The 1,153,433-nt window shown below is 38.2% G+C and overlaps 4 protein-coding genes and 1 long non-coding RNA gene across 23 annotated transcripts; 2 read left to right on the top strand and 3 right to left on the bottom strand.

The window, feature by feature from the left end:
- Positions 1-223,001: 223,001 nt before the first annotated feature.
- LOC23687629 (canalicular multispecific organic anion transporter 2) lies at positions 223,002-227,841 on the bottom strand. Its single transcript, XM_021850907.1, is given in 5 exon segments — positions 223,002-223,159; positions 223,162-224,969; positions 225,028-225,677; positions 225,736-226,029; positions 227,794-227,841. Coding segments are annotated over 5 exon segments (2,958 nt in total).
- A 1,158-nt stretch (positions 227,842-228,999) lies between these two features.
- Positions 229,000-687,130, top strand: LOC5564119 (POU domain, class 6, transcription factor 2). 4 transcript variants are annotated; one of them, XM_021855443.1, is made up of 12 exons: positions 229,000-230,347; positions 288,293-288,722; positions 655,858-656,068; positions 656,149-656,442; positions 656,603-657,431; positions 668,123-668,700; positions 683,094-683,274; positions 683,981-684,037; positions 684,905-684,988; positions 685,157-685,305; positions 685,490-685,584; positions 686,031-687,130. In XM_021855443.1, exons 2-12 carry the CDS (start codon positions 288,414-288,416, stop codon positions 686,046-686,048), a joined length of 2,805 nt encoding a protein of 934 aa, XP_021711135.1. In that variant the 5' UTR covers positions 229,000-230,347; positions 288,293-288,413; the 3' UTR covers positions 686,049-687,130. The 4 variants fall into 4 exon arrangements, with proteins under 4 accessions (XP_021711135.1, XP_021711136.1, XP_021711134.1 ...); XM_021855442.1 differs by having other exon boundaries at positions 229,001-230,347; positions 685,490-687,130; XM_021855444.1 differs by lacking the exon at positions 683,981-684,037 and having other exon boundaries at positions 685,490-687,130.
- An 11,784-nt stretch (positions 687,131-698,914) lies between these two features.
- On the bottom strand, positions 698,915-702,794 carry LOC5564134 (UNC93-like protein). Its single transcript, XM_001648394.2, has 6 exons — positions 702,256-702,794; positions 701,775-702,067; positions 701,274-701,674; positions 700,869-701,133; positions 699,201-699,363; positions 698,915-699,118 (listed from the first exon to the last, which is right to left on the bottom strand). Exons 1-6 carry the CDS (start codon positions 702,540-702,542, stop codon positions 699,034-699,036), a joined length of 1,494 nt encoding a protein of 497 aa, XP_001648444.1. The 5' UTR covers positions 702,543-702,794; the 3' UTR covers positions 698,915-699,033.
- Positions 702,795-712,435: 9,641 nt separating this feature from the next.
- Positions 712,436-713,712, top strand: LOC110678919. The gene is made up of 3 exons (XR_002502048.1): positions 712,436-712,502; positions 712,570-712,846; positions 712,918-713,712. It is a non-coding gene; the product is annotated as an uncharacterized LOC110678919 (long non-coding RNA).
- Positions 713,713-735,476: 21,764 nt separating this feature from the next.
- LOC5564135 (hemicentin-1) lies at positions 735,477-1,145,307 on the bottom strand. Of its 16 annotated transcripts, XM_021855431.1 has the most exons (21): positions 1,144,822-1,145,307; positions 1,142,217-1,142,218; positions 983,775-983,979; positions 864,469-864,798; positions 854,224-854,391; positions 853,957-854,115; positions 853,389-853,465; positions 852,999-853,097; positions 832,656-832,815; positions 831,612-831,902; positions 817,003-817,829; positions 816,804-816,933; positions 816,474-816,728; positions 793,759-794,019; positions 793,555-793,695; positions 791,848-791,905; positions 769,176-769,306; positions 768,895-769,032; positions 768,663-768,757; positions 767,783-768,550; positions 766,687-767,703 (listed from the first exon to the last, which is right to left on the bottom strand). In XM_021855431.1, the coding sequence occupies exons 3-21, from the start codon at positions 983,836-983,838 to the stop codon at positions 766,795-766,797; spliced, it is 5,061 nt and encodes a 1,686-aa protein (XP_021711123.1). In that variant the 5' UTR covers positions 983,839-983,979; positions 1,142,217-1,142,218; positions 1,144,822-1,145,307; the 3' UTR covers positions 766,687-766,794. The 16 variants fall into 16 exon arrangements, with proteins under 16 accessions (XP_021711130.1, XP_021711131.1, XP_021711132.1 ...); XM_021855438.1 differs by lacking the exons at positions 766,687-767,703; positions 1,142,217-1,142,218 and adding an exon at positions 735,477-735,767 and having other exon boundaries at positions 1,144,621-1,145,306; XM_021855423.1 differs by lacking the exon at positions 1,142,217-1,142,218 and having other exon boundaries at positions 1,144,621-1,145,307.
- Between the last annotated feature and the right edge of the window lie 8,126 nt (positions 1,145,308-1,153,433).

Genomic DNA, 1,153,433 nt, shown 5'->3' with positions numbered 1-1,153,433 from the left:
TCTCCGTATGTTCATTAAGTAGATGTTCCGAAGGTGATTCCGGTTGGTGATAAACCATTATGGAGGCCAACTACGTTGATCCGAAATATTCTGCAACAATAGATTTTAGTCGGTTTTCCGTTTGCGCTCAGAAACCAGAACAAGCAAAAACACGTACCTTTATAGTTAGTTTATGTTTATCTGCTGTAAAACTTTATATAATTATCCTGCATTTTAAATCGAGCAAAATCGATGTTCGGAACAGAAATTTGCGGATTCTGTTTTATTAAGCAAACTCGAAGTGGTTTGTTAAGTTCTGCTCTGGGAACATTTCGAATAATAGATGGACAACACGTTTTGAAGTGACAATCTTTGGGAAAATTGGCCTTGCAGTCTTGATAGAACTTTTTCGAGGTTTCGATTTTGTATTGCTTTTTCACCAAGATGTTTTGCATAACGTAATAATATGTCACATGAAAGGCTATTTTTCGATATGGTCTGCCCAGTGTGATATTTTGTGCGTCGGACATATTGCTATAATTTAGGCGATTTAATTTTGGGCATTTTGGTTTGCTATTTTCCTCCATTACTTTTTATATGGAAAGCTCGATGAATAAGGACCTTTCAGCGAGCCACTTTTCCATGGTTTCCATGCTTGGGAAGCAGTGTTCTAATGGGTTTGAACCGTATAGTACTAAAATCCTTTTTTTGAAAATTTTCTGGCACGTATTCTACTAAACAGCTCGAAGATTATTATGATTTTTTCCCAGTTATACCACTTGGAAAGTTAAGGGATTCTTTTCGAATGTATTGCACAAAATCTTACGGGAATTCCACCTCTATTTATTTGTTTATTTGTTTATTTGGTTTCTAGCTTCATCTGCTTTTGCTTAATGAAGCGTTTGATGAGGAAAAGCCGATTTGAGTAGACCAACAACACGCGACTTGCTCAAAAAGGCGTAAAAACCTCATTTCTTTTCTACATAAACATTACAACCACTGTCAGTAACAATTATAAACAAAGTCAATAAATACAATACAATCACAATTACTTTTCTACAAACATTGTCAATCATCATAAAACCTAAAAACTATTCGTGCATCATCCATCCATCCAAACATCGTGGTCTACAGGAAACATTACGATGATCTCTGGTCCAGACTCGGCGACAATAGTAATCGAGAATGAGAAAAAAAAAACATCTGGTAGCACCATTTACAACCTTTAGAGTTGTTGGTTAGGAACTCACTTGTTCAAAGTCGGTAATGAGCCTTGTAATTGGCGTTTAAACGCGGTTGTAGAGACGTTAAAGTCGAATACGTGAAATACTTCGTTAAATCTGGCAGATATGAAACGGATTGGGTCATGAAAGCCATATACTGCACGGCGTGGCTCAAGCTGTAGAAAGGTGCGCTGGCGTAGAATTCTTTCAGGAGCATAGATGTTCAATCGTCCTAAAATTTCGGTAGAGTCGACTTCTCCCTGCAATGTTTTTCCAACAAACACTGCTTGGCTAATACATCTCCTTTCTTCTAATGTCTGCAGTCCAAGTAGTCCGCAACGATCTTCGTACGACGGCAAGTTCAGCGGGTCACGCCATGGAAGGCTTCGAAGCGCTTGCCTGACAAACTTTCTTTGTATGGCCTCTATTCTGGAGATCCAGTTCGCCTGATATGGGCACCATACAACAGCATTAGATTCCAAAATTGAGCGAACTAGTGCACAATATAATGCCCGCAAACATAGAGGATCATGGAACTCGCTGGTTAGTTTAAAGATGAAGCCAAGTTGTTTGTTGGCCTTAGATATGATGTGTTCGTAATGTAGACGGAAAGAAAATGCCTGATCGAGTATAACTCCCAGATCTCGGATATGGTCGACGCGCTCCAGATGTTGATTCAGTATTGTATAGTGGTGAACAATTGGTTGCAATTTTCTGTGAAATGTTATCACGCTGCATTTAGCTAGGCTTATTGTCAGCTTATTATTGTAGCACCATGCTACGAATGAGTTTAAAATCCGTTGGAGTGTGTAACAATCTTGAATGCTGTTAACTACAATGAAAATCTTAACGTCGTCCGCATAAAACAATCGACATCCCGGTGGCAGCAATCTTGAAAGCTCATTCACGTAGATTGAAAACAGCAGAGGTCCCAAATTACTTCCTTGAGGAACGCCAGTTGGATTAGTGAAGAATTTCGACGACTCATCGCCTATTTTAACTAGCAGCTTGCGATTTGTGAGATAGGAATTGAACCAATCAATAAGGTCTGATTATTCAACATAATCGTCGGGGTCACATCTACAGTGCCTTCCCGATTTTGGCAACACCCGCTTTTGTCTACCCCTGATTTTAGCAACACCCGTTTTTGACAACATTTTCTTTCCGATTAATATTTTCAATTGAATATTAAGTATTAACATTTCGAGTTTCAGCAATGTGAAAATTTATCATAAGAAGATAGTGAGCTAAGAAACGTAATATGGAACGTACTTATGAATAGAACTTTTATATTTTAAAGTTATTGTTTAACGTATAGGACAAGGTATCTAGAAGGGAGGTAGCCCAATGTGTCAGATTTCCCATTCCGCCATTTTGAAATGCCAAATGACAGCTGGCGAGTTTGTTTTTGTTGTTTGGATATCAGATGCATGGCGTGACAAAGTAGGTATAGAATGTTTCTTTTACACCCACATCTGTGTGGTATACGCGGCAAAGTATCTGAATTTACTTCACTGTGTAATGCACTGATAGTAGAATGACTTAACTGACGAGATAAAGTTACAAGAATACAACCGTCATCGTCAGACGGCGACACCGTGGCGCATCCTCTCTTTCATCGGTAGACCATCGGTGGTGGGTGGCTCTCACCCGCTGCACTATTCGAAATTTCCACATTTACATGCATTACATGCAATTGTAAACCAATTTTCCAAATAATCTGCTTTTCTTCGACACAAAACACCGGAATACTACATTAAAGACGAAAATTTGATTCGCGACAAAATGCTGGAGAAAATTTTCACTTCACTGTTTATGTTTGTTGAAATAAACATTCCCTAACAACCCCATAGAAACGGTTGAGTACACAAATCCGCCAGCTAGCCAACTCGCCAGCTGTTACTTCCGCCTTCCCCGCAGCTAATCACACCGCGCACCCACTGACTGCTAAGATCGGTAAACCTGTCATTATAATAATCTTGGTATAGGAGACGTCTTAGAAAGCAGGCAAGCTGTGTAAATTATTGCTAAAAGTATCCTGTATTCGAAAACTGCTTTTTCCAATATGATTTTGCATTTGCATTTGTGTGTTGCATTTTGCACTCTAGAACAGTCGCAAATGGCCACTTAAAGTAGTACCACGCTTGTACTGTACACAAGGTCTGAAAAGTTGTACGCAATCAGTGCATGAGTCTATGCTTTTGGGTCAAATGCTGACCTGAAGAAGGCTCCCAGATATTGTTTACATCAGCATTTCAAAATTCCCGATTTTGGCAACATTCCCATTTTGACAACATAACAATCATGCCTTGTTGCCTAAATCAGTAAGGAACTGTATAACATTTTCAGGGAAGATTTCTCTTTGTTCCAGAAAATCCTTCGTTGAATTATAAATGGATTAAAAATGAGTTCACCAAAAGAATGTCATTTGAGATTCCGCCAGATTTTTTTTGGTTATTGCGATACCATCAAAAATCAGAATACTATCATAATTTATTTTATTTTATTATTATTATCTTTATTATCGACACTCTCAGCCCTTTTATTTTATTTATTTCATCAGAATACAAGGATACATTAAGCTTCGCATGATTTTTTAAAATGATTTTGTTTGATTTCTTGAATTAGACATAAGCTCGTGGAAAAACTTTAAACATATTTTCTGAAGAAGAACTTGCCGGGCTAGCAACAAAGTGCCTGTTGTAATCCAACGCAACGATGTGAAAATAGGCTTTTGCCAAATCGACACATGAGAAGTGGAATTTTTTGAGGTGTAATTAGTTTCGTTTTTTTTTTTACTTTGATCTGACAAGTCTTGTTTTAGAAAACAAGTTGTTTAATTAAGGTTAATATGCTGTTTCGCCCAAGATAAGTAAATAAATTCCTTGACAGAATTGCTAAAGAAATTTCCTACAGAGAGCCCCATTTGAAATGACAATTCTTGTCATCTGCATACTGACATTAAGAAATGTGATTTTCTTTACAATTTCTCGGAAAGTATGCACTTCAACAGAAAAGTAAACGCTTAGAAATGCTCAAGAAAAGCATTTTTCTTTGATCACAGTACGCAGTTGAAAAGAAATGTCAATTCAAATGGAGCTCACTGTAGAAAATTTCTTGACAATTTCTTTCGCAGAAATTTTTACTTTTTTTGAGCGGAACAGCATACCTAGCTTCAGGGAAGAAAATTTTTCACGCATCGTGATAGGCGATTACTTTTCTTGTGAACAGCAAACCAGTCTTCATACATGATGTATCACACCCAAGATTACACCCTCACTAGATGGTAGATGAAATTGTTTGAATGAGTGTCCTCGCATAAGACGCAACTTTTTGAGTTCATTCGTACATTTCTGTTCGTTTCGTATGCACGAAAAAATAAGTCGAATCAATCCGTAGCAGCTGTTAAATCTTATTTGTTATCATCAGTTAAGTCGCATAAGGGAACAGTTAAGTTCGCAATAAAATTAGATACAAATGTCTTATTTTTGTTGTTTCAAAATAACATTCCGTCCGTCTAGTCCGTTGTCTAGTGTGGTGCTTCCTTCAAAGGGCAAATCGTCCACTGGAAGCATTAACGTGTCGGTGTCTTTTAAAAAAAAATATTGCTGTTTGCGTTTGAAATGCAAATATCAAATGCGGGAGCACCAAACGTGGTAAGATTTTTTACAAGAAATGCGGTGTCAAAGATAGACTTTTCTTGTTAGGGTGGCGGTGATTTAAATAATCGTTGCTAGGTGTCCTTTGATTGATTTGTGTTATCGCAGTTAGAGGACGTTTTGTCAGGATTTGCATCTCAAATGCAAACAGCAATACAATGCCTTTGAATGGCTTGAAATTAGAATTGTTGACTTTTTATTTATGCTGACATATGACTTTTTGGATTGATTTTGCATTATTATCATCAGGCAAAATTTTTGAATAGTTCGTAATCATAGGTGTTGACATATTGTGCGTTCGATCATTTTATTTTCAAACTCTTCCAATTGAGGCATTGTTATTGATTTCATTATGTTTTGGGTTTGTGTAACCAGTAAAAAATTATGCGTCCAGGATTGTTAACGTTAATCAAAGATAAACGCCGTTAACGTTGATTTTGATGGATCAACGTCGTTGCGTTGATTGCCATGCTTGTTATCGTCAACGTTAATGAGTTTGCGTTGAATCAACGTCAACGATAACCACTAACCAAAGCGTTGATCTTATATTTCGTACAGGTTCCTCGAGAATGTTTTGAAACGTAAATAAACAACATTTTTACTTGTTGACTCCACTATATTAAGAAAGTGATATGGCAGCCGATGGTGCTGGAAATGCTTCGGATAGCATAAGCTTTGAAAACCATGTAGTTTAATGCCCATATTGATATGGTTCCAGATATGTTCCTAATTGACCACTTTCCCCAGGGTACCTGGAACCTTCTGTCGAGTGGTCTACGTATCTAATGGTTTTGAATATGCTGCTGGAAACATTATTTTTAAGGTTGATGGCCACTTGGATATAGTTCTGGTTAATATTTACATAATTGGAAATACACACATGACTGACCATGTTTTCCGGAACCATTTTACGGAAATGGTCATATTTCTGAAGATTTCCTACCAATCTTGATGCGTCCGACGGCATTCGACTTCCTATTAGTTCTAGTTTCTAGGAAAATAGTAAACATCTAGCCAACTTTACACCGCACAAAAATACAAGTGACAGAAAAAATGACATTTAGACATGACCTCGGAAAATCCGGAACATCTCCGGTGTCCAGTGGCCAATTTGCATGGCCAAGCATGTTCCTGAAAGTAGACCAAATTTGCCGTCGACTGCTTCCAGATGCATCCAATTTTATCAATTTTTCATAAAGTTATGAGCATTTGAATTTAGGCAAAATTTTGCCTATCTCAATCATTTTGCCTATCCCCTGTAAGTCTAGAACCAGGTTTAAGGCTTAACGCGGATAAGTAAAAATAATTATTCGCAAAATTACAGGTAATCTATGCGCTTGGAAGATATTGGTCGCAAGCAGTTATTTGCTACGTTCTACTGCAGTGCGCTGTTGGCAATTTAATCAGCAAATTCTGAAAAATTCCCATAATGGATAATTTTGAGAAAATTGATTACGCCTTAATCATTGTTTGATCGTAATTTTGTATGGTTGTTTACTTTTTAGAACCAGCGACACGTTGGGTGTTACCTATGTGATAGGTCACAATCTTCTATTTGCTTTTTTTCCGTTTTTGTATATATATATTTTTTTGTAAACATTTATACTTTGTTTATATTTTCATCGTTTTACAAATATCTGTAAAATTGTAAATAATTATTCCCTAACACTAAGATTTCTTAAAATAAAATTGTAAATATGTAAATTAAAATTTCTGAATTTCCTTTCCTTCGATAACAAGTTCTTTTAATTATAATGTAAATAAATAACAAAATATATTCATCATAAATTATAAATTCAAATTTAAATCCTATTCTAATGTCAAAAAATCCCCTTGGTATCATAGCAAATCCATTCCTTTTATCCTTTGCCCGTCAGCACCTTTCTGCGGTATGACAACTGCGCAGAGAAAAATATAGGATGACGTCATGCTGGCAAGGATTCTGCTTGGTCATGAAACCAAATAAAAAAAGAAAGGAAAAAGGATCTTTAGGTAACAGAAATTCACAAGTAATAGTGTTCCGTGATTAGCAAATTAGAATCTATTACTCAGGAACAGAAATTTCTAGTTCGCGCCGTGTGATCTTGGTGAAGTTACCCGTTTTCCGATTAGTGGTTTCCTGGTTACCTACAGGACGAAGGGATCGATGCAGCCCTGTGCAAGAGACGCCCCTCTCGTGGTAACAGAGTGTAGGTACTCCTCATCAGCATCCGCTCGATACCATCCTGGGCCAGAACCCTAATATCGACAGGATTGACGTGCCAGAAATTCACTACAAGGCAAAAGGTCGAAAGCCGAAAAGTCGATACGCCATCCCGACTGAATGTCACCTTCAGGTGAAGTTAAGCTTCTTATACCCTTTCCTTAATCCCTTGAATTCCCCATGTAAAATGAAATAAACCTAACCAGTGTAATGAGTTTAAATTTTAGTGTTAGAGTATCATTATTTAACGAGCATTTCCTTTTCTACCATCTCTTAGTTGTGTAAATTAAAGTCGCGATACAAGTGTGGGAGGTGATTATAGAACAGAGCCAAACTTTGAATTTTCAAGTGCACAAGACGAGATAATCTGACAACAGTTTACCGTTTTGTCTCAAATTCCGAACAGACTCAAATTCCGAACAGACTCAAATTCCGAACACCTTGTCGTAATTGTTATATATATAATGGATATAGTATAATAATATTAAGATATTTTGCATTGGGGTTATTTCCATATAGTAAGAATGATTGTAACGAGATTTTTATGCATTTACAGCGCCTACTTTTAAAATAGTAAGCATTTGTAAAAAAGTGACAGCGCACAAGTTATGGAAAAGTGCACCTGCTAGCAATTTATGCTCAAACCGGCTTCGTTACTATTTCAGTTATTTCAGTGTTGTTTCGCGATTTTGTTTGATTTGTTACGTACTACAAGATAACTAAAGGTAAGAATAATTGATTGTTGAATAACTTAATGCCAATTTTGGGCAAAAATCCTACAAAAATCAATAAAATATGTAGTGTTCGTAATATGAATCATGTTCTGAAGCTTGATTCAAATGTCGAACATAGTGTAAGAATCTTTATTTCAGGTGCTTGCATCGTGTGAAATGGAAGCTAAAAAAGAAAACATTCAACGAGCGTTGGAATCTGTAGCTGGCGGTACGTCTCTCCGAGCGGCAGCTAAGATGTTCAACATCCGTGTAACAACGCTGTATGATCGGAAAAAAGCAGTCAATCGTAGAGATGCCGCTGAAAAACCCACTGTATTATCACCAAGTGAGGAGTTGGAGATTGTTGGCTGGTTGGAGGACATGGCCGCAGCAGGTCATCCGATATGCGAAGAGATCCTCAAAATCAATGTGGCCCAGTACGCTAAGCAGGCTGGGTTTTGCGCTTTCTAAAAAGGCATCTAACGATTTTGAAGCGAACTGCAAATCCCATTTCGAAAAGGCGGATTGTCACGCCGGATGAAGTTCGTTTATGGTTCCAGGAAGTTGAGCGGTATCTCGCAAAGCACGATTACCTGGACATTCTGAACCATCCTGACCGCATTTTCAATATGGATGAAAGTGCTTTCGAAATGGCCCCAAATCCTCGCAAGAAGAAAGTTTTTGCTAAGCGAGGTATACGTATTGTTATATATGTAATATATTATTCACCGGCTATTTAACATCTCTTTCTCTTTGTTGCAGGTACGAAAAACGTACAGTCCATTCAAGGAAATTCCAATCGTGAGTCATACACGGTACTGATGACTGGATCTGCTTCTGGAGTACTTGTAGCCCCTTTAGTTCTATTTCCGTACAAAGAAAGGCTGCCGCGAGATGTTGCCCAGAGTATCCCAAAAGGATGGGGTGTCGGGCGCACTGAGAGTGGTTGGATGAAGTCGGAAGCGTTTTTAGACTGCTTGAGGAACGTTTTCCATCCTTGGTTGCTCAAAAATAATGTGAAGCTTCCCGTCATTGTATTTGTCGATGGTCACCGTTCACATGCGACCTACGATACAGTTAATTTTTGTAAAAGTCATGGTATCATTTTGATCTGTTTGCCTCCGAATTCTACCCATTTCATCCAACCACTTGACGTTTCATTTTTTAAACCAATGAAAGCTGCTTGGGACACTGCACTGGTCAAGTGGCGATTCGACAACGGAGGAGCAATGATTTCAAAGCCAGACTTTGCTCCTCTTTTGAAACAAGCTATTGATTCGATGAACGGCATTGAACAAACATTGATCAATGGATTCAGAAAATGTGGCCTGCATCCGTGGAACTCCGAGGCCATTGATTATGCATCTTTTCCTGATCCATCTGCAGTTCATCAAAGCAAACAGCCAAACAATATTGTATTTACTACCTCTACGGAACCATTAAACCAGAGCATACCTTCAACAATTTTCCTTCGTGAACTAAATCGTCGGCTTTCACCTGAAGTTTTGGAAACTTTCGAAGACCAGCGGCGTAATCTCATGTGGACTGGGGAGCTTGAAGCATCGCATCTCTTTAATTTATGGAGAACCATCAAAGATGAAGTAGACGGGCCACCGGAGTACTTTGAAATAGATCCAGCATTAGTTGGCCTCGATATTACCCTTGATGGAGAAGGAAACGCTGTTTTGAATGAATGTGCTTCTAATGATGTTGATTGTAGGAAAGACGGGAGTGGTTATCTGTTCATTTTTGTAGTAAGGAAATCAAATTGATATTTTCAGATCAAAATGAAGATGCGAACTTTTTTGAGCATGAACGCCAGACCTGTGAAGTTATACAATTGGAAAATGACGAACATATGTTTGAAGAGTTAGCGTAATTGAGATAAATTAAAATTAAATGTTTTTGTTTTTAATGTAAACAATACTTTAGTTGAAGGTGATCGGTCTGATACGGTAGAGAACATTTCTCTATTACTGGGCTGTTCCGCAGAAAAAGACAGGGCTGAAGAGCGTATCTCAGAAGCTCAATCTTCTACCAAGAAAAGGAAACGATGCGCACCAGCAGTTGCGACAAGTGAGGTTTGGGAAGAGTTTTATAAAGAAGAACAAGAAATAAAAAAACAAATTCAACTTGCAAAACAAAAACGACAAGAAGAACGGAAACAAAAATCATTGGAAAAGGAAGAACAGAAGAAAATAAAAGCCGCGTTGAGGGTACTGAAGCAGCATGAAAGAGATGAACTGAAAGAACAGAAGAAGAAAGAAAGAGATGCAGTAAGAATTAAAAAAGCTAAATAACGCCTGGAGAAAATGAAGAATAAAATGAAGAAACAAGCAAAAACTATAAATTAAGACAATACAAAAACTATAGACAATTTAAACTTTACTGTAATTTCATCTCCACGATAACTGTTTCATTATTATTTCATTTACTATTGTAGTTATAATCCGACCTTATAAATATATGTATGATACACTGAGCACAAAATCAACATATTTTTCTTTAATGCACTCTCCATGTTAAACATTTTTAAAACCATTTTTGAGTGAAGGGTTTGATTTCAATTATTGTATTGCTGGTCACCTCGATAGTTGAGCAAAAAAAAAAAATTGTCAGTGATTGTAGCACAGTCCTTTGCTACATATTTTAGCATCATCTTATTGGGTCTCCAAATAGTCGAGCCAATTTTGCTGAATAATGGTGCGTCTGGTTGTTGGAATCCCGGCATAATCAAATTCAGTCTGTAACATAATTAAAAATTAAATCTTATTTATTTCCTGTTCATCAACCTGGAACACTCAAACAAACTTTTCCTTTTTCATTTAAAAATATGTGAGTGAGAAACAGCCATATTGAAAGAAGCAAAAGGATTTTTCCAAGAACAAGCCTATAATATTCGATTGATTTTCAACGACTCGTTTAAATAAGGTATTTTTCAAATGTTAATCGCATCAATGATTTAAAATGTACAATTGTACAAATTATTATATTATTTCATATATTCTGTAGTTTGTAGCTCAAATGAGCAAAATTATGCTTTATTCGATCACAATTAAAACAAAAATAATGAAACAAATTTATTCAATTCACCATGTTCGGAATTTGAGACAAAAGTGTTCGGAATTTGAGTCAGTAGCATAATTGGTGTTCGGAATTTGAATCAAAACTGACTGATATAGTTTTCAATTTTGAGCCTTAATTGTTTGTTTTTAAATATTTTTTCGATGGTAACGTGAAAAATACACAAAAAGTCATCAATGAAGTGAATAACAGCCACACGAAATTGTGAAATTAATGAATACAGTAACAATTAATATGCAAAAGTGCTTAAGTGTTCGGAATTTGAGACAAAATGGTACTTTGAAAACCAATCAAATTGCTTGCTTGCTGGGATAGATTTTCAACGCGGAGCACTGTTTGGTTCTCAAGTCTTGTGCTCTTGAAAATTTGAGGTGTGGCTTCGTTCTATAATCACCTTAAATCAACGCTGTACGTCAGCGTTATAGTTAAATCATTTTTTGAAAAAATCAACGCAAGCTTCATTAACCATTACAAGTAAACGTCAACGAATTAACGCAACGGCGTTCAGGATCTAGCAGCATATATCCACAGAAAAACAGACGTAACACTTAGAACAAATCGGACCAAAAACATAGTCGCGAGAACATGTATGTCCAATGCTAAAATCACGGTGTTTGGCCGATGGGCCAACAGGTGACGGTAGTGTGTAAACGTCAAACACGAACTAAAACGATGCGAGCGCTGCAGGTGGTGGATTGGCCACCTACCATATATTTGAATCGACCGTTAAAAAGGTGGTCGATGGACATCGATGAGAGTGTGACGTCTTTTTGTCTGTGATATATCTATCTATGAGACATTTTTGCGGAGACTTTTGCTAGGCTACTGGAGAACTGCGGAGAAACAGCGATCGTTGCAATCCTGCCACAATTTATTACTATAGTTCATTTGAAGATCATTTGCAAGCTATCTTTTACTCACCTCAATCGTATTTCCATGTTTGTAGAATTTTTAGAACACATATCTATATCGAAATAACATGGAAATGCCAAAATTCTCACTACGTCGACGAAAAAAAACATTAGTAGTTTGACACTTTAACTTTGAAAAATTACTGATTTCGGTGATCAAGTTTACCGACACTAGGTTTCGGTAATACTGGTGATTCACGAAAAGTTCGGTGACAGCTCAGCAATATATCACCGGAGATCGGTAATTTCACTTCTGACACACTGTCGAAAACCCTCCGATTATCGAAACTTCGGTATTTGTGTGAATTACAGATCTGTTTCGGTAAATTTATTTACCGACTGTTCACAATCTGTTTGAGTGTGTATAGATAATGCAGATTACTGAATGGATTATATTACAGGTCTCAAAGTTAGGATCATCAGCTGTAGCAATACTTAAGTCTAACAAAACCTAAAGTTGTTCTGCACACTAGGGGTCATTTAATATTTTTGTTTTCACAGAAATGAAGTTTTCCACAAAAACATAAAGATTGTCAAAACTAAGGTTTCAAAGCTCTGGTAAGTATCAGTGAGATAAATTTTGAAATAAGTCGCAAAAGACCCAAAGTCTTTACTAAGGCAAAAAATACCGTCGGTATTTTTCACTGCGCATCACATACCGTCACTGGAAAGTTTTGGCTATGAATTTTGCTTTGTGCGAACTTCAACACTCTTTTATATATGTATAAAAATAAAATAACAAAAATGCAACAAGTGGTCCCTCTCAATTAATCCCCAACCGCCCCTCATTGGAGTGACAGAAACTTCTCTACTTTGCGATGAGTTTCGTCATCGCAAAAATGGAAAGCGTTCATTTTTTTTTTTTTGTGCCAGACGAAAAAACGCCAAAGAAAACCCATTTCCTCGACATCCAGCAACCGCAACCGGTCGGAAAAAGAAATTTTCGGAAAGAACGCCAACCGTCGGATTCGCGTTTGTTGCCTCTTGGGGCGGCTTTTGGCGGAAAATTCATAAATTGCCAGCTTGTTTGTTCTTTATATTGTGTCAATCAACGAGTGATGCGATTTTGGTCACTCGATAGCAAAAAAAAAAGAAGTAGAAAGAAGAGGGAGGGGTCGAAATAACGCAACCGTTTCAAAGAGCACCAGCCGTGGTTTTTGTGTGTTCATTTCCTCCAGAATTTGAAATCCAAAGCCTATACACGTTGGTTGGCATTGTTTTTGCTGACCGGTGGCCATTGCGCGCGGATCAAAGGAAAAAATCCGCTGAAAAATTGCACTCACTTTATCTAAGGCCTGCGTCGGACCCCGGTTATCCCGGGCTACTGTGATCATGGCCTAGCTCGATTGAGATGGTGATGTAGTGGTGTGGTGATGAGGTCGGTTGTAGAGCAGTGGCAAAAACAACGGCGAAATCAACAATTCTCAGAGGGAGGCGAGGCCAACCAACGCCAAATGCGAATTGGCGAAAATGTGTGGTCTCCGATATAGAGGAACGAACGGGTGCGAGACTGGCCACTGGCGTGGACAAAAAACTAGATGAAAAATTCATGTTTTTATTTCTTATTCTGTGTAAAATATCGTCAAGGCGAGGACCGAGCTGTTCATCGCCGTCGTCGGATTGGTAGCAGTGTAGGCCGAATGTGATTATAGGATCCGAACGCGGCAGCAACGGCAGCCTGGAAAAAGGACATGCACTAATTCAGTGGTTTCCAACTTTGTATTGGTGTCTTCACAATTGATAAATCTTCAACTTTCAGTTTTTTTTTTGAAAATTATATGCAGTCGGACTCCACGGTCTACGGTGGGCCCTTTCCCTCATTGGCTCAAGCTCAAGTTCTAGTAGAGATAGAATTAAAACCCATAACTTGACCCAATTCTCACATGGGAAGATGATCTGTTTTCCATTCCATTGTATCTTTTTGTGTTCATAGTTTTACGTTCAATACAAACATTCTACAAAACTGTACTAAACGCTGTTGTAATGATATATTTGGATTATAAAAAAGTTTTTGAAGGTTTCCAATAAACTATTAAACATGAATCGAAATGCAAATCAATAAGAGTCAACTCCAGTAACAACAAAAAACTGACAGAAAACACATTGGAAACCACTGCGCAAAACGAACAGGACACCCTCAGCTAGCGTCTAAAAAAAGCAAGAAAACACAACGTGTTGGAAATAAGAAAAACAAACGTGACATCACAATTGACCACCGCTTCTGCCACCGTGTACCACCAAATGCTGTTCCATTCCGACCAAACAGTCAACTCCATCTCTCGTCGTCTGATCTGAATTCGCCGTAAACGAAAGGGGCAATTGCATACATTCGGGCGTTGAAGCATTCTCGCACTCTCTTTTTCTTCGCGTTGGTTCGACTTCGGATTGATGCGTGTGTGTTTGCCCCCCAAACCTGCCCCCCCCCCTACGTTGACGAGGATGACGATGATGACTGTTTTGATGACTGCAAAAAAGGGGGTTCATTTTTATCGCGCTCTATTTTTCTCCTGATTTTTCTCTCATCATCATCGTGTCGCCATCCACCAGCCGGTCATATCATAATCGACTGCCGGAAAATCCATTCACTAACACAGCCTCACTACAAAACAACCACGCGGTTTTCCCAAACCGTGCCATCCTTTTGGGTTGGGTGGTTGAGAGTTTGTGAGAAGCGGCATCCCCAATGCAGTCCTGATACTGGTGAGTGAGCAGAGGGCGACTTTGCCTATGTGTGGCGCGCGATAACAGAATCAAGAAGAAAAAAGTGAATAAATAACTCGTAGCATAAATATTATATCTGATGCTGATCAACATGCTAAACTCATGCTCTCGATGTTTTCTCTCGCGCGAATCGTGGCAATAGAAGTGTGGGGCTGTACATAGGTTGACTTCTAACCAGAATTATTGGAAGCTTTGCTGGGTGCAAGATGCGTAAAACAACGCGATTTTCGGAGCTTATCAGCAGTTAGAGTGAAAAAAAAACATCAGTAAAATTAGATGCAAACATTGGATACTCCCTCGAAGTACTGATAAAATAGCCCTGATTCGTTTTGGTATCTAATGCAAAAAACCATGGCATTACTGAAATTTTACTTCCTTCTATGCGCATAAATGAGACACGCATGATATTAAAACGTTCAGAAAAACTTATTTCATACAAAACAACAAGTTTGTCAGTGAAATTATATATTTATGGCTATATTAATATTTCAATAATAAAAATGCAGTAATACCTCAATTTAACGTTATTTCTACCTCGATAAAACGCAACTTTATTTAGGTTTTCATTTATTTTTCCAGTTTAAATTATAAACGCGATAAATAAACTAAAAACATTACTAAATATTCAACCACCAATTAAAACCAAGCCTGTATGTATTGACTGAAGCTGAATACAGTTATAAATCGATATCAAGTGAGATAATCAATTAATATAACAATACTGCCGTGAATCGCAAGTCAGTCCCATCTGCATTTTCGTCAAAATTGGATTCGAGTAATTGACTCTGAAGAAGACTGCAAGTGGTAGTCGAAATCCGCGTATATGTCAAAAACAGCAAGTCAAATTGTCCCATAATGATAAGTAATCGCATATCAGTCCCACTACGGATTTCCGCACCGTGTTACACATAAATGAACTGTTTTTCTATCACCTTTATATTTTTTTCTTTATCGTAGTGAAAATTGTGAAATTTTCATTGAGATTTGAACAAGTTTCAATCTTCTAGAATTTTTTAATATTCGTATGGAAAACGAGTTTGAAATCTTCAGAAACCATTTTCTCAAGGCCTACTTTTTACTGATGGGACTGACTTGCGATTCACGGCAGTATACACGGGAACAAATTCATTCTCAAAATCTGGAATCTGAGTCATGATTTTGGTAATAATGTTATGTTATGATTATTGACGAAATCATGAATTATATCTTCGTAACACACACCGTGCGTTACGATTTTTCCGTAGACAGCAAATCATGACTATGATCTCCAAAATCAAGAATAAGCGAACTAGGAATCACGAACTGAATTCCGGAAAACGAAAATATTATTCATGAATATGGGTGCAAATTGTTTATGGTTCCATGGCTCAGGTGAATCAAATCTTTTATAACCCGGCTATATCGTTTTAATTTTGTGTTTCGAGACAAAGCAGGAAGAAAGGTAGGGGAAGACGGGGTAAGACCGCCCGCCTAAGCAATTTAATTCATATGGCAAAATCAAGAATCAATAAATCCTTTTTCGACGCAGCATGTCGTTTTTTGAAGCCTTAGGCATGATCAAAAAATATCACAGGTGTTGTATTTCTAAAAAATATTTATTTCTTGAAGCTTTTCAAAAGGGATGTCTTATCACGATTATTTTTAGCGACGGGGTAAAACCGCCCACCTACGGGGTAAAAGCGACCACCACGATTTTCGTACACAATTTTGCGAAAAAATATATCAGTTCCCTGTGATTCATAAAAGTATAATGTTTTATGAATTCTACATTGATTAACGTAAATATTGAATAATTTTTAGGGTGAATTATTTCCAAAAACTGAAATGTATACTTATTATTACCTTGAACACTCATATTTTGGAAAAACAATGCGGATTTGGCTTGTATTTTTTACAAAATTGATTTCATTTCACCTGAACAGTAATGTACAACGTAGTTAAAACTTTGAAAATGGTTTACACAGTTATTTGTTATAAATTAGGGGTGGCGGTCTTACCCCGTCAACAGTGGTCGGTTTTACCCCGCTTGCGCAATTTTCACAACTATGGCCTTATTTCAGAGCTTAATATTTACAATTCATATTTCACTTCACCGAAGCATATTTCACATTTCTGTTAAAGCATGGACGAGTAATTTGTTATGTTTTTCAAAAAAATCCCTTCCGAAATCCTTAAGTAAGCATCTGTTAAATTTAGATCAAATTCAATATCGACGAGCAGAAACTTTGTTTTTGACATTTGTTATGAAAAATTTGATTTGAATATCAAACTTAATACTCCGGAATGTCAAAAATCTTGTGTTTATGGAAAGTGCTTGATGAACTTTTAAGAAAATTGCCATTTTAATGCCAAACTGAAGGTGGTCCGTCTTACCCCGTCTTCCCCTAATCCAAAAAACAGGCTGCCTTTCAAATTACTCGCATTTTCTCGGGCACAAGCCAACTGATCCATGCGGCGAGTAGCATTTACAACTCGATCCATGGGATGGATTGGCTGGCTTGAGCTCGAAAAATTGCGAGTAGGTTGGAAGTCGGCCATTTTTTGGATTCCTTCTAGTTTTACCACTTACCGTATGTTTGGTCGAAATCCGGTCCGCTGAATTAAATTCGCAAACACTGCCTAGTACACAACACTAGTACTTCGCGAAATTTATTTAAAAAAAATCAATATATAGTTTAAATTTAAATCAATAATTTAGAAATTTCACATTTTTTAATTCTTACGAGCAACACTGATACGTCCAGTCGCCACCGACGCAGAAAATTTTCAAACCGATTCTAACTGACAAAAATGACAGATGCGCGTAACGCCCAGAGTGATCATCACCCATATTTATTCATGGAAACGATTGTTTTTGTTCATGATAGTTTGTGTTTCCATCATGATGTGATGAATTGGATTCATGGTTTCATGAAATATTTGTTTTCTTTTCATGATTTTTTCCGTATATGATCATTCTTAAAACCAATATTTTCTCACTGCTGTATATTTGTATGAAAGGCATCAATCTCTCTATCTTTTTAAGAACAATCCAGTAATTTATCATGTAATAATCTAGGAGTTATTAAAAAAATCGTTCAAAAATATGGAAAACTTGTTGAATTTTGATGAAATTGAAGTTCACCTAAAGTGAACTTTTGGTCAAATATCATAAAAGTCAAACCGTGCATTACATCACGCAACAGTAGCATTTCGGTTATATGTCTGTCAAATGATATTTCAACAAACCATTTCAAAATATGCTTTCGATAAAATATATGTTCGATTAAACGTCATTCGACCAAATGTCATTCGATGTTCTAAAAAATTTCTACCCAGTGTCCATCCGACCAAAAATCCCTTCGACTAAATATACTTTCGACCAAATATGATTAACCTAAACGTCATTCGGCCAAATGCCTTAAAACCCTTGAAATAGATAGAACCTGGTTGGAAAATGCAAAAGTTCAGTCGGGATTTAAACCTTGGTCACGTTCAATACCTCTCGGTCAACTTACTACGTTGAGGAAAGTGAATTCAATCTGCTAAATGCGTCCGAAATGGGTTTATTGGCATTTAGTACGACTCTTGACGCATAGCCAAAAATTACGTCGGCTAATATTAATTTACGTTTTAGTGTGTACGTCTTGAACAATAGTATCAGCATCGCTTTTTTTTCAAACTTTGACTCTAAAGAACTAACATAGACCCGAATAAGGAAAAATTGAGTGAAATGCATTATTCCAGAACTGTTTATATCTCAAGTTCAGTATCATAAGGGCGTTACCAGACTCGGATTTGTGGGTGCCAAGGGGGCAAATGCTATGGCTATGTTATTTTATAATTAATAGTACATTTCATACGAATTTATCTAAATTTTTCAGTTTCAATAAAAATTTAAACTGGTGTTCTACTTCCTGGAATGATCTTGAAAATAAGGAGATACTCGGTAATTCATGCATTTTTTATATTTTACTATCAGGGTACTTTTCTTTTTTCTTCCATTTGTGCAAGATTTTTATACTTTTGCATAAATATTTCCATGATTTGGTTTAAATATTCCAATTTTAAATAAGAGCTTAGAATTTACTATAATTTCGACACAAATACACAGAAAGATCGCAGCAAGCTGTGCTCGCGGGCGGCTGCGTTTTGAATTCACTGTCACGTTTTGTTTCGTTTCCGTGATTTAAAATTCGGCTGCTGAAATATGGAAACGGCTGGGGGTGCTAAGCCACCTAGCCAAAATTGTGAAGAGAAAAATAGCTTTGTGAAGTGATAATCGTGGATATAATTAAAACATATAAGCCTCAAAATATGTAACGTTTATCAGCGTGTCACGATCGATTGTATAATATGTTGTGCATTAGGCTACTGAAGCCTACGCTTTTTGAAATTTTCGAAAATTTCTTAAACCAACAAACGCCACCAGTAGGAAGTGCGTTACTTGCTCCTGCTGTAGGAGCCAAACAAGTCAGATGTGTTAAATTAATAGTGTTCATAGTGAGATGAACATAATATGGCGATGGAATTAACTACAATACAAAATGGTGAGATCGTTCTGAACTATAAAACTTTTGAAACCACTAGATACGTGCCAGGGTAGAAAATCTAATTTTTGATTCGGGAAGTGCGAACTCATTTTACATATCCATTTGATATCTTGGTGTTTTCATGCGGGGCTTTCTGTGATGAAAATGACCTCAGAATGTGTGTTTATGAACAGCCATTCTTGAAATGGGTCGTTGGAATTGCAGTAGAGCTATCACCTTTCATCTCCAGGGCTAAAATTGTCTGCATCTATAGAGACATCAATGTGTGTCAATAAATAGCTGCAAACAAATTTCTTCCATAAACGCACTGCCGGTCAGTGGGAGGTGGATTGTACAAACACACACACACGCACACACACACAATTTTTTTATTAGTAACTTTTCCATAGTCAGGCTCCATGAATTCCCCAAAAAATTCTTCCAGAATACCGCAAATGACTATGTTTTCATCCAGGAAATTTTCCAAAGCAAATCCTACAATGATATTTTTTGTTTGGCAATATAGTTGTCCAATGATATCTTTCTGAATTCTCGTATACATTGTTTAAATTCTCGGGAAATTCAGTCTATCATTTTTCTAAGAAATTTCAGAAGAATTTGCTTTAAGGTTTAACTATGAATTCTTATAATAGTACAATTCTTGTATTGCCCTAATTGCCTCCTTCATATTTGTTTGGTCGAAAGTTTCTCTCAGGATTCCCCCAAGGATTTTTTTTTCCGAAGTACTTCAAAACATTTCTTCAAGGATTATGCCAGTAATCACGCTGTGAAATAGGCTCTGTTTCAATAGAGATGAAAAAAAACAAAAGAAAATATAAGAAAAAAATAAAAACCTTCTAGGTGGTGATTTAAAGGGTGCCCAAAGACAATGTAGGTTTATACGGGAATTACTATGGAGAAATTTTGTGATATGTTCCAAAAACGCTAGTAATGTAATGTAAGTACAAACTTATTATCCCATAGTAAAAACTCATTCTTCAAACCAGAATAAAGAAATCTACTGAAGAGAGAAATTCAATCCGCCGGACAGTAGAAAAGATATTCATGAGTTTGTTTGCTATTATTTTGCTTCATATGGAATTATAGCACTGCAAACATCTACAAAAATTCCAAACTAAATTACCTCCAAAGGAATTTGTTTCTTCAGCATCATCCTTCATTAAGGTTTGAAGAATAAGTTTTTATTATAGGGTTGATAACTTTCTACTAATATTACAGTACTAGCGAATTTGGAACATTTCTCAAAATTTCTCCATAGTAATTTCTATAATTTTCATTGTCTTTGAACCACCTTTAAATTAAGTAGATGAAAAAACCGAATTTAGTACTATACTATTTAGTCAAGTACACGACACTGAAGACGGCCTTATAGTTGAGGTCGAAATACGCGTATCTGTCAAAGCTTAGCTTAGCTTAGCTTAGACTGACTACACATATCAATGGTTGCTATTCCGTGATTGACCGAAGTCAGTGAAAATGCACAAAGAATCAACTAGAAGTTCAGCTGGGATTGGCCATAATCTTCTTCAGTGTGCATAATTCAGTGCCTCTATTTATACAAGGTCAATAACGGCGCCGGCCACGTCCTTGCAGTCAGGTGGGATTGAGGGAAGGAATGTTAGTGTGTAACCTTTGCTATTTGGAGACCGTGTTTGCCTCTGCATCTCCACAAAGGTTACTGGGAGGGATGTTTGTTAATGGGAAGGATCGTTGGGTCAAAGGATTCACTTTGATAAGCGATTAGACCATGATAAACAATGATTTGTGAGATATATACATGCTTATACGTAAATATAATTGTTCATATAATTTCTATGTAGAGGAAAATTATGCCGACACTTGAGGTGACGAACCATTCAAAGTTTGTTGAACAAATACCTAAATGTAACATTCCTACAGCTGTCAGTACGAAAGCATGTGTTATTATATTTTACTCATTTGAAAAGAAACAAAAGACTCAATTGGTTGGGACATCATAGAACACTCTTATTCTTATGCCGACACTTACAGTGGCGAACCATCCAAAGTTTGTTGAATAAAGTGAACCTTTCGCAAGTCTACTCTTGTAGTGTCGAACCATTCAAAGTTTTTTTAATTACAAAAATAAAGGTATATAAGGGGTGTTCTGAAAAAAAATGTTAAACATAAATAAATCATGAATCAGAGTTTGTGTCGACACTCACAGTGACGAACCATCCATAGTTTGTTGAAACATCATATTTACATCCCACCATTGTAACGATTAAATGTGCAGTCATACATATTTTATAGATTAGAAATAGTAGCATGAAACGAGCTCACCAATTGATCCGTTATCCTTGACTGAGCAGCCACAATCCACTTTCAGCTTCACTCGTTTGCTCGGCTAGCACCCAGAAAAAAAAAAAAAATAGGCGCGCGACCCGAAAAAAAACACGGACGACAGCTCAGGAGCAAGCGTCAAGGTCGTCGAAAGATCAAAAAGAACGAACCGATCGCGGCACTTTTTAACTTACTCCAACCGAACTCCCCGATCACGCCACTTTTTCACTTACGAGATCAACGCGCGACATGTTTGACCCTGCCCTCGTCGCTCGCTCCGGCAAAAGCAAGCATCAAGGTCGAAAGATCAAACAGAACTCTCGAAATACGCGTATCTGTCAAAGGATACAAACTCTAGTGGAATTAAATGGTATAGTACTAAATTCGGTTTTTTCATCTACTTATAGGCATTCTACACCTAGGAAGCTGAAAATTTCACAGAACACTATTTTTATGGTAAGGATGGTAAGAAGCATATGGGAGATTGGATTCTCAAACATTTTTAAAATTTTAGTCGCCCATACATACATTTTAGATTCATTTTCTCAACAAAAACTTCTCGGTTAACAAAATAAAGATACTCTTAAATCTTAAATACCCGAGACGATCCTCGACCCAATTCGGAGACCATTGGATCAATTCATTTGAAATTAATTTTGAAGTAATTGCGAGAAATTCTCAATCAGACTCTTTACCACTAGATAGTTCTTGATCTGTTGAACATCTTTGCCGAAGACACCAATGATCTAGCTGATAGGGGTTTTGAGATATGGAGGATTAAATAAAACTTGTCAATTGCGCCACCAAGTGGATGATTAGATTTTTCAACTCCAGATGGCTCTTGATCTCTAGAATAACTTTGCCGAAGACACTGAAGAAAATTTGTCACTAGCGCCACCGGAAGCATTCTCAATCAGATTTTCCATCGCCAGATAGCCCTTGAACTGCTGAATAACTTTGCCGAAGACAAGCAACCTTCTAGCTGATCAAGATCTTGAAGTAGATAAGATTGAAGATTTCTTTCACTAGTGCCACCTAGCGGATGATTTTTTAATCAGCAGCGCAAGTGTCCTATAACACTTCCCCGAAAACCATCTCCCTGAAAACCAGTACCCCGAAAACCATTACCCCGAATTCAACGTTATCCCGAATGACACATTACCCCGAAAACCAATTCCTCAAATGGGGCACTTCCTCGAAAGTCAGTAATGCACTTTGAATATTCTTTCCAGGACGTTTGATAATTCGAGCCTAGAAACCCATCTTATTCGTGATATGTACGACACGCGAGGGGTTTCTAGTAGTGTTAAACTACAAACTAAAAAAAACATCTTTTTAATAGCTGACCCAATAGGGTGGGGCTTATTTCCAAAAATCTTCCGTAGTCAGGATTTACAAAGTGGAAAATGATCATCGGTCCCAAAATAACATCCTGTGAAAAAATGAGAATTTTCGGTGAAGGTTTAGAGGTGGCGCAAAGGGCGTAAGTGCAATTTTACCATTTTAGTGAACTCTGAAAAAATTTGGTATGCTTTTCGGCTTGTTTTGGTACGAAATATATTTTATACATGCGATTTTTGACCCTTGTATAGGTTACGCTGACTGATTACTATGAACCCGAATAAGCATATGAATAGCTGGGGAGGATTCCTATGAAAGTAGAATGGAACAAAGAGCGAAGAAGAACGAGAGAAAGAACAAAGGACACAGAAGAATGTAAGGTGGGGTGAGTTAAACAAAAAAGGTGTAACTGATGATATTATATTAGAATGAACTCCGGAACCGTGAAAATATCTCGGTTGGATGTATGAGATGTGATTATATGCAAGTTTAACACTAAATTTGTGTTTTAGAATGCCCGTTTGATATAACTTCAGCAATTGCTTTTATAATCTGAAAGAAAGTACAGAGGGGCCTAAACCCATACAGGCTCAAAATCCGTACACTTCATACAAATAGAAGGAGTTTTATATGAAGTGGAAGGGTTTAGATTCATTTCATAAGTGTTCGGATTTTGATCCCGCACGATATATCCTTCCTGCTTTCTAGCAGTAACACTTCCTTTTAGAATTTCCACAGGAATTTCTGGATTATGATGCCATTTCAACAATTAATTGCGTTTGGGCTTCCAATACTTCACTTTTGCCACAACACCTTCAACATAACTTCGGACAAACGAAAATGCAGTTGAAGTTCAATACATCGTTCTACATCGGTATATGAAATCGATGTATATAAACAACAACAGAAGGAAAAAATCGGTAGTAAAAATTCAAATTACTGCACGAGCTTCTATAGGGTGCAAGAGATAAGGCACTTCAGGTTGAAAACCTCTAGAATTAAAACAAAATTAAAGCTTCCTAGTTCTGAAACATATTTTGTTTTAGGAATTGCGACAGAGCTCAATGAAGGAATTTTCACAGGATATCCTATGTATATATAAATGCTTATATTAATTTTGTTATGAATTTAATTAATACTGTGTGAGGCTGAATTTCCAGGATGTATATTTTGCAACGGTCCATATCGATAAATTGCTATCAACATCCAGGGAAAAAAAACCGAACTTAAGCAGTGAAGTGGACATGAATTTATATATACCTACCAGGAGAATAATGATGAAACTTCGCATGGAGTTGAGGACATTTTAGCCGTTACTATTTTTCTATTAAGAGTAATCTATAATCGTATGCATGGGTCGAAAACTAGAGATGGGTCAAAAATTGGTGCTCTTTCCCTACTTGAAGAAACATTGCTCGAAATATTTCTGAAGTAGGTAATATTAAATAGAAGCCAATATAATCATCGTTTTCTACTGGAACTTTTCTCCATTGCGTAAAATCGAGATTTTACAAGATTCCTCAGTTACACTCAACTCATCACTAGTTTCACCCTCCCAACTGTTTAACCCAGCCCACCTTACATTCTTCTGTGTTCTTTGTTTTTTCTCTCATTCTTCTTTGCACTTCGCTCCATTTTACTAGCATAGGAATTCTCCCCAGCTAATCATATGCTTATTCGGGTTCATAGTGATCAGTCACGTAACCTAAACAAGACCCAAAAATCGCATGCATAAATATATTTCGTCAAATATCATCTAAAGGAGTAGAGATATCGCAATTTTGAGGTGATTTTTTGCCCCTAAGGGTCCTAAAATCACCAAAACAAGCCGAAAAGCATACCAAATTTTTTCAGAGTTCACTAAAATGGTAAAATTGCACTTACGCCCTTTGCGCCACCTCTAAACCTTCACCGAAAATTCTCATTTTTTCACAGGATGTTATTTTGGGACCGATGATCATTTTCCACTTTGTAAATCCTGACTACGGAAGATTTTTGGAAATAAGCCCCACCCTACTGACCCAATCGTTAAAGTGGACGTAATTAATCGTACCATAGATCAAAATATTTTTGAATTATCGATGATGTAAGCACGAACGTTAACCAATAATTTCAACATTCGATCATCTGACTTGATTTTAAATTACAAGTAACAGAAAATTACAAGAACGATAACTAAATCATACATCTCGTCGCGGGAATGTTAAACGCCAACGGAGCAAAGTTGAAAGTGTTGTTTTGAACCAGTTGTTTAGTTTTGCAAAGACAATAACCTCTTATGAACAGTAAAAGACGTGCTTAACCTCAACTTGTTCCGTAAAATATATGGCTATAGGGTTAGGTCCATTCGGAGAAATGGTAATCGGGATAACAGACTATTCTGGGTCTTGGTTTTCGGGGTACTTGACCATTCGTGGTATTGACTGATTGGGTAATGGTTCTTCTTCTTCTTTCTGGCGTTACGTCCCCACTGGGACAGAGCCTGCTTCTCAGCTTAGTGTTCTTATGAGCGGTTGTGCTACTTTTCCCCGAATGTCAGTTCCCCGAATGTCGTTTCCCCGAACGCCAGTTCCCCGAATACCAGTTCCCCGAATATCCCGTTTCCCCGAATAGCCCACTTCCCCGAAAAGTTTTTGGCACTCATTTTTGTCATAAGATTTATACATTTTAGGGTGGTGAACGCACTGGTCATCTGATATGCACCCTGCTTTATTTGATTGGCGGTTCTTACGAATTTTACCGTCCTCAGAATTTAAGGCAATATGTGTATAGTCAAGAATGACCAAATACCTCCTTCTTGTGATTGCTTGCGTTCTTTCTAATTCACCATCCTGCCACTGAAAAATAGTATAACAGCTATTTGAACTGCTCCGCTTTTCGGGGAAACGGGTCATTCGGGGAAATGGCATTCGGGGAAACGGGTCATTCGGGGAACTGGCATTCGGGGAACCGACATTCGGGCAAACGACATTCGGGGAAAAGTGGCACAATCCTTATGAGCACTTCCACAGTTATTAACTGAGAGCTTACTATGCCAATGACTATTTTTGCATGCGTATATCGTGTGGCAGGTACGAAGATACTCTATGCCCTGGGAAGTCGAGAAAATTTCCAACCCGAAAAGACCCTCGACCGGTGGGATTCGAACCCACGACCCTCAGCTTGGTCTTGCTGAATAGCTGCGCGTTTACCGCTACGGCTATCTGGGCCCCTATGGGGTAATGGTATTCGGGGAAATATAATAAGATCACCGCCAGATAGCCCATGATCTGCTGAACAGCTTTGCCGAAAACACCAACCTTCTAGCTGATAAGGAACTTACCAAAGAGAAAATCGACGAATAGAAATCGATCACTGCAATTACACCCTTATGATACTGAAAGCGTGAATTTTATAAGACGTTGGACTTGCAATAATTGGCAATCTACCCAAGTAATAAACCTTTTATCACAAACCTTCCAACAATTTGCAATTTATTTAATTTAATGGCGGCCATCTTGGATTTCGACGCCATTTTGATTTTAAGTAGTAGAATAAGTTTTTTTCACAGGACTCAACATGTTGAATTTCGAGGGCACCACAAAAAAATAGGTTACGTATACTCTTCTTCTTATTCTTCTTTTTTCTGATGTTACGTTCCTACTGGAACCAAGCCTACCAATCAGCTTAATTGATTATAAAAACAGGTTATAATATATTTAATAAGAATTTTCTTTGGAATGCGTTTTAGATAACAGAACGATTCTTCGTCATATCATTGAATTAAAAAATAATAAATAAATTAATTCAATTAATGAAAACCATCTTAAACCATTGATTGAAATAAACATTTTTTTATTAATATGCACTGATGTTCATTTAGTGAAGTTTGTAGATTGTGCGTTGGGACATTGCCAAAAGTGCATTTATTTATAGAAAAAATCAAAAATTTTTGAAATAAAAAATATCTTTGTTTTCTGAGCTATAAAGTATGGATTTTACCAAGATTTATTGAAGGAAGGTTCAGCAATCTAAGCAGTCAGTGGGTGCGTGGTGAAGTCAGCTACAGGGGAGATGGAAGTGACAGCTGGTGAGCTGGCAAGCTGGTTAGTTGGAATATGTTTGCATGTATCGTTTCTATGGGATTATTAGGAATTGTTTACCAGAGAAAACAAATCCTACCGGTGATGTGATAATTTTCTCCCGCATTCCTGAGTAACGTTTTTCTTCTTCATGTGTTTTAGTTCGCTGAAAATAGTTATGCAATTAATGTTACACACAAACCGCCAAATTTTCAAGAAAAGTTGTACATGGTCCAAATTGTGCATAGATCTTGTACAACTGTTCTAAAATATTGTTTAACTTACATACGGTCAAAAACTTTCTGATTAAGTCTATTTATTGGGTTATCGACTACATTGAACTGATGAATTTTTGTGTGCACTTTGAACGCGGTTTCCTGCGAGACAAGCAAACAAACAACGGTTGGCACTCGTGGAAAAGATTGTGTTCAATTTGAACGATCTAAATGTTCCTTAGCTCAGGAGTATAATTTTGAGGCTGGAAAATCTGAGGGCCATCAAGGATCTTGACGCCATTTCTGTTTTAAACAATTGGATGAATATTTTCCATACAAGTGCTCATCATGTAGAATAATGAGGCCTGCTTTGAAAAACAATCAGATTCTTCCATTCTTACCTCAGCGATTTTATTGATTGTTCATTTCAATCAAAAGTTTCACACAAACAAAATATTAAAATGAAAGATTAAATGCTATTCCTGAACTCGAATATATGCCGAAGAATTGTTATGAATTATAAAAGATAATTCCTATGTAATTACCTGTTTAATAACAAACGAAACTGAGAAGTAGGCTTTGTTACAGTAGGGACGTAACGAAGAAAAATAAGCGTTAAAATCAAGATGGCGTCAAAATCCAAGATGGCCACCAGATTTTTTCACTTTAATTAATATTTTTATTCTTCACTCGACTCGAACAAAAGATTAACGATTGAAAACTAGTTTCTTTTTTTGTACAAAAATTATAGTTTCATTGATTGCACTCGCCATATACTTCAAAATCGTTGAACTTGATTTAGAAAAATGTTCATATCTAGGGTAAATACCATGGCACACCTAGTTTTTGTAGCCTATCTTACCAAGTATTTTCTCAAATTCAATTCAAGCGGCACGCTAAAAGTAAAAAAATAAAACGTTTTTCTGAAAAAAAAAAAATCAAGATTTAGATTTAACACGGCCGCCACAATTTATTTAGCTCCAAATGAAAGCTATATCCTTCCTCTATAAGATGCCACTAAGTTTGCTATGTGTTCCAGGCAACATAGGGGGCATATCACGCGAAGAAATTCCAAATATTATTAAAAAATCGGCTTCTCGCAAACTGTTTAGCTAGCTGGCGTACGAGGGGTCCACCAATATGAGAAAACCGAAAGGACCACCCTTTAGTTGCAGTATACTAGCGATCAGTGACATAAAATTTACATTTTAACGATATGTGCCAATGACGGACTGCAGTGTTTGGATTTTGATCCGAATAAGCCGTTAGAACCATATAACATGAAGAGTGTAACAGTTCGCAAACCATTACAGTTCGTGGCACATCGTATTCGGGGAGCCCTATGAATGTAAACATTCACTCTCTCGTGTGGTACATGGCACGAGAGCGTTCAAGAGCAGCAACTCTCACAGACTGCAACAGTATCGAGCCATTCGGGTGATTTATGTTTTGCATAAAATTGATAATAACTTTCATATTTTCTAATAATGAAGTCTTTAACAACCTAATTTTAATTTATTGGACCAAGCATAGCACAGAAAAAAACGCTTCTGTTACTTGATCAGAATTACAGTGCACTATGGTCCAGGAATCAGTTTTACGCGGAAAGATGAATTTTGAGCTTTAGAACAAGGTGAAGGTTTAGAGTTACAAAAATAACACATTTGTAATTTTTTGATATAATATACAATTTTATTTTGTCTTTTGAATGCCGTCAAAAGATATTTTTTATGTTTGCCCCAATCAAAAATATTCACAATCAAAGTAGGCATGTTTTTGAGAGAAAAACAACAATAACTCCCAAACGGAAAGAGATAACGAGTTTCTTCACTCACCAAACTACGCATTTTTCAAAGTTCTAAAAGTGTTTCATAGACTACTTTGATGAGAAATTTGAATTGAAAACTCTAGAGCCAGAAAACCAATTTTGTTCGGACCACCCTATGTCACCGTAGGAAAATAGCTCTAAATCGGTCAATTTAAGAGATATAAATTTTTTTTTTTTGGAAAAGTTGCTTAAAATTGAATGGTCTACAACTTTGCTGAAGCATGTATAGTATAATTTCTACAAATAAGAAAGTTAGTTACACAACTGACTGGTAAGGTAAGTAAAGTAGTTACACAATTTCTTTGAAAATGTGGTCCACCCTAATTTTCAATAACACCAAACAAAGGACCTTACTAATACAAACAACTTTGTAGAAGACCGTTTTTGTCTAATATTTCATTCTAAAGCTCAAAATTCATCTTTCCGCGTAAAACTGATTCCTGGACCACTGTGCAGTGGGTCAGCGAATGTTACAAGTGTTGACACACAGTGATCGGCGCCAAACAGTGTGTGGTGTGTGTCTGTCTTGTTTTCATTCATGGCTCGTTATCTTCCACAAACGATAAATGCCATGCGTGTTGTATGAATGCAGGCGGATTAATGCGTTGAAATTATGGCTCGTGTATCAATGATCGTTAAATTTTCCGAAGCCTGGCGGACTGGTTCAGCGACAATTCCTTATATGCTGAACAAATATTTTAAAATCGTTTGTTTTCATTGAATGGAAATCTTATGGAAAATGGTCCATTCACACCCCTTCGAGGAGATGTCATTGAATTAAACGAACTAAAATTTTTTCGCAACAAGAACAAAGCGAGAAAATCGTCTTCCGGTCACGTTTCAGAGAGCTTTCCAATAACAATTTATATGATGGCCATGATTGTGAGATTTGAAAATAGTGTTCATCCGCCTAAAAATGAAATTTATCATAACACTTTGAAAATGACAATTTATATAGGATTAATTAAAAACTTCCAGGACAGTTCAATATCTTTTGAATATTGAAAATTTCTTCGATTTTCTAAGTATTGAGGATTTTGCCCTCTAATAGACTCACACCTAAATAATTCTGTCACACCAAAATATTCTCCAACTATGTTTGCCATATATTGAATGGCGTCGTAGCTAACAAAACCAACATGTAACGCACATGAAACGTTTTATGTTGGATCGTACATTGAATGCAAGGTGCGTGCTTCTATGAAAGTGCCATATAAACTGACGTGTGAGTATTTATATTTCCTCGTTGGAATACACGAGAATCTATTCGTCAACTAAACGAACAATATAAAGTATCATAGTCCATGCCACTCAATATACGATTGCAAAAATGCCAACTATTACAAAGAATGCTTTCATTTGAAATCTGTGAAAGCGCTCTTAGAACAGTATGTAAGTTTAGAAGCAATCTCTGCCCCAGTAGGAACATAATACTAAGAATAAGAAAATGATTTTACCATATGTTCTTACATATACCACATTTCTAGCAATAATATGACTAATATAAATAAAGTTATTTCCTCGAAGCATCGTTATTGATTTCCTGGCAATTTTGCAATCGTTGGAAATCATTTATTTAACCAATTCATCCGTTAGTCGCAACCATAGTCAAAACACTCCTTTCGGTTTTGATTTGTCCCGCGGTCCATGATAGCCAATAGCAGTCCCTGGGTGTGAGTGTGTGGCTATGCCCGTTAAAAGCCAAAAAGTATGCAACACTTACTTTTCACTTCTGGTAGAATAGCAGGTAATATTTTTAGCAGCTGACGAAAAAAACTATTTGATGAAAAAAAGTCAACAAGGAAAATATGTTCCTCTATGTACAAATGGCTCTTCAAAGGACACCTCACGTACACAAGCGCAGTATTTTGTTTTTGTTAATGCAATCTCCATCGAACAATGCATGAAATATAATAATATCAAACAAAACTACTGCTGTGGGATTTTCGCGGTTTTCTTTTTGCAGCATCTCTGCCTGTTTCTCCGAGAGCGCCACACCGTCATCATCATCATTGTCATCGTCAGCAATTCCCCCTCATCATCGATCAAAGAAGGCGCGAGCCACGTGCTTGATTCCCCAACCGCCCCAGCTGCGATGAGAGAAAAAGAAAGGCAAAGGAAAAATGCAACGCTTGCTGCGCTGGGTAGGTTTGTTGTGTGTGACGAAATCCGAGAAATAACACAACAGCAACGCGCGTTATGACAACCGCGACGACGCACTCAGGAGTTGTTTGGATCAATCATGGCCAAAATTATGTTCTGCCCTTAATGGTCTTCTTGTGCTTTAGATCTAGATTAAAAGACGATTTTAGCTTAGCTAGGATTTGTTTCGAACGTTTTAACTTAGTTTTTCAAACGAGTTTTGATAATATGAAAGTTGAAGGATTGTTTTCGTGAGGATATTGCACAATAAAAATAATGTTTCTAGTATTAATTTTGCTAGTAAAGATTTTTGCACATCGTTTCAAAATTCTAACTCATGTTAACAATCGCGCTGAGCTGTCAAATAGTGTGGAATTATATCCACGAATTTCAGTTCTGGTTACTCTTCTGTGCGACGACGACAACGACTACTGAGACTTGATCCTGGCCTCGTCCTCGTCGCCACCCTCACCACCACATGTGTGTTTCCACCCCTGCACTGCACTCGAAGGCACACGAAGGAGGAGGATTTCATCTTTCGTCGCTCTGGACGGACCGTGGTGACCACCTTTATACACATTATACAAATATAAGAGTGCATTTTTTTCCGACGTCGATTGGTCAATATAATATGGCAAAACAGTTTTTTTGCGCCATCACGCCGCCAGAATGGGAAGAAAAAAGCTGCAGCCTCGCGAACGTCGATTGGTTCGGTTCCAACGACAACGACAATGACGACTAGCAGCATAGACATTTTCAGGTTTTCTTTTTTCGGCTGAGCCTCGTCGAGGACGTCGCCATGCCGGATTGTGGGAGGACTGAAAAATGAGAATGGGGACGATTCTTTTTTCTGATGGTTTTCGATCGGTTTGGGGGGCCATTATAATTTCGGCGACGGTGCATTCAAAGGGGTGTTCTGTTGGGTGGCTTATTTTTTTCGCGTTCGAAATATTTTCGGACGATTCGCTTGGTCACTTGCTCTTTGGGATTCGTACCACGCAGACACCGGGAGAAATGATGAAAGTTGAGTTGTGGTTAAGAAAAACGATTAAAACGAATGGTTAGTTGGTTGGGTTTCCTAGGCCTGGATATCGGTTTTTTACTTCGGTCGACAAGTGGCTGGTCACTGGGATCTTTTCTCTCGTTTTGACGCAGTTCTGCTGTGCTTATATAATGTGATGTTCTCTGATGGTCATCATAGTGAGCTGTGCTTTTTTGCGTCCTCACGTGCGTACAGTTTATACGCATGCACTTGTGAGCAACACTTTCTGCTGGAGAAAAAGGATTCTAGAGAAGTTTTTTTGCATCTGGATCTTGTTCAACACTCATGAAACATCTATAGGTAACCAAATACTCCTCTATGTCGCGCATTTGGTGATTATTTTTAAAGGGTTATGTTTCTGCGGGTTTTGAGATTAACATAGACAATAAAGTTGTCATTAGTGTTGGACGTTTGTCAACTCAAAAAATACAATTATTTTCGTTGTTTTTCTGTTAGTAGTGATGTTGAGAGCTATTGTAACCAGAGAATTCAATGTTAAGGTTTAAGGTGAAGATGAATCGAAGCCAACCCTCAAATTTTCAAGAGCACAAATCTGGTGAACCAAACACCCGTTTGAGCTGAAAACTTTATCGATTGGTCCTCACCAGCTAGTGACCAATCGATTAGGTTTACAGTTTAATCGGATGTTTAGTTCTCCAGATTTGTGCTCTTGAAAATTTGAAGTTTGGCTTCGATTCATCTTCACCTTAAGGCAGGCGAGGGTTTGCCTGTACCCTTAAGCCTTAAGATTGATACGTTTCTATAAGATCTAAGCAATTTTAATAAATAAATAATAATACATAAAATTCTGTGCACCTAGAACAGAATATTATGAAATTATAGTTGGGTTAAATTTTTGGTCACCTCCGCTATTGATTTGCTCCATTTTATCCAATTGCCACATTTTTAACAACATTTATAAACCTTTTGAATTTTGTATTATTTTTTGTAAATATTTTGATTAATACCATCATGACTTCGGAATCGCTTGAATAGGAACTCTTGATGTTGTTCCCTTTTGCTCCTGGATATCTTCGAAGCATTGCTTGTGACCCCAGTGCACCCTAGACAATATGATTGATACTTCTGTAAATTGAAAAAAGAGTGTTTCCATTGACGAAGCTTTGATTTCTTTCTGTTGGTGGCCTAGTGAATTCTTGGTTCACAAAAGTAATATCGGTCGCAATAATTACAATTTTAATTTATCTCATAGTTTGTCTTATATCGCTGCACATCAATGATATTTCAAAATTTCAATTTTCATACTTTGTGTAATCCCGTAAAAAAGATATTCAAGAATTCTTCCAAAGAACTCACGAGGAATATCCTTTGTGATTCATTCACGAACTACACAGGTATTCAGCCATGAGCTTTTAAGAGGTTGTTCTGAGAATTACCACGAAAATTGCTTCATGAATTTTGTCCGTACTTTTTAACAATTTTCTCCAAGAACTCCTTTACTGTTTTCACTGCAAGATTTTGTTTAATATTTTTTTTTTCATTTTTATGGGTATTATGGCTATATTTTTTTCTCAGAAAATTTGTGAAGATTTTCTCCAAAATCTTAACATTTCGTAACACATACATTCCTTAATTAAAATCTTAAAATCAGTGACAATCACGCCTATCGCTGCTGTATAAAAAATGCATTGAATCCAGACAACCCAGAACTACCGCAGAAAAATAATCAGTTTCCCGCATTTAGCGCATGTCTAGGAACTATTAATTCTTAAAACTAATGTATCCAACATAGACTACTTGATAAGATAAACGCATTCAAACTACTGTAGTGAAAATGTCCTGTCAAGAAATGAAAACAAATTATCAAGTATTATCCATCCGGAAGCACATCCTTCATTAAGGTTTGGTGAATTCAATATAGGATTATAAGTTTCTACTAACATTACAGTACTAGCATGTTTGGAAAATTTATCAAAACTTCTCCATAGTAATTTCCATATAAATTTACATTGTCTTTGGGCCACCTTTAAATCATCACCTAGAAAGCTGAAAATTTTACAGAATCGCCCTAGTGTTGATACAACTAGGAAATTTGGATTGAAGTCATGAAGAGCGTTAGCATACTCATGACCTCGCAAAAATCTTCTCTAGGGCGCTGACACAGCTTAAAAAAATTGTGGATGTCCTACAGAACGTTAACATGCTTATTTCGCAAAACTCTACTTGAGATAAGGCTGAAATTCACCAGGGCGTTGATATAGCTAGAAAATGTCTTCGAAAGTCATAGAGGGTTTTATCAAGAGCATGTTAGAACCCTCTAAAATCTACGTATGATAAAGTCCGCAAAAATCTTCGTATGATATGGCCATAAACACTCGACGCTGCGTTAACATGACCTCGCAAAGATTTTTGTGAAATAAGGTCCAAACACTCCAGGGTGCTGAACAGCTGGAAAATTTCTATTGATGTCCTTACCATGGCGTTACCATGCTCAGGACTTGGCAAAAATCTACGTAAGAAAAGGTCAAAATTCACAAAGCCGTAGATACAACTAGGAAATTTTGATTGACATACAGGACGTTAACATGCTCATGATCTCCCTCACAAAGATCTGCGTGGGAAAAAGTCACATCACTTCAGGGCACTGATACAGCTCGAAAATTTCATTTGATGCTCTACTGGGCGTTAAAATGCTCTTGACCTCGCTAAGATTTACGTTGGATAAGGTTCAACACTCCTGGGCGCTGGTACAGCAAGAAATTTTGATTAATGTCCAGGATGCTGATACAGTTAACAAATTAAAATTGATGTATTAGAAGTCATGACCTCGTAAAAATCTGGTAGAAATGAACAAGTTTAGTTATTTTTTAAGAACATTCCTAAAAATTTCTTATGATACAATTCGTGATTTTTTACATGGACTTTTAGAAATAACGTATAGGACATCTGCCATTTTTTTAAACTTCCAGAAGGTAACATTTTTTTTAAAGTGTCTACATTAGAGTGATGCAAATTTTGAAATTTTAGCTCCCCTATGCTTAAACGATTTTAATTATGGTAAATAGCATCCTCCCAAAGTTTGAAATGATTCGGAAAAAAATTGGTTGTGCACACGCCATTTGAAGTTTATATGGAGATTTTCATGGAAAACGCCAATCTTTTGTGTTCAGCCCTCTATCTCTTCGTCATAATATTGTGTGGAAAAGTGAACACACTCATTTCATGTGAAAACTTCCCAGCTACAACTTTGCCGAAGACCACTTTTTGATTGGACGTCAGGATAAATTGTTATTCATCATCATAAAGTTGGTTAGCAAGTAACATGCTTCACCAACTATTCGGCAGGCAACAGTGGTGCTCCTGGCGGGAAGAATAGATCAAAGTAATCCAGGCTACTATGTTCTACAGCAAAAAAGCAGTGTTGCTCTGAAAGTAATTAAATGATCATCTCAGCATGATATAGACTTTGGTATCAATAATAACAAATTATCCTTACGTCCAATCAAAATGTGGTCTTCGGCAAAGTTGTAGCTGGAAAGTTTCCACACGAGATGAGTATGTTCACTTTTCCATAGATTATTATGACGAGCTGTTAGAGGATTGAACACAAAAGGTTTGCCTTTTCCATAGTAATTTCCATATAAACTTCAAATAGCGTGTGCACAACCAAATTTATACCGAATCACTTCAAATTTTGGGAGGATCATTTTCATCATAATTGACATCGTTTAAGCATAGGGGAGCAAATACTTCAAAATTTGCATCAGTCTAGTCTACATAGTGTTGGTTTTTGGAGTATAAAGAGGTTTATGTACAAAGTTCCTCAAGAAAGTGTTATGCAAAGGAAGGAGGAATAACAAAATGTTGGAGTGTTTATTTACAATCTTTTCTTTTGAGGTGAATGGTTACATGATAACCTCTCTAATACAGTTTCAAAAAAGAAAAAAAAAACAAGTATCAAGGAGGTTCGTCAGAATCAAAAAATCATGATGTCGAATTCCGCAGAATTTTTCCAAAAAGCCTCTAGGAATTCCACCCTGGAGCTGCAAAAAAATTCAATCTCAGATTATAAATTTTCACAATTATTGATAAAATCATTTCTAAAGAAATGTTTTAAGGGAGATCCTTACATATTCCTTTATAAATATCTTAATTAATCTATTCCCCCTTCCCAGTTATTTAACTAAATTTTTCTCCACATATTCCTTTACAGCGGAAACATAAGTATTTTTGGGACTTTTGAACAAATTTGGATGGGATGGGATGGCACCCCCCGCCCTCGTTTGTCACGTTTTTTTGTATAAGTCCTCCGATTTTTTTTAATGCTTGTCATACTGGGTTCGACCCCCTCCTCCTTGGAGCGTGACATAATCCGAGACAAGCTTTGAATTTTTGAAAGATTAAATAATTTAGTTTTAGTTTTGGATTGGATCCAGCAACATATTCCAGATTCAATTTGTGGGTAAAAAGTAGATATAAAAGGAATTGTTGCGACAGGTGATGGATTTTCGGACAATCCAAAGAGCGAACTCGTATTTTGGGTTGTGGAGTTGCTTTTAGCTGCAAAATTTATTAATTTCATTAGTTTTAAGCATAAAAATAGTTCATAAGTTCAATTTTGCATAAATAGGAAATTTTACAATTTAGTTCATAGTTTGCATGATTTAGATATAAGTAGAATAACAAATTTAATGTTTAGCTTACATTTTTAGTCCCTTTTTTGTGTGAATCCTGTCCAACAATCTGTAATTAATTTCACTGTTATTCACTGACCGTCTCAAACTGTGTTTCTCGTGTGTGTCTAGTAGGCTATCTGTTTCTTACTGTTTTGTGTTTTTCGAACGATCGGCTGCGAAGTCATCGGTGGAGTTTTTTCTTCGTTTCTCACAGTTGGCAGCAGGTACACGGTGAGAAATTGTTCGGACGATAGGGCGCCGTCCTGAACATTCCCCGACCCGTATTGCTCCGTGTCCTCTCGAGCATTACCACCAACATCTAGGACGGCTAGTTTTGCCACCGGTCGCCGTAGTACATCAGTTGCTGTCTGTACGTTTGCACTGCGACATCTGCCATCTCGTCCAGGGAACACGCGTAGAACTTGTCCCCTTATCCATCCGTTGCGGACTCTATCGTCCACGATGACCACCAGATCACCGGCAGAGACCGGTCTGGTGTCTACGAACCATTTGGTTCGTCTGGTGATGGTGGGCAGATACTCCTTCACCCAGCGCGTCCAGAATTGGTCCAGCAAGCGCTGGCACAGGAACCAGCTGGTGTGTAGAGCCTGTCTATCGTCCACAAGTTGGGTTGAAGGCTGGTTCACCCCGCTAGTACTCAGCATGAGGAAGCAGTTCGGAGTAAGTGCCGGGTGCTCCGAAGTCTGGAGCGGCATGTAGGTCAACGGCCTCGAATTCACCATCGACTCAGCTTCTACCAGCAACGTGACCAAGACTTCCTCGCTAGGTTTGCGCTCGATCGATAGCGAAGCCAATGCACACTTCACCGACCGAACCATGCGCTCCCAAGACCCCCCCATATGTGGTGCAGCTGGAGGATTGAAGCGCCATTGAGTGACCGTATTAGTGAATGTCGATGCCAGCTCTTGGTTGATTGCTCTTACTTGCTTACTTAATTCGCCGCTGACTCCAACAAAGTTTGTCCCCCGATCACTGTAGATCTCCGAAGGTGCCCCCCTCCGTGCTATGAATCGTCGTAATGCCATCTTGCAGCACTCCGTCGACAAACTGGTTACGACTTCGAGATGGATCACCCTGATTGTCAGACAGGTAAAGAGTGCGATCCATCGCTTCACTTCACGACGACCTTGGACGACCAACAGCGGGCCGAAGTAATCCACTCCAACGAAGCTGAACGGCCTGATGCGGGGAGTGACTCTTGCCTCCGGTAGTGGTGCCATTCTGGGAACTGCGGGTGTCGCCTTGTAGATCTTGCACCACATGCAAGATTTGCCGATTTTCCGAAATGCTGCTCTCATCTCCGACAAGTGGTATTTCTGCCGCATTTCATTCACTGCTGTTTCTCCGTTGGAATGTTTGTACCGTCGATGGTACGAGTCAATGATGAGCTGGGTAACGTAGTGGTCCTTCGGTAGCACAGTGGGGTACTTGAAGTCGAAGGTAGCATCAGAGAACCCATCGATTCGTCCTTCCATTCGAACTACGCCTTGGTTGTCCAAAAAAGGAGACAGTTTATACAGTTTGCTTGAACTTTCGAGGCGCTGCTGTTGATCCACTGGTAGAGACTGGTTGTTCTGCATCGTCATCACCTCATCTCCAAAAACTTCAAACTGTGCCAGCTTGATGATCGTCTGCTCCGCTCGCTGAAGTTCTTCTCGAGTAAGGATGGCAGTTACATCGGATTCTTCTTTATTCCGCTTCCGCTTCAGCTGGTCAATGAATCGGTGAACATAGGCGACTGATCGTAGACAACGCTCCCACTTAGAAAAGCGACAGAACTGTACCACTTGTTCTTTCCGGACTTCACGATGTACGTGGATTGGTCTCAGTTCCTCCGTAGTTGAGGTAGATTGCGCCTCCTGTTTTGGCCAAAGGTTCTGAGGCTCGTATAGGAAGTCTGGTCCACAGAACCAGCAATGACTGTTGCTGATCTGGAGTCGTTCTTTCCACTTAGTGGCGTCATCTGCCACGTTTAGGTGTGAGGGAACGTAGTGCCATTCGTCGACCTTCGAAGTGTCCAAGATCTCCGATACGCGGTACGCTACAAACTGTCGATATCTTCGATGGTCCGAGCGTAGCCAAGAAAGGACAGTGGAGGAATCACCCCAGAAGAAGCGTTGTTTGATTCGCAGTGTGTGGTTTTCCGCCACGGACTTCGCCAATCTGGCTCCTAGTAACGCAGCCTGGAGCTCAAGACGGGGAATCGATAGTAATTTCAGTGGGGCAACTTTGGTCTTTGAAGCTACCAGAGCGCAGCGAACTTGGGACTGGTCAACGATCCTGAAGAAGGCGGTTGCCACGTACGCCTCTTCGCTCGCATCTACAAAAATATGTAGCTGCAAAGATTCGTAGCTTTCCGGAAGGTACCCTGGGAAGTAGCACCGTGGTATGCGAACTGTGTCGAGCTGCCCCAGTAGTTCTGTCCACCGACGCCACAGTTTGAGTAGATCTTCGTCGATTTTATCGTCCCACCCGATGTTTGCTCGCCACGATTTTTGAACGAGGATTTTTCCGTGAACCACGATAAGCGACACCAGACCTAGTGGATCAAAAATACTCATGACCATTTGGAGAAGCTGGCGTTTTGTTGGGACAACATCTCCGTGAAGCAGGGGTATTATTTGTTCGCGGAAAAACCCACGGAATCCAAACTCGTCTGATTCTGGAAACCAGCTCATCCCGAGTACACGTTCCGAAACTGTAGCTGCATGCGTTTTGAAGTTCTTCGCAGATCCTTCAGCTGAATCCCCGACCCGTAAAAGCACCTCTCTGGAGTTGGACATCCAGTTCCGAATGTGAAATCCGGCCTTAGCATGGACCGTTCTCACTTGCAGCGCCATGTCTGCTGCTTCATCAACGGTATCCCGACTATCCAAATAGTCGTCCACATAGTGATTGTGGACGATTGCTGCGGCGGCCTCGGGAAATTCGGACTCAAACTCCTTGGCATTTTTATTTTTGATGAACTGCGCAGCAGAGGGAGAACAAGTTACACCAAAAGTGGCCACGTCCATCACGTAGATGTCAGGTGCTTTTGAAGGGTCACTTCTAAACAGGAACCGTTGTGCCTGTCGATCCTCGGGTCTGATCTGGAACTGGTGAAATATCTCCCTTATATCGCCACAGATCGCCACCTGGCGTTGACGGTATTTGGAGAGCACCGACGGGAGGGAGGACAACAGATCTGGTCCCGGAAGCAAGGCGGAATTAAGGGATTGGCCTTGGACGGTCGCTGCTGCATCCCAAACTATGCGAACTTTCCCAGGCTTTTTGGGATGAACAACTACTCCCAATGGAAGATACCACACTTTCTGGGGATCCGAGCTGACAATCTCCTCCTGTGTAATTTTGTGCGCGTACCCTTTTTCCACGTACTCGATTATCTGCTGCTTCAGGTTCTCGAACAGTTCAGGTTTGCGCCACAAACGACCCTCCAGCGATTTGAGCCGACTCTCTGCCATCGGCTTACTGTCTGGAAAGTTGATGCGATCATATCTCCAAAGCAGCCCTGTCTGGAATCGTCCGGATGGCAGCCGTGAAGTCGTTTCTTCGAGAATCTTTCTGGATCGCATTTCGTCGGAACCTTCCAGCAAAGGTGCTACAGCGACGCCAACATGCTCCATCGAGAAAAACTCCTTCACTAGGTCGTGCAACACATCATCAGGGTTTCGAGCTTCTTTGTACAGATAAAACTGACGCTTCTGAGTAGAGGAACTTTCACCAGGAATGGGGCCGTATACCGTCCAACCCAGCCTTGTTTTCGCCGCTGCTGGTTGACCGACTTTGCCTTCCTGGACCTTGAGGGGAATCTTCAGGCGCGTGTTGTCCAAACCTATCAGGATTGTTGGAGTGGCATTGCAGTATCCTCGAATGGGTAGACCACGGAGGTGCGGAAACTGTTGAGCGAGTTGATCGAACGGCAAACTTTGTTGAGGAAGAGACAGTTTTTCCACGGTGTGAGCTGCTGCAACGACGTACCGTTTCTTGGCTCCACGACCCGAGATTTCGAGTCGAATTAGCTGAGAATTGTCCTCACAACGTTCAACATCACTGGTCCATTGCAAGTAAAGCGGGTGGACTTCACCTTTCAACCCCAACTCCCTGGCGATACGGACGTCGAGCAATGTAGACGAGGACCCTTCATCCAAAAACGCAAACGTGTGGACGGATCTATCGGTACCGTACAGCGTCACTGGTACTATACGAAAGAGCGTGGATACCTTCAGAGCGGTGTGAACGTTAACAGTTTCGGTCGCTGTGGGCTGTATTGCTGGAACTATCGACTGTGGCTTGCCAGGATGCAATAGCTTGTGGTGTCGCTCTTCACATCCTTCCATTCCGCACGATGTTGCTTTGCACGGGAACTTTCCGTGTGCTATCAGGCACCGTCTACACAGGTAATGCTCTTGAATACGCTTCCAACGTTCCTCCAGATTGCACTTTTTGAAATCGTCGCAGTCTCGCACCTTATGTCCTTGTGTTCCACAAATTGGGCACGGTTTTGGTTGGCTCTGCTTACCTCCAGGATTGCTTGGAGGATTCCGTCTACCAACGTTGTCCACCGTATTGCCAGATGCGTGGGTGTTCACATACAGCTTCTCCTTTCCCTTTACTTTTCCCGAACTAGAACGAGCTTCTTCAGTCGGTTGATAGGGAGCGACATCACTTGCAGCTACTACCAGTTGCGCCATGTAATCACCAAATGTGCCGAGGTCAACCGCTGGACACTTTTGTTTGAAAAGCGCCCAATCCAGTTTGATGTTCGCTGGTAATTTGCTGACTAGCTCCTGCAGCAATGCCGGATTCGAGAAGTGAGCCTGTTGTCCAGCTGCGCGCAGATGACCGCAAAGGTTTTGGCAGGCTAGCCCGAACGATATCAGAGACTCCAACTTGTCCGGTTTTGGGGCTGGAGTAGAACGTACCTTCTGCAGTAGAGAGTTCTGGTCATCAAATCGGGACGCCCGTACAGCGTCTGAAGTGTTGAGAGGATCATAGGAACCGATGATGGCTCCAGAAGTAAACTTCTCACTGCTTCCAGGGCGTTTCCTTTGAGGCTCCGTTGCAGACGCATCAAGTTCTCTCCATGGGAAAACCCACATAATTGGGTGGTGTTCTGGAAACAACTCAGGAACAGCGGCCATTCAACGGGATCGCCCGAAAAGAAAGGAAGCTCCTTGGGAACGATGTGCCTAGCAGCGAGCTGTTGAGATGTCGGAGAACTTATCCATGGTTGATGGACTGGCGCAGGTGCAGAGGTAGAGTCGAAAGGAAGAAACGCTTGTGGAAACACGTTGGGCACCACTGGATCACTGTTGGCAGCAACCGACGATGCTATAGGCACCGTATTGCTTTGAACTGTTTGCACTACAGTAGACAATGGCAAACTGGACGACGAAACGGGCGGAAAGTCAGCAAATCGCACGGAGGGGGCAGTCGCGGGGCGGACATGAGGAGTGCTTCTATGTGCTGGATTGAAGGTAAACGCATTGTTTTGGCTGATTTGGGGGGGTTTACATGGTTCGGTCAAGGGGAAGGGAGTGTGAGAAATAAATGACGACAATTTTGGTACGTCAAATGTCACATTGCTTTGTAATGGTCTAATTTGTATCGGATTAATATTAGAGCACGTTTGACTCACCAAAGTAATCGTCGCCGACGACTCCTGTCCAGTTGGTGCTGATTCGAGGCCGGATGTCTGCTGGTACCGGGTTGTGATGGGCTGCAACACCGCTTGGACTTGTCCGGCGCCACTGGCCGACACTGGGCTTGTGGTCGGCGTTTCATGCTGCTGTGTGGGAATCCCGTGGATGATATTATGCTGGGCTTCACGTAGTACCGGATCACTGACCAGTGGCGGACGACTTGCAGGATGCTGGCTTGAATTGGGTGGACGTAACTGTACTCCACAGAACTTTCGCTGGATCTCCTCCAAGTCCACGGCGATTCGTCGCTTTGGAATGGGCATCGGTTCCTCAGGGAATTCCCAAGTCAAACTCCAGTCCAACGGGTTTTGCGTTTGATTTTCTGGTGGAGCGTGGGCGACTTGTTGCTCACCCATCGTGCCCGAGAACTGACACTGAGACGCATCTTGGCTGAGTGGCTGGCTCGGATTGAGCCCAAAAGAGAGCGCATGCTGCCCTGACTTAGGAGTTGAAACTGCAGCGACTGTCGTTGGTACTGTCGGGATCGGCTTGTAGACCGTGCCTGTCCGAGACGATACACCGGCGGGGATTTCACTTTGCCCGATGCCGGACTCTACGTTGTCGGTGGGCTTGTCCAGAAGCCAATGCTGAACCTTCTCGATGCTGGACACCGATCGACGACTGCTTGCTGTACTTTGCTCTAGCAGCTCAGCCTGCATGAGCTCATATTTCTTCGCGAGATATTCCCTTTCACGTCTCACTTTTTCTTCGGCAGCCTTTTCCTGCAAGCACTTTTCTTCTTCGAGCCGTTGTAAATCGAGCAACAGCTTGGCTCGAGTAGAAGAACTTGTCGACCGCCTTGTAGTCGAAGGGGGAGGTGGAGGGTCTCGCCGATAACAACGCGCACACACGACGCGATCGCCACCGATAGATCGACCGATCATTGCACACGCGGAATGAATGGGACGTACGCACTCACTACACTGAGCCATCTTCTCTTCACCGACGATCGGTTCGCCGCACGTGCAATTGTATCTGGCCGCCGCCATCGCACTTTGTAACTCCTCGTGGCGTCGTTGAAAGCGGTCGCGGTTAAAAATCTAAAAGATTTGTTGCGACAGGTGATGGATTTTCGGACAATCCAAATAGCGAACTCGTATTTTGGGTTGTGGAGTTGCTTTTAGCTGCAAAATTTATTAATTTCATTAGTTTTAAGCATAAACATAGTTCATAAGTTCAATTTTGCATGAATAGGAAATTTTACAATTTAGTTCATAGTTTGCATGATTTAGATATAAGTAGAATAACAAATTTAATGTTTAGCTTACATTTTTAGTCCCTTTTTTGTGTGAATCCTGTCCAACAATCTGTAATTAATTTCACTGTTATTCACTGACCGTCTCAAACTGTGTTTCTCGTGTGTGTCTAGTAGGCTATCTGTTTCTTACTGTTTTGTGTTTTTCGAACGATCGGCTGCGAAGTCATCGGTGGAGTTTTTTCTTCGTTTCTCACAGTTGGCAGCAGGTACACGGTGAGAAATTATTCGGACGATAGGGCGCCGTCCTGAACAGGAATGTTTGTCCTCCATCAGGAATTCACGTTGGAAATGTGAACAAATGTCATAATATTGTTTGACTAATTTCCAAGAAATTTGTAGCATAAGTTCTGAAGCCACCCTTCAATACTCCTCGATGAATTTGATTATACAACATTTTTTCAAGGAATATCGAAGGATGGCCTAAATATATATGCTACTCATTTGTTGGAAATTAGTCAAATTATTGTTGGAATTACTTTAAAAATTTGAACATTATAAATTACTGTAAAATTTGAAACAAATTCAAATTATGCCATCCATTTGAAGAAAATTTTGCTTGTTTCAATGTATATTTAGCTTTATGTTTTGCTATATATTGTCTAAGAAATTCTTTTAGTATATATTTTAGTGCTTATATTCAAATTAATTTTGTCGGACATTATACGAGTTGTTATTAACTTATAAATTTCTCTTAAAACATGGGAGATCCTAATGTAGTTAATATGCTGCTTTATGCTAAATAATTTTAAATATTGTTTGCAATATTCAGAAAATATGAATTTTGAGAACCGAATTTTCTTGTTGTATCATGGCATTTTTTGTAACGGAGATGTAGAAAAATTGCGCTTGTAGCACAAAACAGTTCTAGCGGTATTCAATCGAGCGACAAGCGAGATTTTCTCACTTTTGTTGTACAAAATAAAAGGACGATACTACTGAAGAGTGTTTTGTAGATCACTAGAGTCATGTATATTGATTTTGAAGATTTTTTCACGTCATAGATTTTTTTTTGTAATTTTATTTGTATTATCAATAAACATTCTGGAGGAGGCTGGGTGATTCTGGGAGGGAGGATGGCCCCGTGGCCGTTTCCTACGTCAATGTTAGTTTCAGGTCGACAATGGAAACAATAAAAATTTTTGGGATCATATCGACCAAGCATGCAAAATAAGACTTAAACTTTCAAATCAGATATAATTTGGTTGAAATTGCATGGTTAAATTTAGATTAAATCGTTTTTATCAACATGCCTTCTTACAAAATTCGTTTCTCTTATATGACAAAATACAATACTTTTCTAAACCAACAAAAAATAACTACTGAGTATCGGAAGTATTATGAAGTTTGCTTATAAGTATTGTTATACTCATGAAGTTTGAGTTCTGAGGCAAATTAAGCAAATAAATTGCCATACAAACTGGCAAACTTGCATACAAGTTGGATGAAATAGTCGAATTTAGCATTCTCAACAGCCAATATCTTAAAAACTAGACGTGCTATGATATTTCTGGAAATGGCAATGGATTCAGCAATCCTTAATCAAGTAAATAGCGGTATTTTGGTGCTTGAGACAAAACCGTATTTCGCAGTGTAATGAATCTGAATCAAAAGTGTAATGAATCTCGAATCCAAATGCAATTGGTCTCATTTAAAACTTCAAAAACATCGATTCAAAAAACTCAATTATAAAGGTGAATCGATTCGAGAGCTCCAGTGTGAATCGATTCAGTAACATCTATGTAATAGAAAAAAATCCCAACGCTAGTTCATGAACAGTATATTTCTGCTGAAGAATTTCTCAAGACGTTTCTCTTGATGATTTTTGAAGTGTTCTTCCAATCACTTTTCAAAGAATATCAGGAATCAGAGCTGGGGAATTTATCAAGAAACTCTTCTAGCATTTTTCTTAGGAATTCCTTTTTGGGTACTGGGTAGGATCCCGCCGGGAACTACGACAAAGTGAAGGACTCTCGTGTCTGTTGTTCAATATTGCGCTAGAAGGTGTTATGCGGAGAGCCGGCTCAACAGCCAGGGTACGATTTTCACGAGATCCAGTCAATTTGTTTGCTTCGCGGATGATATGGACATTGTCGGTCGAACATTTGAAAAGATGACAGACCTGTAGGTACACCCGCCGGAAACGCGAGGCAGCAACAGTTGAACTGGTGATGAATGCGACCAAGACAAAGTTCATGCTAGCTGGTGGGGCCGAGCGCAACAGGGCTCGCCTAGGTAACAGTGTTACGATGGACCGAGATACGTTCGAGGTGGTCGACGAGTTCGTCTACCTTGGATCCTTGCTGACGGCTGACAATAACGTTGACCGTGAAATACGGACGAGCATCATCAGAGGAAGTCGGTGTGTGGCGGCGAAGGATGAACCACGAGCTCGCCCAACTCTACGGTGAATCCAGTATCCAGAAGGTTGCCAAAGCTGGAAGTATACGATGAGCAGGGCAAGTTGCAAGAATGCTGGACAGTAACCCTGCAAAGATGGTGTTCGCTTCGGATTCGGTTGGTACAAGAAGGGGTGGAGCGCAGCGAGATAGGTGGGCGGATCAAGGGCGTATCGATTTGGCGATTGTGGGGTAGAACCGAGGATGGAGAGATGCGGCCACGAACCGAGTATTGTGGCGTGAAATTGTTGATTCAGTGTTTTCCGTTTAGATGTTAACTAAATAAATGAATGAAAATGAGGAATTCCAATATTGATTCTTCTATAAATAACTTCACAGATACTTCTGGCTACTTGAGGCCTTCATCAGCTGAGTGGTTAGAGTCCGCGGCTACAAAGCAAAGCCATGCTGAAGGTGTCTGGGTTCGATTCCCGGTTGGTCCAGGGTCTTTTCGTAAAGGAAATTTCCTTGACTTCCCTGCGCATAGAGTATCATCGTACCTGCCACACGATATACGAATGGGAAAATGGCAACTTAGGCAAATAAAGCTCTCACTTAATAAATGTTAGAACACTACGCTGAGTAGCCGGCACTGTCCCAGTGGAGACGTTAATGTCAAGAAGAAGTTATTTAATAATTGGTTGGTCATTGGTGTTTATTGAGATTTAGTGGTTTTCATTAAATTTTACGATTATTTAGGATTTCACGGATTCCTGGAATGTCAAAACATGAATTCCGGAAAACGGGAAATCCCAAAATTTGTCAAATGCCGGGATTCTATTCTGAACCATAGCAAAATTTGATGCTTTCAGATCTTATGAATAACTCGCTAATGTTCATTAGATCTTACAAAACGCCAAATAAGATATGATAATTTCATATCGCTCTCTAATGATGATGATGATATGGTACTACCATCTATTGTAGCAAGGCATCTGCCTATAGCACTGGAATAATCTGCAAAGCGATTCGATCAAGATGGTACTGTTGTTTATGAGCAGTCAGTCTCCTGTATGAAGGGCCAAAAATGGATGTGCGGACCCGCAAGCAGAGACACTTGCACGAAACCCGCTGCAGGGGTCGAAGAGAACGCCCTCAATCTGTGGAAACTGCAAAGAGAGTTGGCAAATCACCCGGCATGCTAAAGCACAACCGACAACCTTGCGTTCCTGTGTAGGACTGATGCGGGGAGCAAATGCCGTCGCCCGTCAATGCGGACTCGTATATTGAGTATCATTCTAGACTGGTCCATTCTCTAGGCTGGCACATGCCACACACAATCCACGAAATGTTAACAACGGGGAGGAGGCAGTCCCAGGCTTCCTATCCAAATCGCTTCAATCGGGTGCCCTGTTGGTCCCTCCCTTGCCCCATTATATATAATAATATGTTCATGAAATATGCAATGGATTATAATTCATCTTACCTTTATACCTTATGTATACTATCAAGAAAATTAGAGAATTCGCAAAGTTGAAGATCTTTATAATATGTCACTAGCAAAAAAATAAATTGAATCAAGAGCTTATAAAAAACTAGGTGACTCCTCCTATGTAACAATATCGTTGACATTTCGTTAGCGGCTTCACCTTACTTGATCTCACTCGATTTACACAACCTGGGAGGGAGAAACCGATACGAAATTTATGTACGTCAAGGTGAGCCGAGATTCTGCTGTCACGAACTGTCACTGTGAGCCCAGATCTAAAACAATGGACAAACATGATAAAAGCGCGTATTCGGTTAAAACATATTTTTCCATTTTATCAAATGTGACAAAAAATCGATTGAAAAGCTATTCATGCTTACTCAAAAGTAATGTCACAACAGCACCTTTTATTCTGATTGAATATAAAGTATTCAAATACGCATCATTTTACTTTTTCCAATAAAAACAAAAATGAAATGCATAGAAAACTTTGGCCCTTTTTCATGTTTGTCCAGAACGATCGAAGGAACACAACAAAAGAAAACTAGCGATTTTCATCGAGTCTGCCTTGATTGTCGTTGGCAAGCTGGAGTTTTCTTGCAGTTCGAAATAACTTTGTGTCATATTTCGTGTGTAGTATCGGTACCTCCCTCCCAGTACACAACCAGTTGCGCTGCAACCACAATTCACAACTCAGAACTAGCTTATCCTCCTTCCTCTATCCAAATTGTACGTTTTTTTTTGTTTCAAATCAAATTGCTTTGAATCACCTGCCTTTACCTCGACGCTATCAGCTCCTATTCGTTCAAGATTTCAAAGATGCTACCGGAATTCCCGAAAATAAATAAAATAAAATGAAACTTGACGCACACTTTTGTTTATATTTGCTACTTCCTATGAACCACGGTGTACGTCTTACTCAGTTAGCAACCAAACGAAAAAATATTATTTATCCGATGTTTGGAGTTGATGCACAAATTTTATAATACATTGTCATTAGAGATACTGCTTGTGTGTTTATGATGTCCATTCATACATTCAACGTGCATACTCACACACTAGTGCAACTGGAACCTCAAACCTTTTCTTTTCATTGACTAACTTGAACACTGAATGATTGAGCAATGAATAAAGGGAGTCTAAATAGAGAAAAAAGGAAAACGAGAGGGAGAGGAGGAAAATTGTTCTTCTTCTTTTTCTAACCCGTCGAGTATAGGCCTCTGCACTGTTTTGATTTTGTATGGTGTTTTGACGTTTACTGGCCTTGTTGTTTACTAATTTTATGTAAGTGTGAAAGAGAGAGAATGATTTTTGTGCAGAGCCCCATAACCCAATGTTATGGATTCACTCAGGTGGCGCAGATCACTAATGCGTGCCACCAGCTCTCTCCCTCATCCACCCGAAGCTCCCCTGCAGAGCAAATAGTGACGTCATCATTTGCTCTGCACAAGAACTTCGGAAGAATGAAAGAGTGAACTAGTGGCACGCAACAATGATCCGCACCACCTGAGTAAATCCAGAACCTTGAGTGTTACCTATCCATCATCATTGGCGTGATGATCACGATGACACATGCGCGCAGTGCTACTAGTTTCCTTATTGAGTTCCAAACAGTACCATTGATTCCTCACCTATTTAGTTGATTGAACTAGCACGTAACTCGATTCAAAGGAAAATATATACTTGCAGTTAATTCATTTTTTTTTATATTTTTGAAAGGAACTATTAATTTATATTACTTTACATTAATCTTGAGAAATTATTACAAATTTGTTTAAAAAGACAACAGCATATTTATAGGCATGTTTGGTAACACTGTATTTTTCTGTTCCCTCAGCTGCTTCTGCCACCCAGAAACCGAGCGCTGCAATGTTTTTTTATTGCCTTCCCATTTACGTGGGATACATTACAATTATTTTCACTGCCGTTTTTCGCTTCCCTGCTTGTACAGTGCTAGCGCAAACCAATAATAAAATCTGCCGAACATAATTTGGAAATCTCTCACCATAATAAAGCCTTCCAGTCATCCGCATAACGCTGATACTTCTCTGCAACCAACTGCTTCGTTACTCAATGACGCCTGCCACACAAACTGCACTTGTACTCAAAAAACTAAAATGCTCAAAAATGCCTCTTAAAACACCTCTACTGCAAAAACTTCACAAAATTTCAATGCACTACGTGAAAATTAGTAACTGAATCACCTTTGACACAATTTAATTGCTAAAAATCACTAAAAATATCCAAATTATTGTTGTCCGATAAAATTTCACGACCGGCATTTGTCAGTGCTGCCAGAACTCAATTTCATATCGCTCTCTAATACACTCAAAATTGTACCATAGACATTATCAATAAAGATGTTTGGTCAAGTGGATGCTTGCCTGAATGAATGCTTGGCCAAATTTTCCCTTCTTAAATTAATGTTATATTGTGTTTGTGTTGCTTGCAGCAAACAAAAGTGCGCCCAACGGCCCATTTGTTTTAGATGGGTAATGATTTGAAACGAAAATACGTTACAAACGTTTCCCAGCAAAATCAAAGGGACCCTTGGGCACACTAAACAAAGGCTGCAAGTGCTCTATATTGTTCCAATAATAATAAGCACTAAACCGATAACATTTCAGTAAGTCCCACAATAAGGAATCTTATAAATGAACAGTCAATGATGTTCAAATATTCAACTAAGATCTAGAAATCGATGGTTTGGAATAGGGTCCTAAAGCCCTGTCCCAATTTTAGTGCTATACGCTTAAGTTTAGGCCAAAAACACATGTTTACTCAATTTTTTAATGTTCTCCGTTAGTTTAAGCTCGAAAACCATTTTTTATGTTTCTTTAGATTTTGTCACACCCCTTGGCTTAAACTCAAATTTTTGAGTATATTTTGTTTTCCGTGTCCCTTCTGAAATGTCAGATAGGAACAACCCCAGTGTTAAAACAAAAAGCCCTGTGGTGTTTTTGACGACTAAGCGAACGTCAAACATGATCAAAAGTGTCAAGGTTCGTTCATGAACCAAATTTTTAAATAAAAGGTTAAACATGATATAGTCCTTATTTGAGCGGGAAAAATTGCTAAAGGAGTTGCAGTAACATGCTCTTTCGTGTTATCAAATAAAAACAAGAATTCATTAAACATTTTAGGACCCAATTTGAGATAAAACGCACGTACATGCTAGAAACTGTTTGGTTGCAGAGAACAATGAATGATTTGGTTTGTTATGTATTCGTTTTTTCGTATCGATCTGTTTACATTATTAATGACGAATCTTCCTAATTCATTTTAACTTATGAACACATAATTTGTACCAAATAAGTAATCTCTTAGGCAAGGGGAATCAAAAACTGCAATAGGGAAATCGGGACAATGCGCTCCAATCGGGCAATACGCCCCACTTCGTTTTCAAGGGATTGAGTCTTTTTTAACACGTAAATATGATAACATATCTTCAAAATCCGCGAAAAAGTGATGTTGCGTATATTAGATCCTTGAGAAGTATAAACAACAAATACCAAAAATATCGAAAATCAGCTTTTTGGCGTAAAATTTTGAGTCCGATAAGCAAGCTTCGTTGTAAATGAAGCCCAACTTTACTATTGTACTTATTACAATTTTTTTACCGGAAAAAGACTTCTAATAGACCCTTTTGAGCTTAGCAAGTGGTGGATGTCTGTGGAAACATTTCTACAACGCTGTGGAACTTTTTCTATGGGAGGGGCATATTACCCGGTTTGTTTTGAACGTCAAAATTTGGACCGTTTACAGAAAACGTCTTGTACTTTTTTTAGAAGCTACCTGACAAGAAAAGTTGTATGCAGAGCATGACCCACTAAGTGAATAACACTTTGACACCAAAAACTATAGAAGTAATGCATTTTCTACTTCTATAGAGCAGTTTTCCCTTAAGGGGGGCGTACTATATTTGTTAACCCTACCCGAGGAGGAAAGAATAACTCGCAATAACTTATGCATACCATATTTTGGTATCATACCATAATTAGGTATTGTTCAGTTGTCACTACCTCATTTCTGTATTATAATGGTATTTGAAAAAAATGTTTATAACAATTAAAAAAACTTCATTTTAGTATTCGATAGGTATTGAGGACTGCTGGAGGTATTGAACATGAATCCTTCATGTCTTATTTAGGTATTGCAATAACTGATCTAATTATCAGCTTGGTGTATGTAGAATATGCAGAAGGTATTATTTGAGGTATTTTACCTCTTATGCAGTAGGCCGTCCCTTATTTTTCGAAAATGCGAAATGTTATAAGTTCGTCATTGTAAACTTCTCGTTTTGGTGAGAAAAAAATCAGGTAAACATTTTGCGTACACTAGAGCAGCGAGCTCGACTTGGCGCATGGGGGTCATCTACACCTAATACCCTTAGGGTCGTTGGGGGACCACTTAGCGTCCACGTACGGACTTCGAATTTTTACCTGATTTTTTTCTTACCAAAACAAGCACTTTACAACTACGAACTTATAACATTTCGCTTTTTCCAAAAATAAGGGACGGCCTATTATGCAGGGCTCATTCATATCTCATTCAGGTTGTAAGTATTGGAAATTATCTGGTATGGAATAGCTCAATTTGGTATTTAGTAGTTATTTTCTTCTGCTCGGGTACTTGAACTAGTCATTGATGTTTTTGAGCTCGTTCTGAAGTTAGTTGATTTGATTTTTTCTCTAAAATTTCGTTTATTTTAATACATTAATGATTTGCAAATTACGATCTCTGGATAAATGTTGTCTTTTTCTACTCCCGCTTGTCAGCCTAGTGTTCTTATGAACACTTCCACAGTTATTTACTAAAGGATTTCTTTGCCTTTTGACTATTTTTGCTATTTTATATTGTTTGACACGGATGAAAGGTCTTGGAAAGCCGAAAAGAATTACTTTACCGAAAAATCCTCGACTAGCGAGATTCGAACCAAACGTCAGAATGGTTATACTCAATAGATCTTCAAATCAAGTAAATTTGTGTTGCACATTCTATAGTTCAATAAAAAATGCTTCAGAAATCACCATTGTTGTTGATATTTTCAGGAGTAAAAATTTACATATCAAATAGCGCAAGATAAAACAAAAGTTGCTCAGGCAAAACAAATAATACATCTAATCAAACTTTCCACATCCAATAAATCGAAATTATTCAAGTCATTCCACGGAAAAATCATCTACAAACTCCATAACAACCGCACAACTTCAGCACAAAAAGGCAATTTATCTTGAAGATACCCCACCAGAGCAGGCCTCGGGTATGACCAACGCAGCTTTTCTCAAAAAAAAAAAGCACGCAAAAACACTTCCCGGGGGGTGCAGCAACACCACAAAAGCTGTACCGCATACATTTACTGTTATTTTCTGCTCGCTTCCCCCACCGATGATCGTTGGCAGAGTTGGTCTTCAGCGAAAAGTCGCATCCGGGATCGAAAAGAATCCAAAAAGAGCATGCGGTTCAAAATGAGAAAAAATGGCTCGTCTGTTTATCGCAACACTTTCCGAAAGCCGAAGCGCAACCATTGCTGTTTCGCATCTCCGGCACAGGGTTGGTAGCGACTGAGTGTATCGAAAATAGGAACTTTAGAGACGTCATGCAGACATAGACCCAACATGATCCAGAAAGATATCATATCTTCTTCATCTTCTTCTTGGCATTAACGTCCTCACTAGGACAGAGCCTGCTTCTCAGCTTAGTGTTCTTGTGAGCACTCTCATAGTTATTAATTGAGAGCTTTCTTGGCCAAATTTGCCATTTCCGTATTCGTATATCGTGTGGCAGGTATGATGATACTCTATGCCCAGGGAAGTCAAGGAAATTTCCTTTACGAAAAGTTCCTGGACCGACCGGGAATCGAACTCAGACACCTTCATCATGGCTTTGCTTTTTAGCCGCGGACTCTAACCACTCGGCTAAGGAAGGCCCCCTTATCATATAGGAATTACAGAATCAAATATTATCCAAACAGGAAACATTAGAAACGAGTTTAAATTAGATATTACAAGACAAGGCAGCTACACAGTTTTTTATTGTTATTTCCAAAGATATAAAGAAAACATCGAATTGATTGATTGATTGATTTGACTTTATTAACGAGATTTTTAGCCCTGGGCTAGTTCATCTCGGGACCAACGGCTTTACTTCCCTTCCGAAGGAAGTCGTCACTATAACTTTTTACGTCATAAGCGACTATGTCGGGGATGGGATTCGATCCCAGGTCCTCGGCGTGAGAGGCGAGTGTTCTAACCACTACACCAGGTCCGTCCCCAAAACATCGAAATTTTTGGGAACTACGATAATTATTATATGACATGACAAGTTAAGTCTCTAGAAGGCGACCTGCTACTAGCCCTGCCACCGTAAAAAAATACCCCCTTTCCAATCTTTCAATTGCCGCCCGCCAACAACGACGACGACGACGAGGTTGCGGCATTTCCATCCAAAATCAGCGTAGGGTGTGGGGTGCCCAAAAAATGAAGAAAAAAGCCTCCCCTCGTGTCGAACTGCCGGACTTGGGTGTCCACTGCACTGAAATAAAAAATCGCTGCACATTAAGGTGACCATCGTTTCGGTGGACGTCGTCATCATCGTAGTAGGCCTTGTTACTCGCACGAAGCCAGCAGATCCAGTAGTGGAAACCGTTGCTTGCTGCGTGTGTGTGATGATAGAAAGAAAACAAATGGAAAACAGGTTGCTTTGGTGGGGGGCTCCCACTATAGTTGAGCATAGAGGAGCAAATTTATGCTTGTGTGTGAGAGAGAAAGCACACAATAGGAGCAAGAAAAAGAGTTCAATCGAGGGTGGTGGTCCTCCCTCCCGAAAGTTGCCGGAGCCGCCTCCTTACAGTCAGAGTCTCGCGGATGGCCACCGTTCACATTCGATAAAAAGAGTCCCCCCTTTCCGAGTAGAGGCAACGCGGCAAGTGGACATGGACATGCATATGGAGGACTTATGGCCAAAGCAGGCAACAATAACGAATAAACATCATTCATTATACATATATTGCATGTTGTGTGTGCGATAAAGCACTCTCCTCTTCTGTTCGGAATCGCACAAACTCGAGTGCTCTTAGTTCTGGCGAAAGCGAACCATTTCGAGACGAGGCGCTAGTTTTTATTTCGGAAATTGCAATTTATTAAAAAGAAAAATTAAATCCGACTGAAAACAGTGTGGCCGCGGCTCTGGCTGGCACTCGAACGCCAAAGTGGATGATTTTTTCAGCGGAAGCGAATATGAATCAAGTTTGTGGGATATGATTTGCTCGATGCAGTGTGCGGGATGAAAACCGAATTTTCGCCAGCGGATATTTCTATTTCTATCTCTGATTGATGAACGCGGGCAAAAAATTGACGTATTGATATTTCGAATCAATGGACATTAATATTAGATTCGTCATTCAGAACCCAACAGCTAGAATGCCACGAAGATTAAATTAACACTGTTTTTATGTTTTGTTTGGTTTGTAAAACGTTTATTCAAGTGCTATTGCTAACACTGCGGAACACGTTTTTGTCTCAAGCATCAAAATACCACTATTCACTCAATTAAGGGTCGCTGAATCCATTTCCGTTTTCAAAAATATCATAGCACGTCAAGTTTTTGAGATATTGGCTGTTGAAAATGCAAAAATTGACTATTTCAGCCAACTTGCATGCAAGTTTTCCAGCTTGTAAGGCAATATATTTGCCTAACTTGCCACAGAATTCAAACTTCATGTGTATAACAATACTTATAGGCATAGTTTATAATACTTTCGATGCGGAAAATTTATTTTTTAAGGATTTGAAAAAGTATTGTATTTTCCCATATAAGATAAATGAAGAATTTTGTATTGAGACAGCAAACATGTCGAAAAAATCGGTTTAATCTAAATTTAATCGCACAATTTCAACCAAATTCAATCCAAAATAAAAGTTTAAATGCAAAATAGCATGCTTAGTGGATTAGATCACAAAAAAGTTTGATAAATTATACTTGAAATTTTATGTAAATATCAATACAATCAGTGTTTTATACAACTTTGGCGACCTGTAGCTAAGAATTGTGACGTGCTGGAATATTTTTGAAAATGTCATCAGATTCAGCAACCCCAAATCTACTCGAGACACATAATTTAATCCTTGAGACACGCAAAAATGTCATTTTTGTTAAGCTGTGTAATGCAAGTCGTAGACGACGAACAAGAAATTATTCCCATACCTACAATACCTCCAAGTCATGTTTCTTCTTCTTCTTCTTCTTCTTCTTCTTCTTCTTCTTAGCATAACGTCCCCATTTCATAACGAAAAGATCCGACCGGGAATCGAACCCAGACATCTTCAGTATGGCTTTGCTTAGTAGCCGCGAACTCTAACCACTAGGCTAAAGAAGGTCCCCGTAGTCCTCATTGGAATTTTAGCCAATACATTACTTTTAAAGGATTAAGACTCCTGAAAAATCATTTGGTTACTATGTTTCTATTATTCTGTGGAACATCTTAATTCTAAACAATATGATTATTGTCGATTTGCCTGGGTTCAAGTAAACGATACTTGAATCTTGTCGAATTGATAAATATCATACAATTTCAGTGGAGTGAGGCAGAAAGAGAGGAGCAAAAATACATATTTTAGAATACTAACATTCAGTAATTCTATGACTTAGCTTAGCTAGTGCACTAAGCAAATAGAAATCGCACTGTCGTTTGATATTTTTTTGCGAAATTTGTGCCTTTAAAGCGTAGGTACCTTATTGAATTTAGATTCCAAGCTGTTTCATCTGAAAACCAAATCAATTGTAAAAGGGTTTCTAGAAGAGTAAAAGCAAGAAGAGTTATTGGGGTACATTAAGTTCAGAAATATCCGGAAATAAACTCTTCAAATAAAATCATACCATTGGGATTTCTTTGGAAATTGGGTCAGTTTTTGGTAGGTGCACACTTTATTCCAGTGCATTGAAAAAGCAAAATGGCTGTTCCCGATCGTCAGAAGAAACACCGTTCTTATAGTTGCCGAATTAGCAGCTACAAAGCTGTAATTTATTAAACTTAGTATTAGAGCGTATACAAACGGGTAAGTATAAATTTCTCTTACAATTTCAGTGTTTTTGTATTCTTTTCAGGACTTCGCCAACCATCGAAAACGTGGAATGTATTATCTACTGGTAAGTTACATGGTTATTTTAATTTTCAGGTTATAAACTCTCTAATGTGATGCAACTTCATCTATACGGTAAGTACATTTTATTTCAGAACAAACGTACCTCGACTGACAAGCTTTTCGCCAACGACACGCTGCTGACTATCCGAAAACTGTGTTTATATATCTAAACTCAACGGAATAAATTCAATAATATGATCCAACAACTGATTATAAACTTACTTCGAAGAAAACTTCTGAATTTTCACTGCGGATTGAATGCTAACTGTCTTGTGTACAACGTGTGATCTGATTGAATCTATCTTTCCCATTCTGTCTGTTTCAACCGCGAACTGTCATTCCACTTGGCGACAACCGCTCAGTTGCGAGGGAACCGACAGTGGTTTCACCGCCGTTTCGCCGTCGACAGTGTTGCCGGCCACATTCCCCGACCCGTGAACCACTTCCGTTTCCGAAGCGACCTTATCTGACCCTATATCGCCACCTGCAACGTCCAGAACTGCCAGCTTAACAGCAGGTCTGGCAAAGACTCCCCTAGCTGTCTGCACAACAGCACGTCGCACTTGGCCTGATTTGTCCGGAAATACTTCCAGAATCCGTCCTCTTTCCCAGCTATTCCTTGTCTTCTCATCGATGATTACGACTAGATCGCCAGGCTCCAACGGCTTCACTTTCTCGAACCACTTCGACCTTCTAGTCAACATCGGCAAGTACTCCAACACCCATCTGCGCCAAAAATCGTCCACAATGTTCTTAGTGACTGTCCAACTGTCTCGGAGGCTGACTGACTGATCTGTTGGCTGTTTGACTCCGCTTGAACCGTACAACAAGAAGTGATTCGGAGTGAGTGCTTCCTGATCTGCTGCTTCCAAAGGTACATAGGTCAGCGGACGAGAGTTTACGATTCCTTCAGCTTCCAGCATTATTGTTTCGAATATCTCGTCGCTGGTGTGGTGTGGACTGTCCGATATTGCTGCCATTGCCACTTTTACTGATTTCACCATCCGCTCCCATGGTCCTCCCATGTGTGGAGCTGCAGGAACGTTGAAATGCCACTGTGTGCGAGCGTTGGTAAATGTAGATGCACAGTCTTCGTTGATTGCCAGGATTTTCTGCATTTCTTCTGACAACTGGCGACTGGCTCCTACAAAATTGGTACCATTGTCTGAGAAGACCTCTAGCGGAGCCCCTCGTCGGTTGACGAATCGCCTGAAGGCCATAAGGCGGCATCCACAAATTACGTAACACTCTAGGGGGAGGGGGGGAGTAGGCTCAAGCGTTACGACTCATACAAAAAATTGAAATTTTTCATACAAAAAGCGTTACGGAGGGGGGGGGAGGGGGTTAAAAAATTTAAATTTTAGCGTTACGTAATAAATGGATGCTGCCTAATGCATGACTTGGTTGACAGACTGTGTGCCAACTCTAGGTGAACTGCTCGTACTGTGAGGCAGGTAAACAAACATATCCACCGTTTGACAATACTGCGACCGACTTTCACTTCGAAGTGACCCATGTAGTCAACGCCAACATACGTGAATGGACGAATAAAGGGAGTCAATCGAACTTTTGGAAGTGGCCCCATCAACGGTGGTGTCGGAGCTGCTTTCTTAATCTTACAGTACTGACAACTGCGACAAACGCTTCGAACTACGCTGCGCAATCTCGGAATGTAGAACTGCTGTCGCAATTCGTTGCAAACTGTTTCACTGTTGGCGTGAAGGAACCGCTGATGGAAGCTGAGCACTATGAGGTACGTAATTCGGTGGTTTTTCGGCAACACGATTGGGTGCTTCGCTTCGTAGGAAATGCCTGGAGCGTTCTGTATTCGGCCCCCGACCCGTAAAACTCCTTTATCATCCAAGAATGGAAGCAGTGCCACGGTGCTCCCCTGACCGTTATTATCAGAAAAAAATCTCCATCAAATCTGTACTCACCAGTCGATTTCTATAGCTAAGCTGCATGTCTGGGCAAAATTTCAAAAAAATCGTAGGGCCCGTTTTGAAGTTACGCCCTTTTGATTGTAGAAATCCACAATTCCATAGGAAATCTGAGATATTTAAACGGATTTTTATTCGCCATGATTAACAGAAGAAATATACTAGCAAAATTTGGTTCAAAGTAGGTGTTCTTAGTTATTTATAGCTTCTAGGTGGAGTTTTGAATGGTAAGATTAACAAAATATGGAGTTACGCCCTTTTGGAAGCATAACAATTAAATTCACTATTTTTCAATCTACTAATTAGGCATTATAATACCGTTAAGCGTGTTCAAATGTTATCAATCACACATTGCTCTTACATGCCGTCAAAAATCTTTCACAATTATCTTTTTTTTTTCATAGGCTCAAGTGGTATAAGGCATTACGGAGCCAAATTAGTGTTTAAACAACAAAATATCTGGATAGTTTGGTGAAACAACGAACTCACGATTCAGATTATTCATTATTATTTTGTTAAATGGAATATAAAATCGTAACACTTACAGAGCTTAATTTTAAATATTTGTCTTTTTGTCACTTATGAAAATTTTGTTTAGCAAAGTATGATTTATTTTCGTGTGTTTTGATTGATAAGAGCTGCGGGTGGGTCTCAACTTCACATGCACAGTTTGCGATCGGAAAAAATGAAAGTGTTCAGATAAATCATCAATTTGTGTAGGATTCATACCTCAATGAACACTTCGACAGTTATTTACTGAGAGTTTTCTTTGCCAAATTTGCCATTTTCGCATTCGTATATCTTGTGGCAGGTATGATGATACGCTATGCCCAGGAAAGTCAAGGAAATTTCCATTACGAAAAAATCCTGGACCGACCGGTTATCGAACCCAGACACCTTCAGCATGGCTTTGCTTTGTGGACTCTAACCACTCGGCAAAGGAAGGCCCCAGGACGTCATGCCAAGAAGAAGAAGGATTCAAACCTGTTATGGTAGATAGATAAGCAGGCAAACAACTCGGCCACAGAATTTAAGATTTTAGATTTTTCAGTACCAAAAACTGGAAGCTAAGTATTTATTTTTAAGTAGATGAAAAAACCGAATTTAGTACTATACCATTTAATTCCACTAGAGTTTGTATCCTTTGACAGATACGCGTATTTCGACCTCAACTGTAAGGCCGTCTTCAGTGTCGTGTACTAGACTCGACTGAAGTCGACACTGAAGACGGCCTTACAGTTGAGGTCGAAATACGCGTATCTGTCAAAGGATACAAACTCTAGTGGAATTAAATGGTATAGTACTAAATTCGGTTTTTTCATCTACTTATAGGTATTCTACTAAACAGCTCGAAGATTTATTATCATATTTATTTTTAATTTTACCCTTAACTCTGAGCTCCATTGCCCCGAATGCCATGAATCTGGAGACCAGAACTTTGAGTTCCAGTTCCTAGAATGGCATTACTTCAAATGCCATTATCACGGGCAGTGTCATTGAATGTTGTTATAAATTCAGGACAATAGAATTCAGCATAATGTTGCGTTCAGCGTGATGACTCTCGAATTAGTGACATTCGGGGAAATGAATTTCTGGGTTTTCAGGCAGAATCTTTTCAAGAGAAGTTTGATTTAAGTTTTATTTAATTATTTTTTTAGATAGACATGTCAAATTTAGCTCTGCAAGTGTTATGAATTTAAAATCAGTGAATCCAAACAATACCGAATATTTCTTACGTCGCGTAATTTGCCACTGTCAAAACCAGCGCACTGCTGTTGTGAAAGAAAAGCGAGGTTTTTCAGCGGTGTTGTACAAAATATAACAGCGCGACGACTGAAGTGTTAATGTATTTCAAGTATTGAGGCTTACTCTTCACGAGTTAGCTTGAGAATGAGTTGATTGATTTACACAATTCTTTCAATATTGTATTTATCAAGGAGTCTTACGTGTTTATGAGGTCGAGAATACCGGGAAAGCCACAGTTAAAATTAAAGAAATGACCACAAAAGTATTAATAGTGGTCTAGAGTACCATATTTTGACAAATAGTGCAACTCAGGTTTAAGTTCTGGTGCAGTATAAAGTTAGCCATAACAGCCGGACAGCTATTTGTGTTAAAAAAATATTTTATGACTATAATAACAATTCAAAATTGGCTCCGTAATGCCTTCTGCCACTTGAGCCTATGAAAATTCAGTCAATCGTGAAAGAATTTGACGGCATGTAAGTGCAATGTGTCATTCATGAAAATTGAACATGCTTATCGGTATTAGAATGCCTAATTAATCTATTTTAAATTTGTGATTTTAATAATTAAACTTCAAAAAGGGCGTAACTCAAAATTTCGACAATCTTCTTATTCAAAACTCCACCCAGAGGTCACAAGTAACTGAAAACACCTATTGTGAACTAAATATTGTTGGTTTATTGCTTCTGATAATCATGGCGAATAGAAATCCGTTTAAATATCTCAGATGTCCTATGAAATTGTGGATTTATACAATCAAAAGGGCGTAACTTCAAAACGGGCCCTACGATTTTTTTAAAATTTTGTCCAGACATGCACCTTAGCTATAGAACACGACTGGTGAGCACAGATTTGATGGAGATTTTTTTCTGATAATAACGGTCAGGGGAGCACCGTGAGTGCGCGAATTGAACTGCTTTTCGCCACACCATGTCCTTTACTCAACAGATGAATTTCTTCTGCATACTCCTGAGCCTGAGCCTGACGCCACAGTGTCTCCTCCGCCTTGGTAAACTCACATTGGTTCAATATTCTGAGCGGTGTTGTTCGACTTGGTGAATGCCTCCATGCTGATACAGCTCGGTGAACATAAGCTGTCGCGCGTAGTAGCCGGTTCCAGTTGGAGAAACGCGTTACGTCTACTACTTCCTCTACTGTTCGATGTACGGCAACAATGCGAATTTCTTCGCACATCATGTTTGCTCCCCCGAAATCTTCTACTCTTTCCATGGGCCACTGACTCTCTGGATCCTGTAGAAATGCTGGACCTTGGTACCAACGGCAGTGCGGATCGAATGAGGGTCCTGCATTCCACTTAGTGGCGTCGTCCGCTACGTTCTCTCGAGATGGTACGTAGCGCCATTCATCTACACTGGTGAAGGACAAGATTTCGCCAACACGAAATGAAACGAACTGATGAAATCGTCGACTGTCGGAGCGAAGCCATGAAAGTACTGTTGCTGAATCTGTCCACAGGAAGCGCCTTTGAATGCTGATAGTCAGAGCCGAACATATGTTTTGTAGCAGACGAGACCCCATCATGGCAGCTTGTAATTCCAGACGCGGAATAGAAAGCGATCGAAGAGGTGCAACTTTTGTTTTCGCAGCTATTAACGAGCATTGGCTCTCTCCGTGAACTGTCATCCTAACATAGGCCACACACGCACAGGCTGACACACTAGCGTCCGTGAAGACATGGATCTGAATATTGCTGACTTGCTGCGGCCAGAAGTTTTTGAAGAAACAGCGCGGAACGTTCACTTCGTTGATGTTTCGGTACTGTTCGATCCATCTAGTCCACAGCTCGTGTAACTGCTCTGCAATTGGTTCGTCCCAGTTTTTCCCTGTGCGCCAAATCTCCTGCATCAGAATTTTGCCGTGTACAACGAAGTGTGCGACAAATCCTAATGGGTCATACAGTTTCATGACAATCCGCAGAATTTGTCGTTTTGTCGGAACTGCACAACTGATATTCAGAACCTCTTCAACTGCTTGCTGGCTGAACGTAAAGATGTCTTCTGAAGGACTCCACATCACGCCCAGGACGCGTTCGTATGTTCGGTCTTTGTCCAAGGGCAGTGGCTTACTGGTCGATGAACTCGATTCTCCTAGTCGGTCTAGTACTTCCTGCTCGTTGGACACTATTTTCCCGAATTGGAAACCAGCAGCTGAATGGATTTGTTGCACTTGTTCCACTAGTGCTACTGCCTCTTCCACGGAGTCAACGCTGTCGAGGAAATCATCTACGTAGTGGTTCTTGGTTACTGCTTCTACTGCCCTAGGATACTGCTCACTGAATACTGACGCATTCCAGTTTTTCACGAACTGCGCTGTGCATGGAGAGCTTGTAGCACCAAACATCGCAACGTTGATCACGTAAACTTGTACTTCTTCATCAGGACTTGTCCTCCACAGAAAGCATTGCGACCATTTGTCTTCATCGCGGATGAGAATCCGCAGAAACATTTCCCGGATATCAGAGCATACGGCGACTTTGCCCTGTCGGAACCGTAGCAGAACATCCAATAGCGGTACGAGCAGATCAGGCCCCTTAAGCAGCATATCGTTGAAGCAGACTCCTCCAGCCTTTGCAGCCGCATCCCAAACCATACGGGTTTTATTTGGTTTCTTGGGATTGATCACTACACCCAGAGGTAAATACCAAACTCGGTGGGGGTTCAGACTGCCAACTTCTTCCTGCGATGCTTTACTGATATACTGCTTTTGCTCATAACTGTCGATCTGTTCATTCACCCTTCTCCGAAGCTCCGGGTCTCTGGACAAACGCTTCTCCAATCCCAAGAGTCTGTTCATTGCCATCTTATAGCTTTCCGGAAACTGGACGTCATTATTGCGCCATAGCAAACCTGTCTCGATTCTTGATCCACGACGTACTGTTGCTTCCATGATACTGCGAGCTCGTTTGTCTTTTTCGGATTCGATTGTCGATGTCACTACAGCTTCCTCGACGGCGAAAAACTTTTTCATGGAATCGTACAAGTCACTGTTGCTCATTTCTTGTCCGACGTGTAGGTTTAACTGTTCCACGGATGCTTCGGTTCCGGAATTCCTTCCGTAGATGCACCAGCCGAGGCGAGTCTTCGTAGCCACTGGATCACTTCTGCCACCTTCACGAATCTTCAGACTGGTTATGAGATGCACGTGCTCGATACCGATGATCATTCCAGGTTTTGCATCGATATAACCGCTCACTGGAAGACCCTGTAGATGTGGATAAACTCTCGACAGATCGGTGTAGTTTAAGGTTTGACTGGGAAGCCCAAGCTCACGCACCGTTCGTACGTTGCTCAAGTGGAAAGTATTTTGCTTGCCAACACCAGAAATTTCCAGACAGACTCTTCTAGAACTCTTCTCATGCCTGCCAATCTTTCCGGTCCATCCTAGCCAAAGGTTGTCCAGCTCTCCTTCAATTCCCAGCTGAGCCGCGATCGCCTCCTCCAACAGTGTCGACGACGATCCATCATCCAGGAATGCGTATGTTTCTATACTTTTTCCGTCACCATGAAGTGTGACCGGTAAATATCGAAACAGCGAGAAAGATTTCGTATGGTGGTAGTTGTGATGCACTGCTTCGGTTGGCTTTGTTGTCTCCACCGGTTCGTTTCGGCTGGGCTGACTGCTGTGTAGAAGCTTGTGATGTCGAATACGACAACCATCCACGCCGCACTCTTTCTTTGAATGACAAGGCCACTTCCGATGGGGAACTAAGCACAAACGACACAAATTCTTCTGACGCATCGCTTTCCATCTCGCTCCGATATCCAATGACTTGAAACTGGAACAGTTTAGAATCTGATGATTTTCGTTTCCACAATACGAACAGGCTTTCGCTGTTGTTCGTTCAACTGAGGTCTCTTTCTTGGAAGCATCAGAAGACTCGTTGGCGTGAGTGAACAACTTCTCCTTTTGTTTTGGCTTTTCTACCCGAACTTGTTTGTAGTGATTTTGGACGGAATCAACATCGACTGTGAGCTCTGACGCTAGATTCACGAGTCCAGCCATGAAACTGTTGAACGTCGCCAGGTTGACGTATCCAACTGCTTGCTTGTACGTTCTCCACTGCATCTTCAGCGAGGTTGGCAGCTTATCGATCAATTCTTGAAGCAGCATTGGATTCGATAAATGTGCTTGTTGGTCAGCCAGTACGATGTGATCGACCAAATTCTGAATCGCAAGGCCGTAAGCAACAATCGAACTGAGATTCTCTGCTTTAGGTGGAGGCACGTTGCGTACTTTCTTCAGAAGCGAACTGATCAGTATCTCCTTTCTTCCGTATAGCTTATGAAGCGTATCCATGACGTATGGCACGGAAGCCGGTAGCAGCAGACGACTTCGTACTGCTTCTAATGCAGAGCCACCCAAACTTCGCTGCAGTCGAGCCAAATTTTCTGCATCTGTATATCCGCAAACCTCCGTCGTGTTCTTGAATGAACTGTAGAAGATTGGCCACTCCTGAGGATCGCCATTGAACTTTGGCAGCTCACGGGGCATTACCTGCCTAGCGGCCAGTTGAGCGCTTGATGGTCCTACTACAGAACTAGTTCGTACTCCATACAAACCAGGATCTGGCAATCCAACTGAAGCTAATGGTGGTCGAAACATATTTGTCACTACTGGCGCCGCTGGATTTGGAAATGACTGATGACCAACTGTTGAACTGACTGCAAATTCTGGAGGTGGAACACAACCCAAACTACTTTGCGACTGACTAACTTGAACAACTCCTCCTGGTAGTGCCGCATTTGTTGGTGCTCGAAGTCCCATTGGAGCGGCTGTGTAGTGCGGATGACTTCCATAAACTGCTGGCATCAAACCACTCGAATAAACAGAAACATGCGCTGTTGCATTCAATTCCGAATGAGCTTCTGCAACTCTGGCCGGGAATGTGACAGCGGGTTGAACTGCTGCAGTCGGTTCATTGCAAATTCGAAGATCTTGCATTCCCGAAAGTAGCGCTGTAGGATCTGCTGGCCCAAACGGAGTCGATGATGGAACAGTTGACACCGAGGAAACTACTTGTCCTGATAAAAACTGTTCATAGGATTTCGCCAACGTTGGGACATTCCCCAATGCAGGAAGACACAAGTGATTCACGTTAGACGAAGCGAAAATCTGCGACGAACTATTTGGCACCGTTACAGCTGGTAGTTGCAACTCGTTAGTCGCAGCAGGAGGTTGAACCGATTCACTAACTGTAGGAACCAGTGGAGCAGCTTGATATCCCGACGATGATGGTTTCGACTGACCAACTTCGTCTACAGCAGTTCCCTTCAACCATTTCTCCAACTGGTCACGCTTACTTTTCACACTCACTCCGGTCCGTCTACTTTTCTGGCTTATTCCGCTTCGTCGACTTGATGGTTTCTTTTCATCCTCGATCTGCATCAACAGGTTGTACTTCTGCTTCAAATATTCCTGCTCTTCATCCAGCTGCTTCAATTTGGCTGCTTCTTCTACTTGTTTCAGCTTCAATTCTTCCGCTGCGCGCAGTTTGCTCAGCTTCCGTTGCTCCTCCAGGTGCTGTAGACTAAGTTGCAATCTTTGAGACGCACGACTACTGCTCTTACTCACTGAAGATTCATTAAATGACACTCCCGATTTCGACGTAATATCAGTGCCGTCCCAATCGGCAAGACAGTCACTACATTTCCAACTTTTTTCCGCGATTGACTTATTGACACCCGCGCATCGAAAGTGTTCCCACGATTCACACCCATCGCAACAGACCCAATTATCATCACCCTCTTTCTGATTGCATTTTTTGCATGGCTTATCTATCCCTTCCGTATTAGTAACGTTTTTGCCCTTTTTTGGCATAATTAAATCTAATAATTCGCCTACTAAGCTGTCTGCAGGACTAGCTTACTCAATTGCCGTACTGCAGCAACCACAACTGTGGTAAAGGCACGAAATAGAAAAGCTGACTACTGACTTGTATTCCGATGCAATCAAACCTCCGGGATCCGGCACTGGCTGGGATGATGATGATCAGTCTTCAACTGTGGGTCGTTCGGTTGGCGGACGTCTTCCCGGTTACAGCACTACTTGGCAGCGACACCCGACGGGCAACAATCATCCAACTTCGGATGAAATTCTTTGTAGTAATGTTCCCGATCGTCAGAAGAAACACCGTTCTTATAGTTGCCGAATTAGCAGCTACAAAGCTGTAATTTATTAAACTTAGTATTAGAGCGTATACAAACGGGTAAGTATAAATTTCTCTTACAATTTCAGTGTTTTTGTATTCTTTTCAGGACTTCGCCAACCATCGAAAACGTGGAATGTATTATCTACTGGTAAGTTACATGGTTATTTTAATTTTCAGGTTATAAACTCTCTAATGTGATGCAACTTCATCTATACGGTAAGTACATTTTATTTCAGAACAAACGTACCTCGACTGACAAGCTTTTCGCCAACGACACGCTGCTGACTATCCGAAAACTGTGTTTATATATCTAAACTCAACGGAATAAATTCAATAATATGATCCAACAACTGATTATAAACTTACTTCGAAGAAAACTTCTGAATTTTCACTGCGGATTGAATGCTAACTGTCTTGTGTACAACGTGTGATCTGATTGAATCTATCTTTCCCATTCTGTCTGTTTCAACCGCGAACTGTCATTCCACTTGGCGACAACCGCTCAGTTGCGAGGGAACCGACAGTGGTTTCACCGCCGTTTCGCCGTCGACAGTGTTGCCGGCCACAATGGCTGTTATGAAAGTAAATTAGCCAATATGTGTTTCCATCAGTGCTGTATAGTGTCAGTGTTAATAGAGGGCTACGCGTGGTTCACAGAGATTTTCTTCAAATTATCTTTCATTTTTCCGTCGTTACAACATGGGACGGAATCGTATACCTACTAGACAATGTCCAATTCATTACATGGTATGATTGTTATCTGTAGCGGGTATTCTCACTTAACTGAAACATATTTACTCCCGAGATCTATCTTCTAAATCAGGCCTGCTCAACCTTTTTGAACAGCGCAAGTCAAATCTTAGAAACAGTATTTGGTTGTAGTGCACAAACAAATACATTTTCGTAATACGATAAATTCCCGCTAATTTCAACGAACCATCGGGATTCATTTTTAATTTTATCATTATATCACTTTACGGCCATGTTTCTTTTGGCTATTTTGGCCCCTGAGAGTCCTCCCAGAATACTGAGAGAATTATGCCCTGGATTCTTTAGTATTTAAAATGAATCTTGCTTAGTTTTCTGCCAGCATTTTACTTCGGATTATGTGAATGCTCTGCCCAAAATTTTGTGAGAATTATGTCCCAGATGGAAGCCTTGTGGAAAACTCTCACTGAATCTGAATGAATATGGATTCAGATTCTGTGAGAGTTTTCCACAAGGCTTCCATGAAAATCATATCATTGCCCATGATTTTCGACAAATCTCCATATTTTTCAGATAATCATTGACATTGGCATAGGTCCTGGAGTGCCTATTTTTTTAGATTAGATTAGAACCGTGTGCTCCTTATGCCTAGGATTTAAAAAAAAATCAGTCATTTATCATTGGCGTAGCTAGGATTTTTTTTCTGGAGGGGGCCTAGGGGGGGCCTGGCAAACTCTTTTTTTTTCTATCTTCATTAACGAGATTTTTAGCCCTGGGCTAGTTCATCTCGGGACCAACGGCTTTACTTCCCTTCCGTAGGAAGTCGTCACTGATTTTTTTAGTGACTATTTCGGGGATGGGATTCGATCCTAGGTCCTCGGCGTGAGAGGCGTGTGTTCTAACCACTACAGCAGGTCCGTCCCCGCAATCTCTTGGTTTACAGAAGTAATGTCGGTCACAATAATCACGATTTTCAAAAACTTCTTTCACTGATTTGTATTGATTTTATTTCTTTGTGATTTTGTCTCATATTGCTGCACAATGATACTTGTAAATTTAAATTTTTACTACGGAAAATATTCATTTCTTGTCTAGTCCAATAAACAAACCGTCAAGAATTCTTCCAGAGAACACATGAGGAATATCCCTTTGTTATTCTTCCATAAATTCTTCAAGTATCGAAGATTTCTTCATGAATGTTTTCCGTACTTTTCCAATGCATTTTCCAAGAACTCCTTTACCTATTTTCAATGATTTATTCCTGGGATTCCCACTGGAAATCTGGGATTAGTAGTTATTATTGGACAGATTTTTTTTCTTGAAGTTTCTTTATGCTTTCTGATTTTAGCACAAAATTTCTCGAAGCATATGTATGAAATTGCTTAAAATAATCTCTTGAAGAATTCAGAATTTAAATCATTTTCTATGAAGGTCCATGGTCCAATTCGGACCTAGTAGCAGTTTTTTGGTCATATCTTTTCAGCACGATGAAAGGCATGGATAGTTTTATGTTTTCGCGAAAGCCTGATTAAGCGCGCACACTTTTTGCTCAGAGAGTTTTGTGATATCTCCTACCAGGACATGACGAGACATGTTTCAACAAAATTCTCTAGAAGGTCCGAATTGGACCAACACTGTTCCAGTTCGGCCCCCCTTGTTCTAATTCGGACCACCCAATAATTTATCGTTTTTTTATTGCACGACTTATTGCACATACATTCTAATTGTTAGTTTAAAACCTCATTCAGTTGTTCATTAATAATTAAATAATCATTAAAACCGTCTTCAAGGTCATCAAGCAAGGATTCTTTCCACGAATTCTTCACCAAACTTCTTCCAACTTTGCCATTGAGATTCTTCCTAAAGTTTCTCTTCATATTCCTTAAACATATCTCTTAAAAATTCTTCAAGGATTGCTTGAAGAGATCATAGCAAAAATTGTCCAGGGTTGATTTATCCAGGTTACTCTAAGGATTCCTCCTAATATTTCACAAGATTTTCTTAAACAATTAAATAAGATTCAATTGGGAAAATATTTTTCGAGATTTCTTAGAGAAGTTCTCTACAGATCTATTTGCATTTTTTCACAGAAAATTTTCTAAGTGTTTCATTAAAGTCATCCAAAAATCAATTCAAACTCCTCGCATGCCTTCAAAGTTCTCTTTGGAAAATTTCTTCAAAAAAAACTAATAAAAATTTTCAAAATTAAAACATTCGTATAAAGTCTCTAGGGAAATGTAGGTAATCTATCATAAATTTTTCCACGAAAACTTAAAAAAATCACGAGTGATTTGTATAGGGATTATGTCGGAGAATTATATTATTGTTTCTCTGGAATGTCGTCCTACGATTCCTCTAAAAACATCCCCAGAGCTCCATCCAAGTATTTTCTAGAGATTTTGTTACTTTAAACTGCATTAGCGAATCTTCTGGGGATTTTTAGAAGAAATTTTTCAACACATTTACTAAAGAAGTTTGCAAATTCATTCTCGAACTTCTCGAAAAATATCTTTAGTAATTTCACAAAGTATTCTTCCAGGTTTAACAAATCACTCCATATTTTTTCCGAATGTTAAATCAGGGATTCATCCAAAAATAATATCAAGGAATCTATCCACTCCCCATGTTTGGTTTAAAAACTACTCCAGCAGTACCTATTTTTTTATGGATTTCTTCACAAATTACTCTACGAATCACTTGATGACAATATTCGATTTGGAATGGCACTTTTTGTTTGATGATTTCTGCTTAAATTAAATCTGGGAAACAACATACTAAATTATTGTCGGAAAATCAAGGGTCAACGTAGAATTTCTGAATTTTTTTGACGAAATTCTTGACGGTGTATTTCATAGAAAAGCTTAGTTGGTTTTTATAAGGTTTTCGAATTTTTTTTTGCTTATATTTATCCGTCTTTTTTAAATCCAAATCAATTTACGTTAAAAAGAATGGAATTTTTACTGAAAGTATTTGTACCTATTTCATGATACTGTGGCGAACAAATTGATGTAAAAACCAATTTCTTCCTACTTGCAGAAATTCCAAACAAACTTTTTGGAGGGACTAACTATTGTGCAACAACTGCAGAAGTTCAACGTTAGTATATTGCCAAAGATGTCTTATGGAAAAATTCGTAATGTAAGATTACGAAGATTTTTTTTTAAATTTGGAAGGAGAAACTCAAACAGATCGTATCGAGTTAGAGAACATCGAGTAAGAGGGGTATCGACTTACAGAGGGATCAAAGTATACTAAATTGAAGGGACCGCACATTCCATCGAGTTTGGGGGAATATCGAGATACAGAATATCGAGTGAGGGAGAGTTGACTGTACTTTGAAAATTTGTTGAGGAATTCCTGATGGACTTTCAGAAATCGGTAACCATACGTATAAAAATTCTGCAATTTCGAACGATTCCTAGATTTTTCTCTTTAGATTCTTTAAAAATTTCGTCGAAGTTGTTCAAGAAATTCCTCTATAATCCGGGGATTTGAAGTAGAATTTACAGAAAAAAAACATAGTACAAAGTGTGAACATTTCTGAAGGACTTTTGATAAACTTCGCGATATAATTTTTAATGCATGGTTTTGTGAAAGTATATGAAAATGACAAAATTAATTAATTTTTGAAGGAATTGTGAAGAAAAAGTTTGAACTTTTAAGGCCACAATTGTTTTTAGTCATATCCGGGAACATATTCTGGAATCAATTTGTGGATAAAAAGTAGACATAGGAGGAATGGTTGTCCTCCAGGAGGAATTTACGTTAAAAGTATGAACTAATCGCACATTTTTATTTGACTTATTTCCAAAAGATTTGTAATAAAAGCTATGAATCCAATCTTCGGTATTCTATGAGAAATTTGATTATATCAAAGTTTTTGAGCATATAAAACTTTTTATTTGAAAAACGTAGCCAAGAGTTTATGCAATAAGTTTATTCATGAGAAATTATTTAAAAAAATGATGCGAAATCAAAGAAAGAATTCAATGCTAGATAAAAAAGTATGGCTGATATTGTTGGACTTTTCTTGAAAGTCTTAGCTAGGTTGAAATTTCTGGAAAAGATCTGTAACAAATTCGCCAAAAATCCCAAATATCTTTTGACTAAGAAGCTCCTGTAGTAATTTTGCTTATTTTTCAATTAATTTTATCGAACATTATACGAGTTGTATACGAATTTCCAGGATACTGACGCATTTTAGTATAACAATATTTTTTGCAATGGAGGTATCGAAAACTGCGCTTATCGCACATAACATTAAGCTGGTTCTATCGGTAACCAATTGAGCGACAACCGGATGGTTAATATTTCAGTTGTTGCGCGATTCGTCGAAGTCTAACCGAACCGCTACACTGATGCTGTGTACGACAAGCGAGGTTCTCCCACTATTGATGTACAAAATAAAATAACTAGGGGAACATGGTCCAATTCGGACCTAGTAACAGTTTTTTGGTCATATCTTTTCAGTATGATGAACTATATGAAAAATATGATGTTAACGTAAACGCCTGATTCAGCGCGCACACTTTTCTCTCAGAGAGTTTTGGGATATCTCCTACCGGGACATGACTAGACATGTTTGAACAAAATGCTCCAGAAGGTCCGAATTGGACCAACCCTGTTCCAATTCGGACCCGCCATGTTCTAATTCGGACCACCCTAAGCTTTATCGTTTTTGCTATGGTAGTTATAAAATATAACTCCGATTTGTTTGGTATCAAAGCTTATTGAACTTCTTCTGTAAGCTCAAGCATAAAAAATAAACCCGATTTGTGAAAAAAAAAAATGATTTAATTCGAGAAATTTACATTTTACTTGAGCTAAATCTGATAGCTCAAGTAAAATGCGAATTTCTCAAAGAAAATAAATAAATAAAATAAACGAGGGTGAAATCCAAAACTGGTTCAAATCTAAGTACAGTTTACTCTCCCTAACTTGATTTCAAACGGACCAGATATCGAGATAAAGAAAACAAACATTTTTTTTATATTGGAGCTTTTTGTTATTTTGACAAAATGCATTCAAAAAAGTCTTGAATATAGTAAAATTTCAACACATTTAAACTTTGCATGAAAATATCGGGTTAAAAAGGTGAACTATAAAGGTTCTCAGCAATCGTAAACGTCTTTTTGTGTCGTATTGTCAAACTATTTTGGGAAGCCGTATCCAAAATAGGCTGGAGATGCTTTTCAAGTAGCTGGATTATTGATTCCTTTATTTTTTGGTGGTCTACCGTATTTCTTAGATTTTTTCGAAGACTTTTTCTTGACCGCACCAGAAACAAAGACATCATCGATCAATATTACAACTTTTGTGATTTTCTATCAAGCCGAGAAGACTTTCACGGGGTGGAGCTCTTAGAATAGACTGAGTGCTCATTGAAAACCAAGAGGTCCCTTTTGGACCATATCAAAAGGTCCGGATTGGACCAACACACATTTTGTGATTTTCTAACTAGTTGAACACAAACAGTGCATAGATATATCAAAGCCATATGATCAGATGAAAATTTAGGCTTGGAGGATTCGATTATAAAATAACACAGAACCATTGGAGATTTATTGTCACTTACAGTAGCTTGGGAAAAATGCTAACCGACAGCACACCAGAGCATCTCAAAACAACAAACTATTATAAAAGTCAAACGAATTAACTGAAAGGCGTCAAATTTATTGTGTTAGATCCAAGCCAGACGATGGGTAGAACAACGGTACTCACGATCTCTACAGTTACGCTAGCATTGAGAAATGCTTGATGGTCCGAATTAGAACAGGGTCCGAATTGGACCAGGTTCCCCTACTGAAAAAATTTAATTATTTAATTATTAAGGTTTTTCTTCACGATAGAATCATGTTATATATTTATTTTTGATGTTCATATTATCATCCAAAATTTCTGGGGGGGCCTGGCCCCCCTGCCCCCCCCTGTTCCTACGCCAATGTCATTTATACAATGGGATTTTGTTTGCCTAATTCGTCCTATCAAGTAGCTGAAAACATGGCAAGGTGAATTGCACTTGAAATCTTAATAAAAGGAAATGGAATAATTGAACTTGTTATGTTCGAACTCCAAGTTAATAGAGCAATCAACGGAAACGAGTCAGTTTCGTTATCCGCACAAAATGGAGCTGCAGGCCGGATGCGGCCCGTAGCCCGTACGTTGGGCAGCCCTGTTCTGAATTCTAATCTTAAAAATCTTTTAAACTTTTCATCTTACTGAGTTAAAAAAATAAGAAGAAGGCAGCATTAAAATTGTTCTCGTAGGAGCTCCGTCATTGCGACATGACAAAGTGAGCTCATGAATGTCTTGCAAATGATTCCCTGATATCGATTCGTGGGGCATTGATGTGGGACCGAAATGTGAGCAGCACAAACCATATCATGCAACACATCAATCTTCAATATTTTACCACTGGAGTATCATACAATGTATGTCAAGCTGAGACGAGACTCGCGAAGACGGTCTTCTTTTTCTGTGATTGCTGAGTTTTTTTCTTATTCCACTTTGTGCATACCAATTATGCGCATGCGCATACCAATTATGCGCATGCTGTTCAAATCCTCACATGAACCTCTCAGCAAAAAATGATTAAGTTTGCATCACATCGAATCATAAATAGCCATTTGAGTGAAATTTCATGCCAGCAAACGTAGCAGACATTAGAAATAATTAATCTTCTGCTTAGATTTATCAGCAACTTTGGAAAAACTGCTCCGCCGACTGAGGTTTTTAATAACAGTTTACTTTGAACACAATACTTTTCACTTATTCAGCCATAAAAACGGTGGGCTGCATTTGACGTTTCGTGAGAGGGGAATCTGGGCTGCATATGACGTTGATATTTTTCCTCTTCGCGAGTCTCTCTCAGATGTCAAGTAAATGATGCAATAAACGGTCTTCTATAAGTACTTCCGGATTATCCCAAAACCAATTCCGGGACCTTAGAAAAGGACGACAATTCGTCGATTGCAATCCATATCATACGACATATCATTCTTCGATATTTTTCACCGGGTATAATATGATACATATGGAGCAATGTCTTGCATTATAGGGTAACTTACAAGTACTTCCTGGATGTTCGAAAGCCAATTCTGAGACCCTGAAAGAGGACATCCAATGATTGCAACCCCTATCAAGCGACAAATCAATCATCAAGATTTTTCACTAATAGTATAGTACGATGCAAACTTAATATTTTGCAAAAGGGTCAACAAGTGCATGTAGAATGTTCTGGAGCCAATTTCTGACACTGGACATTCCGGAAGAACTTGTAGATGAACCTATGTTGCCAGAAATCATTCAGCATATATTGTATTATACTCCTGGTAAAGAAAATGGAAAATAATCGCCTCTGTTTCTTGATCATAATGAGAGTGGGTCAGCGAATGTTACAAGTGTTGACACACAGTGATCGGCGCCATACAGTTGGTGGTGTGTGTCTGACTTTCGTTCATAGTTCGTTATTTTCTACAAACGATAAATGTCATGCGTGTTCTATGAATGCAGGCCGATAAATGGAATGAAATTATGGCTCGTGTGTGGCAATGATCGTTAATTTTTCCAAAATCCTGTCCCTCCTGTTCGTATAAATCTAGTTTGGATTACAAGTAAAGGTCATGAAACATGAATAGTGTCGGAGTGTTGTATCAAAACTTCATTGAAATAGACTTATAAATGTAGAAATTAGAGCAAAAGTATCACGAAAGGTTGTGAAAAATAGGTCAGGAACGCAAAGGCTTGGACGACTTTTTTTGCACTTTTTTGGTTATATTGCTGTGTGCATTTGAAACGCAAATATCAAATGCGGGAACACCAAATGCGGTTAGATTTTCTACAAGAAATGCGATGTCATAGATAGATTTTTCTTGCTAGGTTGGCGATGATTTTGAAAAACGTTGCTAGGTGTCCTTTGATTGTTTTGTTTTACCGCATTTGGAGGACGTTTAGTCAAAATTTGCATCTCAAATGCAAACAGCAATATCTTTTGAGAGTGTGGGAATGCGTTCTTTCTCTGAAGCAATGGATCGGAGTAGGCCATGCGCGCGGACGGACGTTTATTTTTTTGCTGTCACGGTTTTGATCGTTCTCAAGAATTTTCAAATTGGTCGGCCAATTTAAAGTTTGGATGATGCTAAGGGTTAAGCAAAATCCAAGAAGTGAAAAAAATGTTCGGTTAACACATGGTGTTCGCAATATAAAAATCTGAAGTTCATTGTGGTCCAGAGATTTTGAATTTCTTCGCTGAAAATTTGGTCGCTGCGATTTTTTCGTCGTTTAACCGGATGATGATTAGAGATTTGTAAAGCAAACCTTCTGTGCTGTGCAAGAAAAACGAGATTACAAAATACAACGAAGTGACGGCTGTAGTGTTGTGATTGTAATAATTCTAGACAGAATCAGTGTGCGCTTGAGCGCTTGATATAACCCAAGCAAGTGGGTTCGTTTTTTTTTCTGCGTCGCCGAAGTTGAAGTTTTTTTTTTTTTCACGGCTCCACATTTTGCTCGGCAGTGCTGTGCGAAGGCCTAAGCTTATTAATTCGTTTTCGTCGTCGGAGTGATTTTATATTCCTCTTGGTGGTATTTTTTTTCCACGATTCCGCTGGTGGTTCGATTGGTACAACGTCACCCGGATAGTTTTCTAGTTTGTAGTTAAAGTGCAATTATTGAAATTGAAAGAAGATAAAAAAATGCCAGTGTGTTTTTCATTTTCTGTGCAAAATTTACTCTATCTTTAGTACGGGCGACTGCCCCCTAAAGAGTTCATTTCGAGGTGCGTAGCAGACTTTGTATTGTAGTTCGACATTTTTTTCCCGTTCATTTTTCAGTTCGGTTTACGCGTTTCTGTCGGTCTTTTTCGTGCGTCTTTTTTTTCTTATTTTTTTTATTGTTTTTTTTTTGTTCGATAAATGCATTACGAGCGGCCGGTTTTTAGTTTTTCTTTTGTATTCAATGTAAAACGTTTCCTTTTTTTATTTTATTTGGACCAATCCGATGACCCTGGAGGGATCGGTTCTGCTTTTTACTGTTTACTGAGCAGAAAAACACAACCGGACAAAATGTAATCAACAAAACTGTATATAAAAGATATTTTCGTTATTTGATTGCCGGCATTCAAATGATTAAAATATCAAAACTTACCCACAAATTCTCTGTGTCTATCACTAGCTTTTCAGGCGAATCCTGACCTCACACCTCTCCCAACCTCCACTTCCGTAGCACTTATGAGGGTGTCGCTGAGTCGGTGGCCTCTCATTAAGTAAGTGCTACATCAACATTTCCTTCCCTTATCCCAAGTTACGGTAAAGATGGGAGTGGCCAGGAATAGCTATATTCATGCTTTTGGTAACATTGTTCATGATTGGGCCAAGGTTTACTCCCCAGCCTTGTTTCTGAAAGCAGTCTGAATGAGATTATCAAATGACACATGAATGTTGCTAGTATCCAATCAACGAAGTATACCGTAACTACGCTAACGCTAACTCTTTTGGTTATATCTTTTGACTCAATTGAACAATTCTCAAAATTTAAACAGCATTGTGTAGAGGATTAGTTGCTGCAAATGCATTCACTCGCGGGGTTCTCATTAGAATATATCCATGATTGTTATCAGAGTTTATCAACATCATCGCAAGATTAATCAGATTAATCACAGGGTTCTCTTTAAAATTCTCTCACGATTTTGTTCAGAATTATCTCAGGGCTCTCATCAGAGTTCTTTTGAGAATACTCTCAGGATTCTTATCAGAGGTCAGGATTTTATCAACATCGATGCTTAATTTCTCAAGTAGACTTTGAACCGCCGTAATCCGCCTTTTTACGCTAGCCATTCTATACAATGTTTGACAGAAGCTGACTACCACCACTGAACTGAAAGTCGAAAATAAATCCTTAGAAACCATCACTCACTGAAACTGAAATAATCTTATTGCTTCTCTGTCACTCAAACTAAAATCTAATTCCGATTTGCATAGATAATGCTTTAATCGCTGAATAATCATTCCATTTTTTAGGTTTTATTTAGATCATGACCGCAATAGCTTTATGAGCTGCAAATCATTGAAACAGTATAGTGTGGTATACCACTTGCGTAAATCGAATGAAAATCAGTCAAAGGATTGTTGTCTGGGAAATTCAATTAAATTTATCGTGATAATTGAGATCTCTGCTACTGTGCAATTTGAACAAGATTTTGTGAGAACATCTCCCAGGATTTTATGATAATATTATCCAGAGTTAAAAACGTGCTCAATTCACGCCAGACTCCAGCTCTGGAATCTAAGAAAATTTTTGCCATGAATAGTGTCCAGGGTTTTGCAATATTCATAGGATCTCGCCACTCGTTAAAATACAGTTCCTAATTTTGTTGAATCTTCAATAAACGTGATAAGAGTTTCATTAGAATCTTGTCTAAAATTCTAAACTACATTCTGGCATAGAATCTGTATGGATATTGTCCAAGTTGTTTATTATAATTCAACCCAGAAATATATGAAAACCATGATTTGAAGTTTGTGAGAATTACGGCAGACAACACACTGCTTAAATTTCTTTCAGGATTGTGTAAATCTGACAAAACTCATAACATGATTCTATGAGACTGCATCCTATTATTTATTGAGGATGTTATTGAACTGTTTGATTTTTTTTTGCAAATTTCAAAAATCTAAGCCGGGTCTTTTGAATATTTCTCCTTCAAGTTGTTGGGAGGTACGGTCAACCAACTTACTTAAGCCTTAAATATAATAATAACAAATTAAAAATCATTTTATTGACAGAAAAAAAAACAATGGTATTTGATAGTTCGTCAAGGCAGGCTGATGATTTAATTCCAAGTTTCAGTTCAGTGGAGGTAGTCCGTATCTGTCAAATATTTTATGGCATATTGTTTTTATGGCGAGCATTAACAGCTGAATTAAATTAACTCATTACGCGTTGTAAAAATGGATAAATTATGAATGAAATTATGAGAAAAATCCACCAGCAGGTGACCAATCGATTAATTTTTCAGCTTAAACAGATGTTTGGTTCTCCAGATTTATGCTCTTGAAAATTTGAGGTTTGGCTTCGATTCATCTTCACCTTAAAAAGTTTAGTCACATTAAATACAAACCCTTCAAATTTGTCCCAAAATCAATTGAAAATGTCTTTCTCAACTTATTTGGCACCGGTTAGCCGGTGTCCGGCCATTTGGCCGAACGCCGTTTGCCGAATGCCGTTTGGCCGAACGCTGTTTGGCCGAATGCCATTTGGCCGAACAGGTCATTTGGCCGAATTCCGTTTGGCCGAATCACGAAAAAAATTTGCTTAAACGCTGGTAAGTACGAGTCATAAGTGTGGCCCAATAACTAATCAGGTAATTCATTCGTTGATTTTGATGATGTGGCCGAACGTCATATTTGTCGCTATATTAGTGCTCCAAGAGAATAATTAAAACGATTCGTTAATTTAGGACGGCAGTTCTTTGTAGTTATACTGATATAACAATTATTTGCATTACACTTGTTTTAATTTTTATAAGAGATTTTTCCTTCTTTTGATCATAGGCTGTTCTTTCATATTTGAATATTTTTCATAGTTTATTGGAGTTATGGCTTATAACACGCTCATAAAGAGTCTTATTAAAACATATTTTTTTTTTGCAAAAGAGTTAACTTAAATAGGTAAGATTTCATTCTCCTCCAAGATTAACTCTGTATCGTTGCTTTGGTATATCAATATATCGAACCTCAAATAGGCTCACTGTTTCTCCATCGAGAAAAGAAGAAACCAAAACTCGTTTTTGCTAGAACTATGAATAGAATCGCTTAATACGATTCGAAGCATTGAAGCGAACCGATGCTACAGAAGGACGAATAAGTCTTAAACTGTCTTTTTGTTACAGTCAAACGCAAACGCAATGCGAAAAACTCTGCTGGCTACTATTACCGCTAGCAGAGAAGTTAATAATTGCTTTCATTTAGGATGTTCTTCTTTCAGCATTGACTATTTCTTGAACTAATACTAAAGAGCTGTACATACATGATGATTTATCCATCTTTAAAAATATTTTTTTCTTTGAAATTTAGCTTTGACATTTATTAAAAATTCATGCTAACTATTAACTAACATCTATTGTTTTCAATTTCGGCCAAACGGCATTCGACCAAATGGCGTTCGGCCAAATGACCCGGAACCGTTTAGCCATAGTAGATATAATTAGCCATAGTAAAGCCGAGTCACATAAAATCAGTCTTTGTAAAGAATTCGCCTAAACTGTGATGCCGTGAAACGGGCCAAGCACTAATTCGTTCTCCACTAATGACAGGTTTATTAACTGCCATCAAAGCGCACAGTAAATTGCCACCGAAATTGACAGCAACTAATAGACCGATCGAACATGGCACTTTGCTCGTAGAAAAAGAACCAGTTATTAGAAATTTGATTCTGAACGTTTCACTCACTCCCACAGACCTTCCATTCACTGCAGCCATTCACTAATGAAACGACGAACAATTAATATGCAGCTTTTCTCACCTGACTGGCGGCGGTGGTTTCCCATCATACAGCCCAGGCAAACCGGAAGAAAACAAAAACCCCACTCAAAAAGTGCCATGGAAGTGTGAAAAAGGTATACGGGTTTACGGGCACCAGTTTGGGTCAGAGGCGCAAAAAAAAACCGGTAACATATTTTCGGACAAAAGGGCTGAGAATGAAAATTTTATGATTTCCTCACATCCTTGAGCAACGCCATCCACGAGGTACCTACTTACTGCTCCGATGTTGTCACCCAAATGTCGGAGAAGTGAAAATGATTAGAGGTTTTTTTTTCGTTGTTGGCTCGAAAAAAAGTGGTGACTTCCCAAGCGAGAACAATAAAGGAATTTAATGCCGGTGAATTCGAAAAGCCAAGAGTCACCACTTCGAGTGTTTCAGGGGGGTTGAGGGGGAGTTGGGTGTTTTTTTTTCTTCTCTCGAGAGCCTCCTCCACCCATGCAAGCTTCATATTTATCCTCGAAAAGTGAAGTACGCTTTGTGCAAGGGATTCTGTTTTATCCCAGGTGGTGGGCGCTCGTGTGAGGAGATCTTCACTCGCCTGGGTCCCTTTTCCATTATTTAAACACAATTAGAACAATATGAGGGAAAAGAGCCGCAAGAAATAAAATTAACAAAAGCAATTGCACTTCAATCGAGGCTTTTATGAGTCCATATGCTGCTTCTTTTTTGTGTTGTTATCAGCACCCAGGACATATCTTCACGGTGTTCCTTCCAGATCATTGTTATCAGAAAAAATCTTCAACGTAGCTGTGACGACCAGTTGATTTTGATAGCTCAACTAGCAGCTCCATGCCTCCATACAAGTGCTTTTAGAGGTTTTCAAGATCGTTGTCGCGATAGTTAATCGCCCAATGCACAGTAAGTTCCAAGAAAAAACAGTGATATTTACACGGTTTTACATTTACTGTCATTATCAGGAAAAACATACCATTGACACTTAATTCAAAGTAGGTTTTTAAGTGTTTTTTATTTCTGTAAAGATTTTCGAAAAGATAGTGTTGTGGATTGCGTTAGAAGTATTTGATCCTTTGAGAGCGTTGCTCGCGTAGCACGATGGAATAGTGTCATGACTCCCAGATGTTTACATTATCCCACTAAATCAATATCCTTCCCATGATTGTGGAGATGCAAAGGTATATTCGGTCTATAGTAACAATGATTGTTTCTCTTCCCTGATCATTGAGGTCAGCCGAGGAATCCCCTCGATGTGACATTCTTGATGCCGGCAAGAACATCATAGAGTGTGGAATGTCTGCACAACAGACTGTGAGAGATTCATACCGATCAGCGAGAGGATCGGTACCGTCGAAGCTTTCTACTGGAAACGAGGCGCACAGTAGATCCGCTTACTCTGGTCATCGAGGCGACCAGACGAACAAACCCCAGCCGCTGAGTGAGTCGATTGGTGCTAACGGTGGCGTCCTTGCCGCCAGCGAGGAGAGAGATGCTCAGTAGAAGCATCAGTTCCTGGTCTACGAGCCTTACCAGTCGACGAAATCCCGCCAAACATCGGAAGGATCGATACAGTCGCCTTCTACTGCACGCTCAAAAAAGAGTTCTGGAAAACGTAAACTGTCAAAAATACACCATGAACTACCATCATGTTTACATGAACGTTCTCGGAACTAGGCAACGCGTTCACATAAACATGATCAAGTTCACGGTGTATTTTTGCTCGTTGACGAGTTCATGTGTGCTGTTCACAGATATGAGAACGGATTGTTTTCTGTGTGGTCATTCGAGGTGACTAGTCCAGAAATGCCCGCCGATCTACGAGAGATCGGTACTGAGTGTGACATTCTTGCCTCCGCAAGAATACCAAAGGAGTGAGAGGCATCTACCGGTCTGTGAGGCGATCGGTAACAGCGAAGTCTTCTGCTGATTAGTAGAAGCAGATTTCCCTAAATATCAAGGCATGCACTCGATACGGCATCTTTGTCCCGTGGTCAACAAGGTGACCATTCGAGGAAGTCCAACTACAGTGAGGAATCCTGGTAGATCTACCCCATGAGCTACTACTCGTCAAAAGCTGTGACACCCCATGGATGAGATATAGAAACTTATCCATCTACGCGATCAAGTCACCCACAAGGTCATGCACATCATCCGCAACCTGGAGGAGGCGAAGGATGACTTATCCAGCTACGAGCATATGAGAAGAAGCTGGATATGTACTATCGAGAGCACAAAAACCTTCATCAGGAGATTCTGGAACGGATTCCAACGACGGAGTTCAAGGATCAAGATGAATTACAAATACGGTTCGACTAGCTTCAAACCGATGCACTGCTCAGGATTGAGCAGCTATCAGCGAGCCTGGCTGGTAAGTTGTTAATGGGTGAAGGTGACGCTCAGAGCTCTCTGACTCACCAAAAGCAAAGACACCGCCAGCGATGTTCGGTTTTTTGATAGGACCCGGAGTAATTACCGGTCGGAGTCTGCTCAAATAGAATACTCCATACCGTGTTGCGCAGATGTGCTGAGTAAAGCAGTGGCACATGCTCGAGCAGCCAAGTCGCGTGCTAGTGAAGTGACTTCCAAAAGCATCCCGGATTCATCGTCTGCCAGAGCTCACCGATGAGAAAATGTGCAAGTTGAGGCTCAAAGGCCGGTTCTTCAACTTCAGCATAATAAACGTGCACAGCCCTTACTCCGGAAGCATTGATGATGATAAAGCCGTTTTTTATGCGCAGCTCGAACGCGAGTACGACAGCTGTCCAAGCCATGACGTCAAAATCATCATAGGAGATCTAAACGCTCAGGTTGGCCAGGTGGAAGAATTCAGACCGACTATTGGAAAGTTCAGCGCCCACCGGCTGACGAACGAAAACGGCTTACGACTAATTGATTTCGCCGCCTCCAAGAATATGGCCATTCGTAGCACCTACTTCCAGCACAGCCTTCCATACCGATACACCTGGAGATCATCACAGCAGACAGAATCACAAATCGACCACGTTCTGATCGATGGACGACACTTCTCCGACATCGACGTCAGGACCTATCGTGGCGCTAACATCGACTCTGACCACTATCTGGTGATGGTTAAACTGCGCCCAAAACTCTCCGTCGTTAACAACGTACGGTACCGACGGCAGCTCCGGTACGACTAAGAGCGGCTCAAGCAACAGGATGTCGCAGCGGCATAAGCGCAGCACCTCGAGGCTGCATTACCGAAAGAGGGTGAGCTGGATGAAGTCCCTCTTGAGGACTGTTGGAGAACAGTGAAGGCAGTTATCAACAATGCAGCTGAGAAAAACGTCGGGTACGTGGGACGGAGTCTGCTTCTGCTGATAGGCACAATCTGGGAAACAGAACAGCTACCGGAGGAGTGGAAGGAAGGGGTAATATGCCCCATTTTCAAGAAAGGCGACAAGTTAGATTGTGAGAACTTTCGAGCGATCACCATTCTAAGTGCGGCCTACAAAGTATTATCCCAGATCATCTTCCGTCGTGTGTCACCTATAGTAAGCGAGTTCGTGGTAAGTTATCAAGCCGATATCGTTGACGGCCGCTCGACAACGGATCAGATCTTTACTGTACGGCAAATCCTCCAAAAATGTCGTGAATACCAGGTCCCAACGCATCACCTTTTCGTCGATTTCAAGGTGGCATACGATAGTATCGACCGCCTAGAGCTATGGAAAATCATGGACGAGAACAGCTTTCCCGGGAAGCTCACGAGACTGATAAGAGCAACGATGGAAGGTGTGCAAAATTGTGTGAAGGTTTCAGGCGAACATTCCAGTTCGTTTGGATCCCGCCGGGAACTACGACAAGGTGATGGACTTTCCTGCCTGTTGTTCAATATTGCGCTAGAAGGTGTTTGCGGAGGCTCAACAGCCGGGGTACGATTTTTTCGAGATCCAATCAATTTATTTGCTTCGCGGATGATATGGACATTGTCGGCCGAAAATTTGAAAAGGTGGCAGACCTGTACACCCGCCAGAAACGTGAGGCAGCAAAAGTTGGACTGGAGGTGAATGCGTCTAAGACAAAGTACATGCTAGCTGGTGGAGCCGAGCACAACAGGGCTCGCCTAGGTAGCAGTATTACGATAGACGAGGATACATTCGAGGTGGTCTACCTTGAATCCTTGCTGACGGCTGATAATAACGGTGAAATACGAAGGCGTATCATCAGTAGAAGTTGGGCCTACTACGGCCTCCACAAGAAGCTGCAATCAAAAAAGATTCACACTCGCACCAAATGTACCATGTACAATACGCTCATAACCCAGACAACCAGAAATCGCATGAAAGTTCACGTTATAACTCGTTTATTCATACTAATTACATCAAACCCGCACAACATCGTGGATAAACTCGTCACATTGATGAGTTTCCTCGCATAAAACACTGTTTTTCTGAGTTGATTTGTACATTTTGTTTCGTCCCGTACACTCGTACAAAGTAAATCGAATCAATCCGTAGCAGCTGTCAAATCAACATTTGGTATCATAAGTTAAGTCGCATAAGATCACAGGTTAGTTCTGTTGAATATTTTTGCACTCGCATTGTATATTATTATTCATCACATAATATATGCACGCATATCGCCTCCACTTTTGTACGTAGAAGGCCCTTTCGCGACATCTTATAATTAAAATTTTGCACATACAAAGCCTCAGGTGATTTCGTTATACGTACATTTTGGTTGTCTGGGAAGGCCGATCGTCCTCTATGGGCATGAAACGTGGACGATGCTCGAGGAGGACTTGCATGCACTTGGAGTCTTTGAACGTCGGGTTGTTAGGACGATCTTTGGCGGTGTGCAGGAAAACCCAGTATCCAGAAGGTGACCAAAGCTGGAAGGATACGATGGGCAGGGCATGTTGCAAAAATGACGGACAGCAACCCTGCAGAGATGGTGTTCGCTTCGGATCCGGTTGATAAAACAAGGCGTGGAGCGCAGCAAGCTAGGTAGGCGGATCAAGTGCGTATCGATTTGGCGAGCGTAGAGCAGAAACGAGGATGGAGAGATGCGGCCACGAACCGAGTATTGTGGCGTGCAATTGTTGATTCAGTGTTATCTGTTTAGATGTAAACTAAATAAAAGAAAGAATGAATTTCATCCTTAAGCGATACATTTTTTCTGGTCAATCCCTACATCAAATATGTAATCAAAATAAAAAATCTATGATTCATCAATCCTATCATTGCAATGGTTGACTTACTAACGTTGATTGACGCATGAAACTGGGTGGGTCCCAGTTGCTCAGCGAGGTAAATGCGTCGAATGGCGCATTGTACTACTATCTTCTAAGGTTTTCACAATTTCGACATTATTTGAAAATGTTTTGAGAATGTAACCGTGTTGATGAATTTAAAAAAATACTGGCATTTGAAAATTTTATTGAGCAATCTGTTTAAACTATCGCTTTTTTAAGTTCCAATAGCCTCGGGGTACACTGGGGCAGATCGCTGTTTTCGACGGCCAAATCCTCTAGTACTCTGGATATGCACCCTAGAGGTTTGGTGTCTTCGACGAAGTATTTTGGAATAACTTGTACTACAATTTGACACATTCAGATTTGATCTAGATAAGTGGAAACCGATCTAGATCAGTTTTATCTTTTGATAGGAGCGTCCTAGCAAAAAACTTTCTTCTACAAAGTTGTTCATTGAGGCATTTTTGACATTTCTTCGGAAGACACTTACACTCTATAACTGACGTGGATTACGATATATGACAATTCAGTAAAAACAGTCAAAAAATCGATTTCAACCATTTTTCATACAAAAAAATTGTTGAAAAATATTTTGTCATCAAGTATTAGAAGCTTAACTATAACAAAGTAAATTTACATCATTTACTATTAAAATTTCCAGATTTAATTTTATTAATAGTAAAAGCAGTCTAAAAATACTGTTTTACAAAACCCAGGATAACTCATGAAGCGGCAGATGGCGGCAGCTAATTTTTTGTATACGACTAGTCAAGAACATAAGTTTCATCGTCGCGAAGAAAGAAAAGTGGGGCCACGTGGGGATTTTTTTGTTGTGGTGGTTTGTAAATTTGATGAAAATATGTATGTCAAAAAATGCTTAAATTTGAGAAACTTATCATGAATTTATATTTTTTCAAATGTATTTCTGAAACATATTGCATGTTGACGAAGTGTTTTGAAGAAGTCGAAGTGTTTTGAAGATGCTCCTATCAAAAGATAAAACTGATCTACATCAGTTTCCACTTATCTAGATCAAATCTGAATGTGTCAAAATGTAGTACAAGTTATTCCAAAATACTTCGTCGAAGACACCAAACCTCTAGGGTGCATATCCAGAGTACTAGAGGTTTTGGCCGTCGAAAACAGCGATCTGCCCCAGTTGAAGGAAGTGTTGCGTGCCTTTTAGTCGGCCAAATCATAAATGTTCATGTGGCTGGCAACACTGTTCAAGAAGAATAAAAAAAAGATCAAAGCCATAAAATTTGAGCGGAACAGAAAAACAGAATGTTTAGCAACATAGCAATACTCTTCAACTGTGATCCAGTTTTTCATGAAGGGTTCAAAATTTTGTCGTAGCTGGCAACACTGCTTAAGTGAAATTGAGCCACCAGGCAGTACAAGTGCGCATGCAACTGTTGTTTTGCGGATATCTCAGGATCCTGACCACTTAGAAAGATGGCGTCTTCGGCAAAGTTGTTCAGTAGCTCAAGGACCATCATTATTCTAGTCAAGAGATTCGAGATTTTGCCATCAGGCGCGCTAGTGAGCATAGAACTTTTTTTTGTGGATAGCTCGGGATCCTGACCACTTAGCAGTGTCGTAAAAATTCAGCCGAATGATACCCGATCAGTGCGAAAACGAACAAAAACAAACTCCGCTAGCAAGAAGCCAATCTGACTTCGAGTGCGAATGCGACGAGAAAGAGAGTGGGTGCAACACACGCACACATTAAGTTTCACCCACTATTGGTGTCATTTCAAAATTCAGTTTCACCTAGAGGCACTAAAATTGAAAATTAAATATAAAAAATTGCAAATGAATTTTATATTACTGGTGTAAGAAAACGACAATGTGATGCCTCCAGTTGATGAATCATGATTGTCTTTTGATAAAAAATACAACTTTTGCAATTTGCGGATGTTTTGTGGGGTATTCTGACGGAAATGATTTTTTTCACTAGTGAAATTGAATTTGAATGTCAGTAGTGGATGAGAATTAGTGTAGCAAAAGTAATTGAAAAACTGAATGCACGTTCTACCAGATTCGTGCATGTATTGTCAAACAAACATTCACACAAAGAAGAATTCAACGATGACGGAGCCTACTGAGGATCGGCGTTGTTGACTGTATATTGAAATATGCAGACACTGCCACTTAGAAAGATGAGTTACTGAACAACTTTGCCGAAGACGCCATCTTTCTAAGTGGTCAGGATCCTGAGCTATCCGGAAAACAAAAGTTCTATGCTCACTAGCGCCGCTTGGTGGCAAAATCTCGAATCTCTTGGCTAGAATAATGATGGTCCTTTAACTACTGAACAACTTTGCCCAAGACGCCACCTTTCTATGTGGCCAGGATCCTAAGATAACCACAAAACAAAGTTTCATGCTCACTAGCGCCGCATGGTGGCAAAATCTCGAAACTCATAGCTGGAGCTACTAAACAACTTTGCCGGAGACGCCATCTTTCTACGTGGTCAGAATCCTGAGATAACCACAAAACAAAATTTCGACGCTCACTTGCGCCGCCTGATGGCAAAATCTAGAATCTCTTGGCTAGAATAATGATAGTCCTTGAACTACTGAACAACTTTGCCGAAGGCGCCATCTCTCTGAGTCACCAGGATCCTAAGATAACTACAAAACAAAAGTTCTATGCTCACTAGCACCGCTTGGTGGCAACATTTTGAATCTTTAGCTTTTATAATGATAGCGCTTGAGCTACTGAACAACTTTGCCGAAGGCGCCATCTTTCTAAGTGGTCAGGATCCTGAGATAACCGCAAAACATAATTTCGATGCTCACTAGCGCCGCCTGGTGGCAAGATTTTGAATCTCATAGCTTTTATAATGATAGTCCTTGAGCTACTGTACATCTTTGCCGAAGGCGCCAACTTTCTAAGTGGTCAGGATCCTAAGATAACAGCAAAACAAAAGTTTCATGCTCACTAGCGCCGCCTGGTGGCAAAATTATGAATCTAATAGCTTTTATAATGATAGTCCTTGAGCTACTGAGCAACTTTGCCGAAGACGCCATGTTTCTAAGTGGTTAGGATCCTGAGATAATCGCAAAAACAAATTTCGATGCTCACTAGCGCCGCCTAGTGGCAAAATATTGAATCTCATAGCTTTCATAATGATAGTCCTTGAGCTACTGAACAACTCTGCCGAAGACGCCATCTTTCTATGTGGCCAGGATCCCAAGATAATCGTAAAACAAAGTTTCATGCTCACTAGCGCCGCCTGGTGGCAAAATTATGAATCTCATAGCTTTTATAATGATGGTCCTTGAGCTACTGAGCAAATTTGCCGAAGACGTTATCTCTCTAAGTGGTCAGGGTCCTGAGATATCCACAAAACAAAATTTCGATGCTCACTACCGCCACCTAATGGCAGAATTCCGCAATTCAATGACCACCAGATGTTAGCCCTTGAACTACTGAACAATTTTGCTGAACATCATGATCCTCGATTTTGAATACTTTTTAAGATATTGTTCATTTATAAAAACGGTCGTTAATCTGAATTTCGGTCGTAAAAAAGTGGTCGTAAAACGAACCGTCGGTGAAAAAACGGTCGTAAAAGAAGGTTGAAGTGTAGTAAATATGATTTACGTCAACGCTTATGTTTTAAGCGAGTTATCCGATGTTGAACGCCAAAGTGATCCGTAACTGTGTGGGCATGGTACATTTATTTCGTTTGATAATGACGGATAATGAAACTGCTCGAAAATATCCCTATTTTCCTCAAAATGTGTGGACCTTCACTATCAAAAGAACTTAACCTCAAAATGCAGTCCATAACGAAATTTGGAGAACACAGATATGATTAAGATTTTTTCCTGATAATAACGGTTTGTGGTGCATCGTGATCTTGCCTTCCCGTCCAAGTCACAGGAGTAGGAGACCTACTCTAGAGGCGAGCATCCGTTTGTGTGCTGGAACTTATTTGTTCTACAATTCCCTTATATCCCCAGCGCCCGTGGCTTGTTAACACGTGTAGAATCCTATCTCCATGAGGTGAATCGTGTGTATGTGTGATAAGTTGTTCTATTCCGCCCTGTGGCCTATTTGAGTATACATCATCTATGGAAGTGTTGCATCAGCGCACTTAGGGTATCCGTCCTATTATGGAGGACTTAAGCACGGTGTTGAAATTAAAATCGTATTGCAGTGTCCAAAATCTAAATATTATAGTATTTTGCAATGTTAAGTGTTAAAACTATCCTTTGTCTGGAGTATAGTGAAGTAAAAAAGTAATATTTGGAATCATACATACATTTTTTTGACATAAATTTGAAGCTCTTCCTCTGTCCTATTATTGCGGTATCATAAACTTTATTACACTCAATATACATTCAATACCACACAATGTTCGAGCATTGAAATTATGCTCCCTTCATGTTAATGACACTGCACGGTACTGTCAGTTTGTGTGACTTTGGACATATATATGAGGAAAACTAATGCATTACTTTATGTCACGATTCGAAAACAAATCAACAGAATCGAATGATTTTCTGTCGGTTTCGTCTCCTCTTTCGTCAAAGGTGGACAATGTTAAAGTGAATAGACAACGTTCTTCCATCTGAAACCACTAGTCGCTATATAAGAAATGAATTTGTTGACTTACGTATAACCTACAATTTTGATGTTTTTAGAAATATTTACCACTAGCAACACAAGTTTAAATGATTGCTTCCTTGCGATCATCTTATATCTTAGTTTTTCAACGTATTTTTGGTATGTGTTCCGATTTTCAGTCAGTTTACGTGATGTTTTGGTAATACATTGTGTTTATTTGCAAAATATTTGTAAATAAGAGGAATCACAGGGTAAAAATAAACATAAACCTTTTGTTTGACTAAATAAATGTATGAATAACTCAAAATTATGTCCCTAATTAGAATTCTAATAATATAATTAATGTTTCCAGCAATTACGTTTAAAATTACTATTGAAATATCTAATTTTTTAATGAGATTTGCAGATACCGCAATAATAGGCAAGAAGCTATTTTTATTGTCCTATTATTGCGGTATATGCTTTTTCTCAAAAATATAGAATTTTTATTCAAAATTCAATATCTATCATGTAACTACATCCATACAGAACTGATATTGGTGCTACATATAATTGTTTTGGTTATAAACTTAAAAATTTAAGCTTATGAAAACTCTCCCGTAGATAGAGAGGCTGGTTAAAAATATAGGCTTTTCTTGAGGCATCATTTGAAACTGTTCTTTCAACGATCAAAATCGTTAAATTTTTAAAGCATTCATCTGGTACAGCTTGGGAATACTATAAGCTTTCATAATCATCAATAATATCCATAGAAAATAGAGTTTTCGATTAATAATGAGGGTTTAATTCTTATACCGCAATAATAGGGAATACCGCAATAATGGGCAAATTACCCTACATATTCTTCTTTGAATTCACCCCCTGCCAGACGGTTTCTTCCAATTGCAGCATGGGAGACAACATCCTTCTTCACAGCAGCAGCCGGACCTTGTCACATATGAGAAAATACCTTCAGGTGAAGTAACACTGTGAAAAGCTTCCCACTGCTGTGACATCTCCCGAGCCAAAAACCCCCACGTCTTTTGTCTTGATGCCTTCCGCTCTATGGGGGTGGTTGAGATGCACACAGGGCAGCATGAAAAAAAAAGTGTTGGAGGAAAACAGCAGCAAAGTCCCGGTCATAATAAGATTTCTGAGTTCATATACGTAATTCCATAAACAAAAGGAAGTCCACTCCACGTACGTGTTTGGCGGAATCCGGTGTCAGGGTGAGTCCTATTGTTGTGCCATTGTTCACCGTGAGCCATGCCGTGGAAAAATCTTCTCCTTTATGTGGAAAAATAATAGCTTTCGCGAAATTGAGTTGCTGGTGGCGCATCGGGAGGATGCCTTTGATCAATTTTATCTAAAAGAGGAAGGTATAGGGTTTTCCTCTATTGTTCGCTGTGTTGATCACTTTTACTGCAAAGATGACTTTTCAACTACTTCGATCGGAGGAAATACGGAAATCCTGGAGGAGAGATTCGCTAATTAACTGTCTCGATAGATGTATGCATTTCAATTAAAAACCTTAAAAGTAATGCGAATGATGATTGAGCCCCTCAATCAAATTTTTTTTCTCAATAAAAATTCGAGTCTAGTACACGACACTGAAGACAGCCTTACAAATGAGGTCGAAATACGATTAAAGGCAAAAAAAACTCTAGTGGAATTAAATGGGATAGTACTAAATTCGGTTTTTCATCTACTCAAAAATTCTTCGATGCTTATTTTCTATGAACATGTCTGAAAGTTGCAGTTCTGTATTATTTTGATGGGTCCCGATTATTTTGGATCTTACCCCAAAGCCTTCGTTATATTTAGAATTTCATACCAAACTAAGTATTCATTAATGAAGTGAACTCTTTAGGGAAACATATGGTTTCGGATCAAATTCTACGTAGTATTCAACATAATCAGATAAGAATCACGCAAAGATTGATTACCCCATGAATAAATTTCAATCGGAATTGCATTGGAAGACATAAAATTTCAATATATACAGTCATCTCTCCCTTACTCGATATTGAAGGGACCATCGACTTAGGGAGGTATCGAGTTACAGAACACAAAACCAATGCAACTGCGATCCAAGGGACCATCGAGTTAGCCATGAAAACCAACTTTTACTATGGTTCTCTAACTCGATATCGAGATACAGAATATCGAGTAAGGGAGAGTTAACTGTATATAAAAAGAATGAAAATTGCGGCTTCATCGGAAATTAAGACCAACGATAAAAAAAGGTTATGGGACCTTTCTTAGCCGAGTGGTTAGAGTCCGCGGCTACAAAGCAAAGCCATGCTGAAGGAGTATACCCCATTAGGCATAAAGACGTTAGGCATAAGGACGTTAGGCATAAGGATGCTAGGCATAATGGACGTTTGGCATAAAGACATTAGGCATAATGGATGTTAGGCATAATATACGATAGGCATAATGGACGTTTGGCATAAAATAACTTGCGCGTGTATCATTTGAAACTCGTCTTATATCGAAACATTTTAGGGCCCATTTACAAATTCAATTACGCTGATGGAGGTGGGTGTGCGTCCTTAAGGTGTAAGAGCACATAAAAAAGTGCAATATTAATAAAAAAAAAAAAAAAAAACGTTAGGAGGTGGTGGATTGATTGGCTGGTATTAAATGACTTTTTTCGATGCTATGAAATGTGACCTTTGTCATTGTTATCATTACAAAATCCAGTATTTTTGTAAGTATCAATTTAAAATTGCGATGTGCAATCATAGTGTTATTGGCTTCTAAAGATGTTTATTTTAATGAGTTTATGACTTATTTTTTGTTATATATCTCTTACATAATTTCGTTAATTCTAAAGAAGGGAAACCTTCCATATAAATATTAATACTTATAATGCAAACGAGACAATAATCGAGAGGTAAGTCAAGAAATTATATTATGATAGGTGACATTATCTTCAGCAATAATTTTCTGGTAGAATGCCGACTATTTTTTTTCTATCTTTATTAACGAGATTTTTAGCCCTGGGCTAGTTCATCTCGGGAATGCCAACTATCTACTTGGCGTTACATTCCTACTTCGAGTCTGCTAATCAATATAATGTAGTGAGAGCGGTTCCTTTGCTTCTTATGCAAACAATTTCCAATCAATTTATACGAAATTGGTCGGGTTTTATAAATTAAAATTTGATTAAATATTTATTTTAGTTACAAAAGTCAAGTTCAAATTCAACATAGCACAGTATCCAGCTTTAAACATGGCATACATTCAGGATCAAAACGATATTCCCAATTTTGTTGCATAGAGCTCTTACAACTTATCTGATTACCCAGTGTTCCTCATAACCAATCAACAACAAGTCGAAACGAAAATTTCGGATGGAAATATTTACACCTACAATTACAATAACTATTGGAACAACAAGAATACAAATAACAACATATTATTGGAAGAAGATGAATTCTTTAGCAGTCTTTTCCTCCAGCCATTAAATTAATCGTATAAGTATAAAGAAAAGTTTATGATTCAAAGAAGGGAAAATGTATGATGAAAATATTAAGAACAATAATGACATTAATGTCTCGAATGAACAGCTTATTTATAGAAAAAAGGAAGTTTTCTGATTAAGACATTAGCAGCAATAATTCTAATAATTTTGTTGGCATCAAAACTATAAAGAACAGCCTTCAATTTAAAGAAGGGATAATCTCTGATGAAAAATTTGCCAGTAATATGTGTAGAATCAAACCCAAAAGATGAGCAACAGGTCATGTACAGCTTCGTTCTTATTCTTGGCATTACTCCCCAGCGAATTTTTGTTCTAGGAGCACTTCCACAGCTATTAACCACAAGATTGCTTTGCCAAACTAGCCATTTTGCTTTCTCATTTGTGGACGATAAACGATTATGCTTCATGGCCAAGAAATCGAATCGAACAAAGATACCTTCAGCATGGCTTTGCTCTATGGTCGCAGAAGTTGCCAAAAAGCTAATGAAGGCCCTTTACAGCATTATAATGCTGATCGTTTAATCAATTTTGTCCTAGAAATTAACCTCAAAGGATTCAAAACTATGAATTGACTGCATGCAAGGCAATCGTATTTGAACGGACACGCTTTAGATCGTTAAAGCTTTTCACAATTATCAAAAAAGTCAGTACAGTTTTCCAGTAAACGATTTCTATTTTCATTTTGATAACTATGCCTATCGTCCATTATGCCTAACGTCCATTATGCCAAACATCTATTGAGCCAAACGTCTATTATGCCTATCGTATTTATGCCTATCGTACTTATGCCTAACGTCTATATGCCTAACGTATTTATGCCTAACGTCGTGCACCCATGCTGAAGGTGTCTGGGTTCGATTTTCGGTAGGTCCAGGATCTTTTCGTAATGGCGATTTCCTTGACCTCCCTGGGCATAGAGTACCATCGTACCTGCCATAAGATTATACAAATGCGAAAATGGCAAATTTGGCAAAGAAAGCTCTCAGTTAATAACTGTGGAAGTGCTCATAAGAACACTAAGCTGAGTAGCCGGCTCTGTCCCAGTGGGGACGTTAATGTGAAGAAAACGGTAAAAAAGGTTATTTGATTTTTTTTCTGGGAAAATAAAAAAGGCCTTCGTCGAGATTTGAATCTACGTCTCAATCCCACTTCGAAAACACTGTATCTTCGTGCATGCCACACGATATACACATGCAAAAATGGTCAATCGACAAAGAAAGGTGTCAGTTAATATAACTGTGGAAGTACTTAGCTGCGAAGCAGGCTCTGTCGCGGTTAGGACGTATCGCCAGAAAGTAGAAAGAAGAAAAAGATCATTTCTGAAGACACCTGATTTGAACTCAAGTTTGACATATCACTTTACTAAGAATTGTAAATTTTGCTCTATTATCTCACGTGCCACAAACATTTGGGCAACTGCGGGGTGCATGAATGTCTTTATTCCGTCTTTGCTCACATTACCACAAATGTCAGCGTCCATTCAAGTTTGCAAACCGCACAGATGGATCCGCCATTTGAATAATTTCATTCCTTCCCGGAATTAATTAATTTCATCAGATAATGAACCTCGAAAACAAGAAGTCAATTTGAGCGGGCAGCATATTTAACATATAATTGGCTACCCCAAAGCACAACAATGCTTGCCCACACATAATTTGAATCCCGGGTCGACTGCCATCCAGTTTCCATCCAGCGCAGTAGCTTCTGCTCTCATCATTTGCCTCGACCGGTAAGATCTCGTGTACATTTTCCTTTCGTTTCATTATTCTATATCCAGTAGATAGGTAGGTACGGTTGTAGAGTTCAGAGCTTAGCTCAGCATGTGGATTGTGCCGGACGGACGACGACGGAGCGATGACGGTGTTGGTTGACTTACCTTTCCGGAGCGCCAGCCAGTGCGACAATGTACACTCCAGTGCAAAAGTTTAGGGTCACTCCCTAAATACATACACAAGTGTTTTGTCCATATTTCTGTGATAACACGTCTAATTGATCGGCGTTAAGTAAGAGTGGACCAAGCGACATTAAAATGGGTTTAAAGTCTAACGCTCTGTAATTTTTGAACTCGTTTAAATTTTGGTTCAATATTTCCACACATCTTTGTGTCACTTCCAAACAATATAATGTGCAGTGATAATCATTAAAAATCATAATCTAAACCTCTGACAGAACAATTTTTAATGGGCTAGGGTAGATTTACCAATAGTGGAGGCACTAAGCATGATTAAAATTCATTTAACCGCCTGAATTCAAGAAGCGCAATTAATGTACAAGTTAATGTTGTACCGGGAAGTAACGACCATTGACTCAATGAGAAAAATGATTTCATCACAGTAACCCACAACATGTACTTGGTCCACTCTGATTGAACTAAAGACCACCGTTCAGTGAGTTGGTTCACTCTGATTGAACAATTTCTAGGAAAATAACAATAATTTAATACTTGCATGGTCAAACTGGGTGTATATCTCCAAGATTAACAGATTATCAGGACCCTTCTACACCATTATCGTAAATTCTTCAATAATCCATTTGTCAATACCGAAATCAGTGACATTACGTTAACTTGAATATTAAGGTTTTGCAGGGTCAGGGCATTGAAGACCAGAAATATTGAAATATGTGTTCAGTCAGAACGGACCAAGTGAAAATATTAAGTACCGTCCAAAATACACTGGTTCAATGAGCGGGTTCTAGTACATTTCATACATATACCATAGACCTACCATAAACTTCTATCGGACTCTGAAATTGATTAAAAATGCAATAATTGATCAGTTTATTGCTTTCCAACACTTGGTCCACTCTGTCTGCTCAGTAATTGTTGCAATTTCTAACCACCCATCCAAATATGGTAAATGGTCAAATATCAAAATCAAATGCATCGAATTAAGTAATATTTATAAATTTATATTGATATTTAAGTAGAAGAATCATCCGATGTCAAAAATTCTGACAAATCTCTTGAAATGTTTTTCATTTTCTCGCATTCATCAGTGCGCTGATCATTTTCGTTATTATGGTAATAAGCACTTGGTCCACTCTGACTGCACACTTTTATCGATTATTATTGATCATCCAAAGTAAATTTGTTACATATCTCTCGCAATTTTCAGCATTCATCAAATCTGGTCAAAGTGAAACGGAGATAATGTAATTTCACATCTAATGAGAGAATAATCCAATTTTCCCAAGTTTTGTACTTGGTCCCTTCTGACTTAACGCCGACCAATTGAAATTTGGGAAGGAGGCACAGATATAACACACGAAATATGAAACTAATTGCAAGATACCTCCAGCTTGCCAACGACAAACAAGGTAGGCTTGTTGAAATTCGCTAAAGTTTACCATGCAAGTAATTTCTATTTCTAATGGAAAGAGTAAAAACATATGTATTTCAATATTTCATATCCAATCGAAATAAAAGGTGCTCTCATTATATTACTATCAAATTTGTATGAAACGATTTATATTTAATTTGTGTCACCTTTGATGATATGCAAAAATATGTTGTTATCAATTACGCACTTTTATCATTCTTGTTCATTGCTCTAGATCAGTGATTCCCAAAGTGGGCGAATCCACCCCCTTGGGGGCGATTTTCATATCCAGGGGGGCGAAAACTTGGAAAATGCAATTTGGGGGGCGAAAAAACTAGAAAGGGGGTGAAAGTGTGAGAAACTGAAAACAATTATTCATAGCAATTAGGGAAGACATTAACTTTAATAAAGGATTATATTCTAAAAATCTGAAGACTAGTTGATTACACATCAAAAAAATCCCCTCTGTTTTTTATACATCTTCCATTTTATAATCACATATTGGACAAACAATGTCAATGACGAACTGTAATTAATAAACATTTAATGTTTTAAAGTTTTTTTTTTATTTTTAACGAAATTTTAGAATTGGACAGCTAATGTTACGATAACTGACATCTGAGTCACCAAAGGCAAAATTTTATTGGAAAACTTGTATTGAAATTTGTTACGCTCATTTTAATCACTACTTAGGCTGATACAAATATTAATTTTTTTTATGTCCGAGACCACTTGGAAGGCACGAGGGGGGGATAAAAATAAATAAGAAACAAACAAATAAAAATGAAAAAAAAATATTTTTTTCGAATTTTATTTTTGACGATAGTTGTTAAACTTTTTTCAATCGTCATCTGGATCATTATTTTAACCGTTTTCTACTTTAAAAATTAAAAAAAAACCTAACTGATGTCAAAAAAATGATGAATCTTGTTTTTTTTTTCTCCCCTTCAAAATTTTCGGATTTTTGAAGGGGGGGGGGGGTGACATAAAAGAAAATTAATATTTGTATCAGCCTTATAGTACACATTATTTGAGGAATCAATTTCAGAAAAATTTACCAACAAAACCATCGTTATAGCCACTTATTACCGAAGACGTTAATCAGGCAACAAAAAGTAGATTTGAAGAAATATCAGATTGCAACCTCCAAAGCTAAAAACCTGTCTTTTTTCATTAAAAAACTTTTTCACGTTACAGTGAAAAAGATGAAGAACTTTTTTTTTATTTTCCAATGTTTTTTCTAAGTTTTGGCATTTCAAAATTGTCAGACAATTGTTACTCAGAATTTGAACTTATATTAGCAATCATAAACATAGCAGATATTTCAACAGAAAAACACTTTCAACTTATCAAATTAATAAACTTCAAAATACAGAAAGTGAGCCAAACTGGAGCCCAGATAGCCGTAGCGGTAAACGCGCAGCTATTCAGCATGACCAAGCTGAGGGTCGTGGGTTCGAATCCCACCGGTCGAGGATCTTTTCGGGTTGGAAATTTTCTCGACTTCCCAGGGCAAAGAGTATCTTCGTACCTGCCACACGATATACACATGCAAAAATGGTCATTGGCATAGTAAGCTCTCAGTTAATAACTGTGGAAGTGCTCATAAGCATAAGCATAAGCATAAGCATAAGCATAGATGACTGTACAATTCGTAGTTGCTACTCCGTGATTGACCAGAACAATCGAAGTTGCACAGGGAATTAATGAATGGGGCTTGGGATTAGCTTACCATTCTTCAATGTGCACAAATCGAGAGCTCAAATTTAAAAGTCAATAACGGCGCCGGCCACGTCCTTACGGTCATCGGGGAAGGGAAGGAATGTTAGTGTGACTACCGTTGTTACTAGAGACCGAGATCACCTCTGCATCTCCACGGTTGTCATGGAGAGGATATTGGGTTAGTGGGATAAGGTAAAGATCTGGGAGTCACCAATGTTTGGTGATGCGAGCCATGATATAATCACGCCTAACCGGATTCGCGAAATAATTCGATAATCGCATTAAACGCCGAACAAGTGTTCGTCACTCGCCCACGCAAGAGCAAGCGACGCGATCAAAAGATCAAACACTACTAGCGATCCGCGGCGCTTTTTCATTTCTCTGAGCGAACGACGCGCGACAAGTTTGATCCTGCCCCCATCGCCCGCCCCCGCAGGAGCAAGCGTCAAGGTCGAAGGATCAAACACTACTTACGAACCGATCACTTTTTCACCGCTTCACTACCGACGCGCGACATATTTGATCCTGCCCTCATCACCCGCTCCCGCAGGAGCCAGCGTCAAGGTGGAAGGATCAAACACTACTAACGAACCGATCACTTTTTCACCGCTTCACTACCGACGCGCGACATTTTTGATCCTGCCCTCATCACCCGCCCCAGCAGGAGCAAGTGTCAAGGTCGAAGGATCAAACACTACTCAATTCAAAAGATGTTTTTATTAATGACGAAAACTGAAAATTACATGTATATATTTTAAATTATATGAAACAGGAATAATGCCGACACTTGTAGTGACGAACTATACATAGTTTGTTTGAAAATTACATATGAGTATTACGTTGCATTTTGTCTCGATATGGTACAAGTTTTAAAAAATACGTCAACATTCACAATGTCGAACAATTCAAAAGATAATTTTTAATAACGTATAAAAGAGACAAATATATGTATATTGAAATTGTATAAGAAAAAAGCATAATGCCGACACTTATAGTGACGAACCATACAAAGTTTGTTTTAAAATTACTTAAAAGTTACGCTTTCAAGAAAATATGTATTATCACAAGAATGAAACGAACTCACCAGTTGGTAATCCATCCTCGACTGAACACAAAACTGATACTGACAGCAAAACTTCTTGGCGTCCCGAAAAGAAACCGTCTTGCTTGTGCCTTCCAAATACCTACCCAGCAAGACGCTCCAAAACAGAAAAAAAAAATCTTAGGAGCCGAAAACACGCGCGAAACCGTGAGCCAAATCAATCGGACGACGCAAAACCGAACTGTCCTGCTTGGGCTTCACGAAGCACTACCCAGCAAGACGCTTGAAAACAGGAAAAAAAAAAAAATCTCCGGCGACGAAAACATGCGCGAAACCGTGAGCCAAATTTATCGGACGACGCAAAACTGAACTGTCCTGCTTGGGCTTTACGAAGCACTACCCAGCAAGACGCTTGAAAACAGGAAAAAAAAATCTCCGGCGACGAAAACATGCGCGAAACCGTGAGCCAAATCTATCGGACGACGCAAAACCGAACTGTCCTGCTTGGGCTTCACGAAGCACTACCCAGCAAGACGCTTGAAAACAGGAAAAAAAAAATCTCCGGCGACGAAAACATGCGCGAAACCGTGAGCCAAATTTATCGGACGACGCAAAACCGAACTGTCCTGCTTGGGCTTCACGAAGCACTACCCAGCAAGACGCTTGAAAACAGGAAAAAAAAAAAAAAAAAAAATCTCCGGCGACGAAAACATGCGCGAAACCGTGAGCCAAATTTAGCGGACGACGCAAAACTGAACTGTCCTGCTTGGGCTTCACGAAGCACTACCCAGCAAGACGCTTGAAAACAGGAAAAAAAAAAAAAATCTCCGGCGACGAAAACATGCGCGAAACCGTGAGCCAAATTTATCGGACGACGCAAAACTGAACTGTCCTGCTTGGGCTTTACGAAGCACTACCCAGCAAGACGCTTGAAAACAGGAAAAAAAAATCTCCGGCGACGAAAACATGCGCGAAACCGTGAGCCAAATCTATCGGACGACGCAAAACCGAACTGTCCTGCTTGGGCTTCACGAAGCACTACCCAGCAAGACGCTTGAAAACAGGAAAAAAAAAATCTCCGGCGACGAAAACATGCGCGAAACCGTGAGCCAAATTTATCGGACGACGCAAAACCGAACTGTCCTGCTTGGGCTTCACGAAGCACTACCCAGCAAGACGCTTGAAAACAGGAAAAAAAAAAAAAAAAAAAATCTCCGGCGACGAAAACATGCGCGAAACCGTGAGCCAAATTTAGCGGACGACGCAAAACTGAACTGTCCTGCTTGGGCTTCACGAAGCACTACCCAGCAAGACGCTTGAAAACAGGAAAAAAAAAAAAAATCTCCGGCGACGAAAACATGCGCGAAACCGTGAGCCAAATTTATCGGACGACGCAAAACCGAACTGTCCTGCTTGGGCTTCACGAAGCACTACCCAGCAAGACGCTTGAAAACAGGAAAAAAAAAAAAAAATCTCCGGCGACGAAAACATGCGCGAAACCGTGAGCCAAATTTAGCGGACGACGCAAAACTGAACTGTCCTGCTTGGGCTTCACGAAGCACTACCCAGCAAGACGCTTGAAAACAGGAAAAAAAAAAATCTCCGGCGACGAAAACATGCGCGAAACCGTGAGCCAAATTTATCGGACGACGCAAAACTGAACTGTCCTGCTTGGGCTTCACGAAGCACTACCCAGCAAGACGCTTGAAAACAGGAAAAAAAAAATCTCCGGCGACGAAAACATGCGCGAAACCGTGAGCCAAATTTATCGGACGACGCAAAACTGAACTGTCCTGCTTGGGCTTTACGAAGCACTACCTTAATAACTGTGGAAGTGCTCATAAGAACACTAAGCTGAGAAGCAGGCTCTGTCCCAGTGGGGACGTAACGCCAGAAAGAAGAAGAGCCAAACATATTTAGTGCAGCCATATCTGGGCCAGTAAGCCTGTGATGCACATAGGCTAGTTATATTTGCTATTATAAATTACTGACAAGTTCATCATTATAGTAATTGTCATTTGCTGAAATTTAAGAAAAAACATCGCACAGATTTGTTAATACAATAAAATTAATGAAGATGATAGATACATGGCTTTGCCATGGATATACGAGACAAGATGGTTTTTGTGTGTAAAATGCTTCAAAACTTAACCAATCTTCAATACACTTATGGTTATATATCGATCAAAACTTTAGCAAAGTAAAGTGTCCAATGCAAATTTTTCGAAAACATATCAGGGGGGCGATTTCAAAAATCAAATGGCTTCAAGGGAGCGAAAGTCAAAAAAGTTTGGGAATCACTGCTCTAGATCCCGGCTTACAGTGGTGTGAGGAAGTGATGAACAGTATTCAAGCAGGCTTAGAGAAATTTGATATGGAAACCGAATAACAAACATACTGTCAGTTATAGGTTTAATCTTGGCTTGGAAAGACGCTTCCAATTAACTACAACTGGCAGTTTGTGACAGCAGAATCTTGGCTCACTTTGACGTACAGTAATTTCGTATCGGTTTTTGGGCCCTACGTGCAGAGGATCATGGTGTTTTCGAACGGAAGGTGTTGCGGACCATCTACGGCGGAGTGCAGATGGAAAACGGAATGTGGAGAAGGCGAATGAACCATGAATTGCACTAGCTGCTGCACGGTGTACTGGAACATAGATATTATCGAACTTGCATGAGCCTTCGATATTTTTTCAGTAAAAGTTCGCCATGGTGGATAATAAAAGCTTGCGGCATATTAAAAAATCTTTCATCGGCAAAAATTTGAAAAAAGCCGATTTTTGTGTTTTTGTCCTCTCTCCATTTATGGAATTCATAGGAGAATAATGAGTTGCACTAATTTAGATGAATTTCAACCGCTCACATCATGAACCCGAATAAATTATAAGCCGTTCCAAATTTAGCAAAATTTCATAAATATCTACACAATATAACCAGTATGCCGTATTTTACCAACTTCGCATCTACTGACCACACATAAATATTATCTAAGTTCCCGATTTCTCTAAATAATTGGAATCAATAGGATTCGTGATTCTAAAAGGTTAGGATTATTCTTAAGATAATTGATATATTATACAAATATATAATTGCATACAGTCATTAGAACATTATTAACCACTGCACTGTTTTAATTTTGTCTGGATTTAAATTGAATGGCCTTGTTGTTTGCAGATTTTATGGAAGTCTGTTAGATAGAGGAAGATTTTTGGTGTACTTCCTAGAAAATCATAGCATTAATGCATTCTCATAAACAATTCATCCACCTTAAACTCAAAACTAAAATATATATGTTTATATTAGTTATTATGCATACCGTAATCCGGGGTAACATTGATCATTTTTTTTAGTTTTTCTTAAATTTTTCATTTCACAATACAAATGTTACAAGTTTCATGTTTTTAAAACAAGTACTGGCACCCACCGCTCCTAGCTATGTACTTTATTTTGTTTTTTGAAAGATTTAAACATGTTTAAATAAATGTTTTAAGTGATTTTTTGATTCAGCTGATATGGGGTAACATTGATCACCCAAGTAAACAACGTTCGCTAATATTGGAAATGTCGTTACTTACTAAAATCAGGGCCCCTGAAGCCGAATATGAAGACCAAACTCTTACAAGTCATTTACTTTTCGAGTTATTTCAAAATTAAAAACACCTTGAACCGCGTAATACGCCTAAAAGTATGCAATTTCCTCCTGAAATTCTACATTCGTAATAGTATTTAGTTAATGTTGCCTAAATGAATAAACTTATGAAAGATTTGACAACGGAATCGTTTTCGGCGATGCCATTTTTAGTAACACTCGCATTTTCCTTGATCACATCGTCTGCAGAACTCATGTGAGACATGAATCTTCGGTAGTGTCAGTGAAAATGATAGAAATCATTGTTTGAAAAAGTTGACAAATTTGCGCATGAACTAAACGCAATTTTGGCAAAAACCTTAATTATCATTAGCTTATGAATATACGAAAGAGAGGCACCATTCATGGTCCGCAAATGCTTCATCAATAAATCTTCATTTGAACGTTTAACAAGATGAGTCATCCCGATCAATGTTACCCCGCTGATCAATGTTACCCCGGATTACGGTAGTTTTGTATTTTCTTTGTCGGAAGTAGTGCGCTTTATACACAATATACGAGAACAACGTGCTACATCCGACAATAAAAATATGTTGCTGGTCGAAATATCACTATCCGATTTGGCGCCAGTAATATTAAAACTTTTATTTCTTTTCTAAACTGGTAGAGAATGATATAGAAGGATTTTTGCTGAATAAATTAAATCAGATTACTTTGGCTTCCATCGTTGACTGTAGCTGTAAATTGTTTTTCTTCTGGGTTTTCAGAATATTAAAAAAACAATAAAGAATGAAACCCTTGAAAAAGACCCCAAATGGGTTGAAACCCCGGGAAAGATTGAAGAAACCTTGTTTTCAATTCCTACTAAGACTACTAGGGCAATTTTTCCCAAAGATTAAATTCGCGGTCTTCAGCAATGTTTTTCATCGTAAAAATATCATTCGAGATCTGCGTATATATTTTTATAGATGTCAATGCGATTTTTCATTGCGTTAGCAAGTTCTTCCATACAAAATTCAATTGCTATAAACGTTGAACGGCTGGCGCAAAATTAAATTTTCACCAATTGAGCTGAAAACTTGAACAGTTCCAAAGAGTGAACTGGTGCGAGTATTTGAATATGATGTTCCAGTGGTGGTAGTCGTTTTACAGATGGAAGCCATACATCAATTATATGTGTTAAGGTAAAGATACAACGAAGCCACACCTCACATTTTCAAGAGCACAAATCTAGAGAACGAATCTGGGGTTTGAATTGAAAACTTGATGGATTGATCATTTGCTGGTGGTGATCAATCGATCAAATTTTCAGATGGAACGGTTTTCTGTTTCTCTAGATTTGTGCTCTTGAAAATTTGAGGTGTGGCTTCGTTGCATCTCTCCAAATGAAGTAAAGTTCTAGACATAGATTATTTGTACGCAACATTTAAATGATTTAAAATGCTGCTATTACACAAAATGCTTAACTTATGTGCAAATTCATGACTTTATTTGAAACTTTTTGCACCATTTCCGAAAATCTTATGCTCGAGCACTATCTAAACTATCTAAACGAAAAACGTTTGCCAGTAGTAACTAATTTTGGTACCGGTATCCTAGCTGCTGCAATGTGGGTAGTGAATTTTTTATTACATAAAATGCGGCATACTGCCATGGGCTGGTCATATTCTGTGGGTGTATGTAAAAATTATGCTAAATTTAAAACTTCTTATAAATTATTTGGGTTCATGATGTGTCAAATTGGTCGTTAAGCGTAGAAATTCAAATTGGTGTAATTCTATTATCGAAATTGGTGTAATTCTATTATTGTTCTATGAGCCCCATATATGGGAAGAAGGCAAAAACACAAAAATGGACTTTTTTCAAATTTTTGCCGATGAAACATTTTTTAATATGCCGCATGCTTTTCTTGTCTACCGAGGCGAACTTTTAGTGAAAAAAGATCGGAGGTTCATGCAAGTTTGATAATATCTGTGTTCCAGCACACCGTGTGCTGGTAGAACCAACCATCGTCTACCTTGCAAAAATTGGGAGGCTGCGGTGGACCGGGCATGTCACAAGAATGTCGAATAACAACCCGGTGAAAATTGTCATTGAAAACAATCCGACCGGCACAAGATGTGGTGCGCAGCGAGCAAGATGGGTCGATCAAGTTAAGGACGATCTGCGGACCCTTCACAGAATGCGTGGCTGGCGACGGGCAGCCATGGACCGAGTAGAATGGAGACGTCTCCTACGTACAGCAGAGGCCTTAGCCTGACTGGTAAGGTAAGTTGTACATTTTGTATCGTTTCGTATTCACGTGTAACATTGGTTTAATAAATCAGTCGTATGAGTTTTGTTACATATATTAAGTAACATAAGGTTACAGATTACTTCCTAATAAAGCCTGTCCACGATAAATTTCGGACACGGATGGCGGGTGTACCACAGAAAGTTCGAGAATTTTACAGAAAGAAGGATTAACATCCTTGTCAACTGTTTATTTTGTAGATATAACTCTTTTATTCTGAAATAAACAATTGTTTTTGTTGAATTATGAGTAACTTTTTTTTGCTGCCATTATTTGGGTGTCCGAAATTTAACGTGGACAGGCTTTAGAATCCTTAAACTCGCAATGTATGCTACTATTCATCGTTTAAAATAGGCACGCGTATCGCCTCCACTTTTGTACGTATAAAATCGATTTACTCCCCACTTCGGCACATTTAAAGCTGTCAAATGTATCTCACAGTATCAACGTAGCTCTGTACCCCAAGAGTACATAAGAAAACGCTATGACCGATTGAATGATTTGCATGCTTTTTCCATAGGTATTCCCATATACACTTTGAAGGGCTTGTGCAGTCTCAATTTTTATCCAAATGAGCTCAAATTTTGGGAGGACACCAAGAATTTGATCTTGAATCGAATGATCGGTGTGAAGCAAAAACGATGTTTTGAACCACTCTAATAAACATTGTATAGCGCAAATGCCGTTTTTTATGTGTGGTTTTTGGTTGTCTGGGTTAATCTTACTTCTTATGTATTCATGTATTTTGATCAAACATATTTCCAAATTTTGTCATAGCATCACTGCGAATGCTGTAACACCTGTGTGTAATGCTAGAACTTCAACAGTTACGTCGATTTATACGCAACATAGGTGATCTTATTAGCATTAAGAAGAGTCTTTTGCCTGGCTTATAAACATCTATACTAAGAAACGTTACACCAGCCTGGGGCACGGCGCTACAGACCAAGCGGAATCGAGAGAAGGTAAACAGCGTGTTTCGACTCATTACCATGTGAGTGGTGAGCGCGTACAGGACTTTACCGTCAGATGCGGCATGTGTCACTGGGATCAGATGCGGCATGAATCACTGGGATAATCCCGATTCGTATCATCCTGTCCAAAGACATTGACTGATATCAGTGAAGAGAAACCAGGCAGGCCAGGAAGTTGGCGAGAATTCGTTCGCTAGCTAAGTGGCAGCAATAATGGGATTCTTCCGAGGAAGAAAGGTGGACCCACAGGCTCATCCAGAATCTATCGGACTGGGTAAACAGGGAACACGGAGAAGTGAATTTACGCCTTACACAGTTTCTAACAGGTCACGACTGCTTCGAGCAGTATTTGTTGTATCGATTGGGCCATACGTCTTCACCATTTTGTCCTGAGTGTATGGAGATTGAAGAAACGTCAGAACATGTTATATTTGACTGTCCGAGGTTCAACATAGTACGAAACAAATTTGTGGCTGCTTTTGGTAAGTACTTCAGCGTAGAAGGAGTAGTACATCTTTTTTTATGATTCCGTTAAAATAAAGTGACCAGATTTATTTTGCTCCAAAGCGGGGCAAAATTTCACATATTGGGAAAACTAACAACAATCTTTCCATGTACGTACAGATCACTCATCTACAGTTGAAAAATGTCGTAGCAGGCATAGTTTTTGAAGCAGAAGCACAAAAACTGTTTTCAAGTGGTTGGTAGTTCCAATATTTTCCATAAAGCTACAAACTTAACTAATTAATAAAATAATTTTTACATGAGTAAGACTATCACAAGTTGTAAAACGGATGCTGACATAATCATGTGCAGCATTCCAAGAGAGTTTTTTAGCAGAAAAATAAGAACATGAATGAGATACTTCAAATTTATTGTTCAAAATATAAAAATTCTATAATAGTTTTTTTTCCAATAGATTAATTTTGGTAATGGTAATAATCACTAGTAAATTTGAAGAAATCTAATGCTAGATAATTACACAAAATTTATTATGCTTCAAATGAATAATTTTTTTGGTTCTACATCTTCAACACTTATGGTTGCACAGATTGTGACTTAATCTAGATTCCTTATCCTACTAGCAAAAACATTTTTAGAGATATTCAGGTCAAATTTATCGGAAACATCATTAAATAATCTACAACTATCGTCAAAAGGGTCAAAAAAAGCGTATTGAGTGCGTCTAGTAGGAATCCACAAAATAGAACGATTACGAAGAGTGCGTACAGGAGCATAAAAACAAATATTACCTAACAAATAATTACAGTCAATACGATTCATAATCAGGTCAAACACGAATAATCTGCGCAATTTTTTCCTACGGTTCGCTAGCGTTTCTATGTCAATTAGTTGGCAACGGTCTTCATAGGCCGGTAATTCGATGGGATTGGACCACGGTAGACGACGTAACGCGTATCTAAGAAACGATTTCTGGACGCTCTCTATTCGATGGCACTGTTCGTTATGATACGGTGCCCAGACTTGGACAGCATATTCCAAAGTGCTACGCACTAAGGAGTAAAAAAGAGTTTTTAAAGCATACACGTCGTCGAAGGCAGCTGTGTTGCGCCGGATGAAACCCAATAGTGCATACGATTTGGCTGTGACGGTAGAGATATGCTCGTTAAACCTAACTTTAGAATCAATAACGACGCCAAGATCCCGAATTTTGTCAACACGTTCCAATTGTTCACTGTCGAGTCTGTACGGGAAGAAAAATGGAGAGCGCTGACGACTGTAGGATATCACCTTGCATTTCGAGATGTTCACTTGCATTCCATTCCTTCCGCACCAGTCCAAAACAATGTTCAGATCTTCCTGAAGAGCACAGCAGTCCAACGGTGACAATACGGTGCGGTAGATTTTTAAGTCATCCGCGAACATCAAACAATCACAGCGAAGAAGACTACAGATGTCGTTGACGAAAATTATAAAAATTAACGGGCCAAGGTGGCTGCCTTGTGGGACTCCGGAGGGAACGGAGAAGGTATCGGAAAATGCGTCGCTAATTTTTACGTAACTCTTACGATTAGTTAAGTACGATGACGTCCAGTTGATGATCCAGTCGGGCAAACCAATGTGCCGCATTTTCTCCACAGCTAACGTGTGGGGCACTTTATCGAAAGCTTTGGAGAAATCAATATAAACTGCGTCAACTTGCTGCCTCTTTTCGATCCTCTTCGTTAATTTGTTTGCAAATGTCATGAGATTTGTGGTCGTCGAACGGTTTTTCATGAATCCATGTTGACTATCAGATATCACATGTCGGACGGAGCGGTAAAGAACTTCATGAACCATTTTCTCAAGTACCTTACCCAAGCAGTTTAGTATTGAGATCGGCCGATAATTCTCGACATCGTGTATACTGCCACTTTTGTGAATTGGCGTAATACATGCAATCTTCCACGCTTCAGGAAAGATGCCGTCCAATAACGACTTGTTGAAAATAATCGATACTGGTAACGAGAGCGAGGACGCACACTTTTTGAAGAAAACGGGAGGAAGGCGATCCGGCCCAGCACCTTTCGTCGGGTCAACATCTGACAGCGCTGTATGGACATCGTTTGTTGATACTTCCAGGCGAGGTAGATGTACGGAACTGTTAGAAGCAGTTTGAACGGCGTTGAATTGTTGGTTGCTATAAACGGTTTTGAATAATCAAAAGGAAATGAATTCATTATTTTCATAATTTAAATTTATTACATTCAATCCTCCATGAGTCGATATCTGAAGGGACCATCGACTCATGGAAATATCGAGTCATTGAACAGAAATGCTTTGGAATGCTGATTGAGGGGACCATCATAGTAACCATGAAATTTTGTTTTTAGTATGATTCCATGAGTCGATATCGAGTCATGAAAAATCGACTCATGGAGGGTTTACTGTAGCTTTACTCTATCGCTTAAGCATTTCTGTTTCGGCCGTATAGAGTTCAAAATTTTCAATTTATACCGTTAAAAAATGCATGTCGGGTAAGCAAATAGATAGTGGTCCAGAAGTGCGGGACACTTCTCAGCGTGGGACAAAATACCTAAACGTGGTTCGTCTGGTCTTTTTACGTTAAAAACATGTTTTGGAACATTAAAAAACCTAAACGGAAATGATTCAGCAGATCCTATGGTTACCAAAGAAATTTTCTAATTATCGAACATCGAATACAAATGAAGCTGCTGATGGAGAATAACAAGCTTTTTATTATTCAATTATGGTACAAACATCGATAGAAATTGTTTGGAATTATTCGTGTATTACGAGTGTTCCAAGTTCAACACTAAATATTTGTTGACACTTCACGATGCATGGGGAACGATTCAAGCAACATCCGGCTGGATCCCGAAAGAGCTTTCTTCATGTCTAAAAGATATATTACAAAAATACCCAGACGGATGGCATTTAAACATTGAGCTTTGAACATGTTTGGTATTTTCAAATCCTGCTCTATGAATGAAAAGCGATATGATAACATGAAAATAGTCCATTCATGTTGAACGATTTTCCGCACAACATACAGTATTACACAAAACATCTGCAAATTTTTCAAACTGAGAGTCACATTAGAGTGGCATTAACGTCCTCACTGGGACAGAGCCTGCTTCTCAGCTTAGTGTTCTTATGAGCACTTCCACAGTTATTAACCGAGAGCTTTCTTTGCCAAACCTGCCATTTTCGCATTCGTATATCGTGTAGCAGGTACGATGATACTCTATGCACTGGGAAGTCAAGGAAATTTTCATTATGAAAAGATTCTGGACCGACCGGGATTCGAACCCAGACACCTTCAGCTTGGCTTTGCTTTGTAGCCACGGACTCTAATCGCTCGGCTAAAGAAGGCCCTGGTAGATGGTATGTTTACCTCTAAACGTTCGCACCATTGATCCCTTCCAGCACACTTCCTGCAACGCTACGATGCCATCAACGCTACGCTACGAAGGCAGCCATCAACGCTACGCTACGAAGGCAGCCATCAACAATGCAGCTGAGAGCAACGTCGGGTACGTGGGAAGGAGTCGACGGAACTATTGGTACGACGAGGAATGTTGGGAGATTCTGTAGGAGAAGAACGCAGCGCGGGCGGTCATGCTGCAGCAAGGGACCCGGCAGAACGTGGAGCGTTATAGACGGAAACGGCAACAGCAGACGCCTGGAGGAGACGGAGTGCGAGGAGATAGAACAGCTGTGCCGGTCTCAAGAAACACGTAAGTTCTATCAGAAGCTCAACGCATCCCGCAACGTCTTCGTGCCGTGAGCCAAGATGTGCAGGGATAAGGATGGGAGCATTTTGACGGACGAGCGTGAGGTGATCGAAAGGTGGAAGCAGCACTTCGATGAACACCTGAATGGTGCAGAGAGCACATGCAATGAAGGACGGGACAACGGAGGAAAGGACGATGGAAACCAACCAGTCCCCACTTTGAGGGAGGTTAAGGATGCTATTCACTAGCTCAAGAACAACAAAGCCGCTGGTAAGGATGGTGTCGGAGTTGAACTCATAAAGATGGACCCGGAGAGGCTGGCCATTTGTCTGCATCGGCTGATAGGCACAATCTGGGAAACAGAACAGTAACCGGAGGAGTGGAAGGAAGGGGTAATATGCCCCATCTACAAGAAAGGCGACAAGCTAGATTGTGAGAACTTTCGAGCGATCACCATTCTAAATGCGGCCTATAAAGTATTATCCCAGATCATCTTCCATCGTCTGTCACCTGTAGTAAACGAGTTCGTGGGAAGTTCAAGCCATATCGGCCCATTTTTATTCTTGCTGTACATGAACGATGTTAATTTCGTGCTAAATTGCTTAAAACTCTCGTATGCCGATGACCTGAAGCTTTATTATACGATCAAGAAGGCCGAAGATGCCCTTTTCCTACAACAAGAACTGGAAGTTTTTGCTGAGTGGTGCCGCATTAATCGTATGGTACTCAATGTAACTAAATGCTCAGTAATCTCGTTCGGCCGCAAACATGCACTCCATCATTTTGGCTATAATTTGAATGGTGTACAGCTACAGCGTGAAACAACAATCAAGGATTTGGGTATCCTGATTGATTCCAAATTAACATTTAAGGATCATGACGCATATGTCGTTAGTAAAGCTTCTTCGCAACTGGGATTCTTGTTCCGATTTGCAAAAAAATTTAAATGCATATACTGCCTCAAAGCTCTTTACTGCTCCATTGTGCGACCCATTCTGGAGTATTCCTCTGCTGTTTGGTCGCCTTATTACCAGAACGAAATTCAACGGATCGAGGCTATCCAGCGCAAATTCATCCGCTTTGCGTTGCGTCATCTCAGATGGAACAATCCGCTCAACTTACCCAGCTACAGGAGCCGTTGCAAGCTGATAAATTTGGATTTACTGAAAGATAGACGCAACGTTGCAAAGTGCTGCTTTATTGGAGACCTCCTGCAAGGCAACATTGATTGTCCATCGCTGCTTAGTCTGGTGAATATCAACATACCCAGCCGCAACCTACGCTCGCACTCGTTTTTGACCATTTCTCCAGCCAGGACGAACTACGGATTGCATGAACCTATGCGTAGCATGTGCCGTGTTTTCAATCAATGTTATCGTGTCTTTGACTTCAATATGTCCCGTGTAGCAAATAAGTGTAACTTCCGTAGAATTTTGTGTTAATTTTTTTTTCTCCTGTTCGTAATTTTATTATTTTACTTTTAATGTCGTACTAAACTAGTCACTGGGGTAAATATTTTACCTGTTGGCATAAATAAATACTGTTTAAGCCTCAATTGACGGCCGATCGACAACGGACCAGATCTTTACTGTACGGCAAATCCTCCGAAAATGTCGTGAATACCAGGTCCCAGCGCATCAACTTTTCGTCGATTTCAAGGCAGCATACGATAGTATCGACCGCGTAGAGCTATGAAAAAACATGGACAAAAACAGCTTTCCCTGGAAGCTCACGAGACTGACGATGGAAGGTGTGCAGAATTGTGCAGAAGGTGATGGACTTTCGTGCCTGTTGTTCAATATTGTGCTAGAAGGTGTTATGCGGAGAGCCGGGCTCAACAGCCGGGGTACGATTCTTTTGAGATCCTGTCAACTTGTTTGCTTCGCGGATGATATGGAAATTGTCGGCCAAACATTTGAAAAGGTGGCAGACCTGTACACCCGTCTGAAACGCGAGGCAGCGAAAGTTGGTATGGTGGTGAATGCGACCAAGAAAAAGTACATACTAGTTGGTGCGACAGGGCTCGCCTAGGTAGCAGTGTTACGATTGACGGAAATTCGTTCGAGGTGGTCGACGAGTTCGTCTACCTTGGATCCTTGCTAACGGCTGACAATAACGTTAGCCGAGAAAAACGGAGGCGCATCAGTGGAAGTCGGGCCTACTCTGGCCTCCACAAGCAGCTGCGGTCAAAAAGGATTCACACAAATGTAACATGTACAATACGCTCATGAGGCCGGTAGTCCTCTACGGGCATGAAACGTGGACGATGCTCGAGGAGGACTTGCAAGCACTTGGAGTATTTGGCGGTGTGCAGGAGAACGGTGTGTGGCGGCGAAGGATGAACACAAGCTCGCCCAACTCAACGGCGAACCCAGTATCCAAAAGGTGGCCAAAGCTGGAAGGATACGATGGGCAGGGCATGTTGCAAGAATGCCGGACAACAACCCTGCAAAGATGGTGTTCGCTTCGATTTGGCAAGCGTTGGGCAGAACCGAGGATGGAGAGATGCGGCCACGAACCGAGTATTGTGGCGTGAGTGACGTTGAAGAGAAAATTTGAAGCCAAAGTGAATTGAGCAAGAGGTGACGAGAAGGCGTGTAGGCATCAACATGCCCTCGGCTCTCTGTAGTAATACCATGAGTTAGTTGCAGGAGGACATCGGGCATGTAGCCCATGCCAAATAAAGGTGGCGTGGTACACAGTTATTTCCCCTCTTTTCTCTGTTACCACTCTCGAGACGTGCATTCGCAATGGACCATAATGTAGTATCTAGATAACTATTATAGCAATAGATAAATATTATACAAATAGTGCTCAAGTGAAATTCCAAGTGGCTATGAATTAGTGTTAGGAAAAAATACTACTATATTTGATTACTAATGTCAATTTTCATACAAATTGGTCATGTAGTTCTGTGTGTAATGATCCGGATGACATAAACAACACCATTGTGAAATAATTACTGTGCAATGCAGAAAAAACTAGTCATGTTTTTTTTATGTACAATTTTTGAAATATGTCACGATTCCTAATTAAAATTGCGTGAACAAAATTCGATAATATTTTTGATCAAAATACTAACGAATTAATATTAAATACCAGCCTTTCGAATAAGCTATAGAGTATCAATAAATGTGTAATCACAGAGATATAAACAAAACACTTTTGTGTTATGGGTGACCCCAAACTTTTGCGCGGGAGTGTACGTCCAAATCCAGCGAGGGAAAGTGCGCGCGGATCCGTCTCGCAAAACATCATGCAAATTTGTCGCTTTTGACCGTGTCGTTTCCATTTATTATGTGCCGCGGCGTGGAGTCTTCTTGAGCCACCTCTCATCGGTTCAGATCCCTTCCTCGAAACGTGACTAATGTTTATCCACGTCCTGCGAATTCCTGCGTCCTTCGCCGTCGTATGAATGAGACCGAAAATGGGAGCTCTCCGTTAGATATCTACATGCCAGATACAGAAATTAGATGGGGGTGAACTCATCCCCCTTCCTGCTTTCCAAAAACTGCGTCGTGGACAGCAGAAATGACACTGATGATGGCGATGACGAGACGACGACAGCTTCTTCCGTCCAGCTCACAGCTCAGGCTTAGCATTAAAAATCATAAAATATGGAAATGATTTGCATACAAACTTAATTGAGGTTTAATTATAAAATTACATTTTATTTTTCGCTCAAGTATTTACAGCTTTTACTCCTTTAAATATAATTAAAACGAGTTTTAATCATATTCAAATTTATGCCGCACAACAACAGCGGCAAGGACGATGACAAAACTCACAGAGTGGACCACAGAGCGAGTATAAGTATATAGTTATCGTCGTTTCTGCCGGTGGTGTCGTCGACGATGTAATGAGGAAGGATTGTGGATTCCGGGAAATCGTTGCGCATCTGGAAAGGTGAGGAGGCGGATGGTTACACAATTAAGAAGCGAAGAAGAGATCGTTGCGACAGCTTTTCGACGATGTTCTGGCCGTTTTAGTTAATAGAAATCTGTGCTAGGGTAGGAGTACATAGCACGAAATCAAAAGTGTGTACCTTATATTCCGCCAGTTATTCTTGGTAAAATTTCATTATATACATATTATATGTATCTTTAAATCTGCGCAATTTCGATTGTTCTGGACAATCACTTAGTAGAAAATGCCAATTTTATGCTCATCTGTACTCATGCTTATGCTCACTACATTTTTAGCCATGTATCCTCGTCATCCACCGATATCAAAATCTTTGTAAATGCAACTTCCTTAAGTAGTTCATAGAAATATGTGTTAGGGTATGAATACAAGCAAGCAATCGATTGGTGTTCCAATCAGTATGATGGCGAACCTCTTGACTTGAGCATAACTGCACCAAAGCCGTCAAAACTCCCACATACGTTCCATACTTCCTTTCATAGGCAATTATAATGCAAAAAGGCTGACTACTTGCCGCAAATGAGCTTCCAATTTCATTCATTTGCAAGCGATAAAAACAATACGATCCGACCCTTCATTATGCGGCAGGCACGAATGGTTGAGAGGATTTTTTTCCTGCCGAATGCCAATAAAACTCCATCGTATTTTCCCATTCCACCCGCGTGTGCAAGCCCATATTGTGCCGGTCTTGATCTTGAGCCACGGGCATGTGTGTAAATGAAGCCCATTTTAACCCAATTGGCTTTTATTTGCTTTTCACCTCCAATCAAACCGTGGCCGTGGCGAATGGGGCTCGGGAATCGCGGGGGAGGGGAAGTACACAAATTTTTGTGAGACTAATTATCCCATCACTTCGTCAAGCGCCGTTTGGACGTCGGAGGAGCAATGGGTGGAGGCGACCGGATGTAGTCGAAACCACTGATCCAGAAAATTGTGGGCAATCAGGGTGGTGTTGTGTGTGTCGACCTTTTTATTACCAAACGAAACGATTCGAAACGAACGATTTTCCCTAACCTTGGTGACGATGTCGGGTGCTAGAGACTTCAAGGTGTAGATCTCCAGGAGCAGTGGTTCCCAAGCTGGAACACGACATTGAATGATTTGTACTACCATGTCTTTCTTTTAAATTATATAGTCTATTGGGCAAAAGCAGCCTCGAAAATCCTAGCTTCCTATAATAGTATTTGTTGTTCAAAAAAAAAAAACAGCTACAGTATTGGACAAAACATTTGTCCTCGTTTTTGATGGAGATAAAACTAAATATTTATACCACAAACTTATAAATTTTTCAATGGAGAATATTGATTCGATCTAATAAGCGAAAATCATACTTAAGCTTGGTTACACTTTTTATTGCCAACTTTTTGATTTTTAGCGCCTATATTTATTTAGTAATTGGCGTTTTTCGATATTTTAAGTGCTTAGTCTCATTTTTCACTGTATTTTTTTTTGGTTTTCAATGCAAACATTTATTTTTCCTGATGATATTTAACTTTCTATTACAATTATTGGTTACGTAACCAATTTATAAGAATAAAAATATAATCGTTCATATCAAAAACGCAATTTCTGAACGAAAGAAGAAGATTTTTGCCTTCGGAAACATGGACTCGTTTTTGACGGAGTGTAGTCTAAGGGGCGATATCTTCAGGGGGTAGTCATCAGTGAGCATTACGCTGTTAAAATTGCTGGTGGATATATGAAGGGGGGAAGTGATTAAAAATATTGAATTGTAGCCCTTGCTGAAAATGATTCGTACATATTTCTGTCGTAAGTTATGGACATTGGCCCACTGTATTGAACTTATCTTACTGTATTGAAACCAGAACAAGACAGCAGATTTGAATGTTCAGTAATGACGAAGTGTGTGACAAGTACTGAACAAAACCGAATTAAGTACTGAAATGCCAACAACACTGTTAAATAAGCATAAGTTTACCTCAAATAGATCTGACATTACTGAAATTATCTTCTTTAGTTTCAAATCAAATTTGAGAAAAACGTTTTTCAAAACCCAGTGATGGTGTTTAGTGTAATTCATTAATATACTGCCATTTCATGAAAAACCGATCTAGTGAGTCACTGAATTCCGTGAAAATTTGCTATTTTGTACCTTATCCGAAATATGGAAACTGTGCTGCTTTGGTTATACAATTAACGTTGTGAAAACCATCATAAATAATAAAACTTATATAATAATGTTGAAATGAATCGTTTAGCGGTTTTCAATTATCCCCTGAAATTATCTGTAGCTACCGGCAGCTTCATTTTTTACCGCTAAAAAAATATTCAAATCGCGATAACTTTTTTGTTTCTTGTTATTTTTGCACCATTTTTTCACAAGATCTCAAAAAACTCTTCTAGTTTTCGAATATGTGTCGATATTGATAATTGGTCATCTGGATCCGAAGATATTCCAAAATTCCTTGGGGGACCGACGCGTAGCCATAACCCACGTAAATATATCACGCTACAGAATTTTTATAGCATTCGAATATTCACTCCTCAAAATGATACCTTAATGCAAGTATGTTGTGAAAAAATGAACCAATTTGGTGCAGCCGTCTTTGAGTAATGAGCATTTATGTTTCTGGTACCACTATGGACAAATAAAGATCTTGAAAACTCTAAAAAACCTCATATCGTAATTTTCAGATTTCTGCAAGAATACTGAACCGATTTGTATGATTTTTTCAGAGTAGCTCCTTATTACCTGGTATTGTATAGTATACATGTTATTTTTTTGATAAATTGACCAAAAACATAATGGCCGTCAAATACATTTTATATGGAAAATGTCGGTCCCCCAAGGAACATCGGAATATTTTCAAAACCAGATCATCAATGATTAATATCGACACGGCTTCTTAAACTAGAAGAGTTTTTTTAGATCTTGTGAAAAAATGGTACAAAAATATTGAGAAACAAAACAATTAGTGCGTTTTGAATATTTTTTTAGCGGTAAAAAATGAAGCTGCCGCTAGAGGGGTTCAAGAAGAAAGGGCTAAAATATTGAAAAAAGTCATTGAGCCCTAATTGGAAAAAGTGCAAATATGTGCCTTCTAAATTTTTCACGATCCTTCAGTTTACATCTTTGATTTTAGCCTGGGACAACTTGGGACATTGGTTTCGGTAAAATATCGAATATATTTTTTTTCAGTGTAGTCCCCACATTTTCTTGAAATAAAGTTCGGATTTTTATTTCATTTTATTTCTCTAAGATACGTTTTTAAGTAAGCTTTCGAACAGTGTATGAAGATATGTACGAAATATTACGATTCTGCAGTATATTCCATCAAACATATACCTTGTATTTGTTCTGAATTCTTAGTTTTTCTTAAAAACTCTAACTTTGGCATACTGTATCAAAAACATACTGTATACAAAAGATTTTGCTCTAGTATTCCAGGAATATCTTAATATAAGTATTTACTATGTATTGATGTACCAGAAGAACCTATCAGAACAAGTCATTTTTTGGGCCACCTGATCGCCCATAGTGCGACCTCCAGTAGGATCCGTCATCGCTGATTTCTTCGTTGTGTGGATGTTGCTTTTATACATTTAAATTTTCGATTACTTTTTCTACACTGATTCTCATCCACCTACTGAAATTCGGTGGCAGCAAATTCAATTTAGCCTGTGGAAAACTTTATTTTCATCGAAATTGTGGGGTGTACACAGAGCTGAACACGTTTAATGTCCTTCCCCTCACATACAACTCCTGTAAGTCCTTCCCCTCACATGCAACTCTGTAAGAATCCCCGAAGGGTTCTGTAAGAATCCCCGAAGGGTTCTGTAAAAATCCCCGAAGGATTCTGTAAGAATCCTAGAAGGATTCTGTAAGAATCCCCGAAGGATTCTGTAAGAATCCCCGAAGGATTCTGTAAGAATCCCCGAAGGATTCTGTAAGAATCCCCGAAGGATTCTGTAAAAATCCCCGAAGGATTCTGTAAGAATCCCCGAAGGATTCTGTAAGAATCCCCGAAGGATTCTGTAAAAATCCCCGAAGGATTCTGTAAAAATCCCCGAAGGATTCTGTAAGAATCCCCGAAGGATTCTGTAAGAATCCCCGAAGGATTCTGTAAGAATCCCCGAAGGATCCTGTAAGAATCCCCGAAGGATTCTGTAAGAATCCCCGAAGGATTCTGTAAGAATCCCCGAAGGATTCTGTAAGAATCCCCGAAGGATTCTGTAAGAATCCCCGAAGGATTCTGTAAGAATCCCCGAAGGATTCTGTAAGAATCCCCGAAGGATTCTGTAAGAATCCCCGAAGGATTCTGTAAGAATCCCCGAAGGATTCTGTAAAAATCCCCGAAGGATTCTGTAAGAATCCTAGAAGGATTCTGTAAGAATCCTAGAATGGATTCTGTAAGAATCCTAGAATGGATTCTGTAAGAATTCCGGAAGGATTCTGTAAGAATTCCCGAAGGATTCTGTAAGAATTCCCGAAGAATTCTGTGAGAATCCCCGAAGGATTCTGTAAGGATCCCCGAAGGATTCTATAAGAATCCCCGAAGGATTCTGGAAGAATCCCCGAAGGATTCTGGAAGAATCCCCGAAGGATTCTGGAAGAATCCCCGAAGGATTCTGGAAGAATCCCCGAAGGATTGTGGAAGAATCCCCGAAGGATTCTGGAAGAATCCCCGAAGGATTCTGTAAGAATCCCCGAAGGATTCTGTAAGAGTCCCCGAAGGATTCTGTAAGAATCCCCGAAGGATTCTGTAAGAATCCCCGAAGGATTCTGTAAGAGTCCCCGAAGGATTCTGTAAGAATCCCCGAAGGATTCTGTAAGAATCCCCGAAGGATTCTGGAAGAATCCCAGAAGTATTCTGGAAGAATCCCAGAAGTATTCTGGAAGATTCTAGAAGAATTCCAGAAGGATTCTAGAATAATCCCAGAAGGGTTCTGTAAGAATCCCAGAAGGATTCTGGAAGAATCCTAGTAAGATTCTGGAAAAATCCTAGAAGGATTCTTGAAGAATTCTCGAAGGATTATGGAAGAATCCCCGAAGGATTCTGTAAGAATCCCCGAAAGATTCAGCAAGGGTCCCCGAAGGATTCTGAAATTTTCAAAGGATTCTGAAAGAATCCCTGAAGAATTCAGGAAGAATCCTTGAAGGATTCCGCAAGTATCCTGAAAGAGTTCTGCAAGCATCTTGAAGGTATTCCGCAAGTCTCCAGAATGGACTAGGAAAGCAATTCGAAAGGCTAAAAGAATTCGACAAGCATCCAGAAAGATTCCGCAAGCATCCAGCAAGGGTTCCACAAGTAACCTAAAAGGATTCCACAAACATACTGAAAGAAATTGTCAAGCATCTTGAAACGATTTGGCAAGTTATATTTTTTCCTGAGAGAATTCGGCAAGTATACTGAAAAAATCGGCAGGCTTTCAGAATTGATCCCACAAATATCTGGAAAAGATTTGCAAGCATCCTGTGGGCATTTGGCAAGTATCCTGAGAGAATTCGACAAGCATCCTGAAAAAGATTCTGCAAGCATACAGAAATGATTCGGAAACCATTCAGAAAGGATTCGGCAAGCTTACAGAAAATATTCTGAAACAATACTGGAAATATCTTGGAATCATCTCAGAATAATTTTAGAATCAACCTGAAATGATTAAGAAAGCTTCACTGAATTGATTGATTGATTTGTTTATCATCGACACTTTACACCAGTGTGGTGCATTCGTGTCCGATTGATTTCACTGAAGAATCCTGGAATTATTCTGGAAGATTTTTAGAAGGATCTCGAATGGATCGAACTCTACACTCAGAAACACGGGTAGTCACAGAATGACTAAATTTTAGTAATTTATTATTATTTTCTATCTGCCTCTCTTTCATCCTGCAGGGAATTTTATGTCCTATTTGTGTCGCTAAGCTTCAACCCAGTCGAAATGACAGTTAGTATGAAAATCCACAGCAGAATGAAAGAGAAGCAGATAGAAAATAGTCATTAATGCATAAACTTTAGTAATTCTGTGACTATTTTTATTTCTGAGTAAACATGGAACTCAAAAAAAAAAAAAGAAAAGAAAAAGGCAAAGTAATTGAGATAGGTAATATTTTTTCTAAGTTCAAATGCTTATAACTTTGTGAAAAATGGTTGCAATTGGATGCATTTGGAATCAGTCGACGGCAAATTTGGTCTAGTTGCTGTAAACATTCGAAACTTTCCGCGACGTTCGTTTCGTTGCTATGGTCAGCAGTCACAGCACGAGCAAACACATAACACAGCAGTCGACAAACACAAAAAAGTGTCAATTGATTGTCGTCTGGCACAATAACATTTGCATAAATCATAAGTTTTGCATAGAACTCAGACATCAGATCATAAACAACATTAATAGTTTGATCTTGCCTGTTGTGTCGAATATGTGACACACATACAGTGAAAGCAGAACAAAAACAAACAAAACCTTAATGTTTCCTAGCAAAGCTGTCGTGGTCAGTGGCATTCAATTGACATTTTTCTTCTCGAAATTCGTTTGATCGCTCGTGTTGTGCATGTTTAAGAGAAGCGGTGCCGAATATCAAAGAAAACGTGTGGACTACCGTGATTGCTTACAACACTGCCCCTAGGGCACATAGAACTGTAAAGTTGTCAGTGCATCTAGTGGTCCAGAATATTCTTTGGAAAGCATTATTTTGAAGTTTGATGCCCACTTGGATATAGCTCCGAAATGATTGGAAATACGAGGTACAAACATGACACATATTTTCCGGAACCAGTTTCAAGAAATTGGTAAAATTTTCAAGATTTCCAACAAATCTTCGTGCGTTCACCGCCATTGAACTTCCTATAAGTTCTAGTTTATAGGAAAATAGTAAATATCTATACAACTTCACACCACACAAAAATACAAGTGACAGAATAATGCCATTTTGGCATGACCTCAGAAGAACATCTTCGGTGTCCGGTGACCAATATGCATGGCCAAACATGTTCCTGAAACTAGACCAAATTTGCCGTCAACTGCTATCGGATGCATTCCATTTCATCCATTTTTCACAAAGTTATAAGCATTTGAATTTAGGCAAACTTTCAACTATCTCACTCATTTTGTTAATCCCCCGGAGATCATTATATCTTTTTTCAACACTTGAATTAGCCTGCTATATATTCGAGATATTTGGCTTTTCTTAATTTTATTTGAGCAATGTTGTCAACTAAATGAAGAATTCATTATCATTATATGGAACGCAGGATGACACATTACGCCTATTAAAACTTATCTGCGTCAGATTCAAAATTTTCATTTTTCTTTGATTTGAACAGGTTTGTCAAATACCAATAACAGTAATTGGATCGATCACGATTAACTTTGCCATGGATTTTTTTACTCCATGAAAATGTCCGAAACTCGGCAGTAATATGCATCTGTACAGATCGTATTATTGCCTTTGAAACTTTTTTCAAACAAATGCTAGAGAGGTCCTAAACTTTTGACGTGAACAGAATTTGGAGTGTAAACTTAGTTGTTTAGTTTTTACCAATAAACTGAATAATGAGCCTACCCACACTTTGACAACCTCTGTCCTAGACGCCCAGTGAAGGTACATACCACAGGTAACGTATGCATATAATTTCCTTTCGGTTCGTGGCCTCACATTTCAGGTGAGAAAAGGTATACCTGGTTCCAACCAGGGATGTCCCTTTGCCACAGATGGTACGGAAAATCGCCACCGAACCTGAGCACCCCCAGGCGACAATCTAATTTCCAATGAACCGACTCCACCGAAGAACATTATTACCGAAAGAGCGCCACCAAGTGGGTATTGAGTTATTCGCACTGGTACTCCACTCACTCACTTTTCCTGACACCGAACTTGGGGCCGTCTAATAACACCCAACGGCTTCGAAGCATCGTTTTCAGCCTCAGTCCTCCAGTACAGAGGCATACAGCGACCTAGAGAACGCTCCGAGTGGGAATTGGCGCAGCACTCATTTGGCCACAGAAACGGCGAAGGAAAACCGCACGCCATCCTTCCTCGACGGGGCTCAGCTTTGGGTAGCAGTGTCAAACCGAACGGTGGACAATCCGAGCATAAATGAAGCACCCCTTCCCCCTTCGCTCTCTCGCTCATGCTGACTGCCCTGTATTAATTAGGGAAAAAGTATCATGTAATTAAGAAAAATGCCACGTTTAATTGCTAATTGAGTTTCTGCCTTCTGTTTTAATCACCTAATTACGTGACTATAACATTCGAAAGAAATCGAAATAGAGGAAGTATATTGTGCATGTCCCTGATCGATCGTATAGACCGGTTCGTAGCTACGGCCAGAGTTGTAGTTTTTATTTCAAACCATGACATAAACAAAGGTCAGGACCCACTTGTCTTGAGCAAGATATTGACTTGTCATCAAATGATTAGTAATTTGCGCGGATTCGGTGTTGTGATGGTGTTTACCTAATTTTTATAGCTATGTCTTGATAAAACCTTGTTAGACTGGTTGTATTAGAACGAACTTATTTTAAAAGCAATTTTATTGACACCTAGTTATGATTTCATACATTTCAAGAAAGCTCTGCTCAATTCATCCCTGTTATGTTGCTGTCACATGCTAATATACTCTGAATTTATTCTCCTGACTGCTCATCGTGTCCTATTTTGTAGGCCTACAACCAGCGCGTCGTTGGACGAGCCTACGTGCCACATACTTAGTTATTATTAGTCTAGTATCCACTTGGCTCCAGTTCCAGAACAGTACGAGATGAGTAAGAACCATCATTGCACCTTTCTTCCAGAGCGAAAGCCACGTTCCTCGGTTGGGCCTTTGGTTGGATTGGGTCATAGTCACAGCCTAAGCGCGAGGCTCTCGGTTGGAAATGAAACCGTAGTACGAGGATTGGCCATGGCCCTGCTAACGGAGTGACGCGGACTCGGTCCTCCCATACACTGCCTCATTTCCGATGCAAGCGGTTGATTTCGAAGCAGTACACTGAAACCTTTATTTACGTGAATTCCATACGTAACACTAATAAACAGAAATGTATGCATTTGAGCCAATGCAGCTTCGATATGGCATATGCTTATGAATGTTTTGTATGCTCGAAACATGGAAACTTGTGTTAATCCAAGGGAATCATATTTGCATGGTTGTTGTCCGGCATTCTTTCAGTATTCCCTGCCCAAAGTATCCTTCCAGCTTTGGCCACCTTCTGGATACTGGGTTCGTCGTACAGTTGGACGAGTTCGTGATTCATTATCCTCCGCCATACACCGTTTTCCTGCACATCGCTAAAGATCGTCCTAAGCACCCAACGTTCGAAGACTCCAAGTGCTTGCAAGTCCTCCCGAGCATCGTCCACGTTTCATGCCCGTAGAGGACTACCGGTTTTGTAAATGGTACAATTGGTGAGGGTGTGAATATTTTTTGACCGCAGTTTCTTGTGGAGGCCATAGTAGGCCCAACTTCCACTGATGATGCGCCTCCGAATTTCACGTAAATTGTCAGCCGTCAGCAAGGATCTAAGGTAGACGAACTCGTCGATCACCTCGAACGTATCTCCGTCTATCGTAACACTGCTTCCTAGGCGAGCTATGTTTCAATCTCATGATCCATACTGAAATCACAAGATCCATATTGGAATTCCAAAAACCATAGTGGAATCCCAAGATTGACACTGAAACTTCAAAATCCTCACTGAAATCTCAGGTTCCACACTGGAATTTCAAGATCCATATTGACATACTACGATCCACTCTTAAATCCCAGGATTCACACTAAAATACATTTAACCATAATGGAAACCCAATATCCCATTCCTAATGTCTACACTGGAAACCTTGGATCCCCAAGTAAATACCGAAATCCACAAAGGAATCCCAGAATCATAGGAATCTCAGAATCAAAACTGGAATCCCAGGATCCAGCTTGGAATCCTATTCACTATACTGTAATACTGGGACTCACACTGAAAACCGAGGATTCACACTGGAATTCCACGATCAACACTACAATCAAAGGAGCCATATTAAAGTATCAGGATCCATAATGTAACACCAGCATTCACAATAGAACCTCATGATCCTAACTGGAATCACACTGGAATCCCAGAATCTACACTGAATTCTCAGGATCCATACTGGAATCCTAGATTCCCCACTAGAATATCGATATCTACACTGGATCCAAGTATCTACACTGACACCCCTGCAATCACTCTGGGATCCTAGGGTCCACATTAAAATCCCAGGATCCACACTGGAATACCAGATTTACCACTGGAACACGAGTATTCACACTACAATTCCATAGTCCACACTGAAATAGCAAGAATCAAAGGATCAACACTGGAAACCTAGGATTCCTGCCGATATCCATTGAAATTCTGCGTTTCATATTTCAATCCTAGGATCTCTATCGAAATTTCACAGTCCACGCTACACAGCAATCTCTGGAAAACACTGGGAATTCAATCTCTACACTGTAATCCCAGAATTCATACACTGTAATCAATGGATCCACATTGAAATACTATAAACCAGGCAGGAATTCCAGGATCTACACAGGTAAATTCAGGATCCAATCTGGAATCTCGTAATTACTCGAGGGTCTAAAAACCCACGCTGGAAGACTGGGACTCATTCTGGAACCCCAATACCCACACTGGCACACAAGAATCCACACTGGAATGCATCTTGGTACACTTTCACCCTACGATCCACATCACGGTCCCGGGATCCACTCTGACATCCTTCGATCTGCACCGCAATCCTAGAATTCTCGCTGGAATAAAGGGATCCACACTGAAATACTAGAATTCACACTGAAATATCACACGTGAAAAAATCTGATTCCCAAATCATGATTTACAAGCCATGAAATTCATAATTTGGTTAGGTCATGATATCAGGACCACAAATCATGGTTCCTGGAGCCATAATCATGATTCCTCATAAGCGTAACATCCAGACTGACAACATTAAACGGGGTCATCATGAGTCCAAATCATGGTGTATTTTCATAAGCTGAAAACACTCTTAAATCATGATATCATGAGTCATAATCTTGTTTTTGGATTCTGATTTCTACCCGTGCAGCATCCCCACTGGAGTTCTGGGATCCATACTGTGTGGTACTGAATGAATATTGCCATAGATCTTGTCTTCCAACCCTGTTATGATGACTAACAATCAAAAGCCTGTTGAAAAAACTCCGATCCGGACATCAAACGATCTAGTAGGCATGGCACAACTTCGACGCCTCACTCCTATAGTAACGTCAGAAAGGAATGAAAGGTTCTCCGCGGGGCTTCCGCTTGCCAACAATGATGCTGAGCTCCACATTTGGTGAACCTGTCAGAATTTTGAAGAAATTTTCGTGTTCCTGGAGAGCCTGGATTCGTTAGCGAGCGGGAGTGTCCACTAGAAAATGTGTTTCTGTCGAGTGTTTTTTTTTTTCTTAAACTAACCGCGTGTATGTTTTGTGTTCAAAGTGATTGTGAAGTGAAGTTTGATTCTGAAAACAAAAATGAAGGCGGTTATCTGTAAGTAAACAGCAATGTGGTATTTTCTATGAATAAGTGAAAACTGATTAAGATATAACATGAATATGTGTTAGCCGCTTCACTACTCATGGAAGCAGCAATGTTTCTCTCTGTTCTTGTTGTTGCTCTTATTGGAAACCAGCATTACCCCAACTATTTGAGTTGCGCGATACAGGTTTCGAAGTTAATATTTTGTTTTACTTGGATTGCTTCGATGGAAATATTCGGATGTAAATATAAATGGCAAAAGTGTTTCATTTCGATTCAAAGATTATGTTCATTTCGAGCTGATTCGTCTTATGAGGTTAGTTATGAAGTGCGCATTCTGCTTTTATCAAGGACCTATTTTTCTACATAAGTTGAACGAAGAAAGGATAAGGTTAAGAACTGAACTATTTTTTTTGCAGAAGTCAATTGAACATTTCGGTGCAAAATTTTATTCATAAATTTCGTATAATATTATAATATAAAGTATAATTTGTATAATAAGTTGATCGCGCACGGGAGGGACATTTCTTCCTACGTTGTGTTTACTTAATAGGTTTTAGATATTTTTGCACGAACGTCCGGCCATGGTGGAGGCTTAGTGTCAACTGATCTTTATCAGAACATATTCAATACATTTACATTTCATACTGGGGCAATACATTTACACAAACATAAGTATAATTTGTATCATAAAGTGATTTTGCAAAAGTGAAGTGAAGTGTTATAATTCTAATAGTGATTTGAATAATAATCAATGTATGTATAATTAGTAATTTCAATCGTACAAAGAAAAAAACAACTCTCGTAACATTTATCAACTTTGCAAGTTTCTATAAAAATAATATTAAATTTTCGCTCCGGTTGTATGTGATCATTTTATCGAGCCTTCTGTAATAATACACACATTTATATATCTTATCTGTCCTGCGTTTCAATAAAAAATAGTTCTAAAAAAGTAAGATAGAGTGAAAAATGAATGTTAGTGTGTGCAAATTTTCCTAGCAATGGGCGATTTTGAATTTCAATTGAACGTTTTTTTGATGTTGAAACAATATGAAATCCGAATGCAAGAGATTTGGTCTTATTTTGAGCATATGTTCTTGTAAATTAGCTACGAGTGGGAAAATCGAATAGATTAAAAAAAAAACATCGATACGAAGGATTCGATGAAATCAACGAATCAATGATGTGATGTGGACAATGCTGCTTTGATTCTTGCTCACATTCTCGGGCACGTGATCGAAAAGCAAGTTCTCAAAAAACTTTTGCCAGCAATGGTTTGTCATGGCAGACCAGGGAGCTTCGCACGATGAAAACCACCAAGAGAACCACATTAAGACGCTACATCAAGAACCCTACTTTGCGGTTGCGCGAGCAATATGTTAGGTTGAATACCGCCTATAAGAGAGCAAGTTGGCATTGATTCAATCGCTATCAACAACAAGTCCAACGAGACTTTACAGCAAAACTGAAATCTTTTTGGTGGTATCTGAATAAGCAGAGATTGGGTTTAAATTGAGATGTTGCTTCAGAGCAGGGATGGGGTGCGACTCAAATCTCTTTCGGTGCTACAAGCGCCGCTGCGAGATAGCACCCTAAATTCGAAGGAACCGTGCAGGAGTATTTTTTTCTGGACTGCACCCTGGCAATGCTGATTCGCAATGTGCTTTAAGCTGCATGGTATTGAGATGTCTAATTTTCACTCTTTCCGTTTCGTTCACGCGTAAAAAAAATCACTTGAATTCATTTCATTAATATATGACTGTCAAAACTCTCAAACACGATGAACATAATTCATCAACAGCTTGTGTTTCTGACTTTACCAAATATATTAAGATTTATAACTATTAGTTTTGGCAAAGCACTTTATTAAGCTTGTCCGCTTTCAAAGCATACGTTGTTGAAAATATTCTAGAGTGAATTTTTGAAGATTCAAGAAAGAGACTGAAAGAGTAGAGATTGTGCTCTGCTTTGTCTCGCACAAAAACAAATTGTCTCTTGCACTTTGCTTTGAGTTTACTCGCAAAGAATGGGAAACGCACAATTAATTTCTGAATGGCACGCATGTTTTTGGCACAGCACTGAATTTTCAGACATTCTCTGGCTTCAGAGCCTCAAAGCGTTTGTCAACTCTTTGCTCAAAAGTTTTCTAGTACCTTTTGTGATGAACACCTGAGGTACTCATTACTCAAGCCGCCACCAACGTTCCGTTGGTCAACTCTCTCATCGTCGACGATGACATGATTTCCCGAGCCACTTCTCAATTGAAATCGAAGATGAAACCTGGTCCCGATGGCATTCCATCTGCTTTCCTGAAGAGGCATATTGATAGCATGCTCGTTCCTGTTTGATATGTATTTAATTTATCCCTTATTTGCGGAGTCTTTCCGTCATCATGGAATAATGCTTTCATGTTTCCCGTGCATAAAAAAGGCGAACGCGAAGATGTCAACAACTACCGAGGGATCTCGTCTTTGTATGTACAGATAAAAGTATTTAAAATGAGGTGTAAGCTGAAGACCATAGTAAACATAAACCAAATTAATCTATTGTTACAGTATCTCGTTTAATTTTCAACGATGTATGCTTGAATGTTACATGATCGTGTAAGTTTTAAAGGCATTTGATCGTTTACTCCAAATAATGAACAAAAATTTACAACATTTTTTAGCTGTTGGCGATCTCTAAACTGTTCGAGCTCGTGGTAATAAACACATTGATGATATATTGTAAGAATAATATAAGTGACGATCAACACGGATTCATCGCGGATAGACCGACCGTCACCAACCTAATACGCCTAACGACGCACATTGCTGACAGTTTCGCAGAGAGAGAGCGCAAATGGACGCTATCCATTGACCAATGCACGAGTTCACTATTTGACGTTTTAGCGGTGCCTGGTTATTTATGCGACCATGGAAATAAGATTATCTACGCCATGGTAACGGCTGAATTTGAAAGGTCTGGCGTTGGCGGCAAGATGCTAAGCGTCGTACCTCATCGGACGTAGACTGACGGCTATCTACGGCTACCATTAAAGGTTTTCAATCTAATGAATTTCTAGCCACATACGGAATTTCTCAAGGCAGCCACTTGAGACCGTTAATATTTTTAATATATTTCAACGATGTTCACTACATTCTCAAGGGGCCCCGGTTATCCTTCGCAGATGATTTAAAGATCTAACGACGAAATCATTCGGACTACGACTCAATGTGCTTCAGCAGGATCCTCATGCATTTGCCAACTGGTGTACCCTGAACCTAATGACGTAGTTGCGAAGGCATCGAGAACATTGGGCTTCATATTTCGCTTCTGCTTTCGACTTTCACCTTTCCCGACCAACGATGCGGGAAAAGTTTAGAACCACCATTTTTTGACGAATAATGTTATTGTATTTTCATCGTGGATTGTGATTTTGTTGTAACCGCTTTATACTTGTTAAACTAGAATAAGATATACATAAGTTATACATCATTGGGACCTGTTTTGTCTGTTGATGTCATCCAATAAAATAAATAAATAAATAAATCTGAATTAAAAACCATTCCTTAGACTGCCCTTGAGCTCTTTTACAACAATGCTCAAGATACCATCCATCAATTTTGTTTAAAAACTTAACTGTATTCATAAAAGTAATTTATTCCAAAATAAATTACTGGTCGTTTGTAGGTTAAACTGCTGTAACTCAGAAATTACTTCTACAATCCCTTCCCAACCCCTTCAATGCCTTCCTAAGTTGAGTGGTTAGAGTCCTGAACCGTCCGATCCCGATGCCCACAAAAGTATCAACCTTATTCATCATCTTTCAAAAATCATTGATTACCCCTGTTGATCTGAAAACTTGTACTGAAAGAAGCTTTTAGACAACCTTCAATAGTCGTTGAACTCAGAGCTGGACTAAATTTAACTATTTAATCCTGTGTGGGTATTATCCTGAATTGCAATTTTCTGGAAGGCCACTCGTTACGCTTGCAGATCTGTTGATCTGTACTCCAAGTAGTTCTGGGATAATTCTAATCTTGGTGAAGTATAATTAAAATACCTGAAGGTATCACCCTTGCTCATAATCCTCCGAATGATCACTGAGTCTGCTTGTAGATCTGAGATTATGTACTGTACTGTACTGTAAATGTTGTTCATTAACCTACGAGAGATCATTGATTACGTTTGTGAACACTTATACTTGAATGAGGTTGTACGATTAGCGGACTGTAACGCAATGCCACGACGACGATTTCACGGGAATTTCGGAGGAATTCAGTCACATAATTGAAAATCACTTCCTTAAATTTGGTATTAATATACTGCACTTATTTCACATGGTTTTTAATGAACTAATATTATTAAAAGGAAAAAAAGCGAAATTTGTAACCGCTCGCGACGGACGCCGATAAACTTATGAAAAAGCTCTGCTGCGCGCATTGGGCGCGCTAACTCCTCTCGTCTAAAGCTCGTCTTTGAAGCGTTGCCAAATCAATCGCAGCAATCGGGTACACTGAAAATTTTCGAGCTGTCAGTATGCAGCGCGAACATCCTCCCCCCGGCAGTAACTCAATCAAGCAGAAGAATTATCCAGGATTGGAAGCGGGGCCAGCTTGTGTATTGGCCGCCTTTGTATCCCAGATCGAGTCCGAAGATCGACGACGCGGGTGAATCCATCTGCTCCGGGGAAAACCTTATCGACGACTCCAAACTTCCAAACTTGCGGTGGTAAGTTATCCTCCTTTATCATCACCACCATTTCAGGGTGTATGTTGGCAGTCTTCTTGGTCCACTTACTACGTACCTGAAGCTCCACCAGGTACTCTCGATACCAACGATTCCAAAAATTACCTCGAAGAAGCTGGACATATTGCCACCGGGACAACCTGTTGACTGGTATCTCCTCATACGTTGGTTCCGGTATGGCTGTCAACGGTCGATCCACCATAAAATGCCCTGGAGTTAGCGGTTCTGGATCCAACGCATCTTCCGAGTGAGCATAAAGCGGCCGCGAATTCAGGAGGGCCTCAATTTGACACAGAAGCGTCGAAAACTCCATCATTGTCAATGAAGCGGTATTGCAGGTTTTCTTCAGTACAGATTTTGTGCTCTTTACACCGGCCTCCCATAACCCACCCATGTGGGGGGAGCCTGGCGGAATCATTTTCCAACGAATCTCTCGTGGTTGGCAGAACTCAAAAATTTTTCTTTCAGTTGCTTGCTCCTTAAACAGGTTGAACAGCTCGTGCAACTCCTTTTTGGCGCCCACAAAATTGGTACCGTTGTCAGAGAACAGCTCTTCCGGGACACCACGACGGGACACGAATCTTTGCAAGGCACCGATGAAAGCGTCCGACGTCAAATTTTCAACCGCCTCAAGGTGGATCCCCTTCGTCACCATGCAGATGAAAATACAAACGTATCCCTTCACCGGCGCTGCCTTCCTACCAGTTTGCTTGATAAGGAAAGGACCGGCGAAATCCAATCCTACCCTTTGGAATGCTGGAGCTCGATCACAGCGACTTGATGGAAGATCCCCCATGAACTGATCAGCTGTCCTGGGATTTACCTTGAAGCAGCGAACACAACTTCGTGTAATCTTGCGCACCGCTGAGCGACCGTGCAGGATCCAAAATTGTCTTCGCAAGGTGGCTAGCAATGCTGCTGGGCCGATGTGCAGATTTTCGCCGTGGACACACCTGATAAGACTATCCACCACCACATTTCGGTTGGGGAGAATCCATGGATGTTTGCTCGTGTACGATAGATTTGAGTGGCGCAGGCGGCCACCCACACGCAGGACGTCGTCATCGAAATATGGATTCAAATTTTTAAGCTTCTTAGGGGACTCACCTGACTTCAACTTGAAGATTTCTTCAGCAAATTCGTGACGCTGCACGACACGTACTATTACCTTCAAAGCTGCTTTCATCTCGGGTATAGTAGGGAAAGTTGATACTTCACGATTCTCCTTCTTCTTCTTGCAGTTCCCGTAGAAGCGCAGCACATAGGCCACTACTCGCTGCAGCTTCCGAAAACTCTCGTACTTCTCGAAGACAGGCGGCATTTCAAGCTCCACCATCATGCTTGTGACGACGGTAGCCTTGAGCTCAGGAACTTCGTCATCCAGCAACGGTGCCGGATTGTCCATTTGGTAGTTTTCGGCTCGTAAAAACGTAGGACCGTTCCACCAAAGATCACTAACAGTCAATTCTTCAGCGGAACATCCGCGGGACACTATATCGGCCGGATTGTCTGCGGTGTTCACATATCGCCACTCAAAGTTTTTATCGTTAGAGGTAATCTCACACACTCTATTTCTTACAAAAACGTCCAACTGTTCCGGTTTCTTCTTTAGCCACGCAAGCACAATTTGGTTGTCTGACCATAGGACCACTTGCCGGAATGACATCTTTAATGTGGCTATCACTTTTATCACTAGTCGATGGAGCAGTAACGCTGCCAGAAGCTCCTTACGCGGAATTGTTAGCACTGATTTCGGCACTATCTTCGACTTTGCAGTCAAAATCTTTACCACTGGTAGGCTTCCCGGAACGATGGATCTAATATATACGCAGGCTTCATACGCTTCCAGAGAAGCATCTCCGAACCCATGTATTTCGAAAGCGGTAGCTCCAGGTGCCACCACTTGACGAGGAATCTTGATCTTCTTCACATCACTTAAGCACTTTAGGAAGTAGTTCCAACACTTTTTCAATTCTTCAGTTAATTGTTCATCCCAGTCAATTTTCTCACTCCATATATTCTTCATCAGCATCTTCCCGACGACAATCACTGGCGCAGCCAACCCCAGCGGATCGAACATACTTGCCACCAACGACAGCACTTGACGCTTTGTCGGGTTATCGCCGACAGGAGACGGCTTCGCAACGAAGACTAATTCATCGGTAGACGGATTCCACAGAAGACCAAGGGTTTTGATCACGTCGTTCACTCCCATATCTGCTATGCTGACCAACTCCTCACGTTGTGCCTCCGGTATGGAAGCCATCAGCTCCGAACAGTTTGAGGCCCATTTGTGCAAATAGAATCCCCCTCCTTCCAAGAGTTGAATCAGTTGTGACTGGGCTTCAAGCGCTTTACCAATATCATCGAATCCAAAAAGTGCATTATCCACATAGAAGCAGGTTTTGACGATTTCTGCTGCCAGTGGAAACTTATGCCCATCTTCATTTGCCAACTGCAATAACGCCCTCGTTGCCAAGAAAGGCGCCGAAGCCGTACCGTATGTCACAGTCTTCAATTCTAATACTCTGAGTGGACTCGACGGATCCAACCGGAAGAATATTCTTTGCAGGCGGCGATGGTTCTTGTCAACTAGTACCTGACGGTACATTTTTGCCACGTCCGTCGTCAGGACATAGCAAGGAATTCTGAAACGAAGGGAAATCTCGTCCAGAGCACACTGATTTAACGATCCGATCATCATCACATCGTTTAATGATAGTCCCTTCACCTTCGCCGATGCATCAAATACCACTCGGCATTTTGTGGCAGTATTCGACGGACGCAAGACGGCGTGGTGTGGTAGGTACCACTTAACACCTTCAGGATCTTCACTTTCCTTAACTTCTTCGCAGTGCCCAAGACGCTCGTACTCAGTCAAAAACTCCGAATACTGTTGTTTCAAATCTGGATCTTGAGCGAACCTTCTTTCCAGTATATAGAACCGCTTGAGGGCCATCGTCCTGGAATCACTCAATTCGGAAACGTTCATTTTCAAGGGTAACTGAACAACATATCGTCCCGTTTCATCACGGCGATGGGTCACTTGGAAATGCAGCTCGCATTCATCAGCCTCCGTGGGCACATTGACGCTTGAAACATCCTCAACTTCCCAAAACTTTTGTACGGTGCGATTCAACTCCTCCAGTGTGAGTGAATGCGAATGAACCACGGAACCATACATTGCGTCGCCGCAAACACCACCTACGACCCAGCCCAGTTGGGTCTCGCGCAGACACGGAAGGTTATCAGCTAATTGCACCTCTCCTGGCATCAGTAGCTTCAAGAATAACTGGTTGCCCAATAACAAATCCACTTTTCCAGATTGGTAGAACTTCGGGTCAGCAAGATGGACACCAGCTGGAATATCCCATTCCCGTACACTAACCGTTGAAGAAGGCAAATCCGATGTGACTTTATCAGCCACCAAGCACTTCACGTTGGCGCTGAATCCTGAATACCTTGACCGGATGTGAACCAAACTGCTGCTTGATGCGTGGCTCTTGGTGTCATTAACTCCAGCCACGACGACGTTAGACGGGCTCGTGTTCAATCCAAGGGACTCAACCATTTGCTTAGAGATAAGATTGACTTGCGAGGCACTGTCTAATAAAACTCGACAGGGGTGGGTTTTTTGGTTTTTGTCGATAATATCCACCACCGCTGTGAGCAGAAACACTTGGTGAGATGGCACCCTTTCATTGCAGCAGCTAGCGGATGTCGCTTCTTCTGTCGGAGTTGCTGGTGGTTCTTCATTCTTCGGCGATTGGAGGGCAGACGGCTTCGATTGCGGATCTTCAACGACACTTGGCTTCGGTTTTTCCTCTGCGTGCAGCAAACTATGGTGACGGCGCTTGCATCGGCCACAAGTCTTTTCAGACGGGCAACTGCTACCACGATGTCCGCGCTTTAAACAATTGAAGCACGCATTGCACTCCTTGACCTTGACCAATCGCTGCTGAACGGAAAGCGCCTTGAACTCAGGACACGCGAAGTTGAGGTGACCCTTTCCACAAAAATCACATTTTGGATCCGAAGCTGTCGTGACTGCTGCAATGGACTTCTGGCTAAACTTGGTGGCAGCAGCGGAAGGTTTTGCTTGACTTGATGCAGACTTCGTCCCAGGACCATCACACCTCTCCATAGTGAAGCACTCCTCCTTCAAGAACTCCAGCATTTCATTGTACGTGGGCAGCTCACCGTGCCTGTATGTTCCCATCGTCGACGAACCTCCTTATCCAATGCCCCTGCCAGGACATGCACCAAAATCAGCTCCGAAACTCCTAGGAACTCCTGTTCCAAGAACTTCAAACTTTCGACGTGCTTCGAGCATTCATCCAACAAATTCCTCAACTCGTCGTAGGTTCCCTTGGACATCTTTTTGAGATGCAACAAACCATGGATGTGCTTATCGATGGAATGGCGTTTGTTCTCATACCTTTCCTCAAGAATTTCCCAAGCATGAATGTAGTTTCCCTCACTTATGGTCTTGGCATCGATTATACCAGATGCGCTCCCCGTTAAGGCTTTATCAAGATGGTATAGTTTTACAGCTGGGGGATCGGGAGTATTATCCACAAGGTCCTTGAACATTACTTTAAATTTAGGCCAGCTTTCATAGCGGCCGTCAAAAGTGGGGATTGGGATCTTGAGAGGCTGATGAACAAGAATGGGGGCTTGAGCTTGGGTATTGGCAAAAGTAGCTCTTGACGTGGCAGGGTTCAATGAAACTTTAGCCAACTGCTCTTCGAGGTTGACGGATATTCGTGCTTATTCTGCGCGGCGTGTGAGTCGAGACGACTTGTTCTCACCGCGAGTGACGTGAGACGACTAATGTTAATCAAATGGGAGCGAGTCGACAATTGTCACCTCATTCGACTCGTCTCACCTCACGCGCCGCGCAGAATAAGCACGATTACGGGGCCTATTTTGTAAATCGAATAGATTCATGTGACTCATCTGTATTCATTGTCGATCAAAGCATGCATGCATATTTCAGATGTCACCCGTCGACTCTCATAGTAATCCAGTCACATAGAGTGACAACTGTCGAAAAACTCGAGTGACAGAGCTGAGTCGAGCGAATTTTTCGGTCGACAGTGACTCCTGTCGAGTCATTTTGATCGACTCGACTTTTAAAATAGACCCCTACATCCTGGAGATCATCAAACTGCACATTAGACCTGTTCATATTTAAAAAAATGTCTGGAAATCTACCGGTCAAGCAGTATTCGGAATTCTCATGCTAAGAACAATGTCTGGTCAAATTTTCAGCACATTTGATAAAGATTTCAGTATGCTTAAAGTTGAAAATATGTTTTTGGGCTTATTTCAAGGTTTGAAAAATCATAACTAGCATGTGGAAAATCAAAACCACTTGCTTTAACCACTATTTGAAAGCTAGGGGCCTATTTTGTAAATCGAGCAGATTCATGTGACTCGTCTGTATTCATTGTCGATCAAAGTAAGCATGCATATTTCAGATGTCACCCGTCAACTCCTATAGTAATCCAGTCACATAGAGTGACAACTGTCGAAAAACTCGAGTGACAGAGCTGAGTCGAGCGAACTTTTCGGTCGACAGTGACACCAGTCGAGTCATTTTGATCGACTCGACTTATAAAATAGACCCCCTAATTCTATTCTGTTAAAGTTTGTCGAAAAGGCTAACAAGATTAAAGTGAGTTTTAACATTGTTTGATCCAAATTTGTACTCCGCTGTACCCAGAAATTACAGTTTTCTCAATATACATGGTATATAAAACAAGCATTGGTATTATTTTTTCAGGCCCTAGTCAACGGGAATCAAACATAATACATTTATGAATTCATTGACCATCAACAGATTACATGTTGCTAAAGGCAATAAATTATAATAAATGCCCAAAGATCGAGCACCGCATCGTAACCTGATGATAGTTAAATCATGCATGACACATGTACCGGAAACGAATGAATTGAACAAGTTAGCATTGCTTTTTCTTTCCGAGTGATGATTGTTTTGATCGCATTTCACTGATCATTTAGAACGATTTGAAAACAATCATCATCATCGACTGAGAAAAGGCAGTGCTAACGTGTTCATTTTTTGTATTCATTGAAGCTCACGGTGGTGCTCTTGGCTCACCCACAGTGAATTTACAAATGTGCTTCATAATTACCTATTTTTTACAATTTATTTTCGTAAGACAAATGGTTACTTTGAACGGGATTGACTTTTAGATATGCATTGTCATCATGTCTGGAAATTAAAAATCCGAAATTTTCATGCAGGCATGCTGTTTAGTGAAAACAATTCCCGAAAAAGAGATTATCAAGAACCTCGAGATACAAACCTCAACCAAACTATGTTAAAACTTGCTCCAATCATAAAATTGTGTTCGGCAAAAGTTCGTAGAATTGGATAAACTACTATGTAGAAGTATTTCTGATAAATTTTGATGTTTCGTTGGGTAGCTGTGATTTTTGAAAGCTTGAAAATAGCCCAAAAACACATAATTGATTTGAAGCACAACTAAATTTACTCTAAATTGAGTGAAATTTTGGCCAGAAGTTCATTTCGTAATGAAAAATCAAAGTATTGGTTGACTGGGGAGCTTCCAGACATTTTTGAAAATATGAATAGGTCTACTGCACATAGTGCGAATCATGGTCCTCTCTGTTATCTTCAGGGACCAACGCGAGGATTCGCTCATGGACCTCGGTGTACTCCCTTTGCACTGCCTCCACTTTCTTAACATAGTGGCGAACCTGTGCCTCACTTAACTGGGGCGCTTCTTCTTCATCAGGGAATAAGTAATTGAATAGTCTTGTGAGCTTACCTTTTGCCAAACCACGACGGTGAACGAGAACACTAAGCTGCTCTGCCTGCGCCATCGTTTCCTCCAAGTTGGTTTGCTTCTTATCCTTCTTCACGCTAGGAGTTTGCTGGTTAGCTGCTGTAGTTTGCAAAACTTTCTTCTTCGGCATGGCCAGAGAATCACCGGAACATTTCGAGCCTTATGCCCGAACCAAGCACGGAAAACAGCCAAGTCTATCGTGTCAATTCTGCGCGGCGTGTGAGGTGACACGAGTCGAATGAGGTGACAATTGTCGACTCGCTCCCATTTGATTAACATTAGTCGTCTCACGTCACTCGCGGTGAGAGCGAGTCGTCTCGACTCACACGCCGCGCAGAATAAGCACATATAATCACGGTGCTTGGGGCGGAAAGGTGTTCTCCTGGTCCAAATTCACTTCACAACCACTTCACTTTTTCGCTTTTCAAGATGGCGTCTTTTACGCTCATCCAACACTTGATTGCAATGGCGACTTGTTCGCTCCTGCACACTTGCCAAGATGGCATCCTTTTTTCACTTTTTAGGGCCCTATTTTATAAGTCGAGTCGATCAAAGTGACTCGACTGGAGTCACTTGTGCTTATTCTGCGCGGCGTGTGAGTCGAGACGAGTCGCTCTCACCTCGGGTGACGTGAGACGACTAATGTTAATCAAATGGGAGCGAGTCGACAATTGTCACCTCATTCGACTCGTGTCACCTCACACGCCGCGCAGAATAGGCACGACTGTCGACCGAAAAATTTGCTCGACACGGCTCTGTCACTCGAGTTTTTCGACAGTTGTCACTCTATGTGACTGGATTACTATGCGAGCCGACGGGTGACATCTGAAATATGCATGCTTGCTTTGGGGGTCTATTTTATAACGAGTCTATTTTATAAGTTGAGTCGATCAAAATGACTCGACTGGAGTCACTGTCGACCGAAAAAATCGCTCGACTCAGCTCTGTCACTCGAGTTTTTCGACAGTTGTCACTATATGTGACTGGATTACTATGGTAGTCGACGGGTGACATCTGAAATATGCATGCTTGCTTTGATCGACAATGAATACAGACGAGTCACATGAATCTGCTCGATTTACAAAATAGGCCCCTAAATCGAGCAGTTTCGTGTGACTCGTCTGCAGTTACTGTCGATCAAAGCAAGCATGCCTATTTTAGATGTCACTCGTCGACTCCCATAGTAATCCAATCACATAGAGTGACAACTGTCGATAATCTCGAGTGACAGAGCCGAGTCGAGCGAAATTTTGGTCGACGGTGACTCCAGTCGAGTCTTTTTTGATCGACTCGACTTATAAAATAGGGCCCTTGATCGACAGTGGCTAAAGACGAGTCACATGAATCTGGTCGATTTACAAAATAGACCCCTTAGTTTTCGGTGGCCGATCACCAATTTTCGCATTCGGCCGGATCACATTTTCACATCCGGCCGGACCACATTTTTTCCACTTTATCGGCCGTTTGTATTCAGTGGTCAATTCTTCCGAAATTCCACTTCACTTAACATCCATCGAACATCCGGTTCGGTAGGACCAATTCATGTACGATTAGCGGACTGTAACGCAATGCCACGACGACGATTTCACGGGAATTTCGGAGGAATTCAGTCACATAATTGAAAATCACTTCCTTAAATTTGGTATTAATATACTGCACTTATTTCACATGGTTTTTAATGAACTAATATTATTAAAAGGAAAAAAAGCGAAATTTGTAACCGCTCGCGACGGACGCCGATAAACTTATGAAAAAGCTCTGCTGCGCGCATTGGGCGCGCTAACTCCTCTCGTCTAAAGCTCGTCTTTGAAGCGTTGCCAAATCAATCGCAGCAATCGGGTACACTGAAAATTTTCGAGCTGTCAGTATGCAGCGCGAACAGAGGTTTTGTATTACTTTTAATAGTCGTTGAGCTCAAAACTTGGTAAAACCTCACTATGTGAGTCTATATGGATATTATCCAAGTTTGCAAGATGCTAAAAGGTCACTCATTACACTTGTAGATCTGAAGACCTTATTCCAAGTAGTTCTTGGATAACCATTAAAAGTCGTTTAAATCAAATCTTGGGAGAGTATAAATATATAAGCCCGCAAAGTATCAACCACTTTTATAGTAATTTATCACTTTAACAACGTACATTCAAATGGGTTGTGTATCACACAAAATCTATCATTGGTCGCCGTGATAATATACCCATTTAAAAAGGAATCAACCATGTACGTAATCCTCAAAAAGATCACTGGTTACGCTTTGAAGATCTAAAGGCCTGTACTGAAACATTTTTTTGTATAACCTCAAACGATCTTTGAAATCAAACCTTGGTGGAATATATTTTTATAAATATATACAATTTTATATGTTTTTCAATAACGGCTTCGACGGCTTCCCACAGAGATCTCAGCTGACCTTGAACACCAAGGAAAATAGCATATGGCTGACATAGCTTTACCCAAGCTTTTATCTAACATGTCTTGAATATAGTCTATGTGATATTTAGGGGCCTATTTTGTAAATCGAGCAGATTCATGTGACTCGTCTGTATTCATTGTCGATCAAAGCAAACATGCATATTTCAGATGTCACCCATCGACTCCCATATTAATCCAGTCACATAGAGTGACAACTGTCGAAAAACTCGAGTGACAGAGCTGAGTCGAGCGAATTTTCCGGTCGACAGTGACTCAAGTCGAGTCGTTTTGATCGACTCAACTTATAAAATAGACCCCTTATTTAAGAAATTTCATTCAAACTTAATTTAGAGGGCATTCGTGACAAAAAATCCATGTACGTTATGATTATATTTGGTGGCCGTCCATAAACCCCGTGGTTATGCTTTTTTAACATCTCCAGACCATCCTCCTCCTCGTGATCTTTTGTCCACATAAAACTTTTAAAATTTGTATGGATCGAAATCCCTTCGTCCTATAAATAACCCCTTACGTAAAATTCTATTTACGTACCCCCGACCCATTACGTGAATAGAGGTTTTGGTGTAGTTGGTAGGAGGTGCCTTGGACGGGTTGGTGGCCAACAAACACAACATCCACCTCCACCGACGTCGTGTTTAGTTGTTGGAATTGAGTACTTGGGGGCACGTCATCATCACCACCGTTGTCGTTGCCGTTGTCGTCGTCTGGAAGCACACTTCATGCTGTAGGCCACACGGAGAACACGCGCGAAACCGACGGAAGAGGACACACCGACCGGAGGAGACAGACGAGCTTAAGCGAGAATTATTATTAATGAGAAATGAGAAATGGAAGAAGAAATTATAATTATTATTGAATTATAGCGAGGGTACAGTGCGCGAACAACTAAATTATATTATACCTCTCTGCCTGATTACTAATACACCAGTCGAACGGGGCTCATGAAGAGTTTTCGGGGTGTGGACCAGGCCTTGGTCGTTCGGTTGGTTCTTCCTTCGTGCAAAGGCAAAAAAGGGTAGGGGAACATGACCCGAAACGCACCGGTGGGGTAAAATGTTTCGACTCGATGAATCATTCCTAGAACGATTCAATTTGAATTCTTTGAAAAACGATTTTCAAATATTTTTAGCGAACAAGCTTTGGAGATAAACAGATAGATTTTTTTTAAATTTCTCGCTGAAGTTCAACATTTTTGCACTTTTTGTCTGAGTTGTAAGTTTTCCCACAATTTTATTGAAGAAAAACGGTTTCCATGCAACAAAGCAAACTCATGGAGGAGCATGGTTGCTGACTCTATGTTCTTTATACTAAATGACATTCTATCCCACCCATTGAGACCAACCTGATTTTTCAATTTAAAAGCTTAAAATTGGGAAGTGTTTTCACGGATGTAGTTAGCTATTATTGTATAGTTACTGTTAGCACCTTAACTTGTGGATCTTATTACGACAAACCAACAAAATCCCTAAAGTTGTATTTTGGACCATTTTACCCTATTGTATAATGACAAGTCGCTGCAGAGAGTCAACCTATAACAACAACGGCGATGATGAGCTTCCTGCTTCCTCCTTCGTGGTGACCGTGGAGAAGTGCTTGCTAGGGGGTTATGGGGAGTGGAAAGGAAGAGCTGCAGCATGATATAGTTAATGATGATTCGCACGCTCTTACTTCATTGTAGGTACCTATGCTGCTGCTTGCGGAGCTTCCTTGGTCGCATCTCAGTGCGGTTGTACGACAATTGCAATCGCGCACAATTCATGATGATTTGTAGGACGAGTTTTTTGGTTTAAATACACTTCGTAATCATGCTACGGAGGAGCGAACATCTCCGAACATAACAACTTGCTCATTGATTGTGGACTAAGCAGATGGGTGTATGATTCTTCTTCCGGGTTATTCTATTAAACTTTGAATAAAAATTTAATAATCCTTAATATTCACGAATCAAATCCAATTCTGTCAATTTCTTAATAACGCTATAAATTTCTTAAATGCCAACCGGCACATCAGGATGGATGCCAATAAAATCCTGATTATGGTATACTGGGCACAGCGCAGAACAACGGACAGGACACGGATTACGGATGGGATACGTCCACTAACAGTCGTAGGCTGGCAGTGTACTCTACTGTTCCCTGAATAAGGAAGAGTTACCTGAGTAAGGAACTTGAAACGGCGAATAAAACTATTAGGAAACTGCCTCCGTCCTGATAACATCTTGGCAGGCCTTCGTGTACGTTTGAAGCTCGTTACCAATCCCGGTAAGTAGTAGTCTCAAATGTAACATTCCTGACTTGCGCAGATCCGGCTTTAAATACAACACTCATGAAAGACCCCCCAATCGAATGTAGCAAATAATTGATTTCGATAATCTTACTTTACTTTACTTTCTTACTTACTTTTGCTGGCTCTACGTCCTTCAAGACATGACCTCCGCCATAATGTTACGCCAATTAACTCGGTCCATAGCTGCTAACCTCCAATTTCTCGATCGCCCCACACTTCCAAGATCCTGCTCCACTTGGTCAAACCACCTAGCTCGTTGCGCTCCCTTCGTCTTGCACCGGCCGGATTTGAGGTGAACACCATTTTTGCGGGATTGTTTTCCGGCATTGTCACAACGTGTCCCGCCAATCGTACCCTTCCAACTTTGGCGACTTTCTGGATACTGGGTTCACCGTAGAGTTTCGCAAGCTCGTGGTTCATCTTTCTCCTCCATACGCCGTTCTCACATACTCCGCTGAAGATCGTCCTAAGCACACGTCGTTCAAAAGCTCTTAACGCTTGCAGGTCCTCTTCGATCATTGTCCACGTCTCATGCCCGTAGAAGACTACATGTCTTATCAGCGTCTTGTACATGGTACACTTAGTACGGAAGTGAAGTTTACCAGACCGCAAGGTCTTGTGGAGTCCGTAGTAAGCACGACTTCCAGCAATGATACATCTTCGAATTTCTCTGCTGCAGTTGTTATCCGACGTTATCAATGATCCGAGGTAGACAAATTCGTCCACCACCTCGAACTCATCCCCGTCAATCATCACGCCTCTGCAAATGCGAGCTCTATCGCGCTCGGTTCCTCCAACCAGCAGATATTTCGTCTTCGACGTATTTACCTTCAATCCGACCCGATCTGCTTCACGCTTCAGCCTGGTATACTGTTCAGAAACCACCTGGAACGTTCTTCCGACAATGTCCATGTCGTCAGCAAAGCAGATAAACTGGCTGGATTTATTGAAGATCATGCCCCGCATGTGGAAGCCCGCCCGTTTCATTACACATTCTAGCGCAATCTTGAACAGGAGGCAGGAAAAACCATCACCTTGTCGAAGTCCTTTGCGTGTTTCAATAATGCACCCGATATCTTCACACAGCACTGTACATTATCCATCGTTGCTTTGATCAGTATAGTCAGTTTCCCGGGAAAACCATTCTCGTCCATAATCTTCCATAGCTCTTCGCGGACGATGGTATCATAGGCCGCTTTGAAATCGATGAATAGGTGGTGCGTAGGGACTTGATATTCGCGACACTTTTGGAGGATCTGCCGCAACATAAAGATTTGGTCTGTCGTCGATCGCCCGTCCACAAAACCGGCTTGATAACTTCCCACAAATCTGCTTGCCAGTGGCGATAGACGGCGGAAGATGATCTGGGAAAGCACTTTATAGGCTGCGTTAAGAATGGTGATCGCTCGATAGTTCTAACATTCTAACTTGTCACCCTTTTTGTATATTGGGTATGTTATTCCCTCCTTCCACTCCTCCGGTAGCTGTTCTGTATCCCAGATCCTGGCTATCAATCGGTGCAGACAAGTGGCCAAGCTATCCGAGCCCATTTTGATAAGTTCCGCTCCAATACCATCCTTTCCAGCTGCTTTGATGTTCTTGAGCTGTTTGATAGCATCCTTAACTTCACCTATTGTGGGAGTTAGCACGTCTCTCTCATCCGCCATACTGATGAAGCCATCCCTCCTGCTATCTTGATCTTCCTCCTCTGCGCCGTTTAGGTGTTCATCGTAGTGCTGCTTGCACCTTTCAATCACCTCACGTTCGGACGAACCTACCTAAGATACCTCCATCCTTATCCCGGCACATTTCGGCTCGCGGCACAAAGCCTTTGCGGGATGCATTGAGTTTCTTGTAGAACTTACGCGTGTCTTGAGAACGATACAGCTGCTCCAAATCTTCCAGGCGGCGCTTTTTATCCCAAAATAGATGGGTTTGCTGTCTTCGCTTCTGTTTGTATTGTGCCATGTTTTGACGGGTGCCTTGCTGCAGCATCATCGCCCGCGCTGCATTCTTCTCGTCCAAAACCGTCTGACACTCCTCGTCGAACCAACCGTTCCGTCGATTTCCTTCCACGAACCCAACGGCACCTTCCGCTGCGTTGTTAAGGGCTGCTTTGAGACTACTCCAGCAGTCCTCAAGAGGGGCTTCGGTGAGCTCTCCCTCTTCCGGCAACGCTGCGTCAAGGCTTTGCGCGTAATCAGTTGCGACTTCGGGTAGCTTGAGTCGTTCCTGGTAAGGGTATGCGATATGAGTATTTTCCTAGGCGATACGAAACGAAACGATACGCGGAATTTTCAAAGCTGTTCGAAGCGAAACGAAACGAGTTATTGAAATATTCCGTTAACACCGATACGAAATTCAAATCCTTACGAAATGTTTCGAAACGAAACGGAATTTTTCTGAGTATTCCGCGAAATTTTTGTGTAGTGAAAATTTTGGTTTACGTACATGTAGAATGACCTCATATATTTTTGACACCATTCAATTTGTCAGGAAAGGAGGGTCTTTTTATAACCCATCGGGATCAAAATATTTGTATTATATTACGTGCATTTTACTAGCAAAATTCAGTCGATTTTGGTGACATGAAGAAAATACACAAGTTCCCTATCTTTAATAAAAATCCAGCTTTTCTCTCAATTACCCTGTACGCATCATACGTTGCGTCCTTAGGGCGTAATCTTGCGCATTTATTAAAAATGTTATAAAAATTGTAATTGTTTTCAATTCAATTTCAGATTCATAAAACTATTGAAAAAATAAATCAAGAAAATATTGCAACATGATATTAACTGCTCCAGCCAAACACGCATTGTTTACCGCTGCGCAAAATCGATAACGTAAACGTTATTCAGCCAAACTATGCTGAGGATAACAGGTTTGGATCACAGTGCGGTTTGGGATATTTTCGTGTTGGAAAGTTTTCTGACATTCTAGGACAAACCTGTAGAAGTGAGCAGTGTTTGCCCTATGCAATCTTCTCTACATGAATAACTCACACTAGCAGTAAGCACACCTCGAACAAACGAGCCGACTTTGTTTACTATTTTTAAGTCACTAACAAATCAGTGTTTTCGATAAAGAATGTAATCTTTTTACTATCAATTCAATATACGTTTGTGAATTCGTAATTTCGCGATTGTAGTTATTTTCTTCGACTGTTCCCAACAGGTTATGGGCCCAGGGACGCGGTGCGCGAGAAGAAAGTTAATTACGGATCGGAAAGAAAGCGAAAAAGTTTGTTATTTTTGTCGTTCGCGTTCTGAGTGATTTGCGAGAAAAATATCAGAATGGCGGAATCGAAAGTTGTTATTGAACGTCTGAATAACTTCAACTGGTCCAGTTGGAAGTTTAGGATGGAGCTACTTCTTCTCAAGGAGCAACTGTATGATATGGTTATTCAACCGAAACCAGAAGCCCCACCAGGAGATTGGGATAAAAAGGACGGAGCAGCCAGAGCAACAATCGGTCTTGCGCTCGATAACGACCAACTGTGCCATGTTATGGCCGCCCGCACAGCGAAAGATATGTGGGATGCATTAAGAAACTACCACGAGAGAGATTCATTGACCAATAAAATTCATGTTATGCGAAAACTGTTTACGATGCATCTTGCGGAAAACGGAAACATGGCGGAACATTTAGTACAGATATCGGAGCTTGTCCAACGATTGGTTGCTATGGGAGAGGATTTAAAGGAGCACTGGATTATAGCAGTATTATTATCGAGTTTGCCCAGAAGCTATGACGCACTAATCACAGCATTGGAGACACGTCCGGAAGAGCAATTGAAGCAGGAGTATGTTAAGGGAAGACTTTTAGATGAATGGAAGCGACGATGCGATCATAACGATTCAGACTCGGAGAAAGCGTTGACTGTTTCAACGAGATCTGGAGTGCGGAAGAAGAAGACTTGCTACTGCTGTAAGAACGAGGGTCATTTTTGGCGTGCGTGTCCAAAACTTGAAATGAGAGATCAGCATGATGAGAGTGAAGAGCAGTCAGGACATAGTGCAAGGCTAACAAAGGCACTTGCGCAGAATCACGGAGGAGGCGATGTCTGTTTTGCAGTTTCAGGAGGAGATAATGTTGGTGTCAAAGCTGAAGTGATACATAAAACAAGCTGGTGTTTGGATTCAGGTTGCGCCACCCATCTGACTGGAGATTCAGGACTGTTAGAAGGCGTAGTTACGTGCAACAGAATAGTCTATTTAGCGGATGGACGTAAAGTGCTAGCAAAAGGTGTAGGGACTGGAAAACTACAAACCAAAGGAATCACAATCGCAGTGAAGAATGTGTTGTTTGTGCCAGGGCTTGTTGGAAGTTTCTTATCCGTACCAAAAATTGTTGGGCTTGGATACAATGTACATTTTGACGCAACAGGTGCTAACATTATGAAGCATGGCAGAGTAATTACTAATTTCGGCAAAAAGAATGGTCTTTATTTTGTCTAAATTTAGTTTGGTATGCGTGAACATATAGTACGACTATTTTTATGGGGCTCACACTGAGGAGGAGTGTAGAAGTGAGCAGTGTTTGCCCTATGCAATCTTCTCTACATGAATAACTCACACTAGCAGTAAGCACACCTCGAACAAACGAGCCGACTTTGTTTACTATTTTTAAGTCACTAACAAATCAGTGTTTTCGATAAAGAATGTAATCTTTTTACTATCAATTCAATATACGTTTGTGAATTCGTAATTTCGCGATTGTAGTTATTTTCTTCGACTGTTCCCAACAAAACCTACATGTCTTATGTCTTGTTTGATAAAAGCTCATTCACAAATTTCATACGGCTCAAGTGAATGATTCAAGTTCTTAAATTGTTACAAGTAAGAAGTAGATCGAAAACTAGATTCAAAAATGTTGAGTTGAGTCCACAAGCAATTCAGTTTTTAGAAATGCCATTTGAAGTACTGCCAGAGTAATAAATTCCAAAAGATATTGCTGGAGGGATATAACAAGGAGGCCGAGTTTGATTAGGAGCATATACATTTCCTAGATAAAATCTCTGATGAAAATGTGAATTAATTCTTGGAGGAATCACTCTTCAAATGGCTGAGATAATAAAAGGAAAAATCAGAAGGAATAAAAATGGTTAAAATAATCCATGAAGGAATTACTGGAAGTATTTTCGGTAGTTTCCTTGAGCAAATAATGGAGAATTGATCGTATTTAAAAATCTGTGAAGGAATTTCTGGACCGTTACCTTGAGAATGGAGTGTTTGAGGAGTTATGAAATTATTTCATTTTAAGATTCTTGGTCTAAAAAAAACAAAACCAAATGCCTGTGTTGGTAGCAAAGCTCAAAGCTTTGAGCCAACCCTTTTCGAGTAGAGAAGCTAGGCAAAATACAGGACGCTTCGATGCTTACTGACTTTAAAGTGGCTTGCTCAATTTTCACCACCTAATTAAATTTCAATCTTGTCGCTCCCTTGCGACGCCTATGCACCTATTCGTTTCCATCATTTGCTTCTATAGACTCCCTTTACCTTTGAGTCGCATGACCGATATAGCCATAAAACAAAAATAATTTAAAAACAATCACGGTCGAAACCTTCTCCTATAAAACCAAATTATGCATCATTAAATTTTGAGTCTCGAAATAAAATGCTGTTTGAAAATTATGCAACAAGTTCTTAGCCTGAACAATATATCAATTGAGAAACTGTAAATTACCATTTCGAAATACCTTAGTTACCCCAATCAATTTGGACTTTAATCTGTAACCATCATCAAATTCAAAATAATGAATGCATTAATCAGAAATATAACTCATTTGTGATTTTTCCTCACACAAATTAATCAAAATTGATCGAAACTAGAGTAGGTGTACCAATTATGGATGCAATATGTCAACAGTACGGATAAAAATCAGATCAGCGTTTCTAAAACAAGAGCATGACTTGTTGACGTTACTAGTTTGTAGCCATGCAGTTTGTAGCCATGCAAAACAGTTGAATTAAAACGTTTTAGTTCGAAATAAATTGAAAGCTTCTAAAAATTGATTTAAAGAAAACTTGTCTTTGTACCAATTATGGCAATAGTGTTCTTAGCATTCAACATAAAAGCTTACCAATTATGGACTATTGAATATTTGCAATAAAGGAACTTATGTGGCATCTAGAGAGAATGATAATGCAACACTAATAAAAAAGTGATTGCTTATAATAATTTTCCAGAAATTTTGTGTAGAATAAGTAATAAATCAATTTATCGCAATGGGTTCATGGGAGCGAAAAAAAATCGAAAATGAATTTAAATGCAGTGAAAATCCAAAATATGATACAAAACAGCATCAATGAACTCATAATGACTTTCAAGCGCCTACATTTTGGGAAAAAAATGGAAAATTGTGATTGAAAAATCCTAGAATTTGAGCACAAAACTTAATGACAATGCCTTACCGAACTATCCCGTCGTGGAAATCACCCGTAAAATAGATTAACTTCTTTTATTTTACTAATCAAAAAATGTAAACAAAGCGCCTCCAGAGTATCGCCATAATTGGGTCTCACACATTCTTTATACCTGTTATCGCCATAGTGAAAATAATACGATTTAAAACTTGAAGCGGTTAATTTAATTGCTCACCAGCTGCATTTGTTAGTTTATTCTCACTAGGCAACATACACTTATCGTTTGAAGCACTTTTACAGGATGAAAACATAAATTTCGTGACGGGTGTCCTTTAGCAAACTGCTAAGAAGGTGGCATATGTGTGAGGCAAGAGTTTCAAATGTTCTTTTTTCGTAGATTTTTGTACGAATGAGCTAGTCAAGGTTTAATTATCATAAAAAACAAATAGGTTTATCATTCCTGTGAATACTAGCGGTTATATTATATTGAAACAAAGCGAAAAAAAAATTTTTGTTCCCTCTATTATCATAAATGGTACTACTACCCTATAGAGTTTCGAAACTTTGATGTTGCCCAGTATTGTTAAGGCAAAGACCAATAACTTGCCATATTTTGCATTCGATACATGTAATAATAAGTGATCAATATTGAACAATACGGAAAAAAGCATTATTTTAAATGGGAGGCCGTGCAGATTCGTGCACTGCAGAAATTATGTCACGCTATAAAAGGGTAAGGGAGCCGTGAATAAACCTTAGCTTGACGTTTTTTGATATAAAATAATGAACACATCCTACAAAATTAATAAATATAAATATAGTTTCACTAATCGAGATAAAATTTTGCACTGTAGTTATGTGACCTAAATGCAATCCAAAAAGTGGATTGATGCGAGAATCTAAATTTTGTAAGACACAAATGTGCACATTGATAATGGTAAGCTAATATCAAGCCCCATTCATTAATTTTTGCAATTCCGATTGTTCTGGTCAATCACGGAGTAGCAACTACGAATTGTACGGTCATCTGTGCTCATGCTCATACTCATGCTAAACATTGAGAACTCTTGCCCCGCGAGAATTGCAAAAAGGCTTTTTTTTTACAAATGTGTGGGCGATATACTACATAGGACTAGAAGTGTGTGCTATGTAATTTTTGCTCGAAATTTAACTCGAAATTTCGCGAAATTCCGTTTTATTCCGTTTGTTTTCAATTTTCCGCGGAAATATTTTTACAATTTGGCGAAACGAAACGAAATCGTGAAATAAAAATTCCGCTTGTATGAGTTCCGTGGAATTCCGCGGAATTTCGTTTCGAAGCGTGTTTGACGGAATCATTCGGTATTTCGCATACCCTTAGTTCCTGGGCGGGTGTCAAATTCCGAACAGACTCTTATTCCGAACACTCGGTTTTTGTATGGCGATTTGGTTGAAATGTTTTGTTGAAATATGTCACCAAATATCAAGGAAACGGTAGTCAATTGCAATTCAATTATAACGTCTCCAATATCATTTATACCGCGGGAGTAGTGATGATTCTCAAGTTTGAGACTAGTAGAACTAGCTCAGATACATTTATTTGCGAAATTATTCATTTGAATACGATTTATTCGTGTTGTTTGGAATTTGAATCAAGCTGTTCGGAATATGAAACAAATGTTCGGCATTTGAATCAAAATGTTGTTCCATACTTTAACGTAAAAACACTACTAAAACTAATTAAATTAACATTATTATCGGTACACCCAACAGTTAACAATTAGACTTTGCGAAGAAATGAATATTTACATAAATATCCGCCAATTTATGTCAATCTGATGCATTTGAAGTCACTGTTGGCCTTAAGTGTTCGGAATATGAGTCAAAACGGTACACGGAAGGCAAGACGAGTTGTCGCTTGTAATGTGCGTTACATTGCGTGGTAACGGAGTAATTCGTAGCTTGCATAGTGAAAGCTGTCACGTGGGTTACTTTACCACTATTATTCCAATTGCTTATAGAAAAATATTTCGGAAAGAATAGCAATCCAATCGGAAGTCAGAGATGAAAAGACATGACAATTTCCATTGCCGGATAATGATGATATGACACCTACTTAAAGAGAGGCCAGCGACTCACCGACGCCCTCATAGATGTCAAGGAGTTGGATATAGGGTAGGGTAATAGTCTAGGATTCACTATAAGCGAGTGATGCGACCGGATTCAAATCAAGTGTATGTGTAGTTGAGTATATGTTTTGTAATTGGGTGATTGTGAATGAAATGTTTTTATCAACGTTGGGAGTGACGTAGCTAAAAAAGTTAATGTCACTCCACGCGCGCTTGTTTTCCAGGGATGGGGTCACAGGTATTTCCACCTTATGTTCTAGCCAATGAGCTTTGGTGTGAGCGTCGTTGCTCGCTTTCTGAAATGAGAAGATTAATTAACCCAATCCTATGATACAGAAGTAGCCCATATTACATTGAAAATAAGTTGTTTAATCGGAACGAACTCACCAAAGCCAGTTTGTCCTAACGCCGAATTTTGTTGAAAAATGATCCGGTTTCTCTGGATGGTCCCACATTTTCATTAACGAAATTTGTGCGACATGATAAAGCACACAAAACGAAAATAGCAAAACTTGACATTTCCTTTTGGTTTTGAATATTCTTTAATTTTTGCGTAACACAATGATCGTAATCGAATGAGGTTTTATAACTTCTTTCAATTTTTTTTAAGAAAGCACTGACCGTCACCATCAGATTTCATAACCGGAAATAATATGCTTTCTCATTACAATTTATCAGAACCACACTTTTCACTATCGAAAAACCTCTCCGGGTGGCAGCCGAAGCACCAGCGGAACTACGTAAAATCTAATACACTGAACGCCACAAGTCATCCATGAATACAATTTTCGCAAAAATAAAACTATTATATCACTTTACGAAACTTTTGCTAGAATATTTGGAATGACACCATTAGCCGATTATATTTTGCACCAGCCGGATCGAAAATTCGCGAAACCGAAATTAACGTGACAGAAAATTCCGAGACAGATTGTCGCTTGTAATGTGGTGAACAAAGGGATATCATTCCTTGTCGTTCGCTTGAAACAATCGGTTGTGTTTCTGTGTCGTAGGCTTTAGCTTCGTAGCCGGTGGAGTTTTTTTTCCCAAGTGGTTTTTATATCGATAGTTCATCCCACTGTGGACGCAGTTTAAGTGCCTAACGAACCGCGAGCAACTTAGGAAGTAGACACGTGTGACGAGATCACACGTGTACTATCCACCTATACCCAAACCGGCGTGATTCAATTGTCGGTAATCCAGAATATCATCGCCATCGTCATCATCGCGGCGCAATCTAACCCGAGTGCACGCGCACCCGCAGTACCTACGGTCGAAACGGACAAAGCTTCAACTCGTTTCGCCGGCGTGCAAACGCATCGATCATCAGTGCGAAAACAACAACCATCCAGTCAGACGTAGCTTTGTATGCATACACAATAGCACGCAGCAACAAGGTCTTCGCATCGCACTTATTGGTGCTGGTAAATATATCGATTGCAAGGTTGTTTTTCGCTTCTCCTCTGTCTCTCTCCCATTGAAATTTTGCCTGTATAGGGGAGTTGGGTACAAAATAGCCCACTAATTGCTTAAGTTTTTTTTTTTTTTCTTCTCGATATTTTTTTTTTTGTTTTTTTTGTGAATTTGTTTTACCTATTTAGGGGAGGCGTGTACAAAACAGTCCACTGATTAATAATTTTTACGCATATATTTTTTGTTTATTTTTTTTTTTTTTCATTATTATTCTTATTATAATTATTTTTTTTCTTTTCTTCATTGGTTGCGGTTGAACTTTGTTCCGCATGGATGAATCGGAAGGAGGCGATACGCCTCCTAGAGATCTCGTTGCTCGAACGCGGTTCTATCAACCGTCTTCGGCTGGGCCTTGGGTTGTCTATTTCCGGCGCAAAAAGAAGATTTTGAACGTGCTCTCGATTTCTCGGGAGCTGACGCGTAAATATCCTGGGACCGTCATTCACCAAGTGAAAGAATCCAAGCTGCGTGTAACTGCACCTAGTTACAAAGCAGCGAATGAAATTGCTCAGCATGAGGCTTTTACTGTGGAATATTTCGTCTATGTACCGGCACGAGAAGTCTAGGTGGAAGGGAAAATTATCGACGCGAGTCTGACATGCGAAGACATTAAGACTGGCAAAGGCGTCTTTGAGAATCGGTCCATTCCTGATGTGGCTATACTGGATTGTAAACAATTACAATCAGTTTCCATGGAAGGAAATAAGAAAGTGTTTTCGCCGTCAGCCTCGTTTCGAGTGACTTTCCCCGGTTCCGTCCTCCCGAAATTTGTTTGTATTGACAGTGCTTTTTACCCAGTGCGTCTTTACGTGCCGAAGGTATTCAATTGTACCAACTGCAAGCAGCTTGGTCACAGTGCTAGCTATTGCGACAACAAGCCCCGTTGTGGCAAATGCAACCAAGCTCACTTGGAAGATGCTTGCACACAGGAAGCCGAAAAATGTAGCTACTGTCGCGAGGAACTTCATGACCTGCAGAAATGCCCGGCTTACAAAAGACGCATTCGAAATGAGAGTCGCTCAATTGTGAAGCGCTCCAAGAAGACATACGCGGAAATGGTAAAATCTTTGATTCCGTCCGCAAAAGAATCTTCATCAGCCATCCCAGTTGGTAACTCTTTTCAAGAGTTGTCTTCCGATGAAGCGAACGACGACGAAACCGATGGGGGAGATTCTTCGGAGGTACACGCACCCGGTAAACGAAAGTCTCACTCTTCTCCGGGACTGCGCCGAAAGGTAATGAAATCTTCCCTCAAAAGTTTGCCTAATTCCAAAGGAGGTGGGGCAAATTTGAAATTGCCGAAGAAACAGGTCTTTGATGCTTCCGTTCCGTGTTGCAGCAAAGATCTGCCGCCCCCGCCTCCACCGATTAAATATACTTCAAAAAGAAGCTCTAGACAAGATAGCAAGAAAAAAGCTACTGATGTTCCTCGCTCTTCCTCGAAAACCCCCCGGGCCAAGCGAGGTCTGATAACTTTTACGGCTCTTGTGGATCGCATATGTAATGCTCTCGGAGTTTCAGACTCATTCAGAGGCATACTCGACCTTTTTCTCCCCGCAATAGAAGAGTATCTCAAAGAATTGACTATTTCATGGCCCCTCCTTGCTTCGATCATATCTTTCGATGGCTAATTCATCAAGTGAGGTACAAGATATGATCACTGTGCTACAGTGGAACTGTCATAGTCTAAAACCTAAATTAGACACATTTAAGTTTTTGCTTCACAACTCCGATTGTGATATATTTGCACTCTGTGAAACATGGCTTTCTTCTGAAGATGATCTTAACTTCTACGATTTTAACATTATACGCCAGGATCGAGATGATAATTACGGGGGTGTGCTTTTAGGGATCAAAAAGTGTCACTCATTCTACAGAATCCCCATCCCGACTCACCCAGGCATAGAAATCGTTGCTTGCCAAATAAGCGTAAAGGGTAAAGACCTTTGCGTAGCTTCTGTTTATATTCCTCCAAGAGTTTCAATAAACCGCCGTCATCTTTGGAATGCAGTCTCCATGCTCTCATCTCCAGTTTTAATACTGGGTGATATGAACTCACATGGTACTGGATGGGGCGAATCTTATGACGATTATAGAGCGGCTATTTTCTATGACTTATGCGACGATTTCAACTTGAACATTTTGAACACAGGTGAAGTGACACGTATTTCATCCGACGGCAAAGAAAGCCGCCTTGACCTGTCTTTAGGATCAAGTTCACTATCATTCGATTGCATGTGGAAGGTGATCGATGACCCCCATGGTAGTGATCACTTGCCCATAATAACTTCTATCAGAAATAATTTTGAAAGGTCAGAACAGTCAATTCAGGTTCCTTTTGACCTCACTAGGAATATCGATTGGCAAAAATTTGCATCAGCGGTAACTTTTGGTATCGAATCATTCAACATTCTCCCACCGTTGGATGAGTATCGATTCCTAACAGAATTGATTTATAAAAGTGCATTAGAATCCCAAAAGCAACGAGTTCCAAGTGCATCCTTCAAAAGACGACCAGCCACACCTGGTTGGGATGATGAATGCACTCAGTTGTATCGAGAAAAATCTAATGCCTTTAAAGCTTTTCGTAGATATGGTACCTCAGAACTTTATTTAGAGTACTCGAAGCTCGAAAAAAGACTGAAGAATCTTATTAAAGCGAAGAAGCGTAGCTATTGGCGACGTTTCATCGATGGCCTCTCACGAGAAACTTCAATGACGACGCTTTGGAGAGTGGCTCGCAACATGCGAAACCGCTCATCCTCAAATGAGAGTGACGAATACTCCAATCGTTGGATATTCAACTTCGCAAAAAAGGTCTGTCCAGACTCAGTTCCAGCTCAACCGCCATTCTGGGAAACCCAGAGAGACGATGCGTTGGACAGACCATTCACTATGCTGGAATTTTCTATGGCTCTTCTTTCATCAAACAACTCCTCTCCGGGACGCGATATGATTAAGTTCAATCTTCTTAAAAATCTCCCTGATATCGCTAAAAGACGGTTGCTTGACCTGTTTAACTTATTCATGGAGCACAACATTGTTCCACCTGAATGGAGACAGGTCAAAGTAATAGCTATTCAAAAGCCTGGGAAACCAGCGTCTGATCATAATTCGTACCGCCCGATCGCTATGTTATCATGTTTAAGGAAATTGTTAGAAAAAATGATCCTATCCCGACTCGATCACTGGGTCGAATCAAACAACATGCTTTCCAGTACACAATTTGGCTTTCGCAAGGGCAAAGGAACAAACGATTGTCTAGCGTTGCTTTCATCAGATATTCAACTAGCCTTTGCTGACAAGGAGCAATTGGCTTCGGTTTTCCTGGATATTAAGGGCGCTTTTGATTCAGTTTCCATAGAAATATTGTCAGCAAACTTGCACAATAGTGGACTACCTGGAATATTGAATAATTTCTTGTACAATCTGTTGTCAGAAAAACACATGAGCTTCACTCTCGGTCAACTGACAACTTCCAGAATTAGCTATATGGGCCTTCCCCAAGGCTCATGTTTAAGTCCCTTGCTTTATAATTTTTATGTTAAAGATATTGACAACTGTTTGGAAGAACCATGCACGCTTAGACAACTTGCAGATGATGCTGTGGTCTCTATTAAGGGCCCACGAGCCGACATCTTGCAAAGACCATTGCAAAATTCCCTTGATAATCTATCCACTTGGGCTAGAAATTTAGGAATCGAGTTTGCACCGCAAAAAACTCAACTGGTCGTATTTTCTAGAAAGCGGAATCCAGCCCAACTAAAGCTTAAGCTTTTGGGAACAGACATCGATCAGTCTTTGACTTCAAAATATCTTGGGGTCTGGTTTGATTCAAAATGCACTTGGCGAATCCATACTAAGTATTTGGTAGAAAAATGCCAACAAAGGATCAATTTTCTACGAACAATTACCGGAACATGGTGGGGTGCTCACCCGGAAGACCTCATAAAACTCTATAAAACAACAATTCTCTCTGTTCTAGAGTATGGCTCTTTCTGTTTTCTCTCAGCAGCAAACTGCCACCTGATTAAATTGGAACGAATTCAATATCGTTGTTTGCGTATCGCCTTAGGGTGTATGCACTCAACACATAATGCGAGCCTAGAGGTTCTGGCAGGGGTCTTACCGCTACAGAACCGATTCTGGGAGCTCTCGCTAAGAATACTTATTAAGTGTGGAGTGAGCAACACACTCGTCATCGAAAACTTCGAAGAATTGCTTAAACTGAATACTCAGTCAAAATTCATGAGAGTTTATCTCTACTACATGTCATCTGACATTAGCCTTCCATGTTATAACCCTCCACGTGTACGCTTCACCAATGACAGTTCCTCTGTTGAATATGATCTGTCCATGAAACAAGCTATTCATGGAATTCCAGATCAACTTCGATGTATAACTATTCCACGTATTTTCAACGGAAAGTTCCAGAATGTCGATTCCTACAGGAGATATTTCACTGACGGGTCACGTATAAATGGATCCACTGGCTTCGGTGTCTTCAATGAAAACTCTTCCGCCTTCCGAAAACTTCAGGAACCTTGCACGGTTTATGTTGCTGAGCTGGCAGCAATCAACTTCGCTTTGGGGATGATCTCTAACATGCCCGCAGACCACTTCTTCATCTTCTCGGATAGTCTCAGTTCTATTGAGGCACTCCGATCGATGAAACCTGTAAAGCATGCATCTTACTTTCTTACAAAAATAAGAGAGCAGATGTGTGCACTGGTCGAAAGATTATATAAGATTACCTTTGTATGGGTCCCCTCACATTGCTTAATTTATGGCAATGAGAAGGCGGACTCTCTCGCAAAGGTGGGCACTGAGGAAGGTGAGATATATGATAGAAGAATTTCACACGATGAATTGTTTCATTTAGTACGTCAAAGTTCTCTTCACGGTTGGCAAAGCGACTGGCTAAATGACCAACTGGGACGGTGGTTACATTCCATAATCCCTAGAGTATCCTTGCGAGCGTGGTGGAAAGGTTGGGATGTAAGTCGAGATTTCATTCGCGTGATGTCAAGACTTATGTCCAACCATTACTCGCTAGACGCACATTTGCACAGGATTAACCTCGCGCTGAGCAAGATATGTAATAGGTGTGGTTCCGGTTATGATGACATCGATCACGTAGTTTGGCAGTGCTCGGATATGGACGCCTCCAGAGCACAACTTTTGGATACCCTTGCGGCCCGAGGTAGACAACCCTATGTTTCAGTTAGAGATGTGTTGGGCTCCCGCGATCTCGTCTACATGTTGTCGATTTACGATTATCTTCGCTTGTGTTGTATAAAAGTTTAATTCTCTTGTGTTCTCTTCCCCAGTTTTTTTTTTTTTTCTCTCTGTGTTATGTCCCATTTGTGTTGGATTGATGTTCCTGGCCATCCGGCAATCGAAAACCCACATGAAGTTGGTATACGCCATGATACGACAAACGAGCAACCATGAAATACCACCCGGATGAGCTGCAAAGAACCCTGTAACCCAATCCCAACCTAGCCCTTCCTAAAAATATTTGTGACCACTAACCTCGAGTTGCCACGAGTACCCTGGCTCCAACCCGAACTAAACTTGGTACTTAAGAAGTTAAACAATTGTAAAAAAGTACAAAAATGAATCTCGGCTCCGTAAAGCGTTAAACGCGATTGAGCCTTAAATAAATGAATTGGTAAAAAAAAAAAAAAAACAAAGGGATAACGCAGATTATGTTGTCGCTTCAAAGGAGGTGACGTGAAGGCCAGAGAACGAGCTTGTGAAGCAGAGAGCTCCGGGCTGCGATCAAAGTAGGCTAGATCCTCCTTTGGGGACTAGACCGAGTGAGGCAGGCATAGCGTAGTATCGGTAATAAGTCGTCGGGGCGCCTGTAAACCGGAAGTCATCCTCCAACCGGCATTTCAGAACCGATCCTGAACCGAAACGACCAACATCGAGTCGGAGTCGGCTGAGTCCACCGCTGGGGTCTAGCTGAGTAAGTCGCGAAACAGCACCGGTGAATGGTCGTGGGGGGCAGCATCGTAGGGAACTACGTCGACTGTCGGGGACTAGTTGAGTACATTCAGGGTTGGGAAAAATCTTGAAATTCACTCTACAGTAGCCAAGCAAAGCAAATCACAGTCAACGAAGCCAGTGAAATACACGCCCATCGCTGCTGTAGGCAAAGAACCTTGAAAATAGCAAAACACCCGCTGCTAAGGGCAACCCAAAATTACTGTAGAAAAATGTTCTATTTTCCTTTGCATTTCCCGCATTCAATGACACTACTGATTTAGAAAATTCATGCACCCAACATAGGCTACTTGATGAGATTCACGTTTTTGAAGTACTGTACTGGGAAGAGCCACGTGATTTTTGCGAAATTCAAGCCTACTACTATTACCATTCCCAGCACTGAGTACATTTCGCTTGGGAACTGTGATCACAATTTGCCACAGTTCATCGATTCTGCCAGCCAACCTAAACACAAAGCAGCAGCAGCATCAATACCATCAAGTGTTGCGCTGCCAACGGTTCACACACTGCTTGACTGTTTTTGCCTCTCCACTATGATTGTTTTCGGGCAGCAATCTCGAGGTGAATGATTGGAAAAAATGTTAAATCATTCAATCGCTAATATTTCGCTTGTGTTTTCAACTAATTGAAATCTATTAGCGCTAACAGCAAGAGCATAATCGTTCCGTTGCGACACATATAAACAAGTTCAATTTCATGCTGCCTTTATCGAGCAAAAATGCAAAACCCTGAAAACCGGAAAAATCGTGTCACCACTGTGCTCGAGTCATTTCGCATTCGGGTTTGAAAAAACGTTGCGAAGAAGAAGATTACAGTTTTGAAGAGCCGTGACATTTTTTTGCTTTGAACGGTCATGGGTTGCTTTGGATTTTGATGGTCGTGTAGAAAAATGTGAATGTCGAGGTGGTAAATGTTTGCTACATTTCCCATCCCTGGCATAGGTACATAGTCGTGCGCATGTGAACCGCAAGCATCCTTCGACCGGAATCGCAGGACAGACTTCGGCATCTGCCCGGATAGCATCGGTTCAGGAGATCATCCGCCACCGGAGAAAACTTCGTCGGAGTAGGATAGATCCACCGTCGGGGAATAATCTGAGCAGTGCGTAACGTATCAACGGCTTGAGACGTCGGAACGTCAGTGAACTGGATTCGCTGGACCGACTTCGGCATCCAACTGGTCAACCAGGAGTCAAGCAGTAATTTGTGCAGATTAGCGGAAAATGAGTCGTCGTAGAGACGCGAAATGCACATTAGCGTCCACTAGTAGTTGTACAGAGTTCTGAAGTGAGGCCAGCCCAAGAGTAGAATGCGTCATCGCACTGAAAGCTGTGCAAATCCCCGGCGAGATTCAATCACCAATTAGTCAAAACGAGTAGTCGCAGAGATACCGTAGAAATGACGTAGTGAGCAGTTTTTGACGACATTAAGCTCCAACGACTCTATGACACTACCGCGAACGCCACTACCCCGAATGCCGTTACCCCGAACGCCATTACCCCGAAAGCCATTACCCCGAATGGGTCATTACCCCGAACGCCACTACCCCGAATGGGTCACTACCCCGAACGCCATTACCCCGAGTGCATAACATTTGGTGACTAATTCTAATTAGAAGGTCAGGAGATAATTGTACGATTCTTTATGAGTATTGAGCAACTTAGGCTTAACAATGTAAGTTTTAAATATTAAAAGATAAAAAAGGGGCTAGATTTTCAGCGCTTAATTTTTAATAAGTTTTGTTTGGATTTGTCCTCAAATTTAAATGAGATTTACACTGCAACACTCCAATGCTCTAAAGAACAGCCTATATCGAAAAGAAGGGTGAATTTATTATGAAAAGGATAGCTATAATATGCAATAAAGTCTCGTTTTGAACGCTGCTACCTACTTCCTTCTCCACTGCAAGTGATCTTCTATGGAACCCACTTAAAGACCAATTTGATAGACAATCGTTCCACTGTAGCAAAGAAACACTAATACACTTGTACATGTTAGAAAAACGGCGCCCTCCAATCGCCGCTACAGTAAATACTTTCGTTGGTTTGTAGGATCATTCTGCTAAATTTCTTTAAGGTAAAGATATGTTTGTATGTAATGTATGTAGGGACTGTAATTAGTGTGAAACTAATAGCCTTCGAATGTAAGCAAGCGGCTGGAAGATTGTGAGTTTTTATATTTGATGAGTTTCATGTGTTTTTTAAATTAAAATATATTTTAGAGTCCGCAGAAGATGGTCGAAAGCCAGTAAATCGACCGAAACGTCCGGACAGTCTGGCAAATAAAATTTGCGTTTATTTCTCCCCGAAAACCAATAGATGAACCAATGGAAAATCAAGTTCGCGGCGATTGAACCATAGAAACCATTTTAAGATTACCCACAAACATAGTTGTGTTTGATTAAAGACAATGAAGAAATGATGATGACTGAAAAGTCATGAGCAGTTCCATGAGAGACCTTACTTCTTTAATGCTAGAAGATAAAAGAAGGGATTTTTTTTATTAGAATTATAGCAGGATTAATTTCGATGAATACCTTTAGGATATCCTGCTTTCAAAAAATCAAAAGCTGTTCCATATAAAATATTAGTGACTAGTCCATCCAACGAAAGAAGGGCAAATTTCTGGTGAAATGCTTGCAGCTTTGACGTGACGTGAATAATCATTGTACCAACGTGATGCTATCACACAACCTATATTCATAACAAAGTAAAATTTTTGTTAAAAACAAAATTGAAATATGAATACCACTAAGAAGTCCAAATACCGGTGAGCACGCAGCTGTTCAGCAAGACAATATTAAGGGTAAGGGTTCGAAATCCTCCGATGGTGATGGAGGATCTTATTTCCTTGACATCCCTGGGCATAGAGGCACATATACAAGAATGGTGAATTGACAAGGAAAGTTCTCAGTCAATAAAAGGCTTGTTTTATTGAAAGCACATTCGCAAATTTCATACCCCTAAAACAAATTTTATGCTTGTCACCTCATACAAAATTAGCACAATTTCCATACAAAAAGTGTCACTACAGGGTGGGTGGGTGTCAAAAATAGCAATTTTTGACGCTATGAAATTCGTGAATGATCCCTTGAACTGTGAAAGTGCACATTGAGCTGAGAAACAGGCACTGCCCCAGAAAGAAAAAGAAGAAGATATTTTCTTACATGATATATCGTAAAAATAACCGACATATAAAAGAAGGGAAAATATATTTTGAACATTTTACCGAAGAATTTTACGCACCACTTATTACTAGGTAATAGACACGCATACATCATTGGTCAATTTATTTTTATGGTATGGTCCACGTTTTTGCCCGCGAAACAAGATACTGGCCTGTATCTCATACTATTCGGGGTAATGGCTCATTCGGGGTAGTGGCGTTCGGGGTAATGACCCATTCGGGGTAGTGGCTTTCGGGGTAGTGACCCATTCGGGGTAGTGGCGTTCGGGGTAATGGGATGGAGCCGCTCCAGACTCTATGACATTACCCCGAACGCCACTACCCCGAATGTCATTACCCTGAACGCCATTACCCCGAACGCCATTACCCCGAATGGGTCATTACCCCGAACGCCACTACCTCGAATGGGTCACTACCCCGAACGCCATTACCCGAATGCATAACCTATTGAGACTAATTTTGATTTGAAGGTGGGACGATAACTGTACGGAGTATTAAACGATTTTAGCTTTACAATGTATTTTTCAAATATTACACTATTCGACAAAAAAAATTTTTTGGCTGGATCAGGGATGCGTTTATATGGGTCTTAAAGTGCAAGAAAAGTGTAGAAAGAGGCCGTTTTTAAATGATTTGCAGCACCCTTGGATTATTTTTTGACAAAGTTTTTTATCAAAAAAAGCGTAATAAGCAAAATATCAATATATTTTCAAATTCAATTATTCAAGCATTGAATTATTCAAATCAATATTTTTAGCACTTGATCGCTTCAGGGAAACGTGCACCATTTCAGAAGAATTTTGGCAACATTTTTACATACGAGTTTGGAATGTTGACGATCATTAAGCAAGTATGTGAGGATGTGCACCATATAAATACTACTTATTTTTCTATTTCACACATCTGGTTAATTATATAATAGTTATAGGTTCAAGTAGACGCTTGATTAGGATTTGATTCTTTGCTCCATTAGATAAAGTAATGAGCAATGCAATCCAGTAACATTTGATTTCAACAAGGATTCGACTACGGAAAATTGATGTGTCTGTTATGTTTATATGGGCTGGTTGGTTTAATAAACTCTCAGCAGAAATACAAAATTTATAAAGGTTGGACACTGACATGTAAGTGGTCTTACATGCGCTAGTCGGTTTATCAGGAGACGATGTCTGTAAGAAATGTGATAACATTGTTATTTGCGATTTCTAAATATTTCGATAGGTACTCATTAAGAATTGTTTACTTATCGTGACATTCATTTTCCTCGGAATATCCCTAAAAAAATTACAGAATAACATAAAATAGCAACAAATAATTTAGTAATCATCATTATCACATTTTTTGCGAAAGCCGCTCAGGCAGGCATGAGCTCTTTTTGATTCAGTCTGTGCACAATACTAATTATTTGTGAAAACTGATTTAGTGGTAACATGCCTGCTTCTTACTTGTAAGATGAAACATTTATTTTTATTTTTCGGTTCTGAATTTCACATGTTTTTCGGCAATTTTAATCAAACTTCCAGTTTTGAGATTTGGAATGAATTTCACAAATAATTGCGATTTATTAAAATGAGTAAAACACTTGTTTTTCTATGTCTTCTTGTTTAAAGAAAGAAAAATAGAAATTACGTGAAGTTTCGCAAAATTCTTTATCATAAATGTATTGATAAATTGTTTCTTCACTTAATTGAAAAGCATTTTTACTCGTTTCGAGAATATGGGAATGGGGGCTCATAAATGGACACGTTTGTCCTTATATGGGAGACGAGTTTGAACTTCACCTTAATGGTCGACTTCTTTATGTTTCCAATGTGCTTACAACTAAACCCATTTGAAGAAAACATCCCTGTTCGCACCAGGCTCACATCAGACACCTCAACCCTAGCAATGCAGAACTATCGCCGTTGTGCTGCTTTCACTTTCATCGACGGATATCAACAAACCACCAACACCATGTTTGAGCTACAGATATCGATCGGGGTACACAGCTACCTATCATCTATCTAGATGATTGCCCTTATCGCCGTCGTCTCGGCGATGGCTTACCATGTGTGGGAATATTGGAGGATCGCTGCTGTCGGAGTTCACCCGAACGATATACAACCATAGGTCGATGAGGAACGAACCGTCGTTTGAGGTCTGCTGTGCGTCTAGACAGAGAATCTTCGTTAGAGTCGAAAGGGTCGTCGTCCAGAACAGGAGCTACTCCTGCGCGCGCGAATTGCGTTTTAATGTGTTTAGATTAAGTTGAATTAGTTAAGAATAAAGTAGATGTTGTGCCCGTTTCAATAAAGTTGAGTTTGTCCGCGAATAAATGTTTTAAGTCCAAAATGTGTGTTTAGTGTAAGAACGAAGGAAAGGAGAAATACGCCTGGAAAGTGCTGCTAAAAGGAGATGATCCATTGTCTGCTGGAAGTGCCCTACCCGCTCTCACCCCTCGTCGATGTTCGGCTGGCTGTCCTCCATCGCATAGTGGTTATCGAAGCAGAATTAAGGTATTTGGACAGATCCGTTCATTATGGTCCTTCGAGCCGGATCCTGGACCCACTAAGGAAACCAGCATTTCTCGCTTACACTGGATCAAAACGCTCGTTTCGGACAAGGTTCTATTTCGCCATCGTGATTCTGTACTGGATGGAGTCACTACTAAGGTCATTGAATGCACAACTGCCATTGCACTTTGGACAAGGCTTTATCGCTCGCCAACCGGCGCAGTGAAGGACTAGAACGCCATAGCAGTTTCACCGGCTTGGCAAGGATAGCCATTTTAGGAACTGGACATCAACTGTAATATTGCAAGCACAACATCAGTGAGACCTTATCAAGCTATTCAAGATCAGTCAAGGCTGTTTTGGAACCAGGATACGACCTTCATTGGAAACACGGAAGGAAATCTGGACGTTTTTCTGGTGCACGGATTGCTTCTTCAAACGCTGGACTAGCGCAACGCTTTCTTTCCCAGGTAAATTAAGTTAGAATAGTGTATGTCCAGCCGAAGCAAGGATTTCAATTTACTAATGCAACCATTTCGACCTGTTTCTTCGGACCTACGACCTTCGGATCAACGGCAAGGGGAGCCGTTCCATTGACGAGCCTTTGACATCCCACCCAGATTGATATCCAACGAAACTCATCAACGGAAACCAATGCGAAACGAGCGCTGAAGGGAGTTTCGCCAGCTTCATTGCATTTGTGGAGTGGATACAACCATCTTGTGGAACATCGGGACGAGTTTCTTACGTTGTTGCTGCCCACCAGGTTACTCAGGATTATCAGCACGAAGAGGTGGCGCCATCACAAGTTTTTCTCGGGTGAGTGAGCTTTAGTATACTGCCGAAGCTAGACGCAGAAAATACACCATTTTAAATCAAATTTTATCCTCTTCGGCTTTGATATTTTCCTGCTGAGCCCTGAATGCTCGTTTGAGCTACTTAATAGTGAAAATTTGGATCCTCTTCGTATATCGGACTTCTCCGGGATTTGCACTGCTGCTGGTTTCTCCAGGTGAGTTGCAGCAGTATATGCCCGGCCGAAGCCGACATACTCTCGATATTACACCTCAATTCCTCCTCTTCGTCGACCTCTGTTCTTGAGCCATTGCTGAATCAACCGATTGATGTGACGTCACTAGACTTGCGTATGCTTGGAATATCATTATCGTTTTCTACTGGGGCATCGTAATCCATTCTATCGGGTAAATTTGCACAGTATATGCCTAGCCGAAGCCAGGCCCACACTCTGCCTACTACACCGATTTCTCCCCTCTTCAAATCCACACCATTTTGCTGAGCCATTACTAATCGTGAGATGAACTGACGTTGCATATGCGGGTATTTCGTTGGAGTATCACTGCTTGGAGTATCACTGCTCGTTTCTCCGGGTAATTTAATGCAGTATATGCCTAGCCGAGGCTAGGTCTACCCTTTGCATACTACACCACGTCTCTTTATCTTCCTGCTCCGGTTTGTACGGCACGAGGGAATGACAACCATGAAACCTGACGTCAAGAAATCTCCAACTATGAGGGCGTTGACTGCCAGGTTAAAGGAAATCCAGTTATCCTTCAGCGACATCGACCGGTTCGTACAACTGTTTAAAGAAACTACCTCTTCTACCGAAGTTGAGATCCGCCTTACTAAGTTGGATGAACTGTGGGAGAGTTTCAGCGAGGCCTTGGTCGACATCTTTTCCCACGATGACTACAACCCGGACAGTGCGTCACTGGAGAAGGAACGTATGGAGTTCAGTGATCGTTATTACCAGCTGAAGACGTTTTTGGCGGACAAGCTCAAGGAAATGCAGAAGCCACAGGAGCTCGAGGCTTCGTTTCGAGGCAGTGATGGGTCGACCCATGGAGGCATGGATCACGTGCGTCTGCCGCAGATAACGCTACAATCGTTCAATGGGAACATCGACGAATGGTTGAGCTTTCGGGACCTCTTCACGTCGCTCATCCATTGGAAGACGGAACTACCCGAAGTGGAAAAGTTCCACTATCTGAAGGGTTGCCTGCAAGGAGAACCGAGAGCATTGATAGATCCTCTTCCAATAACGAAGGCCAACTATCAGGTGGCCTGGGATCTGCTGTTGAAGCGGTACAACAACAGCAGACAGCTGAAGAAGCGGCAGGTGCAAGCCCTCTTCGAGCTGCCTTCCTTATCCAAGGAATCCGGAACCGAGTTACACGTTCTTCTCGAAAGCTTTGAGAGAATTGTGAAGACTCTCGATCAAGTTATCCAACCGATCGACTACAAGGATCTGCTCTTGGTACACATCCTCACGGCTCGTTTGGATCCAGTTACTCGGAGGGGGTGGGAAGAGGTCTCATCCACCAAGCAGCAGGATACACTCGAGGATTTACGGGAATTTTTGCAGCGTAGGATCCAGGTTTTGGACTGCTTACCATCGAAGTCGTCCAATATAAAGGGGATTGTATCGGTGCAGCAACAGACAAGACCAAAAACGCAACAGTTGAAAAGCAGCTATAGCTCCACGCAATCTTCGCGAGCGACCTGTATTGTCTGTTCATCGGATCATTTCCTCTATCATTGCAAGGAGTTTCAACGGTTGACAGTCGCCGATAGAGACAACGTTTTGAAATCGAATGGACTCTGTCGTAACTGTTTCAGATCGGGGCATCTGGCCAGGGATTGCCCGTCCAAGTACAGCTGCAAAAATTGTAAAGGGCGTCACCACACACTAGTGTGTTTCAAGTTGGAAAGAGAGAAGGAGAGCAAGGTTGCGGCAGTTGCTGGGGGTAATAAGCCGTCGACTACTCAGGATCAACGGGATTCATCCAATTCATCTTCCATCCAAGTGGCTAATGTGGCATCCTCGGAGTCTGTAGTGTCCGCTACGACTCACCAGCCTTCGGTTCAGGTTTTGTTGGCTACAGCAGTCGTTGTTATCGAGGACGATAATGGTAACCGTCTTCCTGCTCGTGCTCTTTTGGATTCTGGGTCGGAGTCCAATTTCATCACGGAGAGATTGAGTCAGCAAATGAAGGTTATCCGGAATCGAGTTGATATTTCTGTTCTTGGGATCGGCCAAACAGGAACTAAGGTAAAACATAGGACACGTGCAATGGTTCGATCAAGGTTGTCCTCGTTTGCACGCGAAATGGATTTTCTCATCCTCCCGAAGGTAACGGTGAACCTTCCAACCACCACTACAAGAACGGAAAATTGGTCGTTTCCAAGTGGAGTTCAACTAGCCGACCCAGCATTCTTCGAACGTAACGGTGTGGACCTGGTACTCGGAATAGAACACTTTTTTGATTTCTTCCAAACCGGTCAGAGGATTTCCTTGGGCGTAGGGAATCCAACTCTCAACGAGTCTGTTTTCGGATGGATAGTGAGTGGCGGTATTTCGGCATCGAATCATTCACTACAGATCAGCTGCAATGCATCAACACTGGACGATTTGGATGCACTGATCTCACGGTTTTGGCTTTGCGAGGAAATCGAATCAGGAAAGGCGCTATCTTTGGAAGAAAAGCGTTGCGAAGACAATTTTCGCTCGACAGTTCAACGGGAAACCGACGGTCGGTATACCGTCTCACTACCGAAGCAAGAAGAGGCCATTAGTCGGTTGGGCGAATCAAGGGATATCGCATATCGGCGTCTACAAGGAACGGAACGACGGCTGGCTCAAAATCAGGTGCTACGGAAACAATATCACGACTTCATGGAGGAATACGTCAACCTTGGGCACATGCGATTGGTGGAAGGAACAGAAACGGAGGCGGTCAAACGGTGCTACCTGCCGCACCATCCGGTGATAAAAGAGGCAAGCACCACTACCAAGGTACGGGTGGTGTTTGATGCGTCATGTAAAACGGCGACCGGTGTTTCCCTCAACGATGTACTGCTAGCAGGGCCAACAGTTCAGGAAGACCTCCGATCAATCATTCTACGTAGCCGAACGAAGCAGATCATGCTCGTCTCAGACGTAGAAAAAATGTTTCGACAAATTTATGTTGACCCAAAGGATCGTCCTCTGCAGTGCATTTTGTGGCGGTTTTCACCAAGTGACGTTGCTCACACTTACGAGCTTAATACGGTAACGTATGGCACCAAACCAGCACCATATCTGGCCACCAAAACGCTGCAACAACTGGCTTTAGATGAGGAGAAGACGTTTCCGCTCGCAGCTAAGGCCGTTATAGATGACACATACATGGATGACGTCATCACTGGCGCCGACGAGGTAGAGACAGCAATCGAAATGCAAAGGCAATTGTCTGCGATGTCATCAGGTGGTGGATTTCGATTACGTAAATGGGCGTCAAATTGTCCTACCGTATTGGAAGGTGTGCCAGAAGAAGATCGCGCCATTCGGACACCGGAGGGGATCGAATTGGACCCAGATCCCTCAATCAAAACATTGGGATTGACCTGGATGCCTGGTACGGACACTTTGAGATTCCAGTTCACAATTCCAACTTTAGATCCTGGCAAACCACTCACCAAACGTTGCGTCCTTTCTGTGATCGCGACTTTGTTCGACCCCTTGGGGCTCCTGGGAGCAGCTATAACGTCGGCAAAAATCTTCATGCAGCTACTGTGGACTCTCCATGACGGCGAAAATAGACGGCTTGGCTGGGATCAACCACTACCTTCGACGGTGGGTGAGTCTTGGAAGAGGCTTTACGAGCAACTTCCGTTGCTCAATCAAATTCGGATTGATCGTTGTGTCATCATTCCGAAGGCCGTTTCATTGGAACTCCATTGCTTCTCAGACGCTTCCGAAAAGGCCTACGGAGCTTGCCTGTACGCGAGGAGCCTGAATGCTGCAGGGGAAGTGAAGATACGCTTATTAACTTCCAGATCAAGAGTTGCACCGTTGAAATGTCAAACAATCCCAAGGTTGGAGCTTTGTGGAGCTGTTTTAGCTGCGCTACTCTTTGAAAAGGTCAAGCAATCGATTCGATTCACGGGAAAATCGTTTTTCTGGACGGATTCAACTTGCGTCCTACGTTGGATCGAGGCAGTTCCAACTACATGGACCACTTTCGTTGCCAATCGAGTGGCTAAAATACAGTCCATTACCGAATATTCTCGGTGGAATCACGTTCCAGGGGTAGAAAATCCGGCAGATCTTATCTCTAGAGGAATCACCCCGGAAGACATCGTAGAGAACCAATTTTGGTGGAGAGGACCACCTTGGTTGGAGGAAGAGGAAGAAAAATGGCCATGCTTATCGGAAGTATTACCACCTGGTCCAGAAGAGGATCGAAAACGGCGTACAGTTGTCGCCGCTGCATCTTCGAGCATCTCCGAGTTCAACCAATCGTATTTCAGCAAGTTCTCGTCGTACACCGATCTTGTTCGCCGCACTGCATATTGGCTTCGCTTTATGAAGATTCTACGAACTCCGAAGAAGGAAAGGAAGAGTTTCACGTTCTTATCGACGGCCGAACTAAGGGAAGCTGAAAATACATTAGTCCGTTTGGTGCAAAAGGAGGTTTTCGTTACGGAATGGAAGCAATTAGCTAGCAGAAATCCGATTCTAAAGGGTTCCCCACTGCGGTGGTTCAATCCTTTTATAGCCGACGATCAACTAATTCGGTTGGGCGGCCGACTTCAGCATTCATTGGAGTCCGAGGAAACCAAACATCCAGCGGTGCTTCCAGCTAGGCACCAGTTCACTCGCTTGTTACTCCGTCACTATCACGAACGTTTGATCCATGCGGGCCCACAATTGTTGTTGAGTGTTATTCGCCTGCGATTTTGGCCCTTAGGAGGAAGAAGTGTAGTAAAACAAATCGTCCACCAATGCCTGAAATGCTATCGGTCGAATCCTAGAACCGTTCAGCAACTGATGGGAAATCTACCTGCGTCTCGAGTAACCGTTTCACGACCGTTTCTTCGAACAGGCGTAGATTACTTTGGACCATTGTACGTACGACCTGGTCCAAGACGTCCGGTGGTTAAGGCGTATGTAGCGATTTTTATATGCATGACCACGAAAGCAGTACATATGGAGCTCGTCTCCGATCTGTCAACTGACCGGTTCCTTCAAGCTCTGCGACGTTTTATCTCTAGGAGAGGTCGGTGTACGGATATATTCTCCGATAACGGTACAAATTTTGTCGGCGCCCGAAATAAGTTGCAAGAACTTCTGAGAATCCTCAAGGATAGTAGTCATCACGAAACTGTATCGAGTGAGTTGGCAAAGGAAGGAATTCAATGGCACTTCAATCCACCAAGCGCGCCACACTTCGGCGGATTGTGGGAAGCCGCTGTACGGTCTGCCAAGAATCACCTCATCAAGGTTTTAGGAGAGACTCCAGCAACCCCAGAAGATCTCTGCACGCTGCTAGTACAAGTTGAAGCTTGCCTTAACAGCCGCCCACTCACTCCCCTCTCCAATGATCCAAATGATCTTCAGCCGTTAACCCCAGCCCATTTCCTAATCGGAGAATCCTTGCATGCACTTCCTGAGACCGATTTGACCATCGTTCCAACTAATCGGCTCAATATGCTGCAGCTGATGCAACGAAGATTGCAAGACTTTTGGAAGCGGTGGAAAAGGGAATATTTATGTCAGCTTCAAGGCCGAGCAAAGCGGTGGAAACCTGCTATTTCCATTGAGGTTGGAACACTTGTCGTGATTCACGATGATAATTTGCCTCCTTTAAAATGGAAATTAGGACGAATTGTCAAGGTGCATCCTGGAGACGATGGAACCGTTAGAGTGGTCACCCTAAAAACCGCCACAGGCCTACTCACTCGCCCAGTCGAGAAAATTTGCATACTGCCAGTTCCAGCAGATGATAGCATCGAGGAACCGTCTGATTCAGCAACCCAAAACTAGTGATCACCTTCCCTTCCCTATTCCCCGAAGAGGATTTTTTCTTATTTACAGAAACTTAGTACTTTCTGGGTGGGTGAGAATGTTCGCACCAGGCTCACATCAGACACCTCAACCCTAGCAATGCAGAACTATCGCCGTTGTGCTGCTTTCACTTTCATCGACGGATATCAACAAACCACCAACACCATGTTTGAGCTACAGATATCGATCGGGGTACACAGCTACCTATCATCTATCTAGATGATTGCCCTTATCGCCGTCGTCTCGGCGATGGCTTACCATGTGTGGGAATATTGGAGGATCGCTGCTGTCGGAGTTCACCCGAACGATATACAACCATAGGTCGATGAGGAACGAACCGTCGTTTGAGGTCTGCTGTGCGTCTAGACAGAGAATCTTCGTTAGAGTCGAAAGGGTCGTCGTCCAGAACAGGAGCTACTCCTGCGCGCGCGAATTGCGTTTTAATGTGTTTAGATTAAGTTGAATTAGTTAAGAATAAAGTAGATGTTGTGCCCGTTTCAATAAAGTTGAGTTTGTCCGCGAATAAATGTTTTAAGTCCAAAATGTGTGTTTAGTGTAAGAACGAAGGAAAGGAGAAATACGCCTGGAAAGTGCTGCTAAAAGGAGATGATCCATTGTCTGCTGGAAGTGCCCTACCCGCTCTCACCCCTCGTCGATGTTCGGCTGGCTGTCCTCCATCGCATAGTGGTTATCGAAGCAGAATTAAGGTATTTGGACAGATCCGTTCAATCCCATTGAACAAGAAACTAACGCTCCATTTGAAAGTTTGATTAAAATTACCGAAAATATGTGAAATGTAGAGCGAACAAAAAAAAACGGAAATAGTTTAATCAGAAATTGAATCATCTTACAAGCAAGAAGCAGGCATGTTGCCACTAAATCAGTTTTCACAAATGATTAGTATTGTGTACAAACCGAATCAAAAAGATCTCATGCCTGCCTGAGTGCTGTCAAATGGTGTCACAATAAATGTGGAAATGTTGATTACTGAATTATTGGTTGCTATTTTATGTTAGTCTGTAATTTCTAGGGATATTCTTATAACAAATGGACCTCACGATAGGTAATCTATTCTTAATGAGTTCCTATCAAAATCTTTGGAAATCGCAAATAACAATATAATCACATTTTTCACAGACTTCGCCATCGGCTCCTGATAAACCGGCTAGCTCATGTAAGACCACTTACATGACAGTGTCCAACCTAATTTTGCATTACTGCCAAGAGTTTATTAGACCAACCAGCCCATATAAACATAACAGATACATCAATTTTCCGTTACTGGATGGCATTGCTCATTGCTTTATCAAATGGAGCAAAAAATTAAATCCTGATCAAGCGTCTTCTTGAACCTATAATAATTATTATATAATGAACCTGATGTGTGGAATAGAAAAATAAGTAGTATTTATATGGTGCACATCCTCATATGCTTGTTTAATGATCGTTAACATTCCAAATTCATATATAAAAATAATGCCAATATTCTTCTGAAATGGTGCACGTTTCCTTGAAGCAATCTAGCGCTAAAAAATATTGATTTGACTAATTCAATGGTTGAATAATTGAATTCGAAAATATATTGATATTTTGCTTATTACGCTTTTTTTGATGAAAAATGCAAAATTTTCAAACTTTGTCAAAAAATAATCCAAGGGTGCTGCAAATCATTTGAAAGCGGCCTCTTTCTAGACTTTTCTTGCACTTCAAGACCCATATAAACGCGTCCCTGATCCAGCCAAAAAAAAATTTTGTCGAAGAGTGTTATTAGATAAAAAAATGGAGCTAGCTTCAGCAAATAATTTTCACTTACAAAATTTCGTTTGGATTTGTCCTCTATTTTTGGTGAGATTAACAAAACCACACTGCAATGCTCTGAAGAACAGCCTACTTTAAAAAGAAGGATGAATTTATTATGAAAAGGATAGTTATAATATGCAAACAATTAGGATGTAGTAAAGTCTCCTTTTGGACGCTGCTACCCACTTCCTTCACTAATATTATTTTAGATGTCAGTCTACTAGCATTGGAATCTTCCAACATATTTTGTGGCAATTGAAGATCACCCTGATATTATTGCTACAAGTGTTGTTCTATGGAATCCGCTTAAAGACCAACCTGATAGACAAATGTTCCGCTGTGACATAGAAACGCTCATATACTTGTACATATTAAAAAAACGGTGGCCTCTGATGGTGCTACAGTAAAAACTTTTGTTCGGGGTAATGGGATGAAGCCGCCAACACACAACAGGCCAGGCCCTTGAAGCTTTTGAAAACGCTACTATAAATAAAAAAGAAGAGTAGAATAGAGTAGAAGGGACTTCCTTGGCTGAGTAGTTAGAGTCCGCGGCTACAAAGCAAAGCCATGTTGAAGGTGTCTGGGTTCGATTCCTGGTCAATCCCGGTTCTTTTTTTAATGGAATGTACGATGCCACAAGAATACGAAAAAGACAATTCTGACAAAGAAATCTGAGGAATTGCTCATTGAACACTAAGCTGAGAAGCAGGCTCTGTCCCAGTGATGACATAATGCCAAGGAGGAGAAGAAGAAGAAGAAGAAGAAGAAGAAGAAGAAGAAGAAGAAAGAAGAAGAGTAGCACCCTGTACTAGATGTTTATCTCAATATATTTCGCAGTATCAGAATAATGACTAGGCGGCCTACACAAATTACGTAACGCTCGGAGGAGGGGGACGTGGTAGGCTCAAGTGTTACGACTCATACAAAATTTTAAACATTTTTATACAAAAAGCGTTAGAAGGGGGGGGGGTCGAAAGTTTCCAATGTTAGCGTTACGTAATAAATGGATGCCACCCTATTGAAATATTTTTAAACTGCTCACGCTCTTCCATTTTTCATTATTTTTACTTATTACAGATTGAAGGTTTTAACTTAGGACACTTATCTTTCAAACGAATAATATGCAGGTCATTTGGATTGCTTCTATTCAATTATCTGAGAATATTTTAAAATTGTTGGTCAAGTAATAAGTTGCATGGAAGTTCTTCAATATTACATATCGCCGAACTCTAATGAAGATTTTTAATACTACGTATCTTGCTCTATCTAGAACACAGAACATTTTCAATCTCAACCTGCTTATTTGCCACGTTTGAAGGGGTGGCAGATCTAAACCACCCTATCGTCCAAGTCCTGAAAGCAAACTAAGAAAAGGACCACACTCTCTTCCCGGTTGACGATGCAATCACTTGTGTATGTGAGCCGAACGGCTCTTCCCTGCGAGCGTCCGTAGGCACAGGCACATAGCAAGTTCTCAGCCTCACAGACCACAGAATTGTAAATCTATTTTAATTAATTAATTATATTCAAATTCAGAGAGTACAAAATTAGAATATGCTAATGTGGTGTACAGTTTAATAGAATTTTGAGGGTGTTTGTGGGAGGATTGCCGGGCGCGCTGGGCTGCTTGCTACTCTGCCGGATGAGATAGATGGATCCATGTACTGGGAGTCAGGGAAAACTATCCGGACTACACCTATATTGACGGTTGGGTTCTGGACTTGGGCCAGAAGCTGCAGCAGCAGAGACACATGTACCTACTCGAAACGAATGCTGAAATGATGCCACTGGCAGATGTAGGAACGGTTCGGAGACTCTTATAAGACTACGACCCTAACCTTGCTACGCTGGTGCACCTAAGCAGGCAGGAAGAAGTCGAAACGCAAGAGCCATTGGGATTAACTCCGGCTTCTCATCCCGCCTCCTGCTCCAGAATCAGGCAACGGACGAAGGTATGGTTTGAGCAACTACCAAAGATGATGATCAGTAGCGAGGGCAAGCAGAAGTTGGACAACCGAAGCGTTGTGAAACGAGATATAGTGTGCGTCGGTCATTGGTACCTTCCTACCTTCCCCAAATGGAAAGGCGATGGCATGGGGTAGCTTCTCCGGCCAGATTGGAGATGTTAGAGATTTTCATTTCGTATAATTCAAATTCAGTTATTATAATAGTCGTTCCTCTGCGTTGCAGTGCTGCAGTTTTAGTCCGAGCCTAGTTTCGTTTTTCTAAGAGGCCCAGGAAAAAAGGGAGAGATAACGAAATTGCACAAACTAGCACATTGGACAGGATGATGATGGTAGAGCATGGGATACAATGAGTATCAACCTGTTAAGGAAAGGGGCAAAGGGGAAATTTATCCTTAAGTTGATGCGTAAAATCTTGATTGGTGAAAATGCATTGCCTTTCTGAGGTAACGTTGGAATAAAAATTGGAAGTTTATTTTATTATTCATGGAAATGTACAGAGTATGGAGATGATTTAATTTGACTCGAGTAACATATGTGTCTTATTTTGGTTTAATCTGCAAACAAGCACGCTACTCTTATGTAGGAACAACTAGCAACATCTTGCTAATGCATTCCCCTCTATGAGCTTCGACACTTTTGCAGCTCATTTGATGTGCCTTCTGCATGACTGATTTGAATTAAGGTTTTTCAGCATTGATCCACTGCTGAAGTATAATCAGGCGCCTGCAAACCTGCATAGATAAGTAAAACACGGGATCCATCGTACAGAGACATTGTACATACCCAACGTTCTTCATAGTATGCTTTCCTTGACGAAATGAGCTTGGGTGCTCTATCAGCTGACTGCTAAAGCTGGATACATTCTAAATCTGTACGAACCCAACAACCATGCCATGTTCTATGTTGATTACACGAACATAATCTGAGCATATTTAAACCATCATCCTTTTGCCTCGAAAGCAATGCAAAATTATAAACACCAACAACCAATTTCAGAAGTCTGTTGGATACGCTGTCGCTCCTATCTCGTTTAGTTCTGGTCCGTCGGTCGGAAGGTTGAATTCTGCATCGGAGTGGGAAGATTGCTCCCTCACAGCAAGTATGCTGCTCAGCTTGGACAGTCAAACACCATCACTTCAACCAACCGTCGTCGTCGTCGTCGTCGCCTTCGCCTAGGTACATGAGTCGGTATTTCACTCATAATGATAATAACACCAGAAGGAGTCCAGCATCGTGCTTTCAAATTGAGCGTACCGGATGGACGGTGGAAGGTGTTGAATATGCTGGTATGTACTTTGGGTAATCCTTCCAAGATGAAGAGCATTGTCTCAGATATCGGGGGTGGTTGCCAAATTTTATGAATGTAATTCAATTTGTATGAAATGTATAAAAGATAATCACTTGTTTTTAATTCATTATTAGCCTCATTTCAAACATTACAATCATTTCTTTTATCTAGGTGTTTTGTGTTAGGCAACATTATCATCTTAATTTGGTAGAACTAAATGAGGCTTCTAGTAATATTTTGTTAACAACATTTTACATTTATTCTGCCGTAGGAGTTTAGAATTTTTACAAGCTTATAAGACAAAAAATGTTTTTAATAAATAAAATCCAAAATATGAAACGCATTCATCGTGGCAATAGACGATTGCAACGATTTTTGTCTAAAATTATTAATAATTTGTTTCGTTATTTGTTTCAATGCTTCGAGATTGGATATTTTATGCAATTCACTAGTACTATACCAGGGAGGGGACTTTAGAATCATTTTCAAAATTTCAATAAGATTCCTCTGCAGAACTTTATTTTAGGTATCACAACAGCTAGTCCATATTGGCACAGCCTACAACATGGAAGAATTAGAAGAAATCGTGAAAAGCACTCAGGAAATGTTGTCGGAAAAATCTGAAATCTATTTAAAATTAATAAAAAAAAATTCAAGACATCTTGCAAAAGTTTGAGTTTGTATAATGTATCGTGTACAGAGTTGGGAATGGTAATAGTAGAAGGCTTGAGTTTTTGCGAAAATCACGTGGCTCTTCGTAGTTCAAAATTGTGAATCTCATCAAGTAGCCTTTGTTGGGTACATGAGTTTTCTAAATCAGTAGTTTCATTGAAGGCTGTAAATGCGGGAAATGCAGCGGGAAATAGAACATTTTTCTGCAGTAGTTTTGGGTTGCCCTTAGCAACAGGCGTTTTGCTATGTTCAAGGCATTTTGCCTACAGCAGCAATAGGCGTGAGTTTCACTGGCTCCGCTGACTGTGATTTGCTGCGCTTGCCTACTGTAGTGTGAATTTCAGAACTTTTCCCTGGGATCAGAGTCTGATCGTGTAAAAGTTTGGGTTCACCTGAACTTACTTAAATCACGAAAATTATGTGAAATCCCAAACCAATCATGTACGCGCCAATATTTGCGTTTGAAAAAGCTATGAATTATTAAATCGATTGAAATTTGGCAGAGATATTGACTAAAATGATGTGCGCGCGGCTTAGGTGATCCCAAACTTTTGCACGATGACTTGAATGACTGTTCCATTGATTTTTTATAGTTTTCAGATTTTTCCGACAAAATTTCGTGAGTGCTCTTCAAGATTACTTTTCTAATGGTTATTCAACGGAACAAAATAAGCTAGTGAATGAGTCTGATTATGAATTACCTGATGGATAAAGTTATTGGACGAGCGATAGTCTACTGAAAAAAAAAAAAAAATAGAACTTGGAGATTCTGCTTGGGGAATTCCGGCTACGAAAAACGTCGTTGTTCATCTTCCTGGTACGATCCTCAACGGTAGTGCGAAGGGCAAAAATTAAGCCGTGATTACACAGTGCTTGCAATGCACGAACATTTGTGTAAATTACACGACTGTTCGTGCGAACATTTTGTAGAAACATATTCGTGCAATCAATCATGTTGGTTCGCCGAACTTGCGTTACAAAGCAACCATATTTAATTGTGTAGTACGAGAGAAAACCAAATCATTCATTCGCCGGGGTCAGATTAACAAATAAAAACATTGATGTTGGAAAAGAATTTCTCCAGGATTTGTTTAGAAGGTTTCTTCAGGGATTCTACCAGAAATTCCTCCAAGATAATCTCAACACACATACAGCGATTTTTTCAGGGATTCCACTAGGAGTTTTGGCATAGATTCTTGCGAGAATAACTTCCAATCGCAACCAGATTCTTTCAGACCGGCTCAAATAGGGCTCCAGATGTACCTTCAGCAATTCCTCTAGGAATTCGACTTGGAGTACATACAGGATTGCACCAAGGATTATTCCAAAGAGTTCTCAAGGAAAATCTATAGAGAGAAGGTGTTTTGTAGGAATGCCTCCAGTGATTCCTCCATAGATTGCTCCGGAAATATTTTTACGGCAATTATCCAAGAATTCCTCCAGCAGCTAGTACAGGGATTCCTCAATAGATTTTTCCATGGATTTTTCAGATTACTCTTAAAATCCTTCCGAAGACTGCTCGAAAGATTCCTCAAGAAAAATCCAAAGGTTTCTCCATGAATTCCCACAATTTCTCTAGAATTGTTGAAGAATATTGCTTCAGCAATTCCTCCAGAGATTCTTGCAAGGTTTTCTTTAGGCATTAATCTCAAAATTGCTCCAGGAATAATTCCGGAAATTTCATCAGGAATTCCCCCATGGATTGCACCAGGCATTATTCCAGGAATTCCTGCAGGATTTTTTCCAAATAATTACACCAAAAATTTCTGAATAGTTTCTTCCATGAATTCTCCACAGAGGAAGAAAGAATCTAATCTGGGTAATCGTCCAAGGATGTACCCAGATTTTTTTCTATAGAATTGTTCTGAATTCCTCTAAAAATTCCTCCGGAGATTTTCCCATGAATTACTCCAGTATTCACATCAGAAATAACCTAAAGAATTCATCCAGGGATTCTTCCGAATTTTTTCCAGACAATCTTTTACTGAAGATATTTTTGGGAACATGCCTGGATGATTTCTTGATAAAAATACATGGATGGACTCCTGAGGTGTTATGAAGTTTTATGAATGTTTATTTCTATGAAAATAATTTAAAATTCAAAAATAATGTACGGTGTAGTATTGACAAACATCCATAAACTTCTAGTTCTAAACAAGGATTTGATCATGGTATCAACCTGAAAATTTGTAAGGATACTAAAATATATTCCCGAGCCCGATTTCATCTTCTAAAATCATACCAATTAGCTCATACAGTTGAAATAATTAAATTTCTGTTAGATATCAGGGATTTTATCAGGGAATTGCCAAGGAAATTGCCTACATTTAAGCGTTTTCATTGCAATTGTAGCCCCTCGGCTGCTCAGTGGGAGAATTGTGGGTGGGAAATTATGTCGAGCACGGGGTCGTTTATTCTTATTAGCAACGTCACAAATACTTACAACACTCCTTCGGCACTCACCTAAGCGGGAGCTGGATTCTGAATACCAAATGTCAATTCCAAACTTCCAATGATCAAAGTGGATCCGAGTGCAAGGTAAAGATCTTACAGCGGACTAGTTAGATCGAGGCCTGGATACCCCTTTCTGGGCACGGAAAACGATCAGAAATCAAAAGGGTGTATAATGTAGGGCTTGCGTTCTTAAAAAAGGCCAACTACCAAAATTTCATCTTATCATACTATCATTTTATTCGCCCACGCAGGGGCATATCATTTAGTGAGGGTTTTTCGACATTTTGGTGTACTTGCGGTTTTTCGGGGATGGCAGGCGATGCGGGGGATGCTGGTTGGCTGGTTCTCTAACCGGTCGATGGGCGGTGACCTGGAGAACCACTGACAGGTCGCTGGACTCGAGCTTTGGCACGGATGGGCCGGTTCATGTAGACGGATACCCAACAGAATGCAGGGTTTGGTGGGTTTGCGACGGAGTGGCCAGTCGATGCTGACGGATACCCAGCAGATTGCAGGGTTTGGTGGGTTTTCGACGGAATGGTAGATTGATGCTGACGGATACCCGGCGGGGTACTGGGTTAGGTGGGCCTTCGACGGCCGGCCAGATGATTTGGGCTTCGTGGGTACTGGTAGATGGATCAAGGCGACCGTAATTAGGCCACGCGGTTGTAATCGCCAGCTTCCACAATGGCGTTGAAAGATGGCCGTTGTATAGCGCCTATTGTCCTCGCTGAGGTTCAAGATGGCGTTCGGCTTCGCGGACGGCGCGCAAATATCGCTTGCACGAATGGCCCTGGGATGTCCTGCGGAGAATCAAAAATCTCCGGAAAATGCTTCCGGATGTCCCAAAAGAAAAGAAAAGGCCCGGTAACGGACCTACACCGGAATCATTAGTACACCAACAAAAATGTCATTTTTCTCTCACTATTCCCATCCAATTTCGCACAAGTACACCTTATTTACAAAAGATTTGTTACCTTTTCTTTGATTTTTACAGGTTTTCTTCACTGGTAGTGGCAGATTTCGATCACTTCCTATCGTTTAGCTAGTTAACAAAATTAGAATTTAACACACTTTTAACAATTTTACTCTAAATAACACTAACCGTACTATTAGCATTTAGGAATTTAGAATTAAGCACTTTTAATCTGTTTGTAACGTCCTTTTTGACTTCATGGACTTTAAACTATAAAGAAAACGCAAGAACATTAGACACACTATAGAACTTTTAATCAACTTTTACCTAACCCTACTTTTTACTTTTATACGGCGCGCACTTCACTATCTGAACTAGTCTTCGACAGAATGAGAGATTCTCATCGTCGTTCGGACCCTTTTATCTTTGATAGGTATTTTTTTTGAAAACCCGAAGTTTGACATTTGGTATTTTGATCCCTTCGACCTAAAGGTTGGCTACCCTATCACACATCGAAGCGTTTAGGTCAACTCTTTTAACTCGTAGGGTTTTGATCTTCGCTTAAACCGCTGTCAATGAGTGTGAGTGCGAGTGCCTGGAACGAGTGCTAATAAAATAATCAAATGGCTCTGCACATTTTGACTGACAACTAAGGATGCAGCCGCCAGCAAGGCTGTCAGCACATTGTTTACAGGGTCGGATTTAGGTTTTAGGTGCTCACTGGCAGGTGGGTTGAATGAGAAGGACGCTTGTGGAGGAGCCAACAAGCCACAAATATGGAACCAGCGGTTACAAATACCCCGTCCTCCCAGTTCAAAATGAATGAAAACATTCATTTTGACTGCGCAAGGGGTTGGGAGCAAACATTAAAATCAACTTCATATTTGTTTTGTGTTGCAAAAACATTTTGAGTTGTACAAATATATCTGGCAACACTGTGCCACACGAGTAACTCTTTCACTCATTGGAAAGACAACATACATGAGTCACTCACCAACACAAAAACACTTAAACGTCAAATGTTCTATTGTACGGAATGCACACCAAAAGCATAATGGAGCAGCTAAAGTTTTTATTACGATCAAAACTTGGCAAAATTAGGTGGAAAATTGTAAACTGGACTTCTGGTAAGTAAAAACAAGTGATCATGGAGCAATGGAAATAGGTCTCTTCATTGTATGTCCCCGGAAGATAGTGCGCACATTAACAGGAGCTGCTAATTGTCTGCCGTTCAGGTACCAAATTCATTCATGTTTTCAACAGCCTGTTAGAGGGGAAACATGCAAGAAAGGGAGCTATTTTCTTGGTTTTGGAACGAATTAGAAACAGTGCAAGCGTTTTACGGTTTTTGATTGAATGACTAGTGCTTTGTTTTCGTTTCGTTACAGGTGTAACTACACGATGTACAGCTTCGGCCGCAGCTGCATTGAGGAAGTTTTGATTTGATACGTATCAATGAGAGTTAAGTTGAAGAATTTTCTTTTGTTTACGTTTATTTTCAGGATTCTCTTGGCTTCAAGTCAGCAGCGGAAAAGACTCCTATGCATTTACCGCTTTCATCCGCCAGTTCATAGGAAGAGGTTCCAATACGGGCGACCACAGTGCATGGAAGATAGCAGGGGCCCAATTTTGCGTTGTAGCTGTTCGGAGCTGAGGATTGACGGAAATTCCGTTTGTACACCTTTTGACCAGCAGAATAAGTAGGTGCAAAAGTTTTGTGTCGTAGATTGTACGATTGTGAATTTTTGTTGAATTGTTTTTGCAGATTTTTATGTACCAGCTCGTAAACAGACCGATCTATCTGGAGTTTTCTTTCCACTCGTTCCCCATCCGAAAGGTCTTCTGTGTCCCTATCTATACGATGCTCATCACCAAGGCCCACGATTTCGTGACCAAACAGAATACGATATGGACTGTAACCGGTTGCTCCATGGGGAGAGGTGTTAAGTGCACACTCAATGTCGGGAACCTTGGTGTCCCACAGCTTTTGATCAGACCTGGCATAAGTTCTGATGCATGCGTTGATGGTTCTGTTAAGGCGCTCCACCGGGTTCGACTGACTGTGGTGCCTAGGGTTCGTCCAATGTTGGACATGAAACCTTTGTAGGAGATCTTGGAAATGGGTCGACAAAAATGTCGACGCATTGTCTGAAATAAGGAACTCCGGTGTGGAATATCGCAGAAACCAATGGTTTTCGAGGATTTCACAGACTTTTGGAGCAGTTATTTGTCTTACTGGGACCAGTAAACAAAATTTGGAGAATACGTCCATCACTACAAACAAGTGAGCGTTTCCGGCTTTGCTCCGCGGTAGCGATTGAATAAAATCCACCGCGATTATTTGAAATGGCTTCGAGGCCAGTCTGGGCGAGCCTACAGTCGGATGTTGTGAATGATTTGCAGGCTTGCTCTCATGACATACCGAACATTTTCGGATATGCGATCGAACATCATTTGCTAGATTTGGCCAGTAGTACTTCTTCTTGATTTTGGCTATCGTTTTGTCTGTTCCAAGGTGCAGAGCATCGTCATGCTCTTCTACCAGCACATTCTCGCGCATTTCTTTGGGCACACAGGTCTTCCACTCAAAGTGGTAGTCCAAGGTGTCACCCTGAGTAGATACGAGCTTTCTTAAGACTCCATTCTCAAGACGGAAGTCTTTATATTTCTCAGGTTCTTCTTGAACATTTTTCATTAGTTTCGAGTACCAGTCAGTCCCCTGTCGATCTAGTGCGAGAACTTCAACAGCTCTTGATAGGGTATCAGGCACCACATTGTCGATCCCTCGACGGTGTTTGATGACCATATCATGCCGTTGAAGTTCTATACTCCATCGACAAAGACGAGACGAGGTCCGCCAACTACTTCGTAAGATATACGTGAGGGCCGAGGCGTCGGTTATTACCGTAAACTTTGAACCCTCCACGTAGCACCGAAACTTCTCAATGGATTTGAGTACGGCTAGCGCCTCCTTCTCCGTAGCAAAGTACCGTTGTTCTGGGCCAGTCAGCTTTTGTGAATAATAAGCTATGGGTTGTTCGGCTCCATCTCTTTCTTGGGTTAAAACCCCGGCTATGGCCGTATCGCTGGCATCACAATGAATGCAAAATGGCTTACTGAAGTCGGGACTGGCAAGTAGAGGGGAGCTTATGAGCAACTCTTTGATCCTGACGAATGAGGCTTCTGCGGATTCATTCCACCGGATGGATTTAGGCTTGTCCTTCAATAAATCAGTTAACGGACGTACAACATCACTATAACTGGCAATAAAGCGCCTATAATAGTTGCACATTCCAAGGAAGCGCCTCAGTGCACGAATACTGTTGGGGCGTTCAATGTTTATAATTGCTTCTACTCGGTCAGGGTTGGGTTTGAGGCCTTGATTGGTGAGAATGTATCCGAGGTAAGGGAGCTCCGAGAGACAAAATTTCGACTTCTGAATGTTAATAGACAAATTAGCCCTATTCAATCGAGAAGCGACTTCTCGTAGAAGTTGGACGTGTTGTTCAAACGTCTCACTTACGACGATTATGTCGTCCAAGTAGACAAAAACGTGCGGTTCAAGTTCACCCGCCCCCAGCACTCGGTCCATGAGCCGCGACAAGGTCGCTGGACTATTGACCAGCCCGAATGGCATGCGAGTGAACTGAAACAGCCCACGGCCTAGCACGGAAAATGTCGTAAATTTCCTCGACTTTGGGTGGAGTGGAATTTGTAGAAATGCTTTTGACAGATCAATCGTGGAGATATATCTACACGGTCCCACACGGCTGAGGATTCTGTCTGCATGTGGTAAAGGGTATGAATCCCTAACCGTACGCTCATTCAATTTGCGAGCATCTAAGCATAAGCGTACCGTCTCGTCTGGTTTATCCACTGGGACTAACCTCAGAGCCCAATTGCTGTACGATCGCTCGATGATACCTGCTTCCAGCATGCTGTCTAACTCTTTGTTAATTTGTTCTTGACGTTTTGGAGAATTAGGAAACGGATTAATGCGCACTGGAGCTAACTGTTTTGCCTCATCAGTGAGTTCGATTCGATGCGAAATCAGTGGTGTCGTGTCCAATTGACCGTCAACAGCCACTTTGAAAAGCTTTTTAATGGAATCTAAATCTTGAAGCTGTTCTTCCGTCAATGGGCGTACGTCTGGGGAATAATGTAATTCTTCTACTGCTACTGATTGAACCGTTGGAACTATTCCGAACGCCTTCCAAAAATCTGTTCCTAACAGAAGACGTCTTTTCAATTCAGGAACAACCAAGGTTGCGATTAACTTGGTTTGCCCATTGAAGGAAATGGGGAGGTTAACATAGCCTGTTACATCAAGCTTCTGTCCACTGGCCGTAACCAAGTCGACTTCGGCCGGAAACAGTCTCAATTTACATGACTTGATCAATTTAAGAGATCCTACTCCCAAAATACTACGATGGGCCCCACTATCGAGTAGCCCGATAATCGGAGTGTTGAAAACGGTTATTTTTACAAACGGACGGTCATCGTCCTCTAGACGAACGAACAATTCTTCAAGATGGGTTTTACCAATAGGTACATAGTCAGAAGTTTGGGTACGGCTGTAGCCGGATTGAATCAGACAGTCTGATAAGGCTCTTGATGAGGGATTTTGGCGTACTACAGGACTGACCTGCCCTCGCAGGCAGTCTACTTGTAGTTTTTTTCGCAGTATGGGCAATTCTTTGTTTCAACCCGGTGTAACCCACACCTGAGGCAAAATTTGTTTCTCGGTCCGTTACACTCCTTATGATGGTGACCGGGACGCCGGCAATTGAAACATGTTCCATCCGGGGGTGGGACATAAATGTCAACCCATGACTGAACTACTTTATTTTCTTCGGGTTTGGTGTTTTGTTGGTTTCCCTTTTGATTCGCGTTTTTTGGAGTTTCGCGCCGCGATTGGTTCGTTAACTGTTCATCGTCAGACACATATTTTTGCGACCGATAAAAACTCTTCGATTTAAAGGTTTGTTTCGGGTTTCCAGTTTGAGGCTTTGATTTGTTGGGAGGCTCACGGGTTACTTCATTAGCTTGGACTTTCATTCGCGGCGTGGATTGATCTTGAGCGTTTTGTGCGTACTTATACCAATAAGTGGAATCTAGTTTCCTCCCGAATCTCTTAAGGTCGGCTAAGTTGTCTATGTTAGACGCGACGGCGTGACCCTTATAGTCTGAACGTAGATTACGCATTATAATCTCGAATTTCTTTCCTTCCGAGATGGGTTTGGTAAGAGAGTTGAATATTTTCTGCATCTCTGATAGATAATCAGAAAATCTTTCCTTTGGACCCTGTTTACGTGAGATTGCTTTAATTTCATTCATGTGGTCATGATCTGGGCTGAGGAATTCGCGTTTAAGTTCCGTGATAAGCTCGTCCCAATTACCGAAATCTTCATTTTCGACGCCTGACATGAACCAAGATTTAGCTTGATCCTTGAAAAGGTATATCGCGGACCGGAAAAGTTCCCTTTTCGATACGTTCTCAGATTTCGCGTAGAACTCGATTTCTTTGATGAATTTCATCAAATTTTGGCCGTTGTCTCTCCCATCATATTTGATGTTCCATTCGGAGATTGGCCGACGTTTGTGGTGCTCGCGACGACGATGTCCTTTACGCGATCTAACTACTGGACGATCTGAAGACGATGTCGAACTAACGGATTCAGAATCTGTTACCGACTCTGATGTCACCACCGGTTGAATCGGTTTGGACTTCAACTTATCCCGAAGTGAGAATTTTCGCAGAACTTTTTCTGATTGATTTGTATCTGGACTGGCAACCGGATACGGCCATCCCGAAGGATATGGCGGGAAACCGAACGGATACCACGCGGCGAGACTCTCCAAGTTTCTCTTGGCAGGTTCTCTGATCGATTTTAATACGCGATTTGAAGACGTAGCGGGACCAACTGCACCCCAGTCCTCTCCATCCATTTCGGACGTCTCGGAACCCCGATTTTCATTGTCTCTCGAGTGCCTCTGCGACTCCTCAGTTCTTTGCTTAGACTGATTCGTCTTGGCAAGGGTTGCCATTTTCATGTTCGAGACTGAACGTGTAATTTCTTTCATCACTTCATCTCTCACAGACTGTAGAGGCGAGAATATTGAAAAGTGTGTGTTCATAAGCATGCGAATTGTTCTAAGAAGCTTGTCAAAGTCGGTCAAGTCTTCGTCGGCTTCTGCAAACTCTTGTGCACGGCGCACACGCGCAAAATAATGGACCAACCGTGACTTTAGGCTGTCCTTTAATCCTTCAAAACGTAATTCATTCTCCAAGTAAGCTCTAATTTGATCTACATTGGTATCAATGACTTTAATTTCATTATCTATAGACACATTGCATCTCAAAAAATCCAAATCAAGTTTATCCTTGTCTTTTTCCTCCTTTAACCGATCCCTGAGCCGTCTCTGAATTGCAGATCGGGTCTCAGTAGGATCAAATTGAACAGCTCTAATGGCCAGTTCATGCTCTATTTCATGCTTCTCTAGATGGTGTACCATTAAACGCTTGTATTGAACCTCGAATTCCAAATCCATTTTTCTCGATCACTTAATTCCGTTTGAAGAACGAAATGCTTAAAACATGAAATGTTTTCTTCCCCTCCGGTAAGGGTCAAATTGTGAAGAAAATTTGAACGAATGCTAATTTAATTTTGCTGGGCGCCAATTTGTAGCCCCTCGGCTGCTCAGTGGGAGAATTGTGGGTGGGAAATTATGTCGAGCACGGGGTCGTTTATTCTTATTAGCAACGTCACAAATACTTACAACACTCCTTCGGCACTCACCTAAGCGGGAGCTGGATTCTGAATACCAAATGTCAATTCCAAACTTCCAATGATCAAAGTGGATCCGAGTGCAAGGTAAAGATCTTACAGCGGACTAGTTAGATCGAGGCCTGGATACCCCTTTCTGGGCACGGAAAACGATCAGAAATCAAAAGGGTGTATAATGTAGGGCTTGCGTTCTTAAAAAAGGCCAACTACCAAAATTTCATCTTATCATACTATCATTTTATTCGCCCACGCAGGGGCATATCATTTAGTGAGGGTTTTTCGACATTTTGGTGTACTTGCGGTTTTTCGGGGATGGCAGGCGATGCGGGGGATGCTGGTTGGCTGGTTCTCTAACCGGTCGATGGGCGGTGACCTGGAGAACCACTGACAGGTCGCTGGACTCGAGCTTTGGCACGGATGGGCCGGTTCATGTAGACGGATACCCAACAGAATGCAGGGTTTGGTGGGTTTGCGACGGAGTGGCCAGTCGATGCTGACGGATACCCAGCAGATTGCAGGGTTTGGTGGGTTTTCGACGGAATGGTAGATTGATGCTGACGGATACCCGGCGGGGTACTGGGTTAGGTGGGCCTTCGACGGCCGGCCAGATGATTTGGGCTTCGTGGGTACTGGTAGATGGATCAAGGCGACCGTAATTAGGCCACGCGGTTGTAATCGCCAGCTTCCACAATGGCGTTGAAAGATGGCCGTTGTATAGCGCCTATTGTCCTCGCTGAGGTTCAAGATGGCGTTCGGCTTCGCGGACGGCGCGCAAATATCGCTTGCACGAATGGCCCTGGGATGTCCTGCGGAGAATCAAAAATCTCCGGAAAATGCTTCCGGATGTCCCAAAAGAAAAGAAAAGGCCCGGTAACGGACCTACACCGGAATCATTAGTACACCAACAAAAATGTCATTTTTCTCTCACTATTCCCATCCAATTTCGCACAAGTACACCTTATTTACAAAAGATTTGTTACCTTTTCTTTGATTTTTACAGGTTTTCTTCACTGGTAGTGGCAGATTTCGATCACTTCCTATCGTTTAGCTAGTTAACAAAATTAGAATTTAACACACTTTTAACAATTTTACTCTAAATAACACTAACCGTACTATTAGCATTTAGGAATTTAGAATTAAGCACTTTTAATCTGTTTGTAACGTCCTTTTTGACTTCATGGACTTTAAACTATAAAGAAAACGCAAGAACATTAGACACACTATAGAACTTTTAATCAACTTTTACCTAACCCTACTTTTTACTTTTATACGGCGCGCACTTCACTATCTGAACTAGTCTTCGACAGAATGAGAGATTCTCATCGTCGTTCGGACCCTTTTATCTTTGATAGGTATTTTTTTTGAAAACCCGAAGTTTGACATTTGGTATTTTGATCCCTTCGACCTAAAGGTTGGCTACCCTATCACACATCGAAGCGTTTAGGTCAACTCTTTTAACTCGTAGGGTTTTGATCTTCGCTTAAACCGCTGTCAATGAGTGTGAGTGCGAGTGCCTGGAACGAGTGCTAATAAAATAATCAAATGGCTCTGCACATTTTGACTGACAACTAAGGATGCAGCCGCCAGCAAGGCTGTCAGCACATTGTTAACAGGGTCGGATTTAGGTTTTAGGTGCTCACTGGCAGGTGGGTTGAATGAGAAGGACGCTTGTGGAGGAGCCAACAAGCCACAAATATGGAACCAGCGGTTACACAATTCTTGATTATTTCTTTAAATATTGCATTATTCAGAATTTTGCAAGCATGTTCGGATTAAGCGAACTCATATTCATTATGTAGAGTCGTTTCAAAAAAAATAACAATAATCGCATTGACAAGTGATCAATTTCACCCCGACATGGGATTCCCCGATTTTTTATATAAGGGTTGATTCTTATCACAAAAACACATTAGAAAATTCTGGCACATGAACCAAAGAGGCTGACCGTCGTACTTGTTTTCCTGCATTAAGTTGTTTGACATTTTCAACATTATCGAAAACAGTCAAGAAAAACTATGAAAAATGATCAATTCCACCTGAAATTACGGTAGGTAGGGTAAATTATGTATTTTGGACAGGCCAAGGATATGTCTGGAAACGACGGTCGATGAGCTGCATTAAATACTAATGTTTTATTACGTAATGTTAGTTATATGCTTAATGTCACATTGTCCTTTGAGTTTCTGGGAAGAAAAAGCTTACAAACTGTGGTATCAGTTTCCAAAATAGCGTTTTTTGGTGGCGTGTCTGTTATACATTTCGGACACCAAATATACATTTTGGACACCCTCATGTGAACATAATTTGGACAGGGGCGTTATCTCAATATCCATACAATGGTTTCTTAAAGAGACGATCGTATCATAAAACTTTAAGAGTTTGCATGTGCCTTATGCATTTTTTCTCTTATTGGATGTGTATATTAGTGATAATTAATAATTTCATTGAATGCAAGCAAATATCATCAGATCCACGAAAAACGCCTGCAAGTATGCATGCATGCGACATTCCAGTGTGTTTCATCAGATGGCCAAATTATATCAACTGAACAAAAACCATGATCTATTTTGGACATCATCTGATTTATGCCTAATATACTCTTGTTAAGATTTTAAATGAACTTAGCTTAAATTTTAGACATATTTTATCGTGTTGGCACTTTTATACTTTTTATCAATATCAATTCTGAGCGCTATTATTGCATTTAATGTATATATGTTCTTGAAATTCACATCCTCTTGCATTCATAGGTTTTACAGATGTTCTGTTGATACAATTTACAATTTTGATATTTTTGAAGCCAATTCGTAATTGTTATGAAATTGGTCATCAGTAATAAATAGCTTAGTGTATTATTGATGCAATACATAATTCCCCGTACATATATTCCTCACCATCTCATTGGAAATGAGCATATAACTACCAGCCTGTCCAAATTATATGCATGTCCAAATTATATGCATGTCTAAATTATATACGTTACCCTACATGAGCAATTCCACCGAACATGACGAATTTTTTGTTCAAATTTAATTTTAGTATATTTTGAATCGCCTGAAAATTTGCATGCAGATTCTTTATGACCAAAAATGCCATTTTGCACCTTCAGACCGCCATTTTGTAACTCGCCTTATTTTTGAGAAGGGCGTATCGGAAAATGCTTAGCAAATCTTTAAAAAACTGCGCAGTACGAACGAAACCTGTAAAATTATAGCGAGTCGAATGTAACAAAAGGACTCCATCATATGTGATAGATAATTATGTGCGATCTTAAAATTACATTGCTGCTGGTTTGAAAATAAGCTATAAATAGCTACCAAACAAGAATATATATATAAAAAAGATCTAGACGGGATTTGAACACGCGACCTCTGGAGCAGTAGCTCCACGACCGAGCTCTCTCGGCTGTCTCACCATCTTGGCTAGCGGCTGACGAAAGTTGAACACATTCTGCGTCAAATGAGTGTATCATAGAATCGCTTCGATGGTTGGCGGTTTCATCGAGAAGTGATTGAAGGAGCAGTCAACAATGCGGAGCATTCTCTCGGTCGCGTGATTGTTGAGCGTGGTTGGGTTTGTTTTGTGGCAGATTCATGTAAATTTCTAGCGGATTTAACTGAAATATAGTCGGAAGGGCCCTGATTGATTGACAGATGGTCAAATTTGCTTCAGCTGTTGACTAACGCTTGTAATTTTCAAATGCCCGCCACAATTTTCCGTCGAAGTCCAAATTGCGTGTTGTTTAATATTCACAAATTTTTGCTGTGTGTAACTCGAAAACGGTTTGTCCGATCGATTTGAGATCTTCTACAAAGTTGTAGGTATTGCTTAGGACTATATGGAGAAAAATATGCACGGTAAAAAATAGGTACAGATTATTTTTATTACAAAAACAAAGTTTTAAAATCGATTTTGTCCAGAAACGCAGTTTCGATTTTTTTTTTATTTTTGGATATGTTTTAGGGGACAACTTATGTGATTTATTGCACAATGTTTTAAAATGGAAGAATTATGGACAAAAAAGTTATGATTTATTAAAAAATTACAGATTTTGAAAAAAAAATCTAAATAGAGGAAAACAACATTTTTTATGTGATTATTTGAAAGTTCAGAAAAATTTCAATCGAAAAGTACTTAAGTAAATTTTTTCTAGGTTGCATCAATTTCGAGATATACTCATATTTATATAAAATTTTCAAATAAAAAAAGTAAAATAGGTTCTTTTCAAACATATTTCGTGTTTCTCCATTCCAGAAATATTTTATTTTGATTGAGTGAATCGTAGCTGAATTATTTATTGTTTGATCAAAACCTATATACTAAAGTATTTAAAAAAGTATGCACGGTAAAAAATATAAACGATATTTTCAAATGAGAATTTGAAGCTTATAATTTTTAAAAACCGCAACATTGATGTTTTTAATTTTTGGATATGTTTTGCAGCATATTGTTTGTAATGTCTTGCACAATGCCTCAAATGGATAAAAAATAAATTATTTAAATAAATAAATAAAACGAATTTATGTAAAACGATATTTTTGGTGCGTTTTTATGAGTACATAAAAATAACTATATATTTTTAAATATGAAAAATTTCTATCGAAAAATACTCAACTAAAATTTAGCTGAGATGCATCACTTCCGAGATATACACGGTAAATCTAAACGTGGCATTAAAAATGTGATTCTATCACAACGGTGTACCTTTGGTCTCCAGGGCTAAGCCCGGCTAATGGGTAAAGCCCTCTCATCGCGGCAAGATCGTACAACCATGGAGAAGGAGTTTGTTTTTTTTTGTTTTTATTTTGTTTGTTGTTTGTGTTGTTGAAATCAAAATAAAATTTTCCGGAATGGAGAAACACGAAATATGTTTGAAAAGGGCTTATTTATTTGAAAATTTTATATAAGTACAGTCATCTCTCCCTTACTCGATATTGAAGGGACCATCGAGTTAGGGAGGTATCGAGTTACAGAACACAAAACCAATGCAACTGCGATCCAAGGGACCATCGAGTTAGCCATGGTTCTCTAACTCGATATCGAGATACGGAATATCGAGTAAGGGAGAGTTAACTGTATGAGTATATCTCGAAATTGATGCAACCCAGAAAAATTTTACTTAAGTACTCTTCCAATGCATTTTCTGTACTATCAAATAAACACATACATATTGTTTTCCTCTATTTTGATTTTTTTCAAAATTTGTAATATTTTATAAAATTATAACTTTTTTGTCCATAATTCTTCCATTATTAAACATTGTGCAATAAATCACATAAGTTGTCCCCTAAAACATATCCAAAAATAATAAAAATCACAGATGCATTTTCATAGAAAATCGATATTAATTTTATTTATTAAAAAAATCTGTCATTATTTTTTACCGTGCATATTATTTTCCAAGTAGTCCTAAACAATACCTACAACAACCGCAAAATATATTCAAAAATTAAAAACATCAATGTTGCGGTTTTTGAAAACTATTAGCTTCAAATTTTCATTTGAAAATATCGTTTATATATTTTACCGTGCATACTTTTTTAAATACTTTAGTATATAGATTTTGATCAAACAATAAACAATTCAGCTACGATTCACTCAATCAAAATAAAATATTTCTGGAATGGAGAAACACGAAATATGTTTGAAAAGGGCCTATTTTACTTTTTTTATTTGAAAATTTTATATAAATATGAGTATATCTCGAAATTGATGCAACCTAGAAAAAATTTACTTAAGTACTTTTCGATTGCAATTTTTCTGTACTTTCAAATAATCGATTTCGATTTTTTTTTCAAAATCTGTAATTTTTTAATAAATCATAACTTGTTTGTCCATAATTCTTCCATTTTGAAACAATATGCAATAAATCACATAAGTTGTCCCCTAAAACATATCCAAAAATAAAAAAAAAATCGAAACTGCGTTTCTGGAGAAAATCGATTCTAAAATTTGGTTTTTGAAATAAAAAATAATCTGTAACTTTTTTTACCGTGCATATTTTTCTCCATATAGTCCTAAGCAATACCTACAACTTTGTAGAAGATCTCAAATCGATCGAACAAACCGTTTTCGAGTTACAGTTTTTTAAAGATTTGCCATGCATTTTCCGATACGCCCTTCTCAAAAATAAGGCGAGGTTCAAAATGGCGATCTGAAAGTGCATAATGGCATTTTTGGTCATAAAGAATCTGTATGCAAATTTTCAGGTGATTCAAAAAATACAAAAATAATCGGGTTTGCGAAACGGCGTGGAACCGCTCACATGTAAACTGTAAACAGCAAGGAAAATGTGCTTTACTATGGAAAATAGGGTCCTAAAGCCCTGTCCCAATTTTAGTGCCAAACGCTTAAGTTTAGGCCAAAAACACATGTTTACTCAATTTTATAATGTTTTCCGTTGGTTTAAGCCCAAAAACATTTTTTTTTAGATTTTGTCACATCCTTTGGCTTGAACGCAAATTTTGGGTGTATTTTGTTTTCCGTGCCCCTTACGAAATGTCAGATAGCAACAACCCCAGTGGTCGAACTAAAACCCCTGTGGTGTTTTTGTCGACTAAGCGAACGTCAAACATGATCTTGAGTGTCAAGGTTCATTTATGGACCAAATTTTTAAATTAAAGTTTAAACATGATATAGCCATTATTTGAGCGGGAAAAATTGCTAAAGTAGTTACAGTAACATGCTTTTTCGTGTTATTAAATAAAAACAAGATTTTATTAAAAATTTTAGTACCCAAATAAGACATGCCTCGATATTTACCCATTTATCAAAAGTCTAGTTATGAAAATCAATAGTTTTCTTTATTGGAGTCGATTCGTAGAAAGAGTTCCAATCGATTGGTGCAAGAATCTCGAATATCTATCCGGGCGTTAGTATGTTATCAACAGTCAAAATCTAACCACTTTTCGTGACGCGAGCGATTTTCGTTTTTTTCGAAATTTTACCCCAGTATGTTGCCGTAAGACGTCATCCAACGTCAAAAAAAACTGTAGGAATCTCTGCAAGATTACCTGGGTAAATTGTTGAGAAATCCTCGGTGGCACCTGTGGAGGCATCTTCGGAGCAATTCCTGAAGAAATTCTTCACTGTAAAGACTATGCTGGAGGCATCTTCAGAGAAATTCCTGAAATAATCGTTGGAGAAACACCAACCCCTCGTAGAGAGAATTCTGAAGGAATCTCTGAAGGAGAGTCTGGAAGAATCTCTGGAGAACTCGTTGAAGAAATCCCTTTAGTTTTTTCTAGAAAAAATCTTGAACTTATGGAATGGAGTTCTATCGAAACTGCATTAAAAATACGGTTGTGATCAAAGTTTCTTCCTAAAGAAATTCTTGGATTACTAGAAAAATTATTTGAGGAATCCCTGAGATATCGCTACTGTAAAGATTTTGAGGAATTTATGGAAAAATCTCCTTAAGGAATCTTTGCAAATTTCCCTTGAAAATTCCTAGATGAATTAATCGAGAAATACCTGAGGTAAACCAGAATAAATCCCTGAAGGATTTCTTGAAGGAATCTTTGGAGTAATTTATGAAGCAATCTTTGGTAATTTTTTAAAAGATATTACTCTTTCAAAACATTAGATTAAAAGAAGTTTTAATGCATTCGGTGGAATGCAATATATTAGAGCCCAACTATAGCTAGCGAACCTACCTCAATCTTCACAAATGTTGGGATACTCATTCTCTGCCTTGTTGTACAAAGCAGAGAAGAGTCGTACAGGCAGAACCATCTCCATATTGAACAATAGGTCATTGTTAGATAGCATCTCGAACCGTGCACATCGCTCTATTGCTTCAAATAAAGTTTCGAGTACCAACGGTCAAGTACACCACGTTTTTGTTCACTGAGAATTGCCGCGTTTTAGCTGGTGTTAAACCCACGTCCGAAGGATAGATCCGCCGCGAGTGCCCCCACCAGTCCGGAGAACCAGCTCCGAAACATTTATGGTCCTTCGAGGAGCCGGATTCGTGCGGTTTAGTGGCCCAAGGTCGGCGAAGAAATTTATCTATTGTGTGTGGTGATAATACCACAATTAGCGTGGTGTCTTTTATGCTGCCTTTTGTCGGTGGCGTCGGCTTCGTATGCTGTATCGGTGTTGGCGGATCCGTTAGCAGTATTGGAGTGATTCTACGAACCTGATTCCAAGCCACGGATCATCCCAGAAACACGGAGCTTTTTGGCGTTTCCACGGCGCATTCCGACCCCTTCCTCCTGTAGTGGAGGTAGTGAAATTTCTGCGGGACAACCTTGCAACGCTGCAACCTCTGTCGTTCTCGAAGCTGCGAGGGTTGGAATCTCGTCAAGACCCTGGGAAAAATGAGAGCAAATCTAAAATTGGGTCCACGCTCACAACAACCACGACTCCCAAAAAAGTTTGTCCACACTGTCAACAATTCTCACACTCTCCTTTCAAGTGCGAATTCTTCAACCACATGATTCCTTTCCAAAGACTTGAATCAGTCAAAAAAGCTGGTTTATGTCTTAACTGCCTTTCCTCTTCCCATTTGGTACGGGCCTGCCCTAGCTCAGCTTGTCGTGTTTGTGGCCAAAAGCACCATACGATGTTGCACTTGCGCCCAACAAGCAACAGTTCCAGCCAAGGACAAGAGCCATCGCAATCGCAACCCACTAAGCCCACTATTCCTCAAAGCAAACCTGCAATCGCACCTTCGAACAATTCCGCATCTTCGCAATCGCAAACTCTCGCCACCGCGCCCATGGCCGGTCCCTCAACGTCCCAGCCAGTAGCTCTCCGTGCTAGTGCAACCGCCGATAGTAGCGTGGTGCTCCTCTCAACGGCTGTTGTGAAGATAGCTGACTACAACGGGAATGGTCCAGTTCGCCAGAGCGCTTTTGGATTGTTGCTCCGAAAGAAATCTAAATACGTCGGCAGAACGATCCGCTTTCCCTCCAAGGTGTGGGACCTAGTGCAGCCGTATCGAAGCAATCGACGATGGCTAACATCCGTTCACGCTGTACGGAGTATGCTGTTAATCTCAAATTCCATATTCTGCCGGAGTTCAAGCCAATCTTACCGTCAAATCAGTTGTTGATAGCATCTTGGAATATTCCTCCCTTCGTTGAGCTTGCGGACCATGCTTTTTCGAACCCAATCGCATCGATGCCATCATCGGAGCAGAAGTGTATTACCGTCTACTACTAGATGGTTTTATTGACCTCGGGCCAGAGCTACCCCACTTGAAGGAAACAGTTTTTGGGTGGATAGTTTCCGGAAACATCAACCAAATGGATGTGAACAGATCTGCCTTTACGCTTGTGAGCAGCAACGCCGATTTGGATGAACAGCTAACTCGTTTCTGGGAGATTGAATCGTGTCATTCGAAAGAGACCCTCTCACCGCAAGAACGGAAATGCGAAACTGATTTCGCTGCCACCACAACCCGGAATTCCTCCGGAAGATTTGTTGTTGCATTGCCGAAGAATCTTGATGCTCTTGATAAGTTGGGAGATTCACGAACTGTAGCTGTTCGTCGTTTTCTGTCCCTGGAGCGACGACTTCATGCGAATCCTTCGCTTTTGGATGCATATGCTGCTTTCATTCAGGAATATGTTAAGCTGGGTCATATGGAACCGATCGACGCCAGTAAAGAAGTCTTGAATCCTGGACTTATTACATGCCTCACCATTACATCGTTCGTCCGGAGAATTTCACTACTAAACTTCGTGTCGTTTTTGAAGTCTCTTGCGCTTCTGACACAGGTATCTCGTTGAACGACGCGCTAATAGTGGGTCCAGTTGTGCAAGACGAGTTGTATAGCATCATCCTCCGCTTTAGAATGCCTCGTTTTGTCATTGTCGCCGATTTGGAAAAAATGTACCGGCAAGTGCTAGTATCTCCCGCCGATCGACCTTTGCAACGCATAGTGTTTCGTTCTTCTTCATCGGAACCGCTCCAAACCTACGAATTGCTGACAGTCACATATGGTACTGCGTCGGCTCCGTACCTTGCAACCCGCTGTCTCCAGCAACTTGCCTCGGACGGCGAATCGACTCACCCCAAAGCAGCAGAGGTGCTGTCCAAGGACTTCTACATTGATGATTTGCTTGGTGGAGTGGCATCCGAAGAAGAAGGAATCACGCTGTGCCGGGAACTGATCGATCTTTTGAGTTCAGCTGGATTCAAGTAGCATAAATGGGCATCCAATAGTCCGAGAATTCTACAGAACATTCCCCCAGAACTTCGGGAAGATCGGAGTCTATTGGAACTAGATTCTTCGACATCGCCGGTGAAAACATTGGGACTGCCTTGGCAGCCAGTTGACGACGCTTTTCGCTTTAAAATACCTACGTCGACTGAGGATGCCGCTATAACCAAACGATTGGTATTGTCTGAGGCAGCACGCTTTTTCGATCCCCTAGGTCTGTTGGGACCAGTCGTGTTGCGCTCCAAACTTTTCATGCAAGAGTTATGGACATCCAAGGTTTCCTGGGATATTCCACTGAATGACCGCCAACAACAATTCTGGAAGTCCTTCCGAAGGGATCTTGAAATTCTCGATACTTTCACTGTGCAACGGTGGGCGGCACCGCACCTAGATGCAGCCAACCTTGAGCTGCATGGGTTTAGCGACGCTTCCGGAAGTGCATACGGTGCATGCATCTATATCCGCACGACTTCGCCCAACGGAATCGTCTCGGTTAACCTTCTGACAGCAAAGTCAAAGGTTGCACCGAAAGGAACCGAAAACTTTGATCCAAGTAATCGACTACCACGTTTAGAACTTTGTGGAGCGTTACTTCTGAGCCATCTATTCGAGAAGGTGGAAAGCAGTCTTTAAAACCAAGTTCGTCCGTACTTCTGGACAGATTCAACAATTGTCGTACATTGGCTGTCCACTTCACCATCTCGCTGGAAAAAAATTGTTGGAAACAGAGTAGCTGAAATCCAGCAACTTACTGCGTCTGGAAGTTGGAGACACGTTCCAGGCATCGACAATCCAGCAGATGTAATATCGCGTGGCATGTCAGCAATGGAGCTTGTCGATCACATGCTGTGGTGGCAAGGACCCCAGTGGTTGCAGCAACCTAACCGCTTTTGGCCCGATTTAGTTCTGACTTCCGATGACCTCTTTCGTTTCGCACAACTCCAGGATAGACCTACGATTTCGCAGCCAACAGTCGTCCAAAGCACAATTTTCACGTTGAAATCGTCCCTCTTCAGTCTTGTCAGACTGATAGCCTACATGCGAAGATTCTGCAACAATGCAAAGGATCCTAACAAAGAAACCAGAAAAACAGGACCGTTGTCAACAGCAGAATTGGAAGAAGCTTTGATCGCTTTGGTCACACTGGCCCAGCAAGAATCTTTTACGGAAGATCTGCATTGTATCCGCACCACTGGTCAAGTGAAGTCAACATCGAGGTTGAAGACCTTATCTCCAGTGCTCGTGAATGGTGTGCTACGTACGAGAGGACGTTTTAATTACGCAGCTGTCCCATTTCTGTGCGTGCAACCAATTATACTAGATAACAAGCATCCGTTCACTCTACTAGTAGTTCAATATTACCACTATAATAATCTTCACGCTGGACCAACTCTTTTGATGGCAACCGTTCACGCCAAGTACTGGCCTCTTCGGTTGCGCGATATTGTGTGAAAGGTTACACACGAATGCGTCACCTGTTTCCGCAGTCGACCCAGCGTCGCTGAACAGATCATGGTCGATTTGCCTCCTGTTAGAGTAACGCCAACTTTACCGTTTCTGAACACCGGAGTGGATTTCTGTGGACCATTCTACCTGCGGCCACCAACACGAAGAGCTGCGCCGTTAAAATCGTTTGTTGCTGTATTCGTGTGTCTATCAACCAAGGCAATACATCTAGAGTTGGTTTCCAACTTATCTGCGGATTCGTTAATCACGTTAATCACGCAAATTGAGGCACTTCTAAACTCCCGGCCTCTAACCCAACTAAGCAATTCCCCTGAAGACTTGGACGTCCTAACGCCAGGTCACTTCTTGGTGCATCGACCATTCACAGCCATCCCGGAGCCATCCTACGAAGAGGTGCCGTGCAATCATCTTTCGCAATGGCAGATAATCCAGGAGTATCTTCGTCGCCTTTGGAAGCGATGGTTGTCCGAATATCTTTCGGGCCTACAGCAGCGTACCCGATGGACTCACGAGCGCGATAACATTCGCGTCGGAACGATGGTATTAGTCCGCGAAGATAATCTACCACTGCAGAAGTGGCGTTTCGGTCGGGTGACCGAAGTTTTTCCTGGAAATGACGGACTCATCCGAGTCGTCAACATCCGTACCAAGGACGGTATCTATAAGAGGGCAATCACGCGCATTTGTGTCCTTCCTATTCCCGACAATTATCCAGAGAACCAAGAAGCTCCATAGTTCCGGCTAATCGTTCGAAGTTCCAGCAACACAACACGGAGAAAAAAAATTGGTAGATACAACTAAACTTCACTTCATTTCAACCAAAATCTTAGGTTGAAAATTGCACAAACATATTCTTAGTTTGATTTAACTATGTACGTTGGTTGCAACAAACTAAAATTCAATGTAATTTTTTAAATAGAAATGTAGTTTGATTCAACCAAGTTTAGTTTGAAACAAACTAGAAATTTGTTGTTTGATTTGACAGCTGCTAAAAACAACCAATATATTAGATTGTTTTAAACTAAGAAAAGTGGGTTGAAACAACAAAAGTTCATTTTGGATCAAACAAGTTGATTGTTTGTTTTTAACAAAATTTCGGTAGGAAATCTTGCTTTGCATTCAATGAAAAATTGAAAAAAAAAATAATAATACGTTAACGGAAAACATTATTTTATTTATTCGCTCTTCCAATACATAGCAATTGGAGCAACTGCAATAAGCTAATAATTCATGTCGTTCGCTTGATCACTCCATTGACCCATGGCATGATGGCAGTCCGTAGCTTTTTTCATATAATCCCCGAGGGAGAACACAAAGGTTTCCGGAAATCAGTATCTGCGAAATACATACATCGTTGGAGTTACATTACAATGTGTATGTTTAAAATTTTACCTTTGAGTTTTACTTTAGAATATACCGACGAACGGAGCTTATTCCCAGGGAACTTCAGCAAAAGGATCCTGAAATATAATTGAGTTACATGAATATCTGTACACCCGGAAAGGGTTGTGGTATACCACTTCTTATAAGAAGTGTTTAAACACTGCTTGGATAAATAAGTTATGCTTACCAGTAAAGACATGTGGAATACTTTAATGCACTTTACGACTAGTTTTAAGGCTGGGTCTTGCAGCAGATCGCTCCAAAATCTATAACAAAACAAACTGAATATTTGGTTTATTTCAAATCATGAAAATCGTTGGTTACTGTTTCAAACAAAATCTTAGTTTGTTTTAATCTTATATTTCTGTTTGATTTTACGAAATCACTGGAAACATAAACAACCCAGCTTATGGCAAAAGTAAACTATGCTTTGGTTGCAATAAACTAAAATATTGATTCGATACAACCAAAACCAATGTCGAATTAAAATGAAAAACCTAGTTTGAAACATCATAATTTGTAAGGTTGATTCAAACAAAATCATGACTTTGTAACAACAAATTCATGGTTAGGAACAAACAAATTTCTAGTTTGAAAAACAACCAAATTTTTGGTTGTTTCAAACTAGCCTGATTTTTCTCCGTGAAGCAATGTCGGACTGGAGGGGACCTTAAGGTCTCCTCCCAAGTTAAGTATCTGTTTTTCTTTGCTCTTTTTTGTCTTCTCCGCCCTAAAGTCAACTGTATTGGCAGCAGTGAATGCAATTATCGCGGAAATGAGACGAAAATAGGCATTTTTCAAGCAACCCGACAATTATTTGCCGCCTTTATCTGCGAGAAACAGATTTCACGAACTGCTATAATTGTTGATCATTGTGCTGACGAAAAGCCAAGATCGACCCGATCATATGCACTGATCCAACTTTATCGGCTCTAAACTTATCGCGATAATTATCATAAGAGAAATGACAAAAATGTTTGCCGCCGACGGGGTTCGAACCAATGTCCATAAGCAAAAACGTTTCCGAAACGCGCGTGCTCCATAACCACTCGGCCACGCCAGCTGAACGAAGGGGGAGAGACATTTGGTACATAAAAGCTACATGCGGAAGCGAAGAACACTCAAATCGACAACAAAAGTAGAAAAGAAGGAAGCCAACTTCTCGTTTCTGGTGATAATATAAATTCGCTGTTGCAGATCTCGTGAGAGCACACTCTTGCAGTGCTGGACGGGTAGGATATTATCGCATGTCTCTTTGCTCCGGAAAATCGGCTTGAGTGATAGGCTTACGATTATCGCCGTGAGCGATAATTTCACTCCCTGATTGGCAGGAACCCTGAACTTCGGCTACCCTACGATCGAGATGTGCAATCCCAACTGCATCACCCTTCCCAGTTGGTCAAGCTACACTGAGTTCAACCCGACAACCGTCCAGGAGACTGAGTTACCGAAAGCTGAAGTGTTGAATTGATGGAAAAATTTGAATTTGTTATATTCTAAGTAGATTTTAAAACGAATCACGATAGATAGTAGTTAGGATTGGAATTAGGATTTCAATGGTGGGCGGGATGTTAGAGCCCGACTATAGCTAGCGAATCTACCCTAATCTTCACAAATGTTGGGATAGGGGGACTGGGGGTAATTTGCCCACGTTAAGGAAAACAGCGATTTTAGATGTGAAAAACATTATTTTGTGCTATTTTCAAATTATGGTCGGATAAACAAACATGTTTTCTTTCAAATAGTAGAAACAACTATCCATTTTAGCTTTTCTGGGGTTTATAAACTAATTTTTAAAAACTACTTGCTTAAATGCATATGTATTGTTATGCAGGGTAAAACGCCCCGCTTCAGTTCGGCGTTAGCCATGCTGTAAACGTACGCACACAATCATGCTTGTTTATAGGTTGCATACATCCGGGCGTTTGTTTAGATGTTATTGTTCAATAATAGTATACATGCTGATGCGAAAAATGTACATTTGTAAGGTTTCAAATTGTGCGTAACTTCAATATGGCATTACATTTGGTAGAATTTGAATTCCAACGGCTGTTTTGGTGTTATGAAATAGGGGTGGGCGTTTTGCCCCCAGAGTTGATTAAAGTTTAGGTCCTTCGATAAGCTTTTTTAAGACAAATTTAACATATTTTTTGCATGTAATGCAAACTATGACAGTGCACAAGTTGGCTCTCGGCGATAGTTTTAAAATTTTGGTTATTTATCGACCTAAAAAATGACCTTGAAAATCGCACAAAATTGCAACGAAAACAGCGAAAAACGTTTTTATACGTTTTTATCGATTTTCTTGAGAAAAACACATAAAAATTTATCAATAGAAGCATTTTTATCCATTTTCTATTACCTAGGGTGAAAAAAAGTATTCTAAACCACACCGTTCGTCCAAATCGAGGGTGGTGCGTTTTCCCCCCTGTGGGCATATTACCCCCAGTTCCCCTACTCATTCTCTGCTTTGTTGTACAAAGCAGAGAAGAGTCGCACAGGCAGAACCATCTCCATATTGAACAATAGGTCATTGTTAGATAGCATCTCGAACCGTGCGCATCACTCTATTGCTTCAAATAAAGTTTCGAGTACCAACGGTCAAGTGTACAACGTTTTGGTTCACCGAGAAGTGCCGCGTTTTAGCTGGTGTTAAACCCACGTCCGAAGGATAGATTTGCCGCGAGTGCCCCCCACCAGTCCGGAGAACCAGCTCCGAAACACAATACTTGGGAGTGTTTCAGAAAGAGTTTCCGCAATAATCGGAACTGAAATCCCTAGCGAAATTTTCCATTCTTCCAAAGTTTAAGACAATTCGTCCGAGAAAAACTCTTTGTCATGGGGAATCTTGGAAGTGCTCAAGTGGTGTTGCACTCCATCATTACTTATTACTCATAGAAACATCGTGTAATTATGTCAATTGAAACTATCTTAAGTTTCTAGGCCACGATTTTGAACCTCTATCAAGTATCAGTTTGCGTGACATTTTCGAGAGTTATGTTTGATCTGTAAAAATAACTACAATAACAACTCTAAATGTATCCACTACTTGAATTGTGGGTCACGAGTATTGTAGGACCGATTTATGGCAAATTTTCTTTTGATATTTGCATTCTATAGTGAAATATGATGATAAATCATCATGTGATGCAAGTCACCCCGCCGTTGTAAGTCATTTAATTTCATAGTACATTCAAAATATATTTCAAATGTTTTTTTCCTAAATAAGCCCAATAATTTTAACGGAACGTTTTTAAATTTGCCTTCAGGAATTCTCCAAGGCTTTCATCCAGCATTCCTTCCAGAATTGCACTATGAATCAAACCATGGTTTTTTTCTTCAATTCCATTAGTTATTCATGCAAATATTGTTCAAGAGTTCAACCAGAATTTCTCCCCGATTTTCCTCAAACAATTTCTACTAGAATAACTCCAGAAATACATTAGGGGTCTTTTCAGGTATTCATCCATTTCCGATTTCGTTTGGAAATTGTTTTAGCAATTCTTAACAATCATTACATTCCAGCTGAGGTAGAGCCCGCTTCTTAGATTAAGTTTGTGTAATATATCATCGAACATTTCTCCTAGAACTAATTCAGAAGTACGAACACCTCATTTGTAAAATAATCTGATAAATATATGTAGAAATTCTTGAGATAATCCAGTATAAATGTCTTTGGGCAATTCATTACAAATTCACTACAGGCAAATGTCGCGATTATAAATTTAAATAATTCATAAATAAATCATTGGCAAAATCTTTTGAAAAATCAATAGTTGTTATTTCATGGGTAATTCCAAGAAACAGTAGGGAAGTTATCCGTGGAAATATGTGGAAATATGATATTCAACCTCAAACGAAAATTTACCAAAACCAGCTCTCAAAACAAGACCAAATAATTTAAATGATTTCTAAATACCTTCATATTATTCAGATATTTTTAATTAAACTGAACTAAACAATATTCTTGAGAAAGCCCTTTCCAGAGGATGCCAGTTTGGATTCTATTTTTTATAATGATTGCTTGGACTAGGGAAAATCCAAGCAAATCACTTATTCCATTTTTGATCTCTTCTGGTGATTTATGATCACTTGAGAGACCTTCCAAGACGACCTTGAACAAACGTTCAGTTTTGCCGTAATTATTCGGAATATGTTTGAGAAGAAGTTTGTGATCGAGAACAGGGTTGAGAAAAAATCTGAAATTCACTCTACAGTAGCCAAGCAAAGCCAATCACAGTCAGCGAAGCCAGTGAAACTCACTCCCATCGCTGCTGTAGGCAAAATGCCTTGAAAATAGCAAAACACCCGTTGCTAAGGGCAACCCAAAACTACTGTAAAAAATGTTCTATTTCCCGCTGCATTTCCCGCATTTAGAGCCTTCAATGACACTCATGATTTAGAAAATTCGTGCACCCAACATAGGCTACTTGATGAGATTCACGTTTTTGAACTACTATACTGGGAGAGCCACGTGATTTTCGCAAAAAATTCAAGCCTACTACTATTACCATTCCCAGCACTGATCGAGAGTCTCTTTTTTGTGATTTGGAGGAAACCCTGATTCCTCTAATAGAGTTCAAGTTACCCTGCCTAAACCCTACAAATTCGAAACAACTGATCACGATTGGCGGAACCCTTTGTTTCCGTACTTGAATCAAAAAGCCTTGGCTAGAGGTTGCTTCGATTTTATGCTCGGAGTTTTTTTTTTCTGAAACGTCGAACTGGTTGCTCATTTCGATACAATTATTAATATTAATCGTGGGCTTCGTGGCCGTGCTGTTAGTATTACCAAGCATATGGCCGCATCGAGGAAGGTGTGTGGGTTCGATTCCCGCTTCAGTCCGGAAAACTTTTCGTCAGGATCGTAATTCGATTGTGTCACTGGACGTTGCCTGCTAGTCCGTTGTCAAGTGGGGTGCTTCCTTCAAAGGACATAATCGTCCACTGAAAGCATTAACGTGTCGGTGTCTTAAAAAAATCATTTCACCCTTGACAGAGAGTGCCTATTTCGGAGAAACGTCATTTCTTCCATTTTTCCCATGTGACAGTTTAAAAACCCAGTTTTTTAGAAGGAAGTTGCCTAACGAAAAATCGAAGGCACGGTTCAAACATGAATTAAAAAGTGATCAAAAGATAGTAAAAAAGTAGCACTGGAAAGTACTGTTTTATAGCGTCAAAAACTTCTAAGACAGAAAGAATTTGTGTACATAGTGTTAAACTATTACCTAGTGAAAAGTCAACGCAGGTAGGCTCCGGCTCGGGAGTGCATTGATATTAGCAGGTTAGCAGATTTCCAGAACTATTTTGTAATTCAAAATTAAATAGTCGGCTAATCACAACCAAACTGGCAACTCTTGCAGGCAAATAATAGCCTAGCTCATCTTGTGCTCATTGTGACCACAACTATCCTGAATCCTTGACTGCCACGAAATCGTACATAAAATCAGGAACCCGACCTCCTGAGAAACCGGTAGACATGGCAATGGGAAAGATATTCAGAATAATTATAATTAATTTTTGAATACCGGCCATGTAAATTCTTGGCCCAAAGTATATAACATTTATCATATTGTGGAGGAATAAATTTCGAGACGCTCGTTCCACTTCTTGTACAAATAAAACAAATCATTACAATTTATAAATGCAAAACAGTCCCGTACTCCGTCTCCGTCCTATCCGCTTCTGAGGCTGTTTCGATGAGTGTGGTCGAGTCGAGGTACGTGTGCACACGGGAGGATCAGAGAGAGAATCAGAGCATTGTCCAAGGGGCGTAAAGTATGCAAATAACTGTTGGATAGTTGTTCCTTGCAGATACCATCATCCAGCTCCCGTCCGCTCGAAGGAAACACTCTAAGCTACCGGATAACACTTTCCTGCTTGAGAGCTGCTTAGATATGTACATATCACCACACCACACAGCCGAAACATTATCACATCAGACATTTGAATTCAAATCGATTTCGGTTGACAATTGGTAGGTATCGTTACCCGAAAAAAAAGAGATATCGCAGAGTTAAAATCAACCTATCTATTACCATTAATAACGATAATGATTCCCTCCGCTCATTGCAGCAGATAGCACTCGGACTCATATTCATTTTTTATGATTATTTAATTAAATGATTAAGCTACCAATGAAAATGAGCAAATTTAAATTGTTGCGCAATCAAGTACTGCTGTCACGGTGTTCCTCAGATCGTTATTATCAAAAACAAAAAAAAAATCACCATTAAATCCGTTCCCATCAGTCGTTTTCCACCACGATAAAAAAAAAATCTTCATGAAGCTTAGTCATACATAAAGGCTGTGTGCTTGTTGCTCATAAGAACACTAAGCTGAGAAGCAGGCTCTGTCCCAGTGAGGACGTTGATGCCAAGAAGAAGAGAAGAAGAGAACAGATTTGATCGAGATTTTTTTAAAACAACGATCTGTGGCAGCACCGTGGCTGTGGCTTGCTGCAAAATGAGTAGGCCACTGAGCAGAGTGAGAGTGTGGGGAGAAATAAAAAGGTAGCAGTCAATACTCATCAACTGTTCGTCATTATTGACCGCACACTCTTCGGTTCATGAATGGCCCGGCCCCATCGTCGAGCCTCAGCACTTTGAATGGGAGAAATTGTTTCAATAACAATTTTAAAAACGCTGCTGCTTTATTGCGATTATTAAAATCGGAATATATGTTTATCGATAATAGGATGACCATTTGTGATGTTTAATGTGTTTCAATTATTATTCCTCCGGAGGTGGTATTTGTTCACTAGTTCTATGGTGTCAGCCTATGGTGCTACGTGAGTTAGTTGATTTCTATTTGTCACCCGGCGATTACCTACCGTTGTGTTCTTTCAATGTGGCGCCATCAGTGAAGCTACCAGTGGTGCGCTATGATATTGCCAGCGAAAATGATGATGATGGTTTTCTGCAATTAATTACTGCTTACTTGAGTTAAGAGGTGGAAGTGTCAGTGACTGGGAAGGGAGTCGGTAATTAGCCCTTGCCTATTATGGAGGAGGGAGTTTTGAAATTTGTGTCATTCTGTTTGTGTGGGTTTGCAATTTTGTTATCGTACTGTTAGATCTTGCTTCCATTCGGAGAGTTCCTGCCGATAATTTAATGACAAAGTGTGTACATTCAGGTGTAATTATAAGTAAGACGATATGATTATGATTGTGACTTTTCATTGCACATTATGTTTGAAAATTCTCTTTTGTCTTCTTATTATTATTCTGACGTAAACAGTAAGTTGATTTGTCTTAAAACATTCAGAAAGTCTAAAATTTTGTTTTTACATATTTTTACATAAACGTTACCATTACGTATAGATGTTTTTTTTTTTTAAATTATGCTATGCCTAAACAACTCAAATTTTGGTGAAAACCATCATCTTAAAATTTGAAATAGTTGATACTGTTTACGTACGTTCAGATGGAATCAATGAATACAGATTAGAGAAGTCAGACTGTAGTGTAACCGTAACTAAATCTCATGGAATTGTTATGCACTCAGTCACTCAGTACTGTTACCGCCAAAACACGCCAAAAGTATTATGTGCAACAAACTTCCAGTAGAAGGTGATTGACCGCTCTATAATTGCCTTCAGAATGCTTCCGAACAATTAGTCTATACAGCAAGATCATATAAAAGACTAAAGTTGAGTACATTACAGTTAATAACCGATCAACAGTTAATGTAGTTAGTCCGTACGTGTCCAGTTTGTAATAGTACAGAAATACAGTGATAGTTTAAAGTTTATGTGAACAGTTTACAGTACAGAACAGTGGTTAAATTCAAATCCAGACAGAATAAACCGTAGTTGAAGCTAAGTTTTCAATAAATAGCCGTATGAATACAGAAGACTTTGTGTACCAGTTCTCCGTCAAATAAATGTTGTGTCGTAGTTCAATTTCGTGTGCCAATTCTGCTACACTTCCGATTATCACCCCGACCATGAATGAAAGGTGTCTGACAAGATTCCGACTACCACACAGACACTCTTATGTGCGCAAACAGATACTAAATAGCAAAGTACACGCCAATTAAAGTATGTAGGGGAAGACGGGGTAAGACCGCTCGCTTAACCAATTTAATCATATGTCAAAATCAAGAATCAATAAATCCTTCTTAGATGCAGCATATCGTTTTAAGAAGCTTTAGGCATGATACAAAAATATCACAGGTGTTGTATTTGTAAAAAAAATATTTATTTCTTTAAGCTTGAAAAAATGATGTTTAATCACGATTATTTGAGATTTGTGCCATCGCCATAATTAGCCTATTTCATAATCTATCCGATGGAAAAAATGGGAAGGGAAAGATGGGATAAGGCGCCCTAAGAAGGGCACTGCAAAAAGCATGAGCGAGAGCCTATTCAAGCAATCAAAAGTTCGGATCTTACTTCTTAACTGAAATCATTTAGTTCACATTTGATTCCATGAAACTTGATTGCTGAGTAATAAGAAACTATGCATGTTAACGTTACTACCCGCGTAGAGGAAAATAGCAAAAGACTAACAAAATTTATCATTAAAATAGAATGTTTGAATAGCAAAATTTGTTCTTTGTTTGTTTGAAATAAGAGATAAAATAACAAAAATAATAACTGAGTTTGTATGTCACAAAAACTAAATCATAACATATTTTGCCGTTGTAATAACAAAATAATAGCAAAAATATAGGTAACCGTAAATAACAAAATATGTTATAATTTTAATATTGATAACAAAATAATAACTAAATAAGCTATTCACGAGTAGATCAAAATAACGGTAATTTTAGTTCTTTGACTTTAATATCTAAATTTAGTATGATTAAAAAATAAACTTAGTAGCATGTCCGAAAGAACTTGAAACTATTGAGAACCAGAGCTACAGGTCCAAAGCCCTGATAAAGGTGGATGGTTGTGATGGCTATGACCGAGGTCATCATGTAAAGAACAAGCGGACGATGCTGTATCGTGTCAGCACCGAGGAGACAGCCCCTCTAGCACGATGTAGGAGGTAGCGCAACCCTGGTTAGGTGGCCTATCGAAGACTCTTCACCAACCAAGAAAGGCAAAAGTAGAGCAAACGGATTGATTTTACGGCAACAGACCTGGCAACGAATAAAGGACAACGATTGGAAAGTTGGATCTTGGAACTTTGAATGAACTCGCGCGTGTTGGGCTCCTGGCTCATGAACTGCGGAATGTCGGCGTGAACGTGGCAGCTATCCAGGAAATACGCTGGCCGAGAACCGGAGAACGCGAATTCCGAGCGGTGGACCCCATCGCCAACACTTCATTCAAGCATCACATCTACTACAGCGGTGGCGACAGAGCAGAACGTGGAGTTGGCTTCATAGTGATTGGGAAGCAGATGAAGCAAATTATTCGGTGGAAACCGGTAAGCGACCAAATCTGTGTGTTGAGAATGAAGGGCAAGTTCTTCAACTACAGCCGATAAGCCCGATGACATGAAGGATGAGTTCTATGAGAGCCTGGATAAGGCCTACGGAGAGTGCCCAAAACAAGACGTCAAGATAGTCATCGGCGACGCAAATGCGCAGATCGGGAAAGAAGATTTCTTCCGACCCGTCATTGGAACGGAAAGCCTACATTCCGTTACCAATGATAATGGCCTGCGGATAGTAACCTTCGCTGCTGCTAGAGGGATGGCAATCAGCAGTACATACTTCGCGCGAAAGAATATCCGCAAACACACCTGGTGACACCCGAGTGGCGATGCCTGCTCCCAAATAGACCACGTGCTGGTTGATGGGCGACATTTCTCAGATGTCATTGATGTCAGGACCTTCCGAAGCCCTAATATCGACTCGGATCATTATCTCGTTGTAGCCAAAATTCGAGCGCGGTTATCCCAGTGTTTTCTTCTGGAAATGCAGAGGACTCCTCGGCTTCTGTAAAGCAAGTAACACGTCAACATTTCCCTCCCATTCCCAAATAGACCTGCATTCGGACGCAGCCGGCGCCGGTATTGTTTATTATAATAATAAGAGCACCAGTATTTACACATTGAGGATGATACTGATCCCGAGTAGCATCTGTTGGTTCCCTGTGTAAGTACAGCTGTTCTTGCAATAACGGAGTAGTAACTGTAGTTATCAGATGGATAGAATTCAACAACAAATTAACCGGTAATTATCACTCCTCAACATCGCCAGAGTTCGGTAGCATGCTCTTAAGCAGCGTGCTGTCGTTGCGTCTTTGTTACGGAGCGGAAAAATACTAAGCAGAAAGACAACCAAAGCTGAGCAAGGAAGATGTGACACAAAACACAACGGAGGATAATACCATCAACAAACAGTGCCATCACAACTCCGCGAGGCCTGTTTTGCTCAGACGGTTCACTCTAGAGTTCTTGTAAAAAGTGAGTAAGAGCAAGTAAAGCAGCATAGCCCGCTTACTCGAATCGTGTTGTGATTTTTTAGTTTAATTTTAAATTCTCAGAATAACCTTAAAATCGCTTCATTTTTGCATTATCGAGGAATTTTTGTTAATTGTAGGCTTAATGATAAAAAAGAACAAATTTTGTAATCATATCTAGTGTAGTCATTATTATGTTATAGAGGAGACTGGGGAGATTTGAACTCCTTTTGAAGATTTTAACACATTTATACCTCGTATTTACTAGGTTTGTGATAAATTTAAATGAAATCGCTGCAATAGTATAACGAATAGCGCGTCCATTGGAATCAAGAGCTCATATCATGGGAAAATTGTAAACATTGCTACGTAATTCAATTCAATTCATCATGTGAGATAATGAGAAAATCAATGAGGTAGAGAGTGGAAGAAGAGTTCATAAGATGTAATAAACGTGATCAATGGCTTTATCGATTATTCCAACTGTAGGCTTGACAGATATTATCTGTGATTTGAAGCTTAAGTTCAAGTTTCAAGTTCTGCGGTATAAACATTTAATCACACAAATCATCACACTCTCTTCCTTTGATTTTTTTTTTCGCAAAATCATGATCCACCAATTTATTTGTCACTTGCACAGTGATTCGAAATAACCACGCATGTGGCTAGGTCATCCAAAACCGAATTATTCTTCTTAAGACTTTTGCAAATTCATGAATTTGTATACGTCGTATTGGTTCCAGAACTGCCAATATAATTGCCACGTCTCAGGGTAGCAAAACAAGAAGTTATAAAGTTTGATATGTCGCAAGTCAGGTTTCAGAATCGCCAACATAACCACTTCCACCAGGAAACCGGGTATTCGGAGCAACCCAGCATGTGGCCAAGTCTCTGAATAGAACTATTCTATGATAGAACTATTCTTGTTTAGACTTGGTTTACTGAATAATAAAGTTTGATGTGCCGCACACTGGGGCAGATCGCTGTTTTCGACGGCCAAAACCTGTAGTACTCTGGATATGTATCCTAGAGATTTGGCGTCTGCGACAAAGTATTTTGGAATAACTTGTGCTATATTTTGACTCATTCAGATTTGATCTAGATAAGTGAAAAGTGATCTAGATCAGTTTTATCTTTTGATAGGAGCGTCCTAGCAAAAAACTTTCTTCTGCAAAGTTGTTCATTGAGGTATTTTTGACATTTCTTCCGAAGACACTTACACTCTATCACTGACGAAAGTGGCGCTGTATGATCAGTTTTCACTTATCTGGATCAAATCTGAATGAGTCAAAAAGTAGTACAAATTATTCCAAAATACTTTGTCGAAAACATCATACCTCTAGGATGCATATCCCGAGTACTAGAGGTTTTGGCCTTCGAAAACAGCGATCTGCCCCAGTGTGTGCCGTAAGCCACGGACTCGAAATTACTGATTCTTTAACAGTGGTAAGCTCCATCGAAGTTAATACGCCAATCGCGTATTAATTTCGATGGAGCTTACCACCATAAGTGAGGTTATCTCAGCACTTCCCGTGATAAATCTGGAATCACCATAATTTTCAAATCGAGGGGCCCAGATAGCCGTAGCGGTAAACGCGCAACTATTCAGCGTGACCATGCTGAGGGTCGTGGGTTCGAATCCCGCTGGTCGATGATCTTTTCGTAAATGAAATTTTCTCGATTACCAGGGCATAGAGTATCTTCGTACCTGCCACACGATATACATATGCAAAAATGATCAATCGGCAAAGAAAGCTCTCAGTTAATAATTGTGGAAGTGCTCATAAGAACACTAATCTGAGAAGCAGGCTTTGTCACAGTGTGGACGTTACGCCAGATAGAAGTAGAAGAAGAATAATTTTCAAATCGGCCAAACTATCAAATTTTCAGCGTGAACAGCTGTCTGGTTCTATAGATTCATGGTCTCGAAAATTTGAGGTTTGGCGTCTATGCATTTTTACTTTAATATGCAGAATTTGTCGATTTCAGTCAGCTTACATGCAAGATCAGCACCTTGTACGATTTATTTGCTTTAATTACAACAGATTTCAAACTTCATGCTTTAATTCTTATCAATAAAATTTATAATTCTTTTGATGTTTAAAAGTTATTTTTTTGTCTACAGTATTGTAACTTGCCATATGAAAAATAAAGAATTTGGTATGGAAAATGCAAGAATGATGAAAAATTTGATTAAATGAAATTCTTATCGTGCAATTTCCACCAAGCTATACTCTACCTACATGAAAGCGGAAGTCTTATTCTGCATGGTAGATTGGATCACTGAAAATTTTGTAAAATAATTAATTTTGATAAATTTTAAATTACATGTAACTTGTGGCGACCTATTATAGTTCAAAGTTCTGAAACATTTCTGGAAGCGGTTTAAAATTCAGCTACTTCAAATTTACTAGAGACAATTAAAAATGTTAATTTTGTTTCGCTGTGATATTTTTTAACACAACAAATTCTTGACAAAGAATATATCTGCAAATATCACACAGAATCAACATGCATCACACAGAAATCTAAGCCATTCGTTAAAAAAAATCTCAAATAACATCACTCTCCATTCATCAACCGAAAAGTGCAGAGAAAAGAGCTTCAATTCGATCCAGTAAAAATTTCCAGAAATTATAGGCCATTATCGGAATACAAAGTAATTAAAACTTGCCACATACACTTATTCGATGCACTCTTCGACTGCCTTTCTTATGGGATGCCCCTGTCTATGTAGCACCCAATCCGAACGACTATACGGAACGATAGAGTAAAAGTTGCAAATAAAAGAGCGAGAGCGAGACAGAGCTGCTCCGGATCGGACACTGCATTCTTGAAAGTAATAATTAATTGATACTTTCCTAATATCGTTCATCGGAGATGGGAAGCAACAGCAACAACAACACCAACTTCGGCCACCCAACCCTTCTCTGGAAGCATAGGTTCTGAGCGGCAGTAGAATCGGACACCGTTTTTGTTGCGAGTTCATGCAAGGGTAAAACGGTAGGGTAGTTTGGTACAAATGCAAAAAAGACGTAAAAGTTTGGTAATTTGAATTTATATTTTTGTGCAGTTCAATTTCCGTGTGTGGTTGTTGTTTACAATCGCAGTAGGCATGCGCCACCCGAAGCATGCCATGCAATATAACCCCTTCAACGTGACTCTCCATCCATGCTTCATAATTGGGCTCACATGTGTTGGTGCATGAGTATATTTAACCATCCACATTACTGGCGAGGCTCGCCTCATATGTGGGCTCAGTAGAGCCGTGAAAAAAGCGCACCCACTCAGTGTGACATGCATTTCTTTTTCTCTCATTTTCCACACTCAGACAGGGCAGCAGGGGTGTGAGTCCGTCGTCATTACTGTCGTGTGATTGTGTCGTCGTCGCGGAAATCATCATCATCGGCGAGACGCGGCATCTGTGAGTGAGTGGGTGGGTGAGCATTTCAATGAGAGCATTAACGTGATGAGAGGGTTAAACAGGGCATACACTAGGTGGGTGCCTGTCTGTGTGAGTGCGGGCGCGAAATGATTCTGCGAGAGCAATGCGACACGATGAGAGATGGATGATTTGAAATCGTTGGAACACGCGCCCGACCAGCTCGAAACGGGTGTTGGATGTTGTTTTGGTTTGTTTTTCTCAATGAAACCGGACGAACACGCGCGCGATATCAGATGGTTGGAGCTGATGGGACCGGCAGAGTGGAGTGGCGCAGTGGTGCCAGTGATGTGATGATGTCGATGGATGATGTGCATACTGACTGAAAAATAATTAAAATTATGTTTTGGGACCTTCCTCAGCCCCGCGGGTACAAAGCAAAGCCATAGTGAAGGCAGTGTCGTAGCGTGCGATTGGCTCGCTCCAAGAGTGCCAGCTTTCAGGGTGCGCCAAATTTAATAAAACTTTTGATATAATCTCTACAGACAAATTAAGAATGGGAGCCTCTGAAGTCACTACAGTCGACTCTCCACAACTAACTAACTCCATAACTAATGTTCTATAACTCGATGGATTTTGCGGTCCTTTCTAATTCTCATACATTATGCTCTCCATAACTCGATGTTTCCAATAGTCGATGCCACGTGAGAGGTAATTTTCCCTCCATAACTCGATGCCCATCTAAAAACCATTTTTTATACAGGGAGACATGGACCATTTCTAGTTTGGCAGTGAATAAAGGACTTGCAAGTTGTAATAAAAGTTTAAAAACATAAAATTTTAAAAATGATTTTTTTTTCTTTAAGGCACTCCGTGCTTGTGGCCACTACTGTGCCGGAATCAGCGCGTAACATTACTAAAGGACCTATCTAACATTTAGAGGCTCTCTTTGTTTACTTTCTCTTTCATTAATAACTGAGTCACATTAATCTCTTCTGTTGCTTTTTTTGTATGAAACGCTAGTCAAGGAAATTGACTTTCGATCTATAGTGAAAAACTTCCCAAAATCTTTAGTATTCCACTGTTATAATCAAAAGAGAACGAGAGAGGAGAGAATCTCTCATTTGTACATAGGTCCTTTAGTAATGTTCCGCGAGAGTTTTATCTGAATCTTCCTTACAGATACAGTTCTATTTTTAACTAATCTATATTTACATCTGCTTTCACTCTCTTCTGCTCTTTTGCTCTCACACCGAGCAGGTAGGAGAGTGCTCTGCTGTTGGTCCAATCGATTTCCATAAGCCATAGTCCATTGCTCTTGCGGTGGTTCGTTTTGTCGTTTGAGGCTAGCTGCCTGCGAAGTGGGTCAATTTGTCTCAGTCACCATCTGATACTGACGGAGGATGGATGTGCTCCCCTATGCACGGTCCTCCTTGCGGCGTCTTCTGGTGGCTGGACGGGTTATTTTTTGGAGGGGCTGGGAATTGAATCCATGACCTTCCGCTTATGAAGCGAAAGCGTAACCTCAAGGCTACGGACCCCCCCCCTAAAAATGATTTTTTGTAAAAAATAAGGGATTTTTCGAACATTTTGAAAAAAGTGTCCAAAGATATTTTTTCAAAATGCTTTCAACAAAATGTTGCAGAAATGATCATAAAAGTATTGGAAGTATAGAAATTTAAACCTTTGATTTTAAATTTTTTGGTATCGGTATGTTCTATAACTCGATAATTCTATAAGTCGATGGTCCCTTGAATATCGAGTTATGGATAGTCGACTGTATTTCTAAAATAATCTTAGACAGAAGTATGATAGATTGACTTTGAATTTGAGGCAGGATTATAACTGTTAACTGTTTAAATGTAAGAAAATAATATTGTTTAGTCATAGAAAAATCCTTAAATTCCATACCAAACTCTTCGTAAAATTTCAAAAGAATTTTTATTTGCTATAACAAAATCATTTGTTCTGTCATTTTTAACTAAGCATCTAAAGTACAACTTAGCAAAATGTCGTTTGAAATACTCTTTTGAAATCTTTGAGTATATCCTGAAAATTAAACTTACACAAAATAATTGCACTACGCTGACAAATATTCTTAAATTATTGTATAATTCAAGGTAAAAATATTTGCCAAATTCTTGATTATTTAGGAGTTTATCAATAAATTTACTTAACGCATTCTACTGTTGCCCTTTGTTTTTTTTCAGTCAACGAGCTTTAAATTATAAATAGTTTTGGAGATATTAACTGCTAATTCATTTTTGAATATAGGACACATGTGTTTAAAAACTTGTGCAGAAATAAATGTACAAGCAATGTTCAAAATTGTCACCTTATGAGTATGCTTTACACTGAAATTTTGACAGAAGTTCTGGGCAGTTTAATCAGTGCTTTGTTCGAATTTATCTTTGGTCATATAAACAACAATTTAATGATCTTTTTTTAACATCTTCAGCACTTGAATCTTGCAATCATCCGGGCTATCCGACAGTTTTCCTTCGAAAGAGATTCGAAACATTTTATATGCTTTATTGGTAAAACTTCTATTAATAATTCAACGAGTTCTTATTTTGAAGTATTATTTGAGCTCTATCATGAAACTTTTTCCCACTCGACTTTCAAAACGAGCCCTAAAGTTTTTCTGAAATGTTTTACGTAAACTTGTACAATGCTTAAAAAATAAGTCTTGAACAAGTGGCACTCAAATGGCGGTTCACCAAGGACAGCATGAGGCCACGCTACGGCTCTGCCGAAAGATGTCTCGATTACTTTGTGATTACTATAAGATCATGAACGGGCCCATGATCTTTTTGTAATGGATGTATTTTTGATTTTATTGGACATATTATACCATTGTACAGCAACACGATGTACAGTACAATGCATTTTCGTCTTCTTTGATTTTCTATACATATTGTGTTTTTGTTTTGTATGTATGGACCGATTTGGAGCTTTCCTAAGCCAAGATCTATTCGTATAATGGAAATTTCCTTAACTTCCCTGGGCATAGTGTATAATCGTACCTGCCACACGATAAATGGCAAAATAAACTCTTAGTTAACAACTGTGGAAGTGCTCATAAGAACACTAAGCTGAGGAGCAGGCTCTGTCCCAGCGTGGATGTAATGACAAGAAGAAGAAAAACAAAAAGAAGAAGTATGGACAGATTTCAATGAAGTTTTTACTGCACATCAGCCATTATTTGTATTTTAACATATATTTTCAGGTGATTTTTGTAATTCACGAGTTAAACGGTTTGACGAAATTGAAATTGTAAAATTGTGAACAGTAAAAAATTGTTTCTAGCAAATTTGGATATCTCGTCCATACCTTAAACTTTGCTGAAAACACCATAAAGCTATTCATTCTATTTTTAGAGTTATGTCAATCATTAATATTTGTCAAAAAAAAATCACCGTTATTGCTCTTGAACTTGTGATTGGAAAAACCATTCAAAAATATATGTTGAAATTCCAGTTATGCTTGATGTGCCTTAACATTTTTATACAATTCTACCCTGTAACCCAATTCTACTTCAATCTAAACCTCCAAAATTGATAATTTTGTATGGAAAATTAAAAAAAGTTGCAAAATGTCCAATACTGTCGAATGGAAAAATGGCAACCTTGGCAAATGAAGCCTTCATTTAATTAGAGAAATGTTTTTTGTTTCCAGCAAATTCAGTATTCAAAGGCCGAAATCTCTTTTTTTTTTCTAAATTTTTCCAAGATGTGCACAGGGGATCGTAGCAAGCCGTGCGCACGGGCGACTGCGTTTCAAATTTTCTGTCAGGCTGATTTTGGTTTTGCTTATTTTTTATTCGGCTGGTGAAAAACATAATCGGCTAATGGTGCATTCCAATTGCAAATGTTCTTGCAAAAGTTTTAAAAAATGATATTAGTAGTTTACGTAACAAGTTACAGAATGATGATTTTTACAGCACGAGTCGTACATTTGTACAACGAAGCTGGCCGAATTAGATAATTATGGCGAGTGCTGTAAAAATCGAGCTCTGCAACGAGCTGCGTACAATTTTTTTTTGTAATTTCGTAGAACACCACTTGTGGGTATCAGAAATCTAATCGGGATGCACTATTTTGCAATTTCTGAAAATTGTTGAGTTATGAATAATTATGGATCTCAATAAAGTTGCGCAATTAAAAGTGTTGCGTAACTGTGGGGTGCGAACTAGATATCAACAAGCAGCAAGGCTGCTGTCAAGTCAAAATTTTCAATAAAATGATCCGAGTATGCCTTAAATGAGCGGTCATTACTTCATCACGCTAAAAAATGTTACACATTTTATGTGACACAAAAACTATCAACTATTGTAGAAAAGTTTTACTTTGTCTTATTTATGTGTATATTATGATACATATTTTTAATTAAAATACAACCAGAAACTATCTGATTCAATTGATTTATTGGATTTATTGCCTGCATCAAACTGTAGAAGCTTTGTGTGAAGTATTTTAATTGTGTACCTTGAAAATGGTTTCCTGCGAGACAAGCAAACAAACAGCACTGATGGAAAAAAATGTGTTCAAATTGAATGACCAAAATGCTCGAGACCGGACCCCTTATTTGCGTAATAGTCATGACGCGATTAATTTCAGTTGGGTAATGACTATAACGAACTGCATATACCAGTGCAGGAAAGTAGGCTGTTTCATGACAGATACGCGTGATGAAAAACAGCCTATAACGATGAGAAATTGCAAGAAATCATGACGTTCATAACATTTGTTTTGAATTGAGCTAGAAATCACCAAAAGAATCTCTTGCCCCACTCGAACTTTTGTCCCATCTTTACTCTATCATCATGCATTTGCTGGAGTACTAGTAACTTTCACAATTCTTACTGAAACTAAGAATCAGTTTTAAAATATATTTATGTGTGTACAGTGGTACTGTACTCAATATATTTCAAAGAACTCCAGAAGATTTTTAAGCCGCATAGTTCCAACGTAAAGTTTTTGAACACGGTGTATGGCCAAATATACCCCATTGTTGTTGACTATCATCTAGCCAACCTTCACATGCTGGAAATCGCACAAAAATGTGCATAACTTTTTTATTTCTTGATGGATTCTGTTGAATATTTCAGAACTTTTCTAGACTATTGTCCGATGAACTTTGTAGTATCAGAGACGAATAGTGGTTGGGTTCAGATTGGGTACCATTTCTAGTACTGCATTCGGTCGCTTGGAACTGCAAATAGTACCCAAGTTTGACATATCGCAGTACACTAGATTTTTCTCAATTATCAACCGGTTCTGAATTCTTTTCAATCTCGTGTAAAATTTCTTCAGATAAAAAAGAAAAAAAATATCAAGATTTCAGTCGTAAACCTACCAGTACAGGTGCATGATTAGCACCAGATTTGAACCACCATATTCTCTGGTCAATGACTGGTAGGTGCATATGAAATAGAGCGACCAAAATTATTATATGCTAATGGAAATACACTCCAACCCCTTTTTACGACCGTTCTTGGACGACCGAAATCCAAATTAATGACCGTTTTTATAAATAATCAATATCATAAAAAGAAATGAAAATAGAGGGTCATAATGTTCAGCAAAATTGTTCAGTAGATCAAGGGCTAGCATTAAAATGCGGAATTCTGCACCAGGTGGCGCTAAGGCCATCGAAATTTTTTGTTTCTTTTATCTCAAGATCCCGTCTTTGGCAAAGTGGCTCAGTAGATCAAGCGTTATCATAATAAAAGCCATGAGATCCGAAATTTAGCCACCAGGCGACGCTAGTGAGCATGAAACTTTTGTTTTGCGGATATCTCAGAATCATGACCAAAGATGGCGTCTTCGGCAAAGCTGTTTAGTAGCTCAAGATCTATGTTTGTTCTACCGGAGGGATTCAAGATTAGCGCCTCCTGGTGGAAAAACTCGAATCTTTTGACTAAAATACTGAAAGCTACTGAACAACTTAGCTGAAGACGTCTTCTTCTTCTTTCTGGCGTTACGTCCCAACTGGGACAGAGCCTGCTTCTCAGCTTAGTGTTCTTATGGGCACTTCCACAGTTATTAACTGAGAGCTTACTATGCCAATGACCATTTTTGCATGCGTATATCGTGTGGCAGGTGTGATGATACTTTATGCCCTGGGAAGTCGAGAAAATTTCCAACCCGAAAAGATCCTCGACCGGTGGGATTCAAACCCACGACCCTCAGCTTGGTCTTGCTGAATAGCTGCGCGTTTACCGCTACGGCTATCTGGGCCACAGAAGACGTCATCTTTCTAATGAGTCAGGATCCTATCCGCAAAACAAAATTTGCATGCACACTAGCTCTGCCTGGTGGTGGAATTCCACTTGAGCAGTGTTGCCAGCTACGACAAAAATTCGAGCCCTTTTGAAAAACTGGATTACAGATGAAGAGCATTCCTATGCTGAAAAGCATTCTATATTTCTATTCTGCTCAAGTTTTATGGTTATGATTTTTTCTTTATTCTCCTTAAAAAGTATTGCCAGCCACAAGAACATTTGTTTTTCTAGGCCGACTGTATGGCATGCAACAACTTTGGTGAACATTTGGTATCGTTATCTTTAAAACTTATTGGTATCTGCATATAACACCCCCATATAATTGGCTCTTTTTGAAACAATCGAGACGGTTGTTATCTATTACCAGAATATGAAAACTTGAATAGCCATTTTGGAAAGTTTTCATTCCATGCTTCAACTTTGCCGGTTATCTTGGATCAGTATTTCCACATCTAGACGTTGCATTTTTCAAAAACATAATGATAACCCTTATTTTTTACGACCGATTCTCTTTACGATCCCCCGATGACGGTCGTACAAAGAGGTTGGGGTGTATTACAATAGAAGATGTGTTGAAACAATATTATAATAGAGATGAAATCCCGGATTGAATACCTATAAAGCGATATGATAAAAACTATATCAATTATCGTTAACTTAACGCATGGGATTTTGGCTCGCGGAGCACTTTTTGATATAAAATTGTTACGCTAAGCACCTGTGATTCATCACCACTTCGTTGGAAATCTGGACTTTTAACAAAAATCGTGCGGAAAGTTTTATGTTGTTTATTAACATACAAAGGTATCGACCGTGATGATTTTATTTTGAAATTGTTTATCGGCATATCGGTCTATTTTGCTCGAAGTAAGAGGGAGCATGGAGAAGAAAGCAATGAATACTAGATGGATAGGTACCGTAAGGGAACGGCGAGAGAAATTGGATTAGATGTTGAAGAGGGCATACCATATGAAACAGTATTACTTGAAACGTCACTTCCTTGTGGCTAACGTCCCCTATGGGAACGGCTTGGGTGTGTTTTGAGAATGACACTACCAAGACAGCCAAAAGGAAGGAGGTCTCAAGCGCTCTAATACTGTTTGGCGATCAAGCAGGTTCTATCGATCGATGGCTTATATTATTGGGGAATCATTACACAATCATGGATGGTTTGTCCATATTATGTGTATTTCTCCCCGATAAGCCACACACATGATCATTATTTATGAACTGCGTTTTTTGTTTATTAAGGTGAAGATGATGAGACGGGATTGGTGGTCTAATGGCTACTGCTTCTGCTTCATATGCAGAAGGTCATGGGTTCAATCCCAAGCCTCATTTATTATTATTATTATCGTCAATCAAAGTAGACTACATGTTAACACTTAAATCTATATACTGCTATATCTTACAGAGTTAAAGTATATTCTTAGGTTACTACGCGACATTGTTAAGTCTATTGTTTCGCAATGTTGATTATATAAACTCATCATTCGGTTTAGAGGAGAAAATTTTGCATAATTAGTACGACGGTGATTAATAAAAAACAAGTTACGATTCCTCAATTGCCGGGAAGGAGTATAAAAATTTAAACTGTTTAATAGGTTGCGTCCCTTTCCTCGAACTTTATAGTTGTATCTTTCACTTGCTTTCTATCTTCCACTCTCAATCTACCACACTCACACCCTATCCGTTCATAGCAAACGCTAGAACAAGAAACGGGTAAGAAACCGTTTCCCTACGCTTCCACTCTGTCTCATTATTATAGCATGCCTTTCCTTACACCTGCTACATAGGCAGTTGAAAATCACCAGCACTTATACACTGAGGGTGTCTATTAGTCCCAAGCAGTCATCTGGTTGGTTCTTTGTGTAAGTGCAGCTGATCTGGCTATACTGGAGTAGCAACCACGGGCGGCCAATCAAGCTCAAGCTCAAGCTCAAGCTTAATTAAGGTGAAGATGAATCGAAGCCAAACCTAAAAAATGCAACCGAAAATTCGTTTAAGCTGAAAACTTGATCGATTGTTCACTTGCTGTTGTTTCTAATCAATCATATTTTCAACTCAAACCTAAACTGATCAGGTTTTTCTTCGATTCATCTTCACCTTAACTATGATTTTAGGTAAAACTTTTAATTCTTATCTTGAAAGATTTGTTTTGTTTGAATGAACATCAAAGTTTCATGTTTCCCAGATTTTTTACGTCGATAAGTATTCCAAGACAATTGGATGAAAGATTAGGGGGGTCTGTAGTCTTGAGGTTACGCTCTCGCTTCATAAGCGGAAGGTCATGGATTCGATTCCCAGCCCCTCCACAAAAAACCCGTCCAGAAGACGCTTCACGGAGGACTGTGCTTTGGGAAGCACATCCATCCTCCGTCAGTATCAGATGGTGACTGAGACAAACTGACCCTCTTCGCAGGCGCTAGCCTCACTGGGTGTGAGAGTAAAAGAGTAGGAGAGAGTGAAAGAAGATGTAAATATAGATAAGTTAAAAATAGATCTGTATCGGTAAAGAAGATACAGATCAACTGATCCCGGCACAATAGTGGCCACGAAAACAAAGTGCCTTAAAAAAAAAATTAACATTCAAACTATTCTGTCGAGGAATATTGGATTTTTTCAACTTTCAAAGTTTTTTCCCACACTGATCTTTAAAAAAATGCAGCCAAAACTGTTTCATACAAACTAGAGAAAAAACAGTGATCTTAAATGAAAATGCGATCGATTGCTCGCAACTAGCGAATTTAAAATCGATCATATTTTCAGCGCGGTCTGTTACTTTGTTCCATGAATTTGAACCCTCAAAAATCTATGGTATGGTTCTAGGTATGGTTTGCTTTTGTTAATTTAAGCCGTTGAAGTTGTTATATTTCAAGGCATTGGTGAAGAATTTCGAAACTGCTGCGGTGCACCTGCCAAGACTGGCACTGTCTGTGCTCCGCGGAGCACGATTTGAAAACCACTGTCTTGGCTTTTAATACCATAAGGTTTTCCAATAAATTCATTATATGGTTCGATTTGTTCTAAATCTTTGTCGTAAGTCAGAAAAAGCTCAATCATAATGTGTATATGAATGCAATAAATTCATAAGGGGAAACTGTTACTGTGAAATAGTGGTAACAATAACAGTCTAATAAGCAGAGTGGTTTACTCAGAAACCGACTGTTTGACAAAGTGTTGAAAATTGTTGTCCCCTACCATCACAATTAGGAAAAAATTTCGGAAGACAATGCATTAAAATTTCAATTAGAATCAAATTTCATGATTTATGATTCATATGGAATATTTATTTTTGGCCTATTTATATTGGCCTTATTCAAAATTTTATGAAATTGATTGTAGAATAAAAAGAGATACAGAAAGTCTACTCCTCATGATTTCAGATCAATGTAAATTAATCTAACGATTCACGAAACACACGAGCAAATTCGTAAAAAAATAATAAACTGAAAGTTCTTATGGAACACATGCATTGTCTAAATATATTTATCTTATCGTGATGCTACCATATTTCGCGCACGCTCCTAATTTCGCTCACTGCCATTTTATCCATATTTGTTGATACATATTGGACTATCTAATTGCATGTTATGTAACCATGGCTGAAGTAGATATGTTCAAAATACTAGCCAACAAAAATGTCTTTCGCAAAACATGTTTAAAATGTCAGTGAGCGAAATTAGGAGCGCGCGCGAAATATCGGTACTTTACCGTAGTTCTCTAATTGTGTTTTTCATTATTAATATGTAGTGCTATCAGATACTGTTTGCATGTTATGAAAAAACTGTATAATTACTTTAGGCTGAATGTTTGCTAGAAACTGTTATTTTTTATAGGTTTCAAAGAGTTCTGTGAAACACAAATATTAAATATTTTCAAAAACTTACATACACTCCAAGGTACATGTCTCTTACGGAGGTGTTAGTAGCTGCCTCCGGGTCTTCGGACCAATCCGTGAGCCAAATGTTGCCGTAGCTGGCAGAAGCTTGATTAACGACACTTGAACCTATTGCCCAGAAAGCCATGTTCAACTGACGGCACCCGTTGCAGATTCTTCCTTTTCGATCAAAGTCGTACCCTTGGCAGGGGCAGCTGGAGCTTCCACTGGCTTGTTGCTGTTTCGAGACTCTTGTCGACTCATCGTTTTCCGGCAAACACTACCAGCACTTCCACCACTACCGGAAGACCTCTGAGATCGAGTTGACATTGCTCGTTTTACGATGTTCCTAGAGACTTCATCCTTCAGAATCTCCTGAATAATCTGAATTTCCTCGTCTTCTTCGTCAAGTTCTTGGAAGTGTTGCATGAGGAATTCGGCAAAAGCGCCCTTCTGATCAAGTAACTGTTGGTAAGATCCGCTTTCCGATATTTCACCGTCCTTCACCACGAAAATTTCTTCCACACTTGGTAGGAACGAAATACCATGGGTTACCAGAAGTCGCGATCGTCCCACCAATATACCCTCAGGTCCAATAACCTTTTCGAAGATGTGCTTGCCAACGTGAGCATCTACGGCGCTAAGCGGATCGTCGAACAGGTAGATTTCTGCATCTGCGTAGACGGCCTGAGCTAAGGCTACTCGCTGTTTCTGTCCACCGGACAAGTTAATACCCTTCTCACCGATCTCCGTCTTATCTCTACCTGGAAGCATCTCCAAATCCGGTTTCAGCGCACAGCATTCCAGGACACGATCATATTTCTGCGCATTATACGCTTTTCCGAACAGAATATTCTCCCGCAAGGTGGCGTTCTGAATCCAGGCCTGCTGTGGAACGAAGGCAATCGATCCATCGGTGTTGACCGTACCCTTGATCTTCTCCATTTCTCCAAGCAGCGCAGATATAAGAGAACTCTTACCCGTGCCGACACTACCGACCACCGCAGACAGCTTGCCTTTCTTCACCGCTAGATTTATATTCTTTAAGATTGGCGTCTCGTCACCCCACGAGAATGTTCCGTCTTTGATCGAGAGGGCATCCTCGCTGCGGTTGTGTGTCACATTGGTCGGGTCCAGTTCTTCACTGTTCATGAACTTGTTGATACGCTGAACCGATACCCACGCCTGCATGGCAAACGTGATCATCATGGGGAACATAGCCAACGGGAAGCGTAGGATGTTGAACAGTGCTAGGGAAACGAAGGCTGTTTGCGGATCGAGTACGTTGTTCTCATCGATCATGACGTACACTGCGAATAAAGCCAGCGTCACCAGGAACGGTGCCATACTCCACACTAAGAAAGTCGCTGCCCCATAGTAGGCCATGGTTCGCAAAATGTCGATTTCTCCGTGCCGGACGCCTACTATGTCATCCTGGAAACTGGGCCCCCAAGCGTAAAGCTTCAACACCTTCATGCCGCTCAAGATTTCGTTCATTTTCTTCACACGCTCGTCCTTGATGTTAATCTGTTTCACCTGGAGATCACGTAGCCGAGTAGCGATGACTCCGGTGATCGGAATCATAAAGACCATCACTCCGAGTCCAGCGAACACTGCCGGGCCGAGGATCTCGTACAGAAAAAAGATGCAAACTCCGATAATGATGGGAGCTGACCACAGAACGTACAAGTAGGACGTCAATTCGAAGAACCGCTGCGCGTCGACTGCCATAAGGTTCACGATTTCTCCCACGGTGGTGTCCTTCTTAGCGAAGCTCGATATGCGGAGGGCTTTCCGATAGATGGCACTGATCAAACCCGTTCGGATGCGGAAACCGACAAGGAACGTCTTGCGGAAGTACTGACCGTTGAACAGTGCGATCAACAGCGAGTTTAAGAACAGAGCAAACGTTATCGTCATTCCGATCCAGAAAGGTCCATTCATGGCGATGTTACCCATCAGCTCCCTGAAAAAGAAATCAGTGTTAGACCTCCACAATCACACTCAAACACAGTCAAACTTACTGCATAAGATATGGCAGTCCGGAGATTCCGATCTGGAGCAACCCCGCGAACCAGAACGGCCCACCGTACGCCTTGACCATCGCCGGAAGGATCGACCTATTCGAGGCGGCATTCGGTTTGTAGACGGGGTTCACCTTGCCGGCCTTCTTATCCGTAGCCATCTGTTTCCGACGTCCACTTTCGACACTCTCATACCAGTACTTATCGAACGGAGGCACCAGCTCCCGGGACATGTCCTGCGGGTTCAGATCGTACATGTCGTCGTCGGTCAGTGGCTTGCGGAAACCGGTCCACGTGAACCGATCGAAGTACAAATACAGCAGCTTGATGAAGAAGCTGGACCGCAACTCGGGGCTTTAGTTCTTCTGCTTGGGGTAGTCAGTATAGCGTGGGGCTTGATCAGGGAAGATCTCCAACAGCGTTATCAAGCAAATCAGCGAGTATTGCAGTGTGTAACTGACAAATTGGTACTCATCAAAGATGACCGTTTTGCCGGATCCGATCGGGTTTTCTCGTTTGGCGTGCTTCATAGCTTCCGTTCGCATCTGGATGATGTCGAGGAAGGCTTTCAGGAACCAGAAGATGAAGATCGTTCCCGCGCTTCGGATACCGTACTTCCGGAAAAAGTAGTATAGGGCGATGGTCGTTATCTGTCGTAAAAATAGCAAGGTTATTAATAGCTAATTGATGACAATCCAAAATACTTACATAAGCCAGAGCGTTGAAAACGGCCACCAATATCTGCACGTCGAACACATCCTGCTGGTTGTGGTAGTTAACGATCATGGTCAATCCACGGAGCGTCATCAGCATGAAGGTGATGACAATTTTTGAGATGTTCAGCCAATTCCACGGGATGTCCCGGTATCTGCTGGTTACAATACCGTACACCTCGTAGAATGTGAAGAGAAACAGTAAGAAACAGGGCACCCATTGTAGAATGATGCGCTGGAACCAGAAGGTCAAGTCCGGGTCCTCCGGTCGCCATGTGAGACTTGCGTCCTGTTCAGGGGGAAATTGTAAGATGTGTTAGAATGTTGTTATATGCCTTTTCGAAACAAGTAGATAGATAGATCCTGATGGTCTGGGGTTCGAAGTCTTAACTGAGATCTCGCATCGAACCGATCACACCAAATGTCTGACCATACAAATATTACAACATTCGCAAAGCAAGAAAAAAATCGTTTGAAAAATAGTAGACTTTGAAAACATCCGCCCAAAACGTCATCATATGCCGATTTGCGATAGATATATTAATTTTCCATAATTCGACCTGCCGAATTTCTTTTTTTAGATTTAATCTCTAAATGATTTTTGAGAAAATTGATTTGTTCTACTTATAAGCACAAGCGTATCTTTTTTTCTGTGGTAGTGCTCTATGACTTTTCGAACATTGATATTTTTCTCGGACACCATTGGCTTTATACAAATACGCATTGTGCCCAGGGTTACCACATGGAAATCTGTATTTTTCCTTGAACCATTTGTATTTCTGTATCATGGAGCACAATATATGTACCCCTAAATGTGAGATAGCAATGACAATTAGGCAAGAAATTCAAGTAAATACCACTTATTTGTGGCTAAAATTTAGAACTGAAATTTATCAGTTTCAATATTAATGTTTTCAAAACCATAAATTTTATTTTTGCTCGAAAATTTATATAAATCTGTATGGTTTTGGAAGAATCCTGTATGCAGAATCTTTATACACTATAACCTCAATTTACGAACTAGATCGGTGGTGCGTAAATTGAGTTGGTGCGTAAATTGAATCAGTGCGTAAAACGAGGGAGCTCAGTTCGTAAAACGAGGTTTTGCCGTTTAATATATATTGTTTAGAAAAAATATGCTCTTTCAGCACCATTAAAATATTATTAGAACATTGGGTTCTTAATCAGGCTAGAATGTGTGCAAGTTAAGGTCTTCCAAGAACTCTTTGGCGTTTGGGCATATGATTCTACATGAGTTAACGGAGATCAATTTATCATTTCTATGTAAAAGAATGTCTCACAATACTGAACCCTAGAAGATTGTTTTATTTTTAAGAAGCGTTTGTATTGTCAGATCCAAGTATTGGTACTTAAGTGAGTACAATAGGTTGTCTAGTTCATCCAAAAACTTCCTCGAATATATACCTGCAATGTACTGGCATATTTAGCGATCCTTTGATGTTTTTATGTGGCACAGGCCCTTATCTATTCATAGTAGTAAAATGAGTATGTTTATAATTTGTGCCGATGTCCTAGGTCCTCCAACGACTCCATTGAATATAGGCCTTGGGATCTACGACCGTAATAAGTGATTAGAGGTTAATTTCCAATAACTCCACAGGTCGCTAACCATTCATGTGAGTAAACGGTGTATTGTAATAATATGTGTGGATGTCCTAGGTCCTTCAAGGACTCCATTGAATATAGGCCTTGGGATCTACGACCGTAATAAGAGATTAGAGGTTAGTTTTCAATTACTCCACAGGCCCCTAACCATTCATGTGAGTAAACGGTATAATGTAATAATTTGTGCGGATGTGCAAACAATGTGTTGTATTGAATTGTGTCGATGTTTTTGTACTTCCGAGGACCACGATATATGGGCCTGAGTATCTACAAACTTAAGTAGTTGTACATTGATTTATAGCATAAAATCTAAACTCTTAAGGCTAAGTAGCCCGTCATACGTTTTGGTAGCCTTGTTGATTCAATTCCAAAATGGCGTCGGACATCGATTTTTGTCATCCCCTCGTCGTGCCCGTTCCGAAAATACCCATGTTGTACGGGTTTCCAACGGTGTTCCCAAACCAGAGGTCGCCATCTTGGATTCCAAAATGGCGTCGAACTTCGATTTTCGTCATCCCCTCGTCGTGCCCGTTCCGAAAATACCCATATTGTATGGGTTTCCAACGGTTTTCCCCAACCAGATGTCGCCATCTTGGATTCCAAAATGGCGTCGGACATCGATTTTTGTCATCCCCTCGTCGTGCCCGTTCCGAAAATACCCATATTGTATGAGTTTCCATCGGTTTTTCCAAACCAGAGGTCGCCATCTTGGATTCCAAAATGGCGTCGAACATCGATTTTCATCATCCTTTCGTGACTTAAATATAGGTAGCGTAAAAAAAGACTTCGTAAATTGAGGTTTTAGTGTATCTGTATTTTGCCAAACAAATCTGTAATCTGCCTAAACAGATTCTTGAACACAAAACATTCGATAAAATCTATAAAATACAGATAAATCTGTACATGTGGCAATCCTGATTATGCTACAGTCAACAATTCACTAATTATCAGAAATTGAAGCAACCTGTAAACTAAGGTACTCAACATTAGCGACTCCATCCAACTGGCAACGCTTCCGTTAGATGCAAATGCGCGCAATTTTCGTCCTCTACCTATAGTCGGACACACATGATCTTAGCAGGCCACCACCGCAACGACACCGAAGCGCGCCTTCGCCTTAAGCCCCACGCACAATGTAAGCGGCAGCGCGGCACAGCGGCATGACGGCGGGCCCATCTTGAGGTACACTCTGCTTGTCAAGTCAATGTTGAGAAGGATTTAGTCAACATGGGATTGATAAGTGGAGTGTGGATCAAGATGGGCGTGCCGTCATGCCGCTGTACCGCGCTGCCGCTCACATTGTGCGTGGGGCTTTACTCAGCAAGCTTTGGATGGAAGTGTTTTCGATTTCCATCTAGCAATCCCCACGATTTGGGGTGGTTACTCTGACTCCACTCCACTGACTGTTTTCTCCAGTTAATTTATATAAAAAGCCTACCCGTCTCCGCAAGCTCCCGAATCGACCATCCGACCGAGGACTGCTGAGGACATTAAATTGTGCATCGAATCAGAGAATGAATGAGTAAGCAGGGTGCATTAACGCATACACGCAGCATCGCAGCTCGTCGGCAGTGGTGCATATGTGCATTTAGTCGAACTGGAACCCGATGGGAGAGTGAGTGCGCGCGGCCGGTCTTTGGGTACGGTATCTACGAGAGCGTCCACTTTGGTTTGATGCACATTATTTTACAACTACACCCTTGCATATCGGGAGCAGCAAGAGCAGTGTTGCTTGTTTGCCGATGGACCGAACGGAGCGAAGGAGTGCCAATCAGGCAATGAATGAGGGTATCGCTGCTTATTGCTTTGTGGTGTTGTTGTGTGTAGAAGCGTGGAGAGCCGAGCCCTGAGTATTTTATTCGCATTTTATTATGTATTATTATTATAAAATGACTAATACAAGAAGAGAGTGCGGAGAGTGGCATATTATTAGCGGGCGCACATACACCGAAAATGACGTCGATGAGATCGAGAATAATAAAGCTCACGGCACGCGGAGACGAAGACACATGTGGAGTGTTGTGCTGAACGGGGTTTTTCGGAACGTGCTGGAGAAGCATAATAACACTTAGCAGTTCAGTTAACGACGCTAGGTCAACGCTAACGGATGTGTCCCTGCTTGTAAGACACAGGAGGTGGCGTTAGAAGAAAAAAAGAGTACTCATTTGTGTGGCTTGACCAATAGCAGGCGTTGCGTTTGTTTTGTGCGGAGCAACGGCTCATCGAGATCTAGTTAGCCAATCCAATCGGTACCATATCGTAGACCGTATTGCTTCGAGGAAGGATACTCGTCTAGCTGCTGAACTCCGTGTCCTTCGTGCGGTGCGTGTGACCAACCATAATCATATGTGCGGCGAATGAGGACACGCACCTTGTCGAGGAATGGCACACATTATTATTACTGTTTGAATGGTCTCCGAAATAGTGCACGTCGCTTTCGGGATGCTTTTGGACTAAACGTACGACTCGGAAAGACACCACCACCGTTCCCGCGCGTTAATTACCGATAATGAGATAAAACCGTACGCTAGGAGTATCAGGTTGTACCCACAAGTGTGCAGTCAGACGATGACAAATGGTTCTTCCCGAACAATGTCTCTTGTGTGTGAAATGCGAATTTATGGTGCATTCGAACGTGATTCGATTCGCTAATGAGTGTTGATTTTTAAGGTGTGTACACTGAAGTGAGCATTGATCGTCCTGGTAGCTTAGCATGCCATGCCAATCGAATCCACATATTCGGAGCGGACGTTTCATGGCCTACTGATCCGCGCTTATGAGAAGAGCAGGTCAATAGTGAAACTAATCAACTGTTGATGAAAAAGTGACGAAATTTTGAAAACGATCAGCTGAGAGTAAGTGTTTTGTGCAAGTGTGGAACCGCTAAACTGAAAGCATAACAGTACCCATACAGAAGAACGAAGAACAAAAGTGTTGTGTCAGGTGTCATTTGAGCCGCACATTCCAGAACGAAAGACAAGGTGAGTTATGCTCGTCCGGCAGTAAATGTCTTATGCCAAGCGTAAAGTGATACATTTCGTACCTATTATCAAAACAACAAAAAGCTGACGATCCAGATTGGCCCTGCTCGAAATCATACAGTTTAAAAATCATTTTACAGTGAAATCTCTATGAGTCGATGTTTCAATGTCGACTCAAGGGACCATACTAAAAACAATGGTTGATGGTCCCTTAAATGTTCCCTTAATGGAGGTTTGACTCTAGTTAGATTCCCTTTGATCAAAACCTTTACATACATCAAAACAACATTTTTGACATTTGTCCGGTAAATATATACTTTCCTAAGTCAGTCACAAAATTCACGTGCTGCTTCAAACTGTCAAATAAAAACTTTACACAGTGAGCGAAGGGGGGGGGGACTGTTGAGAGATATAGGTAGAACCTCTAGTGGCGCTGGCAGTCCCACTATCATTGCTCGACGTCCGGAGAGCGAGTGAGCCAAAAGAAGAGCGAGCGCGAAAAGAACCCACCGGTACATAAAACATCAAATTTCCGCGTATTTATACATTTCCCCGTTTTGCCCCCGCCCGGTGCCGAAGTGCTAGCGGGTACAGAGGGATTGTCCTTTTTCGATCCCCTTCCACGCTCCATCTCAAGGCTCCCCCGACTGTTGGTTATGTGGGTGGACATGAAGAAGTTGGGAATATGACGACGATTTGGCGATTCGGTTGTCTCAGCCAAGCTGACAAGCCAAGGGAAAGTCAAGGAAATCAACAGATTAGACAGAAGTCAGACGGGATAACAGAATCGAAAGTTTGTTTAGAGTAAATGTGTGAAAGCAAACAACACCGTGGAAGCACTCGCTATGGAAGTACTCAATGATCCGACGGTATTAAGTGATTTTTTTTCCAATGCAATTCAAAGCTAAAAAATGTAATTTTTTTCCGTCGGATAAATTGTTTCAAGTTCGCTCCATGTGGACCGCAATCACATCCAAGTTATATAATTCAAAGTGAGCAAAATATTCCTCCTTCAGTATACTTTTTAGATTACTATACTACCCATACTCGCATTACAGTCCCATTTCAATTTTCGACACATTTGAGTTAGCTCCATGAATAGTGTTTATTTTTAGTGTACTTTTCGGTACCATTCTTAAAATTGTGTTCTTGTATGGACAAAATGCGATAAAAATACCAAACCATGTGTGTCCCATATTGAATATACCCGCATAACAGTCCCATTAGTAAATTACGATGAAATTCAACCAAAAGTATTACTATAATTACTGTAAGGATCTCTGTAATCTTACATCCTAGTTTTGATCACATTAAAAGTAGATATAATACAAATTACAGAGGTTCAAATCAGTTTTATTCAAGAAAGATGGTTGTTTTTGTTTGACTTGAAAATATTCCCAGTAAGCCTTTTTACGGGATAAGTTATAGAACCACATCTTGCCGTGTACCCTGGAGAAGAAAGCTTCCCGTAGAGTCCATGTCGGTCATTACTATCATGATCCGGTTATAACAACGAAATCTCTTGTAGATTTATCATCCGAAGTCATGAAGGGGAAAGCTTTTGATACCAGCGTAGAAATGCGCACATAGCCATTGGCACATGCAGTCGACAAGATAGGTCAAACTGAGTGTGACATCAAATGCCGGAAAATAAGAAGGTCCTGGACACTTAGTATGATTATCTATATCTATTGAATTTCCAACTGCTTCGCTGACATCAGGCCTCTAGAACTCGATTTTACATCTTGATCCGTTTCAAATCCAACATCAACAGCAAGTGGATCCAGAAAATTGTTCGTGTTGATCGGTCGCACCGGCCCAACCAATCTAGGGTAATCTTCAGCACTACAATTACGTTTACGATTAAAAAATGCGAGTCCTAAAAGTTTCAAAAGGAACGGTGTCTTGGAATGTCTTGTAAAATTGAAAATAAATATGTCATCGTCCGCGATAACAAAGTAAGCGAGTCCCAAGTAATGGGACTGGTATGCGGGTATACTTGCATTTTGCGAGAAAAATACTCGGATAACGAGTCCCATTTGCTCTTTTCTTGGATTTGCACGTAAAAAACAATCGCATTTACTAAATTTTAGTTATTGAACAAATTCTTATACATCAATGATAATGTGTTGAGTAATGCCACCAGAATTTTCGACTGCCAGCAGCGGCGTAACGAAAACTTCAACATTTATGTTTAGATGTGTTTTTCTCGATATGATGGTTTTCCTAATGGGACTGTATTGCGAGTATGGGCAGTATATCTGATAGTGATAACATTTTTTTGTATCTGATAACGTCTACAATTATTTAAAATTTACATGTTATTTCAATAACCAAAAATATTGTATGTTTATTATTGATATTAAATTAATTTGAATTCTTTTCTGTAGTATACATTATTTTCTGGTTGTGTTTTAAAATTAGTAAGATAGGTACCTGGCACCTTTTAGGATACTCTTTGTGTTTATCCTAAATGTTGTTATTTTATTTTCCTAATAGTGGTAAGCATTACGTACTCGGTGTTATTTATTTGTTTTATTTTGAGTAATTTTCTACCTCAAATTGACACTTTTTTCATTTTTTGTATGTCCATAGTTTGACATGTAAGGGATATTCCTTTGCTGAAGTTGGTTGGGTACAAATTTCAAAATAAAATGTCATGATGTTGCTGTGTGCGTATGAAATGAACATATCAAATACGGGAACACCAAACGCGGTACGATTTTTCACAAGGCATGCGATGTCAAAGATCGTTTTTCTTTGCTAGGTTGGCGGTGATATTGATCATGGTTGCTTTCCTTTAATGACTTTGTGCTACCGCATTTGAAGCTAAGTTAGACAAGATTTGTTGACATGCAAAGCAGCAATACTGCACCATGCACGACTTCACGACTAAATGTCAACTTGGCTAAAAGAAGCTATCAGTTACGTACATGCGAAACTGTTGATATACCACTATCATGATAAGCAAGTTCATCATTGGTGAGGATGTAATGACATGTAATGTAAAGCGAAACACGTGTCTGTTACAAACAGCAAAATAACGCAATTTACTAAATCTGAGGTCGCTGAATCTATTTCCGTTTTCGAGAATACCATACCAGGTCTGTTGTTTTGCATATTGACTCTGGAAATGCTTTATTTATCGATTTCAGTCGACTTGTATGCAAGTTCACCAGCCTGTATGCAGATTTATGAGCTTATCGATCTGAATTATCTGGTTGAAAAATGCTAATCTTGACGCCTTGACCAAATAAATATTTTTTTTGCAATTTCTCATCGTAATAGGCTGTTTTTCATCACGCCAATCTGTCATGAAACAGCCTATTTTCTTGCACTGAAGTTGGCAGTGCAAGAATTGCCATTACGCAACTGAAACCAGTGTTGAAATGATTCATTACGTAACGCTTTCTCATAACGCAACTGTTTTGAGTTGCGTTATGAATCATAACACAACAATGTTTCAGAAATTGTAAAATGATGGCGAATGCATTCCGATATAACTGCCGATACCCTCAAGTGGTCTTCCACAAAATTGCAAAAAATGTTGTACGTAGCTCGTTGCAGAACTCGATTTTTACAGCACTCGTCGTAATTATCCTACTCGGTAAATTCTGCAACTTGTTCCGTAAACTACTATTGCGGCACTTATCGTGGTAGGTTGTGTTTTCGTCACTAGACCTGTGCGCCGCCGTGCCACGCCGCCGCTGCCGAACCATTACGTCACGCCGACGCCGAACGAGCTATCGGCGGCACGCTATACGCCGATCAGCACAACGCCGCCGATTTTGTATTTTCACACCGATAGATAATTTGACTCGTTAAATTTGAATCTTTTATAACAAAAAAAAGCTCTATAAATAATTCATTATTGCTTGAGGAATTCCTATAGAGATTCTTACAATATTTCATCAAGGAATTAATCCAACAATTCCTCTATGTATTTCTCTAGTGACTACAAGAATTTCTCTATCAACTCCATCTTGATACATTCCAGAGATTTTTCAAGTATTTATCCTGGGATACCTACACGGATTTCTCCTTGAACTCTTTTAGTGTGTCCTGTTGGAATTCATTCAGATATTACTTTAGAATGACTATAAGACCAGCAATTACTCTAATAATGCTTACAGAGATTCCTTCACTAACCATTCTACGGATCTCAAAAGATTCCTCGATAAAAATCAATTGAAATTTCTCCAGTAGTTCCTTCAAGACACTACCCTAGAATATTTATAGGAGTTCCATCATATATTTTTAGATAAATTGAAGCAAGTGTATGCCCAGGAATTATGAATAAAGAAGTTTTTTGCAAAGTTTTCTCTCATATGTCTGTATAACTACACTTTTTTATATTAAATTTAGGGGAGGGATTATTATGAATGTGTTTGTATAAAGGAATTCTCCAGTGATTTCATCATGAATGATTTCACGGATATTTCTAGGATTCCTCTGGCGGTTTTTAGTATTTTCCAGGGAATCTGTTCAATTTATTTTATTCAAAATATTATTTCATAAATTATTTAAGAGATTCTCCCTGCAGTCTGCTTTGAAGTCAATCGCGTTATAAGAGATAAACCAGGGATTTTTTCAACATAATCCTGAATTAATTCTTCTATAAACTTCAACCCTTTCGGGTTTTCAGTACTTATTCCTCCAATCATTCATCTAAGAAACGCTTAAAAATATTTTTTAGCAATTACTCCGAACGTTGTTATAGGGATTTATAGACAAATTTATGTCAGGATTCCTTGAAGAATCATAAAACCGGTTTTATTCTGGAATTTTTTAAATTATTACGTAGATATAGGATACCTACGGGGCCTTCCTTAGCTGAGTGGTTAGAGTCCGCGGCTACAAATCAAAGTCATGCTGAAGGTGTCTGGGTTCGATTCCCGGTCGGTCCAGGATCTTTTCGTAATGGAAATTTCCTTGACTTCCCTGGGCCTAGAGTATCATCGTACCTGCCACACGATATACGAATGCGAAAATGGCAACATTGGCAAAGAAAGCTCTCAGTTAATAACTGTGGAAGTGCTCATAAGAACACTAAGCTGAGAAGTAGGCTCTGTCCCAGTGAGGACGTCAATGCTCAGAAGAAGGATACTGTTTTGATTCATATTGCGGACAGCTTCAAATTCCGGACACTCTACTTTGTATGGGAAACATTTCACACGAAATGTTTCAATTTTTGCCGTTCGAAAGTTATTACTTTCAAGGCTCGTTTTAATGAGCATTTTCCATAGATATCTATTAAATTGTATAATGTTCAACTTCATTAGGCGTTTCTCTAGTGGTTTAACGATTTCATTTGATGATTTGACTTTTCTATTTATGATTTGTTTGACCTGTCCGGAATTCGAATCGAAGTGTCCGGAATATGGGGCAAAAGTGAGGAAGCGTCCGGAATAAGAATCATGTAAAGTCCACACATTTCTATTTATTTAAAATTATTCATGTTTCGGAATCGAAATCTTCACTCACTACTCGAGAGTTAAGGGGTTTGAAGGTTTGATAACGTGGAGGAATCATACGGAGTGATTTATTTTACATGCTTTTTCGTGAGTTATACTTCACTGAGGCTTTAAGTGTCCGTAATATGAATCAAAACGGTACCTACATTTCTTCATCGAATTTATGAGTAGGTAGGGGAAAAGCACCAATTTTCGACCCAGCACTAATTTTCGACTCATTCATACGATTTTGGCATACTTTGTATGGAAATCCGAAAATTGGCACAGAATACTTGTAGGTCGAAAATTAGTGCTTTTCCCCTAGTCCTCTAAGGGTTACTCTTGAAATTTATTCAAAGCATTGTCAATCAAACCTCGAAGAGATTCTTCAGCAATTTTTACATGGATTTCCAAAATCGACTTCTCTCGGAATTCTAGTATTCTACCAAAGATACTTCTTCGACTTCCGTCAATTGTACATCTAAATTTGTGCTCAGGATTCTCTAATAAATTCTTCACGATTTTTCATACTGTACTTTCAATATTCCTTTGGAAATTTGAAAACAAAATTCAAGACTCTCAAGAAATCTCTTAATGATTTTTGAAAAAAAAAAAAAACACTATTCATTTTTGTCTGGTTGCTATTTCTCTGAGGGCACCTGTATTTTCAATGGTAATTTAAACAGAACTGATAAACAAAATAAGGGACCACTGCTAAAGAAAGTCATTCACTAAACACACCACATGTTTTCTCATCAGAAGAATGTAACAATTTTTTGTGGTTTAACAATTAAAATTTATCACATTTTATACCCAAAAGTTACTTTTTGTACATTTTGATCGCTCTTCCGAGGAATTGTATTCACAGAAATTAATAGCAACAATTTTCTTATAAAATGACATGCTAACCAAGTCAATAATTGGTTCAGCTATTTTTCCCCGCTCGAGTTTTGATTATTTATATGCATTATTATAGTATTAATATTGTAGTTCCTCTTGGTATTATTATCTTAAGTTTTAATCGACGAAAATGTGTTGAGTATGCTGGAAAAAATGTGAATTAATTGGTGATCTAACGCAAAGCTAAAATGCGTAGATGGCGCTATTCAAGAATATTCCACAATTTCTAGTAATAACTTTGGTAAAAAAATCACCTCAATCAATTAACACACAAGATTTTTACAACTCAAAGCACATGAAACTGTAAATATTCATTTCAATTGGAAAAACTTTTGCAACCTAACCTCACTTTTGATTGCCAATAGGAGTTCCGCCCACTGTAGATATTCCTATTAGAGCTCTTTCAGAATTGATTCCAGCATTTCTTCAGCAAATTCACAGGTCTCTTCTGCTTTCACATGCATAAGAAAGTATCGCTTATGATACCGCATGTAAATTTGTTCAAAAATGATCATGATGCACTAGTTCATGAATTACTAAACATTAATTCTTCGAAAAAAAAAAAAGTAAAATTTTGTCCATGTATTCTTCATTTTTTTTTTCAACAGGATTTTTTTTAAGAATCTTGTTTGTGTTTTTTTCTAAACTAAACCAGAGTTGCGTTAAAGAGCCACTTTGAGAACTCCTCAAACATTTTTTTAGGGATACTTCAATATACTTCTTCAGGTTATACTCCAGCAGTTTTTCCAGAAAAGCCCAATGCAACTGGGCTCCGCAACGATTTCTTACAATATATTCTCGTAGGATTCATCCCAGAACTTCTTAAGTAATACTTACAATGATACTGACAAGATTGGGGCCCAGATAGCCGTAGCGGTAAACGCGCAGCTGTTCAGCAAGACCATGCTGAGGGTCGTGGGTTCAAATCCCGCTGGTCAAGAATCTTTTCGTAGAGGAAATTTTATCGATTCCCAGGGCGTACCTGTCACACGATATACACATGCAAAAATGGTCAATCAGCAAAGAAAGCTCTCAGTTAATAACTGTGGAAGTGCTCATAAGAACACTAATCTGAGAAACAGGCTCTGTCCCAGTTGGGACGTAATGCCAGAAAGAAGAAGAAGAAGAAGATACTGACAAGATTTTCCTTGTATTTCTGAAGTGATTTCTCCAAAATTTTCTTCAGAACATCTTTTAAGCAAATCTTTATTATAGCACATACATTGCTTCCTAAATTTTGATTTTTTTTCAGGATTGCTTTGAGAATTTCTTCAATAGCTCATGCAAGAATTTTTCGAAGACTTCTCCTCCAAGGATTTGCCCAGAAACTTAAGGAAGATTTGCCCAGAAAGATTTTTCAAGGTTTTCAAGACCCTTTAAAGATTATTCCAGATAATCGAAAACGGGGGAACAATATAGATCGCTGTAGTATTTGAATTATTGTGATGGTGCATTAGCTGTTATTTCGTTTTAAATGTAGTTTATCTTTATGCACCTGAATTTTCCTAGCACTAAACGCGAAAATATTCAGCATGATCATGAGTGTTCGGTTGTGAGTTCGAATCCCACCACTCCACTGTGTTTTATTTTCTCGATTTCATGCGCTTTTTGAATGGCGCCTAAACCGTTGATTTTAGCGATATAGTTTGTTCGGAGAAGTTTTTTGGTGTACTAAAGCGCATCTTTTGATGCAAAAAGTTTTGTGATCAATCCACCTAGCAGTGAGATATAAAAACTATTTTTCAAAACATTTAGATAGACATATGGTGTCTTGGGCAAAGTTGTAGAATTGGCAATTTGAAACAACTTTGTCGAAGACACAATTTTTCTATCTCTTATACTTTTTGAGATATATGCCGTTGTATGTGAATGGCCCCTATAATTCGTATTTTTTTTATCATAACTTTTTTCCAAGATTTTTAACATTTTTTCTGTTTTCTACAAAGTTGTCATGAAAAACCCGTGTTTTTGCTGAACATATCATCACCCTATCTTTTGAAGTAACCAAGTTATTCATGAATTACTCTTTTTTCGAGGGGTAGTTTAGGCCTCTACAACTGGTTTCGGCGCAAAATGGCGCAGACAACTCTTACAAATCATGAAAGAACAATATCTTTTACTATCAAACAAAAAAGCCTTATTAAAACGAATTCGACTGATAATTCTTTTACTTTTAGAGATAGAGAGGTACGGTGTTCAGCAAAAACACGCGTTTTAAGATGTTTAACAACTTTGTAGAAGACATGAAAAATGTTAAAAATTTAAGTAAAAGTTATGAACAAAAATGATTTTAAACGAGTTTTTCTTACAAATTTGTGTACTTTATGTTAAAAAATTCGTATCTCTTTCGTATTCGCGCCTCCGTATTTCACGGCTAACGTTATTGTCAGCCGTCAGCAAGGATCCAAGGTAGACGAACTCGTCGACCACCTCGAACATTTCCCCGTCTATCGTAACACTGCTGCCTAGGCGAGTCCTGTCGCGCTAGGCCCCACCAAGTAGCATGTATTTTGTTCTGGTCCAACTTTTGCTGCCACGCGTTTCAGGCGGGTGTACAGATCTGCTACCTTTTCAAATGTTCGGCTGACAATGTCTGTATTAGCGTTGGGCGATTTTGAATCGATGTTCCGAAAATCGATGTTTGCTTTCCGATTATTCGATTTTTTGAATCGATGTTTGGAGCACCTTAAATCGGGTGAATCGATTCTCTTCATTCGATTCTTTGATTCGATTCATTTAGTTGAAATCGTCAAATATTTCACAATGAATTTGTGGAAAAGAAACCATATTTTGAACTAATCTTGAAGTAAAATATCTGTTTGATTAATTTTCGAAACTTATTTGATTTAAAGATGTTGAAGACGAATGCAAATACATTTGGTTTCATTTCAATCTTTATAAATTCAAATTTTCATCCGATTCGAATCGATTCGAAAACATCGATTCAAAGGATTCGATTAAATCGGCGAATCGATTCGGCAGCTCAAATGTGAATCGATTCAGTAACATCGATTTTCTGGCCAAATTTGCCCAACGCTAGTCTGTATCAACCGCGAAGCAAACAAATTGACTGGATGTCGTAAAAATCGTACCCCGGCTGTTAAGCCTGGCTCTCCGCATAACACCTTCTAGTGCAATATTGAACAACAGGCACAAAAGTCCATCACCTTGTCGAAGCCCCCGGCGGGATCCAAACGAACTGGAGTGTTCGCCTGAAACCTTCACACAATTTTGCACACCTTCCATGATCGCTCTTATAGTCTCGTGAGCTTCCCGGGAAAGCTGTTCTCGTCCATAACTAAACATAACTAAACAATTTAATTAATATTATGTAACAATTTTGGAATCAATTAGTGAAAACTTATGCTAATGCTTCAAGATTTCCATTACACAAGAGCGCTTTTCTAGGTTATCTAGCATGTTTTTAAAAATGATTGTATAAGAATATTTAGAAATGTACTCTCAATCAATAGTCATTAGCATGAATATTAGCCTGTTCACTGAGCATTAGCAAAACGTTATTTTCATAAATCCTTTTATAAATCATAAATCAATAAAAAAACATCTGAACATCTGTAATATTTCTAAGATTTGAGCGAAATTTGTTCTTATATGTTAACTATGAGCCTACCTTTTTTGCGATCAACTCAATGCTCTTCTTTTCAGCTTCTTTTCGTTATCAAAACTTCTTGATAAGAAAGTTGAATTGAAGTGTTTTATCCGAAATGTGCCTATGATTATCGGAGCGAATTAAAAAAAAAACATAAGTTGTTTTGAATTGAAACTTCCGAATCCTACTTTGATTTATTGCTGTGTCTTAACATTTGTTCAAGATTAATGTTTCCCAATTTTGAAACCAATATTTTTTGAATGGCCTCCTGAAAAGAGTTTCATTTGAAGCGTTTTGGACATGTGACATGTGTTGAGGCCACCAGCAAACTACCGGTGTGTTTTACCATCATACCGCGTCAGTTAATGAGCATGCCGAGGCCTCAAATAGCTCAAACAGTATAAAACTTCACAACAGACGAATTACATCCAGAATGAGTCGAAATTATTAGAAATCAGGTCCGGACATCTTCATTTTTGAATAAATTTTACATATATTTTCAGTATGGAATAAATGTTTTCCATGGAAAAATCGATCATTTTGACTAAAAAATAATTTTGAAAAATGGCCTACGTGTTTTGAATGCAATTTATTCGAAAATTTTAGCTCCGAAGCTGTTGATTTAAGGGCATTATATGGAGGAGTTGTAGTTTACCGTTTTAACTACAAGAAAAAATATACACCAAAATAGAATTATTATTTACCATGAAAATTCCACAATGAAACTTAAATTTTAAATTAAAGCATACGCATAGATGACTGTACAATTCGTAGTTGCTACTCCGTGAATGACTACAACAATTGAGGTTGCACAGAGATTTAATGAATGGGGCTTGGGATTAGCTTATCATTCTCAATGTGCACAAATCGAGAGCTCAAATTTTATAAGACAATAACGGCGCCGGCCACGTCCTTACGGTCATCGGGGGAAGAGAAGGAATGTTAGTTCGACAATCATTGTTACTAGATACCGAGATCACCTCTGCATCTCCACAGTTGTTATGGAAAGAATTTTGGGCTAGTGGGATAAGGTAGAGATCTGGTAGTCACCAATGTTTGGTGATGCGATCCATGATAGAATCACGCTTAACCGGATTCGCGATATAATTCAATAATCGCATTGTACGCCGAACAAGTGTTCGTCACTCGCCCACGCAGGAGCAAGCGACACGATCAATAAATCAAACACTACTAACGAACCGCGCACATTTTCACTACTGTACTTCCGACGCGCGATATGTTTGATCCTGCCCTCATCGCCCACCCGCGCAGGAGCAAGCGTACAGGTCAAATGATCAAACACTTCTCTGAAACTTGAATTGTAAATTACACAAAAACTCCAATTTGAACACTTTTTATATTTGTATTCTTAATAGGAAATGGAAGTTGAAAAAATTTCATGATGAAGACTTCTTCATATTTTTTTAAAGAAGAGCTATTTTTCGATTTTACATTTTTGGCAGTATAAACAATTTTGAAAATGAAATATGAATCTTGAAATTATTCTGAATCATAATGGTTATTAAAATCACTTTTCTAGAAGTTGTAATTTTAATGCAAAAAATAACTAATTGTAGAATAAAATAAGCCGTTCAATAGTTATTCACGATTCTTTATCATAAACAATTAATCAGTACTGTACTGTACACAGTCAGTGACAGAAATTAGTAACCAAATGATGTTTTTCCATACAAAATGCACAAGTTTGAGGCTGTGTATTCCAGCTTTTCATAGTTCGATTCGTCTGAAATTTGAATAACGAACTGCTAACAACTTGAAGTTTTGTTTGTAATTAATTTATTACATTACAGTCATTTTTAAAACAGCTTCAGAATGTTGTTCAATTAAAAAGAATAAGTGACTGTTCAATTTAATTAAAAAACGGTGAGTTGTGGTTGGTTACTTCTGAAATCAAACAACTTTGCCGAAAAAACAAGTAACACAAAACTTACCGTTTTTCAATTAAATTTTAAATTTTCTTGATTACTGAATTTTCTTTTTGAACAACCCTCTGAAACGCTGTGTAAAATGACTGCAATGCAATGTAATTCACCAGAGTCAAAACTTCAAGTTATTTGTAGTTCGTTATTCACATTTCAGCCAAATCGGACTACCAGAAGCTGAGATGCAGAGCCTCAAAATTGAGCATTTTGTACGTGCAAACAGCATTTAATTACTAACTTTTGTCACTGACTGTACTGTACTCCCAAAAACTAATTGTTTTATTTATAACAGTTCAAATATTTTCCACTGTATATTCCTCACCGATGTGTGTGTGTTGTGTTCTCATGCTGTGGTCGTTAGGTGAAGAAAAGAATGTTTGTGATATTCTATATTATTATAGACCGAGTATACCTCTGCATCTCCAAGAATATCACAGGAAGAGGCTTGTTTTAGTGGAGAGGGTTTACAAGCTACATCATATAGTTTTAATAAATAGCTTTTTATCAGTATCTTAAGAAACATCGATATTCCTAGTATCAACAGTTTCAAAGTTTTTATTATTACAAAAACAAAAGTATTGGTTACGTAAAACACGAATAAAAATATGTCAACACTCGTAGTGACGAACTTACTAGTGCTTTTTTAAATAAATGCATAAACGTTACATTGAAATCCTTTTCACAAATAGATCTGTGTTTACATAGGGTAGAAGTACCAATTATGGCTATAGCACCAATTATGGCAATAGTGGGAACAAAAACAGATTTTTCTTATTGTTTCACTAGAATATAACGGCTAATATTCACAAGAATGATAAACCTATTTGTATTTAATGGTAACTAAACCTTAATGAGACCATTCGTGCAATAAGCTTGAGCTTGAGCTTGATTGGCCGCCCGTGGATGCTACTCCAGTATTCGTCATCAAACGTCAACATCCTACCGCAAAATCGCTAGTGTTTGGAGGGGATTTTAACCTCCAAATTGCCAAATAACCTTCAAATGATCACCTCCAAGTTAGTTCTAATACCCTTCGTTATATGAAATATGGTGGCGCGTCGATCGTCGCAAGTTTATCGTTAAACAGTCAATAGCCAGAACAGCTGCACTTACACAAGGAACCAAACGAATGACTGTTTGGGACTAACAGACATCCTCAGTGTATAAGTGCTGGTGATCTTCTATTTTTAGGCTATAATGGCGCCTACCACGTCAGAATGCAGACCAATGTGGGGAAGGGGGAGGAAATGATGTTGCACTTATACTAGCCCACTGTAGACCGTGGAGTCCGACTGCATCTACGCCAGTTCATGCGGAGTGTAGGGGGACTGGGGGTAGTTTGCCCACGTTAAGGAAAACAGCGATTTTATATGTTAAAACATTATTTTATGCTCTTCTTTTAATGATGGTCAGATAAACAAACATTTTTTCTACCAAATAGTAGAAACAGCTATCCATTTTAGCTTTTCTGAGTTTTATAAATCATTTTTTAAAAAATGCTTGCTTAACTGCATATGTATTGTTTTGCGGGGTAAAACGCCCCGCATCAGTTCGGCGTTAGCCATGCTGTGAACGTACGCACACAATCATGCTTGTTTATAGGTTGCATACATCCGGGCGTTTGTTCAGATGTTATTGTTCAATAAAAGTATACATGCTGATGCGAAAAATGTACATTTGTAAGGTTCCAAATTACGCGTAACTTCAATATGGCATTACGTTTGGTAGAATTTGAATTCAAACGGCTGTTTGGGTGTTATGAAATAGGGGTGGGCGTTTTGCCCCCAGAGTTGATTAAAGTTTAGGTCCTTCAATAAGCTTTTTAAGGACAAATTCAACATATTTTTTGCATGTTGTACAAACTATGACAGTGCACAAGTTGGCTCCCGGCGATAGTTTCAGAAATTTGGTTATTTATCGACCTAAAATTTGACCTTGAAGATCGCACAAAATTGCAACGAAAATAGCGAAAAACGTTTTTATACGTTTTTTACGATTTTCTTGAGAAAAACACATAAAAATATATTAGGAGAAGCATTTTTATCAATTTTCTATAACCTAGGGTGAAAAAAAGTATTCTAAACCACACCGTTCGCCCAAATCGAGGGTGGCGCGTTTTGCCCCCTATGGGCATATTACCCCCAGTTCCCCTATGGATTCGGGGAAAGGCATGGTAGAGAGGTTTGCTTTTGTGGTTAGCAGACTACAGTCAGGTCTCCTATTAGACACATGGTTGGGGGGCGTAATAGGAATCTACGTTATAGGAGACCCAGGGCTTATGGGATTTCATCACTTTGGGGGTGTCGTTGAATATCTCGTATGCCAAAAGAGATAGCACAGTACTGTCTTCGGCGAAGTTTCAGTGCTAAGTACGATCTACCTTTAGGAGTTGAGGATCATCCTTTTAGTTGAGAACTTGGCCGGTAGGGGCGCTTTTTCTGATTTGCACTATATGAACCATGAGGGATAAGAATGCAAAATTTTGTATCATGTGATATCTCTAGATCCTGATGTTTTGGAAGGTTGGTGTCTTCGGAAGAGTTGTTCAGTAGCTCAAGGGCTGACATGCAGTGGTCATTCTGATACGGAATTACGCCACCAGGCGGCGCTAGTGGACATGGAATTTTTGTTTTGCGCATTGCTCAGTAGCCTGACCACTTAGAAAGATGGCGTCTTCGGCAAAGTTGCTCTGTATCACAAGGGCTAACATTATTTGAGCCGAAAGTTTCGAAGTTTTGCCACTAGGCGGCGCTAGTGAGCAAAGAATTTTTGTTTTGCGCATAGCTCAGTAGCCTGACCACTTAGAAAGATGGCATCTTCAGCAAAGTTGCTTAGTATCACAAGGATTAACATTATTTGAGCCGAAAGTTTCGAATTTTTGCCACTAGGCGGCGCTAGTGAGCAAAGAATTTTTGTTTCGTGGATAGCTCAGTAGCCTGATCACTTAGAAAGATGGCGTCTTCGGCAAAGTTTCTCAGTATCACAAGGGTTAACATTATTTGAGCCGAAAGTTTGGAAATTTTGCCACTAGGCGGCGCTAGTGAGCAAAGAATTTTTGTTTTGCGCATAGCTCAGTAGCCTGACCACTTAGAAAGATGGCATCTTCAGCAAAGTTGCTTAGTATCACAAGGGCTAACATTATTTGAGCCGAAAGTTTCGAAGTTTTTCCACTAGGCGGCGCTAGTGAGCAAAGATTTTTTGATTCGCGGATAGCTCAGTAGCCTGACCACTTAAAAAGTTGGCGTCTTCGGCAAAGTTGCTCAGTATCACAAGCACTAACATTATTTAAGCCGAAAGTTTCGAAGTTTTGCCACTAGGCGGCGCTGGTGAGCAAAGAATTTTTGTTTCGCGGACAGCTGAGTAGCCTGACCACTTAGAAAGATGGCGTCTTAGGCAAAGTTGCTCAGTATCACAAGGACTAACATTATTTGAGCCGAAAGTTTCGAAATTTTGCCACTAGGCGGCGCTAGTGAGCAAATAATTTTTGTTTTGCGGATTGCTCAGTAGCCTGATCATTTAGAAAAAAAAGTTTTCAGAAAAGTTGTCTAGTACCACAAGCACTAACATTATTTGAGCCGAGAGTTTCTAGATACAGTAATGTCCCGATTTTGTCAGCCCCATGTTGCATTTAGGGTTGACTAAAACGGGAAAAAGCTAAAATCGGGAAAAAAAATTCGACTTCTTTTATATTTATTCTCATCCATAGACTTCGTTTAATGTTTTTGTTGATGTTTACAGCGTTTTTTATATTTTTGTATGAACCGTAATAATATACAAGATCCCTAACGTAACTGCATTCTGTGACAACTGTGATACAAAGTGAATTCATACTTTGGATGATCGTATAGACGTGGCCAATGTCACACCTGACTTTTTACAATATGGTTGTACCTAATATTTCCACATTAAAAAATGTATTTTTTGAAGGTTGACAAAATCGGGTCTAAAAAGGTGTTAAAATCGGGGGTAGATAAAATCGGGGGCAGACAAAATCGGGTCATTACTGTATTATATAAACGAAGAAATCTGGAGAAAAAGTTTTTTTTTATAGAATTGATTTATTGTTTATTGTTTGTTGTTTATTGTTGAAAAAGAAGGTTTATATTATAAAAAAAATTCAAACAAGAGTGTTGTGTAACTGAAGAGATAAGGCCAGTCCTAGTTATTTCATTGAGAATATAAGCGAATTGATTTCCCAATTTGTAAGTAATGACTGACATTCCAATCTAACTTCATTTCTATCCAATCCATATCTTGGAAAATGTGGAGTTCATACAATGACGAAATAAAAATAATAATACATATATTTTCTTTGGTTCATATAAATAGCTAACGATCACACATTTAAGTAGTAAACGGATCCTCGCTCTTTCTCATATCAAAAAATTGATCAAAAATTCTCCCAATCCGTCGAAAATACTAGGAAACAAGCCACATTTTTATCCAAATGTAAAATATAATGTATGTATTTTTCTCTAGGCACTTTTGCTTAAACATGATAATGCCAGAAAAATCGATAGCCCTTGTCATACTGAACAACTTTGGTCAGGCTACTCAGCTATGCGCAAAACAAAAAATCATTGCTCACTAGCGCCACCTAGTGGCAAAATTTCGAAACTTTCGGCTCAAATAATGTTAGTCCTTGTGATACTGAGCAACTTTGCTGAAGACGCCATTTTTCTGAGTGGTGAGGCTACTCAGCTATGCGCAAAACAAAAAATCATTGCTCACTAGCGCCACCTAGTGGCAAAACTTCGAAACTTTGGGTTCAAATAATGTTAGTCCTTGTGATAATGAGCAACTTTGCCGAAGACGCCATCTTTCTAAGTGGTCAGGCTACTGAGCTATGCGCAAAACAAAAATTCTTTGCTCACTAGCGCCGCCTAGTGGCAAAACTTCGAAACTTTGGGCTCAAATAATGTTAGTCCTTGTGATACTGAGCAACTTTGCCTAAGACGCCATATTTCTAAGTGGTCAGGCTACTCAGCTATGCGCAAAACAAAAAATCATTGCTCACTAGCGCCACCTAGTGGCAAAACTTCGAAACTTTGGGTTCAAATAATGTTAGCCCTTGTGATAATGAGCAACTTTGCCGAAGACGCCATCTTTCTAAGTGGTCAGGCTACTCAGCTATGCGCAAAACAAAAAATCATTGCTCACTAGCGCCGCCTAGTGGCAAAATTTCGAAACTTTCGGCTCAAATAATGTTAGTCCTTGTGATAATGAGCAACTTTGCCGAAGACGCCATCTTTTTAAGTGGTCAGGCTACTCAGCTATGCGCAAAACAAAAATTCTTTGCTCATTAGCGCCGCCTAGTGGCAACATTTCTAAACTTTCGGCTCAAATAATGTTAGTCCTTGTGATAATGAGCAACTTTGCCGAAGACGCCATCTTTTTAAGTGGTCAGGCTACTCAGCTATGCGCAAAACAAAAATTCTTTGCTCATTAGCGCCGCCTAGTGGCAACATTTCTAAACTTTAGGCCCAAATAATGTTAGTCCCTGTGATAATGAGCAACTTTGCCGAAGACGCCATCTTTCTAAGTGGTCAGGCTACTCAGCTATGCACAAAACAAAAAATCATTGCTCGCTAGCGCCGCCTAGTGGCAAAATTTTGAAACTTTCGGCTCAAATAGTGTTAGTCCCTGTGATAATGAGCAACTTTGCTGAAGACGCCATCTTTCTAAGTGGTCAGGCTACTCAGCTATGCGCAAAACAAAAATTCTTTGCTCACTAGCGCCGCCTAGTGGCAAAATTTCGAAACTTTGCGCTCAAATAATGTTAATCCTTGTGATACAGAGCAACTTTGCCGAAGACGCCATCTTTCTAAGTGGTCAGGCTACTGAGCTATGCGCAAAACAAAAATTCCATGTCCACTAGCGCCGCCTAGTGGCGTAATTCCGTATCAGAATGACCACCGCATGTCAGCCCTTGAGCTACTGAATAACTCTTCCGAAGACACCAACCTTCCAAAACATCAGGATCTAGAGATATCATATGTTACAAAATTTTGCATTCTTATCCCTCATGGTTCGTAGTGCAAATCAGAAAAAGCGCCCCTACCGGCCAAGTTCTCAACTAAAAGGATGATCCTCAACTCCTAAAGGTAGATCGTACTTAGCACTGAAACTTCGCCGAAGACAGTACTGTGCTATCTCTTTTGGCATACGAGATATTCAACGACACCCCCAAAGTGATGAAATCCCATAAGCCCTGGGTCTCCTATAACGTTCTGGTGTGTCTTATAGGAGTGAGCGTAATAGGAGTGCACGTTATAGGAATGCGTTTAATAGGAGACCCGACTGTACCTATGTATCAGGCGTAAGGAAAGGCATGCGCGTGGAAGAATGGAAGCGTTAGGGAAACGGTTTCTTGTCCGTCTCTGGTTCTAGCGTTTGCTATGAACGAATAGTTTGAGTGTGATAGATTTAGAATGGAAGATCGTAGCAAGTGAGATATACAACTACAATGTACGATGAAAGGGACGGGCCTGGGATTGAACCCATAACCTTCTGCTTGTGAAGCAGAAGCGGTAGCCATCAGACCACCAACCCCGTTAGAGACCATTCGTGCAATAAGCTTCGAAAAATGAACATTTGATAATTTTGCCTCACACATTTGTCACCTTCTTAGCATTTTGCTAAAGAACACCCGTTACGAAATGTATGTCTTCATCCCGAAAAACAGCTTCACCCGATAAATGTATGTTGCCTAGTGAGAACAAATGAATAAATTTCAAATCTACTGGTATAAGGTGGAAATCGTGTTATTTCCACTATGTCGATAACAGGTGCAAAGAGTGTATGAAAGCCCAATTATGGTAATACTCTGGAGGCGGTTTGTTTGTTTTTGATCAGTGAAATGAAAAAAGTAAAGCTATTTTTCGGGTGACTTCCACGACGGGACGGTTCGGTAAGGCATTACCTTCATGTTTTGTACACAATTACTAAAATTTTTCAATCACATGTTCGAAAACGTTCGCAAGCGGAAGATGCTAATTTCATTGTAGGGAGGGGTTTCCAGCGACACTCGATTTTTGAATTTTCCCTTTTTTTTCGTTAAAATAATGCACTGGAAAGGTAATGTGAGTTCATTAATGCTGTTTTGTATCAAAATTTGCTTTTTTACTACATTTCGACTCCTTTTCGAAAATTAATTTGCTCCCATGAACCCATTGCAATAAATTGATTTAAAATCTATTTAACTCATTTTCTTTTGGATAAATTTATGAGCAATCACTTTATTACATATTAGTGTTGCATTATCATTCGCTCCGGATGGCGTTTGAGTCCATTTCGTGCAAATATTCGATAGTCCATAATTGTTACACTTTTATGTCGAATGCTAGGAACGCTATTGCCATAATTGGTACAAAGACAACACTTACTAAAACAAGTTTTCAGAAGCTTAAAGGCGCAAGGCTTCAAACTAGTAATGAACACCAACAAGTCATGCTTACGTTTTCGAAACGCAGTTAAAACTTGATTTTTATCCATCCTGTTGACATATTGCATCCATAATTGGTACACCTACCCTATATAATTTATTTGAAATAGAAGCATGAAACGAGCTCACCAATTGATAATCTATCGTTGATAGGTCTGTTGGCAACACAGATAAAAATATTTAAATTTGGATTCCGAGATGTTTCACCTTAAAATTATATTTCCCGTGAGCGCATTTTGATCCTAAGTTTGTAGGAACCATTATATTTTGAGTGATTTGAAGTGATCTAAATAAAAAGTATAGAATTCTGAATAATCAACTTGAATACTTTTTGTGAGAATCTTCAAATTAAAATCGTATTCTTGTACATATGTAGGTCGAAACTTAATACATTTCCCTTATGGTACTGAGAACGTTCGGTCACCTTAAATGAAAACTGATGAATGTTTGCAGGAGTAGGTATCAGTGCAACAAAAGTTGTCAAAAACATTAGCACCAGCTTCCGATTGCTCTATTCCGTGGCATGGTCGATCGTTTCATAGAACTATCACTAAATATTACCCTTCGGAACAAACGCAATTCGACCCATAACCTTGTTGTCTCGTATCCGTTAGTATTTTGTTTTCTTCCTATCATCCCCCCCTAACACCTCACAAACACTGAGCGACGACCCATCGGAGAAGGACAGTCAGCGAGGACAAAAACGCAGAGATTTATTGGCGATAATATTATACGGCGTCGCATTGCAATCTCCGGAACGTCTGTGTTTTGAGAGCATGTAGCGAGGTATTATTACAACCGAGCGCCACCACAATGCAAGAGGGCACGATGCAATTTGCCTTTCGAGGGCGCCAAAATTGTTTATTTTTAACCCATTATAACGCGCGGTAACAGTGTTCGCATCGCATCGCACCGTGTCATATGTGGGTGGCGAAAAGGGCGAATATGCGACGCGTTTTCAGCTTTTGGAATGCGAATGCTATGCTCTGCTTTGGCCTTTTACCGACTTGCTCGCGCGAAAGGTGGCCTACTATTGGCTTCTCCGAGGCATTTTCAGCTGGACCGAAAAGCACAGAAGCATTGGAATGTCCGAATGCCGGTGGTCGGGTTTTAATAAATTTCCTCCTATTGAATGTAATTATCAATTAAACAGCAAACAGATACACGGGACAATACCAAAAACGGACTCGCGGCGTACGTTTTCGATAAAAGACGGCATAAGTTGAAATGGAAACAGAAGCGAGCCGATTGTTGTAATTATAATTTCTCGCACAATAATGCGCTCTGATCTGATTAAACGATTCGCGCAACGTATGGGTTGCCTCGGTGGAAATTACCATACGCAAGCGGAATTCATTGTTTGCTGCAACATAACCCAAGTGGCCTCTCGATTAACGGCTTCTTCCAGTTCTGCCGGAGTGCGAGTTAACATAATAAAAGTCCAAATCTTATCATTCACTGCCAGGGGAAACATTCTCTCTGTCGGACATCCTTCGGCAATCTTTCGTGGGCCACCAAACGCCGAACTACCTACAGCACTCTAAATTGGCAACCACAGCTGCTGCTGCTACTAAGGGTATGCGATATGTAATTTGTTCATGTTGATACGAAACGAAATGGGCGAAACGAAACGAAATATCGAAATAATTCGTAATAAAATATAAAACCGGATAATGGCTCAGAATTTTTCGGTGCTAAATTTTGACTTTGTTAGCATCATTTGATCTGATTTCTTTTTGCGAAAAGCTTGTTTGTATCACGAAGTTTTGGATACTGTTCATATGAAAGTAGTGGTTATAAGCAACTATAAACATCTCGTAGGTGACTAGTGTGTGGTCTTTCAATACATAACAAATATTGCGATCTCGGCTAGGCATTGTATGTACAATAGAAAGTGTTTTGTTTTGATGGGCATCTAAAGCGTTGATTGCAATGCGCGAACATTTGTGCAAGTTGGAATGTTTGCGCAAACTTCTAGCAAACATTTTGCAGGAACATATTCGTGTTGGTTCGTCGAACGTGCGTTGCATAGCAACCGTAGAATGTTGTGTTGTAGGAAAGAAAACCAAATTAAAACTCCCCCAAATCAACGCCATTTTTTTCAGCGACAGCGACGCGATTCCGTCGTTGTGTCGCTCCAAGCACTCTTGTATGATACTATCCAGACAGACCAACATGACGGAAACCGCAGCGAAATCGCGCCTCCGTGGCTTGGGCACGCTCATAAAACTGTGTATGCAGCGAAACATCAGCGAATCGTGGCGAGATTTCTTCAGGGATTTTACCAAAGAAATCCTCATAGATAATCTCTCCCGTAATCTCTACAAGGATTCCACCAGGGCTTATGCCAGAGATTTCTCCATGAGACATTTTAGACCGTTTCTGATAGGGCTCCATGATTATTTTTAGCAATTCCTCCAGGAATTTCTACGAATTTTTGCATGGGTATTTCTACAGGGATTACTTTATTTAATGCTTTTGCAAGGAGTTTTTGCAGCAATGTCTCCAGTGATTCCTTTAAAGATTCCTCCAGTAAAATCTTTGCTGTAATTCTTCCAGGAATTTCTCCATGGATTCCCTTAGGTTTTATGTCAGAAATACTCTGTAATTTTTACGGGGATTTTTCCTGGGATTTTTCAAGCGATTTACGATAGAGAAATATAGGTTTCTCTAGAAAATCTCTACAAATATTCTTGCAAAAATATCTTCAAGGCATTCTTCAGGAATTGCTTCAGTTGTTACACTAGGGTAATTTTTCTCTAGTGATTTCTCCGAGAATTTCTCCACGGATACATATAAAGATGTCCCCAAGTAATCATCTTGAGATTCGTCCAGGAATTATTCCGAAGTTTTTTTCCGGGATTCTTCCACGACTTCCTTCCGATATTTTACCAGGAATTCCAGGGTTTTCATCAGGAATTCCTCCAGGTGTTCTACAACTCACAAATTCCTCAATGGATTTCTCAGAAATTTCATCCAGAAGTTCTACCAGAAAATTCGCTGCATGACATGAAGATCTCTCCAAATAATCCTACAGGGATTCTTGAGAGATTCGTTCTGGGTCTCCTAAAAGCATCCAAGGATTCCTCTGAGAGTTCCTCTTGGAATCTTTCCAAAGATTCTCCGATGAATTCCTCCAGGAATTCCATCAGAACTTATTCTAATAATTCCTCCAGGAATTAAATTGGGAAAATGTATACAAAAAATCTTTCAGTTAAATCTCTTTATCAATTCCTTTCCTTCCTCTTTCAGGGTTTTCCTCAGAAAAATCTCAACATGAGGTTTTCACGGGATTTCTCTAGGGATGCTACCAGCAAAATCTCTACAGAGATGCTTCCTAGGATACTTCCAAGGATTCTTCAGGGATTCTTTCAAAGATGTCTCCAGGAGTCCTCAAGTAATTAAATTAGATAATCCTTCCTACGCGAGTTTCTCCAGTTACTCCTCCAGGGATTACTCTAGGAAAATCACTCCATAGACTCTTGCAAGGATTTCTCCAGGATTTTTCTAAAAAAATTACCGAGGATTCCTCTAGAGATAACTCTAGATTTTTTCGAGAGGTTCCTCCAGATACTGCTCCTGGAATCCCTTCTGAATCTTATTCATGGATTTTTTAAAAAACTTCTTCATGAAAGGAGTACTAGGAAATTTGGAACCATGAATCTTTAAAAAAAAATCGGGGTGGAAACCTGGAGGACTTCTTACTTAATTTGATAAAATACCTGGAGGAATTCTAGGGTGAATCTATGTAGGAATTTGTAGAGGAATTCTAAGAGGAATCCCCGGAGGATTTTTGGAGACCCAGAACGATTCTCTGATGAAATTTCAAAGGGAATAACTGAAAGATCAGCTGGAAAAATCATAACAATAATCATGTATTGAATTTCTTGGGAGAATTTCTGAAGGAAACACTCAAGGAAATCTAATTCATGTAGTGAATTTCCTGGGAGAATTCCTGAAGGAAACTCTTGAGGAATCTCTATAAGAATTTATAGAGTTATTTCTTGTAGAACCCTTAGATGATTTTTTGGTGGAATCCCCGAAAGAGTTCCCTGAGCGAATCCTGGAAAAAATCTCAAAAATCAGTCCTAGAAAAATTTCTGAAGTAATCCTTTAAGAAATTGTCATAGTGAAACATGGATAGAGCGTTGAGAACATCTCTGCAAAAATTCCTATAGAGATTTTCCCAGAGGAATTCTTCGGTGTCCCAGGAAGAAAAAAATAATTTTAGGAGAAATCGCTTTAAGAATCTTTGGAAGAATCTCTGAAGGAGTAATAATTCCTGGAAAAGTTTCCTGATGAATCCTGGAGGCATTTCGGCAGGCACTCCTGGCAAAAAATGTTATAGATTTACAATCTGCTATATCGCCCTGTAGATATATCTTCACAAAAAAAAAATCAGGAACAATCCTTGGAGGAATCCTAGGAGAAACTCCTGGCGGAATTCCTGAACGAGTTGCTGACGGTATTTATGATGCCTCATTGGAACCGGTCTAGAAAATATGGTACCAAAACAGTTGCGCAATGAGAAAGCGTTGCGTAATGAATCATTACAGCACTGGTTTCAGTTGCGTAATAAGTATTTACGCACTGCATAGCTCCGTGTAGGAAAGCAGGCCGTTTCATGACAGATTGACGTGATGAAAAACAGCCTATTACGATGAGAAATTGCAAAATAGTAGTTTACGTAACAAAGTGCAGAATGAAGATTTTTACAGCACGAGCCGTACGGCAAGCCTCGTTGGATAATTACGACGAGTGCTGTAAAAATATAGTTCTGCACCGAGGTGTGTACAACATTTTTTTTTCGCAATTTCATAAAAGGTTACTTGAGGAGAAGTTTGAAAATTTTTATTCATCAACTTGAACATGGCCGCCCGTAGCCATATTTGAAAAATTCTGATCATAGTAGGTTGTACTGAGCAATTGTTACAATTTTTCAAACCATCTTCCGGAAAGCATAATTATTTAAAACAATTAGCGATTCCGATTGATTGATATTGAGTCGGCAGCAAAAAAGACTTGAGCTGGTCTCCTACCGAAGAAAGCTAAGGTAAGATACTAAGACGCTTTCAAGCATTTCAATGAGCATTGATAGACATAAAAAACAAGAGCGGCTAGATTATGAAAAATTACATTACAGCGTTGATGTTCCAACATTTGCGCCCAGTACCTCGCTCGTCATCTGTTCCGAGTTTAGTGCAAATGACGGTAGAAGTCATTGAATTTCCAGCTGAAGATTCCAGAGCCACAGTAGGAAATACAACTTACTGAACTCTCTTGAAGTCTCCTTTTTGTCCTAATAAGAATAATTTCGTAAATCTTAAGAGCACCTCTCCGTTTTTTTTTTCAAGAATAATAATTACATAAATTACATGTGCTTCATAACGTAACTGTAAAGCGTTGCGCAATGAAACATTACGCAATTAAAATGCGTCGTGTAATGAACCATTACGCAACTAAAATGCGTAATGCTTTTCAGTTAGGTAATAAACTCATATGACAATGCCGGAAAATAGGCCATTCCATGACGGGTTGGCGTGATAAAAACAGCCTATTACGATGAGAAATAACAAAAAGATAAATATAAATGGCAAAAGCTGTTGATCAATAAAAGCGAGAAGGATCCAAAACTCAATTTTTGCAATTTATCATCGTAATAGGCTGTTTTTCATCACGCCAATCTGTCATGAAACGGCCTACTTTCCTGCACTGAAGTATGCAGTGCGGGAATAGTCATTACGCAGCTGAAACCAGCGCTGTAATGATTCATTACGCAACGCTTTCTCATTACGCAACTCTTTTGAGCTGCGTAATGAATCATTACACAACATTTTTTCAGAAATTGTAAAATAATGGTGAATGCATTCCGATAATTTCTGATACCCTCAAGTGGTCTTCCACGAAATTGCAAAGAAATGTTGAACGTAACTCATTACAGAATTCGATTTTTACAGCACTTGTTCTGCAACTTGTTCCGTAAACTACTATTATAATATTCCCACATAAACCAACAGGTTTTTATTTGAAATCTTCAAGTGGACATGTTGTCACGATAAGATGGGTTCCGATCAGAGGCGCGTCTACATTCAAAACCATGGGTAGGACAAACGTTGGCGAAATTTTTAGGTCTAAGGAAGTCCAGAATTTGGCTGATATCTGGAATTTTTGACAGCAAATTGAAAGTGACTGTTTTCATGTTCATTAACACATGACTTAGAATGCTCCAAAATCATTAATTTAATCAACTTCATTAGGGATTTTTTTTTATCAAAATATAAAACCTTTTTCGGACCTAAACTGGACAGATTTTACAAAAAATAGAACAAACTGCGAAATTTATCATCCAGTAATATTGTTCTATAATTTCTTTATTAAAATTCTGTGAATCTATAGCAGGGCTGGTAGCAAATCTCTTTTCAGAGACTTGATCCCTTATATAATGCAAGTCTCTGTTTTGACGGCAGATTTACAAAGTCTGTATTTAAAAAAGGTATCTAAACTCACTTCTTTTCTTATTCTGCTCGTAGTGAATTATGCTGCCAAATTTTGAAGGTTCCAAAGAAAACTTCAAAGACTGTTACGCGTCTATTTCACAGGTTCTTCCGAAGCTTCTCTTCATATTCCTCGTTTCCTGTTTTCCTTAGAGATTTTGTCTTGCATACTTTCATGGACTCTCTCAGAGATCCCTCCAGAAATTCTTCTTCAGATTTCTCCAAGGAAATCTTCCAGCGGTATTTCAAGAAAATGTTCAATCCGACGCTCCATTTATTTTCTCAAGGAAAATGATGAAAGTAATTATTAGAAATTCCTTCAGATATTTTTTGACCAACTAACATAGATTGTCCCAGTCGTCACTTCAGGAGAATTTTCAAAGGTTTCTACAGGAATATTTTCAAGAAAATCCAGATAGTTTCATTTCAGAGTTTTTGAAAAATTTTGTTCAGGTTTGTTTTTCCAGGAACATTTACAAAAATTTCTACGCCAGTTTCTGCAGTTATTTTTGCTGGCATTTTCGTATGAATTCCAACGAAAATTCATAACCATTTACTTAGAAAACCCTATACTACATACAGGGTTTAATGCTAAAGTGCTTTCAAACAATTTTTCAAGTAAAATCTTACTGTATATTTCGAAAATTTATTTAAGATTTCACACCAGATAATACTTCTTCATTCCAAAAATTCCTAACTTTCTTCAGGGAATCCGTCTGATAGTTTTCAAGGAATTTCTGCAGGATAGTTTGCGGAAATAATGAAGTGTAATTGAATTGATAAGCAGGCTTAGAGGAATTCTGTCAGTTTTTGGTCTAATCTTGACTCGCACAGACGCAATTTCATATTACTACAATGGCACAGCTGGTTGAGAAAATATTAAGGTAAGGTAAGGCTTCTGTAAGATACAAATCTAATTTCTTAACAAATTATCAATTTGTTTAGGAAATCTCAAACAATATTTTCTCGAGAGTCTTGAAGTTCTTACTCAGAACCTTATGAGAGTTAGTCAAAGGTCGTTCTAAAACTCAATCAAGTTTCATTAGACGTTACTTAAAATTTTTTTTAGAAATTCTTCACGAATTATATAAACGAACAAAATCCATGTCATTTTCCTGCAGACATCCCTGAAAAAAAATACAAGAAAAAGGATGTAAAGATTTGGGGAATCTCTTGAAAATTTTATGGAAGAATGCCTGATGGAATCTTAAAGAAATCTTAAATGACAATTTTGTGGAAATCCTAGAAAATTCCTGGATGAAATGTTGGTTGAATTCTAGCAAATGTTCTGTACCAGATGTTTGCAGGAAGTTCTAGAGAAAAGGATGGTAGAACCATTGCATAAATTCTTATTCTTAATTTTTTTGAAAAAAATCTGAGAAAATTTTTGGTTGAAATCCTGATGAAACCTTTCATACAGAAATACGAGCAGTAATACTTGTTGTGATTTCATGAGGTATTCCCAGAAATGTCTTTTAAATATTGAAAAAATGTCTGCCAAGATTCTCTGAGGAATTACAATCTTATCTCTTTATTCATGTTAGGGTTCTTTTTGTTATTGTGAGTCATTATTGGTCCCTTTTCGATCTCATTTTGGTTCTTGTACAGTCTGTTTTGGTGCCTTTTTTAAGGCAAGAGGTCTCTCAAGCTTTTAGTTTCAAAAAATTTAGTCGCTACCAGCCCTATTAAGAAAGAAACTGAAAATTTCCGTGTGTAAAAAGTAGGCATTGATGAAATATACTGAGCAGCTTTTGCGCGTTTTTACCTTATTTAACAGAAAAAGTCATGCTATATTTTAAATGAAATGTAATTGGAAAATATGTTGTATACTGATATCAACTCAATTAGACTTGCGATTCATAACAATTGCAGCATTGCTATATTGATATGCTACTGGATATCACCGAATCTAAAAATTTCTGGGCTAATTGTAAAACTACTCAACAAGCTAAAGTTTCTTTGTAAATAGTCCAACGTGCAGTAACTTCTTAAAATATTTCGCTAGGTTTTCTTCAACAATTCTGCTAGCATTTATAATGTTTCCAACAAGATTCTTTCCGAAATTCTCCATAATATACTCTATTTTTAGGGGCCCAAATAGCCGTAGCGGTAAACGCTTTTTCATTCATTCAATTCACCTATAAAAAAACTGAACTGCTACGGCAAATGAAATGTTCTTATTGTCATCGGAGAAGGGAAGGAATGTTAATATAATGTCCATTGCTACTAGAGACCGAGATCGCCTCTGCATCTCCATGGTTGTCATGGGAAGGAGTTTTGTTTATGGAGAGGGATCATAGCTGCATGATCAGGATTCACGTTTGAAAGTGATGCGATTTATGCTTCCTCAGTTCAAAAAACCACCTATCAGTACTATAAAGACAACGTGAAGGGGATTTTAATATTAATGTACAAGAGTCTATGTCGACACTTCATATGTTTCTTAAATCAATTATTTTAAGTAGCATTCCCACCGTGATAAAAATGGAACGAGCTCACCAAATTGATCATCCATCCTTGATTGAGCAGCTGTAACTGCTTTTATCAGCATGCTTAATTCACAAAAGTAAAATATCACTCCGGTGACTCTTGAACTTGAACTCGATTGCAGAATACGTGCAAACTGAAACGAGAAAAAAACTTCGGCGGCGCGACGACGCAGAAAAAAAAAACGATCTTTCTGGTGAAGATGGAACGAAACTAAAACTCGAACTCACGGTTCGGTTCAAGCCGAAAACCTGATCGATTGGTCACCACCAGTGAGTGAGCATTCGATTAAGCCCTCTGCCAGATCCACTGTCCGGCTCTTCAGATCCGTGCTCCTGAAAATTTGAGGTTTGGCTTCGATGCCTCTTCACCTTCTGCTTGGACTTTAACGAAGTACTGCCCAGCAGAACACGTTCGGAATAAACCGTTTTATTTCCGCTATAGACACTTTTTTCAAAAACTGCACCAGCTGTTTCACCAGCCGAATCAAATAATTTGTGGAGACGATAAAAACGTGACAGATCAATTTGCAATACATCCGTTCGCGCGCACTGCCTACTGCGATCTCATAAGAAAAATACGAAATCTACAGTGTAAAAAACTAGAAAAATGGGAGGAGTACGATACAATTCGCTGTCAAAAGCGTATCGAAAAATATAAATGGGAAGATATCGATCAATAAACGAGGGTTGCATAACAGGTAATAGGTTCGTTTGGCATCTCGAAACAATTAAATCTGTGAAATTTATAAGATTCAAAAAATTACCTAGAAAATTGGTGTCCAGAGATACGGGTTTTTCGAGGAAATAGCATTCGGAGAAAGTATCACTATTCCGTCTTGAGGTGAAGTTGTTACAGTTGTGAATTTGATGATAATCTTATGATATAATCCAGCTTTTTTCCCTTCGTCTACAAATTGAGTAATAAAAATTTAACTTTTTACTCCTGTCCTTACTTAATCGCAGACATTCCAGCCTTGAAAAGAATAATGTTTTGGTTCTATTCTTATTGATTATTCAGTCCGATAATTTTCGACATTCCGTAATATATTGTTAGTTACCGATCACCTACCTAATATCGTTGAATTATTCTAATTTTGACGAAACAAAACATTGAATTCCGTGGATTTTTGCGGAATTTTTTGTTCGATAACTCCTTCAAAATATCGAAATCCTTCGAAATATCGCATACCCTTAGCTGCTGATGGTCTGCCTTCCGTTGCCATGTGGCGTTTGATGACCGGTGCGATAGAACAATACACGCTCCGCTCGCAGAATCAGAAGCAACTGCATGCAGCAGCAGCAAAAGGTGCAGAAAGGGTATCTCGCTTTCGTAGGTACTCGGCAAGCGAAGTGTGCAAAATTCCTCTAAAAGGAGCACTTTTTACGTCCAAACAACTGCAACCGAAGTGGTATCGTGTCGAAAATGCGATATCCAGTGCACACATTTCTCGCCCTACTTCTTCCGCCTACGAGAACCCGACGACCAAACGCCTGCTTGGATCCCGACCTCGGTGCAATGGTGGATGATCGGCGGCCGGGCGGAAGGACTCCCGAAACCAAAGCATGCCATGCTACCGAGAGCGTGCGAGAAATGCGCCTCACGGGCACACTGACTGTCGATACTACTCCGGCCATGCCAATCCCTATCTAATCGCAACTACAACCGAACCTTTTACATTTATATGTATCAAAATTATAAAATGCATCAGCATTAATTTCAATTTCATGTTACGGTAGACAAAGCGGTCACAGGGTTATCCAAATCTTGGAATTATATACCGACAATACATAAAATTGGCAGAGCAAGTTAATGAAAGCCCTTACAAATGAATCATTTTATTTACACTCCGATCGGACACGGAGTTTTGGAGCGGCATGAAGGGCGAAAGGAGGAGAACCGGTAGGTCAGGGCCACAAAACAGAATGAGCAAAGAAGCCATCTTTCCGGGATGTGTTTGGGATAGCTCACTTCACTCCCCAACCACTGACTGATGTTGCTGCTATTGTTTCTCTGGAAGGGAAAGGGTGCACGTTGTGTGCACTTATTCCTGGGATCAGAATAATGAAGTCCGGATAAGTTGTTTGGTGGCGATAGATTTCAATGTCTAGATGGATCAATGTATTCTTTGTGGGGCTGACTGAAAGTGATAAGCTATCGATATGGATGTTGGTAGATTGATTTAGGCACTTTTATTATATATCTATTTCTGCTATCCGCTATATCATTCAGTTCCACTAGAGTTTATATTCTTTGGCAGCTACGCGTATTTCGTCCTGAGTCTAGTACACGACACTGAAGACGACCTTACAGTTGAGGTCGAAATACGCCTATCTGTCAAAGGATACAATCTCTAGTGGAATTAAAAGGTATAGTGCTAAATTCGATTTTTCATCTACTTACTCCAATCTACATTTTTGATACTCTATTGAGATTCACCTCAGAGGGTTCGAACACATTAAATAGAAACACTCATTTAGCTGCCGTATGGATTTTGATTAAATTTGGTTATACTTGTCAATTTTTTTTCTATGAAAAGTTGGATAAAGTTCTATTATTGGATAACTTACTAATTAAATGGTCCCAATAATATCGAGTTTGGCAGAGTTGATTTTAAATGCATTTGGCAGGTTAGAAAACGTAAAAAAACAGAAATTCCAAAAACTGTTGCCTCAGCAATAATTACCTCGGAACCTTCCAAAAGTAACAACCCAACGCCCACCCACAAAATTCCGGTCCGCAATTTGCGGGGGAATGGAATGTCCCCCGGATCAGTTTTGATCCATTGCCGTCGCCAGCGTCTTGTCCCGGCCATCCAAATACGTCGCGCCAAGAGTGCAGTAATTTTCATTTTAATATATTTATAAATCATTATAAGCGAGCTGATTAATAAATCACCCCGGTTAATCGTTGACTACACGCGTCCGCCTCTGAGAGGAGTTGCGCGCACTCGGAAACAATGTTGAAAATGGTGAGGTACCGTAAAACGGAGTAACTTGAATTTAGTACTATACCATTTAATTCCACTAGAGTTTGCATCCTTTGAAAGATACGCGTATTTCGACCTTAACTGTAAGGCCGTCTTCAGTGTCGTGTATTAGACTCGACTTTGGGTAACTTTGATAGTTTGATTTTTATGAACCGCATACTGTTTTGACTCATATTCCGAACACTTAAGGCCAATCAGTAACTTCATATGCATCTGATAGGTACAAATTAGCTGGTATTTGTGTTATCAGTTGTGTAATGACTATTCCCGCACTGCATACTTCAGTGCAGGAAAGTAGGCCATTTTAGGACAGATTGGCGTGATGAAAAAAACAGCCTATTACGATGAGAAATTTCAAAAAGGTTTATTTAGACTTAATTTTACTTAAAAATAAAAGGTTTGGACCAAAATTTTGATTCAAATGCCGAATACTGGATTTATTCTGTCTCATATACGAATACATTGTTTTAACTGATTAACAACAATTATGTTACTGTCAACTCTCCATAACTCGATATTGAGTTAGGGAGGTATCGAGTTATAGAACACGAAACCAGTGCAATTGCGTTCCAAGGGACCATCAAGTTAGCCATGAAAACCTACATTTTCTATGGTTCTCTAACCCAATATCGAGATACCGAATATCGAGTAAGGGAGAGTTGACTGTATTTCGTTTAGTATGTTGTGGGTGCCGTAAAATCAAAGTTACCAAAAATACCCAATTTTACGGTACTGCGTGTTAACGTCAGCATTTAGTTAGTTGCCCTGCTTGAGTGTAGTGCCAGGAGTCTGGGGGGACAAGTAAATACATCAAAGTGTACGATATGAAAATGAAACTTATTGTCACCCTGCTGCGCTAAGAGGGGCCCCAAACTACCAACGTTTTCTGTTCCATCTCATCGGCCGCCGCCGGCTGGTCCTTCTTATCGCTTAGTTACCCTTCGGTGGTCGCCTGCCCGTACGACGTGTCTAGATAATTAGCTGGACTTTTAATGAATTCAGCTAATATGGGTAGGGTAATTCAGCTAATTACGTTTTACTGCTGTGTGCTGCTCCTACCGGGCCAGTTGTCACGATCACATACAATTATTAGAAGCCCGGGGAACCAGTTTCGATTAAGCTTCGACGGAGAATTTTTATACCCCATCCAGTTCTGCTGCTGCTGTTGCATGGTGGTAGCTGGTTAAAGCTGTTATGTACTTATCAGTTATTAATGAATACAATATCGAGTATCACACACGCGCGTTCTAAGTTAATTCTTCTAGATTTTGGTCGTTTCACACCCACATGTTTCAGTTGGCATCCAATATCTACATGTGGACATTGACGTAGCTAGGATTTTTTTTCTGGAGAAAATTATTAGTTCTATACTTTACTCTAGACCATCTGTAGTAATTACAGTCAACTCTCCCTTACTTGATATTCGGTATCGAGTTAGAAAACCATACTGCCCATAAGGGCATAACTGTCCCTTATGGAAAAAGAAGGCATTGTGAAAATAGCGCTCAAAGTTTGAAGATTGTCTTCTCCTACAAAGGTTCATAATTTTCTAGTTCATTTCTACATGTCAGATTCATTCAACACAACTGCACAGATGACTCATTTTGATTCTATTGATCAGCAAAAAATATAAAATTGAACATAATTGACGTTTTGCACTTGCTATTTGGATTGAAATGTCATATAGAGACTGTTATGCCTTTATTTTTCAATATGGGACTGCATATTTTTCCACAACATTTTCAAACAAAGTGTGTTAATTTTTATATGTATAGTAAAATATATACTCAAACATGGATGTTTCGATTGAAAAAGGTGTTGGCTCGAAAATCAATATGAGATAGTTAAGCTTTTATGGGCAGCATAGTAAAATATGTTTTTCATGGCTACATCAATGGTCCCTTAGATCCTATTTGCACTGATTTTGTGATCTGTAACTCAATCCTTACTAGTACGATGGTCCTTCCAATATCGAGTTATGGAGAGTTGACTGTATAAATTTTAAGCTCTAGTAATTTCTTTGTCTTGCTATCAAGGAGGCTGTTGGAAGTCGCTGTCAAAACTCCTATACAAATTATTAGGTACAGATTAGTACATATTACGGAGACTAATCCAAAACTTTTTCTTCATACAAACACGTCTGAACCCTTGACGAATGCTGCAGTAAAAGAATCAGTTAAATCCGTTAACTCATTCTGAAGCCATTTCGTGACATACAAACCCTATTCCATTTTTATTTATAAGAGAAGATACAGAATAGTAGTTTACGGAACAAGTTGCAGAATGATGATTTTTACAGCATGAGTCGTAAATTTATCCTACGAGGCTTGCCGAGTAGGATAATTACGACGAGTGCTGTAAAAATCGAGTTCTGCAACGAGTTACGTACAACATTTTTTGCAATTTCGTAGAAGACCACTTGAGGGTATCAGAAATTGTATCAGAATGCCTTCACCTTTATTTTACAATTTCTGAAAAAATGTTGGGTAATGATTCATTACGCAACTCAAAACAGTTGCGTAATGAGAAAGCGTTGCGTAATGAATCATTACAGCACTGGTATCAGTTAGGTAATGACTATTCCCGCACTCCATACTTCAGTGCAGGAAAGTAGGCCGTTTCATGACAGATTGGCGTGATGAAAAACAGCCTATTACGATGAGAAATTGCAAAAAGAGATATTATAATTATTAATATTATTATTATGTTTTATTTAAGACACTTAACCATTTGTCATGGCATTCGTGTCTGAAGAAAGAGATAGAGATAGAGAAAAATATAAAAAAAAGATAGAGATAGAGATAGAGATGGAGATAGAAAATTGAGGCCCGGATTTGGGGGGGGGGGTTTTGCCAAGGGGGCAAATGCCCCGGGCCCTCCGATGAAGGGGGCCCCCCGAAGAATCAAAATTAAGAGCAAAAAACATTTTGAAACACCTTACAATATTTTCTCTTTAGACATTTGGACATATAATTCTAACGTAAAGTTAACTTTCCAATACCGTAATCCAGGGTATCATTGATCAGCGGGGTAACATTGATCGGAATGACTCATTTCGTAAAAAGTTCGTTTTATCATTTATTGATGGAACATTTCCAAATCATGAATGGTGCTTCTATATCTTATATTCATGAGCTAATAAAAATACATATTTTTACGAAAATTGTGTTTACCTTATACGTAAATTTGGCAACTTTTCGACAAAATGATTTCAATGGTTAAGGATGACACTACCGAAGATTCATGTCTCACATAAGCTCCGCAAACAATATAAGCAAGAAAAATTCGGTTCTTACTAAAATGGCATCGCCGAAAACGATTCCGTTGTCAAAACTTTCATAAGTATGCTCAGTTAGGCACCATTACCGAATTACTGTTAAGAATGTGAAATTATCTAAGGAAATTGCCTATTTTTAGGCGTATTCCGTGGTTTGAGCTGTTTTTAATTTTAAAATAACTCAAAAAGTAAATGACTTGTAGGCGTTTGGCCTTCATATTCGGCTTCAGGGGCCATGATTTAAGTAAGTAGCGACATTTTCAATATTACCGAACGTTGTTTACATAGGTGATCAATGTTACCCCATATCAGCTATATCAAAAAATCGTTTGAAACATTTTTTTTAACATGTTTAAAACCCTCAATAAACAAAATACAGTGTATAGTTACGAGCTATGGGTGGCAGTACTTGTTTTAAAAATATAAAATTTGCAACATTTGCATTTTCATACGAAATATTAATGAAATATTCAGAAAAATCATCGATGTTACCCCGGATTACGGTATTTGAATACTTTTTTTACTTTGCCTTATCTCTCAGTATGGTTTGGTCAATTGTCATGCTTCAATATACCTGTTTTTGCACGGGGGATGCGTACCGTGCAAAAAAAGTTTTCAGCTCAAAATTTCAAAAACCGTGCAAAAAAAGTAACACCATTTCTCGACGTTTCATGCAAAAATAAGGTTTCGGCGGAAAAAAATGTATGGCTACTTTTTTAGCACGGCCGTGTAAAAAAAATCCGTGCAAAAACAGAATCGGGTGTATTACAAAAGATATGAATATCAAGCCAAAATATTCTAAATTCTACTCTGATTAGTTTTCAAAAAGTATTTGAATTAAAAATGCGCTTAAAGTTTTTGCAGGATCTGAAGAAATACGGCTAAACCTGTAAAGCACTGCTCAATTCAAAGAGTTTAGCTGGTTCCTATCAGAATTTTGAAATTTGAACATATTTGTAATTCTATCAGAAACTTGAAGCGTAAGGAAAATTCTTATTTTTAAACACTTTCTTTTTGTATTACGTAGTTAATGAAGCTGTCTTTGAATTCAGTAAAGGCTTAGAGTAAAATTTGAATATAATTCATAGAATATACAGTACTGTAATGAATAAAAATAAAGTACATGAAGATCGATTTTCATACAAAAATGGTCAATTTTAGTGAACTGTTTAACAGCTTCTAACGTGAACTACGTCTCATAAATAACTTGAAATTTGATTTATAGAAAATTGATAAAATTATATTCAAGAGTTTGGAAGCTAATAAAAAAAATATTTTGAGATAAATGACAAAATTTTCAAATTGGAATATTTTTGAACAATTAGCAATTAGGCACAAAATATCTAAGTATCAATATGTTGACATTTTTGTCAAAATGGATGGAGTTTAAGTACTTAGACATATTTGCATAGAATTCGATGATATGTTTACAAATTTAATTTGAAGCTATGTATTTCCAACATGCAGTTCAAATTTCAGGTTTATCGACCTTGGTGCTTTTCCCCTACTGTAAATAGCTTAGACTGATTACACATATCATTGCACAATGGTCCAGATAGCAAGTTTAGGCAGACATGAACTTTTCGACGTCATTTTGTAGTTTTAGAGTAAAGGTTACTTCCCAGAAGTGTCTCGAAATTAGTTGTACTACAATTCGTACGAAAGGGATTTTTTTCTCTGCAATAATCGCAATAGTGTCCTATACGCCAACTTTTTTATGTTAATAGATAGCAAGTTGGTATATTCAGCAAAGTTGTAGCATATTTCAATACAAAAAACTTTGTAGAACAAACTTTATCTCTATCTCTTATACTTTCTGAGATAATTGACTTTTTATATGAAAAAAATGAAGAAAATCATTTTTTCACTCATAAGTCTTTTATTTACAAATTTTAGCAGCCTACTATGTTCTACAAAGTTTTTGGTACTGTTATATTCTACAACTTTGGTGAATATACCATTTCTTCTCGTTTTTTTTATTGTCTTCTTCTTCTTCCTGACGTAACGTCCCAAAGAAGATTTTAATTTAAAATCATGCCGTATTAAAAGTCATAAATGGTAATATGTTGCAAGAGTTGAGAGGCATTCAATTTATTTATCTTGAGTCTTTGATTTATGTATAGCAGTAATTATTACAGTAGTTAAAGTCGTTTTGAAATCAGTCATAGTAACCATGTCAAAAAAATACAATTGCGATTGCTACTCACATCAGATCCAGTGATCTCACTGACAAATCGTCGAATCGCACAGAAGCATTCGGAATTGCACGAAGAAGCGCAAGAATTATTGAAAAAGTTTTGAAAATTATGCTTTTTAGCTAATATAGTACACTCTACAAAATCAAACAGGTGTTGATTATTTCATGCTGAGTCGTAGCGGCCATGACTTTTGTGTGTTTTAAAAAAAAGATGACTAATGTGTTTTAATTGCAAATTGTCTTAAAAATATACATAAACATAATATATTCACCAAATTTCACTCAAATACTCTTTAAGGGGTGTGCCACGGTGTGACAGGTAGGTTCATTTTCAAGTGCATCTTTGTGAGTTATTTGGCCTGTAATACGGTATGATTTTAAATTAATATTTCCTACAATAAAAAAAAAACAGAAGAAACACAACTGTGGTATATTCACCAAAGTTGTAGAATATAATAGTACCAAAAACTTTGTAGAACATAGTAGGCTGCTTAAATTTGGAAAAAAATGACTTGTGAGTGAAAAAATGATTTTCTTCATTTTTTCTATATAAAAATGTCAATTATCTCAGAAAGTATAAGATATAGAGAAAAAGTTTGTTCTACAAAGTTTTTAGTATTGAAATATGCTACAACTTCTACTAACATGAAAAAGTTGGCGTATAGTACACTATTGCGATTAGTGCAGAGAAAAATCCCTTTCGTACGAATTGTAGTACATCTAATTTCGAGACACTTCTGGGAACCAACCTATACTCTAAAACCACAAAATGACGTCGAAATGTTCATGTCCGCGTAAACTTGCTATTTGGACCACTGTGCATTGGTTGCTATTCCGTGATTGACCGAAGTCAGTGAAAATACACAAAGAATCAACTAGAAGTTCGGCTGGGATTGGCCTTAATCTTCTTCAGTGTGCATAATTCAGTGCCTCTATTTATACATGGTCAATAACGGCGCCGGCCACGTCCTTGCAGTCAGGTGGGATTGGAGGAAGGAATGTTAGTTTGTAACCTTTGCTATTTGGAGACCGTGTTTGCCTCTGCATCTCCACAAAGGTTACTGGGAGGGATGTTTGTTAATGGGGAGGATCGTTGGGTCACAGGATTCACTTTGATAAGTGATTAGACCATGATAAATAATTATGTGTGAGATATAAACATGCTTATATGTAAATATAATATTTTCATTTGATATGAACAATATCTATGTAGAGAAAAATTATGTCGACACTTGAGGTGACGAACCTTTCAAAGTTTGTTGAGTAAAGTGAACATTTCGCAAGTCTACACTTGTAGTGTCGAACCATTCAAAGTTTTTTTTAATTACAAAAATAAAGGTAAAACGGAAGAAGGAGCCTTCAAAAAAAAAAAAAAAATTGGACATAGGGAGACTTACGGCTTCGGCACCATTCGACTATTATCGGCAACCAAACTTCAAACGCCAAATACACAGTATTTTTCAATCAAAACACATCAGTGGAAACATTCAGATGATTCTTTGTTCTGCCCGCTTCCCGCTGGCGAGATTTCCGAGACTAAACAAACGATATCGCCAGAGATGTCATCAATTCAAATGAGCACGCCTCAAAATGCGACTGATTTGGGCTGCCGAAGAGATTCACCAGCAGTTGTTATGGGAAAGTTGCCGAAGAGAGTGAGGCTGCCGACAATAGTCACACTGACAAGGGATGTTCGCAGAGTTGTAAAAACGTTTCCAAAAGCATTTTGATAAGTCTGTCGGTGTGAATCGATAGAGGATTGAGCAACGCATAAATGTAAATAGACAAACACGGAACTTGTCTGCTGATGTCCGAGAAAATTACAAAAGAAGCACGGCATCGGCTTAAGCTGCCGAGAATACGTAAGTTCCCCTACATAATTTATGAATCAGAGTTTATTTCGACACTCACAGTGACGAACCTTTCAAAGTTTGTTGAAAAATCATATTTACGTCTCACCGTTGTAACGATTAAAGGTGCAGTCATACATATTTTATAAATTAGAAATAGTAGCATGAAACGAGCTCACCAAGTGATCCGTCATCCTTGAGCAGCAACAATCAACTTTCAGCCTCACTCGTTTGCTCGGCTATATAACGCTATATAGCTCTCAGAGAAAATAGGCACGCGCCCCGAGAGGGAAAACAACTGACGACTGCTCAGGCTTTCTTGACGCACTGCCCAGGAGCAAGCGTCAACGTCGAAAGATCGAAAAGAACTAATCGAACGCGGCACTTTTTACTTTACTCGTCCGATGCGCGACATGTTTGATCTTGCCCTCATCACCGGCCCCCGCAGGAGCAAGCGTTAAGGTCGAATGATCAAACACAACTCTGCTGTAAATACTTTATTTTTTTTTCTCTTCAGAAAATGCAGCAACCAGAGAAAAACTGGAAACTTGTTATAAATAGAATCAAAAGGAGCTTTGAAAAAAAAAACGGCTTTGAAGATTTTAAGAGTTTTTTAACTTCATACATATTATAGAGAAGCCAATTTTCTACAAATTATTATATTTTTCCCTTTGGACGCAAAAATCACACCAAAACATTATTGGAAAGCTTAAAAACAGCTAACAAACGAAAATGTCACTTACACTACCTTGAATCTGGGCCCCTCATATGTTTGGACCGACCATCTCGTTCAAAACTCAAATTCATTGCGTTAGTTTGTGGAATCCCAAAACGTGCTGAATTTTGTATAAAGGGACCCCCTTCATGAGATCTGACCCCGAAGCCAAAATCCGGCACTGGGTGTTTGAAAGAGATATTCTTAAGAAATCTTCTCCAGTTTTTTTTTTAAGAAATCTTATTCAGTTTTCTGATGAAATCTTCTTCAGTTTTGTAGAGAAATGTTTTTCAGTTTTCTTAAGGAATCTCTTTCGGTTTTCTCCAAAATCAACCTTCAGATTTCGGAAGAAACGTTTTCGTGAAACCCTATAGCAATTTACATGACTTGAATAGATATCCTCATAAACTCTCAGAAAGCATTTCGAAGGCATATCGTACCATACATTTGAAAAATATCTTACCAAGAATTCTTTCATACAATTGTTTTTATAAGGAAAGTTCAATTTATCAAATAATTTCACTAAAATGAAATTCTTCGAGGAAAATGTTTGATTTCTCTCCTATAAATTTGATTTTTTTTCCACATTTTCAGCTCCAGGAATTCAGTTGATTGATTCTGCGTTAGAAAGTGAAAACCCTTGAATAGAGTTATGATTTGATTTCTACTAACAATGATTCACTAAAACTAAAATCATTTTTAGATTCTGAAATTTTGTCAAAATTTTCTATGGAGGTTTCTTTGGAATACTATTTTTTACCTAAACTGAGAGTCTAGCCTTACTAGTTGTCTTGCAAAACATTCTTACACTATTATAAACTTCTACCATCATTTTTGTAAGCAGAATGAATGTAAGATGAATGTGAATCAGAGTTTCTCTATCGTTTTAAATTTATCGTTTTAAAAATCGAAGAGAAACTTCAGCAAGACTTACTTTCAAAATAGAAAATTCGTAAAGAAAACCAAGGCATTATTATTAGGTTAAATTCCGTGATGAACTTTTTGAAAACTAAACACAAAGTTGATTTTGTCGAAGTCGGGAACATTTCTTGCAAAATTATAAAACACATTTGTGAATAGAATGTGAATGTAGGAGAAATTGTTGACCTATTGAAAGAATTTCTTATCGAAGTTTCAATTAATTCACAAAATGCTTGGATGAATTTCCTAAATATTTTATTCATGTTAGAGTTCTAGAGTGATTTGATTACAATTTCTGAAAGAATAAATTCAATATATATTTGTTTTTCGGTTAAAATGTAGAGCTTCGTAATTCCCGTCGTAGCAAACTTAAAGTGTTCTACTACGGCGGATGTTCGAACAAACTTGTAATATAGATTCATTTTCCAAGTATAATTTTGTGAAAGCTGTTATGGTTCGTTTACCAAAAATGCAATAAAACTACTTTATTTCGATGAATAACTTCAGTTCAATGATCCATTTTGCACTTTTCCGTCGAAATTGCGGGGACGAAGACGTACTTAGAGATATCTGATTGCGGATCGAATGAGCCATGAGACATTACAATTCCCGCCTTCATGTGTAACTTACTTAACCGGGCACTTATTTACACTATGGAAAATCCTCGTACTTCTTCACTGAAGGATTAAATTCCAATCACATGCCGTCGAACTTTCATAATTCACGAGGTTCGACGACGGCACATAATTGAGAACGTAAAAAAAGTTTTCCTTCGTCCGGACCGAGAAAAAAAAAACTCGTACGTATGAATTTGTGTGTGATGTTTGGCTTAGAAAACGGTTCCTTTGATTGTGAAATTAAAGATTGTTTTTGCTGCACTGTGAGCAGCTGTCATTTTGACCGAACAAAATGAAATGTGCTTATATGTTTGGGTTGTATTTTGACGGCGCCAATGAATTTTTAGAGAAATCCACATTTGTCATAATACTGTAGGAAAGATGGGAGATGCCCGTAGATCTAAATATTCTAGTAAAACATTTTATTATAATGTTGAAGTGTTCTATTTGTATTTATTATTTTGACCACTCACTACGTATATAATAGTGAATCATAAGTTGTGAGACGAATTAAAACTGAGTGTGATCAAAATAAAAATGGATATTGACGGATATAGGCAACGGTCTATAATAATTTCATAGCAGTATTTTCAAAAAACGATCAAGATTTGTTAAAATTAAAGTTCACAATACGAAAGCCGTCTTGGAAAAGAATTGTTTGTCACAGTTTTGTATCTGCAAAACTAGACAAACTGCAGGTTCTCACAGGTTGTCAGTGATCAAAACGTAATACGATGGAAAATAAAACATCACCCTACTGGAATCGCGCAAACAAGTATATTTTTTAATTTAATTTTCAAAATCATGAACATTCTCTGAAGAGAAGCTGAAGAATTATAAAGGGGCTTTGCCCCTACCCCACTATTCTTACACCAATGCATATGGATCACATGATCGAAACTTTACTGTTCTCCTTAATCGCTGCAATCGTCGCTCGTGGAGGAGGGCTTGGCCGGCGATCAATACTAGTGTAATAATAATGCTCATTTAATATGTACCGGTCGTCGCATAAGACACGCACTTAATATCACTAACTCACTCAACCTTCCCATCAAGATTCGAATCGAGAAAGGCGCACCAACAACTGAGGGCATAAGTATGTGACAATGTTGCGACAAGGTGTGTGCGCTTAAATACACATGTGCGTGAAGCATTACCGAGCGGAGGTTCGTTCCGAGCAGAAAGGGTTTTTAATTCATTCCCGATCACGGTGCGGCGGAGACCCAGGGACCGGTGGTAGCAGCTTAATTGAACCGGTTTCTAATGGTTAGTAAGTGCCACTATGCGCCTATTATACACACGTTCTTTGGTATGTGGAAAAATTGCAACGATATTAGCGAGCGAATTAAACCCGTTGTAACCTATATTTGTCTGGGCCGGTGGTGGCGGTGGCGATGGTTGAGGACGGGGCCTCGAGGTGGTCGTTGAGACATGGAGAGAATTATGATTATGTCTCAATTTGTCCACAACAACGCTTTCTTGGGTGGGAATCGGGAGTGACTCATCAAGCAAATGAATGCAGAACTTGACTGTCTTTTCAATCTTGAATGGTGTACCACTTTTCGACGATTAGATTAACCATATTGAGATCCAGTGCTAGAAGGTAGAGATAATCAAGATTGTCTTTTCTTAGAATTCATTGCATTTCATTTAGAATTAAGTTCTCATCAAGAGGATAAAACTCAACGGCCTTCTTTTCCTAATGCTTTGATCAGATTACGGAGTTGTATCATGATACAAATGATTTTCGTGATATTGGGCCAATACCTATAATGTTTTTGGACTGTGATATTCCCATTCATTTTAAACAGCTTCAATGTCACTTTTTGAACGTGGTATTTTAAGCATGATGATACAAACTATCGAAAGCAAATTTTGCAGCAACTATGCGGATATTTGACAGAAATTTTCTACCCTGAACACCCTAAACAGTTAATCCAGTTGAGAGATGAATCTGGAGTTCTGGAGATAAGAACAGGGAGTTCGACTGGAGGTGGAACGAAGAAACCAATATCTACCGTTACCCCAGATAAAAGAGATATGTATTATGATGGAATTTATCGTTGTTCGGTGGCTTGAGAATGGATAGTTTCGGAAAATTGTACCTTTATTTGGTAATTATCCATCCAGTATTCTATGATCACTTCCCAATAATCTTATAAAGTCAGGGATTTCTACTTTCGTTGTGACGTTATTCCTTCAGCATATTATTCCATAGTTAAATTCCTTCATCCGTAAAGTCTTCTGGTAATTCAGGGATAAATTACAAAAAATATCGGAAGAACTCAAAGAGGAATTTTCAAACGAATTCCTAGAGCAACTTCAGTAGCAACTCCTAGAGGAGGTTCCGTAGGAGTCCAAGTCTAGTATACGACACTGAACACGACCTTACAGATGAGATCGAAATACGCTAATCTGTCAAACGATGCAAACTCTTGTGAAATTTAATGGTATTATACTAAATCCGGTTTTCATTTATTTACCTTAAAGAAACTTCTAAAGGAACTTCCGGATGAACTGCTAGCGAAACTGGCAAAGATACTCATGGGTTAACTTCCGGATGGGTTGCGGAACTCGGAGGAATTTCTAAAGGAACTCTTAAGATAACTTGCAGCTTCCTAGAGATACTTTCAGAAAAAAAACCCTAAGGAAACTTCCGGAGGAACTCCACAATTGATGAAACTCTGGAAAAACTCTTTGGCAAAGTTTTGCACTCCTAGCGAAACTTCAGGAAGAGCTTTTAAGGTATCTTCTGGAGAAATTCTTAGAGTAACTTCTGAAGTAAATCCGAAGGAAACTTGCGGCGGTACTCTGAAGGAAATTTCAGAAGAAATAGTAAAAAAAACTTCTTGAGGAACTCCTTGGAACTGTGGATACTTTTGGAAGAACTTCTTGGTGAACTTCCAAAGTAACTCATAGAAGAACTTCCAGAGAAATTCTTTGCGGAACCCGAAAGAATTTCCGAAGGAACTCCTACAAGAATTTCTGGAGGATTTCCTAGTGGAACTTCCATAGAAAATCTTTGGGAAGCTTCTGGGGAAATTCCCAAAGGAGCATCCAAATGAAGTCTCTAAAGCTTCCGGAGGAACTAGCGAAGGAATTCCTAGAGAAACTTTGAGATATTTGCAGAAGAAATCTCAGAGGAACTTCCTAGGAGAACGTCTGGAAAAATCTTAGATGAATTTTGGAAAAACTTCCTACAGGAAACCCATAACGTGGGTAGCTCGCCTTATTGTGGTGTGTTATGGAGTAAAGATCCACCAATGAATCATTGTTCTGAGTGCTTCAAACGAAGAGAACAGGATGTTATAGTAATCAAAGGAACACTTACTGATCATTGTTACATTTTATACCTAGTTAGAAGTGAAAAGTCTCGGTTTACCCAGCTCCCGAGAATGATCTTGACATGGAAAAAAATGGAGTCGAATTCAACAATTTGTTTTCTAATCTTTTTTTTTATTTAGTTCTCTAGCATTAAGAAGTAAGGATTAGAATTCTGATGCGTGGAAAATATCAGTGTAATTTCATGGCTTCATCAAGGGATTTGATATTGACTGATATTCTAAATTTTGCACCTTATCGAACGCGGCGATTTGTAATCTTAGAATCTTCATAAAGAACATCTACTGGAACTTCATGAGAAACATCTACTGGAACTTCCGAAATAACTCCTACAGGAACTTCCAAATAAACTCGTACAGGAATTTCCGAAGGAACTCATATGGAAACCTCCAGAAGAACTCCGACAGGAAGACAGGAACATCCGGAGAAATACGTTCAGGAACATTCACAGGAACTCGTACGAGAAGGAATTCTTAAGGAATTCTAACAGGAACTTCCGCAGGTACTCTTTCAGGAACTTTCGGAGGAACTACTGGTGGAACTCCTATAGGAACTTCCATTGAAACTTCAGATAGGTTAGATTAGGATGTTCCCAAAGTTCTCACGAACGCAGCCAACATTGCTCCACCCTACCTCAGGACAACGGTAGTGTCGTAGTGTCACCATGGCTGCGCTAAACCACACGAATGGACGGCCATGGGGGTGGCCATGATGATGCGGATTACGTCGGATTACGAGGATGGGTCAACGGCCAAAGGTTCGGGGTCAACGATCACCAACAAAACATTTCATAAGCCTGGTGATCTTTGAAGACAGCAGTCGTGCTCTAGTAGTGTAAAATGTTCGAAGAAGTTTTGATAAAGTTCTCGTAGTGAAAAATGAAACTAATTGGAAAGAAGTACAAAAAGAAAGGAGAAAGGAACTAAAGTTCGAGCGGTCGTTGAAGGAGTAGCGGATATGGTGCTGCAGTGAAAGAGTAACATAAGAGTAGTCGTAGGAAAGTAGGAGGCTTCGTCTGGTGTTGACGACGAACGTAAGGAAAGGTCAGAAGTCAGGAGCACGGTGTACTATATTTGAGAAGGTGATATATTCCGAAAACTGACAACTACTTCACGACGTCATTCCTATCCATCTCGAACAAAATTTTGAAAAAAAAAAAAAAAAATGATCTAGTGATCCAGATGGTATAGAGGTCCCCAAGCAAACTGCTACGAATACCAACGCACAATCAATCTTACACAAGTCGATTTCCTCAGAATGAAAACGTATCGATGTTTGTTTGACGTCATTGAGCTTTCGGTCAACGGCAGTCCAACAAGGAAGTGGTTGTTTTGCAGCAATTCTGTTTATATTTGGATTCTCACAGCAAACAAAAGCAATGTTGTGACAGTTCTCACAGCAAACAAAGAAAATTTTGTCAACATTGCACTACTACGCAGGCAACTGGATTGGTCTATATGGTACGATAGGAGTGACGTCACATGTTTACAACCAAATTTGATGTTTACGCCAGTAAAGAGCCTACCTTGTCAATTTTTATGCCGTGGTCAGGAGTAGAGGAAGTATGACGTCAAGAAAGTGAGAGTAAAAGTGTACACGAGACCAGGAAATAGCAGGAGTGACAATCTCAAGTGACAATCTATAAGTAATTTCTTTCGGGGAGTGCCACGAGCGTAGTGCCGTCCCAGAGACTTGGAGACAGGGTCTCATCTAGGCTGGAAGTAACACGGTCTGCAAGTTGCAAACTCCCACAGAAACTTCCGTTGTAACTCTTACAGGAATTTCCGGACGAACTCAAACAGGAGGCCCAACTGGAACTGCCGGAGGATTTCCAATACTAACTACCAAAGTAATTCCTACAGGAACTAACGAAGTTACTCCTACATGAACTTCAGAACGATCTTCTACAGGAGCTTCTAAAGGATTTTCCAGTGAAACTGTCTCAGCTCCTTCCAAAGAAACTCATACGGGAACTTCCAGAGTAACCACTACAGGAGCTTATGGTTGAATTTATACATTAACTTCCGACTGAACTTCTACAGGAATTTACGTAGAAACTCCTACATGAACTTCCGGATGACTGCTACAGGAACTCCTAAGGCAAACTTTGGAAGAAATTCTTGAGGAACTTCTAAAAGACATCTTATAGGAACTTACGGAAGCACTCCCAGAGGAAGTTCTGGACGAACTCCTAGAGTACCGTCTGGATGAACTTTCAGAGGAACCCCTAGCGGAACTGTCAGAAAAGCTGCTATGCTAATTTCCACGGGAATTTCTAGAAGAGCTTCCGGAAAAACTCGTAGAAGAGTTCCGAAAGAATTGTAGAATTAGCTTTCGAATAAATTCCAGGAGAGACTTCCGCAGACAAACTTAAATGAACAATTTGCCGGAGGAGTTTTTGCAGATACCACCGGCAGCAGCTGTAGGATTTAGGCAAATCTGTAATAATAGATAAAAAAGGAAGAAGTAAAACCAACAGCTTCAGTACGTACCATAAATTCTTTTGTTCTTTTGACTTTTACTGTGCGCTGTGTGTTGGTGCTGTCTCGTTTTCTCTCACGGGTAAGACAGCGCGCACAGTAAAAGTAAAAAGTTTTATAGCATACATTCCGCTCATTATATCAGCTGTCAAACAATATCATCATAATTAGGCTCTGTGCGTTTGACTTTTACTGCGAACCTTGTTTTCAAAACTCTCGTGAGCGGGAAAGAGACAGCACCAACACAAGGTTCGCAGTAAAAGATAAGCGAAAACAAAAAATAAAGCGGAGTACACAGTCTAATATGCGATGTGAACAGATTCCATGATACAGTTATATCACGTTGCTTGTATCATGATACAACTCCGTAGTCTGAACAAGGCAACAAATGATTAACCCCTCTACCGGCAGCTTCATTTTTTACCATCAAAAAAATATTCGAATTGCGATAACTTTTTTGTTTCTCGATATTTTTTCACCATTTTTTCACAAGTTCTCAAAAATCTCTTCTAGTTTTAGAATTTGTGTCGAAATTGATCATTGGTCATCTAAATCCGGAGATATTCAAAAATTCCTTGGGGGACCGACGCGTTAACCATAACCCACGTTATTTTCTCAGGCTACAGATTTTTTATCGTATTCGGATAATCACTCCTCGGTAAGATACATTAATACAAGTTTGTTATGAAAAAAATAAGCAATTTGGTGAAGCCGTCTTTGAGTAATGAGCATTTATGTTTCTGGTACTACGCTGGACAAATAAAGATCTTGAAAACTCTAAAAAACCTGATATAGTAATTTTCAGATTTCTCCAAGAATACTGAATCGATTTGTATGATTTATCCAGAATAGCTCTTTATTACCTGGCATTGTATAGTACACATTTTATTTTTTTGATAAATTGACAAAAAACAAAATGGCCGCCATTTAGACATTTTTTTATATGGACACCAAAGACATTTTATATGGAGAAAGTCGGTCCCCCAAGGAACATCGGAATATCTTCAAAACTAGATCACCAATGATAAATATCGACACGGATTCTTAAACTAGAAGAGTTTTTTGAGATCTTGTGAAAAAATGGTGCAAAAATATGGAGAAACAAAAAAGTTATCGCGATTTGAATTTTTTTTTAGTGGTAAAAAATGAAGCTGCCGGTAGAGGGGTTAAGAGGCTTTTCAGGCATTCATAGAATGAATTATCCAAATCATCCGATTTACCTTTCGTCATTGCATAGATGTTGATTAGGCTCAGGCTTGATAATTCTCCTCAACATCATCAGAGTTCGATGACACACTATAGAGCAGCGTGCTGCACGAGGACTGTCTTGTTCGGGTGGGACCCTCAAGAGTGGCTTTGAAGCGTGAGTAAAGGTGAGCATCGCACCAAGAGAGAGAGAGTACCAGCAAAAATTCTCGCATTTTTTTGCACTCTCACTCGAATCGCTTGGCGATCTGTGTTGAAAATTCTGAGTTCAGCTTTTACTCCTCATAAAAACGACAAAATCGCCTCCTCTTTGCATCGCAGAAGAGTTTCTATTAAGCATGATTAGGGTATTATTGAAGTATTAACGCAGATCCGCTAGCTGATCGGTTTGCACTTCATAACGCATTTAATTTGTTGTAGATCAACATGATACCGACTCCATGAGTCGAGCGTACTTTACAATAGATTGGACTATAGAATAGATCGTTTATTTTGTTGGGAGATATGAATTGCAAGAACGTTTTTTTCTTTATTATTGAGATTTTCAACCGCAGGCTGGTTCATCTCATTGCAAGAACGTTATTAGATGCGAATATATAGTAGGCGTAGAAATTTTGTTTTGTCCATCTGTCATTCGGTTTAGTGTATTCGGTCAATAAATATTCTTTTCCATTTTCAACAAAATCTGGTTTTTCACTGGAGAATTCAACAGGTTTTGGGTATAGACGACAGCGTTTTGTTGAGCTATGTTAACCGGTTGAGCAATAGCGATTCGTTTTCTGGCCTAATTAATAGTTGAAATGGATTTCTCGAGGCTGGGAACCAAGTATTTATCGTACGACAACTATGAAACCTGGACGATTCCTGCTCGTCAGGTATTGATTCGAGCTGTCTCTGGGGATACCTTTGCGCTGAAGCGAAAGATAAAGAAAGAACGATTGAGTGGAAGACGAAAGATGAGTTAGTGCTGCAAACTATTGGATTCTTGATTGGAGACGCTCAACTGAGGATCACCAAAGATGCAGGCACAGCAAGAGAGGGCTGTGGCTGCTCAAGGAGTGTTAAGTGAAGGACTCATCGGTGGGAAAGTTTGCTTTTTCCCAATCATATGAAAGTATCGTGGCAGGATAGACGTTTTTATAATGATTTCCGTGAAAACAAATCTATTAGAAGATTTTTAAAGGCGTCGTGAAAGAGATGATGAAAGACCAAAGGCAGACCAAGGAATCTGAGGTTAAACATTGGTGCTATTTTTTTACTTAATCATTTATTTACTAGGCTCATGCCTCATTAGGCATTACGAAGCCGACTTCTTTTGATTGTTTTAACAATTTCATGATGTCTTCTTAGGGGTCTATTTTGTAAATCGAGCGGTTTCATGTGACTCATCTGGAGTCATTGTCGATCAAAGTAAGCATGCATATTTCAGATGTCACCCGTCGACTCCCATAGTAATCTAGTCACATAGAGTGACAACTGTCGATAAACTCGAGTGACAGAGCCGAGTCGAGCGGAATTTTTGGTCGACAGTGACTCCAGTCTAGTCGTTTTTGATCGACTCGACTTATAAAATAGGGCCCTTAATATACTATGCTAACTTTGAGGAACCGTAAAACTCGCGGTTTGGTCGAGGTTAGGGGTTACAATAATTTCAAGGAAGGACGTATTTGCTTTGCTGCTGGTCGAACGAGGAGTGGACAATGACAACCTGTAACGATACAACAAGACGAATTTCGAGGGAACACAAGGTGGAAAAGTAGACCGACGAGATGGGGGAATCAAACACAGATGTTAACTTGTTTCAAACAATCGTACAAAAGCTTCATGTACACAAAGTCAAGTTTACCCAACACATTTCTAATGTCTTCCTTTTTTGGTTTCTCTTGGGCTCAACATTGGTGCTATGCTTGCGGCAGTGCTGATCACATTGGTTGCTGAAGAAGGTTCGGATCAACGACGAGGCTAGGGGTAGGGCTGCTATAATTTTATGGCAAAAAGGTTTGCTGTTTGGTTAGCAGACTGCCTATGTATCAGGCGTAAGAAAAGGCGTGATATAGTGATGGAAGAATGGAAGCGTTGGGAAACGGTTGTTTTGTCCGTTCTGGCAAATCGAGACTACGAAGGTAATTACCACAGTTGACCCTTTGCGTGAAGCTCCGAATATTTTTCATGGCAAAGAATAGGAAGCTAATTTCTTAATGCTTCTGAAAATTAAAAACACAATTTAATTAAAAGCTGTTAAGTGTACGAGGCAAGACTTATCATAAGTTATACAATCGACACGATTTTGAAAAAAAAAAATTATAAAAATCAAAATAATATGTCTATAATGTAGTCCATTGGAAGTCTACCAATATGTACTGAAAAGATTTAAAATAGCTATTGTGGTTAATTTTATATAAGCATTTGAAATTATACTTCCTATACCTTGCCGGGTCAAAATTTTCGTCACATCACGCATAGAGTAAACTTTTTCCATATGGCAGCATTGTATCTTCGGAGACCATCAACCCCGTCAAAGAGATCATTGAGTTTAGTTCCATAACTATTTTTTTTCTTATTCCCAATTAAGTCCTAAAGATTGTGGTAAAAAGCTGTTTTAATCGTAGGAAGTTTTTAGTGGAGCTTGTAATTTGGTTTGGTGCCAGCTTTGAAACTTTTGGACCAACACATGTGGCTAAAAATTAAGATTATTTAGGAAAACTTCAATCACAGCTGGGTTCAATCCACAGCCAGATTATGCGAATTCGCTCCTGACAAGGAATTTGAAGAAGTTGTAGGAACAGTGGCAGAGCATGCACAGAATAGAGATGTACGCACCACGGCCCTTAAACTGTTGAGTCGAAAGGGCACGTTTACCGACCTAGTCGACGAGGTTCGGGAAATCGAAGCAATTCGACTAAATGAAGAATACTTCATCAAGAAGCATGGAGGTCGAATTCCGACATCAATAGCACGGGTAGTAGATGGAGATAATCGTCAGCGGTTCGGTGGAAGACAAGAAGATTTTGGTCGGGGTAGATTCAGCACCCCACAAAACTCACGAGGCGGAGCAATGCGGGCTAGAAACCAGGTGAATTGGAGAGGATCGAACAGTTCAATTCCGGAGCGTTGCTTTAGATGCAATAGTCTGTTCCACAAACCCGTCAACTGTTTTGCCGTGGATAAAGTCTGCCGGAACTGTGGCGTGAAAGGACACCTACAACGGGCGTGCCGAACCTTCGTTCGAGGAAAATCGATGCAGCAACCAAGTGATCGCGTTCGAGATAGGGCACTATCGGAGATTTCCGCAGTAAGTGCTAAGGAGGAGACTAAATCGGAAAACCAGATGCTTCAGGATTCTGTAAGTAATATGCCTTAATCATCACGAATGATAATTTGAAATAATGTAGAGAAAATAATTATCACTTCTCACCAACGACAATGAATTTTTGTGAGATGAACTGAATTTCAATAAAGAACAGTGAAAAGAATGATAAATATTATTTCATACAATATTTCAAAAAGAAGAAAATTACTCCATAGGTGTTAATTTAACTAAGATTATTCGATTCGACAGGTCTCAGCACTCCCAGCGCAGGGCAACGTCATTTTGCGGGTAGCGAACATCAGAGATGACGGAATAATAAAGGTTCTAGTGTCGGGGTTTCCCTGTGACTTCCTTATTGATTCTGGGGCGCAGGTTAACACATTGACCGAGTATTCGTTTAGCAAGATTGTCGAGAACGAAAACTGCAAGAGAGGTTTGCATAATATCCTATACGGGAGCGACCGAACTCTCAAAGCTTATGCTGTGTCGGGCAACATTCCGGTGGTAGGAACATTCGAAGCATTCATGTTCATATCGGAGGATCGGCCAATGCTCCTAGAAAAATTTTATATCGTCAAGGAATCGCAGTCATTACTTGGCAGACCTACGGCGACGTGTTACAGCGTGCTATTGTTAGGTCTTCAGGTTCCGGTGTCCATGGCACGAGATTCTCAGCTCCAATGTTTTGACATCGCGGCTATAAACTCCCAAAAAGCATTTCCCAAATTTAACATACCGCCGGTAGTCATTCGGTATGATACGACCAAGCCTCCATGCCGGAATATATTTTTCAATATACCGATAGCTGTCAAACCACGGGTCGAAGAAAGGTTGCAACAGTTGGTTACCGCCAACATTATCGAAAGGGTAACAGACGAGATGGACCCTTCATTTTGCTCGTCCATGCTGGTTATCCCAAAAGGGGCTCTACCCCATTTGGCATAAAGCCATTTGGCATAATGCCAATTGGCATAAAGCCATTAGGCATAATGGCCATTTGGCATAATAGCCATTTGGCATAACGGCCATCTGGCATAATTTGAAAAAAAAAATCACATTTCAAAACGTTTATTTAAGTGCTCGTTCATTTAAGTGGACAAGTGAAATTTACTGGAAGAATGGGAAAATATTGATAATGATTTTTAGCCCAAAGAAATTAATGTGAAGTAAGTACAAGGAAATACTTTAAGACGAAGTAGGCCGTCATTGAAGTTTGTATGCGGCGTTGGTGATTAATGCAGATTCTACTTACGATTTCTAACTAATACAAATCTGTTGGTTTCGAGATGGCAAAACTGAAGAATACTTCCTGCTTGTAACCGCATATAGTGACACTTTTTCAAATCAATGTCAATTATAAGGACTAAGTGTTATTAATTTATAAAATTCAAAATATGTAGAGCTATTCTCGCACTGAAAAAAGTCACAAAGTGTGCGTTTGAGGCTGATGATAATAACATCACCAACGTAAAGCCATTACTTGTCACATCTGAGGTTGAGCATATTGCTGAAAAAGTATCGAGTAGATGAAGATCCATAGCATGTGGGATAATTAATTTAGATTTTGTGCTCGTCCATGAACCACGTGGTCATTTATGGGGGGAAGGAAAGGGTCTGCTCAAAGACCACGGTACGGTCCATATAAATTTTAAAAATTTTGTATGTACAAATAACCCCGAGGGGGAGGGGCTGGGTCAGAAATTCCGAAAAATGACCACATGGTTAATGGACAGCGCCTTAGTAATATTCACCTTCTTTCAAACATGAGCTGTTCTTTTGAGTTTGCAGTTTAGCGAATCATTACTTTCATATCGTGCTGTTTTGAATTGTTTAATGCCTTGAAAGCCAGACGATGGTATTTTTCACTTTTGGGTGAATAAAGGGCATTGTCCGGGATTGAGTAGTGTCTCAATGTTTTCTTGTGGAAGTTTTCCGGTTTCCCTAAAGCTAGAAACACGTAATCATTTCCCTCCCATCTCCAGATTGACCTACATTCGGAATCAACATGGTACCAGGGCAATCCGATGTAATACAACATCGATCATGGCGAGCCTATCATTCGCCACGCTGAAAACTAAAAGAACAGCTATTGTTTAAAAGAAGGCAAATTTTCTAATTGGGTGGTAATTCGCCAATTATTGAATGCATTTAAATGCTCGCTAATTGTTGAACACTTCATTAGGAACACACATATTATTCAACAATAGGCGAATTATTAATCGTGTATCAACTGAATGTTGTAGCACTTAATGCAAAGCGTCTCTCTTGAGATCTTCCTTCTTTGGAACATTGGATGTTCTTCATACTTAACTTCTGTACCCTCATTATTAAAAAAAAAATCGATTTATTTTTGAGGCTAGGCTAGATGGCTGCAGTTGCAGTTACGACAAAATCGTGGCACCCAACCCACGGTCAAAAATTGAGCTAATGCTTTACAAAAAAGTAAAGACAGGCGTTCAAAAAGCATTATAAGACTGATAAAAGTGAGCTCACAGCTACAAGCGTGACTTGGAGGGCGTTGGTCGGAAGTTGAAAACCATTCTATTATATTGTTTAGAATCGAAGATGACATAGGGAAAGTGTACCAGTTATGGCTATAGTGGTTCCCTATTTGGCCATATATGTTTTCTGGAAAACTTTTACATGTTGAATAATTTTGAATGTTTTAACATCGAGATTCATTCGATATCAAATTACTAGAACACATAGAATGATTAAACATTTGAAAGTAATCAAATTATCACGTATGGCGAAATGGGGAACCATTATGTCCATAACTGGTATACCTACCCTACATTTCATATAGTCAGATCATTATCAGGCCAAAAGAGAACAATAATTTGAGGAAATGTTTTCTTCAAATTATGCCAAATGGCCGTTATGCCAAATGACCATTATGCCAAATGGCAATTATGCCAAATGGCATTATGCCAAACGTCATTATGCGAAATGGTATTATGCCAAATGGGGTAGATCCCCAAAAGGCAAGGATGACTTCAGATTGGTGATTGATCTACGTGGTCCAAATCAATATATCCTTCGCACTCCCTTTGCAATGCCAACACTTGAAAATATATTGGTAGAATTGAAAGAAGCCAAATGGTTCTCGACCATCGATTTAAGCAATGCCTTTTTTCATATTGAGCTCCATGAAGACAGCCGTCATCTGATAAATTTTATGACAGAGTTTGGAATGTTCCGCTCGGTCAGACTACCATTCGGACGTGTTTCGCGGACGATGGCATCGAAGCGGAAATCAGACCGGTTAATGCCGGCGGAACGGCACGACACATAACTCAATTTCCTCTACACTAAACAAAATTGTAACAGAATATGTTATCATCAAGGATGGAAAAAAATCAGCTCTAACGACAAACAACACGGTATTTGAACGGTCCAAGAGGGCCATCGCTCTTGCAGCAACATGATTTCAACACCTCACCACGCGCGCTAATCATAGATGTATCGAGCATCCGATAAACTGTTTGTCGTAGGACAAAGGGTTTGTCGGATATTGTAACAAGTTGCGATTAATGCGAATCAATTTGAAACTCACGGATAAACTTTCTCACATTCCATGCACGATTGACTTTAGGATCAAAAATGGTATGCTAGAAGTCATATCGCAGAGTTAAAGCGTGAAAATCCTTCAAAATTTATGAATTCGGTTTGCGAACAATTGATCGTTAGCACACATGCCGAGCGATTCATTTTTCGCGGAGCGAAGTTTGTTGTGATGGCTTGACGACTAAGGGTTTATCGTTGTTGCTATGATCGCATGACAAAGAACAACCACGATGCATCATTTGTTTTATCATAATCACTAGATTTCCATCCTTGGTTATTATTATTATTTATAAAGCAGGTTTTAAATACAAAGTCATTCGTCTCGAAAGAAAAAATATGTTATAATCTAAACCAAAATGTCACTATATTCCAAAAAAAAAAAAAAAACATAACTCATTTTGATATTTTTTTTAACATGATTATAACATAATTTGTTATAAGCAATTGCTTTTAATTTTTATAACAAATTGTTTTATGAATATGTTTTGAATTGAAACAAATTTGAAAAAGCCTTTGTTATTTTAACTGATTTTGTTTTAATTATGTTACAATTTCCTGCATCAACTCAAAGTGCTTCTAAAAAAAAAATAATATTTGTTATATGTCATAAATCTTGAAATAATTGTGCTAGAATTTTGTTGTAACCCACAGGTAGGAATGCCAAGACAAATTCTATAGATGTACAAAACTGATTATACACTTGATACTAAAATTCATACGATCATATGTTTTATATGATCATTTACATTAATTGAAAGGAATATTAATCAACCTGTATATGAAAGTCATTGACCTACAAATCCATCGTTGGTATTAGAACGAGCTTATCCCAAAGAAAATGCGATCATCGTCGCTTGATTAACCATCCTTGGTCAAAACGTGAAAAGAAATGCACAAAACTGCAAGCTTGTGTTCCATTTGGCAATCTCGATTGAACGAACGCGCGGCGCTCGCTTAATTCGAAACCAGCACGATCTCAACGCTCATCGGGCCCATTCGTTTGACACTTTCATCCTCTCGACCCAGCCACATTAAAATCTCTTAATTATTTCCATTGTAAAATTTCTTTCTTCTTAATTTAATTTGCGTTTTATGGAGGACCCCTTCGGCTGTTCCTCCTCCGCGCGAAACCGTTCGTTCTTTCTCTCTAGCGCTAAGTGAGACCACGTTGCCACACGCAGGCTGACACCTTGGAGGACCGCTTCGCCGTCGCATGCTGCGATGAACCGAACCTTTTCTCGGCCGTAGAACATCGAGGCCTCATATGAGCCGGCTGTGCGTGAATGTTGGTTGTAAAAATTGTTGCATGAATGGGGCAAGTTTTGTGCAGCGTCGTCGTCGTCGTCATTGGCAATCTCGATGCACTGTGGCTGTACTCCGAACAAAAGTTGGCCAAAAAGCATAAATCTTGCTGGAATCGTTTGGAATACCAGTAGATAATGGAAATTTCCTTGACTTCCATGGGTATAGAGTATCATCGTACCTGCCACACGGTATACGAATGCAAAAATGGCAACTTTTGCAAAAAAAAAGCTTTCAGTTAAAAACTGTGGAACTCACTAATGCCAAGAAGAAAAACCTTAGCTTCTACATAAATTTTATAAAATTTTGGACTTAAAAATAAGTTTTGGATGAAGGTTTTATAATTTGATTGAGATTTATTACAGCCTTTTGTTCTTCCACTATCGATGGGCATTTTGGCTCTTCTTCTTCTTCTTCTTCTTCTTCTTCTTCTTGGAATTTACCTCCTCACTGGGACAGAGCCTGCTTCTCAGCGTAGTGTTCTTATGAGCACTTTCACAGTTATTAACTGAGAGCTTCCTTTGCCAAAGTTGCCATTTTCACATTCGTATATCGTGTGGCAGGTACGATGATACTCTTTGCCCAGGGAAGTCAAGGAAATTTCCTTTACGAAAAGATCCTGGACCGACCGGGATTCGAACCCAAACATGGCTTTGCTTTGTAGCCGCGGACTCTAACCGCTCGGCTAAGGAAGGCATTTTGGCTCTGTTATTCGAGTTTTATGACAGTTTCCATCCTATGTGACAAGATTTCTATGGAATCAACGGGCTTCTGAAATTTGTATGCTTACTTTGATCGACAGTGACTACCGATGAGTCACTTGAACCTGCTCGATTTGTAACATAGGCTCCTAAGTATATTGAATGTCAATGTTCGAGAAGTAAAAATCCAAGAGGTTTGTTGAACTGTCAGCAAAACATAACCAACTTTTTATTAATTTTTCATCAGCTTTGGTCCACTGTGCGAATGGGTGGCTGCGGCGAGGGGAGATTCGGCGAAAAATTCTCAATTCATTTCACTGCCCACGCAATTCGCAGCGCCGCCGCCACCGAAGGTTCCTTCGCTGCTATAATGTTATAATGTGATTTAATTTTAAAAACACTGGAGTTATATATCACTTCATGTTTTGCTCCGCTCGTTCTCCTCCGCGTGTCGTAATGTTACTTGGGTGTCCATTAGCAGACTGCACTGTGCGAGTGGTCGGTCGTAGAGAAAGAGAGTGAGATGCGACGTGTGTGAGCGCCTGACGTTTGCAGAAGGGTTGAGTGTTTGTTTTTATTTTTTTTCGGCTCAGTTGTTTTAATTTCACGCGACCGGCTTTTCTGAGCTGTCACTTTCGCTATGGATTGTAAGCAAGCCATGAATATCAGAAGATAATATTGTCGTTGCTGAAGTAATATGAATCAATTTGACAATCCAAGCAATCTGGCGAAAAATAATTTTAAGGCGCCCACGTTGGTTTGGTTTTTTGCTTTTGATGTCTCAATTTGATTTTAAAATCATAATCTTCTAAAGAGTTAGAGATGCTTTATAAAAATTTTTATCATGGCTACTTCGATGGTCCCTTCAATATCAAGGTACGGAGGGTTGACTGCACCCCTTAAACTTTTTTTTTATTGTTATAAAAATACTCGAATCTGTTAGCTTGTCTTCAGCAAAGTCTTATATTTTTATATCACCTTTCTAAAACAACGTTTTTCGGATCCTTAACCAGTTTGCCACTGCTCATTCAGTGCGTTGGAATTTAGTCATAACATTTTGTCTTAATTAAATTGTTTCTATAGCATGCGCGCAAAGGACCGGCAACAAGTTTAATTTATCTTTTCATTTCTCTTCGCTAGTTTTAAACCGCTCAAGTCGACACCCACTCGAGTCCACAATAATTCAGCAAAATTCCTCGACCTTAAACGAACGCACCATGCTTGGTAGTTGTTTTCGTTACTGAGTGTCCGATGTTGGAATATGGCGGAAGGAGCACAACCACCACCATCAACAGGGACATCACTACTGGAGAACAATAACGTCCACAATCCAGGCGTCGGTACCGTCACCATCAACAACAACAATAAACTTTGTGGAATGCTCGGTATCAACATGCCCTGTGAAGCGGCAGGCCATGATTTTAGCACCGTCCGGAAAGAACTAGAATTCGCCAACTCGATCGCGTCCCATTACAGTGCGAGTCTGTCGTCAGCGGCCGAGAAGAACGATCGCGATCACCACCAACAGCAGCAGCAGCATCATCATCGTCTGGGGAGCTATAAGATTGAGGTGAGTGGAAATGGGATTTTATTTGCAGTAAGGTGGGGATTTTCGTATGACACATTGCTAATTCAAACAAAAATGTTGATATGAGTTTGCATAGTTTCTGAAGATATGATCATCAAGATGATTAGCAGAAACGAAAACATAGTAAGCATGCAATTTTATCGAATTTATTGCACCTCAAACGAAAGCAAAGTATCTCAGTTGAAAAAAAAAATACTTCAGGTATGTTCCGTTTTTATCAACCTGTATATTGATGATTAGGGTCTGAGAGAAGAATTTAGGTTGTTCTTTCGTATAAGGTCGTGATGGTAGTTGATTGCACTGCTCATACTAGCATAACAGTTCCATCTGTTTTACAGTGTTTGAATGATTGTGGTGATTTTTCTTCTAAAGTTATCACTAGTAACTCCGACTGCATTCTAAAACGAAGCCACCAACGCTTTTCAGCATTGTGTTAGAATAGGCTAGCACTAAACTAAGCAAAAGTTCTAGTTTTTTGTTTAGTAAAACTGATATTAAATAGGTCATCAAAAACACAATTTAGAGGTTTGAAACACTTCTGTTAAAAGTTTCATTAATTAGCGTACGGCAGTTTGTGTTAGATTCCTCATTAACTTTTTAGGGTCCAAGTGGAGAAGGGGTTTGTGTCTGCTCAAAGATAAGCATTTCAGCGAATTTGGGATGGAAACGTGCGTGGCATAGAAACGTCCTGTATTAACCGTTTCCCAAATTCAGTAATTTTAACCCTTTTCCCTCTTTCTCTATGTTTATTTTTTGTATGAAGATATCGAAATTTTCAATAGATTGCGAAATATTGCTGGAGCTATTCCTTTGATATTTGTTATAATTTGTAAAATACTTTTGAGCTCAAAAGATAGGGAAAATGTCCAACATGTGACGGGGTCGACAGTCTCACGAAAAAGATTCATTTGAACTTCTTCTTCTAAACTTGTTAATGTTTCTTCCGTTGTCCAAACATTCATGGCTCCTAAGGAACTTGAGCAAAAAGCAAAAGTTCTGAGAAATGTGTATTGTAATTTATCAAACTTCTTTAACGAATTCAGTTGCAGAACAGGTACCCAGTTTGAGCTTCACTCACTACAACATATTTATTTCATTTTTGGTCTAAGGTTACCGCTTTTGCTACTCTATTAAGAGGAAAATTACCATTATTGCTCTACACATTTTCAACACCAGTTTTTTTGCTCAAAACCGAAGCAATGTTAAAGACTGCATTGCACTTGCTATCTTCAATGCAGTGATAGATTTTCATGAAGATTTCTTTAAATTTGATCGATGAAATAGATTTTAAATTTTTTATGATTGCCGATGATTGAATGATGGATTCTTGAGCCTTAAGCACACATTCAACTGATTAAGATTTGATTAGAACAATATGTTTCTAATTAACCACTTCCCCCAGGGCACCTGGAACCTACTATATAGTGATCATATAAATAAATTGCTCTGTAAATGCTTCCAGAAGCACAACCTTATAAAATCTTGATATTTGATACCCATGTTTATGACATTGCGGACATGTTATGAATTGGCGACATCCCCCGGATCACCTAGAACCTACTATAGAGTAGTCATGACAGTCGGTGGTTTTGGAAATGCTTCCGAAGCTTTCAACTTCAAAAATCTTAAATAATATATAGAATGTATAATATTGATATGGTTCCGAACATGTTCCTAATTGGCCACTTCCGTCAGGGCACCTGGAACCTACTATAGAGAGGTCAGTGCGTTTAATTTTTTTGAATATACTGCCGGAAGCATCATCTTGAAGTTTGATGCTCGCTTAGATATAGCTGCGAATATTAAATACATGATTGGAAATACAAACATAATTGACCATATTCCGGAACCAGTTTCACGGAAATGGTCATATTTCTGAAGATATTCAACGAATCTTAATGCATCCGCCGGCATTCATACCTCGAAAATCCGGAACATCTCCATTGTCCGGTGGCCAATTTGCATGGTCGAGGAAGTTCCCAAAACTAGATCAAGTTTGCCGTCGATGGCTTCCGGATACATCCAATTTCATCAGTTTACATCAAAGTTATAAGTATTTGAAATTAGGCAAAATTTTGCCTATCTCAATCATTTTGCCTATTCCATGTATGACAAATGTATACTTCTTATTACAATATTATCAAGATCAAGGCATAAAAATTAACAAAGCAGGCTCTTTACTGGTGTAAATATCGAATTTATTTGTAAACATGTGACGTCACTCCTATCGTACCGTAAATCATCTGGATTACTAGATCATATTCACAAATTTGTTCGAGATGGATAGGACCAGCCCGTGCTAGGCAGCCATGTTTTCGAGGTCAGCATCAAACTCAAGAGCAACAACGTACATTGGCGTTACCATATTAGGGAAATTTTTCTCCGATATTTTAATGTGTTCAACGCTAACCATATCAACTCATATTAACTTGCTGTACTGCAAACGAATAGTTTGCAACCGTTTATATGTGTTAATATACCGTCAAACGGGGTGACTTGCAACACATTGCAATTTACAATCTATTGGTACTATAAAATACAAATATCAAAAGAAAACTTCTTATAAATCGGTGGTACAATAAATGTGACTCACAATTCAAGTAGTGGCCACAATTAAAGCAGTTATTAAAAATATTTTTACACATTAAACATAATTCTTTTAAATGTCTCAAAAACTGATACTTGATGAAGATTCAAAATCGTGGTCTAAAAACATGAGGTACAATTAATTTACACAATTAATACTCTACATGGTGTTTCTATAACTAATTAGTGATAATACGACGCATTTTATTTAACAAAATTGTAGCAACAACTTTTCAATAAAAGTACTTTTTATAAAAATGTACCTATGCGGGGTGACTTGCAACACTTGATTTTCAAGCAATTTAGGGTTAAATAAAAGTGAAAAACTTTTTTGTTATGTCTACTTCATAATCAAAAGAGTAATAATTAATCAATCAACTACAAAAACTCGTTTAAAATATGGTTCAGTTAAAATATTGGACCTTGGATGAATCAACGCCTCATTTTCCCATACAAAAATATCTCATTTACTTTCTTACAAATAGGTAATCAAAAAGCTCTTGTACTGGTTCGAATGCTTTAAATACACGAGTAACAATACTTAACGAGTGCGACTAATAAAAAATATCAACATTGTGTTGGCAAAAACTAAATTAGCATTGAGCACAAGGACTTTTAAAAAAATTAATTTTATGATTCTTAATATGATAAAATATTGCAATACAGTTTCTGTCATCTCATTCTGTAGGAGGGTCGGCCATTAAAAGTTCAAATAGGAATTTAGATTTTTAGATGACGTTTAGATCATGGTTTCGCCTGGTTGAAGTTGAAAAGTGTTGCAAGTCACCCCGTTTGACGGTAACTGTTGTTGTAAGAAAATATTTTTTCGGCAAAAAAGATTTCGCCCTCCTCGATTGTTAGTCCTTAAACGACTTTTTGTTTACAAACATTGAGTTGTCAGTGGGAACCACTTCCCAGTGGGAACCAGAGATGTTTGCTCGTTATTTTCCAATGGGGTTGTATGGGCGGTGTCTGCAGGCTGGATAGGACTGACGTCGTCAAGTAGCTGTCAGTTTTCGGAATATATCACGTTCTCAATATAGTACACCGTGATCACGGTGTATCATTGAGAATGGTTCTCTGTAATAATTCGTCATTATAGTTTATTTCTGTTTTTAAGCGACAACTACAAGATTGTTTTCGTCTATTTGACCAGAAAAACTTGCGATAATTCCATTGGAACTTTTTCTAACTGTCTGGTAAAATACATCTGTGGCAATTTCAATGATTTTTTTTTCTAACTTGACAAGGAGATTATATGGGAATTTAATATGACATTCCATTGAAAATTTTGCTAGAAAAACTCGAAAAAAATCTACATACCGCTCATCTACATTGACTCATATTCCGCACACTTAAGGCCAACAGTGACTTCAAATGCATCTGGTTCGCATAAATTGGATGATATTTGGGTAAATTTTAATTTCTTCGCAAAGTCTAACTGCTAGCTGTTGGGTGTACCAATAAAAATGTTGATGTTATATTGTTTTAATATTGTTTTTACGTAAAAATATTGAACAACATTTTGATTCAAATGCCGAACACTGTGTGCAATCTGTCTCATATTCCGAAACCTTGATTCAAATTCCGAACAGCACGAACAAATCGTATTCAAATGAATAACTTCACAAATAAATGTATCTGAGCTTGTTCTATTGGTCTCAAACTAGAGAATCATCACTATTCCCGCGGTAAAAATTATATTGGAGACGGTAAAATTGAATCACAATTGACTGCCATTTCCTTGCTATTTGGTGACATATTTCAGCGAAACATTTCAACCAGATCGCCATACAAAAACCGAGTGTACGGAACATGAGTCTGTTCGGAATTTGAGACAAAACGGTATACTTTCACAGTGGCACATATAAAACCCCAACACTGGCTCATCAAGATAGTGAAAAGAGATAAATTTTTGTATGGATATCTTGAAATATCTTGAAATATTCCATGGGCAATCTCTGATAAAACTCATAGAATTTTTCTTAAATACAGCAGTAATTCTTGACGTGTTCTTTGTTAACGTATGTGAATGAACCTTGAAGTAATTTGAGAAATTTATAGTTATGTCACAAAGTCTCCCTGAAAAATATCGTTAAGATTTTTCCAGAAATAAATCGTGGAAGAAATTCTTCATGAAGTTTTTGCACAAACTCTTCGATTGCACCTTTAAAGGAAGTTTTAGAAGATTCTCGTGAAATTACAAGATGACTTCGTCAGAGAACCAATGGGGTGATCAGAAATACATAAAAAAATCGTGAGAAATGTCTAGGGATATTTTTCTTTTGAATCATTTTGAATGAATCCCACATGAATTTCAGAAAAAAAAAACTTCAGAGATATTTCGTAACACTCTAGATCAAAATTCTACGGTTATCGCGCAAGAGAACTTTCATTAAAGCCGATGCATTGCTAGGCCAATATTGAAGACCTTTCCCTCATCGTAGCCTATTTCTTCATACCTAATACATGTTTCGTCACAAATTCAGAAACTTCACTCGCTACCCTAAAATGGTCCCTCGTTTTGTTCAGATTAAATTGAGATCATCATCAAAATTCTTGAAGAAATCCTGAAGGAAAAAGACAGACCTTTGAGATTGGATTTGGAGCAGGAAAGATATTATAGGCCAATTTTGATGAAATGAGCGATGGTGTGCTAAAAAAAATCATTGAATTCCATGAAACATAGTGAAACTCTCCTAGTTAATGCAAATCCTGACCTGACTGCAATTTCTGGAAAAAACTTGTCTGTCTTGATATCTTCTCTTATTAGTTGATCTCTACATTATCCAGTTAAAAAAGTTTCACTGTATTTCATGAATTCTACTCATAGTTAACACTCTATGATTCGATACTGAAAATAACATCGACTCATGTTAGTATAGTGTATTTCAGCAGAATTGCTTCGGAAGGCTCCATGAATTAACCCTTTGGGGCCTGATTTTTTCCAAGAACTATTATACAGTTTTTTGAACGCCTTTCAATAGTTTTGGTGCTCGAAATACTAAACATAACAAGAAATGATGACAAATATTTTTTTGGGAGGTGCTAGGTCTTCCAAACTGCTCTTGAGTTCATAACTTGAAGTCTATGCTTGTAATAACAACCTTGTTCATCATACAAGGTGATGAACTGTAATCTACCGTATATTCTGAACCTTCTGAGTGTTCAGAAAATATTATCAGATCATTTCGAATGTTCTAGATTTTCTAACTTGTCGGGATGTTCAGTACATAAGATCTACAACGTGATGAGAGTCAGGATTTAGTGGTAATAAATTAATAACCACGAAACGAAGCACTTCCGAAACATGGTGTATTCGACAAAGTTTCCAGTCATAATTAGCGACATCTATTGAGAAGCATCCATAAATTATGTCACGTAAAAATATACTATTTTCAACCCCCCTGCTTTTCACCATTTGTTTGAGAACAATTTGTGAAAACGTCAGTAGAGTCTAAATGCGTAAACGAGTAGAAACACGTTTTGAATATATGTGTTTGTCGACGAATCTTCTTCTTTTTTCTTGGCATATCGTTCCCACTGGGAAGAAGCTGGCTTCTCAGCTTAGTGTTCATTTAGCACTTCCACATTTATTACCTGAGATCTTTCTCAGCTAATGACCTTTTTGCATGGATATATCGTGTGGCAGGCATGCGCCCATACTCTGTGCCCAAGGAAGTCAAGACTCTTTCCTTTACGAAAAGATCCGGTAATCGTCATACAAATCTCGAGCTCTACTTTTTTTTGCAATCGTGCAACACGACTATCCGTGTAGAGGCGTCACTGTACTGTCACAGACAAACAGACGTAACACTCTTGAGAAGCTCATGGTACATGCGTTTAACGATGAATTTGAATTTCATTTGACCGACGCGATCGTTCCACCAGAGGCGCTAGTGTTCGACCGCTTTGACTTTTGATGGTGTACACGTTGCTGAATGATGCGAACAAAACTTACAGGCAATTCGTGTAGTAGCGTGCGTGTTAGGCAAACGTCAACTAAAAATCCATCATGGCAGACAGTGCTGATGAACTGAAGAAAGTAGTTTACATGCAAAAAACGGTTGATTCACAGTTTGTACAGAATCTCACGGCCGGTGTTGAGGCCAAGGTGCGGGCATTTACGTATGGACTGTAAATAAAATACGAGTAAAATGGTAAAATGAAGTTTAATATTTATTTCTCAATTCCTGAAGTTTTGATGGCAATCGGATGAAAACTCGAATTTTGCGAATCAATTTTGTGTGTGGCAATTTCATCGTGGACAACCTTTACTCTATGCCCAAGACAGTCAAGAATATTTTCATTACGAAAAGATCCTGGACCGACTGGGAATCGAACCCGGAACCCTCAGCATGGTCATGATGAATACCCGCGTCTTTACAGCTTCGGCTATGGAGGCCCTATATAACCTGGTAGATTATATAACTGAACTCTATTTAGCGAAAAAAAAACTGCCACAAGGGCAGATTTGAAGTTCTGAGCTCCAGGATAGTTTGGACAAGCTTTTGAGATTCTCAGAGGTCAATAGATTCCGTTTGAGTTGAAAATATTATTATTTGCAGCGTTGCCAGATCTACGGAAATTTCCATCTACGGAAAATGTATATTTTCTACTGGAAGCTACGGAAATTCTCATTATTCTACGGTAATTTACGGATTTTTCCAACGGAAATCTACGGAATTGCAATGCCGGGGATCTCTCCCCCCGCTTATCACTTTTCGTCTACGGAATGATTTCCAAAGAAATCTGGCATCGCTGATTATTTCTAGCGCAAGCAACTACTGCTGTTAATTTCGAGAATTGAGCTTCGGGATAGTTTGAACGTCGTAGAATATCCCAGGTCAGACTTCTGCATGTTCAGGATGTTCTAGGTTGCCAAGTAGGACATTATGGCATATACCTAAAATTTTTCCCTGACAGGGAAGTATATTTGCAAGGACTTTTCCGAAGACAGTAAATTTTATTCATTGGTTCTTTTTATACAGCCATTTTTCGACTACGGTCATAAATACGGCCCCAAAGGGAAAACTTTGATCATTTTAGCGAGAAAAGTTACTGGAACAAGGGTAGACCTGAAGTTCTGAACTCCAGGGTAAATTGGAGGGCCTGGAATATCACCAACGTTCCCTGAAATAGCCAATTGGTCTGTGAGAAGGTTCAGTGAACATGGTAGATTATATAACTTCACATAGTTTAGAAGGAAATATTGCTGGAAAAATAGTAGACCTGAAGTTCTGAAGTCCTGGGGAAATTTCGAAGGATCTGCAATACCTCAATCGTTCCTTGAAACAGCATTTTGATCCATGAGAAGGTTCAGTCAACATAGTAGATTATATAAATTCACTCATTTTAGAAAGAAAAATTACTGGAACAAGGGAAGACCTGTAGTTCTGAACTCCAGGGTAATTTGGAGGGCCTGGAATACTCCAAACGTTCCTTGAAATATATTTTTGATTCGTGAGAAAGCTCAGTGAACATTAAATAACTTCATCGTTTAGTAAGAAAAATTACTAGAACAATTGTAGATCTAAATTTATGAACTCCGGGCTAATCTGGGTGGCTCTGAATACCCCAAACGTTCCTTGAAACAGCTAATTGATCCGTGAGAAAATTCAGTGAACATGTTAGATTTTATAACTTCACTCAGTTTAGCGAGATAAATTACTTGAACAAGTGCAGACCTGAAGTTCTGAACTTAATAATAATTTGGAGGGCCTGGAATATCCCAAACGTTCCTTGAAAGAGCTTATTGATCCATGAGATGGTTTAGTGAGCATGTTAGATTATATAACTTCACTCAGTTTAGTGAGATAAATTACTGAAGCAAATGTAAACCTGAAGTTACGAACACTAGGGTAATTTTGAGGGCCTAGAATACCCCAAACGTTCCTTGAATTAGCCTATTGATCCGTGACAAGGTTCAGTAAACTTGGTAAGTTATATATCTTTACTCAGTTTAGCAAGAAAAAATACTGGAATTAGTGTAGACCTGAAGTTCTGAACTCCAAGGTAATTTGGAGGGTCCGGAATACTCCAAACGTTCTGTAAAACATCCTATTGATACGTGCGAAAGTTCAGTGAACATGGTAGATTATATAACTTCGCCCAGTTTAGCAAGAAATACTACTGGAATAAATGTAGACATGAAATTCAGATTTCCAGGGTAATTTGGAGGGCCTGGAATACCTCAAATGTTTCTTGAAGTAGCCTTTTGATCCGTGACAAGGTTCAGTAAACATTGTAGATTATATAACTTCACTCAGTTTAGCGACAATAACTACTGGAACAAGTGTAGACCTGAAGTTCTGAACTCCAGAGTAATTTGGAGCACCTATAATATCCCAAACGTTCCTTGAAATAGCTCTTGAGATTCTCAGAGGTGGGTAGATTCTATTTGAATTTGTAATGTTATTGTTTTTAACCCAAACAATTACTGTTACGGTTGTGTATTTCAAAGAGTGTGCTTCAGGACAGTTTGGACGTCCTAGAACATCCCAGGATATAGCAAAGCAAGTGAAATAGTGTTTTCGTTAAAAGAGTAATTCTGTATTATCTAGCCTGAACATCATTTATGTTCACAAACAGCATTTCACGCTTCGTATGTACTTATAGTTCAATTTTCCAAACTTCAGGATGTTCAGGATGTTCTAGATTGTCAATTAGGTCATAAAGGCATACACTTCATATTTTTCTCTGATAAAAGAGTATATTTGGGACAACTTTGCCGAAGACAGTATATACCTTTGTTCATTGGTTCTTTTTTACAGCCTTTTTTGTACTGCGGTCATATATGACCGCGCCGGCCCCAAAGGGTTAAGGCAGTTCATTCAACAACACCGTCGAAAAAACGGAAAAAGAACCTTTCAACCGCCAATCCTTTCAACCCAAATCCTATCCAACATAAAGCTTCTCGGGAATTTTCCAAAGAATTCACCATCAACCAAACAAGAGAATCTTCTAGAAATCTCATCAAATTTTGTTGAAAAAACGGCTAAAGTTTATAGTGGCGAACTCACCTTGGACGAAAAGCCACTTTAATAAAGACAAATAATTGTAATAATGGCTTAGTATAAGTTCAGTAATCTGTTCAATCAGCTTTTTTTGCAGGTATAAAACTTTTATTAGAATGTGCGCTTGACGGTTAGTATTTTGCTGATTCTATTAGATACATTTTTCAGCTAGAGCATTCCAAATCTGACGTTATTACAAAGTACGTGCAATGGAAATCGTTTAAATATCTAAAATTTCATTTGAATTAGTTGACTTGATGAGCGAAGACTATTCAATTTTACAAGAAAGGAAACGGGGACAACCGTACCAACCGTTTCATTGATGTTTCAATAGGTAATCGTTGGAAGTGGCGTAGCTAAGATAATTAATGCAAACTCCATTGCTGTTTGTTCTTCTCGCCTTGGAATAGGAAATAAATATTTGTTTCGTATGCCCTGGCTCGAAAGCCTTGGCTTAAGCGCCATTACTCGCTCTCTGAAACGAAAAGAAAACTATATCTGATCCCTCACCCATTATTCAACTATTCAAGATGAGTGTATGTTTAATCCCAAAAATATACTACAATGTTGAAAAGATAAGGATAAATTGGAAATCTTTCACCAAAGTTACAACTCAGCTTTAATCCGTATCCCACAGCAGTAGCGTAATTCATCAGCAAATTCACATCAGAATGTTGACAAATTCTTACTTGAATGGGTATTCTAGCAAACACGCTTTAAGTTTTTTCACATAATAAACCTAATCACTTCAAACTTATTTGTATTCTGCTACAGTTCAAAATTGTTTCGCAAATACCCCTTCAATTTCAAGGCTTCTTGCCACACATAATGTTAAGTATCGTATACTCATAATTAGCTCAAAACCGTAAACTTATCCTAGTAGCCCATCGCATTTAAATATAAGGTGCAATCCTTCTTATGTCAACCAACAAACCATCACCTTGGTAACACGTCATCTGCATAATTTTTTTTCTCCTTCTGGCTGGCAGCGGGAAACCTTTTCGGCTTCATCAATCTTAAGATGCTTTCTAGTTCCCTAGGCTCTAGGAGATTTCCCTTGAGATACTGTCGGAGGATTCCTATAGAAAAAACTCTAAGAGATTTGTGCATTTTTGTATTATAGGAAAAGGGATCAGCCAGGACCAATGATTGATTTAAAGCAGTAATGTTACTTGTTCTTGTGCACACTGTTAAGTCCTAAGACAGAGAGGAACTGTTTCTATGGTGCGATGCTGGTCGCAGCCTACTTATGCGATATTTGAATATCTGTTGGTCAAGGTTACCTCGTGTATTGACCACGCTCGATAAAGTGCTACACAGGATTCTTGCAGAGTTACCTCCAAGGATTTGTCCAGGAATTCCTACAACTTATTTAGATTTCTTAAATATATTTCTCCAGGAATTTCTTCAGGGATATTTGCAGGGTTTTCCCAGGAATAATTCCGGAGATTATTTCCGACGATTTTTTGCAGGGATTTCTCCACGGATCATACAAACAATTATTTCACGAATTCTTCAATAGCTTTCTCCATGAATTCTTTTAGGAGAATAACTCCAAGGATTTTCGAGCTAATTACAGGGTTTCACCCTGGAATATTTCTGGAGAATTGTTTTGAATATCCTTTTATTATCCGAGGATTACTCCAAGAATTTCTATAGAATTCCTCCAGAGATTTCCCCATGAATTCCTCCAGTAATCGCATCAAAACAATCTTCAAGGCCAGGGATTTCTCCAATATTGTTAGGAAATACTCCTATTCTGAAGATTCCTTTGGAGACATACCTGGATGAAAAAATAACTGGATGAATTCTGCAAAAATACCTGGATGGACTCCTGGAAAATCCCTGTCTAGAAGAACTTCTAGAAAAAATGAAAATATGGAGAACTCTGTAGGATTTCATAGAGGAATGTCTCGAAAAATCCTTAGAGAAACATCTGGGAGTTAAATATCTGAAACAAGCACTGGAAAAAAATGAAGTCTTTGGAAGAATACCCGGGAAAATTTCTGTAAGAATTCCCGAAAAAAATGACTATTTTTGGAAGAACCCATAGAGAGAGTTTTGTGGAGTTATCCCTGAAAAAATCCTGAAAATTTAAGGCATTTTGCCATAGAAATATCAGGAGGAATCATTGTAGAGATTCCGTCGATGGATGGGGGTGACAATGGGTCTAGGGGGTGAGATTGGGTCAAAACGGAAAAATATGTTTTGTGAAATATTTTAGCTAATAACGCTGATATTACTAAAATTTATAATTCATATGTTAGGGAACATATTATTACACATAATTCATAACAATATACATTTTTAGAAATAGTAGTTTTTGTGTACTACATCAATAAACTTGCATGTTAAAACTAGATAAAATTTACAACATAAAATTTCTCCTGTACAAAGTATCACGCATGTACTCTAGCCTCTATCTTCGTATTAGTAGAATGTTGAAAGTCTTTTCATTACACTTTATAGTTATTTTCCGGAATCTGTTTGATTTTCCCACAAAAAAATCTTTTTTTCGGTACGATGTCTAAAACATTGAAAATGGGGGTGAGATTGGGTCAAGCAAGAACAATAGTAAATGAAATTCCAAGTCCACTTTTTTGACATTTTACGGTGCCAGGTGTTCTCTTTTTTCATTAAGATGTGTTTATTCTTTCTAAATACAGCATCTCTGAATCATCAAACAAGTCTTCTTGAGTATTCCGTGCATTGAATAACAATACAACGCATTTTGACAACTTCTCAAACCAGCAACTGTGTTTCGTGCGCAGCAACATCGTAAATTTTTATCAAAAGGGTGTTTTTTTCTAAATTTGATTATTTATCAGAGTTTTCATATTAAAGAAACATCTCACGGAAGTACAAATGAGTTGGATCGCTGAAATACTGGGATTATGACGTCAACTTCTGTCTGAAATTTATTGATCGTGGAATGTCGCACCGAAATTTAACTATTTGCGAACGTTTAAACTAATCACTGTTTCAGTACACCTTTGGGGAAACTGAATGGGCTTCATAGCAATGGGGATGAGACTTTGAAGACAATTTGGGGGAAAATTTATGTAAACTTGACGATAAATGTTGGGTTTACAGATTTTTTCTCATAGCTCTTCAATTTTCAGTATAATCTTTCTTTTAAGTGGGTTTATCATACTTGTGAAACATCTTAGATATCTTTTTGTCTTGTTTGCATCGTTTTTTGTCAATATTTTTCAGTTGTGAATGGTTTTGAAATCATATTCTCAAAAACAAGTTATTTCAATTATAGTGACCCAATGTCACCCCCTCTATGGGGTGAGATTGGGTCATTTTTCATTCACTTGTGGTGCCGCTGTGAATAAATATTGGTCTTTAATTTTTTGAATAGTTGTTAATGTACCATCAAAGTACATACACACCAAATTTGAAGTTTATTGGAGTTAAATTGCGATAGTTATTCAAAAAATAAATCGCACATATCCCTTTTTGACCCATTGTCACCCCCAACGACGGTTTTATAAGATGAATACCTAGAGGAGTCTCTTAAAAAAATCTGTAGGAATTTCTTAAGGATTACCTGGGTAAATTGTTGAAGGAATCTTTGATGGCATCTGTGGCGGCATCTTCGGAGAAATTTCTGGAGATTTTTTTCATTGTAGAGACTAAATTTTTGATGTTCTGTAACTATAATGTAAAATTTTCTATCTCAAAAACATTTAGAAAGAAATTAATTATAAAATATCTACAAGCACCTCAATACACTTCCAAAAATTCTACTAATGATTCTTTAAGGAATTCCCGTAATTTTAATTAATAAAAAATAACATAAAACATGTAATTTAAAACGTTCTGCCGTTGCATCTGGTCCTTGTTTAGATTGTAGAGTATCTCTTTCTGATGTTCATTGATTTTGAATCGTCCAAACTTTTTAATAGAAAAAATAGTGTCAATGTCGTTTCGAACATTTAAAACGTAAATCAATCACATCAATTCCCACATATTTATAATAATTGCATAAATGCCACCAACACAGTCACCAACCCGGCCTCAGATCGCAGCACTATAATTCCAAAACGCATACTTCAACTGGAGCGGGAGGAACCGCAGTAGAAACCGGAGGAAAGGGAACGCCTTTAGCATATCTATCGATACACACTCCGTTCTCATTGATTGACGACAATTGCCTTTAATTGAACGCCAGAAATCATATTAATGTTCTCAATCATGTCCCTCGCGCTCGCATGTCTCGCTGTAAAGCCCCCTCCTCTCGATCGCCAGCCTCGATCGACTTCCAGAAACTGGTTCGGTCCCTTTACACGCAGTTAAATTCCTTCGAATGGGCCTCATTTAAGATATCGCGGGCTCGCTCGGCTGGATGTGTGTATAATTCAGCACATGGACAGTTTCTTCTACACCGAACACAATCATTAATATAAATCAAGCATTGATTTATAATTATACCCTTATTTCGTTCCTCTCTCTCTTTCAAAATCACAGCACTCGGGTGAGCAATTGCATACACGTCGTCATCATCGAGGCACACTTGGATCCATAACAACAGCCATAAAATCGCTCGACTGTGTAACCAGGGAGAGAACTTATAATCTCTTAACAAATTGAAATTATTGTGCATAAATTATATCAGCCGATGCACAGTGGGAAAAAATAGTAACAAACCGACGAAGAATTCTGTATCTTCTGAACGCAACGAGTAATCCTCGAGAAAATACCTGTATCTTATGTAAAAATGTCTAAGGAATCGAATGAAACTGGTTCTGATGGCCGCACGGATCGTTATCATGCCCATTTTACCCGAATTCCCCATTTTTATTAGGTATTTGATAGGATTTCTCACATTATATGCAGGGAAACTGTGTATGAGCTATTGAAATGACGATTTTCAAACGATAGGAATATGAAGATGTGGATGCAGAAGTTTGACCTGACCGCACGGATAGTTATCATGCCCATTTCACCCAATTTCCCCATTTTATCAGCTTTTTCATATAATTTATCATATTATACGCAGGTAAACCGTTTATTAGCTATTGACATAACGTTTTCTAAGCGGTAATAGCCTAGAAAAGCGAGTGCATGAATTAAAACTGACCGCACGTATCGGTACCAAGCTCATTTTACCCGAATTCCCCCATTAATCAGGTTTTTTATAGGATTTCTCATACTATATGGGGGGAAACTGTTAATGAGCTATTGAAATAACATTTTTAAGCGATAACAGTCTGATTAGGTAAGTGCATGAGTCTATGCTGACCGCACGGATCGTTATCATGCTCATTTCACCCAAATTCCCCATTTTATCATCACTTTTTCCATGCGATTTATCACATTATACGCAGGAAAACCGTTTATTAGCTATTGACATAACGTTTTCTAAGCGGTAATAGCCTAGAGACGAAAGTGCATGAATTAAAACTGACCGCACGGATCAGTGTCAAGCTCGCTTTACCCGAATTCCCCAATTTATCAGGTTTTTGACAGGCTTTTTCATATCATAAGCAGAAAACTGTTTGTGAGCTATTGGAACAATATTTTCTAAGCGATAGCAGTCTGAGCATGTAAGAGCAGGTGTTGAAACTGACCGCACGGATCGTCAATATGCCCATTTTACCCAAATTCGCCATTTGAATGAGTTTTTTTTTTCATAAAATTTACCTTACTATAGGCAGGGAAACAGCTCTCGGCATAATGTTTACGTAGCGATAATAGTCTAGACAAGGGAGTGCAAGAATTTAAACTGACCTCTAGGATAGGTACTATGCTCGTTTTACCCAAATTCCCCAATTTATCAGGTTTTGATAGGATTTCTTATATTATATGTATGGAAACTGTTTATGAGCTGTTCAAATTACGTTTGTTAGATGAAAGGAATGTAAAGATGTGACTGCATGAGTTGGACCTGACCACACGGATAGTTGTCATGCTCATTTTACCCAAATTCTTCATTATATCAGGTTTTTCATGGGTGTTATCATATTATATGCAGGGAAACCATTTTGTATTTATTTACATAATGTTTTTTAAGTGATAATAGTCTAGAGGAGGAAGTGCATGAATTAAATTTGACCACACGGATCGGTAGCATTTTCATTTTACCCAAATTCCCCAAATTATCAGACTTTCGTTCTGATTTCTGAAATAATAGTTACTCATATTGATATATGCATGGAAATTGTTCGTGAACTATAGACGTAATGTTTTCGAAGCTATAAAAGTCAGCGAAAAGGAATGCAATAATTACTATTAATCAAACGGATGATGGATCGTTATCATTCTCATTTTACCCAAAATCCCCATTGTCGCTAGATTTCTTCAGTGAACTTGAAGCATGACCCTGATATTGATCTTGATATATCCTCTAATAATTCTGATATTCTGGTTATTCTGATTCTGAATCCTGAATTTTGAATTCAGAAATTCTGATAATTCTAATAATAAATCTGATACCCTGATATATCTTGACTCATATATTCAGGGAAGCTGATAATGAACTATGAAACGATAACAGTATAAAGAAGTGAATTTAGGAATTAAAATTGATCACACGGATCGATATCATGCTCTTTTTATTCAAATTCCCCATTTTATCAGGCTTTGATAAGATTTCTCATATCATAAGCACACAAATTTATTATGAACGTCTTATAGGCAATTATAGTCGAAGGAAATGAATGCTGGAATTGTTGTAAGTTCAGCCAATCTTTAGAAAATGCAGTTCGCTGAAAATGGATTTTTATCGGTATCCATGCAAGATAGCTCACTTCGGAAGCAGGACGCATTAGAGCGCATGCGGATGCGAATCGAATACCGTTAAGTCACCAGTCACCGTGCGGCCTCCATTCACCGTGCACATATACAAATTCCTACAGAATATTCATACAATTTTCACATATTATTCTTTTGTCAGCAAAATAAGATAAAACTGATGAAATGAAGTAGTTTTTGTCACAAAGCATTTTGAAAAACCTAGTTTATGTAGTCAAAATCATCTGAATTCTGTTTGATAATGAGATTTTTCAACACCCTTAGTAGAAACGCCAAAAAATCACATTTTTCATTTTAACGTTAGAATATGATTTTTTTTCAAAATTTCAACAAGTTTTAATTGTGGATACCATTAGTAAGATGTATTTCATCGTATGAGCAATGAGATTTTATGCAAATTAGAATTTTCTATTGTGTCTCAGTCGAAACCCAAATGCACGGTGAATGGACCCGTTTCAATATATATGGTTCCTATTACCGTGCATTTGTGTAAAAGTCATTAAATTATTCGGTAATATAAGATTTATTGTTATGCCGTGATTAAACTACATCATATTTAGTTTTTGAGCGAATATGGAATGGCTTGGACAATACAGTCAAACCTCCTATGACGATTTTTGTGAAAAAATAAATATTTAGCCAATTTTTAAACTTTTAATAGTTTTTTTTTATTGTGAATGAAGATTTGAATACCCTTGAAAATGAGTGCGCACACTACTAGCAACATAGTTGCTCCATCAACAACGTTATTTTAAGATACGAAATAAAATCATGACGAAAACTATACGCACGGTGAATGGTGCACTAGTGTACACGGTAAATAGTGACATAGAACTGTACAAGGCGACCTTAACATGACATATTCAAACATTATTTTTGAGTAATTTTTTGTTATGCACCACTAATTTTATATTTTTCCCTGAATTATGATATAATTGCACGCTATGTAGTGGTATTCTAGTACGCTCCAAATTATTTGGAAAAGTTATATAATTTTTTGAAGTACAAATTGTTCTTAAATGCACGGTGAATGGTAGCTTGACGGTACACCACTTCCGAAGTTAGGTATCTCGCATAGATTCTGAGAAAAATCCAATTTCGGCGAGAAATCGGTTCTAACTTTTTACCGCGCCGACAATAACAGTTATCAGAAGGGTTGTGATCATGCTCATTTCGCCCAAATTTTCCATATTTTTCTGATTCTTGATTGGACTTATTTTATTGTATGCAAAGAAACCTCTAATGAGTTATTTAGGGTAACATTTTCCGAGAAACAACAGTCTAAAAAGTATGTGCAGTAATTTAAACTGAGCGAAAGAATTGTTGAAATGCTCATTTTACCCACATTTTCTATTTTTATCACAATTGTAAGAGGCCGTCCATTAATGACGTAGCATTTTTCACTGATTTTTTAAACCCCCCTCCCCCCTCGTAGCATTTCGTCACAAATGCTGATACCTCCCTTGGAAAATACGTAGCATATCAAAACACAGTTTGATATTATTTACTGACTGAAACGTAAGGATAGTCTAACGAATAATGATTTGCGAACGTTTGATATACAGTAGCGTTAAAAAGTTACTTGGAAAACAGTTTTAAATAAACTTTTTCCTGTTTACGTTGTTGGCTAAATTGTATAAATTTTGCTGTTGTTACCATGAAAAACAAGTTTACAGCTGAAAATGTAGAAAAAAAAGGAAAAAGCTTCAATTGGATTGCTGAAGCTAACAGTAACGAGTACAATAGATTTTGTGATATGTTGAAAACAAATTTCGTTATATTAGAGGATTTTTTTTTAAATTGTTGTTAGGAAATAGATTTCAATGAAAATGGTCAACGATATATCTTAATTTAAAATGGATATAAATTATTATACAAACTATTCATCTTTTTTAATATTTCAGTTAAATGAAACTGTTAAATAATAAAAATAATCTTTCTTCAAATTACCGAGTTCTTAAGAAAATTGAATGATAGAACAATTACGATAACATCAAGAGCATTGATATATCAAAACAAATCGATGATTTGATTGGGTGAAAATCTCCTGCAACATTGAAAGCATAATTCACGGAATAGATATCTTGTTTTAATGTAATATTCACCATAAAGATTTTTTTCTAAATAATGCTCTAACAGAAAATATGAATAAAACTAAAACAAAGTTTCTCAAGCCGTTAAAGCATCGATTTTTTATTTATTTATTTAACTTTCAATTCGTTTATTTTTGAATTTATTTATTTAGACATGAATACAATATAATGTTTACATAATTATTTTAGACTGTTGGATTGCATTTATCAATAAAATCTAAAATTTCAAGCAAAGAAAAACAATTTTGATAAAAAAATAATTGTGAGTCATTTACCGAAGTGATTCTAAATGCTACTTCCAATAGCTAGGACCCCTCCCTCCCCCTTGTCACACATCGTCACAAATTCGTGAAGCCCCCCTCCCCCCTAAAAAGCTACGTCATTTATGGACGACCCCTAGAGTATTATTCGTGCTATGTCCAAGAAAACTTATTATGTGCTATTGAAATAATGATTCCTAAGTGTCAAGAGTCTAAGCAAATGAGTGCTGATTTTAGAACTGATCGCACGGATCATTGTCATACTCATTTTACGCAAATTCCTTTTTTAAGGACTTCTGTTATTACATGTTGGGAAGCTTATAATGAACTGCTGAAATAACGTTTTATACGTGACAACAGTCTAAGAAAGTGAGTGCAGGAATTTAAACTGTGTGGTCAGGATGGGCATCATGCTCATTTTACCCAAATTCCCCATATGATCAGGCTTCTGCGATCAATTTTTTTATGGAAAATGGAGATATATGGATAATGTTGCGATAGATTTTTGGTGAAACTGGCAACACTTACCTTGTTGCATGTAGGTATATAAAACTGTATTGAAGTGGATTAGTTGTGAATTTGATTAGAGTAAGAAAGGGTAACGAGTTTGTTCCTCAGGGAAATTTGAAGTAAAACTAGAATGTAAGTTATTTTAAATGTATTCTAAAGTGAAAGAATTATGTAATATTTCCAATAAATTTTAGCTTTGAAGCTATGTACTATGAACACTGCTGTCGATAGGTTTTTATTCGAATCTGAAGAAACGGCTCCCAATAGATAAATTGAGCATAATAACGAACCTTGCGATCAGTTTCAATTCCTACACTCATTTGCTTAGGCTCTTGACACTTACAAATCGTTATTTCAATAGCTTTACAATTGCGATCAAAATAGAAAATGTGGGTATAATAAGCATTTCAGCAATCCGTTCGCTCAGTTTGAATTACTGCACTATTTTTTTTTACTGTTGTTGCTTGAATTACGTTACCGGTTTAAAGTTTTTTTGCATATCTTAAAAGAAGTCCAATCAAGGATCAGATATATATGGAGAATTTGTGATACTTGTGATACCTTTTAATTCCAGCACTCATTTCCTTCGACTATAATTGCCTATAAGACGTTTACAATAAATTTTCTTGCTCATAATATGAGAAATATTACCAAAACCTGATAAAAATGGGGGATTTGGATACAAATATAGGCATGTTACCAATCGTTCTTTAGACTGTCTGGTAATTTGGGGAATTTGGGTAAAATGTAAATGCTACCGATCCGTGTGGTCAGTTTTAATTCATGCACTTCCTCCTCTAGACTATTATCACTTGGAAAACATTATGTAAATAGACAATAAACGGTTTCCCTGCATATAATAATATAAAACACATGAAAAACCTGATGTATCGAGAAATTTGGGTAAAATGAGCATGACAACTATCCGTGTGGTCAGGTCCAACTCATGTACTCACATGTTTACATTCCTTTCATCTAACAAACGTAATTTGAACAGCTCATAAACAGTTTCCATACATATAATATAAGAAATCCTATCAAAACCTGATAAATGGGGGAAATTGGGTAAAACGAGCATAATACCTATCCGAGAGGTCAGTTTGAATTCTTGCACTCCCTTGTCTAGACTATTATCGCTAAGTAAACATTATGCCGAGAGCTGTTTCACTGCCTATAGTAAGGTAAATTTTATGAAAAAAAACCTCATAAAAATGGCGAATTTGGGTAAAATGGGCATGTTGACGATCCGTGCGGTCAGTTTCAACACCTGCTCTTACATGTTCAGACTGTTATCGCTTAAAAAATATTGTTCCAATAGCTCACACAGCTTATAATATGAAAAATCCTATCAAAAACCTGATTTATTGGGGAATTCGGGTAAAACGAGCTTGACACTGATCCGTGCAGTCAGTTTTAATTCATGCACTTTCGTCTCTAGGCTATTACCGCTTAGAAAACGTTATGTCAATAGCTAATAAACGGTTTTCCTGCGTATAATGTGATAAATCGCATGGAAAAAGTGATGATAGAATGGGGAATTTGGGTGAAATGAGCATGATAACGATCCGTGCAGTCAGCATAGACTCATGCACTCACCTAATCAGACTGTTATCGCTTAAAAATGTTATTTCAATAGCTCATTAACAGTTTCCCCCCATATAGTATGAGAAATCTTATAAAAAACCTGATTAATGGGGGAATTCGGGTAAAATGAGCTTGGTACCGATCCGTGCGATCAGTTTTAATTCATGCACTTGCTTTTCTAGGCTATTACCGTCTAGAAAACCTTATGTCAATAGCTAATAAACGGTTTACCTGCGTATAATATGATAAATTATAGGAAAAAGTTGATAAAATGGGGAAATTGGGTGAAATGGGCATGATAACTATCCGTGCGGTCAGGTCAAACTTCTGCATCCACATCTTCATATTCCTATCGTTTGAAAATCGTCATTTCAATAGCTCATACACAGTATCCCTGCATATAATGTGAGAAATCCTATCAAATACCTAATAAAAAATGGGGATATCGGGTAAAATGGGCATGATAACGATCCGTGCGGCCATCAGAACCAGTTTCATTCGATTCCTTAGACATTTTTACATAAGATACAGGTATTTTCTCAAGGATTACTCGTTGCGTTCAGAAGATACAGAATTCTTCGTCGGTTTGTTACCATTTTTTCCCACTGTGCGATGCTGGCAGTAGATCATAAAGTCGCCAAAGCGAATTGAACTACCAGTCGGAACGAACAACGAATGAAAAAAACTTAAATAGTTCCATCTCAAAAGAAGCTGTAACTTTGCATACAGGCTACTTTGCTCGCCTTCTGCGATCAAATGTCATTTATGCGTATGAATTCGAATAGTGTGAAATGCGCAATACCAGTTTCTTGCGCGCTCCGGTAGTGTGCGCACTGGGACTGTTCTGCATACTGGTCGCGGTTTTTAATTAAGTCCCATATTCAGCCCCGGCGAGTTGTTTAAGTCGCCAGCGCTGACGACAAAACGGCGATGGGGTCGCGTATCGTAACTGCTTAACAGCTTGCTGCGATGAATGTAGGGCTTCAATTAATTATTCAAATATTTGCTATGATTCCTGGACAATTGCGAACCGCAGCCAGCCAGAGGCATTATTGGTCCGAGCTATCTTCGGGTTCGTGGAACGTCGTGTGGGAAGTTTTGCTGACGTCATCCAGTGGTTTACTCGGTTTACTGGAAGGTGTGAGTGTGGTACGACAAAGTTAATTCATATTTTCAGCCACAATAAGCAGAAGTTTAAGTGGCAATAGCGTCGTCAGGTTTTTATCTAAAAGAAGGACGGCCTCAATATGTTTTTGAAGTATGCAAAGATAGTTATTGAGATGGTACAAGACTCCAACAAGTTTGTGTAAGAGTAAAGTTAATACATTTCTCTGGGAAAGTCAGAAAAACGGGAGATAATTCAATTGTTACTCTATATGGGAGTGTTTCATAATGTTTTTGAGCAGCATACTGCGTGGCAATGAAACTTTGCTGAAGCAAATATTTCAATATAAAACTGTTGATGAACAAATGACTGGTCTTGAGAACATAAGAGTGCGCTAGCCCAACGATTCAAAAATAAATATCATCATACCTTATCTTTGGAACAAAAATGTTATTATTTCATTGCACCACATCACATCAAAATTTCCGCTTAAACATGTATTATTACTAGCAAAGAAAAAATATCTGCCAAAATTTCCTTCCATAAGCATGATCTCAGAAAGCAAAGTCAGACACAAAAAAAATCATTCCAAACAACCCAACTTGGATACCTGAAAGCAGGAAAATGAAACCAATCTTCAAAAACCACATCCTCCTTCAAATACACTCCAACTATGTTGTGATAGCAATAATAGCACACAGTTATTCCACCTATCTGCACACACAGATGGAGAGAAAGTCTTCCCATGTCCAGTCGAGCAACTCGGACGTAAAGTTTATAATAAACCCTTTCCCAGCGCTTACTTCATGCACCGAAAAACCAGAACGTCTTAATACGTAATGGTCAAAATTTATAATTTAAACATAATAGAAAATTCATATTTAAATTAAGTTTCCCATCTTCCAATCGTGCACACACTCACAAACGCCTACATGTCCAACTAGGACGGCAAGGACTTTTACACACCGCACATTCTACACTCGATCCAACAAACAACAAGACTTTGTGCATTATTAGTACCATCTGCACCTTCCACCTAACCACTCTTGATAGGAAAGGCAGGAAAGTTGCACAAGAGGTGGTGGAGTTTTTCCACTGCTCCGAATCGACAGCGGAGGAGGCTGGGGTTTTGCGCTTTCTTCGGTGCGCCTATAAATAAGAGTAAATATTTTTCATTTATGCAATAATAAGAGCAAGAATGAAACTAATATAAGGAAATTTTCCACCATGCAGCAGAGGGATGCTCCTCTTCCTCTTCGCCTGCATGTAGGCAAAGACGTACGACGACGGTTCGATGAAACTTGAACTTTCTCTCCGCCCGAACGCTTTGGGTTGCTGCAGAGAAACACATGCATTGCATTACCCCCCCACTCCTCACTAACTCACATGCACTGCTGCACACACACCGATCCGAATGAGCGGCAGAACAAAAAGCAATTGATTTATAATTAAAACGGCAAATGTTATTCTATGCTTCAAAATTGTGAAAGATAAACTTTATGTATATCACAAAGTTTCGAATCAATAATAACAATAATACAAAGTGGGGGGAGGGAGCAATGTGTGGTTGGAGGCAGGGTTGGTTGAGTTCGTTAAGAGTGTGAGCCGGAGTGGGGATTCTTCGATGAGGAAAAACTGGACTTGGATGGCATCTAGCAAAATTGACTGGCAGGCGGGGGCTAGTCAATCTAAGGAGTATTAGGTGTGAGTGGCTTGTGTTTTTTTTCAATGATGATGCTCATAAAAGAACTTGTCGGTGGGATAACTCCTAAGTGGTATTCGATTACTTTCCAAAGTTTTGAACTCATTCTATACAAATTCTTGTCAAGCCGTTAACAATTATATGTCCGTTATTTTTTAGATTATTCAAGGAAATTCTTTCTATTATTTTTCCAGTTGTCATTTTTGGAAATGCTTTGGATTTATAGAGAAGTTTATTTTAGCAATTCACCCAGTAAGTTTTTCAGGTCTTGCTCAAGAATATTATTTAGTTTACATTAAATAAAGGTATCTAAAACTAAGTAATGTAAATGCTCTAGGAAAAGAAAAACTCAGTTATTTTTGTTCATGTTACATGGGAACATTTTCAAGAGCCTGAAGGTAACTATCGGAATTGAAACACGTTTATTAATCGTTCAATAATCATGACATAGGTACTACAATTGGTTGATTTCATCGTAATTTACTTTGATCTCAATACTCCACCCTAATCCTCGCTGCCTATTTGTAGCTTCATCGCCAGCGTTGAAGGTTTGGTAAAACCGTCGGAAGCTTGTTGTTTGGTGTTGACGTTTTTAGGCTCGACCACACCATTCTCCAGCGAATCGTGCCCCAAGCATTATCTACCTTGTAGCGGTTAAAGTGCGCCAAATAATTTCCATTGTGAACAACATTCGGTACCGACGCCCGCCACGGTACAATCTGGAACGACTCAAGCTATCCGAAGTCGCATCTGATTACGCGCAAAGCCTTGAAGCAGCGTTGCAGGAAGGGGGAGAGCGCACCGAAGCCCCTCTTGAGGACTGCTGGACTAGTGTGACGACGTGGACATTGTCGGAATTACGTTCCAGGTGGTTTTTGATCAGGCTAAAACGTGAAGCAGATCGGGTTGGATTGAAGGTTAATACGTCGAAGACGAAATATCTGCTGGCTGGAGGGACCGATCGCGATAGAGCTCGCAATGGCAGACGCGTGATGATCGACGGAGAATCGACCTCGCACGACAGTAGGCAAGGATGTTTTCTCTCGCCTCAATGCACACTCAATCCGAAATTATTGCCGAATCGATTGTTGCACTTGGAGAGGGCAACCGAGTTCATCCTCTCAGGCGAAAGGCGACATGGCAAAGAGAACGTTGAAATGAACATTGCGCGAGAGTGAGCATCGTTCGATTGGCACGTATGTTCATTGCAGTCCTTTGTGTTGACTGGTGATGCATTCTTCATTGCCAGCAGGCTGTTCATTATCGTTTCGTGATCCGATCCTGCGCGTCAATTTGCATCGCTCGATCGGATCACTATTCGATTGTTGAAGATATTATCGGTACCTGCATCAATGCGTCGGTCGCTCGGGCGCTTTTAGGAATATTTGCGACCATATTATAGACGGTGCGTGTCAGCAAACTGGCAATGTTTTGAAAACTCGACCCGTTCATCACGTGTTTTTAAACTTTGTAACAGAATGCATAAGAGACTCCTACGGTATACACCCGATTCTGTTTTTGCACGGGGGATGCGAACCGTGCAAAAAAAGTTTTCAGTTCAAAATTTCAAAAACCGTGCAAAAAAAGTAACACCATTTCTCGACGTTTCATGCAAAAATAAGATTTTGGTGTAAAAACATGTATGGAAACTTTTTTTTGCACGGCCGTGTAAAAAAAATCCGTGCAAAAACAGAATCGGGTGTATCAGAAGATACCTATTGGTGTGGTAGAGAATTAGAAATTGTCTGCCGAATCTTGGATATGATTCTTATGATTAGAATTCAAATGTGTACTCGTATATGCGCTGGTATTCAGTACGGCATCTTGCACGGATTTCAAGATTTTTTTCCTTTAATTACTATGCGAATAAATATTTCAACAATGTCAATGTTCATAATTGTTTTCAATTTTTAAACAAAAAATCTTACACTAGCAATGGGGAAGAAGGGTTCGAGAAACCGACGAAAATTCTAACGTGAACAGTCCTTTAGTATAATGTTTTCACAAACGTCTGTGATATATGAAGTATCGTCTTCATCTTCTTGTAAATTTGAACTTCCAATCTTGTGAAATGATTTAGCGAGCTAAACATTCCTTTTTCCATTGGTAATGAGCATTTGAACGAATTTTGATGCATAGTTAGTCATATTGATGACGATAACCAATTTATAGCAATTGAAATGATTCTGTAGGTAGGAGTATGACATATTCTTTGAAATTTTTACATTTTATTTTTATAGCATTATTGATTATAACGTGATAGAAGTTTTCTGGATGAATAATGTTCGAATGTTTCATTATCCAGTGCTTTAGCCAGTGCTAAGTAGCCAGTCATTCGTTTTGGCAGCCATGTTGGCATAGCAGCTCGCAATTTCAAAGTGATAAATCTCAGTCCTCATGGATCATATTAATCCGGAAAAGTATCGCTACATGCGCCGACATGCAGAAAGTATACTGATATTTTTTCAGATGCATCAGTGCAATAACGACTGATTTTCTGTAATTCGAAATTATGACATGATTTAGCAACAATCATCAACGACACGTTCAAATTTCAATGACGCCCTACTTCGCCTTAAAAAAGCTATGCATTAAGTATATGACAATTTATCCATGTAATTCATAATATTGTTGTATTGTCATAGTTGTCACTTTTTGCTTGAAATAGAATAGTGTGACTGGTGGTGGTAAAAATAAATTTTATTTATTTTCAGTTATTAAACTTTCAAACCATGTGATTTTATGTAATGAAGACAAATCCAATTTCTGCAACATTTAATTCCCTTCAGCATTTTTCATTATGATTTACTAATTCCAAAGTTTAGTCACCGTGCGTTTGTCATGATAATTAATTTCTCAATCAACTCTCCCTAACTCTATATTTAATGGACAATCACGTTAGGTTGGTATCGAGATACAGAACACATATGTTCCAAATCTTTCTAATATTCTTTAACTTTTAATTATATTGACAAAATACATTAAAAAAAGAAATTTTAACGTGAATAATAGTAACATTTTTATCTACGTGACAGTTTTTAAGCAGCATCCAAAAATTTCAAATTTTGGTGATCTGAAATGAGTTATAAACCTTTATATAACTATTAAAATAATTTCAATTTTAAGAAATTTATTATTATTTGGAGAATATTTGTAAATTTTCTTGAAAATATCGATTAATCTTTATAGGAACAGATCCCATCGAATTGGGTAACATCGACTTAGAGAGATATTTGACTTAGAGAGGGAAAATTGCACGTTTTTAAGGGTAAGTAGCCCATCATTCGTTCTGGCAGACTTTGCAGCTCGCCAATTCAAACTAATAACTCTCAGTGTTTATATTGAATATTGATTCAGAAAACGATCACTATGTGCGCTCACATGCAGAAAGTATGCTGATACTTTTTCAGTTAGGTCAGTGAAAAACCAACTGATTTTCAATAATTTGTCAAGAGATGAACTAGCCACAATCATCGATGACGCATACAAATTTCAATGACGGCCTACTTCGCCTTAACCATTATCTTTTTGCTAAGCTACATGAAGTTGATACTAGTGAAATTTCACTCCATCATTGCCCCTGCGATAGGTCTGGACGCAATCCTTCCGACTGCACTACCGTTCGACAATTTATGAAAAAAAAACAAATGGGTTGATCGAACTGCATGGTCATTAATGTTTATGATTAATCTAAGTTATTCTCTGAGTTTAACAGCAATTCGAATTCAACAAATGTCTTCCCTCGCTGTGTAATTCTTGCCGCATGGAGTGTGCGTTACCTTAGTGTAACTATAGGCACTGGATTTTTACGGCCGTTTTGCTAAAAACAGATTGCAAAATATATATTCCGAATATCCCGAGATTCGGGATTTCGGGAATTCCCAGGATTCTGAGATTAAACCAAATTGAGCATGAGCATAGATGACCGAACAGTTGCTACTCCGTGATTGACCAGAGCAATCGAAGCAATTGCACAGAGATTCAATGAATGGAGCTTGGGATTAGCTTACCATTCTCAATGTGCACGAATCGAGAGCTCAAAATTTAAAAGTCAATGATGACGCTGGCCAGATCCTTATAGTCATCGGGGAAAGAAAGGAATGTTAGTTACATGACGATTGTTACCAGAGACCGAAGAATCTTCTGCATCTCCACAGTTGTTATGGGGAGGATATTATGTTAGTGGGATGAGGGGACCTATCTTTGGTTGATGATGTAATTCATGATATATTTACGCCTGAGCGGATTCGCGATATTATTCGATAAACACATTGCACGCCGAACAAGTGTTCGCTCGCCCTCGCAAGAGTAAGCGACACGGCCAAAGGATCAAACCCACTGATATTAAACCAAATTCTCTTAAAACTAGTGTTTTAATGAATTTATGATAATAAAGATGAATATATGCGATGAAGTTCAAAATAAATATTCAAATTTGACAATGTGAATGTTGAAATTGAAATTTATTTATAAGATTTATTATTAATGAGATTTATTATAAAAAAACATTTCTGATATTATAAATGAAAAATTATATTATGCCTTTTCGACAATTGCTATATTTTACTAATTTTGGTTTACTGAAATAGTGTTGTACAGTGAACTCAGTTTAAATGTAGTCAAACCAATGGGAGTATCCGGCAGATTTTATTATTTGTTTATTTCTAGATGCTCTCTTTTCAATTTAGATAAAACTCTTCTCAACTAGTCAAGTTACTGTGAACGAGATCGTCCAAATAAACTACACACGAACGCAATTCGTCTTTCCATTATTCTTATCAAAGTATTCAAAAGTATCTACAGTCGAAGCTTGTTATAACGACATCGCAAGGGACCATCGTTATAAAGAAAAGTAGCTATAGAGAATAGTTATTACAATAAAATATTTTTCATGGTGCCGAAAAATGTCGCTATAGAGAGTTTTTGTCACTATAAAAGTTGTAGTTATAACGAGCTTCGAATGTACAAGACTTTGAGAAAACCTTCCAACTAATCAATCAAGATTAGTCAATGCTTAATGCTCAATGAGCGACCTCCGGTGGTTTTTATTTGCCAAAATAAATTTCCCTATAGTAAATCGCATACAAATTTTGATCGGCTGGCGCTAAAGTGGAATTAAGCGAAAATCTGATTTTTGTCCCACATCGATGTATAAAGCTAATAGGATCAATTTGAGCAATGGTTAAAAAAGCTTCCCTTGGTTTGAATTAAACATAGTGTTTTAATTTGTGGTGTTGTTACTTATACAGGATGCATAAAATATTATGGATCCGACAGAAATAAGGACAAACATTTTGTTTTAAATGCATTTTTTCTCAATCTCCAAGCGTCGCGACTAATATTTGAATATTAGCCTCTGTACGTGCCATAAATTCTTTTGTTCTTTTGACTTTTACTGTGCGCCATGTGTTGGTGCAGTCTCGCTCTCTCTCTCACGGGAGACTTGAAAACAGCGCGCACAGTAAAAGTCAAACGTTTTATAGCATGCATAGGCTCATTGCGCTGTGTTCATAAACATCGTAAGAATGCAGCGCCACACATGTCATTATGACAGTTATGTCGGGAACGAGTCACACGTCGCGTGTTAGACACGCGCGTTCCGATTTGGTGGGCGCGCGACAATATACTTACCCGACTCTAGACTTGACAACAACACAACATTTTGAGTGTAATTGAATTTAAAAAGTGTTAACACCAAGAAATCAAAAACATATATTAAAAAGGTATATACCTATCCGTTTCATAGACACCAAATAAACATATTGGGAAAAGAGCCTGATTATTATATAGAATGGTCCTTAATGGTGACTTTGGGCCAATATTTTACAGCAAATTAAAACCAGAATAATGAAAACAATGTGATATATATGAATAATACATTATAAATAGTCACTGGATGGTCATGGATTAGTTTTTCGACGCCCACACGACAATACGCACGTCAGTATTCATATTAGATGTTTTATTTTCTGAGTTATGAATATAATCATTGAATCCAAATTATAATTCGCTCAAATGTTCGAAACTTATTTTAAAATGTACACTATTCCAAAAGTTTTATGATGTAGGTCGTTCTAAATTTGGCTTTCATTACAAACGAAAATTGTGAAAATAATACGAAATAAATTGTTGAAAACATTTGAACTCCTGTTTTTAATGAACAATTCGAAAAAATGATATTTAACAAATAAAATAAAATTAAAACTGTTTTTTTAGCGTTTCAATAATAAGCAGAACGCTTTGTTGAATGCGAAATAGGGCGATTAAGTATGAAAATAATTTAACTGCATTTATGCTCAACGCTGAAGGAAGCGGCAAAATGATTGTCCTCATGATATTGCGCATTTCTTTCGCCACTGGCCTATTGCCGCAGTTTTTACAAGTGCGGAAACGTTGATAAAAGTGCGCGATTGCATCAAATCGAGTCGGTGTCTTTAGCGGGCTTATTCTTTGCAATTCAAAGCATAAGCGCTCTGAAGACACCAGCATGATTCGATGCATCCCCGCACTTTTATTTGCATTTTCGCACTTATGAAGCCGCACTTCGCAGTCCAGTAGTGAAAGAAATTGACAATATTAAAGTTCATACAAAACTGTCAAATTAACATACAAAAATTATTATAAAAGGGTGAGAATTGCAGCGTTGTTGAATTTGCGTTGTAAGAAAGTCAATTATACGCACGCACAAGCTGTCGGACTTGCAAAAGCATTGCAAACGACCAGATTGATCTTCGTAGGTGCGAGCCGTGTCCAAAACGAACAACACAGCAAACAAAAAAAGTATCGCAATAGGGCACTTGCAGCCTTTGTTTAGTGTGCCCAACGGACCCCTTTGATTTTGCTGGGAAACGTTTCGTAACGTGTTTTCCGTTTCAAACCGTTACCCAGCAAAATCAAAGGGAGCCGTTGGGCACACTTTTGTTTGCTGCAAGCGCCCTATACGTACGAATAATGCGAAAATCGCCATGGAATGATTGCGATCAAATGAGTGGAAATCCCTCTCTTTTTTTTTTTTTTTAAATTATCGGGTGGCGATTCTCCTGTATGCGATCTGTATGTAGCCGCTATCATTGCATGAATCAATCGGCTACGCTCTGTATCTTTGTTCATTTGCAAGAAGAGAAGAAAATGAACAAGTCAACCGAATGACACAATCCGTTCATTTATTGACTTGCCCATGCGCTGCTTCTCCTACCACCCGGTGCGAAGAGGGAAGGTGAAAAAGAGAATTCGTCATCAAACGTCAACATCCCACCGCAAAATCGCTAGTGTTTGGAGGGGATTTTAACCTCTAAATTGCCAAATAACCTCTAAATCATCACCTCCAAGTTAGTTCTAATACCTTCCGTTATATGAACTATGGTGGCGCGTCGATCGTCGCAAGTTTATCGTTAAACAGTCAATAATTATCGTTGGCTCTCGCTGATTCTCTCGCCGATCAACAACACTGTCAGTAGCACATCGGTCGGTTGATGCTTCACGTTCCAGGAAATGGTCCCAGCTTGCAATAAGACCACGTAATCTGTCGTTGACTCCTGGTGTCGACGTCTTCTCCCGAATCCGCATCTGTGTAGCCGGCTATTTCTTTTCATCCTTCCAGTAGCACAAACGATTGCCGGCGGTGCATCGTAGATAGTGGAAGATTCATTTGACCGCCTTCCAGTGCTTTCGTCCAAGATTGCTGTTCTACTGGCTTGCTGTACTTACGTCGTAGCTGATGTCGGGTCTCGAAACATGGGAAAGGTACATCAAACTTCCGAAGGCTTTCTTGTAAGATACATTCTTATGTCGTTTTCTTCTTGCTTCGTTTTCCGACACACCGACTTATTCAGCCTCAGTCCGTGTTCAAATGGCATGGCCACAGCATAGCAATTCGTCATTTGTAACTTCGCTTCGCCGAGGTCCTTCATACATAATCATCAACAAAGGAACTTCTTCAAGGCCATCTTCAGCTTCTTGTTGTTGCTGAACAGCAAAAATTCGTTCACGTACACAGTCAAGAACAGCATTTTGCCGCCTTCAATCATGATGTAAAGACAAGCATCTACTTTCGACCGTTCCAGACCGAATTCCCGAAGGGCCGCATCCAGCTGCTGGTTCCATACTCGGCTGGATTGCTTCAACCCGTACATGGCTTTCTTCAGTCTGCAGACCTTCGTCGGATCTGCGGTGAATTCCTTGGGCTGCTTCATATAAATCTTCTCTTCACCCAGTATGCTTGTAGAAAGGCAGCTATGGCGTCCATCTAGTCGATCTCCAAATCTTGCTTGGCCGACATCTCTATCAGGTGCCGAATCGTTGAGTATCTCACCACTAGAGCGTAAACGTCCTCGGAAATCGATGCCCGGACTTTGCATCCTTCGGTAACTCTAGAAGCTCTCACGTTCCGTTGGTCTCGTCGGCTTTGATCTCCTGTCGCATAGCTCGATCCAGTCCGGTCGCTTCAGTATATCACCGTATGAAATTTATTTATTTATTTATTTATTTGCTTCAATACATGTAGAGTAAGGACTTCTCCTTATTTATTTCTACAATTAGATGGAATTCGAATTCATTTTAATATCTTGACTAATTTTTAATCTTTACTCGTTTAACTACACCTTACTTACCTCCCGAATCCTCCCGATTCCTTGGTCATCACCTTCGACTTGACCGGATTGCGTTCGGCTACCCTCGCTAGTACCTCTTCGATACCCTCTGGAAATTCAACCTCAACAAATGCGACTGGATCCACCTGGGCACTGAATTCGCTGTGTTTCTCGTTGACAATGATTACGTCACGGCTGACGATAATCTTGTCTTTCTTCGGATCGTACACCCGGAAGCCCTTCGTGTCTTCAGCGTCTTTTTTTCCATGAAAACGCACTTGATTGACTTTGCATCTAACCTCCGTCGCTTCTGTTTCGGTTGGTATACTATAACCGTTGCTCCAAATATCTTCAAGTGTCCCAGGTACGGTTTTTTGCCTATCCATGCTTCCACAGAGGCAATTGCTCCTCCCAATGCTCGTGTTGGGCTTCGGTTGATGAGGTAAACCGCTGTGTTGACTGCCTCGGCCTAAAATCTTTTGGGTAGATTCGCGTCTTTCAGCATGCTATATACTCTGTCAAATATGGTGCGGTCCATTCGCTCGGCGATCCCATTCTGATCGGGAGTGTATGGGCACGTCTTCTGATGTCGAACCATGCTTGCCTTAAACCTGGAATTGACACACTCACGTCCGTTGTCGCTGCTTAGAATCTTCAACTTCTTGTCCGTCTGACGTTTCGCCGTAGCGTTGAATTCTTCATCTGTCTCAAGTGCCTGATCTTTCGTTTCCACCGAATTGGATTCCATCCGCCAACTGTTGGAGCTTCTTCAAACCTTGCTAGTTTAGGTGTCCCATTCGCTGATGCCACATCGTCATGTCGGTAACGGTGTACGCCCTGTTGACTTCCTGTTGGTTGAGCCGATACAAATATCTTTCCGCCACGCCCGATGCAACATCTTCTCTGGATTTCAACACCACTGCCCGATATGTGTAGAGGTAAGAGAGAGCACAGTATCCAAGCCCTTGTAGTATCCGTAATTTTGAGCTGCACAGCTTTCGGCCGATTCGGCCATCAGCCGATTTTCCACTACGGCTGCAAATTCTACTGCCGTTTTCTTCCACAACCATCATCCACAACAATCTTCATTAAACTGAAGTCTGGATTGCAAGCCAAGCCGTTTGCGCGCTCATTCGAGCTTTCAAACTGTCAATTGTTACACTCTAATAATATAGTGCTCATATACACTATGCACGCTAATATCAAACATGCACGCTTTGGATGTTTTCAATGAAACACAACTTGGTAAAGGAGTTTGGTCCTGGAATGTACACACATGACTCATATATCATTCGAAAGATCGAAACGAGTCAAAAAAAAGTTTATATGCGGCCAAAAATATTCATCGTGGGAGAAAAAAGTTATTTTATTTATTTATTTATTTTAACCAACAATTTTGAAAGAGGGAAAAGCCCCTTTGAGTGATTTCCTTTCGAAATCTTTCTCAAAGAGGCATAAAACCTCTTTATCTTTTCACATAACGTTACAAAACAAAAAGAAAACTAAAACTAAAGGCTCATACGGTAAATCAAAAACCATAACAGAGCCATATACTGAAATATAATGTAGATTTGAGTGTGTATTGACATCTTGAAAAATGGGATGAGGGAGGGGGTTTACTTAACATCATCTTGGTATCCAAACATCATCTTGATATCTGAAAATAAAAAAAATACAAAAAAAAAAACGAGTATCAAACAATACATGAGATCTCAATTAAAAATTGATATAAGAGTTTAAGAATAGGGTAGTGCTTTGTACCCAATATATCCCGAATAGAAACAGGAATTGGATGACCAAAATTGATTATATTGTTAAATAATTTTTCTCTCGGTAAAATATATCTTGAACATTGAAGTACAATATGGTCTATGTCTTCATACGAGATTCCACACTCACATAAATTGGAATCTTTAATATTGATACGATATAAATGACTGTTACACAAATAATGATTTGATATCAGTCGTGAAAAAGAGCAAATAAAATTTCTACTACCTAGTGTATTCTTAAACCAAGGAAAGTGACTAACCTTTGGACAAATTGAATAACACCATCTTCCTTTGTCGCTAGAATTCCAACAAATTTGCCATTTACTAATGGAATATTCTTTTAATTTGGGATAATATTCAGAAGAAGAAATGTCACGGTTATAAATAAGCCCCCGAGCAACACCAAATTTAGCCAATAAATCTGCCTGTTCATTACCATAAATTTTGCAATGGGAAGGGATCCATATTATTTTTATGATAAATCCCTGAGAGTGTAAGTCAAATAAAAGTTGTTTCAACATAAATTATATATAATGAGTTTTGAAATTAAAAGCAATGGTGTTCAAAGCATGAAGACAACTCAAGCTATCAGAACATACAATGTAAATATTTGGTGGACACTCCCTAATCAATTTGCGAGCAAAGTATAAAGCGACTAATTCTGCTATGAAAATAGAACAAGGAGCTTGCAATTTGAAAAAGTGAGCCGAAAACTTATTATGTACTCCAAAACCCGCGATATCTTGAATTAATGAACCATCTGTAAAATAAAATTGTGCAGGGGCAATTCCATCGAATTTACGCTCAAATAAGATATTGGCAAAATGAGGATGTAAATGTTTTGGAAATTGTTTTAATTCATGAAATAACGACAAGTCAATCAAAGGTTGATATGTATGAACATCAATTTATCAATTGTAAAAACCATTCAATGGAATTGGTACAATACTTTCAGTTGAGCAATGAATATAAGATTCCAATATTTTGCTCGTCGGGTTAATTTCAAATAGGGACTTCAAAATGTTGATATGGTCAAATTCTCTAACAACGAAATTGTATTTTTTCAAGTTTAACAAAATATGTATTTGCAGCACTTCCGAAAGCGAAGCAACCATATTCCATAACTGAACGTATAGTAGTTTTATAAAGCGTTATTAAATCAGATGGATTAGCACCCCACCAAGTACCTGTGATTGTGCGAAGAAAATTAATTCTTTTCGAACATGTTTTTTGAATTTGTTTAATATGAATGTTCCAATTCAATTTGAAATCAAACCATAGGGGGAGATCCCTCAGTGCCGGACAGCACCCAATACCGGACAAAGTCGAAACATTGAGAAATCATGGTCCAATCAAGATGGCGTATTAGTAGAAAAGAAAGCTATTATGTAGACTAATGTTTGCATAGAATAACACATCCTTGAAATATGCATGCCTTTTTAAAAAAGTAGAAAAGTTTGGAAATCTTCAAAAAATTGACGTATTCTCTTAATTTTGAGCTTATTTATAGAGATGGTCGGGTGTCGGGTTTTCAAACCCGAAACCCGACCCGAACCCGAACCCGACGGGTTCGGGTCGGGTTCGGGTTTGAAAATTTTATTTTTTTCGGGTTCGGGTTCGGGTCGGGTTTGGAGGCTACAAAATTATCGGGTACGGGTCGGGTTCGGGCTTACAAAAAGTCGGGTTTGAGTCGGGTTTAGGACGGGTTTGGTGAGAATTGTGAACAGAGTAACAACCTAAAAGCTTCTCTAAGTATCAGAAACGATGAATTTACCATGATTTCAAACTCGGGTTTTATTCGGGTTTGTCTTACAAAAAAAAATTCGGGTTTCGGGTCGGGTTCGGGTTCACACAGCAAACATTTTTCGGGTTCGGGTCGGGTCCGGGTTTGCTTTTCAATTATTCTCTCGGGTTCGGGTCGGGTCCGGGTTTGAAGAAATAAAATAAGTCGGGTACGGGTCGGGTTCGGGTTTGAAAAATGTGAAACCCGACCATCTCTACTTATTTAGCAATTATTTTGAATATGAAAAAATACTTTGCATCACGCAAGCTTGATCGAAAATAATCCTAATTCAATAGTTAGAGCCGTAGCGTGGTCGCACGGCGCCCTTGGCAAACCTTTCTTTGGGCGCCCCTAAGTCATTTTTTTATGTGTGTAATTAATGTTTTCGTAAAACATCAAAAGTAACCATACTGCTCAAGCTATTATTTATGCATATAAACGGTGTACATAAAGCTAACATTAATGTAAAGCTACAGTTAAAGTGTATTTAGAGTGGGGAACGGCCTCATAAAAGTGGAGTTGGGGACGGACCTGGTGTAGTGGTTAGAACACACGCCTCTCACGCCGAGGACCTGGGATCGAATCCCAACCCCGAGATAGTCACTAAAAATTTCAGTGACGACTTCCTTCGGAAGGGAAGTAAAGCCGTTGGTCCCGAGATGAACTAGCCCAGGGCTAAGAATCTCGTTAATAAAGATAGAAAAAAAAAGTGGAGTCGATGTTATAAATTATAACATAAATATGGCTCTCGATAGGTCCTTTTCCATTTAAAAGCAACTTTAACGGTAATTAAACAGTAAAGTTATCTTTATATATTATCCAGCTTCTTACTCGCTATAAAACAACGAGGGATAATTCATATTTGACATTTTTGCCAACCGATTCCATAGCTGAATCTAGTAGGCTGTTATTTGAGGTTATTGATTCAATTGTAATTTTTTTTCATCAAGATTGTATTCATGGGCCAAAGTATCTTCAAAATTAATAATCATTTGTTTTTTTAGGTACAATAATACAATAGAAATGTTTCAACTCAACTGGTGAAAGGACTACTCTAGCAAAACTCAAAGAAAAGACAAAATTATAACGATTCTAAATCAGCTTTCCAATGACATTCCGCTTCATGCATATCAATTCTGTAGATAGCGTCGATTTGATTCAGAAAAATTTGCAAACTATTATAATGGAAAATCCTGCAATCAATTCTTTGACCACTGGTCACTGGAATTAAGTATAGCGCGCCCAATACAGTATACTTTCCCTTGCGCACTACTCAGACGTAAAGACGTTTTAATCAACCTAACTCTCAATCTAAAAGAAAACCAAATTTATGTTAAACAGTACATTAATTTTAGGTTAAGTTTTTGATAATTTTTTTTCTGAATATTTAATGATTCAATGGCATCCAAACAGTTCATTATTTTATATAATTCATCTATAATATCTAACGACAATCCGGAGATGGTGGCTTTAAAGCCGTAGGTCCAATACAGAAGTTTTTCTATTCATATTTCAGGCATAATGTGATCACCTTCAACGCTCACATCCACAATAGTTAAATCAAGTCCCTAATAAATTTAAGAATCTTCAAGAAATTCCTACAACATTCTGCACAAATTCGAGTCGGTGTGATGTGAATAACTTTTCCAAGCCCAACAGTCAAATCCTGAATTTGGCCATAAAATAACACATTATTAATCACACAGCTCGTAATAACTCGTAACAACTTGTCACAGTTTGCTGAGATGCAACCATAAAAATTATAGTGTAGACAAGACACGTCACGTGAGGGTGGTTCAAAAGTTTATGGCAATCTCACGTAAAAAGCTGGATTTATATGCTTAAATTGCAACTTCAGTCTCTGATACTAGTCAATTGCTTTTGAAGATTCTTTTTAATACTAAAACGACTACTGTATGCAATTATAATCTAAATCTACGAAAATATCATGTTGAAACTTAAGTATTCACTTATTTAGAGTATATTAAAATATGTTTAAATATCAATAGAAGGTATAGAAGAAAGTTCTTCTTGAAAACTGTTGAAGATTATCTTAGAGATGAGGAAATTCATAAGAAAATTATTGTTCATGAGACGCATGCAGAAGTGCAGACACAACTGAGAAAAGCATGAACTAAACTCTACTTGACGTATTTTGGCGCCCTCCGAAGGCTGCCGCCCTTGGCGGGTGCCAACCTGGCCAACCGCACGCTACGGCACTGTCAATAGTATGAATGTATTTTGTACCATAATTGAACTAAATATGGACAAATTACAATTTTCGTTAAGCGCCTCCTGTCCCTCAGTTTCGGACAGCTTAATTTGTTATATGATATCTTTGTAATTATTGCGTCAGTGTCTCAAAATACTTTAATTTTTCATGGGTTCTGACGATCATGGTATCAAACATGCAATAAAATTAAGAAGAATGAACATTCAGAACAACATCGTAAAATGTGCTATTTTTCATCATATATGGAAGAGGTTTTTGATAGACATCTTGCAAACTAAGAAAAACTGAAATTATTCTTGTAAATGTTGCAAATGCATTGAATTGGTAATTATACACTATTCCTATAGTGTACACATTCAAAGGTGTTCAAATTTGCAGAATTCGAGGCATTTCCAGATCGTGTCCGGTATTGGGTGCCACCTTTCAAGATCGATCAATTTGGTACTAAAATACATCATCAAAATGCATTGTCAAAATTCATATTTATATTTTCAAATTTATTTTTGTACACTTTAAAAATGATAACATTTATCATAAATGGGTAACACGAGCCTATAAAATCAATAGTTTTCGAATTATGAATTTAGTGGCTTAAGTGTCCGGTACTGAGGGATCTCCCCCTATACCAAGATATTTATACTCATCAACTTGTTCAATTTCAATTCCATTAAGGTACAAGTTAATAGTTATATTAAAATGTTTCCTTGAAAATATGATGTATTTAGTTTTTTGAACTGAAAATGAAAAACCATTCTCATGAGCCCATGAATCAATATTATTCAAAGCACATTGCATAAAATGTCTAATAATTTCTCTATTTTTGCCGCTCATAGAAATAACATTATCATCGGCAAACTGAAGCAAATAACAACCATTTGGAATAATTGATGCAATATCCCTGGTGAACAAGTTGTATAAAAACGGACTCAAACTAGATCCTTGTGGAAGTCCAAAAAAACTATATCTTGATAATTTTGAGGATCCATTGTGAAGAAAAATCATAATTTTAAAAGAAAATAAATTGTAAATGAAATTGGTGATTAAATTTGGAATTTTTAAATGATTCATCTTTTCGAAAAGTAATTCAATAAGTACAGAATCATAGGCTCCAGAAACATCAAGAAAAGTGGAAACTACATCCTGTTTTTTATTAAACGATAGTTAAATTTGTGAAGCCAAAAGTGAAACACAGTCACGAGTACCACGACCTCTTCTAAATCCAAATTGAGAAGATGGAAAAATGTTATTGTTCTCTGCCCATAATTCGAGACGATTTAATATCATTCTTTCTAAAAGTTTTCGTAAACATGATAACAAACTTATCGGTCTCCTACTATCAGCTAATGAAGGATCTCTACCAGTTTTAAGAATACTGATGACTTTGATGAAACGCCATTCATAGGGAATTATATTTTGAGATAAGAAATCATTATATATTGAAAGTAAATGAAGTTTTCCTTCGTCGGGTAAATTTTTCAAAACAATAAATTTAATGTTATCAATTCCTGGAGCTGTATTTTTAGTAATTGATAATGCCAAATTTAATTCAGCTAATGAAAGTGGATTACAAAGTTCAGGAAAATGATTTTGACTACTATTTTTAAACTTGATGGATTTAGGAACAAAATCAGGGCAAATTTTAGATGCAAACTCCTCTATCCATTTTTCAGAATATTCCAAAACAGTAGGAACAGTCGAATCATAGTTTCTTAAATTTCTTGCAACTGACCACAATGCAGATAATGATGTTTCCTGATCAAGATTTTGGACAAAATTTTTCCAATAATTTCTTTTCTTGGATTTAGTAAGTCTAATGAACAATGCATCAGCTTTACAATATAAAAAATAATCATTTCTGGAGCCTGATCTGCGAAATTTTTTAAAAGCACCTGTTTTTGTTTTAAGAGCAATGGAACATTCATTATCCCACCATAAACATGGACGCTTTTTTTTATAATGACCCACCATTTTTTTGGTTTGAGATTTACGCAAGCAATCAATTAGTAATTTTGAAAAATTATTGTAATTTTCAATTGGAGAATCCAGATTGTTAATATTAATTAAGGAAAAGGATATAAGATCAGAAAATTTTGTCCAATTAACATTTTGACAAAGGTCAGGAACATGAGAATCGTGAAATAAATTACCGCGAGCTGGATTTTGAATTTCAATTAAAATTGGTAAATGATCACTACCATTAGGATCATCAATAGTTTTCCAAGAAGATTTCATTGATAAACTATTAGAACAAAGAGATAAATCAATACAAGAAGGTTGATTGGGTGGTACAACAATCCTAGTAAAAGATCCATCATTGAGAATATGTAAATTTAATTCATCAATTAAATCCATAATTAATGAACCTCTACCATCTGTTTTGTCGCTACCCCAAGCAAAATTATGTGCATTGAAATCACCTAATATGTAAAATGGAGAAGGAATTTCATTTAAAATACTTTTAATTTGCGACAACGAAAAACTGACATTAGGTGGGATATAAAAACAAATAATAGAAAATTCACAATTTTCTCTTTTAATAGAAACAGCAACGTATTCAATTTGCGAATGTAATGTTACATCTAAAGACTTAATTTCAATATCGTCATGAATTCCAATAAGTACTCCTCCATATGAAGAATCCCTATCTTTTCGAATTATATTAAATTTTGGAATGCGAAAGAATTTTGATGTAGTTAGCCATGTTTCATTTAGGCAAAACAAATCTATATTATGACTGTTAATAAGTACTTTTAATCTATCAATTTTGGGAATGATGCTGCGGCAATTCCATTGTAAAATATTCATGTTATTGATACTTATAGAAGCCATTACGACGAAAATAGTGAAGAAATGAGGGGTCCAAATGAATTCAATTTATTTAAAAAGGAAGCCAAAATAGGTAAAAACATTTTGATTAACTTTTTCCAAAATTCACTTAATCCCAAAAAATCTATTATTTCCTCTAAAATGCCCAGAATTGAATTATCAGAATTTTCCTTATGTCTTTCATCCGGCGAATTGTTTGAATTCTGACTATTATTATTGGATGTGTCAACTTCTACTTTACGAAATCCAGGAATGTTTTTAGTTGAAGCAGAGTTATTCAAAGGGGGAAAATTTATATCAAACGAGGTAGATGGTTGAGGTTCAAAAATTTGGTTTTGTTGTGACTTTTTAATAATGGTTCTTTTTCTTTTGCTAGGAGGCTTGAAGATATAATTATCAACATTTTCATGACATTCATCATCATCATGATTTGATAAAATTTCAAAAGAGTTTGGTGAAGCAGTGTTGTCTGAAGATTTCATAACTTCAGCATAAGACAACAAATTTTTGTTTTTGATTTTTTGATTAAATTTCGATTGATTCTCAATATAAACAACACATTCATTTAAAGAATTGTGTTTGTGTTTACAATAGATACATACTTCAGATTGCTCTTTACATGTAGAAGAATCATGAAGTCCTCCACATCCCCATCAGTTTCCATAACGGAAACTAAATGGTCTATATAACTACAAGATCAAATATGAGATGAACAATATAATAGAAAATAATAGAAAAATAAACGAAGAAAAAAAAAATAAAATTATACTCAAGATTTTCCAGTGAACACAACTTCAACGGCGGCAAAAATGGAAAACCTTGAATTCAAATAACTTGCACAGCAACTCTTGAAGCAGTCACACTGGGAAAATCCACCAATCAAGACGTCAAAATCGAAACTGAAAGCCTCGGAAACTTCGAATTCAAGATTTTCCAGTGAACTCCAGCAACGGCAAAAAAGGTGAAAACTTGAATTCCAATAACTTGAACAGCAACTCTTGTAACAGACACACTTGGAAAATCCACAAATCAAGTCGTCAATATCGAAAAACAAAGCCTCGGAAACTTCGAATCTGAAACGGGAAAAAAATTGACAAGCGAAGAAAAAACCGTTTAACCTGGTCAAGGCCTACTTACCGAGTATAAAGAAGAAGGAGAAAAAAGTTATGATTGCTGAAATGGTGTAAGGAAGAACTTGTTTTGGGCATATTTTTATAATATCATATATTTTCGCGCACTTGTTTTGGGTTCATGCAAAAGGGTGCTTATGTATGTTTTATCGCAGACATTCCAAAAGTGTAGTGATTCGACGCAGTTTTCTGAATGTTTTCAATTGCTGCAATGAATACTTTGACATTCGGAGATAGGAAATAAAGGTATAGGCATATGCGTTTAACAAACAGCTCACTGCTGGTCAGATACTGGTTGCACACCAAGGTCATATCGTATTGTCCTGTTCCAGCAATATAATTGTATGGACCGGAAGTTTACTCAGGGAAGAATTCACAGATTATATTCGTTTTGACACTACAGTTGTTGCGTTTATATATTCTGCATAACACTGGTAGAAAAAACATGCTGATCGTACACAGCGTTGGCGTGCAGGTGGAAAACCGCGCTACAGTTACCGCACTTCTTTCTTCGATATCAATAGCATCAATAACATACTTATGCTCTTTAGAAAAAGGGATCATTTAAACTATAGTATAGTATACTGCCCATAAAGGCATAACTGTCCCATATGGAAAAAGTAGGCATTGAGAAAATGACGCTGAAAGTTTTAAGTTTGCCTTTTCATACAAAAGTTCATAATTTTCTAGTGCATTTCCGCAGGCCATAGAGACGGTTATGCCTACACTAACTTTATATTTTTCCACATAATTTTCAAACCAAGTCTGTAAATTTATATATACATGGTAAAGTATATACTAAAACATGATTGTTGCAATGAAAAAAGGTGTTGGTTCGAAAATCAATATGGGACAGTTATGCTTATATGGGTAGTATAATATATAGTAGTGTTTGTTTTTAATAACTAGACCAAGCAATCACGTCAAAATCATTATAGGAGATTCGATCGCCGGATGATGATTCGAAAGATCAACGCCCTCCAACTTGCGAACTAAGAAGGCCTACGATTGATTACTTTTGCCGCCACCAAGAATATGGTCATTCGTAGCACCTACTTTCAAGATAACCTCCCGTACGCATGCATCTGGGAATCACCACAACAAACGAAATCTCAAATCGATCAGGTTTTGATAGATGGATTGCACTTCTCTGATATAATCGACGGAATGTATCGTGGTAACATCGACTTTGACCACTAATGCTAATGATAAAACATTGCCTCAAACAAATGTGATATAAAGCACTTTGGCCTAAAACTTCATGTCGTTAACAATGAACAGTACTGACGCCTGCCTCGGTATAACCTTCAGTGACTAAAGCAACCGAATGTCGCCACAGCAAACGCTACTCATTTTGAGCAAACATTAAGGCGAAGTAGGCCGTCATTGAAACTTGTTCGCATCGTTGATGATTGTTGCTAATTCATCTCACGATTTCGAATCAAAGAAAAACAGTTGGTTTTGCACTGGCACACCTGGAAAAGTATCAGCATACTTTATGCATGTTAGTGCGTACAGTGACACTTTTTTCAAGTCAATATGAACTATCAAGGCTGAATTTTATCACTTTGAAATGCAAGCTGAAAAGTAATCATTGTTGCCAAAACGAATGACGGGCTACTTAGCCTTAACGAAAGATGTTTCGCATGCTAAAACCCCTCTTGAATACTGTACATCAAAAACTGTCATCAACATCGCAGACGGGGACATTGATGTTGAACGGCGTCTACGAAACGATTGGTTCGACAAAGGAATAGAATTATTTTGGAGCAGAATAACGTGGAGCATCATAGCAGCAGATACATTTTTTTTGCCTGAAAAAATGTAACGCCCGGAGGAAATGGAGTATGAAGAAATGGGGCTGCTGTTCCATACCTGAGTTCTATCAAAAAATCGCAAGACTTCATGGCGTGAGCATAAATATACAGGGTTAAAGATGGGAGCCTTCCGTCGGACGGAGGCGAGGAGATTGAAAGGTGGAAGCAACACTACGAGGAACATTGGAATAGTGCTGATGGCACTTTCACGAGGTGCAAGGCAGTGGAGGAAATAGCTACGTCGGAATGTTGGACTATAGCAACCACTTTGAGGAAAGTTAAGTAGCCGTTCGACAGTTCAAAAATAACAAGACAGTTGTAAAGGATGGTACGAGTGGAAATCATGAACATGTGCCTGCAATAGATGGTTATTTGTCTGCCTCGACAGAATCTAGAAGTCATAACAGCTATCAGAGGAGTGAAGCCATGGAGTTATATGAACTATCTACAAAAGGGCGAGTGTGAACCTATTCGTACAGTCTTCAATCTGTAATGCTTGTAGATAGAAAAAAAGTGTGAAGCACTAGCAGATAAGTTGGAGAGAAAGAAATAACTCATTAAACAAGTGCCATTAGACACCACGGTGATCGCACACTAACTTGTAAAACGTTAACGATTGACATTGCTCCTAACTTAAGACCGTCGGTTGAATAATGTAAGAGTACATGCGATACTAAACAACTAGGGGAGGGGGATTATTTCAACGATGGTCTATTGATTTAACCACCTTAAATCTTAAAACTACGTATATGTTACTGATAAGTTCAAATGGCCATTTCAATTCACATTTAACGCTTTGTCTAGTGCTGATGGTGTTGTTCGTAGAGGTTGAGCTGATGACTTTATTGCACTCTTTGTAAAATCCCATCTGGAGTAATATTTACTTTAGCAAAATCAATTACAGTCAGTTCTCTTATTATATACCACCCACATATCTCCAACCACAGTATTTAAGTTGTTTTTCAGCGAACAAAGCTGATTTTTTAATTACAGTTTAGTCAAAATATTAGCTTATTGCTCACAAAAAATATCCCCTACATCGGTTACAAAACAGTTGCAAAATAGTGATTAACGTAATGTGGGTGACAGAATCGGGCAGAAAACTATATTCAATGCTTTACCGTTTAACATCATCTTGCAATGTTTTCATCAAATCCTCAATTCACTTCTTTAAAACTAAGACCTAGTCATCAGTCGAGAAGTATGTATATTTTATTATGTTTTTTTTTGTCAATTAATAACATAGCGATATATATCGAAAATCCACCTAAAACTATTCGAAATAACTTTTTTCTCCCACGACGAATATTTTTGGCCCCATACAAACTTTTTCTAGTCTCATTTAGATCTTTCTAATGACATACGTCTCATTTGTGTACATTCCGGCCCAATCTCCTTTACTTTCATTGCTGCTAAAAAGTAAAATGGAAGAAAATTATTGCCGACACTTGGAGAGTCACTTTTTGCCCTAAAATTATTTGGGTACGTTTAAAAAGTTTGCCGACCAACACAATTTTTTGTCAGTTATTTTAAAATACTTATCTCCGTACTTTTGACTCATCCTATAAGTACTGTAGATGTCTACCAACATTTATGTGCCAGTAAGGGTTACTGGAATAACCTTATGTATCAATCCCAATATAATTCTTTCAAGCTGTTTTTTTGTACCACATACATTTGGTTGTTTCCAGTATTGATTAGGCACCCTCGTTTTCCAAGAGCTAAACCACTACTGTCAACAGTGCCTAAGTTCCCTTCCGCTTGTTTGTCCCAAACCCTTCTGTTTGCACTTCAAATCGATTCCACGACAAACTCCAAGTGCAAGAGTGCAAAAGTAGGACTTATCGGCAACCATCTCCCGAGCGATTGCCACCGGGCACCGAAAACATCACAACTCCAAACCCGCCAGAAGTTGCTGGCTGTTTTTTTCCTGTTGAGAGAAGTTCGCGCACGGTGGCGGCCCTGCTGCTGATTTATTGATTTGCGACTGCGAACTGATCATTTCGATAATTGGTTTCGACCCCTCCTTTCTCCGACGGACAGCAAAAGAACACGGAACGAGTTTCTTCGGAGATGGAGATGATCATTTTCGCGAGATCGCGCTCAGTTAGGCCTGTCCCGACTAGGTGGAACTAACGGATACGTAACATGATGAGTTATTTAGTAACGGTAATTACACAGCGTAACAAAAATGACATTTTTGCGTGTCTCAAGGATCAAATTTTGTGTCTCGAGTAGATTTGGGGTTGCTGAATCTGATGCCATTTTCAAAAATGTTACAGCACGTCACAATATTTAGCTACAGGTCGCCAAAGGTGTATAAAACACTGGTTTTATTGATGTTTACATCAAATTTGGAGTATAATTTATCAAATTTTTTTGTGATCTAATCCACTAAGCATGCTATTTTGCACTGAAGCTTTTTTAGCCATGGGCTAGTTCATCTCGGGACCAACGGCCGTTCCGAAGGAAGTCGTCACTGACATTTTTAGTGCCTATCTCGGGGATAGGATTCGATCCCAGGTCCTCGGCGTGGGAGGCGTGTGTTCTAACCACTACACCAGGTCCGTCCCCTATATAGTATCCTGTTATCATAACAATTTCTGATACAATTCTGTTATCATGATTAACCAAGCTGGCATTTAGTTCCTATTATAACAATATTGTAACAAAAATAGTTATAACTTTTTGCTCTCTTAGAAAATTAATTAAAATGTTTTCTAATATAATTTTGTTTCGAAATATCGTAAAAGGATTTGCCATATATAAGTTATAACCGCAGCAGATAATTATACCTCAATATGATGCATATATGACGTATGTTGATATGTCACGCTAGTAGGGGTACCGTTGGGAGCCTTCAGGAGACGCGAGCAACTACCCTGTGAGCAACATTTAATAGCGAACTGCATATCGTTGCTACGCCCTGGAAATGCGAAATACTGTCGTTTTCGTATTTAATTTATCCGCTCGAGACATGTGCTGCTCTTGTCCGTTTGAAGCAGGGTCGAGAAGGTGTCTAAGGAGTGGGGTAATGTTGCTGCTTGCCTGCCTGCTTTTGCTGCTGGTGCGAAGAGAAAGAGCATTTTAATATTACCTTTGCCTCCTTTCTGCCAACAACAAACGTCATATGCATCTCATTAATAATTAATTACAAATTACATACGCCTACGTTTCTTCAATAAATTTTACACTACAACATTTTTCTGCGCGGTTCTTCGGATGCAAGATGGGTGGTGCAAGGGGAGAGGTGTGGCGGGAAAAGCAATACGCAAAGAAGGAACCGAGTTTTGCCGATGCGATGTGGCCGTGGTCTCGTTTGTGGAGCGTTTCCACAGAAGTGAGTCAATGTGTTTTAATTTTAATTTACCCACGAAATAATGTTTATGCTTTGGTTGTGAAGCGTAAGCGAAAAGTGGGTTGTAAGAGAATTTAAAATGTACTTATAGAAAAAAAAGGCATTGGATTTAACAACGATAATAATTAGTTGCTAACTCCTACTCGGAAGCAGCATAATTTCTTGTTAGTGAGATGGGTGTTACTTTTCCGCACTAAAGTTTCCTTTACTTTCCCCAAAGTACATATTCCGGTGGCCTTACTAGTTGTACGTTAACAAATCTCGATGCTGTTTCTTTTCCCGTTTCCTCAAACGACAGTTACCCGAATATCCCGTTCCTCAATAAGTTTTTGGACCTCAAATTAGTCACTATTTTATTCTTTTCAAAGTGGTGAACGAATGGGCCATCTGATATGTACCTTTCTTCACTTGATTGGTACTTCTCAAGTGCAATCAGGTGCCTCAGGTGCCATCAAGTAGGCTGGTGAAAAACGCCATGAAACGTCCCGTAGAAAATGACAGTTCCGTTTTTCCGATTTTCCTGTTCATTATCCTGTTCAATATCCTGTGCTTTTTTTGGCATAAACTTTATTGATGCATTGACATTCTTGATAGTAATTTTGCTAATAAAATAAAGTAATAAACACTGATAATAGTAGTTAAAGAACATGACATTAGCCAAAAATTACGAAAAAATTACCAAAAATGTCTTAAATCAAGTTATAAGACAAAGATATAAAAAAAAAGATGGCTGATGAAAAATTTATGACGTTTAGAACACATGAATTAGAATATATTAAGAGTAGGTTCAAAATATATGGAAAAATCGTGAATTTTCATAAAAAACAATGTAAAAATATCCATATTATATACACCATATTATCAAGATATCATAAGTATACTTGATGATTTTCTTTCGTCGTCAAATAAATAAATTGCAGTTTATAATATTTGATATCAAAGCATGAATAATATTGTTGTTCACAAAAACTACCAATTTTTTTTGTTAATACCATTTTTTTGTTAATATTCAATGAAATTTTTCATTTGCAGTCTGAACTAGCAGTTGATCGATAATTGAATTTAGTGCCTAAAATTTTACCCAGATAAAATATCGATATAGATGAAACATGTTCGCTAAATCTAAGTTTCTTGTGTAACATCCAGATGACGTTAAAAAACTATTACCTTTTTTCAACCCCAACGAAACGACTTCAAAATTATGGATCGAAATCATTGAAAATTTGAAACTTTTATACATTTGGTCAAATCAAACAACTCTCCATTATGCTGTGATTAGACTAGGGGACGTTACACGGCTATGGTATGAAACTGTTCGAGGAAAAATCGAAAATTGGGAAGATTTTAATACTGAGTTGCTGAAAGGATTTCCAAATACCCTCAATGAAGCAGATGTTCATTTTCGTTTGATGAGTCGTTTGAAGAAACCAGATGAAGATTTCGAAAAATACGTATACGAGATAATGGCGATTGGTAATACTGTGAACCTTAGTGAGCCAGCGCTGATCAAGTATGTAATTTATGGAATTCAAGATAATGAGCTTCGAACAATGCTGTCTATGCAGAAATTTGATTCAGTTATGGAAATGATTTGCTGCCTCAAGAGATTAGAATTTGTTAATTGTATGGAAATGCCTGCCGTTATTCGAAAACCGTCATCAGACAACCGTTGGATTTGCCACAATTGTAATCAAGTTGGACATATTTCAAGAAACTGTACAAACTCTGCAATCAACTGTTCTCAATGTGGTCGACTCGCACACTTGTCGAAATTTTGCTGTGCTGGTGCTTCGTTGGTGCAGACTTCTGGGAATATAAATATGGGTTCAAGAGAAATCAACCGTGTTGGTAAAGTATACACATCAAACTTTGGTCGTCAAATTCCGGATGTTTCTCAAGAAAATTTTGCCAACCATTTTGAACATAATGTTAATCATCCAGGTAGTATAGTTAGGATACAATTAGTGAAAGATCATTTCATGGCATTTGTCAGATTTGACAATTATTTCAAACCATTTTTAACATTGATTGACACAGGAAGTTCAGTTCAGTTGGAATTCAAAGATTTGAATGATACAGTTGTTAGCATGTTAGGTATGATTGATACGGAAATAATGGTAAACAATGTTGTTTTTAATTTACAGATTAAAGTCGTCCCTGATGAGACCATGTACCCGGATCGTATTGTTGGACGCGATTTTATACGTGAAAATGATGTCAAACTTACACATGAACGGGACTTGATTATAATACAAAAGGAACCAACTTGTCACAAGAACAAATCTGAAAATTTTAATGAAGCTGAAGTTTTTCTTAATCAACTTTATTCTATGGAGGTAATCAATTCACCAACAAGTGTTAGAATGTTCGATAATTTAGATATTAGTGATTCAAAATTAACTCTCAATGTCGTGAATCAGATTAAATCTCTTTTTATGCATCATTATTATGAAGCAGTTAAACCAACACAACCTGAAATTGTTCATGAAATGAATATAGAGCTCAATTGTAATAAATCTTTTCATTTTTCTGCAAGAGGGTTTTCCTGTTATCAGAAAAAGGAAATAGAAAATACCATTGACAAATTACTGAAAAAAGGCATAATTTTTGAAAGCAATTCTCCTTATGCTAGTAGAGTAGTTTTAGTTAAAAAGAGATATGGATCATTCAGAATGTGCATAGATTACAGAGAATTGAATAAACAGACCGTCAAAGATCGTTATCCAATTCCTTTAATTGATGATTTTTAGATCAGTTACGTGGTAAAAAGTATTTTACAAGTTTAGATTTGAAAAGTGGTTACCATCAATTAAGACTTTCTGAAAAATCAACGAAGTACACAGCCTTTATTACACATATGGGTCAATATGAATATAAAAGAGTGCCTTTTGGGTTATGTAATGCCCCATCTGCTTTTATGAAATTCATACATCATGTTTTCCGTGAATTAATTAAGGCAAATTGATTATTTATATCGATGACATTTTAATAGCAACAGATACTGTTGAAGAACACATGAGTATTTTGAAACAGGTATTCGAAATTTTAAACAAAAATTTACTCACTTTTCAATTAAGTAAATGTGCGTTTATTAAAACTGAAATTGAATTTCTCGGCTATAAAATTTCAGAAAATGGAATTTGTCCATGCGATCGTCATACTGAATGTATAAAAAAATTTCCTGTGCCAAAAAGTCAAGCAGAAGTACATGAAGTACATCGTTTTGTAGGATTAGCCAGTTATTTTCGGAGATTCATCCATCATTTTTTTTTTATTGCAAGTCCATTGTATAGTTTAATCAGTAAAAAAGAAAAATCGTTTGATTTTGGCATCGATCAATTGAATTCCTTTGAACTTTTAAAGCAAAAACTGACAAGTGATCCTGTACTAAAAATATATAATCCATCAGCTCCAACAGAGCTTCACACAGATGCCAGTAGTCATGGCTTTGGTGGAGTGTTATTACAAAAACAATCAGATGGCCAATTTCACCCCGTAATGTATTTTAGTAAACGCACTAAGGACTGTTCATTTTATAAAGTGGACACCTTGTGCATGCTGTATCTTTCTTATTAATCAATGAAATTTCAATCGGTTTTTTGCACTCGTTCGACTAGTATTGTACAATGTTGTGATAATAAAAATTCTCCAAAATAATTAAATTTCACACGAATATGGAACAACGATTAGATCGGTCGATTTTTTGAGGTTATCAAAATCAATGATTGTAAGAAATTGGCTGGAAAATTCGATAATTTATATTTTCTATTTTCAAAAAAGGCTTGTTCTTCGAAAGCATCATCAATCAGAAGCCTGATGGAAAAAATCAAGTTATTTTTGGAGCAACAATTTTACAGATATAATAAAATCAATTTTCCCGTATATTTTTAAAGAAATTTTTTTAAATTTGATGGGAATTGATATGAGTAGAATTTTTTGTGTAAAAGTACGTCCTGACGGAAGTCCTAATATAGTATAGTAGTTTTACTAAAAAGTCTCATACTTTTAAAATCATGTACGCATATTTATCGATCTACAGCAAATTGTAAACAGTTTTCTCCAAATTTTTCAATTGGTAATCTCAGAATAACATATTATGAAAATAATATGTGGAAAATAAAATCGATTTTATTACAGCAGTGTTGCCAATTTTGATGATTGTCAATGTACTTTGATAGGTCTTCTAAGAATAAAGCAATTGTGTTTCTGTTGTGCTTTGAATGTGACGTGGGGACTTACTAAGTAACTCTATGAAGGCGTAAGTTATTTTTCATATTGAATCTATGACAAAAGGTCGAAAGACAAAAGGTCGAAAGGACAGAAGGTCGAAAGACAAAAGGTCGAAAGGACAAAAGGTCGAAGAACAAAAGAGAAGGGACAAAAGGTCGAAAATCTTTTTTCAAAGAAGGAAAAATTTCCCACCAAGCAAAACATTTTCGACCTTTTGTCCCTTCGACCTTTTGTCTTTCGACCTTTTGTCCTTTCGACGTTTTGTCTTTCGACCTTTTGTCCATAAACCAAAACTACCATAAACAGTAAAATTTATACTTAAGACTGTGGTTTAATCTCACGATTTAGCTTTCGTTTATACTAATATAGTTTCTTTAGTAATCCAAACTAGTTTTGAACACGCTTTTTACTTTTCTCTTTTGCTGGGAGTGAAAGGATGGTGTATCAGCAAATTTGGCCATAAATGGGTAAATCACTAAAGTTACCTAATGTCATAGAATGGTGGAATATAATTGATATTTTTATAGCTTTACCCTTAGTAGAATAGTAAAGGATGCAAACATACAATTTGTTCATAAAAATAAGAATTTTTGTTTTATGAAAAATAATGTTAAACTTTGACGGACAGCTTTTTTTAAGAGTTTCTGGAAAAAACTATTTAGCTCTTCATCCAAAAGCATTTTCAAAGATTTTATATTTTCATAGCATTTTAGAATAATAGGTCAACGATACACAGAAAACCGATTACGATTTTATCAATAAATAAAAAAGATATAGCATAAACAAAGTGTCCACTTTATAAAATGAACAGTCCTTACACTTGCAGAAACAAAGTTGCATTCTTTTGAATTGGAAACATTGGCAGTTTATAATAGCATAAAGAGGTTTCAAATTTATTTGCAAGGAATTCATTTCAAATTAGTGACTGATTGTAATGCTCTCACAGATACGTTGGAAAAGAAAGATATCAATCCAAAAATTGCCAGATGGGAGATATTTCTTTCAGAATTCAATTTTGAGCCAATTCATAGATCTTCAAGTATGAAGCATGTCGATGCATTATCAATAATTAACAGCATCCATTTACTAAACAATACTTGTACTGATTTTGAATGAGCATTGGTAGCTTGTCAACTGAGGGACGCAGAAATAAACAAATTAAAAGATGAATTAAAAACTGCTGAACACAAATTTACGCGATGGAATGCGTTATCGAAAATACAAAAGCAGATTATTATTTTATGTTCCAAATGATATGGCTAACCGTATTATTAAAGTATGTCATGATGATTTGGGACATTTTGGATGTGATAAAGTATGTGAAATGATTATGAGATGTTATTGGTTTCCGAATATGAAGGAAAGAGTGATAACTTATAAAAAAAATTGTCTCAAGTGTGTAATGTTTTCAAAAAAGTTGATGGACAATTACATTATATCGATAAAGGTAATACGCCTTTTGAAACAATTCATATTGACCATTATGGTCCTTTGAATCTAAATAATTCAAAATTTAAGTTTATTTTTGGTATAGTAGACCGGTTTACAAAGTTTATCAAATTATATCCTTGCAAAACAACAAATACTAGCGAAGTTTTGAAACATCTTCGGAACTATTGTTCAAATTATTCCATTCCAACAAAATTAGTTTCGGATAGAGGTTCATGTTTTACAGCAAATAGTTTTAAAACATTTATGAATGATTCAAATATTGAACATATGTTGATAGCTTCAAGTTGCCCAAAAACAAATGGTCAAATTGAAAGATTCAATAGAACTATTACACCGCTTATAGCTAAGTTAATTGATTCTTTTCCGTAAAAAGGTTTGAGTACAATTCTAAATGAAGCTGAATTGTTGTTAAATAATACTGTTGATAGAAGTACATGCGAAACACCATAAAAATTATTATTTGGAGTCAATAAAAAATGTAAAACAGATGATCATATAAGAACTTATTTAGAATCAACATTAAATGTGGAAAGAGATTTAACTGATATTCGACAAAATGCTTCTGAAAAGATTATATCAGCTCAATTAAGCAATGATAAAAAATGTAAAGTTAATAATACCGTAAAATGGGGTGTTAAGGGATGAAAAATAAGTTCAACTGGAATTTCAAGCAACTTCCAGTATGTCAATAATTGAACAAAGGACAGTCCTACCATTCTCTCATCGTGTATATCAAAAGCCAAATACATTTATGAGGATACTATGACAGATTTCTGAGATAATCATTAAAATATGTGATTTTTGACGGAAATGCAAAATGGGGTGTTAAGGAATTTGAGTTTTGTAAATAAAACCCTATTTTGCCTACAACAAAACATAATCTTTTCGGTCAATAATTTTGATGCTTTCATTCAATTTCAAACTTAATCAGATTTTACTTCAATATAACAGTCGACTCTCCACATCTCTATGTTCTACATCGCGATATCTCTCCCTAAGTCGATGATTGCTTCGGTCCCTTCATTCTGCATACGATTTATCTCTTCATATTTCGATATCCTCTTTACTCCGATATCTCGATGTGTTCTTGTTGATTTTTTGTTCCCAATTTTCTCTCCATATGTCGATATTAACATTATCAAAGGTTACTACCAAATTTACGTGGTTCATAACAATTGTGAAACTCTTAATAAAGTATGTTTGTTTATTAATTTTTCTAGTAACGGAATTATTTTCAATCTAGTGTTCTTTAAATTTATGTTCTTTGTCTCGATCTGTCCCATTCGATACCCTTCTATATCGAGATGTGGAGAGGCGACTGTATTAAACTTAGAACTCCTGCAAATGCAAACCATTTTGTTTTAACTGCTAAATTTTGTATAGTTATTGATCCATTTGGGAGCTAACAATACATCGTAAAATTGTCTTGAAATAATTTGTATACTTATATTCAACAGAATCATAACCTATACACTTGCAGTTTACGGATCCTATAAGCTATAGAGCAACTTCGTTAATAAGCTATCATATAAAAATAATTTCAACAAGCTTTTAGTTTTAATAAGGAAAATAGCCAATTTGCCCTGTAAAAAAACACTACACTAAACTACGTATTTGCATTCAACACCCAGTGGCATTTCGAAAAAATACTGAAGAAAAGTGTTGCAGTATGGAGCAGAAATCTAACACACACTCTAAAGCATAATGCGCTCAGTGTTCGATGAGGCCGCGAAATTTCTCAAAAAGAGCTCGGGAATGACAACATATTATTATTGTTTTCCACTTCATAGGATTACCACTGAAAGGATTAATGGCTTCAAAACCATTTCCAAATAAAATAATCGTTCCAACATTTCAAACATTTTACTAGTGCGATCGAACAAGTTTTTAAAACAGTATCAAAAAAATCCCTTATTTACTTTAATACGTTGTTCCTACCAGTTTTACCGATTTTCGAGATTAGACATTTTTGGTGATATTCAGTAACAAATATAATATACTCCTTAACTGTTACAATGTAGTTTTACTTCACGGAACAAGCCAAATGTTTATTGGAGTATGTTACGACATAAATTGAATGAATTCAGTAGCTTGGAAAAAGTAGAAAAGATAATCCCTTAACACCCCTCTTATTTTCAAAAAGAGACTTTTTCCATAAAAATTATCAGAAGTCGAAATCTAGATGAAATTTTCAAATGTTTTTGTCTGCGTTATGATCTCAATTAAATATACCTATCATCTTATATACTCACATATTTTTCTTAATATTGTTTCATAGTTTTGTAGTTGAATGTATTTAGCCTACAAAATTCGAACAAAAATGTTTTGAAACGTTTTCAATATGTAGACTCTACAATACTTTATTTCAAAAGTTATTCCCTATCACATAATGCAGTTCACAATCCTCCGAACAAATGAAGCATTTCAGATGACTCATATATGGAATTTCGACGTTTTTGTGACTTGTCAAACTTGATGGAGAAGTTCAATCCCTTAAAACCCCACGAGTCCTTAACACCCCATTTTACGGTACTTTCACTGTTGGCGATTTGGTTTACATTCCTAATAGACCAGAAGTTGGAGTATGTCGTAAACTTCAAAAACAATTGGAAGGTCCATATCAGATTAAGAAAATTCTTCCAAATAACAGATTTGTAGTAGCAGATATTGATGGTTTTCAATTAAATCAAGTGCCGTTCAATTCGGTTTTTGATCCGTGTAATTTAAAGCATTGGAAACCTATTGATTTATGACAACATACTTCGGGTCAAAGTCTTCTTCAGGATGGCCGAGTTGTAGTAGCGTGTTGATCTAGTACGTTGTTTATTTTCATTTCCGTTAAAGTAGGCTAGAGATTATGAAGTTAGGAATACCTTTGTCAAATAAATAATTCTGTACCGAACCATCAACCACTGCAGTCATCCTTACTACAATATTCTCTCCTTATGTCGTTCATTTAGTCAGTTCTTTCATTCTGCACACATTTTCTCTCTCCACATCTTATCTCTCTCCACCTCTCGATGTGCTTCTGTTGATTTTTTGTTCCCAATTTTTTCTCAAAGGTTACTTGACCAAATTTTTGGGATTGAAACAAATTAGGAACACGAAATGACGTCTGATTGTTTATTATTTTCTTGGTAACAGAGAGGTTTTCAATCTAGTATTCATTGAAAAAATGTGTTCTCTGTCTCGATCTCTCACTATCTCGATGATCCCTTCGATATCGAGATGTGGAGAGGCGACTGTATATAGAATGTATGGAGCTAAGGTACGTGAATCTATATAAACTGCCATACCCGATAAAAAATTGTTTTTCTGTATCAATACCAACGGGTTTGACTGCATGCTAAATCTATAATCTGCCAATGACGTACAAATGAAGATAACAAGTACATGCGCTTCTGAAAGCAATTATTTGAATTTATACAAAGTGAAAAACTAACGAACTGGGTTACACATCACCCCCTAGATTTTTTTTTAATTTCATTCGTACATAAGCAATAAGCATTCAAAAGTGCACGCGTAAAGTAAATAGGATGAGCACCCCTTTTCGTCTAAATTCCTCATTGCTGTAGAAAAAAAAACCGAGGGAAATCCCGAAAACCTCACGCAATAAATTTTGCGAATTTGAATTTCAAACGTTTTCACCCAAAAAATGCGCGATAAAGAAAACAGGCAACCCCAACCGAAAACTGAAATCATGCGTGCGAAAGCGTGGAAAAGTAGCAAATCCTTATCGTTACTCTGCCACCGACCGACCGGGCCCTACTGAGAGCAACAGACCGCCGAGGGGTTGTTTCAACGCCTGGAAGTTTATTTAAAAATTTCATCTCCCCTCGTTTCTGCAAGCAAACGCGCGCTCTCACAGCATGGCTCACATGTACAATTGTAGGTTAGGGCGGTCTAAATTCCAACAAATCTGAAGACAACAACATTTTCAACAGGTCTTGCTCTTCTAGACATAGAAAAAGCACTCGACAGTATTTGGCATAAAAGCTTTATGGCAAAACTTCAAAAAATAACTTTCCTACATAGGGGACGGACCTGGTGTAGTGGTTAGAACACACGCCTCTCACGCCGAGGACCTGGGATCGAATCCCATCCCTGAGATAGTCACTAAGAACATTTTTCAGTGACGACTTCCTTCGGAAGGGAAGTAAAGCCGTTGGTCCCGAGATGAACTAGCCCAGGGCTAAAAATCTCGTTAATAAAGATAGAAAAAAAGAAAAACAAAACTTTCCTACATACAATAGTAGAATAATCCAAATTTATCTGTCGAATCGTTCACTTCAAATTAATTATCAGAACTCCAAGCTTAGAAGACTTCCTGTAAGAGCATTTTGAGACCAATATTGTACAATATTATCACTTCTGACTCACTTGAGTTACCTCAGGGATCTCAAAAATCGTTGTTTGCGAATGATAAAAGCTTCTCAACCAAAACAAGTTTGGATCTATTTCCTTCATACTTACAAAAATGGAAGATTTCTCCTAATGTTTCCAAAACTCAACTAATAATATTCCCACATAAAGTGAAAGCTCTTTATTTGAAACCGTCATGTAGACATGTTCTTACGATGAACGGGGTTCCAATAAATTGATCAGAACTCTATTTTCATCATAAATGTTGTAAGGAAGATATAAAAGTTTAGATTTACAAACTTTTTCGTACCCTGAACCACCCTATTGTAGATGCTTTGGGTTTAAAAGTCGCTTCTCGTCGACGGTGGTTGTCTGCGCTCGAGTCAAATCCAAAGACGGTGGTAGGTGTGGAAAGTCAGTCAACGTGGATGATACTCTAGTTTACTGCTTTTTTTTTTGTCGCACCGAGCACCTTCTGCATCACGCCTTTCAAAGCCTCGGGATTATACGGGAGAGTCCCAACCGTGGCGTTGTCAGTCGTACGTGACAATGACCCCATATCAACAAACAGTCGACTCTTTCGCGCTTCACATCCCCACAGATCCTCCAACCCATGTGTATAATTCTAAAATAATTTAATGTGCCATTTAATTCATTACTCACTTATTATTTATTATCTTTTTTCGAATCGAGATCGCACAACAGTTATTATACACGTTTCATTACGTTCGTTCCTCCACCCCCTTCATCAGTCGCGGGTTCTGGGACGTCCAGCTTTTTCTGTTGACCGTGTCCCAATCCCAAGCATGTGGCGGTCGTCGTCCTCGGTGTGGGGCCATCATCAGACACTTGGGCAGTAACGACCCGGCTCTACTCGACTTGACTTCGAACGCGCGTCGAGGACTGTTGCAACATATAAATTAGTATTGCAACGTATAACACCGGATCGGTTGTGGGTCCTCCGGAGCTAATTCGCATTGGGCTGTGGGGTGGGTTTGACAGGGTAGCTGCCTAGTGCAATTGGCGTTAGCTGATATCATGAGTGGTACGAATATTGAAGTAGGACATTTCTTTAGAATCACGTGAAACGAATGTCTTGGCGAGTTTCTAGGTCCTTGGCGGTTTAAGCGAAATAGGGGAATTTGAGCAAGCTCAAAGATGTGTTATATGTTCGCTATATTTTTTCAAATTTTAATTCCAAATTTTTCGTTTCTATAAAAAAGTGATAGTACAAATACAGCTTTTTGAATACACAGTGAAATTCCTTTCAAGAATAGAGCATAATTAGGGCACAAAGAACTCATTCAACACGGATATCGCAAATAAAATTCATATTCTAGAAATAACATTTCTACCAGCCAAAAGCATGCAATCGAGGGAGGTGATATATTATATTTGCAGGGAGCATGAGTAAACAAATTCAAATCAGCCCGCTCCGGTGGAGAAACACTTCTATCGCTTCATTGGCGGCAACAGAAAACAGATACGGGAGTTATCATATCACACTCAGAAGTGCTCTCCACTTATGTTATTCTGATGAGCAGACTTTAGCTCATGAAATTCCATAAGCGTTGGCAGGAGAAGATGTAAAGGAAAATTATATAGAAATCTGAAATTCCCTAACTTTTGAAAAGTAACTAAAATACACTTTCAGCGACCTCTATAAGCAGCGAATCCGTTAGAGGATTTTTTCCAGGAATCTATGTAAGAATCGCAGGCATTCAATGAAGAATATTGGAGTATTTTCTATGAAAAAAATCATTGTTATTATAACTAGAAAGCTTCCTTAAAAATGAGTGATTCCAAGCAACAGCACCAAAATTTGGTTAATTTTTTAATACATTTTTTTATATTGAGCTGAAACTTTGCACAGTTTTCCAGTTCCATCTAAATCGTCATTTTCCGATATCAAATCTTCAAGTTGAGTCACGACTAACTTTTCAAAAGGGTGTATATGAAAATGGTTCAAAAATATTCAAAAAGCTGCACAGCAAAAACGGTTCGTTCGATTGTTAGACAACTAAAGAAACAAAGTTAGACAACTAAATAAAGATTCCAAAAAAAAATACACACAGTAAAAAAATTTTTTTTTGCATTAAAAAACATAAAAAACCCTATCGGAATACCAACGTATTTTTTTGAGGAAAAACGGTCCATTATATTAGCTATCTACCGTGAAAATTTGGTGATGGTAAACCAATAAACAAAAAAGTTATGACATTTCAAACATGTCACAATTTTCACATTTAGTAGAAAAAAAAAATTTATTCGGTGTAAATTATAACGGGAACCGCAGTTTGTTGCTGATTTTATTGTTAAGGGCCTTGCGTGAATTAAACAAGTCGTTTTCATGTATTCAGTAGTATTATGTATATTATATGTATAAATATTATGTATATGTATAAATATTATATGTATATGTATATATGTATAAATTAAAATGAATTAACAGATTACACGAAAATAATTTTTTTTTTTACCAGGATATTTTTTTTTAGAGTACCCAGTAAACACACTGTCATATATGATATGATATAAGAGTACACCCAAAAGAGAAATCTGTCATCATTGACGGTTTTTGCGTCTATTCATGACGGAAAAGTGTTCTTCCGTGCGACATGACACAAAAGAATGTCTATCGGATGACGGGATAAACCGTCATCAATTCGAGCAGTTTTCTATTTCACATACAAACAAACTTGCACTAGTATGCTTTGCTTTTTCGTTCACCAATACGTATACATTATGCAACTGTATTGGTGAATATATTATTTCTATGTATTGGTGATATACAGCAGTCTAGTGTATTATTTGAAAAGGGCATATTCTTATTTTTGTAAACAGACCTGTTTCAGCTCCTGTATGAGCTATCCTAATCCACCCATGGAAGCTAAAACCCTTATTAAACATATTAATATTGAAGCTGTCTATAACTGCTTTTGTTTGCTTAAGTGGATCAAGATATCTTTTATACACAAACGCTGAAAGGATTGGTCCATAGCAGTCTTATGCCCTTTTCAAATGTTACAGTAGCTTCTCGTCCCTGCCACGCAGATTTCATTGTTTTCACCACAAAAACAAAAACAAAAATATGGATTTAGTTGTTATGCTTGCGTTTATTTGCAAAGTTTATATGTTTATACAAGTTGTTCGTAAACTAAATGATGCGGAAAAAGCAGCAAAAAAAGGATTATTCTATGTCAGACGAAGTGTTCCCGAATGGATCAACCGACTAACAAACCCAGGAACAGGTAAAATCGCCCTGATGCAGCAGAATCGGTGTTGGACTCCGCTCCGGTGTTGTCAGAAAGCTGCAGTATTGCAGCTGAAAATCAATATCTACACACCAATCAAAAAGGGACGTCATCCGGAGACTGCATGGCGGCTTATAATCCGCTGTTTTCGATCGTTCTTGCTCACCTTGACCAAGATGCCGTTCTACATAATATCCGGCTGGGAACTGAGCATGAAAGTGGTTCATCCGCCAGAAGATTCTGCGAGCTATCTCGCATTGTCATCGGCGCAAATTCCAAGGTAGGCGTTAATTTTATAAGCACTTAGACAAATGCTTTAGATTTTCAATTTTTCATCTCATTTCAACAGAAAACCTTTGCCAGTTCCTGCTCAGTTGCTTGACAGAACGTATGCCGCATTACCGCATAAGGATAAATCTACAAGCCATGTCTGCCTAGAAACTTTCTCTGTTCCTGTGGCCGACAAGCGAATCACTGAATGCAAGGCAAGGAACGGCATGCAGACAAAACTTTTAAGAATAAGAGATAGAGCATTGGTATACTGCGTAGTGTATTGAATTCCTGAAATCTTTACCCAGAATCACTCGACCATTAGTAACCAGGAATGAAAAATGATTATTATCATAAGTCACAGTGTATGAGACACAATAATCTTAAAAGATATCTAAACATTGTTCATATGAAATTCATAAATATAGCCGAAAGTTTTACTCCAAACTTTTCATATTTATTTTATTACGGTTGATTGAAATGGTTTTCTTCTGACAGTAATCAAATGAGATGCAAATAATGTAAACAATTAAGTATTTTCTTCAGTTTGTTTTCTGGGAGATATTAGAGTTTATTGTCTACTATTATGCCAAAGTGAATTATGGGGGTGTTCAAGTAGTTATTTTAAAATGAAATATGTCGGAATCCATGCATGATTATCACAATAGTCGGGTTTTGTCCCTTCTCACGATTTTAAAGGCACTGATCTGCAGAAAAAATAAACGTACGAAGTCGATCTTCTTATCTTACACTTTTCGCTATTGCACAAAGCTAAAATATAAATTGCACTGTCATGCGATGTTCCTGTCGCAAAATGGATTCCAAGCATTTGGAATTGAATTTGCATTCCAAGCATTATTCGTTTTACTTAAGGGGTGGCATTATGCTTCGACTGAAATAGAGCATGCTTCTAAGCTTCCATTTCCAAAACGGGCGTGATTCAAACTTAGCATGGTCGTACTGAATATTTGCGCTTTTACCGCTACGACTAATTCGAGTCTACAAAAATAAATATTAAAAGTTGTTGGGCAAAAACACCGATATCCCCTTGGAGTCTGCAAAACTTATAAACGGTTTTATTAGATAGTAAATACCATCGATGGGTGACAGAGGGGTGAGAATGGCTCAAAACATAATTTGAATTATTTCAGCAAATATTTGAACTAGGATGCCGGTGCCAATAGTGGTTCGGTACACCTATAGTAATTTTTTTTTTACAATGAACCAATAGTGGTTTGGTAAACCTGTTGCGCTAGTGCTCCAGTAGTAACCGTTCGGTTTTGATACAAGGAAGTTCAAACAAAATAGTTGATTTTGCATAGATTTTTTTTTCCTTCGGAGCAGCAATTATAATCTTTTTGAATGCAGCATATAGATATCTGTAACTTTTTTCATGATTGTTACGAATAGTTTCGCACCTTAAATTTTGCCTTGAAGATACTTAACGAACGATTCTGTACAGATCAGTATTCTTTGTGCAAAGAGGAAAAGAAATTGTTTGTCCAGTGTGGAGGTGTTTAGTACACACGATGGAAGCATCTTGGATAAATCTTAATAAGGCACCGAAATTATAAGTACCGTAAAATGGGGGGAAGTTGATCACTTTTGAGCGATTCTGCTCTGTAACTCTTAGAAGGATGCGTGTAATGTCATCCAAATATTTTTTAAACCTGTACTGCCCATAACTGCATGTTTGAAACATTCGATAAAAGTAATAATGGTAAAATAATATTTACCAGGAACTCAATAGTGCTTATTTAAGGCTGATATTTTGTATAACTCATATCGCATACTAGGTGAATTGTCAGAAAATAATTCTGATTGAAATTTCATTGCTATCACATTACGAGGCCCATTTATAATCTCAATGTGACTGTTATGCGGTTATAATTACCAATGTGACAAAACAACTTATTATTTTTTTCGAATTTTCTAGAACAATCTCACAGATTTCAGTAAGTTGATCGAAAGTATTTATCATTTGATGACTCTCCATGGTATTGACTCCATTTTGTCAAAAATGTCGAATGTGACTGTTTTGCAGTTATGGGCAGTGTACTGGTTGGATGTTTATCGAATTATACAAACGGAATTTTGACGAAATGTTCTCGTAATAACAAACAAATATTTAGAAATCAAAAATTGGAGTTTTTGATTTCGGGGTGAAGTTGATCAATTATTGTGATAGGTTTCCTAAAATAAAGAAATATGCTATTCACTAAATTTGTGGTCACTGAATATGAATCAAGTGTCAAAAATCTTACGAAATGTTGATATATCGATCAGTTTTAGATTTGAATGTTAAGAATTTCAAAATACACCACAATAAACGCCTAAAGGTATGCAATGTTCTTTGAAATTAGAAACTCGCTCACAAAATATACATTTTTTCTCCGAAAATGATTTTTTATCCACAACGCTAATTCAAAACTGGATTCACAGAACATAATTGGAATGTATGAAACAGTTTATTTTAATGGTGTCTTCATATAGCCTTGACAATTATCGTTTGTTTGGAGAGGAACCCATCAACAGTTCATCAAACATTTCCTAAAAATCTGTTTCTCCATTGTATGGTAACATCGAGAGCAGCTGTCAGGTTATGCGACATCACAGAAATTGCGCTAATTGAAATCGCATTATAGCTTTATTGACAGTTTATACATGTGGGTATGTGAATGATCAACTTCTCCCCACTAATCAACTACACCCCGAATTACGGTAGGCTATATTTAGAAGGAATAGTTTTAGAAATAAACATATTAATTTAGCTTTTTAACTGATTGTCATTCATCAGTTGTCGTGCTCTGCTTGGAAAAATATATTTCGAATTCCATACGAAACAGTTATGAAATTCAACCAGAAGAATATATTATAAACTTCATACGATTGCGCTATGAACATATTAGCTTGTAGCATGGTATGAATTTTAAAGTATAATAGTATAGATTCCATAAAGGTGTCGTATGAAATCAATAAATACCTGCTATAAACATCAAACTATTTTTTTATGCATCTCAATATACTTAAATATGATTGTTATACCAAAATTATGATATTAAATTTATATATGATTATGCCTTTTGTAGTATCTTAATGATGATAAGTGATTTTCTTGCACAAATATTTTAGATTTGTATACAAATATTATTAATAAAATAGAATAATCAAAAAGTGAAAATTTGTATTATAGGTTGTGAATTATAAATGTATTGCTTCCCTTGCAAAAAAAAAATAAACTGATTAAAAAGATCGCTAAAATTTAGCTTTGCTCTGAAGTAATAACTATTGTTAACGTAGAGTAATAATAATTTTTAACTGAAACTGCACTCCAGATTTTCGTCCTAGCGATTATGGCCGTTGTCAATATTGGCACCGCTTTCGGAAGCAACTGGTCTTTTTTCACTTTCCTTGAAAAGTTTAGCATCACCTAAAATGAATATTATCTCGTAATTCTAAGGTGCGAGATCAACAAATCTTTGAGATAATCTTTACCAATACGTCTTACAGTCCCTGTAATGTTTTATTTTACTTGAGAAAACTTTTGCTAAACATAAAAGTGCTGCAATACTCTGTATTGCAACGATTCCATGCTTATGGTGGGTAGTGTAAATCATACGCTTCACGTGAAACGTGTTTCAGTTCGAAAAATACTGTTTCATACGAAGGGTGTTATGAACAACATAATTTCAGTTTCATCAGTGTAAGCGTCGGTCCGAAAATGACATCCAACACCTCCTGCAACAATGTTTGTACATCTATTTCAAAAACTGCTTCCATCCACTACTGGAACACGCCGGTAACTACTAGTGCAAGGGAGTTATACTTTATTTTCCGAATGCTTAATTCTTTATATGATTTTAATCAGCTAAAAGAAAAGAAATTTGGCAAACTGACCATTTTATTCCGACAAAACATAGCACATGTCGATTTTTTATCGCAAATATACGTTTATTCCACAGACAAACAGACGTCACACTCTCACTGCTGTCCATCGACCAACTTTTTAACGTTCGATTCAAATATATGGTAGGTGGTCAATCGACCACACGAAGCGCTCGCGTCGTTTTTGTTCGTGTTTGACGTTTACACACTACCGCCACCTGTTGGTCCATCGGCCACCTACAGTGTTTTTAGTATTGGGCGTACATGTTTTTGCGACTATGATTTTGATCGCGATTTGTTCTAAGTGTTACGTCTGTTTCTCTGTGTTTATTCCATATGGTGCCTGCCTTAGCCGAGTGGTTAGAGTCCGCGGATATAAAGCAAAGCCATGCTGAAGGTGCATGAGTTCGATTCCCGGTCGGTCCAGGATCTTTTCGTAATGGAAATTTCCTTGACTTCCCTGGGCATAGAGTATCATCGTACCAACGGTCTTCCACAAAGTTGTTTGTATTAGTCAGGTCTTTCGTTTGGTGTTTTTACAAATAAGGATGGGCCACGTATTCATAGAAATGGTGTAAATAACTTTCTTATTTGTAGAAGTTACAGTATACATTAGACCTGTTCACTTTTTCTAAGGTACCCTTGCCACATCAAAATCTGAACTTATTTATCAAAACAAGTTATCTGTCCAAAAATGATCCAATTTGGTAAAGTTTTAGAGGTGTATCAAATCGATTTTGGTTTTTTTTTTTTTGGCCTTTTCACCGAAATGCGTTTCTGAAACCCAAAAATATCAGTGAAAATGATTCGAAAATACCACTAGCCTTTTGCTAACACAATGGCCTATCACTTTGCCGAAGACTTTAGGGTGTTTTGGCCGCTTCTTTATCATGCTTTTAACGTAATTATTCAAAAAATCTCTAAAAAAAAGCAATATACTTTTCCAGTTTGCCATATAAATTTTAATAGATATCTTATTATATTTTGTATCCAATTCAACTAACTATTTAATCTAAGTGTAACGAACATATCGTTCATATATTATTTCTATGTAGGAATCGACTTTCAATGTGAAATAATTGTAATGCAGTCTATGAAAACACAGTTACCCATGATTTAGACGTCATATGTTTGTACCCTACAGTCCATCACCATCGACTCAAAGTAGAGTAGATGGTAAGGTTTGGGCATAAGGATCAGAAGATTCACGGTTCAAAACAAGTACAGATAGTTTTTTTACATAATAAGCATTAATCGTAGCAGTAACTAATTAGGGAAGGAAGGAACATTTCCAGTGGCTTTTTGGTATTTTGAGTAATACATGCCAAACAAAAAGGTTTTTTGAACGGCCGTAGGATCCGTAACATCGTTTGGACACCCACCTACCCGCTTTAGCTTTTTAAATTTGTGAATCAGCTCTATATAAAAGCAGCAATAATTCGAACATTAAATATTCATCTTAGTATATTTTTACAGTAAATTCTTCCTTTTTCGATATCGAAATGAGCTTTGTTGGAAGGAACGCATTAAGTAGGGGTAGTGGGGGTATAATGGACAGGGAAGGTTAAGTGGGCATTAGTTCAGTTTAAATTTAAAATTAAAAAAAAAGATGAGTCTAGACAGTTTTTATGTTCATCAACAATGTATGAATAATCAAAATTTCAATTATTTTGCAGCAAACTATTCAACTGTCGTCAAACTAAAGGTGTTCACTTTCCTCCAGGGAGAGTACACTATATTTCATTCGATTTATATTTAATCTAGGAGAATTTGCTTTTTTTTCACTTCATATTTAATATAGGAAATTTCGCCCTTGGTGGTAGCTGCGGAGAACAAAACATAAGTCATCAAAATTAACCGCCTTAAGAATTTTGTCTATTTTATCGTGGGGCGGATATTAAAATTATTTGATTTTTGACTTAAAACTTGGACCATAACACATGCATCAGTCAAGTTTTTACGACTCTTGATATAATTTTGTATTTTCTAAAAATTTTCGAAAAATTGATTTTTTTTTTACAAGTTACAAATGCCTGGGTCTCATTTGATGTGTAATACAACAAATTGTTTTTTTATATTTTTCTATAATCAACTTTTTACAGAAAAGGCCTGGTAGTATTAAAATATGTTTATACCTTTTTTTCTGTAGTCACACGGAAATATGTTGCAAAAATAAATATTTTCAAAAGTACCATTAAGCTCGAATTTTTAATATTTTCAAAAATCGGTGACCAGAAGAAGCTTCAAGAAAAAAATGGAAAAGGATAGGAATGTCCAAAAATAAATATCAGAAATCAAAGTTTATAACCCAAAAGTTTATAAATTCGACAATAACAATAAATTAAAACGTTCCTAGATTAATTTTAGATAACGAAAAATGAGTTGTAGTCTGCGAATAAAAATTGGGTAACCCTCGTTAAGTGAGGGAAATACAACCATTCACAGCGAAAAGGCCGGTCAGAGCCAATCGAGCATGACGTCATTTAACAGCATATATCAGTTAGGGTACTGTAACGTCATGTTCGATAGTCTCGATTCAAATGGTGCTGAGAGTCCTTTTAGCAGACTGCAAGAAGGTTGTTCATTAATTACGTGATTTTTTTTTTTTTATTTTCAAATCCTCCCCCCTACCCCTCGTGGTCATTTTTGTCAACCCAAAAATTTTAAAATTTGTATGAACCGTGGTCATTGACCAGACCTCCACACCCACATAAATGACCACGTGGTTCATGAACGACCCCTAATATAGTGACTGAAAGGAGAAGGTGTGGAATTCTCGATCGGGTTCTCTCTTTATTGATGAGATTGTGAATATTAAATATGTTACAATTTTCAACAGTTAGGGGTCAAATAAGTAACGCCCGAAGGATGAATCGAGATCGTGATCTAGATTTAGTAGAACTCATCATTAGGGTATCGCAAAGATTATGGTGAACCGGATTTAAATTATTTATTCACTTCATCTGCAGGATTGCTGTATAGACTGTATGGGTAATGTAATGTAATAGTCTTGTTCTAGCTTATAACTTATTCCTTCTCACATCAAAGTCAAAAAATTATCATTTAAGATATTTTTCCAGATATGATCAAGCCGCGTGTTGCAAAGAGAAATCTTGTTATATGAATAATTCAAAAGTTTTAAGGAATTAAGTAGCGTCATCGAACAAAAATCGCTTTTTTGAGTTGAGATCTAGATTGGATTTAGATAGGAACTATTTATAAGCGGTTAAAAAAAAAAAATCTCGAAATTTTCATACTAACTTTAAAAAATCTTTACAACGAGGCTTTTATCAATTTACTCATAGGAGGGAGTTTGACGAAAAAAAAATCAATAAATCGATCAGTGTGTTAAGGGTATCCATCAAGCATGGTCCTTTTCGTATTGTATTTACTTAGAACCCTTGCTGGCAATACTTGCTGCCGAAGTATCAGGTATATTACAAGATGATAAATCTATAAAAACGGTAGGTTATGAGACGATATTTGATATATAAATATATATAAATAAATATATAAATTTTAAAAAAATTGAAAAAGTGTTCAAGATTATGGCAATATTTTCTAAAGATGCTAGAATCAGCTTAAATTCAAAGAAATTAAGTATTTTATGCTTGACTGAACTTAAATTAGAAAATGGAGAAATTAAACAAGTTGAATAATTGAAACTTTTGGAAATAACAATCTAATTGATTGCGTTGACTAATTTTTAATCATCGCCGACGTTTCGGTCCGGCTATTGGACCATCTTCAGTGCTCGATATATAAATCAACAAGTTAAAACTTTTTTGGACAAAATTAAACTGTCGGGTTTGAAAGGGTCGTAACATTCCCAAATCCACCAAGAACGGATGGCCCAATATTGTAGCAGACGGCGTGACCCTTTCAATCCCGACTGTTTAATTTTGTCCAAAAATGTTTTAACTTGTTGATTTATATACCGAGCCCTGAAGATGGTCCAATAGCCGGACCGAAACGTCGGTGATGATTAAAAATTAGTCAACGCAATTAATTAGACTGAAAGCCGAAACTCCGAAGATATCTACCACCTATCCAGTCGAAACATACTACTTTGGGAATAACGTTCAAAACATCACGAGATGATACCATTTCCAACATGTACGAGGTACGTCTCAAAGTTTAGAAATTTAAATTATACAAAATATTTTGATTTTGAACAACTACATTTTGTCTAAACTACGGTATTGTGGACAAATCATACTAGCACTCAATAAATTTATTTCGGAGATAACTAAAGTAGTAGAAAATTATTTGCGGATGAGATTTAGTAGAAATACATTATATTTAGATTCAGAGAAAGGAGGTTTAGGTTAAATGCATGTAGGTAACAAAATAAAAGCACTGTTTATTCGTAACATTTTGTATTCATCAATTTAAAATGATTCATACCCCGCACAAGACTGTTAATAAAAAAAAATAGAATAAATCTTACAAATAATCACAAAATCTTACAAAATGGGTGGCAGAATTTGAACAAGATGTTTCTCGATTCTCAGATTACATACAACAGTTTATGCAATACATGTAAACAAATACATGAAATTTGTCATCGTTTGAAGAAATGTAAAAACTCATGTGAAGTATGGAGTGAACTGATAATAAATAAAAGCTTAAGATTGTTGTAACAGATCCCACAAAAAGTTTAAACAAAACATTAGGTAAAAAAATAAAAAGGTGTCACTTTGAATATTTGCGAATGAAGCGAATTATAAATTAAAAACTATACAAATTGTAATAAATAAGATTTTAATTCGATAATAAGAGCAGAACTACATAAAAACAAGAATTTGCTGGACATTGATTTTGAAAATTATGTGAGTATTCGATCCCTATAATCAAAATCACAATGAAGAAAATCAATAGATTTGAGTATTGTACCACAGACAAACAGAAGTAACACTAGGATTGCTTTCATCGTACAGAAAAAAAGCAATTAATTTTAGTATTTGGTAGTTGGGCAACGGATCACTTGTGGTGCACATATCGCTTTTGTTAGGGTTTGGTATTTGTGCACTACCGCCATCTAGCTCACAATTGGCCACAATATGTTTAGCGTTTGGCCTTGATTCTCGCGAGACTGTGTTTCAAATTGACCAATTTCAAATAATACGTAATTTGTCGCCAAATAGTAGACTCCCTGCTTCCCCAAAAATGCTACGTCATATATGAACGGCTCCTAGCCTAAAATTAAAAAGGAATCGAAGAAAAGTGTTTACCTGTACCGTGTAGCAGAGCTCTATTTTCGCCGAACTTAGCTCTTCAATATCTCCTGGCGTTTTTGGGTCGGTACTAATAGGTGACCAATCAGCGTGCTCATCTAGTGCATATATTCCATGAATTCGAAAAATTATTCAACGTTTTTCAAATGTTGATCAAACTATTCCACCTTTTTCAAATGTTGGCCGTTTTTAAAACTTTTTTCGGAAAATTTTTTTCTTGAAGGACTTTCGAAAGAACCTTTGTTAAGGTCTTATAGAATAGCTGCATGTTTACAAGGAAATTGGAGATCTCCCTGTACACTTCTCTTTTTCATATAACTTTCGCATCCCTCTCGAGATTCACACTATTTTCTAAACTTTGCGTTTTATGAGATTAAATAAGATTAAATCAAATTTTGATTTTCTGTACACTTGGTAAATTTATGATAAATACACCACACACATTTTTTTATTCCTCACTCCACTCACGTAAACATTAAACTTTTGATCCCGTCTTTCGACATTTATGCTTCGAGAGCTCCCGGAAGAATACGTGTAAATATTTTTTTTCACTTTTGGTAAGCATAATAAAGATCGATTATAATAAATAGTTGTAAAACTTTATCAGCTCGCGAACCGGCAGATGCAAACAAATTTTAATTTTTAACATTTGTAGCTTCTGATGCGACCAGTAACTTGCAAACGTCTACTGATGCTTTTCATGCGTTGCATATACATCTATACATATACATACGGGAGTCACAAACAGTACCGGTATTAGTGCGCCATCATTGAATATCACGTCCAACAAACATCATTGCGGTAATTCTACTTTCCTATGAATGAAGCAGTATCGATGTTTGGCTGACATCATTTGTCATTCTTTCAATGTAGGTTCAACTTGCAGGTATTGCTCATCAGCAATTTTGTTTTGGGTTCCTTGGATCGTTTTCGCGTTATTATATTGCTCGCTGAGCTCTGATGCCGTTAATTCGTACTCTTCAGTAGTAGTAAAACAAAATGATAATTTTGTTAAATCTTCTTCTTTTCTGCGATTCGCCCAATCAAATAGTTCTTTTGCAGTTTTAATTGGATGCTCACGTTCTTTGGCTAAACTTGCTCTTGTGGCCATGCGCTTTATGGTTCCTCCAATAGCATCACAAGGACCTTTGCCATGTGACGTAGCAAAGAAATGCCATTCTGCATCAATTCCGTACTTTGATTCAAATTGACATAGGCTCGAAAAATTCTTACGGTTTTTGTACTGCGATGCTGCTCCATCAGACATGAAATATATCTTTCTGATTTCTTTATCCTTATCAACGCGTAAAAAGTTAATCATTTTGGCAATGAACAAATTTACAGATACTGAGTCGTGTCTTAAATCTTCGGAAATTACAATAAAACTAAAATGTTCAATTTGCGTACTTCCATTAAAATAAATAACGAATGGATGAATTGTAGCTTGTTGTACGTTCCAGTGATGGGACTGCACTTCATCTTGCAAGCTATAGTTACTCCATCGTCTTCAAAATATTGAATTATTTTTTCTTTTGTCTCATCTGTTAATGAAGTACTCGACCTAGCATTTTTGGTTGCAAGACAGTTATTTTTGAATTGTTTTGCCTCTTTTGCTGTATTTCTATTGGTTTTGAACTCATCAATGGCGTCTTGAATAGACCACGAGCTTGGCAGCATCGACAAAATCAATAATTTTTCTTTCCTTGTCGTGGCTAGATTCGAGAACCTTTCCTTCATATTCATAATTACCTCATCGTAGTCTGTATTTTCCACATCCTCAGGTCCTAATTTGAAGAGGTTTCTTCGTACAGCTTCGTTGATTTCACGGTATTTTTTCTCGGGATAATTGACGTAACCCATCTTCGTCCATTTAATCGGAGTCACTTTTATTCCAGCTATCCCTTCGTTGAAGCGTTCGATGTTGACCTTCTGGATGCACTCATCTTCTGATTGATTTGTTGAAACAGATGTCGCTGATGGTACCGTGGCAAGACTATCTGCACTTGGTACTTCTGGTAACTCCTCAGTTGTTGTCGGTGCATCTAGTAATTCCTCAGTTGTTGTTGTTTTCGAACTTCCTGCAACCTGATCCACCGATGATGTACAGATTGCCCGTTTGTCAACGTTTAAACGGCAGGACGTACAAATGCGTAAATTTGTATTCAATGTAGACATTGGAGCATAACCAGCCGCTTTCAGTTTATCTATGGTGCTTTCGGTGAGATTTCGTAGCTCTTTCGAACACTTTTTTTCTGCAAACGGCCTGCAACAGTTGAGAAAGCGACTACTCATGTTGCTCGTTAGATTTTAATAAACAAAATCACTTTTAAGTTTTTACTGACTAGTTTGGTGTCGTTTGCTTGACTGAAGAAAAATTTTACAATTAAATCTTTTATAACCATAGTGGTAGTATATTTTTAGCTTTTTCGTGAGTATGTTCATGGTATGTACCTATCATGTTTTTGATGTTGTTGAAGTTACTCGCTTTTTCCCAAATATGATTAACAAAGTCTATTCTCTACCAAGGCGGGTCTATACCCAGGTGTAATCAGATTTTAACTTTGTGGAGAAAACCAGCGCCGAGAAAACCGACCTGCTTTACGTATACTAGATCACCTGGGTATAGACCCGCCTTGTTCTCTACGAGGTAAACTTTTTGCAGGTAAACTAGTCGTATACCTGTATAGAAAACTTTTTTTGTAGCTTTTGCCTTCAATATTATATTTCTTATAGGTTTCTTTTATCAAAAGGTTTCAACACTATTGAGAGAATTTTTCTTCAGTTACGTACAATAAAAAATATGACACTATCAAGACTTTAGATCACAACACTGGATCGCGTCTAACTTTCTAATAGATGCTATAATAGTTATGAATAATTAAATAAAATATCATGAAAACAACTTGTTGACCTCATGTGGTACCCTTAACAAAAAATTCAGCAACAAACTGCGGTCCTAAAAAAAAATTAACAATGAAAAAAACAAAAAAAATTTTCACTAAGTGTCAAATTTGTGAAATATTTGAAATGTCATAACTTTTTTGTTTATTGGCTTACCATCACCAAATTTTTATGGTAGATAGCTAATACAGTTGCCTCTCCACATCTCGATATCGAAGGGACCATCGAGATAGGGAGAGATCGAGACAAAGAACAAATTTTTGATGAATACTAGATTAGAAAACACTCCGTTGCCAAGAAAGTAATACACAAACAGACGTCATTTTGCGCTCCTAATTTGTTTTGAATCCCAAAACTTTGGTCTAGTAACCTTAGATATTGGTCATATCGACATACGGAGAGAAAATTTAGAACAAACAATCAACAGAAACACATCGAGATATGGAGATATCGAGATAAGGAGGATATCGAGATATGGAGAGTGAAAATATATGCAGACTGAAGGGACTTATGAAATCATCGACATAGGGAGAGATATCGAGATGTAGAACATCGAGATGTGGAGAGTCGACTGTATAATGGACCGTTTTCCCTCAAAAAATTACTTTGGTATTCCGATATGGTTTTGAGATATTTGAGTTTTTGTGACAAAAATGATGTTTTTTAATGCAAAAAAAAATTTTGTTTTACTGTGTGTATTTTTTTGGAATCTTTATTTAGTTGTCTAACTTTGTTTCTTTAGTTGTCTAACAATCGAACAAACCGTTTTTGCTGTGCAGCTTTTTGAATATTTTTGAACCATTTTCACATACACCCTTTTGAAAAGCTAGTCGTGACTCAACTTGAAGATTTGATATCGGAAAATGACGATTTAGATGGAACTGAAAAACTGTGCAAAGTTTCAGATATTTTTGAAATGGTCGATCAGAATCGACTTGCATGCCTCCGTGGAATCCCTCAAATTCCTCAATGATTCTTTGATTAATTATCGGATGACTTCTATCACGAAATCATGGAAACATCACAAAATCACTTAAAAGATCCTAGAGGAATTCTGGGAGGCAATTTCTGGTAAACTTTCTGATGATATCTTAGAGTAATGTCTGGAGAAATCTCTGTAAGAACTATTGGAAGAATGCCCGGAGAAAATTCTGAAGATATTCTTGAAGAAAGCTCAGGAGGAATTTATGAAGAAATCTCTTAGGAAATTCTTGAAGGAATAGAAAATGGATGGAACTCAGGAAGAATTCCTGAAGGCTTTTAGCAGTTACATACATATATCTGAAGCATTCCCTTGAGAAATTCTTAGAAAAAATCCTCGTGACATACACACTTTTTTCCATTTTTATTTATATAAAGAAGATAGATAGATAGATGAATTTTATATTTTAAGAGAAAAGTATACAGGCAGATGAAGATATGTCTGTCATATAAATTGTAATTGAGGTAACATTATGTTATAAGATTATGCAGTGGGCAGGACTTGAACCTACTATTCCTATTCAATACAGGTACAATACCCGACTAAATTCGGATAATTGATGATATTAAATTGATAACAACTTTTATTATGTGTGAATGTTGTGATTTGAAATAATCACTTCAAATGTTTTGGGTTCATCCTATTCCAATGTATCAGATTGTATTGAATGGTGAAGTCAGTATGCGTAGGAACTTGTGCGAGAGCGCATTGAATTAAATAAAGATGATCGAATCACAGAATTTTTCGCGTTGCCATTGTCCGTAGATTTCTTAAGTATCATGACTTATTGGTCGTATCAACCCGGAATTGCCACATGTGTGCATGTAAGTACAATCCATCGCCCTCTGACCGGCAGTGCTGTTATGGAATAAATTTGTTTGCATATATTTGTTGATAACATTAAATATCTCTATAGAAGCATACAACTTCAGTCCTTGTGATGGAAGGTAGTAAGCTCTACTGCAGTTCCAACGACCCATTTTAAAAAATGGCTGTTCATACGCACACATTCTGAGGCCCTTTTTCATCAAAGTAAGCCCCGCATGAAAACACACAGATATTGAAAGAATCAAATCTGAAATGAGTCCACACATCCCGAATCGAAATAAGATTTTCGACCCTGGCACGTATATAGTGATTTCAAAAGATTATATAATTTAAAACGATCAAACCTGTTAATAATCTTTTTTTTCCATCACCGTTCTATGGAAACCGCATTAGCGGAATTTGGGGCAAGTGTGCCATAGGGGCAAGTGTGCCAACCCTGATTCTTGTAAAAACTACAAACTATATTTTTTATTTGAGCTTAACAATATGTTCCCTTATAGTCCATAATACAATGGTCAAAATATGACGTAAATTGCTCTATTTTTCACGTATTTACATCGACTTTTGTGAAAACCATAAAATTTCAGTGATTTTTTATAAGATTTCGTTGTTTATAAATTGCATGGTGAGAGGTAAATTAATAACGAATTTTTCAAACGTACTGTACATTGTGAAGCTATACAAATGTGTAAGTAATTGTGGCATTTGAACGAAAAAAATATTTAGTTTTACATACAAAATCCATTTTGGTTGAAATCTATACTTTTTGGGGCAAGTGTGCCACCTATTTGGTAAACAAAAATGGTTGGGGTGAAATTCATAAAAATGTAAACATCATCAACAAAATCATGATAATGAACCAAAATGAGGCACCAGTAGTGGTTTTTGAAGTGTAGAAAAGGAATAGCGAACATTTTTGCTCCCACAATGATTTTTTTCTCCAAATATTCGATAATAACATGGTTTTAGGCGTTTTAAGAACTATTTTACTTATTTTCATCAATATTTTACCTTTATTTAGTGCTGATCTAGTGTAATATTATACAGATCCTCCATAATGAAAGAGTAATTCATATATCGCATTGAATGGAGACAAAAAAACCGATTTTAGACTAGTAGAGAGTTCCACATGTGATGAACCTTGTTCTAAAGCATCCCCTCATGACGGTTAACCTAAAAATATTTTTAAAATTGTCAATTGGGCTCTGCTTTGTTAGTAATATTAACAGGAAATAATGAAAATTTCATTACAAGTAGAATTACATGAATATTCATTCGATGGCCGTCTTGCCCCATAAGGGTGGCACACTTGCCTCATAGTGTTGAAAATCAGGGTATTTTGGATGATACTAATACTTTTTGAAATTATTTTCTTTTTAAATGGCACAGTGCTTATGAAAAGATGTGAAACTAACATCGTGAGGCTGAATTGGCGGGTTTTTTTAGGCTTCGGACAAAGTTAGAGAACAATTTGCTTAAGGTGACACACTTGCTCCAAATCCTGCTACTGCTTAACAATAACTGCAACAATAACAACACTCTCGAAGCATCATAACACTATTGAGCAAACTCTTCTTCCAACATTCTTTAACAATTGATCGCGCCTATTTCAATCAGCCTCCTGACACCGCCCATACAACCCCATTGAAAAATAACGAGCAAACATCTCTGGTTCCTAATGGGAAATGTTTCCCACTGACAGCTCAATTTTTGTAAACAAATAACCGTTTGAGGAATAATAATCGATGATGGCGAACTATTTTTCTCCGAAAAATTTCTTTTCCCGCATAACAACAGTTATTCGAACAAACAAACGGTTGCAAACTATTGGATTGCAGTACAGCAAGTCAATTTGGGTTGAAGTGATTAGCTAGAAACACATTTTAGTATTGGAGGAAAAATTCCCTAATATGATTAGGCCATTGTACGTTGTTGCTCTTGAGTATGATGCTGACCACGAAAACATGGCTGCCTAGCACCGGGTTGCTTTCAATCAATACGAACCACGCGCATCGTAAAAAAACGCTCTGAAATACGCCAAACCTTGTTTTAGCCATTACGAAACCCGGCCCAGCAAAACTCATGTAGCAATCGGGACACAAAATGTTGCGCTTTACACTTTTACAAGTGCACTATTCGACATGTTTATTAGATTTGATTGTTTTCATTTAATCACGAAATACTTTTTAACATCACACAATTTGCCGGGTGGCATAGCACCATCAGCCGAATAAATTTTTCACCAGCCGAACTTATAATAGCGCGAAAACGAAACAAAACGTGACAGAAAATTTCAAACGCAGCCATCCGCGCGCATAGCCTGCTGCGATCCTCTTGTTCATGATATACAGTCATCTCTCCCTTACTCGATATTGAAGGGACCATCGAGTTAGGGAGGTATCGAGTTACAGAACACAAAAGCAGTGCAACAGCGTTCCAAGGGACCATCGATTTAGCCATGAAAAGCAACTTTTACTATGGTTCTCTTACTCGATATCGAGATACGGAATATCGAGTAAGGGAGAGTTAGCTGTACCAACCTTCATTATCGGTGTTATTATTTTAATATTTTGTTATTAGAGGTAATCGAATGATAACAAAGTTTTTTTTTATCATTGTATTCGAATTGCATAACAAGTTTATAACAAAATATGTTATCACACATCTTTCTCATTACATTTTACATTCATTAGAGTGGCTTTCCATACTAAAGCTTTTGGGAAGCTTTTCACTAAAGTTCGAAAGACTCTTCGCTAGCATTCCATACAAAAAAAAAAACGCCACAGAAGACGTTAATGTGGTTCAGTTATTGATTGAAGGGAAAGTGAACAAAGAGAGCCTCTCAATTTAAGTTATGTACTTTTGAAAAGTTACGCGAGAGTTCTTAAAAGGCTCTCGGCAGAATCTCAGAACAACTGCATGAAATTTTACGAAAAAAAAAAACATAAAAAACTTTCATAAGATGGCATCCACAAATTACGTAACGCTCTAGGGGGAGGGGGGGTAGTAGTCTCAAACGTTACGACTCATACAAAATTTTTGAATTTTTCATACGAAGAGCGTAACGGATGGGGGGAGGGGGTCGAAAATTTCCTATTTTAGTGTTACGTAATAAATGGACGCTGCATAACGATTAATCGCGTTTACGACTAACCAATTGAGTGGTAGTTTGAACAACTACCGAAAATCTAGACATAACATTTTTCGAAAAATTTTCTTCAATTTGTTCATACCAGTCAACTGCAAAATATATGCAATTTCTGTAGTTGTTTTTACTGGAAAAATATATAGAATTTATGAACAAATATTCAAAGGCATCCATGGAAGAAATTCTAAATAGAAAAAAGTTGAGGAATTCGTGGCACAATCGGTGAATGAACCTCTGAAAAAAATCTTCCTGAATCTCTAGAAAAATTCCAGAAGCAGTAACTGGAAGAACTCCTGGTGGAGTACCTGGAGAAATCACTGGAAGAATCTCTGAAGAGATTTCTGGATGAATCTATGGGAGAAAACTCAGGCTAGCACCAGTGGAAGGAATCCAGGAGGAAACCGCAGGAGGAATTTGTGTAGAAATCCCTAAAAAAAATTATAGACTATCTTAAGAGAAATCCTTGAAGCAATTGCAGAAGGAATTTTTGGAGACAGCAATCCCAGAAAGAATTTCAGGAGAAATTCTTGAGATTAATTCAGGTTGTAATTTCTGTTGAATGTCATAATAAAATTGCTATGGAAATCGCAGGCGGAATTAATGCTAGACAGGGTAGGCAATCGTCACCGTCAAATGGAAAAAGTCGGCGACGAAACTAAAAGAAGCATCCTCATCGTCACTCAGCCAGCGTCGGATGACGATTTGCCGCAGATATCCGATCACATAGGCTCGGCGTCATGACGAACAAATACGATTCCTTCGTCACGGGCGAATCGTCGTTCGGGAGCACTGAGCCGACTAAAAATATGAATCGTGTCTTCGACGGATTAACAGCATTTTTTGAAAAAATAAAACAAAAACAAAACACGTCTGGAATTGAACAAACGATCTCTGAATCGTCAACTCCACGCGCTTACTAACAGATCTTTCATAGAATCATGAGGAGAGTGGGTTCATTTGCCAATGCTTACAAGCAATTATGTGATGGCATTCGTTGGTTGGTGCGAAGCAAGCGAATATATATAAACGCCTTCCTCTTGTAAGTAAGGGTAGCAAGCAGAATGAAGAAAAATGTGATGACGATGTCTTTTTTTATTTCGTCACCGCACAGTGACGAATCTGACGATTGTCTGCCCTGGTGTAAATGCTAAAGAACTCCTGGTGGAGTTGTCAAGACATTTGGAACTTGATCTTGAATCTTGATGGATTTTCCATTCCAATGAATCCAGCAGTTAACTCAGAGATTTCCTGAAAGATTGTTTTATATCATTTTCTGCAAAGTTATCGTTAAGAATTTCTTTCAACCAGTTATTTCTCTAAGAATATCTACAATAATAACTCTTAAGATTCTTCCCAACACTTCTTCAGATTTTTTTTTTGAACTTCTTTGAGAAATTTCTCAAAAAAGTCTTCTAGATACTGTTCCATGGATATCTCTAGGATTTTTTTAAAGTTTTTGGATTTTTTAAATCCGGGAGGGGTATTCTGCAGGGAAGGAATCCTGCAGTAACAACTGATGATTTTTTTTATAAATTCTGAAGTAACCCTTGATGAATTCTCACAAGGTTATCTGAAAAAAAAAACATTTATACTCTGGAAGATGGCTTGGAGGAGTTCGTAGATAAATTGTTCGAATGTTATGAATCAAATCTCTGGATAATGTATTAAAGGAAAAAAATATCGAATGAAATTCCTGAACAAACATTCAAAGGAATGATTAGATGAATTACTGGAATAATAACTGTAATTTTAGCCAGTATCAAATCTCATGAGGAATCCTAGGTCGAAATTATTGAGGAATTCTTGAAAAAGTATCAATAGTATTTTCATTAATGATTCCTGGTGGTATCTTTGGACCAATTCTCAGAGTAAATGTGGATGAATTCTTGAAGGAATCCATATGAATTTGCTTGAAATGAAAACTGAATAAATTGGCGTAAGAATTTTTGTAGATTTTAATAGAAAAACAAAAAAAAAACGGCTTGCTTGGGCTTCTTGAAGCACTCACATCGTCAATTTCGGGGCGTAACGCCAAAAAGAAGAAGAAGATTTTTGATCCGTGGCAAGGCATGCATTTGAAAGTGGACGCTAAATCATAATTTTTGAACTATCGATCGTATTAACAAGGTTAAGGCGAAGTAGGCCGTCATTGAAATTTGTACGCGTCGTTAATGATTGTTGCTAATTCATCTCACGATTTCGAATCAAAGAAAATCAATTGGTTTTGCACTGACATAGCTGAAAAAGTATCAGCTTACTTTATGCATGTTAGCGCGTACAGTAAACCTATTCATAATTTCAAAAATGTCTGGAAACTCCCCAGTCAACCAATACTTTGATTTTACATGTCAAAATGAACTTCAGGTCAAAATTTCAATCATTTTGGAGTAAATTTAGGTGTGCTTCAAATCAGTTTTGTGTTTTTGGGCTATTTTTAGGCTTCCCGATCATAATCATAACTATCGAAAGGAACACCAAAACTTATCGGAAATACCTCTATACAGTAGTTTATCCAATTCTACGAACTTTTGTCGAACACGATTTTATGATTGGAGCAAGTTTTAACATAGTTTGGTTGAGGTTTGTGTCTCGAAGTTCTTGAAAATCTCTATTTTCGGGAAGTGTTTTCGCTAATTAGCATACCTGTATGAACATTTCAGATTTGAAATTTTCAGACATGTTGACTATGCACATCTAAAAGTCAATCCCGTTCAAAGTTACCATTTATCTTACGAAAATAAATTGTAAAAAATTGGTAACTATAAAGCACATATGTAGGTCCGCTGTGAATGATCCAAAAGCACCGCCGTGAGCTTCAAAGAACATAAAAAATGAACACGTTAGCACTGCCTTTTCTCAGTCGATGATGATGATTGTTTTCAAATCGTTCTAAATGGTCAGTGAAACGCGATCACAACAATCATCAATTGGAAAGAAAAAGCAATGCTAACTTGTTCAATTCATTCATTCGTCGGTACATGTGTCACGCACGTTTTAATTTCCATCAGGTTGCGATGCTGTGTTCGATCTTTGGGCATTTCTTGTAATTTATTACCTCAAGCAACACGATAGCAGATGATGGTCAATGAATTCATAGATTTATTATGTTTGATTCCCGTTGACTGAGGATGGAAGAAATAATGTCAGTGTGTGTTTTCTATACCATATATATTGAGAAAACTGTGATTTCTGGGAACTCTGGCGAACAAATCTGGATCAAACAATGTTAAAACTCAATTTAATCTTTTTAGAGTGTTCGGCAAACTTTAGCAGAATAGAATTAGCTTTCAAATAGTGGTAATAGCAAGTGGTTTTGATTTTCTACATGCTAGTTATGATTTTTCAAACCTTGAAATAAGCTCAAAAACACATTTTTAACTTGAAGCATACTTAAATCTTTATCAAATGAGCTGAAAATTTCACTAGCCATTGTTCTTGGCATGAGAATTCCGAATGCTGCTTGACCGGTAGATTTCCAGACATTTTTTCAAATGAGAACAGGTCTAGCGTACAGTAATTCTTTTTCAAGTCAATATAAACTATCAAACCTGAGTTTTATCACTTTGAAATGCATGCTGAAAAGTCATCATTGTTGCCAAAATGAATGACGGGCTACTTAGCCTTAAAAACTTATTTCATTATATCTTGCTTCAAAACACGCGCCTACTTTGACAGCCATAGCTACGCCGCCGCAAAACTTCGTCACCTCGCAGTAGGCCGCGACGTCGACGGCGCTCCCAGCAAATGAGACTGAAAGGGTAACAATGACACCCCCTCCCCTCACGTCGTCGTTTTTCCATCCACGGCGACCAGTGGGTGGTATTTGTATGCGCCTGAATCGACCGACCGACCGATCAAACCGACCGCCAGCGAAGAGGATTCGAACATGTCCCACTCAACGAGACGGGTGATTCGAATGTTTCGCTTATAAGCATCGGCGCCACATCTCCAGAGCAGCAGAACCGGCGATGTCCGCTAGCATGATGGTGGTGGCGATTCGACTGACTAAATGAGCGAGAGAAGCGAATGTCCTCCTCTAGGAAAAGCTACATAAATTTAGACTCCTACCACCCAAAGTCGGACATCGTTCGTCCATCGGCCACCATCAATGATGAGAGACGGCGACGAAGGCGAAAAGGACGAAGAACCGAGGCATCGAAGGTGGCGGTGCAAGGCTCTGTGAGTCGTTTGTGATTCCAAGCTAATATGAAGCGAAGAGGACATAAGAGATAATATGCAGATAAGTTCGAATGTGTTTCACTTGTAGTATGTACACCACACGGACAGGCACACATACATACCTACCTATGCAGCGACGGACATACACATACAATCGCAAGAAACCATAGCATACTTCGATTAATTTATACCGTACCGAACCGTATGTAAAGCGTTCTTAAGCTTATTTAAAATTTAAATGACGTCTAACAATACATTCAATGAAGCTGATTAAAATCTATCGGTAAAAATAGAAAAGTAGATTGGTCATGCCGGGCGAACGAACAAAACGAAACGAATGTTCGGAAACCAACTGACGACGACGAGCAAGGGGGTTAGCCTTGCGATACTCATCCCCAACTTTTGCCGTGTTGTCGACGTCCTTGCGGCCTTCGTCGTCGGTAATACGATACCTACTTACCTTACGGGGGATGAGAGAGAGAGAGAGAGAGAGCGAGAGTAGTATTTGGAAACGGATGTTGAATGTGCGAACCCAGGAGAAAGGGGTGAAAGCAGCGACATTGTGCGAAGTGCAATGGAGCGACTCCCCATTTGCCCGAAGGAAATTGGGGATGCGTTGTCAAATAGTACGGAACGACAATTTAGGAGGTTAATAGGGAACTGATACGGGTGTAGTTAGTGGCTCGATGAGTTCGGTGGATTATGCTTATAATGCAGAACGAAGGGATTATTTGATCGATTGTTTTCTACCGTTTTTTTCTTCTTCTAAATATTTCTTTTAATATCCATCGAACAATTTTTGTCTGAGATTTTTTTATAAGAATCACCTTAGGCGAGCCTCGTTGGATAAATGTACGACTCGTGCTGAAAAAATCATCATTTTGCAACTTGTTGCATAAATAACTATTATGATTCACTTCTTTTTTCCACAGTCAAATTAAGGAATACTTTAATATTTTACTATAAACACTATTCTTTCTATTTTCTTTCTGGACAATTAATATTTACCCGATTGAAATTAGTAAAGATTAAAATCATTCATTATCCAAGAGTTTCATCACAAATTTCTTCTTGGAGGACTGACGTTCCTCAAGGGCCCAAATAATCGTAGTGATAAACGGTGCAGCTATTCAGCAAGACCAAGCTGAGGATTATGAGTTCGAAAAGCACCTTACTGTCAAATTGCAGAAGATATGGTCGACAAAAACCCAGCATGATGAGAGAGCAAAACGGCGGAATATGTTTATGTTCCACTATTTTCCTAAATTCTGCTTTTAAATTAGTCTTTTATGGAAAAAAGTATCATAACGGATGCAGCTTAATGAGCATACATTTTTTTGCTGTCAAAGGACACACATTATACTCGGAATAAAATAGGACGATACTAAATTCCTTATTTTTATATATACTTTCGTAATGAATTTAGTTCTAGAAATTAAAAATTCAATTAATTGTAATTCATCATCAGAAAAATGAGGTTGGAAAAAATCTAGAAAGAGACAAACTTACAGTCCGAGGGATGCAGAAATTGGCAAACACGAACTCACCATTATGCAGGAAAAAAAGTATAATTGCTAGGAATTTCGCGAATAGACCCGCAGATCATCCTATATGCACGTTGACCTCATCCCTCCATTCACATCCAAGCAAACCCCATTCAAAACCAAAGCACATTCGGCAAAGAGTCATATCATCATGGCCCCTTGACCCTCCTCTCTCTTTGTTAGAGAACCATCGATCGCGGTCGAGTGGGTGGCTCTGCTGGACAACGGAAAACAAAAGGAGAAGCAAAATTTGGCCACACACAAAAATTGAGAAAAATGAACGCGAAAAAAAAAATGATATTAAAACCCTAATTTATATCGCGTCCCGGTCTCGTGTCGTGTCGATGGGGGAGCGGTTTGCTCTCTTATGTTGTGTGCTTCTGCAACCCTATAGTGGGACCAACAAAGGGATGTGAGAAGGAAGGGCCGATTTGCTCAGGAATTGCATTTGATATCTCGTTCTAACGCTTTCGTCTCCATTGTTTTTGTTAATTAATGTTTAATCAGCACGGCACAAGTAGGAACCGAAGTGGGAGGCTTAGATGGAGCGAAATGGATTTGGATTTTTTTTGCATATTGGATCCTGGAAGGGGTATAATTCGACCGCGCTAGAGTTCCGGCTCGAGAGTGGGTGGTATCTATTTGAAGGACTCTCGTTGCATCCGAATGTATGGATTTTGATTTTATGGAAGGGATTCGGGGAAGCACTAATTGTTCACGAATATTCGTCGCCCACACCCGAAACTCATACATTTGTCTCTTTGTTGTAACATTCGCTGATTGTGAAGTTGACATTTGAATTTCCTATTTCAAAAAAATGTCATTGTACGTACAAAAAAATGACCAGAACTTTTACCAAAAATGTAATGTGTTGGATAAAAGTTGTTTACTTATTCTTCCTAGATGAGCTTTAGCTGTTTTAAGCGATTCAAGAAAATCTTCTTTCTGGTTTTAAGTCCCCACTGGGACAGAACCTGCTTATCAGCTACCCGAGCAGAAGAAAATAACTACTGAATACCAAATTGAGGTATTCCATACCAGATAATTTCCAATTCTTAAAACCTGAATGAGGTATGAATGAGCCCTGCATAAGAGGTAAAATACCTCAAATAATACCTTCTGCATATTCTACAAATACCAAGCTGATACTTAGATCAGGTATTGTAATACCTAAATAATACGTGATGGATTTTCATATAAAAGTGATTTTTTTCAATAATAGTTCAATACCTCCAGCAGTCCTCAATACCTATTGAATACCAAAATGAAGTATTTTTAATTGTTTTAAACATTTTTTTCAAATACCATTATAATACCAAAATGAGGTATTGATAACTGAACAATACCTAATTCTGGTATGATACCAAAATATGGTATGCATAAGTTATTGGCGAGTTATTCTTTCCTCCTCGGGTAAGTATTCTTATGAGCAATTTCACAGTTATTAACTGAGAGCTTTCTTTGCCAATTGACTATTTCTGCATGTGTATATCGTGTGCAGGTACTAAGATACTCTATACCCAGGGAAGCCTTTGGAGATTCTTCACCAACGGGATTTAAACTCGCGACCCTTAGCATACATTACATTATAGTAAGACTGACACTAGAGTGGCTCAAACTTCAAAAGAGATTTAAATCAATCTCCCATATCTTCATTATTATCCCAACGATAAAAAATATTTCGGTGAAATTTTCAGCCTTTTTGGCGATGATTCAAAGAAGGTTCAAAACCGATGTAGGTTACATACAGTATATAGGTTTTACATTTTGAGAAATATTCCAAACACGTTAGTAGCGTAACGTAAACAATCTTATTATCCTATAGTAAAAACTCAATCTTCAAACTATAATAAAGAAAGTTGCTAAAGAAACAAATCCTTTTGAAGCTTATTTGTTTGATTTTTTTTTGTAAAGGTAAGAGCAATCAAAATCATGAATTTTTCACATTCGTTAGATTGAATTGCTCTGTTTAGTAACTGCTCCCATTATGGTTTGGAAAAAAGGTCCTAACGTGCATGGGATATTTTTCAAAATTTCTTTGTGGTGATTTTCATTGAACCTTTATTGTCTTCTGCCGAAAATTTCACAGAACTCTATTTTCACCATAAGGATGGTGAGGAAAATAGTGGAGACTGGAATTTAAAATTTCAGGAATTTTGAACTGGCCTATCTAACATCCGCCAGCATATATCATGAGTGTTGAAGGAAATTCGATATGATTTTTCAGTGTGTTTTTTGAAAAAAGGCACAACTTTAAGTAAAAAATTAGTATACAAAATTCAAAAAATGTTTGTGGAAAAATACATACGAAGTAAGAATTACTCTTTGCCTTTCGAATGCGGCTTAAAGATTTTCAATTGGACGTGTAATCACAGAGATATGGACAGAATACTTTTGTTTGTTTTTGAGGGGGTGAACCCAAACTTTTGCACGGGAGTGTATATGGTTCAACACTAAGGTTGATCGAAAACTCTCATGTCCCAACATTAGAGGGGGCTATTTTTAGGGTTTAAAGTAAACAATTTTCAATTGATCAAACATGACAACTGCTTTCAAAAATTTCGATAAACAGCTCTGCCAGAAGGTTGAAGTAATGCTACTGCCGCGTTTGCTCTCTGCGATCCATGCAACAAAACGATTGACTTTAGGATCAAAAATGGTATGCTAGAAGTCATATCGCAGAGTGAAAGCGTGAAAATCTTCCAAAATTTATGAATTCGGTTTGCGAACAATTGATCGTTAACACACATGCCGAGCGATTTATTTTTCGCGGAGCGAAGTTTGTTGTGGTGGCTTGACGACTAAGGGTTTATCGTTGTTGCTATGATCGCATGACAAAAAACATCCACGATGCATCATTTGTTTTATCATGATCACTAGATTTCCATCCTTGAAATCGTCTGCTTCTGATTGCAACACTTGCGTTGTAGCATCGAATGATTCATACGCTGCCGTTGTAAGTGCATTGCCTATAGTAAATGAACCAAACACCGCCAACACCAACAAGCGGATCGCAATGAATAATTCTAATTGCACACCGGTTATCTCTGATCTCGGCGGAGGCCTTCTTAGGTCTGGAAAACGACGAGATCTTGACCCATCAAGAAAAGAGAGAGCAACTATGAGCACTGAGTCAGCAACACCGTGTACCCCTCGAAAGTCTACCACTGTCGCCAGAATAGTACAGACAGTCCTGCTTAGACCCAAGCGCAAACAAACATCAGAAATCACACAGAAAGATGCTCATCGTAAGTTAGACCCAGCAGAATTCTTAGTCAAATTAGCGTTTTTTAAAGAAGATGGCGAAGCTGTGATTAGATGTGAAACCAGCGAAAATGCTCTCAAGTTTGTTAATGCTGCTACCAAGATGCTGTCCGAAAAATACGATATATCCGTACAGAAACCTCTCAAGCCTCGCATCAAATTTTTTGGAATATCTGAAGATTTTACTGCTGAAGAAATACTCACCAAGCTTCGTAAACAGAACAACCTTCCCGAATCCTCCGATGTTAAGATAGTTAAACTGCAGAAGGCCAAATCCAGAAAATCAAATCCTGTCGATGCCGTTTTGGAGGTTGATGCGAAATCGTTTGATTACCTGATTAAATTGGAGCGGGTCAACATTGGATGGGACCGCTGTCGAGCCATGGAGATGGTTAATGTTCTTCGGTGTTATAATTGTTCAGCTTACTGCCACAAGGCGTCTTCATGCAGTAATAGTGTATGCTGTCCTAGATGTTCAGGTGACCATAATGCTGATGAATGTGAAGCAGAATACGAAAAATGTGCTAACTGTGAGCGGTTAAACAAGGATCAAAAGTCAAAAAATGATGAACTCCTCGATACTAACCATTCGGCATGAGGAACTGACTGTCCAATCTACCCAAGGCGCTATAAGTTGGCCAAAGAACGAATCGATTATTCCTAGCAATTAATGGATAGATCAATGAAACGACAGGAGCAACATAATGCTTGTTCAGGTAATTTAGCTGACAGTATATGTCTTGCCGAAGTTACCGTAGATACTGCACCCAAATCAAACGATGGTCACCGTTTTCAGAAGCCTTCGACAATGTGGATCTATCACGATCTACCATTAGACGACCAGCAAGGGCCATCCCAACGTGTAAAAATCATCGACCAATGGAATCAGCAAATTGTTTGTCCAGGTAATTTAGCCGGCAGTATATGTCTTGCCGAAGTTACCGTGGATACTGCACCCCATTCAAATTGTGGCGACCGGTTTCAGATTAACTCAACGCGGCCCTACCAATGTACCTACGACCATAATTGACGAGCAAGAGCGACATCATCCCGTCGCCCACCAAGTGGATAACTACGATGAGCAACACTTTGCTCGTGCAGGTAAATCTATGCTTAGTATATGTCGCGCCGAAGCGTGGCAAGATACTACACACAGCTCAAGAGACTTCCATGGCTTTCAGGATACAAACCAACAAGCAAGAACCGACGAAATCAACACACCTGACGTTTCACCTGCTGCCACTCATGCATCGTCTTCATCGCCATCTGATCATTCGATAACTTTCTATTATCAGAACGTCAGAGGGTGCGTACGATCATCGAAGAATTTAATCTGACCGTAATGGACGTCGAGTATGATATTGTCGTACTGACAGAAACATGGTTGAACTCGGAAATTCAATCCTAACAATTATTTGGACAGCTGTATACTGTCTACCGACAGGATCGCGATTCATCGCGCTGTGGAAAGTCTAGAGGTGGTGGCGTTCTTATTGCCGTCAACAACAGGCTTGCTTCTTCACGTATCGATATCGCTCGCATTGATACAATTGAGCATCTATGGATCAAAATTGAAGTGTCTGCTAGTACAACTTATGTCGGAGTCGTCTTTATACCACCAGATGTTGCATCTGACTCTGGTACTATTAGCACTTTGGTCAACTCTCTCGAAACAATTGTTAATGCATCTGGGCTACATGATTCACATATGCTGTTTGGTGACTTCAATCAACCGAGCTTGACATGGTGCCTTTCCTCCGGACACGGTTTGATTGTGGATCATCAGCTTTCGACTACCACCGTGACTAGCGCAATCCTGCTAGATGGACTTTCATTGCTGAATATGACGCAAGTCAACCCCTTTAAAAATGCTCTCAACAGAACTCTGGATCTTTTGCTCGTAAACGATGATATCGCGGAAAAGTGTATCCTATATGATCCGCCTGAACCATTGACTCGTGTGGATCCGCACCACCCGCCGTTTTTAGTCGTCTATCATTGTCAATCTGTTACACAATTCAGAGATATCGTTGAGCTTGCTGCGTACGATTTTAACCGAACCGATTTTGAAGAGCTTAATGAAGCATTTCAAATAACTGATTGGACTCTTTTGTATGTGGCAGAAAACGTTAACGCTGCGTTGGATTATTTTGTCAGTACACTGATTGAACTGTTTAGACTCCATGTTCCACTACGCCGATCACCTCGTAAGCCGGTGTGGTCAAATGGAACTCTTAGAAGATTGGAACGTCAGAGGGCGGCAGTTTTACGAAAGTATTCAAGACACCGGAACCCATTTACGAGAAGATCATTTATTGTTGCGAACTCCAAGTATAAATGTTACAACTGCACATTATACGAAAGACACGCTAGACGTAAGCATACGAACCTTAGGCAGAACCCAAAACGATTTTGGTCATTCGTGAATGAGAAACGTAAGGAATGTGAATTGCCAACCTCCATGTTTTACGAAAACGATTCTTCAGACTCTCTAGATGGTATCTGCAATTTATTTGCTAAACACTTTTCAAGTGTTTTTGACGACACCACTGCTACTACTGAACAACTTGATGACGCAATCAGATATGTACCTGAAAATATACTTGATTTCCACACTTGCGATTTTTCAGCTAACGATATTTTATCAGCATTGCGCAAAATAAAGTACTCAACTGCGGTCGGTCCAGACGGAATTCCGACGATTGTGCTGAAAAAATGTTCAAATGCACTATGCGAACCACTACGCTACAATTGCAACAGCTCTATCCGGCAATCTACGTTTCCCAACCGGTGGAAGGACTCTGTGATGTTTCCTGTGTTTAAAAAGGGCGATAAGAGAGACGTGGCGAACTATAGAAGAATAACTTCACTTTGTGCTGGATCTTAGTTATTGGAAACTCTAGTAAGCCAAGACCTTCTGCGCGCATCAAAAGCTTATATTTCGCCGCAGTGATGCATTTTGAACTGAACGCGAGCCAAAAGTGAACTGAACGCGTTCTAATTTTGCACGAGAACCTAGTAAGCATTGAACTCTCGTGCAAGATTCTGCACCAGCTCAAGAACGGCCCGTTCACTTCAAAATGCACAATGAAGCTGAAAACACGAAAAACACTACATTATAACATATTGAATTCCAATCGTTACAAATATATGGCACCTTAAGTGTTTCCTAACATCTTTGCAAAACTTTGCAATATTGAAATAAGTCGTGTGTCTGCCATGACGACAGTTTTCATTCCGCGTTCAATTTTCAGTTCGCATGGGTTCAAATTTTTGAACTGCTCAATGTTCAAGCCTACTTGATCCCTCGTTCAAAAGTTTGAACTGGAACGCAAACTGAACGCGTTCAAATGCAACACTGTTTCGCCGGACCAGCATGGTTTCTATCCTGGAAGATCTATTTCAACGAATCTAGTACAATTTACTTCATTCTGTATCACCAATATGGGAGAAGGTGTTCAAATTGATACGGTTTATACGGATTTGAAAGCTGCATTTGATCGAGTCAACCATCAGCTACTGCTCCGAAAAATACATCAACTGGGATCACCGACGGATTTTGTGCAATGGTTGAAATCGTTCCTCGTGAATCGACAGTTGTGTGTGAAGCTGGGCAATTGTCAGTCAGTTGCGTTCACTAACCATTCAGGCGTTCCTCAAGCAAGCAACCGTTACTCTTCTCATTGTATTTCAATGATGTGTGCCTTGTTATACCTGCTGGATGCCGATTAGTATATGCGGATGATTTGAAAATATTTCTTATCGTTAAATCTGCAGACGACTGTAGGCAACTACAGAGACTCTTAGATTTGTTTTCCCAATGGTGCGAGGCCAACTTTATGTGCATAAGCGTTGGAAAATGTGCTGTGATATCATTCTCACGATGTAGGAATATTTTGATATGGCCTTACACAATCAGAAGAAATGTGATTGAAAGAGTTGCAAGCTTTAGAGACCTCGGTGTGATTCTTGATAGTCAGCTTACATTCAGAGAACACTACTCGTACATTATTGCTAAAGCTAACAGGAGCTTAGGATTAATCTTTCGTCTGTCTAAGGAGTTCACCGATCCACATTTTTTAAAGGCTCTTTACTGTTCTTTGGTACGTTCAACACTTGAAACCGCTTCAACTGTGTGGAGTCCGTACCACGACGTCTGGATAAAGCGAATCGAGTCAATACAGGCTAAATTTATCCGGTACGCATTGCGGTTTCTTTTATGGAGCAGCCCTGATGAGCTTCCATATGAGAACCGATGCCGCTTGTTGGAACTGGACACACTTGAAAAACGGAGAAAGATGATGATTGCCGTTTTCGCTGGAAAAATCATTACCGCGAACATTGATGCTCCTTTTATTCTATCCAGAATCAATTTGAATGTAGTACCCAGACCCCTACGTACTCGAAATTTCCTTAGGCTGGATGTCCAACGAACTGACTACGCTCAGCATGAGCCAATTCGAAGAATGTGCGAAGTTTTTAACTGTGTGTATGACCTGTTTGATTTTAATATGAGTATTGATGTCTTCAGTAATCATTTATATTCTAGAAGTTTGTCATGTTTAATGTTAAAATTAAGAATATTAATGTAGACATTTTTGTACGATGAATTATGAAATAAAATAAATAAATAATAAAATAAAATAATAAAAATAATTCTATTTATCAATAATTTGAAAAACATTAGGTTCATTAAATAATATACAAAAAAAAAAAATAGTTTGGTCTGTTATTACTGGAAAGTGAATTCTCAAGTTATTAAATATGCCTTTCAGTAAACTGCCTATAACTGCATATTTGTCACATTCGAAATGTTTGACATCTTCGAAATAATATCGTGGAGAGTCATCAAATGATGAATACTTTCGATCAACGTACTGAAATCTGTGAGATTGTTTTGGAAAATTTGAAAAATATCAAGTTTTTTGTCACAATAATAATTGTAACCGCATAACAGTCACAATGAGATTATACATGACATGAGATTATACATGTAGCAGCAATTATTTTTTTATCAGAATTATGTTTTGACTATTCACCTAATATGCGGTATAAGCTGTACAAAATTCCAGCCACAAATAATAACTGTTGAGCTCTAGATAATGTTTATAAGGTTTAGTTTCTTCCCATACTGCCATAAAATGCACACTTGGTATTCTGCCCATAAAGGCATAACTGTCCCATATGGAAAAAGTAGCCTTTGAGAAAATAACGGTCAAAATATGAAGTTTGCCTTCTCATATAAATGTTCATAATTTTCTAGTACATTTGTACACGTCATATTCATTTCACACAACTGTACAGATTATATATATGACTTCTATTGATTAGCGAAAAATATGAACTGGAACACAATTCACGTTTTGCAGTTGTTTATGTGTTCAGAGTTCATATATAGACTGTTATGCCTTTATTTTTCAATATGGGACTGCACCAGCTTCATATTTTTCCACAACATTCACTAAACAAATCATCATTGTTTGACCATTAGAGTGATGCAAATTTTGAAATTTTAGCTCCCCTATGCTTAAACGACTCTTATTATGGTAAATAGGTTCCTCCCAAAAATTGAAGGGATTTGGAAGAAATTTGGTTGTGCACAGGCCATTTGAAGTTTATATGGAAATTACTATGGAAAAGGCAAACCTTTTGTGTTCAGCCCTCTATATCGTTGTCATAATATTTTATGGAAAAGTTAACAAACTCTACTCATGTGAAATCCTTTCAGCTACAACTTTGCCGAAGACCACATTTCGATTGAACGTCAGGATAAATTGCTATTCATAATCATAAAGTGGGTTTGCATTTTACATGCTTAACCAACTGCTCGGCAGGCAACAGTGGTGCTCCTGGTGGGTAGAATAGATCAAAGTAATCCAGGCTACTACGTTCTATGATGATTTGGTTCTACCTGGGAGGGAGAAACCAATACAAAATTTCTGTACGTCATAGTGAGCCGAGATTCCGCTGTCACGAACTGTCACTGTAAGCCCAGATCTCAAACATTGGACTAACATGAAAAAAGCGCGTAACTTATTAAAACGCATTTTCGTATTTCTTCAAAAGTGATAAAAATTGAATGAAAATCAATTCATGCACATAATGCAAGTAATGTCACGTGAGCTCCATTTAATCTGATAGATCATAAAGCATTGAAAAACGCATCGTTCTACTTTTTCCAATGAAAATGAATATTTAGTGCATAGAAAACTGTGGCCCTTTCTTTCGTGTTTGTCAGGAAAGATCGAAGGTGCACAACAAAAGGAAACTACCGATTTTCTCGAAGCCTGCCTTGATTGTTGTTGGCAAGCTGGAGTTATCTTGCAGTTCAAAATAACGTTGTCTTATATTTCGTGTGTAGTATCGGTGCCTCCCTCCCAGGGTTCTACCATCTATTGTAGCAAGGCATCTGCCTATAGCACTGGAATAATCTGAAAAGCGATTTGATCAAGATTGTGTTGTTGTTCGTAAGCAGTCAGTCTCCCGTATGAAGGGCCAAAAACGGATGTGCGGACCCGCAAGCAGAGACACTTGCACGAAACCCGCGGCAGGGGAAAAGAATCTCCTTCCAGAAGAAAGTTTTTACGAACAATTGTACAATCAAGCCCTCGATTGACAGAATACTCCCAATAGATGGGGTCGAAGAGCCCGCCCTCAATCCACGAAATGTTAACAACAGGGAGGAGGTAGTCCCAAGCTCCCTGTCCAAGTCGCTTCATTCGGGTGCCCTGGTGGTCCCTCCCAACCTAGTTATATATGATGTAAAAAGATAAATAAATACAATATAAATTAGAACAATCTCACCAAGTTAGTTGGAACCCCATGCAGATTTGTAACACTCGATGAACTGGATGAACTCTCCGATGATCAATGATGGTTTGATTTTTCTTAAGGTTTCCAATTTACACTATATGCTATACTGCGCTTGCGAAACATTTCATTAATGATTGTGTTTACTTCACGCAAAATTTAATAAGATTGAGATTTCTTACGCGCCATACAATATTTTTTTTATTTTCATACAGAAAATGGTCACAAAAATGTGTTACGTAAATAATGGACAGTCCCTTAATGGTAGGAAATGTTGATCTGAAACTGCAAAATATTAATTTTGCATTTATTTTCTTCCGGATATCCTGTAATGTGGTTACGACCCACGCGATTCAACAAGGCGTCACAATGTCACATATATGCTTAAATGCAAATCGCACGATGAACGCCTCACGCCCCACTTGACGCGCCGCGTTACTATGTCGTCGGCCTACAGCTTTAGGTTGCTCCACTTCTAACACCACTTTTCGTCGTTGTCATGACAACATAATGCTTGATGCGCTAAGTTTCACGCACACACACTTACTGATCCGAAGTACCCATTGCTTCCAGAAAATTCGATGCTCACTTCAGCCACATGATTTTACATAAATTCTTGAATAAAACGACCATATCACGATATATTTATGAAATGCTGTAAATGACAACCGACAGCAATTCATTCAACACCATTGAACCCCATTACAACAACATCATTCAAGCTTCAAATAAAGAAACCCCTCACTTCACTCCACCCACACGACACCACCAATACATTGACTATGCCAGATTTTTTTTTTCTTCACATCGGCCAAGCCATTACAAAATTGATTAAAAATACCATAATTTCACAATTTTTCACTATACACTATGAAAATTCATTCCTATATCCACCGACACGCACTATCCGCTACTTTTATTTAGAAATTTCTTCCATATTAACAAGAACAATGCATTTAAAAGAGGAACCGCTTTTGCGCACGTCTTCGCCGCCTAAACACCATCGTACTCCTTGTCAATCCAGGCTACTACGTTCTACAGCAAAAAAACAGTGTTGCTCTGAAAGTAATTGAATGATCATCTCAGCATGATTTAGACTTTGTTATCAATGATAACAAATTATCCTTACGTCCAATCAAAATGTGGTCTTCGGCAAAGTTGTAGCTGAAAGGATTTCACATGAGTAGAGTTTGTTCACTTTTCCATAAAATATTATGACAACGAGATAGAGGGCTGAACACAAATGGTTTGCCTTTTCCATAGTAATTTCCATATAAATTTCAAATGGCGTGTGCACAACCAAATTTCTTCCAAATCACTTCAATTTTTGGGAGAATGATTTTTATCATAATTGACATCGTTTAAGCATAGGGGAGCAGAAACTTCAAAATTTGCATCAGTCTATTGACCATACTTTCATGGATACTCAAACGATTCCAAATCTTCTTACATGATTGTGTTGCTAATTTAGTTATTTTCAATCTGCGTTCACACACAATTAATAAAAAAAATAGGCTTTATTATTCAACAATGAGTTTGATAAAAACTTTTGTCTATAAGCGTCTTTGCATGGGTTTTTACTATCAAACAAATAAGCCTTATTAAAACAAATTCGACTGATAATTCTTTTACTGTAAGAATTTTTTTTTAATCTTGGAAAAATGTTATGATAAAAAGTTTGATTTTTAGGGGCCATTCACATACAACGGCATATATCTCAAAAAGTATAATAAATAGAAAAATCATGTCTTCGATAAAGTTGTTTCAAATTGCCAATTCTACAACTTTGCCGAGGACACCATATGTCTATCTAAATGTTTTGAAAAAATAGTTTTTCTATCTCACTGCTAGGTGGATTGCTCACAAAACTTTTTTTCGTTAAAAGTTGCGCTTTAATATACCAAGAAATTTCTCCGAACAAACTATATCGCTAAAATCAACGGTTTGGGCGCTATTCAAAAAGCGCATGAATTCGAGAAAATAAAACACAGTGCACTGGTGACAGGTTCTCTTGACCTTTGGGACCTCGCAAACTAAATCAACTGCCTTCTCTCTCTCAGCTTTTACCTAAAACTAGTTTTAACTTTACAAAAAATTTCTTCAAAATTCACCTTTAAGTCGCTTGCGTCACCTATCTCAATATTTTTGTGACAAAGTTTGAGTTTTTTTTTGGCGTTGGATAACGTCATACGGCAACATATTCAATTATGGGTACAATTCAGAAAAAACGAAAAATTGAGCATGTAATGAAAAATGGTCAGGTTTTGACCGCTAATAACTCAGTCATTTATCGATAGATTTTCAATATTTATCCATGAATCGATTGGAAATTTATCTACGCGTCGATTCAAATGGAGGACTCTATTGAATATTAGCAACAAACTATTGAAATATCGTAAAACGTTGACCCCTTTCCTATCTAACCAATCACGTTCAAGCACATTTTTCGGTTCCGCTTCCCACTATAAAAGCGCACCGCACCCTGCTTCTTCCCTCATTCAGTTACCAACCACCAGTGCGCGCGGACGTACTTTTTTTGCGAGTGCGAGTTAATTCCGAGCGAACAGTAGCGTGTCTCCAACCGATCCCGGTGGAGGAATAGTGCGAACCACTTTAGGTGGTAAAAACAGTGAAGGAGTGAAGTACAGTGAAGGAGTGAAGTACAGTGAAGTCGTAAAGAACTGATACGACAAGTGAAAAGTGCGAAAAAAGTGAAAAGTTAAGAGGTGCCATCATGGCGGCGAGTTCAGGGTGGGACCCTGGGCTACCCCCCACGGCAGTTGACGGAAGACCAACGGTTCCAGAATGGATGGGCGGTGTCGGGATCGGCCAGTTGCAGATCCTGTCACTATTTGCGGCTGACGGGGAAACGAAGCTCTGCCCGTTTATCGTGGGCAAATCCATGCACGATCTGGCTGGCGAAATTGAAAATACGACGACGGAAGCGAGTGGACTGAAATACGTGTTGCGAGTTCGTGATGCGGGACAAGCGAGGAAGCTCCTCAGCATGAAGGCCCTGTTTGACGGAACGGCGGTGAAGGTGGAACCACACCCGATCCTGAACAAGCGACGGTGCGTGATCTCTTGTCGCGAGATCATTAACAAGAACGAGGAAGAGCTGCTGAACTGGATGGCGAAGGATGGTGTCGTTGGTGTCAAGCGCATCACACGGATGGAGAATGGGAAGCCAATCAACACGCCTACCATTATCCTCACAATCAACGGAACTGCAGTACCCGACCACATCAAGGTCGGTCCGCTGCGAATCAAAACCCGACTGTACGTACCGGACCCGATGATATGCTACAAGTGCTTCAACTATGGCCACACCAAACTCCGATGCAAAGGCGCTGCAAAGTGCCGTAATTGCTCGAAGACCCACGACCTTGAAGGGGAGTGCAACGCTGCCCCTTTCTGCCAGCATTGCCAAGGTTCCCACGGACCTGCGAACCGATCCTGCCCGGTGTACGCGATGGAGAAGGAAATCGTAAGGCTGCGATTCACCAAAGGCATTTCCCAGGAAGAAGCGAAGAAGCAGATCCAAGCCGGCGGCGGTTCCTATGCTGCCGTCAGTTCATCAGTTCAACAGAGGTTGATCAACGCCCGTACATCCACGGGACAATCGGAGCAACTGAAGGCCAAAGACGACCTGATCAAGCAAATGACCGAGACCATCACGAAGCTAACCAGCAGGATCGAAGAACTGGAAAAGAAGAGCACGAGTAAGAAGGAGAAGAAGCGATCCCGCAAGATCCAGATCTTGAAGGATGAAGGTAGCGGCTCCGAAATGGAAACAGATTCCAGTGCCAAGCAGAGTGCCCCCGGACAACCCAGCGTAGGCGTTTCGAACCAGGTAAGTGCCGTCCTTTCAAAGCCAAGCGTTCAGAAACACAAACGCCACCCAACCACTGAAATTCATGCCCCTATTGTTAAAAAATCAAGTGCTGACCAATCGCAACAATCTTCTGATCTTGCTTATCCCCCATTGAACTACAAATCTCCCCCAAACCACCCTGGCACTCTCGACCAACTGCAAACTCTAATGGATTCCACTCGTCTCAACTCCCCTCACTCACAATCTCACAATGGCCAACACATCAAACCCCATAAATAGTCAATCGTCCTCTAACCAACCAACTCAATCCTGCCTAGCATTACAATGGAATCTCTTCGGACTTAAAGGTAAACTCTCAGAATTACAATTATTAATTTCTCAATTCAATCCTATTGCTTTAGCGTTACAGGAAACAATGATCCCCAATTCAACTTCAATAAACTTCATCAAAGGTTATGATCTGTACATTTGCGAAAACCCTGATAATCCCTACAAAACCGGTACAAGTTTAGCCATAAAATCTGATATTCCTCATCGTAGAATTTCTCTCCCTTCATATGATTCTTTATTCGCAGTAGCCATAGAAATTGATTTCCCCTTGAAAATCACACTGGTTTCCATTTATATCTCTCCCTCACATAACCTCCCCATTAAAGCTAGTCTTGCCAAAATACTTGACCAAATATCATCCCCTGTTCTTCTGATGGGTGATTTTAACGGTCATTCAACTCTTTGGGGCTGCCATCGTAATGATGCCAGAGGATCGATTTTATGCCAACTCTTTGACGAATACGGCATGACTCTGCTGAACGATGGTAGTCACACTAGAATCAGTCTCTCAACTGGTCAATCATCAGCTTTAGACCTTTCAGTATCCTCCCATAGCCTCAATTCCCAGCTGTCTTGGATGGTCCACAATGACTGTTGTGGTAGTGACCATCTTCCTATTGTTATCCAACTGAATAGAGCGCCTCCTGTGTCTTCCTGCCGTCCTCGTTGGAAATATGAGCTGGCTGACTGGCCTAGCTATCAAAACGAGGTCTTCTCGGTATTTTCCAACAGAGCCCCTTCCTCAGCTGAGGAATTCGTCCAACAATTGTTTGCCATAGCTACGCGACACATTCCCAGAACCAATGGTTCTCCCGGTAAAAAGTCGGTTCCATGGTGGAACCCCGAGGTTCGTTCTGCAGTCAAACTTCGTCGCAAAAAACTACGTGCTCTTCAGAAGATTGCAAAGGAAGATCGTAAAGACTCTACCACTTTTTCTGAATTCAAAGCTGCTAGGAATGCAGCCAGATCGGTCATTAAAAAGGCCAAACAGGACAGCTGGGACGAATTCATCTCCTCAATTAACCCTGACAGTACTTCAAAAGAACTGTGGGACAAAGTCCATCGATTAAACGGTAGTAAAAGTAGACAGCCTATTAAACTAAAAATCAGTAATCAAATCACTGACAATCCTTCAATTATAACTGAACATCTTGCTGATCACTTTTCCCAATCATCTTCCTCCTCCAATTACTCTGATAACTTCATTTCCCACAAAAACACCATAGAAGCATCTCCTCCCAATTTCAATACTGATGAAAATCTAGAGTATAACTGTGATTTTTCATATGAAGAGTTAGATTGGGCTTTACACAGAGTCCACGGGTCATCAGCTGGCCCGGGTGATGTAGGTTATCCACTTCTCAAGAACCTTCCCCTAATAGGTAAATCCATCCTCCTAACAATATTCAACGACATTTGGAACCGCGGTGAAATCCCTAACTCTTGGAAAGAAGGTTTAGTTGTTCCCATTCCCAAACCCGATAAAGATAAAAATAATGCCGACAGTTTCCGCCCCATTACTTTATTAAACTGTATTGGGAAGATTCTTGAGAAAATGGTTAACAGACGACTCATCACTCTTCTGGAATCTCGTGGTTTACTAGATAATCGACAGTTTGCTTTCCGCCCAGATAAAAGCACTGATGACTATCTTACCGAACTTGAAGATATCATTAACTCACACCTGGAAAGGGGAATGCATGGTGACGTTGTATCCCTTGACCTGTCGAAAGCATACGACCGTGCGTGGCGTTTTCCCATTCTCAAATCTTTTGAAGAATGGGGAATCAAAGGTCGCATGGGTCATTACGTCCAAAGCTTCCTTCAGGATAGGAGATTCAGGGTCATCTTAGGCAACAACCGATCTGAGTTGAGATGTCAAGAAAATGGTATTCCTCAAGGTTCGGTAATTGCCCCAACACTCTTCCTCATCTGCATCCAATCGCTATTCAAGGACATTCCGCCCAATATCTTCATACTAGTCTATGCTGACGACATCACCATACTCACCTTCCACAGCATAAAATCTCTATCCAGAAAACGAATTCAATCAGCAGTTCTGAGTGTTTCAAAATGGGCTGACGAACACGGTTTCACTATATCCCCTGAAAAATCCCAACTTCTACACATCAGTCGCAATAGAAAAAAGATGTCAAAACTCCCCGACATCATTTTAAATAATACAATTATAAAATCCCAAATATCCCTCAAAATCCTTGGTATTCATCTCGACCGAACCCTTAGCTTCAGGCAGCACCTTAATAGCGTCCGCAAATCCATCAACCAAAGACTTAATCTCATAAAAGTAATCGGCTCCCGTATACCTTGCGCCCACCGAACATCTATCCTACAAATCGTCAACAGTTGGATTCTACCTAAGATGTTCTATGGTATTGGCCTCTTCAGCAGAGGTGGTGATTTGGTAAGCAACAAATTAAGCCCACTGTATAACAAAGCTGTCCGTCTAGCTTCAGGAGCTTTTGCTACAAGTCCCATCTTATCCATTATGGCTGAATGCGGACAACTCCCTTTTGACTACTCCTCAACAACTAACGTTGTTTCCAAAGCTATCAGATGGCTGAGTCTGGGGGGTCGAAATGACGTCCCCCTGGTCACACGAGCCTCTGACTTATTCCAATCCCTCACAAACCAATCGCTTCCAGAAATAGCCGTATTACCTAGATCCAAAACCAAGTCATGGAATCAACCCACCCCCAAAATAGATCTCTCTCTTCTAGATCAGGTCAAAGCTGGTGATCCACCTTCTATAATTCAATCACACTTCAACAAACTCCGCTCTGAAAAGTACTCCAACCACCTAACAATATATACAGATGGTTCTGTTTGTAATGGTTATGTTGGTTATGGTATTGCTAGCCTCTCTACACTCCCAAACATCAGTTCTGCCCTCCCTCCATCTTGTTCCATATTTAGTGCCGAAGCATATGCCCTTCTAAAAGCCACTCACCTCTGTTCCACCCTATCGGATCATCCCATAGTAATCTTCAGCGATTCTGCTAGTTGTCTTCGAGAAATGAATTCTTACTCCTTGAAACACCCCTGGCTTCAGGAGGCCGAAAGACTTGCTTTGGTCAACAGAGCCACCTTCTGTTGGGTGCCAGGTCACTCTGGCATCCACGGTAATGAGGAGGCTGACCGGTTAGCAGGTGTAGGTCGCAGCATGAACCCAGAGGATGTTTCTATTCCATCCATCGACGCTCAGAGATGGACAAAGGAGAAGATCCATGACTCCTGGAGCACTAAATGGTACAACAGCAGGGATATTGCTCTCAGAAGATTAAAATCATCCACTTTCCCCTGGCCCGATAACATCAACCCCAAACATCGTCGCATTTTTACCCGTTTACGAATTGGTCACACTCGTTTAACCCATAGTTACCGTATTGACAAAATAGATCCCCCTACTTGCACATCTTGCGGTACCCCCTTAACTGTCCACCATATTTTGATTGACTGTCAATGTTACAACACTGAACGCTTGGCTTGTAATTTGGACGGCACCCTGGAAGAGACGTTATCGCCACCAAACGAGGAAGCTTTAATCGCATTTTTAACCACCACCGGATTACTGGACCAACTGTAAAACCCAGCGATAAGGGACGAATGACCTTCGGGTTAAAGTCCCTCTCAAACAACAACAACAACAACTTCTTCCCTCATTCTTCTTTTTGCCGTCAGACTGTGAACACGGTCGGCAAGCAAATTTCGAGAGTCATTCGCGTCCTCAGTTCAGTTTTCAATAGGACGCGAATACAACACGCATTAGAACCGAAGAACCACGCATTTTGGAGCCGCAGCAACTGAAGCCGCTCATTTGAGTGCACCAGCCAGCATAATCGTTTTCGGCCAGATATCGTCGCTACCAGCCAGTACTCCGCTGTCATTGCCATGCGGGAAGCTAGCGTGGTCATTCTGGTTCATTAGATCGAGCGGCACAGCCGTCACCGTCCGTGTAATATTCCCTAATTTGTACGAGATGGCAGAAGAAAATCAACCAAAGCCGCTTGTTGAAGCGCACATCGTCATCGGCACCGCAAATCTCATCGGGCGAGGAGGATTGCAACCAGTGCGCCGTCAAAGTGTGTCTGTGTTACGCAAATTCAACAATTCAATCGGCACTTTTCAGAGCCAACAAATGTGTTTTAAAGAGTTGATTGTGTAATATTCTTTAATTTGTTCGAGATGGCTGAAGAAATTCGACCATAGCCGCCAAAATGTGTCCGTGTTACGCAAATTCAACAATAGGGTCCTAAAGCCCTGTCCCAATTTTGACACCAAACGCTTAAGTTTAGGCCAAAAACACATGTTTACTCAATTTATAAATGATTTTCGTTGGTAAAAGTCAATAAAACATTTTTTTATTGTTTTTGAGATTTTGTCACACCCCTTGGTTTAAACTCAATTTTTTGGGCATATTTTGTTTTCCGTGTCCCTTCCGAAATGTCAGATAGGAACAACCCCAATGTTAAAACTAAAAGCCCTGTGGCATTTTTGTCGACAAAGTGAACGTGAAACATGATCAAAAGTGTCAAGGTTCATTTATGGACCCAATTTTTAAATTAAAGTTTAAATGTTATATAACCGTTATTTGAGCGGGAAAAATTGCTATTGTGGTTGCAGTAACATGCTCTTTCGTGTCATTAAATAAAAACAAGATTTCATTAAACATTTTAGGACCCTATTCAATCGGCCCTTTCCGGAGCCAACAAATGTGTTTTAAAGAGTTATTTGTATAATATTCCCTAATGTGTTTACCCCATACTTGCTATAATCTCTTAATTCATCTCATAGCATCATACAATAATTGATTTATTACGAATAATTGACAATACGGCAATTTGAAGCTGTTTCCGAGGATGCTGCTGCAGTGCCGTCGGGTTGCAATAACAGCATAATGCTAATCTGTACATCCCTTACCCAGACATCAGTTTCATATAGCCTATTTCCCAGATAAGAAAACGAAAAATATGAAAGGAGGAGCATCATCTGCTATTCTAAGGGTATAAAGCATTCCTCCTTCGTTGAATCTGGTTTCATTCTGTTTTCGCTTTCGAGCTGGTAAGAGCTTCTCCAAACCTGCTCAGCTCTTCGCCACCAGAGGCAAGCTGTTGTACGAGATGGCTGAAGAAAATCGACCAAAGCCGCTTGTTGAAGCGCACATCGTCATCCGCACCGCAAATCTCATCGGGCGAGGAGGATTGAAACCAGTGCGCCGTCAAAATGTGTCCGTGTTACGCAAATTCAACAATTCAATCGGCCCTTTTCAGAGCCAACAAATGTGTTTTAAAGAGTTGATTGTGTAATATTCCCTAATTTGTTCGAGATGGCTGAATAAAATCGACGAAAGCCGCTTGTTGAAGCGCACATCGTCATCCGCACCGCAAATCTCATCAGGCGAGGAGGATTGAAACCAGTGCGCCGTCAAAATGTGTCCGTGTTACGCAAATTCAACAACTCAATCGGCCCTTTTGAGAGCCAACAAATGTGTTTTAAAGAGTTATTTGTATAATATTCCCTAATGTGTTTACCACATACTTGCCATAATCTCTTAATTCATCTCATAGCATCATACAATAATTGATTTATTACGAATAATTGACAATACGGCAATTTGAAGCTGTTTCCGAGGATGCTGCTGCAGTGCCGTCGGGTTGCAATAACAGCATAATGCTAATCTGTACATCCCTTACCCAGACATCAGTTTCATATAGCCTATTTCCCAGATAAGAAAACGAAAAATATGAAAGGAGGAGCATCATCTGCTATTCTAAGGGTATAAAGCATCCCTCCTTCGTTGAATCTGGTTTCATTCTGTTTTCGCTTTCGAGCTGGTAAGAGCTTCTCCAAACCTGCTCAGCTCCTCGCTACCAGAGGCAAGCTGTTGTACGAGATGGCTGAAGAAAATCGACCAAAGCCGCTTGTTGAAGCGCACATCGTCATGCGCATCGCAAATCTCATCGGGCGAGGAGGATTGAAACCAGTGCGCCGTCAAAATGTGTCCGTGTTACGCAAATTCAACAATTCAATCGGCCCTTTTCAGAGCCAACAAATGTGTTTTAAAGAGTTATTTGTATAATATTCCCTAATGTGTTTACCACATACTTGCTATAATCTCTTAATTCATCTCATTCCATCATACAATAATTGATTAATTGACAATACGGCAATTTGAGGTTGTTTCCGAGGACGCAGCGTAGTTAACGTCATGCAATCGGGTCTTGTACACAGCCCCCTTTGATTTTTGTATAGAAATAAAAATAAATTAAAATATAAATTGTATGGCGCGTGAGAAATCTGAAACCCCCTCCCCCCATGAACCTTTATGTAATAAATGGATGGCCCCTAAGGATATTATTTCCATCTATTAAATGTAAGGACTAAAGAATATGATTATCTCTGGGATTATTCATAAGGAACGGTCGCATTTCCCAAGTGATCCATTTCATTCATAATTTTCTTGTCAATTATCGCAGTCATGATCATTGATAAGTTGCGAGTTTGGTGATGCATTCCCTATTACGGACATCATTTTCATACTACAAACAGATCACCCAAAACTCTTTCTCTGTTTATTTGGAGAGCAAAAGTTGCCGCCCATGCTTCTTCTTCCATCGACCGGTTCTATCGGTGTTGAAGTGTTAACCGAACCAACCAAATAATAACACTCAATATCCATAATAGATGAGAATTGACATGCAACAAATAGTTTGAAAATTGATTAGATTTTTAGATTTCTAGGTAAATCTTTCATAAGTTCGTGACGGTCCTAAATCAGGAAATAGAAGAAGCTAACGTTATCCAACGTCAACGGAAACAACCTCTTACTTTTTCTTTTTATCTGATCTAAATTCAGAAGAGGCCATTAGTGGCCTTCCTTAGCCGAGTGGTTATAGTCCGCGGCTACAAAGCAACGCCATGCTGAAGGTGTCTGGGTTCAATTCCCGGTCGGTTCAGGATCTTTTCGTAAAGAAAATTTCCTTGACTTCCCTGGGCATAGAGTATCATCGTGCCTGCCACACGATATACGAATGCGAAAATGGCAACTTTGGCAAAGAAAGCTCTCAGTTAATAACTGTGGAAGTGATCATAAGAACACTAAGCTGAGAAGCCGGCTCTGTCCCAGTAGGGACGTTAATGCCAAGAAGAAGAAGAAGAAACTCAGAAGAGCACACGAATTTTTGGTTTTGAGTACTTTCGAAAAATAAGCCGCACCTTAATTGCGGCAAAATCATTCGGATATCCCAATAATGAAATAATCCAGATTCACTGTTAGGGTCCGTCATACTGGGGTGATTAAATAAGTTATTACCATTCAGTAAAGATAACACTAGAATGTATCAGTGTAAGACATACAGCTAAAAAAATGTGTGACTTATAATTGGGACAAACCAATATTTTGACCATACAGTTGTGTGGCTCATTTACACTGCATATTTCGTAACAGGGCAACACTGATACCAATATATGTTCAAACGAAAGACAGAAGATGGCTGTAGGAAAACGCCATAGAAACGTCACATACAACGAACGAGTTGCGTACCCACTATCATTTTTTCAAGTTTTCCAGTGAATATCATGCGTTTTTTTACGCGTAAACACGTCGGAGCATTTCAGGAACATAACTATGGGAGAACTTTCTAAATCCGATAGTCCGTTCTGAAGGCAATTCGTGACATACAAATACCATTCCATTTTTATTTATGTAGGTTTGTGTTCATAATGTACATGGCACTGATGTAATGAAAATCTTTTTTTAATCCAAAGTGTTTGGGAGCTGGTCCTTAACTTCTTTCCGAGTGGATTGTATTTTTGGTGGCTACAATAAGCGATTCCTTGAGTGGCAGAAGTGGACGCCCGGCGATTATTGGGCGGCCAGCTGACCGATTCTTGGTGGGATTTCTTGGGGATTTATTCACTCAACATATAAATTTAACACCTTCACAATTTATTAGGTCCATTACACATTTCAACACATTTATTGCGCATAAATTACAGCATTTATTTGACTAAACTAACTACATATATTTTGGGTATGGGATTATTTCCACAATTGGATTGTTGATCCGGCCGAGCCCTTTGCCGACGTATTTTACACTTCTTTGGTAGCTAATTTGTCATCAGCTTTCCGTTGCCTTCCATTACTGGTAGCTACACTACACCGAGGGGTTCGTCGATGTGACGTTACACTCGAGCACAAAGCAAAAAAAAATTGTTGTGTTGTTAAGAAAAATGAAAAATACGGCTGCTTCCAAACGCTTGTTATGAGTTATGACTCTTTACAAGCATTTGAAAGCTGTCGTATTATATTTTTTTTCATTCTTATCTTAGGTGTTATTGAGATGGTGATGGTTTCAGCTGGTCGTATTAAATAATGTCAATTTCAACAATTGTTTTCATGATTCACTCTGAAAATGCAAGAATCTATGGGGAAGAATTAACTAAACAAGCTGCTTAACTTTCCAGAAAAATCTCAGGGCATGGCTTACCCTTGTCTCCTCTGTTGTTCATTTTGAAATTCGTTCATGAACTATTACAATAATACCTTCACGAAATACAGTACTTTGTTTCAGTATTAATGATAATAATCAATTGAATAACATTGACCATTAAAAAACTCATTCTAATGGATCCCTTGACGAAATTCTTGATGGATTTTTTTGAACAGTTAACTCTGCCTTACTCAATACTTCATATCTCGATATCGAGTTAGAGAACCATAATGAAAGTTGGTTTTCATGGCTAACTCGGTGGTCCCTTGGATCCCATTTGCACTGATTTTGTGTTCTTTAACTCGATCCCTCGCAAACTCAATGGTCCCTTCAATATCAAGTTATGGAGAGTTAACGATAGAAACGTAGGAGGTATAACTTTCGAGCATATACTTTATGAAAATCTTCTAGATTATTCAACGATTCGTCATACGACTTAATTAGATGTACATCCATAAGTTGCACGAGATATTTCTACAAAAAACCTTAAAAAATTAAAAAAATATATAAATAAAATACTTTTCTTAAAACCACGTTAGTTTACTAGAGCCCTAAGTGTTTGAAATACAATGTCAAATCAGGGAGGAAAATAATCCTACTATATGTAGGTCAAAGGAGTAGTCACTGTTGTTTGCGTGTGAAATGTAAAAACGGAAGGGAAGTAAAGCCGTTGGTCCCGAGATGAACTAGCCCAGGGCTAAAAATCTCGTTAATAAAGTCAAACCAACCAACCAAACCAAATACTGTAAGAATATCGATGAAACTTTGAATAACACTGTTATAATGGTGACTTATAAGCGGTTTCTTCACCACCGCTTAGGCCTTAAACCTGGTTTAATCGTATGGGTAAACGTGGTTTACGGCTTAAGCGAAGGTGAAGAAATCGGCCCTTAGAGACAAAAGATCAAAATCAATTTATATCGTAGAAGAATATCCCTTTTCATAAGAAACTATCGACATTTTGTCCATTCTTTTTACTTTTCGATTTTTCGTCCTTTCGACATTTTGTTTTCGATTTTATGTCATGTATCCGATATTTGACAGTAAATGTCCTAAGAAATGTAAGATTTGCACAAGATAATCCCGAATCAAAGCATCCGGCGATTGTTCTGCAAGTTCCTGTCCGATCAACGCATCGCCAACTTCGATGCGTATTTTCTCTCCTACGACCTACTCTTCTCCCTCACGCTGCGACTTTTTTTTCGTCACCCATTTATTCACATCGCGGACTAGCTATCCGGAATCGTCCATCGCAGGTTGCTTTATCGTGTGCTACCGTAGCTGTGCATGTGTGTATTTTTCCAATTTATATAAAATAAAAAGGGGTTGACTTTCGTCCTCCTCGCGGGGGTGTGGAAGGTGGATCTGACGATTTTTCTTTTTTCCCTGTCGATGGAGACCCGATCGCCACACGGCTGAGCAAACGGAGTTTCTTTTTTGGTCCTGTTGTCATCGACGTCGACGGCGGATTCGTCCTCCTGATGGTCCGGTCCTCTTCTGTACTATGGACATTTTCCATACAGTCAGGTGGCCAAAAGTATTTTTGTCATATTTGGATCAATTTTAGACATTTATTTGATAGTTTTCCTTTATTTTAAAGATAAAAGTAAATGAAAACAATTACTAATTGTCGATCAATAGATGACACCTATGACTTTCATTATTGATTATTGGGTTTAATCTAAGGAGTGCAAACTCGAACATTTTGGTCTTTCAATTTGAAAACAACTTTTTCCACCAGTGCTAACCGTTGCTTGTTTGCTTGTTTCGCAGGAAACCATTTTCAAGGTGCACACTTAACATACTTCAAAAAAAACTACTGCAGATTGATTTAGTATTTAGATTTTTAGTATCATCTAAGTCCAATAAATCGACTGAATCAGATAGTTTCTGACCGTACTTTAGTAAGAAATATATTTTATAAGACTTTTGATAAAAATAAATGCATAAATGTCTTATGCATAAATAAGACCAAGTATAACGTCATTTCAAAAGTAAGAAGTTCTTGTGTCTCATAAAATGCATAACATTTTTTAGCGTCTAGACATACTCGGATCACATTCATGAGAAATTGAATGAAAAATCAAGGAAATTTCCATTACAAAAAGATCCTGGAGCGACCGACAATCGAATCCAGATACCACTCGGCTAAGAAAAGCCCCAATAAATCATACATCATGTGATAGTTTTTTACCAAATTGGTGTGAAAACCATGCCCTGTACGTATATTAATTTGAGTCACAGTAGTCATTCATTCTTAATTTTTGACCACCCGATCGCCCATAGTGAGCTGGTTCGATGTCCATTGTTGTGCACCTCGCGATTTCATCTCGTTTTCTGCGACATGCGACGCCAGAAGAGTGCAGCAGAGGGACGTGTGCAGTGCATTGTGTGCTTTGTGCGCTATTGGGTGTGGGAGGGAGAGCATATGGGAAATTGAAGAAGTGGTGAGTGAGTGGGTGAACTCGCGAAACAGTAGGCGAGGAAAAATCGAACCAAATCCCTAAACAGGATCGGGCAACTTTGTCGAGCTGGCTAGCTTGGTAGTTTTCGGACGGGAAAAATGTATAATTTGTTTTTCGTGTGGCTCACGAGAAAAAATAGCGAACTTTGCCATTACGGCTATCGATTCGATTGGCAGCCCGCTTGGGTGTTTGCTTGAAGATATTTTTTGTTTCGTTAGTGTATACTTAACTCTCTCGTGGGACTTAATGCTGTGAGGTGACAGCTTCGTATACAAAAAGTGGAAGGATGAAATTTGCATTCCAGGTACGACAGCGAGTGGAAAGTTTTCGATTTTTTTTCTTCTACTGATTCTGAATTGATTCATAGCATGTACTATTCCTAATTACTTTCCAGTCGCGTAAACCATCAGTAATGCAATAAAATAACGACTTGCGCTTCCATATTAAAGTATAATTGATCATAATACGAAGAAGCGCACAGCGGTTGTCACATTCATGGGCGTAGTCAGGATTTTCTGCTAGGGAGTCGAGCGACCTCAGAAGCTTATTCAAGGATTTAGAACAAAAAGATCCATTACACACAGACTCTGCACCCTTGTGGTATGAAACGTTTACTATCCATGAATACAAACACTGTTACGTGATTATTTATAAATTAGGTTTAGAAGCTATTTTGCCAAATTTTAACACAAGAATAATTCCCGTAGTATTTTTTTCCATCGACCCCCTTTGGCTACACTCATGATCACCTACACAAGAAACAAAGCATAACTCACTATCCTCCGTCAGCTGTTGCGGTGCTCCGCATGGAATAATAAGACTCTTGAGCTCGAGAGCGCGCGACACGACATCAGCAGCGTCATTGCGATCCCCTTACCTCCCTCCGGTTCCATCCAAGGCAGCCTTGGAACCAATTTGCCACCACGATGGTGAATTATTGTCATCATATTGATTGCCACAATTATAAGAACAAACTCTCTCTGTTTCTAGCTGATGTGGTGTGAGTGCCATCGATAAAGCAAAGATACACACGCAGAAACCGCGTCCAATGAAGCTTAATTATTTGATTAATTTTAATGAAACTGTCATTAGACGAAGGCTGGCTGACTCGAGGAGACGAGCACGTTGCCATTCCGGCATGAAATTATTCTTTCACGCACACAACCCAAAAGCAATAAATCTATAATTAGTAAATTCGAACAGTTGTTCGAAAATTTACGGGTAAGGAAACGAACCGTACCCCCATTCAGGGAAAACTGTTTTATTTTTCACAAGAATATAACGCAAAAAAAAGAAAACAAACGCAACATTATAATTACATTTCTTCCAACGCCTACTACGCGCTCTCTAGCCCGATGATGATGGTAGACCAGCACCGTTGGCTGTCGATGAGAATGGCGTTCGTGTCCCCTTCGCAGCAAATACCTACCTCGTTCGCTCTCCGGCGCGGACCATCATTAAGTACATAAACGACGTTGAAATTTAATTTTCATAATTACTGAGTGACGTCACCCTCATTATTAGAAATTCAAATTAAAATATCGAATTATGAATCGTCGGCGGCGTCGTCGTCACCGTCGTTCTTGTTGTAGAGCGGTTCTACTGCCGTTATACGCATGTTTGTCCCATGTTGCAAACAACTGTAACAGAGAAAAACGCTTTTAAGCCTTTATTGATCAGGAAATTCAAAGTCAAGTTCAAAGGGACTGCCTAAACTACGGAGTTTACGGCAATTTTCTACGCATACCAGCCTAACTGACTGTAGTGACTAATTTCATGCTGAGTTTAACTACTAAAGATAATTGTTGTTACGTAAACTTTGTACTGAATGTAGAGAATGTGTATCCTCAGGACTGTTGAGGCACTTAATGAAGGATAAAGTAACAAGCGAAACGGTGCCACATGGAGGAATGTGTAGAACTACGATGTAATAGTTTAGAGTAAAAAGCAATGTTGCCTGTAAGTAAGATTATGGGAAAATGAATTAGGGAGTCGATGCCGGTTATGGACCCTTTGCGTATTATGGACCCCCTACAGAAAAACATAAAATTAACACTCAAAGCAACCTTATTCCTATGAAAATCCACCGGGGGAACTTCGATTATGGATTTCCAGGTGGGTCCATAATAGGCTCGTCGGCAGCAAGCCGGGTTAAATGGGAATCAAATGGAGGGTCCATAATAGGAAACGTCAAATTTGTAAACATTCCTATTATGGACCCCGGGAGGGTCGGACAACAGTTTTTCTAATGCATATTTCGCTGGAAAAATCGAATGATTTTGTATGTTTCATAGGCGTACTATGAAGTAAAGACATTGAATTTGTTATTAAACTCCACAAAACGTATATGCATCTGAGATATCATTGCGGAAAAGCGTCGAGAATGAATTTCAGCTACTAAGGGGTCCATTGAAACCCTAGTTCGCGAAAAACGCGTGAATGAATAAGTTTGTGAGTTTATGAAAATTTCTTTATCGACCCTTCCAGCAGGTTGGACAGATATTCATCACTCACACTTTCCACCGTTGCATTGTATTGACGCTGGAGTATGGGTATTTCAAATGAGGCTCAAGTGGCATTTGACAAAATGGAGCTGAATATTTTATAAAACATGTTGGCTGTTTATAAGCCACGTTGTCATTTATTTTGGATTTCCAACTATTTGGCAACTATTAAGAAGTTAATAGGACTCCTGTGCTATATTTGTGACGATGGAGACGGGTAAAAAGGGCACCGCTTAAACATCAAATAGTGTACATGTGCTTTTAGCTATGCACGAGTTTACTCCATTGGTGTCTGAGCAGCGCTATATTCACTCGTTTCCAGAGAAACATAAATATCACGGGTTCATGACTTCCTTGGGATTGGAACGGTGGATAAAACGGTCACTTGCTGTAGTCGCTATGCTCCGCGAGATTGGCGCTTCACTACTACAAGGTGGTTATTTAGGTGACTCTAATTCAATAAAAAATTGAAAATTTCATCTCCCATAACTAAATATTGCTTGACATTAACCCAAAATTATTACATCTTCGATTGGTCAATAACTATACGCGGACATACTTTTTTCAAAAAAACTTCATTATTTAAAGTATCAATACAAGAGTTGATAGAAACTAATAAGGCACGTCTGATCGGTCCAACCGTCAGATGGTAAAAGAGAGCGTTCTCAAGTAACGTTAACGGAAGTAGCCTTTAGCCATAAGAATCAAATTTGGTACTCGACGATTGGTACCACATTTATAATAAAGCGAGGAACACTACAGTGCAATGGGCTGTAATAGAGGAGTGGTGATGCTTCTGTATAATACACAACTCTTTGTATGTATGAGTGTACCGCTGCTTTTTGTGGTTTTGTTGCTATAGCCATCCTTTTGTTAGCAATTTTGTTTTGTGTGTTGTTTGTCAAACAAAAACATGAAAAATGAATCAGCACGAGAAGATGGTACTACAGGTTATTCGTGTAATTTAGTTCTATTTTTTTTTATTTTAAGGCGGATTCCAGGAGCTAAACTCTGGAAGGTACCAGTTAAATACCAACCTGTAAAATAGTACTTGAAAGTAATGGATGTTCATGAAATTCACCAATATTTCGTGTAAGATGATACGTCTCGGAATGCAGTGCTACGATTCGTTATAATTAAGAACAGTAAATTTATCTGCGAATTTATTGCTGGAAAATATGACTCCTGCAATCCAATTATACAATTTGTACGTTTAGGTGGTTTCCCGTTTCACAATATTAGGACGTTTTGTACTCACCAACTACATTTCAATGAACTCGTATGACATCATCCATTTCCCCTCAATATTTATTTTTGTTCTACACTGCACTAAAACAAGCACACACAGACTTCATCCTTTCTTCTTTTATATCATATAAACTACAGTTGGGTACTTCGATACATCTCGATTACTTTTTCAAATCGACGTAAGTAACTTCCATACGGTTTTGAGAAAATTAATTCAGAAAAATCACAACCTTTTTTCTAAAACTGTTTTAAAATGAATGATCTTTTTAATATTGTTTTTTCCGTGTACATTGCTTAAATTTTGCATACAATGAGCTCGCGTTCAAAAACTAGGGACTTCCTCTTATTTCCCGCAAAAAATATATGACAAAATTGTAAGCCGTTTTATTCAGTTACTTTCGACGTTTTTCTACCAGTGTAAAATCGACTCAAGTAGTGTTTTGTTTTGATTCGTGGTTTAGTCTCTTCGTCAATCAATACAACGGAGCGGCGAGAGTAGTGGTTAGGTTGCGAATGTTGAAAATCTTACTTTCGTCGTTTTGTAAATCCGGAGTTGTGAAAAATCGAGTTGGTTCAGAAAGAATTTCGTCTGCGAAACACTTAGAATCGATAAAGTAAGTTTGTATACTTTATTGACTTGAGTCTGTTTGAATAAGTTTTCGAGAGCCATAATTAAGTAATTCGATTCAAGTACGAAATTGAGCGGAACTGCGTCTTTGTAAAATATACAGGTATGTTCCGTTTTTGTCAACACGATCGGCAATTTTCAGTTGACAAAAACGGAACCGTGACAAAAACGGAATAATTTTCTTAGATAAAATATTTTACAAATTAAAAAAGAAAATTGCAGTTTTGTCAGGATAATACACATTTTCATCATATAATTGCACAGTATTGATGTTTAGGAGTTGTGAGGAGCATATAGATAGTTTATTCTTATAGGTTCGTAATGAAAGTTGATTGCAGATTCCTATCAATCAATATGATTTTGTAATAAATCATAAATAGTTTTAGATTTATTGGTTAAATTTTCAATAAATGGAATATGGAATATTAAAACGATAATCACATAAATGTCCTTTGCATTATAAGATGCGTCATATTTGTAAAAATAACTACAATAAAGTAGGTCAACTTGATCATTGTTTTGTTTTTTATTTTTTTTTTTTCGACAAAGATTAAACAAGAAAACAACATCATCCTCATCCTTCTGCTTCTTCTTATTTTTCTTTATAACATTACATTCCAGATCCAGAAAGAGCCTTCTTCTCAGCTTTGTATTCTTATAAACAATTTCCCAGTTATCAACTGAAAGCTTTTTTGACAAGGTACATTTTTGGCCACACTCGATTGGCGATTAAATGTGGAGTTATGTTACGAAAGTTTTGCAAACTGAAACGAATATTTATGGTTTCCGATGCTTTGAATTGTCAAAATAATTACAATAAAATGATGGTGGAGATCTTTCTTCTATAGTTATTACTCCCAATATCGACAGGGATGCACTAATCGTTAATCTAGAACAGCGCCACCATCGCCTTTAAGCTTTACGTTAGATCACTCAGAACTAACCTAAAGTTCTTGTTTTTTGTTAAGTAAAAATAATGTTAAATATCGTTTTGATTCATATTACGGACACTTAAGCCCTCAATGAAGTATAACCCATCAGAAAGCATGTAAAATAAATCAATATGTATGATTCCTCGGTGCTATCGAAACTTCAAAACACTTTACTTTCGACTGGTTGGCAAAGATTTTGTTTCTGATACTTGAATAATTTTAAATAAATAGAAATGTGTGGACTTTTCATGATTCTTATTCCGGACGCTTCCTTACTTTTGCCTCACATTCCGGACACTTTGATTCAAATTCTGGACAGCTCATGAAAATCATAAAAAGACAAGTCAAATCATAATTTGAAATTGGCAAACAACTAAAGAGGCGTCTAAGGCAATGGAGTATTATAAATTTCCATAGATATCTATAGAAAATTTTGATTAAAACGAGCCTCGAAAGTGTAAACCTTTGAACGGCAAAAATTGAAACAATTCATGCGAAATGTTTCCCATACAATGTAAAGTGTCCGGAATAAGAAGCTGTCCGTAATATGAATCAAAACGGTACTAGTGGTCCCGTTAAACTTAGTTGTGCCACCAAGTAAGCTGCTGGAAAATGGCATGCAATCTCCCATACAAAACGACAGATTAGTTTTCAATTGTTTTTCCAGTTATTCCAGAGAATTTTCCAAATCGTTCCTTTCACTCAAACACGTCGGAACTCTTAACCATTGCAACAGTGAAATAATCATGTAAATCTATTAGCCCGTTCTTAAGCCATTTTGTGACACACAAACACCATTCCATTTTTATTTATATAGAAGTTTATTAAAAACACAAAAGTGTACAAACTTTAGAACAAGCATCACCATATTAAAACTTTTTGCTAAGAAACTCTTAAGTAAAGTTTAATGAATAAGCGTATGGCTGTTGGTATAAGACTCCTAATTAACCTTTTAGTCTTCATATGGGGAAGGGGTTCATGTCTTTTCAAAAATTAAGATCCCAGCCAATTTGGAATGGCAACGTGCGTGACGTGGAAACGTCCAGTATCAAAAGTTTCCCAAATTGTCAGCCCTTTACCCTCTTCCTCGATGCAAACTTATATGAAGATTTCAAAATTTTCTATAGATTGCTCAGTTTCACTGGACTTTTTCCCCTACCCCTTGGAATAGGATCTAGTCAATGGCTGTTTGCTATGATTTGTGTAATGCTATTGAGTTTGAGAGTAGAAGATAATGTCCAAAATATGGAGGGGTCGCCAGTCTTATCAAAAATAAAATAAACTCGATCATGTCTCTTGACGTTGCCCAAACATTCATGAGTTCATTCCCAAGTGCATTCCTCACAGAAAAAAAAGAACTGAACATATATGGGATCGCCAATTAATCGCGTAAGGAATTACGGGCGGAGGGCTGGGGGATAGATAGAGATATCTTACGTGCCATACAAATTATTTTTTATTTTCATACAAAAATGATACCATAGGGGGAGGGGGTTCGAAAAAACAAACAAATATTTAAACAGCGATAACTATTTTGTTTATCAATGTTTTTGCACCATTTTTTCACAAGCCCTCAAAAAACTCTTCTATATGGACCAATGCACGAGTTCACTCGCTCAAACGCCATTAATTGAACTCGTGCATTGGTCTATTAAGAATCTGTGTGGATATTGATCGTTACCCAAGTAACCAAATGGTACTATAATTCGCCCTCCGTGCCAATATAGTGTGATAATACAGTTGACAAGCTCTATCTTAGCCGTACAATAGCCCTATAAGGCCGAAAAGGCGAATTAGCGGGCTTATGGTTACTTGGGTAGTCATCTGGTTCCAGAAATATTCCAAAATTTCTTGGGGGACGTGGTGTCGTCCGAGTAGCGACACTCCGGACAGCACCGGGAATTTACGTAAATATCTCAGGCTACAAAATTTTTCTCATGTTCGATCATTCGCTTCTCGAACCCATACTTTTATGAAAGTCTGCTGTGAAAAAAGAAGCAAATTGGTGCACTAGTTTTGGCCGTATAAAGATCTTTAAATCTTCAAAAAACATAATATTGTAATTTTTAGATTTCTCGAAGACAACTCAATCGATTTCCATGATTTTTTCAGAGAAGCTCCTTATAACATGACATTGTATAGTCTACATTTAAGTTTTTTGAAAAATTGATCAAAAATAAAACGGCGGTCGAAGAATTTTTATGTGGGGAACGTCGGTCCCCCAGGAACTTCTGAATATCTTCAAAACCTTATGACCAATGATCAATATTGAAACAGATTCTAAACATAAGAGTTTTTGAGGGTTTGTGAAAAAAGTTATCGCGATTTGAATATTTTTTTGTGGTGGAAAAATGAAGCTGCCGGTAGAGGGGTTAATGGGCTTCAACTCTCTTAAGTGCGTATTCAACTAATCATAAATTCCCGTTGTTGCTAGGACGTGGCCAGAGCAACTCTTGATTGTTGGAGGATGGGTCAATCTTGTCCAACAGACCATGCTAAGTTTGAAAACTCCAGTTGATTAGTGGATAAGAAGCAGTCAAACCTAATTAAATCGTATATGACTTGACACCTACCATGGTGTCCATAGCTCAACATTAACATAATGTCGAAAATTCAACTCTAAAGCTATTGAAAAGCATTTAAATTGCTTCAAAATAAGTATTTAGTTTATATTCTAAACATTTTGAAAATTAAAAAATAATTAATTTTTGTGTGTTGATAAAAACGGAATAATTTGTTGACGAAATCGGAACGTGATAAAAACGGAACATACCTGTATCTCTTTTTCCTTTTGTCAGACGGTTTATTGACAAAAGATAGAAACACAAAAGGACGAAAAGGATTTGCTTCGTGGAACATTTTTGCTTCTTGGTAAAAAGATTTTCGACCATTTGTCTCTTCTGATTGCTCTTCGACCTTTTGTCTTTTGACATTCAGCCCTCTCAACCTTCGTCATAGATGCATTTGTACTTACATTACAGTACTAACGTGTTTGGGAAATATTCCGAAATTTCTCCATAGTATCATCTTTGGGTCACCTTCCAATCATCACTGAAAATTATGAGAAGTTCACTGAACTCTATTTTTATCATAAGCTTTGTAAAAAAGATATGTGAGATGGAACCACACAACCAAAGTCACATAGAATGCGGTGAATGAACATCATCGTTTTTGTTCCTGTATGTCATGTCCAAGGTTGATAATTGTGGAGATTCAGTATTTAGCCAAAAAGAGACCACCCTTTACGTGATGCTCGCACAACCTACCCAGACAAGTGTCAGTTCGCAAGAGATCAGAATAAATACACATCTAGTATGTAAGGAAACGTTCACAAATGATGTACACACTTAATTTAGAATACTGAATCTCGGCTAATTTTAACCGAGATCCGCACAGCCGAGCAGTCGGCAAACAAATTTCCTGGGATCTCAGCAAATAAAAGCCGAGTATCAGTAAATCGTGCTTTGTTGCTAAGCAACCGGACAATTTGTTAGCTGAATCTCGGTTAAAATCGGGGAACCGAGATCTGCACAGCCGAGCTCGTGAAAAAAATCTAAGTGTGTAGCAATTTTTGGCAGGTTTTTGACAATCAGGGGGCCATTGGAGCTTCTTTTCCTATACCTAATTCATGATTTGTCACAAAACCGTCAACTCCCTCCCCCGTAAAATGCTACGTCATTTATGGACAATCCTTGATTTACATTATAGTCCTTTAAGCCTGATTCGCTGCTGACAAGTAATTTCTCGGCCTAACTCGATGCATGGAAAATTTCTGCAAGGAATCGATCAAGAATGCGCTTTTTTTCTGATCGCAGTACGCAGTTGAAAAAAAATGTCAGTTCAAATGGGAGTCGCTGTAGAAAATTTCTGCAAGTAATCGGCGAGAAATTTTTTATTAGCGATTCCTTTTCAGTAGCAAATCAGGCTTTACTCAGAGACTCCAAAGCTGACGGATCAAAACCGTCTACAAGATATTCCTGACGAATTTCCTTTCTCCTTCTTGAAGAAATCCCTAAGAAATTTCGTGATGGAATTCATAGGGACATTTCTGAAGAAAAACCTGGTCAAATATATGAAGATATCTCGAGGACCATCCCTGAAGGAATCCATAATGTGCATTCTTGAAAGAAATCTCGGAGAAATTTTCTGAGTAATCATTAAATAAATCTGCAATAGAAGAAGAATTTCTTTATGGATTTCTTAAAGAATGCGTATAGTTAAACGTTAAAGCATCCCTAGTGAAATTCTTGATATTTTTTCGAAGAATTTTCTGAAAAAAAACTTTACACGAATTTCTCAAGGTATCCGTGGAGAAATTTCAAAATGAAATTCTGATTCAATTCTTGATGTAATCCATGGAAAAAAATAAATGGAAAAATTCTTCAACAAATTCCTGGGAAAATTCCTTGAGCAATTTTTCAAAAATCCCTGGAGCAACTTTCGAGAGAATTTCTTGAAGAACCACTGGAAGTATTCCTAGAGAAAAATAAGAATTCTTAGAGGAAATCTCAAAAACAATTACTACAGGGATCCCCGGAAAATCCACTGTGGACTTAATGCACGAAATCGGAGAAGAATTGAATATTATTAAATCTAAGAACGGGAGCAAGGAAGATTGTCCCGACAGAACCGCTCTAAGTTATAGGCCAATTCTTTCGGGAAAATCTTCCTCGTTCCCTTTCTGAAACTTCATAATATTCAATTCTTTCCAAGAATTCTCCTGCAAGAATACTTTGTATAAATTATACCGTAATGTCCACTTGACAACGCCTAAATCCAATCACACCATTCAAAACGAACGGAATTTTGCAAGGAACCTCGGAGAAGCTCTACGAAATCACATAGTGAATGAATTTGGATCTTTGCAGGGTATCTCGAGGGCTACTTAATGCTTACTTTTAACAAATTTCTCGAAGACAGGAATTTCCCAACTCGTTTAGATTCCGAGATATCAATCGAATACGAAGATGATTCCAAAATAAAATACGAAGATGCATATGCACACTAGCGCCTCGTAGCGGATGAATTCGAAGTTTTTCCGGTTCTCACGGGAAAGCACTGTTCTTTCTGAAGAACTCTCTAGAAGCCAGAAATGTTCTATCTTATTTGGATTCTGAAATATCCCACAATTGCAACAAACAACGTACACTAACGCCACATTGTGAATGAATTAGAAACTTGGTAGGGTCCTTTAGGGAACATTCTGAACAACTATTTAAAAGACATACATTTTTTATCATGTTCAGATTTCGAGGTATCCCGCCGGAGTGATGGCACTCTTTGCTCATGGCCGCTACTGTGCCGGAATCAAAGTTCATCTGTAGCTTCTTTACCGATACAGATTCTATTTTCAATCGATCCATATTTATCATCTACTTCACTTCACTTCTACTCTTTTTACTCTTACACCGAATAGTTAGGAGGGTGCTCTGGCGTTAGTCCAATCAATTTCCATATAAGCCATAGTCCATTGCGCTTGCGGTGGCTCATTTTGCCGTGTTCCTGAGTCATTTGAGGCTAGCTGCCTTCGAAGAGGATCAGTTTGTCTCAGTTACTATCTGATACTGACGGAGGATGGATGTGTTCCCCAAAGCACGGTCCTCCGTGCGGCGTCTTCTGGTGGCTGGACGTGTTTTTTGTGGAGGAGCTGGCAATTGAACCCATGATCATCCGCTTATGAAGCGAATGCGTTACCTCAACTCTACGGATCTCCCTAAAGTTTTCATCCATGATTGCATAAAATTTTCATATAGGGTGAAAGTATGGGTATGACTTTATCATGCTGCCATTTCGAGACTAATGCAGATAAAAATATGATTTTTAAACATTTTATTCTTTTGCTTATCAAGAGCAGATTTTGAATTTTGAGCGATTTTTTTCGTTGATGGTGTTACATTTCTGGAAGCTCTTCTTAGTAAGTATAGACATCTGACATAAGTTAATTTGAAATGTTATAATTTTAATTATATTGAAAAGAACTAAAAAGCTATGATTCCGTGAAATTATTATATGTGGAGAGAAAAACTAGCAATTTTCAGAATTTTGCCATTTTGTTTTCTAGCGAAGTAAAAAAAAAATAAACAAAAAACCTTGTGAAACGTCTTAGATAAAATGTACTTGAACTCACCACATCGCAAGATTTTGAAAAAAATCATTCATTACTAGTTAAGTTCCAACAAAACACAAAAGTAGGGTCTGTGCAAGCTAGAAAAGAATTGATTCTCAAAATTAAAAATTTCAATGTAAAAGTTCATTTATTCAAATAAAATTTTTACAGGCAGCATTTAAAATACCCCAAGAAAAAAGACAAAAATATAAAAAAAAAAAAAATTTGTTAAATATTGTGATTCTTGATATCAAAGTCGTGCCCATACTTTCTGGGACACCCACGGTCGATGCATAATTAGCAGCTCTAAAAACGCGAACAGTAAACAACAAGATCTCGAAACGTGAAACATTTACCTTAGGTTCTTAGCAACCGCGACACCTAGCCAGAGTGGATTTAGATAAGAGTGGCGTCAATGTCAAAATTGGATATCCATACAAATCCACGTTCCAATCGAGCAGGACACCTGTCAGAATTGGAATATGACGTCACTCTTGTTCATAGGGACTCTACACATAACACCGAGTATAGTTGACTATGTTTGTAAGCCGGGAAAATTTCCTCTTCAAAACCTCCCGGTTTTCCGGCAATCGATTTTTTTTTCTTGTAATGCGTAATAACATTTTGAAATTGAAAATTCCGCCCTTTATTAGCGTGAAAAATCGTTTGTTGAGCGTTCCGACTAGCACTGTTAATCAATTTGCAAATATTCTAAAAAGGTATCGTGGATTCTTTTGCCTCTAGAGTGCATATTATTCCAGATTTACCTACATAAAAATGATAAAATGTCAAAATAAACAAAAAGTAACATGGGACACTTATTCGTATAATGGCCGTCTAGTAGTGCAAACAGCACCCCCAGGGAACCGTCTCCGAAAGGGGTGAAAAATTCACTTTTCTCGACGAGTCGCGTCGGTCTGCTTTCCGTGTTGTTTCCTCTCCTAGTGTCAGATACCAATGGTCACTTCGATCGAAAGACGTAGCAAAATCGAGGGGTCGTCGCAGCGGAATCGAACATGCAACATGCCGAGAGGTGCCTGTGTTTAATTTCTAGTCTCGTTGTTGCTTCCTATGCAGCGGGATGGATAAGGCGCGGCGGTGATGAACCATCAGTGCAGTACGGGTTTGAACCTAGAATGGCGAGAAGGTAGGGATCGCGGAATGGCTTTTTCGGGGTTTTGTTTTTTGCTTGTTCGTGGCATAGGCTTGAGGAGGGATCGAAAATTAAGTTTGAATGGGATTGCACACCGTCGGAAATGAGTGCAAAATTATGTGCGAAGTAAATGAGTTTATGTCGGAAGGGTTTTGAGGTGAAGGGTTGAAAAGATACAAGGAATTACGCAATAACTCTATAAAATATGTTGGTGTTAAGACACTTTTCTGTTTTAAAATCATTTTATATTTTAAGTGCTCAAAAAACTTCAAGAACTTATTTTTGATTTTATCAATCAAGACTTAAGGTCAAAGTTAAGTAAATTGAAAGTATTTGCAGGTGAAATCAATTCACATGTAAATATTCTGAACTGCTACGGCAAATGAATTGTAATATTTTGTTAACAAAATGTTACTTAAAGCTTAATTTAGTTTTACCAAATTTAGATGTTAGTGTTACCTAATACAGAACATCTAGATATAACAAAGGAATTTATCGTTCGAAATCAAAATAATAAAGGCATGAAAAAAGCTTGCTTCACGAATTGAGCATCCCTTACTTCAACTGCCCTAAACTGTAAAGCACAAAGTCAGACAAAATGAGTTGCTAACAAAACATGCAACACTAATCAACTTATGATGCCTAGCTCATGAGTACAACATTCTTCATCAAATCAGCATTCCTTCATACCCCACGCGTGGCTGACAGATTCCTTGCATTTAATTCCCGTCAACACATCAACAGGCGAACGAAGTCCTCCCGCCGCTCCCCTCGCAGCCACAAGTCCTGATTCATTAGTCAGCTATTTCGAGACCTATTTGCCACCGAGGCAAACACAAAAAAATCATCACATGAACGCGTGACTCAAATGACGGATTAACCTAACTGGACTCGCCCTGATCCGCTTCTCTCAAGATATGCCAGATGGCCAACCAAGCGAAATGGCACATGTGCATGCATGCATGTATGTAACGTAACGCTCCCATTCCCGACTGTCCAACATAGACGACAATCGACTAGCCATCAGAAGGAGGCAAAGCAACAGAAGTTCGGAGCTGCAACCACCCAATCCTTGTATGTGTCTTAATTGCATGTCAGAGCAAGTCTCCGTACCCCGGCGCGGCGTGGATTTCTGCCCAAGTGCCCAAGTGTTTCTTTCGCGTTACTAAATTATTTCACGGCGGCGATAATTCGAATTCCATCAAGCGCCAATATTTACGTTCGGAATAATATACTGTCTGCTTGGAGGTTGTGCAGGGGTTCTCGGGTGAAGTGACCCACGGGCCACATATAATATCAAAACGATGTAGAGTAGACAAGGGTTGCCTCTATCTTGTCGCAAAAGATATCTATCGAATTAAAGGCTTTTTAGCTTAAAGCAAAAGTGCCCATTAAGTGAGTAAAAGTTCCTGGCCAAGGATCATCATTACATTCCAAAAGGGGAACAGATTGTATTTTAGCTGAGTGATGTATGATGATTGTACCCCGTTTGGCATAAAGCCGTTTGGCATACAGTCGTTTGGCATAATGGTCGTTTGGCATAATGTCCGTTTGGCATAATGATTTACTTAAAATAAATATCGGCATTTTTTAAGCTTTTACCGAGATCAACACCACCGAGCCCAGGTAGGTAGGTAGATAGGTTCTAAACAAGCGTGATGTTCGTTCTGAGATTATCCAAGCTAAGAATTTCAAAAAGAGTTGTGACATTATAGAGCATAACTTAATAAAACTCGTGACAGGTCTCTACATATCAGAACATAGAGTATCCTTGAGCTTGTTGCGATATACATATTTGAAAACAGTAAATTGGCAAGGAAAGTTTGCAACTATTCATCAAGGGAACGCTCATAAAGTATTTCGCTGCATATCAAGCTCTGTCTCAGTTTAGACGTAACACTCGATGAAAATTACTTGATAAAAGAATGATTTTTTTTTTTTTTTTGCAAAATGTCAAGAGCTCTAATCCAAAGATCTATCAATGTGACCAATAGAAGAATGGACGCCTTTTTTTTGCATCGGCTGACATTTTTCCCTTTTCAGGAGAGAAAATGTTCAAGATCCCTGCTACTTGGATTCCTGTGTGGTGCGATAGCGGAAGATTTCCTGTGTGGTGCGTAGAAGAAGAAGTTTTTCCTGTGTGGCGCGAGAAGAAGACAACCTGTGTGGCGCGAAAGAAGGAGATTTCCTGTGTGGTGCGAGAAGTAGGAGACATCCTGTGTGGTGTTCAAGGAGAAAATTTTCGAGAGAGATTTTACTTTTCCGGATCCCTTCAAAGTTGGACGTTTTATTGCGTGGAGAATAATTTCAAGACATTTCGAAGTTGAAGTTTTCTAAATTTTGATAAGTATCATTTTTGTTATAGTTTGTTACGTTTGTTAGTTTAGTTTTTTTTTTAAATTGATATTTACTACCACGGCTATGGATGTGGATGATAAAGATTCTGGCTCAAAAGAAGATGATCCTCCACCAGGACCATCTTCTGTTACAAAGCCAACGCGAATTAAAATTTACCCTACATTATTTTCTGGCCCCTTTATAGTATTTTTTAGAAAAAAAGATAAGCCTATCAATGTTTTATTGATTTCGGCTAAAATATATGAAAAATACTCGTCTGTCAAAGAAATCAAAAAAGTTTCTCTTGACAAGTTACGAGCTGTTTTTGGTTCTCGCGATGACGCCAACTCCCTTTTGGAGTCCCAAATTTTTGCTGGTTCTTATCGTGTATACGCACCATGTGATTTTTGCGAAATCAGTGGTGTTATAAATGATGAAACTTTAGATTGCAATGATATTATAAATCACGGCATTGGAATATTCAAAAATAAAGCTATTTCGACTGTAAATGTTTTAGATTGCCACAGATTATCTAAGCTTTTTTTAAATGACAAAGGAACTCAATATGTTCACTCCAATTGTATTAAGATTACATTTGCTGGATCAGTAATTCCGGACTTTCTAGAAGTTGATGGAGTTATTTTTCGAGTAAGGCTTTATTATCCTAAATTGATGCACTGCGAACGTTGTCTCCTTTTTGGACACACTATTCTATTTTGCTCGAATAAACCTAAATGTTCGAAATGTGCACAATCCCATTTATCATCCGATTGTAAAAAACATTCAGAATGTTGTATTTATTGTAATCAGAAACACATTGCCTTGAAGGATTGTCCTGTATATATTAGTAATCAATCAAAACATAATCAAAAGCTCAAAAATAGAAATCAATTTTCATATTCTGAGATTTTGAAAAATTCAAAAGACATTTCAAATCCTAATGTTTATGAATCTTTACTTGATGTTGAACAGGATAATTCATTGAATTCAGATAATTTTGTTTACAAGCCGCCCCCTAAAAGAAAAAGGATTCTCAAATCATCTAGTCAACCTCTAGAAAGTCATAATACTAAAGTAAAATCATTTGACAAAAATTTTCCTTGTTTGATTCCTTCCACTTCTAATACAATCCCAGGATTTCAACGTGTTGAGTCTGATCCACCAAATAATGATTTTAATGCAAATACTAATTCTTCAGATGAAAACAAAAATTGTAAAGATGATAATTCAATGTTAGGTATTTTGGAAGAATTAGTAGAACTATTGGGTTTCAGTGATTTTTGGAAGAAAATAATAAAAATGATTTTACCATTTTTAGTTTCAATACTTGATAAATTGAATTCATTCGGACCAATTATTGCTTCATTATTTTCTTCGTAATGGCTTATAATAATAAAAGTTCTCTGAATATTCTACAGTGGAATTGCAGAAGCATTATTCCTAAAGTAGATAGATTAAAAGTTTTGATTGCAAATAACAACATTGATATTTTTTGCTTGAATGAAACATGGTTAACTGATTCGAAAGCTTTATGTTTTCAATCCTTTAACATTATTCGGAAAGATAGGGATATTCCATTTGGAGGAGTTCTGATTGGTATTAGAAGTGGCATTGAGTTTAAGTATTTGAATTTATCATTAAACATACAACTTGAACATGTTATAATTTCTGTTAAACACAATGATATTAATTTTTGTATTATTTGTTTATATGCTCCTCCAAATTCGTCTTTTTCAATATCTGAAGTGAAAATGATTATAGAAAATGTTCCTTTTCCCTTTTTTATTTTGGGTGATTTTAATGCCCACAATTATTCTTGGGGAAGTGATAAAGTTGATGGTCGTGGTTTGTTAATTATGGATCTTATTGATGAATTCAATTTGAATATTCTAAATGATGGTTCATACACGAGAGTTGCTGTGCCACCATTACAAAATTCATGTTTTGATTTATCGTTATGTTTAAGTAATTTAGCTTTCTTATCATCTTGGAAAACAATAAATGATCCAAATGGAAGTGATCATCTTCCAATCTTTATTCAAATTGCTGGTTCAACATGTAGTGCAAATTCAAATAATTCTCACATTCCTGACTTTTCAAAAACTGTAGATTGGATGAAATTTTCTGATTTTATGTCCACTTCATTGATACATTTAGAAGACCTTTGTTCTCCAATTGAAAAATATAATCAATTCATTAAAATTTTAGTAAAATGTTTACATAAATCACAGAAAAAACAGTCAGTTTCTAAAATTGAAAAGAATAGGCGTCCTACATTTTGGTGGGATGCAGATTGTTCTAGCGCTTTGAAAACCAAATCAGATGCTTTTAAAAAATTTCGTCGCTCTTGTACTAGAGAAAACTATTTGTTATATTGTAGAGAGGAAGCTATGTTTACTCGTATTACTAAATTCAAGAAAAGGAATTATTGGAAACATTTTATTGAAAATCTTGATAGGGAACTTCTTTATCAAAATTGTGGACTGTTGCAAAAAATTTAAGAAATCATGACAATTCTACTCCCAATACATTGGAATATTCAGATAGTTGGATTAATCAATTTGCATCTAAAATTTGTCCTGATTTTGTTCCTTGTAATATTAATTTTAAAAACAAACAGACCATCAATTTTTTCCCTGAGCTTTGTTCTCTATTTTCAATAGATGAGTTTGATTTAGCATTATCTGTAACTAACAATACTGCTCCGGGTATTGATAATGTTAAATTTATTGTTCTTAAAAGTTTACCATATGAAGGAAAAGTTCATTTACTTTCAATATATAATTGTTTTCTTTTGCAAAATATTTTACCGTTAGAATGGCGTTCAATTAAAGTAGTTAGTATACTAAAGCCTGGTAAAGATCCCTCGCTGGCTGATAGTCGTAGACCAATTAGTTTATTGTCTTGCCTTCGTAAACTTATGGAAAGAATGATTCTTAATCGCCTTGAGTTATGGGCTGAAAAGAATGAAATTCTATCCACTTCTCAATTTGGTTTCAGAAAAGGTCGTGGAACCCGTGACTGCACAGCACTTTTAGCATCTCAAGTTCAATTATGTTTCAATAGAAAACAGGATGTAATTTCCACTTTTTTGGATGTATCCGGTGCATACGATTCTGTGCTTATTGATTTACTTTTTCAAAAAATGAATGATTATAAAATTCCTCCCATTTTATCTAATTTTCTCTACAATTTATTTTCTTTCAAAATAATGCATTTTTATCATAATGGATCTTCTAAAATGGTCCGTTTTAGTTATTTCGGTCTACCTAAAGGTTCTTGCTTAAGTCCTTTTTATATAATTTATTTACTAGTGATATATCAGCTGTAATTCCAAATGAATGTTATTTTTATCAATTTGCAGATGATAAGGTCATTTCTGTTAGTGGGAAAAACAGAGAAATTATTCGACATTGCATGCAAATTTGTTTGGATAATATTGGATTATGGGCTTTTAATAATGGTTTCTCTTTTTCAGTTCCAAAAACTAAATTCATTATATTTTCACGTAAATATTCCACCATAAGTGTAAATTTATACCTTAATGGATTTGAAATTGAACAAGTAGATGAGTATAAATATCTTGGTATTTGGTTTGATTCTAAATTGAACTGGAATTCACATATCAAATACATTCAGAAAATTTGTTCGAAACGAATCAATTTTCTTCGTATCATTACTGGCACTTGGTGGGGTGCCCATCCTTCTGATATGATAACTCTTTACAATACTACAATACGCTCAGTTTTGGAGTATGGATGTTTTACTTTTGGTTGTGCTAGTCAAACATATTTTTCAAAACTTGAAAAAATTCAAATTCGCTGTTTAAGGATTTGTTGAAAGTTGATGAATTCCACTCATACTAAATCTGTCGAAGTTTTAGCGGGAGTTGTTCCTCTCAACATTCGTTTCAATGAGTTAAATTGTAAATTCCTAGTTCAATGTTTTAATAATAATCATCAAATAATTACTATACTAAAAGATTTACAAGAAATTAATCCAACATGTAAAATGATAACAGCATTTGATTATTGTTCTACGGAAAATATTGTTCCATTTCATTTCAATATTTTTCAAAATTGTGATATAAATGTTCATTCTTTTCATCCATTAATTGATATATCTTTACAAATGGAATTAAAACAAATTCCAATTAATGAGTCTTCGCGATTTGCTAAATTATTATTTGAGCGGAAATTTGATGGTTTTGATTCTCAATGTATGTTTTACACGGATGGATCTTTTATCAATAATAATTCTGGCTTTGGTGTTTATCATGTTGATAACGCACATTTTTTTAAACTGCAATCTCCTTGTTCTATTTTTGTACCCGAATTGTGTGCTTTATATTTTACATGTAATTTAATCAAGGAATGCTCTCCAAACATTTATATTATATGTACTGATAGCTTGAGCTGCTTAAATGCTATTAAATCCGTTAGTTTGAATTCTAAATCACATCATTTAATTTTAATGTTGCGCAAGCTTTTATATGATCTGCATTCTCGAGGATTCATCATTAAATTTGTCTGGGTTCCAGCACATTGTCAAATATTAGGTAATGAACAAGCCGATTCCTTAGCTAAGCTAGGCGCTTCTCGTGGCATTATTTTCAACCGTGATATATTTTATTCAGAATATTTTTCTAAATTAAAAAGATATTCCATCAACCTTTGGCAAAATGATTGGAACTCAAGTGATAAAGGTCGTTGGTGTCATTCCATATGTTCAAATGTGGATAAAAAACCCTGGTTTAAAAATTTATCTGTTGGCAGAAATTTTTATTTGTCTTATTTCAAGGCTCATGTCCAATCATTATATTTGCAATAGTCATTTATTTCGTATTAATATTGTAGATTCTAATCTATGTGAATGTGGTGCATCTTATCAAGACATTGATCACATTGTTTTTCATTGTCAGACGTATGTTATGCCAAGGAGAAAAATCATTGATAGTTTTCAAAAATTAAATCATTCTGTACCTACATCGGTTCGAGATATTCTTGGTAGTAAATCTCTTGTTATGATGAAATTTTTTTTTTTGAATATTTAAATGAAATTCGTTATATTATTTTATATTGCCTTTCAAATTTTCTTTTCAGAGTTCAAGAAACATATTTGTCCCTCAACTATTGCTGATCGATGTTTTTCCTTCAAGATATTGGCTCGGTTATGGATTGTTTCCGGTTGAGCCTTTAGTATTAGTTTTACTTATTTTATAACGTATTTCGAAAATATGAAGAGGTTTTGCGCCCTTTTGAGAAGTATTTTGAAAAAACAAATCACTCAAAAAGGTTTTTCCCTCTTCCAAATTTTTGTTAAAATGAATAAATAAATAAATAAATAAGAAGAATGGACGCCAAAAATTATTGCGGCAATGACTGGTTCCCCCGAATAGTTGTGACGAGAAAGAACGATAAACAGTCAAAAGAAGGAAGTATTCTGTCATTCTTGGGTATACACATGTTAGAAAAAATGCTGAGGACGGTAAAACTCGAAAGAACCGCCAATTAAATGAAGAAGGTTGCATATTAGATGTTCAGTTCGTTCACCACCCTGAAATGTATAAAGTTACGACAATTATGGGTGCTAAAAACTTTTCGGGGAAGTGGGCTAGTCGAGGAAACGGAATATTCGGGTAACTGGCGTTCGGGGAACCGACATTCGGGGAAAAGACATTCGGGGAAACGACATTCGGGGAAAAGTAGCACAACTCATCAAAGTAACTACAGTAATCGATTTCTCTTTTCGCTGATAATTTGAGCAGATCAATGTTATCGATTGCCGCCCTTTTGTAAGTTGGAAACAAAAATACTTAAAAAATATAGCTCCAAAAAACAGCCTATGCATAGAACAAGAAGAAATTTATTGAAATTTTAAATCAACAGTTTTCATACCTATAATTATGATTACATCATATGTAGGAAAAAAATTGAACAATTAAAAGAAGGGTAAATTTGTGCTAAATATACAAAAATCTTCAGTGCGAAAATTTGTTCCAATAGCGAAACTCAGAAGAAGAATTAATATTTGAAAGAAGGGTAATTTCTGGATGAATAATAAAATACTACTGGCAATAACTTTCCTAATATGCTTAAATTTATTAAAGAGCGAATGATTGTTGAATAGAGTGCCATTTTGTATCAATTGATTCCAAAACAAGCATGGTGTCATCAGAAAGATTCAATAGAAACGAAAAAACGAAAATTGAGGAATTCTTGGTTTCAGACTCATTATGCCAAACGACTTTATGCCAAATGACCTACTACCATGTATGATCTATTCTTAAGTTCTTAATGGAATTATTTCTTTGACAAAGTTACTGTGTTGCAGGACAAAATAGAGGTTTTATCAAGGTTAGAGTAGAAAAGAAATACATTTCCAATAGTTTTTGGCCACTAATCGTTTTGAGTAAGAAACTCGACCTGATTTTGAAACATATTATCAGCCCACAGTTTCACTAATTGAAGACCCCTGAAAAGGTTTCGTTTTGTGATGATTACCGTCCTGCTGCTCCTCTCCCCCGCGCCACACATTGCCGGTACAGAGTGGATGTTTAACACAAAAGAAATAAAAATTAAAATTATCATACTTGAAGCGCTTTTTCTGCATTTTGCTTCGCGCCTTCGTTGATTCCCATTTCCTCGCCTCCTTCGATCACGCAGTTGAGACCCAGGCCAGCGCGACACTCACATATGTTCCACCTCTCACAGTTGATTTCATTAAACCTATAAAGGTTCTTGCGTAAATGCAGCCACCTTTCATCTACTGTTCATACCTACCTTTGAGAATGAGATGCATATCCCCCATTCATCCCCACCCCCCACCGCAGACTGTCCGCGAGCAATTCAGCGCAGACCGCGCGAAATAAAAACAAAGCATAAACGAGAATGAAACATATTAAATAATTAATTTTCTAGAAGCAATAAATAATTTTCGAAAAGGGAAAAAAATTCGCCTGTCAAACATCGGTATGCGTGCCACGCCTTATGACATTCGGAGTCCGTTCGCGCCGAGCCTTGCTCCGATGCGATTCCACCTCGCCGCCTCCTTCGATCGTCGTCCTCCTGCTCATCGCGCGCCTCGGCCTACTGCTGCTTCATAACAGGGCAAAGTGGTCCAAAATGCACTCATGGGGTACAATAGCCGAGTTATTTTGTAATTAAATAATAATAAAATAAAAGTACTTTTATAGCTTTGGAATGTCACTTTAAAATGCGATTGACCTGCAGTTGACATTTTGAACCATCTTCCCCTAATAATCAAACTCAAACACTCTCGCTCTGTGCGAAGGGTTCTTGGCTGCTTTCTGCGGCTCCCCCCCCCCCCTACATCACAGCCCCATGAGCTGTGTGCAAATCGGAGAGCTTGGAGCTCACGTCTTGAAATTTATTTAATTAATGCTTATAAAATTTTGTAATAATTGCTAATTATATTAAGCTGCCTTCTTGGAAATTCGTTCTCATTTGTTGTCTGCATTAAAAGTTGCTGCGCGGTCGCGAAGTGGATGCAGTTTTTTTTTGGTTCGCTTTTCTTTTGTATGCAATTTGACCAAGTAGATATGGGACTGGTTGTTGGAAATGAGAAACTAAATGGAAGACAAATCGTCTGCTTAGACTGACCCCGGGGATAGCGGATGATTGATTTTGCAATGATTTTCGGGGATGGGTTATTGAGAACAAGTTTGTCGGGGATTGTTCCTGTTCATGAGAAGTGTGATTATATGCATTGGATTTGTTTCATTGCAAGAATGAGAGCCTTCATCACTGTATTTACTAAAAGAATACAAACAATATTCGATAAAAAAAAAGTGTAAAAACAAAAATAGGGAAACTGTCGTAATTGGATGAAATGCTCCCCTCATTTAAATGAAAATAAATCGAAAAATTATAACAAATATATTTCAAGTTGATATTTTGTAATAAACTCTCTATTTAGAAAAGTGAAAAACTAAAAATAATTATGTTTTCTTTACTTGCAGGTATGTCACCCGTATGAGCGCAAATGAGGAAAACACTTAGGACTTGTGTGAGTAAACCTCTACATCTAAACAGTAATGTCTCATATAGTTCGTTATGTTCTGAGAAAACGTAGATAAATTTCACATACTAACGAATATTCCTTAATCATTCATATAAGTAAATGGAGTATTGTAGGTACCAATATTCTTGGTCCTCCAATGAGACCATGGAACGTAGACCAAAAGATCTACATGTGTAAGCAGTTGTATATTGATGATTTTTTATGATGGCATAGAGTCTTAAGGCGAAGTAGGCCGTCATTGGAATTAGTACGCCTCATTGATGATTTTTATTAATTAGTCCCATGGTTTCGAATTAATGAAAATCAGTTGGCTTTGCACTGATATCGCTGAAAAGTATCAGCGTACTTTTTACATATAAGCGAATCTAGTAATGCCCGCCTAAGCAATTTAATTCATATGTCAAAATCAAGGATCAATAAATCCTTTCTCGAAGCAACATGTCGTATTTTGAAGCCTTGAGCATGATCAACAAATATCGTAGGTGCTGTATTTGTAAAAATTTATTTATTTCTGGAAGCTTAAAAAAATGGGTTTCTTACCACGATTATTTTTAGTGACGGAGTAAAACCACCAACCCACGGGGTAAATGCAACCACCACGATTTTTATACGCAGTTCTGAGAAAAAATATCAGTTTCTTGTGATTCCAAAAAGTATAATGTTTTATGAATGCTACATTGATAAACGTGTATATTGAATCATTTTTAGGGTTAATTAATACAAAAAAAAAAAACTAAGGAGATGATACACTTTCAGACACCCATCTTTTGGAAAAATATGCGGATAATACAAGTTTTAACAAAATTGATATCATTTTACTTGAATAGTAATGTACAATTTAGTTACAACTTTTTGTTAATGGTTTAGACATTTTGTTTGGTATAAATTAGGAGTGGCGTTCTGACCCCATCAACAGTGATTAGTTTTACCCTGCTTGCGCAATTTTCACAACTACGGGCTTATTTAAAAATTAAATATTTAAAATATTCACTTTCACTAAAGCATATTCCACATTTGTAACATTTCTACAAAAAAATCCCTTACGAATTCCTTAAGTGAGCAAATGTTGAATTTAGATCAAATTCAATATCGACGAGCAGAAACTTTGTTTTTGATATTTGTTATGGGAAATTTCATGTAAATATCACCCTAAATGCTTCAGAATGACAAAAATTTTGTGTTTATGCCAAATGCTTGGTGAACTTTCAAGAAACCCATCATTTTCTTGCTAAACTTAACCGTTTTAACCCGGCGCTATGACCGTGATCGACCACAAAGATTTTTGTAAAGGAACTCTATTTGGGTTTCATGAAACATACTTCATTGAATTACAAAGAACAACAAAATTAGGCAACATATTTCTCTGAACTTCTTTGAATGTGCAATGATTTCAAAGATTCATTGAGATTCATTGTTTATTGTAGATCTGGAGACTATGATCCATAGTATTCTTAAGTTTATGGCGCGCATGACCAACAATGTGTTATAATATTTCACAGGTGAAAATGTATAAAGCATAAGTTGAAAACAAATCAGATTATTTCCACGCAATTTAATTCAATGTGAGCTTTCATGTGAAATGTTATCTAGAAACGGTGCGAGAACTTAGGAGAAAAAAGGTCCTATCTTTTTTTTCTAGATAGGCATCTGAATGCAACTGATTCAAATTTGGTTGGAGCACATGAATTTATTTGTGAAGTAAAAAAAAAGACATTTATTAAAAAAATAATGTTTTTCGTTTAGCTCAGTTCATACGGACTGCAAATATGGCTGCTAAGATGCACTATTTTGGTTTTATTTTGAATGGAATTTCGACTTTTACTTACCTTGATGATTATAAATTTCACGAAAGAGTGAAGAGAAAGGAAGAAAGTTGAAAATTGCATTTTTCACGTAAAATCCGTTAATCTTTATGAATAAAAATGGAATGGTATGTCACGAAATGGCATCCGAATGGGTCAAAGAATTCATCTAGGGTTCCGACGTGTTCGTGTAAAGAAAAAGTTTAGCAAAGTCTCTGGAATAGTTGAAAAATAGGCGAAAATTTATCTGTTAATTAGTATGGGACAATGTATGCCGTTTTACAACAGCCTACATGATGACAAGATGAAGTTTTCCGAGACCACTATTACGTTATAGTATTGTTTTTCATGCTTTCATAAGTTTTAGAGCATTTTCTAAGCAGTTTATTAAATGAAACGGAAGATTTAGGCTAATCAAGAGCTATCCAAAATATTGATTTCAAAACGCACTGCAAAATCAGGGTCAGTGATCTTCGATATTTTCGAAGCAGTATCTACACAGTAAATTCTAGTAAGCAAGTCAAATTGTCCCATAATGAAAAGTAACCGCACATCAGTCCCACTACAGATTTCAACACTGTGTCACACAAAAAATAACCATGTTTTGGTCTTACTTATATTTTTCTTCGTAGAGAAAAGCAAGTTGTGAATGTATCATTAAGATTTGAACATGTTGCAAATCTCTAGAATTTTTTGAATATTCGTATGGAAAACGAGTTTAGAAACTTCACAGCTCTTTTTCTCAATGCCTACTTTTTACAGATGGGACTGAGGTTCGATTCGCGGCAGTACAGGTCGCCAAAGTTGTGTAAAACACTCGTTTTATTGATGTTTAATGCAATTAATGGTATGACTTATCAAACTTGATAGTGATCTAATCCGCCAAGCTTTCAAAATAGGACTTCAAATTTAATTCACGATATGATTTGGTTTCTTCTTCTTTTTGGCGTTACGTCCCAACTTGGACAAAGCCTGCTTCTCAGATTAGTGTTTTTATGAGCACTTCCACAGTTATTAACTGAGAGCTTTCTTTGCCGAATGACCATTTTTGCATGTGTATATCGTTTGGCAGGTACGAAGATACTCTATGCCCTGGGAAACGAGAAAATTTCCTTTACGAAAAGATCCTCGACCAGCGGGATTCGAACCCACGACCCTCAGCATGGTCAAGTTGAATAGCTGCGCGTTTACCGCTACGGCTATCTGGGCCTCTTGGTTTAAATTCCGCGAATAAATTCAGATGAAATCGCCTTTTTCATCATGCTTGCATTTCCTATATACAATTCTTCGTTTCTATTATACGGAATAATACAAAACTTTTCTAAATCGTAAAAAAAAAAACAATTTTTGGACATCGAAATAGTTATGATTTTTTTCTATGCGTGTCGTTTAAACTGCCATACAAGCTGAAGAACTTGCATGAAAGTTGGTTGAAATAATTTTAGTAAATAGCGGAATATTGGTGCTTGAGACAAAAAAAGTGTTCCGCTGTGAGGTTCTATAACTTTAAAAAATGGTTTCGAGGTCAACAAACATAATAGTGATCCTTATAAAGCTTCCAGAACTTGCAAGGATTCAGATTATTCGCAAATTTTCACTGTTTTTACTCGAAAGTTTGGTGAAATACTTTTTGAGCTTTTAGCCGGATACTTAGCAGATTGCTGTTATACTTCCCATACAAGCATAACTGGCTTATATGAATTTTGAACCAACGTATTTTTCCATCCCAACATTCATGTTCTAATATATACTTTATTATGCATGTTAAAATTTACACTCTTTGTTTGAAAATGTTCTGGAAAAAATATGACGATGATGCAGTCCCATATTGAAAAAAGGCGCCACACTCTCTATACTCTCAATTCAAATAGCTTCCGCAAAACGTGAATTGTATCCCAGTTCATATTTTTGGCTGATCAACTGAAGCAAAATGAGTGATCTCTACGGTGTTGGTAAATGATTGTGAAATGCAGAAATGTACTAGAAATTTATAATAAATTGTATGAGACTGTCTAGGATCCCGACTAGTGGATTACTAAAGAGTTGCAACAGATTTTGTTACTCAGTAAGCGCGTTTTTTTTTTTCTAACAAAACATGTTATAAGTTTGGCTGATTGGAGTTAAAATGACAAAAAATATCACACAACTTCCTTTACATTAATCAATTGCAACAGAAATATGTCTTTTTTATTTTTCATAACTAATTTATACAAAATTTATTATTCCCTTTACGTGACTAAAACCACACATGTTTAAGCATTTTCTCAGATTTTCTATAACAAATTGTGTTATAATTATGTTTACAAAAATAAAAAAAAATTGAAATAGTCATAGTTATTATAACGGGTTTTGTTTTGATTATGTTGTATTTTCGTTCAAAGTGCTTCTAATAAAAATGAAACAAAATTCATTATTTGTTACAAGTCTTGATATAATTGTGATACAATTTGTTTTGTAATCCACTGGTCGGGATGAATTGCATGGAAATACTTAACTTATTCGTGGACAGTCCTAGATATTGCTGATTTTAAGACCTGCCATGCTGGCAATAAACTACCGCCAAACTATCAATGCTAGACAAAAAGATGCCGTTTCAACGAGCCTGTGTGTTTTCTACGCCATAGGCATCATTATTCACACTGAAATAATCTTCTTGCCTAGTTGTAACAGTAGTCGATCGATGCGTGTTTTTTTTTCACATTCAGCTAAATCGACTATTTCCACCAAACACACACCAACATACATCGCACTCTTCCCTTGTGTCGTATCGTGTTCGTTTGCTGATTTCAGCGTCACATATCCTGAATGCGTACGAGAAGAGCCAAACCAACCTACCAACCCTGCTAGCGCTTGTGATCTTGCACTGTGGCACATCGCTTAGAGTGGGTGGCGAGCAACGGTTTTTTTTTTCTCCTGGTGAGGTCTCGTCGACTAGGACCAGGAGTTAAAACAATAGCAAGGACGCAAAAATGCGCTCTCGCTACCGCCGGGGCGTGTTTTGTCCTGTCCAGTTGCAATAAGGGGGTTGACTAAGCCGGTTCAGGGTGGCAAACGTGTACACACATAAACTTTTTCGCGATGGTCAGTCAACTCGGTTAGGATAACGCGGGGGAGGAGAGCGATTTATGTACATATTTTCGTGATGCTGCTGCTGTTGGTGTTGGATTGTCCCGATGCGATGGTCGTTAGATTGCAAGTGCTTGTGCGAGATTTTTTTTGTTTCTACTCGATCTTTTGGCCTCTTTTTCCCGAAGCGGGCGCCCACCCACCCACTGGAAGGCAATCTATCGCGCGAACGCCATCCGAGTCCTCGCTCCTGCGTTTCCGTGCATGGAGTGGCGATATGGTGCTTCTTTTGATTGCATATGGTGGCGACGACAAATGAACTATGGGATGTGGTTGAATGAGAATTTGAAGTGAGGCAACTGTGGATACTTCACTGAATTCTTCACAAACGTATAATGAAGCATATCTTGTATTGTACAAATCATACTTATTGGATTTTGGACACTGAAATTGAAATATTTGTGTACTGTCTTCTTATTCTTTGCATTACATGCCTATGAGGACAGAACCTGCTTTCAAGCTTGGTTTTGTGTGAGCATATCGCCAACAGTGCGCCATTAGTGGAGTTATTATTTTTCACAGAGATGTCGTTGGTAACTACGATTAAATATTTTTTTTTCTAATTAAGTTAATGGTCGTTACTATCCGTTACAACTATAATACGTTCATTAATCGCAATTTCGAATTTTGAGTGGTTAAATGGAGTTGAATCGTGCTTAGTACCTCCACTATTGGAGCACTTACCCTGATTGTGTTCGTAAATCTATTACACACAATACAACAACTTCAGAACAAATCTATCCTACGTTCTATTCTACGTTCTGTTTTCTGTTAGTTTCATCTACTGTTGATCTTGTTATATATTCATACTATATATTTGGTCATTAATAAAGTTCAAACATTTCATAAACGACATTTTACCACATGATCCCTCATCGAAGTCCCTTAGTGCAACGCCAGGAACATCAACTCAGGACACCCAGCAGAGTCAGATAGCGGCGTTCGAAGCGCGCAAGAGGGAGAAGTGAAAAATTGCAAAAATCAACGACTCAAGTTGGGAAAAAATGAGCTGAAAAAATTAATGCCTAGATTTTCCAATTAAAACGCGGACATTACACTGACCGTTGTGTGTGCCCTGTTTGAGTCCGTGGCCGGCCGATCGGGAGTGGGTGGGTTGAGGGTGGTTCCCGTATGTCCTGGCCAGAGTTCTCGAGTGCCGATCCGTTCGTTGTTGGCTTCGATGGACGACGAGAAGAATGTGTGTATGTTATGACTCTTTTTTTCCAAGCCTCATTCAGTCTCTCGTTCCAATCTCTTGTTCCGTGGAGCTGGACGCGAGATGATGGCCACCAGCGACAGAAAACGCCGCGAACGACCATTTGGCCGAGGATTGTGATGGAAAGTTATATTGAGTTTTGCAATTTTGGACCATTCAAATGATTTTTATAGCCGATGGGGTGTGGAGTTCGAAAGCGTCATGGGTGTGATTGTTAGCAGGGTGGAATAGACTTTTTTTCGCGGTTCTAGACGCAGTTTGAAGCACTGTTTGGATGTAATTTGGAAATTTTTATTAGTGAAGCTCGTAACATGAATATTTAGAAGCGTTGATTTTCATATATGAACGACGAATAAAGGCTGCCGAGAATTTTCCAATTTGCACTCAGCTGCACTTTGTTTATTATTGGATGTTGGTAAATTAGAAAAGTTTGTTCTGAGCCTACTTTTTTCTATGTGAAACGACAGTTTGATACTAAGAATGAACAGAATTGAAATATTTTATTAAGAGTACGATTTATTGTGATTTTTGTGATAATATTTTTAAGCACAGTAAACGCACAGCTAACCTTTCAACGACTCATTGCATATTATTATGCAATTGCATCTAAATTTACTTTTGAGCTACGATTTTTTGAACTGAACAAAAATTAGGGATTCCCACATGGTAATTGCATCGGTAATGTTCGGTAGGTTGTTCTCATTTCTCAACACAGCAAATCTTCTGCAGTATGTCTAAGAACAAGTAAAGCTATTTTAAGCTATTTTAGAAGCTATATCTGGGAAAGATTATGACAGAACTACAGTTGCCGATCTCAGTTCATGCGCTGAAGAAATACTCCTTGGAGATATTTCACGTTTTGCTGCTTGTTTTTTAGAAAAGGGAATTGAATATTTGTTAACAAATTTCATACTAAATCTATGACATTATTTTCAATTCAGAAGCTAGTAAATCTTACTCATTGAGAGATTATTGTTTAATATTTGTTGATTTGTTAAGGAAAATTGAATACAATACAGATGCTGCTGAAAAATCTCTTGAAAAAACTTCTTGAAGAACCTGTAATGAAGCTTAATAGTAGTGAGCGAATTATTCATAATATTTTCTAATCGATTTCTTCATTGCATCTTCACGCAAAAATCATTGTATTCCTTCATTAAATTTATCCACAGTTTGCTCTAGAATATCGATTCAAGACTGTTCTATAAATAAATGGATAACACAATATTTTTCAATAAATTTTTACAATAATTTTCGGAATCAACGATTTTTTCACTGATTATGCATTCCAAGAGTGTCACAGTTCTTTTATGAGATCCTTCATTATTGTCTTCTTGAAATGCATTAGGATTATTACTTGTTTTCATATTCAATTTCTGGAAGAACTACACTAGAACTTCAGATTTTTTTTTACCCGTATCCGCCCAGCAAATGGAAAAAAGGTTCAGATCACTCTCATTCCGGCGACGAATTGCCTTCGTTTTAGTTCCAATAGAATCATCTAGATATATAGTTTTGCAAAAATCAATGGAATTTTTTAGATCGGTTCACAGTTATTTCGGTAGGTCACTGGGTCAAGTCAGGTAAAAAAGAACTAACTTTCAAATCTACTTTTTTATAGTTTTGACAATTGACGTTTTGGAGAACTAAATTAGACAAAAAAGACCTAGAGGATGTTTATATTTGTCTCTGAATGTCTTCATGAATTCATTTGTGTATTCTTGAACAAATTTCCTTATACATCTTTTTTTTCGTGCGTGTTGTGTAGATTTCTTTGCCATTTTTTAATTTATGAAAAAAATGTAACGAATATTTCCGGATATTTTTTTTTCTATTTATTTTTACTTACATTTCTAAGCAACATTCTTTTTTGTATGTATCGAATTCTGTCCATTTTAAGCAAAATGCTGTTTATGAGTACTTTTTTACTTTTTACATTTTGGTACTCGACAAGATGTGATAAACTTTGTTATTCATGAGAAAGTAATGGATTTTTTCATGATTTTCATTATGGTTCATTTAGAAACATCTTACAGAACATTATGAAAAAGAATCTGATATTATAAAGATGAAATTTTTCTTGAGAACTGTGTGTGATAGACCTTTTTTTTATTTTATTTTTCTTTTAGCTGGGGGACGGACCTGGTGTAGTGGTTAGAACACACGCCTCTCACGCCGAGGACCTGGGATCAAATCCCATCCCCGAGATAGTCACAAAAAAAAATCAGTGACGACTTCCTTCGGAAGGGAAGTAAAGTCGTTGGTCCCGAGATGAACTAGCCCAGGGCTAAAAATCTCGTTAATAAAGATAAAAAAAAACTTTTTTAGATTATGAGCAAAATCTTTTTTAGATCAAAATTGGACCCATTCTATTTTTTGATAGGGGGTGAGAATGGGTCGAAAAAGAATAAGTTCTAGTTCTTTATTGAATAAATATCGCTATTTTACTACTACAAACTACAAATTTTGTGGTTATGTAGTTTGATGGTACATTAACAGCTAGCCAAACAATTATGCGAAAATATGCATTCACTACGGCACTATAAGTGAATAAAAAATGACCCAATCTCACCCCATAGACATTGTATCACTGTGATTGAAATAAGTTGTTTTTGAGAATATGATTGCAAAACCATTCACAGTTGAAAAAAATTGATGAAATACGATTTTCAAACAAAACGAAAAAACATCTAAGATATTTCACAAGTATGATAAACCCACTTGAAAGTACAATTATACCAAACAATTAGGGAGCTTTGAGAGAAAATATGTAAAACCGACATTGACGTCAAGTTAATATAAATATTCTTGTTTTTTTCCTTCAAATTTTCTTCAAAGTCTCATTCTCATTGCCATAAAGCAAATCATTTTCCCCAAAGGTGTACTGAAACAGGGATTGTTCTGAACCTTCGCAAATAGTTGAATTTAAATGTGACATTCCACGATCAATACATTTCAAGCAGTTGTTGATGTCATTTCATTTATTTAGTTAACATCTTAACAGATAACACTGAATCATCAATTTCACGCCACAATACTCGGTTCGTGGCCGCATCTCTCCATCCTCGGTTCTGCCCCACGTTCGCCAAATCGATACGCACTTGATCCGCCCACCTAGCTTGCTGCGCTCCACGCCTTCTTGTACCAACCGGATCCGAAGCGAGCACCATCTTTGCAGGGTTGCTGTCCGGCATTCTTGCAACATGCCCTGCCCATCGTATCCTTCCAGCTTTGGCCACATTCTGGATACTGGGTTCGCCGTAGAGTTGGGCGAGCTCGTGGTTCATCCTTCGCCGCCAAACACCGTTTTCCTGCACACCGCCAAAGATCGTCCTAAGCACCCGACGTTCGAAAACTCCAAGTGCTTGCAGGTCCTCCTTGAGCATCACGACATTTTTGGAGGATTTGCCGTACAGTAAAGATCTGGTCCGTTGTCGATCGGCCGTCAACGAAGCCGGCTTGATAACTTCCCACGAACTCGTTTACTACAGGTGACAGACGACGGAAGTTGATCTGGGATAATACTTTGTAGGCCGCAGTTAGAATGGTGATCGCTCGAAAGTTCTCACAATCTTACTTGTCCCTTTCTTATAGATGGGGCATATTACCCCTTCCTTCTACTCCTCCGGTAGCTGTTCTGTTTCCCAGATTGTGCCTATCAGCCAGTGCAGACAAATGTCCAGCCTCTCCGGGCCCATTTTTAAGAGTTCAGCTCCGATACCATCCTTACCAGCTGCTTTGTTGTTCTTGAGCTGGTGAATAGCATCCTTAACCTCCCTCAAATTGGGGGCTGGTTGGTTTCCATCCTCCGCAGTACTGACGAAGGCATTTCCTGCGTTGTCTCGACCTTCATTGCTTGTGCTTTCAGCGGCAGGTGCTCGTCGAAGAGCTGCTTCCACCTTTCGATCACCTCACGCTCGTCCGTCAAAATGCTTCCATCCTTATCCCTGCACATCTCGGCTCGCGACACGAAGCCGTTGCGGGATGCGTTGAGCTTCTGATAGAACTTGCGTATTTCTTGAGACCGGCACAGCTGTTCCATCTCCTAGCACTCCGTCTCCTCCAGGAGGCTTTTTTTCTCCCGGAAGATGCGGGTCTGCTGTTGCCGTTTCCGTCTATAACACTCCACGTTCTGCCGGGTCCCTTGCTGCAGCATGACCACCCGCGCTGCGTTTTTCTTCTTCGGAATCTGCCTACATTCCTCGTCGAACCAATCGTTCCATCGACTCCGTCCCATGTACCCGACGTTGCTCTCAGCTGCATTGGTGATGACTGCTTTCACTATTCTCTAGCAGTCCTCAAGAGGGGCTTTATCCAGCTCACCCTATTCTGGTAATACAGCCTCGAGGTGCTGCGTGAACGCAGTTGCGACATCCAGTTGCTTAAGCCGCTCTAGGTAATAACGGGGCGGCCGTCGGTACCGTACGTTGTTGACGACGGAGAGTTTTAAGCGCAGTTTAACCATCACCAGATAGTGATCAGAGTCGATGTTAGCGCCGCGATAGATCCTGACGTCACTAATGTCGGAGAAGTGCCGTCCATCAATTGTGGTCGATTTGTGATTCCGTCTGCTGTGGTGATCTCCAGGTGCATCGGTATGGCAGGCTGTGTTGGAAGTAGGTGCTACGAATGGCCATATTTTTGGGGGCGGTGAAATCAATTAGTCGTAGGTCGTTTTCGTTCGTCAGCCGGTGGGCGCTGAACTTCCCAATAGTCGGTCTGAACTCCTCCTCCTGGCCAACCTGAGCATTTAGATCTCCTATGATGATTTTGAAGTCGTTGTTTGGGCAGTTGTCGTACTCGCGATCGAGCTGCGCGTAAAAAGCGTCTTTGTCATCATCAGTGCTTCCGGAGTGAGGGCTGTGCACGTTTATTATCTATGCTGAAGATGAAGAAGTGGCCTTTGAGCCTCAACTTGCACATTCTTTCGTTGATCGGCGACCACCCGATCACGCGCCTTTGCATATCAGTCATCACTATGAAAGCGTTCCCAGCTCACGTGTGTTGCCGCAGCTCCGCAGATGGTATGGTTACCTCTAAACGTTCGCACTATTGCACAGTGGTACCGCCCATAGGCCATAAATCAAAAAACAAAATGTCTTGGTTGTCTTTCCTTTAACTTTTCATGGATCAATTACGATCTCAAGAATGTAAAAAACATAAGCATTATAGACGTTCCTACATGATATGCATATTGGGCTATGAATGATTGAGTGTATTTTTCATGTGTTTTTCATGTGTTAAGCGATTTTAGCACTTTGTTTTTAGTCTTTGCAAACCAGAATCAAATGATTTTTCAATCAGTTTAGATTACAGAACATCAGTACAGATGTATAACTATCACTTCCGATACATTTTAGAGGGTTATTTGACATCTAGGAGTCAGTATTGATGTGAGTAATTAGAATAGAAATATACTCACCTCGTAACTACATTACTTTATTTGAAGTACGTTTTTGAATATGTTCTTAATCACATTTAATCAAAATTCTGCCACCAAATGGTCATGTTTGAGAAGGAAAATGAACCTGTGAAGGTTCTAGCTGCAAATATTTGCAAATTAGTCAGCAGCAAGCCTTCAAATTTGTTAGTTTTCATCAATAAAGGCAATGGTAAAAATATTCATAGAATCTATCACATACCAGTATATTTGTAGCTAACCGGAATGAATTCACAAAATAATGAAGTTTTCACTACTAATACTTCAATTCGATATGAATGCACTTGCAACATTGTGTTTTTATTTAATAAATAGTTTAAATGAGGGCGCTGAGACAATAAAATCCTATTAAATCAGTACTGGTACAACAGCCATTCTATATATAACATGACTTCCCAAAGTGTGGGAGGAACGACATGAAATTGATCTTGTATTTATTTTGAGCACCAAACCAAGATATTCAACAACATTCTAGTATCTTTATACCCAACGCATAAAAAAAATTGAGAATAAAAAATATTAAGAAGCAACATGTATTAACAAATATTAGTTATTTCATAGTTGTAAGTATTTGAAACCTGAGACTGAAGACGGTCTTCTTTTTCTGTGATTGCTGAGTTTTTTCTTATTCCACTTTGTGTTTATATCAATTATGCGCATGCTGTTCAAATCCTCACATGAACTTCTCAGCAAAAAATGATTGAGTTTGCATCACATCGAATCATAGATAGCCGTTTGAGTGAAATTTCATGCCAGCAAACGTAGCAGCCATTAGAAATAATTAATCTTCTGCTTAGATTTATCAGCAACTTTGGAAAAAACTGCTCCGCTGACTGAGGTTTTTAATAACAGTTTACTTTGAACACAATACTTTTCACTTTTTCAGCCATAAAAACGGTGGGCTGCATTTGACGTTTCGTGAGAGGGGAAACTGGGCTGCATATGACGTTGATATTGTTCCTCTTCGCGAGTCTCTCTCAGTTTGAAACGTAAGGCTAAGTACGTTAAGTGACATGTTCGTTATTTGGTTTTGGTAGAAATTTGATGTGGCATAATCAATTAATAAGCATTTCAAGTATTTTTTTTGGTATGTACATCTTCGGTACTTAGAAAAGTGTTCATTAGCCTTTTAGATCCACATACCAAAAGTAGGCTTATGAGCATGTGAAGGAACTCTGTACGGGGAAACTTCTCAAGTTGGACAATAATAGTCCTGATATATTGCTTTCAATGTATAGATTTCTTGGTACTTATCAATAAAATATTAAATACTACTGTTAATCTTAGACACGGAAAGAGAGATAATTGCAAAATCGTATTTATGCACATATAATAATTTATATAACAGTGCATTCGCAAAATGATCTCCGCATCCTGATCAGAATTTTGAAGTGATATAAATAACGACATCGACCTCGATGGAATTTAAACAGCCAAAATTAATTAATATGGCAACTTCTGATGGTATTTGCTATCGGATATTGAGTAAAATGATTTATGACCGTTTCGTAGAACAAATGAAACCACTGTGCATTGATCCCTTCCAACACACTTCCTGCAACGCTACGATGCCGAATCCACGGTCCTTCAGCACATCGGCTAGTATGCGTGTGCTCCCGATGAAGTTGAGAGATTTACAGTTCCACGTCCCGAGCCTTCAATCGCTAGTCCCTTTACGTCGCTGTGGCTTTCGCCGATTGTCCTGGTTCGTATTCTCTCGTTGATTATTCCTTGCTTTATGTTTTTACGGCTGGTTTGCAGGGCCTGACACCTACCCCCTAGATTTCCAAAGGACCATTCCACCCAAATGTTCGTAGTGCTATAGTGCGCAGTTTAGCTGGAACCCGGACGATGATGAGCCGCCCCTGACATGAAGAACAGACGCTGTTGTGAGCCGCTCCTAACATGGAGTACAGACGCTCCAGGATTGCAAAAGCAAAAGCAAACCCCCCCTTGTCAGATACGACCAAAGTTCCCAGCGGGGATTGGTTATCCGATCTTCTCCCCAAGTTTACTCGTACCCCGGCCAGTACCACGAGGAGGTAGGGATAGGAGTTGCTGGGCAAGAGGCTAAGGACCACACAGAGGGGTTTATTTTATTCCTGGTACCAATGGTACGCCATGCTCAGTTATTTACCGTGCCTAATGTATCATCGTACTTGCCGCATGATATACGAATGCGAAAATGACATCTTCGGCAAACAGCTGTCAGTTTATAACTGTGGAAGTGCTAACACTAATCTGAGAAGCAAACTTTGTCCCAGTGAGGACGAAATGCCAAGAAGAAGAAGAATAGTACAATAAGGCCAAAAAGGCTAATTTGCGGGCTTGTGATTACTTAGGAATACTTTTCAGAGCAAGGGATTAAATATTGAAAAAAAAGTTTTATTCCTTATCAAAACCATAATGGGGTGCGTGTAGTCGATATTTTCAGTCTTAGCTTGAAAATATGTTAATCAAAAAAATGTTGGAAATAATACAAAATCTCCAATGGCACATTATCTAAAACGAAATTGTGTCAATGTCGAAACAGTTCAATATTTAAAAAAGGGTCGAAAATCCAATATCCCATATTTTCCTCACCATCTTAACCATAAAGATAGTGATAGTGTTCTGTTCAGCTTTCTAGGTGTTGATTTATAAGTAGCCCAAAGCCAGTGTAGTTTTATAAAGAAATTACTATGCAGAAATTTTGAAAAATGTTCCATTTTTGGCTCAAATAGAATGTGTATCTTCAGCAACACCCTTCATGAAGGTTTGAAGAATAAGTTCACACTATGAAAAGTTTGTCCTTATATTACAGTACTAATGTGTTTAAAACATTTTTTTAAATTTCTCAAAAGTAATTTCCATATGAACCTACATTGTCTTCCAGCCACCTTTAAATCGCCACCAAAATTGCTGAAAATTTCACAGAACACTATTTCAACGGTAAGATACAGTGCTGTTCTGAATAATAGCAGCGCATGTCAATTTTCATACAAAATGCTCAACTTTGACATGCAGTAGTTTTGTTCGCTTTCAAGCAATCGAGCTGAAATTTTCTCCACAGAACTACAAATATGATCAATTTTGTAACTACAAAATTTCAGTTTTTTCTGAGTCCCTGCCGAAAAGTGAGACACTAGGTGAAATTTTTCGAAAAAATATCAGTTTTTCATTTTAAAATTTTTCTTCTACAAATATTTTAAACATTTTCGGTTTAGGTGTAGGTTTGATAAGTAGGAGGAGATTGTTCCAATGGTAAGTGAAATACAATTTAAAACTATAATGTCAAGCCGAAATTAAAAATTTTAAAACTGCTATTTTTTCGAACAATTTCACCTAGTATCTCACTTTCCGGCAGGGGCTTAGAAAATTTTGAAATTTTGTGTTTACAAAATTGGGCATATTTGTAGTTCTGTGGAGAAAATTTCAACTCGATTGCTTGAAAGGGAACAAAACTACAGCATGTCAAAGTTGAGCATTTTGTATGAAAATCGACATGCGCTGCTATTATTCAGAACAGCACTGTACATATGGTAGATTAGATTTTCAAACATTTTTAAATTTTGAATCGCCCTAATGCTACATATGTCAAATGTACTGCTTCTCGCGTTCAGTATCATAAGGGCGTAACTGCAGTGATCGATTTCTCTTCATCGATTTTCTCTTGAGCAAATTGCTTGGCCGGGAGAATGTTTTCTATTGATATTTTTGGTTCAATAGAAAGTTCTCATCGTCCTTCGTCATACTGCATCATAAAATGTTTCGAAAATCGATTGAATTTGCAGTACTAATCCAAAGAGAAAGTCGATGAAGAGAAATCGATCACTGTAGATAAGCCTGTATGATACTAAGCGCGAGACTTGTACTTGGCCCAAGCATTATCTATAACAGTTAAAAATAAATTCGTCATCATCGGCTTGGTCATGCTCTATTCACTAGACTAACTGAAGATTTCAGAGCATACTAGCACTCTATAGGGCAGGAAACTCTAAATCGTTGAAGTGTAGAACTAGCCCTCGTGCGTTAAAATACACTCAAATAAAGATTTAAAAAAAAAAAAAAAATCTAAATCGTTGCAAGCACAACGAGCCAATGGGATAGACATTTCCGTCCCCCTCCCCTCGCATTCGAATGTTGTACCGATTCTCCCACAAAGAAGAACCCACCTACAACGTCCTCAACTGGGTGTTAAAATATTGCACACGAGTTCCAATTAAGCCATAGTTTGCATTAATGAGAAATACTAATCCCTAAAATTTCCTTTCTTCTGTTTGATATAATTTGATTTCGTATAAATTTATAGTTTGTGCCAAAGCGTCGGCCGTCCAAACGAGAGACGACGAAGGTGGCAAGCGGACTCAGGAAAAGAGGTCCTCCTTTACTCATTCACACGCCATCCCAGCTCTATGTGCAATACCGATGTCGCTTTCGAAACCGAAAGGATTCTGAGAGTTGACAACGAAGTGAGGGACGCTGGTGGAGGAGGACGGAAATTTTCCGAGAATGTCTTATGTGAAAGTGTGATTTTGCATTGGGCAATAATAAGAGCACAAGCAGCAACACAGAAGCAAGCTTCCCTACGATCTCCGGATTGGAGATAAGATATTTGAGCTGATTTGTGCTAATGTTGTCCTCTCCACAGTCTCTACAATGAAGATGCATGGGTGATGGGCCTCCCCCCGGTCTGCAGCGAGTAGAGTCTGAAAAAGGGTGAACTGCTGGGAGGAACTCTCCAGTGGGTGGTGTTTGGAATATTACATCGCACAGGATATCGGGGAGACAAGTGAGCGGGATATAACTTATTTCTTGTTCCAGTCGGCCAGCACGGACACTGTAAATCAGAATCATATGTCAGAGAGGCAAGATGAATCTGAAATTGGTGCGGATGACGAGTTGCAATGAGGAAACAGGGTGATTGAATGATCTTGTTCCGTTTGTGTGTGTGGTAATTAAATTGAAATTGGACATTTCTCTAGCAGCACATAGAAGTAATTGGAACAATACGTTGGTCAAAAACAATTCAAAACATATTTGAGCTCAAATCTGCGTGGATTGCAGTAGTATTCAGTGAAACATAACTTCTAATGGATTACGTTTCTCCAGGTCTAAATATTTGTTTTAATGTTTCAAATTAGAACGCTAGTTCTTTGCATTGTAAAGACGATGTCCTCCAGGACATTTCTCAATTCAATACCCAGATTACTCTGCTTGTTTTTCCTTTACTAGAATCCCTTCTACTCTCGCTGAATTTAATTCTGATTTCAGGTCCTCGTGAATTGCAGTACTATTTATTGTTTAAGAAACAACATTTCCTAAACTTTCAAATATACTTTATTTTGAATCAAATTTTACGATTATTCACCCCTATGTGCACGTCTCTAATAGTAATGGTATTGTTCCACAGCAGTCTCCTGCTAGATAAATGCATCATTTGGATGCACAATCGTCCAGTCGAATAAGTCACCGATGAAAAAAGACCACGAAAGAACTCCCAAAATTGCCCTGTCGATCTGAAAGGGGGTCTGCCGACTGCCAAAAAAGACTGGCGCTCATCGGGAAAAAAGAAAGAACAAATATGCTTAATGCGAAAATGGCATAAAGTACACCAACAATACCGGACAACGTCAGCCGAAAACACACATCCAGGGAATGGAATAAAATTAAAACGCCGGCATACAAATTTACATTCTCCGAAAAAAAATCAACTTTTCTATAGACAGCCTCTGTTTCTCTTTCCAGTTCAGCTAGGAATCGCGGTCGCACGGGAGTTTTCGGACGCACCACATGTGCCACGACGGATGGCTATTCCCATTCCTCCAGGAGAACCGCAGTCTGTGTCCACTGTCCACCGTTCTCTTGGTAGGTCTCCACAGGTCTACCCCAAGCACCATTCGTTTCGACCGGACACACAAAAATTCGCCCGCCAACGAGAATGGGAGTCCTACCTCATTTATAAACAAACCGAATTTTATCCTCATCGCAGCAGCAGCAGGCCATGGCATCCTCAATCTCATCGCCAAGGGTGATGCATTCTACCCACAACAGGACCTGATGAAGAGCGGGACCAGCGAAAAAAAACGGCCTACTCCGAAGTCAGCATTCACCCTCGCCAAACAGAACGCGAGGCCTACTTGATATCGCCACAGACTCACGAGCCCGCAGAGAAAAACGCAGGAAATGGCAGTACATTTTCTGACAGTGCAGTTTCTCGTTCTCCACCACTCACTTGATGCTGCTGATGGAGCCTTCCGCCCACCCATTCAAGCAGTCAGTGGCGCTGATCTACGCGCACGCACACTTGGGAAATGGAAATGGAAAAAGCCTGAGCAAACACCGGCTCCCAATATACTCTGCGATAATTTTCGTGTTGATTTTTTCCATTACCTCTGGGTACAGTCCGGTGCAAAAGGTTGAGGTCAGCCCCTCAAAAAACGTTAAAAAGATATTTTGACTATATCTAGTTCAATTAAAACTCTCTGAGGGTAATTCGAAAGATAACGAGTTAATCTAAACGCGATTGCTCGTCACCTGAAAATGTGTACACCACTTTTAAAATCTGTTTTTTTTTTTATATGAAATGATGCAATTTACATGGCACAGCTAAACAAGCTTTTCTGAGTTTTGAATTGTTTAGTGCAATACTAGGGATTATCGGCTATATCTCATCGACGATTCCACCGATTCTCGTAATTCTTTCACGCATCTTATGTCGATACAGTACTGACCCGATTTTGTCAGCCCCCGATTTTGTCTGCCCCCGATTTTGTCTACCCCCGATTTTGTCAGCTTATTGACCCGATTTTGTCAGCCCCCGATTTTGTCTGCCCCCGATTTTGTCTACCCCCGATTTTGTCAGCTTATTGACCCGATTTTGTCAGCCTGTTTTAAATTTATCAAAAAATTGTTTTCGCCATGTTTTACCACAATTTCATTAAAATTGATGATGATGTTTAATGTCATGCACGTATGGGCGTAGCCAGAGGGGGCAATGAGAATGCCTCCTCCTCTTTGGACGATGCTAAAAACAATATTACGGGAATTAATCATGTGTTTGTATTCTTAAAAGATTGTCTCCAGCACTCATATTTATATGATTGTTACATGATGATAGATTGGAAAACTTATGGAGTATACAAAACAATTAGCTTTTTGAAAAACATCTTGCCATAAATTATTCGAAGGGTTTATCAAATCTGTTGGGAAACTCAAAAAGGTTCTACAAAATTTATTGTCAGCAGAATATTATCATTAAAGTAATCGGATAAAACTCCTCGTATTTCCCCCAAGAGTTCCACTCGAGATATCATTCATAATCCTCCAGATATTTCATCAACGTGTTTCTCCAATTATTCCTGAAATTATTCTATAAATCGTTCCTGGCTGTACCTCGAATTTCTCAAGAGATTCCTCAACAAAATTTAAAGGTGTTTTCTGGAGGTGATTCTAAAAATTCTTCCATAAAATATCAATTTAGTATGCCAAATATTAAACGAGATATGTACAGCGATCTCAAGAAAAATAAAACTGTGTTTCGTTACTAAGCAACTTGACAATTCGCTAGTTAAATCATGCTTAAAATTAAAAAAACGGGATTCATACAGCCCAATTTACTTCAAAATTTGCTCCTTAAAGTTTCATTGAAATTGTGCCTACAATAAACTGTTTAAAAGGTTTCTTCAAAAAAAAAAAAAGTTCAGTCGAAGCTTTCTTAGGATATTTTTGATGAAATTTGACCTAGGGCTCATTAAAAATCTATTTTTCTATAACTTTGATATTCCTCTAAAAACTGTTTTAAAAATTTCTTTGGAAATTCATCAAATTACCCCTTTTTTTCTTTTTCTTCTCTGAGCAATTCTCGCTGAAACCAGGCCGCCATCGGCACCCATCGTTAGGATTCCAATTTTGTGTCACTGATCGCTAGTTTTCGATAAAACTTAAGGGTGGTCCTTTCTGTTTTCTCAAATTGGTGGACCCCTCGTACGCCAGCTAGCTGAACAGTTTGCGAAAAAGCACATTTTTAGATAAATCTTGGGTATTTCTTCATGGGATATGTCTCATATTTCGCTTGAAACACAAAGCAAACTTAGTGGCATCGTATAGAGAATGGATATAGCTTTCATTTAAACTTGAAAAAAATTTAACGGCCATTTTGAATTTGGCCGCCATCTTGAATTTTGTTAGAAAAATCGATTTTTCACCATTAGCGCACCGCTAGTTTTGAATTCTGAGATCACCATCAGAAAGCTGAGAAAAAATTGCGTAAGATAGGCTAGAGAAACTAGGTGACCAATGGTATTTACCCTATCAAATGAACGATTTTCTAAATCATGTTCTACTATTTTGACGTATATGGCGAGTGCAATCAATGCAAACATATTGTTTTGTACAACAAAGAAACAAGTTTTCAACCTTTGGTGTTTTATTCGAGTCGAGTAAAGAATAAGAATATTTTTTTAGTGAAAAAATCTGGCGGTTATCTTGGATTTTGACGCCATCTTGATTTTAGGTAGTAGAATTAATTTTTCACCTTGTTAGCACTCAGCATGTCGAATTTAGAGGCTATCAATAAAAAATGGTTACGTATACTCTTCTTATTATTATTCTTCATTTTACTGACGTTATGTCCCTACTGGAACAGAGCCTGATACTCAGCTTAATTAGTTATAAATCCAGGTTATTAAACAGGAATTTTCTTTTTTAATGCGATTTCTGACAACAGAATAGATCTTCGACATATCTTTGAATTCAGTAATAATGAATACATAAATTCAATAAATGAAAACCGTCAAATAACATTGAATGTATTAAGCAAACATTTTTTTACCCTATTCATTGTTGTTCATTGTATGAAGTTTATAGATTGCGTGTCGGGACATTAGTAAGCCTTGTGGTAATATCTGTAGTTCTAACGTAAAACATTGACAAAAGTGCATTAATTTATAATGAAAGTCTTAAATTTTGAAGCAAAAAACATCCTTGATTTTCTAAGCCATAAAGTATCGTTTTTAGTACCCAGTGTGCCCAACATGCATGTGAAAAATAGCGAAATTGAATGATGAGAAGCAGGTTTTGTTCTAATGTGGACGTAATGCCGAAAGGCAGGTGTATAATTTCGAGGTTAGAAAAACTGGCGGCCATCTTGGTTTTCGACGCCATCTTGGTTTTTAGCAGTTGCATGGTTTTTTACCATATCAGTGCTCATCATGTTGAATTATAAGGCCTCCGTTAAAAAAAAAAACAATCAGATTCTGTCTTTCTTATCTTATCTCAGCTGTTCAACTGATTGTTCACTTGTATCAATGCTTTTAGACCAAATAAATGAAAGAAATAATGCTATTTTACAACTCAAAGATATGCAGAAGAATCATTCAAGTAGTAAATGAGCGTTAAAAAATCCTATTTGATAATTTGTTTTCGAAACTAGCTAAGCTGAAGGGCTGGCTCTGTTCCAATAGGTACGTAACGTGAGGAAAAATAATAACAAGAAGAAGAATAAAGGTAACGGTAGCATTTAAATTTAACATGTTGAGTGCTAACAGGGTGAAAACTCATTCTACTACTTAAAACCAAGATTGCGTCAAAATCCAAGATGGCCGCCAGATTTTTTCACTCAAATTAATACTCCTATTCTTCATTTGTCTCAAATAATACAGCAACGATTGAAAACTTGTTTCTATGTTGTACAAAAAATTATGTTTGTATTGATTGCACTCGCCATATACGTCAAAATAGTAGAACATGATTTAGAAAATCGTTCATATCATAGGGTAAATACCTTTGCTCACCTAGTTTGTAGCCTATCTTACGCAATTTTTCCTCAGCTTTCTGATGGTGATCTCAGAATTCAAAACTAGCGGTGCGCTAATGGTGAAAAATCGATTTTTCTAACAAAATTCAAGATGGCGGCCAAATTCAAAATGGCCGCCAAATTTTTTTCAAGTTTAAATGAAAGCTATATCCTTTCTCTATACGATGCCACTAAGTTTGCTATGTGCTCCAAGCGAAATATGAGACATATCCCGTGAAGAAATACCCAAGATTTATCGAAAAATGTGCTTTTTCGCAAACTGTTCAGCTGGCTGGCGTACGAGGGGTCCACCAATTTGAGAAAACAGAAAGGACCACCCTTAAGTTTTATCGAAAACTAGCGATCAGTGACACAAAATTGGAATTCTAACGATGGGTGCCGATGGCGGCCTGGTTTCAGCGAGAATTGCTCCTCTTTCTCCTTTTTTTAATTTCTATGCTTATTGAAAGATTTCCACAGGAACCATCTCACGAGATTTTCAGAAACTTGACTAGGAATTTCACCAAAAACATTTTGAAGCATTAAATCATCCCTTAGGTATAGGAATAATTTATGAGATTTATTCACAACTTCATGTTATGTAATTTATGAATACTTCTGCGCTAAAAACCCAGCAAAAAAATCCATGAAAACTAAAGAAAATTTCTTGGTTCTCAAACAGTAAGAAATATTTTTACATACATTCCGTTTCCAAACATTGAGTTTTAAAACAATGTTTAGGAAAAATTATGTGAAAACTCCGTATGAAACATTCTTTGAATTATACTAAAATGAATTCCAAGAAGAGCTTCGAGGCAATTATTTATGCTATTTCGAAGGAGTTTCTAAATCAAGAGGAATTTTAATATGAACCTCTTTAGGAATTTCTGTGTTCTGTGAGAAATTCTTAAATAATTCATCGATCATGTATAACTAGGAACTCAGGTTGATTCCATTTGTCTTACTGGACAAAGCAAAATTACCGATCAAAGGGACCACTACGAATCGAATCTTTGGAATTTTTCCAATAGGTAAATCTGCAAGAGTTTAAATAGACCCGTCACTCAACACTGAAATAAGACGCGTTTAGGACTTTACTTAGCTTACTATGAAAAAATACGGTGGGTATCTTGTATAGTTTTATGTTTCATGCAAAAAGAGTGTAATGTATAATGATCGTTTTGTCGTGAAAATCGTGAATGAAATGTTAAGAACCGATCTTCTCAACCCCCCCCCCCCATCTGATAACAAAACCTGGCAACGCCAATGGTCATTGACCCCTTAGGAACCGTTCAAATATTATGTAACGCAACAGAGAGAAGGAGGGGGTCTTACATAGTGTTACGGTTCATACAAAAATTTAAAATTTTCTATACAAAAGTTGTTACGTGGAGGTGAGAGGAAGTCTAAAATTGAAAAATTTTGCGTTACGTAATTTTTAAATGAACTCCTAAAAGTCCATGCAAGTCTTGACGCGGATCACAAGCAATCATTAACACGTCAAAATTTGAAAAACAGGAACATAATAAAATGACCCGATTTTGTTAGGTTCCCCATTTTATCAGCCTAAAACTCATCGAGGGGCTGACAAAATCGGGTCCTCACTGTATTCTCACGTTTTGTACGAATGAAAAAAAAAACAACACAATTTTTTGTTGTTAACTGAAACTACATGAGAATCTTGAAATCTTATCGAAAAAGTTATTATTTTGAGTTCCCCAGATTCGAAAGATCGTGAATAATAAGAAATATGACACATGTATGACAAATATTTCAAGCACCCCTATTTAGGCAAATTTGTGTAGGTCGTCGATTTCGACTGTTAAAACCCCTAGTGCTCTGGATATGCATAAAATATTTTGGAATAAGTTGCACTACATTTTCATCTCTTTGGTTTTGATCTAGATTACCTGTAACTGATCTAGATCAATTTTATGTTTCTTTAGTTTTTGTGGCATACATTATTTTGTAGAAGTTTAGTGGATATAATTAGGCAGAAATAGTGTTCGATTACACTCAAAATTTATTTTACCAAAAAAATAAGAAAAAAACTAAGTTGTTTTAATTGTGCGCCTTAAAAACGAGTTTCAAAGCGATAACGTGCAGCTCATTCCATGTATTAACAAGCCAATACGTCGATTGGCAGTGTCGGTTCTGTAGCTTATGTAATAAAATCAGTGAAAATGACACTACCGCAAATATAGGAACAATCACAACTTATGGATCATTTACCCTATTTCTTTCAAGATTAATCTAGGAATTACTCTTGCTATTACATATAAAGATCCTATGGAGATTCTTGCAGAAATTTCTTCTTTGGGATTCCATCAGAGATATTTTAAGAATTAAATATACTAATTCTCCTAGCTTCTCAAAAAGTTCCCGAAAATTCTCCAAAACGTAATTTATTATTCTTTACAAAAATTAATCCTGTGATTTCCCTAGAAAAAAGTGCAATTTATCTATACATACCTCTCAGAACACCAAAAATCATCAACAGAATTTAAAGAAAGCAACAACATATTACTACTTAAATTTCTCAAGTTTTCAAGCCTTGAATGACTTCCAGAGGTAAAGGAACGCCTTTATAAATTTCCAATGCATTCTTGGAATTGTTCTTAATTAGATTTAAAGGGATTCCAAGAAGAGCTCTTGACTAATATCATCCAGAATGAGTCGAAAAAAAAAAAATAAAAATCGTGCTTGATAGTCTTCGATTTGGATTAAATTTGCACATGCTTTTATGCATGGTAGAATAAGTGTTTTCCATAGAAAAATTGATCATTTTGACTGAAGTTTAACTTTTGGAAACGGGCTATGAGTTTTTGCATGCAATTTATATGAAAAATTCTTACTCCGGAACTGTTGATTTTAGAGAAAAATGATCTATGAAAAAAATGTAGTTTACCATTTGGACTATAAGAAAAAAATATGCACTGAAAAAATATTTTATTTATTTTCATAAAAAAATCGAAAAAAAAACTTAATTTTTAAATTACACAAAAACCCCATTATTAATATATTTCAAATTTTCACCATAGAATTTCGATAGTTAACAGTTGTTTCGGACAAAGTTTCATGATGGAGAAATTATTAATAAAAAAGTTTTTCTAAGAACAACTTTTGGCCGATTTTCAAAATATTTTTTTTTTCCAATAAATACGTTCTGATAATACAATAACAACCTCGAAATTATTCTGATCTATAATGATTATACGGCTAATTTCTCTAGAAAAAGCCATTTTAGAATTATATCGAGTTTATTACAAAAAATATTATGTATATATTAAATAAGGCCATTTTCATTAGTTATTTTCGAATCTCCATTAAGGAAAATAAGCAAGTGGAAGGAAATATGTCTTTACTCTTGAAGACGTATTATTATTTATGTAGAAACTCGAATAACTCGAATAATAATATTTTTACATTTAAATTATATATTTTGCATTAAACTTGACATATTTAAAAAGTGGCTAGTTCTAGACAAATTATCCATTTAATCATTATGGTTCAAAATAATTTCAAGATTCTAATTGTATCATCAGAACATATTTATTTTGACAAAAATAAAACAAATTTTTGAAAATAGACCGAAAGTTGTTCTTTGAAAAACTTTTTTATTAATAACTAGTGGTCCCGGCAAACTTCGTCTTGCCATCAAGTAGGCTGTTGAAAACCGCTATGAATCGTCCCATACAGAATGACAGTTCCGTTCAGTCCCGTTTCTCCTACTTTCCCGGAGAACATCCTGAAACTTTTATACACACAAACACGTCGGAACCCTTGACGAACAAAACATTTGTTTACTATCAAGATTCTATGGTGAAAATTTAAAGAATATTAGAAATGGAGTTTTTGTGTAATTTAAAATTTAAGTTTAATTTTTGAATTTTTCATGGAAAACCATAAAATATTTTTTCAGTTTGTAGGCCAAACTGTTCACTACAACTTCTTCATAGAACATTTTTCTCTAAAATCAACATTTCAGGAGTTAGAATTTTCCAAATGCAAAAAAAATTAGGCCATTTTCATAAGTTATTCTCGAGTCTAAATGATCGATTTTTCTATGGAAAATACTAATTCTATCATACCAAAAACATGTGCAAAATTTACTGAAAATCGAAGATGGTCGAGTTCTGTGACTGACCGATTTGACATGGAATTCGTCTGTTGCAAAATTTAATGTTACCATTCTGGATGAATTTCTCAAGAAATTGATAGAGAAGTTCTCATATGAACTTTCGTGTCATTTTTGTAATCTGAAAGAAATTTTTAATTCTTATTGTTATTTTGAAATAATGCTAGAGAGTAGGCCATGAAGAAATTCTCAGAGAGAACTCTGATAACATTATTGTATGAATTTCAGGAGGAATCTCTAGAAAAATTCTTCAGAATATGAATCCTTCCATCTTTTGATGGAATTGTGAAAAAATAATGGCAGAACCTCAGTAAAGTATCCTGGAAAACACCTCAAGAAAAAAAATATGAATTTCAAAACAATACACTTGGAAAATCTTGAATTGATTCTTGAAAATACATTGACAGTATCCCTGAATCAATTCTTAGTAAAAAATCCTATCTCGTTGTGTTGAAAGTATCTAGCCAGAAATGCTCAAGAATAGTTTTTTTCCTAGGACGCATTACGCAGTTGAAAAGAAATGTCATTTCAAATGAAGCTCTCTGTAGGAAATTTGTTGATCCTTTCGGTCAAGAAATTTTATTTCTTTCCTTGAGCTGAACAGTGTACTTAGTCTAAATCAGAAACTTCTAATAGAGTCGCAAGACATTTTCATTTTGTAAGATTTTCTGTCGGACTCCTGGAAGAAATACATGTTATCCCGAGAAGAAGAAAATAACTACTGAATACCAAACTAAGATATTCCGGACTAGCTAATTTCCAATACTTACACCCTAAATGAGGTATGAATGAGCCCTGTATAAGAGGTAAAGTACCTCAAATAATATCTGAAGCATATTCTACAAACACCATACAAATAATTACATCAGGTATTGTAATACTTCAACACCTCCAGCAATCCTCAATAGCTGTCAAATTGAGATATTTTTAATTGATATTTATATTTATTGATATTTAATTGATTTAAATATTTCTCAGACCATTCAATACCATTAGAATACCAAGTTGAGTTATTGACAACTGAACAATATTTAATTATGGTATGATAACAAAATATGGTATGCATTGATTATTGAGAGTTATTGATTTGAGAGCCTGGAGAAATTTGGAAGAAATGCTGGTGGAATCAATCTAGAGTTACACACTTCTCATGAGTACATATATGTGCTAACAAGTCTCCAGCCAAACCATATCCCAGCTAATCGGAATCTTAGTGTACTGTGCTAGCCAGCGTCTCACGAAAATTCTGAAAGCGCGCGCTACGAACGAAGGGCTTCTACATACCACAATTTTCAACTCATTGTGCAGGTGTCTGAATTGTATGCAAAAGTTGCAACTTCGATTCTCGTTGAAAAAAATTGTCATCACTTCATTTATTGCGCTGAATCTTCAGTAGCACATGTGAGGGAACGCATGAGACGAATGCGTCCCATGTGAGACAATGGTGAGAAACATCTCAAGAAAAATGGTGCGCATCAAAATAACAAGCGATGAAGCTCCTGCTCATAAGGCTACAACACTTCTACTTCTTTTTGGCGTTACGTCCCAACTGGGACAAAGCCTGCTCCTCAGATTAGTGTTCTTATGATCACTTCCACAGTTATTAACTGAGAGCTTTCTTTTCCGATTGACCATTTTTGCACACTCTTAAAAATAATGAAAATAACTCCGGACGTAATTCACGTTATGACTGAATGACACATGATGTAAATGATGAAATGACGAAAAAATGGGTTGTGAAAGATGTATTGAAAGAAAAATGTAATTTTACATGATGAAGGACATGAAAATGCCGCTATGATTGATATTTCCTGAATCAGACACCATCGTATTTAAATTGTGACACAAATTCACGTCATTTGGCTCGCTTCTTTTTTCTTATGTGCATCCGAAAGACGTAACATCGCATGATTTTTTCGGAGTGTGCAAGTGTATATCGTGTGGCAGGTACGTTGATACTCTTATGCCCTGGGAATCGAGAAAATTTCCTTCATGAAAAGATCCTCGACCAGCGGGATTCGAACCCATGACCCTCAGCATGGTCATGCAGAATAGCTGCGCGTTTACCGCTACGGAAATCTGGGTCCCCAGCACCTTCGAGGTAAAAATAATTCATTGCACAATAGAAAGTTTTAATAAGACATGTAAACACAGAATAAAGGATAATGTTTATGTTTTTTTAAGGGGTATCCCCAAACTTTTGCACACTAGTGTACATGTGGTATTTTTTGTACGCTTCGAGTGAATGAAGAGAAAAGAGTGAAGCATCCGTGAACCGCGCGAACGACCGATCCAATTCAAACAGACGTTGAGTCGCGGGAAAAAAGAAGCACCACGAAAAAGGATTGAATGCCTCTCCCGACGGTAACGAACGTACCTCCTATCCTCCATAAAACGCAATCGAAGGCCTAGGAGGTGGTGCCCGACGATCAGGTGCAGGTTATCCTGAATACTAGCTGGCCGGATGGAGCTGGCTCATCGGAGTGGGGAATTTTTATTCGCGTTTATTTCATTTGCGATAAAAATCAATCAATCGCTGAAATTGCACTCACGAGAGGGCCCGAATTGCTACGTTCGAATGGAAATTTTTCTTTTTGGGTGATTTTTTTTTTCTGTTCAGTCGGATCCTGTTGGATATGTACGATGCAGACGAGGCTGGCTGATGATTTTTTGGCACACAAAATGAATCGAATGTATTTCGGCTTGTCCGGTCATATAGGCAGAATGAGTGCAAACTTGACTTGCATTTGTCTTATTTAATCATTGTCTGTGCATTATGACACTCAGTGATAAATTACGGAATCGAATCAGAGCCATCTGTCGGTGAAATTTGAAGAATGAATGTATATTGGATACAGGCAGATTATTTTCTAATAATTTGAGAACAGTCACATAACGCATTACCCGTTGTAACAAATACAAATAAATCTAACAATCTTTAGAAATGACTTTACACCACAAATTACTTTTCAACAGCGTTTCAAATGGTTTGATTTTTTTATTAAGATTAATAATTAATTGACTCTCTATTATGGGGAAATTCAGCCCGAGGCTGGTTCATCCCCGAAATTTACGACTATCTGTATACTAAAATATTTACAGAACCCAACAATTGGTTACCATCTTTTTTCGATTATTTTTACTGCAACCAATATACCAATATATTGAATTTGATAGAATCTTATCCTCCTGTTCATAATTTTATAACCCAACAACAATCGCATCCAAAATTCCATAATCAAGCAACTTGTCCGCCTTCAAACTGAAATGAAGAAGCCTCACTCATCATCGCCATCGTCGTCATTATTCATTTCCAGTTACCCTCCCAACAGTTTACCTTGCACCCCGCCGTTAGATCCTTAGTAATGATACTGCTTTGGGCATCTTCTCCAAAGGACACACAGCTTTCCGTTCCTCCACCTTGTTTGATAGTATGTTTCACCAAAGCACCAATGGAACGAGGAAGCATCATTCGATTCCGTTCCGAGGAACCCAATCTTAACTATTGTGAACCTCATTTGCGAATTCTGAAATGAGATGACGAGCGGGGATGGGGAGCTTTCTCTGAACCAGACTGACTGTCCGGCAAGCATTCTTACTCATTTCCCATTCCAATAGCAGAAACCTTCCGCTGCCCGATTGCTTGCATCTCATTCCCCAGCCCGGCGCCTTTCGTTTCAATTTTATCTAATTTCCAGATTTGCTTTCCTTCGCATCGACGCCCTCCTCCGGACAACCCTTTCCACAATAATAATATGTAAATCTGTTTATGGGTGTTTTACTCCTTCTCTGCCTACCTTTCGGACCGAAGCAAAGGAACTGAAGCACTATGGGTCGGTAATTGAAATTTCGCGAATAAGTTCTCAAATGTGTTTTGTTTATTGAATGAATAATGAGAAATTCGTTGCATATAAGGTACCCCGGTACAAGTGGGGCCTAAAAAGACGATAGTTCACACGAAATGTTCAATATAGTTTTCAAATGTCAACATTTTGCAAATCCAACAACACGGTCACATTTCGGCAACATATTTACTGGCATGTGCATGAATTTGATCGAACAATTCCGGTGGTAGGTCATTTGGCATAAAGTCGTTTGGCATAATGGTCATTTGGCATAAAGTCGTTTGGCATAATGGTCATTTGGCATAATGGTCGTTTTTCATAATAGTCGTTTGGCATAATGGGTCTGAAATCAAGCATTTCTTAAGGTGACATTCGTTTTTTAGTTTCTATTGAATCTTTCTGATGACAGCAGGCTTGTTTTGAAGTCAATTAACACTTTTTTCAACAATCATATGCTCTTGAGTAAACTAAAGCATTGCCAATAATATGTTGTAATTTATCCAGAAATTACCCTTCTTTCAAATATTAATTGTTCTTTTGAGTTTCGCTATTGGAATGCATTTTTGCTCTGAAGATTTTGATATATTTGACACAAATTTACCCTTCTTTCAAACGTTCTATGTCTTTTTTTGATGTAACCATAATTATAGTTATGAAAACTGTTAATTTAAAATTTCAATAAATTCTACCTTCATTCATACATATGCTGTTCTTTGGAGCTATATTTTTTTAAATACTTTTTTGTTTCCATTTTACAAATGGGCTTCATTCAATAACATTTATCTGCTAAAATTTTAACTTCTCATAATTGTCGTAACTTTCTACATTTCAGGGTTGTGAACGAACTGGCCATCTAATATGCACCCTTCTTTATATAATTGGCGGTTCTTTCGAATTTTACCGTCCTCAACAAACGACAGAAAACCTTCTTTTTTGATTGCTTATCGTTCTTTCTCGTTCACTATCCAGCCACTGAAGACTATAATAGCACCTATTTTAATTATTCGGGAAAACCGGTCATTCGGAGAAATGGGATTCGAAGAAAAGGATCATTTGGTGAACTGGCATTCGGGGAACCGACATTCGGAGAAAGGACATTCGGAGAAAAGTAGTACAATCACTTCGATAATTTTGAACGCAATTATTGATGTCTTTTCGTTTTATTATGCCGCAATAATTTTTTGGCGTCCAATCTTCTATTGATTTGATCATTAATTTAGCCTTCTTTTAAAAATAGACTTTTTTATATTAATATTGTTTTGATTCTATTATTTATGTTAAGCATTTTTATATTTTGCTGTTTTATCAATATTCTTGCAAGGCGTGCTGCTATAATGATAATTACTTCAGAACCTGCCAATATTCAACATATTTTTTTTTGCAAACGCACAGGCGTTGCAGAATTCGCTCTCATTTGAGAATGAAGCACGATCAAAGCAAGCAAAAAAAACATCCCATCTGTTGCGGTCCACGATCGTCATTGTATCGCAAGGTGTAACAAGTCTGATAAATGGAAGCAGCGAGCGAGAGCCCCAACGGGAGAGCGATGATAAAATCCATTTTTCTCGCTTGTTTACCGTTGGGGATAGGTGTTTTTCTTTACTGGCACGATAAACAATCCACGAACTTCCAATAGCAGGCTAGGAGCATGTTTAGAGGGGTTTTATCATGCACTACTATCCTCCCAATCTGATCAAAGTTGTAGCAGGATACGATAAACAGTCTCTCATAATGTGCAGCATGTTATGATAGTTACATAGAGGGATACGTGAGGGATTTTCGAGATATGCTGGAAAAATATTATCTCAATCACAAATTTTCCCTTCTTTCGATAATACGGTATTTTTATTTTTTTATTTTTTTACTTCTAACATTAAAATTTATATTGAATCATTGAAAAGTTTAGCTTCAAATATTTTCTTTTAAAAATGTGTTGTTCATTTGAGTTATGCTGTGAGAAGATTTTGTTTTTGCGTTAAAGCCCTAAACATTTCAAACGATATTTAATCTGCTCTCGTATATAGGCTATTTTTGCATTATGCTGCAGTAATAGATTATTGGATTAGAGCTTTTAAATTTTGAAAATAAATTTTCCCTTCTTTTATCAAGTAATTTTATCAAGTCTTACGTCCAAACTGGGCAGAGCTTGATCTACAGCAAAATATTCAATGAGCGTTACCTTTATTAATAACTGTGTACTTTCTCTGCCAATTTAATATTTCAAAATATGTATATTGCAACAAGCTCAACGATACTCTATATTCTGGGATGTAAAGAAATATATTATTATGAAAAGATCTACCACCAGACTTTTCGCGAGTTTTTATTTAGTAATCCACTCTAATTTCAAAACAATTTTTGACATTTATAGCTTGAAAAATCTCTGAACGGTGGTGTTCGTTGAGAACCTACCAACATTCTTTGCTATGGGCTCGGTGGTGTTGATCTTGGTAAAAGCTTCAAAAATGCCGATATTTATTCTAAATAAATCATTATGACAAACGGCCATTATGCCAAATGACCTTTATGCCAAACGACCATTATGCCAAACGACTATTATGCCAAACGACTTTATGCCAAACGGCTTTATGCCAAACGGCCTTATGCCAAACGGGGTACAATCAACAATTCCAAAACTGTTAAAACTTTAGAAGAAAATTGTAGGATGAGCCAATCGACATAGTTACCTCGCTAAACGGGGCAAGTTGGACCCATCCAGTAAGCCAACCATTGCAATAATAGGATTAATAAATCATAGATTTTTTATTTTGAGTACATATTTGTACTCTTCTAAGGAGGTTCCACATATAACCGAAAGAATATCCAAGGCTAAGGCTGGTCTCAGTGTCTAATTTAGTTCTCATATGACGTCCGTAGTCAAAACTATAAAACCCAACTAAAATGTCAGATTTATACTAATAAGTTGGGTAAAACTTGATTGAAATGGAAGTTGGAGTCATTTTTACCCAACTTGACCCAGTGACGCACCGTATAATAACTTATATTTTAAGCGTCCGATGAAATTTGGTAGAAAAAATCGTGCGGCCCGCGGGTCGGATTAATTTTTGCCTTCATTTGCCTCGCTTGCAAAATATTTGATATAAATTCAAATGTTTCTACCTGGAATAATTCGATATACTATTAAGCTTTTGTTTGAGGTAAACATTTCAAATATAGGCCTGTTTTCGCGAACGCACCATTCATTTATGTCGAAAAAGAGCCAAAAAGGTTGGGCAGGCCTGATTCAACCGGTGTTCAGTAAGAAATAAGAATGATGTCAATGCCTTTCTATAATTAAAGTGAAGAGCGTGTTTTTTTTCTCTCCAAGAGAACTGCTATTCCTTAATTCGTTTTGCTCGGGTGCTGTCAGTTGCATTGAAGATGGCGTCGAAACGGCAAGCAATCCGTGAGCGTGTTGTACGGTTTTACGAAACGCGTGGTCATCGTGGAAAAAAGTTCACGGTAGTCCACTTACGAGACGAAAACGTCCCCGTGAGTGCAGTTTACCGGATCCTGGTATCCCTGAGCGTGGAGTGGGGGTCGTCCATTATTTAGGTAAGGGTTTATGGGGGGAGGGGGGGTTTGAGATTTCTTACGCGCCATACAAATTATTTTTAATTTTCATACAAAAAATCTTACTATGGGGGGAGGGGGGGTCTAAAAACCGCCAAAATTGTCTTACGTAATTAATGGATCGCCCCGTGGAAGACATATAACGGCCGTCCAACGAAGATAATGACGAAGAAAAAGAAGGAAGCATGAGCATGAGCATAGATGACCGTACAATTCGTAGTTGCTACTCCGTGATTGACCAGAACAATCGAAGTTGCACAGGGAATTTATGAATGGGGCTTGGGATTAGCTTACCATTCTTCAATGTGCACAAATCGAGAGCTCAAAAAAAAAAAAAAAGTCAATAACGGCGCCGGCCACGTCCTTACGGTCATCGGGGAAGGGAAGGAATGTTAGTTAGACAACCGTTGCTACTAGAGACCGAGTATACCTCTGCATCTCCACAGTTGTCATGGAAAGGATATTGGGTTAGTGGGATCAGAGAATTTGTTTATTATAGAGAAGCGCGAATTCTGAAACCAAAGGTTCCAATCGAACCGTCAAACGTGGTTCCAATCGAGCAAATTCAATAAGACTCAAAGAGATGTTACACAAAAGAGACGATGGATGTGTGTTAGTGAAAAGCGATACAAAAGTGACGTCATTGATAAGCTTGGTCTCTTATGGCGACTGACAGGATGACACGCACACTAACATTTTGTTTGAATGACCTCAATTGTTGACAGTCATTGCAAATATTGTTTATAAACAAAGTCAAAATCCTCTCCGCGTTTCTCTAGTATAATCATATTCTCTGAGTGGGATAAGGTAAAGATCTGGGAGTCACCAATGGTTTGTTGATGCGATCCATGATATGTACCCCGGACAAGTGTTCATCACTCGCCCACGCAAGAGCAAACGATTCGATTAATAGATCAAACACTACTAACGATCCGCGGCGCTTTTTCATTTCACTACTCGACCTACGCTCGACATGTTTGATCCTGCCCTCGTCACCCGTTCTCGCAGGAGTAAGCGTCAAAATCGAAAGATCAAACAGAACTCATGACGAAGAAAAAGAAGGAAGCGAGCAGAAAAACATGCCCTACGTGCCGTAAGAGAAGGAATCCGACCAACTTGCCATACCCTTGAGGAATTTTCGGCTCCCACAGTGCCCCAGTGTACGAAAATAATTGGCGGACCAAGTGATTAGAACACATGTCTCCCACGCCGAGGACCTGGGATCGAATCCCATCCCCGAAATAGTCACATAAAATTTCAGTGACGACTTCCTTCGGAAGGGAAATAAGGCCGATGATCCCGAGATGAACTAGCTCAGGGCTAAAAATCTCGGTCATAAAGATAAACCAATATTTGTTTTCAAAGTTTTTAATTATATCGTGTTTTTAGACGTTTTAAATATGAAAACACTCAACTCACCGAGATGTTTTGAGTTAATCTTCATAAATTGTATTATTAAGTAAAACCTAAGACGAGACGTGTCAGGTCAAAGTTCATAAACGAAACCAATTGCCTGTCTATAAAGACCACTTCTCATTGGTCGTTTTGTCCAAGGCCTACTTATACATCGTTGAGTTGAATTGCAACAGGGCACTTTGTTGCTAGTCCAGCCATGTTGCTAGTTTATAAATTGGAGTTTTTATCAAAAGTTTTAAAAAATTTCATGAAATATTTTTGTTTCAAATCCGTTTACATTCGTTGTTAAGTTTACCGCATGTGCTCCTACAATGCAAAAATATATGAAAAATAATTAATTGAGAGCAATATAAAGGAAATTGTGTCAATTTTATCTAAAAGTATTGCCGATTTTGAATTTAAACCTGATCTTTCGAAGAGCTAGCATCCTCTTTAGTTCTTTATGTACGAAGAATGCAAGAAACAAACAAATTATGAGTCATGATATTCGATGTTGTTCACAAGATTTGTTTTACAACAATACTAGTAGCAGTGGCTTTTGTATTGTGAAGGTTATCGACTGAAAAACAACGGGGCAGTCTTAGTTAAGCTGTCACGTCCTATCCTGGAGTAAATCGTTTATTTTCCATATAAACTCTCAAGCAATCATGGATTTTGACAAAGGAATTTTATCTCAATAGAAAGATAAGATATTCTGGACTGAATAAGAACCCAAAACACAAAAGATATTTAAAAGAAATGCACAGCAATGTTGCCAAATCATCGTTTTTTAAACAATTGTTTTATTTTTAACTACTTGTCTCGGCAAACTTTGTTTGCAATCAAGTAGGCTGTTAAAAAACGCCTTGAAACGTTTCATAAAAAATGTCAGCTATATTCATCCTCGTTTTCCCTACTTTCCCGGTTTTTTATACACACAATCACTTCGGAACATTTCAGAAACCTAACTGTGAGAGATTCAGGTAGCTCCGCTGACTCATTTTCAAGCTATTTCGTGACATACAAACACCATTCCAAATTTGCTCAGTTTTAAATTATAAACTAGCATTTAATATTTCAGCTCAATAATTGATCTATGAACAGTGCCTTTCCGATGTTGGCAATACCCGCTTTCAACTACCCCCTTTTTTTAGCAACACCCGTCTTTGGCAACATTTTCTCCCCGATATTGGCAACATATTGAAAAATGTTTCCAATGGATTATTAAGACTGAAACCTAACATTTTGAGTTGAAACGAAGTGGAAATATGTCTAAATGAAAATGGTGGTGAAAATTGCGAGCTTAGAACAGTAATGTGAAACGTTCTTATGAGAAGAACTCGCCTTTTTCAAAATTATTGTTTGGATCCTCATAAAGCCGGCATGTTCTATAAATTATTGCTACATAGTTTAATAAACATCATAGATGAAAGAGGATGGTAGTCGTCACAAATAGCAAATGTATTTTATTTAACAAATCAATCGGATTGTGTGTGGTACTCTAAAGAGCCTGAAGAGCGGTTCCACGCGAAATCGTCCATAAAATGCTGAAATCTGACATGTACCATTCCGATTTGGATGAAACTGCGCAGATGTATTAGGTATATGAGACGAAAATTATCTCATATAATTGGGGATCGTTCAGAATCGAGTGTAACTTCTGATAAGGGCGTATGAATTTTTGGCACCACCATTTAAAAAAATTGTACCTCGGAAACCATTTGTTATAGAGAAATAGTGTCTGAGGAGGGATGGTAGACAATCAAATAGGCTTTGTAAAAAAAATATACACTAAAAAAATACTTTTATTTTCATGAAAAAATCGAAATTAATCCTTTAAACACAAATTGCAAAAAATAGGTATCTTCGATTTTTTTCAAAATTTTTCAGTAAAATTTCAATGTAAAACCAAATGTTTTAAGCACAGTTTCAACATGGTGCAATTTAAAATAAAAAAATTTTCTAAGGGCAACTTTTGGTGTATTTCTGAAAATTCAATTTCTGGTTATGGAAAAGGCGTTTTGATGCTGCAATATGATTCTTTATCCAAAAACAATTCAAAATTCTAATATCAATGATCTTCCTATAAGTAACCGCTTCAAGATATTTGGGATTGAATTATATTAATATCATAAAACTTAAGAAAATACGCCCGTTTCTTACATTATTCCAGATGCTCCATCAACAATGTTACGTTAATATCTTCCCACATTAATATCCTATCTACTTTTTCTTTGACATTTAGACGGTTGGATGAACTGTTCAAAAGATACAGGATGATTGTTGGAATATTGTTGAGAATGAATATAAGTATTACCACAGACAAACAGACGTAACACTGGATAAATTTCCATCGCCCAACGATCAGTTTCAAATACAACAGTTGTCAAGTTCACAACCAGAGGCGCGCGCGTCGCTTTCCTTTGTGTTTGATATTTCACACTACCGCCACCTGTTGGACATGTGGCACAAAAAGTTATTTCGTTCAATAAGCTCACTAGATGGTGGTAGTATTTGTGGTCGAGAGAATTTTGTGAAAAATGTTCTAGGTGTTACTTCTGTTTGTCTGGCAGGGAACGATCAGGCTCTGGGCATTCTTGTGTAGATTGTGGTCGAGATGTGACGTACGGTCACGACACCTAGATAGGAAACGCATATAAAAAATCTAGTTCAAGCACTAAGAGAACAAAGAATTCGTTGAAGTATGTATGTATCACTATGTACCCGCTAGTGTTTCGAGCGAAACAGAGAATGTGCCCCGAGCGAACCGAGCGCTTGATCAACTATTGTTTTCATTGCCTCCGTATTTGTCTTGGTTTGTTTGACGGATCATTTTGGTGGCGGCTAATAATATTGTTACATATTGTTATTGTTACTTCTCAACAATTCGTTTATTTGTGTAAGTGTCAAAGATAAAGTTGATGGGATATTATTGCGCATTTCATTCACCACTGGACACCGCAGTTAGTTTTTATAAGTGAGGAAAGGAAAATAAAAGTGCGATTCTGCATCCAATCTTGTTGATGTCTTCAGCGCACTCATTCATTATAAATCGTAGAATAAGTGCGCTGAAGACACCAACAAGATTTGATGCAGAATCGCACTTTTATTTACATTCTCGCCCTTATGAAAACTGACTGCGCAGTCCAGTGGTGAACGAAATACTCAATAATGTGGGAAGAGATTAACGTAACATTGTTGATGGAGCATCTGGAATAATGCAAGAAACGGACGTATTTTCTTAAGTTTTATGATATTAATATAATTCAATCCCAAATATCTTGAAGCGGTTACTTATAGGAAGATCATTGATATTAGAATTTTGAATTGTTTTTGGATAAAGAATCATATTGCAGCATCAAAACGCCTTTTCTATAACCAGAAATTGAATTTTCAGAAATACACCAAAAGTTGCCCTTAGAAAAACTTTTTTATTTTAAATTGCACCATGTTGAAACTGCCCTTAAAACATGGGATATTAATGTGGAAAGAGATAAACGTAACATTGTTGGTGGAGCATCTGGAGTAACTTATGAAACGGGCGTATTTTCTCAAGTTTTATGATATAAATATAGTTGAATCCTAAATATCTTGAAAACGGCTAGTTTTAGGAAGATCATTGTTATTAGCATTTTGAAATGTTTTTAAGTGAAGAATCATATTACAGCATCAAAACGTCTTTTCTACGGTCAGAAATTGAATTTTCAGAAATGCACCAAAAGTTGCTCTTAGAAAAACTTTTTTATTTTAGATTGCACCATGTTGAAACTGTGCTTAAAACATCTGGTTTTACATTGAAATTTTACAGAAAAAATTTGAAAAAAAATCGAAGATACCTTTTTTTTGCAATTTGTGTTTTAAGGTTTAATTTCGATTTTTTCATGAAAATAAAAGTATTTTTTTTTCAGTGTATATTTTTTTTACAAAGCCTATTTGATTGTCTACCATCCCTCCTCAGACACTTTTTCTCTATAACAAACGGTTTCCGAGGTACATTTTTTTTAAATGGTGATGCTAAAAATACGAACGCCCTTATCAGAAGTTACTCTTGATTTTAAATGGTTTCTCCACCAGTGGAAAAAACTTATTCTATTATATCGAAACTATGTGCAAAATTCCATTTGAATCCAAGGTAGTCGAGTTTCATCGTTTACCGATCTGGCGTGGAACCGCTCTGAAATGATTTCATGATCATTGATTAGTTAATTTATAAAAGATTTTCTTGAATGATTGATGAGTGATTTGTCTCAGGTATTTGTACAGTCATTTCAGTAACAATGATTGAGGAGAGTGAGTGATAATTTGGGCAAAATGTTGATAATGGGTGTTGACGTAGTAATTGAATAACGTGTATAGAGCAATTCTTTGAGCGAATAAAAAAGAGTCGTTGTACAAAATTCTTTAGACATTGTTTGTGTGGTTTTCTCCTTCCCATCGCATTTATCCAATACAGATTTTTGGAAATAATCACCTAAAATTGAAGTTTAATCATTAATCGTAATCATCAATCAAAATTTAGCTTAATTATCAACCACAATCATTAATCATGGTTTCAAAAGTTTATTCATTAACATTAATCATTAATCATGGTCAAATTAAATTAAATCACTAATCGCTCAATTAATCATTGCTACTCGCTCTGACTGAAAGTAATACCACGATTGTACTGTGTACACCAATTGTGCGTTTCAGATGGTGCATATAATCAATACTTGATGTCTCTGCTTTTGGGTCGAAAGCTGAACAAAAGAAGGCTCCCAGACATTTTTCACATCATGCATAGTAGTTGCCAATAATTGTCTGATACTTTTAGAGATTAGAGTAATCATAAACATATGCATTTCAAAACTTCCGAATTTGGCAACATCTCCGGTTTGGGAATATAGAAATCACGCCTTGTTGGCAGAATCCGTAAGGCACTGTATTCAAAGTATGATAAAATTTGATTTTTCAGAAGTATTTCGCATATTGGCAACACTGTAACTTAGTTGATATTCAATTTGATATATTTGAATGTATTTTTTAATTACAAGAGCTTTTAATTTATTTCATGTTCTCATAGTTTTGAATGTTTTTTTTCACAATTCAATTAAAAACAGGTAATCTGACAACACTGATTTTTCTCATCGTTTCCTTTTGTTTAGTTTTTAATCAACCCAGAAAACTATAATTTTGCATTGAACAATCAACATTTCACCAAAATCCAAGAACTTTTGGGACTTTTTAACATTAACATGAAATTTCTCAAGATCGGCTCAAAACAGTCAAGTGTTTTCGACTCAAAATATCCGAAAGAGGACGAAGGAATCAAAATTTTTGAATATTTGTATTCGTAAGTAACAGTGGTGCATTTTTGTGCAGAGCTCCATTACTACAAACACGTCTTTTCTAGGGGGAGATCCCCTAGTACTGGATAGCCAAGCTGAAAAATTTATAATTCCAAATTAACCTCTCTACCGGCTTCATTTTTCCACTACCAAAAATATATTCAAATTGCGATTACTTTTCTGTTTTTCAATATTTTTGCACCATTTTTGTAAGTTCTCAAAAAACTCTTCTATTGTCAGAATCTTTGTCGATATTGACTGTCGTTAATCTAGTTTTCAAGATTTTCCAATATTCGTCATTCAAAATATTTTTGGTCACCATTTGGTTTTAGTCGATCCGTCAAAAAAAAAAAAAAATGTCAGGTAATAAAAAGCTTCTCTGAAAAAAATATACAAACGGTTGAGATGTCATCAAGAAATCTCAAAATTATGTTTTTTAAGGATGCTCCTATCAGAAACCAGGTACCAGAAATATAATTGGTCATATCTCGAAAACGGTGCCACCAAATCTCTTCATTTTTTCACAACAGAAGTTTTGTTTCGAAAACTGAATAACACGAGAAAAAAATTGTAGCTTAAGATATTGAATTGGTTTGGCTACGTGTTGAACCCCCAAAGAACTTTGGAATATTTCTGGATCCAGACGATCAATGATTAAAATCGACACAGATTCTAAAAGCAGACGATAATTTTGAGAACTTGTGAAAAAATGGTGCAGAAATGTAAAACAAAATACCCAGGTAACCAATAAGCATTTGAATATGCAGCTCAGCAGACTGCTTACAGCATTTGAGTTGCTTTCTATCCTATCAAAGCAGTTTGATTGCTGAGCTGTCTAAAATCAGCAGAAGCACTGCTATTTAAAAGCACTCTGTTCTTTAAAAGAATTTTCACTGCATGCACTGGTTTATCTTCTGAGCAACCTATACGGGAAAAAAAATCTGTGGTAAAAATAACTATTTTAGCTGACTACGCCCATTCTTAAAACTTCCATGGAAATTCAGACCAATTTACTATGTTTACGGTACAGCCCACCACATTACTGGTACATTTGACAGAAATAATTTACAACAATCTGATTCCATCTACAGACATGGTAGAATCAATCGTATTTCTGGTCTGCTGAACATTGCCGGTGCGAGCGCTTAAGTTAACCACCATTTTTTTTGCGTGTAGATGTCTGCTTGTTGCTATACAACTGCCTAAAGAAAGAGTAAATTATAAACGTTATGATTTGAAAAATCGTTTCGTCTCTCTCATACGCTCGCATCACTCGGTGCTGTTTCGGTCATCTGACACCATCATTTGTGACTATGAAGTGATAAAAGATTTCAGTAATGGAAAGTCTCACATAAAACCGAAAAAAGCATCATAGTCGCGCAACTTCATAGTCGCGAATAGTTCTCGAGTTTTGGAAGAGTTTTACTCATATGTGGCATGTACTTTCCAGACTCCCATTTTGTCAGAAGGTCCACTCTATCCACTCTCTCTCTCTCCTCTGTCAAATTAAATTTTCCTTATCAATTCTGGATCACATTCTGATCAATCAATTCGGAATCACAAGCTTCTGTAGCATATCCTGCTGCGCTTAGCATCAAACATTTTCCGATCATCAGGTCTTCATTTCGAATCACAACCCGGGATGTAAGCAAAAAACTTCATCATAACAACAAAAAGCTTCAATGACAGAGACGACAACAAGCGAGAAAGAGAAGGTCAACTTTTTGTTTTTGATTTGCTCTTGCATAATGCAGCCCACAGACGCTCAGACGGTTTGACCAACATTGACTCCGCCCCCCAGGTTGATGCTCATGTTGGTGCTATGTTTGACCGTGTGTGATGCTGCTTGACGAACCAATTTGACAGTTTGTGAAACCGATTTGACGGTTGACCAATCGGTCGGCCTAAATCAAACGAGTTTGATTTTGCTCAAACCACCGGTGGGCGGAGCCAAATGTTTGACGAACCGATCGTACCGTCTGTAGGGATGTTGCACGAACATCGACGTCATCATGTCAAATTGAAGCTTCGACGTCCCATGAACTACCAATGCAGATGGGTGGAAAGTCAAAATGCGTGAATTTAAGCAGCGTCGGTGCCATAGTGATCTATCAAATGCGCGCTCTTGAGTTGTTTCTATATAGATAGTAAAATATTGTTTCCAACTATCTCTTACCGTTTTCTTTAGCAAATTCATCAAGGATTCTTTAATTATTCCTGAACAAATTTCTCCAGAAATATCTTCAGAGAATCCATCAGCAGTTTTACCTGTGATTCAAAAAAATCCATCTATGGATTGTATTTGGATTTGTACTACAGGGATTCCATCAAGAATTTTACCAGGAATTGCTCCAGGTAATTCACTTGTAATATCTTTACGAATTCTTCCAAAACTCCTTCATGACTCTACCAGGTGTTCCTCCAGAAATCCAATCAAGATTTTGTTTAGTGATTTAACAAGAAATTTTTGTAAGAATTCCTTTATAAATTCGTACCGAAAGTTTAACTGAAATTCCTCATGGGATTCTATCAGGAGTTCCTACAAAGATTCCATCAGTGATTCCTCTGAGAATGATGAGTTCTTCTTCTTCTTGGCGTTACGTCTTCACTGAGACAGAGCCTGCTTCTCAACTTCTACTCTACTTAGGGAGTTTCTACAATTTTTATCTGAGAGCTTCCTTTGCCAATGTTGTCATTTGCGCATTCATACATCGTGTGGCAGGTGCGATGATACTCTATGTCCAGGAAATTTCCATTACGAAAAGATTCTGGACCGACCGGAAATTCAACCCAGAAACTTTGGGGACGGACCTGGTGTAGTGGTTAGAACACTCGCCTCTCACGCCGAGGACCTGGGATCGAATCCCATCCCCGACATAGTCACTTATGACGTTAAAAGTTATAGTGACGACTTCCTTCGGAAGGGAAGTAAAGCCGTTGGTCCCGAGATGAACTAGCCCAGGGCTAAAAATCTCGTTAATAAAGTCAAACCAACCAACCAACCAGAAACTTTCAGCATGGTTTTGCTTTGTAGCCACGGACTCTGACTACTCGGCTAAGGAAAGCCTCTAGAATCAGGAGTTATTCAAAAACACAATTTTATCCAGGCATTCCATCAGGAGGACTTCTAAAGATTCAATCATAAATTTCACGAAGGTTTCATTTAGCAGTTCCTTCAGGGTTTTTATCAGGACAAGCTCTAGGGATTCTAGTTCCTCTAGGAATACCATAAAGAATTCTTCTGGGGGTATATTCAGCTGTTCGGCTAGGGATTCCACCAGGAATTCTTTCAGGGATTCCATCTGGAATTCCTCCAGAGTTTCGATCAGGAATTCTTTCAGGGATTGCACCTAGAACTCAACTTGGGAGTTCATCAGCAGTTTCTCCAGGGATTCTATCAAGAGATATTTCAGAGATTCCACCTGGAATTCCTTCATGGACTCTGTCCGTCGTTGCTCTAGTTCTAGGAGTTCTTCTCGGGATTTCAACAGGAATTCCTTCAATGATTCCACACAGATTTCCTTCAAGAATTTCTTTACAAATTCTTCCAAGGATTCCTTCAGGAGTTCCCCCAGGGGTTTCATTAGGGGCTCATGTATCTATATTATCTGTATTTATGTATCTGCATCTGGATTCTATCGGGAGTGCCTTTAGGGCCTTCATCAGAGTTCTTCCGAAGATTTCATCAGGAGTTCCTCTAAGGATTCCATCAAGAGTTCCTTCTGAGATTCCACCCGGATTTTTTCAAGAGATTAAATCAAATGTTCCTCGAGGAATTCCATCAATGTTTCTTCTAGAAATATTATGAGGAGTTCCTCTAGGGATTCTATCAGGAGTTCTATCTGGAAACTTATCAGGTTTTCTACCAGGGATTTTATCAGGAGTTTCTAAAGGGATTCCATCAGAAGTTCCTCCAATGATTAGAAGTTTTTTCAAGAATATCTATAGATAGGAGTTCTTCCAAGGATTCCATCAGGAGTTCCTATAGGGATACTATCAGGAATACCTTTAGGGCTTCCATCAGACTGGACAAACATTTGAAAAGGAACCAAGAGGTCTTGAGCCTTTTTTTGGAAACGTTGCTGTTGAGCCCTTTTTAGCCCGCCCACGCAAACTAACACCAGTATCAGAAAGATTGGTGTTAGCTCTTCCTGATAGTGGTATTGGTGTACGTGATCGAGTTGAATTAGGCTCAACAGCGTCTTGCAAAGCCAATGTTTACCAATGTCGATGTGCCCTTTTGAAATGTTTGTCCAGAGTTCTTCTGGGGATTGCATCAGGAGTTCCTCCAGAGTTCTTTCAGAGATTCCACCTGAATTTCCTTCAAACATTCAATCAGGATTTCCTCCAGAGATTATATCAGGAATTCCTTGTTCCATCAGGATTTCTTCTAGGGATATCATAAAGAATTCTTCTAGATTCTTACAGGAGTTTCATCAGAAATTTCTTCAGGGATTCCATCAAGAGTTCCTTCAGCGATTGCAACTGGAACTTCTCCAGGGATTCCATCAGGAATATATCTAGCAATTCCATTAGAAGTTTCTCCAGCAATTCCATCAGCAGTTCCTTCAGAGATTCCACCTGGAATTCTTCCAGAGATTCTATCAGGAGTTCCTCTAGGGATTCAATCACTAGTTAATCTACGAATTTCATCAGAAATTCCTCCATCAGGAGCTCCTCCAATAACATATTTAGGATTTCCTCCAAGAAATTCCTCCAGGGTTTCTTCTGAGATTTCACCCGGAATTCCTCAAGAGATTCTATCAGGAGTTCCTCTATAGATTCTATCAGGATTTAATTCAGGAAACTTATCATGAATTCCTCCAGAAATTTCATGCGGAGTTCATCTAGAGAATTCATCGGGACCCCTGATTCTATCAGGAGTTCCTCTTACAATATCTTTGTATTCCTCCCAGTAACGATTCCCTAACCTCAAATCTACCTGTCCCAATAAATTCTAGAATTTCAGCAATAAATTTGCATGCAATGAGCAGAGATTTGTTAGAAAGGACGATTTCAATAATTTACTCTTTGATAACTTTTTGATTTATATTCTAAATTTGTCGAAATAGTAATTTTTAGTATCATAGAACAGGTAGAAAATGAGGTTACGATTCACCACTGATTCCTCCAAGGATTCCATCAAGAGTTCCTCTAGGGATTCTATCAGGAATTCCAATAGGGATTCTGTTAGGAGTACTTTTAGGGCTACCATTAGAGTTCTTCTGAGGATTTCATCACGAGTTCATCCAGGAATTCCATCAAGAGTTCCTTCAGATACCAGCTAGCATTTCTTCCAAGATTCTATTAGGAGTTCCTCCAAAGGAATATATACTATAATATATACTTTATATCAGGAGGTTGTTGGAATAGAGGTAGTGTCGCACATCAGGTAGAAAAATCGTCGGTTGAGAAGCATGAGTCGTCGTAGGTAAAAGTGTGGAAGATTTGTTGTGAGGTATAATATTTGTGTAGGATTTTGAATTGTAAAAATAGATACCTGGTTTGAATAAAGAGTGTTGCAGCTGCTGGTTGAGGCATCAGTCAGTTAGCTGCCCAGTTGAAGGAGACATCTACTGTATTGTATTTCTTTATGATTTGCAATCGGATGTGGACGGGCTAGCCTCGCTAGGATCTGCGTGGTCTTAGCGGACTAGCCTTTCAACAGAGGTCACCTAAGACTAACATCAGGATCTTCTAGGGATATCATAAGGATTTTCTCTAGGCATTCTATCAGGAGTTCCAGCAGGAATTATATCAGGAATTCCTCCAAGGATTTCATCAGGAGTTCCTATAGTGATTACATAGGGAATTCTTCAAGGGATTTCATCTGGAGTTCCTGCAAAAATTCTTCTTCTTCTTGGCATAAACGTCCCCACTGGGACAGAGCCGGCTTCTCAGCTTACTGTTCTTATGAGCACTTCCACAATTATTAACTAAGAGCTTTTTTTATCAAAGTTGCCATTTCCGCATTCGTATATCGTGTGGCAGGTACGATTATACTCTATGCCCAGAGAAGTCAAGGAAATTTCCTTTACGAAAAGATCCTGGACCGACCGGGAATCGAACCCAGACTCCTTCAGCATGGCGTTGCTTTGTACCCGCGGACTCTAATCACTCGGATGGGATGCCTTCAAAAATTCTTCAAGGAATAAATATCTCCAAGGATACTCAAAGGTTATCAGGAATTCCTCCTAAGATTTTTCCGGAAATGTCTTAGGATTTTATCACCGGAATAACTCTACAGATTCCATCGGAAATTTCTCAAGGAATTTCTCACAAAATATCTTCAGAGATTCTTGGGGGTTTTCAGAAATTATTTCAGCAATTTTACCAAAAATTTCTTATAAAGATTTCACAAGTAATTAGGGAATCCATCAGTATATCCTCAAGTGACTCTGTGAGGAGTTCCTCCTGGGATTCAAAAAAGGAATTCCTTCAGCGATTCCTCTGAGAATTCGTTCATTGAATCCAACAGGGATTGCTTCGAAAATTTCGCTAGGATTTTCTCTAGGCATTCCAACGAAAAACCCTCCAGGAATTTCTCTAAGGATTCCACCAGAGCTTCATCCATGTATTGGATCTGAAATTCGTCCAGATAATTCTCCATGATTTCCATCAGAAAAATCTTCAAGGAATGAGCTGAAATTCTCATAGGGGTTCCACTAAAAATTCTTTTAGAAGCTTCACCAATATTTTTCCGTTGATTTCACCGGAAATTCAAGAAAATCTTCTGAAAGTTCTTCCAAAACATTCTGGAAAAAATCCTTCGGTTCCTTCAGAGATTTAACCAGTATTTTATCTAACTATTTCTTCCGGAATGGTGTTTTTTAAGAAATTTCGCTATGAGTTCTTCCAGGGTTAAGAATATCAATAGAGTTTCGCTAGAAATTTTTTACCAGAAAAATCTAATACAGCTTCGCCAGAAGTTCTACCAGAAAATACTTCAATGATTTGACTAGGATTTTCCTTTTTCAAATTATTCAGAAATTCCTCAAATTATCAGAAATTCCTCCAGGGTATCAAAAAAAACCACAAGTTCAAATGACTATTTTTTTCTGGAAAACCGCGAGAATCGACCAGCAATTCCACGAAGGGTTGAACTTCAAGTTGAATTCCTTGAATATTTTTCTGGAAAATTTCTGGAAAAAATCATGGAATTATTTATACTGAAATCATTGGAGGAATCACCAAAGAAATACTGGAGAAATTTACTGGGGAAATTCCTTAATATATCTCCGTAAGAACTTTTAAAGCAATCCCTGAAGGAGTTTCTACAAGATTCTCTAAGGCAATTCCTGGTGGATTCCTTGGAAAAAATCCTCCAAGATATACTGGAAGGAATTGATGGATAAATTCCTTTAGGAATCTTTGGAGAAATATCCGGTAGATTCTTGAAGTAATTCCTTCAAAAATTCGAGCTGGAATGCCTCGTAGGTTACCTTAAGGGATACAATCTTTTAAGGAAACACTGGAAGAATTCATAAAATAATTTATTGAAGATTCCCTAGAAGAATCCCCTGAAAGTAACCTGGGGGAACCTCTCGAAAAATTGCAAGCGGAATTTCTAAAGGAACTCCTGGTGAAATCCCGTGTGTGAATTTTTTTTTTTTTAATTATTTTGCAGTATTGCTGAATTCCCGAAAGCTTCCTGGTGGAATCTCAAGAGGAATTCCTTAATGAATCCTTGGAGAAATTTTGGGTGGAATCACTGTAAGGGTTCCTGAAGTGAATCTCTACATGTATTTCTGTAGGAGTTTTTGAAGAATTTCTAGCGAAAATCGCGTAGGAATCTCTGGAAGAATGTTTGGGTTAATCACTGAAGGATTTTTTGGAGGTATTCCTAGGGAAAGATTTTTGTTGCATAGGAGAAATTCCTGGTGGAATTATTGATGGAATTCCTGTAATAATTTCTTGAACAATTTCTATAAAAATTTCTAGAGGAATTCCTAGTAAAAGCGCAGGAAAAAAAAATCCTTTTATAATCTGTATAGAATTTCTTGAAGTTTCGATGGAGGAATTCCTAAATACATCTGTGGAGGATATTTTGGAGGAATTCTTGAAGGAAGCATTGAATGAATAAATCCCTCGTAAGTTTTGGGGTAAATCTCTGGAGGACTCTGTAGAGAAAATTACAAGAAAGAATCGCTGAAGAAATTCCTTTTGTTTGAATTTAAGGAGGAGTCCTAGGAGAAGCCCTGAAAAAAGTTCTGGTGAAATCTTTATGGGAATTTCTAGTTATAATTTTATTGAGAAGTATCTGAAATAATTCGTTATGTGATTCCTGAATAATGATATAACTTTTAGAGGAAATAAAGGAATTTTTGAAAAATGGTGATAGCAATCTCCGGAAGAATTCTTGAAGTCAGCCTTGAAGTAAACTCTGAAAAATTACTGAAGAAATCATTTGAGGATTTTTTTGATCTTTGAAGGAATCAGTAGAGGAAACCCTGAATAATTAGCAGAGGAATCTTTGAAGGAACCTCTGGAAGAAAGCCAGCCTGAAGAATATTCCTCGGAGGAATTTCTGGGTAAATCTGTGGATAAATTTCTAGAGGAATTGTTGATGAAATTCCGGGTAGAATCCCAGGAAGACTTTCTGGTGGAATCCCTAGTATAATCAATGGTTCTGGAATGACTTCAAAGTAGAATAACTAGAGGAAACCGCTAAAGACACCGGATACAAACTTTGAAGAAATTACCCTAGTCATTTTGATATCGATGACTGCTCAGAATAATCCCCGATAGAGATCCCTCATAATTTTAGAGTTCTGCCGAAATACTTCGTGCAAATTGTAATTGTAATTCCTCCTCTATATCCATTTCTTCCGGTATTTAATTTCTGAAAGTTCTGCTCTTTCTCACAACGATTATTGCCATAGAAATATTCACCCCCACAGCCACAGAAATCGAAAATAATAACAATAACATATTCACTAGGCTTGCCGAGAGCATTCAAAACATGCGAAGAAATATGGTGTTGCTGCAACACACTTTGACAGTCGGTCAAACGGTTGCAGCAACATAAATCGGTTTGACTAACTTGGGGGCGAAGTCAATGTTGGTCAAACCGTCTGAGCGTCTGTGGGCTGCATAACATAGAGTTTTACAATTCCAGAAATAAATATTTCGCCAAATGAAAGCATTTACAGCATTCACATGAGTAATTTGAGTTCTGCTTGGTCTGTGACATTTTCATTCAAAAATCTCTTCATATTTGATGAAAATTTCATAATAGCTTCCTTTTCTTCTAATCTCGAATGGATGATAATTACCCCATTTTTTATGATGTCCGGTACTGGGGGATCTCCCTCTGTATGTTTGAGTTTGTATTTCGCCAAATTCTGATTTCTGACCCACAGTGCAAAGCGATGGATCGCTTTTTCGTCGTCTTCTGCATACATACTTGCCTTCCGACGAAGAGTGTGTTTTCTGAACAAGGCGAGAGTCCCAGAGAACGAGAGATGCAAATTCGTAGTCTTCGGTTTTTGCCATGACGATGATGATGCTGCCCTGCCGTGTGGCCATCCGGTCGTCGGTCCAGAAACGAGGAAGCACTCCTTCGCATCTAATACATTCTAAATTGCCTGATAGTTGGCTGAGGGTGGGGAGAGACTGACAAACCCCGCGTCTATTCTTCATCCTGTGAGTTGTTGCGGTTTAAGGAAGAGCATTCCGAATAACTATCACCTACCTAAGGAACCAGCCGGTAACTTTGAGAAGTTTTGTCTGGTCCATGCTGGAAATGGGTGGGGAAGGGAAGTGGGTCCATCTATGAAATGCGGGCAGGAAAGTTTTGTTCTTCCCTTCCGTCCGTCCTTCGTCTCGGTCTACGACTCCGAACCAATTGAGCTGTATGGAAAATGTTGTGTATATTTCGAAATAACGTCATCGTCGTCTTCGTTAGTTATCGTCGGTCAGAGACCGAATACCTATTAGCATGCTGTATTATTTAAAACTGGTAAACTACTTTACTGCTGGGTGAATGTTAAATTATCTTCCAGTTGATGGCCTGTCGTCTTCTGTGTTGTTCTCGAGAGTTTGGAAGCAGTTGAGTGGATCTGTTTCTTCCGTAACTTCAAATCAATTGAAAATGTATTTAAAATCAATAAATCAACCAGATGGTAGTATAATAATACGATTTTTTATTTATGTCATACTTATAACGTAAAGAAAAAAAAAAAACAAAACCATAAGGAAAGTTATTATTTTTCAAAATATGGATAATTTTTGTCAAAAGATAAGAAATTTTGAATTATAGATTTAAGTAAAAGATTTGAATAAATCTTTAACTCAAATTCAAAGCTTATTCAAGAACATCGATTGCTGGTTGCATGACTTATCTCACATCATTCAAATTTTATCATATGAGACGTACAATATGGAACGAACTCACCCATCCATAGTTCGTTATGCGTCAAATCTCTCGAGTTCACGAAAGATCATCTTTTTTTTCGTTAAAATAAACTTTCTTATTCTGTTTGGTATTACGTCCTCACTGGGACAGAGCCCGCTTCTCAGCTGAGTGTGCTTATGAGCACATGCACAGTTAGTGACTGAAAGCTTTCTTTGCCAATTTTGTGGCAGGTACGATGATACTCTATGCCCAGGGAAGTCAAGGAAACTTCCATTGTGAAAAGATCCTGGATCGACTAACCACTAGTCTACGGAAGGTCTCTTTCGTAAAAATGTATAAAACCCTTAGGAGCTACAAATAATGCAGCAATACGAAACTCATAACAATTTAATTCATTTATAGTTAAGACATTGAAATGCCTCCGACCGACCAAAATCAATATCCATCCAACTCACACCAATCCAATATCCACACTACAACGAATGGTGCACATCTTATTAAGTCGAACCGTACCGTTTTGCACATCGCTGGCAGAAATTACTAATCGATTCGTTCCGATCCCTGCAACCTACCGAAGCACACGATGCATAATGAACCAGTCATATCCCCAATGTACCTTCTCTTCAGTGCATCCTTCTCCTCTGGCCCCGTTCGAAGTAAGACTTCCTCCCCCGAAAAACTGCGCGTCCTCTGCAAGTTTTTGATTACAATCTAACACGACCACCCATGGGTTGTTGTTTTTGCCATGTTGTTGCTAGCAGCTGAGAGGTCGCCCATCGAGTGGAGTGAGGGTGTTTATGTGTGTTTGTGGCCGGTAATGAGAACCCACCCCCAAAACAAGCCGCTGCAACCGTGCAAGGCTCATTGCATTCCATATTAGATGGAGCAAACGAATTGTAGAGTGAGAGTTGCAATTTCTTCATGAGTGTTTCATCTTGCTGTTAGCCCCATTGGGGAACGGTGCCCCGCTAGACCGTTGTTATTAAAAAAAAAATGTCAACCGAAAGTGATAACAGGAGTTGATTCCTACGTCATTCTGCACCTCCTCTTTCTTAGTGGTAAGGGTCCTGAGATATCCGCAAATCAGATCAATATTTTGCTCACTAGCGCCATCTGGTGGCAAAATCTCAAATCTCTTGGCTAGAATAACGAAATCCCTTGAGCTACTGAACAACTTTGCCGAAGACGCCATCTTGTTAAGTGATCAGGATCCTGAGATATCCGCAAAACAAAAGTTTCATGCTCACTAGCGCCGCCTAGTGACAGAATTCATATAGTGTAAGTTAGAAAAAGCGCCCCTATCGGCCAAGTTTTCAACTATACGGACATCGTAAACTCCTAAAGATAGATCGTTCTGATCGCTGAAACTTCGCCGAAGACAATAATGTGCGATCTCTCAAGGCATCAGGGCTTTTTTTCATAGATTGGTCCATAATTACTAGGGTGCCAATGAAAATCGATTTTTCGAATTTCAAAAAATGGTAGTGCTCAAAAGTTTTGTCTCCTCGAAAAAAGTCCCCATGCAAAATTTGAGCTCAATCGGACTTTATTAAGTGGACCCCAAAAGCGGTCAAAGTTTGGCTTTTTTGACCCATGAAAAATCTCCAAATCGAAATTTTTTTTTTGATGCCAGATGTCTTAGAAATGCATGAAACGTCGAGATCTGGTGTTAGTTGGAAAATTTTTTTTTTGAAAAAATGGACCTTTTGGGACTTGAACGATTTGAATTCAATAGCTGAGAAATTCAAGGCAATAGTATTGAAACATATCCTATATCATTGTTGGCCACTGAAAGCATATTATATGTGGTATTTCATTAGGGTGGTTCATTTACTTTCCATTAGGGTGGTCCTTTCTGTTAAAAAAAAAAAAAATATTGAATTTTCATTGAATATTGAAGACAATAGTATTGGAACATCTCTCACATTATCGTAAGCCATTTTCTACATTTAATATGTGGTATTTTATTAGGGTGGTCACTTATTTTCCATTAGGGTGGGCCTTTCTGTCGAAAAATCATAATTTGAATGGGATATTAAAAACAATAGTATTTTATCACCTCTTTCATCATCGTAGGCCATTTCCTTCATTAGATTCGTGATATTTTATTAGGGTGGCTCACTTATTTTCCATTGGTGTTTGCCGAAATTTAAAAAAAATCAAGAAATTTTGAATTTGATCCTTTTAGTATTTTAACACCTCTTTAATAATCGTAGGCCATTGTCTTCATTTTTGTTTAGAGAGGCTTTAAATTCCTCTGAATTCCTGCGCTTCTAGTTCCATTTGATATGCGACATCATCGTAGGACACTGTTAACATATTTCATTAGGGAGTTTCTCTCATTTTCCATTAGGGTGCATCATTTTTCGTACAGTTTGAACCATGATTTCTCGAAAAAGTCTCGTCCACTTTCCTCAATTATGGTGTCATTGTAAAAATTTCAACCTTAATATCTACAGATCGAAAGATTGTGGTGTGGACTACTACATAATATTTGCGTAATGTTCGACGAAAAATGTAAAGGTAACTTATTTAACAACAAAAGAGTTTTCTAGAAAGCCCCTCATTGTAAGAAAGGTCCTTTTGAAAAGTTTTGCGTGATTTTCATTCGGAATGCAACACTTCAATAAGCTGAACCAGTTCGGAGTCCGCGTCTCATACAAAATCCGCTTGCTACTTCGTGATTTCAGATGCACTCATCTCAGAGATCAAGCATTGAGCCTCAGTGATCTTTCCAATTTTGTTTTGTAAATTCCGAAGGAAATTCCAGAGAAAATTCTGAAGGAAATACCGAAGGAAATTCCAAAGGAAATTCCAACGGATATTCCAGAGTGAATTACGAAGGAAATTACAGTGGAAATTCTGAAGGAAATTACAGTGGAAATTCTGAAGGAAATTCCAGTGGAAATTCCGAAAGAAACTCCAGAGAAAATTCCGAAGGAAATTCCAGACGAAATTTATCAGGAAATTCCAGAGAAAATTTCGCAGGAAATTCTAGAGTAAATTCCGAAGGAAATTACAGAGGTAATTCCAAAGGAAATTCTAGACAAAATTCTGAATGAAATTCCATAGAAAATTCGGAAGGAAATTCCAGAGAAAATCCCGAAAGAAATTCCAGAGGAAATTCCAAAGGAAATTCCAGAGATAATTTCGGAGAAAATTCTAGGGGAAATACGGAAGGAAATTCCAAAGGAAATTCCGAATGAAATTCCAGAGGAAATTCCAGAGGAAATTCCGAAGGAAATTCCAGAGGATATTGTGAAGGAAACTCCAGAGAAAATTCCGAAGGAAATACCGAAGGAAATTCCAGAGAAAATTCCGAAGGAAATACCGAAGGAAATTCCAAAGGAAACGAAAATTATAGAGGTACTTCCGAAGAAAATTCCGAAATAATTTCAAAGCTTCAAAAGAAATTCCAAATGAAATTCCGAATCAAATTTAGCATGATGCTCCAAAAGGAATTCCGAAGGAAACTCCAGAAGAAATTCCGAAGCAAATTGCAAAGTAAATTTCGACGAGAATAACGTAGAAAAATCCAAATCAAATCCCGAAGGTAGCTCCAAAAGAAATTGCAAACGAAATTCCAAAGAAAATCCCGAAAGAAATTCCAAAGAAAATTCAAAAAGAAATTCCATAAAAATAAATCCGAATGGATTTTCGAAGGATGTTCCGAAGCAAATTCCAAAGAAAACTCGGACGAAAATTGCGCAGAAAATTCCAAATGAAATTTCGAAGCCAGCTCTAAAAGAAATTGCAAAGGAAATTCCATAAGAAATTTCAAAGGAATTTCCGAAGCGAATTCCAAAGGAAATTCCGAAGGCTATTCCAGAAGAAATTCCGAAAGAAATTCCAAAGGAAACGCCGAAGAAAATTTTGAAGAACTGAAGAAGGAAATTCCGAAAGTAATTCCAAAGAAATCCAAAATAACTTCTGGAAGCAACTTACTAAAAGAAATTCATGAAGAAATTCCAAAGGAAATTCTGAAGTAAATGAGATATGAAGTTCCGAAGAATACAAAGGAATTTTAAAGGATACTCCCAAGAAAATTCCGAAAAACAATTCGAAGGAAATTCCAAAGTAAATTCCGGGAAAATTCATCGGAAATTCTGATAAAAATTACGTAAAACAGTCCAAAGGAAAATTCCGTAAAAAATTCCAATCAAAACTTCTAAATAAAATTCCGAAATCTCCATAGGAAATACCAAAGGTTATTCCAAAGGAAATTCCGAGGAAACTCTATAACAAATTTGGAAGTAAACTTCAAACGAAATTCCGAAAGAAATTTGAAAGAGAATTTTGAAGGAAATAATAAAGGAATTCCAAAGGAAATTCTGAAGAAAATTTGATAAGTAGCCTCAAAGGAAACTGCGAAGGAATTTTAAAGGATACTCCTAAGGAAATTTCGACGAAAATTCCAAAGTTAATTACGAAGGAAACTCAAAAAAACACCAACAGAATATCCGAAGCAAATTTCAGAGGAAATTCTGACGAAAATTGCGTAGAAAATTCCAAAGGAAATTCCGAAAAAAAATCCAAAGGAAATTCCGAAGAAAATTCCGTGGAAAATTCCAAAGGATATTCCAAAAACTCCATAGGAAATTCCTTAAAAAATTCAAAGCAAATTCCGAATGAAATTCAAAAAGGAATTTGTAAGGAAATTTCGAAGAAAAAATCACAGCTCCAAAAAAAATTCCAAAGGAAACTTCGATGGAAACTTTCAAAATATAAGAGAAATCCCGAAAAAAAAAAATTTAAAAAAAAACTGAATAAAATTCTAACAGAAATTCTGAAGCACATTCCAAAGGACATTCCGACGACAATTCTGAAAAATATCCAAAGCATATTCAAAAGGGAATTTCTAAGGAAATTCCGAAGAAAATTCCAAAGCAAATCCCGAAGCAAATTGCAATGAAAAAAGGTAGTTAAAAGGAAATTTCGTAGAAAATTTCTATGGAATTTTCTATGGAATATCCAAAGCAAATTTGTAAGGAAATTCTCAAGAAAACTCTGTAGAAATTCTAATGAAAATTGTAAAGGAAATTTCTAAGAATATTCCGCACTAAATTCCAATGCTTCGAAAGAAATTCCAAATAATATTTCGAATTTAATTCTGAAGGAAGCTCCAAAGATAATTACACAGGGAATTTCGAAACAAACTCTTGAAGAAATTCGGAAGGAAACTCCAAAGAAAATTCCAAAGCAAATTTCGAAGGAAACTCAAAAAGAAACTCCGAAGTAAATTTCGAAGAAAATTCCAATGAAAAGTTCAGAATGAAATTCCGAAGGACACTTCATAGGAAATTTCGAAGCAAATTCAGGATAAATTTCCAATTTTGATGAAAATTCCGTAGAAAATTTCAAAGGAAATAGAAAAGTCCAATAAAAAATTTTGAAAGGAATTTCGAAGGAAATTCCGATTAAAATTACAAAGGAAACTCCAAAGAAAATTCCGTTGAAAACTCCAACGAAAAAATCCATTTGAAATTTAGAAATTTTGTAAGGAACTTTGTTACATCTTTGAAGAATAAACGAGAACTGATTGTTAAAACTGGAATTGCCTACGTTGTCACAACCGAATCGCGTGTACTATAGCAAGCAGAAGGCAACGTACTTTTTTTTCGGGTATGAAGGAGCCCAAGGCTGAGAATCTCTTTTGAAAATATAAACTAAACATACATATAAACTATGAATACGTCAAAAATTATTTCATTCCTTTTTTATCTGTATTTTGATTATGGCAGTTAGAGTTGTGCTTCACTGAATTCACTGATTATTGTTATTGGAACGTTTTATTTTAACTATTCTAAAGAAATCCTTAATGAAAATATCTTAACGAAGAGTTGCATGCCAATGAAGAATCATGATTCGAAACTATACAAACAAAGTTGATTTGTTAGATCTGTTGCAAAACTGAGGACAATAGCCCCAATGAAATATCACTTATTATATGTTAACAGTGGCCTACGATGACATAGGAGATGTTGAATTACTCTTGTATTTATTATTCCATTCAAATTCTCAACTTTTTTTAAAGGAACACCGTTATGGAATATAAGTGAGCCTTCCCAATGAAATATCACGAATCTAATGAAGGAAATGGCGTACGATGATGAAAGAGGTGATAAAATACTATTGTTTTTAATATCCCATTCAAATTATGATTTTTCGACAGAAAGGTTCACCGTAATGGAAAATAAGTAAACCACCCTAATAAAGTACCACATATTAAATGTAGAAAATGGCTTACGATAATGTGAGAGATGTTCCAATACTATTGTCTTCAATATTCAATTAAAATTCTATTTTTCATTTTTTTTAACAAAAAGGACCACCCTAATGGAAAGTAAATGAACCACCCTAATGAAATACCACATATAATATGCTTTCAGTGGCCAACAATGATATAGAATATGTTTCAATACTATTGCCTTGAATTTCTCAGCTATTGAAGTCCCAGAAGGTCGATTTTTTCAAAAAATTTTTTTTTACAAATAACACCAGATCTCGACGTTTCGTGCATTTCTAAGACATCTGGCATCAAAAAAAAAAAATTGATTTCGGAAATTTCATTTACCAAAACAACCCCCCCCCCCCACCCTTTTGAAGATTTTTCATGGGTCAAAAAAGCCAAACTTTGACCGCTTTGGGGGTCCACTTAATGAAGTCCGATTGAGCTCAAATTTTGCATGGGGACTTTTTTCGAGGAGACTTTTGAGCACTACCATTTTTTGAAATTCGATGGCAAAATTTTTCCCATACATTCCATTGGCACCCTAATAATTACCTTAGAAATCGAACCCAGTACTCAGTTCTGACGGTAAAATATTTTTTTCATAATACCGATCCGGCGAGGCACCGTGTGAGGTTATGCCGCCCAGGATGCCTACTCCCAACCGCATTATTACGTACCGGAATCGAAACCCGGCTAGTTATGACCGTCCATGTTCAGTTCGTTCGGTTCCTTGTCTGTTTCCCTCATTTCCTCCAAAGCGGCGCTCGTTGAGTTTCATCTAGTTACAGTAATTAGTCTACCCGTTTTCCGCCGGTTTTCCTTTCCCTTTGACCGACACAAACAAAGCAGGCCAAGCCAAGCCAAGAGGGCTCGTAAGAACCTCTATGCACTCTCACTCTTCAAGCTCATTCTCTTGCACTCGTACTCACACTTACATCACCCTTCGATCCCCACCCCACCCAACTCCTTGCTACGTGCATTCTGCACTCGGCCGTGGCTTTCCCTGGCACCTTATTTAAATGCAAATGAGCTTCATTTCGAAATATTAATGCTCCCTCGTGTTCTTCCCGTGTTCATGTAGCTTCCTCCTGCTCCTGATCGTATCCTTCCGTCTCCTTGCCTTCTCTGTCGATTGCTCGGTCGGTTGGTCGGTAACAAAACATACACTTATTACATCACCATAGTCAGTGTCTTTTGCCTTTTTCACTCACTCACTCACTCACTCACTTCACCTACTCAGCCGAGGGAGTCCTTTCGGTCCACTTTGAACGACGACACCGACTCCTGGATCCGGTTCTTGCGGTGTCCTTTCCGTCGTTTGATTGTTGTCGGCGATGGAGAAAGGATGCGGGGTTGAAGGACTCGCAACATAATACAAGAAAGACTCTTCTCTTCATGCCATCGGCTCCTGTGACTGTGGCTCTCTCGAGTTTTGGGTGCTCTCAGTTCGTCCCTTTGGAATGAATGCAGCAGCAGCAGCAATGTACACTGCATTGATGCATTGTTCCAATCATGTGTGTGCACTTCTGAGGGATACCGGCTGCCAGAGTGGTGGGATTTCATTGTAATCTCCGAACGTGATGTGGTGGAATTGAGACAATTGTGGATATCGAAATTTTGTGAATTATCATTACTAGAATAAGAAGACGATGAGGTTTCTTCTGTCAGGCATTACGTTCCAAATGAGGCAAATCCCATTGCTTAGTTTAGTGGTATTTGAGCTCTTCCTTCTCACTAGCTTGACAATTAACCATTTTTACTTTTTTATGTCGTGTGACACGGTCGCATAAAGATATTATATGCCCTGATAAGTCGAGAAAATTGTCTACACAAAAAAATCAATCAATTATCACTTTCCACATGGCTGCGCGCTTACTGCTATGGCTGGATTGGCTTTATGCTGCAAATCAAATCAATTAGAGTCTTAATTTGTTTAACATCTTTCTTACAGTTTTTACAGAGTAAGGTCAAAGATTTTTCAATAGTACATTGTACCGGGTTCTTCCTTAGTTCTTCCTAGTGGTGACGTTTGCAGCTACATAGGAATGTTTAAGGTGTCTCGGTTCGATTCTAGGTCAGTCTAAAATCCCTCTATTATGAAAACTTCCTTGACTTCTCTTCGTGTAAAATATCATCTTGCCTGCCGCTTGTTATACAAATGCAAAAATGGCAGCTTTGGCAAAGAAAGTTTTAGGTTAATAACTGTGGGAGTGCTCATTGAACACCAATCTGAGAATTAGGCTCTGTCCCAGTTGGTACGTAATGCTTAAAAGTAGAATAGGTGATTGCTAAGTAATACAGCACATTAGTATATCTCATTCTTGAATTGGGTGTCAATTTCGACAAGCATGCTTTAAGAATGGGTTTAAATATTTGAATGCATAATCATCTTGTTGTAGATTCAGGAAGGAAATCGACTTGTTTTCCATGAAATCTGAATAGTTTTACATTTATTCATCCATTCATACTCAGTGACATTTAACCTTTCGAGAAATAATTCGAAATCAGAACAAAATCTCACTCGTTCCAACAATGGAGTGGTCTCCTACACGTGACGATTCACGACCTCATGTTTATAAGGTTCTTATTTTAAATTTTAATCAGGTCCATGAATTACGATTTTATTATCAATTCAACCTCAGTGAGCCACACTAGCTTTACATAGTTTTATTTTGAGACGTACAAATAAATACTTATATTATGCTCGGTCGACTTTTAACGACTTGGTCGAATGCAGGTGCTGTTGTGCATGGAAATACTCTAAATACATACATATTTGAGTGGTTCGGTTTATTTTTTCAATTCTGCACTGATCTTACGATTGTTGTTATGATTTGTAACAATACCAATTTTGGACCCATTAAACCAGTTGTTTTTTCTCTGAGCAGTTCGAATAACTGTAATTTTTTTTTTTTTTGAATAAAACGGCTTAAAATTTTCTTATGTGTGTGAATCTTTTGGAAAATTAGAATTAATATATTGGAATATGTACATTTTTTGTGTTTTGGATTCATCTATCTTCTATCTGCTCTATAAATAAAAATGGAATGGTGTTTGTATGTCACGGATTGGCTTCCAAACAGAATCACCTGATTCTTCTACAGTTAGATTCTGGAAGTGTTCCGACGTGTTTGTGTGTACAAAAAGTCAAAGTACATAACGAAAAAAATACTAAGAAAAACTGGTGAATAAAACTGACACTTTTTTAGTTGAACTTTATTTTGCACTACCAAGCATTCTACTGCGTCACAACCCGAGCAGAAGAAAATAACTACTGAATACCAAATTGAGGTATTCCATACCAGATAATTTCCAATACTACATACCTGAATGAGGTATGAATTAGCCCTGCATAAGAGGCAAAATACCTCAAATAATATCTCAAGCATATTCTACGAACACCAAACTGATAACTAGATCAGGTATTGTAATACCTCAATTAAACTTGATGGATTTTCATCTAAAAATGAAATTTTTCAATTGTAGTTCAATACCTCCAGCAGACCTCAATAGCTGTTTAATACGTCAATGAAGTATTTTTAATTGTTTTAAAGATTTTTTTCAATACCATTATAATACCAAATTGAGGTATTGACAACTGAACAATATCTAATTTTGGTATGATACCAAAAAAAGGTATGCATAAGTTATTGGGGAGTTATTTGTTGCTCCTCGGGAACTCAGACATCCAGAAGACGCATAACAATTTACGAACAAAGTCGTTGACTCATACAAATGGTGGATGAAATCGTTTGATCGATGAGTTTCCTCGCATAAAACGCTATTTTATGAGTTCATACGTACATTTCGTTCTGTTCCGTATACTCGTACAAAGTTAATCGGACCAATCCGTAGCAGCTGTCAAATAAATTTTGCTATCATAAATAAAGTCGCATAAGAGTACAGATTAGTTCGCAATAAACTCGACACACTAGCATTGCATGCTATATTTCATCATACGTATATTGCCTCCACTTTTGTACGTATAAGGCCTTTTCACGACATCTTATACGTGAAACTTTGCAAATATAAGTGTTGCATAATGTAAAAGGTGATTTCATTATACGTACGGTTGTTGGTACGTTGGTTGGTAAATGGCTGGGCATGGCGTACCATTGGTACCTCGCGTACCTGAAGGAATAAAATAGACCCCTTTGTGCGGTCCTTAGCCTCTTGCCCAGCAACTCCTATCCCTACCTCCTCGCGGTACTGGCCGGGGTACGAGTAACCTTAGGGAAGATCGGGTAACCAACCCCCGGTGGGAACTTCGGTCGTATGCTGACAGGGAAGGGGGGGTTTGCTTTTGCTTTTGCTTCTGCAAACCTTGAGCGTCTGTACTCCATGTTAGGAGCGGCTCACAACAGCGTCTGTTCCCCATGTCAGGGGCGGCTGATCATCGTCCGAGTGCCAGAGAAGGACTCTAAGCTAAACTGCGCACTATGGTCCTCCGAACATTAAGGGGGAATGGTCCTCCGGAAATCTAGGGGGTTGGTGTCAGGCCCTGCAAGCCAGCCGTAAAAACATCAAGCAACGAATAATCAACGAGAGAATACGAACCGGGACAATCGGCGAAGACCACAGCGACGTAAAGGGACTAGCGATTGGAAGCTCGGTACGTGGAACTGTAAGTCTCTCAACTTCATCGGGAGCACACGCATACTCGCCGACGTGCTGAAGGACCAAAGATTCGGCATCGTAGCGTTGCAGGAAGTGTGTTGGAAGGGATCAATGGTGCGAACGTTTAGAGGTAACCATACCATCTACCAGAGCTGCGGCAATACACATGAGCTGGGAACAGCTTTTATAGTGATGGGTGATATGCAGAGGCGCGTGATCGGGTGGTGGCCGATCAATGAGAGAATGTGCAAGTTGAGGATCAAAGGCCGGTTCTTCAACTTCAGCATAATAAACGTGCACAGCCCACACTCCGGAAGCACTGATGATGATAAAGACGCTTTTTACGCGCAGCTCGAACGCGAGTACGACAGCTGCCCAAGCCACGACGTCAAAATCATCATAGGAGATCTAAACGCTCAGGTTGGCCAGGAGGAGGAATTCAGACCGACGATTGGAAAGTTCAGCGCCCACCGGCTGACGAACGAAAACGGCCTACGACTAATTGATTTTGCCGCCTCCAAAAATATGGCCATTCGTAGCACCTACTTCCAGCACAGCCTTCCGTACCGATACACCTGGAGATCACCACAGCAGACAGAATCGCAAATCGACCACGTTCTGATTGATGGTCGGCACTTCTCCGACATTATCGACGTCAGGACCTATCGTGGTGCTAACATCGACTCTGACCACTATCTGGTGATGGTCAAACTGCGCCCAAAACTCTCCGTCGTTAACAACGTACGGTACCGACGGCCGCCCCGGTATGACCTAGAGCGGCTCAAGCAACCGGATGTCGCAGCGGCATACGCGCAGCAACTCGAGGCTGCATTACCGGAAGAGGGTGAGCTGGACGAAGCCCCTCTTGAAGACTGCTGGAGAACAGTAAAAGCAGCCATCAACGATGCAGCTGAGAGCAACGTCGGGTACGTAGGACGGAGTCGACGGAACGATTGGTTCGACGAGGAGTGCCAGGAGGTTTTGAAGGAGAAGAATGCAGCGCGGGCGGTCATGCTGCAGCAAGGGACCCGGCAGAACGTGGAACGCTATAAACGGAAACGGCAACAGCAGACCCGCCTCTTTCGGGAGAAAAAACGCCGCCTGGAGGAGACGGAGTGTGAGGAGATGGAGCAGCTGTGCCGGTCTCAAGAAACGCGTAAGTTCTATCAGAAGCTCAACGCATCCCGCAACGGCTTCGTGCCGCGAGCCGAGATGTGCAAGGATAAGGATGGGAGCATTCTGACGGACGAGCGTGAGGTGATCGAAAGGTGGAAGCAGCACTTCGACGAGCACCTGAATGGTGCTGAGAGCACAGGCAATGAAGGACTGGACAACGGAGGAAATGCCTTCGTCAGTACTGCGGAAGATGGAAACCAACCAGCCCCCACTTTGAGGGAGGTTAAGGATGCCATTCACCAGCTCAAGAACAATAAAGCTGCTGGTAAGGATGGTATCGGAGCTGAACTTATAAAGATGGGTCCGGAAAGGCTGGCCATTTGTCTGCACCGGCTGATAGGCACAATCTGGGAAACAGAACAGCTACCGGAGGAGTGGAAGGAAGGGGTAATCTGCCCTATCTACAAGAAAGGCGACAAGTTAGATTGTGAGAACTTTCGAGCGATCACCATTCTAAATGCGGCCTACAAAGTACTATCCCAGATCATCTTCCGTCGTCTGTCACCTGTAGTAAACGAGTTCGTGGGAAGTTATCAAGCCGGCTTCGTTGACGGCCGATCGACAACGGACCAGATCTTTACTGTACGGCAAATCCTCCAAAAATGTCGTGAATACCAGGTCCCAACGCATCACCTTTTCATCGATTTCAAGGCGGCATACGACAGTATCGACCGCGTAGAGCTATGGAAAATCATGGACGAGAACAGCTTTCCCGGGAAGCTCACGAGACTGATAAGAGCAACGATGGAAGGTGTGCAAAATTGTGTGAAGGTTTCAGGCGAACACTCCAGTTCGTTTGGATCCCACCGGGGACTACGACAAGGTGATGGACTTTCGTGCCTGTTGTTCAATATTGCGCTAGAAGGTGTTATGCGGAGAGCCGGGCTTAACAGCCGGGGTACGATTTTTACGAGATCCAGTCAATTTGTTTGCTTCGCGGATGATATGGACATCGTCGGCCGAACATTTGAAAAGGTGGCAGATCTGTACACCCGCCTGAAACGCGAGGCAGCAAAAGTTGGACTGGTGGTGAATGCGGCCAAGACAAAGTACATGCTAGCTGGTGGGGCCGAGCGCGACAGGGCTCGCCTAGGTAGCAGTGTTACGATAGACGGGGATACGTTCGAGGTGGTCGACGAGTTCGTCTACCTTGGATCCTTGCTGACGGCTGACAATAACGTTAGCCGTGAAATACGGAGGCGCATCATCAGTGGAAGTCGGGCCTACTATGGCCTCCAGAAGAAGCTGCGGTCAAAAAAGATTCACGCCCGCACCAAATGTACCATGTACAAAACGCTCATAAGGCCGGTAGTCCTCTACGGGCATGAAACGTGGACGATGCTCGAGGAGGACTTGCAAGCACTTGGAGTTTTCGAACGTCGGGTGCTTAGGACGATCTTCGGCGGTGTGCAGGAGAACGGTGTGTGGCGGCGAAGGATGAACCACGAGCTCGCCCAACTCTACGGCGAACCCAGTATCCAGAAGGTGGCCAAAGCTGGAAGGATACGATGGGCAGGGCATGTTGCAAGAATGCCCGACAGCAACCCTGCAAAGATGGTATTCGCTTCGGATCCGGTTGGTACAAGAAGGCGTGGAGCGCAGCGAGCTAGGTGGGCGGATCAAGTGCGTATCGATTTGGCGAGCGTGGGGCAGAACCGAGGATGGAGAGATGCGGCCACGAACCGAGTATTGTGGCGTGAAATTGTTGATTCAGTGTTATCTGTGTAGATGTTAACTAAATAAATGAAAATGAACGGTTGTCTGGTAGAACAAGGTTTGTCGGGTCAACCAGTATTAAATAGAAAATCGAATTGTGATTGAATTGCGAAATTTAAGCGAATATTTTATTATATTTGAAAAGAAAATTGAAATGTTTTGCGAATTAGGAAATTAAGAGAACAGAATTACATTATATATTTCAGTCATTCCATGAAAACCCTAACTAGTGGGTTACTTAATTTCGTGAAAATTTGCTATTTCGTTCCTTATCCGAAATAAGGATACAGTGCCTTCCCGATTTTGGCAACACCCGCTTTTGTCTACCTCCGATTTTGGCAACACCCGTTTTTGGCAACTTTTTCTTCCCGATTTTGGCAACACATTGAAAAATATTTTCGATTGATTATTAAGTACTGAAGCCTAATATTGGGAGTTACAACAAAGTGAAAATAAGTCAAAATGAAACTGTTGGTGACCATTGCGAGCTAAGAAAGCTAATGTTTATCGTACTTATAAGAAAAACGCGCATATTTCAAAGCTATTGTTTAACGTATAGTATAATTTTAATAAAGCAGGCAAGCTGTATACATAATTGCTACATTGTTTGAAAGGCATAATAATTTGGTAGAATAAAATGGTAATCGACAATAAAAACAAGTGTAATAAAAGCATCAAATGTTAAGATAATCAGCTTTGCTGTGTTGATCACTAATGTTTTGTGATTATTGTGCTTGTAATTTGTTTCAATGTATCAATCGAATTATGAGTGGCGGTTTGAAGATCCTGAAAATGTTTTCAAATTATCTCGTGATCATTGATTTGTTAAACCGTATAAGATTTTATTGAATAATGATGAGTGATTTCTTTTGGGTATTTCTGTAGACATTTCAGTAATAGTTATTGTGGAAAACATCGATAAAGTTTGTTCATAACACTAGTTGACAATTTGGGCAAATTGTTGAGAATAGGTTTTGAAGTAGTCATTGAAAAACTTTTATAGAAGAATTCTAAGAGTGAGTAAAAGCAAAGCCCATGATCAAAATTCTTTGGACATTGTTAACATTTATATGGTTCTTCTTCCTGTCGCATTTATCAAATACAGACATTTGGTAATCATCTCTAGCAATCTAGACCAGATTGAAGCTTTTTCAACAATCAAAAGTTTTACTGAACACATCCTTGTGATAATTGAAGAGTGGTACAGAAGAATATTCGGATGCATACTTTAGACGTATAGGTGTCTAATAAAAAGAAGAAAGAAATAATGATTGCTATATTTTTTTCCACTGACTCCGCATCTAAGTTACATTTTTTTGCCCTTCGTTTTCATTTTTAAGGAATGTTACAGAAACTTACAGAAATCGAATCGAAACATTAGGGATACATGTAGCGATTGTATTTCTACCAGAAGCTTCAATTGGTGAAATTCATATGTACAAAAGAGATTTTGCAAGCAGTTTCTTAACGAGTTCATAAAAAAAATCTAACGGTATTCTATTGAAAAATGAAAAGCAAAGAAATCAATGAAATTAGCTGCGGACTCTAACCACTCGGCTCCGGAAGGCCGGAAGGCTTGATTTTTCCCGCATCTCAGGAAATGAACATAATGCTTGAAAAGAACTCGTCATTAACTTCATTTCTGGGTGCTTGGCGGTGTCAGTCTCGACAAAAAAGCTGACATTACATTTCAACCGTGACAAAGCTGAACTGAAGAAGGCTTCCAGACATTTTTCACATCATTCGTAGAAATTGCCATGCATTTTCTGATACTTTTAGAGATTAGAATGATAAAAACATAAGCATTTCAAAATTCCCGAATTTGGCAACATCCCAATTTTGGCAACATAAAATTCGAGCCTTGTTGCCAAAATCGGTAAGACACTGTATACGTATTTTTGGATTTTTTGATTAGTTTTTGAGATAAATTGTTTTGAAAATAAAAAATCAGTCATTTTTTATCGGCACACACAGTAGGTCTCAGCGCATTAGATTTTTTTTTATTTTTAAAAAATCATAACTTTTGAACAGCTTAACCGATTTCCCATCTTTTTTATGGAATAAAAGATCCTGACATATAACACATTTTTACATGATTTCAGATTTAAATTTACATGACGTCATATTTACATCGCATAAATGAAGTTTACATGACGTGTAATCTTCATTATGTTTTACTGTGTGTGCCGATAAAAAATGACTGATTTTTTGTTATAAAAAAATATATCTCAAAAACTAAAAAACATACATCGCTGAAAATTTGAAAACTGCAATAGCCCTTTTGTCCCGAGTCCTTCAAAACACGAAAAAACGGAAATATTTCTTCTCATGTTTTTCATGGAAAGGCTGATTTTCTCTTAAGTTAATATTTGCAGAAGGAAGGGAGGTTTTATATTTAATATGTGATTTGCAGATGTGTTAGTTTGGGATTTCACCCTATGATGGTGCAGAAAATGTCTCTATTTAGCCCATAAATAAATTATAAACGATTTTGAGTTCTATAAATCAAGGCTCAAAGCTTTGTAGTTGTGCAACTAGTTGCATCGGCCATCGTGTCAAGCAGTTTTGGTTCGACTCCCCCTTCAGTCCAGAAAGTTTTCCGTGAGGAAGATTGAGCGATGCGCACTGTATCGGAGAGGTACGACCTTTTTTTATTAGAAGATGCCAGTGAATTTACAAGCAGACTAGTGTTTTCAACAAACTGATTCGGTAGACCAAGGATTACTCTTCGAAAAGATTTTCCCTACTCCGAAGTGATTATGTGAATTCCAAAGGGATTCTACGAGCTCTAAAGAGATTTTCTGAAGGGGTTACTGAACTACAAAATGATTCTTTGAAACCTGTGGGGATTCTATGAACTCCAAAGGGAATTTTTGAACTCCAAAGGAATTCTTTGATCTTCGAAGGGATTTTTTGAACTCCGAAGCAATTCTCCGAACTACGAAGGGGTTTTCCGAACTCGGAAGGGATTTTTCAAACTCTGAAGGGCTTCTCTGAACTCCAAAGGGACTCTCCGAACTCCGAATGGATTCTCCGAACTCCGAAGGAATTCTCCGAGCTCTAAAGGGATTTTCTGAAGGGGTAACTGAACTACGAAGTGATTCTTTGAAATCTGTAAAAAATTTCCGAAGGGATTCTCTGACCTCGGAAGGGCTTTTCCAAACTCTGAAGGGATTCTCTGACCTCCAAAGCAACTATCCGAACTCCGAAAGAATTCTCCGAACTCCGAAGGGTTTTTTTAAGGGTTACTGAACTACGAAGTGATTCTTTGAAAGCTGTATGAACTTTCCGTAGAGATTCTGTGAACTCCGTAGGGATTTTTTGAACTCCGAAGGGATTCTCCAAACTACGAAGGGATTCCCGAACTCCGGAAGAATCCTCAGAATTCCGAAGGGATTTTCTAAGGGTAACTGAACTGCAAAGTGATTCTTTGAAAGCTGTAGTGATTTTTCATAAGAATTCTATAAACTCTGAAGGGATTACTTGAACTCCAAAGCGATTATTCGATCTTTGAAGCGATTCTTTGAACTCCAAAGCGGTTCTCCGAACTATTAAGGAGTTCTCCTAACTTGGAGGGGATTTTCCAAACTCTGAAGGGATTCTCTGACCTCCAAAGCAACTATCCGACCTCCGAACGGATTCTCCACCTCAGGGGTTCTTCAAACTCCGAAGGGTTTCTCTGAACTCGGAAAAGGTTCCCCAAACTTCTATGGAATACTCCAGACTCCTCAGGGATTCTCCGAACTTCAAAGGGTTTCTTCGATCTCAGAAGGGATTTTCCGAACTCCGAAGGGATTCTCCATTCTTCAAAAGGATTGTTCAATCTCCGAAGGGATTCTCCGAGCTCCAAAGATTCTAAAAGAATTCTCCGAACTCCTGAGGGATTCTTCGAACTCCAAAGGGGTTTTACGAACTCCCAAGGGATTCTCCAAAAACCTCTGGGATTCTCCAAACTCCGAAAGGATTATCTGAACTCGGAAAAGATTCTCCGAACTTCTAAGGAATACTCCAGACTCCTCAGGGTTTCTCCGATCTCCGAAGGGATTCTCCGATCTCCAAAGGGATTTTCAGATCTCCGTTGTTCTGGACAAATCTCGCTTCGGGTCATTAAGGGGCATTAATGAAGTCCCGAACGAGGCGAACCCGCCAAATACACAAGAACTTCGTCCAATCGAAAAGTTTTGGGCGATCATGAATAAGCAGTGGGAGAAAAGCGGAAAATCAATCAAAACCGATAAAGCTGAAGTAAAACTGGGAGAATTTGTGTAAGAAAGATGGGCAAAGCCTTGCCCAAGATCTCATGTGCAGTGTTAACAGAAATGTACGAGCATTCAGCTTGGGGGAGGAAATTCAATAAATAAATTATCCCAAAACATAGTATATATATAGTTTTTTAATCCCTGAAAATTTGAGAAGTATCTGATTTGAAATTATTTTTGGTGATCATTTTTGTATGTCGCATTTTTGCCGAGTCCAGTCTTCATTACATGTAACACAATTTGGTCTGCTAGGAGATTGTTGACAGTATCGAGGCAGGAAAGGCAGAAGTACCAGGTCGGCTCTTAAGAAGAAGGACAAGCTGGAATGTGTCATGAAAAATAAAAGCAAATTGTTACTAATTCTAATATGCAAATTTATCCCGAGCAACCGATATGCCAAATGGCTATTATGTCAAAATACTATTTTGGATAATTAGATCCTAGGAAACATATTTCTATAAATTTGAAAGTTTCCAACTAAACTAACTAAACTAAAATTAAACGATTTGTGGAAAAATCCATAGTCCTGTGAAATCCAGGGTGGAGAAAACGTGGCAGCAGTAGCGCAACCAAAGGGGGTTGTGAGGATTAAATTATCCCCGCTATCATCCTAACTGAAAAAAATAGAGGCGTACTAGATATATTTTCAAGAAAACATCCTACAAACAACAATTTTTACAACTGACAAAGCTCGTTTTCATTGATTTTTTTCCTATTTCTCTTTCAATATTTTTTTCAGATCATGTTCATACTTCAAAATAGTTGGAACTTTCATTGCATGAGTAGATATGGCAATAGATTTCTTGAACACCTAAATTTGCGCAAAATGCACTGCAATTCACACAATCTCAATTTCACATGCACTTTGGTCAATGTCTTATGCTCTTATTACCACATAGGGTAGATGTACCAATAGTGGAGGTACTAATCACGATTGAACTTCATTTAACTGCCTAAATTTAAGAAGCGCAATTTATGTACATGATAATGTTGTAACGGGAAGTAACGACCATTGATTTAATGAGAAAAATGATTTCATCGCAGTCCACGGCATGTCAGTGAAAAATAATACCTCCACTATTGGTACACTGTTCCTTTAGTTGCGGTATATTTTTAATTTTTTTTCCTATAGTTGCGGTATCCGTGGTTTTCTTATGGGATCCTCCACTATAGGAACACTTTACCGCAACTATTGGTACAAGTAAGAAAAGTTTTAGCGTTTTAAGTGATATTTATTAGTTTTAAAAGCAATTTGAACGCTCTTTCCAACAATTCCGTGTATCAACGAGCCAATACGTCGATTGGCAGTGTCGGTTCTGTGGCTAATGTAATAAAATCAGTGGAAACGGCACTACCGCAACTATAGGAACACCAACAACTAAGGTTAAATCAAAAATTTTCTTCTAAATTCTAGCCGGGTGGCATAGCACCATCCGCCATTTGAAACATTTGTCAGCTGAATCGAAATTACCGCGACCAAAGATGAAACGTGACAGTGAATTTGAAAAGCAGCCATACGCGCCCAAAGCCTGCTGCGATTTTCACTCAGATGACGATAATACTTTGTGTCTAACGATACCAGAGCCATACTGCCCATAAAAGCATAACTGTCCCATATGGATTTTCGAACCAACACCTTTTTACATCGCAACATTCATGTTTCAATATAAACTTTATAGCGTATATAAAAATTTGCACACTTTGTTTGAAAATGTTTTGGAAAAATATGAAGTTGGTGCAGTCCCATGTTGAAAAGTAAAAGCATAACAGTCTCTGTATGATCTTCCAATCCAAATATGTAGCAAGAGAAAAGAAATGTGTTCAAGTTTCTATTTTTCACTGATCAATTGAAGCAAAATGTGTTATCTGTGCGGTGATTTCAAATGATTATGACATGCAGAAAGTTACTAGAAAACTAGGAAAATTTGTATGAGAAAACAAACTTCAAATTTTGAGCGATATTTTTTCAATGCCTACTAAGTTTTGCTTTTATGGGCAGCATATCAATTACGAAAAGATCATTGATCGAATCGGAATCGAACTCAGCATGGCTTTGCATTATAGCCGGACGTTTCCACAGGGCTTAGGAAAGTCCCTAGCAATGTTCTACACAGTTAAAAATAATGAAGATTACACGTCATGTAAACTTCATTTATGTGATGACGTCATGTAAATTTAAGTCTGAAATCATGTAAAAATGTGTTATATGTCATGTAATCACACAGAATCCTGATGGGTTACATGACATATAATTGAAGTTTACATGACATATCATGTAAATATCCATGATTTTTCACGCTCCAATTATGTGCATTATATGTCTCAGAAATTTACACGTTTCGTTCGAACTGTGTATGAGCAAAATTGTGTTCTTCATGTAACATAGTACATACAAGCATAACACAAACCAACACGTTAAGTGAGTACCCCGTGCTTGATGCTGAACTTAAACTTCGAGGTAATGATTTCCAAAACAACAAACAGTCCTCATCGCCCACCGAGAGATGCACATCTTCTTGCCATCCGGCCATTCGAACGACGCGACGGGGAAGACAAATGCGCGCTCACACGAAGGCAGCGAAAGCTCGTGTCACATGCAAATTCTACGTCCATATCATCTGTGTGGGGCTGTTCCCCTTTTCCTTCTTCACCCGAAGAGAGAAGACAAACGAGCACAACATCAGCCAACTACGATTTCCTGGCAGCAAGCAGCAACAGCAAGCCATGCCAGGGCAGATCGAACAGAAGAAGTTTTTAAAATTTTAATTAGTTCATTTAAAATTCAATAAAATTGATTATTCTTCTCAAACATAATGAAGAATGAATGGGACGAATTGAACGAAAGTTTGTTGATTTTTTCTGTGCCCCGTTCCGTCTCAACACACGGTCGATGGTAACTCTTTCCCCCCAAACCCCCACCCAGGAAAGATAACCGCACTCGGTCGGTGGTTGAAGAGATACGGTACGGTAGTTGTCATCGTCATTCGAAAACCGAAAACCCCATCCATCCAGTCGCTATAAATCGCCGTCTTGTTGTATTTGGAAGTGATTCGTTCTTTCGATTGCTGCTCCTGCTCATGCTCCTGCTGGAATGGGGAGGCTCATTTGAATGTTTAAATTTTAAAATCATTGTTGAACAGACTGCCTCTCAACGACGAGCTGCTGTTGCAACCAACTTCCCTACAGTAGGATAGCTCCATTGACTGACGTGATTCTTGGCGGGCGCGAAATTGAAGAAGATGATCGTCGTCAGCGAGACTCACTTTAGGTTCATAGTAGCATGATTGCCTGGGTTGCGATGGATGGAAGAAGTATCCATTTGCCAATCCTTATGTCGTTTGCTTGGCAAAGGTACATGGACGATTTTGGAGAAGCAACAGTTGGAACATGGGACACAGTGAGAGACAAATAGAAAAACAAATCTCAATGTTCAAAAGGAGGCTGTAGAAAGCACAGTACGTTTATCGATAAATTGATTTTAGTTCTCAGATTGTGTTGCCATAAAACGAGGTAACTTTGATAGTTTTTTGGAAGAAAATTTAAATATTTCCGCATTTTTACTTCAAGATTTGTATTTTATATTTTTAAAACAAGTGGTAATACAACACCAAACTACTGCTGTTAGAATTGGATTGAAGAGTGTCAATAGAGAACGTGTATTAGGTTTCATGCATTGAAGTAAAAAATTTATAGAAAAATAATCACTTACAAACAAGTTTAGAGTTGTAACAAACAAGACAAATACTATTTGAAGTCGATTAAAATCTGCAAAAACATAAAATTTCTGAAAAGATATCGATCGGCACTCGTGTTTCGGCATTGATATCAACAAAAATCTATTGGTTTTGGAAATCGAATAAGTGTTTTTCGAACAACATAGAACGAATTACGTAACGTATAATGGGCCTTACATACCTCTAGGCGTAAACGTTAGCCCAAATTTGCAAAACTGCTTAATGCTAAGTTATTTTAGACCATGTTTTACTTTAAAAAGTCTGTTTAAGATTAGTGACGAGCATATTATAACTTCATAAAATAGTGATCGAGTGATCGTAGAACATATGGTTTGTAACCGTTCCCAAAATGCTAAAATCACGTTTGATTTTTTTTGATAATTATATTTAAAGCCTCAACATGTCTCGATTCCAACGAAAAGTGTCATACTAATACTCTTTACTTTTGCTTAACAGAAATTATGTTATTTCGTTTAGTGTGCTGTTGGTCCTGTTCTATCAAAGTTACTCCGTTTTACGGTACATAATTTTTGATTGTTATTTCAATCCCGCTTATCTCGGATTTTTTTCGTAAAGGAAATTTTCTCGACTTCCAAGGCATTGAGCATCTTCGTACCTGCCACACGATGCAAGAATGGTCAGTTAGCAAAGAAAGCTCTCAGTTAATTACTGTGGCTGTGCTCATTTGAATATTATGCTGAGAAATAGGCTCTGTCCCAGTAGGGACGTAATGCCAAGAGGAAGTAAGGAACTGCGACAAAATCAGTACTTATTAATCTCTATCGTTTGTGTAATCGATTTTTATGAAATAACGACCGAAATTCAGACGACCGAGATTAACTATGAATGAACAATATCTTAAAAAGTAATCAAAATAATGGGTAATGATGCTCAGCAAAACTGTTCAGTAGATTATGGGGTAATATGCGGTAGTTATTAAAATGCGCAATTCTGTCACTAGGCGGCGCTAGTGGGCATCGAAATTTTGTAAGATGACGTCTTCGGCAAAGTTTTCGCATAATATGATCTCGCCCTAAAAGCCATTGGTAAACATGTGTGTAGCTCGTTGTTTCTGAGCATTTGAACGGAATTACACGTTATTTATCAACGGTATGGTGAAGAAAGGATCATTCTCTACCTGCCAGTCGTGTTGGTTTGGATGCTTATTCATTCATTTGAGAAATAACGAAATACACACCGTGTTACCAATGGCTTTTAGGGCGTTATCCCAGATTATGCCAGAGTTGATCAGTAGCTCAAGCGCTATCATGATAAAAGCCATTAGATTCAAAATTTTGCCGCTAGGTGACGCTAGTGAGCATGTTTTTTTTGTTTTGTTGTTATCTCAGGAACCTGCTTACTTAGAAAGATGGCGTCTTCGGTAAAGTTGTTCAGTACTTCAAGCGCCATCATTAGAAAAGCCATGAGATTGGTGAAAAACCACTTCGGCACCTCCATAATTCACTTTGGCATGGGTGGTCTTGCAGACCTTGTTGTACATAACGTGCAGCATGATCACCAGATGATGATGATGGTATAAATTGGGTGATTGATTTTAATGGAATCTGTTCTAAGTGTTACGTCAGTTCGTCTGTGTTGATTTAAAATGCGTCGGTCGGTCAGTACTTGGAAGTGTTTCAATTCTGTTGTCTGGAGTCTAGAAGTCATACTTTTGACACAGAGAAACAGACGTCACACTCTCAATGCTGTCCATCGATCAATTTTTTAACGATCGATTCGAATATATGGTAGGTGGTCAATCGACCACCCGCAGCGCTCGCGTCGTTTTTGTTCGTGTTTGACGTTTACACACTAGCGCCACCTGTTGGTCCATCGGCCACGTACAGTGTTTTTAGCATTGGGCGTACATGTTTTCGCGACTATGATTTTGATCGCGATTTGTTCTAAGTGTTACGTCTGTTTCTCTGTGCTTTTGATTTCTCAGATTTGATTTAAGTGGATCTTTAAGGCGAAGTAGGCCGTCATTGAAATTTGTATGGGTCGTTGATGATTGTTGCTAATTCATCTCACGATTTCGAATCAAAACAATCAGTTGGTTTTGCACTGACTCAGCTGAAAAAGTATCAGCATACTTCATGCATGTTAGCGCGTACAGTGATACTTTTTCAAGTCAATATAAACTATCAAAACTGAGTATTATCACTTTGAAACGCAAGCTGAAAAGTCATCATTGTTGCCAAAACGAATGACGGGCTACTTAGCCTTAACGAACCCAAACACTGGAAAAATAATATGCGGAAATATGTTCTTCCAATTATGTCAAATGGACGTTACGCAAAATGGCCAATTTGGCAAATAACTGTTATACCAAATAGCGTTATGCTAAAAGGGGGAGAGCCGTAGCGCTATCTGTATCAGTTTTTTATGCAAGTTTATCACTCTAACACGATATTTTCAGGAAAAAAGTTTCAAATATTCGAATGTTTTGATTATGCTTATAGTTAAATAAGGGATTACAACCCATTTGAAGGTGATTCATATTTTGCAATATTTCCCAAAACATTACGTAAGTAAATGTGCTGAAATTATACTTATTTGCACGTTAAAAGTATAGTTTTGTTTCTTTTTTAAAAAAAAATGAATTGAATAATTGAAAAAAATGTTTTTTTTTTTTTAACTTGATACATTAGTCGATGATCATTCCATTATCAAACTAGGGAGAGTTGACTGAATAAGTCTGGACAGTATTTTTGTTAACAAAGTTTTTTTTTCCAGATCGACAAATTCATGCTAATATTCCTTCCTTGTTACAGAATATTTTTTGAAATGTCTTCTGGGTTCCTTCCAAGAATTATTGCACCGGACATTTAGGAAGCTCGTCAGTATTTATGCTTAGAGTTTCGTCGGAGATTTCTAGAATTTCTTGGCGTTGTCTAGAAATTACGCAACGCTGGAAGGGGGGAGAGAGTAGGGTAAAGCGTTACAGATCATACAAAATTCAAATTTTCCATGCAAAAAATGTTACAAAATGTTGTAACTTGATTTTTTTTATATATTTTCAAAGTTTTATATTTTTTCTTGAAAGTTGAAATCTTAAGTTTTCATTCCATAAAAAGATTGAAAATCGGTTGAGCTGTTCATAGGTTATGATTTTTTTTAAATAAAAAAAATTAATGCGCTGAGACCTACAGTGTGGGCCGATATGAAATGACTAATTTTTCATTTTCTAAAAAATATGTCTCAAAAACTAAAAACATACATTGCTGAAAATTTGACAGTAAACGTACAATTTTATAAACTTTCAAGAAAAAAATGGTCCCAAGGCCTTCAAAACACGAAAAAACACGAATTTTTCTTCAGGTAAAAAAAACAATTGTTGTAAAATTTTATATTTTTCCTGAAAAGTCAAGATTTTCAGCTTTCAGTTCGTCCAAGAAAATTGAAAATTGACCAAGCGGTTAAAAAAATATATTTTTTTAATAATACAAATGTTGCAAAGTCGCGATTTTGTTGGCCTCCTTATTTCGGAAATGGTTACTAGGCCGTCCCTAATTTTTCAAAAATGCGAAATGTTATAAGTTCGCAATTGTAAAGTGCTCGTTTTGGTAAGAAAAAAATCAGGTTAAAATTTGAAGTTCGTACGTGGACGCTAAGTGGTCCCCCAACGACCCTAAAGGTTTTAGGTGTAGATGACCCCCCGTGCGCTAAATCGAGCCCGCTGCTCATGTGCACGCAGCATGAGTACGAAAAGCCACCAGTAACAAATTGTCCTGCGCGCGGTCATAGAAGTTTGTTTTCTTTGAGATGATTCAAATATTACGAAACGCAAAATTTGCCAATTTTAGACCCACCGAGATGAGCCAGCCTCGGGCTGCAAATCTCGTTAATCAAGATAATAATAATAATAATTTTAGACCCCCTCCCTACCCCAGGCAACTGCATTTGTATGGAAAAAATTTTTTTTTTGTATGGATCGTAACACTACGGAAGAACCCCTTCCTCCCACTGAACAATATTGTGTTACGTAATTTTTGAACGATCCCTTTTTCCCTGTATTTCATGTCAGCCTGCAATGTTATGAAGATATCCACAGTATAAAATATTATTTTACTTAAAATTCTATGCCGATTTTCAATTTGTTACTAGTGGCTTTTCGTACTCATGTTGCGTACACCAGAGCAGCGAGCTCGATTTGTCGCATCTACACCTAAAACCTTTAGGGTCGTTGGGGGACCACTTAGCGTCCATGAACGCACTTCAAATTTTTACCTGATTTTTTTCTAACCGAAACGACCACTTAACATTTCGCATTTTCGAAAATAAGGGACGGCCTAATGGTCACCCTAATCAAAAAAAAAAAAATCCAAAAAACACGTGTATCCTTATTTCGAAAAAGGAACAAAATAGCAAATTTTCACGGAATTCGATGACCCACTATCGGGTTTTCATGAAATGGCTGCATGATACTTGATACGTGAGATACTTCTTAGCAATTTCCAAAACATTTCAAAATATTGACGAGGGAATACTTCAAAAGTTCTTCCAGAAGTTTGATTTTTCAGGGAATCAGAAATTATTTAAGTATCCTATCAGACATTTCTTCACCAGGTGTTCGACTCTACCAGGTGTTCGTTCAGCAACTGTTTTTAAGAAGAAAAATGCTTCATTATTAATCATTCTACCAGCAGCTTCATATTTTAACCACAAAAAATATTTGAATCCCAATAACTTTTCTTTTTTTTTTAACATTTTTGCACCATTTTTGCACAAGTTTTGAAAAAAAAAACTCTTCTATTTTTGGAATTTGTGTTAATATTGATCATTCATTACTTGGTTTTGAAGATATTCCGAGATTCCTTTGGGGAACGGAACTACATTTGGCCACCATTTTGTTTTCAGTCAATTTAACAAAAAAAAAATGAACTAAACAATGTCAAGCAGTAAGAAATTTCTCTAAAAGTCATAAAAATTGGTCATCGCCAAAAAACTGAAAATTACTAAATGGTGTTTTTTTTAATGTTCAAGCCAGTGCGGAACCAATATAACTCAAGAATGTTGCACCAATTTGCTTTATTTTTGTTCCCAACAGACTCTCATCAAACCAATGATTTGAAAAAGCATGTAATTGAACATGAGAAAATTCTGAACCTTGAGATATTTACGTGGGTTATGGCTATGCGTCGAGAATGACCAATTTTAAAAATTGATGCATATTATTAAAATTAAACTGTTTTTAAGAGGTTCTGAAGAAATCGAGTAAAAATATTTTAAAACTAAATTAGGCGATATAAACATTTTTGTGTAATGAAAATGATGCTGCTAGTAGGGGGGTTATTGATATTTTGAAAAAAAAAAATCTTCAGGATTTTTCATCGATTCATTCAAAAATTGAATCTGAAGTGCTTCAAAAAAGCATAACAGAGTTTTTCCATATATCTCAGCAAGAATTTTTCAGGTGATTTTCAAAGTTTTTGGCTTCACCAGGAAATATTTCAAACATTCAATCACTCCAAGGAGTTCGGTGAAATTTCTTCTAAGATTCCTCCAGTTAATTATTAATGAATTGTTTTACAGATTTTATGGAGAATTTCTCCAAATATACCTGTAAGGATATCTCCGACTTGGACCAAGATTTTTACTAGGAACTATATCTAGACTTTTTTAAAAAATTTCCCGAGAATTTGTTTTATTGCTTTTTCTGGACTGTTTCAGGAATATCTTCATGGTTTGCCTCCATAAGAGCTCATTCATAAATTCCTACAGGGATTTCACCAAATTTTGTTTCAAGGGCTCATTTCGGTTTTGCTCTAGAAATGATTGTACAATTTTTTTCGGGAATTCTAACAACGATCAAGTATTCGCAAATATAGAATAGCAAATGTTAGCGCTGAGTATTATTCAATTATAATATATGTTTGTAGTTACATACAAGACATTCATTGTGAGAGAATACTCCTACGTTTAGTCTCTCCATAGTACTCCATATCCAGGTAACAACATAGTTTGTTGAGCTGAAAAGCGGTTGTATAAACAGTCTTTTAGCTAAATAAGCTGTTACTTGGGTAGTTTAGCCTGAAGCGATCCCCACAGGAGTCTCCGCAGAGGACATCAGATGAGTCTTTACAAGAATTAAAAAAAAACAGCACTGGTTTTCACAAAAGTTCTCTCGCTTGTGTCGCTTGTAGTGCATCGTCTCATTTTGTTGCATTTTTTTCGTGAAAATACGTTGTTTTTATTTCCGATTCGATTGTGTAATTGATTGTGTTGAGTGTTTCTCTGTCACACGAACTATCACATAACTTCAACGAAGCGAATGTTCCAGCAGAAGTCGTGCATTATTTCTCCGTTGAGCAAAACATTCAACTATCATCGATCAACAAGCAACGCCGTCGTCATCCATTGTTTGACATCGAGACGTATCTACTGTTTCGTAGTATCGCCCCGCTATCTGGATTAAAGTAGTTCAACGTTCCGTTAGGGTACTCCAAAAAGAAAATGATCCATTATTGCGATACTTGCAAGCTTGAAATTGTCGCCGAAGATATTGTTGTTTCCTGCGAAGGACTCTGCGAAGATCAGCGTATTTTCCATGCGAGGTGCGTTGGTTTGTCGTACGACGAGGGATGTGCGTGTTTGCACCAAAACGTATTTTGGATGTGCGACTCGTGTAGAGATTCTATTGAGCACGCACGTTTCCGAAAAGTTTTTCACGAAAAACAAGAGAACGCATATGCTACGAGAAGTGAATTGGATTGCTTGAAGTCAGAGATAAACAGGATAAGCGAAATAATCTCTAGGACAGTACCTGACCCCGCAGCAGTAAGAAGTCAACCTACGTCATCTGTTAATCAGCAACTATACCGTTTTGCCGATCAGAAATGTTCTCCGTTATCTTCCACGAAACTCAACGAAAGTGATCCAGCGGTAACTCCTGATGACACAAATCTGCAATTATATGTATCGAACATTGCACCAGATGTGAAAGAAACGGACGTGAAGCGAATGGTTTGTGATTCCATAGGAGCTAATGATGTGATAAATGTCAAATGCTTGGTGCCCTCGTGGAAAAACGTCCACACGCTCAACTTTGTATCGTTCAAAGTGACCGTCCACGCCCAGTTCCGAGATGCTGCATTAAGATCCTCAAATTGGCCCAGTGGAGTACGATGCCGTATATTCAAGGATTTCTCCGATTCGGTGTGGCGGCCTTCAACAAGTACAAGTCAGCTATCACTCGATCTGCATTGAACATGAAATAGTCTTGTTTTTGTCCGATATGTGTATTTGATGTTTTTAAGTTCAGCACTCTTTATTCTTATTCACAAATAATTTGGTTTTATGAATATGTTCAATTGTAATATTTGTAATAGTATAGTCAGTAGTCTGTGCGGCCCAATAGGTCGAAGATGGTATAATAAATAAATAAATAAATAAATAAATAAAATTGTGTCGATGTCTTCTTGAAGTCTACACAAGCGAATTTGACAAGGTCTAGACTGAGGTCCACAAATGTCACTATGGTGTCCAGAGAAATCTTAGGAGAGCTCCACAGAAGTCAGTAATCTCTACAGAAGTATGCACAGAAGTTCTTAGACAAATTCCCATAGAAGTCTCATCAGAGGTCTCCACAAACAGCTTCCCAGAAACATATATAACAAAAATGCATTATTAATTTAAACATTCCCAAACATATTTATCCTTAGAATGATCCCTCACACTAACGGGAGCATCGGCCTCTGTAATGAGCAACCTTCTTGTGATGGGTGTCCGAAAGGCTCGTTATTAACCCGACCGTCCATCCATTCGACCATATCGTACGAAAATGCACCCGAAATGCATCAGCACCCCACGAAAATGAATCGAATAAACTTTACTGATGAACGGACCTGCATACACGTATCCCATCGTAACGAAAATGTGCACTCACTTCTCAAAATTGGTGCATGGCTAACGTAGAAGCTTGTGGATACGTAAGATTATCATTGGCTATAATGTACATTTTCTGTATGTAATTTCTGCGGCCATTGTGTTTGTTTCACGCGTATATGCATTTTAGGGGAAAAAGGTGTCAAATGAATTCAGTGATTTATTTTTATATATGACTTAAATCATTTTTTTTTGTTACATTAACGATACATAGATTTCTAATATTTTGATTCTTTCTCTTTCCAGGTTTGTTGTTTTCCAAGTTAAACATCTAATTTCGAATGCTTCACAAATCAGGTATAATAGTCTTACAAACTTGTGGCAATGAATGTGGTAGCCATCGACTATAAGAATTATTAAGCCATGAACGCTAATTAGCATTTGAAACATTTCGACGCAACTTATTCGAAACGAATAGGCCACTTTTCCGAATATCCTCCCAGGACATACCTATGATGCAAACGATCCTTCATGCCAAACACCTGCATATCTTATTTCAACCATCGCACACATGCAAACACAGTAGGCCCGACTCCCCGGTAAGCAGGATACCCAACGCTCTCGCCTACTGCGTCCATCCCAAGTCCACAATCACTTGCATTCTCTACCATCCCTGCGCTCCTGCTGCTGCATCGACGACTGAACGGCTGTGTTGTGTGTTGTGATGTTGCCGTCTTGTCGTCTGCTAGACTTACTTTACCAATTTCCTCTGCTTGACCTCACTTGCTCACCTCCAGCATGATTCCCCTGTATACGTTTCGGTCTCGAAGCTGCAGCAGTCATCTAATTTCTCTCAATTTTCAATTTTCACCTTCTGCTCACCCCGAGCACCACCCACACTTTCCTTTTCCGTGAGATGGACGAGGAGGCGATGGTGTGCAACGACTTTTCATGCACACGCAGGCAGGCAGTCAAGCAGCAGGGCAAGACGAAGAACAGGTCGGATGAAGAAGTGCCCATCGCCTACTGGGCCCGTTGTTGGACCGGAACTGGACGAACGAATCCTTTTCCGATATTCCGTTCGCACGGTTGTCCAGGTTTAGAATATCATGGCAAAATGATGTATTTTCAATATTACATAAGTTTTGATCATGAAAAGTGTTGTGGAACATGTTTTAGGATTGCGGACGTTATTTTGGGTCCAGTATTTTTTTTAGTTTTGTTTTCGTAGAATACAATTCATACCAAATTGCTGTTGTTTATATTGTTTGAGGCTCTTAACTACTTCAATAACAAAATATTAAGAATATTTCTGCAAAAGGATTCTTCTTTAATCGATTCCTAAAAACTTCAAAGTGCATTTGAGCAAGAAATCTTAATTCAATTGGGTTGACGACAAAACAATGCATCCTAAACTCTGAATCAAGATAAAAATGAATCTAGAAGCTAATGACCAGAAAAACTTATGCTGAAAACACGAGATTTGGTGAAGATGGAAAAGTTTTCGACGTGAAAATCAACGTTTTTTGTACATGAGCACCAATTTTGGGTGAAATCACGAAGAAAAACAATTTTCTTTTGAAATTTTCGTTATGTTCTTAAATATCTGGTACTGTATATGAATGATTGGGGCTTTGTTATTCAACTAAAAACTTGTGCGAAAATGGACCTGGACCTCTGTGTTCCGTGCTTACACACTTACGCCTAGCCTTGATTGAGGGAGGGTAAGGGGTTTTATGCAACCGTGAGTGGCAGCCAACTGCAGGACGCTCTTATTCGGTTTTCTCGTTTCTTATTCACTCGTTCGCCTCCTAAATAGGATACGCTCTCCTCGTCTAGCTGCTTTGCTCCGGCAACAGCATGTGATGCATGTGTGTATGCATTAATTATGTTTAGAAAACAAGCTTATTAAACTTGTTCAATATTATATCTGGAGTCGTCCGGGTCGGTTGGTTCCGATGCGATGGGTGGACCGCTCGAAACGTTGTCAAGACCGAGAGAAAGATGCCAGCCGTACTGTAGCGGAGTGGTTGCATAGTAGTCGCCACAGGACTCTAATGCGCTTTGCCAATCGGGGGTGTCTTCGATTGGGGTGATGTCGGGTTTTCAAAGGTTTCAAACAGAAATTTTATATATTTGTTAAATTTGACTTGAATTACCTCAATATGATTTTTGAAAGATAGTTTTTTATCCAACATGAGCCATAGATACTTAACTTCATCTGACCAATTTATTGGAACCCCTCTCATCGTGACAACATGTCTACTTGAAGGTTTCAAATAAAGAGCTTTGGGTTTATGTGGGAATATTATAAGTTGAGTTATAGATGCATTAGGAGAAATCTTCTATTTTGCAAGTATGAAGAAAAAATATCCAAACTTTTTTGCAATCGACTACAGAGTTCGCCCTTTGGCGGAGAGGCCTGTGTCATCCGCAAACAAGGATTTTTGACATCCGTGAGGTAACTCAGGTAAGTCAGATGTTAAAATATTGTATAATATTGGTCCCAAAATGCTGCCTTGAGGAACACCAGCTCTTATTATAACAAAGTATGTTGGAAAATTAAAATATTTTAATTTAACGATCAAACTTTCATGCCAAACACTGTCGAATGCTTTTTCTATGTCTAGAAGAGCAAGACAAAGGCAATAGCCTTCAGATTTGTTGGAACAAATCAAATTTGTTACACGTACATCATTCTGTTCAACCATTTCAAAAAGGTTACTGAAGGAGGAAAGCAATCTGATTGGATGATAGCTAGAAGCTTCTGTAGGATTTTATGTGGTTTTAAAATTGGTACAACCTTAGTATTTTTCCATTTGTCAGGAAAATATACTAATTGAAAACATTTATTGAATATATCAATTAATATCATTCTTAATTGATATATATATAGCTTTTTTTGATTGATTTTATGATAGCTACTTTCGGGAAGTTTCTTAATGAGGATGTAGAAAATTCCATCATCGCCAGGAGCTTTCATTTTTTTTTTTGAATTTTTTAATAATAGTTTTCACTTCTTCCAAATCAGTATCCCAGGAATTTTCGAAAACGTTCTCTTGCTTTAGAAAATTTGCGAAGTCCTGAGTAATTTGATTTTCTGTTGGACAAGTTAGTCCTAAATTAAAATTGTGCACGCTTCCAAAATGCATAGCAAGTTTTTGAGCTTTTTCGCAATCAGTTAGTAATAATTTGTTTTCCTCTTTCAATGCCGGTATTGGCTTCTGAGGTTTTTTCAAGATTTTAGATAATTTCCAAAGGGGCTTAGAGCCAGGATCCAATTGAGAAATTTTATTTTCAAAATTTTTGTTTCTTAATTGTGCAAAACGTTTCTTGACTTCTTTCTACAAATCCTGTCATATAATTTTCATAGCAGAGCGGTTCCACGCCAAATCGGTAAACGATGAAACTCGACTACCTTGGATTCAAATGGAATTTTGCACATAGGTTTGATATAATAGAATAAGTTTTTTTCCACTGGTGGAGAGACCATTTAAAATCAAGAGTAACTTCTGATAAGGGCGTAAGTATTTTTAGCATCACCATTTAAAAAAAATGTACCTCGGAAACCGTTTGTTATAGAGAAAAAGTGTCTGAGGAGGGATGGTAGACAATCAAATAGGCTTTGTAAAAAAAAAAAACACTGAAAAAAAATACTTTTATTTTCATGATAAAATCGAAATTAAACCTTAAAACACAAATTGCAAAAAATGGGTATCTCCGATTTTTTTCAATTTTTTCCTGTAAAATTTCAATGTAAAACCAGATGTTTTAAGCACAGTTTCTACATGGTGCAATATAAAATAAAAAAGTTTTTCTAAGAGCAACTTTTGGTGCATTTCTGAAAATTCAATTTCTGGCCGTAGAAAAGACGTTTTGATGCTGTAATATGATTCTTCACCCAAAAACAATTCAAAATGCTAATAACAATGATCTTCCTAAAACTAGCCGTTTCCAAGATATTTAGGATTGAATTATATTAATATCATAAAACTTAAGAAAATACGCCCGTTTCTTGCATTATTCCAGATGCTCCATCAACAAAGTTACATTATTGGGTATTTCGTTCACCACTGGACTGCGCAGTCAGTTTTCATAAGTGCGAGAATGTAAATAAAAGTGCGATTCTGCATCAAATCTTGTTGGTGTCAGCACACTTATTCTACGATTTATAATGAATGAGTGCGCTGAAGACATCAACAAGATTGGATGCAGAATCGCACTTTTATTTTCCTTCCCTCACTTATAAAAACTAACTGCGGAGTGAGAATAAATAAATAAGGTTAAGAAGTTTCAAGGCGTTTTTCCTTCTTCCCCTCCTTAACATCATTCACATTATCATCTTCCATCGTAATACCACAGACAAACAGAAGTAACACCTAGAACATTTTTCACAAAATTCTCTCGACCACAAATACTACCATCATCTAGTGAGTTTATTGAACGCAATAACTTTTTGTGCTACATGTCCAACAGGTGGCGGTAGTGTGAAATGTCAAATACGAAGGAAAGCGACGCGCGCGCCTCTGGTTGTGAACTTGACAACTGTTGTATTTTAAACTGATCGTTAAATTCGTGGGCGATGGAAATATATCCAGTGTTACGTCTGTTTGTCTGTGGTAATACTTATATTAATTCTCAACAATATTCCAACAATCATCCTGTATCTTTCGAACAGTTCATCCAACCGTCTAAATGCCAAAGAAAAAGTAGATGGGATATTAATGTGGGAAGAGATTAACGTAACATTGTTGATGGAGCATCTGGAATAATGTAAGAAACGGGCGTATTTACTTAAGTTTTATGATATTAATATAATTCAATCCCAAATATCTTGAAGCGGTAACTTATATGAAGATCATTGATATTAGAATTTTGAATTGTTTTTGGATAAAAAATCATATTGCAGCATCAAAACGCCTTTTCTATTACCAAAAATTAAATTTTCAGAAATACACGTAAAATTGCCCTTTATTTAATTATAATATATAATATATAATTTTTTATTTTAAATTGCACCATGTGGAAACTGCCCTTAAAACATGGGATATTAATGTGGAAAGAGATAAACGTAACATTGTTGGTGGAGCATCTGGAGTAACTTATGAAACGGGCGTTTATGATATTAATATAATTTAATCCTAAATATCTAGAAAACGGCTAGTTTTAGGAAAATCATTGTTATTAGCATTTTGAATTGTTTTTGGATGAAGAATCATATTACAGCATCAAAACGTCTTTTCTACGGCCAGAGATTGAATTTTCAGAAATGCACCAAAAGTTGCTCTTAGAAAAACTTTTTTATTTTAGATTGCACCATGTAGAAACTGTGCTTATAACATCTGGTTTTACATTGCAATTTTACAGAAAAAATTTGAAAAAAATCGAAGATACCCATTTTTTTTGCAATTTGTGTTTTAAGGTTTAATTTCGATTTTATCATGAAAATAGAAATATTTTTTTTCAGTGTATATTTTTTTTTTACAAAGCCTATTTGATTGCCTATCATCCCTCCTTAGACACTATTTCTCTATAACAAACGGTTTCCGAGGTACATTTTTTTTTAAATGGTGGTGCCAAAAATACATATGCTCTTATCAGAAGTTACTCTCGATTCTAAACGATCCCCAATTATATGAGATAATTTTCGTCTCATATACTTAATACATCTGCGCAGTTTCATCCAAATCGGAATGGTACATGTCAGATTTCAGCATTTTATGGACGATTTCGCGGGGAACCGCTCAGCAGGATCGCGAGTGCGTTGAAATTGCCTTCTCCTCACGTTTTTAAGACGGATCAAGAGTTTAAGATCATCGTCTATAATCACGGATTCAAATTTTACTTCACATTTTGGAATTGCAATGCTCCTGGCTTCAACAATGGAATTTGTTAAAGTTTCAAGAGCATTGTCAATTTCAAGTTTAGTTTCTAAAGAGATGTTAACATCAAGATTAGAGTCAATATATGTTTCATATATATTCCAGTCGGCTCGAAAATAACTGAAAGTGGAGCTGATAGGAAATGAGAATCGCTTCATGGGACATTGAAATGTAACAGGGACATGATCAGAATCAAAATCAGCATGAGTAATTAATTGGCTACAAAGATCACTAGAGTCGGTTAAGACCAAGTCAATCGAAGATGGATTTCTAGAAGAGGAAAAACATGTAGGGCTATCAGGGTATTGAATTGACAAATGTTCTGAGGAGCACTCATCAAATAAAATTCTGCCGTTGGAATTACTTTGAGAATTATTCCAGGACCGATGTTTGGCATTGAAGTCACCAATGACAAACAATTTTGACTTATTGCGAGTCAATTTTCGCAAGCCAGTTTGGAGCAAATTAACTTGCTGTCCAGAGCATTGAAAAGGCAAATAGGCAGCTATGAAAGTTTATTTACCAAGCTGTGTTTCAACAGAAACACCTAAAGTTTCAAAAACTTTGCATCAATTATTAGATCCAATTGTTTAATTAGAAAATTAAAATCAGAGGCAGACATATCACTTGAAGTGGGTATATTTGATGATTTTCAGTAAGACTTTTCGGTAGGCGAAGAGGCAGAGTAGAAGTTTCCTGTGGCGGCAGGGTTTTTTTTTTTTCATTTGATTTGAAACAATTAGAACGGGTACTCGTAGCATGAAAAGGGGAGGAGTTCAAATTACCTGCTACGATATCGGCAAAGGATTTTCCTTGGGTAGATACATTCGAAATTAAAAGATTCGAACGGCTACCCGACGGATTGAAATTAGTTTGTGAATGAGCATGATTATGATCTTCCTGATGGGTATGATTCCTAATCAAGCGATCGTTAACTGAAAAATGAGTATTGTTCGATACTCTACCAGGCAAATTCCGGAAACGACCGTTATCGTAAAAGATATTATCGTTCATCTACCTGGCACGAGCCTTGACGACTCTCATACGCGAAGGGCAAACCCAAAAATATTCGACTTGTGATTGCCCCCGCAATTCGCGCATATGAACTTACCGGTATCTTTCTTCACTGGACAGACGTTCTTAGCGTGAGAAGAACCTCCGCAAATCATGCATTTAGCATTCATGCGGCAATTTTTGTACCATGACCCCACTTTTGACACCGACGGCACTGGGTGGGGTTCTGGTGATTTCCTACAGGTTTCTGGAATTGTTCCCATGTCACACGGTCTAGCTTTTTCTTAAGCTTTAGTATTATTTAGATCTTTTTTTGTTAAAGTGAACTAAATAATATTCTTGAGAAAGCCCTTTCCGAACAATGCCAGATTGGGTTCTCTTTTTCATAATGATTACTTGGACTGGAGAAAATCCAAGTAAATCATTTATTCCATTTTTGATCTCTTCAGCTTATAGTCACTTGAGAGACCTTTCAAGACGACTTTGAACAAACGTTCAGTTTTGTCGCCATAAGTAAAAAAACGGTGCTTCTTCTCTTCAAGATGTTTGAGAAGATTTTCGCGATCTTTAAGAGTTTCCGGCAAAACGCGACGGTCTCCTTTCTTTGCGATTTGGAAGGAAACCTTGATTCCTCTAATGGAGTTCAAGATTTCCTGCCTAAGTCCCCCAAATTCGGAACAACTGATCACGATAGGCGGCACTCTTTGCTTCCTCACTTGAATCAAAGAGCCTGGGCTAGAGACTGCTTCGATTTGATGTTCGGAAAATTTGCCTAGAGCATCGAACTGATTGCTCATTTCGATGCAATTATCAACATTAACCATTTCACTCCTGAAAGAAAGCGTGCATTCCGGAGAAACGTCTTTTCGTTCAATTTTGCCACGACTTGTGACATTTTTCACAATTTTTTTCAAAAGCCCCCACTTTTAGAGCACCGTCCTCCTGCAGATATGTGGCCGTTACAATTTCGGGGAATCCTCTCGATCCGAACGCTCAAGAGTGCGAAAGCGCTGGGTGGTTTTTCGGAAGTTTGTTAGAGTTCACGGTCCGGTGCGTATCGTATCCGTTCCGCACCGTATTCGCCGATATATTGATACCTTACTACTTTACTCAAAAGTCATTTTCGGAAGGACAACGCCGGCAACCATATCGGCAAGAATCGAAACAGTCAGTGTGTGAGAATGTGTGCGTGTGGGTTGGTTGCACATGACTGGCTGTTTGTGTGTGGGTGCGTAATTGAGGGTGGGAAGTGGTTATCTTTGGTCATCACGAACCTTTGCGCCCTCGTGCAATACCGTCGATTTGTTTGGGAGGGGGTCAAAGGGGTGGCTTGCATCAAAAATTAGCATAAAGCTCCTTTCGTTTGCTGTTGTCTTGAAGCGAAACACGACGCTCTGTTTTGTGGCGACGGTTGGCGTGGGAGGGAGGATGAGTGTTTTGCATTGTTTTAGTGTGAGGTTATGTGCATACACTTTGTCTTTGCTGAAGAGTGGGCATATAATTGTATACGAGTGCAACATTGCACGTTTGCCAAGTTGGAGGGAGGACTCGGTGTTGGACGAAGGAGGAATGGAAATAAGTTTTCCAATAATAAACATTACAACCGCAAATGAAAGTTTTTTCTTCTAACTGCTGTAAACACGTGTTCCAACGATAATTAAGGGCATTTGTGGATAAATTTTGCAGCACATGGTGCTTTATCGGCTAACGTTCTTATGAGGCTATTTAATTGAACATTGCGGTTGCGATGCAAGTTCATTCCTTCGGTGCAATTATTTAACCAACAAAGCCGAACAAGGAATTGTTTATTAAACTTATATATAATAATTTATTGGAAGTGCAATATTCAGCTCATTTATATGTCACTAATGAATAATTTAGAATCAAAACTATTTCAAAGACAACTCAACTCAGTAATATACTATTTTAGGGCGAAGATAGCGTTCTGTGCGACTCCCACGGCAGCGCTCGAGGCTCTTCTCGACGTTGTATCACTACACATACATCTGAAACATTTATAGCACTCTTTTACTCTTACCGTTTATGGGTACTGGATCTACTGGAGAAAAATCCAGTGAATCATAGATCTACACACACTTCGTTGTTTCCACTTTTGGTATATTGGGACAAAATTGTCCTTGCTCCAAGTGATCTCACAATTGCTCGTCACATTCCTTACAGGTCATTTATCACACAATTCCCTTCAGGGGAAGAGTTGAAGTCTGTCTATTTGGAAAGAAGTATATCAAACTGATATACTAATACCCGTTTTGAAGGTCGAGCTGGTGCTGATGTATATTTTCGTGAACTAAGGCTGAATCAGTTCTATAGACACTGTACCGTTTTCAGGCGGAAATATTTGCGCTTGTGTGTGGAGTGCAATCAGCACTTCAACAGCGCGTAATGGGTAAAGTCATGTACTTTTGTTCAGATAGTCAGGCTGCTATAAAAGCTCTCGCTTCGGCCAACTCAAGGTAGAAGCTTGTTATCGCATGTCGAACTCAAATTGAGGAATTGAATTCGGTCAACTCTGTAAACCTTGTATGGGTACCTGGTCATTCTTCCATCGCTGGAAATGAATTGGCTGATGAGCTAGCTCGCGGAGGAGCATTGCATGACTTCATTGGCCCTGAGCCGGCTATTCCAATTTCGAAGCTTCAGATAAATTTTTGGGCGGCAACTCAGCACAAGCAATATTGGAATAGTTTGGAGTCGTGTCGTCAAGCAAAATTGTACATTACTGAGCCATCTCCAATGGTATCTCCAAGTATTTAACAAATCTGTCAAAGCAGAATTACAGTCTATTGGTCAGAGCGTTGACAGGCCACTGCCAACTCAACTCACATGGCAAACATACAGCGTGTTGACTCATTTGTGTGTGATAGTTGTGACTCCGATTATGGAACTTCGTATCACCTGATATGTAACTGTCCAGTTTTTGCGCAAATGCGATTCCAATTACTTGGTAAACACTTATTAAGTGAAACTGAATTCAGAAGCCTGAATCTTCAGGACATTCTGTTATTCTTAACCTATTTATTTATTCTTTATTATTTAACCTGACTCCGATTACACAGCGTTATAAAGATTACATTTTTACTTGTCTCGAATTACAAATTATGTGTCTACAGTAGATTATAATGCACTTTGTTCATAGGCATTGTTATACACATGAAGTTTGAATTATATGGCAAAACGAGCAAATAAATTTCCTTACAAGCTGTAAACTTGTATGCAAGTTGGCTAAAATAGCCAAATTTAGCATTTTCAACAGTCAATATCTCAAAAACTAGATGTGCTATGATATTTTTGAAAACAACGATGGATTAAGCAATTCTCAATTGAGTAAATAGCGGCATTTTGGGGCTTGAGGTGTTATGAAACTTCGTATCACCTGATATGTAACTGTCCTGTTTTTGCGCAAATCCGATTCCAATTATTTGGTAAACACTTATTAAGTGAAACTGAATTCAGAAGTCTGAATCTTCAGGACATTCTGGGCGCTATTTGAACCCACTGTGGTAAGAAAGCTACATGCTTTGATTTTGGGAATCTGGTTACGGTTCATTTGGCCGAATATCGTTTGGCCGAAATTGGAAACAATAGTGAAGTACAGCTGTAATGAATTTCAAAGAACAGTTTATTCTCGAAAAAGGATAAATCATCATGGATAGACAGCTCTTTAGAATTAGTTCAAGGATCACTCAATGCTGAAAGAAGAACGTCCGAAATGTAAGCAATTATTCACTGCTCTACTAGCGGTAATAGCTGCCAGCATTGGTTTTCATATTGCGTTTGTAGTCAGCTTTTGAATGTTACTAAAACGGTTTACGACTTACTCGTCTTTTTGTAGCATCGATTTGCTTCAATCATTCTGACAGTACTTAGTAAATTAATAAATTTCTAGCAATCCCAAGTTTGGTTTCTTTTCACATCGGAGAAATAGCTTTGATTTCAATAACTATGAGAAATATTTAAATATGAAAGGACAGCCTATGATCAAAAGAAGGAAAAAATTCTTATAAAAATTTAAGCTAGTGTAATGTAACAATAAACAACAAAAAAAAATCCAATTAAAATATAAGCTTTCGGTCAAGCAACTCATGTGGATGACAAGATAGAATTTGCTTGAAACGCTCACATTTACATGCTTACTAACGCCACCTAGCGGCAATATTGCAGAACAAACTGTTTTTCTTCCAAATGTCTTCGACCTTCAGAACAAATTTGCCGAAAACTCAAACTTTCTATCCATGTTGATCACAAGAAAGAGCTTGCTTAAATAGTTTGATTTTGAATGTTCACTAGCGCCACCTAACGGAAACATTTGTGAACCAAACTGTCTGTCTTTCAAATGTCATTGACTTTTTCAACAACTTTATGCCAAAGACTCGAACTTTCTATCTCATATGGATCACAAGATAGAACTTGCCTAAAATGATCAGTTTTTCATGCTCACTAGTGCCTCCTTACGGCAAAATTGCGAACCAAACTTTTCACTTTCCTGATGCCCTTGATCCACAGAACGTTGAAGATCACTTCTTTGCAACTCATTAGGATCTCGAGATAAAGCAATGTGAATTTACCTGTTTTGAGGTGATGCTAAACTATTTTGATTCAATATTCAACTAAGTGTTGCAATACTTATTTTAGTGAGTCCGTATTATGACGAGTAGTGTATATTAGAGTGGTTCAAACAATCGTTTTTGCTCCACACCGCTCATTCGATTCTAGATCAAATTCTGAATCTCCTCCCAAAATTTGAGCTCATTTGGATGAAAACTGAGACTGCACAAGCCCGTTAAAGTTTATATGGGAATTACTTTTTTTTGCCCATGTGTTCTTGGGAATTAGAGCTACGTTGATACTGTGAGATACATTCATCAGCTACAACTTTGCCGAAGACCGTTTTCGGATCGGACGCCTCAGTAATTAGTTATTGATTTATATCCAGTCACAAATTCTTCAGCAGTGCTCATTTAACTTCTGAACAGGCAACATTGCTACACCTGGCGCGAAAGATAGCACGCACAAATCATGGCTACTATGTTTTACTGCATATATCCAGTGATGCCTGCAGAATAGCCCAATAATTATAGCCAAAGTTTTAAAACTCATTCAAAAATCAATAACTAATTACTGGGGCGTCCGATTTGAAAACGGTGTTCGGCAGAGTTGTAGCTGATTATTGTATCTCACTATATCAGCGTTGCTCTAACCCTCAAGAGCGCGTGGGCAAACACTATGGTCGATTGAATGAAATGCTTGATTTTCTCATGGTAATTCCCATACAAACTTTGAAGGGCTTGTGCAGTCTCAGTTTTCATCCAAATGAGCTCAAATTTTGTGAGGACACTCAGAATTTGATCTAGAATCGAATGAGCGGTGTGGAGCAAAAACGATTTTTTGAACCACTCTAGTGTACATGTCTCGCAGGGTCGTGGCTTATTTTCCAAAAGTTCCAATTCCTAATATTTTTTCTTGCTTGTATTGTTCTTCAACTGTTTAAAATTTAATTCATCCATAGTTTTGACTTAGTTGAGAAAAAAATTGACTAAAAACATGATTTTTTTTACGATAAATAATGTTTTTTTTTAATTCTTACTTTAACTGTAACTGGTTCTATCATTTGTTAATCTTATAGAAAGGTCTTAAAAGGATTTGAAATTTTCATGAATTTTATAACATAATTAGATATGCAATTTTGATAAAACATTCAACTCGTAAAAAAATATGTTGTAATGAAAATATGCTTTCAAACTTCATTTATGTCATGTTCATAATCTAATTGAATTTGCACAGTTAATTGATCAAATTATTGGCCCATCCCGCCTAGATAATCTTGCTGTTATAAGGTTTTGACATTTTGAAGTGCACATCTTCTTCTTCTTTCTGGCGTTACGTCCCCACTGGGACAGAGCCTGCTTCTCAGCTTAGTGTTCTTGTGAGCACTTCCACAGTTATTAACTAAGAGCTTACTATGCCAATGACAATTTTTGCATGCGTATATCGTGTGGCAAGTACGATGATACTTTATGCCCTGGGAAGTCGAGAAAATTTCCAACCCGAAAAGATCCTCGACCGGTGGGATTCGAACCCACGACCCTCAGCTTGGTCTAGCTGAATAGCTGCGCGTTTACCGCTACGGCTATCTGGGCCCCATCAAGTGCACATGTAAACTTCAAAACGTCAAAATTTTATAACAGCAATTATATTTGTTTTTTTTTATAAAAAAAAATAAAACATGTTTTGTGTTGTTTTTGTTGAATAACTAAATCAACAGAAATTTTCAATTAAATGTGTTTAAAAACATAAGCCTGATAAGTTTCAAAAGTATTTAAATATATTTGGAATCGGTTGAGTCTTGATGCTATGGTCAAGCAAAGATGATTTTTTAGTTAAAAGAGAAAACTACTTTAAACTAAGATGAGTTTTGACAAATTTGATACATATTTTTCATAATTTTAATTTTGAAGAATTTACCTTCAATTCGCTAACACCACCTCAAAAACCCAATTTTTTTGACTCAGACTTTGAGCACTCAATTTTTTTCTTTTGAGAATTTTCGAAATACAAGTCGCTACTTCAATGTCCAGGCAATGCTTCAAGGATTCCTACTCAATAATGTATTTAAACAAAAAATCGAAGTTTCTCAAATAATTGCTGCAAAAGCAGGCTTACCTAGGAGTTGTCCTAAAAGGAATTCCTGGAAAAACAAACATGAGCCAAATAATAACACATACTTTGACCTCGTAAAGTTCATTACTAGAGGCGTTCTTATTGAAATTCATTTTGCATACAAGCTGTATTCTTCATGAATTATCAGGAGTCATGTTAACTCAAACAACTTGAGAATTTATTAGTCATATTCTGGTAATGAACGCATAATAATTTTTGAGAGCAATTTTAAAAGGTTTCTTAATGCGATTAACGAAAAAAAATATTGTAAATTTTTCTGTAATAATTCCTTAAGGAAGGGCCAGATCTAAAGGGATCAAAAGGACATTGGACTTGCCTCGCTACCGGGGAAACCCCCCAATATCCCCCAAAGAGTGAAAGAAAAACACTCGGAAATTCTCTTCAAAATATTTTTTAAACAAACTATTCTAAATTATATAGGTAATATTCTACAAAAAATTTCAACAAAGATAGAATAATTGCTTGAAAAGATTTTTGATTTCTAGGTATCGAAATGTTTTGTTTTGTCAGAGTATTTGAAATTGTTGTCGTGTTAGTTTTCAAAAACTTTCGTTGTTTCATGGGAAGATGTTCATTCAATTGTGGAAATAAATTAAAACTGAATTTAGTACTACACCATTTAATTCCACTAGCGTTTGTTATCTTTGGTATTTGTTATATCAAAAAATACGATTAGTCTTACAAGATCCATAGAGTTTATTGGATTTCCTATACGAATTCTGAAACCCACATCGAATATATTTGAAATTTTACAAGAACAACAGAAATCAGTTATGATGTAGAATAGATTATTTTCTTCTGGTATTATATGCTGTAAAACAATGGTATTCTTCCAAAAGATTCTGGATAGCAGAGGAAATCTTACAACTTAAACTATGTACTCAATAGAGTTAATTGATGATAACGAACAACTCACTTATGCCGTTTACGATAACGCCGGTGATCTAAATGACACCGCCCCGAAAAGAGATGATATCCATAATATTATAATACTCCAATGACAAACTGGAAAAGAGGGATGCGATAAAAAAATTATAACAAAAATGGCTAGGACAATATTACTTGAACTCCCAAATAACACTGCGTAACTAAAATAATATTTAATAATTCTGTGTCTCTAGCTAAATCAGGGTAGCTGATTCTGATGTCGTACCTAGAAATGTCACAATTTTTGGCAACAGGTTGCCAAGGTTGTATAAAACTCTGGTTGTCTTAATGTTTAAAAAAAAAACTATGATTTAACATACATTTAAGTGCTCTTTTCTACCAAGCATTCAAAGTAGACCTTCAGCTTTTATTTAAAATAGAAGTTGAAATTGTACGATAAAATTTAAATAAAATTGACTTTTTCAATATGCTTGCAGTCTCCATTAAAAATTCTTAGTTTTTTTTTCATATGGCATGATAGTACACACGTTTCTAAATCATCAAAAAATAATTTCTGATGATCGAAAATGTTATGATATTTGTTGATAAGTATCGTCTAACACGAAAAGTATGAATTCTGTGACAGATTATGCAAATAATTTGCCGTACAAACTGGTAAGCTTGCATGCAAGTTGGCTGAAATCGTCAAATTCTGCACAACAGGCAGTATTTTACAAACTAAACGTGCTAAAATATTTTTCAAAATGGCATTGGATTCATGGTAATATTGTTACATAGCCTGTAAATCCATTCATACTCTCAGAAACACTGAGCTGCACACATGGTCCCCCGAAGCCTAAATCCAACACTGCCTAAAAAAATTCTAGGATTGAGTCATGTAGGCAGTTCTAGAAAAATTTGTAAAGATACAGTACTGGACAGAATATTGTTCGCATTGGTCATTGTTCGAGCCCAGCAGGGTGGGTCGAAAGGCAGCGGACTGTAAAACACTTTGGGGGGGGGGGGGGGGAACATGGCGGAACAAAGCACTTCGCGGCGAAAGGATTACTTCCGCGGGAGGATTGTCAAGGGGCAAATTTGAATGAATTGAACGCGGACGGCTACACTCAACTACGAACTTTATTCTCTACTTTACATTTGAGTTTAATAATTTCACTTCTGGTGCGCAAACGATGCGTACTCGGCGTCGGGTGAAAGTGGACTGATGCAGCCGTTGGGACTGCGGTTGGCTTGAGCAGAGTGGTGGGGAACAGGAAAAGACACACGTCTTCGATGTCATTCACGCTGGCGAATGCGTGGCGCTCGTTGATTGGCGACAGGTTGTTGATGGGTTGCTGGCAGTGGTTCTCGCTTCCGTTGGGAGACGGAACAGTCATGTTTAATTCAAAATAGTCAAGTCTAGATGCTTGAATCACAACTTGCGTCAATCGATCTGGAATTCAGGATAATTTTTCAATTTTGGGAGATATTCAAAGTTGTATCGAGTTTATTTTATTTTCAAACAAAGATCCCATTACCTATTTTTGAACCAGTTTCATTACTCAGTTGATGGTGTAAACTGAACCGTGAACTTGGACTAGGGGGAGATCCCCCAGTACCGGACAGCACCCAATAGCGGACGAAATATTGAGAAATCATGGTCCAATCAAGATGGTGTATTAAAAGAAAAGAAGGCTATAATGGAAAGTAATGTTTGTGTAGAATAATACATCCTTGAAATATGCATGCCTTTTTGAAAAAGTAGAGATTTTTGAAAATCTTTTAAAAATAGACGTATCGTCTTTAATTTGAGCCTAATAAGTTATTATTTTGAAAATGGAAAAAAATATTCGGATCACCCAATCATGATCGATTATAATCGTAATCTGAACGTATGAGTGTAGTCTGCACCATATTTAAATAAATTGTCGACAAACAACAATAATGGTCACGCACCTTATGTCCCCAGATTTGGACAGCTTGATTTGTTATATGATATATTTGTATTTTTTTCTCCAGTGTCTTCAAATACATTAAAATTTCATGCATTCCATCGATCGTGGTATCAAACATGCAATAAAAATAAAATGAAGACTCAGAACTACATCGTAAATTATGTTATTTTCATCATATATGACAGGAGGTTTTTGATGGACATGTTGCAAACTAAGTCAGACTCAAACTATTCTTGTTAACGTTGCGAATTCATTGAATTGGTCATGGAAAAACATTCCTGGAGTAAAAACATTTAATGATGTACAAATTCACAGTAATCGAGCCATTTTTAAATTTTGTCTGTATTGGGAGTCACTTTTGGTACTAGAATACATCATCGAAATAAATGTCAAAATTCATATTTATATTTCAAAATTTTTTTTTGTACGTTACCAAAATGATGATAAATATCATAAATGAGTAATATGTGGTCGGGGTTCTGCTAAACCGCACCAAGTACCAAAAGCTTTATTCCGAGATATTTTGCTATAAAGTCTTATCGCGTACTAGTTTATCGCGGATGAATAATTTTAATTTTTTATCGCTCACATATGATTAATAGTGTCCAATAAGTCAACCGAAATTTAATATTTGTTACTGGATTTCATTTAAAAATTTAAAGCACTCAGTTCACTCAGGCAGAACAAAAATTGTAAAATATGGTTCTTGGCTCGATATGTTTGGATGGGTTTCATAGTTTTAAGCAACACAAGCAAAATTGGAAACAAATGATGTTTATCATCACCATGCATGTTTGAATCCATGTCCAAGTGTTTGAAGTGTTGGAAAGTATTCGTATGTATTGAATCGAGGTCCTCACGTGTTCATACAGGTTCATACTTCTTCTTCTTCTTTCTGGCGTTACGTCCCCACTGGGACAGAGCCTGCTTCGCAGCTTAGTGTTCTTATGAGCACTTCCACAGTTATTAACTGAGAGCTTACTATGCCAATGACCATTTTTGCGCGTTTACCGCTACGGCTATCTGGGCCCCAGGTTCATACATTGATTCTTAAGATCGAAGAAAACCATGAATTTGCTCTGCCAAAGCGCACCAAGTTGCTCCCATTTGGTGCACTTTTGCAAGTTCACAGTTCAATGCGTGAAGTGTTCACCAGGAATGGCCATCATTTCAGCTGTACGATGTTTTATTGCAATATAAAAATAACCACATAATCTAAAAGTTGTTTGATTTCCATTACCATTGGATAGAACAACAGAAAAAAAGTTTTTTTCGGGAATCGAACTCGTGTGTTCTGAGTGGTAATCTAGCAAGCAAATGTAACTATTTATTGCATGTCAATGTCTTCACTTCATGTCAAAATGTGATTTTCATATAAACAGTACTTAGTGCGGTGTGGCTGGATAAAATTTCAAAGAAAATAGATCAACGCCAACGAAACTATATTTAATTTGAATTAGTCATTTGCTGCCAAATTTCACTGGACTCTGTTTCTATAAGTTGCTTGGAAAGTATATATTGTAAGGAAACTGAATTGAATTGAAAAATATTAGAAACATTTAGCTTTATATCTGAAAAATGATTTCCCTCCGATGGTTTATGGTTCACTCTGGTTGAACAAAATTATAGTTTTACTTGTCCTTCCAAAGAAAATTTGTGATCTGAGATTACAAGGGATTGTTCAAATTATTCAATATTTTTAAGGTAAAAAGGTTATGATTATTTGAGTCCTCTGGTGTCAAAATCTCAATTTGTAAAAAAATGGCACTTTGGACGGTTTAGCAGAACCTCGACCATGTGATCTTGTCACCAATATTTTTTAATTATAAATTTAGTGGCTTAAGTGTTCGGTAATGATGGATACCTCTTTTATCATGGTCATTGCCCAAGAAATAGCAAAATTTTATCTGTGCGGTGATGCTAAATTAAAAGCCATGCAGAAATGATCTTGAAAATTATGAAAATATTTATAAGATGGTAAACTTTAGGATTTGAGCGCTATTTTCTCAATGTATATTTCTTCCATATTGGACATGGGCATAAGCTTCTTTCGGAAGTTAATTGTAGTCGCCAAGACGGATTTCGGGTGAAAACTTCGGGGATTTTCATTTTTTTTTGCGAGAAATTCATAAACATTTCGAAAGAAATCTCGTAATAATTTTACTAAAAATCCCTCAACGAGAATCCAACTAATGTGTTGTTAGGATGCATAAAAAATGTATGAATTTTGCCTTTTGTGCATTCTAATACGCGTTAACATGTTTATAATGGGAACATCCATCCTTTCGTGATGCCCATATCAAGATGTTGAGTTGTTGGCAACTCTCCTAGATAAGCCTCCAACTGATTCCAGTGCTCAGCCGCTGCAAGGACGTACCTGAAGCAGCTCTTGACTGCTGATGGGTACGTAAATCCTTTCTTCGTGGAAAAGTTTCGTCCCAAATAACAGTCTATGGATATTGGATGCAAGGAGCCCACCCTCACGGTCTAGGACTGTATTTGTGCAACTTCGAATCTGCCCTAGTATACCGATCGGCCTTTCTCAATTTTGTTTCATTTTGTAGACAACTGTCGGGATTTATCAAGATAGGCTTCATAGTGCAACACATTTATCTACTAATTACCAAATACCTGCATTCGACGACTACCCTTAATATTCCAGTTCATTAGATCCAACCCTAGCATCATTCTACTGGCAGCTTAATCTATTTTCTTATATTAGCTAATTAGTCCATCTATATGCGCAGTCAAACGGCAGTGTCCAAATCTGCCGGAGTAAAGCTCCGTTGTTCGGGTTCAGCAGCTTAGGTAGTTGGACTGCCAAACACGTTGCACAGCTGCACTGCCCGTCGTCTATAGTTTCCACAGTATAATATTCGAACGAAAAGGGTCTCCACCGGAGGCTCTCCATAATAATGTGCACGTGTGCAGCCGGAGTAGTGTTCATGTTGAACTCTTGCTTGCCCAGTCTACAAGTGCCAGAGTCGATGCAATCAATTTGGAATTAGTATTGTGCCTGGCCGACCTTCCCCCCTCCCCTCTTGCCTGTCCTAACTTAATAAAGGTACAATTATAAATGTACATAATTTCGTCTAGTTTTCAGTTTTCTGAGAGGTGGTCGCCGCATGCAACTCACTCACACTCGCAAACTGCACTGCACCTACTTGGGACTCCACCAGGTTGATGACAAGGCAGGACATCGACATCGGTACAGGACCTTGGCTCCACTGATGTAGGGACCTTCTCAAGCCTTTCGTCCGAAGGAGGCGAACCGAGTTGGAAAATCCATGCTCCGTCCGTCCGTCCGTCCGTCCGTACACATATAATGAATAAACAACCCTCCCGCACTTGTTGGTTGGTTGATGGGTGGTGGAGGTGGTGATGCAATGTAGGAACCACCCGCAGTGCTGATGCCACCCACCGCATGCATCGTAGTCGTCGTCATCGGCTAAAGAAGGGAGCGCAAGTTGCAAATGCAAGAGAGAAACTATACCGGCTTGAGGTGGTAATGCTCTAAACTAGATGTTCTCAATTGATAATTCACTCCGACCACGTTATAGGGGGTCGTTAAAAGAATCGGGAAGGTTAAAAATTCACTATTTTACAACATGTTATAGTATCCTTAGGAATCCAAATATTGTCCAATTTAATTCGACATTGATTTCATTGATATTTTATTCAATATTTGGGAACGTCTGCTGCAATCGTTCAGCCCGTTAGTCGATTCGGTCGGTCGAAGAAGGAGCAAATGAATAAAGATACACCCCACCATTAGCTACGTGCACAATTAGAGAGCAAATATTTCTACTTTGCAATAATGAGCTTCATGAGCAGGGCGCCCAAGGTTCCAGGCATGGATTACTTTGATCGAAGCTGGTAGAACAGAGCAAGGCAGGTCTCAGTTGGCACTGAAATCGATGTTGGCTACAAGGACTGATATGTGCCGTTCGTTCATCCACTGACTTAACCTTTTGCTCGTCGAATGTGGGCTCTCTTCTTTCGAAATTATAATGCACATAAGTATAATGGCAAGGCCCCCCATCTGAAAGGGGGAAGCTGAGATATAATATAAGTGCAAACCCGCACATAAAATCAATACCGTCGATGGGGGTGACAATGGGTCTGGGGGGTGAGATTGGGTCAAAACGGAAAAATATGTTTTGTGAAATATTTCAGCTAATAACGGTGATATTACTAAAATTAATAATTCATATGTTAGGGAACATATTATTACACATAAATCATCACAATATACATTTTTAGAAATAGTAGTTTTTGTTTACTATATCAATAAACTTGTATGTTGAAATTAGATAAAATTTACAACATTAAATTTCTCCTGTGCAAAGTATCACGCATGTACTTTAACCTCTACCGTTATATTAGTAGAAGGTTTAACGTCTTTTCATTACATTTCACACGTATTTTCTGGAATCTATTTGATTTTTCAACAAAAAAAATATTTTTTTCGGTACGGTGTCTAAAACATCAAAAATGGGGGTGAGATTGGGTCAAGCAAGAACGACAGTAAAGGAAATTGCAAGTCCACTTTTTTGACATTTTACGGTGTCGGTAGTTCTCTTTTTCATTAAGAAGTGTTTATTCTTTCTAAATACAGCATCTCTGAAACATCAAACTAGTCTACTTGAGGATTCCGTACATTGAATAACAATGCAACGCATTTTGACAACTTCTCAATCCAGCAACTGTGTTTCGTGCGCAGCAACATCGTAAAATTTACTCAAATGGATTGTTTTTTTTTTTAAATAAATTATTTATCAGTGTTTTCATATTATAGAAACATCTCCTGGAAGTACAAATGAGTTGGAACACTGAAATATCGTGATTATGACGTCAACATCTGCCTGAAATGTATTGATCGTGGAATGTCGCTCCGAAATTTAACTATTTGCGAAGAAATAAAATAATCACTGTTTCAGTACACCTTTAGGGAAACTGAATAAGCTCCATGGCAATGGGGATGAGACTTTGAAGACAATTCGAGGGAAAAAAATAGAAAATTTATGTAAACTTAACGATGAATGTTGTGTTTACATATTTTTTCTCATAGCTCTTCAATTTTTTGGTATAATCGTTCTTTTAAGTGGGTTTATCACACTTGTGAAACATCTTAGATATCTTTTCATCTTGTTTGCATCGTATTTCATCAATATTCTTCAGCTGTGAATGGTTTTGCAACCATATTATCAAAAACAAGTTATTTCAATTACAGTGACCCAATGTCACCCCCTCTATGGGGTGAGATTGGGTCATTTTTCATTCACTTGTAGTGCCGCTGTGAATAAATATTTTTCTTTAATGTTTTGAACAGTTGTTAATGTACCATCAAAGTACATACACACCAAATTTGAAGTTTATTGGAGTTAAATTGCGATAGTTATTCAATAAATAATTCGTACACATCCCTTTTTGACCCATTGTCACCCCCAACGACGGTACTAATCAACACGAAAATCAACATCTAAAATGCATTTGGTTTGGATTTCTAAAACCAAACAGTATCCATTTAAGAACTGGCGCTCTCGAAGCACATATCCTGGAGCCCATCCTGTTGCCTTCACCCCATCCCCCTCATAATATAATAAAACAGTTCGCTCAGTTGGCCTACACCTGTATTGAACCGATCGAAAGGACGAATGAATGTGTGTGCGATGTGCATTGTATATTGGCACCGCTGCATAAGAGGCACCTCCGGTTGTTGTCTTGAAAACAAATTTAAATATTCAGACCACCTCTCGGCTCACCTCATCGACTGGGGGGGGGTGAGAAGGGGGAATGAAGAATAATGGCCCAGTGAGCAAATGCGTCTCCTGTATCCCCACATTGACTGGCTTCTCTAGTTTATCAATCGATAATTATGAAACAAAACGTTGAGCGTAGCGTGGTTCCAGTCCAGGCAAGTCTAGTCCTTTCAAGAGAACTAATCCTTATTTCGAGGTGGAAACGCCACTGTGGGCGATCAGGTGGCCAAAAGTCTGATAAAACATGACTTGTTCTGGTAGGGGGTTTCAGTTCATTATTCCAGAAGACATTTCTGGAATATTGGAGCAGGAACTTAAAAAAAAAAATTCATTTATACAGTACATCAACATTAAAATTTGTAGGAAAAATAAAGAAATGAATGCTAACAAAAGGTATACGTTTAACAACATTGCACAATCTTAATATTTTGTAAAGATGTATAAACAAAGCCTGTAAGTAAGCCATTAATTACTTAATCAATATCATAAGGAAATTCGTCATGGAACAGAAATACTTTGGAAAGCTGATTGAAGAGACCATCATGGTAATCATGAAATTATGTATTTAATATGAATCCATGATTCAATATAGAGTCATGAAGATTTGAGTGTTTTTCACTATTGACCTTGAAGAGGGTCTCGAAAATTCGTTTTTTTTTTAACAAAACATCAAATATATAAGACATGGGATGGCAAGTATATTTTTAACCGCCAGACTACATGGACACAGCCCATAGTGTATTGTCTGACTTTGTTTTCTAGCTTATCTGAACTCGGCTCGGCGGATAGAGCTACTAGAGTGGAGTTTGCATCGGTTTCTCTATGCGATGATGATGAGATGGGAAGGGTGTCGGAACTGGCCGGAGTTGCCTCGCGTCGGAGCACTTTTGACGTGGAACCGTCAATCATTGATGAGGCTACAAGGTATCACTTTTAGCCTAATTTGAATTTCTATAATGTGCGGTTTCTTGCTGTTTTCGTTGTCGATGAGGAAGGAAGGTGGTGTACCTTTGGGATGGCTCGATGGGTTGCGAATTGCAAAATAAGTGATGAATTTATTATTCATCACGATATATTTGTAGTGATATATGGAGTCAAATGGAAAGAAATTATTTAGATGAAAATTTATTATTTTGATAGACATAAACAGATGACCACAAAACAATGTGCCGAGTAAAGTGAAACTGGAAGAGTTCATAGACCGAATAATTTATCAATGCAGGAAACGCAAGAAATATGCTACAAAGCGTTGAATGCGAAAAAAAAATGTATCCCGATTTTTCACAACTTGACATAGGGTTTCAGTGCTAGTAATGGACCCCTTAGTAGCTGAAATTCAATCTCGACGTTTTTCCGCAATTGTATCTCAGACGCATATACGTTTTGTGGAGTCTAACAACAAGTTCAATGTTTTTACTTTATAGTACGTCTATGAAACATACAAAATCATTTGATTTTTCCAGCGAAATATGCATTTGGAAAACTGTTGTCCGAATGTCTACAAATTTGACGTTTCCTATTATGGACCCTTCATTTGATTCCCATGTAATCCAGCTCACTGCCGACGTGCCTATTATGAACCCACCTGAAAATGCGTATTATGGACCCTCTTGTGTGGTTTCATTTACAAAACTGTTCAAATATATGTATCTACGCGTCTCAAGCCAAATATTTTGCTTGAAACTGCTGACTAACAGTGCAATCGAAGTTCCCCCGGTGGATTTTCATAGGAATAAGGTTGCTTTGAGTGTTTATTTTATGTTTTTCTGTAGGGGATCAATAACACGTAGGGTCCATAACCGGCATCGACTCCCTACATAATAGGCCAGGAGAAGTGGATGAACTTGTCATTTATTTTTCTGTCAATTCTCATACAAAATCTACCTTTTCTCTGACTTAAATTCACTCTAGGTGAACCACTTTCCCTGGCTTATTGAAATGATGAACTACCAGGGATTGAATCCTGAGAAAATTGAGAGAATCTCTCACGTATCGCTCTCTGTAACTATCATAACATGCTGTACGTTATGAGAGACTGTTTATCGTATAAGCCATTTTACGAGACGTTCGAATGACGTTTTCTGGCGGGCCGCTCATTGTTGTTAGCATAGCATAGCATAGCATAGCATAGACTGACTGTACATGTCAATGGTTGCTACTCCGTGATTGATCGGAACTGGTAAGAATTGCACTACGATCCAAATAAATAAGGGATGGGAGTTTCCGCTTACTCTCGAAGTGCAATTTTAGCAGATCTAATATTATTGATCAATAACGGCGCCGGCCAAGTCCTTACAGTCAGTTGGGAAGGGGAAGGAATGTTAGGGTGTAATGATTGTTGCTTCTAGAGACCGAGAATACCTCTGCATCTCCACAATCACCACGGGAAGGGTGTTTATTATTGAGGGAGGAAAATATCTGGGAGTCACCTCTGGTCGATGATGCGATCCATGGACAAGGGGGAAATATACGACTCATATTTAAAGCTAGTGTTGTATTTTTGTCTCGAGAAGTTTTTGGTAGAAGCTTTAAAAAATACGTCAACATCTATAATGTCGAACAATTCAAAAGATGTTTTTATTAATGACGAAAACAGAAAATTACATGTATATATTTTAAATTATATGGAACAGGAATAATGCCGACACTTGTAGTGACGAACTAAACATAGTTTGTTTGAAAATTACATATGAGTATTACTGTGCATTTTGTCTCGATATGGTAGAAGTTTTAAAAAATACGTCAACATTCACAATGTCGAACAATTCAAAAGATAATTTTTAATAATGTCTAAAAGAGACAAATATATGTATATTGAAATTGTATAAGAAAAAAGCATAATGCCGACACTTATAGTGACGAACCATACAAAGTTTGTTTCAAAATTACTTAAAAGTTACGCTTTCAAGAAAATATGTGTTATCACAAGCATGATACGAACTCACCAGTTGGTAATCCATCCTCGACTGAACACAAAACTGATACTGACAGCAAAACTTCTTGGCGTCCCGAAAACAAACCGTCTTGCTTGTGCCTTCCAAATACCTACCCAGAAAGACGCTCCAAAACAGAAAAAAAAATCTTTGGAGACGAAAACACGCGCGAAACCGTGAGCCAAATCTATCGGACGACGCAAAACCGAACTGTCCTGCTTGGGCTTCACGAAGCACTCTCTGGCGGGCCGCTCATTGTTGTTGTTCAAAAAACTAGCATGATATCTGAATGGCGCTGGAGACATTTTGGTTTCCGATGACTTCCCCGTCTCTTTCAGCGCATGTTTCTACCCGGTTTACATGTATTACAGGTAACGTAGATGAAAAATATCTTTCCCGACTGTTGATTTAAATTTTACATGCGAACAGTAAAAACTTTTTTGCATTGCCACCAGCGCCATTGTTGAATATGCTCCTTCCAAATGTGGCGCTAGAAGAAACGTAAATAAATCGGCCCGCCAGAAACTTTCAAAGCTGGTAAACAAACGGAAACCTTATGATTCGAAACGTCTCATAAAATGGCTTATACTGCTACAACTTTGATCAGATGGGGGGGATAGTAGTGCATGATAAAACCCCTCTAAACATGCTCCAGGCCTGGAGGACACTATTGCTATTGGAAGTTCGTGGATTGTTTATCGTGCTAGTTAAAAAAACACCTATTCCCAACGGTAAATAAGCGAGAAAAATGGATCTATCAGCACTCTCTCTTTGGGGCTCTCGCTCGCTGCTTCCATTTATCAGACTTGTTACACCTTGCGATACAATGACGATCGTGGAACGCAACAGATGGGATGTTTTTCTTTGCTTGCTTTGATCGTGCTTCATACTCAAATGAGAGCAAATTCTGCAATGCCTGTGAACTACTGAAACTGGAAAAATATGTTCATCTTATTATTTGTGGAATAACGGCCCAACAGGGACAGAGTCTGCTTCTCAGCTTAGTGTTTTTATGAAAGTGTTGCGCAAAAAATCTTGCGCTGGCGATTTCAAGAAACGCCTTTAGGTTACCGCAGTTAATTTTTTTTGCTATCGTGTTTTTTGTTGATTTTTATAAGCACGCTTGAAAGGAACTCCTTTGCTATTCAAAGATAAGGCGATTTTGCCGTTTTTCTGAGGAGTAAAAACTGAACTAAAAATTTTCAACATTCTCAAGCGATTTGGGTGAGAGTGCAAAAATGCGAGGATGTTTTCTGGTACTTTCTCTTTCTCTCTACCTGCTAACCTTTACTCACGCTTCAAAAGAAATCTTGAGTGTTCGGTCGAACAAGGCAGTCCTCGGGGAGTTGTGAGAGCACTCTTTTTTGATGGGATTTTACTCTGGTGCGTTTTGTGCTGCATCTTCCTCGCTCATTTTTTGTTGTCTCCTTGCTTAGCATTTTTTCACTTCCTCGCAAAGAGGCAAAGGCAGCACGCTGCTTTAGAGTATGTCATCGAACTCTAATGATGATGAGGAATATTATGAAGGCTGCTTATAAGTTATGGGCCCAGATAGCCGTAGCGGTAAACGCGTAGCTATTCAGCAAGACCAAGCTGAGGGTCGTGGGTTTGAATCCCACCGGTCGAGGATCTTTTCGGGTTGGAAATGTTCTCGACTTCCCAGGGCATAGAGTATCTTCGTACCTGCCACACGATATACGCATGCAAAAATGGTCATTGGCATAGTAAGCTCTCAGTTAATAACTGTGGAAGTGCTCATAAGAACACTAAGCTGAGAAGCAGGCTCTGTCCCAGTGGGGACGTAAAGCCAGAAAGAAGAAGAAGTTATAAGTTACGATAGGAAACATATGAGATAGTGTCAAACCACTAAAATCCATCGATTTTTCGTAGATGATAACAAAATATATGATTTCATCAGCATATAGGGTTGGTTTCATTCCATGAGACAAGTTCTTCCCGAGTTCAAGTGCTTATCCTTAGAAAGCTCGAAAGTAAGCGATTCCGATTTAGTGGAGTAGCAGGTCTCCTATATTTTAACAACTTAAAGTTGGGATGCGATAGAACTCTTCTCAGTAAATTAAAAACGGTTCCGGATCTTATGAGTAGAGACAATTATTTGTTGTAGTACCGATGCCTAGTCAAAATCAGTGTCTCTTAACCAGCCTAGCGGCCGAACTTGGATAAGATGCGTGCTTTCGAGCGTTTGATGTTGACAACCCGATTTTTTGAAAAGGATTCAATATCTTTATCTTCTTGTAAAGAAGCCCTTTGTTAAACTGAAAAGAATGATAATCATATCATTTCTCATATATGCACGATATGCACTAAACCACAAAAGATCAAAAAAGTAGTCGCAATGGTTTATCGTGAACAGAAGTAGTTAAAAAAAATCGTCCATAATTTACGAAGTTCAAGCTATAGTACGAACAAAACTTTAGAAGTCAGTTCATACAAAAATGTGTGGCATTGAATATTTTTATTTTGTGCGCTAAACCGTTGATTTTAGCAATGTAGTTCGTTCGGAGAAGTTTCTTGGTACATATATCAAAGCGCTTCTTTTGACGCAAAATTTTTTGTGATCAATCCACTTAGCAGTGAAATAGAAGAACTATTTTTTCATAAAATTTAGATAGACATATGATGTTTTCGGCAAATTGGTACAACTTTGTCGAAGACACGATATTTTATCTCTTATCCTTTTTTGAGGAGATATATACAATTGTATGTGAATGACCCTTATTAATCATATTTTTATCCTAACTATTTTTAAAGAATTTTAACTTTTTTTTGTGTTTTCTAAAAAAAAATATGTCACACACAAGGATGGAAAAAAATCAGCTCTAACGACAAACAACACGGTATTTGAACGGTCCAAGAGGGCCATCGCTCTTGCAGCAACAACACCTCACCACGCGTGCTAATCATAGATATTTCGAGCATCCGATAAACTGTTTGTCGTAGGGCAAAGGGTTTGTCGGATATTGTAACAAGTTGCGATTAATGCGAATCAATTTAAAATTCACGGATAAACTTTCTCACATTCCATGCACGATTGACTTTAGGATCAAAAATGGTATGCTAGAAGTCATATCGCCGAGTGAAAGCGTGAAAATCTTCCAAAACTTATGAATTCGGTTTGCGAACAATTGATCGTTAGAACACATGCCGAGCGATTCATTTTTCGCGGAGCGAAGTTTGTTGTGATGGCTTGACGACTAAGGGTTTATCGTTGTTGCTATGATCGCATGACAAAGAACAACCACGATGCATCATTTGTTTTATCATGATCACTAGATTTCCATCCTTGGTCACAAAAAAACCCGTTTTTTTTTACTGACCTTTACATCTTTTCATGTGTTTCTACTATCGAACAAATGAGCCTTTTGAAACCGAAATCGACTAATATCTATTTGAGGTTATGGCTTTCAGTCTTAAATAAAACTCAAAAATGGATTTTCGCTTACATCCGACGTTTTAGACACGTGTATTATGCCTTTTTCAATGAATTAGCTATGTTCCGTTTTATCGTTTGCAACACAGCGAAAATCCGTTTTTGAGTTTTATTTAAAAAAGTAAAATCAACGACTGTACATGGAAGTCGCATAATAATGAACGCACTATAAACGGGTCGAGTAAACCACAATTTGAAATCGATATATCTCAAAATCCAGATAATATAGAAACTTGGGGTCTTTAGTAATGTTGTTTTGGAGGTGAAGCGCTATGTGATGGTACCTTATTTAATTCGGAATTTGACCGCTAGGTGGCACTAGTGGGCATGGAAGTTTTACTCTTGTTTTGCAAATATTTCAGGAGCCTGACCATGGCGTCTTCGGCAAAGTTGTTTAGTAAGTTAAGGACTATCATTGATCGAGCTAGTTGATTCAAAATTTTGCCACTAGGCAGCGCCAGTGAGCATGAAACTTTTGTTTGCGGATATCTCAGGAGCCTGACTACTTAGAAAGATAGTGTCTTCGGCAAAGTAGTTTAGTAGCTCAAGGGCTATCATTATTTGAACCAAGAAAAAGGATATTTTGCCACCAGTTGGCACTAGTGAGCATGAAATTTTTGTTTTGCGGATACTGCAGGATCTTGACTTCTTAGACAAGCACCTTCGGCAAAGTTGTTCAAAAGCTCAGCGAGTATCATTATTTTATAAAATCTCGAATTTTAAGGATTAAACAAAGAAAGAATTTGAGCTTCTGAACAACTCTGCCGAAGACGCCATCTTTCTAAGTGATCAGGCTTCTGAGATATTTGCGGAACAAATGTTTTATGTTCACTAGCGCCGCACAGTGGGAAGAAACTTAAAATTGATCGTCAAAACCTCTTAAAAGCGTTTTAGTCCATAGGTGTCCTCAGAACATTGTTTTGAACTAGCATCCCGAGTAATAATAAAGAATATTTTTTTAATAAGACTGAATAGGACTCAAAAATTATTTATTTTAGGATTTTTTTTGGGCGATCATTGCTTTAGCAAAGTTTTTGATTTTCTTATTTTCAACAACTTTGCTGAACATACCTAATATTTTTGACTTTGTTCTCAAGGTTATATTTTTAAATTTAACCTATCGCACCATAAATACAAGTTTTTTACCATCTCTATGCTCAATGTGCAATTAATAAACATGGTACGTCATACAACTTTCTATATATTACAAAAATACACAACTTTGCTCAAAATACCAAAGCTGTGAAATCATCATATCAAAATATATAAAGAATTTATGGTAACATTTATATACTTTTTGACCATTTTCTCAGCAAGTTTCTCCTAAATTGGCACTTTTCGGCAGCCATACTTAGTATACTTCGATGCCTCATTATATCAGCATAATCAGACATGGCAAAAGAATGATCGGATCTCACAGGGCAGATTGATTTCAACCATTTTCTTTTGACTTGCAGAGTGAGCATACAAAAGGTCAAAAAACGATTTAAGATAGAAATTCCAAGCTTATCAAAACATAATTGAAATCAATGTGCCCTGTGAGATGCGATCATTCTATTGCCATGGAATTTTAGCTGATATAATGAGGCATCATAGTATACCAAGTATGGTTTCCGAAAAGTGCCGATTCAGAAGAAACTCGCCTAGAAAAAAGGTCAAACATTATGTAAATTTTACTATAAATCAATTATATCTTTCGATATGATGTTTTCACAGCTCTAGTGTATTCGGCAGACACAACTTTTTGATAATAATTTTGTAATATATAAAAAGTTGTGGAACATATCATGTTCATAAATTGCACATTGAGCAAATAAATGATCAAAACACGATAAATTTAAAAATATTAGGTATGTTCAGCAAAAATGTTGAAAATAAGAAGATCTAAAACTTGATGAAGTCATGATCGCCTTAAAAAAATTCTTTAAAAACAAATATTTTTGCTCGGGTGGGCTATTCAGTCTAATTTAAACATATTTTTTATTATAACTCGGGATGCTATTGCAAAACAATGTCCCGAAGACACCTATTGGCTAATACGCCTTTGAGAGGTTTTGACCGTCAATTTTTAGTTTCGTCCCACTGTGCGCCGCCTGGTGGCAAAATTTTGAATCAACTAGCTCAAACAATGGTAGTCCTTGAGTAACCGAACAACTTTGCCGAAGACGCCATCTTTCCTAGTGGACAGGATTCTGAGATCTACGAAACACAAGTTTCATGCTCACTAGTGCTGCCTAGTGGCAAAATCCCGAATTTCTTGGCTGAAATAATGATAGTCCTTGAGCTACTGAACAATTTTGACGAAGACGTCAGCTTTCTAAGTGGTCAGACTCCTGGGATATTCGCATAACCAATAGTATTGTACAAAGTACAACGCGTGACTACTCGCGTTTCAAAAAATCGCGCGACGACCGAAAGATTTAACATCTTTATCGACATGGAAAATATTTAAAAAATCAGGTAAACATTTTTGGACAAAATTGATATCAAATGACTTTTCTCATACAATTTTGTGCACATTGTGATAGAACTTTCATGCCCCTGATTTTGATCTTGCTGAAAAGCTTCGCATTTACCGGCCTCTCAAACATAAAGTTATTATGCTCGAATACTATTTCCATTATTACCAAATTTAAAAAAAAAATATTATGAATCGGAATTATTCGACAAGTCATAATTCAAGTTTCAGATGAGAAAAGTAAGCAAGAAATATAAAACAATGTCGATTGTTGGCGAATTATAACTGTTGGCACCAATCGCAATTTCGAGACCGGTTCAAATAGGGTACCAGACGTTCTTTTATGGAAACCTTTGAAGAATTCCTCTCTAAATATCTCCAGAGTCTCTTCTAGAGAATTCCCCAGCAATTATTTTAAAATTTCTTCAGGGGTAATCTCTACCGTAATCCTTACAACAATTTCTCCACTAGGGCTTTTGCCAGAGATTCCTCCAGGAAGAACTTTTGTTCGCCTTGATACATATTAGACCGGTTCCGATAGGGCGCCAGACATATTTTAGCAATTCCTCCAGAGATTCGTCCAAGGAATCCTGCAAAAAAAAAAAATACCATTTACGTACATATTTAGAGACTTCGCAAGGAATTCCTGCAGGAATGTCTCTAGTGATTCTTTCATTGATTTCTCCAGTAAAATTTTTACTGGCGTTCTTCTAGGAATTCTCCAAGATTGTTTTAGGAAAATCTCATCAAAAAATTCCTCCAGCAAATGCTCTTCAGAGATTTCTCCTGGATTTATCCCAGAATTATTCCAGGGATTTCTCCAGAAAAAAATTCTACAGGGATTTTTCCAGGAATTTCCCTACAAATTCCACCAGCAAAATCTCTACAGTGATTCTTAGTGGGATACCTCCAAGAATTCTCCAGGAACTCTTCCAGAAGCTCTTCAAAGATTCCTACAGGAGTTTCTCCAAAGACTCATCCAGGGATTCCTCTAAAAAAAATTCCACAGCGATTCCTGCAGAGATTTCTTCAGATTTTTCTTTAGGAATTTCACAAAGGAAAATCTTTCTCTGATTTCCTCTAGTAATTGTTCCAGGGATGAGCTGGTAGACAATCAACTGTATATTTCAATGAAATATGAATTTCGTCTACCCAGTCTACCCAGCAATTCTTCCAGAGATTTCCTCAGGAATCTGTCGAGAAGCCCCTGCAAGAATTTCTCTAAGCATTCTTACAGGAATTTTACCGGGGAACCGGGACGTTTTTGGAGGCCCAGAACCAATCTCTGGAGAAATCACAAGGGGAATCCCTGGAAGATTACCTAAAAAAAAATCCTTAGAATAATTCATGTAGCGATTTTCCTGGATGCGTGCCTGAGAGAATTCCTAAAGGAAATTCTTGAGGAGATATTTCCTGTAAAATCCCTAGATGTTTTTCTCCAGGAGAATTTCTGGAGCGATCCCGAAGGAAATCTCAGGAATGATTCCTAGAAGAATCTCGAGAAGACTACGAGAGGAAATTGTGGAGAAGAAATCGTCGTACTGTAACTTGGCGAAAGTTTTGAAGGCGTCTCTGCATAAACTCCTGTAGAGATATTCCTGGAGGAATCCTTAGAGGAGTCATTAATGTAAACTTCAAACTGACATCTCCTATCTCGACCCTCTAAGGGGTTAAATTGCACCGAGCCGAGAGGTATTTGCTGTCCTCAACACCGACCAGTTAGAAGAAACAAGATTATAACAGTATGTGTTGCTCTGGTATGATTTTATTATATCACCAATTGTTATCAAACATATACCGTTATTAACTACTAAAAATTCTAACAAAATTTAAACCAAATAAGTATGGAGTATAACAAAACCATTTAAAATTGTAGCAAAATTATTGCAGAAAGTGTTTCAGACATGTCACAACTTAAAAAATTGTTGCAAATGTTGTTACTGTTCATAACATTAGATGTAAATTACAACCAACTCATAAATGCCACAAAATCTGTCACAAAAATGTGAACAAAGCCATCTTGATAACAAAATTGTATCAACGTTTAACAGCTTTTGTTACAAGATGTAATAATCCTGTTATGTGATTCTGGTTGGGTCTCTGAGAGAAATTCAGGAGAAATAACAGGAGGAATCCCAGAAGTATTGTCTGGAAAAATTCCCTGAGGAATCCTTGGAGAAATTCTTGGACAAATACTTGCAAAGATTTTACTGGAGGAATCTAGGGAGGAATTACTGGAGACATTCCGGCAGAAACTCCTTCAGAAGCTTTGGTGAAATCCTTACAGAAATATCCCTGCAAAAATTCCTGGAATAATCCTTGGGAGAATCCCTGGAGGTAGCGATCAAAATTTCTTCCTGGAGGAATCTCAGAGAAATCGCTGTAAGGATAACAGTAGAGTTTATTTTGGATCTAGTGCCTCTTGCACTTAAGGCTACAGCACGTGCACAGTTATTCTATATTTGACAGTATACCTCCCTTACTCTATGGTCCTTTCATTATCGAGTTATGGAGAATTAACTGTATACTATTTTTTTCTGATTCGGCCATAATGGAAATGATATTCGATGGTAATAATTTTATGTTTTGGAGATTGCTAAAAGGAGCACAAAAATGTTCGATTTGGTCGAATGGCTACACAGCTAAAAACGTGTTGTTAATTTTAATTTATTTTTATGCACATATTTGGAGCACCAAAATAAACGTAAATTTCAACGATCAATCTATTATTTTTCAGTTGAATTTTATTGAAATTAACACGATCATGTGGAATTCGACTATTTTTAGATGAAAATTTTATGTAAATTCATTTAAGTTTACATGATGCTGTAACACTAAATGGATTTGGTTTATTTTTATAGTAGTATTCAGTTGACACAACATGGAAATTTAAATATGTTTCTCTGTGTACCATTTCTGCTTAGCCAGAAGATCATGAATTCAACACCATGCCCGTCCCTTTCCTCGTACTTTGTAGTTGTATCTTTCACTTGCTTCTATCTTCCACTATTGATATAACATAGTTGATCTTTCACAGTTAATAGCATTTTCTAGAACAAGAACGGATGAAAAAAAAAACCGTTTCCCTTAGCTCCCATTATTGCATAATTATAGCACGCGATCCCTTATGCCTGATACATAGGCAGTCTGCTAACCATACAGCAAACATCTCTTTCATGCCCTATCCCCAACCCATACACTCCCACATGAACTGGCGTAGATACAGCTGGACTCCACGGACTACAGTACTGCCCATAACTGCATATTTGTAACATTCGACAAAAGTAGGCATTGAAAAAATGGGATACCAACTTTGCATTTTATTTTAGTATGGGAGGGATCTTAAATTTCAAAAAATCACTAAAAATTCAAAAGTGCTTATTTGAGGCTGAAATTTTGTACAACTCATATTGCATATTGGGTGAATAGTCAGAAAATAATTCTGATAGAAATTTCGTTGCCACTGCATTACGAGGTTCATGTATAATCTCAATGTGACTGTTATGCGGTTACAATTGCCAATGTGACAAAACAACTTGGTATTTTTTTCGAATTTTCTAGAACAATCTCACAGATTTCAGTAAGTTGATCGAAAGTATTTATCATTTGATGACTCTCCACGGTATTAACTCGAAATCGACAAAAATGGGCAGAGTAGGCCAGTATAAGTGCAACATAAATTCCTTCCCTCCTCTCTCATTGGTCAGCCTTCTGACGTGGCAGGCGCCGTTGTTGCCTAAAAATAGAAGATCACTGCTTATACACTGAGGGGGTGTCTGTTAGTCCCAAATAGTCATCTGGATGGTTCCTTGTGTAAGTGCAGCTAATCTGGCGATACTGGTATAGCAACCACGAGTTGAAGCTCAAGAAAATGTTCAATTCAGAAGTTAGGAAAAGTCAAAAAATTGTAGATTTCTATTTCTTTCCTCTACAAACTAACCATCCCACTAACAAAACTCCTTCAGAAGTGATCAAAGACCGTAAGGACGTGGTCGTCGCTGTTATTGACATTACTAATTTCAGAGTCCTCGAGTATGTACATTGAAGATGGTATGCTACATCCAAGCTACTTCTGTTGGTTCCCTGTACACTTTTGGTTATTCCTGTCAATCATGGAGTAGCATTTTCAAATTGTACGATCATCAGTGCTTATGCCTATTATCAAGAATATTTTCTTAGATGCCGTTGAAACATTTCATTCAGAATTATGATCCACATAAAAACTATGTTCTACCATTCCATTCATAATTGTGCCGTTTCCACCGAACACATTCCAGTCCATTGCACCGGCGGCCGCAAAATGCCATCCGTTTTTGCTCAATTAATTCTAATTAACCCATTCAGAGTGTGGCTGTTCCTTGCGGGAACCATAAATATCCTGTGGCAGCAACCTCTCGGGCGGGCAGAATCGCGTCAAACGTGCTGACGGAAACCATTCATCACCTTCTCAGCTGACTTGGCCTCGCCACCCGCCCGGCACACATAACCCGTCGTGTATGTATTTATGCTCTCTCGGGGGATTCGATTCCTAACAGGTGGCTCAGTGGAGCATATCAATGGAGTCAACAACGTGTCGTCGGTATATAAGTGTGTCCCAAAGCCGCTTATGTACAGCACGCGGTTTGAAATGTTTCGTTTTGAATATGCACACAACGGACCCATCATCATCACGAGGCATTTCTCGAACTGCGAAACATTGAGAGGGAGAGACACACAGAACCACGCATATCATATCAGGACATGGTTGTTTACTGCCTTCGAAAATGCGTAAATCGTTCGTTGTTTCGATGTGTGTTCTGTTGTTGTTTTCAACGATGGAAATGCGTATCGTCGGAATTGGCGCCAAATTTTGATTCAACTCTCCTTAGGGCTGTTGGTTTTCAATCATGAATCGTCAATTTGATTGAAACCGAGTCGCCGTTTTTGAACTCATTTGAATATAGTCACTCTTTCATCATTTTGTATAAAATTTGAATCGGTCAAAGATCTCCCGGTCCGTCGACTGAAGGACGAACTCGGACTTTGGCTCGAGAGACACGGACCAGGGACATGCAAATTTTCCCTTCCAAACGCTGGCTGATTATTCCGTGCCGCTTGAAGCGAAAAAATATAATCGGATAAATAAACTGATATTTATTTGCTAACTCTAGTTTATTTATGATTCTGCATATTGCATTATTTTGCAATTTCGCCATCCTTGGAGAAGAAACTCGAACGAAGGATGCAGAAAACCGTTTGGTGTGGTTTGATTTAACGTTTTCGTGTGCAGATTTATTGACTTATTACCGAGAGTTTCTCTGATGGCGATGGTCGCAACTGGGATAAAGTGTGCTACAGGAACTTTGCTCTGAACTGATGCTGCTTCTGCTGCTGCTGGAGCACAATCCGATCGAGAGACGGAGCGAATGCGTAATGAGACAACACAGCAGCACAAACTGAAATTTAAATACGTTTTTATCATTTGAAACACAGAAAGTGGAAACAGAAACAGCAGCCACTGCATTCAGTCGGTATAAGCAGTTGGTTTTTAATTTTAATGAATGCATAATGCCTTTGGACTGTTTAAGTACAAATTCATAATTTATGCTCAATTAATTCAATTATGTTGAACGAAAGTTTTGCCTTCCGGACGAAATGTCTTGATGGTTGCTTTCCCGCTGGAAGCGTGGAGGACGCTGCACCTGGGCATCTGTGGCTCAAGGAGCGAGGTTTAGGGAGATTTCAGAAAACTAGACATGCTTTACAGATGGTTGTTAGATTTTTTTAGCAATTTCTCATCGTAATAGGCTGTTTTTCATCACGCCAATCTGTCATGAAACGGCCTACTTTCCTGCACTGAAGTATGCTGTGCGGGAATAGTCATTAGGCAATTGAAACCAGTGCTGTAATGATTAATTACGCAACGCTTTTTCATAACGCAACTGTTTGAGTTGCGTAATGAATCACAACACCACATTTTTTTGGAAATTGTAAAACAATAGTGAATGCATTTCGATATAATTTCTGATACCTTCTAATATAATTTCTGATGGTCTTCTACGAAATTGAAAAAAATATTGTACGTAACTCGTTGAAGAAGTCGATTTTTACAGCACTCGTCGTAATAATCCTGCACGTGCTGTAAAACTCATCATTCTGCTACTTGTTCCGTAAACAACTATTATCACCTTAATTTGGAAAAGGGTGGTTTTCAAACAATTTTCTCCTTGCCAAACTGGATTGGTTATAGTTTATTAGTTTCTATTGTTAGTTCGATTAGCCCTGCTGGCATGTCTTCAAATCAACTGTGAAACTGACTTGGTGCTGGTTTATGCGGCTTAGTGGTAACATGGGTAATGCTGTCACAGTACACAACAATGAATAAATTGTAATATCACATCACAGTGTGAATCTTTAGTATAATAACACTTTTTTTGTAATAAAATATATTAAATGACATTAATCAACTATTCGCGAAGGAGGACGAGTCTCCAACATCTAGAAGGAAAAATGCATGAACGTTTTTATGAACGACAAATCTGTACATTATAAGGTGTTATTTTACATCTTCGTGGATGGAATTACGTAAAATCACCGAAAAAATTTAACGACGATTCTTATCAACTACGAATGATAACCAATTAAAGCACTACCATTCCATAAGAATGACCTATGAGCGGTTCCATTTGAATTCGAATGTCGGTTTACTTTTGTATTTTTTGATTTGGCTGAAATTTGGCATATGCTTTCTTTATACCCAAAAATGCCTATTTGCATCATCGGTTCGCCAATTTTACCCTAGCGTTACTTTTGAGAATGGCCTAAGAAGAAAAGCCTTAACGATTTTCAAAAAATGAAAACTTAGAAGCTATTTGTCTGATCGGTTTGGTGTCTTCCGCAAAGTCTTAGGTTATTGTTGAAACTATCTGGAAAAAAATATACACTGTAAAAAAAATGTTGTAATTTTGTTTTTTTTTTAAATAAAGCTTAAAAAATTTTTCTCAAAAAATGTTTTTTTGATTTATTTTATTTTTTATATATTACAGTAGACAAAAAATGGAGTCTTTTGCACAGTGGGTCAAGATGCAGAAATCATGGACAACAAAGTTATGATTTAAAAAAAAAAGGTTATTTTTTTTTAATATGGTCTAAATAAACTTTTTGAATGCTTTTCGACCCGATTTTATGAAAGTACGCAAAATTTGCAACAAAAAACGTACACGAGAAAATTTCCAAGATACAGCGATTTTAAAATTAAATTTACTGAAAATTAACTACTTTTGGTTGTTTTCGGATATTTTTCGAGTTGATAAAATAAAGATTATTTTTTTTCTGAAAGCATTTTATTTCATGTTCTTATACAATGATGGAGCGTCCTATTTTGATACAGATTTCTCACTTTTTCATAATGTTTACATTTTTTTTACTATCATTACAGTTTGAAAATTGCCTAACTTCTATTCTATCTACGGAAACTGGAATAAATGAATGGTATTTTTGTGTGCCCTGAATAGTTATTGCTTTCGAATATTGTTCATTAAGCTGCTGCTTGATATGTTCATACTCTGTTGTAGTTGCATAAGAACAAAAAATTTGTGTTAGTCGCTCCTCCTTTCGCTTTTGAGCCCAATCAAATAATTCCTTGGCATTTTTGATGGGATATTCACGTTCTTTAGCTAGACTGGCCCTTGTAGCCATGCGTTTTATTGTTCCCCCTAATGCATCGCAGGGCCCTTTACCATGCGATGTTGTGAAAAAATGCCATTCAACATCTATATCATAGTTTTTCTTAAATTGGCAGAGACTAGAAAAGTTCTTTCTATTTTTATATTGTGATGCAGCTCCATCGGACATGAAATAAATTTTGTTCAAATTTAAGTGCTTTTCTTGGCGTATAAAATAATAATTTTTGAGATAAATAAGTTAACGGATATAGAATCATGCCGCAAATCTTCGGAAATTACTACAAAGCCCAAATGATCCTTAAAATAAATCGCAAATGGATGAATAGTTGCTTGCTGTGCATTCCAGTGATGACTTTGAACTTCATCCTGAAGTACAAAAGTGTAATTTTCTGAAAAATCACATATAGCTACAAATTCTCTTTCCAGCAAGTTATTTTTTTAAAAATGTAGGCTGCTCTTTTTTAATTAAATCATGTGGTATTAATTTTTCTAACTTTTGAATGAAATAGGAAACAAACTCCTCCATCTGTATATCTGAACGTCTCTATATCGCATCTATCAGTTGTGACCCATTGTTCAAAAATAATTTCATCAACAAATCCGTTGACTGTATTGAAGTTGCTGATGCTGATGCATCTTTTGTTTCCTCTTCCATGCAAACATCTTCCTCTTCACTACTTGATAAGTCATCACTGCTTGATAATGCTGTTCTTTTGGCCAACGACACGAATCGCAAATTTTAAATTGTTTATTAAGCTGATTTTCATTTGCAAATCCTAGTTCAACTAATTTGGCAATATTACTTTCCGTGAGATTTCGGTAACTTTTTGAACACTTTTTTGAAAACACTTTACACAACCTTTGATGGTGTTCATTTTATATTTCATTGTTCTAAGCTATATTTTACTTTTCACTTGATTATCACTTGCTTGTGTTTTTGCTGCATCAGCTCTTTTTTATACCAACATGGGTACTTGAATCAACTAGTTTCTGTCCGACCACAAAAATATACCAACGTGCTTTACTTTAAGAAAACATCAGGTATATTTGTGTGAGACAATTGGGCACGTTACTCCTCTACTCATAAAGCTTTTGTTTTCGAATGGAAATATTTCATTATCTTAAATCGATATAAATGCATTTCACGTATTGATTGCTTTATATTCGTTATTTTGTTATTTATTAACTTTTAACATTTTGTTCCATATTTTCTTGATAATTACATATCAAAATATCACAATGTTGAATGTTGAAGTTGTGTTTCGTTAAAAAAAAAAATCATTTTTACAGGGCGCATTTTTTATTTCGCCTCATACCATGAAAAATTACCAAATAAATATTTTTTCAAACATGTTAGTCAAAAATTATCTGCTCTTTCAGACAATGAACAAATTTCTAGGCTTATGAGCCTCGAAAAAACATTCGAAAATGACCGGAAATTGTAAATTATATCATAATTTTGTATTAAAATCGCTGTATCTTTAAAACGGTAAAAGTTAGCCTGATTTCCCCGTAAACCTTTTTTTGTTGTAAATTTTGCGTACTATCATAAAATCGAGTTGAAAAACATTTATAAAGTTTATTATGGCCATTTTCAAAAATTCACCTTTTTTTAAAATATCATTAATTTTTTGTCCATGATTTCTCCATCTTGACCCACTGTGCAAAAGACTTCATTTTTTGTCTACTTCAACATATAAAAAGAAAAAAATCACAAATACGATTTTTGAGAAAATTGATTTTTAATCTTTATTTTCGAAATATAAAAAATACAAAATATTTTTTACAGTGTATATTTTTTTCCCAGATAGTCCCAACAATAACCTATAACTTTGCGCAAGACACCAAACTGATCGGACAAACCGTTTCTAAGTTATATTTTTTTGAAAATTATTAAGGATTTTTTCTTAGGCCCTTCTCAAAAGTAAGGCTAGAGTCAAAATGGCGAACCGATGATGCAAAAAGGCATTTTTGGGCATAAAGGAAGCATGTGCAAAATTTCATCTCAATAAAAAATATTTAAATGAAATTTGGGAAAAAAGTCGTCATTTTCTGTGGAACCGCTTCTATATCGTTCTGTATATTTATGGACTCTGAAATATATTTAACTATCGTAAACTTTCGTGCTTGAACTTTCAACCTTAGGCCTTATAGTATTTCTTGGTGTAGATAGAGTATGGGGCCCAGATAGCCGTAGCGGTAAACGCGTAGCTATTCAGCATGACCATGCTGAGGGTCGTGGGTTCGAATCCCGCTGGTCGAGGATCTTTTTGTAATGGAAATTTTCTCGATTCCCAGGGCATAGAGTATCTTCGTACCTGCCACACGATATACACATGCAAAAAATGGTTAATCGGCAAAGAAAGCTCTCAGTTAATAACTGTGGAAGTGCTCATAAGACACTAATCTGAGAAGCAGGCTTTGTCCCAGTAGGGACGTAACGCCAGAAAGAAGAAAGAAGAAGAAGAAGATAGAGTATATTTCTAGAAGGCAACTTGTATTTAAGTTTTGTATGCGGTTTTGGAAAGGCTCATTTTGAGCGCATAAATATTAAGTGAACTTTTGAATTAATTTTGACAATGAAATAAAATATGGTTTAATGAGAAATAAATTTACACGAATAATAAATTAATATTGAAGAACATGTAAAAAAAAAACAATAAACTCATATAACAATCTATGTACATGTATATTGAACAAATCTTAAAAAAATATTTACAAAAAAAGTGACCATGCTATAGATGACGAGTGGTTTATTGTCCAACAGCTGATAACATACATACAGCATTGACACATAAATTGAGCTGTTCGGTAATCCAATCCGTTTTGTTTTTAAATTAATTAACTCATTAGTAAAGCGTAATGAGTGGATACCGTGCGAGATCGAAATCCGTACACCAAAAAAATGAATCTAAATCCGTTCACTTCATACCAAACGCCTACTATTTGTATGAAATGTACGGATTTTTAGCCTGTATGAATTTCGGTCAACCACTAAATTATACACTGCGGAACACGTTTTTGTCTCAAACACCAAAATACCGCTATTTACTGAATTAAGGGTTGCTGAATTTATTGCCGTTTTCAAAAATATCATAGCACGACTAGTTTTTGAGATATTGACTACTGAAAATGAAAATTTTTACTATTTCAGCCAACTTGCATGCAAGTTTGCCAGCTTGTACGGCGATTTGTTCGCTTAATTTACCGCAGAATTCAAACTTCATGTGTAATACTTTCGATGCTCAAAAGTTTTTTTTATGATGACATTGAAAAGTATTGTATTTTGCTATATAAGAGAAATGAAGAATTTTGTTTGGAGACTACAAGAATGTTGTAAAAATCGATTTCACCTAAATTTAATCGAGCAAATTTCAACCAAATTATATTTAAAATTAAAGTTGAAGTCATATTTTGCATGCTTGGTGGATTAGCTTAGCTTAGCTTAGCTTAGCTTAGACTGACTACACATATCAATGGTTGCTATTCCGTGATTGACCGAAGTCAGTGAAAATGCACAAAGAATCAACTAGAAGTTTGACTGGGATTGGCCATAATCTTCTTCAGTGTGCATAATTCAGTGCCTCTATTTATACAGGGTCAATAACGGCGCCGGCCACGTCCTTGCAGTCAGGTGGGATTGAGGGAAGGAATGTTAGTGTGTAACCTTTGCTATTTGGAGACCGTGTTTGCCTCTGCATCTCCACAAAGGTTACTGGGAGGGATGTTTGTTAATGGGGAGGATCGTTGGGTCACAGGATTCACTTTGATAAGCAATTAGACCATGATAAATAATTATTTGTGAGATATAAACATGATTATGCCGACACTTGGGGTGACGAACCATTCAAAGTTTGTTGAACAAATACCTAAATGAAACATTCCTAACACTCCTATTCTTATGCCGACACTTACAGTGACGAACCATCCAAAGTTTGTTGAATAAAGTGAACCTTTCGGAAGTCTACACTTGTAGTGTCCAACCATTCAAAGTTTTTTTTATTACAAAAATAAAGGTAAAAAGAAAGGGGTGTTTTGCATAGCATAGCATAGCATAGCATAAACTGACTGTACATGTCAATGGTTGCTACTCCGTGATTGATCGGAACTGGTAAGAATTGCACTACGATCCAAATGAATAAGGGATGGGAGTTTCCGCTTACTCTCGAAGTGCAATTTTAGCAGATCTAATATTATTGATCAATAACGGCGCCGGCCAAGTCCTTACAGTCAGTTGGGATGGGGAAGGAATGTTAGGGTGTAATGATTGTTGCTTCTAGAGACCGAGAATACCTCTGCATCTCCACAATCACCACGGGAAGGGTGTTTATTAGTGAGGAAGGAAAAGATCTGGGAGTCACCTCTGGTCGGTGATGCGATCCATGGACAAGGGGGAAATATACGACTTGTATTTAAAGCTAGTTTTGTATTTTTGTCTCGAGAAGTTTTTGGAAAAATTACGTCAACATCTATAATGTCGAACAATTCAAAAGACGTTTTTATTAATGACGAAAACTGAAAATTACATGTATATATTTTAACTTATATGAAACAGGAATAATGCCGACACTTGTAGTGACGAACCATACATAGTTTGTTTGAAAATTACATATGAGTATTACTGTGCATTTTGTCTCGATATGGTAGAAGTTTTAGAAAATACGTCAACATTCACAATGTCGAACAATTCAAAGGATAATTTTTAATAATGTCAAAAAGAGAAAAATATATGTATATTCAAATTGTATAAGAAAAAAGCATAATGCCGACACCTATAGTGACAAACCATACAAAGTTTGTTTTAATATTACATAAAAGTTACGCTTTCAAGAAAATATGTGTTATCATAAGCATGAAACGAACTCACCAGTTGGCCATCCATTCTCGACTGAACACAAAACTGACACTGACAGCAAAACTTCTTGGCGTCCCGAAAATAAACCGTCTTGCTTGGGCCTTCCCAAATACGTACCCAGCAAGACGCTCCAAAACAAAGGGAAAAAAAAAAAAAAAAAATCTCCGGCGACGAAAACACGCGCGAAACCGTCAACAAACTCTATCGGACGACGCAAAACCGAACCGTCCTGCTTGGGCTTCTCGAAGCACTACCCAGCAAGACGCTCCAAAACAGGGGGAAAAAATTCTCCGGCAACGAAAACGCGCGAATCCGTCAGCTAAATCAATCGGACGACGCAAAACCGAACTGTCCTGCTTGGGCTTCACAAAGCACTACCCAGCAAGACGCTCCAAAACAGGGGGAAAAAAATTCTCCGGCAACGAAAACGCGCGAATCCGTCAGCTAAATCAATCGGACGACGCAAAACCGAACTGTCCTGCTTGGGCTTCTCGAAGCACTACCCAGCAAGACGCTCCAAAACAGGGGGAAAAAATTCTCCGGCAACGAAAACGCGCGAATCCGTCAGCTAAATCAATCGGACGACGCAAAACCGAACTGTCCTGCTTGGGCTTCTCGAAGCACTACCCAGCAAGACGCTCCAAAACAGGGGGAAAAAATTCTCCGGCAACGAAAACGCGCGAATCCGTCAGCTAAATCAATCGGACGACGCAAAACCGAACTGTCCTGCTTGGGCTTCACAAAGCACTACCCAGCAAGACGCTCCAAAACAGGGGGAAAAAAAATTCTCCGGCAACGAAAACGCGCGAATCCGTCAGCTAAATCAATCGGACGACGCAAAACCGAACTGTCCTGCTTGGGCTTCTCGAAGCACTACCCAGCAAGACGCTCCAAAACAGGGGGAAAAAATTCTCCGGCAACGAAAACGCGCGAATCCGTCAGCTAAATCAATCGGACGACGCAAAACCGAACTGTCCTGCTTGGGCTTCTCGAAGCACTACTCTATTTTGCATGCTTGGTGGATTAGCTCACAAAAAGTTCGATAAATAACACTTTAAATTTCATGTTAACATCAATGGAAATAGTGTTTTATACAACTTTGACGACCTGTAGCTAAAAAATGTGACGTGCAGAAACATTTCTGAGAACGGCATCATATACAGCATCCCCAAATCTACTAGAGACACATAATTTGATCCACGAGACACGCAAAAATGTCAGTTTTGTTATGTTGTGTTATGGATAAAATTATGAGAAAAAAAAAATCCACGAGCTCGTCTGGGATTCGAACCCAGGACTCTTGTTTGCTAGACAAGCGCTTTGTCAACTAAGCTACCGAGAAACTTGGTGATCCAATAACATACAAGATTAGGATTCAAATCCCCACAGATAACGAAGACCCTTCATACATCTGAAACTTGGATCCAAACTCAAAAAAAAAAAAAAAAAAGAGGAAAATCCGAACTCTTTTATGTATTAAAATGTTCGCCTGCATGTTGCTCTCATCATTCATAGGCGTAAACCACATCATTTTTTTACTGGCCCTGCTCTTCGAAGCATAGAAAAAGCATTCGACAGTGTTTGGCATGAAGGCTTGATTGTAAAGTTAAAAAAAAAATCTTCCAACATACTTTGTTCGAATATTCCAAAGTTATTTGTCGAATCGAACACTTCAGGTTAATTATCAGAACTACTGGTCTGAAAGACTTCCTGTAAGAGCTGGTGTTCCTCAAGGCAGCATTTTGGGACCAATATTATATAATATTTTCACATCTGACTTACCTGAGTCGCCTCAGGGATGTCAAAAATCTTTGTTTGTGGATGACACAGGTCTCTCCGCCAAAGAGCCATTTCATACAATAACCGTATGGAAAATTTCAGCATAATGTATTTTTATCTTCCATCCATCTCCATAACTTAATTGTTAGAGCACACTCTTTTCTGCCATCCAAATAAGCTATATTAGTTTATATTCCCAACAATTGAGGCACTCAGAGCGGGTGAAGCCCAAATGCAAGCGAAACTTTTAATTTCGCCACACCACTCCACTTTGTTCCACATTCAATTTAAATAATTTAATTCTGTTTATGAGATCACCGTCGGTCTACTTCAATCGCATAAGCCCAGCAGTGGATGGTGGATAAGAGCCGAGCCAAGAGGAAACTGCAGAGGTGGGATGCATCATATAAAACCGGCCCAAGTCAGATTTTCCGAAATGAACTATTATAATGTTTCATTTAATTCCATAAATATAACTAAATCATCACCCATCTCGTGTCTCATACGAGAAGTTATGGTCGCCTTATATTCGCATGCAAAGTGGAGTGAAGTGAGGAATCCTACATTATGTAGATACTGTACCTCACAAAGTACGGGTTCACTGCAGTGAAGGATGAGGTGCGCTACAGCTCAAAACTATAACCTGCACAAAATTTAGCCTAATGCTCTCTTCTTTCGTATGTCATGATTCTCGACTGCTGCCTTCTTACGGCGAATGCCAAATGTACACCATAGCTGAAGTCGACTGTCCGAAGGAGGGTGTCTATTCTATCCGAAATTCACACAACTCATATGTGGTTCGTTGCCTCTTGCCACCCACCGGGGAAGGAACAAGATGAGCGGTGGGATTCTCCTTACCGAAATTCTAAATTGTGTTCTCCCGTTGCATACGCTTCACCTAAGGCGTCCCCATACACTCCTACATCTATTATATCCTAATGAAATTTTTGGGAAATTTCACAACCGAAATCTAAATTCAAAATCACTTATTATAAATTTTATACATTTATGTATTAGTTTTTCCGAGTTAATCCTATTGTTCAGATCGTCCCGTCCTCATCGTAGGTCGAAAAGAGACAGCACTAACAAGAACAGCAGCACCAGGTTTCTCTAATAACACCCGTCGAAAATTATGCATGTGAGTGGTGTCCATGTCCTCAACCTGTGCCCTACCCCCCCTAACAAAAGGCCAAACGGCATGATGAGGATGACGATGATGCACTTGCTCCACTCCTTGGCCTTACCCTGCACTGGGAAGCTGCATTTTCGGAAGACGCATTTGCGGTGGCTTCATTTTTGAGCTTGACTGCCGTTGCAGGTATAATATTTTATGTTTAGAGCCCTGGCGTTCGAATTGCGTTTCTAGGCTTGACCGTTGTTGCACAGTGGCGGGCTTTCTTGCAAAATTCGGACAAAATATAAGAGGGAAATTAGATCATTTGCAAATTTTGGTTCAACTTAGACACATCATGCATATTATCAGTCATAAGGATAAGTTTAACTATTCAATCCAAATTTTCCTATGATTTTTTTCTTGCTCATGAACTAATCATTCATTGATCTTGAAATTTTCAAAGATTTAGGCTTATTATTGGAAGAATTATAGATATTTCCATTAGAGGAAAGTGGAGGAAAACGATCATCTGTTAAAAGTCCGTAAACCTCAAACAATCTTTGATATCAAATAACTATAATTCTAACTCAAATCCTACCGAATCCCACCGGTCGAGGATCTATTCGTGAAGGACATTTTCTCGTACATGCCACATGATATAAAATACTAAAATGGTCAAAGAAAACAGGCAATCAGTAAGCTGAGACACATTCTATGTTCCAGTAGAGAAGTAACACCAGGAAGATGATGAAGAAGAATTATAGAACTGTCACATTTCCCAACTTTGGGGGCCTTCCTTAGCTGAGTGGTTAGAGTCCGCGGCTACAAAGCAAAGCCATGCGATTCCCGGTCGGTCCAGGATCTTTTTGTAATAAAAATTTCCTTGACTTCCCTGGGCGTAGAGTATCATCGTACCTGCCACACGATATACGAATGCGAAAATGGCAAGTTTGGCAAAGAAAGCTCTTAGTTAAAAACTGTGGAAATGCTCATAAGAACACGAAGCTGAGAAGCAGGCTCTGTCCCAGTGAAGACGTTAATGCCAAGAAGAAGAAGAACATCTCCTAACTTTGAAAATATCCAGACGAGTCAATTTTTGTTCGGTTGAGTTGAAAGTTTGACTAGGGAAAGTGTACCAGTTATGGCCATAGTGGTTCCCTATTTGGCCACAAGCAAAGTTTGGATAACTCATACATTTTTAATCTTTTTGAATGTTCAAAAATCAAGATTTATCCTTTATTTCACTGCTAAAACACAAAAGATTTTTAAAAAGGGGAAGGCATTCAAGATATCACGTATGGCGAAATAGGGAACCACTATGACCATAACTGGTACACCTACCCTAATTGTCAAGTTAAGTAATTGAAACACAATTGAAAAAGATATTGTGGTATAAAGTTTTGAGAATTTGCCACTGTACGTTGTCGTCGTCATCGAAGTTGGCAGTAGCGTTGATCCATTCGATTGTCGTTGTGCTTCTTTCGTGTCGTGGAGAATAGCTCTGCAGGGAATCCAGCGCGTCGAGCGTGTGCTTCTTGTATTTGTCAGGTCAGTGCACATCGAGCATCGAGTGTCGAACCGAAATTGCAATGGTCTGAATCGAAGGTTAGAAAGATTTGCCGCGAGAACGAAAGGTGCGGGGAAAAAGATGTATCCAATTTTGACCGTGGTTTTCGGTGTGATTGGACTTTGAATGGTGGCAGTAAGGATGTACGTTGTAGTGTATGCACTGAAAGGGAGAAGGTACGCATGAATGACAATAAGTCAAAACGGTACCCATAATTGACAGTTGAATTTAATAAGGAACGATGTCAGACTGGATTTGAATTACGAATGTGTACATTTAGTCGAGTAATCATGAAGAGTATAGCAGAAGCAGACGTTTATGCCACCGTGCCTGTACATCAGTATGAATCACTTGAAATAGTGTTTTTCGGGAACGAATATATTCAATAAAGTTTTTATATCTTCGAGTAAGGTGTAGCAAAAGTTCGAAATTGGTGAAGTTATCAACAATTTCAGGAAAACTTTAACAGTTGAAAATAGATAACACCATACGGTGGGTCATTAACCTATTCCCTTCATAAACTTATACAAGGAAATTTATCCCTTTTCTTAAAATGATTGTTAGGTATAAGCGATCTTATCTCAAATTGGTTGTCATCAATGTGGAAAAAGTTTGAAACTAGTGATCGAAATTTCGCTGAGTAAACATCAAATTTGGTTACATCAGTGACAGAAACACTACATACCAAGCATGAAGTAAATGCTTTTAATGAAAAACACACTGAACTTTCATTGGAAATTTGTCCTTTTTTTCCTTAGGGTAATATTTTTCTCAAAACTAAGGTTAAGTTTTAAATTACAATGATTTCGTTTACGCGTTAAAGCAGAATCCGTTAGTTTATTTGAAGATAATAAGTTAATTTAAGGTGAAAAATATTGGAATTCAACTTCTAAGATTACACTAAAACTTCCTTCTTGTGAAGAAATCATCAAACAACAGTGCACTTTTTGTTCTAGCTTTGTGCACTAGCAGAAGTCTTAAAATAAGGAGACCAGAAACGTTTCCTTACTATTTATCCAGTTTTGTGTCTTTATAAATGAATCGGCCAAACTTTTACTTTACTTGTTCGCATTTTTATCCCACTACAGACCAGAGGATTCGACTAATCGATCGTCGAAGAGATAATTTGGGATACTTTTTTTTTCGGGTGGTTTAGTGGTTTGATTAATAAAATGTCCTATTAACGAGATGGACGTGACAGCGATAGTGTATTAATAACGAATTTGTCGAGAATAGCATTGAGCAAATTTGTCCAGAACATCGATGTTACTGAATCGATTCACATTTAAACTGTCAAATCGATTCACCGATTTAATCGAATCCTTTGCATCGATGTTTTTGAATCGATTCGAATCGGATGAAAATCGAAATTTATGAAGTTTGAAATGAGACCAAATGCATTTGTGTTCGATTTCAACATATTCCAATCAAATCAGTTTTGAAAATCAATCGAACCGATTTACTACTTCAAGGCTAGTTCAAAATGTGGTTTCTTCTCCACAAACTTATTAAGAAATATTTAACGATTTCAACAAAATGAATCGAATTAAAAAATCGAATGAAGAGAATCGATTCGGGTGGACTTTAGGTGCTCCAAACATCGATTCAAAAAATCGATTAATCGGAATGCAAACATCGATTTTCGGAACATCGATTCAAAATCGCCCAACGCTAGTCGAGAAGATTACAGAATTTTCAGTATTTAGTTTGTAGGCATGGTTAAATGTTTGCTTTCCAAGATTGTATTTTTTTCTACGTGTGGAAAACTGAACAGTTACAAAATGATCTATCAGTGAAATCGAAGAACATCGGGAATAAAAAAATCCTCCGGAGTTACATAGCATAATGAAGCACCAGTGGACAATGTCAGTAGCACCCCCGCGATGATTGAAAGTGCAGCAAAAAGAACAGCGTCTAAAATACGAAATGTTATCTTGTTCTGATCATAAAAATAATAAAAACAAATAATTTGGATCTGCCTATGAAAGGGGTTAAACAGAAACCAACAATTAAACATCAGCGGTGAGGGTTCATGCACAAATCATGAGACGCTCCAAGTGTGGAAAGGGGTCAGACCAACTGTGACAAGTCTTACACAATTTTCGAAAGATTCATGCAAAAAAACGTGACTAGGAGGGTGGATGGGGTCGAAAAAGTTGAAATATAGCATGACATAATTTGTGTACCATCCCTGAGGCCTTTCCATTCAAGGCTCCCCCAAATCGACGCGATTTTTTCAGCGACGGCAATAAAAATTTGCCGTGACTCGGTTGTTGTGTCTATTTAAGCCCCTTGATATAGAACGATCTGGACCAGAGATTGAATCCTGAGAAAATTGAGAAAATCTCTCATGTATCGCTCTCTGTAACTATCATAATATGCTGCACATTATGAGAGACTGTTTATCGTATACTGCTACAACTTTGATCGGATTGGGGGGATAGTAGTGCATGATAAAATCCCTCTAAACATGCTCCAAATCTGGGGGACACTATTGCTATTGGAAGTTCGTGGATTGTTTATTGTGCTAGTGAAGAAAACACCTGCCCCCAACGGTAAACAAGCGAGAAAAATGGATTTTATCATCGCTCTCTCATTGAGAGTGAATTCTGCAATGCCTGATTTGGACTGACGCGACAAAAATCGGTACGAAATCGCGTCGCTGTGGCTCATACACGCTTTTCAAAACTATGCATGCAGCGAAACAGCAGTAAAATCGCGGCGATTGTTTGTTGTTTTCGCCGTAAAAATCGCTTAGATTTGGAGGAGTTTTTAAACTTTACATGCGGCACACTAAATACGCGCCACCTACGAATTTTATTTTGATATTTTATAATATTGTTTATATATTGGGTGATATCAAAGATGGTTAAAAAAAAAGGTGAACGACTCCTTTTTTTGCCATATATTTTGCCGACGGCAAAATCGTAATCATTATTTTCGGGTTAAATCAAATCACCGTGCATTGGAAAAACGATGATAAAGAGGACGAAATCAAAACAAACACGCTCAAAAAAAGCTACACTGAATTGAATAAGATTCCCCCAAAATCAGGCTCTTCTGAACCAACACAAAATTTGTGTAAGTTTTACACATGCTAAAAAATCTACCCTGTACTGGTATCTATTCCTTTTTATTATACTGTTTTTTTTTTATTATTTTCACTTTCTTTTTACATTTTATGGCTTTCAGAGATGATTAACAATATCGAGCTACGCCGTGAGAGCTGTGTAATTTCTTCAAAGCGTGAATGCTATGAACGAACGGTTCGACATCTGTTGGCCACTAGGAGAACGTTATGTATAAGTTAGCTTTTGACTCATCAGAGTGCGCTGTTCATGTCGCCTAGGAAAGACGCGAGTCGATTATCTCTTTCCTTCTATCCATTCTTGGTGGTATGAATAAAAATCGTTGAACTTTACTACATGTAGCATCTACTCGAAAACAAAATCCACAAAGTTTACTACATTTTTGGTATGGATAAAAAACCTTTCGAACATGTAGTATTTACTACTTTCGAACATGAGCAGTGACTGATGCTGCACGTTAAGAACAGCTAATTCAGAGTGTAGCACGTTAAGAAAAATCCATTCAGAGTGCAGCGTAAAATCATGCATATAAAGGGGATGTCAAATTTGTCACGACAAATCATGTGAAAATATAAATATTACTGCATTCCAGCTATACATCGCGTAATCGATCATGAACACAAATCCATGTAGGTTATGTAATTTTACACTATTTGAAGTGTAAATTTGCGATAACACTTCCCTTTATGTACATGTGAATTTTATAACAAAGATTTTTCTGAAACTTTTGGAATTTTAGCTAGAAATCTGTATCCTATGGAGAAATCTTGACATTACAGCAATTATTAAATTATAAAGTTCCTAGCATTTTCAAGATTCCAGTACTGAGAATTTGATGGAATAGCGGTAGAATTTTGAGCTTCCTCTGTGAATGAAAAAAAAATAGCATATTGAACTCCGATGATGGATATGGAATTCTTAGTATTTCTGTGGTATTCTCGTTATTTCGGTAGGTTTCCTGGTAGTATCCCTGGAATTCTTAGAAATAAAAATAAATTCTCACAATAGTGGTTGAATTAAGGATTTTTTTTACATTTTTACATTCAGACATTCAAAGGTTTATACTTTACTTGAAGATTTTCTCTGAAATCCCAATAAAACTGGAAACCAAAGGGATTAAAAGTTTACATGAATTCCAAATATTCGGACCAGAATTTGCAGGAATCTCACTGAAATCACAGAGGTTCTTACAAAAAGAAGATACCCGAATAATTTCAAAAGATTTAAAGCCAGATCAAACACCGGATTTTCATTATTCCCAAAAAATCCCAGAATGGCGTCCAGAATTCCAGAATTATTATAACAAATATAGAATGCCTATCGGAAACCCATAATTACTATATGGATTCCATAATTCCAAAGGAAATCAGAGAACCTGGGATGTCAGAATTGTCACCCAAAATAAAGAATTACATTATAATTAACTGAAATCCATCCGACATCCGAGAATTCCTAAGAAACAACATAATTATCGTTACGCCAGATTGAAAATAATTATCGTAATTAGTATCTTCGTACTTTTCACACGATATTCGCAAGCAAAATGGTCAATTGACATTGAAAGCTCTCAGTTAATAATTGTGTAGGTACTCATAAGAACACTGAGAATTAGGCTCGGTCCCAGTTGGGACGTATCGCCAGAAATTATACCAGATTTCTCAAATAAATTCAAAGCTCCTTACCGGAATCTCAAAATAATACTTATATTGAGAATGATGATAGTCTCAGAAATCCAGTTTTTGAAATCTGATGGATCTCTAAGTATCAAAAATCTACTGGAATTCTAGCAGATTCCAAAGAATTACGTTGAAACTACGCTGCCCATAATTGCACATTTGTCACATTCGACATATTTGATAATTTTTATTTTACACTGTGGATTCAATACTTTCGATCAACTTATTGAAATCCGTGTGATTGGCCTAGAAATTTCAAAAAAAATTGATTAGTCACACGGCTAATGGTCACCGCATAACAGGCACATTGCGATTATACATGGGCATTGTACAGTAGTTATGATATTCCTTTCAGATTTATTTCCTGACTATTAATTTCAGCTTCTTGTAAGTATTGTTGAGTTCCAGGTAAATTTCACAAATGTTGGTTTCCTCCCTTACTGATAAAAATTCACTCTCGGTGGTGCAATTCCTCAATGCCTACTTCTGTCGAATGTTGCAAATATGGAAGCTGGAATACTAAGCCCTAGAGAGCCGCACATTTTCTTCAAATTCTAAATGGACTTCTATGCTGAGAAATCTGTATAAATAAAAATGGAGTGGTGTTTGTATGTCACGAAATAACTTGAGAACGGATAAACGGATTGACTTAAGTTTTTCACTATTGCACTCGACAAGGAATGTAACGTAATCGTGGGAGGATAGAGTTTGGAAAAGTCTCCGGAATACATAATCGGGAAAACCGGTGATGACAAATGCGCCATATTGTATAGGGAGACTTCATGACGTTGTACAACATCCTACTTGACCGCGAGGCGAAGTTTGCCGGGACCACTAGTATATCATATTTCCATCACATTTTATTCACTTCGTTATAGTTTCTTCTATGTTATGGGTCCCAAAACTGTTTACTTGTTTTTCATTTAAAGAACGCACTATGTGTTTTGACTGATAAATCATTCTCCCCAATATTGACAATGAAATACCTTTTCAAGAGATTTTTTTTAGATATTTTATCATATATTTCGTCTTTGAAGTACTCCTTTCCTAAAGAACTTTAACATAATAAAATCCTAAAGATTTCCTGGGATATTATCTAGATCTACTTTGTAGAAGACATGAAAAATGTTAAAAATCTTGTAAAAGAGTTACGAATTTTTTAACACAAAGTACACAAATTTGTATAAAAAAACTCGTTTAAAATAATTTTTTCTCACATCATTTTACCTAAATTTTTAACATTTTTCATGTCTTCTACAAAGTTTTTAAACATCTTAAAACGCGTGTTTTTGCTGAACATCGCACCTCTCTATCTCTTAAAGTAAAATAAGTATCAGTCGAATTCGTTTTAATAAGGCTTATTTGTTTGACAATAAAAACCCATGCAAAGACGCTTATAGACAAAAGTTTTTATCAAATGCCGAAAGGGGAGATATGGTTCTTTCATGATTTGTAAGAGTTGTCTGCGCCATTTTGCGCCGAAACCAGTTATAGAGGCCTAAACTACCCCTTGAAAAAAGAGTAATTCATGAATAACTTTTTAACTTTAAAAGATAGAGTGATGATATGTTCAGCTGAAACACGGGTTTTTTTCATGACAAACAACTTTGTAGAAAACACAAAAAAATTTAAAAATCTTGGAAAAATGTTATGATAAAAAGTATGATTTTTAGGGGCCATTAACATACAACGGCATATATCTCAAAAAGTATCAGAGATAAAGAAATCATGTCTTCGACAAAGTTGTTTCAAATTGCCAATTCTACAACTTTGCCGAAGACACCATGTGTATATTTAAATGTTTTAAAAAAATAGTTTTTCTATCTCACTACTAGGTGTATTGACCACAAAACTGTTTTCGTCAAAAGTTGCGCTTTAATATACCAAGAAACTTCTCCGAATAAACTATATCGTTTAAATCAACGGTTTAGGCGCTATTCAAAAAGCGCATGAAATCGAGAAAAAAATACACAGTGCATTGCAAGAATTCGTGGAACAAATTATATAATAATTCATCCCCCTTTATTGAACAAAATTGTTCTTGAAATTCAAATTTCATACGCTGGGTGATTTCCTTAACACGATATACGTATGCGAAAATGGCAACTTTGGCCATGAAAACTTTGAATAAGTAACTTTGGAAATGCTCTTGGAACACACGCAGATGAGCAGGCTCTGTCCCAATGAGAACGTATTGCCAAGTAGTATTGCTTTAATAGTAGGTTCATTGAAACACTTTCTTAAATATTTTTTTTTTTCGGAAGAAGCAATGTAAAGCGGCGAAAAAAGCAAGCATTAACCGATATGACTATTGAAATCCACGATTTTAATATTGATTTTACTAATAAAATACAGCAGAATCAAGCAAACTATACGTCTCTCGCAGTTTCCAGAACTTTCCTAGATTTTCAAAATCATATTTAATATGTAAAACATAGGTGGACTGCTGCTCTACTATGTAAAACTTTTAGTTAGCTTTTAGGACTACAATGCTATTAATGTTTTGAGAAAATAAACACGGAACTTCGATATTGGCATTCGTGGAGTAATTTTCTTTTGAATGACGTGCAATTATGTAGGACTAAGCAAATATTATACGTAATGGTTGTTATCAGGATGCAGACCAGATGAAATGATTATCGGCGTCTTCAATCAAAATTGGTCTGCAGAAACTTTGATCCGATTTGCGTCTAAATGTTGAGAAATGTCTTTATTTTCTACAAAAATTCTGAGTGTGCAAGTAAATACATAAGTCAAAACAGAAAAAGATGATTCCATCTAACATTTTAGATTTTCTCTTGGATTCAAAGTTTCATCTAGAAATGAGTCTTATAAAATCTTATAGGGGGAAATTGAATATTCAGCAAATGCCAACTAATCCGGACAAACATGCGCTTTGTCTAGTGCTTACGCGAATTGTTTCCATAAAAACTAGGTTGCTATAACTTCTTGTCTACGTTCTTTTATACATGCTATTGTTCAACAAGCTTACTGCTTTTTCGCGTAAAATTATATGTGCGTTAAAATAAATAAACAAAAATCTGCCCAATTTAACTTTGAAACTTCAATCCTCATTAAATGCACAAATTATTTCACTTGAATTGTTGACAGATGCAGGAAGGCCGCCAAGTACACAAAAATGCATTTTCCCAACATTGAAAGTATTGATGGTTACGTCGATATGGGTAGAGTACTGAACTTAATAATCAATTTGTATCACTTATAAAGAGTTCATCCAGAAGTGTTTCTTTCACGTGAGCATGTGTCACGAGAACTGTCAATTAAACATATTCCAAACAGTTCCACATTTCCCATGACAAATCTTCATACCTACAGCAATCACTGAAAACACGATTCCAGCAAACACCCTCGCATCTGTCATCACCGAAAGACAAGTGAGTTAAATTTGAGTTAGTCTCTATGAACAGGTCTTTTAGTCGTCTGCCCATAAGTTCATTCAGTTCCAGTCGGTCGTCCGTCAACTGTAAAATAATATTGTCTTGACTGATCGCTTCCGAAATTGTCCCGGTCCTCCCCCAGGGAAAGTTGGAAAATGTTCTGCTCGTACCGATAAGTCAATCGTCGTTTCGGCAAAGACCCGCCGTACGCCCAGAGTCAATTGATTAGCACTTATTGGACATGACGTCCCGAAGTCAGAAGTCGGCACAAGGCTTTCCCACAAAACCGTGCGTTGAAATCTTTTTCTGTCACAATAACACATCGGCAGCGGCAGCAGCAGTAGTAGGCTTCGCCGTTTCGCGCTCGCGATTATTCTTCGCCTGCTTCGGTGGACGGATCGGATGGTGGTGTCATTCGGTCTCGCTTTTTCCATTCGCTTGTCGTCTCGTTTGCTCGCTCGCAGTGTGCCATGCCGTCGCGGCGCAGCACATTTCGATGGAGGAGTTTCGGTGGAGCAGCGTGCAGCAGAGAAAAAATATTATCCCTCGCGCGTGCCCCTCCAAAGCTCGCTGGGTGGGGGTCTGATGAGCGAGGTCTATGTACCACCACCAACCAGCCGGCATGCCTTGTACACGTGTATGTGTGTGTGCTGTGTTTAGCCGTGTAGAGAGTGTGGCTTTTGGCTTTGGGATGAATCATATGGAAATAAAAAGTGCTGCCACTTCGGTCCGTCACGATAAAGGATGATGATGATGATGATGACGATGACTGTTGGATGCTGCGATGCTCCGATACATAGCGTCTCATCTCGGGCCGTGCAGTTTGCTTTTGTGTGTGGTGCAAATCTCCCACTCGGCGACAGATTTAGAGCAGAGTAGAAAAATAGTATTTGGATGTGATAGGGTGGTTCGAAATTCATGATTTTCTTATGCTACTCAGTGACTTCATAGCCTGCCTTTTCATATTTGCCGATTCATTTTACGTCACGTCGACGTGTAATGAAGCAACACGAAGCTAGTCCATCCTGAAACAATCATGTGGCCTTTCGATCTTATTTCGTTTAGATGTTTTGTCTTTCGACATTTTGTCAAAGATTCCTAGTGATACATACAAGGATTTCATACAAGAATATGTATTCAAATTTCTTTATGGAAGAGAACATGGCGCCCGAGCTTCCATAAATAGATTTTGATATTTCACAGTTTCATTACAACAGTCAACTTCTTTTCGATCATTGTGATCATAACTGAATCTTTCATCATGACAATTAACATCCCACAACCATCATCGTTGATTCACCCTACCGAGTGCATCAATGTCTATCGCAGCGAGAAAAAAAAAACGAAAGGAAAACTTCCCCCCTGTCAGCTCGGGATGATAAAGAGGTTCGCTCTCGCAGTTTACGAGTGTATTGCAAAGCGCGCGCTTTTCGAGGAAAAATTCACTCAATCTCGCTCTATCTCTCGAGCGGTGGTGGTGGCGGCGGCAACGATGATGATGATGATGGTGGTGCTATGTGGCTGCAATTTCTGACGTTCAACCAGCCACCCACGCACACAAAACTCACACGGAGCCACGTGAAGCAAAGCACAACAAAAGCAATCCAACAGCTGGTTGGCGCCCGACGAGAAAAGGCGACCGCTGACTGCTGATGGAGAATGTGGGTGATTTTTCCCGGTTGGCACCCCTGCTGACAAGCGGGAGTTTTTTTACCGGCTTTCGTTTTGAGGAACACGAATGTGCGTTTGAAGCTTGAGTGTATTGCACATGGGCCTAAGAAAACATTTGAACAGTGAGTGCAAGAATGGAAAAATCGCATATTCCGCAGCCGAGCAGAACCATCAGATAAACGAACAGGTTCGTTTTCGCTTTCTTCTAGAGCTTTGGTGATGGATTAGCTCAGGAGAGGAACAAAAGTTGTCACATTGTTGCTCTGAGGATTTTTCCTTTCTTTTGCCGGTAATCTGGCACGGAACAAAGGAGGAACCAATCGATGAATCGATTTTGGCTTTTTCTCATATTAAACAGAAGAGCAGTTCTGGGACGATTTCATGTCGAGCTAGTATTCAAGGGAATAAACATTTATTATGATTTTATCGACTATTTTTGAGCTTGCTTCAAGCAGTTTCTAAAAACCAAACTATTTCAATTAAGAAAGTCGATTTGGAAGATATCAGTAAAGGTTTCTACGGAATGAAGTATACCAGTCAGTAGCAACAGCTGATATGTCACACATGTTCCGTCGGTATCCAATTCTGTGGTTGACCAGGTAACTATAAGGTATTTAGCATCACAATGGCTGTTAGTATGATTTGAACTTGTCCAGAAGAGGATTAATTTTTTTATTCGTAGTGTATTGTATTGTTTGATTTTGCAACTTCTCATCGTAATAGGTTATTTTTAATCACGACAATCTGTCAAGGAACAGTCTACTCTACTGCACTAAATCATGCAGTATTGTATTAGTTATTACGGAACAAATGACTTATTAATCAACGCATTTTCATTAGGCGAATGTTTTGAGTTATGTAATGAATCATTACACAATCATTTTCAGAAGTTGCGAATCAATAGAGAATGTTTCGCCATATGATTTCTGTTATCTTCAAATGACCTTTAACGAAATAGCAAAAACTGTTAGGGATGGTACACAAATTATGTCACGCTAAATTTCAATTTTTTCGCCCCCTCCCCCCTCCGTTTGTCACGCTTTTTGTATGGGTTCTCAGAAAATTTTGTAAGACTTGTCACGCTTGGCTTCAACTTCCCCCCCCCCCTTGGACCGTGACATTATTTGTGCATGACCCCTTGTACGTTACTCGTTGAAGAACTAGATTTTTACAGCACTTGTCGTTATTATCCAACTCGTCAAGCGTCGTAGGATAAATGTACGAGTCGTGCTGTAAAAATCATCATTCTTCAACTTGTTGCGTAAACTAATGTTACACACTTCTATTCCATCAAGTCATATTGAGAAAGTTATGAATAATGCAGTGTTGAGAAAATCTCAAAATCTCAATTCTCATGCTTGAGATTTATTACACTTGAGTTGTAACTCACGCAACTCAGCAACCAAAAAAATATGCACGAGTTGGCTCATCCATTTGATTCATTGGCTTCTATTTCTCACGCAAAGCGCTTAATCTTTGGTTTTCTGCTAGAAATATAAAACACTTTTCTAATGTAAACAATAACATTGGATTTCAAACAGATTTCCGATGGGTTTTATGATTGAATAATTTTTGACGGCATAAGCATGAGCAAATGATTTTGCATCAAAATCTCATGCGTGAGTTTTGCGAAGCAGATTTCAAATGAGTATGCTCTCGCGGGAGAACTCAATGATTGAAGTTTGAGTGTGAACACTGGAATAACGATAGCCATTGTTTCTCCAAACTTCATAACATCCTACAATGTAAGTCGAGCACTTAAAACTGAAGAAGCCTGTAAGTTGCAGACGGAAAAGGCCTATCTTTCACGAGATAAGCCACATATAAGTATTTAATAATGTTTGCTAGCCTAATTAGTGGTTTTTAGTATTAACTTTTTCTTTTTGCAAGGTGAAGTGAAGTGTTAAAATTCAATTAAGGCAAACGATTACTTACTGGGGGTAGATCCAATCGTCAAGGTAGAGTGTTTTGAAATGATTAGTTCTAAGAAATGGCTATGTGTAAAAATGATACGAGGAATCGAATAATATTCATGAAATTTAATCGATACGCTATTTAATACAATTATTTTGCTTTAAAATGATGCTCCCTTGTTGTGCATCAGTACCCATAGTGGAGGGTTCCATAATAAATCAGAAAGTTATCCAGTGCTTACTATTTCTAATTCCTTGTACCGTAAGGACGCCATTCACCGCTCATTTAACAGCAATTCAACACATTAAATTCTGTCAAAAATCGATTTTTCAATATTTTTTGCAACTTTTTGCTCTAGACGCAAGATAAAACATTTGTTTTTGTGGGAAAGAAGTTGAAATGTGAACAACGTTTAATGGTACCGAATAACATGTCTGTCAATGAAACATGTGTAGGGTGCCATTCACCGCTCATCCTAAGTATGAAGCTCTGTATACACAACTAGTTTGAATCAATTTACTTTCATTGGTTGGTTGTTATCTTTGTACTATAGTACAACAACATATTAAAGCGTGGCAGCTAAGAAGCATTTTTCGATCTGCCATAATAAAATCATTGTTGAACTCATGTTTACCGCTTTAAACAGCCTAAAATTATTTTTTATAAATAGTATATACAATTAAATCATATGAATTTCATTCTAATACAATCCATTCTGTAATACTAATACATGTTGATGACTTTTATTGCGAAAATTTGTTCAGATTTTTCAAAATAATTCAATGAGCGGTGAATGGAGCATGAGCGGTGAATGGCGTCCTTACGGTAATACATATAGGTTTTACTGCTTCCAAGCAAGCGTTAAATGCTCGATTATAATCGAACTTCTTTCATGTACCTCAGATAAACTTGCATTTGTGCTTAATATTCATGATTGGTAGATTAAAAAATATCCTTTTAGTGAAAATTGTTCCATACGTTTTGTATTGAACAGATTTACCTTGAAAATTGCCAGGTAATAAATGAAGTATGAAAAAAGCCTATAAAATGAAATGCAAATCAAAACTTCGCGACATAATATTTTCAATTTTTCAGGTAGTTAGAATTTTGTTAGGATTGTCGTATGATGTATATGTAACATAGATAATAATCAAAATGTTGACACCGTGTCTGTTTCACTTATATGGAAACTACGAACTTAGTTTATTTTACGGATTGCGGTGAGTTTTCCAGTATCTCAATCGTTTGGTAATCTGAATAATAATAATAATAATTGCTTATAGATTTATTTTAACAATGCACCGAAATCTGTAAAATCTCAAAGAACTTCGATTATTTAGACCACTGAACTATTCTGCTATTATTACCGCTATCCGTAACAAGAGTGTTAGAGAAGAGCACTTATTTTCGATCCTCAAAAATTCTGTAACAATTTTCGGATATTAATAGAAAAGCTAATATCGTATGTATGGTTCGAAAATTAGTACTAGGTCAAAAATTAGTGCTCTTCTCTACTACATGCCCATTTAGAACATTGTATTTACTGAACCAGCTCAAGGCTGAAAGTCGCTATAATAAAGCAAAAAAAAAAACATTGTATTAGGCGAAGCCAACATAAATTTCAAAATTCATAAATTTGATTTGGTTTCAATGAATACGTTATGTCCATGAAATAAAGTTCTGTTCTACTAATTATTACTGATTTGGAAACTAACCATAATATTGAACACCTTTTGATTTATGCGAAGCTTGAGGTGAAGATGAATCGAAGCCAAACTTCAAATTTTTTAGAGCACAAATCTAGAAAACCAAAAACCCGTTTGAGCTAAAAACTTAATCGATTGGTCACCACCAGCTAGTGACCAATTGATAAGGTTTTCAGCTTCAACGGATGTTTGGTTCTCCAGATTTGTGTTCTTGAAAATTTGAGGTTTGGCTTCGATTCATTTTCACCATGAACGTAAAAAGTTTGACGCATTGTATGTCTGCGTGCTGAAATGGGAACGAAATACAGTAACGAACTCAACTGCCATACTGACAATGTATGATTCTGCATTTATAATTTTAATAAAATGATAAATTTTACAAATAACGTGTTTGCAGAACATAATAACATCAGGAAAAGAAATGCTTGAAAAAAATGCGCAACAAAAACAAGGACCAATCTTGAAAAATAAAACTGTTTTTATCCATTCATACATAAAGTTAAATTGACAAATTTGTACCAAAAGAGTTAATCCACATGTTTATTTATTTTTGGTGATGATGCTCACTTTTAATGCCATTTTTTAATTTAGCGAATCATTGTAAATAACAAATTTTGAAAAGATGTTTTGGTTTCAGCAAGTTCAATTAGTTCTCTAGGGGTGAAATATCTAATAAGCGTAATGAATGCTCACATTCTTGGTGTTACGAGAAGTAATTACCGTTTTCTTAACGAAAGAACTAGCACATTCTCAGTAAAATCGGTTTGAAGTTTAGTGAATACAATTTCAATTCTATATTATGTTTCCGCAAGACCAAGCTGAGGGTCGTGGGTTCGAATCCCACCGGTCGAGGATCTTTTCGGGTTGGAAATTTTCTCGACTTCCCAGGGCATAGAGTATCTTTGTACCTGCCACACGATATACACATGCAAAAATGGTCATTGGCATAGTAAGGTCTCAGATAATAACTGTGGAAGTGCTTATTAGAACACTAAGCTGGGAAGCAGGCTCTGTCTCAGTGGGGACGTAACACCAGAAAGAAGAATCATGTTTCCGATCGATTTAATCGCATGATGCAATTTTGTGGTAAAACATTTAATTGATTTTCATATAATGAACAACATTGTTCAAATAAATAAAATGATCGCAGCAGGCCATGCGCGCGGGCGGCTGCGTTTTGAATTTTGTGTCACGTTTACCTCGTTCGCGTTCTTTTTTTTCCGCTGGTGAAAATTAGATTCGGCGGTGCTACGCCACGTGCAAATGTTCTGTGGAAACATGTTTTTCGAAGTGATAGATGTGTTTTTCATCGGAGATTATATCTGAAGATGTTTTGTGAAGTTTTGTTTTTTAATTTTATTCGATTTGCTTGCGTTTTGCTCGAGAGTGCTCTGTAATGGCACCATAAATTGAATTTGTTTCGCGTGACTTGTTTTTTTTTTATCTCCCGTGCGTGTTGATTCAAAAATTGAATGTGATTCGTGAATGCTCGATTCGGGATGGTTTAAGAACTGCAGTGCGTGCATTTTGATGGGCAGTACTAAGTTCGGCTCACGCTATTGTTCATTATTAGAGGAGCGACAGATTGCAGCGGATTTTCGTCAAAAGAATTTGGTGAGTTTGTTCTGATCAGCAGCGCATAATCACAATGCGTAAATACTAACCATTTGTCGGCCAGAACGTCTACCCTTTCCATCAACATTCCACAACATCCCGTAACACCTATGAGAGGTCGTAGAGCTCTCTGCATTTTTCTTAAGTAGGTGTTCATTCAATAATCCTTTCCCATTCCCCAGCCTTCGCAAGGACGTGGCCAGGACAGCTCTCGACTATTGGAGGATGCGCCAATCTTGTCTTAAAGTTAGAGGTTAGTCTCAAATCTCTGACTTTGGTCTAGGACTGTACCACCTACGAATTTGTGCGAAATGCTTAATGCTAATGCTCATGCTAATATCTCTACTAGGACATCGCCTGCTTCTCAGCGTAGTGTTCCAATGAGCACTTACATGGACTGAGAGCTTTTAATGCCGGTAGACCGTTTTTGCATTCGTATTTCATTTTGCATGAACGAAGATACCCTTTGTCCAAGGAATCGACGAAATTTTCCTTACGAAAAAATCCTCAACCGGTGGGATTCGAACCCACGACTGTCAGTTTGGCCTTGCTGAATACCTGTGTGTTTACGTAAACTCACGGGAGTACTATTCGTACAAAATATAACTTTTCAAGATCAACACATCATGTGTGTAATTTTTCATAGAAAACTGCTCATTTGTTGAATCATTCTGCGTAAAATAGAATGCCACAAAATGGTTTAGCTACTTTTTTCCGAATGTCGCTTCCTCAAATGCCCCGTTCCCCCGAAAAGCCTATTTCCGGAAAAGTTTTTAGGACTCAAAATTTTTACAACGTTATACATTTCAAGATGGAGAACGACCATCTTATAAACACTCTTCTTTATTTGAATGACAGTTCTTAAGTATCATCATTCTCAGCATTTTCGGCAAAATATAATTGGGCTAGAGAATCAATATTTCGTTATCTAGTCCGTTATTCCTGGCACTAGCACTGAAAATATTATTCATCGTTTTTTTTTTTACTTATCTCGTTTATTTGGCAGGCTCTGGCGCCGTATGGCATAACAGAGCCGAAATCTTTTCTTTTTGTTTACATTATATACATTTTGAAATTTGTATTTATTTTAAAAACTTTGTTAGTTTGGGGAAGTTTTAAGGTTAGGGAATACATTTGTACATCAGGAAAGGAAAGGATTTTTAGGGATATCTTAAGCTACTTAGACTACTTTGCTGATGAAGCTTGAAGGGACAGGATGTCCAGATCTGTAACGAATCTAAACAAAAAAGATTTATGGGAGACACGACGAGAAGAGGACAATTTGAAGGGGAAAAAGAAAGACAGGGAACGAAGGACAATCAAACTCGGACATTGATACGCTTCAAAAACAAATAGATAAAATTCATATATTCTAAATCAAGGCCCGCCAACACTTCCCTGACAGGTTTCTGCTGTTTTCCTCAGATCCGGAGAGTTTCAGTCAGTTCAGATCTGATGCCACGATGCTCACTGCATCCCCACACAACATGTTCGATATCCTGGTAAGCCACGCCGCAAACACAGAGATTGCTCTCTGAGAGCCCAATACGGTGGGTATGCGCGCTTAACGAATAGTGATTGGACATAAGCCGACACATGACACGAATGAAATCATGGCTCATGTCCAACCCCTTAAACCACCTGTGGAAATATCCATTTCTGTTGCCAGCTGATCAAGGTCTCCCGACGGGCCATTGCAAAAAATTCATCGAAGGCGATTTGACGCTCGTAAACATCGCCTTATTTAGCGCCTACCTTAGCTAGAGAATCCGCTTTCTCATTGCCCGGAATGGAGCAATGGGAAGGGATCCAAGCTAGGGTAATAGTGTAAGAGCGATTTGACAAAGCACTCAATGCTTGGCGTATTTTATTCAGGAAGTACGCTGAGTGCTTCACCGGCTTCATTGACCGAACAGCCTCCAGAGAGCTTAGACTGTCGGAAAAAATGAAGAAGTGCTCGGGTGGGAGAGAACTGATGTACTCTAAGGCGTAATGTATAGCTGCTAGCTCAGCAACATATACAGAACATGAAGTAGGCGATTCATCGTTTTTAAACTGCATCACTTTGCGAGCAACGGGTCATTCGAGGAAAAGGGACATTCGGGAAAATGAAGCACAATTCACTAAAATATGCTGTGCAATATTAAACATCTCAGTGACATTAGTGAAAACGAAAAATAAAAATGACAGCACATAACTGATTTTTTGTATGTAAACTACACATATGTGTCTTGGTCCAGAAGAGCTGTATTTAGTGTTACATTTTATGAGAGAACACGCTATCGAAAGTAAAGGTATAAACGAGAACAATTCAGTTTGTGAGGTATTTAATCAAATTTTCAAGAATCCAACGATGCTTTCTTCAATTTCATGTACAATAAGTCGATCATCGGCAGTTCCGATTATGAGGCTAATATGATAAAAACAGTATAAGGGGCATTTAGGCAACTTCAGATTCAGTCACAACTATTGGATCACTTAACAATACTTTAGATTATGTTTTGCCTTATCACATCTCCCTAGATATTTATATTGTTATCCCCAACACTATGATTAATTGTTCGTATCTGGATTATTTTAGACCTGACCAAAGATGGACCTCTCTAAATAGACGAATTCCATGTCAAATCGGTCAGTCGCAGAACTCGACCATCTTAGATTTGAAGTAATTTTTTCACATGTTTTCAGAGTGATTGAATAAGTGATCTCCATAGATGAATCGATCATTTTGAATGAAGAATAATTTTTGAAAATATGCATGTACAATTTATATAAATAAAAATGGAATGGTGTTTGCATGTCACGAAATAACTTGAGAACGAGTCAACGGATTTATCTGATTCTTTCACAGTTAGGTTCTCGAAGTGTTCCGACGTGTTTGTGTGTATAAAAAACTCAGGATATATACCAAGAAAGTCGAAAATACGAGAGTGAATACCGTTTTGATTCATATTACGGACAGCTTCAAATTCCGGACACTCTCGTTTGTATGGGAAACATTTCACACGAAATGTTTCAATTTTCGCCGTTCAAAAGTTCTCATTTTCGAGGCTCGTTTCATTAGGTTTTTTCTATAAATATCATTGCAAATTTATAATGCCCAACTACCTTAGACGTCTCTTTGGTGGTTGAACGATTTCAATTGATGATTTGATTGTTCCATCAATGATTATCATGAGCTGTCCGTAATTCGAATCAAAGCGTCCGGAATATGAGGCAAAAGCGAGGGAGCGTCCGGAATAAGAATCATGAAAAGGCCACACGTTTTGATTTATTTAAAATTATTAAAGTTGCGGACGTGTATTCTTTACCCACCATCCGAAAGTTAAGGGCTTCCGACGCTCGATAACGCTAAAAAATCATACAGATTGATTTATTTTGTTTGGTCCATGCTGGGTTATACTTCACTGAGGCCTTAAGTGTCCGTAATATGATTCAAAACGGTATAAGCTTTATTTTGTATTGGACTTTTCATTGCATTTTAACGGCCTATTTGATGGCAAGACAAAGTTTGTTGGGGCCACCAGTTTAAAATAAAATATACAATAATACGCAATTTATTATGAAACAATCTAATTCCGAATCCTGTGATTTTAGAGAAATTGTTATATGAAAAAGTTGTGGTGAACCGTTTGGACCGCAAGAAAAAATATATACTGAAAAATATTTTATATTTATCTTGAAAAATTCAATAACAAAGCATAAATTTTAAATTACATAAAAACGTCATTTTTATTATTTTTTTAAATTTTCATCGTAGACCTTTGATCGAACCCCATCCTCGAGATAGTCACTTAAAAAAAACTCAAAAAAATCTCGTTAATAAACACAAAAAAAAGGTTATCCGTGATTCTTCATCAAGAACAATAGGTTTCCGAGAGTAAAACCATTTTTCTCTCTATTGACCTATTCGAATAGTAATTGTATATTTTATTATAAAAATAACTCAAAAATGACTGTTTGTTAAGTGAAGTGATAATGATATTCATCATGCTTGAGAATAATTTCATGATTGTTATTGTATCATCGAAAAAAATTTCTCTATAACTAAACATTGTCCCAAATACCTGTTTCCTATCAATATGCTATGGTGAAAATGCGAATAATATTAAAAACTAATTGTCCCAGCAAACGTTGTACTACCAAACAGTAGGCTGTTAAGTAGGCCATGCGGGCATGTTAGATTTGTGTTTTCTATTTTTTTTTTCATTTCCCTTGTTAGATTTTTATTCACATTCTATCTCACGAAAACGTAACAGCTCTTGTTGAATGTAACAGTGAAAAATCTGTGGAAATCCGTTTTAATTATAGTCCAAACGATTCACTACATTTCTCCATAGAACATTTTTCTCTTAAATCAAATGTTTTTGTACCACAATTTATCAAACAAATTGCATGCAAAAGCTCATAGGCTATTTTCAAAAGTTAGTTTTGAGCCAAATGATCGATTAATCTATGTTGAACACTTATTCTACCGTACCGAGCACGGTTGTATTATTATTCAACACATTCTGGATGGAATTCGACGATAGATCTCACCAAATGCTGTTTTCCATACATAATGGCCAAGTTTGGAGCTCTGTATCTCAACTTTCGTCAGCCCGAATCAGATGAAACACAAATAAATTAAACTTTTGTCTGTAGTGGTTTCATTAGAATCTATGACATTTAGTCGAATGACATTTGGTCGAATGACGTTTGGTCGAATGACATTTAGTCGAAAGTACATTTGGTCGAATGGACATTTCGTTGAATGGACATTTGGTCGAAAACAATTAAATTCCTTTAAGAAGAATATGACATTTGGTCGAACGGACATTTAGTCGAATATTTCGTCGGATGGGAATTTTTCAGATTACTTTACAGAGTGATATTTTGATTAAAAACACAGCGTGTTTTAAATTGAAAGCGTGTATGGTAGGTGCTATTACTGGGAGTTGTATGTGCTAGAACAACATGATAAAGTGCAAGGAATCTACATTGGTTTACTGGTATTTCTTGAAGAAACTTCAAGTCTTCAGTATTTCTTGAAGAAACTTCAAGTCTTCAGCGAGCGATATTTCGGGATTCAGTTGATCACCCATACTCACCCACAAAAACGATTGACCCCTTGCGTTGTAGACGTTACATGATGTCATTTATTTTATTCCAGCTGATTCTACGAATTGGATGAATCGCAATAAACAGATCTGAAATGGAAGCAAGTCAACTTTTGTCACCTAAGACTTAAATATAATATAATTATAATTCGTCTTTGATTTATTTCGATTGAAATAATTATCAACTTATTATCCATCGGAATCATCGATTATGCCATCAAAGCTACATATTTTCTCAAAGAATTTCATTTGGCTTGAAGTCACAATCACTACAATAATTAATCATGAGTAGGAAAATGTTTCCTATATACAAAGCTTTTGATGCACTTCGTCAAAATCTTTATTTAAAGCCATTCAAATTTGCCTCTTCATTCTACGTGTAAAAGTGAATTATATGCAGACAATTCTAGGTGACCAATTTATTCTTTGCCTATCAGGTTTGTTCTTACGAACGGTTGTAGGCAGCAAAACTTTATACTTAATAAAGAATCCGAGCACTCACACTGGAAGTTGTTATTGGATAAAGATCAGCAGTTATATATGAAGAACGATGGTATTTTGAAAGAATAATAAACTCAACAATGTTTCAAATTCCAATAACTGAGCGACAAAAAAATTTTGGGGGATTTTTTCAAAAGAATGATGATATTCTGAAAGAATGATAAATTCAACAGTCTCTGATTACCTTTACCTTCTACCCGCTTTCAAATAAAAAATATTGATGAATAAGAAAATGTACAAGAATAATGTATCCTATATAGACACTAGAACAAATATTCATCACGTTGTAGAGCGTAGGTACTAATAATCATGTAAATAGATTCATTATTGTCATATGAAAAAAAATGTTTGCCCAAAATAACCGTTAAATAAAACATTGCGCAACAAATCCAGTTCGGTTAAATATCAGTTGAACCAAACGACGAAAAAGTTTTAAAGCCATTCGACCAAATGTCCATTCGACCAAATGTCCTTTCGACCAAATGTCCTTTCGACCAAATGTACTTTCGACCAAATGTCATTCGACCAAACGTCATTCGACCAAATGTCCTAAAGCCCAACTGAATCTATGACATTTGGTCGAAAGACAATTGGTCGAATGACATTTAGTCGAATGACGTTTGGTCGAAAGTACATTTGGTCGAACGGACATTTCGTCGAATGGACATTTGGTCGAAAAGGTTTAGTTGAAACAGAAAGCATTGGTCGAACCTACATTTCGTGGAAAGAATAGTACTCTAGTCTAAATAGTATGTAGCATTTTGTTATTAATGCAAGAGAGATTGAATAATTGAAAAAGTATCAGCCATTGTACCAACAATCTATAAGAGATTAGCAAAATTTTGATATTCAATTTGATAGATGCTTTTCCAAGGTATTAATCTTCCTCTTGCGTTTTTTTATGTTTCATAATGCTTTTTAGTTCAGGCATGTTCTGAGATTCGAGATAAGCTGATCTTAAATGGACACAAGCCAACTTTTTTCACTTTAGTCAACTCGTCTTCCCTCCGATACTGCCATATGTTTGCTTGAGGAATGTTATTAAGCTGGAAGTCACAATCAACCAATTGGCCATTAGTAGAGTTCTGATTTCCTCATTTAAAATTCTTATCAACGTCCGTGAGCTGCAAGTCCCGGAATTCAAAGAAAGATCCCGAGCACACTCTCCGAATGCTTCCATCAGATGAGCTGATTTTCATTACAAAGAACGATGATATTTCAAAAGAATAATAAACAAATAAAACATTATGTTCACATCGTTGAGTAAAAATATAACTTGTTGAGCAGTTTTTCAAAGAATAATGATATATTAAACGAAGAGCTAAAAATGTCACTCAATGGACAAAACAACTACTAAAAATTACATTTGAATAATCATTGAAATCCTAGTATTTGGCATGACTACAAAATACAAATAAAAAGGTGTATTGAATTTAAAAATAAGACTACATTAAATGTCCCATTATTAATTCAGATTATTTAAAACAATAAGTTATCTTATCAATTTTGCAAAACTTAGGAAACAATCATCGTTTTTACCAAATGATTCCGTTCAACTAAATATCATTCGACCAAAATAAATTTTCCAAAGCCATTCGACCAAATGTCCATGCGACCAAATGTCTTTTCGACCAAATGAACTTTCGACCAAATGTCATTCGACCAAACGTCATTCGACCAAATGTCATTCGACGAAATGTCCTAAAGCCATTCATTACATTGCAGTAATTTTCCGAAGAGTTTCAGAGGCAAAAGTAAATAACCGAGAGATTTTTTTTAATTAACTTGAAACGATAATTTGTGGGAGGTTGGCGTGTTTAGTTAATTTGAGTACCTTTTGATACTAAACATCTTTGCTGAAGAAACCAACTGCCTACAACTTATGTTTTTTTTATAAATTAAAAAATCTCTCGGTTACTTACTTTTGTCTATGAACAAACCTCTGAAAGCCTTTGGAAAATAACTGAAATTTTATGAATTCACAACAGGCAAAACATCTAATTATTTGTATTTCGGCATCAAAATTTCATCCAATTCGGATCAACAAAAGCAGATGCAAAGCTTTGAACTTGGGCATTCTGCATGGAAAACAAGATTTGGTTATAAAATGTTGTCACTGGCTGGGATTATAAAAAACGGAGTCCGGCCATTTGGTCAAATTCCGTTTGACCGAATATCACAGAAGGCATTCGGCCAAACGACCCTTCCGATCAAATGACGTTCGGCCAAACGGAATTAGGCCAAATGATCCGAAACCTAAAAACACAGATCCGATGGGATTGGCAGTCAAATATCCACCGCTTCGGCTTTGTAAGTAAATGGTCAATCCCAAGACCTCTTTCTTCTCTGAAGTTTTATCGTTCTTTATCATATTTTGTGTTAATGAATATCCAGAATTTACATTTATAGCAAATGCTACAATAGGACGAAAATTAAAGGGACTCGAGGGAGGACTCAAGCTACAGAACACAAAACCAGTGCAGTGGAATTGCGATCCTGGAGACCATTGAGGTAGCCATGAGAACAAACTTTTACTATAGTTCTCTAACTAGATATTGAGATACGGAATATCGAGTAAAGTAGAGTTGACTGTATAACATCATATCTTTCCCTTTCTTTATTGGCTTGCAATCTATGGTGGCAGGTGATGTTGATAGGTATTCATGAGGTGCATTACTGCATAGTTTTAATGCCGTTTTCACTTGTAATACTACACTATCAAAACTAGGTAACACTTGTGTTAGTTTGGCAAAATCAAAAGTCGACGGGTGATACCGTGGTGAATCAAAATCCGGACGGTAACAATATCCGGACACTCTGATAATATTCAGTCATTGAAGGCAAAATTAATATGCTGCTCCAGTTCAACGTCATTCCTATGCGTTTCTATGAATTTTGTTGATAGAGTCGATGAACGCACTCACAACGTTTGGTTTTGAAAATATACTGATCAGGCAGTGATTTTATCATAATTGGGCACGAAGTGGTTACTCAAGACCTTAGTGACATAGAATTATAGAAATATGGGGTAAACATGCGTTTGGCACAGTGAGAAGGCCTAGGGAAAGAGGCTGTTCGGAATTGGAGTCAAGTGTTTTTCGGGTCTAAACATTGAAATCTAAGAGTGTATTTATAAGGCGTAAGAACATAATTCATATCTTATGTATACTGGAAAAAAAACTTTTAAAACAATGAACATCAGTGGGATTGGTGATCAAAAGTACAGAGCGTTGTTTCATGCAGAATAAATGAACTTATAAGTGGATGCTGCATTTCGAACCACAGTAGTCTCAGTCCAGGTAATCAAATCACACGTTTGCTCACATTTTAATATGTTTAAACTATTACAAGACATTTGCATTGCTCATGTTTGTTTGGACTTGATCAATTTGGCTGATTTTAAAAACTACCGAAAAGCTAAACATTACTTATAATTTGCAATTGGATTAGATGGACAAATTGATGTGAAGATTTGCGAAAAAGTTACACGTCTTTTCAGTGAGAATCGAACTCACGACTCCCCAATCTCTAGTTGGGGCGCGTTACCACTACGCCATGAGAGGACTCATGAACGCAGAAGTTAACTTGAATTCGATTTCAGCTTAATAATCACGTGGTCCTTTTTCGCAAAGTGCACCTCTTTCAGAAGAATTAGATGCCCATCCAAACACAACGCTTTCTATATATATCCAATGCCTAGCCCGAGAGCGCATTATTTTTTAGGTAATGAAATAGCACACAACACTAGACAGCAACTGTACTGGCTGAGGTTTCTATTGTGTGGGCTTCCACTCGGCTGGTTAGCCGTAAACCACGATTCATAATTAAAAACAAGTGATTTTAAAAGTTTTATATTTTGAAATTTATCATTTGAATGTTGTAACATAGCTGCCTGGATTTTGATTCGAAAGTGACGTGACTTGCTGTAGGTGTCCGGATTTAAGGGCAAGACAAGCTTCATAGTTTTCACTATTTTTATGAGCAAATCTTCAATTTTACCACGGTATACAGAGAAATTTGTAGATCACATCAATTTATGAATTGAATAAGCCGAAATTTTAGGTGAATCATGTTTTTTAACTGTTTGAGGGGTTTCATAGGAATCATGAAATTACTCTACTGTAGAAGTTCCCAATATAGTGTTTGACAAATTCTATGATATGAACGAAAACATATTTTTCAAACTACAACATTCCTTAGCTGAAGACACAGCAATAATGCAACATTAACTGTCATCTTCTTTCTAGAATATTGACAGGTTAAAATTTTATTTCACATTTCAAACCCCATTTCTACTTAGCTAACTGCATTTAGCGAAGCGGCCAAACTTAAACCCCGTCCTGGTAAAGGCTATCGATCGAGCAGTTTATTTTTTGTTTTGTTCTCTCTAGCGGATTTCAATAAATATGTATTGTGGCAAAATACTTCTTCTGTGCGGCCAACCAACCAGCCATCCATGAGAGCTTGCAAAAGAGGCTCGCTGCGAAAAAATACAGCATCATATAGAGGAAAAATACTCCGAACGAATCCTTATGTATGTTTAGTAATTAAAATCAAATCCTACATGGACAAGTGGACGCTCTCATTCCCGTCGTTCCATTATCCTGTGCACCGGCGATGGAGTGCAAGTGGAAGCAAAAATATAGACGAGGACTAGCGTTCGAAAAAAAAGAATCATCAATTTCCAGAATTTGGTTCGTGCGATATCTACGGGAATAAAAAGCAACGATATTTGCGCTTTCATAACTTCATACACACCGAAATCAGCTTTCCGCTTACACCTCCCCACATCCACCCTCCCTCGTCATATGGTTCTATTGCAAATGTGAAAAAAATCCAACCAACAGCGCCCACTATTCCCAGACGCGCCCTGGAAGATTAATCTATGTGTCGTACATTTTTGGACCCAGAAAAAGCACTCACGAGAAGCGTACAAATAATCGCAAAAATTTCTCGAATGTACGTAAATTTCCTCGAAAAAAAAACAGCATCGCCTCGCGTTCGGTGCCGCTTTCTCTCTATCTCATTTCAGCTAAATCAAACTGTATTTATTCTCATCCCAGCAAGCCGTTCGCAGCATAGAAGGCGGTGGCTATTTCGCGCGATGTGCTTTTTTCCTCCTAGTCACAGTGGTGCACTGCGCAGCGAGAAAAAAAAATTAAGCCACCCATCATACTTATGGCCCCCGTCGCAGGACACTCAAGCGTTCACATTACGTTCCACAAATGTGGCCCCCTCCCCCATTACTCCCCTTGGGAAGTATGCATGGTGCCGAGTGCAAGTAGACGTCGTCCTCGCAACTGCCTCACAAGTGCGAGAGAAAACATACACACAGCGGCAGTAGGCGAGGTACACGAAAAAAAAAAAATGAATCAACTGTACGACGATTGCTTTGGTCGCACCTTCCAATGCCCCTTCTTAGCCCCCCTCGAGCACTATGGGCCAAAAACAAATCGCTACAAAACTTCAAGCACTATTTTTTAACTTAATTTAAATATATAACGCATTACTGGGAGCAATAGAAGAATGCAACGATTTTTGTGCAAAATTATTAATAATTTTATTCGACCTTTGTTCCAATATTTCAACATTGGAGATTCTATGTTACTCATTAGTACTATACCAGGGAGCTTCAGAATAATTTTCAAAATTTTATTTTGAATCCTCTGCAGAGGTTTCTAACTGGTCATCCATGTAAATGGTCAGGTATTCATTTCAAGTTACATCTTTATCGTTTACCAAAACAAACCCTTTCCCATATCCAAACGCCCAGTGTTTTCTTGTGGAAGTTCAGAGGAGTCATCGGCTTCCATAAAACAAGTAACACGTCAAAATTTCCCTCCGATCCCCAAATTGACCTGCATTCGGACGCAGTTGGCGCCGTTATTGTTTGTCATAATAATGAGAGCACCAGTAGGTACTCATACATTGGAGATGCTACTGATCTCAAGTAGCATGTTTAAGTACAGCTGCGGGCGGTCAATCATCCATGTTCTCTATAATCAAAAAACCATCTCTATGGTTCATTTTATACAAACAATTTTAAGACTTTGGCCGCGAAATTCCTATTTATGGCCCACAGTGCCCCGCTTCGAACTAGAAGGCTTATGTGTGCGATGGTCAACTCGATGGAATGGTTCCAATACAGGAACTAGGCGAACGTTCGGAAGCGATGCCAAAATACCCCTCGCTGCTGCAGTTTCTGGAGACTGTGAACGGCGATGGAGGAACGGCCGCCGCTTTTTCCCACTCTCCAAAGGGGGCTCCACAGAAATGGTTGTCATTGGAGATTGGAACGTGCATGCCACATACGGCAGGCACTGGGAAAAGAGGGGACTATTGGGAAGGAAAAAAATATCGTTTGGAATAACCATCGCCACCGTCGTCGTCGTCGTCCTTTTCCTCATTGGACTCTTTTTGCATGTTTACGCGTTGGTCACTTGGTTGCTGATGATGCTCCTCTGGTCGTATCTAGCACATGCCTAGTTAGAAGAGCATCAACGAAACATGGTTAAAAAAAATGCTAGAAACCGATGGAAGAAAAAATATTCGAATATAAATGCGCTCGGTAAAATTTAGTGAGGGAAAACTGCATATTTGAGCTATATTTGCTTCGGGGACTGTTGGTAGGAACTGACAAGGACTCGTTGATGGTACGTCGTTAAAATTGTGTATGCATGAGATGATAAGTATTCGAAATATGATGATTAGAAGTTTTGCATCATGACTGAATGAATTTTGAACGGTATTGAGAAAAAAGAATAGACAATGATCGGCATTCAATTGTGAAACTCAATATCATTTACAACTCAAAAATCATAAAAGGTAAGGAAGCGGATTCCTGATTCTTCATATCTTGCTATTTTTCTATCTTCCAATCTTCCTATCGTCCTATATTCCTATCTTCTTATCTTCTTATTCTCCTATCTTCCTGTCTTTCTCTCATCCGTTTATCGTCCTATCTTCTTATCCTCCTATCATCCTATTTTCTTATCTTTTTATATTCGTATCTTCCTATCTTCCAATTTTCTTATCTTACTATGTTCTTCTCTTCCTATCTTATCTTTCTATTTTCCTATCCTCCTATCTTCCTATCTTCCTATCTTCCTATCTTCCTATCTTCCTATCTTCCTATCTTCCTATCTTCCAATCTTCCTATCTTCCTATCTTCCTATCTTCCTATCTTCCTATCTTCCTATCTTCCTATCTTCCTATCTTCCTATCTTCCTATCTTCCTATATTCCTATCTTCCTATCTTCCTATCTTCCTATCTTCTTATCTTCCTATCTTACTATCTTCCTATCTTCCTATCTTACTGTCTTCCTAGCTTCCTCTCTTCTTATCTTACTATTTTCCTATCTTCCTATCTTCCTATCATCCTAATTTCCTATCTTCCAATCTTCCTATCTTCCTGTGTTCGTCTTTTCCTATCTTCCTCTCTTCTTATCTCCCTATTTTCCTTTCCTCCTATCTTCCTATCTTCCTATCTTCCTATATTTCTATCTTCCTATCTTGCTATCTTCTTATCTTCTTATGTTCCTATCTTCCTATATTCCTATCTTCCTATCTTCCTGTCTTATTATCTTCCTACCTTCCTCTCTTCTTATCTTACTATTTTCCTTACTTCCTATCTTCTTATCTTCCTATCATCCTATTTTCCTATATTCTTATATTCCTATCTTCCTATCTTCCAATTTTTCTATTTTCGTATGTTTCTCTCTTCCTATCTTCCTCTCTTCTTATCTCCCTATTTTCTTATCCTCCTAACTTCCTATCTTCCTATTTTCCTTTCTTCCTGTCTTCCTATCTTCCTATCTTCCTATCTTCCTATCTTCCTATCTTCCTATCTTCATATCTTACTATTTTCCTATCTTCCTATCTTCCTATCATCCTATCTTCCTATCTTCCTATCTTCCTATCTTCCTATCTTCCTATTTACCTATCTTCCTATCTTCCTGTCTTATTATCTTCCTACCTTCCTCTCTTCTTATCTTTCTATTTTCCTATCCTCCTATCTTCCTATCCTCCTATCTTCCTATCTTCCTATCTTCCTATCTTCCTATCTTCCTATCTTCCTATCTTCCTATCTTCCAATCTTCCTATCTTCCTATCTTCCTATCTTCCTATCTTCCTATCTTCCTATCTTCCTATCTTCCTATCTTCCTATCTTCCTATCTTCCTATATTCCTATCTTCCTATCTTCCTATCTTCCTATCTTCTTATCTTCCTATCTTACTATCTTCCTATCTTCCTATCTTACTGTCTTCCTAGCTTCCTCTCTTCTTATCTTACTATTTTCCTATCTTCCTATCTTCCTATCATCCTAATTTCCTATCTTCCAATCTTCCTATCTTCCTGTGTTCGTCTTTTCCTATCTTCCTCTCTTCTTATCTCCCTATTTTCCTTTCCTCCTATCTTCCTATCTTCCTATCTTCCTATATTTCTATCTTCCTATCTTGCTATCTTCTTATCTTCTTATGTTCCTATCTTCCTATATTCCTATCTTCCTATCTTCCTGTCTTATTATCTTCCTACCTTCCTCTCTTCTTATCTTACTATTTTCCTTACTTCCTATCTTCTTATCTTCCTATCATCCTATTTTCCTATATTCTTATATTCCTATCTTCCTATCTTCCAATTTTTCTATTTTCGTATGTTTCTCTCTTCCTATCTTCCTCTCTTCTTATCTCCCTATTTTCTTATCCTCCTAACTTCCTATCTTCCTATTTTCCTTTCTTCCTGTCTTCCTATCTTCCTATCTTCCTATCTTCCTATCTTCCTATCTTCCTATCTTCATATCTTACTATTTTCCTATCTTCCTATCTTCCTATCATCCTATCTTCCTATCTTCCTATCTTCCTATCTTCCTATCTTCCTATTTACCTATCTTCCTATCTTCCTGTCTTATTATCTTCCTACCTTCCTCTCTTCTTATCTTTCTATTTTCCTATCCTCCTATCTTCCTATCTTCCTATCTTCCTATCTTCCTATCTTCCTATCTTCCTATCTTCCTATCTTCCTATCTTCCTATCTTCCTATTTACCTATCTTACTATCTTCCTATCTTACTGTCTTCCTAGCTTCCTCTCTTCTTATCTTACTATTTTCCTATCTTCCTATCTTCCTATCATCCTAATTTCCTATCTTCCTATCTTCCTATCTTCCTATCTTCCTATCTTCCTATCTTCCTATCTTCCTATCTTCCTATTTACCTATCTTCCTATCTTCCTGTCTTATTATCTTCCTACCTTCCTCTCTTCTTATCTTTCTATTTTCCTATCCTCCTATCTTCCTATCTTCCTATCTTCCTATCTTCCTATCTTCCTATCTTCCTATCTTCCTATCTTCCTATCTTCCTATTTACCTATCTTACTATCTTCCTATCTTACTGTCTTCCTAGCTTCCTCTCTTCTTATCTTACTATTTTCCTATCTTCCTATCTTCCTATCATCCTAATTTCCTATCTTCCTATCTTCCTATCTTCCTATCTTCCTATCTTCCTATCTTCCTATCTTCCTATCTTCCTATTTACCTATCTTCCTATCTTCCTGTCTTATTATCTTCCTACCTTCCTCTCTTCTTATCTTTCTATTTTCCTATCCTCCTATCTTCCTATCTTCCTATCTTCCTATCTTCCTATCTTCCTATCTTCCTATCTTCCTATCTTCCTATCTTCCTATTTACCTATCTTACTATCTTCCTATCTTACTGTCTTCCTAGCTTCCTCTCTTCTTATCTTACTATTTTCCTATCTTCCTATCTTCCTATCATCCTATTTTCCTATCTTCTAATCTTCCTATATTTCTGTGTTCGTGTTTTCCTATACTTCCTATCTTCTTATCTTCCTATTTTCCTATCCTCCTATCTTCCTATCTTCCTATCTTCCTACCTTCCTATATTCTTATCTTACTATTTTCGTATCTTCCTATCTTCCTATCATCATCTAAGTATCTTCCCATTTTCGTATCCGTCCTCTTACTTTATACCTATTTTCTTATGTTAATGAAAATCGAATTCAGCATGATACCATTTGATTCCACTAGAGTTTGTATCTTTTGACAGATCCACGTATTTCGACCTCAACTTTAAGGGCGTCTTCAGAGTCGTGTACAAGAAGTCAATTCTAGTGCACGACACTGAAGACAGCCTGATAGTTGAGATCAAAAAACGCGTTTCTGCCAAAGGAAACAAACTCCAGTGGAATTAATTGATATAATACTAAATTTGGGCTTAATTTACTTACAGTTATTTTACTAGACAGCTTGAAGATTTATTCACTATTTTCTCATGTTGCTATTTTCATTTCTGTCATTCTTCGTATTTTCATTTTACTTCTAATATTTCTCTAATTTTCTAACTTTCCTATCAAACTATCTCTACAACCTTTTTATCCAACTCGAATATTTATTATATTTTTATCCTGTTTAACTATCTTCCAATCTTTTTCCACTCACTTGATATTTATATTTATTATTGAATGTAAATGAATGAATAAACATCTTAACCATTAGGGTGCTGCTTATTTTTCAAAAGTTATCGAAACCAAAAATTTGTATGCTCTTATGAATTCAAATCACTTACAAAGAGACACCTCAAGTTTTTAATTAAAAATATTGAGATGTAGAGATGGCGCAGGAGCCTTGAAAGTGAATTTTCAAGTTATGAAAAATGGCCTTCAGTGAAGTCACCATAACTTCGTTAAATTCTTACCAATTTTGGAGTTATTAGCAACTCAATCTTCAAAATTAATTTAGCATGAGCATTGATGACCGTACAATTTGTAGTTGCTAATCCGTGATTGACAAGAATCATCGAAATTGTACAGGGAACCAACAGGTGTAACTTGGGAGTAGCATACCTTTATTGTACATTTTCGAGGACTCTGAAATTAGTAATGTCAATAACGGCGCCTGCCACGTCCTTTCGGTCATCGGGGAAGGAAAGGAATGTTAGTGTGACATCAACTGTTACTTAAGACCGAGTATACCTCTGCATCTTCATGGTTGCCACTGGAATGAGTTTTGTTAGTGGGAGGGCTTCAAAGCTACATAATCAGGATTCATCTTGGTAAGTGATGCGATTCATGTAACCTCTGTTTAAAAAGCGCAAAATAAGTGCTAACTGAAAAAAAAAAATCACTCCAAGCGCGCGAAAAATGAATCGGACTGCTTGGGCCTTCGCAAAGCACACTCACCTCAATCTTCAAAATTAAATTTATAAAAACTTTGTACGACATCAAATTTGTCTAAAATAAAAACTAGTCGTCAACAGTTTTCGCCATTTTTTACATTGATTGAAAAAAAATATTTGTTTGACCATAACTTCATCAACACTCAACCTATTCCAAATCTTTTAACATGTTTTTGAAGCAAATTATGTTGTCCTAACTTATAATTTGTTTTGACAAGGTGATTCAGCATAAACTACCCAGAAACATGATTTTTTAATAAAAAAATCGAATTTATTTGGATTAATTAAGTTTTTTCGCCGGAAATTGAATTTTTACTATAAAACTTTATAATGCATTTTGTTTTAATAACAAGTTGAATAGTGCATATATACTTCAACATGTGCAAACATTTTTTTGTTCCAGAACTATTGAAAAATTGATGCAAAGTCCTTTTCAAAGATTTAAAATATGAGAAAAAAAAAACAGTTATAAAAATATTGTTTAACTGTCAAAAATTTGAATCGGTTGAGTAATCATCAAGATATGGTCAAACAGAAATAACATTGTTTAGTAAAATGAGGAAAAATTTGGAGTACACTACTCTTAACTAAAACTAGATTTGATGTTACACAAATTTGGTTATCCACAAAGTTTTCATAAATTTCATTGAAGATAATGATACTGAAAGTTTCAAAATTGATTGGAAAACAACGAAGTTATAGTGACTTCACTGAAGGCCATTTTTTTTCTAACTTGAAAATTGACCTTCAAGACTCTTGTGCCACCTCTAAATCTTAGTATTTTTGGCTCAAACTTTGAGATTCCTCTTTTGAAGTGATTTGAATTCATAAGAGCACACGAATTTTCGATTTTGAGAACGTTTGCAAAATAAGCCGCACCCTATTAACCATGAATACAATAAAATGGAGGATTATATTGTCTTTATCATAGAGTTTTTCAATAATGTTTCCATTAATATGCTCAGAAAAAAGAAGCTGCACATTTGGTTGTCAATGGTTTTAGGGCATTATCCTGATTTACGCGTGATTTTTCCACTTTTGCAAAGATACAGGAAAGGCAAGTCTATCTAAAGATATGGAAATTGATTTTTTTTTTCGGCTGTTGGACGCGAAACCTAATGTTCGTTGTTTTTATTTACATTTAACCTAGTAGTGTTATTACATTTACATGCAAAATTTCTGCCATATTGCTTGAGATAAAGTTAAAGTTAAACAAGTTTTATTACATGACTCGGGAGTAAGTTTTTGTGACGGTATTGGTGATCTGATGGCTACCGCTTCTGCTTCATAAGCAGAAGGTCATGGGTTCAATCCCAGGCCCGTCCCTTTCCTCGTACTTTGTAGTTGCATATCTCTCACTGGCTTCTATCTTCCATTCTAAATCTATCACACTCAAACTATTCGTTCATAGCAAACGCTAGAACCAAATACGGACAATAAACCGTTTCCCTAACGCTTACATTCTTCCACGTGCATGCCTTTCCTTACGCCTGATTCATAGGCAGTCTGCTAACCACAAAAGCAAACCTCTCTGCCATGCCTTTCCTCCTATCCAAACACTCCCGCATAAACTGGCGTAGATGCAGTGGTATATACGGTCTACGTGGGAGCCAGTATAATGCATCATCGATTCCTCCCCCTCCCCCACATTGGTCTGCATTCTGACGTGGCAGACACCATTGTCTTCTAAAAATAGAAGATCACCAGCACTTATACACTGAGGATGCCTGTTAGTCCCAAGCAGTCATTCGGTTGGTTCCTTGTGTAAGCATCCACGGGCAGCCAATCCAAGCTCCAAGCTTCATGACTCGGGAGTAAGTTCTTGTAACACTCGTAGAGTCCTCGATTAATTTCGTAATTAAATGTCTGGTTAAAGTTCCAAGACTAATTTTTGCTTGTAAGCCAATGAGACTCTTTTGAATATAATCCCGACCAGTGGATTACAGCAGAGTCTTAGTTGGCGCATTTTTTTCAACAAAATGTGTTATGATAACACAATTTCTTCTACTCTAAACAAAGTTGAAACAAAAATGTCACTCATTATGTTTCAAATCACACAGATATATAACTCATTTTAGTATTTTCTTTAACTCAATTAATACAAAATATGTTATTTAATGAATAAAAGCGCACATGTAAGAGCAATTGTTCTCATATTTTTTATAACAATCTGTATAATCATAATGTTTTAATTTGAAACCAATTTGAAATAGTTTTTGTTTTAATTATGTTATAATTTCCTCCATCAACTAAAAAAGCTTCTATCAGAAATTAACCCAAATTTGTTGTTTGTAACATTTTTTTTATATAATTTTGTTGTAATCCACTGGTTTGGGTGTCTGGAGGAATTGAGCTTTGTTTTCAAGAATGTTTGATGGAATTCATGGATAAATTTCCGACTAAATTCGTATGAACCGTATTTTTTAAGGATCATGCGACGGATGTTTCGAAAGAAATTCTTTCGGTAATCTTCGAAATGTACGTGCTGTTTATTTCTGATTAATTTGTTGAATACTTTTGACCACAATAAAACATTTGTTACTTTCTTCTTGAAAAAAGCATACTTGGACTTAATTCGCTATTGTTTACCAGTCATTCATGAGTTCCTCCTAAATTTGCTTTTGAAATCCAATTATTTCTGGTTTTACGTCTTAATTTAGATGGAAAGTCTGTTTTCCAGCTTACTATTCTCGTGACAGTGCTGTATCATTGCACACTGGGCCATTTGGTAGATAAATATAGCGTACTTTTTGAGTAAAGTTATGTTAAAAATTATGATATTTTTACAATAATTTGTTCAAAAATTCAAATATTTATATAAAACTATATGATATTTTTTTCATACCGTTATCGAAATCAAGCGACGCTTGGTTTTTTAAATGAAACGTTTTACGATTTTGATATAAAGAGTAGAAAAAAACGTAAAATTTAAGTGAAATACACATTTTTTACCATAACTTTGTTATTTGAAGTCCTAGAACTTTGATGTCTTTGACAACTTGTCGTATTTTTACACGATCTAAAACATTGCCGAAGACGCAAAAGCTCTAGGACGTAAAACAAATAAGTTTGCATCGTAGCGCCACCTATGCGGCGAAATTTCTAACTAACTTTTATCATCAAATTGAAGAACAAACAAATTCAAGATAAGTCTCTTTTGACACCAACCCAGAAAAATGCACTCCTAAAGCGCTAGAGGTTTTGTCTGGCTAAAATCTGCTCCTGGTCCAGTGTGCATTGGGCCGAAGCACGTTAGGCCGAATGGATCATTAGGCTGAAAGTGTCATTAGGTCAAAGGATTTGAAAACAAAGAAAGAAAAGAAGGAAAAAAATCTGGTTCCGTTAAGTTTTGAGCTGTCTTCCCATGAACAGAATCGATGTTAAACTTTGGTCTGAACCTTGCAGCTTATGTTGAACCGCAAACGCACTTCGGGTGGGTGGTAGGTCATTTGGCATAAAGTCGTTTGGCATAAAGCCGTTTGGCATAAAGTCGTTTGGCATAATGGTCATTTGGCATAAAATCGTTTGGCATAATGGTTGTTTGGCATAATGGCCGTTTGGCATAATAGTCGTTTGGCATAATGAGTATGTAACCAAGAATTTCTTAATATGACATTCGTTTTTACGTTTCTATTGAATCTTTTTGATGACATCAGGCTTGTTTTGGAGTCAATTGTACAAAATGACAATTAATTCAACAATCATTCGCACTTGAATAAATTTAAGCATATTAGGAAAGTTATTGCCAATAGTATTTTATTATTTATCAAGATATTACCCTTTTTTCAAATATTAATTCTTCTTTTGAGTTACGCTATTGGAACAAACTTATGCACTGAAGATTTTTATATATTTAGCATAAATTTACCCTTCTTTTAATTGTTCTATTTTCTTTTCTAAGTATGATGTAGCAATAATTATAAGTATGAAAATTGTTGATTTAAAATTTCAATAAATTTCTCCTTCTTTTATGCATAGGCTGTTCTTTGGAGCTATATTTTAAAAGTATTTTTTGTTTCCAACTGACAAAAAGGCGGCAATCGATAACATTGATCTGCTCAAATTATCAGCGAAAAGACAAATCGATTACTGCAGTTACTTCGATGGATTGTGTTACTTTTCCCCGAATGTCGTTTCCCCGAACGCCAATTCCCCGAATATCCCGTTTCCCCGACTAGCCCACTTCCCCGAAAATTTTTAGCACTCAGAATTGTCGTAACTTTATGCATTTCAGAGTGGTGAACGAACTGACCATCTAATATGCACCCTTCTTTATTTAATTGGCGGTTCTTTCGAGTTTTACCGTCCTCAGCATTTTTGCCAACAAATGTTTAGCAGAGAATGACAGAATACTTCCTTCTTTTGACTGTTTATCTTTCTTTCTCGTCACCACTTTTCGGGGAAACCAGTCATTCTGGGAAAAGTAGCACAATCACTTCGATGATGCTGCACGCACTTATTTTATGTCTTTTGGTTTTATTATGCCGCTATAATTGTTGGCGTCCATTCTTTTATTGGTTTGATTATAAATTTTGCCTTCTTTTAAAATAGGCTGTTCTCTATATTTATGCTGTTTTAAATTTCATTATATAGTAAAGCTAAATATTTACCATTTTCATATTTTGCTGTTTTATCAATTCTTGCCAGATGTGTTGTTTAAATGATAATTACTTTAGAATCTGCCAATATTCAACATACAGTTTTTTTTGGGGCAAACGCGTGATCTCCTTCTGAGATATGCCGGCAAAAATATTATTTCAATCACAAATTTTCGCTTTTCTCGATAATAGACGTTGTTTTTGATGTACACTTCCAAAATAAGAATTTATATTGCACCGTTGAAAAGTTTTGCCACAAATATTTTCATTAAAATATGTGTTGTTCATTTGAGCTATGATGTGAAAAGATTTTTTTGCGTTAGAGCCTTAAACATTTTAAACGAAAAATAATCCTATTTACGAGAATACGCTATTTTTGCATTAAGTCGCATTGATAGATCTTTGGATTAGAGCTTTTGATATTTTGAAAAAGTTAAAACTCCATTTTTTTATCAATTAATTTTTATCGAGTGATACGACCAAACTGGGACAGAGCTTGATCTGCAGCAAAATATTCTATGAGCGTTCCCTTGATGAATAACTGCGAACTTTCTTCGCCAATTTACTGTTTTCAAATATGTACATCGCAACAAGCTCAAAGATACGGTATGTTCTGAGATGTAGAGACCCGTCACGAGTTTTATTTAGTAATGCTCTCTAATGTCACAACAATTTTTGTAATTCTTAGCTCGGAAAATCTCTGACAAACACCACGCTTGTTTAGAACCTACCAATTTTATTTTTGCTATGGGCTCGGTGGTGTTGATCTCGGTAAAAGCCAAAAATATGCCGATATTTATTTTAAGGCAATCATTATGACAAACGGCCATTATGCCAAATGACCATTATGCCAAACGGTAATTATTCCAAACGACCATCTGGGGCCCAGATAGCCGTAGCGGTAAACGCGCAGCTATTCAGCACGACCAAGCTGAGGGTCGTGGGTTCGAATCCCACCGGTCGAGGATCTTTTCGGGTTGGAAATTTTCTCGACTTCCCAGGGCATAGAGTATCTTCGTACCTGCCACACGATATACGCATGCAAAAATGGTCATTGGCATAGTAAGCTCTCAGTTAATAACTGTGGAAGTGCTCATAAGAACACTAAGCTGAGAAGCAGGCTTTGTCCCAGTGGGGACGTAACGCCAGAAAGAAGAAGAAGATTATGCCAAAAGACTTCATGCCAAACGGCTTTATGCCAAACGACCTTATGCCAAACGGGGTACAATCCTTCGGGTCTGTAACAGTGTACAGTGTGTCCGTAAATTATCCGTACAAACTTTAAAGACAGAGCTCTATACAATCAAGCATAACAAATGTAATATTCTTGCGTGGTTTTAAACATTGGCTTATTATATTCTTAAGAAGTAAGTTTGACACATTTCCGATTTCAAATATTTACAAAACCAAGCCAAATGTATTGAGGTGTCTTAAAAAGAGCTGTTTTACGAGCTTTATGACGGAAGAGAAATGTCCATAGAATTGACTGGATTTGAACCGTATAATTTATTAATTTCAGTCTAACTTGAAGCCGCTAAACTGTAGGTAACTTCAAATAATAATTTAACATTTGGTTTAATTTATTTTAGTTTTTGGAAATAACATATCTCCAGTTTGACTAGCGGCCCTCAGGAAAAACGTTTAACGAAGAATTTAAATTTGCCTATCTCAGTAACAAGCCATCATTTCTAAATTATTTGAAGTTGTATTCTGTGTTAACATATAAATGTATTATTTAAGGTGCAAGACATTGATTTTTCATTGTTTTCAATGCGAGATCATCATTCCAATATTTTGCTGTTCGGATAATTTGCGGACACCCTGTACTACGCGGAACCCGGTACAAGTGTACTTCGGTTCAAACTTAAGTTCAAATACAGTCATGCTATACACGGTCTGACGAACTAGCAACGTGATAATCCCATCAAAATCGCTGGCAACTGGGCAAAAAGTTCAAGCCTTCAAGTGTCCTTCTTGTTTGGACAATGAAAAAGTAATATTTAATCTGGATCAACTAATGAGTTTCATCAATGTCGAATTTCACCGAATATATTTTAAATGTTCTTTGTTAATATTTCCTGTAATGCGAATTATTTATTATTTTATGCTTTTTATACATCTAAACGGTCACAATACTGACCACCGATTAGAGCACTCGCTATCTGTCATGATCGATTGGCTCCGATAGTTCTATCCGCCAGACTGTGAATAAAGTGACTGTAGGTTCGAATCATGGCACAAAACAGACATACAGAAAACGGTTGAAATCCACGTGGATACATTTCTACGATCATATATGGAACTTCTTGGTACAAATCGCAAGACTCTTGAGGCTTGAATTAATGTTCTATTGGAGCAGATCAACTAATATCAGTATTTTAGGTAACATCTAAAAGTAACTTATCGAAACACCAAGAATCTTACTGTATTATACAACAAGACACGTTAAGTAGAAATTGATAAGCGTGGATTTTAACTATTTTCTGTCTATTCGTTTTGTGCCATTGTTCTGGACCTCGGATGCAACCGTAGATTTGCACCATTTTAACCGCGATTGTAATCGAGATACAAATGAACCGGCGTTCAAACCGGTCTGATGTTCACTTTACACATGTTTGGGGTTAGGTTTAGGTTCGGGCGTTTCGGTTTGAACACGAGAAGGGAGTACAAGGAGTGTACGAAACGATTGTTCCTCGTTTGGCATAAAGTCGTTTGGCATAAGGTCGTTTGGCATAAAGCCGTTTGGCATAAAGTCAGATTTTCGAAGCTGAGACTTTCAAAAACTGATGTGACATTTGAGAGCATTGCTAAGTAAAACTCGTGATGGGTGTCTATATCTCAGAACATAGAGTATCTTTGAGCTTGTTGCGATATACATATTTGAAAACAGTAAATTGGCAAAGAAAGTTCGCAATTATTCATCAAGGGATTGCCCATAGAATATTTCGCTGCAGATCAAGCAGCGTGACACTCGATGAAAATTACTTGATAAAACAATGGATTTTTTTTTTTGCAAGATTACAAAATCTCTAATCCAAAGATGCGGCATAATTCAAAAATAGCCTAAATACGAGAGCAAAAAAATCTTTCCACAGCATAGCTCAAATGACCAACACATCTTTAAAAGAAAATATTTGTGGCAAAACTTTTCAACGGTTCAATATAAATTCTAATTTTGGAAGTGTTCATCAAAAACACCGTCTATTATCGAGAAAAGGTAAAATTTGTGATTGAAATAATATATTTTCCAGCATATCTCGGAAGGATATCACGCGTTTGCCCCAAAAAAAAAGTTTATGTCGAATGGCAGGTTCTAAAGTAATTATCATTCAAAGAATACATCTGACAAGAATTGATAAAACAGCAAAGTATAAAAATGGTAACATTAAGCTTTACTAAATAATAAAATTAAAAACAGTATAAATATAAAGAACAGCCTATTTTTAAAAGAAGGCAAAATTTATAATCATACCAATAGAAGAATGGACGCCAACAATTATTGCGGCATAATAAAACGAAAAGACGTTAAAAAGAGCGTTCAGAATCATCGAAGTGATTGTGCTACTTTTTCCCGAATGACTGGTTTCCCCGAAATGTGGTGACTAGAAAGAACGATAAACAGTCAAAAGAAGGAAATATTCTGTCATTTTCGGCTGTACACAAGTTGGCAAAAATGCTGAGAACGGTAAAACTCGAAAGAACCACCAATTAAATAAAGAAGGGTGCATTTTAGATGGTCAGTTCGTTCACCACCCTGAAATGTATAAAGTTACGACAACTGGCATTCGGGGAACCGACAGTCGGGAAAAAAGAGAACAACCTACCAAAGTAACTGCAGTAATGGATTTCTCTTTCCGCTGATAATTTGAGCAAATCAATGTTAACGATTGCTGCCCTTTTGTCAGTTGGAAACAAAAAATTCTTAGAAAATATAGCTCTAAAGAACAGCCTATGTATAAAAGAAGGTAAAATTTTAAATCAACAGTTTTTATACCTATAATTCTGGTTACATCATATTTAGAAAAAAATAGAACAATTAAAAGAAGGGTAAATTTGTGCTAAATATAAAAATCTTCAGTGTAAAAATTTGTTCCAATAGCGAAACTCAAAAGAATTAATATTTAAAAAAATGGTAATTTCTGGATAAATAATAAAATACTGTTGGCAATAACTTTCCAAATATGTTTGAATTTATTCAAGGACGAATGATTGTTGAAAAACCTAAAAAATTAGAAGTTCTTGGTTTCAGACTCATTATGCCATACGACTATTATGCCAAACGACCATTATGCCAAACGACTTTATGCCAAATGACCATTATGCCAAACAACTTTATGCCAAACGACTTTATGCCAAATGACCTACCACCGTACGAAACAGCCTGAACCAACGTGTTCGGTGTTCGGTTTCAGCCTATTTCGCCTAACAAACTTTGATCTAAGGTACTTTGGTCCATAGTAGTTCAGCCTTCCCAAATAACCCAAATAGTACTCTAGTTCGCCTGCGTGCTAATATAGTGCTATTGTACAGTGGACATTCCCTATATAAGCCGTATAATAGCCGTATAAAAGTCCAAAAATACGAATTAGCATGCTTTCTCTGATTATGACCTGACACCTCTTGTGAATTACATTTTTCTTGATTAATGAATAAATGTACAGTACTGGACAGAATAAAGTACGCATTGGCCGTTTTTCCATACAAAATGATCAAGTTTGGAGTCTTACATCTCGGTTTCTAGTGGTCCGATTGACCTGAAATTTTCACCGCTGCTTGAAAGTAACCTCAAATTTGCTTGGCTAGCAATTCATAGTTTTTCATTAACAAACTTTTAAGTTATCGCAAATCTCAAATTTTAATAAAAATGACAAAATTTTAAAGTAAAAATTATTTTTAAATGAAATTATTTAGAGCAATATGTCCTTCTGCAAAAATGTACAATTTGATAAGACACACAAGTTTGCAAAACATCATTTTTCGGTAAAACTGATTGTTTTCAAAATATTTTCAAAATTAAATTTAGCAATTTTTTGAATATTGAGAGATTTTCAATAATTTAAAAAATTGGGTTTCAAATGCAGTGATATTTTAATTGAGTAAAATCTATGTTATATCTAGGCTGTGGTGAAAATTTCAGTTCAATCGGACCACTAAAAGCTGAGATTCAGATCTCCAAACTTGATCATTTTGTATGAAAAAACGGCCAATGCGTACTTAATTCTGTCCAGTACTGTACAGGGTGTCCGCAAATTATCCGAACAGCAAAATATTGGAAAGATGATCACGCATTGAAAACAATGAAAAATCAATGTCCATGTACCTTTTATAATATTTCTATATGTTAACACAAAATACAACTTTAAACAATTTCGAAATAATTACTTGTTCCTGAGATAGGCAAATTTAAATTTTTCGGAGACGTTTTTCCTGAGGGCCGCTAGTCATACTGGAGATGTGTTATCACTTAAACCTAAAAGAGATGAATCCAAATGTCATATTATTATTTGAAGTAATCTACAGATTAGTGGCTTCAAGTTAGACTAGAAATAGAAAATTTTACGCTTCAAATCCAGTGAGTTGTATGGACATTTCTCTTCCGTTATAAAGCTCGAAAAACAGCTCCCTTTAAGACACCTCAACACATTTGGGTTGGTTGTGCAATTATTTTAAATCGAAAATGTGTCAAACTTACTTCTTAAGAATATAATAAGCCAATATTTAAAACCATGCAAGAATAACAACTACCGAAAAGCTAAACATTACATATAATTTGCAATTGGATTAGATGGACAAATTGATCCAATTGCAAATTATATGTAATGTTTAGCTTTTCGGTAGTTGTTAAACTTCCACTCGGCTGGTTAGCCGTAAACCACGTTTCATAATTAAAAACAAGTATTTATCGAGCAACGGACTCATGTTCCGTAACCGGTCGTTTGAGAACGTCGCGACCCATTGGAAGCCCACACAATAGATACCTCAGCCAGCGCAGTTGCTGGCTAGTGTAGTGTGCTATTCCTATACCTAAAAAAAAACAATGCGCTCTCGGGCTAGGCATTGGATATATATAGAAAGCGTTGTGTTTGGATGGGCATCTAATTCTTCCGAAAGAGGTGCACTTTGCGAAAAAGGACCACGTGATTATTGAGCTGAAATCGAATTCAGGTTAACTTCTGCGTTCATGAGTCCTCTCATGGCGTAGTGGTTAACGCGCCCCAACTAGAGATCGGGGAGTCGTGAGTTCGATTCTCACTGAGAAGACGTGTAACTTTTTCGCAAATCTTCACATCAATTTGTCCATCTAATCTCTAATCCAATTGCAAATTATAGGTAATGTTTAGCTTTTCGGTAGTTGTTAATAAGATAATGTTTACATTATCTGTGGTGAAATTCAAACGTGATTTATACTTTTAAGAGGGACCGCAGCCTCAAAAAGGTTAAGAATCACTGACTTACACTGCTAATCACTGTCTTTGGCAATTGACCATTGTGATACTCACCCCCATACCTGTTTACGTTTGAATTCTCTTTCGATTGTTTTGCATTCCCTATTACGCCATCAAAATCAAGTGGGCCATGGATTCGAACGAATAGGATTGGAACGAAAGTTAGATGACTATCAATTCCCTGGGAACTCGAGAAAATTTCCTTTAAAGGATCCTCGACCGATGGGATTTGAACCCATTTCCATCAGCTTAGCTTGGTTTTGCTGAAAAGCTGCGCATTCACCATTACGGATATTTGGCAGCAGCTGTCTATATTTTGGAACACCGAAGTACGCTTTTTCGAACCAGGAGGAATATTATCGTTTCTCATTCAAGCAAAACTTGCCCAAACATAGCAAGAATCTAATACGCATTGTTCTATAAGTTTCCAATTTCCTCATCCTGGCCAGAAAAATAATGTTTGTTCACTTCATGCGTATGTGTGTGCGAGAGTAGGACATGGCGATGGATTGTTTTGTTACACTCACCCTAACCTCTCCTAGAAAGGCGCTGCATAAAAAAACCGGGAATGTGAGATGACCGCGTCCAGTTTGTGTGCATGTATGGAACAGGGGGGATGAGAAAACCCCAGCACCACAGCACAGCACGAGGACACATCAGGAGATGGCTTATGCACAGAGAACACACCATACCAACAAGAAAGGTCCCACATAAAGTTAAAAGCAATCGTATAGCCAGTATCCAAATTGTGTTATTTTTTTTATTGAAAAATAGAGAAAAATATCTACGCCGGATAGCTGTCCAGCGAGCTCCACGTGCGTCCCCAGTGTGTTACTCCTCCCTCGTCACCCGTGAAGTTTGCCGGTTTTGTCCTCCGATGGACGATGTGCATCGCGGATACCCCGTCAGAGCCTCGCAGAAAGACCAAGCTTTGCCAGAAGAGAGCCGAAAAAAAAAACGCGCTCATCGGCCAGCAAAAAATATACATAACAAACGACGAAAATATATCAACAACGCGGATTTTTATTTTTAAGTTTTTCGTCGTTTTTTGCGAGGAGGACGTTTCCATTTTCGTCGGTGGACTACTCTACTGGGACTGGTGGGTTCTGCTGGTCGCGAATCATCTGAGCTGAGCCAAAACTGCAACTGCCAGGCGTAGCCAGGATATTCATTAGTGGGGGTGATCTGAAGAATTTATTATAGAAATTCACACATTTCCATTGAAACGGGATATCTCTCTCTCAGTTCTTTGTTGGATCGCGAAGATTCCCAGATCATCATTCGCGAAGAAGGTCCATCATAACTCTGCCTTAAAGAATTCCCTGAATAAGATTCAACAAGCATCTATTTCTGGAATGATTATCAAATTCCTCCAGACATCTGAAAAATACTTTTTCCAAGAAATTTAATACAAAATCTCCCATTAAAAAGTCCAGGCACTTCGGTATAGATATTTACTGAATTTGTTTTTTTTTGTGTCTCCTCCGAGTAAAGTATTTTTCAATTCAAGATTTTTCAAATGATTTTTTTAATTTGATAATGTTTTGCTTCAGATATCCTCAAGATATTTCTTTAGACATTACTCCTTGAAACTTTCCTTAAACTCTACCATTAGTTTTGCACGAATTTAATCAAAGATTCTTACATCGATTTCTTTTCTGAGAAATTTTTCTGGATATTCTAAATACTTAATGAATTCATCAAAAGTTTTGTCTGATAAATCTTAAAAAAAAATTCTTTAAATATTTTCATGTAGAAATAATCTAAAAATTTTTGCTCATCAAAATTCCTACAGAAATTCATATAGATTTTCTTAATTCTTAGTTCATAAAGTTTTTTTCATTAACTCCTTCAAGTCATTATAAATTCCACAGCAGCTATTCTTGGAATCCCATTGAGAATAATTTGAGAAAATTTCTCAATTATTTCATCTATCAGATTTGTACATTATCTTCTAAATTTCTTGCATAAATATATTCTGGAATTCTTCCAAAGACTTCTACAGGATTAATTTCCTAATGCCTGTTTAATCATTAAATTTTTCCTATGGAAATCAAATTATTTTTCCTATTAAAAAATTATGCGATACGTTTTACATCCCTGCTTGAAATCATATTATATCTCATGTTAATTAATAAATAATTACATGAATTATTTATCCGATGGAATTATCTATAAGAATTTACGGGGATCGTTTTGAGAAGTCCTAGAAGGATTCTCAGATTAAACTTTTGGAAAAATCTAAGATGGAATCGCAGAGAATTGCCTGGGGAAATTTCGGCGGGAATCGTTATAGGATTCCATTATGTGCTATAGGGAATAACCCCAATCCGGGAAGTCTTTCTATCTATCGATCTAAGTACATGCACAGCCAGTACTGAAAAGCATCCTGGAAATACTGGAAATAATTCCTGCATTTTCTTGTCTATTAACAATATAATATGATACAAATATTAAAATGTGCAGACTTGAAGATAATCAAAATAAAATTACGACCAGCAGATTATTCACGAATGCATAACATGATGAGCGAAAATATTTCAATTTGATAGGAGAAGAAACGGGGACAACCGTTGGTTCATTAAGAGGGAAAAAGTGAAATCGTTCAAAGAAGCGTAGCTAAAATAGTTAATGCGCACTCCATTACTGTTTGGGCTTCTTTCCTTGGGATGAGACACAGGTATTCCTTCCGTATGTCCTGTATCTAAAGCCTTGGCTTAAGCGCCATTACTCGCTCTCTGAAATGAAAAAAAAAAACTAAATCTCTCCCATTTATGCAACAGTATAAGATAAATGTATGTAAACCCACAAATTTCTTATTTTGAACGAAAAGGATAAATTGGAAATTCCTCACCAATGTAGCAGCTCAGCATGTATTTCCGTATGCCACAGCAGTAGCATAATTCAGCAGCAAATTGACACCAGAATTTTGACATATTCTAATTGGGTGTTCTAGCAAACACAAATTTAAATTTTCACAAAACGAACTCACTCACCTCGTAAGGCATCACAGCAACCCATGACATTTGAATAAGAGATGAAATCCTTATGTCAACCAACCAGGGTTGGGAAAAATCTTAAAATTCACTCTACAGTAGAAAAGCAAAGCAAATCACAGTCAGCGAGGCCAGTGAAATTCACGCCCATCGCTGCTGTAGGCAAAAAGCCTTGAAATTAGCAGAATACCCGTTGCTAAGGGCAACCCTAAATTACTGTAGAAAAATGTTCTATTTCCCGCTGCATTTCCCGCTTTTAGAGCCTACAATGGCACTAATGATTTAGAAAATTCATTCACCCAACATAGGCCACTTGATGAGATTCACGTTTTTGAACTACTGTACTGGGAAGAGCCACGTGACTTTCTCGAAATTCAAGCCTACTACTATTACCATTCCGAGCACTGTAACCAACAAACCATCACCTTGGTAACAGGTGGTGTATCTAATCATCTGTATATTTTTTCACCTTCCTGCTGGCAGCGATTGATTGTCACTAAATGTTTGTAATATTTAATCTGAAGATTTTTCCTAATATCACTTAAATTTTTTCCCGTTTGAACCTAACACTAAACTGGAACGATATTTCGAACTACAACACACGCGACAACAATCACTTTCGGATGAGTTTTAACTCAAATTTACATGATCATTTAGAAAGGTGAAAGACTGAAATTCACGAAAAAACTTCCGGTGATTGAATAACCATCAGTCGAAATCGCGGAACGTGATATGTGTAATGGGGAGAAAGCACTAGAGCAGAAAAAATACGTCCGTTTACGCGCACAGCACACTACGATCTGCCCAACAAAAAAAAAGTAGGATAATATCCGAAAACTCTTCAAGGCAAAACACTTGGAGCGGACACTGTAGAAATTTCTTTGAGAATCCCTGTCTAAGAAAATGCTGCCTAGTTCCTAGTAAAATGATTAGCCAAATCCTTGGAAAGCTTCTGAAATAATTCCTAAAGATAACCTTTGATACACTTAGCGGTTTCTGGCGGATTTTTACAAAATGGTCATACAGAATTGAGTTTGGTGCAAATTCTACAAAAGTTCTAGAGGAAAAATAAATTAAATTTCTGTCAGAGTCTCCGAAAGAGTTCTGAGATGCAGTGATGCTCTTTGAGCTGAACACGAGCCAAATATGAACTGAACGCGTTCTAACGAACGTAGTAAACTTTGAAATTTCGTGCAGAATTCTAACACTGCTCACGAACGCTGCGTTCACCACAAAATGTACTCTGAAGCTCAAAACACGAAAAAACTGCATACGTACAGACAATGTTGAACTTATATAATTCTTAGTTGATGAAACTAGTAATGTTTTAATCCCTTTTGTTCAACTTTCGCACTGAAATATATTAAGTATTTGCCATGACAACAATTTTCATTCCGCGTTCAATTTTTAGCTCTTTTGGGTTCAAATTTATGAACTGATCAATGTTCAAGCCTACTTGATCCCTCGTTCAAAAGTTTGAACTGGAACGCAAAATGAACGCGTTTAAATGCCACACTGTTGAGAGGTATATCCGAACATTTTTTTTTTTTTTTTTTTGACAGACGTTACATTTTATCATGATTTCCAAAAAAAAGTCTAAAAAGGGATTAGGTGTACCAATAGTCACATTGCTGCGAAAAAATATCGTTTGTGCCATTATAGGAACACGTGTTCTTATAGTGGAACTATTTCTTTTTCTGTTCCTAGCTTCTGTAGCTTCATGGCGTAAGCAAACTACAAATCAAATGTTATTCCTATAAGTAACGGATCAAATGGTTTTTATTGATGTAAATAAGTTCTTAATTATTCAACTATTTTGTTAAATAAAAAAAATAGTTTCTTTCAGTAGTGCAACTATAGAAAAAGAAGTCTACTCTAAGTTCCAGGGAGCCTAAATTATAAGTGAAACTCTTTAATTCGATAGTTTTTTAAACAAAATCAAGCTGTGAATCAGTGGTAGGTACTTGAATAAATATCCGCAGACATTTATGTCAAAAATATTTTTAAACTATTTATTTCAAAACGGCCATTAAAAGGCACAACTGTGACTATAGAGGACTATCTACTTAGGGTACACCGACCCTAAGCGGTCGTCCATTAATCACCTGGTCATTTTTTTCTGGATTTTCAGAGAGGGCTCTCCCCCCCTCGTGGTCTTTCGTCTATACACAAATTCTGAAATTTGTTTGGACCGTGGTTATTGGCCAGACACATTCCTCCCCCCTAAATGTTATCTCAAGGTAAAATAATGGACGAATGTTTCACGGAATGACATGAAAATAAAATAATCAAGTTATACCTTAGAATATTCAATTTGAATTGGTGAATTATGGGTGTAGCTCCTGACCGAGTTTGAGGTAGAATGCATGAAAAAAAAAATTCTCATAAAATATGTCGTAGAATCCAAGAAAGTGCCATCTTACGTGAATACTTGAAGAAATCTATATAAGATTCACAGTGCTTTGCTTGAACTTTTAAAAACATTCATTGAGCAATTTTTAACGAATTTCAGGCAGAATTCGAAGGAAACATTCTAAAAAGCTTCTCGAAGTATTGCCAACCTCTGAGAAACGATTTCCGAAAATTAACCGTGGTGTAATTATAGTAGAAATTCTGTGAAGAATCGGAAGAATAAATTGACAGATTCATCACAGTTCCATAACTACTTATTGGCATATTCCTCTGAAGATGTATAAAATCTTCTTCTTCTTCTTCTTCTTCTTCTTCTTCTTCTTCTTTTTTCTTAGCTCGTCCTCTTGCATTCAAAAACAAGATCTACTATGCGTTTTATTTCATAGAACAAAGAGGAAAAAGACAACGCCAAATTATTTGTATGATTTCTGGAAATATCTAGAGCCAGAAGTATAAATTAAGTTGGACTCCGGAATTATCCAAGAAGTGTATCATGACTCAATTCAATATGAATATGAATGCTGTAGATAGATACCCAGGGCGGTAAACGCACAGCTATTCAGCAATACTAAGCTGAGGGTTCTGAGTTCAAATCCCGCTGGTCGAGTATCTTTTCGTTATAGACATTTTCTAGACTTCCCAGGGCAGAGTATCTTTGTACCTGCCACATGATATACGAATTCAAAAATGGTTAATTTACAAAGAAAGCTCTCAGTTAATAACTGGAGATGCTCATATCAACACTTATCTTAAAAGCAGCTTCTCTGTTGAGGCGTAAATTAAGAAAGAAGAAAATGAATGCTGAAAACAATCTGAAAATTAAAACAACCTTCATAGCAAAATAGTTTATTTTGATTGTTTTTTTCATCGGTCAGTAAGGTGAAACGGCTCCTTCCTGGCTATGCCAATGACCGCCAATCCAAAGCCAAGCCCGAGTCAGAACCGAACAACGGCAGCCCCTTCCCACTCGGATCGGGATCGGCATCGGAATCGCAATCGGGGAGCAAGCGAGAGGACCGAAACTGCACACCGAAAAAGGATACTGTGTGTTTTTATTTACGGGAAAAATCATTCAATTTTTTTTTGTTGCCTCGCGTAGAAAAACGCTCAGCTGAAGCTTTAGATGCTGTTGCTTTGGCGCTTCTACTTTTGGAGGGCGAGCAGAAAAAAATCGGTGGTCATCGACGGTGCACACGAAGTTAAGTTTGCGTTTGCCTCCATGCATTGGCCTAGCAGCATCGTATCGTATCGCAGCAATCCACATACGAGCGCGAAAGAGTAAGTGGACACGATTCGCGGATAAAAAAGCAGTCCATGAAACGGTTACCCCCGATATGATGCACAGCCTGCTCCGATTCCTTTCTGCGGTGGGATGGGTGATCATTTTCGCGACCGTCGAATTCGCAGCCAGTCCCCAAGTCGAGAATAAAAAACACTCTCCGCTTCGATGCTAACTCGATTCCCTTTATGTCGCTGTGTGTGAAAAGAGAGAAACCCACTATTTTAATAAATTAAAAAACTAACGCTAAAATGATCGAACGGGGAAATTAATTTCACTCCTTCAAGTGTGCTCTCTCGTCAAAAATGAATCATACTTTCGGGGGTGGCCGGCGAGCGAGTGCCATCGTTATGAAATTTGCTACGGAATCACCTGCCAAACAAGTCATTTCGGGACAACTATTCCGTGTTCGGTGAAAAAATAGGAAATTACGAGCTTCGACTCAAGTTGCTTTTTCCCTACTCTATGAAAAAAATATCAGACTGCAGGTGGAGGATTGGAAATTTGATAACTGATGAGCTTTAGAAACGAATGATCTGGAGCGCGAGCAGCGTGTTTTTAGTTTTGGGTGAAAAATGTTTCACTCAATTCAATTGAATTCATTTGGGCCAGAAAAGCGCGACAGCTGAATTGAGAATTCCAGAAAAAGTATCGGTAGATCAATTGAACGTAAACCAGTCATTCAAGAAAAAAATTAGATCTCTGTTGTTTCCGACAGCAGAAATGTGAATCATTTCGATGCATTGAATAAAAAATGTTGATACTCATTAGAACTATAAATGCTTCTTTTTGAACAGAAAACTAAAAATTGTAAAAATCCTTGTTAGTGGATTTCTATCCAAATTGATTCTATTCTTAAGTCTTCCAAGAACTAAAACCGTTCTTTTTTAATAAATTCCTGCAACCAATAAGATTTTATAAGAAAATTTATCCATGGAAATTCCGGAATAACTGAGAGTAAATCTTCAAGCTGTATCGTAGAATACATGTCAGTAATTACAGTGTCCGTCCAGTTTTGGCAACTTTACCATTCGTTTTTCGCAACATGGAAAGGCATATACAAAAAAAAAAAAAAATGTTGAATCAGTCATCAATCCTGGTAATCTCAATGTTTCTGTAGGCCTTTCTGAGGCTTACCATGTTTAAAATATGTAAATTTTATTCAATATTACGGTGATGAAAAACTTAATAAAATCAACCATTCGATTTTGGATTTTCAAGAAATTTCGTCAGATATGTCGTCTTGGATTGAGCGAGGAAATTCCTTCAAGAAATTTTCCATGATGCGCTTTTCTAACGAATCCTTCAAGTATTCTTCTAGAAAAATTGAGGCCTTGGTTGCTGTGTGGTTAGCAGCGTCAGTTTTTTGACATTTTGTACCACGAAGTGTGGTTTCGTTTCTAGCTCTAGTCAGAGAGAATTTTTCGTCGAATGAATAGTTCTTCATTCTTTTGTGGTGTATGTTGCCTTACGGTTGTGATCATTCAGCCTGTGCAATTGAAAGCTAAAGACGCAAATTGTCTTTATAAAGTGGAAAACAAGAAAGGCTGAAAAACAGAAATATTGCCAGATGATGAAATAAATTAATTCGATGCTATTCGTTATTCTGATTTTGACAGAAAAATAGGATAGGAATTAAAATTATTGTTTAATATAGGTGAACGAAACGAAGAATCGTAGAAAATATGAAAATGAAAAAGATAGATAATTATGAACATGAAAAAAAGTAAATAACAAAAGAAAGGAATCGTTTACCAGAAAACAATACAATATTATTGTTGATGTTGGCAACATTGTTCGAGCAGATTGAAAATAAAGCTAAATAGGGCAACAAGTTGAGCACTCGACACTGAAGAAGTCTGTAAGTCATAGATTTAATAGGCCTATCGGTACAGATAAGCAACATATTAGAGTTTAAAGATATTTGCTCGCCTTACTAGTGAATTTCAGTATTTATTTTTTTTCTTTTGCAAAAGTGAATTTAACAATTCAATTAGTATTTTTTCTTAAAGTGGGTTTTTTTGAAAGCTACTGAGCTCATATTTGGCCACAATATGGGTCGTTCTTCTAACCCTACCCCTAAATCCTGACAAGCCAGGTGAATACCACATTCTCAGCGAAGTAAGAAAGGGGCACAATAATACAATTATGATTTATTTAATGTACTTATTTGAGAAGCTGGCAACACTGTATGATCATAACAAAAGGTGTAGATATTTCAAATGTGTTTTAAGGTTTAACAGTGAGTGATGATGTGCTCAAGGCATAATTTATTTTTTGAAACGTTTTTCAAGCAAGTCTCGATTATGTCATCAAGTATTGTAAACTAAAAAAAGCCTTCATATGAATACATCACATGATATTTTCATGTGTTTTCTAAATATTCGATCATTTGTATGTAACAAAATTCAAATAAATCATTGCTATAAAAGAGTTGAATTATTGGAATAAGGTTGGTTTTAAAAAGTCACTTTTTCATAATCAATTTTTGAAGCTCTGTCGAATACCAATTTTTACTTAAGTTGTAACAGGTACGCCTAGCGTACGTTACTTTGTATATATTCTTATTATTATTATTGCGTATTAAATTTGTATATACAACCTTGAATTAAATTTAATGTATTAGGAGAATACAAATGAATTCGAACCAATCATACCATTTTGTACAGCACTGTTAATGAAATGCTTAAGAAGTAGAACTTCGCCTGGAGGTTATGCAACCTGTAGGCATCGTTACGCAACAGAATTCGCGAGGTCAAGGAGAGAAATGGTCGTTAACGGCTATGATGCTCGGATCTAAGTCCGAAGGTCATCTTCACTTCGTGTCCTTGGATTTGATGGGAAAGTGGGAAGGCAAGATCTGATGCAGCCTGCATGAGCGAGATGCGATTCAATCTTGGGAGTATCAATAGCCAATTTTATCGTACTCGTTCGGCTGAAGCATTTCCGGCTGATCCATCTTTCGAGGTTTCTTATCTGAGGACATTACAGTCACTCGATCATTTGCCTGGAGACTCGAAAACGTTTAGGAAGTGTGGCTCTGCCAATAACCGCGGTGTTCGAGGTAGTGAAGTTTAACAGTCTGAAATCTTTTGAAGTGCTAATTCCCCGTGTTTCATTGCAGTGTTCTGTTAGTCCAATTAAAGCAGAAGTTCGATAGCAAGTTACGTTTGTGCTCAGAAAAGCCAAAGCAGAAAGGTAATGAAATCATGTGCGTGCCATGTGCGTTGTTCTTATTATCTCGTTGTCGTACAGCCGTACGACGGCTTTCTGTGTCCAATTTAGGAACCGCTCGTTCAACCCGTTAGCTACAACTCTCCATCGAGTCCGTCCGTTGGCAAATTTCCTGGCCGACGGTCATCCAACGGTCAGAAGGGGCCGCGCCGTCACCATCGCGCCCAGGTGGAAGCCGTTCGAATCCACGTGAAGTAGTCGAGGCATAAGGATCCATTCCGGCTCCGATCCGCCCTGCTAGGTGAACACCGACATCACTAGCAGCGAGCAGCAAGCGTTTCCACCAACCCCCATCTCTCCACCAACTACACCATCCGTCCAGCAACCCATATCTAGCATGCAGTAGCTGATCCCGCAAAAGTCGATCGCACCCAAAAATAACAGGCCTGTAAGTACAAAGAGCTCTTTTTTCCATATTGTCCGTGTGCACATGTGACGACGAGATAACTCGTCAATGAACCCCTAGCAATTGAGTGGTTCCCGAAATTCTAGCCTGCGGGCTATATTTGTAGCGCTATTGTTTTCGGGAGTTGATATGAGAACGATGGAAACGAGAAAGTAGAAAAGACACGCACATGTAGGGATAGATATGATTAGGTAGAAGTGAAGCTTATTAGAATTGAATTCGATTATTAAAAATGTAAGTTTGTGAACTCGATTATACTTTTTTTGAATTCCTCATTAAAACCCTTTTAGATCCCTATCCGTTTTTGATTCATGGTGTTGTTAGCATGGTGAAAGATTTCAGGTCGCGCGCTTAGTTTTGAAATTTGAATTCACTGAAAGTGTGAAGTGTAGAGTGAAGGGCGAACCGGTTCCATGACGGTGTCGACATCTGGTGTATTTGGCGGTGACTTCCAGTGATGATAACCGAAAGTTTCCTCGGAAAGCTTCAGTACCGTTTCGTTTAGGGTGATTTTGGCTATTATGCTCCTTTGATTGGAATGCAAATCAGTAAGTCTGATGTGGGTGAATTTGGGGATTGCTGGACCATTTTCCTATCCTTTCCAAGGAACGAATTGAACCAAACCTTAGGTTAGGTCTCATGCCGGGCAATTTAACATTGGCGAATGGTCCTCATTAGAGGTGGCGCATAAGCTATTCGCTTAACCAACGGAAAACGGCCAGTAATCCATGTTTGGAGAGAAAAGTTTAGCTCTTTCGGAGTAGACCGCCAGTCGTTCCCAAACGACAATTTGGCGTGCTACAAAGTTACTTCATTTTTTTTAGAGGTGTGCAAGATTTTCTTCGCCATCTCTCAGTAATTTAGTTAAATGCCATTTTATTGAAATAATATCACCGCCTTATAATTTTGAAAAAAACATTGTTCAGGTATTTCCAACCATGAAATTGTTAGTGAGTTCAACTTAATATTTTTGGATGCTTGGAAGTCTCAATTATAAAGGCAATAATAATAATTCAGTAATTATGCAAATAATTGTTTAAGTGATGTCTTCAGAACTAGTTTAAGGAATTCTTCACATCTAAAAATTTCCAAGGGATATTTATTAGTAGATTTATCGCAAAGGTTTTTCATTACATTTCCCTTATAACTCCAAATACTCTTGTTTTATTGTACCCTGTTTGGCATAAAGTCGTTTGGCATAAAGTCTTTTGGCATAATGGTTGTTTGGCATAATGGCCGTTTGGCATAATGGTTATTTGGCATAATGGTCGTTTGGCATAATGATTGACTTAAAATGAATATCAGCATTTTTGAAGCTTTTACCGAGATCAGCTCCACTGAGCCCAAAGCAAAACAATTTCGTAGGTTCTCAATAAGCGTGGGGGTTGTTCGGAGATAATCCAAGCTATGAATGTCAGAGACGTTAGAGAGCATAACTAAATAAAACGCGTGACGGGTCTGGTGGAAGATCTTTTAAGAATAATAATTTTCTCCACATCCCAGAATATAGAGTATCGTTGAGCTTGTTGCGATGTTCATATTTGACAATAGTGAATTGGCAAAGAAAGTTCGCAGTTATTAATAAAGGGAACGCTCATAGAATATTTTACTGCAGTTCAAGCTCTGTCCCAGTTAGGACGTTACACTTGATCAAAATTACTTGAAAAAAAAAATGGAAAATTTATTTGCAAAATATTGAAAGCTTTTATCCAAAGATCTATTATTGCAGCATAATGCAAAAATAGCCTTTATACGAGAGCAGATTATGTTTTGATTAAAATGTTCAAGGCTCTAACGCAAAATATCTTTTCACAACATAATTCAAATGAACAACACATTTTTGAAAGAAAATATTTGTGGCAAAACTTTTGAACGATTCAATATAAATTTTAATTTTGAAAGTGTGCATCAAAAACACTGTCTATTAACGAAAGGAGGGAAAATTTGTGATTGAAATAATATTTTTCCAGTATATCTCGAAAGGAGATCTTGTTTTTGCAAAAAAAAAAACAAATATATGCTGAATATTGGCAGGCTCTAAAGTAATTAGTATTCTAACAGCACATCTGGCAAGAATTTATAAAATAGCGAAATATAAAAATGGTTAACATGCTTGACTAAATAATAAAATTTAAAACAGTATAATTATGAAGAACAGCCTATTTTTAAAAGAAGGCAAAATTTATGGTTAAACCAATAGAAGATTGGACGCCAAAAAATATTGCGGCATAGTAAAACGAAAAGGCATAAAAAATTGCGTTCAAAACCAAAGCTACTACTTTTCCACGAATGTCAGTTCCCCGAATGACTCTTTTCCCCGAATACCATTTCTCAGAATGATTCGTTTCCCCGAAAAGTGGTGCAGTTCAAAAAGGTGCTATAATAAACTTTAGTGGCTGGATGGTGAACGAGCAAGAACGATAAGCAATCAAAAGAAGGAGTTATTCTGTCATTCTCGGCTATACACTACACAAGTTCGCAAAAATGCTGATGACGGTTAAACTCAAAAGAACCGCCGATTAAATAAAGAATGGTGCATATCAGATGACCAGTTCTTTCACCACCCTGAAATGTTTAAAGTTACGACAAGTATAAGTGCCACAAACTTTTCGGAGAGTTAGACTGTTCGGGTAAACGGGATATTCGAGGAACTGGCGTTCGGGGTAACGACATTCGGGGAACTGACATTCCGGGAAAAGTAGCACAACCCATCAGGGTAACTGCAGTAATCGATTTCGCTTTTCGCTGATAACATGAGCATAACAATGTTATCGATTGCCACCCTTTTATCAGTTGGAAACAAAAAAATACTTAAAAAATAATGCTTCAAAGAACAGCCTATGTACAAAAGAAAGTGAAATTTGTTCAAATTTCAAATCAACAGTTTCTATGCTTATGATTATGGTTACATCATATTTAAAAAAAAAAAACATCCAATGTCCGAAAGAAGGGTAAATAGGTGCTAATTGTATAAAAATCTTCAGTGCAAAAATTTATTCCAGTAGCGAAACTCAAAAGAAGAATCAATATTTAAAAGAAGGGTAATTTCTGCATAAATAATACAATATTATTGGCAATAACTTTCCTGATATGCTTTAGTTTATTCAAGAGCATATGATTGTAGAATAAAGTGACATTTTGTATCAATTGATCGGTGTTCAGAAAGACCGGACTAGATGATACTTTCGTGCTCTAAAGATACGTGAAGGACTCCATTAATTATTAATTCTCTAATGCAGATGTATCATCAAATAGATAAGTTTCATTTTAACAGCAAATAATAAAATTTTAATATTTCGAATGTCTACGGTACGTTTTCCTGAAACTATTAAAAACACTTGGTTCATTCTGTCTGAACACCGACCAATTGACTCCACAACAAGCTTGATGTCATCAGAAAGATTCAATAGAAACGTAAAAACGAATGTTGCTAGGAAATTCTTGGTTTCAGACTCATTATGCCAAACGATCATTATGCCAAACGACCGTTATGCCAAACGACTTTATGCCAAATGACCATTATGCCAAACGACTTTATGCCAAACGGCTTTATGCCAAACGACTTTATGCCAAATGACCTACCACCCTCTTGTTTAGGTTTAAAAGGAGATTTTTCATTGAATCCTTCAAGATTTGGCCTAAAATTCTCTCAGGAATTTCTTTTAAAGCTTTTCCAGCAATTTCTCCCAAACATGCTTTCCTGAATTTCTTTAGAGACTTTTCAGCAATCTCACCACGAAATTTTTGAGAAATTTCTTGATAATTCTTTCTGAAATTTCTCAAAACTTCCTTCCTAAAAACATGTTACCTCATTGTTTTGGACTAACTAGGGAATAGCCAACATAAATTTTGTATTTCATTTTGGGAAAAATTTATGGCGCGATTGATTAAAATACATGATTTTGGATAACGTGCGTGCCAACGTGCTTTTCAAACAGCGAATGTAGCTGAGGTTAAAAATATGTATGTTCTCTTTAAATAGTCGAGAAAATTCTTATTAATATGCTATGATTATTAATTTACTGACAGGAATTAGGAGATCGCAGTAAGCCGCGCTTACGACCGGTCGCAAAATTGTTCCCGTCACGAATTTTCACTCTTAAGCTAAGTATGCTGTTTCGCTCAAGAAAAGTAAAGAAATTCCTTGATTGAAAGGGTCAAGAAATTTTCTACAGAGAGCCCCCTTTGAAGTGACATTTCTTCTCAACTGCGTACTGCGATCAGAAAAATGTGATTTTCTTGACTTTCTTTCTTGCGTGGAAAATTTCTCCCCAGAAATGGTCCAGAAAATCACATTTTTCTGATCGCAGTACGCAGTTGAGAAGAGATGTCATTTCAAAGGGGGCTCTCTGTAGAAAATTTCTTGACTTTTCTTGAGCGAAACAGCATACTTAGCTTTAAATTTTAGAGTTTTGGCTGCTATTCGACTGACGATTTTGCCATTTAAAAGTGGCTTGGTTTTTCAGTATTGTGAAAGAAGCATTTATTACTATCATATAAAAAGTTTGTAACGATAGTGGAACGTCTTTGCAGAAAATATGCAGGGAAAAGATCAACTATTCTAATCTGAAGAAACTAAAACTGAGAAAAGAAAAAGGGTTCCTCAACGGTCAAGATTTGTGAAATCGAAGCCTTCGCATAATAAGGAAGATCAGGATTCGAGTTTGGTTTCTTTTACATTTCGCTAGCTGAAAAAGGGTAGCTTCGGCAGCTACAATAGATGAACTTCCCACGAAGACATGCGAGAACTTTCTTTTTATCATTCTACTTTATAGCATTTGACAGTGTTAGTTGTATTGTTTGCAAAACCATTCCTTTTTATTATTCCGCATTTTAGTTCGTTTCATGCTTGTGATAACATAAATTTGTATCATGGCAATGTTTAATTTATTAAATCACTAAAAAAAAATATGGATGGTACGTCACTGTAAGTGTCGGCATGAGGCCTTATTTCTGTTAAAAAAAATTCAGCTACACGAGCATATTCTTTTATATATTGGTCGCAATAATTAAAAAATAACCTTTGAATAGTTCGACAATAAAATTATGTAGCTTTTCAACCCTACAACTAACAATCCTTCTTCCTATGAAAACCATGGAGATGCAGAGATGATATCGGTCTCCAGCAGCAATGGACGTCACACAATCATTCCTTTCCTTCCCCGATGACCATGAGGACGTGGCTGGCGCCGTTATTGACATTACCAGGATTTGAGTTCTCTTAATTGTACATTGAAGATGTATGCTACTCCCAAGATGCATCTGTTGGTTCCTGTACAATTTTGATTATTCCGGTCAATCACGGAGTAGCAACTACGAATTGTACGGTCATCGGTGCTCATGCTTATGCTTATGCTTACGATTATCAATTAACTGACAGGAAATAATAATCACCTTTTATTATTCTTAAGTGTGTTTAATGCTCTATCTTAAGATTTATTGCAAATCCTAATAGATTTCTTGAATTTTTTGATGAAAATGTTTTTATATGAGCATCATTCGAAGCACCATGACATTTATAGCACTGACTTAGTAGCATAACTTTTGTTAAAATTATTCAAAAAATAACGAAACAGCTTTTTTTCTGATGCTGGCCTTCCAAGCTGATTTCAGGAAGAAATCTTCACTGTTATTTGTTGATTTTAACATCAAAGAAACTTCTTAGTACTACCTCTAGGACGATATACAACAAAAATGTCTTAGGTATTACTCTGATGATTATCTTGGTTATTCAATCGAGAATCTGCATTAATTCTAGAATATTAGAGAATACTTAGATATAGGTACATTGACTGATGCAAATAAATAGATTCGTAGAAAAGTATCTTCATTAAAAAAAAACATTGATCTTCCAATTCAATATTTAGTGGTATGCATTCCTAGCAGAATCGATAGTTACACAAGAACCTCTCCCATGTTCGAATCGCGCCAAAGTCAAGTAGCATCACCATCAACGTTGTTAATTATGTTCCACCGACCGTTTCACATAGCGAATACCACCCACCGCCATTCACCATCACGACGAGTCCATAACGAGAGCCGAGTATTATCATATGTGCTGCACAACCTGCTTGGCACCATTCGACATTGTGTCCGCTCTCCTCTGTCTGCTGAACACAGGACACGTTCCCTGGAATGGATGGCTGGCTGACTGGCCCTACCCTTCCGTCGTTATTATAATGTTGATCGTAATCAACTGTTTCTTGCTTATCCCAACTTGCCTTGAGTTAACGTAATTGTACGCCCATCCCGCTTCGCAATTAGGTCCCACCAACCGGTCAGTCAGTCAGTCAAGCCATCCACCCACCCCCAACTGATAAAATGAGAAAGTGAACGACGACGGAAAGCGCAAAAAATCCACCGTTAGTCACTCACACTCACTCAAACCCCCTCCAAGCTGTGAGCACCCTGTTCAAAGGGTATGCGATATTTTGATTGATTCCGTTAAACAGCATTCACAATAAATAATACCGTGGAATATGATTATCACATTATAAAAATAAGTTTTCATTCTTTGCTCGGGTATCGTCTCGAAAACAACACATATCGCATACCCTCAGTACCGCTCGGAATGAAGAACGACGGGTAACAGAATTTAAAACACCCACACCTTATATCATTATAGCCGGCGATTATAATGCGGCAGATAGGTAAAGATAGTGACTGACGAGGTGTGGGTCCAGGAAGGAGGAGATCATCAGAGCAAGAGCAGAGCTGAGCCCCTTCATCATCATCATCGACAGTTGTCCGGCATTGGAATATGGAGCAGTTCGAAGCTGGAGGAAGCCTTGTCTCATCCTTGGTCGTCCTCCAAGCGAATACGTCACGAACAACGATCCTCCACGGCTGCTTGGAGTTGGCTCACGTGCAAATGATGAGAGAAGGTGAACCTGGCTCTGGATGCAACCTGCAAAAGGGGCAAATATCTTTTCAAAAAGCGCGCGATTACGATAGAAGAGTGCATATGGGGAGCAGACACCGGGCATGTATGTCTACGATATGGCCATCCAACGACCAGACGGAGGACAAGAGGTTCGAACGATACACATACTTATCGAAAGTCATCCGCTGATCCAGCAACACCCTCACTCACCACCCATCGAAGCCGTCTGTTCAATTAAGTCCAGAAGAGCGTGGTTTTGTGGAGCAGATAACGGGCGGAGATGATTTCTGATGGCGATTCAGCACCCCTTTCCCAGCATTCGTCTCCATATAACAAGAACGATGCTGTTCGCGAGCTGATTACGTGATATTGGTGTTCTTCCTCTTCATTTATGAGCTTTTCGAATTTTACAGGGGTGGTTAATCATATTTTCGCAGCTGGATAGGTGCCGTTGAAGCTCAGTTATTTTTGGTAATGATTTTTAAGCCACAGACAGGGGTATTAGAAGGGCAATTTTAAGCTGAGGGGAGGGAGTTCAAATCCCACCGGTTCATGATCTCTCCGTTAGGAATTTTTTTTCGGCCTGCTACATGATATACGATCAAAGTCAAATGACAAAAAAGTTTTTAATTAATTAGGCTACTGTGCAAGTGTTCATAGAATACTATGCTGATAGGTGTACTTCCCTATTGGAAAAATAATGCCAAGAAAATGTCAAGAAAAAAGGGATTGAAAAAGTTAACCCGTATAGGCCTGAGTGAAAGCAAAAATTCTAAAACCCTCATCGCTCGGCGAATTCTTAATGGATTTGTAGTAGGCGTTAGTAGGCCTTGACTTAGTACTAAGAAAAAGAGTGACATTAGACTGGCTCATTATTTATTAAACGCAAAAACCTGATAGATGTCCCTCTATTATTTGCTACAATTCAGAAGTGGGATACATCATGTTACTTCGAAGCCAGAAAACTTCGGCCGAGCTGGAGAATATTTCCATAACGGGATCCGGAACATTGGAGAATGAAGAGATACGGAATGATAACTTTTCTCAAAATTCAATCATTTCCGGTGCAACCATTCCTACTGATGTTTTGTCGGATGAGATGAGAAACGTAAGGAGTTCACTTCAAGAAGGCGGATCGTGTGCTGCAGGTATCGACGTTTCAAATGCAATGAACGCTGCTGCTACCGCTGTCCAATCAACTTCCAGATCGGTGTTAAAACGCATTGGAAATGGAGGTGGAGACTACGTCAGTAACGATTTCTATAAAGGTATGTCAATACAAGGAGAAGGATCATCGCTCAACAGAAGTTCAGTAAATGAAGCTCAGCGAGAAAATTATCAAACAGTTTTTGGTCGATTCAAGCCAGAAAAAATTTCACTGATGTTACCATTATTTTCTGGAGGTGCTGAAGAAAACGTTAATCATTTTGTTGCTGTTTTGGAAAATACGAAACAAGCTTTGAATGTTAATTGTTTTACTATGAAGCTGGTTGTGATTCGAAACCTAAAGGGGAAAGCGCAAGCCTGGTTACATTCTCAAGTCGACTTCATGCTGAAAAGTTACCCAGAAGTAATACGAAGCTTGAAAGAGTTTTTTGATCGTCCCATCAACACATTTGTAGTTAGAAAGCGTTTGGAGAGGAGGACTTGGTCAGGAAAATTTGAGTCATTTGCTGAGTATTGCCAAACCAAGAAAATTCTTGCCCAAAATTTGAAGATGTCTGAAGCAGAGTTAGTAGATTATATTGTAGAAGGGATTCTCGATCCCGTTTTGAAAAATCATGCTAAACTTTCAAACTTAAAAACCGTTAACGATTTAGTTCAAGCTTTTCGCATGATTGGGAATGATTCAAGATATCAAGAGCCAATTAGGAAATCAATAAGATGTTATACTTGTAATCAACTTGGTCATGTTGCTGCTGTTTGCTGGAAGACACGTGAGAACATTGAACGGCCAGATCACTATAGGAGAAACCCTCAAACGAAGTTCCAACACCGAAACACATTAATGTAGTTGTAGATAATGACGTAGCGCTAGGAGATGGACATCACGGATTGGTAGATTTTGAGTTATTTGGTCACAATAGTAGATATAAAGCATTATATGACACAGGGAGTCCAATTTCATTAATACGCCGTGGTTTGATCGAAAAATTTAAAATTTATAAATGTTATAAAAACAATCATTATCGGAGTATTAGTGAAAATACAATCAAAATTTTAGGTATTTTTATAAGTGAAGTAACTATTCAAAATATTTCTTTCAGAATTGAATTTCATGCAATTGCTAACAAGTGTATGGGACTCCTCGATGCCATTATCGGAAGAAATGTGATCATGCGTCCGGAAATTCGAACGGTTCTTCAAAACGGTATCAAAATTAATGAAATCGATAAAAGGTATTTGCAAATTGAAAATCCATATATTAAAAAGGTAAATAATAAAAAATATGCAATATCAGTTCAGATACGTACCAATCGTTATTATCTAATATTGGCAAAATATGTGATAGTCAAAAGGCAAAATTTTTAGAATGTTTTAAAACCAAATATTTCTCTAACAAAAAACCAATGAAACCAGTTACAGACTATGAAATGACCATAACTCTAAAGAAAGAAGAATTTTTCCACTTTAAACCTAGAAGATTGTCTTTCACTCAGAAAAATAAAGTTAATGTAAAAATTCAAGAGCTACTAAAAGAAGTTATAATTAAGGAAAGTAATTCTATGCAAGTCCTATAGTATTAATTCCTAAAAAAAGAAAATGATTTCAGATTATGCGTAGATTATAGAAAATTGAACAAAAATACAGTTAGAGATAATTATACTTTGCCTATTATAAATGATTTAATTGACTCATTGAAAGCAAAAACTATTTATTCAATAATAGATTTAAAATCCGGATTCCATCAAATAAGATTAGCAAAGGAATCTACTAAATATACATCTTTTGTAACGCCTAAAGGTCAGTATGAATATCTTCGCGTTCCATTTGGATTATGTAATGCACCTGCGGTTTTTCAAAGATATATTAACAAAATTTTTAAACATTTGATTGATGAAGTTAAAATTTTAGTGTATATTGATGACATCTTGATAGCTAGTAATCCTCATGCTGAAACACAATTACAATGTAATGTGACGCAAGTTCTTTTGGTTTTGGAGCTATTTTGCTTCAACAGCAAGATGACAAAAATTTTCATCCTGTCAGTTACTTTAGCAGAAAGACTGACGACTTTGAATCAAAGTTACACAGTTTTGAGCTTGAGACCCTTGCAGTAGTTTATGCAATCAAAAGATTTCACATTTATTTGTCTGGAATTCATTTCAAAATTTTTACAGATTGCAGTGCTTTAGTTCAAACATTGTCCAAAAAAGATGTTAATCCAAAAATATGTAGATGGGCTATGTTTTCAGAGAATTATAACTTTGATCTACAATATAGAGATGGTACAAAAATGCAACATGTAGATGCTTTAAGCCGCCAAGACACAATAACCAAGAAACATCCACGGAGTATTATTCAAAAAAGATAGTAGTAAACGTTTACTAGTTGTTCCCAAATTAATGATCGATAAAGTTATCAAGTTAAATCACGATAATGTTGGACATATTGGAATAGAAAAAACTATACATGAGATAAAGAAACAATTTTGGTTTAGTAGAATGAAAAAAATTGTTAAACTCTATATAAATAAAACTACAAATGAACTTTAACACTTAACTTTTTGCAAAAAAATAAAATACTAAAATCACTAAGGTGAGCAAATACCTTTAAACTCTAATATGTGTTGCTTATCTTGACAGATAGGCCTATTTCGTCTGCGACTTACAGACTTCTTCAGTGTCGAGTGCTCGACTTGTAGTTTTAAACATACTCTAATAATCCCTCCCAAAGTTTAATACAAAAAAGTGTAGTCTATATAAATAATTGTTTGACATGTATTTTTTACAGCCCAGCTGAAAAGAAATAAGGTTTTGTTAAAATAATTGATAAAGGGAATAAACCATTCAATACTATTCATCTAGATTACTATGGCCCAATTCAGTTATCATCTTCGGATAGAGCAAAGTATGTTTTAGTTATAATAGACGCATTTTCAAAATTTACTCAGCTATATCCTACAAAAACAATAAGTTCAGATGAGACAATTGTTCATTTGAGTTGTTATATGAATAATAATAGCACACCTAAAAGAATTATAACTGATAGAGGTAAATGTTTCACATCACAAAAACTTAAAGATTTTATCAACATCAATCAAATTGAGCATGTAAAAACAGCAGTTTACACTCCTGAAGCAAATGGTCAAGTTGAGCGGATGAATAAAATACTAACTCCTATGCTTACAAAGTTGTGTCATGAAACATCTAAAAATTGGAATGAATTATTGCCAAAAGTTGAGTTTGTATTTAACAAACTAGCGTTTTGTTGTTTGGAGTTCCATAAAATAATTTAAATATTGAAAGTTATAATATATCTAATTTTGTTGCAAACAGACAAGAATCATCTGAACCAATTAATATTTTGGATTCTCGTGAAAATGCTCGTAGACAAAATCTAAAAAATCAACTTTATAATAAAAAGAATATTGATCGTAAGAGAAATAAGTGCACGGTTTATAAAGAAGGTGATTTCATAGTTCTGAAAAATGATGAAAAACATAAATTAACTCCAAAATATAAAGGTCCATATAAAATTCATAAAGTTTTGCCAAATGATAGGTACGTTGTGACTGACATAGATGGGTTCCAAATTGCAAATATCCCATTTAACTCGGTGTGCTTACCTCAAAATATGAGGAAATGGATGAGTGATCATATGTCTGACGATAGTGATATCGATGAGGACATCGATGGACCAATGCACGAGTTCACTAATTTGACGTTTGAGCGGTGCCGAATTCACTTGTTGCCATGGTCACGTAAATAACACGGCACCGCTTAAACGTCAAATAGTGAACTCGTGCATCGGTCCATAGTGTCAGGATGCCCGAGATGTAGTAGGCGTAAGTAGGCCTTGACTTAGAAAAAGAGTGACATTAGACTGGCTGATTATGTATTAAACGCTTAAACCTGAAAGACGTCCCTCTATTATTTGCTACAGGATTCAAATGATTTTTTGTCAGTATACTGGCACACATATCTAGTTTCTAGAAGTGGACACAGGAACGCGGAAATATTCCTGTGCTCGGAGTTGTTCCGGTGGATCACTGGGTCAGGTCGGGTGAGAAGGGTTCTGTGCGTTTGTATCCCTGGAGGTAGGCAAATTTCAAGTCACAGATAATTTCCAGAATTGATTATAATGTGGCCACTACATGACGGAATTTTAAGAAAATTGGTTCAGTGTAAACCTTTTGAAAAATGATTGAATTGGATAGCTATGAGTTTTGCATTTGATTAATCCTACAAATGACCGTTTTCGAATCCCGGGACGCCTCAAACTTACGATAAAGTGGCCAATTTGTATCTGATCATCTGTGCCAAGCTCATGGGAACGCATTTTAGTGCACAATTATATTTGATTTCTACTTTTCGAGAATTGAAACGGTTTAGTATTCAAAAAATCTATAGCCGGTTCTTCCGGGAATTACGTCCGATTGGCCGCATCCGGTATATTTTAAAATGTGCACAACTCTTCATTTATAATGTTGAATATCAGATCTTTATGATTTTTGCAAATTAGAATGATTGTCATTGCAAATAAATAAAGGTACCGTAATTTCGGGTGAAATTGATCATTTTTCACGGTTTTTCTAGTCTGTTTTCTATAATGTTAACAATGCCAAACAACTTAATGCAGGAAAACAAGTACGACGGTGAGCCTCATCGACTCATGTACCGAAATTTTCTAACAAATGTCATTTTAGTATTAACAAATATCTCTAAAATAAAAAATCAGGGGAAAATCAGGGGTGAAATTGATCACTTGTCAATGCCATTATTGTTAGTTTTTAAAAGAACTCTACATGATAAACTTGAGCTCCCTGAATCCGAATATACTTGTCAAAATCTTAACAATGCAATATTTATATAAATAACGAATAGTAAATTTTAAGAATTACGCGGAAAACGCCTAAATGTATGCAATTTCCTAAGAAAATCAATGATATCTTACAGAAATTCAATTATTTCTACCATTTGAGCTAATTGGTACGAGTTTTGGTGATGAAATCTGGTTTGCGGATATATCTCAAGCATCCTCACAAACTTTCAGGTTTATGCTATGTTCAAATCCTTGCTTAGAAATAGAAGTTTATAGGTGTTCGTCAATACTGCACCGTGCATGATTTTGAAATTTTACATTATTTTCATAGTAATAAACATTCTTTAACCCCAAAAATCTCACAACACATAATTCGACAATAGTTACGACAAACAACGTTCATTTACTGCAGCTTACATTGATATTTATGCTCCATTGCGAAGAAATAAAATCGTGTGATACGATGATCAATTTCACCCTTCTGATCAATTACACCCGATTTTACGGTAACTTAGCATGTCTCAAAAAATAGCCCTTTTTTACCCGACTTGACCCAGTGACCTACCGGAATGACTCCGGCCACAGGAATATTTCCGAGTACATTTGGCCACTTCTAGAAACTAGATGTGTGGGCCAGTGAACTGACAAAAAATCATTTGAATCCTTTAAGAATTCTCTGAGCGGTGAGGGTTTCAGTATTTCTGCTTTCACTCAGGCCTATACGGGTTAAACGTAGGACCTAAGGTGGCCGAAAATCTTGAATCAGTGGAATTTCTGGATATATCACATGAATTTTATGAAGGTGGTGAAAATCACGAATTTCTTTAAACTACTAAGTAAGTTATTAGAAAGCTTCCTTAACCCTTTCTGGAAGATTTGTACTGACTAATGTTGGGGAGAATTCCTTCAAAGTCAACTGAATGAGGCTCAAAATGGTTGTTCAGAGGATTGAAAGATTTTTTCAACGGACCCTTTTATTCAAAGATTGTTTTCAAAAATTCTATGACAAGACCAACAGCGATTCTATGACATTTCCCGGAATGCCATTTCCCGGAATGACCCATTTTCCGGGAACCCATTTTCCACAGGCCACTTCCCGGAATGCACTGAAAAAAAAAACAGCCCTACACTAGGGCGATTCAAATTTTAAAATTGTTTGATGATCCAATCTCCCATATGCTCCTTATCCTTACCATAAGAATAGCGTTCTGTGAAATTTTCAGCTTTCTATGTGGTGATTTAAAGGTGGCCTAAAAACAATGTAGGTTTATATGGAAATAACTATGGAGAAATTTTGAGAAATGTTCCAAACACGCTAGTACTGTAATGTAAGTAGAAACTTATCATCCCATATTGAAAACTTATTCTTCAAACCTTAATGGAGGATGTTGCTGAAGAAACAATTATCTTTTGAGCTATTTTTTGGGACTTTTGTACATGTTTGCAGGTTTGCAGGGCCATAATCCAATATTAAGCAAAATAATAGCAAACAAACTCATGCATATCTCTTCTGCTTTCCATCGAATTGAGTTTCTCTTTTGGGCAAATTTCTTTTTTATGGTTTAAAGAATGAGTTTTTACTATGGGATAATAAGTTTGTACTTACATTACAGTACTAGCGTGTTTGAAACATTTCTCAAAATTTCTCCATAGTTATTTCCATATAAACCTACATTGTTTTTAGGCCACCTTTACCGTTTTGATTCATATTACGGACACTTAAGGCCTCTTCGAAGTGTGAGTCACCTAAAAGCATATAAATTAAATCAATGTTTATGATTCCTCAGCGTTATCATGCTATCAGGACACTTACCTTTCGAATGGTAGGTGAAGATTTGAATTCCACAACTTCAATAAATTTAAATAAATAGAAATGTGTGCCCTCTTCGCGATTCTTATTCCGGACACCACCTCACTTTTGCTCCATATTTCGGACGCTTTGATTCAAATTCCGGACAGCTCGTGAAAACAAAGTTGGAAAAGTTAAATCGTTAAATAAACACTACCAGCTATTGGAAAAACGTCAAAACTAGTTAGGCATTATAAATTTTCATGGATTGCTATGGAAAAACCATATTAAAACGAGTCTTCAAATTGGGAACTTTCGAACGGCAAATTTTGAAACATTTCAAGTGAAACTTTTCCCATACAAAGTTAAGTGTCCGGAATTTGAAGCTGTCCGGAATTTGAATCAGAACGGTAAATCACCACATAGAAAGCTGAAAATTTCACAGAACACTATTCTTATGGTAAGGATGGTAAGGAACATGTGGTAGATTGGATTCTCAAACATTTTTAAATTTTGAACCCTCGCCCTACACGCAGCGAATTGGACAATCGAAATCCATATGTTTTGCCTTATGAAAGATGGAACGATTATTAATATACGAACGCTTTATGTATGTTTAAACATTGCTCCACATCAAGGCGTCGATAGGCGAGAGACATACGCACGGACCTGTCGATCGCAAGGTCCTTGGTTCGATTCTAGGTCACTGCGATTTTTTTGTTTTGTTTTCATATATTGGTTTTATAAGGCAAATGTACGAATTTCAATCCGATTTCTCGTGGCAAATTTTCATGAAAGGTTCGTTATTTTGATAGTTCATTTGCATGAGTTTAGTATTCGTAGAGATAACGCGCAACTATTCAGAAAAAGCACAGCTAATTGTCGCGATTTCAGTAGCGTAACTAGGGAGGTGCGAATGGTGCGGTCCGCATCGGGCCCCGAGCTCCTAGGGGCCCCAAAATCACAGTGAAGATTTCTTATAGAACGCATGAAAGAACTGAGTCTTCTAATAGCTGAACGTGGCCTTGTTGTAGATATTTAACTAGGATCAGATACCAATTTCGAAAATGTTGAGTCTAATAACGGCTCGAATTCATAAATATTTATATTTATACAATACTTCACGAATTTTGATTTCTAATAAAGTCTACTCAAGTTTGTTGGCCTCCGAACAATCTGAAGCATTGATGATTTTTTGACTTGTACACATTTTCTTAAAATTTGAACCATTCTCATTGTCATTAATTTTATAAAAGGAACAGAGATCTTCTCAATAGTGTATATACATGAGTTGAAGGATGAAGACCTAAATTTAATAGACTTCAAATTTGATATATTTTTAACATCATAAATTTTGTAGGATGTGTATGCCAAAGATTTCGTTTTTTTTATTTACTATTTAGATTGATGCAAACATCAGTTTTTTTATGTTCGAGACCACTTGGGAGGATCATGGCTATAATCATGGAGGATCATGGCTATAAAATATTTAGTGTACAAGCAAATAAAATACAAAAAGTAAATTTTACAAATTTTAATTTCATGACTTTGTTTTGAATAGTGTTTTTAAATCGTAATTCCATCAGGTATTTTTGTTAATCATCCATAAATATCTACCAAAAATTATTCAATTTTATTCTCCGGTGACCTTAAATTATTCATCGAAATTTTTCTTTGAAAATTTCTTCTGATAATTTATAATACTTCAAGAACTCAACTATGAAAGAGTCAGGTACATCCGTTGACTCGTTCTCAAGCCATTCCTTGGCATACAAACACCATTCCATTCTTATTTTTATAGATTAGGCTGATACAAATTTTAAATTTCTTTTATGTCCAAGACCACTCGGAAGGTATGAGGGGGGATAAAAATAAAAAAAAAGAACAAAAAAATAAAAATTAAAAAAAAAAGTTTTTTCTTCGAATATCTATTATTAACGATGATTATTCAACTTTGAATGAATCTTTTTTTTCTCCCCTTCAAAATTTTCTGATTTTTGAAGGGGGGGGGGGGGGGGTGACATAAAAGGAAATGAATATTTGTATCAGCCTCATGTTATGGATTTCATCGACAATTTTCAGCAAACGTATCCTGAGATTCCTCTAAAATTTCGTTAAAAAAACGAGAAAATATCGTTTCGGAATTATTTCAGGAACTTTTGCAGATATTCTAACTGAAATTCCTCCAATCAACATCACCAATAAAACCAGAGAACATATTCAAGCGCTTTCATGTAGAAACTCTACAGAATATTCTGAGCAATGCAACCTGAATTTATTCATGCTATTTTTGAAAAAAAAAAAGCTTTCTGCGTAATACCACTTTGATATAGTTAGTTGCAATCTGTATGATGTTTCTATAAATACGTCAATCCATTTAGAGACTTTTATAGATATTGCCGCAGAGATTCAAAAATTTTCTCCCTGATTATTTTCAAGGATTCTTTTAGAATTTCTACAGGAACCATTCTAGGAATTTATCAAGGTTTCACTCAAGAATTTCATTGAGAAGACCTCTGAACATTTTCTGATAACCACTGAAGAGATTTCTTGGCGTATTATTGGGGTCAAGAAATTCCGTGTTTTTTTTTCAAGATTTCCTTCAACAATAACCTCAGGGATTCTTCCACGAATTATTTTACTCGTTTCAAATATACCTCTTGAGATTTATCTGAGGATTTTTTTTCTGGTGTTCATCTTAGAAGTTTTAATTCTTTAATTTTCTCTTAGTATACCTCTATGAGTTACCCATCCTTATCTAATAATATCTATAATAAAATCAAACATTTGCCTACTAGATTGCTTCGTAGATCTGCATCAAAACCACAAAAAAACATCAGTGATTAGCAAAATACTAGCATTTCAGGAATTTCTTCAGAGATTTTACCACCTATGAACTGTTTCAATTTTTTTTTTTTCACAAATCTTTAAAGAGTTCACCTGGGAATAGCCATAATCATACTACTAAATACCGTGGAACATAATGAAAATTATCCAAGAATACCTTAAAGATCCTTTTAAACGGAAACATATAAGAACTTGTGAAGCAATTGATTCATACAGACTTTTTAATTCCACAAGACATAGCATAAAAAACTATTTCCTGAAGGAAATCCTGACGGAAATCCTGACTACATCCTCGTATGGGTGAATTTTCACTGGCAGAATATTTTTTGACCTTTCAATCGCGAACTTTCTTTTCAAACGTTTTCGAAAAAATGTTGAAAGTACGTGTACACATATTTTGCAAACCTCCCCAAAATCTGCCTCCACACCGGGCCTCCAAAACTCTAGCTACGCCACTGCGCGGTTTCCAAACCCGCCGGTCGAGAATCCCTTCAGGTTGGAAAATTCTTCTACTTTCGAGGGCATACAGTTTTTTTTTTGTCAAAGGGGAAGAATCCCAGACAACCAGAAATCGCATGAAAGTGCACGTTACAACTCGTTTATTCATACTAATTACATCAAACCCGCAAAACACCGTGGACAAACTCGTCAAATTGATGAGTTTCCTCGCATAAAACACTTCTTTTCTGAGTTCATTTGTACATTTTGTTTTTTCTCGTACACTCGTACAAAGTAAGTCGGATCAATCCGTAGCAGCTGTCAAATCAACATTTGTTATCATAAGTTAAGTCGCATAACATCACAGGTTAGTTCGGTAGAAAATTTATTGATTCGCATTGTATGTTATTTTTCATCACATAATATATGCACGCATATCGCCTCCACTTTTGTACTTAAAAGGCCTTTTCGCGACATCTTATAAGTGAAATTTTGCACATACAAAGCCTCCAGGTGATTTCGTTATACGTACAATTTAGTTGTCTGGGATATTCTTAGTTTACCACCGTGGGAGTACTATCCAGACAACCAGAAGTCGCATAACAATTTACGTAAAAAGTCGTTTACTTGTACGAATTACATCACATCCGCACAACATGTTGAATGAAATCGTTTGATTTATGAACTTCCTCGTATAGAATGCTATTTTCTAAGTTCAACCGTGCATTTTGTTTCGTTCCGTATAAACGTACCAAGGAAGTCGAATCAATCCGTAGCAGTTGTCAAATTAACTTTGTTATCATAGCCTAAATCGTATAATGTTACAGATAAATTCGTAATAAAATCTGTACACTGGCATTGCATGCCAATTTTCATCATATAAATTATGCACATATATGGCCTCCACTTTTGTACGCATAAGGCCTTTTGACGACATCTTATACGAAATCTTTATACATATAAGCTTCACATAACGCAAAAGGTGATGAACATTCTGGTTGTTTGGATAATATGAACATTTGGCCGAGACTCAGTCACAAGCCTTACAAAATTGACAAGGAGACGGTTAATCAAATATGTCAAATTTTTGAGTAAAATAATTTGTGTATAATCCAATGACTCAACAGAATAACCTTAGTTTGAAAGAAGGGAAAATCGTATAATATTAGCAGCCTTGACAAACATTTTCCTATCGGTATTATTCGAAAGAACGACAAATGTTTAAAAGAAGGGTTATCCTCTATGAAAATGGCAGTAGCTATTACTGGAGCTCATGTTGATGGTTTTGTTTATAACTTTGAACAATGCTATTTGTTCTGATGGTAACTTGAAAGAACAGTATATGTATGAAGGAAGGACAATTATAAAATGAAAATATAGATGGTATAGACCTGGGAGGGAGGCACAGATACTACACACGAAATATTCAACAACACTTTTCCAAATTGTAAGATAACTTCCGCCCACCAACGACAATCAAGGCAGGCTTGGGAAAAATCGCTAGTTTTCTTTTGATGTGTACCTGCGATGTTTCTGGACAAACTTGGAAAAAGGGCCATAGGTTTATGTGCATTTAATTTTAATTTTGATTGGAAAAGATGCGTATTTCAGTACTTTATATTCGATCGAATTGAAAGGTGCTATCGTGGCATTGCTTTTGGGTGTGCAGGAATTGATTTTCAACCGATTGTTGTCAACTTTGTTGAAATGCAAAATTATGTTTTGATTAATTACGCGCTTTTTTCATGTTTGTCCATTCTTTAAGATCTGGGCTCACAGTGACAGTTCGTGACAGCAGAATCTCGGCTCACTATGACGTACATACATTTTGTATCGGTTTCTCCCTCCCAGGTATGGACAACAATAACTTTACCAGAATAACATGGAAATGGACCTACCGAAAAGTTCCTCACATACGTAATATAGTAGAGGCTTAACACATGATAAAATAGTAGAGGCTTAAGATTATTTACTCTCAAAGTAAGTTTATAGTTGGAAGGGATATGAGATCTAGAAAATTTAATAGAATCATTTTAAGGTGAAGATGAATCGAAACCAAACTTCAAATTTTCAAGAGCACGGATCTGGAGAACCAAACATCCGTTTAAGCTGAAAACTTAATCGATTGGTCACTAGCTGGTGGTGACCAATCGATTGAGTTTTCAGCGCAAACGGGTGTTTGGTTCTCCAGATCCGTGCTCTTTAAAATTTGAAGTTTGGCTTCGATTCATCTTTACCTTAACCGCAAATATTTTTTTCAGGGGATTCCTGGAATATTTGTTAAATGTTGCTAAGTTGATTTTTTATAATATTTTATTTCAACATAGAAAAGGGGAGATGCTGTTAAGCATGGATTTTCTAAACCATACATCAATGAAGTATTACCGGCATGCGGGGTTCCTTTGGCCATCCTTTTAGATGTATCTGATAACAAACGTCAAAAAACTAAACTATGACATTCTAGCGGCTATTTACAAAGAATTCCTGAAACTTGCCATTTTTTCATAATTCCGATATTATTTTGCTGCAAAAATTTTGGCCCAATGCCGCTCCAAACGACAGAACATCAAATGTTTAATTGATTATTTTGATAATTCTTGAATACCTTTCCGGGAAATGACTTTCCGGAAAATAGTGTAAAGCCCCAACAGCAGTATCAAGAATCTCAGAAAGCTCTTGTCAAGAAAGCAAATCAATTGAAGCTGCACTGAGATTTTTTATATTTATTTCTCTCTTTAGGACAACGTCCATAAATGACGTAGCACTTTTTGGGCATTTTTTGACACCCCCCTCCCCCATTGTAGCCTATTTTTCCATTCCTAATACATGGTTCGTAGCAAAAATATTGACTCTCCACTCCCCCTAAGATGCTACGTCATTTATGACGGACGGTCCCTTAACAGTTTTTTTATAGTAACTATGACTTTTAACGTAATAAGACCAACTATCTCGGGGATGGAATTCGATCCCAGGTCCTTGGCGTGAGAGGAATATCCATTGTACCAAGCAATGATCATCTCGATATACTTCGATGATATGACTATAAATGATAATACAAGTTTAAACATCATATGATTCTTAGTTGGCACTGAAGTAGTTGTACTTTTATTTTGCGGATAGTTTGGTGGCGTATGATGTGAGATCAGACTGACAGCTCACGTTTCTCTACTAGCGAAAGACACAACCTCCAACCCACTCGAGAATTCGACGTATTTCCCTCGTTCCCGCTCCAGCCACCCACAAGTCTCACCGCCTGCTTTGTCGGGAGCGTGAAGACAGCACATATTTCTCTTTTCGCGCTTTGCGTCGCTTGGCGCGACCAACACCGTTCAATGTTCATAATGTGTGCAATGCTAATGCTTTATTACGACGGAATTGACTTTTTTCACGCTTGGCATGACGTTGGCTACCTTACACATGAGGACGACAACGATGATGATCCTGATGAACACCGCTGACCATTCGCGACCTGAGCATCGAAGGAGGCCAAGCCAGGCGAGGCGTCACGATAGGATGTGTTGTGCCCCCTCCACGTGGTCTGTGAATGTGGATAGAGTTTTGCGAGAAAAAAACGACTGCTTGATTTTTTAGAAGGGTGAGACCTCCAGCTCGTAGCGAATCGTAAAGGGGGCAGGCGATTAAAAACGCCGGTGGGTGTGCCAAAATATTCAGAAAGCCATCCGTTTCTCTTGCAGCGATCCTGCTTGCTTCTGCCGCCAGAAGGTGGAGTTGGCCCGCGGTTGGATGCCTCAGAGGAGACAACCGTTTCCACACCGCGTATAGTTATGCTTCGGTATTTTAATTTATTTTTTAAGCTGTATGCATTATTTCGTGTGGAGGGCAAGTCCGCGGACTATGGCCTCTTTTCGCCCAGCAGACAACGTCGACGGCTCCCTCCATCCGACCTGGCTACCGAAAAAAGTATAACCGAAAATGTGTATTGCTTTTATTGGCATTACACGTACCAACGTAACGACGGCTGGAACCGGATAAGGCAAGGCAAAAGGGTACCGGCCAGAGAATTTATATCGCTGCGAGAAATCGGATCCAGAAGTCCTCATTCTGCAGTAGAATCCGCCGGAAGCTGCGAAAAAAATCGTTTCTCCCGCGGTGGCAGTGTAAAATGGATTTTTTAATGATATTATATAAACCCCTCGTGCAACGACGACTCCAACGGTACGGAACGCATATGCAATGCACTCTCTGCAGTATTCCGATAGGAGCATTGCCCGGTCGGCGTATGGACAAACGCCATTTATTTAACTTCAATTTATTTGTCTTTTTTGTGTCTTTGAACTATTCTCCCCAGTCACAAGCCTTCGAAGCCATGGACCAAACCGGAAAAGGACAAATATGAAATTAAAAATGGTCCCATGTGTGCGGTTGTGGATGGAACCTATACACGGGGCTCGCTGCACACGATGATAAACGTTATCTTATTACAGGAACATTTTTTTTTCGTTAATTAATTTGCGTCCGCGCACTCTTTGCTACCGGGACGTTTACAGAGCAGTAGGCCGTGGTTTACCACTTTGTTATTGCACTCATTGTTTGTTGGTATGTGTGTATCTAATAGGCACTTTGGTAAAGTGCTGCGAGATGATAGTTTTAGCAATGTAGCAATGTAAATGTGCACTTGGTAAAAGTCTTTTATAGAGGAAATTCTATTAGCTAGTTATTATATTTATTCCGATAGTTTCGAAAAATAGTTACTCAACGTGACTCAAATTGACTATTTTTATTTCTTCCGGAACTGTTTGGTATCTCCTATAGATCCTTTATTATACATGGATAACTCTGAAAAATTTGTGATTTCTTTGAAATCTAAACATATTATGAAACTTCTGTAATCAGTTAAAACTCCTAGAACCTCATCGAAACCTTTTTGGAAATCCCGAGGATAGAACAAAGATAAGCCACTTTAGGAATCTAACAAACGGTCTTGGGACTTCTGATAGCTCTGGTAACCCCTTAAAAATCTTTTGAGAACTGATATAGATCCTTGGAAACCTATTGCAACCTCTTCAAATATATGTAAACCCGTTCAGATTCCCTGAGAACTTCAAAAGACACCTTGATTAACCCTATGAATTCTTTAAGGAATCTCTAAAACCTTTTTAACACTAGCCCTTTCCTACGTTCTAACAGTAAGAGGGCATTAAACTATTTGTTTCAGTTTGTTAGTTTTCTGCTGAGAGGGAGGAGACAGTTTGCATGTTTTCTTGCCTTTGACTTCTTTCTTTAGTTCTTGGGTTGTGCACAACGGTCAGATGAGCTTTTTTTGGTCAACATTTTTTTCACTTCTTGTTGTACGCTATGAAAAAGGATTTGAATATGAAAAAAAAAACAGAAGCAGTTTGTCAAAACACAACTTATTTAGGTGTTTAACTTTTTAAAATGTGAAATAATCGAAAAGCATTTAGAAATATCAATTACGTTCACTTGAATTTTGACAGTTTTTCATGCTCTGTTGTTCGAATGTGCGGCTTTCCAGTGACACTCGGTGACCCTAATAGAAATAGTAGTAGTAGAACGCTAATAGTGCTCTTCTCACAAAACTGAATTCGTTTATTATCACCTTTAACTGTATCTTTTGAAAATCGAACAAATGATGTTGGTAACACGGACAGTAGCGACATTAGCATTCTTAGGTTAATGCTTCTACTGTGACCCTCTTGATTTTTGGGAGCTCGCAATCTAAGCCGGCTGTCTCCTCTCTCTCTCTCAGGTTTTCGGTAATGCCAACAGGGTCATGGCATACTGAGAACAAATTAATTTGTCGTGCCTACTCCGATGGCACAACATCTACTTTTTTAGAGAAGATCGTACGGCGCAAGCTAAGCTGGGAGCTGGCGATTTGTAGCTTCTCGTTCTGCTGGATCTGAAGAATTTTCAACAACAGGCACTTCCGAGACGTCGACCGTTATTTCATCCTCGTGTCCACCATCTGCAATAGCAGCGAATGGCTGGGAGTCTGCAATTAGCGAGGGATTCGGAAACGGCTCATGGAATTCTTCTGGTAGATTCACCGTGACCACTTGGTTCGGAACTTGAAGCTGGAATTCGTCGATCAGAAAGGACAGGGGCATCTGATTACGGGACAACAGCATAATTTGTGCTCGAGTAACGTTGTCGTAGTTGGTTGGTGTGTGCTCAGATGGCGTAGTTCATAGAGCCCTTACGGATTCCCACACATCCATTCGGTTGCGTTGCGACTGTGGACCCGACCGTAGACCAGGTCTTCGGGATCGAAGTTCCTCCTCACTGCACCGTATCGTCTGTTGAATTGTTAATTTTGCTTCTCGTTGACCTGATTGGACTCGCAGAGCATGGCTTCAACAGGTCCAATGATGTTCGCTTCGGTCTGCCTAGAAATAGATGTGCAAGTGTCTTACCATCAGGAGCGCGATGAGTTTGTCGACGAAACGTTCAGCAAGCATAGGAAACGTTCATTCAATTATTGCGTTCCCCTCGCTCACTTCCACACGCAGTCAAGAACGAAATTGCCGTTTCTCCAACCAAGCTGAGTGTTTCAATTTCTAATGCACTTTCTACGTGTTCGCCAAGCGACAAGTTAGACAAAAAACGGCAACAGAATGATTCACTACCGACTCCGTGTGCCGAAGTCATCCGATTGCTGTAGCGAATGATTATTGACATTCCAATTCCGTACGAGTGGCGTTCGTGTTTGAGAGCTGATGAGCGCTCACTGACTGGAAATACACCCGGTGGAATGATTCAATGAACGCGAAAGCCGTACATTCCGCTGAATGCATTCAGTGATTGAATGGCGAACGCGTTCTTTCGTGTCTCCCATTTAAGAGTGGATTGGTTCTCTCTCCACTCCGAGAGTCTTTTAATTTTCGGTTAACATCGTTTGCAATTTGTCGGGATTGCGCGTTCTGTTGTCACTGAATATTCGGTAGTAGCAGATACTTTGATATTTTTCATCGGTAGCGAACGGGTGAGTGAGTGATACTTGACGTTCAGCTTGATGTCCGTTCGACTGTGAGTGTTATAGTGCCGTCGTCAGATGCTGGATATCGTTTTCTTCGCAGAATTGTTTGAAGCGGTCGCTGAAGAACTGGGTACCATTGGCTGACACAAGAGTATGCGGATTGCCATACCTTGCGAATGTTTCTTGCAGAATCTCCAACGTCACTGTAGTAGTTGTGCTACGGGTCGTGAAGATTTACGGCCATTTTGAATAGGCGTCTGCCACGACCAGGCAGTGGTAACCATAGACCGGGCCAGCGTAGTCGATATGAATCTTGGCCCACGGTTTCGTCGGTACAAGCCACGATTCTAGAGTAGTCTTGCGGAGTGATTTAGCAGCAGTAGCACAGGGGCGAAACCGGCGCACAAACGATTCAACGTCGACGCTCCGTCAGTATGCGAAGCTTCTTGCAAGTGACTTTATCCGATCGATTCCGGCATGTCCTCGGGGGAGCTGCTGGATGACGCGCTTGCGGAACCGTCCAGGAGACACAACTCGATCGCCGAACATGACAAAGAACAGGGTAAGCTCATCAAGCGTGATAGCACGTCAGCTAGTCCAAACTTGCTGTTGGGACGTATTTGATGTCGAAATCCTACAGCAACATCGTTAGCGCCCAGCGTTGGAGACGATTGGCTGTGTAGAGACGGTTGTTGTCGAAAATCTTGAGAAGTGGCTGGTGTACGACCTGCAGCACGAATCTGCGATCAAATGCCATCTTGCGGAAATGGGTAACTGCAAACACCAACGCATGCACTTCCCCCTCAATTTGACCATAAAGTTCTTCCTCAGGTGTGACCTCGATGCGTGAGCGATAGCGTTGACAGAGCCATCGGAAATGCGATGCAGGATTATGGCACCCAAGCTGTTTTTGGAAGCATTTCCGGCCACGATGATTTCCTTGCTGGGGTCGATGTTTGTCAGCAAGAGGTTGGGGACCAGAATGGACTTGAACCGGTCGAACGACATTTGACAATCGGGAGTCCATTTTTAAACAGCATCCTTCTTCAGTAGATGGTTGAGCGGTGCAGGAGCTCTTTCATGTGACCAACGAACCGAACGTAGTGGTCGATGACGCCTAGTTATGAACGTAGCTTCGACACATTCGCTTGGGATGACATCTCGGAGATAGCGCTAGTTTTGGTTGGACCTGGGCGGAGACCATATTTATCGACGATATGGCTCAGAAAAATCATCTGGGGAAGGGAGAAACGGCACGTTGCGATGCGCAGATGAAAACCATAATCACTTATCCGCTGGAACACAGCGTACAGTCTGCGTTCGTGCTCCTCTTGAGTCCTTGAATGCCTGCAACCGTACTGTCGATGGTCCGCTGAAATGCTCCTGGTGCAGATTTGATGCAGGGCGGCAGTCGGTTGTACTGGAATAGATCCTTGTGACTGTTGATGGTGAGTAGTTTCCGAGACGCTTCTTTAACATCGACCTGGAGGTAGGCATCCGATAGATGGATGCAGGAAAAGAAGCGGCAGCCGGCCAGTTCGGCGAAGATGTCATCCGGGTGTGGCATTGAATAGTGATCCGTTGAGACCCGTTGAGTAGTCATCACATATCTTTGTAGCTCAGCGTCAACTTTCGGGAGTGCGGTGTAGGCCATCGGTCCTTGGGGCAGTACACTGGGCATGAATCAGACTTCGGGTAGAGAGTTACCTTCGCTTCGAAGCATACGAGTGTGAACTGGAATATTTCCGAAAACTTGGCTTGAAGCTTCTGCATCGTTGCGTTCGAGTTTTGCTGGACGGAGTTGACTATCGTGTTGAATGGAACCAACCAGAGATCGAACTGATCGATTGTTTCGATTCCGAGAACGTTGAGATCCGGATTTCTCGTGACAAAAATGCGGCGTGTTTCTGTCACTTCCTGGATGGTGATTTCAGCGTTGAGCTCACCTACGACAGATGGTGACATCGGATGCGCTCACGGGGACGACTTCCGCGGGTCTGATGACAGGCTTACCAAACCGTTGTCCAAATGCGCTTGGAGATAATAATGATGTCGGAAGCACAATCAAGCTGCAACGTTGCTATTGAACTGTTGACCTTGATATTCGCATACTACCGCTGCTTTTCGATGTCTACTCGCTTAACCGAGATACCCTTAGGCTTGACTATGTCTTTAGGTTTCGGTTTTTCAATCTGCTTCGATGGCTTCTTTCCTTGTGGCTCTTCCTTGTAACCTTCCTTGTGGGCCTTCCACTTGCTCTTAGCACATATATGTTACTGGTAGGAGCACTCCTTGACAAAATGTAGATCCCCACAGAACCAACAAGTTGTCTTCGGCTTGTTCTCCTTCCAGTTTGAAGCACGATGACGAGTGGTTGCGTTGACATTGGGCTTGTCCCCAAAGCCTTTCTCGATCATCTGCGTGTCTTAATTGAGGTTGATGATGCTCTTCTACCAGATTTTCAAATTTCAAGGTGGCGTCGTCGGTGGGCAGTGCGTTTTATTCAGCTTCCAGCTTTACGATGAACCTGGTCCGGAGACCGCATATGAACCTGATCATCTTGAATTGGTCGCTGGATAGCTTTAAGATCTGGAACGTTCCACAGTGCTTGCTGATCCGTGCAGCGTACGAGGAAAAATCATCGGCGTCGTTCTCGACTTATTGAATTCCCTGGCGAGCGTTGAAGAGGGATTTTTTGGTGTCTAAACAGCTTCTGTAGCTACTTGACGGTGTATTCGAAGCTAAAATCACGTGGGTGATTCGGCAAAATACTGTTCATGTAGCGTTCGTAGAATTACGTTCCGATTTTCCGCAGAAACAGCCTGACCTTCGTCTTGTCATCCAACTGCCTAACGTCCGTCTTGAACACGCCCTCGTACCAGGCGTACCACGAATCGAAAAAGATGCCGCCGTCTGGATCGTATTGAAACTCGTCGATTCCGGTGAAGAGTAACTCGATGATTTTCCCGCTTCCAACTTGATTGTGGTTGCTCTCCTGGAGAGCAGCAATCTGCTATTGCTGGTTCGTGATGGAATCGTACAGCCGGATAATCGCTTACTTCAGATCTTTGCTGGACATTCTTGATTTCGCCATGGCTTGATGGTTTCGGTGGTGGAACAGGAACAAGAGATTGAACGTGAACAAAACAAGACAGGAACAGGGCTTCGTTGCTTCCGGGAATGGCAGGAACTTTCCGCTTTGTTTCAGATTTAAGAGCTAGATTTATTGTCTGTGGCTGTAACAGAACTAATAAACTAATGTGTAACAGAACTAATAACTAATGTAACAGAACTAATAAATATTCGAGCTGTTTAGTGGAATACTCTTGTACTTCTAATTGTTTTTTTTTAATTCTTAGATGGTTGGGTACAAACTGAATATTTTACACAGTTTTTGATGCCTTATAAATAAGCAGGGGCCCAGATAGCCGTAGCGGTAAACGCGCAGCTATTCAGCATGACCATGCTGAGGGTCGTGGGTTCGAATCCCACTGGTCGAGGATCTTTTCGTAAAGGAAATTTTCTCGATTCCCAGGGCATACAAGTATCTTCGTACCTGCCACACGATATACACATGCAAAAATGGTCAATCGACAAAGAGAGCTCTCAGTTAATAACTGTGGAAGTGGTCATAAGAACACTAATCTGAGAAGCAGGTATGTCCCAGTTGGGACGTAACGTCAGAAAGAAGAAGAAATAAGCAGGTTGCTAAGGTACTCAACTGGTAGCTAGGGTCGCGACTGATGGTAACCATCGACTGCTTTTTTAGTGGCTAACATTCTTCCTATTTCCAGAACTTATACGGCTTAAATCTGGACGGTATCCGGATCACTCTCTGTGGCTGGATTGATGGTGGTTCTGCAACGGGATCTGCGGGTGGCTGGTCTTTTTTCATGCCTCAGTTCTGGTTGATTGGTCTGGATGCGATTAAGATTGGGAACATCTTCGAATTGATTGGGACTTGGGAATTGCTGGTACCACTTGATCCTCGGTTCGTGGTTGGATGGGAACAGGAAGTAGTTCCTGCTCGACTTGACCTTGTTGAGCGACGTGCTGTACAGCTGATCTTGGAGATTGGAGTCCAAACATATCCACCAAGATACTCGCTGCTCTGGTGGTTGCTTCACTGGAACGATACTTGAGCTGGTTGGAGTGCAATTTGAGGAGCTTCTTCCGTCCACGTCAATCGTCCAGTAGCCCGTTGTAGTTGACTTTACCGATGACCTCGATGATTACGCCCGAAGCCCACTGCCACTTGGTGTTGCTGCGGTAGACCTTGGCGTTGAGCATGTCGCTTTTTCGGAAGTTACGAGGAGTTGCTTCCAGGTTGAATTGTTAGTCCTGGCGTTGGTTGAGGACCACTGGCTTGGGTTGATCTTGGTGGAGGAGATTGAGAATCGTCTTCAAGTTGCGACTAAGCATTAGCTGTGATGGAGTCCTGCCATTCAGAAAATGACTGGGAGTGGTTCGGTAGACCTGAAGAAACATCTGGAATGCTTTCCCCCTCGTTGATTTTGCGCAACGACTGTTGTCGGAAACAATGACGTGGAGAATGCTAAATCGGGCAAACAGCTCGTCGATAAACTCAGTTACTGCTGATGTTGTCGGGGATCGAACGATGGGAATTTCCGGCCACTTTATGAAGGTATCTACCACAATGAGGAGGGCCATGAGGCCACAACTGTACAGGAACCTTGGACGGTGTCTTCGAATATGTAGCTACGTGCAATAACTTTCATCCGCTCCATTTCCGGATGTCCTCGGTGGAATTGCTTGAGAATCTGCTGATGAAATCTGTCCGGGATCACCAAACGGTTTGACATCACGACTGGTTGGAGAATTGGACACTGGAGGGTAGCGTCACGCAATGACCTGAATGTTACTGGCAGCGAACTGATGGCTTCCTGTAATGGAATCTCGATGTCGTCTTCCAGTTGAATCGAAGCGATGATGAAATCCTCTTCCGGTTTAACGTAACTGTCGATGAGGCGGGACAGAACGTCGGCGTATCCAAACTGCGTGGTGAACACGTACTCGATGTCGAAGTTGTAGCACAGAAGCGTCAGGGCTCAACGTTGAAGTCGGTTGGCCGTATGAACCGGAATTCCCTGGAGGGTGAACTTGCGTCCTAGCAGCATGCGATGGAATTTCGTTACGGTAAACACCAGCACAAGACCTTCCTTCTCGATATGTCCACAATTAGCCTCCGCGGGGGTGGGTGAGCGGGAAGAGTGTGCGACGGCATTGACCGAGCCATCGGGGAACCTGTGTAGAAGGCAGGCACCGATTCCGGACTGCGAGGCGTCAGCAGCAACGATGGTACCTCTTTTGAACGCTTCAACGATTTCTGGCACTCGCTGTTCCTAAGGAATTTGGCACCCTTCTTGAGCAGCGCGTCGAGTGGCCACCTCAGTTGGTGCATCTCCGGGACAAACTACGCATAGAAATTGACCAAACCATGGAACTAACGTAGAGTTGTGACATCTTTGGGCGGTGGTATCTTAACAATGGCTTCTACCTTGGATGGATATGGATGGAGACCGTTCTTATCTACGATGTGCACCTCATACTTGACCTTCAACTGCAGAATATTGAAAGCGTTGAAATGGTGTGTTTAGAATATTGTTTTGCCTCATCTTCAGTTTTGCTTTAAACGTAGATGTCGTCCAGAAACGTGTCCACTCCTTCGAGATCGGTAACCATGCTGTTCATCAACTGCTGGAAGGCCCAGGGAGCAGATTTCACTCCTGGTGCGAGCCGATTAAAACGGAATAGATCTCAATGAGTGTTAATCGTGAGAAGCTGCTTGCAGTCGTCGTCTACTTCCATCTGCAGATTATCATCAGTCAGGTCGATGACGCTGAAATACCGGCACCCATTGAGCTTGGTGAAGATGTCATCAGGAACCGGTAATGGGTATTGGTTGGGCTCCAGGGCAGCATTCAGTCCGGTTAAATGATCAGCACAGATTCGAACTTTACCTCATGGCTTCTTCACTACGACGATCGGAGCTGCCCACTGGGAGAAGTCCAGTAGCGTGATGATTCTCAGCGATTGAAGTCTGTCCAGCTCCACATCAATCTTCTCCATGGACGGGAAAGGAACTGAGCGCTTCGGCGGGTTTGACATCGGGCTTGAGATAGAGTCGGACCTTCATCTTCTTGCAGTGTCCGAGGCCGTGCCTGAACACTTCGGGATACGCAGCTTTGTACCGTTGGATTTGATTGACTTGACCAGCGGAAGCGTGGACCTGTTTGCAGATTGCAGATAGTGGGGTGTCCCACAGCTTTAACAGCCTGATCTATTTCAGACCGATCAGGTTGATACATTTGTTGGTCACGTAGAAAGTTGTGGTTTTGGTGACTCCTCCAAGCTTGATTGGGTTTCGGAGCTCGTCTTCTGGACGATCTCGACCTTCTGGCTTCAAAAGCAATCTCAGGTTACTCTTGTAGATTTAGTCCTATATTTCAGGTTATTTTTGCATAATCTAAATCATTTCTAGATTTTGGACCACTGGATACATATCTCTGATCCAATCTTGGCGTGTAAAAATTTCAAAGTTCTGATTACGCTCGTAGATTTGAATGTCTATATTCCAGACTGTAGATGGATAATAGCATTTCCGTGACCTTTCATCCAAATTAAACACATGAAAAATTAAGACCCATACATTTATGACTCAAAAGAAATCACTTATTTTAGTGAACCGGATCTTTTGAACAGTTCAGTGGCTCAGCGGTTCGCAAAATAAGGCAAACTTAACTGAGCGAATGGAAAAAGAGCGGTTCACTCCCTATTACGCGACATGCGTCGTACATTTCGTTTCTTTCACTCTCTTATTCTACGTACATCCATCCCCAGACACTCATGATATACTCAGCCAATTCCCTTACTCGAACCAACAGGAAAAAGCAAAATATGTTTTGCCATTCAAGTGGGCTCCTTTTCTCTCTATCTTCCACCTGCCTGTATGGTATCAGGTGGGGCAAATAAGTTGATGGTCTGTGTATGCAGTGAGTGCGGAGCTGCAGCAAACTGTGTTACCCTGGCGCGCAAAGCAAGGCACGTGTCAAGCGTTATAACAAAGCCGAGAAAAAAACAAAAAGAATAGGGAAAAATAGTCGTTTCGTCTATTTTTCGAGTCACTTTTTTGTCTGACCTGTGCTGATCAAATGAACCGACTCTCGCCAAAAAAGAGCCACGGATTACTCGTTCTTTTGAGTGATCCGGATCTTTTGAACGGCTCCGATTCTTTTTGCTCATCTCTATTAGGCACATAGGTCCCCACATTGAACTCCAGTGGGGTTTCCACAAGGGCCCACAGCACAGTGAAGCTGTGCACAGAAGTCATCACAGAGCTCTCACCAGAAATACCTCCTATGTCACACCGGAAATTACTACTAAATCCATCAAAAGTCTCTATAGAGGTCTTCATAGCTCCAATATGATTATGAATCATCGATGAAATCCGTGAAAAAACTTCTGGAGAACATCGAAGTAATCTTAAAAATGTTGAAAGATCTTTAATTGAAATTTCTTCGACTCGTTGATGCAAGATCTATATAAATCTTGGACTCTTTCTATTGATACAATACATATTAGATAAACTCTTTAAATTTGCTAAAATAATAATGAACATATCCTGTTATATGCACTATGGATCTGAATTCTACTGCTTGCAAATAATCTCAAAGTCAGTGCCGACGAACGCTCGAAAGACACTGAACTTTTCGCTTAATGATGTGCCTCCAACTCTCTTGCGTACACCTTCAATCCGTACCACAGCATCGATGATGACTTCCCAGATGGGATGGGGGAGCGCGCAAATCTACATACACGGTCGGCTAAAACTGAACATCCTGACGAGTCTGTGTCCATGTGTTTGCATGTATTGGAACCCCTCTCGTCGTCCGAAGGATACGCTTCTTCGGGATATCGAGCGCCGTTTCGTTGCCCGGCAAGCGAATGAACGTTCATTAATTTGGTGAAATAATTAAAATAGATTGAACATCGTACACGGAAGATCAAAAAATCAAGTAGCGGCATTGCGCTCTTCCCCCTTTCGCCGTTTCGTGAAATCGCTGGATGATGAGAAGGTGACCAGACCCATGAACGGGGTTTGTCTGACGGTGTCTGGGGCATCGAATCCATACTGGTCATTGGCCACCGAGACCGAACGGAGGCCGGAACCGCTCTACATGCAAACGAGATGTACGTTCCGTTTCCCTTCCGAAGCAGAACCAGAAGCAGAAACGGTGCGATGTGTGGCGTGTCAATAACTTTATTAAAACCAAAGAGACTCCTCTGCATATGGGGGAGGGATGAAGTTTGGGGGGAAATGGGTAGGTGTGCAATGCAGTTAATATGAGCCTCCAGCAATGAACGCATCACAGACCACGTCGCACAGAGGTCTAGGTTTTATAATAGCTGACAAATACAATTGCTTCAATAACGGGATTTGTTACAGTTTTGAGAGCATTAACAATGTCAAGTTTTGTTTGCAAAGAAATGTTTACATCAAGTTTACCATCGATATATGTTCCATATTTATTCCAGTCGGCTTGAACATAGTTAAATGTGGAGCTGATAGGATTGGGAATCGCTACATGGGACATTTGAAATGTAACAGAGACATGATCAGAATTAAAATCAGAGTGAATAACCAGTTGGCTACAAAGTTGACTAGAGTCGGTTAAGACCAAATTTATCATACACACTTAATTTAGAATGCCGAATCTCGGCTAATTTTAACCGAGATCCGCACAGCCGAGTAGTCGGCAAGCAAATGTCCTGGGATCTCAGCAAATAAAAGCCGAGTATCAGTAAATCGTGCTTCGTTGCTAAGCAACCGGACCATTTGTTAACTGAGTCTCGGTTAAAATCGGGAAACCGAGATTCGCACAGCCGAGCTCGTGAAAAAAATCTAAGTGTGTAGAAGAGTTTATAGAGAGAAAACTCAAATAGAACTATCATGGTATTTAATTGTAAAATATTGTGAAGAGCATTCATAAAATAAATTCTGTATTTGAAATTGCTTCGATAATGGTTTCACAAGCGATATTTTGCATTGAAATCTTCAAATTCAATATCATAAATCGAGTTTATTTCCGCAAGTCAATTTAAAGCAATCGAATTTGCTGCCCCGTGCATTGGATAGGCAAATGAACAGCTTTGTGTTTACCAAGCTGTGGTTTCACAGAAACAACCAAAGTATTAAAAAATGGTTTCAGATGACAAAAAGTTGATGTTTTATACATCTTTCCATGATGGTAGCAACTCCACCATTGACTCATCCAGACGATCTTTTCGATAAACAAAAAAGTTTCGATCTCTTTCTTGTTTAGATCCTGGTTTCAAATCAGTTTCAGTTATGAATTCAAATCAGTTTCATATATGCCATGATTTTTTTTTTTCAAATCTGGACCACTGTGCGCCGATTGCTGCGATGAAAAGGGGACAGCCAGCGCTGCACCGGGAGGAAGGTGAAAACATTCGAGATGCTAGCTCACTAGATGGTGTAAATGTGATTTTTTCCCGCCACTCTATGCTAACTAGATGGGACTGACTGAATCGAAGCCGAACCGACCGACGGTTACGACACATGAGGTGGGATCTACCTCCCTCGCAGCTTTGGGGATGAAGGGGGAGGGATGAGAATGGATTGCAAAAGGACAAGTCGGTCGGAAATCGGGAAATGAAAACAGAGCGTATCGAACGGTGGATGATTTTTTTGTGTGTGGATGGTGTATGTATTTGCGTTCCTATTTGAACACTGCTCGGGAGCAAATTTTCTTCGCTTGGAGCTAATTTGCTGCATGCAATTAGAATGATTGATGAAGTAGTCGTTCGGAGGGAGGAATTTTCAGTCCAATCCGGGAAGACATTTTGGATTTTTAATTAAGCCGAGCTTGTGTTGGCCATTTCATTGGAGGTATCGGAATTGAACGGAAATTTTTGTTCATGTCACCTTTTGTTCTACTAGATTGTTTGGCGTCTTTTCATCGAAGATTTTTCATTCCTACATCTATTTGAATATATAAAAATATCAAAATTGTTTTAATTGCTTGAAATATGATAGCCAAATTACGTTAATGAATTGATGAAGTACTATTACAGTTTTATTCCGTTTTTTGATGTTTTCCATTTTCGACAACGTATTTGAACAAAAAATAAATTTTACTGTAAAAATCATCATGTGTTTTGCTTTTGTCATGCGAATAGCAAAAATTCGCGCTGATCGTATACCGGTACCTCATCTTTGTCGATATTCTATTTTATTCAAAACTCCATGAGTCGATATCTGAAAGGACCATTGACTCATGGAAATATCGAGTAATAGAACAGAAATGCCCAGATAGCCGTAGCGGTAAACGCGCAGCTATTCAGCAAGACCAAGCTGAGGGTCGTGGGTTCGAATCCCACACGTCGTGGATCTTTTTGGGTTGGAAATTTTCTCGACTTCCCAGGGTATAGAGTATCTTCGTACCTGCCACACGATACACACATGTAAAAATGGTCTTTGGCATAGTAAGCTCTCAGTTAATAACTGTGGAAGTGCTCATTAGAACACTACGCTGAGAAGCAGGCTCTGTCCCAGTGGGGACGTAACACCAGAAAGAAGAAGAAGAAGAAGAACAGAAATGCTTTGGAAAGCTATTTGAGAGGACCATCACAGTAAGCATGAAATTTTGTTTCTAGAATTATTCCATGTGTCGATATCGAGTCATGGAACATTGACTCACATCGGTTTCACTGTAAATCCTCCGAAGCTAGAGGGTTTATTTAAGTACTTTTTTACTGCTGGATGGTCATGTGTTCACAAACTTTTAGAAAATCACCAGTCGCTCTATGCATGTTTTCTGAATTTTGAATACATTTCCAGCCCACTTAAGTCTGCCGGTTTGAAGGTTAGTGTCAAATACTGCTTGTTTGATAGACATTCAAAAACATTTCCAATCCAATGTTACGAATTTGATTGTGAAGTTCGGTAATAGGATTCAGTGAGATTGCATAAACATTTTGTTTCTAGGTGTTTTTTGTTCATTTCTGATCTCGGAGTGAGCATTCCAGACGATGTTGCCTATGGTTGGCAATAATGGTCTAATGTTGGTCACAAACGTTTGCCAGTCCTACCTGACAAAAATGGTCATCAATCTCCTGGAAGCTAACTAACTACATTATTTTTGGTGTATAAACGATGCCACATCATTCTCCGAAACACTCCGAATTCTCGAGAAGAAAAATATGCAAACGAATATCATATATAATTAGTAACAAACTCCAGCATATTATAGTATGTTGTTCATGCTCTGGTGATAAGAGGCAAAATACCAAAAATCAATACCATAATCTATAAATTACAGTTGCACTATAACAAACTGAAGTATTTCGATACTGAATGCATATTGTTTTGTTTAGAGGGACTTTCGGTCTCTAAAACTGAATGCATTTTCAAGAGCAAACTCGCCAAGGGTGAAAAGCCACTCAATTAAGGGTAAATAATAATAATATTAATATTTCATTAAAAAAAACATTTGAAGCGTTTTCAAAAGCTCAATAAGTTATTGAGTAGGTATTGAATGTCTGTGGGAATTGAAAATTGGGCATCCCTAATGGAGTATAAAAATAAACGTTGGGAAGGTGGATGTGGTTGCGTTTTGAAATGAACTAGTTTGTAGTGATCTGCTTAGCAGTACGGAATTGCTGTAAATGCGAATAAACGATTGAATTGAAAAGAAAGTTTCATTTCTATAGTCCGAATAGTTCAGCAAGATGGCATCTGAATCTTAGCAACCTACAAATCATAACCTACATGTCTAATAATATTATCACGATGGTATTGAATACCAAACCAAGCTCTGTAAATTTTCACGAAATCTTCACTCTCAATCATATTTAATCGCAAAATATTGAAACAAAAATGCTAAAGGTCGAAAAATGTTAAATACCACACAGTGGACCTCCAATATATTGGCTACAATGTTGCTGAACAAACTTGTATCAACATATTTACTCATTAATTACACAGCGTAACAAAAATCACATTTTTGCGTGTCTCAAGGATCAAATTATGTGTCTCTAGCGAATTTGGGGCTTCTAAATCTGATGCCGTTTTCAACAATTTTCCTGCACGTCACATTTTATAGCATCAGGTCGCCAAAGTTGTTCAAAACACAGGCTTCATATATGTTTACAAGAAATTTAAAGTATGATTCATCAAAATATTTTGTAATCTAATCCATTAAGCATGCAAAATTAGCCTTTAACCTTAGTTTCATATATAATTTGGTTGAAATTGCACGATTGAATTTCGAATAAATCAATTTTTTCAACATACTAACAGTCTTTGTACAAAATTCTTCGTTTCTCTTATATGGCAAAATACAATTCTTTTCTAAACCATCAAAAAACAATTTTTGAGCATCGAAAATGTTATGAACTTTGTTGATGAGTATTGTTATACACATGAAGTTTGGATTCTGTGGCAAATTAAGCAAATAAATTGACATACAAGTTGACAAACTTGCATGCAAGTTGGCTGAAATGATCAAATTTTGCATTTTCAACTGCCAATATCTCAAAAACTAGACGTGCTATGATATTTTTGAAAACGGCAATCGATTCAACATGTTGTGACTTTTTTTCACACGATCATTAATATTTGTTCAAATTTAACCCTTCAGTCGTCGCGCGGTTTGTCATCGTCAGAACCACCGCGCTGCTGTTGTGAACAAAAAGCGAGGTTTTTTCAGCAGTGTTGTACAAAATACAACAGCGCGACGACTGAAGTGTTAAAGTTGCTGTGTAAATTTAAGACTATTTACAAGTTTTTCCGTGAGCTCGAACTTTTTTACCGCTGATTCAAACTTTTGTCCACTACCCAATTAGGAAAACGTTCTGAAAATAAGACACGTGAGACGTGTTCTGCATACATTCAATTATAATAGTATAACTGTAACGAAATATAATGTATGTTCAATACATCAAACAATAGGACTATTGAGATTTGTTGCTACAGTCGATATAGGATGCATTTAACTCGACATTGTCTCGATCGTATTCGTAGTCTGACCAATTGCAGGTTGACATCGAGTTAAAGTTTGGGTCAGTGATCAAAATGTAGTGGGGTCGATCCACTACATTTTGATCACTGACCGGACACTGACCCAAACTTTAACTCGATGTCAACCTGCAATTGGTCAGACTACGAATACGATTTAATCCGACTACTAGTAGACATATCAGATGGCAATCATTCTGTGAAGTAATCGGTCCCACACTCATCAGGTAAAGGCGACTTGATCAAAAATATTTGTAGAATGTTGAACTGCTTCGATTCATATCAGCTTCTCAATCATGTGCGCCTCAATAGTAGAGGCAGTGTCGGACAAAAGTCGGACGAGCTTCAATTTGTCAATTTAACCCAATCGCAATCGTTTTCCCAAACATGGTTAGAAGGAAAAAGATAAGCGACTTCCGTCTTCTCAAGGCGACAAGAATAGCGCCGCTCTGATTAGTCAAAAGCATGATACAAACTCTTCTGCGATGCAAAGATGAGGCGATTTTGCCGTTTTTCTGAGCAGTAAAAACTGAACTCAAAATTTTCAACACAGATCCTCAAGCGATTCGAGTGAGAGTGCAAAAAATGCGAGGAGTATTGTATGGTGCTCTCTCTCTTGTTGCAATGTTCACCTTTACTAACGCTTAAAAAAAAACACCTCTAGAGTGTCCCGCCCGACCAAGGCAGTCCTCGGGTAGTTGTGAGAGCACTCTTTTACTTTTGTGCTTTGTGCTGCATCTTTTTCGCTCATTAGTGGCCGTGCGGTTGGTATTACCAAGCATTTAGCCGCATCGAATCAAAGGGTGTGGTTCGACTCCCGCTTCAGTCAGAAACGTATTTCGACTGAGCCACTGGTCGTCTCACGGATATCCATCGACCACCTTTTTAACGGCCGATTCAAGTATATGGTAAGTGGTCAATCTACCACCCGCAGCGCTTGCATCGTTTTTGTTCGTGTTTGACGTTTACACACTACCACCACCTGTTGGCCCATCGGCCAAACACTACGATTTTAGCATTGGGCGTACATGTCCTCGTGACTATGATTTTGATCGTGACTTGTTCTAAGTGTTACATCTGTTTGTGTTACTTGAATTGGGTATCGACGCAAAATAGAGGGACCTGAGGTAATATGCACCACTTAAAGAAAGTGTGCTGAAATGAAGACTTAACAGCACGTATGTAGCGTTTCAATACACATGCTTAGTTTATATACCCCCTACATGGCCTTCAGCGAGTTTTCATCCTAATTAAACTAGATTGAAGGAAAGTTTAACTTTTTCCAAACACGATTTTTGCGTGAATTATGATTGATGCGGGGCACGATGAGCCAATTTTTGGGGCAAAACGCATCACAAAATTGAGGCGAATTGCAGCAAGCCATGCTCGCGGGCGGCTGCGTTTTAATTTTTTTGTCACGTTTATCTCGTTTCGTGTTTGTTTTTTTTTCTCAATTCGGCTGGTGAAAATTAGATTGGTGCTATGCCACGTGCAAATGTTCTGTTGAAACATGTTTTTTAAAGTAAAAAAAGTTTTTCGTGTTTCATATCTGAAAATTATTTTTTGGTTCAAGCGCTCTTAGGCATTCTGGAGCCGGATTATATTGCTTCAATTTAGAAAATCATATTTGCTTCTTATGGAACTAGATTAGTTTTGGGGAACCGTAAAACTCGCGGTTTGGCCGAGGTTAAGGATTACAATCATTTTTGGAAGGGATGGGAATTTTAGGTTTACTCGTTGATTTTCAACAGCAGCATATTATAGTGGCGTTATTGGCGCTGATCAACGCAGAGTGGACTTGACGACAACCTGTAACGGTACAAACAAACAAGTTTCGAGGGAACCAAGGTGGACATCCAAAAACGGTATACGAGGTGGACAAGTGGAATAAAACATCGTGTCTGAAGATGATTTGTGGAGTTTTGTTTTTTTTTCTTTACTTTTATTCGATATGCTTGCATTTTGCTCGAGAGTTGTCTGTGATGGCTTCAGAAATTGAATTCGTTTCGTGCGACTCGTTTTTTTCTATCTCCAGTGTGTGTTAAGCGTGTTGATTCAAAAATTTAAGTTTTTGTCGATTTTTCGTGCGTTGCGTGCATTTTGATGGCCAGTGCTAAGTAACGGCTCACGCTTTTGTTCATCATTAGAGAAGCGACAGATTGCAAAGAAGTTTTGAAAAAGGAATTTGGTGAGTTTATTCTGATTAGGAGCGCATGATCACAATGCGTAAATATTAACCATTTTTCGGCCAGAACGTCTACCGAACGTATCTTATGGCACTACCCTTTCCATCAACATTCCACAACATCCCGTAACACCTATGAGAGGTCGTAGAGCTCTCTGCATTTTTATTAAGTAGGTGTTCAATCAATGTTCCTTTCCCATTCCCCAGCCTTCGCAAGGACGTGGCCAGGACAGCTCTCGACTATTGGAGGATGCGTCAATCTTGTCTTAGAGTTAGAGGTTAGTCCCAAATCTCTGACTTTGGTAAAGGACGGGAAGGAGGCAACCCTCATACGATGGTCTAGGACTGTACCACAACATTGAGGCAAGACGCACCATCGTGTTTTAAACGTAAATTTTTTTTCCTGAAAAAAACGAGTTTGAAATGCTTTACGCTTATAAGACGTTACAATCGTGTTTTTAACTTTTATGATTGTAGTTTATTTTGTAATGGATCATTTTGCCCCGAAAAAATCTGATTTCACCATTTTCAAAACAACAAGTGTAATGATCGGAAAAGTTACATCACAATCGTGCTTTTTGAATTTATTGCTATAGCTTCCTCTCAAGTGTTCCAAAATGTATCAAATTCTCATGGGATCAACAGTTTGCAATGTTCCATCAATCTGCATAGTGTTCCCCTTGAAACTAGTTTATTTCAGAGAGATTGACAAGGTGCGTTTTGCCCCAACAGTGCATATTACCCCAGGAACCCCTGTATGTAAAATAAAGAGTCGCTTATCTCTTTCTTTTAACCATCTTTGGTTTTTGGGTAGTCATCGAAACTTCCACTCGGCTGGTTGCAAAGTACGTCCAATGTACAATTTCTCTGTTGTTTTGATATTATAAAAATAAAATTACACACTTTAGAACATTACATAAAAAAATGAGTTAAAATTTATCCATTTTTGTTTTTACCCAAAATTTTACATGTAACAAAATGTAACTGTTTGGGTCTCCAAACATTTATACAAAAACTTATACATCCCAAAGTATCCTTACGATAGGCCCAGCTTAGTCCTTACAAAATTATTATTTTTTATTTATTTTGTCCCAAAGCTCGACCAAAAATTTAAATTTTCATGTCTAAAAACAACAAATCGCTCCAACGTATATATAACTTCAAATCTCAATCGCATTCTATAATATTTGGAGTAAAAGTCACACACTTGAATATGTCATAATATTTATAATATTCGTTTTGAACTGAGCTAGAAACCTTGAGAAGAAAATTTTGCCCCACTTTACTTTAGAAAAATGATAGTCCTTGAGCTACTGAACAACTTTGTCGAAGACGACATCTTTCTAAATGGACAAGCTCCTGAGATATCTGCAAAACAGAAGTAAAAATTTCATGCCCATGCTCAGTTCTGTGAAAATGATAAAGATAAATCTTCATTTTTCTTGGCATTATATCCTCACTGGGACAGAGCCTGCTTCTTCAGCTTGTTTAATGAGCACTTCCACAGTTATTAACTGAGAGCTTTCTTTTCAAAGTTGCTATTTGTATATCGTTTGGCAGGTACGATGGATACTCTGTGCCCAGGGAAGTTTAAGAAATTTATAGAACGAAAAGATCTTGGACCGACCGGGAATCGAACCCAGACACCTTCAGCATGGCTTTGCTTTGTAGCCGCGGACTCTAACCACTCGGTTAAAGAAGGCCCCTATTAATTAAGAAAAATATATAGATAAAATAACAAAATCCCTCATTATGCAAAATGCAAATTGCAAGTTAGTGAGTTTACACATATACCTACATTGATTGCATTTTAATTAAATCGGTCTTGCTAAAAGTCAAACAGAAGACAGAATGAGATAGTACAAAAAAATTGAACTGCATTTCAAAAACTTCTGTCCTACCAACGTCATCAGCAGACAATCACAAATCAAAACCCATCATCGTCAACCAACCGGATCCGTCCTCCTATTTCTCGTCGATTTACAAAACAATTCGCCATTCAAATAAAGATGGAAACTGTCGATTCAGTGTTAATTATTTGATTTAATTATTGGATTTTTTGTTGCGATGTGCAACAGCACCAGCATCGTCCCGCCGAATCGAAAGACCACCACCGTACGAAGAGCGTTCAAACATTATTCATTATTATCGTTACTTTTGGCCATTGTTGATTTTTTTTATTGAAATCCATCCATTCATGGGGGCCAAATTCATCTAGGCAGGCGAACGAACGGCTCCGGTGCAAAACCATCACCAGGCGACAATCCCGATCCTTTCGCTGTGGACTCTTCTTCCTTCGCCTACTAGGACATGTCACTCTTCAGGTGATGACAAAAAATCACTCCAAAATGCAGAGACCAACCTGCAGTTTTACAATCCCCCCGCCAATCGTTCAGTTGCAGCACGAAGGGGGACACGACCTGAGACAAAAAATTGTATCAAGTGCACCGTCACACCACGCGCTAAGTCTGAAGGGGTTAATTGTACAATTTCCATTTACCTCAGATTTTCTTTCAAAATAAGTTGGGTTTAAGAAAAAATCTAAAGGAAATCGTAAATTATTTTGCCACGTTATTTTTTTTTTGAGGAATCATCTTCTGGAGTTCTTTTTATCATTTCTGGGCAAGAATAATGAATATTCCACATGTTGTGATTTTTATATTGGAATCTGGTAACAATAATGTAAACGTTTATCATGCTCATAAAAATAATCATCGACAAGAAACCGTTTTCCATACGCTTCACTCTATCTCATCATTATAGCATGCCTTTCCTTACGCCTGAAACTTAGACAGTCTGCTAACTTAAAAGCAAACCTCTCTGCCATGCCTTTTCCCCAATCCATACACTCCCGCATGAACTGGCGTAGATGCAGTAGTATATACGGTGTACGTGGGAGCCAGTTCAATGCATCATCAATTCCTCCCCCTTTCCCCTCACTGGTCTGCATTCTGACGTGGCAGGCGCCATTGTTGCCTAAAATAGAAGTTCACCAGCACTTATACACTGAGGGTGTCTGTTAGTCCCAAATAGTCATTCGGTTGGTTCCTTGTGTTAGTGCAGCTGATCTGGCAATACTGGAGTAGCAACCACGGGCGGCCAATCAAGCTCAAGCTCAATAGCTTGTTCTTAAGACAAAGTTTTAATTTATTATTAATAAGGGGATAAAAACATTTTACATATTTGTGAAATTTGGCTTGAATGCCTACAATGTGATTTTTGAAAGTTAAATTTTTATCTAGCATGAGCCCTAGATATTTAACTTCATCTGACCAATTTATTGGAACCCGTAACAACATGTCTACTTGAAAGTTTCAAATAAAGAGCTTTTGGTTTATGTGGGAACATTATTAGTTGAGTTTAAGAAGCCTTAGGAGAAATATTCTGTTTTGCAAGTGTGAAGAAAAATATCCAGACTCTTCTGCAATCGACTACAGATGACACGCAGACTTCGTCCTTTGGTGGAGAGGCAAAAAAAAAAAGATTTTGGACATCCCTGAGTTTAGTCAGATAACTCAGATGTGAAAATATTGTATAATATTGGTCCCAAAATTCTGCCTTGAGGAACACCAACTCTTACCGGAAGTCTTTCAGACCTTGAGTTCTGATAATTTACCTGAAGTGTACGATTTGACATGGTGATGACTTTAGTACGATCACAGTAGGCTGGCATAGAATAAGGTAGTTAGTAATAGGATGTTTCATCGGATCATAAGCCATTTCTTGTGAAGGAAAATCTGAGGAACATGAAAGTTGCATAAGAACCCCATTTGGACATAGCGTGCGTGCCGTCCTGCTACCCAAAACTTGACAATGCAGTCAGAAATTATTTGCTTTTTGCATCATCACATGCATCGATCCCCACGACTTCGGCACTGAGAGCTCTGGCCTCTTTGTTTCCTCGTCCTCGCCGTTGTGTGTCGCTTGGGAATCGATGGAACAGTAGTAGGCCTTGGCTGTTCGGCATGGTAACGAGTCGATAGGCTGGGGATGAAATTTCAATTCTAATTTGGAGTAATTTGGTGAAAATGTTTGAACAATTAGTTGCTTTGTTCAGGTGCTAATCAACCGTCATGCGAATGGAATTTTTTTTTTCGCTGTTTGTTGAACTTTTCGAAATGGAGCTTATTTGATTTCGAGACGGATCGGAGTGTGACATCGTGAAATGAAGTTGGGTTGTGTACTCTAGGGCTTATTGGATTGCTTTCGATCAAACTTGGTATTGAACAAAAATGATTTTCAATTTATTGAAGCTAAATATTAAAATTATAATTTTGGAATTATTTGAACAAAAAATGATTTAAAAAAAGGAATATGGAGTACAATTCGAATCTCCAGTGGAATAACAGTTCTAATCTAAAACATAATAAGAAATAACCCTAATATAATGTAAAGCAGTATTTATGTTATTATACATTCAGTGTTAGCAATATTTAAAATAATTAATAACGATCATTGACAAATCTTTAAAAGTTCTTATATAATTGATTGTTTTCTTTTATTAGTCCTTATGTAGGTTTTGAAAGAAATTTGAAATTAATATAAATATCATAGCCAACTCGCCCAAACTTGATATTTGGTAACTCGATATCGAGTTAGAGAACAATATTAAAAGTTGGATTTCATGGCTACCTCGATGGTCCCTTGGATCGCATTAGCACTAGTTTTGTGTTTTAAAACTCGATAATTCCCAAACGCGCTGGTCCCTTCAATATCGAGTTACGAATAGATGACTGTAGTAGCTTAATGCGGCTTCCCTATCTATGGATTTGCCGGGTTTAGATTGTTGGTATGAATATAAGCACCCCGCGCAACACAATATAAAGTGTTTTTAACCCACCGTCGGTCGCCCTAGTGTACTGAGTACACGCACTTTGCGAAAAGTCGAAAAACATGTTGAAAATCCCTTCAAATTGATCCGGGTGTTGGTCCTATTCCAAGATCTACTCTTCTTCTTGCTTGTAGAGAAGAAATTTTTAGAAAAAATGAACGGAAAGTATTCGAAAACATCGTGTTTTTAACCTAAGTTTTAGGCGTGTACTCAGTACACCAGTGCGACTGCTCGTGTAACTTTTTTTTACCGGGCCCGTCACACGAGCGGTCGCATCGTGTACTGAGTACACGCGGAGCAATTTTGATTGTACATCCAAAGCTAGGCAAGATAGAATATGGATGTCTTCGACAAATTTCTTCAGTCCAACGGTACCAATTGGTTAGTGGACAGAAAACACTTTGGAAACATCCTCATCTTCATGTGGCCGTCGGATTGTGCCCCGGGGGAACAGATGTAGTGGATATTTCGCAATGCAACATCTCGTACACAAATATCTCAGGATCTAATTTTTTTAGCAAGATGGTGTCTTCGGCAAAGTTGTTCAGTAGGTCAAGGGCAAACATGTGATAGGCTGCTTGTTTCGAAATTCTGCCACCAGATGGTGCTAGTGAGCATTTAATTTTTCAAACACCGATATCTCAAGATCCTGATTACCTAGAAAGATGATGTCTTCGACAAAGTTGTTTAGTAGGTCAAGGACTAACATATGATAAGCTACCTAACAAGAAAAACTGCCACAAGATGGCGCTAGTGAGCATGCAATATTTCAATCACGAATATCTCAGGATCCCGATTTTTTTAGCAAGATGGTGTTTTCAGCAAAGTAGTTCAGTAGTTCAAGGGCTACCATGTGATGATCTTCTTGATTCAGAATTCTTTCAATAGATGGCGCTAGTGAGCATGATATTTTGCGAATACAGATATCTCAGGATCCTGGTTACCTATAAAGTTGACGTCTTCGACAAAAGTGTTGAATAGGTCAAGGTCTAGCATGTAATAAGCCACCCAACTTGAAATTCTACCAACAGATGGCGTATTTTGATCGCGAATATCTCAGGATAACGATATTTTAGCAAGATGGTGATTTCGGCAAAGATGTTTAGTAGATTAAGGACTAAACATGTGATGTGCCGTTTGATTAAGATTTTTTCCACAAAACGACGCTAAAGATGCAATTTTTCGAACGCAGATAAATTTGGATTCTGATCGCTCAGAATAATGATCCTGAGATATTTTCATTACTAAGAAATATTACCCCTTCGGCAAGGTTGTTCTAAGATGAAGGCCTAAATGCAAGGAACCTCAAGTTTTAAAATTCTTTCAACTGGTGGCGCTATTCAGCATGCATATTTTGATTGCTAATATCTGAGGATTCCGATTACATCCAATTATAAACTTCTCGGCTCAAAAGTTCAGTAAGTCAAGTACAAACTTGTGATGGGCCACACTTGTTTGGGAATTCTTCCACTAGATGGTGCCACTGAGTATGCTAAATTTTTAACCCAAATATCTAGGATCGTGATTGCTTAATCATGAAAATGACGTCTTCAACTAAGTTGTTTATTCTGTCCAAGACTGAAGCATGTTTACCATGTAATAAACCGTGTGATTCGAAAACGGTGTTCTTCAGCATGAAAATCCCATCAGAATATACTTCAGAATTTCTAGGCCGCCTAATGAGCCGATGCATGCAATAAAACGTTTGACTTTTTCTGTGCGCGCTGTTTTCGAGTTGCCCGTGAGAGAGAGCGAGACAGCTCCAACACACGGCGCACAGTAAAAGAGAAAAGAACAAAAGAATTTATGGCACGTACAGAGGCTCATGGGCGGCAGAAAGCTGTTACACAAAAACAAAGATGGATGTGTGTTAGTGCAAAGTGATATGAGATACTCGGTCTCTCATGGCGACTCACGGGATGGCACGCACACTACAACATTGTTCGAATCACCTCGAATGTGATAGATATTGCCAGTGTTGTTTACAAATCAATTCAAAGTGCTCTTTGTGCTAGTATAACCATATTATGATTATACTAGCACAAAGAGCACTTTGAATTTATTTGTAAACAACCAGTAAGTGAAATTATCGGTCACGGCGATAATCATAAGCCTATCTCTCAAGCTGATTTTCCGGAGGAAAAAGACGTGCCATAATATCAAACCCGACCAGTACTGCGAGAGTGTGCTCTCACGAATTTAGATTATCACCAGCAACGAGAAGTTTGCGTCCTACTTTTCTACTAAATATAAAATTAATAATGTTAAATTTGAATCTAGAATTTGAAGTAGAATGAACCCTATATGTTTAATTTTATGTAGTGCTTATCTATTAATTTACTGGTAGCGAAATGTTTTAACATTTGACAAAACGTGTATTGATGAGCCCAAATGATCAGTATCATAAGATGTTCAAAAAATTAAATGCTCACTGGCGCAGGGTTACATAATTCAAAATATAATTGCCAATAACATGTGAGCACTTTCTTTACCTAATAAATTTGATGAAGACGTCAAGTTTTAAAATAATCGGGAACTTGAGAAATCTGAAATCTAGCAGCCCATTGCAATTTGAATTGAATGTGGAAGAATTTTGAGTAGGTATATTTTACACTTAACACGTTGGTCCATGATATACAGAACAACTTCATCAAAGACACCATCTTTGTAATCTAATTTTATTTTTCTAACCAGGATCCTGAAATAATTCAATTCGAAAATTTTGTTTTGTGGAAGAATTCTGAATCAAACTGCATATCACATGTTTAGTACTTGACCTACTAAACATCTTTGCTGAAAACACCATCTTGCTAAAATATCATTATCTTAAGATATTCGCGATCAAAATACAGCATGATCACTAGTGCCATATGGTCGGGGTTCTGCTAAACCGCACCAAGTGCCATTTTTTTTCCAAATTGAGTTTTTTACTCCAGAGAACCATGAAAATATCGAGTAATTTGAAAAGTCCCTTGTAATCCTAGATCACAAATATTCTGTGAAAGGACATGTAGAACTATAATTTTGTTCAGCCAGAGTGAACCATAAACCAACGCACGTCATCAGAGGGAATTCATTTCTCTGATATAAAGCAAGATTTTCTCAATGTCCTTCTATATTCTTACAAATTATCCATTCCAAGCAACTCATAGAAACAGATGCCAGTCAAATTGGACAGCAATTGACTAATTAAAATGAAAAATTGTTTCGCTGGCGTTGATCTATTTTCTTTTAAATTTCATCCAGCCACACCGCACTAAGTACTGTTTATCAGAAAACCACATTTTGGCATGAAGTAAAGACATTAACATGCAGTAAATACTTACATTAGCTTGTTACATAATATGTTAATTAATCCACACAGGAGCCGTAATGAAATGACGAATCAATTTGATCAGAAACTGTGAGAACAACTGAGGTGGACTTGGTGTGCTTTAGTTGTTCAGAAAATAGCGTTATCGCCATCAAACCCCCGATAGACAGGGTGCACATGATTTGTTCCAAGTTTATCATTCATTCAAGAAGTGAAAATGACGTAGCATTAATATACTAGGTTACGAGTGAACTGAGTGCTTCAAAATATTAAATAAAATCCACTTACATCGATAATTTATGATGATTTACTTGTATATTTAATCTCGGGTCGCTTATTGAACACTGTTAACCGCATGTGAGCGATAAAAATTTAAAATTAATTGTTCGCGATCAAGTAGTATACGATAAGACTTCAAAGTCAAATATCTCGGAATAAAGTTTTTGGCACTTGGTGCGGTTTAGCAAAACCCCTACCATATGGTGGTAGAATTTCAAGTTGGGTGGCATAGCACTGGGCATAGTACATACTAGACCATGACCTATTCAACACTTTTGTCGAAGACGTCAACCTATAAAACCAGGATCCTGAGATATCTGTGTTCGCAAAATATCATGCTCACTAGCGCCATCTATTGAAAGAACTCCGAATCAAGGAGATCATGACATGGTAGCCCTTGAACTACTAAACAACTTTGCTGAAAACACCATCTTTCTAAAAAATCGGGATCCTGAGATATTTGTGATTAAAATATTGCATGCTCACTAGCGCCATCTTGTGGCAGTTTTTCTTGTTAGGTAGCTTATCATATGTTAGTCCTTGACCTACTAAACAACTTTGTCCAAGACATCATCTTTCTAGGTAATCAGGATCTTGAGATATCGGTGTTTGAAAAATTAAATGCTCACTAGTACCATCTGGTGGCAGAATTTCGAAACAAGCAGCCTATCACATGTTAGCCCTTGACCTACTGAACAATTTTGCCGAAGACACCATCTTGCTAAAAAATTTAGATCCTGAGATATTTGTGTACGAGATGTTGTATTGCGAAATGTCCACTACATCGGTTCCCCCGGGGCACAATCCGATGGCCACAGGAAGATGAGGATGTTTCCAAAGTGTTTTCTGTCCACTAACCAATTGGTACCGTTGGACTGAAGAAATTTGTCGAAGACATCCATATTCTATCTTGCCTAGCTTTGGATGTACAATCAAAATTGCTCCGCGTGTACTCAGTACACGATGCGACCGCTGGTGTAACTTTTTTTTGAGCGACTGACGGAAGGTTGAGGTACCTAATTGAGGGTTGTTCTGTTGTTATTTTTACGGAAAAATGAAACTGCGGCCATTGCTTATTTTCGGCTTTGAGATTAATGTTATTATGCAGATGCAATAAGTCAGAGCCATTCTACATTTTTTTCTTCATTTAAAGTGTCAGCAATCATGGAATACATCCACCTACAATCTTTGGATTAATCAACGACGAATTTCGATATAAAACATGTAAGGACTTTGCTGTAAAATAATCTATGTAATACTCAAAATAATGCTGAAGAGCAAGCTGATTAAGTCTGGTATCGAGCCCACGTCAGTCTAGACTGTTTTAATTCTAGGCTAGTTGGTCTTGGAACGAATTTCTTCGCTTCCCTTCCTATGGAAATCGTAAAGAATATACTGTAATCTTTGGATAATTCGTGAATTTCTCATGGATGGGATTTGATCCCAGATTTTGGACCAGAGAGGTATGTGTTCTAACCACTTAACCAGACCAGTTCCTTACAACAGGAATTGATCTAAAAATATATGCAACGATTTCTCCTAGATGAAAAGACAGAACATTTTTATCTAGAACTTAATAGGTTAGCTCCCAAGAAATACTTCCAAAAACGATCATTATACACAACCTCTTTAGCCCTTATGCATGAAACTTGAAAGTCGTCCACATCCTTTTCGTTTCAAAGTTAGCAAGGTGGAGTTTGAAACGTGTCTTGGTTCAATTTGTTGTCAGAGTAATGAGTCCATGAACGCCATTAAAAAAATCAGGAATGGAAAGTGCATGAAGATTCGATTGGTAAAAGTCCTATTAGACGGCAGTCAATTTCATTAAGTTCATCTGAAAAATCCCTAAAATAGATTTCTGATGCATTTCTTACAGGAATGACTGCCAAAGTTTTTCAGGCATTTCGCGAGTATTCCTCCATGGAATTAGACATAAATCCCCCGGCAATTGTCTACGTATTCCTGTAGAGATTTTCGTAGGATTTGGATTTGATTTTCGCATCAGGTGATTTGTAGTCTTCATGAAGTTCTTACAGAAACTCCTCATTGCTTTCGATTGCTTCAAAAACAGAAAGCATGAGTTCATTAGTTTTACACAAAAAAATATGAAATTCTCCGTAAGCTATTCCATCGATATTTGGTTCTGAATTCAACTAACAATACATATAATTTTCCAAAAGACCATCAACTAACAATACATATAATTTTCCAAAAGATGGCAACGAATAAAAACTCAAATTCAAATAAATACTCATGATGTTTCCCAAAATATTACTTTTGGTAATTTTGCGGAGGCTCTGCCAAATATTTTTCATGAAGTCTATAAAAAATCTTTCAGCGAGTTTTTCTCTGAGGATTTTTTTAGAGAACCTTAATTAAACTCATACAAGGTATATATCATAAATTATTTCAGAGATACCTTTGAGAAAAAACTAAGATCGCCTATATTCCTACAGATATTTATCATATATTGTGGTAACCGACTATTGTGATAATCGACTTCTCTCAAATAATGAGAATAAATTCAGGAGCTCTTTCCAAAGAACTTTCCAAAAAATAATTTGAAATAAACATCCTAGAATTTCATTTACAAATAGATGTTCCAAAAATGCTTTGAAAAATCAACGTGGAGTTTCTTAAGGTATTCCTTCTATAAATTATGCAGAAATTCTTTCAGGAACTCTCACAAGGATCATTCCTGAATTTGTTCTAGGAATATCCCTTGTAGAAACTTGTTGAATCCAAGAAGCTGATCTGAAAAAAAAATTCAATGAATTTTGCAGAGGAAGTTTTGGTGTTCTACGACGTCTTCATAGATAAATGATTGTGAACCCCAGTAAGCATAATATCCTGAGTGCAGAAAAATCTCTGAAACAATTTCTAGTGCATATGTGAAATTATTCTTGTTTGAATATTTGGGGAAATCCTCAGTAAAATCAGGGGAACTACAGGATTAATTATTGCGCGAATTAATTTCTAAATTATTTTTCCAAAAGGAATTCTTGAAAAATTCCGATTTTTATTCTTAAATATATACAGTAGAAATTCTTACACAAATTACAATTGTGGGAGGTACTCTGCAAAATTTTTCAAGCTCAAAAGGTGTTTTTTTTTTTAATAAATTACTTTGAATTGAGAATTTCTGGAAGAACATTTTTTGGGTCTTATGTTTAATTTTATCATAAAAAATTTGTAAGGAGTCTTTAAAAGAGCTCATGAAGTTTTTCATAAATCACAAGCAACTTCTAAAGGAATATCTTGAATTTACTAGAGAATAAAATTTTAAAAATATTAAAGTGATTCCTAAAAAACTATTATTTCTAAATTTCTGGGAATTCTGGGTTTATCTTCTGATCGACTTCAAGAGGAAGCGCATGAAAAATTTCTGCGATAAAAAGTCAAAATATCAATATGATAACAGCGCACTATGGGCCAGAAATCAAAATTTCGCGACAAAATTCCAAACACTTTCAAAATGAACCAAAATCATACTCTAGTGCTGAAATACCTAGAGCAGCGTACTGTCTTTGCTTCATTGCGAGGGAGCGAAAAAATGCTAAGCAGAGAGGCAACGAAAAATGAGCGAGGAAGATGCAGCACAAAACACAACAGAGTAAAATTCCATAAGAAAATAATGCGATGACAACTCCCCGAGGACTGTTTGTTCGGGCGGCAGACTCAAGAGTTCTTTGAAGTGTGAGTAAAGGTGAGCATCGCAACAACACAGAAAAAAATCCTTTCTCGTATCCGTGAACAGCAGACGTGAACTCGTCAACAACAAAAATACACCGTGAACTAGATCATGTTTATGTGACCATTTGTGGTAGTTCATGGTGTATTTTTGACAGTTCACGTTTTCCAGAATTCTTTTTTGAGCGTGAAGAGAGAGAGAGAGAGAGAGAGAGAGTACCTGAAAAATCCTCGCATTTATTTTTGCATTCTCACTCGAATTGCCTGAGGATCGGTGTTGAAAATTTTGAGTTCAGTTTTTTCTCCTCAGAAAAACGCTAAAATCGCTTCCTCTTTGCATCGCAGAGGAATTTCTATCAAGCCTGCCTATAAGTAATACAAACATAAGAAAACATGAAAAATTGTGGATTTTTAAGGATTATGAATATTTGGATACGTATGTTAATTAAGGCATTATTAATTCATATTCGCTTAGATTTAGTATAACAAATTACATTGCACACTTTCAAAGATATGATTCATACATTTCAAAGTATTTTGAAGATACACTATAAAGTTTCTCAGAATAGTTGAAAAATGTGATCATAGTTGTCTTAGTTGCATGGAATGTATTGACAACTGTTTATTTATTATATTTATTGGGTTTTCAGAATACATTTGCATTTAATTCATCTTTTGCACTATTAAAATTTGATAACGCATTGTGTTCACTGTACATAACTTATGACAAAGCTATAAAATCATCAGAGAGCCATATAAGCATTGTCCAAAATGGAACAAGTTAATATGAATTACATATTTGTAGATGTCAAGCAGAGCTACAACGTGAATCAAGCAGAACTACTAACCTTCATTTGCTTTCAACTAAATTATATGATTCGTTTATGCATAATTGTAAAGTTCACTTGATAAAACTACTCCCGACAACATTACGCTAAAGTTGCCGATATTTCTGGCAGCATTTTAAATTTTCTTCATTGATGGTCGTTGACCTGGACATTAGGTGCTGTACTTTTATTTTTATTTTCTTTCAATCATTTAAACTGTCTTTTTCTGATACTCAAACGTAGTATAGGAGGATATTACAGGAGGTAGCTTTAAGTAATTAATATTTCTTTTGCAATCAGGAAATATCAATTCATTCTCAATGAACCATAAAATTTAAAAAAGTGAAGGTTTTCCATGTTTCTGCTTGATTTTTTATAATTTTTGTAAAATGTTTTACTTAAAATTCATTCCTGGTTGAAACATAACCAGCAGGGTTTGTATGATTCTTGTTAAAAAATGTCTACTAAATGTGTATATTAAATTGAAGCCATTACGATTTGTATAAAAACATAGACATATAACAATATCAGCCGTTTCATATTTCTTCCACGCAGTAATTTTCAACCGACTCAACCTAGATTTCTGAATAGCACCTAGCTCATGAACGGACTCTTTCTCAAAAGTAGAGGATTATGACTGCTTTCTTTGTTATTATACCAATCAAACTTGTTTAATTAGTTGATTGGATGAGCAGCAGCGAAATTGATAATATAGGGTTAGAAAATCGACTAAATTATCACATGTATTTGAGCCGATATATCTCGGCCATCCGCAAATACAGGTCGGACTCGATTATCCGGTGACTCGATTTTCCGGGATTCGATTATCCGGAATTTGTTTTTAAATTTTTATGCACAAATCTGAGATGATTAGGTATTTCAATATACAATATGAATGGTTTTGCAGTTTTGAGCGTATTTAAGAAAAGGGGCGGTTGAAAAAGTGTTTTTTGTGCGTGCTGATCAAAAAAATTTTACTTTAGGCTGAAATTCAAGTTTTTCAGTTGAAACAATATTGACCTCCATTAAGTGCAATGAAATAATGTAATTTATCAAATAGGATAGTTGGTATACAATCACACATGTACTCAATAATGAGAAATTCATCTCAATAATTCGTTTTGAAAAAAAAAAATGACATAAGACATGCACCTTGTTACCTTTTTTCACGGAAGAGAGGATCGACGAAAAGAAATCGATCATGTTACTTATGCCTTTATTCCAGCAAACGTTTGAAATTAAGTAATGCATAATATTTATCACATCAAACTTGAAGACGTTAGTAGAATAACGTTGTGGTGACCATGTTTAAATTGTTTTAGCTTTTATCCTTGATTAACTACTGCAATTTTATTACCCCTAAAACAAGACCACACTCTCTTCGTCATCAAATTTTCTACTTCTCATCCCAACAAACCTCACCATGTAAATCTTTCTCACTTTTTTGCTCGCCATAATTAACAATAATTGTAACTAATTACAAGTTTTTGAAATTTGTCAATTTTAATTTCCGCTCCTTAATTACGACATAGTCGATTTTGTACGCCTTGTCAGTGTGTCGACCATTACCGTCATTCGTCGTCGTTCACAGTTCCGTCCATGGCCTACCACGATTCATCCCACACTCCGACCCACCACACCAAAAACTCACACCTCTCTTTCCTCTTCTATGTTCTTCCATTCGCAGGACCGGGAAAGAAGCGATAATTGCAGCCGTTCAAACAGTCCGCTGGACGAGTTGAGCGAAGCGTCAAACCGTTCGAAAGTGGCCGCGGCGTTGCGGAGCCGTGAAAAAATGTCCCCCCTATCCCTGCCGACGGGTGGATCCCCGGTAACTAACCAAGCGGCCGCAGCTGCAGCAGCCGCCGCCGCAGCCCAGGTGCATCTGAATGGAACTAGTGAGTACATATCGAGTTCTAAAATCACGCCCCGACGAACTCCCCTATGATCTACATGAGTCATGCTTTTTTGTCCACAGTGCAAGACATGCTGAACCTACAGAAGCTGCAAAGTTTGGCCCAGCTATCCGGAGGGGCAGGGGTTATGCCCGGGCTAGGACTTCCGACGGCTGGTTTACCGTCGGCACTACTTAATAATTCTCCTCTAAATCTAAGTCTCGGCGCGCAAAGCCATTCACCGGTAATGGGAGCTCTGGGAGCCGCTTCACAACCCCTGACAGCTGCGGCTGCCCAAATGCCACAGCTGATTCTTGCATCTGGACAGATTGTTCAAGGAATCCAGGGAGCCCAATTGCTCATTCCAACGTCACAAGGTGAGTAAACCCAACAGAACACGTGTTCGAATCCCCTCCTCCCCTGCATTGCGTTTCGTTTACGCGTGTATCAATTTTCATCTCTTAACCGCTATTAACACCCTTCTCTCAATTGTTTTCCTCGCAACCGTACAAATTGTATGGATTCACGCACACGCAGGAATTGCCACCCAAACCATCCTGACGATCCCCGTGGGGCAACAGGTGATTTCGAACATGAGCAGCGAAAATTTATTGCAGTGTTTAAATTTTAATACGGTCGCAAACAACAATTTCAACGAGATGTTGAACCAAACGAGTCACCACCACTCCCACCACCATCCCCATCATCCAGGCAATGCGGCATTTGCGGTAGCGGCAGCAGCAGCCGCAGCAGTGGCAACCCGCGAGTCCTCTGTCACAGTCAATAGTGCAATCAATACCACAAGTCTGCTTACGAACCAATTGGCTCTGGCTGCAGCAGCCGCCGCTAATAGCAATCACCATCATCATCAACACCATCACCAGCAACAACAGCAGCAACAGACGGCACACCACCAATCGCAGCAGGCCAAGCATCTGCACCTTGGTCTCCCATCGGGACTGCCTTCGACGCCTACTTCGTCGTCGTCTTCGGCCATCCACGTGGCGGACAAGTTTAAAAATCTATCCACTCACGAGAAAACGCCGTCGGAACGGTCCACTCCGGAGATGCGTATAAAGCTTGAGTCTCCGAAGGTGCCGTCGCCAATTTCTCTAACCCCACAATCGCGACCACCCAGCAATAGTTTTGCGTCGGTGTTTGAGAAGTCGCCGCAGATAAGACGAACCGCCTCGCCCAGCATACCGCCGTGTAGTGGAAGCAACAGCAGCACCGGAAGCGGAGGCAGCAATAGCAGCGTTATTAGTGGTCTCAGCAGTAGTGGGGGCAGCACCGGGCTCGGGCAGATTCACGTGGCCAAGAACTTGACCAGCCCGCACCATTCGCCGTCGGACAATGCGATCAGTAGGTGAGTGTACGTCAAAATTGTTCCACATTTTGGTGATGGTGTTTTAATTATATTATCTTGAGGGTGGCATTGCGTTACATTTGGAGCTATTGAGCTTAAATTAATGATACCTACAATAGTTATATACAAATTCTTAGGTTTTTCCTTCAAGTATTAGTGCAATGTCAGTCTCAATCCTGTTTCGTTGTCACTTTTCTCTCTAATTGACAAAAATAAGTACGATTTCTGTCATAATTTATCTTAATTCAACAGTAATGATAACATTAGTTCAGGAACAGTAGGCCAGCTCTCCTACCATAATACTTCAGTCCACCACACTCTTCTCCCACAAATAACCCAAACAAAATTTTGCTGCAGATTTGTTGGAAATTTTCCCTGGGAATTTAGTTGTATTTATTTATGGTGAAGATGCATCGAAGCCAAACCTCGAATTCAAAGAGCACAAATCTAGAGCACCTGCCAATCATTTGCGCTGAAAATTTGATCTATTGGTCATCACTAAAGATTCACCAGTGAGTTAAATTTCCAGCACCAATGGCTGTCTGGTTCCCTCGATATGTGCTCTTGAAAATTTGAGGTTTGGCTTCGATGCATGCTCACCTTAAACTACCATCGTGAACTTTTGCAAGGTCGGCCATTTCTTCAATACCTATTTTTTTATCTACCAAATTATTCCGGAATATGATCTCGGATTCAACTAAAACATTGAACTCAAACTTTTTGAAGTTTAACGATTTCATTCGCTTTTTATCATGATTTTTTTTGGCTAAACTTGTGCTAGAAAATTGTCTCTGATCTTTTTCAAATACTATTCTCATAAAATTGTATGGAAAACACCATTCATTTTAATTGTGACATTCCGAAACGCTCTGGGAATCTTGAAAATTCATGGGAAAATTCTAATGCTTTCAAAATTAGCATTGCGGTAAATGAATTGTGCTAATTTTCCTCAAATGTTGTGCTTAAGAATCTTATTTCCCCGAAAGATATTTTCCCAGAATTATCTGTTTCTCAGAAGCAGTAATGCAGTATGAAAAGATGCATAATCTTTAGCGGCAGAGTAGTAAGCAAGAAAAAACGATTGGCTCTCAAAAGAAGGAGATATTTGTACATTCTCGACTATTGCCAATAATTCCGAGAACGGTGAAATTCACAGAAATTGCCAATAAAATAAGGAATGATGCAGAAAGACGACCAATTTGTTCACAAACCTTGAAATGTACATATATGTTAATATAATTATGAGTGTGAAATACTTTTTGAGGATATTCTGGCTTTCTTGAAACTGATGTTCGGGGAAACGACATTTATGAAACTTTCAAAATAGCACAATCCTTATGATATTAAGAAGATATACAGAATTTCTAAGGATTTTACTTTGAACCTTTGTGGATATATTCTTGTAACAATTTTACTCAGAATCCATATTATGGGATTAAATACTTGTGCAGTTCATTGGCGAAAATTTTTCAAGCTTTCTGGTAAGATTAGGAGGTATAAAAAAGGAATTGTGGCAGATTTCTTGGAATACGATAAAAAAAAACAATTTCTATGATTTAGAAAGAACTTCTTTCAAGATTTTACGCTCAGTGAAATCATACTTACTTAATACTTGAAGGGTTACAATTTGCTACGATGAATCAACGCCGAAAAAACTCATCCCTCCACTGGGCTTGGTCCTGAGCCAATCCCTTCTAGTCGCCCTGAGTCCTTCGTCCTTCTCAATTGTAAAAAGCCATCTTGTGCGCAGCTTACCACGAAGTCGGCGGCCTCGTCGAGATTCTCTGTTGAATATTTTCATTGCTTTTATTTTTTTTTGGCATACGGGCAACGTGACCAGCCTAACGCGGTCTTCCGTGTTTTATACGCTTGATAATGTTCACCTCTTTATAAACTTGGTACAACTCGTGATTCATGCGACGCCACCAGATGCTGTTTTCTAGTTTATCGCCGAGTATTGTTCTTAGCACTTTACGCTCATAACCCCGAATGCTCTATGGTTAATGGCCCTATTGGGCAACCGGAAGAATCAGTGTCTTATATAACGCGAGTTTTATTTTCGTTTACAGGCTACGAGAGTTCAGTCCGACTCGCAGCTACAATACATCCTTCTCAGACAACCAGAAGTCGCATGAAAGTGGTTTATGGACAAAAGGTCAAAGGACAAAACGTCGAAAGGACAAAACGTCGAAAGACAAAAGGTTGAAAGGACAAAAGGTCGAAAGTAATTTGCATGGTGGGAAATTTTCATTCAATCGGTCATAGTGTATGCCCATGTGCTCTTGGCGATTAGAACTACGTTGATACTGTGAGATACAATAGTCAGCTACAACTTTGCCGAAGACCGTTTTTAAATTGGACGCCCCAGTAATTAGTTACATCGGTAATTGGCGCACTCCTGTCGATGTCCTTTTTTGTACAAATGGAAAATGAGACCATCTAGTAGACAACCTTCAAAATATCCTTTGTATTGCGTTGCTTTGATCAATAAATTCAGGAGTAGGAAAATGCCCACTCCTCGTTTCCCAATCCAATATTGCTTTGATTTGCTTCTATCATTTCGAGAAAATACTGCATTAATGATCTAAAACAAAATGAACTCCTTTCATTAGGCGAACATGGGTAGTAGGCAGGCATAGTAACCGTGCGATTATCGCTTTATTGTGTGGTTGCAAGGTGTCAGACAGCAGCTGTACCTTCAGCTGTACGCGATTGCGAATTACGCAGAAAACAATGCGAAAGTTTATTTAATTTACTTAAGGTTTTATTGAATTTTGTTTATAATACTTTGCTTGCTAAAAGATAGCTTACCAATCAGGTCTCCAGCCCGACCGGTACAGGATCTGTGTTCCTTCAATGCTGCCCAAGAATATTTTCAGTGCTTTGTAGATTTCAATTAAATCAAATAAACATAAAATATATTTATAACAAACCAGATACTATTATTCCCAGGGTCTGTAATATAAAGACCAACGATAAACGATGATATAGTCCCATTGTATAAGGTCGGGGTTTGTCGCCAAATGAGAATCATAACGCCCAACAAACAATCTGAAACACAACCCGGCTTAGTGAATCATGAACTACAAGGGTTAAGTTCACTACGGGATGTGTTTTCCTAGAATTATTATTGGTGACGTGAGACGACTTACAGTATTGGACAAAACATTTGCAACTTTTTCGATTTTCCATGCAAAATAACCAACTATGGTAAGCTCGATCTCAGTTATTTATGGACCGATTCAAATGATAGTTTCACAGAACATCTTTGAATTTTAACATGTATTTTTCAATCATTTTTCCATTCAGGAGTTTAAGGGCCGATTTCTTACCCATACGATTAAACCAGGTTTAAGGCCTAAGCGGTGGTGAAGAAACCGCTTATAAGAGTGATAACAGTGAAATTTTTGACGAACAATTCAACTATTTATCTCAAAATCTGATAGCTCTACACAAAATCTGCCTTTAAGAAACTTGTTCATCTCGTCAAAATCACTATGAAGCTAGTCCTTCAAAATGTTTAGTTATGTCATTTATAAAGAGGTAAGATCTACCAATCTGAACCCTAGTCTCGTCTTGTTTGTCGGGCTAGGGTAATATATTCAGGTTTTTCAAAGATTCGCGGTACAAATTCCTTGCTACTGGCTTCAGATTCTGAAATTAAATCTATTTAATCTATCAGATTTGAAGCCAGTACAAGCCCTTTTTTCAAGTATTTTTCTGAGTTTAATCTAATCGCGTTCAATCTAATATGCCATTCTGCTATGATCTGCATCAATGATGCATTATTTTACATCAACTGATCTAAGAGCAATGAAATGCGAGGATTGAAATTCATCATTATAAAATGAAATTTTCAAAGGCATTGTTTTTGGAATCTCTCTTGTGCAATGATAATTTCGGAAGACTGCTAGTAGGCATTTAATCTTCCTCCTATATCTTCGAAATCTTACGGCATAGGAATTCATGTAGCTGCTCACTTCCGTGTTTGAGAAATTTGGCTGGGAGCTCGTTCTTCGCAGCAGCTATGTTAATATTCAGCCCATTGATACTTTTCTTTACCTCATCTAGCGATAGAAGTTCCACAGATCCACTTCCGTTATCTCCGTTCAAAAATGAATCGACGTACTCCATTTACCTGGCAGCCACCATTGTTTTATCAGTCAGCAAGTTTCCTTCGTGGTCGTTGCACATGGCGAGAGACGACGCTGTTTATATCCGCATAGCATTGACAGATTCGTAGAACCTTCGCATGGCGTTCTGTTCCATATCGTCTTGCATATTTAGCCATTAGAAATCAATGGCGAGTTCTTTGAAAAAATACCACCAATGTGTTGGCCTTAAACCTAAAACATCAAGAATTTTCAGAAGTTCTGTCACAATATTTTTATCAGAAGCTCCACCAAACAAAGATTTGTTTGAATCCCGTATCTGCATCAATATGTTTTCTATAGTATCATGATCAGTGATGGAAAAAAAATCAGCGACAAACAACACGGTATTCGAACGGTCTAAGGGGGCCGTCGCTCTTGCAGCAGCATGATTTGAAAACCTCACCACGCGCGCATTGTACCGACATAAGGAGCATCCGATGCAATGTTTGTCGTGGGACAAAGAGTTTATCGGATGTTGTTACAAGTAGCGATCAACTTGAATCATGGCGCATCCACGCTATTATTTTTCGTTAAAACCATTCCCGAATGATTTTAGAATCAAAAACAATATATCCGAAGTGAAATCAATAGATAAAAATGGAACAATCCTCAGAATGATAAAACTATGGCTCGCGAATATTTAATCGCTAGCCCACACGCAGAACGATGCATTAATCGCGGAGCGTAGTTTGTTGTGGTATCTTAACGACAAAAGGTTAATCGTTGTTGCTATGATCGCATGATGAAGAACAACCGCGATGCATCATTTATTTTGTCATGATCACTAGATTTCCATCCTTGATCATAATCATGATTTTTCAGTTATAACTACACGGAGAAAATGAAGTACCCAAAAGTGAGTTTATTCCACTCAATTTGGAAGGTTTGCGTGTTGACTTAATTTTGAGTTAATGGGGTTGAAGTTGATTCCATTTGAAGCCGTGCAAAAAAAAACCTATTGGCTAGGTTCTGTTCACTCAATCGGCTGATCAAATTGAGTGTTTGAGTACTGTGCCACGCGCTCAAATTTGAATTGACGCACTATGGTTTGGTTTGAGGGTTGTTTTGCTTTTTGCTCTCTTGTAACAATAGAAGGAGCGAATGACATAGGGAGAGAAAATTAACTCAAAAGTAAGTTAAAAATACATAAATATGGGGTTTCCATTTTCTTCGAGTACACTACCCATAAAAGCATATCTGTCCCATATGATTTTTCGAACCAACTCCTTTTTTTTTATTACAACGCTCATGTTTTGAAGCCCAAGTAAAAATGGAGCAAATGTTTAAAATGAAAAAGCAGTTTTCTCTTTTGAAAATGACAAATCGAAGAAAATAAAAACACACAGCCCTTCTATTTGACAAATAAAACAGCTGTGTTTTTGTATGTTACGATTAGTCGGTTTAAAAGGAGAAAACTGCTTTTTCAGTTTTGACATTTGCTCCATTTTTAATTGGGTCTTAATATGTGCTTCACTACGCGCATAATAATTACAATGCTTTGTTTGAAAATGTTGTGGAAAAATATGGAATTGGTACAGCATATGAATTTTCATCCCAAATAACAACTGCAAAACATAAATTGTCTGCATGTGAATAAGTAAATGGAAAACCGAATTTAGTACTTTACCATTTAATTCCACTAGAGAATTTTAGTGGATTTAAATGGTATAGGACTTAATTCGGTATTTCATTTACTTATAGGTATTCCACTAAACAAGTCATAGATTAATTATTTTCAGGTTATTTTTTACTGATCGATACAAGCAAAATGAGCTATCGGTGGTATAATGAATATGATATGCAGAAATGTACTAGAAATCTGTAATCATTTGTACTAAAAGAAACACTTCAAACTTTGAGCCCTATTTTCTCAATGCCTTTTTTCCATATGGGACAGTTATGCTTGTATGGCAGTAAAATGCTGAAATCATTCTTCTAACACACCATTCCGTGGAAAAATCTACAAGTATTGCAAATTGCAATGATCAAACTGATGAATCATACTGTTGGAATTCTCTTATTCCTGTGGGTTTTGCGTAAGTGTATGTATTTACATGTCTGCCGCCTCCCTTTTAGTCTTTTATACAGAAGTGGGTTGAAATCATGTTGGTAATGAAATTTGACTTAACTGTCGCACGGAGCCGCAAGCAGAGCAAGACTGAAGCAAAAATGGTGGGTATCTACATCATGGGAGCCAAAAAACAATAATTTATGTTATAAACTAACAATAATGAACAAAGCTTTTCTGTGAGACAGAAAATTCATCTAAAAGTTTCAGAAGTTCACACTACGTCTTTGATTTGAGCTCACTGACAGGAATTAAGTATTTTTATTTTTTTCGAAATCGAGTTTAGCTGAAGTGCTACGAAAACAATCCATCAGATTTTCCTAAAAGTTCTTCCAAAACTTCCATTTCTATTTCTTGCTCTAGAAATCGTGTTAAAAATTCTTGAATGACAGCAAATACCTCGCGAAATATATTTTCCTTAAACATGGTATTTTATTTAATCGAGCTCCTACTAATAAATAAAAACATCTGTAGATTTGATGTCTCTAATTGAAATCTTTTATGGATTTGATGGTGCTAAACCCTGAAAGAAATTCTTGGAGAATATGCGAAATACATGAAAAATATGTATGGAGGGATTCATGGAGTAATAGATAGAGAAATCCCTTACACATATTTTAAGGAATCCCCTGTGGAAGAACTCCAGGATTAACATTAGGAAAAAATCCAGAACCATTTTTATAATTTGGAGGAATTTTTAAAGGTGTTTAAGAATGAAATGCAACATTTTTCAGTTAAATTTTTAAGTGCAAGATAAACTCTCCCTTACTCGATATTTCATATCTCGGTATCGAGTTAGAGATCCAAAGTTAACCCCTGTCCTCCCAGCAAATGGAGAAAAATATAGATTGATACCATTTTGGCAATTCTTGACGGATTGCCTTCGTTTTAGTTCGAATGGAATCGTCTGGATGTTGAGTTATTCGTGGCTCATAGGCATTTTGAGAAATAATAATCGATACGGAGTTATTCCGGTGGGTCACTGAGTCAAGTCGAGTAAAAAGACCCCAACTTTTTTACCAATCAACTTTTACCCAACTAATTTATATAAATCTGACTCCATATTATTTCTAGTTTCGACTATGGACGACATAACTTTATTAGAACTTTATTTATGCTTTGCGTATTTTTTGATCATTTATAGGTTTTCCATAGAATAGGTAGGTTTTTTTTTGTTCCTAACTGGAAAATTTGGGTATTGAATATTATAATTTTGACAAAGCAGATCATTTTAAGTGTATTGGCCACCTAGAAAAAGATAAATATTTGAAATTATTCCTTAAGCTCAACATTTTCCCATTTAAAAAAAAACAGGGTCAGAACTAAATCACTGGACCTTTCATCTAAGTGGCAAATATCCTTCATATGATCTCCAACGACCAAGTATGAGTTAGTTTTTGGAAAATGATCAAGATTTACACCCAAATTTCGACAGTTTAGAAGCAAAATAACTTTCACCTATCTTCTGTTGATTCTAAGGAGGTCCCATAAATATCCGAATAAATAGCCAAGGCCAAAGCTGTGTCCAATTTAGTTCTCACATGACGTACGAAGTTAAACTTTGAAAACAACTCGAGTTGGAGTCAGATTCACACTTATTAATTTGGTAAAAGTATACTGAAAAGGAAGTTGGGATCATTTTTACCCGACTTGATCCAGTGACCCACCATAATAACTCTAATCCAGTGAACATTTTCAAAAAATCCAATGATCCTCGGAAACCTCTACATCCAGACGATTCTATTCGAGCTACAACGAAGGTAATCCATCAAGAATTCCAAATGGTATTTGAACTTTTTTCCATTTATGGGGTTTCATGGCTAACCTCGATGGTCCCTTGGATCGCAGGGTCACTGGTTTTGTGTTCTGCAACTCGATACCTCGCTAACTCGATGGCCCCTTTATTGTCGAGTTATGGAAAGTTGACTGTATTTCAAGATAAAAGAAATCCCTCGAAAACATTTGCATAACTCTCTGTTGCATTTTTAAAGGAACGTTAGTATGAAATCCTAGTGGAAACAATAATGGTAAACAATTCTGAAAAAATCTCATTTTTTCTGATTATTTTCGGCACAGTTCCGCTAGGAATTCTATAGGAATATTAAATTTACTGTGAAAACAAAAATCCAGTTAGATCTGCCAAAAAATATTCGGAGAAATAGTTAAGAATCCTGTACAACTCCTTTTAATTTTTTGTTTATGAAATATAAGAGAGAATCTTTAGTATGACACCAGTGGCGCAACCAAGGGGGCCCCCAACCAATGCTAATTCACCACGGTACTCGTCACTGAAGACGGCTTTAGAGTTGAGTTCGAAATACGCGTATGTCAAAAGATACAAACTCTAGTGGAATTAATGGTATAGGCCTATTCACATGACGTCACAAATCAGCTGATCAGGAAGCACTATGACAATTCTTCTATGAAAATGACAGGCCCGTGTTAGCACCGGTCCTCCACCGATGTAAACAAATGCATATACGGATCTGTCACATGAAAAGGCCTATAGTACTAAATTCGTTTCACCTATAAAAAGGGTACCGTGGTGAATCAAAATCCGGACGGCACCAATATCCGGACACTCTGATAATATTAATCGAATAGAAGTAAAATTTAATCTTAATATGTTTGGTTTCCCTATCATTTGTAATCTAGTTACCATTGCCAGATAATTAATAAAAATAAAAACAAAAATAAACCCCCAGTACGACGTCATTCCTTTGCCAGTGCTTGTTCAATTAATAAAACTGTCACGAACGCATCACAATGTTTGGTGATCAAAATAGTGCTGAAATTATATATTTTGGATATCGTTTCAACATAAAAGTGAAAACCAACAATTATCTTAGCATTTTGTTACCAAGCGGACTTAAAATAAAGTGTTAATTTATATTTAAAGCTGTGAACAAAGTCTGTCCGGGATCACAGGCAAGTGGCTTCAAATCCGGACATCATTTTAAATCCATATTTTTTGCTTGTTTGGGCTTGGATTTGAAGAAAATTAATGCAGTACCGCTACAACATTATTGTGAAAAGTGTTTTTTTTTCTATCTTTATTAACGAGATTTTTAGCCCTGGGCCAGTTCATCTCGGGACCAACGGCTTTACTTCCCTTCCGAAGGAAGTCGTCACTGAATTTTTTAGTGACTATCTCGGGGATGGGATTCGATCCCAGGTCCTCGGCGTGAGAGGCCTGTGTTCTAACCACTACACCAGGTCCGTCCCCATTGTGAAAAGTGTTATAAGTGAACAGATACCCTTTTGTTGCCTTAAAGTGATTTATTTAAATTATCAATGAAGCAGCTTAAACCCACAGCCGTGAATCGCATATTTTCAGCTCCACCTGAGGCTATCAAAACCAAATTATGTTTATTTTGTATTCAGTAGTGTAAGTTAATGCTTGAAACCCGTATAACTGAGGTATTTATCGTTTAAAGCTATGCCTTCATGAACTTTCCACGAATTATCCACGTTACAAAGTTGCTGTCCGGATTTTGATTCGAAAGTGTCCGGATTTAAATACAAAGCTTACTTCTGGTGTCCGGATTTAAGAACAAGACTTACCTCATTGCATTAGTGAATTACAAACTATAATTGTGATTTTCAACGTGAAATTTATCATTATATAGATATAATGTATATTTGTCTATATGACAATTGGACTTCAATTTGACTCCAAGAAAACTTATTCAAAATTGAGTTTGAACATTAGCAATTGCTTAAGCGTCCGGGTAGGGGAAGTGGTGGTAAAATGAACACCGTGCCTTTTACCGAGAATAAACAAATTTCTATGAATTTTTATCACGCACGGACGATTTAGAGCATAAATCCGAGTGTTCGGATTGATACGGAGGTCAATTGAAGTAAAAATATCAACGAAAGCTAAGATTTTAGAAAACCACGTATGAAAATTGGAGCTGACGTAACTTTTGGCTCGGAGGTCTTGAGGTTTTTCAGTGATAGGAATATCCTTGTGATGTGATGTCAAATCTGAAACTTTTAAATTTCGTTTTGAATGGGTTACAATCATTTATAGATATATTTTCGAGCATGCAGCAAGAATTTTTAAAAATATTCGTTTTGCTCACGTTTTCTGCATGATGTTTATTTTACCACCAACAGCTGTTCAATTTACCCACCTAGTGCATAGAAAAATGAACATTTCCATTGTTTTTTGCTAGCGATAGAAATATGTAAAAATTTAGCTATTTTGGTCTGAATTCATGTTGCTGCCTTAGCTAACATCCCTATTTTTGATCTTGTGCGATAAAACTATACATATTCCTCGTTTTTCTATCAGAAACGAGATGATATCCTCAAGGTGTTCATTTTACCACCCCTTCCCCTATTGATGCATCACGGTATTCCACTAAACAGCTCGAGTATAATTTATCATAAACGAAATCTCAATTCAACAGAATAATATCATCACAATCTTTCATTGACTTTTGCTTTCCATCTATCAACAGGATTACAACGTCAAACGGTGAAATCACGGTTACCAAGTCGCAAGCACCTCCCACTCCGCCCCTATCAGTACAAAAAAATCATCCCGCATCGCTGCACTTCAATCCATCCATTTCGCCCCAACCGTTGCTCCATCATGCGAGAGATCTGCTCCAGCAGCAGCAACATCCAGTGCCGCATCCCGTGCCATCCAGCAGTCACAACTCGACGCATTCGTCTCTGGCAGGCGCTTCATCTTTATCGTCGCCCTCGACCCATCTCGGAGTGGACCATCATCATCACCTAGCGAAAGAGCAACAGGGTCTACAGCACAAACCGTCCGCTACGTCCACCAGCAGCACCAACAGTAGCGTCCCGACGCCGGGAGTAATCTCCCTCACCCTGGACGACGTGGAGCAGAAGATTTCCCCCCACTCGTCGGGCTCATCGATGTCGTCTAAACGTCATCGAAGTCTGACGCCCCCACCGCGAAAGATGAGTCCTGCGGGATCGATTCAACATTCGCAAAGGGATGAGGACGATGATGACGAGGAGGACGACGATAACCATTCCGCCAACAACGAGTTGGAAGACTCTCCAAGTAAGCGATAAGGTTTCGTTTTTATTCCGATTTTAAGTAGCAACAAGTTTACTCATGTACAAAAACACCAATACACACAATTATCTGCTGGACTGGTTGGGGGGTTGTTGGGGATGGAAGATGGGAACACACACTTGAGGCAATTACAGCTAATTTAGAGCAATATAAGTAGATGATACAAGCGCTTTATACGTGTGATCGAACCAAGAAAAACATGGGCGTGTGTGGTTAAATGCCTTTACGAGTGTTTACAGCACATTTTTGAAATTTTGATGCATTTCATTTTCGTATTGGTTTTGCGTAATTAATTGAACCAAGTCTGTTTCTCTGTTTTATGTTTGATAAAACTTAAAAAGTTTTTAACCCTACAATCAAATGTATCTTTTAGGAATAAGTTTGATATAGTTTTTGGAAAGTTATACGAAGGCACCGTTTAATGTAATTTTTTAGAGTAACTATGTGAAGTAGTAGTAGGGCAAAAGATCTAATGATATATTTTCGAGACTTATGACTCAATTCAAAACAAATGTTTAGAACATTATGAGAAACAACTGTGGGCAATTCTCACCAAATATCATATAAATTTATTGGGGTCTTGTTTGTGCCTATCGTAATGATGCTTTGAGATGTCTTAGTTTAAATAAGGGTTCATAAACCCATGCAGGGCACATTATGTTTGAACCAGGTGATTTTTTTTTATAGATAGGGATTAGTATTTGGTCCATATTTTTATAATCAGAAAGTTTAAGAATCATCAGTGATAATGATAACTTGAGCATCTTGCATGAAATTTTGTCGGCTTTTACTACTTATTATTATTTTGAATACAATTTGTTATATTTAAGGAAATGCAGTATGTACTCATTGTAACAGATTTTACTCACTGTCCCAATAATGAGCTACACAGTGAAATAAAACACCTACCCCCTTGTACAAAGGCGAGAAAATCAGATTTCATCATCTGACTGGGGCCCTCGTTTGCTGCTGTTATTTATCAAACTTGTTACAACTTTCGAAGCATTACCGATAATGAACCGATACAGACGGCATATTTTCCTTCGCTTGCTTTAATCGTGCTTCAAAATCATATGAGAACGAATTCTGCAATACCTAAGCTACACTAATGAACTCTACATGAGATTATTGAGTGTAAATTAGCTGAAGACGTTTTTTTTATTGTATCATGCAAACGCTGCTGAATCATGCTGAGTAAATATATAAGACGAGCGATGATGATGAGCATCCAACAAAAGAGTAAACAGGCACGCAGTGCCTGCAACCGCGACGGAATGATTTCTTTCAATTTCTGAGTCAATTAATTTGACATTCTCCATTAACGCTTAATTTACGCTAAACAGTTGCCTAAGTGCGGTGCTTTATTTCCTATTGCTGAAACGGGAGCGCGCGCGAAAGAGAACGCGATGGTGCATTCCTTCCATGGCGAAGACGTCTATTGGTGGGGAAATATTTTTCAAATCGATCCATAATGGAAGGTTTATTAGGATCATACATTGATTTCTGGAACCCCCGGCATCGTCAATCAATTGAATGAGTAGCCAGGCAAATGACAGAAGAAGGTTTTAAAATGATTGAATCGAATGGGACGTGAAGGGCTTTGATTTTTCTCTTATTGACATCATCAATCCGTTTTAGTTGATGACGCTGTTTAGTTTCACAACTATCTAAAAAATATGTGGTTGGAAAGAATGTTTTATAGAACCGGGTTGCCCATCGTGCTCCTCGGAGCACTGATGTCCTTTGACGCTTTCACAGATGCTTCGTAGCATTTCAGAAAAAAATGTTCAGATGTTTAGAAAAAATGTAGGCTAAACTAGCGAGATCTTCAATAAAACACTTGGTTCATTAAATATTGCGGATGCCTTCAATCTTTGGCTTAAGACTTTCTGAAGAAAAACTACCACGTTTCGTAGTCGCCCACTAACATAAGCGTTACATACACAACTCTACACAACAATTTAATAAAATATTAAAATCAACATCTCTTTCGCTGTCTACGTATACACGACGATGTAAGTGTCAAATGTATTTCTCATACATCCGAAGGAAGTATAGACTTTAAAATGATGATACCATGTTATTTGGGGTAATCGAGTTCTGTTCACTTCCGAGCGTCGGGGTCTTTCAAGGGGCTCGCAGCTCGTAGGTTGAAGCGCCCATCTAACGAATAGTTTCGATGCCCACCGAAGCATATGGTTCATTTCGCAGTTTGAGTTGCAATGTGTACTGCTGCTCCCCACCACTCATTCGATTCTAGATCAAGTTCTGAGTGTGCTCCCAAAATCTGAGCTAATTTGGATGAAAACTGAGACTGCACAAGCCCTTTAAAGTTTATATGGGAATTACTATGGGAAAAGCTAGCAATTCAATCCATCGGTCATAGTGTTTGTCCATGTGCTCTTGGGGATTAGAACTATGTTGATACTATGAGATACGATAATCAGCTACAACTTTGCCGAAGACCGTTTTCAAATCGGACGCCTCAGTAATTAGTTATTGATTTCTGAATGAGTTGTAAACATTTGACACGTGTTTCGTCGTGTACATGTAAACAGCAAAACCTTACAACAGCAAAATTCCTCAGGCTGGAATTACTTAGAACTTGATAATTACTTAACTGTAACATCTCGTGGTGAAGAGTTAATTTGATTATTTGAGTTAACAACATAAGGCAAAAGATTTCAAATCGGCAGATTTTTACCTACACGGTTTACCATTTTTTATGGTCCAAATCAACAATCCAAGAGGAAAAAAATTATCTTTTCCTGTTGTTTAAGATATAAGATGTCATCAGAGAAGTTGTTCGTAACAAAAATTTGCAAATTCCTAGAGAAAAGTTGATTCGGGTGATTATTTATAAGCTCTAAATTTTGAATAGATTATTTTTGTTTATGGTAATATGAGGATTTTATTAAAATGTTTCTTAAGACACTATTGGTCTCACTCTTTATTTGAGCTGCTTAGTAAATTGATTCTGAAAGTTTTAGCTGGAACCAAAAATTTGTTTTTTCGTTCAAACTTTTTTGTTTTTACTTTCGGTAGAATATGGATTCGGGAGGAATTGTATGTTTTTCCTTCATTATAGTTCGCTAGTTCATCATTGCGGTAAATGCAAGAGCAGGGAATGTCTGAAAACTAATTGCTGTGCAAAACCATGCGTGCCTCTCCAAAATTATTGTTACGTCTCCCATCCTTTTCTAATAAACTCAAAGCACGGTGCAGGAGACAATTTATTTTTGTACGAGACAAAGCGAAGTATAATCTCTACTCTTTCAATCTCTTTCGTACCAGCACAAAAAATTCACTCTAGAAAAATTTCATCAAGGTATGCTTTAAAGGCGGACAAGCTTAATAAGTATTCTGCAAAAATTTATAGTTGTGGATCTTCATTTAATTAGTACAATAAGAAACATAAGGTGGTATTAAATTATACTCAATGTGTTTAGGAGTTTTGACGGTCTATGATAAATAAATTCAAGTAGAATTTTTGACGCGTGTACGAGACGCAAAGAGTGAAAATGAGAGAACTCGATACCACGAAGCCAAAAGCACATTGTGAATCAGCACTGACAGGGTGCAGTGTAGAAAAATTACTCGTGCACGTCTCTTTCGAATTTAAGGAATAATCGTGCAGCAGCGCGTGTAGCATCGGAAGAGATTTGGGTCTAGAACGTTTTGTTTCATAGTAATTCACTAGCTGGCTTAACTTTTTTTTTTGAATACCTCATTTATTTAAGGCTCAATTGCGTTGGACGCAATTTGCATGCAATTTTATTACTGGGATCTCAAACTTTCAGAGTTTTCAAATTAATTTATATATAACTTTTAAATGACAACATTTATAAAGAGTGCTTCAAGGAAACAGAAACAAAAGTGTACAATGGTCCGAATCGTCAGCAGGAAAAAAGTGTTTTCCCTGTTCTCGTCGATTTTAGACGTTCGGTGTCTTCAGAGAAATTATTCGTATTTGAGTTTTTCATATTCAAAGAAAAAAGTTGAAAATTTGGATTTGAGTTTTAATTTTGTCTAAAACTTTTTTGTGGCTTCGCTCTTCTGCAAATTTTTAGAACATGTTATTTGAACAACTTTGTCGAAAACCCTTTTGATCTAACTTTTCATTTGAGCTAAGTAAATTGATTTTGAAAGTTCAACTTAGGGTGGACCCGAGAAATCAGTTATTTTGGGCTAACTTTTTAATTTTTAGTTTTACGTGAATGTGATCTTCAGAAGAGTTGCAAACGAAGTAATGAACATCGCAAGTTTTTAATTCTGGTAGTTTTGAAGCAATAAGCAAACATAAGTGAAAAACTGAAATCTTTTGATGCCCATAACTCACGGTGTTGGTTCGATAAAATTTTTCTTTCAGAGGCATTCGGAAGGCCATACAATAGGCAACTTTAGTTGCAAAAACCGTGTGAATATAATTTTTGTAAATTTTGAAAATTCACTTAAAAAATACACTTAATTATCTCGAAATTCGCATGTAACTCACAAGATTTTAAAGTAAATGGCGTGCTACCTTCAGCAAAGTTGTAGGTTTTAGCTAGATCTGCAACTTTTTCAGATGAAACTTTCTGAGGAAATGTGAAACAAAAAAATGTAGAAGTCTGTTTACTACAGTACTGACCCGATTTTGTCAGCCCCCGATTTTGTCTGCCCCTGATTTTGTCAGCTTTTTGACCCGATTTTGTCAGCCTATTTTTAATTTGTCAAAAAATTGTTATCGTCATGTTTCACCACGTTTACATTAAAATTGATGATGATGTTTGATGTCATGCACGCATGGGCGTAGGCAGAGGGGGCAAAGGGCAATGCCTTTTATTATGTGTTAAAAATCGAAATTATCAATATAAGGGTGGGGGATATATTTTGAAATAATTATCCAAATAGCACAATTCAAAATCTTAAGGTTTCAATTTTATTTATCGCAAAAAAGCTAATAAATATTCAAGTAATCGAACAAATATTAACTCTTCACCAAAAACCAAAGTAAAAAAAAGTTGATACCGTTGTAGTATCCAGAGAATAGGTCAGAAACTCGTATGTCCAAGCTGATTGTTGGATAGCTCTCGAAGTTTGTCTTGAAATATTCCTGTAGGTAAAACAATTCGTTTATTTCTCATTAACCTATGGATAAACGCAAATTGACTCATTTTCACCACGAATAACGGATGACAACGAACTGAAACTGGTCCGCATTAGGTACGAATACATCACTTCAATATTGTACATAAAACCTCCATATTTTTGCTGAAATATTTCAGATTGTGTTAAAGCCCATCGTACCCCCATAGAAGGGAAATAAAAATGCCATATATAAAATATTAGGTCATTAAAATATGTAACGGGTAATTGTACTGTCCATAAACGCATATTTGTAACATTCGACAAAAGTATGTATTGAGTAAATTGAGCACCAACTATGTATTTTTGCCTGTATGGGAAAAATGTCACAAATTTTATTGAGATGGTCAACAGTATTTATGATTTGATAAGGTTTCACGGCATCAACTAGAAATCATCAAAAATATCAAATGTGACATTTACGCAGTTGGGAGCAATGTTGGTACTGTAGGGGAAGATCCCCTAGTACCGGACACCTAAGCCGCTATATTCATTATTTAAATACTTTTGATTTTATGTGGTCTTGGTGCGCATATATGATAAATTTTATCATTTTTGTAGCGTACAAACATAAATTTGAAAATATAAATTTGAGTTTGGACATTGTATTTTGGTTATGTATTTTAGTACCAAATTGACCAATCATAAAAGGTGGCTTCCATTACCGGACACGATCTGGAAATACCTCAAATTCTGTAAATGGGTACAGCACTGAATGTTTTTACTCTAGGAATAGTATTTCATTGCCATTTCAATGCATTTGCAATATTCACAAGAGCAATTTGAGTTTTACTTAGTCTGCAAGTTAGCCATCAAAAAACTTCTTCCAAATATGATGTTGAAAAACAATACATTTTACGGGTTGTACTGAATTTTTATTCTTCTTATTTTTATTGCATCTTTGATTCCGTTTTGATTCGAATCCCAGACAGCTTCAAATTCCGAACACTCTACTTTGTATGGGAAAGATTTCACTCGAAATGTTTCAAAATGCGCCGTCAAAAAGTTCTCAATTTTAAAGATGATTTTTATAAACATTTTACATAGCAACCCATGAGAAGTTACAATGTTCAACAAGTTTTGACGTCTTTCTAACGGCTTAGTGTGTTTAATTAATGATTCAACTATTCTGATTATGTATTTCAAGAGCTGTCCGGATTTCGAATCAAAGTGTCCGGAATATGAAGCGATAGTGTGGTTGTGTTCGAAATAAAAATCATGAAGAGGCCGAACATTTTTATTGATTAAAGTGAATCAGCCCTGTCGTCCTGCTTAGTCGCGCTTAGTCGACGACTAAGAAGCTTTCTCAGACTTTTTTTACAAATTTCGCTCAAATTCATAAAAAAATAAAAGTTTTGACATATTTGCTGCTTAACGCCCTTCATGACATCAACTGAAATTTTTAGCTGTATCAACGCCCTAGTGTAATTTGAACTTATCTGACGTAGATCTTTGCGAAGTCATAAGCGTATAAACGCCCTGTAGAACATCAATCAAAATTTCTTAACTGTATTAGCACCCTGTAGCATTTTGACCTTATCTCACATAAATCTCTGCGAGGTCATGAATGTTAACGCCCTATAGGAAACCAACATAAATTTTCTCGCTGTGTCAACGCCCTGGTAAATTTTGACTTTAGTTTAAGTAGATTTTCGCGACGTCATGAGAACTTTAAAGTCCAGTAGACTATTATACGAAATTTTCTAGCTGCATCGGCGTCCTGTAGTAGCGCCCTTATATCACGTGTATTTTTGCAAGGTCATGAATATGTTAATACCCTGTAACAAATCAATCAAATTTTACCAACGCCCTGGTGAATTTTGGGCTTATCCTACGTAAATTTTTACGAGGTCACTAGGAAATCAATTCAAATTTCCTAACTGTATCAGCGTCCTGGAGTAGTTTGCTCTTGTCTCACGTAGAACCTTGCGAGATCATAAATAAATTAACGAATTGTTTGACATTAACCGAAATTTCCTAGCTGTAACAACGCCCTGGAGTGATAAACCTTATCGCCCTGGAACGATGTAATCTTAACTCACGTAGGTCTTAACGAAATCATGAGCATCTAAATTTTCTTGCTGTGTACGCTTACGCCTTGGTGAATTTTAACCTTATCGCATGTGGATCTTGGAAAATCATGAGCATGTAAATGCTCTGGAAGACATTAATCGAAATTTCCCTGCTGTTTCAGCGCCCTGGAATGATTTAACCTCATCTTACGTAGATTTTTGTTAATCTTACGTAGAACATGTTAACTCTCTGTATGATTTCCATTAAAATGTCCTAGTTATATCAACGCCCTGGTGAATTTTGATCTTATCGAACATTGATTTTTGCGAGATCATGAGCATGTTAATGCCCTGTATGACTTCCATCCAAATTTCCTTGCAGTATCTTCGCCCTGATGAATTTTGATTTCACGTAGAAATTTTTGCGAAAGCAAGAGCATTTTGACGTCCTGTAGGACTCTATCCAAAATTTCCTCTGCTGTTTCAGGGGCCTTTAATTAGCTTATCTTATCTAGATCATTGCGATGGCATTAACATGTACGCTAGAGTGATGCAAATTTTGAAATGTTTGCTCCCCTATGCTTAAACGATTTTAATTATAGTAAATAGCATCCTCCCAAAGTTTGACGTGATTCGGAAGAAATTTGACTGTGCACACGCCATTTGAAGTTTATATGGAGATTACTATGGAAAACGCCAATCTTTTGTGTTCAGCTCTCTATCTCTCCTTCATAATATTTTATGGAAAAGTGAACAAATTCTTCTAATATGAAATCCTCCCAGCTACAACTTTGCCGAAGACCACTTTTTGATCGGACCTCAGGATAAATTGTTATTCATCGTCATAAAGTTGGTTAGCATGCAGCATGCATCACCAACTGTTCGGCAGGCAACAGTGGTGCTCCTGGCGGGAAGAATAGATCAAAGTAATCCAGGCTACTATGTTCTACAGCAAAAAAGCAGTGTTGCTCTGAAAGTAATTGAATGATCATCTCAGCATGATTTAAACTTTAATACCAATAATAACAAATTATCCTTACGTCCCATCGAAATGTGGTCTTCGGCAAAATTGTAGCTGGGAACTTTTCACATGAGATGAAAGTGTTCACTTTTGCATTGATTATTATGACGAGCAGTTAGGGGACTGAACACAAAAGGTTTGCCTTTCCCATAGTAATTTCCATATAAACTTCAAATAGCGTGTGCACAACCAAATTTCTTCCGAATCACTTCAAATTTTGGGAGGATCATTTTCATCATAATTGACATTGTTTAAGCATAGGGGAGCAAAAACTTCAAAATTTGCATCAGTCTAATGTACGCCCTGTATAATTATAATCGAAATTTTCTAGCTGCATCAACGTCCTGGTGAGTTTTGATCTTATCTCACATAGATTTTTTGAAGTCATGAGCATTTTAACGCCCTATACGACATCAATCTAAATTTTCTAGCTGTATCAGCGTCTTGAAGTGTTTGTTTTTATCACACTTTGATCTTTGTGATGTCATGAGCATGTAGTCCTACAGGACATTAATCGAAATTTTCGAGCTGAATAAACGCCCTAGTGATCTTTGACCATATCTCACGTAGATTGTTGTGAAGTTATAGAATGCTTTGTGTCAGATTAAATTTTCTAGCGATATCAACGCCCTTGTGAATTTTGCCCTTATCTCAAGTAGATTTCGAGGTTATAAGCATGTTAACGCCCTGTATGACTTCCATCGAAATATTCTAGTTGTATCTACGCCCTGAAGAATTTCGACCTTATCTCACTTAGATTTTTGCGAAGTCACGAGCATTTTAACGCCCTGTAGGACATCAGGCTAAATATTCTAGCGCTCCGAAGTGATTTAACTTTATTTCACGTAGATCTTTACGAGGTCATGAGTATGGTTATGCCCTGTACTACATTAATCGGAATTTTCTAGCTGCATTCACCAGGGCATAAATATAAATATAAATATTCGCGAGTAAATGAACATTTTGTTGCCCTGTAGGACAGCAATCCTATTTTTCTAGCTGTATCTGCGCTCTGAATTGTTTGACCTTATCACACGTAGATCTTTACAAGGCCATAAGCATGTCAACGCCCTATAGGACATTAAAAGAAATTTTCGTATTATTAGGTTTGTTTTTTTGCCACAATTAACATTTATTTTAACACTGTGTGCTAAAATTGGATCCAGAAATAGTATCCAGGTGATTTCTAAAGTCTATTTCATGATTAAATTGCATTCAAAGTGCTGGTAAAATTTACTTTTTGTAGTATAAGGCAAATCGGGGCAAATTAAAACGGTTGGGCAAGATTAAATGCAAAGTTTTAAATATAATAGTAATAAATCAGGGCAGGTTTGTCAATACTCAAAATTTGCTTCATTTATTAATAATGTTACTCTAGTCAAATTTCGCATCACTTTAAATTTTAAATGAAATATTTGACGATTTCATCTTACCCTACTCGTTCATTTTTTCCCGGTGTCGTACATGTTTTCAATTATTTTTACGTAAGTTCTATCGAAGCCGAACAAAATTCTAATTTTGAAAAATAAAATTGATATTCAATGATATGCTTTATAATTACCCCAATTTTTCTTATGCTTGAACACAGGTTGCACATGAAAAAAAAAATGTTGGACATGACGATACATTAAACTGCTTAAATGGTACAATGATTAACAAATTTCGAGTGGAATTATGGGAAATATCCTTGTGCTCAGGTGGGCTTCAAATTACGGCCACTCTACTTTATATGGGAAACATTTCACGTGAAATATTTCAATTTTTGTAAAACTGAAGTTCTCACTTACCAGGCTCGTTTTAATAAGAATTATTTATAGATAGCTATACAAATGTATAATTCCCAGCTGCTTGAGACGCCTCTCTAGTAGTTTGACGATTTCTTTTTCTTGTTCACATGAGCTGTCCTGAATTCGAATCAAATTGGCCGGAATATGGGGCAAAAGTTAGGAAGTGTCCGGAATAAGAATCATGAAGAGTTCACATATTTTTATTTATTTGAAATTGTTTATGTTGTTGAATTGAAATCTTCACCCACAATTCGAAAGTTAAGCGTTTTGAAGGGTCGATGACGCGAATTTATCAAACAGATGATTTATGATGATTTATTTTATATTCTTTTGATGAGTTATACTTCACTGAGGCCTTAAGTGTCCGTAATAGAAATCAAAACGGTAGAGAAAAGAGATAAAGATCTAAAACATATATCTGCAATTTACCCCTGGAATACCATTAGCTCATCATATATAGCTTTTGTAAGGTCTAACCAATAACAGCAAGCTATTCATTAGATGTGCAGATATCAAAATTTGCAATGGCTCCGAATGGCCAGAAATAAAATTTTGATGTTATCTTTAGATCTTTTATCTGTTATTATGTCAATCCTCAATAAGTGTCAAATCGAAAATTTTCGAATTATTCATACAAAAATTGCTCTAAGCATTTAATTCATGAATTTTTCTTTAGGAGTTCTGTCAAAAAATGGTATAAATGTTTTTTTTTTAGAATTATGTCACAGTTTCCTCAATGTACTTTTCCAAAAATAATTTTATTAAAAAAAAAAATCCTCAAAAATCATGTGAAGAATTTCTTCCGTAAATTCCATTTTTAAATTCCTCAGTAACATTCATATAAAATCCAAAGCAAATCGTTCAATTTCTCTGGAAAATACCTTCCGAGCTACTGAAGTATTCGCTGAGTAATTTTAGGAGATGTGCTTGAAAAAAATCTCGGGTGAGTAAATGAAATTTATGAAATTTTTTCTAGGGCTTCCCTAAACGAGACGTAGTCCTAGAGCGAAATCCTAGGCGAAATTTTTGAAAATTTCCGGTATGATGTTTGGAAAAACAGCTAGTAATACTTGATAGAACCCAGATAGCCATAGCGGTAAACGCGCAGCTTTTCAACAAGACCAATCTGAGTGTCGTGGGTTCAAATCCCACCGGTTGAGGATCTTTTCGGGTTGGCAATTTCACCGACTTCCCAGGATATAGAGTGTCTTCGTGCTTACCACACGATATACACATGGAAAAATTTTCACCGGCAAAAAAAAATCTCAATTAAAAATCTCAATGTAAAAGTGCTCAGCTGAGAAGCAGGCTTTGTCCCAGTTGGGACTTAATACCATAAAGAAGAAGAGTATTTGATCATTTGTTTCCAATATTTCTGGACAGGGCTAGGGATGTTAACTAGTTGGCCTAAATTTCACGAAACTAGAGTAGTTTAAATGCATTAATCTCATCAAGTAGCCTTTATTCTGCGCATTAGATTTCCAAAACAATCGTATCCATACAAGTTCTGGGTTGTCTCGAGTAACCGGTGCTGAAGAAATTTTTGTTGAAATTAGTGGTGATATTGCAGGAACACTCCACAATTTTTGCAAAATTCATGAAATTTGTAAGTTTTTGGAGAAATCTAAAGATAATTCTGAAATAATCACTGAATAAGCTTCTGAACATCTCTCTATCATTTTTCTAGTAACTTGTTGGTAATTTAATCTGGATCTGAACAATGGTACGATCGACGATGAGGGTTTTCGAAGAATTTATAGGGTAACCTTAAAATTTCATGTAAAAATCCGAGAACATACAACTCACTCAAGATTAATTTTTGTTGTATGCAAGACATATCTGTTCACTGGAACTGTTTCTTCGAAATGCAATTAAAGTTCCTCGGGTGGAAAGTTATGTTAACAAGCTATTTTTTTCCTTATTTATCTATGTATAAGTATTTGTGACACTTTTATGGCGAAACGCCCTCATAAACGTCAAGGAATAGAAGCGCCCTCTAGGCTATCAAGACGCCCCCCTTCAAAAAGTGACGACTAAGTAGCTCAAATTTTACGACGACAGGGCTGTAAGTGAATTAAAGATGTGGAATCTTCATCCACCATTCGAAAATCAAGTGTTTGCAAGGCCTGATTACGCTAAAGTTTTGAACAGAACGATTCAATTTATATGTGTATTGTGTAGTGATTAGTTGTACTTCACTGAAGCCTTAAGTGTCCGTAATATGAACGGTACCATGATCGATGAAGTCCATTAAAAATGAATGTATTTTGAGACACTGGTGCGAATATTACAAAAATATCATGTAACAAATCAAGCTGTCCGTAACTGGGGAACAAGAGGTGTTAGATCAAAATTGTGGCTTGACCATATTTAGTTTAAATATTGTGGAAAATACATTTATACTTTCAAATTATGATAATATTCGTTCAATAAATAGTAATATTAGTGTGTGGTTCACATTATTTTGCCATATTTAAAATGATTACTAATTAGGATCAAATTTACGGCGATACGTCAAATTGTAAACAATTTTAAAACATCTCTACTTATTTAAAAAGGTATGCAAATTTCAAGGATGTGGTATTCTACGCAAACATTACTCTCTATAATAGCTTCCTTTTCTTCTAATACGCCATCTTGATTGAATGATGATTTCTCAATGTTTCGACTTTGTCCGGTATTGGTTCTGTCTGGTACAGGGGGATCGGCCTATAAGTTTTTACGACGGAAACTTTTACATACATCTTTCAAAAAAGTGTTCCGAGGATCATTATCTACTAAAACCCCTGTACTGTTCTTCTAAGCCTACTTGACCCAAGTTCTATGTAAGACCACGGGAAAATTATGAATTGTTTACTGCCGTGAATCGCAAGTGAGTCGCATCTGGATTTTCGTCAAAATTGAGTTGAGTTCAGTTTTCAACATATCTTTCAATGCTCTTCCAGCTGCATTAATGAGATAATATGATTTGTTCGGAAAAATTAGGAAGAAAACAGCAAGTCAAATTGTCCCATAATGAAAAGTAACCGCATATCAGTCCCTCTACAGCATAGTTTCCCAAACTGTGGGTCGCGACCCCCAGGGGGGTCGTGAGCTAGTCTTTGGTGGGTCGCGAAAAAAATCCAAAGTACGAATTTATTTCCAAAGTTTTTTTCTATGTTTCCTTAAACTTAAATTCTTACTTTATGACAAAACAAGTTTTTTCCAATGATCAGGAATTCAGTCAGTTGGCACTATCTATATTATTCTAAGGTTAAGGTCTAAGGCTGAGAAGAACGTCGCCAATAAAGCCTTCTTTAATCGTTCTTTCTTAATAAGCTATACTCGAACTTCCATGAGTCGAAGAGAATATTGGCCCATGGAAATATCGAATGTGATGAACATTATAGTACTCAGGTTTTTTTTTTTTAATTTTCAATATGGTTCACGGTTTCAAAATCTCTATTATCATCAAACCTGCATGCTTCTCCGATATTTCTACGAAAACGTTCAGCATTCGGTCTAAGATTTTGTGGTTAGAAGGATAAAAAATATTCTGTCGAAAAAAAATTCACATACCTACAATTTTAGCTGCGAAATTGTCTTTTCTTGGATTGAGTTTGTAAAACAATCCTTAAACTTGAAAGTATTCCATTTTCTCCAACAAAATATTTTCAAACTTTCAGTATGTGAAGCAAACTTTCAAGGTCGAATAGTTATTGGTGGTGCATGCAACTTCGATTATAATCGAAATATTGATTCCGTGTGGTTCCGTGAGTCAATATTGAGCAATGGAACATCGACTCATGGAGGTGTGACTTAATTGAAAAACAAAAAATGCTAGAATATAATCAGTTCTATATGGAAATTTGATTGATGTCGAGACATTCAATCAATCCTTAGTGTTGTTAAAAGAATTTTCTATATTGAGACAGAAATCTTGTAACGAGCAGTTGCAAGTACAAAAGTAAAATAAATGATTTTATTCACTGTTTTTTTAATCAAACATAGTTCATGTCAATGTCAATTACGTGTGGTATTGTGATATTGTGATCAAATCTCATTCCCATCATAGTAATAAGTGACCTCAGAAGCTTCAGTACAAAACTTGTTTCTGTACAATTTTTCACTGGTGGGTCGCAAAGAATACCCTTGTTGGATAGGTGGGTCGCGCAATCAAAAAGTTTGGGAAGCTATGCTCTACAGATTTACGCACGGTGTAACACAAAAATTAACCGTGGTATGACCATATTTACATTTTTCTCGGAGTGATATCGTAGTGAAAAGCAAATTGTGAAAGTTTCATTAGGATTCGATCATGTTAAAAACCTCTAGAAATTTTCACGGCCGTTTAATCTATGCAACAACATAAATACACAACATAAAACATACAATAAAATCCACAGAACAAGATAAGTTCTAGCACTATAATCACTTCTCGTCTCCCAACAGATGAACTCACAATCAACCAAACCAACTGCAACGTGGTCGACGGAATCGACCTGGACGACATCAAGGAGTTTGCGAAAGCGTTCAAATTGCGCCGGCTCTCGCTGGGCCTCACGCAAACCCAAGTAGGCCAAGCGCTGTCCGTTACGGAGGGGCCGGCCTACAGCCAAAGTGCCATCTGCAGGTAAATGTTCCGTGAAAGTTTTTCAGTTGTTCTTCTTTTCTCACTCAACACTCAATCCGCTCTTTCGATTCGGTCCGAATCCGAAAGTTTTCGATTCCACCGTTTGTTCTACGCCTTCAGCCACCCACCTCGCGGATAATTTGCATATTTTTCGTCGTCCTCATTTGATTAAATCACCACAAGGTTTGTAAATTAAGGGCTGCGAATAATTTTAAATAAAGTGCGAGGAAGGGGTAAATAGTGGAAGGGGTAGGACAGACACCGTCGGTAAAAAATTAAATCACAGGTGAAAGCGAAGAAAAATTGGATGGCTCTATGCAAAATTCGAAAAAGGATTACACCTCAGCAAAATGAGACAGAATGAGTGAAAACGGTGCCAGGACATTGTTCTTCCTTGTTTATGTTTCATTTACGTTAATCATTATTCATAATCAATGGACTAGCGGATTAATTTATCGTTTTTCTTTCTTTCGCTCATCTTTTTTTGTGTTTCCTCGTTTTCCACACCGCATTTGGAATCACACGTACATCATATCTTCTCGCTCCATCCATGATTTTGTCCGTTTACGAATGCAAACTGCTCCATCGCCACCGCCGTCGCCTGCTGCCTTCATCTCCATGGTCACCGCCGACGCCAACTTTTCTCTGTGTGTGCCACTGTGCCAAAATGCAAATTTTTCCTCTGACTTTGGGGTCCGATGTGCAGCGCCCTCGCCGCTCAGATGTACTGTGCAGCTCAACTCTCGTCGCAGCAGCAGCAAATGTATGTATTTTGTCAACTCTTACTTTTTTTTTGGTTTTCCATTCTTAATCCTTATGACTATGTAGAGGAAATGGTTGTTGTTGTTTATGTTATTTATTTGCTTGGTTTGTTTGCACTTTGGTCTGCACTACATTTATTGGCTTTCTGTTTCACTTGGCATCACATTTTACCATAGGAATCTAAAAAAGCTTTACGATAAGGTAAACTAATGTTTCAAAACGCATGTGCATGGCTTTCATCCAATCCAGAATCGTAGATAATACCGTGTTAATTTGTGTATGTGTTTTGAAATATTTCAAATAACGAATATTTTCATGTCGATTACGGTTCACGAGAACAGGTGGGTTTCACCTTTACCTGCATGCGAACATTGTACACTTCATAGTCTAATTAATGTTTAATCGACTTCATAGTTTGCTTTGATTTGATCTTTTTTTTTTCTTTCATCCGGGAATCGGCCAGGGCATTGTTTTGCTTTTTAATTTTTCGTTTAACATTTATTTTCCAAATTTGATCGAATCAATTTATTTTCGAAATTTCAATGTCCTGGCAAATTCCTACTTTAACGTATTAAGCATACAAAACAAAATCATATCAAAATTCTAAATTCTACTGACTACCTTTTCGTTTGATTGGTAACCGCAAAATCTCCGATGGTTCGAAAACCATCTCCTTATTTAATTGGACTTTTTCTCCTAATGTATTTTCGTCTTGTTCTTTCTTCCTTTCATTTGTTGAACAAACCAAAAAACACCACAATCACATTCGAACGTAACAATGATCCTAATCACAATCACATAACCATCTATGGCGTTTTGCACCCTCCCAATCGATCATCAACATAAACCATAATTGGAATAACCAAAGGTTTGAAAAACTAGACATAACTCCTAAAAGCGCCCAAAAGATCAAACCGGTCCTGGAGCGCTGGATGAAGGAGGCCGAGGAAAGGTATGTTCGTTTATTTGTTTTTCAAAATATGTGTGTGTGTGCCGCATCTAGTTTTCATGTGCAATTCAAATTACACGCTGTGCCTACTGCGTTTCACAACAAATCTTTTAAGCTGATCATTTGATTCGATTGCGCATATTCATGATCTGAGGTGTTGTTGTTTTACAGCCATTCGTCCAGATTCAAGTCAGGGCAGAACCATTTGACCGACTTTATTGGGGTGGAGCCATCGAAGAAGCGGAAACGAAGAACGTCTTTTACGCCGCAGGCACTGGAATTGCTAAATGGTCACTTTGAGCGAAATACGCATCCGTCTGGTAAGTTTAATATTGTATTGTATTGTCCATTTCGAAATTTTTAAATGACCCTTTCGGAACGAATAAGAACAATTGTGGTGATTTGATAATTTTGACATTGTGAGAATAAAACTGGCTGTCATAATATGGAATCAGCTTCAAAATCTCAAACAAGGCATTAAATAGAACATCATCATTTTTTCAGGAACGGAAATCACCGGTCTGGCGCACCAACTCGGCTACGAGCGTGAAGTGATCCGAATCTGGTTCTGCAACAAGCGGCAAGCCCTCAAAAACACGGTACGAATGATGTCGAAAAATTTCAAAATGGAAAGCTCATAAGCAGGGTCTTTGTTTCGGTTCGAAAACGGTTCACCCTTGTTTCGTTACAATCACGTGCCATTTGTTTGAATATATTTTTTTTCTTGCTTGAAATTTTTAATAAACTATTTGGAAGTTCTTAGTGGAATTGATTGATTGAGAGATAAAAGTTGCTATTTATTTTAAGAAAACGAAATATTCATCACCTTATTAGTTCAATTAAACAGCTGCAAAATCGTACTTTCAACTAGTTTTTTTAATTAAGTTAGAAATGATGCAACCAAAGTTCCTATGAAATTAAGTATAAGAGTTATAAAACAAATGATGCTAACACATTTTATAATGAGCCAATATATAGTAATAGTTGTATGAAACTGATCGATTTACGTTTTCTAACTTTTCCACATTCTTCTTTGTTTGAACAGTTAAAAATTACTCAGTAAGCAAAGTTTCGGACTCACGAAAGGTGCCAAAAAATCTTCATCTACGTCAGCAGAACGTGCCATAGCTCTTAGTTGCAATTTTTTTTTGAGAACTCTAGGTAACAAAAGTCAACTTACAGATTAGTTTTATCCAGATACACATCATGACAGAATGAGAATTTATAGAAACAGCAATGCAGAGAGAAAGAAATGCATTATTTCTTAAACTAAAATAAAGCAGAAAAGGTCACTTTTGCAAGAAGAATTTATGTATAAAAAGCCTGTGAGCTACGAAAATTATATGAATAAGAAAAGTTTAACAAAAATGGAAATAAATTGGCAGTACTCAGAGAAAACCCACACAAACCCAACTGGTCTTTTCAATTGGCAAAAGTCTCCCATTCGAAATTATCCTCTTTCCAATGTTCGATCATCCATATGTAATGTATGCGTAAACGTAACGCAACAAATAGGAAAAATCCGAAGTAATCCATCAGATGGTAGCTTTTGTAACTGCACCATAGTTTTGAGCGTCAAAATTCACCTAGCCGTGGTAGGATTTCAGGCAAACTGGCTGAATCTTCTGGTCTGAAATGTAAATAATCATCAAATCGCGAAAAAAATATCGTCCTAACACTGTTATCACTCAAAATCCGGTGTACATTTGTCTCCTCTGTATCATACCATGTAGAAATTTCTCGAAAAAAAAAGGAATATTTAAACGTCAAGAATACAGAAAACATGCGCCTCATAGAAATAGTTGTTTAAGATGAGTGTTTAGTATCCCGGTAAAATTTGAGGGAACCATATTGGATGTGATATGTAAAGTGCGCAAAATACTTGTATAGATTTTGAACGAGGATGATGATGCGAGCAAATCGTTACTTCACAGAAGCCGAACACAGTTTAGTCAGTCACAAATTCAAATCACACTACAATCGCATTTGTCATTCGAAAACCTGGAAGTTAGAAGAGTCGGATATGAAGTGATGCCATGTTGCACTAATAGGGGAGGGGCTGGGAAAATAGCTGTATGGAGTAAACCTGTGGATATTTAGCTGTATGGAATTTGGAATTCGATAAATAAAACTTTATGAAATAAATGTAGTATTTACTGTATCCGAAATATTCATGTCCATTCTATCCTAGTTAGAAGACCACAGCAAGCTAACAACTGGGTATAGGACGAAACTAAAATTTACATCAAAAACGCAATTGGTTTCATGAAATTCCAGCACAAATTAAGAGAAAACGACGTTTACATTATAGCTGACACTAAACTTCATAAGCACTTCTTTCCAAATCTTCGAATAATTATTTGGCTTTAATGCTGCTCCTTGGCATTTGAGTGGAGCTTTGGAGTTCCTAAAAATTATGTTGGGTATTCCATTTCAAGTAATACTTCGACAGCAGTTTCGCATTCGTACAGTATTATTACAGTATTAGTTGCTAAAATATTATATTTTGGAATTCAGTTTTAGCTGCCTTCAAAACCAAACCAATAAAGTCAAAATTCTGTAACTTCAGATCTTGCAACATTTAATGAGCATTACCTCGTTTAGACTGCTTGTAGTTACAAAACATCTTTTTGTCATCAGAGCTTCTTCTAAACGATTTGACTTAAACTTTGAAAATATCCTAATAACTTACCTCATAGGGGGGCAACGTGGCGTAGTTGGCTACACGTTCGTTTCATAAGCGGATCGTCATGGGTTTGATTCCCAGCCCCCTCATCAAAACATTTTCGTCAATCCGCTCAAGAACAACACGAGCCCATTCGTCCAACATCACGGCCGTCTGAAAGCGGACTGACATCTTGACCCTCCTCTGAGCAAACGCTCAACTGCACCCGGATTAACACGGCTATGAATAAATGGACCTCTCGAGATCTAAAAATAGATTAGGTAATAGAATAGTATGAATTTAGGCGTTTTGCTCTAGTACAACAGTCAAATTGATCCTCGTTCTAGTGATGCCCAATAGCGAAATGAGCTCCAAATTGAGTAAATTGAGAATAAAAAAAAATTACCGTAAAACGGGGTAACTTTGATAGTTTTTTTTCGAAGAAAACTTCAATATTTATGCATGCTGTTTCAAAGAATTACAATTTATATTTTTAAAACAAGTACTGACATCCTAGCTATCGATTGCACTTGATAGATTGCCAAAATATTTATTCTGAATAGATATATTATTTTTCATATAATCGAAAGTCGGTTTTCTGTTTTGGGGTAACTTTGATAATGGAGTATAAATCGAACAAAATTGAATGAATTACGGAACATTTATAGGGCGTTGCATACCTCTTGGCGCTTAACGCTATATGGAAATTTCTGACTTAAGTTACAAAAATGGTCCCAGTTTGTATAAATGGGTTTCGCTTAGAGATTTGAGACCGAATTCATGTTCTACTATAACTAGCTGACAGAATAAGTGACGAACTCACTATGACTTCATCAAATAGTGATCGTAGAACAGATTGTTTGTAAGCGTTGCAAAAATGCTAAAATCTTGTATTTTTTTAATATTCGCATATAAATCCTCAAATGCGCTTGATTCCAACGAAAAAAACATTGACATCAAGTGTCATACTAATACTCTTTATTTTTGCATTAGTTTTTCTTAACTGATTAACAGAAACTTCGTTATTTCGTTTAATATGTTGTGGGTCTCGCACTATCAAAGTTACCCGCATTATCGAAGTTACGCCGTTTAACGGTACCTCATTTACCGCAGATTTTTTTTATCATTTTTTTTTCTTCTTCTTCTTCTTCTTGGCATAACGTCCCCACTGGGACAGAGCCTGCTTCTCAGTAAAGTGTTCTAAAGAGCACTTCCACAGTTATTAACTGAGAGTAGAGTGTCCATCCCGGGACATCCCGGGACAAAAAATCCCGGGATTTGGCATATTTCGGGATTTCCCGTTTCCCGGGATATTAGTGTCGACATCCCGGGAATCCCGGGATTCCCGAAAAGTACGTAGAATTTGATGAAAAACACTAAATTTCAACGCAAAACAATGACATTTTTTCTCATTGTCAACCCTTATTTGACAAATTTACCAAGTAAGAAATACATATTTCTTATTTGTCTAGTTGTAAAGTTTTAATGCTTTTCTCTTCAATATAAACCGTTTTAACAAACGAAGGCTAAGAAAGCAAGTTTGAAAGTACCGTAGTCGGGGGTAACATTAGGCCTAGGGGGTTACATTTGGCCAAAGCATAAACTGAAATATCTTAGCCAGTATTGAGAATACTTGAAACTAAGCGGGTAAATCATACAGTGCCAGGCCAACTCAGGACACAAGAGACTCCGGCAATCCCAGGGTCGGCTAGCTACTAAGTAATCACCGTTTGGTTACATACTAGTATAAACTTTCTATTCAATATTGCTTGAAGTTATCTACAGCCACCATAAAAAATAGATTCCTGGCGCTAGTAATATATTTTTAATAAATCATTGAAATAGTTTGAAAACAAAGCCTTTTTAAATTGTCGCTTTCAAGGTTTCTTAGAAAATTTCACTTTGAGGCGGATGAAAACTATTTTCAAATCTCACATTCATGTCGATCATGTAAATTGTTATAGAAAACTTAAAAGGATGACGATTTTTTTTGATTCGTTCTTATTGTGTATCAATTTTAGTTTGTTTGGCCTAATGTCACCCCTTCGAAGTGATGAGATTGAGCCAATTTTCATACGTTTCCCATCCAAAGGAAGCAAACGAATTTCAATTTATTGTTCAGCATTTGCAAATTGCATATTGCGAAAGTTGTTAAAAAATGAATTGAGACTTACGCATTTAACCAATAATTTTCAGTAATTAACTTTTAGTATGATATTCCACAATACCTTCAATGATCTTTGATCGTTTCTTTTGTTCTATAGTTTTAATGAGTTTTAAATGTCTGAAGCAAATTGCTTTAATATTATGAATTATTTTTTTACCATGCTTCTATTCATAAGTGTTAAAGAAATTTGTAGAAACCCCTACCAAAACCCTAATTAGTCAAGCTAAATTTTGTTTTTTTGTTTAGTTGCTTAATCAGAATAAGAAAGTTTTATATGAAATGTGAATTGTTATAATTAAAGTTACATTATCTTTTTATTTCATTGAAAAACATCCGAAATACTAGTTTATTGAAAATTTTAGAAATCCCGGGATCCCGGGATTTCCCGGGATAAGCTTGGATTTTTGTCCCGAATCCCGGGACGAGCGAAATGGCCGGGAAATGGACACTCTAACTGAGAGCTTTCTTTGCCAAAGTTGCACATTCGTATATCGTGTGGCAGGTACGATGATACTCTATGCCCAGGAAAGTCAAGGAAATTTCCATTACGAAAAGATCCTGGACCGCCTGGGAATCGAACCCAGACACCTTCAGCATGACTTCGCTTTGTTTTTTTTTTCATTGATTTAGTTGAAATCTAAACAGATAACACTGATTCAACAATTTCACGCCACAATTCGTGGCCGCTTTTCTCCATCCTCGGTTCTGCCCCACGCTCGCCAAAGCGATACGCACTTGATCCGCCCACCTAGCTCACTGCGCTTAAAACCTTCTTGTACCAACCGGATCCAAAGCGAACACCATCTTTGCAGGGTTGCTGTTCAGCATTCTTGCAACATGCCCTGCCAATCGTATCCTTCCAGCTTTCTCCACCTTCTGGATACTGGGTTCGCCGTAGAGTTAGGCGAGCTCGTGATTCACCCTTCATCGCCACACACCGTTTTCCTGCACACCGCCAAAGATCGTCCTAAGCACCCGATGATCGAAGACTCCAAGTGCTTGAAAGTCCTCCTCGAGCATCGTCCAGGTTTCATGCCCGTAGAGGTTTCCGGCCTTATGAGCGTTTTGTACATGGTACATTAGGTGTGGGTGTGAATCTTTTTTGACCGTAGCTTCTTGTGGAGGCCATAGTAGGCCCGACTTCCACTGATGGTACGCCTCCGTATTTCACGGCTAACGTTATTGTCAGCCGTCAGCAAGGATCCAAGGTAGACGAACTCGTCGACCACCTCGAACGTATCCCCATCTATCGTAACACTGCTACCTAGGCGAGCCCTGTCGCGCTCGGCCCCAGCAGCTAGCATATACTTTGTCTTGGACGCATTCATCACCAATCCAACTTTTGATGCCTCACGTTTCAGGCGAGTGTACAGGTCTGCCATCTCTTCAAATGTTCGGCCGAAAATATCCATATCATCCGCGAGGCAAACAAATTGTCCGGATCTCGTAAAAATCGTACCCCGGCTGTTGAGCCCGGCTCTCCGCATAACACCTTCTAGCGCAATATTGAACAACAGACACGAAAGTCCATCATCTTGTTGTAGTTCCCGGCGGGATTCAAACGAACTCGAATGTTCGCCTGAAACCTTCACACAGTTTTGCACACCTTCCATCGTCGCTCTTATCAGTTTTGTGAGCTTCCCGGGAAAGCTGTTCTCGTCCATGATTTTCCATAGCTCTACGCGGTCGATACTATCATATGCCGCCTTGGGATATGATATGATTGGGACCTGGTATCATGACATTTTTGGAGGATTTGCCGTACAGTAAAGATCTGGTCCGTTGCCGATCGGCCGTCAACAAAGCCGGGCTGATAACTTCCCACGAACTTTCTTAGTGCAGGTGACAGACGACGGAAGATGATCTGGGATAATACTTTGTAGGCCGCATTTAGAATGGTGATCGCTCGAAACCCAGGTAACAATTTGAAGCTGCTCAAACGCTTTTATAACTAATTCAATTCAGCCTCTGTTTGAACAAAAGCTGTTCATAGCCTTCACACACTGCTGTTCAACTATTGAACATCTAATTCTGGCGATTTTATTCAGCCTTAAGCTTAATTGAAGCTTTATGGAAGGCTGAATAAAGGTCTATCATGCGATTATTCAAGCCCCTTTTAATAATGACAGTTCTATTCTTAGAACAGATGGCAACCTTAGAAAGCTAAACAATCGCTTATTCGTCCATTATTCAACAATAAACCAAAATATGTAAAAAAAATTACAGGTGCTTGGATTTGGATTTTATCATCTAACAATTTCAAACACATGGTGGAGATGTGTGCTAGAATTTAAAGATGAAGATTAGTAAATGTAAATATGAACAATTGGGAATTGAACCGGGATTCGCTGATTTATAATCACTTACCTTGACATCTGCTCCACATGAGACCCGGGGCGGGCGTCGGTACCGTACATCATTGATGACGGATAGTTTTGGGCGCAGTTTCACCATCACCAGGTAGTGGTCGAAGTCAATGTTGGCGCCACGATAGGTTCTGACGTCGGTTATGTCGGAGAAGTGCCGTCCATCGATCAAAACGTGGTCGATTTGCGATTCTGTCTGCTGAGGTGATCTCCAGGTGTACCGATACGGGAGGCTGTGCTGGAAATAGGTGCTACGAATGGCCATATTCTTGGAGGCGGCAAAATCTATCAGTAGTAGGCCGTTCTCGTTCGTCAGCCGGTGGGCGCTGAACTTTCCAATCGTCGGTCTGAACTCCTCCTCCTGGCCAACCTGAGCGTTCAAATCTCCTATGATGATCTTGACGTCGTGGCTTGGGCAGCGGTCGTACTCGCGTTCGAGCTGCGCGTAAAATGCGTCCATCAGTGCTTCCGGAGTGTGGGCTATGCACGTTGATTATGCTGAAGTTAAAGAATCGGCCTTTGATTCTTAACTTGCACATTCGTTCATTGATCGGTCACCACCCGATCACGCGCCTTTGCATATCACCCATCACTATGAAAGCTGTTCCCAGCTCGCGTGTGTTGCCGCAGCTCTGGTAGATGGTATGATTACCTCTAAACGTTCGCACCAATGCTCCTGTCCAGCACACCTCCTGCAGCGCTACGATGTCGAAACCGCGGGTCTTCAATCGAGTTTCCAATCGCTAATCCTTTTTCGTCGCTGTGGTCTTTGCCGATTGTTCCTGTCCGTATTCTCTCGTTGACGTTCCTGTGCTGATGTGTTTTTACGGTTGGCTTGCAGGGCCTGACACCAACCCCCTAGATTTCCGGAGATGGTAATCTCTGCAACTAAAAAGCTGAAAAATTCGTTTACTCCTGGACCCGACAAAATTCCTGCCATTGTCTACGTACGATGCTGCGATGCCATTGCCCAGCCACTGTGCCGGATTTTCAACAAGTCATTTGATCAGCGAGCGTTCCCAGGAATTTGGAAACAATCTTTTATGTTTCCAGTACACAAGAAAGGTGATCGTCATGACGTAAGGAATTATCGGAGAATTACGAGCTTGCCTGCAGGGTCCAAACTGTTCGGGATTATTGTTGGAAAATTCCTGATTAACCAAACGATGAACTACATTTCAACTGATCAGCACGGTTTCATGCCCGGGAGATCGGTAACGACTAATCTATTATAGTTCACAACCATCTGTGCGAACCAAATGGAGAGCAAGGCACAAGTTGATGTTATCTACACAGATTTAAAAGCCGCATTCGATCGAATTGACCATGAGATACTTCTTCGCAAACTCCAGAAATTAGGTGCCTCCGAAAGGCTAGTTTGTTGGCTGCGCTCGTATCTGGTTGGAAGAACGCTGCGTGTGCAGTTTGATAATGAGCTTTCAATTACGTTTACTAACAAGTCGGGTGTGCCACAGGGAAGTAATCTAGGTCATTTACTGTTCTCTCTGTACATCAATGATGCTGCATTGCTACTTGGACCAAATTGTAAATCCATATTTGCGGATGATGCAAAAATCTACGTCTCAGTTCGAACAATTGAGGACTGTCATCACTTGCAAGCCCTCTTAGATCGATTTGTAAATTGGTGCCGAAGAAATCGATCGACGATAAGCATCACAAAATGCTCTGCAATGACCTTCCATCGAATTGAACGCCCTATCATTTTTGACTACAAAATCGATGGTACCGTTTTGAATCATATTACGGACACTTAAGGCCTCAATGTTGTATAATCCAGCATAGAGCATACAAAATAAAACATTATGTATGATTCTTTAGCGTTATCAAGCGTCGGAAGCCCTTAACTTTCGAATGTTGGGTAAAGAATACGCTTACGCAAAATGAATAATTTCAAATAAATCAAAATGTGTGGCCTTTTCATGATTTTTATTCCGGACGCTTCCTCACATTTGGAAATTTTGATTCGAATCCCGGACAGCTCATGATAATCATTAATGGAACAGTCGAATTATCAATTGAAATCACCAAACCACTAGAGAGACATCTAAGGTAGATGGGCATTATAAATTTTCAAAGATAGGTTCCATGACTCGATATGTATGGTTCCAACTAAATACAAAATTTCATGGTTACTTTGATGGTCCCCTCAGTCAGCTTTCCAAAGCATTTCTGTTCCATTACTCGATATTTCCATGAGTCGATGGTCCCTTCAGATATCGACTCATGGAGGTTTGGCTGTATTTATGGAAAAAGCTTTCTAAAACGAGCCTTGAAACTGAGATCTTTTGAATGGAAAAAATTGAAACATTTCGTGTGATATGTTTCCCATACAAAGTAGAGTGTCCTGAATTTGAAGCTGTCCGTAATATGAATCAAAACGGTATACCGTTTTGATTCATATTACGGACAGCTTCAAATTTCGGACACTCTCGTTTGTATGGGAAACATTTCGCACGAAATGTTTCAATTTTCGCCGTCCAACAGTTCTCATTTTCGAGGCTCGTTTTATTAGGTTTATTCCATAAATATCGTTGCAAGTTTATAATACCCAACTACCTTAGACGTCTCTTAAGTGGTTGAACGATTTCAATTGATGATTTGACTGTTCCATTAATGATTATCATGAGCTGTCCGTAATTCGAATCAAAGCGTCCGGAATATGAGGCAAAAGTGAGGGAGCGTCTGGAATAAGAATCATGAAAAGGCCACACGTTTTGATTTATTTAAAATTATTCAAGTTGCGGACGCGTATTCTTTACCCACCATCCGAAAGTTAAGGACTTCCGACGCTCGATAACGCTAAAAAATCATACAGAATGATTTATTTTGAATGGTCCAAGCTGGGTTATACTTCACTGAGGCCTTAAGTGTCCGTAATATGAATCAAAACGGTATACTACTGAACAGAGTTGATCAAGTATGCGACCTTGGTGTTCAATTGGATACTAAGCTGACCTTCATACCCCACATGACGGAAATCATTGCCAAGGCAAATCGCCAGCTTACGAGAAGAACTAGCTTATAAGTTAAAATTCTCGTTAATAAAGAAATAAAAAAAAAAAAAAATCGCCAGCTTGGGTTTATTTCTAAAATTGCGCAAAACTTCACGGATACCTACTATCTTAAGTCATTATATTGTGCGCTTGTTCGCCCGATCTTAGAGACTGCCTCGGTTGTTTGGACTCCTCACCAACTCACTTGGAACTTGAGAATTGAGAGGGTTCACGGTTTGCGCTGAGAAGTTTACCATGGCGTGACCCTGTAAATCTACCTCCCTATCCAGATAGGTGCCAATTACTCAATCTAGACACGTTGGAACGTCGGCGTAATATTGTACAGATTTCCACCGCAGCTAAAATTACACAGCGTAACAAAAATTACATTTTTGCGTGTCTCAAGGACCAAATTATGTGTCTCTAGTAGATTTGGGGTTGCTGAATCTGGTGCCATTCTCAGAAATGTTCCAGCACGTCACAATTTTTAGCTGCAGGTCGCCAAAGTTGTATAAAACACTGGTTTTATTAATGTTTACATGAAATTTAAAGTATAATTTATCAAACTTTTTTGTAATCAATTCCAAAAAACATGCAAAATAGAACTTGAACTTTTATTTCAGATGTAATTTGATTGAAATTGTGCGATTAAATTTCGATTAAATCGACTTTTTCCACATGCTTGCAGTCTCCATACAAAATTCTTCGTTTCTTCTATATGGCAAAATACAACAATTCTCTAAATCATCAAAAAATAACTTTTCCGTATCGAAAGTATTACAAACTTTAATGATAAGTATCGTTATACACATAAAGTTTGAATTCTGTGGCAAATTCAGCCAATATATTACCTTACAAGCTGGAAAACTTGCATGCAAGTTGGCTGAAATAGTCATTTTTTGCATTTTCAACAGTCGATATCTAAAAACTAGACGTGCTATGATATTTCTGAAAACGGCAATGGATTCAGCAACCCTTAATTCAGGGAATAGCGGTATTTTGGTGCTGGAGACAAAAACGTGTTCCGCAGTGTTATCAGTAACGAACTGAACCAACAAAGGGTTGCTATCCCGAATCAATTTTCGCGCCTCCAGATGGACTCGTAACACAGCTGTGATTCAACATCGATTTCATCGCACCACTTTCGATTACAACGAGCCTTATTCTGCCATGTTAAGGCCTTCTTAATTGAATATGAATTCGGTGAACCGTTGTGCTAAACGTTTTGTCATCCGTATTACGACTAGTGTGATTCTCACTTTTTGAATGTTGATGATTTGTATTTATTGTTCCTATTTATTGCTCCTTTTATTATCATTTAGACTAATAAGTCCGATGAGTTACAATAATAAACAAATAAACAAATAAACATATTACATTTCATTTGCCGTAGCTGTTCAGATTTTTTACAGGTGAGTTGATTTCACCTGCTTATAAGAGAAAAAAAAAATAACGTTATTAATGTACTTAACCTAACATAACCTAAACATATAACGCATTAATCGTGGCAATAGAAGATTGCAACGATTTTTGCCTGAAATCATTAATGATCTCACTACTACAAGGGAGGAAGCCTCAGAATCATTTTCAAAATTTTATTTTGAATTCTCTGCAGAGCTTTCTTCCTGGTATTACAACAGCTAGTCCATATTGGTACAGCATACAACATGGCTGGCCTGAAAATTTGTTTGAATATCAAAAGCTTGTTCTTAAGACAAAGTTTTGATTTTATATCAATAAGAGGATAGAGACATTTTACATATTTATTACATTTGGCTTAAATCCCCTCAATGTGATTTTTGAAAGTTAAATTCTTATGTAGCATGAGCCCCAGATACTTAACTTCATCTGACCAATTTGTTGGAACCCCTCTCTTCGTGACAACATGTCCACTTGAAGGTTTCAAATAAAGAGCTTTTGGTTTATGAGGGAATATTATTAGTTGGGTTTTGGAAGCAACACGCAGACTTCGTCCTTTGGCGGAGAGGTCTGTGTCATCCGCAAACAAGGATTTTTGACATCCCTGAGGTAACTCAGGTAAGTCAGATGTGAAAATATTGTATAATATTGGTCCCAAAATGCTGCCTTGAGGAACACCAGCTCTTACAGGAAGCCTTTCAGATCTGGAGTTCTGATAATTAACCTGAAGTGTACGATTTGACAGATAACTTTGAATTATTCTAACAATGTATGTTGGAAAATTAAAGTTATTTTTATTTTACAATCAAACCTTCATGCCAAACACTGTCGAATGCTTTTTCTATGTCTAGAAGATCAAGACCAGTAGAATAGCTTTCAGATTTGTTGAGACGAATCAAATTTGTTACACGTGAAAGTTGATGAGTGGTCGAATGTCCATGGCGGAACCCGAACTGTTCATTGACAAAAATTGAATTTTCGTTGATGTGGGCCACCATTCTGTTCAAAATGACCTTTTCAAAAAGTTTACTGATGGAGGAAAGCAAACTGATTGGATGATAGCTAGGAGCTTCTGCAGGATTTTTGTCTGGTTTTAAAATTGGTACAACCTTTGAATTTTTCCTTTTTTTTCGGAAAATTTGCTAATTGAAAACATTTGTTAAATATTTCTACTAAGAATGATAAGCTACTTTCTGGAAGTTTCTTGATGAGGATGTAGAAAATTCCATCATCACCATGAGCTTTCATATATTTGAAGTTTTTAATAATAGTTCTCATTTTTTACAATCAGTCTCCCAGGCATTTTCGAAAACGTTCTCTTCATTGAGAATATTTTAGAAGTCATGAGTAACTTGATTTTCAATTGGACTAGTAAGTCCTAAATTAAAATTGTGCGCGCTTTCAAACTGAAGAGCAAGTTTTTGAGCTTTTTCGCAATTTGTTATTAATAATTTGTTTTCCTCTTTCAATGCCGGTATTGGCTACTGAGGTTTTTTCAAAATTTTAGATAATTTCCAAAAGGGCTAAGAGCCAGGGTCCAATTGAGAAATTTTATTTTCAAAATTTGTGTTTCTTAATTGAGCAAATCGTTTCTTGATTTGTTCCTGCAAATCCTGCCATACAATTTTTAAAGCAGGATCGTGCGTTGAAATTGCCTTCTTTGTTTTAGCAGCAATAATGACTTTGTTGCCTACTATTTCAATGTGATAAAACTCTGTCTTGATATTTTATATTGGCTGGAAAAAGTATCACTGTATCACACTTACATGCATAAAGTATGCTGATACTTTTTCAGCTGTGTCAGTACAAAACCTACTGATATTCTTTGATTCGAAATTGTGTGATGAATTAGCAACAATCATCAACGACGCGTACAAATTACAATGACGGCCTACTTCGCCTTAATTAATATTAAACGAATATATCCTACAAAGTATCATCATTCATTACCATTAACTTTACCAAGGTTTTTGAGGAGATTAACAGCCCTATACCCGATCCATCTTAACTACGAAACATGCAAAATGTAGCTAAATGGTTTTTAGTTAGATTTTCTAAAAACTAAGTTTGCACACCTTATTTTTCACTGAATTTACTATTTTTCTTGAGAAAATATATTACACAAGAAGAAATGAATTCCACTCCATAAATATAACCCATTTTTATGTACAAATAGATTTTAATTGCTCTTCTATTGATCATTCGCTCAGTTTATTTTTTTAACTGTATAGGTAAGAAGTGTTGCGATACACGCTGTCAAGATCATGTGGAATGTCTAGCTGTAAGAAACACAAATCGTTTTTATAGCGAATCTTGTCTTTATTTTTATATTGATGACTGCTACAGCCAATCAACATAGCTTTATTATATCAATACTGCACTCATTCATCTTATTTAAATACCCGGCATACGATGCGTTAGCTTTGCTGTTGAATCATTTCAAAACGTTTTCCGGCAGCACTTTTCTTGATTCGATACTCCATCACCTCAATCGTCGTATACCTATGAATACAGAACGGTCCATTATATTGATTCAATTCGCTGATGCAATGCTAGGATTGATTTCGATTCAGATTCAACTCACCCAACGGTCCCGATTAGCATAACGCACATGATGCCAACCAGTTTGGTGAAGGTCGACAGTACTGGACTGGTTGCGTACATAATAACCGAGCCGGTTGCCTCCCACAGGCGGAAATTGCTGAAAGCAGCCTCCTCGTTGCCGGGAAATAGAATCCCACTCAGTGCTGTTGGTGGAAAAGAGGGAACGCTTTCAGTCAGTGGATAAACCAAAAAGGATAAAGTGACGGAAGCTTTTATGCTGATTGTATTGGTAATGCGATAGATGGTGCTGATGCGACTGGTATAAAAAAGCTTGATAGGAATCTCGGTGAACTATGAGCAGATGATGAATGTAGATTAGAAGATGTAAAACGGTTTGTAATTCATGTTTTTTTTTCTTTAATAAAAATATTCTTGTAGTAGTGCTACATAGGAACAATACGTTTACTATAGGCGCAAAGGAGCTTGAATTTTTGTCGAAACTATTTCTTTTGATCACTTTTTGAACAAAATCGAGCTGTGGATTTATGGTATTTACATAAATAGCTCCTGACCTTCATATCAAAACATATCTCGCGTTCAGTATCATAAGGGCGTATGTGCAGTGATCGATTTCTCTTCATCGATTTTCTCTTCAGCTAATTACTTGACCAGGATACTGTTTTCACTTGCTATTTTCCATTCAGTAGAAAGTACTTAAGGTCATTTAGCATGCTGCATCGTGAAAAGTTACAAAAATCCATTAAATTTTGTGTAATAATCAAAACAGTAAATCGACGAAGAGAAATCGATCAATGCAGATACGCCTGTATGATTCTAAACGCGAGATATCTTTGTTTGAAAATAGATATTTGTTTCTCTGAAAGTATTACACAAGATTTTGTGAGAACTGTCTTCAGAGTTTCTGTAGAATCTGGTTCAGGAATCTTTTGAAAATTATGCTTTGAACCCTGTGAGTATGTTGTTCAGGATATGGAAATCATGTTCAGAAATTTCCATAGGTAATGGGCAGATTCTCATCAAGTATGATTTTAGTATCTTGCACAAGATTTTCTTATGATTAAGTCCCGGATAAAACAAGAATCCTGCGCAGGATTTTGCAAAAATTTCTCTAGGGATTCCGTCAGAGTCCGACAAAGATGTACATTTAAATCCAATTTCAATGTTTCTGTGGGTCTTTTTGAAGCTTATCATGAGGAGCCCAAATAGCCTTAGCGTTAAACGCGCAGCTATTCAGCAAGACCAAGCTGAGGGTCGTGGGTTCGAATCCCACCGGTCGAGGATATTTTCGGGTTGGAAATTTTCTCGACTTCTCAGGGCATAGAGTATCATCGTACCTGCAACACGATATACGCATGCAAAAATGGTCATTGGGATAGTAAGCTCTCAGTTAATAACTGTGGAAGTGCTCATAAGAACACTAAGCTGAGAAGCAGGCTCTGTCCCGGTGGGGACGTAACGCCAGAAAAGAAGAAGATCATGCTCAAAATACGTAAATTTAATTCCTAGTCATAAAAGTTGTAATAAAAACAGTCGTTCGATTGCGGCACGGTTCGATTTAAGCAACATGAATTTTTTGGCATATTATCAAAATCAAACGGGCGCTCTATCACCAATACTAACTTCGAAAATCAAACCTGGTGGATATCTGACCCTAAAAGTTGCCCACCGAACCCGATTCCAAACTTACCATTGATTTGAATAAGCCACACACCATCCGCAAGACCCCAGCAGGCGACGATAATCGAGTAGGCGTAGTAATCGTTGGTTGGTTTCCACAGCAACATGAACACAATCAACGCCAGGTGGAAGATTGCCGTCGCGATGATCATTGGGAAGCGACCGATTGCTTTGGTGATCGATGGGGTTACAGCTGCCGCAAAAGCATTTGCCAATCCGAAGCTAATCATTGCATAACCGATGTAACGGATGCCAAGTCCACAGGCGACAAACGACTGAATTGTAATAATTCAAATAGAATGGAAAATTAACGTTGAGGGTGATTATCAACTGTGGAAGTCACGACTTATGGATATGACCCTTCAATAATGCAAACATCCGATCGGTAATACTAGAAAAATGAATTAGAACGTACCGCAGTAAAATCGACAGCTATGAACGCCTGCTCGACGCCGATAAACATAGTAATGGGAAGCAACAGAATCTGATATTTGTTTCCCAGTTGCTTCATAGTGATAACCAGCATTCGGATTCCAGAAATTCCCGAACCAGATCCAGTTCGAGTGCTGTTGTAGCGTTTGAGTGAGTCAACTCCCACCGCCACCGAAATGCTGGCCAGGGCCATGCAACCCAGGAAAATCCCTGTCAACGTGTTTAGTTTGGCAGCGTCCGGTCGGTGAAAGTTCACGCTAGTGCTGTTATCAAGCTGACGATCCACCGGTGCGACGTAGTTGGCGCCACATGTTTGCGATACGTCAACGGAGTAGGCGGTGGAGATGTTTTGAGATCCATCATCGTCGTCTCCGTAGGAGAGCACTGGAAACGCGGTTTGGGAAACATATAAATCGATGATCGTAGATGTTGCGAGACAAAATAGCGAGTTCAATGCTTCTTTCTTTTTCAGCAAATGACTCACCCGAAAACGATATCAAATTTCCCAGCACTTGAGCCAACTGGTAGAACACGAAAAACAGACCGAAGAACTTCACAATCAGATAATCGGCTTTCACCTTCCGCTTCTTAATGACACTGAACGCCTCCGCAATCACCGACAAATAGGTGCACTTGGCACACCACAACGGACCTCCGCCAAAGCCAACGGCCAACCCGGCCGGAATCAGCGTGTAGAATCGTGGGAAAAACTGGGCAGCGATGTAGGGCATGTAGGCCACGAACGACACGACGATAGTCCACTTGCATCCAAGCCACCTATGAAATGCAACAGACAAAAAACCAACATCAGATCACATTGGCCATGAATTTCCGTGCAGCATTCGAAACATTGAAACGAATCGGACAACATTTTGCATTCACTTTCAATATCCGACACGCGTCAGCAAACAAGTTTTTCGCCTGAAGACCGATCAGCGTTAATTAATTAACCACAACAAACCCACCTGATCACCATAACCGGTAGAAAGATGTTTGACAATATCAGTGACCCATAGATGGACGCAAGCGTAAATGCCCCTAGGGATCCATCGCTGTGAACCGAACTCTGTAAATTGGACGTTCCATGAAACGCCGTAAAGTGAATCATAAAGGCAAACCCCAAAATCGCTATGTTCTTGATTATCCGATAGCCTTCTCGTGGACCGAATTCCTGATCGCTTTCCTTCCCGGACACCACAGCCGTCGCAGCAGATCCATTACTTTCGCCTTCCGCTATGTTTCCGTTGTCCATAATTCACATTCACGGCCTACTAACACCTTATCCAAAAAACACTTCCTCTCGATTTAACGTCGCGATCTCTACTAAGTAGGCGCCGCCACCGAAACGATCTACTAAGATGCTAGGGTGTCTCTCGTTCAAAAACTGGTTTCCATCGCGACGGACACCAAACCAGTCTACTACAGCACCCCTTATGGACTGTGACATCTAAACGCTCCTTAGCCCCAACGGACTAATAACCCACTTGAACGAGAACGATTCCGATTCTACAGCACGGCATAATCTGAGTGATACTCAGATTTGTTTGCTTCATTGTGAGCTGTTAACTTTTATATTGCAGTGTGGAGAGGATCATTAAATTGAGCTCCGCGCGAGTGACGGTTGATACCGAAAGATATGACCGTGGGGTCTTCATTAGCCTAGCGATAACGTCGGCGGCTGCAAAGCAAAGTCATGCTGAAGGTGTCTGGGTTCGATTCCCGGTCGGTTCATGATCTTTTCTCAATGGATATTCCCAGGGTATAGAGTATTATCGTTCAGGAACGATAATACTCTATATGATGCTTCGTTCTTGAATTATGATTTTTCAAAGTAAGTAGTGTCAGGGGAAAACAAAAAATTTCCAACTGAGTTTTCCGGGAAAATAGGCGACCCTGAATTTTTCTCATTTTTTTTTATTCATATATTGATGAGCCCTGCCTGTGGAAAAAGTTTCATGAAAATCTGAGACCTTTCGGCCCAAACCCGTACGGAAGTAAAAAAAAAATCCCCACCTGCCACATGAGCTACGAATGCGAAAATGGCAACTTAGGCTGAGGAAGCTCTCACTGAATAACTGTGGAATCGCTCATTGGACACTAACCTCAGAAGCAGGCTTTAATCCAGTGGGAACGTAATGTCAAGAAGAAGAAGTTAATGAGCGTAGAATCGAATCGCGTTTTGTGATCGGTGTTAAGAAGTAAAAATATGCAAATTGGCATTACAATTCTGACCGACTTAATGCACCGGATTTATTGTTCTCTTGGCAGCCTTGATTGTCTGATACAATTTGATCGTTTGTTATGAATGTTAGAATTGTGCAACTATCATAATATGAGGTGGTGTTTTTGTGCTGTTTGTATTACTGCTATCTTGGAATAGAGGTTTTTTTATTACGTTCTTTAGAGGCGGAGGAAGAAACAAGAATCAAACTTGATCGGCGTGCAACAAAAGACAACCTTTCTATCCGTGGCGAGTTCTGCACTCTTTTTTTCTTTTTTTGTTTTGCTTGTATTACAGTCAACCCTCCATGAGTTGATATTGAAGGGACCATCGACTCATGGAAATATCGAGTCACGGAACAGCAAAGCTGTTTGAGGGGACCATCATAGTAGCCAAGAAATTTGATTTTTAGTATGGTTCCATGAGTCGATATCGAGTAATGGAACATCGACTCATGGAGGTTTAACTGTATGAAGACTTTATGGTCAAATGTGTGACACTTTCAATTCTCAATACAATCATTAAACCAAAAACCAAATTAAAGACCTCCATGTCCCTTGAAGTTGCCCAAAGTTTTATGGCTCATAAGGTAATCTAGAATGCCGTGAAAAGTGTACTGCGATCTGTCACCTGGGTACCTTTTGCACTACCGAGGGACCAAATGCAGTACTAGAAGTGAAACCTAATCTGAGCCCGAGTGGGACGGACCTGATTAAACGTTGTTTGTAATCCGATTGATTCAGTATTGTGATATTTACGTACAAAATGACGAAAACCAAGAAGGTCAATCTCAAAACGCTGAAAGGGACAATAGGTCGAAAGGACACAATGGCGTGTTTGATTTTATTTATTCTTTCGGAAGATGAATATTCTTCCACAGACAAACAGACGTAACACTTGGAATAATTTCCTTTACCCTCCCTCATCCATTTCACACTATGATCATCATGGCCATTGTAGCGGTTATGTACACTCAGGCAAATGGACTATCGAAATACATAGGAACCACTTATGAAAATTCGCCACAATAAATCGGGTTGAAATTCATAGCTTTGCCTTATGAAACCAAAATTTGAAAACAAAAAATGTCTTCGCGGCAACTTGGAATCGAACCAAGGAACATGCGATACACCACGCGCCTATCGACGGCTTGATGTGAGGTGATGCTAAAACGATACATAAAGCGTTTGTATTGCAATAATCGTTCAACCTTTCATAAGGCAAAATGTATGAATTTGGATAGTCTAGTTCACAGCGTCTACAGCAAGGTCTATAGAAGGCGCTAGTGTCAAACGTCAAACATAAAGGAGAACGATACACGCTGCTTTGGTTGTTGTAGTGAGATATGGAACATAAGAAACTAAAATTGATCGTTTAAAGCGTGGTCGATAGAAAATTTTCCCAGTGTCTGTTTGTCTGTGTCCATTTTTGCCTTTCAAAGTTTTGTTTCTTCGATGTTTTGTTCATTTAAAGTTTTGACATTCAACGTTTTATCGCCGTAATGGGATGCTTAATCGTCTATTCTTTAAATTGGAATCATATTTTCAACAGTTGTATTGTGAACACCCCAACATTGAGGTCATGTCATCTTCAAAATATCCGATATGCTCTTTCCGCAGCTAAACGCTTCAAAAGCATTCTGATATTTTTTTCTCTGCAAATAAGATAAATAAGGAATATCTTTTCCAGGAATTTATAAGCCCTTTGGGTCGCATTGTTTTATTTTTATTTTAATGTTCGAATACATACAATACTCTAAACAGAATCTCAATAAAAAAAAGTAGATTGGAGTACCTTGTACCTATTAATTCCGCTTTAATTGCTTATCTTCTACTGATACGCGTAATTCGACAACCAGTTGCAGTCTTCTTCAGTGTCAGTTACTCGTGTCCACTGAAGATAATCGTCGCATCACCCTACCTTATATACTAACACCAGATAAGTACCTTTAAAATTAATATATATAGAAAAGTTTCAGCAGGTGTATACCTGAAATGTCGTGGTGAAAAATAGAAAACGGAAAAAAATATCTTAGTAAATGAAATGAATGAAAAACCGAATTTAGTACTATACCATTCAATTCCACTAGAGTTTGTATCTTTTGACAGATACGCGTATTTCAACCTCAACTTCAGTGTCGTGTACTAGACTCGACTAATGACTACTGATTACCATTTCCAAGGGTATTCAAATCTTAACTTACAATAAAAGCCATAGAAAGTTGAAATGGATGAAATATTATTTTTCAGTGAAATCGTTATAGGAGGTTTGACTTTCTTGCCAAACAATTTCATATTTGCTCAAAAACTTAAGCTTAATCACGACATAACAATAAATCAAGCATTACTCAATAATTTCATGCCTTTTACACTAATGCACGGTAATATGAACCATATATATTGAAGCGGGTCCATTCACCGTGTCTTTGTGTTTCGACTGAAACACAATAAGAAATTTAATTTCCATAAAATCTCATGGCTCATACAATGAAATACATTTTACTAGTAGTATCCACTGTTAAAACTTGTTGAAATTATGAAAAAAAAAATGTTAGTCTAAAGTTAAAATGTAAAATGTGATTTATTTGCTCTTCCACTAAGAGTGTTTCAAAATCTCAACAGAATTTATATGATTTTGACTACATAAACTAAGTTTTTCAAAATGCTTTGTGACAAGTTTTATCTTATTTTGATAACTAAGCAATATTTTTTGTGAATTGTATGGATTTTCTGTAGGAATCTGTGTTTGTGCACGGTGAATGGATGCCGCACAGTGACTGGTAACTTAACGGTATTGCTATATAGAAAATTTAACTAAACATCTACAGTATGATAAAGATATTAACACAAGTTTTGATATTTTGGGATCAATTTTCTACACTGTTTTCTCAAATCAATGCATTGCAATGGTATTGAATTATAATACAAATCGTTGTTACTGGAAAATATTTGCGTATAAGAATTATAAACACTTATCCATTCAGAGATTTGTTTCAAATGAACTGTCTCTACACTTGCCCAACCTTTTCGAACCGCGGGCCAAATCATAGAAACAATATTATAAGGTAGCCAACTTTTGTTAGAGTATGAAAAATTCCAACATTTTATTAAAAACGTAAAGCCAGTAATAGGAAAAAGGTTTCTTTTAGAATCATTAAAAATATATTTCTGAGTATCTCCTACTTCTGTGGTGAAGTTGCGTATGATTCTTGTGAGAACTTAACCATGATAACGACAGTCTAGCTCAGAATTATTAGTAAATCTTACTTTGGACTTTGTGCGAATGATGTCAAGGAATTTCTAATGAAACTTTTCAAAGCTCTATCGTAAATTAGATAAGATTCTATCAGACCTGGTATTATTTGAAAGCCTTACTCAGGTTTCTCATAATCTGTTCCAAGATTAATTCAAGAATCTTATTTTTCAACATTCTAGCACAAAACTTGATAAGTTTTTTACTAAATTTTTTGAAAAACCTCCCAGGAGTGTCTCTGATTCGATCATATTCATGGGGTTCAGTGAAATCATGCCAAAGTTTCTGTTTTAAACCTGTTCAACATTCTGTGAGAATCTTTCCAAGTTGTGTGTGAAAATGATGTCCAGAATCTTGTGAGAATCATGTCCAATATTTAAAAATAAAATCTGCCTTATATTTATGAGAACCCGTCGCAGGTTTGTACGTGAATCCCTTCTAGAATTGTTCAACACTCAGTGCCATAATTCAGTGTGATTGTGTTTGACTTATGTAGTCGATTTGCTACCAAATTCGTTCAAGCTTTATAAAAATATACTCTTCGTTCTCTTGAAAATGGGGAGCGTACTAAAAAAGAGGAGGGGGTCCATGCTAATCTTAGTACAACTCTTCATTTTAAATTTCAAGCTTAAAGCATAATATGGTACATTAATTCTGCTGTCCTGAAAATAAAACACTGTGTCGGGTTATTGACTAGATTAGATTTTTAAACAAAAAATGAAAAATGTTCAAGTATATTTTAAAAATTACCTGGGGCAGACACCAACATTCTGAAACACCATTTTTTATACTTTCAAGCCCGGGGTGTCCCGTCTCTGTGCATTCAGATCGACTTTTTTTTTGTCGTACTGTGTTATAGCACGCCTTTCCTCACGCCTGATACATAGGAAGTCTAGTCTGCTAACCCAACCAACAAGCCTCTCTGCCATAAAAATTACCACGACCTGGCGTAGACGCAGTGGTATAGACGCGTGGTGTACGTCAAAGCCTATCGATCGCAAGGTGTTTGATTCGATTCCAGATAGGCGCGAATTTTTTTTTTCTTTTCAATTTTGGTTTCTTAAGGCAAAGCTATGAATTTCAACTCGATTTATTGTGGCGAATTTTCAAAAGTGGTTCCTATGTATTTCAATTGTCCATTTGCCTGAGTGTAAACGGTCTACCATGGGAGCTGGTTGAATGCATAATCAATTCCTTCCCCTTCCCCTCATTGGTCTACATTCTGACATGGCAGGCGCCATTTTTGTCTAAAAATAGAAGATCACTAGCACTTGTACATTGAGGGTGTCTGTTAATCCCAAGCAGTCATCCGGTTTGTTCCTTGTGTAAGTGCAGCTGATCTGGCAATACTCGAGTAGCAACCACGGGCGAAAAATCAAGCTCAACATCTGTGGAGCGAGCGATGGAATCAAGAACAATCGCATCCGCTACAAAAATATATTCGCGTTAAGTCAAAGATGGATTACCAACTGGTGAGCTCATATCATGCTTATGATTACAAATTTATATCGAGGCAACGTTGCTTATATAAAACAAACTATGGATGGTTCGTCACTACAAGTGTCGGACCCTTGTTCTGATTCAAATAATTTAAATATACATATACCTTTCTTTTTTCGCCATTACTAAAAATATCTTTTGAATAGTTAGACATTATAAATGTCGAAGTACTACAGGAAAACTGTTTTAATGAGCACAAATCTTTATTTTTCCGTCATTAGTTCTCAGAGATACCCTATACGGTTTCCTACACAGGTTTTTTTTTCATGACTGTTTTAATAATTTACATCGAACTAAGCTAAATTAATGAAACTCAATAGCAGCTTAAACTTTATCTTTTAAACTTCTATCAATATCGTTTTTGCACTTTTCAAACAAACTTTGTATGGTTCGACATTTGTAGTATCGGCATTAACTTTTATTCTAACTAAATATAATTCTATTAGTCATAGCTTTCATTTTTTGGCAATACTAAAAATAACTTCTGAATAGTTCGAAATTTCGAAAGCCGACGTATTTTCTTAATCTTTTTTCTTAAATTATCTTTTCACCGCATGTCAAAATTAAAAAAATAGTTTTACGTTTCTTTTTCTCGTCGTATATTTCCTCCTTATCCATGGATCGCATCACCGATCAAAGGTGTCTCCCAGATTTATTTCCTTCCTCACTAATAAACATCCTTCCGTGGTGATTGTGGAGATGCAGAGATATTCTCGGTCTCTAGAAGCAACAATCATTACACCCTACATTCCTTCTCCATCCGAACTGACTGTAAGGATTTGGCCGACGCCATTATTGATCAATAATTTTAGATCTGCTTGAATTGCACTTCGAGAGTAAAAGGAAACTACCGTTTTGACTCATATTCCGAACACTTAAGGCCAACAGTGACTTTAAATGCATCTGCTAGGCACAAATTAGCTGATATTTGTGAAAATTTTAATTTCTTTACAAAGTCTTACTGTTAGCTGTTAGGTTTGCTGATAAAATTGTATATTTAAACTTGTTTAGTATTGTTTTTGCGTAAAAGTATAGAACAACATTTTGATTCAAATGCCGAACACTGTGTTCATTCTGTCTCATGTTCCGAACACCTTGATTCAAATTCCGAACAGCACAAATAAATAATATTCAAATGGATAATTTCGCAAATAAATTTATTTAAGCTAGTTCTACTGGTCTCGAACTAGAGAATCATTGCTACTCCCGAGGTATAAAATAGATTCGAAGACGTTTAAATTGAATCGCAATTGACTGCCATTTCCTGGTAATTTGATGACATATTTCAGCGAAACATTTCAATCAAATCGTCATACAAAAACCGAGTGTTCAGAATATGAGTCTGTTCGGAATTTGAGACAAAACGGTACCATCTCTTATTCATTTGGATCGAAGCGCAATTCTTACCAGTTCCGATCAATCACGGAGTAGCAACCATTGACATGTACGGTCAATCTATGCTCTTCTATGCTATTTAATAATTCACTTCTAGACAAAAGGTTTATAATCATTTATATTTTGCTGTTCATCTACTTCAATATTTTGTTGTTTTTCCATTCTTCGCATTATGCTTTCTTGAGGAGCTTTTTTCATACTCCTAAAAGCAATACTTTGAATAATCTAAAAAAAGGTAAATTCAAGGAGTTTGGTAGATGTCTCATACGTATAGTTCCCGATTTTTAAAAGTCCACCAGGAATCCCTTAACGAATTTTCAAAGTAACCAAAGCATTTCCTCCAGGATATGAGTTTAGTATAATCTTACATTACGGCAATAATAACACACTAATTAAAATAAATAAAAAATAAACACTTAAACATTTCTGTGGGATGTATCGTAAAGAATTTCATCGAAAAGTTTAAAAAAATCTGCAGTAAATTCTTGAATTTTACAAATAAGGTAAATTTATCGAACTAAATTGAGGCTGAAATTATCCATAAATTTATTTACAAGTTTTTCCATAACCTATTTTTACATGTTACTCGTGAAATCTGATATAAAATGGATATGAAATGATTTGTAGAGTTATTTGTTAAAACATTCCTAGAAGAATATTGAGGTATTCCTGGAGTGGTTTATATTATTTATAGATTTTTATTTGCTATTTATGGAAAAATCCAGGTATTGAGAAAAATGTGTTTAGTAATTTCTAAATGATGGCTGATGGAATTTGGATACATTTGTCGAGAAAATCAAGAATGAATTGCAAAATCCTTAAATAAAACTGTTGGAAAAAATCCCAGAAGAGTCGTTGGTGCAGTTTAAAGGAAAAAAAATGGGGCCAATACTTGCATGTATCTTATTGAAATTGTTTATCGGCATATCGGTCTATTTGCTCGAAGTAAGAGGGAGCATGGAGAAGAAAGCAATGAATACTAGATGGATAGGGTACCGTAAGGGAACGGCGAGAGAAACTTCACCTGGAAAGTTAAAGATCCATCTAGTATTCATTGCTTTCTTCTCCATGCTCCCTCTTTCTTCGAGCAAATAGACCGATATGCCGATAAACAATTTGAATAATATAATTATCACGGTCGATACCTTTGTATGTAAAGCTTGCATGTATCTTTCGTGAAATTTTCGGAGGAATCCTAGGACGACATTACAATCATATAATTCCCCGGAAAAATTGTGAGTTTTTTTCGTGGCAGAGCTTTTGAAAACAGTTCAACGTATTCCGCTTGAAATTTTATAGAAATGTTTAATTTTATTCAAATTTTCTTGAAGAAAGTTTAAACTATTATTCGAGAGAGTTTCAATGTATAGAGAAATCATATCAATTGAGAATTTTCTGTGTAAAAAAAATGCAGATCTGCTATTAACTTCTTTGAGAAATCGCTGAAAACATTTTCCCAATTGGATTCAATGGTTTGTGAAAATACTTTTGAATATAAGGAAGAATCCTTAGAAGAACACCTGGAAGAATCATTTAATTGTTTTGTAGGAAGACTTGGATAATTTTTCAAGCAATTCTTGAAGGATTTCCGAAAGAGATTTTTCGAAACATTTGATTAAGCAATCTGAAGAAAAACTTTAAGAAGAACCTCATAGAAAAAATTGTAAAAATTGTTGGTGAACTCTCCAAAAAATCTTTGCCATGTGATCTTGAAGAACACTTTGGTGAGGGTCTTAGAATTTCTCGTGCCTTTTTTGAATAATCCTTTGTTAGTAATGAAAAATTGGATGGTATTTTAAAGCTCAGAATTGTAATTAATATGTTTAAAAATATAGGGAACCATCCTGGAGAAGCGTTGAAAAAAAATTCAACGCATTCTCTGGCTTTAGATTTTTGTAAGTCATTTGATAGAGATTATTTAAAAAATTTAATGGTTAGATTAGAAAGCCTAAAGAAACTCCAGGAAAAAAACAATATTGAAAAATAATTACTAATCTTGGGAATGGTTTCAATCTTTTTAAGCACATGGTTTAATACCTGAAGTGTTCGTTGAGAAAACACAAGAAATATTTCTCGTGAGGTTTTTGGAAAAATGCTTGACTACTTTTTACTATTCTGTATTTTCCGAAGTAAAACTGAAATTTACAAATATCACTGATAGGCCGCGACATGAGATAGAATCACAAACAAAAAAATAACATCATTACAGACCTATGCAAACTACGAAATTTGAGAAAATTTTGATTATTGCGAACGAAATTACATCTGTGAAACAAGAATTTTCTAGGCCCCTCTAGGCCCCCTCCAGAAAAAAATCCTAGCTACGTCAATGTACGTATAGTTTGATTTGATATATATGTGGTGGCCGTTTTGCCCCATATGGGTTACACACTTACCCCGTAATGCTGAAAAATACGTTATTTTACGTTGTTATGTTATGGTACAGTGCGGCTTAAAATTAATTTTGTTTGAGAAATTTCATCCTAAAACATTATGTAATGGTTCATGGTTGATATCAACTTAATGATATTCATCCTATATCAATGCTTTCATAACTTTTCTAACGTAGGCCAAACTCAATCAGAAGCACTAAACGCTCCCCTGTCTCACAGACGGTGTAAAGCGAATGGTGTAATTCGAACGACAAAAATAGAAGGCGGAGCTAAATGTATGAACGAACGATGGACGAACTGCAGCCAACAGTAGCATAGATTGGGAACGAAGCAAAAAGAATGAAAACGAAATGCCTATGCTGAATGATGATGCTCAAAGATGCCTTTCAGTAGTGGGTATTCTGGCTGCTAGTGTTCTTCTACTTCTCGTTCGATACAGTTATACAGGGTGGTGAAGTGCCACGCAAATACTACTATTCATGAACGAAATAATATTCTTTCTTTTTCCTTCTTTTCAGAGCATCTTCCATAGCAGTTCGAAAAGTTCAACCCATCCGGAACGGCGAGCCACGCGCCGGGTGAAAACACTTCTCATGTTTGCCAACACACCAAGCCTTCCGGCGTAAGGTCACCATCGTATCCGTAGATAATTTCTGCATTAACTTCACCGCAACCAAACGGGCGCTGATTGTCGATTGAGAGAGTCCAGGAAGTGTCATACCATTATTGCAGTCTGGCGTCTGGCAAGATTAATGGCCAATTTATGAAGATGGAATTATGTTCATGTTGGAATCGGTGGGTGGTTCTGTTGCCATACGATGGCAATTTGGTCATGCTTGAGGCTAATCCTGTTTTTCTTATTTTAGGAATTACTACTGGATTTGAACGAAGAATTTAAATCGACACTACGAATTCTACGAATCTTCCAATATCGCTGAAGGGGTTACCAACCAATGGACAATTGATACATGCCATATGGCCCGCTCCGTGCCAGCCATTCCACAGTCGATCAATTTATTTATCAACAAAGATAATCCAATTTAGTTTAATGTCCCTTAATGCACACCATCGGAACACATCTTAAGTGCATCACCTCTCGAACAACCTCACATTGAAAACCAGCAAACCACTTTCGACTTCCCTCGGAAACTGATTTCATTTTGATACACTTGTCCCCGATATTATTATCATTGTAATAACAGTATGAAGGTTTGCTCGTTCGCGTCTTGGAAGAGGGAAGTTTCACCCCTGCTAGATACATTTAGATGTTATCAATCTTGTTTTCCCTAGAGTCGACGTAGTGTCACTTAGGGGACCTTAAAAATGCCATACACAGCAGAAAATATTTGTTTAGATTTTTAAATTTTATTTTTAAATTAATATAATAATGTCTTGCATGATTTGAAAAATCTCCTAAAAGTCATTGAACAAGCCAAGTAACCAAATATAAAACGCGTTGTTTTGGAGCAAAGTAATAACTAAACATTAGGGCGGATAAATTTTCGATAGTTTTCATTACCAAAAATTCGTGTGCTTCTTCGAATAAAAATCGCATAAAAAGAGAAACTTCACATTTTAAGCCAAAAGTATTAAAATTTAAAGGGACTTTCTTTAGAGTCCGTGACTACAAAGCAAAGCCATGCTGAAGGTGTCTGGGTTGGAGATTTTCTTGAATTCTTTGGATTTAAAGTATCATCGTACCTACCACAAGATATACGAATGCGAAAAATGGCAACTTTGGAAAAGAAAGCTCTCAGTTAATAACTGTGGAAGTGCTCATAAGAATACTAAGCTGAGAAGCAGGCTCTGTCCCAGTTAGAGCGTAACACCAATAAGAAGAAGATGTGCTTGAAAATACATCAAAGAGATTTGTTAAATTTTTACTGTGCTATCCAGTATGCAATGAGAGAGGGGTTCTGGCTTTTAGGAATGTGACAATCCCTTTTTCAGTGGTGGATTTCCCTAACTGTTTCAGCAGAGAGTAGGCCTACCATCTGACTTGGTGAGGTAAACCAGAGATTCATCAGGACCGAATTGGCTTGTGCCGCGAATTAAGCAATTATGAAGCGTGATTGTGGGTGGTGGCGGTTTGATGAATTATGATCGGAATCGTGATAGCGTCGGTGTTATGCATTGTGGCCTATAACGTCGAAGGAGTCAGAAACTTATTATTTTTCTATTGAATGTTATGTTTCAATAGGAATGAACTAAAAAACAACTACGGAAACTTTCTTTCATGAGTGATTATCATTGCAAAGCAGTGTTAGGGCTGTGAACAATGGTGATTAATCGGTATCGAATATATCGAATCGATTTAATGTCTATTTAATTATTTAACCGCGATTGGAGGCCTTCCTTAGCCAATTTAAAAACGGTATTCGACAAATTTGTAACTGATTATTGTATCTCACAGTATCTACATGCTTGCATTTCCCATAGTAGTTCCCATGCAGTCTCAGTCTTCATCCGAATGAGCTGAAATTTTGGGAGGACACTCAGAATTTGATCTAGAATCGAATGAGCAGTGTGAAGCATTTTGAACCACTCTACTGTACATATATACCGTTTTGTCTCAAATTCCGAACAGACTCATATTCCGAACACTCGGTTTTTGTATGGCGATTTGGTTGAAATGTTTCGCTGAAATATGTCATCAAAGTACCAGGAAATGGGAGTCAATTGCAATTCAATTTTAGCGTCTTCAGATCTATGTTATACCTCGGGATTAGTGATGATTCTTTAGTTCAAGGTCAGTAAAGCTAGCTTAGTTAAATTGATTCTCGAAATTATTCACTGGAATACGATTAAATAGTGCTGTTCGGAATTTGAATCAAGGTGTTCGGAATATGAGACGGAATGAACACAGTTTTCGGCATTTGAATCAAAATGCAGTTTTATACTTTTACGTATAAACAATACTAAACAAGATTAAGGCGAAGTAGGCCGTCATTGGCATTTGTACGTGTCGTTGATGAGTGTTGCTAATTCATCTCACGATTTCGAATCAAAGAAAATCGATTGGTTTTGCACTAACACAGCTGAAAAAGTATCAGCATACTTTATGCATGTTGGCGCGTATAGTGATACTTTTTCAAGTCAATATAAACTATCAAAAATTAATTTTATCACTTTGAAATTGCACGCTGCAAAGTCATCATTGCTGCCAAAACGAATGACGGGCTACTTCGTCTTAAATAAACATTTTTACCGGTACACCCAACAGCTAACAGTTAGACTTAGCGAAGAAATAAAAAAAATCACAAATATCAGCTAATTTATGCCTTTCAGATGCGTTTGAAGTCACTGTTGGCCTTAAGTGTACGGAATATGAGTCAAAACGGTATATTACATGTTTTTTTTTTTAATTTAATCTCACGCCCCGATCGTTAGTTAATCGTTGGCTTTTAGAGCCTGGTTCATTATACTCTTGATGATAATCTTCATTTTCAGTATCCGTAATTCATGAAAGGTTATTCTTCTTCTCTGGATTGCTTCAAATCTAGCTTGAACATGATTTTTTTTTACATATATTGAATTTGTGCTTTAAGTCTGTGATGCCATTGGGACAATTTCCATAAAAACAATCTAATTTTACCGAGGAAGCTGTACGGAAGCTGAGATCTTCCAATTCATAAGCGGATATTAACTTGATTGTTCTTTCGAGTTAAGTCATGTTGAACTGATGTTTCTCCAAATTCTGGACCAAGTAATATGGGGATGTTCCTGCATTATTTTTGTTATCGTTAATTGCTCGTGGTTGTTGTGTGATGTTAGCTAATGGATTGTCTTTAATTCTTCTAGGAATACAAGACACTAACTTAGCTATTGTTTTCAAACAAGGGTACAGAGTAGAAATGGCCATGAAATTTGATGGATTCTGCAGGTGCTGTATTTAAGAACAAGCAAAAGGAGTTTGGTCAATTTCTTTTAGAAATCTTGCTTTGTATTTATGCATTAGAATATGAACATTGAACCCACGCCTGCGTTAGTTACACGTGTTACTGATTTTCATTAAACATAGTTACACACCAAACCAACTAGTTTCGACTTTCAATTGACTTCCTCAAATACCGCTTGCTGCGTTTTTTAAGATAAAAATTTTGCAAAATCGCGATTTTTCTGGTCACCCTATTTCGGAAATGGTCACCCTAATCAAAAAATCCAAAAATACGTGTATCCTTATTTATAAGGAACAAAATAGCAAATTTTCACGGAATCCGGTGACCCACTAGATCGGTTTTTCATGGAATGGCTACACATAAAGTTTGAATTCTGTGGCATATTAAGCAAATAAATTGCCTTACAAGCTGGCAAACTTGCATGTAAGTTGGCTAAAATAGTCAATTTTTGCATTTTCAACAGTCAATATCTCAAAAACTAGACGTGCTATGATATTTTTGAAAGCGGCAATGGATTCAGCAACCCTTAATTGAGTGAATAGTGGCATTTTGGTGCGTGAGACAAAAACGTGTTCCCCAGTGTTATCTAATATTCTTCATTCTACGTTTAAAAATCGTCTTGGACACGTTGAAATCAAATTGATTGTTCACAACATTGAAGCACTGGATGCAGCTAGTGAAGGGACTTTTTTTTTTTTCATTTTATTAAAGACCTTTTAATCCGTAAGGATCATTCGGGTCTGAATTAATTATTAATTATTTCTTACACCTCAATTGTTTTATTTTCTTGTCTACTTTTTGCGTGCGTTTGCTGAAACGTTCAATCCATTTCTCGAAATCATCTGGAGCTGGCTCAGGTTCCGAATCCGTAAGATGCACACTGCTAACCGTATCCATATCGTCACCACTATCACTTGCACTGGTTGCGGCGGCTGTCGGCTTCCGATCTGTTCTCTTCGCCGGTGGTGATTTGCTCTCCGGTGGGCTTAGATTGCGAACATTCCTTTTCGGCTGCTGTCGTTGTTGGTGTTCTTTCGTTGCTTTATTTTCCTGTAGCATTTCATCTAGAGCCATCGAGTTCTGCGAGATTTGTGGGGAAGAAGAAATTTCTTCAACCGTCGTTGACATCGTGTGCTGCTCATCGGGCACAGACATACTGATTGGAAGAGTATTCTGTTTTGTAGCTTTCCTATTGTCCGTGCAGGTTTTGCCCACATGGATGGGCTGCATACAATGAAGGCAACTTTTTGGCTGAGTTTTGTATGAAATCAGTGTCTTTTCACTTTGTATTGTGATGACCGATTTTATGTGACGTCGTAGCGTCATTTTTGCTACGCGAACGCCAGAGGGTATACCTTTACAGGCGAAGGTAGGACCCCACACTTGCTCCTTAACGTAATGTACATCGCCGTACTGCTTCAAACAGGCCGCAATGTCGTCGTTGGTGACGTTTTCCGAAAGGTCATGGACTTTGACCAATGTGCTTTCATCGTCTAACGAAAGACGCACTTTGTATTTAACACCATCCACTGTGATGTGATGTTTCTCATTGTGCTGGTTGACTACCATTTCGGCAGTTTGGAGATCGATGCACTTCACATATGCACAATTATGCACATGGTGCATCTGGAGTCTTTTTAGTTGGTCAAGGCGTAAACCAAGCACCTCATTGATGAAAGAATGGATGTCTGCAAACGAAGGTCGAGATTTGAAGTCGGAGAAATCCACTTTGATAGTGTTACTGCGAACTCCTATCACCGCCATTGAAGGCGAACAAAATCGAATTGATTACACAGCGAAATGTGAAACACGTCTGGTTGTCAGCGAGATTCGAGCAGAACTGAGTGAAGGGACTGTTTTGACCGTAACTGGTGCGGTGTGCACCCGTTGTTAAGAGATGTCTTCCACGTAAATTTCGGCTTGGTGCATAGAACATTTACATCGTTGAGAAGAGCAGAGCAGTCAATGTTTCCGGTTATGAGGTCAAATACGAACATTTGTTTTAGCTTAGTTCGTCCTCGCAAAAGTGTTTCGAGATCGATCAGTTTGCACCGGCTCTCATAATAAGGAAGATTTTTCGGATGATTCCATGGAAGCGATCTGAGGGCGTAACGAATAAAGCTTCGCTGTACTTTTGATAAGGCGACTTAACACAAGCAGCATGTTCCAGAATGCTCCGCACCAAAGAGCAATACAAAGTTTTCAACGTGTAACACGTCGTGAAATAATTGTGTATTACGCCGTACAAACCCAAGAACTCAGTACGCTTTGGCTGTTATGATGTTGATATGTTCGTTGAATTTCAGTTTACTATCAATGATGACACCCAAGTCGTTAATCGTATTGACACGGTCTAAGCAAATACCATTGATTTTGTTTTCAAATGGATAGCAGGATAGGCGTCGTGTGAAAGTGATGGGTTTACATTTGCTAATGTTAAGCGGCATACCATTTGTCAAACACCAGAGATGAAGTTGATGTTTTCGATTTCTCTTGAAAGGAAGTGGATGTAACACATCAAGTTGGACACTGTTGAACGCTTCTTCATGAACCCGTGTTGTCGGTCCCAAGTCAAGTGCCGGATAGCGTTGTACAGAACGGAATGTATTATCTTCTCAAATACCTTGGCGACACAGCATAATATGGAGATACTGCGATAGTTTTCCACGGAGGTGTAGTTTGCGGATTTTTGGAGGGGAGTTATTGATGAAGTTTTCCAAACAGTAGGGAATTTCTTCTGATTGAGAGATCGATTGAAGATTATACTGATGGGTCTTTCAAGACTATCGGAGGTAGACGGTACGTCCCAGCGCCTTTGTCAGCATCAAGCTTTATGAGCTCAGCCTTGACATCTTGTTCCGTTACACTATGGAGAGGTAAGTTCACATCATGTGTACGAATACATGGTCGAGTCGCTGCAGAGAGTGTTGGGGAATTGGTACTGTATACGCTGCTGAAAATAAAACGCGGAAAGGTCAGTCGATTCATTGTCATTTGCAGCGGATGATCCACAGTAACACATTTGTTCGGGTAGCCGGTAGATGATTGCGCGATTTACGAGTTTTTACATAAGACCAAAAACTGGATGGGTTGTGTTTCAAATTTGATTCCACTCGATTTATGTAGTTTTGAAAAGACAATATTTAACACTCTTTGTAGTGCACTTCAAGTGACTTGAGATTTGCACGATCTTCGTTGGACCTTGAACGGAAAAAGCGCTTGAACAATGAGGAATGTCATTTGTGTTTGTCATTTGTATTCAAGCCAGTTATGAAAGACGGAAATATATCTAAAAAAGTTGCAAAATAAAAGAAGTCAATAACCTGATATAATTTTTTTTTTGTTTTTCAATAAATGAAGTTGTGTAAATTGTAAATATTCTGTGAAAGTTACAAAAGAAAATCTAGAGCCGCAATTGTAACAGTTAAATTTGCTGGTAATGGATTCAGTCAATTATCATACAATCAATTGAAAAGATTGTTAGGAAACAAATAATATCGAAATATTTTTTTTGCTATTTCTTATCGCAATAAACTTTTTTTCATCACGCCAATCTGTCATGAAACAGCCTTAATTCCTGCACTCAACTACGCAGTATTGCAATAGTCATTACGAAACTGAAATTAATTGTGTAATGACTATTACGTAACGGCTCCATCCCATTACCCCGAAAGCCATTACCCCGAATGATGAAATATCTTGTTTTGCTTGCAAAAATGATGTACATACTGTTATAGAGGATTGACCATTCATGTATGCGTCTCTAATGTAAACTGGTAATCAATGGTGTGTGAAATTCGTTGGTAAAATGTTCATCATATATTTACTCTTCTTTTATATGTCAGCAGCCCTGTCGTCCGGCTTAGTCGCGCTTAGTCAACGACTAAGAAGCTTTTCTTTTTGGATTTTTCACCCGAAGTCATAGAAAAAAATATGCCAAATCAACAACAATCTAACGCCCCATAAGATATCAATCGAAATTTTCAACCTGTACCTACCAACGCTCTGTTACCCTATTTCTTTCAGAACTTCATATAGAACATATTACCGCCCTGTAAAAATTCCATCGAAATTTTTGAGCTGTATCAACGCCCTAGAGTAATTTCACATTATTCCACGTAGATCAAAATTGAAAACTACAAGCTGTATCAACGCCCTGGAGTAATTTTACTTTATCTCATATAGATCCGTAGCATTCTAACACCCTGTATGACATCAATTGAAAATTCAAGCTTTATCAACGCCAAAAAGTAACTTGACCTCCCTTATGTAGACCAAGTGCATCCTTACGCCCCACATCACTTGAATATTTTAAGCATTATCAACGCCCTGGAGTAACTTGGACTCGTGCCATGTAAATCAGCTGCATATTAACGCCCTGTGGGACAAATGTCAAGATGTACAAACGCCCTTGGCTGATTCGACCTTGTCTCACGTAGATCAGGTGTACCTCAGTGACCTGCATCGATTGAAAGCTACAATTGACGCCCTAGAGTGATTTGAACTTGTCTCATATAGATCAGCAACATCTTAACGTACAGGGCTGTAGGACATTATTAAAAAATTTCAAGCTTTTTAAACGCCCTAGACTAATTTAACCTCATCCCAAGTAAATCAAGTGCATCTTGACGCCCTGTGTGACCTCAATAGAAACTCCAAGCACTATCAACGCCCTCGAGTGATTTGACCTAATCCTATATCGATCAAATACATCTCATCGCCCTGTAGGACATCAATTGAAAATTCAAGCTATATCAACGTCCTGGAGTAATGTGACCTCATTTTACGTAGACCAAGTACATCTTTACGCCCTGTAGGACATCAATTGAATATTCAACGCCCTGGAGTGAATTGACTTTGTTACATGTAAATAAGCTGCATTTTAACGCCCTGTGGGACAAATGTTAAGATGTATAAACGCCCTTTACTTATTTGACCTTGTCTTACGAAGATCAGGTGCACCTCAATGCCCTGTATCGATTGAAAATTCCAATCTGTATTGACGCCCTGGAGTAATTCGACTTTGTCTCACGTAGAGCTTAGATAAGGTGCACATTAACCCCCTGTAGGACATCAATTGAAAATTCCATCCAGTATCAACGTCCTGTAGTAATTTGGACTCGTGTCATGTAATCAATTCATATTAACGCCCTGTTCGATATCTATTTTCCTTGTCTTACGACCTTGTCCAATGACCTTGTCTTACGTAAATCAGGTGCAACCTAATGCCCTGTATCTATTGAAAATTTCAAGCTGTATCAATGCCCTGGAGCAATTTGAGCTTATTTTATGTAGATCAGGTACATCGCAACGCCCTGTAGGACATCAATTAAAAATTCCAAGCTTTTGCAACGCCCTGGAATAATTCGGCCTTATTTCACATAGTTCAAAAACATCTTAACACTTTGTATAACATCAATCGACCAAGTTATATCAATGGTCTGAAGTAATTCTGTTTTATTCCATATAGATCTTTGCAAGATCTGGAGGATATTTACGCCCTGTTTAAAATCAATAGAAATTTCTTAGTGGTATCAACGCCCTGGAGTAATTTGACTTTATCTTTGAAGATCATGTGCATCTCAATGCTCCGTCATAGTTGATCCCTCTGATTGATGTCATCGAAATTGTCAAAATATATCAACGCCCTGGATTAAGTTGTTCCTTTCTTACGTATACCTTAACGTCCTATATGCCATCATTTGGAAATTCTAGCCTGTTCAACGTCCTGGAATATTTCAAGCTTATCTTATGTAGTTCAGGTGCATCTTAACGCCCTTTAGAACATCAATTAAATATTCCAAACTGTATTGTCGCCCTGGAGTAATTTGACCTTATTCTATGTAGATCAGGTAGATCTCAATGCTCTGTAGGTCATTACTTGAAAATTCAAAGCTCTATCAACATTCTGCAGTAATTTAACTTAAGTCCACATTAATGAATTGAATCGTAACGCCATGTAAAAATCAATCAAATTTACTAATAATACTTTGTTTCACGTAGATCAGCTGCATCTTAACGCCCTATAAAAAAAAAACAATTAAATTTTGTTTGCTCTATGACCTTAACTAACGTATATCAAGTGGAGAGTAGTATTTGGTACTTAAGTTGCGTCGTCTGCTCTTGCGAGAACGAGCTATGCAATCAAGATCAATGTTGATTGTGTATGCTGAGCAATTTATTTATTATATTGGTGAGTTCTTTCCGTTTTATAGGGCTCATTCATTTATTTCATAACTCTAAAATTGACCATTTTGGACACCCACCCACCCTTTTGTAACACTTTTTGTATGAACATTATTCAATTTTTGTATGGGCCGTTACATCCTCAGGACTCCCACCCACCCCCTCAAGCGTTAAGATATTTGTGGATGGACCCATACGTTGTTTATAATATCTATATTTTGTTTCATATTATATTTCCATCCTATTTGTCAAACAATTTTGCTACTTTTCCTCGAATGCCGCTTCTGCGAATGACAGTTACCCGAATAATCCTTTTCCTCGAATCCCATTTTTCCGAATGGCCTGTCACTTCGAGAAGTGATGCAGTTCATGAAGGTGCAAGAATAGTTCTCAGTGACAGAGTGCTACCAGATGATTGGTCCGTTCACTACTCTGAAATGTAGGAAGTTGTGAAACGGGATATTCGGAGAACAGACATTCAAGGGACTGACGTTCGAGGAAACGACATTTGGGGAATCAATATGTAGGGCAAAGTAGCACAATCCCTTAATTAAATGGGCTGTATGCGCTTTATCCCAAATATTCGGTATTATTTAAGAAATTGTTGGTTAAATTATCTTGAGAGATCCTTCGATAACAGCACGTGATTATTAAGAGGCCCAAGACCACTCTCGAAGTTTGATGAAATATATTAATGTTTAAAGCTGAAAACATTTTCAACTTATATGTTCTTAAGACAGTCAGTTCATACCCTTGTTTATTTTGGACCAATAATTTTCAAATGAACTTTCATAATCAAGTATGCAAATAGAGCAGCATTTTCGTGTTATTAAATTTGATAAAATTCTGTAATTGATACTTGAAAATTCCAAGATTCACAAATATAACCAACGTAAAACTACAAAAGATAAAACCATAGCGAAATATAATGAAATCCAGAGTTGACTTTTTATTCATTTTGATATCACTTCAAGAGCGATATTTTATTTTAATTTAAGCCAGCCGTAGCGGTAAATGTGCAGCTATTCAGCAAGATTAAGCTGAGGGTCGTGGGTTCGAATACCACCAGTCGAGGATCTTTTCGGGTTGGAAATTTTCTCGACTTCCCAGGGCATAGAATATCTTTGTACCTGCCACACGATATACGCATGCAAAAAATGGTCATTGGCACAGTAAGCTCTCAGTTAATAACTGTGGAAGTGCTCATAAGAACACTAAGCTGAGAAGCAGGTTTTGTCCCAGTGGGGACGTAATGCCAGAAAGAAGATTTGGCTGAAAATTGAACACCTCTTCTTAAAGTTAAAAAAAGTTCGAACGTTATGTATGTATAATATATGAATACTTTACGTTCAAATATAATCAATCGTTTGAAACATTGAATCTTAAGTACTAATTTATTTATGCTAAACTTTAAAACTTTTCTTTGTTTCCTAATCAAATTTTCTTAGTCTGACAGAACTGAGAATACGCATAATACTTCGTTAAAAAATGTTTCGAGTTATGGTTGAGTAAATATCGCTGAAATGTGATTACCATTGGCATACATAATTAGAATTACAGTTTGTGTCGTATTTCGCTTCAATTTCATAAAACTAGAGGATAAGCGTTTTGGTTAATTAAAATTGCGAGGCGAATGAACTGGCTAATCAAGTTTAAACCCTCACAAATAAAAAACAAAAAAATAACTCAAAATGCTGAACCCTAGGCTTGACAGTTTGCAAAAAGCACAGTTTTTTTTGACAAAAAATCTATGTATTTCTTCACGTATCTTTCTTCTCATATATTCCTTGACACACAGAGCAATCTTAGGGCCATTTCGAATTCGACTCCATTTTGAATTTTATCAGAAAAACGTGTTTCACCGTTAGCGCTTCGTTTTGAATTCTGAGATAAGCATCAAAAAGCTTATAAAAACCTGAGTTTGAGCATCTGCATAAACTGTCCAATAATATTAATCGAATGAACGAATTTCTGATTAAATCCAAACATCATATTTTGTACAAGGCCATTTCGTTCTTAGTTAATTTATCAAACAAAAAGAAATACAAGAAAGTCAAGTAATAAAAAATATCATACTATTCAGTTGTATTGTCAAAATTATGCTTTTGACTTTTGACTGTTGCATCAATTTGCTTAAATTTTTCACAATTTTGTTTAAAAAGCGAAATGCAATAACAATATATTGTTTTAAAAGCAAAATGCCGAACAAAAGAAAAAAATTAAATTTGAGGCGGACACAAAAACGTTTTCAAATAAACGGTTCGATGAGGTTTTAGGATTTGCACTCGATGATCCGTTTTACATTGAGTGATAGGTTCTAAACGACTGACTTTATTTCATGGATTGAGATTAATTTTAAAGTACACATCGTAATAGTCTTAGCTGTTAGACTCTAATAAATAGTCACAGGCATTGTTATGGTAGTTTCAATTGGTACAAGGAGTAAATAGTTTTAACTTTTTACATTAGCAAATTTATCAACTGAATCATTTTAAGCCCATGTACTTGATATCTTCGTTCCATATTTTAATAGAAATGGAATACAAACTAAATACGTGCAAAAGCATATTAGTTTTCGTTTGTTAGGAATGTATATTGAAGTATTTGTGATGTTTATAATTTGTATATATTAAATGTTGCTAAGGGTTTTTGGATTTCCGTTTATGATCTGTACAGACTAAAAGTCGAAAACCCATAGCAAATATAACCTCCGTCATAGTTGATCCCTATATACTAAAATATGTGTGATATTTCTTATGGGAAAACATCATAAGGCTATCGCACCCTTCTCTTTCCAGCAACAAGATCAAATGGGATTTCTTGTTTGTTGTTTTCATACGGAAACGGTTTCCATATGAAAACAATCCATATGCGTGCGTGTGCAGGAAAGAGAAACGTCAGATTGCCTTATAACACCTAGAAACAGAAGCGCCCTCTGAGCTATAGTAACGCCCCCCTCAAAAAGGGACGACTAAGAAGCTCAAATTTTACGACGACAGGGCTGTATGTCAGCTATTTTTTCGAGATATCTTATTGGCAACTGTCTTCTCCTTTTTGTTTCTGTGCCTATTTCTCAACTCAGTGGGTACTTTTGCAGTTCAAGGGTTCATTCACAAGTTTCATAACACCAAAATTGGCCATTTTGACACCCATTCACTCCCTCCCGAGCAGAAGAAAATAACTACTGAATACCAAATTGAGGTATTCCATACCAGACAATTTCCAATACTTACAACCTGAATGAGGTATGAATGAGCCCTGCATAAGAGGTAAAATACCTCAAATAATACCTTCTGCATATTCTACAAATACCAAGCTGATAATTAGATCAGGTATTGCAATACCTAAATAATACTTGATGAATTTTCATATAAAAGTGAAATTTTTCAATAATAGTTCAATACCTCCAGCAGTCCTCAATATCTATCGAATACCAAAATGAAGTATTTTTAATTGTTTTAATTATTTTTTTCAAATACCATTATAATACCAAAATGAGGTATTGATAACTTAACAATACCTAATTGGGATATGATACCAAAATATGGTATGCATAAGTTATTGCCGAGTTATTCTTTCCTCCTCGGGCTCGTAACCATTTTGTGAATTTTTTTTTACAAATTTTGTATGAGATGTAACATTTCGAAGAACTTTTCAATGCAATAAGATCCACCATCGAAGGAATTTGAACTCATACCCTAAATATGGTCTTGCTGAACAGCTGCATGCTCACCGGGATTTGGACATCTTGGTGGCAAGCAGAATATGCTTAAGGCATTCATTGAGGTTAATCCTACTAATTCTAATCAGAAATTTCCCCTTCTTTTATCTTTTTGCATTAAAACAGCAGGGCCTCGTATGGGACTGCTCACCATTTTTCTGCTATAATCATTCATTCATTGTATTGAATCAAACACAACTATTTTTGTGGTTATCTTGTTGAAATTCAGCTAAATGATCCCACAAACTAACGAAAGTATTTACTGACCGCGGTTTATCTAACATGTACAACTGTATTAGCAGTGTTATGCCTCCACAGAACGATCGTCTATCAGGTTGCTCTTTAAATGGGATACATGGAACAATTCTTGCAGCGATAATACCAGGGTGATCTTCTATTACTATCGTATTTGAAACAAAATCTTTTAGAAGATCTCAATACTAGTATTCAACATCTAAAAAAAATGAGTGAAGGAAGTGAGTAGCAGCGTCCAAAACAAAACTTTACTACAGTCGTCTCTCCACATCTCGATATCGAAGGAATCATCGAGATAGGGAGAGATCGAAACAAAGAACAATTTTTTGATGAATACTAGATTGAAAAACACTTCGTTGCCATGAAAGTAATACATAAACAGACGTCATTCCGCGCTCCTAATTTGTTTTGAATCCCAAAACTTTGGTCTAGTAACCTTCGATATTGGTCATATCGACACACAGAGAGAAAATTGAGAACGAAAAATCAACAGATCAACCCATCGAGATATGGGGATATCGAGATAAGGAGGATATCGAAATATGGAGAGTGAAAATGTATGCACACTGAAGGGACTTAGGGAGATATCGAGATGTAGGACATCGAGATGTGGAGAGTCGACTGTACATCCTTATTTTTTTTATTTATTTACTTGGCGCCAATTTACTCGGTCCATGGCTGTGCCCCTCCAACTACGATTTTGGCCCACGCTCTCCAGATCTTGTTGCACCTGATCAAGCCACCTCGCTCGTCGTGCTCCCCGCCTTCTTACCAATCGGATTCGATGCGAACACCATCTTTGCAGAGTTGTTGTCCGGTTGTCTTACAACATGCTCTGCCTAACACACCCTTTCGCCTTCCTTAGCCGAATGGTTAGAGTCCGCGGCTACAAAGCAAAGCCATGCTGAAGGGGTCTGGGTTCGATTCCCGGTCTGTCCAGGATCTTTTCATTAAGGAAATTTCCTTGACTTCCCTGGGCATAGAGTATAAACGTACCTGCCACACGAAATACGAATGCAAAATGGCAACTTTGGCAAAGAAAGCTCTCAGTTAATAACTGTGGAAGTGCTAATAAGAACACTAAGCTGAGAAGGCTCTGTCCCAGTGAGGATGTAATGCCAAGAAGAAGAAGAAAACCTTAATCAGAAACCTTCTGTTTTTAATATGATCAAAAGTATTGAATGGGCTAATTTTTAAGAATTAATTTTTACCGCTCTCATAAATTTCGATATTTCACTTCCACCTTTTCAAAATTATAACAGCTTCTCGGCCCTTTTGATGCAATGTTTATATACAATTCAGTGAAAAAATATGTTTGGGAAAAACATACTATTGCATTTTAAAAATACCTTCAATTTTTTTTTTAAATCGGATACAAGGAATCAAATAAGTAAGTAAATACAAGGAATCATATATTTAAATGTAAAACTGAGGCTCAATTTGCTCTAGTTGTTAAACTAAAAAAAAATAAACTCAAATAATTAAAAATATTTGTACCGGAACCTCATTGATTGAGGTTATGAGTTATGATCTCATATTCAAAATTTTAGAAATATATCTTCTTTCTCTATTTTAGTTCACCTTCGATGGCGCGACAAAGGGTCAGAGGGGTGAGAATAGGTTGAAACACAATTTAAAATATCTCAGCAGATATTTGAAATATTGGAATGGAATATATTCTTTCAAGATGCCAAAAGCAACCAACAACTAATTAGATCTTAAGTTAATTTTAAATCAATCAGTAAATTTTAATTAAATAATCGAAAAAAAGCTTGAAAGTACCGCGTTTTCAAACTGCTCATATAAAATAAAAGTTTTAAAAGGAATAACACTGTTTTAAAATTTTATATTATTGTCTATCATATTCATTGTTATTGGTAAGTAGTACCAAACTTGAACAGAGGCTTTATTTGTTCCTAATGCGGACCAACTCCATTTTTTTTGACCCGATGGGGTGAGAATGGCTCAATTTCAATACTTCTACAGATCAGTGAAAATGAACAAATTTTGCGGATTTTTTTTTTCAACATTTGTAATTCCAATGCCTACAGATACATTGGGTGGTTGAAAAAACCGGTTTTGCTGAGAACCGTTCATTCAATTCTAGATCAAATTCTTAGTGTCCTCCCAAAATTTGAGCTCTTTAGTTAAAAACATTCCCTTCAAAATTTGCAAATATATCTAACAGTATCAGCGTAGCTCTAACCCTCAAGCATACATGTTTACACATTTTGACCAATTGAATAAACAAACTTTGAAGAGCCTTAGCAGTCTCAGTTTTCGCAAATGAGCTCAAATTTTTGGAGGCCTCTCAGAATTTGTTCTAGAAACAAATAATGTGGAGCGTAAATGATTTTTCGAACCACTCTAGTATACATACATACATACTGGAAAGAACATATCAAGTCAAACAACAAGAGTTATCCAAAATTCAACATAGTTGTCATTGACGTTTTTGACTTTATCTTACTCCCGACGATGGTATTAATAAAAATTGATTGATACATTTTCGTTAAAAAAATTTCTCGAAATTCGTATATTTGTAATAAACATAAGAATCATTACTCAAAAAGTGCTAGCAGTAATTTTGAAAAGGGAAAAATGATTTAAAGATCGGGAATATAAAATTAGGTATGAGAGGGATAGCGTATTTCCCTGGTTCGTTCACTTATCTGTTGTACAATAGCGGTACAAAGGGCCAAACTTTGCAATCTATATTGATGATGTATTAATCCAAAGAAGAGAACCTTAGTAAAAAGTGGAAGAAGAATAGAAGTTGCATTATTGCAGTTAGGTAAGGCAGCTTTCGAATTTTCGGTAGTTTTGTTCTCTTCGTCATCATGTAGAGTTTTTGTCGGAGTATTGATGAAAAGTTTGAGTCCAAGAACCCAATAGGTTTTAGAAAACCACCCACGACGATATGGACTAAGCTGTCGAAAAAACAGTGAACCGCCCTACATAATAGATAAGGATTTTTCCAACATAAAAGTAGAATCTACAAGATTTTATCATTGTTTTTATTTTTATTTTACACACAGTTAGTTCTCCATAATTCGTTATTTGAGGGACCACCGAGTTAGGTAGGTATAACTCAATATAAAATACAAAACTACCGATACAAATACTAACTACTCTAACTCGATATCGAGATACGGAATATCGAGTAAGGTTGACTGTATATGTCCGGTTTACGGATTCACATTTTTTGTATTTTCCATCCTCTTACTTTCCCATAATTCTTAATAGGTGTAAATACAATGATCAATTTCTTTGCCATGAATTCATCTCTGTTTTATTCAGAAATATTGATAAGCTTCAAAAATATCTAAATTCAGTGCGTTGTAACAAACATTTTCTTACAAGGTAAAATAATGAAGGAGCATTGATCAGTATAATAACACCCATTCGATATAAGACATTAGTTTTTTTTTGTATTTTCACACACACACAATTTTTCCAACTTTAATTTTTTACTTAAACTTTTTTGGTATCACAATCCCCTCTGGTACAGAATTCCAGGTTTCTGAAGAATTGTAAAATAATTGATTGTGTTATTAAGAAAAAGTCACCTTTTTCATCATGTTTTGTAAATAATTTTCATCAATCAGCTCAGTAGAATCACACAATAAGTTCCACAATGTTCACCGTTTCGTTTGAATATTAAAGCGTTAACCACAGACATCTATTGGTACTTAATTTTTAGAATTATTCGATTTTAATGCATTCTATTAATTTAATCACTTTTGCAAACATTTCAGCCATATTGATTTCCTTTTCGATGTCCCCAATCGAGGGGGACAGTATCCACCATCTTTGTCAGGTAATCCAAGCGTAACGGTCATCCTTCGTTGGTTTGACATGCGCTTTGTAATCCTTGCGATATGTCCTTCACTGCACTGTCGATTGTAGAATAGTTCAAACTTAAAATAACGAACACAAGAAGTTTTTTTTTCAATGATTTATCTCCTCAGCCAGGAAATTTAATTCTCTGCTGCCGAGGAGCGTTCAAAAATAGCAACTATTTGAAAGATGTTTGCAGACAACGTTAGTCCTTCATCGTTCCCCCGGCACCCGCGTTGTAGCTAGCGCAGCAATGCCAGTGCCAGTGCGATGAGGAATATCCGATTGCTGATGAGGTTCTGAAAGGATACTCTGCCCGATGGGGGACTTTTATAGGGAACCAAACTGACTGGCTGGTGGTTGGTGCTGATGCGCAAAAGGTCGCGATCTCCGCATTCTTGCAGCTCTGTGGGTGGGAAGGCGGATGGTGGCATTTGCATTATGGAGTTAGCAGAGTCGATTTATCAGTAGGGAGTTTCCTCTCGGGATAGAAGATTCCACTGGGAAGTCAATAATAGTGGGGTGACATTTCAATCCTCACGGGAGACTTTGCTGCTGGTAAAGAGCATCCATATATATATATATTGTTAGATTGAAACATATGTCACGAAACAAGCTGCTGTAAGGGTTCCAATTATACTGCAACCAGTGAAAGGATATTTGAGTTTATCCTAATTCGTAACTGTATGAGAGAGCGTTACTTTAGTGAACGCAAAAGAAGGCGTTTTACTGCAGTATTCCACATTGGAGTTTGGCAGTTGCTTCGAATACGCCACCAATTTACACCGTACGATTTCAGTGCACGGTTAAATCTGGGCACATTCATAATTAGTGTTCATTGTATGGAACGCAACAAAAAAAAACTGTAGCAAATATTAACTTTAAGCCTGATGAAATTTTTAGGTAGGTCAGATGTGAAAATATTGTATAATATTGCTCCCAAAATGCTATCTTGAGGATCACCAGCTCTTACAGGAAGTCTTTCAGACTTGGAGCTCTGATAAATAACCTGAGGAGTATTATTTGACAAATACCTCTGGATTCTAATAACAGACCGGTTCCACGCCAAATCGGTAAACGATGAAACTCGACTACCTTGGATTCAAATGGAATTTTGCACATAGTTTCGATATAATAGAATAAGTTTTTTCCACTGGTGGAGAGACCATTTAAAATCATGAGTAACTTCTGATAAGGGCGTATGTATTTTTGGCACCTCCATTTAAAAAAAATTGTACCTCGGAAACCGTTTGTTATAGAAAAATAGTGTCTGAGGAGGGATGGTGGACAATCAAATAGGCTTTGTAAAAATAATATACACTGAAAAAAATTACTTTTATTTTCATGAAAAAATCGAAATTAAACCTTAAAACACAAATTGCAAAAAATAGGTATCTTCGATTTTTTTTCAAATTTTTTCTGTAAAATTTCAATGTAAAACCAGATGTTATAAGCACAGTTTCAACATGGTGCAATCTAAAATAAAAAAGTTTTTCTAAGAGCAACTTTTGGTGCATTTCTGAAAATTCAATTTCTGGCCGTAGAAAAGACGTTTTGATGCTGTAATATGATTCTTCATCCAAAAATAATTCAAAATGCTAATAACAATGATCTTCCTAAAACTAGACGTTTTCAAGATATTTAGGATTCAATTATATTAATATCATAAAACTTAAGAAAATACGCCCGTTTCATAAGTTACTCCAGATGCTCCACCAACAATGTTACGTTTATCTCTTGAGCGGTTCCACGCCGTTTCGCAAACCCGATTATTTTTGTATTTTTTGAATCGCCTGAAAATTTGCATCTTTATGACCAAAAATGCCATTATGCACTTTCAGACCGCCATTTTGAACCTCGCCTTATTTTTGAGAAGGGCGTATAGGAAAATGCATGGCAAATCTTTAATAGACTGTAACTCGAAAACGGTTTGTCCGATTGATTTGAGATCATCTACAAAGTTGTAGGTATTGCTTAGGACTATATGGAGAAAAATATGCTCGGTAAAAAAAGTTACAGATTATTTTTTATTTCAAAAACAAAATTTTAAAATCGATTTTCTCCAGAAACGCAGTTTTGATTTTTTTTATTTTTGGATATGTTTTAGGGGACAACTTATGTGATTTATTGCACAATGTTTCAAAATGGAAGAATTATGGACAAAAAAGTTATGATTTTTTAAAAAATTACAGATTTTGAAAAAAAAAATCGAAATAGAGGAAAACAACAATTTTTATGTGATAATTTGAAAGTACAGAAAAATTGCAATCGAAAAGTACCTAAGTTAATTTTTTCTAGGTTGCATCAATTTCGAGATATACTCATATTTATATAAAATTTTCAAATAAAAAAAATAGGCCCTTTTCAAGCATATTTCATGTTTCTCCATTCCAGAAAAAAAATATTTTGATTGAGCGAATCGTAGCTAAATCGTTTATCGTATGATCAAAACATTTATGCTTAAGTATTGAAAAAAGAGTGCACGGTAAAACATATAAACGATATTTTCAAATGAAAATTTGAAGCTAATGGTTCTTAAAAACCGCAACATTGATGTTTTTAATTTTTGAATATATTTTGCGATTGTTGTAGGTATTGTTAAAACTATTTGGAAAAAATATGCACGGTAAAAATAATGACAGATTTTTTTTAATAAAAAAATTAAAATCGATTTTCTATGAAAATGCATCTGTGATTTTTATTATTTTTGGACATGTTTTAGGGGACAACTTATGTGATTTATTGCACAATGTTTCATAATGGAATATTTATGGACAAAAAAGTTATAATTTTATAAAATATTACAAATTTTGAAAAAAAATCGAAATAAAGGAAAAGGGCCATGCGTATGGCTTCCAGAGCCAGTCTTGCCAAAGAACGTGAACATCCGATAAAAAATGCTAAGAAACTATATGATTGGGCTCAAAATCGGAAAGAAGAGCAGCTTACACAAATCTTCTTTTGTTATTCAACTACTGAGGAATATGATATCATTGCACAAGAACTTAACCAACTATTTTCAAGTGCAAAAACAGTTCAAGGCACTCAGAAATATCACTCGTTTATCCCTATCTCTGAAACACAAATTGAAGTTAGACAATTTTCGAGCTGTGACGATAACAAGAAAGTAGTTGATGTAATTAAGAAATTAAATTGTAGTATATATTTAAAAAAAAAACAAAAAAAAAAAACAAACTCCTTCTCCATGGTTGTACGATCTTGCCGCGATGAGAGGGCTTTACCCATTAGCCGGGCTTAGCCCTGGAGACCAAAGGTACACCGTTGTGATAGAATCACATTTTTAATGCCACGTTTAGATTTACCGTGTATATCTCGGAAGTGGTGCATCTCAGCTAAATTTTACTTGAGTATTTTTAGATAGAAATTTTTCATATTTAAAAATATATAGTTATTTTTCTGTACTCAAAAAAAAAACGCACCAAATCGTTTTACATAAATTCGTTTTATTTATTTTTTTTAAATAATTTATTTTTTATCCCAAAATTTTTCGTTTTGAGGCATTGTGCAAGAAATTAAAAACAATATGCTGCAAAACATATCCAAAAATTAAAAACCATCAATTTTGCGGTTTTCAAGAACAATGAACTTAAAATTTTCATTTAAAAATTTTGTTTATATATTTTTACCGTGCATACTCTTTTAAATACTTTAGTATATAGGTTTTGATCAAACAATAAACAATTCAGCTGCGATTCACTCAATCAAAATAAAATATTTCTGGAATGGAGAAACACGAAATATGTTTGAAAAGGGCCTATTTTACTTTTTTTATTTGAAAATTTTATATAAATATGAGTATATCTCGAAATTGATGCAACCTAGAAAAAATTTACCTAAGTACTTTTCGATTGCAATTTTTCTGTACTTTCAAATAATTACATAAAAAATTATTGTTTTTCTCTATTTCGATTTTTTTTCAAAATCTGTAATTATTTAAAAAATCATAACTTTTTTGTCCATAATTATTCCATTTTGAAACATTGTGCAATAAATCACATAAGTTGTCCCCTAAAACATATACAAAAATAAAAAAAAAATCAAAACTGCGTTTTTGGAGAAAATCGATTTTAAAACTTTTTTTTTATAATACAAAATAATCTGTAACTTTATTTACCGTGCATATTTTTCTCCATATAGTCCTAAGCAATACCTACAACTTTGTAAAAGATCCACAATCGATCGGACAAACTGTTTTCGAGTTAGGGCTCATTCATTTATTTCAAAACGCTGAAAATGACCATTTTTGACACCCACCCACTCCTTCATGACTCTTTTTGTATGAATATTCTACAAATTTTGTATGAGCCGTAACATCGCGAGGACACCCACCCACCCCCTCCAGCGTTATGAAATTTGTGAATAAGCCCTTACAGTTTTTTAAAGATTTGCCATGCATTTTCCGATACGCCCTTCTCAAAAATAAGGCGAGGTTCAAAATGGCGGTCTGAAGGTGCAAAATGGCATTTTTGGTCATAAAGAATCTGTATGCAAATTTTCAGGCGATTCAAAAAATACAAAAATTAAATTAAAAAAAAAATCGTCATGTTCGGTGGAATTGCTCTCTTTCCACATTAATATCCCATGTTTTAAGGGCAGTTTCAATATGGTGCAATTTAAAATATTTTTTTTTTCTAAGGGCAAGTTTTAGTGTATTTCTGAAAATTCAATTTCTGGTTATAGAAAAGGCGTTTTGATGCTGCAATATGATTCTTTATCCAAAAACAATTCAAAATTCTAATATCAATGATCTTCCTATAAGTTACCGCTTCAAGATATTTGGGATTGAATTATATTAATATCATAAAACTTAAGAAAATACGCCCGTTTCTTGCATTATTCCAGATACTCCATCAACAATGTTACGTTAATCTCTTCCCACATTATTGGGTATTTTGTTCACCACTGGACTGCGCAGTCAGTTTTCATAATTGCGACAATGTAAATAAAAGTGAGATCCTGCATCATTGTCTGGTTTTAAAACTGGTACAATCTTGGCATTTTTCCATTCGTCAGGAAAATATGCCAACTGAAACATATGTTAAATATATCAACTAAAAGTGATAAGCTTCTTTTTGGAAGTTTCTTGATGAGGATGTAGAAAATTCTGTTATCGCCAAGAGCTTTCATATTTTGATTTTTTTCGATGATAACATTAACACTCATTCAAAATTATTTTTTTCCATAAAGCAAACGAGTTAGTAGAATGATATTTTTCAGTAAAAAATACTGTTTCTAGAATTCCATACTGATTGTACACCTTTTAAATTTTTTTGAAAATTAGAGATTTGAAGCAACATAAAAGTATGTGTTTGAAACACTGTATATATTTGCTGCAAGAAATGCAAAGTTTTCTGCAGTCAAAATTTCAGATCAATCAGGATGCTAGAGGCCAATATTCGAGCCTTCGAACCCTACCATTTCGTACAAAAAAGCCTATTCGTATTTTTCCAACGCTGTATCTCAAGTAGTAGGATTTTTTCGGAAATAAGGGAAATACACATTATTCATATTCATCACCCTTAGAAAGTATTAGCTTTATTAAATATAGTACGTCACTTCGCGGATTATTGATAGCATAGTTTGGCGAATTTCTTTCAAATATTCTAAGAACTTACAAAAGCAAAGCAGCTGGGCAGCCTTCCATTCCCCCCAAATGTGAACCCAATTTCTAGTTCTGAGTCCGTCCCTTGAACTTCACCATGTTGTAGATGGAGGCCGCCTTGTAGTTGATGGGCCCATAGTTGCTCTCGTCCAGGTCGGCGTACACCAAATCGTCTGCGATGTCATGCAGGGGCTGTTTGTTCGGAGAAATGAGAAATTTGAAAAATCGCTCAAATTTCCCTCCATCGATTCACGTGAGACACATACACAATAGCTATCAGCATTAGGCTTTTCTTTTTTTGGAGCCAATCCTTGATAAAACTGTTACTTACAATTCCAGAATAGTGACGTGCTCAAGGTGGGAAGCAACTTTCTAGCGAATATGAATGTGTGTAGATTTTTAATAAATTTTAGCCACAAACAGTCGTGTTTAGTCGAATACCATAACATAGAAATTAACAGCATAAAGAACAGATTGGCTTTTGTGCAAAATAAAAATTGTAAATTTTATTTACTCCAACAACTTTGACAACAGAAACGGTACAGCAAATCCCCTTGTTTTCCCCTTTTGAAACTAAGCTGGGATCTTAATTCATGAAAAGCACTTGAGATAAAACACGGACTTTTGATACATTCTCTCCTCGCGAGGGAAATGACTAGCTTACTTTAAAGTTATGCGTAACTAAATTTAGAAATTTACAAATAAATATTATTCCAACTGCTAGTATATGTATGTGTTACTTTTGGCTGTGATTGCTTCCTTTTCCTAGAAAATGAAAAAAAGAATTTTGATTTTAGGGGTCTGTTGGTATCGAGATGGTTTTTGCGGGATTCTATCGGTTTCTATTATATTTACACAGCGCGGGAAATGGTTGCAATTTTTATTCTGCGCAAAGGAGGAGTTATTGCTAGAGGTGATGTTAGTTCGGTTTGGTTAGGGTCAGCATTTGCCAAACAGTCATTCTTTATTCGATATCAGCTGTATCTCTGATTTAGATGATTTTTTCAAATTTATTTTCATTCAATATGTCCATTTATTTTCATTACGAAAATTATAATAGCATTTGATGAATAAAAATATGAGATTTCTTGACGATGCGTTCGATGCTCTTCTCAAAGTTGCTGTACTACATATACTCTTAGGCCTGAGTGAAAGCAAAAATACGGAAATGCTCACCGCTCAGCAAATAATTAATGGATACAAAAATAAAAACAATTGTCAGTATATACGTACACATATGATGCTTCTTAAAATGTCCAGAAGAACTCCGTTGGCTCACTTGGTCAGGTCGGATAAAAAAGGGGAATTTTTTGGGATATATTTGTCATCTTTATTTATATAGATGACAATGACGCATTTAGGACCCTAATAGAGATATATGGTTGTAGATAGGTTTTACAAAGCATAATCCTTGTAACTTGGTTCAGAGGCATTTTCAAAGTAGACTGCACAGCTAAAAATATATTGTAAATTTAAGTTTATTTTCATGCACATATTTGGAGCATCAAAATAAACGTAAATTTCAACGACCAATCCATTATTTTTCAATTGAATTGACTTTAAATTTACACGATCATGTAATATTCAACCATTTTTAGTTGAAAATTAAATGTTTAATAATTTAAATTTACATGATACTTTCAAAACACATGAATTTGATTTAGGGGTCTATTTTATAAGTCGAGTCGATCAAAATAACTCGACTGGAGTCACTGCACAGTGGGACGGATTGGGGTTTTAGGAGGAAAGATGGAACTCACGCCTTCAATTGCGATTTTACGTAAAAATGATATTCTACAAAATTGTTTCTATTATAAAAACAATTTTTTTGGTCGAAACGAAAATTAGGGTGGCCCTAATGACCCAGATAGCCGTAGCGGTAAACGCGCAGCTATTCAGCAAGACCAAGCTGAGGGTCGTGGGTTCGAATCCCACCGGTCGAGGATCTTTTCGGGTTGGAAATTTTCTCGACTTCCCAGGGCATAGAGTATCTTCGTACCTGCCACACGATAATACGCATGCAAAAATGGTCATTGGCATAGTAAGCTTTCAGTTAATAACCGTGGAAGTGCTCATAAGAACACTAAGCTGAGAAGCAGGCTCTGTCCCAGTGGGGACGTAACGCCAGAAAAGAAAGAAGAAGGGTGGCCCTTTGTAAAAAAAGATACTCATCAAAACTTTTTTATTTTAAGGAATATTGATATAGTTTGTTCAACAAAGTTGAAGATCGGAAAATTTCAAGCTGATTTGACAAAAAAAGTTTTTTCCTAGCTCAAAAATTGACCGTTTTAGAGCAATTTTCACTATTGATGTAGGGTGGCCCATCAAAAATTGGTTTTTGTGTTTAATTTTTATTATTTTAAGTTTCTCAGTAAAACTGACTTCCCATCATTTTTAAAACTAATTGAAACGGAAACATAAAAGATATAGCTAATGGAAATAAAGATACAAAAGTCTTTTCGTAATGAAAATTTAATTTAATTCCTTGGACATAAGGTATCATCGATACTAATACATACGATATACGAATGCAAAATGACAAATATGGAGAAGAAAGCTATCAGTTGATATCAGTGGAAGTGCTCTTAACAACAATAACCTGAGAAGTATGATCTGTTCCAGATGTGACGCGATGCAAAAAAAAAAAGAATATTGATACAATTTTTTTCTGATGAAAGGTTAAAGACTTTTTAATAACAAAAAAAAAAACATTTTTTATATGTTTGTATAGTTGGGAAAACGAAAAGAATCGTATTCACATAACGATAGCGTTTGTCAGCTTAAAAATGTGAATAAAAAACGTATTATTCTTCGGCGGATCTGTTTGCTAATGAAATGAGTGGTTCATGTTTTAATAACCGTGAATAACAGATTTTTAAATGAATTCCCAAATTTACTATTGAGTTCAATTTTTAGGCATGGCTTTCTCTAAATTATAGCCCTAATTAACCAAAATATCTAAACATGATCAAATAATGTATACAGTTATTATCCTTAATCTAGGCTTGAAAGTCAGCGTCATAATCAGAAATCGTACTCTAGAAAAATACTGTTTCAGATACGATATATCTCCTACGGTGGACAAATTACTTGTAAACGGATTTGCGGCAATTAAGCATTCGTTACTTTCAATCTGAATGTTTCCCAAAAGCCTGGCAAATCCCAAAACAGAAGTATTCGGAAGTTTGGAAGAAGCCATGCCAGGAAATTCAATTTAGAAGATATTTTCAAATGACTTTTCTCCTTATTTATATTGCTGAACTCCTTTGACTCTATTCGGAAGTACGTATATAACTATATGAAACAAGTTAGTTTCATATTCAGATTTAAAGCCAAAAGATAATTATTGTCATGCAAAAAAATATTTTTTTATTTGCCCTAACTACATTTACATGTGAAAAACTTCTGTTTTTCATGAAAAATGTTTATAACTATTTAACGACAAAATTGTACAGGCCTCAAAATATGCGTCACAGTCGGCTTCAAAGACGGCAAAACAATTTTGATGAGAAATCTAAAATAAAAAAAATAAAACACAAAAACCTATTGATGGGCCACCCTACATCAATAGCGAAAAATGCCCTAAAACGGTCAATTTTTGAGCTAGGAAAAAACTTTTTTGTCAAATCAGCTTAAAATTTTCCGATCTTCAACTTTGTAGAACAAACAATATCAATATTCCTTAAAATAAAAAAGTTTTGATGGTTATCTTTTTTTACAAAGGACCACCCTAATTTTCGTTCCGACCAAAAATATTGTTTTTATAATAGAAACAACTTAGTAGAACATCATTTTTACGTAAAATCGCAATTGAAGGCGTGAGTTCCATCTTTCCTCCTAAAACCCCAATCCGTCCCACTGTGCACTGTCGACCGAAAAATTCGCTCGACTCAGCTCTGTCACTCGAGTTTTTCGACAGTTGTCACTCTATGTGACTGAATTACTATGGGAGTCGACGGGTGACATCTGGAATATGCATGCTTGCTTTGATCGACAATGAATACAGATGAGTCACATGAATCTGTTCGATTTACAAAATAGGCCCCTTAGTTTAACAGTAGACTTCAGTTCACATCACTGTTCGGATCAAGTTGACGGCACAAACAATTTCTGTGAATCAGCCCGTTTTATTTCAGGCAGATCAAACTGCAATTTCAAATAATAAATTTTCATTTTAGTATTTACACAAATTTACGACATAACATTTAGGATAAATAAGCCCACTTACAATTTTAGTTTGCCTTCACAAATCAGGCTTCCTTTCTCCTTTTCCGAACAATGTCCTTCGCACAAATTCCTACCAAATTATAATTATGTATCATATTTTTGTTCCACCCTAATCACTACAACTTACAGTTTCCGATGCTACTATTCGCGATAACCGGCTGTCGTTTGTGTTCAACGTTCTGCGTCCTTTGTCTGTTATAAATTAAACATTCTAGTTTGTCTTCTGTATAGTAACAATTGTCCTTTACCTGTCCGTCTTGTGGTCCCTTGAATCGTTTACCGTCTAATTTATCCGTATCGTCTAGCGTCCGTATCCGTATGGTGGATGCTAAAGTGGTACAGATTTTGTTTTGCTCGTTCTTTTTCTAATAAATTAAAACTTACTGTCTTCAGCGACTCCACGGTTGTGACCTATTCGATAAAAAGAACTTCTCTACACTTTTCTCCAAAAATCAACTTTTGATGTTACAAGCTATTTTCACTTTCCCGCTCAACTATACTTTTACCTTTTCTAATTTCTAACTCTTCTTTGTTTTTATTTACATTTACACCTGATGACAGCTCCACGACATCTGTCAACTCTCCTTCTCTTCCTTTCTCACCTGTCGCTGTCAACGGGCGCTCACTTCCCACGTCTCATCGACGCGGCAGTGCTGCCAGAACATTCCCCGGCCCGTAACTCTGTCCCGGAAGCCACATCCGGCTCAGGGTTACCATCCTCTATCTCCATTCTGGCCAGCTTCACTGTCGCTCGCTTGTATCGCCCGGTACTGGTGCGTACCCACGCTTGACGGACCCTTCCGTCGCCAGACTTGATGGCTTCCTCCACTACTCCACGGACCCAGCACTTCCGGTTGGCACCCTCGACTACGTACACCAGATCTCCTGCACGTAGCGGTCTGGCTTCACCGAACCATTTCGTCCTCTGGTTCAACAACGGCACGTACTCCTTTATCCACCGTTCCCACATCACGCTAGCCAATTGTTGCGAACGCTGGAACGCGTCCCGCAAGGCCACCGCTGGATGGGGAGGTGGTAGCGCCACGCATGGCTGGTTCGGTGAAACACCCCTCAGAAAATGGTTCGGAGTGAGTGCTTCTGCTTCGTCGGACTGCTGCGACACGTACGTTAACGGACGGGAGTTGATGATGTCCTCCGCTTCAACGATGGCCGTCTGCAGAATCTCGTCGGTCAACCGTCTTCCGTCGTCAAGTGCCCGAAGCGCCTCCTTAACCGAGCGGACCAACCGCTCCCAGACGCCTCCCATGTGCGGTGCGGCCGGAGGGTTGAACGTCCACTTCGTTCTCGCGTTCGTTAATAGGTCTGCGCAGTCATCTCTGATGCCCTGCTCAGCCTCCACTACTTCCTTGCTGGCTCCTCGCAGATTCGTCCCGTTGTCCGAGAAGAACTCGATCGGCCATCCCCGACGGCCGATGAACCGGTGTATCGCCATCAGACACGACTGCGTTGTCAGCCCGTGCGCCACCTCCAAATGTACCGCGCGTGTCACCATGCAGGTAAAAAGCGCGATCCACCTCTTTTCCGTCCTACGTCCTACTGTCACGTCGTACGGTCCCAGGTAATCTACGCCAACGTAGCTGAATGCACGTAGATTTGGCGTTACTCGCTGCACTGGAAGCGGGGCCATCCTCGGAGCTTCAGGACGACAACGATGCACCTTGCACCACATGCAGGATGCCGACACCTTCCTTACCACCGCGTCTACATGGGGAATGTAGTACAGCTGTCGCAGCTCGTTCTTCACCGCATGGCGGTATCCGTGGCCGCTCCTCTCGTGGTAATGCTGAACTATCAGCCTCGTGATCCGGTGATCGTCCGGAAGAATCACCGAAAACCGCAAGTCGAACGGTAGAAACTTCGCACGCTCCACTCGCCCTTCCATTCGAATCAGGCCATGCTCGTCAACTAGCGGCGTCAGCTTGTACAGCGGACTGGACTTCTCGATCGCCATCCACTGGCTTGCCGGTCGAATTTTGTTCCTCGAAAACACCTTCAGTTCGTCGACGAAACTCTCCGACTGCGCAATCCTAAGCAAGCAGCGCTCCGCCTTCTCATACTCGTCTTGCTTCAGTGGCACGCGAACTGAAGCTCCCGCGTTTGGTATCAGCACCTTCAGCTGACTTCTCGTTGCCCGCAGCGTCTCAATCGGCAGCCTCTCCCTTTTCCGCCTGCAATTCGAAACGAATCGGATCACACACGCCATCGTTCGAACCAGGACCGTCCACTTCGAAAATCTGGTCGCGTCCACTAGTACCGCTGGAACCTTCACATCATGCAGCAGTAGGTGAACCCGCAACTCCTCCATTGTGTTCGCTGGTGGCAAACTCTTCTTCGGCCATTCCTCCTCACTCTCGTACAGGAACTGCTGTCCTCGTACCCACGCGCTGTTCGGGTCTATTTCCGGGTTCTTACCCCACTTCGTCAGCTGGTCTGCCACGTTCAATTTCGTCGGCACCCATCGCCAGTCAGCCAGCCTTGTTAGGCTCAGGATCTCTCCGATACGAAAACCGACGAACTGCTTGTAGCGGCGCTGATCGGACCGAATCCACGACAACACCACCTCTGCGTCGATCCAAAAGACCACCTTCGTAATGTGGAAATTGTGGTTTTCGTACACCGTCTGTGACATCCGTGCGCCGAGCACGGCTGCTAGAAGTTCCAGGCGCGGAATCAACAACTGCTTCAACGGTGCCACCTTCGCTCGGCTCATCACGAGCGCACACATCACCTCACCGCGTACTACGGCTCGAAAGTATGCCACGCATCCATACGCCGTCTCGCTCGCATCCGCAAATATATGCAACTGCACATCCTGGACCTCTTCCGATCGCGCACTGCCGAAATAGCTGCGTGGCAGCTTGAAAGCTCGAACGTCTGCCAGAATGTCCGTCCACCATTTCCACTTGCCGAACGATGCTTCATCCACAACTTCGTCCCATTGACACCCTGTCCGCCAGAGGTCCTGAATCAGCATCTTTCCTAGTATGGTGACTGGCGCTAGGTACCCCACCGGATCAAACTGCGCCATCACGATGCTAAGCACGATTCGCTTCGTCGGACGTTTATCACCGCTGAGGACTTCAGCGTACTCCGACTTCGATGCGCTGGCGAAGCAGAAAACGTCTTCAACCGTATCCCATACGATTCCCAGCACACGCTCGTACTCGGTACTCTTGTCCAAGCTGAAATGCACCGACGACTCGCTACTCCGCTCTCCAAGGTTCTCCAGGAACACGCCTGAATTGGACACCCAGTTCCTGATATGGAAACCTCCGCGGGAGTGGACATATTTCACCTCGTTCGCTCGCTGAACCGCTTCTTCCACTGTGTCCACGCTGTCATAGTAGTCGTCGACATAATGCCGCTTGACGATCGCTACCGTAGCCTCCGGGTACTGATCCGAAAACTGCTCGGCGTTTAAGTTCTTCACGAACTGTGCTGAACTCGGCGAGCACGTGGAGCCGAAAGTCGCTACGTCCATAACGTACACCTGCGGAGCATCGTCGCTGTTGCCTCGGAAAATGAATCGCTGCGCCTGCTTATCCTCCGTTCTGATGCGGATTTGGTGGTACATCTCCTGTATGTCCCCACCAAAGGCGACCGGACGCTCTCGGAAATTGCAAATTACCCGCGGGAGGGGGCCTAGCATATCCGGACCCTTGAGCAACTCCGAATTCAGGGAGACTCCATTCACCGACGCTGCAGCATCCCAGACCAGGTGTACCTTGCCCGGTTTCCGTGGATTAACCACAACATTCAGCGGCAGATACCAAACAGCAGCTTGTGGCGTCTCCGTTAACTCGGCGTCGGTTGCTTTGTGTGCGTACCCCTTCGTCTGGTACTCCTCAATTTGCCGACACACGTTCACCTTCAGCGCTGGACTGCGTTCCAGTTTACGGTCGAGGGCTTTCATCCGTCGAACGGCCATTGGGTAGCTGTCGGGAAATCTTCTCTCATCCTTGCGCCACAGCAATCCCGTTTCGAAACGATCGCCTATCCGCGTTGTCGTCGTCTGAAGGATTTCTCGAGCCCGCTTCTCTTCCGCCGGTTCTGGAACGGCGAACGACGAACACGCTGTTTCGTCCAACACGTACTGGTGCCGCATCAGGTCATGGAGCTCCTGGTTGCTCACCGGTGCGACGGAGTGCAGATTCAAGTACGTCTGCACCGTGGGCTTTCGCTTCTCGGAACCGTAGATCGTCCAGCCCATCTTCGAGCGTACAGCGATTGGTTCGTTCGGTTTCCCTACACGTGACTCCAACGGAGCGAACAAATGAAGGTTGTCCAAACCGATGAGAATCGTTGGTACCCCGTACGGAAAGTCCTTTGTCGGCACCCCTGCTAGATGCTTGTACCGCTGCACCACTTCTGCGTACCGAACATTCTGCTTCGGAAGCTGCAGCTCAGACACCGTTCGTGTGTTGAACAGCGGAAACTTCTCCCTCGAACACTTCGCTGACATCATCATCTCGACACTCCGAGACTCGTTCTCAAACCGGTTGATGTTGCCGGTCCACGTGACGATCAACGGCTCGAGTGTACCTTCTGCCTTCAGCCGCTTTGCAACCACGTCGTCCACCAAAGTCGCCGACGATCCTTCGTCCAGGAATGCGACGGTATCGTACTGTCGTTTGCCGACGTAGAGCGTTACCGGCATCATCCGGAAAATCACCGTGCAGTCCGATTTCGCTTTCTGCAGCTGCACTGATTCTTCTACCCGGTGCAGAAGAGGATGATGAGCTCCCTGACAATTTCGCATCACACACCGAATTTTGGATGGACAGCGATTTCCATTGTGCTTGTTGAGGCAGACTCCACAGAGTTTCTGCCTGTCGACTTCTCGTAGCCGCTCTGCGATGTTCATTCGCCTGAACTCCTCGCAGTTCCGAATCAGATGATCCGTTCGCCTGCAAATCCAGCAAGGTCGGCTGGCCACTTCGCTACGATTGACTTCACTTCGCTTCGGCTCAGACTCGTGCACATGCACGAACTCCTTCTTCCGATTATTCTCCTTCCCAGGCCGCACCCGGTCGTTCATCGACAGTGTGGTGAATTCCGCCACCTCGGAGACGTCGGACACAATGTCAGTCGCAAAGTTCGTGAACATCCTCAGCGGACTGTCCACTCTGCCCCGCTTGTACCGGACCCAGTCCAGCTTGTAGCTTGGCGGCAGCTTGTCTACTAACTCCTGCACCAGCATCGGGTTACTGAGGTGGTCGGTCAGTCGTGCAGCTTCTAAATGGTCGCACAGTTGCTTCACCGTGATACCAAAATTTATAAACGTCTCCAGCCGATCAGCTCTCGGCGCTGGAGCGCTCCTCACCTTCGTCAGCAGCGTCTTCAACAGCTTCTCGGGCTTCCCGAACAGGCTTCGAAGGTCCCGAATAACATCCGGAACTGAATCTGGCAGAACTAATCGGCTCCTGACTGCCTCGAGCGCGTCTCCTTGCAGACAGTCCTGCAGCCGCTTCAAATTCTCCAAGTTCGTGAATCCACACGCCGCTGTAGTGTGTTCGAAGCTGCTGATGAATAGCGGCCAAACTTCCGCTTCTCCACGAAACTTCGGAAGGTGCTGCGACACCGCTTTTCGAGCGGCCAGCTGCTCTCTCGTAATTCGGCCAACGACTCGCTCCGACCTATCGCCAACTTCGCTAAATCTCGAGATTCGACCAACGCTTCGCCCCGGCCCGTTGCCGGCTTTGTTGCTATGACGGCTACTTTTCACTCGATCCTCCGACGAATCGCTGCTTTCTTCTTCGTCGCTTGATTCCGAATCGGTCTCGACCACTTCCCGCACCTTCTTCATCAGTTTCGGCTTCTCGACTTTCTTTGACTCCGCTCGCAGCGGATCGCCTTTGGCATACGCTCCCCGAAAATCAACGGCCGACGGCAATTTGCTAATCTCCGTCTGCTCATCCAGCCACTCGTGCACTTTCTGCTTCGGATTGTCTGCCGAAGCTCCACCAATAGCGCCTTCTTGGTCCTTCAACGCGTTGACCCTATTAACGCTGCTAGCAAACTGCTTCCGGATCGCATCCCGCTTCCTCACAAAATCCCTCTCCGCAGCCAGCTGAGCATCTAGCATCTCTTGCTCGTGCTGCAACTGTTGCTCCTCCATCTCGCGTTGAACCTGGAGTTCCAGCTCACGCATCTCCCGTTCTTGCTTCAGCTGCTCTTCCTTCCACGCCTTCTGCCGAGCGAGTAACTTCTTCCGCGCCGCCATCTGCTTCGCGAAGGCCTTCTCCTTGGCTAGTTGTTCCTCTTCCAACTGCTTCTCAACTGGATCAACGTCGGAACCAACTCCCTGATCGGACCCTCCATCGCTTTTCTTGCCGGACTTCTTACTCCTCTTCTTGTCGGTCGCATCAGGAACTCTCAGCTGCTGAACACTACTAGGGACACACTGTGGGCAAAGCCAATGACTATTGACAATCCCTTGGTCAACACCAGCGCACGAAAAATGGGCCCAGTGTTTACACTTCCCACATTGGACCCAGTCAACGTCCTCAGACATTGACTCCGACATCGAGCAGAACAAACATAGCTCGTTCTTGGAAGGTGAGGAAGCCATCTCGAAGAATCCGATTTAAAATTTTTGATTTTGTTCGGATCAAGTTGACGGCACAAACAATTTCTGTGAATCAGCCCGTTTTATTTCAGGCAGATCAAACTGCAATTTCAAATAATAAATTTTCATTTTAGTATTTACACAAATTTACGACATAACATTTAGGATAAATAAGCCCACTTACAATTTTAGTTTGCCTTCACAAATCAGGCTTCCTTTCTCCTTTTCCGAACAATGTCCTTCGCACAAATTCCTACCAAATTATAATTATGTATCATATTTTTGTTCCACCCTAATCACTACAACTTACAGTTTCCGATGCTACTATTCGCGATAACCGGCTGTCGTTTGTGTTCAACGTTCTGCGTCCTTTGTCTGTTATAAATTAAACATTCTAGTTTGTCTTCTGTATAGTAACAATTGTCCTTTACCTGTCCGTCTTGTGGTCCCTTGAATCGTTTACCGTCTAATTTATCCGTATCGTCTAGCGTCCGTATCCGTATGGTGGATGCTAAAGTGGTACAGATTTTGTTTTGCTCGTTCTTTTTCTAATAAATTAAAACTTACTGTCTTCAGCGACTCCACGGTTGTGACCTATTCGATAAAAAGAACTTCTCTACACTTTTCTCCAAAAATCAACTTTTGATGTTACAAGCTATTTTCACTTTCCCGCTCAACTATACTTTTACCTTTTCTAATTTCTAACTCTTCTTTGTTTTTATTTACATTTACACCTGATGACAGCTCCACGACATCTGTCAACTCTCCTTCTCTTCCTTTCTCACCTGTCGCTGTCAACGGGCGCTCACTTCCCACGTCTCATCGACGCGGCAGTGCTGCCAGAACATCACATTGAAAATAAAATATTTTTTTCTGTGTGCGCCATGTTTTTTTGCCTTTTTTATTTGAGCGGAAGTGGGATGAGTAGTGTACGATAAGTAATGACTAACTTATTATATGCGTGTAGTCATTTGACAGTTAGACGGCACGCAGCCATCCTACTCAACGGTCTACCCGTAACCGTCAGAGCACATGATTCCCTCAAATAAGATCTGATATTCAACATTATAAATGAGGGTTTTGTACCATTTAGAATGCACCGGATGTGGCCATTCGTAATTTATGCTATAGATTTGTTGGACACTGAACCGTTTCAGTTATCGAAAAGTATACATTAAACATAATAGTTCAGACACATGCGTGTCCATAAGCTTGACACACGTGGAGACGAACCAGCCTCCGGCTGAAAGTCTCGATAATAAAGATAATAATAATAAATAAGCTTGGCACAAAAATTTACTTTCAAATTGACCACTTTATAGTAAATATGAGGCGGTTATTTATGGGATTGAACAATTACAGGAATTTTGTAAACTCTGTAAACCTTGTATGGGTATCTGGCTATTCTTCCATCGCTGGAAAAGTATAGGCAGATGATTTAGCTAGCGATGCAGCATCGCATGACTTTATTGGCTTTGAAGCAGCTATGCAAATTTCACATTTCATCTTCTTCAATCTTCAGATCAATTGTTGAGCGGCTTCTCAGCATAAACAACACTGCAATAGTTAGGATATGTTCTACATCAGTATCCCGTAACGTGATGCGTTACGAGATAAGATCTACCGGGGCAGCATGGACGAAAGTCCAGGGGCTAAACGGACCTCCCCAAGACCACTGCGAGTTGGGGTGTTGCCCAGGATGTGGTGGAGTTCACGGTGAGCTCTGATGAACCTTCATAAAAACTGCAAAAATCTGAATGCATCTCTGTCAAAGCGACCGGTGTCATCTTCAGGATTGATGACAGTAAGATCCTGATTCTGGCATACTGGTCGCGACACAAACAGAGAAGGCATGGAGCTAAGAGTAGGAGTGTTTCGAGCACATTGTGACCAACGCCCCAACTACACGCAGAAGAATTTCCGTATGTTAAGATTACAATCCTGTCAATTACTTTTACCTACGCACAAATAGTTGTTTCGAAATAAAATTAACTTACGCCAACACTAAATTAACGTCAAATCAAATAAACACACTTCTTTGATTGAGCTATCCACTTGTACTTAAAACAATTATAATTTTGATAATTATCACTATTCGGAAACATTCACCTCCCTAGAATTCAAGTCATGCTCACAAATCTACTTACTTCTAACTTGCAAGGAATAGTGTAGGTGCTAAGATGACCACCTCTCACGCAGGAGACCACATATCAAGTTTGTCGACTCGTTCTTTGTTTTCATTTTTGCAATGTTTTTTTTAGATTGATAAAGCAGCACCGAATCTTTTCAGATATGTTGATAAAGCAGAACAAAATGCTGAGTAAACATTGCAAAATATTGTAAACTCAATAAAATTCACTTTGAGTCAATAAAAATATAGTTAAATTTTGACGTTTGACGTTTGTAAATTCAATCAAAAATATAGTTATCAACAACTATATGGTATAGTTATGTTTAACAATATAGTGTCAATTCAACTATATTTTTAGTTATCTCCAAATTAACCTTAAAATATAGTTAAATTGACCGGAAAAATGATTACGAACACTATATTTTGTTCTCCGTGTATGTATACTGGCAGAGCACGAATAAGGATAAATAACGGTATATGTACTGGATAACATACTTTGATGCTGACAGTGGCGACATTCTACTCCCTTAGTAGGATCGGGTGACACTGATGGATAGTGGAGCGGCTCTCAGGGGTACCCATAAGAGATGATCCACCAAAACAAACAACTAGCGGAATGTGAAGGAGATGCTTCTGGACCCATCAGTAACCGGCCGAGGTTCCCGCCAAGAAAGGAGGCAATCAACATCAACTTAAGTGAAAACAGTGTGTGATGGCGCAGGTGGACAAACGGCAGCAGAGAACAGCGTACGGGAATCGGGATAGGAAGCACGAAAAGATAAACTCGCGAGAAATACTTTTGAACAACTTTTATTTAATAGCGAAATGAAAACACGTTTGGACGCGTCGATGAGAAAAACAGTAATGGAAAATAACCGCCAACATTTGTTGCTGTTGCCGGTGTAGCAGAGATGGATTCTGCAGTCGCATGGAGTTGCACTCTGTAGTTGGGCACACCGAGGGGCGTGCGAATGTGTAGCAGTGAAACAGTGCACCTCCAATACTCCTCCTCAATGTGGAACTGCTTCACTGGTTACCTACCAATCCCAACAGCTCACAACACCTCTTATGTTTCAGCGGACCCAACGGCTTTGTGAAGACGTCCGCTAGCATCTCTTCAGTCGGGCAGTATTCAAGATTTATCTCCTTCGTGACGCACAGCTCGTAAACGAACCGCTGCTTCGTGTCGATGTGCTTGGACCGACGACTCTGCCTCTCACTCTTCACGAAGGTTAGACAGGACTGGTTGTCCTCCATTATCGTTGTAGGCTTCGCTTGTCTTTCGCCGAACTCTTGAAGCAGCTGCCTCAGCCAGATGGCTTCTTGACAGGCCTCGCTGAGCGCCACGTATTCGGCCTCCATGGTCGAAAGTGTAACGCTGGATTGTCTTCGGCTGGCCCAAGAAATGACGCCGCCGGCGAACAGGAATACGTACCCCGAAGTCGATCTTCTCGTACCGGTATCTCCTGCCCAATCGGAGTCGGAGTAACCGATCAAGTCCTGCTGCTGATCTCCTCCTAGTTGTACCACGAAGTCTCGGGTACCCTTCAGGTAGCGCAGTATCCGCTTTGCTGCACTCCAGTCAGTCTCAGTGGGCGAACAGAATTTCCGCCCCAAAATCGTTGTGCTTGCAACGATATCCGGTCTAGCCACAACGCCTAAGTAGAGAAGCGCTCCTACTAGGCTCCGGTATTTCGTCACGTCGTCCATGGGTTGGCTTGTATCTTCGGCCTTCAGGTAGCCAACGTCCATTGGGGATCTAGCTGGCTTCGCATCCACCATGCCGAACTTCTTGATCAGGTTGTCGATGTAGGTTCCCAAACGTAGCTTGTATCGATCACCATCGCGACTCACTTCCAGGCCAAGGAAATGGTGCACTTCACCCAAGCTTGTCATCTGGAACTCCTTCTGCAAACTCTGGAAAAGCTTCGCAATCTCAGCCTCTTCCGACGATCCGATGAGCAGGTCATCAACATAGACCAACAGGTAAACCATAGTCGTTGCTGTTTGCTTGATGTAGAGGCACGGATCAGAATCAGCTGGTTTGAATCCGTACTTCATCAGGATCTCGTTCAATTTTCGGTGCCAGCACCTTGCCGACTGGCGAAGGCCGTATATACTACGTTTAAGCCGACACACCATCTCCTCCTTTCCCTTAGCTTCGTATCCAACAGGCTGTTTCATGAACACCTCCTCTTCTAGCGATCCGTAGAGGTAAGCGGTTTTAACGTCGAAATGCTGAACGGTCAAACCTCTCTTGGCCGCTACAGTCAAAAACGTACGCAGGGTAGCATGACACGTAACCGGTGCAAACGTTTGCTCGAAGTCAACGCCAGGGCGTTGGGAGAACCCCTGTGCTACTATTCGAGCCTTATGCTTCACCACTTCACCGTGCTCGTTCCGCTTCAGACGAAACACCCACTTCGAACCTACTGGCTTTCGTGCAGGCGGCAACGGCACGAGTTCCCAGGTACCGCATTGCTTGTGCGATTCCATTTCATCATTCATTGCCCGACGCCATTGCGGGCTCTCGACGGCTTCTTGGAAAGTTGATGGCTCTTCCATGGCGCAAGCAGCTATTCCAACGTCGTAGTCCAGTACGTAGTCATCGAAACGTCGCGGAGCCTTACCGCGCGTTTCCCGATGGGATCGTCGAACGTCCTCCGCAGGCTCGACCTCTTGATTTGCAGACTCGAATGAATCGTTAACACCTGATGTTTCACTCGCCGGAAGCTCTTCATCCTCTTCCTTAAAGGGTATCAGCTTTATCTCGCTGTCCACTGCCGGCTGCATACCAGGATCTGACGCAGCTATCGGAATCTCGACGGAAGACGTGCCGTTTCCGAGCTCCAAAAACTTTGCGTCCCTGCTTATCGTGATTAACTCCGTTTCCGGATCGAGAAAACGGTAACCTTTGTGCTCGAGCGAATATCCGACGAAAACTAGCTTCGTTGCTTTTCCGTCCATCTTACTACGCTTGACATCGGGAACATGCACGTAGGCGTGCGAACCGAAGACCCGCAGATGACTCAAGTCCGGTTTGCGGCCCCACCAAAGCTCGTGCGGAGTCTTAGGGACAGATCGGGAGGGCAGACGGTTCTGCAGGTACGTCGCTGTCAACACCGCTTCGCCCCAATAACGCTTGTCGAGTCCGGCGTCCAGCAACATACACGTAGCCATTTCAGTGATGGAACGGTTCTTTCGTTCGGCCACTCCATTCTGCTGCGGCGTGTACGGTGTGGTGAATTGCGGTTTGATGCCTTCTTCTTTGTAGAATCGACGAAGCTCTCCGTTGTCGAATTCACCACCACCATCCGAACGGATCACCTTCGGTTTGCGGCCAAAAATGTTCGCGGTCCAGCGAACATAATCCTTCAGGTTCTGTGCAGCTTCGCTCTTGTTTCGTAGCAGATACGTAACGGTAAATCTGCTGTAGTCGTCCACGATATGCATCACGTACCGATTACCGCTCGGCGTCGTGTGCTTCATCGGGCCACACAAGTCTGTGTGCACGATATCCAAGACGGCAGATGATTTCCGGTCTGTCACCGGAGGAAAGGGACTACGGGCAGATTTGCCCTCCAAGCAGCACTCACATACTAATTTTAGATTGCAATCACTCACCTTTACGCCACTCGCTAGTTGCTCTTTGTTGATTCGCTCGATGGCCGCCCAATCGCGGTGGCCCAACCGGCGATGCCACTGGTGTTGGCAGTTCACCAGATGCTGATGACCGTCGCTGGCCTTCAACGAAGATTCGCCGCACCGTAGGTAGTACAGGTTGCCACAACGACCACCCATAGCAACAACGTAGCCAGCAGAATCGACCACTCGGCAACTCGTATCGTCGAAACACACCGTCAGCTGCTTTTGCGCCAGCATGCCGACGGAAATCAAGCTAGTAGATAGCCCAGGCACGTACTTGACATTCGCCATGGTAATACGCACCGTTTTGTTGTTGTCATCAACGCCGATCAGCAATCCGCTTCCTTCTCCTTGGATTTGCACCTTCTTGCCATCGGCCACTGTAATCCAGCCGCCAGGAAATTCCCGCAGCTCCTCGAAAAACGACTTGTCGCTGGTCATGTGGGCACTTGCCCCACTGTCGATCACCCACGACGAACACTTTTCACCGGCAGTGAATGCCACACTGCGGCTGTCACTGTGGGCGGCTTTGGCCCCTTCGTTCTTCGGTTCACTTTTAGAACTATTTTCGCCTCCCGACTTGGAGGCAAGCAGCTTCCTACAGTTCCGGCGGAGATGGCCGGGCTTCTTGCAGTGGTGGCACACTCGAGACTCCTTACCGCTGTTCCATTTATTTTCCGTCGATCGCATTGCCTTCTCAGCTTTCACCTTAACATCCCCACGCTCAAGGCGACGATGGTATTCGTCCATCAGCTTTGCCTTAACCACGTCCAGGGAAATGTCGTCATCCGCTCGTGAATCGAGCGCCGTAACGATACTGTCGTACGAGGGAGGCAGGCTGCGGAGCAGCATACATATTTGCGTGTCCTTGTCCAGGTCCGTTCCAGCAGCGGTGAGACGATCGAGAGTTTCGTCAATCGTCATCAAATGCTGCTCAAGGTCACCATTCTCCGGGAGATTGGTCGAACAAAGCTTCTTCAGCAAACTCACACGGACCGAGCGGGATGTTTTCTGGTGGTAGTTTCGGAGTGCGGTAAAAACTTCCTTGGCATTCGTTTTGCCTTTCACCAGCGGCAGCTGGTTATCCTCCAACAACAGCACCAGCGTAGCTCGCGCTTTCCGATCGGCAACTTTCCACTCGGCGAATTTATCGGCACCAACTTCTTCTTCAATCGGAGGGTTTTCCTCGATGACTCGCCACAGGTCCTCACGGCAAAGCAGCATTTCCACCCGCACACACCACGTTTGCCAGTTCATCCCATTCAATTTTGGGATCTGGAACTTGGCATCACTCATTGTTTATTATTTTAGCGTCCACTTTTCACACAAAATTTATTCGCTCTTTCGCGGTTCACTTGTCTTCGCTCCAACAGCAAAATGTTCACATGGAGCGGAAATCACTGGCTTACGCAACTCTTGGCTCTCTTGGCCGGAAACACTTTTCGCACTTTCTACTCCGTTCCACAGCCGGGACCATAACCTGATGGCGCAGGTGGACAAACGGCAGCAGAGAACAGCGTACGGGAATCGGGATAGGAAGCACGAAAAGATAAACTCGCGAGAAATACTTTTGAACAACTTTTATTTAATAGCGAAATGAAAACACGTTTGGACGCGTCGATGAGAAAAACAGTAATGGAAAATAACCGCCAACATTTGTTGCTGTTGCCGGTGTAGCAGAGATGGATTCTGCAGTCGCATGGAGTTGCACTCTGTAGTTGGGCACACCGAGGGGCGTGCGAATGTGTAGCAGTGAAACAGTGCACCTCCAATAGTGTGGACAAAAGCCTAAACTCTATGACGACGGCAGGCACTGGCCGCTCCAGTGCAACGAGTGAGGTGACCGATGTCCCGGGACTAATCGAGGTCATAGATCGCAATAGGGAGTACCTCCTTAAAATGCAGGTAGCTGCTGAGCAACTTGATGTCATCATCGAGTTTGTCAAGAGAAAAATCAATATCAGCAAAGACTTGAAAACAAGTCTACTGAAATTGCGACATCAGCCCTAGCTGCAAAGTAGGACTACGAGAAAGCCAAGGAACAACTTGGCAAGGTAGAAGGCCAAAAAGACACTACGTCGTGTCAGACCGAAGTGTTTTCCTGATGATATTATTCGATACGCGATGCGAAAGAGGGAACCATCCGAGGATGAATACGTGGCGCAAAGACGTATGGTTGCTAAGGGAAAAGTGACCTACGCGACCGTCCTCCAGAGCGGAAAAGCTGGCACGAGCCAAGCCCCGCGATCAAGAGGACATGGCAACAAAGGAGAGGCCAACATCAAGCCTAAGGCCAAGAAAGCCAAAAAAAAGGAGCCAAGGGATAACCCGAACCAGGCAGTGCATCCACAGGAACCACGGGCGCAAAGCAACAGCAACCCGTGGATACGAGTTGGAAATAAGAAAAAACAGAGGAAACTGAAAACGAAGCCCAAGGAGAGCGCTGAACCGAAAACAGGGAAACGTAGGAATTTAGGCGAAGCCCTCGTTATCAAAACGGAGGAAGCGAAATACGCCGAGGTTCTGAAGGCGATGCGAAGCACGGAGAAGCTATCGCCATTGGGCGTAGACATGCGGAGCATAAGGCGAACTAGGATTGGTGAAATGATCCTAGTCTTAAAGAAGGACGCCAAGGAAAAGGGTGCAGTCTATAAGCAACTGGCACAAGAAGTACTTGGCGACGAGGTTGATGTAAGATTCCTTACTGCTGAAGCGACTCTCCAGTGTAAACATCTGGTTGAGGTCACCAATGCAGCAGAGGTCTCGGCTGCCCTCAAAGAGCAGTGTGACATCGATGTGGCCAGAAAGGCCATCCACCTTAGAAAGGGCCCGCAGGCGATCAAACTGCCGGTTGCAGAGGCCAACGAGGCGAAGAACTTGGGCATACTTGAAGATAGGCTGGTCGGTTTGCCGGCTGAGCATACAAAATTCTCCTGAAGTTTGCTTCAAGTTTTTCGAGAAGAGCCATAAGTCGTGAAATTGCAATGGTCCCAACAGAAGGAAGATGTGCAGAAAATGCGGCATCGAAGACCATTGGGCGAGTGATTGTAAGCAAATCGCTAAGTGCCGAATATGTGTCGGCAGAGCAGCCAACGGACACTTAACGGGCGGACGCAAATGTCCGGGCACAAGCGGAGTACCAAAGCCACCAAAACGGAAGTAACACAGTTAAATTTAAACGACTGTGGTGCAGTCCAGCAGCTGCTTTGGCAGTCAGTCACGGAAACCAAGACTGACGTGGTGTTACTATCGGACCCATACCGCATACCAGTTAACAACGAGAACTGGGTGGCGGAAAGGTCTCAACAGCTAGCAGCTATAGGGACGACAGGACGATACCCAATCCAAGAAGTAGTCTCTAGCTCAAATGACGGTTTTGCGATAGCAAAAATCAACGGCGTGTTCTATTGCAGTTGTTACGCGCTCCCAAGGTGGTCGATTGAGGAATTTTCCCACATGGTCGACAGTATGATAGTCGAACTAGCTAATCGGCAGCCAGTAGTGATAGCTGGTGACTTAAATGCATGGGCAGTGGAGTGGGATAGCCGCTGCACCAATCAAAGGGGCCAGCTTTTGTTGGAATCCCTGGCTGCATTAAATGTAGAGCTGGCAAATTTGGGTACAGTGAGTACCTTCCGCAGAAATGAAGCACAATCGATTATCAACGTGACGTTTTGTAGTCCTAACGTTTTAGGTACCATGAGCTGGCGCTTTGATGACGGTTATACTCATAGTGATCATCAATCGATTCGCTTCGACGACGAAGTATTCACCGCCCTGAGGTGCGAATGGAACACTTTGGACCTAAACGATGAAGAGATAGTTGCTGTGATATCACGAGCGTGTGGTGCTTCCATGCCCTTCTAGAGAGAACAGACCGCCGGTGTACTGGTGGTTCGAATCAATTTCAAATCTTCGAGCAATCTGCCTTCGGGCTAGACGAAGAATCCAACGCGCACGCACAAAAGCACAAAGAGAAGAACGCGGTGCAGCATTCAGAGAGGCATAGATGGCTTTCGAAAAGGAAATCAACAGTCGAAAACGGGCATGCATTTATAGTCTATGCGACAGTGCCAATTCTAGTCCATGGGGTGACGCCTACAGAGTAGTAATGGCTAAGACCTGAGACGAGACTCGCGAAGACGGTCTTCTTTTTCTGTGATTGCTGAGTTTTTTTTCTTATTCCACTTTGTGTTTATACCAATTATGCGCATGCTGTTCAAATCCTCACATGAACCTCTCAGCAAGAAATGATTGAGTTTGCATCACATCGAATCATAAATAGCCGTTTGAGTGAAATTTCATGCCAGTAAACGTAGCAGACATTATAAATAATTAATCTTCTGCTTAGATTTATCTGCAACATTGGAAAAAACTGCTCCGCCGACTGAGGTTTTTAATAATAGTTTACTTTGAACACAATACTTTTCACTTTTTCAGCCATAAAAACGGTGGGCTGCATTTGACGTTTCGTGAGAGGGGAAACTGGGCTGCAGATGACGTTGATTTTTTTCCTCTTCGCGAGTCTCAATCAGACTAAGACCAAAGGTGCCATAGCGCCCCAAGAGAAGTCGCCCGAGTTGCTGCGATCGATAATCGATGTACTCTTCTCGCATCATCCCACAAGCGCATGGCCTCCTTCGCCGAATGCGGCAGATGAAGGAGAAAAGTGGCGACGATGACGAACGAAGAGCTGACAGAAGTCGTGAAATTATTCGCGTCAAACAATTCACCGGGACCCGATGGTATCCCGAATGTTGCCTTAAAAGTGGCAGTAAACACGGATCCGGACATGTTCAAAACCACGATGCAACGCTGTATTGATCAAGGAATCTTCCCGGAGGTATGGAAGCGACAGAAATTGGTGCTACTATCAAAGGCGGGGAAACCACCAGGTGACCCGTCGGCGTATAGACCTATCCGTCTACGAGATTCGAAGGGTCCACAACAGCTTAATACCGTACACAGAAGGTGCGGACAGCCTATCCAACAACCAGTTTGGATTCAGGAAAGGTAAATCTACTCTGGGGTCTACAGGGGCCCAGATAGCCGTAGCGGTAAACGCGCAGCTGTTCAGCATTACCATGCTGAGGGTCGTGGGTTCGAATCCCGCTGCTCGAGGATCTTTTCGTAAAGGAAATTTTCTCGATTCCCAGGGCATAGAGTATCTTCGTACCTGCCACACGATATACACATGCAAAAATGGTCAATCGGCAAAGAAAGCTCTCAGTTAATAACTGTGGAAGTGCTCATAAGAACACTAATCTGAGAAGCAGGCTTTGTCCCAGTTGGGACGTAACACCAGAAAGAATAAGAAGAAATGTACTCTGGACGTTTTTCAGTCGGTTGTTTAGACAACCCACGCACTTCATCGCCTCAAGGTACCGGTGCAGTTGTGCAGGCTTCTAAAAAGCTATTTTGATGGTCGTGTTCGATTATCCGCGTTGCATTGTTGTGAGAGATCGCATGCTCGCTACACGCGGAGGGGGCATGTCCCCCGACAATATAATCCAGAGAATGTGAGCGGATGCCAAGTGCTGGAATGCAGTAGCTACGGGTTGTCATTCGCATTATGTTAGAATTGCTGCACCTATGGCGCGCCAACCAAGAGTTGGCTGCACAGGATAAGCCCTGCCGAGGCTGGTCCCTTTTTTTTTTCTTATACGTTTATTTAAAAGGCTCAAGCGCCGTCAGGCATAACGGAGCCGAATTCATTTTGATTTGTTTTACAAATTCGTGTTGCTTCTTATCATACTATGTTAGTTTTGGGGAACCGTAAGACTCGCGGTTTGGTCGAGGTTAGGGAATACAATTTTGTGTGGATAAGGATGGGATTCGAGGGTTTGATTGATGACATTCAGCAGCGATGTAGCGGTATGATGCTGCTTATCAATCAAAGAGTGGACTTGAACGACCTGTAACGATACAACAAAAACTAGAGGGGGAGACGAGGTGGACAAGCAGAACGAAAGACAGAAAGGATCAAACGAAAACATCAATTTTCTTCAGAAACTTGAAGATGAGGAGCATGTAATCGAAGTCCAACCTACCCAACACATCTCTAATGTCTTCCTTGTCTGGTTTTCCTCGGGCCCTGAGGGATTCACATAAATCAATTCTAGCAACTTCGTGTTCGGAACAAAACCAGACGACATGGTTTATGTCGTGGTAACCTTCGCCACAACCACATCGATTGCTATCTGCAAGACCTATTCTAAAGAGATGTGAGCCTAGGGAGTAGTGATTGGACATCAGGCGACACATTACCTTAATAAAATCTCGACTCATGTCCAACCCCTTAAACCATGGTCTATTCGATACCTGTGGGAGAATAGAATGTAACCACCTGCCCAAATTCCCTTCATCCCATTTTTGTTGCCAACTGACCATGACTTGCTGGCGAGCAATTGTAAAAAATTCACTGAAGATGATACGCCGTTCGTAAATATCACCTTCCATAGCGCCCACCTTGGCGAGCGAGTCCGCCTTCTCATTGCCCGGAATTGAGCAATGAGAAGGGACCCAAACCAAGGTGATATTGTGATTCGATAGAGCACTCAATGTGCATCGTATTTCCCGTAAGAAATACGACGAGTGCTTTACCGACCTCATTGAGCGAATAGCCTCTATTGAGCTAAGGCTATCCGTGAAAATGAAGTATTGATCAGAGGGAAGAGAGGCAATTCGCTCTAATGCGTAGTGTATTGCCGCTAATTCTGCGACATATACGGAACAAGGACTCTGAAGTTTGAATGCGGCGCTATGAAATTCATTAAATACACCAAATCCAGTGGAATCATTTGTTTTTGACCCGTCGGTGTAAAACGTTCTGTCGCTGCTGACTTGGCCGAATCTGTTAGCAAAAATTAGTGGTATATACTCCGAACGGAGTGGATCTGGGATTCCATGGATTTCTTGCTTCATGGTCAGATCAAAACATACGGTAGAATTGCAGAAGACTGGGAAGCAACTATCGTGGGATGTGTTCGAGGAAGGATTAACCTCCAGAGTCATGTACCAATAGTACAGTGTCATGAATTTTGTTTGAGGATTTCGTTCGATTAGCTTTTCAAAGTTTTCAATTACCAATGGATTTAACACTTCACAGCGGATGAGGAACCGGAGCGATAATTCCGCAAAGCGATCTGATAAAGGCAATACTCCTGCTAACACCTCTAAACTCATTGTATGTGTCGAGTTCATGCATCCTAGGGCTATCCGAAGACAGCGATACTGGATACGTTGGAGCTTCAAAATGTGGGTTTTCGCGGCGGATAGAAAACAAAAGCTTCCGTATTCGAGGACCGAGAGAATTGTTGTACGATATAACTTTATCAGATCTTCCGGGTGAGCTCCCCACCATGTTCCGGTGAGTGTACGCATGAAGTTGATTCGTTGCTGGCACTTCTGATGCAGATACTTGATGTGCTTTCCCCAGGTGCATTTGGAGTCGAACCAGATCCCTAGATACATATGTGAAATGCTTTGAGTGAGTCCCTTACCCATGAATTGAAGCTCGATCTCTGCTGGGTCTCGCTTCCTAGAAAAGACAACCAACTCAGTTTTCTCCGGAGAGAATTCGATACCCAGCTTTACAGCCCAAGTAGACAAATTGTCTAAAGTATCTTGCAGTGGTCTTTGCAGATTATCCGCCCCTGGTCCTGTTACAGAAACAACGGCATCATCTGCAAGCTGTCTTAGCGAGCAATTTTCCACGAGACAGTCATCAATGTCTCTGACATAGAAATTGTAAAGAAGGGGGCTTAAGCATGAGCCCTGGGGGAGACCCATGTAACTAATTCGTGAAGTTGTTGAGGTTCCATGAGAGAAGCTCATACGTTTCTCAGACAACAAGTTATGCAAGTAGTTATTTAAAATCGGGGAAAGACCACACTCGTGGAGTTTGTCTGAAAGGACGTCTATACATACTGCATCGAAAGCCCCTTTAATATCCAAGAAGACTGAACCCATTTGTTTTTTTTTGAGCATAGGCCAGTTGGATTTCTGTAGAAAGTAACGCAAGACAGTCGCTCGTTCCCTTGCCTCTGCGGAAACCAAATTGTGTATCTGATAGAAGGCCATTCGTTTCAACCCATTTATCAAGCCGAAAGAGAATCATTTTCTCCAACAACTTTCGAATGCATGATAACATCGCGATAGGACGATACGAATTATAATCCGACGTGGGTTTACCGGGTTTTTGGATGGCTATCACCCTCACTTGTCTCCATTCATCCGGAACAATATTGCTCTCCAAGAATATATTGAATAGATTCAACAAGCGCCTCTTCGCGACGTCTGGGAGGTTTTTAAGCATGTTGAATTTGATTCTATCCATCCCTGGGGCAGAGTTGTTACATGAAAGAAGAGCAAGTGAGAATTCTACCATCGTAAAAGGTGTATCCATATCGTTCCTATTTGTTTGAACGTCACGAATGGTTCGTAGCGTTGGTACGGAATCCGGGCAGACCTTCTTGGCGAAATCGAAGATCCACCGAGGAGAGCTTTCGCGATCCTCATTAACCGTTGAAGCGTTTCGCATTCTTTTCCCGACGGTCCAAAGTGTTCTCATCGACGTTTCCCGTGATAGTCCGTTAACAAAATTACGCCAATATCCACGTTTTTTCGCTTTTACGAGATTTTTAAATGTACGCTCGAGGTCGATATATCGCTCGTAATTTTCTCGAGAGCCGCGCTTCCGATATTTTTTGAACGCGGCGGATTTATCTCGAAAAACCTTGGTACACTCGTCGTCCCACCAAAGGGTAGGAGGACGCCTTCGTACCGTAGACCCTGGGACAGGGCGGCGCTGTGCTTGAAGGGCACTGTTGATAATTAACCCGGAGAGAAAGTTACATTCTTCCAACGGAGGAAGCACATCAACTAACTGTTCGCCGTTAGAGATCATCTCAGCGTATTTTTCCCAGTCCATGTGCTTGGTGAGGTCATACGCGAGGTTGATCTGACGAACTGGACACGAACTATTGGTAATTGAAATTTTGATCGGCAGGTGATCACTACCATGGGGATCTTGAATAACTTTCCACGTGCAATCCAATGATAGCGAATTCGAACAGATTGAGAGGTCTAACATGCTTGGAGGATCTGGAGGTTTTATTCGTGTTGCTTCCCCAGTGTTCAAAATTGACAAATTAAAGTTGTCACAGAGGTCATATATCAAGGAAGCGCGGTGGTCGTCCTTTGGTGACCCCCAGGCTGTACCGTGAGAATTAAAATCTCCTAGGATTAACCATGGCGCTGGCATAGCGCAGCATATGGCCAATAGATCTCTGCGAGATACTCTGGCATTAGGCGGTATGTATACGCTGGCTATGCTGAAACTTTTGCCTCGTATAGTAATATGACATGCCACAACTTCAGTGCCAGTCATCGGGGGAAAGTCAATTCTATAAAAGGAATGGAGCTTGTTGATCCCCAAGAGCACCCCTCCATAACCATCCCCTCGATCTAGGCGAATAATATTAAAATCGTGGAAAGAGACATCTTTATCAGAAGTTAGCCATGTTTCACAAAGAGTAAATATGTCACAGCGGGTGCTGTGAACTAAAAATTTGAACGCGTCTAAATTTCTTATAATGCTTCTACAATTCCACTGTAGTACTTCGATCATATCCCCGACCTCGTTGGATAAATTAGCCATCGAAGGATATGAAAGAATCAAGAATAGGCCAGTTTGAAGCCAGTCGCTTCAGAAGAGGTTTCACCAAAGGAAGCATCATATTTATGAGGTTTCTTATAGCGGGTGAGACTTCCAACGTTTCGAAGATGATATCCACTAACCCAGAAAGTGTCATCTTTCCGGAAGTATTAACATTTTCATGTCTACTTCCCTGTTGATAAGATTGTTTGTTTTCTGGGCGGAAAATTGAGGCATCTGGGGATTTAGATGGCCCTGGAAGAGATGGAAAGTCTCCAGCTGAGAATTTAAAACCTGGAGGTGGAACCTTGGCACGGTTTCTATCTCTTCTTGATTTTTCCAGAGATGGCCGAAGAGCCTGTTGATCGGAGACATTTTGAGAAGCTTGCTGGGGTTGCTTGAGTCGTTTTGCAACGGCTCGCTTCCTCTTAGTTCCTGTGTTAATAACAGTGTACTCTTCTCCATCTTCAGAACAAGAGCCATGATCATCTATAGGCAAGGAAGAAAAGAGGTTATTGCTAGCAATAGATTGAGCTGGTGGAACAGCAGTCGGAGCAATCTTTTTCAGAATTTCTGCGTAAGATCGCTTCGATCGCTGCTGCAAAGACCGAATGGTATGTTGCTCCCGCTCTATAAACTTCGGGCAAACGGAAAGATCATGGGGAGCTTGCCCACAACAGGTACATTTCGGTTCCTGTGGGCAAGGGCCCTCCACATGTTGCTCTCCGCACTTACTGCAACGGGGCTTGTTGCAGCAATACGCAGAGGTGTGACCCAACTGCTGACACTTTTCGCAATGCATGACCGTCGGTTTATAGAGACGGACAGGTAAACGAAGCAGCCCAATCTCGAGGACATCGGGAAGAGCTGACCCAGAAAAGGTTACACGAAACGAGTTTGAGGGCGTTTTGGAGCCATCAGATGACACCTTATTCATTTGTTTGGCATCAAGTATCTGTACTGCAGGAACGGCACGATTTTTAAAACCTCCAGTGCCAGACATGATGTCTGAACATGTCAAAAACGGTTCGGTAATCACACCAGAGCACTCGACTTCAAGACTTGGGACATAGACATGGTACTCCCTTAGAAAAAGCTCGTGGGCAGCAATCTTGTTGGCCTGTTCACGGTCACTGACGGTGACCCGCAATTTGTTACGACTAGGGGAAGACACCTCGATAATGTCTCGGAACGACTTTGCCAGATCCTTTTGGATTTGAAGTTTGTTTAACGGTTTACCTTTGGGCCGAAAGAAAACCAGAAAGGGGCCCTAGATCCGGGTGGGTAAGCTTTAAGGCGGGGGGTCTTTGAGGAGGAAGTACTAGAAGAACCATTTGTTTGAGAATGTTCGATATCCTGAGAAACCATAGGATGTTTTGGCGATCCAGCAATATTTGTCCCAGAAGTAGTGGGAATCATAGCATTGTCATTGACGGGACTAGTATCCATAGACTCTTGTGTCTTTGTCAAGACTTCATACGAGGGAGATTTAAGTGACCCGTTTTCATCGTCGGAAATATCGGACCTTTTCGGCCCCCCGCCATCATCCACTGTGTCCATTACAATAGCCTAATAGCTCCGTAGTTGGGGAGATGGAACACAAATGTAAAAAAGAAAGAAAAAAAAAATGCAATATAGGCTTATTTTTAGGCCACGGCCTGAAAATCACTAATGTAGCTAATAATAATAATAAAAAAATTCAAATGTTGATTATTACTTTAGGGGGATTATTGTATTCAACAAAAAAAAATAATAATAATAATAATAAGAATAATAATAAAAAAAATCGAGAAAAAAAAATTCAAATGTTGATTATTACTTTAGGGGGATTATTGAATTCAAAAAAAAAAAAATAATAAGAATAATAATAAAAAAAAATCGAGAGAAAAAAAATTAAATCGTGAAAAAAAAAATAAGTTGGAACCGTAGTTTGAGGACCACTGAGAGTTTTGCCAGAAAAAACAACAACCACGTGGTATGGGATGGGGGAAACAATAGAGCGAATGGAATAGAATTTCTACTTAACGAATGGATAGAAACTGCTGGCTTGCTTGGATGCTCTGGCTGCTGCTGTTGCCACTGTTCGTTGCACCCGTTGTTACAAGTGTCTCCTTCCTTCACGGCGATCGGAAATAATCGTCTTCGTCCTCGGTGAGATAACTCGCGATATAAAAAAAAACACAATTTTGACAGTGGAAAAAAAACTCCACCACTACAAAGCGATTAGATTAGCGATGCGGTAAACACAACCGGCTGCTACAAGCGATCGGTAAGGAATGAGGCTGGTCCCTTGTAACATTGTTTAAGTCGGCTAGGAGAAGCAATTTGCCTATTCTACTTCTGCAACTTGTGTTGTGCTATATATACTGCTAGAGTGGTTCAAAAAATCGTTTTTGCTCCACACCGCTTATTCGATTCTAAATCAAATTCTGAGTTTCGTCCCAAAATTTGAGCTCATTTCGATGAAAACTGAGACTGCACAAGTCCTTTAAAGTTTATATGGGAATTACTATGGGAAAAGCAAGCAATTCATACAATTGATCATAGTGTTTGCCCATGTGCTCTTGGGGACTGAAACTATGTTGATACTGTGAGATACATTCATCAGCTACAACTTTGCCGAAGACCGTTTTTAAATCGGACGTCCCGGTAATTAGTTATTGATTTTTGAATGAGTTGTAAAACTTTGGCTATATTTATTGGGCTGTTCTGCAGGCATCACTGGATATATGCAGTAAAACATAGTAGCCATGATTTGTGCGTGCTATCTTTCGCTCCAGGTGCAGCAATGTTGCCTGTTCAGAAGTTAAAAGAGCACTGCTGAAGAATTTGTGACTGGATATAAATCAATAACTAATTACTGAGGCGTCCGATTTAAAAACGGTCTTCGGCAAAGATGTAGCTGATGAATGTATCTCACAGTATCAACGTAGTTCTAATCCCCAAGAGCACATGGGAAAACACTATGACCGATTGAATGAATTGGTTGTTTTTCTCATAGTAATTCCCATATAAACTTCAAAGGGCTTGTGCAGTCTCAGTTTTCATCCAAATGAGCTCAAATTTTGGGAGGACACTCAGAATCCGATCTAGAATCGAATGAGCGGTGTGGAGCTAAAACGATTTTTTGAACCACTCTAATATACTGCCCCTCCCGAAGAAATACCGTAGTGTGCTTCCGGGGAGATAAGGGTCTGAGGCTAAGTCCACCGCCGGGGACTAGTTGAGTAGATCGCGTTGTTGCACCGGCAAATGATCGTCGGGGCGCCTGTGAACCGGAAGCTTCCCACCACCGGAATCGCAGGACCGACCTCGGCATCTGCTCGGATAGCATCGGTTCGGGAGATCTTCTGACGCCGGGGAAATCTCCGTCGGAGTACGATAGATCCACCGCCGGGGACTACTCTGAATAGTACGTAGCGTATCACCGGCTTGAGTCATCAGAGCGCCAGTGAACCGGAAGTCATTCTCCAACCGGAATCGCTGGACCGACCTCGGCATCAATTAAAAAAAAACGGGTCAAGGGTAATGTTGGTGCACTTTACACCACTTGAGCAGTTTAACTTTTCACTCGTCGCGCGGTTTGCGGCCGTCAGAACCACCACGCTGATGCTGTGTACGATAAGCGAGGTTTTTTCACCACCTTCTTAGGCATCTGTTTGCAGATATTTCCCCTTTTTAAAAAATCCCTTGACCAACAATACTCTTTTTTTTCACAGGATGTTATTTTGGGACCGATGATCATTTTCCAATTTACAAATTTGATAACAGAAGATTTTGGGAAATAAGCTCCACCAAAAATTACTTTTTCGATAGCAGCTTACGACGACACTGAACCTATAAAATTCAAAAATCATGGAGAAGAATATTTTCAAGAAACTGTCAAGACTTGTCGATGATTTAAAGTGAACAATCCATTTGCTTGAATCCCCTTTGGCACTAGGAAAAGAAGGACTCTCATGTGTGTTGTTTTATATTAAGCCAGCAGCGTCGCATATCGGTAGCGATTTTAAGCATATCCAGTCAAACTGTTTGTTTCGCGGATAGTTAAAAGCGAAGCAACCATAGTTAGGATGGCGGAGTGTTGTGCTAAATAAAGTTCGACGGGATTTAGCTAAGAAGGAATGTGATGATGAACGTTACTTCCAAGGTGGTGAATGAGTTCATCGAATCATTCGAATCCTTGGTGATTAACATTGTTACACGAAAACACAAAATCTGTGGAAATTAGGGCAACTAAAGGCTCCATCATGTAACTGCAATAATAACGATTGATGTAATGGCCTAGGTAGATATTCCATTCATAATATCAAGAGAGTTGTTTGATGTTAGGGGTAAAATGACTGAAAGGGAATTGTTGTGGCTTCTTAATCAGACTTTAAATCTCATAAGAAGTTTTACACATTCTTCCAAGTATTAAAAAGATAGCAGCTGCTCGTTGATTATTTTACACTGAAAGATATTATGACAGGGTATCACTTTTTAGTTTGCAAACGGTCAAAAATCCCGTAAAAATCACAAAAATCACGAATGATCCGTAATTTGTGAAGATAGTTCATGGTAAAGCCAAGTTTACAGATTTTGAAATTCATAAGGTAACTTGAAAACTGTAAAAATAAATATTCAGTAATTTAGCAAGAATTCCATGAATCCCAATTATTTGTTCAAAATACCTGTATAAAGCCAGAAGCGAAGGAAAGGTTGTTAACGAAGCAGTTTCATTCCAATTACCGTTCACACAAGCGACCCAGCTTACTTACCATTTGTTCCAAAAGTTTTGGACTAACTGTCATCAGCATCGGAACAAAAAACCAAGCAAAAACCGAAAGCAAATAAAACACTTGCCCAAAGCGGACCATACTTCTAATCAGTTTAGTTAGTTTTGTTATCTCAGATCTCAGTTTCTCTTCCCCTTACTTCCTTTTTGTTGTTGTTTTGCATCCATTTCGCTTTTTTGTTATTAGTTTTATTATTTAATAGCAAATTTGTCTTTACACATATTATTGACCGATGATTTAGAGTTAGTTATTGCTGGAGTACTCGTTGGCACAGGAGTGATAGGTTTGAAGGCTATCGAGTTAGTATCATACTTGTAGATTTGTGAGTGCGGCGCGGATATGATTGAGCCCGCGGCCGTCGTCGATGTGATGATGCCTGCCCCTCCTCTTTCTCCTACTACTAGGGTGCTGTGGTGTGAGTGCTTTGGTTTGCTCGGTTGATGGTGATAGTGTGGGGGCGGAGGTGGCGGCTTGATCGGTTCTGGATCGCTGCTACTCTCGTCCTCGCTCTGCGATCGACTACTGGTTGGATGCTGTCGGACCGTAGCAAGCGTTGCCGTTGCCAGGGTTGTGTGCTGCCGGGCAACTGCAAGTGAGCGACGACTACTACTGCTACTGGTCAGTGTTGCCAGAGTGTTGCTACTGTTGATGAACGGATTGGTGGCGTTGCTAGTTGGGAACTTGCTATTGCTATTGCTACTGATAAAATTGCTACTAGTAATGATGTTGTTGTTGCTGTTGCCGCTGATGTTGTTGCTACTGCTGCTGCTGTTGATGATGTGGTTGTTGTTGTTGTTGCTGCTGCTGATATTGCTGCTGTTGCGGTAGTCTCGTAAGGTTTTCGAACTGATCGAGTGCGATTTGATCTTGAGATCGCGAACGGTCGCTTCCACAGTTTGGGAGGATTGGAAATTAAAGCTATGATGTTTTTGTAAAGGCAGTTTAATATGACGACGATTCGAGGAAACTAAGTTCTTTTTGAGCAATTGGTTGATCTTGACCTGATTGCTTCTATCTACGGGGAAGAGCTCTTTCGGTATCAGGATACGTGTCTGGTGCTGGGTTATCTCGAAGTACTGGTTGTCATATGCAGAGGGACACTACAAATGGGTTAGAAAGCAGTGTTAGATCACGCATGCTATGGTTGAGGACTATTAGTATCGGGAAATTCATACTCACCTCGCTACTGTTGAACTCATCGTTCGATCGGGGATCCGTCTCGTAGCCAGAGCTGACCGGAAGGTTCATGTAGATCGGATCCAGCTTGTTGCTGTACATCTGAATATTTTTCGAAAACAGTGAAGTGGTGGACGCATACTTCCGATGTCGTGGTGCCGGAATGGGCTTGATACAGTCATAGTAGCTGTTCGAAACAGCACTATTCGACCTACTGCTGGACTTTCTCGGCTTTCGCAAACTGATTTTGTACCGTTCTTGACCGTCGATTGCAAATTTGGCACCGATGCCATTTCCAGCATTTCCCATCGGGGATTCATGAATCTGAATGGAATCGGTTAGATTCTCGTACAGCGGAGTGACCGTTTCAAGGTCGATAAGCTTCTTGTTTTCACCACAGGTTCCACCAGGACCTGGAGGCCGTTTGAGCGATTTCCCCGAAGAGAAACTATGAGTTGAAAGAGTGTCACTGTTGTCCAGCAGTTGCTGGTGTTGATTTGGTTTCTTCCGTTCGATAGTCTTACTGTGATAGGAATTGTTAGTGTTGCTGGAGGAGTCCTGGCTGTTCGACAACGAGGACATATTGCTTTGGTTAGTTAACACAGTCGATTGGCTTGTGTTGTAGGACGAAAGACTTGCGGTCGGTTTGCTATTGCTGTCCCGTTGCTGATAGTTGATGTAGTTGTACGGATGGGTTGGGAAACATGAGGGTGTTAACGACTTGTTAGGACACTTGACTGCTGGAGCGAGACTATTCTTTGCTAGCATAGCCTGAAACACGACGGCAAACACATTCACAAAACGCATTCAAATCGATGCAGTTAGTTTCAAATCAGTTCAAGTCAACGGTTCAGTATGAAATCACTTAACGATTGATACGTACCTTCTTAGGAGGAGTCTGCATACCGTGGAAGGGTAGATTTTCATATTCTCCTGGTTCTATTTGGGATTCTCCAGCAGTCGATGTACCTCCAGTAACTGAAAGATAGCAAATTCGGAAGTAACATTAGATTTTTAAAACTTTTGGAATCAAATCAGTTTTATATAGTGTTCAATAGAATCCATTAATCCGCACTTGGAAGAGAAAAAAATAAGGGATCTGTTCATTCTCATACCTACTACATCTGCACTAGTTGACGGTACATTCGCATTTCTATCATCGCTTGTTTGCTGTGGTTCTTTGGCGGAGATTGAGTTCGCGTTTGCTGATGGTGTTGTTGTTGCAACTTGGGGCTTTTTAACATAAGTAATAACTATTAAATCAGGCACAACGGGAAACACAGGCGGTTAAATAAGGTTAGAGAACGAGAAACACATAAAAACGAAAAAGAAAGAACATAATGTGTAAGCGTGAATATTGGGCAGATAGGATTAGACTTATAATTTCGAGTGGTACCATTTTGCGTTGACAGTTTGAGCAGATCGATACTGTTGCGCTTTTCGAAGAACCGGCGGATTCGCCACCTGACTGTTTTGTCGTACTGTTGGATGTTTTCCGACGCGTCTGGTTTGGGTTTGGTTGGAGATCTGAATGGAAGGAAACATGGCGATGGCACGTTGTGTCAATTGTTCGGTTCGACTTAGTATAAGTACTGCCACCACCAAAATATTCGCTACTATATCGTGTACCGTCGCCGAAGTTTTGAACGTGGGTTTATGTTAGTTGAAGGAGGATAATCTTTAATTCTGTTAGTAAAGGAGAAGTTTTTCGACTTATATTGTTAATTGATAAATTAATTTAGGATTAATTAGAAGAAGTTTACTGAAAGATGGACTTTTGAGCTGAGTGATGATTATGCTTTCACTATACTACGTAATGTCATTAAAATGAGAAACATATGATAGAGTTTTAATCATGAAGACTTGTCTATTCAATGAAAAAATAACACAGGTTAGTCTTTTGGAATATTTAAAGTTTTGTGTCTAGTCGGTCACAATACTTCCGAATAAAAACAACCATATAGGTCGTACAACGAAACTTTACGTAATGGGTCAGAGGTAAGTAAATAGAATTTTACGTAAAGGGAATTCATACCCTCCAAATTTAGTTTGGAATCATTTTGTTAAATTATTATCAAGAACACTGAAAAAAATTGTATGACAAAGCTAATGCTTTATGGTGTATGAGCAACATTTAGAGACATATAGGCTCATAAAGATATATTCTGTCAAGTTTTGTGAACAACGATCGTTCAAGATTATACAAGATCTTCTTTGACTACAGGTCAGATCTACAAGCGTAACCAGTGATCTGATGGAGGAATATGAACGAGCGTGGTACCTATACATATTTCACTACCCGTCATAAATACGGACTAGTTTGAAAAAGCATCGCAACATCCAGCAGAATATTGGATCATCCAGAAAAGTTTATCATCACCTCAAAACAAGCACAATCATGATGCTATATCTTGAGATGACGATAATGTACAATGATGCAATCTTCAGCAAAACTGTTCAGCATATCAAGAACATCCGGTTCACAATTTTGTCGCTAGGTAGCGCTAGTGAGCATGTGAAATTCTCTTTCTAGAGGTTGTTATTGATCTAGTAATCAAAGCTAGTTTTATCTTGTGATCTAAATAAGATAGAAAGATCGAGTCTTCGGCAAAGTTGTTCAGAAAGTCAAGAACATCCGGAAGGCAGACAGTTGGATTCATTATTTTTACGTCAGGTTGCTCTACTTTGCAGGTTGCGTTACTTTACTTACCAGTCAGGCTAAGGCCTGGGTGGCCTCTGCTATACGTAGGAGACGTCTCCATTCGACTCGGTCCATGGCTGCCCGTTGCCAGCCACGCATTCTGCGAAGGGTCCGCAGATCGTCCTCAACTTGATCGACCCATCTTGCTCGCTGCGCACCACGTCGTCTTGTGCCGGTCGGATTGTTTTCGAGAACCATTTTCACCGGGTTGGTATCCGACATTCTGGTGACATGCCCGGCCCACCGCAGCCTCCCAATTTTTGCGAGGTGGACAATGGTTGGTTCTCCCAGCAGCTGGTGCAATTCATGGTTCATCCGCCTTCTCCACGTTCCGTCTTCCATCTGCACTCCGCCGTAGATGGTCCGCAACACCTTCCGTTCGAAAACACCAAGGGCGCGTTGATCCTCTGCACGTAGGGTCCATGTTTCGTGCCCATAGAGGAGTACCGGTCTAATCAGCGTCTTGTAGATGGTCAACTTCGTGCGATGGCGAACTTTGCTCGATCGGAGCGTTCTGCGGAGTCCAAAGTAGGCACGATTTCCAGCAACGATGCGTCTCTGGATTTCTCTGCTGGTGTCGTTGTCGGCGGTCACCAGTGAGCCCAAGTACACGAATTCTTCGACAACCTCGATTTCATCACCGTCAATATGAACTCGAGGTGGGGGGCGTGCCGTGTCTTCTCTTGAGCCCCTCGCTATCATGTACTTCGTCTTTGACACATTGATGTTCAGTCCGATTCGCCTAGCTTCAGCCCTTAGTCGGATGTACGTATCCGCCATCGTCTCAAAGTTCCGTGCTACGATATCAATGTCGTCGGCGAAACCAAGTAACTGAACGGACTTTCTGAAAATCGTGCCACTCGTGTCTATCCCCGCTCTTCTTATCACACCCTCTAAAGCAATGTTGAACAGTAAACACGAAAGGCCATCACCTTGCCGTAACCCTCTGCGAGATTCGAAGGGACTCCAGAGTGTCCCTGATACTCGGACTACGCACATCACTCGCTCCATCGTCGCCTTGATCAATCTTATCAGTTTGTCCGAGAAACCGTATTCGTGCATAATCTGCCATAGCTGTTCTCGATCGATTGTATCATTTAAAATCGATGAATAAATGATGTGTGGGTACATTGTATTCGCGGCATTTCTGCAACACCTGGCGGATGGCGAATATCTGGTCCGTTGTTGCTCGTTCGCCCATAAATCCTGCCTGATATTGTCCAACGAATTCTCTAGCAATTGGTGATAGACGGCGGCATAGAATTTGGGAGAGTACCTTGTAGGCGGCGCTCAAAATTGTGATCCAACTTGTCGCCCTTTTTGTAGATGGGACACACGACACCTTCCATACACTCCTCCGGCAATACTTACTTACTTACTTATTTGGCTTTACATCAATTATCTTGATAAAGCCTCGCCAACAATATTTCGCCAATTCCCTCGGTTCATGGCCGCTTCTCTCCATCCTCGACTGTGACCCACGCTCTCCAGGTCCTGGTGTACCTGGTCAATCCACCTAGCTCGCTGCGCCCCACGCCTTCTTGTTCCGACCGGATTCGTGGCGAACACCATCTTTACAGGGTTGTTGTCCGGCATTCTTGCAACATGCCCTGCCCAGCGTATCCTTCCAGCTTTAGCTACCTTCACGATACTGGGTTCGCCGTAGAGTTGAGCGAGCTCGTGGTTCATCCTTCGCCGCCACACGCCGTTCTCCTGCACGCCGCCGAAGATCGTCCTTAGCACTCGGCGTTCGAAAACCCCAAGAGCTTGCAAGTCCTCCTCGAGCATAGTCCACGCCTCATGCCCATAGAGGACTACCGGTCTTATGAGCGTTTTGTACATCGTGCATTTGGTGCGGGGGTGAATCTTTCTTGACCGCAGTTTCTTCTGGAGCCCATAGTAGGCACGACTTCCGCTGATGATGCGCCTTCGTATTTCCCGACTAACATTGTTGTCAGCCGTCAACAAGGATCCGAGGTAGACGAACTCGTCCACCACCTCGAAGGTATCCCCGTCTATCGTAACACTGCTTCCTAGGCGGGTCCTGTCGCGCTCAGTTCCGCCAACCAGCATGTACTTTGTTTTCGACGCATTCACCATTAGCCCGACTCTTGTTGCTTCGCGTTTCAGGCGGGTGAACAAATCTGCCACCGTTTCAAATTTTCTCCCAATAATATCCATGTCGTCCGCGAAGCAAACAAATTGTCCGGATCTCGTGAAAATCGTGCCTCGACTGTTAAGTCCGGCTCTCCGCATGACACCTTCAAGCGCAATATTGAACAACAGGCACGAAAGTCCGTCGCCCTGTCGTAGTCCCCGCCGAGACTCGAACGAACTGGAGTGTTCGCCCGAGATCTTCACGCAGTTTTGCACACCGTCCATCGTTGCTCTGATCAATCTTGTGAGCTTCCCGGGAAAGCTGTTCTCGTCCATGATTTTCCATAGCTCTATGCGGTCGATACTATCGTATGCCGCCTTAAAATCGATGAACAAATGGTGCGTAGGGACCTGGTACTCACGGCATTTCTGGAGGATTTGCCGCACGGAAAAGATCTGGTCCGTTGTCGAGCGGCCGTCGATGAAACCTGCTTGATAACTTCCCACGAACTCGTTTGCTTTAGGTGATAGACGACGGAAGAGAATCTGGGATAGCACTTTATAGGCGGCGTTTAGGATGGTGATTGCACGATAATTTTCACACTCCAGTTTGTCGCCCTTTTTGTAGATAGGGCATATAACGCCTTGCTTCCACTCCTCCGGTAGCTGTTCCGTTTCCCAGATTCTGACTATCAGCCGATGCAGACAAGCGGCCAACCTGTCCGGGCCCATCTTGATGAGTTCGGCTCCGATACCATCCTTGCCAGCGGCTTTGTTGTTCTTGAGCTGTTGAATGGCATCCTTAACTTCCCCCATCGTGGGAGCTGGTTGATTTCCGCTGTCCGCTGTGCTGACGTAGCCATCGCCTTCGCTGTCCTGACCTTCTGTGCCTGTGTTCTCTGCGCCATTCAGGTGTTCATCGTAGTGCTGCTTCCACCTTTCGATCACCTCGCGTCCGTCCGTCAAGATGCTCCCATCCTTATCCCGGCACATCTCAGCTCGCGGCACGAAGCCTTTGCGGGATGTGTTGAGCTTCTGATAGAACTTCCGCGTTTCTCGAGAACGGTACAGCAACTCCATCTCTTGGCATTCCACCTCTTCCAGGCGGCGCTTTTTGTCCTGGAATAGGCGGGTTTGCTGTTTCCGCTTCAGTCTGTATCGTTCCACGTTTTGCCGCGTACCATGCTGCAGCATTGCAGCCCGCGCTGCATTCTTCTCCTCTAAAACCTCTTGGCACTCCTCGTCGAACCAATCGTTTCTTGAGCTCCGTTCCACATATCCGACAACGCTTTCGGCAGCGTCGTTAATGGCTGCTTTGACTGTCCTCCAGCAGTCCTCAAGAGGGGCCCTATCGAGCTCGCCCTCATCCGGCAACGCTGCCTCAAGATGCTGCGCGTACGCATTGGCGACATCCGGTTGTTTCAGCCGCTCGAGATTGTACCGGGGCGGGCGTCGGTACCGTACATTGTTGATGACGGATAGTTTTGGGCGCAGTTTCACCATCACCAGATAGTGGTCGGAGTCAATGTTGGCGCCACGATAGGTTCTGACGTCGGTTATGTCGGAGAAGTGCCGTCCATCGATCAAAACGTGGTCGATTTGCGATTCTGTCTGCTGAGGTGATCTCCAGGTGTACCGATACGGGAGGCTGTGCTGGAAATAGGTGCTACGAATGGCCATGTTCTTGGAGGCGGCAAAATCTATCAGTCGTAGGCCGTTCTCGTTCGTCAGCCGGTGGGCGCTGAACTTTCCAATCGTCGGTCTGAACTCCTCCTCCTGGCCAACCTGAGCGTTCAAATCTCCTATGATGATCTTGACGTCGTGGCTTGGGCAGCGGTCGTACTCGCGTTCGAGCTGCGCGTAAAATGCGTCCTTGTCATCATCAGTGCTTCCGGAGTGTGGGCTATGCACGTTAATTATGCTGAAGTTAAAGAATCGGCCTTTGATTCTTAACTTGCACATTCGTTCATTGATCGGCCACCACCCGATCACGCGCCTTTGCATATCACCCATCACTATAAAAGCTGTTCCCAGCTCGCGTGTGTTGCCGCAGCTCTGGTAGATGGTATGATTACCTCTAAACGTTCGCACCAATGCTCCTGTCCAGCACACCTCCTGCAGCGCTACGATGTCGAAACCGCGGGTCTTCAGTACATCGGAGAGTATGCGAGTACTTCCAATGAAGTTGAGAGATTTGCAGTTCCACGTACCGAGTTTCCAATCGCTAGTCCATTTTCGTCGCTGTGGTCTTTGCCGATTGTTCCGGTCCGTATTCTCTCGTTGACGTTCCTGTGCTGATGTGTTTTTACGGCTGGCTCGCAGGGCCTGACACCAACCCCCTAGATTTCCGGAGGACCATTCCCCCTAAATGTTCGGAGGGCCATAGTGCGCAGTTTAGCTTAGAGTCCTTCTCTGGCACTCGGACGATGATCAGCCGCCCCTGACATGGGGAACAGACGCTGTTGTGAGCCGCTCCTAACGTGGAGTACAGACGCTCCAGGTTTGCAAAAGCAAATACTTCAATACTTCCTCCTCCCAAATCTTGGAAATAACCCAGTGCAGCGCTCTTGCCAGTGCATCACCACCGTATTTTAGCAACTCGCTAGGAAGTTAGTCCACTCCAGCGGCTTTGTTGTTTTTCAACCGTCTAATCTCCGTTTCTACCTCTTGGAGATCTGGAGGCGGAAGTCTTTCGTCGTCCGCGCGTGCTCCCAAAGTTATTTCCGTGCCACCTCCGCTACTGGCCACATCACCATTAAGGTGCTCGTCGTAGTGCTGCCGCCACCTTTCGACCACCTCACGTTCGTTCGTGAGAAGATTTCCGTCAAAGTCTCTGCACATGTCGGCTTGTGGCACAAAGCCTTTGCGCGAACGGTTAAGCTTCTCGTAGAACTTCCGTGTGTCTTTAGCGCGGAACAGCTCTTCCATCGCTTCGCGATCTCGTTCTTCTTGATGGCGCTTTTTTCTTCGGAAGATCGAGTTTTGTCTGTTCCGCGCCTGTTTATACCGTGCCTCGTTCGCTCTCGTGCGGTGTTGCAGCATTCTCGCCCATGCTGCATTCTTCTCATTCTTCAACTGCTCGCATTCGCCGTCGTACCAGTCATTTCTCTGATTCGGGGCCGCTGGACCTAGTGCTGCTGTTGCGGTGCTACCTATAGCGGATCTTATGTGCCTCCAGCCATCTTCAAGAGTGGCGGCGCCGAGCTGCTCTTCCGTTGGTAGGGCCACTTCCAACTGCTGCGCGTATTCTTGGGCTACTTCTGAGTCCCGTAGCCGCTCGATGTTAAGCCGCGGCGTTCGGCTTCGACGCGAGTTTGTCACCGTCGAAAGTTTTGAGCGCATGCATATAGCAACTAGGTAGTGATCCGAATCTATATTCGCACTGCGGTATGTGCGAACATTGGTAATGTCAGAGAAGAATTTCCCGTCGATTAGAACGTGGTCGATTTGGTTCTCGGTTAGGTTATCGGGTGATCTCCAGGTGGTCTTATGGATATCTTTACGGGGGAAGAAGGTGCTTCGGACTACCATACCACGAGAGGCTGCAAAGTTGACGCATCGTTGGCCGTTGTCGTTAGATACGGCGTGCAGACTGTTCCGCCCGATCACCGGTCTGTACATCTCCTCTCGTCCTACCTGTGCGTTCATGTCGCCAACAACGATTTTCACGTCACGCGGCGAGCATCCGTCATAAATCTGCTCCAGCTGCGCGTAAAACGTCTCCTTCTCGTCGTCGGGTCTCCCTTCGTGTGGGCAGTGTACGTTGATGATGCTGTAGTTGAAGAAACGGCCTTTTATCCTCATCTTGCACATCCTTGCGTTGATCGGCTGCCACCCGATAACGCGTTGTCGCATCTTGCCCAACACTATGAAGCCAGTTCCTAGCTCATTTGTGGTGCCACAGCTTTGGTAGAAGGTAGCCGCTCGATGCCCGCTTTTCCACACCTTCTGTCCAGTCCAACAAAGTTCCTGCAGCGCTACGATATCGAAGTTACGGGGATGTAGTTCGTCATAGATTATCCTGTCGCAACCTGCGAAACCAAGTGACTTGCAGTTCCATGTTCCAAGTTTCCAATCGTAATCCTTATTTTGTCGCGTGGGTCTTTGCCGATTGTTCCGGGTCGTATTATCTCCTATGTTATTCGCAATAAGGTTTTTTTACGGGTGGCTTATTGGGCCTACGCCAACACTCCTGTCTCGCCGGAGCGCCATCGTGCCAGCTCTGTTTAACGTCCCAACTAACACTAGGACGATCGCGCTGATGGGGCTACTACCTTGGATTTAGCTGTGCGCGATTCAGCATTTCTTGCTCAGCCGCTGGATACCAGAACAGACGCTGTTTGAGCCGCACCTCCTGGTGAACAGACGCTCGAGACGTACCTCCTCAATCTAGCTGATGTCAGAAGGACAACAGTGCCCAGGCTGCACTACCAGCTAAGTACGCAACCCTTAGCTGGCGGTCTTTGTCATCGTTTGACCCGTGGAAGCGTGAGGTAGGAACTTGTGAGGACCAGAGCTGTGTTGAACGCTCCTTCCTTGTTGTCGACTCACCGTTTTGCAGCCCTTGCAGGTTGCGTTAGTACTTTGAAATATTTCCATGTTATAATTTTGATAAAAAAAGATTGAACGATTTTTTATGCAAAGTTGTTCAGAAGTGCAAGGAAGTCCGGTAGGCAAACATTGACATTCGTTATTTTGCCGCTAGGTAGTGGTAGTGGTGAACATGGGAATTTCAAGATACAGTCCTTATCCGATTTTGTCACCCTTTTTTGTGAGGAACTTTTTGCTCTCACGGTTTCATTACAAATTTTCTCCAAGCATGGGGAACGTGTTGCGTTATTCTTGCTCACTTCCACACGCAGTCAAGGCCGAGGTTGCCGTTTCTCCAACCAAGCTGAGTGTTTCAATTTCCAATGCACTTTCTGCTTGTTCGTCGAGCGAAAAGTTAGACAAAAACGGCAACATAATGACTCACTATTGACTCCGTGTGCCGAAGGTAGGGTAGGTGTACCAGTTATGGACATAGTGGTTCCCTATTTCGCCATACGTGATTATTTTAATGTCTTCTGATTTTGAATATTTTTATGTGTTGTGGTAGTTAGATTTAAGATATTTCTTGATGTTAAAACATTAAAAAAGATTTAAAATGAAAAAGTTATCAAAATTTCACATATGTCCAAATAGGGAACCACTATGGCCATAACTGGTACATTTTCCCTATACGGTTCCTGTGGCGAATGATTCTTCACTTTCCGATTCTGCACGAGTGGCATTTGTGTTTGAAAGCTGATGAGCGCTCACTGACTGGGAATACACCCGGCGAAATGATTCAGTGAGCGCGAAATCGGTACATTCCGCAGAAAGCATTCAGTGATTGAATGGCGAGTGCGTTCTTTCGTGTCTCCCATTTAAGAGCGGATTGGTGCTCTCTCCGCTCCGTGAATCTTTTGATTTTCGATTTATCTCAATGATCTCAATCGTTTTCGATTCATCGGGATTGCGCTCACCCTAGTAGCGTTCAGCAGTCACTGAGCATTCGGTAGCAGCAGATACTTTGCAGATGCTTGATTTTCTCCAAATCTTATTCATCCAAGTTAAAATTATTATAACATAATGGACAAAAAATTCTGATAATTTGTTTATTTTTTGAAAAAGGGGCTGACAAAATCAGGTTATCTGTGTAGTTCTGTATCGTGATCCAGATCAAAAAACAAAATCAAGTATTCGGCAAAATTGTTCATACAGTCAAAGAAATCCGGACGGTTAACATTTTGATTCGTTATTCTTCCGCTGGGTTTTGCATTTGCATTGCATACATACATTGCATTTTTCATAATTGTTGTTTTGTATAATGAGTCGGGAACCAAGGATTACTTAAGGTGTCATTCGTTTCAACGTTTTTTGTATCGACATCAGGCTTAGTTTGGAATTAATTGGTACCAAAAGTGTTTTATTCAAAATCCCATGCTCTTTAATAAACTCATTGATTACTGGCAGTGGAGAGAATATTGCAAATATTATATTATTATTTACCCAAAGATTGCACTTCTTTCAAATTTAACTTTTTCTTTTAAGTTTTGACTAACATCAAATTTAAATTATCAGAGTCAGAATTACTTCATATTTAAGTGATTCAGGATTGTTTGCCTTTATATGAGTTGATTTAAGTTTCATTCACTTCTTATTCGTGTGTTCCAGGTTGGATTTGATCTAAATCTAAGTAATTCGTGTCAGATTCACTGCATATTCAAGTGGTTTAAGTTTGATTCACTTTATGTGTATGTGTTTCATGTACGACTGAAGAGATCGCAGCAAGCCGTGCGCGCGAGTAGCTGTGTTCAAAATTTTCGGTCGCTTTAATCTCGGTTTTGCGTTCTTTTTTTCGATTTGGCCGGAGCGACATTGAAACGGCTGATGGCGCTATGCCACCCGGATAATGATTAAGGAAAAAAGTTTGTGGAGTGACAATAGTGGATGTTATATATAATCTCTATTCATTAACACCTAACACTTGTTAGGCGAGGGAAATTGCAGCGGCCTAGCGAAACGTGTGCATCGCCAAAAAGGAAATGGAGCTGAAGTACCTCACGGGAATCAGGAATTGAGAAGTAGTGAGATCTTTCCGACATAGTTTGAAACTATCATTGAAGTTAATTTAACTAGCAGCGTTATTTTTTTACAAATGGTGAAGTATTTCAGGGGATAAATAATTGCTGTTTAGAGGTCAATGGATCAGTTTCTTTTCCTTTCCGAGAGCGATCAATGGCGCTATAGCCTAGGCTTTTTCAGCCAGGGCAGGAGGGAGAAATACCTATGTCCCATCCCTGGAAAGAAGCAAACAAAAGGAGTGTGCATTAACATTTTTAGCAACGCCACTTCCAACGATTTAACTCACCTCCCCTTGTATAAAACGGTTGGTACGGTTGTCCCCATTTCTTCTCTCATAAAATTGAAAAATTCTCGTCTATCACGTTATTCATATGTGAATAATCTGATCGCCGTAATGTTTTGATTATTTTCAAACCCAAGTCTGCACAGTGGGCCTGGCCACATATTGACGATATGCTGCAAATATTAATGCTGACAAGAAAATACTGGAATAATTTCCAGTATTTTCAGGATGCTTTTCAATATTGTAAGCGTTTAGATTAGATTAGATGTGTTTCATGTACGACTGACTTGATTTTCTAGAGATTCAGTACTGAGGAATTTATTACTGATTAACTTTATCTTCAAGTGATTCATGTCTGATTTATTTCATTTTAAAGTGTTTCATTTTTGATTCAAATTATTTTTTAGAGATTTGGGTCTAGTTCGGTTTATGTTGAAGGAATTGAGCACTGGACTACTTCATTTTCATGTGATTCAGGTCTGACGCCTTTCATTTTCAAATGATTCAGGTTGCGATCTCTTCATAATTGAGACTGATTCATGATCCAGGTCAGATTAACTTCATATAAAAGTGATTGAAGTCTGATTCACTTTATATTCAAGTAATACATGTCTGAATTGTTTCATATTGACGTTATCCAGGTCTGATTCATTTCTACTTTAAGTTATTTACTTTTGATTCACAGCATTTTCTATTGATTTATATCTGATTCCCTTCATTTTCAAGCAGTTCAGTTTTTTTTCGCTTTCAAGATATTCTGGATTTGTCCACTAACTTTTTAGCAAATCATGTCTGATTCACCTTATATATAAGCGATCTAGATCTAACTCACATGATGTTTAAAAGTTTCAGGTCTGATTGACTTCATATTCCACCGATTCAATTCTGATTCACTGCATTTTCCAGTGATTCAGGTCTATAGCATTTGAAATTTAAGACTTGAATTTTCTGGAACCCCGTATCTTATCTGGAACTCGCTTGAAATGCTCACTAGCGGCACCAATCGAATAAAAAGGTCAGCCTTTTGAATGTTCTTGGGGTTTATTCACAATTTATTATTTGTCATAGATTCGTATAAACAATATGAGAGCATAAAAATAAAGCATTTATCTCTTCTTAGCCTCGTTCCGATATCTAAGTAAATTTGTTTAGCTCAGTCAGTTCTCAATTTGCTCTCCATGATAGCAAAAGCAGTTTTCAACTTGCTCTAACTGATAGCAAAAGTTGTTTTCAATTTGATTTTATTGGAATATTTTTCGGCTCTTAGTTTCAATGTTTTACCCAAAAAGAACGGCCAAAATGACAACGAACTGAGTTATCAAAATTCGCGACGTCATAACATCAAAATTGATTTTAATATGATCTCAAGAATATGTTTGTGTGAATCTGCTTGCGTACGAGCCTTATCTATAAACCTTCCAGTCAATAGTTTGGTTGATATAATTTTTGCTACACATCATTCTATATAAATCAATTCACTCGTATGAAATGCATAGAAAGGCTATATACATACCAAAGTGGAGGCCATATACGCACTTCGCACGACTTTTTCAGACTTTCCGTGGCCAGCAATACGATGCTACAAAATTCAGTTGAAAATAAAAAAAAAACAGTTGCCACCCAGTCTCGAGCACGCGACGTTCTTATTCAGCACCCAATACTTTACCACCAAGTGATACATAGTAGCGATTATTTGCCAATATGAATCCATGTGTTGCTTTGTCATTCTAATGTAGTTTTTGTTTTTAGGAACTGAGTGATCAACACATAAACCAACTAACGTCAAACAAATTGTAGTTTGGTCGAACCTGAATCGGGTTGGGGTTGAAACTGTGATTCAGAACGGGTTTCACCAGTTTAACCTAGGTTCAAAACGAATTCGACATATTGTCAAAAATACCAAGCTTTAATGGCAAGTTTTGGCTAAGTTACTGCGATATTCCATTGCATTGTATGCCACTATGGGCGGTTTCCATACAGAATGCCGGCCAAAAATATGTTTGCCATCTCATGTCATATTAGACTGGCCCTAAAACAATAACGTTGTAAAACTCAACGGGGCACCCCCTAGATATGAGCCTTAGGGTAAGAAAAACGCTCTCTCAAAATTTCAACTCAATTGGTTGCTCCACCAGCTGGCGCATTCGATTTGAAGTTTGTATGGGATATTCATCTCAAATATATTGAAAATTGATCCTATGTCACTGTTTCGTTCCGTATACTAATTGTTCGCGTTCAAATAATGCTCAGAATGACAAATACACTAGTTGATACCCTTATGAACATAATTGCAGAAGGTTGTATCTCGATTTAATCTCATTTTCATTACTCTTTCAGTTGTTGAAAGTTAGGCTTAGATTAGCACTCCCGTACAGTCACTTATATGCATGCGACATGTGCCTCAGCTCGCCCAGCGTCATAGGTGGCTATGATGCGCTTAATGGCTACCTCCAAGCTATGTTGAAGAAATACAAGCAGTATTGCATGATATACTTCAGATGGTTAAAACACCAGCTTTATTAATTTTGATCATGGTACAATCTTCTACAATATTATTTGATATTACATCAAGTAGTGTTTTTGACACTGTGGGTCCAATTGAACGCGATCATCAATTTTCCTGAACCAAACAGTAGATGATGTGCTGTTGCTCATATGTTTGGGCTGAAAATCCCATATTAACTTCAATTCAAATGCGCCAGCTCATGGAACGACCAAATGAGCTGAATTTTTCAGAAAGGCTTCCTCTAACCCCAAGAAATAATCCTGAAGGGTGCCCCGTGGAATCATACAACTTTATTTTTCTCCCATACTAAGCTGGGCCAGTTTAATGTCATATATATGAGTTTTGTAATACAAATTTTATATTTTGTTTATAATGAACAAGTTTTCGAGACCAACTTTTCAAAAGGGTTTATAGCGAAAATATGCGTTTTTCCAGGCTTCTTCCTTGCTCTTGACTTATCCTCTTTCTCCCACTTTTAATGATCAGCTACAATAGAGAAGCGATTTTACCCACACACAAACTGAGCGTACGTGATCTGCGGGATGGAGAGTTGACACGATTGTGTTTGCTTATTTTCATTCCCACAGTGGTAAAGAGTTTGTTTTGACAACCTCAGTACTTAAAAGAGAAAGAGATTATTTTCTCCCTTTCTCAGTTAGGGGGAGAGCAATTTTTCCCATTTCTCAGTTCAGGGAAGAGCATTTCCAGACAGCTCTTCGTTGTCTCTTTGTTGCTCTTTGCCCAAATGGGCAAAGAGGAAAGCGAAATCATGCTCTTGCGTTGACGTAAAAACCAACCTCAGTACATCCCAAAAGCAATGATGGATATGTTTGCAGAGCCTCGCAGTAAGCTAGAGCTGTCAAATGGAAGATGTGCTTTTGGATAGAGCCAACGTTTCTCTCCACTCTCTCAGCCACGGATTATTCAACCAACATCGAATGCTGACTCATAAATGTTGTGAGCGTACGAGGTCGCTCCATCTATCAGATCAAGATGAGCAAAATAAAGCCTTTTTATGATGTATTTAGGCCACTTATGCAATTAACGTAGTGAAAACCATAATAAATAATAAAACTTACATATTAATGATGATATGCATCATTTAGCGATGTTCAATTATCCCCTGAAATTAACTTTAGCTGATATTATAAATGAGGCAAAAATATTAAAAAAAAGTCAATGAAAAAAGTGCAGATATGTGCAGCTAAATTCTTCACGATCCTTTAGTTTACATCTTTGACTAACCTTGGATATGAATTTTAGCCTGGTACAACGTGGTACAATAAAGTATGGGATGTGTAAAGTTTCGGTAAAAAAAACAATATGTTTTTTCCAGTGTAGTCCCCACATTTACCTGAATAAAAGTACGAATTTTAATTACGTTTTAATTTTCTAAGATGCCTTTTTTAGTAAGTGTGAAGTTTTGATTATCAAGGGAAAGGAATCACCCTGCACGCAATGCTCACACAGCTTACCCAGCCAAGTGTCGGTTCGCAAGTGAGGCAGGGTATGAATGCATCTAGTCTGCAAGTGACAGTAGGGATGCCAACACGTCTGAACCGATTACTGCGATCAATTATTTTGCTACCTCCCATCGCAGTGGATTCTATATCCCACAGTAAGCTTTCGAACAGTGTATAAAGATATGTATGGAATATTACGATTCGGCAATATATTCCATCAAACGTATACCTTGTATTTGTACTGAATTCTTTGTTTTTCTTAAAAACTCTAACTTTGGCATACTGTATCAATCAAACTACAAAAGATTTTGCTCTAGTATTCCAGGATTATCTTAATTTGAGTGTTTACGATGTATTGATGTACCAGAAGAACCTAACAGAACAAGTCATTTTTTCGATTATTGGCCACCTGATCGCCCATAGTGGTATGCTGGCTTGATATATGATCTGTCAGTTTATGCAACTTGCCACAATCCTAGATTATTTTATTTACGACATGGTTTGTTGTCAACAAAGTTTGTCGATAATAAATCGTAGGGAAAAATTATATACAATTTATGTTGATTCATTTTATTTTAGAATTTTGTGCGATTCTGATTTAAGATGTACAAGTATGGGATTTTTACCACACATTGTTATACGATACGTGGTTCACTGGGCTTCGGAAGATCTCTGGAGATGGGGACGGACCTGGTGTAGTGGTTAGAACACACGCCTCTCACGCCGATGACCTGGGATCGAATCCCATTCCCGAGATAGTCACTAAAAAATTTTCAGTGACGACTTCCTTCGGAAGGGAAGTAAAGCCGTTGCACAGTATTTCGATCGGCCGAAATCGTGAACTTAATTCTGTAGCACCTTTAAACGTGATTTTTTCGGAATGGTGTCTTCGGACGAAAATTTTCTAAAAATATAGCGCATATATTGACGGTAAATGTTAGTTCGCAACTTTGCCACGGGCGGCGCTGCGAAAATATTTTTTTTGAAATGACGATCTTTAAATATGATGTCTTTGGCAAAGTTGTAGATACTTCAAATACAAACAACTTTGCCAAAGACACCTAGTGTGTATTCAGCCGCATTTCCAAAATACGGGAGTATTTTATGAACGACCCCCTAAAACTAGTTTTTCTTCGATATTTTGAAAATACGAAGTTTCCGGAAGCAACAATGTTCTACAAAATTATGTAAACAGTCAAAATGAATCATTCTCTGGAAGACACTAGTCTTCTAAAGATCAAGGAAAAGCAGTTATAACCATTTAAGTGCAAAAATCAGTGATTTTTGGGGTCCGTGTATATATTCGGGTGGCAGCTGGTGGCAGATGAAACCTAGTAGGATTCAAAATACATCATTCGTAGTTGTAAATGTCGATAGTTTCATTAGTATCCACGAGTATCCCTTTTACTTAGAGGAAGTTTCGTCAATGACTCTTATTACCCTGTAGTACTTAGTTATATGATGGGTAGAGGGCTATGTGGCTCCATACTTCTTCTTTTTCTTCTTTTTGACACATTCTTTATCATTACGCACAACTAATAGGTTCCGAATACATTTTTGAAGAAGGTTCTCAATCTCCTGAAAAGACGCTTTACGAAATGACTCGCCCTACAACTATTTTTCACTTGAGATTTTTGCGTTTTTTCGTACATCCCAAGTAACCAAATAGAACTTTAATTCGCTCTGCGTGCTAGCATTATACAGCTGACACGCTTAATTGGTCGAATAATAGCACTAAAAGACCAAAAAGATAAACTAGCAGGCTAGTGTTTACTACATGACACGTGCAAGAACGATGCGGTGAGTAGCAAATTAAGTGATGTATCAAATTCAAATCCAAAATCAGGCAAGTGCCTCAATATCAGATCATTTTGTAAATGAGTGTCGCAGCCATAAGAACTGCGTTAACATTTAAACACTGATTTGATTCACAGAATAGTGATTCAATGATTTATTCTTTTCTCAACAGAATATTTCACCAAATTTGCTTGCACTTACTATAGTGTCTATGTACGAAAAATAGCTAAAACTGCAAGCGAAAAATAGTTGTATGGCGAGTCATTTTGTAAAGACTAATTGAGAACTTTCTTCATAAAAATATAAAGTAACCTATTGAGTGTTTTTTTTTTTTTTTTTTTTTTTTTTTTCATGCATCTCTAGGAGTTAAAAAAATCTTCTCAAGACTGGCCTGTATTTGTTCATGCTCATGCCACAGTGTATGGTTTGGCACTGTGTGGGATTCGCAATGGGGCGCCTACCCACTAAAAAACAGTCTCCTAGGTACACCGTCACCGTAAAGAATTCTTCTCCGGCACCACCTTGCGGTATTACTTCGAAGAGGAGGCGACACATGCTACGCGCACCCTTCATTAAGCCCTTCGGCTCCATCATTAATTTGTTAGTTCCTAATCCATGCCATGCTGAGCCCTTCGGCTCCCATTAATAATTTGTTAGTATTCCTAGTTTGTGATCTAAACATGCCATATTCAGCCATTCGGCTCACGATACCATGGGTGCCAGAAACTCCCTGACGAAGGAAGTTCTCTCGGTGCTGGACGCATGCCATTTAGCACTCCAGGTTCTCGCGCACTATTCGGATAGTCCCCGGCGGTGAATCTACCCTACCCCGACGAAGACTTCCCCGGAGGTGGAAGTTCTTCCGGTACCGATGCTGCCCGGATAGGTGCCAAGGTCGATCCTGCGATTCCGGTTGGTGGATGACTTCCGGTTCACAGGTGCCCTGACGACCAATTTGGCAAGACAATTTACACCGTCTTCAGCTCAAGGCTGCACAGACTGAACAATCACAAACATTAGGCAACGGACAACACGAAACACCCAGTAGCCCAATGATGAATTTTTCGTTTGACGAAAAGTTTCCACCGACTGGAGTGGGAATCGAACCCACACTTCATGGCACAATATGCCTAAACGACTGACGCCGCTAACCGCATGGCCACGAAGCCTACAATTTCCGGGGCTTTTCCACGATCTACTCGGTCTTGTCCCCGACGGTGGATCAAGCTTACCTACCGGTTGGGTGCCGAGGTCGGTTCGGCGATTCCGGTTGGAGACTGACTTCCGGTTCACCGGCTTGTTCCTCCCTCCACTTCCGCTGAAGCAATGACATTATTTTCGTCACCGCCATGTTCACCGCGTTCCACATCACCTCATCGCTACACATTCTATCCACTACGTTGTCTACGGTTACGTCAGCACCGCAGACCGCTGTCATCTCGCTACGTTCCGCAGCAAAACGTGGACACTCGAAAATGACGTGTTCCGGCGACTCCTCTACGACTGGGCACTCAGCGCAGAGCGGCGACTCTGCGTGGCCGAACCTGTGCAGATATTTCTTGAAGCAGCCGTGACCTGACAAGAACTGCGTCAAGTGGAAGTTGACTTCTCCATGGGATCTGCTCACCCATTTCGCCAGATTTGGAATAAGGCGATAAGTCCACCTTCCCTTCTCAGCGGTATCCCACTCGCGTTGCCATTTCACCATCGTGTCGGCTCGGGCAATCTTCCGGGCTCCTCTAGTACTACTAGCTTCGTAGCACTCCTTATCCTCTTCCAAAACGTAGCCGATAGGGACCATTCCGGCAATCACGCATACTGCCTCCGAAGATATGGTTCGGTAGGCACTCGCTACCCGCATGGCCATCAGCCTATACGTGCTGCTAAGCTTGACTCGGTTCCTCTTCGTCTTCATTGCGGTTCCCCACGCCGGGCTAGCGTACCTCAGGATCGACGTAGCCACGCTAGACAATAGCCTCCGCTTACTGCTGCAAATCGCCGAGTTATTCGGCATGATCCTGGACAGCGCCGTGACTGCCCTTGCTGCTTTCTCGCACGCGTAATCGACATGGCAGTTGAAGTTCAGCCGATCGTCGATCATTACGCCGAGGTGTTTTAGCTCCCGCTTTGAGGCTATGGTGTGTTCTCCCACTGTAATCTCAGCCTTCTGCACCACTTTTCGATTGCTGATAAGCAACAGCTCCGTTTTTTGGTGGGCTATCACCAGTTTCTTCTCGTACATCCAGTTTTCGACTGCGTCCACTGCTTCTGTAGCGAGAACCTCCACCCTTTCCAGTGAGTCACCAATGACCACAAGCGTGATGTCGTCTGCAAATCCAACGATTTTGACGCCTGTTGGCAGCCTAAGCGTCAGCACTCCGTCGTACATAGCATTCCACAACGTTGGACCCAGGATAGAGCCCTGTGGAACTCCCGCATTTACCGACCTCGTCTTCTGTCCTTCGCTAGTGCTGTAGCTCAAGACCCGGTTTTCAAAGTAGCTTCCTAGTATCTTGCACAGATAATCCGGAACCTTCATTTTATGTAACGCCACAGCAATGGCTTCCCAGCTTGCACTGTTAAAGGCGTTTCTCACATCTATCGTCACGACAGCACAGTAACGGTTACCTCTACGTTTTTTTGTCCTTGCTTTGTCGGCTGTGTCAATCACTGTTTTGATGGCATCTACCGTTGACTTTCCTTTCCGGAATCCATACTGCCACTCCGACAGTCCACGCTCTCCCTCAGTGAACGCCATCAGTCTATTGAGGATGATCCTCTCCAACAGCTTTCCGAGTGTGTCAAGCAAACATATCGGCCGAAACGAGCCTGGTTCACCGGGGGGCTTACCCGGTTTCGGTAGCAGAACCAGTTTTTGCCTTTTCCACTGTGCTGGGAAATGTCCCTCATCTAAGCAGATCTGGAGTGATGTCCGGAACATATCTGGGTTGGCCGTGATAGCTGCTTTCAACGCTACGTTGGGGATACCATCAGGGCCAGGCGCTTTCTTCGGCTTCATTTTCTTGGCCGCCTCTATGAGCTCCTCATTGGTAATGATTGCTCTTTCTTCACCTTCCTGGCCATACGGTGTCGGTGGCCAGACCGTTGGCGCGTGTTGTGGGAACAACCCGTCGACGATAATCTGCAACTTCTCTGGGCATGTTTCAGCGGGTACGGCTGGACCACTGATCTTGGCCATCGCCACCCTGTATGCATCTCCCCACGGATTTGCATTGGCATCGCGACACAACTCCTTGAAGCACGTTCTCTTGCTCAGCGAAATTTCTCTTTTCAGATCGGCTTTCGCCGCCCTCAATGTTACTCTTCGCTCTTCCCTCTCACCATCGGTTTTGGCTCTTTGCATCCGTCTCCTGGCTTGGAGACATCTTTTGCGGAGGTTGCCAAGTGTCTCATTCCACCAGTATACCGGACGACGTCTGTATTTCGGCTCGACCTTCCGTGGCATGGCAATGTCGCATGCTTGTACCATCGCAGCCGTTAACTCCTCCGATCTCAAGTTCAGAACCTGCTCTTCTCTTCTGAGGGCTTCCACGAAAAGCTCTTCGTTAAAACGTTTCGTTTTCCACATCTGCTCATGAGATGTACTCGCTCTCTGTGAGCATTGTGTTCTTCCACCAATTCTATACCGGACCTCCTGATGATCGCTATGAGTGTACCCATCGCAGACTCTCCAGTTCAGGCCTCCCGTCAACACAGGACTACAGAAAGTGATGTCGATTATTGATTCCCGGCCATCTCTACGGTAGGTGCTGGTTGTTCCTTCGTTACCCAAGTCTACGTCCAGCCTTGCCAGCGCTTCTAGTAGACTACGCCCTCTTGGGTTGGTGAGACGGCTGCCCCACTCAACTGCCCAAGCATTGAAGTCGCCAGCGATGACGACTGGTCTCCGGTCGGCTAGCTTATCGGTTAGCTCGTCCAGCATCTCGTTGAACTGGTCCAATGTCCAGCGGGGGGGTGCGTAGCAGCTACACACGTACACATCGTTAAGCTTTGCAATAACGAAGCCTTCGTCCGCCTGGAACACTATTTCCTGGATAGGATACCTCCCCATCGTCCAGATTGCCGCTGTCTTCGCCTTATCAGCGATCCAGTTACCGTTTCCAGCTGGTACTCGATACGGCTCGGCAAGGATAGCTACGTCGCACTTCGATTCCGATACGGACTTCCACAGCAGCTGTTGCGCTGTGTCACAGTGGTTGAGGTTTAGCTGAGTTACCTCCACTGCGGTTAACCTATTGAGTGTGTGTGTGTGTGTGTGTGTGTGTGTGTGTGTGTGTGTGTGTGTGTGTGTGTGTGTGTGTGTGTGTGTGTATAAAGATGAAAAATGTGTCAAGGAGAAGAAAAAGAAGAAGTTTGGAGTCACATAGCCCTCTACCCATCACATAACTAAGTACTTCAGGGTAATAAGACTCATTGATGAAACTTCCTCTAAGTAAAAGGGATACTCGTGGATACTAATGACACTATCGACATTTACAACTACTAATGGTATATTTTTAACCCTACTAGGTTTCATCTGCCACCAGCTGCCACCCGAATAAATACACGGACCTTAAAAATGACTGGTTTTTGCACTTAAATGGTTATAACTGCTTTTCCTTGGTCTTTAGAAACCTGGTGTCTTCCAGAGAATGATTCATTTTGACTGTTTACACAATTTTGTAGAACATTGTTGCTACCGGAAACTTCACATTTTCAAAATATACGAGAAAAACTAGTTTTAGGGGGTCGTTCATAAAATACTCCCGTATTTTGGAAATGCGGCTGAATACACACTAGGTGTCTTTGGCAAAGTTGTTTGTATTTGAATTATCTACAACTTTGCCGAAGACATCATATTTAAAGATCGTCATTTAAAAAAAAATATTTTCACAGCGCCACCCGTGGCAAAGTTGCGAACTAACATTTACCGTCAATATATGCGCTATATTTTTAGAGAATTTTCGTCCGAAGACACCATTCCGAAAAAATCACGTTGAAAGGTGCTACAGAATTAAGTTAACGATTTCGGCCGATCGAAATATTGTGCGTTGGTCCCGAGATGAACTAGCCCAGGGCTAAAAATCTCGTTAATAAAAATAGAAAAAAAAAATCTCTGGAGATTCTGGATTGGTTTCGAAATTTGGTAGGCCACATTTTGTTGAGCCTGTTCAGGCATTAAAGTATTATGAACTTTGTTGATAGGTATTGTTCAACACATGAATTTGAATTCTGTGGTAAATTAAAGCGAAGTATGCACTTCAACAGAAAAGTAATCGCCTATCTGGATGCGTGGAATATTTCTTGCAAGAAATGCTCAAGAAAAGCATTTTTCTTTGATCGCAGTACGCAGTTGAAAAGAAATGTCAATTCAAATGGAGCTCACTGTAGAAAATTTCTTGAGCATTTTTTGGGCAGAAAGAATTTTTACTTTTCTTGAGCGGAACAACATACTTAGCTTAAGTAAATAAATTGTCATGCAAGCTGACAAGCTTGCATGAAAGTTGTCCAAAATGGTAAAATTTTGGATGTTTAGCAGTCAATATCTCAAAAACTAGACGTGTTATGATATATTTGAAAACGGCAATGGATTTAACAAACCTTAATTAAATAAATAGCTGTATTTTGATGCTCAAGTCAAAACCGTGTTCCGCAGTGTAAAGTGTGCCAGACATTTCATTTAAAAAATAGGTCGAATTGAATGGTTCTTCTGAACATAACGTCATAGCCTTCTTATCAGCTTAGTGTATTTACTTCCATAGTTCTTAGCTGAGAGCATTATTTGCTAAAATTACTATTTACCAGGGAAGCCAAGAAAATTTCCTTTACGAAAATTTTCTGGACCGACCGGGAAACTAACCCTTCAGCTTGGTTTTGATTTGTACCCGTGGATTCTAACTACTCGGCTAACGAAGGCCCCTAAGGCAGCGTCCATAAATGACGAAGCATTTTTTGGACAATTTTTGACACCCCCCTCCCCCATCGTAGCCTATTTTCCTATACCTAATACATGGCTCGTAGCAAAATCGTGGACTCCCCCCTCCCCCATAAAATGCTACGTCATTTATGGACGGTCCCTAAGCGGTCTTGTGTATTCTTATTAGAGTGGTGAATTATTGAAGAATTCATAGAAAATATCGTTTGATATGAGTTTTATAAGAGAATCAATGGTCATCCTTTTTCGTGAGCCTCATTATTGCTGTGTGCGTTTTAAATGCAAATATCAAAAGCGGGAACACCAAATGCGGTAAGATTTTCCACAAGTTATGCGATGTCAAAGATGGATTTTTCTTGCTAGGGTGGCGGTGATTTATGTAATCGTTGCTAGGTGTCCTTTGATTGTTTTGTGTTACCGCATTTGGAGGACGTTTAGACAAGATTTGCATCTCAAATGCAAACATCAATATTATGGATAATGATTTTTTCAATATGAAAATTAAATTAGAGTCCTTTAATTCTGAGAGAATTTTTAACTACTCAGGAAGAAGTTATTTCGAGTTAAATGATCATGCAATAAGTAGAACTTTTTAAATTGTTTTAGATTCTAGTACTATTGTTAAGATAAAATAATAAATAATAAATATTTAAATCGTTACAATAAGCTGCTCTTACCTTTGGTTCTTCATGAACGAGAACTCCGCATCTTCAATTTCCTCGATTTGAATGGACGCTATGGCGTTTGCGGTTGATCGTGTGAGAGCGTGTTTGTGTTTTTGGTGCGTGGCATTGGCAGTTTTTGTTGTTGGATTATCGAAACGAACAGGACAGCACGAACACGCGTACAGGAAACAAACATTGATCGAGTTTTTGTTGGATCGATTTTTGAAGTTTAACATATGAGTGGTTAAATGTGGCGAAAACGAAACGAACAACATAAATTATTTGAACGTTGAATTTAAATTTTTGTTAAACATAGTTTAGATAGTGAGGATGGAATAGAAAAACGAGAGAAAAAGCGAAATGAGTAACTTTGAATCGTTTATGGCAGTGAGAGGTTAAAGTTATCAGAGCTAATGAGACTACTGTTGGTAGTGATTGTGGAATGGAGATGAAGCGTGCATTAGAAAAGTATCTACAATGAGTAAAGTCAAACCATGGAATTTTTGACTGCTATTATTGTAAACCTTAGAATATTGATAATAAATCTTCGAGCTGTAAGTAGATGAAAAACCCGAATTTAGTACTATACCATTTAATTCCACTAGAGTTTGTATTCTTTGACAGATACGCGTATTTCGACCTCAACTGTAAGGCCGTCTTCAGTGTCGTGTACTAGACACGACGTACACGACACTGAAGACGGCCTTACAGTTGAGGTCGAAATACGCGTATCTGTCAAAGGATACAAACTCTAGTGGAATTAAATGGTATAGTACTAAATTCAGTTTTTTCATCTACCTAAGAATATTCCTTATTACAGTCGCCTCTCCACATCTCGATATCGAAGGGACCATCGAGATAGGGAGAGATCGAAACAAAGAACACATTTTTGATGAATACTAGATTGAAAAACACTCCGTTGCCAAGAAAGTAATACACAAACAGACGTCATTTTGGGCTCGTAATTTGTTTAGAATCCCAAAACTTTGGTCTAGCAACCTTCGATATAGGTCATATCGACATACGGAGAGAAAATTGAAAACGAAAATTCAACAGAAACACATCGAGATATGGAGATATCGAGATAAGGAGGATATCGAGATATGGAGAGTGAAAATGTATGCAGACTGAAGGGACTTATGAAATCATCGACATAGGGAGAGATATCGAGATGTAGAACATCGAGATGTGGAGAGTCGACTGTATTTGAATTATAAAAAAGGCAATTGACATCACTTTAAGGCGGCGAAATCTGAATGTCACTAGCATTTAGACACTGGCTAAGAATTTTTTCCCATGAAAATTACTTGAAATTGTTGCAAAATAGAATTAACACTTTGCAAGATAAGCAGTCAAAATGTATTCCCATGGCAGAACTAACGGAGGAACTTTTGAAAAATGTTAAAATAGACTTAGCATCATCACTAATGAAGATTTTGGCTGAAACCTGGTGAGTTAGCATACAAGCTTTCATCGGTGGAATACTATTTCACTATGATAACACGTCTAGAAATCACAACTAGATGTAAAAATAATCAAATCGCTAATCATACTACCTGTCGCTTGATTCTACAACAGTCCGTTTCAGACCGGAGAAGGAATGATGATTCTATATACTAAAGAGACACAGACAGAGAGAGACAGAGTGCGGCATTGTCTGGGCGAAGAAATTGTGCATTTTTGTTCGGGTGTATGTTTCAAGCAGCAACCGATACTTACACTTATCCTGCCTTCTCTTTCGGCGACAAATGCAGATAATGATAACACAAATCAATATCACTGCAAGTAGCAGGGCAGCGACGGCCGCAATTAGGATGTATGGCGTCAGTATGTCTCCTTTGAGCCACCACGCTACGTAGCCTAAAATAAATGGGAGCAATTGAACGATTGTTTCTTCAACAATCTATTTACGCAAAAACTCACCGGCAACTTCAATTTCGCAGGGCTTTCCCATTCCGACGCTATTGGTGGCCACGCAAACGTAGGTTCGCATCGCCGAGACGTCATTTTCAAGCACCAAGATGCTTTCGTATGCATCGCCTCGCGTTTTGTGGTTCTGCAGTGTGTCGTTTTCGTACTTGAGACTCCAGTCAAACTCGGACTCTTTGGGACTGCCGATCGCGGTACAGATGAGAATGTCCTCATCGTTGACCTCCTTCCGGGTGATGGTACACGTTGGTTTGTCTGGAATTGATGATGTTTTTATAAGATTTTTCTAAATTTTGTTTTTATTTGCTGTGTCGTCCGATTTGGACACGGCTCGGACCTATGTAGATCCATCTTGCCGTTTTTCTAACTCTTATGTATCGTTGGTCCTAAAATTCGAGCTAATATTATTAGTTTTAATTTGTGTCACCTATGCACTTAACTTAATAGGTTGAAATATGAGATACTAGGAAGGTATGTCAGTTTAGCCACAGACTCCATGGAAAGCAGGTTTTCATATAGGAAAGAGTAACGAGTAGAGTGATGCAAATTTTGAAATTTTGGCTCCTTTATGCTTAAACGATTTTAATTATGGTAAATAGCATCCTCCCAAAGTTTGAAGTGATTTGGAAGAAATTTGACTGTGAACACGCTATTTGAAGTTTATATGGAGATTACTATGGAAAACGCCAATATTTTGTGCTCAGCCCTCTATCCCTTCGTCATAAAATTTTATGGAAAAGTGAAAAAAATCCTCTAATGTAAAATCCTCCCAGCTACAACTTTGTCGAAGACCACTTTTTGATTTGACGTCAGGATAAATTGGTATTCCACATCATAAAGTTGGTTTGCATGTAGCATGCTTCACCAACTATTCGGCAGGCAACAGTGGTGCTCCTGGCGGGAAGAATAGATCAAAGTAATCCAGGCTACTATGTTCTACAGCAAAAAAGCAGTGTTGATCATCTCACCATGATTTAGACTTTGTGATCAAAAATAACAAATTATCTTTACGTCCCATCAAATTATGGTCTTCGGCAAAGTCATAGCTGGGATGTTTTCACATGAGATGAGTGTGTTCACTTTTCCATAGATTATTGTGACGAGCAGTTAGAGGACTGAAAACAAAATGTTTGCCTTTTCCAAATAAACTTCAAATAGCGTGTGCACAATCAAATTTCTTCCGAATCACTTCAAATTTTGTGAGGATCATTTTCAACATAATTGACATCGTTTAAGCATAGGGAAGCAAAAAGTTCAAAATTTGCATCAGTTTAGTAACCAGTGATCTCTCGTTGGTTATTGGGCGTAATGTACAAGGGATCATGAAAATACATTTTAGCAAGTCTCAACCTCAATGATCATTTAATGTTTTACAACAACTACTGGTGGCTTGATCAGGTGCAACAAGATCTGGAGAACGTGGGCCAAAATCGAAGTTGGAGAGACACAGCCATGGACCGAGTAAATTGGCGTAACATCGTTAACGAGGTTTTATCAAATTAAATGATGTAATACCATCTAAATAAAATAAATAAATAAAACAATTACTTTTAGTATAGGCCATCAGATCTTTGAGCGTAATGAGTGTTCTTTAGCTAAGAAGCAGGTTGTGTTCCAGTTGGGACGTAACCCCCGAGAAAAGAATTTTCTTCAGAGCCCTGCGAACTAGGTTGAAACCCATGCAGAGTCATTTTATTAAGTTCTTGCAAGTTTTGAGTCATCGGCCATTCAAATCTGTGAATTGAAAACTTCAGATCTACACGGGTATCTAGTGATCACTAGAAGGTATAGGACCAGCATGTGTGTGTGTGTGTGTGTGTGTGTGTACAATCCACCTCCCACTGACCGGCAGTGCTTTTATGGAAGAAAATTGTATGCATGTATTTATTGATACCCTTCGATATCTTTATATCTGCAGACAATTTTAGCCCAGGAGATGAAAGGTGATAGCTCTACTGAAATTCCAACGACCCATTTCAAGAATGGCAGTAAATACACACACATTCTGAGGTCATTTTCATATACAGTAAGCCCCGCATAAAAACACCCAGATATCAAATGGATATCTGAAATGTTTTTACACTTCCTGAATCGAAAATTAAATTTTCGACCCTGGCACGTATTTAGTTTCATAGGGTAATAGGTGAGTAAATAATAATAAAGAATGAATTTACCAGGATGTAACGCTGTTTCTCCCGTCGCCGCACTGTGCTTACCGCAAAATACTACACACTTTCACTACACTACACACGTAACATGATCGATTCTGACCGCATCACCTGCCCCGGCAGGAGCAAGCGTCACGGTCAAAGGATCACACACTACTTAATAAGCCCGCGAATTACGCCACTCTTCTCCCCCCCCCCAACTGCACTGCGCGCCTAACACGTTTAATCCTGCTTGACCGCTTCACCCGCTCCCGCAGGAGCAAGCGTCACGGTCAAAAGATCACACACTACTCTTGTTTGGGCTTTCCAAAACATTGCCCAGCAAAACCCACGAACCGAAAACCGAACTCCCGGCGTCCCGAAAACGAAGCGCCTTGTTTGAGCTTTCCAAAACACTCACTAGAAGGTATAGGACCAGCATGTACACAAATATTGGCTGAACCTTTCAGTCGTCACGCGGTTTGCCGCCGTCAGAACCATCACGTTGATGTTGTGTACGAATATTGAGGTTTTTTCATCACTGTTGTATAACCCTTTCGGGACGAACCAGCACAATTGTGCTGTTCGGCACCCATCACATTGAATGATTCTTTTAGCCAATAAATCATTGTTTTACTAAACTTTTTTGATTTCGATTATTGAATTATCATTGCTACTTGTGATTAAGCACAACAGATTTTGTTTACTTCGTAGATAGAAAACACCAGCTCAGGGTAAACACAATGTAAACAAACACCGTAAGAATTGAAAAAGTTTTATCCGTCGCAACTTTTCAACTATTCGTTTTTTCTAGGTATGCACAGATACGAATCGAGAGTGAAAGAGTCATTCTTTGAAATGGTGAAGACCAAATGAGAATTGATTCACACAGCAAATATTTCTGGGGGGACAAAGTGGGACCAGCACAATTGTGCTGGTGCCGGCACTTACCCGGTCGATGTTCGTTGTAGACTACCAATTTTTTTGACGCGATAATCCATTTTGGTGTTCTACAATGTATGCCGGTTCAATATCTGCCATCATATTTATGAAATTTGACAACTGAAGCTGAAAACTGTTACTTACTATTTGCTTCCGAACCACAGAGTCCTTCAAATGGCATATTATTGATGTATGCAGCCCATGCTGGTATTCTTCTTCTTCTTTTTCTTGGCATTACATTCTCACTGGGACAGAGCCTGCTTCTCAGCTTAGTGTTCAATGAGCACTTCCATAGTTATTACCTGAGAGCTTGCATTGCCAAAGTTGCCATTTTCACATTCGTATATTATGTGGCAAGTACGATGAAACTCTATTCCCAGGGAAGTCAAAGAAATTTCCATTACGAAAAGATCCTGGGCTGATCGGGAATCGATCCCAGACACCTTCAGCATGGCTTTGCTTTTTAGTCGTGGACTCTGACCACTCGGCTAAGGAAGGCCCTTGCTGGTATTACTCGCAAATATGTTGTTTCTTCTTCTTCTTTCTGGCGTTACGTCCTCACTGGGACAAAGCCTGCTTCTCAGCTTAGTGTTCTTATGAGCACTTCCACAGTTATTAACTGAGAGCTCTCTGTGCCAATGACCATTTTTGCATGCGTATATCGTGTGGCAGGTACGAAGATACTCTATGCCCTGGGAAGTCGAGAAAATTTCCAACCCGAAAAGATCCTCGACCGGTGGGATTCGAACCCACGACCCTCAGCTTGGTCTTGCTGAATAGCTGCGCGTTTACCGCTACGGCTATCTGGGCCCCTGTTGTTTATGATGTATGAAATGCGTTTGAAATATTCTACTTAACTATTAAACAATGTATGAAGTTCTGGAGTCTAGATTATCCGCTCATATAAAAAATATCGTTTCATTCCTTTTACGTATAAAAATATATTGTCCAAATCTTGAATTTTGAGACTTAGATAAGCTGATATATTAAAAATAAAATTCTGTACTTTATTGCCGTGCGTATAGTGCTGCAAAATAACTAGCAGTATCGATCAAAGAAGTTTAGGTTCAATTCCCGCTGCAGTATTTTTTTTCGTCAGATACGTATTACGATTGTGCCATTTGGCGTTGAATGCTAGTCCGTTGATTTGTGTGATGCTCCCTTTAAAGGCTATAATCGTACATAATGCTTTCTAGGAAACTTTCCACGGTAGGATTGACAGCCAAAAATGTACATGCAACCGAAACGAAAGGGAAAACAAAACTTACGAGTATGGTCGAGCTTTACATTTTCCTTAGTAATCTAACGGTCACACCGATTGCGAAACTTTAAAAGCTCATGGCAAACCAAAAAGTCTACTGTTTGCAGCTGTCTTCTTTATTGTCTTATTAGAAGCATTGTCAGTGTCTTTATTTTCAAATCTGGTAGTTTCCAAATATTTAAATACATTTAAAAAAAAGATTGTTCTATGTAATTTTTAAATTAGCTGGAATATATGTATGTAACATTTTCAAAAATCAAATTCATTTTTTAATATGGTTATTTACCTGATTTTGTCAATCCTTTCTAAATGGGTTTTTGAATTCCCTTTTAAATGTAAGCTATCCGTCATAGTTCTTTCAATCCTACACACTACTAAAAACTAATACAGTACTGACCCGATTTTGTCAGCCCCGATTCTGTCTGCCCCCGATTTTGTCAGCCTATCTTGAATATATCCAAAAATTGTCTTCGTCATGTAGTACCCGTTTACATTAATACTGATGGTGATGTTCGATGTCATGCACGCATGGGCGTAGCCAGAGAGGGCAATGGCAATCCTCCTTCCCTCTGTACAAAAGAACAATTTTACTATGAGAATTAATCTTGTGTTTGAATTCTTCAAAGATTGTCTCCAGCACTCGTATTTATACAGTAGTTACGTTATGGTAGATTGTAAAACTTAAAAAGTCTACCAAACATCAGACTTTTTGAAAACATCTTGCCAGAAATTGTTCGAAGGTTTTATCAACAGTCCGCAATGGAGATATGCACAGCTGAGTAGTCGACAAATGAATTACATACATTCTCGAGTATCAGTAAATCGTGTTTCGTTACTTGGCAACCTGGCAATTATTTGTTAAAAATGAAAAACCGAAAAACACAGCCGAGTTCACGAAAAAGAAATTTGGTATGTAGGTTCATTCATGAATTCCTTTAAGAATTTCTCTAAAGGTTAAGATGCATCAAAGCCAAAGCTCGAATTTTCAAAAGCACAAATCTAGAGAACCAGGCAACCATTTGTACTGGAAATTTAACTCATTGCTCACATTTTGTTACATTCTTTCAGGTTTTTTTTAAAGTAATATCTCGAAGATTTCCTTTAAAATTTGCTCCTAATGTTTTATTAGTTTTCTGCCTTGAATAACTCTATAAGCTCTTGAAAGTATTCCTTCAAAACTACATTTTGATGAAATTTGCTCACAGTATTCTTAATGTAGTTTGGCCTAGGACTCATCAATAGTTTTAAAAACTCCTCTTAAACCTATCTTAGAGATTTCTTCAGAAATTTCTCTAATTTCACTTCTATTTTTTTGCAAAATTGCTAAGATTATGAAGGATTCTTACTGGAATCGTCTCACGAGATTTTTTTATAATTTGACCAGGAATTTCACGAAGATCTTTTTCAAGGAAAGTCATTTATGAATACCTCTAAGAACCCAAAAAAAAATCGCAAACTAAAGAAAAATTCTAAAAATATTATTTTTTAATTTTCTTACTGGAAACAATTTTTTTACAACAATTCCAGGTCAAATTCTTGATGAAATTCCTGCGAAACTTTTAAAACAATTCTATAAAAATCTTAAAAACAGTAACTGTTCTGGATGAATTTAAAAATGTTTTTAAATTTACATAGAAATCTCCAGTTGAAATATTCTATGAATTGACTTAAAGGAATTGCAAGAAGAGCTTCGACGCAATTACTGATGTCATTTTAAAAGAAATTCTGGAAAAAAAAACTAAATAAATTTTCGTTTGATTTTTCTTAGGAATTCCGGTGTCCTCAGAAAAATCCTTAGATAATTCAACGGTTAGGTAGAACTAAGATTCAGATTGATGCCGGTTGTCTTACAGGCCAGAGCAAAATCGCCGATCAAAGAGATCCTTTGGCGCGAAATTTGAGAATGAAATTGTGAGGGCCGCTTTCCTCCCCCTGATAAACAAAAAAAAGCTGACTACGCCCATGTCCCTCGCCCCCTTTAAAGGCAATGTAGGTCGTAAACGTAGTTCATAAGCAAATATTAACACGTTAAAATTCGAAAAACAGAAACAAAAAATATGTCCCGATTATGTCAGGTTCCCCATTTTGTCAGCCTAAAATTCATCGGGGTGCTGACAAAATCGGGTCTCTACTGTACAACAATGACTTAAATTCCATTTTAAGCAAATAAACTCGATGTAAAACATAAAATAAAGTAAAAAAAGTAACTTCCACTCGGCTGGTTAGCCGTAAACCACGATTCATAATTAAAAACAAGTAAATTTGATATTGGGAGCCAGATAGACATAACGGTAAACGTGCAGATACTAAGCAAGATCATGCTGAGGATCGTAGGTTAGAGTCCAGCCGGTCGAGCATCTTTTCGTAAAGGGAATTTTCTCGACTTCCCTGAGCGTAGCGTATGATCGTACCTGTCACACGATATACACATGCAAAATCGGTCGATTGACAAAGAGAGCTGCTAGTTAATATCTATGGAAGTTCTCATTAGAAGTTGAGAAGCAGGCTTTTTAAGCGTCAGAAAGAAGAAGAAGAAATTTTATGGTAATTATTTGCACTTAAAAATGCGCCATTCTTGTTAATTAACGTCCAAGCTGTCGGGCACATATGACGTAAATTTACATTAATTTTTAGGGAAGCTGCTTACGCAGACTGAATATTTTGACGTTTCCATTTTAGCTCTAGGAGTATAATGAATGATTCCAGTTATTTAAAATAAATTAGTTCCATGTTACCAACCTTAACAAAAACATCGTTAAAGCATCATTTGAAGGAGGGCTATATGATTTCAAAAGTGATAGTGTATATGTTAGGTAAAGTGAGTGAAAGAGGTTGGAGGGAGGCTCTTAAAAAATAATTTAATTTTCGAGTCTAGTACACGACTCTGACAACGGCCTTATAGTGGAGGTCGAATAATGCGTAACTGTCAAAGGATACAAACTGTAGTGGAATAAAATGATATAGTTCTCAATTCGGTGTTAATTTATTTATAGGTATACCACTAAACAATTCAAAGGTTTATTATTATTTTCAATTTTTATTTTTATTGCATAATTATTTTGGGGGAAAAATCCCACATAATTTAGGAGGATATAAACAAACATAGCAAAACCAAGACGTTTTGATTGAGATAATTAGTTTTCAAGTTATTCACACATGTATAATTACCCATTTTTATATGACGTAGACTAGTTCTTGAATAATCTCGATAAACGTCATCGTCACGTGATGCTTTGAATCTTAGAGAGAATATAAAGTATTTTTATCTCTCGTACATTGTTTTCGTTCCATTTATAAAAAAATTATATAAATTATTTATTTTTACATTAAAAAAACATAATTATTTCTGAATTTTTGGGTCACCCTATCTCACGAAAGAGCACCCTAATGACGAAATAAAAAAATACGGGTCCAAATTTTTTTAAAAAGGCATGACTTAAACAGTTTTCCAAAAAAAAAAAAAAAAAATTTTTTTTTCGAACATCGACCGCCTTGGGGACGGACCAGCACAATTGTGCTGGTCTGAATTTGACCCTAAAAAGTTCATGGAGTGATAGAATAGCCAAAATAAAGAATGTTTTGTTCTACGAGATGATGAGTTTATAAGGTAAATTTTGAAATAATCACTCAAATATGGTCCGTCCCGAAAGGGATAAAATACACCAGTGCGACGACTAAAGTGTTAATTAAACATGTTTTTACTTCACCGCCTGTTTAACGGGTTTTCAAGACTCCTTTGAGCGTAGGCCTTTAGTGACTATACATGCTCGTTTGATCAAATTCTTTCAATTTATGTATACAACGTATTATGTTTGTTATCCACATACCTTTAAAATGAAGAGTAACTACTTGAAGACCTAAAGAACTTCATTCAATGGAGAAAATTGAAAACACATTATTGTATGAGCCTGTGTGAGTATAAACCTTATTCGTTCACCTTCAAGTGACAACTATTGACGTTTGTTAATCTAAAGTCTTGTACTCGACATAGTACTTGACTAACTCAAGCAAGCCGTTGGACTTGAGAGTTGATGGATATGTTTACTTGAGACTACCCCTATGAACCTTATGGATAAACCACAGAGACCAGTGCACCGTAGGCTGACCATTATTTTTCTGAAATGTGAAATGTTTTAGTTCGTCATTGTAAAGCGCTTGTTTTGATAAGAAATCAGGTAAAAATTTGAAGTCCGTACGTGGACGCTAAGTGGTCTCCCAACGGCCCTGAAGGTAGATGACATCGCTAAATCGAGCTCACTCGTCTAGTGCACGCAACATGAGTATGAAAAGACACTAGTAACAAATTCTCCTGCACGCGTTGATAGTCAGCACAGAAGATTATTTTCCGTTGAGAGAACACTTAGCGTCCACTTACGGACTTCAAATTTTTACCTGATATTTTTTTCTTATCAAAACGAGCACTTCACAATGATGAAATTGAAACATTTCACATTTTTGAAAAATAAAGGACGGCTTAGTGCATAGTACACATTGGTCCTAAAGCCATATCTAGGAAGATAAAAATGATTGCACCTAAACCGTCAGATTATACCGTTCTGACTCAAATTCCAAACAGACTCATATTCCGAACACTCGGTTTCTGTATGGCGATTGGGTTGAAATGTTTCACTGAAATATGTCATCAAATTACAAGGAAATGGCAGTCAATTGCAATTCAATTTAAACGTCTTCCAATTTGTTTTATACCTCTGGATAGTGATGATTCTTTAGTTTGAGACCAGAAAAAGTAGTTCAGATAAATGTTTGCGAAATTATTTATTTGAATACGATTTATTCGTGCTGTTCGGAATTTGAATCAAGGTGTTCGTAATATGAGACAGAATGAACACAGTGTTCGGCATTTGAATCAAAATGTTGTTCTACACTTTTACGTAAAAACAATACCAATCAGGTTAAAATTAATATTTTTTTCTGGCCCACCCAACAGCTAACAGTTAAACTTTGTGGAGAAATTCAAATTTTCAAAAATAGAAGCTAATATATGCCTTTCAGATGCGTTTGAAGTTACTGTTGGCCTTAAGTGTTCAGAATATGAGTCAAAACGGTATACATGGTGTCTTCGGGAAAGTTTCGCCATATTTTTTTCAGTGATGTAAAATTAGGAAAAATGTGAAATATTAAAATTTTTGAAAGTGTTCGATACAAAGTAATCATAAAAATCAACGCACTAAGATTCACCAACATCCGAAATTTATATAGTAAAAAAAAGTGAAAAGAGAAATATTTGCTGGAACAACCAAAATACCTGTATGTCAAACATTTAAAATTGAACATACATGTATTGATACTAGAACGCTCACAGTAAGCGGAATCGAAGAAACTGAAAGAAGGAAAATTATTTTCTGGAGCTGTTTTAAAGTGATCCAGAACCACCTTCTGGCCTTACCTTTGGGACTTATATCTGGATCTTGCACAAGATTCATGCATTCTTTAACAGGTGAATACTGCCGTGGCTACTTCGTTGTGGCAGATTTAATTAATTGAATTGAATTGAATGGGATAAGTTGGATGCCCAGATAAGATAATTGCTTCTAAGAGAGGATATCACGGATATCGTCAAAGCATTCGTTTATTATCGTTTAGGGTTAATAATTTACGAGACGAGACTGGTATTGTACGCATGACCTTCTGCATGAGCCAAAGCGGTATCAATTTATCATCGACATTGTCATAAGGTTAGTTGAACAAACTGCGCGTGATATAATATGACTCCGTTTATGCACTAATGTTCCATGGATCACTGTTAAAACTGCTTCAGGTGATAATTTTCCTACTCCCAATTTCGTAGATTGTGCTTGCTGTGATTGATCTTATGTCAAAACATGTATATTGAATTTTAAATTACTTCACGTTCAGCTATTTCGGTTATTCTAGCAAATATATCTTTTTTCGCTTTCTCTACTATATAAATTTCGGTTTCTGTAGAATATATCCAAAAGCGTTGATTTTTTTTTAAATTTTGAAAAACTTTCAGAATTTTCAATTTTGCTTATTTTTGCTGAAGCCACCCAAGAGCTATATCGATTATTTTTTAAGTTATAGATGGTTTTCGTTTAACAACATATTATTTTCAAAATTTTGTTAATCTCTTCCAACAAAAAACGTCCTCACAGTTTTTTCACCATAAACAAAGAAAAAGATTATCTTTTCAACGGCGACAGAATATTGAGGATCAGTTTAAGCCTTTCACAGATATTGGCTTTTGAAAACAACCATTTTGTTCGAATAAAATCTCTGATAATTCTGCAACCATAAGAGATAGAGCAGTAGTTTCTTGACGAAATGTTACGCCAACAAAAGTTCTAAAAGTGCTCGGAATAACGTTCTAGCAAGAAGAAATCGTATAAAAAGTTATCAAGAAAAAACTGATTTTTTAGGACCACCCCCTAACCTATCTGTTTAAAAAAATAATTACTCGCCAACCATAAGAGATAGAAATTTGGGTTCCTCGGCAAAGTTGCTCCAAATCGGTTGTTTTAAACATTGTAGAACATTGTATACGTCTAAATGTGTCAACAAATTAGTTTATATTCTGATCTCGTAAACCCTGCGTGCCACCCTAATTTCACTTCACTGAAAATACGGAAAAAAATAAAAAAAAAATATACACACATACAGCCATTTCATGAAAAACCGATCTAGTAAGTCACCGATTTCCGTGAAAATTTGCTATTTTTTTCCTTATCCGAAATAAGGATACTCGTATTTTTGGATTTTTTGATTAGGGTGACCATTTCCAAAATAGGGTGACCAGAAAAATCGCGATTTTGCTAAATTTTTATTTTTAAAAAAATTATAACTTTTGAACCGTTGACCGATTTTCAAATCTTTTTGGACGAAATGAAGGCTAGAGATTTTGACTTTTCAGGAAAAATATAAAATTTCACAAAAATTGTGTTTTTTACATGGAAAAACTCAATAGTTACCGTTTTTTCGTGTTTTGAAGGCCTCGGGACCTATTGCTGTTCTTATATTGTTATATTGTTTGCCGGGCTATTGCTGTTCTCATTTTTTCTTGAAAGTTCAGAAAATTTTACGTTTACTGTCAAATTTTCAGTTTTTTAGTTTTTGAGATATATTTTTTTGAAAATAAAAAAACAGTCATTATTCATCGGCACACACTGTAGATCTCAGCGCATTAAATTTTTAATGTTCAAAAAAATCATAACTTTTGAACAGCTTAACCGATTTCCAATCTTTTTTTATGGAATAAAAGCTTAAGATTTCAACTTTTCAAAAATAGAAAACTTTGAAAAGTTATTCTTTTTTCCATTAAAATATATGAAATTAAAAAAAAAAACTAGAAATTTTTATATTTTTTCACGTTTAAACATATTTGTATCAGATTTTTCAATTTTGTCTGAAAAGTTGAAATTTTAAGCTGTCATTCCATAAAAAAAAGATTGGAAATCGGTTAAGCTGTTCAAAAGTTATGATTTTTTTAAAATAAAAAATCTTATGCGCTGAGACCTACAGTGTGTGCCGATGAAAAATGACTGATTTTTTATTTTCAAAAAAATATATCTCAAAAACTAAAAAAATATACATCGCTGAAAATTTGACAGTAGACGTAAAATTTTCTGAACTTTCAAGAAAAAATGAGAACAGCAATAGCCCCTTTGGTCCCGAGGCCTTCAAAACACAAAAAAACGGTAACTATTGAGTTTTTTTTTATGTAAAAAACACACTTTTTGTGAAATTTTATATTTTTCATGAAAAGTCAAAATCCTTAGCCTTCATTTTGTCCAAAAAGATTGAAAATCGGTCAAACGGTTCAAAAGTTATAATTTTTTTAGAAATAAAAATTTAGCAAAATCGCGATTTTTCTGGCCACCCTATTTCGGAAATGGTCACCCTAATCAAAAAATCCAAAAATACGTGTATCTTTATTTCCGATAAGGAACAAAATAGCAAATTTTCACGGAATTCGGAGACCCACTAGATCTGTTTTTCATGGAATGGCTGACTATGGAGAAACTTTCCCGGACACACCAAATATCTAAAATTTACGGTTTAGACGCAAACATTTTTGTCTCTCTAGATATGACTTTGGGACCAATGTGCAGTGGTCCATAAAGCAGTTTATGCAAAAAGATACAATTTGAACCTTATAATGCGACATTCGAAGGAAACGGTTTTCTACAAAGTTGTTTGTATAAGTTAGTCATTTTGTTTGTTGTTATAAATTATTACGGTGGTCAACATGTTCAAAGAAATAGTATAACTAGTCTACAAAAAGAATAAAAAAACAATCGAAACGTTGGGCGTAGAATAAATCTTTTAGCTCTGATTGCTGTTGCAATTGGAGGCCGTTAAGAAAATTCCCGGTGCAACTCATAGCAGTCGAAGACATTCAACAAAAGTTGCTCTGAAATTGACCGAATTAGATCTTATTCCTCCTGGTGACTCCAGCGTTTCAATTCTAATATCTTCTTAAAGTAGTCTTTTGAAAACTTTAACGCAATTCAGTCAGTAAAGGAACTCGCTATCTCCTTCCGTTAGAGCATGAAATTAAAATAAAGATACAGATGGTCTTCTACGAAATTGTTTCTAAAAATATAATCTTTTATTCAATATTATCCTAAACTAGGGTAGTCCACAATATCACTTAGAACACTTAGAAGACTTTTAGAGCATAACAAAACGCAAATTTTTATGCAAAAATATTTTTGATATTAATTTTGGTTATACGACTTTTTCTGATAAAAAATCAGAATCAGGCATTTTATTCGAGTTACAAAAACAATTCATCTGTATTTTTTTGAAATAAAATATACAATTTCATTTGTTCGTGAACGTTACGAAAGGAGAACTACCGCGCCATCTGTTTTTGTGCAGCTAGAAGGAATCGATGAATCACCCCCTGTTTGTCGATGAGATAAACGCCCAAAAGTGTGAGAAAGGGATCTACCAATGAAAGCGCCTTCCGCCTCATCTTGGGTATAAATAATGGACTGACACAAGGTGAAACCCTCTTTCTGTTACAACACCGTGTGACGTTATAGAAGTGGACTATCCAATACACCGTGCAAGTTTTTTGAATTAGAGTGTTAAGTTAAGTTTGTAAAGTTAAATAAGCATATATATTAAGTGAAAATTAAAAGAAATACAGTTTTGCATGAAGTAAATTGCATGTGTTGAAAAGAACTTTCTCGCTACTCTGAGAACCCCAGCTGTTAGTGTCCGACTCTACACCAGTTCAAGCCTCCTCTGTTACAAAGCGGTAGAACTAGTGATCCTTTAAAGAGAGATAAGCGGAAGTAATTGAATGATTTGGCAACTGAGCAGCAGTGCTGATTTTGCTTGTCAAGGAGAATAATATTGTAACACGGACATGACTTCCGCATTGCTAAAAAGTGTATTTTGTTTCGTTATAGATCTTTGAGCTACATATTCAAACTAATAAACAGCGTAAAAAAATCAGTAACTAAAAATCGCGTTGACAAAAATTTAAATATTTCATTTCTTGCTTCATGCAAAAATACTTTAACCGAAATAATTTCAAGCGGATTACATTACTCTTCAAGAAAAGTTCAAAACAAACATAACGCATGTTCGCTTGGCTCACACGTTGACAGCTCTCGCTGCTCGATTGGCTCACACTTTGACAGAAATGTCAGCTTCCGCGAATCTCTCTTATAAAGGATTAATAGGTAGAACCGCTGCTTTCCACTGATCTAACATCGTTTATTCTTTCGAATGACATCAAAGTATTTATTTTATGCTTACTCCTCTCAGAGATATTTGCATTCAAAGTAGGCGTGTTTTCACAGAAAAATAACAATAACTACTTAACGGAAAGACGCCAAAGGATATTCACAAAATTAAGTTGAAATGACTAATATCCTATGCTCTTGAAGGCGTATTGTTTTTGATGGAGAATTGCGAATACTAATGAAAATGGCCTTTTTTTGTTAAAAAATATTTTTTGCATTGAATTTGATATAATTAAAAAATGGCTACTTATAGAGAAAAGATCATGATAGTTATTATGGCTTAGAATAATTTCAAGATTTGTTTGTGTATAATCGGATCGTATTTATTTTGACAAAAAATTCGATAAATTTTGAAAATCGACCAAAAGTTGTTCTTAGAATAACTTTTTATTGGAATTTTCTCAATCATGAAACTTTTACACAATCATCTGTGTTCTATCAAGATTCTATGATAAAAATTTAAAAAAAATCTTCTTCATAGAATTTTTTTTTCTAAAATCAACTCTTAATGGTCAAGTTCTGTGACTGACCGATTAGACGTGGAATTCGTCGCGTTTACATGTAGATAGTTATAGATAGATAGTTGTGATACTTCTATAGCTATAATGGTGTAAAACCAACAGGTTTTCATTTTTTCAATATCTTAGATAAACTAGCGTCATTTACATCGCTGTATTTATTCGTTAAAGATCACACTTCCAGAAATCACTTAAAACAATTCCTTCAGAAATTCTTTTGTAATGTTCCTTAGAAATTACAAAAAAAAAAACTAAAGTGTGAAAAATTATAGATAAAACCAAGGAATAATCGTTGTAAAAACGGGTGCGAAATGTACCGATCAATTGAAACATATTGGAACTTCTATGAGAAGAGCATTTGAACAAATCCTGCAAAGAAATGAAAGCTTATTTCCCCAAAGAATAAAAAAAAATAGTTTTCCATGAATTCTCGGGCAAATTAAAAAAAAAATCACCGGAGAAGCTTCTGATGAAATCCTTATGGTGGGCATAGCAAATACGTAAGGAGTTCATGGAATAAGAACTGAGTATTTTGGTTGAAGAATAATTGGTGGATTTAGCTTAGCTTAGCTTAGACTGACTACACATATCAATGGTTGCTATTCCGTGATTGACCGGAGTAAGTGAAAATGCACAAAGAATCAACTAGAAGATCGGCTGGGATTGGCCATAATCTTCTTCAGTGTGCATGATTCAGTGCCTCTATTTATACATGGTCAATAACGGCGCCGGCCACGTCCTTGCAGTCAGGTGGGATTGGGGGAAGGAATGTTAGTGTGTAACCTTTGCTATTTGGAGACCGTGTTTGCCTCTGCATCTCCACAAAGGTTACTGGGAGGGATGTTTGCTAATGGGGAGGATCGTTGGGTCACAGGATTCACTTTGATAAGCGATTAGACCATGATAAATAATTATTGGTGAGATATAAACATGCTTATATGTAAATATTATTTTTTCATTTGATATGAACAATATCTATGTAGAGAAAAATTATGCCGACACTTGACGTGACGAACCTTTCAAAGTTTGTTGAATAAAGTGAACCTTTCGCAAGTCTACACTCGTAGTGTCGAACCATTCAAAGTTTTTTTTTTTTAGTTACAAAAATAAAGGTAAAAGGAAAAAGGTGTTTTGAAAAAAAAAAAAAATAGACATTAATAATTTATGAATCAGAGTTTATGTCGACACTCACAGTGACGAACCTTTCATAGTTTGTTGAAAAATCATATTTACGTCTCACCGTTGTAACGATTAAAGGTGCAGTCATACGTATTTTATAGATTAGAAATAGTAGCATGAAACGAGCTCACCAATTGATCCGTCATCCTTGAGCAGCAACAATCCACTTTCAGCTTCACTCATTTGATCGGCTATATAAAAGCACTCAGAGAAAATAGGCGCACGACCCGAGAGGGAAAACAACTGACGACTGCTCGGGCTTTCTTGCTGCACTGCCCAGGAGCAAGTGTCAACTTCGAAAGATCAAAAAGAACTAATCGAACGCGCCACTTTTTCACTTTACCCGACCGATCGCGCGACATGTTTGATCCTGCCCTCATCGCCGGCCCCCGTAGGAGCAAGCGTCAAGGTCGAAGGATCAAACACAACTAAACGATCACGCCACTTTTTCACTTTCACTCGACCGACGCGCGACATGTTTGATCCTGCCCTCATCGCCGGCCCCCGTAGGAGCAAGCGTCAAGGTCGAAGGATCAAACATAACTAAACGATCACGCCACTTTTTCACTTTCACTCGACCGACGCGCGACATGTTTGATCCTGCCCTCATCGCCGGCCCCCGTAGGAGCAAGCGTCAAGGTCGAAGGATCAAACACAACTAAACGATCACGCCACTTTTTCACTTTCACTCGACCGACGCGCGACATGTTTGATCCTGCCCTCATCGCCGGCCCCCGTAGGAGCAAGCGTCAAGGTCGAAGGATCAAACATAACTAAACGATCACGCCACTTTTTCACTTTCACTCGACCGACGCGCGACATGTTTGATCCTGCCCTCATCGCCGGCCCCCGTAGGAGCAAGCGTCAAGGTCGAAGGATCAAACACAACTAAACGATCATGCCACTTTTTCACTTTCACTCGACCGACGCGCGACATGTTTGATCCTGCCCTCTTCGCCGGCTCCCGCAGAAGCTAGCGTCGAGGTCGAAGGATCAAACACAACTCATTGAAGAATAATTGGTGGATTTATTTGAAAAACTCAGAAAAAATCTAGTGATATTCTTTTCCGAATTGAACTTACTGGTTAAAAAAAAGTATCGTGCAGTTTTTATCAGTGTCAGTAGTTATCGCAAGAGTTGTTGAGTAAGTTCCTAATAAAATCTTAAATTATTTATGGAAGAATCCTAGACGATGAATCAGGAGCTAGTTCTAAAGAAATTCAGTTGACTCTCCATATCTCGATGCTCTACATTTCGATATCTTTCCCTATGTCGATGATTTTATCGGTTCCTTCATCCTACATACATTTTCATTCTTCATATCTGGAGATCCTCCTTATCTCGATATCTCCCTAGCTCGATGTGATTTTCGTTCCCGTTTTCCTCCCCTTATGCCAATATGCCAATTTTCATAGGTTACTAGGTTGATCCCTCCGATATCGAGAGGTGGAGAGTCGACTGTACGTTGAGAATTCACAGAAGAGATCCTATGGAAACATGGATTCCCAATCAATTTTGTCAGAACAAGAGTTAGTAGAACGAATTTTAATGTGAGGTGTGGCAATTTTTTGCTTGAAATTGATGAATGAATCGTATAACCATTGTTTTTGAACAGATCTCATCAAAAAGGTAAATTTTATCCTAATTTACGAAAGATTCTAAACATTTATTCATTGCGTAAAATATTGGTCCATATTCAAACATCTCCTTTTTTTCTCTTTCCTCAACTTGGATGCGCTCCTACTAAGACAGAACCTACTTTTCAGCTTAGCGTTCAATGAGCACTTCAGGAGCTTTGATTGCCAAAATTGCCATATTCGCATTCGTATATCGTGTTACAAGTACAATTATATTCTATGCCTAAGAGAGTCAAGAAAATTTCCATTTAGAAAAGCTCTTAGATCAACCGAGAATCGAGCTCAGAAAACTTCAACCTAAATAAGCTCGGTAACCGCGGCTAGGCTTTTGGAGGCTCCAAATAATGAGGATTGTGGGCAGAGTCGTAGCGTGGTATCATGGCGCCCTTGGCGAACCCCCATTTTAGCGCCCCTAAATAAAAGCTCATCAAAAATTATTTTTGAAACACTTTGAACGATTTCTACAAGAATTTTTATGAAAATCATCAAAAGTTTCATAATTAGTTAAAATATTTTCTTAACTTCAAAACGCATTACACTATTGACTAAAATCCGCCAAGAAAATATGTTTTTCTTTTAATTGTCCAATGAAAATTTTCTGAAAATTTTGAATGTTATCTGAAAAATGCTCTGAAAATTTCCGAAAAAAATTATAGTTTATATGGTTAGATGTTTCAGGCAAAATTTTTAAATTATGGTGAAATACAATTTTTAAAGAAATCCTCCCAAACATTGTTTTAAGGCAGAGTTTTGAAATTTTTTGCCCTGAAGATCTAGAAAGAATTTAGAAGCTTATGCCCGAAATAGAATTCGAAAAAAAAATTCAAATATATTTCATTTTTTCAAGATATTCGTACAGAAACCGAAGATAATTGTTTAAGGTTTGAAAAGATCTTTTTTTATAAATTTTGCGTAGATTTAGTTAAGTTTTGCTCTAGAAGTGTTATTGCAAAACAGCAATGTGGAAATCACAAATTTTGTAACTAATCAATAGTAAATTACTTGAAATACATCAAAGGGTAGCCCCTCAATGATGTATGCAAATGATAATTGATATAACCATTGTCTTTGAAAGCTGTTTTCACAGTCAGTAACGAAATAAAAAGAAAGTATTTACAAAAATTTTCAAAGTTTTTTTAAAAACCTTTTATTTGAATTTCACGGTGGATGAGAAGGTTAATCGAGGATCTATCAGAAGAAAGTTAACCATGTATACTTTCAATGTAAAAAACCACCAATAAACAAGAAAAATCTCAATCACTGCCAGGTCAAATCTTAATAAAAAATATCGAAGAGGTGTAAAAAGTAACATTCAACCATTCTACTACAATCTTTTATGGAACACCAAACGAGTATAAGCTTGTATAGAACATTCTTTAGGTTATTAAAAAGGCTTCAGGACATTTCGTCGAGCGACATTTGGTCGAATGACGTTTGGTCGAAAGGACATTTAGTCGAAAGTACATTTGGTCGAAAGGACATTTAGTCGAATGGACATTTACGAATGTCTTCAGAACACTTATTTTCGTCGAATGATGTTTATTTGAACGGAAGTTTGGATGAAAGCTTATTTTGAAATGGTTTATTGGGAGATCATTTGGTAAAATTGATATTTGTTTTGCAAAGTTGATAAGATAACGTATTTTTTTTTTTTAAATATCTGAATCATTAACTTTTGTTGAATAAGAAATGGGTCATTTGCTGTAGTCTTATTTTCAAATTTGATACATATTTGATTTCTTTGCATTCCGGGTCTTGCAGCTCAATGGACGTGGGTAAGATTTTTGAATGCGAAAATCAGAATTAAAACGGCAGGAAAAACTTGCTTTGAAGAAAACCTTTATGGCGAAGTGAATTATAGGTGTCGGTAACTCTACCTATGGTCAATTAGCTTATTGTGACTTCCAGCTTAATAACATTCCTCAAGCAAATATATGGTTTTGCTGACAAAATTGATGACCTCGAGTGAATAACAGAGTTTGCAGTAGAAGATTTGAATTATTGAAAATGAAAAAAGTGCTGATTCTTTGTACCGGGTAAGGAAAGATCAGTTGACTGAGGTGACAAAAGTTGGCCTGTTTCCATTTAAGATCAGCTTATCTTGAATCTCAGAACATACATGAACAAGAAAGCAGCATGAAACATCAAACACGTAAGAGGTAGATTAATACGTTGGAAGAGCGTTCATCAAACTGAATATCAAAATTTTGCTAATCGCATATAGATCGTTGGTAAAATGGCTGATACTTTTTTAATTTCTTGTTTAAGCAAAAAAATGCTACTCTCGTCGGTAGTCAGACTAAACGTAAAACTTTGTATCCATAGTATTTAGATTCGAGCACATTTTTTTCCATGAAATGTCAGTTCGACCAAATATCATATGCTTTCTGTTGCAACTAAACCTTTTCGACCAAATGTCCATTCGACGAAATGTCCGTTCGACCAAATGTCTTTCGACCAAATGTCATAGATTCTATTAAAAATGTATTATAGATTCTAAAATTATGTCTGCTGTGGGAATTTTCGAGCGGTAAAAAATCAAATGAAGATTTAAAAATTACTCAACATTTTTTTTCAGAATGACACTTGAAATTATGTGTAAGACCGATCAAGACGAAGCGAGAGCTTTGCTTAGAATCCTGTCCTTGATTTTGAGAGAATCTTGACCAATTTTCTGTAGAAAAACTGCCCAGAGTTTCGTGGATACCGCTCAGGATTATGTTAGATTCATGCACATTAGGGTGCGGCTTATTTTTCGAAATTTCTCAAAACCAAAAATTCGTGTGCTCTTCTGGATTTGAATCACGTGAAAAGGGAAACCTCAAATATGATCCAAAAATATTAAGATTTAGAGGTAGCGCAAGCGACTAGAAGGTGAATTTTCAAGTTATAAAATATGACCTTCAGTGACTTCATGAAAGATGATTTTTACTAAAAAAGAGGAAAAATTTAGAGAAAACTACTTCTAACTAAAACTAATTTTGATATTAGACAAATTTGTACACTTTTCTACGAAAATTTCTCTTAGGATCCAGTCTGAGATTGAATGACACTGTTTTTTACGAATTTGGTCATGATTCTGCAACCTTTTTCAAGGCTTGGAATGTAGGCGGGAATGTGTTTCTTGTAATTAAAACCCCTCTACCAGCAGCTTCACTTTTTATTCAAATTATTTATATTCAAATCGTGATAACATTTTTGTTTCTCAATATTTGCACCATTGTTTTACAAGTTCACAAAAAAAACTCTTTTAGGTTATGAATCCATTTCCATACCAAACATTGGTGATCTACTTTTGAAGATATTCCAATGTTCCTTGGGGGACCGACGGCTGCATCAAATCGCTTCATTTTTTTTTCACAACCTACTGTCATTAATGTATTGTTCCGAAGAGTGAATATCCGAATACGACAAAAATTCTGTAGCCTGAGAAATTAACGTGAGTTATGGCTCGGCGTCGGTCCCCCAAGGAATTTCGGAAAATCTCCCGATCCAGATGACCAATGATCAATATAATAAATCAATATCATCAATATCATAGAAGAGTTTTTTAAGAATTTGTGAAAAAATGGTCCTAAAATATCAAGAAACAAAAAAGTTATCGCGAATTGATTTTTTCTTATTGCGGTAAACACTGGAGCTATTAGTAGAGGGGTTAATAAATAACTGTAGTGATCGAAACATATAGTCTAACTTCTACCATACATACAAATCTAAATAATAAAAATCTTTGTTTCTTCTCATTAACAAACTTAATTTAGGTGTAATTATCTGATTCAAGCTTTAAAATATAAACAAGGTATGAAAAATAAATACCAAGTGTTTCACGCATTTTGGCGCCCCCTGTAGGCTGGCGCCCTAGGCGGGTGCCAACTTGGCCAACCGCACGCTACGGCACTGATTGTGGGTTTGTTCTAAAGATAATAAAGAACAAGCATTGTAGGAATGCAGTATAGTATCCAGTGCTGGGAATGGTGAAAGCAGTAGGCTTGAATTTCGCGAAAATCACGCGGCTCTTCCCAGTACAGTTATTTAAAAACGTGAATCTTATCCAGTAGCCTATGTTAGGTACATAAATTTTCTAAATCTTTAGAGTCATTGAAGGCTCTAAATGCGGGAAATGCAGCCGGAAATAGAACATTTAAGGTGAAGATTAATCTCAAATTTTCAAGAGCACAAATCTGGAGAACCAAATATCCGCTTAAGCTGAAAACTTAATCGATTGGTCCCTAGCTTGTGATGACCAATCGATTAAGTTCTTCGCTGTCTGTAATTTGATTTGCTTTGCTACTGTAGAGTGAATATTAAGATTTTTCCCTACCGCTTTGATTCATATTACGAAAAACTTTTAATTCCGGACAGTCTTCTTTGTATGGGAAACATTTCACACGAAATGTTTCAGTTTTTGCCGTTCAAAAGTTCGCACTTTCGTGGCTTGTTTAAATAAGCATTTTTCATCAATTTCTATGAAAGTTTACAATGCTCAACTGCATTAGACGACCGTTTAGAAGTTCAGCAATTTCAATTGATGATTTGGTTTCTCGATTTATGGTTTTCATGAGCTGTCCGGAATTCAAGGCAAAAATAAGGAAGCGTCCGGAATAAGAATCATGGAAAGTCCACACATTTCTATTTATTTAAAATTATTCACATTTCGGAATCAAAATCTTCACCCACCATTCGGAAGCTGAGTGTTTTCAAGGCTTGCTTACGCGAAGGAATCATACGAACTGATTTATTTTATATGCTGTTTGATGGTTTTTACGTCACTGAGACCTTAAGTGTCCGTAATATGAATCAACACGGTATATTGATAGTATCAGTAATGTTTTTTTTGCGTAAATTCGATGATGGAATCGTCAAAGCATTTATTTTTTCATGAGTCGCACAAATCTAGTGCCCAACAACATCTGTATTCATTCGAAAGTTGATGATATGTACCAAACATCTATTGCTACTTCAAAAAACTAGCATATGGAATCACCACAACTTCAACGATTCAATTCGACATGCAATACCAAATTGTGGTCGTCGGTTTCTACTGAATCGTATTGAAAGATTAAGCCAAACCAGGTGTTATGGAAAAATCAAAACCAAGCCTTCCACTGTAACCGAAACGGACAACGCATGAACCAATTCCAGTAGGAGATTACCGCACGCCCTGTGCACACATTTCCCAGCCCCAGCATAAACTAATCAACTGTATCGAAAGCCACCAGCCAACCAAAGAGTCAGAACAGAATTCCAACCGCCCTCGACTCGCAATAGCATAGACATAGCATACGTACAGTGTATATCGATGACGGCGTCGGTCGAGTGGTTGCCATGTTTGTTGGATGCAACACACGTGTAAACGCCAGCATCGGACCTCTCCATCACGGTATTAACGATCAGCGAGCTCCCATTCACAATGTTGACCGCATTTCGCCACCAGCTAAACTCCGGTTCCGGATAGGCTCGGGAAGAGCACACAATTCGTGGGGGAATTTTGCCTTCCTCCACCGAAATGCTTGGACTCGAAAGGGATGTGTTCTCCGGCGGATCTACGAAACAGATAGAGATAAAGGAGCTCCTTAGTCCAGCTACACTATCCATCAAAGCATGCCGTGATTAATTACATTCCACGCCGAAATACGTCGTGCTGCGAACCCCAGGGCCTGCTGAGTTATTTGATGAGACGCATGAATAGTTGGAGCTATCACGAATACGATCCAGCATACCGTCAGGCCAGGCAGACATGTTGAAATGCTAAAATTAGACAACCATTGATTAACAGCTCTAATCAACAACAATCGGGGGAAAAAGGTGAATTCTTACCAGCACAGAGTAAGCACTCTCGAAATCTCCCGTGGCCGGTTCTGCAGGCAAATAAGTACTTGTGATATAATACCTCTCATCATAGTCCTCAATTCCTACGCCATCCTTGAACCAGGAAATGGCACACGACGGAACACATTCCACACGGCAAGCCAATGAGATATTTGAAGTGGAATAGAGAGCTCCGGTGTACGGATGCAGTTTTTGTACAAAAGCCGGAGGAGCATGCACTTCTAAATGCGCTACGGCAGCGTTACCCTCTCCACCTTCATTGTAGGCGAAACAGGTGAATGTCGTCCTCGAATCCAAACCCACCGGATCCACTGTCCACGATGGAGTCACCACGTCCTTTGCCGGCTTATCTCCCCTCAACCACCGGAAACGAGTAGCAGGTGGATTGCCTCGGTCTTCCACCGAGCAATTGAATGTAACGCTTCGCCTTTTGATTCCAATATAGGGGAAATGCGTTATTGTTGCATTGCCCGGCTCATAGTAGATATCAAGCGAATTCTCCTCGCTTATGTCGCCCCATCCTCCCAGATTGAAACCTTGGCAGGAATAGTTTCCGATGAATTCTCTTCCAACATTCTGCAGCAACATCTTGGTCGGGTCAACCTCGCACAGATTCTCGTCTCCCAAGCTGTTTCCGTCGCCATCGTCATCGCACTCGGGAAGCTCTTTCAGGAACTCACCATCCAAAAACCAACGCACTTTGGTCAGCAGCAGTGGATTGCCGTCGACTATGTTGCACAGCAGGGTGATGTTGGCTTGGTCGTTTTCGATCACCGGCGTTTCCGGATCCATGTTAAGCACCACCGTTGGTTTATCTGCGGAAAAGGGATTGGTCGTTAGCGCAAACTTTAATACGGTAATTGTTTTTGAATGTGTCATAAAACCATATTTGATAAAACATCAATAGAAGTGAATGGCAGAGTCGATTTTGTCTGTCCAAAAATTTATAGAAACCGTGACGGCTCGTTATGATACGCCTCCGCCCGCCAGGATGTATGACGAGGACATCTACATTTCGATACAATCAAACCGTGATTGCTTTGTGTGCTGTTCATGCATGGGAATTTGAACATAGAATTCGCCTGTTTGATTGATTGAATCTGATACGGTTGAATAAACTTGCCGGAGGGATTAGAGAACAATTCACAAACTAAAACAGTGCCGGAATGGTCAGCCTGGCGGCGATTTCGATCGTATATTTGGAAATATGAGATACAATCAATCACAAAATATATTCTCACGCTGCAGGACAATCAACGTACGTAACGAACTAGTTGAACGATATCGATTGCGTATTTTCCGGGAATCTGTGTGATTGATTCATAATTGCTGCAATAGATGAAATGTCTGGTTTCAACGCACATGAGTTAAATTAAAACAAACAATTTAAAGATATGAGCTCTGCATGATTCAGAGTGCGCATCGTACCAACGTGCTGTGCGTACAAACATACTTCGAAAGTTTTTAGAACTACATTGAGCAATAAAACAGTACTTCTCAGTGCTTAAAACAGTACTTTTTAATACATAATTTTCTACATATTGATATCTTTTCGATTCTTGTTCAGACCCGTGCCTTCGATTGTTCGTTGGACCCGTTAGCGAAACAATGTAGGACAGCGTCTTGGAAAAAAAAAAAACCTTTAAGAAGGTCATTCCTTATTTCGTATATTAGACAAATTTACCGAACATATAATTGAGACAGTCTCTAGCCCAGGCCATGGGCATACCCAGAATTTCCATCAGGAACTTAAAAGTTTATTCATGAGTTTTACGCTAATACGATCATTATACATAACCTATGTACGCTTTTTGTGTGAAACGTTCAAATATGAAGGACACACATGAGTAGCGATCAGTGGCGCGGGAAGCGGGTAGGACAGGTAGGACATGTACTACCCACGAAAATACCTGGGTAGGACAGTCAAAGCATTGTCCTACCCACGATTCAAAATTGATTTTGATTTTTATGATCCTTAAAACAGAACTGCTAGTAGGTTTCTTTTTAGAGGCTTGGTTATATTTTAATGCTAGTCTCTAAAAACTCTCTTTTCTTCATGGAGGGGTCTCTAAAGTATTTATGTCAACCAAAATGGTCTCTAAAGTATCTTTTTCCTTATTCTGCTTGCATTGAATTCTGATGCAAAATTGTACATGCTCAAGAAACCTCTACAACGGGTTCCACAAGAACTTCGTCTCAGATTCCACGAGGGGAAGCTTCAGGAATTATTACTGTAGTTTTATTTAGAATACTTTCAGAGTCTTTTACAGGGATCTCTCCAGAAATGCTTCTAGAAATTTTCTACACATTCTCCCAGAAATTCTTCCAGCTTTTTTTCAAAGGATGGTTCGAAGAATTTGCTCCAGGAAATCCTTGAGCGCTCTAAATTTACTACTTTCAAAGTCATTTCATCAGGTATTACACTGGTCCCACAGTTATGAATCATTTACGGCTCTGTTCAAAATTGAAAAATTATAGAGAGCAAAATAATCAATATTTTTTAATGAAATCAAGACCGAACGGTAAAGTGAGATATATACCTGCAGTTCATGTACAATGTTGCCATTAAAATTGTTGAAAACATTTGATATTTTCACTTATTTGAGCATTGTCTTAAACCACAATTTATGAATCGGCAAAAAAGTTGTCCACAAATATGAATCAATATGAACACGATTTATGAATCAGTTGTTTACTTTCAATTATTTTCCAATAAAATGCTATATAGTTCATATTTCTATTAGAACACTGTCTCAGACAACGATTATTATATACGGAGGTGTACCGGAACCAAGTATTTCAAGATTCTGCATGACGATACTTGATATTTAATTTTGCAACTGAACGGGCCTAGTGAACATTGAATGTGTGAATTTATATGCTTCTGGAGCATGTTTATTTGGAGGTTGATGGCAGTTATAGTAATTAGACAATCATTAGATCTAGATGGCAGACTCTTCGACTGCCTTTACTGAGAATACCAATATTATATGGCGATTATTTGGTGGCACATTACGCACGTGAAAAAATCGACTACATGAATGTAAACGATACTCCATGACCTCTGATTTTTTTATATTTTAAGAGTGTGAATACCCTTTACTTCTCCATTTGTCCAATAGAAGAGCCAACAGTTTAGCCTGGGAGTTAATAAAAAAACTTACTCGCAACAAAAGTGATCATAAAAATGACAAACAATTGGCATTAATATCAATCAGAGAGGTTACAAACCAGTTCTTTTCTTTCCCACTCGTTGCTTTCAGTCCTTCGGCAGAAGCAATACCCCTTTTTTAACACTTCAGTGTTAAGCTGTTGTATTTTGTACAACACTGTTGAAAAAACCTCGCTTTTCGTTCACACCAGTTGCGTGGTGGTTCTGATGATTGCAAACCGCGCGACGACTGGAAAGTAAATGCAAAAATAGGAACAACCTATCAGATGTAACTAAAAAATTCTTTACATTTTTACATCTATACTGTTCCTCACAAATTTAGATTTTTTTATTTATCCATAAATTATTCAACATTATAATCTTTGAGGCCTTACATAACCAACGTCCAGAATTTCCACAAAAAAAAAGAAATTTGCGGAGTTTGTGAACGGTCCCAAACCACTTTTGCTCTCCCGTAACAGAATTTCACATTGGAAATTATTTAAAACTAAGGATCATTTTTTTTTAAATACTGAGAACTAGTAGTTATAAAGCTGATTCATAAATTGTGACTGGTGAGTATATTTCCCACAATTTATTGATCAAGTGTTTCACTCAAAAATCTCAGCCAAATCCGTATTGATACGCATTTATCTCTCATAGCTATGTTTATTGAATCTGTAAATGTTGTCTGGAGCCCAATCTCTCACAAAAAATCTTTCAAACAAACTTTAAAACGTCGTTTCTAGCTAGGCGTCAATAGGCACACGGCTTACAAAGTTGGCCAAAAGTACAGCCCGGATAGCTACAAAAATAATTTAGTAATATTGTTGGTTCATACCGTGATCAAGAGCTATTTTACTGAGATAAAAAGCCTTGAAATGACTGAACACTATGTGTTGCTTATCAGTAAAATTGATTCTGTGATGTTTTGTGATAAGTTTGATAATAATTATGTCTTTTGAAATCAGCTGATTGATAAATTGTGGGTGATTCAATTGCGTGGGGTGACTGTACTTTGATTTTTTTTTCCCAAAACTATCCTAGAATTTCATTCAGATATTGAAAACTAATCTTTCAACCGAATTCTCCAGTTGTTACTCTAGTAGATCTTCCAATGATTTCTACAGTATTTCTTCCGAAGAATTCTACAAAAATTTCTTCCAGAGTGTTTGAAAAATAAAACTTAAGGATTTTTTTCAATAAACCCTGCAAGAATACCTCCACCTCTTCATGTCGTTTCTTTCAAAAATCCAGGAATCCAAAATTTCCTGATCATTCTGCATTTTTTCCAAGTATTACTCATGCAGTTTTACCAAAGATTTCTCAAAAAAAACCCGCGTAATTTTCAAAAGTTTATTAAAATTTTCACAACAGTTTGCACTACAACATTATTTACAATACTTCCTCCAATCATTCCTGTACAAATTTATATGAAAATTCTGTCCAGTCAGAGAAAACCCTGTGAAATACTATCCCGGGATTCAATTGTAAGTGATCATCAGTTTCTTCTTCTTTTAGGATCCAGGAGATATTTCTGCGATCCTTGTTCATTAATGGTGACTTTAAAACTTACACAATTTTTAACACAGGTTACTCTATGATTTTCGTTAGAAATAGATCTCAGATTTAATCTGCAGAAAAATATCCATGGCGTTTCCCTTGAGAGATTTCTGGAAGAATTCCAGATAAATAAATTTAAAACCTGCTTGAGAAAATCCCAAAAAATTACTGGAGGATTTGTTTTTGTAAAAATCGTAGATGGAATCTTTGCAGCAATTACTGAAGTTGCGTAAATCCTAAAACACAATATTAAAGGAAATCCCTAGAAATTTCTGGAGAAGTTATTAATTTAATTTTCTCAAAGAATTTTTGGAGCAATTCAAATGCTTTATGAAATAATATTTGGATAAATCCCATTTCTGTGATTCTCCTTGGGAAATCAAGGTGGCATTCTTGAGATATCCTAAACAAAATTCTTGGAGAAATGCCTCTAGACAAATTCGTGGAGAAATTCCTTGGGAAATAATCACTAAATGGACTCCTCTAAATGTTTTCGGAGTAATATCTGATCATTTTGGCATATACCTGAATATCTTTCTGATGAAATTCCTAGAGGAAATCATGATAAAACACATCCAGTAATGCTTGTTGTGATTTCACGAGGAATCCACAAATAAAGTCTTTGATCTTAGAGTAATATTTGTTTTCATGATATGAAGAACCAAACTCTCATCTCATGGATCCGTAGGTTTCGTTTTGTTTTTTAGTCTCAGGTTAGTCTTTTTTAGGCCTCTTTTTATTTATTTTTATGAGTTTAGGTCTATAGTTTCCTACTTAAAGGCACTCAGTCACTACCAGCCCTGTAAAGACGAAAAGCTTTCTTAGCATTGTGCTAACTACTAGCATGGGTGTTATTTTTTATTCTGTTGAGTGGAAAAATCAACTGAAAATATTGCTAGAACGCTTGAAAAGAGTAGAATTTCCTCAACTCAGAACCGACAAAACTTTCACTTACACCCCTTTGCGTTAGAGCCCCTCAAAAATAGTAGACTTCAATTTCAAGTCCAGGGTTGATTTTTTTCTTCGCTGTGCACAAAATATTTGCCAATGTTTGTCCTACCCATGATTTCAACCGTGGACGCGCCTCTGGTAGCGATTGATCCTTCGGTAGCGTCGCTTGCCCTTGCGGGGGTGGGCAGAAGAAGCAGGATCAATCGTGTTACGCGTCTTTCTTTGGAGAGACGAGCATCGCTGATTTTAGTGTTTTATGTCTTTTGTACTTATAACAAGTTCTCTTTCAGAAGTGATCAGGTAAATCCAAAATCGATACATATTATTATTTCCATTACCAAAAATGCACTAAATTGTCGAATTGAGCTGATCCTTATATACAACCTACCCTACTAACACAATCTCCCTATCCCGTGACGTCCATGAAGATAGTTAAGTAAACGTTAAACTAACATTTCTTCCCTTCCCCTAGCGATTGTGAGGACGTGGTCAGGTGCACAATCCCGAGGAGGAACAAATAACTCGCAATAACTTATACATATCATATGTTGGTATCATACCATAATTAGGTATTGTTCAGTTGTCAACACCTCATTATGGTATTATAATGGTATTGGAAAAATTGTTTGAAACAATTAAAAATACTTAATTTTGGTATTCGATAGCTATTGAGGACTGCTGGAGGTATTGAACTACTAGTGTAAAATTTTACTTTTATATGAAAATCCATCATGTATTATTTAGGTATTACAATACCTTATCTAATTATTAGCATTGTATTTGTGGAATGTGCAGAAGGTATTACTTGAGATATTTTGCCTCTTATGCAGGACTCATTTATACCTCATTCAGGTTGTAAGTATTAGATGTTATCTGGTGTGGAATACCTTAGTTTGGTATTCAGTAGGGATATCGTCTACCAGTACATGACTAGACATGTTTGAACAAAATTCTTCAGAAGGCCCGAATTGGACCATCCATGTTCCAAATCGGACCCCCCATGTTCTAATTTGGACCACCCTATGTTTCATTGTTTTTTGCTATAGTAGTAATAAAATCGGGGAACATGGTCCAATTCGGACCTAGTAACAGTTTTTTGGTCATATCTTTTCAGCACGATGGACGGCATGGAAAATTTATGTTTTCTTGAAAGCCTGTTTTAGCGCGCGCACTTTTCTCTCAGAGACTTTTGTGATATCTTATATCAGGACATGACTAGACATGTTTGAACAAAATTATTCAAAAGGTCCGAGTTGGACCAACCCTGTTCCAATTTGGACCCCCATATTCTAATTCGGACCACCCTTATTTTATCGTTTTTTGCTATGGTAGTTATAGAATATAACTCCGATTTGTTTGGCATCAAAGCTTGTTGAACTTCTTCCATAAGCGCAAGCATAAAAAATAAACTCAATGCGTGAAAAATTCAAATTTAGTTTGAGTTAGAACTAGCTCAGGTAGAATGTGTGATTCATTAAAAAACAAAACATGAGTGAAATCTGAAACTGGTTCAAAATTGAGTACAGTGAACTTTCCCTAACACGATTTTAAACTGATCATCGTGTATAGGAGATAAAGAAAATATATTTTTCAATATTGGAGCTTTTTGTTATATTGACAAAATACAGCATAGCATAGCATAGCATAGCATAGACTGACTGTACATGTCAATGGTTGCTACTCCGTGATTGATCGGAACTGGTAAGAATTGCACTACGATCCAAATGAATAAGGGATGGGAGTTTCCGCTCGAAGTGCAATTTTAGCAGATCTAATATTATTGATCAATAACGGCGCCGGCCAAGTCCTTACAGTCAGTTGGGATGGGGAAGGAATGTTACTGCTTGAATGATTGTTGCTTCTAGAGACCGAGAATACCTCTGCATCTCCACAATCACCACGGGAAGGGTGTTTATTAGTGAGGGAGGAAAAGATCTGGGAGTCACCTCTGGTCGGTGATGCGATCCATGGACAAGGGGGAAATATACGACTTATATTTAAAGCTAGTTTTGTATTTTTGTCTCGAGAAGTTTTTGGTAGAAGCTTTAAAAAATAGGTCAACATCTATAATGTCGAACAATTCAAAAGACGTTTTTATTAATGTCGAAAACTGAAAAATACATGTATATATTTTAAATTATATGAAACAGGAATAATGTCGACACTTGTAGTGACGAACCATACATAGTTTGTTTGAAAATGACATATGAGTATTACTGTGCATTTTGTCTCGATGAGGTAGAAGTTTTAAAAAATACGTCAACATTCACAATGTCGAACAATTCAAAAGGTAATTTTTAATAATGTCAAAAAGAGAAAAATATATGTATATTGAAATTGTATAAGAAAATAGCATAATGCCGACACTTATAGTGACGAACCATACAAAGTTTGTTTTAATATTACATAAAAGTTACGCTTTCAAGAAAAAATGTGTATCATAAGCATGAAACGAACTCACCAGTTGGTAATCCATTCTCGACTGAACACAAAACTGACACTGACAGCAAAACTTCTTGGCGTTCCGAAAACAAACCATCTTGCTTGGGCCTCCAGAACAGGGAAAAAAAATTCTCCGGCGACGAAAACACGCGCGAAACCGTGAGCAAAATCTAACGGACGGCGCAAAACCGAACTGTCCCCTGCTTGGGCCTCACGAAGCACTCCTTTTTGTTATATTGACAAAATACGTTGGAAAAAGTCAGTTTTGCCTAGAATATAGTAAAATTTCAACATATTGAATTATGGCATAAAAATATCGGGTTAAAAGGGTGAACTTGTACAGGAAACTGAAAAAGACAGCATCGAGTCTCGGGACATGACGTTGGAGAAGTATCGACATACACCTTAGGGTCAAAGTACGCTAGATTAAAATGATTACAAATTAAAACCAAACTCCAAATTTTCATGGCCAATAAACAATATATCGGGTAAGGGAAAGTTGATTGTATTGTTCTCAACACTCGTAACGTTTTGTTGTTTTGTATCGTATTATCAAAACAATTTGGAAATTTATATCTAAAACAGGCTGTGGTATTTATAGAGATGCTTTTCCAGTAGCTGGTTTATTGATTTCTTTTTTGTGGTTTACCGTTTTTCTTAGATTTTTTCGAAGACTTTTACTTGACCGCAACAAAAACAAAGGCACCATACATCAATATTACAACTTCTGTGATTTTCTGTCAATTTGAGAAGACTTTTACGGGGTGGAGCTTATGAAATAGACTGACTGTTCGATGAAAATCAAGAGGTCCGTATTGAACCATATCAAAAGGTCCAGATTGGACCAACACACTTTTTAAGATGTTCAAACTAGTTGAGCACAAACACTGCATAGACATATCAAAACCATATGATCAGATGGAAGCTAAGGCTTGGGGGATTCGATTGGAAAATAACACAGAAAGATTGTAGAATTATTGTCAATTACAGAAGCTTGGAAATAATGTTAACCGATAGCACACTAGTGCACTTCAAAACAACAAACTAATATAAAAATCAAACGAAATAACTGAAAGGAGTCAAATGTTTTGTGTTAGATCCTAGCCAGACGGTGAGTAGAAAAACGGTACACACGATCTTTACTGTAGTTCCAGTATTGAGAAATGCTTGATGGTCCGAATTAGAACAGGGTCCGAATTGGGCCAGCTTCCCCTATAACTCCGATTTATTTGGCATCAAAACTTATTGAACTTCTTCTGTAAGCGCAATCATAAAAAATAAACTCAATGCGTGAAAATTGTCAATTTAATTCGAGTCACAACTAGCTCAAGTAATTTGTGAATTTCATTTAAAAAAACATAAGTACAATCCGCTTGGAAAGCTGGTTGAAAATTAGGTATAGTCAACTCTCCCTAACTTGATTATGAACGGACTATGGTGTATGGGAAACATCGAGATAAAGATCACATTTTTTTAAAACTTTGGAGCTTTTTGTTATATCGACAAACTACTACTACTTTGCATGAAAATATCGGGTTAAACAGCTGAACTTGTATGGGGCCCTTAAATAGACAACAACGAGTCTCAGGACATCTGTTTGGAGAAGCATGAACTTAGATATAGGGGTCACAGTACACTATATTGAAGGGACTGCGCATTCTATAGAGCTGGTGAACAAAAACATAGCATATCGGGTAAGAGAAAGTTGACTGTATTGTTCTAAGCACTCGTAAATGTTTTTTTATATCGTATTGCCAAAATATTTTAGATACAGTCTGACTGTGATATTGATGGAGATGCTTTTCAAGTAGCTGATTTATTGATTCCTTTAGTTTTTGGTGATCTACCGTATTTCTTTTTTTTTCGAAGCATTTTTCTTGATTGAACCAGAAACAAAGGCACCATTGATCAATACTACAACTTCTGTGATTTTCTACCAAGTCGAAAAGACTTTCACGAGGCGGAGCTTATGAAATAGAATGAGTACATGTTGAAAATCAAGAGGTCCATATTGAACCATATCAAAAGGTCCGGATTGTACCAACACACATTTTGTGATTTTCGAACTAGTTGAGCACAGACAGTGCATAGACTTATCAAAATCATATAATCAGATGAATGCTTAGCCTCAGAGGATTCCATTACAAAAAAAAACACAAAAAGATTGGATAATATTTGTCGCTTAAAGAAGCTTGAAAATAATTCTAACAGACGGTACACTATAGCACTTCAAAACAACAAACTAATATAATAATCAAACGAAATTACTGCAAGGCGTAAGATTGGTAGGAAAACGGTACAAACGATTTTTACAGTAGCGCTAGTATTGATAAATGCTTGACGGTCCGAATTAGAACAGGGTCCGAATTGGACCAGGTTCCCCTAGTTATTTTCTTCTGCTCGGGCTGTGATGCTTGTTTTGTGTATTTCTATTATGTAGAAAAATACGTTGAGCATACAATAAAGCATAGAGGTGAGCAATGTATAGCCACCTACGATTTGTACAGTCGTTAATGCTATGCTATGCTATGCTAAACGTTAAAATATGAGCAAAGTGAGTTCAAATCACGCCTAGGTTCAATTTATTTTCTTTACGGTTTGAAAAATTTAACATTTAAAAAAAATCGAAAATTGATTGATGGATACCTATCCTGATGCTCAGAAATTTTACCCTGGCCAGTCATCGATACGGCATATAATAAGATAGGACTTCAACGATTCCTAAAATAATTATGTCAACCTTTAATCCAAGAGTAACTCCTGAATTGCTGCAGGCATTTCTAAAATATTTGTTCAGACTATTTCACAAAAGAATCGGCAATTTCAACAGAAAATTGTACGGAATTTCTGAACAGAGCTCTTTAAGATTTGTTTTAAGTTTATTTTTCTCTGGTTATGTATTCTAGCAAATGTAAATTTGAAAAATACAAGCGAGTGTTGTGCTAACATTTGTTGCAAAGATTTCTCCGTAAAACTAAAGATTGCTTCAGTAGTTTTTCATGGATTCCTCTTAGTAATTTTCTACACGATCCACTAATGAAACGTTTGAACGTTTTTTTTCACAACCGGTATCTTCGTATATTTTCTCTTGAATTCATGTAAGAATTACTCTAGAGATTGTTTCAGGGGTCAGTCAATGTTTATTCCAGGAGTCAATTAAAATTGTATCAAGGATTTCTTCTACATATTATCTATTCTTGTTTCTTAGGATATCTCAAAGTATTTCCATAGACATTACTAGTACTTTTTCTGTGACTCTGTTCCAGTATTCTATAAGGTACAATTTCTTTTGAGATTCTCGATAAAATATTAAGAATTTATTCAATATTCTTTTTTATGGATATCTTTAGGGAAAATTTTAATTTTTTTCAATGTATTTTAGAATTCATTTAAGGACTCTTTGAAGATTAACACCAATTACTACTGCAATAATTAAGAATTTCTTTTGGATTGCCGAAAGCTTTTGAGCATGCCGTTAAGCATAATTTAAGACTATTTTGAAAAGCCATCCGGAATATTTTTCAGGAATTTCTTATAAAAATACTTCAGAAACCCTTTCAGCAACACCTCCAAAGATTTATCCAGGATTTTTTTTCTTAAAATATCCTATGCAGAAATATATGAAATCCAAGAAACAAAACAGTACAGGCTAGAATAAAATACACAAAGGTGTATTTTGATACAAAATGGTCAAGTTGAAAGACCTGTATCTCTGCTCCTAACAAACCGTTTGATCTTATATTTGAACTAAATGTTGAAAATAATCACAAAATAAATAAATTCTATGCAAGAACTATAAAGTTATTAACAACTGCTTGTTTTGATAAAAAAGGGAAAAACTTTGATTGTTGAAAACGAACAATTTAGGATGAATATTATATTCTACAAAGTTTGAAGTTTCGTCGATATCAACAAAATCGCAGAAGCATACCTTCTTCTTAGTATACACATTTCAAAAGTATTTAAATTTGAAAACTTGAGCATATTTCCCAAAAAAAGATTTTTTTTTAAACTTCAAATCTTTTGAAAATAATTCAGTTAATTTCACAGAGATCAAAATGCAAGTTATTTTTGAAACGCAGTCCAAATTTAAGTTCAATCGGGATGCTTTTAACTGCTATACATGGAGACCTATAACTCCACTGTTCTGTATGAAAAGCGGCATTTGTGTGCTCTTTTCTCGCCAGTATTGTATCTTATGAAATTTTCTGATATTCTAAGTAATTATTTTTTGATAATGTCTTTAGAGATATTCATACATTCAAACACAAAAATGCATTCAATAAAGATCAGTAAAACTCTGAACTTTTTTCTAATATATCCTTGGAAGAATTTTTCATTTCAATATTATGAGATATTTTTATGTGATGCCTTAATCTTTGAATAATCCCAGAAGGGATGTTTGGAAAAATAGTCAGGAAACATTCATAAGCGAATTCCAATTATCTGAAGAATTCTGCAAACTTTTTTGAAGGAAAAATACTGGAGAAAACTTTGACAAAATTATTCTAGGGAATCTCTACTGAAGCAATGCTTGATGATGCTCTCAGTGGAATTCTTGGTTTGGTGTATATTCTGCATCAATTTTAGAAATGAAATGGAATTTCTGATAGAATGACTCAAAGAGTTTTTGAATAAGTTCTAAAAAGTTTCACTGAACAAACTTTTTTATAAGTCACAAGTCATACTTCATCGAGGATTTCTAAAGAAAATTTTAAGAAGATTGATTTGTGGAGGGACCGGTGAAGGATTTTAAAGAGTCATTTAAGGTTAAATCCGGAGAGAGTGATCAGAATCAATTTTGAAAAAAATGCTTGAGGGACATCTATAGGAAAAAAAAAACTTAACAAAAAATGTTTACAAGGAATTAAAGGAAAAAAATCTTGAAGTGATTCTTTAAAAAATATAATCTATGAAGAGTAGTTATGTTATTTCCGATCAAGTGAATTTATATTTAGATATTTGGATATTTGAAAGAAAGTAGCTTATCATTCTTAGTTGATATATTTAACAAATGTTTTCAATTGGCATATTTTCCTGACAAATGGAAAAATGCTAAGGTTGTTCCAATTTCAAAACCAGACAAAAATCCTACAGAAGCTACTAGCTATCGTCCTATCAGTTTGCTCTCCTCCATCATTAAACTTTTTGAAAAGGTCATTTTAAACAGAATGATGGCCCAGATCAACGAAAATTTAATTTTAGCCAATGAACAGTTCGGATTCCGCCATGCACATTCGATCACTCATCAATTTTTACGTGTAACAAATTTAATTCGTTCCAACAAATCTGAAAGCTATTCTTCTGGTCTTGCTCTTTTAGACATGAAAAGGCATTCGACAGTGTTTGACATGAAGGTTTTATTGTAAAATTTAAGAACTTTAATTTTCCAACATACATTGTTAGAATAATTCAAAGTTATCTGTCAAATCGTACACTTCAGGTTAATTTTCAGAACTCCAGGTCTAAAAACTTCCAGTAAGAGCTGGTGGTCCTCAAGGCAGCATTCTGGGACCAATATTATGCAATATTTTCACATCTGACTTACTTGTTTTACCTCAAGGATATCAAAAATCTTTGTTTGCGGATGACACAGGCCTCTCCGCCAAAGGACGAAATTTGCGTGTCATCTGTAGTCGATTGCACTTAAGTTTGGATGCTTTTTCTACGTATTTGCAAAAATGTACGATTTCTCCTAATGCTTCGAAAACTCAACTAATAGTATTCCCACATAAACCAAAATCACTTTATTTAAAACCTCCATGTTGACAGGCTGTCACGATGAGAGGAGTTCCAATAAATTGTTGAGATGAAGTTTAGTGTCTAGCGATCATAATAAATGCAAATTTAACTTTCAAAAATCACATTAAAGGCATTCAAGCCAAATGTAATAAGTATATAAAATTTATGTACCCCCTTATTAATGGAAAATCGAAACTTTGTCTTAAGAACTAGCTTTTGATCTTCAAACAAATTTTCAGGCTAGCTATGTTGTATGCTGTACCAGTATGGACTAGCTGTTGTAATACCAGGAAGAAAGCTCTGCAGAGGATTCAAAATAAAATTTTGAAAACGATCCTGAAGCTCCCTTCCTAGTATAGTGCTAATGAGATACATAGAACAACCAATGTTGAAACATTGGAACAAATGTCGAATAAAATTATTTATTATTGTAGACTAAAATCGACAACATCATAGTGAACGCATAGTACTATTTAAAATCAAGCTATCTGTTGCTTTTACCATTGAGATATAAATGTAGGTATCACACAATAACGCACAGAGCAAGAACGATACGGCTGCATTCAATAAATGCCAAAATAGCACTTCGTGCTTCACGCGCTCAGCACAGGCAATAAACCTGCCCGTTCGAAGTACGATTTATGAAATGTCGTCATAAATACGGTTGACATGCAGCGAAGCTCCCACCAAATACCTGCATAAATATTATCACGGGATGAAAATGGTACAAAGTACAGGTTATACATACACAACACATCAACATTGATTTCGTTGTCGGACAGGTCCTTCCCGATGGAGTTCGCCAGTTCGCATTTGTACGCTCCGATGTCACCCCGGGTCGAGTTCTTGATGATGAGTCCGATGTTCTCCGGATTACCCCCGTCGTGCCGCCTGCTGTCCAGTTTGATCTCCTGATCGTTTCGGAACCACTTGACACTTTCGAGCGAAGCCGGATTTGCCTCGTAGTCGCACTTGAGGAGAAAATCCTGCGTTTCGTTGACTGTGATATTCTCCGCTCCGACCCGGACCACCGGTGGATCTGTGCGAAGGGCCATTGAGCAGCATGACGAGCAGTCGGGGGTTCGATGTCCAGTTTAGCGCGAAAGACAAATGAGACAGATACGGCAATACAGAAAACAAGTAGATGGGAGTGTCGCGGTGCTTCTTTTATCGTTATTTTCAATCAAAAAATAATCGTCAAAATTTTTAACGCAGATTTTTTTATATAACTGTGTCAATCTCTGAATCGATTAATCCGTATAGGCCTGAGTGGAAAAAAACTTAAACTAAATTCCTGTGACCGTAGTTATTCTGTTGAGTCACTGGATCAGGTCTGGTAAAAATTGGCTATTTTTTGGGACATGCCAAGTTTTCTTTGTCCAGAGATTTAGTATAACTATATTAACAAATTGGCGTTAAAAGTTTAGACGGCTATTTTATATTTTTATTGCTTGATAATAACGGTAAATAAATCACCGTGCGTGCGAGAGGATGAGTAAAACAAATGTACACGCCGAATTTGGGTTAGCATTTTCATTGGGGCTCAGGGACCGCCATAATCCACCGCGGGCATAAATCATGTCATCGCGTGGGGCAATTTAATGCCAAGCCCGCAGGGTGGGCTATGTGCGGTGAGCATGAATGATGGGGACTTTGAGAAGGGATGCGCACGGTTTGGGGGTGTTCAAGATCTCAACAGTTGACATTTCAGTCAACTCCAAATTTTGAACACCCCCTTCGCTCGTACAAGTCGTCGGGAAAGTTTCCACCAATCTGAACTCTGGATACTCACACATGACCTCGAGGGTGAGAGTGTCGTGCAGTGGGCGGTCTCCATCCTGGCGCATCACAATGTTGTCCGCCTCGCAGCGTATCGATGCACCGTTTTCGAAGCGGGTTGCGGTGAAAATCATCTGACTGATGGTCTCGAATGTGCCGTCGTTCTGTAGATACTGCAAAAAAGCAAAAAAGAGCGAACGAGAAAAGCACCGAAGAAGAAATATTGCGGTTAGCTTATTTCCACGGCTTGTCGTTTTTTTCGGAAGGGTATGAGTCTGGGATATTCCACTGGGGCAGTCAGTCAGAGAGTCAGTCAGACGGTTCGGTCGATTTGTTGGGATTGTCCCAACAACGACCGAACTAGTCGCCTCAATGGGCGTAGCCAGGAGGGGAAGAGCGTTGCTCTCTGCCAACTTAAAAACATTCGAAGGTTTAATCAACAGTCCACAATGGATCCTGCGATAAATCTGCCTAAAATCTTTTGTAAAACTTAAGAGCATCTTTTCTCAAGTTCCAGCTCAAAATGCATTTTCAGATAAACTATTCATAATTAAAATGAAACTTTGCACATGTGCTAGTTGTTATCACGCTCAATGGTAAGAGTGATGTAGATGTGGTTGTGAAACTTAGAGAAAGACAACTCAAAACTTAACTCAAAAACACCCAGAATCTGGGATTTTTTTTTTCAAATTGGACAATATTTCCGATTGTGCTACTTTTACCCGAATGTCGTTTCCCCGAATGTCGGTTCCCCGAACGCCAGTTTCCCCAAATTGCATTTCTCAAAATCGTTGATTTCGCTTCATTGATACGAAAATTCAGAACCGAAGATATTTTTCATCAAAATTTTTCTATATTTCCTATAATACTTGCTGAAAAAGGTCTTATCAAAGTATTTTCATGATTTGTTAGTACAGTCTCCCTTACTTTTTTTCTTGTTATAGAGTTAGGGAACCATAGCAAAAGTTGGTTTTCATTGCTAGCTCAATGGTCCCTTGGATCACATTTGCACTTGTTTTGTAGTCTTTTTTATAACTGTAACTAAAAAACGGTGCATTTGATTGAAATAGTGTCTAAAAAGAAGATTTAACAACAAGTACCATAAAAAATAAAGAAAATAAATCATAGTGAATCTGCGTTGGATTACATAAAAAGCTGATTTTCTCAATGTTTGGCAGTATATCCCAGGATGGCCGAAATCTTAAAAATATATTTCACCTCTTTTTTAATTATTGGTGATTTCCAAAAACAGGTTGATATAGGACATTGGCGCGGTAAATGGTTGGGCATGGCGTACCATTGGTACCTCGCGTACCTGCAGGAATAAAATAGACCCCTTTGTGCGGTCCTTAGCCTCTTGCCCAGCAACTCCTATCCCTACCTCCTCGTGGTACTGGCCGGGGTACGAGTAACCTTGGGGAAGATCGGGTAACCAACCCCCGGTGGGAGCTTTGGTCGTATGCTGACAGGGAAGGGGGTTTTGCTTTTGCTTTTGCCTTTGCAAACCTGGAGCGTCTGTACTCCACGTTAGGAGCGGCTCACAACAGCGTCTGTTCCCCATGTCAGGGGCGGCTGATCATCGTCCGAGTGCCAGAGAAGGACTCTAAGCTAAACTGCGCACTATGGCCCTCCGAACATTTAGGGGGAATGGTCCTCCGGAAATCTAGGGGGTTGGTGTCAGGCCCTGCAATGACCCTGCAACCGTAAAAACACATCAGCACAGGAACGTCAACGAGAGAATACGGACCGGAACAATCGGCAAAGACCACAGCGACGAAAATGGACTAGCGATTGGAAACTCGGTACGTGGAACTGCAAATCTCTCAACTTCATTGGAAGTACTCGCATACTCTCCGATGTACTGGAGACCCGCGGTTTCGACATCGTAGCGCTGCAGGAGGTGTGCTGGACAGGAGCATTGGTGCGAACGTTTAGAGGTACCGTAAAACGGGGTAACTTTGATAGTTTTTTCGAAGAAAACTTCAATATTTTTGCATGCTGTTTCAAAGATTTACAATTTATATTTTTAAAACAAGTACTGACATCCCAGCTATCGATTACACTTGATAGATTGCCACAAGATTTATTCTGAATGGATAGATAATTTTTCATATAATTGAAAGTCGGTTTTCTGTTTTGGGGTAACTTTGATAATAGAGTATAAATCGAACAAGATTGAATGAATCACGGAACATTTATAGGGCATTGCATACCTCTAGGCGTTTAACGCTATATGGCAATTTCTGATTTAGATTACAAAAATGGTTCCAGTTTGTAAAAATGGTTTTCGCTAAGAGATTTGAGACCGAATTCATGTTCTACTATAACTAGGCTGTCATGGGTAAGTGACGAACTCATTATGACTTTATCAAATAGTGGTCGTAAAACAGATTGTTTGTAAGCGTTTCAAAAATGCTAAAATCTTGTAAATTTTTAATATTCGCATAAAAATCCTCAAATGCACTCGATTTCAACGAAAATAGCTTTGACATGAAGTGTCATACTAATAGTTTTTACTTTTGCATTCATTTTCCTTAACTGATTGACAGAAACTTCGATATTTCGTTTACTATGTTGGGGGTCTTGCACTATCAAAGTTACCCGCATTATCAAAGTTACCCCGTTTTACGGTAATCATACCATCTACCAGAGCTGCGGCAACACACGCGAGCTGGGAACAGCTTTCATAGTGATGGGTGATATGCAAAGGCGCGTGATCGGGTGGTGGCCGATCAATGAACGAATGTGCAATGTGAAGAATCAAAGGCCGATTCTTCAACTTCAGCATAATCAACGTGCATAGCCCACACTCCGGAAGCACTGATGATGACAAGGACGCATTTTACGCGCAGCTCGAACGCGAGTACGACCGCTGCCCAAGCCACGACGTCAAGATCATCATAGGAGATTTGAACGCTCAGGTTGGCCAGGAGGAGGAGTTCAGACCAACGATTGGAAAGTTCAGCGCCCACCGGCTGACGAACGAGAACGGCCAACGACTGATAGATTTTGCCGCCTCCAAGAACATGGCCATTCGTAGCACCTGTTTCCAGCACAGCCTCCCGTATCGGTACACCTGGAGATCACCTCAGCAGACAGAATCGCAAATCGACCACGTTTTGATCGATGGACGGCACTTCTCCGACATAACCGACGTCAGAACCTATCGTGGCGCCAACATTGACTCCGACCACTACCTGGTGATGGTGAAACTGCGCCCAAAACTATCCGTCATCAACAATGTACGGTACCGACGCCCGCCCCGGTACAATCTCGAGCGGCTGAAACAACCGGATGTCGCCAATGCGTACGCGCAGCATCTTGAGGCAGCGTTGCCGGATAAGGGCGAGCTCAATAGGGCCCCTCTTGAGGACTGCTGGAGGACAGTCAAAGCAGCCATTAACGACGCTGCCGAAAGCGTTGTCGGATATGTGGAACGGAGCTCAAGAAACGATTGGTTCGACGAGGAGTGCCAGGAGGTTTTAGAGGAGAAGAATGCAGCGCGGGCTGCAATGCTGCAGCATGGTACGCGGCAAAACGTGGAACGATACAGACTGAAGTGGAAACAGCAAACCCGCCTATTCCGGGACAAAAAGCGCCGCCTGGAAGAGGTGGAATGCCAAGAGATGGAGTTGCTGTACCGTTCTCAAGAAACGCGAAAGTTCTATCAGAAGCTCAACACATCCCGCAAAGGCTTCGTGCCGCGAGCTGAGATGTGCCGGGATAAGGATGGGAGCATCTTGACGGACGGACGCGAGGTGATCGAAAGGTGGAAGCAGCACTACGATGAACACCTGAATGGCGCAGAGAACACAGGCACAGAAGGTCAGGACAGCGAAAGCGATGGCTACGTCAGCACAGCAGACAGCGGAAACCAACCAGCTCCCACGATGGGGGAAGATAAGGATGCCATTCAACAGCACAAGAACAACAAAGCCGCTGGCAAGGATGGTATCGGAGCCGAACTCATCAAGATGGGCCCGGACAGGTTGGCCGCTTGTCTGCATCGGCTGATAGTCAGAATCTGGGAAACGGAACAGCTACCGGAGGAGTGGAAGCAAGGCGTTATATGCCCTATCTACAAAAAGGGCGACAAACTGGAGTGTGAAAATTATCGTGCAATCACCATCCTAAACGCCGCCTACAAAGTGCTATCCCAGATTCTCTTCTGTCGTCTATCACCTATAGCAAACGAGTTCGTGGGAAGTTATCAAGCAGGTTTCATCGACGGCCGCTCGACAACGGACCAGATCTTTTCCGTGCGGCAAATCCTCCAGAAATGCCGTGAGTACCAGGTCCCTACGCACCATTTGTTCATCGATTTCAAGGCGGCATACGATAGTATCGACCGCATAGAGCTATGGAAAATCATGGACGAGAACAGCTTTCCCGGGAAGCTCACAAGATTGATCAGAGCAACGATGGACGGTGTGCAAAACTGCGTGAAGATCTCGGGCAAACACTCCAGTTCGTTTGAGTCTCGGCGGGGACTACGACAGGGCGACGGACTTTCGTGCCTGTTGTTCAATATTGCGCTTGAAGGTGTCATGCGGAGAGCCGGACTTAACAGTCGAGGCACGATTTTCACGAGATCCGGACAATTTGTTTGCTTCGCGGACGACATGGATATTATTGGGAGAAAATTTGAAACGGTGTCAGATTTGTTCACCCGCCTGAAACGCGAAGCAACAAGAGTCGGGCTAATGGTGAATGCGTCGAAAACAAAGTACATGCTGGTTGGCGGAACTGAGCGCGACAGGACCCGCCTAGGAAGCAGTGTTACGATAGACGGAGATACCTTCGAGGTGGTGGACGAGTTCGTCTACCTCGGATCCTTGTTGACGGCAACAATGTTAATCGGGAAATACGAAGGCGCATCATGAGGCTCCAGAAGAAACTGCGGTCAAGAAAGATTTACCCCCGCACCAAATGCACGATGTACAAAACGCTCATAAGACCGGTAGTACTCTATGGGCATGAGGCGTGGACTATGCTCGAGGAGGACTTGCAAGCTCTTGGGGTTTTCGAACGCCGAGTGCTAAGGACAATCTTCGGCGGCGTGCAGGAGAACAGCGTGTGGCGGCGAAGGATGAACCACGAGCTCGCTCAACTCTACGGCGAACCCAGTATCGTGAAGGTAGCTAAAGCTGGAAGGATACGCTGGGCAGGGCATGTTGCAAGAATGCCGGACAACAACCCTGTAAAGATGGTGTTCGCCACGAGTCCGGTCGGAACAAGAAGGCGTGGGGCGCAGCGAGCTAGGTGGATTGACCAGGTACACCAGGACCTGGAGAGCGTGGGTCACAGTCGAGGATGGAGAGAAGCGGCCATGAACCGAGGGAATTGGCGAAATATTGTTGGCGAGGCTTTATCAAGATAATTGATGTAAAGCCAAATAAGTAAGTAAGATCACTGATAGACAGCGTGGTTCCAATCGTGACGTTGATAGTGAAGTGGTGCTAGGTGGTGAAAATTTTGAAGTAGTGGAGGAATTTGTGTATCTTGGTACTTTAGTGGCTTGCGATAATGATGTTACCCGCGAGGTGAAAAGGCGTCTTGCAGCTGCGAATAGGGCTTTTTACGGGCTCCGTAACCAGCTTAAGTCCCGTAGCCTGCAGACGAAAACAAAATTCGCGCTATATAAGACTCTTATCCTTCCGGTTGCTCTATACGGCCATGAATCCTGGACGTTGAAAAAGGTCGACCGGAAAGCGTTTGGAGTTTTTGAGCGTAAAGTACTGCGAACAATACTCGGCGGTAAACAAGAAAATGGAATCTGGCGGCGGCGCATGAATCATAAGTTGTACCACGTTGGCTTTTTGCAGTTGAAGAGGACTTAAGGGCACTTAACGTTCAGAGCAACTGGAAGCGATTGGCTCAGGACCGAACCCAGTGGAGAAGAATTATCCATTCGGCGTAGATTCAACGTAGCGGATTGTAGCCCATCAAGTATCAAGTAAGTAAGAGTAAGGCAACTATAGCAAAAGTTGGTTTTCATTGCTAGCTCAATGGTCCCTTGGATTTGCACTTGTTTTGTAGTCTTTTTCATAACTATAACTAAAAAACAGAGCATTTGATTGAAATAGTGTCTAAGAAGAAGATTTAACAACATTTACCATAAAAATTAAAGAAAATAAATCATAGTGAATCTGCTTTGGATTACATAAAAGCTGATTTTCTCAATGTTTGGCAGTGTATCCCAGGATGGCCGAAAGCTTAACAATATATATTACCACTTTTTTAATTTTTGGTGATTTGCAAAACAGGTTGATATAGGACATTATTGATATCTAAATATCAAATCTAGATTCTACGTAATTTTTTTTTCAATTTGGTTAAAATGATTTTTTTTCCAACGTGCTCAACTTATGCAAATTTTAATATTCGTGTTTGCTCCACACCACTTATTCGATCCTAGATCAAAAATATTCCAAAGTTTGAGCTCATTTGGATGAAAACTAAGACTGCACAAGCCCTTTGTGGTTTGTATGATAATTAGTATGGAAAAAGCAAGCAATTAAATCAATCGGTTGTTGTGTTTGCTCATGTGCTCTAGAGGGCCGAGCTACGCCGAAACTGTTAAAAAAATTCGTCAGCTACAGATTTGCGGAAGACCGTTTTTAAGTATTTAAGTCTCAATAATTAGGTATTGATTAATGTCCAATCGGATATTCTTCAACAGTGCTAATTTATCTTTTGAACAGGCAAAATTGCTACATTTTGCAACACCTCAGCTGACAATAGTAATAATAGTTGGCTTGAATTACGCGAAACTCTCGTGACACTCCTCACTTCAATAGTTAAAAACGCGTATCTCATCAATTAGCCTAATAAAGGTGTGTGCATTTTCTAAATCAGTAGTTTCATAACATGTTTGTAAGACAAGAAATGCAGCACGTCATTAACATTTTGGCCCATTTTAAATGCTACTCGAGGTGAACAAGTTTATATTGTGATTCTTTTATTTTTAGCCTCATTTCAACCATCCAGTATGATTAAGGATTTTAGATTTCTGCTGGAGAAAAATTATAAAACATTCGGAGCATATGGTATTGAAATATCTACTTTTAGTATTATCTAACATTATCTTATCGTCTTTTTTCCTTAGGTTTTGTTCTAGATCACTTATGTCATTTCTCACCAACTTGTGATCTCAAAATAATTCCAGACAAGTTTAGTTCTAAACTATTAATTTCAATTAGAGTTTTGGTATATGGTATGGTAAAGTACTAAATTCTGTTTTTCATACGGAACTGGTGGCGATGGGAATTGGTTCGACATCCAAGCTGACGGTTGCTGCAACTGTGGACGACCTATTTTGTCGGTCGAAGGAGACGTTTATCGGTAAGAATAGAACGGTTTGGAAGTGGAGGAAGCGCAAGAGCAGAAAAAGCACCAATTCGAGGAGTAAAACAGTTCTGCGCCTTCCGGCATGGCGTTGACCAAGAATCGCGATCGGAGCAAAGAAGTTTGCTATGATTCGTCCAAGGTCAGTCGGATCTGAACGTGCGCTCGTTGAATGCTAGCTTGCCGGGAACCTTAGAAAGAAACCAGCTCGACAAGCGGAGGCCAAACTAACGATTGGTGAGGATCAAAATGAAGCAAATGTTTTAGGATGTTAACGAAAGGGCTGGTAGCAGGTCTCTATTTTCAATGTAAGATCTATAAGGTATCTTTTTTAATCAAAATATGTTAAGTCTTTATTTTTGTTTTATTCTTGTATAGGCTGACCATAAGCCAACCAGATAAAAAAGGGACAAATAAAAAACAAAAACGGGACAATTTTAAAAGGCATAGATTATGCGATTGTGCTACTTTTCCCCGAATTCCAGTTCCCCGAATGACCCGTTCCCTTGTAAAGCAATGCAGCTCAAAAAAGTGCAATAACAGTCTTCACCCGAGCAGATGAAAAAAGCTAAATAATAGCAAATTTTGATATGGAGATATTAACCCGAAAGATATAAGAGATAAAAGATCCGTAAATAATATCTAAAATTTACTCCTGGAATACTATTAGCATATCATATTTAACTTTTATAAAATCAAACCAATATCAGCGAGCTATTCCTTAGATCTTCCAACGTCAAATTTAGCTACGACTCAGAAGTTCCAGGAATAAAATTTTGATATTATCTTCAGATCTTTATCTCTTATGTCAATCAGTTCAATATCTCAATTTAATGGTCAAAACTTTGCTTTTGCTCGGGTTGTAGGATAGTGTTGAATTATAAAGATCGATAAGCTACCAAAGAAGGAGATATTCGATCATTCTCGACTAAATACATATTGTTCACCACCTTGAAATGACAATTATGAGTGTTAGAACTTTTCGGAGAACTGAGCTATTTTAGAGGGTCCCGTAGCCTCGAGGTTACGCTTTCGCTTCGCAAGCGGAAGGTCATGGGTTCGATTCCCAATCCCCCCACACAAAAACTCCGTCCAGCCACCAGAAGACGCCGCACGAAGGACCGTGTATTGGGGAAGAACATATCCATCCTTCGTCAGTATCGGATGGTGACTGATAACGACATTCGGGAAACCGCCATTCGAGGGTAAGTAGCAGAACCAGATTATGCAATCCCAAGCTACATGTCTGTATGATTCAATAAAAATCACTTAAGAACCTTGAAGCTCATTCTTTGATTTTCGAGAAGCAGCGTTTTTTTTAAATTTCCTAACGTAACGATTGTAACGATTTTTACACTTTTCAATTTTTCAAATTCAAACGTAAAATTTTCTAATATTTCATTACTTCATTGAAATATCCACTTTTTATACAGTTAACCCAATTAATTGCGTATCAGAAGTAAACACATAGTTGTTCTTTTTTCATTTTAGGCATTATATGAATAATTATCTTATGAAGATCCGTATTTTGGAAATCCACCAAAATTTGGCATAAATATGAGTAAAGAAACGCAAAAAGTTAAGCAGAAGCATGCACAGATCAAGTTAAACTCTGTTTGAGAAACTAATAATTGCTTGGAAAATAGATGAGGAAGACAATATTTCTTTAAACTGTTTGTTATGTTGTTATTTTTATTTTTTTACTAGTGTTGAACATTATGTGCCAATTCTTCATTTCCTAAAATACGGGACAATTCAAGCATTTTCCATAAAACGACGTGACAGTTCGTCGAGGGGATGAAAACGGTACTGTCCCGTTAAATACGGTACGTATGGTCAGCCTATTCTTGTAGTAAATCCTGGTGCACAATTCTAGAAGTTCCAGAGAATCTTTAAGAGACTTACACAATTATTTTCCAGAAATGTATCTGCCTCCTTCAGAGGTTTCTTCGGGACATTCTTTAAGGAGGTCCTACAGGTATCTCTCTAGAATTTTCTATAGAGATTTCCTACGAAATCTTATAGAATTCAATCCTAAAATTTCTTCAGACGTTTAGTTAAGGAATAATAAGAGGAATAAGTCCAAAATTTATTCCAGGAATTGTTTTGAAAACTTTTCCAGATACTATTTCAGAATTTCCTCTAGATATTTTCCATCAATTCTTCCTCCAATTTCTACGGGAGTTTCTCTAACAGATTTTCTAGAGCTTTCCATAGTTCTTATAAGAAAATCCTGTGAGTTTCGTTCTACATCTTTTGAAGAAAATCATTAAATTTTCCCTGGAAATCCTATAAGAATTCATCAAGTTTCTGCGATGATTTTCCTATTTCTTCTTTCAGTCAAATCCTATTTATGGTTTCACACCAGCATTTCGATAATCATACAAAATAGCTTTCGATGTTTTTTTTTCTGAGAAATTCTTTCAGAAAATCCTACAGAATTTTATAAAGGGATTCATTTTTTTTTCAAAAAAATATTTTTTCGATAAATATCTTAGCAATTTATCTAGAAAATCAACCATGACTCCTTCAGGCATAAGGAAGTTCTACCAAGAGTTCATCAGGATTTTATACAGAAATTTCATCAGAGATTACAGTGAGATCACTGAAAAAAACAGTTGAATTCATAAAGATGTCTTGAACGAAAATCTTAGACAAAATACTGACGAAATTTATAGAAAACCACTTCATGAACTCCTGGAAGACTTCTTGAAAAATTTTGGAAAAAAGATGTTGCTCCATTGCTTTCCTTCAAAACTATCTCATGTATATATTCCTCGAGAGATTAATTTATTGCTTGCGTCAGAAATAGTAAAATAGAACATTAAGAAAAATTACAAACAATACTTCTAAACATTTCTTCAGAAATTCGTCGAAAGTTTTTTATAATATTCTGTTCCAAAAATTTTATATAGATCCCATCAAAGATATGTTCAATCATTTGTCAAGGGATTTTTCTCGGGATAGCACTATTGATCTTTACGGGATTCTTTCTGTATCTTAATTAAAAACTCTTTAAGTAAGAGTTTTTTCTAGAAATTATTCCAAAGTTTTCTTCATAAGCTTCTCTATGTTTTTATCTAACAATTTGCGTTCAGGAAAACATTTTTTTCTACAATTTTGAAAAATTCCACCTTGGATTTCCATATGAATAATGGTCGATTAGGCCATTTTTTCATTTAGAAAACGTTTGGATTCTTTGTGTCTGGAAAAGTTTTCTAAAGTTCGAAGCTATTTCTGAAAAAGTGTCTAACTATAACTTGTTAAATAATTCTGAGATGTCCCAATAAAAATTGTACTCTGCAAAGATAGGATACATAATCATTACCATTTTTTTTAAATTTCTTGTGAAATTAAATTGTTTGAATTGATTAAGTAGAATTTCTATAAATTTGCTGAAGAAGAAATTCAGGAGCACCTGAATCTATGGTAGAATTTTTGAAGTGTTTGGATGGAATTTCTTAAGTCTATTGTCATACAAATTTCTTGAGAGACGTTGTAAGGGTATATATGACTAAGTTCTGCCAGATTTTATGGTGAAGCAGTTTTTTTTGTTGCTATTAGGAATTTCTTAAGAATACTCACTTTAAAACTTGTACTTTTAAACTATCGAAAATATTTGTAGCGAATTCTCGAAGTATTCCATCAAGTATTCTTTAATGGATAATATTTATATACCTATTATGCTGCAATTACATGATTCCTAACGCATGACACAAAATAATAATGTAAACTCAACTACCCGCATGAAATTTGTATATTGTTACTTATTGTTAATCACAATATTTTTTCAAACAAATAAATATTTTTTAAATTTTTGGATTTTTCATAGGGACATTTTAAATGCTGCCTGTAATAATTGTGTTTGATAAAATAACTTTTAAAAATTAAAGTCTTAATTTAAAAAAATCATTTCTTGGGCAGCATAGACCCTACTTTTGTGTTTTGTTGGAACTTAACTAGTAATATATGTTTTCATCGATATCTTTGATGTGGTGAGTTGAAGTACATTGCATGTGGAATATGAATTTTTGCTTGAAATTTGATTCGGCTTCGCTAGATAATATTTGACAAAATGTAAAATTTCTAAAAAAACGCTTGTTGTTATTTCCACATAAAATTATTTTATTAAATCATAGCTTTTTGGGTATTTTCAATTTAAATAAAAGTATATCATATCAAGTTTTATTATGTCAATTATCTATACTGTTGGATTGACAACATCAATTTCAAGTTTTTACATGTTTTAACGGATTGACAAAAAATTGGTTTTAATCCTTTTAAAAATCGACCACAGCTGAAATTGGATTTTTTGTTTATTTTCAAATTTCATAAACCTAAGTTAATAGGTTTATAATTATTTTTATAATTGGAAATTCTAAAGGACTGCAAATATAATTTTGAAGGGATTTCCAGAGCAGTTTTCGAAGGAAATTTCGAAGGAAATTCCGAAAAAAATCGAAGGAAATTTAAAGAAATTCAGTTAGAAAATCTAAAAGAAATCCCCAAATGAAATTCCGAATGAAATTTAAGTAAACGAAAAGCCTATGTTAATTTCAAAGGAAATTTCGAATGAAATTCCAGACAAAATTCAAAAGAAAATTCAGAAGTAAATTTCAATGGAAGTTCTGATGGAAATTCCTAAAGGAATTCTGAAAAAAACTGAAGAGAATTCCAACGGAAATTCCTATGTTATTTTCAAAGGAAACTCCTAAAGAAAAATACGAAGGAGATTCCGAACGAAATTCCAAACAAAATTAAAGTTCCTTATGAAATTCCTAAGGAAAATTGGAAATTCCCAAGAAAATTTCAATAGGAATTTTAAAGGAAATTCTGAAGAAAATTCCAGGGGAAACCCCAAAGAAAATTCCAGGAGCATTTCCGTAGGAAATTCAGCAGGAATCTAAAAAAAATCCGAAAAATTATTTAAAGCCATTTTGAAGAAAATTCCTAAGGTAATTTCAATGGAAATTCTAAAGAAAATTCCGAAGAAATTACACAAAGAATTTTGAAGGGAATTCCAAAGAAAATTCCGAAGAAAATACCAAAGCAATTTTCGAAGGAAATTTCGAAGGTGATTCCAAGAAATTCAGATGGAAATTCTGAGGATTTCCAAACATAATTCCGAAGAAACATTCGTAGAAAATTCCGAACGAAATTACAAAGGAATTTCCGAACGAACTTTCAAAATAAATTCCTTTGTTGATTTCAAAGGAAATTTCGAATGAAATTCCAGAGGAAATTTCAAAGGAAATTCAGAAGCAAAATTCAAGGGAAATTCCGAAAGAAATTCCAAAGAAAATTTCACTTGAAAAACCAAAAGAAAATTTAAATGGAAATTCTAAAGGAATTTCAAGAAGAAATTCCGAAGAAAATTACAGAGGAAATTGTGAAGTAAATTCCAGGAGAAACTGCAGGAGGAAATTCAAAAGGAAGTTCAGAAGGTTTTCAAAGGAAATTCCGAATGAAATCTCAAACAAAATTCCGAAAACAAATTTAAAGGCAATTCCGAAGAAATTTCAAAAGGAATTTCGAAGGAAATTCTGCAAGGAATACCAAAGAAAATTCTAAATGTAATACCGAAATTTCAATGAAAATTCTAAAGGAAATTCCAAAGAAAATTCCTAAGGAAATTCGATTGGAAAATCCAAAAGAAAATTTCAATGGGAATTCCAAAGGGAATTCCAAAAGGATTTCCAGGGGAAAATCCGAAGTAAATTGCAGGGGAAACTGCAGAAGGAAATTGAAAAGGAAGTTTAGTAGGTAATTTCAAAAGAAATTCCGAAAAATAATTTAAAGGCAAGAAAATTTCAATGGAAATTCCTAAGAAATCACAAAAAGAATTCTGAAGGGAATTCCAAAGAAAATTCCGAAAGAAATACAAAAGCAAATTTCGAAGGAATTTCCTAAGAAATTTTCAAAAGTAATTCCCAGAATTACCGATGGAAATTTTTAAAGAAATCCACAATCGAAATTCCGAAGAAAATTTAGAATTTAGAAACTAGTTTCTGAACAAAATCATGAAATAATTCCTAGATTAATTATTTGAAGTAGTCTGAGAAGTTATATCTGGCGTACTTCCTAAAGTTAACTTCAACAATTTTTTTGGCTGAAATTCTAAAGAGATCGCAAAACATATGAAATAAACTCTCAACAAATATCTCAAAGATAATTTTGAACAAAAATAAATTAAATGGAGAAAATACTGAATGAATTCTTGAAAAACTTGGCACTCCCTTGAGAAATATCTGACATATTTTGGTAGATTTGCTGAAGAAATAATCGATGCAATCTTTTAAGTTAATTATGACATGTTCCTCGAAAAAAAATCTGAATTTATTTTTTGTAGGTAACGAGACTGTATGATCAAGTCCAGCAAAAATCGCTATATGAACTCCTGAAGAAAATGTTCGGAGTAATATCAGAAGGAATTTTGGAAGAATACCTATATTTATATCTAATGGAATACCTAAAGAAAATCATGAAAAATTCTTGTCGTGATTCACGAGAAATTTCCAAAAATTGTTAGAAATATCATTAGAGAAATGTCTAATCGGATTGCTTAAAAAACAACCTTTAGAAAACTCTTCATCTCGTACTTAACTTTAATTTCTAGATTTTTGTTTAACCTGTTTTTAATTCCTGTTGTTTTTTCAGTCTCTTCTAGGGTCCTGTCCGGTCTTTGTTTGATATTTTTTTCAGAAACAGGATCTCTAAAGATTCTATTTTTAAGACACTCAGTCGCTACCAGCGCTGGATTTTCCAATTCTTCAACAGGAGGAACGTGACAAGTTGGCCGGTGTCGTGAGCACCAACTCCGAACGAAGGGTTCATCAACGACACTGGATCCGGCAACGACAAGCGGTAGAAGTGCAGAAACAGCAACAAAATGCTGCGCTTCAGAAGGGAATGTTGACTTCTGCGATGAACGCTAATGGAAGATCAAGCTGCGGAACTGCAGAAACTGCCTTCGTCTGCCCGGGTTGGATCCGCGGCCAGCATGCTCTCGCATATGAGTCAAATTAATGGAAGCAGAACTCCCGGCCACCAGGAGAACACCAACTTCAGTTCAATCAAAATCAACATCGGGCCGGGCGATTCCAAATGGTTTTTCACACCTGATACCTGAGGGACCACTGGGAGAAAATCAAGCGCTGTGCGAAACGACATCAACCACTTGCAAGGTGGTCAACGCTGGAGGATCTTCATGCGGAGAATATTCCTGGCCGGGTGAGCTTGTGTAGGTGCTGTTTGACCAATTATAGCATTCAATAATATAATCATTATTAATAAATAAAGTTGTTTTTGGGTAAATTTAGTATTGCTCTAATTTGTAATAAATGAAAAAACTCAATTTTAGAGCACGGGCGAAGTTAATCTCATTAATCTAGACACTGATGAATGCAAGCTAATCTTCGCGTCGATTTCATCAAAGTTATACTAGACCCGTTTTGTAGGGAGGTAAACGAGGCCTAGACCCAACCAGGTGGATAGTGAATTAGAATGGTATTTAAACTATTTAGTTTTGATTTTTCTCAGAGTGTATCGTAATCCGGGGTAACATTGATCAGCGGGGCAACATTGATCGCAATGACCCTCCTTGTAAAAAAATCAGTTCTACATTTATCGATGGACTATTTACAATGCATGTGAAGTTTGTAAGGATTCTTCCAAAATTCTCCCAATAAAAAAAAATTATGCATTCCCCCTCGAACTTGATAGGAAATTACATTCAAAATTAATTATATTAATTATGTTATTATATTAATTGATATTAAGTCAATAATACAATAAAAATACAATCGAATGTGTTTACAACGTGAATTTTGAACTTTTATATAGCAAGCTGTGTTACTTGGGGAGTTACAAATCCTCAAAGTTGAAGAATGTGGAAATATTGTCAAAAGAAGCCCCGTTTTAAGGTAATAATAAAGTTAATCTCAAATATCTAGCATTGATTTATTCAGGAATTATATTTTGATATCCCTAATTTTTTTTTTTTCAGAATTCCTCCAAATATTGCAGCAGAAATTCTTCCAAAGATGTACTAAAAATAACAGTATATTGAGAATTTAACACAATATTTCTTTAGGGCTTATGAATAATGAGAGACAACCCAGCCAAGGGCTGAAAGTCTTTTTTATTAAAGGCATTGATAAATAATAATGAAGGAATTATAATTTACATATGCATATCTCTAGGAGCACTGTTAAAAAAAAATCTGCCGAATTACAGAGAAGTTTTTCAAAAATAAAGATAAAAAATTGAATATCATTCTTGATATCATGAATTTATGCAAGGAATGTGTATTGAACAAATCTTGCCCTTATAGAGATACATGGTGCCCCGACAGATCGTTATTATGCAAAAAAATTGTCCATCAAATCTGAGCACAGGGCTCGATTCCTAGGGTCATTCTGCACCTCTGGACCAATTTTTAAAAAAATCCCTAGGAGGAATTTCGAGAAATATTGATTTGAAATTTTTGACTGAAAATTTCAATATTATCCATATTAAAATTTTGCAAAAGCAGTGAAAAAACCTACAAAAACGCTTAAAAAGTTGGCCAAACTGTTCTCAACTAGTATAACATTATTACAGTTGTTATAATTAGAAATATTTACAGCTTTCCCGGCATTCGCAATAGATGACCAGCTCACTGAAGTTTGTCTATTTTATTCGCTCAATAGTTTTCGCTCCTGTTCTCAAATGAATGTGCTAAGAGAGCCAAGAATAAGCGTTGTATACAGGGCAAATTAACAATGATGTTTCATTTAGGCAAGCTTGCACTAATCTTTGCTCTCTTTGCATTATTATTAAAAACTGCTTCAATTTTCGAAACAACATACTTTCAAGTTTTTTTTTTATTAACATACGTCTTAAATGTTTTATCGCTCTTCAACAACTTTAATTACTGCTCCATCAAGAACTGCCTCAGCACAAACACATCTGAACCTGTTTTTTTTCTCTATATGCGATCATATATGTTCAGATAGAGTAAATGGCATTACAAGCTTGGCTTAGTTGTACATCTTTAAAAAAGTAAAAACCTGCTTTACTGCACTGCGATCGATTCCAATAAAGTCATCGTCTGCAAAATTAAAGAGTATAATCAGGGCAGACAAGCGTCAGATTCGTCACCGACGAAATAGAAAAATAGTCATCCAGTATAATAACTCTGCACGGCAACGCAGGTCTACTCAAATCTGAGTTGTTTCAACGCAAAACCGTAGTTGCGCCCAATAACCCAAATTTGGCTAAATTTCCTAGGCCTGCATTAGGTACTTTGCCTTTGAAGCCATAAGAAGAATTTACTTCAATTTGGTTTGATTTAACGCAAAATTGATTTCATGCAACCCAAGCTTGAGAATAATGCATTTACCCAAATTTGGCTTATTAGGCCAAACTACCCCCATTGTTTTTGACAACATTGGTGGGGAAGAGAGAGAATACCGAGAGATTTTGGGTTGAGAGAATAATCGATATACTGAATTTTGGGTAAAGTCAACTCAAAAATTAGGTAATCTGTTTTTTTCCGTGTGGCAGGTCGTCATCTCGTCATCGACGAAAGAATGCACGACAACTTCAACCCAAAATCATCAACTAGCAAATCGAGAGGGATTCGCGATAAGGGCCTATCTGACAAATCAATAACAATGAGAAAATAACCAATGAAATTCTCATTTTTAATCCCAATGGGAGAATATATACTCAAACTTTAACTTTAACTCTCCACTTTAATACACATTTCATAAACCATCGCCCAATGTTATGAGCCTGTAATCGATATTATTTTCAGTGTCGCCTATTACTTTTGCGCCGTGTTTACATTCTGGTTTCAATTAAGCCCGCCATGTTGTGTTTTGTTTTTGTTTTATTTTTGCAAAACATACTCATAAACTGTCGAAGACACGATTCATATTTGTAGTCGGTTCGTATTTGTTCGTCATGACGCCGAGCCTGGATCTCTGCGGCAAATCGTCATCCGACGCTGGTTGAGTGACGATGACAACGCTTCTTTTAGTTTCGTTGCCGACTTTTTCCATTTGACGGCGACGATTGTCTACCCTGAATATAATCGACAAAACGCAATATTGAACAGTAAATTTGGAAACTCGGAAACTCATCTCTTTTCATTCCATGTATTTTACAAAAAAAAGCTTCTCGTCTTCAATCCTTACACTTGATTGTATTTGTCAGCTTAAACAGCTTTAAGTCTCATTTTGAAGTCTTTGAAATTACCTGCAACAACTAGATTCTAGACGACCTAGAAATCAATAAACAGATTGACGATGAAACCCGAAAAAAATAAACGAAGTAAATGGTTGCAGGTATAAGAGTGGTGATTTGTTTGAGGTTGTTAATGACTTTGTTAATCTTCGAACACTTGTGACTTGTGACATATGACAATCATGTTTCCCGTGTAGTTATAATCCTGTTGAGGCTGAGAATGTTAAACAGGATATTTTTAGGTAAAGTGCTGAGGGCAATACTCGGTGGAAAACTAGGTGTAAACATCAAGAGTAGTACCAGATGAACAAAGCAAATTAAATAAAAAATAAATACGGCAGACGTTGGTGGGCTGGTCACTTAGTGTGAAAGTTGTAAAATAAGCTGTTAATTAATAATATTCAGCATAGAATGTTTCACGTTTGTCGATAGTAATTTGAAATTTATTTCTTTGATTTCATTCTATTAAACGAAGCTTACTGGTTTACGCCATGTAAAAATATACTTAAGCCACTCTGGTAAGTTAAGCCAGTAGTAAATATTTGTAATTATAACAACGGTAAAAGTTATATAGTAGTTGCGAACAGTTTACCTAACTTTTTGAGCGTTTTTGTAGGTTTTTTCAATGCTATTGAAATTTTTAATATGGATTATATTGAATTTTTAAGTCAAAAACTTCAAATCGAGATTTTTTTAAAAATTGGCCCAGAGTTCAAGAATGACCTCAGGAATCGAGCCCTATGCTCAGATTTGATGCACAATTTTTTGGCATAATAACGGTCTGTCGGGGCACCGTGAGATAATAATAATAAGAATAACAAATCCTAAATATGTCCTTCATGAAATCTTTTCTAACTATTTTTAAAAGAAATTGCTGAAGAAACTCCTAAGGAACTCTTGAAAATAAAAGAATCTTTTAAATTAAACTCAAAGGAATGCTAAGAAGAGCTTCTTATAAAATTATCACTCTTAATGATCTTCAAAAGATTTCGGCAGAAAACTCATGAAGGAGTTTCTGTGATCTTTGAGTAATTCTTGATTCTTGAAGCAGTTGTTGGTGTTAATTCTGAAGGGTAGCATGAGGGGCCTTCCTTAGCCGAGTGGTTAGAGTCCGCGGCTACAAAGCAAAGCCATGCTGAAGGTGTAAGGCGGCATCCACAAATTACGTAACGCTTTAGGGGGAGGGGGGGAGTAGGCTCAAGCGTTACGGGTCATACAAAAATTTGAAAATTTTAAAACAAAAAGCGTTACGGAGGAGGGGGGGGGAGGTCAAAAATTTCCAATTTAGCGTTACGTAATAAATTGACGCTGCCCAATGGAAATTTCCTTGACTTCCCTGGGCATAGAGTATCATCGTACCTGTCACACGAGATACGAATGCGAAAATGGCAATTTTGGCAAAGAAAGCTCTCAGTTAATAACTGTGGAAGAGTTCATAAGAACACTAAGCTGAGAAACACGCTCTGTCCCAATGAGGACGTAATGCCAAGAAGAAGATGCATGAGTAGATCACCCTCCCCCTGACAAAAATCCTGGCTCTGCCCATGGTCGCCCCGTTACGGATTTCTGTTCAGCAGCGTGGTATCAATCAAAGTCAAATCAATTCCGAATTTAGCGGGTGTTACGGTGTGTAGCTAGATGTGCTCGGAACGGGATTCCCTTCAACAAACCGATGCGCGAAACAGGATCAATGTCGGGGATGTTGTCGAAAAAAAAAACGTCGGACAGACATTTGAAAAACGAACGAGCATGTTCAGCTTCGGTAGTTGGTTAGGGCCATCAGATATGATTAATTGATACTGGATCGGTTTATTTGCGCAAAGTAGCAAATTGGTGGATGGCAACCTTCAATTGATCGTCGGTTATATTTTAATTAGGTGATGAAGTTTGACAATTATCTTTCAATAAATTATGATGTCGATGAGGAAATCCATGAAGAAAAATAACATGAAATGCAATTAATTATTGGTAACCTTTCATGATTTTACTTAAGTTTTTAAGCAGTAAGTGTGTGAAATGTCAATGAAGTTAGTGTTCTTTATAGCACTTGCACAGTTCAAGAACCATAATCGATCACTACCATTCTATTTTCTAATGAATTAAGCAAATCAAATCAAATTCTTAGAGTCTGTAAACAACTTTAAGAAACCAAAAACTGAGGGTAACACTTCAAGAAGTCATCTTCTGGAAAACTCACAATGATACACTCACAATCGACAAATCTCAATTATAACACCGTTCCAGCCAATTCCGGCCCATAATCATTCGAAATAATGAGAACTCCTGCCATTCTGCTCAGAATCCCACGCAACCGCAACTACTGGAAACAATGAAATTTCATTAAATGTGCTTCGCCACCTCGACCACATTGCAACAATAAAAAGCCCAACTTTAAGCACCTGTTAAAGTCGTTTATGGCGATAATACCCTTCCGCCCAAAAAGCCCCAGCTGAAAAGTGAATGGTTCGTCTGTCATTATCATTGTACCATCGTCGAAGTTCTCGTCCTCATCGTCACTGTGAGAGTCGTTCTGTCGAGCCCCATCATATTTTCACGGTGTTTCTGAAACCGTTGTCAGTGATAAAAAAAAGAACTGCATCCACCACTCGAAAGAAGTGTGATACGAGGATTCTTTCTGTGGAACATCTTCAAATTCACGGAGAGTTTCCTTGGATACCATATCTCTCGAGTGATGGGTGCAGATTTTATTATCATTTTTTCCGTTGATGACGGTTTCAGACACACCGTGATTGGCACTTATGACTACCAGGCTACTTACCGTTTGTGTGCTGACGGAGGTGATTTCGTTCGTTTCGTCCGGTATCAGCCTGGTCGAGTTGTACCATGTCATGTTGGCCGCCGGCCTAGCGCCGCTCACCTACGGAACCGGAAGCAGGCCAAACGGCGGTAGACAGGAAACGGGAAGCGTCAAGTTGATGACGTTGAGTACACATGCAAACGCACACACCCACACAAACACACACGTACGGGGAAAGGTGTAAAAGTAAATTTAATTATTCAAATTTATTCAATTTACTTGCCCTTCGGCACGCAATCGTTAAAGGATGAAATGAGCGAAAAAGTGTCCAAGAAGACCCCCCTCCCCATCCCAAAAAGAGGATGGGGCAGAGGAAAAAGGACGTTTTACGGCTGAACGGTTTCCGCTTACCTGGCACTGTAGTAAAACTTTGGTACCCTGCACCGTGTGATGTTCGACACCCGATAAATTGATCTTTGTAGGTCTCACTGTGGAGTTGAAACAAGAGGAGAGTAAGCGGTTAGAAGAACAAACGTGAGAAGAGCTGTGCTGAAACAATTCTATAGCAAATACCAGAAAACTATTTACCCGAATGGCTTTAACACGAAAACTATTTATCCGATTGCGACAAAAATTCGGATATTCTTTATACTGTATGTTACGTCGCAACGTTTAAAAATGTGCAGATCCTATAAATCATGTTTACAATCATTGAAGTTTGATTGCTTACAATTACAGTTAATTTGTTGCTATGTTCGAATCAATATTTTTGTATTGGAGTTTTCATCAGAGATTTAACCTCATCTTCCGAAACAGAATTTTGTCACTTAACTAGATATCTTTCGGATAAATAGTTTTCGGGTATATGCAACATAGAATCGCTGAAACAGCAGCATCGCCTCGTTGTGGGCAGATTTTTCCACCCATCGAACATGGCGCCGGGGGCTGTTTTCACTATAACTGACACCGGTGCGTTTACCTTGTAAATCGATATGAAAATGATTATCAACAACCAGCGACAACTCTTTCATCTCGACGCGGCAGATGTAGGTGGCGCCCAATTCCTGTCGCGAGAGGGTGAGCGATAATGTTGACTTTACTGTAAACAGCCCATTATGATCCTCCACAATCTGTGAATCTGTGTAACGAAGGGGGAGAGCGAGAGGGGAAAACAAACATTTAATAGGATGATATTGTTGTGCGTTTAGTGGATAGAACCACTTTAATTTTTGTCGATGAGCCTTACCTCTAACAACACTTCCCGACCGATGCCAACTTATCACAGGTACTGGACGGGCGCCGTATACTTCGCAAACGACTTGCAGGTCCTGACCCTCCCGCATTGGTCCGATGTGAGACCCGTTCTTAATACTATTCCTACTGCCATCCTGAAGTGCTATTACAGAAGGAATGGCTGGAACGAGAAACGGGAGAAGATGAACAATGATTAATGAATTGATTTATGAATTAATGGATTAACGAGCGGTAATGATTTATCTTCAATGCCGGATGCAGCAAGGCAGTCTTGTTGAGAATTTTGATGAGCGTTTCAGACAAACTTCCTGGGGGGTGGTATTATGGGCAGTTTAGAGTTCAACTTCATCTTTTCATAGTATTTTTATGAAATCTTAATATGTGGTAAAGTTAAATATAATAAGTTAAAATATAATGAGCCTGGATTGACACAATGAGGCGAAACGTTAAAGATAGAGCAGTTTCAACAATAAAGAATTTTAAAGTCATATCTTCTACTGGTGGTGTTTGAGAGCGCCATTTTTCTTGCGTTAACTTGAGTTAATTTGAGTAGTCGTTTTAAACTTCTAGGAAGTAGATACCAATTGTAGACTTTTTGCATATCATGGATGCCCTATAGAAAAAGAGTGGTGTTCGATCCTTCGACCTTGTCGCCTGCTCCTGTAGGGGTGGGTGACGAGGGCAGGATCAAACGAGCTATGAACACTTGATCAGCGTACAATGCGAATCCAGTGAGACGTGATTATATCATGGATCGCATCACCAAACATTGGTGACTGCCAGATCTCTTTATTATCCCATTTACCAAATATCCTTTCCATGACAACTGTGGAGATGCAGAGGTGTACTCAGTCTCTAGTAACAACGGTTGTCTAACTAACATTTCTTCTCTTCACTGATGACCATAAGGACGTCGCCGGCGCCGTTATTGAATTTTAAAATGTAAACTCTCGATTTGTGCACATTGAGAATGGTAAGCTAATCCCAAGCCCCATTCATTAATTCCCTGTGCAACTTCGATTGTTCTAGTCAATCACGGAGTAGCAACTACTAATTGTACAGTCATCTATGCTCATGATCATGCTCATCATGGATGCTCTACAGAAAAAAAAAACTAAAATTAACACTCAAAGCAACCATATTCCTATAAAAATCCATCGAGGGAGTTTCATGCAAAATGTATGGTCAGGTGCATAATGTATAGATATTTGTACAGTTTTGTAAGCGAAATCACACAACAAGATTCATAATTCCAGGTGGGTCCATAGTAGGCACGTCGACAGCGAGCTGGATAACATGTAAATCAGATTGAGGGTCTATAATTGGAAATTTCAAATTTTTAAACATTCCTATTATGAACACAGGTGTGTGTACATAATGTGTACTATGAAGCTAAGACATGTAGCTTGTCGATAGGCTGCACAGAACGTATATCCGTCTGAGATGCCATTGCGAAAAATTGTCGAGAATTAATTACTAGCAATAAAACTCTTAAACCGTTTGAGGAAACTACAGGAACAGTAAACTGTGAAAACTGTTTCTGAAATTATTTAATACTTTGGAATAGACTTATTTTGTTATGAAACTGATGAAATAGTTATCGCAATATCGACCAAACTGAAGATCCACATATGAAAAGAAGGGAACACTTGGTAGACTTCAACATATAAGTGAGAATTCACAAACGTCATAAAACCCACCTAGTGGTGTACCTTTCAACCACTACTGTGATTGAAAGGCTGTTCTCCACTGGAAGGCTTATGGGCAAATCTTGATTGAGGAATGGTTAATTTCGGTAATGCACATTTAAATACCTGTAATCAGTGTCTGCATATTTCAATATACAGTCAACAACGCCGATCCTCAGTAGGCTCCGTCATCGTTGAATTCTTCTTTGTGTGAATGTTTGTTTGATAATACATGCACGAATCTGGTAGAACGTGCATTCAGTTTTTCAATTACTTTTGCTACACTAATTCTCATCCACTACTGACATTCAAATTCAATTTCACTAGTGAAAAAAATCATTTCCGTCAGAATACCCCCCAAAACATCCGCAAATTGCAAAAGTTGTATTTTTTTATTAAAAGACAATTATGATTCATCAACTGGAGGCATCACATTGCCGTTTTCTTACACCAGTAATATAAAATTCATTTGTAATTTTTTATATTCAATTTTCAATTTCAGTGCCTCTAGGTGAAACTGAATTTTGAAATGACACCAACAGTGGGTGAAACTGAATGTGTGCGTGTGCTGCACCCACTCTCTTTCTCGTCGCATTCGCACTCGAAGTCAGATTGGCTTCTTGCTAGCGGAGTTTGTTTTTGTTCGTTTTCGCACTGATCGGGTATCATTCGGCTGAATTTTTACGACACTGCCTGTAATCAATATGATATATAAATAACGGAAAGTTCATTTATGTACAATAATATTGATTCTATTCAAATACATTTTTTTTATAATTTATACTCCATTGACGATTTATTTTGTCGTTATTTGGTCACTATTCGACCATGGTCACCATGGGGTTTCCAATTCCTTGTAGGATATGCTTCCTTCATCCGTCCAGATAGTAAAATAGTAGCACAAACACTTAACACTTAACTACATTTATTGACTATCACATATTAAAATTTATTTAAAAGAACAATTTACACATATTTACAAGTAATTTACATTTAACATTTAAGCACAACTGTTTGGTTTGAAGGTTTGTTGAACACTGAATGTGGTACAATCTTAAGATCTAAAATATGCTGTCCAGCATCCTATCATCGTAAATGATGACGTAATCGATCACCATCTCTCTCTCCCCATCCAAATGAACGACTCTCTCATTCTGCTCCGGGCTGTCTTGAGTGGAAGAAGGGGGTTGTCGTGTTGATTTGGAGATGTACCGATTTCATTCGTTTAGGGTTGTAATGCAGGGTGAATGTTAGAGCATTAATCCCAAACACTTATCCTATTGGTAACGACTACGACTTCAAAGCAAAGTCTTGCTGATGGTGTCTGGGTTGGTTTCCCGATCGTTTCAAGATCTTTTCGTTATGGATTTTTTTCAGATTTTCCTAGAAATAGAGTGATTTTTTCCTGCCACACGATATACGAATGATAAAATGACAACTTTGGCAAAGCTCTTAGTTAAAATTATGTTAGTTCCTGTTAGCAGTAATGCCATAATTGATGAAATATCGGCAACACAGTCTTTTCTGTTAAAAACGAGTTTTATTATTTAACCTGACGTTTCGACGCTGGTATGGCGTCTTCTTCAGGGGAAAAATGATACGTTCGTTTTGTGTCTAGGGTTATGGCTAACTTTAACTGTCAAGTGTAATAATTTTTGGTACATGACTCAATTGAAATGAACTTTAGGACATTTCAAGCTATTTTTCGAAATAAACGGTTTTCGAAAACCATACGCCATACCAGCGTCGAAACGTCGGGTTAAATAATAAAACTCGTTTTTAACAGAAAAGACTGCGTTGCCGATATTTCATCAATCATTGAAAAAGCAGTCGAACTCTCTGCAGAAAAAAAGTATTGCCAAGGGAAATTCATAATAACTTAAGGAATACAATTTGTTTTCCAAAAAGTTACAGCAATCCTTATGAGACAAAGAGACCTTCAGAACCGAGAATTATACATAAATAAGTGTGTGGGCTTCGTGGTCGTGCGATTAGCGGCGTCAGTCGTTCAAGCGTATTGCGCCACGAAGTGTGGGTTCGATTCCCGCTCCAGTCGGTGGAAACTTTTCGTCAAACGAAAAATTCATCTCTGGGCTACTGGGTGTTCCGTGTTGTCCGTTGCCTAATGTTCGTGATTGTTCAGTCTGTGCAGCCTTTGGCTGAAGACGGTGTAAATTGTCTTTTTTTTATAAGAGTATGCGATATTCCGAATAATTTCGTCAAAAAATCAAATATCGCGGTACTCCGTGTTTTTGTTCTGTTTCGTTAAAAAGCAAATTTATCACGAGAAAAGACAAGAAAAGTTATACAAGGTTAAACAACAGACAAACAGACGTAACAATCGACGGCTCATTCATGGCACTCGTATCCCTTTTGTTCGAGTTTGACGGTTGAGCACTATTTCCTAACGATTGGTTAGCTGGATGTACATTAAAATTCATATACTGAAGTTTGCACTGACGAGCTTATGAAACAAAACTATAGTTAACATATATGTGTAGAAATTCTTTTGGTGGTTTCCAATATTTCCAAGAAATTTTCCGAGGTTTCATTTCAAAGTTAGTTATCAAGGTCTGGGGTCTGCCACCCAATTGATATCCCACTTAAGCTGCACAAATGTTTTATTTGATCTATATCAACGTGTGTGTGAGCAGATTTTACAATGTCTCAGTTGTAACATGTGTGTTGCTTTGGCATGGAAATCCCTTGAGCACGCATTGAAAATCTTTGGGTTGCTTTGAGTACTCCTTGGATATTAATGAAAAAACCCTTTGGAAATTCCTGGAATCTCTGAAACTATATTAAACCGAAACCATTTGAAAGTTCTAAAACATCTTGGGAACCCCTAAGAATCTCTCGAAAGCTCCTTAAAACTTTTGAAAAGTCCTTAAGAATATCTGTGAATATCTAGGAACCTTTTGAAAACCCCTGAGAACCTCTAGCCTACCAGATGAATGTTTTGAAAAGGAGGGCATTTTGGCTGATTGGCTTAGAAAAAGGAGGACATCTTCTCATACAAAGTAAAGAAAACACCGACCACGGCCGTGCGATAGCTAGCAATAGAATAGGTGTGATAAGATTTCGGGCTCATTTCAAAAGAGGCGTATACATCATCACTCTGAATTAATTGGAACTCCCAATAATCCATTACCTCGAATGTCATTACTACACGGTTATGCTATTTAGTGTGCTGCTCATTTGGAACATAGGTGTAGAATCGCCATCAGAATATTTCTTATATTTAAACACAACCGTTTTATTCAAATAAAGGCTACATAAAAATGTAATCATATAACTTTGAAAAAAAAAATGTTTTGAAAATACAAGAAAGAAAAGCAATACAATATTGACTTTGAAAGCTTTAAAGATAACTAACTCAAAATAATTTTGCATTAAACTCTTCTCATTGAAGTTTATTTGAGACAGACATGTTAAAACATTCAAACAAAAATGTTATGAGAGAGAAATGTATATCATATAGAACATAAGCTCATTTTTTAAAATTTCAAAGGAAGCTAGGAGGACATATGATCTAAAAGGAGGACTTGTCCTTCCCGAGGATAAGTACTATCTGGTGGGCTTACTTCAGTGAATCTTTCTGGAACTTTTGGAAATCCATTGAGAACCTCTGGTAATCTTTTGGAAGGCCCTGATAATGTTTTGGTGACCCTTCAGAAACTTCTGAAACCTTACACTGCAGAACATTTTTTTTCTGCCCCAAGGACCAAATACCGCTATTTACTTAATTAAGAGTTGCTGCATCCATTGCCGAAAATATCAAGTTTTTAAGATATTGGCGGTTGGAAATGCAATGTTTGTCCATTTCAGCCAACTTGCGTGCAAGTTTACCTGCTTGAGTAGCGATTTTTATGCATAATCTACCACAGAACTCAAGTTGCATGTGTTGACCCGTTAACCCATGTACAGTTAATTTTTTATACAAAATGGATGGATGGTATCTTCCACAAAATTGCGAAAGGGTTCAAAGGCAGTCCACATTGGTCCCAAAGCCATATCTAGGAAGACAAAAATGATTGCGCCTAAACCAGTAATTTTAGGTATATAGTATCTTCAGCAAAGTTTCTCCATATTTTTCGGACATTTTTTTCAGTGATATGAAATTATGGTGGCCCGCATGGTTTACGAGATTAAAATACTTTTTTGATAACGCAATTATGCCTTTCAATTTTGCACATTTTTGCTGAAGACGAATTCCATACAGTCGAAAAAAATAAAAATCGTGCTCGACAGTCTTCGATTTGGTTTAAATTTTTAACATGTTTTTGGTTTGGTAGAATAGGTGTTTTCCGCAGAAAAATTGATCAATTTGCCTCAAGTTTTACTTTTGAAAATAGCCTATATTTTTTGCATGCAACTTATTTGAAAAAATCTAACTTCGAAACTGTTGATTTAAGAGAAAAATGTTCTATGAAGAAGTTGTAGTGAACCGTTTGGACTATAAGAAAAAAATATACACTGAAAAAAAATTATTTATTTTCATAGAAAAATCAAAAATAAACTTGAATTTTAATTTATACAAAAACCCCATTTTTATTTTTTTAAATTTTCACCATAGAATCTTGATAGTTAAAAGATGTTTGTGACAAAGTTTCATGATGGAGAAATTTTTAATAAAAAGTTTTTCTAAGAACAACTTTTGGTCGATTTTCAAAAAATTTTTTATCATTTATTCATCTTTTTTATGACACATAGGTTTAGAAAAAGTATGCTGACTGATGAACTTTCCAGGAGGTAAATGTACAACAGCTCCAGTTGCGCTCAAAATATGCGTTTCTCTGCATTTTCACCTGATATATACACTGCCATAAGCTATTGAACGCGTCGCATTAAACATTTTATTTTGAATCATGAATGCACATCACAACTTTGAAAAGCTTTCCGATTGTTTACGTACCGAAGCAATGTAGGACACACTTTCAAAGATGGCTGACAGCTGCCGTGGAGCTCGCACCGGTGCATCGTCGTCACACGCAAATCGTTTAAAATTAAGATAATTCTTGCTAAAATTTCGAACGGCATCATAGAGGTTTAAGTAAACTCAAAAGAAATGCTGTAATTTTGAATTATATATAAAGAGATAAGCGTGTGCATGACAGATATCGCATTTTTACGCTCGATGTATGGTTACGATAAGCAATTCTCAACGATTTTCTGAATTCCGCTTTGGTTAACATTCAGATTTTTTTTCTGTGTATCATCAAAACGTATATATTTTGGCAACAAATCAAAATTTTGAAAATCGAACGAAAGTTGTTCTTAGAAAAACTTTTTTATTAATAATTTCTCCATCATGATACTTTGTCCCAAATATTTCTTCACTATCAAGATTCAATGATGAAAATTTAAAAAAAAAGCTAAAAATGGGGTTTTTGTGTAAATTAAAATTCAAGTTTTATTTTTGATTTTTCTATGAAAATAAATATTTTTTTTTTCAGTGTATATTTTTTTTCTTATAGTCCAGACGGTTCACTACAACTTCTTCATAGAACATTTTTCTCTAAAATCAACAGTTTCGGAGATAGAATTTTTCAAATAAGCTGCATGTAAAACATTAAAGGCCATTTTGAAAGGTTAAGCTTAAGTCAAAATGATCAATTTTTCTGTGGAAAACACTTATTCGACCAAACCAAAAACATGTGCAAAATTTAATCCAAATCGAAGATGGTCGAATTCCAGTGACTGACCGATTAGACATGGAATCGGTCTGAAGCTACCAAAGAGCTATCTTGATTATTTTTCAAGTTATGAACGATTTTCGTTTAAAACCATATTATTTCAAAAATGTTGTTAATCTCTACAAAAAAAAACGTCCTCACAGTTTTTGCACCATGAACAAGAAAAGGGTTATCCTACTAATGGCGACAAAGATTGAGAATCCATTTGCGCCGTTAGGAGATATTGGCTTTTGAAACAACCGAAGAAACTCAGCAACCATAAAAGGTAGAGCAGTAGTCTATTTGGCAAAGAGTTGCACTGTCAAAAGTTTTTAAAAGTGCTCGAACACAGTTTTTTTTTGCGATAAATTATCGTATAAAAAGTTGTCAAGAAAAAACTAATTTTTCAGGGCCACTCTAACTTATTTGTTTAAAAAAAACATTACTTTCGAACAGTGTCAGCATAATTCAATAAACAGTCAACAACGCCGACGCTCAGTAGAATCCGTCATCGTTGAATTCTTCTTTGTGTGAATGTTGTTTTGGCAATACATGCACGAATCTGGTAGCACGTGCATTCAGTTTTTCAATTACTTTTTCTTCACTTATTCTCATCCACCTACTGACACTCGGTGGCAGCAAATTCAATTACGCTTGTGAAAAAATATTTCCATCAGAATACCATACATATACATCCGCAGTTTTTTTTTATTAAAAGACAATCATTTTAAATCAACTGGAGGCATCACATTGCCGTTTTCTTACATCAGTAATATAAAATTCATTTGAAATTTTATATTTAATTTTCAATTTAAGTGCCTCTAGGTGAAATTGAATTTTGTGAGGACACCAACAGTGGGTGAAACTAAATGTGCGTTTGTGTTGCACCCACTCTCTTTCTCGTCGCATTGGCTCTCATAGTCAGATTGGATTCGTGCTAGCGGAGTTTGTTTTTGTTCGTTTTCGCACTGATTGGGTATCATTCGGCTGAATTTTAACGACACTGCTTGCGAACCATAAGAGACAGAAATTAAAGTTCTTCAGCAAAGTTTCTTTAAATTGGTTGTTCTACTAAGGCATTAAAGAATATTAATTGCGTCAACAAAAAAGTTTTTATTCTGATCTCGTAAACCATGCGGGCCACCTCAATTTAACATCACTGAAAAAAATGTCTTGAAAATATGGAAAAAATTGTGCCGAAGACACCATTTACCCAAAATTGATGCCTTAGGTGCAATCTTTTTTGTCTTCCTGGCTTTGGGACCAATGTGCAGTCTAATAAAAGATTGTAGAATGGAGCCTGGATGCCAGTGTGGATTCCAGTATAAACTCTGAGATTTCAGAATGGATTCTGACATTCCGGTGCAAATCTTGGTATGGATTCTGGGATTCCAGTGTGGATGCTAGTACTTCAATGTAGGCATTTTGATTCCAGTGTTGATCATAAGATTGTAATGTGAGTCTTGGTATTTAGGTGTGAATCCTGGTATTTCAGTGTAGGTCATTTGATTACAACGGGATCCTGAGATTGAAGTAAGTATCCTATAATATCAGTGAAGCTCTTGGTATTGTATTGTAGATCTTGGGATACCAGTGTAGATTCCAAAACTCCAGTGTGGATTCTGGTATTTCAGTGTGGATTCCTTTATTCCAGTGCGAATCTCAGGATTGTTGTGTAGATCGTAGGATAGAGTGGATTCTGGGACTGTGATGAGGATCGTTGGTTGGCAGTGTGGATCCTTGGATTCTAGTGTGAATATTGGGATTCCAGTGGGGCTCTTAGGATTAAAGTGTTGATCTAGGGATTTTAATGTGGATTTTGGGATAACAGTGTGGATCCTGAGATTCCAGCCGGGATGATATTTCAATTTGGATCCTTTGATAACAGTGTATACCTTGGGATTTAAGTATGGATCTTGGGACTTGAGTGTGAATTATGCGATTCAAGTGTATATTTTGGGATTCAAGTTTTGGGCCAGGAACCTATTGAAATGTTTTGAAAACCTCTTAGTACGCTTTGAAAGCCTCTTTGTTTTCTTTGATTAATGTTAACCTTTGGGGAACGGACCTGGTGTAGTGGTTAGAACACACGCCTCTCACGCCGAGGACCTGGGATCGAATCCCATCCCCGAGATAGTCACTAAAAAATTCAGTGACAACTTCCTTCGGAAGGGAAGTAAAGCCGTTGGTCCCGAGATGAACTAGCCCATGGCTAAAAATCTCGTTAATAAAGAGAGAGAGAAAAATAATGTCAACCTCTTAGGTACACATTGTTCAAAACATCGTTCTACAAACTGAACCATGTCAAATTTGATGTATGGTGCTAATTTTAACTATTTTGATTACTTATTTGCTATGTACTAGCACTATACACCCGATTCTGTTTTTGTTTGGATTTTATTTTTACACGGTCATGCATAAAAGTTTCTATACATTATTTTGCCAAAACCTTATTTCTGCAACGTGCAATTGATGTTACTTTTTTGCACGATTTTTGAAAGTTTGAACTGAAAACTTTTTTTGCACGGTACGCATCCCCCGTGCAAAAACAGAATCGGGTGTATCACCTATTTTGTACGTAAAGTGCTTTTGGTTACTTGGGTAGACCGGAAACTCAATTCGTTTTGTTTAATGACTATACTTAGAGCAATGCTTCGGCAAGAAAGGAAAAGAAGCATTGATGATATCTCAGATTAGGCAGTGGATGTATGTACCAGTACATTTGTTTTGGTAACGAAGGTAACTCAAAATAATTAATCTAATTCCTTCAGTATTAAAAATTGGAATTTGTTTCGAGTTTAATGAACCATTCCAAGCAACTATCAATACAACATATGAATGCAAGTAAACATTGGTATTTGTACGAGTACTCACCATAAACATTTAGTGCTATACTATATGCTCCCGAGTTTTCACACGCCTCGGAGGGCTCTAAAAATGTGGTTTCACACAGATATGTATCTTCGTCGGAGATTTCCACGTTCTTGAAGATGAGCCGACTGCGCTTGTTCTCGTGGGCCAGGTAGACCCGGTCGTTGTAGCTGCCCTCGACCTTGGCCACCTCGCCGTCACCGGAAACGACCGCGATGCGATCGGTGCCCTTGAACCATTTCAGCGAGTGCAGCTCGCCGCAGGTATCGACGTCGATGGGGCATGTCAGTTCCACCTTTTCGCTCCGTAACACTTTTACCGTTTCATCTGGAACTGAAAGGAGAAATTTCGTTAGAAAGGACGTTAGAATAATTTCAAAAAGTTTGCAGTTCACAAGAATTCATCGAGATATGCATTCACATCCAAGTGGCCTGATTGGAAAATTCTTCGCCTACCGGGTTGCGAGTTGCAGTTCCGAGTTTGTTCTCGATGACGTTAATGTAAATACCTTTGGCAAACAATCACGCTAATTGAAATACAAACAACATGGGCAAACTTGTTCAGTCTCACTACTCTGACACTGCACTCTGTAGGCACTGAACGTGATTCGGTCCTATTAAGGCGTCTCGGCATCGTGTCATCGAGCGTTGGATCGGAATGTTTGCTTCCCGAGCAGGAACGAATAGCTTGTAACTATCTAGGCATACTATATTTTAATAATTGATTATAATTAAGTAATTTTCATCAATCCAGACATTGTCCAAAACTCAATTTGGTATTATTATGGTATTGAAAAGCTTTTGAGCAGTGCTTGAGATGTTGATCTACTATTGAAAAAATTCACTTATATATGAAAATTAATCATTGATTATTTAGATATTGCAATACCTGACCAGCTGTCTGGTCTTTGTAGAATATGCAATGTAATTATTTAATACCACCTGGTATGGAACACTTCAGTTTGGTATCACGTAGCAATTTTCTTCTGCTCGGGATATCCTGCGCTCACATCAGATAAATCTGTGATGGAACGAATGTGAACGTGTTGTCAAGAAACAAATAGTCATATATATTGTTGGGAATGCAGTTGGATTTCCGAAGGATCTTAATTTTGCAATCATTGCTGCCGGCGATGGCATGTGGAGTTTGCTCTTGGAGATTAATGACAAAATATTTTTTGCAATTTCTCATCGTAATAAGCTTTCTTGACGTTAGTAAGAACTATAAGTGTTATGTCTTGTCTCGCGTCGCGTTTCGTGAATGTAATAGGCTGTTTTTCATCACGCCAATCTGTCATGGAATGGCCTACTTTTCTGCATTGAAGTATGCAGTGCGGGAATAATCATTACGCAGCTGAAACTAGTGATGTAATGACTCGTTACGCAACGTTTTCTCATTACGCAATTGTTTTGAGTTGCGTAATGAATCATTACACAACATTTTTCAGAAATTGTGAAATGATAGTGAATACATTCCGATATAATTTCCGATACCCTCAAGTGCTCTTCTACAAAATTGATAAAAATGTTGTACGTAACTCGTTGCAGAACTCGATTTTTACAGCACTCGTCGTAATTATCCTATTTGGCAAGCCTCGTACGACTCCTGCTGTAAAAATCATCATTCTGCAATTTGTTTCGTAAACTGCTATTTCATGAGTTGCGAGGCTTAAGTAAAAGAATTATGAAACTACTTCATTAAAAATGAAAAAAGATCTTTTCGTGACTACATTTATATAATAAAAGCTTAGTTCAACGAATTGTTCGATAAATGAATATCAATGACATTTTATTTTCGATCCCGATGTGGATCGAATTTGTACTAGTTTTATGTTCGATAATTCGATACCTCCCTAACTCGATAGTCCCTTCAATATCGAGAGTTATGGAGAATTGATTAGGTAAGTTTAGTTTCAGTTTATGAAAAAAAAAGTTTTTTTTTAATTTTATGAACAAGAAGAATTCAATGCACCCTCAAAGTTGTGAACTGATCCGCCAAATGAAAAAAAAAAAGAATAATCTAGTTTTACTAAATAATGATAATAGGGTTGCTTAGCCCAGAACCTGAATATAACAATGAACTCGAAAGATGAGTAACATTGATATCTATTGAAACACTCTGTTATTAAAAATATAAAATAATATAATAAGATAATGGTATATTCAAATGTGGAATATTAAAAATTGTCGTTATTACCAGTTATCCTTTTCAACCCGTGTTGTCCACCATAAATCGCATCCGTTAACAATTCTATACGTGCAACTGCAACACACATCGCTCGCCACACAACTGCCGGTGAAGTTTCAAAAACTTCGACAATGTAACACGTGTCATATGTTTGACAGTACGACACGAGCAGAGCAGCAGCAGCATCATCACTGGAAACCAAGAGTGCCAACAGAAAGCGGAACCCACATGCAAGCACATAGCATGCTTCTTGCTTGCACGCTGACTGCCGTCCTACATAGAATCGGTAGTGGGGGTGGTTGGAAGCGTCAAAGCAACCTTCGAGAAAACGGTTTACTTTGATCAAGTTCAGTAACCGAACGACAATCTGTCGGTCTGCGTCTTCGGTTCTCGATGTCTGAAGAGAAGCAATGGGATGAGATGTCTGTTTCACGTGAAGACGTCGGATGAAACCTTTCAGTATTTTTTTTTTGTCGCTATTCGTGTCTTATTTTTCTACTGTCGCTTCTTGACAACTAGGATGGACGCTAGGGTGGTTCAAATTATAGTTTTTGTTCAACACCGCTCTACATCAAAAATTTGAGCTGATTGAGATGAAAACTGGGACTGTCCAAGCCCCTCATAGTTTGTATGAGAATTCTTAAGTATCCACCAATCACTTAACGTTTCAAATTGGTGATTTATCGTGTTGATTGCTCGGACGCTCCGTATTCCAGACGCCGGCCTTAAATATTAATATTCCGCTATTTTTTATGCAACTGTATGGAACAAATCTCCCAATTGCTGATTCTAACGCGGGGTTATAGGTTATAGACAAATGCGTTATTTTAATACTGGTGTCCAAAAAATACACAGGAAGGGCAACATCGGATTAGACTGCCGAGAATACGTAAATTCCTTCACGTTGCAAAGTTCCAAGGTTTTGTTGTCTGAATACCATAAAAAATGTATGCATTGTTGTGATCGATAATCTAATTAGCTGATTAATAGGTTAATTTTGACTTAAAAACTAGGTGAGTTTTAGAGTGTAGAGTTAAAAGAACGTAAAGTTCATATTTCCTATCGAGGATTAAAGAGCACTTGCCTATGGTAGAATGAGTAGAAATCATAGAATAATTTTCGTCAAAACTATCTCAAAGTAAACACATACTAAGATTTGTACGCAGTCATAGTTGCAGATGGAACTAGTATCGACCGCTCAATTCATCGATAGACACCCATCCATAGATTTTTAGTAGCATTTATAATGTATGTTGTACTGAAAATTATTAAAATTATTATTACCCCTTCTGAAGGTACATAGTTGAAGTCGATGGGTACAACAGAACGGTCGTCTGCTCGTACCATCTAATAAACGATTGAATTGAGTCGTTCGTTTATTCAATGCAGTGTCCGAAAACTTATGAGAAGTCTTGGCTAATTTGGTCTTACTTACCGAAGAACAACATATACTGCTTTTAATTGATCCCTTGGTTTGTAACTTGACAAACGAACTATTGAAGGCTCGCTACTTTCCTGCACTGAATTATGCATTGTGGTAATAGTCATTACGCAACTGAAACCAATGCTGTAATGATTCATTACGTAACACTTTCTCATTACGCAACTGTTTTCAGTTGCGTAATAAATCATTACACAACATTTTTTTCATTGTAAAATAATGTTGAATGCATTCTTATATGGTCTCTTATACTCTCAAGTGGTCTTCCACCTAATTGCAAAAAAATGTTGTACTCAACTCGTTGCAGAACTCGATTTTTACAGCACTCGTTGTAATTATCCAACTCGGCAAGCCCCGTTGGATAAATGCACGACTCGTGCTGTAAAAATCATCATTCTTCAACTTGTTCCGTAATAGTAGTTTACGATAATTACGACGAGTGCTGTGAAAATCGAGTTCTGCAACGTGTCACGTACAACATTTTATGTAATTTCGTAGAAGACCACTCGAGGGTATCAGAAATATCGAAATGCATTCTCCATTATTTTAATATTTCCGAAAACTCTAAACAGTTGCGTAATGAAAAAGCGTTGCGTAATGAATCATTACAGCACTGATTTCAGTTAGGTAATGACGATTCCTGCACTGCATATTTCAGAGCAGGAAAGTAGGCCGTTCCATGACAGATTTGCGCGATGAAAAACATCCTATTACGATGAGAAATTGCAAAAACTACTATCACCCAACTGAAATCAGTTGCGTGATGACTGTTACGCAATGCTTTTTGATAACGCAACAGCTTCGAGTTCAGTGAAGAATAATGTTCAGAAATCGCAAAATAATGGTGAATGTATCTCGATATGGTCTCTGATACTTTCAAGTGGTCTGTTACGATATTGCAAAAAAATATTGCACGCAACTCGTTCAAGAACATAATTCGAGTTCTGCACTTTCCGTAACTATCCAAATCGGCATGGATAAATATATGACTCGTGCTGAAAAAATCATCATTCTGTAACTTGTTGCGTAAACTACTATTTTGTGGTGATGGAATTGTGAACGATTTGTATCAATCTGATTAAGTTTTTTTATCTAAATTGTAACGACTATGTTAAGTACTAAGATGCCAATGATTCTGGCGTAGCTAGGCATTTTCATAGAGGGGGCCTAAAGGGATCAAGCAAATTCTGGTTTCGCTCAAGTAATGTTGATCGCAATCATCACGATTTTCTATTTTCAGGATTTCAAAAATTTACGAATTTCGTACTTTGCATTGATTTTATTTGTTTCTGAATATTCATTCTAAGTCTAAAACAGTAAAAACCCTTGAAAAATTCTTTCAAAAACTCATTTGTGATTCTTCTACGAACTTTTCAAGTATTTAACCATATTGCGATGTTTTTCTGTACATTTTCATCGCTTTCTCCAAGTAATTGCTTTCACTAATTTTTTCAAGAAATATCCTGAAGAATTTCGCCAGGGTTTTTTGAAAAAAAAAATGTACTTGAAATGCCAAGAGTGTCACCAAAATTGTCTCTAAAATCAACAAGCGTGTATTGAGAAACGTAAAAGTAGATGGAGTACCGTGTACCTTTTAATGCCGCTCCTAAATGCTTATCTTTGACAGATACGCGTATTTCAACTACCACTTGAAGTCTTCTTCAATGCCAGTTACTCGTATCCACTGTGGATACGAGTAACTGAAACTAAGTTTAACCAGAATCATTCGTAGGATCAACTATGATCATATTAAGGTACCGTCAGACGGGGCTCCATTTGATTCTGGAGGCTGCTTTGAACATTCACGTTTTAGATTTATTTGCAGCATAGATATAACTCCGATAAATTGTTTTATATTTTAAATTGTTGTTATATAAAAATGATTGTTCCCGAGTCTAGTATTTAACGTTGTCTATCTCTATCTTCTAAATAATTAAAAATGGAGTGGTGTTTGTATGTCACGAAATGACTTGAGAACGGGCTAACGGATTGATGCAAGTTTTTCACTGTTGCACTCCACAAGAGATGCGACATATTCATGTAAGCAAAAAGTTCGGTAAAGTCTCCGGAATAATCAAGAAGATGGAGAGAAGACTAAGGTGTGATTTTGTATGGGGGATTTCTTGACGTTTTCCGACAGCCTACTTGATGGCAAGACGAAGCTGGACGGAACCACTAGTTTATTATAAAGTGTTCGTTTGTATATTTCATAACCGATAGACAAATAATAAAGTATAAAAAACCAAATAAAAAATATTCTTCCATACTTACAATGACATCAGGTTACAAATCAGGACAAATATTTTTCGCTATCAAGGTATTTTGTTCTATTTCTTAATGGATTCGCCTCATATTTGCCCGTTTGTTACGTACATATACAACGTAAATGTATGCAACAATCTTTGAAATATATACATAATTTGTAGATTCACAAAGATGTAATAATGGTTAAATAGTATAAAAAGAAACCCTGTGTGACGATTATGAAAATTTGCAATTTTGTAAAAATATTATTCCTTCTAAGCCGAAATTATTGTTTTTGATGAAATATTTATGTTTTAATATCGAAAGTCGATCTTAATACGTTTGCCTTAATTATTTTTCAAATAATTTATAACATTGAGTTTTTGACTTTTTCAATTTTTAGTTTTAAACGTCCTAATACATTTCTGTTTTTTCTTGAAACCTCTTAAAGTAAATTAAATACAACCAGGCTCTACCTCTTTGATTGTGAAAAGTGTAAAATGTACGAATTTTTAAATAACACATTAAATAAGAACCAAGCAATTGAATGTTATAAAAATCATTTTTTCTAAAATACTAAAATGTTTCATTGACTACAGGATCGTAGCAAGCCATGCGCGCGGATGGCAGCTCTTTGATTGTCCTGTCACGGTTTTTTCTCGGTACCGCGGTATTTTCCATTTGGCTGATGGTGCTATGCCACCCGGCAGTAATTGTTATGTGTAGTGAAAATAGTGGAACATAGTTGATAGCAGAACATGTGTTTTTTTCTTTTCACCCGGGACATTAGCAGTACTCCAGGTGCTATAATTCAGTGAACATAGAAACGTTTGGGCCCAGATAGCCGTAGCGATAAACGCGCAGCTATTCAGCATGACCATGCTGAGGGTCGTGGGTGCGAATCCCACTGGTCGAGGATCTTTTCGTAAAGGAAATTTTCTCGACTCCCAGGGCATAGATTATCTTCGTACCTGCCACACGATATACACATGCAAAAATGGTCAATCGGCAAAGAAAGCTCTCAGATAATAACTGTGAAAGTGCTCATAAGAACACTAATCTGAGAAGCAGGCTTTGGCCCAGTTGGGATGTAACGCTAGAAAGAAGAAGAAGAAACGTTTAGAAGTCAAGTAATAGATTGATTGGCGAAGACGTGTTTGTCTTCTTTTCCGAACATTCCGTCGTGCTCGGAGTAGCGTTTGATCCTTCGACCTTGACGCTTGCCCCAGCGGGGGCGGGCGATGAGGGCCGGATCAAACATGTCGCGCATCGGACGAGTAAAGTGAAAAAGTGCCGCGATCGGTTAGTTCTTTTTGATCTTTCGACCTTGACGCTTGCTAGCCGAGCAAACGAGTAAAGCTGAAAGTGGATTGTTGCTGCTCAGTCAAGGATGACGGATCAATTGGTGAGCTCGTTTCATGCTACTATTCCTAATCTGTAAAATATGTATGACTGGACAATTAATCCTTACAACGGTGGGATGTAAATATGATTTTTCAACAAACTATGAATGGTTCGTCACTGTGAGTGTCGACATGAACTCTGATTCATGAATTATTTATGTTTAACATTTTTTTTTCAAAACACCCGTTTCTTTTTACCTTCATTTTTGTAATCAAAAAAACTTTGATAGTTTGACACTACAAGCAGATCCGCCCCACTCAGGCTCAGATTAGGTACCACTTCTAGTACTGCATTTGGTCCCTCGGTAGTGCAAAAGGTACCCAAGTTTGACAGATCGCAGTACACTTTTCACGGCTTTCGAGATTACCTTATGAGCCATAAAATTTTGGGCAACTGCATGGGACATGGAGGTCTTTAATGTGACTTTGATACAAGTGTAGACTTGCGAAAAGTTCACTTTATTCAACAAACTTTGGTTGGTTCGCCACTGTAAGGGTCGGCATAAGAATAAGTGTTCTATGATGTTCAAGCGAATCGAGTTTTTTGTTTCTTTGCAAATGAGTAAAATATAATAACACATACTTTCGTCCTGACAGTTGTAGAAATGTTAAATTTAGGTATTTGCTCAACAAACTTTGTATGGGGACGGACCTGGTGTAGGGGTTAGAACACACGCCTTTCACGCCGAGGACCTGGGATCGAATCCCATCCCCGAGATAGTCACTTATGACATAAGAGTTATAGTGACGACTTCCTTCGGAAGGGAAGTAAAGCCGTTGGTCCCGAGATGAACTAGCCCAGGGCTAAAAATCTCGTTAATAAAGACAGAAAAAAAAAAAAAAAAAAAACAAACTTTGAATGGTTCGTCACCTCAAGTGTCGGCATAATTTTCCAGCTCGAAGATTTATTATAATTTTCCTCTTCATATAAATTGTTCATATCAAATGAAAATATTATATTTACATATAAACATATTTATTTATCACAAATAATTATTTATCATGGTCTAATCGCTTATCAAAATTAATCCTGTGACCCAACGATCCTCCCCATTAACAAACATCCCTCTCAGTAACCTTTGTGGAGATGCAGAGGCAAACATGGTCTCCAAATAACAAAGGTTACACACTAACATTCCTTCCCACACGTGGCCGGCGCCGTTATTGGCCCTGTATAAATAGAGGCACTGAATTATACACACTGAAGAAGATTATGGTCAATTCCAGCCAAACTTCTAGTTGATTCTTTGTGCATTTTCACTGACTTCGGTCAATCACGGAATAGCAACCATTGATAGGGTGCAGAGCTACTTGGGCACTTCCATGATTCACTTTGGCATGAGGGGTTTTTCTCGCCCGAATCGTTTGAAACTTTTCAATAAGAAGCGTTTCAATATGACGCATATTGTGGACAAATATGAGATTAGTAGCCTTGAAAAAAACCTCACTGCCAAAGTGATTCAAAAGTGCCAAAAATAGGATCCGGTTCCCTATGTGTAGTCAGTCTAAGCTAAGCTAAGCTAAATACAAAAATGTTCCATTGACTAAAAAAAATCTTTCCTGATATAAAAGCGTTCAGATTTTAGAGCCCTTGAAAAAAAATCAAACGCCTCCTCGTTTAAAAGTCTAAACTATTCGTGTTGGTATTATTAAACACAATACTCGAACCTTTCAAAAAGCCTTATCATTTCAATCTTTTTGAATCCTAGAAATTTCTGCAATTTCGATGAGATCAGTTTTCGTTTTGATAAAGCTTAGTGATTGAATTTCAGGGAAAACAAACACTACAAAGTTGACGTACCAGTGTTCGCCATAGTATCAGTATTTGCCACCCCGCATGATATACCATTTCATGACATTTTAGCATGAATCATTGAGTGTTCATTAAATCACTTCAAAAAAAATGTGATAACACTTTCAGAATTTACAACATATTCTCAAAAAATACAGGCAAAAGTAATTTGTCTTAAAGCTTGTGTTCCAAAGCACTCTGTTTCTCTATGGTATTCATATATTTGCCTCATCCTATAAAAAAAACAATATATGTGCATGTGGTGAATTCAGGAACAGAAATTGAAAACATGACGATAACTGGTGCAAGAGATCCCGTTACTGCAACCCCAATTTTCAATACAAAAACATAATTTGTGACCGGTTTCAATATTGTTCGTACTAAACATGAATTAAAAACTTTCGTATGACGTATTGAAAGTGTTCAGAAGTCTATTGACTGATATGTATATAATAGACTGGCCCAGCGTAGTATGGGAGAAAAATAAAGTTGTATAATTCCACGGGGCACCCCCTAGGATAATTTCTTAGGGTTAGAGGAAGACTTCCTGAAAATTTCAGGAATTGAAGTTAATATGGGATTTTCAGCTCACACATATGGGAAACAGCACATCATCTCCTGTTTGGCTCAGGAAAATTGTTGATCGCGTTCAATTGAACCCAGAATGTCAAAAACACTACTTGATACCATAGCGAACAATATTGTAGAAGGTTGTAAGATGATTAAAATTGAGAAAGTTGGTGTTTTAACTATCTGAAGTAGATTTGCAATAATGCTGGGTATTTCTTCAACATAGCTGGGTGGTAGCCACTAAGCGCATCATAGCCACCTATGACGCTGGGCGAGTTGCGGTACAAGGTGCATGCATATATGTGGCTGTACGAGAGTGCTGATCTAAGCCTAACTTTCAACTACTGAAAGGTTAATTAAAATGAGCTTAAAACCAGATACAACCTTCTGCAACTATGTTCATTAGGGTATCAACTAGTGAATTTGTCATTCTGGGATCAATTGAATGCGATTTACTAGTCTACGACACGAAACAGTGACAAAGGGTCAATGCTCAATATATTTGAAACAAATATTCCATACAAACTTCGAATTGAATGCGCCAGCTGGGGGAGCAACCAAATGAGTTGAAATTTTGAGAGAGCTTTTTTCTTACCCTAAGGCACATATCTAAGGGGTGCCCCGTTGAGTTTTTCAACTTTTTTGTTTAAGGGCCAGTCTAGTATATAATACTAGTTTATGGAACAAATTGCAGAATGATGATTTTTACAGCACGAGTCGTAATACACCTAGGGGTGTCTTCGAATGGGCTCAATGATTTTAGCCAAAGATTTTCAATTTATCCAAAAATCAAAAACTACCTAATTATAATAGGATCCTCCCATTTGTTGCTAAACGAATCAACACAAAATTAACGCATGGGCAAACACTACGTTCGATTGAATCGGTTACTAAGTTTATCCTTATTAATTCTCAAACAAATGTTAAGGGCTTGTGCAATATTCGTTTATATTCAAATGAACTCAAATTTTGGAAGGACACTCCAAATTTGAGTTCGGGTCGAATGAGCGATGAGGAACAAAAACCGATATTTTGATCCACCCTAATAGACGCGTGTAGTTTGTAGCCAGGGAGATGGAAGATTTTGGTTCGGAAGATTAGGTTTCTGTGCTCGCAACGGTGCCGATCAGAGGGATGAATAGATGAATGGTTGCTACGGTATCAAATATGGATGATGTAGAGCATTGGTGGATGTGATATACAAAATGTTTTCCAAATCTTTTCCATTGAATCCATTTACTTATCTAATCCGATGATTTTTCGAGCAAATTGAATCGTCAGGTGAAATAGTAAACATTTTTGTTTCTTTGCGCTCTTCTAAAATGTAAGCCTGTTCGATTTGATGTAATCATCATAAAAGCATTATGCATTTATAACATGCTCACTCGTTCCTGCTGGATGCATTCGAGGAAACAATGCTTACGTTAATGTAATTTAAAACAAAGGCTCCAATGAAACCACATTATAACATTGTTGCAAGCGTAAAAACCAGTTGCAATTATAAATGATTCTTCTCAACTTCAGAGCATTCGTCAGTCAGCATTGCTGCTGCTGGCTAATGAAAGTCAGTCCCGTTCTACTCACGGCCACAAAAAATATCAAGCTTTATGATGGTTGTAAATCTACTCCGAATTAGCGCTATGAGGGATGAATGAATTTAAACGCCCACCCCCTCCACTGCGAGAAAAACCAACCATCCTAATTCTAACTGTAAGCAAGGTGGGTAGATAGAACCTTTTTTATCCCTTACAGTAGTAAAGCTCCCGCCCGAAGCACTCGTCGTTCTCATTAGCTGAAATTTATGCAAGTCTAATTTTCTGCCAGCGCAATTCATCCACTTCATTGGACAGCTTCCGCCCACCACCATCCCCATTCATCCATCCGCACTTCTGGGCGGCTTGCATGTGTCGGTCGGTACAAGGGGAGATATGTATGTTTTATGGCCCTGAGTGAGCTCCTTCTTGTTCGCTCTTGTGTAAGCCCACACGCTCACCTGCCGGCACCACTTATCATTTACAACTGGTAGGTATACATTCGAACATATACAGAACAACGGTCTGTGACGTTTGTAGTGACGGGATTTTTTCAGGGAGATTACAGGGGATAAGAAGCGTACCAGGAATCCGAAATCAAGAATCTTTGGTGTGGTCAAAGCTCATTAGGTGGGATGTGCTTAGCCTAGCTTAACAGATTTTCTTGATGTCACATTTTGTGTTTTTTGCGGTGGTTGATTTAACCACAGAGATTATGGAAAGGCTTGGAGCAAATGTATACCTATTTCCTAATATCCAGGCTTGATAGAAACTCCTCTGCGATGCAAAGAGGAGGCGATTTTTCCGTTTTTTCTAAGGAGAAAAAAATAAACTCAAAATTTTTAACACAGCCCAAGTAACCAATAGCCCGCTAATTCGCCTTCTGTGCCAATATAGTGCTATTATACAGCTGACATGCTCTATATTAGTTGTATAATAGCCCTATAAGGCTAAAAAGGCGAATTAGCGGGCAGTGGTTACTTGGGAGATCCTCAAGCGATTCGAGTGAGAGGGCAAAAAAAATGCGAGGATTTTTTCAGGTACTCTCTCTCCCTCGTTGCGATGCTCACCATCACTCACGCACTCCAAACGAACTCTTGAGGCTGCCGCCCGAACAGACAGTCCTCGGGGAGTTGTGAGAGCACCTTTTTTTGATGGAATTTTACTCTGTTGTATTTTGTGCTGCATTTTCCTCGCTCATTTTTCGTTGCCTCTCTGCTTAGCTTTGTTTCGCTCCCTCGTAAAGAGGCAAAGGCAGCTTTAGGGTATGTTACCGAACTCTGATGATAATGAGGAGCATTATCAAGCCTGGTTATTGTTTTAAAAAAAATCGGGCTCGTTTTAATGAGCATTTTCAATCCTTGAAAGTTTATAATGATCAACCACTTTCGACGAGCCTTTTAAGCAGGGTTTCTCAACCGGTGGTCCGTGGACCCCTAAGGGGTCGTGAAGACTTCACGGGGGGTCCGCGAAGCCTTTTTTTAATTAGTTTTTTCATTGATAAATAAATGGGAAAAAATAGTTTTTTTTATTGATAAATAAATGGGAGGAATTTCTTACCCCGCTTGTATTGCAAGAGTTCATAGTTAGTTGAGTTTTATTGGCAATAGTTGAAAAACTGCTTTTTAATTTACACAATTACTAATCTAGCTTCTATAAAAATAAAAATGGAATGGTGTTTGTATGTCACGAAATGGCTTACGAACGGGTCAACGTATTTGAATGATTCTTTCTCCGTTTTGTTCGTCAAGTGTTCCGACGTGTTTGTGTGTATAAAAATCCCAGGATATTCACCGGAAAAGTTGGAAAAACGAGAGTGCACGGAACTGTCATTTTGTAGGGGTCGATCCATAGCGTTTTAGAACAGCCTACTTGATGGCAAGACGAAGTTTGCCGGGACCACTAGAAAAATAATAATAATGTAATTCTGTCCATATGAGGCTTTAGGCTTAACTTTTAGTACAAACCGGAAATTAAAATTAATATCTTTCCTAGTGATATACGTAAATTCTCGGATTTCGGCTATCTCAGTTTTAATTTATTTTACCCGACGCACAGTGCGTTGCTCCATAGACAAAAATCAAATTTCAAATTATTTTATTCTGCGATATTAAAGTATCCACAAGTATTTATAGGTAGCATCCGCTATTGAAACAAGTATTTATAAGACATACAAAGCACTTAAGGTGAAGATGAATCGAAGCCAAAGTTCAAATTTTCAAGAGCACGGATCTGGAAAACCAAACATCCGTTTGAGCTAAAAACCTAATCGATTGGTCACCACCAGCTAGTAACCAATCGATTAAGTTTTCAGCTTAAACGGTTGTTTGGTTTTCCAGATCCGTGCTCTTGGAAATTTGAATTTTGGCTTCGATTCATCTTCACCTTAAACTACTACAACAAGCTTCGAAAGCATCCATTGTCGGAGTAGCAGAAAAACTAAATTTTGTCGCATGTTTTCAGCATTCCTTTCAACTAGTACGGAGAGTTTTGAAACCAATGTATTTTATCAAAATCCAAAAGAGAACATGGCTGGAGGTTGGTAAAGTATATTTGATGGGATAATAACACCAATTTTAACTTTGAATATAAGAAATCGACACGTCGAGTTGGCTATGAAATCAAACTTATGAAATACTAACATGCAACTTTGATAATCGATTCAAAAAAAGTTCCACAGAGTTCCACCCTAAGTCACTCACAGACATGTTTTTTAGAGTGTCATGTAAAAGGTCTGAAAGATACAGCTGCAACTCTTCGAGATTTTTGACTAATTTTAGGGGTATTCCTTAACCAGCATAAGTATGAAAATGAGTTGTTTGTGATGGAAAATTCCAAAAATCTTGCAACACTATGTGGTCGCGGCTCAACCAGACATTACACCAGAGCAAGTTTATGCTTAAAATAATATATTTCAAATGTAGTATCCAAGATTTTAATCAAATTCCATATAAAAAACTGAAAAATTAAAAAATGCGATTTTTTGCATAAAGGCGTATAAGCCACTTTTGCAGCTACGAGTGATAAGAGACATATTTGCAAATAACTTCTTACATCATTATGAGCAATAAAAGTACAAATGGCATGTTTTTTCTTGGAAAAAATATGAATTGGCGCTTGGGACAGTTTTGCGATTCTGCGTATATTATATGTCATTTATGCAAATTGTAGCTCTGTTGACCAGAAACAACTTTCCCTTCCATACCAAGGTGCTCAAATGGCTTAATCTTCTAGTTTCGATTTTTGTCCCGCAGCTCCATACATTCAACGCACTGTGCGACGTTTCGACCATTTGTTGTGGCCTTTTTTCAAGCGAAAAATTTATTTTTATCCCTAACTGACCATTTTTCCCTTGGAAAAAGCCACAACATATGGCCGAAACGTCGGGAAAAATAAATTAAAACGTTTGAAGATTGAGACTGAGACAGCCGACAACCAAGAATTTTCGTTTCAACTTCCAGTCGCAGCCCCTAATAAATAGATATACGTAAAACAAATTCTGGCATATTTTAGGGCTAATCCTTGACATATTTCGCCAGTTTCTTGGTGAGATCCTCGAAAAGTTTCTGGAGAGTTTCATTGAGAATTACGCATGGAATTGAAAAAAAAAAAATGAAAGTATGCACTGTTTTCACTCAAACCATTGGCAAAATCATCTTGAATCCATGTGCGGGATTTTAATGAGAAAACGATGAAATTTAATCAAAATCTCAACAGCTGAAGGTTTGCTGAAAAATTAACGAACAATTTGTAAAATAATTGAACAAAAATATTAAGAAAAATAAAAAAAAGATTCGACCGGGAATCGAACTCCCAACCTACCATTCAGGAAGCAGGCTTGCTACCGCTGAGCTATCTGTTACTGCTTGCCAGTGGTGTGCGAAAACTGAAACCTGATGCCTGCCAAAGCGGATGCCACCGATTTCGTAGAAGTACGGTGAAAATATTGTTGTCACAGGACTGTTCGTCAGTATTTCACAGGGTTACAGTAAATTTGTTTGCTCTTACGATTTTTTCCGGTAAAATAGTAGATTTCACGAATTGCGTCGGTAAAATAGAAGATTTCACAGTAAAATCTGTCATTTTGTTGTTTACAATTAAAATTCATTGATTCATATCAAGTTATATTATGATTTATTCTAAGTGGGAAAGTATCCCTAAAAAAAACTCCAAAAACTCTAAACGAGAATGATTAAAGGTTATTGGTAATATTTTATGAGCTATTTTTTGGTTTCTGAAAAGCTCAAAGAAAAGTTATTTAGCATATTGAATGCAGAGGTCAAATCCTAACTTATTTTCGATAAATTTATTTACTAGAACTTTGCGAGTACAGTTGCAATTTTTGATATACCCGAAGAAATTTTTCAAATCTAGTGAAAAAAAATATGACATTTCTCGGATATATCTTCATTCTAGGTACCCCTGGACACATATTTGAAAATTTTCTGGAAGTGGTTTTTGTTGAAGTCTAACTGATTTATTGTAGGATTTTGCCAGAAGGTTTTTATCGGATTCTTGGAAAGATATTTGATAGACTTGCCAGCTTTTAGTGGACTCCAAATAATCTTGGAAGAATTCTTCCACTAGCTGTGGTGGATTACGGAGAAAATTATCGGGTGTGTCTGTCAAGGATATCTGTTGGTTCATGAATAATCTTTAAAAAGTATTCATGACCCTTTGTTTAGAGATCAACTTTAGGGGTCCGCGGGAAGTTTGTAAAACTTTGAAGGGGGTCGCAGCTTCAAAAAGCTTGAGAACCACTGCTTTAAAGGCTAGAGAATTTTGTTCAATGATTTTACAATTAAAGTTTTGCTTTATGTGAGCTGTCTGGAACTCTAATTCAAGTGCCCGTGATGCAGCTATTTCCGTTAGCAGAGCAGTGAATTTTTGCTTACATTTAGGACGTGCTCTTTCAGCACTGACTGTTTCCTAAACTGACACTAAGGAGCTTATTATTTGAATATAAAATATGTTTTTTCATCTTTATAAACGAGATTTTTAGTAGATGAAAAGCCGAATTTAGTACTATACCATTTAATTCCACTAGAGTTTGTATCCTTTGAAAGATACGCGTATTTCGACCTCAACTGTAAGGCCGTCTTCAGTGTCGTGTACTAGACTTGACATTTTTTTAGTCCTGGGCTAGTTCATCTCGGGACCAACGGCTTAACTTCCTTTACGAAGGATGTCATCACTACAACTTTTATGCCATAAGTGACTATCTCGGGGGTGGGATTCGATCTCAGGTCCTCAGCGTGAGAGGCGAGTGTTATAACCACTACACCAGGTCGGTCCCCATAATGATTTATCTTTCTTTACGAATAGTCAATTGAAGTCAAATGACATTCAGCAAAATGACCTGGAACCTGCTAAGTCTTATCACAGAGACAAAATACTACATATTTGTTCGCTAATCGTATATGTGTAACGGAGCTCAAGAAACAATTGGTTCGAAGAGGAGTTCCAGGGGGTAGGAGAAGAAGGCAGCGTGGGCTGAAATTCTACAGCATGGTACGCGGCAAAACGTGGAACAATACACACTGAAGCGAAAACAGCAAACCCACCTATTCCGGGATAAAAAGCGCCGCCTGAAAGAGGTGGAATGCCAAGAGACGGAGTTGCTGTACCGTTCTCAAGAAACGCAGAAGTTCTATCAGAAGCTCAACAGATCCCGCAAAGGCTTCATGCCGCAAGCTGAAATGTGCCGGGATAAGGATTGGAGGATCTTGACAAACGGACGCGAGCTGATTGAAAGATGGAAGCAGCACTACGATGAACACTTGAATGGCGCAGAGAACACAGGCACAGAAGGTCAGCACAGCGAAGGCGATAGCCGTCAGCACAGCGGACAGTGGAAACCAACCCGCTTCCACGATGGGAGAAGTTAAGGATGCCATTCAACAGCTCAAGAACAACAAGGCCGCTGTCAAGGATGGTATCGGCGCCGAACTCATTAAGATGAGCCCGGACAGGTTGTCCGGTTGTCTGCATCGGCTGAAAGTCAAAATCTGGAAAGCGCAACAGCTACCGGAGGAGTGGAAGCAAGGCGTTATATACCCTATCTACAAAAAGGGCGATAAACTGGAGTGTGAAAATTATCGTGCAATCACTATCCTAAACGTTGCCTACAGAGTGCTAAGTGTAAAATTCTCTTACGTCGTCTATCACCTATAGCAGAGTTTCGCACCCGGTGGTCTTCGGACCCTTTGGGGGCCGTGAAGACTTCTCAAGGGGGCCGCGAAGCCATTTCAGCTACTATCAAGAAATTTGAAACTTCTTTAGAGCACTGCTGCTAGATATAATTACTAAGATTGTGTTTAGAGGTATCTACAGGATGTTTCTGGCATACTTTCAACTCCATCCATATTATATGTCGTCAGAGATCTTCTAAAATGTTTTTGATTTTTAATTCTGAACTAATTTCATTCCACTTATTGCAATATCGGTATCTTATAAAGATTATCAGTTTACATCTTAGTACGGATTACTCGCGAATTTTTTTATCATCTGGGAAGCAATGGATGCATCTATAGGATATATTGATTTTTTGAGAGATACATGTCGAATTTCTGGCTAGGTCAATATTCTCAGGTCGCAGGTCTTCTAATGCAGCTTTATTTTTTCATGGCTTTTAGGTTTCCTATATTGAAGGACTCACGACAGCATTGAAGAGATTTCAAGAATTCAATTTATATGTTTTATGAAACTTGCAGAGTTGATTCTTGTGGATTTTAAAAATAACAATAAATAAAAACCTGTACTAACTTTTCAAATTTTTTGAAGTTTTTGTAAGATTTCCGAGAAAACCTTCCATTAAGTTTTGACTGGATTAATTGTTGAAATATTTACAAGGTCCCAAGGTTCATTACGACTCACTATCAAGCCCTACGAATATTTTTTTTCGAAATTGAAATTATTGTTTATCGTACATTCAAGTCAAAAAACCAAAACTTGTGTCTGTTGTGTAGATATATACTTATTTTAATAGAACTAAATATGGCTCCCTTTAATACGCCTTCGTGCGCCACCTATGTGCCCTACAATTGCGAAAAGCAATAGCTAGTGGTGCCCGAATACAAAAGCGCCCAGAGTTGAGTTTATCATGATTGCATAAACCGAGGCAGAACCACTTCAAACCAGCTGCACCGGCACCCGTTCTTCCAAAGGGCTCTGTGCATTGCCACCGCCGCCGCTATTCAGGGACCCCGCCGTGGAGAATAATCCGCATGGGAAGGGTGTTGTTGTTTCTGTGCTGCAAGTCTGATTCCTACCAAGCTCTACAGGCGTTCACAAGTACCTACCTTCCTACTGGTAGGTCTCAGGTCGAATGCAAGGTGCTCACTCAGCAATCGAGCTCCCGTTACGCCGGAATGTATGCAATCACTGAACCGGTATAAAATGCGCGCATAATGTAGTAAACATTTGAAGAGCCCAGGTCAACCAACCGCGCGCGGGAGAGCATCCGTGGAAGTGAAGAAAAAACCAACACTCAACAGAATAAACGCCAGTGGGCATGGGAAAACACCTCGATGCAACGGAGACGGAAAAAGAAGGCACTTATACTGCTAATTGACACAGTTTCCAGAAGGATCCTCTTGACGTCGGTCGCGCCACCATGTATGCAACATTATTTCTTCTTTTTCCACTGCTCTCTTAGTTTGATTGCGAGTAGCTGCTGTTATTCTGGGGAATGCAAGCGTAAAACATGACATTTTCCGCGAAAACTTGCTGATACAAGTCTATTAAGGTTGGCCAGACGATGATATGAATGTCATTTTTAAAGTTAGTTCCCATAAATTGGAGATGGCGTTGAATACTTATAGGCTTACTTTCCTAAAATTTTGTTAGCGGTATTTTGTTAGTCCATCTTGGATATTGCTTTGGGAAAAACATCTCAGGAGGTCACTTTTTGAAGAAACAATAATCGGGGAAAAGTAGCACAATCTTAAATGATACATAGTTATTGTAGCCTGAACGGTACAAAAAAGTAATTAAAGTTTGAAAAATCTCTTCCATTTCGCAGGTAATTCAAAACGATACAAGTGACATGGAACAGTTTGTCGAAAACCCTGAATAATCCTCCCAGTAGTAACGTCGCAGTAATTAAAACCAACAACTTCTACCGATGCGAACAAAATTCGTCAAGGCTCAAACAGAAATAAACCCCCATTCGTCAATCTGAACGAAAGCCGTAGGAAATATAACTCACAAACCTTTTTCGGATTAGTTCGAACAAAACCGTACCCTTTCATGACTGAACTAACTGGACAGTTCTGAACTAGAGACTGGAGTAAAAACAGAAGCAAAAAAATCCTCCACATCACACAGTCGAGCTTTAGTCGACGGAAATAAATTTCAATGTGATGGCACTGCTGACTGCATTGGTGGTGGGGAAAAGTGTAAAACAAACATAGTTTTTTTTGTTCAACATTCAATGCGGAAAGCTAATTGAAAAGTTCAAAAGTTTTTCCATACATCAAGCACATAAACGTGGAATGATGTGGGTGACACAATATAGAACCATTGGGTAAATTTGCAGTGCAGGTGGCTACACAATTTACTTGCGGGGACACCTAAAAGGCTAGTGCAGGTTTTTTTTGGGACTTGTTATGATGGGCATTTCGTAGTAATGGCTAATGTTTTTGATTGAAAGCACATACATTAGAGTACAGAGGGGCTAAAGTTCGAGCGGGCAAAAGTTTTTTTTAAAGAAAAAACTTGAAGATATATGTGTCATTGGATTGATGTCCTTTAGCAGGGTCCCGGAATTAGCTCCAGAACATCCTGGAGTATATTTAAATGATCCTTCAGTGTAAGAAATTACTCAATTTATGTTATATCATACTCCTAGCAAAAAATCTAGCAGATAGATATGTCGCATGATATGGTTTGGGCTGATCAAATTTTGGCCCCCAACTGATGCCACAGAAACCAGTTCCTGGTAATCCGATAAAATTTGGTTGTAAAATAGTTCGGAGACGCAGAGGTTAATCATAAGAAAACACCCATTAGGTGGAACATAAAAAACCATGTTTTCAGCTAGTTGATTTAAATGAAATTTTTGATTTCGGAAGATAAATTTCTTGTTTTTCTAAATTGCAGATATACTAAAAGAGCTCTTAAGTGAATCCTGGATAGATTCTAATGCGAATCCTGGAATAGAGCTGGTAATAATTCTGATGAGAGTCCTAGCAGGATTCTGTTGAGATTTCTGGTAGATTTATGTTGGGAATCCTTAAAGATTTCTGATGAAAGTTCGGGAAGGTTCTTGATGATTATCCTAGAAAAATTCTGTCGAGAATATTGGAGGTATTTTGATAAAAAATCTGCAAGAATCTCGATAAGAATCTTGGAAGGATTGTGATGAATATTCTGGTTTCTGATTAGATCCCTGCAAGGTGTCGGATGAGAATCAAGGAAGCTTCGATGAAGCTTCTGGAACGATTATAACCAGAATCCAGAAGGGGTTATGATGAAAATGAATAGTTTCTGATGAGAATTCTGGAAGGATTTCGATGAAAATGGTAGGGAGCATTCTAGAGTTCTTATCGAGAGTTGGGGACGGACCTGGTGTAGTGGTTAGAACACTCGCCTCTCACGCCGAGGACCTGGGATCGAATCCCATCCCCGACATAGTCACTTATGACGTAAAAAGTTATAGTGACGACTTCCTTCGGAAGGGAAGTAAAGCCGTTGGTCCCGAGATGAACTAGCCTAGGGCTAAAAATCTCGTTAATAAAGTCAAACCAACCATTCTAGAGTTCTAGGAGGATTTTGATGGAGGATTTCTGTGGGCAATCCTGGAAGGGTTTTGCAAGAAGCCCTGAAAGGATTCTGCTAGAAATGCTTTAAAGGTTCTACTTGAAATTCTGGAAGGATTGCGCTAACCATTTGAGAACGATTCGGCTAAGATTTCTGGTGGATTTTGTGAATTCTGCTGATAATCCTGGAAGAAGTCTAATGAGAATCCTGGAAGGAATCTGCTGGAGAATCCTGGCAAAATTTTATTTAGAATCCTGGACGGTTTCTGTGGGCAATCCTGGAAGGGTTTTTCAAGGAGCCCTGAAGGTATTCTGCAAGAAACCCTGGAATGATTCTGCTATCAATGCTTCAAGGGTTCAAATTCTGGAAGGACTCCGCATAAAATCCTGAAAAGATTCTGCTAGTGGTTCTGTTGGAAGGAATCTGTGAAGAATTCTGTAAGGATTCTGCTAACAATTCTGAAAGAATTCGGCTAAGATTTCTGGGAGGATTTCGCAGTGAATCCTGCTGACAATCCTGGAAGGGTTTTGCAGGGAGCCCTTGAAGGATTCTGTTGTCAACCCTTTTCAGATTTTATTGGAAATTCTGAAAGTATTCTGCTAGGACTTCTGGAAAGATTCTGCTTAGATTCCTGAAAAGAATCTGCTAGGGATTCTGCTAAGAATTCTGGAAGGATTCTATGATGAATTTTGAAAGGATTCTGCTTACAATTCGAGAACAATTCGGCCGAGATTTCTGGGTGGGTTCTGCTTTGAGAATTCTCGAAGGAATCTGTTGAAGAATCCTAAAAAAAAATATATTCCAAGATTTAAGTAGGCAATGCTGGGAGGGTTTTTCAAGGAGCCCTGAAAGTATTCTGCTGGAAACCCTGAAATGATTCTGCTGTCAATGCCTTAAGTGTTGTGCTAGAAATTCTGGAAGGATTCTGCTTAGAAACGCAGTTCCAATCGCAAGATTATCAATTTTTATATGTAAAGAATAGTTGAACTGAACAAATTTTGCTGAAATATCGGACTACAGAACAAATATAAAAATATTAAATTATTAACGCGGATATGTTGATGAGTCGATTTCCGGGAATCTAGGACCAGAATACGAATGTAGTAACTTAAGATAGCCATGTGTGACAGAACATGGGTATCGTGAGATTGAAAGAAGAAATTTAGTAGTAGAACCTTGCTCCCCAAAATATGGATTCGGGGCACTTATATCCATAAGTGAAACACACTGAAAACGTGTTGGTTGATGATCTATGTACCCATAGGTTGACACATACGAATCTGAGAGGGAAAGTTTCAGGAACTTATGTGGAAAATTTATGGAATCCTTGTTGTCAGTTGATGAATCAGTCCATAGAGCAAAACAAACAGGTTTTACCATAAAAAATATCAGGATAAATAACAAAATTTCGAAATAATTCCTTATTTAATATGTTCGCCATTAAATCTGTTAACCGTAAGTGGAAATAGGAGCACTAAGATACAGTAACAAATGCAATTAAATAATTTTCTATGACAGTTTTTAAAATTGTTTTTATATTGTCGATGATAACCTATACTTAAAGCTACATTGTGACACAAAAATAGACATGATCGACTCATATTATAAAATAAATATTTAAACACATAACTTTATTGAAATGAGCAGAATCTGTTGAATTAAAACTCTTCAACATCCAAACTGTCATTTCAAATGTTCAAAATTGTCGCGGAGCACCTGACAAGGCTTTGCAGAGCACCAAGTGCACGATTTGAAGCAGAGCACCAAGTGCACGATTTGAAAACTGCTTCCCTAGAGGATTCTGATGATAATTCAGAGATGAGTCAGATGATAATCCTGGATTAAATTTGATAAGAGTACTCATGAATCCGGAGAATTCTCATGAGATCCTCATGAGAGTCCTCATATTCTCACAAAAAATTCAAAGTATCCTGATAAAAAAAAACTGCAAATATGCTGATTAATGTCTCAAAAAGACGACAGCTTTGATAAGGTATATGAGAGCATTTCGATAAGAACTCAGAAAAGATATTAATGAGAATTCTTAGATTGTAAAACGATTCTGATGAGAAATCTGAGAGGCTTCTAATGAGAAGAAAGAAGATTATTTATAAGAATCTTGCAAGGATCCTGATGAGAAACCAGAGAAGATTCTGATGAGAATTCCGAGACGATTTAACAGAAGCTTTTTGGATTCTCATCAGATTCTCATAAGAATAGAAGTATAAAAAATTAAGCATTGATCTTACGAAATCAATAAGTGAAACTTTGTTACTAAAACAGAGTTCCAGCATAATTATTGAGCATGAGCATGAGCATAATTATACACCCTCAATTGCTACTTCGTTTTTTCAAGAACAGCTGTCCTTACACAGGAAACCAGCAGACGCTACTCGGGATCAGTAGCATTCTCAACGTGTACAGTTGTGTTCAGAATAATAGTAGTGAAAGCCGATTTTCATACAAAATGCTCAACTTTGGCATGCTGTAACTTTGTTTCCATATGAGCAATCGGCATGAAATTTTGGCAGTGAACTACAAATATGCTCAATTTCATTATCACAAAATTTGAAAATTTTCACACTACCGGCTAAAAATTTAAGCACCAGGTGAAATCGCTCAAAATAATAGTAGTTTTTCTTTTGTAAATTTTTGTTCAGCAACAATTTTGTAAAAAATTGTATTGTTTATACATTTGAAGCTTGGGTGGAAATGGTTGAAACAATGAGTAAAGAAAAATTCAAAAACTCAAAATACAGCAGATATTGAAATTATTAAAACTACTATTATTTTGAGCGATTTCACCTGGTGCTTAAATTTTTAGCCGCTAGTGTGAAAATTTTCAAATTTTGTGATAATGACATTTAGCATATTTGTAGTTCTCTGCCAAAATTTCATGCCGATTGCTCATATGGAAACAAAGTTACAGCAAGCCAAAGTTGAGCATTTTGTATGAAAATCGGCTTTCACTACTATTATTCTGAACACAACTGTAAGTACTGATGATCTCATTTTTAAAACAAACAATAACGGCGCCGACTGCGTCCGTTTGCAGGTCAATTTGGGGATGGGAGGGAAATAGTGACGTGTCACTCACTTCATGAAAGCCGAGGAGTCCTCTGCACTTCCACAAGAAAACACTGATAGCTGCTAGTTAAAAATGCTATGCCCAGAGAAGTCAATTTCTATTACGAAAAGATCCTATAACTGGAATTATACCCCAGACACTTTCAGTATGGCTTTTTTATAGCCGCTGACGTTACCACTTGGTTAAGGAAATTGTTTCTACAGTATGTACATTGGTCCAATATTTATTATTTACTGGTTGGACTTGTTTACATTTATTTTTTTCTCTTTTAATCCATCATTCACCTGAAGCTAGAAGTTATCTGTTTCCTGTCTGCAAATTACCATATTTTCAGGAAGAGTCGAATCGAATCCAAAACCAACAGAAAGCCACATACTTACAATAGTGGTTGTGTGACAGTGAATGCACATTGTCAAATACGTTAACTTCCAACCCTCTTATTATAGTTGACAACCAAAAGTAATCAGAGATAAAAAACACAATTGTTTTACTCAAATCCATTTTCTGCGCACGTCTTGCACATTTCGTAAGCTTAATTCATTGTCCTGCTTGATTTCACATTTAATGCAGCTTTTTATAAACTAAAGGTCCAATCACTCCTCATCCGGAATTGAAAACATTGGTTGTAACTTCCAAACAACGTTTTATACACATCATACTTGTGTTATAGTTTGCATTTTTTTGTGGACCATATTAAATCCTTCAACTGATATTACTAAAGTAGAGCACACTTTCAACGTTAAAAAGGCGCACATATTTTATATTTCAATATTCAAAATATGTTTACGCGTTAGTTGCAGATTTTGGTATTTACGTTGGCACTGATGGAAAACGACTTCAGCTTGAATTCAACTACTCGGATTACAATATTGATTTTCAAAGTAATATAGGACCTGATTGCTAATGTTATCAGACAAATTTTAAACATATATTCTATTTTAATTTAAAAAACATTAGAATTCATAATTCATAAGTATTGCCTGAGTTTTCGAATATTGGTCCCGTCCGTATTTCGATGCGTCACGGTAGTTGCTATATATTAGTTTTCCACAGATATTACTTGCTTGAAAGTATTCAATTAAAATATTGTTTTTTTTCATTTCAATTTTGAAATAGGCTAAACAAAATCTGAGTGCTTTACTTTAACCCAAAATTAAACACATGGAACTTAAAATCTCCCAAAGTTAAGGTCAACCTATCAACTGCTATGTGAAACAAATAATGCATCTCTTTCGGACGTTAAAAACAATTCTGAGCGAAAAGAATATGATTTAGAAAAAGATTGGAATTATCAAGTTGAAGCAATTTTCTTTCGTTTTAGCTTTTACATTATTTCGATCTGTATATTTCAACGAATTTCATAGGCATTGCATTGCCATGCTGAGTTCAAAGAAAACAACTCATCCTAGTAGGCGCGTGTATTTGATTATTTTTTTTAAATTTATTAATGTTAAGTGAAACACAAGGCAAAACCTAAAATTGGCTGTATCATACAGAAAAATAATTCAAACAACTCACCATTCAATCAGGCACATGTTTTTATTTGTTTCCGTATACAAGAAAACATTTTTAGGCATTACTCACAGTCGTCCAGTTCATCGGTTATTGTGTCTATCCGGGTAAGAGAAATTGATACCCCAATGTTGGTAATAGATCTCCGTATCAATTATTCACAATTAAACACTACAACCACTTTTTTCACTTTTCTTCGTACACCACCTTGTAAACCACTCACTTGTTTTGCCTTTTTTTTAACATTTCAACTTTCCAAACTTTCCAAACGCGCCAGCCAAATCTAGTGGAAAACTCCCGATTGCTCACCAATTAACGTTTCTAAAACATGCTACTTAATTGTTACAAAACCTTACAGGATTCGTCAAATGTGGAGTTTAGTATTGTGGCAAGCAAACGGGAGCTCCACTAAGAGCACGACTTTCTGCTTTGGAAGAGTGCCGCCTCTATGATTTGCCATGCCTACTAGATCGTTTGTTGTGCGATCTGATACTACGTTCTAGGAGTCCTGTTAATAGGCTTTTGGTTGTCAACTATAATAAGAGGGTTGGAAGCTAACGTATTTGACAATGTGCATTCACTGTCACACAGTGGTATTAATGTTTAAAGACCAATTTTTAACATACAACTGTAAAAAATTACTTCTATAGTGTGTTCATTTTAGTTTGCAAAGTTTCGATCATGCAAAGCGTTAAATGCACGAAAGTTCGTTAATTTACACCCAATTCAATTGATTACAGTTGAACCGAAAACAATACAACTTCACACCATTCAGCACTTTTTGATGAAATCTCAGTCGTCCCCTGGGGGAAGCCATGCCAGACAGCGAAACTCGAGTAACCCAATTTGAATTACATTTCATGAATTCAATGAAAGCAGTGGAACCACCTTTCTCGACACTGGATCATCCAAGCCACGTGGCACTGCCGCCCCGTTATATACTGCCAAATCGAGGCCATGTACGCTACTCAGAAGCACCTGAATCCTCGAGCTCGTTCCGTTCCCAGATACCCAGGACAGAGGCGGATTATGAATGCATTCGGCGCGAACATTTTCATATTATAATTTATAATTGTACGTGTTCCGAGACGTGAACATGACGGAATTTCTCCACCCGGGCGAATGTGTGGATTCTGAGCTCACTTTTTCCGGCAATTGCTAAGCAACTACGCTACGGTACAGGTAGGTGTACCGAAAATTCTCATTTCAACCTCTATGGAGGAACGTAGACTTCGGTGCTTGTGCCTTGCCAGGAGCTTCACGTTCACACGGCTATAGAAGTTGAAGCTACTCGCTTGTTATATGAGAGTGTTTTACTCCGATTTGGAAATTCTGAGCACTTTGCATTCGTTCTAGAGGATGTATACCAGGGTGATTCAAAAATTGATTCCATCCATCAAATCTTTTATATAGTTTCGAAGCTTTCATGGTATCTAAACGGAGAATCTTTTCACTCTCTAGTAGTTTCAATGAGCGAAGTAAAGATTGGATGAATTCTCGGAAAACATCAAGCAAAGTGAATAAAATAAATTGCACCAAATCGCCCTAAAATGCAGCGATCCCTTGGCCAAGGGTAGTTACAGCTGGTAGCCCTTCAGTGTGTTGTCGGCTGCGCTATAGTTGGAGATGACTGAGCATTTATGTAGATTAGTTTAATAAAGGATAATAAACATCAAACATGACATCTAAATGGAGCGCTTTTTCAAACACGACATTCATATGAAGCAGCTTGCATGAGTTCAGTGTTATCCAGTGTTTCCAATTCGATATGGGTTGCCTGCACAGTAAAACACATGAAGATTGCCAAGCTACTTACGTTTTGGGTTTTTCGCACATTAAAGTGTACCGAACGAATATTTGATAACTCGTTAATAATATCTTGCTTCAAGCTCCGGAGGGTCGAGTGTTATAAAGCATTTTTGTAGATATCTGTGCAGGCATAAAATATTGTGGGGATTGTCTATGGACTATGGATACAGCTATGGAGATTTCTATGAAGTGTTCTGCTAACGCCACTTTAAAGATTTTGTGAGTGACTCCTTCAGATACTATTGTGTACTCTTTGTAAATCCCTTTGAGAATTCTTGTTGAGATCTATATGTTATAAACCTTTGTATAGATATTCCTCTTTTCTATCCTCTGTGGAAATTCCATTTCCATTTCTGATTTACTAGTCTTTTCATAAATTTGACCGATGGAACTAACGCAATATTATGGGTTGTCTCGACAAAGGTTAATTATTTATTTATTTTTTTATTTTCTTATGATTATTTACGGACAACTCTTCAATAATTTTCATCCAACCTAAATGATAAAACCACTTCCTAATAGCACAATTTATCCCAAGAGTGGTAAATAAACCCAAGAAACAGTCCAAACTCAAAAGCAATCATTATCATAATCCGCACCGGGAATTACTGCTCCTAAAAGGTTTAATCTGCCATAAAATGATATGAACCCTTAGTCCTGCACCCCGCGAGTCAACAAAATAAAAGCACAGGAAAAATACGTGTACAACTCTCCACCGGGATGTAACATTGCTAAAAGGCCAATTAAGAATAATCCCTCTAATCGGATTGCATCCGCTTCTTTCACCGGGAGAACGTTCAACTCGGAAGACATCGGCTCTTTTGTGCAACGCTTTGGCCCATCCTTGGAAATGAACTTTCTTTTAAACCCATACTGAGCCTATTTGCCTCCCAGTCCGGGGCTCGTTTTCGTCTTCGTGAGCAAACACGGTTCAGTGAAAAAACAGCGCGTCACGTCAATGGACCCTCGGAAGCGGGATGCTATAGATATTCTGGCGCCGCCAGGTGAAGCACCGGTGAAGTCACTTAACTTGAGAAACGATCAATTTCAACAAGGGATTTGTTAGCTATCGGGTTTCTCCGACCTGAGTGGGCGGCGTGGGACGTGGACCATCATCCGTTGGCTAATCCCGGTCATCATCCGTGGGTATAGCACAATGTTCGCACTCTTAGGCGACGTGGTCAAAACTGAATTTTTCTAGCTGGGTAGACACAATAATTTTTGCCACAGTATCAGTACTCAACACATTGGACTATAAAACATTTTACGATCCAAATAGAAAATATTCGTTCATTGTTTTCATTGATAAAGTTCAAATGATGTAGTAGCATTCTAAACAATCACAGAATAAAGCGTTAGCGTTGTCACGGTATATTTCGTAGATTTGCCGAAGATTATCAACCTCGTCATCCACCACACGATCAGCTACGGATGGTCGCTCCGGCGGTTACAGTCGAGGAACGCCAACTACTGGCAACACGGTGTAGACCATGCCATCCGGGAAGGCATACCGTTCGAACGCATCCAAGTCGATACCTCTCTGCATCTCGTTGCTGCTCGCCTTCACGCGCCGAACCAGGCAACTGTTGTGTCGATATACGTTCCGCCGAGTTCAGCTCAGTGTCAGACCGCACTGGATGAATTGTTTGACCAGCTGGAAGGTCCGATTTTACCTTAACAGACACGCACGGTAGCGATCACTTCCCGATTGTAGTATCCATACTTGGGTGGTTGAATCAGCAAACAACGCGACAAAAATGGCTTTACGATCGGGCTGATTGGGAGCTATACGAACGGATTACAGCAGAAACCATCCGCCCAGAGGTCGAGTGGAATGTAGGAAACTTTACCGAAAAACTAATTGAAGCAGCGACTAAGTCCATCCCGCGGACTAGTGGCCGAATCGGTCCGAAAGCGGTACCATGATGGTGCCCCGAGGCAAAGGCGGCAACTCGTCGACGACGAAAGTGTCTTCGGTCACTCCGACGTTTACAGCTTCGTAGGGAAGATCTACCCGCACAGTACAACAACCGAACTATGGCGCACGGTTAACACCTTGCGTGGAAATCAGCAGAAATGCTCAGTTATCCTCAAACGGCCTAACGGTTTCACGGACAACCCCGAAGAAGTAGCGGAAGAACTGGCGACGTACTACGGCGAAAGATCGGCGACGTCCAGCTACCCTCCATTGTTTCAGATGGCGAAAATGGCAGCTGAGAGAGAGTCCATAGATGTTTCGTCTATTACCGGCGACGCGTACAACTTCTGTGGGCTCTCGACAAAGGACGAGGTGCCTCGACAGGTACCGATGGGATAGGGTACCCGCTGCTTCAACGTCTTCCCGTGTCCGTAAAATTTGTACTGCTGGAGCTGCTGAATAAAATCTGGCGCAACTGAGAGTTTCCCGCCAGCTGGCGGAATGCCCTCGTCGTTCCGATTCCAAAGCCGATTTGTCAAGATTCCGATCCTGCTGCCTTTCGACCTATTTCGCTGACCAGCTGCATGGCGAAGACACTCGAGCGAATTATCAACCGTCGTCTTTTCACGGAGCTAGAGTCGAACGGACGACTTGACAAGCGTCAGCACGCTTTTCATGTGGGACGCGGTACCGAAACGTACTTTGCCGAGATGGAGAGATCGATACCAAACGCCGACGAATACTGTTTGATACCGTCTCTGGATCTGTCGAAGGCATACGACACCACCTGGCGACACGGTATTCTTCGCACCCTGAAATTATGGCAGATACGTGGTCGGATGATGAACCTTCTGCAAAGCTTCCTCTCGGAGCGAACGTTTCAGGTGTCGTTGGGTGGTTACACGTCCAGTGAACACAAGCTGGAAAATGGTGTGCCGCAGGGATCAGTGTTATCCGTAACGCTGTTCCTGGTGGCGATGCAGCCCATCTTCCGAATACTGCTGAATGGAGTCGACATACTCTTGTACGCCGACGACATTCTCCTCGTCGTTAAAGGGGCAAAAAGTGAAAGACTACACACAAAGTTGCAGGCCGCCGTTAAGGCTGTATGTAAATCGGCGAAGAGTGTCGGTTTCGCAATTTCCGCTGCCAAGTCGCATATTTTCTACTGCAGCCCGAATGCACGTCGGGAGCCGGCGCGGAATATCATTGTTGACCAGGTCTCTGTCCCGAAAACCAACCGGCTGAGGGTTCTAGGTGTCACATTCGATCGCACCTTGACATTCAAACCGCATTGCAAAATGGTGAAGAAAGCACGTCTGCGAATACTCCAGATGATCGGAGCCAAGCTACCGCGAGGAAATCGAACAAGTTTGCTGCAAGTCAGATCGGCGTTAGTAACTGCAAAACTGACGTACAGTATCGGATTGGTGAGCCGAGGAGGTCCAGCAACATTGCAGACCTTCGCTCCGGCATATAACAAAATGCTCCGGTATGCTTCTGGAGCGTTTGTTACCAGCCCGATAATTTCGGTCATGGCCGAAACGGGCACCTTACCGTTTGAGCTGTTAGTGGTTCAGTGCATAGCGAGGACAGCCATCCGCATTCTAGGGAAAAACAGCCAAAATAACTCTCTTCCCTTGATCCGGCGCATTTCGGATCGTTTGGAGGAGCTCACAAGCACGACACTCCCTGCTGTTGGTCAACTTGTGAGGCAAGGCGACCGTACTTGGAACGAACGGAATCCCTCGATTCTGTGGGACGTGAAGAGGAGGATACGAGCCGGAGACCCACCGGAGTCCAGTCGTCCAGCAACTTTTGTCGACCCGCTTCCACAACTCGACGGTCATTTACACCGATGGTTCGAAATGTGAAGACACGGTAGGATCCGCTTTTTACAACAATGGCATCTCCGGAACTTTTAGTCTTGCGAAGGAGTGCAGCGTTTTCTCTGCAGAAGCGTATGCGATCAAAAAAGCGGTTTCGATCCCAAGCATTCGGAACGAGGTGGTGATCCTAACGGATTCGGCGAGTTGCCTGCAGGCCTTGGAGGCAGGATCTTCCAAACATACATGGATCCAAGAGATCGAGCACATTGTGCGGAACAAAAATGTTCGATTCTGCTGGATCAAAACTGAAAGAACCCATAATCGTTAGATTTTATACCGGAATTGCAGCTGATTTGGTTTTGAACACCTCTGGAGGCTTCCAAACTAAAAAAATATTTCATAGATTCTTTCAAAAAATTTGCAGAGTGACTTTTAATTGGAAAATTTCTCCACTACAAAAGCAAAATCGCCATCGATTATATATAATTGAACTACTTCCAAAATTTCATTATAATTATAATTACAATTATAATGAAAAGCGTCAAAAGGACTCTTTGGGGAAAATTTCTAAAAATAATAAATCCAAAATTTAAAATAATCGCTAGTGAAATTTCAGAAGCTTTGTTTGGAGGAACCCTTTAAAAAATATTGAAAAATTTTCCTAAATAAAATATCCTAGAAGAATGATAGACGCGACCCCTGAGTGAATCTCTGATACGAACAAACGTGTGTGCGTTCATGGAGTATTTTGTTTAGATCACTGTGATCTTTGTGCAGATTTCTATGCATTTATACTCAGAAAACCCCACAGAAGTTTGTTGAAACCAAACTGCCAAGTATCTATGCCGTAACAAATCCATCAATTGACCACTGTTTATGTGAGTAGACCTATAGGCCTATAGGCCTATATTGAATGGAGTCTTCGTAGGCCAAGATCATACGTTTAACTTAACTCTGTGAATGCATTTATTAAAACTGAATGATTAAGGATCAGTGCATTGTTTTTGAACCTTCAATGGATCACTTTTGCATTCTGACACCTATGATCACTTATAAACGAATGATGTTCTTGAAGGAACTTGGAAATCCGCAAAAAAAAAAGTATGTTAAGTGTTAGCCTACACAGACGTTTAAGGGGGGTTGTAGTAGGTGTTGATCTTATATGATAGAACATTTTCTCAAATTTTATTGATATTGAGTATCTTCGTATCTCGAAATGTATCTTTTTCTTGTTTTTGAGGTTACGTTTCCATTGGAACAGAGCCTGCTCAACAACAAAATGTAGCTAAAGTGTAGACGTTAAATAGACTTTGCAATTGGATTAAGACTCCCCCAAATCCCCCAATTATACGGCGACAGCTACAAACAATCGCCACAATTTCGCTGATGTTTCATTGCACGCACAGTTCGATGAGCGTGTCTTAGCCAGAGCGACGCTTTATCGCAGCGATTTTCGTCGCGTCAGTCTAGAGTTCCATATAAAAGTGCTTACAGCGACTCAACAACAAAACCGCGTCGATTTTTTGTCACTGTCACTGAAAAAATTCACGTGGATTTGGAAGAGCGTTTAAATCAGCAAATTGAAGAGAAATTAGCTTCAAAAGTCACGGTGAGTATCAAACTCACAACTCCCTATTCGATAGACAGGGCGCGTTACCGCTACGCCACGAGAGAATCCATGAACGCAGAAGGCAATCTGAATTCGATTTCTACTCAATCATGTGTTCCTCTTTCGCAAAGCGTAGGTGCATCTTTCGGAAGAATTAAATTGCAGAATCATAGATCCTCTTGTGGCGTAGTGGTAACGCGCCAAATCTAGTGAATTAGGAGTGGTGAGTTCGGCACTCATAGAGAAGACGTGTAACTTTTTCTCAATTTTCACTTCAATTTGGTCGTTTAATAAAATTGAGAAGTATATGAAATATAAAGGTAGGTTTATAGATTTCCAGTCGGCTGGTCAGCCGCAAATACGATAAATCATACTCGAAAGTACTTGAAAAAGTGAGCATAATGCACTTCCACAGACTTTGACTGAGAGCTTTGATTGTCATTTTTGCATTTGTATAGCATGATGAATGGGAGGATGATGCTTGATGCTCGAAAAACTAAAGGAAATTAGTTTTCTGGCAAATATCGCACAATCGAGAGAAAAATAGTTTTTGACCACCAACCTCACAATGTGCAACTACGATCGAAACCGTAACCGCATCTGGGTTAGTTGGTGTACTTTTTTAATTCATGCAAGGAAATCCCAATTTTCCCACGATTTTCCGCTTCTTCCATGATGTTGCCATCTGAAGGATTTTTTCTCTTGTGCACTTGTGCTCGTACGGTAGGTAAGGTAGGTACATGTCGCCTAATTGAATAAACTATCCTGAAAAAGGATATGTTTGCGCATGAAATGGAAAGTCCTATCCAAACAGCTTTTGCTTTGGGTGGTTCGTGTCATCGTTCTTGGTACCTACGTCGTCATCTCTCGTCGGACGTGGCCGTAGAAGAAAAGCCCAAAACCCCCCTCGGGGCTTTCGTTCTGCGCTCGTGCTGTCCGCTTGAGCGAGGCTTCAGAGCAATGTCATAAATATGAACATGTAAGATGATATGTGTTTTTTTATTCCTGGCCATAGTCACTCGTCGGAGTTGCACCCCGAGGGCAGTGGAGGCCGCATCTACATAGGTATGCTGCAGCATCACATCTTTCATCTAACTAGAACACACGGAGCTTAGATGGGACTTGAGGTACGATAGAAAAGGGGGTTTGTTGCAAGGAACCGAACCGAAGCGTTGTTGTCGTCGTCGAGTTGTCTTTCTCGGACGAATTCTGGCGATGAAACGTGCTTCAAGCACATTCACCTGCACTTCTTTCTTTTGCGACTTTTTTTTTATCTCTTCTTGATGCTCAATGCGCCCGAAGCGAAAGCTCTATCCATGCGGAATTATTGCCTGAGATGCTACAATTTATGAGCAAAAATAGATGACGATGGAGGCGGAGAAGGTGGCACTGTTAAAAAGTTCTGTCGATTCTCGTTATTAGTTTGAAGACTAGCTGAAACTAGGTGCATCGGATGATAAATTGATTACCGATTCGCTTTGTATTCGTTCAATTGGGCATTTTGTGTTCCATTTTCGACAATTCTCGCATTTTGTATCGTAACTGAAATCAGTGCTTTTCAGTTATTTCTGCCAAAAATCATCAAGAAAATTCCTCAAACATTCTATCTCTCTGCGGATTTTTCCAAAAACTTCTTAAAATTCTTCTCCAGAGACTAGTAGAGTTTCATTACTTCATCTTCTTCTGCCTGACATAACGTCACTACGGCGGAAAGCATGCCTCTCAGATTAGTGTTTTTTGAGCACTTTCACTGTTATTAACTGAGGGCATTATTTTCATTGATGGGACCCAGATGGTCATAGCTGGCGCGGTGGTCATGGCGTGGTAAATGGCTGGGCATGGCGTACCATTGGTACCTCGCGTACCTGCAGGAATAAAATAGACCCCTTTGTGCGGTCCTTAGCCTCTTGCCCAGCAACTCCTGTCCCTACTTCCTCGTGGTACTGGCCGGGGTACGAGTAACCTTGGGGAAGATCGGGTAACCAACCCCCGGTGGGAACTTTGGTCGTATGCTGACAGGGAAGGGGGGGTTTGCTTTTGCTTTTGCCTTTGCAAACCTTGAGCGTTTGTACCTTATGTTAGGAGCGGCTCACAACAGCGTCTGTTCCCCATGTCAGGGGCGGTTGATCATCATCCGAGTGCCAGAGAAGGACTCTAAGCTAAACTGCGCGCTATGGCCCTCCGAACATTTAGGGGGAATGGTCCTCCGAAAATCTAGGGGGTTGGTGTCAGGCCCTGCAAGCCAACCGTAAAAACACATCAGCACAGGAACGTCAACGAGAGAATACGGACCGGAACAATCGGCAAAGACCACAGCGACGAAAAAGGACTAGAAATTGGAAACTCGGTACGTGGAACTGCAAATCTCTAAACTTCATTGGAAGTACTCGCATACTCTCCGATGTACTGAAGACCCGCGGTTTCGACATCTTAGCGCTGCAGGAGGTGTGCTGGACAGGAGCATTGGTGCGAACGTTTAGAGGTAATCATACCATCTACCAGAGCTGCTTCAACACACGCGAGCTGGGAACAGCTTTCATAGTGATGGGTGATATGCAAAAGCGCGTGATCGGGTGGTGGCCGATCAATGAACGAATGTGCAAGTTAAGAATCAAAGGCCGATTCTTTAACTTCAGCATAATCAATGTGCATAGCCCACACTCCGGAAGCACTGATGATGACAAGGACGCATTTAACGCGCAGCTCGAACGCGAGTACGACCGCTGCCCAAGCCACGACGTCAAGATCATCATAGGAGATTTGAATGCTCAGGTTGGCCAGGAGGAGGAGTTCAGACCGACGATTGGAAAGTTCAGCGCCCACAGGCTAAACGGCCTACGACTGATAGATTTTGCTGCCTCCAAGAATATGGCCATTCGTAGCACCTATTTCCAGCACAGCCTCCCGTATCGGTACATCTGGAGATCACCTCAGCAGACAGAATCGCAAATCGACCACGTTTTGATCGATGGACGGCACTTCTCCGACATAACCGACGTCAGAACCTATCGTGGCGCTAACATTGACTCCTGGTGATGGTGAAACTGCGCTCAAAACTATCCGTCATCAATGATGTACGGTACCGACGCCCGCCCCGGTACAATCTCGAGCGACTGAAACAACCGGATGTCGCAAATGCGTACGCGCAGCATCTTGAGGCAGCGTTGCCGGATGAGGGCGAGCTCGATAGGGCCCCTCTTGAGGACTGCTGGAGGACAGTCAAAGCAGCCATTAACGGCGCTGCCGAAAGCATTGTCGCGATATGTGGCACGGAGCTCAAGAAACGATTGGTTCGACGAGGAGTGCCAGGAGGTTTTAGAGGAGAAGAATGCAGCGCGGGCTACAATGCTGCAGCATGGTACGCGGCAAAACGTGGAACGATACAGACTGAAGCGGAAACAGCAAACCCGCCTATTCCGGGACAAAAAGCGCCGCTTGGAAGAGGTGGAATGCCAAGAGATGGAGTTGCTGTACCGTTCTCAAGAAACGCGGAAGTTCTATCAGAAGCTCAACACATCCCGCAAAGGCTTCGTGCTGCGAGCCGAGATGTGCCGGGATAAAGATGGGAGCATCTTGACGGACGGACGCGAAGTGATCGAAAGGTGGAAGCAGCACTACGATGAACACCTGAATGGCGCAGAGAACACAGGCACAGAAGGTCAGGACAACGAAGGCGATGGCTACGTCAGCACAGCGGACAGCGGAGACCAACCAGCTCCCACGACGGGGGAAGCTAAGGATGCCATTCAACAGCTCAAGAACAACAAGGCCGCTGGCAAGGATGGTATCGGAGCCGAACTCATCAAGATGGGCCCGGACAGGTTGGCCGCTTGTCTGCATCGGCTGATAGTCAGAATCTGGGAAACGGAACAACTACCGGAGGAGTGGAAGCAAGGCGTTATATGCCCTATCTACGAAAAGGGCGACAAACTGGAGTGCAATCACCATCCTAAACGCCGCCTACAAAGTGCTATCCCAGATTCTCTTCCGTCGTCTATCACCTATAGCAAACGAGTTCATGGGAAGTTATCAAGCAGGTTTCATCGACGGCCGCTCGACAACGGACCAGATCTTTTCCGTGCGGCAAATCCTCCAGAAATGCCGCGAGTACCAGGTCCCTACGCACCATTTGTTCATCGATTTCAAGGCGGCATACGATAGTATCGACCGCGTAGAGCTATGGAAAATCATGGACGAGAACAGCTTTCCCGGGAAGCTCACAAGATTGATCAGAGCAACGATGGACGGTGTGCAAAACTGCGTGAAGATCTCGGGCGAACACTCCAGTTCGTTCGAGTCTCGGCGGGGACTACGACAGGGCGATGGACTTTCGTGCCAATACTGCGCTTGAAGGTGTTATGCGGAGAGCCGGACTTAACAGTCAAGGCACGATTTTCACGAGATCCGGACAATTCGTTTGCTTCGCGGACGACATGGATATTATTGGGAGAAAATTTGAAACGGTGGCAGATTTGTTCACCCGCCTGAAACGCGAAGCAACAAGAGTCGGGTTAATGGTGAATGCGTCGAAAACAAAGTACATGCTGGTTGGCGGAACTGAGCGCGACAGGGCCCGCCTAGGAAGCAGTGTTACGATAGACGGGGATACCTTCGAGGTGGTGGACGAGTTCGTTTACCTCGGATCCTTGTTGACGGCTGACAACAATGTTAGTCGGGAAATACGAAGGCGCATCATCAGCGGAAGTCGTGCCTACTATGGGCTCCAGAAGAAACTGCGGTCAAGAAAGATTCACCCCCGCACCAAATGTACGATGTACAAAACGCTCATAAGACCAGTAGTCCTCTATGGACATGAGGCGTGGACTATGCTCGAGGAGGACTTGCAAGCTCTTGGGGTTTTCGAACGCCGAGTGCTAAGGACGATCTTCGGCGGCGTACAGGAGAACGGCGTGTGGCGGCGAAGGATGAACCACGAGCTCGCTCAACTCTACGGCGAACCCAGGTAGCTAAAGCTGGAAGGATACGCTGGGCAGGGCATGTTGCAAGAATGCCGGACAACAACCCTGAAAAGATGGTGTTCGCTACGAATCCGGTCGGAACAAGAAGGCGTGGAGCGCAGCGAGCTAGGTGGATTGACCAGGTGCACCAGGACCTGGAGAGTGTGGATCACAGTCGAGGATGGAGAGAAGCGGCCATGAACCGAGTGAATTGGCGAATTATTGTTGGCGAGGCTTTATCAAGATAATTGATGTAAAGCCAAATAAGTAAGTAAGTATGGTCATAGCTATAAACGCTAGCATGACCAAGCTAAGGGTTATTGGTTCGAATCCCACCGGCCGAAGATTTTTCGTAATGGATTTTTTTTGACTAACCAGAGCATATTCTATCTTCAACCAGTACCACGATAAACGAATGCAAACATCGTTCGATTTTGAAGGTTATCATTATCAATGTTTATTAGAGACTGGCTTCGACAATCTGTTTTTTGCTTAAACTACCATTGCACCATTAGAGCAGTTACTCTATTTATGAGTAATCTGGATTCCATCATTTATATTAACATGCGGTTTTATTTTTCTTCTTTTAGACCTTACGTCCCACTGGAACACAGACTGGTTCTTTGCTAAGCGTTTTGAAAGCAATCGAAAACATTAAACGATTGTTTAACAATGTATATCTGCTTTATACACTCATGGGTTTCGAATTGTTAACAAACAATTGGTTAAAATGAATCATATTTTTCTAGTGATTGAAGCTTCATGAAGTCCAATTAAAACTAATCCTGTTAGAATAAAAGATTAATGTGCCCATTCGTTAAAACCAGCTGAAGCATCTCAATCCTTATCTGCACTTAAAATAAATTGCCGTTAGTGGCCCTTCATTACCGTTGATCAATTATTCATTATTTATGTTCAACATTTTAGCGGTGCTCGAAAGCACCTGTCAGTGGATTTTATTGTGGATGGAGGGATAAAAATTTCATCGAGCGTAAATTACGACCATTTTTCACGTGCTGCAGCAGCATCCAGTACCTACATCTAAAAGCTTAATGAATTGTTCATTTTTACCTGTGTCACTTCGGTCAGCGCTCTTCCCTCCAGCTAGCGGCCACATTTCACATGTCAAACTTTAAAATTGAGCTGCCTGTCCCAGCTTTACTTGGCTGGGCTGGTCCAGGTCAAGAGTTTTCTGGAGCAGCGGATGGATCCTTCGTTACAGAAGCCAAACCACAAGACATATGTACCACGTTTGCCATCGCCTTCTGGCAGCTTCACATGTCAACGTGAATTAGCCCTGAGGCCTGTCTGCTGCCACTGCTACTAGGTAGGTACTTCTGGAGAGGTTTGTTGGGCACACGTGCGGTAAGGAACCATCCACAAAACAGCGCAAACAAACCGGGATTGCACCGAGGACGGTGCACAGTGGCGGGCCGCCATACAAAAGTCGAACAAAACCTTAAAAATTGATCAAAATGGCTGGAGACTTGATCATTTCCAAATTTGGTATGGCATACATAAATATATAAATAAATAAATCTCCACAGTTTGAAAAATTCCTGACGACTCATTTTTATTAATGTATTTGAAACATAACAAATCTATTTCGATTTGAGGATTGGTCCGGCTATCCGCCACTGTGCGACCGGCGAGGACAACGACCAAGACCAGAGCAACATTAAGAGCTCGGCACTTTCCGTGACACGTCGCCTGGCCTGTCGTGCGCATAAAAGCAGGATATAATGAAAAGTCAACGGCATTATTGCGCGGAAATGATAACACAGCGCAAATTGGGAGCAAAATTGTGTAGAAAAGTGCTTTGGCTGGGGGATGCAGCGAAGGTAGGACACAAACACCATAACCATTTGGTACTGAAACAGCATTCGGACGCAGGGTCGGCTGGGAAATAGTGGATTAACATTAGGGATTTTTTTATTTTGAAGGGGCCTTCCTTAGTTTAGTGGTAACTTCTGTGGCTACAATGCAAAGCCATGCTGAAGGTGTCTGGGTTCAATTACTAGTCGTCCAGCATCTTTTTGTAATCGAAATTTCCTTGACTTTCCTGGGCTTAGAGAATCATAGTACCTGCCATACGTGATGATTTTAAAATACTTCTTGGACTCCACTAAAACATTGGTTTTCTGATCAGATATCATATTCCACCAGAAATCAAACAATTCTCATCTAAAGTCTGCAGCGGAACTTGAGAGAATTCTGCCAAAAACAATTATAAAACTCAAAAGGTCTCTGCCAAGATCCTTCTCAGCAAAACTACTGAAATAAGTACATCCGAATATGTTTTGAAGGATTCACCAAAGAATTCACTTCTATATCTTCCAGATATTTTTCCTGATATACTACTAAGAATTACCTAAAAAATATTCCAGAAAATGTCCCAGAGTATACTTATTCTTGTATGTTTCCTTTAGGTTATATGGATACATTCAGGTATTTTCTTAAAAAACCTTCAAAGTATTTCCTTCCTGAGGTAATCCATGAATTTGACCGAGAAATTTCATGAATAAAATAATTTGCATTTTTGCAAAAGCCACCTTTTTTAAAAGGATTTTTCCAAGTACTCTTTTATGGATTTTCAGCTATTCATTTTCAAACTCGTCCAGGGATTACATCCAAAAAGGCTTCAAGAATTGATAATGGATTTTTTAGGTATCATTTTACGAAATGTTGTCTCCAATTCTACGCAACAATCATTTTTCCTAATCAGATCTTCAACTGAAACTTACAAAAAAATTCTGAATGAACATAAGAAAAAAAATTCTTCAGTGATTATCCGTTCTCAAATTTTCTCATCTCAATTTCATGTTACCAATTTTCTTAAATTTTCTTTGAAAAATCCTCTGAAAATAATCCAAAAATTCGCTAAGAGTTGAAAACACTTTATTTTTTTATGGAGTTTGATTATCAATTCTTACAGGAATTTCTACAAAAAAAAAACTGTCTGAAACTATACAGTTTCACTGAACAATTCCATCAGCATGTCATTTAATGATTATCAAAGAATTTCTACACGAATCATACCAGAAATTTCCTAAGGATCCAACCAGCCATTCAAGTCCAAGCATTGCGTTAGGCAGGGGTTTCCCAGGAAATTCTTTCGAATGTTTTTAAAAATATTCACCCTTATTATTGTTTACAGCGTATCCAACTTTCGATCAAAACCTATTTGTAGACAGGAATGCAAAACAGTTTCCGATCGACAGAGCATTAGAACATAAACAAAAAAAATTGTTAATTATGTCAAAATATTCTGATGGACTTCCTGTGTTACAGCACTGACTTTTCTAAAATAGTTTTAATATAACTCTAGAAATTTCTACAGACACGATGGATTCTTCCAAGAAGTTAGCAAAATATCTTATATTATTGTATTAACTTGAAGAATTAATTCTGTATATTATATAACATTGCTCATATAAATTTATAGAGCGAATTTCAAACTCTTTCTCCTCACATATGGTAGATCATCTAACTCTCTCACTCTTGCTTTTCTTTTTCTTAAAATGAGTAAAATTGTTGTTGGAATCGCAATGAATCTCCTTAATGAATAAGTGATTTATTAACACCTATCTCTGCTTTTATATTTTATAAATTGGAAATATTGAAACCACGTTGTTCACCCTCCAAGTCCTCTTTTTCACCTAGTGTTTTTCTAAGGATTTGCAAGAGACTCCCATGGCTTAAAAAGGGACTTCTAACTACAAGTGTTCGGTAGTTCCCGGGGATTCCTAACGAGATTTTCTAGTTTCCAAGGATTTCCAAAGTAATTTCAGTGATTCCCAATATGCCTTCTCGAATTTTTGAAAAGTTTGTTAAGGGTTCCAGCGGTCCCGAAATGGCTTTAAACGATTTTACTGTGCAAAACAATTATAACTCGGGTGGATAATTCAAGAGTCCCTTTTCAATGTTGGTTTTCAAAGACTTCATAGAAGATGTTGATACATTCAGAACTTATAGGAATACAATGAGATTCCCTAGGAAACCTCTGTGAGTTCCTGCGTATCCTGTCGTTCCCACTTGAAATTTTCCAAAAATGCAATGAGAAGCCTGAGAAGCCATCGATAACTCTTAATAAGCATTTGGAAAGCCTTTTGGAACTCCAGAGTACATCTAAAAACATCTTAACTCTTGGAAACCTTTGTTGATCCCTTCGTCCGAAACTTTGGATACTATTTGAAATCTTTGGGAAGTCCCTGCAAACCAACAAGGAAATCTTAGGAAACATAAAAAAAAATTCAATATATTTCGGAAACCCTTCTTCTTCTTTCTGGCGTTTCGTCCCCACTGGGACCGAGCCTGCTTCTCAGCTTAGTGTTCTTATGAGCACTTCCACAGTTATCAAATGAGAGCTTTCTTTGCCGATTGACCATTTTTGCATATGTATATCGTGTGGCATGTACGAAGATACTCTATGCCCTGGGAAGTCGAGAAAATTTCCAACCCGAAAAGATCCTCGACCAGTGGGGTTCGAACCCACGACCCTTAGCTTGGTCTTGCTGAATAGCTGCGCGTTTGCCGCTACGGCTATCTGGGCCCCTTCGTAAACCCTAAATGAACCTATGAAAATGACTTGAGAATCCTTCAGAAATCCTGGAAATGCTTTAGAATTCTCGTTTCTTTTTTTTAGGCACGTTGAGTACATTATCCAAAACCTCGTTCTTATGCAACTCATGACTTAAATGACGTGACAAGCACCCAACACATATTTCTTTGTGAATAATCGTTTTAGTGAACAACATTTGAAAATTGCTATACTGTGCTTCATAATGATATGACCACCCATAATGTTTCGTTTACAAAAATATATCAGTAAGGTAGGGAAATTCTAATCCCTAGTTATGGTTATTTGCTACAAATGTAAATCAATGGATGAAACATAATTGCATAACAATTATTATTATGGATATGATGAACATATGTGACAAGTATGGCTTTCCAAAAAGATACGACCACTTGAAGAAACGAGTTATTTCATGGCCATATCAACCAATTAAATGTTGTATTTTACATTTAGTTCGATTGATAAAATTTTTTTGATATGGAATAAACTTTAATAGCATGGGAAAATTTACTCACTCACCCGAACGCTACCGATAAAATATCTGCAAAGTGTCTGCTGCCACCGAATGTTCAGTGACTTCCGAACGCTACTAGGGCGAGCGCAATCCCGACGAATCGCAAACGATTGAGATAAACCGAAAAACAAAAAAAATACGGAGCGAAGAGAGCACCAATCTGCTCCTAAATGGAAGACACGAAAGAACGCGTTCGCGGAATCACTGAATAAATTCACAGGGTGTATTCCCAGTCAGTGAACGCTTATCAGCGCTCAAACGCGAATGCCACTCGTGCGGAATCGGAATGTAAATAATCATTCGCTACTGCAATCGGACGCCTTCGGCACATGGAGTCGGTAGTGAATCATTCTGCCGTTTTTGTTTAACTTGTCGCTCAGCGAACAAGAAGAAAGCGCATTGCAAATTGAAACACTCAGCTTGGTTGGAGCAACGGCAACCTCGCTTTTGACTGCGTGTGAAAGCGAGCGAGAGAAACGCAATACTCGAGTGAATGTTTCCCATGCTTGGTTGCAAGCCAAATCAAATAATTAGAACCGTTGAAAAATATTAAAAAAAGAAACAAATATTCAAAAAACCACGAAAATGTGTGATATTAAACAAACTTTGAGACAAAACTCTTAGAATATAAGATAATGGCTGTATAAAAATTTCAATACAACATTTGATGAATTTCCTTGCTGCTATCAAATTAATAAATTGCTTGACATAATATTTGGTACCAAAGTATGAAAAATCTTTTTGTTTACACAAACGAATGAAACTGTGTGAAAAATTCAGCATATTCAATGCAATCTATTATTCTGCAGACGGCCCATGCAGTTATTATAGATCTGTAAATAAATTTATTGCTGAAATTGTTGCCCAGATGAAATATTTGTATGATTTTTGTACCTACCATAAAACTTTATATATACCACGGATATCCATCCAACATCAATTCTATCGATTCAAACAACGTGATTTAACTTATTTTTTAATGTCCTAACTTCGCTTAAAATGCAGTTGAATAGCATTTCAGTAGATATAAATATCGAAAACATTCTCATAATCATGTACTTTTCATATAAAAGTTACTGTTTAATATTTGTTAACACAATCCCAATGTGTTAATTACAGTATGGCTCATAAAAAATGCGATAATCGTCATATCATGTTTTATGGTAGTTTTTACATAGAAAATGTGAATGGAACATAAATATTATTCATTACTTGTATTGTTTAATCTATTTTGAATCTGTTTTTCGCTTTGGATATAATTTTTATCTATTACTTTCACCTTACCAGAGAGGAACTGGAAGCATACCTGCAAATTTTATCATGCGGACGTCGAGTTTATTATCTGTGTGATGAAATCTTCTAAAACATCAACGATGGCGTGAGATTCTTCACAGGCCTTGTCTCCAGCATACGCCCATATCAAATGATAGAATTGGTTCATACCTGGGTAATTGGAGACTTAAATATATTTTCGAAAAAACGGCTCATTTTGGAGAGCTTTGATTGAACCTTCATATAAGTGTGATTAGCGGCTCCGTTTTGCTCAAAACCTATGAGCTAGTATTGATATAAGTTGTCTCTAACCGAAGGAACAAATTTAATCCTCAAAAATCTGTTATAGGCCTCCGTATTTAGTTTTTATTCAACTTTAACAAAAAATAAAGGCATATCAAACCTTTTAGACGCAAACGCCCTCAAAACTATGACCCTGGCAAAATATTTTATTGTGATCATGAAAAACACGTTCTCTATGAACTCCTCCATCTTCTGATACCAAACAATTTAAGATTTTCAACAATAAAGTGTGATTTTTGAAGGTGAAAAGTTTATCACCAGAGTATACGACAATCAGGCGCTGTTTCCAGCTTTGGGCGGACAAAACCCTTAAACTTGTTTGCTTTATTACATTATTTAGGACAGTTAGAAAAATTTGAAAAAAAATTGTCTTAGATAGCGAAGTTGTGTCAGAACATACTACAAACATCAGAAATTACATTTACGATCGAAAACAATGAAAATAACGCCTGTGAATGGTATATTCACGTTCAAACAATTTTCGCATTTTTTATGGGCCATACTGTACAGAAATCAGTAACTCTCTAGTCCGAGCATGTTTTCCAACACGTTTCCCTACTGAAATAACGGATGTTGAATTTTAAAAATTTTGCTTATAAAATACAGCCAAGCCTCTTTTTACTGCAGTGATGGAAAGTTGTGATCAAGTCTAAAGATCCGGAACAAAAACAAAACAAAATACTCGCGAGTAAAGTGATTCGTTAACGTGTTCCGTGCTGTTCAGAGTCAATAGGGTCCAAAAATGTTTAATGTAATATAGCTTTTATTTAATAACACGAAAGAGCATGTTATTGCAATTACTTTTACAATTTTTCCCGCTCAAATAACGACTATTTCATATTCAAACTTTAATTTAAAAATTGGATCCATAAATGAACCTTGACACTTTTGATCATGTTTGACTTTTAGTTTTAACACTGGGGTTGTTCCTATCTGACACTTCGGAAGGGACACGGAAAACGAAATACACCCAACATTTGAGCAAACGGGTGTGACAAAATCTTAAAAAAATAAACAAAAAAAATGTTTTTGGACTTAAACAAACGAAAAACATTTAAAAAATTGAGTAAACACGTGTTTTTGGCCTTAACTTAAGCGTTCGGCACTAAAATGTTATTCCCACTCCGAGATTTCTGGTCTTCGAAGGGTTATTGACTACACACTGGTAGTTAACTTTCGATTTGATAGACATAAAATGATTTGTCTGTCAAAACCATAATGAATCACACATTCTTCGCGTTACTCGCGCGTCAATGTTCGCGAACATTTTGCTACTTCTTCTAGTTTGCTCTCCCGAGTAGGCGAGTGCGAAATTACTCACACCAAGACTGTTCGCGGGTCTGTCATGTTTGTTTTGTGTTGGTTTACGCTTGTGAAGTGCTTCGTGATGCGAAACTTTCCACCACTACCTAGCAGTGCTGCAAAACGGTGAACAAGGATCAAATCATGTGTCTCGAGTAGATTTGGGGTTGTTGAATCTGATGCCATTTTCAGAAATGTTCCAGCACGTCACAATTTTTAGCTAAAGGCCGCCAAAGTTGTATAAAACACTGGTTTTATCGATGTTTACATAAAATTTAAAGTATAATTTATCAAACTTTTTTTGTGATCTTATCCACCAAGCATACTATTTTGACCTTAAACTTTTATTTTTGACATAATTTGGTTGAAATCGCACGAATAAGTTTAGATTAAAAAGATTTTTTTAACATGCTTGCTGTCTCCATACAAAATTCTTCGTTTCTCTTATATGAGAAAATACATAACTTTTTTAAAACATCAAAAAATAACTTTTCCGCATCGAAAGTATTATAAACTTTGTTGATAAGTATTGTTATACGTATAAAGTCTAATTATGTGGCAATTTAAGCAAATAAACTGCCTTACAAGCTAGCAAACTTGCATGCAAGTTGGCTATAATAGTCATTTTTGCATTTTCAACAGCCCATATCTCCAAAACTGGACATGCTATGATATTTTTGAAAACGGCAATGGATTCAGCAACTCTTAATTGAGTGAATAGCGGCATTTTAGTGCTTGAGACAAAAACGTGTTCCGCAGTGAGATCGATGAGTAGATGATGGATATCGATGTCTGATGCCATTTTGGAATGCAAAATGGCGACTTCCGGTTTGTGAAAATTACTTGAAACCCATGTAATATGGGTGTTTTCGGAACGGGATCAAAGAGTAGATGCCAGATAATTTTCATAAACCGGATGTCGCCATCTTGGATTCCAAAATGGCATCAGACATCGATTTCGGACATCTACCTATCACTACATTCCAAAATAACCATGCTGCAATGGTGTATGGGTTCCCAGTGATTTCCATAAACCGGCCATAAAGTCACCATCTTTAATATCAAAATGGCGATCAAAATCTTCTCATCGGTCCCATTCCAAAAATACCCATATTGCGTGAGTTTAAAGTGATAACCACAAACCAGAATTCACCATCTTGAATTCCAAAATGGCGTCAGATTTCGATATCCGGCAGCTCTTTGTTGGTCCCGTTCCAGAAATACCCATAATACATTTATTCTCGCTGGTCACCATCAGACTTATGGATCGTAAGTTGAAATCTGGAGGATAAAACAAAGTGCTCAGATTGGTATTTATGGAGCGTTAAAAGAAGGAGCGAAACTTGGATTTCCGAGCGTAAAAAAAGGTTTGGCTGTATGATGATTTTAGACTTAACAATCTGTCAACACTGTATTGCTCTTGTACGAAAAAAAATATCAACGGATTCCAACAGGGTACTGTCAAGACTATTTATAGCTCTACTCTGAGCATTGGAAGTCATGAAAAGATTTGAGCTGATTTATTTATATTAAAATTTTGCTTAAGTGGTCATTGTTCGCGATCCAACTATCTATTTAAAATACCCCCATTTGCAGTATGAAATTGTATGTGTATAACAGTTCAATAACTCTCCTCTCATCACAACTTTTAACGATCTGGACTGGAGGCTTGAAATATAAATTAGTGTATCACGAAATCCGGTCGAATACAGGTCTTTTATATAACTACCGCAGAACGAGTGCTTTTCTATCCGGTTTCCGAAAAGGCAGTGACCAGGTCATTGACCTGGTGTTGAAGTGGCTCTGGACTTGCATATGTTTTAAATTACACAGTCCGCTAAGTGTGGCAGCCCAGAATAGTCATATAATTTTGAAAAGCCTTATTTGTCACACATACATTTTGTATTACACAGATACTACTGATTTGTTACGTTAATTTTTTCGTACTTCATTTAATTTATCATGCATACGAAAAAATATGACTGGTCAGATCATTAGGAAAAGTAGTATATGTGGTAGGGTCGGTGTACCAAGAGCTGCTGAAAAATAAAGCCAATGGCATTCATTTTTACGTCAGTTTTTTTTTCTAGGTTTAATAAAAAAATGAAAACTAAGAAATTTTTTTTTTGCATTTCACATCGATTGTGCCACTATAGAAACAGATGTGCCTATAGTAGCACATTTTCTAATTTCTGTTCCTATATTGCTACACGGCGTAGGCAAAATGCAAATCAAAATCGTATTTTTATATATTTTTTCTTCAAAGAATGAATAAATGAAGAAAACCAAAGAATGGATGATGTAAAGAACTTCTTAACTTTTTCTATATTTTGTTAAATAATAAAAAATACTCTTATTAGTTCTACTTTAGGAACAAAAGGTCTACTTCAGGTACAAGGGAGTCTCAACTTCAAGCAAAACTATTTATTTCGATAATACATCTTCGAGCTGTTTAGTAGAATACCTATAAGTAGATGAAAAAAACGAAATTAGTACTATACCATTAAATTCCACTAGAGTTTGTATCCTTTGACAGATACGCGTATTTCGACCTCAACTGCCTTACAGCTGTTGCGCTGTTGCACTTTGTACATATATGTGATATTTATGCTATCATTTTGCAACAAAGATATCTATCGACACCAAACCAAAATTTATTCCTCAAGAATCTTGTTAAGAACAATACTCGAAAGTTTTTATTTACATAATATATAATACGGTAAAATCAACAATTGTACATGGTAGTCGCACTTTATAATACGGTAAAATCAACAATTGTACATGGTAGTCGCATAATAATGAACGCACTATGTACGGCCCTTTATAATACGGTAAAATCAACAATTGTACATGGTAGTCGCACTTTATAATACGGTAAAATCAACAATTGTACATGGTAGTCGCATAATAATGAACGCACTATGTACGGTTCGAGGAAACCACAGTTTGAAATCGTTATGTCTTGAAATCCAGATAATATAGAAACTTGGGGTCTTTATTAAAGTTGTTCTGGAGGTGAAGCGTTGTTCTGGAGGTGACCGCTAGGTGGCACTAGTGGGCATGGAAGTTTTACTTTTGTTTTGCAGATATTTCAGGATCCTGACTATTTGAAAGGATGTCGTCTTCGGCAAAGTTATTTAGTAAGTTAAGGACTGTTATTTTTCGAGCTAGTTGATTCAAAATTTTGCCACTAGGCGGCGAACTACTTTGCCGTAGCTTTTGTAGCTCAAGGGCTATCATTATTTGAGCCAAGAAATAGGGTGTTTTGCCACCAGACGGTGCTTGCGAGCATGAAATTTTTGTTTGGCGGATACTGCACCTTTGGCAAAGTTGTTCAGAAGCTCAGGGACTATCATTATTTTGCAAAATCTTGAACTTTAAGGATTAAACAAAGAAAGAATTTGAGCTACTGAACAACTCTGCCGAAGACACCATCTTTCTAAGTGATCAGGCTCCTGAAATATTTGCGAAATAAATGTTTTATGCTCACTAGCGCCGCCTAGTGGCAAAATTTTGAATCAATTAGCTCAAACAATGATAGTCCTTGAATTACTGAACAACTTTGCCGAAGACGTCATCTTTCTATGTGGTCAGGATCTGAGATCTGAGAAACAAAAGTTTCATGCTCACTAACGCCGCCTAGTGGCAAAATCCCGAATTTCTTCGCTATAATAATAAAAGCCCTTAAGCTACTGAACAATTTTGCCGAAGACGTCATCTTTCTAAGTAGTCAGACTCCTGGGATATTCGCAAAACCAAGGGTGCTGTACAAAGTACAACGCACGACTACTCGCGTTACAATAATTCGCGTGACGACCGAAAGGTTAACAATTGCTGTGTTATTCTTGAGCTGTTGAAAGGCATCCTTAACTTCCCCCAAACTGGGTTCTGGTTGGTTGTTATTGTCCAACATTGTGACGTACATATGCACCCTGTAGACTTCCGCTTCTACGTAAGGTAATTCACGTTCTTCTTCTTTAGAATTATTCTACATCCTTCGTCGGACCAATCGTACCATGGACTACTTTCAACGCACAATGATTCCTCCTGTGAATTGATGACTACTTTTACTGTAGTACAACAACCAACAAAGGTTTCAGCCAGCAAAACCAATTCCGGTAACGATTGCTCGAGATGCGGAGCGATGCTGTGGCGACATCCTTCTACTTTAGTCGCTAAAGATCATGTTGAGGCGGGCGTCGGTACCGTTCGTCGTTAACGACAGGGAGTTTTAAGCGGAGTTTTATAATTATCAGGTAGAGGATAGAGTAAATATTAGCACCACGATAGATTCTGACGGTGATTAAGTTGGAGATGTGCAATCCATCAATCAATATTTGATCGATTCAAGTCCGCTTGCAGTGGTGATCGTGAATCATGGAAGTGCCCAAGTAGCTCTGCAGCCTATTAGTACGGGAGGTTATCTCGGAAGAAGGTGCTACGACTGACCATATTCGTGGAGGCGACAAAAAAAATTAAGCGTAGTACATTCATTTTCGCCAGTCGTAGATCACTGATCTTCCCAATCGTCCACCTGAATTTCTAATCTTGGCGTTCTAATCTCCTATAATGATCTTGACGTGGAAGCTTCGGTGGCGGGCCTACTAGCGGTCTAGCTGCGTCTTTGTCATCATCAATGCCGTTGATCAACCGTTGATCCTCAACCTGCACATTCTTTTGTTGATCGACAATCATCCATCTCGTGTTTTTGCACGTCGTTCATCATGATGGAAGCATTGGCAATGGAGCTGACTTTGATAGTAAACTTAAATGGTTCTGCTCGGATTATCGGCAGTTTGTACACAGCAAACAGTAAACACTACAGCTACTTCCAGTTCAAATTATTCCCTTCTCTGAGAAGCAATAGCATGACAGCATGATCAAAGATAGAAGTGTGGTAACTGTTGCGCAGATTCCCTGCTCGCTAAAGCTGTGTACGACAAGCGAGGTATTTCAACCAGTGTAGTACAGAATACAACAACGCAACCACTATAATGTTAAAACGGATATAATTTGGAAATTCCTTCCTGAGTAAACCGCCGGTTTATACAAACATATTGCTAGAACACTGAAATAGGATAATACGATTTGATATTTGTGTCCAAATGTTACCTCAAGTGACATGTTTTTCAAACGCACATACCTTTATCCTTCCTTTTTTTTATCTCCGTATGTTTTAAGTATTTACATTGCAGCAACACAAAACGTCCTGAAAACTAAGTTAAATAACAATATTTTGATAATATTTACATTTAAAATCAAAACATGCATAAGTTCATACATACGCATGACTTCAAAACATTTGCGAAAAAATATATTATTTAATGGAAAACTGTCCAAAACATACCCCTTTTAACATCTTTCTAGCAGACATAACTTTTTTCTCCCACGACGAATATTTTTGGCCCCATATCAACTTTTTCTTGTCTCATTTAGATCTTTCAAATGATATATGAGTCATCCGTGTACATTCCGGGACCAAACCTCATACATTTTTGCCCAATCTCCTTTCCAGTATGAACGTCTATCTAGTGCTCCAGATGAGGGCTCTAAAAATTTTAAGGTTTGGTTTTAATTCATCTTAACATTAGAATCGCAATATTTTTTTCCGTTTTTCGATATTTTTAGATCACATTCTTCATAAGTTCTCTAAAAACTCTTCTGTTTTAAGAATAAATATTGATTTGTTTATTCGTCTTCCTGGATTCAAATCCCGATTTGAACAGAACCTGCATCTCAGCTTAGTATTTTTATGAGCACTTGTACAGTTACAGTTACTATTCCTATTGATTATTTTTGCATTATATATCGTGGGGTATTGAAGAAGGTACTCTATGACTTGGGAGGTTTAGAAAAAATCCAATCCGGATAAATTTCCGATTGGTGAAACTCGAACCCACGATACTCAGGAAAGCATTGCTGAACAACTGCACGTTTATCAATACGGCTAAGTAAGCCCCCAAATTTGATAATTGGCTACCTGATTATCGATTTATTCGAATGTTCACCGGAAAACCTCAAGACTCCCTTCATTGTTTATAAAGTTGATATAGATAATACAATGTTAGGTGCCTATTCTTTTAAAAAAAAAATCCCACAAATCGAATAAGTTGTATTCAAAACTGAAAATTACAAAATGATGTTTTTGTACATTTTGAGAGTTATAACAAAAATTATTCATAATTTTTGCAGAATGCTTGGCCGCAGGCCTCTCAGACCTGACTGGTAAGATAAGCATGATGTTTTGGGTATGGTTCCATGGCCGATCGAAGTTATTGATATGTGGCTAGAAATGGCTATCCTTATGTTATTTTGATCCCCTCTATCCGATGAAGCAGGTGGAAAATTCTCTGCCATTAAAAATCATTATCAAAGAAAAATTATTGATTTTGGATCCAACAAGTGCAAATGGGTCCCTTGTCACGAACCAACTCGCACCCTGATCGCAATTGAAATTAAAAATTTAAAAGCCCCTTTCTAACTAAGCCCACATTCCGGGCCTGAACCGCGCGCATCCTGCCATCCCCATTTATGACGAGGGCTGAGGGGATCCAAACAAGCGGAAGGAAGTTCGCCGGGAGCGAAGAGAAAACATCATTTTGTCTCGATATCCGCTCGTATTCAGTTTGTGTATATCCTGTGTGCCTTTTCGAGCGGGGGGAAGGGACCTATAGCTACCATTTGGACTTTGGTTTGATGGCGCTTGTTGGTTGTTGATGGGCTCAATAGATCTCTTCTCCGTTGCCTTCCGCCCAGGCAATGAAACGCCTAAATATGGAGGGTGGATGAGGAAGGACACCATAATACAATCCGAAAAACAGGAAAATGGAGAACAACAGAGCAGCGAGTGAACCGATCTGCAGGATGATGGTTTTTTTTACTTTCACTTGGGGGAAAGTTAGATGAGAGTGGCAAAGAAAGGTGTCGCTAGATGAGTGTTGTTCAAATTAGAAATCGACTTTTGCTTTCGTGTGAAAATGAATGCTCCATTGTGCGATGAATGGAAAATTTCTGGCTGCTGCCGAAAGGAGCGTCCCTTTTGAAGGTTCGGTGGTGGCCAGCATCAGTTGAGTGGTGGAAGTTTTCTCCACACGAATTTGGCAATGGCCATTGAGATGAAACAAAATCTTATGGAGGTGATAAGAGCGAACAAATCCTTATTATCTTTGATTGGGTAGGATTCCGAAATTAAACTTGGGCATTGAATGCGATGAGAGCAATCTGGCGGGGAATTGGATTATTGAGGTGCATTGACGGAGAATTTCAGACAAATTAGAAAGATAACATGGGTAGATAAAGTAGAGTAGGCGTAGCCAGAGGGGGTCAGAAGGGAGGGGGAAGTTTATCACCCTCCCTCATGGCTTATGATTAAAATTGTATTGCAAATACTAATTTATTGTTTGGATTTTACAACAACATGTAAACAGTATTCATAATAAAAAATGAGGATCTTTCGAGTCCACCAAAAATGAGTATCCTGTTAAAAATCAAACCAAAAATCATTCTAAAATTTCATCTACCATTCACAACGGATCGAGCAAGGAAGTGAGCATTTTTTTTAATTCAAATGTATTATGTTTGGGATCTTGCCATCAGAAACACTAAAACTTGTTCGAAAAAAAAAAAAAAAAAATATCTCCGAGATTAACTTCTCTTAATGTTCAGGAATACATATCAAATAATTCGTTTATAAAACTATAAATCGGTTGGTGACGACATTGTAAGTGATTTGGATCAGTCCTGTGAACGATAAATTATCCATTGGTGAGCTCGTTTTACGCTTCTTTTTCAAATGAGTGAAATATGTTTACATATATCTTTATTCTGACAACGGTATGAATGTTATATTCTTGTATTTATTAAAAAAGGAATGTTTGATTCCAAGTGTACAAAACTGTAATTCATTTTTCCATTATACGTGTTGAATGACAATTTGAATTATTTGGTTATTCTGATTACATAAGCTTTCACGCTAAGTTACGCTAATGGTAAATTGACTGAGAATTTAAAAAAATATAGGAATAAAACCATGAAGAGGTAGTGAACATTTTTAACAGGAAAGTGAATCAGCAAAAAAGTTGAAACTCAAAATTGAGAATAAGAATCGATCATGACATCTTCAAAAGAATATCATTAATGTAATCTAAATTATGAGTACATACATAAAAAGAGTGTGAATAAATTAAAATTTTAAGGAACATTTGTACTTTATTGATTCTTCCTTAGCCGAGTGGCTAGAGTCCGCGTCTACCAAGCAAAGCCATGCTGAAGGTGTCTGGGTTCGATTCCCGATCGGTCCAGGATCTTTTCGTAATGGGAATTTCCTTGACTTCCCTGGGCATAGGGCATCATCGTACCTGCCATACGATATACGAATGCGAAAACTTTGGCAAAGAAAGTTCTCAGTTAATAACTGTGGACGTGCTCATAAAACACTAACCTGAGTAGCAGGCTCTGCCTTAGTAAGGACGTAAAGCCAACAAGAAGCAGAAGAATTTGATTCTTTGAATCTATTAAATACAGCTTCGAATTGCTTCAATAGCTTCACATTTAGCTTCAGCTTAAAACCATTTCCATCTCAGACCCTTATTTGCCATCCAACACCTCCACCAAAACGGCTCAATGATCCAGAACATTATCATTACTATTTGAACCTTGCCTGGGCTCAAGCATTCTAGTAACAAGAACATAAAACTCCCCATCTGGTCCCCATAATACGTCAAATCTTCAAAGTGGGCGGGCATCCAGGATCATTGCATTGTAGGAAAAGTGTGGGAAAGGAGCATGGCCAGGACCACTCCCTTTCCTCCCTACTTAACTTAGCAGCTGATACAATACTCATGAATGAGATTGAGATGAAATGAAATGAAATGAAGAGGGAAAAAAAGAGAACATCATTTCAAACAAGCTTTTTCATCAAAGTGATGAAACTTACTTTTCTCGTTTTGTGTCCAGCGTCAAGAAGCAGCACCGTACTACAAAGGAGGCACAAGATGTGTATAAAATCGGGCTCCAGCACCGACGCACAGTGATACCGTGCATAGGCCAAAAATCGAATAAATAAATTGCCTTCCTTTTCCCTCCCATACGTTTTTGTGGATCAATGATGATCTCAATTATGTAGAAACATGAATTTTATGCACTCCTTCTTTTTGATTCTGGCGTAACGTCCTTACTAGCACAGAGTCTGCTTCTCAGCTTAGTGTTCTTATGAGCATTTTTACAGTCATTAAATGAGAGCTTTTTTGCCAATTGACCATCTATGAATGTGTATATCGTGTGGCAGGTACGATAATACTTTATGCCCGGGAAAGTCGAAAAGATTTCTAGCCCAAAAAGATCCGGTGGGATTTGATCCCACGACTCTCAGCTTGGTCTTGCTGAACTGTTGCGCGTTTTTTCTGCTACGGATCCCTTTGCACATTTCTGTTGGATATACATAAGGACGCCGTGAAAGATGAAGTTCAATTACAGTATGGCCCATAAAAAAATGAGAAAATCGTCATATCATGTTTAATGGTAGTTTTTACATAGAAAATGTAAATTAAACATAAATATTATTCATTATCTGTATTGTATTTGGACTCTTTGGACTCAGGTTTTCGCTTTGGACATGATTTGTATCTATTACTTTCACCTTACCAGAGAGGAATTGGAAGTATACCTTCAAATTTTATCTTGCGGACGTCGAGTTCAATATCTGTGTGATGAAAGCTTCTAAAACACCAACGATGACGTGAGATTCTTCACAGGCCTTGTCTCCAGCATACGTCCATATCAAATGATAGAATTGGTTCATACCTGGATCATTGGAGACTTAAACATATTTTCAAAAAAACGGCTCATTTTGGAGAGCTTTGATTGAACCTTCGTATAAGTGTGATAAGCGGCTCCGTTTTGCTCAAAACCTATGAGCTAGTATTGATACAAGTTGTCTCTAACCGAAGGAACAAATTTCATCCTCAAAAATCTGTTATAAGCCTCCGTATTTATTTATTTAATTTTAACAAAAAATAAAGGCTTATCAAACCTATAAGACACAAATGCCCTCAAAACTATGACCCTGGCAAAATATTTTATTGTGATCATGAAAAACATGTTCTCTAAGAACTCCTCCATCCTTTGATACCAAACTAACTAAAATTTTCAACAATAAAGTGTAATTTTTAAGGATGGTAAGTTTATCACCTGTTTCTAGCTTTGGGCGGACAAAACCTTTGAACTTCTTTGCTTTATTACATTATTTTGGACAGTAAGAAAAATATGACAAAAATTGTTCTGGAAAGCGAAGTTATGTCAGAATATACTACGATAATCAGAAATTACATTCACTAGGAAAAACTATAAAAAATAACGCTTGTTAATGCTACATTCACGTTCAAACAATTTTCGCATTTTTTATGGGCCATACTGTACCTGTTTTTTGAAATATATGAAAAAAAAAGGATTATCAAAAAAATTTGAAAGATCCAAAGTGATTCAAAAAAATTATTCAAGCAAAACAAGCTCAAAGCATAATATTGAAATTTTCATGAATAGAATCAGACTTTACGACACCTCAATATATGCAGCTTTCATTTTGACTGCACTAATATAATGACTCAATATAGGTAAAAAATAGGAATATCCCACGCTATGTCTGAACAAGAAGATTTTTAAAATCGAATGCACATAGGATTGGATTCTCGTTAGAGATTATTGTCGGTGGGTTTTTTTTTCCAGCGTTGATGATTTCCCATATTTACATTTAAGAGAATCCTATTTTGTGATCCATTTCTGCCCATACAAATTGCATGGAAAAAGTTTCATAGATAGAATATTTTGAAACCTTCTGATTATGAAAATATGGACCGAATACTGACCAAACTTCGTTTTTCACATATCTAGAGAACCTGACAATCATTTGTGCTATATAAGATGCATCAATCTTCACCTTAAATATAAAAGATTTTTTAGCATGTCTATCGTGTGCAGAATATGTTAAACAACTAGCGAAAAACTAAACATAACATATATTTTGCAACTGGATTAGATGGACAAATTGAGTGAAATTTGTGAAAAAGTTTCACGTTTTCTCGGTGATAATCGAACTCACGATCCCTTGGTCACTAGATAGGGCACGTTGCCCCTTCGCTACGGGAGGACTCATGGACGCAGAAGTTAAGTAATGTTAAGTTTTTTGGTAGTTGTTAAACTTTTGGGAAAAATATATACTCTTTTTAAAAGCTTAATGAGCTTCCATAATTATGTTGAAACACTTCAATATATATATTTTTAATTCAGAAGAACTAATACAGTGTGACATTGGGGTTGCTACTGATACATTCTCACTGCAGCCATGAATGTATCACTTGGCATGGATAAGAGGAGCATGTCATTCTTTTCAGCCTACCATGAACGTTATGCTGTCGTTTTAATCGTAGCAAGCACTCTTCTTGTGTTTGTTTCTGGCCATGTTACCACTTGATTACAGTTTTGAACTCATATGCGCTGCCTTTAGGGATCGTTCAAACATTACGGACGCATCAGGGGAGGGTGGGAGTCTTCCGTAGTGCTATGACACATATAAAAATTTATAATGTTCCATATAAGAGCTGTTATGTGGAGGAGAGAGGCGGTTAAAAATGGGCATATTTTGCGTTACGTAATATTTGAATCAACACCGCTAGCGCATGACGGCTCACCATAGTAGTATGTCCGAAAGAACTTGAAACTATTGAGAACCAGAGCTACAGGTCCAAAGCCCTGATAAAGGTGGATGGTTGTGATGGCTATGACCGTGGTCATCATGTAAAGAACAAGCGGACGATGCTGTATCGTGTCAGCATCGAGGAGGCAGCCCCTCTAGCACGATGTAGGTAGCGCAACCCTGGTTAGGTGGCCTATCGAAGACTCTTCACCAACCAAGAAAGGCAAGAGTAGAGCAAACGGATTGATTTTACGGCAACAGACCCGGCAACGAATAAAGGACAACGATTGGAAAGTTGGATCTTGGAACGTGAGAACTTTGAATGAACCCGCGCGTGCTGGGCTCCTGGCTTGTGAACTGCGGAATGTCGGCGTGAACGTGGCAGCTATCCAGGAAATACGCTGGCCGAGAACCGGAGAACGCGAGCGGTGGACCCCATCGCCAACACTTCATTCAAGTACCACAGCGGTGGCAACAGAGCAGAACGTGGGGTTGGCTTCATAGTGATTGGGAAGCAGATGAAGCGAATTATTCGGTGGAAACCGGTAAGCGACCGAATCTGTGAGTTGAGAATGAAGGGCAAGTTCTTCAACTACAGCCTGATCAGCATACATGCGCCAACGTACGATAAGCCCGATGACATGAAGGATGAGTTCTATGCGAGCCTGGATAAGGCCTACGGAGAGTGCCCAAAACAAGACGTCAAGATAGTCATCGGCGACGCAAATGCGCAGATCGGGAAAGAAGATTTCTTCCGACCCGTCATTGGAACGGAAAGCCTTCATTCCGTTACCAATGATAATGGCCTGCGGCTAGTAACCTTTGCTGCTGCTAGAGGGATGGCAATCAGCAGTACATACTTCGCGCGAAAGAATATCCTCAAACACACCTGGCGACACCCGAGTGGCGATGCCTGCTCCCAAATAGACCACGTGCTGGTTGATGGGTGACATTTCTCAGATGTCATTGATGTCAGGACCTTCCGAGGTCCTAATATCGACTCGGATCATTATCTCGTTGTAGCTAAAATTCGGGCGCGGTTATCCAGCGTCACGAGTTCCGCAACACACAGAACGCTACGCTTCAATATACAACGCTTGTCGACTGATGAGGTAGCTGACAGCCTGTGTGACCCTATCCACAAAGCTGTGACAACAACGGCGCGGGAAGTGATCGGCACTGGTCAACGACGAAGACGGAACGACTGGTTCGATGAAGAGTGCCAGAGGGTGCAGATCATGAAGAATGTCGCCAGAAGCCGTATGCTTGTGGCCGGTACCCGACAGAACAGAGAGCGGTACAGGACAGCGAGAGCCGAAGAAAAGCGAATCCACCGCAGAAAGAAAAGGCAGCACGAAGAAAGTGTGGTAGCTGACGCACAAGAAAGCATGAACCGGAATGATATGCGGAGATTTTATGCAACGGTCAATGGTGCGCGGCACAATACCGTACCAGTGCCCGCCATGTGCAATGACCGAGAAAGGAATTTGCTGACCGATAAAACGGCGGTGGCTGCCAGGTGGAAGGAGCACTTTCAGCAATTGTTGAACGGTGAGAATGGAAATGTAGCGAGGAACAGGATGAACATAGATGATGACGATCAAGCTGTGGACCCACCGACCATAGGAGAGGTTAAAAAGGCTATCAGCGAGCTGAAGAACTGTAAGGCTGCTGGGAAGGACGAGATCCCGGTCGAGCTTCTCAAGCACGGAAGCAAGCAGCTTTACCAGTCGATCCACCGGGTACTTCTGAAGGTATGGGAGGACGAAGAATTACCCACCAGCTGGTTGGATAGCCTCATCCGTCCTATCTACCAGCAAGGGCACAGACTGGAGTGTGCCAATTACAGAGGAATTACCCTGCTGAATTCGGCGTACAAAATTCTGTCGCGCATCCTGTTTAACAGACTGAGACCGCTCGAGGAGTCCTTCGTCGGCGAATACCAAGCTGGTTTTTGTGAGGGCCGTTCGACAACGGACCAGATGTTTAGCTTGCGAATGATCCTAGACAAATTCCGGGAGTATAACATGCAGACTCGCCATCTGTTTATTGATTTCAAGGCGGCGTACGACTCAGTGAAAAGAAATGAGCTTTGGCAGATAATGTCTGAAAATGGTTTTCCGGCGAAACTAATTAGGCTGATACGTGCTACGCTGGATGGTTCGAAATCAAGTGTTCGGATCGCAGACGAGGTGTCAACCTCGTTCGTGACGTTAGACGGATTGAAGCAGGGAGACGCACTTTCGAATTTACTGTTCAACATTGCACTTGAGGGTGCTATTAGGAGATCTGGCGTGCAAAGAAATGGCACTATTATCACAAGGTCGCACATGCTCCTTGGCTTTGCGGACGATATAGACCTGATTGGAATCGATCGCAGGTCAGTGGAAGAGGCCTTCGTGCCTCTGAAGAGGGAGACAGCGAGGATAGGCCTGACCATCAATTCTACCAAGACGAAGTACATGGTTGCAGGTAGAGATAGAGTCAGGCATGGTGGTGTAAGTGCTGAGGTAGTGTTTGATGGGGATGTGTTTGAAGTTGTTGAAGAATTTGTTTACCTTGGAACACTTGTGACATGTGACAACGACGTTTCCCGCGAAGTGAAAAGACGTGTTGCGGCTGCGAATAGGGCCTTTTACGGACTACGTAACCAGCTTAGGTCCCGCAGCTTGCAAACCGAAACAAAATTCGTCCTGTATAAAACATTGATTCTTCCGGTGGCTCTCTACGAGCACGAAGCGTGGACGTTGAAAGAGTCAGACCGGAAAGCTCTCGGTGTTTTTGAGCGTAAAGTGCTGCGGAAAATACTCGGTGGGAAACTCGAAAATAGTGTGTGGCGCAGACGCATGAATCACGAGTTGTATCAAGTGTACAAAGATGCGAATATTATCAATCGTGTAAAATACGGCAGACTTCAGTGGGCTGGTCACTTAGCGCGAATGTCGGAAGAAAGAATTGCGAAAATAATATTCAGCAGGGAACCAGGTAGAGGGCGTTCATTGAAAGAAACAAAAAAAAAGGCACAAATAGAGCACTAGGATTGGTTTTTTGGGGTTTGTTTCTAACCTATTTATTCGTAGATTCCTGCTTCGTGTCGATCTCACACAAAGTGCTGTCCATAAACCACGTGGTCTTCTATAGGGGAGGAACAGGGAGGGGTTTGTCTGGCCAAAGATCACGATCAACACATTTTTTTTTTGTATAGACAAAAGACCACGAGGGAGAGGGGTCTAAAAGTAAAAAAAAATAACCCATGGGTTTTGGACAGTCCTCAAGCTAGTGCGGCTGGTTGACGAAAGGATAAAAGGAAAAAAATCAATCGGTACCATCGGTGCACATTATGAAAATACAGGGTAACGACTTCTACAGTATTTCAACCATGATACATTTATAGCTGAGCAAAAAAAAGTCACATTCGCGCGTGACTTTTATTTTCAGTACCGCATGAATGTTTTTGTTGCATGAAGGTAGTGGTAGTCAATGCGTGATTGTTCAAATCACGACAGTTTTTAACGACACAGATTCGTTCATTGGTAAGGATCTTTGTTGAAACATTTCATTATAAACAATTCAATCGATTTTTGTTAGAATCCGAATTCTGGGATTGAATTCTTGTGCACTTTCAGGGCAAAATTCATCAGAGCTCTATAACAGAATCCTGGGGCAAAAATTCCACGGTGAATTCTCGAATTTTCCGACAAAAAATTGGTATATTTTTCTTAATTCAATTTAAGGTAAAATTGTCCAACAAATTTCATCAGAAGTTCTCTCAATTGAATATAGAAATGATTCGAAGAGCAAAATTCTAATTCTTTAAAAATAGTATTCTTGAGGTAGTTTTTGAGCCAAAAATGGAGAGTATGTAGAGAATATAGATGTCCATGTATTATCTATAGAAGAACCCCGATATTACCATTTGGAAAAAAAATGGGATAATTTATTAAACCTGAAGGAATTCCTGATGGTATATCTGGTAAATTTTGGAACTATTCCAAGAATGAATCACAAAATCCTTTAGCTAATCTGTTAAGTATTTTTTTAGTGCATTTTAAAGAAAAATATCTCCGAAAGAATCTCTGGTGATTTTTTCGGAAGAATCTTGGGGCGACATTCCAGAAGAAATCATAATATAATTCTCAAAAGTCCTTAAAGTAATTGGTCCGAAAATTTTTGAGTATTTTCGCTGAAAATTTGTTCGAACAGAACGTATTCCGCTAGAAACTTTATAGGAATATTTGAATTTATAAAATTTTCTAAGGTAAGCATTTTTGAGTAAATTTTAAAATAATATTTTCTAGAGAATTCTGAAGAAGAACGGCAGAGCAACATTATTTATTTTTGCAATTTAATAGAAATTCTCCGTGAACTTTTTTGGAAAGATCAAGATCTGTTGAATAATCCGGGAAATGATGAAGAGTCCCAGGAAGAGTTGAGTGAAGACTGGTAAAGGAGTTTCTTTGAGAAAACACTGGGAAGCTAGGAAATAATTGATGAACTAGTCGCCGATGGAATTCTTAGAGAAATCACAAAAGATATTCCTCGTGAGTGCTTTGAAAGCATACTTGAAGGATTTTTTATTGGATTGGAATGAATATTTTCTGTAGTGAAAATATAAATTTGCAAATATCACTGATGTGCAGCGATATAAGACAAAACCGCAAACAAATGAAATCAATACAAATCTATGCAAACTATGATATTGTGAAAATTGTGATGCGACCGACATTATTTCTGTAAAAAAGAATTTGCTAGCCATCCCCCATCTGGGCCACCCCTTCTGGAAAAGTCCTAGCTATGTCAATACTGGGCTATAACAATACTTTATGAATAAAAATAGCATTTAAGTTCAGGAGAAATCGAAGAATTGTTAAACAGTTTTTCAAAAATTAAACAAACGGAAAACCGAATTAAGTGCTATACAATTTAATTCCCCTAGAGTTTGTATACTTTGACAGATACGCGTATTTCGATCTCAACTGTAAGTCCGTCTTTAGTGTCGTGTACTAGACTCGACCTATGTATTTTCAGTTTGTTATTGCAAATGAACATGCTTTGTGGAATGAGAATGCCCCATCAATCAATTTAAAATTTATTATTTCAATGGTTACGTCTCAAAAAGGGCGTTACTCAAAATGTTGTCCATCTTATCATTCAGAACTCCTTCCAGAGGTTACAAATAAATTAACAAACCAACTGCGAACCAAGTTTTGATGGTATAATTATTCTGATAATAACGGTCAATCAAAACCCGTTTCAATATTTTAGTTTTGCTTTGAATTTGTGGACTTATACCGTAAAAAAAGCGTAACTTCAAATCGAACCCTACGATTGTTTAAAAAAAATCCCAGACATGACATATAATCGGCTCCATCCCATTACCCCGAACGCCATTACCCCGAACGCCACTATCCCGAACGCCACTACCCCGAATGGGTCACTACCCCGAAAGCCATTACCCCGAATGGGTCATTACCCCGAACGCCACTACCCCGAATGAGCCATTACCCCGAATAGTATGAGATACAGAGCGATATCTTGTTTGGCGGGCAAAAATGCATCTCTAATGAGAACTGGTAATTAATGGTACGTAAAATTCATCAGTAAAATGTTCATCACATATTTTCCCTTATTTTATATGTCAGCTATTCTTTCGAAATATCTTGTTGGTTACTGTCTTCTACTCATTCTTTCTGAGACAGTGCCTGTTTGTCAGCTCAGTAGACACTTTCGCAGTTCTAGGGTTCATTCCCAAATGTCATATCGCTAAAAATATCCTTTTTTGAAACCTACCCACCCCTTCATACCATTTTTTTGTATGGAAATTCTACATATTGTGTATGGGCTGTAACATTTAAGGACCACCACCCACAACACTTGTTTGTCCCCTTCAGCGTTACGAAATTTGTGAATGGGCTTTTAATAAAATTAGGTACTCTTTTATTGACTGAAAGCTTTCCTTGTCAACTTTCCATTCTTGTACATGTGCCTCTATGCCCAGGAACTACAAGAAAATGTTAAATGCATAAGATCAGCCACCGGAGGAATTCGAACCCATAACCCTCAATATGGTCTTGCTGAATAACTGCGTGATCACCGATATTTGGACTTCTTAGTGGTGTTCAAATTTCAATTTTGTGATTAAACAAATATTTTCCTTTCTTATAAATGTACGTTGTGCTATAGCATCACGTTGTAACAGTGATCATTCACGTCATAGCTGAAAACATTTCACCAGAAATTTGGCCTTCTTTCCTAAATAAGCTGTTCTTTCAAGTTTTCGTTGGAAAAGCTAGTCACTAATATTTCCATATAGAACAGTTTTTTTTTAAGGATGCACTAAAGTGAATACTGCTATAATTCTAATCAGAAATTTTCCCTTTCTTTTATCTTCTTGTATTTAAACAGACAGGTATCTTATGGATATGCTCACCACTTTCTGCTATAATAATTTCTTCATTGTCTTGAATTAAATAAAAAAGTTTTTTTTTGATGATTATCTCAACGAAATCCAAATGAATGATCCCACAAAGCAACGAAAGTTTTTACTGTAGCAAAAATCAGAGACTGCTGGTTTTTCTAACATGTACAAGTGTATTAACGTTTCCTTGCTATAGCGGAGCGGTTGTCTATCAGGCTGGTCTTCAAGCGGATTCCATAGGACAACACTTGCGACGACTATCTCAGGGTGATCTTCCATTATCATTGTTTACGAAACAAAATCTTTAAGAAGAACCTAATGCTAGTAGCCCGACACCTACAAAAATGAGTAAAGGAAGTGGGTACTAATGTCCAACAAGAGACTTTACTACATCCTATATTTTGCATATTATAGTTATCCTTATCATAATAAATTCACCCTTCTTTTCGAAATAGGCTGTTCTTCAGAGTATTGCGATATGGCTGTGTGAGTCTCACCAAAATTAGAGGATAAATCCAAACGAAACGTAGTATGTAAAAATTATTTGCTGAAAATAAAGTTGCTTTTTTATCTTCTTATCTTTGAAAAATACATTGTTGAGCCAAACTCGGTAAATACTCATAAAGAATCGTGCAATTGTCTCATCACTCTCTAACTAGAATAAGCCTAAGAATGTCATGCATTCGGGGTAATGGCGTTCGGGGTAGTGACCCATTCGGGGTAGTGGCGTTCGGGGTAATGACCCATTCGGGGTAATGGCTTTCGGGGTAATGGCGTTCGGGGTAGTGGCATTCGGGGTAGTGGCGTTCGGGGTAGTGTCATAGAATCCATATAATCATAGGACTATATGACACTACCCCGAACGCCACTACCCCGAATGCCATTACCCCGAATGTGTCATTACTCCGAACGTCACTACCCCGAATGGGTCACTACCCCGAATGGGTCACTACCCCGAACGCCATTACCCCGAATCCATAACATTTTGAGGCTAATTCTAATTAGAAGATGGGGAAAAAATTGTACGATTCCTTATGAGTATTAAACAAGTTTGGCTTAAAAAAGATTTTTCCAAATATTAGGAGATAAAAAAGGAGCTGAATTTTCATAAAAAAACTTTTACATGCTAAGTTTTGTTTGGGTTTGTCCTCTTATTTTGATGAGATTAACACAACTACACTGCAATGCTCTGAAGAACAGCTTATTTTAAAAAGAAGGGTGATTTTGTTATGAAAAGAATAGCTATATTATGCACGAAATAAGCATGTAGTAAAGTTTCGTTTTGAACGCTGCTACCCACTTCCTTCACTTATTTTTTTTATGTCGACTACAAGCATTGAGATCTACTACAAGATTTTGTTTCATAAACGATGGTAATAGAAGGTCACCCTGATATTATCGCTGCAAGTGATGTACTATGGAATCCAAAATATGGAAATATTAGAAGAACAGTCTATATAAAAAGAACGGCAAATTTCCGGTGAAATGCTTGCAGCTATGACGTGAATAATCACTGTAACAACGTGAAGCTATCGAGGGGCCCAGATAGCCGTAGCGGTAAACGCGCAGCTATTCAGCAAGACCAAGCTGAGGATCGTGGGTTCGAATTTCACCGGTCGAGGATCTTTTCGAGTTGGAAATTTCCTCGACTTCCCAGGGCATAGAGTATCTTCGTACCTTGCCACACGATATACACATGCAAAAATGGTCATTGGCATAGTAAGCTCTCAGTTAATAACTGTGGAAGTGCTCATAAGCTGAGAAGTAGGCACTGCCCCAGTGGGGACGTAACGCCAGTAAGAAGAAGAAGAACGTGATACTATCACGCAACCTGTATTCATAGGAAAGGAAAATCTTTGTTAAAACAAAAATTTTAATATTACCTCCACGAAGACGACCAAATACCGGCGAGCACGCAGCTGTTTCATATTGAGGGTATGGGTTCGAATTCCTCCGATGGTGGAATTGTTGCACTGAAAAGTTCCTTGACTTCCCTGGGCTTAGAGGTACATGTACAAAAATGGTAAATTAACTAGGAAAGCACTCAGTCAATGAAAGGCTTGGATTGTTGAAAGCCTATTCATAAATTTCTTATCGCTGAAGGGGGATGTGGGTGGTTGTCATCGAAATGTTACACCTCTTTCAACATTTGTAGAATTTCCGTACAAAATAATTACGACGGAGTGGATGAGTGTCAAAAATGGCAATATTTGGCGTTATGAAATTTGTGAATAAACGCTTGAACTGCTGAAGTGCCCACTGAGCTGAGAAACAGGCACTGTCCCAGAAAGAAAAAGAAGAAGAACAGAATAACTGACATAAGAAAGAAGGGAAAATATATGATGGACATTTTACCGACGAATTTAAAACATCATTGATTACCAGTTTACATTAGAGACGCACACATGATTGGTCATTCCTCTATAACAGTATGGTCATCATTTTGGCACGCATTGTATCTCATACTATTCGGGGTAATGGCTCATTCGGGGTAGTGGCGCTTGGGGTAATGATTCATTCGGGGTAATGGCTTTCGGGATAGTGACCCATTCGGGGTAGTGGCGTTCGGGGTAAAGGCATTCGGAGTAATGGGATGGAGCCAATCATAGAAGACGACTGTTGAGCTCAAATTTGTTGAATATTTTTTCTGATAATAACCGTTTGGGAAGCACCGTTAAGAGTTAATGCAAATTGACATTACCGAATAAATTCATTTTTGAAATTTGTTTAAAGCGTTCAAAAATGTAAGTTAATGCACGAAAAGAGATATATTAGCAAAGTAACTCGATTCTACCCCATTACCCCGAATGCCATTAACCCGAACGCCATTACCCCGAATTCCAAAACCCCGAACGACCCCGAATTCCGATATAATGGGGAAATGTCATCAATATCATCATGTCAAGATATTTGCAAATTCTCGGAAATAGCATTCGGGGTGATGGAATTCGGGGTGATGGCATACGGGGAAATGGCGTTCGGGGTAATGGAGTCGAAACGAAAATTTTGAAGCGATATCAATGACAAGAACATTGAAAGGGTTTCTAACAGCCAAGAAAATATAGTTGTGTCAATTTCAGATGATTTATCAAGTTTTGTTTAAGTTTATTTAATGCCGCATCGTAGGACAAATGGAACCACTGTGCGACGTCGGGTCAAACCGGGAACCGGGCTGGGTCTAGGTGACTGCGACGACGGAAGGATCTCCTGGAAGGAAGAGCTCGTTTGGCCACTTTTTTGTTCCCGTCACTCAATATTCTGGTCTCGCTTTCGCCCGGGCAGAGATTAACCAACAGAAAATTGGCAGACTAATCCAACTAGCACGCAGATTAGTGTGCGGTTGGGAAGTTTTCGACCATTTTCGGGTCGATTCGATTCTGGTCTGGTCTAAAAGAAACGAAGGAAATTCCGCTCCGTAGAACTTTAGTTGAATTTTCTCGGTCTTGGGTTGGGAAGTTTGCTGCCGGCCATTGCCAGAAACCGATGGAATGTAATTGGCTGCGAGATTCAAAGTTCTCGGCCTTGGATGAATGGGATGCCTTTATTATAACTTGGAGTGCACTGATTCATGGTGGCGGTTGTATTCATATTCAAATTGAGTGTGCTTGCTCTATCATACTTTGTGGAGTCCGGAATGAGATTCCTTACAAGGTTTTAATAGTCCCTTGATTCGCCGCTAAATGTTTATCTCTTTTATGTACAATCTGGAGTGCTCAGCTTACTCCCATCGACTAAAGATGATATCGGTGAAGGCTTCTGCTCTCTTGAACCAAAACCGGACGAGTGGTGGGTGGACGTGTTTGAATTTCGCCAAGCTGTTGGTTCCGTGCCAAAACAATGATGATGATGCTTCAAAGAAGGAGCCATTAATAGATACAATGTTTAACAAATAAACAACATGCTGGGAAGATTACGCTGAAGTAACAGCGTTTAGGCAGTCGGAGAAGCCAATTCTTCAGAATTGGAAGCGCTTTGCATTGGCTTCGAACCTTGAACCGCACGCGCTAAATTTTTTAGATCAATATTGAAATGTCTCAAAACCAATTTGACTGCGTTTACGTTGAGCGCTTCGTTTGTGGAATATAACATGGGCCCCTATATACTCGGTTGTTGAGTTCTTCGAAAACTTTAAATTAAATCAACCAGGCTTACAAGGACCGGCCCTCATTCGCGGAATTCACAATGTCTTGATGGAATCGTTTAGTTTTGCATGACAAATACTTCTTTAGTTCGTATAAGAATCCATTAGTTTCAATCGATAAGCAAAAGAACTAATATTCGAGTATACGTATACAAGTGACGGTAACCAATCATGAAAGATAGAGAGGACAGAAGTAATAGACTTCTGGTAAAGTTATCACGATGGAATAAATGTTGTTGAATCATAAGCATAAGCATATGTATTTAGGACTGTACAATTCGTAGTCGCTTCCTGTACACTATTTTCAAAAAGATCAATACGCATTTCAAAACAACCTTTTTCTAAAAATCGAGAAAGAAGATTGAATAATCCGTCCATTCCAACAACGTCCTCCATCGATCAAAACCCGTCGAAGCAGAATGTTTTCGCCAATTTACGCCCTAATTCATTATTCAGTGAACGAAAAAATCAAATCCGTCCTCGATTATGTAACCCTTTAATGAAATTGAATCGCAACCATGTTAATCTTCCGGTCACATCGTGCCGCCGGGAGTGCACGACTGCGAGACGGGTTTGCCAAACTTCCCGGACGAGTATTCCATAATTCGACGAACTTCATTTGGCCGAACAAAAGGGAACGAGAACCTCTTTGGAAAATAATTAAATCGTCCATCAAAATCCGTTATGCAGCAGCAGCAGCAGCGAGAAAAGGGAAAAGCTCGCCTGTGAAAACAAAAAAGACTGAAAGCGGAACGAATGAACAAAACTTTCCCGAAGGAAAATATATCTTGTTAACCTTTTGGAGAGGAAAACCCGTTTTCTATCGGCGTGTGGAACTGGGATGATTGAGAAGGGGATATGGGGTTCGAACGGGCACTGCGAGGATAGTGGGTACTGTCGAGTAAGAAATAGGCTTAGACATCAAAAATCCCTTTTGCTTCTGTAAGTGACAATGACACGTATTTCATCAAATGACATTAACTTTTCAAAAGCTTCTCTGGGCATAAAGTATCATCGTGCTAGCCACACGATATACGAATGGAGTTGAAATCATTGAATACTAAGCTGAGAAGCTGGCTCTGTTCCAGTGAGGAAGTAATGCCAAGAAGAAAAAAAATATGTTCATGGTGTTATTAATCAACAACTATTGATCTAGGGGTCTGCGAAATACCGAATGATTCCGTCAAATACGCTTCGAAACGAAATTCCGCGGAATTCCACTGAGCTCATACAGGCAAAATTTGTATTTTGCTATTTCGTTTCGTTTTGCCAAATGGTTAAAATATTTCCACGGAAAATTGAAAACAAACGGAATTTCACGAAATTTCCAAGAACAACTTTGATGAGACATTCTTCGTTTAATCCAACTTTGATCCATATTCGTGTGCTATCCATAACTGTGGGGTGACTGTTTTTTTATTTTTTCTGGCGTTACGTCCTAACTGGGACAAAGCCTGCTTCTCAGATAAGTGTTCTTATGAGCACTTTCACAGTTATTAACTAAGAGCCTTCTTTGCCGATTGACCATTTTTTTTGCATTTGTATATCGTGTGGCAGGTACGAAGATACTCTATGCCCTGGGAATCGAGAAAATTTCCCTTACGAAAAGATCCTCGGCCAGCGGGATTCGAACCCACGACCCTCAGCATGGTCATGCTGAATAGCTGCGCGTTTACCGCTACGGCTATCTGGGGTGACTGTAGTATTGACTGATCCGCAAGATATGATAAACTGCACTGCTGTTGTAAAATTTCAGAAAATGCCCATTTTCCCTAAATTCCTCGCGGCGAGTAGCCCAGGAAAGGAACAACTGCGTTTGATGAACTACCGCAATGTTATCTTCCATGAGAATGAAGAGAGCAAAACCACGGTTGTTCGTTTCCTCCGGGGTACATCGCGTGTCCTTTTGAGCAAATCCGTTAATATATCGCAAACATTGTTTGTACACAAATGTCAAAAAAAGCTGCGGAGCGTGAGTCCCTGAGGTTCTGGATTTGCTCAGGTGATGCAGATTTTTGGACGTCAACTCTGCATATAGAGTCATGGTGACTTCACTGAAAGCCATTTTTTATAACTTGAAAATTTACCTTCAAGACGCTTGTGCCCCCTCTAAATCTTAATATTTTTAGCTCAAACTTTGTGGTTTCTCTTCAAATATGATTCGAATTAATAAAAGTACAAGAATTTTTGGTTTTGAGAGCTTTTGAAAAATAAGCCGCACTCTAATAAACAGTAGTGTGAGGGCATGCATATAACCCATTCAAACGCAACTCTGACATTCAAGATATCCGATAATCGTGTTTTGTAGATTTTTCTTGCAGAGCACAATATTATGAATCAATTAACCATGACGTCACGCTGCAACTTCTGGGTTGGATTCGCACTTGCTGCAAGTTTATAATCATGACGTGGCATTTTTTACAGCCAAAATGCTGCCATAGTTAGATTAAATGCAATAAATATTCGATAAATATTTATTTATTTTTTTATTTAAATGAAAACGACATTAGGCAGCGTCTATTTAAGACATAATGTTAAAATGTACAATTTTCGACCATTCTCCCCTCCGCAACGGTCTTTGCATGAAAAAAAATAAATTTTGTGTTTGAGCCGCAACGTTTGAGCCTACTCCCCCTCCCCCTATAGCGTTACGTAATTTGAGGACGGCCCCTTAGTCTGCATAAATTTAGTGGCGTTGTGTATTCAATTTGACTCTCTGCGATTTTATTTATTACTGCAATTTTGTTCTCAGTGTAGTCTGTATTTTTCTGCATTGGCCCTTTTAACGAGTCGAAAATAATGAGTGACGTTTAATTTCTAGATTTGTCAACAAATACGAAATGTTACCAATACATAAACTAGTTTTTGCGTAGTTTTGGATTGCCGAAGTGAACATTTTTATTGCCGACAATAGTAATTGCATTGCCGATAAAAGAACAAGTGCCTCGTGACTTTGGTGAGGAAAAATAGAAGATTAAGAGAATAAAATAGTGTTTTGTGTATAAAAACTAATAGATGAAGAGTGCTCAAGTGTAGTTCAGGTGTCTCCTGCTAATTGTTGTGTTTTATTGTTGCGTAAAATTGCCCTCTTAAAAGATCAGCTGCTTAGGCTTCCGACAATACGTAAGTTCCCCTATATTTCATAGAAATGACAGTTATAATGAAAACCCGAAAGTGATCCTCAGCCACACCTCAAATCTTCAAGAGCACAAATCTAAAGTACCAGTCGTCCATTCAAGCTGAAAACTCCATCGATTGGTTACTCGTTGGCCAATCGATCAAGTGTTCAGCTTGAACCGCTGTCGGGTTCGTTAGATTTGTGCTCTTGAAATTCTGAGGTATGCCTTCGCTTTATATCCACCTTAAGGGGACACGGGAGACCGTGTTTTTTCCCTATCTTTCATCTCACTCTAACAATAATCATCAAAACTTTGTGAAGCAAATCTCGATTTTTAGTGAACCGATGAAGCTGAAAATGTATCGGGTTGCACTACATATATAGAATCATAGTGATACATTTTCGCATCGGTATATGGAGTGGTTCTTGGGATTTGCTTCTTGAAATGGATAGGGTGATTATGATGACGTCCCGTGCGGCCTTAAACAAGGATGGCTTACATTATTTTATATCGAAAAATGAATCTAGGTTTATTCACGCTGTGCCACATTATGGTGCACCAACTCCTCTCTCCTTTTATAACGCTACATAATTTTCTCACGACCCCCACTTAAAAAAATGCGATTTTTTCGGATTGTTTAATATTGATAATATATCATCACAAGTATTGGAAGCCCAATGCCGCAAGGCATTGATCTTAACCTTTTCAATACCGACATCAAAGTTTCAAAATTCTTTAGTTTCCCCATCTTTCGATCGATTTTGATGATTTTTTCTAAGGATAATTCACAAATCAGTTATAAATTTAATTCATGCATTGCATGCACCATCAAAATAGGTTCTGGATTTAGATTCAAGTTTGGTGGGGTACCTAGGGTATTTCACAATGGAAAAGCGCAACAATTTTTTTTTTCGATTTTCGCACATATAAATCTTGAGAAAAAAAAGCCAAACATTAAATTTAGCTTATCGAAAGACAGATTATCTGAACGAAAATGGATGAACTTGTCAATCTTATTTGCGGTTCCTCTATGCTATGTAGTCCAGGTAAAAAACTTTTTTTTCGAAATTTTCAAAGATTTTTAAAAATACTCTCGAGGTTCAAAATTAGGTGAAAATGTGATTTTGTAGTCAGTTTTAAACAAAGAATCTGCAAATGAAATAATAATATCAACAATCTTTAATTCTCCCAGAAATCGTCCAAAATTCCTTCACAGATTTTGGAATAGGATCATTTTTCCAGTATTTGCTCTAGAAAATAACAGAAATACCTTCAGTATTGTCTACAAGGTTTACTCTAAAGTCTGCATTCATCCAGATTTGATCCTTCGGAGTGATCCCTCCAAGAATTAATTCACAGTTTATGCAAGGCTTTTCCAGAAAATTTATAAGGAACTTCTAAATTAACCCCAAAAGTCAATCCTGGTTAAGTTGCTGCCGCAATATCTCTAGGAATTTGTTACTCTTGCAGTTCTTTCAAATTTATCTTGATTGACACTAAGCTCATACGGTGAATTTCACCGTAATGTCAACAGCTGAATAGTTCGGTGAAATAAAACACCGTAATTCCGTCGAAATTTTACGGATTCCGGTGATTTTTCACCGAATACTGTAAAAATTTACCGTTAATTTATTTCACCAAACTGTTCAGCTGTTGAGATTTTACAGGAATCCGTAAATTTAAGTGTGTTGATTTCTTAGGTATGTGTTGATGGATTCTTTAAAATTTATTTTAATTCAATACTCCAGCAAATACTAAAATAAATATTCCAGTGATTCCTCTGTTGTACTTATTTTTCTTCTTCTTTCTGGCGTTATGTTCCAACTGGGATAGAGTCTGCTTCTCAGTTTAGTGTTTTCATGATCACTTATCAACTTGTGTCCCCAATCACATTCATTCAAGCCACAAAGCATACAGTACTGCCAAAAAGATGAAAATCATTATTTCATGTTTTATGGTATATATTGGCAAAACATAACATCTACATGATTAAAAAAATTGTAAGGCATTTCAAAAAATTAAATTACTTTGGGTTTAACTCAATATTTATGAGATTGTTTTAAATGTTTGTAACTGCTTTTTGATCCACTTCTTAGTTGAAACATTTAAATTAAACCCACGCATTCCCTTGTGTGAATGTCAGATATGTAGAAATGAAACCTTATAAAGTTATTAAGAAGCTTTCAAACAAACAAACAAAAAATGTAAGGATTCCGCTGAGCAACACTAAGGTTTCCATATGGTAAAGGACTTAAAAAGAAGTTTTTTATGCCTCTTGTCAAATTTCAAGCTTTTGACAAGAAAAAAAACTTAAACCTTTAACCTGTCATAATCAGCGCAAGATATTCCGCATATCGTTTTGTTTCGTATCGACATGGAAAAAATCCATATCGCATACCCTTGCACTGCAAATAAAATATGAGTGAGGTAATAATAGCGTAACAAAATAGTGTTTTTGGGAAATTCATACTTTTTCATTTTATAAGAAATTTTTCCTTCTTTTGAATATAGGCTATTCTTAGAAACATATTTAATTTATAATGTCATAATTTGTTGTTCAAATTTTGGAATATACGCTGAAGTCTAAACAAATGAAAGTATTGTGCCAGTGGATCAAATCACCTAAAGGATAATCAATTAGCCCCAACCTTTGTTACAATTGTTAGACACAGCAATAGGTTGTTCAAGAACCTCCTGGAATATCCCGACTTTACATCGGAGCCCAGCCCAGCCGTAGTGGTAAACGCACAACTAGTCAGCGATATCAAGCTAAGGGTTGTGGGTTCGAATCCAACCGCCCGAGCATCTTTTCGGTTTGGATGTTTTTTCGATTTCCAGGAGCGTGGAGTATATTCATACCTACACGATATACAGATAGAAAATGATCTATCGTCTAAAAAAAGCTCTCAGTTAATATTTGTGGAAGTGATTCGAACATACATTAAAGAGTTTGTAGAAGTGCTAATAGAAGCACTAAGAAGGGAGATCGCAGCAAGCCGTGCTCGCGGGCGGTTGTGCATTTTCTGTCACGTTTGCTTCGGTTCCGTGGCGAAAAATAGAATCGGCTGATGGCGCTACGCCACTTGTTTTAGTTTTGCAAATATTAATTTTGTGTTGTTCTGCGGGCTAGATTTTCACGTGATTTGCAGTAGTTTGGCCGGCACTACGTCACCCGGATTTTTTGTTTGCTTGTGATTAGTGTGATTTCAAGGGCTTCGTGCAATGAAATGCTGTGTAGTAGTGAAAAGTGTTTTTATAATCAAAAATTCCAAAAACAAAGTTTTAAGAAGTACTCCGAAACATGCTGTATCGTGTTACGTATTTTGCACAAATGATTCAGTGAAGTAGTCAATACAGAAGCTGATTATGACACCAGGCAGTTCCCTGTGCAAAAAGGGGCATTTTGACGAAGGAATCAAAGTTATAGCTAGTGGAACAATTCGAATCTTTCGAAAAAGTGAAAAACGAAGAACGAGTATTTTGTGATGGCCGAAGTCAGAAAGTTTGTCAGTGTTCATTGCTAGTGGAGCGACGGATTGCAGAGTAGTTTCGAAAAAGGAATTTGGTGAGTTTGTTCTGATCAGCTGCGCATGATAACAATGCGTAAATATAAGACATTTGTCGGCCAGAACGTTTACCGAACGTATCCTATGGCACTACCCTTTGCATCAACATTCCACAACATCCCGTAACATCTATGAGAGGTCGTAGAGTTCTCTGCATCTTTTTTAAGTAGGTGTTCAATCAATCATCCTTTCCCATTTCCCAGCTTTCGCAAGGACGTGGCCAGGACAGCTTTCGACTATTGGAGGATGCGTCAATCTTGTCTAAGAGTTAGAGGTTAGTCCCAAACTTCTCACTTTGATAACGGGCGGGAAGGAGGCAACCCTCATACAATGGTCTAGTGACAAGCACAAATATATACTCTATGCCCTCGATCGTCAGATTCGAACCTGACACCTTCAGGATGCTCTTACTGTGCGTTAAGGGCTATGTCTATTTGGTTTCCATGCGAATATTATCCTATCGATCGTAATTCCACATCACAATACTCCACAATTATCCATCTCAAAATATTATACTTTCGGGGTTATGGCGTTCGGGGTAGTGTCATAGAGTCGTCTTTTAGAGAAAGTTATTATGAACAGTTTTGCCGAATACACATTTGGTTTAACTCTTTACTTGAACTTTCGCCGAGATGAGCCAGCCTCGGGCTGCAAATCTCGTTAATAAAGATAATAATAATAAAAAACGAAAAATTTAACTAAGGGTGTCCATGAGATATGCAAATAAACCAAAGTTACCAAAAGTGTACTGGATTGAGAAATTATTGAGAGAACATAAGTAATATTATGTTGCTGCTACTCAAAAAATGGTTGATAAACTTACAGCAAAGTACATAATATGTACTCAATTTTTTGTTTCACATTTTTCAAGAAGTGTTTGATGGAATAGTAATCAATCTAGCAAAAACTAAAAACTTTTCTGAAGATAACACGCTGATAACTTTAATTACAAGCGCATTTTGATTTTTTCAGGAAATTTTTTAAGTTAACTTACAATTAATACGTTCTCACAGTTTTGCACCAAAAAATACCTAATATGGCCTTTCGAATCCAACCAAATTAAAAAAAATATCGAACCAACTCCATGAGTTATGAGCATCTAAAGATTTCAAAATGTTTCACTCAAATTCGCAAAAACACTTCAACAATACAAGAATTAAAAAATTGCAATTTTTAGTAAAAATGAATATTAATACTTTCTTTACAATTCTTCTGAAGATTGAATTCACGTAAATCTGAAAACAAAACAGTTTGAAAAAAATAACTGAATGTTTGGATCCACCCTAAGTAAAAACTTTCAGAATCTCAGAAAACTCAGATCTTCTCTGAAGCCATAATACATCTAAAATCAACGAGAACATAGGAAATACTTCTTTTCTGCTAAATTGTCGATTAAGACCACTGCTTCCTCGGGGTTTATTTTTTATAATCGTTAAGAAAACTGTCAACAATTATTTTGCAGAATCCAATGAAAAATTTTTAGGATTCCAATTTTTTTTGAAAAAAATCTTGGATAATTCCTTGGAAAACCCCCATTAATAATTTCTGAAGTATTTTGAAGAGAAATTCCTGGAAAAAACGGATTTTATCCGAAAATTTATGTAGAAAACTTTAGATAAAATTCTGAATTACAGTTAACTCTCCCTTACTCGATATTCCGTATCTCGATATCGAGTTAGAGAACCATAGTAAAAGTTGGTTTTCATGGCTAACTCGATGGTCCCTTGGAACGCAATTGCACTGCTTTTGTGTTCTGTAACTCGATACCTCCCTAACTCGATGGTCCCTTCAATATCGAGTAAGGGAGAGATGACTGTAATATGTTAGTTATGATATTAAGAATGCTAGGAAGAGCTCCTGAGAAAATCATCATGATGCAAAGATTGAAGATTGTGCCTTTTTTCCCGAATGTCATTTGTTTCAATTTTGTTCAGTGTAGAGAAAGTTGTGTTATATTTTTATGTTATATTAACTACTTATAAGCAAAAATTATAACGTATGTTGTTAGAACAAACGCGCCAACTGAGTAACAAAATCTATTATAAAGTTTTGAGGACAACGAAAAACTGTATTGCAAAATATCATCATTTAGCTACGAGAAATGCCTTCTGTTACTATCATAGCGTTCTCGTAACCATAATAAAACATTGACAAAACCGTACGAAAGCTAAACTGCTGTCGAATTATTACTTGGGCTATCTATTATGAGAAACAATGTGGATTCATTGGCAATTGATCATCAGCTTCAAGCTCCCACCTCTACCCCACATTCCCTCTATCAGCATCAGCATGAACATCATCGCATCAGCGCCAATTGTCGGCCCAACTTGGTAGGCCATGGTAAACAGCCACCACGATGAATGGCTTTCCATTCGAAGAAAATGAAAGTAGGCCCTGCCCTCGCCCAAGCTTTCCCCGCAAATCATCCCGTCGAACTATTCAGGTGTTTCTTCGGAAGCACAATCCGATCGTGCGTGACGCGTGCCTATATTTGGTTTGCGTCTGGGTTCGTTCGTATGCGTGTCGGAAAATGAGGAAAACTTCAATAATTTGAAACTTTTCGTATTGTGCTCGCTCGGTTCCGTTTGAAGGGCGATGGGAGTTGAAAAGGGTTGAAAAGATTTTCCCGTTACGGGCTGGGTGTTTATTCTTCTCAAACATGGAAGCAATTCAAAGCAAATATATAACAACAGTTTTCAGTTTTCCGAATGTAGGTATGCGGTACTGAGCAGTGGGTGAAATGGAAGGAACAGAAAGATGCGCTTCTAAGATTCAGGTAAGAATAAGCAAGCATGGGTGGAAAGAGAATCCAAGTTTATAACTGATTTAGCAAACTTAGGATGGAAAGAATTTTTATATCAGTGTTGTAATATCTATGAGTCTTCCAGCAGTCACGTTCATACTCTCAAAGAAATTTCATTGAATTGATATTTGGTATTTGCGTGAGAATATTTGAATACGTGAGAAAAATCATTCCTCAAAGCTTCAGAATGGTATTTATGATATGTTGTGTTCATAAACCAATATAAGACTCGAATGTAAGAAAAAAAATCACAATACTGAATCGTCTTCTCTCTGGCATTACGTCCCTACTGGGGCTGAGACTACTTCTCAGCATAGTGATCTTATGAGCACTTTCACAGTTATTAACTGAAAACTTTATTTGCCGATTGACCATTATTGCAACTGAATATCGTGTGGCAGGTGCAAGGATACTCTATGCTCTGGGAAGTCGAAAAAATATCCATTACGGAAAGATCCTCGAGTTGTGGAATTTCAACCAGTCACCCTCAGCTTGGTCCTGCTGAAAACCTGCTCGTTCACTGCTACTCTGATTATTAAAGCTTTAAAATAGTCAATATGAGATAAATAGAACAGAGCTAATTGGGTTCTTTTAAATTACCAAAAAAAGCTAAACTATTGTTTGTGGCCCAAAATCCAATAAACCTAGAAATCAAAGGCAAAATACTTTGCTCCATTAGTACCCTAGAGACCACATGTTGTGCTCGCCGAAAAGCTCGGCCATCGCCCGAAGCAGCAGCAACTCAAAAGGAACAAAACCCCTTTCAGAAAGTTTTCCGGGAAATCGATTGTATACCGTCCCCATAATGAGACATAACAACACACAATAGGATTCATTCCCAATAAGCATCACATCGTCTTATGTTTTACCCTCGTTTTTTTCTTCACTGTTTTCAGCTCGTCTTCTTTGTCCTCATCTGAATCGTACCCCGTCATCAGATAGATAGATTGGATTGAATGAGACCTCACCCTCCAAAGCCCCCAACTTTCATCACAGCATAAAAGCAGATCAGTAGCCAGCATCTAACCGCTTGGCAGCCAGTGGAGCGTTCGCTTTATCTGATGGCAAACGGTAAACAATGGCGAAGCATTTCTTTCATTCAATTTTTCCAATTCCACACACCACCCACCACAGAAGAACAATGATGAGATTTTTGTACTCCCATCCCCGTTTTCCCGTCGTCCCGAAGATATTAGCCCCAATCCCCCCTCATTTCCCACCATCAGGCCGAAAACATATACACCATTATAACTCGAGTTGGGCCAATATGTTCAACATCACAGCCATTCCCGTCATCAGTTTTCTCGATTGTTATTTTGCTTTTCCTTCCCCCCTTCGGAAGACGAAAGTCACATTACACACCTCTTCCCAAACAAGGTAAACGAGGCTCCGTGACGAGCTTACCTGTTTTTCCACGGCAGATATCGAACCATGACGTCAAATTTGGAATAAATTGCATTAGAGCGCGACGCGTTTGACAAATATGGGAAAAGGTGAAACAACTCGAATCGATGGCGTGGCGTTGAACTTTGATAAATTCTGGGAAACGGGATTCAATGATTTTCCATAGAAAGACAGCCACGGAATTTGTTGAAATTGAACCTTTCCACTTCAATGGTTCTCGTAGTGTAGTGCGCGAGAGCGCTAAACAAGTTGTCAGCGCATTCTATGTTCGAATCCCATCGAAAAAACTTTTGTGCTTTCGCGATTTCTGTTTAAAACCGTATTGCTATTATTTTTCATCTTTGTAAATGCGACATTATGCTCTTGAGTTCGCCAATCGAAACGATCCGTTCGTTCAGGACGAAGTTGTAAACTCGTATCAAGACTCTAAGCTGATGGTTGGTTCGTTTCTTGGATATCAACGGTGTGCTAGAGTTTGAAGTATTTAACAAAAAATCATCAGCAATGTTACCCTTTTTAAACATAGGCTATTCTTACGATTTGTAGTGGTTTATTTATTATTGGCAACATTTTAGGTCATATTTTAAAAGAAAATTTTGCCTTCATTAGATCATCGGCAGTCCTTTGTAGTTATACTGATGTAACAATTATTTGCATTACACTTGCTTGAATTTCATAAGAGATTTTTCCTTGATCATAGGCTGTTCTTTCATATTTGAATATTTTTCATATTTATTGGAATTAGGGCTTATAATACGTTCATAAAGAGTCTTATTGCCAATTTGAACCTTACAAATGAACATTTTTTAAATCAGCATGTATACTATAATCGAAGAATAACATCTGATCAAACGCTTTCATGTATGCAACTCCAAGTAACAATTTTAGTTTTACGAATTACTTCCAGGGTGCTATAAATAAACGCCCATAAAACCATGGTCAAGGCACTGTTGTCTTCATCGCATCCCCCAAAACCTCTTGTAGATTAGAACGTGACTAGTTGGCCCACTCTAAAAGAGGCTATGAAGTGTATAATTATGTCACACGAATAAAGCAAAATAGCATTTATGGTAGCTATTTTGAGGCCACCTGTTCTAGATGAATGTCGCTTAATCTTGAAAATGATTTTATCATAATCTTTCCGGTTTTATTCCAACGTAAACAAAAAAAAATAGGATTGAAAACTTGGCTATGATAGTTTATTTCTTAGTGCTTTTTATTTGAAGTGATTTATTTTAATATAGTGCCCAAATCTTTAGTGCCGAGTGAGATTTACTGTGAAATGTGATGAGAAAGAAGTAAATTTGCCTGTGCCCCCTTGAAAGTGGCATATTTCTAGTTATTTAGAATTTGCTAAAATAAACCGCCAGGTGAATAATTGAACATTTCTTGGTTTGATTGGGCAGTGATTGTGCTTTAAATTATATTCAATTAGTTTAATCATCACACCATAGCATCTGATGAACGAATTCATGGAGATAATATTATTTGAAAAAGTGAAATTGTTGCAACCTGAGTGAAATTAATATGGCGGCTGCTTGGGTACGTCAGGAGTTAATCATCAATATTAACCTCCTTTTCCCGAGCAGCCTAGATAGCCGCGTAGTGTCGGTAGCGGTTGTTTCAACTGGCTAAGAATTTTCACTACGGATTACCTGTTCCGGTGGTAAAAGTCCACCTAACAGGTGACCCCTAATTCATAGTGTGATGCGTACCGTGCCTAAGAACGAATGGTTAGGGGGGTCTAAATGTGGTAGTGCCGTTGGGTAGTGGACGCTTGCTGTATGAGGTACCAGTTTAATTAATATTATTTTGGTGTCATCCTTCAATTGCCCTTCAGGCAATGAGTTCTAAAAAATGTATTACCACCGTGTTAACGGGTGAAGAAAATTGAAGTGTCTCTGACCCGTCTAAATAGAAATATAGTGAAAGCAATATTTCTAGTTTGTGAAGCGCAACTTCGTCATTTAGTGCAATAGCTAATTTCTACCTCACACGTAGAAAGTTCGGCACCTTACTTGTATATGAGAACATCTCATCTTCCATATAGTGTTCTCACTTATAAGGGTAGTTAGCTTGACCTGAGTTATCTTCAATGTGCTAGTGTAACTCATTTATTTCGGGCTCTGTTATAGCCGTGTGTAAAAACTACAGCCCGATAGCGCAATATAGTTCTGTACGCAGCTGGCTGTGATGGGACAACTGAAGTACAAAACTATGCGCTCAACAATGTATCTCCTATTGACACTACCTACCTACAGGGTAGCGTGCATCTGTGGGGGTATATGGTATATCAATATAACCGTGCGAACGAAAGTATTGTTGATTGATTAGCCTCTTTTTGAGAGTGGAAGAGTGGAATTATTTGTATGATCACTTGTTTGAATGGGGTATCTTTCGGGTGCATGACATTATGTGCGTCGGTAAAATATCCCTGAATTACAAATTGTTCACTATTTGGTATTTCCACTAAAATAACATAAAGCTGTATATGTTCATGGGTAACGTATGACAGTAAATGTTCGTCGTTTGGTTGGAATACAGCGTTATGATTTATTGCATGTATTACAAACTATTTTTTTCTCTACATGAGAGTATAAGAGTGCATTATAATTTTTGAGCTTCTTGTACTACGTGGGGTATTTAAAGGTGTATGGCAAAATGTGCGCCTTGACTTTATCCCTGTAGTGCAATTCGTTTATGATTTTGTATAGACTCTTTTCTATAGCTTTTGGCGTTCAATTTTTCGCCAACAGTTTGTTTGTTGGTTCAACAACAATTATAATTAGACGATCAGAAGTAGGCATTTTTTTTCTGACTCTGGACGTTTGATTATTTTGACTTTGCGATTATATTAGTTTTGGTATAATAGCTGAGCTTTTAGCTAAATCCTTTAGTAGTTCCGTGCAGCATTCAGTGAGTTCTTCTAAAGCTTTAACTGGACGTGCTAAAGGAGAAATACTGCATGTTGGAAAAGAACTACAATGTGTGAAGCCCCTGGCCATGAATAGTGGTGATCTTAGTTTAGCCGCCAAAGGCAAAAACTATGCGAAAACCCAGAGAGATAAATACCGCAAAGCTGCTTTGACCGGTATAATCTCTCTTTGGGAAAACTAGCAGTTCAAGAACTTCATTGCGTTTGCAAATAAGGCTTAAAGGCATATTTTATGAATGCGATGAATGATGAACTGATGAAGGATTTAAACGTCCTGCAATATCATACGGCACCTATTTCATTAATCTTATCATTCTTCGATTTTAAGCTCAGACTTGGAAAATCTGGTTTCAACTGGAAACCAGGAAACCCAAGACTGGCTCAAATGAAGTTTGCTAATAATAAATGAATAGGTGTAATTTGATTACACATTCATTAATAAATTTATAATCTTCACCAGTGCAGTATTTGCTGCATTTCCCGGAATGCTGTTGAAGATTTAAATCAAAACGGTGTCTAATCGTATGGTTTCCCATAATTAAGCTGTTTTGGAAACTTCAGAAGGATTAAAAAGACACATATACTGAAAAGGAAAGCTCCGTTCTTTTTCAGTATTTGTAATTGTTATTCAATCCTCCATTAAGGACGAAACTTTTTGATAAACTACGGGTTTTCATATTGTTTCTTGTCGTGTTCTCTGAAATAATACAGGTTCTCGTACTCTAAAGGGCAAAGCATCTTCTGCTGTGGTAGATTATGTAACGTCATCATAGAGTGTGAGAATTTGTTTAGAAATCATTTTCAGTATCCCTCCGGGGGTGCAGAAGTGAAATTTGATGCTCATCAATTCTTACAAGCATCCTTCCAGGGTGTTTGTATGAATCTTATCATCCCTTACAAGTTTCCTTTTCTTTCTCCTTGTTTTCCTAGTCCTTTTCCCATCGGGTAAGTGATGAATGGCTATGACGTGCGAGGCACAAATCTCCCATTTGTAGGGGAACGTGCCGCCTGAGCCCAAATTCTGATACCTGATACCTGCTAAAATAAACCGCCAGGTGAATAATTGAACATTTCTTGGTTTGATTGGGCAGTGATTGTGCTTTAAATTATATTCAATTAGTTTAATCATCACACCATAGCATCTGATGAACGAATTCATGGAGATAATATTATTTGAAAAAGTGAAATTGTTGCAACCTGAGTGAAATTAATATGGCGGAACCATAATTGATAGATTGTCATCAACAAATGCTGTTTTGTCATCATAAATACACAAATAAGGGCACACTGTTATGATTTGGCATTTGCAGATGTAAAATTGCTTCAACAAATGCTGATTGAAGATGATTTAGCTTTTTTTTGCTTTTTATAGCAACCAAGCAGCATTCAACGAAGTTTGCAGTTTGGGTATGTTATTATGAAGAATATACGCAAAAAAAATGAAAACGGGCATTAGTTCGTCGTTATTTCGTCGGGAATAAGTGTTCGTAATGCATTGCAATGCATTCGTTATGCATCTGAAGAGCCCAAATATCGATTTGAGAGGCATAATTTTTTTTTTTTTTTTTTAATCTTTATTAGAGTGTATTTTAACGCACGAGGGCTAGTTCTACACTTATTTGAGAGGCATAAATAAGGTAAGTTATCAAGATTAAAGTGCAAGTCAATCAGTTTAAAAGCATCTTTTATGGCAACAAGGTGTATTATATCAATCTTTTATCATAGCCGTCACAAATGAGTGTCACTCAGCCACCACTAGCAGTTTAAATGAGGTATTCTATGCTGCAATAAAGCTGGTTTTGGAGCCACAAAATTTTAACTTTATAGTTTGTCTCTGAAAGGTTTTGAAAACAACCAAGAGCTGACTTACAAAATATCATCTTCTAGCAACGTTAAATGTCGCCTCTAGCTATCATAGCATTCACATAACTGGCTTAAAACATTAATAAATACACTCGAATGCCAAATTGCTGTGAATTTGTTACTTGGGAACGTATTTGCAAGCAAAAAATAAAATTGCAGATAAACAAGCATTTTATAAAAATTGATTTATTAACTCCAGAAAAAAGAAAACGGATGGCTGTTTCTACTATTAGATAGAAAACATGTTTGTCTATGGGATAATGAATAAAAAAAAAAAATTATAATAATGTTCTTCATAGCTAAAAAACACTTGCTTCCTTAGAGGGCGCGTTTTACCCCCAGTTACCCTAATTGCTTACATTTAGGCTGTTCTTTTTTCAGCGTTGCCTGTTTCTTGAACAAACACTAAAGTGCTTATGATGATTTATCCTTCTTTAAGAATCAACTGTTCTTTGAAATTCATTACGAATTCATGCCAATTGAAGTTGAATTACGAATTACGAATTCATGCCAATTGAAGGTTGACTCCGTTATCAAAGAAATAAAACCAACGTTTCAGTGAATTTCGCCTCCACTGTATAAATCACTTCAGGGATTCCAGATCCATGTCTGGATTAAATTCCATAAATTTGTCGGTGTCGTCGATGCCATTAGGAATCTGATATATTCTACCAGATATAAATAAACATGCTGCTTTAACATTTCTGCTTTAAACAAGGGTGTTAATCCAGCTTAACTATAACAGCAGCGATGAAGCAGATGGAAATGTAGCAGAAATCAACCGATAAGCGCCTCAAAATATCAGTTTGATCCTGTAAGCAGCAGCAGTAATGTATCAATTTCGATGTTTAGCAGAAATGGAAAGAGAACAACAAACTGTTTTTGTCCTTGATCGGGTGCTATGGAATTCAGAGACTCGGTACGTCAGGTCAGAGTTGGCTGTTTATTAGCCGAATAATTCTCCAAAAGTGGCACTAAGGTAGGTAGGTAGGTTACGAAACTGCCCTATGGACCATGCTTTTATATTGATTACAGAATTGACTTGCGCTAACTTTTACGGCTTAATGATTTCTTGGGTACTGACCACAGATGAGCAATGTATAACTTTTTTTAAAATATTCATTCCAGTTTTGTTAGTTTCATTAAAATAATCATATGGCCTTCAGTATACTTAAAAGACACTACACGTTAATGCTTCCAGTGGGCTATTAGCCCTTTTAAGGTAGCACCACGCCCAGTGGCACAGTCGGAAAATGTTCCTCACGAAAAGTTTTTTGGCCTGAGGCGGGAATCGAAACCACAACTTCTTAGCACGATGCGGCTAAAAACCTTGATGACACTAACCGCACGGCTACGAAGCCCACGTAAGTTTATGCCTCAAATCCTGGAATCTCAAAAACGACTTCAACGACTTCAGAATATGTTTGGGATAATCTAAGCTATCTAAACTATTGTGAAGCTTTAAAAATCAATATTTTCTTTCATGATTCATATGCACTCTTCGCATGTAGTATGGATGTCTAATACCCTTAGTACCTTTAAGTAAAATAAAATTACGTTTACTTTGGTGTAAGGTATTCAAAAGGCCTTCAAATCATATTGAAGTAATTTCCTGACGTTCAAATCAATATCCAACTGATCAAATTTTGAGATGTTTTTCTACAATCTAGGTTATTTTAAGTACTTCAGAGTAGAGGTCTTCAATATCTACAAGCTCAACCTAAATGGCCACGTCTACACTCATGAGGTCAGGCTTGACATAAACTCCACTGAGAGGAAAAAGTGTGGCGATTTCGAGGTTTTTTTCTGAGGAGTGTAAGTTGAACTTAAAATTCTCATCTTGAATCCCCAAACGATTCATGTGAGAGTGCATAGCAATTTCAGGTAATCTTTCTCTCTTGCTTCCATGCTCATCCTTACTCACACTTTAAAAGAACTCTTGAGTGACCCGTCCGTACGAAATAGGCCTTGCGGAGTTGTGATGGCATTTTTTGTTATGGAATTTTCCTCCGTTTTTTTTTTTGTATCGCATCTTCCTCGCTCATTTTTCGTTGCCTCTCTTCTTAGTGTTTTCTCGCTGCCTCGCAAAGAGGCAAGACAGCACGCTACTGTTGAGCATAATTCCGAACTCTGGTGATGTTGAAGAGTACTATCAAACCTTTTTCCAAAGGGGTAACTGTGCAAAAATTGATATCATTTTTTTCTTATTTTGTTTGGTGTCTCTTCGATTGGCTTTCCGGTCAGTAACAAATTTAAAAGTGAAATTACTTTATAACAACCAACGTTTCAATCCTTGGTTTGGTTTGAGGCTTATTTCGTCTCCGAAATCAGTATCCCTTTAATCCCCTGATACACGCCCGAACCAAGAGGCGAGACGTCGGATGATATAAAGTAAATCTGCTTATGAATTGGCCAGTTACCGAAAAGCCAATCAAATGGATCAAAGTACACATTCATCGGTCGTCTTCACATTCAATCCTCATTTCATTTTGTAATTGATTTTGAACGTGCACTGTTCACGCACAATTAATGCGCCACCTAGTCAGTGACTAGTAGTCACGATAATTAGTTCCTCTATTCTGTATGTTGTTTTAATATAAATGACACATACTAGTAGGTGACCCATGTAGTGTAACCCCTGTTTATATTTATTTTGCAACTGATTTAAGAGTCGATACGTCATCCTTTGGAATCGTATGATGATCAGACACAGAACGGTCACTTTAAAGTATGTATATTTAACAAACCCACATCCAACAAAGGGCTAGAGCATTCAAACATAAAAGAGTTTTTCTAGAAATCCCTGAAATTTTAGGGCAATGTATGATTTGAAAGAACTAACACATGAAGTCCTGTCAGAATAATAGAACAAACAGGAATACCCAGAAGGAAGAATCAACAGAGGAATTACCAGAAGTATACAAAGAGGAATTCTTAAACAATGATAAACAATGATTTTTGTAGAATTTCCGGAAAAGAATCAAGATTTTGAATTTATTAGGTAATATTTCCATGGCTGGAGTGAATTGAAGAATATTTTGAACGTAACCCGGAGTACCCGGAGGAGTGTTCTTTAGCCGAGTGGTTCGAGTCCGCGGCTACAAAGCAAAAACATGCTGGACGTCTGGGTTCGATTCTCGGTCGATCCAGGATCTTTTCGTAATGGGAATTTCCTTGCCCTCTCTGGGCATAGAGTATCATCGTACCTGCCACACGGTATACGAATGCGAAAATGGCAACTTTGGCAAAGAAAGCTCTCAATTCATATCCGTGAAAGTGCTTATAAGAACACTGAGAAGCTGAGAAGCAGGCTCTGTCCCAGTGAGGACGTAATGCTAAGAAGAAGAAATAAACTCCTAGCCACATGTATAGAAGCTGGTCGAAATGACCACTCCTAGGTCAACTTATCTGATAGCCCCTTGCAAACTAAAAGTCAAGTTGTTATGGGTAACCAGGAGGCCATTGTTTAAGGTGAAACATCTCAGAATCCAAAGATGGTCGGCACAATGGCCGACTTGTGCCCCTACTCACGATTTCAAAGGCACAAAACTGGAGAAATAGTTGGCAAACGTTTCTGATCTTCTTATTTTAAGCATTCTGCTAGTGCACAAAGCCAAAATAAAAAGTGCACGGTTGTTGGATGCTTTCTTTGCGAAATTTGTGCCTTTGAAGTTTTAGTGCAATCTTAGAAGTTGATGCAAAACTGTTTCACCTTAACATGGAGGTGTCAGAAGCGGTCTTCAGCTTCGAAGAAAGGTATTGTTTGCAAAATCAGTTACGCCTTTTTGAAGTGTTGTTGCAGTACTTCTTAAAGGCCAGAAATTAACTCCGGACAATTTACATATGACCGATTCCAATATTCCAAATAATATTAATACACTACTTAATGCTAGTAATCAACCAGCGTTCGCCAGATATAGAATGGCCATCCCAGCATCCCCTTATAGTGCAGTAAAAAAACTCATGTGACAATAATCTCATATGTTCAAGGTTGCAGTGATAAGTACTTGTGGCCCCAGCCATAGATCCTCGGGCATTCTGTTCTGGAATGGCCACTGATAGATCAGCATATCAAATAAATTGATAACAACTAGAAACATCTGTTGATGCAATTTCCGGAAGTTTGATACCCTTATTGACAATGATTTATTGAAATCCACAATTAAAATCGTTGCATCAGAATAGGTCTCGACTGAATAGCGCTGTAAAATTTTACAATTTGTAACATTCGTTTGGCCGAGCTTGGATGACAAATTCGTGCAGTGTAGAATTCTATTGAAACATAGTTTGGTCGTAGTTATGCTGTAACTACGGTGGTCCAGTTTTTGATCCATTTTTTTTAACCAAACCATACGCACAATCACCGATTGTTGTATTGTTTAGATCCATTTCAAATGTGATCAACGAATACAAACAAACTCCAGAGGAAGTTTCGAAAAATTGTTTGATGAAATCAAGAGGAATTTCTGAAAGAACTTGAAAAAACAGGATGAACTCTGGAGGAATACCACAAGGAACTCTGAAGGAATAACCGGAGGACGTCTAGTGGAGTTTTCGGAGAACTCTCGTAACTACCTCCTTGGGAACTCTGGAAGATCAGCCTGAGGGTAATATATAGCATTTTAAGAAGTAACTACTGGAAAATTCCGAAAAAAAGTCCAGGAGGCAATATAATGAAATCCAAAAAAAATCCCGGTGGAGCTCCAAAATAATTGACGAAGGAAATCTGAAGGAATTCCCGCATAAACTACGAAAAAAGTCCATGAGGAACTCTGGAGAATTTTTTGAAGAACCTTCAAAGGAATTCTTGAAGAGTCTGCGAAGCATTTGCTGGAGGAACCGCGGAATTTTTTTTATTGAAACTCCGAATAAAGTCCTGAAGGAACTATAAAGAAAATCCTGGAGGAAATTCCCAGAGCAATTTTTGGAGGGAATCCCCTGAGAAATACATGAAACGGAGATGAACCAGCCATAAGGCTGAAAATCTCCTTAATAAAGATAGTAATAATAATAATTCCTGAAGATAATTCCCAGAAGAGTTCTTGAGGGATACCACCGGAGAAATCCTTGAAATTTTCGAAGGAATTTTTTGGGAAAAATCCCGGAGAAATTCCTGAAAGAAATCTCCAGTTAAATACTCTGGAAAAATCTTCGAACGAATTTCTGGAGAAAATGCCCGTAAGAATGTCTCAGTGAAATCCCCAGAAGAATACCTGGGCAAAATGCCCGAAGAAATCTCTGGATTTTCTTCTTCTTCCGGTGATTACGTTCTCACTGGGACAGAGCCTGCCCCTCAGCTTAGGGTTCTTATTAGCATTTCCACAGTTATTAACTGAGCGCATTCTTTTCTATTTTCACATCCGTATATCATGTAGCTGGTACGATGATACTTTACGCCCAGAGAAGTTAAAGAAATTTCCATTAAGAAAAGATGCTGGGCCGATCAGGAATCAAACCCAGGCACCTTCAGTATGACTTTGCTTCGTAGTTGCGGACTAATCGGCTAAAGAAGAAAAGCTCCGGATAAGTTTTATGAAAAAATCCTCATTGGAATTTTTGCAGCGAACCTCCCGATTTTTCTTCGAATGGATTCCCCGGAGGAATACCTGGAGAAAACCCCCGGAGTAATTTCTCAATGAATTCCCCGTAGGAAATCCTGGACGATATCTCCAGGGTTATTTTTGAAAAAAAAAATCTCCGAAAGAATTTCTGGAGAAACCTCCGGAGCTGAGATCATTGAAAAAAAATCCCCGGAATAGTTCCTCTAGAGCAGTTCCTGAGAGAAATTCCTGGAAGAAATCTCCGGATAAATTCCTGGAGGAAGTTTCGAAGAAATTCATGGCGCGAATTCCCAGAGAAGAACTCCGGATAAACTCTCTGAAAAAAAAAATCCCCGAAGAAATCTCTGGAGGAAATCCTCGGAGAAATTTCTCAATGAAATCCCCGGAAGAATTTCTGGACGAAATCACCATAGAAATTTCTGGACGAAATCCTCTGAGGGATGACTGGAGAAAATCCCCGGTGGATTTCTTGAAATTCCTGGTTCAACTCTTCAGAGAAATTCCTGGAGAAAATCTCCGGATAAAATCACTGAAAAAAAAACCAAGGAATTTCTGAATAAAATCTTTGGAGGAATTTCAGGATGAAATCCCTGGAGGAATTGCTATTGGAAATCCCCTGAGGAATTTCTGGAGGAAATTTTTTAATCACTGGAGGAATTCCTGTGCAAAATTCCAGGAAGAATTCCTGGATGACGAAATCCCTGGCGGTATGTCTATTGGAAATCCCCCGAGAAATTCCTAGCGTAGTTTCCCGGAGGAGTTCTTGGGGGTAATTCCCGGAGGAATTCTTGGAAACAATCTCTGAAAAAATCCATAATGGAAATCCAAGGAGGACTTACTGGAATAAATTTTTGGAAAAATCCTGGTGCTAATCCCAAGAGAAATTCCTGGAGGTAATCTCCGGAGAAATTCTTTGAAACATCCTCGAAGGAATTTCTAAATGAAATACCCGGAGAAATTCCTGGATGAAATCTCCAGACAAAATCCTCAGAAGAATTTCTGTACGAATACCCCGGAGAATTGCTATTGGAAACCACTGAAGAATTTCTGACGAAAATCTCCGGAGGAATCCCTGGAGGAAATCATCAGAAGAATTCTTTTGCGCAAAATGCCAGCTAAATTTTTTGAAAAATAAATTCTCCGAAGAAATTTCTGAAGAGAAATCTCCGGAATTTTTGGTGGAAATCCCCGAAGAATTTCTGTACGATATCCCCGGAGGATATTTTATTGAAAATTCCTGAAGAAAATCGCCGGAGGAATTCGTGTTTAAAATTTCTGGAGCTAATCTCCGGAAGAAGATAAGAAATTTCCGGACCAAACAATGGAGAACGTTCCTCTTGCTTCTGGAGGAAGTCCTCGGAGCAATTCCTGGAGGAAATTCCCGGAAGAATTTTTGTACGAAATCCTCGGAGTGAATGCTATTTAAAAGCCTCTGAGTAATTCATGGAAATTCCCGGAGGAGTTCTTGGGAAATAACCCTGGAGGAATCGCTGGAGAAAATCCCCGGAGGAAATCGTGGACGAAATCTCCAGAGAAATTCTTGGTGCTAATCTCTATAGATGTCCCTGGAGGGAATCCTCAGATAAATTCTATATACCCCCGAATTCTTTTTGAGAAAATGCCTGGAGGAATTTCACTATGCAATCCCTGGAGTAATTCCTGGAAGAATTCCTGGTGGAAATCCTGTAAAACACATCAGATGAAATTCTGTATAAATCCTGGAAAAGCTTCTGGAGATTTCTGTAGAAGGATTTCGTTGAGGAATCCTCAGATGTATTCACGTAGAAATTCGTGGTGGAATCCATGGACGAATTCCTAAAAGATTCCCCGGAGAAATATCCTGATGATTCCGAGAGGTGTCTCTGCATGAATTTTTTTATGTTTCTAAAATTGTCCTATAAAAACAATTATGTGTTTTGTTTCATCCACTTTTTCAAGCGTAATATTTAAAAATGGCGCAAGTGAAATGCAAAACTTTTTCATAAGTACGGATATTGCTTCCTTCTTTAGATTTTAATTCAATTATAAGTCAAATTGAGGCAATTATTTGAAAATAGATTCATAATTCATGCATTATTATAAGCGTTAACAACAAGTAGGTTGTAGATGTTTATCATGCCTATTTTTCATTCATTTGTGTAATAAATCAACTTAATAGAAAAGTTCGATTTGATATAAGTATTTTACAATTTTGTTGTATTCCACTGGTAGGGAAAACTTACCGAATAGAAATAATAAATTACAATGAAGTCCTGTCGAAGCATTCACTAAAGGGACTAATGCAAATGTTGAAAAATGGGTTGCCTAAGTGAAATGCCTTATTACCTACAATCAAAATCTGAATCTGAAATGCCTTATTATCTACAATCTACAATAAGTTAGTAACCAAATGCTGCTTTTCCATACAAAATGCCCAAGTTTGGGGTGCTGTATCTCATCTTCTGGTAGTCCGCATTGGCCGAAATTTTGATGACGATCTACAAATAACTTGAAATTTTGCCTGTAAGGGGATTATCACATTGCAGTCATATTACATAGAGTTTCAGAGGGTTGTTCAAAGACAAAAGTAAGTAACCGAACGACTTTGTAATTTAATTCTTAAACGGTAAGTTGTGGGTTGTTGGTCTGTTCCACAAAGTTGTTCAATTTCAGAAGTCACACAAATTTGCAGAACACATCAACTTTCCACGTCTTACCGTTTTAGAATTAAATTAAAAAGTCTCTCGGTTACTTACTTTTGTCTTTGAACAACCCTCTGAAACTCTATGTAATATGACTGCAATGTGATAATCCCCTTACAGGCAAAATTTCAAGTTATTTGTAGATCGTCATCCAAATTTCAGCCAATGCGGATTACCAGAAGTTGAGATACAGCACCCCAAACATGGGCATTTTGTATGGAAAAACAGCATTTGGTTACTAACTTATTTCACTGACTGTGAATACCTTCATATTTAAGAATATGCTTACTCAAGTAGCGGAAAAAGTTTTTGGTTTCATGTACGCCATTTTGAAATATTACTCTTCAGAACATAGTAGGCCTGGAAATTTGATATTTTCGTTAGTATTGAGCGAAACCGATTTGCGACCATAAATTTCTAAAGTGACCTATAACTTTCAAAATATAAGGCATAGAAAAAAATCATGTTCAAGAAAATTTTCATATTTTCAATCATCTATAACATTGTAGAACATTGTATTGTGGTATATTTTCAAATTAATATTTTTAAATTCAAGTTTGAGAATTAATAAATGAAAGATCTATGAAATTTGACGCTTGCGACACTTTTGCATATAACGTTCCTTAACCAAACAAGCGAATGTTCAGCAGACACCAACGCTGTAACTTACATTTTCCAAGTTTTTAATTTATTCCACTTAATTTCGTTCCGTGGACCAATGTGCAGTGGTATCCATACGGTCGAAAACTCCATCCATCACTAACAAAACACTCCCACCTCCAAAATAGCTGTGGAAAATGCAGGTTTTCTAGTTGCTATTGACCATTGCTTCCTCTCCCCGATGAACATAAGGACGTGGCCGGCGCCGTTATCAGTCTTTAAATATCAAGGGTAGTGTGATTGCACATTGAAGATGCTGAAAAGCTAAAACCCAATTTCCATCTCTGGACAAGATCACTATTCAGATTGACGAAAATATGGGCTTCTGGATACGATCTACGATAAAACGATGTTAGCAAAAACCTGATGGTATTTACAATATAAATTTTCAAATGTTACAGAAAATGGATTTATTATGCTGCCAAAATAGGAGCATGCCAAAAGCGGATAATGCTAAAAACGTAATTCCACTGTGTTCTAATCACAAAAGTTGATAATTTCAATGCAAATTAGTTTTGTTCAACTGACTAATCAGATTTCATCTTCCACTCCAAGAACGCCTTCCAAATCCAGAGAAATCCACCTCGGAGGCTATTCCAATGAACAAAAAATTTGCTGTACCCTACGGAGGTATCTTAAGCCACTGCCGAAGCAATGAAGACAATTTTTGAGATGGCAAGCAAGTTTTTCCCACGCGTACCGTTTCATTAGCATCGTTCCAGCAGAAGACAGGAAGTGTTATGCTTTATGCTTCAGTTGCCACCCCTCGCCATCTCATCTCTGGGTGAGCGTGAACCGAAGACGACAGACGGGCGGACGGAGGGTGACTCACTCTCACTTGGCTGCTTCCGAGTAGTAGATCGGAATAAGTTGGCAGCCGGAATGTCGCTCTCGGAGCCAAAGCGCGGCAACATTTCGAACTTCCCAGCCAGCAGCGGCTTCGCTTTTTCGTACAATGTACGAGACAAGTTCGCTTTTTCTCAGTAAACAGCCATTACTTCTCGGAGACGGCGGCGTCTTCTATTGTTTATAAGTGCAATAGACACTTAAAGAGGCGAGGGCAAAGTTTTTAATGGTCCTCCATGGGACGAGGCTTTTCCTTAGCAAATCCTCATCCTCGGGCTAAATGACGACGGTGGTGATGATGATGACTTGGTTTTACTTTTTTCGTTGTTGCTTGCTTGTTTGCCGGTTTGGGATCGGAAATGAGTACGGAATTGTGTGCGCTTCGTTACACGGATCGGTGCCCCTTGTTGGGGATAAATTAACTTAATCTGGTAGGAATGCACTGCTGGAGCCGCGGGTTTGAATGGCTAAGGAGAAATATGTACATACATTATGCAACGGGTGGGATAAGTTTGTTCTAGAAGAAAAATCGATATTGCTTCGGAAAGGAACTTTCGCCGGAGATAAGACTCATTGACTGTATTATAATGTTTGTCATTTTAGTGGTTGTCGAAGTGGAATAGACTATCCATACTGGCGTGACGACTCAACTGGGAAAGTGCCTGCTTCTCAGCTTAGTGTTCTTATGATTACTTCCACAGTTATAAACTGAGAGCATTCTTTGCCGATTGACCATTTTCGCATGTATGTATCGTGTGGCAGGTACGATTCTATTCTCTGATGATTCGAGAAAATTTCCTTTATGAAAAGATTATCGCCCAGTGAATAGTGTGTGATATTTTGGATCTATTGCATGCTCCAGTAGGGCAAGCGACGGAATCAAGATTACTCGTGTCCGATTCGCGTTAGGTGAGTGCGAAGAGATATTTGTATTCAGTCAAGGATGGATTACCAACTAGTGAGCTCGTTTGATGCTTATGATAACACATTTTTATCATGAAATCGTTACATTAACATAATTTAAGACAAGTTTAGAATAATTAGCCAGTACAAGTTTCAACACAAACCCTTGTTTCTGTTTCTGTTTTAATAAACACATACTTTTTTTCTCATTTAGTTATGTACCACAAGAATTGCATAGTTTGACATAATGAATGTCGACGTATTATGTACAAAAAATGGAAATCTAACATTGATTAAGAGTCGTGTTTTTCCTCCTTAGCCATAAATAATGTTTATTTATTAAATGGCATCACCAACCAAAAGCAACTGCCAGATCTTTTTCCTCATTTGATAATCAACTCCTTTCATGTGGTGATTGTAAAAATGCAGATGAATATAAAATACAATTCTATTTTGTCTTTTGAATGCTGTCAAAAGATATTTTTTATGTTTGCCCCAAACAGAGATATTCACAATCAGAGTAGGCATTGTTTTGATAGAAAACAATAATAACTCTCAAACGGAAGGAGATAGCGAGTTTCTTTCCCTTACCAAATTATGCATTTTTCAAAGCTCTAAAAGTGTTTCATAGACTGCTTTGATGAGAAATTTGGATTGAAAACGCTAGAGCCAGAAAACCAGTTTGGTTCGGACCACCTTATGTCACCGTAGGAAAAAAGCTCTGAATCGGTCAATTTAGGAGATACAAAAAAACTTTTTTGCAAAGTTGCTTGAAATTAAATGGTCTACAACTTTGCCGAAGCATGTATAGTATAATTTCTACAATTATGAAAGTTATTTACACCATTTCTATGAAAATGTGGTCCACCCTAATTTTAAATACCACCAAACAAAGGGCTTAACTAATACAAAAAACTTTGTAGAATACCGTTTTCGTCTAATGTTTCATTCTTAAGCTCAAAAAACATCTGTCCGCGTAAAACTGATTCCGGTACCACAGTGCAACGTTTGTTTTATTCAGATATACTTAGAGATTGAATCCTGATAAAATTGAGGAGAATATCTCACGTATCGCTCTCTGTAACTATCATAATATGCAGCACATTATGAGAGACTGTTTATCGTTTACTGCTAAAACGTTGATCAGATTGGGGGGTGCAGTGCATGATAAAACAAGCTCTTAACAAGCTCGTAAACTGGGGCACACTATTGCTATCGTTATCAAAAAATGTGGAGGTTTGGAATATTATTGAAAGAATAAAAGTACAATTATATTGCTACTACAGTGGGATTCCGTTTTTGGCATGCTCCGTTTTTGGTATGCTCCATTTTTGGCACCCCCCGATTTTGGCAACAAAGTGGATCCGTTTTTGGCAACATTTTTAAAAACCATTAGAGTTTTGAATTTTTTGTAAATGTTATTGTGTCTGTTGCTTTGATCATTTGAATTGCGAGTCAACTACAAACCGACTGCATTGCAGAGCTCCATTTTCATCGATTTTCCCCAAATCCTTGCCCAAACCTCACTAACTACTAACGGCTCTCGTACGCGCCTATTAACATCGGGATGGTCATTGTTCATGCATTCGCATGAGGCAGTTTCATGAGGCAATTAATCTCCACCAGTATCTCAATTAGAAAACAACCTCTTTTCTTGAGCATTTATGCTGAGTGAACAGCCCACTTAAGTCTGCCAGTGGGGAAACACTGAATGAAACCACTTTCCTTTAGATTTGTTTGTCAAACACCGCAGTAAAAGAAACAAATAAAGCAAAATATTGTTTCGGGAATTTCATAAAGTAAATTGTATTATTTTAGTGTCAAAATATAATCTATGAAAAGTGTGCATATTTTTTTTTTAAGAATTCTACTGTCCCGTTTGATACCGCCACCATGAAAATCAAATACGGACGCAGTCCAAACTACACTTTTTTGACGTAGAAGTACGTCTTTCTTCTCTATACAGGAGTGAAATTGGAATTGCAAAACCAGGAGCGTTACGTTGGCATGAAATATTTTAAACGTTTATAACTTTGCACTGGCTTAACGGAATTTCTTGATTAGCACCTCAATCGAAAGCCAAGACATCAAAGCTTCATGTCGTTTACTTACTGAATCCCACATACCTGTCCAAATAGTTTAATAACTGTTTTAAAAGAGAACGTTGATTTCAAGCAAATCTATAAATAGGGGTGGCTAGAGAAAATTTGACGTCATTTGCTTTTCACTCTCCGATTGGCTCGCATCTCAGCAGGCGACAGATCGGCTTGCTCTGACCGGACGTGTTTTTCAGGCACAGACATCGATAGCGAAGGACGCCCCCGTTTGTCTTGCTTCGCTCAAATCAAACTGTCGAGCGAGCGAGAGAAGATGCCGTCCGAAGCTAAAGCCATCACCGCTGCCGCCGCCTAGAAGAAGAAGAGGAAGCAGTCCACAAGAGAAATTGCGGTCGAACTGTGAACACGGTCGGGCGAGTCATTCTCGCTTTGTGGTTCACCGCTTGTTTGCGTTCACCCAGCCATCGTCATCGCCGCCGCAAATTTAATCGGCCGAGAAGCTGTTGACCCGCGCTTCAAAATTTCGACTCGTGATGAAATCATCATTGGTGGTCAAGAAGCAATCCCGTTAGGAGCAAATACCAGAAGCCCCCTGAGTTTTGCTGGTCCGAGCAGTGTGAGTTATCCGTAACAACATCGAAGCTAACAAAGCCATCGGTTCTTTTCAGAGCCATCAAATTTGTGGAAAAGAGTTAAAAGAGAAATATTTCCGATTTTATTTATAACTTCTAATATTCCTAAATCAATTTCACAGCTTCATACAAAATTTCATTTGTCACGAATAATTTATGACTCAACCATTTGAGATTGTACTCGCGGACGCTGCTGCAGTGCCGTCGGGGTGAGTGCTCAACATTTCACAACGATTGCAAAATAGAGTGGCTTTTCCAACAGCGCCTTTTATGTTCCATATTTTATGGGAACACTTTGATTAGGAAAATTATCCCATGTGACAAAATAGCGACATATTTAGAATGCTTTTGAAAAGACATTCTCATTGAACAATTGTAATAATTTAGGAACCCATGGATCAGAAATTTACCGTCATAATAAAGAAAACTATTAATTATCAATAGCTCGTATTGAATATTTAGGGAATGCCAATCATTCCAACAATTCATGTTCGACCAATTTCTCACGTATTAGTATGCTCCGTAATTTTCAAGTAATTCCAAGCCCAACACATTATTGGCACATACCCATTTCCCAGATTGGTCGTTCAGAAAGCGAAGAGCACAAAAGGGAGGAGCATCATCTGCTATTCCAAGGTTATAAAACATGCTGCCTTCGTTGGATTCAGTTTCATTCCATTTCCGCTTTCGAGCTGGTAAGAGCTCCTCCGAACTTGCTTAGCGAGAAGTACCTCGCTGCTAGAAGCTTGCTGAGCTGTTAATCCAGAATCTGGTTTGTGAAATCACTCAAGATTTCAAGATTGAGCTACGTTTCCAGATTTCAACTAAATCCCTGTGATCCGCTACCCTGTTTCTGTTGTGCACCCATGAATTATTCAGCTGGTTTGTTGAATAAACAGAGAACTTATTCACATCTTCTTCTTCTTGGCATAACGTCCTCACTGGAACAGAGCCTGCTTCTCAGCTTAGTGTTCTTATGACACTTCCACAGTTATTAACTGAGAGCTTTCTTTGCCAAAGTTTCCATTTTTGCATTCGTATATAGTGTGACAGGTACGATTATACTCTATGCCAAGGGAAGTCAAGAAAATTTCCATTCCGAAAAGATCCTGGACCGACCGGGAATCGAACCAAGACACCTTCAGCATGGCTTTGCTTTGTAGCCGCGGACACTAACCACTCGGCTAAGGAAGGCCCCAACTTATTCGCATGCATTTGCAACTTTTTCGATTTTCCATACAAAATGACCAACTTTGGTAAGTTAGATCTCAGTTATTATGGAAATATTTTCGAATGAAACTTTCACAGAACATCAGATGTAACTTGAATTTTAACATATATTTTTGAATAATTTTTCCAATCACAAGTTTATAAGTAATAACGGTTTGACTTAACTGTAATTTTCGACGAAAAATTCAAAACTTTTTATCTTAAAATTTCATAGCCTTACACAAAAACTGTCTTCAGCAAACTTATTCATCTCGTCAAAGTCTACAACTTTGCTGAAGATACCATGAAGCTATTCCTTCAATATGTTTAGTTATGTCAATCATAAAAAATCGTCAAAATATTCACTTTAGTCAAACCGTAACTGCTTTTCAACGTGTGATTGGAAAAATCACTCAAAAACACATGTTAAAATTTAAGTTATGTCTGATATTCTGTGAAAATTTCATTCAAATCGGTCCATAAATAACTGAGATATAGTTTATCAAAGTCGGTCATTTTGCATGAAAAATCAATAGAGTTGCCTTTTTTTTCTCAGCGAAGAATTACACCATCAACGAAAATAGCGCGAAAGCAATAACCAATCGCGTGCGAGTAGCGAACGGAGTGACGAAACAACCAAGCGAGAACCCCACCACTCGCCATCGGTGAAAGGAGCTCGAGCAAATAAAACCACTGGTTGTTCTGCTCCCAGCTCATTGACAAATCGAACGGCATAATGAACGGATCAAGCAGCGGAGCAGCAAAGAAGAGCGCGTGAAAGCTACAGCAGTGTGCGAGTAGCGAACGGAACCAGAGATCAACGAAGCGAAAGCAACAACTGAAAATCATTCAGTGGACGGATTAGTAGTCAGCGCGAACCGGCGACCTGTTGGAAAGTAACGCCAGCGAAATATACACCATCTGCCTCTCCTTACCATTCATATTCTTGTACATGATGAATTCAATGAAATGGTTTGGTTTGGCGATGGAGCAAAGAGTTATTAAGGATGATTTTACTTAACAAAGAGTTGTTGATAAATATTCCAATCAATAAGAGTTGTTTTGAAAAAGTTCACTTTTATCGGAAAATTTCTGCTTTACCAAAGAGTTGTTAATGAAATTCCTGCAGTAAAGGGTCGAGTTTCTCCCCACGAATATATCCAGCCAGGACCAGTCATGGAGGACAATCCATCCAGAGCATCACGGCCCCCGCTTCCAAAATTCTCGAGTACGGAAATTGGAAAATGTATTAAAATTGCGACATTAAAATCAATAAATTGTTTCTTGACCAATTTTAATGAGCAACTATTGATCTGAATTGATTTTTCTACATGTTGTCTATTGCGTTAATCTGAGAAATAGGCTATATGAAATTGATTTCTTGGCAAGGGATGTACAAAATGAGCATTATGCTGTTATTGCATCCCGACGGCACTGCAGCAGCGTTCTTGGAACATCCTCAAATTGTCGTATTGTCGATTATTCGTGATAAATCAGATATTGTATGATGCTACGAGATGAATTAAGAGATTATAGCAAGTTTTTGGTAAGCATTACAGTAAGTATTACTAGCTATATTATCACGAGAAGTTCTTACTAGCTCGAAAGTGTAAATGAAATGAACCGAATCCTGTTGTTGTTACAGAGGGATTTTAATCCGAAGGTCATTCGTCCCTTAAATGAACCGAATCTGTCGAAGATAGTATGTTTTACATAATTTGAATTGCAGACGATGCTCCTCCCTTTCGTATTCTTCGCCTTCTTCTGATTGACCAATCTAGGATAAGGTACATGAAGTTGATGTCTTGGTTAGGGATTTACATATCTTGGAAAATTCACATGCGCGTTCGTATGGACAGTAAAAATATCAACATTATTTTAATAGCTTACAATAAATTAAAATCACGCATGATATTCAATAGTTTTCTTCATTATGACGGTAAATTTCTGATCCATGGGTGCCAAAATTATTACAATTGTTCAATGAGAATGTCTATTCGAATGCATTCTTAAAATGTCGCAATTTTGTTACATGTGATAATTTTGCTAATCAAAGTGTTCCCACAAAATATGAAACATCAAAGACGCTGTTGGAAAAGCCACTCTATTTTACAATTGTTGTGGAATGTTGAGCACTCACCCCGAAGGCACTGCAGCAGCGTCCGCGATTACAGTCTCAAAATGTTTAGTCATAAATTATTCATGACAAATGAAATTTTGTATGAAGCTGTGAAATTGATTTAGGAATATAAGAAGTCATATATAAAGTCGGAAATATTTCTCTTTTAACTCTTTTCCACCAATTTGATGGCCCTGAAAAGGGCCGATGGCTTTGTTAGCTTTGATGCTCTTACAGATAAATAACACTGCGGGATGTTATCAGTTGATTGCCATGGTCAAACGGGGAATCCTCAACTCAAATGTATAAATTTGAGCAAGTTATTTGCTTATACGACGAACCGAAAGATTCGTGGCGTGGATGACGCACAACAATAACAGGTAGTGGATCACCGGGCTTAAGTTGAAATCTGATGATGGCGGCGATGACGATGGCTGGGTGAATGCAAACAAGCGGTGAAGCACAAAGCGAGAATGACTTGCCCGACCGTGTTCACAGTTCGACCGCAAATTTTCCTGTAGACTGCTTCCTCTTCTTCTTCTTCTTCTTGGCGGCGGCAGCGGTGATGACTTTGGCTTCGGACGGCATCTTCTCTCGCTCGCTCGACAGTTTGATTTGAGCGAAGCAAGACAAACGGGGAAGTCCTTCGCTATTGAAGTCTGTGCCTGAGAAGCACGCCCGGTCAGAGCAAGACGATCTGTTGCCTGCTGAGATGCGATCCAAGCGGAGAATGGAAAGCAAATGACGTCAAATTTTCTCTAGCCACCCCTATTTATAGATTTGCTTGAAATCAACGTTCTCTTCTAAAACAGTTATTAAACTATTTAGACATGACCCTTTGATGTCTTGTCTTTCAATTGAGGTGCCATTCAAGGAATTTCGTTAAACCAGAAAACAGTTATAAGAGTTCAAAATATTTCATGCCAACGTAAGGCTCTTGGTTTTGAAATTCAAATTTCTCTCCTGTATAGAGAATTTTTATTTTACTTTCAAACTGTGCGGCATAATCAAATGCAAACGCATTCAGTTCCCGATGGTTAGCGCCTGTGCTTTTACTGTTCATAAGTCGCAAGGTGGAACTTTCCCCGAGGTCGTGTACGACTATGACAAAAGCCAGGATCAGCAATTGGTATATGTTGGTTTGTCGCGGGTTACTTCACTTCAAGGGCTATTTTTGACAAACTCTTCCAATTTTTTGACGTTGGATAACGTCTTACGGCAACATACTGGGGTACAATTTCGAAAAACGAAAAATCGCTCGCGTCACGAAAAGTTGTTAGATTTTGACTTTTAATAACTTACTAACGCCCGGATAGATTTTCAAGATTCTTGCACCAATCGATTGGAAATCTTTCGAACCTACTCCAACAATGAAAACTATTGATTATCATGACTAAACTATTGAAAAATTGGGAAATATCGAAGCATGTCTTATTTTTTATAGAAAAGCACATTTTTCTTGTGTATTCCTGACACAGACATCATTGCGCGATATCTTAGCCACTTTCGTCATTCAAAGGGAAACGCCCCTTTCGGTCTTCTTCTTACTTCTCTTTATTATCTCGTGTTCAGTCGAAGCCAACCAAACTCGACTTCACGCGCGCATCAGTCAATCGTTGACCAGCAACCGGAGAAGGACTCATATCGGAATAAAATTTACACGTTCGTCGCTGCTGCTGCTGTTTATTCCCAAGCTAAAAGCTGCGGGTTCCGTGTAATCGCTCATCATGGCCCTTGGCATCCAGCTAGCCCATCGAATTCGTGGAGAATGCGTCCAGAAACCTTGATAATTATCGTCGGAGGAGTGAGCAAACCATCGAATACAAGGATGGACAAGAGAGCACAAAATTACCGACCGCATTTTAATTTAATCGTTTTCGGTGATCTTTTGGTGTGTTTCTGTCTAACAATGGAATGAAAACCCAGTTTGATCGACGGTGACTACCACCAACCGTCCTTTTCAGGACGACAATTTCATTTTAAAAGAGTTGTGAGAATTTTCCACCGTGAAGAGCGACATTACTGATGATTGAATGTGATTGATTCAGATTTTGGTCAGTCATTTGCACGCAACCATAAATGGGAAATAAATTTCCCATTGTGCGCGCGCGGGGCGATCCTCGACAGTGTGTGCATGAGTCGGATAAATTGCGAACGGCACTTGAATGAAGAATTCCTCCCGGTTTGTTTCGCATTTAGAGATGATCGCATAATGCCGTTGTCGCCGTCGCTACCTAAATGATACTAGAGCGATCAGTATCAACTCGTCGAACACAGAGCTAAAACTAATAAGAAACAGCTTTGTTGTCTTTCGATTTGGTAAGACATTGTCGAACGAATGGAAATACACACACAGAAAAGACTGCTACCGCCGCCCGACCCGAACGACGGGAACCTATGTTAAACTTTGTTTGCCATTTATCTCCGTTGAAAACTAATCATCCGAAACTATAATTGATAACTAAATAAATTATTGAATCAATTGTGGCCCTGAAAAGGGCAGTTGTTTGAAATTGTGCTTCAATGCAATTTCAGCACGTTCGCCACGGATACGACGAGTATCGAAAGGCTTCGGAACCCACTTAAGCCATCAATCTTAGTGGATCATGCGTGGACTTCAAGCGGAATATTTGTTTGTTGAGCAAAAGTTATCGCTCATGCTTCTTTTTCCATCGACCGATTGAAGAGTTAATCGAACCAACCAAATAATAACACAAAATGTTCATAATAGGTCAACAATGGCATGCAACAAATAGTGTGAAAATTGATTAGAAGATCACTTATTTTCGACCTACAAGAATTCTGTGCCAATTTTCGGATTTTCATACAAAGTAGGCCAAAACCGTATCGAAAATCGGTCGAAAGTTAGTGTTGGGTCGAAAATTGGTGCTGTTCTCTCAGAAATCTTTCATAAGTTCGTGACGGTCTCAAGCCAGGAAATAGAAGATGCTAATGTTATCCAACGTCACTTTGGCGGTCGTATCTCGGAAACAACCTCTTACTTTTTAAGTTCAATCACGCCAAAGGCAGCAATTCTACCAAGAGGGTTGACTTGAGGAATGAGCTGCAGCGCTTAGGCAATCATCGATTAGTGACGCTTTGAGACGAACTGCGTGAAATACTGGATCATAGCGGCCAAGCCTGCATATTGATGAGTATCAATGTACAGAGCCTAAATGCTCATGTAATGGATATTGCTACAGACCAAAGCACTGGACCGATTCTATCAATTATCACGATCGAAGCACCCGAGCTATCAAACATCTAATCTACTGGAGGAGTTTGGCGAACTACAGCTGGAGCCAGAAACCGATCACCCAACCAAGCAACACAAGGAAGCAACGACCAAACAAACAAATTCAATCATCTGGCATTATTCCTGGAACACCAAACACTGGTTCTCGGAACCATAGAACGACAAATGGTTCTTTTCAGGACTACCAAAATAAGTCCAAAAAGAGTTAACTTCTGAAAACTTCATCCGATCAATAACAACACAAAACTAGTACACTTACAAATTCATACACTTGACAAATCAAATTATTAATCATCGTAGTTCTACGTCAACCCCGCGGTAATGTAATAGACATTACCCACCCCAAATTTTTTTTCTAAAAAATATAATTGAAGCGTACAATAAATACGATAGAGAGTGTACAAATTTCTAGACTGTGGTATAAGTGTGTATAATATTTTTTCTACGTTTCATATTCATTGGATATTCTGTAAGACGCTAGATTTGTCAAGAGATGATTGAACATTCTTACAAAAAAAATAATCAAGGATACGGGTCTGCTAAAATAATTATTAGGTTTAAGGAGCTTTCAATTTTCAACGGATTCTTAAGAATGTCTGCATATTATTGTGAGAATGTATAATTAGTTATTGAGGTTTATGTACAAAATATAGTGATTCCACAGACAAACAGTCGTAACGGCTAGAACAATTAACAATTTAAAACTTAGTAACGTTAACATTTGGCTCATCGGCAACTACCATACATTAGAATTAGGCGATATTCTGCTGTGCGATGAAAATAATTAGAGTGTTGCGTCTGTTTATTTGTGGTGATTCTTAATAAACTCTAAGGATCTCTAGGGCATCATGTGAATTCATAGCGGGTAATGTGGATTTCTAGTGGTATTTTGAGTATTTGTGAAGAAATATTGGGGATATTGAAAAGATTCACAGAGGAACTTGGGAAGCGCTGGCAGATTTTCATTGGAGATTTAGGAATTTTCAGCAATATCGCAGCAAAATCCTAAGATTTCAATACCTAGCGAAATCCTAAGCGAGATACTAAGAATTGAAATAGCAAGATGCTTCCAGAGCCCTTGCGTGTTCCTACAGATTCCTTATCAGGCTCTTGAAGTGTCATAGCAGAATCCTGCAAATTTTCGTTGATTTCATTAGGTATGTTATCAAGCTCAAGTAAAACTATTTTCAAACAAAACTAATAAGATGCTTGTTTGTGTATTCTACAAAATTATGAGCTGCATTTATGGATTATGAGATGTAGTTGTTTATGTTTGCCCTTTTGTCTACAGTCAATAATTCGTAATGAGATGCTTTGCTTCAGAAACAAAAATTAAAGGATCACTGCTAAACTTACCAAATTTTGTCAAATTTTACGCTAGAGCCTAAAAGTCAAACTGATTATTAATGTGCTTCAAATTAAAGAACTCATGCAGTTTTATAACACCCAGCGCCTTTGTTTTGTGAATACGTCTTTATTATTGTTTTTTCTTGTATTCATGCAGTGTTCTAAGGAAATGTCAGGTTCTTAAATAAAGGACACTTAAGCGATTATTAATTTCACATAACCCACAAATGCATAAGTAGTGTACATAAGGCTTCTAAAAAAAGCATTTAAGAACTTTAAGCGTTAAAAAGAATGTAGAACGTTTGCCAGAATAACCATTACGGAGCAATATATTCATAGCATAGTCCAACCTTACGAAAATCTGCTTCGAAATGTAATGTTCCGAAGTTTTGATGCCATATGATTCCATAAGGATAGTGTAATAATACTCTAATGATGTTTTCAAAACCAATAATAAAAAAAATAAAATGAAAAAACTGGGTTCCGATTTAGGCACGGTTCCGTTTTTGGCAATTGAAATGTTCGACTTTGTTGCCAAAAACGGAATCCCACTGTACTTGAATAATTTTGTATTAACTAATAGTTAAATGTATTGAAAGTTCAACATTTTTTTGCTTCACATTCCTCCATAAGGTTCGATGTAAAAAAATTGTAGATTCTACAACTTTGCTGAAGACAGCACGCCGTTTACTTTTAAATCTTGTGAGTTACAGGCGAATTTCGAGTTTTTTTAGTGTATTTTTTAAATGACTTTTCTCAATTTATAAAAATTACGTTCTCACATTTTTTTGAAGTATGAGTTGCCTATTGTATGGCCTTTCGCATGCCACTAAAAGAAAGATTTTATCGAACCAACTACATGAGTTATGGGCATCTAAAGATTTCATACTTCTCCACTTAAATTTGCTTATAACTTCAAAATCACAATAATGTAAACTTGCAATGTTCAGCAAAAATGTGTATCATTACTTCCTCTGCAACTCTTCTGAAGACCACAATCACGTAAAACTGAAAATAAAAAAGTAAGATTAAAATAACTGATTTTAAGGGTCCACCCTAAGTTAAAACCTTCAAAATCAATTTATTTAGCTCAAATGAAGAGTTAGATCAAAAGTGTCATCGAAAAAGTTGTTTTAATACAAATAACATTTTAAAGAAGTTTGCGGAAGAGCGCAACCACAAATTTCATCAAACAAAAAAGTTTGAGTAACAATTTGAGCTTATATAAGAGCCATCCTATTCAACATTTTTCTTAAAAGATGCAAAACTCAATTATGAATAACTTCTCTGAAGACATCAAACGTCTAAAATCGCCGAGAATAGAGAAAACACTTTTTTCCGGCTAAATTGTCGATTCGGACTATTGTTCATTGCATTACACAGTGATACCTCCATGAGTCGATGTTCCATGACTCGATATCGACTCATGGAACCATACTAAAAACAAAATTTCATGGTTACTATGATGGTCCCTAGAAGCAGCTTTCCAAGGGATTGCTGTTCCATGGCTCGATATTTCCATGAGTCGATGGTCCCTTCAATATCGACTCATGGAGGTTTCACTGTAATAAAATACTGCTACCAAATCAAGTTATTATTCCTTTTCTATACAAAACAGTAGGGCTCCTGTGATTTACAGTTGACAGATGATGAATTTAGCCCGACATTGAAACTACATATTCATCACCGAGCCGACACTGACCCGACTTCAACTCGATGTCATCCTGCACGGTGTGCCAGAAACCGTTATTAACAGAAAAAAATGTCCATGAATTTGGCACCTACCATTCGAAAGATATAGTATTCACGCATCTTCTCCGTGAATTTGAAAATATTCTAACGAGGGAATCGAAAGTTATAGTGATTTGAAAGTTTTGAGCTATTTTGGAAGAGAAATTCACATGCTTATAAATATTCCCCAACGGTTCGTCATTATTAACTTGTAAACCAGCCAAGTTATCACCAGCTTAACATTAAGCATTCGAAACATGTGATATCCAAGCACCTTCTCTGCAAATTTCAAATCATTACGTCGAGAAAATCTGAAGTTACAGTGATTTGTATTTTTATGATTATTTCTGTGAAGTTTAAATTATAGCTGATTTTTATAACTTTGTTATGAAAGTGTACGTAATTTGCAAATAAAAATGTCTATAGGACTGACCCTCGGCATTCAATAAATATAGTAGTCAATTATCTTCGCAGTTAGTTTTAGATTATTTTATCAAAAGACAACATAACTAGAGTACTTTCAAGTTTTGGAGTCATAAAGATTTTATTTTCAATCTTTTAAAATAGTGTTCGCAACACGCATTTAATAATTTCGACACAAATTAACTTAACAGATTTGCATTCAACTTATATCTTACATTGAAGAAATGCAGTGTTTCGTTAAATGATAAGCATATGGGTTCGTTTTTGTGAATTTTGTTTCATTTCTGCGCGTTTTGCGGGGCAGTGTTTCGTTATGGCCCAAATAGGCATATTGGCGAACCTGAACAATTTGAAAGTGGCACCATGTTGCTCAGTCGAGGTTAGATTATCAACTATTGAGATTGTTTTGTGCTAGTGTTTTAAATAAGTTAAATATGATGGTTCACATTTTGTTCATGACAGCGAAGGGGATACGTTTATATATGTGTTTTTTCAATTAATAGTTAGTAGGAGTTTATTGTATAAATTAACCTTGTTTCATATTTTGCAAAATATGTATGTTGTTGCCTCATATTTTTTTTAGTTCCTAGAATTATTGGATACTATAAGCGTCGACTTTTCCTTTAGATACTGATAGATTACTTTTTGGATTGATGCTGAATGATTTGCATCATGCGAAATCATTGAATAGTTCGTCATCAAAGGTATCGTCATATCGATTCAGTCATGTTTTGTGCATATAAAAGGATTACTTTTTATTTTATTTTTTATTTTATGTTGATGACTTCATTATGTTTTAAGAGAGGTATATCAGGGTATAACCAGTGAAAATGATGTGATGATTCCTAGGACTATTGTAATTAAGCGTTTTGTTTACCAAGACGAATCTGTAATATAACCACTTCCAATTTTCCAAACTCCTATTGACTTCTCGTGGAAGTGCAGAGGATTCCAACGGCTTTCTCAAAGATAGTATCACGTAAATACTTATTCCATAACCCCAATTGACATGTATTCGGACGCGGTATTGCTTAGTACAAAGAATGAGAATACCATTACTTACACATTGAGAGTGCTGCGACTAATCCTAAGTAACATCCGTTGGTTCCTTGTGCATGTATAGTTGTAATAACGGAGAAGCAACAGTAGGCGATCAATCTTGCTATTAAATCACATTGATCAACATATTGATAAGAATTTGTTGCAATTAGTAGTGGTAAAAACATTGAACGTGGTAATTGAATACTCAAAATTTACTTTATTATAGGTCCAAAACTTCAAAGTACTTTAGTAGTATAGTCTCTAGATAAAGTATTCTCAAACTAGCTGCGAAGATGCTTGAATAATCATCTTTTGAATTCCGAATGTCAGTCATTTCGACATTTTTATTTGTAAATTCTGTGTATTAAAGCCATAAAAAAGCTCTAATTTAGACTTCATAGAAATAATGGTAAATATACAAATCGCTGTAACTTCAGATTTTCTCGACATAATGATTTCAAATTTACAGGCAAGATGCTTGGATATCACATGTTTTGAATGCTTAATGCAAAGCTGATGGTTACTTGGCTTGTTTACAAGTTAATAATGATGCACCGTTGAATAATATTTTTAAGCATATGAATATCCCATGCAAAATAGCTTAAAACCTTCAAATCACTATAACTTTCGATTCCCTCGTTAGAATATTTTCAAATTCACGGAGAAGATGCTTGAATACTATATCTTTCGAATGGTAGGTGCCGAATTCATGGACATTTTTTTCTGTTAATAACGGTTTCTGGCACACCGTGCCTGACATTGGTCTGACATAGGTTACAATTTAACCTCAATTGGAACCAATATCTGTTAGATATATCAGGCGTTAATTAGCCCATATGTTCCCTTTGTGAAATATTCACCCCTCCAACCATCAGCGCAAGATCTTCTGGACTGGTGGACAGACACAGGAGGGGGTAAGGTTAAGACGTCTAAATCAGAAATAGTTGTAACAATTTAGAACTCGTTCGATTCCTATCACTCTCACACATGTGCGTTGATAGCCTCATTGATAGAGGTAGTGACAGACAAGTTATTCTTCTGATCGAGATTAGATCGACGAAGCTGCATACAAAAAAACATTTCGGTTTGAAACAAGTAATTGTACAATGGATTTTAGACAAGACAGATGTACAGTAGCGTGGTACAACATTTAAATTCTCGCTCCAGTCCACTTTTTGGATTGCATTTAGATCCCATAACAACTGTGCAAAATTTCAGCTCGATCGGTGAAACTATAGGGGGAGATCCCCCAGTACCGGACACTTAAGCCACTAAATTCATAATTCGAAAAATATTGATTTTATGGGCTCGTGTTACCCATTTATGATAGATATTATCATTTTTATAGTGTACAAAAATAAACTTGAAAATATAAATATGAATTTTGACATTGAGTTTCGATGATGTATTTTAGTACCAAATTGATCGATTTCGAAAGGTGGCACCCAATACCGGACACGATCTGGAAATGCCTCGAATTCCGTAAATTTGAACATCATTGAATGTGTACACTATAGAAATAGTTTATAATTACCAATTCAATGCAATTGCAACATTTACAAAAATAATTTGAGTTTTTCTTAGTTTGCAAGATGCCTATCAAAAACCTCTTTCATATATGATGAAAAATAGCACATTTTACGATGGTGTTATGAATGTTCATTCTTCTTAATTTTATTGCATGTTTGATACCATGGTCGACGGAACCCATGAAAAATGAAAGTATTTTGAGACACTGATGCAATAATTACAAAGATATCATATAACAAATCAAGCTGTCCGAAACTGAGGGACAGGAGGTGCTTAACCAAAATTGTAGTTTGTCCATATTTACTTCAATTATGGTACAAAATACATTCATACTATCAAATTAGGATTATGTTCGATCATGCTTGCGGGATCCCAAGTATTTTTTTCATATTCAAAATAATTACTAAATAGGCTCAAAATTAAGAAGATACGTCATTTTTTTAAAAGATTTTCAAACTTTTCTACTTTTTTAAAAAGGGATGCATATTTCAAGGATGTGTTATTCTACGCAAACATTAGTCTACATAATAGCTTTCTTTTCTACTAATAGACCATCTTGATTGGACCATGATTTCTCAATGTTTCGACTTTGTCCGGTATTGGGTGCTATCCGGCACTGGTGGATCTCCCCCTATTTTATCGCCAGCCGTTCAAAGTTTGTATGGAATTTACTATGAGAAAACTAACTTTTACAAAGAAAAATCGCCAGAAGTCGCCAATTGACCTCTATAAAAACTCCGAATGCAGACCTCGATAGGTAATTTTACCATAAAGAATATTGCCGAAGACCGCGAATCAATCCGACACTTGTGAACAAAGTTATTCAATGAAAACCTATTGGCAAGGCGACGTTGATTAACACGTAAAGGAATTACAATAATAACAAAATTGGGCAACATTTCCGAATGGTAGATGCTCAATAACTTTTTTCACAAGCATCGGATTGCTTTGCGGTCTTCGACAATGTTGTTCATCGTTAAAATACCTATCGTGGTCCGCATTCGGAATTTTTATAGAGGTCAATGGGCAACCTCTGGCGATTTTTCTTTGTAAAATAAGTTTTCTCATAGTAAATCCCATACAAACTTTGAACGGCTGGCGCTAAAATATAGTTTCACCGATCGAGCTGGAATTTTGCACAGTTGTTATGAGACCCAAATGCAATCCAAAAAGTGGACTAGAGCGAGAATCTAAATTTTTCATATAACCGTATCCCAGGCTAATGTACAGCTAAAATGACGTGATACTAGAATGTAGTGTGTCGTTTTTAATCTTGGTTTTCGCGTCCCACAGCCCCTAATTCAGGTCCTCGTTTTTCTGTACTATGAGGAAAATGAAGTGTTTGAATTCCCTTCAGAATTTTTAGAGAACCTCAACCATAAATCCTAAGGTAATCTTCAAATAAGTTCCAAGAGAATCGGTTTGCAAACTTTTTAATATTTCTTTAAGAAAATGGAGATAAACTTTCGCTACGAAATTGCTGAGAATTTTTCGTCATTGCAGCAGAAATCTCTGCGGTCATTTTCGGTTGAATCATTTAGAAATCATAGGCAAAGTTTCTTGAGCTCCTCCTGAACAACATTCTGATGAAATTTTGGAATGAGATTTGAAGAAATCCTTACGAAACTTAGCATTCTTTGAAGGATTTCTGTAGGTTTTTCTGAATCTGTTGTGTTTTCAGAAACAAATTAATTTTAAAGGATTATGTAAACATATTTATGCTTAATAATTGATAGGTTTCATCCAACTTGTAACTGAACACACTCCCAAGTAAAAGTTTGAGGTTACGCTTAAAGAACATACAAGTGTTTTCGACCATCATTAATTTTGCCATCAGATAGTGCTTGTGTGCACTTGTGTGCAGATAATAATCTCAGAAGCCTGATTACTATAAAAAATGCCTTACTTAAGCAGAAATGTGAAGCAGATCAAAGGCTGTAGTTTATCGAGTCAGTCAAAATTTTGTCATTAGGCACTGCTTGTAAACACGCATTTTTTTTTTAAACAGCCCTTGACTAGAATAATGACTAGCCCCCGATTAGAATAATAATAACAGCCTTGACTTACTGAGCAACTTTACCCAAAAATCCATTTATTTTTCAAGGTTGTTGGGCAGTAGAAACATTGGCCAAAGAGTGCTAATGTCCCGACTGTTCATGAGAAGAGACCAACATCTAGCTTACCACGATCTGACAGCTTAAGGACCAGTTCTATAAGTGACATAGAACAAACAATCATAAACTTCAATTAACCTTCTAATACCCAAATATTTATTTTCGATTTAAGTATTATTTTTCGTTATCTAAAATCGTTCTAAACACGTTTTGGGCAATTATTTATTTTTATTCGCAAATTTTTAAATTTTGGTTTTTGATTTTTATAATTTTCATTTTTGAACATCCCTAGCTTTTTCCATTTTTTCTTGAAGCCTTTTCTAGTTGTTGATTTTTGGCAATAATAAAAATAAGAGTTTTTACGGTAATTTTAAAAACATTAAATTTTTATTTTTTTTTTTTCGGAGCGTATTTTATTTTCCGTGTAACTAACGAAAAAACAGGTTTGAAATTATATTAATACCACCAGGCTCTTCCTTTGTGATAAGTAGATCGTAGAAAAATATAAAAAAATACGATTTTTTATATTACACGTTAAATGAACCCAGGCATTTGTAGGTAATATAAGAATGCAATTTTTCAAACAATTTCTAAAAATACAAAAATGTTTAAAAAGTCATAAAAAACTTTTCTAATATGCCTGTTACGAGTCAAGGTATTAGCCAAAAATAAAACCATTTTGATTTCCGAGCTACAAAAAAATACACAAAATTCCAAAGTGTACCCCGTCTAAAGGCGGGGTTGGGTATTAGAGGGTTAAAAGCATCAATAAAATAAGTTTGTTTTGTGCCAACAGCGCATTCTACTTCACATATTTCTATTCGTTGGTCTCTTGAGATATCAGCCAAACAAAACTTGTACGCTCACCCTTAAATGTAAAATTACGAACCAAATCGCTCAAATAATGACAGACATTTTTGGAAGTAGTCAGGCTCACTAAAGCCGAATTCAGCACAATCCAAATAATCATGATTTAAGGATATCATTTGCTATATTCCAAGTTCGAAAAGTACTCGTACTCATCAAGATCTTAACTAAAACAACATTTTCGAGATCATCGAAAGTAAACAAAATTCTGTCATCAATTCCTAAAAGTACACATCCATACCAAACGAATTCCATGCCAAATTGATCAGCCACAGACTTGATCATCCTCGATTTTGAGTAAATTTTGCATATGTTTTTGGTATGATAGAATAAGTGTTTTCCATAGAAAAATCCATCATTTTGACTCAAGAATAACTTATGAAAATGGCCTATACATTTTTGCATGCATTTTGCTTGAAAAATTTTAACTCCGAAACTGTTAATTTATGAGAAAAATGATCTATGAAGAAGTTGTAGTGAACCGTTTGGCCTACAAAAAAAAATACACTGAAAACATAGTTTAGGTTTTTTTTCATTAAAAATTCAAAAATAAAACTTAAATTTTAAATTACACAAAAACTCCATTCCTCATATATTTTATTAAATTTTTACCATAGAATCATGATAGTAAACAGATGTTAGGAACAAAGTTTCATGATAGAAAAATTTTTATTTAGAAAGTTTTTCTAAGAAAAACTTTTTATCGATTTTCAAAATTTTGATTTTTTAATACGTTCTGATGATACAATAATAATCTTGAATTGATTCTGAACCATAATGATGATATGAATAAATTCTCTAGAAATAGCCATTTCAGAATTATATCTAGTTTAATGCAAAAAATATTTATAAAATTTTCAAATAGGCCATTTTCATTGGTCATTCACGATTCTCCATCAATAATAATACGTTTTCGACAGAAAAGCCCTTATTTCTTTCCACTTACTTATTTTTCTTGGATGGAGAATCGCGAATAACTAATGAAAATGCCCTATTTAATATATTTATAATAATATGTTTTGCATTAAACTCGATATAATTCGAAAATGACTGCTTCTAGAGAAATTAATCTTATAATCATTATGGTTCAGAATCAATTCCTATTGTATCATCAGAACGTATTAGTTTTAATAAAAATTAAATTTTGAAAATCGGCCAAAAGTTGTTCTTAGTAAAACTTTTTAATTAAAAACTTCTCCATCATGAAATTTTGTCCCAAACACTTGTTTATTATCAAGATTCTATGGTGTCCAAACGGTTCTCTACAACTTCTTCAAAAAACAGTTTTCTCTAAAATCAGCAGTTTCGGAGTTAGAATTTTTCAAATAAGTTGCATGCAAAAATCAATAGGCCATTTTTGAAAGTTATTCTTGAGTCAAAATGATCAATTTTTCTATGGAAAACACATATTATATCATACCAAAAAGATGTGCGAAATAAAATCCAGATCAAAGACTATCGGGTTCGATTTTTTTTCGACTCATTCTGGATGGAATTCGTCACCAGCAAAACCCTATTAGAGGTTTGAAAGATTAGTTCGAAACTTCTAGTCACGTCCTTTCAATTTTTCGAGTGGGCTTTTCCTTAATAAGGAATATCTCACAAACTATTGTGAATTTCTAAATACAACCTTCGGACGAAATGTTTTTCACACTAAAAAGCACAACCTTTCTAAAAAAGTCGTGGCGGTATTCTCATTTTTTGTTTTGATACGAAAACTCCGAAAAAAGGTATTTTTTAACATATTTTGGTTATTAAACGTTTATATTTTAGCATGAATGTCTTCCACAAAAATTGGCTCCTAACCAACACAAGCAACTTTGCTAGACATGTTGATGAGCTACAGTTATAGTTACGTCCTTTTCAAGTATAAGTGAGAATTTTTATTAGCATGACTACATCCTATTGACTATTTAACGATACACTTGTGACGATCGACGCGCCACCATTTTTCAGATAACGGAGGGTATTAGAACTAACTTGGAGGTGATGATTTGGAGGTTAAAATCCCCTCCAAACACAAGTGATTTTGCGGTGGGATGTTGACGTTTGATGACGAATAAACTACCGAGAATACCTCAATACAATTTTTAGGCGAAATGTTCTTCACACGAAAATGTATAGGTATCTCTCGTGAAAATTTCGTGACGGTATTCTAATTTGTTTGTAGTATTCAAACTTCGAAAAAAAAAAAAAGGATTTCTCACACGGTTTGGTCATAATTCATCACTCTCTTCACCAAAAATATGCTCCTCACCAACACAAGTAACTCTGCTCAACCTGTTAATAACCTACAAAAGATCCTTCTTGTTTTTTTGGTAATATCAACACTTAGAGCATTGCGATAATGCTGTGTACGAAGAGCGAGGGCTGTGCACCTGTTTGTGTATTGCTGTTTGCGTTTGACGTGCAAATCTTGTTGAAAAGCGTTCCAATTGCGGTAACACAAACTTATCAAAGGACACTTAGCAACCGTGATCCATATCACCGCCAACCTAGCAAAGAAAAGCTACAGTATGGCCCATAAAAAAATGCGAAAATTGTTTGAACGTGAATATAGCATCCACAAGCGTTATTTTCATTGTTTTTGATAGTGAATGTTATTTCTTATTATTGTAGAATATTCTAACACAACTTCACTATCCAGGACAATTTTTGTCATATTTTTCTTACTGTCCTAGATAATGTAATTAAGCAAATAAGTTCAAAGGTTTTGTCCGCGCAAAGCTAAAAACAGCGTCTAATTGTCGTATACTCTGGTGATAAACTTTCCACCTTCAAAAATCACACTTTATTGTTGAAAATTTTAGTTTGTTTGGTATCAGAAGATGGAGGAGTTCTTAGAGAACGTGTTTTTCATGACCACAATAAAATGTTTTGCCAGGGTCATAGTTTTGAGGGCATTTGCGTCTTATAGGTTTGATATGCCATTATTTTTTGTGAAGGTTGAATAAAAAATTAATACGGAGGCCTACAACACATTTTTGAGGATGAAATGTGTTCCATCGGTTAGAGACAACTTATATCAATACAAGCTCATAGGTTTTGAGCAAAACGAAGCCACTTATCACACTTATATGAAGGTTCAATCAAAAATCTCCAAAATGAGCAGTTTTTTCGAAAATATGTTTAAGTCTCCAATTACCCAGGTATGAACCAATTCTATCATTTGATATGGGCGTATGCTGGAGACAAGGCCTGTGAAGAATCTCACGCCATCGTTGATGTTTTAGAAGCTTTCATCACATAGATATTGAACTCGACGTCCGCATGATAAAATTGGAAGGTATGATTCCAATTCCTCTCTGGTAAGGTGAAAGTAACAGATAAAAATCATATCCAAAGCGAAAAACTGAGTCTAAATAGATTAAGCAATACAAGTAATGAATAATATTTATGTTTCATTCACATTTTATATGTAAAAACTACCATTAAACATGATATGACCATTTTCGCATTTTTTTATGGGCCATACTGTATCTTTGACTTCGCCTTACTTGTGAAAAATCTTACCGCGTTTGGTGTTCCCGCATTTGATATTTGCATTTCAAACGCACGCAGCAATATAAATTACAAGAGCACGAATATTGAAGTGTTAATCTAACCAAAACAAGAAAAAGGATCAAACACTACAAAAAATTAGAATAACGCAACGACATTTTCACGAAAATATACGTTTTGGTGTGAAGAATATTTCGTCCAAAGATTGTATTAATCCAGCTTTTTACGCTATCTTATTATAAATTTTGAATCACCCCATTCTGCCACCACTTTGATTTTTTTTTTTTGTTATAGCTCAATCAAAGCAAGCTTTGTGTTTGAATCTAATATTTACGATTCATTTACTGTCGGATTTTTTTAATTTGTATTTAGGTGATCCATATTAGAAAACAATACATATATTTTTTTTAAATATTTTGCCTTTTTCAGGTTGAAAAGTTATGAGTTCAAAATAGCTAACCAAGGCAAAAAATGTCTGACTTCATGCCGAACATGCTTGTATATATCTTTTGGCTCTTATAGAAACCACTGGGACTGGTCTCAACCTGGGAGGGAGGCACCGATACTACACACGAAATATAAGACAACGTTATTTATTTAGCTTGCCAACAACAATCAAGGCAGGCTTCGAGAAAATCGGTAGTTTCCTTTTGTTGTGCACCTTCGATCTTTCCTGACAAACATGAAAAAAGTGCCACAGTTTTCTATGCACTAAATATTCATTTTCATTGGAAACTGTAGAACGATGCGTTTTTCAATGCTTTATGTTCCATCAGATTAAATGGTGCTCACGTGACATTACTTGCGTTATGTGCATGAATTGAATTTCATTCGATTTTTATCACTTTTGAAGAAATACGAAAATGTGTTTTAATCAGTTACCCGCTTTTTTCATGTTAGTAAAATGTTTGAGATCTGGGCTCACAGTGACAGTTCATGACAGCGGAATCTCGGCTCATTATGACGTGCTGAAATTGTGTATTGGTTTCTCCCTCCCAGGTCTCAACAATACGGAGCTTTTGAAAATAAATGTGCCCAAATTCATTGCTCAAGTGTGTGCTCATTAAAGTCGCCTCTATTGACGTGGCACTAAGATTTATGACATCGTTTGAATATGTGATTTGTCATGGATAAAACGTATACCTACGTCTGGAAATCGTATGAATGAAGGGAAATGATTTTCAAAACGCAAGCTAATGATGACCTTGTTAGTTGATCCCGTATATGCACTAGTTCTATCATGACTCAAACTATCGGCGCATCATTAGCACGGTTTGGACTCCTATTACTTTAATCTATTTATTTTTTTTTACACAAGTCCAGCTTGAAATCATAAACGAGAATCCATCTCCCTTATTGTGCATTTAATTTAACTTTAGAACGAATATCGTAAGTTCAGCATCAGGGCCTATTTACGGACAATGAAAATCGCCATGTATCAGCGAAGCTCAAATTAATTTACTAACGACAAACGTTTTCATGGGTAAGCAGTGAAGAGGCTGCATCATAAGAAATTCTGTTGATTTATATTCCAAAGTTTAGCAGCAACATTGTTTTGTTGTAGGTTATAACATCAAGAAATTTCTTCAATTTTATCGCCTGAAATAAAAAAAAATGTATTGAAATGAAATTAAGTTAATTTCTAAGCATTTGGATATGAAGAAATGCAAAACAAGCGAAGTGAAAATTGTTAAATTGTTGACAGTTGAATCAACAAACGTGAATTCTTGCGTCTACTTAGACCTTACTATAAAATCGGAAGACAAGAAATGTAAAAATCGAATCACCCCTTGTAGTTTTATAGCTAGCGTAAAAAGCTGGATATATTAAAAGACACGGACACCGTCTTCAGTCATTTAGCTGCACAGACTGAAAATTAACACTAGACAACGGACAAGCATGCTCCAGTGGCACAGCCGCGAAATATTTCTGACGAAAAGTTTCAATGGTTGAAGCGGAGATCGAACCCACACCCCATGACACGATGCGCTCACTGTCTGACGACACTAACCGCTCGTCTACGAAGCCCACAGTAGTTTATTAGATGTAACCGTGCTAAGGAAAAATCTCACTAAAACTTGAAAAGGACGTAACTCTAACTATTGAACTAATCTATTAAACCCCAAATAAGGTTTTGCTATTGTGGGTGTGCACCTTTGAGAACTGCAGACAGAATCTTGTTTACATTTTGTTAGTGTACCTTATATTGGTATATCCCACTGAATACGAAAATTTCTTCTAAGACAGTGCTCGACTATCTTAAAATGCATTCGGGATACTCGACAACGTCACCAAATAGTTGTAATCTCATAAGCACTATGACTTCTTTAATGAACAGTGAAAGCAACTATATAACAATCATGAAATACAGTAGATGAAAGCTAATGATGCTACTGATAAAACCTACACTTCATAACGGTTAATAATTAGTGCTGTACTAAATACCCACCTATTATTTTCCATTTTCCCACATTATGAAACGCAACCACCTATTTGGTGAAGGAAGGTAGATTTCAATTTTCTCCCACAGCTCCACAAACAGCATACCATTTTAAATATTTCCAATTATTTGTTTTCACTTCACTAGGTTACCGGAGCAAGGGAGCATATTTCAACCCCCAACATTGCATACCTACCGGGGGCCGCTCATAATGCCAAACAAAAAAGAAAGTGCTGATCGCGTATGGCGGCCCCCTTTTGACGAGTGAGCAGAAGATAAAATAAATAAATACTGAAACATGTTCACACGTCCCACTCATCAACATCAACAGAACACAATAGGATATTGCACGGAGCGCACGCTTGTCATCTCGTCGTCATCCGAAACAGCACTCGGGATTCCCTTCTCGGCGTTTGCAAGTGCGCGCAATTAACACGCAAATGTTGCCATCCCGTCGCACAGTCATCTCATAATTATGGACCTGTGTTAAATTAAATTTAACGTGTTAATTTAAACATGTACATCATAATCATCTTTTCAATCATATTTGCTTCAAAAAATGACCCATAGTTGATTCATAGCTGTGGGGTGACTGTGAGTCACGCGGCGGAAGCATGGTGACAAGCTCGGCATGGCTTGCTTAAAATTCCCACTTGAACTTTTGCATTAAAAATGCAGAGCCTCCCCGGATCTCGCGCCAACTTTTTTTCGGTTCTCCCTTGATAGGGAGCGAAGGCGTTATTTTTTCATGAATGTGAATGCAATTCTCTTTCGCCGGTAATTTGTATGGAAATAAGTTGAAATTCTTATGTTGTTGGAGGGTACTTACCTTGACATAAAACTTCGTTAAGTAGTAATAATATCCATAAACTGATAATAACAATACTATTCATATCTAGTAACTCTTACTTTTCAAATATTTGGTAACAGACAAAAAATACATCTATAAATTCATTTGGTTTGATGCGCGGTTCGCTGTTTTGGCTTTGGTTTCACTCTTTCATTCCTGTACATTCACTGTTGCTGGTGGTTCACTGCAAAATTCATAAAACATATTTAAGTCAGTAATAATTGATAAGCAAACCCAAGGACTAACTGCGCGATGAGTTATCCTTTGATGTTTGCTTCGAGGTGGCACATCTGTCTTTTATCCCACGCGCCTGAACATCTGTATGTGTGTCTGTGTGTTCCGGTGAACTTTGGTTCCTCGCCAGCAGCTTGTCCGGAGGAAGTGGGCGGAAGTTTGGTGCCTGAGCACCGGAATCTATTTGTCGAAGATCAAAACCATCATTAGAGTGTTCATAAATATATTTACATTCCCATCACACTGTCAGCTTTCGGTTTGAAGGTAGGTCTCTCGGAATCGACACGCTCTATATGTCGTAAATGGTTGGTTTTTCGGTTGAGGCATGGTTATACGTCGTCGTCGTCGTCGTCATCGTCAGCGAAACAACAACTCCGAGGACAAGGACCTACAACCTCTTATTTAGAGTCTGAGGAACGTGTCACGATGGCATCAGCAGTAACAGCAGCAACAGAACCAGCAGCTTGAAGGAATGTGTCACCCTCGTCACCCGCCTGAATAAGCTGGCCAACATTCCAGGAGTCGAGCCAGAAGGAGCAAAGAGCAATTTCGAAACATCATCATAAAGTTGCGCTTACGAGGCGCACTCTCGGAGGGAAACGGAAGGGGGCAGGCTAGGGTGTACAATACGGGTATTACATCGAGCACAAGGGCTGCAAATATCGGCCCTGAATTATTTTGACTACGTTTAGCACGAATTCGCATTGATTTGCATTCTCACTCATTTGCATATGCATTACGGAAAACGTATCAGAGTACTTACTGCTGGTAAACATATGTTATAGTATGATTTTCATATGAATACCTGGTGTAGATAAAGAAACTTGAACATTGAAAACCGTTGTGGCAAGGTATGCTTTTGTCAATATCATAGGGTAAATGCACCGGTAGTTGTGATAGTATCAGCATTCGTAGCTTTTGATCATATATCGTTTTACAATGCAAATAGGCATACATAGCTCAGTGCACTATGGGACAGGGACGCAATCTGGCGGGACAAAATTAATAACTCGGTAACGAAGCGTTTCCGGTATTTGGTGTCTTCGGCAAAGTTTTTTGTTACAACGAGGACCATCTACTGACATAAACGGATATTTCGTAAATCGTCCGCATAGGTGACGCCACAATCTAACTTTTTACTGTGACGTTCTAGAGACTTGGCATGTTCGGCAAAGTTGTTCATTTTGATAAAATAAACAACTCTCTCGAAGACGTCAAAATTCCACAGCCTACTGTTTTCGAGTTATTGGCGAAATTAGAGAAAATTTGTGAAAAAACGATTTTTTTCACCGAATTTGACATTTTTCCTAAGAACCATGTCATATAATATTTTTTGCTGATAAATATATAACAAACGCAAGCTCTGGTGGAAATATTTTAATAATACGACGCATAAAAATTAAGAAATCATGAAAAAACCTGAAAAATAGAGCATTTTTTGAACCTTAATATCTCCAAAAGCGCAAAAAATCGCAAGCTCAAATTTTCAGGCAACGTAGACCAATACTTGATGAAACGGATGTCAAAATTCCAGAGAGGTATATTTTGGTGTTTTTGAGATTTTTTTATTTTTTTTTTTTACAATGATTATATTTCTCCAATACAGGTAATTTCCATGAGGAATCTGAAGGGACGATTGACTTCAAGAAATACCGAGTAGTGGAACAAAAGCTTTCAGAAAACTGTTTCAAATAGCCATGAAATTCAGTTTAAGAGCAGTTCCTTGAGTTGATACCGAGTAATGTAAATGAAAGTGTAGATTAAAACTGGGTACATAATTGTTTTTCTTCATTAATTCAAATGATATAGTATGCCATGAAAGACTTAATCATGTGTCAGTTAATTGTTGTCATCATGGTTCGAGGTGAGCAATTTATTTTGTGAATGTGTTACTTTTAACACGGAAAATCAAATTTTAAAGCATATTCATGTCGATACAATATAAATACTAAAATTTCAGAGCGCACGATCTCTTGTCCAGAGCTGGTAGATTTGTTTTAAAGCGGAAAGAGCGTTGATTCTTGGATGTTTCGAAACAGAGGATACAGATCAAAGGTATCATTTGAAGATTCCTTCGATTTTGAGAACTGTTAGGTTGTTTAACCTTAAATATGTGTTTAATCACCGGATTTGCTTAAATTTTGAGCTTCCGGAAAACTGTGACAACGAATTAGAGATGAAATCCAAAGCCAGCTTGTACTGTGAGCAGATATAATAATTTCATGGAATAATAAAATATATTTTTCCGATATTATCCGATATAATATTTACCATGACAATATTAATCGCGTAATGGAAAGGAAACCGTAAAAAAATTTAAAAAAACTTAAAAACACCAAAATATACCTCTCTGGAATTTTGACATCCGTTTCATCAAGTATTGCTCTATGTTGCCTGAAAATTTGAGCTTGCGATTTTTTGCGCTTTTGGAGATATTAAGGTTTAAAAATTGCTCTATTTTTCAAGTTTTTTCGTAATTTCTTAGGTTTTATGCGTCGTATTATTAATTTGTTTTCCACCAGAGCTTGCGTTCGTTGTATATTTACCAGCAAAAAATATTACATGACATGGTTCTTAGGAAAAATGTCAAATTCGGTGAAAAAATCGTTTTTTCACTAATTTTTTCTAATTTCGCCAATAATTCGAAAACAGTAGGCTATGGAATTTTGACGTCTTCGAGAGAGTTGTTTATTTTATCAAAATGAACAACTTTGCCGAACATGCCAAGTCTCTAGAACGTCAAAGTAAAAATTTAGATTGTGGCGCCACCTATGCGGACGATTTACGAAATATCCGTTTATGTCAGTAGATGGTCCTCGTTGTAACAAAAAACTTTGCCGAAGACACCAAATACCGGAAACGCTTCGTTACTGAGTTATTAATTTTGTCCCGCCAGATTGCGTCCCTGGTCCATAGTACAGTGTTCATTAAATGGCTCTAAGATAATGCAATCGTAAAAGTTTGTTTCTTCGACACAAGTAAAAATGAGTGGAAGATTATTTGAGATTTACGGTTGAATGTCGAAGAATACAAACTTTTGATCAGCATAATAAGTCTTCGAACTATTTACTGGAATACCTTTATGGAAAAGAAAACCGAATTTAGTACTAAACCATTAAATTTCACATGTTTTGTATTTTTTTATGTATATTTCGACCCTAACTCTAAGGCCGTCTTCAACTTCCTGTACTAGAGTTGCTTTTGCCTTAAAGTTGAGGCCGAAGTACGAGTATCTGTCAAAGAATACACACTCCAGTGTAATTAAATGGTATAGCATTAAATTCGCTTTTCATTCACTTATGATGAACGTATTGTGGAGTTTTTAGACCCTGAAATATAAAAAATAGCTTCAAGCTTGTGCGAAAACCATCGCTTGAATCACTGCATCTTTTCTATAAAAATCCTTAAAGAAACAATGATTCAAGCCACAGTTCAAGCAAAATAAGAAAATACCGCTGCGTGTTACTTCTAAATTTTGGTCGAAGAACTGATTGTTTGCCTCGAACCACAAATGCCATGGAAGGCTTCAACAATAAATCCAATTCGCTACTCAAAGGCACTAAACATCAATAATTTTATGCGGTACACAAAGCAAAAACTTGTTTGTGGTCACTTAAAATATTTCAAATTGATTTTTGAGAAATATCCCATTCTGAGAATATCGTTCTTAGGTTTGATATGCTGGAAAATGTTTTACAACCTCTAACGATATATAAATGAAAGTTCTTAAGATTAAAACGTAGTATTTTGACTTTGTCTCTTGTAAATATTTTGTTTGACGGACTGCTGAACCCACAAAAACAAATGTACAATGGAACTTCCAAGAGTCCATTAGTCGAAATGGGGGTGGGACGTTTCGTATAAGGACGTTTGGTCTTCTTTGAAATGCTACCTGTTCTTGTATGAAACGTCCATTATGCCAAACGTACTTATGGTCACCCCCACTCGACATGGCTTCATGGAATCATATTGAAAACCTAAACCTAGTTTTATGTACTACCTGCCGTGAACTTCAGAAAATCATAATATATTTTTATATCCATGAGCGTAACAAAATATCCTTTGAAAAACAACGCGCTATTAACAACAGAACATGGACAAGAGGTCGACAGGCCTAAAGATCGAAGGACAAAAGATCGAAATGACAAAACGTCGAAAATGGTTTGCTTGGTGGAATTTTTTCCTTTTTCAAAAAACAAGTTTCGACATTTCACCCCTTTTTTGTTCTTTGACCTTTTGTCTTTCAACCTTCTGTCCTTTTGACCTTTTGTCAGAGCATACTAATAAAGTATGGTATTCAATAGATGTTATGACTGATTAAAAAGCTTTTTGGAATATAGTAATCTAGTAAGTCAACAGGAACCACTTAGCAGCAAGAAATAAGATTCAAGACTTAATAAACGGTAAAGCGGAGTTGGTCATTGGTCTGCACAAGCCACAATAAACAAATAGCGCAATAAATTAACTAGTGGAGAATTGTGAATGCTTCCAATGCACTATGGGCCAGAAATTAAAATTCCACGACAAAATTCCAAACACCTTCAAAACGAACAAAACTTAACCTAGAAGTAATACAAACTTGAGAAACAAGAAAAAATATCTCAATTATGAATTGAGAATATTTGTAAGGAATATGAATTTTTGGAAATATATGTTTATTATGGCATTATTGATTGCAACTCGCTCATATTTAATAAAAGCATTGTATATTTTCAAAGATATCGTTCATACATTTCAGAGTTCTTTGAAGATACACAAACTAGTTTCAGAGAAACGTTTAAAATGCCTGCAAAATGTAATCATGAAGGTATAGTTGTTTTGAATTTATTGACAACTATTTAATGAACAAATTTGTCGGGTTTACAAAGTATATTTTCATTTTGTTCATCACTTACACTATTGAAAATTTATAACGCATTTCCCTGAATATAATATTTGACAATGCCATAACATAATCATGGAGTCATAGAAGCATTGTCCAAAATGGAACAAGTTAACATGAATTACATACTTGTTGATGCTATGCTGTTGTAAAAGGTAACACTTTAGCATTGCTTGGAGCGTTACAATCAATTTCACTTTCGAAAAATTGAGGTTTGAAATACTTCAACTGTTATAAAACTACAGAGCTCATATTTGGCCACAATATGCGTCGTATTGAAATGCTTCTTATCGCACAGTTTCAAACAATCGGCCAAGAAAACTCCCCATGCCAAAGTGAATCATGGAGGTGCCCAAGTGGTTCTGCACCCCACGGACCGTCCATTAATGACGTAGCATTTTTTGGACAATTTTTGACACCCTCTCCCTCATTGTAGCCTATTTTCCCATACCTTTTTTCACATGATTCGTGGCAAAGTCGTAGTTTCCCCCTCCCCCCTAAAATGCTACGTCATTCCTGGATGGTATTGAACAAGATTGTTGGTGTTTAACCTTTACGTTACCGGCCTCCGACAAGGCGTTTGCCATTTTGTCAATTCCCATTCGTTTTTTTCGAAACCACCGTCAGTTTACTTTAAAAAGGTTTCAGCTATTTGTCATAAATGGAGAATGTTGAATTCGGAACCATGCCGGAGATATTCCGGATTATACTGGGGTCACGAGGGTGCCAAATTTTGGAAATGTGATTATTTTTTTATTTATTGCAGTTACAACACTGAAGTTTTATGTGAAATATCTCCCCTGGTGGCAACCTATATAGGCCCTGGTGGAACCTATGCTTGGAGCTATAGAGTGGCCACATCACATGTTAATAAGTTGATTCTTCTTTTATTGACATGTTTTTTTACAATTCACAAAGATTGAGACAGAAGCAGAAATATCCTCAAAAAAGCCGTTGTGGAACCTGTGACAGAAGCTCTGGAGTGGCCAAATCTTTTATTACCGTGTTATTTTTCATTTATTGACAAGTTATATAAACTTCATCAAGATTGAGACGTCAAACGGTATGTTTTTGAACATAAAATGAAAATATTCCCCATTGTGGAACCTGTGCCTGGAGATCTGGAGTGGCCACATCTGTTCATACCGAGCTTTTTCTTCTTTTATTGACAAGTTCTTTCGAATTTACGAAGATTGATACGTTGCACGGTATGTTTCCGACAAAGAACGGCTCAAAGAGGCCCTGGCGGAACCTATTTCAGGTGCTGTGGAGTGGCCACACATCTATGGTTATATAGTTTATTCTTCCTTTATTGACATGTTCTTCTGAATTCAAGAAGATTGAGATGTCGCACGGTATGTTTTGGACATGAAATGGAAATATCCCCAAACTGGCCCTGGTGGAACCGGCTACGATGTTTCGAAACGGTCCACTTATTCAAATTATGTTGAAATAATGACAATCGACCATTATCTCACGTTTTACATAAAAACTTTAGTTTTGTAGCTGAAACAAATGAAAAAATAAACACATTTCCCAAATTTGGCACCCTCGTGACCCCAGTACAACCCGGAATATCTCCGGCATGGTTCCGAATACAGAATTGTCCATTAATGACAAATAACTGAAACCTTTTAAAAGTAAACTGAATGTAGTTTCAAAAAAATCAAAAGGAAATTGACGAAACGGCCTTGTAGGAGGCCGGTAAAGTAAAGGTTAATCACACTTGTTCATAATATTGAGAAATTCATGTCTATGATGCATTTTATTGAAAAAGGTTTTTGGACTTATGTCGCGAAATTTTGATATCTGGGCCATGGTTCCACACTCAGGTTGGTTTTGAAAAAAAACTGCTTTAAATTTTGATTCAATTGAAGATCCAATGAGTGCCTAAAGGTCTACAATCAATAGTTTTTTAAGGCTTCAGGTGAGGATGAATCAAAGCCAAACTTCAATTTTTCAAAAGCACAATTCTCAAGAACCAAACATCCGTTTAAGCTGAAAACTTAATCGATTGGTCACTAGCTGTTGGTGACCAATCGATTAAGTTTTCAGCTCAAACGAGTGCTCAGTTCTCAAGCTTTGTGCTCTTGAAAACTTGAAGTTTGGCTTCGACTGATCTTAACCTTAAATAAAAATCGAGCAAATGTCGTAACTCAAAAGAAATTTTATCTGTAAATATTACCCCATTAACATTACAGTTAAAAATATTCAATTGTTTTATTTGTAAATAAAACTGTGTTTATTTTTAAGAGGATCGTAGTAAGCAGCGCGCGCGAACGGATGAGTTGATAATTAATCTGTCACGTTTTATCGTCACCAATTAATTCGATTCAGATGGTGAAATGGCTGGTGCAGTTTTTGAAAAAAAAAAAAATGTGTATAGTGGAAATAAAATGGTTTATTCTGCACGAGTTTTGCTGGGTGGAACATCGTTAAAGCCTAAGCAGAAGGCGAAGATGCATCGCAGGCAAGCTTCAAATTTTCGGGAGCACGGGTCTGGATTGCCGAACAGCTGACCGGGATGAGGTCTTGATCGGATGATCACTCGCTGGTGGTGACCATTCGATCAGAATGTACCGCTGTCTGGTATTATAGATTTGTGTTCTTGAGGGTTTGAGTGTTGGTTTCGTTTCATTCTCATCAGGAAAATCGTTTTTTGCGTCGTCGCTTTGCCGAAGTTTTTTTTTCTTGTTCAGAACGCGTGCTCTGAGTGCAATCGAGTTCAGGTTTTGCTGATAATCAGTTTGGTGAGCTCGTTTCATGCTTTTATTTAAAATGTACCAATTATTATTAAACAAGGATGCCAGTAATCTGTGAACGCGGAAAAACGTTTTAAAAATTTTAATTCAAGCAATTTTTCCAGAGCGTTTTCAAGAATTTACAGTGAAACCTCCATGAGTCGATATTGAAGGTACCATCGACTCATGGAAATATCGAGTCATGGAACAGCAATCCTTTGTGAAGCTGTTTCTAGGGACCATCATAGTAACCATGAAATTTTGTTTTTAGTAAGTCTATATCGAGTCATGGAACATCGACTCATGGAGGTATCACTGTATACAAGATTTATCCAATTATTTCCATTTTTAGTTTCTTGGCATTTGTTGGGACTTCCGGAAGGATGACGGGGTTGGTGTTTCAAAGGATACCACGGTGCCCCGATAGACCGTTATTATGCAAAAATAATTGTCCATCAAATCTGAGCACAGGGCTCGATTTCTGAGGTCATTCTGCACCTCTGGGCCAATTTTTAAAAAAAATCCGAGAATCGAGAAATCTTGATTTGAAGTTTTTGACTTAAAAATTCAATATATATACCTTAATAAAATTTTGCATTAGCACTGAAAAAAACCTACAAAAACGCTCAAAAAGTTGGACAAACTGTTCTCAACTAGCATATAACTGTTACCATTGTTATAATTAGAAATATTTAAAACTGACTTAACATACCAGAGTGGCTTAAGTATGTTTTTACAAGGCTTAATCCAGTTAGCTTAGTTCAATAGAATGAAATCTAAGCAATAAATTCTTATATACAATTGATATTACGTTCGATGAACGTGAAACATTCAATGCTGAATATAAGTAATTTACAGCTTATTTTTCGACTTTCACACTAAGTGACCAGCCCACCAAAGTCTGCCGTATTTATTTTGCTTAAAAAAAATTTGTTTCTACTACTTACTACTTACTACTCTTGATGTTTACGTCTAGTTTTCCGCCGAGTTCTGCCCTCACCATTCTGTGTAAAAATATCCTTTTCAATACTCCAGCCACAACAGGATTATAACTACACGGGAAACATGATTGTCATATGACACAAGTGTTCGAAAATTAACAAAGTCTTTAACAACTTCAAACAAATCCTCAATGAGTATTTAATACTTACGATCAGCATCACCAGGAATTCCACTCTATTTACCTACAACAATCTTCGTTTTATTTTTTCGGAATTCATCGTCAATCTGTATATTGATATCTAGATCACGATCGACTCAGTAACGAAATTCTGCTGCAGGTAATATCAAAGGCTTAAAAATAAAACATAAAGCTGATAGGTTGGCAACTACAATGAAGTGTAAGAATTGTAGAAGAGGAGCCTATTTTGTTTAGAAAATTACATGGAATGGAAGGAGATGAGTTTCAGAATTTACTGTTCAATATTGCGTTTTATTGCATATACTCCTTGATTTTGCAGACGATGACTTTATTGAAATCGTCCGCAGTGCAGTAAAGCAGAGTTTCACTATTTTAAAGGTGGACAACAATATTATAGAAGGTTGTACCATGATCAAAATTGAGAAAGCTGGTGTTTTAACTATCTGAAGTAGATTTGCAATACTGCTTAGTATTTCTTCAACATAGTTGAGTGGTAGCCACTATGCGCATCATAGCCACCTATGACACTGGGCAAGCTGCGGCACATGGTGTAAGCATATACACTCCCGTGCATAAGTTTGGGTTCACCCCCTTAAAAACATGCAAAAGTGTTCAGTCTATATCTCTGTAATTACACGTCCAATTCAAACTCTTCAAGCCGCATTCCAAAGGCAAAGAGTTATTCTTACTTCGTATGTATTTTTCCAAAAACATTGTTTGAACTTTGTATACTAAATATGTACTTAAAATTGTGACATTTTTCAAAAAACACATTGAAAAAACATTACTAATTTCCTCAGCATTGGATCGAACAAAATTTTAAAACAAGGTGTCTTTAGAATCACAATCTTATATTCTTTGAAGAGCACTCATGAAATTTTTGCGGAAAAATGTGAGAAGTATTCAAAATCAATGAAACAGTCAGTCAAGTCATCGTGCAAAAGTTTGGGTTCACCTGAACTTACTTAAATCTGTGAAATCTCAAACCAATCATGTACGCGCCATTATTTGCGCTCAAAAAAGCTTTAAATTATTAAAATCGGTTGAAAAATGGCAGAGATATTGACAAAAATGATGTGCGTGTGGCTCAGATGAACCCAAACTTTTGCACGATTTGCATCATACTGAGGGGTGAACCCAAACTTTTGCACGATGACTTGACTGACTGTTTCATTGATTTTGAATACTTTCCAGATTTTTCCGCCAAAATTTCGTGGTGTCTCATCAAAGAATATAAGATTACGATTCTAATGACACTTTGATTTAAAATTTTGGTCGACCCAATTCTGAGGAAATTGAATATGATTTTTCAGTGTGTTTTTTGAAAAATGTTACAACTTTAAGTAAAAATTTAGTACACAAAACTAAAAAAATGTTTATGGGAAAATACATACGAAGTAAGAATAACTCTTTGCCTTTCGAATGCGGCTTAAAGAGTTTGAATTGGACTTGTAATCACGGAGATATGGACAGAACACTTTTGTATGTTTTTTGAGGGGGTGAACCCAAACTTATGCACGGGAGTGTATGTGATTGTACGGGAGTGCTGATCTAAGCTTAACTTTCAACAACTGAAAGGTTAATGTAAATGAACTTAAATCCAGATACAACCTTCTGCAATTATGTTCATTAGGGTTTCAACTAGTGAATTTATCATTCTGGGTTCAATTGAACCTGATTAACTAGGATACGGAGAGAAATATTGACATAGGGTCAATTTTCAATATATTTGGAACGATTATTCCATACAAACTTTGAATTGAATGCGCCAGCTGGGGGAGCAACCAAATGAGTTGAAATTTTGAGAGAGCTTTTTTCTTACTCTAAAGCACATATCTAGGGGGTGCCCCATTGAGTTTTACAACTTTCTTGTTTAAGGGCCAGTCTAGCATTCTTACGTGGCAGGTGTCATTGTGTGTGTGTGTAATCCAACTAACACCCACTGTCCGGCAGTGATATTTTGGAAGAAATCTTCCTGCAATGCTTTTTGATGCTCTTGCAGAAAGCATTAGTCCAGGAGTTAGAAGGTGATAGCACTATTGCAGATCCAGTGACCCATTTCAGAATAGCTGGATAGACACGTCCATTCAGAAGTCACTTTCACTAACAATATTCCCCGCATGTGTGAATTTCTGATATCAAATGGATAATGATAATACAAAAACAAATCCAAAGATATGCTCTTTGGAACTGGCACGTATTTAGTTTATTAAGGCAACAATAAAGATAGGAACAATCTCACCAAATTTATCCAAGATGCCTACGACGCTGTCTACCAAACAATTCGAAACACTTTTTTCACCTTTCCACGTAGTATACAGACACTCGGTCATCACTAAACCACACGTCCAAACGTTATTACTGTGAAACTATTTCTCGGAGAACAATGAGACAAACATCAATCGTGATATACAACTTGTCTCAAAGCAATAAGCACTGTAAAACATGATTTGTATCCGGGTGGCATAGTACCATCCAAACCACCTACCGCAATCGCAAAATTATAACTTGAAAATCATTCTTACTCCAACACAAGAGACTACCGATCACACTAAAAACCTAACTGATTGACCATCTTCACACTGATCAAGCTGTTATCACTTCACAAAGCAGCACTTTTCTTCTAAATGTGTGTCGAGTGGCATAGCACCATCATCCATTTTGCTCTTTCATCAGCCGAATTGAAAACAACGTGAAACAGAGATAAATGTGACAGCGAATTCAAAAACGCAGCCGCTCGCGCGCACAGCCCGCTGCGATCCTTCTTACGTGACAGGCGTCATTGTTGCCTAAAAATAGAAGATCACCAGGACCTATACACTGAGGGTGTCTGTTAGTCCCAAGCAGTCTTCTAGTTGGTGATTCTGGTTGGTGTTAGTGTAGCTAATCTGGCGATACTGGAGTAGCAACCACGAGCGGCCAATCAAGCTCAAGCTCAGTCTGTTGGGACTTCCGAAAGGAGTACTATGAAATTCTGAGATACTTTCTGAATCATTAGTGATTTCTTGCACAATATTTTGGCAAATTGAAACAGTGATAAGGAAAAAGTTTTATTACACTTCCAAATTGCTGATAGAAGTTTATGACTTCATAAAGAGTATCAATTAAAACGAGGCTGTTGGAGGATTACCATAAATTCAAAATTTGTTTCAGATATGTGAGCGAATAAGTGGATATATTCAACATTGCCATAGAATGATATGCAAGCCAATATTGAAATGAAATCATTAGACCAATTGGGACAGTTGAATGATTACTATAAACGCTCGGATTTTTTAGATTTTCTATTATTTTCAATCACTTTTGAATGATATTTGTGGGATTTGTAAAAAAAATGATTATTTCTGAATAAATGAAGAATTATTTAATAATTTCCCAAAGCGATCCTTCTAAAGGCATGTTTTAAGGAATAACAACGGAAACTTAATCTAAATTTCCTACACAAATAAAAAAAATGTTCAGTGATTCATCTTTAAATATCCATCATGATTCTTGTGGAGATATTTCGGGGATAACTAATTTTTTTCAGAAGCTTCTCTGAGAACTACGCTGAATTGCGATATTTGCTGAGGTTTTAATGAAATCAAAATATAGCTCAACCCATTCTTTTTAACACATACATTTTTCTGAAGAACTTCTAACTCATAAACTGAAATCGGACAGTTGGCATATTAAGGAAGTTTTAAAATTATTGATTTTTTTTTTGGGAATACTAAGGACTACTGACAAAAGTAAGTTTGTTGAGGAACATGGGAATTTTTAAGACCATATTAATTACGATGGTTACGATTGCTTGAAGAATATGTGGATAAAATGGACAGGTGAATAATTACAGCTGATGAATGTTCAATCCAAAACACTACTGTATGCCAAAACAACACTTTGATAAAACCACGTGGTTTACCTTGCTACCCCCCCCCCCCCCTTCTCACAACGTGGCCTTTCGTCGTAATTTTGCCAACTACCCCTCACCGCCCCCCTTCAATGACCACGTGGTTTATGGACGACTACTAACAAAGCTACGTAAATTTAGATGAGAGATGTGACCAAGGGACCGGATGTCGCCAATGCGTACGCGCAGCATCTTGAGGCAGCGTTGCCGGATGAGGGCGAGCTCGATAGGGCCCCTCTTGAGGACTGCTGGAGGACAGTCAAAGCAGCCATTAACGACGCTGCCGAAAGCGTTGTCGGATATGTGGAACGGAGCTCAAGAAACGATTGGTTCGACGAGGAGTGCCAGGAGGTTTTAGAGGAGAAGAATGCAGCGCGGGCTGCAATGCTGCAGCATGGTACGCGGCAAAACGTGGAACGATACAGACTGAAGCGGAAACAGCAAACCCGCCTATTCCGGGACAAAAAGCGCCGCCTGGAAGAGGTGGAATGCCAAGAGATGGAGTTGCTGTACCGTTCTCAAGAAACGCGGAAGTTCTGTCAGAAGCTCAACACATCCCGCAAAGGCTTCGTGCCGCGAGCTGAGATGTGCCGGGATAAGGATGGGAGCATCTTGACGGACGGACGCGAGGTGATCGAAAGGTGGAAGCAGCACTACGATGAACACCTGAATGGCGCAGAGAACACAGGCACAGAAGGTCAGGACAGCGAAGGCGATGGCTACGTCAGCACAGCGGACAGCGGAAATCAACCAGCTCCCACGATGGGGGAAGTTAAGGATGCCATTCAACAGCTCAAGAACAACAAAGCCGCTGGCAAGGATGGTATCGGAGCCGAACTCATCAAGATGGGCCCGGACAGGTTGGCCGCTTGTCTGCATCGGCTGATAGTCAGAATCTGGGAAACGGAACAGCTACCGGAGGAGTGGAAGCAAGGCGTTATATGCCCTATCTACAAAAAGGGCGACAAACTGGAGTGTGAAAATTATCGTGCAATCACCATCCTAAACGCCGCCTATAAAGTGCTATCCCAGATTCTCTTCCGTCGTCTATCACCTATAGCAAACGAGTTCGTGGGAAGTTATCAAGCAGGTTTCATCGACGGCCGCTCGACAACGGACCAGATCTTTTCCGTGCGGCAAATCCTCCAGAAATGCCGTGAGTACCAGGTCCCTACGCACCATTTGTTCATCGATTTCAAGGCGGCATACGATAGTATCGACCGCATAGAGCTATGGAAAATCATGGACGAGAACAGCTTTCCCGGGAAGCTCACAAGATTGATCAGAGCAACGATGGACGGTGTGCAAAACTGCGTGAAGATCTCGGGCGAACACTCCAGTTCGTTCGAGTCTCGGCGGGGACTACGACAGGGCGACGGACTTTCGTGCCTGTTATTCAATATTGCGCTTGAAGGTGTCATGCGGAGAGCCGGACTTAACAGTCGAGGCACGATTTTCACGAGATCCGGACAATTTGTTTGCTTCGCGGACGACATGGATATTATTGGGAGAAAATTTGAAACGGTGGCAGATTTGTTCACCCGCCTGAAACGCGAAGCAACAAGAGTCGGGCTAATGGTGAATGCGTCGAAAACAAAGTACATGCTGGTTGGCGGAACTGAGCGCGACAGGACCCGCCTAGGAAGCAGTGTTACGATAGACGGGGATACCTTCGAGGTGGTGGACGAGTTCGTCTACCTCGGATCCTTGTTGACGGCTGACAACAATGTTAGTCGGGAAATACGAAGGCGCATCATCAGCGGGAGTCGTGCCTACTATGGGCTCCAGAAGAAACTGCGGTCAAGAAAGATTCACCCCCGCACCAAATGCACGATGTACAAAACGCTCATAAGACCGGTAGTCCTCTATGGGCATGAGGCGTGGACTATGCTCGAGGAGGACTTGCAAGCTCTTGGGGTTTTCGAACGCCGAGTGCTAAGGACGATCTTCGGCGGCGTGCAGGAGAACGGCGTGTGGCGGCGAAGGATGAACCACGAGCTCGCCCAACTCTACGGTGAACCCAGTATCGTGAAGGTAGCTAAAGCTGGAAGGATACGCTGGGCAGGGCATGTTGCAAGAATGCCGGACAACAACCCTGTAAAGATGGTGTTCGCCACGAATCCGGTCGGAACAAGAAGGCGTGGGGCGCAGCGAGCTAGGTGGATTGACCAGGTACACCAGGACCTGGAGAGCGTGGGTCACAGTCGAGGTTGGAGAGAAGCGGCCATGAACCGAGGGAATTGGCGAAATATTGTTGGCGAGGCTTTATCAAGATAATTGATGTAAAGCCAAATAAGTAAGTAGTATGTGACCAAGGGAAGTCAAGAAAATGACCATTACGAAAAGATCCTGGACCAAATGGGAAACGGACCCAAAAACCTTCAACATGGTTTTAATTTCCAGCCGCGGACTCTAACCACTCGGTCAAGGAAAGCCAGATGTGTCGTTCAATAAAATACCTATAAGATTTGATAATTCATTGTTAGATTATAAACGAACATTGAGAATTTTGACAAAAGTTCTAGTAATCTTTTGACAAACCACAAATATTCCATGTGAAAGTTCAATAATAATGTCCTATTTCCATTTGCAAATTATCCAGTTGATGTTGTCTACGTTACACCCGTTACTTCACTTTGCTATCGAAACCACATACAAAACTTGCATCAACCCCAAGCTATAAACCGTCATATTTACCTATCGCACACCATGCCCGCAAAGCAGAACACGAACGACGGCGAATTACAGCTTATCAGATGGTATTATTATGTGCTTTAAAATTTCGGACGCAATTCGCCAACCCTCGCAATCCCTCTGGCAGGACTTTACTGACTGCTTGCCTGCCTGCCTGTCTACCTCAGCGCTTTCTGCACTAACAACCGTAGTCTTCGGGAGGTAACTTTTATCGAATGTCGCTTTTATACTGCGCTGTGCTTTCCTCCCATTCCGGTAAATTTTTGGTATATTTATTATTTCTCGTTACGATGAATAAAATATTAGGCAGCTTTCGGAAACATAGGATCGCGACTTTTTGTGTCTGCTGTTGTTACACCGTCGTCGTTTTTTGCCGGCATCCATCCCGTCGTTATCGTCGCAAAAGCCATTCGATGCAATGTCCCATCCTGGGCACAGTGGGATTTTGTGTGAGGCTGTTATTCCGGAGCGGTGGACAATACTCGACTCGACGACGACGCACAGAGGAGTAACTAGAACAAATTCGTGGCCATAATTTAAAATTTCATAAATTGTGATTTTTGAACCAGCTTTATATTTCAAAAAGCTAATCCTATGTCACATGTTGTGGATAGGTAGCCAGCAATAATTCGAAATCAATCTTACCTGAATTATTCCTGTGTGCAGCCGGTTGGAAACCGCACAAGGGCGGCTCCCGCGTTTCGCAAAACATAATGAATTATTTTGGAATTTATTGGGGCTTGACACGTGAAACATGAAATGGTTACAATGGAATCAATCCTCCGGGAAAACCCCCTTCTATGCCGTAATTGGAGGCGAGCGGAGCGTATGCTGCAACTCGGATTTTGATGGCAATAGATGGCAATGGACCACTCGTTAGCAGAATGCAGTGCATTTTTATCAGCAGCTTGACGTGGTAATGGACCAACTCGTCAATAGAATGTGATGTGAATACGTTTTAGGATGCAGCACTTGATGAATGATAGTTGCCATTACACGCTCTCATTCAATGAAACGGTATCCACATTGAAATTTGATCTGCAAATATTGAATCTCATCGATATGTCTTGAATTATTACGTGATTCGTGCCGCATTCGCTAGTTTTAAAAAACCCAGTCGTATCCTTCTCTCCGAAACATCAAAAGTTACGAAAGGTGAATTGATTAAACTTTTTTTCCTCTGCGCTTCGAGCAAGCTTAAATATTTACAAGCTAACATTGTCGAAGCTGCATGCTCCGGGTATGCAGTCAATGCATTTGGGAGTAGGTAGTTGGGAAGCTCACACAAACGATGTAAAATGGTAACTTTTTTCTCCGTAAATGCATTGTATACTTTAATTGGAATTCGAATTCCCGTGATTCCAGAATGCAACCATGTCATTATTGTGGAAATTCTTTGCCAGCAGGCAACAATTCTCGAATTTCCTAATGAAATTCATATGTTACATATTTTATATGTTATGGTAAAACAGTTTAGCATTGGTGATAGCCATAATATAATTTGTTTTCTTACGCCTTCGAGCATGTAGCTAATCTTCTCCTTACTGTTCCAGTTGTTGTTTCAGAATGATAATTTAAATTCATGATAACATATGCTGGATCATCAATCTGTACCTGCATACCTACTGCTCCGGTTGTGGAAATCTACCGAACAGGTGACCCCATTTTCACTACGATGGCAAGGAGCTACACGCAAACAAATTTTGTTGTATAATCTACCGAATCCATGGTAGAATTAAGAACTGCACCAACGATTTTCAACCGACTACAAACATCTGTTAAGTTTACTATAGTCTGGTGAAAATCACTGAGCAGTGCAGTAAATTTGACTGTGTCCATAGTAGCATCCACTACAAAGCATTGTATTTCGATCCGTGACACCCACCGTACAACACAGTGTGGTCAATAGTATGATGCCAAACTTCTTAAATCAAGAATGTTTCTAGTCAAAAATACTACAACTCTGGTTAAATCAACAGAAGAAATTTTCTCGTGTAGTGATGTTGACTATGTTTTGGTAGAGTTAACAGATTAATGTAGTCGGTTGAAAATCATTGGTGCAGTTCTTAATTTTACCATGGATTCAGTAGTTTCTACAATAAAATTCATTTCAGTGTATGAGCATATCGTGCCTATGAATAAATGAATGAGGGCTCTGACAGAATCTATGGTAATGTGGTAACGTTCCAAAAGAGCCCATTAAAGCTTAAGGGCCCGTTGCAATACTGTGTCACTACATCGCTAACCGGATTAAAGGTGCAGTACATATACAAATGTAGAGGCCTTCTTTTGCCGAGTCGTGGGTACAAAGCAAAGACGTGCTGAAGGTGTCTGGGTTTGATTCCTTGTCGGTCCTGGTTTTTTTTTCCTCTATAGTAAATTTCCTTGACTTCCCTAGGTGAGCGGTTCCATTTGAATTCGAATGTTGGTTTACTTTTGTATTTTTTGATTTAGCTGAAATTTGGCATATGCTTTCTTTATACCCAAAAATGCCTATTTGCATCATCGGTTCGTCATTTTTACCCTAGCGTTACTTTTGAGAAGGGCCTAAGAAAAAAAGCCTTAACAATTTTCAAAAAAATAAAACTCAGATACTATTTGTCTGATCGGTTTGGTGTCTTCCGCAAAGTTTTAGGTTATTGTTGGGACTATCTGGAAAAAAAATATACACAGTAAACAAAAATGTTATTTTTTTTTTTTATTTGGAAAATAAAGCTTAAAAATCCATTTTCACAAAAATCGTTTTCTTGATTTTTTTTTATTTTTTTATGTTTTAAAGTAGACAAAAAATGGAGTCTTTTACACAGTGGGTCAAGATGGAGAAATCATGGACAAAAGAGTTATGATTTTTTGAAAAAAGGTGAATTTTTGAAAATGGTCATAATAAACTTTTTAAATATTTTTCAACTCGATTTTATGAAGGTACGCAAAATTTACAACAAAAAAGGTTTACGGAAAAATCAGGCTAACTTTTACCGTTTACAGCGATTTTAATACAAAATTATGATATAATTTTCAATTTTCGGTCATTATAATATAACTTAGAAACGGTTTGTCCGATCAGTTTGGTGTCTTCCGCAAAGTTTTAGGTTATTGTTGGGACTATCTGGAAAAAATATACACTGTAAAAAAAATGTTGTAATTTTTTATACAGTGGGATTCCGTTTTTGGCATGATCCGTTTTTGACATGCTCCGTTTTTGGCATGCTCCATTTTTGGCACCCCCCGATTTTGGCAACAAAATGGATCCGTTTTTGGCAACATTTTTAACTCCATCAAAATTAGTAAATTTTTGTAAAAATCATCGTGTTTTTAGTTTTCATTATTTGAACAGGAGGTCAGCTTCACATTAATCGCATTCCAGAGCACCATCTCAGTCGATTTTTGATCAAATTCTACCAATGACTAGAGATCTCGCATGCGATTATTTACTTCTGGATAGTCTTGTGATCGCAATATTTCATGAAGTCATTAATCTCTGTGAGAATCCAAACTAGAGCTCCAACATCTTTTCTCAGGCATTCATACTGTGTAACCAGCCCACTTGAGTCTGTCGGCAATTGATACACCTAATAAAAATAATTCTTTCAGGTTTGGAACAACCCGTTTGAGCAAATCACAAGTACTGACACTAGAGCAATAAAAATACAGTAGTTTCTTTCTGAGTGCTTTGTGTCGCTTATTTCGTTACGTAAAATGCGTCAAAAAATGAACAAAATCATTCAAAAATGAGAATCTTATATGATGAAATAAGCGAAATCGAATGGGCCAAAACAGAAGCCAGTAAAACAAAATGTATCCACAACCCATTAAATTGTCCTGAGTTTTACATATTGCAAAAATAAACATACTGAATTGTACTGGGGACAGTAAGATTGTGGACACTTTGCATTTTATGCACGATCCAACATTCTATAGAAGTAGTACTCAGGCTAGGACTGTGATAACTTTCACAGAATCTTAGGTCTTTCTAGTGGGCTTCTGATAAAGTCCAGTGGATTGTTGAGGATACTGAGCAGGGTATGGGGACTCTAAGCTGACATTAGGGATTTTCTATAGGATCCTGAGGATGATATATAATTGGGATTGTGGATGCTTCCTAAATTCTGATGGTTCCTAGCAAACTCTTGGGAGTTTCTAGGGCGTCCTATGATTTTTTAGCGAGATACTGTGGATTTTGAGTATTTCTTGTGAAATCCTTAGGATTGTGAATAGGTTCCCAGCAAAACTGGGATAACTCATAGTAGCCTATGAGGCCCTAACAGTCTTTTATGAATCCCCACCGAAGTCTTGACTATTTTCAACAATATCAGAGCGGAATAATGAAATTCTTAGCGATATCATCACAGTTCCCAGCAAACTTTTGGGCATATGCCAATTCCCATCGAGATCCTAGGTGAAATCCTCCTGAGCATTGTGGGCGGGTTCCTGTAGATTCCTGTGGAGGCATCCTATTATTTTTTAATTCAATTAAAAACCGAACTCAATCGTCCAATATGAGATGTTCTACTTTGCTACACGCAAACAAATTTTGTTGTATAATCTACCGAATCCATGGTAGAATTAAGAACTGCACCAACGATTTTCAACCGACTACAAACATCTGTTAAGTTTACTATAGTCTGGTGAAAATCACTGAGCAGTGCAGTAAATTTGACTGTGTCCATAGTAGCATCCACTACAAAGCATTGTATTTCGATCCGTGACACCCACCGTACAACACAGTGTGGTCAATAGTATGATGCCAAACTTCTTAAATCAAGAATGTTTCTAGTCAAAAATACTACAACTCTGGTTAAATCAACAGAAGAAATTTTCTCGTGTAGTGATGTTGACTATGTTTTGGTAGAGTTAACAGATTAATGTAGTCGGTTGAAAATCATTGGTGCAGTTCTTAATTTTACCATGGATTCAGTAGTTTCTACAATAAAATTCATTTCAGTGTAGAACATAATTTTGAAGAGACATTTTCTACTTGTGAATTTTGTCAAATATGACACTAGAGCTTAGAATGAATGAAAGCATGTCCAGTTCTCGAATAAAGGTCACTTATGCGATTAGTTTTTTACATAAAACTATAATGGAGCTTATTAACATTGATTAAACACTTTTATGCAATAAAAGTGAAATGTCCGTCACATTTAAAATTACGAGTCTGTGGATTCGTAGCATAATCCTAACCTACGGAAATCGGCTTCGAATCAAACCTTTCCGTAGTTTGACTGTCATATGGTTACGTAGGGATGATGTAACGCCATCTAAGTGGTATTTTTGAAAAGAATTATCAAAAAATAAAGTGGAAAAAAGGGTTCCGGTTTTGGCACGGTTCCGTTTTTGGCAACTGAAAATTTCGACTTTGTTGCCAAAAACGGAATGACTTTTCTCGAACACGAATCTTAGAGAGGATCAACCATGACGCAAGCCGATTAGCAGCAGAAATAATTCACATTAAGATGAACAGAGAGACAACAGTAAACTTACAACGTGACGTAGACGGGTTCTCAAACACATACAACAACTTGATAAACAAACTTAAAGACGAACAACGACTTCATGAAATAACCTTAGCGTTGCTGTAAAACCATGCTTCTTGTATGTATCGACACTTTGGCCAAATGACCAGACAATGACCAGTTTTTGAGGTCAGGACACTTTCATTTAACCGAAGACAAACATAAATAATTGGTAAAACTAAACGCGAAGCACGTTGCGTACGAACTCATGATTGAAAGATGAATATAGTGTTACGACGAACGCTTGAATGGCACCGCAACAAACAAAATTCATCCATAAAGTACAAGAAAATGAAACTGAACACATGAATGACAGAAACCAACTTGATTTGAGGAATGTTGGGAATGTCATTTATTGGATCAAAACTCAATAAGCGGCTTGTTAATCTTACAAAAAAAAGTTCTTAGTTATTAAGAATCAGAACAAAGTTCGTCAAAATGCCCCAAAAGATGTTCGTGGTTTGTATGTAGGCTTTAGTTGAAAAACGGTAAACTTACCGTCTTTCACGAATAGAAAACCAGCCCGTATAAAACTGTAAACCTGGAAATGAAACTGGAACAGCCATTATTAAGGCGCAAGAGAAAATGGCACAAAAGTCAGAACTGAAAAAAGCAGTTTTCTCCTTTCAAAACAACGAATTGATGAAAATAAAAACACCCAGCCTTTTTATTTGGGAAATGAAGAAGCTGTGTGTTTTATTTTCTTCGATTTGTCTATTTAAAATGAAAAAACTGCGTTTTCAGTTTTGACTTTTGCATCATTTTAACTTGGGTATTAAAGACTCATAGGAGTCGCATCTGAATCTCAAGCTACGCACAAATTGTCTGATCCTCAAGTTGATTATCTCAATAATCTCAAGATCCCAACAAAGAATCATTATTTCAGAGTAAAACCCTAATAACATCGAATAACAGTTCTCTACTGGGGCCCAGATAGCCGTAGCGGTAAACGCGCAGCTATTCAGCAAGACCAAGCCAAACCAAATTTTCTCAACTTCCCAGGGCCTAGAGTATCTTCGTACATGCCACACGATATACACATGCTAAAATGGTCATTGGCATAGTAAACTCTCAGTTAATAACTGTGGAAGTGCTCATAAGAACACTAAGCTGAGTAGCAGGCTCTGTCCCAGTGAGGACGTTACGCCAGAAAGAAGAAGAAGAACAGTTCTCTACTAAACGTATGTTGCAAAAAATCATGTTAGAAATAGTTTGGGAGATGTCGAAAGACAAAACGATTGCCAACACGTCGAATGCCAAAACTCCAAAAGGGACAAATCCTCGAAGAGACAAAACGTCGAAAACAGTATTTTTTCAACGAAGTTGTTTACTACTAGCGTAGCTAAGGCAAAAAATGGTTGCGAATCAGCAGCATTTACAATTTTCATTAAAGTAAAATTTTAATTCATTAGAGTAAAATTTTCAGTAAAATGTCAACTTCACATCCATTTCTGATCAGAGGAGGACCTGTGAAGCACTTCAAGAAGCAAATTCGCTGTACCTTTGGATGCTTATAAACATATATAAGCGTTATATATAACGGCTAATGAAAAGAATCTCAATAATAGTGTAAAGTGCACCGGGGCAAGTAAAAACTGGTGGAGCAAGATAAATGCAAAAGGTTTTCAGCATCTTCTTTCTTCTTTTTGGCATTAACGTCCCCACTGGGACAGGGTCGGATTCTCAACTTATTGTTCTAATGAGCACTTCCACAGTTATTAACTGAGAGCTTTCTTTGCCAAAGTTGCCATTTTTCTCATTCGTATGTCGTGTGGCAGGTACGTGGCGTTGCTTTGTAGCCGCGGACTCTAACCACTCGGCTAAGGAAGGCCCCAAGTTTTTTTACATGATTTCCATATTGGTGAGTAGGTGTTTCTGTGAAGGACTTCTCTCTTTTAGGAATTTCTCGTATCATGTATTTCATCAGTGATATGTTTACGATTTCGTATAGAAAAATATCTAGGTTTTATTAAGGGATCCCCTCCAATAAAAATCTAAAAAATGTCCTTAGCATCTTCTTGGACAACATTTCTAAATAAATCTTGTAATAATTCTTTGAGGGAATCTATGGATAAAAAAATCAGATCGTATCATTGGCAAATGTTCTAGCTTTTTTTTTGCAAGGTACCTCGAACGAAAATTCTGGAGGAATTCCTTCAAAAGTCTGTGAAGAAATTTTCTAATTGATAGTTGAAGCAAGCTTTTGTCAACAAATTGAATTATATTCCGATGAAATTTCCAAAGAAAATCAATTAATCCCACATAATTTTTCAGAAAGTCGCTTTGAGAGTTATCTGGTTGGATTGCTCGAGGAATCCACATTGAAATGTGGTTTCTGTTCAGTCTCATCTTGGTTTCATGAGGGCTCTGAAATTCCTTTTCTTGAACACTTATTCGCTATCAGCCCTGAAGTGGTTGTATCGGTATATAGATCTCCATTAATTGACATTTTGACCACTAAATGAAAATTAAAAACGTTTTCAACAATAGACGAACACAAGGTTCATTATTTTCAATACCATATATTAATATTGACAAATATTGACTAGTCAATATGCACATACCCCTTTTTGGAAGGACCCCCCAATTCGACTCCGCACCGGGCCGCGAAAACCCTAGCTACGCCATTGGTAGAATGACGTTTAGTCGAAAGTACATTCCGTCGAACGGGCATTTTGTCGAGTGGACATTTGGTCGACGATACCGTTTTGCATTAAGGAGCATATGACATTTGATCGAAGGGACATTTCGTAGAAAGGACATTTGACCAGATGGATAATATTTCTTATTATTGTTCAGAGTGCCATTTTGTCAACAATACAGAGTGATTGAAGTCTGCTGCTTTAGGACGTTTTGTACAAGAGACTTTAGAACATTTTGTCAAAAGATTATTTAGTAATGGTTGATTGAACAATCGTTTGGTTCCACAGATCTTAAACCGAACTAGAATTTATGCACAATGGATGATTTTAAGTTTTGGGGAAACATACTTTTCATCAAAAGATAATAGTAAATAATCTACCTACCTACAACAACTTTAACAACGTGGTTAGTATATGTACTAGTGTGTTAAGAGGATATATTATTTTTGTAAATGTTTTTATTCTTCAGCCATTTTGAAGCTGGAAGATGGGACGTTTCATTTTACCCCATTTTATAGAAGTTCTAAGGTAATTATGCCTTTTTATTGCTCAACGTTTGAAGCATATGTTGAATTTAATATTCTTTCAAAATATCATAGTTTTTTCGAAAAAAAAAATCCTAAATATTGTCGACGCTCAGTTATTGGAATATTAAACATTCTTGAATTTATTTTTCTTTCAAAATGTCATCGATCTTTGTATATAACTGCTGATGTTATCCAATGACAATTTTCAGCGTGAGTGCTTGGAAGTTTGAACAATTTATTACCTACCAAGATTTAAAAAGAACAGTTTTGTCAACTTGAATTGTCTGCATATAATGCACATTTATACGTAGCATGAAGGGCCAATTGTGAGGCCTTGGTTTCGAGTTGTTAAAGTGAGAAAAGTTGACTTAATTCCATTTGAGATCAGCTCGTCGCAATTCAATCGACTCACACAATCAGGCTGCATGAGACACATGATTTTAAGTAACGTTAACAATGCTAGGAGTCAATCGGTTTTATGGAGGGGGGGAGACTGGGTGATTAACGGGAATCTCCAAATATCGTTCGACGTATATTGAAGGCTTAAAGTTTGCTCAAGAAATATCAGAATACCAATGTAGTTTATTTGCATTCATCATATTGTCCTAGCATATGCAATAGACTGGCCCAGCTCAGTATGGGAGAAAAATAAAGTTGTATAATTCCATGAGGCACCTCCTATGATTATTTCTTAGGGCTAGAGGAAGACTTCCTGGAAATTTCAGCTCATTTGGTCGTTCCATGAGCTGGCGCAATTGAATTGAAGTTAATGTGGGATTTTCAGCTCACACATTTGGGAAACAGCACATCATTTCCTGTTTGGGTCAGGAAAATTGAATTCAATTGAACCCAGAATGTCAAAAACACTACTTGATACCATAGCGAACAATATTGTAGAAGCTTGTATGATGATTAAAATTGAGAAAGTTGGTGTTTTAACTATCTGAAGTAGATTTGCAATCATGCTTGGTATTTATTCAACACAGCTGGGTGGTAGCCACTAAGCGCATAATAGCCACCGATGACGCTGGGCGAGCTGTGGTACAAGGTACATGTATATATGTGATTGTACGGGAGTGCTGGTCTAAGCCTAACTTTCAACTACTGAAATATTAATTAAAATGAACTTAAAACCAGATACAACCTTCATTAGGTATCAACTAGTAAATTTGTCATTCTGGGCTCAATTGAATGCGATTGATTGTACCCCATTTGGCATAAAGTCGTTTGGCATAAGCCATTTGGCATAAAGTCGTTTGGCATAATGGTCGTTTGGCATAATGGCCGTTTGGCATAATGGTCGTTTGGCATAATGATTGACTTAGAATGAATATCAGCATTTTCGAAGCTTTTACCGAGATCAACACCACTGAGCCCATAGCAAACATTTTTCGTAGGTTCTAAATAAGCGTGATGATCATTCAGAGATAATCCAAACTATGAATGTCAAAAATTGTAGTGACACTAGAGAGCATTACTAAATAAAACTCGTGACGGGTCTGATGGAAGATCTTTTCGGAATAAGAATTTTCTCTACATCCCAGAACATAGAGTATCTTTGAGCTTGTTACGATAGAGATATTTGAAAATAGTAAATTGGTAAAGAATGTTCGCAGTTATTAATAAAGGGAACGCTCATAGAATATTTTGCTGCAGATCAAGCTCTGTCACAGTTTGGACGTAACACTTGATGAAAATTACTTGGTAAAAGAAGGGAAAATTTATTTAATAAATATTAAAAGCTTCAGGTTATTTTTCGTTTAAAATGATTAAGGCTCTAACGCGAAATATTTCTCCACAACATAACTCAAATGAACAACACATTTTTGAAAGAAAATATTTGTGGCAAAACTTTTGATCGATTCAATATAAATTTTAGTTTCGAAAGTTTGCTTCAAAAACACTGTCTATTATCGAAAGGAGGGAAGCTTGACTAAATAATAGAATTAATCAGTATACATATAAAGAACAGCCTATTTTTAAAAGAAGGTAAAATTTATGATTAAACCAATAGAAGATTGGACGCCAAAAATTATTACGGCATAATAAAACCAAAAGACATCAAAAATTGCGTTCAGAATCATATAAGTGATTGTGCTACCTTTCCTCTAATGTCGTTTCTCCAAATGTCAGATTCCCGAATTCCTGTTCCCTGAGTGACCCTTTTCCCCGAATGACTCGTTTCCACGGAAAGTGATGCAGTTTAAATTGGTGCTATAATTGTCTTTAGTGGCTGGGTGGAGAACGAGCAAGAACGATAAGCAATCAAAAGCAGGAGGTATTTTGTCATTCTCGGCTATACACATGGTGAGGACAAATGCTGAGGACGGTTAAACTCGAAAGAACCACCAATCAAATAATGAAGGGTGCATATCAGATGGTCAGTTCGTTCACCACCCTGAAATGTATAATGTTACGACAAATATGATTGCCACAAACTTTTAGAGGAAGTAGACTATTCAGCGAAACGGGATATTCGGGGAACTGGCATTCGTGTAACTGGCGTTCGGGGTAACGACATTCGGGGCACCAACATTCTGGGAAAAGTCGCACAATCCATCAAAGTAATTGCAGTAATCGATTTATCTTTTCGCTGATAACTTGAGTAGATCAATGTTATCAATTGCCGCCCTTTTGTCTGTTGGCAACTAAAAAATATCTAAATAATAAAGCTTCAAAGAACGGTCTATGTATAAAAGAAGGTGCAAATTGTTTAAATTTCAAATCAACAGTATTTATGTCTATAATTATGGTTACATCATAATTAAAAAAAAATAAACATCCAATTTTTGAAAGAATGGTAAATTTGTGGTAAATATATTAAAATCTTCAGTGCAAAAATTTATTCCAATAGCGGAAATTAAAAGTAGAATTGATGTTAGAAAAAATGATAATTTCTGGATAAATAATAACATACTATTGCCAATACATTTCCTAATATGCTTTAGTTTATTCAAGAGCATATGATTGTAGAATAAAGTGACATTTTGTATCAATTGGTCGGTGTTCAGACAGACCGGACTAGATGATATTTTCGTGCTCTAAAGATACGAGAAGAACTCTATCAATTCTTAATTTAATGGTACGTTTTCTGAAACTATTAAAACACTTGGTTCAGTCTGTCTGAACACCGACCAAATGACTCCACAACAAGCCTAGTGGCATAGGGTCAATTTTCAATATATTTGAAACAAATATTCCATACAAACTTCGAATTGAATGCGCCAGCTGGGGGAGCACCCAAATGAGTTGAAATTTTGAGAGAGTTTTTTTCGTACCCTAAGGCACATATCTAAGGGGTGCCCCGTTGAGTTTTGCAACTTTTTTGTTTAAGGGCCAGTCTAATATGCAACATCCAGTAATAGCACCCACCAAACATACATCATTAACTCTTTTTCAATGACACAGTCACAGTGTATTAACGTGAAAATATCCTATTCGGATATATGTTCTACTAAATTTCATTTCGACCATATATTCATTCAACCAAATGTACCTTCGACTAAATGTCATTCGACCAAATGTCAAAAAAAAAACATTTAAAAGGAATAGTAATTTAGCAAAGCATAATACTGTAATAACAGAGCAATCACTTTATTTTGTAGGAACTGTTTTGATAATATTTTGAAAGATTCATTATGTTCAGATGTTCAGAAAACAATAATGAATTCAAAGTACTCAAATACTTAGGTTAATGAGGAAAAAACTTATTTTCAAGCATTTGACACAATTTAAACCATTGAAGATCTACCAAATTCGATAAGATAAAACGTCCCGTCTTTCTGTACCATCGCATGAGATGAAAATGAAGCATGAGATTATACATATACTGTAACGTTCTGAACCGTAAGTCATAATTATCACATAGATATAATATATGTTTGCCCAAAATAAGTTTTGCTCAATGCATCAAATGTCATGAAGTTCACAACATGTATTCCATTTAAATTCCATGTAAAATATCATGTGACGAAATGTTTACAAGTCTTTCGATCAATTGTCCATTCGAAAAAATGTCCCTTTTATAAAATGTACTGTCAACCAAACGTCATTCGACCAAATGTCATTCGACGAACTGACTTAAAGCCGTATGGTACCAATGCATAAAGATAGAATTCGATGAAAGTTACAGTTTCAGAGTTCTAATATTTGAAATAGCTGAGCATCAGACGAAAATATTAACATTTGAGTGGAAATTTTGGGAATCCAGTGAATGAGCTTGTAGAGTGCAGAGCTACTTTGGCACTTCTATTATTCACTGATGGCATGGGAGGTTTTTATAGGCCGAGAAGTTTGAAGCTTTGTAATAAGAAGCACTTCAATACGCATATTGAGGCCAAATATTAGCTTAATAGCTTATGTTGGTACCTATTTCGGTTAAAATGCTAACATTACTAAAACAATTCTGGGAAGTCGATTGACGCTCTTAAAATTTGGCAAAAGTTTGTTATTCCGATGAGAATGCTAATAATTTTGTGTGAATCTTGAGATTTCTGCAAGAATTTCTGGGTTGTATAATTGAGATAGGAATATTGAGTTTTACGAAGCAATTAATTTTAGTTGGAACTTTTTGTGAAAATCCAACCTGAAATTTATATGATTTCATTGGAACCATAAGGGTTCCCATTACATTTTTGGGATTTACTCCAGGTGTTTAATCTCAGGACCTTCCCCGGAAATCAGAGTATACCATCATAGAGGGAAATGGGGCAAAAGTTCAATCCTAATCAAAAACAGTAAAAAAAAAGTTAACGTTTAACATAATGGCAACAATTTTTCCGAACAAATTTGCGTAAGAATATTCACCAATTTTTAGGTATAACAGTTTTGAAATTGATTGTAGTAAATGTACTTTTGCCTCAACGATGGGACAAGAGATCAAATCTAGTGTGGGGCAAAATTTCACTGGGTAGAACACAAAATATCGATACTTTTTTGACAGACATACTTTGTATTTAGCTGTAAACTTATGTTTGCAGAAAGATACACACTAAATTTTCCCCAACAAAATTTCACTCAAAAATTTTAACAGGGTGGATTGTAACAATTGTTGACTTTTATCGTAGAATCAGACAAATATCACTGACTTCAGTGATAATATATGTATTTTAGACAATTTTTATTTATTTCTACCACAGAATATATGGCTTGTACTTGTGCCCGCTGATTTAAACTTTTGCTTATGAGTCTAAATTGGTTTCCAAGCATTTATGCAAAAACTAATAAACCACAAAACATCCTAACGATAAGCCTAGAAACGCCTTTACACAAACAGTCGAAAAATATTGTAGTATTATTTTCTCTATGCAATGAAAGTTTTTAACTTGAACCACCATGATATTTAAAACATTGGATTGAAATTGATACAGTATTCTCAAAGATGAACTCGGGTCCCACTCGAACTTTCGTCCCACTTTACTCTACACACTGGAGAAGATTATTGGATCTTAATCAAACTATAATTTGCTCAATGCTTGTCGAACAAATTAGCAGATCTTAGCCATGCCGTTGGACACAGGTCAAATCCAATCAGTGCAAACGTTAATCTGAAATCAATTTACCTTCGCTCCTCAACCGCACCCCTTTCCCCAACAAATGCCATTGATATGTTCCACATTCCCGAGCTCCTAATGGAAAAATTTCATTAGCAAAATGGCACGTCTCTGATTATCCCGAATAAGCCATTATTGTCATGAGAAACACGAACTGCTACACATCTAAGGCCCAGAAATGGAGACATACATCCCCAAAAACCGCTCCGTGCGTTTAATTTACCTAATTACAGGTCTTCCCGGGCTTGATGCGTAACGTTTCCCATCAATCAAACCTCACGAACGAACCCACATTCCAGGGTTGCCACCGTCATCAGCATCATCATCGTCAAGGTAAGCATCCGAGAACTGAAAGCTTACGGATGTCGTCGCCTTATTTGACGCACGTGTAGCTTCGCATATTGTGCGCTTTAGTGGCTCATGCTTTCGAGCAAGAAGGCGAGGTTTTTCTTGCCAGGCTAAACACTTTTCCTGTGGCAGCCAAATTGACAAGCATTTAAAGATGGAAAACGCTCTGTGTTCTATTAAAAAGAAGGTAATGAAATGACAGAAGCTACAGTTTAAACATTAACAATAATTGAATCAAAAATACACTGAAAATATGAGTTAATGAAAACAGAATTTAGTATTATACCATTTAATTCAGCTAGAGTTTGAATCTTTTGACAGATACAACTGTAAGGCCATCATCAATGTCCTGTACTAGACTTGACTTTAAGTCGCAAGTCGAGTCATGTACATGGAACTTAAGGCAACCTTACAGATGAGGTTGAAATACGAGGAGCTGTCATAAGATACAAGCTCTTGTAGAGTTAAATGGGATTTTTACTGCCATTTTTTCCAAATATTTCTGCGAAAAATATCTTTTTAAAAGCGGTTAACGAATTTCAAATTTCTTTAGATATTTTTGAATAAATAAGTTATAGTTATCCTTTCCATAAGGCATGATAACATTTTCCCCCATTTTGCTGTGCGTTAACCCGCGTTTACCTGGCAGCCACCCAGCACTCGTTTACGTTCGAAATTGTGCGACAGAAAAAGAGCCGAGAGCGGGGGCAGAATCTAAGGAAAATGTTTTATACCCGTGATGAGTTTTATGGACGTGTAGAATGTCTAGCTTTTACAAAATTTACATAAATTGTTTCAAGCTGGGTGGCACGACCGCCATCGGAACCGAACCGGTCTTGGGCAGGGAAAAGTCTGCAATCCGCGGAACATAATCGGCAGCTAAGCAGGCCATGTTATTTTTTGCTTCTAATAATTTGCTTCTAAGAATCTTTTTAGCAATCGCAGTAAACCGAGTGGCGTTGGGGACGCGTGGTTTGACCTAAAATCAGAGTGAACCATGAATTTCAAAAGGAGGTTACGAGAAGGTATTTATCTTACGTGTCCACAACGTTTTATTTTTGATGCTCGTAAAAAATAGCAGTCGCCATTTCCGGCAGAGATGGGACTTCAAGATATGAATCGATGGCCATTCTTCTGAAGCGTTGGAGGAAAGTGGCTTCTTTGAAAACATTTCAAAAAATTATAACATGTAAGATGGAATGTTTTTAAGTCAACTCTCGATAACTCATATTGAAAAAAATGACCATTCTTACACCACTTTATTAGACTAAAAACTGCGTGAATGTTCACTGTGTAATGCAGCTCACAGACGACTCGAACCGTTGGACCAACATTAACTCCAGTTTGTCAAACATGTTTAACGGTTGGCGAATCGGTCGGCCAAAATCAAACGGATTTGATTTAGCTCAAACTACAGGTGGGCAGAGCCAAATGTTTGACGAACTGATCGTGCTGTCTGTAGGGTTTTCTGCATGTCAAATTGGAGCGTCGCCGGTCCACGTCCTGCTGATGCGTATGGAATTATCATCTGAAAATCCACCAGCAGTTTTACTTGTTATTCCATCAAAAAATTCAATAGAGAATTTCTCCAGGGATTGTACCAGGAATCCTTACAGGAATTAGATCAGGAATTTCACCAGGAGTGCCTCCAGGTAATGCTCCAGAAATTTTTTTTAGGAATTCTACAAAAATACTTTCATTGACTCCTTCCTTGACTGCACCTAGTGTTCATTAAGATATTTAATCTGGTAGTTTAACCAGAAATCCTTTAAGAATATCTTTCTAAAATTTCACCTGGAATTCCTCATGAGATCACATAAGGAATTATTTTAGGGATTCAGCCTGCAAGTACTCCAAGGATTCCATCGGCTGTTCATTCAGGTATTCCACCTGGAACTCTTCTAGGGAGTTCCTCTAGAAATTTCATCATGAGTTTTTCCAGGGATTCCTTCAGGATTTCCTTCAGAGATTCCACATGGAATTTCTCCGGGGATTCTATCAGGAACTCCTTTAGGGATTCCATTAGGAGCTCTTCTAGGGATTTGTTCAGGATTTCCTCCAATCCGAGCAGCACAGTTTGTGTCAACTCAAGAATATTATTATCTCTTGAAACTAATCAGAGTTGTCAATTGTTGAAAATATCACTTACAATTGCACTAAATAGCAACGCAAAAATCGAAAGAGGTGGAGTCTGTTTGCAACACATTTAAATTATATCGGAATTTCTTATTTGTTGCAAAATACTTAAAAGAAAACAAAAATATGCACGAGAATGGAACTTCCGACCTCACGATCACCAATTTTCTCCTCTACTCACTACTCCACCAGCTCTTCGAACAATTGCTACACCAGTGTTGTTGCTTATAACTTGACTGTACCCTCCGGAATACAAGTTCATTACTGGCGAAATTAGGCCACGCCTGAAACAATCTAAACTTTTCACGAAAACTTCCATGCAACACATGAGAAACACCTTTTAAACAAACAAACTGTTGCTAGACCATGTTTTCGTTGTAAGATGATACGTAATGTGCAACTCAACCATATTGCAACTGGATTGAAACAAACAAACTTCTCGCTGTCATACACGTAGCTTAGTGCAACTTTCTCGCAACTGGGATGAATCTTGAGTTGTGGGTAAGGGAACGAAAATTGAATGCAAGTTGCGGATGCTTTTAATGAAAGTAATTTGAAACATAACATTAAAACCGTCATTTTGGGAGAAGTTTGAAAAGTTGCTGAAAACATCTAGATAATCTGACTTCATTGCTATTTGCAAGGGACATTTGTAACAAATCTTGTCGTTTCAAATATATTGAACATCAAACAAGGAGTTAAATGCATGTTGGAACGGCAATGAAACTTTATGAGCCTTGATATTGATATGCAATCGAACTAGAAGCAGGTAAGCTTCAGATGCTTTTATTGATACTGTTGAAGGTGATCTTCTATGTTTAGGCAACAATGCACGTCAGAATGCAGAACAATGGACTGGATATACCCCTGCATCAACGCCAGTTCATGCGAGAAGGTGTTGGAGAGGCAATTTTATGTCTTGCTGTTTGGTTAGCAGATTGCCCGTGTATCAGGCGTAAGGAAAGGCGTATTATAATGATGGAATAATGGATACGTAGGGAAACAGAAGCTGAAGCCATTAGAGCACCAATCTCGTCCTCCTGTGACTCTATCACCTTCGAAAACTTCGTTTGGATTTGCTCTATGGATTTGAACTAGAAACTCCTCACCTTAATCCCTCAAGGATTCGACCAGACGTTGCTTCATGGATTTTATCTGGAACTCACTCATGATTTCCAGCAGGACAACTTACATGAATTTTAGCTGAAATCCTCATAGGGATTCCACTAGAAATCATTCAGAGACTCCACCAATATTTGTCTTACTATGAAAATTTCTTGGCTTTTTCGGTGAACGCGATACCTATACTCAGAATAAAAGGGAGTAACGAAAGATTGATATAATGACAATCGCCAGCGAGCGACGACAGAAATGAGTAGAAGTTGAAAATTTGTTTCAACAGAATGGCAAATTGTTGCCTAACGTCCTGGTCTTGAACAGCTAGATGTTATAGTACTGGTCACTACTAACACTAGACAGACAAAAAAAATGCCAATATTTTTTCCGGTAATTTTACCAAGAACTAAAAAAATATTACAAAGGTTTTTCCAAAAGAAACTCTTGAAAATACCCCAGTGATTCCGCCAAGATGTTCTCCAATGTAACCACAAGGGATTTCTCAAGCGATTCGATTTCAATTCCGCATAATTCCTTTAATACTATAAAAGAATTCACTAACATTTCTTCCACGGGATTCCACCAGTAATTCCATCAATGATTTCACCAATATTTCGTGAATTCATTTAACCAGTAATATTTCGAGCGAGCAGTTTTTTAAGGAATTTCACCAAGAATTCTTCCAGGGTTAACACCTTATTTTAACCTGAAGTTCAACCAGAAAAGCAAACCAGTGATCTGCCAGAAATTTCACCAGAAAAACCGTTAAGGATTTCACCAAGATTTTCTTTCTTTAAATTCATTCGGAATTATAAAAAAATCCTCTACGGAATTAACTGAAAATTTTCTCAAAGATTTAACAAGAATTTTTTTTAGAAAAACCACCAATTTTTCCGCGAGAGAATCTGTCACGAATTCCGCAAAGTATTACACAAGAAATATTCCTTTCTCTACTCTTGGCATTCCATTAGAAAACTTCTACAAAATTCCAAAAGATCCCCTCCAAAAATTCCACTGATATTTCTTCAGATTGAATAAAGCATTTATCTAGATACCTCCAGTTTGAATCCCAGTGGAAAAATTTTTGGGAAAATTACTGGAAAAAGCCAGGAAGCACTTTCTGCAGAAATCCTTTGAGCAATCACCATGGAAACCGCTGGAGAAATTATTAAAAATATGCCTGAAAGAATTTCTTGAGCAGGAGTTCCTAAAGGTTTCTCTAAGGCAATTCTTGGTGGAGTCCTTGGAAGAAATACTGGAAGGAATTCCTGGTGGAATTGATGGATAGATTCCTTCAGGAATCCATGGAAGAATTTCTGGTATATTCTGGAAGTATTTCCTGAAGAAAGCCTTTCAGGATCCCTTCAGGAGCACAAGGAGGAATATCTGGAGGTAATTTTTAAATAATTTGTTGAAGGTTCCCCACAAGAAACCCCGGACGATTACCTGAAGGAATCTCTCAAATAATTACAAGCGGGATCTCTAAAGGAATCCTGGTGAAATCCCGTAGAGAAAGTTTTGGTGAATGCTTTTCCAGTATTTCTTGTAGAATCGCTGAAACTTTCCTAGTAGATTCATTGGAAGAGTTCTTGGTAGACTTTCTAGAAGAATTTCTAGATGAATTTTTGAAGAAACCTTTAAAAGAGTTTCTAGAGAAAATCGTGTAGGCAAGGCATTCGAGTAGTGTTTGATCCTTTGGTCGCGTCACTTGCTCCTGCGGGGGTGGGTGATGCGCATCGCTCGCGTAGCACGGTTGAATAGTGTCGCGGGTCACAGATCGCGTTAGTAGGGTTTGATCATTTGATCGTATCTCATGCGAGGGCGAGCGATGTACACTTGTTCGGCGTACAATGCATTTATTGAATAATATCGCGAATTTGGTAAGGCGTGATTGTATCATAGATCTCATCACCAAACATTGGGTACTTCCAGATCTCTACCTTATCCCACTAATCCATAATCCTTTCCATTACAACTGTGGAGATGCAGAGGTGATCTTGGTCTTTAGTAACAATGGTTGTCTTACTAACATTCCTTTCATTCCCAGATGATCGTATGGACGTGGCCGGCGACGTTATTGACTTTTAAAATTTGAACTCTCGATTTGTGCACATTGGGAATGGAAAACTGATCCCAAGCCAATTGATTAGATCTCTGTGCAACTTCGATTGCTCTGGTCAATCAAGGAGTAGCAACTAAGAATTGTACGATCATCTATGCTCATGCTCATGCAGCCCTGTCGTCGTAAATTTTGAGCTTCTTAGTCGTCCCTTTTAGAGGGGGGCGCTACTATAATCCATAGGGCGCTTCTACTTCCAAGAGTTAATGGGGCGTTTCATAAGAAAATTTTCGCAGATACTTCAATATTTGGAACATTCACAAGAGAATCAATATGCATTTCCACTACTGTGTTCCAATCCTATTAAAATAGGGATCGAAGAGATCTCCTAAGCTTCAACATTGTTTAGTTCAAAAACTAGGTCTGAGAATTTACCACAAATTATTTTAACAGATGTACGACATCTCTATATGTCAATGTTATACAAGAAGTACTCAAATTCAGAAAAAGTGTTATACTTTCTTGAAGAATTGAATTTAGTAGAAATTGTCGAATTATTTTACAGGAAAAACATTTAATATCTCGCTGGAACTGTTTCATACAACAGACAACAAAACTTACCGGCATCATCTTTCTTTCTGGTGTAACGTTCCTACAAAAACATAGCCAGGTTTTTATCTTCTCATGAAAAGGAAATTGTGAAACGCAATAAGATTTAGTAGAATCGACGTGTTGTATTTTTTTTTTGGAACTTCTGGTTCCAAAAATAATTCGATAATTTTTAGAAGGCTGCTACGTGACCAATGTTTACTGATATTATCGTTTCATTTGTTAAACAAATTGATGCTCAAATTGATAAGAACATCATTCTTTACTGAAAATTAAGAACCGGTTTGTATGAACACTTATGCCACTACCTGACGTTTTAATAAACGATCATGAGCATGATTGACCGCCCGCAGATGCTACTCCGTTATTGCAAGAACAGCTGTACTTACACAGGGAACCAACAGACGCTACTCGAGATCAGTAGCATCCTCAATGTGTACTGGTGCTCTCATTATTATAATAAACAATAGGCTGCGTGCGAATGCAGGTCAATTTGGGATGAGAGAGAAATGTTGACGTGTTACTTGCTTTATGGATGCCGAGGAGTCCTCTGCACTTCCACAAGTAAACACTGGGAGTTTGGATATGGAGAAGCTATTCGTTTTGGTAAACGATAAATATATAATTTTAAATAAATGCGCCTAATCGGATTTGCGATATTACTCGATAAACTCGATTAGTGCTGAGATTCATGCACAATTTTTTACATGTTGTATTAAGATGCATTAGTGTATCATACACACTTAAAAATACAGATCTCTGTTAAATTATACCGCAATCGCAACAGCTGAAGGCTTGGTGAAAAATCACCGAACGATCTGTAAAATCCCTGAACAAATTCATTAAGAAAAACTTGGAAACATCTCAACCGGGAATCGAACTACTGACCTACCAATCAGAAATCAGGCTTGCTACCACTAAACCAGCTTTCCCTGCTTATAAGTGATGTGCAAAAACTGAAACAAAAAGAGCTGGCCAGAGCGGCTGTCAAACGATTTGACAGAATTTGGGTAAAAATAATGCTGTTACCGAACTGTTCGTTAGTATTTCACAGGGTTATAGTAAATTTGTTTGCTTCACGGTTTTTTTTCGGTAAACTAGTAAATTTCACGGATGTTGTCGGTAAAATAAATTACTTCACAGAAAAATTTGTTATTTTGTTGTTTACAGTTAAAATTACTACTGTACTGCGATTTATTCCAAGTGTGCACAATTGCCCCATACACTAATGTTTCAGTACGTCAGTTGACGTACCGCGTAGAAAATCGCGTTATTCGAAAAAAACGACGTAAACAAGTTTTAATGTTCTTCGAAGCTTTATGACCATACGAATCATAATGTAAAATATTGTTATGCATAGAAAAAAAAATCTGGCGCAGGTTTTTCACTTCGTTTTTCGTAAAACAACCGCTCGAAAATAAACATCGTGAAAAACATAACTGTATTCATAACTAATTTTTCTATTTTATAAACTAGTTTCATTAAATTCAGAAATAACGCAAATGTTGCTTCAAAATTGTCTTCAAAATTTCAATATTCTTTCAACAACTCGTGCATTTATTTGCATGTGGATCAACGAGGACTCCTGCGTTTCTACAAAGCAATTAAGGGTTATCCTTAAACCACATTGAAGGAATAGTAGTCAAACAAGTTCATCAAAGAAAGGAAATTTACTTCTATTACTCATTAGGAAGAAAATTTGCTTTTCTTGAATTCGCCTACAGGTGCATACCATAACCAAACCGATTTTGAACTTATCAGCATCATGAATCAATATAACCTTACGTAGATCCTTGTGGGGCCTTCCTTAGCCGAGTGGTTAGATTCCGCGGCTATAAAGCAAAGCCATGCTGAAGGTGTCTGGGTTCGATTCCCGGTCGGTCCAGGATCTTTTCGTAAAGGAAATTTCCTTGACTTGCCTGAGCATAGAGTATCATCGTACCTGCCACACGATATATACGAATGCAAAAATGGCAACTTAGGCAAAGAAAGCTCTCAGTTAATAATTGTGGAAGTGCTCATAAGAACACTAAGCTGAGAAGGCACAAATCTCCCAAATGGGGGGAACGTGCCTCTGGAGCCGGCCTTCTGATACCTGAAGCTGAGGAGTAGGCTCTGTCCCAGTGAGGACGTTAATGCCAAGGAGTAGTGGAATGAAATGCAACAATATATCCACAAAATTTTGAACTGTATAAAGACATTAACATGTTCATGACCTCAGAAAAAACTCCGTGAGATAAGAACAAATTATTCCACAGCGCTGCAGCGCGTTGGTATAGTTTGTACATTTTTGATTGATATTCTTCAGGGCGTTAAGATGCACCTGGTTTCACCAAAATCTACGTAAGATAAGACTATATTATTGGAGGGCGCTGATACAGCTCGGACTTTTCAATTGTTGTGCAACAGGGCATTAAGATGCACCTCATCTACATGCGACAAGGTCAATTTACTTCGGGTCGTTGATGTAGCTTGACAAATTTGATTGATATCATACTGTGCGTTAAGATGGAGATGATCTAAATAGGATAACATATTATTGCTCTAGGCTTCCGGCACAGCATAGATTTTTCTATTGTTAAAGGGCGTTAAGGTTCTATTTAAAATCGGTGTTTACAAAGTTGAAAAAGAAATTTTCTCACGAACAGACAAAAATTGTAAAAGAACAAGAACTTCTGTTTATCATAAGTATTTTTTGTTTTTCTTGATTTGTTGATCATTATAATGAAAACTGCTTATTCAGTTTTAACAAATGATCGATTCTTACTGGAGCCTCAAGATGACCTGATCTGCGTGAAACAAGGTCAAATTTACTCCAGTGCGTTGATAAAGCTTGGAAATTTTAATAGATGTCATAGAGGGCGTCAATACGCAACTGATCTACATGAGAAAATATCAAATTACTCCAGTACGTTGATACAGCCTAAGGTTGTGCTTGTTGTGTTACATGGCTTTCAAATGCACCTAATATTATTAGGATAAGGTAAAATTTCTTTAGGGCGTTTTCATTTAATGTACTAGAGGGCGTTGAGATGCAGCTGATCAACATGTGTCATGGTCAAATTACTCCAGGGCGTTAATACATATTGCTTATTTTTTTCAAAACCCTACAGAACATTGAGATATGCCTGATAAAAATGTGATAAAGTTTATTTTTTAGGGCGTTAATACAGGTTGAAATTTTTAATTGAAGTTTTAAAGGACATTGAAACGACCTAATCTACGAAAGATAAGATCAATTTGTTTCAGGGCGTTGATAAAGTTTGAATTATTCAATTGATATGTTAGAGGGCTATAATATACATCTGACCTACATGAGAAAAGGTTAAATTACTCCAGGGCGTTGATACAGCTTGACAATTAATTTTGATGTCATACAAGGCATTCAGATGCACCTTATTTAAATAAGATAAGGTTAAATTTGTTCAGGGCGTTGAAAAAGATTGGAATTTAAAATTTATGTCCGAAAGGGCGTTAATATGTCTGAATCTACGTGAAATAAATCAAATTACTCGAGAGCGTTGGTACATGTTATCAAATTTCTTTTGATGTCATACAAGACAATAAAATACAAGACAAGACAAATACAAGTTCATATGCACCTGATATTGATAGGTAAGGTGAAATAACTTCAGGGCGTTGATACCACTAGAAATTTTCTATTGATGTCCTAGAGGGCGTTAAGATGCACCTGATCCAAATGGGATATGGTAAAATTTCTTCAGGACGTTGATAGAGTTTGAAATTGTCAAATGTGAAAATAGTTAAATTACTCCTGATAGTTGGTAGATCATGGCAATGTCTATTAATGTCATACAGGGCGTTCAAATGTATATGATCTTAGTAGAATAAAGTCACATTTCAAAATGCACTTAATCTTAATGAGATCGGGTAAATTTTCTCCCAAACGTTGATACAGCTTGGATCTACGTGAAACAAGGTAAAAATACTCTAGGGCGTTGATATATCTTGACAATTTCATTGATGTCATACAGGGCGTTAAGATGGATCTGATTCATAAAGGATAAGGACAAATTATTCCAGGGCGTTGATAGATTTTTAAATTTTATCTTGATGTCCTACAGGGCGTTAAGATGACACTGATTTGCATGCAAAAGGTCATATAACTCCACGGCGTTGATACAGGCATGATTTTTTTTATTGACGTCTTATAGAGCGTTAGATTGTATCTGATTTCGCAAAACTGTATCACCTTGCTTACATTTTTTTATTAATTTGGGTGAAAATTGTAAAAAAAAAATCTAAGAAAAGCTTCTTAGTCGTCAACTAAGCGCGACTAAGCAGGACTACAGGGCTGTGCTCATGCTCATGCTCAAAATCGTGTAAGCAAGGCATCCCTGAATTAATCGCTATCGTAGGAAAACAATCCTGAACGAATCTGTTAAGGAGTTCCTGAAGTTGCGCTAGAGGAATTCTTAAACTAATCTCTGATTTTCTATGGAAGCTTTGAAGGAAGCATTGGAATAATCTGTAGAAATTTGTTTTACATAGAATCGCTTACAAAACTTCTGGTGGAGTTTATGGTGTAACTTCTGGCGGAATTTGTGGATTAATCCTAGGAGGAAGTCCTGGTAAAATCCCTGGAGAAATTTCTGGTGATGAAATTCTTGAGGAATTCTAGTGGAAAGAATTTGTTATGTGATTCCTGAAGTAATTCTTGATGGAATCATTGGATATAAGTCCTAGGAGAATTCCTGAAGGAGAGGAGAATTTGAAAAAATCTCGTTAGGAATTCTTGGAGTTAGTCCTGAGGAAATACTGAAGAAATCACTTTAGGAGTTTTTTGATTGAAGAAGTCAGAGAAGGAAATTCTGAATAATTTGCAGAGAAACCTTTGAAGAAATCTCTGTAAGAATGCCTGGATGAATTTCTGAAACTATACCTGAAGGATTTTCTGAATGAATCTCTGGATAAATTTCTAGAGGTATATATTGATAGAATGGTGGAATCCTTAGTTTAACGCATGGATCCCTGGAAAAAACTCCAAAGTAGAATAACTAGATGGAACCACTGAAAGATTCTGGATAGAATGTTTGGAAAAATCCCCGATATCGATGGCTGTTGTGAAAAACCTGCAAGAGAAATATGTCAATTTTTCCGGTATTTGATTTTTAAAAATTCTGCTGCTCCTTATTACGATAATTTCTCAAAAATCATTTACGAAAAAATAACAATTACATATTCACTTGACACAAGATCATTCGAAACATGCGAAGAAATATAGTGTTGCTCTAACAGTCTAACGAATGAGAATAAGCACAAGCATTGATGACCGTAGTTGCTACTCCGTAATTGACCAAAATAATCGAAATTGCACAAGGAATGATAAAAAATCCGATTAAAGGAAAGGTTTGCGGTTTTTATGCACAAGAGTCTATGTCGACAGTTACAGTGACGAACTGTTGTCGTTGTTTAAATACGTTTTGTTATATATTGTACATTTAAAATACAAGCATGAAACGAGCTCACCAAATTGATAATTCTTTCTTGATTGAGCAGCTTTAATCGGCATTTTTATTTCACAAATGCAAAATATCAGCTCGGCGACGCGAAAACCTGCCTCGATTGCTCGAACCAGGGCTGGGATTGGAAATGGTAATATGCTTGAGTTTCGCGAAAATCACGTGGCTCTTCTCACTACAGTAGTTCAAAATCGTGAATCTCATCAAGTAGCCTATGTTGGATACATTAATTTCTTAATCATTAGTGTCATTAAATGCAAGGAATGCAGCGTAAAACAGAACATTTCGCTATAGTAGTTTCGGGTTGCCCTTAGCAACGGGTAGTTTGCTATTTTCAAGGCATTTTATCAACAGCAGACGAATTCCACCCAGAATGAGTCGAAAAATATAAAAATCGTGCTCGATAGTCTTCGATTTGGATTAAATTTTGCACATGTTTTTGGTATGGTAGAATAAGTGTTTTCCATAGAAAAATTGATCATTTTGACTCAAGTGTAACTTTTGAAAATGGCCTATGAATTTTTCAATGCAACTTTTTTGAAAAATTATATGTCCGAAACTGTTGATTTTAGAGAAAAATGTTCTATGAAGCAGTTGTAGTAAACCGTTTGGACTATAAGAAAAAAAATACACTGAAAAAATATTTTATTTATTTTCATAAAAAATTCAAAAATAGAACTTAAATTTTATATTACACAAAAAACCCATTTTTAATATTTTTTAAATTTTCACCATAGAATGTTGATAGTAGACATATGTTTGGGACAAAGTTTCATGATGGAGAAATTTTTAATAAAAATGTTCTTCTAAGAACAGCTTTTGGTCGATTTACAAAATTTTGATTTTTTTTTTTGTCAAAATAAATACGTTCTGATGATACAGTAAGCATCTTGAAATGATTCTAAGCCATTATTATCATATGAATAATTTCTCTAGAAGTAGTTATTTTCAACTTACATCGAGTTTAATGCAAAAAATATTATTAAAATATTAAAATAGGCCATTTTCATTAGTTATTCGTGATTCTCCATCAAATATGGTCTTTACTCTCGAAAACGTATTATTATTAATGGAAAAACGCGAATAACTTATGAAAATGGCCTATTTTAATATTTAAACAATATTTTTTGCATTAAACTCGATATAATTCGAAAATGGCTACTCCTAGAGAAATTATTCGTATAGTCATTATGGCTTATAATCATTTCAAGATGCTTATTGTATCATCAAAACGTATTAATTTTGACAAAAAATCAAAATCGACCAAAAGTTGTCCTAGAAAAACTTTTTTATTAAAAATTTCTCCATCATGAAACTTTGTCCTAAACATCTTTTTACCATCAAGATTTTATGGTGAAAATTTAAAAAATATTAAAAATGGGGTTTTGTGAAATTTAAAATTCAAGTTTTATTTTTGTTTTTTCTATGAAAATAATTGAAATATTTTTTCAGTGTATTTTTTTTTCTTATAGTCCAAACGGTTCACTAGAACTTCTTCATATAACATTTTTCTCTAAAATCAATAGTTTCGGAGATATAATTTTTCAAATAAGTTGCATGCAAAAATTTATATGCCATTTTCAAAAGTTACACTTGAGTCAAAATGATCAATTTTTCTATGGAAAACACTTATTCTACCATACCAAAAACTTGTGCAAAATTTAATCCAAATCGAAGATGGTCGAGTTCTGTGACTGACCGATTTGACATGGAATCCGTCAGCAGCGATAAGCGTGAATTTAGCTGACTGTGATTTTCTACGGTTGCCTACTGTTGTGTGAATCTCAGAACTTTTCGCAACTCTGCTCAGAAAACCCTATCGATTGGTCTTTACCAGCGAGTGACCGCTCGATCAAGCCCCCAGCCTGATCCGCTGCCCAGGTGCTCCTGAAAGTTTGAGACTTGGCCTCGATGCATCTTCACCTTCTGCTTGGGCTGTAACGAAGTACTGTCCAGCAGAACGCGTACAGAATAAACCGTTTTATTTCTGCTACAGACCCATTTTTTTTTTTTTTTTGAAAACTGCTCCAGCCGAATCTAATAATTTGCGGAGATGATAGAAACGTGATGTATACATTCTCAACGCTTCCGTTCGCGCGCGATTTCTAGATTCATTAGAATGAAAGAAAAACAATTGTTTGATACTACAATTATTCTGAAAATATTCAACAAATTTGTATACTGTTTACTGAATTAAGTACTTTTTTTAAATTTATTAATAAAAAATATATAGGGTGCAGAACCACTTGGGCACTTTCATGATTCACTTTGGAATGGGGGGTATTTCTCGGCTGAATTGTCTAAAACTTTGCAATAAGGAGCACGTCATCACGACGCATGTAGTGGCCAAATGTGAGCTCTGTAGCTTTCAAATAACCCCACTGCCGAAGTGAATCAAAAGTGCCAAGAATAGGATCCGGCTCCCTAATATTCACATTATCTACTTGATTTTATTATCGAATTGAAGTTCATTCACTAAAACCTGATAATTCAAATGCCAAGAACACATCAAATCTTCTGAAACAAATATTTCATCAATGCCGGAATGCTGAATTTGACATTTAAAAGTATTTATGAAAAAGACGAGCTGAGAAGCACACACGCTTCAATTGATCCTCATGGGGCCCTCTTGATCGGAGGGCCTGGGCATTTGCTTTGCACCCTTCAAATCTGGGCCTGTTCTGATAGTATTTCAAACCGAGAATTTCTAGGAAACCGATGGGCGACCATGGTATCCTTTGAAATCACATAGGAATTCTAAGAAAAAAATAGGCTACATTTTGAAACCCCTGGGAATCCATGAAAACTCATTGAACATTTTTAAGAATTCCTTGCATACCCTTACAATAATTTGAAAAACCTTGATAACGTTTTGTAAATCCCTGAAGCTCGTTTGAGAACATTCCGGTACTCAGAAGCTTTATGGAGTACATTTTGGAAACAGTATGAAGGCTTTTAAAATCGCCAAGAAGACATAATGAAGTCTATCGGAAATCGAACGCTTTGAAAATCCCTGATTGCTCTTTGGAACGATTTGTTACGAACAAAGATAGGGGAATCCTAAATCATGTCCCACCATTCACCTTTGAGGTGGTCACCATATCTTCTGAGTTAAACAGTTATTTCAGTAGATTTCTGTCAAAATCCGCAGCATACACAGATAGCACATCTCCTCCTGGTCACACAGCATAGCTACACCATTGTGCCACATCTGCGACCCATCCGTCCCAATCGGAAACGATCAGATAAACAGATCGGTTTGTGCCCAAACAGATAGACAGACGGACAAACCATCAAACCGACAGCCGTCCCTTAGCCCAACTTCGAGGAAGGAACCGACAAGATAACTATATGCAAGCGAAGCGTGGTCGGTGTGTGTCGTGTGAGAAAATCGGTTTCCATCTAAAAATAAGCCCTCCAAGCAGTTCCTTTTGTTACATAAACATAGCGATACGATACTAAGTTCAAACAAGACGAACCGAGCTGTGTTATGTTGTGTGTACCGAGAGAAAGTTTGTGGATACTCGACATCATAACGTCCGCTTGGGAGGGGATCAATTTTCATTCAAAGTAAACGTTTAATTATCAGAATTATACACCCTCGCTTTGGGTTACTTGCAGCATTTCACACACGAGTTCGTCGATTTGAATACATTACGTGGCTGTGTGAAAGTGGCAGTGGTTGTCGAGATTGACCCACTGCACTATTCGATTAATAGGTTGTTTGTGTTCATTCAGAGCTGTATTATTTTCACATGGGCAGTCAGGCAGTTCAACGATTATGAACAAGCATGAAGCATGTGCGCGGGTTTGTGTGTGTATTTAAAGCCATTGAATAAATATAAATAGCCCACCGGATTCCAGCGAACCAATGCCCCAACATTCCAGGGTCAGAGCATTGGTGAAATCCACTAGAATATGTCGGTCACGGTTTCTATTAACAGGTTTCGTAATTTCGATTATGAAATAATTCTATTTGCGTGAATCGAATCAAGTTACGTAATTACAAAATCCATCGCTGCTTTTTATTATGAACGGAAAACGTGGTTTTCAAATAACATAGCAAATGTATGAGGAATATGTACCGCGCGTCTCCATCATTTCCAGTTTTACAGTGCACGTTCTCATCTCAGTAACCATTGAGTCTGCTGATAAACAGTAGTCGGTATTCGTTTGGCCGTGTTCCTTTTTTTTCTGGTTTGCTGTTGGCAAGAAAAGTAATCGCCTATATCTATGCATGGAAAATGTCTCACATAAATGGTTAATAAAATCACATTTCTTAATCTTCGCAGTACGCACTGTAGTAATGTGCTATTGGATTAGATCAGAGTAGGCCATGCTTGAGCATGGTGACAGGAAGGTTCATAATAAAACATTGTAATTCATCACTCTGAAGACGGAAGATGTATTATCACTTTGCTACATTGGCGACGATTGTTGGAACGGATCTCATTTTGACTCGAGTGTGCGGTTCATAGATTTGTGCACAAGAATCTAGAAAATTGGCTGTATGCTGTTCGGAGGAACGCCTGACGAAATGACGGATAAGGGTAACAAGAAAATTATTGCGATACAGATTTTGTGCTGCGTATGATCGGAACGTATCTGGAACCGGAAATACATGTAGGTAGACACAGTTTTATTTGTTTCATGTTAACTTTTGAGTTGTTTTGACAGCCGGCGGTATGTCAAATTTAAAAACATTCAGAAATTTTATTTTGAATGATTTTCCAGTCGTGATTCGCGATCCCCATTACAGTTAATTTCGTCAATTGAACTAAAAAAAATAGTCCAGGTTTGTTTAACGAAATTTAAAAAGTGAAGGGAGAGAGAAAAGAATATTATTAAAATATACTATTTGCCAAGCAATTTCTAGTTCTAATTTTTATGGAAAGTTTCTTGATTATTCCTCATTGTTGGGTTTCTTATATTAATTATGTTGATATATTAAGACATATTGATTAATTAAGACAGTGTGGCTTTGAAATAGCCATGCAGAATGGCGTATAATAGCCATTAATCATAGTGATAAAATCAAATACTCGATGTGTTCATTGATAAATTAAAAATGTAAAATGAATGAATTCAGTTCAGTTAAAAATGTAAAATGAATCAATCAAATAAATAAAGAAGGGGGTATCTGTAGTATGAAACGTTGGAAAAACTTGAATGGTTTTGTTATGAACATAAAAGTTATGAAAAGGGACCAGTTTCATTTAAACGTTACTTCTTCTGCGACGATAAACTCATGAAATAACGAAAGAACATTTCTAGGGGCCTATTTTGTATTTGATTCATGTGACTCGTCTGTATTCATTGTCGATCAAAGCAAGCATGCATATTTTAGATGTCACCCGTCGACGGCCATAGTAATCCAGTCACATAGAGTGACAACTGTCGAAAATCTCGAGTGACAGAGCTGAGTCGTGCGATATTTTTGGTCGACAGTGATCCTAGTCGAGTCATTTTGATCGACTCGACTTATAAAATAGACCCCCTAATGTGCGATTTATGATTTTGCATCATAGGATAGATGTCCTGACAATTGAAAGTATTCCTCATGGAAGTTGTTCATGAATCACAGTTTTTGCATAGTATCCATTATTGCGTGTTTTGGCGTCACTTATTTGATTTTTACAACGAAGGTAGAAAAGGAGTATTTATTTATTTTATTAATTTAAAGCAATATCATTTACATTTCAATCATGAGCTTTATTATTATTTAATTCAAATTATTATGTGCTCCGAAGAAAATTTTAGTTGTTATAGAAATATGCATCTAGAATTACATCAGAATAAAAAAAAACAACGGAACTAAGTTTATTGAAACATTTAAACATTTGCATTTAAAAGCAAATGAAGCAGTAGAAAAAAAAACAAATAGTCTGATTGCCAGTAACAGCATTTCTGAAAAAAAATCTGTCGACTAAGGAAAATATCAAAATAAGAAAGACACCAAAACGACTAGTTCAACACTAGTGATCCTTTATAGAGAGATAAGCGGAAGTAAAATGGAATGATTTAACAACAGACCAGCAGTGCTGATTTTGCTCGGCGTCGAGAATAATATTGTAACACGGACATTACTTCCTCATTGCAATGAAATGTATTTTGTTTCGTTATCACGGTGCTCCCCTGATCGTTATTATCAGAAAAAAATCTCCATCAAATCTGTGCTCACCAGTCGTTTTCTATAGCTAAGCTGCATGTCTGGGCAAAATTTTAAAAAAATCGTAGGGCCCGTTTTGAAGTTACGCCCTTTTGATTGTTTAAGTCAAAGGAAATCTGAAATATTTAAATGGGGTTTCATTCACCGTGATTATCAGAATAAATATATTGCTATAATTTTAATCAAAGTTGGTTTATATAGTTATTTGTAACTTATGGGAGAAGTTTGGAATGAGAAAACCCACAAAATTTGCAGTTACGCCCTTTTGGAGGTGTAATCATTAAAAACACTAATGTGAAATAAAATTATCAGACATTCCAATATCGTTAATCATGTTCAAATGTTTTCAATGACACATTGTGCTTATATGCCGCCAAAGTGTTTCACAATTAGCTGATTTTACTCAGGCTCAAGTGCTATACGGCATTACGGAGCCAATTTCACAATGTTACCAAATTAGTTTTTGTAGCACAATATTCTTACTGGTTTGGTGAACCCATATACTTACGATTAAGATTAGTTTTCATGTAAATCATTAGTACATGTTGTGTAACGAAACTCATGTATACGTACAGTGGGGGAACGAATTCGTACAGGCTCCGAATGCTTTATACAAATAGTAGGCGTTATGGGTAGCAGTAGTAAAACAAATTTACAACGTAGAAAGCAGCGATACAAAATGAAAGAAAATAATGCAAAGTTTAGAGCATCCGTTATCGTTTTTTTAAATGGAATTTAAAATCGCAGCACTTACAGAGCTTAATTTTAATTTGTTTTGTTTTCGTCAGCTTGGGAAAGTTTGGGTCGCCCCCAAAGTATGATTTTTGTTTGTGCAGGGTTATAGCAGCTGGTGAGTCTTTACATAGAAATCTTCAGTTTGTGTAGGATTCAAACCATGTTATGATTAGTAGACCAACAAGTAACCAACAAAGCCACAGAACAATTTACAATGTTTCGGTAACCTAAACTGGGATTTACGCAGAATTCATGAAGAACTCTGTTTTTACCATATGTTATAAATCATTTTTTTTTTTGTTTTAATATACCCCTTAACTCTGAATTCCATTACCCCAAATACTATAAACCTGAAAACCATCACATCGAGTTCCAGTTCGTTGAAGAAATTATCAGAAATGTACATGACTCAATCATGTGATTATAAATAATTCGTAAACTCGTGAATACGTTAAGAAGGTGCATAAGGCTACCAAGTACAAATTTAAAGAAATTAAGAATTAAAAGAGAGTTGAATTTAAAATAAATTTGACTCGCCGACTGGCGTTAAAAAAATCGAATCAGCCTGCGAATACAGAGCATGACAAGACAGATGTAAAATAGCTTGACAACGGAATAATTATGCTGTCTATGGTCAAACAACAACAAATTGCTGAGAATTAAAAGATTACTGCTACATATATGATTTGTAATGTAGTTCAAGGCTACATATATATTAGGAACTTAGTCCATTTTTGCAAACGAAATGAATGATTGGAAGAAAATATTCGTTCCATTCCAAGAATAACATGATATACACTAGCAAGTTATTTATTTTGATAAGCAGAGAGTAAAGGGAATACATTAAGTAATTCCGGTCTACGTCTCTTTATGAAACGAAGAGGATAAACCTGGTCCATTTCTGTAACAAGAACGAAGGGAGTTTGTTGAAATTCGGCCCATTTCTGAAAAGAAATGAAGGAATAAAACAAATCTTCCGGTCCGCTCTTAGAGAAAAAGAAGGGAGTAAAGAAAACATTTTGCAGAATTCTGGTCTACTTCTCCATAAGAAATGAAGAGGATGAAATAGTCCTGGTCCATTTCCGGTAAAAGAACGCAGGGCGGTCGTGAAAATTCGGCGCTGTTCGAAAGAGAATAGTAAAAATGAAACGTATCATCCGACCCGTTTCTTTATAAAGAAAACGATAAAAATAATAGAAACGTGTGTTAAACACCAAATAAACACAAGATTTCAGCCTGAAATTGAGAAGATTGGACGTAGGAGATCCACCTCAGTCCTTCTGGCAGTCCGGTCTATTATGAGATGTAGGAAATTTTTTTTCAGTACATCTACAGTATTGGACAAAACATTTGCAACTTTTTCGATTTTCCATACAAAACGACCAACTTTAGTAAGTTATATCTCAGTTATTCATGGACCGATTTGAATGAAATTTTAGCAGAACATCAGTCATAACTTGAATTTTAACATATATTTTTGAGTCATTTTTCCAATCACATGTTCAAAAGCAGTAACGGTTTGACTAAAGTGAATTTTTTGACGATTTCTTATAAATGATATAACTAAACATATTGAAGCAATAGCTTCATGGTATCTTCAGCAAAGTTGTAAATTTTAACAAGATGAAGAAGTTTGCTTAAGACAATTTTTGTGTAGCGCTATCATATTTTGAGATAAATAGTTTTGAATTTTTCGTCAAAAATAACACTTCAGATAAACCGTTATAGCTTTTAAACTCGTGATTGTAAAAATTATTCAAAAATATATGTTAAAATTCAAGTTATATCTGATGTTCTGTGAAAATTTCATTCAAATCGGTCCATAAATAACTGAGATCTAGCTTACCAAAGATGGTCATTTTGTATGGAAAATCGAAAAAGTTGCACATGTTTTGTCCAATACTGTATGATAAAGGGACATGCAATGGAAATAAAAGTACAGTTTAGTACTTCACAAATGAAGTTTATTCAAATTGTATATCTAGCAGTACTAATTCATATCAAAAATGATGATTTATCTATTTTTGTTAACATTTTTCGTAGTTTCAAAAGTATAGTGCGGCATGGATTGTTTAAAGCATTTTAAGCGAACCTCTTTTACAACAATCAAGAACGGATAATGGACAAGATCAAGCATGCTTGCATAGTTGCATGAATTGAAACGGTAATGTAAAATAAATAATTTATGAATACAAGAAAAGAAAGAAGTAACTCTATGCAGCTAAGAATACTTTCAGTTTTAACTTATTGATGCTATATGTTTAATAATTAATTCCATTTGCGTTTAGAGACCATTGGTGGTGTAACGAGATACGCAAGTTTTAAACTCATCAGTACAAGGAGGAAAAACTCGAGGATGTCGTGCTGTATGCTTTCCGGCAGAGATCAACAATGTTTCAAGCAATGAAACATTTATGAAGTAGTTTTTAAGCTAGATACTATTGATTAACATTTATGGAAAAAAGGAGAGATGTAGTAATGTGCTATTGGATTAGATCATAGTAGGCCATGCTTGAGCATGGTGACAGGAAGGTTCATAATAAAACATTGTAATTCATCACTCTGAAGACGGAAGATGTATTTTCACTTTGCTACACGCACATGAGAAGTAATGTCATTTCAAATGGGAATGTCCGTAGGAAGTTTCTTATTTCATTCAGTCAATGAATTTCTTTACTTTTCTTGAGCGAAACAGAAAGTGTAATATTTGTTGTCGTCAAAGATGTGCTTTAAGATACCAAGACAATTCTCAGAACAAACTACAGTCAATTCTCTTTCACTCGATACTGTTTTCCCACAAATTTTAGAAAAAAAAACAAAGCTTGATTGAACAAACGTCGGCCACTGTTCCCGGCTTCAAGCAACACAATATTTTATAAAATTGTAATCGTGGTTGGGACTTTCATTTCAAATAAATATCAAGCAGAGGAATCTGTATAAATTCATATAACAACTTAATCTCTCATTGCCCGTGATTAATCACTATTAATTACCGCCATCAGGAGTGGAAACAATTTCGGTTCGATCAACAATCCCACTTAGCGCTGGCATGTTACAAATCCATCGTCTCATTAAAAAGTAATTAACCATTCGAACTGTATTACAGCGCGATATCATTCAGAAGAATCATAACCACCCTTCACCGACGTCGGAGCAACATGTGATGCTATCGTCAGCCGAACCAACCGCCGGAATGAAGTTTCCGATGTTTTGTTTATTTGTGCTTTCAGCCCGATTCAAACGCTCGTTATCTGACAGCTAGCTTTTTGCTTTCACTTTCATAGCCGCATAAATCATACCCGAAATTACAATGGAGCGAATTTCCCATTTTCCATGCATGAATTTTGGTCGGTCGGTATGTGGGTGAACTCATCACGCTCGGAAAGTTTATTTGATCCAGTCAAATAAATCAACATCGATTTTCGACTCGCCCCGGGGGAATTATTTTCAACCACATGAATCATTTCCCAACTAGCAGGCCATGCTTTCAATTTTGTCCCGTGTTCGTTGTGTTATATACGGTAAATCTGTTTTTGAATATCTGTCAAAATGTTGTTTTCCATTTGAATTCAGATTCAATTGAAATCCTTCAGGGTAAATATTCTCGGTGCATGTCATAAGGTTCGAATTGTTCTACGGATTCCATTCTGTCTCAAATGCCGACTCATTTCGAACACTGGACATTATACAGTGATTTTTCAATAAAAGCTTCAAAATTTCTGTACAGCAACATCAATTGTTGTACGCTGCGTTGCCTCGAATGCATGGAAATTTCATTTACGCAATATTACGTAAATGGAACTACCCTCTATATAACACAGAAAAAATCCCTTCATTAAATATACAGCAAAACCACAAATAATCCAACCAACTACTATAAGCAAGAGACAAGCCAGATAAAAGCAGCTGCTCCTATTCCCTTAACCTACGGGACACAACCCGGATCCACATAGGAGTCGCTAGGCCCAAATGGACACAAGAAAAGAGCGTGGTTGCAAAGCTTTTAGTTCGATCACCGTGGAAACCGCGGCAGCATGCCAGCAGAAGAGGATCTCAGCAGCCCTTGAGAATGGGCATTAAGAACTTCTTTTTTTTTTCTTCTTCTTTCCAACTCTCCCTTCTAGTAACGGCACGAGACGGGCAAAGCGTAGCCAACTTTTCTGAATGGTGCGCCAGGAACTTTTCCGAGGAGAACGATGACGGTGTGAAAATGGAAAATGAATGGCTAGGGGAGCAAAAAAAAAGGTACTTTTCCAAGTGATGACAATTAGGTTTTGTAGCGCTCGTTTAATGAATGCCGCCGCTGGAGAGGAGGAATCAAAACGACTATTCAGCTTGCGAATGGGAAGCTAGGTTGAAAGTGATTTTTCTAATTTGGCTATTCGACTGACAAGTATAAGGGTATAATGAGACGTTTTGATTCAACAGATGGACATTTTTTAAGAAGTTGAATTTTACACCGAATCACGATTGTATTGTAAGCCATGGTAAGAGCATCTAGTATCAATTTCTAGTATGACTCAAGATTTTATAATATCCGTTTTTTCTCTCTGCATAAAGTGCTTACCATATGAAATATGAGTTTCAAAATGGAAACCAAGTAAATAATTGCGGAACTACGATTATAAGTGGGTACTTCATCACTGCAAAAGCCATAAATCATATGGGGAAAATGATTCAACACTAAAGCCAAATCGAAAAAAATTTCATTAGAAGGTTGAAAGCACAATTTTCACAGTAGAGATGTAGTTCTGAGATGAAAAAAAAGGGGAAGAAGATGAAAACTGATCGTACATCTAAAGATTATGGACAATGGAGTTGTTAATGGTTACAAGAGCATTTTAAGACCCTAGTAAGTCAAAGGCGAATCTTCACCACGTCTAATGATTTATCAAACGATATCTTTAGTCTCCAATCATAATTGCCTCAAATACATGAATGCTTTTGGCGATAGTTGAGAAGAATATCACTCATATCAATGCAATTTGCTACCAACCAACGGAATATACCGAAACCATTTTGTACTCCAAAGATTTTAGTTTGATGAGACGTAACAAATGATGGTTAAACTCATTCGCCGGAGTGGGGAAAACTGAGTGAAATTTTCGAATGTATTATTGTGTATTTCTTTCACTACTGGACTGCGAAGTGCGGCCTCATAAGTGCGAAAGTGTGAATAAAAGCGCGGGATTGCATCGAATCACGTTGGTGTCCTCAGAGCACTTATTCTTTGATTTACGAAGAATAAGTCCCCCGAAGACACCTTCCCGATTTGTTGCAATTGCGCACTTTTATTAGCGTTTCCGCACTTCTGCGATAGCCCAGTGGTGAAAGAAATGCGCAATAATTATAATTCTTTTGAAATACGGTCTCAAATATGTCAAATATTAAACTTGAACATTAATCGAAGCCAATCCTAAAATCTTCAACAACACAAATGCAGAGATCAAGAACTCATTCAAACTGTAAAGTTGATCGATTGGTCACTCGCTGGTAGTGGCCAATTGATCATGTTTTTAACTTGAACAGGTGTGCTCTTCGAGTGCTTCGGAAAGCCCAAGCAAATCGGGTTGTATTTTTTCTCATGACGAAGGTGACGAAGGTGTTTTCTCCTCGTTTCGTTTTGCGCGTCTTGTTGAACACAGTATTGGGTGGTCTTTTGGTTCCGTTGCATGCTCCTGTGGGGTGAGCGACGGAATCAAGATCAATCGTGCCGTTGTGCGAGTGAGAAAACATATTCGTGTTCAGTCGAGCTGATTAGCTTTATAAGATATTTTAATCGTGGAAACATTAAGTTTTTGTAATTTTAGAACAAGCTATGGATGGTTCGTCACTACAAGTGTCGAAATAAACCGTTACTCCTGTTTCGTATAATATTAATTTTCTTAAACTTTATTTTTTCGTCATTACTTAAAATAACCTTTGTAAAGTTCAACGTTTACAAGTGTCGTCGTACAAATTTATTCTTCTACCAAAACCTAACAATATCTTTCACCACGAGACGAAAATGCAAAACTAGTTTTAAATCAGAGTCGTATTCTTCCTCCATATCTATGGATCGCATCACCGATCAACGGTGACTCCCAGATCTCTTCCTTTTCTCACCAATAAACACCCTTCCCGTGATGATTGTGGAGATGCAGGGGTATTCCCGGTCTCTAGAAGCACCAATAGTTACACACTAACATTCCTTCCTCATCCCAATTGACCGTAAGGACTTGACCGATGCCGTTATTGATCAATAATATTAGATCTGCTAAAATTGCACTTCGAGAGTAAGCTGAAACTCCCATCCCTTATTCATTTGGATCATAGTGCAATTTTTACCAGTTCCGATCAATCACGGAGTAGCAACCATTGACATGTACAGTCAGTCTACACTATGTTATAGGGTGTCCCAGAAAGTATTGGCACGACTTTAAAATATTGTCATTTCGAGACTAATGCAGATAAAAATCTGATTTTCACACATTTTTTTCTTCTACTTTTCAAGAGCAGATTTTGACTTTTGAGCGATTTTTTCGCTACCTGTGTGTTCATGGTGCTACATTTTTAGAAGCTTCTCTTATCAGTTTTGCACAAATTGCGTTATTTCTAAGCGACTTTATTGTACGAAAATTGTGCTGCGTCATGAAGTACGTACAATAAAAATCTGAAAAAAAAAATTTTGTCATTGCCGATACGATAAGCATTCCGTGTACATCCAAAATAACATGTAAAAATGTATAATTTTTATGCCTATCTTAAGGCGAAGTAGGCCGTCATTGAAATTTGTACGCGTTATTAATGATTGTTGCTAAATCATACCATAATTTTGAATTGAAGAAAATCAGTTTGTATTGCATTGACGCTTCTGAAAAAGTATCAGCTTCCTTTGAACATGTCAGCGAATATAATGATACTTTTTTCGGATCATTATGAACGATGAGGACTGAGTTTGCAATGTCAACATGGCTGCCGAAACGAATGACTGGCTACTTAGCCTTAAAGTTTGGATATTAAACATAAGTAAATTTGAAATGAAATAATTTTATTCATATTGAAAATGCCTGAGAAGCTATGATTTTGAGAGGAGAGAAAATCTAGATATTTTTTAGAAAATTACTTCGCACTCACTTTCTTGAAGCCTCTTCTAGTTACACTGCGGAACACGTTTTTGTCTCAAGCACCCAAATACCGCTTTACACTCAATTAACAGTTGCTGAAACCATTGCCGTTTAAAAAAATATCATAGCACGTCTAGTTTTTGAGATATTGGCTGTTGAAAATGCCAAAATTGACTATTTTAGCCAACTTGCATGCAAGTTTGCCAGCTTGTAAAGCAATTTATTTGCTTAATATATCACAGAAGTCAAACTTTATGTTTATAACAATACTTATCAACAAAGTTTACAATACTTTCGATGCGGAAAAGTTATTTTTGATGATTTTGAAAAGTATTGTATATTCCCATTTAAGAGAAACGAAACATTTTGTATGGAGACAGTAACCATGTTGAAAAAATTGGTTTAATCCAAATTTGATCGGACAATTTCAACCAAATTAAAACTAAAATGAAATTTTGAGTCCTATTATGCATGCTTGGTGGATAGAATCACAAAAATGTTTGATAAATTATACCTTAAATTTTATGTGAACATCAATAAAACCAGTGTTTCATACAACTTTGGCGACCTGTAGCTAAAAATTGAGATGTGCTGGAAAATTTCTGAGAATGGCATCAGATTCAGCAACCCCAAATCTACTAGAGACACATAATTTGATCTTTGAGACACGCAAATATGTCATTTTTGTTACGCTGTGTTACTGATGTTCGGCAATAATAAAAATTGGGTTTCACTATACTTTTGAAAGAAATATTTTATTTATTTATTATGAATCTGTAAATTCTTTCAAATAGCTTTCCTAAAAATTACACTACAAATTATTTCGTGTAGTTCGACCAAAGCCCTTCAGAAATATCTTCAGAATACATCACAAATGGCGTCTGCTATTCTTCGGTTTTCAATGGAAATGTGTTTTGTTTCATTCGTTAGAGGAATTATCCTAAATCACTTCCAACGAATTTATTACATATAATATCTTATTTCAAGTTTTTTCGACATTTTCTTGAGGAAATTATTGAAAAAAAAAAACAAATTCAGAATTCTTATACGTATGATTCATGATTTTTTAAATTCCATTATTACCATCAGGGGTTCTTCAACAATCTTTCAGAGTGATGCAAAACTTTTCGCCATTTAAATTTAGCAGAATTTTACCACAAGCAAATGTTCTTAAAAATGCCGTCAATATCTCGCGTAAAACTTCTACAGTTCTCACCACAATAATTATAAAAAAATCCCTTCAAAAAAATTTGTTTGTGATTTCTTTGATTTGGAAAAGAATGGTTTTTACATCAACTTGCTCACCATAGTATCATCAGACTTCAGAGTTCGTGGAAAACATTTTCAAAGATGTTAGAATCAAATATCTACTGTTATGATTCCATCTCTTTTAACGCCAATCATTGTCAATTACAAAAGACCAAGAAAAAATAACAAGATTTTGTTTTAAAAAAATTAAAAACCACTAATGTTTTTCGTCTTCAGAAAGTCAAGGGTTAATTATTGAATTTTACATCATAAATTTGTATTTTCCGAATTAAATATTAGCCTGTTTTTTTATTTCTTAAAAAGTTTTTCAGACACTGCTTTTTATATAAAAAAAAAACTTAGAAATTTATTAAAAAAAAAAGACACCAACACTCCCAGTGGACGGATACACCCCTTGAAGGAAGCACCACAATAGACAACGGACTAGCATGCAACGCCCAGTGGCACGGTCGAAACACGTTTCTGACGAAAAGTTTTCCGAACTGAATCAGAAATCAAACCCGCATTCCTTGGATCGATACGGCTAAATGCTTGGTATCACTTATCGAACAGCACGAAGCCCACCTATTAAGGTTTTCCTAGGTTTTGTATAAGTTTTTTGAGAAACCCTAGAAAGAATTGCAAAATCATTTAGTAAATCTGTCGGACCATTTCATTAAAAAATCTCTTGAAGAATCGCTAGTTCTGTTTAAAGAAAAAATCTCCTAAAAATACTGAGATAAATCTCTGATGACAACAATAACATAATTCTTTAAAGAAAACCCTGCACAAATCGCAAGAAATATTTGGGTATTTTCGTGGAGAAGTTTTAGAAAGATCAGTTGAACGCATTCTGCTAGAAACTTTATGGGACTGTAAGAATTTACCAACATTTTCTTAGGTAGACTTTTCATAAGAATTTTAAATATATATATATATATATATATATATATATATATATATATATATATATATATATATATATATATATATATATATATATATATATATATATATATATATATATATATATATATATATATATATACATATTTTTTTTTTATTTTTTTTTCGAGAGAGAGAGTTGCGATATTATGAAAATAAGGAAACGTTCTATAAATTTGTAGGAAGAATTCTTGCTTGATGGTCTTGAAGACAATTTTGGTGAGACTCCTGGAATGTTTTGTTAAGATTGGACTCAGAAAAATGCGATTCTTTGTTTTAGGTGTAACTTTTTATCGAGTAGGTACAAAATAATAAAATTCGGTTAATACTAGTTAAGAGTGTTATGTTTATGTGTGCAAAATTTTATCGCGATCTGTCAAGTTGTTTTCAAGATGCATTCGAAATAAGAAGAGCTACGCCAGCAAATCTCGGGCGTGGTGATCGATAATCCTGGTCAGTCACACAGATGGATCGGCACAAAGCTTTGAATCCACCATTCCACCGTGTTCCGCGTTGTGAAGATGTTCCAGGAGACGAAAACCGAAAACGCAATACCCATGGAAGGCGTGGCAGGTAAGGTAGTACTTTAAGAATAACACTAATCTTTCCACCCGAAACGTGGCCAAAAAGGTCAATTCGTCGAAATGGTTCGTCCAGCAGACCATGAAGCGGGCTGGGCTACGTGTTTTTAAGGTCAGAAAGGCGCCAAACCGGACTGACAAGCAAAACACGGTGGCCAAATGGCGTGCGCGGAATCTGTACGACGAGACATCAAGGCGAACACCAAACAAATCCCCGGCCTCGAGTTTATTGTCGGTACGTCATCCATGGAGGTTCCGGAAATGATCCGAAAGAGAAAGATGGACAAATTTGGACAAAGTACCAGTCGTGGCAGGCGATCGGCGAGTGCGGACAGTACAGCAAGCCGTTCATTGCAACCAGCACCATAAACGAACAGATTTATCGAGAGGAAGCGCTTGCTGCCCTTCCTCCGCTCTCACCGTGGTCCCAGGCTGGTCTGGCTGGATCTCGCTTCGTGCCATTACGCCAAGCCTGCAATTGATTGGTACGAAGCGAAGGGCCAAGATTTCATGAGCAGTGTTAAGAGAAATGCTTGAGGAAGAAAATTCAATAAAAAAAGTATGCCAAAACAAAGCTAATATTTAGTTATTTTATCCCTGAAAATTTGAGAAGTATCTTATATAAAATGAATTTTTGGTATCCTTAAATTATCACGGATGTTCAGGGATATGACAAAAATCACGAACAAATAAAATTAATTCACATCTAGGCAAACTAATTTGTGAAAATTTCAATGCGACCGATATTACTTCTGTTAAACAAGAATTTTGTAGGACCCTCAAGAAAAAAAATCCTTTCTTCGCCGATGCCAATGGTATAAAACAAACTATGTGCATTTTTTTTTTTGATAATGCTGCAGAACACTTTTTTATTCTAAGGTTGGATTGCTGTTGATAGGAAAAGTATTCGCTTATCTCGATGCATGTAAAATTCTTTCCAAGAGATGGTCAAGAAAATCACATTTCTTTGATAACAGTACACAGTTGAGAAGGAACGTCATTTCGAATGGGGCTTTGATGACATTGATTTATGATCGTAGATTTATTTCGAATAACTGAAATCTGCTTTAAACATGTATTTATAAATTAATGACAAACAATTTGACCATAAATCCTTCCACGAATTTCTCACTTCAGAGCAGTGCTGTAAACATTTGACATTTCCCACGACGTTCGTTTCAGATCGTATCAGATTTAACAGATTGTTTTAGGCAAAATAATGGTGCGATGATTTCTTCAGTGGATACGAGAACTGACACTGAAGACTGCAAATGGTAGTCGAAATATGCGTATCTTTCAAAGATAAGCAATTAGGGCGAGATTAAAAGGTACAAAATACTCCAATCTACTTTTTAGTTTCTCTATTGAGATTCTGCTCAGAGGATTCGAATACATTAAAAACAGTTATCACTCTTCTCTTAATTAAATGTTGCTAAATCTTAAACTGTTTAGTTCTTTCTCTTCAAAATATTATAGCACATCAAGTATAGGGATTGATCATTACCAACGAGGTCATTTCTTTTGAAATTTTTAGAACACACTCTCCTACCCCTCGTGATTCATACACAAATTTTAATGATTGTCTGAGCAAATGCCAGAGAGAAATTTCGATCCTGAAAGAATCTTAAAAACTTTTAGATATACCTAGGGAATTCTTGGAATTTATTTGTTTAATTGCATGACTTCCTAAAAAGAAAAATTGGAATCACTTTACAAGAACAGAGAAAAATGTATGTATTGGCAGGTGTTATTCCACAAAGAATGTGTGATATAAATCTTCTGAAAGAATCCCGAAAAAATCGAGAGAAGTCCTATGATCAACTTCAGTACAATTGAGCATGGCAAAGCATAGCATCAACACTACAAATGTACAAATCGTAGGTGGGGTTGCTCAGATGAGCATATTCACTTATATTGAATGATTCGCCAAAATGTGTACTAGACTGATGCGCATTTTGAAGTTTTTGCCTCCCCTCTGCTTAAATGGTGTCAATTATGATGAAAGTCATTCTCCCTAAATCTGAAGTGATTTGGAAGAAATTTGGATATGCACACGCCATTTGCAGTTTATATGGAATTTACTATGGATAAGGCAAACCTTTTGTGTTCAGTCCTCTAACTGCTCGCCATAATAATACCTAAGAGGTGAACCCGCATAAGGCTGAAAGCCTCTATAATAAAGAAAATCAAATCTTCATAATAATCTATGGAGAAGTGAACAATTTCTTCCCACGTGAAATCTTCCCAGCTACAATTTTGCCAAAGCCCACATTTTGATAGGAAGTAAGGACGTAATAAAACAATGATGTGATGAATGTAGGAAAGATCTCACCAAATTCTTACACCAGTTTTGAATATTTTTTTGAATGTCCGAATCCACAATTACTAATGATCACTGCACTACTAATTGAGAAAAATTTGCCGGGTAACCTAGCACCTTCAGCAGATTCAAGTTCTCATAGGCCGAAACAAAAACAACATGGAATCAAAATAAGGCAGAAAACTTAAAACGCGACTGCCGACTACTTGAAGAATAAAAATGAACAGAAAAATTCTTTCACAATCAGAAAGAATAAAGAATGTCCATTAATTACGTGACACAATATCGATCAATTCCGACTCCTTCCCCTAAATTATGTTTTTCATATGAGTACTATTTCACACTTAATTAAAATGTGGGCTTCGTGGCCGTGTGATTAGTGTCGTCAGGCAATGAGCGCATCGTGTCATGGAGTGTTGGTTTGATTCCCGCTGCAGCCATTGAAACTTTTCGTCAGGAATGTTTCTCGGTTGTACCATTGGAGAATGCTTGTCCGTTGTCTAGTGTTAAGTTCCATTCTGTGCAGCTAAATGGCTGAAGACGGTGTCCGTGTCTTTTAAAAATCTTCTTTCCTCCCTAACAGCGTAACATAAAATAAAAGAGTTCACAAGTTAAGATAAATTTCTGTGAACATTTCTTGAGATTTTTTTAGAGGAACATCTTGAGGAATCCCTAGAAGAATTACTGGAGAAAATCGAATAATTGAAAATATAACTTTAAAGGAACGTCACTCTCTTTGAGAATATTTGAAGAAATTTTTAAGCGTATCTGTAGAGAATCAAGAGAAAAAGAAGGCAACACATTTATGTAATTATTGGATTTTTCTGTAGAAACCACTGAGTAGTTTTCTTGAAAATCGCAATTGTAAGTGGAAAAAAACCATGGAAGAATTCGTGGAGCAACAAATCAAAGAATTATTTGAGGAATCCCTAAAGTAATCTCCACAACAATAACAGCAGGTAACTCAAAATGATTCCCTGGAGTTATTTTTGGAGGAATCTTTGGAGAAATTTTAAGAATCATCCTTTAAAGTATTCATGGAAGGGTTTTCGAACGAAATTCGTTGAATTTTGTAATCGTAAAAGCCCTGCATAAGATCAAACTCGCTCATACAGCCCCATTTTCTGTCTATATCCAAACACAATCACTGTCAAATAACGTATAGCAAGCCAGCGATCGAACTGCATAGCAATTCCAATGAATCCTATATTTTCCTAGAAGGGTTACACATCAGCATACTGTTTCCATCACGAAACCTCAAGTTCAAGACTCATGTCACCTATATTTAGCGCACCTGTCCAAGTTTATATTCCTCAAAACATGTCAAGAGACGGCGTAAACACTCGGACTTCCAATTTCCTAAATATAAACCAATATCGGTGAAACAGTGAATGGGCTCAGTTCGACCATTGCCAGAGGTGATGAAAAACCGTCTCGAGGGAGGAAGATCTGTAAACATTCACCGTCGGTAATGAACCGTACAAGCTACTCATCCTTTGCCAAAAATGCTTCATGCATTAGTACATCACCGATTCAGACGATGGTTCTGCTGCATGTGAGCTCATTCGCTTTGTATAAATCGTAAACGTGGAGAGATTTATTCCACCCAAAGTTCAGTTACCATATTGGACACTGCAATTCCCAGCACAACGCGGAAACTCTGTGTAATTCTACCAACAAAAGAAATACAAATCATGCTATCATTCTGTGCCATGGTGTCATAAAAAATTAAAATTACACTCCGCTTCCATTCGATGATGATTCGAGAAGAGCGACACAGATTTACGTACGAAGCGACTTTTTATGACCCATATTTTCGTCGCAGCCCTCCTTTGTGCCCTCCTAGGAGCGAAAAACGACAATGATTCACGGTTCTCCACCGACCGGATGGCAATCGGGCACTGCAGTGGCTGAGAACATCATAGGAGGCCAGGCAGAACATGATCCGCTCGGTGCGATATCATGTATCAAGCGCAAAACCGTTTTGGTGCCGCATTTGCACTCGTCTCTCAACGTCTACGTCGAGTCGGTCATGTGAACCTATCTACGGTATCCGAATCCGTAGCCTCAGCGTTTCTCGGTTAGCGGGTGGACACGAATAAGACATTTTTCGAAATCGAGCAAAAGAATGGGATAGGAAAAAGAAACGACATTTTTGCAGTGCACCTGCATTATCAATTCATGCCGGCTATGTACGTTGGTAATCCCCTCGATTCAAGAACCCGGCAGCAGCATTGCATATGTTTCTTTCCGGCTATGTCCAAAACCTCACAGGAAGAGCGACGTGGGATATCGTTCCATTCTATATTTCACTTAATATATATATTGAATTATTCATGCCGGCAGAACCGACCGAAGCAAAAGAAACGAGTGTTCTGCGATCCGATATCCTTTCGAAAGAAGTCACTCCAAATTGCTGAAAAGAAAGTCACAATTCTCCGGCAACGAGGCGAAACGCGTCCGCAGCAAAACTGCATTTCTTCATCAGCAACTACTTCATCACGGTGAGCGCGCGCAGTTTTATGTTGTACTCTAGTAGGCCAAGGATTGTGCCATCAGAATATAAAACACACGCCGTAGCAAGCCATGACGACTACGACGAAATTTCATTTTGCTGATTCCAGCGTGACGGCTTTCGCCAATTTCACGATAAAATAACAATAATAATAGAATGATGATTGCCGTTGGCGGCCAACTCGACGATGTATTTATATTCCAAAATTAAAAGAATTGAATATGCAGTGCGAAGCGAGTGTGGTGCTGCCCCAAATGTAGGGCTCGTGCGCAACGGTGCTCTGTCTGGGGCGGTTAACGACGTGATGTCATCAACCGTTAAAGTGTACATATCACATCAATAGTGACTGGGACACGGAATCGCCGTGATGGCGCTAATGCAATTTCGATGTTTTCTTTATTTTCACGGTGAGTGCAGTTTGGAATTGACTTTTCACTTGTTGAGAGAGAACGTTCATTTTAAGTGCAGTTTCAGTTCGATTTCAGTCCAGTTTCAGTTTAGTTTCAACACTTTAACAAAAGGTTTATATTAATGCAGTAGGGTTTAAGGACTTTTCATTGGTGAAATCATGTATGCTTGTTCCTAACATGACTTCAGATAGTACTTCTTAACATTGAAATTTGAGATAAACTTCTAAGTAAATTAAAGTAAATGGAACAATTTTTAACATGGCTTCAGATAATACTTCATGAAGAGAAATTAGAGATCAACTTGAAAATGACGTAACATCTTTTGTCAAAATCGGCCGAATATATTCCAGTTTAATTTCAAGTATAATTTCCGATAAAGTTTCTGAGGTATGTAAAATGAACTACTTTATTCCATGCGACCAAATCTCCTTAAATTTCTCATCATTCATCCAAAATTCAACAATCAAGCAAGAAATTTATCGACGAATTCTTCCGAAAATCTCAACACGTGTACTTCATTTCCTAAAAATCTACCGACACATCTCATTTCAACTTATAAGAAGGTAAGCCACATTAAAGTCTATAAAGCAAACTGACTCCAGTTTACACCACCATTTAGGGTTTATTTGTATTCAAAATCGATTACTGGCTATGTAAGTAATTCAAAACGCTACAAATTTACATCTTTAAAGATAAACCAAGAAGGAACAAGTGTTTCAGCACTACTACTAATCTCATTATTTCTTCAAATTGAAATTGACAAGTGTCGGGAAAAGTTACGTCAGTCAAAAGACACTGCGAACTCAGCTTCCATTCACGAGCGGCAATTTCAAGAACCATTAGGTGATTAAGTGAATACAAACACACAATCAATGAGTTTACTCCTACCGTAGAACCGTTCTTACGAAACCCAGAACCTCCGAAGGAGGGAAAAATTCCAAACCTCCCGTAGTAGGAAGTAACCAAAGAGGTTGAATGCTGCTGCTGGGATTGAGCAGGGTTATGAATGGGAGGCTAAATTTCTTCGCAAACGCCAACAACGTCGAAATGGTGCGAGCAGAGCAAGTGGCCTCCAAGTTCGCAGGTGAATCGAGGGACACGACGAGTCGCCGAGTGTTGCTCATTCTCTCATCACCATTTTCCGCCAGCACGCTTTGTCGGTCATTCGAGCACTAGCGCCACGATGGACGATCCGATCCAAGCAAACGAGTGGGGCGAGGGTGGAGTAATAATGCTATGCCAACGCAACGGAACAGTGGGGATGATGCACGTAGGAGGAACGGGACGAATATCTTGGACAAAATTGTGAAAGACGTTTGATTGGCGGGTTTTGTTTACAGTCAATTTTCCTTTACTCGATATTCCGTATCTCGATATCGAGTTAGAGAACCATAGTAAAACTTGGTTTTATAGATACCTCGATGGTCCCTATGAATGCATTTGCACTAGTTTTGTGTTCTACAACTCGAAACCTCCCTTACTCGATGGTTTCTTCAACATCGAGTTATGGCAAGTTGACTACACCCAATTCTGTTTTTGCGTACCGTACAAAAAAAGTTTTCAGTTTAAAATTTCAAAAAACCGTGCAAAAAATACTTCATTTATCGACGTTTCATGCAAAAATAAGGTTTCGGCGAACGGAGATGAACCAGCCATAGAGCTGGAAATCTCCTTAATAAATATAATAAAAATAATAAAGTTTCGGCGAAAAAAATGAATGGAAAATCCGTGCGAAAACAAAATCCAGTGTATACTTGAAGTAATAAATTCGTTACACGTGGTAAAGATGGATATGTTATGAGTGAAATTATAAAAAAAATCCACATGCTCAGATGGTATTCTAATCCACGACTCTTGTATGCTAAACGAGTGTTTTACCATTTAAGATACCGAGTCACTTGATCACCAAGGATGAGAAGCGACTCAAATGTCTTTCGGTGCTAAACGAACTACTGTGAACTAATTTTTGTGCACATCACCCACGCTGAGTTGACTCGCAATGACTCGCGGCTGCGAGGTATCGAGTTGTCTCATTTTCACTCTTCGCGTTTCGTACACGCGTCAAAAATTTCACTTTCACTAATATGTGACTGTTTAAATCATTAAATACGATGAACATAATTTATTACCACCTTATATTTCTGGCTTTACCAAACATATTAAGATCCACAACTTTAAGATTTTGCACAGCACTTATTTGGCTTGTCCGCCTTCAAAACATATATTGCTGAAATTTTCTTATAGTGAATTTTGTGCTGAGACAAAAGAGTTTGGAAGAATAGAGATTGTGCTTCGCTATGTCTCGCTTAAAAACAAATATGTCTCCTGCACTTTGCTTTGATTTTGCTCATGAAGAATGGGACACGCACAATTTATTTCGGAGTGGCACGCATGTTTTTTTTTGCACAGCACTGAGTTTTCAGACATTCCTTGTTGGTCAACTCAGAAGGCAACAAGAACAAGTTTAGAATAAAAATTCGGAATGTTGCAGAATTTTCAAACTTTTTCATTACCAAAATTTTTTTACCGGATTTTTTTTAATGTTTGGTTGAAATTGGTCGAACATACGTTATCCAAGTACTCACGTATATTGTTCCAAGTGAAATCATTTCTACATAATTTATACAGCCAGATGTAGATATTCTTTGAGATATTGACATCATCAATTTTTGAAGTATTTCTGAACGAATGGCTGGATTACATGGAGAACTTTAAAGAAATAACTTAAGAATCGTTGAAATAATTCATGGATTAACCCTAGATCAACAGCATCGTGTACTGAGTATACGTATCTGGAACAAATCTCCCTTGTTATATATAGCACTAGCGTAGTGCTGCTGGCAATGGCTGATGATGCTCTTGATTTTCACTAGCCATTCCTGGAAACAGCTGCTGATAATCTGTTGATCATTCCTACAGAACTCCCGAAGCACACTCTGAAGAAATTATTGGCTAAATGGTCGTAAACATTTCCGCAAGATATTCTTTGATGACTTCTTTTCATCATTTTTTTCATCTTTTTTTTCTCTCGGGCATCTTAACGGGAACAAATCCTACATATCAGCTCTTTTTACGAGCACTTCCACAGTTAATAACTGAGAGCTTACTTTGCTTATCGACCATTTTTGCATGTGTATATCGTGTGACTGGTGCGAAGATACTCTAGGCGCAGGGAACTCGAGAAAATTTCCTGTACAAAAAGATCCTCAACTGATGGGATTGGAACCCACGACCCCCCGCTCAAACTTGCTGAAAAGCTGCGTGTTTACCGCTACGGCTATCTGGGCTCGTAAAAAATAGAGTATATTTTGGAAAATTCTTGTCAGAAACACTAAAAATGTTTGCATATTTGTCTAAGAAATTCCAGCAAAATATTTAAATGAGTTTCTGCACGTTGAACCATTTACCAAGAAACTTTAGCTTGTTCAGTGGATTCACAATTAGCCCGAAAGTTTCTAGATTTAGTGATATCCAATTTGCACCATTGCTATGAATCGCAAGTCACATTGAGTAAATATCAGTTTTCAACAAATCTTTTTCTTCTTCATTCTGGCGTTACGTCCCCACTGGAACAGAGTCTGCTTCTCAGCTTCCACAGTTATTAACTGAGAGCTTACTATGCCAATGACCATTTTTCATGCGTATTTCGTAAGGCAGGTACGATGATACTCTATGCCCAGGGAAGTCAAGAAAATTTCCACCCTGAAAAGATCCTCGACCGGTGGGATTCGAACCCACGACTCTCAGCTTGGTCTTGTTGAATAGCTGCGCGTTAACCGCTTCGGCCATCTGGGCCCCGCAACAAATCATCCATTTTTAGTTCATCACTGCCAAATCTTCCAATGCCCTATCAGTTGCACTAATAATACAACACGACTTTTTCTGTTAAATTAGACCAAACGTGCAGAAACTTCTCAGTACCATTTACCAATGCATACTTTTTGCATATGTAACTGTTTTGCAATTCACAACAGTACGGCACATATTAGTTTCATCCTAGACAGAGCTTGAAAATAGGAACTTTAGAGACCTCATGCATGAACAAATTTAAAGAGACCAGATAAAAATCAAAAAGCTACCAATAAGGAACCAAGATATCAAAAAACGCTAATAGGAATTAGGAGATAAAATTGTTATTCTTAGAAAACATTTCGCTAAGAAAATATGAAGGATACTTTTTGGAAATTTTTCATAACATTACGACAAGTATAACTGTATAAACTTCTACGTTTTCCTCCAGGAATTGATTCAGGTATTTGTCCAAAGAGTTTCCTTTAAAGATTTCTTCAGGAGTTCATTTCATGGTTTTACGGAGTTTCTAAGGATTTTTTTCCAAAAGTTTCGTTTTAGAAAATCGTGAAATCCTTAGTAGAGGATAGTTACAGAAATTACTTCAGCGATTTCATTTGGAAATCCACCGAAGATACTTTTAGAATTTTTCAAAGAAGTCTCAAATTATCCAAGAACTTATTCAATCATTCTACCATACTTTTTTCTGGAACTTCCTCCAAGATTCTCGTTTAGAACATTTGCTAGAGCGAAACCAGTAATTTCTCGAAGCATTTGCAGGATTTCCACAAAATTGTCGTTCAAGATTTATTTGAGATGCCTTCAAGAGTTCTTCAAGGAAACATTTTAAAAATTACCCAAATCATAATATTTTTTTCCGCTTATTTTCAGGGACATCTCCAGGGAAATGACATCTTCTTCTTTCTGGTGTTACGTCCCCACTGGGACAGAGCCTGCTTCTCAGCTTAGTGTTCTTATGAGCACTTCCACAGTTATTAACTGAGAGCTTACTTTGCCAACGACCATTTTTGCATGTGTATATCGTGTGGCAGGTACGAAGATACTCTATGCCCTGGGAAGCCGAGAAAATTTCCAACCCGGAAAGATCCTCGACCGGTGGGATTCGAACCCACGACCCTCAGCTTGGTCTTGCTGAATAGCTGCGCGTTTACCGCTACGGCTATCTGGGCCCCCGGGAAATGACATGGGTTCTACAAATTAATAGATTTTGTATATAATTCGGGATAAATTTAAAGAAAAATATCCCTAAGTAACATCTGATGAAACCTGATTGAGTTCTAGAGTAACCCTTCATTAACTCTTGGGGAAGTCTTGGAGGATTTCTTGAACAAATTGTAAATTGCTATCCCACAGGAATTCCTTGAAAACAATCGAACGGATTCCCTGAAGAAATGTGTGTAGGAGAGATCGGAGAAATTATTTGAATTACAGTGGGATTCCGTCTTTGGCATGCTCCATTTTTGGCACTCCCTGATGTTAGCAACAAAAGGGATTATTCTCTATGAGTATCTCAACTAGAGTTTTAATCTATCATGCATTCACGTTGTATGACCAGCCCACTTGAGTATGCCAATAGGTGATAAAATTCAGTTGAACAACTCGTTTGAACAAAGCGCAAGCCTTGACACAAAAGGAACAAAACGTCTATGACCAACAAAATTTCTATCATTAATTTCATGTCGTCAATCTTTTTGTATGGCGCTTCCGTAAATTTTGTAAAGCTTGTCACGCTTGGCCTTACCATCTTCCCCGCCCCCTTGGAGCATGACATGATTTGTGCATGATTAAACCTTGAATAAACTACAGCAATTCTTGAGTAAGTGTGGATGAATTATTGTAGGAATTCATACGAAAAGCCAGGAAAGAAAACCAGAGAAACTAACGTGCGAATTATTGTAGATCTCCCAGGATTAATCCCTGAGCAAAACTATTAAAAACTCTGGAATGAAACTTTCTGGAATTTCTTGGAAAATGAGAGAGTTAGTTGACAAATATCTGGAAGTATTACTGAGAATTACTTTCACCATAATCCTTGTAGAAATTACTGAGGCATCGGAGCTTTCAAGGAATTTCCTGTAGTAAATTCTGAAGTATTTCTTCTAAGCATTCCTTGAAACACTGCTGGAAGATTTACTAGGAGAATTGGTAAAGGAAGCTGAAGAGGAATTCCTGGAGGCATCTATTAAGGAGCCCCTGAAAGTATGCATTGAGAAAGTCCTAAAGAGAACACTAGCAGAATTCCTAAAGCATTTTCTCAAGGAATCTGAGAAAAAAAATCTGAAGGACCTGTGAAATAGACGCATAATAATCTTTGAAGTTTTCTCTAGAACCTTTTAAATTTGAGTGCAGGATTCACGGCAAGCAGAATAAGGAAAAAGTGACTTTAGAGACCATTTTTGTTGAAATACAGACTTAAAAAAACATCCGTCAACAATAGAGGCCTTTACGGGACTTGCATTGAGAAAACAAGTCTCTAAAAAAGGCACCAAAACTTGGTAGAACATAATAAAGTTATTCCGTATTTGTATTATTATAGTTCATAATCCTTCCAAAGAGGGGCCTTCCATATCCGAGTGGTTAAAGTCCACGGCTACAAAGCAAAGCCATGCTGAAAGTGTTTGGGTTCGATTCCCGGTCGGTCCAGGACCTTTTCGTAATGGAAATTTGCTTGACTTTCCTGGCATAGAGTATCATCGTACCTGCCACAATATATACGAATGCGAAAATGGCAACTTTGGCAAAGAAAGCTCTCAGTTAATAACTGTGGAAGTGCTCAAAGAACATTAAGCTGAGAATCAGAAACTATCCCAGTGAGGACGTTATGCCAAAGAGAAGAAGTAGAACATATCCAGACAACCAGAAGTCACATAAAAGTTCACGTAATAACTCGTTTATTCATACAAATTACATCTAACCCGCAAAACATGATGGATAAAATCGTATCGTCCCGTACAGTCGTACAAAGTAAATCGAATCAATCCATAGCAGCTGTCAAATCAACATTTGTTACCATACGTTGAGTCGCATAAGATCACAAGTTAGTTTGGTAAAAAATTATACACTCGCTCTGTATGCTATTAATCATCACATAACTTATGCACGTATATCGCCTCTTTTGTACGTAGAAGGTCTTTTCGCGACATCTTATAAGTGAAAGTTTGTACATGCAAAACCTCCAGGTGGGTTCGTCATACGTAAAGTTTGGTTGCCTGGGTAGCTATGTTCTACCAAGTTTAAAGTTCAACGATTGTTTCAGGTTATCCAATAACTCTTTAGAGTACTGACCTAGCTGGATGCGTTGTAATAGATATTATCCTTGTTCACAATAATATGAAAGTTCGCTAGGCTTGTTGGCCTGATGATCTGTATTCCAAGCAGATCTTGGAGTACAAGAAAAGGGCCGAATATAATTCAATGAGTTCGTATAAAATCTAAAGATTTCTTGTAAGGCCTATTCTGCTCGTTGAACTCGAAACTTACCAGAACATATTTTCATGAGCCTATTGTCAATCTTCGGAAAATCACTGGTTACACTTGTAGATCTGAAGACCTGTTTTCCTAAGGTTACACACCACAAGAATAACCACTTGTTTCGAGGACAGCCTCAACGCAACGTTCTGACAAGTCTCTCGTCTCTCTCGTCGATCTCATAACCTGTACTCCAAATAGTTTTTGGGTAACTTTGAACATTCATTATACTAAAACCTCAGTTACATATAACTAAGTGGGTAAGTATGGGTTTCAAACTTGTTCATAATCCTTCGAAAGATCACTTGTTACGTTTGTAGATTTGAAGAAGAACACTCAAAATAGTTCTTGTATGAACTAAAACAGTCGTTGCACTCAAAACTTGACAGAATTTATTTTAATGAGGCTATATTAGTATGAATGTTGTTTGTAAAACTTTCGGAGATCAACGGTAACGTTTGTTACGCTGCCGGTCTGTACTCCAAGAAGATATTGGATAGCGCTGAATATCTGTTGAGAACAACACTAGGTATAACTAAATTATATGAGCCTGTATTGTAAACATCACTTGTTACGCTTGTAGATCTGACGATCTGATGACCTGTATTCCAAGTAGTTCTTGGATAACCTTGGATAAACCGGGGCAAAAGCCGGAAACTAGTTCAAGAAGAACTTTAAGGGTGTGAACCGATGCCAAGAAACACATGTAAATTTGACCTAAAGCAAATTTCTGAGCAACAGTTGATTTGAAAATAAAAGATCTGTCCGGAGTTTTGAGGGCTAAACGATCAAAACATTCAAAACTTCAATTCCAAGAGCCTATACAAACATGTTGTTGATAAACCTTCTGGAACATCGTTTTTCAACCGGTGGTCCACGGACCCCTAGGGAGGCGTGACGGCTTCTCAGGGGTCCGCAGAGCCATCACAAATAAGTGAGTTTTTTCAGTGTTTTGTGTACATTTTAAAATTTGAATGTTGTTTTTCTAAATTGTGGATTATTTTTTTTCTCAAGCTCCACAAATATTGACAAAATATTATCAACACACCTCTTGCAATTAGTTGATAAGATTCATATAAATTTTTTTTAGTCTGTCGTTCAAGTTTTACCACACAGAAAATGTCCTTACCCAAAATATTAATCACAAATTACTTGATAAAGCCTGATTCGCTGCTGACAAGTAATTTCTCAGCCTATCTTGATGCATGGGAATTTTCGGCAAGGAATCGATCAAGAATTTGCTTTTTTTTGATCGCAGTACGCAGTTGAAAAGATATTTCAATTCAAATGGGAGTCGCTGTAGAAAATTTCTGCAAGGAATCGGCGAGAAATTTCTTTAGCGATTCCTTTCCAGCAGCAAATCAGGCTTAAAAATGAATCTAAAAAATAACATAAGGTGTCACTTGAAATGTATCAAGGAATCATGTAAAATTCATTAGAAATCAATCAAATCATTGTGATTTCAAATAACGTTTATGGGAAAATTTAACTAAGATAGTTTTTCGAGGTATATTTAGAAAATTCTTGGTACATTTTAAGTTTTTCTTGGAAGATTTCTTGCGAGATGCTTTAAAAACTCCTAGGAAGTTCCTTCGGGAACAATCGATGGAATTCAGGGAATTCGAAATTTTTCACTTATTTATTTCAAACCATTGATGAAGTCCTCTCAAAGTCAAAATGATTTCTGTTTGAAATTTTGTCAGTTTTTATCGGTAGTAGTGATCTTTCGTAGTTTTCTGGGAAGATTCTTGATGGGTATTTCAAGGTTCGCAAACAGCTCCTGATACAACGTTAAATTTATTTTTCGCACATTTCACAGGGGACTATGAAAACCACAAGCAAGTTTCTTCAAATATTCGCAAGAGTTTGTTGGATTCCTAACAATATTTTGATTTCTTTGCATTAAAATCTCCTTGGATTTTGGGTGAAACCCTTTGAATCATTAAGATTTTTTCAAATAAAAACCTTCGAAACCTTTTAACAAACCTCGTTGCAATCTTGCCAAAAACTTCACCTGAAAGATATAAGTAAATTTTAGGCACAAATCTTTTGTAGGTGTTCGTTTGAAAAATATATGACTAGATTATGGTTTAATATCAACAGGATTCTTCGCAGATATCTTACGTGGATTCCAAACGTTATTTTTCACGGATTCCATGGACGATTTTACAAATTTTTGTTTTCCTAACAGATTCCTCGATAGAATTTTTTCAATGCCTTATTGGAAAATTCTTTTTAAAATGCTGATTGCAGTCAATTATCGTTCAACGATCTGTCATCGTAATCATCGTTATCATCAAAACTTCAAAAGCAGTTTTTTTGTTCAAAACTTCTTATTCGATGAAAATGTGTTCAGTGTTTTTCAGTTGGAGAATAGAATACAGTGAATACATTTTCTTGATTTTGAACGAGAAAACTGCTTTTGAAAATTCCTAAATTAATGACGGATTCTACCCCCCTAAATCAAATCCTTGTTCTGAACTTCATGCAATTCATCTTATTCTAAAAAAAAACATTCATTTCCAGGGGTCCGCAAGATATTTGTAGAACTTAAGAGGGGGCGCAGTATCAAAAAGGTTGGAAACCACTGTTATAGAAATCTCTGATTACGCTTATAGATCTGTTGTCTACTGGGACAGAGCCTGCTTTTCAGCTTAGTTTTCAATGAGCACTTATACAGTTATGGCGGACTCTAACCATATATATATATATATATATATATATATATATATATATATATATATATATATATATATATATATATATATATATATATATATATATATATATATATATATATATATATATATATATATATATATATATATATATATATATATATATATATATATATATATATATATATATATATATATATATTATATATATATATATATATATATCCAGCTAAATCAGTACTCTAATGAATTATTGGATAACCTTAAACAATCGTTGAACTTTAAACTTGATAGAACATAGCTACCCAGACAACCAAAATTTATGTATAACGAACCCACCTGGAGGTTTTGCATTTGCAAACTTTCACTTATAAGATGTCGTGAAAAGACCTTCTACGTACAAAAGAGGCGATATACGTGCATAAATTACGTGATAATTAATAGCATACAGTGCGAGTGTATAAATTTTTACCGAATAACTTGTGATCTTATGTGACTCAACGTATGGTAACAAATGTTGATTTGACAGCTGCTATGGATCATGTTTTGCGGGTTAGATGTAATTTGTATGAATAAACGAGTTATTACGTGAACTTTTATGTGACTTCTGGTTGTCTGGATATGTTCTTCTTCTTCTTTTTGGCATAACGTACTCACTGGGACAGTTTCTGCTTCTCAGCTTTATGTTCTTTGAGCACTTCCACAGTTATTACCTGAGAGCTTTCTTTGCCAAATTTGCCATTTTCGCATTCGTATATCTTGTGGCAGGTACGATGATACTCTATGCCAGGGAAGTCAAGCAAATTTCCATTACGAAAAGGTCCTGGACCGACCGGGAATCGAACCCAGTCACTTTCAGCATGGCTTTGCTTTGTAGCCGTGGACTCTAACCACTCGGATATGGAAGGCCTCTCTTTGGAAGGATTATGAACTATAATAATACAAATACGGAATAACTTTATTATGTTCTACCACGTTTTGGTGCCTATTTTAGAGACTTGTTTTCTTAATGCAAGTCCCTTAAGAGCCAGTTCGCGAGAACCGCAACCCCCTTTCCAAGGGAAGTTGTATTGATGTTCTCCGATCAGGCTGAAATTTTCAGGGATTGTTCTTGTATATAAAAGAAGATGTTTTGCAAAATTTTAGCTTTTTATATTAGGGGGAAGTGGGACAAAATGACCCCCAATGATTTCATGTCACTAAACATGCAAAATCACAAAAACTGATACAACTATAGTAAAAGTGCACGGATTGTGTTGAAATTTGGCATGATTACTTTACGTTATATAAACTTTTAGATTGGCATGGTATTTGGATTTTAAAAGTTCTTCAAATCGAAAAAAATGAATCTTTCGTAAAAATTTTAGTGATTTTCAAATTGATTTTTTTCTTACCAACCGAACTAGGTCAAAAATCTAAATATGACGTTTTGTAGGGCAACTCATGGGCTTTCATTTGAGGTGTAATCCAGATATGCCGTTTCAAAAATTTTTGAAAAAAATTTTTTTTCGGGGTAGTGTTTGAACTTGAGCTATTTTGCGAGTACCGCAACCCCCTTGCATAGAAAGGTTGTATTGATGTTCTTCGATCGAACTGAAATTTACAGGAGTTGTTTTCCTATATGAAAGAAGTTATTTCGCAAAAAATCAGATTTTTATATTAGGGGGAAGTGGTACAAAATAACCACTAATGATTTAATATGAAAACAAATGTACAAAATTAATTAAACTGCTATAGCTATAGTAAAAATGCACGAATTTGTGTGAAATTTGGCATGTTTACTTTACGTTACATGAACTTCAAAATAAACATGATATTTGGATTGAAAAAATGTTTCAAATCGAAAAAAACTGTTTTGACGGTATGAGCAGCTTGTGAAGGCCTCCGATTATATCATACCGTGTTGCCGTTGCCATATCTGAAAGAAATGTCATTTTTTTGCAAAAGTGATTATGTGGATAACAATAAGGCATTGCACCAATGTTTTCAGTGTGAAATTGCATTTTCTCACGAAAATTAGGTATTTTTACAAAAAAAAAACCTTGAACGTTACAGCAATTCTTATGATTTTGTGTATTTTCCAATACTAATATATACGGGCTAATTGAGTCATTTTGATTCAATTTTAACTTATGAAAAGTGTAGTTCTGCCAAATGTGTTCCATTTTGAATAGTAATGAAAACATATTGAAAAACTATAGATTATTATGAGATAGTTGACAAGCTTCAAATTGTGCTTATTGTAACTTGGTTCCCTGTTTAAGTTCAAACACTACAACGAAAAGTGCAGCAAATCATAGCTATAAATCCGAACACTTTTAAATCAAAATCCGTTCAACTTTGTTTCAACATAAAATTGTAAAATTGAACCATGCAAAGCTATTTAAAATCAACTAAATAACACGCCTTTAATAACTTGTAGAATGCATGTGTTCTGTATTCGTTTAAAAATACAAAAGTAAGCAATGTTTGTGATTTAGTTGTTTGGACAGATATGTTTGTTTTTTAAACTGCAATCATCACTGATTGGTTCAATGAATCCGCATTGAACGACGCACAGTGTTGTTCTTATTACATATTACTCATCTTACGTCTGGAGTAACTTTTTCATTTTTATTAATTGTTTATCAATGTTCACTGAATTATAAATGTGCGTAAAATAAGTAATCATGTTTATAACAAGTAAAGAATTAAAATAAACATATTAACCTTCAGCATTTTTTTTTGGTAAATATTATCAGAATGTCCGGATATTGGTACCGTCCGGACTTTGATTCACTACGGTACACCACTAATGAGCCCTTGAGTTACCCTACAAAACTTTACATATTTAGTTTTTTGACCTAGTTCGGTTGACAAAATATAAGTCGATTTAATAAAAAAAATGATTAAAAAACAAGTTTTTTTCGATGTCAAACTTTTTTCTTAATCCAAATATCATCTCTTCAATGAATGTTAGAATCCTCTGAGCAGAATCTCAAATTGAGAAACTTAAAAGTAGATGGAGTAAATAGCATGTCCATTTTGAAGTTCATGTAACGTAAAGTAAACATGCCAGATTTCATACAAATTCGTGCATTTTTACTATAGCTATAGCAGTTTAATTCATTTTGTACATTTGTTTTCATATTAAATCATTAGTGGTTAATTTGTACCATTTCCCCCTAATATAAAAATCTGAAATTTTGCGAAATAACTTCTTTTATATAGGAAAACAACTCCTGTAAATTTCAGCTCGATCGAAGAACATCAATACAACCTCTCTAGGCAAGGGGGTTGCGGTACTCGCAAAATAGCTCAAATTCAAACACTACCCCGAAAAAAAAAAATTCGAAAATTTTTGGAACGGCATATCTGGATTACATCTCAAATGAAAGCCCATGAGTTGCCCTACAAAACGTCATATTTAGATTTTTGACCTAGTTCGGTTGGTAAGAAAAAAAATCGATTTGAAAATCACTAAAATTTTTATGAAAAACTCATTTTTTTCGATTTGAAGAACTTTTAAAATCCAAATACCATGCCAATCTAAAAGTTTATATAACGTAAAGTAATCATGCCAAATTTCAACACAATCCGTGCACTTTTACTATAGTTATATCAGTTTTTGTGATTTTGCATGTTTAGTGACATGAACTCATTGGGGGTCATTATGGGACAAATCCCCCAATTATAAAAATCTAAAATTATGCAAAACATCTTCTCTTATATAGAAGAACAATCCCTGAAAATTTCAGCCTGATCGGAGAACATCGATACAAGAAGGGGTTGCGGCTCTCGCGAACTGGCTCTTAAAAGCCTCTATTGTTGACGGATGGTTTTTTAAGTCTGTATTTCAACAAAAATGGTCTCTAAAGTCACTTTTTCCTTATGCTGCTTGCCGTGAATATATATATGAATATATATATATATATATATATATATATATATATATATATATATATATATTTACAAGCTCGATCACACATTTATCAGTTTGTAAACTGAATTTCGAGGACAAGAATTCCAATAATACAAATCTCATTTACGTAATGATTCCATTACGGCAATATTCTGTTTACGTACCTCCGACCCATTACGTAAATAGAAGATAATGGACACTTGAAAATCCTCAAACATTATTTCGACTTAAAGCCAGAAAATTGGTCCAGTTACTCCTATGTGCGTCCTGAGTGCACAGCGATGACACTCAAGACTGTGAACTGAACCCGCTTCAGCTACCATATCTTGAGCTCCTTCTGTGCATGAAGCGCAGTATATGTGTAGGTATGTGCGTTTGTGTTAGTCGTGGGAAAAATCTAACACCCTGCACATTGTGTTCTTCACGGTTCGCTGTCGATGGTGCGGTCATTCTCCTGCTTCTGCATGTTGTTTCTAGACCCATTCTCCCGCGATGGACCGTCCGTCGTGAACATTCACTTACATTCCACGCCAACTTTGTTGTCTTTGACCACGTCCTAGCAAAAAAAAATACTACATAAACCGAGGCGAGGAAGGTAGGTAAGTAAAATAAAAACGACAATGATAAAAAAAATATGAAGCACGGAAAAATTCCCACCCCACCCAAATGGACTGACGGAGACCGACGACGGTCGGTCCGACCCAACTCCAGTGCGCTGCTCACGACGTCTAAGTAAGTAAGTAAAAGAAAGAGCACGAATGGTGAAGGGTGCCTTTTGCGTGCTCTGAACCGAGCTGAACTGGCGAAACAAGTGCTTTTATATTTCATAAGTGTTAATATTTATATAATCGTGTTTCGTGCGACGACGACGACGAAGACGACTATGGCAGGCAGCATCAGTGTCGACAACACCCGCAGAACCAGGTCGAGTCCATTCCGACCAGGGCTGGATCTGGGATGTGAAGGGTCCGAGCTAGATTTCGTGAAGGGTTCCCTAAATACAGTACCCCAAGGAGTTGGAGTCATATCGCAAACTAGCGTTTTGAATATTTTTCTTCTTTCTGGTATTTTCATCTCAATTGAAGCAGAGCCTGTTTCTCAGCTTAGTCTTATGAGCACTTCCACACCCTTGTTGGGAACTGATGGAAAACATTGAAAAATTTAGAATAACTTATTGGAACTCATTGGAAAATAATTCAAGGCCCGGAGCATTTGACCCCCTCAAATCCGGACCTGATTCCGCCCCAACGAAACCGTGCTGGTGGGCCACGAAAGTGAAAACGTTGTGGGGATGTTATTTTTGCGTGCGGACCGTCACTGTTTCAGATTTTTTTTTTTCTTTCATCAAAACCTTAATCAGACCAAGGGAAGAGGATATCAATCTGTCATCATCCGGATGATAGGGGTTCCTAAATGGTAATGTCCATCGGCGGACTCGGTGTTGTTCGGTGGAATTTTTCGACCGGAGTTTCACCAGAAACATGAAACATTCAACAGACGCCTCCGGCCGAAAGGAGCGCTAAGCTTGTTAAGCTGTCAAAAAGCGGACGGTTGATTTTCGATTAACTGTAATTTTACCTGTCTTCTGCATAATGCCGGGGATAGAGACGACAGTTGATTAGATCGTTAATGTCAATGAACATGTTTCACAGACCGTAAAATAAAGAAAACTTAACAAGTTCACGGTAGTTTTTCCTCATTGGAAAGTTGAATCTTTCTTAGGGGCCCAAATAGCCGTAGCTGTAAACGTGTAGATACCCAGCAAGTTCATACTGAAGGTCATGGGTTCGAATATTGAATAGAAATATTCTCCCCTCTTCCCCCTTTGTTTCACTTTTTGCATGGAATTTGGCTTTTCGACTGGTGAGCTCGTTTTATGCAAAAATAAGTTTAACATGGTAACACACATTCTGACTATACAATGATTGTGTTACTGACTGAATCTGCCAAATATTTTTCTAACATTCACTAACGATTTCGTTAGGCATCTCACCATAATTCTTCGAACAAGAATCGAACAAAAATCCTTCATGAATTTGCCGAGAATCTATGAGCTATGAGCTATGAGAGCAAGATCTATTTGATTTTTTTTCCAGCGAGCTATTGATGGATTTCAAACCTGCTAAATGTGTGCTTAACATCTCGCTTGGAGATTGTTTAGGTAATGCATGAAAGTATTATGAGATTTGGTATCGAAGGTCACACAAATTATAAAATCAATCAAAGTCAATTGGATATTACGGCAAACGCAGTTTCTAAATTAAAACTTCATTTTACATTTTATAGGCCATTCCCTAATGTATTCCATCTTGACTTAGAGATTAATTTTCGCGTCATTAAGTAAGGTCATATCTATTTCTCTTGAATCCACATATTCTCGTGCGACTGAATCCTACAATCTAAAATATCAATACAACCGAATAAACACAAGTGCAAGTGCACTGTCTATCTCCCATGGTATTAAAGATCAACCTTACACAGAGATTATGCCCATCGAGCAGCAGCATCTCTCATTGCACAAAATTCATCGGAAAACCGTTCCCGTTGGCGTGTAGGATAGAATCGAAATATCGATACCGTCATCATATCCCAATCGAAAATGCAGGCAGTGACGACCGGCGCCTGCTTCCAACACAAATGGCATTCATTCCGCGTGCGGAAAAGTCTAAAAATACTGGGCCTGAGTGTATCGTCGGATTCCCACAACTCGGTCTGACAGCTGCACAATGGTCGGATGCCTCACAAAAAGGCGGTCAGAACAGACAAACATGATTCTCAGATTTATACAGCTATTGAAAACATGTTATATTATTATGCTCCTTGATGGAAATTTTATTGAAATAAAATGTTTCTAAATTCTATATCGTCAAAATAAAAAAAAAATATGAAATTGAAATAAGGTACAAAAATCATACTCAAAGATTGAATTTACCAAATGTAATACACCATCTGGAAGCTTATGGTATGACACTTTTGGCGTACATCAGGATGAAAAATGTATTTATTTAAGGTCCTGAACTTAATAATTTTTATGATTTTTTTATCTGGAAAACCATTCGTGTCGCGTCATTTCGCCATTTTGAGTAATACATATTAAATACCAATCTGAGCACATATCATTTTTTTCAGAAATTTGCTACATTTCAAATAATAACTGACTGTTTAAAAATAGTTTTGGTCGATTTTTTTCACAACCATCGTTTGTTAGCGGGTTGTGGTTGAAAAGGGTGGACTATTGGTAACCGGTGGGATGATGATTCGTGCGCGTGAATTGCAGGGATAAACCACTGACTGTGTAAGAGGGGGAAGGGGGGACCGTAGTGGAAAGAAAAACATTATCGGTTTGATATAGCACAAAAAACAAATCGTAACATGTGGCTCGCACGCCGAATGAATGACTAACCGGTCCATCCAACAACCAGCAACTACACGGGATGGCATCAACGCGCATTCAGTACACGGAGTGGCCGAGCAGCGATGCCATATTTTTGAAAATTAAAAAAAAAAAACACCTGCCAATGAACTTTACAAAAATCTGCAAAGAATCATGCTTATGATCTGCACAAAAAAAAACCCTATGTAGAAATCTGTGACAAATCGACCAATTAAGCGACTACAAATCCATCAGAAATATTTATAGACAATCGTCAAATACATCAATTGCTTCCGCAAAGATCCGATTAGAGTTTTGCCATGAATCTCCAAACCATCTCGGCTAGTTATCTGCTTACAAATGCTCCAAAAATTTGTCAACTTGCCAACAAAACAATCGCTAGCAATTAATCGTGAGACTTGCTTATTTTTGCCTAGAACTATTATACAGAATTAAAGAATTACGTACAAGACTTATTTGTAAGTTTACCAATATTTTTACCAGAAATCTGTGTTTAATCATCGTACAAATTCACCAAGTAACGAAACACGAATCTACAGAAGGATGATACAGTAGTTTGGTGGGGATTACACAAAGAACTAGTTAGGATTTTATCAGGAATTCGCCTTATATAACATTAGTTATCCAAAAAGGATCTTTTAAGAATGTGATGAAACTAATCCTGGTCAGGAAGAAATAGTAAGATAACAATCACATACCAAAATGAGCTAAAATTCTTCGGCTTTTTTTTAATTATTATTACACTGGTAATTATGAAGACCTGATGTAGACCGTATTGCTTTCATAACGAAAAATGCTTTTAATACGTTATTTTAAAAAAATCCTAAAAGTTTGATCAGAAGTACAATTTTGTAGAACTTGATTGGTTGTTCTACATCACTTCAATAACATGGTTCGATTCACTTGCTATTCAATATCTGCTCAATAACTAACGTACTTCAACTTTTTGTTATGCATTCAGTATTAAAATATGCTAGTCTGATATTTTATAGCTGTTATGATGAAGATACATCGAAGCCAAACCTCGAATTTTCGAAAGAGCACAATTCTGATCCAAACAACCATTTGAGCCGAACATTTAAATCACTGTTCACTCGCTGGTGGTTACCAATCGAACAAATCTTCAGCGTGAACGGTTGTTAGGTTCTCCAGATGTGTGCTCTTGAATATCGAGGCTTAGCTTCGATGCATCTTCACCTTATTCAAAAAAATTATGGTTATCCCGAGCAGCACATATGTTACAACTACTCCTTTACAATTGATGTTGGACCAGATCAAACTATATATATCTGTTACTTTGACAAAATAGTACACACTTAAATTATTTCACCGACCTCAGTAAAATTTTTCGCCGAGAACCCAACAGCTGAGAATTCGGTAATTTTTAACACCGAATCTCGGTACTTATTTTACCGAGATTTCGGCAATCCGATTTTTTTGCCGAGATCTCGGCGAACGTTTTACCGAGAATCGTCAAATTATTACCGAGATATCAGCTGTTGGGTTCTCGGCGAAACCGTTTAAGTGTGTATCATACGTCAGTTGACGATCAGCTCTCGTTCGGTATTGACGTGCTTTGTTAGATCGAAAACAATAATTCAAAAGCTGGCTCACAGCTAAAGTGCTTTGTGTGAAATAAAGTGGAACAGTGCGAGAAAAATGGAAGGCTTGGTGAAGAACACGCTCATGTTCAGGTTTCCGGATGGTGCTGCAGGGCCAAGTGTAGTGGAGATGGCAAGATTTGCTAAGGCTTTCGATGCGGACAGGTTCACTATGGAAAGTGTCTACAAAATCTCGGAAGAACGATGCATATGCATCAAGTTCATGAATGAGCGAACGATGAAGGATGCTTTGATGCAGAATCACGAAGAACACGTGTTCGAGTATTCGAATGGGGACAAAGTGCAAATCAAGATGTCCGTCGCCGGTGGATGCAGTAAGTACATTCGGATTTTCGATTTGCCACCGGAGGTGCCCGATCAGGAAATTTCTACCGTTCTCTCGAGATATGGAGTTGTACGCCGGATGGTCCGGGAGAAATTTCCCGCGCAACTGGAGTTGGACCTGACAACAGGAGTTCGTGGAGTCTACATCGAAATCAAAAAGGAGATCCCAGCTACTCTGTTCTTTCTCAATCGTCGAGGAAGAATTTATTACGAAGGAGTCAAGCACAAATGTTTCCTGTGCAAAGAGGAAGGATATCTTAAGGCGGATTGCCCGCGAAATGCGGCAAACCAGAGAAAGAGCCAAACTGCCGATACCAGTGGCGAAACGGTGGGTGCCTCGGCTAAAGTTGCTCCTACTACTTCCGGGCGTTCGAGTTATGCTGAAACGTTGAAGAACAAAGTGTCAGTCGCTGAAGTGAGTGGAAGTACGATGACGGTGCTAGTACCGGCTGCAAAAGTAACACATGGCAACGTTAAGGAGGGCAGTTCTTCGGTTGTCGGTGTGATTGGAGATGACTCGCGACCACCTGCTGCCGAAATCGTTGGTAACGATGGAGATAGTCAGGAGTCTGAATCGGATTCTGCGGCTGTCCTGGATGCAGAAATGGATGAATCCGGCCACGCGGTGAAGAGACAACACGACAGTTCCTCGACGGAGGATGAGGGCTTTAATCGGGTTACGAGAAGCCGAAAACAAAAGAAAGATGAGGATGCTCTGGAGATCATTGCAGCGACGTCTGCTCAGTTGAAAAACACTGGTAAAAGCAAGTTGAAAAACTAAGGTCAGTTGAAGGTTAAAGCCCTGTTTATTCATGACGACAATGGCTATGTTTTAAGGTTATTGTTTTGGAAACGATATGGTACAGCGTCAGGATCGATTTGGCCATAGCTGATGACAATAGCAATGTTTCGAGGTTATTGATTTGGAAAGTGATTTATAGTATATGCAAGTTCTTGATCTTATTATGATAGTGGCTATGATTTGAGGTTATGAGATTGGACTATTCTATTTTTGGTTATACTACTTGAACATTTATGATGAAATATGCTACGTCTTTAAGGTTTGATTTGGGTGTGTGAATTAACTCTAACTGGCACACTTGAACATTGGCGATGACAACAGCTACGAATAACGGTTATGATTACGGCTTTTCGGCGTCTTTTTCGGTAGTGCAGTTGTATGTGAGAGATGAATTTTATCCGGAAAGTTGTATCCATTAACATTAACGCAATCAAAGTGAACGTTAAAAAGTCTTTGTTAAAAGAATTCATCCTGGACAATGATATAGATGTGGTGTTTCTACAGGAAGTAGCGTTTGATGATTTTTCATTCCTGCCATCTCACGAAGCCTTTGTTAACAGAAATGAAACTAGTTCTGGTACAGCTATACTGGTGCGTAAGTCGATTGATACACGTGATTGTTTGAAGTGCCCTTCTGGAAGAATAATATCGATTGTGATAGATAATGTTAACTTTGTAAACATCTACGGTCATGCTGGATCGCAACAGAGAGCAGAACGTGATGAACTGTTTGAAATTTCAGCTGTTGATCACATGAGCAAAACTGCAGCAAACTCAACGGTGATAGGGGGTGATTTTAATTGCATTTTGGAAGAAGATGATACGCGTGGTAATTTCAAAAATATCTGTCGTGGTTTAAAAACATTGACAAACCTGTTTGACTTAAAAGATGTTGAACTCAAGCTTAAGTGTCAGAAGAAACAGTTCACCTTTTTTAGAAATGACTCCGCTTCAAGGATTGATCGCTTTTATTCGACGAAATGTTTTTTAAATGAAATTATTAAATTTGAAACAAAAGCCGTACCGTTCTCCGACCATCATGCAATCCAGTTTTGTTATAAGTTTGATCCAAATCACAGAATCCCTGTGTACGGTAGAGGATATTGGAAAATTAAAGGTTTTTTATTACAAGATGATGATTTAACAGCCGAATTCGCAAAAACTTATGAAAGTTTGCGCTCTAGGGCGAAATACTTAAATAATTTTACAGAGTGGTGGTGCTTTGATGTTAAAAATAAAATTAAGCAGTTTTACAATTCAAAGTTTTTTGAGTACAAGCAACGCGACCGTGCTAAAAAAGAGGTTTGGTACACAAAATTGAAAGAGCTAGAGGAAAGACAACTGAATAACGAAAATGTAAGTAACGAGATGTTCGAAGTTAAATCGCGTATTGTAAGTGCAGAAAATCAGCGGCTTCAATTACTTTGTTCGGGATTTCAACCTAATACGATGCTAGAAGCAGAAAAAATGGGTATCTATCAAGTATCAAAGTACGTGAAAATGCACAGTAATCACAATCATGTGCAATTAAAAAATTGTGATGGTCTTTTAACCGATCAGATCCAGACAAAGGAAATTATTTATGATCATTACAAGAATCTGTTTGACGAAATCAATACCAACCAGAGTGCTCTTCCAATGTTAAATTCTATCAGGAAAGTACTAAGTAACGACTCTAAACAAGCTTTAACTTCGCCCATAACTGAAAATGAACTACTTGACACGATCAAAAACAGTGCAATGAAAAAATCTCCTGGGCCAGACGGCATAACGTATGAATTTTACTTGGTATATTACTCTATATTAAAAGAAGATTTGCTCAAACTTTTCAATGGAATTTATTCTGGCGCCATCAGTCCGATTGAAAACTTTTCCAGTGGAATAGTAACACTAATACCGAAAACTGGAAATAAGTTCAACCTGAATAATTATAGACCAATCAGTCTATTGAATTCCGATTATAAACTTTTGTGCAAAATCATTGCTAACCGTCTCAAAATTTATGTAGAAGAATTGATTGAAGAAGGTCAAACAGCGGGTGTTAAAAATAAAAGTTGCACGAATAATCTTGACGTGATCCGCACACTTACTGTAAAAGCGCAGCAGTCCAAAAAGTTTAAATTCGCGTTACTAAGTATTGATCTCGAAAAAGCTTTTGACACGGTTTGTCATAAACGATTATGGGAGACCTTGGAAAAGTTTCAGCTACCAGACCAATTGATTACCTGCATAAGGCAGTTATACGGGAAAGCGTCTTCTAGAATTCTCGTTAATGGATTTTTAACCCCATCATTTAAAATCAGGCGATCAGTGAGACAAGGATGTCCACTATCTATGATACTTTTTTGCTTATACATTGAAGCACTGATAAGACATTTGTATGTAAATGTTTCAGGAATTCTGATTTCTGGACGTTTTGTTAAAGTCCTGGGATTTGCTGACGATCTTACTCTTATAATAAGATCTGACAATGAATTTGATACGGTTATGCAGATAATAGGAAATTTTTCAATATTTGCAGGCATTAAGCTTAATGTTAAAAAATCTGGATTCTTAAGGTATAATAATTGCAAGCTAGGACCTCAGCTTATTGAAGAAAAAAAGGAATTAAAAATTCTTGGTTTATTAATAAGCACCAATTACAAAGTAATGGTAGAAAACAATTTCAAAAAAATTATACAGAATATAAATGTAACCACTCAAGCACATGCGTCAAGACGTTTAAGTTTATTAGAAAAAGTAATAGTTTTGAATTCTTACATTCTTTCCAAGTTGTGGTATGCTTCAAAAACTTTACCTCCAAGTAATGTGCACATTGCACAAATCAGGAAAACCATGGGATATTTTCTGTGGGGCTACCACAGAATTTTCAAAATTGAACGAACACAGTTGTATTTGCATAACCTCAAAGGAGGTTTAAATTTACTTGATCCAGATTCACAGTGTAAATCACTGTTCATTAGGAACATACTATTCGGAGACAATGGAACAACTGAGCACTATTTGATTTCAACCAGTAATCTAAAAGGGTTAACTCTCAATACTGTTAGATATATATCAAAAGCTAAAGAGATAAAAGAAATTCCTTACATAGTAACAAATAAACAAATATACAATAACTTAATTGACAAATTGAGTATTAGGGTAAAAGTGGAAGAAAAGTATCCACAAATTATGTGGAGCACTATTTGGGAAAATATAAATCATAACTTTCTAACTTTGTCTACAAGATCTACACTTTACGAGGTATTTAATGATATAGTTCCAAACAAAATTAAAATGTATAATTATTTAGCAAACGTAGATAATTTTGGATGCGATGTTTGTGGTAAACCGGATAGTAACATGCACAGAATCAAAGACTGTCCAAAAACGCTAGAAATATGGCAATGGATTTCGAAAATAGTGAAAAATAGATTAAAACTACAAATTGAATCGCCTCATATGTTGCTTTACAAAGGAATAGGAAAACGGAATAGCAAATACAAGGCAGCTTTATGGTTAGTTTGTGAGGCTATTGTGTATAATACTAATAATCACAGAAATCCAAGTTTGTTTCAATTTCAAAAAGGAATAAGAGACGTTAGATGGAATAATAGAAAGTTATTTAGTAAACACTTTGACAAATATCTTAACATCTGTTGAAATCGATACAGAAATTTGTTTAAGATTTAGCATTAAGAATAGCTTTAAAACATCTTTGTATATAATTCAATACTTTGTAATGTTTTTTTTATGAATGCTTGTTAAAAGGTAAATAAACAGTTAAAAAGGAAAAAAAAAGTAGTTCAAAAATTAATTTTCGCTCCACACACCCTTTCAATCCTAGCTTACATTTTGAATCTTCTATTAAAATTCGAGCTCATTTGGATGAAAACTTGGGCTGCACAGAAAAACAAAGTTTCTCGTTCAATCGGTCAAAGGTTTTGCCTATTCGACATTGAAAGCTAGTATCGTGCAAATAGGGGTAGTCGAGGCGGTTCGGCCAACGGTGTGGAATGAGCACCCTTTGAAAACTGCATAAATTCTTGAAATATCATCTGAAATAACATGCTACTCAAATGCTGATAAAGAAGTGAAGCAACAAGCATGTTATGAATCGGTTGAAAAACCGAAAAAGAAAAAGAAGTAAATTAAGTTCGAAAAAACTGATAATATTGCCCCGTATGGCACTTTCAAATTCCATCATTTTAGAATGATGATGTTTGACCATTAGAATATTCTTTAAACTTTGATATTTTAGCACGGAGTGTTTATAAATACTAATAACTTTCAAGTGTAAAAATAATAATTGATTTTTTAGATCATATGAGTTAATTTTACAACCAAAAATAATTTGCTCATTTAAGCCCATCGGTAAAAAAACGACTCAAAAATTGACAAATTTTGAAAAATCACACTTTTATTCGTGAACTTTATAAGAGAACGGAAACTATACAGTTCTAGTGTATTGATCTAAGAAATGATGGATGATACTCAAGTATCACTCATTTACAACGTCAATTATTGGGATGCTCTTTTTACGACTTTTTTAAAGTTGTTTATTCTTATTCAGAATTATACATCATGATCCTGAATATCTTGCTGACAAGCTACACATCTTTCGCAACACTCGTGTTCAACATTTTATGTTGCCACAACATTATTCTTCGTACTATGGCAATACTGTTCTTGTTCGTGCACTTGTTATATGGAATCAGCTTCCTTCTAGTATAAAATCAAAACATTCAGCCGAAAGATTCCAGCGGGCGTGTGTGAGCTGGCTTAATGAGGGTAGCTAAATGAAAGGGATGTTCAATAGTAATAGATCAATGAGATTTTTTTTGAATTTGAATTGAAAGCGTATTGGATTAAATTAGATTTCGTATAAAATGGGCTTCGTGGCCGTGCGGTTAGTGTCACCAAGCATTTAGCCGCATCGTGCTGAGAAGTGTGGATTCGATTCCCGCCCAAGACCGGAAAACTTGTTTTCAGGAATGGTTTTCGACTGGGCCACTGGGTTGCCTAGTGTGGTGCTTCCTTCAAAGGGCAAAATGCCAGCTGGAAGTGTATTAACATGTCCGTGTCCCTTACAAGCCCGAGACGAACCTCGAAAAAAATAAAAGATTTACGCATTGTGATAATGCGCTGCTGATCAGAACAAACTCACCAAATTTCTTTTTCGAAACTGCAATCCGTCACTTTGAAAAACATGTTTCTACAGAACATTTGCACGTGGCATAGCACCATCCGCCGAATCTAATTTTCATAAGCCGAATCGAAAAAACAAAATGCGGAACGAGGTAAACGTGAAAAAAAAACTTCAAAACGCAGCTGCCCGCGCGCACGGCTTGCTGCGATCTCATCTGGTAAAAGTACTGGAATGTATTTTATACATTTTAGAGAAATAATTGAGAGCTCCCTCCAAAATGATCAGCACACCTAATTTAGAATGCCGAGCAAATATATTTCCTGGGATCTCATGAAATTAAAGCCTAGTATCACTAAATATTGCTTCGTTGCTAAGCAACCGGACAATTGGTTAGCTGAGTCTCGGTTAAAATTAGAAAACCGATATTTGCACAGCCGAGCTCGTGAAAAAAATCTAATTGGGAGCATTGTGATGTTACTATTCTGGACTTCAAAAAGGCGTTTGATGAGAAGGCAAAAAGGCGTCCACACATAATGAGGAACATCACAGGCTCAAATGTCGGAACAAGAATAACAACTTGTATAGAGACTTTTTTGAATGAACGATTGTTTCAGGTTACAATTGGAGATCACCGGAGTTGAATTTGAATGCAAACCAATGAGGTTCCGCGAGGTTCTGTGTTGGCCGTAACTCACTTTTGATTGATATTAATGGTGCTTTCAACAAAATACCAAAAAAACTTTTTTTTTCTCTAAACTATGCCAATGACATTGAATTGATCTCCGTTGGTAAATCTTACCGATGGGTAAGACGTCGAATAGCTCTTGCTATTGAAAATGTGAGCAGATGGCTTCACAAGGTGAGCTTTCCTCTATCTGGAGAAAAATCTAAAATGATTCATATATGTCATCAACATCATCGATAAAAAGGTCAACGGAAACCAGTCAATATTAACGGAATAAATATTCCGGATATGAGAGTGGCAAAAATGCTTGGTGTTACTATAAATAACAGCGGGAGATTTCAAAAACATTCCCATGAAACCATCCAAAGCATGAAAAATCGTGTAAATCTCCTTGGAGCAATAAGATTCAGAGTACAACGCTTAGAAGATTTTGTGAAGCAGTAGGTTTATCGAAGCTCTTAAATGGAATCATTCGATACTAAATGTATAAAACCATATAATAAAGTATATAACAAAAAAATTAAGAATTGTAACGAGGACTTTGTGCAAAAAATCAGGACTAGCTACCGCAATTGAAGCAGGCGTTTTGCCTTTCGATAGTAAGGCAGCGTCCTTTTAGTACGTAACGCCAAAATTGAACAAAAATTGACCCCTCCCCCTCCCCACCATTACGCTTTTTGTACGAAAAAAATATTTTTTTTTGTGAGCCGTAACGCTTGAGCCTACTCCTCCCTCCCCCTAGATCGTTACGTATTTTTTTTTACAGGGGCCTAAAGTATCCGAAACATTGGTCCGAAGATATTGTAAATTAGCTGGAGACCCTAATATAACTATTACGATCTTGGAAGCTGAAGTCAAAGAAATATTTACATCTCGAATATACCCGATACTGAGAAACTGCTCTGGGTCGGCTGCCGTTCGTAGAATGAATCCGCTCCATCTATTGACTAGTTTGTACGAAATAAAACTGACAAATCTAAAACACCAACCTTTAACCCAGGCCTGCCCAACCGTTTACCCATAACGCGGGTAGATCACCTTTTCGTGGTGCGTTATGGGGTAAAGATCTACCAATGAAACCTAGTCCTGACTGCTTCAAACGAAGAGAACAGGATGCTATAGTAATCAAAGGAACACTATTAGTCCTTGTTACATTTTAAACCTTGTTAAAAGTGACAAGTCTCGGTTTTCCAGTAGCCGAGAATGACCTTAAGACAAGGATAAAAATGAGTCGAAACCAACAAGTTGTTTTCTAATCTTTTATTTATTGTTCTCTAGTTTGAAGAAGTTAGGACTAGGATTCTGATGCATGGACAATATCGGTGTCACTTCCCGACTTTATCAAGGGATCCGATTTTGACTGATAAAGGGGCGTGCCTGCGGAGAGTGTACCCACCACACCCTTCGAAGGGTTTAAAAAGCGGAACCTTTCAATTAGAATCCTTTCCTGTGATCAAGTTAGGAATGACAACTGTAAAAAAAAACGAATACTTTATCACTTCTCGATAGTGACAAAGTAACACGACATGCACTATACAAAGGACACGGGATATACTACAATAGAACAAATATTGATCGCAGTGGTTTATGTTCCGAACAGAAAAAAAAACCTTTTTGAACCGTGGGCCATATCTCAGAAATTATATTGGGGGCGGGCCAAATTTTTTTTTTTTTTTCAAACAAATAAAATAAAACAATTTTTTGGAGAAATTAATAAGATAATGGTCTGTTCAGGTAAAGAGTCTTTGAAAATCTTACTCTTAATTTTGTATAAGAAATATGCCAAAGATGTTATAAGAAACCTACTCAGAATGAAGCCACAATCTCATCCACCCATATTTGAAAATCTTGCCTAGAGTTATGTGAGAATCCTGGTTGATATTTTGCAAAAATCCAACGCAGCTTTTTGTAAGATTTGTTTTTAGGATACTCTCTGAATCTTCTTATTAAATTTCCATTCTGCAATCTGCAAGGTATTGTCAAGTATTCTATATGAGTCTCGCAAGGAATTGGTTCAGAAATCCATCAAGAATTTTGTGAAAATTTGATTCTAAAGATTCTGACAAATTCTGCTAATGGTATTGTAAGAATTTTTGCTAAGTTGTCCGTGAAATTAATGTACAGTATTTAGTAAAAGCCAAGTCTTTGTGGTGATATTCTTTCGACTAATTAGGCCTTGAAGTTTAGTTTTTTAATCAAATATTGAAAAAAGTCATGACCGAGTGTTCAGGCAATCCTAATAAAATTACGATTATTTTTAAAAAGTGTGATTTTTATTCTGAACCTGAAATTGACGCTCGCAAGCTAGATATATGTGTAGATAAAAATATGTAAGCATTAAATTTAAAGAAGAAAGTAGCCAAATTTTCCATATTATCATAATATGAAGTTGGATTATTTTGAATGGTTATTAAAATAAAGTAAATTTTAAAGATTCCGAGCTTTGAAAGCAAAAAAAAAATCATGAAGTAATGTAAATTTTAAAGAATCTGAGGTCCAGAACCAAAAAAAAATTTTTAAGGAGTTGAAAACCAACGTTATAAATCATTATACTGCAATATCAACTTAAAAATTAGATTTTATAATGATCCTGGGTATACACTGATTTTAAAAAAAGTAGTCAACGGGCCAGATATCAGAAGAGTCTTCTAACTCTTCGCGGGCCGCACAAAATGACATCGCGGGCCGGATGCGGCCCGCGGGCCGTACGTTGGGCAGCCCTGCTTTAACCGAATGAAAGCTTTATTCATAATCGAACAAAATAAAAGTCGACATTTCATATCTCAATCTCAATGTGATTTTTATGCCTGATTTCTCTCCTCATGACAAAATGTCGAAAGACAAAATGTCGAATGCCAAAACGTCGAATGCCAAAACGTCGAATGCCAAAACGTCGAAAGGACAAAATGCCGAAGGGACGAAACGTCGAAAGGACATAATGTCGAAAGACAAAATGTCGAATGCCAAAATGTCGAATGCATAGAACGTCGAACACGACAACCCGTCGAAAAGAAAAAAAAATAACAGCTAGCGATGTTCTTTCCCCTCCGCTGATTAATGTCGTTTCCATGGTACGATTATAGTGTTGTTATGTTTTGGAAAACAAATTAAAGATGTGTGCAGTAGAAAAGACTGATTCCGAGTACCAGAAGTAGGTAAGCGAATTTTATAGTTTAAATTCAAGCCTTATTCCAATTTTCTAGTTTAAGAATATCGTGATCGTGCATTTAAACGAAATTTTTGGGCTCTGCATGTACTAACTCTATTGCTGCTAATCTGGTGTACAAGGGAAGATTTCAGCTTGTTTAAGGCATCATTAGGCCATTGTGCTGTACTCGGTTTTATTTCGTATGTATTGAGAACGAAGTTTTGAGCTATGGAGAAGGTAACAATTGGAAACTAATTTATATTCCTATTTTCAGACTTTTTATTGCAACGGTGAGAGACAAAATGGAGCCCAAAAATCGCTGAAATGGAGTCTTATTTTGAACGTTTTTCGAGATTGCTGCATAAATAACTATCCATATATTTCTCAAATGTTTTGTGTATTCCTGGAAATACCTATGAATATATTTGCTCTTCTATGAGTTTTTGATTATCGAGTACTGAATTCAATTCTTACTACTTGCATACCTGTAATGTGCAAAAATGTAGGTAACCGTACATACAACTGCCGATAACGGTTTGTTCTCATATTTCATAACGCTAGAATCGGCCATTTCGGGCACACACCCACTCCAATGTGACGCTTTTTGAATTACAGTTTTTTAGTATTAGTATGAGCCGTAAAATCATTAGGGCACCAATCCACCCTCTCCAGCGTTATGGGATTTGTGAATGGACGAAGGCGTTCATAGTGCCACATTTATGTATGACTATTCTCTTAAAACATCAATTTCCAACAAATTAGAACGAATGTCACTGAGATGAATAATTGCAATACATATTGAGATCTTAAACAACATCTTCTTCCAGAGTCAGCACTAAAAAATTTAAAGAACGAGTTCCGAAAGAGAACGCTAAGGAGCTGACAGGAGCAAAGCAAAATGGTTTGAGGGGAAACATGTTGCTATTCGCATCGCAACCATTTATTACTTAGTAACGCTAGTTATCTTCAATAACAAAAACCTCCGCTAGAAAAAAATCATTGCTTTCGACGTTTTGTCTATTCGACGTTTTGTTCCTTTCGACGTTTTAGGATTCGACATTTTGGCATTCGACGTTTTGGGTTTCGACGTTTTGTCTTTCGACATTTTGTCCCTAAACCAATGACGATATGCTTACTATCAAAGATTACTAGACTAAACCAATGGATTTAAAAAAAAATATGGAAGACGAAATGACGTCTGTTTGTTTTCAATATTTCTGGTAACAAAGTGATTTTCAATGTTGTATTCATTAATAATTTGTTCTATGTCTCTATCTCTCCCTATCTCGATGGGCTTCGATATCAAGATGTGGAAAGTCGACCGTACAAGGATCATCAACAAACTGTACTCGGATCAAAAGCGGATAGATCAGTGAATTCTCTGCAGAAGCTGCAGCGTTATCAATAGCCATTGATGGTACACATCTTTCACCAACCGTAGTTTTTTTTAATTCCGTTAGTTGTTTGTCTGCAATTTTAAACGGAAGCTTGAATCATCCATTCCTATAGTTGGTAAAGCAGAAAATGTGTAACAAGCAGGCATTGCAGGATTCGCTCTCATTTGAGTATGAAGCACGATCAAAGCAAGCAAAGAAAAACATCCCATCTGTTGCGGTCCACGATCGTCATTGTATCGCAAGGTGTAACCTGGGAGGGAGAAACCAATACAAAATTTCTGTACGTCATATTGAGCCGAGATTCCGCTGTCACGAACTGTCACTGTGAGCCCAGATCTCAAACATTGGACTAACATGAAAAAAGCGCGTAACTGATTAAAACACATTTTCATATTTCATCAGAAGTGATAAAAATCGAATGAAAATCAATTCATGCACATAACGCAAGTAATGTCACGTGAGCACCATTTAATCTGATTGAACATAATGCATTGAAAAACGCATCGTTCTACTTTTTCCAATGAAAATGAATATTTAGTGCATAGAAAACTGTGGCCCTTTTTTCATGTTTGTCAGGAAAGATCGAAGGTGCACAACAAAAGCAAACTACCGATTTTCTCGAAGCCTGCCTTGATTGTTGTTGGCAAGCTGGAGTTATCTTGCAGTTCAAAATAACATTGTCTTATATTTCGTGTGTAGTATCGGTGCCTCCCTCCCAGGGTGTAACAAGTCTGATAAATGGAAGCAGTGAGCGAGAGCCCCAAAGAGAGAGTGATGATAAAATCCATTTTTCTCGCTTGTTTACCGTTGGGGATAGGTGTTTTTCTTTACTGGCACGATAAACAATCCACGAACATCCAATAGCAATAGTGTCCCCCAGGCTTGGAGCATGTTTAGAGGTGTTTTATCATGCACTACTATTCCCCCAATATGATCAAAGTTGTAGCAGTATACGATAAATAGTCTCTCATAATGTGCAGCATGTGATGATAGTTACAGAGAGCGATACGTGAGAGATTCTCTCAATTTTCTCAGGATTCAATCCCTGAATATAAGTATATCTCAAAATTGATGCAACCTAGAAAAAATTTACTTTAGTACTTTTCGATTGCAATTTTTCTTAACTTTCAAATAATCACATAAAAAATTATTGTTTTCCTCTATTTCGATTTTTTTTCAAAATCTGTAATTTTTTTAAAAAATCATGACTTTTTTGTCCATAATTCTTCCATTTTGAAACATTGTGCAATAAATCACATAAGTTGTTCCCTAAAACATATCCAAAAATAAAAAAAATCGAAACTGCGTTTCTGGAGAAAATCGATTTTAAAATTTTGTTTTTGAAATAAAAAATAATCTGTAACTCTTTTTTACCGTGCATATTTTTCTCCATATAGTCCTAAGCAATACCTACAACTTTTTAGAAGATCTCAAATCGATCGGACAAACCGTTTTCGAGATACAGTTTTTAAAAGATATGCCATGCATTTTCCGATACGCCCTTCTCAAAAATAAGGCGAGGTTCAAAATGGCGGTCTGAAAGTGCATAATGGCATTTTTGGTCATAAAGAATCTGTATGCAAATTTTCAGGCGATTCAAAAAATACAAAAATAATCGGGTTTGCGAAACGGCGTGGAACCGCTCTCTTTTCGCTGTCAGTTCAATCGAAGATGGCGTCGAAACAATAAGCACTCCGCGAGCGTGTTGTACGGTTCTATGGTTTTTACCGTACTTAACGAAAGAAATGAAACCGACCATCTTGCCCCAGTGCCGTCCCCTTGAGGACTTTTGCGGCACCCTCAGTGTCCTAGTGTACCAAAATTATTGGCGAGCCAAGCATCTGAAAGATGAAAATCAGTGCCAACGCTCTTGTGAGAGCATCGTGACTAAGTTGCGTCGTACGACTGATCCGTACGATGATCCTTCTCAAATATTCATTGATTCCTTTTTTTAAGAATATACATTCCCGCATAGCTAAAAACGCTTTCATAGGTTGTCCAAACAATATGTAAAACATAAGTCATACGTTAACTGTTTCCGTTATTGTAGCCTATTTGTTTGACTATAAATATTTTTCAGTTATGTACTGTATCCCACCCTACATCTACTATTTCATTACTGGTTAACGTACAGCTTAATGTTATCAATTAGTTCCATATAATCCACATTTGAAAATTATGAACAAATCAATTATAGAAAAACATACGTGGGTTGTATCACAGATGGTAACATTTTGGGATAACATTGAAGCATGGTTACATACTGTTCACAAAGTTGGAATAGATGCCACACAAACATTGCAAATTTTATGGTTTCAGATTAAACATACCGTAAGGGGAATGGTTATGCGGCGCATGTGTGCGTTTGGCTAGTCCGGTGAAAATTTTTCACTGCAGTCTGTTGTCATATTTGTTATCATTTCTTCGAAAAGCATTTCGGAACTTCTTGGTAAGATAATTCATCCGATATTGCGTCTAAATAACGTACTTAATTTATTGTCTGTGCTTTCAGGGCTGCCGAAACATTAATTGACTCGAGCATGCTGTTGCAAAACATTCTCAGGTGAGTTCAATTTTCATTTTTCGCTGGAATAAGAGTTGACAAATTTTCATTTGTTCTTTTCAGTAGTCCAGAAACACGATACATCAATGCCACAAAATTTGTGGGAATATTATTACGTCTATCAACGGCCTTAGAGCAGGAAATGAATCACCGGACTTGATTTTAGACCGTTTCGCAACTTCCAGCAGTTGAGCAGTGATGTTTTTGGTGTGGCTCATTCGACGCAATAAAGCTCCGGAGGTAAGAAACCTTGACGTTGAATAAGATGAGCTTGGATGGATTAATTTTGTTTCATTTTTTGCTTGGCTGTTAGAATGTTGACTTTAGATCGTATTAATACATGTGATACTAATATATTTTATTTGTTTTGTTTGTGTCTTAATTTTAGAGGATGAATCATAAAGCAGTTCAGGATAGTTTTTCAAGACAATTATTCCTCCAACTTTCGGAACGGATATGAATTTCTACGTTTCAGGGCCTAAACACCGCCGATGAGGTTCATATTGATTGGTTGCTATAGCCGATTGGTAAGGCGGTGGAATCGACAGACTTGGGAGACATAAAGGAAGAAGGCAGGTTTTGGGGTTTCTGTAGACGTTATATGTGGTACATCACGATGATGAACAGACCAACGTGAGTAAGATCTTTGCATTGGAACACGAAGTATAAATTAAAGGCGCTAAAAATGTGCATAAATAAAAAAAATATAAAATTTCAATACAATTAAGACTGAAGTTCTTATTCTATTATGAAAATGAAACAATGAAACAGAAAATATGCGTAATTAGCATTACGCATATTTTCTTGTTTCATTGTCCATTGAATTTATGTATCAAATGGCTTAAGTATAACAGAACAAATCCACATACGGTTAAAATACAATAAAGCAGTATAAACCAACTAAACCACATACATTATTCGTATTCAAGCCAAATTTATGGTAAAACTGTTCTAGTACTGTTTGCATTACTGTGGGCTGAACAAAAAAGTGGATAGTATATCTACAATTTGGCAAACTGTAAACGAGAAATTTTGTTCGAGAAATTCGTCATTTTTAAATGGTGACATAACTTAACCGCCTATTCCCCATACTGTTATTTTCCCGGTTACTGTTCCCCAAATTGTAAAAACCGTTTGCGGTAGTGTCGACTTATTGTTATTTTGGATGTTGTACGAAATTACTGGTATATTGTTGTAAATAGTTGTGCACAGTACGGGATACAGTACGAATATAGTTATTGATTATGCGGGTTATGTTTCAAATAAAAATACTGAATTCGTTGAAAAAAAAAGTTTTTTAATGTATGTCTAAAAAACTATTAGGGGTATTCACTTAACAGCGTAAAATGTTGCGTAAGTCACAGTAAACTGATTATTTTAAATCTTCCATTACATTGTGTAAACTGTGATTGGAATATTTCAAACTGTCAGAATTCATCACATAATCGATCAAAGGACGCGTTGGTTGTCGTAACAACTATTATTTGAAAACAAACAAACTTGCAAATAAATCATATCCATGAAAATAACCAGACCCTAGATCGGAGCAGAAAAGCATATAAGAATAGGGCTCTGCATAGAAATGTACCTCTCCCTTTCACTCTTTCACTAAATTTGTAAACAACAAGGCCAGTAAAAGTCAAAATCCCATACAAAATCAAAACAGTGCAGAGGCCTATTGCATAAAATGGCATTAAGGACATGAACCAATAATTTCAAGCACGGTTGGTTTGGAAAAAAAAAAAAACTGTCAGTCGGATAGCCTCCGAATTTGACTTTGACACTCTCCGATGCACCCTCCGCCGACGATTTTCGAGTTTTTTTTTGCAAACGCCGCTAGAGATAGTTGAATGTATTGTGTAGTACTGACTTATGTTCTCTGCAAGTTTAATTTTGAACTTTTGTTAGTATTTAGACCAGAATTAAGTTAGACATCATTGGGCTGCTGAATGCCTGTTAATGAATTCAAAAAAAAAAATTACCAGGAATTTGTACAGAAAACAATGCGCTAATCTTGTAGGGAGTGTGCCAAGCGATTAGCCTGGAATCTCTATTTTTTTACAAAGAATCTTCTAAACATCTTTGGGATAGTACACAAATTATGTCACGCTAAATTTCGACTTTTTCGACCCCCCCCCCCCTTTGTCACGTTTTTTATATGAGTCCTTCGGAAATTTTGTAAGGCTTGTCACGCTTGACTTGACCCCCTCCCCCCCCTTGGAGCGTGACGTAATTTGTGCATGACCCCTTTAGAAATATAAGATATATCCTAAATTAATTAAGGATCGCTTTTCACGTTCTGCTCTTTGAGAGTGTTAAAAAAGTGTTTAGAAGAGGGAGTGTAATTTTAAATTTCGGGCGTAGAAAATGGCGTAAGTACCAATTTTAGTTTTACGAATTACTTTCAGGATGCTATAAATAAATGCCCATAAAACCACGGGCAAGGTACTTTTGCCTTCAAAAGTTCTTGTCGACTAGAGCGTGACTAGTTGGCCCACTCTAAAAGAGGCTATGAAGCGTATAGCTATTTTGAGGCCAATTGTTCTAGATGAATGTTCTAGATGAAATCTGGTCCGCTTAGACTGACATTCAATTAATCATGCCAAATCTGGCAACACTGCATCACCGTTGTCTGAAATGGCCGTATTATTGGGACAAGATGTACCTACACTACGCCCAGTTGTTCCCAATCGCTCACGTTTTTCAGCTTTCTGTCGTCGTCGCCGTTTTCGTCAGTTGACAGCACACCGAGAAAGCGTATGAAAATCAGAACACTCGGCCTCATATTGAGCTTCTGGAAAATCGGAAATCTCGACCCCCGGTCTGGATGGCATGAGAGGAAGGGAGTTTTCTTGCAATATCCAGTCTTGCTTCACTTCCACTGCCGTCATATGTGCGATAGAAAAACATGGCCCCAACGCATAAATGTGTGTTATTTTCTTTCCGGACTAGGACAAAGCCCCAAAGTGTGTACCAACCGGAGAAAGACAGCGAAATGGATGTGGAGTTGCGAAGGGACGAATCAATAAAACTTTATTGCTTTATGATGTTTACGATTATTTCACGATGTCTTGTTAGCATTTTGCCGGAGCGTCCGCCATCGGTCGGTGGAAAATCGTCCGGATTTTGGGGTCGTTTGGGGATCTTTGCGCGAAAAATTTCGGATCTCCTCTCTCAACGGGCATGGCTTGATTAATCATTATGGCACATAAACGCTATCAGATCCAGCGGAGGGTTATTTGCGGATTTTTTCGGAGCGACTTTTCTCCTCAGCGTCATTTCGGGAGATCGTTTTACGATCTGCGGTACTTTCGACGGGGATTTGGAAAGCATCACCGAACCCAAGAAGAGGATGACGCGGTGGACACAATCGAAAAATGGTTTCCCTCTTGAGCCGTTCAATCGGGGGATATGGCTTTGGGGTTGCTCGGGGCATATAAATTGTGTGTTTTGGCAAATGGAAGCGACTAGAAGCGCGTTTGTTTTATGGGCCCTCTGCGTAGAAGAATGTTAACTTTCGAGTGATTATAGACTTAATTCAATTTGTCAGAGGTAATCACTTAATGGAATGATCAGCTAATTAATCAAGTCTAGGCATATGGCAAACTGATTTGTTGTGGATAGCAAACGGGTGATGCCGGTTTATAATACCTTCTCAACAGCTTATGCAAATGACATATAATAGATGATTAGGTCGACGGCAACGAATATTTAGAAATTTGCAAATCTTACCTCTGTGAAATTGAGATTACCCCGTGTGCGTCCATTGATTTGTTATGAGCTTAATTACGTTTTCGAGCACATTTATATAGGTATTCCTGGCAATGAGCAGGTTTGCGTTTTAATCTTAATTCGTACACTAATTATGTCATGGTCCAAGGGAAGGGGGGCGTCAGTCAAGACAAGTGAGATGAGCATAATAAAATTTTCGGAAAACTCATACAAAAACAACGTGACAAAAAGGGGGGGGGAGGAGCAGAGCCGTAGCGTGGCCTCACAGCGCCCTTGGCAAACCTTCCTTTGGGCGCCCCTAACAATGAAAATATATACTAAGGTGTGGAAGAAGAAGCAAATGCTATGTATTAGTAACAAGAAAAAACGTAAACAAAAATCTAATACGTCACTGTTTTACACGGCTTCTTATGGGAGCTCGCTTGTTTGTAGTTGTGATGCATTTTGCACCGTACACGGATGTCACTCACACTAAATGTCGTTTTCCTCACCACGGTATATTCTCATTGCGCCCCTAAGTTAGTTCTGTTTTCATGATGCAAGTATGCGATTAGTTTTCGTAGAACATCTCAAGTAATCATGCTGCTCAAGTTGTAAAACATTACTGAACAGTCTTCACGGTGTGACATGAACCCAACGCGAACGTATGTTTTTGCACTCATTTGAACATTGCATCCAATGCTTATGCTGTACAAGGAAACTTGTACACGAACTTGAACACGAGCGCAATGTACAAGTTTGCGCACAGGTTTGTACCCATGTACAAACCCGAGTACGAAACGCGAGTACGAACCCGTGTACAAATCCTGAGTACAAACGCATGTGCAATGTTCACCAGTTGATGCTTCGGTTTGCGTTCCGTTCTGTTTAATTTGAGATTTTCGGCATCCTTTGGAGACTGAATACATGTGAGTTAGCTTATGAAAGCTGATTCGCTTTTTATTTCTGCTTTAACTGCCAACATACGTATCATTATTTTAGTATATTAAAAGCATTATTCTTCTTCACATTACGTCCTCACTGGGACAGAGCCTGCTTCTTAGCTTGTAGTTGTGTTCAATGAGCACTTCCACAATTATTAACTGAGAGCTTTCATTGCCTTTGTTGCCATTTTCGCATTCGTATATCGTGTGGTAGGTATTATCAGAGCTTTAGCGTGGTCTCATGGCGCCCTTGGCGAACCAAAATTTGAGCGCCCCTTGTTTGAAGCTCAAGGTTTTTTTTCTCAATATATTAAAAATGCATTATATTAACTATAACACTCGAAATTCTAGCGCGACTTCTGTACAAATGGTTCAACAAAATCCTCAAAGGTTATGGTAATGCTGTTTATTAATACTTTGAATACATAAATTGAAGTATTGGATACAATTCTGTAAAAAGTCATACACAATATATCAAATTTTATTCTTGGGAGGTCTGTCTGATAGTCAGTAGGTTATTAGATTTTCTAATACATTTCCTGTTTTGGCTAGACATGAATCTGCAGAAACCAGAGGGATCTATTAAAATATCAGTTTAGTTTATAATCCTGATAAAATGCTTGTACACAATTACTGACCCATTTATTTTTGCTTAGGTTTCTCAAGCTCTTGTTGTTTTTGCATAAATTCCATCAACATAATTTATAACCCATTGCTGACCAAAAAATGCGACAAAAATAAAAAGCAGAAAATTTTAAGAACATTTTCAGAGGGATAGTAATTTTTGCTAAAATATCTCCTTATATATCTATAAAAATGTCAGCATGAGATTATTTGGCAAATTCTATCATTATTTATTAAAAGAATTCTTAGAATGTTATTGAAATTTCGTTTTCGTTTTTTTAGTTCAATCGAACTCATATTATTGAGTGAGAACATTCATTTCAATTCATGTTGAAAATTTTGCTCATGTTACGAGTAATACTTAGTATTATGGCTTCTCATACCTGTCCTCATTTCAATATCAAATAGTTCTCTAATAACCTGGATCAGAATGTTGTGAGAATTGTTCTGAAGATTCGATCTGATTTCTTAGATAAGATTCTATGGAAATTCGACCCAGAGTCACGTGAGAACATTCTCCAGAACTGACAAGGAATCCTACTTAAAATTTTGTCAAAAACTGTTCTGACAAAATCTCACATATAACTATGTGGAAATTGACCAACCAAGATTTTGTAATGGACTTTATATCCTGGTTATGTGAGAATATGGGTAATAATTATGTGGAATCCTACTATTCTAATGTCAATCAGCTCAGAATCAAAATTTGGCAGAAATCTATCTCAATAGTAGTTTTAAAGGCTGAAGAAATAGTAGATTGACTGACCAAACTTTTTTATTTTAAGCTTTCTGCATTATTACATACAAATTAAATTAAAATTTTACTATTGTTCGTGGCTTCCTCCGAAAGATTTGTGCCTTTAAAGTTTTGATTGATTTGTCTTCCTAACTGTTTCACCTTAACTTTGAATTGATGAGCCCTTATCTAACCACTCGTTTGGTTGATATTTTATAGAAACTGATTTTTTGTATCTTTATCTCCAATTCATTACTTGAATTAGATTCTAATACATTGAATTAGATTTTTTTAATAAGTCTGAGATTTGCCACAGGAGTTTTAAAATAATTAATTTTTAATCATTTTCTAACATGTCTCAAATATATTTTATTGAAAGCAATTTAGTAACTTTTCCTCAAATTTTCACTTTTTACCTAATTTTTTTCTGGTGTTACATCCTAACTGGACAGAGCCTACTTTTCAGCTAAATGGTGGATGTATGGTAACTTGTTCTTTGTGAGAGGAGTGCTTTATTGAAATTAGCAACCAATAGAGGTGAAAAACACTTGGAAGCAATGTCGAATAAGTCTGCACTGGAATATTTTAACAGAGACTAGTTTCATTTCTACTTGTTAAAAAAATACTTTACTATTCGCTAGAACTTGAGTCACCACAATGTGAATATCCACAACGCCACACAAAAGCTTTGTCTTACGTCACGTTTCAATAAAACTAAACTAAACTAAGTGGTGTTCTTATGAGCACTTCCACAGTTTTAAGCTTTGCTTGCAGATTGACCATTTTTGCATTTGGATTGGATATCGTGTGGCAAACATCAATATACAATATGCCCAGGAGATTGAACTAACAACCCTCATTATATGACTATCTATGCCCCAAAATTTTCATTGTAATGTTTAGGGTTTTTTTTTAACTGTCTCTATGAGAGACGCCCTTATTAAATATGTTTCTTCTAAAATTTTACCAAGCTTGTCACGCATTTTGGCGCCCCCTTAAGGCTGGCGCCCTTGGCGGGTGCCAACCTGGCCAATAGCACGCTACGGCACTGGGGAGGAGTCGAAAAATTTGAAATTTAGCGTAACATAATTTGGGTATCATCTCTATAAGCAATAAACGGTTCATTTTAGTTTACATCATAAGTGTTATAAGCAGAGACGAAAATACTCAATCTACCCTCGCCTACATTGATACTTGCTGGGTAGAATCTTCGTTGATTTTTATTTGTTTTATCCTCGCCTTGACAACACAACAAAGATTGGCAAAGCGCTTGTGCAAGATTGTCAGTTTCCTTTTAACCTGCTGCTACTCAACCGCTTTTTGATAATCAAATACAAAAAATGATATTCATTCTAATCAGCTTGACTTTTTTACATTCCGCTTCGGGAAGTTGTAATTTTTGCACGAGGCACACTAAAGACCCGTCAATATAATCCATTCCGTGCATCGGATCCATCATTACCCGTAAAGCAGCATATTTTTTAATTAATATGAACCTCATTGATAATCAATTTTCTAAAACTGACACTCTTCTGCTTCTGATAATCAAAAACACCAACGACATACGGGCATCGTTGTTTGTTTTGCCCATCTACTTTTGTGCCATCTTCATTGGTACAATCATATTGGTGGTGGTGCGGTTACTTTGATGATGGCATAAATTCAGCGAATTGAGTATAGTGAGCATGATTTTTTTCGTCCCTGGTTATAAGAATCCACATTAATGTTTAGAATCATTGTATTACGAAGAACCATTATCTTTCTTCCTTTAAAGATAAATTAGCATGACATCCTAAGACTAGAATCCGGACTAGAATAAATTCGAATTGAGCCTGATGTATTGAAATCGTTTTCACTTATTTAATGCCACTCAGCTGCATTATTTCATTATTAAGCAAGTAACACTAAATTATTCACCCTCCCATCTCGTTGAAACTTTGATAATTCCACAAAGCATTGCAGCTACCGAAACTTAACGAAAAAAAAGAAAAGAAACCCACTTTGGCACTCGTTGTTACATTATACTCCAATCACACCCCATTTGTCGTGTTCCGGATACATGGAAATTCAAAACATTCCTATGGAGGGCCAGGCCAAGAGAAGCGAAGGAAACGGTGCCACCCCGTGGGTCATAGTTTACCTCCGGCTGGTTGATTGAGCCCATTCCGTGTCGTAATTAATTAGCAACCGTGTAGCGCACAGCCGTGGAAAATACGACGCTCCGTTGGCTCTTGGCGGGTGCGAGAAGTTACATGTACTTGCATACCTAGCTACCTAACTATTGGAACCTGCGATTCGTGTTTGGAAGCAATTGGCTCCGGTCAGGATATAAAAGGATTGAGTTATCTAAATTTCTGCTGCAGCGAGCGGGGTAACAATCACAGTTGATATTGTTGTGGATGTGTACACACATATCGTTATTGAGTTGCGACGCGCGCAAGTCACGAACCGCAAGCAGCTGCCAGTGAACAGTGGTTATATGTAGAACAAATGTCGATCAAAAACTCAAATTTTCATTTCAACATAAAGATCTTCCGTAACTCCTCTGACACGATGGCCCCGACAATATCGTGTTATGGAGAGTTGTCTGTTATAAGCATGTAGAATTGTCTTTCTAAATTATCTTCATGATCTGCCTCAATCCAAGCATTATCAATTTCGTTAGTTTCAGCATCATTATGATGTCTTCAGTCTGTTCTCATACCCATTGTGCCAGCAGAAGAGTATGATTCTTCGAATATGTTCTGTTTTATCTAGATTATATTCCGAGGAAAGTATTTTTGATTGACCATGTTGATAAGTCGAGATAAGTACGAGTAGGACAAAACTTGGCCCTGTGAAGCCAAAAAAAAAACAATTATAAACTCTTTGAAATCTTTGACCGTGAAATGGAAGAGGCTGTTCTTTTCGAGTAGATAATTGAGTTTTTTGAGTGGTGTTGAGATTATTTTATACCTTTACCGGGAATGAAATTTGCAGGAACGGAAATCCAAATCTTCCATATTATTCAATCGTTATAAGTTCATTTCAAAACAATTTTTATTCTCTTTCAATGATGCTTAGGACAAATTAAATCTCGTTGGCTATGATTTTTTCTCGATTCCCTCGATTAGATACTTCCTCCAAATACATCTCTAAACTACTATAGATCAAATATATTGTTTTTCTTTTCGCCATTACCAAAGACGAAATAAGGACATCCATGTTCCATGCAGTTGCACAAAATGTTATGGCACATAAGGTATTAGAGCAAAATCTAGATTGCCATGAAAATGGTATTGCGACCCGTCAAACTTGGGTGGCTTTTACAGTACCGTTTTGATTCATATTACGGACACTTAAGGCCTTAGTGAAGTATAACCCAGCATAGAGCATACACAATAAATCATTCTGATTTCTCAGCGTTATTGAGCGTCGGAAACCCTTAACTTTCGAATGGTAGGTAAAGAATACGCTTCCGCAACTTGAATAGTTTTAAATAAATCGAAATGTGTGGCGTTTTCATGATTCTTATTCCGGACGCTTCCTCACTTTTGCCTCATATTCCGGACACTTGAATTCGAATTCCGGACAGCTCATGGAAATTATTTATAGAAAAATCAAACCATCAGTTGAAGTCGTCAAGCCACTAAAGAGACGTCTAAGGGCCGATTTCTTCACCTTCGCTTAAGCCGTAAACCACGTTTACCCATACGATTAAACCAGGTTTAAGGCCTAAGCGGTGGTAAAGAAACCGCTTATAAGGCAGATGGACATTATAAGTTTGCATAAGGACTGTTCATTTTATAAAGTGGACATTTTGTTTATGCTATATCTTTTTTATTTATTGATAAAATCGTAATCGGTTTTCTGTGTATCGTTGACCTATTATTCTTAAATGCTATGAAAATATAAAATCCTTGAAAATGCTTTTGGTTGAAGAGCTAAATATTTTTTCCAAAAACTCTTAAAAAAAGCTTAAAAAAGTTTAACATTATTTTTCGCAAAACAAAAATCCTTATTTTTATGAACAAATTGTATGTTTGTATCATTTACTATTCTACTAAAGGTAAAGCTTTAAAAATATCAATTATATTCCACCATTCTATGAAATTAGGTAACTTTAGTGATTTACCCATTTATGGCCAAATTTGCTGATACACCATCCTTTCACTCCCAGCAAAAGAGAAAAGTAAAAAGCGTGTTCAAAACTAGTTTGGATTACTAAAGAAACTATATTAGTATAAACGAAAGCTAAATCGTGAGATTAAACTACAGTCTTAAGTATAAATTTTACTGTTTATGGTAGTTTTACTAAAAAGTCTCATACTTTTAAAATCATGTACGCATATTTATCGATCTACAGCAAATTGTAAACAGTTTTCTCCGAATTTTTCAATTGGTAATCTCAGAATAACATATTATGAAAATAATATGTGGAAAATAAAATCGATTTTATTACAGCAGTGTTGCCAATTTTGATGATTGTCAATGTACTTCGATAGGTCTTCTAAGAATAAAACAATTGTGTTTCTGTTGTGCTTTGAATGTGACGTAGGGACTTACTAAGTAACTCTATGAAGGCGTAAGTTATTTTTCATATTAATACTGTATTAGGACTTCCGTCAGGACGTACTTTTACACAAAAAATTCTACCCATATAAATTCCCATCAAATTAAAAAAAAAAAATCTTTAAAAATATACGGGAAAATTGATTTTATTATATCTGTAAAATTGTTGCTCCAAAAATAACTTGATTTTTTCCATCAGGCTTCTGATTGATGATGCTTTCGAAGAACAAGCCTTTTTTGAAAATAGAAAATATAAATTATCGAATTTTCCAGCCAATTGCTTACAATCATTGATTTTGATAACCTCAAAAAATCGACCGAACTAATCGTTTTTCTATATTCGTGTGAAATTTAATTATTTTGGAGAATTTTTATTATCACAACATTGTACAATACTAGTCGAACGATGTGCAAAAAACCGATTGAAATTTCATTGATTAATAAGAAAGATACAGCATGCACAAGGTGTCCACTTTATAAAATGAACAGTCCTTAGATTTTTATGGAAAAAACTTATTAAAACGAGTCTCTAAAGTGAGAACTTTTGAAATGCAATAATAGAAGTAAACCCGACATCAATGTCCCTGGCCGTTACGAGTAGAACTCAGACAAAGCCTGCTTCTCAGCTTTTTGTTATAGGAGCATTTCTACAGTTATTAAGTAGTGTTTGGCCCTTTGAATCGGTTGCATTCTCCTTTCTTGGCGAACGACAGAACCCGGATCGTGTCCGGGTCGCGTAGTAACCCAACCCGAAAAGGTCCTCGACTAGTGGGATTCGAACTCATGACCCTCAGCTTGGTCTTGCTGAATAGCTGCGCGTTTACCGCTACGGCTATATGGGCTCCTAACGTATTCATCAATCATATCATTATCGTCAACCAATCCAGTGTTTCCTTGTGGAAGCGCAGAGGACTCATCGGCTTTCGTAGAGCAAGTAGCACGACAACATTTCCTTCCATCCCCAAATTGACCTGCATTCGGACGCGCGTCGGCGCCGTTATTGTTTGTTATAATGATACTGATCTTGAGTAGCGTATGTTGTTTCCTTGTATAAGTACAGCTGCTCTTGCAATAAAATAGTAGCAACTGCGGGCGGTTAAATATGCTCAAACGCTTATAGTGTGAAATAATGAAAGTATAAACTTTTTAAATATTTTTCAACTCGATTTTATGAAAGTACGCAAAATTTACAACAAAAAAGGTTTACGGAAAAATCAGACTAACTTTTACCGTTTTAAAGATACAGCGATTTTAATACAGTGGGATTCCGTTTTTGGCAACAAAGTCGAAATTTCCAGTTGCCAAAAACGGAACCGTGCCAAAATCGGAACCCATTTTTTTAATTTCAAAAATATCATTTTGACGTTGTTCCATCATAATTATGGAACCAAATTATGGCCAGACTTCCGAACGGTCCATTTTGAAGTAGATTTCCGTAGGATTGGACTATGTTATAAATCTGAAGATCCGTCATATTTATTTTGCCATGCGCTCTACACACTTTTTATAGCTGAAATATCTTCAATGTTGTTTTATAAACTTCATGTATACTATTATTATACCTAGGTCATGTAAAAACAATAATCGCATAAGTGACCTTTGTTCAAGAACAGAACAATTCCTCAAAGTAGTGTAAGAATACAGAAATTTCATTGGAAGCGTATTTACAAAAAAAAGTTCTTGGTGTTACAAAACTGAATGATTCTAGTAAACATACAGAAAAACCGGTTTGTATTTTAATCACAAGCGTCAAATTTGACAATATTCGATGATTTGAAAATGATTATTTGTAAATTAAATTTCTTGCATGGTGAGGCATCTGAAATCAAATGATTGACTACAGTCAAAGGACACACAAAAACAGCTGAAATCATTTGCTGTACCAATAAAAAACTATTATATTTTTTGAAACATAATATTGACTAAGCCTTCAATAGGATTTTCCATAAAAATGTGGGCTTCGTAGCCGTGAGGTTAGCGGCGTCAATCGTTTAGGCGTATTGTACTACGGAGTGTAGGTTCGCACCTGTCGGAGGAATCTTTTCGTCAAACAAAAATTCTTCATCTTCAATGAATGGTTGTTCCATGTGTCTGTTGTATAATATAAGTGCAGCCTTTGTTCTAAGACGGTGCATATTGTCTTTTAAATATGGATGAAAAATTCCTCTGAAATTATTTCAAAATTGTATAGAATCCGTTTGTATTCTAAACTAGCTTGCTAGGAATCCACAGAATCTTGCTTAGAATTCTTTGGATTTTACTTAGGAGCCAGATAGGAAATCACATCAACCCAAGATCTTGCTAATAATTTTGAAGATAGCGCTTAAACTTTAAAGATTCCGCTGCGATATTCTCAAGTTTCCGATCTAAATTCTCAAAAGTTTATAAGGACTTTCCAGAGTGCCACTAGCAATCCCCACATTCCGATGGAAACCTTTTCAGAATCCTTAAGATCATACCAAAAATACAGTTAAGAATCCGCAGTATTCCTCTAAAAGTTCACATGCTGCCTTAGAAATCTTATGAGTTTACAAGAAATCGACAGATTTTGCACAGCATACACAATATACATTCTCAGGATCCCGCAGGAAACCCCGAAGTAATATCCGATAGTAATTCCCAAGAATTCGCTGAAAATTCTCAGATGCTCATATTAAAAACATAGGAGCCAAAAAACGTAAGGATTCTCCAGAATCCAGTTAGACTACCCCTAAACCCAGCCAGGGGTCACCAGGGTCTTGTAAGGAACATTTTGATAATTTCATGCGGCGGGCATTCTTGAATTAAATCTTGATATGGCACGTAGTATACTCTAGCTTCAGTAATACAGGAATATAATGTTGAATCGTTTCTTAAAAAAGTGATTTACTTCTTTTGCTATGGTATATTCTACATAATCAATGCATGTAATTCCACAATAAAAAGAACAGTGAGCTGAAATAGCGAAACGAAATTGTAGATGAAAACTCTGTGTGATTTTTAGACTTTGTGTTCCTCTTATGTCAATGTTGCTTTGTTAAGAAAAGATGTTCCAAATCTGAAGAAATCTGACTTTTACTAATTACAATTGTCTACCGGCATACTCAAGTGGGCTGGTCATAAAGTGTGAATGCCTGAGAAAAAATGTTGGAACTCTAGTTGACACTAGTAGATACTCATAGAGATTGATGACTTCATGAAACGTTGTGACTATACGGCCATCTAGAATTAAATAAGCGCATAGGGGCCTTCTAGAAGTTGGTGACATTTTGAGAAATATCTGCGAAAATTGAACTTTAAAATGCGGTAAGCGTGAAGCTGGTTTGCTTTTCAAATGACTAAAACAAACAAAACAATAATATTTACAGAAAAATACAAATTTTAATGATATTGAAAAATGTTGCCAAAAACGGATCCATTTTGTTGCAAAAATCGGGGGGTGCCAAAAACGGAGCATGCCAAAAACGGAATCCCACTGTACAAAATTATGATATAATTTTCAATTTTCGGTCATTATAATGTTACTTAGAAACGGTTTGTCCGATCAGTTTGGTGTCTTCCGCAAAGTTTTAGATTATTGTTGGGACTAACTGGAAAAAAAATATACACTGTAAAAAAAATGTTGTAATTTTTTATATATCGAAAATAAAGCTTAAAAATCAATTTTCTCAAAAATCGTATGTTTTATTTTTTTTATTTTTTTATATGTTGAAGTAGACAAAAAATGAAGTCTTTTGCACAGTGGGTCAAGATGGAGAAATCATGGACAAAAAAGTTATGATTTAAAAAAGGTGGATTTGTTGAAAATGGTCATAATAAACTTTTCAAATGTTTCGGAAGTAATTAGCAAAATTTTCTCATATACCTTTTTTGTTGAAAATTTTGCGTACTTTCATAAAATCGGATCGAAAAGCATTTAAAAAGTTTATTTAGACCATATTGAAATATCAACCTTTTCTTTTAAAATCATAACTTTTTTGTCCATGATTTCTCCATTGTGACCCAAAAACGCAACCACACTCCAACCACAAAAAGAAAAAGCTGTTCGGATAAGCTTACCGTTCTATCCGAAAATCACAAACTCCATGCAAACTGTTCTCAAACAACACGGACTGCATGCAGTTTATAAGAGCGGTCACACGTTGAAGGAATATTTATGTGCCCTCAAGGATAAAATTCCAGCAGACGAATTGTCTGGAATCTACGAGATTCCCTGCAAAAGTTGTCCATCGGTATACATTGGACAAACCCGTCGGAAATTTAGAGTTCGTTTGAGGGAGCATAAAAACGCCGTGGACAACGAAAAAGTCCACGAATCAAGTGTGGCAGCACACTCTACAGAGCTTAACCACACCATAGACTGGGAACACGCGAAGCTTAAAAAGAGCATCAGAAAAGTTTCCCACCTGAATGCTTGGGAATCAATGTTCATCGCCACTGCAGAACAACCACTGATGAATGATGACGATGCTCCAATAACTTCGCCACTTTTCCTCTTGACGAAACGAAATATTCGTTGATGCTTTCTCTTTCTGACGAGTACTGGAGAAAGTACGAAGCTGTGTTGTTTTCTTCGTGTAATCAGTTGGACATCGTCCTGTAGATGGGCAACATCGAGCCCGAAACCGGTCGACGGAAAAGGTAAATTTTAATTCCTTTTTATGTTTGTAAGAACAATAAGTGTTGTGTCCAGTCTCGCGTCGTGTATTGTAAATTTATAAAATCGAGTTTAAAAATATTTAAAAAGTTTATTATGACCATTTTAAAAAATTCACCTATTTTCAAAAAATCATAACTTTTTTGTCCATGATTTCTCCATCTTGACCCACTGTGCAAAAGACTTCATTTTTTGTCTATTTTAACATATAAAAAAGTAAAAAAAAAAATTCAAAAATACGATTTTTGAGAAAATTGATTTTTAAGCTTTATTTTCGATATATCAAAAATTACAAAAAAAAATTTTACAGTGCATATTTTTTTTCCAGATAGTCCCAACAATAATTTAAAACTTTGCGGAAGGCACCAAACTGATCGAACAAACCATTTCTAAGTTATATATTTTTGAAAATTATTGAGGATTTTTTTCTTAGGCCCTTCTCAAAAGTAAGGCTAGAGTCAAAATGGCGAGCCGATGATGCAAAAAGGCATTTTTGGGCATAAAGAAAGCATGTGCAAAATTTCATCCAAATCAAAAAATATAAAAATGAAATTTGGGAAAAAAGTCGTCATTTTCTGTGGAACCGCTCATATAATTTGCCCTTCTTTTTGAAGAAGGCTATTCTTAAATCCTTATCAGTTATGCACACTTAAATTAGAAAGCTGCGACAAAAACTGCGTTCATGCCTGCATCGATTTAGTAGTATTTTTGTAGGATATTTTGTAGGATCCAATATCTCATGAATTATAAACCAGCTCAATGCTTATATAACAAACCATACAAATATTATGCTATCTGCTCAAGTTCTGTTCCGCAACTAACTGAAAATGTAGGACGTGATTCATAGCACGTCATGATTGTAGAGAGGAGGGGGCTCGATCAGGGAAGCGTGGTAATCCGTACAACAATTTCGCTTTCTCCATTTATGTGTCATAATGGAGAGGAAAACGAGGGTTGAAAATGGCCGAACCTTGAGTAATGAAATTAATGTAAACGGGATGGATTCGACTGGCTACGTTTTCCACTATAACTAGTTTTTCGGCTTCACAGTCATTAAAACGATTGCGTTGATTACTTTGTTATCTTCGCCTACGTTTCGGTCTGAGAGTGCACCTTCTTCAGGGCTCGATATTAAATCAACAAATCAAAATTATGCTGATTTAATGATTTAATATCAAGCCCTGAAGAGGTCCACTCCCGGACCGAAACGTAGGCGAAGATAACAAAGTAATCAACGCAATCGTTTTAATGACTGTGAAGCCAAAAAACTAGTTATAGTAGAAATTAATGTAGTTCATAATGCTTTTGGGGTAATGACTTTCCGGGTAGAGACCCATTCGGGGTGATGGCTTTCGAGGTAGTGGTGTTCGGGGTCACGGTATTCGGGGTAGTATCATAGAGTCAGTTTTGTTATATTTGATGCCGACCAATAAAGAGGTCAATATAAATCGAAAAAATCGCCTATCAAATAATGAAGGGCGCATTTAGGTGAATCGGATATCTCTGCATTTCAAAATCTTTGGACTTAGTTTTTTTTTCGAGCTAAACAGTTTAGTAAGCCATTTTAATATTGCATCTAAATATCTAAACACTAATATTGCGAAGGAAGCGACATACAATAATGCAATTTAACTTTGTGACTCGAGAATAATGACTTGACGGTAATCGACAGTAGGAACATCATTCGCTATTGTGACGTCTTTCCTAGATGGACGATAAAGTCACATAAAAACCCTTGTTTTTGATAAACATGGCATCACGCAGTAAAGTTGTTCAAAAATTACTCATTTTTCAAGGAGTAGTTAAGGCCCCAATAACTGCTTCCGGCGTAGCCCTTACATATTATGAAAGTAACATATGTTCCCTTTCAGCAGGTGATACAAAATTTTGTTTTAAGAGTCTTTTCATGCGTTTTTACTATAAAACAAATGAGCCTTATGAAACCGAAACCGACTGATAACGTCTTTACTCGAAGAGATAGGTGTGATGTTCAACCAAAACAAGCGTTTTAAAATATCTAACAACTTTGTTGAACACATAAAAAATGTTAAAAATATTGGCTAGATCTTCTTCTTCTTGACATTACATCCTCACTGGGACCGAGTATGGTTCTCAGCTTAGTGTTCTTATGAGCACTTCCACAGTTATTAACTAAGAGCATTCTTTGCCTAAGTTGCTATTCTCGCATTCGCATATCAGGTAGCAGGTATCAGAAGGCCGGCTCCAAAGGCACGTTCCCCACCATTTGGGAGATTTGTGCCATCGCCATATTTGAGCCTATTTCATCATCTACCCGATGGGAGAGGAAAGGGAAGGGAAAGATGGGAGGAAATAGGAGTGGGGTCCCTTGAAGAGGGAAAATCGCATAAGCGAAATGAGAGCATGTAGCTCCATACCACAATGGGTTCGAACAGCGCCCTAAAAAGGGCACTGCAAAACGCATGAGCGTAGAGATCCTATAGCTCATTACCACAGCGGGTTAAGAATAACAGAATGTCCTGAAGATTCAGGCTTCTGAATTCAGTTTCACTCAATAAGTGTTTACCAAGTAATTGGAATCGCATTTGCGAAAAAACTGGACAATTACATATCAGGTGATACGAAGTTCCATAATCGGAGTCACAACTATCACACACAAATGAGTCAGCACGCTGAATATTAGCCATGTGATAGTTGAGTCGGCAGTGGCCTGTCAACGCTCTGACCAAGAGACTGCAATTCTGCTTTGACAGATTTGTTAAATACTTCGCCACCCTTGGAGATGGCTCAGTAATGTACAATTTTGTTTGACGACATGACTCCAAACTATTCCAATATTGCTTGTGCTGAGTTGCCGCCCAAGAGTTTATCTGAAGCTTCACCCAGCACTTCGAAATTGGAATAGCCGGCTCAGGGCCAATGAAGTCATGCGATGCTCCATCGCGAGCTAGCTCATCAGCCAATTCATTTCCAGCGATGGAAGAATGGCCAGGTACCCATACAAGGTTTACAGAGTTGACTGAATTCAGTTCCTCAATTTGAGTTCGACATGCGATAACAAGCTTCGACCTTGAGTTGGCCGAAGCGAGAGCTTTTATAGCAGCCTGACTATCTGAACAGAAGTATATGACTTTACCCATTACGCGCTGTTGAAGTGCTGATTGCACTCCACACATAAGAGCAAATATTTCCGCCTGAAAAACGGTGCAGTTTCTACCAAGTGAGTAAAACTGATTCAGCCTTAGCTCACGAGAATATACTCCTGCACCAGCTCTACCTTCAAGAAGGGAGCCATCAGTGTAACATACTACAGTCGACTCTCCACATCTCGATGTTCTACATCTCGATATCTCTCTCTATGTCGATGATTTCATAAGTCCCTTCAGTCTGCATACATTTTCACTCTCCATATCTCGATATCCTCCTTATCTCGATATCTCCATAACTCGATGTGTTTCTGTTGATTGTTTGTTCTCAATTTTCTCTCCGTATGTCGATATGACCAATATCGAAGGTTACTAGACCAAAGTTTTGGGATTCAAAACAAATTAGGAGCGCAAAATGACGTCTGTTTGTGTATTACTTTCTTGGAAACGGAGTGTTTTTCAATCTAGTATTCATCAAAATTTGTTCTTTGTCTCGATCTCTCCCTATCTCGATGGTCCCTTCGATATCGAGATGTGGAGAGGCGACTGTATATTGTTTGATATACTTCTTTCCAAATAGCCAGACGTCCACTCTTCCCGTGAAGGGAATTGTGTGATAAATGTCCTGTAAGGAGCAATTGTGAGATCACTTGGAGCAAGGACAATTTTGTCCCAATTCACCAAAAGTGGAAACAACGAAGTGTGTGTAGATCTACGATTCACTGGATTTTTCTCCAGTAGATCCAGTACCCATAAACGGTAAGAGCAAGAAAGTGCTTCTTGTTTAAGATATATGTGTAGTGGCGCAACGTCGAAAAGGGCCTCGAGCGCTGCTGTGGGAGTTGTAGAGAACGCACCAGACATCGCCATCAAGCACATCCTTTGGAGATGGCCCAATTTTGATTGGATTGTTCTCACTTCGCCCTTTTGCCACCACACAAGACATCCATATGCCAATATTGTTCGAACAACTGTTGTGTAAATCCATTTGATATATTTGGGTTTGAGGCCCCAAGTTTTACCAAAGGTTCGCCGGCATTGACCGAAGGCCATGCAAGCTTTTTTGACTCTGAAATCAATGTGAGGTGTCCATGAAAGTTTGGAATCTAGAATGACTCCGACATACTTTACTTGATCAGTCACATTAATCTCAGTGCCAAAAAGACGTAAAGGTCGAATTCCATCGCGGTTTCGTCTTTCCGTAAACAGAACAATAGATGTTTTATTCGGGTTAACCGAAAGGCCATATTGGCGACACCAACTCTCGACTACCTGAAGAGCACTTTGCATCAGGTCGAATAGGGTGCTTTTGCACATACCAACTATCAGAGCTAGATAGTCGTCGGCAAATCCATAAGTTGGAAAACCGCAATTATTGAGTTGCCTCAATAGCGTATCTGCTACGAGATTCCACAAAAGTGGTGACAAGACTCCCCCTTGGGGGCATCCGCAAACACTCAATTTTCGAATCGCTGCTTGACGCAATGTCGAGAAGAGATGTCGGTTTTTGAGCATTTGATGAATCCAATTGGTAATCATTGTAGGTAGTCCATGGTTTCGTACTGCTTCCAATATGGCATCGAAAGACACTTTATCAAAGGCACCCTCAATATCCAAGAAAACACCCAAGCAGGATTGCTTCTGAGCGAATGCTTTCTCGATATCGTATACAACTTTGTGTAAAAGAGTCACTGTGGACTTTCCAGATTGGTAAGCATGATGATTCACATGAAGAGGCATGTTTGCCAAATAAGCATCACGGATGTGATGATCGATAATGCGTTCTAGACATTTCAGAAGAAAAGAGGTCAGACTGATTGGTCTAAAACTCTTCGCTTCCTCATACGACGCACGTCCTCCTTTTGGGATAAACTTTACAGTAATATCACGCCAGGATTTGGGAATGTACCCGGTAGCAAAACTGCTTACAAGTAGCTTTTTCAAAACATGTTTGATAAACTCAAATCCCTTTTGGAGCAGAACAGGATAAATCCCATCCACTCCTGGAGATTTGAAAGGAGCAAAACTATTAAGTGCCCATTGAATCGATTCAGTAGTTACGATACTGCGAGCCGAGGCCAGAGACTCGTAACTACATGAAAAGACATTTGGTTCATCCGTAGATGCTATGTCCACACATCCGGGGAAGTGTGTATTGAATAAACATTCTAAAACTTCTTCATCGGAAGAAGTAAAGTCACCATTAGGTAAGCGAATTTCGTTCACTTGGAAATCCTTAGATTTTGCAAGAATTTTGTTCAACCGACTGACTTCACTCAAACTGGAAACATTTGTACAAAGGTTTTTCCAGCCGGATCGTTCAGCAGAACGAAGAGCCTTCTTGTAAGCCTTGCGAGCCGACTTGAACGACTCTGATCCAGCTGAACGGCGTCTGTTCCAACTCCTTCTACATTGTTTCCTGAGTCTAGTCAGATCGGAATTCCACCATGGGGTCCCTCTTGTAGTCTTTACAGACCGCAGAGGACATGCTTCTTCAAAAGCTTCCATAATGTAGGATGTTGTAGTATCAACGGCATCATCCAGATCACTTGGATTTTCAATGGACGGAGAATATCCATGAAATTTGGTCGCAACCAATTCAATGTAGAGTTCCCAGTTTGTTGACCGGGGATTCCTAAAACGCAAAGTCTGCGCAGTTATATTTGAATGTTCAAAGAAGATGTAGCGATGATCAGATAATGATTCCTCATCTGATACATGCCAATTCGTCAACTCGTGACTGATTCTATTCGAGCAGAGCGTTATGTCTAACACTTCTTCTCTATTAGAAACCATGAAGGTTGGGAGATTGCCTATGTTAAGTAATCCAAGGTCTGTACTAGTATTCCATCAGACTGGAGCCTCTCAAATTGATATCTGAGCTGCCCCAGATGATGTGATGAGCATTGGCATCACTGCCTACAATCAGCGGAAGGCCTTTTGTTACGCAGTGTACGACAACTCGTTTGAAGTCATCCGTTGGGGATGGTTAATCATGTGGTAAATATACCGAACAATAGACGTATTTCCTGTTGAGGTCACCAACAGAAACATCGATTGTGACAGCACATACATCTCTGGTCGTCAACTCAGAAATGAGTGTAGCAACGATTGCTTTATTAACGAGCACGCATACGCGGTGCATGGAGCGCGAGTTTGCCGTTTCAAGTTTGCTGAAAGTAGCAAAAACTGGGTCCACAAGGTAACCTAGATAGAAGTTCCCTCTACGAAAGTAGGGTTCTTGAACTAGCGCCACTTGGGCTGCACAATTTTGCATGAGTCTGCAAAGATTGATCGTTGCTGTTCTTTTATGCTGAAGATTGATCTGAGCTAACCTAACCGTAGCCACTACCCAAACTAGGCAGGATTAAGCTTTTTGCAATCTCAGCACGAAAAAGACCAGCAACGAAAAACCCAGATCGGTATCTATTTAAAGTCGCCAAAGGCGAAAGAGCACAGAATACACTGTGTAAAACGCATAATGCGAATCCATATAAGTGATAATTTAAATTAAATGTCAACATATTCATAATCCCACCCTTATTAAGCCTCAGGATAGAGACTGAAGAAGGGCAGCCGATTATCTCGGAGAAACACAAGGTCACCTGCACCATTGCTCCGGGTAGCACAGGAAGGACTCAATACTGTGGAGAGCGCCCTGGTACCCCACAGGCTTCGTTTGCGGTTAGGTTTTATTTAGACCCCCCTAACCATTCATTCCTAGGCACGGTACGCATCACACCATAAATTAGGGGTCACCTGTGAGGTGGACTTTTACCACCGGAACAGGCAGTCCGTAGTGTTAATTCTTAGCCAGTTGAAACAACCGCTACCGACACTACGCGGCTATCTAGGCTGCTCGGAAAAAGGAGGTTAATATTGATGATTAACTCCTGACGTGCCCAAGCAGCCGATATTCTATTCTCGCATTCGCATATCATGTGGCAAGTACGATGATGCTTTATGCCCAGGGAAGTCAAGGAAATTTCCATTACGATATGTTGTTAAATATTTCATTACACGTTTACGTACGTGTATCCTATCTAGTTCACGGTATGACCGATCTTCACCTATTCGTCTACAAAGTTGACTTGAAAATTCTGCAAGAATGGTATCACTTCTATTAGAAACAAAGTAGGACAATCCTTTGGTTATCTTACCCATGAATTTCTGAGCGTCCAACCTGTCCTGCTCACTTTTAGAGCCATGGGCCTCTATTATTATAACGTATGTTTTTAGCTACCGTTTAAATTTTATGTCAAAGTGCTCTGACAACGATACTCCAGTATCGTCAGATCAGCTGCATTTACAGAAGCAACCAACCAGATGACTGCCTGAAACGTTAGTTAAGACACCTTCAGCGTGATCTTCTAGTTTTAGGCAGCAATGGTACCTGCCACATCAGAATGAAGATTGCAATGAGAGGAAGGGGGAGGAAATGGTGTTGCAATTAAAACCCACAGTAGACCAGATATACCCCTGTATCTACGCCAGTTCATGCGGAAAGGTATAGGGGTATGGTAGTTTTATGGTGGAGAGGCATGCTCTTGGTAAACAGGCGGCCCATGTAACAGGCGAAAGAAAATGCGTGCTATAACTTAAAATAGCGCAAAGTTTCTATCCCAAGTCGACAATTGACATTTTTTGAAAGAGTTTTTCTACATAGTTCCTCAGTTGTCCGAGCAACAGGTGGTCTAATGGCTACCGCTTCTGCTTTATCAGCAGAAGGTCATGGGTTCAAGCCCAAACCCGTCTCTTTCCTCGTACAATCAAGTTCTTTGTGGTGTAAAAGTTCGAATGGGGTGAAAAGTTGTTTTTAAGATTCCTAGCTCAATTAATACAAATGCACAGTGGGAGATTTCGTCATTTAGGGCTCTTAATCAATAGTGTTTTAATTATGCTTCCTAACATTTTGGTGTCTTCTACAAAGTTTTTCTGTAAGTAAATGCGTTTCTTCTGATGTATTCAGCAATTCGATCTATCTCCCTTAAAGGGGGATAGTGAATTTATTTTTTGAACTTTTTAATATAAGTTCATGAATGAGCGAACGATGAAGGATGCTTTGATGCAGAATCACGAAGAACACGTGTTCGAGTATTCGAATGGGGACAAAGTGCAAATCAAGATGTCTGTCGCCGGTGGATGCAGTAAGTACATCCGGATTTTCGATTTGCCACCGGAGGTGCCCGATCAGGAAATTTCTACCGTTCTCTCGAGATATGGAGTTGTACGCCGGATGGTACTGGAGTTGGACCTGACAACAGGAGTTCGTGGAGTCTACATCAAAATAAAAAAGGAGATCCCAGCTACTCTGTTCTTTCTCAATCGTCGAGGAAGAATTTATTACGAAAGAGTCAAGCACAAGTGTTTCCTGTGCAAAGAGGAAGGACAACTTAAGGCGGATTGCCCGCGAAATGCGGCAAACCAGAGAAAGAGCCAAACTGCCGATACCAGTGGCGAAACGGTGGGTGCCTCGGCTAAAGTTGCTCCTACTACTTCCGGGCGTTCGAGTTATGCTGAAACGTTGAAGAACAAAGTGTCAGTCGCTGAAGTGAGTGGAAGTACGATGACGGTGCTAGTACCGGCTGCAAAAGTAACACATGGCAACGTTAAGGAGGGCAGTTCTTCGGTTGTCGGTGTGATTGGAGATGACTCGCGACCACCTGCTGCCGAAATCGTTGGTAACGATGGAGATAGTCAGGAGTCTGAATCGGATTCTGCGGCTGTCCTGGATGCAGAAATGGATGAATCCGGCCACGCGGTGAAGAGACAACACGACAGTTCCTCGACGGAGGATGAGGGCTTTAATCGGGTTACGAGAAGCCGAAAACAAAAGAAAGATGAGGATGCTCTGGAGATCATTGCAGCGACGTCTGCTCAGTTGAAAAACACTGGTAAAAGCAAGTTGAAAAACTAAGGTCAGTTGAAGGTTAAAGCCCTGTTTATTCATGACGACAATGGCTATGTTTTAAGGTTATTGTTTTGGAAACGATATGGTACAGCGTCAGGATCGATTTGGCCATAGCTGATGACAATAGCAATGTTTCGAGGTTATTGATTTGGAAAGTGATTTATAGTATATGCAAGTTCTTGATCTTATTATGATAGTGGCTATGATTTGAGGTTATGAGATTGGACTATTCTATTTTTGGTTATACTACTTGAACATTTATGATGAAATATGCTACGTCTTTAAGGTTTGATTTGGGTGTGTGAATTAACTCTAACTGGCACACTTGAACATTGGCGATGACAACAGCTACGAATAACGGTTATGATTACGGCTTTTCGGCGTCTTTTTCGGTAGTGCAGTTGTATGTGAGAGATGAATTTTATCCGGAAAGTTGTATCCATTAACATTAACGCAATCAAAGTGAACGTTAAAAAGTCTTTGTTAAAAGAATTCATCCTGGACAATGATATAGATGTGGTGTTTCTACAGGAAGTAGCGTTTGATGATTTTTCATTCCTGCCATCTCACGAAGCCTTTGTTAACAGAAATGAAACTAGTTCTGGTACAGCTATACTGGTGCGTAAGTCGATTGATACACGTGATTGTTTGAAGTGCCCTTCTGGAAGAATAATATCGATTGTGATAGATAATGTTAACTTTGTAAACATCTACGGTCATGCTGGATCGCAACAGAGAGCAGAACGTGATGAACTGTTTGAAATTTCAGCTGTTGATCACATGAGCAAAACTGCAGCAAACTCAACGGTGATAGGGGGTGATTTTAATTACATTTTGGAAGAAGATGATACGCGTGGTAATTTCAAAAATATCTGTCGTGGTTTAAAAACATTGACAAACCTGTTTGACTTAAAAGATGTTGAACTCAAGCTTAAGTGTCAGAAGAAACAGTTCACCTTTTTTAGAAATGACTCCGCTTCAAGGATTGATCGCTTTTATTCGACGAAATGTTTTTTAAATGAAATTATTAAATTTGAAACAAAAGCCGTACCGTTCTCCGACCATCATGCAATCCAGTTTTGTTATAAGTTTGATCCAAATCACAGAATCCCTGTGTACGGTAGAGGATATTGGAAAATTAAAGGTTTTTTATTAAATGATGATGATTTAACAGCCGACTTCGCAAAAACTTATGAAAGTTTGCGCTCTAGGGCGAAATACTTAAATAATTTTGCAGAGTGGTGGTGCTTTGATGTTAAAAACAAAATTAAGCAGTTTTACAATTCAAAGTTTTTTGAGTACAAGCAACGCGACCGTGCTAAAAAAGAGGTTTGGTACACAAAATTGAAAGAGCTAGAGGAAAGACAACTGAATAACGAAAATGTAAGTAACGAGATGTTCGAAGTTAAATCGCGTATTGTAAGTGCAGAAAATCAGCGGCTTCAATTACTTTGTTCGGGATTTCAACCTAATACGATGCTAGAAGCAGAAAAAATGGGTATCTATCAAGTTTCAAAGTATGTGAAAATGCACAGTAATCACAATCATGTGCAATTAAAAAATTGTGATGGTCTTTTAACCGATCAGATCCAGACAAAGGAAATTATTTATGATCATTACAAGAATCTGTTTGACGAAATCAATACCAACCAGAGTGCTCTTCCAATGTTAAATTCTATTAGGAAAGTACTAAGTAACGACTCTAAACAAGCTTTAACTTCGCCCATAACTGAAAATGAACTACTTGACACGATAAAAAACAATGCAATGAAAAAATCTCCTGGGCCAGACGGCATAACGTATGAATTTCACTTGGTACATTACTCTATATTAAAAGAAGATTTGCTCAAACTTTTCAATGGAATTTATTCTGGCGCCATCAGTCCGATTGAAAACTTTTCCAGTGGAATAGTAACACTAATACCGAAAACTGGAAATAAGTTCGACCTGAATAATTATAGACCAATCAGTCTATTGAATTCCAATTATAAACTTTTGTGCAAAATCATTGCTAACCGTCTCAAAATTTATGTAGAAGAATTGATTGAAGAAGGTCAAACAGCGGGTGTTAAAAATAAAAGTTGCACGAATAATCTTGACGTGATCCGCACACTTACTGTAAAAGCGCAGCAGTCCAAAAAGTTTAAATTCGCGTTACTAAGTATTGATCTCGAAAAAGCTTTTGACACGGTTTGTCATTAACGATTATGGGAGACCTTGGAAAAGTTTCAGCTACCAGACCAATTGATTACCTGCATAAGGCAGTTATACAGGAAAGCGTCTTCTAGAATTCTCGTTAATGGATTTTTAACCCCATCATTTAAAATCAGGCGATCAGTGAGACAAGGATGTCCACTATCTATGATACTTTTTTGCTTATACATTGAAGCACTGATAAGACATTTGTATGTAAATGTTTCAGGAATTCTGATTTCTGGACGTTTTGTTAAAGTCCTAGGATTTGCTGACGATCTTACTCTTATAATAAGATCTGACAATGAATTTGATACGGTTATGCAGATAACAGGAAATTTTTCAATATTTGCAGGCATTAAGCTTAATGTTAAAAAATCTGGATTCTTAAGGTATAATAATTGCAAGCTAGGACCTCAGCTTATTGAAGAAAAAAAGGAATTAAAAATTCTTGGTTTATTAATAAGCACCAATTACAAAGTAATGGTAGAAAACAATTTAAAAAAAATTATACAGAATATAAATGTAACCACTCAAGCACATGCGTCAAGACTTTTAAGTTTATTAGAAAAAGTAATAGTTTTGAATTCTTACATTCTTTCCAAGTTGTGGTATGCTTCACAAACTTTACCTCCAAGTAATGTGCACATTGCACAAATTAGGAAAACCATGGGATATTTTCTGTGGGGCTACCACAGAATTTTCAAAATTGAACGAACACAGTTGTATTTGCATAACCTCAAAGGAGGTTTAAATTTACTTGATCCAGATTCACAGTGTAAATCACTGTTCATTAGGAACATACTATTCGGAGACAGTGGAACAACTGAGCACTATTTGATTTCAACCAGTAATCTAAAAGGGTTAACTCTCAATACTGTTAGATATATATCAAAAGCTAAAGAGATAAAAGAAATTCCTTACATAGTAACAAATAAACAAATATACAATTACTTAATTGACAAATTGAGTATTAGGGTAAAAGTGGAAGAAAAGTATCCACAAATTATGTGGAGCACTATTTGGGAAAATATAAATCATAACTTTCTAACTTTGTCTACAAGATCTACACTTTACGAGGTATTTAATGATATAGTTCCAAACAAAATTAAATTGTATAATTATTTAGCAAACGTAGATAATTTTGGATGCGATGTTTGTGGTAAACCGGATAGTAACATGCACAGAATCAAAGACTGTCCAAAAACGCTAGAAATATGGCAATGGATTTCGAAAATAGTGAAAAATAGATTAAAAATACAAATTGAATCGCCTCATATGTTGCTTTACAAAGGAATAGGGAAACGGAATAGCAAATACAAGGCAGTTTTATGGTTAGTTTGTGAGGCTATTGTGTATAATACTAATAATCACAGAAATCCAAGTTTGTTTCAATTTCAAAAAGGAATAAGAGACGTTAGATGGAATAATAGAAAGTTATTTAGTAAACACTTCGACAAATATCTTAACATCTGTTGAAATCGATACAGAAATTTGTTTAAGATTTAGCATTAAGAATAGCTTTAAAACATCTTTGTATATAATTCAATACTTTGTAATGTTTTTTATGAATGCTTGTTAAAAGGTAAATAAACAGTTAAAAAAGAAAAAAAGTAAAATAAACAGAGTTTATGTCTTCAAAATGCTGTTTCAAACAACATTGTCGAAGACATAAAATTCATAATTTCATTACTTTTTGAGGTATTACATACTTTTTAGAAATAAACCCTTAAAAGTTTTTTTTTTCGGTATGACTATTGCATTTTTGGATTCATAGCTTTAACATATCGTTTAAAATACGCATGAAACCTGCATTTTGCTTAGTTTTGAAACAAACAAGTTATTGCAGTTGACTATAAAAAAATGTTAGAATGATCAATCAGTAAGAGATTGTAAGGCATGTTTGTTTTTGATAGAAATTACATTGCATAGAACCAAATAGAAATCAAATCTTATTAGAATTTGTATGTGAGAGCGTAGCTATCATAACAACGCTTGGAGGTGTTTTAGTTTTTGCATAACTGTTTGGAAACTTTATTTGGCATCAGTGGATGTGAATGTCAATGAAGAAAACTACAAAAATATAAGAAGTTGAATCGCAACTGAAATGCCTTTTTGATAGATTTCTTGGAAATTTTATTTCGTCTCAGGTGTACTTTACAACTCTTCTGAAAATACCATTACGGTTTGAGCTCTTTTTAATTTCATAAACAGCAGATCAATTATAGACTGCATTTAGATATAAACTTTCTTGAAAATCATGTCCATAGTACATACTCTTCTTTGCTTCTAGCATAACATCGCAAACGGGACTTCTACAGTTATTACTTGCAAATGAGCACTTCTACAGTTATTACTAGGAACTTCCTTCGTCAATCGACCATTATTTCGCATATTTTAATCGAATGGCAGATACGAAGAAGTCTAGAAAATTTCCAACCCGAAAAGATCCTTGACCGGTGGGATTCGGAACCACGACCCTTAGGTTGGTCTTGCTGAAAAGCGGAGCACTTCAAACTTTGGAATCAATCCTAAATACGTCCAGAAAAAAATAGTTTGGTTTTTTAAATTTTAGCCTCCTTCCTTCGAACCACTGTGCAGCGGTTTCTCTTAATTGGAATGGAAATTCTTTTCAAATGCTTTCCATACGCCACTGAAGGAACAATTAGTATCGATTGAATCCGTCCGTTTGCATTCCCGACCATGGTTGCATCGCCCCGGACGCCCTTCAGTAATTATTATTCAGAATCTGGAATATAAACATCATTAATCAAAGTAGACCATTAATCCCGCCGTCCAATCAGCTATCAATCCATTACTAAGTTTGGGAAAGGGGGAGGAGGGGGGGGGGGGTAAGGTTCGTTGCCCAGCAATTCTCCCGGCATGGCGATTACTTTGTTTTGCGATTCAAATTTTCCACAGTCCGTGGGCGTCTTTTATCCATCCGTTCGATGCATTATCAAAATGAACTCGGTGGAACTGTTTACCGAACAAAACTGCTACTGTATTTCAAACAAACAAGCACAGGGTGACTTCACTGCTCGGTCGACACTCATTTCACACAGTACCCGAGCAGAAGAAAATTGCTGCAGAAAACTAAACTACGGTTGTCCATCTGAAGAAGCATGAAAGAGCCCTGCATAAGAGGTAAGTACCTCAAATAATATCTCATGCATATTCTGCATACACCAAACTAATATGAAAGTGAAATTATCATTAGTAGCTCAATGCCTCTAGCAGTCTTCGATAGCTGTCTAATACCTACTTGGGGATTTTTTGTTTTTAAGAATTCATCAAATATCATAATAATATTGAGATGCAGTCAATACCTGGACTTCTAAACAATATATAATTGAGGTTAAATACCAAACATAATATGCATATAAAGATACGAGTTATCCGTTCCCGCTCGGGTAAGGGTCGTGGAAGTGCCGAGTGGCAAATATGGAATAAATATCTCGATCGTTATTTGTGCTGCGGCTCATTTTATTACCCATCGTGACCCGTTTGACCTGCAACCCTCTGTATCGGAAGGGAACTTTGTCCGTGCCATATTTTGCTTTCGGATGTAAAAATCACGGATTAGTAGCTGTAAATTGATCAAAATAAACCCATAATAAAGCGAAACCGGCTTGAGACTGGATGCCGGGGTGAAGTGTTTGATTGCCTTTGGCGGTATTTTATCTGTTTTCCACGCCATTTTCCCCTCATTTTGTGTGCTTTTCCTAGGTGGCTTATGCTCGAAGATGGGGATTGGGGGGACAGACTGGAAGGAGTTTCCTCCGGACGCGCCAGGAAAACCATTGCATGAAAGTGATTTGATAAATTCGTTTTTATCGTGCTGTGAGGAAGAATACTCTGAATGGAGATTTGCGGAGTTAAGGGATATTAAATCTGTGGAAGACGACGGCGACGACATCGGGATTTCAGAGACGAATGAGTAGTCAATTTAATTTCAATTCCGAATTGATTTCGATTACTGTTGGGTATTTTATTGAATGGTCGACCTGGCAGGGAGTTCATTTGAACTAAATGGTAGCTAAAAGGCTTGCTTATTACATCCCGGGAAATGTGGCTTGAGATGGTTAGATGATTGATATTGATTATGACAGTGTAAACCAGGCAATTACAGGCTCAATTATTTGCTCTTAGAGTTCTAATTAATTTGATTAGGTTGATTTTTCAGCTCATCTGATCGTAAGATTAGCAAATCATAATCAAAATTACAAAAGCGGTGATGAATTCAAATCAAAATATACACTTTTTGAAAGACCCTTAACTTTTCAACAAACAACAAAGTACCAAAAACTAAATTAAAATATTATGAACTACAGTCAACTCTTTCTAACTCTCTGTATCTCGAAATGTAGTAAGAAAACCATAGTAAAAGTTCGCTGCATGGCTAACACGATAGTCCATTGGATCGCAGTTGCACTGGTTTTGTGTTTTGTAACTCGAAGCCTCCCTAACTCGATCGTCACTTTAATATCGAGTTATGGAGATTTGACTGTAGTGAAAGACAAGTTGAGTCTAGTAAACGACACTAAAGACGGCCTTACAGCTTTTATTTGAAAGTACACTCAGAAATGTATATAGAGTCGAATGAGCTGTGTAGATCAAACACGAATTTTGAATCATCCTGCTAAGAACTTTTATTTGCTTTATAGAATAGCTTACTTTATTGAATAAATTTCGTAATGAAACCTACGCTCCAAAAAGAGCCTTCATTCCATTTCTTGCCACCCGCCGCGAGCTTCCCCACATGGGTATCGGGCGCAACCGTTTCCACAATTATCCCATTTAGCGTCCCTGCATGCGAATGCGGTCACGGATGATTGCCAATCATTCGAAATGTTCATTGTTGTGGAAATGCGTATAAATGTGTATACGCGGGTGATTGGAACCGCACAGCCTCCTATTTTTAGGACGTGATCCCATTCCCGCTTTTCCCCATTGGCAAGGCCTACTGTGCCACGGTTGAAACCCGTTCCGATTTAATATGAAACCGAAGCAGAAGCAAGTCATTTCGATAATCAACAAAGAAAACCCCGGTTCCGGAACTGTTACGTAACATTTATGCCGACGAGGATTTTCCTCTTTAATAATTTCAAAAGGCATAAATTGAAACTCTGGTCCTTCTACGTACCGACCAAACACACACACACGCTACACGTCCGGAAACTCCAGAGGAAGCTGCCTTGCTGGCACCTAAACCGAGCTGCGGGATGCCACTGAATATTGTATTTGGCTTGGGCCTTGCTTGTATTTGTGCAGGTATGTGCGATATACAAATGAACGCTATGCCCCAAAGAAGCGAGAAGTTTTCAAGTAACGAGAAACGATGAGGTTTGCTACTCTCAGGTGGAATGCGGGGCATGCGGTTGGAGCTGCAGATGGTGATGGCATCACCAGCCGCTGACCTCCGTATCCGTATAGTCAGCCTATGCAAATGAACTGCACCCTTTCAGGGCCGGTGGGTCATATTCTATATTTGGCAGCAAAAAATCAGGAACGAAAAATAGATACAAACTTTTGTCGACGAAGTTACCTTGTGTATAATCTACGCAACAAATACATAAACAAATATTTTTTGTTCAGTGGTTGGATATTTCGCATGCAGATATTTCACCCTAGGGCATAATGGAAATTTTTCATAATGAGAATTATATGCTTTCTTTGAAATGCCTCCTATTCTTGTATAACCCTGCTTTGAACGACACGATTTTTTTGCGAAATGGGCCACCTTTGTTTTTCTGTATCTTCTGTATCATAGTAGGCTGCCGGTTTCAAAAGCGGACTACCTTAGCTACTTAAAAATAACATTACGTGATAACAAAAAAGCTTAATAGAGATCTTTTGGCGTCAACAGAAATATTTCAACCTCTGCTATATTGGAAAAATATAAAAAGAATGGTAAAACTATGTTTGAGCATAAAATCGCTTGAGCCTCTATTGGTACATGTGTTCCAGTAGTTACGCTAGTGCTCCAGTTGTAGACCCTGGGAATAATACAAGGAATTAAACAACATATTTGATTTTTGCCTAGATTTAATAGTTTTCCCTCGAAGCAGCAACTAAAATGTTTCGAATAAAGCATAAATATCATCCCTAGAATATTTCCTAATTTTTATTCTAATCTAATCTATTACGGTATGCTGTCAGATACGCAGTTTGGTTTTCACAGAGGTAAAGGAACAAATGACTGTCTTGCGGTGCTTTGTTCAGAATTCAAACTTGCCTTTGCCCAAAAGGAGCAGATGGGTTTAGTGGTTTTCGATATTAAGGGTGCTTTTGACTCAGTTTGTGTTGGTATCCTTTCAGACAAACTCCACGCAAGTGGCCTTTCATCAATTTTGTACAATTTTATGTACAATTTGTTGTTCAAGAAGCATATGAGTTTTACTCATGGCAACTTGACAGTTTCACGAATTAGCTACATGGGTTCATGTCTGAGTCCCCTTCATTATAATTTTTACGTGAGAGCCATCGTTGACTGTCTCATGGAAAATTGCTCGTTAAGACGGCTTGCAGATGACTGTGTTGTTTCTGTCACAGGACCAAGAGCAGCCTAGCTACAAGGAACCTTACAAGATACTCTGGACAACTTGTCTAATTGGGCCTTAATGCTGGGTATAGAATTCTCTACGGAGAAAACTGAGATGGTTGTCTTTTCAAAGAAACTCCGTAGAATCGTATAATCGTTCCGCCATTATAAACAATTGGTAGCAGACGAAAACATTTATAGCGGTACTGGACCCTCTCACTACTGTGGTAATTGTACTGTTCTAACACAAGAAATATGAAGGGTCCGACATTCAACATAGATGATACAAACAAAAATCAACAATTTGTAACCAAACGGTTACAAGTACACCAGTTCTCTTCCACCCGAATACTTTTTCATTTTTACGACAGTCCAAGTTATCTGGGGGCTGTTCGGTCATCGAAGCCGATGAAGCATTCAGCGTACTTCCTGAATGGAATACGCCAAGTATTGAGTGCTTTGTCAAATCGCTCTCACACTATTACCCTGGCTTGAGCCCTTTCCCATTGGTCCATTCCGGGCAATTAGAAAGAGGACTCTCTGGCTAAGCTTGGCGCTCAAGAAGGCGATGTTTACGAGCGTCAAATTGCCTTCAATTAATTTTTCGCATTGGCTCGTCGTGAGGCCTTGATCAGCTGGCAACAGAAATGGAGAGACGGAGAAATGGGTAGGTGGCTGCATTCCATATTTCCACAGGTGTCGAAAAACCAAGATTTAAGGCATTGGGCATGAGCCGTGATTTCATTCGTATCGTGTGTCGGCTTATGTCCAATATCTATTTGTAAAACGCGCATACCTACCGTATTGAGCTCTCAGAAAACAATCTCTGTGTTTGCGGTGTGGCTTACCAGAGTATCCACCATGTCGTATGGAGATGCGGTGAGCATCGTGGCATCAGATCTGAAACTCTTCGGATCCGAGGAAAGCAACAGATCTGGACATCCTGTCCCAACAAGCTACATCAGCCTAATATTCTAAGTAGCTTAAGTATCTTTATAATAGTTCAATTGAAATCCCAAAAAAATCCTTTCTTTTGCTGTGTAATATATTCCCCAACCTCGATTCAAACGCGAATACTTCGGTTCCCCAAACTAACATAGTTTTTAAGTAGACTAAAAAGCCCAATTTAGTACTATACCATTTAATTCCACTAGAGTTTGTATCCTTTGACAGATACGCGTATTTCGACCTCAACTGTAAGGCCGTCTTCAGTGTCGTGTACTAGGCTCGACACTGAAGACGGCCTTACAGTTGAGGTTGAAATACGCGTATCTGTCAAAGGATACAAACTCTAGTGGAATTAAATGGTATAGTACTAAATTCGATTTTTTTCATCTACTTTTAGGTATTCTACTAAACAGCTTGAAGATTTATTATCATAGTTTTTAAAATAAATACAAATTATAAAATGTAAGAAAAGAAAATGTACAGCATGCATTTGCATAGATCGTTTGACCGTGTGCAGACCGCCGAATATTAAGGCTTCTGCATTATCAACCATGCCCTCCGAGCGTAGACAACGCACATGGACATTTTGACCAACAGATATTCAAATATCGCATAAGTAGACTGCGACCAACATCGTACAATAGAAGCCTCAGTCCCTTTCCGTTTTCAGACTTGACAGTGTGCACACGAGTAAGCAACATCTCTGCTTGAAGTTAACCATTGGCCCTAGTTGATCCCTTTTCCAAAGATGCAGAAATGCACAGAAAAGATTACGGCGCCTGTGCTTGCCAAATAAACGAGTAAGTAAAAAAAACGACATATATCCGAACATGTTTCACAAGCCTATGCGAGTCTATTGTTGCGTATAATTCAATTCAACAAACACTTCATGTTCTGGCGCGGTAAATGGCTGGGCATGGCGTACCATTGGTACCTCGCGTACCTGCAGGAATAAAATAGACCCCTTTGTGCGGTCCTTAGCCTCTTGCCCAGCAACTCCTATCCCTACCTCCTCGTGGTACTGGCCGGGGTACGAGTAACCTTGGGGAAGATCGGATAACCAACCCCCGGTGGGAACTTTGGTCGTATGCTGACAGGGAAGGGGGTTTTGCTTTTGCTTTTGCCTTTGCAAACCTTGAGCGTCTGTACTCCATGTTAGGAGCGGCTCACAACAGCATCTGTTACCCATGTCAGGGGCGGATGATCATCGTCCGAGTGCCAGAGAAGGACTCTAAGCTAAACTGCGCACTATGGCCCTCCGAACATTTAGGGGGAATGGTCCTCCGGAAATCTAGGGGGTTGGTGTCAGGCCCTGCAAGCCAACCGTAAAAACACATCAGCACAGGAACGTCAACAAAAGAATACGGACCGGAACAATCGGCAAAGACCACAGCGACGAAAATGGACTAGCGATTGGAAACTCGGTACGTGGAACTGCAAATCTCTTAACTTCATTGGAAGTACTCGCATACTCTCCGATGTACTGAAGGCCCGCGGTTTCGACATCGTAGCGCTGCAGGAGGTGTGCTAGACAGGAGCATTGGTGCGAACGTTTAGAGATAATCATACCATCTACCAGAGCTGCGGCAACACACGCGAGCTGGGAACAGCTTTCATAGTGATGGGTGATATGCAAAGGCGCGTGATCGGGTGGTGGCCGATCAATGAACGAATGTGCAAGTTAAGAATCAAAGGCCGATTCTTTAACTTCAGCATAATCAACGTGCATAGCCCACACTCCGGAAGCACTGATGATGACAAGGACGCATTTTACGCGCAGCTCGAACGCGAGTACGACCGCTGCCCAAGCCACGACGTCAAGATCATCATAGGAAATATGAACTCAGCGGAAACAGCAAACCCACCTATTCCGGGACAAAAAGCGCCGCCTGGAGGAGGTGGAATTCCAAGAGATGGAGTTGCTGTACCGTTCTCAAGAAACGCGGAAGTTCTATCAGAAGCTCAACACATCCCGCAAAGGCTTCGTGCCGCGAGCTGAGATGTGCCGGGATAAGGATGGGAGCATCTTGACGGACGGACGCGAGGTGATCGAAAGGTGGAAGCAGCACTACGATGAACACCTGAATGGCGCAGAGAACATAGGCACAGAAGGTCAGGACAAAGAAGGCGATGGCTACTTCAGCACAGCGGACAGCGGAAATCAACCAGCTCCCACGATGGGGGAAGTTAAGGATGCCATTCAACAGCTCAAGAACAACAAGGCCGCTGGCAAGGATGGTATCGGAGCCGAACTCATCAAGATGGGCCCGGACAGATTGGCCGCTTGTCTGCATCGGCTGATAGTCAGAATCTGGGAAACGGAACAACTACCGGAGGAGTGGAAGCAAGGCGTTATATGCCCTATCTACAAAAAGGGCGACAAACTGGAGTGTGAAAATTATCGTGCAATCACCATCCTAAACGCCGCCTACAAAGTGCTAACCCAGATTCTCTTCCGTCGTCTATCACCTATAGCAAACGAGTTCGTGGGAAGTTATCAAGCAGGTTTCATCGACGGCCGCTCGACAACGGACCAGATCTTTTCCGTGCGGCAAATCCTCCAGAAATGCCGAGAGTATCAGGTCCCTACGCACCATTTGTTCATCGATTTCAAGGCGGCATACGATAGTATCGACCGCGTAGAGCTATGGAAAATCATGGACGAGAACAGCTTCCCCGGGAAGCTCACAAGATTGATCAGAGCAACGATGGACGGTGTGCAAAACTGCGTGAAGATCTCGGGCGAACACTCCAGTTCATTCGAGTCTCGGCGGGGACTACGACAGGGCGATGGACTTTCGTGACTTAACAGTCGAGGCACGATTTTCACGAGATCCGGACAATTTGTTTGCTTCGCGGACAACATGGATATTATTGGGAGAAAATTTGAAACGGTGGCAGATTTGTTCACCCGCCTGAAACGCGAAGCAACAAGAGTCGGGCTAATGGTGAATACGTCGAAAACAAAGTACATGCTGGTTGGCGGAACTGAGCGTGGCAGGACCCGCCTAGGAAGCAGTGTTACGATAGACGGAGATACCTTCGAGGTGGTGGACGAGTTCGTCTACCTCGGATCCTTGTTGACGGCTGACAACAATGTTAGTCGGGAAATACGAAGGCGCATCATCAGCGGAAGTCGTGCCTACTATGGGCTCCAGAAGAAACTGCGGTCAACAAAGATTCACCCCCGCACCAAATGCACGATGTACAAAACGCTCATAAGACCGGTAGTCCTCTATGGGCATGAGGCGTGGACTATGCTCGAGGAGGACTTGCAAGCTCTTGGGGTTTTCGAACGCCGAGTGCTAAGGACGATCTTCGGCGGCGTGCAGGAGAACGGCGTGTGGCGGCGAAGGATGAACCATGAGCTCGCTCAACTCTACGGCGAACCCAGTATCGTGAAGGTAGCTAAAGCTGGAAGGATACGCTGGGCAGGGCATGTTGCAAGAATGCCGGACAACAACCCTGTAAAGATGGTGTTCGCTACGAATCCGGTCGGAACAAGAAGGCGTGGGGCGCAACGAGCTAGGTGGATTGACCAGGTGCACCAGGACCTGGAGAGTGTGGATCACAGTCGAGGATGGAGAGAAGCGGCCATGAACCGAGTGAATTGGCGAATTATTGTTGGCGAGGCTTTATCAAGATAATTGATGTAAAGCCAAATAAGTAAGTAAGTAACAAGGCTGGTCATTCTAATATTATTATTGAGTGATAATCATTCTAATATGAAAAAGGACTCCCTCTTAATCACACTAGCAGAAAAAACATGTGTAGATGTGTTATTCCTCTCAAAAATTGGATTATTCCAACAACACCTTGCTTATATGCCAAATTGAAGCTGAGAAAAATTTAAAATCAAATTCCGAAACACAGTTGAAGCAAAAAAATACCATCAAACAATTCAAACAATCCATCGCCATATTTGAGCCTATTTCATTATCTACCCGATGGGAGAGGAAAGGGAAGGGAAAGATGGGAGGAAATAGGAGTGGGGTCCCTTGAAGAGGGAAAATCGCATAAGCGAATTGAGAGCATGTAGCTCCAAACCACAATGGGTTCGAACAGCGCCCTAAAAAGGGCACTGCAAAACGCATGAGCGTAAAGAGAGCCTATAGCTCATTACCACAGCGGGTTGAAAATAATAGAATGTCCTGAAGATTCAGGTTTCTGGAGTCTGTTTCACTTGATGAATGTTTACCAAGTAACCGGAAACGCAATTACGCGAAAACTGGACAGTTACGTATCAGGTGATACGATGCTCCATAATCGGAATCACAACTATCACACACAAATGTATCAACACACTGAATATTTCCCATGTGATAGTTGATTGTTTACAGCAAGCTAATGCCAGTATAATGAAAACAATGTGCCAAGCTTCAAGAATACATTATAAATAGCTAATAGATTATCATAGATTAGTTTTTTGCCGTTCCAACTAATCATGAAATGCATCGAAAGAGGCGGTCAAAGTCACCCCCTAGGCTCAATGTCATCCCGCATGGCGGTACTTAAGCATTCCATCAGACTGGAGCTTCTCAAATTGATATCTGAGCTGCTCCAGATGATGTGATGAGTATCAGCATCACTGCCCACAATCAGCAGAAGGCCTTTTCATAGGCAGTGTACGACAACTCGTTTGAAATCATTCATTGGGGATGGTTCATCATCTGGTCAATACACCACAAAACGAAAGACGTATTCCTATCCGTATTCCTATTCCACCAAAAAAAATATCAATTGTGACAGCACATACATCTCTGGTTGTTAACTCAGAAATGAGTGTAGCAACATCAGCGCTATTTACGAGCACGCATGCACGAGGCATGGCACGCGAATTTGCCATTTCATGTTTCTGAAAGTAGCAAAAACTGGGTCCACAAGGTACCTAGATAAAAGTTCACAAGAGTAAGGTTTTTGAACTAGCGCCACTTGAGCTGTATCATTTGCATGATTCTACAAAGATTGATCGTTGCTGATATTTTATGCTGTAGATTGGCCTAACTAAGCTATTCTAACCGTAGCCACTACCCAAACTAGGCAGGATTAAGTTTTTCGCAATCTCAGCACGAAACTGGTCTTTTTCGTTCAGCGAAAAAATCAGATCGGTATCTCTTAAAAGTCGCCAAAGGCGAAAAGCGCAGAATACACTGTGTAAAACGCATAATGCGAAACCATAAAGGTGACAATTTAAACTAAATTACAACGTATTAATAATCCCATCCTTATTCAGCACAGGCACAATACTGTAGAGGGTACCCTAGTACTCCACAGGCTCCGTTTGACTACTAATTGAATTGAATACCAATTGAAACAACCTATATCTAGTGATAGTTCAGAATTCAACGATTCGGCCAGATGGCATTCGACCAAACTACCCATTCTGTCATATGACATTCGTCCAAACGTCATTCGGCCTATCGACTTTCAGCTGAATGGCCAGATACCCATTCCCATTTGCATTTGTATCAAAACTGAAGTGACTTTTATTATCAACATATCGTACAATGATCTATCAGCTGCAATAACAATAAATTACGATTTGTTCAGAAATATTAGGAAAAACCACCTTTACTTGCGTTTCCAGATATCCGCTCGATAAATTCAGAAATACGGTAGTTTTCAAATTGCTGATGAAAATGCAATTATTCCTAATTGAAAGAATTCTGCAAGATGATATTTGAACTGTCGGTTCCACTTGGGTATGTTTTGCCAATCTATTTCAAGTCTTCATTAATGTTGAAAATCAACGAAAAACCTAATTTTGTACTATACTATTCCATTCCGCTTGAGGATCAAACATCTTGGGCGTGTAATTCAAACAGCCTATTCGAGCTATGATTAGTAATTTTTTATTCTTTGTATCTGACCTAAGGATTAAGCTGGTGTCTTCATTGACACAGTATAAATTGGAACTCTGAATTATGCACTAAGAAGATTGTGGTCGATAATGATATTCAAGCTATTTTTTTATGTATGCACATTAACGAAATAGCAACCATAGACATGAGCTGTCAGTATAAATTAAACTAAGCTTAGCTTATATACCCTGGAAGAGCAGGCTTTATTCCTAATGGATCTGTTTGGACATGTTTTGATTCAATGGGCCATCTTTCAAGTCTTGGTTACGTTGGTATATCGGATTAATTAAACTGTAGGTACAATTTGGATAACTAAGAACATCCTGTTTTCCCTCATGACTTATCATAAATCCAGTGATGCATTTTGAACTGAACGCGAGCCAAAAGTGAACGGAGCCCGAGCCAAATTTGCACGAGAACGCAGTAGACAATGAACTTCCGAGCAAGAGCAAGCCGCTGCTCAAGAACGGCCCGTTCAGTTCACAATTTAGATTGGAGCTCTTACGTGAGAAATGAATGAATTGATTATCTCAAATTTCCATGAACAGAAAAATCATACTGCTCTTGCTGTTTTAAATTTCTAAACATAGCTTTGACATAGATTTTTGTCGTGTATCAGTCAAAGTCAATTTGGTTCAGTTTTTGGCTCGCACGGGTTCATTTTTTTGAACTGCTCAATGTTCAAGCCTACTTGATCGCTGCGTTAAAAAAATTGAACGGGAACGCGAACTGAACGCGTTCAAATGCATCACTGCATAAATCACTATATGAAAATATATATAACAAAAAAAAACTTTTCAAAATCTTGGATGTTCTGGTGGATTGGAGGTTTTGAATTCCTTACCAATTTGGAGAACTTATGCATTTGGAATGTAACACATTAAATTTTGCTAATTATCAAACTCCAGTTTGAAGCAAGTTGTAAGATAACGTAGAACTTCCCGAACAAATCTTGTTCAACATATTTTGCTTCTTATATGTATTTTATAATTCATCTGAACATCAAAATCTAAATGAATACGTAAAATGTTTCTAAAAGTCGTCCCGAAAGGGTTAAAACCCATGGAAGAGGAGTGCGGTGCGGTTAGCCCGGAAAAAAATGGGGAGTGCGGTTGACTCGACCGTCCGATGTGTATTTGAGGGCCAAGTGATATAGAAAAAGGAATGTAAACAAACCACCACCATCGCAACAATGGCAGGAAATACAATACACTATACCTAGTAAAATTAACGGAAAGGATGATTTGGCCTTTCCACCCGTTTGAAGAGACGGTCCATTCTTCTCTTGTTATGCTCGTTCTTTCCGCTGAGGCATTCCGTCCCGGATAGATGGGAGGAAGTGTACGAGTGCTAGGTATAAAATATTATCAGCTCAGTTGCAAAGGAGAGAAAAAAAAGGGCAACTACCGGTTTAGGTTGGCTTGGCACGTCTATATGGTGAAAGAACGCCAATACATGACAAATGAAGCCTTATCAATGCAGAGTGAACGTGCTACCCGGAGCCGACTAGAATGACAAGTGTCCTATCACCATCATCAGCATAGTCGTTGTCGTTACTGCGTCATCGGTTGTGTCGTCCGCCAATGCCACTCTTTCGCGACTGTACATCATAGTAGCCTCTGGCGCTCGATAGAACCGCGCCGCCTGCTATTTGTTGTTATTGTACGAAATACCCCTTCAAGGCAACCCCCCACTTTCAGCCAGTTGGTTATTTGCATTCCTGTCCTGTCCCTTTGGACGACACTGCACTAATAATCATGAGGCTGGCAAACTGGGTCGGTGTTATTAGAAATTTTTACTCGTTAGTCGGATGTTTGTCCGGACCGGGTGGTTTCAATCAGAGATTGGAAAAAAAATCAAACAAGTTGCTAGGGATTTGGATCCAATCCAGCTCTTGTGCAATGGAAAGAAATGTCACTTCAATGGCCAGCAATACAAAAGTGGGAGGCTTTATATATACCAATTGGGTGGTTCAATAATTGTTTTGCTACCGTAGATTTTTGTTCTGAAACTGTTGTGAAAGTTTCATAAGTAGGGGTATTTACGTATTCTCGGCAGTATAAGACATGTCCATTTGAATTGATGTCATATCTCAGAAATCTCGTTAGCGTCTCGTGTGTTTTGATAGAAAAATACTACGTATTTGGCGTCTGAAATTAGGTTGCCGATAATTACTCTATATTTTTATATTTCGCAAAATTTCATCACGACGTAGAAGAAAAAGGTTCTTCAAGAAATTATCCTAAATATTTCCATACAACTTCTTTTTGAGTTCTATAGAAAAATCATTCGGAAATGTGTTTGACAGTTTTACACTAAGATTATCATAATAGCATTTTCATTTCAACTCTCTATATAGAATACAAAGAAATTGATAAAATTCTCCGTTAACTTTGTAATGATCCCCCAGTAATGCCTGCAAAAATTTACACAGTGCCTTTGAGGATTTACAGAGTGACTTCAATATTCCTTATTAAAGATTAAGCTAAAGAAAAGGGACCTTCCTCAGCCTTGGGTCAACGTCAATTATTTCAGTTTTTTCTTCTTCTTCTTGGCATTAACGTCCCCACTGGGACAGAGCCGGCTATTCAGCTTAGTGTTCTTATGAGCACTTCCACAGTTATTAACTGAGAGCTTTCTTTGCCTATGTTGCCATTTTCGCATTCGTATATCGTGTGGCAGGTACGATGATACTCTAAGCCCAGGGAAGTCAAGGAAATTTCCTCTACGAAAAGATCCTGGACCGACCGGGAATTGAACCCAGATACCTTAGCATGGCTTTGCTTTGTAGCCGCGGACTCTAACCTCTCGGCTAAGGAAGCCTCGGCAGTGTATAAATTTCAATTAAGATTTTATTCAAAATATTCCTCTTGAATATCTGAAAAAAAAACTTACATCTCACGCTGTACCACATCTTGAAAGCAGTTCTTTTCTTTGCAAAAAAGTTATAAATTTGCATAATACCCTTGAAGTTGCCACATCAAACTACACGGGCACGTACCAGTAGGCCACTATCAAAGGCAATTCCATCTCTTTCAACGAGTCCCACTGACATACGTATCAGGAGAAGCTACCTTCAAATGACGACTTCTCCCGCACCGTCAGATTGTCATCAAACGCACTCCTTTACGTACCTTATCGTACCTACATGAATCCCGCTGTTCAAATATTAAACAGAATGGGACACCCCAAAAACCACTTCACTGCCACCGCCTACTATGTATGTGCCTTCCGTTCCACAAAACCCGCCAACTTTTCATCAGGAAACCCACTTTATCTCTTTGAGCAGAGCTTTTCGCCAGGCATCGTAGAAGGGATCCTGTACGAACAGACTTACTGACATTGGAACGGAAAACCGGGAGGGAGGCCCACAAAACACAATCCGAGCAGAAGCGAGAAAAACAAAAAGAAATGTTAGATACTGATGGGAAACACAGTCGGAATCTTCCCAATAAGCTGCTTACGCCTACTTCGGGGATTGGGAACCGAGTCTCGGCAGCTATGATTGGCGCGGTGCGACATTATTCACCGGTCTAAATTTAACACACGCACCGTACATGTAGTACTGTGCCGGCCGCATCTCTGACGAAGCAGGCGGTTTCCACTGTTTCTACGAGAGATCGGAACGAACATGGCACTGCTTTGAATGCAGACGTTTCCAAGCGGTTTTTGGACGTTTTTTGAGAATAAATTAATTTTAATTTTAATCAAATTTAAATTAATTTGTTCGCTTTCATCTATTAGCAAATTTCCTTAAAATAGATTTAACAAGAGCTCCTTTAAGTACAAGCCTTCAAATCTACAAACGTATCAATCACAATTTTTATAATCGCGTAACCAGTTGATGCCCATTTAATTACAGAGTGTTCAATAAATTCGAATACAATTTTTCGTCGTTGTGTAGGTGCGTACCATGTGCATTCTGTGTATTGGTATTGGTGTCAGCTATAGCCTCGTATATTGGCTAACCGTCGCGCATGATGTCGACTTGCTATCATTTGTTGTTTGTTTACCGCGCACGATTAAGGTGAAACAGTTTGGAATCAACTTTTAAGATTGCACTAAAACTTCAAAGGCACAAATCTCGCAAAGAAGGCATCCAACAACAGTGTACTTTTTATTTTGGCTTTGTGCACTGGCAGAAAGCTTAAAATAAGAAGATCAGAAACGTTTGCCAACTGTTTCTCCAGTTTAGTGCCTTTAAAAACGTGAGTAGGGGCACAAGTCGGCCATTGTGCCGGCCATCTTTGGACTCCGAGATGTTTCACCTTAAAGTATACCGCGATGTCGTAATAAAGTTGTTTGCGAAAGGTGAACGACCCAATGACATATTCCGGCGGTTTAAATCCCACGAGGTGAAGTCGAATTTAATTTATACCTCCATTCGTCGGCACTGGGATACGGGTTCGGCCAAGGACCATGTGAGAACCGGGCGGCCGCGTTCGGCGAGGGAGCGGGTTCACCAAAAAATGAATCACTCGATCCGGAAGACCGCTACTGATTTTCAAATGGCTGACAAAAACCCAATTTCCAAACTTCTTCTTCTTTCTGGCGTTACGTCCCAACTAGGACAAAGCCTGCTTCTCAGATTAGTGTTCTTATGAGCACTTCCACAGTTATTAACTGAGAGCTTTCTTTGCCGATTGACCATTTTTGCATGTGTATATCGTGTGGCAGATACGAAAATACTCTATGCCCTGGGAATCTAGAAAATTTCCTTTACGAAAAGATCCTCGACCAGCGGGATTCGAAACCACGACCCTTAGCATGGTCATGCTGATTAGCTGCGCGTTTACCGCTACGGCTATCTGGGCTTCAAACTTAGCTTTTAGTTGAAAAATAAAGTGAAACATCCATATACTATATCAGATAGTTAAGAATACGTACGAGAATTTTAAAATAAAAATATTTTTCTACATGTTCAGACGATAAATAGCTGCCAAAAAATGTCCAAAAACATAAATTTTTGTTGCAAAATTAAACTAATTCATTATCACCAAAACCAATGCAAATTTGGATTTCAGCATATTTTTTTCTGGTCGATAACTCATTCTCATATAGATTCAGCATCTTCGGACGCAAATTTATATTCGAGCGTTGTTAACATTATTAAATTAAAAATTATTGTTGTAGGTACTTCAAATAGTTAAAGAAGAGTTTCTTTATACCGTGCAAATCACTTCCCGCTTCTCCCCGTGGAGATATCTTGCTCAAACGCGCGTTCAAGACTAAGGAATGGTTTGAAGAAGCATCTTCTTACCTAAGTTTGCCTAAACGATAGTTGTTTGAAAAAGTTGAGAGCCGAAAAGTGTATGAGAACCAACAAATTGAGACTATGCCCAAAATAGAATCTTCAACCCTAAATCATGTTCCAAAACATTTGTAGTGGCTAAAAGAGTGAAATATTGAGAATGCGCAATTTCTGCCATGATTTTATAAAACTGGACCACTGTGTGGTGTGACGTAAATTTCATGGTAAGCCAAATACTCGATGTATAAAACAAAATGAGGTAAATTTGATGGTATTCGATCTTATATGAAGGAAAGTTTTTGTGATCCGAAAAATATTCAGTTCAATGTAATGGAACATTATGCCATTTGTTACTTACTTACTATGTCGGACACATATGACTTGAATTTCTGAATATTGTGTAATACATTGAACAGATATCTAGTATATATTACATTAATTTATTGAAGACAATTATCAGTATGAAATTCATTTCAAGATAATTGTATCATAGTACGTATACCACCATGTGTCAAAAGTATAAAATAAGTGAAAAACGAATTATTGAACAAATCAAAACTGAAACAAAATATCTAACACAAAGCTGATAAAATATAACAAGACAGCATTCAAGGAATAGCATAAATCGAAATCAAAAATAAGACACGGAACGCGGTATTTTTGGACTCAACTCTGTTTTTTTTTTGCATGGGATCTATAATAATGAATTGATGAACTAATATTTGTTGGGTAAATTAAGGCTGGGATTCGCATCTGGCAAAATATTTTAAATGAAAATTGAAAAGAAAACCAACAAAATTAATTTTTTTTTTGGATCTTGACAAGGAATAAAACCGATTCTGGGGAATGTCCTATTCTGGGGAATGGCATTCTGGGGAACGTCATTCTGAGGTATGAAATTGGAACTATGAATCTCTATTCAAGAATATAAGGTCAGTTTAGATTACTTGTTTAGTCACGAAACTAAAGGTTGTCAATTTAACGGTCTCCAAAGGGACTTTTTTTCAGATGTGGGCGCAGAGACCAAATCCGGATCCTCGGGATGTTTTCATAAACTAGACATATGTGCCTTTTCATTTTAGTTCAACAGAACTGAAATCGGTCAACATTCTGATTTTTTGCAAGCTGTTTGAATTTTCTGGTCTAAAACAACCCTAAGTCACACTTTATGATAGGGACTAAGGAAGGTTAAATGTAACTATGTATTTTCTAACAGGTACTGCTAAAAATTCTTTCCGTTTTTCTTGTTTTTTTATAAACAGATACTGAAAAAACAAATCCATCTGTATTTCCCTAACAATTGTTCAGAAATTTTATTGGAATACTGTTTTTTGAAAAATAATATCCGAAAAATCGGGGTTCAAAAACCCTCAAAAGTAAACGCGCAACTATTCACCAAGACCAAGTTGAGGGTCGTGTCGGTAGGTTCGAATCCTACCGGTCGAGGATATTTTCTTAATGAAATTTTTCTCAAATTCTCAGTTTATAGAATATCTTCGTACCTGCCACACAATATACACATGCAAAAATGGTTAGTATGCAAAGAAAGCTCTCATTTCAAACAGTGTAAGTGCTCATAACAGCACTAAGATGAGAAACAGGCTCTGTCCCGGTTGGGATGTAACGCTAGAAATAAGAAGAAGAATGTTGAAACGGGTTCCATTTTGGGCAACTCAAATTTCTGTTAAGCTTGAGCTTGATCTTGAGCTTGATTGGCCGCCCGTAGTTGCTACTCCAGTATTGCCAGATCAGCTGCACTTACACAAGGAACCAACCAGATTACTGTATGATTAACAGACACCCTCAGTGTATATGTGCTGGTAATCTTCTATTTTTAGGCAACAATGGTGCCTGCCACGTCAGAATGCAGACCAATGAGGGGAAGGGGAAGGAGTTGATGATGCATTCTACTGGCTCCCACGGTAGACCGTATATACCACTGCGTCTACGCCAGTTCATGCGGGAAGGATGAAGAGGTGGGGTATTTTTATAGCAGAGAGGCGTGCTGGTTTGGTTAGCAGACTGCCTATGTATCAGGCGTAAGAAAGGTGTACTATAATGATGAGAGAATGGAAGCGTAGGGAAACGGTTTAATTTCTGTCCGTCTCGGGTTCTAGCAAATGCTATGGACATTGATATATTGATAGTGGTAGATAGAAGCAAGTGAAAGATACAACTACAAAGTACGAGGAAAGGGATGGGTTTGGTATTGAACCCATGACCTTTTGCTTATGAAGCAGAAGCGATAGCTATTAGACCACCAACCCCGTCTTGGGCAACTCAAACTTATGTTAAGTAGCAAAAATCGTAATCCCACTATACAAGTAAAAAACAATCGCCTAATTAGATTGAGAACCCCTGCCCAGCTGCCAGTAAGATCAACAGTCACTACCGACGCACATTGGACCGAATCGACAATTTAGCCGGAAAAAAGTCTTTTCTCTGTTCTCGTCGATTTTAGCCGTTTGATGTCTTCAGAGAAGTTATTCGTAATTGATTTTTGCATCTTTTAAGAAAAAAGTTGAATAGGGTGGCCCTTATTTAAGTTAAAATTTTGACTCAAACTTTTTTGTTTGATGAAATTTGTGGCTGCGGTCTTCTGCAAACTTTTAGAAAATGTTGTTTTGAACAACTTTGTCGAAGACACTTTTGATCTAACTCTTCATTTGAGCTAAGTAAATTGATTTTGAAAGTTTTAACTTAGGGTGGACCCAAAAAATCAGTTATTTTGATCTAACTTTTTTATTTTCAGTTTCACGTGAATGTGGTCTTCAGAAGAGTTGCAGAGCAAGTAAAGATACACATTTTTGCTGAACATCGCAAATTTGTAATTCTTATGATTTTGAAGTTATAAGCAAATTTAAGTGAAAAACTATGAAATCTTTAGATGCCCATAACTCATGGAGTTGGTTCGATAAAATTTTTCTTTTAGTGGCAATCGAAAGGCCATACGATAGGCAACTTTTGCTGCAAAAACTGTGAGAACGTAATTTTTGTAAATTGAGAAAATTCACTTCAAAAATACACTTAAAAAACTCTAAATTTGCTTGTAACTCACAAGATTTCAAAGTTAACGGCGTGCTGTCTTCAGCAAAGTTGTATAATTCAACTAGATCTACATCTTTTACATACACCACTTTTTAGAGAAATGTGAAACAAAATATGAAGAAATGATGATACGATGCAGATGTGGGTCACCTTATATTTATTACTATAAATCATCAAGTTAGTATATCAGTAGTCGCTTTCATATACTTGCTGTTGTAAACTTTGTATAGTATTATGATTTTATTATTATTTTATCAGTACTCAGTGGTATAATTCACATATAATTCAAAATGTAAAATTGTGCCAATGCAACTTAAGAAACTTTAAATGTTTCGTCATTGTGACTGCTACTATTGTGACTGAATACGTACAGTAGTGTCCTGGGGTACAGAACTGTGAAAATGGTGGAATAATCTAACATTATTGAAGAAGCCGAAGTTATCAAAAAGTGTGCAGTTTTGGAAAATTATTTATAGAATGAAAGTACAATTATATTGCTACTACTTGAATAATTTTGTATGAAATAATAGTAAAATGTATTATAAAGTTCTATTTTTTTATTTCACATTTCTCCATAAGGTTTGATATGAAAAAGTTGTAGATCTGGCTAAAACCTACAACTTTGCTGAAGACAGCATACCGTTAACTTTGAAATCTTGTGAGTTACAAGCAAATTTAGAGTTTTTTAAGTGTATTTTTGAAGTGAATTTTCTCAATTTACAAAAATTACGTTCTCACAATTTTTACAGCAAAAGTTGCCTATCGTATGGCCTTTCGATTGCCACTAAAAAAAAATTTTATCGAACCAACTCCATGAGTTATGGGTATCTAAAGATTTCATAGTTTTTCACTTAAATTTGCTTATAACTTCAAAATCATAAGAATTACAAACTTGCGATGTTCAGCAAAAATGTGTATCTTTACTTGCTCTGCAACTCTTCTGAAGACCACATTCACGTGAAACTGAAAATAAAAAAGTTAGATCAAAATAACTGATTTTTTGGGTCCACCCTACGTTAAAACTTTCAAAATCAATTTACTTAGCTCAAATGAAGAGTTAGATCAAAAGTGTCTTCGACAAAGTTGTTCAAAATAACATTTCTTAAAAGTTTGCAGAAGACCGCAGCCACAAATTTCATCAAACAAAAAAGTTTGAGTCAAAATTTTAACTTAAATAAGGGCCACCCTATTCAACTTTTTTCTTAAAAAATGCAAAACTCAATTACGAATAACTTCTCTGAAGACATCAAACGTCTAAATTCGACGATAACAGAGAAAATACTTTTTTCCGGCTAAATTGTCGATTCGGTCCAATGTGCGACGTGGTTGTGGTTGTTGTTGTTGCTGTTACTGCAAGCAGCTAGTCAAACCCATATGTCTACGGCTAAAAACTGACATTGCTCTGTGCCTTAGTGACCGACCGTACTACTAGCTGTCGACTTTCGACAGCTGACTTGTACTTATGATTGCGGAGAAATGCCATCAACCAACCAGCAGCATTCCCAGCAAAGGGATTAAAAGCGTCCTATTTTTGCCTTCATTTTTTGCCTCGCTCCATTCCCATTACGTGTGGAGCTTTGAGTCTTCCTCGAAATCCTGGCGTTGTAGAGCTGTTAGGAAGCGAAGAGTTTTCCGGGTCGATCGCAATTGTACAGTAGTAGGCTTTGCCTTCAACAGCTCTTGTTGCGAGGAGACGGATTTCGTACGCCAGAAGCGTCGTCGCCTACTTCCTTGTTGGAAGAGTTGATTCGGGAAATTCGAAGAAGCAGAAAAAAAACTGAAAGGAAGTGTGCGAGTGAAGGAATTACCAGGGATGTGTTTCATTTGGGAAAATTGCGAGTAGAAAGAGTAACCACCGGCTGGTTGGCTGCCTTGCCTGTCTTATACGTCCGTACACGCCCGTGCAAAAGTTTGGGGTCACCTCCTCAAAACAACATATAAACGTTATTTCTCCATATTAAGACGAGTAATCGTCTTACTGAAAGTTATAAGAATTTTTTAAAATTACTCTGAAAGAAACATTTATAATTTTCTCATCATTGGATTTGAATCAATAAGCCATTAGAATCGTAATCCTTTACTCTTTAAAAAGCCCTTGCAAAGTTTTTGTGAAAAAAACGAAAACAAAACGACAAAACACTTTTATATGGTTGTCAGAGGGTGACCCCAAACTTTTGCACGGCCGTGTACAGTTACTCCGATCCGACTCACGCACATGACGTACGGGGCTTAGCGTCGAGAGCAGCAAAGTGAAAGAAGTGAAATGCTATTTTTGTGTTGTGCCGGATACCGTAGGGAGGGGAGTTTTTGGAAAAGTTTTTTCACTTTATTTCTTCACTGTGGTACCCAATTTTAGAACGGAAACTTTTACCGAGTGTACCAGATGACGACCAAGAAGAAGACGATGATGATGATGATTGTGGTGGTGGGTTGATGGTGAATAACTTGACTATGATCTCGCACAATGGTGAGGTCACGCACGAGCAACAGTCTGCCATTATGAACACTAATGGACTGTGTTTTTCTTGAATGCCGGAATGTGGATAGAACGAACAACCGGACCTCGGCCACTGTGCCATCTACAGTTACCACCCAAAATAAAGAACCCAATTGCTTGTAACCACACAAATTGGTAAGAATCGGGAAAATCTATTGCTAGAACTTGTGTGTTTTACATACAACATTGAAACAATTTTGGTTCTTACAAATATAAACCAAATACGTCCAAAAAATATGTGTCAAAATTAAGTGCCGCTACTGTAACTAACTAGTTTCGTTTGTTTCGCCCCGTAGGTCCAGTAGCTGGCCTGGGTAAAGCTACGGATGGGGACTATCATTCACAAAAGTTCAACTAGGACATGAAAGTTATTGCTGCTGGTCAAATAGTCTACTCGAGAGGTGGGGAGAATGAGCAACAGCATTCGAGTGCAAAGCATGAATAAACAATGTCTCCGAGCTCCCATGTGTGTCACGGGTAGTGTGTCGATGAAACAAGACCATCAGCACCTTATTCTTCTGCTAGATGATGCTCCGGTCGTTCCTGTCCTGCGAGAATTCAGTCTTGGCATGACATTCTTTGAAGAATTTTAAGTTATTTAATTGTTTTCTTGTGTCAACCAAATGCTTGTCTCTGGTGAGGTATGAAGACATCGAGGAAATTTCAGTGCTCGACAGCAATATCTCAAATTTTGAGACTCAAACTTTCTTTTTTGTCGCAAAAAAAATAGAAATTTTTGTAGATTGAAACGTTAAAATGAAACAGACAGGATAAATTTGTTGTTTTATTCTGCAAATGTAATGTTCCACCATCTCGATGAAAAATCTCATGAAAACCCCTGTGTCGTCTACTTAGGTTTGACCAGCAAAGTCGAGCATTTCTTCACATCTGTCAAAAATTACATCATTTTAAATAGCACTTGCTTAGAAGCAGGCTATGTACCAGTTGGAACACGTTCCATGCCATAAATTAGAAGATTGTTGTTACGCTTATAGATCTAAAAGCCTACAATCAGAAGAGTTCATGGATAACACTGCGGAACACAAATCTGTCTCAAACACCAAAATACCGCTATTTACAAAATTAAATGCCGTTTTCATAGCACGTCTAGTTTTTGAGATATTGACTATTGATAACGCAAAATTTTGCTATTTCAGCCAACTTGCATGCAAGTTTGACAGCTTGTATGACAATTTATTCGCTTAATTTGCCACAAATTTCAAACTTTATGTGTATAAATATAATCAACAAAGTTCATAATACTTTCGATGCTCAAAAGTTGTTTTTTGATGGTTTTGAAAATTATTGTGTTTTGCCATATAAGAGCAACAAAGAATTTAGTATAGAGACTGCAAGCATTATGAAAAATCGATTTAATTTAAATTAAATCGTGCAATTTACAACCAATTATATCTGAAATGAAAGTTAAAGTAATATATTGCATACTTAATGGTTTAGATACCGAAAAAGTTTGATAAATCATACTTTAAATTTCATGTAAACATCAATGAAAACAGTGTTTTATACAATTTTGGCGATCTATAGCTGAAACATTTCTGAGAACGGCATCAGATACAGAAATCCCAAATCTACTAGAGACACATAATTTGATCTTTGAGACACGCAAAAATGTCATTTTTGTTACACTGTGTAATTTTAAGAGTATATAAAATCAGAAATGGTAGAACATGATTGTATGAGCTAGCATGAGTATGCATTAGACTGATGCAAATTTTGAAGATTTTGCTCCCCTATGCTTAAACGATGTCAATTATGATGAAAATGATCTTCCCAAAATTTGAAGTGATTCGGAAGAAATTTGGTTGTGCACACGCTATTTGAAATTTATATGGAAATTACTATAGAAAAGGCAAACCTTTTGTGTTCAGTTCTATAACTACTCGTCATAATAATCTATGGAAAAGTGAACACACTCATCTCATGTGAAAACTTTCTAGCTACAACTTTGCCGAAAACCACATTTTGATTGGATGTCTGGATAATTTGTTATTCTTGATTCCAAAGTTCAAACCACGCTGACATGATCATTCAATTACTTTCAGAGCAACACTGCTTTTTTGCTGTAGAACATAGTAGCCTGGATTACTTTGATCTATTTTTCCCGCCAGGAGCACCACTGTTGCCTGCAGAGCAGTTGATTAAGCATTTAAAATGCAAACCCACTTTATGATGATGAATAAAATTTTTTCCTGACGTCCAATCAAAAAGTGGTTTTCGGCAAAGCTGTAGTTGTATTCAAACAAGTAATATCAGAGGTATTTTTGACAATTTGAGTGATAATTAGAAGTTCGGCAGTCAAAACTTCGGCATAGTTCGGTGTCGGCACTCTAATTTAGGATTCTACCCCATTACCCCGAATGCCATTTCCCTGATTGCCATCACCTCGAATTCCATTACCCCGAATTCCATCAACCCGAATGCAATTTCCCCGAATTTACAATTATCATGACATGATGATTGATGACATTTCCCCGCGATATTGGAATTCGGGGTAATGTCATTCGGGGTGATGGGACGTTTGGGGTTTTGGAATTCGGGGTAATGGCGTTCAGGTTAATGGCAAGATATTGTTTTAATTGACATAAGAAATAAAAGATGTGAAGAAAATAGGGTGCAGAACTGCTTGGGCACTTCCATGATTCACTTTGGCATGTGGAGTTTTTCTTTTCGCAATACGGAGAGCTTCAGTACGACGCATATTGTGGCCAAATATGAGCTCTTTAGCTTTCAAAAAACCCTACTGCCCAAATAGCATAGCATAGACTGACTGTACATGTCAATGGTTGCTACTCCGTGATTGATCGGAACTGGTAAGAATTGCACTACGATCCAAATGAATAAGGATGGGAGTTTCCGCTTACTCTCGAAGTGCAATTTTAGCAGATCTAATATTATTGATCAATAACGGCGCCGGCCAAGTCCTTACATTCACAATGTCGAACAATTCAAAAGATAATTTTTAATAATGTCAAAAAGAGAAAAATATATGTATATTGAAAATGTATAAGAAAAAAGCATAATGCTGACACTTATAGTGACAAACCATACAAAGTTTGTTTTAATATTACATAAAAGTTACGCTTTCAAGAAAAAAATGTGTTATCATAAGCATGAAACGAACTCACCAGTTGGTAATCCATTCTCGACTGAACACAAAACTGACACTGACAACAAAACTTCTTGGCGTCCCGAAAATAAACCGTCTAGCTTGGGCCTTCCCAAATACGTACCCAGCAAGACGCTCCAAAAACAGGAAAAAAAAATTCCCGGCGACGAAAACACGCGCGAAACCGTCAGAAAAATCTATCGGACGACGCAAAACCGAACTGTCCTGCTTGGGCTTCACAAAGCACTCTCAAAAAACCCTACTGCTAAAATGAATCAAAAGTGCCAAGAATAGGATCCGGCTCCCTACCCATCAAAATTTTATTCCTGAATTTTCTTACCCCTGGCAAAATTTGATGTTTGCAAATCTAATGAATAGCTCGCTGATAATGGTTAGATCCTACAAAAGCTAAATGGTATTCCAGAAGAAAATTTAAGACATTGTTTTCAGATCTTCTATCTATTATCTATCAAGTTAATATAATTTTTAAATGTCTATATCAAAATTTACTATTGCATCCCAACCTCTTTTTACGATCGTTATCGGGGGGTCTTAAGAAGAATCGGTCGTAAAAGTATCAGGGTTATAATTGTGTTTTTTGAAAAATGCAACTTCTAGATTTGGAAATACTGATCCGAGATTCTTGGCAAAATTAAAGCATGGATTGAGAACGTTCCAAAATGGCCAATTATGTTTTCATAATCTGCATAATCTGCTCAATTGTTATCAAAAGAGCCAATTATATGTGGGTGTTATATGCCGATACAATTAAATTTTAAAAATAACGATTTCGATTGTTCATCAAAGTTGAAGTAAGTGTTGCATTTCATACATTCGGATGAAGCAAATATGTTGATATGGCTGGCAACAATTCTAAAGAAGAATTAAAAAGGTTAAGTCAATAAATTTGAGTGGAAGAGAAAAAATAAAATGCTCGGCAAGATAGAAATACTCTTCAACTATAACCCAGAATTTCATGAAAGGTTCAAAATTATGTCGTAACTGGCAACACTGCTGAAAAAAAATCAATAATACTGGCCCTCAAACAAAAAAGTTGTAAATCTCAACGGGGCACCCCCTAGATATGTGCCTTAGGGCAAGAAAAAAGGTCTCTCAAAATTTCAACTCAATTGGTTGCGCCATCAGCTGGCGCATTCAATTCGAAATTTGTATGGAATATTCCCCAACTGACATTCAGCATCATGTTTAATAACATTTTAATAATTTTAATGGCTAACCTTTGTTCAGGCGTTATTCACACAAATTTGGAGAAACTTTAAAGCATGTCGTTGAATTCCAACTTTATTTTTCAGCTTTTAAAACGTTTTACAAGCATTTAGGGGCCCAGATAGGCGTAGCGGTAAACGCGCAGCTATTCAGCATGACCATGCTGAGGGTTGTGGGTTCAAATCCCGCTGGTCGAGGATCTTTTCATAATGGAAATTTTCTCGATTCCCAGGGCATAGAGTATCTTCGTACCTGCCACACGATATACACATGCAAAATGGTCAATCGGCAAAGAAAGCTCTCAGTTAATAACTGTGGAAGTGCTCATAAGAACCCTAACCTGAGAAGCAGGCTTTGTCCCAGTTGGGACGTAACGTGATATAATATATAAAAGATCTGAAAATGATATTTAAAATTAACTACATACAAAGAACAAACGAAACTTTGTTGTTGTCTTCAGATCTTTTATATCAATATCACGCTTTTTTTGTCAGTACTTCGCTCCTACTAAGAATATTTAGCTCAAATGTTTGTTTATCAAAATAATCCTACATTTCTGCAGCCTGACCATGTTTATTTTCTGAACAGCTATTTAAAAAGTTTTGAGAAAGCATAAGTTATAAGCTTTGAAATGCGTACGGAACTCAACACGAATTTCGGATAGTTTGTCCATTTTATGAAATTTAGCTATAGTGTGATCGCTTTTACAAGGCTTATTTATTGCTGAACAATGTGTTTGTTAATCGTGATTTTGGCCTCTATTGGATCAACTGTTCTTATAATAAACTGAAGCTGAATTAGGTTTATATAAGATACTTATTCAGCTCATATTCATGCTTATGTTAAACATGTGGAAATAGCTGAAGTGCGACGCAAGTAAAACGTTAGTTCGCCTTTTAAATTACCCCTTTATAAATATATATTTGTTTAGTGGAATATTGGCTTTTTCATTTGGGGAAAAATGTCTTGTTCAACTCATTAGGAAAACAATCTTGACTAGTCGAATGAGATTCTTTGGAAACGTTTAATAAGTGGCGATTCAACTTTTGTTCATTCTAATGTATAACGTTGAACACTGACCTAAGTTTGTGTTAAAAAAGCACCTTCTCAGCTATTTATAGAGCAAATTTTTTGTTCCGCTGTCATTACCATTATTGAACAATAATTAAACATGCATGCTTGTTTTTGGCTTTGAATTGTTAGTTGGGTCGTTTCAAATATATTGAAAATCGACCCTTCGTCACTGTTTCGCTATGTATACTAGTTGATCGTATTCAATTGGGCCCAGATTGACAAATAAACTAGTTGATACCCTAATGAACATATGGTCAGGATCTAAAGAAATTCGTAAAACAGTGCCGGCTAGTGGCAAAATTTTAAATTGCATGGCTCGAACAATGATGGCTTACTGAACAAGTTTATCAAATGTATCTCTTTATAAGAAGTCAGGATCCTGGTGGCTATCTCGGTTCTCTTGGATAGAATAATGACAGACCTTAAGCTACTGGACAATTTTACCAAAGACACCTTCTTACTAACTTCTGAATCTCATGACTGTTATGATGATAGCGCTTGAGCTGCTGAACAACTTTACCGGAAACGCCATCTTTCTAAGTTATCATTTTCCTGAGATATCTTCATAACAAAAATTTTGTGCGCATTAGCGTCGCTTGGTGGCAAAATTTCGAATCTCAAGGCTTTTATTTATAATGACAGCGCTTGAGTTGTTGAGCAACTTTGCAAAGATGCCATCTTTATAAGTGGTCATGATCCTGCGATTATTATAAAAACAAAATTTCGATGCTCACTAGCGCCTGCTAGTGGCAGAATTCCGCATCTCAATTTTCGGTCGTAAAGCACGCTAATTCGTCTTATTGGGCTTATAGGGCTATTAGACGGCTAATGTAGGGCACTCTATATTAGCACTATATCAGCACACCGGGCGAATTGAAGTGCTTTTTGGGTACTTGGGTGAGCTTTTTTCGCCTGCTTGGGTATTACTCAAAAGTGTTTCTTGAATAACTTTGAAAATCGTTAAACTCGAAACGTGAAAGAATATTTTGTGTTGCACCTGTTTGTTATGAGGTTTTACATTTAATCTTTTTTACATTACTCATTTGAAAGCCTATATGTGAGAGGTTTTGGATAATCTAAGATAAAAGGTGAACTCAAGAGGGCCAAAGAAACAAACGCAAAGCTATTCATCAATGTCATGCTTATGGTGACATGTATGAATCCCAGCCAAATGTCATTTTTCGGAGTATAAAACCTTGCTTCTTTTTACCGTGATTAGAAGAACTGTTTCCAAGTGGTTTCTAAGAATTCACCGGGGTTCTCGGAGCTACCAAGAAGTGTTCTTAGAAGTTCACAAGGGATCCGCAAGACGTTCTCAGATTTTCCGAGCGACTCTAACGGAGCTTTAAGGAGTTCCCTAAAGGCTTAAAGCGGAGGGATTCTATGAGGAGTTTTAGAGGGTTCCAGCGTAAGTAAACAACTCCATTCTTAAGCTGAGATTATTAACAGCTAGCGCACGGTGTACTGTATTAAGAAGGTGATATATTCCGAAAGCTGACAGCTACTTGACGACGTCATTTCTATCCACCTCGAACAAATTTGCGAAAAAAAAAAATGATCTAGTGATCCGGAATCGTGCCATATGATAGGAGTGACGTCACATGTTTACAATCAAACTTGATATTTACATCAGTAAAGAGCCTGCCTTGTTAATTTTTATGTCGTGAGCTAGCGGGTGTGAACTGGATATCAACAAGCAGCCAGGCTGCTGTCAAGCTAAAATTTTCATCAATGTGATCCGAGCATGCCAAGGAATGTGTAGCCATTACTTCGTCACGCTAAAAACTGGTATGCATTTTCTGTGACCCAAAAACTATCAACTGTTTAAAAAACGTTTAATTGGTTTTATTGATACTCTGAACTTTTTTAAAACATATTTTTAACTAACTGGACTTATTACCTGCATCAAATTGCGGAAGCTTTGTGTGAAGTATTTTAAGTGTGCATCTTGAAAATGGTTTCCTGCGAGACAACCTAACCTGGGAGGGAGGCACCGATACTACACACGAAATATGACACATTTATTTTTCAAACTGCAAGAAAACTCCAGCTTGCCAACGACAATCAAGGCAGACTTGATGAAAATCGCTAGTTTTCTTTTGTCGTGTACCTTCGAACTTTTCGGACAAACATGAAAAAAGGGCCAAAGTTTTCTATTCATTTTATTTTCGTTTTTATTAGAAAAAGTAAAAGTATGCGTATTTGAGTACTTTATATACAATCAGAATAAAAGGTGCTATCGTGACATTACTTTTGAATAGGCATGAATAGCTTATCAATCGATTTTTTGTCACATTTGATGAAATGCAAAAATATGTTTTGATTAGAGTGTCCATTTCCCGGCCATTTTGCTCGTCCCGGGATTCGGGACAAAAATCTATGCTTGTCCCGGGAAATCCCGGGATCCCGGGATTTATAAATTTTTCAATAAAACTAGCATTTTGGTTGAATGGTTTGGTTTGGTTGGTTGAAAATGTAAGTTCAAATTTAAAAATACAATATTTTTTCAATGAAATAAACAGATAATGTAAAATAATATGTTAATTATAGAAAATTACATTTCAGATATTCTGGCGAAGAAACCTAACAAAAATCAAAACCTAGTTTGACTAATTACGGGTTTGTTATGGATTTTTTTTTCAAATTCTCTATAACACTTATGAATGGAAGTATGATAAAAACTTAAGTCCTAATATTAAAGCAATTTGCTTCAAACTTTTGAGAAGCCATAAAAACCTTAAGAAGAAAAGAAACGATCAAAGATCATGCTAAAAGGTAATTACTAAAAATTAATGGCTGAAGTTCACAGCCGTGAATCGCAAGTCAGTGGTATCTACATTTTGGTCAAAATTGAGTTGATATAAGTTCTCATTATATCTTCTAATGATCTTTCAGCTGCACTAATGAGAAATCACTTTTTGTTCAGTAAAATTAGGAAAGAACACCAAGTCGAATTGTCCCATAATGAAAAGTTAACCCGTATAGGCCTGAGTGAAAGCAAAAATACAGAAATCCTCACCGCTCAGCGAATTCTTAATGGATTCAAATGATTTTTTGTCAGTTCACTGGCCCACATATCTAGTTTCTAAAAGTGGCCAGAGGAACTCTGAAATATTCCTGTGGCCGGAGTTATTCCGGTGGGTTACTGGGTCAAGTCGGGTAAAAAAGGGCTATTTTTTGGGACATGCCAAGTTACCTTTATTTATTTGCAATGACAATAATTATAATTTGCATAAATCATTTAGATCTGATATTCAACATTATAAATGAAGTGTTTTGCACCGTTTAAAATATACCGGATGTGGCAATTCGGACGTTATGCCCGGAAGAACCGGCTGTAGATTTGTTGGATACTATACCGTTTCAATTCTCGAAAAGTAGAAATCAAACATAATTTTGCACTAAAATACATTCCCATAAGCTTGGCACAGATGTTCAGATACAAATTGGCCACATTTTCGTATGTTTGAGGGGTTCCGGGACCCGAAAATGGTCATTTGTAGGATTAATCAAATGCAAAACTCATAGTTATCTAATTCAATCGTTTCTATGAAGGTTTACACTGATGCAATTTTCTTAAAATTCCGTCATGTAGTGGCCACATTATAGCCGATTCTGGAAATTATCTGTGACTTGAAAATTGCCTACCTTTAGGGGCACAAACGCACAGTACTCTTCTCACCCGACCTGACCCAGTGATCTACGGGAATAACACCGACCACAAGAATATTTCCGCGTTCCTCTGTCCACTTCTAGAAACTATATATGTGTGCCAGTATACTGACAAAAAATCATTTGAATCCATTAAGAATTCGCTGAGCGGTGAGGGTTTTAGAATTTTTGCTTTCACTCAGGCCTATACGGGTTAACGCATGTCAGTTCCACAGCAGATTTTCGCATCGTGTAACACAAAAATGAATCGTTATTTGGTCATCTTTATATTTTTCTTGGAAAGGTAAAGGGGTGAAAAGCAAATTATGAAAGTTTAATTGAAATCGAAACATGTTCCAATCTCCTGGAATTTTTTGAATATTTGCATGGAAAACGGGATTGAAAACTTCTCAGTCCACTTTCTCAATGCCTACTTTTTACAGATGGTACCAATTTGCGATTTGCGGCAGTTTAGGTGTACTTTCAAATTTGTTATCTCAGCATAGGCTTATAAAAATGGCTAATGTTGAAAAGAAAAGCATTACTTGGTAAATGGATCTTTTCATGAAACTAATTACTCGTTTATTCTCTTTTTCACTATGCTTTTCAACTTTATCAAATAAGGTTAATAGTGAGGAAAAATAACATTGTTTTTCATTGAAATTTAATGGTTTTCATCAAATTCTACGTACATTTCGGGAATCCCGAGATTCCCGGGATATCAGAAATAAAATCCCGGGAAACGGGAAATCCCGAAATATGTCAAATCCCGGGATTTTTTGTCCAGGGATGTCCCGGTATGGACACTCTAGTTTTGATCAATTACGCGCTTTTTCCATGTTTGTCCGTTGTATAAAATCCGGGCTCACAGTGACAGTTCGTGACAGCAGAATCTCGGCTCACTATGACGTACAGAAATTTTGTATCGGTTTCTCCCTCCCAGAACCTAACAAGCAGCAATTTTACTGATAGAAAAATTTGTGTTCAAATTAAAAGACCAAAATGTTCGAAACAACACCCCTCATATTAAGAGCTTTAAGGTTCTCGAAAAAATCAAGGGATTTCCAAAGATTTCAAGTAGAATCAAATTTGAACAAATCCCTCCTCCCTCAACTTACCTCCGCTAAGTAATTTGAAGGTAGGGTAACCAATATATTTTGGACCCCCTTGGCCATTTTCCTGCAAATTTCCTAGATTAAATCGAAAGACCAACTCAATGTGCATGCCATTTGGAAAAGATAGGACTATTCCGCACTTGCATCAACTGTTTGTACAAAGAAAATGTGTTTATTTTATCTGAAATTCATTTAATTTAATCGGTGCATCCATGCAACCGTTACAACGCGTTACACACAGAAATTGGAGTCGTCAGAAATTTTTCATATGTAAACAAAAACGTTTTTCAAATTTCTGGACAAAAGCGTAGAATTTCTTTGGGTTTCCATTGTCGATCGATTGATTAGACTATGGGCAAGCATATTATACATCCAGTGTCATGGACTTTGTAGCCAAACGATAAAAAAATGCCGAGGGTCAAAAATATATACTTTGAGGGTCCAAAATGTATTGGTGTGTCCAAAATAATGAAAAACAGTGCTCCACAATTCAATTATTTTCGACGTTTTTTGGATCCTAAATGGTCGTTTGGGCATTATTATCTCGTAGAGGAAGTTTTTCTCTACATTTTGACATGTTCTTTGACTTGGTTACGCTGTGCAATTAATTAATTGGGACACAAAACCAAAATCACTTCCTTAGGGGGTCCAAAATACGACCGTTACCCTAAATTTTTGTTTTATAATGGGTTTACATTTTTGACCGGTCCGATGAAAGAATTTATATCCTTACGATTCACATATGGTAACAAATAGAAGCGTAAATGCATCTACAGCCAACTCGATATTTGGTATGTATCTAGATGTCGAGTCAGAGAACCATAGTAAAAGTTGATTTTCATGGCTACTTAGATGGTCCGTTGGATCGCTTATGCAATGTTTTTGTGTTCAATAACTCGATACCTTCCCAGCTCGATGGTCCCTATAATATAGAGCTATGGAGAGTTTACTGTATTGTAATTTAATCTCTAATCAAACATTCTGGAAAGTTCTCGTTGAACACCAAGTAAAAAGCAAACATTATTTTGTTTATTTTATGAAGCTGCACATACCGTAAGCAATCTAAGAAAGTTTCCACAACTATGGAACGAAACAACTTCATGCTACGCAATCCGTTTACGGTCACTTCTCTATCAAAATAACCCAACAGTGGCCATGGCTGCTAACCCAAAATTCCATTCGCCATCGAAACCCAAATTCATCCCAGACAAATGTGCCTCCCACATAACTTGATAATCGTTTTATTGAAATAGTTTCCTGAAGTTTGAAAACTCAAACTCGTCTAAACAAAGCGCGCGCCATCGACAAGCGCACCGAACCCAACTTGAGAGTAATTATCTTATCGAACTGAATCAACGTTCGGTGCGGTAGGGGGTGGTTTTTCGGAATCCCGTTAGCCACCACCCATCACACAAGATGTGGTTGTTTACAGCTCGCTGATGATAATCTTTCTACTTGTGGGGTGCGCTTTTTATCGCAGTCCGGAAGATCTACCCTTCTGTTCCCCCCCCCACGAGATGCAACAATATCCCAACAGCATCAAAAGCGCTTTCTGGAAGTGGTTCGGTAAAGAAGCTTAAGTCATCCATGATGCTCCGTTCTGGAAAATGCTGAATTATTTATACCCTTAGCCAACTTAGTACTGTTGAGGGTATGCGATGTGGATTTTTTTCATATCGATACGCAACAAAATGATACGCGGATTTTCTTGCAATAGGATGGATTGACAAATGGTGAGTTCGTTCCATTCTTATGGTAACACATTTTTAAGTTGACAACGTTACGTTTATGTTATTTTCAAACAAACCATGGATGGTTCATCACTACAACTTTAATATACTCATAGATGTTGATGTCGTCTGGGGGCCGCTTGACATTCGATCTGTGTGACCTGGCTTGATGTACTAACCGAGGAATAGACAAAGATCCTTTCTCCTATTTTTGGTTGGATCGCAGCATGCTGTGAGCTTGATTGGCTGCGTTTATCAATTCGCTCCACGTTTCGATTCGGTTCCGCGTTACTCTCAATTCGGCCGATGGAATCATGGAAAAGCTGATGGTGATACACCATCCGGCATGTGATTTTGAAAGTTTTGCGGAATGAAGTTATAGTTGAGGATGTTTTAGTAGAACGAGTTTTTTTTCATGTTGTTTTAGAGTGAACTACTATAAACTCTAGTGCCTCTTCAACATCCTCAAGACAATCCTATTACAATTTAGAATCCCTCACTGCCAACTATCTTTTGACTCTATAGGTATTCGTTGGACGATCCGAACCTGTTGGACGATCAAGATCCCAATTATCAAACGAATGTAGAATCAGAACCTAGTTGGCTAAGTAAATAAATCGTGAGAAATTCGATAAATGACGTATAAAAGCAATCATATATTCATTTGACAACTCCCAAAACAGTACTGAAAAGTGCTACTTTCTGATCTTGATAAAAAGTAATCTGATATGCAACGGAATTACCAAAAAAAAAACATATGAGTGCTTTGAATCTTAATTTTTGTCCCGAAATCAGCCTAATATTACCCGATATTCCGTTGTATTCCATTTGAAATTTCACGGAATCCCGTTTCGAATGGCATTTTACGAAATCATTCTACTTATCGCATACCCTTAATTACCATAGAGATATATACAAAACCTCCGACCGAGAGCTCATCGAACGTGACCTCCCCTCCAAAGCCACCCCACCGCACGGTGAGAGGGTGAATAATTTCTCATCGCTGCTTCTTGTTGCTGTTGCTGCTGATGCTGTTACTGCTGATGTTGATGCTGTTGCTCTCCATCCGTTCGGTCAAACTAATTCTGCCACTGTTGACGGTCGAAGGGGAGATTTTAGGGATTTGGACGAGGGAGTGCAGCACGGAATGCTTCTTGCTTAGGTTGGACAGAGAAATGACCGCTGAGAGTACCGAGAGACGTTTTTTCACGTTCTTCCAAAATAGCCACTTTTCACTCTCCAGAGACATTAGCTTTGGCTGTCTCGGAATGACTGCATTTTGGGGCGACGTTTCTTCTGATTTCTTGGAACGTCACCAGCCGAGGAAAAAAAAGTTCACCGAGAAGATTTTCTTCGTCCTGCCTCAATCCACCGATGGCTATTCTTCGTCCGAGCGAAATCAACACAGGCACACATACAGACAACGCAGGAACGCATTCCAATTCGCGTGAGATCCGAAGGCTATACCGAGCCAATCGTCTTCTTAGCAGCGACTGTCTCGATCCATAGATGCTTATTGCCAGCGACTAATGGCACGAACCAACGTAATTTCTGGCCACTGGTCCACGATGGAGTCCCCGAGTAGATTCGAGATGAAAATCAATTTTCACTATGCACTGGATCTCTCTGAGCTCTCACAGTATTGATTTTATGAGCATCAAAAATTCATCACACACAAGCTGATTTTTCCGAGCCAAGCAACACACGATGAGAAGAAATTTGCGCTTTCGCACTTCCTCCGCACTTGGTTGGTGCCGTTGGTCGTAAGAAAATCTCTGCAAAAACTCTAAATTCACACACTTGCTTGCGCTTCTGCTTCTGTTTCTTCTTACTAGGTCAATTCCTTCCAGCGCGAGTCCCGAAAATATCTCCACCGATAGAATACTCGTCTAATTACATCAGCGGTTAACGGTCTACCAAGATTAACCGAGAACAGTGGAAAACTATATCCTCACTCTCAAGTACGAACTAAGTAGGCGAAGAAAAAATGCTAATTCTCACTTTTTTATTACAACACACTATTTCACGCTTGCTATGGTTCTCCCACAAATCCGTCTAAACCATGCTCTAGATAGAGGTTTTCCCTTCTTGTGAGTTGGAGAAGAGCAGCAATGACACAGAACACGCGTTGATCTAGTTGAGCACTCTGAAAAACCTTCGACTTCGCACACGTCCGCCGCAAGACTGATCCGTCGCACACCCGAGACACTCCGACAGAGACAAGTCACGGTATTTTCCTCCTTGGGAAAACTCGTCGCGGAAAATGCTTTCCCGTTTTTCCCACACAACTCACATTTCACTCAGAGAAATGGCAGACAGAGCACAGATTCTGCACCAATACACGAGCGAGCACCTCCTAATCAGCTCGCGCTCAATACGCACCGCCAGCACAGTTATATGGTTTCGTTTCGTTCGGTTCGACCTCACAAGGAGCAGATGATTTCGCTTTCGCTAGAATCGGCAGTTGAAAATAAACTGACACCCTAACTGCCAGTCAAAGGTGATCCAACCGCTCACGCTGGCACTCGTGGTGGCGCTCACCTTTCGGCACATAGCGTAGGAAAATCCGAAGAAAAACCCGAAAGAAACGGTCAACATGAATGGGTAATGGGAACTCTCTGAAGACGACCTAGCTCAGCATGGGACTCACTCTCCGCAGCCTGCTGTGAGCGCTGTGTTATCATTAGGCAGAGTTTGCTTTATGGGAAAACTGTGTACAAACATAGGAGGCGGCTTTGACAGCTATAAGAAGGTGCACTTGCATGTGGCCTACTGCGGTTCTTGCACAGCATAGCATAGCATAGTAGCCGAGTGCAGTGATGTGACGACAAGTCGGTAGGGGTGAGAATGAGAGTATAAATGTGAGAATGACCCTTTCGTATGCTAGGTACGGCAACTGTTGTCCATTTGAGCGCTCGCAGTTGCAGCAGGTTGGATGGTGATGGTTCGTTTGGTGCTCCACGCTCCAGTGGGCATAGGAACATCCTGATCGTGTGGGGATGATCGAATTATGTGTGTTGCATTTATCAGTCTGTCAAGGCTACAATGCAGTTACATTTTTACATTCATGTTTTGCTATATTAAATGTTTCTTTAGGATTTTTCTGCAACTATTAGTAGAGTCAGCTAAGTTTCAAAGCTAGAAAGCAGATTATGGATCGTCAATTAAGAACATCAAGTTATATGGGGGGAGGAGGTGGTGGATTCAGCAACGTGAGTGAGACGATCCATACAATGTGTGACATAATGAGGAGGAGATCAATAGTCAATTTTCACGTGACGTACTTGATAGGCACTCCTTTATTGGATCATAAAAGTTGAATACTTGTTTATTAGGATTTCCAATTCCTGGAGAAATTTCCCGGTATGTTTTAATACAAAAGAAATTACTATAAATGACACTGGTTACATACACAGCTGATTTTTTTTTTCATCTTTATTAACGATATTAAGCCTAGGATAGTTCATCTCAGAAAAGGCCCGTTCCTCCATGAAAATGTTATATATTTCAATTTATTTTAATGCACTTATTTTGAACGTGAAATAAACGCATATGTTATTGCTCAGCTTTAATTTCTGAAAAAAAATCATTTTAATTTGTCATCATCAACTAACCCATAACAAACCTAAAATAAGCATTTTCAGTTAACATGATGCTGTTACAATATAAGTACTATAAGAAACTTAATTTTTAAAACTAAAATAATGCCTACTTTTAAAACGAATACATCTATACACAACAGGTTTGTTTCATTTAATAAGTAATGGTTTCAAAAACATACCAAGAGTGTGAACAATGCCCTTTCCTGTTTATTTGTGACAATAGGTCAAAAAGAACTTTAAAAATATTTTGCCAAATTGAAAGAAAATGGCAAACAGTTTTAGAGAAAAAAATATAAAACCAGTGCAAAATATTGGAATTTTTTTTCATTTTAACCGATAAGTATCCGATACATACCGGACTTGATTTTTTATTGTTGAAAAAACTTTGTTTTTTTTTTTTCAATGTTAGTAAAAACATTTCGTGCTCATGGATGTCATTATTATTTTACCAGTTACAGAAATATGTTGAAAAGAATCTCATGGCAGCGGTTTTTACGAGATTTAGTCAAAATTAGAATAGTAAATGCAAATAACTTTCACTCATTTTACAATTATTTAATCCCTTATTATGAATTTAAAAAAGGAAGGCCTTATTCTATTTGAAATACTGGATACTACATAATGGATAATTTCAAAATGATTTATCAAGAGGAAAGATAATAATGGAATAAATTTGAATAGATTCAATAATTGACTATGTTTACACAATAATTTGACTTTGTGAAACCGGTCTTTCGAGCAGTACTCAAGAAACTCGCGAATTTACAATAAATACTACAATATATTTTAGACCAGTGATCCTCAGCCCTGTTTATCATTTTTATTTCGGATAGTGAATAGTTTTCGTAATAATCTAGTGTGATGTTCTTGATAACTTTGGGAGTAGAACGGCTTCCAGAAGAAAAAATATGCAAAACTTATTAGATTTAATAGATAGAGACATAACGTGCACTTCTGTCGCGACGCTTAGGTATATTCTGATCTTGACGATTTTCATGTCAAATCGGTCAGTCACAGAATTCGACTATCTCCGACTTGCAGTAAATTTTGCAGGTTTTTTTTTTCGGTAGAATGAGTGTTTTCTATAGAAAAATCGATCATTCTGACTCAAGAATTACTTTTTAAAATGGTCTATACATTTTTGCATGCAAGTTATTTGGAAAATTCTAGTTCCGAAACTATTGATTTTTGAGAAAAATGTTTTATGAAGAAGTTGTAGTGAACCGTTTAGATTGCATGAAAAAATATACACTGAAAAAATATATTATTTTTTCCACGAAAAATTTACTTATAAAAATTAAATTTAAAATTGCACAAAAATCCCATTTTTAATATTTTTCAAATTTTTACCATAGTATGATAGTAAACAGTGGTTTGTGACAAAGTTTCATGATGAAGACATTTAAATACGTTCTGATGATCTGATGATGAGTATCTTCAATTTGTTATGAGCCATCATATGATGATCATATGGAAAATTTCTCTAGAAGTAGCCATTTTCGGATTATATCAAGTTTAATGCAAAAAAAATATTTAAATACTAAAATAGGCCATTTTTATTAGTCATTCGCGACTCTTCATCAAGAACAATACGTTTCTGAGAGTGTAGGCCGTACTTCTCTACAATCTCTTTTTTTATGGAGTTTTGCGAATAACTAATGAAAATGGCCAATAATATTATTTAATTTATAATTTATATGATTGGAATATGGCTACTTCTAGAGAAATGATCAAGATAATCATTATGGTTCAGAATAATTTCAAGATTCTTATTGTTTCATCAAAACGTATTTATTTTGACAAAAAATCAAAATTTTGAAAATCTTTTGAAAAACTTTTCTTAGATTTTTTAACATATCATGAAACATTGTCACAAACCTCTGTTTTCCATCAAGTTCAATGGTAAAAATAAAAAAAAAATGTAATTTTTGTGTAATTTTAAATTTATGTTTTATTATTAAATTTTAAATGAAAAACATATAATATATTTTCAGTGCCCTTTTTTCATGTGGTCCAAACGGTTCACAACAACTTCTTGATAAAACATTTTTTCTCTAAAATCAACAGTTTCGGAACTAGAAAATTTTTAATAAATGGATCATTAAAACAACTAAAATGGCCACTATGGAAAACACAGATAGCACAGACGTGTTCGGAGCTCTTCAGAGTCAATCGCGGAAATTAAGCTGATTTCCCTCCGAGATTTATTGTTTTCATTGTTTTTTTGACTACTAACTGTAATGTTTGCGAATTAAACCAAAGTAAAAGTAACAACTACTGCTCTTATTAATGTTCGAAGCCTCTGAGCAGATTCTCAATAGTACTATTTCTTTCGGTATGATCTCCCGAGCAGGCGGATATGAACTTACTCGCACTTAAACCGTTCACGAGTCTGTCATGTTTGTTTTACGTTAGTTCATACTCGTGAGGTGCTTCGTGTTGCGAATATTTCCACCAATGGTGGAGACAAGATAAAAAGATGTCCAGTGGTTATCAACACTTATGAAAACGGTTGATTGATTTTGTATTCGAGGTTCTAGCTACCATTTGATTATAGTTTAGTTTTAACATGGACGTCCTTCCGATCAATTTTCTAGTTTCAAATTTAAAATAGCTGCTTTGGTAATAAACATGTCATCTTAACACTACAGTCGTCGCGCTGTTGTATTTTGTACAACACTGGTGAAAAAACCTCGCTTCTCGTAGACAGCTGCAGCGTGGTGGTTCTGACGGTGGCCAACCGCGCGACGACTGGAAGGTTAATTTGAAAAATAATGACCGCTATGAAAAACCGCTTTACTTTGCTAATGCATTAAGGAAAAGTTCCATATTATGCAGTAAGGGTCAAAAATGACTCATGGCTTTGAAAGGCTCTCAAAAATCCGTTTTCAAACCAATTTTCGTTCTTCAAGCTGTATTTGAATGATATGGAACTCTTAAAAAGAATCCAGATCATTTTTTGAGGGTATGGCCATTCTTGACATGACGGCACATTGACACTTGGTAACCTGTTTCAGAAGGAACTGGTACATATAATTTTCAGTAGTATATACGCATGTATAGTACGACGGTTTAATTTTCATGGTTTTTTCTTTCCAATTTCCAAGAGAATCAAGAAAACAAACCAATATATGGCCGGGTTTGGTTGAAGTATTCCAGGAATTTTTGCAGAGATATTTTACCAGGCAAAAATGCATCCAGTGATTCATTGGATTCATGGATCTGATGTGTTGAATTCTTTCAGTAATACTTCGAATTTTTAGAGAGATTCCTTCAGGGATTTTTCAATCAATTTCTCCTGGTTTTCATTCAGAGATTACTCTAAGAAATCTTTCAGAAACTTTTTCCAATGATTCTTCTAGGAAATTCTCTACAAGGATTCTTGCAGAGATGTCTTCAAGGCATTCTTCAGAAATTGTTCCAGGAGCAACACTAAGACAATCACTTCAAGGATTTCTCAAGATATTTCTCTAGTGATTTCTCTAGAATTTTCTTCGAGAATTCCTCCACGGATTCTCGACATTCGTCCAGGAATTATTCCGAAGATTTTTTCCGGGATTATTCCACGACTCAATCCAGGGATTTCATCAGAAATTCCTCCAAGTGTTCTACAACCTACGAGCTCATCAAGGGATTCCTCAAAAATTTCATCCAGAAATTCTCTCAATGTTACCAGTTGCTGTATGATTTACTCCACGGATCTCTTCAGATAATACTACAGAGATTCCCCAGAGGTTTCTCGAGAGATTCGTTCTGGACCTCCAAAATATCCAGAGATTCCTCCAAGAGATACTCTTAGAATTCTTCTAGAGATTCTCTCATGACTTCCTGAAGGAATTTCATCACAAGTTATCCTCAAAGATAAATCTATGGATCTCTTCAGAAAAATATCTACACACTTAAAAAATATTCGCGAGCTCGGCATTTCAAATTGCTGAACTCTCTCGGCATCTATACTCTTTGCTGATAAATCAGCTAAAAACTTGTCGTAACCGAGTTGCGGAAATACATTAAACTGATATCTCGGTTAATTTGATTTTTAACCCGTAACTCGGCAACTCCGCATGCCGAGCACCAACGTTTACTATCCTTTCACCGAATACAGTTGTCGAAAGAGCCGACATATCGGTTTACCAATAAGATTACTGAGATTCTCAGTATTTTGTTCTACCGCCATATTGTTTTGTCTTATGTAAACGAAAACATTCACCGGTATTAGGTTTACCATTAAAGAGTGTAAAAATATTGTGATTTGTTGCGAAAACGATGATAATTCAGAAAGGGGATTATAGAGGCTTGCACCAAATACGTAAGTATTGTTTAGGTATATTTTTATATTTTATTTTAAAAGACAATAACTTGTTCTTCTATCGCATCCGGAACAGGCAATTCAATTGGATATCAAAGTGAAGATGCATCATTTCAAGTCTATGAAATGGTATTTTAACTAACTATACCATTGGCCACTTCCTTCTGAATTACCGAGGACACTAGGATGCTTAGAAGACACAATTACCAAAAAAAAAAATGATGTGAAATCAGTAGCTCAGAAAAGATTGTTTTGATTGTTTTTGCTGATATTTCAGTTTTGAGAATACCGAGATTGCCAGTTTTCATCAGTAGTTGAACACTTAAACGCAAACCGAGTTTATCAGTTTCAACTTGTAAACCGAGATCAATGCCGAGCGGTCGGCTGTGCAGATCTCGGTTTCAGAAAGCCGAGATTCGGCATTTCTACGGATTTTGTCTAGGTGTTCTCCCTGCCAAATCTCTACAATGATTCTTCATTGGACCCTCCAAGAATTCTCCAGGGAATTTTCTAAAGATGCTATTAGGAGTCCTCATGAATTACAGTGAAACCTCCATGAGTCGATGATCCATGACTCGATATCGACTCATGGAACCATAACAAAATTTCATAATTACTATGATGGTCCCTTCAAACCGCTTTCCATAGGATTGCTGTTTCATGACTCGATATTTCCATTAGTCGATGGTCCCTTCAATATCGACTCATGGAGGTTTCACTGTAACTAAAATACACTTTTTTAAAGGAGTTTCTCTTGAGACTGCTTCAGGGATTGCCCTAGGAAAATCTCTGCAAAGATTTATCCAGATATTTATCTAGCTTTTTCTTCAGGAATTCCTTCAAGGATTGCCCCAGAAAATCTCTAATTGTTTCCTCTTGAAATTGTTCCAGGGATGAGCTGCTAAAGAATCTACTGTATATTCAAATTAAATATGCTTTTCGTCTATGCAGTTTTTATGTAAAAAAAGCCGGTGAAAAATAAAGACTGCGTATCCGAAAAGCATATTTTAGGTTCCAAGAATTTCTTAAGGAATGCCTCCAGAGATTTCCTAGGAAATTCCTTCATAGGCTCCGGCAAAAGTTTCTACAGGATTTTTCGAAGGATTTTTCTAGAGATTTCTCAAGATTTGTTCAAGAGATTTCTCCCGGGATTGTTCCAAGAATCTCTCCAAAAATGCTTTTCAAAAACCTTCTACTGAAGGAATCTCTAAATAAAAATCCCAGAGAAATTAATAAATGAAACTCTGTAGAAATTAATTATGAATTCTAAGCGGAATCCTAAGTGAATTTCAACAGAAATCTCTTAAGGAATCTCTTAAGGTAGTGATTTTCCTGGAAGAATTCATGAACAAAACTCTTGAGGCATCTCTATAGAAATTTATGAAGTAATTTCTCGTAGAATCCCTAGATGAATTTTCGGTGGAATCTCTGGAAAAAATCTAGAGCGATTTCTGGAAGAAGTTGAGCGATCTCGGAAGGACCAGCTTAAAATTTTCTGAAGATCCCAAGCAACCAAATAGCACTTTAATTCGCCCTCCGTGCTAATATAGGGCTTTTATAGAGCTAACATGCCCTATATAAGCCGTATGACAGCCCTTTAAGCCCAAAAAGGCGAACTAGTGGGCTAGTGGATACTTGGGATATCATTGGAGAAATATCTGAAGTAATGCTTTAAGAAATTTTCGTAGTGTACCCTGGAGAAAGCTTTGATGACATTTCTGCAAAAATCCCTATAGAGATTCTATTAGAGGAATCCTTGGAGATGTTTCTGGAAGAATGTTTTAAGGAATATGAAGATAAATTGCTTGAAGAAACTTTGGTAGAATTTTTGAAGGAGTCCTTGAAGTAATCTCTGCAATAATTCCTGGAAAAGTTTCCTGAGGAATCCTTGGAGAAATTTCCTGAGATATCTCAGTAAAGATTTTACTGAAGGATTCTATGATGGAATCACTGGTGGCATTTCGGCAAAAAAAAAACCTGGCAAAATCTCTATAGAAATATCCCTGCGAAAAATCCTGTAAAAATCCGTAGAGAAATTCCTTTTGGAACTCCTGGTCGTTTTAATTATAGGTAAAACCTCATGAAATATGACTTGTTGAATGACGCCGATTTCTTGAATTATCATTTTTTTATCCTTTTAAGGATCTTGTAAATCGAAATGAAAAATCATGAAATTTGAACCGTACCATACATGCGCATAACCTACTGAATATGATATGTAGCAGTTCCTTCTGAAAATTTAGTTATGAAAAAAGACAATGCACATCGACTTCAGCCAAAGGCTCTACATATTGAACGATAGCTTACTTCCAGTTGGCAATGGACAACACAAAACACCCAATAGACTGTTTGACGAAAGGCTCCCAGCGACTAAGGCAAGAATCGAACCCACGCTTCGTGACAATATGCCTGAGCGACAAACGCCGCTAATCGCACGGCCAAGAATCCTAAACCAATATCATTTCAACGGCTATCACTAAAAAAACAATAAAAATATGATTGCATAGAAAATCATTCAAAACATAATTTATGAACGTTGAGAGCAAAAAAAACAGAACTTTTATGCGTGAAAGTTGTTCATGGATGGGTATGAAATATCAATAAAACTAGTTTGTGTCTTGTTTGTGTTTCTTGAAGCTCCGACTGTAATTTTAAAATCTTAAAAGTAAAAGTAGTGAACATAATGTCTCGCATAGTTGATA

Source organism: Aedes aegypti, chromosome 3 (genome assembly GCF_002204515.2).
Source record: "Aedes aegypti strain LVP_AGWG chromosome 3, AaegL5.0 Primary Assembly, whole genome shotgun sequence".
NCBI classification, from domain to species: Eukaryota; Metazoa; Arthropoda; class Insecta; order Diptera; family Culicidae; genus Aedes; species Aedes aegypti.
Note: the sequence above shows the minus strand (reverse complement) of the source record. Positions and strands in the feature narration are given on the sequence as shown.

Excerpts from the sequence above, each read along its gene's own strand:
- LOC5564119 (XM_021855442.1), top strand. The coding sequence starts at position 288,414 with ATGGCGGAAGGAGCACAACCACCACCATCAACAGGGACATCACTACTG. Across the intron at positions 288,723-655,857 it reads TGGGGAGCTATAAGATTGAG|GACCGGGAAAGAAGCGATAA; the intron begins GTGAGTGGAAAT and ends TTCCATTCGCAG. Across the intron at positions 656,443-656,602 it reads GCTCATTCCAACGTCACAAG|GAATTGCCACCCAAACCATC; the intron begins GTGAGTAAACCC and ends ACGCACACGCAG.
- LOC5564134 (XM_001648394.2), bottom strand. The coding sequence starts at position 702,542 with ATGGACAACGGAAACATAGCGGAAGGCGAAAGTAATGGATCTGCTGCG. Across the intron at positions 701,675-701,774 it reads AAATTTGATATCGTTTTCGG|TGCTCTCCTACGGAGACGAC; the intron begins GTGAGTCATTTG and ends CCGCGTTTCCAG. Across the intron at positions 701,134-701,273 it reads TAGCTGTCGATTTTACTGCG|TCGTTTGTCGCCTGTGGACT; the intron begins GTACGTTCTAAT and ends ATTACAATTCAG.
- LOC5564135 (XM_021855423.1), bottom strand. The coding sequence starts at position 983,838 with ATGAATAGTATTGTTATTATCAGTTTATGGATATTATTACTACTTAAC. Across the intron at positions 831,903-832,655 it reads TCTCACCCTCGAGGTCATGT|ATCCACCGGTGGTCCGGGTC; the intron begins GTGAGTATCCAG and ends CCCTTCGCACAG. Across the intron at positions 793,696-793,758 it reads CTGCGAAATTGAAGTTGCCG|GCTACGTAGCGTGGTGGCTC; the intron begins GTGAGTTTTTGC and ends CATTTATTTTAG.